Source organism: Peromyscus maniculatus, chromosome 14 (assembly GCF_049852395.1).
Source record: "Peromyscus maniculatus bairdii isolate BWxNUB_F1_BW_parent chromosome 14, HU_Pman_BW_mat_3.1, whole genome shotgun sequence".
NCBI lineage: Eukaryota > Metazoa > Chordata > Mammalia > Rodentia > Cricetidae > Peromyscus > Peromyscus maniculatus.
The window spans coordinates 3,638,907-4,652,500 of record NC_134865.1 but is presented as its reverse complement, the minus strand read 5'-3'; the positions used below and the strand labels follow the sequence as shown (position 1 = coordinate 4,652,500).

Genomic DNA, 1,013,594 nt, shown 5'->3' with positions numbered 1-1,013,594 from the left:
AGAACCTCACTACCTGAGGCCTAGCCTTACTTCTTTAATCTGATATAAGAGATGCATAAGGGATACATAAACTCATGGGAAAGGCACCTGAATTGTTAGGGTAGCTTAGATGTGGCAAAGGACAGACAAACACATGAGGCATATGCTCCTCCAATTAACAAGGCCATGTCCCCAGCCAGGTTTAGAATTGTATACACTGGAGAGACTGTGAGCAGAAAGGACATATCATATCTTAAACCTAAGGGAGAGGAACCCTAACACCTCACCAAGATGAAAGAGTTTTACCACAACGAAAATGAAGGTGACCTAATCACACCCAAGCAGAAATACCAAAATAGGTTCCCAAAATTTTGCTCTGGCTTTCTTTCAGTTACCTGGCTCTTGTGACCTCTATGGAAAAACCCCAGTTGAAACACACAATATAGAAGTCAGAGTTACAGAAAAAACTGTAGCACTTTCAAGGGATGGGAGTGGGTGTGGCCCTAAAGAACCATTGAACAGGAAAACACTGTCACAAGGTTGGAGTAGTCAATGGCCAGATTTAGGCGCTGGTCTGCTGTAACTCTTCTTCCATTGTGCATTTGCCTTTGGTCACCAAAAGCTCTGGTTACACCGAGTGTAAGCAAGCTCAGATTGCTAGGAATAAAGAGGTAAGGCGGCTGGATCCTCTGCATTAGCTCTTCCTATAAGAGTTGACATGCTTCACTTGTGTGCAGAGTGCAGGCCAGGAGAGGGAGTCAGCTATCCTGAAACTGGAGCTGCAGGTGCATGTGGACCACACAGAATGGGTAGTGGAAACGAAACCAGGTCCTCAGCAAGGGCAGTAGGAGCTGTTAACCACTTCGTCATCACCTCTCCAGACCCAGGGTTCTGCTTTGCTTTCTCATGGCCACCATAATTCTTGGTGACTGGGGACGTAAGTCATGACCAAAGCCAGAAGCAACCATCAAATTTCTTCTCATGTTGAGTGCCTTTGATGCCTTTGAAATCACTCCAATATATATAGAGGTGCTCTTTTTTTTTTTTTTTTTGCCACATTCTGTCTTGAATTATCACCCTGAGCATGCTCAGGAGTCTCCCTTTGTTTGGGGAAAGCGAGTCAACACTGGAAGCTGCACTCTCCTACCATACTCTGTTGTGTGTGGGCTGTAATATTTTGGCTTTCCAATCCCCAATGCTTGTGAAACCATTGTTGTATTTGTTTACATATGCAGGTAGATTTTATATTTCTTAAAGTGTGTATAACAGACAGCTTTTCAGGGCATTGTGTTCCCACTCAGGTGATTGGCAAAGTTTTATTTAGATTAACTCTTAAAAGATAATGCTGTCTTTGTTCTTTGCCAGAAAGTGTCCACTGGATACGATGGTGGAGGCACTTTAAAATGGCACAGCTCCACTGGGCAGTGGTGGCGCACGCCTTTAATCCCTGCACTCTGGAGGCAGAGCCAGGCGGATCTCTGTGAGTTAGAGGTCAGCCTGGTCTACAAAGTGAGTTCCAGAAAAGGCAAAAAGCTACACAGAGAAACACTGTCTCAAAAAAAACAAAACAAAAACAAAACAAAACAAAAAACAAAACAAAAACAAAACAAACCTTAAAAAACAAGAAAAAAAAAATGGCACAGCTCCATCAAGAGCCAAAGACAAGACTTGGGTTCCATTGTTTTGAGGCAATTATCAGAGTTACGTAGTTTCTGTTCCTCATTTAACAAGTTGCTGCTTATTAAAGAGGTAGCCATCCTCAGAGGCCTTCAAGGTTGCTATCATCTAACCTAGCAATGACTCTGCTATCTATTTATAATTAATTTTATCTCAGGCAGTTGGCCCATCAAAGTCCTGGTTCCAGTGGTTTTTAACCTTCCTAATGCTGCAGATCCTTTAACACAGTTCCTCATGTTGTGGCGACCCCCAACCATAAAGGTATTTCACTGCTACTTTCATAGCTGTAATTTTGTTACTGTTACAAAACATAATGTAAATATCTGATATAAGACCTCCAAAGGGGTCGCAACCCACAGGTTGAGAACCCCTGGACTTTGGCCATTATTGGCTGAGTCAGCACTCTTTCCTGTTTGTGTCGATGTTTGAAGACATCCCTGTTATTCATCACCTACATTTCCAGTCTTTCTCTAGTTTGCCAAATACTAGCTTTCCCTCACTTGCTGATATTTTCCACATATTTCAAAGTGTGCCTTATTCATAATCAAATTTTATGTAGCTTCAACTCTCCTAATTGGTCTTAAAAAAAAAACAAAAAAAACCCGGAGCCAGATTTTTGGTAAATGCTAAAAGATCAGAGAGACAAAGGAATAAGCCATAGTCACTTCTCATCTCACCAGCTCCTCAGTGGAAAGGGACTGAGCTCCTGTCTCCTCCCGATTTATAGTCCTCTCTCTGCCCAGTCATATCACTTCCTGTCTCAGCCTCCCTAGTGCTGAGATTAAAGGCGTGTATGCCTCCCAAGTACTGGGAGCAAAGATGTGAGATCCCAAGTGCTGGGATTAAAGGTGTGTGCCAGCACTGCCTGGCCTCTATGGCTGGCTTTGCCTGCTGATGTTCAGGCAAGCTTTATTCGTTAGAGCATACACAAAATATCACCACAACATCTTACATTGATAATCCTGAAATTTTTCTCAGTAAAATCTAACATGCTGATTTTTAGATTCATGATTGATATTTTATTTGCATATCAATAGACAAACCTTGTTTTTTTTTCTATCATTCTTGAATTTTCTTGGGCCTTTTAAAAGCTGAGATTTTTTCCAAGTTCTGTTGTATTTTTTTTCCCCCATTTTAAAAATACTGTAAAAACTTTCACTGAAAGTCACAAATCATCTTCTTTTTTCATTCTGGTAGCCACGCTTCTCAACCTTCTTAATGCTGTGACCCTTTAATACAGTGCCTCATATTGTGGTAACCTCCCTCATAAAATTATTTTTATTGCTCTTAATAACTGTCCTTTTGCTACTTTTATGAATCGAATGTAAATATTTTTGAAGATAGGTTTTCCAAAGAGTTCGTGACCCACAGTTTGAGAATCACTGTGGTAGCATTAGTTTACAATTCACTCACCACTTAAAACCATGTTGAGTTATAACTAGGTGCTCTGTTCAGTGCTGAGTACAAAATATTTTTTTATTTTATTTATCAAGATAATTGCATAAAAACTGATGCCATTACACCTGCTTTTCAGTTGATGAAATTACAGATACTTTAAAGAAAATTTGACAGGTTTGTCTTTGTTAGCAAATATGAAGTTCTCAATTTGAAACCAGATCTCTTCACACTGAACTCCATATTTTTCAATCACTCATGAGGTTCCCATCATGATTCACTAAGTAGCTAACAGGCTCCCTTTTGCTGAAGTACTGACAGTCCATAAAGGAAAAGTTATTTGCTCTATAAACCGAATAATTAAAGGTCTATTGATATCTATAACAATACTGAATACGAAGCCTAAACACATGCAAGAGGGAAAAATAACCAATGGCATTTCTCTAGGATTTGACTACACACCATGCTTATTTGGGGATTTTGCAACTTTGGTGCTGTTTGCCACCCTTTGATATTTAAACTTGGATAAATGTGGGGAGTGGAGGAAGCCCTGAGTATGTGAAGTCCTGAGTAAATGCGTCTTGTTGACACGAGCCAGCCATGGCAAGGGCCATAGCCTCAGAACCCAGGGAAAATGGCAGAATTTTTCCCCTTGGGTGAGGCTCAAAGGATGGCAAAGTCTTTCTCGGGTCTCTGTGCAGATGTTGATAGTGTGCATAAAATGCCCATGGTAGATTTCTCCCCTCTGTGTCTTTACAGCCTGAAGACTGCTCCCCTACAGGGACTGCTACTGAGATGAGTTAATCCTGCCTCCCTGACTCAGTTGTATACCACAAGCCCAGCCTCATGGTTATCTGTAGGTAGTAACCCCACCTCCTTATTGAGCTGTGTATAATAAGCATGCTGAGCCTCTGGAGTGCTGAGGCCATTCCCCAGAAAGCCCCGTCCATCTAGTCCCAGCTTCTCGGTGTCTGTGTGTCCATCTATTTTTTTTCTTATCTTCGTTCTTTTACCACCCCATCAGGTCAAGTCACTGGAACTGTGCAAGCATTCAACAGAGAAAGGTGTGATTCGAGAAGTTGTAAGTAACCCAGTTTCTTTAATTCTTGGATCCCCACACAGTCTTTGTGTAGCTGTTTCTAGGAATTTGGAAAAGAGATCATTGTCAGTGTTACGCTTAAGTGCTCAGTGCTCTCTTTACAACCCAGAGGTGCCCAGGTAGAACAAGTATTAAGTTCTTTCTTAAGCCAACCTTGTATTAGAATTAAATTCTAGTGATATTTCCTTTTTGAAAAAGAACTTTTGACAGCTTATTTTTATTTAACTTTTCTGACAGTTTGGTTGTCAACTTTAATGAGAAATTGAGAGAGAGAGAGAGAGAGAGAGAGAGAGAGAGAGAGAGAGAGAGAGAGAGAGAGAGAGAGAGAGAAATGAGCACAGGAACTCCATGAACACATGAACAGCTCTGGAAGCCTGATATGTGTCTACTGATTCAAATATAATATTTGGACATCAAGGAAACCTTCGAAGCAGCATTTTTTTCACTCAAATATTGATTTAAGGAGCTTACATTTTTCTTCCTATTATGCTAGTCCCTTTGATTTCAGATAAACATATTCAATTACTCTACACAAACAGCATCTAATTAAAGAATTGAAATATATACAAATTATCATATTCTGATCGTCAAAAAGGTCATATATAAATATCCCCAGGAAATGAATAATTAAATATTGAAAAATCACATGAGTTCAATAATGGAGGAAGAAAGAACCATTAACAAGAGGGAAACAGTCTCAATTTATCTGTTCAAAATTTTTACATGATGTATGAAGCTTTCGAAACTGCAAAAATCCCCAAGCTCCTTCTGATTTTAGGCTTAAGTGTGGGGAAGAATGTACAGCCTTGTAGGCACAGGACTGAACAAAAGGGTGTGATCTAATTGCAGACTGTGAAGGGGAACCCAGAGCAGCCAGGCCAGATTCTCTCCTGTCTTTCTGTGTGTTCCTTCCTTCTAAGTCCGAGGCTCTGAAAGAAGAGTCCTATGAGAAAAGGTAGATGGGAAATGTTCTTTGTGACGAGCTCTTATACAAAAGCAGGGGGATTTGGAATAGTGTTTCTAGATTTTTATATCTCTTTTGAGGGGAATTGAGTTCTAGCAGCTAAGGCTCACTATGGGGAAGAACAGTTCTAGTTTCTGTGACTTGTTGTGGTGGAGAAAAAGGAGAAAGAAAGAAGAGGAGACTAGGTCTGGGAGGTCTTTTCTGCTAAATTATCCCCCTTGACAACACAGCTTGTTTATACTTTGAGCCCTAACAAAAATATAACTCAGTGAAATGTAGCATGCTGTCTCTATAGTCAACCTGAGTTTTAAATAATCTATTTAGCTTGGGAGATTACTCACAGATATTACCAAATATCTTACCTTATGCCTTACCAAATGATTAGAATTCAAAATCATATTCCCACTGACTAAATATCATCCCTACTTTCAAAAATGTGTTCTACATTGCAAACATTATGAAAACATAACAACCATTTGATCTTAATCATTGTCGTGGTTGCTAATTTCCTAGAAAGCTGTTCTAGATTTCCTTCCACTGTGCCTCTGTTCACTTTGTTTTTCTACCTTTTGTCTATGTCTAAGTTTTTCACAAAAATAGTTTTTCTGTTGAGTAAACAACAAACATCTAGGGGTTTCTGCCTGTGAGACTTATAGCCTCAGGCCCAGCTGCTGTTCTCAGTCCTCGAGTGTCCCTTTTGTCTCCTGACACACACTTCACTGCTTTCAGTCCATTGTTCTGCCATTATCAATTTTCTGTCCCTTTGGTGGTTTTCTTCCAAGAACTGTAGCAAACACTGGTAGCACATGTGTGCCTCAGCACTATAAAGATAAAGGCAGAGGACAGCCTGGGCTACATAGCAAGGCATGATGGAAAAAAAAAATAAACCAGAAAAGTGTGATAAGAAATCTCAGTCTCAAAAAAAAAAAAGAAAAAGAAAAAGAAAAAGAAATCTCAGTCTCCTTTTTGTTTACACGCTACTATTTTTAGTGCATTTGGCCTATTTTCATGTCTCTGTTTGTAGATTTTTTTTCTTCATCTATGTTATTCTAATAGATTTACCTAGTACTTCCACCCAAAACGTTGCCAGAGAATTAAAGTGACAACTTTCCTCTGGACTTTCAACTTTTCATAACAAATGCAAAATGACCATAAGCTCTGCTTTGTTTCTACTTTTTCTATGTGTGCATTTCCTGTTTATTTGTCACATTTTCTACACATATTTATGTATATCATATAAATTATTCTACATGCTGTTAAAGTTATGTTAAGGGATTGTAATTTATTTATTCATTTTTAGTGAATGACTACTAGTTGCTGCAATAAAAGGCTCTTTATAAAATTTTTAATATGATAAATTTTCTTAGTTCTCATCTGCACACTTCTAGAGTTTTCTAGTACTGTAGTAGCAATATTGTAAAATCCTGCCTTGGTTTTAGAGTTGGAGGGGCATCTCAGCAGTAGAAAGCACTTGCTAAACATTTTTCAATACCAGAGTTCAGACCCCAGCTCCTAAGTAACAGACCAAGCATCTTTCGAATGCCTGCAACCCCAGCTGTCAGTGGGACAGGCAGACCAGAATCACTGATGCTTGCAGCCTTTTACCCTTGCTGAGTAAACGTGAGCCTTAGGTTCAGAGAAAGACCTTGCTCTAAGGAATAGGTGGAAATGTTAGAGGAGGAACCTGATACCTTCTTCTGGCCACCACATGCATGCACAAGTGTACTTATTCTCCCACCCTACACACTTGCCCATGCATTCACACACACACACACACACACACACACACACACACACACACATTAATATTCTTAAAATGAATACAAATCATAATAAAGTAAAATATCATTTTATTCAAGTTAACCACTACTTTCAAAGAAAGTTTTTTTTTTTTTTTTATCTTTCATTAGCTTTGGTTTATTGGTAAGAAAGAATATGTATTTTCATCATTGGTCATGACATGGCCCAACATTGTGCCTTGTTTTGGGCTGTGCTCCCCAATTTCTAGTGTGTGGTAATCACAGTTGAAGTGGAATGATTATGACATGCTGGATATCACTCTATTTTTTTATGATTAAATGATGCCTGTAGCTGAGTAATATAGACAGGATGGAGTGCCAAACCACTTTTACTTTTGAAATTGTTCTCAAGATCGAAAAGGACAGAGGTCTCCCATTCCCTTCATCTTCTTGTGAGTCACTATGTTCTTTTTTTTTTTTTTTTTTTTTTTTTTTTTTTTTTTTTTTTGGTTTTTCGAGACAGGGTTTCTCTGTGTAGCTTTGCGCCTTTCCTGGAGCTCACTTGGTAGCCCAGGCTGGCCTCGAACTCACAGAGATCCGCCTGCCTCCGCCTCCCGAGTGCTGGGATTAAAGGCGTGCGCCACCAACGCCCGGCATTTTTTTTAAGTATGTTCTTTTTTTTTGTTTTTTTTTTTTTTTGTTTTTTTTTTTTGGTTTTTCGAGACAGGGTTTCTCTGTGTAGCTTTGCGCCTTTCCTGGAGCTCACTTGGTAGCCCAGGCTGGCCTCGAACTCACAGAGATCCGCCTGCCTCTGGCTCCCGAGTGCTGGGATTAAAGGCGTGCGCCACCAACGCCCGGCAATGAGTCACTATGTTCTTATCCCCACTCCTGTTTTTATTTTAAAGTCATTTCCTTTTACTTTCAAAGTGAGAGAATTTATCACATGAGTTTATTAAAGGATGTGTAGAAATCAGCTAAAGAAATCATTGGTAACAGCACTGATTCATTTCCACAGCCAATATCCTCCAAAATTAAATCATTCATAAAAAATATCCAGGGAGGTCACTCACAGTACTAGGCAATGGGAAAACTGCAAAGCATCTCCAGTTGTATTTGAATGAACAAAGATTAAAGTTGAATTTTTTACTTCACATAGAGAAACTGGAGGGGTGCTGTGCATATAAAGGTATAGAGATAAGCTTTCCTTTTTTTGTGTCTCCTTTTAAAGGTGAAACTCTGTGTAATATTTCCATTAAATGTGAAAAAACTACAAAATATAAAATATAGCTTTCATTTTAGAATGTACAACATCATATTTCTCCTGGATTGAATAGCTTTAATGAGTATTAAATGTTTGGTGTTTTACAACAATTCCAGAGAATGTAACGATGGTAGTTTTAATGAGAATGACTGCATGGACTTACATGTTTGAATACTTGGTAGAACTATTTGGGAGGATTAGAAGCTGAGGTTGTGTGTCACTGGGGCTGGGATTTGAGGTTTCAGGAATATTCCATGTACATTCTCTGCTACTATGCCTGTCTGCTTGCTGCCATGCTTCCTGCCCTAATAGTGATGAACCCCTGTCCCTCTGGAACTGAGTACCAAATAAACACTCCTTCTATAAATTGAAGTAAGTAAGACAGTATCATTTATATATGTGTTGATACATGTGTGTAAAACACACATATGTGATATTTTAACATAAGGATAGAATTGTTGTGTTCACAAAATATAATTTTGATATTTTTATTAGCAACAGGACTTATTTGGTTTTTATGGAATAAAAAGTTATTTATTTAACATATATGAAATTACTGTGTGTTTTGGAAAATAATGCTTGAAAATTGATAATATATTAAAATAATAATAAAATAGTTTGGGCTTGATATCTAATATTAAAGAGAAAGATCAATAAAATACAATTGACCCAGGCATGACAAATTAATCAAATGATGATCAACTGATTAGAAAAATATATTCGAGCAAATATTCTTACTGTTTTCTAAGTGACCAGGAAACTAGATCCAGACTGAAGGTGTTAAAATAAACTAAAGGACACAAATGACCTTCTTGGGGTGAAACCATAATATCTCAAATTAAAATATAGTCATCTCTACACATTACCATTGAGATGGAGCCAACTTTACATATTGAAGTAAAGTCCTTAAAAGGGAGACATGAGGGGCTGTGAAAATATGTCTATGAATTTATTAATACTTCTTTAAGAGATGGCAGCTAGCATCCTGTCAAAGGGGGCAGGGAGGGAGGAGTTCTTCCTGTGCTGCTGAAGAGCAGCATCCTGCAGTGATGATGAGGAAGACGTTTGGAGAGTATGTCAGAGTAAGTGGAGCTTTCTTCTTCATTCTCCACCAGTGACACTCAGGAAAATTACCTACCGTATTACGGCAAGAAGCTCATGTGTGGAGGTTTTAATGTGTTCTACTGAAAAGGATAAAGAAACTGAGTCTTCACAGTAGCAGCCATCTGAGTGATTCTTTAGTAAATTCTGCAGCTTGGACTGGCCTTCAGATGACAGCAATCCTGTCAGAAAGGTGTCAGCAATCATGTAAAAGACCTCACTCCCAAGCATCTCCTGGATTCCTGACCCATAGAAACTGTAGTATTTGTGCTCTGTGGCTACTGAAGGTTTAGAATAATACTTTGTATGATACACCAATAGTATACACTTTGATCAATAAAAACTGGAATGTACTGTAACATAATCCTGTGGTATGAAAGATGTTAAAAATGTAAATAGTTGGAAGAATATGGGGAAGTTTAAGAATGTTTGTAAAAACCGACAGAACATAAGAAAAAATGTCTATTAAAGCATCATGCCTTTTCAAGGAGCCATGAGTGATATTTTAAGAGAAAGTAAGGGAGGAGGACTAAGCAACAGGTTCTAAGCACAGATAGAAAATAGTTCCTACCATGGAATCTGTCTAAATATGAAACCAAGAGAATTAATGCAGTACTCGTTGTTAAATTCCCAAAGATCTACTGATGATATTTCAGATAAAACAAACAAACAAAAAAGGCCAAGGTCCACAAAAGAATGGGATAGCTAAGCCCAAAGAGCCTCAGAATCAGACAACAGATTTCTAAAGTAAATTTCAGGGCATATTCTGTGCTGACACATTGCAAGTTTTAGATAGAGGATTTTCGTTCAAGTGATTAGAGTTTATGGCATTGGAAAGCTAAGTAAACCAGTATTATTTTGGGTAACCCACAGCATCTTAGAGTAATTATTTATGTTAGTATCTACAAATTTACAGTGAAAGGAAAAAGTATAGTTCAAAATAAAATGAGATTTTTAGAAACTCCAAATTCAGGTAGCAACTAGGTTTAAAATTTACTTTGGTAGATGTGGGTCACATTTGACAAAAAGAAAGAAGAAATGGGTAGAGGAACAAAAGCATAAAGGGTATAGTGTCTTGGGTAAAATGAAGAGTTAGGGATCATTGTTCTCTCTAAGGATTAGGGGATGAGTTATGATGAAGGACTTATGACACTTATGAATATATTCAAAATTAATATGGCTTGAACTGATATGGAAGTTTCTTGCTTGCTGACTACCATTCATAGGAATAGAAGATACTGTGCAATCTGTCAGTGGAGAAAAGTCATCAATAGTCTAGCCCAGCTTTGGCCCCTCTGCAGTGGGTAGCCATTCCAGCTTGGATCTGGAAGTTCCAAGCCCCATTGAGATTCTGGCAACTGTTATGCCTACGAGAGGGGCCAGGGGAGGCCCCTGGAGACCCAAGAGCTGGATGGGCGAGCACTCTCTCTGTGCCAGGACCCTGAACAGTGAAGATGGACCAAGCAGAGCTCCAGAGAACACCACTGGACTGCGATACACCTTCCCCAGACCCTGTGACCTACCTTTCCCTTTTTGTAAGTTGCCCACTAAATAAATCTTCCTTTTAACTAAGTGGAGTGGCCTTAATAATTTCACCAATACCCTTCTGTGGTATAATACTGACTATGCAGCCAATATATACCTAAAGTGCTATTGTGAAATGATTATTCCAGGGGCAATCAACCTTTCTAATGAGATTTGAGACCTACTCCCTTTGAGGCACTGCATGACCAGTACTCTAAACATGGTAAAACTTCATGGTTGGGATGATCTTAGTCCCTAGGAAGGGAACTTACTACTGTTGTTTTGTGATGTTGGCAAGGTGTTAAACTACCTTCTAAACATCATGTTTATATCCATAGATCAATGCTACTGCCAGCCTTGACTAGAGAAGTCTTACTTTGTAGTGAACCATGGTGGATGCAGAATCATGGCTTTACAAGGTGCTGAGAATAAGTAATGACTGAGTTCTCAGCCCCAAAGAGGCCATGTATGCCACTCCTTCTAAGGCTTAGGAAACATTCTGGAGTGAAAAGATTCTAAGAACAGATGATATGAAGATAGGCTGAGAAATACAGTGCTAAGGGCATGATTCAGGCATCACAATCTTGAACTCATTAGCTTTGGTTATCCACACTTAGCCGGCACAAGACTCAATTTATGAAGTGATGCATAGGTAGGGGAATGGATTAAGGGGCTCTGCTTCCTTCTGGTGAACTAGTAACTATGGATACACTGATAAATCCTGGAAGAGGAGAAACCATTGTCTTCAGTTGTCTATCACCTGATGAGCCCACTGGGCTCCACACTTCTCGACATGTGGATGGCCTTAGTTAAACTAAGTGGAACACAAAACAAACAAACAAAATCATGAACTGCTATCTAGCAGCTACCAACTGCAGGCAGATGTAATAAGATCTAGGGCATCAGCTCAGATGAGGCAGCCTGCTCACCATTTCCTCATCAGTTATAAGATTCAGAATCAATACTTTTTAGAGTAAGTTTATTGTCATAAAAAAATTCAGGGGGATTATATGTGTTATTGTCTTTAAAGTCTTTTGAAATATGAACGTTAAAAACTCAGTGATCAAAATTCTCTATTCATTATATATACTGTATCTGTACTGTTGTGTTCTGCATATTTTTATAAAATTAACATCCAGTCTATAATGTCCCATATATTCCATGCTTGTTAATGGAATAATATTGAATTCTTTTACCTTTCTACTCTTTTTACTTTGAAAAGTTTTTAACATTACATTGTTTATGTGCATGGAGATTTCAAGATAATTCTTACTTCATATCTTAAGTATTTGAAGAAGACTACATTTGTCAACTACAATTTTGACATTATAGTTAACAAACTTAATATTCTAATTTTAAAAGAATTAGAAAACCTCTGACTGCTCAAGAAATTATAATTCCTAGATTGCTTATGCTATGACATGTTTTTCTCTTTTCTTGATGACAAATTTTCATTTTCATTATTTTGTTCTTCGTGAATATATAGATGATCCAAATGGTAATAAAATGATTGAGTGCACACCTTCGTGGGGTGCATTAGATCTTTCAGGCCACTTGAGTCCATTTAGTAAATTGCTACCCTCATGCACTAAGTGGGACTCCAGTAGACTAAAATCCTTAATGCACTTAATAACTTGGCACTTGTAATTGCCAGTGATGGCAGTACATTTGCTTTCAGATTTTCACAGTAATGATTATAAAGGAAGAATTTGTGCCCAAAGAATTACATGGTTAGCCATTAGTATTATATAGGCCTTTTTTCAATTTATAATAAACCTCTCTGCCATCCACTGTTAAATAATGGATATTTCAGAAGATGCTGACAAAGATTTCACTTCTTAAAATGCAAAGTTGATTCTTCCAAACAATAAGAGAAACCACACACATACTTCATTTTGTGCTGTATTTTCACTTTCTTCTTTTTAATGGGATTATCATTTTAAAAACCTCATAGAAAAGGGAAAAGATTTATGAGGCATTTATAAAAATGGAAAAGGTGAGGTCAGAAAGTTTTTGCTATAAACATTTGCCATGTATTGGAGAGCTAGTCATGAATTTGTAATACTGGTTGTAGTCTTAAAATTATCAAGAAGCTGGATGTTAAATTTCACTACAGAAAGATGGTGAGTATAAAAGAAAAGAAAAAGACAATTACTAGTTTTAAATACTTTACATTATTACCAACTATTAGGATATAAAGAAATGAAAGTTAGTAGTTAGACATTACAATAGAAATTGTAGTCATATTAGATATGTTTTAAAAATTGAGCAGATGTATTTTAGACAGGTCATCTTCAAACCCTTCAGAGATCTAACGAATATGGCATTTAAAATATTTTAATAACTTAGAAATTTTTCTTTTTTGAGACATGTCAGCTCCTGGCAGTACCAATCTACTTCAGAGAAAATATGGGCATTGAAGAAACTGCATATGGAGTTAATTTTCATTGTGGCAAAAGTTAGCCACTGGACAACAAAGTATCCTCAAATCAACAGGACAAAATGGACAGACAGAACACGAAACAAAGGACTACTGATTCTTGCCAAAACAAGTGTGGTTATGGCTTTATCAAAAGGCATCTTCTGAGGCCAAGACAATATGGCACCATCCCTGAAGTGGCCTTCACAATCTGGAAAAGGTACAGTGCCCTTTTCTTTGAAGGCAGCTGAACAGGCAGTGGGCCGATGGCTTCTGTTGTGCAATGGAACAGCAACTGAAAGCTCACGCCTCTCAATAGTAGACTGGCATTTAATAGAGGGATGTGGAGAAGGGCATGCTTAGATGAAGCCATATATACACAGCCAAGAAGAATGGACAGCTGAATTCAAAAACCATCAACAATTTCCAGAATTTAAACTCCCTGTATCATGACAGAATAAAAGAGCCATTTTCTGCTATGGGACAGGACAAAAGCCAAATTAATTAAGGGACTATTCTATTACTAATCTCAACTCTTTGATTCTATTCTGATTCTTTAAACTTTTCTTAAAGTATAAATTTTATATCAAAATTTACAAGATTAATATATATATACATTTTAAACTTTGTTAAGATATGAATGGTCATATAGAGTACTAACTAATTCTAGAAAAAAGGCTTCAGTTAGCTGCATATATATGTCTTTGTGTTCGAGTCTCTTATCAGTTTTCTGCAGGAAATCACGGCCAGGCCTAACATCAACTGAAGACTCCGGAAAGAAGATGGGGCCCCACCACCACAACAACAACAACAACAACAATTCCACGTGGACAATAATAATATCACTGAACTGACAAACATCATCTATAGATCAGCTTTGAACTACAAGGTGCTCAGAACAATTTTGAGATGACTAGCTGAGATGATCCAGTCTCAAAGACTACTTGAATAAGGACTTGAGATAAACCCTGAACTTTGGCTTTATACACAGACTGGATAATAATGAAGGATATAGTTACCTTTCCTAGAATTTGACAATTAACCTAAATTTTCCTTTCAGGATAAAGATAACTTCACCCATACCCAGCAGGAAGCAATTTTAAGAATATGACACCCACATTGCCAAAGAAGTGGTGTGGGGCGGGTGGTTTTTTGGTTCTTTTAATGGGTTTTGGGTCTGGGATAATTTTCAATTGTTTAGGGGGGTTGGTTACAAGTTGTCAAGGGTTAGGAAAAAGGCTAAGCAAAGGAGATTAGATTTAAGGTTCTTGTTTTTAAAAAAAAAAAAAAAAAAAAAAAAAAGAAAGAAAGAAAAGAAAAGAAAAAGACAATTACTAGTTTTAAATACTTTACATTATTACCAACTATTAGGATATAAAGAAATGAAAGTTAGTAGTTAGACATTACAATAGAAATTGTAGTCATATTAGATATGTTTTAAAAATTGAGCAGATGTATTTTAGACAGGTCATCTTCAAACCCTTCAGAGATCTAACGAATATGGCATTTAAAATATTTTAATAACTTAGAAATTTTTCTTTTTTGAGACATGTCAGCTCCTGGCAGTACCAATCTACTTCAGAGAAAATATGGGCATTGAAGAAACTGCATATGGAGTTAATTTTCATTGTGGCAAAAGTTAGCCACTGGACAACAAAGTATCCTCAAATCAACAGGACAAAATGGACAGACAGAACACGAAACAAAGGACTACTGATTCTTGCCAAAACAAGTGTGGTTATGGCTTTATCAAAAGGCATCTTCTGAGGCCAAGACAATATGGCACCATCCCTGAAGTGGCCTTCACAATCTGGAAAAGGTACAGTGCCCTTTTCTTTGAAGGCAGCTGAACAGGCAGTGGGCCGATGGCTTCTGTTGTGCAATGGAACAGCAACTGAAAGCTCACGCCTCTCAATAGTAGACTGGCATTTAATAGAGGGATGTGGAGAAGGGCATGCTTAGATGAAGCCATATATACATAGCCAAGAAGAATGGACAGCTGAATTCAAAAACCATCAACAATTTCCAGAATTTAAAATCCTGAATCATGACATGACACTAGTGGAATTCAGGTGTTTCTGGTACATGGACTGCTCTCACCCAGTGTGAGGTTGAACTGTTGACCTTGTGTACAACCTACTTCACAAATGAGTCTGTCAGATACGCTAAGCCTATAGGCTGAAGATGATGCCCCAACACTGTGGAGAAACCTCAGGTGACTGTCCAGGCAGCTGGCTGTTTCTGTCAACTCACAAAATTTTTGGAAGTTGCTTTTGAGCACTTCCTGTTTTTATTTTTGTTAGCTAATATTATTTCCTTCTTGGGTCTCTGAGGGTGTTGAAGATTAGTTAGTTATAGTTGAAGATTAATTAGGATAGAAAGTGAATTAGATACATTTTGGACTTACTAAAATAGGATAGATAAGGGAATTATTTTCTCTGATTTGTCAAATACAAATGGACTAGACATCGTTTAGGTATTTGTTACTTGTATATATTGTATATAGTTATTGTACTTTTGTATATAGTTTTTCTTTTGTTAGTTATAACCTTTTGCCTTTTTTCTTTTTATTAAAATAGAAAAGGGGAAATGTGGTGATATTTTATTTGTACTGAAATGTTATTTTAATTTTATGTTAATAAATAAAGTTGCCCTGGGGTCAGAGCTATTAGAGCCATAGTGAGAGCGTGGTGGTTAGAAGAGCTAGGTAGATTTCTGTGTGTTCAGGGATACAGCCAGTATTGGAGACATACGCCTTTAAGACCTGGAGGGCGGTACTTACAGGCAGTGATGAGGCAGTCATGTGGTTGGGTTTACAACCAATGAGAAGGCAGAACAGAAAGATATTTAAACAGGGACACAGGAAGTACCTCCCTCTCTCGGGGAAGCTAGGAGCACTGCAGGAGGTAAGATTTTATCTCTGAGCTCTGACTTCTCGGCTTTTCTCTTTTACCTTGGCTCTGTGTTTCTTATTTTAATAATACGATTGGTTACATCTACAGATTTCACTTCTTAAAATGCAAAGTTGATTCTTCCAAACAATAAGAGAAACCACACACATACTTCATTTTGTGCTGTATTTTCACTTTCTTCTTTTTAATGGGATTATCATTTTAAAAACCTCATAGAAAAGGGAAAAGATTTATGAGGCATTTATAAAAATGGAAAAGGTGAGGTCAGAAAGTTTTTGCTATAAACATTTGCCATGTATTGGAGAGCTAGTCATGAATTTGTAATACTGGTTGTAGTCTTAAAATTATCAAGAAGCTGGATGTTAAATTTCACTACAGAAAGATGGTGAGTATGTAACCTGATAAATACCTCGATTAATTTAACAATGATAACATATGTGTGTAGGTGAAAGCCTTGTATTATATACCTTAAAAATATAGAACCTTTGTTTGCTAGTGGGAATCCAGTAGTGTTATGAGAAAAGAATCATAGAAATGAAATAGTGTTCCTTACTGCTAGTGGGCAACACTTTCGTAATGATAACTGAGAAGCTCTTGTTGAAATTTCATGGAATCTGAAGGCTATCAGATTTTTAAACAGAGTAACAAGTATTCAACACACCCCTCCAATTGAAAGAATAGTAACAATGCAATTTTCTATGTTGTACTGAGTTTTTTCTTGTCAAAGGCAAACATTGGTAATAAATAAGTACTTTTAGTAACAGCTCATTTAAGTCAACCATTGCCTCTCACAACAACCTTGCTGATGCCCAGATCACAGAAGGGAGCCTCTTTGACTAGGTGCACTTTCTAAGGCCTTGGTAAGTATCATGGAAGAGGGGGTTCCTGTTCTACATTCCAACATCAAAAGCTCAACAGAATTCAGCATCTATTTTCAGACATCCCGATTTCCTGCTGTTCAGTTCTTAATTAGTTAGCAAGAGTATAGCAGCCTCTGTAATCCTAAGGGGAAACTGATGTGAGATCTGGGTTTAATTGGAGGTTTCAAATCACTTAGGAGTTATTGTTATCCACAGAGGTATGGTGTCAGTCCATCATATTGTCATTTAGAGCAATGTATAAAGACACTGAGTCAGCTTTGCAGCTTGAAATGAAATTACTTTGTTACTGCTTCATATTTGTAGGTTTCCTGCTATAGATTTGTAAAAAGAAAAAAATTCTTCTTATTCAAGTAGAAATGTAAAATGACGTTATTTGCCCCACAACTGTATCTATTCTGCTCTGTGACCACTAGTTTCTGAAGATTGCTTTTGGACATCTAAGTCTGGTTCTCTCTTGATTCATTACACAATCTGATTCAATCACAACAATTTGGTCCTATACATCAAACCAAAGATGTGTGTTTGAACTATTCTTCTGTTCTCAGTCCAAGTTCATGGAGGTCTCAGTGTTTGTTCCATAGAGGTTGATATCTGTGCATGTGTGCTGGCCCCTGTGTGTGTGTGTGCCGTGTGTGTGTGTGTGTGTGTGTGTGTGTGTGTGTGTGTGTGTGACACAGATGTATAGGGATCCGTAGAGGCCAGAAGAGCCTTGGAGCTGAAGTTACAAGCAGTGTGGATTGTCTGACGTGGATGTTGGGAAATGAACTCTGGTCCTCCACAGGAGCAGTATGCATTCTTAACTGCTGAGCCATCTTTCTAGCCTCTTGAATGTCTTATTTGGGAATGTAGACTGAAGGGAAGTCTAAAAATAAGGGAATATTGTGTATATATAGAAGTCAAATGGAGCTAAAATTATGAACTTTCACATTTTTTTTCCAGTATTCCCTTTAGAGGGAGACAGCAGGTTGGCAAACTGGGAAGCTTAGCTTACACTGGGAACACAGTCAGCAACTGCTATGAAGTAAGTGATGAGTTGCTAAGACAAGAAATTCACAGTAAACCAATACACAGTTTCCAAATTCCAAATCCTTCAAATGCAAGGTAACAATTTAAACATTAAATCCAATACTTTACTGCTTACAATACAGTATATCTTCAAATTTATTTTTCTCTAACTGATTTACTTCTTTTCAATGAAGAACCTTACTAAAACACATTCATTCTTATCCATCTTTTAAAAACTGCAGTGCAAGAAGCAGTGAGATGGTGCAGCAGGTCGTAATCCCTGCCACCAACCCTGAAGACCTGCACTCAGTCCCTGCAACCACACGGTAAAAGAAGAGTACTGATATCTACAAGTTGTCCTCTTCACGTGCTGTGGCTTAGACATTTGCCTACATACAAATAGATAAGTGGAATAAAATTTCCTTTAAAATCCATGGTGTTCTGCACAATAGAGACGTGGACAACAACAAATACAACTTATATTGAGTTAACAATGAAGAACTACACATTTGAAAATTCTTTGTTAAAACTAGCCCTAGATTGCTTTCATCATTTATAAGTGATTTGACTTTTAGTGAGTGCTATATATTTATAATTCTTTGCTTTAATTTTAAATTTTTGGTTGTGGCATCCTACCCATTAGGGGAAGAAGAGAAAACATGAAGATGTAGGTAATGCCCATCAGGTTTTAGGAAAGAATGCATGTTTATTTCTATCTCTCTTTTAAAAAATATAGCTTGTTATCTATTTCCTAAAGTATTCTCAAACCTGCCAATGACATATGATCCACAATCTCCCCTAATTCCTAATACATTTACCCTAATAGTTCTGTTAGCTCCTTTCTCCCTCATGGCAGTTGCCATGTTTTAACATATAATACAATTCTGTTGATGGTAGAATGTGGTGGTAATCTAATTGTATTGAAATATTATTTTGATTTGTACTGAAATATTAATTTGATTGTATGTTAATAAATAAAGTTGTCTGGGGGTCAGAGCTATTAGAGCCATAGCAAGAGTGTGGCGGTGGTGGCACATGCCTTTAATCCCATAAGATCTCTGTGTGTTCAGGGATACAGCCAGCATTGGAGACATATGCCTTTAAGACCTAGGGGGCTGTACATTCAGACAGTGACGAGGCAGTCATGTGTTTGGGTTTACAACCAATGAGAAGGCAGAACAACATACTTTAAAAATACGAACCGACAGGAAGTAGGTCTCTCTTTGCGCGAAGCTGGGACAGCAGGAGGAAGGGTGAGATTTTAGCTCTGAGCTCTGACTTCTCGGCTTTCTCTTTTACATTGTTTCTGTGTTTCTTATTTAATAAGACGGTTGGTTACATCTACAGTAGAAGTGTCAGAATTTCTAGAAAAAAAATCTCATCACAAAAGTATTTTTATCTGTTTCCATTACTGCATTCTTAGAACACAGAATGATGCTTGCTAGGTTTGGCCAGGTTGCTTGGTGGTGAAGTGCCTCGCCCCTGAGCTTGTTCAGCTAACTTCAATGCCTGGAACCACACGGTAGAGAGAAGAACAGACTTCCCCTCAAGTTGTCTTCTGACCTCCAGTTGGGTGCAATGGCTTGTGAATATACATACACAAACAAATATGAATCTATTGAAAGATCTAAAGCTTGTCTATAATCATTGACTTATTCCTCATGAGTGAACTGGTAGATGTACACATACTACTGTCATGTTAAAAAAGTTCATCAACGTATTTAGGATTAGATTCATTTTACTATTTGTGGTGGTATTGTGTTCCCCAAATTATTGTGCACCCTAATAAACTTATCTGGGGTCAGAGGCAGAACAGCCACTAGATACAAAGGCTAGAAAATGGTGGTACTCACACCTTTAATCCTAGCATTCCAGAGACAGAAATCCCTCTGGATCTCTGTGAGTTCAAGGCCACATTGGAAACAGCCAGGCATGGTAACTCATGCCTTTAATCTCAGAAAGCGAACCTTTAATCCCAGGGAGTGGTGGTAGAAAGCAGAAAGGTTTATAAGGCGTGAGGACCAGAAGCTAGAAACATTTGGCCTGGTTAAGCATTTGGCTGGTTAAGCTTTTAGGTTTTGAGCAGCACAGTTAAGCTGAGACCCATTCTGGATGAGGACTCAGAAGCCTCCAGTCTGAGGAAACAAGACCAGCTGAGGATCCAGTGAGGTGAGGTACCTGTGGCTTGTTCTGGTTCTCTGATCTTCCAGTTCACCCCAATACCTGGCTCAGGTTTGATTTTATTAATAAGAAATTCTAAGATTCCTGCTACAACTACTAGTTAGTAATTGTTTGAAATGAGGAGTGGTCTATAATGTCATCATGAAAGAAAATGTTCACAAAGTTTCGTAATCTTCTATGATCTTTTTTAGACTGAAGATAGAACATAGTTATAGAAGAGTGCAAGAATTTCATTTCCAGTTATTCTTTCTTTGTGCTTGTAAGTCAGTGCTGGAAGGTTTGCTTTATGGAGCCTGATGAGGTAAGTTTTACTTTACTTAAGGGTAAGCAAAATCAGGGCTATAATATCTCTTTTAAAAATGAACATATTTAATCATAGACTCTAAATATTGCTTCACTCTCAACTGAGTGCACAGAATCACCGATTTCATCAAGCTCATAGTAAGGATATTTCCTTTTTTAAATTAAATTTAAGTTTTAGATCAGAGTTAACCTTACAAAAAGAGAATTTGCTTATGTTATATCTTCAAAAATTTTAATGCCTTCTCTTTAAAACCTGTGCTTATCATTTTGCAAAGTATCTGATTTCTGAAAGAAATGAGGGCCTGTTGAACGACTGACCTTCACAGAGCCTCATGGCATTTTTTCTCCAGAGCTGCAGTCTCCCCTCACCTTGTGATCACCTTATTATGAATACTTGCTTTTTAACAGTATAAAAGGTTTTTGGGATAATGAGCTAGTGAGGACTTTATTTCCAGTGTGGTCCTCTTACATCTTGTGATATACCGCAGAAGAGGGAATCAGCCTTTGGAGACACTAGATGAGTTGAATATATTTATTCAAATTTATATATATTTATAGACAGTGAAAACTCAATAGTGATATGGCAAGTGTACATATACATGTTTTATTAAAGATTTATTACTGTCCATTTTCCACCCAGAAGGTTGCCATAAACATGGGAAAAGCAAAATCATATGCAAATTGATGGAATTAACTTAAGAGTGGACAATTGTATTTTCTGAGCTTAGCAGCAACCCTAGCTCATACTAAGATGCTATGTACTGCTAGTGAATGAATGAATGCTTGAAGGAATGATTTCAGGAGGGAAGAGTAAACAGAAGCAGAAAAGTTAAGCCCAGCATGACTGACTGATAAGGCCTGGGCTATGCCAGAAATTTATCTTGTATCATGTCTTTCTCTCAACTTTAAAGACTTAGCCAAATTTCAAAACCATTTAAAATAAATCTGACAAATACAAGAATATCATTAAAACTAATTTTAAAATTTGAAATATTTTGCTAGTTACTGAACAGTTACTAGTTTGTGATTTTCACTTGTAGAGGGTATTGCATTTCAGACAGGGCATTTACTCTTTGCTGAGTAGAAAAATTAATGTTTTCTTTATTTTAAAATTATAAAAGAAAGTGCATTTCAAGGAACAGTAGGGCAACAGCCATGTTGTGAAGTCACTTGAGAACAGGTGTGACAGTCTCTGTAGGCTATTCATTATGCAAATCAGCATTGTCTCAGACTCACTTGATAAAAGAGTCTGTCGATAAAATTTCTCTCTACTCAATTTTTACATTGAGTTAACATTCCAGAAATTTCCTTTTGGAATATAGTGATCCAATAGAAAGACACAATAATTAAGAAATTGCTTTAGTTCTTTTTTGAAGGAAAATCATAGAAACAGATTTTCTTTACAGCTAAGTCATATAATTTCTTCAGCAAGATCAGTGTTCTTTTGCTTAAGCCTGTTAGTTACAGCAGGTTGTCAGTGTGAGTGTGTCGGAAAAACATCATTGAGAGATTTTTGTTATCACGCATCTCATGTTAGTACCATGACAATTCCAATTCTTCCCTTCAGCCCATGTTCAGTGCTAAGAATGAATGAAGATGACAAGCTTTGAACACCATGTCTTTACCCAATTTCTAATGTAACTTTGCGTTCAAATGGCTAGGTGTCACATGGGACCCCAATTAGTGCTATCCATACACAGACTGCTATACGTAACCAACACTGAAATCATTGAAGACTGTAGTTATGTGAACCTCATCTGTGCTGATGTTACAGGTATCCTCACAATAACATGACCGTGGTTCAACTTGTTGAAAAGAAATGTTTCCCAATTTTATTTCTTGAAGAATAGTTATGTGGTATAACAGATTTGATCCCTTGCCAGGAGATTAATTTAGCCTCTGAGAAAATGACTAAAAAAATTATTTTAAAATCATAAGAAAATTTAAGACTACAATTTTCATTGAGATGCTAACCAATATATACATATGCATACATGACTGTACTTATATTTGTGCACATTGTTTAAATAAAACATACACACAACTATATACCTGATAAGTTCTGATAAGAGCATCCATTCTTTTGTCAGTCATTCTTCTCATGTTTCAGAATATACACCATTATGTTCTTGTTTACTAACCTAAACTCTCAAACATCACTAGTGTAGTAATTCACTTTATATCTATAAACAAATAATACTAGAAGTAGATGAGGGTACGTAATAGTGACAGATATTAAAGTCCCCTGGTTTGAGTTCTAGGTCTGTCAATACTTGTCTTGCCTTATGCATGTCAATAGTAAAATCTCTCTCTATTCAAGTTAACTGATCCTTAGGATGAGGACTGTTTTTCTATCTTTTAGAGCAAGTTCAAACATTGTTAATATTTTATTAAAAAGTTGGGAATTGAGTACTATAAACATGAATGATATTAAATGTAGTAATAAAACAAGCAATGCAGCAGGGACAATAAATTCTTTATTCTGTACATTATGATATACAAACTTTTCTTGTTTCTTAAAATTTTGAATGTATGTACACATTTTTATTAATTTGGTTTCCTATATGTTTAGTTTAATTCAACAAATATTGAGCACCTAGTATACACTAATCCCTGATGCTGTCACTACAGGGAACATAAAATAGGAGATAGTGCCTGCTCATATGGAGCTTACAGTCTTTAGAAAATAAGAAAGGACCAGTTAGTTATACTATAAAGCAAAATTTTTATCTTGTAAAAGAGATACTAAAAGTGATAGGGATTTTAACAAAATTATCAGATAAAAAATCCAACATTTGACATAAATGTTTAAGAATGACTAGATCTCCCATTGTCCCAGGAACATAAAATAGAAGACATCACTAAGTCAGAAGATATCCCTTGAGTCTAACTCAAAGAATTTAGAAAGAGTGAATGCATTCTAGGGATAGTATTCTTTTCTGTAAAAGCACACTATATAGCAGTTTAACAAGATACAATTTTTTTTTTAAGTGTGGCTATACATGTGGGCATTTGTACTGTAGTCAATATGCAATAGGTAGACAGTGAGGATCCCTGAGAGGGAACCAGTAGACTTGAGGTGCCATGTTCTGTAGTTCCGATAAGAGAGTGGGACTCTAGGGAAATAGCTTGATAGGATAGTGGTGCAAGATTTGAGAATGGGGCATAAAGTCAGAGACATGAGTTAAGATGCTGTTGCAAAGTCTGAATTTCTGTGCAGGCAGAATGGGGTTCAGGAAGGTAGAAGACACCAGACATGGAAGAAATGGTGATTAGACTGTAGGCATGGGAGAAATGGAGGCGAAGAGGACTCAGTGTGTTTACACACAGTTGTGCGTAGTTCACTGGAAGGCGGGAGCTGGGGTAACTAGGCAGGGTGTGGACATTTGTCCTTCTTTGTTTGTTTTCTGAATTGTGTAAAGATTTAATTTTGTGTTCTATTAAGACAGACCTACCTGTAGCATTTTTTCCCCTAATAATTCAGATGTTCCTACAACCTTGGAAATCAGGTGTCTATACATGTACTTATTGTTTGGGAGGGTGCACATATAGGTTACAAACACATTAAGCTGTTGGATGAAAACTTGTGTTTCTGGGTTTCACTTATTTCTAATAATGGAATCTGAAATAGCTCTAAGGTTATTTAAGTAGCCTGTTGAACCACAACATTGATTGTGTGCTGTGGGACGGTCTGTATGTCAAATTGCTCTGATTGGTCAATAAATAAAACACTGATTGGCCAGTGGCCAGGCAGTAAGTAGGTGGGACAAGGAGAGTGGAGAATTCTGGGAAGCGGAAGGCTGAGGCAGAGAGACACTGCAGCCGCCGCCATGACCAGCAGCATGTGAAGATGCCGGTAAGCCACCAGCCACGTGGCAAGGTATAGATTTATGGAAATGGATTAATTTAAGCTATAAGAACAGTTAGCAAGAAGCCTGCCACGGCCATACAGTTTGTAAGCAATATAAGTCTCTGTGTTTACTTGGTTGGGTCTGAGCGGCTGTGGGACTGGCGGGTGACAAAGATTTGTCCTGACTGTGGGCAAAGCAGGAAAACTCAAGCTACAAATGGCGCCCAACGTGGGGCAAGAGTTTCCACCTAAAACCTGAGAAAAGATTCTAAAACGGAACTAAAAACAGCTTCCTAATTGTCTCTCTCAAATGAGCGGCAGCCTGCCGGTTTGAGCTACTGGCTGGTTCCTAGCATGCAAGCTCGATCTGCAGTATGGCGGGAATGAGGCCTCTGCAAGTGGCACATTAAGCTGCATGGTGGATTTAGCCTTTGCTAGTACAAAAAAAAAGAGGTTTCTGGGCTACACGCTGCTTGGATAAAATCATAGACCCACGATGGCTCCCAGAGTTGGCGGAAAACGTACCACTGCCATGTTGGGAAGCTGAAGTGGGCGGAGCCAGCAGCCACAGCGCCGTTTCAGGCTTAGAAGGCTGCAGTATAAAGCAATAGGCTCAAGGTAATATAAAACATAAGCCACATAAAGATGGCTACCACACAGAGAATCTGGATTATGTTCTCTTTGATATTCGTAACTGAAGAGAAACATTTGATTGCAAAAGCTGTTGAGTTATGCCAAAATGTGTGTTTTAAAGGTACCTTAACTTCAAAATTTGGATGTAAGGATATGTTGCTTTGGAAAGGAGGCTCTGCTTTTGTTTCCACAGAAAGCCAGAGGCTATGGATTTGTTCCAGATTAAGATACATCAGGTTTGACCAGCCAAGACCACCTGAAAGGTCTCCGATGACACCATGGCCCAGATGATCCAACATCCAGAATTGTTTCAAGGCAACTGGCTCAGACGATACGGTCTCACGGACTACTCCATGATCCTAAAATTTTCTTTGTGTCCCCATAAGATACAGCGCCCCCCTCCAGCAGGAAGTAGTAAGAGAAGCTACGCCCAAATTCCCAAATATACCAAGCTGACTTTGGAGATGTGTAAAAGTTAAAACCTTCCTTTTAAAAAAAAGAAAGGGGAAGTGCTGTGGGACGGTCTGTATGTCAAATTGCTCTGATTGGTCAATAAATAAAACACTGATTGGCCAGTGGCCAGGCAGTAAGTAGGTGGGACAAGGAGAGTGGAGAATTCTGGGAAGCGGAAGGCTGAGGCAGAGAGACACTGCAGCCGCCGCCATGACCAGCAGCATGTGAAGATGCCGGTAAGCCACCAGCCACGTGGCAAGGTATAGATTTATGGAAATGGATTAATTTAAGCTATAAGAACAGTTAGCAAGAAGCCTGCCACGGCCATACAGTTTGTAAGCAATATAAGTCTCTGTGTTTACTTGGTTGGGTCTGAGCGGCTGTGGGACTGGCGGGTGACAAAGATTTGTCCTGACTGTGGGCAAAGCAGGAAAACTCAAGCTACAATTGTGGAACTTGTTTTCTTAACTATGTATGAAGAGGAAACTGATTGGTTATTGGATTCTCAAGTCAGGGATTCAACATTAACCTCTATCTGTGTTTTATGATTTGCAGAGTAGGAGAATAAATTCAATTTGGAAATCATCTACTGGGGTAAAATTCTTACAGTAGGTAGGTTGGAACACGACAAAATTAACACAGACCTTTTGGGATATCCATAGTTGAAGTTAGAAGAACACGCAGCATGAGAGAAAACAGACAAAAATCTTGTATCATCAGGAAAGCTCATACAACACTGTGACATATACTGATGTTTTAAAGTTTATAACCGAGGTGTGATGAACTTAATCACCAGAAAAAAAATGACTGAAGGTAATAGGTCTCAAAGGGAAATCTTTGGAATTGGCTTCTGGAAGATTCTAAAGAGGCAAACACAGTCATTGAAATGATTTTGCTCAGAAATATTTGAATAAATGGTAAGCAACAAATATGTGCTCTGCCTGGCTTCCTGGAACTCACACTATATTAGGTGGGGACTGAGAAAAAACATCAGCATTCAATTAAGCTTCTGAAAAATATAAAGGAAAACTCAGGATGCATATACTAAATAAACTGATTTGATATAAAAGCTGAAGTAGTATTCCCAGAGGAGCACATGCATTCAATGAGAGCATAAAAGAGAAGCCATGTTTAGGATTAGGCATAAGAATGCTAAGGCTACAGAAGTCATATTGGAGAAACTCAGGCAAGCTCCGTTTCTGAAAACAAAATAAAGAGCTACTCACATGAATGAGAATGGTAGAAAGTAGATCATACAGACATTTTATTACTTTAGTAATTCAGTCCTTATATGGTGAGCAAGGGGATGCCATTAAAATATTAAGAAATAAAGTATTTACTTGCTTATGTTCTAGGACAATCAAGTAGTCTATAATGTGAGGTGTGATGCAGCCAATAGGATGTAGACGTCTGCGACAAGATGTCTTGTATCTTAGCAAGAATTCATAGCAACTAGGTCTATAGTAGGCACATTGGAGATGGATAATGAGACAAAACATTTAAATATATACCAGAGGCAAAATCAACAAGATGTGCTAATAGATTGAGTGTACAAGGCAAACAATGAATAATACCAAGGCTAATTCACAAGTATTTATTGGTGACTCTTTATGCCTTCCTAGTTATAAGGGAAACGGGAGAAGTGCCAGGTAAACAAAGAATAATGTTGAATCTCTATTTGTCAGTGATAGTGAAAAACCTCATTTTATATTTGTCATACAATCTGCCTTGGCTTCATTTCTGACTGTTTGTAAAGACTGCTCAGATGGTTGGCTGAAACAAGTTGTGTGCATCTATGGAGTTCAGCTCTCTTTGTATAGCTAATTAAGATGGTGTTGGAGTCCACAAAATAGGCATTAGCACACACTCAAATCAACTGTGCTATCTGGGCTGGAAAGTTGAAAAGGAATGTACTGGTGCTGTGGATTGCTTTTATGTTCGATGCACTATTTCCCAGAATGAACAAATACAATGGAAAGCCTACAATTGAGATCAACAAATAATTAGTGTACAGAGGAATAGATAAACATGTAAAAATAGTCTTAAAGGATATGTCCATTATATTCTGTCACAGAAATCGATATTTCTTCTAGCATATGGTGTTCATTATTGCTATTGTTCGTGTATACACTGTCATTTTCAATAACTTTCAAATGTGATTTTCACTTTTTACTGGGCAATTAATATTTCCAGCCTAAAATTTGAATTAAGTGTGCTTCACTAAGTCTAGCACATTTTAATTGTTTAACCTACTTGCTTTCCTCTGTCAGTGGGTGTAATTTTGTGTCAATGTGTGGCAATTTGTCCCCCTAATTTTTCTGCTCCCTTTACTCCAGCTCATCTCTAAGATGTGACCAGGGAGGTATGCTGTTCCTTACTGCTTTAGGACTCTGTATAGAAAATTTAGTGCTATATTTTTCAGCCTACCTTAACCTTGTCAAGAACATCTTTTAGACAAGACCCCACACACACTAAAATTCCTTTCCTTATAGTGAACCATTTCACCTCTTCCCTCCCTACCCCTACAGATTTTCATTATAGAATTTACATGTTTAATACTGGAGGAGGAGAACAGAGATTGGAGGACAAGACATATTCAAACAGACAGGAGGACGGAGGAGTGAGAAGAGCTTATGTCAGAAAATACATAATGGTAGACATGTGTTTAACCAGACTATATATAGTGAGCATGTTGAGGTGTTAACAGAATAAAATGTGCCAGCTTGTTTTTGAAAGCAGTATCTTGACCCTCCCTTCTATAAGTAAGCCAGAGTTTTCAGTTTGGATTTCCTAAAGCTGTCTTTAAATGAAAAGCCAGAATTTTATCTGAATGGTGATTCCAGGAGGTTCTAGTAGAGATATGAGGAGGTGAGAGAAGGGAATTAAAGATGAAAAATTGCTCCCAGTCTAAGGGCACTATAGGCAAGGAACTAAACTCCACTGGAGAAGTCTGGGAATTTTCAAGCAGGACAGAACTAGTCTCTCCCAAGGCTGGCAGCTCCCAGCTGTGGTTGAGGGTAGCTTGTGTAGGACAGAGGGATACGGTGGTCCATTATTTGATTGTGGCACAGTGACTGAGGGTAGCTGGTACAGGGTAGTGGGATGGGGCATTGTCAGATTGCAAGGTAGCTGGCAACATGCATAGGGGATGGCAAGGGGTAACCTCATGGTGGGCAACTGGTTGAGTGTGGCAGGTAGCAATCATGGAGTGGGGTGGGTGGTGCATTTGGTTGTGGCTGTGTTAAAGTTATGAAACATTTTGAAATACAGTTGTAAGTAGTGCCTGACCCTGAAGAAATCTCTCTATTGTCAATCCTCAGACTGAAAAACATTCTTTTCATTTGCCTTTAGAAAAATGCAAATTAAAACAAGGATCATTGAAACAAAAGAGCAATGACCACAAACCTGCTGAAAATATACTGAAACTGGAACACCCATTCATTGTTGGTGGGAATATAAAATAGCAGGCAACCCTGGAAAAACTTAGTAGGTATATATAAAACCAAACATGCAATTACCATACAGCTCAGCAGATTTACTTAGAGACATTTATCCTGAAGGAAAAAAAATCCAACATTTACACAGATATTGTGGACAAGAGTTTATTTTTTTAGGTTTTCATTTTTTTTTTGAAGAGTCCCATAATGGAAACAACCCATTCCTTTCTTTGGGTGAATGCTTACACAAACTATCCCACAGCTAAACTCTGCAACATTAATTAAAGAATGCAATCCTATTGCTACTGATACATCACCATAGAATTGAATTATACTAAGGGAAGAAATACCCTGCAATGTAAACATTATATGTTCTTGCAATGGCAAAATGAAAAGTCAGTGGATTCCAGAAAGGCAGCATGAAAGTGATCCATGTGGTTGAAATACTGTGTTCTGACCATAGTAACAGGCATCTGAGTCTACAGAAGTGATAGTATACCAACACACACACATGCACATGCACACACACAATCTGCACACAGAAGCTTAACCAATACTTGGGAACATGACTAATTGCTTTGACCAATGTCAGGGATGCAGTTGTGACAATTTGTTGCAGTTTTGCAGGACATCATTTGGAACAAGTAGGTAAAATGAGTATGGGGTCTTTGTATTACTTGCTACTAACTACATGTGAAAATAATTATGACCCCTATGGGTTATTTTAAAAGAGGTCAACATTTACGTACAAAATAAACACATAATAAATGTTATTTCCTAGCTTGTCATTATTTATTAAAAATAGTTTATTTTCTTAAAATAAACACAACTACTCAAAAAGCCCTTATAATATTAGAGAATTTACTTCATTTAGGGGCTAATATAATTCATGTAGTGTTAAAAGATATTAAGATACTTGACTCATTAAAATATCATGGAAAATTCTATATTGTCTATATTTAATGTAAAAAAAGTATAGCAAATAAAGATCATTTGTGAAAATAATTTTCAGGGAAACTATTTAAAATGTAAATATGACTTTATTATTATGCTCTTATATAAAACTCAAAGATCACTGTAAATATTTGGTGAGTATGCTCCATTTAATCAGTGTGTCATTGAGGGGGTAAATACTATGGAAACATTTTCATAGGTGAGCAGACACTTGTGTGAATACTTGTTACATGTTGGTCCTGGTTTACGTGTATGAACTTCTTAGAACACCTTCTCCCCAATTATAGATGAGGGACATGAAGAAGCTTATGCAATAAACAAGATCTAGGGGACACTTTATTTAACTATATATACGACTGGGTATGCCTTGTCCTCACAGCAATCCTCCTGCCTCATAATTATAATTACTTGGATTGCAAGTGTGAATCACTGCCCCAGCTTAGGGAACACTTTTTATACTATCTAGTTGTAGCACAAATCTTAAAATGTTCTTATTAATAAAATCAAACCTGAGGCCAGTTATTGGGGTGAATGCTGGAAGATTAGAGAAACAGAACAAGCCACAGCTAACCTCACCTTGCCAGTTCCTCAGCTGGTCTTGTTTCCTCAGACTGGAAGCTTCTGTGTCCTCAACCCAATGGCTCTCAGCTGAACTGCTGCTCAAAAGCCGGAATGCTTAACTAGTCAAATGCTTCTAGTTTCTGGTCCTCACACCTTATATATCTTCCTGCTTTCTGCCATCGCTCCCTGGGATTAAAGGCGTCATGAGTCACCATGCCTGGCTGTTTCCAATGTGGCCTTGAACTCAGAGATCCAGAGGGATTTCTGCCTCTGGAATGCTAGGATTAAAGGCGTCTGCTACCACTGCCTATCCTCTTTGCTTAATATTGTGGCTGTTCCATTCTCTGAATCCAGATAAGTTTATTAGCATGCACAATATTTTGGGGAACACAATACCACCACATCTAGTCAAGGTCATACAGCTATTGGGGTTAAAATCATAATCAGTAGAGAATCTGATGATTCTCAAACTGTACGTCACACAGCTCAGAATTATTTTTATTGAACATTTGAGTAAGTGCTGTGCTTATGTATGCAATGTATGTACTTGTTAGTGTGAGTGAGTGTGTGTGTGTGTGTGTGTGTGTGTGTGTGTGTGTGTGTGTATGTGTGAGCTTGAAAGTGTGGAAGTATGTGTAGAAGCACATGCACGTTGGGGCCAAAAGCGTACACTGTCTTTCCTCATCATTACATCTCCATCATTACATTTCCTTTCCATTTTTCACCACAGTGATTCTCACTAACCTGATGCACATAACTTTATGCTAGGCTGACAGGTCAATGGGTTTCAAGGATCTGCCTATCTTCATTAGCCCAATATGAGAGTATCAGAATTAAGTATGCCAATTGTTTTCTTAAGCACAGCTCCTCCCCTTCCTTCAACTCTATAAAATCAAAATCTCCCTTCTGCTAAAACCATGGGGTCTTAATTTTCAAGGATTCTCCCCAGAGATTATAGTTAACATTAAAGTATGAGTCCAACTGCATTCTGAGCCATAAAGGTTTCCTTTCAGGTTCAAATAAATTGACTGGTCAATTTATACATAGTGCCATATTTCATTAACTTCTTAAAGCTTTATTTTTATTATTTTAAGTTTTTTTGTGTGTGCGTATATGTGTGTGTGTGTGTGTGTGTGTGTCTGTCTGTCTGTCTGAGTGAATGCTTTGTATGTATAGATACCTACAGAGACTAGAAGAGGGAATTGGATCTTTTGGAGCTAGAATTATAGGCAGTTGTTAGCTGTCCAGTGTGGGTGTTGGTAACTGAACTTGGGTCTTCTGGAAGAAGAGAAAACCCTCTTAATTGCTGAGACTTCTCTCCTGCCCCATTACTTCATTAATCCTAAAATTCAGTTTTTGTTTACAACTTGCCATTTCTGAAATATGACTGCCTGTCATAACTGGTAGCATCTTGCTACTATAACAAAAGCAAATGTTAGTTGTTTTGAATCGGTAACTCAGATTTGCTATTGCATTGAGGCACACTGGATAATAACATAGAATCATATTTACTACACACTGTTCTTTTAAATCCTGGATCTCAAATGAAATTGTGCTTAGGATGTCATGAGAGGGATAGGCTGGAAAAGGGGCACGTCATCCATTGTATGCATATTCACAGAGCTAATGAGTGAGTAGTCTTTAGCAGTTATGGTAGATGAAATGACGCATCTGGAGATGCACACTTTGAATATGGCAAATCATGTAAATAGCATGTGTGTCTGAGTAAGGAGCCCTATTGGAGAAATTGGAAATAATTCAAAAGGCTCATTTCCAATATAACATGTGTGCAAGGCGTTTTTCAGCACTACACCTTTTCTTCAAAAACCAGCAGCACATTCAGAGATGATAATGTTCGTCAACGTTTCGGCATCCTTAGCTCCCCAAAGCTGTTAAAGTGCTTAAAAAAGACCACTGCCCTCTACCACTCATCAATTATCTGGAACATCATATTATACTGTTGCTAGTATCTCTCTTTCACAGGGGAGAGGCAGAGTTGTGGGGACATAAGAGTAGAAAGTCATGAGAAATTGGTGAAGAGTATGAACAATGTGAACTAGTTCATACTCTTAATTTGCAGTGTGAACTTGCTTGATGAAGGACATATTAAAGTAAAATGTACTCTAGACTAGCCTACAGCTTGTTGTGAATTCACATAGGAAGGGGAAGGTCTGCAGAGCAGCTAGGCTGAACTTACAGTGGGCATAAGGAATGAGAAACATGTACATGTGGTCAAATATTTGCAAGTATGCTCATTAAAATCCTTTAAAGGCTTATTTAACTCATTAACCCTCTGCTTTCATTTTCTAGTTCATGTGCCCCTATTCAAAAGCATTTGGTTGTGAATTTTTTCTTTTTCTCCCTTCTACTGATGTGGATTGGTTCCTTGTAAGAGACATTAACCATAGCCTTTCTTCGTCTTCGTCTCTCTGAGAACAACTGTTTGTTTCTACACCACAAGCCTCACCACGCTGTTTGAGCATCCTGAGACACCTGATGACCTATTGTGCCTCTTATTCTAGCTACACTGTCTGAACTGGATATGCAGTCTCAACCGTCCTTGGGACAACTATGGAATGAACACTCTGGGGCATTGCCTGTCTTTTTTCTTCTTATGCTTTTACTCCTTGTTTCTTAGCTCTTGTCAGAAAATCCACTGTTTTCTCATTCTGGTTCAACTAAAAAGAGTGCGTGGAGGGACAACTGCTACACTCAATTAGTGGGAACTAATTTGTCTGTGAGCATGTTTGAAAGCTTGAAAGAAGACAAAACAGAGAAATCACTGCTGAGGGCAGAGAAATGGACTGGTGAGTAAGAAATCACAAGCTCCGTGGAGGTTGCATAATCAGAACTGGTGCCGTTTAGTATCTTCAGTTCCTCAATATTGTAAAGGCCTTTGGGACACTTGCAAAGTTCCATTGAAATAATTTATATATTGTCACAAAAACTTAATCAACAAAAAACAAAAGATGCACGTTTATTTAATTAGCAAATTTTAACACACAAAACACCCTCACTACTTACTTAACAATTAAGTGCTGCACTATGGCTATATAATAGCATCATACCATTCTGTCATTGAGTTCATTGAATAACTAAGTAATAAACTGATTGTACTAAATTGCATGTTCCAGTGAATTCAGCTATATAATCCCAAACAGAAACAAATTTAGAAGATCATTAGCTATCTTTGCTAAGTACTGTTTTGATTTTTACTATTTGTTTGGTTTTTATTTGATATGAGATCTCACTCTGTAGTTTAGGCTGGCCTGGAAATTGCTAGTTCACTGTGACCTGAAATGTGCTAAAATGTGGTGATCTTCCTGTGTTTATCTTCCTAAGAATTGAAATTTCATGTGTGAACCTCCATGCCTGGGTTATAGCATATTATTTTTTAATATTGTTTTGTAATTTAAATGATCAAACATGTCTGAAAATGCTTGCTGCAAAGTTTATTCAAGTTTACTTGGTGATTGGAGACCAGGACATTTATACTGCAAAAGATATGGAAAGAAATAGACTTTGAATTAAGATGGAACTTGTATGTCTTCGGAACATTAAACAAGCAAGCAAAAAATGACTTAATCTATGATTAATAAACTATAGTAGAAAGAAAAGACCCTATAAAGTATTACTTCCATGTTTAATTTGGGCTTTTACTGTAAACATGTTAAATTAGGCTAATTTTCTTTAGGTTAACTTTGTGAGTTTTCTTTGCAAAAACAATATTAACATTTGTGCTTTGACTATGAAAAACTGAGCTGAGCCTTCTGGTGCATGACTATAATTTAAATTTAATTTAATTTTTATTTCTTAAAAAAATTTTAACATGCAAACCACCCCCTTTCGGGTATTCAGATGCTGGAAGATCCAGAGTTCAAAGTATGTCCCAGCTACACAGTGAGTTTGAGTCCAGCCTGGGCTACATGAGGTCCTATATCAAAAAAAAAAAAAAGGAAAAAATTATTGTTGCCTGTTAAATTAAGAAACAACAGATATTTGTGTCGAAAACAAAACTTTTGCAACAATTGGATTTCCTTTTTCTTTTTTTTCCTAATACACAGTACTTACTTTCTGTTTATGAAATGTCAATGATTTCATATTAAAAGATAAAAGTTCTGAATATTTCCTAGCCTCTTGAGTTTAGTTCAAATATAACTTAATCAGCAATAAATCATGCTATATTACCTCATTCCTATTAAATATAGAAAAACATGGATGGGCAGCCTTGACATAAACAAGGTTACTGTTTCTTCTGGGAAATAAAAATAAATAAAACTTGGAATAACTTCCTACTATCTTAGGAAATAAAAAAAAGGATTAGATATACAAAATGAGTAAAATTGAAGTGGCTCATGAAGAATGCAGAGTAATTTAACACATAGTGAAGGAACCATTGGGAGGGAGTTGATTTTCAAACACAATTAATGGGCTTAAATGTTAATTATCTCTCTATTTCTTATTGCACAAGGGTTTACTCTGAGGCATAATGGAAAAAATAGAGGAAAAATTAAGCCGAATAGACAGTAAAGACTTGTACTAGTTTTCAGAATTCCACTTACACTTTAATTCCCACTGATCATAGTGGAACTCTGTATTTGTTTCCTTGGGAAGACTCACATTTAGCTGACAGTGTCCTTGTGAACAAACATGTGATTAAAAAAAAACCCTCTCTGAATAAGGTTAGCATCATCAATATGAGATTACTGCAGCTGGAATCATGACATCATCAAGCTGCGATCATTTCATGTCTAGTACAGACGCCTAGGTACATCATATATATATATATATTTTTTTTTGAGATAGGGTTTCTCAGTGTGTAGACCAGGCTGGCTTTGAACTCACAGAGATCTGGCTGCCTCCACACCATAATTCTTAAATCATATTCATTTAGGAAGATTTTAGTGTCTATGAGTTTATCACAATCATATAAACGATATCTCGTGAAGAATGTAAAAATCTACCCAAGTCTTGATGGTCTAATTATGCTCACTGTGATGGTGAGTCTATAAAAGCCCCTTAATCGAGAAAGAAATGATGACACTTTCATTTGAATTGTTGTTCTAAATATCATTTTTGTTTTTTTAAGTTAATTGCTTATTGACAGCAGAAAATTTTCCCAAACACTAATAGAGTATTTAACATAATGTCATTTATTGAAAAAAAATCCAAAGGAAAATAACATACAGCTATCTGAAACTATTCGGAAGAAAAATATCAAAATGTCAATTAAGTGAAATCTAAACTTTATGGTCTCCAATGTAACTCATTTGCATATAAATTTAACACAATGCATATTTGATTAAACTTATACATTTAAATATACTGGTGAGACTCGAGAAATAAAAATGATAGCCTGGAAACCCAGGGCAACAGTGAAGAGCCTTACAAAAACAAGCAAAACTACCAAGCTCATCCCTACTCATAGATTTTCCCATCATTTTATTGAAAAATAAGAATACATTTCAGATCAACTCAATGAAAATTAGTACAATTGAAATTAAATTCAATCAGTTGTAAATATATCCTTGAGAAAACTATTGCAGTTTCTACCCAGAGTTTAACCTCAGCCTTACTCCAAATTTTGGATTCCTGTTTGAAATTCTCACATGGGTTCAGGGTAGTGAAAGCACTACTCATAAATTTATTGAGCTTTAAATGAACATGTGCTCATGAAGTAATCCATATAGAAATGTGTGGAAGCTTTATCGTTATATCTCTCTTTTATTTCCAAGCAGACATTAACCCACTAGGGACTGTTCCTAGTTGACATACTTCACATACGATTCTATGTTTATATACTGTGAATATTCAGCCAACTTTTCAAATTAGCTTTGAGAAAAAAAATCAATTTTGTAGTAGCTTTTCTCCGAAGACAGAGTAGAAAATGACATACATTGCATTCTAAAAGTAACATTGAGAAAATGAATTAAATGGGTGAGCCACAAAGGGAAGGTTGTAGGAAAAGAAGTAGCATGGGATTGAACCCTATGATTTTATTGTTTTCACAGAAAATGCAATAACTCCTCATTGACATCAACTGCCCAGTTGTAAGAAGAGTGTGCCTTCTGCTTTGTTGAGACACAGCTGAAACAGTGCAAGTAGTCATCAACCAGAATTTTTTTGAGGGGAGGTAAATTTTTGCCAGTTTAAATGTCTATGGAGTGGCCCTGGTATTTGAAAGGCACATTAAAAAAAAGTTTTGTGATACAGAACACGTATTTAGGAGAATCATTTGAAAAGTTTACCCAAATCAGATCAGTCTGTCACCAACTTTAAAATTACCAATAAAAACATAAAATTAAAATGATTATGAAAAATAATCATTTTATTTTTTTAGGTTTATAGTCTTAAGTACAGAACTAAATGGATTATTCTTTAAATTACACATTTTGTTGGTAGATAAGTTTATTATTATAAAGTACTTAAAATAAAGTTTCATGTTTGGTGAAAAATTAGTACAGCTGTAATTTATTTCATCATATTTCTAAGTATGAAAGTAAAGAATGGAATTATTTTCATTGTATATTACATGGTATAACAGACTAGGTTCTATTTCAGATATAATCCATTGCTCTGCTGAGTCAGTTCTGTGGGAAACATGAAATGAAGGGCCATTAGTGTCAAAGTCTGCTGCCTGACATTGTAACTATACATCTGTCAGTTCTCTTAAAGAAATGTAATCATGGGCCAAACTCCTCATCTGTTGAATATAACAAGTCACATGGAACCAAGGACCACAGCAGATCAGGAATACATATGATCCACGGTGGAACTATAAGAACAGATGGTAGGAAAATAGATAGTAAATGGAAAAGCAAGGGTAGGTATGGATGTAAAGCATCTAAGAAGACTCTGATGTTTTAAAAAAGCAAAGGAAATTAGGCTATAACCTGCATAGTCCATGATTAGTTATACAATCTATGATTGTGATTTGGTTATATTTTTTTCTCACTTTTAGGTTTGAAGGAAAGAAGATCATATTTGGCATTGTTGGCACTTCTGGCAACCTTAGTGAATGTGGTGAATATTCATACTCAGGTCCTCTCAGTTCTTGGGTGGACCTTCATATCACTACATAGAAATACTGCTAATTATAATCAAAATAGGCCCAATTGTAGAAATGGTAACATGTAGAGAAACATCTTTGAACTAACTGATGAAAGTGGTACCACTTCTGATTAATGGGGATCAATTAGTGTCAATAATTGGAGATTATATGGTATGTTGTCACTCCCAGAAAACAAAAACCTGATTGCTAGATGCTTCCCCATTAAAAAAAAAAATCAGCTCAACTGGCTTCTCTCCATTATAGACGGACACGCTACCAAGATGGTGCAGGGAGGCTGATGGGTCCAGTTTCTTGTAGACACAGCAATGTTAGGAATGGGAAAGCAGTCGATAAAGGGGTGTTTTAAGGGTTCCGTGGTCATTAGTTCTATTAAAGACAAGGTGATTTCACAAAATTTCCAGTCCACGTACCCAAATCATTTTTAAAGTTTCCACATTTTTAGCCATTTACTTTCAACGACAGCAACTGAGCATTTGATCTGAAGTCGAAATACCGATTCTGTTGGTTGGTTTGTCTAAATGATGTCAATCTCATGTGAGAAATTCGTTTTATTACCATCCCAGTGGTCTGTTTGCTTTCACCTCTGATTGCCCCCTGTTCTTCACAGTCATCGGCAACTTCTTAGAAGTTTAATCAAAATGAATTTTGAAGTACCAGCCAGTTCTCATGAACTTTGGAAGTGTGTTTTCTTACAATGGGAATGTTTAGGAAAGATTTTAGTTATTTGATAAATGCTTAATGATACAATTCAAACTTTTACTTCTAGCAGATTGTTGGCTCGGGATAGCTTAGAAGAAACAAACCTTGTTATTTTTCTTGAAAGGATATACATGTTTTCAAATAATCTGAAATTTGGGGTCTCTTTTTCTGTAAGTTTCTTTGCAAAAGCATGATTCAAATCAACTTAAAGATAACTGAAAGAAGATGACAAATTAAGCCTCTCTTTAAATCAAAAGATACTATTGGTGTCCTGGCAAAGAGAATGCAAAAAACATAACAAAATAAAATAAAATAAATTCTGTTTTACTAATCTTGGATAATGAAAAGATGTGGTTGGTTGCAATACAGTGGAAATAGAGACAATTGCAGATTTTTCAAATGCCAGATGCCCCAGATATCACTTTCTTGAAATCTTTGGTTTGATAGAATGAGTGACTTTGAACTTTTGAAAAATTTTCAATATGACTATTTAAGTCAAAGAAATTATGATAATCATTTGTTTCTTCTGTTCAGCTTAAAGGATGTGAGTTAGCTTGATGCTGCCACTACCTAGGTCTTCTGATATGTCCTCTTTTAAAATGACTGTGAAATTATACATTAAATTTCAACTTGCATTTGGTTTGTATTTTACCTATAGAGGTAAACATTTTTTTTTACATGTATTACAGATAAAGGAGAGTGTATCGGGTGTTCCTATTAAAATTTCTTTCTGTGGACACTAATTGTGTATGAAGCACTGAAGATTTATCCCAAGATAACAGAACCAGTAAATTGCATAACTAATCTCATTTTAGTGATAATTGAATATTGTCCAACAAACACACATACTGCTTATCATACCTTACCTGGAAAGAGCCTTTATTGAACAAAGCTGTAAAATTATATTTTAAGTTGAATTATTGAATTTGCACAAACATTTCTACAGTTGTCTTAAAAAATCAAGCTTTGTCATTTTCTACTACATTTTGTTGTGCTTTTTATATTAATATTTGCAAATACTGCAATTTAATACTTTGATCCCAATTACTTGCATAATCAGTATTTTTTTAAATCCTGGGGTGTGAAAAGAACAGATCATAATAATATTCTTCTTTAGACAAAAGTCTTTTTAAATGAAGTTAAAAGCTGAGATAATTTAAGGAAAAAGATCTTCAAATTTTCATAACCAACAGGTGTAAGTGAAATTTACAATGCATTGGAAAACTGGCTGGTTAAAGGTGTGGTTTGTCCTCAGGTAGCTCAAAATCATTTTTACAGGTTTTTGTTTTTTTGTAAAAGTGTTTTTTTTTTAATCTTGTTAAAATAATAAAATAATATTTCACAATTTGCACAGAGTCTGACTAAAGGGCAGAGGCATATTACCCTCAGAGTTTAGAATAAAGCCAGATTTTGTCAGGCCCAGTTCCGCGGCAGAGTTCTTACGCACGGCAATCTCAAACATTTCCTTGTTCCCTCGAAAGGCAGGGCCAATTTCATTTCAGACGGAGGTTAGAGTAAAAAAAAAAAAAAATCACTTCTGTGTTTTACCACCTTCTGCGCTAAGTATTATCACAGCAACCTTTTGCTCTGGTTGACCCATCTAATAACCTGGAAGAAAAAAGTGTTGCTCCCATGTCTGGTCTCAAGAGAAGTTCCTTTCCATGGACAATAAGCCGAAAGGCCATGGCTGTCTGGGAGGTGAAACAAATGATCTTGTCTGCATGGGCTTACGCAGCAGCGGGTCCTTTCTTCTTCAGAAGCGGCTGGGGCGTCTTGCCTGTAATGTGCACACTTAGGCTGTGTCGTCTGTTTACAAAATAGTTTTACACAAGCCTTGGTTAGCGGTGCAAGCTTCTGAGTTGAAAATTATTCAGGCTTGTTTCATTGAAGGCACTTGGTTTCCATGGCAATTTATAAAAGATGGTGGTTTGGTTTCTTCATAGGAACAGATGACGTAGTTTGGGTGTTCAAGTGGCCGCAAGCAAACTCCGATAAGCCTGTGTAATATGTAAGCCCAGGTTTACTGTCCTGGATAGTAGTGCATGCAAAAAGAGACATCATACAGTTACCTAGCTTAGCCATGGGAGGGAGGAAAAGAAAAAAAAAAACAGCAAAAAACGAAAAACGACAAACAGCAACAACAACAACAACAACAGAAACAAACAACAGTAAAGTGCGGTGGGGGTAAGGTGGGGAGGAACATGAAACCTCTAAATAATTCTGAGTTTGGAGTATTTTCAATGAAGGGTAACAGCCAAAGGTAAAAGGGCCTACATTTATTTAATTCTCTACATAAAACCTTCTTGAAAGGAAAATAAATGCCAGCTCTCCACGTACCCTGTTTACAGTGAGGTTTTTGTTGGCAGGCCATTAGGTTTCCATGGTAACAAGCAAACTATTCATTTGAAACAAAACCAGCCATGACTTTGTGCTTTGACGAGGATTTCTATAGCTCTTTTTTTCTTCTTCTTTTTTCTTTCTTTCCTCTTTTTTTTTTCTTTTTCCAGAGTTCAACCAGATGAAGCTGTAATCCTTTTAGCCACAAAAGCACCTGAAGGTCTCTTCCGTACCCAGGCCAAGATTATCTTCTATATGTAGTTTGGAATAAGTTATATTTCCATGGTGTCTTTTTTTTAATCCCCAGTGCTTAAAAAACGTTGTTTTTATTATTAACTTTTGAGTCAGTAGTCAGTGGAGGAATCTTTGGTAGTTTGTTTTTTTCAGTGTCCATTTACAAAGACTCTTTCTTCACGCCAGTGCCTGGTGAATCATTGATAGCCTCTGCCAGGGTAAGGTCACCTTCGAGGACTCAAGATAGAGATGAGGATGATGACTGGAAAGAGCCATAAATGAACTAAGATCCCAACAGCACCATCCACGGAATCTAGAGACAAGGAAGATAAGTGCCCAGAACTGACATTAAGGACATAAACATTCCACTTGGTTACTTGTACAGCTTTTTTGAAAAAAATAAATTCAACACATGGAAGGTAATTTTGGAAAAAAAATAGGTTTTGCATTACACATCAGCTTTATTTCTCAGGCAAGCAGAAAGGGAAAAGCAGCCTGGATAGACAGTTATATGGCAGACACATATTACTCTGTATTTACTAATTTGAAAACCTGGACAGGAGAATATTCTAGAGTCTGACATTGAAAGCATGTTCAGCTTTCACAGTCATTTCCCTGTGACTGTTCTCATCACTTCTGCTTTCTCTTCTTGTTCTCCCCATTTAGAAAGTTTAATTCAATTCATCAAATCTAATTAATTTTGATAAAGATGTAAAATTTGTATGCAATATGGATATGACCTCCATTTAGTGTAAGGTAAAGCATCATTGATCAGTGTTCTGAAAGCCAAAAGAAATCTTGGTCTCTGAAGAAAAAAAAAATTCTTTTTTTTTTTCCTGTGTTCTGGGCAAATTGGGTCCATGTGGGTGCAGCAGAATCTTTTCTGCAGCGAAAATCCAGAAAGTTTTTACTACATGTGTATTTTAAATATTAAGCATCATAACAGGCCTATTGATTTTTGTTTTTGTTTTGTTTTTTTACAATGCTAAATAATATAGTCAATTTAGTACACTAAGCTGTAATTGCACAGTTAACTTTCAATATCTAGACTGTAATACTTTTTCTATGAATATGCTGAGTTTAAAAGGCTCTGGCGAACTCCAGACTTGAGCAACATAGAGTTTCAAACCTTTGAATATGCTACATTATTGATGAGTTATTTGTGTAAATTTGGCTGTTTGCTTCTTCACTGTGTGACCAGAGAATTAAGGTTTCCAGATAGGCCTAAGAAAATCCTGCAGCTGAAATGCATTCCAAAAAAAATGATTCTGAATACATATTTCAAACGAATATTATGAGATGAAGATTTAAAGACCAAGTCAACATGTATTTCTAGTACTTTTAAAATCTTATTTCATGTTTGTTTAAGAATGGGCCTGAAGCCAGACAGCAGTGGCACACGCCTTTAATCCTAGCACTAGGGAGGAAGAGCCAGGTGGATCTCTGTGAGTTCCAGGCCAGCCTGTTCTATAGAGTGAGATCCAGGACAGGCACCAAAACTACACAGAGAAACTCTGTCTCCAAAAAAAAAAAGGGGGGGGGGCCTGAAATAGAAAATAGAAGTTTAAAGATATCGTTAAAGTATAACATTTAAGCTGTTCTGCAGATTAAAAACAAAATGATTTAACAAGATTGTAGAGTACACATGAAGTAAATTATATCAGAAAAATAGGACTACAGAATATACATTCTAAATTATCATGTAACTGCATTAAAAAACAGCATATTTCAACTATTTGGAGTTAAAAATGGCTTGGTTATGAGAGTATTAAGTGTATAGGTTTGCCAAATATTTTAATAAAAGTTTTCCAAACCCCTGAAAAAACAGCATAAATAAATATATTTTAAATATGTCTTTAAAATCAAAGTGCTAAATTAGTATACATAGAATTACGTAGAAATTACTGAAATTTTATGTTACTGCAAATATGGCAACAATGGCATTTAATCATTTGACTTAAGTATGCCTTGGATGATTTATAGTCAGAAATAAGAAAGTTTTATCTAAAACATAACTTTTTGTATGAAATGGAAACATGTTACTGTCATAGCTGTTAGGTCATTTCCACACCACATCATGTGACATTCAATAGGAGAGACACTTACTCTTAGTTGTTAGGTCTTGTTTTGCACATTCTCCTTCAGCTATTGATACATCATCAATGGCGATGTCACCTTCTATTCCAGGACCTCGAATGCCTTCAAAAATTAGCTACAAATATGAACAATTCATTAGAGTGGTTTTATTGTGCAGAAAGATATTCCCCCAGTTTCCTCTAAGCACACAGCACAACTCTTTGAGAAGTATCTTAAGGAATGAATCCATTATATTTTCAGTATATATTTTGAAAGCCAAGAACAGAACCATGCCCCATCCTGTCAAAATGCTTTGATGCTTTGCAGGTACACTGCACAGGTTCCTCATGCTTTTTGTACTCATCCTTTCACTTCCTGCTGTGATTTTACTTTGGAATTCTACATTTAAAACTTGATGCTATTATGAGTACAAACTCATACATTTGAATCTAGTGAGAAGTCTTTGAATTTCCAGTATTTACACTTGGTGAGCATGGAGGTTCAGTGAATGAGTATTGAGAGATCAGATGGAGTGATACCAGGTAGCCTTCCTTTATAAATTCCAGCTATGATAACAAAATAAGCATGACTAGATAATTTTAATTATTTACTTTTGAAGGAGACCATTTAGAATTATCTTCTTAGTCTTCAAGCTACCTCTTTCTTCCAGAAAAAAATTAATACTTTAGGTAGTAAAATATAACCAATGGATTTAATGTATTTAATGGTTGATACTCTCAAAATTTTCAAATAGAATATTAATTTGGTATTTCCAAAGAAACAGTAATTCAATAAATAATTCTAGTGTAAGATATTTCAGCCTGGTAGACAGAGTCTTTACAACTTAGTAAGGGAAATATTTTGTGAAGTCTTAATTAATAGATTTTATTTTTAATACTGTTTCCTGTTTATCCTTATTATTTATTCATGATAATTAAGACTGTACAAAGCTGTCTCTGGAATAATATCCCAAATAACCTCTATCACTGAAGAGAAAGTAAAATGGTGGGCTAAAGAGCAAACACTGAACCAAATTTTCAGCTTAGTTAGGAATTTTGAGTCTTCCAGTCCAATGGGCAGAAAGAACTATTTTCTATGCTTTGAAATAAGAAACTACTGAAGTTAGAATGTTAAGTATGAAGCCATCTGGGAGATGACTGCAAAGAGGTGGAGATGTAAGTATTTTGGGTGACCTCAGATGCAGACTCTTACTTGATTCAGAATCAATGATAGAATAAATCACAATTTGGCCAACCACATCCCTCTTTCATTATGGGATGCTGTCTCTTTGCTGATGGCAACAGGAACAAAGTGTCATCCTAAATCAGCTCTGAGAGTCTTGTTTAGTTCCACACAAACAAACGGGTTTCACTTTCGATAAAAGAATCATACTCTGTTGTAATAATGTAGTGGTCTGTCATTAGACTAGATTTTTATTTTATGTATTATAAATACTTGAATATTGTGTTACATAGATTTCTGTTGGCCAGTCATTTTAATTTTAGACAGAAGGAAAGTAAGAAGTGTTTTAGCTAGGGAATTTTGGTATAATAATTAACTATCGACAATAGTCTAGACTTTTCTTGCATAATTGTGTTCAATTACTCAGAATTTAACTTTGAATAGGTCATGAGAGGAAGTAGGGACAGAAGGTCAGCTAATAGTGCATATGGAGGACAATACAGGACTTGCAATGCGGCCATGGAGAAGACAAGGAAACTGTATTCCTATATGCTTTGTATGAAGAAATGATCTAAGAGTGAGGAGTCCACTAAGGGTTAGGTAAGATGCCCTACATGTGGGATTTAACATGGAAGTTGGAATCACTTGATTTAAACATTGAAAGTTGGAATCAAAATTTTCATTTTTGATTTTTGCAAGCGGCAGCTTTAGGAGTATTCAGGTTCTCTTAGCTATGTGAAAGTGAATAGTTTCATGAAATTAAGTTTACCTTAAACTATACAATTATGCTCACTTAGTAAATTCTCTTTATCTGTAGTTAGGAGCCAATATAAAATAGTAAGTTTATATTTAACATTAAAAAATGAAAGTGAACAAAAATCTCAAGACCATCTGTGAGCTCTTTGCAGCTGCTTCCTTAGGAAGCCATGTTTTAATTGTAATGGTCCATTACTCTAAAATTTTCTATAGTTATTGCCTTGTAAGACTGATGACTCCCACTGGTTCAATTATTTTAGTAATTATTGATTTTCTTTTTCTCTTCTTCCTGCCTTCCCCTGCAGTTTGACCAAAGTTGCAAAGTCGGATCTAAGCTTACATTGAAGACAAAAGTGTTGAATCAGGAGAGTTGTGAAAGATATGGTTCTTTTTTTCCCTTTTTTCTTTTCTTTTCTTTTTTTGGGTTAGATTGCAAGGGAGTTATGGGGGAAAGATTATCTAAAATAATTTAACATATGTGCTGTCTGCCCACTGGCAACGTGATGCATTACATGTTTAATTTACAAATCAACAAAAATTGAACCATACTTTGCCAAGAGGGCTTTCTATACCTAGAGCAATTCCTTACAGGATTATTTCATTCCTTCAAGATATTGAATTAGTGGGATGATAATAAAAGTTAGATGATTTGAACATTCATTAGTTTCACTGACTTTTATAACCACTGATGAGATCATTGGCCATTAAGTGTAGCAAGTTGATTTCTTTCTATAGAAACCTAGCATGAATATTACACATTCTATAGAATTAAAACAGGGAATTAGTTACCATTTACTGGTATGATAAAAATACTTTCTGACAAAACTCTTGTTACATGTGAAGTGTTTTTAATATTTATTTGTAACTTTGTGATTATTGGGAGTCCAATCCAGTGGGGCAGAGAGATATTATAGTCTTAGAAAGCTCTTCTAAGGCATAGTTGCTTGCTAATTTTTGTTTTTGAGATTATAATACAATTAAATTTATTCTCTTTTTTCCCTTCATACCTTCTCGTATACCCCCTCCACTCTTCTTCATATTCATGTCCTTGTCTTTCGATAACTGCTTTTGCATGCATTCACACACACACACACACACACACACACACACACACACACACACATCCCTAAATATAACCTGCTCAGTATGCATCATGTTACTTGTATGCATGTTTTCAGGACTGTTCATTTGTCCTTGGGCAACCAATTTGTATGCTCTTCCCCTGAGAAGACCACCTTTCCTGCTCCCAGCTTTCCTCAGTTGCCGGCAGTATTTGTGTAGAGGTGAGGCTTTGTGGGCTTTCCCCATCCACATTGGCATGCCCACTGGCATCGCTTTAGATGCTTGTTTTTGGTTTGGATTGTAGTTGTCTACTGAGAAGAGATGGACTGTTTTTGAATTGGTTGGTTTTCACAAGAATCATTTATCACATTGTTCAATTTATACACTCAATTCTACCTTCAAATTAAAATACATAGAAATAGTAGATTTATTCACAACATCAAGATTAAGATCTTGGAGATAGTTATATTTTTTAGGAAAAGGAAGATTATAGAAATAAGATGTTTAGGTATTCAATTCAAAGACTATGTCATATTTGACAGTTCAAGCCTTTATAAAAATATGTCCTTGCTGGCAACTTTCATGTATGTAGCAGAAACAGTAATGCAACACTGAATTTTATGTATTTTACCATGGAAGGGATGAATGAATTGCAATGTATTCAAACAATTACATTCACTTTGAGAAAAAAAAAGTATCTCTGTTTAAAAAGCTTTGTTGCATGTTTGAAGGGTTTCATTATTATTCTGACTACTATTTTATCCCGTGTTAAAAAAATATTTTTTATTGTGTACTTTTGGGTTGAATTTGGTTTAATATATTTGAAAGAGTTAATGGTATGTAGATATCAGGAGAAATGTCAAGGCTTAGTTTTCCTGAAAAACAAAATTATGTAAAACTTGTTCTTCCTGTTCTTCCTGTGTGACCCTGTCCACATTATTTCATGTTTTCTGCATTCAAAGCAGAGAAGTGGTGTTCAGCTCTGAGCACTCCCATGGCAGCTCACAAGCTCCTGCAACTCCAGCTCTATGCGGTTCTATGCACTCTTCTGGCCTCCACCGGCAGAAGGTACACACATGGTTAAAAGACCTACATGCAGGCAAAACACCCACACTTCAAATATTTCTTTTAATTGAAAAAGAATATTAACTTTCGGTGGATAACTTCAGATGGGGTTTTAAAATGGGGGTTCTTCATTAAAATTGCATCACACACACACACACACACACACACACACACACACAAACACACACTTGTTTCAAGTAATAGATTAACAGTTTCTGATGAACCAAGCTTTTATAGAGCATATGCACTTGACAACATAGAGGCAGATAGATTAAACTTGTGTTTAAATGCCATTTCTCAGTAAATGAAAAAGAGTTATGTGCAGAGTTAATGAATGCAAGTAGTTAAAGGATCAAATAGTACAAAATCTTCAGATACTGACTTCACTGTTCATACCAGCTTTGGCAAGTGTTCACAAGTATTTTCTTTCTGACAAGAGATAGGATCTCTCTGATTGTTACCATGGAGGGAAATATAGAAGTTTAAGGGTGTAGTTTGAAAACTGACTATGAATATCACTGGAAAAAATCATGATATTAATACATTCAGGTAGAATTAATAATGATGTTTATCTTATTAGTTCAATAAATTACTGAACTTTGCTCAGGCATTAGAAAAGATATGTGATGGTTGAATAAGGCACTGAACTATGAGTATAACAGAACATCAGCAGGAGTCATTTTATCATTACATTTTTGTTCTGTTTTTAGACCAGTTTTATGTGGTTTTACCCTGGGTCTCTCGGCTATCTAGTCTCAAGTTCTTGGTCACTCAAGCAGTGTTTTCTTCTATTGGTTTGTTTGTCTTGTCTGACATCAGTATGACAGTTTTTGTTTCATCTTCTTATATTTTATTTTGTTATATTTTTAAAACAATAAGTGAAGAATGGAAACCTAGCTACTGGAGTAAAAGCTAAACAACTGAAAACTGTCATTTATACTTGCTGGAGAGGGAAAAATTAGTTTTCCCCAAGTAAGTGACACTGGGTATTCAGGACATGCCTTATGTTCAGGAGTAGTTGACCAATAAAAATAATAGACTCCACATTTTTTGTGGAGCTTTTATTTGTTTATAGGTCAGTGGGGTTTTTTGGGGGAGAGGTTGTTTTGTTTTCTTGATTTTGGAGTTCTGTGGTTACATTAAGTTTTTGTTTATTTATTGAGAAAGAACTTAAAGTTGAGTGTTTCAGGCACAGGCAGAAGATCTGGAAGTACTTAGGGGAGGAGAGGAATATAATCAAAATGTATTTAATTAAAAAATTGTTTTAAATAATAAAACTATAATAAAAAATAAAATAAAATCTAAGAATTATGAGATGATGTACCCCAATAGGTAGCTAGTGATGGTTTCTTCCCTGGAGGAGCTGTCTCCAATATTAACTGGGAGTACAACTTTACAACACTCAGTTCAACTCTCTGAGTGTCAGTATTAAAAGCTTCAATCTGAAATAACAATCTAAGATGTGAAATGTTGGGGAGGACAGAGAAACAGCACATTGTGAACTATAAATGAGAGGTATTTATTCAGAAGATTTAATTTCCTATTTTGAATTATGCATATGGCTATGAGTCTTTCCATGTGTATGTGTGTGCATGTACCCATGGAGGCCAGAGGCATTGGAGACTCTAAAGCTGGAGTTATGTCAACTGCTTGTTGTGGGTGCTAAGAGTTGATCTAGGGTCCTCTGTAAGAGCAATATGCATTCTTAATCTATAAGTGATCCATCTTGCCCTTTAAAATGTTTTAAATGTGAATTTAGCCATCATTAAAATATCTGTATAATCCTCCTGGAACTTGACTCACTATGGTAATATATTGTGTACCCTAAAAAACTTGCTCCGGGGATCAGAGGACAGAGCCAGCTACTAGATTAGACATAGAGGCCAGACAGTGGTGGCACAAACCCTTTATCCTATCACTCAGGAGACAGAGATCCGTGTGGATCTCTGTGAGTTCAAGGCCACACTGGAAACAGAGCCAGGCAGTGGTGGCACATACCCTTGATCTCATTACTGGGAAGCACACACACCTTTAATCCCAGGAAGTAATATGGCAGGACACAGAAAGGTATATAAGGCATGAGGAAACAGGAACTCCATCTTGAGGCTGAGGATTTCCTAGAGGTAAGAACTTGTGACTGGCGTGTTCTGCATCTCTGATTTTTCAGCTTTCACCCCAATATCTGTCTCTGGGTTTTTTTTTATTAATAAGACCATTTAGCAATTTGTGTTACAACTCACCATATCAAATATAGAACTGTTTGAGAATATGTCTCTTAGTGACTGTAATACTTTCCAGATCGTTTTTATTGCTAGACAGTAAAGTCATGTTGAGAAAAACATGCTCATCATTTAGTAATAATTACTTATATTTAAATTTCTTTGAAATTTGTTTCCAAATATTTAAATGAGGATTCAAGAGTAAAGATCTTTAATTGCTTTAGGCAAAACTAATGAACTGTAAATGGTATTGTCTCATACTGTCTCTATTTTTGGAAAAATTTAGATTATGTTATAAACAAAGCACAGTATTAACAACAGAAATAAATAGTTTTCCTTGGTATTTGGTAAGTTTTGCTCTAATCCTTTTAAATATTGCAAAATAAGTTACCAATATATTATCATTACACTGATAGTGCTAAATTAATTCTATGAAAAAGCCCACAAAGAAATTTCCATATAATAAAACCTTTACTTAACCTACAATTCAATTTTATTTCGACTAGACAAACTGACTGAAGATGCTCAACAAAACAGGCAAGTGTGCATGTTGTACGAGTTTTTAGATCGATGTAATTAAATTTTCCATCAAGTGAAGCTACATCATTGGTTGTAAAAGAGGCACTCAACACCACTTATATCTAATTTACTCCTCCAAAAGAAAAGAGATATCTTAAAAATATTTTCAAAAGTTACATGTTTGAATGATATAATATTTTACAATCTAATTCATGACATATTTCTATCTCTTGTTATAACAATGCTTTTTGGTAGGTATGACATAACAAAGTATTTTAAAATTCTTCATTCTGTATAAATTATTTCAGAGTAAAAAAATTCTTAATTTGAAATAATTCTAAGTAACAATAAAGAAAAATAAAACAAATTAAAAGAGTATATTATGTCAGGGTATGAGTAGTTTCCTTGCACAGTTAAGATTAATGAAATGAAAGAAACATTTTAATTAAATAGACATTTTAGTCAATAGATCTAAAAATACATTGTGAAATAAAAGAACAGAAATGTCATAATTAAAAATTGTTACTTATCTTGATTTCTCGCTGGCAATTTAGCTAAAAATACACTGATGCAAAATTTTTACCTTCTGATGGTTTCACCCCAAGTAGTTGAAACCAGATTGTTTTTTTTCCATTTGAAACACACAAATTACCGAATGAAGTAGTCTACGCAATGGTTTTGGGGGCACAGAGCCTCAGGCTTGATATAATGATGATCATATCAATAAAAACCAACATAGATCCATGAGAAATGGAGATCATGTCACTCAATGATTGCCCTGCATAGAACTTGCAGGTCAGAATCATCTGAACCAGTTTGAAATTCAGTAGAAAATTTGAGCAGAAGGGACTGAATCGAGAATCCCCATAGAAAAAGACAGAGTTTTTAAAAAATATTACAAATGAATGGCCTTTAAATCATGCTATAAATCTTTGCTTCACTTAACTTGTTTGCAAAGTTATGTTCACAAGATTGGCAAAGGATTTGGACTTGGTGATTTACCTCTTAAGCCCAAGGCCCTGTGTTTAGAATTCTGTTTTCTTAAAACACAATAGGAAGAAAACAAAGCAAAGGAGGTCAGGCATAAACAACATCAGAAAATACTAAAAAAAGAGGAAAAATAAAGGAGGGTTAGAGATGAAGAAAAGGAGAAAGGTAAAGAAGTAGAGATGGAGGGCAAAGAAAAATTGTTTTCTTTAATAAATCTAAACCCTTAAAATGTATAGATTGTTTCTAAGTCACTTAAGCACATCACTGTAAATGCTTTGCACTACAAAATTTTACAAATATCCAGTACCTATTAAGTTAAAATTCATGATGCCTACCACCCAAATTACAAGAAAGAAAAACAAAACAAACAAACAAACAAAAAAAGATCCGTAAAGGGAAGAAGAATCCATCTATTTAAAACAAACCAAGAATTAAAATAGATGTGTATGAACAGATAGGGACTTCAAATAGTTAATCATGATTTGGCTACACAGACTTAAGGCATTAACTATTGAAATAAAAAATATTTTGTAAAAAGACTACCATTGAATTTATAGAGATTGAAATGTCCAATTGCTGAGATGAAAAATTCACTGAAAAAGACTAAATTCAGAGTAGATATTACCAAACAAATGATCATTGAATATACAGGCAGAATATAGGCTGTTCAAAAATCAAACACAAAATCAAGTGGTGGTGGTGCATGCCTTTAATCCCAGCACTCAGAGAGGTAGAGGCAGAGGCAGGCAGAACTGTGAGTTGAGGCCAGCTTGGTCTACAGAGTGAGTTCCAGGACAGTTGAGGCTACCCAAAGAAACCCTGTCTCGAATCACACACACACACCTCCACCCGCAAAAAAAAAAAAAAAAAAAAAAAAAAAAAAAAAAAGAAAAAAGAAAAAACAAACAAACACAAATTTTCAAAGAGGAATCTGAAAGGATAGAATGGGGAACTAAGATGGGTGAAAAAACTAGCTAGACAATCCTCAATTTTCATGTAATAATGACCCCACAGGGCCCAGAAGTTCAGTAAATTAGGAGTGCACAGAACTCGAAGAACACACCAAAGCATATCAGAATCTCAGTTTTTACAACCAGCAACAAGGAGAAAATAAAAATCATAAATGATCTCAGAGAAGGAGGCTGGCACAATAGAGAGAGGAATAAATGTGTGTGCAGCCAGAGATTCATACTTGGAAAGAATACAGAGACAGAAGGACATCCTGAGAGTTCTAAAAGAAAAACCACCAAGATATGCCTAGAGGAAACGATTTTTTTTGAAAAATGAAAGTGAACAAGACAATTTTTTAAAAGTACAGAAGGTGAAAAGAATCCATCCTCAACAGACCCACACTTCAAGAAATGTCAAATGAAGTCCTTCAGGCCAATCAAAACTGATAGCAGATGAGAGTAGGGATTTTCTGGTGCTATAAATCTATGAAAACGTCCAAGGTAGGCAGGGAATGGAAAGTACATTGAGAACCAACTAAGCAAACCCAAACTGCCTTCTAAATCAGAAGTAGAGCTGAGTTCAGCAGAGAGAATTTCTCCAAGGCTTACATAGACCACTAGGAATAAAGTTGGATTAATTTTAACAGTCTTGAATATCTCTTTATACTATATATATATATATATATATATATATATATATATATATATATATATGTTTCTGTAAATTTTATGCAAATCTCAGCAGCTGCAGAAACGCATTTTCATGGGCCTTGGACCTGGACATCTTTTTGAGTTTAAAACACCCCTTTGGTTTCTGATAACAAAAGATCCCGAATTTCCTTCTTTCAGCCAACAATTGTGAGAAACGGGGTTCGGTGGACTGAGACTGGCCAAATCGGAGGGAAAGGCGACTCAACTCCTGGAGCCCACAACCTCAGACCTGGTGCTCTGCCTTCCATTTCTGTGAGATTCTCTCAACACTCATGTTCCGAGGGCCCCTGCTACCTACAGTTCCCTGCTGCCTCTTGGATAATGAACTAGGTTTTTCTTGCAAAAACATTATCTAATAAGCAAACTCTGTGCTTCCCTTAATGTGAAAAACTGATAGAAGAAAGGGTCTATTTGAATAAATCACATTATAATTTAATATTTTCCTGCAGGCAATTCAATTAACTCTGAATATTGAAGGGTTTTAGTTAAGACAGTTATTTATTTTTTATTTATTTATTCCTATTTCCTTGTGCTTTCATGCAAATTTCTCATCCCCCTCTCTGCACAATTCCCATGGCGGCTGGGACCTTGTATAATCATCCTGAAATCTGGAGGACCTCCACTGCTCAGTACAGTGGGGACCAGGTCTGTGTACTCTCTGCACCACCCCGCTTCCACCTCGGCCAAGCTACTGCACCCCAGAATTTCTCGAAATTCTCCTGCCAGGTAGATTCCAGCATTTGAGCATGACAATGGATGCTGTGTGTTTGAGAGCAATAGCATCTCACCTATTATGTAAGCAAGGAGGAGTTGCCAGGAAGTACTCCGGAGGCAGCAGCTCTAGTGGTGCCTGAGTTTTGCTGACAGTGACATCATTTCTCCAGTCAGCACCTGAGTGTTCCCCACTTTGGGCATCATGCACCACAACAAATCAGACCACTGAAAATGCAAATGCACAAGGGTCTCGATAAGGCTGCTGGATGCTCTCTGGAAAACCAGAAGTTTCCACGGTGGTCAGCTAGTGTCACTGGCTGATAGCACAGTTGCACCCTGCTGTGGCTCTATAAATAGTTTGGAACCTTCTGTTCCCCAGGCCTTTCCCAGTACCAAAGGCTGGTTTCTTACCTGACTTAACCAGAGCCATTTCACGACTCTCTTGGGGGAAGGGAAGCTGTGTGAGAAGATGGTCCAGTTTGATGCTAAGACATTTTCAGAGAGCCAGTCTTAAACGGATACCCCCAAGAAAAGAAAGGGGTTCATGGGAAGAGAAACAGAAGCCCCAGGCTGAGTGGAAAGAAGAAAAGAGGTAGCTGCCTCAACTGCTGAGGAGATGGATGAATGTGAGCAGGCACTGGAAGCTGAGCCGAAGGCCAAGGGCCCATTAGCTCATCTGCCCAAGGATACCTTCGCATTGGATGAGTTTAAGCATAAGTACTCCAATGATGACACCCTCTCTGTGGCGCTGGTATATTCTGGGGGAGCATTTTGATACAGATGGCTGACCTCTGTTGGTATGCTGAGCGGGTATGCCACTTCACTGAAGAGCTTACCTAGGCCTTCATGAGTTGCAACCATATTGCTGAAATATTCTAGAAATTGGACAAACTGAGAAAGAATGCCTTTGCTAGTGTAGCCCATTTTGGAATCAACAACAGAAGCTCCATTTCTGGCATTTGGGTCTTCTGAGGCCAAAGCCTGTCTTTCTGCTGAGTCCATATTGGCATGTGGACAATGCATCGTATACATGGTGGATACTGGATCCTGGTAGTGAGGAGATGCAGACCCTGGTTGGAGAGTACTTTTCCTGGAAGGGGGCCCTCTAGCATATAGGCAAAGCTGTCAATCAAGACAAGATCTTCAAGTAAACACATCTTGTCTCCTAGCTGCCTGTATGCACCCTCCCATGGAGACAGGGGTCATTAAAAAGGAAACTGAACATTGAAAAAGAATTCTCTAATAGACACCGTGTCTTGTATAAAATATAACTTGTGTATCTGTGACTTAACTAAAACCTAAGTTTGTCAATTATCTTCTATCAATTACAAAAAAAGTATTTTTTTTTTTGGTGAGATTTAGAAGTTGAATTTCTCATGAAAGTAGAATTTTACAAATTATGTTACAAGAAAGGACATTCTACCAGTAATTTACTTGTTTTCTAATTTGAGTTTGTCTCTCTTTTTCTCTCTCTTATTTAATTCTATGAATATTAGAATTTCCCTAAGATACTACTTAGGATGAGTATGTCTGTCATAGTTCCTCTTAATGAATGGTTTTGCATGGTTGCATCACTGATTTGCTCATTTCAATATGTAAAACTTTCTTTGCTAATATCAACTACTCAGGCTGTTTACAGTAAGAGATATAATCTGATGACACAGTCTGTGTCTTAAAAACTTCAGACTGGTGTATCCAACAATTTCTCCCACATCTTTAAAATGTTTTTCCTCAGGCATTTTTATTAACAAATTTAAGACAGAAGTGATCATATATGTCCCTGAATCTGATCTCATCCCCCCTTTTTATAATCTAAACAAATCTGTAGTTCAGGCATTATTCAACACTTGCTGTGAGATAATGCTCTTGTATACTGCAAAGATTTGCCACTCAAATTAGTTTACTAAAATGCTGATTGGCTGGTAGCCAGGCAAGAAGTATAGGGCGACCAGATTTGGAGAATGCTGGGAAGAAGGAAGGCGGAGTCAAGGAGCTGCCAGTCACACACATAGGAAGCAAGATGAGAATGCTGCACAGAGAAAAGGTACCAAGCCACCTGGCTAAACATAGATAAGAATTATGAGTTAATTTAAGTGTAAGAGGTAGTCAGTAACAAGCCTCAGCTACTGGTCAATCATTTATAAATAATATTAAGCTTCTGAGTCAAGTATTTGGGAAGCAGCTGCTGGATATTTAGGAACAGTCAGGTGGGAGAGTAACTTCCATCTACAAACACTTTGAAAGCCCAAAATTCTTAGTCATTTAATGTCTGCTTCTAAGCCTCCAGCCATGAAAAGTGTTCTGTTTCTGTTTATATGTGTGTATATCCTGAGATCTCTCCCCTTCCTGTGTACAGTTAGCTTCCAGCATATTTTACAACAAGAATTTTAGTAAATTTTCATGCTTGCCAATGTGACAAAGTAAGAGCTCACATTTTTTTTCAACAAATATCTAAAGAAATAAAGATTGTCCTGGAGGTACTTAACAGATGTTTATTAAATTGATATAATGTCAATAAAGGATTGCCTTGATACATTACCAAATTTAAATCCTTATTGTATATGTGTTTAATTTTATCATTTGTGATGAAGAGGTAACCCATGTAGAAAGCAAAATATATAGAGAACATCAATATTTTTAGAAAAATATTCTTCAATGTCCACACTGCCCCCCACACACTCACTTTAATAGTAATTGTACTTTGAATCCTGTTTTCACAGGATAAATTATTTCAGTTTTTACAACTGTATTATCCTTCATAGATACAAAATGATTCTGTCGGATTCATAGACATATGATTTCAAGCAGTCTTATTTAATTCCTTACCCCTACTCTTGTGAAAAAAAATTATTTTATCAACTTAGTTAAATTTAGAAGTTCAACCTTTCAAACAATCAAATTTTTACAAATTGTGAGCAAAGAGATTCTATCAATGAAAAGAATGCATAATTGGATCGATCTGATTCTCTGTACCCTTAAATGTATGCCATGACATGGATGCATGATATCAGTAAGTGGGCTTGAGTACTTTCAAAAGAAAGAATAAAACTATAGGCTATATGAAATGTCATTAGATTTTAAAGATATTTTTACTATTTTAAAGAAATAAAAATACTTTGGTATATGTTGGCTAGAAATGTATGAAAACATAGGTAGGTATACACACACACACACACATGTTGATATAGTTACTTAAATCACAAAAACCATGCTGCCAACTTTATTAAAATATCTCACACATATACTCTTTTACAGTGATTATTAAAGTTTATTATTTCAATTAAAACCTTATAATTAAATTTTTGATATCTTTATAGGTGGCATTTTGGTATTCAACTGAAGTCTATCTACAGAAAGAAATATAATTTGCTTAAAAATTCTGATTTTGATTAAAGTAATAAATGACTGAGCTGGATAACATTTGAATGATATCCGGTTTTATTATTGTGAAAATCTATATTATCTCCTGTGGAGAATAAAATGTATGCAAGTGAGTCTATGGAAATGGTTTACTGTGCAAATACCTTGAGTAGTTTTTGGTTTCTTTTGTTGTTGTTGTTTTCCAGAGACAGGGTTTCTCTGTGTAGGACTGGTTGTTCTAGAACACTCTTTGCAGACCAGGCTAATTTCAAACTCAGAGATCGACCTGCCTCTGCCTCCCAAGTTCTGGGATTAAAGGCATGTACTACTATGTGCAATACCTCCTGTTTTGATAGATTTTTTTCTATATGCTACTTCAAGGATGCTAATAAAGGTGCATTTGTCTTCATAAAATAGATTTGCAAACTCAAGAGGAACTAAAATACATGATTTTTATTTCTCTTATACAGAATTTCTGAATATTAATGTATTTATTGCTTCTTTATAGTATGTATTTAATGTTGCATTCAATACACAGCAATCTATGAACAAAGTTATTTCTTACCTGAAATGAAGTGATTGGATATATATTAACATGAGCCTCATTCCATCGTTGTCCTTTATTCCCACTTGAAGACCATAGAGGATTCTCTATTGTTGTCTGCCCTTTCAAACGTAGATATACATTTAAAACACCTAAAATAACAATGGAATTTTGCATTGTATATTTGTGTCCGCTTCAAGTTTGTTTCTCCTTGACCAAACATTTATAAATATTTAAAAGTAAATCTTGCAGAACAGTCTAGTGTCTTCTGCTCTCCTTCTGTTTCTTATCTTGCTATCATGGTGATAAGATGATCCAGAGAAAACAACATTCTATTTCCTAGAAACTAAGTGTTACCTTATATTTCAAAATGACTTTGCAGTAAAGGTTAAGGTTTTTTAGGTGGACAGGCTTGTCCTAGATTATCTCAGTGGATTCTAAATGCAGTCACACTTATTATATGGACCGGCAGCAAAAGGCACTTTGATTCAGGAGAGAAGATGGGCTTGTAAAGGATGTTATCTCTTACTGAAGACAGAGGATATATCTACAAGTCAAAGAGTACGGGCTAGAAGAGGCAAGAGAATTGAGTTTTGCAGAATCCCCAGAAGGATCTTACTATCTTGATTTTAGCACCACAATGTTTTAATATTCATTTTGAATTTTGTTTTCCAGAACCGTAAAATAATGCATCTAACCTATTTGAAGCCTACTTTGTTGTCATTTGCTATTTATTATAAGAGCAGTAGAGAGCCTGCAGGGCATTCACTCATGTACTAAATGGCCCACACACTAATTTGATCTTCATTTTGACTTGTATTATCATTTAGTATCTTTTTTTCTTTAAAATAAAATCACATTTATTTTTATCTAAGTCTTATTTTTCCTTCTGAAAGAAATATTGAACATAAAATAGATAGCTTTTTCATTTCATCATTTAATACATCTTTTTAAATTTGTGTGTTGTACACAAAAATGAAAGTTAATGATGATAACAGTATTGATACAATATAACATATGTTAGGAATTTGTGCATATAAGGAATTAGTCTTCTTGTGGGCCCTATAATGAACTTACTGCAATTATCTCACAGTACAGATGAGAAGAATTATAGGAGTTAAGTGATTTTCCCTGTGTAATGTAGCAAGAAAATAGCAGAGGCAGGCTTTAAACTCAGAGTTTAAAATTTTTGTCCTTTGATGATGTTACAATATTTGAATAGAAATAAATAAAATCAATTGCATTGAAATGATATATTGCATTATTATGTTGGACAAAGACCATATTACAAGAATACATTTTACTTGCTAATAGATGAAACTTCTTTTGTCTTAAGGTTTATTCATTTCTGCACATCAGTGAAAATAATGTATTTTTGTTCATCTATAAAATTATGTGAACATTTATTGTTCTACTTTTCTTGTTTTCACATACTACTTCAAGATTTTCTATATTTTCTCATTAAATACAATGGATATTTTCATATTTCTACACACAAACGTTTTATTGCATATTACTTTAATTTCTACAGTGTGGATTCCCGTTTTTCATTTCTAATAACACAATCCATTATCCAGCTATTATATCCTACATGCCACACTCTTTCATAACTTCTCTATTTTTTCCTATTTTATCTAGCTTCTGCTTTTTATTCACCCACTGTTCTATCATTCACCATTTTCTCTTTCCTAAATTCCATATTTTATGTATTTTAATAAAAACCAGATATGTACTTAAAGTTAATGCATCTTTGTCAACAGCTACAGATGCGCTTCTCTGTGTTCTGCCCCTTCCTCTCTCCCACTCTCCCTCCCCTGTCTTTCTTACCCTCTCTTTCTCTCCATCCCCCAATTCTTTATCCCTTTGTCTGCAATATAAAACAATCCTGTAGTGGATTTTTCCCCCAAGAGCATGTTCAGTACTTCTCTTTCATTTTTTTCATATGGAAGCAAAACATCATGTTTTGATTAAACTAAAAGGAAATTGATCTTGTTACCATATTGATAAATGGATTGGTTAAAGATTAAGAGCAATATTACTTTTTAGATATGATCATTATAATTACAATGAACAAATAGTGAAGGCTATAAATTTGTCAGAATTTGAGGTTATAATTTACTTTGGTGAAACACTTATTAATATATACTAGTAAATGTTACAGACTGGATCTAAAATGCCCCACAGTGACTTCTGTGCCAAGGCTTAGTTTCCTGTGCAATGTTCAGAGTCATGCATTTAAGGAAGTGACATGATCACTCAAATTTTGACCTAATATATGAATGACTCATATTTAGTGAAATTGGAGGCTGAGAAGGGAGACAAAGGGATAAAATCTGGATGAAAAGAGTGGGTCACTGGGGGCTGCTCCAGAAAGATGTGTCTTGTACAGCCCCTCCCTTATCATCCCCACGAGGTGGAAAGCTTTCCCCCAGCTTGTCTCTCTGTCATGTTACTACTTTACCACATGACATCAAGCAACACTAGACAGAAAATTTTGAATCAGGAGCCAAAATAATAATTCTTTCCTCTACCAAGTTATTTATTTTAGATGTTTTGTGACAGGAAGAAAAAACTGACTAACAATGACATTATTATATGAATAATTACATTGCATTGTCTCAGAGTTTAATAGTTTAATAGAGCATTTATAGTTAGGGGATATACCCTGCTGTGACCATGTTTACAATTTCTTAATTAACTAATTTTTAATATGTATATTAAATTCACACTTAAGTTATTATGCTTATAATATTGAATACATTTTATATAAAAACATTTTTGCCTATATCTAGACAATACAGAATTAAATTAGATTTAAAATAAGCAAGATGAGTTGTAATTAACTGTGACTAGCTTATATTTTTAAAAGGAAAACATTTGTTTTATAAGAAATGGATGCTACAATTTATTGAAATAAGGCTTACACCTATGTTAAAATTTTTTAAACAACTTCTTATGTAGGTGCTAGCAATCATTTTATTGTCGCCAAGAATAAATGGTTTCTTGGCTGGTATATTTCTGAGATAATGACAAAAACTCATAAATAAACAAATGACTTGCTCCCTAGCATTTCCCATTTTAGTTCATAAAGCAGAATCTGCTGTCAAAAGACATTTAACCCTATTCCAGGTCATCTTAGGCAACAAAATTAGAACTTGTGCAACAGAATAAAGCTCCTTGGGAGAAGTTAGAAGCAGAGCTGATTCAGCACATTATTATATTATTATAGTAAAAATTCCAACGTGCACATGATGGATTGTATTAATACCCTTCAAATGTAATTTTAAATCCTCAGAGAGAGGATTTTATGCTCAAGTAGGCACAAGATGCCAGAATGTATGAACTGAGCCATCCCCAAGGATCTCCTAATGTTATGTAGTTCTATGATAAAAGCTTGAAATAGCTAAGTAAACCATAGATTTTTCTTCCTTGGCTCCCAGTGGTCAAAAGCTAAATGACCTTGGTTGTTTTATATGATAGATAATGATCAAAATTTGGGCTTCTTCTTTTGCAATATCCATCATTTGTATTTAATATTACTTCCTTTAAATTACCATATAAAATGTAGTTTTCATAAACATTTTTTATCATCGAGATTACCTAGTTATCATCTTTTTTGAGACTTCTCATAATTGTCTCTTGATTATTTTACTATAAAAATATTAGATGTTTTAGAAAATAATTTAATAATAACATCCTAAAACATACATTCATCTTTACCATAGGTACTTCAAATTGAGAAACTTGCATACATTAATTTGTAATTTGGTTTATTCTAATGTCTGGATATCAGTTGCATATAAATAGCATTTTTATTATAATCAGTAACATAGACTCATTAATTGAATTTCCACATCCTATGAAAAGATGAGAATGCTGCAAAATTATCTGACTCCAGGCAAGGACTATGTATATTGATAGGTAATTGTTAGCATCATTTGTTTTATGCACACATACAAAGTGAGAAATTAGGAAGTCATTGTTTCCTGCTTGAATAGAGATGGCTGCATTGATACTGTGTTTCAACATGTAGCTGCAACAATATCTTAAACCAAAAAGTCAGGTCAGTTTCTCCTGTCATTGCCATGCTTCTGGCATCCAGTTGAATTCATACCACAAATCTGTCTATGGTGGCCCTCTACTCAGGCCTTCTATCATGCTTTTTCAGATCCCTTATTTGCATCTTTTGGCTCTTTAGCTCTAATGCTCCCCTGGAACATTGTTCTTCATTCTCATGCCTTAGTTTCTTCTGAGTCTCACATCTGCAACTTCTGCTTTCTGCTTTCTCCTACTTCTATTGAAGGATGCTGTTCTTTCTAACTCTACAAAGAAAGTCTTACGTTAATGCTGTTGTCCTGATGCATAAGCCTGTTACACATTTGGTTGAATATACTTTCTCTTCCTCTGTAATTCATTATGTCAAATCCCTGAAAAACCATTTGATTACTAGGAAACATAAAAGATTCATGAGTAAAAAAAAACAACATTAGATCTTTACTTTCAATAAAGTGGGTTTAAATATTTGTTACATTGGGCAAGAAGAAAAACCAGTTAGATTTCTTTTAACCATTACTTCAATTGATAAAATGATATTATCTATCTACTGTAGCTTACATACTTGGTTTAAACATACTTTCCTCTACTAAACACAATTCAGAGTTCGTCATCAGTGTATAGTAAAGATGTGACTATGAGCAATTATGCACATTATATGCAAGTATGGAAATTCATAATGAAACACTTTACTTTATATAATTAATTACAGTAATAACACTTAAAAATAATATATAGGAAGAAAATTGTTTGTGATTCTGAAACAAGTATTAAAAAGTAAATGCATTAGAGGTTACTTGTAGTTTTTATCAGAGTGTCTGTAATAACTGTTTCTAATAAAATTTGTTCATCGGAAGCAAAAAAACCCAGATAGATTCTACTTATATCTCCTGCTCTAAATACTTATCACTTAAGAAGGCAGTTTACTGAATGAATAACATACGCTGTTGTCAGTTGTTAAATATAAACAAGTCTTCATTGAAGTGATTGATTTCGTCTTAACAGACATCAGCTATTATCAAATCACCACAGTATAATATCTCAGAATAAGGCATTGGGTCCCTTGACAGTGGACTAGAGTCAATTCTGAGTGACCTGGTTGGGGGGTACTAGGAACCTAACTCCAGTCCTCTTAACCTCTGAGTCATCTCTCCACCCACAGAAGAATCTTAAAAATACTATTTTCTTAGATGTATCAGTGTCCTTGTGATCATTTGCCCATGCCCCATACAATTAAGAGAAATACAGTCTCTGACCAAAACTGGAAGCAGAAGTCAGTCTCCAAAAACCATTCAAAATATAGTCACTTTTCATTGTTGGCTTTACAAAGACATGTCTATCACTATTTTAAAATATTTGAATTGTAGCATATCACATAGTCCAAGACTATCATGTGAAAGAATAATTCAAGATATTTTTTTCATGCACAAACATATTTATTTACCTTTATCTTTTCATTAAAATCTCATTTCTTTACTTACAGAAATATTATAATTTATCTTTGGTTTCTTTCTTCCTTTTTTTTTATTTAATGTAAGAGGTTTTTTTTTTTTACTTTTTTTCTTTTATTTTACAATACTATTCAGTTCTACATAACAACCACAGATTCCCTTGTTCTCCCCCTTCCTGCCCCCTCCCCTTCCCCCCAGCCCACCCCCCATTCCCACTACCTCCAGATCAAGGCCACCCCCAGGACTGAGATAAAGAGATGGCTAATAAGACATTAACTCCAGATCCTTAAATGCTATTTCTATATTAAATTAGATCATCATAAGATGGCATATCTGAACACAATTTCATTTTCTTATGCATATGGGTTATCAATGTGTGTGCTCTTATTTAAGGATGTTTTATAAAAGTTGCCTGTGACACTGCTTGGGGGATACTGTTATTAAGTCATTACTCTTGAATTAATTATTAAGACATATGTGACAGTTTTCCCCATATTTTGTGTCACTTACCAGAGCCCTAGATGCAAATTCACTGGGTGATAATAGTTAACTTAGTGTTTTCTTATTTGTACAATGTAAGAAGTTTTCATGAACTGCCATCCGTTTCATGTCTGTACTCCACATACTTTCTCTTGTTATTCTTTTAATACAAGCGAAGGCTAAGGCAGCTACTTTAGGTGACCTTTTAAACCTAGTAAGCACTCATTGTCTGAAGAATCACATCGAAATACATCATGGTTATTGTTCTCAGAGAGACAGCAGTGGAACAAGCCTCAGAGCGACAAATGCAGATATTTGCACCACAAGTTATGAAAACAAAGGAAGCAGAGAGGGCTGACAACAAACACCAAAGATGTGCTGCAGCTGTATTTTAAGGGAAAATACAAATTGTACGGACGGTTAAGAAAGAGAAAATGTGTTAATTCTATCACGTAACTTTAAAAATACACTTATTTGTAAATGAATGTTTATTGAGTACTTAAGTTAATATTTACACTCAGGATACCATGTCATGGGAAGGGCCATTGCTTGTGCCCTCATGAAGCACAGTTCATCAAGAGGAAGGTCAGAGATTGGGAAGCTGCACAATTAAAACAGACTGTCCTTGCTTGCTTGCATGACCAACTGTTTTGACGTTGTGACACAACATTGTCATCTACAGAGTTCACACTCAAGAACTACATCATTGAGTTACAAAATAAAGTTTTCAAAATGCCTTCTACTATGCTAAGTATACAATTTTGTGTTGGGCTGCACTCATTGCTATACTTGGGCACAACTTGCCCACCACAGCTACAGGTTGGCTACATGTGTTGGGAAGCCACAGGGGAATGTGTATTTGAGCATTTTATGTTACAGGTTTTAAAGGATGAGTTTCATCATGGGCCAGAGAGAGGATGAAAATCAAGACTTGATTCTGTACTGTTTTCTTGAAGTAATAAGATCTGAACTGAGCTTCTCTTTCCCCGTTTGAGACACATTTTAGAGTTCCAAGGACTTTGGCCCTTGCTCCAACCTCTCCACCTATCAGGTTTTACTCTATTTTTACCTTCGCCTAAAACTGTCCATTCTTGGAGCATGTACTTCATATTTATTTTAGAGAGAAGATGAGACTTTCATGTTGCCTGCTGTTCTTGCTTTTGGAAATCCATCAGCAGCTATGTTCTTAGATAATTATTTTTTTCTCACTTCACTGGAAGTAGAATTAACTCCCTTCTTTGAGATAATTCCATTATTGAGGCATTACATTCCTACCTTTCCACAAACTTTCTTGTGGACTTAGAATGTCTGTTAACTTTCCTTCTTAAATCAGGCCCCCTGTGTGCCCACATCTCTTTGTTCTGTCATTCTTCTTCACCATTGTGGTTATCAGAATCACAGAAGAATAACTCATTCATTTATTCTTTTTCCTTTGCTCCCTGTGGCTTCACAGTGAAATAGGCTTTCCAGAGGTAGAACCTTGTCTAATTCTCATCAAACTCAAAGGACTTATTCATAAATGTATTCTGTATTTCACCTTTCATTTTCTGGGATGGTGTGATGCTTCTAGCTCACCTCATTTTTTTTAATTTAACAAACTTTTATCATATTTGGTGACTCCAATGAGATTCCGTTTGTTTAGGACTTTAGAGGTTCCTTTAATTCATGCAGAATTAAATAGTTCATTAGAAGACACAGAAATGTTAATATATATATATATATATATATATATATATATATATATATACATATGTAGCAATATTAATAGCTACACATCACTTTGTGGTAATTAGTTTTAGTGGTCAGCTCGGAACAACTTAGAACTACCTGGGATAAAAGTCTCAATGAGGGACTGTCTTAATCAGGTTGGCCTATAGGCATGTTTATTAGGGGTTATCTTAAATAAGTTAATTGATGTGAGATGACCCAGCCTACTGTGAGGTGACACTTGCTAAGCCAGGGATCCTAAACTGTATAAGAGTAGAGAAACTGAGCTGATCACAAGCAAAAAGAAAATAAGTGTATATGCATTTTTCCCTTCTGCTTGCTACTGTGGATGTCACGTGACCAGCTGTATCAGGATCTTACTGTTGAAGCTTTTTCACAGGGCTGGCCAATAATATAAAATTGTGAACTAAAATAAGTCCTATCTTCCTGCCACAGCTTTTGTCAGGGTGTTTTATCACGGCAACAGAAATCAAACTGTGTACATACATCATCTACATATAAGTTAACCTTTAAATGTCAACAGATTGTGTCTTTGATTGGAAAATACTTTTCTTAGTCAATTTTGATAAGGTGTCTAACGAACCCATCATTGTACCAGGGTGGCAGACAGCCTATAAATTGTACCTATCAGCTAAACCTTCTAGCATGAATATTCTTCTATAATTCTCTCTCCTTGGGTAGGGGCTTAGTTATGATAATTAAAACAAATCAAGACAATGTAAAGTCAACTTGGTGATTAATTTATAACTATTTTCAGCATTCATTTGCTTTAAAGCAACATATAAGTGGTCATTAATGAGGATTCTTCCCAAGTTGATTCTTGAAATTAGACTGGAGTCCTTTCTTGTTATGCTAATAACAGCTTCAAAAAATGATACTGAGCCACTGACACTCAGGCAAACAATATGTGTTTTCACGACCCACAAACACTGTGAGAGAATAGTGTAGTCTAAATCACGGTTTTTGTTGTTTAATGGAGGGTGTAAATTAGTCATGCAGCAATGGCTAAAGACAATAGGTTTTACTTCAGTGGAACCTCTTAATATTTGTATTGTTAGATGCTGCTGCTTCTTAATGTCAAAAGAGATTGCAAGACTTAATTACAATTAACCAAAAAGCCATAAATGAAATTGGGATATCATACATCTAGAAAAAGTCATTTTGGAATCTGTTTTTTTTAAAGGAACCCATACAACCAAGGATACTACTTGCAAAATGAGTAACTGTAGATATATTAGGCTTACAGATAAATGAGGGTCTAACCATATATACCAAGATGGTAAACATACCTCAAAGATGATGCAGGTTCAATTCTAGATTAGAAAGCAAATGTCAACACACAGAGGGTAGGCCTTTTTTCTTGCTTTCCCAATGTACATGAAGTTTATGTTTATATTATTTTTCAGTTTACTAAGTGTGTAATGCATCTTGCCTGCAAACAATATCTATACCTGAATTGAAATGCTTTATTGCTAAAGTATACTGACAATCACCAGGCTTCATAGAAACTTTTGGTGGTACAAGGTCTTTTCCTGATGTTGATGGCTGCTATCTGACCACTATGGTGGTTTCGGAAGTTTGGGTGGCTAAGTCAATGTCTTAAAATAGACAGCAAGGATATTTGCCACACTGATGGGTGTTTTCATTTTGCAAAAGATTTCTCAGTAGAATGTGACACTGTTTGAAAGCACTTGATTCACAACCAAATTTTCTCAAAACTAACATCAATCCATGCAAATCTTCTCACCCTATTATTGAATAAGCTGAAGACAAGGTTGCTTACATCTTTTGTTGTTATTTGAACATGCTTCAGAGCCACTTCAGCCATAGAGTCTACCTAATAAACTAATCTGTATGAAGCAGCTCCTCCTGTGGAAGAAGCCACAGCTCTACAGTGAAGCCTTTCCAGAATTTCAATTGACTGTGTGCATCAGGCAAATTGTAGTCTCACAGCAGAAGACTTATAAAACAATGATACTTAGGTACCAAGTTTGTATTTTTTTTTTATGTCCTGCAGAATGGATGTATAAACAGGTATATAGTGAACAGAAAATTACCTTTCACTGTCAGATCTTGGGTGTTCAGGTGCAATGTCACTGAGCAGTAATAATTTCAAAGGACTGTCTTATTCCTTTATAGTTGACCCCTACTGTGAGTTTAAAAACTTCAATAAACTATTTTCTAAACACATGTGCTATCTATCAGCCTTTTTTCCCATCCATTTACAGAACACAGGAACAGTAAATTTAAAATGCATAGTGTCCCTAGGAATCTCAGGATGGTATGGGAACCTTGGCTTCAGTGTGAAGTCACCAGCTGTATTAATGCTTTAGTCCTAACATGGGTGTTAGTCTGATCTTTGAATTAACCTCTCTAGCTATGGAAGTCCTTTATGCTGTGTAGCCCTGAGTGCTGTACTTTGAAAGTCTGCTATTTAATGTACTCACCTTCCTCACTCATTAAAAAAAAAAAATCCTCTGGAAAACATGCTGCAGTTTTTACATCAAGCATTTGTTTCACACTAAACTGATTTTTGTCATTGTGTGGTGGGGACAATTTCCTACCTTAAACCTCATGAGTCAAGTCCTTTCAAAATCAGTTTTGTAGTTTCTTACATGTTCCCAGCCATTATCAGGTTGTAAAGAGTTACAGTCTTATTTTGTATTAGTCTTTGACCGAATAGAATGATATACCTGGTTTGATCTCACAGACTATTGAATGCTTCTTTACATCAGCACCAAGCTTGGCTTGTTTACTTGGCATTTGTGAGCGCATGAAGCAGCACTTTTGATGTCTCCAGGTGCCTTTTTTCCTTTGCACTGACAACTTGCTAGGGGTTTGCTTCAACAAGCTTGGTGTGCAACCTACCTGAGCTCTTCTCACGCCTTCCTCTCTAATTCTGGTAAAAAGCAAGAGGCACGTGAATCTTTCACTTGAACATTTACAGACCACTTTAGGGATATTGATTGGCCTAAATTCAATGAGTTGGGCTCGTGGCCTAAGGAAGCTGAATGAAAGGGACATGTGGAAGAACAGCCTGAGGAGGTAGCAGGCAGAGCATAATCATTGGGGGCATGGTTTCTGATGACTTCAAATAGCATAGTTTCATCAAAGACAATAAACCATAGATCTTTAAAACAGATACAACAGTTAAAAAAAAAAACTTCAAATATTTTGACAATTGGCAAAACACAACACAAACAGAAAGACTGAGGGAATCCCTGCTACAGGACAACAGCATTCACAAATGTGAAGACCATTCCTGAAAAGAAACACGCCTTCCACGGAACCTTTTATAAGGCTGATTAACTGATTAGAATCTCAAAGATGTGGATAATTTGGGTTGTTGCAAGTCAACAGATAAAATTATCTGTGGCTTTAACACTACTCTTAATAGACACTTCCTCTGTCCATGACCTAATATCTTTACAGCCATCAGATAAGTCCCTTGGAATGTATGAACAAAAACCTAGTTTATAACCACTGAAGGGCCAAGAGTGATGTCAGATGGCATCTGAGGCCCACAGCGGAGACTTTCCTGCTTTGCTATAGTCTACCAGCTAGCATTTCTACAAATATGTTTTTTGTTTATTTTTGTTTTTTGTGACAGGGTTTCTCCATGTATTTTTGGTGCCTGTCCTAGATCTCACTCTGTAGACCAGGCTGGCCTCAACTCACAGAGACCTGCCTGCCTCTGCCTCCCGAGTGCTGGAATTAAAGGTGTGCATGACCACCTCCCAGCTACAAATATGTTTTAAAAGAACCTTGATTTGTTGTCTTGCTATAAACTCACCAGTGCTTTGGAACACTGAATATGGGAAAATCTAAATCTGTGCTCCTGGGTCATGACCACTCATATTGGTTCCAGAATAATCCATCTCTCCTCTTTGAGGTGAGAACTGTGTGTTTACATCAACACAAACTGGATTCAGAGTTGCCCAAACTTTCCATTTCTAAATAATGCAGTGTCTGTGAGATGCAATAAAAGAAAGTATAGTTAAATAAGTCATGCTTATAGTCCATCTGGCTCTAGTTTAATACAAAGCCTGAGACAAATATATTTACTTAGATTTTTAGCAATTTTTGTGCCTGTTCTCTCAATAAGAGCAGTGGAAACACTGAGGGATATTTGCTAAGAGTGAAGGGAAGGAAGTAGGAGTTAGATGTTTGTCAGAAGTAATTAGCATCTCATAAATATATGGACAATTTTAAAGAAATAAAAAAAGTGCTGGTCTCATATAACAAGTGCATATATATTTTGTGTCTTAAATATATATATATATATATATATATATATATATATATATATATATAATATTGGTCTTAGAATTACATACTTGATTTTTTATCTCTTTCTAGATGAATTGTGAAAGACTAGAGGAAATTTTGAAAATAAATTTTAAAAATGATCGTGATTAAAATACACATGATAAACTGAAAAGAAAAATTATATCTGAGCTAATTCAATGATTAATATTTTCTCTGACAATAAATGAGGGGAGTAAGAATTTTGAAATGAACCATTCCTTTCATAGTTAACACAGAGGAAGACCATGACCACCCATGCCAAGGCTCTCACAGCACTTTTCCTGTCTCTGTTCTGTACCCCAGTGACGTCTGTCATCCCTGTAATATTTACTTCCATAGTCAAGAACCTCCTGCTTTTCATCAGTAGAGTCTGTGATAACTCACTGTGACTACCAACTGACTCTCACATACTTAGCCTGACTTTCATGACCCTCCAGTAAGTCTTCCTGCAGAGCAGTGCCTGGGTCCAGCTTCCCAGGCTGAATTATGACATCACTATCAGCTGTGTGTTGGGCATGGTAATTAAAACTGTGTCTTTTTCTGAGAAAGAGGATAATCACCTTAACAAGCCCATGTGTTCACTGTTAAAATTAAAAGAAATAACCACAAAGTGCCCTCTAACAGAGCTATTTGAGTACTGAAGGAACAGGAGACTATTGTTACCTCAGAGAAGATGGTGATTATGGTCTTATATTTCCAAACTAGAGCTTTCTAAGACAGGAATTATTGTTCCCATTTTGCATATTTGGGAGCTAAGAACAAAGTGATTTCTGCGAAGTCTTAAGGTGACTGTGCACTTCTGCCATAGTTCCTCCTGTGACTGTTGTGTTTCAGGTTGTGGGCACTTTTCACTTTACTTGTTATCTATCCAAGCTTGTCACTTGCTGCTGTACTGTGAAGGACACTGGTACAGTTCAGACATGATAGTGAGTGAACAGCATGACAGATCCACCCACACTAATCTCGTGAGGTTCAGTTTTCTTCACCATAAACAATGGACCATGATGCTTACTTTTACAGTGAGGATAGTAGCTTAAATGATATGATGGCTGGTATATATACACTATGACTAAGTTTAGTAGTTTATACCAAAAAATGCATGCTAACATTGTTTTTGTTGGTACATATCAAGAGAGTAAGGTCATCCCAGTTTTCACAATTGACCAGTGTGTTAATTCTATCTAACTACTCACAATGGAACTATTTTCCTTTGTTTAGAAGCATCATTTCATTTCTCACTTTGATAAAGATGTATAAACCCTTGATCAAGCTTGTGGGGCTAGACATACTCTATTCCTCTGGACTGTGTCTTAGTTTAGGGAGGTGGTAAATGTGTACTTCTGGTATAGTATATGATACCCACAGCAATAGTCTTAAACATGGGACCACAATTTAATATAGCAATAGGCTGCAGATATAGTGTTTTCTGTTTTTCACATAAAATCCATAGGTTTATATCATCTCAAGTCATATACTTCCAACATATGCAGATCAGTAGATCAGGCTTTTGTATTAACTGTACTGTCTAATGGCTAATCTTTTATAAATATGATGACCAGACTTCTGGACTTCAGCATTTCACACAAAAACTGGAAACTTGGACAATATTTGCTCCCATTGAGGTGTGTGAAGTCCACTTGTAGCTACATGGTACTCTTTTCAGAAGACTTGCATCATGAGTCATGATAAGTTTCATTACTACTGTGAGATGTATCCAAAGATATATAGATGCCTTCAGTTTTGTATTCCCTTCAAGGCCCCAATGTTCTTAAATTCTAGTTAGTGTATTGCATCTACATAAAGCCAATCTTAACACTATTATTAGTATGTGGATGATGCTAAAAGGACTTGTTCATATGACAGTATTTCTTTTCATCATCATTAATATACATCAAGTCATTATTCAATCTTAGGAAAGAAACAAAGCCTGAATTATGTCATGCCAGTTTCACAGAAGCATGCATAAAAAGTATACTCTATTGATGGGCTGCCAGACTTGGGATCCGAAGAAGCAATGATGCTCGGAGTCTGCAAACTCTTGTCTGAGTTTTAGAATCGTATGACAGGAGGACATCTGTGGTGTCTTACCTAGCAATTTGTAGGCAAGTCATATAAAACTAAATTACAACATTCTCTGACTAAAACTGTCTTCATGCAGTGTGTGAAAAACTTTATTAGGATTAGTAAACAGAAAATAGAACATTCTGTTATCTTACCTATATGTTGCCCATACATGTGGTAGAAGAAACTGAAACAATAAGCAGTGTTTGTAGGTCCATATGGGTTTTTGGGAGCTATGCTGAATACAGGACTGAGAAGTCGAGCTTTTTCGCCTTCTAGTCTGGGTCGAGATGTCTCAATATACATATAAAAACCTGAAAGTAGGAGAGGTAAGTGTTGAAGTACATTCTTATGAGGAAACATAAAATGTTATTGTTTGGATTCAAAGTAAAAGTTGATAATGTGGTTTAAATCTCATTTATAAAACCTTTGTGACTATATACAAATAATCACAACTTTAACAGGGAAAAAATGACATAAAGAACTGAGAGAAGTGATCATTTTAGAGATGAATTAGCACAAAAATAAATAATGACACACTGATCTCTCAGCTATATTTATCACTGTGGTGTGAGAAAACATCAATGACCACAAGCTTTGGAAATATCTGAATTGCTGATAGTATGCATAAAATACAGTGTTTTACCCTTTGATTCTCAAATACATAACTCACTGCCACCTTGCACTTCCTGTTGAGAACATTCCCAGCTATCCAGCTGCTGTGTGCACTGCTCTGCAAACCCTCCTACCTTCTTTGGAGCCACTGCGATCTGCATTGGGCCCTGTGTTAGGGGTGTATTTTGTATTTCTTGTTGCAGTACTTTGTTTGGTCCAGTCGAAATTATCAGTGTCATCTTGGGTGAATAGACAAATATTACCATCTTCAAATCCACAGTGAAATTCCCCTGTTAACACATTTTAATTAACATAATAAATATTAATTAGATCGAGCATTGTATTGTTTTATGAGGAAAAATTTCAATATTACAATGTAATAACAGTGCAGTCATGACATCAAAAACCTTAATGGCCATTATCACTAAATACAAAGCTATTATAATTCTGGTGAAAAAGAGTAATGATTTCATTAGCTTATTTTAATTTTACAAAGTAATTGGCTGTATTCTGACATTTCCATACGTACATACAATGCCCTTTGATCATCTCTCTCCCTCTCCCTGTGTATCCATCAATCCCCTTCTGCTTTTCTCTTTCATATTTCAGAACAGAGAGGGAAAACAAGGAATAAGAGACCATGATAAATGAAGACATGAGAATAGGAAGAAGGAAAGTGCTAGAGAGATCCACAGAAATCCACAAAGATACCCCCACAATAGACTACTAGCAATGGTCGAGAGGCAGCCCAAAATGAACTACTCTGGTGATGGGATGGCCAAACACCCTAATAGTCGTGCCAGAAACCCCATCTAAGGACTGAGGGAACTGGATGCAGAGATCCACGGCTAGGCACTGGGTGGAGCTCCGGGAGTCCAATTGGTGAGAAAGAGGAGAGGGTTTGTATGAGCGAGAATTGTTGAGACCAAGATTGGAAAAAGCACAGGGACAAATAGCCAAATGAATGGAAACACATGAACTATGAATCAATAGCTGAGGAGCCCCCAACTGGGTCAGGCCCTCTGGATAAGTGAGACAGTTGATTAGCTTGATCTGTTTGGGAGGCATCCAGGCAGTGGGACCAGGACCTGTTCTCAGTGCATGAGCTGGCTGTTTAGAACCTGGGGCTTATACAGGGACACTTGGCTCAGCTGGGGAGGAGGGGACTGGACCTGTCTGGACTGAATCTACCAGGTTGAATTCAATCCTCAGGGGAGTCTTTGCCCTGGAGGAGATGGGAATGGGGTGGGCTGGGGGGAAGGCAGGGGGTGGGGGTGGGGAGTGGGGGGGAGAGGTGGGAGAGCAAGGGAATCCATGGCTGATATGCAAAATTAAATTATAAAATAAAATAAAGAAAAAAGAGAATAAAATCTTCTTTTACGTTAAACCAGTATCTTACTACACAATTAAGGCCCAAATCTTTTGTTTAGAAGCAACCAGATAACTCAAAATAATAAAACAATTCACTTGTTTTTGACTTATGGCTGGAGAATTTTCCTAACTTTTTTTTTTTTTTAATACATTGGAACCGTTGAGGCGGAAGTGTCAATTAGGAAATAAAAGCTTCTAACATGGAAGTGGTGGCACAAACTCATAATCCCAGCGCCCAGGAGCTGTGGTAAGAGAACTGCCATGGCTTTCAAGCGCACAGTAAATCCCAGGGCAGACTTTACTATAGAGAAGACCTTGTCTTAAGAAACAGAAGTAAAGAAAATGAGACTTCTGAGTTCACCTGGTGGCCTTTTAAACATGCGCACCTTGAGCGTGTAATTTTTTATGTCCTGTCCTCTAGCTCTGCTCTTCTACACACACACATCTGCGAAGCCGTACGTTCGCTTGGGGCAGGCGACAGTAAATTGCTTTTGAAGCGGTCATCACTCATGCTTGAGTTGAACGTGGTTCGCCAGATGTGTGAAATCCACTGGAGGTGAATTTTATACAATAACTCTACGAAGAGCCTGAGGAAGGACTGGGAGGTTTTGATGCCTGCCATATGCTGAGTTCAGAAACAACCTGAGCTCAGAGAGAGAGAGACTTTTTCAACTTGCTGTTAAATATGTGTGCTTGTGATTTTATAATAGAAGATTTTCTTACCGGGACATACCCTGCTTCAAAAAGTGTATACACAGATGAGCTGGTGTGTTCCATCAGAAACACAAGCTGGGTGCACCAATGGAGAAAAGATTAAATGTGGTGCATGTTCTTCCATTCAACAAAGTAAGGACTCTGTAAAATCTGAGGACTCTTCACCATGAGTTCACAAATGAGGAAACTTTAGTTCAGTCAGCTTTCCTTGTTAAAAATAAAGTCCGCACACACCCCAGCTTCGCTGAAGTTCACAGAGAAAAACATCTAAAGACTCTCCCACTGGAGTCCCTAGCACCCTCGCAAAGGGGTAGACCCATTAGGTATCTGCAGGAAAGGGGAACTTGGTTGGGATCATATACCTAACGAGTTAAGTGAAGCCTTTTTCCTTACGTTTAGTATGCCTTTGTTGGATTAAATAGTTACTGTGTATCTGTATATTTATTTATAGTCTGTCTAGATGGATATGTTCTAGAAAGACAATAGTCTACATAAAATATTTTATTCAAAAACTATTTTTATTTATGTAAGTGTGTGTGGGTGTGCCTGTCTGTGTGTGGGTACCTTCAATGTGTGGGTGCTCATGGAACCAGAAGAGCTGGAGTCAGAGGCAGTAGTGAACTACCTGATAAAGGGACAGGGAACTGAACTCAGCTCCTTTGGCCGAGCAGTAAATGGTCTTAACCAACAGACCATTTCTCCAGCCCAACACCACGTCTTTCAGGCACATATTTCTGGTACTGATTTTATACGAAAGAAGACAGGATCTTAGGATGCTATCAGTAAAAAAAAATATAACATTTGTGACTGTATGGTGGCAATATACATACTACTTTCTCCTGCTGTCTTTTAGGAACAATGCATAGTTCCTTTACTTGAGAGTTTTGATCCCAAAGGAGACTGTTTATTAGGTCTTCAGTTGTTTAGTGTCATATTTTACTTTTGAACAATTCACAAAGATACCCCCACAAAAGACTGCTGGCAATGGCCGAGAGACAGCCCGGACTGACCTACTCTGGTGATGGGATGGCCAACACCCTAACAGTTGTGCCAGAAACCCCATCCAAGGACTGAGGAATCTGGATGCAGACATCCACGACTAGGCCCCGGGTGGAGCGCCGGAAGTCTAATTATCGAGAAAGAGGAGGGTTCATATGATAGAGATTTGTTGAAACCAAGGTTGGATAAAGCACAGGGACAAATAGCCAAACGAATGGAAACAAATGAACTATGAACCAAAGGCTGAGGGGCCCCCAACTGGATCAGGCCCTCTGAATAGGTGAGACAGTTGATTGGCTTGATCTGTTTGGGAGACATCTAGGCAGTGGTACCAGGTCCTGGACTCGTTGCATGAATTGGCTGTTTGAAACCTGGGACTTATGCAGGGACGCTTGGCTCAATCTGGGAGGAGGGGACTGGACCTGCCTGGACTGAGTCTATCAGGTAGATCTCAGTCCTCGGGGGAGGCCTTGATCTGGAGGTGGTGGGAATGAGGGTTGGACTGGGGGGATGGGGAGGGAGGCAGGAAGGGGGAGAATAAGGGAATCTGTGGCTGTTATGTAGAACTGAATAGTATTGTAAAATAAAATAAAATGTCAAAAAAAGAACAAATGGAAAGATGTATTTCAGAATTCTTGCAAAAACTTATGCTCTGTGTTATTTAAAATGAAATACAATGGGGCTGGAGAGATGGCTAAGCAGTCAAGATTACTGGTTGCTTTTCCAGGGGATCAAGTTTGGTTCCCAGATCGCACATGGTGGCTCACAACCATCTGAAACTCCAGTCCCAGGGAGCCTAATGCTGTCTTTTGTCCTCTGACGAAACGGCACATACATGGTACACAGATACACATCCAGGTGAAACACTCATACATATCAAATAAACACATTTTTTTAAAAAAAGATCTGGTGAAAACCTTTTTAAAAAAATAAGTAAAGTGAATTTTTTTTTTTGGGCCAGGGGCGGCGGCGGGGGGTGGGGTGGGGGGTGTTTCAAGACAGGGTTTCTCTTTGTGTGGCTCTGGCTGTCCTAGAATTTGCTCTGTAGACCAGGCTGGTCTCGAACTCAGAGACCTGCATGCCTCTGACTCCCGAATGCTGGGATTAAAGGTATAGTAAAGTGATGTTTTAACAGTATAAAATAATTTTATTATTATTCTATCACTTTAAGTTGGATAATTACACATATATGAAAAGAAGATTGTTCATATAAAGTTTATTCAATAAAGAATATATGGAAGATAATGCACATTCACTGAACTACATAAACAGCAAAAGTCACTGTAATATTGGATATTAAAAGGTCTCACAACTATGAAAAAAGTATAGGAATTTTTCAAAGACAGAAAAGTAATAGTTCACTACATCTTCAAATTTTTTATAGCTTTCTGATTATAACATGATTTTCTCAAACTGATGGTTTGAATGAGAATGGCCAACATAGCTTGATATGTTTGAATGTTTAATCCTCAGTTGGTGGAACTGTTTGAGGAGGATTAGGCAGTGTCGCCTTGTTGGAGGAGGTATGTTACTGGGGGTGGGCTTTGAGGCTTCATTCCAGTGTGTGCGCCACGCCCCTGCACCTCATGCTTATAGATCAGATGTAAGCTTTCAGCTACTGCTCCTGCCTGCTGCCATGTTACCTGCCTGATAGTTATAGACCCTATGACCCTCTGGAACCATGAATCTAAATTAAATGTTTCTTTTTATCTGTTGCCTTGGACCTGGTGTCTCTTTTGTAGCAAAAGAAATGTAAGTAAGACAAAGATATGCAAAGAAAATTTAAATATTCTGCATTACATGATCTCCAACATTTTAATGTATTTCCCCAAATCTATTCAAATATGGTGAAGAACTAATTTAACAAATCATAAATAAGAAGCCTGGAACTCCATAACCTACATGTATCAACTGATTTTCTTTCTGCAGTGCCTTAAAATCTGCAAAAATCTAGCTTTACACTGAAAAATAAAGTGTTCTTAAGGACTGATATTGTGATTAGGTTTTCATGGTAAATCCTCTTCTTATTTCAAAATGGTTTGCAGAGACAGAGACATATGATGGCTAATTGTCATTGCCTACGTGACTAGATTTAGAACCACCTAGGAACACATCTTGGTATTTTCTCTTAGGTTTTTAAATAGAGGTTTAATGGAGGAGAGAATATCCACTCTGAATATGGGTAGTACCACCTCATGGGCTTGGGTTATGACTGAAAAGGGAAAAGGGGAGAACTAGACAGACATCAGCATTCATATATTTCTTTCCTGACTTCAGATCCCAGAGCCATGCCTTCCTGCCATAACCGACAATATCCTTATTATAGCATGAGAAAATATGAGTCCTGCTCCCCCCAAATTGCTTCTACTAGGTAATGAATATGGGATGTTTTTATGTGTGGCACTAATTTTTAGGTTATACACACTAATATTCATCGTGTATTTATAAAATTTAATGTAAAGCAAAAATTCAGAATTCAAGATCAAAACCAAATCAAATATACTAAAGTTAAATGTACATAAATTTATTGATTTGTGTCCAGATATGGTGATGCATTGTTTGAAATACCTGTACTCAGGTGGTGAGGATGATATGAATATGAGTCTATGTTCTAGTTTACTCTAGACTATATAGTGAAACACTGTCTTTAATAAATAACTATGTTAAAGTAAAATAATATCACGTATAGGGAAAGACTCAAATACAAACTTAATAAATAGTCAAGGGTTGATGTGATGGTTCATTGAGTAAAAGCACTTGCAGCATATGTATGGTGACCTGAATTAAACCCATGATACCATGGTAGAAGTAGATAATTCACTATGGCAAGTTGTTCTCTGACCTCCCTAGATGCAAACTGGAACACTTGTACCCCACAACACACACCATGTACACACATTATGCGTACACATGCACTAACAACAATAATTATTGCTACAGGAAATGGATTTAATAAGTAACCTTAGTCTTTATGAGGAAAAGACAGCAAATCAAAGGAACAAGACAGCAAAAGGAAACACACAGGGGCATCTCACAAAAAATGAAATGAATCTCACAGTTGGTTGCAGATAAGTGAATAGGAACCAGTTTGGGAAAATGACTTCATGTTTCCTAATTTATTAAATGTATAAGCATCTGTTATCAGTATTAAATTATTTATTTTTAATTCTCTGATAAAACCATATCCTCTGAACTTTGAAGTGCATACACAATGCCAGTTTTACTGGTTTAAAATCATTGTTTTATACCATGTAAGAACAGTTTTTACCTAATCTTTGTATATTTATATGTAGTTCATTTTCCTTCACTATGTAATATAATATGATTTTTAAGTGAAAATAATATACTTACTCAAATGAGGATTTACAGGTGCTGAAAGAAAGAAAGAAAGGAAGAAAGAAAGAAAGAGAGAAAGGAAGAAAGAGAGAAAGAAAGAGAGAAAGAAAGAAAGAGAGGAAGAAAGAAAGAGAAGAAGAAAGAAAGAAAATGTTAGCAAGGCTTAGATGTCACTTATAAACAAAAGTTTAATTAGTCTACTCAGAATCCCATAGTTTCTTCTAAACCTAATAATGGCAGTGTATAATTATATCCACAATCCATTTTGTTCTATGGGATGGACTGCATTTTACTTTTAGCTTATATTAAGAACATCAAAGTACCACAAAAAATCAATGTTAAAGGTCACAGGGGAGTAGCTCATTTTCTAAGAAATGGCATTGTTAAACATTTATACCTCAACCAGTGCTAAACAAACCCAGAAATCAAAGAGAAGTCATTGGTAAAATAATTTATAATCTAGATGAATTAAGAATGCAAGCAATTATTCAACAGAGGTTATATTTATATTTTCTGTTACATCAAGTTTTACTGAAAACAATATGTCATATAGAAATAATGAAATTCTCAAATCATGTCATGTGTCTGAAACAAATACATCAATACCACTTCATTTAATTAAATTAAAATACACACATACACACAGAAATTTCAGAACATAGATTTGCCATATCTTAAGGGACATGATACATAGTACTTTTTGTGCACAAAACAAGCAAAAAAAAATCTTTGAAAAAAACAATTATGTCTTCCATAAAAATGACATCTGCTTTCTACTGAAGGGGAAAATAAAGATTTCAAGTTTTACTAACAAGTAAAAAGAAATATTTCTAATCTGGATGTAGCAGTCTCACTGATTCTTCCTAGAAATACAATGGCTGGTAATATAACTTGCGAAAATTCTGTTTTTATCATTTTTTAAATCATTTTGCTAGTGTCTAGCTAGTCACCTTGTTGAACTTGCAAATTCCTAATAAAGTAAAACACACAAACATGTAGAATAAGCATGTTCACCCTTACACAAGAACATTTAGACTAGTGGTTCCCAACCTGTGGGTTGCAACCTTTTTAGGGGATCAAATACCCTTTCACAGGGGTCGCCTAAGAGCATCTGCATATCAGATATTTACATTAAGATTCATAACAGTAACAAAATCACAATTATGAAGTAGCACCAAAAAATAATTTTATGGTTGGGGTCACCTTAATATGAGAAACTGTATTAAAATAAATATTCCACAAAATTTCTTACACAAATAAATACTTGTGAAATTTAAAAACAACAACAACAAAAAAAAAAAACCCAAAAAACTACTCACCAGTATATTTGATGACACGAATTGTTGAATCTCCTTCACCAAATTTAGTGAGAGGAGTCAGTCGGACTTCATAGGCCTCTGGTTTAATTAGTTCTGTCAGGTTATATGTAATGAGTTCTCCCTTTTGAATATTCCCATTTATTTTAATCTCCTGTTCCCACCAACGTTGCTGTCCAGCCTGAAATCAAAATGATTGAATAATAACCCTTATTTAAAGTTACTTGCTTTGTTCTAAGAAAACAAAAAGCAGTCTGGAAGTTTTTTAAACTTCATTTTAGGAGTTTATTAAACATCTCATATTTTTATACATATACCGTATATCTATATTTTACACATATACTTTATATATATATATATATATATATATATATATATTTTGTAAAGACTTTTGCAGATGTTTCTTGCGAAATTATTAGAGGTTGATTAAATAGACTAAATTGATTTTAACGAAACATTTTATATTGAGAGTTGGAACGTTCAAACAAAGACCATCATTTGATGCTTGAAGACGGGTATATAGAACTACATATAACATAAATTATTTATGGTGTATTAGATTCTTAAACAACTGAATCCTCTTTATCATATCAACAAATATAGGTAGTGCACACCTAATAGTTTCCAGGATGAATTGCAGGTATGAGAGTTATAATGCAGAGAAGAGTATTTCCTTAGTTTTTTAAGTCCATTGAAAACAGAGATATAATGAAGACTGAAATAAAACTAACTATAAAATGGTTTCCAAAAATTATACATGAAATTAAAAAGTTAAAGGGGATCCAGAGTGATACAGTAAATGCCAGTGGAAAGGATCTAGTTTCTAAGTAATCAGAGGGTAGTTTCATAAGAATGTTTAGTAGTTAATAATATAAAATCAGGTATCTGCCATTGGGTTTGGGAGGACACACATATCAATGACTTTGAAATAAATTGTTCCAGTTGAGCAAAAGGGATTAAAACACCACTGTAGCAAGCTGAAAAAGGAAGGAGTATTATACAGCATTCTACACTGAACACACAATGCTCAGATAATTTTATGATTAGTTTTTGGGGGCACTAGGTACTGAACTCAGGGCCTCACCCAGGATGGCAAGTGCTCTCTGAAGTACATTCTCCAGCCTAGGTCAGACAATTTTACAGAGCAGAAATATAAGTTACCAGCAAACCAAATGTGATCTTAGTAAAGACTCTTTCAGAGATTTATTTTAAAAAGGCCTCTTCTAGTGATTCCATTCTGTTAAAATTTTTAAAAATTAAAAATAACCCAGTAGAGCAGTTGAGAAAGGAAAGCTGTTCATACACGGAACAAATTCATTAGTTCCTGTCACACGACTTCCCATTTGGTTTGTCCCTCAATAGTCCAGAGTTGTTCAACATGAGGAAGTCTGCTAAATGAAGAAGAATACTTTTCTTTTATACATAAAAACACTGAACACATTTCTACATTTATTTATAGAGAAGCTATTAATTGGCTAGAAACAAGAACTATGAATGAAATTGAACATAAATCCATAAGATGCTTTATTAGTAATGTTCATTTATTCCAACTGTTTATTTTGGAATTGAAAATAAGAAAAGAATATTGAGTCTTATCTAGTCACAAACAGAAACAAGGAAGCATGTAGTAATTGAGAATGCGGGCTTATCTGTATATATATAGAATCATCTGGTCTTTCAATATCTCAGATTCTCTCTCCTTCCCTTTATATGTATATTTGATTTTCTCTCATACAAATAATATCTCTTCTTAATTTCTGATTCATGTGACTGATTTTTATTAACAATTTAAATTTTTATTAATTAAATTATTGCATTTTATTCATTAGAGTTCTTGATAGGTAATCATGGATTTATTTACCATTGCAAGTTGGGGTTTTGTTTATTTAACATATTTTGCTGGCTTATCCAATTCTCATGGATTTTTTTATTCTTCTTAAATCCAATAATATAGATGATAGACAGATGAGAGGTAATAGGCATAGTTTATTTATAATACTTTCTGTTTCTGTCCATACCTAAAATATATTATATACGTTCTTTTTTGTGGTAATATATGCCCTTAATATTTTTTTATCTATGTGCTGATCATGTGACTTAAAATTCTCCTGCTGGGGGATGTTTGGGGCTAAAGGCAAAGACACAGTTTTCTAGAGACATACCTTTGTTCTGACATGCTCCCAAGGGCATCAAACAAAGCCATTCACTCTTTGACTGTGAAATCCTTTGATAGTTCAGATAAAGGTGGAGAAAATTCCCTAGTTTCCACTGGTCTTAAGTTTTCATTTTTGTTTGTCTCAAAGTATTAAGAATCAAAGTTTAGGTTTGCCTTGGTGGTGAGCAGCTGAGTACAACATAAGAATTTCACTTACTAATGTGGATGGTGGATTTACAAATTTTCACATGGTAATGCTCTCTCTCATTTCTGTACACATATATGTATGAATTCCTTAAAAATACAAATATTTGTGTATATATTCTATCCATATACTATATAGGTGTGCATATATGTGTGTGTACATACATTCAGATAAATACTGATTTGTGGGGTTGGAGAGATGGCTCAGGTATTAAGAGCACTGGCTGTTCTTCTAGAGGACTTGGGTTCAATTCCCAGAACCCACATGGCAGCTCACAACTGTCTGTGACTCCTGTTCCAGAGGATCTGACACCATCACACAGACATACATGTGGACAAAACACTGATGTACATAAAATACAAATAAATACATTGATTTAAAAAAATACTGATTTGTTCTCCAAAGGTAGATTAATCCTAACTTGAAACTTGGACTCCTATTGTTCTTATATTTCTACTGTTAGATTTCTGAGAATGACAATCTCTAATATGTGTATTGTACATGTTTCTCACTAATTTTGTCTCAAAAAGCACAAACAAAATACTGGAATTAAAAAGAGACTATTTCATATGTAATTACTGGAGCTGTATTCAGAAGAGAGAAGAGAATATGCTATCGAAGAATTATGTGTACAGAATAAAAGCATATATAAGATCCTTATTTAAGTATTACACAGAGAAGTCAGTCTCAAGAAATTCAACCACTTAACCTTAAAAGACAAAATTGGAGGTCTGTTGTGTGATTGTACCTCCTAGAAATGTCAGGGAAACTACACCCATGAGGTCTCATCACAATGGCTGCCTAAATAAGATCCAAAGGACAATGACACAAATAAATGTGTTAACATGGAGGGGGATCTTTCACAGAGTCCCATCCTAGACAAAGAACTACAGACAACTAAACAGCTAAGAAATTCTGGGAGTGGGAGAAACAATCTTCCCTAGAGAATAGCACATCAAATGGATATACACTACCAAATGGCTAGTCCTGAAAAATCTATACATACAAGTATTATTGTACATACTGATCAGACTATATTTGCATACTTAGAAGTATATAAGTATATATTACACACACACACACACACACACACACACACACACACACACACGTAAAAAAATAGGCCAGAGGCCATGGATCTGAGGACGTTAAATGGAGGAGGTACATGGAAGGAGTTGGAGAAAGGAAAGGAAAAGAGGAAAATGATGTAGTTTTATTTAAATTTAATAAATAAATACATAGGAATAGAAAAGACAAAATATAGGAGATAAATATGACTATGTTTAAAACAGAAGCTCACAATTGATCATTGTACAGATAATGATAGTCAGTAGAGTGCTCAGCCATATAGGATATCTATAAGCCCCGCCCCTTCTCAAGGCTCTGAGCCTATTGCAGAAGATTGTAAAAGCCATAGATCTGGGAGCATCAGAAGAAATAGCGTCTTCTGGAAATAACAACACCTCTGAACTCTTCAACTCACAGCAGCCCTGTGTTTGCCTGCCCAAGGGTCTATAGGATTGCAGTCAACCTTCCAATATGAATGGTGGAGATGTTTACAATCCCCACCACTGGCAGAGTAACTATGGATATTTGAGAGTTTCTAGGGAAGGAGGGTGATTTTTTTTAAGGTTGTAGCCTCTGGTAGGTCAATGCCTCACCCATTAATATAAGGCCAGGACAAACTGGATCTTGTTGGTTAATTCAAAAAAAGACAAGAAATTGGGAGGAGTTCGAGGTAGGGGTGAATTTGGAAGGAGTCAGTGGCAGCAGGAAGGGTGAAGATGATCAAAATGCATTGTATGAAACTCTCAAAAAATTAAGAAAATCACAGATTTAAGAAGTCTGTTCTCAGGGGGGAGGGCCTTGTTCCTGCCTCAACTTGGTATGCCAGACTTTGTTGACTCCCCAGGGGTGCCTTTACCCCCTCTGAGGAGTGGATGGGGGGTGGGATGGGGGAAAGGTTAGAGGGAGAAGGGGAGGGAGGGGAACTGGGGTTGGTATATAAAATGAAAAAAAATTTAAATAAAAATATCTGCTCTCCTTAACATCCCCCATTACAGAGGGATGTATAAACCTGAGCTTTGAATAAACTGAATATATTAAAATTCCTGTAAGTAAACAAGAAATAGAATTCAGTAGCAAAATGACTCAGATAATAGGTATTTCACAGATGAAGAAACTCCAATAAAACTAATTAATTAGGGAAAGCTAAGGCCTCACAATGAATCAATGAAATAGAAATTAAATCCACATTATTTCACATAATCAGATAGACTGAAATATTTTAAAAAGTCACAGTATTAAAGTTTGGTGCAGCTATAAAACAATACGAAACTTAAAGGATGTTAGAACCTATGTGTAAGGAATGGATGTGAGTGTAACTCCACCTCACAAACAAATCAGACTGTAAAGGTGTTGTGGATTCACACAGGAGGCCAGGAAACGTTGACTCTGTATAGGATTTATGACACAGTAGACATCCATGATAAGCTACCTGATAGCCTTGGTTCTTCTTAGTTCCATAACTTATGGGATAACAAATCACCAGGTTGATGGCACATATGCTTTGGTATGTCTAAGGACCCTGAGTTTTAAAATCCTTATGTCGTATAACAGACAGCAACCAAACCTATCCAACATATTTATATCTTTACTATAGTGGACATCAAATCTTCCCTGAACTCCAGAAAGTGAAACTATTCTCTGAGGAAGTTTGCTGTGCAAATGAACTTGAAAAAAATATGGCTATAATAAAATGACAAAGTGTGTCTGTCCACAAAAGACATGCAGAAACACATGTCTATAAAAATCTGTCTTGCAAGCATACAGCTCTGCTGGATCTGTAAACTGTTCCAAGTTTGTGTGGCATTAAAAAATGTTACAGCTTTAACAGGTGAATTCTTATACTCAGTGACAAGGATATTCATAACATAGGAAACATAGAAAAATGGTATAACCATAAGTAAAGAAAGTATAAAAATAAAATTGTAGGTTATCTGTAAAAATATCTCTGGAGGCCAATTTTTTTCAAAGTAAGTTAATGTAAATAACAATTCTCCTATCTTTAAATTATAAGTTTAAATTTAAAATTATAAGGAGGAGCTTAATGCAAAAGTGTAATTATTTCAAAAGGTAGATGAAATCAACTTAACTCTTCCAGTTAAATGTATAAAGGCAAATATGGTCATAGCTGAATCAAGATACAGTTTTCTGGACATGTAAGCTTAATACAATCCCTATTTGTAGCACAACCAGAGGCAGGAATAGTAGGTATTATGTTGATAAAATAAAGGTTCTGTTCAAGTATTTCAGTTAGATCAGCTATGTTGATGTTGTGACAAATTACAAAGTATATAACCTCACATGTCTATTTAAAAAGAATGCCTTTGGTTCCAAAACTTTATTTTAAAGCTGTGATGAAAACATACATTTCAGTAGTTGAAAGCATAAGCAGCTAATACTTTGTATTGAGTATCAGCTAGCTATGCAAAATATATGAATGGGAAACTGAAAGCATAGTTTTCAAAAACACATGAATGCACAATTATACCCACTTCTTGAGGAAGAAACCCCCAAGCACTTGGAAACAAGGGATCCACACCATAAAAACAGAAACATCTCCTCCAATTCATCCCTCCTGTGTGCTGAGGAACTCAAGTGTTAAAATTTTTCATGTTGATTTAAAAACCCATTTTCCTTTTCGTAACAGATATGTTCCTTTCATATAACTTAGAGCTAGCTGATAACCCAAAGTCCTCATGATGTGGCTTTTTATTAAAAACTATGGATTGCCGTCTATTTATTTATTTACATTTTACCACATGGGATTATTAAATAACTATTGCTGAAAAGGTCTCTCTCAGGAGGAAAAAGAAAACATGTTGAATTCTTCCTTTAATTTTCAAAGGAACAAAATTAGATATTTTAAGTAAATAAGTAAAAATTCTGCAACTGACTTAAAATTGAAAGTGGGAAATGAAATTATGCGGCCATCTTTTTCTCATTCCATTTGGATAGTGCACATCTATAAGCACTCTTATGAACTCCACTGAAAGGACTGGGTGAGGAAGAGCTAAAAGGGCACATACACACCATCATTCCTCTTGTGTTAATGTGGCGAGCTGAGAGAGAGAGAGAGACTGACACTCCCTCCCATGGGAACTACTCTTTGTATTCACCAGTCATTCTGTAAGGGAATATAATAGCTGGCTTTAAAAATATGGACATTACGGAGTCTAACTAAAACATTCTTAGGATTATTCACAGAAAAAGTCTAAAAGATGAGCTTTCATGGCTGCAAATCATTTGCTTTTCCATTATAAGCATATACTGATGATACAGAGTTAGTGACTCCATTATGGTGTTTCTATCCAGCCATATGCTTTGGTTATATTAATCCACCTTGTCGCTTTTTCCTATCCGCCCTATTTCATCCTCCTATACTTCTTTCCCTTGTATATCCTTGGTTTTCCCACTTTTAATTTCATACCTCCACCCAGTTTCTACATATGAGAGAAAAGACGCAACATTTGTTTTCATGAGACTGGTTTATTTCACTTAATACAATGATCTTGAGTTGTATCCATTTTTCTTATGAAAATTAAAAAAATTACTCACCATAGTTAAAAAAATCTAAGATGTATATATATCACATTTTTTTATACTCCCAAATAAAAGATGCATGTCGTGGATCTCAGGTGCACTGTTGTTTTAGCTGCCTCTTGTAGAGGAAAAGGTTTTGTAGGAACTGTTCTTACTAAGCGTTACTTCTCATAAACTTTTGGAAATAAGTTCCATGCCAAATATTGCTCATAATCTCATCCCCCTTATTGCTGGCAGGACCTTCTCCAAGTAATACATAGAGGTTTATGTTTATTTTTGTTTGTCACATCCTTTTGAACCTTGACTATTATTTCTATATTAGGGTTAAGGAGCATTCTGTGAAAGTCAACTTCATTTGGATGGACTTATTCATTCCTAGCCCCTCAATAGAAAGCATCAAAATTTGCTGATTAAAATTTCTGTCATCTTCTGAGGTGTGAGGGCAACACCTACCACTGCCTGCAGCATTTCCATTGTCATAAACTTAATAGGTCATGGCCAGGTTGGTACTATCTATGGCTTTCAATAGGCATCAGACTGCAATGATAAAAAGATAAAAATGCAGTTTGGAAAGCACAAGGGATCCATATTTATGTCAGAATTCAAAGGTGTCATACTGCTGTAGTGTAAATAAGTCACCTTAGCAGACACAAACTAGTAAGTGATGTTAACACTTTCTATGCTTCAATACCTAACTAGTCCCTTCCACTACTTGAAGAAAACATAAACATAATTTTCTGGCTATTGAAATTATCTACCTTATACGTGTATAATACCTGGAATTTCTGGTACCAGTTTGATATTCAGAATAATATCACATATGAAATTGAGGAGTAGTAGAAAGTTATGCTCAGAGGCAGTTAGAGGAAGTATAGATTCTGTAGCAAATGGCTCCTCCTTAAACAGGAATATTCTTACGTTTCGAAAACTAATTTTTACTCCATTGCTGATAAGATGTAATTAATTCCTGACATATCAAGTTAAACTTAGCAGATTTAAGATGTGGAATCAATAAACTCCAGGTATGTACTCAGTTGTGCTGAGGACTGAGTCCTCCATGGCTGTACATAAAATGAGACAGGAGTGGAGGTAGCAGAAAGCCTGTCTTAATGTTATTCCTACTTTCCCACTGTTAGTCTCCAAGAGAGTGGTTCTCAATCTTCCTAATGCTGTGACCTTTAACACAGTCCCTCATCTTGCAGTGACCCCCAACCATAAAATTGTTTTGTTGCTACTTCATAACTCTAATTTTGCTACTGTTATGAATGGTAATGTAGATATTTGAGATGCAGGTTATGTGATATGTGACTCCCAAGAGGGTCATGACTCACAGGTTGAGACACATTGCTCCAAGACTTACTCCACTTCATCTGCACTTTCTTCTCCTATTTTAGCAGTCAGGATCCATTCTTTATGTAATTGGACTTGCCCCTTGTTAAACAATTTATTAATCAATGGATTTCTTAGACAACCCACAGGCACTGTGCGTTTAAGAAGCATGTTAGCCATCTTTGAGGCATTTTGTATATTCTGTCAGCATCTCAAGTACTGGTGAGGCAGGAGATGCCAGGCACCATGCCCCCCCCAAACCAAATCTGCCTCTATCTGCTCTATTATGCAAGTAAGGATCTCTTCCCCATGCAGGATCCAGAGCTTCTGTGCAAGACCTCACCTCCTTTGGGAGATGCTAGGAAGAGTGCCGCACCTTCCCTGATCTACCTGCCGCTCTTCTCCTTTGTATTAAACTATTGCTTTACCATGTCTGGGAGTACCATGCTTGCACTGGGCATTTTTTCTCATCGCATTTTATTTCTGATGTAAAGCAACTCAACATTTTGCTCTCTTGATCACACCTTCTGCACATTCCCTCCAGCACAGGCTCCTTTGGATTTAATGACTAGGCTTCCAAGGCTGTTGTTTCACATGGATCTAAAAAAAAGTCTGTTAAAATTCCACATGTGTTTATTGCTTTGTTCTCATTCATGGACATTGAGCCTCACTTTTTCATGCTGAGGCCTTAATGAAAAGCACAGGTTGAAGGGAATTACTAGAATGAAACATATACCTATTAATATTTAAAGTTCTCAACAGCTAGATATAATTTCAAAAAGCTTTTAAAGCTTTATTTATATGTGTGTGTGAATGAGAGTGCACTTGTGGAGGCCAAGAGATGTTGGATACCTTGGAGCTGATGTTACAGGTGGTTGTGAGCTACCCCGACATGGGTGGTGGGATCTGAACTCAGTCTTTTGCAAGAAAAATGTTTCTTAACCACTGAGCCTTTTCTGCATTCCAGCAAAATGATGCTTTAACCTGTGTGGTGAGTGGCTGTGAACCTGCATTTGAATATTCTAAAAATCATTCTCTTCATTCTCCTAAAAAAATCACTCTCTCATTCATTCCTTTATGTTTCTTTTCAGCAGTAGTTACTTGATTATGAAATAAAAGAAGAAACTGTGGCAAGCCTTAGACGAAGACTGTACTGGGCAGGCCCATGGCTTCACTCTTCCTGGCAGGCAGTGTGTTTTCCTCCTGGGTTTCTCTGAGCAAGAGATTGCTGTCTGGTGGTGTGGAGGGATGTTAAGTTATTTGTGCAGGTAGAGTCTGGGAAACATTCTAGCATATAAAAGAAAGACCTCACAAAGTATCTTCAAGAATGTTTTTAGTTGGATGGGGAGGACTATGAATTACCCATTCAGAAAAGTCTTCTGTAACAACCAGTGAAATGTCCTTCTTCAGAGATAATAAAAATAAGATAAAAAGGAAGGAAGGGGGAGAGGGAAAGAAGGAGAGAGGGAAGGAGGGAGGAAGGCAGGCAGGGAGGGAGGAAACAGATCAATGGAAAGGAAGACTATATATAACTCAAAACTTTCAACCTAGATTAAAGCTGATGTGACAGAGTTAAAAGTGTAGCACTAGGAAAATGCAAACAAAATCAGAGCATCCCTTTGAACAACAAAAGCTTTGAAAGCCTGAACAAAGCCAGTACATCTACCACAGCAAAAGCCTCACTGCAGGGCTAGCAACAAGGCAAGCTCTTAACATTCTTGAATGCTCACCTACAGATTTTACATTAGTTCATAGTCACCAGAGGATAGCTAAAAGATAAGAGAAGTTGCTCAGAATAATTGAAACACATCAACATCTATGGATTGAATTTTATGAAGTAGGGTGTATCCTTTGTATCTCAATGATTAGTTAATTTAACCTAAATCAATGTGGTAGCTGTTTAATTATTCTTAAATTACATTCATATTATATTTAACCCACTTCATTATAGTTTATAGATTATTGTTTCTCCATATAAAAATTTCTGAATAACAACATTAATAGAATTGAGAAAAATAAAAGATATCTTAGAAGATATATAGCCTATGTTATACTCAACAAATTTTGGTTCAAGGTCTTCTTGGCTCTTTGGGCCACTCTCTCATGTCCTTTGTAATGTTTGAACTATAATTGCTAGCATTTATTTTAGGAAACTTTTGAGGTGACTTCTTCCAAAAATTAATTTACAAATCCATTTAAGTTATTCGTATGTTTTGTTTCACACAATAGATTGTAATTTTAGTGATGAGTTATATTAATGATTTTTTTAAGTATGTGGAATAACAGTTTAAACACACGGCATGGGAGGGTGTTGTGGCACACGCTATAATCTCAGCTCTATGAAGGAGGCAGGACTATAAAGATTAAGAGCTGCAGGCCAAGCTGAGCAGCAAACTAAAATGGGTCCTCACAAACCAACCACAGTAACATTCTGATTGGAAGCATAGTGTGTAGAAGATGCCCACCCTAGCTCAGCAATAGCATACCAGGACCTTCCTGAGCATCTGTGTCTCTGTTTGGGGCCACATGGCTGAGAAAGGGCTGCTCTCTGCTGTCTAGCAGCATCCGGAGAGTTTCATGCAGCACACCATGAGCTCTGGAAAATGTGAAACTTCAAAATGGGATTGTTGTGGAGTGACTATTACTTTTACCTCACAGAGAAGTTAAAAAAAATGCAGGCAGATCATCATAAATCAGGGCTTCCAGTCTGTACCTGTGACTGAATTTCTGGGGAGAGACGTGACATCTGCCATGTTATTTGCACGACAATGAAGAACTTAATCAGAAAGTGAGTTTTCTCCTGCTCTTGTGTGACTGCAGGCAAACAGTTTTAAGCCAGGCCCCCTTCAAATTTACTGTAGACCCAACTTCCCAGGTGCCTAGGAGGCAACATTCTTCTCTTTCAGTCACACATCAAGAACGTTGGTCTATGCTGTATTTTGCATCATCTTTCGCAATGTATGGATTTGCAGTTTGGGAATGATAGTTGAGAATTCTAGAGTTCAGTAATTTCACGAAGAAATGCAAAAATAACAGCTAGCAACATTTTTGAGGCTTCACTAGCACTAAATTACTGAAAATGTTAAGTTGTTTAATTAATTCTTTTCTGAAAGTGTACTTCAGTTGCTATCATGATTCTTACTTCTCAACTGAGGAAACTAAAATACTAATAGACCTTTCTAGGCCATCCAGTTTTTGAGTCCGTTATCTGGAGAAGTCAGTATTGCCTAATTCCAACATTACACTCTTAATTTGAATCCTTGGTCTTCATTTCCTATCACTGCATATTATGTGCCTACTTTACAGGTTTTCCTGACCAAGATGCTCCCTTTTCACATATCCCATGACAATTATACAGAGTGCGTGAATAAGAAACTAAGATTGTAAATCCATCTCCAAGAGGCTAAGCATTACAAAATATTCTAGATTTTGTGATATCGGACAGTTCAAGTAAAGTCAGTATCTGCTTTGAAATTTTTTTAGGAGCACCTGTGAATGTGTGCTCTGGCTGTGTCCAGTTTGTGCTCACAACTCTGACATAAATCACTAAGTGACAGGGAACTTCACACTGCCTTGGGAAAGAATTTGTGTGTGACTGACATACCCTCAACCAGGTATTTATGATGTCCATCTGTTAAAGCAAAATCACTGCAAGCAAGAGACTGTGCATAACAATAAAAATCAGCCTTCTTAGTGGCTTCTGGAAAACTACAGTGGAAGGAAAACTTGCTTCCTGTCTAGTTGGGAAGCAACAGAGGTCTTATTACTTTCGTGATGTCATTGCATCCACAGGTGAAGGTCTTTGTCAGCCTAAACTGGAGCCAGCCATCCACTTCAACCTGGAGGAGTTGTTAAAGTTAAGCACCTCAGCTATTCATTAAAAAAGAATAGTTTCACATTTATGTTTTGATAATTTCAACGTTTTAGTTAGGATTAAACTGATATTTAAGTCTCTCTGGTATGTGAAGGACTAGAGTCACTTCCTTTAATTACTCTGTGAAGAACAAGTATTTGCTTTACATGTGTAAGAGGATCACCATGTTAAGTCCTAGCTAGGGTTAGTGCTCATGGGTGTATAGTTTCACCTTGAAAATGCTGCCCATGGCTTCAACATTCATAGACAGTATCCAGGGCAGATGTTTAAATGACTTTTTGTTTCTTATGAATCATTATTGCTATCCAGCTTACTTATTTTTTCAAATTTGTGATGATTACCAATTTTCAAAATTATTTATAATAATGGCCAATATTAATGAATACTCTCTATATGTTTTAAGTAAGTTATTCAATTTAATTTAGGAGACATATCTAACCTTATAAGGGATATCTCAGACTAGATAGATTGCCTCATCTTGATAGTAATGAAATAATAACCACTTCAAATCAACATGACATTCATGGGGAAACATGTTAGTATGTTTTTATAAAGTAGAGCAAACATACATTGTAAATTTAAATAAAATGCTATATATTATTTTATTCAGTGAGTAACATGATAACAGCTAAAAATTATGGACTTAGCTTAGAAAAAAAAAAGAAAAACAGAGTTGATTTACAAGTGTTGAAATAGAGATTAACACTACATATTCAATTTTCAATTAAAAATATCAACAGTATTCTATGGTTTTGAAAATTACTAAACAATGTGGATTGATAACATTTATAATCAACCCACAAGTATCTAACTTAGGGTTACATGATGAAGAAAGCTATGAAACCATCATGAGCTATCTTTGTGTGTAATCTGTATCTTAAACCAGGAAGTAAATACAGAGCACACAGACTATGAAGTATCATGTAGAATACTCACAACTACATTTTCATATGATGTTAATTTCTGTGAAATTTTCCTTGAGCCATAGAAAATTTAGAACTTAAAAATCATCAGTAATAGAAAGTCATAAATTTGGTAGATTTTTATGAGTGAGGAGAGCCAATAACTTCTTATTGGGTATGCATATATAAGTCAATGTGGTTAATCCGTTCTTGGTCTTTATGCCCTTTAAAGAGAGAATGTATGTGGATGGAGATGCCATGCAGTGTTTTTGGAAAGGCCAGTGCAGAGCTCATAAATAGCTAGGAATGGGTTCATATGTTTGGAGAAATTTTTGACTTCCTAGCTTAATGCTTTGCTTTTATTCTTAATTCTGGCTTGGAGTTCCCAATTCAATAGGCAAATTGAAGCACGACAAGTCGTGCACCAACAAATGATGACAAGAAGGTAAAACGAAAACAAAAACAGAAACGCCACCTGTGTCTGTTGGATGCTCCCATGAAGCAGCGTGTTGGCAATGACCTGCAGCTGTCTAAACAGGTTTATGTAAAAAAGAAATACACACCAAGTTCATAGACACATGTTATTTTGTTCTTTTCAGTACTATACACTCATGTCCAAGTTTAAATGTTGTATATAGTTAACGTTAACGGTAGATGGTACAGTTCATCCATGTATCTTGCAAAAATTTTTTCTGGGAGTTTTTCCTAATTCAGGTCACAATCTGTTAATATTGTCTTTCATTTAAAGGTCAGATAAAAAAAAAATAACAATTTAAGAAACACCAATGTGCCGGGCGGTGGTGGCGCACGCCTTTAATCCCAGCACTTGGGAGGCAGAGCCAGGCGGATCTCTGTGAGTTAGAGGCCAGCCTGGTCTACCAAGTGAGCTCCAGGAAAGGTGCAAAGCTACACAGAGAAACCCTGTCTCGAAAAACCAAAAAAAAAAAAAAAAAAAAAAAAAAAAAGAAACACCAATGTAAAAATAACACAATATTGCACTTAGCAATTGCCAGGGAATATAATGCAACAGATAACCAGACAGTCTTTTTGGCATACACAAACGTTTATTTCTTCCTTGTGTACAGGCTGTCCAAGTCAGTTGGTGAACACCATGCAGAATCTGGCTCATTTCTAGTCATGTTAGAACCATGGTTAGTTCCATGTGCGTCATTATCTTGGACTGTTAAGGTACCCAAAACATGTTTTTCGCCTTGTTGGGCTCAGATGGTTTGTAGAGGTGAGCAGGATTCTGCAAGGCCTCTTAATGTCTAGTCTGAGAAATTATATTTATCATTTCTCCACAAAGAGTAAATCACATGAGAATACTCAACTTATGTGGGTCTGAGATATAGTCCAATAATGGATAAGGTTCCCAGAGAAATAAATCTGAGATGAACAAAAGTATATGTCAAGATTCTCAGAAATTTTGAGTGGATCACGGATTCCTCACTGAAAATTTTATTATTTAATAAAAAGCATCAAAATATATAAGTTGTTTGCACTTACACACATATTGTCATCAATGCATATTTTGTAATTTTATTATTCTTTACTAACATAATTTATATTTGTTAAATATATAATATATTACTCTCTAGTTAAATCTGCCTACATTCAAATATTATTGTTATTGTTATTTTTTATGATTTTTTTGTGCTGAGAGTTTAATTTGGGTCTTATGTATGATAGGCAAGCTATTTACTACTGAGCAATACCATCATTTTTTAAATTGTATTTTAATTTAATATAATCTTATCTCTTTTTTTGGATAATCTTATCTCTTTACCCAAATTAATATAAGTTTGTAGAAACATGTTCCAAACTTCAGTTATGTTAAGAAAAAAACACTAATGTATTAAAAGTAAATATTTGAAAAAAATTAAGATCTTTGAATATATTAGCTTTTCTAATACAACCTAACAGTCAGAGGCTATAAAAAGCAAATTTTCAATCGCAGTTTTAAAAGCATGTGCAATTACAATTAGAGAGGCAAAGATAAACTCATAATGGTAATTTCCAAAACATAGGCCAGAATTCTTAATATATGCAATTTGAATAATTAGTAAGGAAAACCATAGAGTTTTTAAAAGTTGTGGCTAATTACGGTAAACAATTTGAATGAGAAAGGTACAAGTGTATTCATAAAGAGACTGATAACTTCTCTGGGAGAAATATGACTTGATAATGTTTATAGAGATTAACAAACATGGAATCATTTAAGGGACATTCAAGAGACAAAGTTTTCATTACTCATTGATAAAATGGATATGAGTAATGGATTTCAGGGAGGCTTTTTAGTCCAAGCAATGGGATCCACAATGCCCTTTCATTTCAGAGGGTGACACAGTAGAAGGATCTGGCTTCAGACACAGCAGGTTAATACTTAGAACTGTCTGATTTGACAGGCCTCAAAGATAAAGGCTTTTCAAATGAGTCGATAACACTCAGCTTTAAGAATTTTATCCATTCATGTATTTTAAGGGTTTAACGAACAATGCAAAGTAATGACCATACACATATGTGATGGCTCCTTTAAAGAGTAAAAGTAAAGGAAGATGGAGACAAAAAGGGAGATTAAAGGCAAGTAATTGACGGCAAGACCATGTGACTGGATGGCGACAAAGCACTTGCAGAAAATGTATTATCAAGGTCAGACAACTAATTAAGAACAAAAGGTGTCAATCATTCTAATTAAACAGATGGAATCAATGAAAATATCATCAGAGTGTAAGAATTTCAGCTCAGTATAAGCAGAAGTAGGATTTTTTTGTGTGTGCATTTCTCAAGAAAAAAAAAAACGAAATATAACAGGTCTTTTTATTCTCTCCAGACACAACTGCAGAGATATCATAAAACAAGATTGACAGTTGTTAGAGGAAAATTGCAGCCTCTAATGGAAAAAAGGTCATGTTACAAACAGGAGACACATTAGCAGATAGCGTTTTGTTTTTCTCATCATTGTATAAATCAGACATTATTCAGGCTTGTCCTTCTTAGAAACAAATGAACAAATGATCACATCAGGGGAAAGGTCACAGATGGATAATGACATTTACAGGCAATTTGACAGTCAGAGAGGATCTTCTCTCTCCCCCTTCTCCCCTCAAAACACTCAGGTGTAAGGAGCCTTTCCCAAGCTAAAGCCAAGGTTTTCTTAGAAGGGCTTGAAGGTGCATGGGCAGGAGTCCAGCCTGGCTGCAGTACCAGGAGCTGGCTACATTACGATATTTGCTTTCTCTCAGATTCTTTGCTTTCGCTCAGATTCTTTTTTTTTTTGGGCGGGGGGGGGGTTGAGACAGGATTTTTCCGTGTGGTTTTGGTGCCTGTCCTGCATCTCACTCTCTAGACCAGGCTGGCCTCGAACTCACAGAGATCCACCTGGCTCTGCCCCCGCCCGCCCCCCACACCCCCAGTGCTAGAATTAAAGGCGTGTGTCACCGCTGCCCGGCTCTCTCAGATTCTTAAGCTGATGTAGTGGGGAAGAAACTATGATTTGAACTTTAATTTATCTCATGGGTACCTATAGTTAACCCAGAGCTCGACAAAACAGAGAAACTTGCACAAATTAAATACATTTCAAAGGGCTAAGAAAACTGGTATATTCATACACAGAATGCTATCTAAAACTTAATGAAAGAATATTCACACATGCTGCAACTTGGATGAATCTCAAGGAAATTAGACTGAGTTGCCTAATGTCCACTACAGATGGAGATTACATCATATGATTTTTATAATAATTGAAATAACTGAGACTTGTAGAGATGGAGAGAAAATTAGAGGTTTTCCAAAGTTGGGGGTGAATGTGGCTATAATGGGTCAATACAAGAGAGCCTGTGTGAAATGATACAGTAGGGCAGTATGATTGTTCTGTGATTGTACAAAGCTTCATGTGATGTCTTATTTTACATACACAATATCTGTACAAGCAAGCACCCATACATACCAAAGAGAGTATGTGTACAACTGGAAAATCCTGATGACATGCTGGAGTCTGTAATGCTGTCAACTTCTTAGTGTTGTTTGTTTTGTACAGGACTGTAGATTGGGGTTAACAGTGAGGGTTCCAAAGAACTTCCCTGCACATTTCTATGCAATAAGTTGTGAGTCTAGGTTTTTTGAAAATATTTTTTCCTCACTGTGAAAAGGATTTATGTCAAAAAATTTTGTAAAGAACCAGAAGGTATGCATCAGATGGGGAATATACATATATATATATATATGTGTGTGTGTGTGTGTGTGTGTGTGTGTGTGTGTGTGTGTGTTAAAAATCAGTGGGAAGAAAATACCAAACAGCTTCCAGCAAACAGGTGATTTAACAACAAAGGACTGAAAAATCAGGTTGGTATAGTGTTTCTCAATAGTACCAGTGCTTACAAAACAGTAGCAAAATGTTTTTAACTGTAAAGAAGAAGAAAATCAACCCTAAAGTAATGTCTAGCTAAAATTCATCACCTAGACAAGGTTTACAGCCCGGTTCTGTCTGTCAAACCCAGCACTTGGTGTTGTCAATAGTAGCACAGTGGAGGAGTGGAACGGAATTCTGAATTCTACACTCCTATGCCATTGTAAATACACTTCCACCAATCTGTGACGTCCTCTGTTTCTGGCCACCCTAGACAGCCCTATTCATTTCTTTCTCTTTGCATTAATTGTCCACAATCATGACCGGAGCAGGGTTGATGACCTGAGGTTGCAGCTTTCTTAAGAACCTCTTGGCATGCCAATCTTGATCTAAGAAGTATTGCCCAACCTGGCAGTAAACACTGAAACAGCAAACTGGGGCTCATATAAAGCCCTCAATACTTGTAATGAGGAACAACATGACCTGTGGCAGCTGAAGACTTTTAAGCAATAGCTTCATATTGCATGGGCAGATGCACTAAGCCTAATTACAGCTAGCATGGACTGGTAACTGGCTCATCCTCATTCACAATCCTCCCACAATATACAAGTACAACACTGTTTCCCTACCCTTTCTCCTTGCTTACAAGAAGAGGCTGTCTGGAAGCCATCTACAAATGTAGGACAAATATGTTATTTATATTCATAAATGTGTTTCTTTAAAAATCAACTTTCATTTTTTTTTCAACAATGCTCAGACTTCCATTTCAAAATGTTTGGAATGTTATCAGCTGTGTGTTTTTTTTAACTCATTGGTGTCCAAATAAGACAATTAGTGGAATTTAATTTATCTCATATCATCATTAATTTACTAAAATGAACTTACTGCCTTATACAACCAGGCATTTCTAGACCAAAGTCTATACAGGATTCTTCATCCCCACTAGTAATGAAATTGACAGTGTGTAGGTCTTACAAGTGAACGTTACGGTGGCATCAGGACAACACTAATGAATATGTACACTAAAGAACACTAAGCCAATATATTAGCCCGAAGTACAAATACGGGACAGGAATAAGTCCTAAAAGATGAACCACAGGCTTGGTGCTTTCAGTATCCTCGCTTGGCACTGAGTGGCCTTTACAGTACCAGAATGAGGCTCCATATGGACTTTTGTAGACGTGAAGGCACGTGAAGTGCCTTTTTCCTCTGTGTGCTTCTTTTGTGTTGTGACTTTCATTGTTTTTATTTTCATTTTTATGTATCCTTCAAAAATTTCATTCACATATGCAATGTAGGTTATTCACACTCACCCTGACTTCTCTCCAAAACCTCCCAGGACTTCCCATTGTATCTCTCATCCAACTGCATGTCTTTTTATTTATTTATTTATTTATTTATTTATTTATTTATTTATTTATTTATTTATTTACTCACTGAGTCCAATTAATGTTATTCGTATGCACATGGGTGCGGGGTCATCCACTAGGGCAGAGGGAACCTACATGTGGCCCCACTCAAAAAGCATGACTTTTGAAGCTTTAATATGGCTCATGTATTACTAGAAATTTTTTGTAACAACACAAAGACAATATTTATTATTCCTTACGTGAAAATTCATGGAGAAAATGGCTTAGAAATGAGTTGTAACATCTTGCAAAGAAAGGTTCCAGGTTGGTTAAAGCTCTAATCTCTCCTGTCCCTCCCTTCTCTCTCCCTCCCTCTCCTGCTTCCCAGTTTTTTTGAGACAGGGTTTCTCTGAGTAGCCCTGGCTGTCCTGAAAGTCACTCTGTAGATCATCAGGCTATCCTTGAACTCAAGGAGACCCACCTGCCTCTGCCTCCCAAATTCTGGGATTAAAGGCGTGTGCCACCACCACCCTGCTCTCATCTCTTAGGTTCCTCAAACTCTAAGACACACATACACAGAAAGTTGTATTAAGACTCATTAGACAAATAGGAATGGTGTAGGTTTAGGGCATAAAATGATTTCTGAAATGCACATGCAATGGTGACATTTAATCACTAATTTGCTGTGTTCATGGACATACCGAGAAATTTAAGGGATGTAATTTTCTTAATTAAATAAGGTTGGTTTTCAAGGCAATTAGCATACTAAATTGCTGAGTTCTGGAGCAGTGTGGAATATCTAATTCATAGACAGGGTAAAGTATTAACAGCGTGCCATAATCCCCTATTAACAACCTTCCTATTAGCGATGGTGAGGTGAATGTTTGCTGTGATGTATGAAGTTCATTAATCACAAGTACGCTAAAACTAGGATCCGCAGAAGTTATTGATCTGAAATCGGTTTAAAAACTGTTCAAAAATTTCAGAATTATATAGAAACAACTTTTATATATTTATTAATAAAATCTTTTCTCTTGTATTTACTCAAGATATCTTTTTATTGCTAGAAAAATACAAATGAACAGAACCCTCATTCCTGCCGCCCCATACTTTGGTTTTATGTCTTTCTGCAGGAGGTGCTATTTATATTCAGGATATTCTCTTGAAAAAATTCTCTCTCAAATACAGTTTCAGAACTTTTCAACATATCTTTGACTACATACAGGACTTACATTTTGAGGGAAGAAAGCCTATCTCCTTCTATAACTGGCTTTTTTATGTGCTAAGAAGGATTTTTCTAGAGAGGAAGTGTTTGATTCTTACATAAGTACTCTCCAAAAGTGTATGCCACAGTAGTGCCAAGGAATATGTTCATGGATGACCTACAACAGCAATTTCTTCTATTTGTCTATCTTTATTGCTTCACCTATGACTATCATATTTTATGCTATCCACTAATAATGACAAAGAATCTACTTTACATTCTGGGTAGCATGATCTAACATTTCATGATGGAAAAAATTATGAGTTTCTCAAGGTTTACACTAGTAGGTATGGCCAGACTCTAAATACAGTAAGAGAATACACAGATCTAGTTACATATAGATATTAATCACTAGATTTCTTTTTGGCAATATAACCTAATTTTCTTTTTGAACAATTTCCATTGAAAAAAAGGACATGGAGTTGTCTTATATATCAAGAAATACATTCTTATAATGTTAATGCTTGGGCAGAGTTAGCCTCATGTAGCATTTCTAGGTCAAAAAAATGAAAGTTCTATGCTTTGAATTCATTATTCTGAAATAACACATTTCATGCTTTAAAAAATTATTTTATAATCTTAACGAATCCTGCAAACCCAAAGGAACATCAATCTGTTTCCTATCAGAGGAAGCGTTTCTCCTCCTAATCTCTACTATACAGTTACTGTGCCAGACAACTGAAACCAAAGCTTAGCTGATGTATGGACCTGTTGCATTGTTTCTGATACATGGCATGTTCTAATCCACATTTCCACCCAACATCAAATATTTCAGTTTCATCTTGGGTATTTCTGCTAGTCTGATGTCCAACGAAGAGATTTTTTTTTAAGTTGAAATTAATTACATATGGAATTTTCTTTTGTATGTTCTTGCAATCAGAACTGTCAAGTCCAGACCACATTGAAAGTATTATTTTCAGTCTGTAGAAATTACAGTTAAGAAGGAAAAATAACATTCTCCTGGATTATTGCACAATAAATGAAGTATAATTAATGTATATGTCAAAATAGAAAAAGGGTAAGGTCTTAAATTTTAGCACAATGAAATGATAAATACTCTTGCTAGGTAATCACTCTGTTTGGATAAACTATAATCTATAGATGTACCAAAGCATCATGTTATATCATATAAATATATTCAATAAAAAAAATCAGCATCTTCAACAAATGGTGCCGGTCAACCTGGGTGGCTCCATGTAGAAGAATTTGCAAATAGATCCATACTTCTCAACCTGCACAAAACATAGGTCCAAGTGGATCAAATACCTCAACGTAAAACCAGATACACTGAACCTGGTGGAAGAGGAAGTGGGGAATGGCCTTGAATGCACTGGCACAAGAGACAACTTTCCGAACATAGCACCAATAACACAGGCACTCTTAATTATTGGGACCTCATGAAACTGAAAAGTTTCTCTAAGGCAAATGACACTGTCAATAGGACAAAGCTTCAACAGAATGAAAAAAAGATTTTTACCAACTCCACATCTGATAGAGGGGTAATATCCAAAATATATAAAGAATATCAAAAAACTAGATATTGAAAATCCAAATAATCCAGTTTAAAATGGGGTACAAATTTAAACAGAGAATTCCCAATAGAAGAAAGCCAAATGGCTCTGAAACATTTAAAGAAATGTTCAACATCCTTAGCCATCAAAATAATGCAAATCAAAACTACTTTGAGATTCCATCCTATACCTGTCAGAAGGGCAAAGATAAAAACCACAAGTGACAAATGATGATGTGGAAGAAGGGGAACACTCCTTCACTGATGGTGGTAGTGCAAACTTGTATAGCCATTATGGAAATCAATATAGCAGTTCCTTTGTAAGTTGTAAATTGATTTACCTCAAGATCCTGGTATACCACTCTTGTAAACATACCTAAACGATGCTCCATGCTACTACAAGGACACTTGCTCAATCTTGTTCACGGCAGTTTTAATCATAATAGACAGATACTGGAAACAACTTAGATGTCCCTCAACTAAAGAATGGATACAGAAAATGTGGTACATTTACACAATGGAGTATTACTCAGCTATGAAAAACAATGACATCAGGATATTTGCAGACAAAAGGATGGAACTAGAAAAAAAATATCATCCTGAGTGAGGTAACCTAGACCCAGAAAGATAAACATGTTATGTATTTGCTTATAAGTGAGTATTAGTCATTAAGTAAATGATAACCAAGCTATAATCTGTAGACTCAGATAGGTTAGGTAAAGTGAAGGGGTTAGAGTGGGGGAGTGAATGGATCTCCCTGGGAGAAAGAAATAGAATAGTTTTAACAGGCATAGTGGGAGTAGGTGGGGATGAGTTTCGGCGGTTCGAGTACAGGGGAAGATGTGGTAGAGAGACAGTTGGGGCAGAGGAGAGACAGCTGGAATTAGAAGCATTTGGTAGTGTGTGGAAACAGTACAGTGGAAACCTTTGGGAATGTATGAAGGTGATTCTAATAAGGACTCCTTGTAATGGGGAATATGGAGACTCAACTGGACATCTCTTGTCTCCAGGTAAGGCTTTCAATGGCAGGACTGTGTTGTAATCAATTAAATTGTTGGGTAAGAGGGTCCCATGGAAATTCCTAAACAATCACAGACAAAGGATTGCTCTCTGAAAACCGATAGTGGGGCTCCATTGCCTAGGACAACATCCATACAACTCATTGAACATGGATAACTCAAGCTGGTGCCTACATGGAGCCTTCACCCATAAGTTCTAGTCTCTTTGAGGCAGTAAGGTACTCTGCAGGGTTTCCGCATTGCCAGGGGCTTCTGGCACTACAGAGGTGCACTATGCTTCTAGTTCAATTTATTTACTTATCAGAAGAAGGAAATAACGGCAAATGTAAACCTAGCCTACTACCTGTGACTAGGGAGGCCATGGCCTAAAAGAGAACCAAGTCCTTAACCTTCACTAAATCAGGATAATTTCTAACAGCATTCTAAATATTCATTCTTATATCCACAGGTAAATGTAGCTCTCAGCCCTTGTGGTAATTTGAATGTAAATGATCACAATAAACTCATAGGGAATGGTACTTTAATGAGGTGTGGCCTTGTTGGAATCAGTGTGGTCTTGTTGGAGGAAATGTGTCACTGTGGAGATGGGCTTTGAGGTCTCATACATGCTCAAGCCATACCCAGCGAGACAGATCACTTCCTGTAGCTTACATGTAAAGATTTGGACTTTATATCTTCTCCAGCACCATGTCTGCCTGTATACCATGTCCCACCATGATAATGGACTGAACCTCTGAAAATGTAAACCACCCCAAATAAATGTTTTTCATTTATAAGAGTTGCCATGGTCATGGTGTCTCTTCACAGCAGTAGAAATCCAGCTAAGACACCCCTCATCACAAAAGCCTCTTTTTTTTAACAGACAGAAACCATGACAGAAAGTCACAACTGATGAAAATGAGATAAGCACCGACTTCAGGATTTCTGGCCCCAGTTATTAGTTCTACAAAACACCCATAAACCTAAGGTCCAGAGAACGTTATGAAAAAAAGGGAGGGAAGACTGTAAGTAAGAGCCAGAGCCAGAGCCAGGATAGGACATCTGCTATGAGACAGTATCTGCGGTGTCTGACAGAGATGTCACCAGGAGATCTCAATAACATGATTTTCTAAAACAGACCTAAAAAAAAATAACAACACCAATTGGTATGTCAACGTAAGTGGGTCAAATTTCACAAGGCTTCACCCCTGGAAGAAGAGCTACAGGGCAACTGATGGCTTCTGGGAGATGAAGAATCAGTCTTCTCCAGGGACAAGCCCCCTGATAGGTTAGGCAATTCCAAGAGATCAGCCCTAAACACATAGGCATATGATCAACACTAAATGATCTCATCAGATTGCACTTGTGAACTAACATATGCATATGCAACAATTATAAATAAAGAATGAGAATCCATAAATTTTTTTTTTTTTCAAGACAGGGTTTCTCTGTGTAGCTTTGCGCCTTTCCTGGAACTCACTTGGTAGCCCAGGCTGGCCTCGAACTCACAAAGATCCGCCTGCCTCTGCCTCCCGAGTGCTGGGATTAAAGGCGTGCGCCACCACCGCCCGGCAAGAGAATCCATAAATTTTAAGAGTGAGAAAGACATGAGAAGAATTGGAAGGAATGGGAGGGAGAAGAGTTATGTAAACACAGTACTCATAAATAAAATTTTCAAAAAGGAAATTAAAATTAGTATGGCTCTTTTGATCAACACAAGTACCACTAATAAAAATGTTATATAAGAAAGAAACAGGACCCAAGCTATAAAAGAGTATATTACTTTCCAGAGTTCTGGGAAGGCTAATAACTTTCTCTAACCCTATACAATTCTAAAATGCTAATCATGTATATTCAAATATACTAAGAATATAGGAGAACATCTGTTCTAGACTCATTTATTTTCATTAAATTTGTTGCTGGTCTTGTTTCATTTCCTTGTATGTTTGTTGTGCTGGGATCAAACCCAAGGACATGAAGATATGCAAGCCTTAGCCGCTGAGATCCCTGTTAGCTCTCAAAACCTTTGATGTATCTAACCCACAAGTTAATATTGCCCAGTGTCTACATTAACATTTGTTCTTTAAAATTATACAAATTAATAAATAGTGAAAACTGATTTAGTTTTTAAATACTCTTCATTCTTAGGGACTTGCTCAGAATCTCTGGTTGAAGGTGAGTTCTCCCAAGTGTATCCTCATGCAGCCTTCAATATAACCTAGTGATTAGGAGACATATGCTTAGAAGACGGTATCTCATCTCTGAAAATATTTTGCTCTGGAAACATCCACACAAGTGTTGAAAATCAATGTGACTGTAGAAAGCATGACTTCACTCCTACATCATGAAATAATATATATCTGTGTGTATATATTGATATATATATACATATATACTTAACAATTAGATGTGTAAAGCAGAAAAAAAATTTCATATTTGTTTGAAATAACAGTTAATATTAATGGGCAGTTATAGATAATGGGAGTAAACACATATACATCACGGGATTTATAATAATGCTGAGTTGAATAGGTTAAATTGTTTAAAAAGTAAAAAAAAAACATATTACATTGACCAAATTCTTGAAATTCTCTTAATTTAAGATGATGGCATATTAAAGTCCTGAAATATTAAAAATATTTAAGTAATTGATTGATGTTTATGGTAAACAGTGATATTGAACAAGTTGGTAATCACTTTATACATTTAGGTCACGTGGAACCAGACATTGCCCTATGGATCAGGCAGGTAGGAAGGAAGCTAAGGAAAGATGGACAAATTTTCTGCTTTCAAGAGAACCTCATTCATTTCTCTGTACAGATGAAAAATAATCACCTAAATGGCATTCTCTTACAGTGGAGCCAGCTCTTCTTCAACAATTTTTATTACTCATTACTTAATACTTGCTATGTACTTTTAACTTTATGGTTTTGAAATATCTCAAAAAATATAAAGCTTACTATTTCTTGTAAAATAACTAATAAGCATGTAATAATAATTGGCTTTCATTTTTATGAGTAAACAGAACAAGAATTTCATAATGGCTCAATGAATCATTGAAGACAGACAAACTGAGCCCTGCCAATGCCAGGTCATGAACAACCAGAGATCTTGTTAGCAAAACTAGAAATGACAAGAGATTATTACTCTGTGTTAATGCGTTCTCTTTTAGATCCAGCAGTAATTCATCATTCCACCTGTGAGGAGAGCTCATACCGTATGTACTCACTATTTGTACATTGTTACCGCTTTTGCCTTCTCCTTGTTTGTACAGGCATGAATAAAGGCAGTAGGGACGGCTCCAGGATCCCCATTTTACACTGACACAGGATCCACAAACAACCAATAGTTATTGACATGCTACTGTCATTTCAACAATAAAATCAAAATAGCTATTAATTATTATTGGTGCTTATTATAAAATGTGAACAAACTATCCAGAGCAGTAAATTTTTTTTTATTCATTTTACATACCAACCACAGATCCCCCTTTCATCCCTCCTCCCACTACCTTCCACCTTCCCCACCCTCCGCCCCTCCTCCAACAGGGTAAGTTCTGGCTCAGTGGTTAAGAGCACTGACTGAGGACCCGGGTTCAATTCCCAGGCTGTCTGGAGTCTGATCACACCAGGATAAACCTTTCATCTAGAATTTTAGAAACTATCTATTTTTTAGAAGAGATTTACATTATACACAGCATCTTACAGGAGTGGTGGTGGAGGATGCAGAGGGCGTAGGGTTTCTTGGTTTTATATGTAACAAAGAAAACTTTTAGGATAATCAGTGATCTCAAACAATTCCAATATTTTCAGGGACAGGTGACAAAATCATCAAATTTCACCCACAGAAGTTTTCCTTGTTACATATAAAACCAACTAAAAAAGTTATGGTTGAGGTATTTAGGAGTCCTCATCCCTTTAACATCAGAGATTTTGCCTTCATGATCAGAATCTTAGAATCTCACAAATATCTATGAGTTGGTAGTTTTCCCTGTGAAAATTATCTATAAATGACTATAGATTTGCACAGAATGCCATATCCTCAAGGTAGATAATATGAGAACCTAAGCTAGTTTTCATTTCTGAGATTTTTTTTCTTACATTTAGGCTGAATTGAGAATGATGTGTGCAGCCTTTGAGTTTTAGGTCCTTCAGTTTATCACGGGTTCTAAGAAGAAAACGGCAAACAAACATGGAGAAAGTACTGATCACATTTACCCAGAACTCATGAGTGCAAACAGGAATCTTCCTTTCCATTCAATAGTGTTTAACAACTATAATCAAACAATGAGAATACAGGTGCTGGACAGAAAGCTCATCCGTTAAGAATGCACACTGTCCTTGCAAAGGACCTGCGTTCAATTCACAAATCCTGGGTTTGGTAGCTCACAGTCTTTCATATCTCTGGGACCTGCAACCAGTCATGTGGTCATAACACACACAAAATATGCTCATACATGTGGATATAATTACCGTAAGATTAAAAAGTGTAAAAACCAACGACAAAAAATGGATCTGTAGGAAACACAAAGCCCAGTCCTTGCTGCCTCCTCACATCTCAGCTCTGGATACAGGATGAAAAGATGGTTTTTCTTGGACCTTGGCTCTATTTGCTACACATTTCTAAAATTATTGACGTTAATGTGTTTCTGTTTCTTCTAGTCATTTTGGTTTGCTATCTACCAAACGGTAAGACTTGGGAAATCATGGATGTGCTTCTTATCTGGTTCCGTTCTTTCCTACATGCCTCATGGTATATAACATCTACCTACAAAAGCATCAAAAACTTTGTGCCATTGTTAAGTTGTTAATGGGATAACAGGAGCATGTGCCATGCTTCATTGCTGTATTGCCTGGATCATCTGTTGACCAAGACATTTATCTAATAATTTATTAACTCAGTCACTCATAAGTTCTCTTGATTTCCTTTGAACTCCTTACATATACCTGCACTATTTGAAATACACAGAACAGCTACAAAATTAAATATCTAGATAAAAATGTAGATCTTACTGAGACTATATTTGCCATAGAATATCAAATGATATTATTATAATTGATCACATATTTTTAGCCAGAAAGATGTAGCTTGGAATCACCTGGTCTTCTCTGCCCTTTTGACTGTAACACCATGGAACCTGGCCTAGTCACAGAATGGTCCACAGAAGTGTTACATGCCCTGTCAAAATGGAGGACTGATGGACTGGTGCATGTTTCTGCAAGCTCCCTCCAATCATATCTGATATTGTAAGGGACATTTTATGTTATGTGGAAAGACACTGTTGGCTCAAGATAACTTGAAGTTTGAAGACAAGAGAATACAAAATTTACAGTAGAGATAATTTAAGAAAATTAAAATTACTTTGAATGTAGACTTATTCTATTAAAAATGCTTTCATGATGTGATTTTAAAGAACTTTTACAGTTACCACTGTAGTACCTTTTAGTGGAAATGCATTTATATTCCAAATCACTTTTCTAAGTACAGAAGCTGTTTATTAAATCTAAGGAAGCTACCCATGAATTTTTACTGTGTCGTTTCCAAAAACATGGATTTCTGAAAGAGATGTTTTGTTCTATCACTATTAGGATGTAACATAAAACAATTTCATGGATATATGTGTACATTTCATTATTTTATATCAAGACATAAAATTTCCTCCAGATTTTGTTCTCAAATTTTATCATCTCACATATCCTTAAAAATGTCCTATTAAACATTTGCCTAATACACAGCTCCAAAATGGTTCATTTTTTTCTTCAAACAACCATTTTAAACTATATATTTTAATATGGAAAACACCAGATTGCATTGAAAGCTTTTGCAAGCATGTGAGCAGTGAATACTGTCTTCATTCTAGCCCGGTGTTACTCCTCCTCTCCCTCAAGCGCTGGTCACTCACCAGATCTGACAGATTTTTGCCCTGAATATTTCTCCCAGGTACTCAACGAAGCCTCCCTGTTGTAATGGTTGTATTTCACTTCAAGTTTAAAAACAAACAAAACATGCTGCTTTCACTCATTCTATCATATGAATTTGATATCACAACAGTGATCACTTGACTTGTCTGTATTTTGCCTTCCACGTCCCAAGGTCAAACTATTTTTGTTAGAGTTCACATGGCCCTCCATGATCTTCCTCCCTCCTCAGTCAACCTCTCTTCCTCTCCTGTATTAGGAATATACATATTGCTAAACTCTTTTTTCCCAAGGTGCTGCAATGACTATGAATACAGCATGTGGGCTTTACTCATCTGAGACTGCTAGTGCTCTCTGGTAGCATTCCCGACTTTCCCAGACTCTCAGGTCACCCTCTGGTGGCCCCTATGTGAACTCATCATCAAATTGATTATAGCACCTATTATTCAGCTACTATGGTCTGTTTGCTAATCTACATCTTCATGCTTTTAACTTTCTTGCAACAAGAGCTAGTGCCTTAAACCACTTTAAGATTTGCAAAAAGTAAAACATGCTCTGCTAATTGTTCCCATAATTAAATGGTTTATATTATAACAAAGGGAGGAGGATGTAACCAGAGCCTTACAATGTTACACAAAGCATCACATGGTGAGTGAGAAAAACACATGTACTCACACATGGATCAGAAATTAAAGGAATGAAAATGTAGTATGTAATACTTAATATATTCAAAGATACAATATATTTTAAATATAAAATTGGAGCATAGTCTTTATTTATAAATATAGTAGTATATAACTTAAATTAAAACCTTTGTATCAAGTAAATCTTACCTTTAAAAATGGTAGAAAATTTCATCAGGAAATAACTTTGCCCATACCCCAGTAATTATCCTGATACTAATTTGCATATGGAAAACACTAACTGGGCTCAGTAAGCTATATATTTAATATATATAATTATTAATAAAAATAAGATAATTTGGATTTAGCAGAGATATATTGGGGGAATGAAAGGAGCTATACAAGGAAGGGTACGATCAAAATGCATTGTACTTATGTGTGAAATTCTCAAAAAATAAAAATGAAAACAACCAAAGCAAACAACAGAATAAAATAAGAAAAGTGCCCAAATTGAGATAGCACTTAAATGAGCCTCATTTGTAAGTTTCTACAGTCAAATTGCTTGTATTCCAATCCCTGGTACATCTTTTTTGGGCCTGTGATTCTGAAATGAGCTACTAACACCTTTGGTCCTTCACATATAGAGTAGAACTAGCAGCTTCATACACCTTATTGGGTTAAGAGCTGAAACATGGAGCATATGTAAATAATTTGGACTAGTGTCAGAATGATACAAATGCATTAAGACTAGCTATTAAAAAGATATTGCCTATGTTATTCAAATGCTACCCTCAAATTTCTATCCAACTCCTTGTACTGTTCTGAAATGATTTCTAAAATTTGAAGTACACTAAAGTCTATCCAATCTCCTCTATGATTTCTTTTGTGCTTGTATGAACTTCTAAAATCAAAGAGGAGAAGCATGAGGCAGCAATCCATTGTGGAGTAATGCTACAGCAGCTGGAATTCTGCAATCATTTTTAGGGGACCATAGCCAACAGTTCTTATTTGAAAGCTGTGTTACACTGTCCATTTTAGGAAAATATTTTAACTGTCCAAAGTTTTTCGTATTACTTGCATGAAATACTGACTTCAAATTTAGAATAGCTTATTAAATCAAGAAACATAACTGAAGATGATGAAGCTAAATTAATTATAATCTAGAGTTAAAAACCTTAAAAATTAGTGAGATTGATAACCAATTAAAGCAGCTTTCACAATTCTTACTCTTCTTTTAATATAAGAAAGTCACAACCTGAGAGCTGTAGTCACTTTCATGTGTTGGAAGCTTTTCACTCGCAGTTCCAATGGCCACATTACTGAGGGAGGTGACGGCCAGTCATCAGGCCTCAACCAAATACAAATCTTAGTTCACAGAGCTACAATTAAATAACGTGTGATAATTAGTAGATTTCTTATAAAGAGTAGACTCAGGAGGCCAGGAAAATGGCTACCAGTAGAATGTTTGACAAGCAAGATGATGAGCTGATTTGAAACACTGCGCCCCCAAAGTCCAACTCATCAGCCCATCTGGAATCCCAGTGCTGACAAGGTGGGGACAGGCAGGTACTTGGAGCCTGCTGGCAAGCCAGCATAGTTAATTGGTGAGCCCTAGGCAAGGGAGACATGCAGTCTCAGAAAACAAGATGAAGGACAATTGAGGAACACACTTCATGTTGAACTCTAGCACCACATGCATGCATTCACAAATACATGTGCATTCACACAAGCCCTTACATATACATACATGCTATAAATGCATGCAAATGAATATATTAACAAATAAATACATTGCCCTTATAGATATCACCCCAAGGAACTGTGTATACCTTGGCCATAACTAAAGAAAGTGTTTATATTAGGATTAGTTTTCAGACTATCTGGTGAATCCTAAAACATAATAACTTCATCAATCTGGCAATGATCTCAGAAGCACAATTTCAATTATAATAAGTAAATTAGTCTATCTGGTAATAAAGTAGAAATCATGGACTAGGGTGCAGCTCTGTTGTAAAGAACTTGCTAAGCATGTATGCAGCCTAGTACCCTAACTCCAACTCCACAGAGAGAAGAAAAGAATGAAAGCCATCGAATTAATAGGCAAACTGAAATTCATTTATTCCACAAAAAGGGTTTTGACAAGGTATACTCAATGCTGTGGTTAAGATAAATTTTATATTCCTGGCATCATAAAAGAATGTCTATTAAAAAAAAGGCAAAAATGGGTTCAGTCTTCTTAGGGCAGCATGACCAAATAACATGTTTCCCACTATGGCCCCAACTAGCTGTTTCCCCAGTATGCTAGAGGTTGTTAGGAATATAAATGCCCAACCCAGGTCTAGTGAGTTAAGCAGTCAGCTTAACAAAGGCTAGAGATAATCTGGGGGCATTGCAGCTTGAAAGCCACTTCTGCTGAACAGTGTATTAAGAGTATAAACAGGTACCATAAATAAAATACACATTCGGAGATGAACTTGTATTCAAACAAGCAGCTCATACAGTGTGAAAACCTGAGAACATATAGCAGCTATTAGTCTGAACATCACACTCCTTATGGTTTATTTTTTCTTAAAAGCAGGTAAATGGATACCTATTTTCTAATGAGCTTTGTACTTTTATTCCTATGAGAATGGTCATTTCTCAGGCTATTGGACACTTTCTTTGACAAAGATTAGGGTACTGGAATCCAGCAGGATGGTGGTGGCGCACATCTTTAACCCCAGCACTCTGGAGGCAGAAGCAGGTGGATCTCTGAGTTCCAGGCAAGCCTGATCTACAGAATGAGTTCCTGGACAACCAAGGCTACACAGAGAAACCCTGTCTCCAAAAACAAAACAAAAGAAAACAACAAAAGTATTGGAGTCCATACTAACCATGTACTACTGCTTCAAGTTATGATATATTAGAGGTTTACACATTTAACTAATCCTCTTTCTTTCAAGCAAATGTGTATGTCAGTCAGTCTTTTCTTCTTTAGTAACATATTGATCATATAGATGGTCAGGATAACTCAAGTCATTTTATTAGTTTTAAAATCCATTGGTTGGGGAAAATTTTAAATTTTTAATTTATGCATAACCATTTTACTGCCAATCAACATCTTAATCTTCTAAGTAAAACACTTGATTTTAGCAATTAATATTTGAAGTTTTATTATTTTATAGCCTTTAAAATTTTGGGTGAAATACACATAGTGGGTTGAGCTCAGTGCACAAGGCACTTAACCCCCAATTGTGCAGACTTGAGGTTGAATCCTTGGTTCCACATGAAACCAGATGAATACAGATGTGGTACATCTGTAATCCCTGTGGTCCCACTGCTGAAATGGGGGTTGGTATTTATGGGAATAAGGCAGAAAGATGCAGCGTTCTTTATTGGAAAACAATGTTACCTTCACTTTTACCGATCGGCCTGGGCATATCTGTTTACTTATTTGTTTGTTTGTTTTGCAGAACTATGAGGTTCATTTAGTCCTTCCCTCACTTCTCTCTGTTTCAGGCTCTCTCTCTCTCATGTCTATAGGTGATGGTTTCAAGAACAGGTACTAAGAAGTTTGAGTGAATGATGGAGAATATTCATAACACTGTCTTTTTCAACACATTTCCTGAGAACTCAAACAATACTCAAGTCTGATAAATTCAATGTTTAGTTAATTATTTGTATCTTTGTCCTTGCCATCAAAACTCCAATTTAAATTCTTATTACGTACTTCAAAAATTGGTGGCCTCTATCTATTATAAAATAGACAATTTATAATATTATAAAATAGGATTTATGTTAGCCAGGCAGCAGTGGCACATGCCTTTAATCCCAGCACTTGGGAGGCAGAGCCAGGTGGATCTCTGTGAGTTTGAGGTCAGCCTGGTCTACAGAGTGAGTCCCAGGACAAGCTCCAAATCTACACAGAGAAACCCTGTCTCAAAAGACCAAAAACAAACAACAAACAAAAAACTACTTACAGTTGATTCTGGTAAGGAAGCCACCAGCCAGGAAGGTAGGTGCCTATAATCCCAACTCATAGCACTAGAGACATCATGTTCAGTTCAGGTCAGTTTCGGTTACACAATGAATTAGAGGCCAGCCTGTCTTCAAAACAATAACTGCCAGGCAGTGTGCCACATGCCTTTAATCCCAGCACTCAGGAGGCAGAGCCAGGCAGATCTCTGTGAGTTCAAGGCCAGTCTGGTCTACAGAGTGAGATCCAGGACAGGCACCCAAACTACACAGAGAAACCCTATCTCAAAACAAACAAACAAACAAACAAACAAACAAACAAAACAAAAAACATAGAATTTATGATCTGTATAATATATTCAGATCAATTCATAAAAAATGTCATTTTATTCATGCTTTCAAGAATCTGGATTATTTGACAAATATCCAAAGAATTACCTGGGTGTGCATGAAATAACTCACTTGAATTGCTTTGAATTCTCTGTCTTTCTCAATAACAATCTTAAATGGCTTAAATCAAGCATATTGATGATCCCAGTGGTACTTTGATTTCATCTGCCATTCTCTCTTAGCATCTGTTGACTGTCCCATAGACACAGACTTCTTCATATTAGTTACTGAAGTGTGAAAATGTCATTCATTCTAACAAACCAACTGCATGTTTTTCAAATCCATCTACTTACTTCTTCAGAAAACACGTTAAAGTAAATACTTAGCAACATTTAATTTTAATTATCTCATTGATATACATGCATATATAAAATAAATTCAAAACTATATTTAATAGAGAATACTCTAATAATAAATACTTAGAGAACAGGGATTAGCAAAGAATTGATTAATAAAAATCACTTTTTAAATGCTTAACCTGATGAGAAAAACATAGTCACTGTATCACCACTAACATATACCAAGAATAATTTAAAATGTGTAGTAAATTCTTCTCATAATTAACTATAACATATATATGCTACTGCTTTTGATCAGTGATTATTAGTGATTTTTGTGTTAAAAGAAAAATATGGCTAAGGGCTTAAAAGATGGCTCTGCTGAAGAGCACACACTGCTCATGCCGAGTTCAAATTCCTGTTCCCATGTGGGTGGTTAACAACTGCCTATAACTCAGCTTTAGTGAACCAATACCACCGTCTGGCTTCGACAGGCACCTGTACTTATATGAACAGTTCTACACACAGATACACATATGCATGTAGTAAAAATAAAATTCTTTTAAAAACAGAAAAGACAGGACAAAGCTTGTTGAACTAATAATGGTTCTATTGTGGCAATTGTGTTTTAACTGACAAACTGATTGTCCCATCTGTCCCCAAATCTATATGTTGTAGCTTGCTTTCTATTGTTAAGATTAAACATTGCCAAAAGCAACTCTGGGAAGAAAGCTTTTATTTCATCTTACAGCTTACAATCTATCAAGAACAGAAGTCAGAAGTCAGGACAGGAACCTGGAGGCCAGAATTGAAGCAGAACCATGGAGAAATACTGATTGCTGGCTTGCTCCTCTTTCATGCTCAGTTTGGTTTCTTAAATACCCCAGGACTACCTATCCAGGGATGCACTGCCCAGAGTGGGTGAGGTTTCCCCACTTCAGCCATCAATCAAGAAAATACCATATAGATTATTATAACCCAATCTGATGGAAGTGTATTCTCTAAGCTGTGTCAAATAAGAACAAACCTAACCAGGATATGGTTTATATATTTCTATTACAGTACATATTTTTTCAATGCACTGAGGATAATATTTCATTTTTTAACTTCTGGAAACTACTGTATGATTAATTTACTCGAAGCTATATTGACTGAGTAGATGAGCAAATGAATAAGATAATTACAGCAATTTTAATATATTATGACTTAAAAAGACAAGAACAGACTCAAAAGTTATTTTGTTTGGGAAAAAAAATGACCCATCTTCCTAAAGATGACAGTCAAAAGTCACACCATATGAGAATTTAAAAGAAACTGTACAAAATGTGAAACTTCTTTAGGAGTAGTAACTGTTATTGCATGAGTTTCTAATGGGCTCCAATGATGTTTATGTTGTTGCTATATTCAGATAACTTAGCATGAGCTCTCCTTTATCCTTGGTTCTTTTGATATCAAAGAAAGCAGACATTTAAATAACTTCTTCTCTTTCCTCTGGAGTAGCAAACAAAGCAAGTAATTGGAATCTAGTAGCTGTGTGAGGAGATTAAGCAGTTGCTTTGTTGAGCCCCCAAAGTATGGATAAAGACATGAAGATCCTGGGAAAACACTGTTTCAAAAGTTAGTTTATTGGATTCTCATATTTGGTCTTCTCAAAGTTCCTTAGGCAGGTTCTCAGTTTTGGGTGTTTTTCCCAGACTCACTGAGATGTTTTGTAAACAAAGTAAATGATTAACTGAATCTCAAGATTTGAGATGTTTATTTTAAATCATATTTAATAACAGATCACAGACTTTAATGGAAAGAGTCAGCTAATACCTCAGTGAAAAGCTGAACAGAATTCTTGGTCCAGTTTGGCAATGTCTTCCAGCTGTTTGCTAAGAACAGAACTATGATTTTATAATTATAGTTAATTTAAGAAGAGCTAATAGTATTTCTAAAGTTTTCTGAATTAAAAACCAAGTTGAATCTGTATAACTGTATTTGATACTCAAAGAATGGACTCCTTCAATTTCCACCCAATACACAATTTATTGTATTATTCAGCCTCTATTGTTCGCAGGGAAATATGCCATATTTTATAGAGTATATATTTCATGGATAGAAGATATTATTTAGAAGCATAATCTTAAAATAAGTATGCGACCTAAGATAATGTCACTTTAAAATCATAAAACAAGGCTTAAGGTATACCTTAGTCAGTCATAGATGAATCAGTTACATAAATGAACTTGATAGATAGCAATGTAAATGATTGTAAAAATTTTCACACTTTAAACATAAATTAATATACACTTTCTGGAAAGGTGATCTCATTAAGAATACATGAACACTAATTCCTAAGGGAAATTTATATTTTATTTTGTTTTTTAAAAATTTTTATTGGGTTATATAAATTGCACTTATCAATAAGGATATTTTATTCAACTACATTATGTATTTTAATATACTTAAATGCTTTTAAAATATTTTCCTTTTTTATTTTTATTTTATTTATTCATTCTGTATTACTGATTTGCCTACATGTATTTTTGTATACTCTGCACATTTGGTGCCCTCAGAAGCCAGAAGAAGGTGTCAAATGGCCTGGAACTAAAGTTACAGAGAGTTGTGAGCAGCTATGTGGATTTTGAGAATCAAACCAGGGTCCTCTGGAAGAGCAGCAATGTTATTAAATTAACCACTGAGCCTTCTCTCCAGCCCCAGATGGATTTTTCACATGATTTTTCAAAGGTAAAATTGCTGAGGATACACTTCTAATATGTTTACTTCAAAATAATTCAAGGTACATTTACTATGTTTAGACATAAAGATTCATTGATGTAATTATGAAATCTGGGAAGATGAGTCAATAGGATTGCTCTAAAATGTGAGCTGTCGTCTGGCACCAAGGGAGTTAACTGGAAAAGTCACTAACACATAGCACAAATTCTTCATGAAAGTGTTAATCAGATAAAATTTCAAGTGTAAATTTTTCAAAATAATGGGATTTTGTCCTAATAAAATGTTAGTATGCTATTTCATATGAACCAGAAAATGAGCCTACATTTCTGAGATAATATGGACATAAACATCATTTATAGTAACCATTTTTATCTATAATTGAAGAGAAAAGGTTTGGAGAAAAGCACTGCATGAATTTCATTGACTATGAAATGCTTTGTGTTATGTTATAATTCTGCCCGTAAGTGGAACTTCAAGGGTGATGTTGCTTGATGAGAGTGTTCAGCCTGTAGGCTATTCATGAGACCTGGATGTAATGAACAGGGCAGTGAGAAAAGAAATGTATGTACATATTCTTGTCCTCACAAACACCACCTGCCTGTTCACACTGGCTGAGATCAAAAGAACATGATTCTATACTGAGACAGCCTCAAAAGAACCATTGTGTTTCTTCCACAGCAAGGTGTAATATTTGAGTAAAATTATCACTTAAGACAAAGTATCATAGTAATCACACCAGGAATAGACTGTTTATTTTTAGATCTTGCATGTTGGCACACACTTCTAATCTCAGCACACTGGGAGGAAGAGGCAGGTGGCTCTCTGTGAGTTCAAGGCCAGCCTGATCTTTATTGTCAGTTTCAGAACAGCCAAGGCTATCTAGAGAGATTCTGTGTCAAAAAACAAAGACAAACAAACAAACAAACAAAACAACAACAACAAAAAAAAAACCCAAAAGAAAAACAACTTTATTTATAAATATAAAGAAAATTCTAGAATTCTAGTAACAAATAAGGCCAGAAAAATAGTGATATGATAAGGCAACAGATTCAAAACAGTGCAGGGAAAATGATTTGCTGTCTGGATGCCACTCGGTAGAAATATGATTCGCTGCAGCAGTACTGCCTTGTGTATTAGCAGTGCAGACTGGGGTGATCAAGAATGCTTTAACAGGAGTCAAAGTAGATGAGACAAATGTGCACCAGCAAAATGGATCTCACAGGGGAGAGATAATGGGGTTGAAATAAAAATAAGAAAAGTACAATGAGAAAATGTCTGCATATTAGTTTATTTTAAAAGCGTGGCTGGGAATCATACTGAGGCATGGGGTATTTTGGCATGCCTAGTAAAATACAGCACAAAAATTTAAGCTACAGTGAGCTCTGGAAAAAAATTATAGCAACTTGCCAATTAGTACAAGAATGCCTACAAAGATTTGCCAGGAGTGCTCTGTGCATAAGCACTTGAACTGTCGATAAGTGGAGACCTGGTCCGGATCACTGCAAGATATTGTTATGTTCAATTTACTGGACAAGATCTCAGACTTGGATGAGTTCAGAAACATGCTCAGGGTTATATAAGTAAAAATGATGAGGCTTAGGCTGTCTAGACTTGGAAGCTAGAGGTGTATAGAATTCATTATTTTCAAAGGTATATGAAAGGGAAATTTATATACACATATCATATTTGAATGATCTTGGAATAGAAGCAGAATAGAACACTGTTTAACGAACTTCGGGAAAGGAACAGTGAAGTGATGAGGAAATGTACGTCCCAGTATGTTGGGTGGTTATTCCAGAACTGGGATCAAGAAACATATCAGCATGGATTCTGTGGATACATTCATTTCAGAAAAGCACATTTTAAAGGGAGACAGTGTCACTGGGAAAAACACATAGCCATTCCAGCAACAATCCTACTGTAGAACAGGCTCTTACAATGAGTATGAAGAAAATGGACCCAAACCTCTCTTCTAAACATTTCTCCATTTGTCTGAATATAGGAAAACATTTGTTGGTAGCTAGCTTTCTTTTCAACTTTTGTTTATAGGAAAGGATTCTGACTTGCATATGTAACAGGAACATTAGGTGGGAACACAAGTTTTGAGACAAGAGGAAAGGATAAGGAGAACTGGGTAAATCCCACTGACTTAAGAAGGAAGCCCCCCAAGTGTAATGAGAATTTACCTAATTGCTCTAAGAAAATATAAATGCAGTCAGAAACTGAAGATAAAGTTCTGACTTTAACATTGGAAATACATTTGTGTGACTGAACAGAAGACCCAGTGGTTAAAAGCACTGACTGCTCTTCCAGAGGACATGGGTTAGAGCCTCAGGACCTGCATAATAGCTCATAACTGTCTATAGCTCCAGTTACAAGGGATCTGGCACTCTCTTTTGGCCTCTATGGGCACCAGATTCTGGCATGGTATACAGACACACATGCAGGCAAAACACCCACATACGTTGAAACAACAACAAAACAATAGCTCTCTGAAATAAAGCAGGGAAGGATACCAAAAGTAAATTTATTCTTACAAATAACCATTTGTTTTTAGGTCTGTATGTTTAAATGTACACATTTGTATATGAGTATGTAGTAAGACATGAATATGAAAGTTTAAACAATGTGTAAGGACTTGAAATAAAAAGACAAGGAGGTGTGAAAAACAAAATGGTCTAAGATGCTTCCAAGAGAAAATACTTTTAACTGAGAACTATGTTAAGAATATAGAAAGGGACCTGTGAGATGGTTTAGTAGGTAAAGGTGCTTGCCTCCAAGCCTGGCAACTTGAGTTTGACCTCCTGTACCCACAGGGCAGAATGAAAGAAGTGACTTCGGCAGGCTGTTCTCTGACCTCTGCATACAGTCTCCTGTGTGAGCATTTCTGCACATACATACCAAATAAATAAATAAATGTAATTGTTTAGAAAGCAAGGCTATAGAAATGGTAACTCTGTCAGCTGGGGGGGGGGGGAAGATGTGTTAGTCTGAAATGTCTTGTGTTGATCAACTGTTATGGATATCACTCTGTATGCTGTGATTGTGTTGCTCTGATTGGTTAATAAATAAAGTGCTGATTGGCCAGTAGCCAGACAGGAAGTATAGGTGGGGCAAGCAGAGAAGAGAATGCTGGGAAGAGTCAGGAGTCGCCAGCCAGACAAAGAGGAAGCAAGATGTGAAGGTAAAAATGAGAAAAGGTACCAAGCCACGTGGCTAAACATAAATAAAAATTATGGGTTAGTTTAAATGTAAGGTAGTATTAAATGTAAGTTAAAAGTAAGGCCTACCTAGTTAATGGTAGGCCTGAGCTAATGGCCAAACAGTTTTAATTAATATAAGCTTCTGAGTGATTATTTTATAAGTGGCTATGGGGTCCTTGGTGCCAGGTGAGCACAAAAAACCTTCAGCTACAATCAACCTCATTAAGGAAAAGCACACAATTGGAAGAAGCAGGACACTATTTTGAAATGGACCTGGGAATACCCAGCTGCCCCTGTAAATGTGATGACACTGAAAGAGACAGGTTCTGACCGGGCTGGGATCAGCTGATCACTGAACTGTGATAACCTAGATAAGAATGCTGTGTCGATCAAATGCCCCTGTGTTTGCATGATTTTACGTTTCTGAGATTAAACCCAATGTTGATGAGACTATGCTGCAGAATAGTATTTTAACTTTGTAAAGATGTGTTACACTTGTTTATGCTGCAGAATATTACTTTAACGATGTAAAGGTGTGCTACATTTGTTTATGCTGCATTTGTTTAATTATGTAAAGATGTGTTGCATCTGTTTTACCTTTCCTGCCTAAGGCACCTGATTGGTCTACTAAAAAGCTGAATAGCCAATAAGGCAGAGAGAGATAGGCAGGGCTGGCAGGCAGAGAGAATAAGTAGGAGGATGAAGTGAGGATTGAGACCAAGAATGAAAGAAGAAGAGAATGAGGGTGAAAGAGAGAGACACACCAGGGACAAGAAGACAGGCAGCCGCCAGCCAGCCAGGGAGACATGAGAAGCAGTGGCAGTAAGATAAACAGAAGGAAGGGAAAATAAAAAGCCCTGAGGCAAAGGTAGATAAAGAGAAACAGGTTAATTTAAGTTAAAAGAACTGGCCAGAAAAGAGCGAAGCTAAGGCCAAGCATTACAAACTAGTAATAAGTGTCCATGTCATGATTTGGGAGCCGGTTGGTGGCCCTAAAGAAAAAGTCTGGTATAAGAATATATAATGTATAATGAATCTTACTTTGATCCTTGCATTACTAGATATTTTCTTATAAATGATGTGAACAAGATAAAATGAAGAGTTTTATGGTAACAGCTGGATAGGTTGATAGGAATTTTAGTTGGCAAGAAAATGACCCCAAAAGGGAGTGGCACTAATAGGAGGTGCAGCCTTGTTGGAGGGAGTGGTTCACTGTGGGGGTGGGCTTTGAGCTCTCTTTGGCCCAAGCTTCCTGTTAACTGAAAGATGTGGGACTCTCAGCTCCAGCCCATGTCTGCCTTCATACCACCATGCTCTCTGCCATGATGATAATAGACTGAACCTCTGAAACTGTAAGTGAGCCACTCCAATTAAATGTTTTCTTTATAAGAACTGCCATGGTCATGGTGTCCCTTCACAGCAATAGAAGGAATCCTAACTAAGACACGCCTTAAGCAGTTGATCTCCAAAGCAAATTTTTTCTGTTATTGTCCCAACTCAGATTTTCATTCTGTGATTTTTGTTAAGGAATTGGATCATGTACTACAAATCTATATGTGATTCAAATTTTGTTTCAAAGTATTTTGCCATGTAGAAACATTCACACAGAAAATATTTCTCTAACATGAAACAAGTTGAAGACCTCTATATAATTTCAAAATTGTCAGTGATATAAACAAGCATTGAGTTTCACAGTGTTTGTGTAAAAGAATATATAAATTTTTTAATACAATTCATAATCTTCATCTAAATTAGAATAATTTACTTTATTACCCTTTAATTTTCTAAATTATTTGTATTCTTCAGGCATACTAACTTTTAAAACATTCTGTATATAGCTTGAACCCTCAAGTAAAAATATACAAAGCATCTTAGGACTAGGGCAATGAATTCATACAATCAAGTATACACAAGACCCTCCTAAATTCCTTTTGTACAATGTAATTTCTTGAACACATCTAGAGATAGATCCCTTCAATGGGCTCAAAGGATATTACTTTAATAGGTTTACTGCAATAATAGAAAATGCATAGATTAATTTTAAAGATTGGTAATTAATTCTGAGCAGTCTCTGTGAAGCAATATTGTCATAAAATAAAATAGAATTTAGAAATTAAAAAAATTCTGTAGTACATTGAAAATATGAATAAAAAAATGACAACATCAAAGTCTCAACAAGAGATAACAAGAAAGAAAGCAAAAGCAAATCAAGACAGGTACTAAACTTCTTACCTGCCGAATACCCAAGCGGTATGCAACAATCCGATCCACTGCATCGGGGTTCATCTGTGTCCACTGCAGACTGTAGGAATACACGCGGTGTCGGTTTTGCCACACAGGGTTGTAGGTGTCATAATAGAACTCTGGGGCATAGGCCTTTCCTGGAAGCAGAAAGTGACTCAGTGTGACTGCGGACACATCAGACCTTCAACAAACGCACTGTTCTCTTGGCCTTATGACTTTATGTTCCATCTTCCATAAGGAACTTTTCTACCTGAAAAGTCTTATTATTAAAGTTAAAGCCATTTCCTGCTTGGTTTTGAGAATAGATACATGAAGGGTTGACTTGGCTGGCAGGATGAGAAAAGGAGAGTCAAGGACAAAGCCAAAGTTATGGGCTAGGCAACCGTGAGAATGAAATTTCTACCAGCAGAAACAGAGAGCTATTGAAAAATTGGATTTTTGGAGAGATATTCAGGAAGATAAGTTTTTAAACAACTTGAGTGATAAATTGGACATATCAAGTATGTAGTAGGGTTTAACAAGACTGGAATAAGGGAGCAGTAAGAATTGGAGGTATGGTCTTGCCAGCTTAAGGCATACTCATAGAAATTAGAGTGCCAAGAATGAGGGGATTACTGAAGAGATCGAACGCTGAGAAAAGAAAATTAAGTTCTGAGAACTGATACAATCCATGGATAAAAACAATGAGAAGATAAGAGCTATTGAATTTGAGAGAGTAAGCACAGAAGAGAAAGAAAAGTGAAAAAAAATGATGAAAAGTATCATCAAAGAGGTGCAGTAGGAGACACATGATCAACTTCTTTTGGGGGGGGGCTGATAAAAAGAAAACTTGTGTTTGTGCTTCCTTTAGTAAGTATGTCTAAAAGATAAGATTTAAAGCTTTAAAACTTGGAAGAATCAATATGAAATACTTTTATCAAGCTCCAATCCCACAACAAATTAGTGAAACTGGAAACATTAAGCAAAATATTCATTACCCAGAAGAACTTCCTTGGTGTTTACATATGAGAGGAATTCAATGTTCTCCAATTTGCTAGTAAAATTAAAGAAAGTGCATTAAATATCTGAATTCTGGTAACATGTATTAAAGTCCTAACATCAGTAGTGTATAGTGTATGTAGGTTCTTTTTAATTGTCCTGTGAAACCCAGAATTAATTTTGTCTTGGTGTTGGCCTTGGCTTTTTTTCATACTCATCTTGGACTTCTGACCATAGTATTCAGTGAGAATAGATTTTATTGTTTTAATCTGCTCAATTCATGACAATTGTTATGGTATTATGATGTTACTTTGTGACTAACTAAAAGTGAAGTCATTCTATGAATAAATTGAATTGCTTATAATTTTCCTGGAGCAGTTTGTCAGAACATTTCTGAGATAACTGAATAGCTCATATGACAGATGAAGGAATGCTGAGTTAGAGCAGAAATATCAATGGTGTGCAAAAATAATAATGATACAAACAAATAATAAGACACAGTAAGATCTTAATTTTGATTTAAAAATAAAGTTTGATAATACTTCCTTTTAATTGAATAATTATGCTATCTAAGGATTAAAGAGGAGGTAAGATATACATGGTACATAAATAGTATTTGTTGGTAATAAATGCTGTCGTGTTTATAGATATTCTATAGTTTTTAAAAACACACATGAAATGTCTTCCTTGATACTCTATATTTATTCTCTTTCATTTGTAATATACACATAGTCATGACAGGAATACAGTTTTGGGCACTGACACCCAAACATGACATCTGCTGGTTGAACTGAGAAAGAATTCCCAACATTTCTTTCCTGTTTGTAGAGCATGCATTTTCTTTTAGTTCTTGTGAGAATGCAAAGAATATTTTCTTACTTTTTTATATTCTAGTCTTATTTTTATGCATGTTCCAGTTTGAAATTTTTAGATTAGCTGACCTAGATCTATATCCACTATCTAAATTTTGAGATCATTTTTTTTAGAAACACTATGCATGTCAATATATAGATCTTAGGTTTTAAAACATTCCTAAAATATACAGGTAGAAGTAATTGTAGTACTCAGAATTTTGCATAGAATTTATATAATAATATGAACATTACATTTGTAAAAAAAAATCCTTTTAAATGATAACACAGATTTGAAAATAAAATTTCAAGCCTAAAGCTACAAATAAATGTACTGTAGTTATCATCAACGTTTAAAGAATTAAAATGTGTTAGGTTATATGAACTGACTAATAATGCTAACCTTGCATATGTATGTAAATACAAAGGGGAAAAGGAGTGATAGTGGTCAAGAGTAAATATATGCTCTGTAAAGTCAATATTTCAGAAAAGAAGCTATAGGAAGATAAACAAATATGCAAATTTACCATTGCAAAGGAAGGAATTACAGAATACATATGAATATGTATGAGGGATGCCAGTTAAATTTCATTTGTTGAGGAATCATTAAAGAACTTACATAGGTCTATTTCACTTCATGTACCAAAATATTGAAAAGAGAAATTCCCACCAGAATAAACCATGATGAGTTGTTAATATGACATAGCTAGCTAAAACACTAACTACTCTTACATTTGTACCCAAGAATGTTGGTTTATATTATAACAAATAACTTTGCCAAAGTATGCTTAAACTTGCAAACAAACAAACAAAAATTCTTCAGAGGTCAAAGAACACAGATTAAAAACAAAACAATGAATAACAGTCTGTGAGAAGAGGAAGTGTTGGGTTTTATACTCAGTTGAGTTGCATATTTAGGTCCAGGGATATGACACTACTGTGGAAGTGATATCACCACATGTGAGAAGATCAGCGGAAAGTAGAACCTTGCCATATTGTGTTCTAAAAAGAGATTGTGACTCACCATTAAGGAGTAAGAACATTGCTGTGAATAAAAAAAAATATCCTCTGTTACTGATTCTGAGGGAGTACATAGGAAAGCCAAGGTCTCACTGGCTTGAACAAACATGCTCTCAACCTAAAAGACAGAACACTTCCAATACAAATCCTCCTGCCCTGTTCTAATGACTGTGATTTCAAAATCCACCAAAACAAGCACACAAAAAAATATTCTACTATGTGTGGCCAGGAAGGCCAATGAAGGCAGGCTAATACTGCAGCAGTATTAGCCATATGATAATAGAAACATGAAACAAAAATTATACTAAAATATATTAAAACTGATAAAGTTGTACAATAGAGAATGAAAGAGGCACCGTTGGGCCATCTCTGAAATAATAATTGACACTTCCATTGATACTAATATTATTCTTTGTGCTGAGTGAGCAAGAGGAGGATAACATTTTTAAAATGACCACAAGTCTTTCATGGATCTAAGATGTGGTCCTCATCCTCTTTACCAAACTATGCACTTCTAAGGAAACTGTTTCATCAGTACCCAGTTTGATGGCTGAAACAATGCCTGTGTGCTTGAAGGGGACGTAATAATAGCCCAGGGCTGAACAATGAGGAACCATATTTTATATGATTAGGTGCTGAATATTTAACTTATATTTCAGCTGTTTTAAAGTTATCCACAGTTTCCACATAAGCAGGGGAAAAAACTTTAGCATATGCTCCGATTTTTATTTCCCAGTTTGAAAAGTACCCCATTATAACAATTAATTGAATGGGAAGTAAGATAATTATCAGAATGAAAGCGATGAGATCATTTAAAATACAAACCAAAAATAGTAAATCTAAAACTTCCCAAATGTGTATTGATTAGTATAATAACATGTTATTAAAATCCATGGTAAACTTAGCACTAGCACTGGTAACACACTGATTAAGAACAAACTTTAAAATAACAGGATCTATTGGTCTCAGCATGTGTATTTTCAGTAGAACCTAAACATCTGTAAAGTGATTGTGAACCAGAGTCATCTTATAATTATATAATAGGGAAAGCAGTGACAGCCCCATCATAGAATGTCAAGAGTGTATGCAATAAAACACATGCACTCTTGGGGTGCATGTTTTTAATACCAGCACTCAGGAGGCAGAGGCAGGCAGATTTCTGTGAATTTCAAACCAGCCTGGTCTACAGAATGAATTCCAGGAGAGCTAGGGCTGTTAAAAAGAGAAACTCTGTCTCAAAACACCAAACAACCAAACAATCAAACAACCAAACCAACCAACTAAACCAACAAACCCAAAACCCCAACAACAGCAAAACAAAAGAAGACCAAAACTTAGTCCTCTGCCACAGATAAGACAGAAAATACACCTGTTGAAGTTAGAATTACATTATCCTCAAGTTAGTTTCCAAATTTGTATTAAACAAAAGAAAGAAGCTATCTTAAGCAACATAGGGAATGTAGGGAATAGTTATCCACATCAAAAAAAAAATGCTCTGGATTACTGTCCAACTACTTTCTGCTCCAGTCACTAGTACTTCTGGGTACGGTTGCTCACATCTGCTTGTGTGCTTGCCCAGACATGGGGCGGGGGGTGGCTAAAATCCAGACTCTGTCACTGTTATCATCAACTATGCTATAAAATGGGAGCTGCATCTATACAGAGGAGCTATACCCCTCCATCATGTCCCAAATTTACATATAGAAGCTAGTGAATAGTCTGCAATAATGTTATAGTCACTAATAGAAAAAGGCCCTTTGCCCACTTATTCTCCCCTCTGTAAGTAAGGAACACAAATTACTATTGTGTCCCTGGGACTCTTTGTATCTGCCATATTGTATCATTTTCTGAAAGCATTATCAATTCAGGAAGTTTTAAAGAGATGGAATGACTAAATAAATCTCTCAAGTGAGAACTATTTATATTCTATTAAGCATTTAACTCAGGAATAATGAATATATAATAAGCAGCCAATAAATGCACCCAGTTTTCCCCAAAGCTGTTTATTTTCTTAAAACTGACTAGTATCAAAATACCTAAAAGCCTTGCATTCAGGGGCCATTGCCTGGGGGGTGTGTACGAAAGGTAACAGATGGATGAACTGACCTAGACAGTCTCAGACTGAGAGAACTGAATGTTCAGGGTGTGAGCATTAACTTCTCCACAAGGGCTGCTGCTGCACACATGGGTGGTCCATCCCTGAGTGTGAATACAACAAAGACCATGCAGAAAGGGAATGAGAAGTGTTCCTGAGAGTTATAGAGAAGCCATGCTGCCTTTTTTCTAGGAACATTTGTTTTCTCCAAAACATGTAATTTGAATTAATAGAGTCGATTTCGCTTCAACTCCTAAGAATAACTACAGCATTCATGAACATGACTCCTAGAACAGGATAAAAAAAAAGGGCTTCAAATTAAGAGTTCTGGTTACTTTTCTAAGGATCTCTGGTTTAGCTATTACTTTGAAATAGGTGTTTGCCCAAAGTCAGATTCAAGGCTTCTAGAAAGTGCTGCCTTGATGGCATTTTAAAATTAATACAAAGTTTATTAGGATAATGTGAGATTTCTCAAGCAAGAAATCTCCCCTCAGGTAACATGAGATTGTAAGACTTTGATTATAGCCTGTTTGAAACCAAATAATTTATAAAATGAAATATGTATTATTAATTTCTTCAACTTACAATTCTATCCAACATGCATACATGAGCACACACACACACACACACACACACACACACACACACACACAAACACATGCATGCGCTACACACACGTATCCATGCACACATGCATGCATAAAACCTCTCCACTGGAAAAAGAGGACTCATCATGTTCTGCACTATGACATGGGACTCTCTCTCCTGACTGCTTTATGTCCAATTTTTGGCATGTCCATGGAACATGTTCTGTCATTTTCTCATCCATTAAACATCCTTCGGGATGATGGACAGATGCCAGATGATTAAGCAGATGATTGGAGGTTTAGAAGATGTCTGTGAGTCTCTCTTTTTTCTTAAGCTCCAGCTTAGCATTAAGTACCTCAATAAAACACTACCAAGCACATAGATGATATTCACCAACTAAGTTTGCTTGAGCATGGGAAGTACTTCATAATATCTACATTAATCACACGTACAGGTCCCAGCCTTGTGTTCCTACTCTGATTTGCCTTAGTGATGGGTTGTAACCTGGGACTTTTAAGATGAAATAAACCCTTTTAATTTTAAGTCATTTCTTTATCCTGCTCTGAGAGTCATATTCATAGATGTAGTAATTCTTGGGAGTTGTAATGAAACTGACTCTATTAATTCAAGTTATATGTTTTGGAGAAAATGAATGCTCCTATAAGGGTTTTTACATGGTATCTAAATTCAGTTTCTATTTCTATGATAAACACCCTGACAAAAAAGCAACATTGAGAGGAAAAGTTTATTTAATCTCAGAAATCTCAGGTTATAGCCTATTACCGAGGGATGTCAGAGTAGGAACTCAAGGCAGGAACTGAAGCAGAGGCCATAGAGGAATGCTGTTTCCTGGCTTGCTTCAACTGCCTCTCTCTCTCTCTCTCTCTCTCTCTCTCTCTCTCTCTCTCTCTCTCTCTCTCTCTCTCTCACACACACACACACACACACATTCACATTTTTGTGTGGACTTTCAAAGCCAGTGCTGTTTCCTTCTTTGGCACCAATAAATATATGTTCTTTTCTCAGGGGAAACTGAGATTTCAGACCGTTTATTCCTGTAGACATTGCATCTCATGCAGATTCCAAAATATAAAAGGAAGCTGTGACAAAGAGTTTGACATCCCTAACCCTCATTAGTTTTGCTGATACCTGTTTGTCCTTCATCTGAACAGCAATGGCATTGTCCACCTGCAAAATGGTGATCACACATAATCTGATCCGTATCTTTCTCATTTAAATTTTACATGTCTTTTGATGCTGATTTATTAGGTGCCGGGGATGGCATATAAGATGACTGACGTGCTGCCAGCAGAGATTGGAGAAAAGGGGACCCGAGATTGTGGACCATAAACCTTCAGTGTCTTTCCCTCCAGATCTTCTGCTTAGCGTGCCTCTAGAGGGCCAAGGCAGAAATGCCTACATGTGCCAAGGTCATGCTTTATGGCATGCACATGTCATGCCCTCCTCCATATAAATATTTCTTGTAATACTAGTCTTCTTCTTCTATCTGATCTTCATGTTCTGTGTTCCTAGATCAATGGTGATTTCTGTGATGCAGGAAAGGAGTGAAGTAAATTTTACAGGAAATTATACAGAGATGATCACTCAGGATGGGGTTAAGGCAGTTATGCAGTTCATGGGAAAGAACCTGCAGCCTGGGGAAGCTTTTTAGGCTTGGATAAAATGTACCAAATGTGTGGTCAACTATAGCACATGGTATGATGTGTATCAACACACTGGACTTAAATTGGCCATGATGAATAATTCAGTTTCTGAGGATATTCCAAGGGCATTGTGTAAAAAACTTGAGACCCTAAGGGGTATTGGCTGAAGACTATGGCTGGAGTAACATATAGATGGGATGACAAACTAAAAGTGTGGGAACCTAGAATAGGAGGAAAATAGTGGCCTCCACCAAAAACGGGAGATGGCAACTTTAATTCAGGTACTTTTTATTCCTCCTGAAGGAGTGTAGAGATAATGTGGCAGTTGATGGAGTGATTGCTGCAAACTTTGTTGGGTTCCTAGACTGAAAGGAGCTGCCAAGAAAGGTGAGCTTCCTTTCATAGAAGCTCTATAAATTAGATTAGGTCTTCCTTGGAATTGTTGGATATAGAAGGACAGAAGTGGCTGACTTGCAGGGACAGATTTCTTGTCTGAGGTTATTGTAGCCCACCAGTCATGGGGCTTAGTGTTTGTAGAGGGCTGAGGAGGAACTTAGGCAGCTACAGGGGTCTTGAGGTTGGAGCAGGCTGTGTAAGAAGGAAATGACTGTCTGGTACATTGACCACTGTTCTTATTTTTATCGTTTTTGTGAAACTGCATGTTGCTAGCCTTTGGGTCAAGTGATCAAAAGATTGTATAATCATTAATAATAAAAATAGATTATGCTTGCTTTGGTGTTAAGTCTGGGATAGTTCCTGTGTTTAGTAAAAGATGATGAAGAATTTATTGGTGATTTTCTAAGAATAATTTTTGGAATCATGAGAACATTTTGTATTGGGTGATTTCCCCTTTTCTTTCTGTTCCCCCTTTACTTATGTTAATAAAAGACTGGGGTCACCAGGGCAAAAGCAGAAGCTAAAGTAAGAGAAGCTAAAAAGAAGCTGTAGCAAAAGCTAAGAGAAGCTAAGAGGAGCTGAGAGAAGCTAAGAGAAGCTAAAAGAAACTAAGAGAAGCTAGAGAAGCTAAGAGAAGCTAAGAGGAGCCAGGGAAGAAAAAAGAAACTTAGCAACTGCAGAAGCCTGAAGTGACCTGTCAGCTTGCACGAACATTGTCTCTGAGTCGTTATTGCGCCTTCCAGGTATCCCATCCTTCAGACCCCCAAAAGTGCCGAGGCTGGTCCCCGGCAATTAGGTCATTCTGTCTTTGGAAACAGGGCATATAGCTGAGGAAAAATTAATAGGGGTTATCTTGAAGAAGGAAACTACCACAAAGAATAACCCATTTAATGTCCCTAAAAAGAAGGAGTTTGATACAAGTTCAGAGAGAAAATGAACACAGGGTATTAGATAAAGTATTTTTGCATCATATATAAGAATAATATAGATTCAAAATTTATATACATGATTAGTGTAGATATTGTGAAGCATTTTCTATGTTCAAGCCAATTAATTAGTGAATTGAATATTATCCATGTACTCAGTAGTGCTTTACTGAGGCATAATGTACTTCATTATTGTAGTGTTGGGGGTTGAATTCAGAACCTCACTCAAGCTACCCTATCTCTGTGCCACTGAATGACACCTTTAGTCTCTTCCTTGCACACATTTTAAGTGCAAATTTTCATGAGTTTGGAAAAAATACATATTTTTTCAAAATCTATACTTCAAGCAAGACATAGACCCTGCCCCTTTGAAATCACTTTTAAGAACTGAGTCTTAGGGAAACAAGACTCATTTTTTTCTACTATTAAAGATTAGTGTGAGCTGTTAAAATTTTCATATAATATACTCACGAGTGTAAGTTTTCTTTTCAATAACTATACTGCTTTAAATACCATTCATACTGCTGTATGTTGCTCGTTCTTTAAGTCTTTATGACTAAGTGAAATGTAAATGGATCAAAAGTTGTTGACTTTCCCCTGTCAATGGATATTTGTTTTCTCAAAATTTGGTGCTATGACAGGTAGCACTACCCAGACACTGAGCAGACATGCACCTTCACTAGTGTTCTATAATCAACTAGTGTAACTGCTGAGTCATTTGATAAGGGCACATGATGTTTTTGTCTCTTAATCCCATTTTGCATTATCACCCTCAGTACCTGATAGAATCAGTTACTTGATGTGTTCAGCATTTGACATTGCCAGTCATTTAAGCTTTAGTCACTATAATTGATGTGTGCATGTAGTATGACCTCATTGTGGTTTAAGTTTTTTTCTATGATACACAATAATAGTGATGGTTTTTTTCATATAGGTATTGGCCAATTATATGCTATTTTGTGAAATGTGTACTCAAGGTTTTGACAATTTTAAGTTATATATTTTCTTATTGGGTTATAAGAATTCTTTATATACTTGGGATATTAGGTTCTTTGTTTCCTGTTTTTTCATTTCTTAATATCTGTGGAACAATAGAAGTCTGCACTTTTATTAAAGTCTAATTTTTTAATAACTGGATCTTTTGTTTTGGTTTTGAAAAGTCTTTATATTTTTCAAATTTGTTTTGATTTCCCTTACAGAGTATTGTAGGGTTTTTCCTTATAATTAGATCTGTAGTCTGTTTTATTCTTATATGTAATGTGAGTTATTGTTTTAGGACTTTTAATATAGATATCCAGTTGTTCCAGTACAGTATATCCAAAAAAAAATACAAAGAAATAGCTTTGTGTGTGTGTGTGTGTGTGTGTGTGTGTGTGTGTGTGTGTGTGTCGGGGGGTGTATGGGGGTGAGTGTGTATGGTATATTTTTTTTTGTGCATGTGTAAGTGCATGTGTGTTCACATATACATGTGGAGGCCAGAGGTGGATGTCAGGATATCTTCTCTTTTGTTTTCTAGCTTATTTTTTGAAGCAGTCTCTCTCCTTGAACCTGAAGTCCACTGTTTGGGCTGAACTGGCAAGGCCAGTGAGCTCCTAGGATTTGCTAATCTCTGTACCTCCAGTCCTGTGGTTATAGATGCACGCCATCACACTGGCATTTATAAATGGGTTTGGGGGATCCAAAATTAGGTCCTAATACGTATTCATCAAGCATTTCCATGCTCAAATGCCTTCCCTGCCCCAAGAAGACTATTTTTCTCCAGTAGACTGTGCTGGTGTTTTTAAACTGTCAAGTAATCTAGATATGTAAACCTAGAAGCCCATTTCTGTACTCTGTACTCTATCCTATTGATGTATTCATTTATTATTATTCAAAACTATACTACTTTGATTGAATTGGCCTTACAGGAGGCATTATTGTGAGATAGTATAACTTTGTTTGTTTTTTCTTTTCCTTCACATAACCAGATATAATATAAAGTCTAGAATAAATGTTTGATTTCCTACGAAAGAAAACAAAACAAAACGTGTTGGGAGTTTTATTAAAAATGTTTTGATCCATAGAGAAGTTTGGAAATAATATACATCAAAGTAATATCTTTTCTTTCCATCCATGAAAGAGAACAAAGAATAATGTGAACTATTTAGCTTATTTTTTAAATATTTTAAATATATTGGAATTCTCGTTTTGTATGTTACATACTTTTTATTATATTTATTTCCATTTGGATGTCATTAGAAGTAGATTTTTGAACTGACAATTCTAAATAGTCATTACACCTGACTTTGTATATTCGTAGACTGAATATGTAAACTTAAGTAGCCATGAACTAAAAATATATAAGAAAAATTGTTTGTGCTGAACATGTATAAAATTCCTTTTTGGTTACTATTCCTTAAAGAACGCTACATAGCAACTATTACATATCCTGTACATTGCACTAGGTATCATAAGTAACTAGTTATTGAAGTATGCAAGAGGACATCTAGATATTTTATGTGAATACTGTCATTCTGTATGAAGAATTTGAGTATTCAGACTGTGGTATCTGTGGGGACCATGGAAATCTATTACCTACAAATGCCAAGGGACATCCATGTACAGAAACAACCACTGATTTCACACAATCCTATATTATGCCATTCTTAAATTATGTGATTAATTTAAATTGATTTTCTTACAGATTCAGTTTTCTATAAAAACATGACTTATGAAAATGTACTTATACTTCTTTCTCTCCAGTTCATATGCTTTTTATTTACTTGCTTATATTTCTTAAGTTTCATGAACCTCCAGCATAGCATTGGTATGTAGGAAGACTAATTTTTTTCTTTCCAATCTTAGAAGTTGTTTAATTAATTTTATCCACGTCATTTGAGCATTCCCTGTAGATGTTATAGTGATCTATAAATATGAGTCGATTGAATATGCTTAATGGAGTAGTTCATATTTCTAAAACAACTGACTTTATGTCTACACGCTATAACAACTTTTGATATATGGATACTAAAATAGTTAACTATAATTATATAGTATTTATTCCATACAATGTTTTAGCTTATGAATTTTAAAGTTCTATTATAATGTGTACACATATTTAGAATCCTCTCCAAATTATTAAATGAGACTTTTAAACTATTCTTATTGATTACCTTGAAATTTACTTTGTAAATAAGTACAGAGACATGTCAGATCTCTCATGTCTTACTGTTTTGCCCATTATGTATCCCTCATGCTTTGCTTGTGTCTTTATTTTTAAGGTATGATTCTGAAACATGACAGTATGCAAATAGTTTTGTTTTTCAAAGAACTCAACCTACCAGCTTTTGACAGTTACCTGGAATGATAATTTCACTCACACTTAATGTAATTATTAAAATACTGAATTTGTCTGTCATTTCCTTTAGAATTCTTTTTATGTTTTGTCCCATTCCTGTACAGTTTTGAATAAACCCAAATATACTTGATTTTCTTTCATGTACTATTTTAAAAACTTCTTAGGAATCTTTTCATGGCTCACATTATGCTATTTTAATTTTCAGTTCTTGTTGTAATCCATATTATACCGCTCATCATACTCTTTGAGATCTATATTCATTCCACTTCACAAATGTTGTATTTTAACTCTAGCATTGTTATAAATATGGACTTATGATTACTTATTGTAGTTTATTGTTGAGTCAAGGTTTGACTCATTTGAGACTGGAAAGGAAACGGGTCTGGGTGAAAACTGCAAGTTGCCCACAGATGCTAAAGTGGGAAAGGATATTAAGGTAAAAATGGAGTGTAAGAGTGAAAACAGCAAAGCCAGCAACACCATTGATAAACAACAAAGATGCTTGTGGCTGGCTATGATATAGAAGACTGCTCCTGATAAGAGAAAATCAGGCTCTTAAGAAGCAAGGCTCTGGTGAACGGTGGGCAGGATGGCCAACTGAAGTGAGACATTTTCCCTTTGGGAAATACATAGTAGGCACCATTGCTTCTTACATGTCTGTGATTTTAATACATAGTTTCTTATTTATTTATTTATTTATTTATTTATTTATTTATTTATTTATTTATGGTTTTTCGAGACAAGGTTTCTCTGTGTAGCTTTGGAGCCTGTCCTGGAACTCACTCTGTAGCCCAGGCTGGCCTCGAACTCACAGAGATCCACCTGCCTCTGCCTCCCGAGTGCTGGGATTAAAGGCGCGCCCCACCACCGCCTGCCTTAATACATAGTTTCTAATCAGGCTAATTCTAATAAACTAAATTATAAGTAACGATGGCTTCTGATAAGCCTGTCTCCACCCCAAACTATCCTGTAGACAGAGAGATGAACATGAACATTGCAGCTTCTTCCTGGTAGCTGTGAGATCAAAGAGGACTTAATTTAAATTTAATCCACAGTGCTTAAGGCATCTGCAGGGTCAAATACAGCAACACCAGGCAGTACCTGATGGCTGGCTCATAGTTGAGGTCAAGATTCAAAGAGCCGAAGTCAGAGATTAGCAAAGCGGTGCCTCAAACATCCCTCACTTCATAACACTAAACATGACCCTCTCTCTGGACCAGGAAAGTATGTATAAATTGTAGGGTTCTCTAATTTGTCAACTATTGACTCTCTCTTTACTAAATCTTTTATCTTGAGAGTTTCCCCCAGTTTAACGTTTTACTGTACTGGAAAATTCTTAATAGAGTGTGCCCTCTCCTCAGTCACTCTTGTAAGTATCTTCACCATTAACATTTATTTGGTGTTAGACAGTGACCTCAAAGCCACTCTTTCCAGAGGACCTTTGGTGATTCTGAGTATCCAGCAGCTCTGAACCCTAGGTCATTTCCACCTGTGCCAGAAAATTTCCATTCTACCCACTCATGCCTCTAGTTCACCCTAATTACCTCCTAAAAGGCCCAAACTCCCATAGAGTTTGAGCTTTAACATACAGATTTTAGTGGTGACACAAAGTCCATGGAAGAGGATCTCAAGTTCATGCTCTTTTGCCCTGTTTCTGTATATATGAATTACAAGCTCTCTTAGTCTTAGTAGTTTCAAGATAAAGTGACCAATTTTTCTTTGAGCAAAAATGTCTGTCACAGAGCCCTTCTTCTATGTTGGGACCAAATTTCAAGACCTGATAATTATCGCTTTCGAATTTACCTTAATTGTTAAATTCAAACAATTATTACCCTTATTGCATCCTGGCAAGTTCAGTGTTTGGACACCATGACATGAACTCATCTTTCCTTGGAGAAAGCACAAAATTTTAAAATAAAAATAAAAAATAGTTTTATATAGAGTATTTAAGAAACCATGTTGTTTCTGTAATAATAATTTTTAAAATTAGTTGAAGCTCTAATTCAGGTATGATATGAAATATGTGTACCTCATGATGTTTCCTAGAGAGAGAAAAATTTCTTAAAATGCTGTATAAACTTGAATCTATAATTCTTGTGTATGTATTGGTAATTTTTCTAAGTAATCATAGTAATCTTGAAAGCTTATATTATAATTTTATTTAATAATTTTTGAGATTCATGGACCTACCCACATTTTATTTAAATTGATTATCAAAAATTCCTTTAGTATTTCTAAAACAGTTATTATTAAGCCATGCCTAAAAAAGACTATTATATCCCAGACTTTTTGAACTATCATTCAAAAAAAGATGGTCGCATCTTTTTTGAAGAGGATGTGTGTGGAATCACACCATATATGGAGAAATAGTGTACTTTAAGAACTACTAAGAAATATTCTTATTTTCTATTTAATGGTTATCTAATCAGGTAATGGAAGAAACACTGAAAACCATTAGTTTATTTTATCCATTCTAAATAGAATTCTAGTATGTTAATCAGCATTCTGGCCCTGTAAAATATTTGACAATGATTTTTTTCTTTTAGAGTTATTATAATGAATAAAACTGGAAATTATTCTTTATTTTCAAAGTTTAAATTTTCTATTCTTCCAAAAGTTATGAATAGTTTTTGCACAATCTTAAATTGATCATTTTTATTTATTTATAAGAATTCTATACTTAACAGAATACTGTTAAAAGATGCAATGCCAAAGAGCAAGATATATTTTTATCTGGTCACTTTAATTAAATGCAGAACTATAAAACAAGAACTTAAATGGATATTAGACACAAAGCAAAGGATAACAAAGCTATAATCCAAAACCCCAGAGAAGCTAGGTAAAAAGGAGGATCCTAAGAGGGACACACATGGAGGGCCCCAGGAGGGGAAAGTAGTTAATATCTCCTGGGCAAACTGGGAGGGGCATAGAAGCGAAGGGGACAAGGTTGGGAACAGGAGCAACTGAGATGGCAGAGTAGATGGAGGGACAGGGAGGGAGAGCAATGAAAGAGATATCTTGGTAGAGGGAATTATTAGGGGATTAGGGAGAAATCAGGTGCTAGGGAAATCCCTAGGAATCCACAAGAATGACACCAACTAAGACTCTGAGCAATAATGGAGAGGGTACATGATTATCAGATTGGTGAATAGCCTAATTGTCATCATAGAATCTACATCCAGTAACTGATGGAAGCAAATGCAGTGATCCACAACCAAGCACTGGGCTGAGCTCCTAGACTTCAGTAGAAGAGAGGAAGGAGGGATCATAGGAGCAAGTGAGGTCAAGATCATGATGAGGAAATCCACAGACAGCTGACCCAAGCTGATGGGACCTCATGGACTCTGGCCTGTCATCTGGGGAACATGCATGGGACCAAACTAGGCCCTCTGAATGTGGGCTACAGTTATGTGGCTAGATCTGTTTGGGGAGCCCCTGAAAGTGGGACCAGGACTTATCCCGGGTTCATGAAATGGCTTTTTGGGACACATTCCCTGGGGTGGGATACTTTGTTCAGCCTTGACACAGGGGGGAGGGGCTTGGTCCTGCCTCAGCTTAGTATTCCAGACTTTGTTGACTCCCCAAGGGAGGCCTTACCCTCTCTGAGGAGTGGATGGGGGGTAGAACTGGAGGAGGTGGGAGGGTGGGAGAAGGGGTGGAAGGGGGAACTGGGATTGGTATGTAAAATGCAAAAAAAAAAAAACCTTAAAAAATAAATTAATTTTTTAAAAAAAAGAACAGATTTTAAAATTGTATCTGGAATCAAATTTGCTTGGGTTTTATTTCTTCTCCTTTACTTTTCCAGTCAAAGAAGTTCGAGAACACTCTAACCCATCTTAGGGGGCATTACTGTCTCCAACTATCCTCCGTGCTTTACCTGACTGAATGAGACCCTACACTCCTAAAGTGCCTCACCCGATCCTTATTTCTTCAGTTCAGCTGTGGCCGATACGCTGATACTGAACATGAAAGAAAATGGTAGTTTTAATGTCAATCCTGTAATTTACCAAAAGAAAAGTTAAGGATACACAATCCTAGAACAAACACTTCAAACGAGAGAGAAAATTAAATAGTCACAGCTGCACTTTTCTTGGTAGCTATTAGCTTATTTAGCATGAATGTTGAAAGAGATTATACAGTGAAGGAAGTCCTTAGTTAAATACTACAATAGATCCAAGAATTTGATTCGGAGACGACTGTATTCAGAAGGTACTCCTGATGATAAATGGTGCTATGGGTAGTAGACAAATTGAAAGATGACTTCCAACTACACCTTTGGATAATTTTCTACTGCTGAGTGTAATACTAAACTATGATTTTTTTCCTACTCCCAGACTAATGTGATGTACAAAGAGGATGGAATAAAGCTTCTGTGATTCTGTATATTATATCAGATTCTACTTGGAGGGTCTGAGCTAAAGAGTCTTCCTTCTTGCTGGGTGGTGGATCACATGGCTATTTAGGAGAATCCCACGTGGAAAAGGATTTATTAAGCTAGCTTCTAGGTTATGAAAGCATTTTTTCCAGGGACCAAGTGTAACCTCTAGCCCCAGGCAGCAAATGGTAAAGTCTCTAATATTTATTACTACAAGGACACTGTTTTTTCTTTTCTTTTTGTTGCTGTTTTTTTTTTTTTTTTTAAGACAGGGTTTCTCTGTGTAGGCCTGGCTGTCCCGGAACTCACACTATAGACCAGACTGTCCTTGAACTCAGAGATTCACCTGCCTCCACCTCCTGAGTGTTGGGATTAAAGATGTGCACCACTATCACCTGCAAAGGACACTATTCTAATAAAACAAAGAAGTATGGTAAGGATTCCTTCATAGTTCACCTCAAGATATGAGTATATTCCATAGTATATTCCAGAAAAGAGAAATGTTAGAGTACTGACATACAGAAATTGCATTATACTAGATTTGTATTGTTTCAAACTGTAAAATTTGTATGTGAAGGTGAAAAGTAACATAGTGAGTTTGTTTACATTTTGTTTACCAGTAAAATCTCTTAAGAATCCCTGGTTGAACTTCCTATCTTTAAAAATCATCTGACACTAAACATGTCTGTTCCTATGGGACATAAAGGCCCAATATTTTGTTTTTAAACAGTAAGACATAACTGATTAACAACAATTGCAGAGTAATTACAAAGATAAACCATAGAAGCAAAATTTTCCTTAACAATCTCAATCAATTTCATTGCAGTGTTTTCAATGGTAGAATCTTTAAACATATAGAGAGATGGAGTGTGACTTACTCATTTCATAATAAAGTCAGTAACCACAGCATTTATGACAGGTATAGCAATGATTAAGCTACTTTCAATAATGAGGCATATATAATTATTGGAAAAGCCTCGAAAAGAATTAGATTCCACTTTCATCTGAAGTGAGGAAAAATTATTAGGATGCCAGAAGCCATTAGGTAATGGGATGTGGATTTGATGGTGGCTGAGCAACAGGATGGAAGAGGTCCTAGTTCACAGAGCTCTGCAACAGAGTCCTTATATTAGTTGCAGAAGTAATACATCAGGTAGTAACCAGAGTGAAATAATTTCCCATTTCCATCCTAATTACGGTTACTTGGAGATTATTGACATTTTTAGGTGCTTTGTATAATTAATATATTAATACACCAATTACTATAATATAAATCACAGCCTACATGCTGCCAGCTGACTGATGTGCAGACATCACCATAGTATACAAAGGCTAGTCTAGAACACACAGGACTAGTATTTCATAAAATAATGTCATGAAAACAAAGGAACAAACTCCTAGAAAGATGTAATCTGTTATGCAGTGTTATCCCATTCGAAGTGACTTTGAAGTATCTTGTAGAACTGAGGTAGAGATAATCTTTAGACTTTTTGTGAGGTTTGAATGAGGATGGCAATGAAACTTTTCTGTATCTCACAAGACATAAAGAGCACCAGTATTTCTTGTATAACTGTAAGAAGCAATTTCTAGGAAAATAAATCCCAGGAATATAGACATGGAGTTAAAACCAGGAAAGAGTGAAAAAGATCAGGTAAAGTACTATTAGAGTATCCCAAAGACTAGATGGTCCTAACAAATAAAACAGGAAGAAAATAAAATTATGCAGTTATAAAACTGTCTAAGGCTTAGAGAGTATTTTTATATTTCAAGTATCTAATCTAGCATATCATATTTATTATGTACCCACAAAAACTTATTAAATATTTTCAGGATTGTAAAAATTTCCTTAGTTAATACACTGGTACATAGTCTTCATACAATTATAATAATGGGTAAGCCAACAAAAATGCACTGCATGTCTAATGTTACCTTTAAAATTTTTTAATTAAAATATAATTACATCATTTTTCCCTTTCCTCCTCTAATCTTTCCCATGGTCCATCTGCCCTTGCTTGCTGTTAAATTCATGGCCTCTGGTCTCTTTTTATTTAAATATATATGTATATACAGATTGCTCATTCTGCATAATGCTACAGGCTGACTACTTGCATTGGGTAACTTTTTGAAAAGAATAATATATTTCTTTATTAAATTAAAAAAATCTAAAATTATTTCCAAATATTAAATTCTTAATTGTTTTATAATTCTAATTGGATGTATTTTCTGGAAGCCAGAGGGTGCTCTGTTTTCCCTTTCCAGGCTAAATATGAAAACAATATTACTTTTAATTTTTATGTCATATAAACTAGAGTAACAATTACCTGGGCTTATGTTTTCATGTGATACCATCATCTACATTTTTTATATAGCTCATCAAAAGTTAAACTGAAAGCTTTTCCTTTTGGTGTGTGATTTTAATGTCTGATATGCCTCACACATGCAAATTTAAACAGAATCATCATCACAAGAAGCTATTTAAGAATTACATAGAGAGAGCAGTTAGAAACAACACTAGAAATCACTTAGAACTGTCATCCTGATTACTAAGTATACAGGATTAGCACCTAAAATATTTGATAAACAAACTCTTTGGGATTTCATAAACCAGTGCTGTATTTTATTACAAATAACAGGGTCCTTTCTATTTAAAAGGAGTAAAACCATGTCTTCCTTAATTTCTTAACTCTTGATAGAATCGGCGGCACACAGGCACTTTCCCTTCTCCATAATCAAGCTTCAGGAGAATTCTCCTCTTGTCTGTCTGGTGAAATTGTGATGACATTTTAATACGGAGGCATTGCTAGATCTTTGTTGATGAGTTACATAAACCAACATATAAAACGGATGCCTTTCGTAGGTTAAATCAATCTGCCAGATTGCTTTGCTCTACTGACTGTTAGCTGTAACCTGGTTCCATTAGCTCTACAGGAGACAAGAACAAACAGTATGCACAGCTTGGCTGAGTCATGAGAACTCTCACTATCTCACTGAACATCAGGAAGACACAACACAGCAGTACTTTTTGCCTTGCTGCGTTTTGAAGATAATCCTTCAGGAATGTAATCAATGAGACACATGTGTTAGATATCTAAGACTACCATAAAATTTACTACAAACTGGTGGCGTAAGGTTTTACTCTCTCTGGGTTCTGGGTTTGAGGGGCAGACAAAAACCTGAGGCTGTTGTCTAACACGCCGTCTCTTCCTGCTGAGGCTGCAGAGGAGCTTAGGATCTTCTCTTTCAGTCCTGGTGACATCAGAGCGTCTTTGGCTCCTCTTTGCAGGGGCTCATAGTCAAACTCCCTCCTCTTCCCCCTCAGATTTCACTCTGCCTCCCTGACATGAGAATATGAACAATTACATTTGGAACCCTCTTGAAACAGCCAGGTTAGTCTCCTCTGAGAAGTCTTAACTTATCCAGTGTTTCATCTTAGCATGTGGTGTAAGTTCTGAGCTGCAGAATGAGTAGACAGACACAACCTTGGGGTCAGTCATTAGCCTGCTATGAAATATATTACTCACTTCCAACCTGAACTACTCTTTATCTTTGTTCATACACATCTCTTTTCCTAATTTTAAAAATGAATTTATTCTTCTTTTCTTTCTTTCAATAAGAAATGTTGCTATCAAGTCACCTATCTATTTAATCAGTAAAGATTGACCATCCTTTCTGGATCAAACTATGTGTTAGGATCAAATACAGAAAGTTACTTAGTCATGACAGCAATGATTCTAGGTCTTTTAAGCATTTGGGAATGCTTTTCATAAACTGAGCCATTTCATCATGGCATAATGTAAAACTCCATTTGAACTCCGGTATAATGGCATAGAACTATTTATTAAGATACAATTATAATGTCTACCTACTAATATAAATGTGTGCATATATATAGACTTAAAATTTCATGTTTTACAAGTGAGTTAATTTTAGCATACCCATGAGTCATAATATTCCATATTATTCTGGGGATTTATAAACATTCCCTTAGAGGTAAATACGGTAAATGGTCACTAGATTCCCTACCCCTTGATTCTCTCAGGTTAGTTGAGAGGAATTCTCGGCTGTGCTGAACTTCTGAGGGATGCTAATTCTGATACAATTCAGTAAAAGAACTATATCTCCTTTCAAAAGTTCTTCCACTGACACATGCGCTATGACATGCCTACTCCTCTATGCATTTCCCTGGTTGTGCTTTACTTAAAATTTGATCTTTTCCTTTTCCTGTTTTTTTTTTTTTATATTTCACTTTATGAGGAGATCTTGAAACAATAATGCTGACCTGAAGTTTGAAGAGCACACACCACAGAAAGAAAATAATGCCTGAAGGTATTTCTTTTCCCCCTGTGAGGAAACTCATAACAGATTTATTCCTTTCCATGGTTATCAAAATCCACTTGCTGCACCCCATGGATGTGAGGTGGAAGAATGGAGCTTAGAGTTTCTTCTGGTCTCAGCTTGTCCTTGACTTTTCAAAGAGAATTCGGGTCACATAAGAAGGAACAAATGAAAATCTTACAGAAGCAGCATGGTCCTAAACCTGACAGCCAGTGTCGCTTCAGAAAATTGGAAATTGCCTAAGGCCAAAAGAGTGAAAAGCGTACAGTTAATTTTATGATGTCTATTTTTTTTTAAAGGATTAATGAATGGAAGTCAGATTCCTCATTTGTGCCAACATGAGAAAAGTAATTGCCTCTACATGATTCCTATTATTATTGAAAGCACTTTGTAGAAAACGACTAACTGGGTCAGATGGCTCAGCATGTAAGGTCTTTGGGAACCAACCCTGACATCCCCCGAGTTCCATCCTGGGATTCATATGGTGGAAGAAGAGAACGGAACCCTGCAAGAAGTCCTCTGACCTCCATGTATATGAAAGGTGAACACCCTCATGCATGTACACAGAGGCACACAAAACAAATAAAAATGGAATATTGGCTAAAAGATTGTCAGTAAGCTAGATCATAAAAAATCTCCTCTTGAATAACAGACAACATTCCAGCCCTTATTAATTTCACTGCACTGACATTATCCTCCCCCTAAGTTAAACACACTGTCCTAGGAACTTTTGGCTTTGTGTTAATAGTCTACTTTAAGAATCAAATTATAAAAGGATTTCATTGACATGGGCCAAAATAAAACGTCTTGAAAAATGAAGAGAAGCAGAGTACAGCGGAGAAGACTGCTTCATGTTCCTTGGTAGCCGAGTGAATTTCATCAATCTAATATTATGTTTTAGGTAGTAAAAATGGCTCAAAGGAAATCCAGCTTTAGAGAGTGTCTCAGTTAGGGTTGCTATTGCCGTGACAAAATACCACGACAAAAAGGCAAGTTGGGGAGAAGAGGGTTTATTTGGCTTCCACTTCAGCATTGCTGTTCATCACTGAAAGAAGTCAGGACTGGAACTCAAACAGGACAGGAGGGGAGCTGCTTACCTGTTTGTTTTCTTTCCATGGTCCACTCAGCCCACCTTCTTAAAGAACCCAGGACCAGCACACCAGTGATGGCACCACCCATCATAGGCTGCCTGCCCCCACATTGATCACTAAATAAGAAATGCCTTACAGCTGGATCTCAAAGAGGCATTTCCTCAGCTGAGTCTCCTTCCTCTGATGACTCTAGCTTGTGTCAAACTGACACACAATGCCACCCAGAACAGAGAGATTGCTCAAAATCAGAAATTAACAACTATATTTCTTGTTAATGAACAAGTTTTCAGTCTGGGATAGTTTCATCATTTTTTTAAACAACAGCTTTTCAGAGATGACACAGGGGCCAACTTCTTCACTCAATATCACAAATGCTCTAACTGTTAAATGTCATTTTACTTAAGACAAAAATAACATTGAAAAGGTAATTTCCTTTTAATACATTCCAAAACCCTGGTTCAAAAATAGCAAAAGAACAGATTTACCAAAGCACAGAGAATATCAGAATAATGTCAACCAGTGTCTAAAGCTATACAAAAGGAACATACAGTTGCTAACAACTTCAAAACGTGTTAGTACTTCTCTCTAATTGTCATACTTTGTATATAGTTTATTGGTCTGCCATGAAATATTTGAGAGCATGTGACAAGCCAAGAACAAACTGAGACACGGAGCCTTGGACACTGAGAAGTAATAACTAAGAAAACAAAACATTGCTGCTACTCATAAAAAACAAAAAGAGAGAGAGCCAGACCATGTGACTTATCTTGCAATCTTATCTCAGTACTGCTAGTTACCACAGTCAATTGTGTTATCACTGAGAGGAACAAACAGAATCAGGAGAACTTCCTCATTTCATCTGAATTCAGACAGACATCTGTGTTGTTTTATAGGCACAGGCATTATTCTCACCAAAAAGACAGACCTGCCCCCAAAACAATCAAATAGATGTTGCAACTAGAACAGCAAAATCACAAATGTACAAACCTATCCATTTACAAAATGATTTCAGTCCAGCATTCATGCAAGCCCAAGATCTATTGCTCCAAAATCATGTATTAACAAAAATCAAATTAATTTAGTATCCTACCTGTAACGAGAAAGCTGCATCTCCCTGCTCCGGCTTCGTTTATGATGCTGCAGTTATAAACGCCATAGTTTTCGTTGGAAAGACTTTTTACTGGGTACTCTGTATACTCCTGAGAATCAAACTGACCGGTCCGTAATAACTTATTGCCCAAACGCCACTCATAGGTCAGCACTCGTATTGGATACGCTCTCAGGACCCTGCAGCTCATGGTCACACTTCTGTCCTGTCCTTGACGGATTTCCAAGAATGCTGGTTCCACAGCTGGGGGGTCTGGGGGAAAGACAGGTTAAAAGAGATGAAAGTTGTGGCTTTCAAAACAGCAATCTTATTGGCTATTCTATTATGATGTGTGTATTTTTAAGAACTTATGTTACAGTGGGTGAGTATAAAAGGTGGGTGGAGAATATATAAAAATTGAAGAATTTCATCTTGAGCTGGGAAATAAGATTTTCTCAGAGTGGAAATCAATGAGACTTTACACAAAACAAAAAACAACATCAACAACAAACGTTTACAGATAAAACAATAAAATTTTTTTTTCTTATTTCCTTCTAGGTGCTTCCAGGAAAAGCAAAATTGCCAAAACTATTTATTTACATGTTCAGGCACCAATGAAGCTATTGATGCACAAACAGAATTATGACAAGGTTTCATATTAGCATGAGACTGTAAAGTAGAAAGAGTTCTGTTTCATCTGTAAATTATAATTATCACCGTTGAGCTCAGTCTGTGGATCTGGTACTTGTCAGTTTATAACACCAGAAAGACAAATTTATAAATCAGTGTTTAAAATGGTTTGGTTTGATCTCCTTGGACTGGAAGTCCACAATCCATAAACCTTAAGCACACTTTCCAAACTATACCACAGTTGAAGGTGGCTTTCAATCTCACTGAAATAGCAGACTTATGTAGTGGTATGTGCTCAGCCCACGACCTTGGGCTATGGGACCCCAAAGGAAGGGTGCTTCCTGCCATTGTATGGGACCTCTTAAAAGGTAAGGGAGAAGGGTGATGCGCTCTTTCTACCTGCTGCATGCTTCCTGGTCTGATCGAACTGCCAGGTGGATTTGCTCCCAGTCAGATCAGAGGACAACTTCTGCTGTCTACTCTGTTCTGTATTCACGAGTATATTTACTCAATTTATTAAGATATATCTTAATACATCCCTATTACCCATTAAATAGATTCACATGGATTGATCTTAATAGACTTATTTGCCATATTTGTGATTTTTTTTCATGTAATTAAAACTTGCTGTATTTGGTACCTAACATTTTTTATTTTGATGATGAAATTTTCAGTACACCATTTAAAGGATATAAAATACACACTTCTCATTTTTGATACCCAACATACAAACTTTGACTAAAATGTTTAGCAATCTTCAATTAAAAACTAAATTCTGAAGTGGATCATGTGACCTATCCATTTTATCACAGAAGCTGTGCAACCATATGAGGCTGAAATGATCGGCGAGTCCACCCCTAACTTGACATTTATGGGCCTCTTGCAAATTGTGCACCATAAAAACTGCACAGCTCTACCCGGTGGCTCTTACTTCACAGTGCTCAAGGGTTTGGGAAATCGATTATTGTCAGTGTGGAATTCTTTTCACCCTATGGTGCCTGTTAAATAGTTTCGGTCTCTCTTCTCATTATCAGTTTACTGAATGGTCTTTCTTCTTTTAGCAAACATTTTTTCAATCCATCAATTCTAATTTTATCTATTCAACTTTTTTTTTCCTTTGGAATCTTTTCCTAAAAGTAGTAAGAATTTTTCTACATGCAAGAAAACATATCCTGCTTTTCATGTAATTCCTGGCACAACACAGACAAGGCATTTTAAGGAAGTTGGTGCCTGTGTTGTGTCCTTTAGGAAACAAAGGACATGTAAGGTGCATATGCCATAAAGGGGGACATTCCAGGTATGAGAGAAGTATACATAAAGAGGAGCCAGAGAAGAGGGAATGCTCGGAGGAAGCAAAGGAACTACCAGAACCAGTGAATAAAACACCGCTGTGGCTCTGGAGAAAACACAGTAGAAAGGCAGGAAAATCCGTCCAAAGAAACTTGGGCCTCACGCTACAGAGTTTGGTTTTACAGTGCCAGCATCAGGAAAATGATACAAAATTAAAGGACTTACATGATCAAATTATTAGTCATAATATTACCAATCCCTAAGAAAAATTCTGTAGTTAAAAAAAAGAGGGCATGAAGCAGAGGGGCACAAGGCAAGTCGCAGAAAAATGACAGTATTAGTTAAAAAAAAAAAGGTGAACAACTCTCTATGAGGTAGTGGGAAAACAAGGGATTCCTTATGCAACGAGGTGGAGGTTGATGCCAGTCCAACAAATGGGAAGGAAAGCATGGGGATGTAGTGTGCAGTGGGCATGTTGATTCTCTTCATGTGTGAGTCACACTATGGGAATCTAGTGTGCATATTGATTCCCTGCATGTGTGAGTCACACCATGGGAATGTAGTGTGCAGTGGGCATGTTGATTCTCTGCACATGTGAGTCACACTGGTAGCAAAGACTTTCTCCCATGATCCCTATTGCCACCTAATTTTGGTGTTTCCAAACAAACAAGCTATTTCTGGTTGTCTCTTCTTTTGTATTTTTATTTAAATGACTCATAGTCAGACGAAAGTCCATGCAGACTCAGTTCTCCAAAAGTGTTGATGCTTCTCTACGACAGGGTTTGGCTCTCTCACTCAGAGGAAAAGCAAGAAAGAAGAAACATTGTACCGTGTGAGAGTGTGTTTGATAGATCAGAACATGTCTGGTAAGGCTGATTGGTTAACTGAGTGATTGCCTGCTTATGTTAGTTGGGTTAACTTCGACTAGCATTATCATTATCTAAACGGCTTCCGTAGTTTTAAATTTTTCCCTTGTAACTCTCTTATTTTTGCTTTACCTTTCTCAACTATACTATGAAGAATATTTAAATTTCATGAGTTCAAGTTTTATTACTCTTATTATCTCTAAGGTTTAGCTTTTAAAAGTGTATTTTATATACTATTGTAGCTACTCATGCATTCATTTACTGGCATTTGCATTTCACAGTTTTGGAAGTTTTTATTCTTAAGCTTCCACATCCTCACATTTCCTGAGCGCCTCTTCTGACAAGCCTGTGCCTATCCTCTGTCATTTCCAGAGAGCCTGGCAACCCCCTTCCACCAAATACTTAGCATTTCATTCATTTGTATTTGGATAAAACTGTTTGTTCTCATTTTGTGTTTTTTGTTCAAGTTTTGATTTTTTGATTAAATTCTTTTTTGATTGTTGGATTATAGAATTATCCAACCCCTTTCATGCTGCCAGTTGGGAGTTGCCTATAATTTTTTTTTTATTATTTTTATTTCATTACCATGGATGTAGAAAAAAGGCTAAATCTGAAAACTTTTTCCTTCTTTAACTTTTGTCCTGATATGTGTTACAGACTCATGAATTTTAATTCTCCTTTGCTTTTAAAATTCTATTACACAATGGCTGCAATGCTAACATTTCTATGGCCCAGTTCATTTTCCTGTGTTCCTTAATACGTTAAGGCCTTTGACCTGTGATCATTTTCTTTGTATCTCTAGTCACTATTCTGAACTTCCCACCACATCTTTCCTTATTTCTATGATCTTGATATGCAAAGACATATTTTCATATTAAAATTGTTTTCCAAGGCATACAGTTTTATAGATCGGCAGTGTTTTCTGCTTGTCAACACACACTTCCACTGTCTTTGGATGGCCATGCATGCTGCAGAAAATTGATTTCAAAGCCTTCCATTTTTAGCTACTTTTTCTTCCACTTAGCTCCTTTCAACATCTCTTTGTCTTTGATGTCTGTGGTTCCATACAGTGTTTATAGGTATGAGCTTCTTTTTAGTTACGGGTTTCAATTTGTTGGGCTTATAGCTGTTGATTTACATTTGTCTTTCATCTATGATATTTTGGAGAGTTCTCATCATCAGCTCTTTAAACAAAACTTCTTTTGTCTTCTTTAAGTCCTTACTTGATTATATTTTCTCCTATATCTTACACATTTTTAAAACTATTTTTCCAAAGTCTTTCTGTTTGTTTGTGTTTTTTTTCTGTGTGTTATTACTAATAAATTCATCTGAGGAAACACAGTTTGTTAATTCTTTTTATAACTCTGCTTAATCTGCTAAATATGTTCATGGTGTTTTAAATCTGATAATTTAGATTTAATCTATAAACATTCTCCGCAATTCTTCTGCACAGCTGCTCTACTGGCTAGCATGGTCAGACCTATTATCGATGTCCCTAAACAAAGCCACTATTTTATCCTGCCTGATAGTGAAGAGGTTGGGGACTACATTTCTGCTTCCTGCTGCTTTTCCTTTAGAGTTCATTGTGTTTCTATCACCTTTTAAGTGTTGATTCTTTTTCTACACTTTGAAACTTAAACTCATCTTGGTTTTTTTTTCCCTGCAGAGACAAATCATATCCCTACGCAAGTATTAGCAGCAACACCTACAATTATGCAATGCTCATGGCTGCATGCCTATTTGAACTATTAAATGATAGAGGCTGTGATATGAATGTCTAGATTTCTGCATCTTAAACATTATAGTTTAAAAATGGCCATTTTCTTTCCTTCTATTGAGAGTCAAAGTATAAACACTATGTTCACTTTATCTTTGTTCTCAGCTTAAATTCTACCCACTTGGGGAAGGGTCTACAAGGGTCTACAGTGGAGACCTCTCCTCATGAATAATCTAGATTTTAAGTCCTTTACCCACTGCTCAGGGATATCAACAACTAGACCTCATATTTACCTAAGTCAGCAAAGGTACTCAATGAAAATGCAGCTGCTTTGACTACTATCCTACAAATTCACTGAGTGTATTCTAATAAGCATTTTGATATTCTCAATAGGACTTAGGAAACATTTCTCATTTATGTCAACTGGAAAGGCTTTGTAAAATATTTGTAGAATATAGAGCTAAGGGAACATATGACTCTAAAAACCATAAGATCATGGCATTAAAGCATACCTTGAAATCTCAGAACATGGAAGGCTAAGGCAGAAAGGTCAGTTCAAGGCCAGCTTAGGCTACTTGAAATCTGTCTTTAAAATGAAGCCTCAAAAGATGGGGAGGTTTCAAGTAGTAGGGACAGCTTAGATTGTGCATAAGCAGTCAAGTAAAATGCAAAGTTGGTTTTTCCGTTGAGTATAGTCACTCATGGGGCTGGAGTTAAATACCTACTAAAGAGGAATATATAAAAATAATAAATGATTTGTGAAGATTCTAAATATGTATGTTAGGCAAATTAAAGGGTTACATTTTTTTAAAAAAAATTAGTTAGATATATTCATTTTATTATATGTTGTGTGTGTTTTGCCTACATAAATGTATCTTATAGATGGTTGGGAACCACCATGTGGGTGTTAGATATTGAATCCATGTTCTTTTTAAGAGCAACAAGTGCTCTTAATCTCTGAGCTATCTCTTCAGATCCAAGGGCTGCATGTTTTAAATAACAGAAATAATAAAATGTCCAATCACAATAGAAATAAAGACACATCTATCTGAAAATATCTAGTTTTGGATAAATTAGCTCCAATATAGTATGTGAAAGTAAATATGCATGGTGCCAATATATTATAGGCTATAGTTTTGGGGCATGTAAATGAAGAGTTAAACAGTAGAGAAAACTAGTGATAACCTTTTTGCCTAGGATCCATGTCTATGATTATAAAGGAAAATTGTTTTTATAGATTATACCAAAAATATATGAGGGTCTTACACACACTTCCCTCAATCTCTACTCCTCAACTATGTATGTGGTACATAGAACACTAAACAGTCTATGCAATGGCCTTCTAGAGGACCAGCATCCTTTCTTTATGGCCTTTCCTTGATATTTTCAGGTCAGGAACACCTAACTAAGGAGAAGCCTCACATTGTACCCTTACTGGGTACATTTTCTTGATTCCCCTGATCATCTGTCCACTTTCTCAACCAAGTTTTCTTTCTATAATACGTGTCAAGCAAGCCCTTTTGTGAGCAGACCATTGGCTCTGACCTTTCTTTCTATTTTAATTTTTCCTAATTAAAAAAATGTATTCTTTCTTTGAGAATTTTGTAACTCTTTTGATCACATGCAATCCATCCTCCAACTCTTACTGTATCTATCACCCCCACTTTCCTACCCACCCAAATTTGTGGTTATTTTGTGGATGTTGTTGTTGTTTTAACATCCATCAAGTCTAATTGGTGCTGACCATATATATTCTTGGATGTGTGGTCTTCTTCTGTAGCATGATTAACTTACCAGGAGCTACATTCTTAAAAGAAAACTCACTCTCCTCATCCCTGTAGCTATCAATTGCCAATAGCTCCTTGGCTAAGAGTAAGCCAAATCAAGATGAAATAAATACTTTCAAGAGACTCTGTCATTCAATGAGATAGAAGAAGTAATTGAAAATCTCCCAACTAAAAATAAAACAAACAAAAAACCCAGGGCCAGATGGATTCTCTTCAGAATTCTATCAGATTTTCAAAGAATAGCATACACCAAAATTCCTCAAATTATTCAGTAAAATAGAAAATGAAGGAACATTTCTAAAATGTTATTATGAAGCCAATATTATGCTGATATCAAAACCAGACAAAACCCTATCAAAAAATAAAATTATATGTCAATACCTATGATGAAAACGGGCTGTTTATTCTTTCTAAAATGTTCTTCGGATTCATTGTTCTGCTGTCAATTGCTGACCTTTTTAATCTTTTAGATTTTGTGACTTCAGAATCCCATGTCTATGATCATTTTCAGATCTAACTATAATGAAGTGCGCTTCTTTTAATCTCCTTGATATCACATTTATGTCTTATGTAGTAAGAACTCCGTGAAACACATACCTCTTTTATCATTGAAAGTGTAGTAGCTGGAGAGGGAGATGGCTGACTCAGTAGGTAAGAGATTGTGACCAACAGGTATGAGGGTTGAGTCCAAATATCTAGTGCCAACACAAACACTTTGCTTGCCTCAAACTCCAGCTATATGAGGCAGAGAGAAGCCAAGCCAAAGAGCTAACTCACCATCCAGTTAGCTGAAATGAGTAAACTTTAGTTTCAGTCAGAGTGCTTAAAGGCAGTAAGACAGGGTGACATAAAATGACACCCAATGTCCTGCTCTGGACTGCACATGTGCATGCAACACAGACACACTTACACACACACACACACACACACACACACACACACACACACACACACACACACACACTCTGTAGTTTGAGTAAGGTATGGGGGTACACACTGATAATCCCAGCAGCCTAGAGGTAAAGTCATGAGGATTGTTGAAATTTGGAGATCAGTCTGAGCTACATGGTGAATTTCAGGCCAGCCAGGGGTGAGATCTTGTATTAAACAATAAGAAAACAACAACAACTCTGTAGTTTGATACAGAGAATGGACATTGAGTTTAGTGGGCTGAAAGGACAGGGGACTAAACACATGGGGAAGGTGCAGTATAAGTGATAAACCAAGCAGAGTTTGGAAACAGAAGAATTCAGTAGGAAATTTATGAGGGAAATTAGCCAGCATATTAAATCATCAGGACCTGGAGGCAGAAACTTAGAGCTCCGAGGAGGATTTTGTTAGAATGGAACATTTCAGAGACTCAGAAGTTGGAAGTACTTATAAGACCAAAGATATTACCACTGAAATGAAGGATAAATTCAGAGAAGGTTGATAATACAGAAGTCAAACACAAGTTAAGGGAATATATAGACACTTTCAAATTGTATTTTAAAAAAATTGAAGTGTTTGCAGTTGATTATGTTTCATGTTAAAAATTCATTTTAAAGTAATAAGGTAATTAAGGTTATCTAGCAGGAATGTATCCTAAAACACACACTTATTTTTGGCTACTTTGAGAATACTTTTATCTATTTGGCATCTTAGATTATTTCAAATTGTGACTTTCTGGTACCATCTCTATATGTGAGTGTCATTTTTCTCACATAAATCACCCAGGGTAGTCTATTAATGGCTTGTAAAGATATCTGGTAATTTGGTTTAAAATTTTTCAAATAAAGTATGATTTTATAAAGTCTAATAGACTGAGTTGGAAAGCATCCCTAAATTGCTGTGATCATTCCTTCTCTTTAAAAGGCTGCCAGGAGGGAGTTGGCTTCCAGGATGTTTTTAATCTCAGAAAGCCAGCAGATGTGGAACTGGAAGTTCACTCACTACAGTCCGATGAAATCCACCTATGGAAACTCTTCATGAAAGGCTCACCTTCAGCATACTAGATATTAATGAGCTGCATATTTCCCTCTTTGGTACACCTAGTTAGAAGGCTCAACCTCTGTGGTCATGATGAAATGTATGGTGAGAAGACAGAAAACATGAAAGAATCTGAAGGTGCTAAAAATGTCCAGTTAACTGAATAGAACCAGTTTTTCATGCTGCACAGAGTTCTTCAGTATATTTATTAAAAATATTTAATACTAATGAAATTATAGGTAAAAATACTATACAAAATTATGTAAGTGTATGCAATGCCAAAAGTAGGGTTACTTAAGATAAGTAAATAAGTTACTCATGTTTCTTTCAGTTGAGCCAAAATGATGTTTAAAGTACACAAGGTATATCCATTCACATTAGTGTCTATTTCAAAGTCATTCTAAATGCTCTTAAAATAAACTACATTTGCTGCCAGAGAGTATTCACTCAATCCTAGGTATTAAGATAGATACTCACAAAGATTATGCCCTTATGACAGACAGTAACATATTTTTTAGAAGAGCCTCAAGCACAGAAGAGTTAAGAAATATTACTCATCTAAAAATGGCAGAATAAGGCATCAAGCAAAGCAATTTTATTTCAGAATGTTTTCTCTCCATTGTAACTTGTGCTTTGCTATTTTGAAAAGAGATACCATTTTGTTATGATTTAATTATTTCACTCAAAGAGGACCATGAATAGAAGTTGACCCAATCACACCAATACCAACTAAGAAACAGAAAATCTTCAAGGAAGCATATAAGCTTTGAGGCAAAGCTTATAGGTTAAAGAAAACAAATGTTGGTGAAGGATTTCAAACCAGAATCAACTTGCAATTTGTGTATCACTCTATGCATATGAATGCATGCATTTCTCATATACCAGTGTATATGTCTAAAGGTAAAAGTATAACTTTTGAAAACCATTAAGAATTTAATTGTAATAAACCCATTAAATAAGTAGTTCTGAGTTTAGACATTTTTCTTTATGTAATTACTGGCTCAAGATGTCTGGTCAAGTGTTCAGAATGGAAGTCAGTTATAATGGGTCAAATGCATATAAGTGGTCCAATTTCTGAGGATGTAGAATACTATAGGGAAAACTCTCTATTAGCTTTTATGTCTTAACAGAGGGATCAGAAACTATTTTGCAAGTTCTTTTGACACCACATAAATAATCAACTTTTGCAATGACTTCTGGGCAACAATTGCCAATTTTAAATGAGTACCAGAGATGAAAGCAACATGTACTTTCATTTTATAAAAAATAATCTATTTAAAGAATCATGAAAATCTTGTGCTCTCTTCGGCAGCACATATTCTAAAATTCAAATGATACACAGATTGGTATGACTCCTGTGCAAGGGCAATGCACAAAACCATGAAGCTTTTATATTTTTATATATTGTATGATGAGAGCATTTAAATTTTAAAAAGGCATGAAAATAAAATGAGGTGATTCTGTTTAACTTTGTATTAGTTACCAAAAATAATTTTATCCAATAAATAATCACAAAAATCTTAAAAACAATATTGATAACATTAATAGAACCTATTCTTAAAACTTTTAATGGGGTGTGGGATGGAGATTGAACATGTGTTGGACTGACTTTAGTCACTTAACACTTTAGAGATGAAGAATGGTTATCACATGGAGCACTTCAATGCAGAAACAGGAAACAGTACTAAGGACTTAGGTATTAATGTTCACTACTAAAGAGCCCTACATTAGAGTTAATTCTTAAAAACAAAAGACTTCCCCAATGAACCATCTGTTATCTGTTCTTTTCTTGGTTTAAAGGGAGTAGGAACATTCTATTTTAAATAATTATCAGTAAGTTTGTAGGATCTTTCTAGCTGAAGATAGAAGAAAAATAAAACCCTATCTGTGTGACTGATATCAGGTCAGACCTTAGACCCTTGAGCTAGTACAGGCAGCATCTCTCCAGAACCCATTTTCTTGGAAGAAATGACATGTACCCCGAGTCAAGTGTCAATGTAATTATATATTCCTTGTACAATGGGGATTGTATTACACCAGGAAACATTTTTCAAATTATACTGGGCTTAAATATGTTGGGAGTAAACCACCTAACATCAGACTCTTTAGAAATCTTGATCCAGGTTGATAAGGTCAATCTGAACTAGATTCCCATTATCATCTCTTCATGGTTTGCTTCTCTGCCTGACATCTGAAGACAATCCCTCAAGTATGTATATTCTCAAGCACCTCACACATATTTCAGGTTACAGATTTTAGGTTCAAATACAAGGTATACAATTTCAAAATCTATAGCTAAATAATTTTTAGAAAATATCATATGAGAACAAGTAGATAGACTGGTTCATTGTGATGGCATCTGGATATTATATCAAAGGCATGTTCTATAGAATAAATAATAAGTTAGTCTTTATTAAAATTGAAATCTCTGTTTCATAAAGTCACTGTTTGCTGTGGAATAATCCTTCTGTACACTATGAATTTGTATTACTCTCATTGGTTAACAAAAAGCTGACAGGCCGGTAGCCAGACATGAAGTATAGGTGGGAGAGCTAGATGCTGAAGACCCTGGGAGGAGGAAGGGCAGAGTCAGAGGGGATGTCAGCCAGCCACTGAGGAAGCAGGAAGTGTAGAGAATGAGCTAACAAGCCATGAGCCACACAGCAAAGCATAGATAAGCAATATAGGTTAACTTAGATATAAGAGTTAGCTAATAATAAGTCTGAGCTATTGGCTGAGCATTTATAAGTAATATTAACCCTCTGAGTGGTTATTTGGGAACTGGCAGGCAGGAGAGAAACTCCTGTCTGCATATGGCATTCCAACATGGGACTAGAATTTCCATGTAAAACCTGACAGCTTAAAGAGGGATTTTAGACACACAAGAGCAAAGTTAAGCATGGCTTCTTAGTAGCTGTATTTTCACAGGTGGGCTGTTTGCTGGCAGTGACCAGAGGCACAACTCCTTTAAGAGACAGCTCCCTGGCTCCATGCTAGTGACAAAAATGGTTGGCACTTTTAAGAGGCCCTGCTACCAAACACTTAAATGGTATTTATGAGCAGTGGGAGGCATGCTACTTGATGTTGGTATGGACCTAGAAACTTCCTAGAGATGGGCTGGTAAACATAGCTTCAGAGCTGGCAGTAAATGTACCTCTGCCATAAGACTAAACTCTCAGGGAACCAAGGAGGAGGGGCCAGGTGCCAGCATGCCATGGTTTAAGTTACACAGCAATATTTTTTGCTTATACAGACAGAAGAGGTTACAGATGCAAAGTAGGGACAGATTCAAACAAAAAGAGCCTCTAAAAGGGTCACAATATGCTTGAAAATATGTGTCGGCTTGGGAGAGAGAAGAGAAAGAGTATGTATAGTTCTAATGCCAGGTGGTAGTGGGGCACACCTTTAATTCCAGCACTCAAGAGACAGAAGTAGATGTTGGAACCAGATATTGGGGTAAATGCTGAAAGATCAGAGAGACAAAGGAATAAGCCACTGCCATTACTCACCTCGACACCTCCACAAATCCTCTGACTGAATGTCTCTGAGTCCTCAGACAAAAGCTCTCTAGCTGAAAAGACTTTAGTTCCTGTCCCCTCATGGTTTATATACCTTTCTCTGCTCAGCCATCACTTTCTTCCCTGGGATTAATGGCCTGTGTGCTTCCCAAATACTGAGATTAAAAGTGTGAGATCCCAAGTACTAGGACTGAAGGCATGTGATTCTCAAGTACTGGGATTAAAGGCATGTGCCACCACTGCCTGGCTCTGTTTCTCTCCTAGACTAAGTCAATCTCATATAGTCCAAGGTGGCCTTGAACTCACAGAGATCCAGATGGATCTCTGCCTCCTAAATGCTAGTATCAAAGTCATGTGCCACCATTGCCTGGCCTCTATGTTTAATCTAGTAGCTTGTTCTGTTCCCTGATCTTCAGGCAAATTTTATTAGAGAACACAATATATCACCACAGGTAGGTGGATCTCTTTGAGTTTGAGGTCAGCCTGGGCTACAGAGCTAGTTCTAGGACAGCTAGGGCTATTACACAGAGAGACCCTATCTCAAAAAAAATCAATATGTGTATATGTGTTATATGTTAAATATATATATTTAAAATAAAAAGGGAATAAAGTAATATAAAAGAAATAAGCCACATAAAGATGGAAAATTCACAGAGAGTCTAGATCTTGTATGTTATTGTGTTGTCTTTGCATTTTTTGACTGATAGGAGACACTGGGTTATTCAACCAACCTATATGTTTTAAAGTTATCTTGACTTCAAAATTTAAGTCAAAGATGTGTTACTTTGGGGTAGAGATTATGCTTTCATTTATTGTGGAAATGAGAGGCTGTGAATTTTTTCTGGGTTAAAAAAAATCATGTTTAATCAAAGAAGACCCCTTGAAATTCTGACGGTAGACTTACAAAAATAAACCTAAAAGAACTACAAGACACATGATATATATTTTACCTGCTTAAACATAAAACAAAAAAAAATCATCTTTGGCTGACTTATGTACAACACAGAATCTATACTTGTATTAATGCAGATATGTATGTATGTTACCTTTACCTTTAAAAGTTTATGTATTTTCAGAGCAAGGGACCAGACACCAATGAAAATGGATGACTCAGGTGATCCAATATCTCAAAATGCCTCTGTTATGGTCTCTTCAGTATTCTGCATCCAGAACAGCTTCAAGGGTGCTGGCTGAGATGATCTAGTCTCACAGAATACTCTAGTCAGGACTTGACCATAATCTTAAATTTTCCTAGGGCCCCCCAAAGATTACCAGTGCCCCTAATCAACAGGAAGTAGTCTAGAAAACTACACCCACATTCCTAAAACTGGGTTATGGTTACTTATTATCATTTGGGGGGGGGTATTACAAGTTGTTAATGGTAATGGTCAGGAAAAAATTTGAACAAAGGAGATGAGATACAAGGATCTCATTTTAGAAAGAAAAGGGGGATATAGAAATGATAGAATGAAAGGGTAGATTATTGAATTTACTTTAATCCAAAAACAATTATTAATCTTAAATATTTCACATTGGTATGGATTTTAGTTTATTGGTACAGATTTAAAGTTAATTTTTTAACTGTAAGTATATTCCTACTCTTGTTTAAGATGTTTTTATGCAGCTCACTTAAAAATGTAATGTGTAATTAAATACAGATTAATAGTCATTTACAATAGTCAAACATCATGTTAGGTATGTTTTCAAGGTCATATGCAGATATGTTTAGATTGATAGATGGTCTTCAAACACTTCAAAGACCAACAGAATACAGCATTTAATATGTTTAAAAACCTAAGGCTTTTCATGACAGTGAGACATGTCTGCTCCTGGCAGTGACACAGTGACAATTTACTTCAGAGAAGATAAAGGGCATCAAAGAAACTCCATATGGAGTTTGCTTTCTTTAATATATATATATATATATATATATATATATATATATATATATGGCATTCTGAAAAAGATAAAACCCATAAAGACAGTAAAAAGATTAGCTGCTGCTAGGGATTAAGAGAGGAAGGAGTTATGAACAGGTGAAACACAGAAGACTTTTAGGTCAATAAAAAATAATCTGTGTGATGCCACAGTGGCTGCATGCTTACTGCTATCAAATTGTCCATCTTGTGGAATTTTGCAGCACCCTGGAGAATTTCTATGACTGGAGAAGAAAATCATGGTATTATTTGAAGATACTGGCCTCCTATCTATCCTGTATGTATGTATGTATGTATTTTTCTATCTATCTATTTATCTATCTATCATCTATCTATCTATCTATCTATCTATCTATCTATCTATCTATCTATCTATCTATCCATCCATCATGTATCTATCTACAGCTGTAACTATTGGTGTAGGAAACCAAGAAGGGGTAATATTAAACAAGAAGGACAGAATGCAGGCAAAATGAGGTGTGAGTTATGGAAGAATATATAAAACTATCTGTTTTTCAACTCTGTCATAGGTTTTTCTATTTGTATGGTAGCTAAATGTATTAAAATATAATTGACAGTGAAAGCATAAAGCCTTAAGCAAAGCTCCATGGCTTTGTTTTTCTAACTGTATAAAATTTCACCGAGAAACATGTACTGTGAGACAAGGCAGAGGTTCGCCTGATTGACTACCTTAGTATAAATGTCTGAAAAAATTTTATTTGTGGCTTCATTATGAGAGTGGTTTTATTTTTAAAAGATAGGAAAATCTTAATACACAAAACAATTAATTTGTTTCTGTTCACAATAGTCAAAATTAGACAATCTATTGCATTCCTATGCTATAAAATGAAGTGGTAATTTGATAATAACTTCAATTTGGAAAATGTTAGCGTAAGAAAAATGTAGCTGAAATAACTACACTTATGCCTTAAAGTCAATTATAATTCACCATTCCATATGTTGACGAGTCTAACAAAATAACTATTTAATTTAGAAAACAGATCCTTTGTTAGGCAAATGTCATCTAAGTCTATACACCCATTACAAAGCACATGCAGACAAGACAAACCATTTACATTTATCTTAGTTGGCACTTAAGAAATAAAGTCTTTTTCCCCCCTTAAGTCTATAGAAATTGGGAGAAATATTGGGAAATCATCAAAATTGTTATTAAGAACTTAGTGACAGCATTACAATATCGTATCTTAAGCCAGAGCATCAGATGTTGTTTCAGCTCAGTGATTAGGAGTAACAACTAACAGACTATATGTCCCAGGGGAAAGTAGATATTCTGGGTTTTTTTTTTTTTATTCTTTTGCTCATAGTTTATGGCTTTCTTTGGAGTGTTTTCTATTTAGCAATACCATGTTTTATTTTCTTTGAATATGAAAGCATCCTTCACACATTTTGTATTTATTTGTAAAACTTCCCACAGGAAAAAAATAAGCAAAACAAAGCAAGGATACAATGCCAAATGATTCTAATTTTAATGTCAGTATAATTATGTCATAATATAGTTACCACTTGCTGTTAATGTTAATGTGGTCTTTTCCTTATTCTAACCAAGATAAAAACTGAACAAAAAATTTTTCAGGAACTGCTCATACATAGGAGATGATTAATTATTCTGCAGAATGGATTCTTTGTTATAATCTAAGAAAAACATCTACTGTAGGTGCTAACATTCTAGCAAGCACGACACTGAAGGGATTTGTATGACAGGGAAAATTATGAGTAGCAATTTAGATGGCAGTGGGTTGAGCTGCTGACAGTGGTTGGGCTCTAAATAACCCCAAACCATCAACAAGTACACCAAAGACAGCAGACATTGTCACTAAATCCCATAGAAGAGCTAGGACCAAAGAATAAAATCACTCTTCAGTGTGTTATAAACTCTTTTCTATTGAGTGACTGTGGAGCTGCAGCCTTAGCTTTTGAGATCCACTGGTGACAGAAGAGGTGCTGTTCCATGGCCTCTGAGAACACATAGTTGATACACTGAAAAACACAGGGAACAGTGATAGGTTCCCTATTAAATGTGCAAAATCTCTCTTCAAGAATGGCTCAGAGGCAAGATCATATATTTTTTTTTAATCTCCAAACAGTTGCAGTGTTTTAGTAATGATGTTTATTTTCACATACAAAATTTGCAATAGGTCATTTTGTAGACTTTCTGTATATAAAAATGTATTGATAGTATGTATATATAAGTCAGTGTTCAACACTGTCTCTTTGTAAAAATATATGCATCTCACATTTGTAAAACTTTTGACCATGTCTGATTTTAAAGGGCCTTATTAAAACTCTAGCACATACATATGTAATAAATAAATATGTATTAAGACCATAGAGACCATTGAGACCACTGGTGGCATTTTTTCCCCTACCCATTAAGAAAATACTAGATTCTGAATCCTGTGTATATTCTGACAGGTCAAACTAATAACAGTATTGAACTTGGAAATTTTGTTAGACAAGAATATATATGCTTACAAAATTTTGACACTATTATAAGTAAATCAGTGTTACAGGCATTGTAGGAAACAGTATCTACAGGTCATCTCCTCACAGCGTTTATGGTCTAGCATAGGAAGCCTAGGAATGATTACAAGAACATCACTAAACTTGAGATGTTGAATGGAATTTCAGAAAGGTAAAGTGGAGGTGAGGATGGGCACAATAGAGTACTGCTGCTCAGATTATCCAGAATAGAATATTAGGGTGCGGTGGAGTGACCACAGTTTCTTATGACCTGAATGAAGAAAAGAAATAAAAAAGGAAAGGGCATGACACCTCCTAGGTATGGTGGAGGAGAAAGATTATGATAGATATGTGGGAGAGCATATGCAGAGGCAGAGACTTTTGGGAGAGTCCAGAGTGGACATGACCAGACTGAGCTGGCACAGCAGAGGGTGTAGGTGGGGGGTGGGGGTAGGGGAGGATAACACAGCATGACTCCGTGCAGCAAAATGGCTGGATTACATAGGGAAGAGAAGCCTAGTCCCTGGTGCTGGAGAGTTCAGGGTAGGGATGGGTAATGCCAGAGGACCCTGTAACAGGTAGGACCTGAGGGGCCAGATTCACTTTGATATGTTAAATAGGAACCTCAACCACTTGCCCCAGGGTTAAAGATTTAACACTGGCTTTTAAAGAAGTACTTGATTAGAGAGAAGGTGTGGTGCATTCATAACTTTTCTTGTAACTGTGAGGAAACAGCCGTCAAGAACCAAGTTCGAGATGAAAAAAAAATTGGAAGCTGGAAAGAAATGTCCCAAAACATTAACCTGTGGTGTGTGTGTGTGTGTGTGTGTGTGCAGGGAAAGTGTGGCAGAGGAGAGGGTATTTACCACTAAATCATAACACAAGGGGAATGTAGGCAAATGTCTTTAACTTTGGAGAAGGTTTAGGATTCCAGATGTGGATGCTGTACACTGACAGAGAATATATTTTGCTTACAGCCTCTAGGCATTGTTATCTGTAGATCTGAACCGTACCACAGAGGAAAACGCTGCTACTGGGGACATTAGAATTCCCTTCGGAGTTCTTCATCTCATTGATAAAATAATTTTGAAATGGACTCAAAAGGAAGCTCAAGATTTTATTTTTATTAGCATTTGAGAGAAAAACCACAAGGGAGGGTTGGGAAGTCAGAGACCTCCTAAGGAGGGGATGAAAGAGGAAGACAGCTGTGCAGGTGGGTCCAGGGAAGATGGCAGATTAACCAACTGAGATTGGCAAGAGGCTGCATGCCCTAAGGGAGGGAAGGCTTGGGGGGGGGGGAGGGGGAGGGTGGGAAAGCTCAGAGGGTCAAACAAGCATGCCTAACAAGAAGAAATGGGACAAACAAAAGCCAGCAGGTTCCGCAGTGCTTCATGGGAGAAGCTCTGGCAGCAGCTGCTGCAAGCTACTCCTGGGAAGGATGAGTGAGTCATCTCCTGAAGATGATTGACAGGCCCAGTTAGATTAACCTTCATAAGAGAAGACAATAGTATGGAATGGCCTCCATTCAGGGCCAGAGGTAGAACTCTGGTATCTACATGCCTAAAAGGAGGAGCAGAAAGGGACTTGCCCTCACAAAGCCCTGCTACCAGCACCTTTTCATATGGCCATTTAAATTCTAAGGAGGAGCTGTTGTATTTCACAGGGAAAGGGGGTAAGGGTCCACAGCGAACCCTGAGGGAGGGGGTCCATCTTCAATGGCCTCCAAGGCTAGCAATCTGGAACTAGCTTTCTAACAGCATGTCTATAAATGAAATCATAGAGATAATAAGGCAGAAAGCATGTAGGCAATAGTGATAGAATAATAAATACCCACACAACAAAAAGTTTCTTAAGTCAGTAACGTAATATGCAGAAAACCAAATTTGTGTATCACTCATTCCTTTCAAAACCCTCTAAATATAATAAAATTCATTCTCTTACTATATGTTAGTTTTTCATTCAAAAATGTATACTTTATTCTGTAGATGCTATACATAAAATATTAGAATACTATAACTGGGCAAGACAGTGAAGAGGTTCTGCCATCTTGTATGGCAGGTAAAAACTTGAGGGTATTTCAGGTTTAACTAGAACTTGATCTCCTTGATGGAGAATCACATGGAAAATTACCCACCTTTGTTCTAGAAACCTGAGGTCAAGATGCCCCAGCTAACGTATCTTAGCCTCTGTTAAACTGCCTGCTTGTGCAAATCTTCCCTCTGCAACTGCAGAGCAAGATATCAGGATGTGCTTTTTGCCTTTAAATTTCCTTGCTCTAAAAGCTAGGAGCTACACTTGGGTCTAGAAAAACCCGAGTGTAGTCCCAGCCAGCTGGAATAAAGGCCTTTAATTGGTCTAAAGTGTGTCTGAGCAGTAATCTATGGTGGGCCCCCCAGTAAACGCAAGTTACCACACACTGTAAGTACTGACATTAAAATTGCAACTAGAATAACCGTGGACTCTTCCTTCTAAACCTTGTACAGGTTCCCTAAATTATTTAACTGCTGTACATTTTGAAATATTTATCAACTGGCCTATTAATTTATATGTGTTGGTAGAGCTAAAAATTCATCCTTTGAAACATGAGTCTAAAATATTTTTAAAGTAAAATAAAAGTCTTTGAAAATTTTATAGAGAGATACTGTTAAAGCAACATAATGAGTAACATAAAGAAAAATAATTATTTTAGTAGGAAAACTGCTTTATTAGTTTTTATCAATTCAATTATGAGAAGTTTATTATTTATCATTTATTAAACTTTCTCTAAAATAATTCTATTAATATTTTTCTGAGGAATGTATTTTTCCAAAATGGTTATGTAATTTTTTATTTTTAAATAACATTACTTATATTTCATATTTTAGATATTTGAAATTAATAGAATCTACAATTGCTTTTCAATGTCAACAAACATTTTTAAAAAATATCTTTAAGTCTGCTTCCAGCGAAGTTCAATCAAAAGACTTCTGTCAAAAGTAGACACATCTTAGCTGGTGTGATGGTACATACCTTTAATCCCAGCACTCAGGAAGCAGAGACAGGAGGATCTCTATGAATTTGAGGCAAGCCTGGTCTAAATATCAAATACCAGGCTATACAAAAGTATATGGTAAGACTCTATCTAAAATAACCCTAAACAAAACATAAAATGTGGGCATGTCTCAAATAACAGTTTTAGAGATTTACAAGCTAAATATCATACATTTCAGTATTTGTATTTTCTTTTTCTTTCTTTCTTTTTTTTTTTTTTTTAAATCTCTGGGCTTTGCAGGAATGAACTTCAGTCTCTGGTTTAGGCCAGGTTTTCAGTGACAAGGCTGCAGTAAGCGCTGTGAACATATTGGAGGGCATTTCTTCGGTTAGTTTGGCTTTCCTTTAAACACGTGCTTTATGATTTTAAGAACGCTGAGAAAAAGTATTCTTACCCACCCCACAGATATGTAAATCCTAATCAAAACACACAGACTATAAATGAAATCATAATATAAATCAGAATATAAACACTTGCAATTGGCAACTCTGAAAGAAGCAGGAATTACTTCCATGCTGTGATTTTGTTATCAAAAATACAAATTTTATACATAGCCCCACGTTCCATTTTTTTCTGGTTGCCATGAATCTAGTTATTCTAACTCTGACAAAACTTTAAGTCAGAACTAAGAAAAGTAATTCTAAACTACAATTAATCCTGAAGTCTCTGAATAGGTATTTGCCAAATTTACCACAAAGTATTATTTTAAAGGGGAGCTTGTTCTTTCAATATTCAGCCGTCTGCTCTATTTTCATATTCATTTTGTCTTTTCTTTAGGGCTTTGGAGAATTATAACTCAATTCAGAAGGAAAGGGCACAGCTATAGTCAAGGATCCTAAATCGTTAGATTGGTTCTCAAGCTAATAGTTTAGAGCCCAACTTCTTAAACTGTGGGTCAAGAGCTCACACCGGGTCATGAAATGTTTGACAACAGTAACACATTACCATCAAAAACTAATTCCAAATCAAACACGCAATGGATGTACAGCAATTTTACTAGTACTCACTGTGACTTCACTATAGCCTTGATTTTCAAGACACAAGTGCACATTCACGTCCATCAAATCATGTGGTGCCACCAGACACTGCCTACAATATCTTATGCCCTTTGTAAATCTATTGTACATTATGAACTGTGATGTTTTCATAGTACATGACAAGTCTTCTGTTCTTATAGAAATATAAAATAAAGATTAATTATGAAAAATAAAGATTATTAATGTTTTTAATTATCATTCCACAACAAGTAACTATTTGATTATATTGTGTTAAATGCTAGATTTTAAAAACTATTGTCAGAGTTGAGGACTTTTCATTTAAAAAAATTGTCAAATCAATTAGGTTTGGTGATTCAATTGCAATTTCCAACATTTTCTGAAAGGCTACTAAATATATGTCTGCACTTTCATGCCACATCTAAGAGCAAAAGCAACATTCTCAACACTAATGATTATAAAAGAATATCAGTCAGCTCTGGAAAACATTGAGGACTCTCTTTGCCCTGCAGTGGCAAATATTCATGCATGATGAAATTATTCATGCAAACATAAACCACTATATCCAGTTCATTAGTATGGAAGTCTGCTTTCATTATTGATAAATAATAAAAGTACATGTGTTTTAATGCATTTTTTTAAAACAAAATTCTCTATGACTTGTTATCTTCAAATTTTTCATAACTATTTTATATGTCAGTGTACCTGACAATACAAGAAGTTTTCTTGAGTGAAAATGAATCACAAATGGAAACTGTTTTGAAGATTCTGGATTAGATAACAGGCCCAAGTCAGGGACAAATTTCCCTTGTCTACATTTGGGAAATTTCATAAATAGACTTTCCTTGTCTTTCTCAACGAGTTATTTTTCTTTTTTCTTTAAATCAAAAATTAGACAGAGTTTCACACAGTCTAGGTTGACCTAAGACTTACTAGGTAGTTTAAAGCTCAGGTTGGTCTTGAACTCTGGATCTTTCTGAATTCCCCTCTTAGGGGCTGTAAGGACAGGTGTGTGCCATTAAGCTTGGATTTATTCAATGAAACTTTATAAAGATTAATGAAAGAAGATGTGAAAGTGACTAGAAAGGAGTGATGAAAACAAATATTTTCTGAATGCAGTGTGTGTGTGTGTGTGTGTAAAATCAGTATTACCTTTTCTTAGTTTGTTTTCTGATTGAAAAATCTAGCACATATCCCTTAATATAAGTTTCTTTCTTGAAAAGAAGTGGACTGAGTGAAGAGGATTTTGCACTTGTGTGAATGCAATTATTTGTTCATGTTTAACTTCTTTACTCAAGTTAGACTCCAGTTAAAATTTGAGATGTTAGGTTACACTGATTTTAACATTATTAAGACTTTAAATTTGGGTGAATTTCAGTTTCCTTGATAGTTCCTATCTCCCTTACTTCAATGTATTGAAAATTCAGAAGTACATAGACTCTCTCTCTCTCTCTCTCTCTCTCTCTATATATATATATATATATATATATATATATATATATATATATATATATGTTTAAAATTGAGCAATGGACATGCCATTTTTCTTGACAAGTGTTCTGTGGTGCTAAAGGAGTTGAGTAACAGTGATTTACAAGAGGTGATAAGATATATTGATCAAGGAAATAACAGGTGAATAGACCTCACATAATTTCAGTCATCAGGCACTCTGTGTGGAAAGCGTATACTTGATACAAGAACCAGAGGCCTCCACAGCCCATTCTGCTGCACCAGCATGACTGCTATCCTCCTTCCTGAGAGTCAGCATCGGCTATTGGGAATTGGGAAATTTCCCTATAAGGAATACAAGGCTCTAAGACAAGCCTTTTTGTTTTCACAGGTTGCTCCAAGTGATTTGTGAAAACTATTATTAGCACTATCATTATCTACTAAAAAGTGTCACTGTATTTTGTTATATTTTGCAGCCTGGAGAGATTTGCTTAAGAATTAGGTTCCAAATGAGTAACATTGCACACCATAGCTCATTCACCTCTGTTTTTGCCTATGGTGTTGGCACTTGGCACAGACACAAAGTAGCAGATGGCTCAAAGATATCAATTGTTCTCCATTCAAGAAGAGTGTCACATACAGAATGCAATTATGCACAATTGGCTACAAAAGGCTTTTGTACAATAAGTTTTAGCAGGTCCCTCCACATCTGTGTCTTCATTGTTTGTACTAACAAAGCCTCCACAAGGCTTCTACCTGAAGTCCAGCTACTCCGCTTAATTATAAAGCACTGAGGGGGGGGGGCTTTGCTCAACACTGATGGGCACATAAAGCAGGAAAACAATGTTGGAGGGAAACAACCTATGTATCTGCCAGCACAAGATCCAAGAATATCCTAACTACCTTCCCTGAATATCCTAACCTTCCCTTAAAACACTTAGATTTGTTTTTGAATTCTCACCTGTAGATTGATCAAGTTCATGATTAAGGTCTTAGCATATGGCTCTGTGGCAGATGGCTGTATAGACAGCACACACAATGCTAGGACTCAGTCCTCCACTTTGTAAATAAAAAAAAAATCATTAATTTTTCTTCAGCCTAGCTAATCTTCAATAAGCTACTAATGGATTTTCAATACATTTTCATTTTCTAAAGGATTTAAAGTTTCCACCCAAGTCATCTACAGGAAAGATAGCAGTAGATGTTCAGTGTGCTACTTATACCTCCCATAATGCACTGCTCAGGTGTGTCAAAACATATGTAGTAATCTGTGTTTTATTGTAAAAGATTGATCTGTTCTTGAAGGCAGTAGAAGAAAATGATATAATCTATACTTCTTAGTATAATATGTTAAATGTGTCTGATTTTTCTACTGATAATAACCTAGAAAGCTTAGTTAAGAACATATACTGATTTTTAGATCCATCCTAGGAAATGAACATTAAGGGTTATTAATAGCAACTTTTCCCATTACCCAAAGGGTCCTCATTTGACTTATAACCATTAAAATGGTTCTAAAAATTGTGTCAGTCATGTATGTGTGCATACATTGAAACATGCATATGTGTACATACATGTGTGCATACCTACTTACCTGTGACAGTTCATTATAGTAAAACACAAACTATGATAACTAAGATACCTGACATAAAATAAACATGTGTTGTGGTTCAAGAAATGTATTTTTCTTTATTTTCAAATGACAATTCTTTCTTATAAATGATTAAAGTGCTTTCTACAGTACTAAAGGGTTAGTCTTTGGGAAAAGCCTAGTGATAAAAATAAAGCTAAGATTTCATTATTATTGTTTAGTGGGTGAGTCTCTTTTGTTTTCACTGGAACATATACACACATACACACACTCACATACTTATACACACATACATGCAATCACATACACACACAAGCATACTGGCACATACAATCATACACTTATATATTTACATACAAATAAACACATACATATATATGCACCTACACACACACACACACACACACACACACACACACAATGACTTAGCTACCAAGATGTAACTGAGAATTTAGCATAAATACCCAATGGTACAAACTCTCATTCTCAGTGGTTTCTTCATGACACCCACAAGATCTACTCCTTGCTACAAACTGTGGAAACATGTAAGAATTTTTCTCTACATCATGCAGGGAGGGATAAGGCCTATGTTTTGTGTTCTGGACAACAAATACAGAAACATGGCCTTCACTCTGTTAACAAACAAGAGAATTCTCCTTGGTGACCTGTAAACAAAGCCATTTGCAGAAGAAAACTATCACATCTGATGTGTTTTGCTTAAAGTCTTGAACATGCATAAAGCACACAAAAAGTTTGGAGCAACACTTCCCTAAAATTAAGGAAAATTAGTGGCATGAAAGTGTCTAACTTGCTACAATGTGCTAGGCAACTAATCTTGGACTCGAATCCAATTGTGAGAACACAAAGAAGACATCTTTCTTAATGAAAGAACATTGTTCCTACTAAGATATGAGAACCATAGCAAATGGTGGGTGATTCACTACTCCGGGTTGCATGTGTGTGTTATAAGTGACCATCAAAGCATACTCTAGTTAAGATACAGATTATAGTATACAACAGTGAGTGAGAGAGGAAGCAAATAGCATTACTGAATTTAAAATTATTAGGAATACAAACAGGTGTGGTAGTATAGATCTTTAATTCCAGCACTCAGGAGACAGAGAAAGGCAGATCTCTGTAAGTCCAAGGCTAGCTTGATCTATATAGTAGGTACCAGGTTAAGCCCTGTCACTGAAACACAAACAAAAACAGAAAGAAAAAGAGAAAGAAAGAATAGAAGGAAAGAAGGAAGGAAGAAAGAAAGAAAAGGAAGAAAGGAAGGGAGGAAGGAAGAAAATACCATGTTGTAAATTGAGAAGTCAGAATACAAAGTGGAGCTCATAACTGAGAGAAAACAAAACAGATTATGGCAGGTAGTAACTGAGTATATGCAATTCTGGGGTTCTCTGGGTGCTGAGCATACGTTATGGAGTTGGGAATGGAAAAGAAAGAATTCTGAAACAAAAAATAAAATGCTACACCTTAAGAGTAGAAAGAGGCATCTTAAAGATTGGCATAATATTCCAACAACTTTCTGGTGGAATTTGTCTGGGTTTAAACTCCCCAGCGCTTCAGAGACAAGCAAAATGTTGACCACACTGTAGAACAGAAGAGGATAAAGTGATTCTTAAGTTTACAATAGAAGTGATGGGTTTGACAGACACAAAAATGATTCATGTTCGATAAAACTTAGGCTAGATGGAAAAACAGAGAGAATTCTAAAAGTTAGAAATAAGAACTATGAATTGGCTTCAGCAGGAATGTAAGCGCTGAAGAGATGCAAGCCGGAAATCTCAGGAACTTGTTCATTCCAACACTAGCAAACCTCTGTGTTTCTCTAAACATTTGCTCCCTCTTCCATCTCTCTTTCTCTGAACAGTTAGTTCCCTAAAATAGGAGAGGAGCCAGGGATACCGTGAGGATCAGAGGAGTCCCTCCCTGTGAGCACTCTGCTCTCCACCATGCCAAACACCAATACTCCCCCCTCAATAGCTACAGCAATTTCTTCATGGCTTCTCATTCTCCCCTTGCTTTCTGCCCTGAATATGTTTCTCTCCTTTTTATTCTGATTCTTTAATCAGAATCCTCCTTTTCTAATCCCTCAATTCAAGTACAATTGCAGCATGAAAACAATAGCATTGTGTGGAGAAAGCAAGAAATATAAACAGGTCCAAATATGTACAAAAAATAGTAAACTGTTGTGTGTTTTGAAATTGTCATGAGTAAGTTTTTTATTCCATTATAAAATGCTGATTACTGACTTATAAACTTTGATATCAGTACTAGTAAATACCTTCAGAAAGGTACAGCTGGGCCTGGTGTCGCTCATTCTATCTACTCTTAAAGCTGAGGCAGGGGCATCACCAAGTTAAAGGGCTGTCTGAGCTACCAGAAGTAAGATTAAGGCCAATCAGGCAACTCAATTAGACCCTCTCTCAAAATAATAGGTAAACCCATGACTTCTTTTATTCATTAATTGCATATGTGTATCTGTACAAACATATATATTTCTAAATATAATCTGCTCCCTCTGTATAATGTTACTCATATATGTATTTCCTAAGCTGACCAGTTGATGCTGAATAACAAGTTGGTGTGTTCGTCCCTAGAGCAGACTTTCTCCTACAGTCAACATGCTATAGTTGCCTAGAATACTTTGTATAGTTTTGAGGTCTAGTGGACTGGGGTATATTGGAGTGTTAGAAAGCAGACAGGGAAAGGGAGAAATAATGAAATTTTAATCTCAAAAGTAAAAGTAAAAGGTAATATAATTTGAAAATATAAAAGGATAACAAAATAATAAGTAAAAATATTTCCAGATATTGCTCTGTGGTAGAGAGCTTGCTAAGAGTGCATAAGGTCCCATTTTCAAGCCCCAGCATTTTAAAACAAATGAAAAAATAAATGATAAGTAAAAATGATAATAGTTTTGGAGGAACATTTCAAATTCTCATGGCATATTCTCACAAATAGCATGGTAAACATGATTTTTATGATGATGTCAGATAACAAAGCCATACAAGAATGTAGGTAAAGGACATCATTTTTCTTTTTTCAGTATGACTTATTACATACTCAGATTTGAAACGGTGGAGTCATACTATACATTCTATAAATTACTAAGAATGGGGATGGGAAACTAGGGTAAAATAGAAGGAAGCAGAGTAAGGAGTATTGTCATTTATTTCACAGCATGGATACCAAAAGAAGAATTGAAGGAAAAACAAGCACAAGTAGCATATTTCTGACTCCACATCTCAAAGTGCTGTTGCCAGAATTCCTAATCTGAGCATAAGCAACTTAATATAATCTGAGACAACAGGGAGCAGAGTCAGATCCTGACAAGGTGGCTGATGAAAAGCTGCTCACTTGGTGTGTGGTGACAGCAGTGTTTCAGTTCTCTAAAAGAATGCTCTGATGTGGGAGGCACAAGAGTCCGTGTGGTTACAGACAAGCACTTGGGGGACGAGGAATGTTAAGCACACGTGGTTGTCTCTCCAAAGGAAGGAGTGCATAACCTATTATCCTCCCAGAATGCTGGAAGCAGATGTGAATAACAGCCTGGTAATTTACACCCACACTAAATCCTCTCCCAGATCCTTATGAACTTGTCAATCAATATAACTCATCTTTATGGAAGGTGTCAAACTGTAGAACCCATAGTCATGCCTTAAGCTTTATTGTGTACATGGCATTGAGTTAATTATCACTAGGAAAGTTTTCATCAAATTGTCTTGTGCTTAAATATGCCTAAAATCAAATAAACTGGGATCAAATTCCTGAAGTTTGAGTCAACACCAGCTACTAAATTGTGTTGAACCAACTATCCTCTTGACCTTCTCAGATACCAATCTGCTGACTGTGGTGATTGCAGAGACCTGACCCTCTAACATAAGGGTAGCTGCATCATGCTTAGAAAGAATCAAGAGTGTCAGAATGAATTTCAAAGAAACAAAAAAACCAAACCAAACCAAACCAAAAACCTACCACCCAAACAAACAAACAAAACCAGGATATCCGAATGACAGGATGGCAGAGACTCAGCTTCATGCATGATCCAGAAGAGGGGTGCGTGAAACATATGCTGAGGAATCTTAAGGGAGAATGACTTACTTTTCTCAGGTAGGATTGAAATTAATGTCCTATAATAATTTGTATAGCATGACAAGACTTACAGGAAAAGAGTGATTGGCAACTGTTTCTCTACTACTTTGGGGTCTTAGTCCTTCACACAATTGAATATTTTTGTTTTCTCAGATTAGATACAAAGATTCATAATGGAGACATGCTATATGATCTTTCTGGACTCCTAGATTGACTTATTTTTCATTGTATAGAAGGCCTATCCATATATAACCTCATATATCTAATAAACCTACTTAACAAAATACACTTAACAAAAAATACTATGTGACAATTTTTTTTGGAAATACTAATAGAAAAGTACTAATTGCCACCATCAATAATTCATTGTACAGTTTTCATGTTTCTTTGTATCTCATCATGAAACACTCTGAGTTAAAAGACCATGTCAGCCTTCTACTTCCTGTATCCCCATGCACTGCCATGATTCTACCAAAAGCTTTTAGTGGCTTATCTCCCCCATTATCAATTAAAAACACTTGCCGAAAAGTGAAAGGAGAGAGCTAGGGAGATGGCTCTGTCCATTAAGTACATGGAATATGAGTGTGAAGGCCTGAGTTCAAATCCTCAGCACTCACGAAAAATAAGAAAACCTGGGTGTGCTTTACTATATTTGTAAGCCTAAATCTGCCGGCAGAGACAGGAGGATCCCTAAGGCTTGTTGGTCAGCCAGTCTAGCTAAAGGATGAGAGCCATGTTCAGTGACAGACCCTGCCTCAAAAATGAGATGGAAAGCTCTCAAAGAGGGATAATTATTTCCCTCTGTCCTTCATCTGCATGTACAAACATGTGCATATATACCCAAAACAGCATGTACACATACACACATGATTTTTTTTAAATTAATGTATAGAAATAATATGGAGGGAAATAAACTTCCCCCCAGAACTTATGAGGCAAGATAGTGCAACAAAATATAAGCAGATGTAAGAAGGAAATGTACACATGCCTGGGAGGAATGACTTCGTCCTGAAAAATCAGAGAAGAGTAAATATGATGAAAGTTTCATATTTAATCTTGGCAGGTGATAATCTGCCACCAACTCATCTTTCTCATTGTGGACAGAATATATGATGCTAGGACAGTGATGGTAGAAACAAAATACATCAGCCTGAGTCATGTGTTGTAGAGAGCTACTCAAAACATGCCCAGTTAACTCCTGAGGTGACAGTACCATGGGGGAGCAAAGGTCATAGAGACTCTTCTCTATGGGGCAGGGACTACCAATACATTATTTATTACAAACACCATAGAGGACTCAGCATCGAAGAAACACTAGCGGAAATGGCATCTGCTCATTTGCAATCATGTGGTTTACTCATGTTAGTAAATGGAAGTTGATGTTCCAGATTTCATACACACAGTAACACCGTTGTTTGTTTCTCGTTTAGGGTAGACTAGTATAAAATATCAGTTTTCAGTGTGATGTCCTCTTCCTCAGAGCTTTCAGGTTTAAATAGACTTCTTATCAGCTCTATGCTCTTCACATATATGAACTTAACTTCCTTTACACTTCAATTTCCACATTTGCAAAAAGCAAAGATGATAATAGTGCCTAACTCACAGGTTTGTTCTGAAACAAAATATAACATACATAAATTCACCATATTCTCTTACTCTAAGTTATAAGTGTCCAACTTAGTACTAATTCTATGAGACTTCTCTGTTAGAATATAAACCCAATGAAATTAAGGAGCATTCATGGGCTTGTTTAGTATGGTAATTAAAATACTAATTTTATTCAATTACATTAAAAAACAAATGATTTTACAGTAGTGTTTGTTGTGAAGTGCTGCAGGCATAATTCTCTTGAAAATCAATGAAATGCTTTAACAAACAAACGTGCTGAGAAACAGCATATCGGGAGCAGATATATTATGAAAATAAACCTGTTGATACAGGTTGATGACTAGTTCAAAAGGAGTTAACTGTCCTGTTTGCTTTTGAGGTTCTGGTAGTACATGGGATCATGCTGCAAAAAGATGGCCTTTTTTTTTTTTTTTTTTTTGCACTTGAAACGTATCATTTAAAAAAAACTAAGAACAAAGATCTTCTCTGTAAGATATAAATGAAAAACATAAAATGCACATTTCACTGGGAAAATATTTCAAACTGTTGTGAACGTAGTTCTAGGTGACAATATGCTTAACATTCTAATCACTAAGGAGGGTAGAAGCTATAACTTCTAAGTTATCAGCATTTTTGTACATAAGGAGTTACAGGTCTGCACATCTCTATATATTCACACACAGTCAAAAGAATAGAAGAGACTGTCAGTCTTATTCACAAAGGATTATGGGATTATCACTAGAAATCGAAAAGTACACTTGGAATTAAGATTTATGTTCTGTGATTTTTTTTTAAATACCTACCATCTGTTCTTTCAATAGGAAATAAGCAGAGTTTATATATTTAGCTTATCTTGTTGGGGTCACATAGCTAGGCATGTTTTATTATTATGAATGCATTTTTTATTGCTTTTGTATTTCTATCTAAATTCCTGTGGAAATGTCACAGACTTCAATAAGAACACCAGGAAGTGGCATCATAATAGCAAAATTATCCGCTACACCAGAAAGGTCATCTCCTGGGGATTATTTAAATCCTTTATGAAATGTAAATAAGAGATTTTTTTGTTGTTGTTTTCAAAAGGCAAAGCAGTAGTATGCTCATCTGAGTATTTAGAAAACATTCTTGCCATTAGTAACTTGTTCATTTTTTTTTTTTAGCAAAGAGAACATTTGTTAGCTGTCACTCAAGAAATGACCTTAAGTAGTCCTCATCCTTCTCCCCACTTTTTCATTTATGTATTTAGATTCAAAGCAATACATTTGCATATCTTGGCCTTGATAGTAAATTACTTGTTAATTTGATACATAGTAAATGTATATATATATAAGCAATATTTTTTCACTTAATGATACCTAAAAATATTTCAAATCATTCAGCTTCTATTCACACTTTTTCCTCCTAGACTTGAATGTGGCTGTGGAAAAACTCTTAAACCTTATCACCATCCACTGAAACTAAAATGTAGCTATTTTGTTTTAGGTTCTCTTGAAGACCAGAATAGATAATGAAAAATTTAAATTATAAACCTTTACATTTGAAAATAAACTGGTAACTATCTGTGTTCCTTTAATGCACTAGAATGTTGCAGTGTGTGAACATAGCATTCAGTATAAGACTTCTTGGATCCCATCCAAAAATTAAGAAACAAAGAGAGCCTTGTGTATAGGATAGGGTTCCATCATGGGATTAGAAAACGCAGTTGTGTGATCTCTGTAGAAGAGCCAATTTTTTTTTTTATCCAATCCATTTAATGATTTGGTGAGAAAAGCTAGACCTAACTATAACTTTTTTTTGTCATAATATGAAAAGGATCATCCATTAACAGCAGTTGAGGGGTATGCCATGGCGATGAAATTGCTTCCAGTGACAGTGCTTAGAAATCTTCACATAATTCAAATTGTTGAAGTGAGCGCAAGCAAGACAACGGAAGGAGAGGAATGTTCCATGGCAAATCAGTCTCTGAATTTGTAATTTAGAGATGACAGATGTTATTAAAATATCTACTATGAGATTAAATTTCTTTTATTCAAAAGAAAAAAGTATAAATAGAAGTCTAGCAAAATTATCAGAAGCAGTTAATGCATATTCCTTTTAAAAATAACTAGATGGCAGTTTTTAACTCTTGTGAGTAGAGAGGGTGCAATTATGATAATAATTTTTATTATAATAAATGCTCCTGAAATTTAGCTAGCAACTGACACACTGTAGTAGTAGCAGTTCCATTCCACCAAGGCATTATGCAGACTTTCATATGTAGAGTATTTTTTCTTCTTGAAAAGAAAATGCTGTCATAGCTTTCTGAGCACTGATTGGTGCATTTTTTCACAGAAGTTGCATAGCAGCCTCAATCCTCCATTGATAAAACTTATTTGTACTTAGCTAAAAGCTCCTTTTTATTGAGTATAGCTACATAGGTTGTTTCACCTTTGACATGCAAGGAAATTGAATTTTGAGCTCAGCTTTACCAAACTCAGTCAAAGACAAAAATAGCTTTCATAACTGTCCTGATGATTCCACAGACCCACATGAAGCTGAATAATAGCACAGTGATAGACCTTTCTAAACCTAATAACTTTCACGTCATTTAATATTGACAAGGTGAAATGAACGTGAAAACATCTGCCCAAAGTTGTAAACCTTTATAGACATTTCCTCCTGATAGCTACAATTATTTAATCTAGAGTTTCCTTTATCTTTTAAGTTCTTTATGAATACTCACACAAAAACAAAACAGCTCACATGTTAACAAAAAATAGCCGATCTACACACTAGGAATGAAGCTATCATGAAAAAAGTTGTCAACAGGTTATAAAGGAAAGGTAACGGTTTGTTACTATAGCACTACAATGATTGATACACTAGTTTCCTAAAACAGAATTACTTATTAAACATGGCATATCTTGCTTACACACAAAAAATTGGATTTATAAAAACCAAAATAGGAGCTATCTAGCCTTTATATGAACATTGAATTCCAACATGTCCCTTCATTATCCTGTTTGGTTCTCAGAGCATGATACTGAATAACTGATTCAAAATCGTGTACATTTAAATCACTGAAAATAAAACACTATATAAACTTTACATAATTCCTGCTTTGTTCCATGTCATCTTATATTAGAATCCTTTCAACTCTCTTTTCTATTCAGTTCTTTATATCTCTTCATCTTCCTGCTTTAAAAACCTGTCTGAAGGTGAACTAGCTTTTCTCAAGGGAGGTTTCACCTCTGTTCTCAGCCTCTGGATGGTAATCTACAAGATAGTGTATAGTATCTTTATCTTAATTTAATGCCTTTTTATTCCAAGTGGGAGATGATCAAACTGAGTTAGGTTGGAATATGGTATGTCAGATAGATCAACTATGTGATTTATGGTAAGAGTTGGTCACAAAAGAAGATTAACCAAGTGATTTAGGGTAAACCTTTCAGGGGATAATCTATCAGTCTATCAGAAGACCAACTTCAACTGGAACAATAGCTTATGTAGTGGAACTTCAATGAAATCCCTAAACATAGACTCTAGAGGTTTTCCTCACTGACACTCTCTATGCCTATTGTCACAATTAACGTTGGGAGATAACACATCCTAATTCTATAGCAAGAGAAACTGAGGTCTCAAGTTTGGGGCTCTAGCCAACTGTATTGCATGCCTCTCTTCCTTTTGCTGACTTTAATCTATATATTTTCCTTTTAATGTTCTGCAACTTTTAAGGAATTTTCTGAGTCTTTCTAACAAATCACCAAGTCTCTGAACGGTATAGAGGTGTGTCTGTCCATCATTGCGGTGTCATAAATGAGGCAGGTCTGCAAAAACTATATCCTCAAACTTTGCTGTTGTGCTAACTCTTAGAGTGCTCAGATGTTCATAAAGTAAATGATAAACACACACACACACACACACACACACACACACACACACATAAGTGCTTGCATGCACACACAGACTCAAAACACTCAAATATATGGAGACAAAAATTCAGAGCAAATACAGAGTAGCTAACATTGACTAAAGTACAGATTAATAGACAGTTCAATTAGGTACGGCTGATGCCTTCTGTGACTTTTCATGCTTCTTGAACTATAATTGGCTTGAAAAAAATTCAAACAGAAAAGCTTCAAAATTAAATATATTACATATAAAACTTCTAGATTTGAAATAGCCACTTCAATATTTATCAGATATGATACAGAGAAAAAAGTGTGTTTCTGAAATGATAGGAGTAAGATCTTGTTCCAGACTGGGCTAGACGACCTTGACTATCCATCTGTGAAAAGGACTTGGGGAAACAAGAAAGACACTAATTTAAAGCAACAAAACATTATTCCTATTTGCTTGCTTACATTTTATTCTATTGAATCCTCTTCTGCAGGCTCGCAAGCCAGTGTCCCTTAGAACCAATGACAAAGGCTTGTATTCTAATGAGATATTATTAGTCTTAATTGGTAGTTTAAAGGGGTTCCCATGTGTCTGCCTTTTACAAGCTTTCTAGATATTCCTGTTTTATACCAAGCCTAAATTCTATACATTGACTACACTAAAAATTCCTCCAATCCTGTCTTACAGGAATAGTCTTAGGTAGCATTTTGGTATTTCCCACTCTCTTTCTGCTATGCTGAAGATGTATCCAAAACTAAAATGGTTGAGATTTCAGAGGCTATTCAGTGGGTATCAGTTTATATGCAGAGTGGGCTTCAACCAGTATTACTGTCAGACTAGATGGGACAAAAGCTGAAGACATGAGTGTTTGTGGATTGACACAGGGCATGTAGGTGGTGAACACCCCATGGTTCCTCCATAAATTTATGGAAAATAGTCATTATCCGAGGTCTGGTTTCATGGCCATGAATACTAAGGGAATCTTACAACCAGGGACAGCATCTTCAAACACCTTGGGAATCATGGAAAGACAGAAAGCTAGTATGCCAGAAAACTGTCTGTGGATTTACAGAAACCAGGTCGAAATGTTTTTAGAGTTTGACCAGAGATCACAGAATTGAACTTTCAGGCTCTCAAGACGTAGCTCTGAAAAAAAAAATCATTCCCCCATTTTACTCGTGCTACATTTCTTTCAGAGTTTTAATTTTCTTCATCATCTTGTTCTAGCTGTTGCTGAAAATAATTTTATATAAGTATACATTCTGAGTAATAACCTCACAGAGTGGAGAAGAAGAAATACATTGCACAACACGAATAATGTCATCCATGTTTACTAGAATTGTTCTATTGTAACAAGATGCAAAAGAATATAAAACTTATATTTAGCCGGGCGGTGGTGGCGCATGCCTTTAATCCCAGCACTCGGGAGGCAGAGCCAGGCAGATCTCTGTGAGTTCGAGGCCAGCCTGAGCTACCAAGTGAGTTCCAGGAAAGGCACAAAGCTACACAGAGAAACCCTGTCTAAATAAAACAAAATAAAACAAAACAAAACAAAACAAAACAACAAAAAAAAAACTTATATTTATTAGGATTAATGCTGACTCTGCATTCTAAAGGAATGGATGCAAAGTGAGCCCTTTTTAGGGGTGACAGATCTCAGTATCATAAATTAACCAACCAACTAGGAGGGTAACATGTTAGCATCTTGTACATATTGTTTTCTATCAAGAAATTCTTTTTTAGATACTTGACTATTGACTATTTTAAATAAATCCTACCAAATGTCACAAGAAAAGTATGAAACAAGAGGGAGCTTTCCAGAAATGGAGACCAGAAAAGGAATGGTGTTATATTAACAGAACCCTCTAAGTCACAGAAAATCTTTTTTTTGAAGGGGGGTGGTGTGGAACCCTTAATAAGAAAAATGAAATGCAATATGAGGTGTAGGAAATGATTTCTGTGCATATGAGATGCAAAAGTATCAAGCCAATATTAGGAAAGAATGAGATCTAGAAGACATTTTACAAATACTAGGGTTATACAAACATATGCATTGGAAAAAGTTTCATTAAACTGAGTATGCTAAATGAGGCTATATATATACATATATATATACAATAGATTTATGGAAATCTTAAAACTCCATTGAACAATGTTAAACTGTTCTGTATTTTAAAACTCACCAAGAGATGTGTAAGGTAGAAGTCATTAAATTTGAGTCACAAAGTGAGAACGGCCCACGGGAGACAAGGCATTAACGCAGAATTCCTTTTTATTGTACTCATTCTTTGCAAAATGAAAATATCAAAAACTATTTATTAAACTTCCCAGAAGGTAGAGCAAGTTTCTTTTTATCAGCTGTGAACAATGAACTGAAACCATCCACTCTGCACCATCACTAATTAAATGTGTGTGTGACATCACTTCTTCGCTTTTAATTGGTGGGTTATTTTTATGGTTTCAAGGTAGTTAAAAGTATGCAAGGGGAGTTATACCTTCACCGGCAGCCTTGTTCTCTACTTCCTGTATACTGTTGAGTTCTTCAGATACAAATTGTTCCATAGAGGAAATTTGAGGGACCTGAGCTTCACAGAAGGAAATGGTCTGCTACTTACTAGATCAACTGTCAATAAAACAATAAAGGATAACAGATATGCAGAAGTGAATATAGGTAAAAATAATTATTTTAGCATATGCTGACCCTTTTTGCTTCATCTTTATTTTCTAGCTCTAGTCAAAAGTTTCTGTCTTTTAAAATTGAAAGTGAAGCAGCTCTAAATTTTATTTAACTATAAAATGAAGAGCTAGAAGGACAATACTCTATTGCACCCAAAGCCAAACAAATATATTGTATACATTTTATACTGAAATATTAATACAGCAGGTTTCAAGATTAATGCATCAGAAGCCTGATTTTTATAATCACTGAATACAAGAATGTGTAGATATTTCCTTTGTCATTGAGTCGCTAATGCCAAGTGTATAGAAAGGTTACTACAAATACTTCATGGTAGCTCAATACAGTACAAGATTTTTGGCTTTTAGTCCAATGTTTCAAAAAGAAAAATATGTATTTTTCAATAGAAATGATGTCTAGAGAAACTTCACTGTTACTTGCTCTGTAATATATGATTTAGGCATTTGCAAGAAGGAGAATTTATTCTCATAAGAATGATTAAATAGGTACAAATCAACCATTACTTAAATGTTTTAAGTATTAGCTGTGGTGCATGTGAAGGAAATAGGGAGAATATGTTAATAACTTTATTTTCTCTGCCAGCTAAAAATCAAAATAGGACAACCACCTTCTCTCATTTTGCTTTGTATCAAATCCCTTCTTAAATTTTTGGTCACCCTGACAAATATTTAAGATAGCTGAGCAAGGATATATACCAAACAAGGTCATAGTCCTTTCCTCCCTGTACACATTTGTAGGTGGCTGAGTTTTATGAGGATGATTCACATTCATTAGACTTAATGATGATGACAAATGTGAAGTACCTAGATTGGAACCCCAGTATGGCTGCCTGTTTGCTAGAAACTTCTCCAAGAGACTTACTCTTTGCAGCAGTTATCTATTCTTCCTAAAAACAATTACAATTACATTCACTATAAATGGCTAAGATATTAGATCTATAAAGTTATACAAAAATGTATGGTTTCCATTTATGGGATGCTTACTCTATTCCTGGTATATTAAGCTCTCATGATGCTGTGACTTAGACATGGTTATGTCTAACACACAAGGAAGATGAAGTGCAGAAAATGTGACTTGAAAGCATGCTCCAACTAAAACCCCTTCTTGTCCAGACTCCAGGCAGTTGTGAGCATATCATAATAAAGTGCAATTTGGGCTGGAGTTCTGTGAATTACTGAAAAGGTTGTTATCAGCTATTTTAGCATGATGTATAAATGACAGTGTTTTAAAAAGTAGGGATATTGACCTTGTCTCCCAAATAACTGCTGAAAACAATGGCTAGTATTTATAGAATATTAGAATCATAGTAATGTTTTTGAGATCATCTAGGACTCTGCAATTTGTAAGTTCAAACATGAATTACAAGGCAGTTAGGTGAATTGCTTAAGATCACAAGTGAGTTAGCAATGGATCTTGGAAGAGACTTGATTTCTTCGACTATTAGTCTTACATTTTTCTTGACTTCCCCAAAGAAACTGAATTTTTAGTGTTTGGCTTTTCATGGATAATCTTCCAAGGGCTAACAAATGAAAGAAAATAATGTTTAAAGGCCAGATGCTTTTTTAGCTATTATACTAGGCACAGTTAATGTTACAACTGAGAATGGCATACATATTTTATTGTGAATTCTAAAGAAAATTGGTTAGTATTTCCAGATATTTTAAGTGAGATTGAAATAGAAATTTGTCAATCTACATTGTGAGTGGACTTTCACTTATTTGACTCCAAACACTGGAAATCAATGCTGTGTGTCATAACAAAGAACTGTCTACTCTGAGCTGCCAAGTCAGGGACAAGAGGAAACAAAAATCACATCAGTTATGCACCCAGATTGGGAAAAATTACAAGCAATGGTTTTATAAGGAAGGAACAGAATGCAATATGCAAATGTTGGCAATAAATTCAGCTGAGTAAAAAAGCATAACTCCAGAAACAGAATGTATTTTTATTCGTGATTTATATAGTAGCATATCTTAAGAGGAAATTGAGTTCTATAAAAATAAGTGTTAATAGATGAGCAGTTAAAACCACACAACAGGATGAAAAGAGAAATTGAGCCTAATAAACAGTTTGGCCACTAAACAACCAAGATGAAAATAAATACTAGAAACATAGGAGAACAAACCACATGTGACTGAAAACAGAGTTACTAAAGGGACTGAAAGACTAACTCATTCACGGTGTGTCTGTACAAAAAAAGGGGGGATGCATTTTATACATCAGAATGTAAACAATAATTTGAAAGGCCAAATACTACTCAATATAAAAACCAAGTATTCCTGTAGTTGTCAGATGAACAAATAACACTAAAAAGTACACAAAATGCAATCTTTTCCGCAAAATAATGCAATATTCAAAGATGACCTATAATAGAATATTCAACACTAGTACCTATCCTAGATAGGGTACTGAATTGCAGTGGTAAAGATGCAGTTTGTTGCGTATCTAGGTCACATAATAATTTTCTTAGGAAACTATTCCTAGCAGCTGTGATGGAAAAGACATTGAAGGCACTTTCATAGCAAGTACCAATGGAATAGTGTGTGTGTGTGTGTGTGTGTGTGTGTGTGTGTGTGTGTGTGTGTGTGTGTAAGGTATAGAACCATGTCCACCACCTTCTACCCTATCTCTTGCGAAAAAAGGAAATAATACGTTTGCCACCATGTAGTTGTTGTGTTCCAGAATAATAAATGGGATCAACTATTATTTCTTATTTTTACTTATGAGGATTACTTAACTAAAACAAAAATCTAGATGTGAAATGGTTACTTTATAAAGGTAAGTAGATATAAAATGTTTTTAAAATACAACTATTTATTTCTTAGCCACAGTGCAGGTAAATTCTACCACTCAACTTCCAGCAATTAGCATGACCAGCATGTACAGCATAGCTATTCTAATGTGTGAGTAGTGCTATTTGGTTATAGTTTTAATTGCTTTCTCTTGATATCCAGACAGTTTTTAGTGAAATATTTATATGGATATTGCTTTCTTATCATTGAGCTTTGAAATAACCTGTATATTTTTATTTTTGAGTATTTTCTCACTTGGAAGCTTATTTTACATTTTTTGTTTGTTTCAAAGAATTGAAGTTTGTGGGCATTTTTCAATATTGTTTAGTTTATCTTTTCTTTATGGATTGCGTTTTATGGGGTGTTTTAACAAAATATGAAACTATACAACTTGCAGAAAAATCAAAAAACACCTGAGGTTGTGTATATTTTAGATGTAATGTCCAAATCATCCTATAAATGAAAGAAATGGCAAATTCAACTTTATCCAAACTAGGGGTCAAGAGATGGTTCCATCAGAATATCTGTCCAGGTCTTGAGTTTAATGTCCAGAACCTATGTAAAAATTACCAGGTATGAATGGTAGGCAGTGGGACTCCTGCAGCTGGGAAGGTGGTGACTGGCTGACCCTGGCACTCACTGGCAGGCTTCTCTAGGCTACTTGGCAAGTACCAAGCCAGTGAGAGAACCTGTCTCAAAACCAGAAAGATACTCAACAGATTACTTCCAGACAATCTAAAACTAATGAAGTAAAGGTACTGATTTTATTTTGTTTTTGTATATAGTTCAAGGGTTTGTTCCAAAATCACTTTTAAGCACATGGAAAGGCAATTGTCAAGGTACAATTTATTAAAAAAGCTATTTAAGGTAAATTTCTTTGACATCTTAAAAGATAGTTGTTTATGTATATGAGAGTCTCATCTGCCCTACTAAACATTCAGTCTTTCCAAATACTAGTGTCACATTCTGTTAGTTTGTTCTTTTTTGTAACTTAAGATTCTGGTTGACACACCCAGGAATCATGTCATCCCAGGTACTTCACAATTACATGTAAATACTATGTGTCTACCTCTGTAGTAAGCTGATAGATCAGCCTGTGTTAATGATCTTGTTTTGGTGTTTCATTTTCAATTTTTTTTCTGGCTTTTGTTCCTTCATATTTTGATAAAAATTTCAGAACAGGAGTATAAGCTTTTCTTAAATTCTTACTCTCCAAGTTATGGATTTTCAAATAAATTTATTAAAAATCTGTAGATCAAATTAAGAATTTAATTTTTATTTTTTCCTGATAAATAAAATTGTGACAACAGTACAGCCTAAAAGGGGTGCCATATGATGTTTTAATATGTGTATATCCTGTGTAATGTTTAAATCAAAGATATCCATATCCTCAAACATTTATGATTTCCTCATAATAAAGCATATGGAATCTTTTGTCTGCTTTTTAAAATGTATATTGCTTAACTGTGTTGAATCATTCTATATTTTAATACCACATACTCTTAATTTCAGCTAAATTTTATAGTAGTCATTGTGTGAGTCCTCATATTTTCTCTGTTTAGTCTCATAGCATCATATTTTAAATGTGATTGAATACTGTTATTTTCTAATTTCAACTTATCTGTGTTCATATATTGAATTACAACCAATTTTTATAAAGTGATCTTTTATCTTGTACCCTTTTAAAATTCAGTTATTAGTTTTAATATCTTTGTAGATTAGATTTTTCATTAGATGATCCCATCTCCTGTGGATAAAGTTAGATAATTTGATTCATTTCTTTCCAACGCTGATCCTATTCATTTCTTTTTCTTGCTTTACTATTCAGATCATCTGGTATGCTGATGTGGAGATGCACCAAGGGAAAACATCCTTGCTGTGTTCCATCTTATAAGGATACCATCTGGTCTTTTGTTTTAGAACATGATGCCATTCTCAGGTTTGTGCTATCAAGTTTTATGAAGATGGTCAAATTTCTTTCTATGATTAGTGTTCTGAGCCCCCAGTTCCCTCTTAAGAAATATTTTTTTTTCAAAACACAAAAGCTCTCAATGATTTATTGGAAGATGTGTATCATAATTTTGTAGTTTCTTAATACAGTGAATTAGATTGCTTGATATTTAGTATTAAATCAACTTTGTGTTCTACAGCTAATTACTATATCATAACAGATTATTATTTTCATATATTGACCCACTAGGTTTCTGTATAGTTATGCTTAGGATTTCCATGCCTGCATTCATGAAGATCTGTAGTTGTGTTTAACTTTTAGACATTGCTAATATCCGTTTTTCTCCTAGAGTAATGCTGGCATCAGACTGAATTGGAAAGCATTATTGTTTGTTTATTTATTTGTTTGTTGAGACAGGGTCTCTCTATGTACCTCTGGCTCTCCTGGAACTCACTATGTAGACCAGGCTGGTCTCGAACTCAGAGATTCACCTGCTTCAGCGTTCCGAGTGCTGAGATTAAAGGAATATACCACCACACCAAACAAAAAGTATTCTTGATACTTCAGTTTTCTGAGTAAAGTTGCAGGTAATGTGATCTCATTTTATTTTTTAAGACTATACATTTATTTAACTATTTTTCAAATATATATGCAGATATACTTGCTGCTGAGTGCTGGGATGGAAGTTGATTTATTTATGATTTTCTTTATATATTGAGTAGGTGCTTATAAAATACACATAGCCTCTTTTAAACTATTTTACACTATTCAATTCTGTGCATAAAAGTAAGAATATTGTATAATTAAATAAATGAATGGTTTCTGGCAGAATTTCTCCAAATTTTATGATCTGTGCTTTCAGTCTGGTTATTGAGAACCATTACTTGACACAATCCTATAAAATAGTTACCAATGAGAAAGTTATGCCTGGGAAATAAGGAAATCCAAATATTTTTTGATTTACCTCTGTTAAACTACTAAAAAGTGCATGATTACTAAATATTTCCCAGCTAGGTTTGGAGGTACATACCTTTAATCCCAGTACTCAGGAAGTCGAAACAGGCAGTTAGATCTGTGTGAGTTCAAAGCCAGTCTGGTCTACATTGACAGTACCAGCATAACAAGGACTACATAGTGAGATCTCCTCTCAAAATAAACTAATAAATGACAAAATAAATATTTAAAAATATTATTTTACTGATATATTTTTGTCCTCAAGAAGTGCTCAACTTTGCAAGGTCTACCATGGTCAGTAAACCTCAGGTGTCTTGTATTCAACCAGTTGAAATGCATTTCCTCTCATAGAGTTTTCAGGATATTTAAGTATTAATAGTGAGAAGAGCTAAATTTTAAATAATGCTCTATCTCCATTTCTTAAACCAAACTAAATGAGAATTATTTTGTGAAATGGTTAATTAAAACTCACAATTAGGTACAATGTAAGAAATCAAGAACACTACAATTTGAATATAAACTGTCAATTTGAATACAGTCAATTATTTCAATATATTGTGGACTTGAACTAGTACAAATCAAATACAGAAAAAAGTGGAAGTACCCATTAATTGTACCCATTAATAGGGATGTGGATAAAAGCCAATTATTTATCTTTCTTTGTTTGTTTTTCTGAAATGACTTGTTTAGATTATTACTCATGAGAACTGGAAAAGACAAACCTGCTTTAAAAAATAAATTTCAAGCTAAAAAATGCAATTGATTAGAATGTGTCTTTCTTTCTTAAAAGGGAAGAGGTAAACTCATATTTAAACAATATTTTTGTGGCAGATAATAACAACCAAGGCTTCTCTATTGAGCTTAATAGATGTAAAGAGAAAAATCTGTTTTATCCTTGAAGAATACTGCAACAGACTGCTATGTGACCTGGAACAGGCTAGAGCCTTAAATAAGCCTTCTGGGAAATAATTTAGGCAATGCTCTTTCCAAGTGCCATTATTTGCCTTTAAAAATTTATATGCATACCAATAAACTTTAGGAAAAGAGCATTTTCTTTACAAAGCTTCCTGTTTTGGAACTGACAAACCAGTAACAGTGTTGAAATAACAAACTACAGCCAGTGAGAAATTCCATGAGGATTTGTATCATGTGGGACCAAGAATATGACGACCTTGCACTCCAAGGTCAGAGGTTTCAGTGAGGATGTAATAGTTCAGAGATAAGAAAACCATGTTTATTACCTAAAGCTATTAGTATCTAGTACTAGTGCTTGGGGGAAAGAAAGCCAGGGCTTGGGGTTGAGCTCAGTGATAGACAGTCTGCCTAACATGTCCAAGGCTAAAGGTTCAATCTCTGGTATTCCCAGAAGAACATAAAAAGAATGAAATACAGGAACAAATGATTACTACCATATTATTTTTCATGAAGTTGTAACTAACTGGCTGACAGTTGAGGGTTTCTTTTCTCTTTTATTCTCTTTCTTTCTTTCTTCCTTTTCTTTAAAGCTTATATCCATCAAAGTTTGCTGAGATATGATGAGTCTGGTATTGGAGATAGCAGAAATGTATCTGTTAGTTGCAAAGTGCTCTTTGTGTACTTCAGTCAACATAGGAGCTACTGTAATATATATTGAAGTGGTTGGGTATACTCTTAGTTGTGACTACACTATGGATTACTTAATGAAGATGCAGGGCTAATGAAGATGTACAGCTATCCTGAGAAGTAAGGAATGAAAGATTACAGAGTATTAAGAATTACTATCTATAGCAGAAAAGGGAGCCCACAAGACCTTAATCCTACACAAAGCACTACAGTAACTAAGGAATGCTAAGGGTGGGAGAAATAGTCTCCCTCAGGAAAGAACATACAAATTTGTTATCCAATATTAAATGATCATCCCCCAAAACATACATACAGGTAACATTATATGGACTGAGCAGAGTATATTTAAGAATCCATATCCATATACATGTACATACATAGATGTAACAATAATCAATGAAAATATGAGGCCATGATTTGAAAGATAGAAAGGAGGAGTATATGGGAGTGTTTGGAGCAAGGAAAGGGAAGGGAGAACAGATGTAAATATGTTATAATATTAAACATATAATTTAGAAAATACTATTAAAGAGTTATGGTTAAAACACTTGCCTTGCAAGTGTGAAGACTGGAGTTTGGAATCCCACAACCCAAGTGAATTCTCAGTGGTTGAGACAGTCCACCTGTAATTTTGATCCGTGTAAGGCAAAGATAGGGTATGAAGTGAGCAAACTTGCTGTCCAGATTAGCTACATGAGAAAGTTTTGGGTTTAATGGAGAGATCTTGCCTCAATGAATATGATGGAGAATGATCCAGAAAGACTCCCCACATCAAACTGTGGCCTCTATGGACATAGAACCACACCATGAGCCCACATGTGTGAACACTCATATACAAACACATGCACACCCATACAAGACATGGGAAAACATGTTGTTATCATAATTATAGACTGTTCCCCTTTATGCGTGTATGGTAAACCAGGATGTGTAAGAAAGTGATTACACTAGATCTGATATGCTTTAATGTCTCCAGATCATTCATCTTGCTTCCCACTACATGGCAAAATAACATCATTTGCTAATACAATATGTATCGGAGCTTTTTGCCTATCACGTTAATATATTCATTTTAATGAAGTGGGTTTTTTTTGTTGGAATTATATTAACTTTGGGTGAATGAAATTTTAAAAGCTTTCAATTATGTTCATTTTTCAATAATAATATAAAGGAATAAATGGAGCACAGAGTAGATTATAACAGGATGAAAATTATTTTGCAAAGCATGAAGTTTCTAAGTGTGTTTTATTTGAGACACTTGCTTATATCTATAATTCGATCTTTTTGTTTACTGAGTATCAAATGAAAATGGCAAAGGACCACCGTCTAACTGTGCCTTTGCACATTCCACAATGAACAAATATGCCCTGAAATTTTATCCTATGAAAATAACATCTAGGCAGTAGAATGAATTTTAGAAATATATGTATTAAAGGAATAAAAACAATTGATATCCCCTTAATACATTAGGAGACAATGAGAAAAACTAAAAAAATAAAGTATGAAATTGATTCGATGCTAAAGAAGTTCCTAATATATGGTGTTAGAGAAAATGCCAGAGTATAACCAGTGTTGTTCTTACAGTTGGCTCCCCTGAACATCCAGCCTGTGCCAACTCCCCTTTGAGTGTGGTATGCGAGTGTTCTGGTCTCCCTTGTTCAAAGAGCTGCCATTCCTGTGTCCCATATTTACATCCTTTGGCCTTCACAATGAAGATGCAGAATGCATTTTATGTATCTACTCTGGAAAGCCATTGTATATTGACTTATATATTTAAGTATTTTACATATGTTGGCAACTCAAAGTGAAAAGTGCCATTGGATCAAAGATTCTGGCCCCAGTTCTGCCAGGAATGATGGGTATTATTGACTTAAGTCGCTTAACCTCTTGATAGATATGATGTCACTATCTACTGAGTATCTGTTCTGGGAGTTCAGGTAAAATGAAGTCAGGGACTGGGAGACATTTGTAGGAATTGAAACACTCTACAACATGATTGTAGATCATTCTATCAGGTCTCACCCTCCATTCAATACTTTCTTCCTTCTCTTTTAAAGAATGGATTTAAGCATATGTAAGATTCTCATTTAGAATTGTTTTAAAATTTACTTCTCCTGAACACATTTTAGTTGCTTAACCATCAAATTTTATCTAGGTTATTTTCTATTTCTGTCTACTTTTAACCTAACATTGAATTACAAAGAATATTTCTGATCACACAGTTCATAAATAAAACAAGGCCAATTTGTTGTCAGTGATTATCACCAAGTTGACTATTCTTAGTTCACAAAATTCAATAAAATATTCATTTACTGGTTATACAAAATTCTGCAGTATTACAACAATGCAAACAGTCCTGTAGATTAGTTATCCACATAAATAAAGTTGAGAGTATAACTATTTGTTCATATTTAAATTTATTTTTTTCCTCTGCAAACAACATTGGGACAGTAACACAATACGGAAGTATTCAAATGAAGTAATTATAGTAAATCTGTGCATTTTAATACACTATAGTTTTTCTCAAAAGAAAATGAATATAAACCCAAATGATTTCAGTTGGACTACTCTTCATATGTGCTCTAGGGATCAGATTACATGACTTTACTATCTCCTCTGGGTATTGTGAAATCCTGATATGTTAACTGGTCTCTCTAGCACTCTGCTCCCAATCATTAAAATCTAATCAATATCCACTTTTCTCTAAGCAAGTAAGGTTTCAATTCTATCAACACAAGGTTCAACTGGGAGAAAAGTTGACCTGTGGGATCTAGGATTTGTGAATTCTTTCACTATAACAGTAAGAAACTATGAACACTCCTTTTGCGTCAGTAAATTGTGATAAATTGTGAGAAGCACATTTAGATTTCCTGTTGTACATGCTGAATTGCACAAAATAGAGATAAGGACTTTGGAATCTTGCCTTTGTTGGACTATTTTATCACAGCATCAGGAGGTTAAGAGTGATTCATGTTTCTGTGTTCTCCATATGAGCTGAAAAATAATATCACATGTAGCTAAATGGTTCGACTGAACCTAGGAGTTAGATCTATCCTATAGAATATTTCATTAAGACATTTTTCAAAATGAATATTCAGGCTGAAGAGAACGAAGGTGAAGAGGTTAAGAGACTGGCTGCTCTTCCAGAGGACCCGGGTTTAATTCCCAGCACCCACATGGCAGCTCAGGACTGTCTGTAACTCCAGTTCCAAATCTGACACCTTCATACCAATGCACATAAAATAAAATTAAATAAATTATTAAAAAATGAATCTTTACAATTTCCAGTAGGTGCATGTGTATAGTCTATTAACTTCATACTGTACCACAGTTTTAAAACTATGTTCAGTAATATGTTAACAACAAATAATAGTTTGAAAAAATATATATTTACAATTGCCTATGATATAGAAAGGTTGTGTTTTAATAGTTTACTTCTAGTTATATGACAAGTAAAAACATGTATGTGAAGAGATCCCAATAAAATAAAAAATATGCCAAGAAGCTAAATTGATATACATTTAGATAAATGTTAAAAACTGAAAAATAATATATGTGTCTAATAATAGTAATCTCATACAATGGTTACAATAATTTGGTAGTTCAAATAATGGGCTTTTCCTTGCAGACTATTTAAAGGGGAAATAGCAAACAAGTATAAAATTTGCATTTATTTTATTTCTCTCAATTTAAATTTCATTTATAAGTTGTCTACATGCACAGCTTATATGTTATTTTTTATCAGATCTTCCTGATTTATATTCTCATCAGACTTTTAGGCAATTTGCCTTGTAAATGTTAAACTTTTGATTTTTTTTTCAATTTTTATCTTTCATGACCATGTTGAATTTATAACATGTAATAGAAGTTTTGAAAAAAAAAAGAGTAATGAAGCATAATGTTAAATATGAAGATGGAGACATGTTCAAACATCCCTGAAATGCTTTCTAAACCAAATACAGGTGTGAGAGGAACTGCATACAACAGACTGGACTTGACCTTAAAATGATCAATTGAATCAACATCCGTGATCCAAATGGTAATCAGTTCAGATGTCCTCCAAATCTGAATTCTCAGGCGAGCACTTACCATTGATTTACCACATCATTAAATCATTTGCTGTATTGTTTTCTGATACCAATGTAGTGTCTGGCATTGAATTCTTTGTACTGCAAAGTTCAGAGACAAATAAATCACAATCTCATCTTTAGCAACTTTAAATAAGCTTAGTTTCCCGATAGAAAGTGGAACACAATGTCAATCTGTACACAGCTGAATAAGAATGTGATATGTATCTGGAGAATGACATAAAGATTAGATCAGATGGTGCTTATGAAGACCTGGTTGTAGTGTTTGCTATAAAGTTTTCCACAAATGCCATTTCTGTTCTTATTGATGCTCTTGTTGAGGATTTGAGTCTAGAGGTATGAGGATATACTTCCGTGGAAGGTTCAAAACAATGATCCTGAGTGAACTGGCATGTAGCAAATGCCAAAAAGAAGTCAATAAAACAAATAGTCCTTAAAAGGGAAGTAGACGGACACATGGAAAGTGTGATGACAGGAAAACTGAATACTATCCAGCAGTGGGGAGGGAACAGAGAGAAGTCAGAGCTAAGAAGCTGTGGACCCACAGGCAGGCCTGCCATCCCAAGTTAAAGTGTTTGTGATTTGCTTGTGACACACTGAAAAACATGGAACTGCTAAGTTAAATGGCCAAACTGAGGCCAAGATAAATAGAGTTAGAAAAGCGGGAATGAGGCTGGAATCTAAGACTACAGTGTGCAAGACATGCTTCAAAGGTGAAGAGTCTGAGAAGGATGTGCCAAGACAAAAAAAGAAAAAAGAAAAAAATCACCTGAAAAGCAGAATGTCAGGAAGCTAGGGGAGCAGAAGAAACAGCTAATACCATTAGAGTCAGGGGTAAGATGAGTAAGGAAAGAAGACCAACCCTTAGGGAGGAGTTTCACCCTAACCCCCAGGATGGCCCCAGTAAGTGTGGGAGGCCCTTTTGTGCTTTTCTTTGGTTAATACATGTATACATTGTTGGTAAGGTGTTGGGGAAAATATGTCACCACAGCTTTAACTTTAGTTGAATCTAGGGATCAATTAGGGAATTCAAGTAGGAATCTAACAGCATCTAGGGAGCAGGGGATGTCATAGAAAGACTCTGACAGCCTTCCCTTGGGTCTCTTTCACATCATTCTATTACTACATCTTCCAAGCAGAATACAGCTTCCTCTGTTTCTCACATCCTTGGATGTTAAAAGATGGTGGGCAGAATGTGTGTGCTTCAATACAGTAACTAGAAAGTCCTTTGTACTGTGTGGTTTAAACACTGTTATATTGTTGTAGCACTCAAATACTGTTTTATCAGGGCAGGATGGATAGATGGTTCCTGGCCATTCAGAAAGGGGAGGAGAAAGGGAAAATGGAGAGGCAAAGAAGAAATAAGAGTAATGGAGGAAATGAATATGATTGAAGTGCACCATATTTATGTATGGAATGTCACAATGATGTCCCACATTTTGTTACACTTAACAGCTAAAAAATTAAAATATTGTATGGACAATATAGACACTATCCTGGCTTATATGTTTTAACTTTGTTAAATCTACAAACTTTACATAGGACACTCATGAATTTTTCTTCCAACATTTCTTCTTCATTTTTAATTTGTATGGTTAATATAGATGTATCATGCTATATAAACCTAGTTCTTGGCCATGCAATTTAAAAAAAATGTTCAGTGGAGAAGAACTATTGATTATGTGAATGTTAGCAACTTACCTTAAACTATGTAAGTTGACTTTTAAGAAAAGAGGAAGCTACAAAGTCTTGTTGCCTATACACTAATTTGGAGTCTCTAAGGAGGAATCTTGGTGTGGGATTCTGACTAGCAAAGAGGGCAAACATACCAACTAATTCACAGTAAATAAAGGTAACAAAGAGATTGTACATACGTGTGTGAAGATTGAGAATTATCAGACATTTGCCTAATAAACACCTCTAAAACATTTTTAAAGTATTTTTGTATTGTATTGATTCTTCTCCACACTGCATCCCATGTTCTCACTTCTTTATCTGTGATTGCTGCTGTGTCTCACCTTTATTTTGCAGGGCTGCCTCTCACTCAGGAAAGGTAGAAGGACTCAGAAGTCTAAATCTCCTTCTCTTTACCTAATGTGATACACTTCTATAGAATAATTTTACTGTTTCCTGAGATTGTACTATAGTTGCATCATTTCTCCTTCCCTTTCCTACTCCCAAGCCCTCCAAGGCCCTTCCTGTCCTGCACTCTTTCAAAAACTGTGACCTCTAATTCTTTATTTCTAGGTTTTTGGTTCTTTGTTTTTTGTTTTAGCTGAGCAATTGACTTTTCAGACTTATCAGAGGAAAGCATTTTTCCTAACTTCATACTCCTTGCTTCCCACAAAGGCAAGTTTTATTTTAGATACAGACAGGCAAGTCTAGCTTCATTAAGATCTTCTAAATTAAATGTCAAAAAGAATCAATGCAGCTTCATCTTTATATATAAATAGGTAGGTAGGTAGGTAGGTAGATAGATAGATAGATAGATAGATAGATAGATAGATAGATAGATAGATAGATAAACAATAAACAATGAAAGGATGGAGGGGGCTGTAAGGCTCAGCAGTTAAGAGCACTTGCAGCTCCTGCAGAGGACCATGTTCTGTTCTCCAGACCCACACATAACTCCAGTTCCAGGTGATCTGACATGGTATCCTTGTCTCCACAGGCATCAGGCACATACATGGAACATAGACATCCACTTATGTAAAACACGTCCCCCACACAAAAAATTATAAAATAAAATATTTTAAATGTAATTTAAATTTAATTTTAATTTGCATTATTTCTACTGAGAATAATCTGCCAAAATATTAAATATAGTAGTGAATGCATATAGTAATCAGTAAAATGCTTTTTTAATCACAGCTATAAAAGACATACAGGAAGAGAAGAGAGTACTGGGGGGAGAGTCGAAGAAGGATTATGATCTACTTTGGGATTTTCCTAATTTATGAGGTAAAAGTTGCAACAGCTACAGAAATGTATACAATTTTCTATATTAGAGAAGAAAAAATATGATAAAATTCTCCTGATTTTTAGAGAATAGATTTTGAATTTCACAGAAAGCAGAAAAAAAGAAAAAAAAACATAGCTGTTAAGAGAAGCTTTTTGTTGTGTTTTGTTTTGTTGTCCTCTAGTGCAAGAGAGATAAGCCCCGCTCCTCTCTTCTGGCAAGTGGATAGTTCATTTTCTCAAGTCAACACTGCCATGTTTTTTTTTTTTTTTCTTTTGGATTCTGACAGGCTTCACAAAGCATGGCATGAAATAGGACCTGCATGATGTTGCACTGTTGAAAAAGGTATCTGTGACAAAATATCTATATTTGCTTTGATATGACCAGTTTTGCCACTCTTAGATTTTAGCCTCAATATTTCTGGCATTTATTGCTCTATATGTTTCCTCCCTTCAATCTTCCTTTTGTGTTTTGATTAGCACCCTTACAGACACACATGTGCACGAATACACAGAAAGATATGTGCATGTGCACAAACATGCATACCACTACCATTATAAAAAAAATTGCACATATTCACAAATACTGAGAAAGAAAGTACAAAATACATCTTTATTGTTTTCAAGACCAAGGTGACTATACACCATGGAAATGTAATTTGCTGAGAGTGATAATCGGCTTCTTATTTACAGCAACTCCTTTAAAAATTGATGTAAGTGTGGCAGGTCAGTCTGAAGAGGATTGTTAATCATAAGAACAAATGCACACAGTTTATCACACACATGCATCCTGTCATTCACAGTGCTGGGTCAGGAAGTGCAGATGCTGCTGTGTGTGCACCGAACAATCTATCACAGAGAAGCTGTCATGGAGTCAAAGACTAATGGCAGCTGTCTCCTAACACTGACTGTCCACTCTCAGGGAGTCTCCTTTCTCCATGTCCTTTACTTTATCATCTCTCTAATGGGTAGGTGTTTCCAGAAATCTATTCAGTCTCTTAGCCTCTGATTAAACCAACTCTGGAGGAGTGTGAGGAGCGACTACATCCAATAGGTAAGTTTATGGAAGAGGAAAATCGTAGTTGTTGAGGGATGAGGCAGAACGGTTATTGAAAACACTGGGAACTTTTAAATGATGCAGGAGAAGAATGGGAGCCCTAGAAAATCTCAGAAATATTAGGCAGGGGTGGGGGTTGGCAACTTCTTCAGTTAACTAGGAAACTCAAGTCATTTTACATACGGATTAAGCAAAAAGAGAAAAACAAAGTAAAAGGATGAAGGAAATGTTTTTAAATGTTCGAAACTCCACCTGTTAATATAAATGGACACATACGTAAAGGCACACAGCGGTCACAAGGGGCTGTGTAAGGTCACTGATTGTATGATGCTCACATAGCCTCTCGGTCATGACACTTAGATTTGTGGTTTTTGTCTATTTACATGTTAAATTAGAGCATAGATCACCTTTAATTCTCATGTGGATTCCCTTAGCCTAGCAGAAAAACTGATAAAATTTTATTGACAGAATTAATATTTATTGACCAAACTAATTAAAAGTAAACATTTATTGACATAATTTATTGCAGTTGTCTGATTTATATACTGCCTTTAGTGAAAATACAATATTGTTATTACCTTGGAACAGAAAGAATCAATTATTTAACAACATAGATTATGTAACCACCTTAAGATTCAATGCAATGTCAATATCCTAAGCTTCTACAGCATAGGAAGAATAGTCCTTCTGATTGATTTTGAGGAAATAAGAAAATAATCAGAGAAAGTATAAAAGACAAGTTACTATCAGATGCAATTTGAAATTTGTCTTTAAGTTAATTTATTCTTACTTCAGTTTTTCTTGCTTTTAAAAAAATTGTAAAAGATTTTGAAATATTCCATTTTATGGAAAATAGAATTCAAAACAACATCTGCTGCTAAAATGATGAAATATTCCAGAGAATCATGACTATGGTGAACTTATATAGAGTTACTATTGCTACAGTCATGGTAATGTGTATTTAATTTCCATTAGCTTTAATTTCAGGCTCATTCTTAAATGTTATCAAAATCATGAGCCTAACCTTGCAAGTCTCTTCAAAAACAAAAGTAGAAAAGTAAAAAATGCAAAGCACTGGCATCTTTAATTCAAATGTCAACAAAGGATGTACATATACATGTACATATATAGATGTAACAATAATCAATGAAAATACGAAGCCATGATTTGAAAGATAGAAAGGAGGAGTATATGGAAGTGTTTGAAGCAAGGAAAGGCGGGAAGAACTGATGTAAATATATTATAATATCAAAATATAATTTAGAAAATACTATTAAAGAGTTGTGGTTAAAATACTTGCCTTACAAGTGTTAAGACTGGAGTTCAGATTCCCACAATCCAAGTGAATTCTGAGTGGGTGAGACAGTACACACACACACACACACACACACACACACACACACACCATAATGAAAACGTCAGTGTTAGTAAGCATATCAATTTTAGATCAAATATGATTCTTAATAAACACTGGGTTATATAGTCATTGATACCCAGACCAAAAAAATGGTGAACGTCTAATTAGAATAACCATGGACCTGATGTCCATCTTACAAGGCATGAAAGAATGCAAATATGATGTCCTCTCATTGAATTCCACAGAAATCAAGCCTGATTGTTTACAAGGGGCAATTTACAAGGTATATCCCTTTTTCAAACTTCGGGCAATGAATTCTATCTCCTAAATGTGTATCTATATTTAAGTATGCCTGAGGTTGGGGATATAGTGTGAGTATGTAGTGTGTGAAGTAGGCTGAGAAGGAAGGAGGAAAGAAAAGTAAGAGGCAGAGATTTAGAAAAGAATGTGATGGAAGGAGGAGGTAACAGAGGCAGAGGAAGGAATGAAGAACGGACGAGGAGAGGAAGAGGAAAGAGAAACAGATCAAAAGCTGGAAAATCAGGTTGGTAGCACACTTGCTGTACAAGTGCGAGTGAGTTGGATACCAGAGCCTCTGTTATAAGCATTCAGCATGGTGGCACCTCTCATAATCACTTCACTGAGAAGGTGGAGACAGGCAGATCCTAGGACTTGCTGGCAATGAGACTAGCCACTCTCTGAGCTTCAGGCCCATGAGTCATGCTCTCTCAGAAATAACAAACACAAAACAAAAATATAAAGTTGAGAAAAACAAGGTAGAAGGCATGCCTGACAAACAATATCTGAATTGTTCTCTGCCCTTTATGTGTGTGTTCTCTGTCTCTGTCTCTCTCTGTCTCTGTCCCTGTTTCTGTCTCTGTCTCTGTCTCTCTCTCTCACACTCAAACTCACACACACACACACACACACACACACACACACACACACACACACACACACACACACACACACACAGCTGTCCAAGAAAATAATGTTTTGCCCAGACTCAGAGTGCTATCCAAGACATTTTTAAAATGGACATTTCAAGCCAAATCTTTCCAGCAACAGATAAATGTCAATGTGTCTTTGCTGAACCAACTAATTTTCTTATCCAAACAAACTTGCATCATGTATTTAAAACACTAGAAGCAGAACGTTTTTGTTTTTTTTTTTAACAGGATGCTTTTAGGGGAAAAAAACATTACAAACGTTTCAAAGCAGGGTACTTGCTAAAGACAAGGAAATATAAATTAAAATGAAGCACCTGTCATAAAATGGCATTGAAGAAAGATACAGTAATTTGCAGACAACAGGATGTTCTTATTCCTTTGTAAAATTTATTTTCTTCAGATAAACACAGAAAATATCTACACAGGGACAGATGTGGAGCCACAGTGAAGTCAGTTAAGCTGATTTCCAAAGCACTACAACATATTTCTCTTTGTATTTATGTGGAGATTTGGTTACATTAAGAACGAACCTCACAGATTATACTTAATAAGATCACATATTCATATTCTTCGAAAACAATTAATTGGAAAATTTCAGAGTTCTGTGTGTGTGACATTTGTATGAGTTTATGGACTTAGGGTCCTACTCAGTAACCATCCTTATTCTAAATGAGAGTTAATCATAAAGCAAACAATGGGAAAGACTATGTCAAAATTACTTTATAAAAATAATTATGTTAAAAATAAACCATCAGGAATTTAAATCTTGTCCTCTGCTCATGTGTTTTTTCTGTCCTGTACTCATTTTCTCTAGATGCTACATTCAGCAAAGACAAATGCACATAATTGTTTGTGCTGTTCAAGTAGATTTTTTACTCTTTTCTGTCATTATAACACATATATGAGTTATTTTTATACTAAAAATATATTGCAGAGAAATTTGATCCTCTTTCTTAATTTAAACATGTAGTATCATGGAGATTGAGATTCCTGAAATCACTACACACACACACAGACACACACACACACACACACACATTATTATTATTATTATTATTATTATTATTCATGCATTGAATATAAATCAGTTTTTTGGTAGCAATTTTTAAATTTGAGATTATTTAGAGATTATTTTGATATGCCCTTTACTTGCACAGAAAACAGTGGGGGAAGGGAGGGGGAGGGAGGGCAATGGTGGGTTGCATAACTAAGACGGGCACCACAGAACTATAGAATCCTCTGCAAAATCAGACTCTACCCCATATATTCCCATTTCCCCATTCATGTATTCTGATTTTCTTATAGTCTTTCTCAGTTGTGGTGGTATTGTGTTCCCCAAAATATTGTGCAACCTAATAAACTTATCTGGGGTCAGAGAACAGAAAAATCACAATATTAAACATAGAGAATAGGCAGTGGTAACACACACCTTTAATCCTAACATTCCAGAGGCAGAAATCCATGTGTTCAAGGATATAGCCAAGCATGGTGACTCACACCTTTAATCCCAGGGAGTGATGGCAGAAAACAAAAAGTTATATAAGGCATGAGGACCAGAAACTAGAAGCATTTGGCTGGTTAAGCTTTTAGGCTTCTAGCAGCAGTTCAGCTGAGTTTCATTCTGGATGAGATCTCAAAGGCTTCCAGTCTGAGGAAACAAGACCAGCTGAGGAACTGGCAAGGTGAGGTGGCTGTGGCTTGTTCTGCTTCTCTGACCTTCCGGCATTCACCCCAATAACTGGCCCCAGGTTCGTTCTTATTAATAAGACTCTTTAAGATTCCTGCTACACTCAGTGTATGCCCCAAAATGCACATGTGGTGCCTCACTTTTATTATCGAAACTGCAGGTGAAAAATATGGGACCAATCAGCTGGAGGTTTCAGACTGTACCAGGGAAGACATGGCATCTGATGCCATGATGGTGTTAAAGAATGTGATCCATGGATGTGACGTAAATTATATTTATGACAAAAGATGAAAGGACAGAAGCATTGAGTTTGCACAGGACGATGAGCTAATGAGCTGTTCACCTCCCTTACAACAGGAATGGTAGTCTTCACAAAAGATAGAAGGCATTGCCAGTTAAGAGGCTTGAGTAATAGGTAGTAATGGAGAATTATCAGAGAGAAAAAAAATGCTTAAATTTTGCCTCTATGTTGTAGCTGTGTCCATCTAAGTCAAGCCAATCATATGTAGGAGTCGTTAGTCTCAGGATTACATGCAAAATTCCCTAACACAGTTTAAGAAAATCCTATCATTTGAATTTTAAAGTCCTAGTCCTCATGTAGGGATGAGCATTTGGTAGTAGTGGTGTGAAGGAAAAGAGAAGATGAGCGATAGAGAAAATTGTAGGGATTTCTTGCAGGAAATACAGTTTTAATGCTGAAATTGAAAGTTATAAGCAAGAAGTATGACTGTACTCAGAGAAGGCTTATAGGATATGAAATAGTGGATGTGATGACTGACTAGACTGAACTAAAATACTTTTCAAGCATTACCATATTTAATTCATGCTAGTTCTGTTTGTTTGGTGAGTTGACTTTTTATCATCATGTCAAACATGCAAAATATATTTTAGAGGAATGATGGGGAATATAAAAATGTATATGTTAAATAAAGTTTCCAACTCCAAATTTTGATAACCCAGTTTCAGTTTCACATGCATATTTGGGGATAAGGAAACTAGAGTGATGAGCATGAGCTTGGTGATAGCTGAGAAGGACCCTGGTAGGTGGAACATGAGTTCCTAGAAGAGTAAAAATAACTCAGGAGAGTTACTACAAGTTTTATTTTAGTTACATCAGATCTTAGAATTCATCAGGAAACTATCTTGACATTTTGCAGAAGCCAGCTGAATATCTCACATACACATTTTGGGGGTGGATTTGCACAGTGCCGATAAGCCTCTACATCGCCAAGGAAGAGAATGTGGTTCGGGAAACAGTAGGAACAAAATATGATGTGGAGAGAGAAGGAATAAATAGCAATCCAAGCATCACTATAGGATTAAAATAGAACCAGTATATACTTTGCTGTCATAAAAGACATGGATGAAAGACTGAAGTAGCAAGAACAAGCATTCATTCAACAAACAAGTCCTGTGAATGGAACTAACACTGAGACATGTGGGGAGACGGGTGGATAATAAAGGGAATAGAAATGTTAAATACACAGTCATGCTTGTGGGATTACACCATGTACATCTTCATGTATGTACAAATGTGGGTGATTGGTTGGCACATTTGCCCTTTAGGGTTTCATGTGAGCACCTGACATAAAATATAAAAAACATCACCTAGTGAAATTACTCATATCTTTTAACTCAGCTATAATGCTCTCTATCAGTAACCTCTTGCTACACACTAGGAAGTTCTGGAGTGTAGATGAACTCATATTCTCAGACATTAAAAAATCAGGAAAATTTTTGCTAATAATGGACACAAAAAAGCTGAAACTGCACTCAGGAAGAGTGAGCAATTGCGTCTGCAATGTCATGCAAATAAATAATAAGAAACTTCTGCCCAATTTATTTACATGCTGTTCGATTCTCTACTTTGAAAATATTCTCTCTTTATTAATTTGGTATAATTATCTCCCTATTCTAAGCATGCTACCCAAGCATGAAAGAGATGGTCAGCATGCAAAGGTGTTTGCAATCAAGCCTGATGACCTGTATTCAATTTCTGAGACCCCCATGGCAGGAGAGAACCAACTTTTATAAGTTGTCCTTTGACCTACAGACACCCACATTATATAATAAAAACAATTAAAATAATCTCTTACAATATAGATTTTTTTTAAAGAAAACCAATTTGTACTTCAATCCCTAATAGAAAATATAAAAAAACTCTACTTACTCATTTTCAAGATACATATACAACTTTCGCTTTGGAAGTAGTTTTCACATTTGAAAGTAGAATCAAAGAGAAAGTAATTTTCACATTTAAAACTAATATTAAGTTTCTAATTAAGGAGGAATTTCTTTAATCTTCACAATGCATGCTCAGTTTAAATCCAGATGTTTCAATTTTAAGAACTTTTGCTTTTGTTTACTACAATATTAAAGAGTTCAAGGAAGTACTCATACACCAGAAAAAAAAGGAATTTTTAAGGAGAATGAGAATGGATTGATGGGACAATGTAAAATATAGATTTTCCCATCCAAATATGTAGCCAAAAGACCTACAAGGAAGACTACAGACACAGCACTTTACAGACAGTTTCTATTCTAAAAGTGTGTTGAAAAAAATAACTTCATTAGAAATATACTTGTTAGTGCAGAAAATGAACATGCGACCAAATTGAAAACAACGTGAGATGGTGAAAAAACTGCCGAGGCTCCTTGACAGGTGAGATTGTAGATGAAATGAAAAGGATGAAGCGAGGAAAAGGCTCAAATCTGCTCCTACACATTAGAACTCCCTTCTGCAGGAATCGAGCACTGATGTCCGGATAACATCAGAAGAAAAGGATGTCAGCCAGGACTCCTGATGTTTTTCCTGTGTTACCTTGCTTCTGGGGGAGGACGCTGCTGACACATGTTATCACAAAGCTTTGAACTTAGTGAAGTAACTCTCCTAACTGGCAGGCCTCTTCAGGGACTCTGAAAACGGTGTCTATGCAAGCATACCAGCTCCCACAGGAGGATATTTCACCAGTTTTCATCCCTCTCCAGGTCTTCTGTCTTCTTGCACATGAGTCGTCACTAATGCAGGGACTCTCGATCTAGGGTTCTTGTGTTCAATTAAGGAATGTTTGACCATAAGTGGAGCTTTGTTTTATTGTCCTGGCATGGAAAGGGGTACACTCTTTCAGAATTTAAAGATTAGGAGTTAGGGATGCCTCCAAACACTACAATTAGCAGATTAGGATCTCCTCTCCCGATAATTACAATCTGGCAGGAAAAGGCTGTTAGGGAAGTACAAGACTCTGTCACTTTTGCAGTATCCCCAACCTCTAAGCACAAGACTCAAGAAGATTCCTTCCCAAATCACGACAAAAATATTCCTTTTGCCGATGAGTAGTGGTGCATGCCTTTAATCACAGGAAGGAACCAGAGGCAGGTGGTTGTGAGTTCGAGGCCAGCATGGTCTATGGAGTGAGTTTCCTGTCTAAAAAAAAAGAAAGAAAGAAAGAAAGAAAGAAAGAAAGAAAGAAAGAAAGAAAGAAAGAAAGAAAGAAAGAAAGAAAGAAAGAAAGAAAGGAAAAGAAAAAGTACACCAATGAAGAAACAAACAAAACCCCAAACAAACAAGGAAAAATTCCTTTTTTCTTGGTTCTCCAAACAATAGGGTATCACTATGTAGTTCTGGCTGGCCTGGAACTCTCCATGTAGACAAGGCTGTTCTTGAACTTACAGAGACTTGACCATGCATTCTAAGTAATGAAATTAAAGGTGTGTGCCACCATGCCTGATCCCCTATATTTTTCAAGTTTTCCTGGGAGCTGGGGAGTGGGAAGCCCTGGTAGTAAACTGTATGCTCTCTCCTAGATTCTTGTGAGACTGTGTTAAATTCAGCTAAAACAATCCTATGGTGGTGAAAATAGTTATAGCTAAAAAGAGTTTTGGTATGTTAACCACAATTTGAAAAAAAATGAGTACAATAAAATATAACCTAATATAGTATATACTACAAAATATCTACACCTGGTGTTAGATATTACAATGTGGACTGGGGAGATGGCTCAGTGGTTAAGAGCACTTGTTCTTGCAGGAGACCCAGGTTCAACTACCAGCACCCACATGATCGGTTACATCTGGTTCTGTTACAGGAGATCCAGCGCCCTCCCCTGACCCCATGGGTCCAAGGCACACATCGGTGCACAGACATACATGAAATCAATCACTCATGCCCCTAAAATAAAATAAACAAATCTGCATTAAACAACAGACTGTCAATGAAGATAACGCTCCTAAGAAAACATAAACTAAAATTCTATTGACCAGGACCCGCAGGTAGATGGAGCTCTCTGTAAGAGTATCGCCTGCTGCAGTTTGAGAATTTTCCATCTTTCTCTCATAATATGGTACTTTGAGACCTCTTTTGATTGACTTACTATTCACTCATTGAGACACCTGTTTTGTTGTTGTTGTGTTTGTTTTTCTGTTGTTGTTGTTGTTTTGTTTTGACCGTGCTGGGACCAGCTCACAGTCTAAGTCATAGGTTTATTCATGGGACATGTTATTGTTCACCTCTGTGATACATTTTAATGGCTTACTGTTACTATATTTTTATTTTATAAGGCCTCTAAAAGTATTTAGTAATGCCTAAATTCTACATTTTGAAAGAGAAATCTTTTATATATTAAGAATGAATACAAAGAAAAAGAATTTAGATAGTTATATATGTTTGTGCTCATTTATTTGAGAATACATTTCCTAGAAATGAGAAAGGGAGAGAGCAGGTAGCAGAATGTCCCTAGAAAAGGAGACAATAAATGTTTCAGTTTATAAGCACTTAGTGTTTTTTGCCATACCCGAATGGTTCAGGAGGAAGGACCTTTGCAGGTAAGTGATGCTGTGACCTCTGTTTGAATCCCATTCAGCACAATCGTGTTGGGCAGAAGTACTTAGCTAATTGGGCTGACGAAACCCAAATCTTGGCTGGGTTGAGATGTATTTTTAATCATTCTGCTAAAACTAGCGCTTTCCTGTTCCAATTTTGTCAACATGCTTTAAGAAAGTGTGTTTAATTGATAGACTTTCCCTAAGCAATCTATGCCCGCATCTACATTCAGACAGCAGCCGAGGCTGAAGCAGGGAAGGAAACTGCTCATTTTCTTCCCAGGAGCCATAGGCTGGATGATCTCATCTTTTCCCAAGCAATGCTTAGTCTAAAGCACAGGCTTGGTGTTGCTCTGTTTTGAGAAGTCCTGTAGAGAGGCAGAGTCCCTTAATGCAGCCTTGGATAGTTCCTAAGGTATCCATTTATCCCTTACATAGTTATCAATGATGATCTATTCTCCAGAAGAATGAAGAAACCCAAAAATTGGGGAATCCGAGGCCAGTTTAGCCATAATAAATTCACTAAAAAATCCTGAAAATGTAATCTGCGTACATGGGAACTTAAATTTTCAAATACTTAGGAATAAAGAAAATACATAAGCCAGTTAAACATAATATGTATATTTATATATATGTTAACCTGAGATAATATTTCCATAAATCATTTATGCAGAGTTTAAATTGAATAGCATATTATAAGTGCAATTGTTTCTTTTTTGTAAACAAAAGGTCTTAGGACAAGGAGGAGGCAATGGGAAGGCTGTGAGAAAATATAAATATTAATGTTTTCAAAATATTAACTTTGCCTCAGGGTTCACTTGATTAATGCTTCCAATAACTACTGAAAACAATGAAAGTGCTAATATAGCCATTTAATCCAAACAAAGGAATGCTGCACAATAAATGCAGAGTTCTCGTTAATAACCATTAACTTTAAAAATAGCAAAAATGAACACCGAATTATTAATATCTTCCTAGGAAACTAAAAGCTTTTCTCAACCCACCTTTAGACAGAGTGTACTGTCAAGTGAGAAGAGAAAATTAAGAACTTATTATCAAACAGAGTTTGTCTCTAAACTGTTCTCTGGAATGGAAAACCTGATTATTGATCAATAAATCAAAAATTTATACACACACACACACACACAAGTATTATGATACTAAAGGTTATAAGCTATATGAAGACCCAAATTCAATCCCCAGCTTTGAGAATATCTCCCTATGTCTACATACCTTCACACACACACACACACACACACACACACACACACACACTGTCTTGGCATGCAAAGGTCTAGAGTACAGTAGGAATGGATAAATCTTTAAAAATAACAAAAGTGTTATAATCTGAACACGTGCCTCTCCACTTCAAGCATAGATGGAAATCTCATGGTTTCTGTGAGGCACTGGAAAATGGGATTTTTGGAGAGGGCTCTGTCGCATCAATAAGATTAGTGCCCTCATAAAACTGATGCCACAGAAATAGTGTTTTCCACCATGATACCACAAAACAAGTTACAAAACAGGTGAGGTGCCCTCTATGAGGCAGGGAGAGGGACTTCACACTTGATCATGGATTTCACAGCTTCAGAAATGTTAAGAAATTTCTGATGTATAAGCTATCCAGCTTATAATATTTTTGTTATAGTAGCCTTACTAAGTTAAGAGTAGGAAATGGGATGAATAATCTGCAAGTACAGCAGATTTTTAGTTTAAAACTTTGCAGGGATTAAATGCTAAAAAAATGAGAATCATATTGATAATTATTTTCTCCATTCTCTTATTTGTGGTATGCACTATTGTTTGTAGTGGGTAGCTATTCCAGTTTGGATCTGGAAGTTCCAACCCCCATTGAGACTCTGTCAACTATCACGCCTACGAGGCGGGGCCAGGAGAGGTGCCTGGAGACTGGAGAGCTGGATGGGCCAGCGCTCTCTCTGTGCGCTCTCTGTGCCAGGATGCTGAACAGTGAAGGTGGACTGTGCAGAGCTCTGGAGAACACCACTGGACTGCAATACACCTTTCCCAGACCCTGCGACCTAGCTTTCACTTAATTTGTGAGTTACTCTATTAAATAAATATCCTTTTAACTACGTGGAGTGGCCAAAATAATTTCTCCAATAATTGTTGTTATTTCTTAATATAGTTTGTGTGGTGATTTGAATAGGTATGGACCCCAGAGACTCTTGTGCTTGAATGCTTAGGCCACAGGGAGTGGCACTTTAGGAGGTGTGGCCTTGTTGGAGTAGGTGTGGCTTTGTTAGAGGAAGTGTAACACTGTGGGGGTGGCATTTAAGGCCTCAGATGCTCAAGCTATGCCCAGTGTGGTACTATCTCCTTCTGCTGACTGCAGGATCAAGATGTAGAACTCTCAGCTCCTTTTCCAGTACCATGTCTGCCTACATAATTTAAAATTCACATGGAAAGACAATATATCCTGAATAACCAAAGCAAAAAAAACCGGATGGATGGATTTCAATACTGGATCTCAAAGTACATTACATAGAGGCAAAGACAGCAGAAAATGTAAGCAAATGAAATAAAAAAGAGCACCAAAATAAATCCACTCAACTACCATTCATTAAAATTTGATGAAAATCTTTAAAACTTACAATGGAAAAGGGACATCTTCTACAATAAGTGGTGGTATGATGTTGAGGAAACTGTATATCCATGTGCAGCATTAAACTAGAGTCATGTCTTGTTCACTACACAAAAAAGTCAGCTTAAAATTTGTCAAAGATCTTAATTTAATACCTGAAACATTGAAACTACTATGGAAAAAATACAGGGGAATAATTTCAATATATGGGCTTAACAAGACTTATTTTTTTTATAAACGACTCCAATAGCAAAGGGAATAATCCCAATAGCATGACAAATTTGTTATGTGAAGTTTAAAAGTTTCTGCATAGTAAAGAAAACAACCAGCAATGAAAACAGACACTCTGCAGAATGGAAGGAGACACAATGTTTGCCAAGGGAATGATCACTGCAATACAGAAAGAAATGAAAAAAAAAAAACCATCAAACACTCCAAATTCAAATCTTCCACTCAATACATGAGTTATTCAATTGAAGCTCTCAGAAGACAAAACATATTTTTAAAGTGTTCACCATCCTTAGATTTCAGAAAAATGCAATTTAAAACTATTTTATGATCTCATTTCACCTGGTCAGAATGGCTATCAATAAAAAGACAAATGAGACTGAGCATAGCAGTGCATGCCTTAAATCCCAGCACCCAGGAGTCAGAGGCAGGAGGATCTCTGTGAGTTTGAGGTCAGCCTGATCTACATAGTGAGTCCCAGGACAGCCAGGGTATACAGTGCAAGACCTTGTCTTGAAATATCAATCAATCAATCAATCAATCAAACAAACAAACAAACACAAAAAACAAACAAAACAACACAAACACATAAAACAAATGATAATAAATGCTGGAGAAGACTGAGGAAATGTAAATTAGTGTAGCCACCATAGAAATTGGTATGGAGATGTCTTAATCTGAAAATAGAACTATCAAATGACCCACTTATGCTGCTTCCTGGATATATACCCAAAGGTCTCAATTTCAATTTAATACAGAAAAAAAAGAAAGAAAAACTTTTGCATGTTTCATTGATAAACAACTTGTAATTTATGAAATGGAACTAGCCTAGACTATCATCAATGAATGAGTAAAAAAATATGTGGCACATATATACAATGACATTAAGTCTTAAGGAAAAATTAAATTATGGCATTTAGAGGAAAATAATCCAGACTCAAAACTAAACCAAGCCAAACCAACCAAATAATGTGAGTCTTCCCTCTCTGTATATTCTAGATTTGATGTGTGTTTCTAGGTCATGAATTTGAGTGGGGTGATAAGAGGGGAAGAAATCTGTAGGGAGCAGTGAAGGGAAGGAAAAAAATAAAAAGAATATAATGAACACATTGACACACTCAGAAAGAAGCTACCGAAGGAGGGAGGACGGAAAAGATTCGTTAAGAGATGGGTGGGGAGAGGGACAAGGATGACTAAAAAACAGTCTGAATGAAGATGCCGTGATTAAACCAGTGTTTGCTATGAAAATTTAAAAAATAATAAAAACATAAATTACATTTCCAGGAGTGGGGTTGCATGCCTCAGAACTCGAGAGGCAGAGGCAGGCAGATCTCCCTGAGTTCAATGAGCCAACCTGGTTCTACGTAGCAGAACACTAATCAGCATGTCCTCTCGGATACTCCTGAAACCTCAATTTCACCAGAATCAGAAAGTGCGTATGTGTCTGTATTTCTATTTGTTTATAAATTTAAACACATATTTATACACCTGCCAACTGTATATACACTCACATATATTTAGCAGCTTTAGCAATTAGCCACAATATAAATACATTATGCTTGGAATACGCAATGTGTAAAAGAGCTGATTGGCTCTGAGTGAAGTGCTCGTGGTGGCAAAAATCTGGGGATTTGAGATTGGATCCTGAGCACCTATATAAACATCGGGTGTGCATCGGTGACATCAGTGCCAGGTTGTCAGAAACAGGCTGACTCCTAGTCAGCCACTCTGGCTAACTGATGACTTTCATGTTATCCAGAAAGTGATAACATGTGAGAGAAGCTGTCTAAAAATTAAGGTGGAGAGTAACTGAAGAAGACACCCAAATTCAGCCTCTGGTTTCCACATGCATGCTCACACATGTGTCTGCTTGTGTGTACATATGCACACGTGTGTATACATCATCCACACATACATATAAATAAATAAAACAGTTTTTGTAATAATGGAGCTTGTAAAGGATGCAATGAACAGCACATGTATATACATGTGCATGTGTGTGTTTGTATGATAGAATAGTATTTTATATTTCATATAGGTAATGTTACATGTATCATAATTGTCAAAATCAGGCAAAACTCTATAATTTTTATGATGAAAAACTTAAAATGTTTGTTATTTTTAAAAAGTATTATCAGAGTCTCTTCAATTTTAGTTTTGTAGGAGCAAGCCTAATTTAGACATGGAGTATGTATTTACTGACAGGGATTATGTTGCCTGAACATGAGCTGATTCTCCCGGAAGCATTTATTAAGAGAGTTACTGGTTGCTTGTGCTTGGCAAATTCTCAGACTCATAATCAGATTCTTCAGAAGTAGGAATCTATGTAAAGAGACTCTTGAGCAACACACCGAATTCCTGGCTGCACCTGGAAAGAGTGTTGGTGTTTGGCTTCAAGAGTGGACAGGACATGGATTCTGAGTGGAAGTTCTGACAACCAGCACCCTGCTCTATCATTGCACCTTGTACCTTCATATTTAGACCAAAAGAGCTGAATGTTGATGATGTCTATTGGTATCTTTTTGAATCACATTCCTGTCACCATAGAAACAACAGTACAATGCTTATCATCTGCTATTATAGGATCAAATTTTATAATCTTGTGCTGATTTTTTACTATTTTCTCAAAGTAAACAGTACCAGTTATATGGCTCAGTTTTTAAATCAATTCTTAAATTTATTAATTTAATTATTTTAAGAGCAAATATTAACCCCATAGTATCTACAGTTTTTCTAAGAAATACATCCATAATTTCAATAGAACAGTTTAAGAATTACCTTATTTAGTTCATAATTAAACACTTATCTGTTGGATTATTTAGAAGAATTCAGCACCTGAGATTCTCACGACTTCTATTACTAGACAATTATGCAACGTACTGTAACAACTTTATACATGCAAAAGTAGCATTTCAGTAGTCAGATATTCACATTTAAGCAAAGGGATTCTTTAAATAGATGGATGGTTTGGGCCACAGTCATGCAATTATTTAAAAATGGAATGAACTATGGAAATTAGAGCTTAGTAACCCAATCAGCAGTTCCTTTCATCTCCACCTGCTTTGTTTGTTCTCAGATGGCTTATAACCATGACAGTTTGTTGATTCTCTAGCCTTAAACACCATCATAATCACAATGTGTACATAAAGACAATTGTATATGTACTAACAGCTAAATAATAACCAGACAAATGGCAGTTGCCATTTATACTGGACAGCAATTGGGCTGCTTTTTACATTTGACACTGATGCAGTGCCAATAATCACTTCTTTTACACAGATGGAAGTGCTATCTTCTTCTTTATCCCCACAGAGAAACCAAAGGAAAGGGAATTTACTCACATTGCACGATGAGCTGGACCAAGGCTTCTCTTGGCTTCACATTGAATCCATTGTACTGGCTAGTTTGACACCTGTACATCCCTGACATTTCCCTTGACACGTTCACAATCCTCAGTGTCCCATCATAACTCTCCATTTGCATTGTCCCATCAGGCATTGCGACTTCTTTATCCGCTCTAGACCAGAGGATGATTGGTTTAGGTTTCCCAGTTACTTGACACTGAAGTTCTATTGTGTCTCCTTCTCTGGTGACCAAAGGTGATTTTTCCTGTGGAACAGTCAGATTGGGTGGAACTTGAAATGGGAAAAAGAAAATTTTTCAAGGTTAGTATAAACTGGTAAGACATATTCAGTCACAGAATATCATAAGGAAACAATTTCTGCTGGTTGAAGGAATTTTGAACAATGCAGATGACATAAAATACAGGAACCAGAGAAATAAGGGGAAGATGCTGTCACTTAAAATAACCCTACAACTTTCATTTTACATTCTCAAATAAAGACTATATGCATCTTCACACTAAGAAAGATACTGCATCTGAAGGCAAGTAGTCAACATTAGAAAACTATACTCAATGCCTTGTCTTATTAGCCAGTAACTGGGTCCTCAGTCTGCTTTAAACAGAACAAGCAAACTCATGCAACTGTTGCCATTACATATAAACACAACTCTCTTCTAACAGCTAAGTCACTACCAATTATCCAGAAAACTGAAAATCTGAATAATAATCATGAGGCAGAAATATTTCATCTTAATCCAGTTTTCAAATGATTTCATTTTACTCATATGAGTATGTTACAACAATATAACACATGGAAGAAGCAGGAAAAAGAACCTGAAATATAAAGTTAGAAGTTTCAAAAATGGTGCTGAGATTTCTGGTCTATTTTCTCTCTGGTGAGAATTTAATAGAGCAGCTGACTAATGTCATTCTCATATAATTCATTATATTCTCCAACTTTTATTGTTTAGAAATTTAAATTTCATAAGATTTTAAATTATCGTATTTTGAAGCAACATGGATTCTTGGCAAGATATTTCTACTAGTTCTATAAAATTATTCTTAAGAAAAATATTCAAAGCATCTTTCAGTGTCTACAAGCAGTATAATTTCCTCAAGGAAATTTAATTTTTTATTTTATAGAGCTTACTTAGTATGACATATGAATGCTTTGGTTGGAGCTTAGTTTACTGGGCTAGAATATACTTGTTATGCTTTAATGGAAAACATGGAGGACTGAGGGAAACATTGTGGTTTTTCTTACAAACAATATCTGAAACACTATTCCCTATCCCATGAGAATATTTGCATAAATAATGCAATTGTATTTGAATTAATTGAAATGGGTCTATGCAGCAAAGTGTCTGTCACCAAATATGAGCTAGATGAAATGTTAGAGTTAGGAATGAATGGAAACATAACTGATTCTAGGTTTTTGATTAACGCTATCATCCTTATGATGGTACCATTTACGTTAACATCAAAGGTTTATTTTCTCACTAGAGATTACTAGCCTTACTTTACTCCTGTTTTAGGGTAGAAAAACAAATAAGTTCAAATTATTTTTCAACTGATGTTGACATGTAGATTTTTACTACATTTCGAGAAATTAATTCAAGTCAAATAGATACCAGAATTATTCTGGCATTCAAATGTCTCAATGTATGTTCTTATTTTAATTTCTCCCTTTATTCTAAGTTATTAGAAATGAGCTATATAATACATATTACAGCACCTCACAAGTGAAATAATATGAACAGTAATCATCATCCTCTTGAAGTAACTATATATATTACAGGAAATGATGTCAACAGAATTTATGCTGAAAAGAAACCACACATTCAGAATAAAGCAATTATTAAATGATTTACTCAAATAATTTATTTTTGAGATATTATTAATAATTTAAAGAATTTGTTTTCTTTGAAGCAAACCACAAAAATCATGCAATTCTAAGTAGTGTATTTTAACAAAATAAATGGAGATGTAATATTTTTTCCTGTTTTTGAGAGTAAACGAGGTAGAATAACAAAAATGATCTTGGTATATAACACGTATGATGTCTCTCTGCTATGTGCCAAGCACACTTAGAGGTTTTACATTTTTTTTCAACTCTCTTAATAATCCTGAGCAGCAAATACATATTTAATATCAAGTTTTATCCAGTGGGAAACACTGAGTCTCAGAATGGCAAATACATTGATTTGATCAGAAACGAAAACACTGACAATTTGACATGACCCTGGGGGGGGGGGGTCTAAGAAGTTGTGGTGTCTGCACGTGAGCAGAGGACTCCTTGCCCAGCACCCACACCCACTGACATCACAGGATGATGGACAATATCCCTTTCAATGACTGGTCTTTGGCAAAAGGTAAAAAGAAATACAAGTGACTTTATGATACATATTTCACAAAAAAATATGCCTTATACTATATTATTTCTTACCTATTTTTTTCTATTAGAATATTTTTGAATACACGTAAAAATTAATGTAAGATGTCTCAATCCAAGTATGTATTCAAATTTAAATTAATCTCCATAAATTAGATGAAAAGAGAGACTATAATTTAAGACTGTTACTATAATGTAAGAGACTGCTGTTGCTCTAAATATTCACTCCATAAAACTTCCAAAAGCCACAAATGTGAGTAAGTGAAAGCAATCTGAGCATTCATCTCTAAAGTTTGAAACTAAGTATTTGACTTTTTTATATGAGCCCTAGTGTTACTCACAATATGGCAGGAACAGAGGAGAAAGTGAAGGAGAACAGAGCCAAAGGCAAACATTTATTTCTTGATTTAATACAATGAATATTCAGATATCTTAAAACATTAGCTGTTATAGTTAAATGCTTGACTACCTAAAATCTTCCTAAAACTTTACTATGATGAATAGTTTAAAAATTATCTTTGTCCATTTGTTATTCATTGACTTGAAAATCTTCAAACTTGCCTAATTAAAGTTAGTAAAATATAATTCAGTTTATCTTGACAGCTTAAAAATAGGTCTTTTTATGATTATTTCAAGTTTTACTAAGCAACAAAAATGGATAAAATAACACTTTGCAATCCTTTTCTTCTGCAAGATGTTTTGTTTGCTTTGGTCTGGGGAAAAGTTCTCATTACTTTGTGTCATGCTGCCCTGAAACTTGCTTAACAGCCAGCCTACCTTGACTGCCCTTGAACTCATGATCCTTATGTCTCAGGCTTCCAAGAACTGGGCTTGCAGCAGTCCAATACACTGGCTTAAGGACTTTAAATCTTTTAAATCTCTTGACCCAAAATATCTTACAATTTCTCTAAACTTCTATAAGCTTCCCTTTTCTGCTTAGATTAAAATTTTTGTATCTTAAAATTAGACACTAAACTCTCTGAATGATTACTAAAGGTTTTTCCCATGGGAGTTCATGTTTGTTACTCTTAACTTATCCATGTTTTATATGATGACAGTAGATATTCTAATCTTTTCCAGCTTCTTCTAGTCTACAAAGCAGTCTGTTTTTATATTCCAAGTGCTTGAAATCTCCAAACCCAAATACCAATCATTTCTTCAATAGTTAATTACCAACATATGCCATCTGCTAATTAAAATGATAGTTTTTCCACGTCCTCGTGCCTGTCACTTTTAAGCACTATCTAATCCTGATGTGTGTGTTTATGTATGTGTGTATAATGTATATAACCTAAATATTAAAAATTTCTTCCACACCTGCCAATTTATTTATTTTAGAGCCACTGGTAGTTGTCTCAGAAAAGTCATCATTTTGCTTTCTTATGATAGATAGTATCCCATTTAGTCTCTTTGTCATGAAGGTCTCGCTCTTCCAATTCTCCTGCTGCCCTGTCATTAACTATTTCATCACAAACACGATTTTGTTCATATTACTATGAAATGCAAAACCTCAATGAGATTGCTCATCAGAACACTGTTTTAAGAAAATCTGCAAACAGCGTGATGAGTTTGTTCAGTCACGGAACAGTCAGGGTACAATCTGATAAAGGCTTTTAAATGGTGATGTCATTTTCCTATAAATATAGATGAAAATATCAATATTGAAAAGGAACAGCTTGCTAGCGAGTTAGTGTGAACACCTACAACTGCTATTGTTAAGTGGAGCATGTTGCTGTGCAGGATAAACTCCATTTCATCCAAACAGATTTTATTTTCCCACCTCCCCAGTTACTACATGAGATGACATCTCAGAGTTTGCCTCACAACAGTAGCAGTTTTAGTATCCATATGCATCTTATAACAGCATATTCTACATGGCAAAATGGAAATAAGAGCTTCCTGAACAAACACACAAACTTCCATGTTGTCAGTATCCAGGAGACAATCTTCTACATAACACAAATTCAGTAAAGTATTTTATACCTAACAAACACATGGTGACAGTAAGATCATTGGGCAGTGATTCAGGGAAGAAACAGAGGAAGCATGGGAGAAAACAAATCCCTGCAGGCCTACAGCGTCACAAGAGCAGTGACTTTCCCTTAATACACTACCATTGTTGGGTTTTTTTGCTTGATATATTTTACTTCAATCCTTAGTCTTCCCCAATATTAGTGAAATATTAGCATATCAAAAGTTCCATATAAATGTGAAATATTAAAGCAATCTATATTCAGAATTCATTTAAAAAAGTGTTTTTTTTTCATGGTGTAAATGAATCACTCCAGAAATGGTGTTCGGAACAACATGGTAACATCCATGTTCTACAGGTTTTACCGACTAGTTCCCCACAGTGCTCTTTATCAATCAGTTATTCCTCTCATTTAACTCCCCCTGTTTAGGGTCCTTAGGTTCTTCTAGCACTCCAGCACACCCTACATGTTAAAACTCAGTTCAAATATTATTACACACACATACATACATACATACATACATACATATATATATATATGCTATGTCTGTGCATGTGTTTTCATGTACATGGGTTCACATTACTGTAAGAGTGCATGTACATACGCGCACGTGCGTGTGTGCGTGTGTGCATGTGTGTGTGTGTGTGTGTGTGTGTGTGTGTAAGCCTGAGGCTGATAGCAGGTTTCTTCCTCAATCTTTCCCTACCCTTTGTATTAAGGCAGAAACTTTCATTTGAAACAGAGCTGTCATTACACACACCCTGTATTTATGTAGGTATTGGGGACCCACTCTGTTGCCCATACTTATACACCAGCACTTTTATCACTGAGCATCTCCCCTACCTCAGATGTTACAACTTTCAACTTCTGTTGAGACTTTGGCTTTTCTATGGCCTGGATGCCCTTTTCATTTTGCCTGGCTATGGGAAACAGGTGCCATTGGCCCCTTGCTCCATTCTTGGGATTCTGCTGAGTATTTCCCCCATGTTTGGGAGACAAGACAGTCAGTCCTTTGCAGGCACTGTCTTTGATGTTTCTATTGGTAAAATGTGTTGCCTATCCTAACAGCACATGAAATAACTAAAAAAGGAAGAAAGGAGAAGCGGTGGAGAACAGGATGGCAGAGAGTTACAAATCTGGCAATAAAGCAGATCATAGACATAAACTTGCATGAGTCATGAGCATTTTTAAAAAGCAACAGATAGTAAAATGAATCAAATCTGTAATTACTAACTCAAATAACAAGACCTCTGTGAAAAATACATAAAGTTTGGGTAGATTTATGATGCAGGTCTTGCCATTTGGAGGCTTCTCAAAGTTATGAGAGTGTAAAAAATGATCCTTCATATCCTTTTTCTGTTGTCTTTTATTTAGAAATATAAATAGAATAGCTCCAAACTAATTTTAAAACAAAGAAGAGGCAATTTAAAAGCAAGAAAAAGATAATTACTAGTTTTAAATACTTTACATTATTACCAACTATTAGGATATAAAGAAATGAAAGTTAGTAATTAGACATTACAATAGAAATTGTAGTCATATTAGATATGTTTTAAAAATTGAGCAGATATGTTTTAGACAGGTCATCTTCAAACCCTTCAGAGATCTACCGAATATGGCATTTAAAATGTTTTAATAACTTAGAAATTTTTCTTTTTTGAGACATGTCGGCTCCTGGCAGTACCAATCTACTTCAGAGAAAATATGGGCATTGAAGAAACTACATATGGAGTTAATTTTCATTGTGGCAAAAGTTAGCCACTGGACAACAAAGTATCCTCAAATCAACAGGACAAAATGGACAGACAGAACACGAAACAAAGGACTACCGATTCCTGCCAAAACAAGTGTGGTTATGGCTTTATCAGAAGGCATCTTCTGAGGCCAGGACAATATGGCACCATCTCTGAAGTGGCCTTCACAATCTGGAAAAAGTACAGTACCCTTTTCTTTGAAGGCAGCTGAACAGGCAGTGGGCCGATGGCTTCTGTTGTGCAATGGAACAGCAACTGAAAGCTCACGCCTCTCAATAGTAGACTGGCATTTAATAGAGGGATGTGGAGAAGAAGGGGATGCTGAGATGAAGCCATATATACACAGCCAAGAAGAATGGACAGCTGAATTAAAAAACCGTCAACAATTTCCAGAATTTAAAATCCTGAATGACATGACACTAGTGGAATTCAGGTGTTTCTGGTACATGGACTGCTCTCACCCAATGTGAGGTTGAACTGTTGACCTTGTGTACATCCTACTTCACAAATGAGTCTGTCAGATACACTAAGCCTATAGGCTAAAGATGATGCCCCAACACTGCGGAAACCTCAGGTGACTGTCCAGGCAGCTGACTGTTTCTGTCAACTTACAAATTTTTTGGAAGTTGCTTGCATGCACTTCCTGTTTTTATTTTTGTTAGCTAATATTATTTCCTTCTTGGATCTCTGAGGGAGTTGAAGATTAGTTAGTTATGGTTGAAAATTAATTAGGATGGAAAGTGAATTAGATACATCTTGGATTTACCAAAATAAAATAGATAATGGAATTATTTTCTCTGATTTGTCCAATGAAAATGGACTAGACATTGTTTAGGTATTTATTACTTGTATATATTGTATATAGTCATTGTACATTTGTATATAGTTTTTCTTATGTTAGTTATAACCTTTTGCTTTTTTTTCTTTTTATTAAAATAGAAAAGGGGAAATGTGGTGATATTTTATTTGTACTGAAATGCGATTTTAATTTTATGTTAATAAATAAAGTTGCCATGGGGTCAGAGCTATTAGAGCCATAGCAAGAGCATGATGGTTAGAAGAGCTAGGTAGATTTCTGTGTGTTCAGGGATACAGCCAGTATTGGAGACATATGCCTTTAAGACCTGGAGGGCGGTACTTACAGGCAGTGATGAGGCAGTCATGTGGTTGGGTTTACAACCAATGAGAAGGCAGAACAGAAAGACTATTTAAACACAGACAAACAGGAAGTAGCTCTCTCGCGGGGAAGTTAGGAGCACTGTAAGAGGTAAGATTTTATCTCTGAGCTCTGACCTCTCGGCTTTCTCTTTTACATTGGCTCTGTGTTTCTTATTTTAATAAGACGATTGGTTACATCTACATAGATTTATGATGCAGGTCTTGCCATTTGGAGGCTTCTCAAAGTTATGAGAGTTTAAAAAATGATCCTTCATATCCTTTTTCTGTTGTCTTTTATTTAGAAATATAAATAGAATAGCTCCAAACTAATTTTAAAACAAAGAAGAGGCAATTTAAAAGCACATAATTAATTGTATTATGAATGTCTAAGATTGATTATATGAATTATAATATTTATTGTTTCTCAACAAAAGTATATCAAATAAAAGACAACAATCTAATATGCCTTAACCTTGTAAAACACACATTTATTCAGAAGGTACTTATTATAAAACACAAGTCCCTAAAAATAAAAATACGGGAGTATCTTCTGATGTCATCCATACTGAAATGCTGCAGTGGAAGTTTCTACAGACGGAGGACCTGGGAAAGTCCTAATAAAGTCCCATCTCTTCTTCCAAACATTAAAAAATTAAAAAAACAAAACCCGCACAACTCGAATAAATTGGCTTTCTGACAACTTTTTTCTTGTATCACAGACTATAAATAAAAAACGGTTAAAAAAACAAAAAGGAAAAATGTCTTTTATTTCATATTGGGGAGGAAACAGAGGGCATCCACTCTTCAGTTTTTACTTAGAAAACTTCATTATTCAAAACACGTAGGTCCATTTGAAGTCCCAGAAACAATAATAACATGAACCAGAAATCAGATATGCTTGTGCACTTCCTGGCTGGTGCTGAACTTTAAAAGGAATATGAAGATGAAAGGAGTACTTTATTTTTAAAATGCAGCATGCAGAATTTTCTACAGTAGAATAACCAGATCCATATTGTAAAGACTCCTGAAGTAAATATGGCATTAATTCAATTACACTTGAAGTTTTAGGAAAATTAGTTTATATTAGATGTGTATATTATGGAGTATAAAGCATAATTGATATTAAAATATAAAAATAAACAACAAAGTAATAAAATTTGAAAGAAATAATGGGTTCATTGCAGGGACCCCTAGAGGTAAGAATTCAAGAAATGTCACACTAGGCTGACACAAACTGATGTAAAGAAAAAAGAAAGACCAATGTAAAGTAAATTTGCAGATGTAAATAATCAAGATGAAAGCTAGTAATTCAGTTCATGGAGATCCCTTGTCCAATATGCACAAAGCTCTAGGTCTCCAGTCCCACACACACAAAGACAATAATGAGATAAATGAATAAAATCATATGACTGTGTGCATGTATGTTTTTTCCTCAAAAACAATGGAAAGTGTTAAAAACAAGTGAAAATAGCATTTTCAATATTTATATTTAATTTAACTTTTATTACATGTTTCTGTTACGTTTGTGTGGATGCCTGAGTAGATCAGAAGAGGGCTATGGATCTTCTGGAGCAGGTGTTACAAGCAGCTATGAGATGCCTGAGTGCGTGCAGGGAACAGAATTTTGGTCATTTCTAAGACCAGTGTGTGCTCTGAGCTCTTGCCCAAGTTTAAAATTTATGCTGCATTTGATATGAGTTTTATATCTGACTTAGACTTTGAAGGGAACAACATCTTATTTAGGCCACAGGGATTGATGGATTTAATTTTGCGTTGATATGGATCAAACTCAAAGTTCAGACCCTATACTTTTTAGAAGACAGATATTCTTTTTTCTCATTTTTGATTAAGAAAAAATTTATTCATTTTACATACTAATCAAAGATCCCCCTCTTCCCTCCTTCCATTCCTCCAGCCTCCCCCTTCCAGCCCACCTCCCATTCCCTCCAGGCAGGTCCAAGTCGCTCCCCCTGCCTCATGGATGTGCAAGGTGTGGGCTTCAAAAGCCTTTTCATGCAATGGAGGGTGGAGGATGGGGGATGATAACATAAAGGAATGGGATGGTCGAGCTGGAACAGGGATGGAGTGGGAGAGCAATCAAAGAGATACCATGATAGAGGGAGACATCATGGGAATAGGGAGAAACCGGGTGCTAGGGAAGTTCCCAGGAATCCCCAAGAAGACAGATATTCTATCACAAGGTGCTTCTCTATGTTCATTTTATTGCTACAATGTTCTGGAATAATTTTGTAAGCCAGATAGATAGATAGATAGATAGATAGATAGATAGATAGATAGATAGATAGATAGATAGATAGAGAAAGGGAAAGAAATGTATATTCAAATATTGGGGTTTTGATGAATCACAGACATTTAAGGTAGGGCTAAATATTATGCCTTCACATTAATTGTAAATAGGGCATTAGTAATCACATCATAAAACTGGCTGGGGGATAATAGAAAGAAGCTTCCGTCATCTGCACACATATTATAACCCTACTTCTTCCTCTTCCATTCAAAAATCTGTGTTCTACAGAGGACATAAAAATGCTGTTATCATAATCGCTATTTGAAAACAACCATTCCATAGTATTGGAAAATCCTGATCACTGCTCACATCACAGCATATTTTAAGAATCACTAAGATTTTGAAAATTGTCTTAATATACCAAAGTTATAAGAACATATGATTAATGGTCACGGGGTGGGAGGGAGAGAATCATACATATGTTCAACACAAATCAGAGAATTTCCTTCTGATTCAAAATAATTCCAATCTAAATCCTGACAATAATTTTTAAAACAATAAATTTGGTTTACTTTCAGCATGGTGAATACTTACATGCTGGAATATAGTAAGGAATACTTGAAAGCCATTTGGGAAGATATTTTCTTCTCTCTCTCTCTCTCTTTATATACACACACACACACACACACACACACACACACACACACACACACACACATACACAAACTTGAGATGTAGGTAAATAGAGTATATTTCACTTCTCTACTGCCTTCTGGATCATCTTAAACTTAATAATCAAGTTATCCAAATTAAACTGACAAATATTTGTCTCCTAAAAAGTCCTTTATCATTTCTGAATTGATCTTTTAAAAAATGTTATCATCTGTATATCTATACTAATGCTCCATTTTCTGAGATAAAATGTCTAAATCTTACTGATTCTAATCCATCTTCCATACTAAGCCTTAGCATGCACATCTCAATAAGTACATCTGTGAAAACTCCCTATTTGGTTAGGACAGGACTGATCTGCAGATCAGCCTAACAAGTTTGCTGAAGTTGTAACCTTCACGCCATTCATGAGTGAGTTCAAACTTACTGTACTATGAAAGGATTCACCTCCATTTAAATGTTCTGCTTTATTCAAATTTTCCTAATTCTTGTATCATTTATTCATCTTCTGAGTCTTTGAATTATGTCTAATTTGTTTTATTTATGACACAAGAAAATGTGTACATCCTATCAGATGTAGCTGAAACATGGTAACATCAGCATCAAAGTTTGCTATCTTAGTAGCTCTCATGCCATGTAACATTTTAAGGAGCTTTGGGGGAGTTTAGTAAAGTCCTTATTGACCTATAGTCATAAATCAAAGTTACTAGGAAACCAACGAAGGAAAACTACTCTTAAGTAATTATTGTCTTTTGATTAACAGATGCTTGAAGATAAAAATACAACCTTGAGATTACTTTTTTCTTTTCTTTTCTTTTCTTTTTTTTTTTTGTTTTTTGAGACAGGGTTTCTCTGTGTGGCTTTGCACCTTGGTAGTCCAGGCTGGCCTTGAACTCACAGAGATCCCCCTGGCTTTGCCTCCCGAGTGCTGGGATTAAAGGAGTGCACCACCACTGTCCAATGAGATTACTTTTTTCAATGACCACTTTTCCAGTTTAAAAAAATTTAACAACAGTGGATTTTTATATTAGTAGTAATATCACTACTTCAATTTGGTCACAAGAATGATACAGTGAAGCAAAAATAACATGTTGAATTGTGGAAGAAAGCACTTGGCATACTGACTTTCCTCCTCTAGTAGCCAATAAAAGGCTAGTCTCATCTACACAAGAATGCTCATGTGGCCTTCTCTTCTAAGACCTGCATCAGTTCAGTCTTGTTCACATAGAACAAGAACTTATTTATAACATGTCTTCACACCATATGGTATGCCTACTGCTTCTATCTGTGATAAGAATTAACATAAATACATCTCTTGCCCTGTTCTGTAAATAAAAGTTGCCTTTTGTTTTTGCACCGATACATGCTTTTCAGCAGCTCACCTTAATAAATTAGGAGATGCTAACAAGATGGTATTGACAATGTTCTACAAATCTCAGAACAGAGCAGAAAGATAGTCCATGTTGCAAATACATAGGATGTTAAAATACCATCTGAAATTCTAAGGAGAAGGTTAAAAGGCATTAATACACACACATACACAATGCTTATTTTCAAAGAGTTGGGAAATCTTATTAGAACAGCATTGTGAGGTGTTTGGAGCATACAGGGAGCAGCAGTGTCCTGGAGGTAGCAATTCTGAAGGCTTGGTATTGGAGATGGAGGACATGCAGTGCCATTCATTGGGGAAGCTGGTTTGGCAGGCATCTGATATGGCTGTTCCAACTTCCCTCTCCCAGCAGGTGTTGCTATGGCACAAGAATGGTCTCTGAGGGATTCCATAGAACACAGAGTGTAAGAACAAAACAGAAAATCACTCTCTGCATCGAATTCACACTTTTTCTGCTACACTAGCCAAAAGGCTGGATGCAAATAAATACAGATCCTGTGATTGCTGCCTCATCGATGGCTAAGGTCAATTTTGGCACTGCTTGTTAGGTTTTCCAGTATCTTGAGTTATTATGATCTTTGCACAGTTTCATTAACTAAATTGAGTTTCTAATAGAAGGTTTGTAGAGTTATTAAAATTAATCTCTATTATGAAAACTTCCTATTAACTTTTTTTTCCTTCCTCAAATTCTTTCTTGGCTTTGTGGTTCTTATGGACTGAAATCCATGAATGATTGATGTTTCCTGATTACAGATGGCAAGCCTCACAAGATGAATTTTATTTTTCTTAAACTCAATAAACAGGAACAAGATCTTTAAGCTAGCTAGTATCACAAATTATGTGAAAATTTAGCAATCAAAGATTATGGTTTCGAATAAAAATATTGAAAGAATGAGCAGAAGCACTTGTTGATTTCTATAATAAGAAAGAGATTTTTCACAGAAGCAACATAGCAGATAAGTCCTAAAATATTTAATTATTGGGCATGGAAAGATTATTCCATAATGAAACATCAACCCATAAGCATGTCTTGGAACTAGAGACCAATTCCCCAACCTAGTCCTCTTAGAGGAAGCTTCATTCCATATCTGGTATGTTTGAGATTTTGTAAAATAATGGAAGATAAAAATAGAAAACTACAGTTATATGGAAGAACTCAAATGATTTTGACTGTAAAATACTAAACTCTAAATAAAATACAATACAAATTAAAGGGGGCAGACAAGACAATCTTACAGATAAGATGTTAGCTAAGTGAAGTTCCAGCTGGGCATAGGGATGTCCTCCTTTAATCCCAGCATTCAGGTGGTAAAGGCAGATGGATCTTTGTGGGTTCAAGGCCAGCCTGGTCTCCATAGTGAGCTCAGGTCAGTCAGGGCTATATAGTAAGTTAAAAAAAGAGATGTGTGTGTGTGTGTGTGTGTGTGTGCGTGTGTGTGTGTCTACTAGCATTTCTCCCTAGATTGATAGAAAGTCTTTGGGACTAAGAAGTGCAGGACATAATATAAAAATATATAGCCAATGCTAGACTTAATAACTACTACTTTACCAAGGATTTAGCCCTTTTGGTAGGTGAATACTATTAAGGTATGGACTGGAGACATGCATTAAGCCACTCACCACCTTCAAGAATTACACTGTATCATGGAAAATGGTAAATGTGGAGACTTCTTAACAGCTGCAATTGTTCATAATAATTTATTAATTAGAAAGCTGTTCGAAATGGTCATGGAGGATTTTCAGGAATTTTAATTAAATTAGGTTAAGACAGATGGCTCAGTGGTTAGGAGCACATATTGCTCTTCCAGAAGAGGATCTAAATTCATTTCCCAGAAACCCTGTCATGTGGCTCAAAAACACCTGTCACTCCTGCTCTTAGGAATCCAACACACTTGCCTGTGAGAACACCTGCATACTTGTGGAATACACACACATAGCACATGCACATAATAAAAATATATCTTTGAAAAAATTAAAAATTAAAAAAAATAGATTAAAAAGTTTGAGTTAGGCCAAGAATCTCATCACATATGAAATGCATAATCTTAGCAAAGGGGAGAAAGCATTTGTGTCCCATCTTCCAATTAGGTTGCTGAAAGGAACATTTAGTACAAATTTAGAGATATTGCTGTATACTGCAAGCAAAGTGTCCACTAAACATACTTATACAACAAGTCTTAGGTTGAATGCCTAGATTCAAAGGCGGGGTGACTTTGGGAACATTATCTAGTCTGAGTCTCAGTTTACATAAAGTGAACACAGTAATACCTACTTTACACTCTTCTATATCTATAATGTATGTTTTCTTCATGTGTATGCTGCACAAAACACAAGAAATAGGATATAGTAACTGCACTGTACATGTTAGTCAACATTTGTATCACTGACATGTTTATCGTAATATTATATATTGGTTTATTGTTATAAACCTATTTCTACATTAAGGGTATAGAACATATTTTATTGAAATCAGATTATCTCAACTATTGAGCACAGGTCCATATTCAACCAACGAATTTTTATAGAAATAAAACACACACACACACACACACACACACACACACACACACACACGGACACACAAGGACACACACAGACACACATGGACACACACGGACACACACAAATATATACACATACACACACAGGGGCACACACACATTTGCCATTTCCAGGAGATGAGAAGATACATGTATATGAGGATACCTTGAGGATAAAGAACATTGTGGGAAGGACAAGAATGTACCAAATGAGTAGCCAGAGGCACATCTAAAGACATTCTAAGGGAAGAAGCTTGCATTTGTCTGCCATTACAGGCAATAATTAGATTTCTGTGTCTTGGTAGTATCATAAATGGCAGGCAACATAGATGTCCAGCTCTCGTTTTGTCTCTTTGAAGTAATGAGGTCTGGACATCCCTAAATAGATCCATTTCTCCCTTATGAGGATGACAAAATGTCAGTGCTGTCCATTTTCAGAAAGGTCAGGGTGTAACCATGAAAACCACAGACTAGAAAGTGAATGGGAGCTGTCTGATCATGTTAATTACAGTACTGCTTTCCAATGGTGAAAGAATTCTGAATTAAAAGGAAGACAGACAAGTAATCATACACTCAATGTGTTTTTGTAAAAGCATAGTAAGAGCGGTGCTTCGAAACAATCTAAAATTTATTTTATTTTCCACAGCAACTGTTGCTCACATCCCTAAGCTCTTCAACACAGAATGGCTAGGAAAATCAATTTACTTGTACAACGAAAAGGCCATTTGTCTCCTTATAGAACCCATGTGACATTGTTAGGCCTCTTATAAATGATCACTGTGGACAATGCCTGCAGTTTACAAATTCCCTAATTACACTGCTGATTGTGCCCCACCGGAGATGCCTTATTCTCTGGAAATAGACACTATTGCCATTTTAATAAACGTTTTGACATGAAATGAAGCTGGCTCTTTTATGCCTTATCAAGAGTAAAATGAAAGGACCAGTGAACACAATGTTCCCTCATCAGATCAGGGCCACATGTTCCTTGAAGCAAATGAGGTTTAATTAACAGATCTGCTAGCTGATGACTGGTCAATTAAAAGAAAATAGGAGGAGAGTTTTCTTATAACACATGGAGTCCTCACTAACAAATATTGTACAGCAGCATGATTGCATCTTACGAGAAGTATAGAAGACCTCTATAAAAATATGGACCCAATTTTAGAACCACACAGAGGCCCATATAATGTCATTGATTATTATGACAGATAATTCATTCTGATCCAATATGTTTGAGGTATGTTTTATATTGTAGTTTATTTTCAAACAAGAATGTTCCTGTTAAAATGTCAACTAAATTATATTGTTTACAAATATTATTTAGACAGACGGTGAAAGTGGACTACTTATGTATCCATTATAGTAATCTATAATTCATTATTAATGCATTTCAGAAAAAGACGTTGATCTACTTGCCATTTTATTATTTCTACTGTACATATTTAAACTCAACATGTATTTCATAATATGCAAATCATCTTTTTAAAAAATGTCATGACTACAACCCACAGCTCCAGAGAAGCTAGCTAACAAGGAGGGCCCTAAGAGGGATGCATAGATCACTCTGGGAAGGGGAAATAGATGAGATCTCCATGATTGAACTTCAGGTTAGGGGTGGGCAGTAGAGGGTAGGAGATGGGGGATGAGAACATAAGGGAACGGGATGGTCAAGCTGGAACAGAGATGGAGTGAGAGATCAATGAAAGAGATACCATGACAGAGGGAGACATCATGGAGATAGGGAGAGACCTCTGGTGCTAGAGAAGTTCCCAGGAATCCACAAGGATGACCCCAGCTTAGACTACTAGCATTAATGGGGAGGGTGCCTAAGCTGGCTTACCCTGGTGATCAGATGGCCAAACACCCTAACTGTCATCATAGACCCTTCATCCAGTAACTGATGGAAGCAGATGCAGAGATCCACAGCCAAGCACCAGGCCAAGCTCTAGGAGTCCAGTTGAAGAGAGGGAAGAGGGATTCTATGAGCAAGGGACATCAAGATCATGATGAGGAAACCTACAGAGACAATCGAACCAAGCTAGTGGGAACTCATGAACTTTAGATCAACAGTTGTGGAGCCTCCATGGGACTGGACTGTGTCCTCTGCATAAGCAAGACAGTTATGTAACTTGATCTGCTTAAGGGCCCCCTGGAAGTAGGATCAGGATCCATTCCTGGTGCACGAGCTGGCTTTTTGGATTTGATTATTTATGGTAGGATGCCTTGCACAGTCTTGATGTAGGGGTAGGGGCTTGGACCTGCCTCAGCTGAACTTACCAGGCTTTGCTGACTCCCCATGGGAGGCCTTATCTTTTTGGAGGAGGTAACATGGAGGGGGGAGGGGGTTTGGTGGGGGAAGTAGCTCTAAATCTAATTACATAAGCTCAATCCACAGGTGTTTGTATGAAGAATGGAATTCTGCATATTGAATTGATCTGTATTCATCCTCTTTTGTCACTACTGAGGAGCCCGGAGGAAAATCACTCATGGTTCCAAAGCTGTGGTTTCTACATGTGACACACTATCTTCAGGGTACAACATGGTATTGCAGACAGGACCTCACAGCAACTGAATGGCTTGCACTGGGTCTACACAAGATGGGGCCTGTTCATAGGCAAACATGGATGGGGAGGAGCTCACACATCTTACCCTCTCAGAACCAAGGCGTGGGGAACTGAAGGACTTAGGGTGGGGACAATCACTGTCTTCAGTTGGGTACCCAAAAGAGAGCACAGCTGATCCCTACAGAGAGTGTCAAACCTGTGGCCACTCAGACTGTCCAACTCAAAGTAAGAGGGTCACAAACCAAAAGAAAAAGGCCTGACCACACTGGGGGGTGTGGTAAATAGAATATACCGTATCCATGTATGAAATCGTCAACAAATGAATCTACTCAATAAAATATAAATAAAATCGTAATACCTGATAAAATGCTGGCCTGCATTCCAACTGTAGTGATTAGCTTAGAATTTAGAATGTAATAAATACTGCAAAGATCATGCTTTTTTAAAAGTGTTATGTGATATCCAGCTTTAAAAACCATCAGTATATTCCTTAAGGTGGATGCGACATGTAACTCACTATTGGTGCTGCATAAGTAACATTCATAAATTTTAAAAGCTTGATATGATACTAGAAATTTTTTGTTTGTTTGTTTTTCGAGACAGGGTTTCTCTGTGTAGCTTTGCGCCTTTCCTGGAGCTCACTTGGTAGCCCAGGCTGGCCTAGAACTCACAGAGATCTGCCTGGCTCTGCCTCCCGAGTGCTGGGATTAAAGGCGTGTGTCACCAACGCCCGGCAATACTAGAAATTTTAAAGCCATCTTTTAAACATAGATAATGCCATCTCTATCAGTATACTTGAAGTTTTCCAGAAGTATTGTTGATATTTAAACTAACTACAAATATGTACACTCTCCAAACACACATGCACTTAAAAACCCCAATCCTTTGGACTAGTGAGAAGGCTTGGTGGTGACCTCATGATGTTTCAATACATGTTCACAGGGGGAAAGTAGGGAAGGCCTTTTTCCCCTGTGTGAGTGGCATACGAGACTGGCTTGCAAGCCCGACCTTCCTAATATCCCCACAGTGACATTCTGCTCTCAGCCTTTCCTGCTCCATCCTCAGCAGAATTTTTGGTCATGTGATCCAACTAAACTGTTACCCAAATCATTTCTGGACTATCTTCAAAATTTGTCCACAGAAAGCCACCCCATCAAGGCCTTTGTCAAAGGCATGCCAATCAGAACTGCCAGGGTAAGACCCTGGCACAAAACAGAACAACAATCCCCGACACAAACAGACAAATAAAACCAAAATATAAAGAAAGAATTTAAAGAGTTTTATGAAACAAGAACATGGAACCTGGCACCAATCATATTTTTAAAATTTATTTTAAAAATATTCTGAATATACATGACCCTTGGTTATACTACCCAAATCTCACTTTAAGGATTTTCTATATTTTTCCATTTTTTTTCCAAATCTGACTGGTATTTAACAACAAAAGAGAACTATTTCTAACAATTATGCAAATTAATGGATCACTTTAGATAACCCAAATGTATGTGTTTGCAAGAAAATTTGTTAGGGGGATCTTTGTATTAATCTTAGTTCTACTTTCTATCTTGGAACTCTTGAAATGCGGAGCTCTGACTTCTGACTTTGCCAACTACAAAATGAAACTTAGCTCTCCACAGAGAGGGACTGGAGAGATGGGTCAATGGCTCAGTGCTTTTCTAGAACACCCACGATCAATGCCCAGCACCAACGTCATGGCTCACAACCATCTTAATTTCAGTTCCAGGGGATCTAATGCCTTCTTCTGGTCTCTTGGGAAACTGCATGAATGTGATGCACAGATACAAAGAAGCAAAAAACTCATACATAAAAAAATAAATGAAATAAAAGTCTTTTAAAAAAATCTCAGGAGACAGCTCAATAGAGTGCTTGCATAGTGTGCATAAAGACCTTGCCTAAATCTCCGGTGTCACAACAAACAAACAAATATATAAACACAGGAGTTCAAGGCCAGTTTAAACAATATAACGAGTTCTATTCTAGGATGGGCTCCAGCATAAACCCTCATTTCAAAACAACAAATTCTCTGTAGGTTTCAACTGTTCCACCTGATACCTGGACATTGAGAGATTTTGCAGAGAAAAACCAGGATCAAACTTCAAACTGTGGAGGTGCTCACCATGAGTTTCTGCTACGTCCCCTTTCTTCTGCTATAGTTGCCTAGTGGTAAAACAGCGATGTCATTTGTCGTTAAGGTAAAGCTGAAACACATTCATAATTGTCTAATTAGTAAAATCATAGCACTCCTCAAACCTTATGTTCTTCTCTTGGAAAAAGCCAGGGGTGGCCTTGGTACCATAACTTTAAAATAATGAACCCTAACTTCTAATCCATTCTTCACCATAAACCGAGTAAAACATTTACTCCTTATCTGTTAATTAAGATAACTGTCATAATTATTTTTAACCCATGTAATTGATGGCTGGGTTGGCTTTATATGCAAACTGTGGAACTAACCAATTTCTCAGTCCTTATTAGATTAACCTGCATTTTGCTCTTTATACTTTGAGTGGCCCCTATCTCCCATGGCTTGCATCAGAAAAGGATGAAAGAAAGTATTTGCTGAGTAAGCATGTGGATTGGAGTTCTCATCCCTGGCGCCTGCATAGAATCCTGCCAGAGGCAGCAGCCTGAAATATCAGCACTAGGGAGGCACTGACAAGTGATCCCTGGGGCGAACTAGCTAGCTATATTATCTCGAATTGGCAACCTCTGGCTTGAAGGAGGGGTACTGCCTCAATAGAAATAAGTAAAAAAAAAAAAAAAAAAAAAGTAGAATTCAATTTAGAAGAACCTGAGAACAACGTTGGGCCTTAACACACATATGTACCCACACACATTTAAACACATGTATGCCCACATGCACGCCACACACATAGTAAACAAAATTTAATTAGTTTTAAAGAAGAACCAAGCCTACAGAAAGCATAATTTAGGCATGATTACTTGCATCTCATTAACTATTTTAATGAAATATGGGATGAATTATAACTTTTAAGGTAAAAACTTTGTTCTGATATTTGGAAGAATTGGGTATTTTCATAATTGCAGGGATTTTATGCACAAAAATTAAAATCTAAAAATAACAGAACTGTTAGTGAATAGATGCCTAGTTTAATATAGCCAATTCTTACCTTCATAGATCATCTCTAATGTAGGTAGTTCATACAGACATACTTTATGTCTCTCAAAACAATTTACAATGATAAATTTATTTAACATTCCCTGTCACTCCTACAACTGCCACTGAAAAGATTATTAGTACAACTGTCATTACAGGTGAGTTCTATAATGTTACTTGTAGTCTATTTTAGAAGATACTGAGAACCTTGGGGGAGATGATGACTATACTAAATACCATATTTAAACTGTAATAATCTTCTCTGTCATTTCTCTCTCTCTTCTCTCACTTTATGTTCTTTCCTTTTCTACTCCTTCAATATTTATTTATTTATTTATTTATTTATTTATTTATTTATTTATTTATTTTTGCTTAAAGGAAAATAAGGGCTTGTTTCTGTAGACGAATTTCTAAATGGTCTTATTAAATAAAAAACACAGAGCCAAATATAGGGGTGAAAGCCTTAGAGATCAGGGAAATAGTGAGAGCCACCAGCCAACCTTACCTCACCATCTCTGCAGCTTTCAAAAGTGAGCTACTTCCTGTTTTACCAACGCCTTTATTGCCTTGCTGTTCTGCCCACTCATTGGCTGTCTTAGCCCAGCTACCTCACTTCCTTGTCACTGGCTGTCTGTACAGACCTCCAGGTCTCTATGGTTGGTACTGGGATTAAAGGCATGTGTCACCACACTTGGCTCTGTTCCCTAGTGTGGCCTTGAACACACAGAGACCTTGCCTACTAAGCGATTGGATTAAGGATGTGTGCTGCCTGACTTTGCTTACTTAAAATGGCTTGCTATTTCCTGATCTCCAGGCAAACTTCATCAAAGCACAAATAAAATATCACCACATTTCCACTTTCAAATGTATGTGTGAGTACCCACACCTAGTCCCTGCTGATGGAGGTGCTAAAGTATCTGAGGTAACACATCCAGAAACTTTTGCACAGGGTTCTCCTCCTTTCCTTACCAATGGGTGGGCTGAAAGAGGACTGCCTCCTTCATTTCCATTGCTCATTCTCTCTCATACTATCACGGCTCCTAATTTTCCCACTATCTCCTTGTACAGTTTTTAAGTCTGACTTTTCCTCTCTTCTTGGACAAGCTCAACTATGTCTAAATTAATGCAATGACCTATGAAACTCATGTCTGAATTCTGACTTTTACCTGACCTTAGACCTGATTTTCTAATGGGTAGAAACATAGACATCTTACATCCCCTGAGCCACAACTACTTCTAATCCAGTTTGTTGTCCAACCTGGCCTTAGATACCACATTCTAAAGAAGCAAGTCATGGCATCTTAGAACCATCGAAACACAGAGTTCAGTGAGGAAGAGAAGAGCTTGCCCAAGACGCTGGTTTTCCATGCATGTGTTTGTGTGAGTGTGAAAACAGGAATCAGAACATATGTGTAAAGAGAATCTTGCACACAAATCCTATACATAAAGGAGACCTGTTTTGTTCTGATTCAGGTTGGAAAAAGGAAGAAGGGTTAAAGTTCTTACCTGCTTAGCTTCCTCCTCCCTAAAGTTTAGTCACTCCTGAGAATGCTGCAAATAATGTGCAGCTGCCATCAAAACAGTTTGGAAATGAGGTATCCACTTAACCCTTTTACTCTGTAGATAAATAGTTTTGAGACACAGTACACTAAAGGTCTTAAAACTATCTGTAGTAAATTTGTCCCAGAGTCCAGTATGGGATCTACAACCCTATACCTGGCCTGATGTCCATGAGAGTCATTCTTGAATTGCTTTGTCAGCATTGGTCATTGGTTCCACTGACCTTCAGAGAGACTGCGAGTTCTTCAGCACCTCATGGATTATTATCAATCTCTCCAGCTAAGTCAGGCCTACCAGCCATGTGTAAACCACATCTGTAGTATTTTTTTTATTCACTTTTGTTCTGTTTCCTCAGACTCTACCTGGAAATGATTCCAATGATTTTGTGGAGACAGAAGGTATCTGAGACGTAAAAAAGTTACCTGACTAACATGTAGTTCTTGAGTCTTCTAAGGGTTGAGTTGCATTTTCTGAAGATATGGCTCTCTCGTGCAAACCATCCCACTGGGAACTGCTGGTCTGCACTGTCTTCATTTCCCTCTTAGTAACTTTTCATTCTTTCTCCCAGGATCTGTTAGAACATGGCCTATCTCTCTCAGAGTGCAGATTCTACAGACTGAAGAAACTTGACCACACTCTCCCATGGTTCTCTCTACAACAGCTAAGAACCTTGTGTTGTGGCACAAGAGCAGCCCCTGATTTAAGGTCCTGATCTTACTTTGTTCCTGCATGTTTCGTTCTGTCAGTAGGTTTTGTTGAACTCAACCATGCAGCATAAACCTTCCCACAACCACCGCCCCCCTCAAAGACTGTAATAAAGTCAGGAATTCCCCTTTATCCCTGAGATTTTCCTGAAGGATCTTTTCTCTGTTCCTTTCCCCAGCCTTCTCACTAATGGGCTCTCGTAACCTTCCTTTAAGCTATCTTTCTTAATGAAGCTCCTCTCCAGGTTTCAGAGTCAAGTGTCTCCCTCCCTTTAAGGCCCCATTACACTGTTTTTAATGCAATAATCCTTTTTTCTAATGCTCACCCACCTAAAAAAAAAACCAAAACCAAAACCAAACAAACAAAAACCCACTAATTCTGGAAGGGCAATGGTTCATCAGCTCCTTTGCAGAGCTGACCACTGTGGCTCACTCTATCTACATCTGTAGCTGTATCTATACCCCTCCCTGAACACTGCCTCATAATACAAAAGTAGTTTTCACTCTTGAGGGAATAACAGAAACATTGTCATTGCCCAATTCATTCATTATAAAAGCATTGACTGTATTTGAGCCTTATGTTTCCCACCAATTTTCTTACAATTGTGTTAGAATGAAACACCTCTGATGAAGTGTATACAGTCTCAGGCTTGGGTGGAGACCTCACGGTCCAGATGGGCTGGTTCAGTCACTTGGACCAATTATCAACCCTTGGAAGGTGGGCACTAAGCCATGCTAGAAATAGGCACAATAGCTGTTTTTTTTTTTTTCTGTTGTTGTTTTTAATGAAATGCTGCAGTGCTGTGTTTTTCTTCCCAGAATCTCCACCTCTAGTGTAGTACCTTACTGGGCCTCCCTCCCTAACATGTGACCACTGGTCAGCCGTGTGTCTAACTTCCATGAGAGCTTGAACGGTACATACAGCCTTTACTTCCCTTTTTCTTCCTCTAAGCAGTTGTGGTTTACATCTTGCCGGTCCTTTAGATTTTTCTTTTCATCTAATAAAATTGTTTTTTTAACTCCTGCTTTAGTCCATTCTTAAGATATGTTATTAATGAGACTAAGAACCCTAATGGGACTTTAATTTGCCCTTATTAATTGTTTCTTTTTAAACCTCTGAATTGCCATCCAATGATTAGGCCCTTGAAGCACCCGGCATACCTCCTCCCTCCCCGTCTCTCTCCTTTCCTTCCTCTCTTTCTCTGTCTTTTGAAAATTGTGTAAATATGTGTTAATAAGGTCTAATGATACATTTCTTCCTTAGGTTCTGTGCCTCATTCCTAGTCCGGCTCAGTTGCCGTTTGTCTTAGGATTCTGGCTGATCAGGGTCAGTGACATCCTCCTGTGTGTTTTCATATTACTTTGGTAACACATTAAAGCAAATGTCAGACTATGTCAGGTATTAAAGTTACTCAGTGTCATAACACTTGAATATTATGAATTAGGCTCTATGCACTTCTCTTTCTTCCCAAAGCCACTTTGCCATCATAATTATTTAGCAAATATTTTCATTGACTGTGCACCGTATCCATTAATTATTTCTACAATTGTCACACACTTGCTATTTCTTTGTGTAGTATGTGCCCTTTGCCGTCACTTTCATTTTGTTAGCCTTGCCCCTCACAATTGAATTTCCAAGGCACATACACTGTGTTCAATATTGTGGCAGGTTTTTCTCTCTTAGGTCAGACAATTCCAAAACTTTAGTGGGTTTTCAACTAAAGTATTTTCACCTGCCATGTCCAACATTTATTTTGTGTTGTTTAGCAACATCTTTTAAAGTATTCAGCACATTTTAACATGGCACTTAGTAAGTCTTTTGAAGGCACTTTTATCCTAAAATACTCAAAGGTTTCTTGACCATTTGAAAGTTGGATATTAATAACAGGAAAGGGAACAACAGCTCCAGAGGCCACAGTTTCCATCAGACCCACAATAAGAGAATCCGTGGCTAATATGTAAAGTTAAATTAAATTATAAAATACAAAAAATGATTAAATAAAATATTTTATGTGAAAAACTAACATGAAACTAAAATATTAAGAAAAAAATTGCTATTTTATTTAACATGCAGTGTTAGCCAACTATATTATCTATTCAAACACGGGTAAGTCACCTAGAATTCCCTTGCTGACTTGTTTCTGTACCACACAGTAAACTGTACAGGACTAATGCAAGTCAGCAGAACTCCAATAAATGTTTAATAATTCTTGAGAGCATTTTAAATTTTAATACAGAGCTTTCAGAGTTTTAATAAAACACATTTATGGAACAAAACCTTTTCCTCAAATAAACAATGCTAACAGTAGAACATTCTTCTTGGTGAGATTTAGGTACACCGGTATGAATTATGTAACGATTCTCTGTAACTCTGACTGACATGCATACTGGTCTTCCCAAAGGACAGATGAAAACAACATATCTTTGTGTGTACTCTGAGTCTAAAATTTTCTTGGTCTGTGCACATACTTAAGGAAATGTAGACACTGTGTAAGAGTAGAGTTGTGGTCTAGTGTCTCCCTGGGAAATTTGCTGAACACAATGGCCTCTTAACTCTAACAGTAGTAGGTAGAGTCCAGTCAGGCTGCTGTTCAGGTCCTACCCTCTGCAGCTGTGCCTCTCTCCATCCTGGAGAAGAGGACAGTCTGTAAAGAAGAGGACGACGGGAAAGGCCACAGAAGAAGCACTACTGTTTGCAGGAGACAATCACCCCACTGTTACCATGGCCAAACACTATGTTTCACCTTGGCCTATGACCGGGGTGATAAACTGTCATGAGTCTGTCTAATAGGAATTAAAATGCTTGAACGGCACTGTAGTGGGTAGCCATTCCAGCTTGGTTCTGGAAGTTCCAACCCCCATTGAGACTCTGGCAACTGTCATGCCTACGAGGCGGGGTGAGGGGAGGCGCCGGGGGACCCGAGAGCTGGATGGGTCAGCGCTCTCTCTGGGCGCTCTCTCGGTGCCGGGACGCTGACTGGTGCAGATTGACTGTGCAGAGCTCCGGAGAACACCGCTGGACCCTGCGACCTACCCATTACTTAATTTGTGAGTTACGCCATTAAATAAATATCCTTTTAACTACGTGGAGTGGCCAAAATAATTTCTCCAATACGGCACACTTAGTGCTCACTTCCTTGACTATCACACTATTGAGAGAATGAACCCCCCAAAATTAGTATTTTCTCAGAAATCTCCTACTGGGAGAGGAAACAGCTGAAGCCTTCAGGACATCCAGAGGAGGAAACTGCCTCCTGGACAAAGATGTACAACTTGTCAGATGACCCTCTAAGAAAGACTTGGAGTTACAACAACATGGAAGACTGCTTCGTGGTACATTCTACAGCCATTCTCTAGAAATACACTTTTAATCAGCAAATTTCCCCAGGTCTCTTCCTTTCCTTTGGAAATAGAAAAGAACAAAGCAGAAAATCCAAGGAGATGGGCTTCATCCGTTTTTTCCTCTGTTCTCGTGCTCACTTCTGTCTCTCATTCATTGTGCACCATAGTCTCGAGCTCACAAGCACTATCATTGCACCTGTGCGGACGCTTGCTGTCTTCCACAGTTACAGTAACCAGATGGCCAGCAGCAACCTGAATTGTGAAGTCATTTCCAGGTGGTCATCGTTAGGCTTACGCACTAACGTCTCTGCAACTCGCTTAACCCACAAAGTCTTGTTCTTTTCCCTGTCTTATAAAATCCTCTTGCACACTTAACAAGAGAGAAACACAACCCTCCAATCCCATGTTGAGGCTTTCGCTGTATTTGCTCATCAGATGTCTCACCATGAATTCCAAGGAAACCTGATTCTGCTTTCCTTTTCAAGGCCTGATGTACATATTTCTGAGTTTACTATAAACACACATGTTTGTCATGTCATGTGCAGGAATCCATGCAAGCTGATGAGCACCGGAGACTTCACTATGGAGTGAGGGGAGAAAGCAGTAGAATGTTTTAAAGAAAAAAAAACCCTATGGAAATGAAAACTATACTCTACCAATTATGTTCATATAAAGGAAGAACAGCCCTGTGAGGATATTCTAAGAATTTTATTTTAACGGCTGATAATTTATGCTTCAATTTGCATGCATTTTCTTTAGGAGGCACACAAAGAATCTATATTTCACAAAACTGAATAATGACATTTAGAGTCTGATACAGTTAAATTTGTAACTGAGACCTTTACAGTGATGCACAGGAAGTACTTTAGGTGACCCGGAGTCTAGCCTAAAATACAGTTTCAGCAGTGAAATATTAAGACAAGGATAAACTAACATGATTTTCTCAGATTAAAATCAATATCATAAACGTGACATAAGTATTTCTGAGACTTTCCCCATCCCCTGTTTGCTTCTTCTTCTTCCTTTAAGGTTCATATCTAATCTCAACTCTCTGGGCAACTGTCCTGTATCTACACTGCAGAAGCACTTACAGCATCCACAGAAGCATGATCAAAGTTCAAGTCAAGTGTCTGCCTTCTACAGACTGTATCAGGCTGCCGGGTACTGACCTCAGAGCAATGTCCGTCCAAACTGTCTCCATATGGTATAGAGCCCAGCATGTAAAGAATTTAGTAGGGGAATTGAAAATGAATGGCTATTTAAACACAGAAAACAGCTAATGGTTACAATAAGGACAATTTCCAAACTTGCAGAACTCTGTGTGTGTTTGTTAATATTGAACTAATTAGAAAATAATATATAATTTATGTCATGTACATTGTAGTTTTCAGTATCCTATAAACGCATGAATAAACCCTGAAACAGACATAGCCTATCTAAAGTTTTCCTAAATATAACTTGCCACTTTCCTAAATCATTGTTTTTTAAAACTGTTACTAATTCTGCAAACTACAAGTTTCCTTCAGGGATATTTCCCATTTTAATCAGTCTTAAGTATCATTAACACATGTGCTGACTATGGGGCTGTGATTTAAGGAAGATTTCTGTGCTATGCAGAAAGGTCTCATGGCAACAAAGCCTCATCTTATTGTCCTGTACATATCCCTTCAAACAGAGTAACAACTGAGAATTAATGTTAGATTCCTGTGCAACACTAGGCTCAAAAAGTTTAGAAAGAATTAAAAAGTATCACCCTAAAACAGTGTAAATTTAATGTAAAAAAATGCTTAAATATAAAAAATCCACTGACCACCTGGCCATTGCTAAATTTCTTCAAATAGTAACAATTACAAAAACCCAAAATTGAGAAGGCATTCACATTTCTGTAGTATAGGCTTTTTTTCCCCTCTCTTTTCTTGCTACTTTTTAAAATATTTTTTGATTATATAATTTAATTTAATTTTACATATCAGCCATGGATTCCCTTGTTCTCCCCGCCTCCTGTCCCTCCCCCACCTTCCCCCCCAGCCTACCCCCCATTCCCATCTCCTCCAGGGCAAAGACTCCCCTGGGGATTGAGTTCATCCTGGTAGATTCAGTCCAGGCAGGTCCAGTCCCCTCCTCCCAGGCTGAGTCAAGTGTCCCTGCATAAGCCCCAGGTTCCAAACAGCCAGCTCATGCACTGAGGACATCTCCTGGTCCCACTGCCTGGATGCCTCCCAAACAGATCAAGCTAATTAACTGTCTCACTTATCCAGAGGGCCTGATCCAGTTGGGGGCTCCTCAGTTATTGGTTCATAGTTCATGTGTTTCCATTCATTTGGCTATTTGTCCCTGTGCTTTTTCCAATCTTGGTCTCAACAATTCTCGCTCATACAAACCCTCCTCTTTCCCGCCAATTGGACTCCTGGAGCTCCACCTGGGGTCTGGTCATGGATCTCTGCATCTTGTTCCCTCAGTCGTTGGATGGGGTTTCTAGCACGACAATTAGGATGTTTGGCCATCCTATCACCAGAGTAGGTCAGTTTGGGCTTTCTCTCAACCATTGCCAGTAGTCTATTGTGGAGGTATCTTTGTGCATTTCTGTGGACCTCTCTAGCACTTTGCTTCTTCCTATTCTCATGGGGTCTTCATTTATCATGGTCTCTTGTTCCTTGTTCTCCCTCTCTGTTCTTGATCCAGCTGGGATCCCCCGCTCCCCTAAACTCTCTTTCCCTCGACCCTTGCCCTTCATTACCCCTCCTCACGTCCAGGTTGTTTCTATAATGGACCACATGTCCAGTTATTTATACGTACTTATTAACAATTGTTCCATTTTTTTATTTGCTCACTCAACCAATTCATCTAAATTTCCTCTCTATTCTCAGGGGTTTTATTATATTGACGCAGTCTGAGACTTTCTTCTATGGCACAGCTTGTGCTTGTAACATATCTGTTTTCATATTGAAGTGCTACTTTGAGCATAGAATTCTATGATGTAGAGATAAATTGTTTAATGGTATGTACAGAATTCCCAAATTTCAGCCACGAGAACTGTACAGACTACTCCATTGCACCATAGGTAACATGAAACACAAGCCAGATTCAGAATGAAGAGAGACACACTTGTGAGTTTAAGAATTATCTTCTCTAGTCCTTCTCTCAAAATACAATTTACTGGGGGTCCAGACTCATGACCATAACAGTTCTGTGTTCAAATAAAACCCGTTGTTCCTGAACTTGACTTAATGCTATGATTTTGTCACATGGATACCTCAACAGTTTTTGTTAAAACCTACATTTTTTTAGTCTTATTAGACAAATTACAACATCCATCTTGTTTTATCTTGTCCTGAGACTGAAACATCCAATCAAATAGTATGTCTATCTACTGAAGAACTTTCTGTCATGTCAGTAGAAAATTGTGAAAATGCGGTGGGGGGGCAATGATGCTTGTACTCCCAAGGTAGAATAATAAAAACAAACAACAACAACAACAACAACAAAACCCAGCCCAGTAGAGTGTCAGGTTCATAAATTAGATCATAGCTGTATTAAACAACTATCTGTTTTGTTCTGACTACGTGCCATGAACTTTTTCCTAATGCTGACCTACACTGAACAATGCTGACAAGTCTTCACAGACTTACCCCTTGGAAAGCATCAGATCTGTGTGTAGAAAGAAGGAGAAGGCATAGATTATGTTTCTAAAAATCTTAATACAGCATTTTATTTCTAGGGTTGTGGTCTTTAGAAACCAAACGAATAGTTAGGATAACTTACTACAACTATTCTAATGTCTGTTAGGCTCTTCTTGAACAAATTCTGTTCTTTGGCCAACTAGAATTTTCCTTTTAGGGCCTCTGGCGATTTCATGAATTAAGGTTGGAAATTTCTACTTTGTCATCCATGATACCTAGTTCCGAACAGTCAAATGTAATTACCATATTTAAATTAATATCAGAACACAGTCTAGTAATAATTTCACAATTCTCCTTTTATTTTTCTGTGATCTATTCTAAGTTGAACAGTCAGTGAGGCATGTTTCCCTAAAATGAATCTGCTAAATAAAAGCTGTGATTCCAGTGTGTGTGTGTGTGTGTGTGTGTGTGTGTGCGCGCGCGCGCGCGTGCGCGTGCGTTTTTGTTGATTAGTTCTCAAACAAGAAATAAGTGAACAAAATAGGAGAAGCAAACTAAGTAGGGTGATGTATATGGGTAGAAAATTCTGGAAAGTTACCCTTCAAAAATAAAGGCAAATGACCCTGGGATTTTTTTTAACGCTTACAAGGAACTCTTACATGGATGTCACTTGGTAAAATGTTGCCTATGATACTAATGTAGGTAGTCCATGGATAACTGCTGATTGAATAAATATGTATCATCAGTTCCATCAAAACCATAAATAAATCTGTCTGATCATGCTAGTTCAAATATTTAGAGATCAGATAGATATAAAGAAGCTTTGCCTAAGCTAGGGTAGGAGCCATATCCAAATACAATTACTTTTAATATTCCAACTTCCTTTCACATAGATTATGTATCAGATAAAACCTGAGTATATTTTAGAACAAAGAATCACAAAAAGCAAGAACATTTTTGTCAGCCTTTCATATAGACTGTAAGTAATAAAAATCAATCCAGCGTGAACTGCACTTGGGAACCAAGAGATGGCCCAAAGCTGCATGTGCATCAAATGTGTCTAAGGGTCAAAATGCTGCCTGACTGGAAGAGTCAAGCTGTCTGTAAGCACCTGCAACAGGGTGCTTTTCTCCCCTACCCAAGCTCTATGAGTTCAATGTATAGTTCTCACCCAGCACTGTGTGAGAATCTTCATTTCAAACAATCTGGTACCTGATGATTGGCAAAGCAACAGACTGGCAAAGTACACACAGGTCTTTCAAACATTCTGAGAGTTAACCTAGCACATTCTCTCAGAAAAGCACTGGCCTTTTCCTCTTCTAGAGGTACACTTTAGACAAGAGAAAAGGATAACACATTTTCATTTTTTAACTTTAAGAATTCCCCTCCAATATATGTTTTGTATTTATTTTCATTGTGAGGACACAGTACCATGGTATTCTCCCAGAAGTCACACCTGACAATTTTAAGAAAAGGTCTCTATTAGCAGAAAAAAACTTTGCTTATGTACTTTTTTTTAAATTTAAGTGCTCTTAAATTATCTGTCAGGGTTTATGTCTTAGATATGAACCATTTTGTTGAATTTTAAATTTAGAAACATGCTTCAGCCTTAGTCAGGGGTTCAACTTTATTAATGTGATTTTTTTTTTTTTTTTGGTTTTTCGAGACAGGGTTTCTCTGTAGCTTTGTGCCTTTCCTGGAACTCACTTGGTAGCCCAGGCTGGCCTCGAACTCACAGAGATCCAACTGGCTCTGCCTCGCAAGTGCTGGGATTAAAGGCGTGTGATTTTTAGTGCTACAAGCACTGTGGAGAATGTAAAAATGCTGGCACAATTTTACTTAAAGCTTAACTTTGTAACTGCTACTGATTTTGTTTACACAGTTTTTATAAAACCTCATGTAAATCTAAATAAAAGTAAAAGCAACAATGTCTCGATTCAAATACTTACTAGATATTTAGGGTTGTAAGATTTAGACTTAATTTCAAAAGCAATGAATGCTTAGCTTCAGTGACTTCATGAAAATCAAATCATTTTAAAGGCGTTTTGCACCATGAGTGAGCCTCTTACCTGTACTGCTGGAAATATTAACGTCAATACTGATATCAGATATTCCTCCTCCTTTCAGAGAGGCCACACATGTGTAAGTCCCAAAGTCCGTGAATTTTAAATCAATGATATCCAAGTTTGTTGTTCCAGGGGATACATCCGGGTCAGTCTGTGTAATAACCATCCTCTCAGAACTTCTTAATGGACGACCATTTTTAAACCAACTAAATGTTAACTCCTCAGAAGGAACAGCTTCTACTTGGCAAGATATTTTCACCTCACGCCCAATCTGGATGTTGTCATCTTTGTGATAAGGATCAGGAGTGATCCAAAATCGTCCTTTTTTTAATGCTAAAACATAAAAATTTCACAAGGAGTTAGTGTTACCTTCATATTTGTGGTGGTTCCGTCACTCTAGGTGATCATGTCTGGGCTGAAACAATAAAGCAAAGCAAAATAGAATGAGCATATGTTTTGTTGCTAATTTTTTGTCATGTACACTATAAATCTTAACAGTTACTCCAGAAAAAGAAAATCTGAACAAGAACCCGTTTAAAGATTCTCAACACTGGATTTTTATGCATTAGGCAATGCGTGACTGTAATAGAAAAAATAACACTTGAACTCTACTCACAGTTGTTGCTCTAGTTAGGTCTTGGTTGCTGTGGGTAAAACACTTACCAAAATCTATTCGGGGAAGGAATGGTTTTATTTCCACTTACACTTACAGTCTGCTAGTTATTGAGGAAAGTAGGAACTGAAGCAAAGACCATGGAAAACAGAATTGCTTACTGGCTTGCTCACTCCCTGTGGCTTGCTTGGCATCTCTCATTATGTCGTCCCAGCCCACTTGCCTGGGGATGACATTGCACAGTCGACTGGGCCCCCTACATCAAGTACCATTTAAGAAAGTGTCCCATAGTTATGCCCACAAGCCAATCCAATGTAGGAAACACTTCAACTCTACATCCCTCTTTCCAGGTAGGTCACATTGGCAACATTAGCTAACTATGACAATGGTATTTAACTATGCCATGCCATGAACATGCCTGGGGTGGAGGTTATGGATTCCTAGGGGCCTGAACTCAGCTTGAAAGTGTAGAAACAATAGGGAATAAATTATTCCTATTATGGCTGCTTTTCTTATGAACACTTTTCTGTTTTACACTATTGTCTCTACTTCCCTTCACCTCAACATTGGCCTCCATGCATATGAAATGTAACTTATACAGTGGAGCTGTATCAGAATAAAATATTGGACACCAACTTTTGACTTCAAAGCTACAACCACAGGGATAGTATCAGAAGTCAAGTGTCCGTACTGGACCTGCAGACATAAGAGGCTACAGAACAGCATTTGCTGGCATCTCTGAACCTAACACAAGTTCCCTCAGTTAGTCCTGGGGAGATCAAGGACTGTACATGCGCACAGAATGAATAAGAGATAACTAAGTTTTGAATCTGAAAACACATGTTATCTAAGTTTCCTTACTTGTTAGTCTTAAGAGTTTTGTCTGCTTTATGCATTGTGTCTCAGGAGAAGTAAAAAACCATGAAAAACAACAATTGCATGCCTCTTTGTATTCAAGACATTGTTGTAAGTTCCTTCTCCAAGACCAAGACACTCAGTTCAGCCCTAATTATTTGAGATGAACAACACAGAAATCACCTTTGGCAATGCATGAGGTCATCATTTCCAATAATTTGTAATTGCAATTTATTTATCAAGTTCTTATGATACATAAATCTAGGGAAACTAGGCAATGTACATCTGAAATATTTTACAAACTTCAGGAAATCTTAATCACAAAAAAGAACATCACTAATTAGTATTTTGAAAATGCAGTTTTGATGATAATGAAAACTCTGAAGACAAATAATTACAGCACATTTAATACTATTCTTTATTGAATTTTTCATAATAATAACATGCAATCTTTGAATCTTATTTTTGTGGAAACATATCTTTATAAGTAAGTTACTGTAGGGCAAAATGATGATACATTGAGTTATTCTACTATGTAGAGTGATGTGTTATGTTCTCAGAAGCACTGAAGCTAAATCCACTCTCCCCAGAAAGGAAAGGTCATTTAAAAAGTGGTCACATCTGGCTACTATATTTGCTATAAGATATTGTGTACATATAATTTAAATGTAATAATAGTTCTACTGCACAAAACAGTTTAGGAGGTCACAGAATAGTCCTTCTTTAAAAAATATTAAAAGTACCAACATTTTGTTTTTAGTATAATAACACATAAATCAGTTTAATTTCTAAACATATCCTTACCTCATTTCACAAGTAAATAGAAACTTAAATGGAATTATTATTCATTGCCATTATTGTGAAAAAATAAATTATATGTATCAGCTTAACAAATATAACTTCATACTAATATGAGAGTACATTTGGGTACTATTAAAAATAATTTTAATAAAGTGATTTGTTGATTGACATATATAAACAAATGTAACAAACACTTGGATGTTCATGTGATTGAGATCCATTAACACACAGTACTTTTGTGCAGTTCAGCATTTTGCACGGAAAACAATTAATGCATTATTGACACCAGAAGCACTTCACATTAATCAGCCAAATTGGATTGAAACTGCTAAAGTAAAAAAAAAAAAACCCTGATAAAACATGTGAAATCAATATTCACATTATATGTTACAGGCTGTTTTACTCACAGAAAAGTGATTTGTAAAATCCTAAGTAAAAAGACTAAAGATTAAATAGCTACAATCAATGATATTAAATGTCATACATAATTGCAGTATTTTATAACAATACAATCAAACATATTTTAATGAACTACAAAAACAATAGAATAAATTTAATGCCAAAGATATTTGATCTCAGTCTAAAATCATTCAATGAGTTAAGCCAATCATACTAGACTTCCAAAGGATACAAAAGTTAAAGAGAAAAAGAAGGACAAACAGGTCTCTTTACTCAACTACAGGTAAAGACTATCAGAATAAGGAGTCTGAGTCTCTCAGCTGGACAGCGATCTTTTTATGTTTGTTTATGTTTTTCCCTTTGTCTAAACAACTGATTATGGACACAGAAGAGAAATAGTCTAAACAAAATAAAATATAATTGTGTGTACAGGAGGTATGTTTATCTACACTAGCAGGGGAGTAAAATTTATTAGATTTTCTAACTCAATTTGTTCAGAAATCTAAAAGACTAGCTCTGTAAACTAGCATGTGTAAACAGCAGCTTGTGACTATCTTCTCATTTCTATGAGGTCCTCAATGGGTTATCTAATTTTTATGGTCAAGTTTGTCCTTCATAAAAATAGGAGGTGATAGTACTAGGCTCTCTCAGAGACACACTGTGAGAAATAACTCATTAGCAATTGTGTTTGAGCTTTGAAAATATAAAGTGTTTAATATAGTTAATAAGCTGTGAGGCAGGTCCCTTCATTTATAATTGAACACTCTCCTTTTCAGTGAACAATTTCTGATTAAACAATGCTAATTTAAAGTCATTTCTTGCCACCATTCAAGATTTCAACCTCTTCAAATCAATCAGAGATAAGTGCTGAAGTATAATAGGTGTCCAACAGACTTAAGAGACAGTAGAGCACTAAAGCATTCTTTAAAAAAGAGAGGAGAAATCCCTTTCTCCAGATGTAATTTATTAGCCCAATATTGAAAATCCCCTAACACCACCCTAAAAGAACATTATATTTAGCTTAATGTATCATTGAGTGTAATGGACAGACCTCAGAAGGTATTTATTTAGTCTGGCAGCGCTTGTAAAATTTTGGCGTGAATCTAACCTATGTTCTGAATAGCCAGTTTGGAAATGTAATACACACACAATAGATTACGTCTTTGTCTTAGGCTTGAGACAAGCACAAGCTTGAAAGAAGTCTAGATTGTGGATTCCACAGAAGGAGACCGTAGGATTGTATCTTGATCATAGATATAAATTTAATATTATAAAATACATTTCTTTTAGACTGAAGAAACGCAGCCTTCAATGGAATATATATGCCCCACCCTCTCCTCCCAGCCTCAGGAATCAATGTGCAAGGGGAAGCATAACGAGTGTATGATCCAGAGGCAGTAGATGAGTACAAAAAAGCCGTAGCTCTTGGAAACAGCAGGACAGCTGCACACACGATCCCACAGTGGTTATGACAGCATGCAAAAGATGTGTGCAAGCCCAAGCCACACCAAATTCCAGCATGAAGAGGGGAGCTGAGCACTAAGTCCTACCCCTACTTAGGAGTTATTGGAAGTTGTCAACTGTTGGCAAAGGTGGAGTCATTTTTTTATATGAGGTAGACCTTGATAAGTCTGCCACACTCTAATATAAGGTCACATATCCAAAAATATATGGGCATCACAAAGTGCTCTTGTAAAAGAAAAAGACACAAAGTTGAATGGGTAAGGAAGGAGTGAATCTGGAAAGAGTTTAGGGATGGTGAGTGTTTATGATCAAAACACATGTACCAAAGTCTAGAAGAACTAATAAAACATTAAAATGTCGATTTCATTTTGTTAAAATATAAGTTAGACAATAAGTAGCAGTATGACAATTGAAACAATTGATGGAGAAAACACAATAAACATAGCAACTGAGAAAGCATCTCTTTGGAAATGAGAAGTTTTTGTCAGCTTTTGAACTTCTGATAAGAATTTGTTTCCTGAAGACAATGAGACAGAGAGGACTCCAATTGCCAATCCAAATTGCTGAATTAGTAAAAACATGGACTACAGGAATAGTTCAGTGGTTCAGAGAACTGGCTGCTCTTCAAGAGGTCCAAGGTTTGATTCCCAGCATCCACATGGCAGCTCACAATCATCTCCAACATCAGTTCCAGGAGGGCTGCTGCCTCTTCTGGCCTCTGTGTGCATACATGCGGTGCACAGATATGCATGAAAGCAAAACACCCAATACATAAATATAAATAGTGAAAAGACCCTCCAGATACACCTCAGCTTCAGTTAGATAGAATTCTGGATGAAAAACTTTATAAACTGTTACTGAGAGAAATGGACACAGAAATCATTAACGGTACAATCAAATGAATAAGGCATTGATTTTTTCTTATTCTCTGCTAAAGAGAATTAAATATTTGTTTGAGAAATGAGGTGTTTTCCAGCCCCACCAGTTGCCAATTGAATACGCAGTTGGAAATAAGATTACATCAGCAATGATATGAAATAGAATTAACATTGGTATATTTTATCTCTTCCTTTATAATTAGGCACCCACTGCCTTAGGGGAATATGAGCAGCTTCAGAGCAATGCCACATCTCATTCTTCTGTATTGCTCCCAATACAAACATGATACCTTTTTATATATTATTTTATATATTTAGTCAACAATTTCCATTAAACTTAATATAAATGAGCATTTCAAAGCATTTGCTTTGCAAATACTAATTGCTTGCATTCACTTGTTGTGAAATAATCCTTCTGTACACTGTGGAAATGTGTTGCTGTCATTGTTAATAAAAATCTGATTAGCTGATAGCTGATAGCTAGGCAGGATTTTGAGGGCAGAAATAATTCTGGGAAGAAGGGTGTAGTCAGAAGAATCGCCAGGAGATGCAGAGGGAGCAAGACATGATGGAAGACAGGTAACACCACAAGCTATTCTGGCAACACATAGATTAATAGAAATGGGTTAATTTAAGTTTTAAGATCTAGTTAGTAATAAGCCTGAGCTATCAACCAGGCATTTATAATTAATATCAAGTCTCTGTACTGTTTATTTGGGAACTGGCAGATGGGAAAGAAAAGTCCACCTACATTCAGTGTGCAATGTCTGTGTTCCCTTTTATTTTATTTTACTGTCTTATACTCTTGAGGTTCACTGGGTGTGGGGAATGAGACAGAAGAAGAGATTGATGAATACACAGAGGCAAGGATCCAACAATACATGATAGTTAGCCTATACTAATCTAAGGACATTGGTGAGAAAAAAGACTAACACAGAAGTTCTAATTCCAGTGTAGCATCTGATTGTGTGAATACCATGGGTCATCAGTGTATATCATGATCATGAGATATCAGTGTCAAATATGCCATTCTCAAAAGGGGACCTAATTTCAGGTTAGAGTACTCTTTACTTGTATGAGAGCTCAAGAGATAATCAATTCTGATGAAAGATGGAAGATTGAGGGAAAGAGACACTTAGAAACTCTGCTTCAGAAAGTTAACAAGGCTTGTGTTAAAACAAAGTAGATTAAGGTATGATAATTGAGTGTCAGTAGAGTTCGCTTTTGAAGAGAAGTGTTCAGAGCTCTGAATATGCTTGCATGCATGTTGCCACATTCCTGGAGACTGGTTGTACCTGCTTCTTTGTGAAAAATTTCCTATGTCTTATGCCCCAGAAAACCAAGTGAGGAAATTGGGTGCTACAGGATGAGTCATTGAAGCATTTTGAAAATGTATTATATTCCTGATATCTCAAGATTTCCATTGAAAGCATCACAAAATAACCAACAATATAGATTCTCCAGGAGAAATAAAATTTCTGATAAAAAAGCCAGAACACAAGAGGTAGATCTTGACTTTTTATGTCAAGTACCAAATGATACACTGAAGTTGTCAAAAGGTTCAGAGCTATCTAAGAAACTTGTTAGCACTAAGGTAGTCAGTGTACTTGTAATATTTTAACAAAATATTAAATTTTCAGTTTGCTCATATCTTGGAAACAGAGACTTTCATATATGTAAGTAGCTTTAAAAAGAAATTACTATATTATGATTAGTTGTGAAGTTACGAGAGTTGATACAAATGGTAAATCTTAATTTTTTTGAGGAAGAAGTAATCTAAGTTTATTTACATTGCATATTATAAAATCTATGATTTAAGAGTAGAAAAGGATGGATGTTGTAGGATAGTTGGAAATTGGGAGAACTTTTTTGTTTTTCTTTCATTTTCTTTATGCACTACCAGTCATTATATATCCATTTCCTTATTGACACTCAAATTGCCCATCAATGGTCACTGAAGTGGGAGTTCATTAGCAGTGTAACAACAACAAATGACATCACTTCCTAGAGCACCCTTAATAATTTGAATGAAGAACTAGATGCTGAAAGGTAGTTGGAGTTCTATTTCATTGTAAAGTATCCATGCTCCACTTATTCTGTCAGTTTACTTGAAGTTAATCACCATACTAGTCATTCAAATGGTTTAATTCCAGTGTAGCTAAATTGTAGTGCTCATTTGAATGTTCTTACTCAATAAAACAACTGTATGTAGATCCAACTTAAAGGGGGCGGTACATCAGGCAGGCACACAATATGCTTTTTGAAGTAAGCCCTTCCTTGAAAAGACAGAAAAGTAGATGTATCTATCATCACTGTCATCATCATTTTGTTATTCCTTTTACTTCATCTTGATCTTAAGAGGAAACATAGAATGTTCATAAATTATCAAAATAGCCTCATAAGTGTCATATGTAAGAATATTTTCTCAGTATGGCTACCATGTAAGTGATATTATACATAGCCTAATGACTTATCACTAGCTATTTAAATAGGAACATATGAATCAGCACCATTTGCCGGCTGTCTGATGTTCAAAATTGGTATTATAAATTCACATTTCCATCAAATCTTAAAATACCTCTAAATTATTAGAAGCAAAACTATGTCCAAGGTTAAGTCTATGTCTTACTAAGTTTTTTTTTTTTCTTAAGTAAGATTAGAAACAGCCATTCAATGTTCTGGAGGTAGAAATTCCTGGGATAGCACAAATCTTTTGAAATTCTTTTTAAAATAATAGATCCTTAATATTTATTGAAGTGATTATGAGGCATTGGAAAACCAGCCTGACTAGTGAGACTGAAAGGAAATATGTAGTGCTGTCACCTAACTGTCTCCTTGTAGTATACTTAACAAATTATTTTTGACATGGGGGCAAAAACAATAAAAGGAAAGAGAAAAAGGAAATAGTGAGAGTAATTCTACTTAAAACACTTTCATTGTATTAGATGTCTTGTTCTAGTTTTGTTTTTTTTGGTTTCTTGTCTCTGGAGTTATGGTCTTTCCTTTTTCAAATGATTTATTCCTTCTGCCAACCTCTCTCACTGTACCCTACATCCAATTCTCCTCCAGTTATCCGCTTCCAAAGTTTCAGTAGTTTTCTTCCTAAGCTATTTCTTCAGACAAGGAACTTGTTTAGCTCACACTTAAATATTTCTCTTTACTGAGCTCATTCTTCAACCTGTCTGTGGCCCATTTCTTGATAAAATGGTGAGACACCAGTTGCCTCCAGTATACTATCATGTATTCATTCACTTAGGTAGGTTACACACAGTTGCTCTTTGAACTACTTCAGCCTTAAAGCCTCCAAGGCTAGCACTGGCCTTTTAACTAGTTAACATGATAAAATATTTTTAGTCCTTTCACAGTATTGTATTCTTTACATCTTTCATTTCACATTTCTTCATTGTCAGATAAAATTTAAGAAAATAAACAAGTTAGAGTCCCTCAGGGCTCATCGTACCTCTATCCCACTCTACCTCATTGGGGTTTTGTTGTTGGGATCCTAACATTGCAAGTGGGGTGTTTTCTGCCTCTTTTGTCTGTTTTGGGACCCCTTTCCTCCTCCTGAGTTACCTTGTCCAGACTTGATATGAGGGTTTGTGCCTAGGCTTGTTGCAGCTTGTTATTCTGTTTTTGGTTAATATCCCTGGGAGGCCTGCTCTTTTATGAAGGGAAATGAAATATCAGTGGATATGGGGAAGAGGGGTCTATGGGTAGGGGAACTGAGAGGAATGGAGGGAGGGGAGACTGGGGTCAGGATGTACTGTATGAGAGAAGAATACATAAAAATTAAACATTAAAATATAAAGAAATAAAAACTATAAACAAGTGGATTTTGCTCATTTGCCTCACAATTGTCATGTCAAGCTCCCTCATTCAGATTCCCAAACTGTAAATGCAAAGCAAGTCTTGTTGAAGGGGGAACTTTTTTTCTGAATTATTTTGACACAACTGCAAGCCACACAGATTTTTCTTAATAGTCTATGTTGTGTTTGGTACTTAGGTTTCAGGAACATGGAATTACTGTTTGTTTGTTTTGTTTCATTTCCTAAGATGATAAAAAATGTTGTAATCATATTTATATCCATTTCAATATAAGGGAAATAGGATTAAATAATTTAAACCTATTGTTTCATTTAGCAATGTAAACAAAACAAGAATAACATCAATGTACTAAGTAAATAAGCATAAAATACCTCTATTGTTTAGGAACTGGTGGAAATTATATTATCTGCTACTTGGTAAATAGATGAAATGTTAGTGCCACTTAGTCAACACCACAGAACCCTCCTCAGGATGACTAACATTTGTTTGACAGTTTTTTTCTGACTATAGGTTCCTGGCCTTATTTCCTAGTATCTGCGTAGAGTTTAGCCCTAACTTTGAAAGAGAAATAAGACAAATAATGATGGCTTAATAATAGTATGCAGCAACCTTCTCTCTAATTTTCTATCTGCTATCCTACCACTTAATTTTTTCACCATTTTTGCTTCATTGTCATTGAGTTCTATGTCTGTCCTTCATCACAGTATTATTAATGAAATCATACATTGGCAATTATTAAGTGTAACTTTATTTACTACTAAATTAAGTCCTGTGAAATGTCCAAGTGAAAGATATAGGATGAAGCTAGGAAATTCATTATGAGAAAGTTTTAAATACTAAAGAAAATGCTTATGGTTGCAATGCACACATACTCATATGCAAACCAGCCATACCATACATGCTGTAGTAAGTGGCTCAATGATGGAAAATCATGAGCAAAGAATATTTGAGAGATTAAAAGTTTAAATTTTCTCCTGTTATGCTTTTTCAAAATGATATACCTTGTTTATTATTTAATGCTCTAATGCTCTTGAGTTTCTGATACTATACCACAGAATAGTTATTTGCATTTGTTGATTACTAACATTGGAAAGAAGTGCCAAAATGAGGGATAAAGAAATTCTAGAGTGAACTAAATACAATGCTCAACACATATATTACTTAACATGTACAATATTTTCTTTTTATAGAACACATAATCCTTATTCTGAAAACTTTAAAGAAGATTGTAGCAATACAATTGTAGGATTGTTCTTTCTTTTCACTGAGGAACTCATGGCAAGTGAGATAATTCAGAGTCATAATAGGAAGAGAAAAATAGAAACTGGCCAAATAGGATAAAGACAGGAGTTATGACACTAAAGTTTTCCCTTAGCTACAAGCCAAAATGTCACCAGATACATGATCAATTTTGTCTTAGCCTGAGGCCAGATGTGCAAGAAGTGTTTAAGCCAAAAGATCTTTCCTTCAGGGATGCTAGAAGGAGGTCTGACTTCTTTCTGTTTTCTACAGAAGAACCTCTGCCTGGAGCCTATATTGTGAGGACATGACTGAACTGAGAGAAATCATTGGACAACCTGAAATTGGGTCAACTAAACTGACTACCTCTTCTTCTGCCATGCCTCATCCCAATTGCTGCCATGAATCCTATAAAAGAAAAACAAACAAACAAACTAAACAAATTCTTGACTCTTAGACTAGATGTCTGGTTCTATACCATTTCAGGGGAGCCAATCTGCTGCACAGGAGCTCTGTTTGCTTTCTTGACTATTATGTTTGATTCTATAACAAAATTCCTCCACTCTCATGCTTCTGTGGTCCACAAAGCTCATTATTTAAACTTCCTAAAACCCATGATTCCGCTGCAGTAGAAGTTTTGTGTGACTATGAGTGTCTGGTACACTAACAGCTGAATTAAAGTCCATCTGATGGAAGAAAAACCTCCATCAAACTCAAAACATATCCTATTTTTTCTATATCGGCACTAGTAGTGAATTTGTCAATCAAGGTGAACAAATAGCACCAGTTTTACTGAGGAAGCAAATGTGTATAGTCTAAGCTCAGACTGGTTCAGGCTAACTCAAGCATAAATCCAAAAACTGTGTTTTCTTAAGCAATGGGGAAGTAAATATGGATTTACTTTTTATGAAACTAATCTTAAAAGGCAGTTGTTGATAGTATCAATACATGTTGTAGCATATTGCTGATATTATTCTTTAGAGATTGTGTCAAAATATGTGCTTTAAGAAATTATGGGACTAGAACTGAGAAGTAGAGAGGGAGATGAAAGAGAAGGATAAAGGGAGAGACAAACGATCCTAAAGGTCATTCAGAAATCATATTGAAACCTAATACTGTAGAAGCTTCCTAAATATAAATGGAGTCGCCAAATAATAGGAGAGACATTATACCAACTAGACATCTCCAGGAATGGGCTACATCATATTGAGTTATTGGCTTAAATAGCCTATGGAAACCTCCAAACATCACAAATTATTGCCAAGTCTATTGGTTACTCTCCGTAACCTGATGGTAAGGCCCTATTGCTAAAGATAACACTTACATGTATCATCAATGAGAAGTAGAAAGGATGCCTAACTAGAAACTTCACCCCTACTGACTAGTGTTTGAGGTTTTGGTCTGTACTGAGCATTCTATTGTAGGAAATCATCAACATTTCCCAGTTATAATCACTACGACCTACAACAGTCACTTGCCTATAAGACAATAGTGATGTAATAGTGGCTCAAATGCTATGGAAGTAACCAGCCAAGAACCTGAGAATTGATAGGTAATAGGCCTGTGGGGAAGCCTAATATATTATTCTGTTAAATAGACATAGAAATAATGATGCTTAATGACATACTGCTATATGCATAGATCAGTGCTTTGCTCAGATATCATCAAAGATGCTTCTTCTTGCAGTAGGTTGGAATTAAGAAGGAGAACTCCAATTGGAAAATATGCCGAGGGTGAGAGACTTTGATGTACTCAATTCTAACTGGAATGAATATCTTCCTTTAAGGCCTCTCCTCAGGGCTCAGGTATCTCTTCAGAAGAGGAAGCATGAAGATTTTAAATGCAGGAGGTGATCGGTGACCTTAAGGAAAACAGTGTCTTCCAGACACAACAAGACTGATGCACATGTGAACTCACAGAGACTGTGGCAGCATGCAAACAGCATGCACAGGTTCAATTCAGATGGGGTCACAGCACTGCTGGTGGCCATGTCAAAGGAGCAGCAGGTGACATTTGAAGTTTGGGAGGTCAGACCAACAGGAAGCAAAGCACTGACAGGTGAATCTCCAGAATGTCTCTTGCTGCTGCTGTGCCCTTTCATGTTTGATGCTGCGATTTTTCTCTGGTATCTGGCAAGGTGTGAATGGATATGGGGAGATTCCCCACTATCTTTAATGTAGTGTGATTATCTCACAGACATATCCTATTCTACTGGGCATTTTTACCTGTGGATTATTATAAAGATGATTTCCTCTTAAGCTGCACTGTTTAACTGAGCAATGATTTTATACAATAACAGTGTTAGTTTAAATAGAAATTTGATGGTTGAGGGTTTTTAATAAATATAGTAAGGGATTATGATTGGGGTTAGTTTAATGTGAAATCTAATATAGGTAAAAGCAAAAACTGGTGCTGCCCCAAGCCATGATGAAGCAGAAGCTGCAGAGGATAGAAAAGAATAACAAGGAAATGTCACAAAGCTGAGACTCATGAATTTCTCTTGAGGACCATATAGACTGTGGCTTAGGTTAGTGATTAAGGAAAACAATTGAGCCCTAAAAGCCAAACTAGCTCAAGTTCCTTTAAATTTTAATGTTATGAGATGTGTGCATGGGTTTTGGTGCTCATCATAGCTAGAACAAAGCTTTGAATATGACTTCAAGTTAGGTTAAATTGTTTTCGTTAATAGCTTTGTGGTGAAAAAAAACCTTGAGAAACAATCTAGGATTAGAAAGACTCATAGTTGAGTGTGAAGGACTCACTGCAAGAAATAAGAACAATGACAGCCTGGCTATTGCCGGCTGACATATCTTTCTTGTTCGGATGGGTTGGTGATCCAGGGTGATAATCAATTTCTTATACTCATTTCTGCCCTCAGCCTCCTGATATAAAAAGCTGTTGATGAGTGGGTATGCACCCTGAGGATTTAAAATAAAGCTGACTGGTTGCTTTTCATATATAAAGGTTTAGATTTGTGATTCTTTTAAGATTTCTTATAAGATTACCTTTTGAGATAAATAATAAAGTGATCGGTCCATTCTTTGTAACTGCAAATTGCAGCCAGCCAGTAAAAGAACTGGCTGAGAAAAATATCTTGCTTGCTTATGCTTTGTAAATCTATAACAAATTGTTTAGGTATGAATCTATGTGGGTTCTTGGGACAACTTGCTTTTCATCCATAATACATAAAATGTTTAATCATGTAAGGGATATGGAAAACATGCTGTTTTTTACTTGCATTCATTGTAATCACTCACTTAAAAAATAGGATGTAACCACATTGTCATTTTTCATAATGCTTGAAAGATTGTGTTAGGGTATATAAGTTGTAAAGGAAAGATTAATGATAGATAGAAAGGATACATCTGGACAGAAGAAAGAAAAAAATAGATGAAAGAGAAAATGATAGAGAGACCCTGAAGGTGTATGTGTATTTTTTCCATTTTTGGCCAGCCCCAGAGAGTTAAGTTTAGTCTCCTTTGCCAGCCCCAGAGAACTAAGTTTTACTCCCTCAGATTAAAAAAGTCAAGTTGAGTGATTAGTTCGCTGACTCCATGGGTCCCCTTCAGTCTCTGAGCTGTTGAAGGCTGGTCCTCATGGTAGCAATACAGAACTGAAAGGAGGAAGTAAATACAGTTCCCAACCATGACCAAGAAGTTATTTGCAATTGATACATACTAACAAAGAAAAAAATCAATTTTATTTAATGGCGTTGCACTGGGTATATTATCCACACTCTAGGCCAGGCCCCATAATTAGGAGTAGTTGATCAATACAATACTAATTCATTGGTATTTTTGTAGAATTTTTGTTTCAGTGTGCTTTGTTTGGGCATTTTTATTGGTATTACCTGACCTTATTAATTTTGATTTTGTTTTGTGGTTTTCTGTGTATTTCTTGCTCTTCTAGAGGGAGAGAGAGGATAAAAATGAATTTAAGTAGACAGAGAGGATCTAGGAGCAATTCAAGATAGGAAAATATGATCAAAACATATTATTTGAAAAATTCTTTCACTAAAAAGTTTAATTTAAAAAAAGAGGACACAGTTGGGTGGGTAAGGAAAGAAGTTCAATCTGGGAGGAATTGAGTGAAATTCTCACCAAATTAATAAAAGCAAAGGTACATAAAGATGAAGTAGATGATATTCATATACTGTTACCAAGAAAACAAATTAATGGATCAGAACTCAGACTCTAAAGCGGTGGCTAGAAGAACATACTTAAACAAGGACAGAAGAGGTTCCCATGGTACCTAAATCCTATTTAGGTACCAAACAAGCCAGTTTTACAAATAGAAGTGGCATGTGTTTTCTCCCATATGTGCAATCTAGGGAGAGCCCTCAAAGTAAACAGGGGAGAGGGGTTAACACTGTAGATGGGGAAAGAGTAAGGAAGAAGGGGACAAATTGGGCAACAGAGAGACGACTGGGGTGAAAGAACACTAGATGCAAGTTTGTAAACCTTATTATAAAATTCATTACTATGTGAAATTAATATGTACTAATTAAAGTATTTTGGCATCTCTATATATAGACTTCACAGTCTGAAAACTGTGAGAACATCAAGAAGAAATGTTTTTACAAATGTTCCATGATAAATCAAATATTTTCATTATTTAGAGTGTTGTTAAGTATGTCTTTTCTTAGTAACTTGTAAATACTGGAATCAATGACTTGTGTTGGAAGATATGGACTCATTCTCACAAAGATTAGGTGATTAGATTCTATTGTCGGTCACATATTAGATTACTGCTACTTTAAGAAAACAAAGTAACGATGGCTATATTTCAGAGTAGTGGTTCTCAAATGTGGGCCAGCATCAGCCGCAGAGGCAGCAACATTACTAGGCATCTTATTGGAGACATTTAGATCGTTCTCCAGAACAGATCTTTGGTTGAACTTTTCATGATTTTGATATTTTGCTGTTTGAGAACCTTTGCCTTAGCAGTTAGCTGCCATTCTTTAACACCTCAAGGGCCACTGGAGAAGGAGGCAGGACATCACCACGCTCAGAAAGATTATCAGGTTGTTAAGGCATATGCTGAAAAAGTACCCAGAACATGGTGGTGCACACTTTTAATCCCAGCACTTGAGAGGCAGTAATAGGCAGATCGCTGTGATTGGAGGCCACCCTAGTCTACACAGCAAGTCCTAGGCAAATCAAGGCTACATAGTGGTTCCTTGTTTAATGTGGAAAAAACACACACACACACACACACACACATTGACACAAAAAAGAAAAAAAGCAAATGAACAAACCTGTGTCCAGAATGTATATATATTTTTGCTCCTCAAGGCCCTCAAGAATATACTGTCTAGATGATAACACATGAAATAGTATCAAGAAATAGCTTCTAGAAATATTAGTGTTAAAGTGGTCTAAACTGAACATAGAAATATTAATGTCTAATATTTTCTTTGTTGATAGCCAAAACTTGAGATTGAGGCAAAACTTTCATTTCTAGTTATTTTTCACCAAATATAATAAGGTTGTGTGGTCATCTGAAGATAACAATTTACAATTTGTTTTTGGTCACATTCTTGATCAAGACTGAAAATCTCAGGGCTGATTATCTATTTATTTATGCGAGCTACTTATAATGACAGACAAATAAATATTGTCCAAGTGGGGAGTGGTTCAGACTTAATTTTCATTTAAGGAGAAACCCCCAACTAGTGCCTTGTTTCATATTGTAGAAAGAGTGCAAGTTGCATTCATTCCATGAAAATTATCTAGAAAAGTTGTTCATGCTGCTGATAATGGTGGCACCTGGTTGGAGTTGTTGCTTAAACTAGAAATGGCAGAGATAGTAAAGTGTGACATTGATCCATGAAGTTCTGAGTTTGTGGAAATAAAATAAACAAGTAGTGCATGTCAACTAATTTCTACTCAGTGTATCTTGAGTGCTCACATGTCTATCAGTATTCTTGCTGCCAAACATATAAATCAGAGGCAAAGGGTGGATGAGTGATTATACAAAGGCAGGGACTGAGGGTAATTACTATTATGAAAGGAAAATATTAAAATGAGGAAAATCTAAAATTATCTGAGGATCAGAGAAATCTCCTGCACTTGACAGTATCTGAGAGTTAAGGTGTTTAGAAGATACCCAGTTACTTGAAGGTGTTCCAGGTGTGATAACCTCATGTGAATTGGGAAAACCTCCCACCGTCCAAACAGTTGCTTCTACAAAGCAGCAAATTCCCTTATTTTCCCACAAGACTTTTTTGTCTGTAATTTCAAACATTTACTTCTGCTTCCCCCATCTCCAAGGATGTTCTGTCTTCTAGGGCTGACTCTTTGAATTGTGCTCATGAATTCAAATCCAGGTCCGCATACAACACCATTAATTTTATAAGATTCTTAACTTTTAAGTAAAATCCCTTACAACAATGTCCCTCAAACAATGTTAATTAGTGTCTCACCAATTTAAACAAACAAACAAATCTACCACTCAAAATAATACAGAAAGCTTTCCCTCAAATTCTCCATCTGCTGAAGCTCTTTATTTACTCTCTTTCCCTAGCCTAGTATCATAACATAACAAACCACATGCTTTGAAGCTCTTTCCCATGGCTTGGTTGCCATCATAATAGAACTTTACTCATAACGACTGTCAGTGAGGACACGTTCCAAGGAGTTCAGTCTCTCCCACACAAGTGCTAGGGACAATTTGTCCTGACCTTTAATTTCTGTTCTGACCCTGTTTCTATTTCTACTTTCTTTGTCCTGAAGCCGGGTTCCCCTTGCCTACCGTCTACTTTCACAACCCATTTCACATCCATTATTTCTCTTTCAGAACAGATGCCGCTTTAGTAAAGCTGCAGGTCTGAGCTCTGTGCTACAGTTGCTTGTTTCCAGACACCTGTGTGGGCTTTTGTGCAATACAGTGCTTCAGAACATATGTACTATTAAACCACGAAATCGCCACTTTTAGGACATGACTAAACTCCTTTTCTTTCTTCCCTGTCTCTCTGTCTCCCTCCCTTCCTTCTTTTCATCATCTTCTTCCACATATTCTGTCTCATTCTGCCCTGTTCTTTACTTGTTCGAGTCCTGCACTATTCTCCATTCCTGCTTCATTTACTTAGAATGATGTGTTTGCTGTGTATCCAAGTCGGATCCAATGAAAAACTGAAATCCCACTTTAAGCAATTCCATGGACACAATTCCACTATTTGTTTTGTGTCAGAAAACTCTTTTCCATGTAACTAATTTTCCACATATTTTGTGTTAGCTGAACTCTCAAGCTTAACACAAACCCAGTCCACCTTTCTGTCTTGCTGAGAGTACACTCACTTCCAAAAATGAGTTGTAACAGCACGTAGGTTCATGATAAGAGACAACAGGGAAAATATCTGGGAAGACTCTGTTCACTGGGGACACAGTGGTAGCCATTTCCAAGTAGCTGTGCCATCAATGGCCATAACCTGAGCATTAACAACAAGTTTGGTCAATTCTGTCGATTACAAGGCAAAAGGCAAAATCTGAATATGAGTAACAGGTGAAATAGTACTGTGTGGAAGTACAATTTAGTAACTATAATGGTGAGTACATTTGGAATGTTTACTGAAAGATTTCATATAAAAGGACAGTATATAACCAATATATGCTCATTTTTCTCATAAAATGCATCAAGCATACATGCGCATGCATATATATGCATATATATATGCAGATAGAATACAAAGCCTATATATGGGGATTCCTTATCCTGGTCTTATTTTTAAAGAATTTGGTGTTTCATATCTCAGTTGATGTCCACATATGCAGTATGCAGGCAACACCTGTAGGATTCAATAGATTTTTAAAAATTAAGACAGGAAACTGGGTGAGTATGGATATTAGAAAAGATGGGTAAGAAATTAAAATACAAAGTATGAAATTCTTGAATAAAAATATTTCTTCATAAAAATCCAGATAGTTCCAGAAAGAAGGCTCAGTGAATAAAAGTACAAGCCTGATGGTCCAAGATTGATCCCTGGGACCCACATATTTAAAAAAAAAAAAACGATGTAGTGGCAAGCTTCTGTCATCCCAAAACTCCTGTGTTGTGGGAGGTGGAGATAGGCAAATTGATGAGAGGCTCATATGTGCAGTGCTGTACCAGAAATAAGACAGATCCTGCCTCAAAGCTGAGGTAGGAGAGAACCAATTCCCAAAATAGTTGTCCTCTGACCACCAGACACACAGGAAAAAAATAATAAATCTTTTATAACAATTCAGGTAACTTAACTTTGCAATTTCCATGATGTATTCATCAAAACTAAAAGACCAACATAGGAACACCACTAGTCATTAAAATCTTTATGCACCCACCTCACCTTTGAACTGTGGGGGCATGTGAAGAGGACAAACCTACAGATCCAAAACTGCATGATCTCCATGACACAGGACAACAACAGGATATCCCAGTGAGGAGTCCCAGTGAGAGCCCATCATTGATGGTGTAACAGAGGCCAGAGGCCTCCAGTCAGACCAATGGCTCATAGTAATGAACACTTGCAAGTAAAGATGAATGGACTAAAGGGTACACTGTGTGACTCAACGGGCAACACTACAGCTTCCATGACAAGATTCTCCTCTTCCTCTCTCTCTCTCTCTCTCTCTCTCTCTCTCTCTCTCTCTCTCTCTCTCTCTCTCTCTCTCTCTATCTCTCTCTCTCTCTCTCTCTCTTTGGTTTTTAGATTGTATTTTTTGTTTTGTTCTAGGAGATAGGTTGCGTGGGCAGAGGGTGGATTTGAGGGATAGGGAGATAAGTGGGACTGGGATGCATGATGTGAAATCCACAAAGAATCAATAAAAGTTAAATTAAAAATTAAAAAAAAAGAATCTAGTGTTTCATGAGTTAATAAAAACAGCAACAGGTTGACTTAATTTATACACACAGATTTGAAATCTGTTCTCTTGGTGAAAGCATAAAAGCTAATGTTTTACATCTCTAGAAGGTTGTTCTCATATTAAGCTAAAAAGACGTTTTATGACCTTTTGAAAATTATCAAGAGGAAAAAAAATCATTATCAAACACTGACATAAGCCCCACAAAACTGCAAATAAAAATTAGTTTGGGAAACTGACTTTCTCAATAAAATATTTGTCAAGTAAATAGATTAATCCTCCATGCACAGTGGAAGCCAATTAGTGTAGGAACATGATAAATGTTAGGTGCCTTTTGTGAACTACTTCATAGTCTTATAGAATCTTATTGTCGAATATTTTTCTTAGTCAAATTAAAACACATGATCAGTCATTTTGAAAGATATTTTAGAAGGAGAAAAACCTTGCAATGCTCTGAATTAATAATTTTGCAGGTATTTCAAAGGGAGAACCACAAATATGGGGTCATCTAATATTTATCACCTATAATTTACCACTGATATCTATAACTTCATGTGGTTTAAAATAAGATGAGATACATCAGATTCCATTTAACTAAAAAAAAATATGGCCACATATAAACCTATGAGATCTCAGACCACATGAAGTATTGGAAGTAATATGAGATGTCTCATTAAGGGATCACATATTTCAACACATGCATTTATGTAAGTGTAGATATATGAGTGTGCGTGTACCCCAGAAAGAATTAGCTTTCTAGACATCTTGAACCTAAACTCCTTCTTTTACCACCAGTTTTACCTATAAATATAACATAACATGAGAAATTATATTAGAGGTCATACTATGTGGAAAGGTGATCTACATGAAATTTGAGGCCAAACCAATTAGAATTCATAAAGCCATTATTTCAAAGAGTGTCTCAGAATTAATTCTCTAGATCCACCCCTTTGACCTGGGTTATAAATATTAATTTAACATAGTAGTTTTTTATGTTTCATTCTTATTATTCATGGTAACAATACAGAAGATCAGTTGGAATTTAGCTGGGCCAGTATAGTGGTTTGAATGAAAAAGGTTCTGCACAGGCATAGGTATTTGAATAGGCTCCTCATTTGTGGTGCTGTCTGGGGAGATTAAGCCCTGATGGAGAAAATGCATCACTAGGAGTAGGATTTGAGAGTTTATAGCCTCACCCGCATCCAGTTTGCTTCCTGTTTCTTGGGTGTCTTCTTGAGATGTGACACCTCAGCTTGAAGCTCCAGGCCACCTGATGCTATAGCTTCCTTGTTGTTATTCAGTCTCCCTTTGGAACCATGAGCCAAAACAAAAGCTTTCTTCTATAAACTGCCTTCAGTATTTAACACAGAAAGGTAACTAATATACCTAGAGACTATAGTGTTTCTTTTTTCCCTCTTTCTAGGATTTCTTATTTTTATATATACAAGTGTTTTGTCTGTATATGTAAGCATACTGTATGCATGCCTTGTGACTGTAGAAGTCTGAAAAGCATTCCAGATCAGCTGAAATAGGAGTTATAGACAGCTGTTTTGTGTGAATGTTGGGAACTAAACCAAGTCATCTGTAGGAACAGCCAGTGCTCTTAACTGCTGAATTATCTCTCTATCCTTCAGACACTATTTTCTTAATTTCCCATATAAATAGTATTCTATACACTTCTATATACCCATTTGTACAAATAAATGTCACTAACTTAATATGACTTTACAACAAAATTTTAAAATATATAGTTGGCAAGCATTACATATAATTTTAAAACTACAAATTTAAATGGTCAAGCATTTAGAGGTAGTATCTTATACTGAACTGCACAGCTTAGCACTAAGCATCCTTTTCATTGGAACTGAAAAAAACCTTTTTTTTTTTTTCAATGAATGACATATTTATTTTTAGTTTGTGGCAGTTGCTTTTTATTTTGTACTACTTTGTCAGTTATCTACTAACTTTTATATCTCACCATCATGGTAGGACTGGGACAAATATTTTCATTTTCCAAATCTGTTCCCCTTTTCCTTTTATGAGAAAAACACATGCATTTCACGATAAGCACTCACATACCTGCTCATAGCCACACTGCCAGCTTTCGTTTTCATTTCATTTCATTTTCAGTCTGTTCCCTTTGGGTTTTTAATAATGTTTCTTTGCAAGGTCTGGAGCAGGATTTAACCTGTGTCAGAAGTAGGAGTTCATCTCTTTGTGCTTCCCTATAGCCTAATAAGGATTTAATACCCTTTCTTCAATAATGTTCACATATTATAGAGTAAAAATTTCCAAAGAAGTCTGACTTCTACTTCCTCTGTGACTCCTGCTGCCTGAGAACAGGGTCCCGAATAAGCTACCTCAGGTAGAAACCCCCAGGTCTATCACTTGAGGACTTGTGTGTTTGGTGTGCTACCCCAAGGTAGGAGATTTCCTCCCCCCGCTGTGACTCTACTCTGACATCTGGGAGGTTTCTAAATCCTTCACAACTCCCCCAGGTAGTACTTCTCAGTTCTGCTCGAATCCCAGTGAAGAGGCACCTTAAAACACTGTGAGCCTTCCAGAGAGTTCTGAGGATTGTTGTGAGAACCTTAAAACTCTACACAAGTTTGAATCCTGTTCTTCCAAAAAGCATCTAGACCTATCTGAGCTGGGACCAATCTGATGTCCTACAAGACTGAATTTCAAGCATAATTTGGCAGGTCTACAACCAGACAATTTGGGGTAGCAGTAAACAGTGATCCAAATACTCATCAAACAAAGGTGAAAAAGATACTTATACTAAGTAATAAAAACAAGGGCCTAACTCCATATGGTTGCTCCCACCATAAAAGTATAAACAACATGAAAAACCAAGACAATACGTCTGCAAAATTCATGTTCCCATCTGTCTTAGAGGTTTTTATTGCTGTGACAAAATACCATGACCAAGTAAACAAGTTGTGAAGGAAAGGATTTATTTGGCTTACACTTCAGCATTGCTGTTCATCACTGAAGGAAATCAGGACAGGAACTCAAACATGGTAGGATCCCAGAGGAAGGAACTGGTACAGAGGCCATGGAGGGGTGCTGCTTACTGGCTTACTTACTATGGCTTGCTCAGGCTACCTTCTTATAGAGCCCAGGATCACCTGCTCAGGGATGACCCTGCCCACCATGGGCTGGACCCTCCCTCATTGATCACTAAATGAGAAAATGCCTTACAGCTAGATCTCAACAAGACATTTCCTCCACTAAGGCTCCTTCCTCTTTGATGACTTTAGCTTGTGTCAAGTTGACATACATAACCAGCCAGTACAACCAACCCCTTGTCAACTTAACACACAAACACATCACTATTAAGCTAAAACCCTTCCTTTCTTATTCATCCCAAGACCTCACATTAAAAGCATAAATAACTTTAAAAGTCCCACTGTCTTTACAAATTCAAACACATTAAAATTTTAGTAACCAATCTTTGAATTTTTAAAATCCAAAGTCTTTCAAAATTCCAAGTCTCTCAACTGTTGACTCCTGTGGAATAATCCTTTTGTACAGTATAAAGATTTGTCACTGGAACTGGTTTAATAAAAAGCTGACCATCCAGTAAACAGGCAGGAAGTATGAGTGGAAAAACCACACTAAGGATGCTGGGAAGAAGAAAGGTGGAGTCATGAGTAACGGGAGATGCAGAGGAAGCAAAACATGCTGGAGGGGAGGTAAAGTCACAGACCACCTGGAAATACATAGTTTGATATAAATGGGTTTATTTAATTGTAAGAGCTAGTTAGTAATAAGCCCAAGTTATTGGCCAAATATTTATAATTTATACTAGGACTCCATGTTGGTTATTTAGGAACTGGTGGGTGGGAAAGAATAGTCAGTCTACAAATGGAGTTCCAATGTGGGGCCAGAATTTCCACATAAGACCTGACAAAGCTTAAAAAGGATTCTAAACACACAAAAGTGGAATCAAACATGGTTTCTTGGTAACCATATTTTAAAAGGTAGACTCTGTTTACTAGCAACAGAGACAGGGCTCCTTTAAGAGATGGCTTCCTACCTCAGTGCTAGTGACAAAAAAATGGGCAAGACTCTTTTAAGAGGCCCTGCTACCAAACACTTAAATGGGGCTTAAAAACAGCTGGAGGTGCACTACTCAGTGGCAGTATGGATCCAAAAATCTCCCCAGAGTTGGGGTGGTAAATATGGCTCGCTGGAACTTCTGCAATGAAGCTAGGCTCTCAGAGAACCAAGTATGTTGGAGGCAGCTACTAAAGCAGAGGCAGAAGTCCTACCTCTGTCACTTAGCTGTTTCAAAGCTCATTTTATCAAAAGAAAAAAAAACAGATTACAGATACACAGTAAAGACAGATTCATATGGAACAAACCTCTAAATGAGTTACAGTGTGTTTTAAGATGTACAAAGGCTTGGGAGAGAAAAGAAAAAAGAAATAGTCATAAAAAGGAAAAAGACAATTATACATAGTTTTAAATAATAAAGTAAAGTCCTTTAAAAAGGAGTAAAGTAATATAAAAGGAAAAAGCCACATAAAGAGGAAAAATACACAGAGTCTGGATCTTATATGTTATTGTATTTTTTTAAATTTTTTGATGGCTGTGCTTATAGATTGGAAGATTAATATTCTGAAAATGGTCATCAAAATTAGTAGCTATACTTTGGACAGAATATATGTGTCTAGAATACCCAAAGAACTTCAAAAAACTACACAAATAAAAATTCTAGACATTAGAAAACAAACATCTTCATTAAAAATCATGGCATTGAACTAAACAGAGATTTCTCAAAATATTAAATGTCAATGTTTGAGCAACATTTTTAAAAGCATTTAACATCCTTGACCATCAGGGAAATGCAGATTAAAACTGTTTTGAGGTTTCTTTTTATCCCACTGAAAATGGCTAATATATATATATATTTATATATATATATATATATATTTATATATATATATATATATATTGGTATGAATTTGGAGAGAAAGGAAGCATTCATTCATTGTTTCTTGGAGTGGAACTGGTAAAACCATATATAAATTAGTTTGGAGGTTCCTCAAAGAGATAGAAATAGACCTATTACATGATCCAGTTCTACCCTTGGGCATATAACTAAAGGATTCCTCATCCTAACACAAAGATACTTTATAATCCATGCTTACTGCTGCTCTATTCTTAATAGCCAGAAAATGGAAATGGTCCAGAAGCCCATCAAGTGATAACTAAATGAAGAAAATGTGGTATATTTGGAGAAGTGAATACGATTCAGCCATCAAGAAATGTAAAATTATAAAACATGCTAGTTAACGGATGGAACTTGACAATACTACACTGATTAAAGTAATCCTGATGCAGAAAACAAATGCCATGTGTTGAGGTTTCTCTCTTATCAGTGTATGCTGCTGTGAATCTTTAGATATGTGTTTAAATTGGAATAGCACTTCAAGTTGGGAAAATAGTAAGGGATTGTGGAAGACGGGGCTTTCATAAGAGGAGAGACAGATTGGAAGTGGTATGAAGGGGACTGGGAAATAATAGGACTAGAATGATTAAGTGGGGCTGGGGAAGGAGGGAGAGGCAGAGAGGTAGTGGGAAGCATGAAGTGATAAGTAAAACTAAAAACCTTTGAAAAGGTGATCTTGACCCCCACTGCTATTGAAACTTTATCTTTTTTTTTTGTATTGTTTTTGTTTTTGTTTTTTTTGAGACAGGGTTTCTCTGTGTAGCTTTGTGCCTTTCCTGGATCTCACTCTGTAGACCAGGCTGGCCTCAAATTCACAGAGATCCGCCTGGCTCTGCCTCCCGAGTGCTGGGATTAAAGGCCTGCGCCACCACCACCTGGCGAAACTTTATCTTAAATACATACATAAACATATATAAGAAGTTCAAATGGAGCTTCCCTGTAATGGGGGAACAATGCCTCTCCCAGAGAACATAAGCTACCAAATAAAAATTCCAGTGGCAAGTAGGGGCTACCTGATTTTGAGTTTGATAATGAGACCTTGTAAACCCTGAAACATTGCAGGCTATTGCTGATGTTCTTGGTCACCTTCTGGAACTTTGAATGAGACCCTGTTGATGAAGACACTACTTTCTTCTGTCACAGAACATGGAGATGACCTGGAAGTTTCATCCATACTGACTAGCTTTTTTATTCTTGGAAGATGTTATGGGTACCATGGAAAAAGAAAATAATCACCAATGTCACCCTTCTGTGGACCTGTGGTCTACAATAGAGAACTGGTGAGATACAGCAGAGATACACTTATGACACTTATAATATTAGAGTGATAACAACTTTCTGATGGAATTTGAGGCCTGATCCACAAGGTGGAACTCTGACACCCACCACTATTCCACATGTAGAGACTAAGAGAATATAGGGTGTTCTGCTCTAATTGGGACATCTATCTATATCACACCCCCCAATCAAGGCTCAGGGGTTATTGTAGAATAGAGGTGGAGGATTATAGGGGAAGAATTTGAGAATTCATAATGGGAAATTGGCCTGATCAAAACATATATGAATGTGTGGAATTCTCAAACAATAAAAAATTACCCAAAAAGCAATGATAATATTAAGTTAAGAAAACAAACCAGAAATGAAATTAATTCATTCAAATAAATATAGTAGATATAATAAGCTCCTGTACATTCATTTATAAGAGAAATAAGCTGAAAACATTTTTTGCAAAGCATTTTTTAAAACTAAATAGGAAGTTTAGTTATAAAAGTTATTATAGTTATACAGTACAAGCAAAACAGCTATGTAAAGGAATACAGACATTTCTAGGGACCTCATAAGGATGCTGTAGTAAAAAACAAAAAACAGTTAAAGTATCAGTTTTAACAACAAATAAGTAGTAATTTGGGAAGACTATTTATCAAAATGTGTTTACCAGAGGCTAAAATGTTAGGCCAAGGGAAATTCCCCAGAGAAGGAGAAAGCAGGATCGGATAGGCTAGGTTGTGCCAACTGAACATGGAGGCTGGAGCTTTTCCAGGAAAAGTCAAGGAACATGAGGATACAGTCATTACATGCACCATAGTTCTAAGTAAGTTCCATTTAAGTTTGGTCATCTTTGGTTTTTATGGTACAGCAAAGACTGTAAATCATGTCTCAGCATGAGAAACATTGAGTAAAAGGAAGAGTTGAAAGCATATCCTGCATGTATTCTCCCCTCCTCTGGTTCCTATTTTGAAACAAGGCTCTGAAAGACACTGAGTAGCAGGACCTCACTTGCTCTTCCCTGTGGGTTGAATATAGAACTATTCCTATCAAATGGCAGTTGTATGCAGGCATCTGACAGAGCTGCCACAGCCTCCCCAAAGCAAGGCAGGTGTAACCGCACTGTCAAAGGTCCTCCAAAATGCTTCAGAGTGGTGATTAAATAGCTACTCCTCTGAATGGGAACACATTAAAAAGTAGCTATACCAACATTTAAATGTATAAATCCAAGCTGATTGAGGAGGCTCACACCTTTAAACCCAGCACTCAAGAGGCAGAGGCATGCACATCTCCATGACTTCAAGGCCAGCCTATTTACATAGTGAATTCCAGGACAGCCAAGACTGTGCATAGAAAAAACAAAAGTACGCGCCGCGCACGCGCACGCGCGCGCGTGTGTGTGTGTGTGTGTGTGTGTGTGTGTGTGTCTGTCCAATTTTGTTTTATAATTTCTGAAATTATTTTATAAATTAATTAAGTTAAAATATGACCTAACATCAGTTTTATTGCATTCCATTTTGGAAGGTTAAAAAAAACAAAACAAACAAACAAACAAAAAACAAGCAACAACAAAACTATTATTTTGTTAAACACAACCATATCTAACATATCACATATGTTAAATGTGAATTTTGTTTTCTTGTGTAGCCCTTATCATAAATGAATCTCTGGAGTCCTTCCTACTCAGGTTTAGCAACCCATGAAATTTCGACCATCATGTCCAAGATACAGTACCCAGACCAAAAACAAAAAAAAACAAAAAAAAAAAAACAGGCAAATGAAAATAATGAAAAGTTGGGCACAGTCCATCTCTTTGCTATCCCTAATGTTCGATAAGCATGTGATATGTATCAAGACACTTCTCTGAACCCATTTGTCTTGTTTATCTCACTTTACATTTTAGACTTCAAAAAACCCAAACTGTTCTTTTTTTTTTTTTTTTTTAAGTAACCATGAATAACTTAGAAAACTGGGTGTTGATATTCAAGGGAAACCAAAAGAAATTTTGTGTTAGCTGAATGACTTCAGTGATCATCTTCTAGCTGACCCTGGTAAACACCAATCTGTAATTGAGATCTACAAGTTCATCTTCTTCACATTCATTTACAAGCAGAAGAAAGAAGGGAGGGAAATGAGAAAAGTTGGAAGGCATCTGAAGTTCAACAGTTACTAGGTCTTTACTGAAAATGCCTCCTTCCTGAAGTCCCTAATGTGATTTCTAAACGGTTTGCGTAGGTTTTGTACAATATTAATGTGTAAGTTAAGATATTTAATGTTTGGAAAATTATGGACTAAAATGCCTTAACAAATTAAAAAGTATAGACACTACTGCTCAAAGTAAAACATGTTTAATTGTGCTCAGCCTTCTAATGTGCCTCTTTGATAAAATGAGAACTCAAGTGCTGATGTGATTTCATGAACCCAATATTTTAGAAAATAGAGTAGATCATCACAAAATTATGTTTTTATTATGTATTTCTCCTTTCTACATCATATAGAGTAATGAAATGCAGGTGAGAAAATAATTATATAACTATATGTGCAAAATTTTGATAGTTATTTAAAATTTGCTAATAAAATCTTAGTGACAAGGACAGACAAAATATCCCTTTGAATGGAGTTTCACTATGGAAAAACATTTATTAAAAATCTGTGACAATGCCAATAATAAGTGGTTTTAGGCCATATTGAGAAAAGATGAATTGTCAAATGTTCTATGTTATTTGGGTCAACTGTTGTTTTTCCCTGATTTCTATTTGCAATTCACCTAGAATTCAATCAAATGCAGTGAGGGAAGGATAGGAAGGTGAAGGTTTATGGGCTTCCTGATTCAATTAAATTGACACTTAGTGAGTATCAATTATTAATGGAAGCATTTGCAGGGCAGAGTCTTTGTCATTTCAGACAGAGAAGGAAAATAATTCTAAACCAAAGTTTGAATATCTTAGACACCAGGAGAAGCAAAAACAAACCAAATTGTATTCATGCTTAATTCAATAATTTCTGTCTGAAAATATATCTATTCTCTTAGTTTGTAGGAAAACACAGACCAAGTTAATTTTCTTCCACAAGAGATTTAGAAGACTAACTTTAATGAGGAAGTGTACATTTTGATGGACAATTTAAAAATACATTTTATGAGGAAAATTTTGAGATATCCAATCTTTTTTATATTATTTATTTTTTATTTCTGCCCAAGGATTACTGAATTTTGCTACAGTATGTTGCAATTTGCTGTTATTTACTTTCTGGTTTGGAAATAAGATACAAACAGAACAGTTAAAAGGTAGAACCATTGGTCTATTCAAATAGGAAGTAGTTAATCATGAATTGCAATTAAAATATAATAAATACTGTAAAAATATATTGGTCAATTTTTTTCAAGAGAGAATAGTGCTGTGTACTGCCATGATATGTTAAGTAAAGTTCAGTTTGAAGTTGTCTTGTGTTTGCTAGAAAGGCAGAAAGACAACACACCTGCTTAAAATGCTGTGATGGCATTTGCTCTTCAGTGCTTCATGTTTCCTTCCCAATGTCCTTAACCTTCAGAATCTAATGTTATGCTCCTCAAAGCTACATGCTCAAGCTGGATGCTAGTCATGTCAAAACCATTCTAATCTACTTCAGTGAGAGAAACAACTTCATGTATAAGAGCCCAAAGTGAATTCCATACCAAGTGCAACAGATTAATACCCATATCCTTCTCTTCTTTCCTCTGTTCAGTCTATGTTGTGCTGCTATGGGTCCAGGCAGGCCTGGATGAATCTTGTTCTGGCACTCTCTCTGTTTGTTTCCATTTAGTTTGACATAATGATTCCCCTAGACCTCCAAACATGACAGTCTATTCCCAATGCTCTTAGAGCTATCCTGATCTTGATGGTAAGATCCTGAAGACACTACATAGTGCAGTCATAGAAAGTGGAGAAATTAAGTTGGTATTCACCTGGAAAATTCATCCCTACTGGCTAACTTTCATAGTGCTGGAAGATGCTATGCATGTTACTGGAATTAAAAGTAATTATCAATTGTAAGGAGTGAGTGAAGTCCTGAGCAAGCGAAGTTCTGAGTGAATGTATATTGTTTGATATGAGACAGTTATATCAAGGACCAAAGAATATGATCCATACAAAACTGACAAAGCCTTTCCCTGGGTCTGGTTCAGAAAGGCAAGCCTTCCTCTGTCCAAGCACAAGTGTTTACAAATGATTGAATATATATATGAACAAACGAACAAAAAAACAAAACAAAACAAAAAACACTAGGAACTTCAGCTTCCTCCTCCTGGGTGTTTGCACAGTGACACTGCTCCTCCATAGAAACCTACTGAGACTAGATAACTCCTTCCCATCCATGTACTGCACATAATAAACAAGATGCTCTTCTGGGTTGTTGCAGTAAGCAGTATGGATCCATCAGAGCATGCATAGACAACCACCCTGGGTTTTCTGTCTATTTGTGCTGATCATTTACTTAGTGTCACTGTTCTTTCACTACCTCACTGCCCCTAGTCAGATCCAGTCCCAGCCATGCTGGGTTTGGCAAGCAATCTCACCCAGCTGTGAATTCTGAGAACTATAATAATGACCACTCTGACAAGCTGTGTCCATTGTTGTAACAGAAACATGGATGTTATGGGAGTAACCGATTGCTTTCTGATTGGATTGAAAGCTCACTGCACAAAATTAATTCATACCTGAGACTGTTTATAGGGCCAAACATCTGTTGTTCCAGAGGCCCTAGCCCCTAGGGGAGAATACACTGCTATTATTCTGCTAAATGAATGTAGTACTAAAATACTCCTAATGATTCATTGCTATGTTCAATGCATCTTCCAATTCTCATTGGAGAAGCTTCTTCCAGTAGACAGCAATGAACACAAAGACCCTCAAAGGCTCAACTCACACAGAATAAAAGACTGTCAGTGTTAGTGCCTGAATGGGAAGTACCTATCAACACTCCTTCACTCAAGGCTCAGAAACTTTCCTGGAAGAGGGGGCAGTATATTGTAAGAATTAGAAGTGGTAGATTATTTCAGGGAAACTGTTTTGCAGATAAACAGGGAAGTTTCACAAATGATCTCATAGTGATTGTGGTAGCATGCTCAACACCTGTGCCACTTCGGGCCAGACAAAACTTCAGCACAGAGGGGGGAAGTTGGGCACAAATGCCCACCCTTAGCAGAGGAGTTATTGGCATTTGACAGCGTGAATAGTTGGGAAGCACAAATTGGATTGGATGAATTAATAATAATAATAATAATAATAATAATAATAATAATAATAATAAAATTAAAACAACAGGAAAATAACTTGAAGTTGAGTGTATAGGGAAGTAGAGTGCACCTGGGAGGGGTTGAGAAGGGGACGTGAATGTCAAAACATATAGACTCATGAAAGAATTAATAAAAATATGGTTTTTTCCTCTCTATTTTTCATTGTTTGCTTGACTCACACTTTTACCAGTACTCAAGTCTCGATTATGTTAAAAGCAATCTTTCCTATACTCCTACATTTTTCTTGCATGTTTATTTCAATTTCCCAAAGAGTTCAGTGCTTCGTGGGTGCCTGTCACTCACGATCGGCTGAAGTTTGCTTTCAGAGTTGCCTTCTTCTGACCTCTCAGAAGAAAATGCTGGCCTTACCTTTCAAATTCAGAAACTTCCTCATCTGAACTCTTTCTGGCAGGTTATGTCATTCGCCATGTCTTCATGTTGAAAGTGGGTTTTAAAATTCTCTGAGACACAGTTAGTTCTCAGCTCCCTTTTAAGGCTCACAAAAATGATTTCTTCTTCACAAATTGTTTTATCCTTCAATGCAGACATGAATGAAAACCTCATTTCTACTTTGTTTATGCCATATTGCCTTTAGTTTATAAGTGATGAAACACTGGCATAGGACAACTTATTGAAATCAAATCATAAAAGTCAAATTGTTCTATTCAATTACTATTTTAAATACTGTCATAGAACAAATTTTACAAAATAATACGGTTTTTATATTCATGAAACTTCCGAACTTATTTGTGTCTTTGGGTTAGGGTCAGAAAAACTAGGAGAATTTGGACACAATGTGCTTTAGAAAGATAACAATAGATAAAAAACAAACAAAACCCTACTTATAGTTTAGTCAGGAAAGGGGTATCCTCTTCATTTATTTTTGGAAACAACATGTCTCTTAAATGACATGATTGAATTATGCACAAAGTTATATCACATATTAGCTAGTAACTATGAATAGTTTCTAAATTATAACTGGGGAAATACACATCAATTACCATATTCTTTTCTGTGCACACAATACCTGAAATCAAGACATGCTGAATTATAAAAGAAAAGAATATAAATTTATTGCTCAATTTACACTTTCATTGTTTGATGATTGAGCTATTTGCCAATTATTGTTTATATGTTGTTGATTACTATAACATAAAATTATGCTACTGTTTGTGAGTTTAACATGAAAATGCAATGGGTTTTCAATTTTTTTATATTCTATCATATTTTTGGTGTTGAAAAAAATTATCCTGCTAAATAAACACAATATTAAACTGTCTACTAATGACATATTATTACACCAATGACGTGTGTATTTCTAAACCCTCATCAGAAATGATTCTTTAGTCCCCTCCTCCCAGATTGAGCCAAGCGTCCCTGCATAAGTCCCAGGTTTCAAACAGCTAACTCATGCAACGAGCCCAGGACCTGGTACCACTGCCTAGATGCCTCCCAAACAGATCAAGCCAATCAACTGTCTCACCTATTCAGAGGGCCTGATCCAGTTGGGGGCCCCTCAGCCTTTGGTTCATAGTTCATGTGTTTCCATTCATTTGGTTATTTGTCCCTGTGCTTTATCCAACCTTGGTTTCAACAATTCTCGCTCATATACACCCTCCTCTTTCTCACTAATTAGACTCCCAGCGCTCCACCAGGGGCCTGGCCGTGGATGTCTGCATCCAGATTCCTCAGTCCTTGGACCTGCCTGGACTGAGTCTATCAGGTCGATCCCAGTCCTCGGGGGGAGATTTTGATCTGGAGGAGGTGAGAATGGGGGGTAGGCTGGGGGGAAGGGGAGGGGGCCAGGAAGGGGGAGAACAAGGGAATCTGTGGCTATTATGTAGAACAGAATAGTATTGTAAAAAAATAAATAAATAAAATACTTCTGAAAAAAAAAGAAATGATTCTTTATGCAGTAGATAGAAATTAGCCATGAAACACACAACTAGTCATGGGACACAGAATGAGTGACTGCAGTATGCTTGGCCCTAAAAGGGACATGTATATTACACCGCCGCCACCGACCCCCTCTCCATCCTGCTGCCGCCACAAGGTTCAGGCATCATTGTGTATGAGTGGAGAGAAAGATTGTAAGAGCCAGAGGCAGTGAATGACTACAAGAAAACAGTCTTTTTTTTTTCCAGACACAGTGGGGCATTCAGGTTCAAGCCAGACAGAATCACAGCATGCGGAGTGGAGGTGGGCATGAAGTCCCTCTTCTAGCTGGCAATTGAGAGCTGTTAAGAATGGGAGAGTCGGCTTTCTTGGATGGTGCCAACCCTGGTAGGTTAGCTATGATCTAGAGGATGGTTACCTACCCGAGGGTAAATGGAAGTGGGAACTGTACTCGGTGGGTTTTCAAAGTCAACAACAACAAAAAAGACAACGGACAGTTGAGTGGGTTGGGGAAGTGGGGTGTGGATCCGGGAGGAGTTGTGTGGTGAATATGATCAAAGTATGTTTTTGAGAAACTCAAAGAATTTATAACAAAAAATGTCCTTTACCTATGATAGTTTTGTGTAAAAAAACTTATGATAGGAAAAAAAAATGAACCAACCTACTCATTTATTTTATATTTCCTTTGCTTATAAGGTATGTATCTTATCTGCTGCACTCTCATCTTTCAAATACTTAAATGTAAAGTAAAAATGATACTTCAAATATATTATTATTTAAAAATATTCAATCAAGTTTCTCTGATTTTGACTACTTTTATCTCAAAAAACTTTTCTTTATACTTTTTAAAAGTCACTTTTAAACAAAGTGTTCTCTCTCTCTCTCTCTCTCTCTCTCTCTCTCTCTCTCTCTCTCTCTCTTTCTCTCTTTTTGTTTTTTGAGACAGGGTTTCTCTGTGTAGTTTTGGAGCCTGTCATGGAACTCACTGATTTTCACTCTTAATCTGGTTCTCTTCATTGGCTTATAGAGAACAGGTGGCTCAGACTGACTCAGGGCTCAGACTGTGACACCCAAATTCAATAATACTTTTAGTAGGTAGTAAGTAAGTAGGTAAGTGTTTTTCCTCATCATTCATTAATTATTGGTTGGATTCATTAAGATGGATTTCAATTATGAATCTCATGGTTTCTTTGACTATCAAAATTTCAGAGAAGTGAACTGTGGAGAAGAGAGAGAAGGAGGAAGAAGAGGAGGGGAAAGGGGAGGAGATGAGCAAGACCCTCTCAAAAGATAAAATTAAGAAATTAAGTCTATAAGAGAATCTGTTTTAGTATTATCTCTGATGGACTCTGGGAATCAGTGTTGGAGAAATAATACCACATATAGAGAAATATAGAAATAGAGGTAATACTATATTTATTAGCAAACTTCTAATCAATTAATTTTTTAAATAAATTATTGTGCAATTCAGAATTTCAAAAGAATAAAGTTAAGTGATTACACTCACAGGACTAAATGTATTAATTACACAGTTGCTGGAAAGATTGCAGCATGAAAGTTCAAATTTAAAGGTTGAATTTGTCTTTTAAGAACTGTGGACTGTTTCTAATCCTTCATAAAAAGAAAATGGAGCAATTTTAAAAAGCTACTTAATTGTATCCCTTGGCCACAAATAAAGATACTCCCTTCCTGAATTTCATGAACTCTTGTTTGCCAAAATCCAACTCAAGGGAACCTTCTGTCAAGTAAGTTACCTTGATTTTTTGTCTTGTTGTTTGGTTGGTTTTTCCTTTCTTCTTTCTTTTTCTTTTTTTTAAAACAGGGTTTCTCTGTGTAGTCCTGGCTGTCCTGGAACTCACCTATAGATCAGGCTGGCCTCAAACTCACAGAGATTTATTGGCCTGCCTCTGTCTCTGGAGTGCTGGAATTAAAGGTGTGCAACACCACTGACTAGCCATTCTCACCTCGTACTAGTCAGAAAAGAACTTTATTTTAAACTTGATTTCTTTAATAACTCTATGTGAATAAATTCAAAACTATGGCCCCATGTGCCTCATGCTTTTGTTTGCGTGAGTCTGTAAGAAAACAAAGCAGAATGCAGAAGTCCCGAAACTGCGGAAATAAGAATGATCCAGAGCTACAGTGATAGTTTAGCATACATGCTTAGAAGGTCATGTATTAGAGTTTATACAGTGAAATTGCCAAGCTGGACAGAAAATTAAACAAAAGACTAATATGTAATCAGGATGTAAGAGCTAATTTAAGGAAAGGCATATGGGATGACACAGGCATCTTGCCTATAAGACCTCTCTGTCTATAGACTGTTAAACCGCTATTATAAACTAAGTTGGCTGAGTCTGTGGGTTTGGAAAAACAGACCTGATGAATCAAAAAACAAAAGATGCTATATTGACTTTTCAAAGAATCCATTGCTTCAACATCATTTTACAGCTATGGGGCATCCAAAGATGGCCATGCCCTCAAATAATTAATTAAAGAATTAAATAAAAATTGATTAAGTATGTTTTTATTTGCTAGATATTTAGCAGTGTTGATTTTTAGAACATTAGTAAAAACTGAAATATTTCCTTTTGTTCAGTATAAATATAAGAGAGGTTCTATCTGTAAGCAGGACATACTAGGTTTTTGTTGTTCTTATTTCCAGACAGGGTTTCTCTGTGTAGCCCTGGTTGTCCTGGAACTTGCTCTATAGACCAGGCTGGCCTGGAACTCACAGAGATCCACCTGCCTCTGCCTCCCTAGTGCTGGGATAAAAGTTGTACGCAACCGCAGGCCAGGGGCTAAGTTTTAATAATACAAACAAATATATGTAACTATGCTATTTAAGAATCACAATAGCAATACAAAAGTATGTGTGAGATTATACAATAACTAAATGAAACGTTTTAAGAACATAGTTTATGAGACTCTTCATATACTATTTCAATGAAGAAAGAAAAAAATATTTTAGATCCTAAAACCCAGCTACCTCTAATCAGCTGACAGCAAATAAAATTGCTTATTTTTAGAATTGATATGGTCTGGTCAATCATCAAAAAAGAGAACACTAAAATCATTATAGAGCCACAGAACAATGTAATGAAATTCTCTCTGATATGTTTTCTTTTCGGTGATGAAGGCAGGAAAGGGTTCTATGTAGTACAGAATATTAAATAGAGAAAAGAGATTAAGTATTTGCTGTGTGTTGCCCTCTGGAAGGCTGGCACCCAATGGGCAATGCAACTTGGACACAGGAAAGGGCTGGTTTGCATCATTTTAGATGTTTTTTTTTAATTAATAAAGGATCATAAAATGAGGATAGTGGTGACTGAAACGTAATTTGATTTGTGTAGGATTATACTGACTACAACTGAAAAATTACAAATAATTACCATTAGAAATTCAATGAGCTTAAAATCTGATCAATTCTATCTGGGAAATTTCTAGTTAACGAGGGCTAACTTTTTGGTTGAGAGTTTGAATACACAGTCCTTTTACAATTAATGAATATTTAGAGCTCATTTTCTTTTGTGTTTATTCTTAATAATTTAATTGTACAAAAACTTTTTGTATCTTTATCTTAGTGATCCCATTGATCTAATTGTAAGAAATTCTTTAATTATTTTATACAATAACTTGCAAGAGCCAGAAAAAAATCATTGTAATGCCAAGTCCTTCTTCACAATGTATTCTTGTTCAGAAAATAATAAACTGTGTATTTCATGTGAGTTAGAACTAGAAATTCAATAAACATATGTTTGTGATTACTGAAGAAAGAACATGAACAACAACGAACCCCCAAAACAACAGTAACAAACCAAACAAAAGTGAAACCCAAAATATGTTCCAGTTTAAAGAGGTTATGTATTCCAAAGGGAGCTACCTTGGGAGTATTACTGTAGGTGACTGTTAACAAGTAAAAAGGTAATATGTTCCCAAACTCAGCTTGTTGCTAGTATGCCTCCAAGGGCTAAGTCTTCTGCAAAGGTAGGGGAGCCAGGAAAGGACTTTGAAACACCTAGGGTGTAATTCAGTGGGAGGGAGAGAGAGAGAGAGACAGAGACAGAATGAGAGAGAAAGAGAGACAAACACAGCGGGAGGGGGGTTGAGTTCACTGGATTCAAATATTTTAGAGAAAGTAAACTATTGCTGGAAATCTGGCTAAATTTTGAAAGTTACCTTTTTTTGTGTCAGTGGTCCTGAAGCCTAAGTCTGAATTTTGGCTTTATTGTTGAAATAAAGCTTGATTTGAGAAGTTGCTAAGTTTTGAGAAATCTGCTAAGTTTTTCTTCCTTAAGAATAAACATACTTCTATCTCATAATTTTTTTTCTGAGAAGTGTGTGTGTGTGTGTGTGTGTGTGTGTGTGTGTGTGTGAGTATATGAGCAGATGTCCGTGGAGGCTGGAAGAGGACATCAGATCCTCTGGAGCTGGATTAACTGTTGGTTTTGAATCACTTGCCCTGCATGCTGGGACTTGAACTCATGTCCTCTGCAAGAACACCAAGAGTCAACACACCAGGATGTAACATGAATCTTAAAAAGTCTTATTAATAAAAACAAACCCTGAGCCAGGTATTGGGGTGAACGCTGAAAGATCAGAGAAACAGAACAAGCCATATACAACCTCACCTTGCCAATTCCTCAGCTGATCTTGTTTCCTCAAACTGGAAGCCTCTGAATACTCATCTGAATAGATCTCAGCTGAACTGCTGCTTAAAGCTAAAAGCTTAAAAAGGCTCTAGTCTTGGTCCTCACGCCTTATATACCTTTCTGCTTCCTGCCATCCCTTCCTGGGATTAAAGGCATGTGTCACCATGCCTGGCTATTTCCAGTGGCTTTGAACTCACAGAGATCCAGAAAGCTCTCTGTCTCTTGAATGCTAGGATTAAAGGCATGTGCTATCACTGCCTAAACGTATGTTTAATATAGTGGCTGTTGTATTCTCTGACCTCCAGATAAGTTTATTGGGGTGCACAATACATCAACCATACCAGCCCTTAAACCATACATTAAAATGTTAATGTTTTTAGTGTGTGTATGCTAAATGGTATACAACAGGCACTTAACTGATACAGGTGGTTGTTATTACTTAGAACTTGTGAATTCTAAAGCTAATAGTTCTAGCCACAGAAGTTTACAATGATACATTTTCCCACCAATAAGTATAAAGAGGAATATTTTGAAATGTTTGCTGTGATAATAGATCTTTCAATGAAATTATTTCAGAATAAATATGTTTAAAATTAAAATTTGATAATTGAACAGCTCTTCTATGCATATAAACTGGAATTAGGAATATTATCACTTTTCAAAACAGAGGTTTATGATGTTTTGTGATGTTATACAATATTTCTGTGCAAGTAGGGAATTGTATATTCAGTCCCCAATGAGTACATATTGATTTTTTCTGAAAAGGTGAATTGTAGCTCAATATTGAAATTATTTAATTATGTTACCATAATAGATTATGGTCAACAAATTGTTGAAACAATTTTGAAATTGAAAGGGGGAAAATATGCTTACATTACTACTTTACAAAGGTTCAGAAAAAAGATTGATAAAAGATTAAGAGAGTAGGGGAAAAAAGGTAGAGACATAAAGTGAGTATTAAGGCATTCAGGGAACATGGTGTTTTGAAGCATACAGTTTACAGAGTTCACTGAATACAGTAGTGGCATTAAAGCCTGTCTGCACATTATTTGATACTTTGCCCATCAAAGGGCATCTACAGCATTTGCTGTCTTCTTAGCCTTGATTTATATTGACAATTCCCTCCAAATGCCATGTGCTTCATAGAGGCTTAAGCTGCTTTGGAGAAGTGCTTCAATCATGAAGGCTCTGAACCTGTCAATGAATTAATCCATTGATGGGATCATACTTTGATGAGCTGTTAGAAAGAGATGTAAACATAGAAGACAGAAATAGCTGACAGGAGTGAGTCCCTGCAGTCATGTCCTTAAAGGTTTTGCTTTATCTCTAGTTCTGTCATTTTGCTCTCTGTCTTCCATCCAACATAAGGTAAGGTGGTATGGCTCCATAAATGCTCCCTGCCCTGATGCTAACCAGAGACCCAAAGGCAGTACAGCCAAGTGACCATAGATCCTCTGAAACTCTCAGCCAGCATAAAACTTTTCTACCTTTGAGGTTATTTTCTCATACTTGAATAACATACTCCTTTTATAAGAACAATCTAGCAAGTATTACCAATGCAGTTATCTGAGGATTACAACATGGCAACTAACAATTATCTAAGGAACTCCCAGTATGCCCCATTCTAAAAGTGACTGATCCATTAATGACAAAGAGCCTTTTGAGATTAAAAATTCTTCTCAAGGTCATAGCCCTAAGTTATTATTTTCCTTCTTTTCTTAAATAACACATATGAACCAATGGACTCAGCATAGTCTGTTTTGCCCAATTTGGTAGGAAAGTGTTTACAAGGAGAGACAGAGTGGAAGAAATATTGTGAACATTAGTTTAACCAAGCAAGGGAGATGTGTCAATGGAAAGACAATGGTGGTATCATCAAATGTGGGAGGAGAGGGTCAAATAATGTTCTAAGATAGAGGTAGGGAGAGATTTTGTAGGTCACAATCAAGAGTACTAACACCTTTATTTTCCTAATCTTTTATTTTTTCATGAGTCGAAATAATAGAATGTTCCTGACTCATTTTACTTAAGAATATAATCTAGAAAATTCCATGAAAAGTGCTTCATCTACTTATCAAAAGAAGTAGAAGACACCTCACTCTTCAGGTCTTAGATTGAATGCATGATTAAGAGTGGAAGAAGGTCAGAGAACAGATTTAATTACAGATATAACAATGGGAAGTACTGAGATGTAAGCTTTTACAAAACTCAGGATGGTAAAAAGATACATCTATCTCACCCCAGTCCTGTGGAAGATCTCTTTATTCTCTATGGGGCCCATCAGACCTTGGAAATAATTGTTCTGCACTGTGTTTGACACATTTGATAATTTAAAACTATGTTTTAGTGAGGCCTGATGATAGACTCTGTTCAAAAACAATTCTTAGAGGGAATCTTACTCTCGTGATAGTAATACTCAAAGACTGGAGGTAGCACACTGAGGCTTATATGCTCTTACAAAATCTATATTACATGTTTCCACTAGATAGATGTGAATAGCTCATAAAATGACTTCATCTCAAACAGTGTTTAATTGGATGCCACTAGGAGAGAGAGAGAGAGAGAGAGAGAGAGAGAGAGAGAGAGAGAGAGAGAGAGACAGAGAGAGACAGAGAGAGAGAGAGACAGAGAGAGAGACAGAGAGAGAGAGACAGAGAGAGAGACAGAGAGAGAGAGACAGAGAGACAGAGAGAGAGATTTGAAATAATGGGATATTCAAGATCGTTGCATATTAATGGATTCTTTAAAGCTTCTCTTCAGAGGACACATTTTTCTTTCAATTTTATTGTCATGTATGAATTGTACAAATTGTTACATATGGTACATACTTATAACACTTTGGTCATATTTACACCTCTGTTTACCCTTTTGTATCCCTTCTTTCATCTTCCCCGTCTTTCCTTCCACATCCCTCACAGACTGAACAGTTCTCCATGCCCACAGATATATTATCTAAGAAAAATATCTCTTGAGATCACTCATGCTGCATAAGGACCAAAGAAATGTTCTTTGTAAAGATGGCCTCCATTAGGAAGGTATGAGAAAGGCATGGTAGAGAGGAGAGTAGAGAATTAACAAATGAAAAGAATAAAAGTTAACCATACTTCACCTTCTTTCCTCACTGCAAGTTTCCAGCCCCAAATGTACCTAAACTGGGTCAAAGGAAACACACCTAGAGTTCATGCTTTTTTTGGATCATATATGCATATGTGATTTGAATGCACTGTAGCACATTTAAAAATCCCACAATACACTAAAATATGCCAAGAATTTCTTGACTATGTTACTATCCATGCTCATTCAATAGTGACTTAATCATGACAGAAGAAGTGTGGATATTTCTAAACCTAGTGAATCACAACAGAAAACTTCAAATGGAAATAACACATTATCTAACAGCAGTATGGAATGCATTGAGCTCAGTCACCCAGGATGAGATTAGGAATCAACATAATTTTCTTTTCACACTTATCAGGCAACTGCTTCTTGCTTGACTTAGGAAAATGTGCCTCAATCACTGTAAAAATTTTAAAGTTCATATGAGAAGCATTTCTGCCTTGGTCATAAATCTCCTATTCAGACTGAAAACCATGAAATTCATATTCAGCTTGAGATTGCTGTATTTATGGAATGAGATATTGCATACAGAAAACAATATATGTGAATCACACATGTATTTTACTTTAAAAAGTTTTTATTTTTAAGGAAAGGTCTTGTTTCTGATTTTAGTTGAAATGGTAGAGTAATGGTGGCACAAACGTTATGGGAGGAGTTAATCACTTATTTATTGGATTTAAGGTCCACTTCATGAGCTGGAACATATACCTGACACTGATACTGCTAAAGAGAACAAGAACCTGAGACTAGAGAGATTATGAGCATAGGGGAAAACCTAATTCTATTATTCTGCTAAAGGAATATGGCAATAAAATGTCTCCTTAGGAAATATTGTTTTACCTATAGATAAGTGCTTTGTTCAGGTGCTTATCGTTGAAGCTTCTTCCTGTAGTAAGTGGAAATTAACAAAGAGACTCACAAGCAGATAATTTGTGGAGAGTGAAAGATATTGGAACACTCAGTTTTATGTAGGGTGTCTTCATCAAACCCCTGTGCTCAGGCTCAGGGATCTATGTAGAAAAGGAGGCAGAAGGTTCTTAGAGCCAAAGAAACAGTGTCTTCCAGACACAGCAGGGCTATAGTACACATGAACTCTCAGAATCTGTGGCAGCATCCATAGGGACTGCCCAAGATTAAGCTGGATGGGTCCAAACACTGAGAAGGGGAAGTGGACAGGGAGTTCCATGCTTAACCACGAAAATACTTTGCAATTGATACCCACCAGCAAAAGGAAAATCAATTTCACCAATGGAGTGTCACTGGATATTTCAATCACACTCAAGAGCAGGCCCATGCTAAGAAGTAGTTGGCCAACACAAAATGACCTATTTATTGATCTATCTATCTATCTATCTATCTATCTATCTATCTATCTATCTATCTATCTATCTCAGTGTTGTAGGCATTTGTTTCATTTTTATTTGTTTGGCATTTTAATTTTGTCTTACAGGTTTTTGATGTTTGATTTTCTTTTTTGTGATGGGGACATTAGGTTGGATCAGTAGGAATGTGGGGAGAAAGTGGAGGAGTTGGGGAAGGGGACACATATCATCAAAATATCCTGTATGAAACACTTTTAGATAAAAAAAGGAAAATATCAAAGAAAGAGTTCAGACATGTTTCCGAAGTTTCATTCCTCTTTGAACACTATTCTCTTCTTCTGTATGTAGACACTCACAGGCAGAAATGCCGATTTTTTTAAGAACAATACATCCTTGATCTACCTATGGATTCTCATGTAGACAGAATTAAATCCAGCATTCTGCATTTCTCCTCATCTGTGATACAGGGAGACTGGGGTCCTATAGACTGGAGAATAACTGAAAAGAAATAGCAAAATAAAATCTTGTTCTTTACGCTTGTTTTCTTGCCCTTGGACAGAAGACAGATATCTGGAATTATTGTAGTATCTCCCCAGATTAACTCGGCATCCATTAGGCTATCATTATATTCAGTAACATTATACAAAATCTCAATTTGCTGATTATTTTAATGTCACTCCTGAGAAGTCCTACTGGTAAGATAATATGATTATGCAAATATACATTTTAGAAAAATTAAAGGAAGAAAGAGAAATTGTACATCAGATAAATAATTTTTAAGTCTTTACTTCATTCATATTACTTGTGTAGGAGTTGTAAAGTTTCCTTTGGAGTGATGAAAACTGAAGGCAGAAAGCATTGCTGTGCATTTACCTTTCCAGAGGATGCCTGAAAACACAGACACTTTGGCTGCCCTTGGATTCAGTGTTATAAATTACTCTACTCTGTAAACTAGATGGAACTTGTCACTTTTTCTCAAGTGAACTTGTTTCTTTGATGAAACAATATAATAAGGTATTCACTATTGGATCTGTGACACTTCGGGCAATGCATTGTTGCAATGCTTTCTACAGCAAGATTTGACAGACTATTTCACATCTCTTTGATAATACAAGCATTTTAAAAGCAAACACAAACAAACAGAAAACAAATACTGCCTACTGTACACTTTTCCCCCATTTCTTTCATTTTTAAACAGTTGGTGTATGATGGATGATAGACTCTGGTTGTTCAATATAACAGCCCCTAAAAGAATCTCATTTTGACAATACTAAGAATCACCTCAGGATTATTGGGTCTAACCTTTTTAATCCCATGAAGAAGCATTATGATAGTTTTATTGGTTCTACTGCATTTTATCATGATGCATAAAGGGATGGTTTAACGCATCTCACAGTTACTGACTATACTATGGCCAACAATTATGCAGCTGAGGGCATGAGCCATAGTGTTTGGGTTTATACTATAATAATTTACATTCTTTTTTAAAAGTATAATTTGTCAAGAGTATATTTCTAATAATTTGTACATTGACACACTGAGCTGGGATCACTGAAATCACTACAATAATCCACAAAACAACCACACATTAATGTCAATGGACCCAATTATGTTTCACTCACACAATAATCTGCTTTGTGCAGAGGGTCTTCTTGGTTCTGTGGATGTCCCTATTAACCTGAAAGGCATCATTGTCCATTTCCACCCCTACCCAGTACCATGTTAGGTTACTATGACACAAAGAACATAAGTTCTCTTTGAAGTCCTTCTTAACTCCTTTATCTCCTCCAATAGTAGGGCTACATACACCATCAACATATTAGTTGGTAGCCACCACACTAGTCTCCCTGTTCCTGCTAGTTTAGGGACTCATGTTTTGCTCTAGTCCCTCAAAAAAACTTTGTTTTCTTTTTATGACTTTTCCAAGTCTGTTTCATTGAGGTCTCCTCAAACATTACTCAACTGAGTATGAATGTCTTTATAAATTTCTTAATAACCTCAGTGAAAAAGAAGTTGATAATAGTTTTTAAATATTTATATCTACCTTTTATGCTTTCCAAATCACATTCTGCAATTATCACTATATTTTATACTCAATGTATGTAAGTAGAATCATTTAAGTATGAGAACATATCTAAATCTCTATACATCAAAATGTAAAGTCTTCTTATAAATGGAGTTCTATAAATAATGACAAATCATAAATCTGATAAATTTATTAACTGTCTAAACTGACATATGCTCTATGTATATTTTATATTTATGTAACACTTTATTAATTATGTTTTACCGATAACATATTTTAAGTACAAGCCCATACTTCATTGTAAGTATGTTGTAAATTTCTTTCATGTAAATTAAATATCATTAGGATTTAAGATTTTCAGATTCTAGTTCTGATGACATATCTGATTTTTTATAAACATTTTCTCAATATTTTGCATATGAAGTCAATATTTGAGAAAATATTTTTAAATTAAACATGACAGTATTTATTTCCTCTGCAGATGAACTTACCTCTCACAATGATGTTGGTGGACTTTTTTGCAGGGTTTCCCACATTATTATTGGCAATGCAGCTATAAGTACCAGCATCATCTGAGGTGATGGCAGGTATGGTCAACGTCCCTCCATTCAAAACAATCTTTTCAGGCAGAGTCCCAAAGGATCTGACCCAGGTGAGAGAGGGTGTTGGCTCTCCTCCTGTCGTAACACACACTAATGTTATGGCCTCTCCAGGATTTACAACTATAGGATCATCCACCAAAAGCTTAATTGATGGGGATGCTGAAAGACAAAAGACATACATTTAGTGAGATAGGCTGCTACTGAGAACCAACAGCAGGTTTTATACTCATCTATTTGAGCAATTAAACTTAAATGTTTTTTTTTTAATTATTCTTTTCTTTCTTTCTTTTCTTTCTTTCTTTCTTTCTTTCTTTCTTTTTTTTTTAAGACAGGGCTTCTCTGTGTAGTTTTGGTGCCTGTCCTGGATCTGGCTCTGTAGACCAGGCTGGTCTCGAACTCATAGAGATCCGCCTGCCTCTGCCTCCCAAGTGCTGGGATTAACACCACGACCACCTGGCAAATGCTGTTCTTTTTATCAAAAACAAAGTGTACTGTTCAAACTTTAGCCAGATGTAATACTTCTATACTTCACGTAAGCAGTATAAATGTATAGAGTATTATTAAGTGTTTTAAATAATTGATTTAAATTAATTAAATAAATGAAGGTGTATTTTGAGGCGAATTCCTCAGAACTGAAACATTCCCCCATGGGATATCTCCAGACTTAGGAAAATAACCAAATCCATGAGGTTCAGAAAACTCATGAAATTGACAAGAATCTTGAAGCTTCTCCAGAAACATCACAAGGTCCCTTCCCATTCTCTTATGTCCTGGAATCTGTGTGCAACATTCCATCAATTTCAGCCTTTATTAGTGGTCACCTACACCAGGTGTTGCTCACAGTAGTGCAGCTGTTTTTGCACCACCTGGGCCTCTCTGTCAGTTACCCCAGAAAATACACGGCTTCTTAGCTAGACGAGTAATTTCTGTGGGCTGTTGTCAATGCTCTGAGGTGAGCACCCATGTGCTCATGGCACCCTAGGAAAAGTCACACAAGAATGTGCAAATAGTTACTTCCCTGAATTATTGTCCTGACACTAGAATAACAAAAGTGACTGAAGTTGTCAAGCATAGCATCCACTTCTCCTGAGTGTGAAGCTACTTTAGGTTCTGAGTTCTCACAAACACAGCTTTAAAATTCAGAAAGAAACAATCACAAACGGCCCAGCAAAAATACTGAGCCTACTACTTCTTTTATGGCTTAATGGTAAAATTCCCACAGTGAAAAGTAAGTCTTTTAAAATCCTCAAGTTAAAAAGTACAAAAATACATATTTATTCAATTGAAGATAATCACCTTTTCACCAAACACTCAAAATAGAAGCTATTTAAAGAACATAAAATATTATTTTCATACAGGGACTATCCTACTTATAGTGCATTGTAAGTATACACAACACTTTCATAAACCGAAGTAGGTATTTTATTGATGTTCAAGTTAATATGTTCAGTAATATTTTATGACAAAGTGAAAGCTGTATTATATGTAATATATATGTATATACACTTATATACAAAGAAAAATAACATTGTTCAATGTTATTATGTTAATTTAAAAATTATTAAGCTCAGAGATGCTTAGAGATGCAGTTTAGAATTAAAACTCATTCATGTGTGTTTTAATAAAATCTATCTTGCTTTAAAAAAGAAAGAAAGGGAAGAATAGGGCAATAAATCCATGTTAAGGATTCATGAGAGAGACAGGGAGTCTCTATGGCATTTTCAAACATCCTTGTTGCCTCCTGGTTCTTCTAACATCATTAAAATAGCATGGGAATTTTCAAAATGTCACAACATCAGCTCCTCTGATGTGCTGACATTAAAGTATAAAGATTTATTATTAAAAAGATGTTGGGAAATACACACAGAAAGGTGATATGACTAAGTCACCACAGTTGGGGGGAAAACAAAGTGTATCAAGGAATTATTAAATATTAAGCTAAAGAATGGATGATGTCACTAATTATATCTTCTAAAATATGAATTGTACTCAATTATTAATATATTACTATCAAGAGGCCAAAGGAATACTTACTGAGGTAAACAGCTTAAACCTAGAATGTTTTAGTTAAAATAAAATTATAGAAATCCTAACATTTGTATCATACTAGCAATGTTTAATGTGCTTTATATCACATTTTAATTAAACTAAAAGAAGCCAAGTCAAGTTTACTATGGTATATTAGGAATACAGAAACACTGAATTTACATTAAATAGAAGAATATTTGCCTATATAAAAGGATTATAGGAGGGCTAACAATTCTGAAGCCTTAATAATATTCAAATATATTTGTTATATAAATTTCAAGAAAATCACAGGGTGGAACTTTTGACCTATGTGCATTAGCATGTAAGATTTAGTGAACTATCTTGTTATAATTACAAGGCTTTGTTTAAGAATTGCATGTGATTCTTAGGGCACAAATGGAATCATGTTCAAGAGAGAGAAACCATAGCATAGAAAGTCATTTAATATAGGAAAATCAATTTTTTAATATCATATTTTAAAGACTTTCAGATGGAATGGCTCATTGGTTAATTAGAGATTATATACAAACATTCTGAGTGAGGTTCTGCCTTTCTTATTTTATTTTAGTTAGATACGACCTGACTATTTAACCCAGGAATTCACTATCTCACTGTGCAGCCAAATGGGCATTGAACTCATCAGCTTTATTCTTTTGAGGTCTGGGATTATATGGGATTATAAGGAACTATCACTATACCTGACTTTAGTTTCAAAAAACACATGTTAATGTGTGTGTGTGTGTGTGTGTGTGTGTGTGTGTGTGTGTGTGTGTGTATTTTGCAGGTCAGTTTGTGTGTATATGGACAATGGCACCAAGAAAATGCCCAGGACAACTCCATGTAGTTATTTCTCTCTCCTTTCACCATGTGGGACCTGAGAATTGAATTCAGGTTGTCAGGTGGGTGGCAAGTGCTTTTTCTTGCTAAACCATACAACTAGCCCTAGATTTCCATTTCTTCATCTTTCAAGTCACTTTTGTGGTTGAGGCCTGTGTGGCTTTAGGGATAGATCTAACTGGGGCAATGGAGAATGAAGAAACAATAGACAAACACACAGAAGAGAGGGATTGAATGAGCTGTACTCTCTGATAGAGATGCATTGATAGCAGCCTGGAAACCAAGTGTGTTTATTATATATGGCATGAAAGAAGAGAAGGCCAGGCCATCATCCAGAAGGAGAAAGCTGTGATTGATAGTTTCTGCATACAATGGTTTTAGTTAAAGGTCAAAAGTTCTGAATCAACACCCATACTTAGATCAGGGAAAGGCTTTGCCATTCCTCTGAGTAGGACCTGGGGAAGGATTTTCCATTCCAATGGGTCTGACACTGGGGTCCTTAACATGGCTGTGCTCATCAGTTTTGACACATTCAGTCAAAACTTCATTAGCTCTCCACACATTGCATGATATTTCTCAATGTACAAATGAAGTATTTCAACCATAATTCAGTCGTACCATTGACTTTTCTGGAGTATGATGTGATAGTTATGTAGAGACCTGACTGTGAACTTGGGCAAGTTCTCTCACTTCTGGGAGTCTCTTTCTTGACATTGTTATTTTTTGATGTGTCATTATATATATATATATATATACATATATATATATATGTGTGTGTGTGTGTGTGTGTGTGTCAATATATATATATATATATAATTTTAACACCTACTACTGTAAAAGATTAACTAAGGAGTGTTTTCTGTTGTCATTCATTCTATTATGAACTTGTAGGTTTAGCTGTAGCCACATACTATGTGTAGACACATAGTGTGGATGCTAATGAGACAAAATGTGATAAACTGTGATTGTCTTGGTCACATGTGGCAGGGATATTTTAGGATCATTTTGAGTTTTTGAAGATACTGTACCACAGCACACAAAACATATTAAAACTCACTCACTTTGAGAAACAAGAGCCTCCTATATTACTCTTATTTTTCCAATATTATTAGTGAATTAAACTCATTGTATTTCAATACTCATTTTCATTGGACTGTTCAAATCTCAGAGATAGTTAGTTCATGCTTGTCTTGCATACATTCACTGTTCTTCAGCACCATCCTGTACCTACCCTGCCACCCTGAGGTCATGTATCATGAGGGTTCTCTCCTGTGTTTATGTGAGTATCCAGGAAATGAAGACAGATAAAGCTCACTGAACCAAACCATGAACCTCGCTGAGTGTTAGGTATAAGTTACCACATGTATTGGCTGAGGCAACCACTGATACACACATCCGTAGCTAGCCAATGAAGGCAGAGCCTTGTAATTCTAGCAAGTCAGTGGTGGAAGTAAGAGAACCAGGAGTTCAAGGTCATTTTCAGCTACACAGAGAGTTGGAGGCTAGCCTGGGCTACAAGGGAACTTTTCTCAAAACAAACAAACAAACAAACAAACAAAATAAATGATGCCCTCTTTTGTAAAACAAGGGACATATATTTCATTTCTTCCTCTTAATATGTGATATAGATTACTTTGCCTCATTTTAAAGCAATAAATAAACACAAAAGTCTGAAGTAGAACAGAGAAAAACTGAATAGGACGTCATGGAATTATTCTTTGAGATATTAACAGAAGTGGAAGGTGGAAGTTATCATAAAGGAAAGAAATCAGACACAGAAAGGCATAAGGTATGTTCCCACTGGTCGAGAAGTGAAGAATTGACTTAATAGAATAAAAAGTCAACCAGTTATCATTAGAGGCTAGAAAGAATGAAGCGGATGGAAAGGAGTCGAATAGTATGCTCCCAAATACAATCAGGTAAGGACTGAATTCTAGGATCCTACAGTGCAGTGTGGTGACAGCACCTATAATGTATACATCACACTTGGCTATATACTTTTAGATGACCCAGATAGAGAGATCTGAAGCTTCCCAGCACAAAAATACAATAAATATTTAAGAAGACAGAAATAATAATTACTTTGATTTAATCATCACAGGCTGTAAAATGTGTAGGATTAAGTCTACTCCAAATAAATACATATTATTACTATACTTCAAACAAAGAAACATCAATGTGAAACACATAACCAAAGGAAATTCTTCAAATAAAGTGAAACATTTATATTAGCAAATACTGCCAACAGCCTTGTCTGAGAAAAAAAAAAGTTTGTGTCTAAGGGCACACTGATCCTCGGTACATTAAAGACAGAGGGAAATGACCTCTACAACAGACTCCCCACCTTAAGGATCAGGAACCTGCTATTTCTTACAACATAAAGGCTCATTTTGTTCCCTTAGATTTTTCTATCCACACTTTCTTGTTATCCCTGGTGATCTTAGAGCAAAATCTTCTATTCCTTATAAACATGGCTTACATGACTTTATAATATCTTGCTCCTGCTAAGCACTCTGGATCTTAGAGCTTCTCAGGTATTCACTGGGTTCCCCAGCCTTCTATGCTGACAATTAACATTGCAGAATCCGAGTTGTTTCAAAGACCAAGCTTCACTATCTGCAGCAAACAAATTTAAGCTATGCATTATAAATTGACAAAAGAGTGCTCCAATGCACATGAAAATAATTGCAACTTCACCATCATGTGTGAATATTCTTTCTGTACTCAGTGTTTATATCTGACTATGGGGCCAGTCGAGATGATAGGATGATAATATGTCAACACTTAATGATGGAAGGTAGTTACCACGGTTACAAAGACTTGAATCCTCTTTCAGGATGTGGATAACAGTATTGTAGCATACATTATGTGCTCCATGACAGACAGTATGGATGATATACAGATAGATGATATATAAATAATATGTATAGATAGATGCATAGATAGATAAAAATGGAGATAGATGCATAGATGGATGTATAGATAGATGCATAGATAGATAGATGATAGATAGATAGATAGATAGATAGATAGATAGATAGATAGATAGATGATAAATGTATGATAAATGTTACAGAGATTGATGAATAATACAGAGAACCATAGATGAATAATAGGTGATATGTAGAAAGATGATAGACAGATGATAAATAGTTCATCACAAAGAGCTTACCAATAGAAGAAAAAGAGACACAGACCAAGAGAAATGAGGAATGATAAGAATAACTGCAGAATGAAAGGCAGGAAGGGAAGAAAAAGAGGATAAGAAAAGTATGAGAAAGATAAAGAGGAAGAGAAGGGGGAAAAGATAATATGGTTTATATGATATGTCTCTCACAGAGTTATGTGGTGGTGAAGAGCTGAAGAAGAAGGTGACTTGGAAGTTGTAATAGGGATGGGGCTTTCTTGAGGTTTATCTTGGTTCTTATCTTGTCATAGATAATTTCTACCCTCTCCCTCCCCTTTCTCTTCCTGTTTGTCTTGATATGAGATGCTTTTCTCTGCTAGGCCCTTATTACCACAAAGGATTGAAACCTTGGAAACCGTGAGTTAAGATAAATCATCCCTCCCTTTGGGTGTTGGTTTCAGGAGTTACAATGATAAAAGTCTGACAAAAAAAAAATCTGACAGATGGATAACAGCTGACAGACATGTAGATAACAGAGTCAATCCTTGGAGAGTGGGAGAAGTTAAGAAGGTTAAGAAAGAAAGAGGAGTAAAGAGAGAAAAGGAAAAGGGAGGGGATGAGCAGAGAGATGAGGCCACAAAAGCTATAGTTCAATTTTCCAACATTCTAGACTGCTCTGTTCGACACAGAGTTTTATAAACCTTAAGCCTGTTTTCTAATTCAGTAACTTGTTATGTTGCTCAGGGTTGTCTCTAAACTTTTGACTTTCCTGCTTCCACCTCCCAAGCACTAGGGTTACAGATGTCCACCACCATGGCCAACCAACATTTTAATCAAACTTCAGTATAGCATATCTGAGGATAGAAATTCTTCCCATATTCTTTTCAGCAATTTTTTCTGACTAAAAAGAAGTAATTCTTTCCCATGCAATGATTAGGTGTTACTTAAGAAGTCCATGGAAGCATGACTGGCCTATTGACTGTCATATGCAAATCTTCTAACACTGGAAATTGCACAGCAAATGAGACTTTGTGTCCTTTCTCACATTTGACAGTACTGAGTGTGGCCAATTAGAAGTCAAGAACACAGTATCCTCATGGCCCTGGGAAAGAACTCAAAGCTCTAAAATGACAAGTGCGAAAGAGAGAGACCAGGTAGAACTGAAATGTCCTAGAAAGTATGAAGGAAAGCACTCTCAGGTAGATACATCTATCACAATTTTCAGATTGGGCTGAAAGTGTGGCTTCGTGGAAAAGTGCTTGCCTAGCATTTTTGAGGACTTGAGTTCAATCCCCAATCATAAAAAAATAAAACAAAAATATCTTTAGAACACTCTTGCACTATAGTTTGTGGTAAGTTGGCTGAGATAAACTGCTAAAATCATGGCACTATAGATAGTTGAATAAAAAATTGAATTGTGAATAATAAAAAATATTTATTAACTCTGGGATTATAATGTGATTTATGTCCATTCCTAATTTTAGCAACTCTGTCACTAGTAAGATTGTCTGCCTAGATTAAACAAAGGTTTCGAACAAAATCTCAGCAACTTATTTTCAGTTGAATTAAAGTAGAATGAGTGAGGAAGAGAAAATATCTTCTTGGGTGTATTGTTTGTATTGCACCTATCAGTGGAGGAAAGCATTAAGGTAAACATTCTTTTAAAATCTGAAACTAGCACATAGTGTGACTCATATCTATATTCTCATAGGCTTTGGACTTCCATGCACCTGGGGTATTCAATTATAAAAATAGAGCCTAGTTTGGACCAGCCTAGCACCTGGACCACGATTTAAAGGCCACAAGCTGTTTCTTATTACATACACTTATCCAATGTTTCAAGAGCAAAGTGTGTTTCCTTGGACAGAAATAATTCAAGAGTTAGAAAGTGAATTGATTCATAAGAAAACTGACAAGGAAGGAGAAAACAAGTAAGAATTACTTGATAGAAATGTTCTCCCTGTTAGTATCTGCCTAACTTGAATCCTTTGAAATGGGTCCTGACAGTCATTCTTGAGTGAGAATTGCAGGGAGTGTTGAGGAAGAAGAGAGAAACATTTACCAATCACATTTCACACTGTGAACTTGCTTATCAAAGTTCATGTAAGTACACATAAAGGATGGATAAGGCATTCTACGTGGATGGGCAATATGAACAAACGAATGCGTTTGGAATTACAGCAACTTTGAAAACCAGAAAGTAGTGTTGCTATGTGGCAACCCTGAAGGATTTATGAACAAAACCAAAATTATCTTTCCTGTTCTCAGAAAGAGTGGATGGCAGCCATATTGTTTATGGAATGGTTTCACCAATGCTTCTTCCAAGAAGGGAAGAAACACATAGAAGAGGAAGGAACAGAGTAAATTCCTGTGCATGATAAACAGTGGGTCTAGGCATTCTGAGTCTGTTTACTGTAAGTGAAAATGTTGATATGATATCTTATGATTAATGAAAACACATTGCTTCTTAACCAAGTTTACTCAGTTTGTAGATGCCACATACATCTCCTCCTGCTATCAGATCTCATTTGTTCAACAGTTAATGTAGACTTCAATCTGGAATGCTGGAAATTATTCCCTACAGCTAAGACACCAAAGCTACAATAGGTGAATTAAAACCAAGCACTGTAAATTCACACTGTAACTCTGATGTGATGTTTTCAATGATGTTCAAAACTTCTGGGAGACTGATAGAAAGGTTAGGGAAGCCATTCAGATAGAGACAAGTTGGTGAAGAAGGGCATAGTGATATACTTGATGGTCAAGTGCAAGGACATACTACTGTAGGATATTGAGAAATGTTAATGAAGAAGTAATTGGACACATGGTGGCTCTTCTGAACAAGTGGGAGATGAAAAAGAAGAAACAACAGATATGGGCATACATCCAGGAAGTAGTCTGTAAAAAGTTACTTGGGGCATATGTAAGTAAAATATCAAGATTCTTATGAACTTGTTAAGGACAGGGGCCAGCTGCATCTCACTGGTTGTCTTTCAGGGTCTAGCACAGATCCAAAAATGAGAGCTTTAATGTCTTAAGATAAAGCTATATTTGAACTTCAGTTACTACAATCCAAAGCTTAATTCTTTCCAAGTAAACAAAACTTAAAAGACACTCAGGATTTGTGTGTGATAGTGAGACATACTATTCTGGAGAAAATGTGGACACAAACGCATGTGCTATACATGTCTTTTTAAAAATATATTTGACATACACTTATTAATAAAAAGAAATGTGACTTGAATTTAAGTCTTCAAGGACTGCCATGTATTTTCTAGTATGGTAGTATGTAACAGGCTTAACAATGGAAACGTGTTTCATTTTATTAAAGTGGGAAAAGAATAAAAAATGCTTCCTTCTTGCAAAAAAAAAAAGAAATCTGGGTGAATATGATCATAGTTAAGTATACACACAGGAAATCATTAAGTTATGTTTTTAAAAACAAGGAAAATAAAAAAAAATCTGCCCACAGAAAGTACATCAATCCTCAGGAGAGTTTAAGAACAGAAGGCAGCAGACTTGCTGTCTGTGGGTCACTGTTTCCATGTACATTCAAAATCAATTACTAGCTCCATGAAGATTCTGTGGAAAGGATAAATAAAGAACACAGAGGGAGGCTCTGCTATCAATCAAGAAATAGGTGTCAGGAGTGAATGAGAATACAGTATGAAGGAGCAAACCATAATAAATGTAGTCAGTTAACTTCCCCTTTTTGTTCTGTAACCTGATGTTTTTAAAGTGGTTTGAAAATATATAAGATGCTGACATCTGAGGCAAGCTTGTGTGTGGAGAGACACGGCTAGAAACAATGGTTTTCTTGAATCCACTCAATGTAGCAAAATGTCTACAGCCAATTAGTGATGTCAATATTAACACCTAATGCCCTGAGAGGTCTTCATAAATACAGAAGGGCATTATAAAGACAAACTTAAGTATTGCAAGTAGTTTCCTCTGTTGGTTCACAGTTTTTTCATGTCCTTGTCAGCAGATAAGGTCTTGGTAGGCCTGGTCTCGTTCAAGTTCAAAAGACAATCAAAAATCTTATGACAGCTATCACTCACTGAGAGAAAGCTGAAGTTAAATATTTCCAGCTAAGACATTGGTGATGCTTCAAAATAATTTGTTGTGCACAGGAGACATTGGGAATATCAGAGTAAGACTATATTGCAAGAGTACATTCATCACAAGCAGATCAAAAACTCGCTGTTTGTGCTGCGTGGAGTTCAAATCCACTGTTGACCCATTTAGTAATTAAGCCATTAACTTATCGATTCATCATAATCTGCAGCTTTTACCCAGCTGACTGGTTTGATTCATTCTTTTCAGGAGCAAGAAGGATTATAACAGTCTCCCACTAAGATACACACTGTTATCTTTTTACTGTGGCATCTTTAGGAACAGACATCAAGGTGACAAGAATAAGGCATGTTTGTTATTTATTGATATTTGTATTATAAGCACTCAAAAGAGGACATAACAAAGAATTAAGTGGTTAATGATGTTATCATAAATAAAAGAATTAGAGACCTGAGTCAGGTGTGGAAGCACACACTTGTATTCATGACACTTGTTGAGTCTAAGGCAGGAGAGGGACTACCAATTCGAAGCCAAACTGGGCCAATTGTCTACAAATAAACCAACCAGCAAGCAACATGAGCTATTTACTTTAAAACAAAATACAGGAACAATGAAGATTGTCCAGTTCTCTTATTTTGAAATCACATCTATTATATTGCTAACAGTGATGACAAAGAATTATTTTAACATAATTCGTTACATTTTGATCAACAAATGAATGTCTTATCCTCTTTTTTATTTAGCTTTTTGTTCAGTTGTAATACTGAATATTACTGTTTGTAAATAAAATAATTAAGCTAAGCTGTGTTCCTGAAACCAATAAGGGGCACATGGTGATTTTTGGAGAACCAGTATGTAGGTAATTACAAGGAGATGCCAAGACTTCAGTCAATATCAGTCAAGATTGAAAACTCTTCTAAGTGTAAAAAAATCAGGAAGAGGATAAAACAAATGAAGATCATCTGGTATTGATCTTCCAGGTAGCTATATTTTGTTTTTTAATTGTGTACATTGTTAAAAAATACTCTCATAGTACTTAAAGTATTTGTCTGATAAAGATGTTTTTAGCTTTTATTACCTATTTTGGGATTAATTTATTTCACTGTTATATTTTGAATACTGTATAATTGTATAACTTCAATTCATAAGATGCTGATTGTGGTTTGTTCATAATTTTTTGGAGCCCTGGGTTTTTCTCTAATCAAGAGTAAAATTAGAGAGTTTCTAAGGAGGCCTGCCTGGAGCATACTCTGCCATGATAAGGAAAACCCTGGGGCATAAAGCCACTTCTTAGGACATAATTATTCTTACAGTACACAAATATCTAAATGGGCTCATGATGTTGCAAGTATTAAAAGTCTCACTAGGAGCCTAAGCAACCTTGTTAGTGATAGCAACAGGATAAACTGAGTTCAAGGAGAAATGAGTACATACATCTTCTTTTGTATTAGTGATTATTAATTTGACAAAGTAAGAGGTTTACTTATAATTCCACTATCTATGCATAAAGTGCTCTTTGGTCAAGTTTTAATCTTTCTTTGCTATTACTATTCTTCATGTACATTCTAGATATTAACTCCTTTTTTAATAAGTACTCCACAAAGGTTCCTCTCCATTTTATAGGCTTTCTCTTCATGCTTTTGTTGTCCAGAGACTTTTTAATTTGATGTAGTTCTTTGCTTATAAATTATTTTAAGAAAAAATGCCAAGTTGATATAGATTCACTAAGTATCAATTGTGTACTAGGATTTGGCCTGGATTTTGAAAAATGTCATAACAAATCAAATCGAAATCCTGTCCTCCTGGAGTGTGTCAATAGATAAATCTGATTAGAGTTGTTACAATATCTGAGGCAATGACCAAAAAGCTTTACATATGTAAACTTATTACTTTGTAAAAAGAAAGGAAAAAGTAAACACCAGGGATTGTATCAGACTGAAATATTTCTGCATAGCAAAGAGAACAATCACCAGGGAGAAAATGCAATTCACAGAAAGGAAGAAAATATTGGTACTCCATATGCAATTAGGAGTTATTCTCTAAAACATATAAGAATCTCATATTATAAACATATATATCCCAATAAAATATTCAAAAAAATGGCTAACATATTTCCAAAGAGGATACACAAAAGGCTAATGGATATTGGCAAAATACTCTCATTGTTATCAATCATTAGAGAATTAAAAATAAAAACAACAATATGGCATCACTCATACATGTCAGGATAACAATTATATGTTAATATATAGTAGTATGGTGATATTTTAGAGAAATAGGGTTTATCATTGAGAATGGTACAAAACAAGCACAGTAAGCATCAGATAACATCAATAAAAAATGTAACTTTCAGGTTACTTTGCAATGATTTTTTAAGATCATGAATAGTATTTAAAAAAATGAAATCAAGAATCAGAGATAATTTGACTCCTCCATTTACTACAGCATGATAGTCAAAAATCAGAAGAAATCTAAATGATATAGAATGAATGGATACAGTAAATGTAAACTTTGCATATGACACAATAAATTACATCATTCAAAATGAAAAATTCTGTAACATGTGAAAACATGGATGAATTCTGAGAACATTTTGATAAGAAATATAAGCAGGTAATAGACATGTATTATATAATTTTCCATATATATAATATCTTACACATTTAATCAAATTCACAGACTCATGGTGTGGAACAGTGGTTGCCAGGGCTTGAGCAAGAATGAAGTGGGGCATTATTAATCATAGGCATAAAATATTAGCCTAGCAAAAAGAATTACCTCTACAGATCTGAGTGCATCACTGTACTTATATTAATCAATAATATATTATAATATATACACACATACATACATAAATGTAAGTGTACAGTTATCATCTTTATGTTTTGCCCCCCCCACTAAATAAAACATATTTACAAGTGGTATTAAAAAAATAAAACTACCAAAGAGAAGACTGTAATTCCAAGTTTTATATTTAGGTAGAGACACTTTAATGGATTGGATTACAAAGTCACAAAATTGTGCTTTTCACTGGACAAGGTGGCAGCTTTAAACTATGGACCTTGTAGTCCATATCACTAAAGCCTCATGTTGACTTGAGGACAATACTAACTGCTGCCTGATTCTGTTGTTACAGGTCTAGTTCAAATGAGTCTATTCAAGTCTAACACTTAAATAGCCCTTATCTTGGGGCTTCAGACAGAATATTTATATATATTGCTCTGTGTTTTTGGACAGTGCTGTTATGTGATAAGGAAGGTAGGTAGTTTTCCAATAAATGAGAGAGCAGTGTCTTCACACAGAGGGAAAATATAAGCTGCACAAAAGGCAATGTTGCTTAAGGAAAAAGTAAAGAGCAATAAAATCATCTCAATACTTTTACCCAATGAAAGATCAAACATTTAATCACTTCTTAATTCACGTCCTCTCTACATGGAAAAGCATGTATACACTATTCTGTCATTATTTCATTTCCCAAAGTTATTAGTTACAGCACATTTAGTATTAATTTTTGTCAAATTACATTCCCATTCTTATCAGATTAATTAGCTACTGAAATATCTTTGTAAAGCTGCTGTGGATGATCGATTGATAAATAAAACACTAATTTGCCAGTAGCCAGGCAGGAAGTATAGGTGGGACTAACAGAGAGGAGAATGATGGGAAATGGAAGGCTGAGGGAGAGAGACACTGCCAGCCGCTGCCATGAGAAAATGTTAAGATATCAGTAAGCCACGAGCCATGTGGCAACTTATAGATTAATAGAAATGGGTTAATTTAAGATATAAGAACTAGATAACAAAGAAGCCTGCTGTGGCCATACAGTTTGTAAGCAATATAAGTCTCTGTGTTTGCTTGGTTGTGCCTGAACAAGTTGGGGACTGGCAGGTGAGAGAGATTTGTCCTGACCGTGGGCCAGGCAGGACTGGGAAAAACTCCAGCTACACAAAGCAAATATATTTTAATTGTTTTTAATACAGAAGTTTTTTTCAGATTTTTAATACTCATGTATATGGATTTACATATATATGCATATGATATATATTATAATATATATTGATCTACATAGTTACCACACAAATACATTGGAAATCAACTTTGGATTAATATGTATTATATGTAATATATATGTATTAATATGTATTATATATAGTATATATGTATTATATATTGTGTGTGTGCTTATGGCTTATGGTACTTTATTAACCTATATTATATTTAATGTCTTCTTTTACCCAATCAAAGTAGCATTTTGCTCAGGGTTTCTAAAGTAGAAACCTAAGGAGTAATTTCAAGCCAAATGTCACATCTATATGTGTTAAACTTTCTATGCCTAGTTGTCTTGATAATTTTTCTAATCTGATATCAAGCCCCATTAAAAGAGCAATAAGGTAAGGTGACAATGAACAAATTGCCATTGCACTGTGTGTCTATCGGTAATCAATATACTGATGACTTCATTGGAGATTCATGTCACTGAATCACCAGTCAATAGCATGCCCAAGTAGCACAATACAGCAACTCAAGCAGAGTAACTGAAAAGAATCGGCAGAAAGTGTTGTCATCCAATACACGAACTAAAGTGTATTACTGAGCAATTGGACAAGCCTATTTTCTACAGCAATAGAGCAGCAACAGGAAGAACATGCTTTTATTTTCCCCCAATAAATAAAAGTGTACCCTTAAGATTTTGTCCAAACCAGGAATTAAGGGAATAGCTGAAAAAATTGTCATGCTTTGAGAAATAGGTGCCACACTATGAAATAAAAAGGGTACCCTGACTTACAATCAAAGAAATGATGTGCAGGAGTCTGATGCTCTGCCTGGCCATTATCTTCCAGCCTTCCAATCTATCCCTCTCCTTATATCCTGTGTATACTGGGCATATCATGTCTTTAATATGTGGTCTTCTCAATTTACTTAAAATATTCACAGAAACCAAGCACACACACACATACACACACACACACACACACACACACACACACACACACACCAATAAACATCGAGTTTTCATAGGTACATGTGTGTGTTTACCAGAGATTCTATAACCACAGAAAGCCATATTAGCAGTAAATCTTATGAGTTAACACAGGGGAGACAAAGTCTGGAAAACATAAATCTTTACCATAAAGACAATAAAGGTATATAAATTTGATCATGCCAGAGTATGAAGGAAGAAAATATCTTCATAGCTCACTAGAAGGAAAGCTGTTTGAGTATTGCCTCATCTTTTTTTTGGAAAATGTACTTTATAAATATTCTTTGGTGAAATATTAATGCCTATTTTGACAAGAAATTAATCTGACAAATTTATATATAATTGTCTGATTAGGGTTGCTGACTACAAGACACTCTGAGAACATGCTTGGCTTTCTCTATTACAGATATCTAACACAGTAGAAATAAGGCATCAATTAAGAAATTAAGCATACTTGGCCGGGCGGTGGTGGCGCACGCCTTTAATCCCAGCACTCGGGAGGCAGAGCCAGATGGATCTCTGTGAGTTCGAGGCCAGCCTGGGCTACCAAGTGAGTCCCAGGAAAGGCGCAAAGCTACACAGAGAAACCCTGTCTCGAAAAAGCAAAAAAAAAAAAAAAAAAAAAAAGAAATTAAGCATACTTCACATAACTATAGGGAGTTTGCATTTAATGAACATACAATATTTAACATTTTTCTTATTTTTCCAGTTATGTACAAAAGTAGCTAAAACAAAATAGCTGACATGTTATATTTCTGCTGGAAGTACAGGTTAGTAGGTTGAATCATTGATACTTTTCACAAACAAACAACTGAATAAAGAGAAGAAAGGAGTCTTTGGCAGGACAGCATTCCAGATGACATTGTTTTTCCTCCCATCATCACGGTCCACCATTTTCCTGCACAGTTTACACGTAATCTCAATCATCTGCACAATATCTGTAATGACATACAATTCCTCAGGAAAATTGATGCTCTGAATGCTTTATGGGTAGAAAAGAACAGTGGGCAGATGCATATCTTCTCTGTAGGAGTAACACTTCCCTGATAGAGAGTTCTGACTGAGAGTCACTGAGAAAACACTATTTACAAAGATTCCTTCAAAAAACACATTTAATTCAAAAGTGATTTGTTGGCCATTTTTTCTTTTGAAGGGCAATATAAATCCCTTGTATAATAGGACAAAAAATCAGGTATTAATATTCTGAAACTAAGCTTTGACTGTGCATGCTAGGATTTTAAGGCTCAAGGGTGACTAGGCAGTTATGCACCATTTCTTGACATTTATCTCATTTCCTCTGAATTTTGTTGTTGCTACTGTTACCTTGATAAATAAAAGTGAAATATAGTCCATGTTTTTCATCAATCTTTAGTCTACTGATCACAGTAGAATATAATTTAGCAGCAAAGCAAGTCCAAAGAGTTGAAGAAACTGATGAAAATCACCACACTATAGGGATGGATAGACTCCACAACAGCTCTTTCAAATAGATGATTTGTTGTGCAGAGTTTATTAATTCTTGATATGAGCCAACATTGGCAATGGTGGTCTATATAGTGAATTGCAAATTACATACCAGTCAGGACTACACAGAGAGATTGTATATTCAAAAAATAAAAACAAAACCCAAAAAAAGCCCACAAAACCCCAACAACAAAAACAGAAAGAAAGAAGGAAGGAAAGAACAAAAGGAGGAAGGAAGGAGAAAGGAAAAAGGAAGGAAGGGAGGGAAGAGGGAGGGGGAGGGAGGGAGGGAGGGAGGGAGGGAGGGAGGAAGGAAGGAAGGAAGGAAGGAAGGAAGGAAGGAAGGAAGGAAGGAAGGAAGGAAGGAAGGAGAAAAAAGAAAATGACAAAACATAGAAAGTATTCATACAGAGATATCTGGGTAGTGGATTAAATTACTTGGAGAATATAGTGTTCTGGTTTGATCAGAACTACAAGATGTTAAGAAATCTGGGACTTTCAGAGTCCCAAACATTGAAAGAACAGGCACCAAGACCAGCTATATGTAATTATGGGAAGTTTTGCATCTTCCTCATCAGAGTCAGTAATTTACAAGATTCTAAACTCCTCAGGAAACCAGAATTTGCCACAGAAGTCTTAAATCAACTGCTTTTTAAAAAATACAGCATCCCAGCATTTCAGAAATTTTCCATTTGGGGCTAAAAGCATCCAGGTCTTCAACAAACAGAAAAAAAAAAAAATCCATGCAAATTGAGATATGGAAAGAGGATTGTAAAACTGGGAGTTTCTTTCTACTCCAAAAACAGAATTTTCTGTGGCAACTTCTGATTTTCTGAAGGTTCCCAGTGACAGTAATTCTGACAGTAGACTGAGGGTCACTGGGATTGTCTCTATGAAGGTTGGCATGAAGTGAAAAAGATTATTGCAGCTTCAGCACAGTGGAGCTGTGTGTCAGCATGTAAATTATTGCTCTTGACTACTGTAACTGATTATAAGGGCTGAAGGGGGGAGCCAAAGAATTTGACAGGTTGTATTCATTCTCCTGTTGAAGCTAAAAAAATAAATATCAATGGTACTGAATTGCATGACTTCAATATATTTTTGACTTTGTATTTTTTAACTTTAACATGTGAGTTTAATATATTTGTTTTCTTTAGAAAAATAGCAACATTTGGGAAAAACAACAACAACCTGGTGTTACGAAGAACTTAAATATGCTGTCCTTATTTTTATTTCATATAATTTAAATTGATGTTTCCCCACTGTCTTTGAGTTGAGAATGTTAAGCTGAATAAAGATTTGAATGTGCAGCGTACATTTATAGTATAGAACCCATGCCATCTCAGAGCTTAGGCGTACGTATGTATGCAGCAGAGCATTTTCAGAATAACTATTGCACAAATTGACAATAACTCATTGGTCAATCTGGTTTTTTTTTCCTTCTCTTTTCCTTTCCCCGATATTTTCTTTTCCTCTCTCCATCCCCCAACTAATGAAAAGATTCTATGAATTGAAAAAGCTCAGGCTGAAAGTCCTGGACCGCCTTGACTGACATGGGGACAGCGGTTAGTAGACTATGTGTCTCGGTAGCAGAAGCTGCACCCTAATGTGTGCTTTGATGACCAGCAGGCAGGGCACAAGCAGAACGTGACTTTTAAGGGTTGTGCTAGAAAATGGAAACTAACTTGGAAAGAACCACACCATCTGCTAAAAATTTCAGTTTTAAGATATAAGTTAATGTTCTTAGGATTAAAAAAAGGGTGCTTAATTTACCTTACTAACTCAGTAAAACAATTATTAAACAGAATGGTATAAGCTCCTAAAGGCTTTTCTTATGAGTAATGCTTTGTGGCCGAGTGGATGGCTCAGCATTTAAAGGCACTTTCTGCAAAGCCTGAGAAGTAGTTTTATGCCCAGATCCCAAATGGTGGAAGAAGAGAACCAACTCCTACAGGTTATTGTCTGACTCATACATGTGCACTGAGGAACACAAGCACTCCCCAACCCAAGTAAGTAAGGTTTTGTTATAAATTCAAGTAGCATACCAAATTAAAGACAGTTACACTGGTAACGTAAGTGACCATTTTAGATGTCCTTATAAAACAGACTATTTGATGATGTTTCAAAATATTCATATCGCTTTGAAAGAACATTCGTATCATTAGTTTCTATGCCAAAATGTATAGTACTACTGTCTTTCATTTGATTAATAAAGTTTCTTTGACCTTGTAATGTTTTTTACTATTCATTTTTTTGAATTATTGTATCTTCTGGAAAAGTTACTAGTTGATGAGGGATGCTCTACATAAGAATTAACAGTCTCAAAATAAACTTGGATACCAGGAATGTAAAAAATTCATTGGTAGGACAACAAGATACACAGGTAGAGGGAGAGCCCAGCAACTCGCAAACTTTCGGTTACTATGGTAATAGAATTTTGGAAAATCTGGGTCATCTTGTTGCTGTGGAAACCCAGGAAGAGCAAAGTTGAAACCCCATAATGACCATTACTTTTTCTCCCCAATTGACAGTGAAGCCATCATCTATATTTTTCTATATCTGAAGTTGCATTAGTGAGTCTGGAGCACATTTAAGTTTGATTACCTTAGGAAATGAGAAAGCACTTAGATGGATAATCTAGTGTATATGGACAACCTTATGAGTTTCCTGTATTTTTTTTTACAAACTCTCTTTTTAAAAACTCTTTTTATGCAATTAGATATTTTTTCTCACATAATATATCCTGATTACAGTTTCCCCTCCTGCTACTCCACCTAGTTCCTCCCCACGCCCCCTCCCATCCTAGGCCACCCCCTTTCCATGTCTCAGAAAACAAACAGGCTTCTGATGGATAATAATAAAATAAAACATAATAAGACAGAAAAAATACTAACATTGAGAGGGGACAAAACAAACCAATAGAAGAAAAAGAGCCCCCCAAAAAGGCACAAAAAATAGATATAGATTCAGAGACTTACTCAATTTCACACTCAGGAATAAACAGCAACACTAAACTGAAGCTGGGTGGTGGTGGTGCACACCTTTAATCTCAGGACTCGGGAGGCAGACACAAGTGGATCTCTCTGAGTTCAAGGCCAGCCTGGTGTACAGAGCGAGTTCCAGGACAGCAAGGAAAATATAGCAAAACTCTGTTTTGGAAAAAAAAAAAAAACAACTCTAAAAAACAAAACAAACAAACAAAAAAAACTAAGCTGAAAGCCATTGTGTGTGTGTGTGTGTGTGTGTGTGTGTGTGTGTGTGTATGCAAAGGACCTGTGGGATAAAAAAAGGGAAAATATATAAATAAAATAATAATAATAAATAATAATAATAATAATAATAAAAAGTAAGATAAAATTAAAAAAAGTAGGAAAAGTCTGGTACACCACTATGTGACAGAGAATATCCAAAGACTGCCTTGAGTTTGCTTTCTGTTGGCCCTACAAACTAAACTATTTCAAGATGTCATATTTTATATTTTTATTAGTGCTTCCAGTCATGTACAAATACATCTATCATAAGCATTAATGTCTATAGATTTTGCTGGGAAATAAATTTATTTGTAAGAGAGAAGTCTATTGATAATGAACACAAAGCATGATGATGAACTTTTTCTAAACTAGTCATAGGTGACTGAAAGAAGCACCCCACCGAATTCTGATGCTTTCTTCATCATCTAAGCTTGAATGGTTATTGTAAGCATATCTTCCCTTCTATTCTTTAGATTATTAATCCTATTATAAACAGTATTTACTGAATACTTTCCATGTGTCAAATAGTTTTATGTTTTTTATATCTAGATTTATTGCTTATAAAAGCAAACAATGGGGTTACTTTTTTGTTTTTGTTATCCCTAATTTTAAGAAGTTTTGAAACAGAAGCTAATTAATGACCATAAACTTACAGAACCAGAATATGTACCCTAAATTTCTGAATCAAAACACTTTAAAAAAAAAAGCACTTTGGACAACACCCTGCCCCATGGGACCCTGTTGAGGGAGACAGGCTTTATCATTTAACCTTCCATGGCTTGGTACTCACTACATAGTTCAGACTGGCTTCAAACTCTTCATAATCCACCTGCCTCAGCCTCTTGAACACTGAGACTGCAGGTGTGAAACACCATGCCTGACCAGGAAAACATGTTATTGTCAACAACAGTCTAACAACATTTACTGTTAAAAGTTGGCTTCTAGACCAATGAAACATTTTTGTTCTAGGTAGCATTGATTATTTGCTTCTAGTATCTTAAGGTGTTCAATGGTTAAAAAACAAAAGTCAAAAGTTTCCCTAGTATTTCATATACTAAATTTAGAAATATGAAAAATTATAGCCAGAAAAAATGCATACTTCACGGTCATTTAACAGTGTCATTAGCTTCTTGACCCTGCTTTTAAAAAAAAATGATGACATTAACAAAACAAAATAGTGTCTATTTCTCTTAAGGTTCAACCCTCCTTCTGCCCTTAGAATTCTTTCTTCCTATTTTCCCCCCCAAAAAAGTATATAGGGCTATAAAGAATCAGAATAGCAATCTATTTTTAAATGAACCAATAGGAACAAGTCTTAAGTTAGCTAATGTACAATAGGTGTGATGCTGGTCTAAGGAAGAATGTCTTTACATGAATAAGAAGGTGTACAGGTCTTTCATTTCACATAGCACAGAGGAAAAGCCATGTAGCTACACAGTGATCAGGAGGCCATGACAACTCCAGAAGACAGCTCCTACTAGAAACCAATTGTGACGGCATTTTGATCCTGCAATCTGTAGCCTCCAGAACCAAAAGAATATGCATTTCTGTTGTTTGTGCTTTCCAGTCTGTGGCATAGTGCTAATGCAGCCCATTTAGGTTGGTACAGGGCAGCATCATATCTGCTCTAGGTACATCTTACAAAACCAGTCTTTCTAATAAAAATGATTGTTGGTAGGATAGCATGTCTAGATTCTAATCAGCAATAATTATCAGTTAGATTCTGAGATGACTAGATGAATACAGTAACTTTGAAAAAAAAAACATGGCTAAGGACAGTGGCTACAGTCAGTGTTTACCTGTGAGAGCAAAATTCCCCAAATTCATTTCTCTTGACCTTAAACCCCCATCTTTGATAATGTGTGTATTATACAAAGAACTGTTTGTTACATGAATCCTAAAAAGGTCTTATTAATAAAAACAAACCCAGAACCAGGTATTGTGGTGAATGCTGGAAGATCATAGAAGCAGAACAAGCCACAGCTTCCTCACCTCACCAATTCCTCAGCTGATCCTGTTTCCTCAGAATGGAAACCTTCACCCAAATGGATCTCAGCTGAACTGCTGCTAAGAGCCTAAAAGCTTAACCAGGCTCTAGTTCCTTGTCCTCATGCCTTAAATACCTTTCTGCTTTCCTGCCATCAGTTCCTGGGATTAAAGGCTCTTGTTACCATGCCTAGCTGTTTCCAGTGTGGCTTTGAACTCACAGAGATCCAGATGGATCTCTGCCTCTGCAATGCTAGGATTAAAGGTGTGAGTGTTACCATTTTCCAGCCTCTATATCTATCTAGTGGCTGTTCTGTTCTCTGACCCCAGATAAGTTTATTAGGGTGCACAATATTTTGGGAAACACAATATCACCACAAGCGTTTATATATTTTGCTTCATAACTTTGACTATCAAATTGCTACAACTAAAGCATTTTATGCCTTATAACATGTAGGCTGCATTCCACTAAACTTAGGAGACCACTATGAAAAGAGCAGAACATGCTAAGTTTTATTTTGCAGGCCACAGCAGTGGCTGAATGTGACTGTGCTCCAACTTCCACTAAATAATAATAATAGCAGAAAACAATTGCCAGGGAGCTTTTCTTCGATCCGTTTCCTCTGTGAAATTGATGAAGACAGATTGAAGAGTATGAAAGAGAGAAGAGAGAGACAAGAGAGCAAGAGATGAAAAGAGGTGGGTAAGGTGGTACAAGGAAGAAGGAGGTGAGGGAGGAGGAGGAGGAAGAGACCCAGCGGAGGTATGGGAGCTCACTACTTGTTTACTCAGTTACACTTTTGTAACGTGTTCCTCTCTGGATGTAACCCACATTTAAGGGAGGCATCTTAATTAGGTAATTTTTATAAATGCTGAGGCTGTGTAGACTAAATCAAGGGATCTATATAATTAAGTAAAATTAGCCCCACCTGCCTTGTTTCTTTATAGGCTTCATCTTCACCTCTCAGGCAGGTACAAAACATGTTTTCCATCCTAATATAGGTAACCTACTTAATTCTTATTTGCCATTGAAATCATGAGACATCAACATATAAGTGGCTGAAATACATTAAAATAAATGAAAATTTTATCATAATTCCTATGTACCCTTATGTTGTAGGTATAGTAGGTACATATTTTAAATAATTTCTTAGTTACCATAATTATGCTCATTTCAAAATACACATATTTATTGAGATTACAAATTTACAAATCTAAGTGAACTTACTCTAATCAACTATGAGAAATAAAACTACATCAATAGTTTACCAGTGTAGCATGAATCTTAAGGAGTCTTTATTAATAAAACAAACCCAGAGCCAAGTATTGGGGTGAACACTGGAAGATCAGAGAGACAGAACAAGCCACAGCTAACCTCACCTGGCCAACTTTTCAGCCGATCTTGTTTCCTCAGACTGGAGGCCTCTGAGTCCTCATCCAGAATGAGTCTCAGATGAACTGCTGCTCGAACGCCTGAAAGCTTAACCAGCCAAATGCTGCTAGTTTCTGGTCCTCACGCCTTCTATACCTTTCTGCTTTCTACCATCACTCTCTGGGATTAAAGGCGTGAGTCACCATGCTTGGCTGTATCCTTGAACACATGGATTTCTGTCTCTGGAATGCTAGGATTAAAGGCATGTGCAACCACTGCCTAACTTCTATGTTTAATATAGTGGCTCTTCTGTCTCTGACCCCAGATAAGTTTATTAGGGTGCAGAATATTTTGGGGAACACAATACCACCACATACCAGAAAAGGATAAAACCATCAGTCTTTGGACTCGGCCACAGGACTGTGTTACTTGGTCAGTGTGAATGACAGGAATAAATAAATATGTTACTTTATAATTTTATATAAAGTGTTATGAATGATCATAACAGGGTTAGGAAAATTGGTCTAAATGTAATATATACTGTGACAAGACGAGTATGTCATCACTGAGGATCAAAAAATATTGAATAATTTCCTTAACTTGATACAGAATTAAACTGCAACTCTAATTCATTCTGGAAAAGCCAAGACAACCCATTGTTGGGTAATGTGTAGATGATTCTGACATTTAAAATGATTCCTGGACACGGCACTAGCAACTTGATTTCTTTAAAAAGCTCATATGCACAGAGTGGAATGAGTTCATTTAAATACTATGATAACAAAGACATTATCTTGTTATCCAAAACAACCACTTAAGCTTATTTTCAATGTCTATATTCCTAGGTCTCACATCAAAATCCTGCTTCAGCAGGTATAGAATGGACCCAGTAATCTACTCACAGTGAAACTGCTTTGATATAAGAACTTGGAAGAACAATTATCAATGAAGCTATTGTTTCTATATTAGCTCATTGTGTCATTTGAGCATTGTGCAGACGGGGCTTTAGATTGATCCTCATTAACACATTTAAATGACCACAGAGATTTTGTCATTGCAAGTGTGTTCATAGTAAAATTACACTTGTCTATTATTTGTCCTTTTTCAGGACTAAAATCTCCAAATTTCCATTTTATAAACATATTTGTTACAGAGGACACTAACCAAACCTATTGCAACATTTACAATATACCTTTTATCTTTGTATACTGTACATGTTTTCCATAATATGTTGCCAAAGAGAGGTTTGATATTTTGTGTGTATCCTGCAGCTTCTAACAGAACACCTGATGTCACGGTGATTATGTTCCTGATTTTCATGCTTTTCTTTCATGTCAGAAGAACAATAAATGGAGCTTATAGGTACCTATTGTTTTACTCAAAAACCCAGCTGCTTCAACAGGCTTTAGGAATTCTGTCACTTTCCACTCTAATATTGCTGATGAAGTAAGACATCTTTATGTCTAATAAAACAGTCTGGCTTCAGCTTGAATTTCTTTTCAGTAATTCCAAGAAAGCTAAAGTGCTTCTCATTCTCCAGTCGAAATAACTCTTCAAGCATAAGAGCCAATCAGTAATCCCTAACCCCATTTGAATTGTGAAATAACAAAACTATAGACTTCTGCAACATAAAATGTTAAGTAAGTGGTCTTGAAACAGTTCATGTGTCCATTGATTTAGTCCAGTCTCAGATTAATTTACATGAGACAATTTTAATCACTATGAGCCAGTTTCCTACATGTCAGACAGAGGAAAAGACATGACCAAGCAAACATACAGATAAAAAGCCACAACTGGCTTGTCAGAGGACATTAAGAATTAATAAAGCCCTGTTCAAATGTAAGGAGAAACATAAGCAATATGCTTACTGAATTGTTCTTTTTCACTCAATTGTGTTACCTTTACACATTGAATAGGAAGTAGTTCCATTTTATTTTGTTTTTCCACCTTGGATCATCTGACTTCTAACACACACACACACACACACACACACACACGTTAAGGGTTGGGGAGATGGTTTCTCAGGTAACTACTCTTGCCGCACAAGCCTGACACCCAGAGTTCAGGGTTGAACCCACACAGAAAGCCCATCTGTTCATGTGCTTATGTAATCCTAGCACTCTTATGATGAGATAGAAAGAGGAGACAGAAGAATTGACCACAAACCCACATTTTCAACAGCAGAACCAAGAGAATGTGCCCTGAAATGATGTGGAAGGAGAGAAGAGACTCCCCCAAAGCTGCCTCTTGTCCTCTAAATGTGCAATGCACACATGTACTCACACTCACACTCTCACTGTCCTACACAGACACTAATAAGTTAATATATTTAAAAAATATTAAAAAATAGATTAAAGGGAAGGATAATCACTAAAACACACATAGCTTAAAATGACCATAATAATAGCAATACCTTGCATGCTAGTTTTAGAAACTAAAAACTAAATTTATATTAAAATTTTGAATAATTCATAATATTTTCATGTCAAGCATAAAAATGATTATAGTGTTTATATGTTACTATTTTATTTTTTCAATATGCTGTTTTCTTTCTTAAAAAATGGTAAAAGTTCACTAACTTAATTAATGTCTTAAGACCATTAGGATTTTACTTTTTTTTTTCTGAAACATACTTTCTACAAAATATTTTATAACCTCTCTAGTAAAGCTTGCTTTTTCCTCCCACATTATTTTTATATTTGCTTTGTCTGACTTTCACACAGTGTTTAATACAGCAGTTTCTACTGTAAAGCCATTTGGCCAATATCCCTATCCATAAATTCTGACACACAATAGGATATGAAGAAATCATTGAATAATAAATAAATGAATAAAAGAGTAGACATTTCAATTTTTAACAACTTGTTGGCACAGATAGAAATCAATGAAACAGATACAAAACAAAAGTAGAAACATAGTCTGAAAACTATTTCTATAAAGTCTTTTCACTAAGTAAGTTAGTTAGAATTTGCTGATCAGTTCTTGGCTGGGAGAAGAAATAATGTGTGTTCTAAGTGTTTCAGACGTATGAACACATTAATTCTTTCTTGTACAAAAATATTGCTAAAACTGATAAAAACTGCTTGAATTTACCCATTACATTTTTTAAATTTGTAAATATAGCATACAAAAGAGTCTTATTTAGCTTTGTAACCATAAGACATTTGCAGCAAATTAGATGGTAAAGTTTTATATGAAGAATCCAATACTTGTCAAAATTCCCTTTAAATGATATATAGGCTAATTTGTAAAATTTATGACTACAATATTTTAAGAAACTAGAATTTTCTACATTGCACACACAGTAACATCACACAGCCTCTTTCTGTTATTTTTCCTGTTTAGAGGTATCCCAAACATTTCTGAGAAAAAAAAAAATGATGACTCTCTTCATCTGTAGCTATCAACTGCCCAGAAAGATTAAAGGGCTTTCTAAAAACTAGCTGCACGAAACACTTATATAAAATACACTGGCAGTTCTGTACCTGTTTTATTGGAAAGTCTAAATGACACCATCTTGTCTGGAATATTACACACGTTCCTCACTGAAGCAATGCAGCTGTAGTTAGCGTAGTCCTGAGGTCTAAGATTCTTTAGCTTTAAGATCTTTGTTTCACCCTGAAATGGGAGAAGAGGTCATTAGCAGAGGCCCGTGGTAACCAGAAGGAATAAACTGACACACAGCATTGCAAAGCATTCAATCATATGATTAGCAGAATGTGTCCTAAATGAAAAAAGAAACACCGCACTTGAGCATCATACTGGAATATGCCTAGAGGTAAAAACAAACAGACAACAATGAAAATTCATAATGTTTTCTTTGCACACTTGCCTCCTAGGGGAGGAAAGCCTACTTCTGGCAGTAGTTATGCAAATTATCATGCAAAGTTCTGAACAGTACACTTAATAATCGAGTTTATTCAACAAACACGGCAGTCTATGCAGACTTGAACAGGAAACACTATTATAAAAAGGGCTTCTGAAGAAGAGCCAAGAAATGAAATGCAGGCTTTACAGCAAATTAGAGAAGAAAATTTAATGATCGATCATTATGCTGATATACATAAATATTTGGTGTAGATGGAGCAAAGGCAGATATCAGACTGAACTCTGACTGGAGTAAGTTTCCTGATATTTCTGAATTGTTATTGTCCTTGCTGTTTGAACTCGGGAAGCTCAGGGGTAGGTCTTCCATGCAAATGTGGAGTGTTGCAAACAGCTCTAACTCAGAAGTGATTAGAATACTTTAGGAATTCCTGCTGAGCGGGACTGTAGAAGCATTGGATGTAACTGTTGCAAGTGTTTAAAGAGAGCAAACCCCCACAATGGAAAGATCCTCCTGCTCAGTGCAGGCTAGAATCCTTGGAATTATTTTATTTCATGAAATCTTCCCTGCCTCCTCTGAGAACGGTTCCTCTGCTAAGGAACATACTTTTCATGACAAAATAACATTTTAATGACTTCCTATATGGTAGAACTTTCACAATATCAATTTTCTTATTTCAGACATTAAGTTGTAAAGGGCAACATGTTTTTTTTTCTTTGCTTTGCTTAAATAACATTATTTGATTCTTAAAAATCACCATGCACCTAATATGCCAGTGTGAATTGAAGTACTCAGTGGCTTAACACAGAAAGCTTAAGTCCATGTCTTCCACAGATACAGCTGTACAGCCTGGCTCTCCTCAAATGGGATACAACCCTACAGCAGTGCACGTGGCATCATGCTAACAATCTTCCATTCATGTCGAATTTCAATTCTAAACCGGTTACACATAAAACCTTTTTCCTCGGCTAAATAAGCAAAACGCTGATGATTCATATTGTGAAATAATCATGGCAATAATGAACACCCCTATCACCTCACATAGTTACCACATTTTTCACTTTTCTGAAAATATGAAGCCTGATCACTCAGTCTCCCTGCTAAATCATGTGAATTATTGGCCTTGTTTTAGGAAAGACTTTGCATTGCATTTTTTAAAACAAAGATCCCACACAAACACATACAGAAATCAATATAGTTTTATAGTATAGTTAAACGTGTTCACTTGTGACACAGAGCTATCATAAATCAAACATAAAATGCCTCAATAAACGTGTTTAGCTGTGCAGAAAGAAAATTTTACACTTGAATTAGTTAACCCAAGTTATTTTTTAAAATTTCTATTTTTTTTTTGTGTGTGTGTGTTTACATGTGTGCTTATGTGTGTATATGCAGGTCACAGGACAAGTAGCAAGAATCTGGTTCTCACCGATCACCACGTAAAACTTGGGCCTCAAACATAGATCATCACGCTTGGCAGCAAATGCTTTTCAGCGATCTCATCAGCCCTCAGTTCATTTTCCTAAGATGTTCACTGATCAGATGTTTTGACTTTTCTTGGAAAACAGGTAAATATTGGTATCCCCCAGAACTATAGCTCCAATGCTAATCTCGCTTTGTCCAAGTTCCTCTAGGTGGCATTTCGTGCTTCCGAGTTTCTGCTGAAGCTCTGTTGTTCTACCCATCTCATTATTTCAGAAACTCCTTCAGCTCCAGGTGAACACTTGTCTTCTACTTTCCAAAATTTCGCCTCAACATGTGCTTTTGATGCTTCATAGACTTTGAAAGTTTAACATGTCCTAAAATAAACTTGACACACCTCCAAACCAATGCTTTTTCCCTTAATAACATATCTTAGACTTTACTATAACTTTTCATGCACATATTCAGAATCTCCTCCAGCTACCTTTTTGTTGGCATTTAAATTTTTGATCTCAAATTATCTTTTTTTCACTTATTTTTAATTATAATGTAGTGACTATACATTCAGCTGACAAACTCCTAAATGTATGTAGCAGAGTTGGAGGATGCATTGAAACAAATAGGACAATATTTCAACCATTGTCTCAGCATTAGTAATGGATACTTGAGAAATAACAATTATATGTTTCTATGGTGTACAATGGTTTGTTTTCTTAGACCTTTTCCTTATGATATAATGACAAGACCAAAGTGAATGTCCATCACCTTACAAAATTATTTTCATTGTTTTTAATCTCTTAGATATAAATATAATCTATTATCCATTATCTATAATCTATACTGTCTATTATAATCTCTACTACCTATTATCTATAAATCTATCTATCTGTCTGTCTATCTATCTATCTATCTATCTATCTATCTATCTATCTATCTATCTATCTATCATTTACCAATCTATCAAGAGAGGAGCAGAGTCTAGCTATATAGCCCAAGCGAGTCTGGAACAATCTTCCTGATCAAGGTTTCACTATAGGTATGTACCATCATAGTTGGGGACTTACTGTTTTTAAATATAAAATCAGTTCATTCTATTTCCATGCTAAATCACATGAATAATTTAGTGTTGTTTTAACAAATAAACACATCATGTTTCTGCCCATCTCATCGTCTCATACCCTAGACTACATCCAGTGTTCATTTTCACAGTTCTATTTACCTCCATGCTTATTCAATTCCACCTATTTCTTGGATGCCAACACTGCTTACCTCTCCACAAGTAATTCTATGTTTACTTCCTCCAAATAGAAAAATCCTTCCAAAAGAGCTGTTTCTGTTTCATAGTATCATTTTTTACGTTTATTTGGGCAATGGATTTATCTTTCCCAGATTCCTTGCCTTTCCAGTAAGGACCTAAGGGCAACAATCATGTCAGACTCTCTCTGTCTCTCACTACTGTACTATGAGGGCAATCACAGAATTAGCCCAGAAAATATACTTTTAGAATTAATAATTCTTTTTCAGTTTAAACTGCCATATCCATCCACCTTTCAGTTCATTTAGCTTTGCTTGGTATTCATTGTGGATGCAGAATTTCCTGCTTGGCTGGCACCTGTTATGAATTCAATAGATGTTAATGAAATATCACTTATCCACCAAACACATGTTAAGAAAAGACTTTCACTCAGTTCCACACAATCAGATCATATTTGTGTGTGCAATAAAAAGTATTATTTTCTTGTAAAAACTTATCTAGATTACATCGATTGAAAACCAGAAAGGAAAGAAAACTGCATTAAAGACAAAAATATCAAAATCAAGTGAAACTTTAGCAAAAGAAATAAATGTAAATCCACTGAAATGTAAGTGGCATTTCTGTATCTCCTATGACATACAGGGTTTTTAATATTAATTATTTAAAAGATCTGTTGCTTAAAATTTGGACTTTACAATACAAAAATATATTTCTCAAGAAATATAGCTCTAATAACAAAATATTTGCAAATTTAAATCTTAAGGGGATGGATATATATTATAAAAGGTGTACAAAAGGTAAATAGTAAAATAGATTAACAACCCCTCCTAAATAAAACCCACAAATAATTTCATTTAAAAATGATCTGTATAGTAAAACAGGTATCTTTCAAAAGAAGACACACAAATGGATAAGAGACATACAAAAGGATACTCATTATCATTAGTCATTTTAGAAATATAAATCAATCTAAATTAAGATATCATTTCATTTCAAAAAGAAAATAAAGAAAAAACATATTAGAAGAAAAAAATTAACTACAACTTAACTCTAGAAAAAATGTAGAGAGAATGGAAGACAAGCAAGGAGGAAGACATAAAGCAACTGAAACTCTTCACAGTTAGAAAGAATATTAATTAATACAATAATTAAAAAGGGGGAATGAAGGTTCTGCTAAACATCAAGAACAACTTCCTGAGTCTTCAATTCAATTCCATCGACCCACCTGTCTGTTTTTATACTAGCAACATGCTCTTTTTATTACTATAGCTCTGTAGTAGAGCTTGAAATAGGGAAGTTCCTCTATTGTACAGGATTGTTTTATCTATCCTGGGTTTTTTGTTTTTCCATATGAAGTTGAATATTGTTCTTTTGAGGTCTGTAAAGAATTGTGTTGGAAATTTTATGGGGATTGCATGGAATCTGTAGATTGCTTTTGGTAAGATGGCCATTTTTACTATGTTAATTGGTAGATCCATGAACATAGGAGATCTTCCCATCTTCTGATATCTTCTCCAATTTCTTTCTTCAGACTTAAAGTTCTTGTCATACAGGTCTTTCACCTGCTTGGTTAGAGTTACCCGAAGATATTTTATGTTATTTGTGGCTATTATGAAGGACATTGTTTCCTTCATTTCTTTCCAGCCCATTTATCATTTGTATGGAGGAGGGCTACTGATAATTTTTTGAGTTAATCTTTTATCTAGCCGTATTGATGAAGGTGTTTATCTAACCTGGGCTCAAAGGAGCTCATAGACACTAGAGCAACAGCTAAGGAGCCTGCATGGTACCAACCTAGTTCCTCTACATATATGTGACAGTTGTACGGCTTTGTCTACTTGTGGGACTCGTAGCAGTGAGAGCAGGGCCTGTCCCTAATGTTTTGGCAGGCTTTTGGGAACCTATTCCTCCTACTGAGTTGCTTTACCAAGCCTTAATATGAGGGTAGGAGATTAGTCCTACCTCAACTTACTACGCTATGCTTTGCTTACACCCATGGGAGTCCTTCCCTCTTCTGATCAGAAACACATGGGGGATTCTGGGGGAAGGGAAACTGAGGGAAAGGAATGGAAGGAGAGGAGGGAGGAGAAACTGCATTTGGGAAGTGAAATAAATGAATAAATAAAATTTAAGAAAAAAATGAAAAGAAAGAAAGAAAAATTACATCATACAAAAAAAAAAAAGTTCCTGGTATCAAAATCCCTTCCCTTTGCATGTATCCAAAGGAAATGAAATCACTTTGCTAAGGAAAGATCACACTCCTGGTTCATTGATAACCAAAATCAGGAAACAAGCTTGGAGTTTCTATGAGTGGAGAAATGGATCATGAAATTGTGATACAGAATTTCATTCAGCCAACCTATAAGGATGAAACCTTGTCCATCTCTGTAAGATGGGTGAAACATGAAGTCATTGTGTTCAATAGAGACATGTACTGAATATCAAACATTGCATGACATCACTCATATTTGGAATATGAGAAATTTGATCTCATGGTAGATCAGTGTTGATTAGGATCCTCAGAGGCTGGGAAAATTGAGAGAGGAAAGCATGGAAAAACGTTGGTGAATGAGAACTAAGCAATAGTTAGGTAAGCAAAACTGGTTCTGAATTTTACTGGAGTTACAACACTACAAGCATTATAGTCTAACTTCCATTTCAAAAGCAAAATCACAATTAGAGCGCTGTTGAGATCCAGCCTTTCTCAGAGGCAAGTTTTCTGTCTTGTACAGGATGCAGACTTGGCCAGGCCCCACCTGCGACTGGGCCGAAGGCCTCAAAGGACTTAAAGTTTCACTTCCTGTGGACCTGGCTTTTCTTAACCCTAAAGAGAGTAGAGTGATCAGTCCCAAGGCTGCACTGTGCTCATCTGCGAAGCACTGGTCCTTCATTCCCCTTGTGCAACACTGCTCAATTAGCTTCTTGCTCACACTGTTATATGATGGCTTTTCCCTGCCTCTATCCAACCCTTCCCCCAATTTTATGCTGTGCTTCTTAATAAATTTCCTTGTGCAAGACTTCCTGACCCCCAACTTTCCTATCTCCCGTATGATCTGATCTATCCAGGGAGTCCTTCCTCTTGGGCCCCTGTCACAACAGACTGATCTGCTGGTCCAGTTCAATGCTATTTTAAGACTTAGAAAGTGCATGCTACTCTGAACTAATTCTGACTGTACCAAGAAGCATTGCGCAGCTATTACAATGGTAGAAATATGTACGTCTCGGTGAGATTTTATGCAGAACAGAGGAGCACAATGGGCACATTACAGGGACAGAGAAAGAGCAGTGCCTCCATATCTGATTTCCCCATGGTTTAACTGCCCAGTGATTGGCAGGTGGCTCTAGAAGAGATTAGATGATCAGTTCTTATCGCTGCAAATCAAGATTCCAGATGGTGTGAAGCTATAGAGGCCCTAGAAAAATAATTCCTTAACGTAAAATGCTAGGTTAACCTATAAACTTGTGAGAGGAGCTAATAAACAAGGTTGAACTAAGAACGTGTTTGTACCATACCAGTTTAATCCACTACATGCATTAAGTGATGAAGAATAATTTTCTGATTTATGAAATTAATTCATGTGCCTCTGTGTGTATGAGCTGTGTGTGTGTGTGTGAGTAAATGTGTGTGTGAGTGAGTAGGCACACATGTGCGAGCATGCACCTGTTCTGCATGAATGTGGTGGTCAGAGAATGTCTTTCCACCTATCAATAGGTTCTGGAAATCAAACAAGGTCATCATACTTGGTAGCAAATGTCTTTACTCATGATTCATCTTGCAATGTCAGTAGAAAAATTTTACAACTATGCATAATTCATCCAATAGCAACAGGTATACGAATGTGTGTATAGATATATATGCACAGGTTCAAATGGTTTGTCTGTGCATATGTTACTGTGTATAATTTAGACTTTGTTATTTAAAACTACTTTATCATATAATTTTAGTTTTATTTTGTCATTAATATAAATTTAATATTCTGTGATATTAGAATTATTTTTGCATGTGAGATTCTACACCATTTTAAAAGAATTTTTGAGCCGGGCGGTGGTGGCGCATGCCTTTAATCCCAGCACTCGGGAGGCAGAGCCAGGCGGATCTCTGTGAGTTCGAGGCCAGCCTGGGCTACCAAGTGAGCTCCAGGAAAGGCGCAAAGCTACGCAGAGAAACCCTGTCTCAAAAATCCAAAAAAAAAAAAAAAAAAAAAAAAAAAAAAGAATTTTTGATTTGATTATTGTATAATTATATACTTAGTTTAACTAGCCTTAATGTAACTGATGGTGTAATTGATATAAATATGTCCAGCTTTATAATTAGTTGATGTTATTATAATACACAAGATGATATCATGAGCATTTTTATAAACATTCTAGGAAAATGGCAATATGCAACTTCTAATGTTTAAATTCATATTTATTGGCAATCACACAGAAACTTTATAATTTAATTTGAAAAGTATTTTATATTTGCCAATAAATACAGTCCAAAAACTGTTTTGTGAAATAATTCAGGAGAAGATAATTATATATTACTCTGTGGCTGTTCCAATGTTGACATTCTATAATAAAAACAAAAGTACCTATAACCTGCAATGATATTTAAGTTACTTTCAAAATAGACTAGACCTTTAAAATACTATTTCCAATATATATTATTATTGAACTACTGGTGTAAATTATATTAATTTCTACCTCACATTTATTATAAACATAAGATACATATAAATATATGCTTGCCTTTCCCTTTCAGCAGTAAGTGAGTAGAGATTTGAAAAGGATAATTATTCCTCTTAAACTTATTATGTGGCTGAGATTTCATATCAGCTCCAAAAATACATGCTGATTTCATTTTGGAAATAATAAGTGCAAGAAACTATGAAAAAGGTTTTGTTACTCAAGAGGATTGTGAAATAAATATTCAGTTCAAATTGATGTTGTTATTAGCCTGTATGCATAGGCACACAAGTTAGAGTCTTCTCATCATCTTTGAAATTATTTTTATTAAAAATAAGACATTATTGAATTGCATTAATATTAAAAATCTAATATCTTTCACAAAGTTTAATTTCCTAACATTAAAAGTATGAGGTATATGAACTTTCATCTGAATCCTTATACAGCATTATTCCAGTATATCCTCCCATCTTTACAGTGAACTCTTCCCCACATAGAGAAATTATTGTGTATTTCAGGCATGAATATCATTAAGGAATCATTTTGCTTCATTATTATTTCTGATGCTACTATGGGCATTCTACATGCTCCTATACCATTTTGCTAGCCTCTATTTAAACTTCTTGTTGCTTTTTCTTTGCCCTATAATCCTCTTTCCCTTAACCACTTCCTCATACATCAACAATGTCAGGAAGCGAGGAAGGAGTCTTGCCTCCATACCTCTACATTTGGCAAAGATCTTCCCATATCCTGCACATGGCAGATCAAGGTTACCTTTTTGCATTATAAACTATGGGAGTCCTAGACTATAGTGCTAAAGAACTCCACAGTGGTTTGTCTGTGTTTTCTACAATGGGTGCTGTATTTTACTGCCACTGGGAAAGTACTGGGAGATGGCACCTTTACAGGGCAGTTACATACTAAGTCCTAACATGTAAAGTTATTCCTTTATTTTAGGAGTATGTACATCAACCTTAGGAGTGACTTTGTGCTTCTTTTGTGCTCCCTGACTTTGTTACAATGTAGCTAGAATGCCCTTGCTGGGTGCCAGTACCTTAATGTTCAGCTTTCTAGTATCTGAAATTTTGAGAAATATATTTTTAAATAAAGTACTCAGGTTGTTGTTACAGGATCAGAACATGGATTAAGACATGATTTAATACAAACATTTTTAATATCAAAAGATTTTTAATCATAAAGTATTCTTAGCAGTCAGTGGAAAAATGCCTGTAAAAACTAATACAAGGATGATGTATATATATATTTGTATATATATATATACATATATATGACATATATATATATATATATATATATATGATCACAAAAAAAGAGTAACACAATATGAAAGATCAAGGTCATCACAAAAGGAAATATGGCCTTGGGTAATATTTTAAGACTATAGCATATAATTAATTTTAAATCTAAGGTACCATTTGTAGGTAGATAAATAATCTGTGGTCTTAACCACAAAGTTCTATATAATTAAAGTATATGATTTTTTTACCTTCTAATGCAGAAAAAAATAAATTGATAAATTTGTAAATTAAAACATGACAACATGTTATCATGTTAAAGTAAATATATTCAATCAATTGCATTGCTTTCCACTACAAGATGACTGCAAAATCATAGTATTTTCAATTTTTGTTGGCAATTACCAGCCACAGATGAGGATGCTGGCGGCTGTTAAATAGACTTGTAGGAAAAAAGCTATCACTTTTTTTGGTATTTTGAACATGTGCTTGAAGGTTAGAATTAGACCTGAATGTCTCAGTGTATTCTAATTTTCATCAATTAGCATAGTTTTGGAGAAACAGATTAGTCTGTAACTCCTCATTTGAAAAATCATGTAAAACTTTTATGTGCCACAGAAACAATCCTGCATAAGCTTTGGATTCACCAGAGTTTCAAAATGGTAGCCCAGGATCCAAGTAGAGACACCTGGCAGCAGCAGATGCTGTTTTCTCAAGAGTGGGTGTGCACATTCAGTTCCCTGTAGGACCTATCAGATCTTAGGTCATTCTCCCAGGCAGAGTCACATAGTCTTTCTGCCATGTCAGTTTCAGCAGTCATTTGCATTTGTAATGTCTGCTATAAAACAAAACAAATATGACCCAGTCAAGAAAGAAACCCATAAACTTCCATTGGAATACATGGCTTAAGTCCAGTTCATGATGGGACATTTCTTTACAAGAAATTTTAAAGAACTTACTTGGTTGGATTAAATTGTATGTGCATACAAATATATGTGTACCCATATGTATGAAGTCTAAATGAAGTTATGATAATTAAAGGTAACATTACTCCCCTTTCCAAGACCTAAGACTAAGAAAAATCTCAATACTAGACATGATAAACCTCCTTTCCAGTTTTTGGTCAGAAATATCCAAGAAATTCCCTCAAAAATATAGGTTATTGATATTTTCCATGTTTTCCTCCCAGATATTACTCCCTATTACTAAAGACACAATGTACTTTGGACACAGGACCACAAGGAATCCAGCTGGATCTAATTGGAAAGCTTCTTCCTTCAGGACTAGCATTCATAGTATATGAAAATGCTATGTAATCTGCTAAGGGAGAAAAACAACCAGTAGTCCTATCCAGCTATGATGCCCATAAGCTAATAGTGACCACCACAGCAAGAAAACCATAAAGGTACAATAGTCATAATTTGGGGGCAATCAACAGTTATCTAATTATACTTTAGGACCACTTAGCAGAAGGGATCCCATGCCTGGTACCTGAAACATAGCCAACTCTGAGCTAGTGAGGTCATAGATCTTAGAGAAGAACTTCCTACTGCCACTCAGTTAAACCAGTAAAGTTTCCAACTTCGTTCTGAATACTTGTACATACCAGTATGTACAATTCAAATAAGCTTCTCTGCAACAGATAGAGACCATTACAGAAAACAACAATTGGTCAAAATGCAAAGAACTACTAAAATACTGGTCTTTAGGCCCAGTTGATACATCTATAGCTCAATACTCACACCCAAGGCTCAGAGAACATTGTAGAAGAGAAGCAGAGAGAGCCAGAGGATCAAGAAGTCAGCTGTGAGCTATATCTCTTAGAAATGAAAGACAAGCTACTCTCATGATTTAACATGGCTATCTAAACAAAACCCAAACAAAGAAAACAATGACAAACATGTCACTGTAGAAAGGGGAAATCCCATTTGCCCTTCATTCAGATATGAGCTACAGGCAATTAATGACTAACTACTGAGAGAGGAAGAATTAATCTTCTACATTAGTAAGGCTCCTAAATGGTGATCCTATATCAAGTGGTCAACCCTGAAAACATATACATACTAGCAACACCAAATGGGAACTTCAGGTTGTACTTATGGACACATATATTTCTGTGTCTGTGCATATATATGTAATCATAGTAATTAAAAGAAAAGGCATAATAATTTAAGTTTGTCATTGCAAGTTGGAAAATTGCAATTATTCCTTGAAAAATATGTTTTCAATCAAATTTATCAGTGAAGTATACAGTAATGCTTTTTAAAAGGACACTGAGGTAAACATATGGATGAAGAAATATGATCTCAGGAATCAGCATTTCAAATTTAACTATCACTTACAAAACTAGTTGCATCTAGGTGTGCTGGTCTTTCAATCAAATGTGTATTGTTTTTCAAAAAGGTAGATTTGGAGAATATGTCTTTCCAAGTAGCTATACTATTCATTGTTGCCCAAGTCAAGAAATTATCAGTTAGCTAGAGTAGGAATACTGTTCCTAATCTCTTACCTGGGTAAAGAAGGGCTCATAAATCTCCACCCCTTTGTCAGATCCTTGCAGCAACACCTCTTGGCCCCGTCTCCAGCTGTAGCGCACAGGGGGGTTGGAGTTGGCCACACACCGGAGAAACACTGTTCTCTCATAGTAAAACTGTTCTTTAGCTTCACCTATGCTTTGATGAACAGTTACTACTGGATCATCCAAGTCTAGAAGAAATAAAAACAGGCAGGCAACAGCATTACAAGATGCACAACTTCTACAGTATTGCCAGCGCATGCCCTGGCCAATGATCTATGCTTCTACTGATGGCGGTGCTGCGAATGCTTGACTAATAACAAAGAAAATTTCAACCTAAAAACAAAAATCTAAAAATTTGATACTTTCTTCAGATTTGTTGAAACAGCACAGCAGCTCTTACATTTTCCAAACTCCTTGCCAGCAGCCACTTATAAAAGATTTCATAAAAGTGAACAAAATTTAAATTGTCAGTCCTGAAAACACATACAGTTAGTATTATGTGTACTCAATAGGTTATTTTTAGGAATACATACACATATATACATACATTAATTGTTATTGCACGCACGAATATATTCAATTAATAACAATTAATGAGAAAGGAGGCCATGAATTTGAAAGAGAATGGGGAGAGGTAGATGAGAGTCTTTGGAGGAAAGACGGGGAAGGAGGAAGTGTTGCAATTAAATTATAATCCCCAAAAAAGCTGAGAGAGAGAGAGAGAGAGAGAGAGAGAGAGAGAGAGAGAGAGAGAGAGAGAGAGAGAGAGACCAAAACACTGACACTGAACCCAATCAGCATAGACTCTTAGGAATGATGTAAACACTTGCTATTAATTACCATCACAGCTCACTTAACATCCTTTCAGCTGCATAACTTTGAAAGCCTATTTAACTTCCGTGATCTTCCTTTTCAGTAAAAGGGCATTATATTATAAATGCTGAGGGAGGATTAATAAATGGGATAGCTCATAAGCCATGGACATGTGTATAGAGAAGGGTTACAGATAATTCTGGTTAATCTTGTATCTAGCCACTTGACTGAAAGTGTTTATCAGCTGTAGGAGTCCCCTGGTAGAATTTTTGGAGTCACTTATGCATATTATCGTATTATTGGCTAATAGTGATACACACTTTGAGTTCTTCCTTTCCAATTTGTATCCCCTAGATCTCCTTTAGTTGTCTTACTGTTCTAGCTGGAACGTCAGGTACTTTATTGAATAGATATGGAGAGACTGGATGGCCTTGTCATGTTCCTAATTTTAGTGGGATTGCTTTGTGTTTCTCTCCAGTAACTGATGGAAGCAGATGCAGAGATTCACAGCCAATTACCAGGCCAAGCTCCAGTAGTCCAGTCAAAGAGAGAGAAGAGGGATTCTATGAGCAAGGGGCACCAAGATCATGATGGGGAAATCTACAGAGACAACCAAACCAAACTAGTGGGAACTCTTGAAATTTAGACCAATACCTGTGGAGCCTCCATGGGACTCAACTAGACCTTCTGCATAAGCAAGACAGTTGTGTAGCTTGATCTGCTTAAGTGGGCCCCTGGAAGTAGGATCAGGATTCTTCCCTGGTGATTGAGTTGGGTTTTTGGAGCCCATTACATACGGTGGGACACCTGGTACAGCCTTGATGCAGGGGGAAGGGCTTGGACCTGACTGCTGAAGGTACCAGGCTCTGCTGACTCCCCATGAGAGACCTTACTTTCTTGTAGGAGGGAATGAGGTGTGGCTTGGCAGGGAGAATGGAGGGGCAGGAGAAGGGAAGAGGGGGATCTGTGATTGATATGTAAAATGAATAAAATTTTTTCTTAATAAAATACTTTGGTGTTGGCTATAGGCTTCCTGTAAACTGCATTTATTATGTTAAGATATGTTCCTTGTATCCCTACTCATTCCACAACTTTTATCATGAAGGGGTGTTGGATTTTGTCAAAGGCTTTTTCCTCAGAAATATGGTACCAGATCTACCTCTAGATCCAGCTATACAACTCTTGGGCATATTCCTGAAAGATACTCCATCCAATCACAAGGAAACTTTCTCAACTATGTTCATAGCAACTTTATTTTTTTAAATTTTATGTTATCTAATTAACTTTTTTTTTTTACTTATTTTACATACAGACCACAGTTTCCTCTCCCTCCTCTCCTCCTATTCCCTTCCCGCAGCCCCTGAATCCTATCTACTCCATCCCCATCCATTCCTCCTCTGTTATCTTCGTTCAGAAAGGGACAGGCCTCCCATGGATTTGAACAAAGTATGGCACATCAAGTGTGTTGAACTCCTTGCTCCACATAGAGGCTGGGTGAGGTAATCTGCCACAGGGAACAGGTTCCCAAAAGCCAGCTAACGGCCAGGGACAAGTCCTTATCTCACTGCTAGGAGTATTACAAGCAGACCAAGCTACACAACTGTTAGACACAATGGAGGACCTAGGTCGGTCTCATACAGGCTCCATAACTGTTGGTTCAATCCATGAGCTCCCACTAGCTCAGGTCAGGTGTCTCTGTGGGTTCCCCTGTCATGACCTTGAACCCCCTGGCTTGTACAATCCCTCCTCCCTTTCTTCAGTGCTTATCTGTCGATCTCTACATCTACTTTCATCAGTTACTGGGTAAAGGCTCACTGATGACTATTAAGGTAGTCACCAATCTGATTATAGTAGATGGCCAGTTGTTAGGAATTTTAGCTGGGGTCATCCTTGTGGATTCCTGGGAGTCTCCCTGGTACCAGGTTTCACCCTCTCCCCAAAATACTCTCCTTCCCTGCATCAACATGTCTCTTTCCTTACTCTCCCCCTCTCTCAATCCATCTCCTGCTCCTGTGTCTAGCCTGCTCAACCCCTCCCTCAAGTTCCTATCAGTTTTTATGATCTTAGTCATTCTGACAGGTGTAATATGGTATCTCAGAGTCATTTTGATTTACATTTCCCTGATGAATAAGGTCACTGAACAATTCTTTAAGATTTTCATGTTGAGAATTCTGTTTAGATGTATACCTCATTTTTTATTAGATTATTTGGTATTTTGATGTCTAATTTCTTGAGTTCTTTATATATTTTGGAGATCAGCCCTCTGTCAGATGTGGGGTTGTTGAAGATCTTTTCCCATTCTGTAGGCTGTCATTTTGTTTTATTGACAGTGTCCTTTACTTTCAATTTCAGGAGGTCCCATATTTTGTCAATATTAGTGTCTGTGTTACTGGTGTTATATTCAGGAAGGAGCCTCCTGTGCCAATGCATTTCAAGGCTACTTTCCACTTTCTCTTCTATCAGGTTCAGTGTAACTGGATTTATGTTGAGGTCTTTGATCCACTTGGATTTGAGTTTTGTGCATGGCAATAGAAATGAATCATTTTGCATTCTTCTTACATGACAACATCCAGTTTTGCCAACACCATGTGTTGAAGATGCTTTCTTTTTTCCATTGTATAATTTTGGCTTCTGTGTCAAAAGTCAGGGGTTAATAGGTATGTGGATTTATGTCAGGGTCTTCAATTCCATTCCATTGATCCACATGTCTGTATTTATGCCAGTATTTATACTGTTTTTATTACTATAGCTCTGTAGTAGAGTTTGAAGTTAGGGATACCTCCAGAAGTTCCTTTGTTGTACAGGATTATTTTAGCTATCCTGGGTTTTTTTTTCATATGAAGTTGAGTACTGTTCTTGTGTTGTCTGTGAAGAATTGTGTTGGGATTTTGATGAGGATTGCAATGAATCTTTAGATTGGTTTGGTAAGATTGGCATTTACTATGTTAATCCTACCTATCCATAAGCATGGGAGATCTTTCCATTTTCTGATATCTTTTTCAATTTCTGTCTTCAAAGACTAAAGTACTTGTCATACAAGTCTTTCACTTGTTTGGTTAGAGTTAGCTCAAGATATTTTATATTATTTGTTGCTGTTGTAAATTACATTGTTTCTCTGAATTCTTTCTGAGCCCATTTATCATTTGTATATAGGAGGCTACTGATTTTTTTTGAGTTAATCTTGTATACCATCACATTACTGAAAGTGTTTATCAGCTGTAGCAGCTCCCTGGTAGAATTTTGGGAGTCATTTATGTATACAAATATATCATAGAAGCTTTATTTCTAATAGGTAGAAACTGGAAACAACCTGGATGTCCTACAACAGAAGAATGGATAAAGAAAATGTGGTACATTTACACAATAAAGTGTCATGAAATTTGCAGGCAAATGGTTAGAACTAGAAAAACTCATCCTGAGTGAGGTAACCCAGAACCAGAAAGACAAACATGGTATGTATTCACTTATAATTGGATATTAGCTGTTAAATAAAGGATAATCATGCTACAATCACCAGACCTGGAGAAGCTAAATAAGAAGAAGGGCTCAAGGTTGGATGCATGAGTTTCCCTGGGAAAAGGAGACAGATTTTGCAAGTGAACTGGTAGGGTGGGTAGGGATGACAATAGCAGGGATCAGGTGGGGGTTGGGTGCAGAGTACTGGGAGAGATGACTTGAATTGGAGGGTATTTGGGGGGTGATATGGAAACCTAGCGCAGTGGAAACTCCCTGGACTCTATTCGAAGACTAGCGAAGACTCCCAGGAATGGGGTACATAAAGTCTGAACCAGCTATCTTCTGTAACTAGGCAAGGCTTCCAATGGAGGGATAAAGACAACAACCTAACCTCAGAACCCCTGACCTACAATCAGTCCTGCCTGCGAGATGTGTTGGGATAATGGTGGCACAGAACTTCTGGGAGTGGCCAACCAATGACTGGTCCAGCTTGAGGCCCAAGCTACTAGAGGGAGCCCATGCCTGGCAAAAATAAATAAATAAATAAATAAATAAATAAATAAATAAATAAATAAATAAATAAAAAGGCAACTGACAAAGCAGATTCAGAGACTCATAGCCAAACATTAGGTGGATCTTGGGGTACCCCAAGGAATAGGCTGTAGAAAGACAGTAGAAGCCAGAGGGTTCAAGGATACCACAAGAACATGGCCCACAGAATCACCTAAGCAGGGTTCATAGGGGCTCACAGAGACTGAAGCAGCAATCACAGAGCCTGCATGGGACTGTGCTAAGTTGTCAACATATGTTATGGTTGTGTAGCTTGGTGTTCCTGTGGGACTCCTCACAGTGGGAGTTGGGTATCTCTAACTTATTTGCCTGCTCTTAGGACCCTTTTCCTCCTACTGGTTTGTCTTGTCCAGACTTGATCCGAAGGTTTGTGCCTAGTCCTACTGTAACTTATTATGCCATGTTTGGTTGAAATCCCTGATAGGCTTGCTCTTTCCTGAAGGAAAATGAAGGAGGAGTAGATCTGGGGAGAGGGAGGTGACAGGAGCACCTGGGAGGAGTGTAGGGAAAGGAAACTGCACTTGGGATGTAATACATAAGAGAAGGATTAAATTAAAAAAACATGGGCACACAGTAAACAGTCAACACAATTTAGCCTTTGCTATCAATATATAATTGTTAGTATTAGGGTCTTTCCTTAATAACTTCCATTAATTCCATGGGTTTTCTGGCCTTTATCTCATAACCCTATAGGCTCTCAACTCTCATTCTAAATAAGTACAGATGAGGCATTTGGCCATTTGCTCAGGTTATCAAAGACTCCAGATGACAAGTGCTTTTAAGTGTAAGCCTAGAGAAAAGCTACAGTGTGTACATATGCATAATAAAGAAGGATGTGAGCATATGGGACATGGCATGTTTAAAAAGTCACAGCTCCTTAGGAAAGATTCTTTTGATGTATAAAATAATAAAAAGCCAACACTCCTAGTGAAGTTACGGCTAGTGGTGGAGAAAAAAAAAAGACAGAATGCACAATTCCTCAATTCTTTTGACAGTCTTTTAAAAATGTGAATTACCTGACAGCCCCACTTTGATTTCTTGTTTTGCAACATCCTAAGTTTTTTTTTCCTTAAATTTCTTCCCACATTAGACTCTTTTCACAGCTACCTCACAGGCCTCTAATTTTAGTACTGTAAATTAACAGAACAACTGCTGCTTTTGGTGAAAGATTAAGGACTGTCAGTTCAGATTCACTCTACTGTCCATGCAGAGACATGTGCTGTCTGATCTTAATAAGTTGGGATTCTGGGGATTCTCAAGCCTATGAAATATTCACATCATGATTAGCTCTTCATATAGACCTAATCCACCAGCAGACTGGTGAACGGAATTCAGTTTATCCACTTGAATAAGGGACTAACTGCATGTGATTGCACACATTTTATTTTCTTTCTTGTTAAAAAATGTTTCCCTCAGAATTGGCCAGCAGCAATTGGCTGATGACGTAACAATGGTGTCTCCTGAGTATCTGAATCGTTAATAGCTATATTCCCTTCCTTTTTGTCATTGTGATGAAATACACTGACTGAAACAATGGTAGAGAGTTTGTAGTTGCAGACAGGACACTGTTCCTCATGGAGGCAGGAATGGGAGGTTATCCTGGTGCATAGAAGGCACACTGACGGCATTTCATTCACTCATAGGAAGCAGAGAGAGAGACTAAAAAGTGAGATGAGGTTACAAAACTCCAAAAGCCTGCATCCAGGGATGTAGTACCTTTAGCAAGTCTCAACTTCTGAGAGCTACCACACCTTTCCTGAACAGTGTCATTAGCTGGGAACAAGTGTTCAAATACATGAATCAAAGGGACCATTCATATCCAAACCAAAACAAGAGTGGTATCCTTTCCAGTACCCATTTTCAGATGTATTCCTAGATCTTTTCTTGTTTGGGGGTGATGTGATCAAGCTCAGGTGGGAATGACCTAGATCTGAATAATCATTTATGCATCCTTTATCCTGGTCTGCATAAAATTTGGGCCACGGGTCACTAGCCTTTTAAGAATCTAATTTTGTGATAACAGCATTCTAAACATCCTAGTGGCAGAGTTTCTGTCAGAATCACCCATGAATTTTTTCTCTTTAAAGTTAAAATCAGCAATCCTGAATAAGATTTATATAAGCAAATGAGATATTAGAAGTAGATTATAAATACCTATGCATATGTAAGAATATATGTACATTCTAAGTATATTTTTGTGGTGTACATATCATTTAAGTAATACACATATAACAGTTAGATGTATCTTAATATATATTTGGTATTTTCTGTATATTCACATACTCCTTAATTTGTGTTTTTATATATTACTAAATACTGAATAAAAGTATTTTTCATAGGTGGATGTCAGAAATAGGAAACTAAGAGATGTGCTGATATAGCAAGTGTACTGGGTAATATCTTCTAAGCCAACATTGTGGTTCAATTAATTCTTTTTCCCACCAGGATATAGGACCTTTGAAAGCACCAGCACTGTCTGGACTGTAATGATTTCTAGAAAGGGAATTTGTTGACGATCATTAGCTGCAATAGTCTCAGCAGTAAGAGGAATGAGAGCTGTAGTCCTGAGCAGGAAATCTGGCTTTGAACTAGAATAATTGCTCAGATCTACTTGTGAAATGTGATAGCTCTAACTGGGAAAGGCTAAGCCAGGATTCTGGGTAGTCTCATTTACTGGGAGAAATTTCTGCAAGAATCTGTGGTGGGATCACATTCTTCATCTCCTTGTGCTATTATTATTTCTGGAGAACCCTCACACCTTTGTCTCATATATTTTGTTACATGGGCAGCTTTCCTTGTGTGGTCATTAGAGCTTTTATGCACAGAAAGTAGAGATCTTCGTCACTATGCCTTTCTCAGTCATGCTTGATGAGTTGACTTATTTACCATCAAATATGGAAAAGTGAATACAAAAAAAGTCTCACTGGGGTAAGTGGGCCTTCGGCACATTCTTTGCTGCCTTGCTATGTCTTATTTCTGTGGAATGTATATGCTGTTTGTTTTTAGGACAGTGCCTCTTCTTATGTGTTGTTTACTGATACAGGAGACTAAAGTAACTAATAGTCATGGCTTAGAGATGAATGGGATTCTTCCTGTGTCACTTAATAAGGTTTTTTTTTTTTTTCCCCTGGGGACTGGTCCTCAAAACTGGCAAAGCCTCACATTGTGGAAGGAGAAGTATCAGTTTCAGTGGGTCATTGGATGTGATGGTAGTGAGTCACTTATTGTTTCTTAGGTCCACGAATTCTGCTTTAAAAGGAAAAAAGCATCATGTAATTAGGATCTCTGATTTAGAATTTCACTGTAATCTGGGAAAAGCACCTTCTCCTCACTGGATTCTATCTTTAAAGTTATGTTGACATTTCAAAAGGCCATTCTATCATTCTACAAAGCTAACATGTCTAGGTGATGTGGGATATACTGTGACAAGATAATACTTTAGCAGCATGCACACAGAAGAACTTTATTCATTCAGACCAACACAGATCCTGCAAGTGACATCTCTAAAATATCCCAAGGGTCTCCTTTCCTCAGTATATTGTTTTGCAAGTAAATGGATGCATGTTCTTCCTAGAAAGAATTTGGTGCCTGACTCATCGTAAAACATACTCAGGGTGATGCTGCCGAATTATTCAGTTACCCATTTAGTCAATATAAGCATATTCTGAAATGGCCTCAGGAAACATAGTTTTTTCTAATTGTCCATATTTAGTCTTTTAATTATACACATTTAATTTATTTTAACCATATATATATTGTGTAGTACTGAGTGGCTGTCTACTTAATTTTTCCTCAGGGATAATATATCCTAAGAATCTCCGCATTTTTTTTGTGGGCTTAGAGTGCTGGATGCATTCAAATTAGCTATTAATGGAGATGAGTATACTCACCTTTCCTGTGACAGCTAAGCACTATCATCTGATATCTATGACCTTGAGAAAATGTCATGTCCACTAATCATGCCAAGGCCAATTATATAATAGCATCTCCTGTCCATCAACATTGTCTAGAAAGAACTGTGAGCAATGAGATTTTCAACGATGTCCATGCTTCACTTATGAGGGTATTCTTACTGTTTCAGTCAGTGGAGCATCCTCTAAACATTTATACAGAATAGGGTTCAGCACTGTTATTTCTGGACCTTAGCTGATATTTGCCTTAGCAAGCTCATAAATCTGTTTTGTAACACTCTGCTCTGTAATGGTGGCAGTTACACTTCACTCAGTAGGAACCCTATCTTCCCCACTACCTCCAAAGGTGTTAAGAGCTCGTCATGCCAGAGTGCTCATGTGTCAATAAGCTTTCACTTTTCATTCTCACTTGATCTCCTCTATCCACAAGCTCATTCAATTTTATTCTCCATCACACTTAATTCCATAGTCTTAGGATCTCATTCTATACACACTGTAATAACTCCTGCTACTGGAGTCTACATTCTTCTTGGATCACAGATCTCTCTCTCTCTCTCTCTCTCTCTCTCTCTCTCTCTCTCTCTCTCTCTCTCTCTCTCTCTCTCTCTCTCTCTCTCTCATTTAAAAACATAACAGTTTCAATGAAAAGTAATATTATTGTTAGTTTGTATGTTTGTTTCTTTCCTTGACTGAGACAGGGTTCCGCTGTTTTATATAGCCTCAGCTGGCCGGCAGCTTTCTATGTAGACCAGAGTAGCTTGTGCTTTGCAGCAATCCTTTACCTGTGCTTCTGAGTGCTAGGATTGAAGGTGTCCAACTCCAAATTTGGAAAAGTAATGCCATAGAGTGACTTATGTAGTTATCTATTGACTATGATTGAAAGCAGACAATATATTCTGAGGGGTCAATAATTTTCTGTATCATTTCAAAGAAGATGGAAGTGATAGCCCCTGCAAGGAACAGACTACTTCTCTAAGGCCTGAACTGCTTAAGGAAATCTGATTTTCAGAGTTTTTACTTCGTAAACTGCCAGCTTGAAGTTGTACCTTAAACAGAGTAAACTCCCTCGTCTGAGGCTCTGCTGTGCTTCCAAATAGAAATCTCTTTATATTTTGTTACAGAAATCTTCTACTCTCAAGCAGTGATTAATTACAGTCATCCTTTCATTAAGTTTTTGATTGTGGTATGAATGGAATGCACAAGAAACTGATTCCATTATTCTTATACTTATTTCTTTCCCCTGAATTACCCCAAAGCCTGAGAGATTGCACTCATAGTGTGTTACTTTTCAGGGATATCTCTTCTCACCATAGATGAAGTTTTTTTTTTTTTTATAAAGACCATTGCAGCATTCAAGGATCAACACTGTTCCCATTGGGGCCTTTAGCTTTCCCTTGAATGTCAGGGAGCTGATTAGTTGGCTGATGGCAATGGATCATTAAAATACATATCAAATGTAAATTCTTTAAACCACATAGAAAGTATACTTGGGGAAACTCATATTTTGATAACAACATTCATTGAGAAAATACATTAAGAATTGTCCCAAATGGACTTAATGTGGGAGATTGCTTGCCTAGCGTGAAGAAGCTGTGGTTTGGTCCAAGAACTGGGAAAAATGCAGAAACAAACATCCCTAAAAACAACAACAACAACAAAACATACAAACAAACAAAAACAAAGTTCCCCAAGGATCAACTGTTGATTACATGCAAACAGATGTTACTTAAGCAAGGGTTAGATTGTGGGAAATATTAAACTGTGATACATTACTACAAAGGCTCCAGATAATCAGGATGGAGGTCCCGAGTTGAGGACCTGTCCAAGCTACTGCCCAACTTTTCTACAAGGGAAGCTGTAAGTCACTAGATGCTCAGTTATGAAGAGATTCAGTCCTGGGACAGATAGATCTTTCAGGCTGAACACAGCTCATTAAGAGGTCAAATAAATTATATTCTTTATAACATTGCAAGGAGTTATTTTTTATAAAATATATTCATATTAATTTATAGCCTAGATATAAAAATCATAGACTTCTAGAAATTATAGTCACCCACACAGGAAAAATATTGATTAAAGTAAATAGCATATGAATTAAAAGACAAACAAACAAACCAAAAAACAAACCAACAGTTAAATCATTTAACTTTGGGCAAGTTTTTCAAATTTATAAAATGATGTGAATTAATAAATGCATTATTGGATACACAAAATTGTCTTAAATATATCTAAATTATATAACTTATAAGATTTCCTAGTAACTCTTTACCTATATGTGTAGGACCTTTATTTTAGTCAGATTTTTATTCTTACAAACCAATATAAGCTACATAAATACTCAATAAAGACCCAATAAATCAATCTTAAGTAAGACAAATCTCTTAGTGATATGACCGGTGTCAGTTTTCTGCAAGGCTACCCATATATATCATAATAATTACTTAAGGGAATTTATTTTTGCTCTTACCGTTGGCAGCTTACCATTTATAACTGAAGTAATTTTCTTGAAACATTTTGCTTGATTAAAGATGTCAGACTCTTGCAGATTAAAGTCATTCCAAGAAAAAAAGAATCTGATGTATGCTACCTTCCTTCACGTTAGGATCAAGTCCATTAAGAGTATGTATAGTATGATAAGACTTTCACCAGCATTACACAAAATGGGAAGAGAATTTTAGAAAACAGTCTGAACTTCCCACATATTTCAGTTTGCATATTTTAAAGAATGAACTACTTGCCCACTTTAATCTTTCATACTTTTTTCTGAGTTCCTATTGCCAATGCATGCTGCTATTGGACATGCAGGTGTTCAAGATGGTGTAGGAATCCCAAACTAATAGTGATGGATCTAAGATGTGTTGAGTATATATTTTAATATTAGTTATTTTAGATGAAACTTGAAGAAGAACAACAAATGTCATTGTTCACAGACACTTTATCTTTTACTATCTCAAGAAGTTAAGTTTTATAAGGATTAATATTTTGTAGCTGCATATGTACTAGGGTTACTATAATAACCACATTTGTCTAAATCTAAATTTTTGTACCTGATATTTTATTGCCTAATTTTACATATCTGTAAATATACTATTATAAAAACCAATTTACTTTTTTTTTTTTTTTTTTTTTTTTTTTTTATTATTTTATAACACCATTCAGTTCAACATAATAGCCACAGAAACCCCTGTTCTCCCCCTCTCACCCACCCCTCCCCCCAGCCCACCCCCCATTCCCACCTCCTCCAGATCAAGGTCTCCCCCGAGGACCGGGGTTGACCTGGTAGACTCGGTCCAGGCAGGTCCATTCCCCCCTCCCAGACCGAGCCAAGTGTCCCTGCATAAGTCCCAGGATTCAAACAGCCAACTCATGCAACGAGCCCAGGACCTGGCACCAATGCACAGCTGCCTCCCAAACAGATCAAGCCAACTGACTGTCTCACCCGTTCAGGTGGCCTGATCCAGTTGGGGGCCCCTCAGCCTTTGGTTCATAGATCCTGTGCTTCCATTCATTTGGTCAAATTTTGCACTATAAAATCTTTTAAATTTTTGATAAGGATTACATCAATAACTTAAAGGTGCAACTATTTAAACTGAAAAAATTTATGTATTTATTGATTTGGTTATACATACTTTAATTTTTTATGAAACATTGTAATAGTTTTCATTAACTAAAATTGTCAAAAATTATTCATGGCATTTCATGTTTGGGTGTTAGTAAATTGGATTACTATTATAAAAAAAAAAAAAAAAAAAAAAAAAAAAAATAAAAACCAATTTACAAGAACCCTGTAATTTATAAGTCAAGAAAATGAATAAGATGAAAAAATACTAGAATTAGTTAAAATTTCTATAGAGAATAAAAGCAAGAAGGGAAAATAAATATGTCTTGAATAAAATAATTACAAAATCTTTTTTAAAAAAATGATATGTGAAGCTAATTCTAAATTAGGAGAATAAAGTATGAGAAGGAAATAGTACGTATAAACTTGTAAGATATCAGAGTAAATTTTATATAAACTATATATCTATGCTAGAGATGCAATATAATACTATAGAATATTTGAGAGATAAAAATGAGCTAAAGCATTACTCTCCCCATGGATAGTACAGGAAATCAATCACATTGTCTTTTAGAGAATACGTGCTTTGTTTTCAGAAATACCATAATAGCTTATTTCTGCATGAGAGAATTTAATGTGGCAAATGTAATGACAAGATTAATAAGAATGGAAAGAGGATTCTGTGGTAGTTTACATAAATTTATATAAGACCATTGAGACAAGATGTTGTCAATAGGCATGGAGAAAAGGCTTGAATGAATGCGCTATATGTATGACTAGATATGGTGCTGTGGAAAGGGAGAAAATCAAGCGTTACTTGTGATTTGGCTTTTTGCACTGGGTGAATTATGAGTGTGTAGTGAGACCTCTGTCTGGCCAATGAGAAGGACTGGCAAAAGTTTTAGTTCAATGTGGATCATGTTGAATGTCAGTAAACTACCACTCCTCCAGTTACAATGTACATGGCCTGGGGACTTGAGGGTAATTGACAGCTGTCTAATTGGATTTAAAACATGCTCAACAGGAGGGAATTCACTCCTATCACTGTAAACTTAACCAAATATCCTTGGTTAAAGAGGCCATAGACCCGAAAGGATAACCTTCAATTGCCTTTTTTTTTTCTGTTTTGTTTTGTGACACACTGAGTCTAACCAGGGACATTTGTGGCCATGGGTTTGGTGCCACCCATTAAAGGCTGGCAGGCTCACCAGTGGGTGTATAAACAAAGTCAATGGCTTCTCCTTTATGATAACTCATCAATAGCCAATGGTTCACGTTTAAAGAGTAAGGCTCTATGAGCCCTCCCCTTCCATGACTGATTATTCACAGGACAGTCTTGTACAGTCCTAGCACAAGTAAACAACTGCTTTGAGTTCCTGGTGGCAGTGGTTTTGTCATGACCAGAGATGGCATTTCATATGCTTTACCCCTTCATTCCAACTCTTCATAGTGTTGCCACTCCTTCCACAGGGCTGCTGCAGCTCTGAGAGAGTGGTATAAATATCTTCTTTAGGATTGGCCTTCAACCATCACTTAGTCTTAGCATCTTGAGCAGCCATAAGTCCCTGCATCCACAACCATTCACTGCAGAGAAAGGCTTCTTCGATTGAGGCTGAGAGTATAAACATTGGCACTTAGAAGGCAGTTTGATGCAATATGGATTTATTTATTGAGTGTATTCCAGTGACATGAAACAGTTAACCTGGCTGCCAGCATGTACTGGCCAAATGAATCCATGTATTATGAGGATCAATTATGAATTGCAGCTGAAGTCCTAGGGTGTAGTTGCTAGTTAAGGAGTCAATTAATCTAAAAAATAATCACAGCAGAAGTGTGTTTTCCACAGGGGTTTACTCCACCATTTGGTCCAATTTTTCTGTCTTTTAATCTTTGAATTAAACCAAATGAATCTGAAAACCCAGATGGCAAAGATACAATGAGTGCTATATTGGATGGCATCTTTCCCTCCGGGAAGTTTCAGATACCTTAGAAATCCTATGTAGAAAATACACAGTTTTTTTTTTTTTTTTGAGACAAATAACTACTCAGTATACTCAGAGCCAATAAATTAGTAATGCACATTATTTTGCCAGTTTAGGGACAAGATTTGAATAATTGTACGATGAATGGTCATAACAATAGACAATGTTAGACTATATACATGTTTACTGTACTATAGCACAGCCTCAATAACATTGGGCTACCCTGAAGCCTTCAAAAGAAAAATGAAACTAAATTATTAAATCTTCTTTAGACATATTGGACTTTAGGAACAGAACACTTTATTATGAGCAATGGATCAGAACCAGTGAATTTTTAGCATTTTCTTTAGATATCAACTCAAAAGCATGTTTGCTTCAATAAATCAATAAGAAATTTTCTTTTCTTTTTTTTTTTTTTTTTGGTTTTTCGAGACAGGGTTTCTCTGTGTAGCTTTGCACCTTTCCTGGAACTCACTTGGTAACCCAGGCTGGCCTCAAACTCACAGAGATCCGCCTGGCTCTGCCTCACGAGTGCTGGGATTAAAGGCGTGCGCCACCACCGCCCGGCTCTTTATCCCTATTTTTTTCATTAGCTCTCTGAGAATTTCACACAATGTGTTTTTATCATTTCATCCCTTCCACCAACTCCTTCCAGAACCACCTCTACTCCTGTTCACCCAACTTCATGTTCTCTCTCTCTCTCTCTCTCTCTCTCTCTCTCTCTCTCTCTCTCTCTCTCTCTCTCTCTCTCTCTCTCTCTCCTAAAAACCTATAGAGTCTAACTGTGCAATTTTCTGTTCTCCATAGATTCTTGGATATGTGTGCTTCCACTGGAACATGGTCATTCCAACAGGGCATACACTCTTAGAGAAAACTGACTCTCCTCCCAACAGTTTATTGCCAACAGCATCTCAGCTAGTGGTGGAACTTAGTGGCTACCTCTCTTTTCCATGTTAGGATATGGTCTGGCTTGAACTCTCACAGGACTTGTGCATACTGTCACAGCCACCATGAGTTCATACGTGCAACTGTTCTACTGTGCCTGGAAGTGGTGTTTCCTTATAGTCATCCATAACCTCTGTTCTTACAATCATTCTGTTCTCTCTTTCACAATGATCCTGAGCATTGAAAGAATGGAATATAACAGAGATATTCAATTTAGAGCTGAGCATTCAGAAGTTTCTTATTCTTGATACCTTGACCAGTTGTGGGTTTCTGTGTTAATCACCATCTACTGTGAATGGACTCTTCTGTGATGAGACTGGAGAAATGCTCTACTCTATGAGTGTAATGTGATGTTGCTAGGGGCTGATTTAATACTATGTCCATTGAACTGAATAAGAGGAATAGGTTGTTCTTCTCTAAAACCCATGACCTGTCTAGCCACAGGTACTCTTCCCCAATATTTGTGACAGATATGGGTTTTAGTTTGTGGAAGAGGCCTTACTCCAATTAGAAAGTGGTTGGTTACTTCCATGATGTTCATGCCACTATTGTGCCAGTGGGCATGTCTTTCCAGGTCACTCATAGTAACTCTCAGAGTTCACAGCAAGATAAGAAGATTGATTATTTTTCGTAGTGCTGGAAGGTATTATGCATATTCCCAGAGGATGAAGCTGCCAGGTAAGTACTTGGTTTCCCCAGGTTCCCTATGTTTTCTTCAGCAACTGTTTATCATTGTTAAGTTTTAGAGGGTAACTAATAGCATTTGTGTTATTTATTTAATCATCATCATCATCATCATTATTGTCATTATAGAATGGTACCACATTCATAGTCTTTGAATGTGTGCATTATTTTGACAAGACTTTTTTTTTTTTTTTAATGGAAAATCGCACGTAAATCATTGTAACTGATTTTGCTTGGTCACTTTTCTAAAGAAACATGTACCTCAGCAAAGCATGTGAGCATCATTTTTCCTGCATCTCAGTCACATTTTTTCCTGTTCTGAATTTTTATGCACTTGATTGCATAAGGTGATAGCTCATTGCTATTTTAGATTGCACTTTCCTGGTTATTGTGAACTTGAGTAGCTTTTGATTTCATAAATGGACTTCCATACTTTCGTTTTCTAATTCCTACGAACATCCTTTGTTTATTTCTCACCTGGATTAATCATCCTTTCCTTTACAATCTTTTCAAAAATATCAGTATAATATTGTTATTCAAGTCTTCTTCATTTTTATTTAATAGATGTTCTCATGGACAAAATAATAGAGTGTCTCTGTATGAAGGCTTGACTCATGAAATAAGGCTAGTTTTTCCCACATTGAAAATGAAGGTTTACTACATATAAAATTGAATTTTGAATGTGATATGATTAATCAGTTAGATTTGGTTTTCTTTCTTTGTTTCTAATGAGTGAATAGACTCAGTAGCCCTATTTAATAGTTCATTCTATGACAAGGAATTGAATCCCACCTTTATTGTATATTCAAGTCTCCCATATAATAGAAACTCCTGATTTATTTTCTGTGCTATATGAATTTGTCTGTTCCTATGTAAAAGCACAGTAATGTGACAGGGAAGATTTTTAGCTTACAAGCTCTGCTAAGACAGCTTCTCGGATCCTAGTTCATTGGTGCTGTTCAATTTCACACATTGTTGGTTATTCTCTGGTTCCTGTATTAGAGTTAATGTCTAGAGTGTTTTATTTTATTCAAACTAAAAAGCACACACACAAACACAAAACTTTTAAAATTCCTCCTTGAGATTGTATTGCATTTCTGCTCATTTTTATTTTAGGCAAAGCAAAAAGCAGAAAGTCATTTGGATGTGTACAGTGATGAAAAGTGAGTCCTTAGCCACAGGCTCACAGAGACTGAGGCAACAATCAGAGCATGCGTTTGGGTCTAACCTAGGTCCTCTGAATACATGTTATGGTTGTGTAGGTTGGTGTTCTTGTGGGACATCTAACAGTGGGAGCTAGGGGGCAGGGTGGGGCTGTCTTTGTCTCTTTCCTCTGCTTTTGGGATCCTTTTTGTCCTACTGGGTTGTCTTGTCCAACTTTGATATGAGGGATGTGCCTATTCATATTGCAAATTGAAATGTTATGTTTGATTGATATCCCTGGGAGGCCTGCTCTTTTCTGAAGGGAAGAGGAAGAGGAGTGGATCTGGAGGAGAGGAAAGGTGGGGAATGGGCTAGGAGGATAGGAGAGAAAGGAAACTGCTTTCAGGATATACTACATGAGAGACCAATAAAAAAATGAGGAATTTTTTAAAAGGGTATATTTTCACCTAACATGACTACAAGACAGTATCTCACCATTTACGTTTTACTTTTCCATTGCCATTAAGAACAGCATGAATTATCTCTTAATGTTACAATCTCTTCTGTATCTCAAAATCAGAGCTTAATTTAAGGTTGTGTCTCTTTATTATAAATTTGCCAGATATTTGCTTTTTTCCCCTACTTTATGAGAATTGTAAGAGGCTTACTACTTTCAGATGTTTTTTTTACAATTTGTTATGATTTTATTTTTAAACACACACACACACACACACACACACACACACACACACACACACACACACACACATATATAATCAAGCATGTGAGTACTCAAACAGAAGAGTGTGTTGGATTCACTGGAGCTGAAGTTACAGGTGGTTGTGAGCTCCATGGCACAAGCCATGAGAATCAGACTTGGATTCTCTGCTAGAGAAGCAAATGCTTTTAAATGCTTCCCCATTTGTCCTGAATTTTCATATGCCAAGATTTGTGCTTTCCTATTTTTTCTATCTGTTTCTGTTGTCTATTACTAGATACTTTGCATTCAGTTATAAATAAGGAAGATAAGCATTCATTTCTGTATCATTATTAGTAACAAAGGCTGCATATTGTCCACTGAATTCAGCATTTGTTTGTAGACAGCTTAAACTGTACACTGTGTAGATGCCTTTACAGTGACAGCTAGTGAGTTCTCCCTTTTCCCTTCGTGTCAATGAAAAACATTTAAATAACCCTGATGGCAGGTTCTGATACTTCTTCTCCTTGCCTCTGACAGAAAACCTTTGGGGAAAATATAACTGTGTGTGTGTGTGTGTGTGTGTGTGTGTGTGTGTGTGTGTGTGTGTGTGTAATATTATATATATATGTGTGTGTATATATAATATATATACATATATATATATAATTTTTTCTTTCTTTAATCTCATCCTCATTTCCTAGGTTTTGCTTCATTATTTTAATCTCTCTAATGGAAGTTCACAGCTTTCCGATTTGTAGTTAGATCCCTATTGAATACATTCTTTTTTTTTAATTAAGAAAATATTTTCATTCATTTTACACAGCAATCAAAGATCCTCCTCTTCCCTCCTCCCACCCCACCAGCCTCCTCCTCAAACCCAACCCTCACTCCCCTCCACTAGAAGGCAAGGCCTCTTATGGGGAGGTACATCCAGTAGAGGCAAATCCAAGCTCTTGCCCCTGCCTAAAGGCTGCAGGAGGTGTCCCATCATAGGTAGTGGGCTCCAAAAAGAGATGGATTCTGATCCTACTGCCAGGGGACCCCCCAAGCAGATCAAGCTACACAATTGTCTCTCCATGCAGAGGGCCTAGTCCAGTCCCATGCAAGCTCCACAGTCATTGATCCAACTTTCATGAATTCCCACTAGTTTGGTTTGGTGGTCTCTGCAGGTTTCCCCATCGTGATCCTGATGCACTTCATCACAGAATCCCTCCTCTCTCTCTCTCCTTCTGGAATCCTGGAGCTCTGCCTGGTGTTTGGCTGTGGATCTCTGCATCTGCTTCCATCAGTCATTGGAGAAAGGTTCTGTGATGACATTTAGGGTGTTCACCGATCTGATCACTGGGGCAAGTGATTGAACACATTCTATCCACCAGCTCCCAGAGATTTAATCACAGTTCTCCAAGCTGCCCTCCCCCACATTGGCTCTTCCATCTCAAAGTCTCTATTTTTTCTTTCCCTGCAGCCTTTCTTAGGCTGTGTCCTCTGCTTCTGTAATGAGTGATACCTGCACTGGAGTTCTGCATACCGGTAGGAATTGGTTTTCTTTTACCCCAGGGTCAGTGGCATCATCACTGGCTATCGGATACCCACCTGCCCCATTGTCTCAGTCATTCTACTGTCTTCTATCTTCTGGTGTCAAAAATAAGAACTTGGATCCAAAAATACTCCCCCTTTGTTCTTTTTCAATTATATGATTTCCTTTTCTTCTTAATTTTGGAATTATTACTGCATTGTTCTATGTGATTATCTTTATTCTGAGTTACTTTTAATTTAATCCCTTCAGGAATTTTACAATGCTTGCTAATAATTAAACTTAAGGCTTTTTGTCCCTAGGAAGTTGAATGTGCATATGTGGATAATATACGTTCATGCACTGAAGGTCCCCCACCCAGCACATAAATTCTTTTAAATATTCAACTTCTGTTTTAAATTTGTTCATACTTATTACACATGGTAAACATCCTATTTCATTAGACATACATTTACCCAACACATTTTTTTCTGACCACAGGGCACATTAGGGTCTGTGATGCTGTTTATTAATATCAAATGTAGAAAATCTTCTAAGTGTGGGAATAGTAAGTTTCCCTGTCAGAGTCAGGGGAATATCAGCAGACAAGGCTTCTTATAGGAAAAATTTCCCAATACTCTTTGCTATTATTGTATTGTTCACCTTCACAGGCAGAGAATACCAGACCGGGCCAGGCCAGCCTATTCTCTGTCATGAGCCCTTTTGTGGTCCACCTGGAGAAGGTAAATACATATAGCAGATCTTCCACTCAGACAATCTTAACCCTAAAAGAATGCTGGTAAGTAATTGAGGGTTCTTAAATTGAATACTGATCAGTTTATGTTTACATTTATGTATAAGAGGCTATTTTCACAAGTACTGAAAATATAAACATTAGTACAACACAGTTCTCTCATTCACAGTGTACATCAATAACACACTCCAAATCCTGTATTTGCCTTGCTCATATATCTCATAAGACATATTTCTGACATGTCCTTTGCAACATACCTGCCATCTTTAATAACAAAACATTATTTTTGCTTTTTATATAAATCACATACATAAATAAACATTCATGAATACATACATACATTTACATTCTTACACTTCAAGAAACAAAAAGATATAACACAGCCGAAGAAAAGATTTAGCCTTTTAAATGATTCTTTTTAAAAATTGTGTGTGTGTGTGTGTGTGTGTGTGTGTGTGTGTGAGTGTGTGTGTGACCATGTGACTGTGTCTGCACTCAGTGCAAGAGTCCACAGACACTAAAGAAAGCATCAAGTGCCTGGATCTGGAGTTGTAGGAAGCTGTGAGTCAACCTGTGTGGGTGTTCTGAACCAAATTCAGGTCCTCTAGAAGGGCAGCAAGCACACTTAACTACTGAGCTATCTCTCCAGACCCCTTTAAAACAACTATTAATTTGAATATACTGATCAACTCCTCCGATTCTTCTACCATCATTCTCATTGTTCTCAGACTCTGTTCTGAAAAATCCTGGTACTCTTTTCGAAGTCATGACTACCAGTCCATGTTCTTCTCCAGGTCTACATTGAGAGAGTTCAACAACCAGAGCCAAAGAGAAAGAAAAACTGTACTGCTCACTGGGGAAAGGAAAGACTTAAAGTAGAAACTCAGTGCAATGGAAACTCCCTGGAATTGACAAGGGTGACCCTAGTGAAGACTCTTAGTAATGGGGAATACAGCACCGGAACTGGCCATCTTCTGTGACCAGGCAAGGCTTCCGGGGGAGGGACTGGAGCACCAACCCAGTTACAAAAACTTCATGCTACAATTTGTCCTGCCTGCAAGGTTTGCCGGGGTAAAAATAGCACAGAACTTCTGGGATTGGCCAACCAATGACTAGTCCAGCTTGAGACCACAGCATGAGAGGGAACTCACACCTGACACTGCCTAGAGGGCCAGGAACCAGGGACTGGATAGCCCAGATACCTAGGATAGAACCAAACACAACTGGCTGTGTGCATGTGTGTGTGTGTGTGTGTATGTGTGTGTGTGTGTGTGTGTGTGTACAAAATGATTCCTAATGATATTCTGCTATACTCATAGATAATTAGTATAATTGACATCAGAAAGGCGTCATGCAGTTGGGGGTCCCTCAGCCTTTGGTTCATAGTTCATGTGCTTCCATTCGTTGGGCTATTTGTCCCTATGCTTTATCCAACCTTGGTTTCAACAATTCTTGCTCATATAAATCCTCCTCTTTCTCGCTAATTAGACTACCAGCGCCCTCTGAATAGGTGAGACAGTTGATTGGCTTGATCTGTTTGGGAGGAATCTAGGCAGTGGTACCAGGTCCTGAGCTCATTGCATGAGTTAGCTGTTTGAAACCTGGGACTTATGCAGGGACGCTTGGCTCAATCTGGGAGGAGGGGACTGGACCTGCCTGGACTGAGTCTACCAGGTCGATCTCAGTCCTCGGGAGAGGCCTTGCTCTGGAGGAGGTGGTAAGGGGGGGTGGGCTGGGGGAAAGGGGAGGGGGACAGGAAGGGGGAGAACAAGGGAATCTGTGGCTGTTATGTAGATCTGAATAGTACTGTAAAATAAAATAATAATAATAAAAAAGAAAGGCTTCATGCAGCAGTTGACAGGAGCAGATGCACCCAAGCTAATCCATCAGAAGAGGGAGCGGAAGAATTATAGGAACCAGAGGGACCAAGGACACCACAAGAACAAGGTCCACAGAATCAACTAACCAGGGCTTATAGGGGTTTGCAGAGGCTGAAGCAACAATCAGGGAGCCAGTATGGGTCTGACCTTAGGTCTTCTGCATATACACTATGGTTGTGTAGTCTGGTGTTCTTGTGCAACTCCTAACAATGGGAGCAGGTGCTGTCTCTGACACTTTGACCTGCCCTTGGAACCCCTTTTCTCCTACTGCTTTTTCTTGTCCAGCCTTGATATAAGGGTTTGTGCCTAGTGTTACTATAACCTGTTATGCCATGTTTGATTGATATCCCTGGGAGGCCTACTTTTTCCTGAAGGGAAAAGGAAGAGTGGATCTGAGGAGAGAGGAGACTGCAGGGAGGGGCTAAGAGGAGAGGAGAGAGGGGAAGCTGCAGTTGGGATATAATATATGAGAGAATAATTAATTAATTAATAATACAGAAGAAAACAAGAAAGACTGGTGCTGAGAAAGTGGCTGTGATTACTGAAGAAATCACACTATTAAAGCGAAATCTCCCGCACTATTTTGGGTCAATAGGAGTGGTATTAAGTGGGCAATATACCACCAATTAAGGAACTCATTATGTAAAAATTTCATAATCATGTGAAAAGAGAAAAATCTAACTGATACTGATAATGTCACTAAGGGGTTTCTCGATTGAAAACAACCACAGAAGGGTCTGTTTCCAAGGGTCATCTGTTTAAAGCACACTGACACTGACCCAAATGAGGTCCCAGGGGGCAGCCTTCATCTTGAGCTGGCAGGAAAATGTGGCAGCATGATTCACACAGTACTGGTTTTAGAGTCCTGATGGAAGCAAGAGCGAGGCGGGTGGTGGAAGCTTCTGCCAAGGTTGCAAAGGGCGATGAGGCCAGAGGATGTGAGCAAAAGGGAGGGTCTCTGAAAGAGCACTGCCAGGCCAGTGTGAAGCTGTGAATTAGAACTTAAGCTGTCAGGAGACCATGGTATTGACGATGCTGGAAGCATATACCATTCACTAAGGAAATTGGCATGCATTGAGTGGACCTGGCTCAAGGGAGAGGCCCTGTGTGTTGTAGGAGTCAGAGGTAGAGAAGCAGGGCTGCCTGATACTTTTAGAGCACAGGAAATTCAATCGTGATCCCCACATGGAGGATTTGGGTTTGCAGGAACTGGTATTTGCCTGCTGGCTTTTAGTCTTGTTTTGATACTGTCTCTGCTCGTTATGCTCCCACTGCTCCCATTTAAAATAGAAATATTTCACTCTGTGCTGCTGAGTATAGGAATGCTTTACAGTTTTGACCAACGTTAGAGCTGTTAAAGACTATAGGGACTTTTGAAATTGGACTGAATGACTGAATGGATATTGCATTATGAGATGACCACAAGCTTCTGGGGACAAGAGGAAGAAAGTTATAGCTTAAGAGATGTATTAGGTGTTGACAAGTTGACTTGTCATGGTTAATATTATCAACTTGACAGTATCTAGAATCTTATCTTATGTAATGCATATTTAAACAAACAAATGTGTAAGACAGTATGCTTCAATCTTGTGTTAAAAAAACACCAATTTTGCATAAAGGGGTAGTTGATCAATACTAGCAATGTTTAATGTTTGAGTCCAATGTAGTTGCAAGTTTGCGAATAATGATGAAATAATATGAGGTTAAACATATTTCCTTCAGGAATATCTTTCAAGCACTACTAAAATATGGAAAAGATAAACTTAAAGAAATCCAAATCCAGGCTAATGTTTGAAAAAATTGATATGTTTCTGATATGAGATTACATATAATTTTATCTTTTATGTCTATTTATCAAGCAACTGTTCTAATCTAACACCAGTTATTCTTCATAATATTCCTTCTACCTTCTTTGTATCATTCGGTCAACTTCAATTTAATCAGTATTTAATATACCTAGGAATTTCTCTTCTGATAAAAAAAGAAAGGAATGAAAGAAAATTTGTATTAATTTTGTCCTTGGGAAATTTGCATTCTTTTGAAATATACAAACCATAATTAATAAATCATAGAAATATTTTGTTAACATTTCTCACTATGATAAATGGAATTACATAGGCATAGCATAATATGAGACATGAAAGGTAAACAGATGGAAAATTCCCCCAAGGAAAAGATTGGCATAAAGTGGGCTTGGTAGTTGCTCTTTGGCTAGAATTCAAGGTAAGGGCACTGGGATGCAGAAGCCTTGGGAGGGGTAAAAGACTTGTGAAGCCTATGAAATGAAACAAAAGCAGTATGGGTGAAGCAAAGGGGAGGAAGAAGAGGTGAAGTAGGAGTGAAGCCTGTGAGCCAGGAGGGTCTCAGCCAAAGCAAAGACTTGTGGTGTAGGGAAGTGGTGAACTTTTCGTTCATTCTAAGTAGGGATTAACATAAACTAATTTGACTTTCTCTAACAGGTACAGCTACAATACTGAGAGTATAATGAAAGGGAACTAATGAATGTGGGATGGCCAAGTAAGTGCTTTGTAGCTGTCTGAGTGTATAGGTGGATGCCAGTGGAAATTGATATTATTTAAATGGATAGATAATATTATAGATGCAATGCTATTGTACAATAAATTTCAAAGCCTCCAGAAGAAATCACATTCCATTCATTGTGCACAGATGGTATTATAAAACTGATTTTATGAAATAAACCATCAAATCAATGACACTTTACTATTTAACTGTATGAAATAATGGGGCTTGATTTTGCTGTCTGCAGTGAAGATTGTGAATACATAAAATGCTAGGATAGATACTCAAGTCCTGATAGTTAAGAGGTCATAGATGGAGCTACTACACATAGATGGAAACTTCTGAGGCATCAGGGAAGTCCTCAGAAACTGATCTTACTACATCACTGTTTCTCAAGTCATGGTGTTTGTAAAGATGTGACTAAATTGGTAAATGGAAGTTTTCAGTGTCGCTTTGTTATAGTAGTAATTACCAAATGCAGAGATTATCATTTGAATTCTATTTTCGTATGTTGAATATTTGCCATATATTTTTCCTCCAGTCTCTTAATTTCCAAGTTAGGGAATATATGCAGACTTGGGCAACCAGATGTACCCCACATCAATACTGACTCATGAACAACAGATGCCAAGAAGCTGTTGTCATGGCAAATGTATTCCAGTGGTACATGGTGAACAGCTACAATGCTGAGCTGCCTGGGACACAAGGCAACCGTGTTATGTCAGGACCAGCTGTTTAATATAAATGACAGCTCAACCTGCACTGGCTGCACCAGTGGCTGGCCTGTCCTCACAGGTTTATGGAAAGACTTAGGTGAAGCCCTCCCAAGTTTCACAGCCATTCCCAGATCATTCTCTAATCTTGCTATGTATGGCTTTAGTGATTTTATAAAATTCAGTAGTGTCCATTTCTTCATTTGTTTGTTATTTTGCCTGTTTTATAGGTAAAGGGAAGGCAATTTAAATCAGCCAGACCTTGTATCAACTGCTTTTATTTAATGGTTTATTAATTATCACTATTGATAGGAGGAAGCCACAAGTCAACTCCATTCCTTCTCCCACTGGCCCCTTAGCCTAGTTGATGAGTTATTTTTTTCTCCTGCCTTTGGATGAAATTTTAGACACATTTCACAGTTTCTCAGTTCCCTGTAGTCAGTCACGAGAACAATCCCATTTTTGTAATTAAAATGTCCACTTCAATAATTAAGAAAAAAAAGACCTGTGAACTTTGCAATTTAGACTTTCTCTATTCACCACAGCTGAGTACTTGTTGAGGCTTGATATGCTGAGCATCTGAGGGGGAAGGTGCAGGCATTTATTGCTTAGGACTTTTGTTTTTCCTCCTCTCTCTTTGACACCTCCCCTCTACACTAACTACTCTCAGGACACAGTCTCTTTGGGACTAAATATATAATGAATGTGAAAAGTAAGGACAAAGAGAACTCTATCCTTTGTAGAAAAAGAAGCAAACATTGACTTGTATAGCTAAGGATAACATTGGTGGAGCTGGAGAGATGGTTTACCAGTATAGTTAAGAACACTTGCTGCTCTTGTAGAGAACCTAGGTTCAGTTCCCAGGACCCATATGACAGCTCCCAACTCTCTGTAACTCCAGTTCAAGGGGATTTGATTCCCTCTTCCAGCCTCTGTGGATACTGTATGCATGTGGTACACGTACATACATATAGACAAGACAATCATACTTACATAAAAAAACTAAATAAATATTTTAAAAATATTAACACTGTGGGGTAACATTCAAATAATTCCCTTTTATATGCACACATATATTCTCCATTTTATGTTTTTGATTTCTTCAATTTTCATAAATAGCTCTGCTTACTATTTTAAAATTTAATTTATTCCTAGCCAACACAAAGACATTACTTATTTTGTTAGTAAAAAAAAAGTTATATTTCTGGATATCTAATTTTTTCCATTTCCTCAAAGAAAATGCAACCTGCATTTCTATTCTGTTAACAAAACCGAGATGTTTTGCATCATATAATCCAGGTATTTGCAAGAATGTTCTGTTGTTATGCAGCATAGTCTCAGTGGCAAACTCAGGAACATGATGATAAAATGACTCCTAATGATACATTGCTGTCCTCAGAGATCAGTGCCTCACTCAGATATCATCAGAGATGCTTCTTTTTGAAGGGCGGGTAATTAACACGGAGACCCAAGACTCTTTGCAAAGAGTGGGAGATTCTGAAGCACTTCTCTCTAAGCAAGATGTTATTATCAAACCCTTCCACTCAAGGTCAGAGAGCTAAGCAGAAGATGAGGCAGAGACATCCTAAGAGCCAGAGGTAGTGGATGACTCCAAGAAAACAGCATCTTCCATACAAAGCAAGACTGATATACTTACGAGCTCAGAGAGGCTGTGCATATATGAGCATGCACAAAACCTACCTACCCAGGTTCAAACCCTACAAAAGTCTAGCATGGAAAAGGGGAAGCAAACACAAAGTCCCACCCCTAACCGAGAAGATGCTTTCAACTGATACCTGCTGGGAAACTCAGTTTTCTCCAAAGGAGACTTCCTACCTTTTACACCACTCTCCAGGGTGGGCCCCATGCACAGAAGTAGTTGTTTGACCAACACAAAATGGACACCATGTCTTTTCTTCCATGTGTTCTGTTTGTCTTATTGCTTTTTGTTTGTTTTATTACTTTGACTTTTCCTTTACTTTCTTCTCTCTCTCTCTCTCTCTCTCTCTCTCTCTCTCTCTCTCTCTCAGAGTGACGAACATAAAATCAGATGGGTTGGGTAATGGAAAGATATGAAAGGAGTTTGGGAAGAGAAAAGAATATGATCAAAATGTATTGTATAGAAGAAGAATGGATCTTTATCATCAATGAAAAAATACAACTGTCACCTCAATAGGTATAAGAGATAGTTCATTCTGCAGCCAAATATGAAGCAACAACCATGGCCTTAGAAGTACAAATTTAGGTTATCCACAATTCCACATTCCAATACAGTAAACGTTGCATGAATTTGTAACCATAACAGGACAAAGAAAGTCATCAAGTAAGGTTATTTTCAAACACATAAGTGAGAATATGAGCCAGAGGTTATTTTCAAACACATAAGTGAGAATATGAGCCAGTAGAAATCTCTGCTCTAGGCCTCCGGTGCTCTCTGTGAGACATTCTCACTTAGCCATTTGGTTGGTGGAAGAGAGTGGTCTGCTAACACCTTCCAAAAAGTTGAACCTGTTAGACACATGGATGTTAGGTTAGATGGATATGGCTCATATGTTAGGTAAGAAAGGAATGGCTCATATGGGAGCTATAAACAGCTGAAGATAAAATGTTATTAGGTTCCAAACCTGCAACATTCCAACTTCTCTACAATCTCTTGGCCCTTGGCTAGCATACAAATATGACAAGCAAAACATATTGCTGTGGGATGTTCTGTATGGCAAATGTGTTGCTCTGGTTGGTCAATAAATAAAACACTGATTGGCCAGTGGCTAGGCAGGAAGTATAGGCGGGACTAACAGAGAGGAGAAAAGAAAGAACAGGAAGGCAGAAGGAGTCACTGCCAGCTGCTGCCAGGACAAGCAGCATGTGAAGATGCTGGTAAGCCATGAGCCATGTGGCAGGGTATAGATTTGTGGAAATGGATTAATTTAAGCTATAAGAACAGTTAGCAAGAGGCCTGCTGTGGCCATACAGTTTGTAAGCAATATAAATCTCTGTGTTTACTTGGATGGGTCTGAGCACCTGTGGGACTGGTGGGTGAGAGAGATTTGTCCTGACTGTGGGCCAAGCAGGAAAACTCTAGCTACAACATATGGAGTATCTTTGTAGAAAAATACTAATGTTAAAAACAAGTAAACAGCCGGGCGGTGGTGGCGCACGCCTTTAATCCCAGCACTCGGGAGGCAGAGCCAGGTGGATCTCTGTGAGTTCGAGGCCAGCCTGGGCTACCAAGTGAGTTCCAGGAAAGGCGCAAAGCTACACAGAGAAACCCTGTCTCAAAAAACCAAAAAAAAAAAAAAAAAAAAAAAAAAAAAAAAAAAAAAACAAGTAAACAAAAACCAAAAGACAAAAAGCATTATGACGATACAGTACGAAGCAATCAAATAAACAGAAGCTGTAATTTGAATATCTAATTTCAACTCATTACTTCCATTCAGTATCTCTTTTGATAAGAATACCATTTGTTTGTATGATATTTTTCTATTTGAATTTACCCTGCATAGTTCAATATCCTGTAGTTTGAAGTAGTCAAAGCTGAATATCCACATTTTGTTTTCATAACATTTTATTAAATTGTCTATTATTTCAAACAAAGTATTTCACGTTTGTGAAAAATTGATGTTTCTATACTATTCAAAGCCCATTCCTGTCTTACAATACATACTTAGATCATTAAAATCCTATATATATAATATTAATCAATTACTTTTTTTTTATAAAAACCACATGCTTTTAATAGAGTACTGAGAAAAAGGAGACTTAAATTGTATATCTCTTATCCTTTTCTCTTTTTTATTTAATACTTTTTTTTGCAAATCACATTATATCTCTATATCTTCAAACATCAATTATCATAGAAAAATGAAGGTTAAATAAAAACTAGAAGGACTGAGTTCCCAACATTTTTTTCTTTCTTTCTTTTTTTTCCTTTTTTTTTGTTAAATAAGTACAGCATTAGAGAAGCAATTATAATCTATTTTTATTTCATTTCTATTTGGATTAAGTTGAAGCTAGATGATTTTTAGCTTGCTATATAAGCCCCCAACTTTCTGTATTAAATTTTTGGTGAACTAATCAGACAGTCATTTTTTGTCCAATGCTCATCCAAAATGAAACAGCTTATGTCTTAATCTATGCCAGGAAATGTTTCAAGTGTGTGGAGGAAGCACCTGCCTTGAGATTTTGATTTATCTGAGATTCAGGAAAGCTACTCTGACATCTGTCAATAGAGATCACTTAAAGGATAAATTTTGTCTTTGTAGCTAATTTTTATCAAAGCAAATTTGATATTGAATTGTGTTTGAAGTTTCAGCTTGTATTGATATCAAAACTGCTATGGATTGAATTATGTATGAATCTCCGCTATAAATTCAGTTTCATATATTGGAGTCCTAATTCTCAATGAGATTTTATTTTTAGACAAAATCATCACGAAGGCAATTCAGGTTAAAGGCAGCCTTACAGATGGAATTTTACTCCAGCAGGAATAGAGTGCTTATGTGAAGCAGAAGAGACATCACTAGTACAGGACATAAAACAAAGGCCCAGAAAGGAAGTCGTGAGACCTGGGCTGTCTGCAAGCCAGGAACAGAGGCTTTCCCAGAAAACAATCCCACAGTCAACTTGATCTTAGACTTCTAGATTTCAGAACTGTACAGGTGACTCAGGCTATGCTATTCTTACAAGCTTCAGAAAGAAGCACTCTTTAAAGTGAATTTAAAATGGCCACAATCACAGTCCACCTATTCAATAAGCACACACAAAAAACACTAACACATTTAAAGATCTTTAGTTCACCTGATCTGAAACTAATAGGGGCAATTTGTATAACAATGGTTCTCAAATCAGACCTCTTTTATAAAAAGACCATTTTTAGTGAAGTCTTCTTATACTGTCTGCTCTCCCAACGTAGCTGCAAAATCCACACATGTTTTTACTTTTCTCATGTTCATTCACTTTTGGTGAGAAACATGAGGCAGCATGACAATCCAGACTGCCCAGAACTCACCATATAGCCCAGGCTATCCTTCAACTCATAATCTACATATCTCAGCCTCCCAAGAGAAGGCAGACATACCTAAAAATGCTAAGTACTATGATTTTAACTTTAATTTATAATAGCATACAGTTTTTTTTTACTTTTTATTATAAAATTGAAGCTTAGACCTAACTCAACAAAACATGTTACACATGTACATTTGTACCCCACCCCCCACACCCAATTTTTTTAAATATATAGGCCATATATAGTCTTTTCTTCCTGTGGTTATTATTACAAGTAAAGGTATTATTATCTAATTTAGTATGTTAAGTCATGATTATCTTTGAGTCATTACTCTTCAACTACTGCTGTGGATATCACCCTATATAAATGAAAGACTGATGGCCAGTGACCAGGCAGGAAGTATAGGTGGGACAAGGAGAGAGGAGAATTGGGGAAACAGGAAGAAGGGGGGAGAGACACTGCAGCCACTGCCAGGAAAAGCAACATGTAAAGATGCCGGTAAGCCACCAGCCACGTGGCAAGGTATAGATTTATAAAAATGGGTTAATTTAAGATAAAAGAACAGTTAGCAAGAAGCCTGCCATGGCCATACAGTTTATAAGTAATATAAGCGTCTGAGTGATTATTTTATATGTGGATTGTGGGACTGTGGGGCTTGGTGGAACCTGGAGAGAAGCCCTCCAGCAACAAATGGCACTCAACGGCTCAAGTTTCCACCTTAAACCTGAGAATATTTAATAACCAATTCTAAACAGAGCCAAAACCAGGTTCCTGCTTCTTGTCTCATACGGGCAGCTAGACACCGCAAAACTCAGGTTTGAACACTGGCGGGTTCCTGGCGTGTGTGTTTGACCAGCGATATGGAGAGAATGAGGCATCTGCCGGCGGCACATTACGCTGTGTGGTAGATTTAGTCTTTACTAGTATTTAAAAAAAAAAAAAAAAAAAAAAGAGGTTTCTGGGCTACACGCTGCTTTGATAAGAAGCATAGACCCACTATTTCTGAGAACTGATGGCTCCCAGAGCTGGTGGAAAACTTACCACTGCCATGTTGGGAAGCTGAAGTCGGCGGAGCCAGCAGCCATGGCACTGTTTCAGGATTAAAAGGCTACAGTTTAAAGCAATAAGTTCGCAATAAGACTGATTCAGAAAAAATAGTTTATAATGCATGTAAAAATGTATGTAGGCTTAAAAGGAAAAAATATATACTGTTATATAAACAAATAGTATCTAAAAATAAAGTTTTTAAAAAAACAGTAAAGGTAATAAGCCACGTAAAGATGGCAATGACACATAAAATCTGGATTATGTTGTCTTTGATATTCGTAACTAAAGAAAAACATTTGATTGTAAAAGCTGTTCAGTTATGCCAAAATATAAATTTTAAAGGTACCTTGACTTCAAAATTTGGATATAAGGATATGTTACTTTGGAAAAGAGGTTCTGCTTTTGTTTCCACAGAAAGCCAGAGGCTATGGATTTGTTCCAGATTAAGATACATCAGGTTTGACCATCCAAGACCCCCTGAAAGATCTCCAATGACACCATGGCCCAGATGATCCAACATCCAGAATGGTTTTAAGACAACTGGTTCCCACAGTACAGCCTCAAGGACTACCCCATAGGCCTAAAATTTTCTTTGCATCCCCATAAGATACAGTGCCCCCCTCCACCAGGAAGTAGTAAGAGATGCTGTGCCCAAATTCCCAAATATACCAAGCTGGCTTTAGAGATGGAATTGGCTCACTCCCCTTCTAAACCCAGACATATTTAAAAAAAAAAATGGTTGAGATTCTTCTGTCCCAAATCAGAAGAGCCCTCTGGTGTGGGACACACACACACACACACACACACACACACACACACACACACACACAAAAAAAAAAAAAAAAAAAAAAAAAGAAAGAAGAAAAAAACACAATATTTTTATTTAAAACAGGCTGATTATAAATGCAATCTCTTTCTAAAAAAAGAAAAGGGGATATGATATAGATATATAGGATATAGAGATGATAAGAGAAAGGGTAGATTAATGAACCTACTTTTAAAGAACAACAACTTGTTTAAAATGTTTTACATTAGTATAGATTTTAGTTTATGTTTAAAATGTTTTACATTGGCATAAATTTTAGTTTATTGATACAAACTTGAAGTTAATTTTGTTATACTGTGTATATATATATATATATATTTCTATTCTTTTTTTTAAATTTATTTTTATTTGATGTACGTTGGTGTTTTGCCATGGATATTGGGTCCTCTGGAACTGGAATTACAGACAGTTGTGAGCTGCCATGTGGGTGCTGGGAATTGAACTCAGGTCCTCTGGAAGATCAGTCAGTGCTCTTAACCACTGAGCCATCTCTTCAGCCCCTATATTTCTATTCTTGTTTGAGGTATTATTTTTATGTAACTCATTTAAAATTGTAATGGATAATTAAAAATAGATTAATAATTAGTCATTTATGATAATTATATTTGTAGCCATGATAGTTAAGTCTTCTAGGTATTCATAGATATATTTCAGATAGATAGGTAATCTTCAAACACTTCATAGACCTAGAGAATATGGCATTTAAATAACTTAGAATTTTGTTGACATGAGACACAATTGCTCCTGGCTGCACCAATTTGATCCCGAGAGAATGTTGGGCTTCTAAGACATTTCCATTTGGAAGTTTGTCTTCTTGGCACAAAATGGCCTACTGGGCAAAGAACTGCCCTTGCCTTGACGGCTGACAGTACGAATGCAATGCTGTCCTTCCTGGACAAGCGGGACACAAGAAAAGTGACCACTGTACTCTGCCAAGACAGGGTAAGATGGTCTTTCAGAATTCCTGCTTCTGAAAATGGTCTGTCAGATAGTCTAGGCCTGTAGCCAATTTGAATGCACCAACAATGCTGAGAAACATTAGGTGACTGTCCAGGCTGCCAGCTGTCTTGGTCTACTCTTGCAAGATTCCTGAAAGATGCTTGCATCCATCTTCCATTTCTCAGGTACCATTATGTTCCTTCTCAGGTCTTTGATGTGGTTAAAGACTAGATAGTTGTAATTTCCTCAGTTTTGATAAAAGATAAGTTAGATATAAAACCTTAAACTCACAAATATAAGATAGATAGGACATCTTTAATATTGTAACTGTAATTCTTGCTTGATAATTGTTTTGTTATATGTAATTTTACTATGTTAAAGTTAAAACCTTCCTTTTTAAAAAAAGAAGAAAAGGGGAAGTGCTGTGGATATCACTCTATATAAATAAAACACTGATGGTCAGTGACCAGGCAGGAAGTATAGGCAGGACAAGGAGAGAGGAGAATTGGGGAAACAGGAAGAAGTGGGGGAGAGACACTGCAGCCACCGCCAGGACAAGCAACATGTAAAGACGCCGGTAAGCCACCAGCCACGTGGCAAGGTATAGATTTATAAAAATGGGTTAATTTAAGATAAAAGAACAGTTAGCAAGAAGCGTGCCATGGCCATATAGTTTATAAATAATATAAGCGTCTGAGTGATTATTTTATATGTGGATTGTGGGACTGCGGGGCTTGGTGGAACCTGGAGAGAAGCCCTCCAGCAACAAACTACCCAATCTAATACAGTTCTAATCCTTCCACATTCTACTTCTTACATATATACCAAATTTCATCAGTCTCTAGTGTACATACTACATTTTAGGCATCCATCACCTCTGTCTCATGATACAGATATTTTACTTCCAGATTGCTCCAACTATCCTACCTTCCAAATGAAACAAGAACTTCCTATATTTCAATTCTGGCACTACAACAGTTGCCTGCTACCAGAAAATAATGTTTACATATTTCAAGGTGGATTGCAAGATGACTTATCACCTGCTCAGTACTTCCTTTTTCTATTTCAAATCTTACATACTCTTCTTTTAGTTGTCCTTTAAATCATACTGAAACAACTTTGTGTTGAGTAGGAATGACTACATGAAATGTAATAGTATAATGGCCTGCATATTAATTACTATTTTGGTTTGGGAACTACACAAAATAATATCCCCCCAAAAAAAAGAAATGCCAAATCTCAGAACTAGAGAGATGGCTCAGTGGTTGAAAGAACTGGCTTTTCTTCCGGGGGACTGGTTTGATCACAAATGCCCACTTGGTGGCTCACAATCCTCTGTAACTCGAGTTCCAGGGTGTCTGGTGTTCTCCTCTCCTGGCTCCTGTGTGCTCTGAACAGGAAGGATATTGTACATAGACACACACTGCAGTCAAAGCACTCATTCACATAAAAAATCAAAAGGCTTTAAAAATGCAAAATATCCAAAAAAGTAAGATAATGTAAGTAAACTTGTCTTTGAACTAAAATCATTTTACAGTATGAGTCTACACCAGAATTCAAATTTAGAATTCATTCCATCCAAATGTAGGCGATCACACCCATGCATTCTCCTGACTGTGTGTCTCACAGGCTGTTTTTGTAATCCTGCATACTCCTTGCATCCTTAACTCATAAGTAGTAATTAAGTTTTCAACCTGGATAGAAATCTCATGAATAAGTTGCCTTCTATAATTCCTTCTCCCAACAATTAATTTTTTAGATATCCTTAAATAATCCCACAGTGGAAAAGAATACTACGTGTGTGTGTGTGTGTGTGTGTGTGTGTGTGTGTGTGTGTATGAAATGCATGTATATGTGTACATACAAGTCTAGATGAAAACTATTTATTCATGGTTTGAATTGCTTAGCATTGAAAACTTACCCTGATTTTGTGTTATATATCTTCTTAATTTAAATTCTCTGCCTTGGTATTCTTTAATGAACATATATTAGTAGTTATTACTTTCTTGAAAGCTAGACAAATCATCTTTATCCATGCAAAATTGCTTTGTAGATAATAGTAAGGAAAACAATCAACCAGCTGCAAATTGGACCACAACCAAGATCTATTAGAACCATTTCTAGACATGTGGTGCATTAAAAATCAACCCACATGTCAAATCTTATAAATTGATATTGGTATAAATGTATAACTATTCTAAATAACCTAAATAACCCTGTGGCTGATGTGCATTGCAAATGTTTATTATTGTGTTTTTTAGGCTCTCTTCCTTTCTCTTTCTTCCTTAGTTGTCTGTATGTCTCTCCCTCTTTCTCCACCCTTCTTCTTTCCTCTTTCCAAAGATGCTGCAGTACATAAACCACAAAATATGTCCTTCCATAGTTAAGAAATGGGTTTTGAAAGCTGTAGCATGGTATTCTCTGTTTAATTGCCAGCACTAACAGCACAGTTTGTAAAAGTTTCACATTCTATGTAATAAATGACAGTGGTTAAGTGTTAAAGGTTTAACTTAGAAGACTACTCATGCTGAAAAAATTTGCTTCTAAAGTATGGAAAAATATGTGTTAATTTTAAACCTTTTCAAAGTAAAAGCAAAACTATAGTAATCAAAAGGGATAAAAGCACTGATATAAAATAAAGACAATCATATAAAATAGGGTTGTTGAATAGTGTGTTGGAAGTATGCCAAATCTCTGCTAAATATAACAATGGAATGTCATAATAGAGGACTTTACTTTTTCAAGAAATCTAATGTGTTCTTTGTAGGGGATAGCCCTAAAATGTAACCATAACATAACGTCATAAAGTTTTAGGTAAATGAAAAAGCAAAAGCATGTATTAACAAAAATGATTCTAAGAAACATGAATACTCTCAGGAAAACAAGACAGAAAGATACACAATGATAAATATCATTACCTCTGTCTGAGGTCTATTTTGTAAGCTATTAGGATAGTGGGACCTGTTTCCTTCATGGTTATTTGCTTAGAATACTTTCATCCTCCATTGACTTTAACGTGGTGCCTACATTTAAAGCTGAGATGCATGTTTCCTGATCCATTCACTCAGTCTGTGTCTTTTGATTGGAGATGGAGGAAGTTAAAGTCCCACCAGTACAATTGCCTAAAGAGTGGAGAGGGGGAAGTCCACATGGCCACATAGAACTACAGGCAATTAAGGAATGCTGAGAGTGGGAGAAACAGTCTTCCCTGGGAAAGAACTCAACAATACAAAATCATCAATCCAATAAATATACATATAAGTAACATTCTGCAGACTGGGTAGACTATATTTAAAATATATCTGTATTATATTTGTGAAATTTATGAAAAAGAGGCCATAAATTTAAAAGAGAGCAATGAGGAGTACATGGAACGTTTTGGAGGGAGGATTGAAAGGGAAAAATACTGTAATTAAATTACAATCTCAGTAATTAAAGAAAAGATTAAAAATAACATTAGTTTAAATAATGGAATTTTTTCAGGAACACAATGAAGGTGTATCCATCATGTTGTGTTCCTCAACACTTTTCATGTATTGATCTTATTAACTACAGCACCTCTATGATACAGGTAGAACTTTCATTCTGAAGACCAGAAAACATAATAGAAACGTTAAGATATTTGCCTGTGATTACACAGTATTATACTACAGGTGGTCAGGAAATAAAGAGAAACAATAGCCAAATTATTCAAATTTATCACACTGAAAACTGACAAACTCAGAAGTTTCTCTAAAATAAGGGAGACAGTCAGTTGAGTAACAAGGCAGCCGAGAGTATGGGGGAAAATCTTCGCCTGCTAAAGATCTTACAAGTGAACTCAATAAAACAAAATAGACAAACAAAAACAAGAAAATAAGTAACCCAGCCCATCATAATCGCCATCTGAATGTACTATAATCTCAGCAATACATCCTCTGACCAATGGGATAGAATAGGAGCTGTAAAGAAGACCTGTACATACAGAAGCAATCAATTTTGTGAGAGAGGGGACAGTTGAGAACAGTGAGCAAATAGTTGAGAATTCAATTAAGATTTCTACAACAATTTCCTACTCAAGTGAAAGTATGTAAGGTTAGATTAAGTTGAAAGACATGGTCAATTAGAAGCTCTGTGCTTATCTGTAAGATATGCTTAAACCTGACAATAACAAAGACATGCATTAATAAAATATATGGAGAGTGCAGTAAATAAGTGATAGGGCATAATTAAGCAGAAACTTCTGTGCAACGATTCAACACAAGGGTAGCAGGAGATATTTGTGTTATCACTGTCTATCAAGTATTATACTATGTACTGCATTTGAGCTTTGAGAAAACTACTTAGTGTCATGACAGCTATCACTTAGAAGCTTCATTTAGTATTACCGTGTATTGTAGATACAGAGATGGACTTATTAGTTCTTAGATAGGTATATCCAGTACAGACAAAACTTGTGTAACACAATTATTATTTTTTTTGCTACAAGTTAGTATTTTTGCTATGAGCACATGATTTTTCAAACTAGTCTAAAATTTACATGTGCTTGACTTTTTACTAAAATTAAAGCTGGTAGTTTCACAGTGCGAATTGTTGGCTATTTGCATGCTTCAGAGTGTTAACTCATTTCACACCCAGAGTAATCTTAGAAGGCAGATGAGGATCCAGTGAGGAAACAAGAGGATTTATGAATTCATCAATATAGAATAGCTATTAGGTGAGATAACTGAGTTTTAAGTCCAGACTGTCTAGCTCATGTTACCTACAAACTCCTGAGGGAGGGTCTCAATTGTGTCTCAAACACAAAGTGACTTTTAGCTTCACTGAAACCTGAGTTTCAGAATCCATTTCAAAGTTCTTAAGACTGGGACTCATCAGAAAGGACCAAGCATCCCAAAAGAAGTGTATCTCCAGGAAAAGCTCTTTTGTGCTTTTAAATTGGTGCATGTCATTGGTTAGCATCATGGCCGCTTCCTTCTGTAATTTGTTCTCTTGTTTCATTACAAGTTTATGACGGCTTGTTCTATCTCATTATGAACATGTCCCTGTCTTAATGACAAGGTGGGTCCAATATTATCATTTATTTTTGCTACCAAAATGAAAAGTCAGAAAGATGCTATTTACACGGTATTATTTTAAATGTAGATACTTAGTCACAGCTGTTACAGTTTTCCCAACTGTGAGTTAGAGAGATGAGGTAGGGAGATGGGGGACACAAACACATCTGTAATTCTCTGGCCATTCATAGTAAATATGAAAGAGAAAAATATAAGTTGCTTCTAGGGAACTAAATTTCAAATTGGATGGACCTTTATAAAATCCTAATGACACTGAACATATATAATGAACATATCATGTTAGGTTTAAATCTAGCTGAAAAACTTTTATTTCCATAGGAGTTAACAGAAATGTTATGCTTAAATTTCCTATATAAATAGTTTTCAAATCAAAAAATAAAAAGTATGAGATTATATAATTGTTTACTTTCAGAAAAGTATGCTATGCACATGTTTAAAAAGTAACTAATAATTAAGCTAAGCACTTAAAACAGATTGAAAATATATACTGTTAAGATATTAATTAACATGAGGTGAATCCCTGTTGCTCTACAATCTCATTTGTTCACTTTGAAATCACAAGAACTTGGTGAAAACACATGACCAAAAAATCTAAAGCAAAGTCAGATTAGATCATTTGTAACTATGATTTATGAATATTGAGTTTTCCTTCCTCTCTCCCGTCCTTTCTCCTTTCTTACTCATTTATTTAGTTTGGAAAGATTATTGGTTGCATGTGAACATGTGTTGTTATGCAGTTTCTAAAACAAGCCCCAGCATTTGCTTCATTTGGCCATTCCGGCGCTTACCTCAACTTCTCTTTTGTAGTATGACCTGGATCTACTGACACTCCTCACACTCGTAAGAGATTTATCATGGCTTATGGGATTTCTCCTCAAAGATGATGTTACAAAGATACCGTGGCTTCTTCTTGGGTGCTCACTCTTGCTCTCTTGCTAGCTTGCTGTAAGGGGTGTCTTGAAATCAGTCAATAATCATCATCTTGGGATATATTATCCCTAAGTCGGAATTGCAAACCAATACTGACTTGGATAACAGCAAGTAGCAGCCTTATGTTAGTCCGTGAACACAAACCTAGTTAAGACACTTAGACTGTAAGATAATGAATGTTTCTTACTTAAAGCAAATACCCCATTCTTAGGAAAATACTATGAACTAAACTATGAAATATAAAGACAAAATAGATATTTGCAGTAAAAAAAGAAAAAGAATAGAACAATTATTCTTGGTAGACTTCAGAAGATGATTGGCATAGGTTACTTTGAAGGTGACAGAGCAAAAGTTAAAAACAAAATGAAACAAAAACAAAACAAACAAACAAAAACTCATTACTTTCTTCTAAAGGCTACATACACTCCAGTATTGTATGGATCTTGGCCATCCAAGCTGAGAACTTTTTATGTACAAAACTCACTGGAATTGAGGTAAGAAAAACACAAAATCTGAGGTGTCTGTGTTTATATCCCTTCTACTCTTCACCCAAATTGTGTCTGCACAGTGCCTGTACTGCAAAGAAGAACTTTTGTAGGGGAGGCGGCAGGGACAGGGCATCACTGTGTAGCTCCGGCTGGCCCTGGAACTTGCTTTGCAGACCATGCTGGCTTTGAACTCACAGAGAGCCTGCTGTTTCTCCCTACTGAGTGCTGGGATTAAAGACATAAACCACCACATCCAGTGAAACAAAAGCATTTGCTGACATGAGTTTGCTCGTTCGGTTTGACATGCTTTTGGTTAAAGACTACCAAACAGGAGAAGCAGCAGCTCTGCTATCTGAGGCTGTTGTCATCATCTCACTGTCCCCCTTCTTGCCATTTCCTTCTTTCCTCCCTAGTTATATTTTTATTCTTGCTTCTCTCTTCCTCCCTCTGCCCCTCTCTCCCTTACTCCCACACACATACCAGTTCACAAATGCAATGAAGTTTATCACTTATCAGAGGGACTGACTTGACAAAGGAACACGCAGAGAATCGTTCCAGAGCCACTGAAGATATTTGGTTCAGATACCCATCCTTAAGGCACAGCAGAGTCACAATACAAAGAAAAGCAATGTGGGAACTAATTTCTGGCAACCAAAGCAACTGACACTGAGTGTGCTGCCATTTTTGTTCTCTGTAATGCAGGATGGAGATATCTGGACTCCATCTAAATTGTCTCCATCTCTAGCAGCACTCAAGCATAATTCTGTGTGTTTATTTACAGGTTTAAAGATGACTGAGTGAGGGCAAGGCCATCTCTGACACCTTGGTGGGAGTTCATCTTCAAATATAAAGTAGAAAGGATGATGAGGATACAATTTAGTAGTAGAGTTCTTGCTAAGCATACATGAGACCAAGGTTTAAAATACAGTATTGTGTGGAGAAAGGGGCCAGGATGAATTCAAGTTGGTTTGAACTCTTGGTCACTGCATCAAAATGACATGAAAGTTGATCCTGAACAAATGAAACTCGCAGCTTCCTTCTTGTCTCATAGAGTGTTTGTCATGGCCACTTTACTATTCTTTGACAATACGCACGAAATATGCAGAGAAAGCTAGGTTAACAGCGACAATGTGAGTGAAAAGGTTTGTGACCTTTGGGCTGAAGAGTTAGGTGCTCACGACAGTACTGTGCAGACCTATTTCCTCTATGGCAATGTATCCATTGCAGTTTTTCACATAGTCAGTAGAAATATACAAACATTAGCAAGTCCAGTAAGTAGTTCCACAGAGTAACTTGAATATAAGGCCAAGGATCCCAGGATAACAAATTACCGTTGGCTATGTAAAAATAGAGAGTCACTGCAAGACTGCCATATCTGTATAATATTATGAGTCATTTAGTTTAATATTATTCATGAAATGATTTCATATAAATTATTGAGTATTTTTATTTCCTTTTTCCCTCAAGGGAATGAAATTTATCAAGAGAAGTTTTTTTTCCAGTATGGGGGAACCTGTGGTTGATTAAGGAACTCTGTAAAACAATTCTCTTCCATATCCACAGTGGAAATCTGAGATCTGCTCATGTAATGCAGTGGGTAAATCAAGCACTGGGCACATGCGCATGCCCTGAGTTTCCTCACAGTCTTGGTGGTGACAATGCACTTGGTTCAAGATTTCCTTAACAGAAGCTCAACTATTTAGGAGGCATTCACTCACACAGATGTTACAAAATGCATTAGTTGACACTTGCCCTAGAAGCCAGTATATCTGGTTCAGGGAAAATGGGGGAGGTTTTCAAAGGAAGTGTCAGAGTCATGTAACTTGATGAATTCAAGTAGGTCTGAACTATTGGTCACTGCATCAAAATGAAATGAAAGTTGATCCTGAAGAAATTAAACTTGCTTTTATTTGGAAATTTTGAAATTATTTGTAGCAGCTACATTTGGCTACGATGACCTGTGTGCATACTAGCCCCCATACACACACCACATACATGTATATGTAAATGTTCTGTCCTTTATGACTAGAGTTCTATACATTCAGCACTTTTAAGTTCAGAATATTATGACACTCCTACAAACATATGGCAACATCCTTACTAGTTCTTTTATACATTATTTTCTTTACAGACCAAATAAAACAAAATGGAATTATTTGTTTCATCTCCTAGACAGAAATACTTACTTTCTGTATAAAGCATTTATTTATGCATACATGTGGATGTATGCATTCATACTTATAAATGTGTTAGGACTGTTGTGCCTGGTTTTACAGTATCCGATATTTCTCTATGACTCTGAAAGTTTCAGCTGTCTCATGGTAGTTTGCCATCTAAGATATCTTTCAATTATTTTACATCCAAAACTCTTTACTAGTTCCTGCCCAGCATGTTTTACAACATTATGAAGCCAGATTACCCAAGGAAGGCAGAGCAATGTCTATGCTTAGTGAATTCTCCCTTGAACAACAGGTTGCTACTTATCTGCCTGAATGTCTTCTTTTTAACCTCTGCCTTTAACAGACAGGCTGCAAAGAGAAAAACCTCCAGGTGTACAGCAGGCAGAGAGATGTAGTAAATCCATTTTAGCTTTCATTTTTAGACTCAAACAGAGGGAAATGAACCCACCTGTGATAAACACATAGAAAGTGAAGACCAAGGCAGAAAAACACAGATGTTAATCAAGGTGTAGAACTTTTTAACACACGTAGAGACCCTACTCTGTCTGAAAAGCAAGTGACAGCTTATGCCTTATATAACATATTGGAGAAAGCAAATACCTAAGCTACAGAGTTAGTGAAGCTTCAGTATATGAAGTTTGAAATGTATATAGATACAGATACCAAGAATTTTGGAAATTAGTAAGTAATAATATGAACAAGGCAATGATAATCCCAAAGTACCTAGTGACTAACAGGCATTTTCTATTGACCGGGAGACAAATAACTACTTTTCTAAACATTTGGAAAAATGTACAAAACTAATACTCACAGATCTTCATAATAAGTTGCTTAGTTCATTGTAAAATCCTTTACCTGTAACAAGCTGTGCAGAATTATTATTTTATAGGAAATGTTTATTTATTCTTTGCAGCTGCTAAGTCTCTCTCTATTAACCACACACAATGGAGTACACCTGCAATTCCAGCACGTGGGAGTTGAGTTCAGGCCAGTGTTAATAAACAAAGCACACAGAAAAAATTAGAAAAAAAAATGTCATGATGGAGGTTAACAATATGTTCCCATTAACCATAACAATGGAGACTTCTAGTAATTCACCTCAGGAAAAAGAGTGATAGTCTCTTCTACTGATAAACGCTTTCTTCTGACTTGACCACCAGTATAGCTCTACGTGTTCAAAGATAGGTGTCGTCCATAGGGCTGTCATAAAACACCCTGCCCTGCCAGCCATGTGAAATAGTTACAGAAGCCTACCCAGTCCTCTTTGTTGGAGTAAGTTATAAACATCTAATGCCACCTTCTTTTACCACTATCTAGAAGGATGGCGGGGCTGCCATAGTAATAATAACAGCTGGTACAACAACTGACATTGGCACTTAATGAAGCTTCTTATCATATTGTATAAACTCACCTAAACATTGTAACAGCAGAGTATTGTGGTATATGCTGTCCCAGTAACAACTGCTTCTATATTTGGTATCTTAACTAGTGTTCCATAGCTGGTTATATTGAAATTAAGGACTGCATCTACAAATACTAGAGTTAGAACACCCATTTGACCACATGTACTTCCTCTTGACATTTCACAAACATGTCATTCTGCACAAGTTCTGAATTTATTGCAGTTGTTCAGTGAGCTTCTGCAGGTGAAGACACTATCCTCCTATTCATCTTTGGTCTCTGATACATATGTCAGAACTAGGAAGTTGTGGTTGGACAGTCAGTTCTAATCTAAAGCCCAAGAAATAGCCTGATAGCTCCTCCTTCACAAGATAATTCTAGCATTAAATGAGGTAATGCTTAGAAAGCTGTAGAATACTGGTTTTCACATCTAAGTAGACAGAAACCATGTAAGCTTCCAAGTGGCAGACAGCATTAATGCAAATGGCAGAAATCTTTAATGCATCTAATCTGGATTGAGAGCAAAACCAGAATTCAGAGAAATTATACTCATTTTCCAGAGCATTTTTTTTGGTGCCTCATTCAGGTGTTCTCTGAATAGCATTTACCATTCATAATGTATTATAAAATTATTTTCAATATATTCTACTCATAGACAGTAGTAACAAGACTTACTACTTTAATTAATTCAATTAGAATGTATTTGGCTAGTGGTCAACATAATTAAGTTCAGCTGAATGTAACAGTTAGATTTTTAGCCACTAAAATAAATAACAGAATAAATTTCTTGAAGTCTATTTTAAGTACATTAGCAGTCACTTGCTAGCATGTTACATCTCAAAAGAGATAATGAGAAAAAATGTTCAGATATTACCCATAACTATAATTCCATTTTGCTGTACTATATTTTGATTGCCAAGATTACATTCTGGTTCTAGATTTAAATATGACCTGAAGGAATATTTATAAAACAATAATGCTTTTCAGTGTTTACAGACAAATGTCTGATTAAATAAAACAATGATAGACCTATACAGTTCAGATCCAAGTTCACCGAGAAGAATAGAAGTCATTGATTAGCCACATTAGTAAAGGCTTTTTTCCCAGAAGTACTTTCAAAGTAGCTTCATTTTATATGTATGTACCAAATAGATAACATTGAATCATCAGGCAGTTATAAAGTTTTTGACAAGCATTTCAGTCAATTCTTTTTTTTTCCTCTTTTCTTTTCCTCTGCTGTGTTTCTCTCCTATTTCTGCTATTCCCATAGAACCCACTAACACTAATCTTGGGATCCTGAGGAATGTAGTTTCCTGTTCAACAGAGGCTCACTGGACTCTGCAGCCTCTTGAGGAAGAACAGTTCGGGGATCAGCAGTTGGATCTTGTAAAATAAAACAACCAGCTCAAAATAAACCTGAAACCCACAATGAAACTGTAGCATCAACATGAAGACTGGGAAGGGGCACAGAAGAAGGCATTTAGGCTACCCCAGGGCTTCCCTGGGACATCAGCATTCCTCTCTCACAGAAGCTCTTCACAAGCACTGTGACACTATGGCTCTTAGTCAAGTTTTAATAAGCAAATCCAAATTAAAGAGATTTCATAACATTCTCCCAGCTATTGAATTGTTAAAGAAATTACAATATACCATATTTTCTTAATTTTACCTGTCCTTGGGTGACTCTCATAATGTGTTTTATATGAGAGATAGGCTCTCATTCTTTCCCCTATTTTATATTAAATTTCTAAAATTCAATACAAATTTCATTAATTAACATATTGGTTAAACATAGTACATATTGTATTTAAAATCAGTTGGGTGAACATTTTTTTCACTCAACATCAAATTGCATTCTTTTCATATTTTAGTGATTACATTTGGTTCTTTGAATTTTTATTGATGGTGACAATAGTTTTCACATGTATATACCATGAAATATCATCGAAATGCCATGAAAATCAACTCGTTTTTCAAAATGATAAGATAACATTAAAATTCAACTAAGAACTAGAAAAGTAAGAACAATAGAGAACCAATATTATTAATTTTCCAAACTTAAGACTCAATTATATTGAAATCTCATTGTACAGAAAAGCCTTATGTCAAAATGGAGGGACAGTAGGTAGACCCATCATGCATCATGTCTGACCTTAGTTTCAACTAAGACCTGCATTTACTTGGCCATGTGATCATGGTAAAGAAAAATAATATGGATTTATATATATAGAACTGAATTATCCTAATGTCAGGGTTCCCTAAGATACTTGGATCAGGAAACACTCTGGCGATTTGAAAAAAAGAAAAAAGTCTACAGGAAGAAAAGAAGATAAGTCTACTGACTTTTAATATAATACTGGAAATAGGAATTTGAAATGCATCAAAGATTAGAACATGAAGCAGTCAGTAACTGGCAATCTGAAGTCAGATGGGCAATTGAGAAACTTGTAAGGAGATTATATATTTCCTTCAGTTTGAAGATTACATCTTAAGTGCCAAAGACATGCAAATAGCTATGGAAAACATGTCTTTGTGTAGTAAAGAAAAATGATAAGATACAAGAAACATATGGGAAATGTAAGTGTAATTTAGTTGTAAATTGTACTTAGCATTTATGAAACTGTTCATTCCATAGCATGTCCACATGCACTTACACACACACACACACACATACACACACACGGAAGGGAGAGAGAGAGAGAGAGAGAGAGAGAGAGAGAGAGAGAGAGAGAGAGAGAGAGAGAGAGAGACTCATACACACAGCTGCATTTAAAATAAAATAACTACCTGGGGCTACAGATGTGGCTCAGTGGGCAAAGTGCATTAAGACCTGAGTTTTTGTCTCAGGATCAAGCATGTCTGTACACACCTTTAAGTCTATCACTGAGGGCTGATTAGAAACAAAAGCATCCTGGGAGCTTTCTGAACACCCAATCTACTGAGTGGCCAGGTTCAGATTCAGTGAAAGACCATATCTTCAAAAGTAAGGTGGGAAGTAATAGAAGACTCTGTCTCATGTTCATTTATATATGTATATGTGTATAAAATGTAAATCTTTTCAGTATGCACATATGTTGGGGGAGTTCCTGCAGACCTCTGCAGCTGGTTTGATTTCAGAGTGTTAGCGCCTTGCTTTGATCTGTGTGGTGATATTTTATTTGGGCTGAAATGTGGTGATACTCTATTTGTGCTTTAGTAAATAAAGTTTGCCTGGAGATCAGAGGAAATAGCGAGCCATTTTAAGTAAACAAAGAATTTAGACAGCGGTAGCACACGCCCTTATTCCTATCATTCAGCAGGCAGGGTCTCTGTGTGTTCAAGGCCACAATAGGGTACAGAGCCAAGCGTGGTGACACAGGCCTTTTATCCCAGTACCAACCATAGAGACCTGGAGGTCTGTACAGACAGACAGAAAGTGACAGAGCTGTGTAGGAAGAGGAAGTAAGGTAGCTGGGCTAAGAGAGCCAATGAGAGGGCTGAACAGTAAGGCAATAAAGGCATGGGTAGACAGAAAGTAACTTGCATTTGGAAGCTGCTGAGTTGGTGAGGTGGGTTAGCGGTGGCTTTCCCTATTTCCCTGATCTTTCTCTAAGGCTTTCACCCCTATATTTGGTTATGTGTTTTTTGTTATTCAATAAGACCATTTAGAAATTTGTCTACAGATATGCCTTTTGTGATTGTTACCTTTTTCTCTCTGGTACCTTCTATTTGAAGTCTTATCTGAGACTTTCCTAGGGGTTCCATGCCTAAGCGAAATTTGTTTGGGGGACAATCGAAAAACTGAGACCTTTCTTTCGGCATTGTCCCTTGGGTGGGGGTGGGAGTGGGGCGCTTAGATAAGAGGTTTTGGTATACAGAATTTGCTAGCTAAAGGTACGAATTGTATAACAACAAAAGGGTCCTTTGCTAAGCTACAGGGAGTCAGTTGTCTAGAGACTGAACCCTTTGCAGCTGGAAAGACTAAAATTTCCATCCTCTGAATGCCTCTGTGCCTTCTTTCCACCCACCCTCATGAACCCACACGGGATATAAAACACACATACATATATAAATACAGAACACTGAGTATTAGGCTGATAAGAAAAAAAACTTTCAAAATGAAATAGAAGCCCCCTTTTTAATGACATCATAAACTATTTCATTTACAAGATGAAAATGCACGTGTCAGTTGGAGATAGCATCTAGGTTAGGCCTGGGGGCTTGTGTCTACCTCCCCTCTCAGTGCTGCGACACTATCTGGCTTAGACCCTTAGGCCCTGTACGTACAGCCGGGCTCTGTGTGGGAGTCCATATATGTGTGTCCGTCCTTTTGGGGTCTAAGAGGCCCCTTTCCTTGATGCCTTCCATCCCAGTGGCTCTCACAAACTTTCTGGCTCCTCTTCCACTTATAAAGAAGAATTAGTTTTCTCCAACAGAGAAACACCAGGTATACAAACCACACTTAAGACAGGCCCCATGCTGACCATTAAATTGCCAACACAAGACAAACATAATAGCATTTTTGGAAGGTTTTGTCTCACAGTGCTTTGCTTTATCTAGGCATCTCCCCCAACCCCTTACAGATCATTTGCCATATATTATGGTTTCTGATTTTGTTTTTAGGGGTTGTCTGTCTGTGTGAATTTGTGTGTCTCGGCATCTGTGTGTTTCTTGTGCCCTTTCTATTGCTCCTTCTAAAATGTTTGTTGATTTGTTTTCATTTATTTTACCATCATCATTATTATTTTTATATGCCTGTTTGTATTCTATTGATGGAAAAAAGGGGTTGCATTTGGGTGAATGGGGGTGTGTGGAGGGTCTGAGAAGAGTTAGGGAGGGGAACTGTGATCAGAATATATTGTACAAAAAATAAAACCCATTTTCGACAAAAATATAAAAAGCTTTAAATGCAATTATAGAAAAGAAAATGTGTTTTTTTGATTTAGATACTACTTTTCAGGGAAAATTGAGCTACAGTCCATGAAGGCAAACTAAATGGCTTTCTCCTGAATTGAGAAATTTATTAAACATAACAATCACATCATGGGAACAGTTGCCACTTGTTAAGTGTGTTATTGAAAACATGAGAAGCAGCTGTAGCACGAGAGTGAGTGAGCGGATTAGATGGAGCAGACACAGGAGCTTTTGCTTTTTAGTATCTTGAATCATAAGAGAGAATCCTTTCCATGTCCGTTAGGTCTCAAACCTGGCGTAAAACTCAGGTGCCTAGTAACATATCAAAGCAGAGGCAGGCTCTCCCAGCATCCCTCAGTTCCTACTTGTCACAGGCTCTTCCTGGCTTCAGGCATTGGACAGGGCTTCCTTCCCCCAGCCTTTGGTCCCTGTATAATTCAGCCCTTTTGGCTATGCCAGTCCCTTGGCCCAGGCATTTTCTCTTGGCCAGCTGTTACTCTTTTGATCTCCCTCTCCCTCTTTCTCACATGGCCTAGCTCAGTCTGGCCATGTCCACTACGGACTTTTCCAGATGCTTCTGCCTCTGTCCTGGTTATGCTCTCCCTCGTGCCTACAATACATCTTCTCCATCTGGGAGCAGTCAATTCCCCCTTTCTATTTATTTATTTTCTCATTCAGTATGTAGTAGTCAAATGGACTTTGCATTTCCTTATTTAACACGTGTAACATAGGAGTCATGTGTCATCATCTATGTAAAAAAATATCAAAAATGAGTCTTTTATGTCAATACTATAAAACTTGTGTTTAGGACAGGGAATTAAAAATCTTTTCATCTTCCCCACCTCGGAAGACTTTTATGCAAATGTTTCAATCCTCCCCACCCAGTAAAACTTTTGTTTATACAAAGGTCCACTGCTCTGTTCTAGAACTTGTTGGCCTGGAGCAGTGGCCTCTCCCCCAATCCTTCCTCAGTTCCTGCATGCTAACTATTTTCAGACTAGCCAACTGAGTAAGACGGTGAGGTTGGACCTTAGGCAATGGAGAAAAGATACAGCTGCCACCTGAGTTAGAATCAAAACCAAATTCACATTCTGTCTCTGTGTGTTTGCTCTCAAAAGCACACCCTCTTGATCGAGCATAAAGTTTGCCTTCCCCAGACACCTCGGTTGGAGTGGGGGTCTCTTTCATTTCAACCCTGAACATAATTCTGATATCTATAATGATGATTTTAATGATACATGATGATATGAGTTGCTGCTATGGATGGAATATATTTCAACAAAATTCATCCAGAAACTTCACTCTCAGTGAGATATTTGGAATCATTGCCTTTGAGAGGTAATTAGACCATAAAGGTGGAGTCCTCAGGTACAGAAGTCTCAGAGAAAACATGTGTGCTTGTTTCTCATCCCCCTCTGGGGCATCTCACAGACCCAGGCTCTTTATTTTTGTGGTACATGTGGGTACATTTAAATCTGAGAACTATTTAGAATTTTTACACCTCAGTAATCTTGTGCAAGATCATTTCCATGACTCAATAATAAATAATTCCAAAGAATGTTCATAGAATATATTGCAGAGTTGTAGTAAACCTAGCAGTTTCTGATACTGGAAGTGCTGGGAGTTTTGGGGTGGTTTGTTTGTTTGGTTTGGTTTTTCAATCTTACTGTTTGGCTGGAACCTTCAGCTGCGGCATGATCCAGAAAGCCCTAACCCTCCCTCTTCAAGTCCCACCCTCTCACAGAATCTCCAAAAAAGGAAACAAACAAACAAATGAACAACAACAACAACAAAAACAGTTCCAAATTCCTGGTGTCTGCAGCAGCTCCTCCCCTGAGGTTGCCAGCAGCCTAAGTCCACATCCAAGTGTTATAACTGGGCACAAACCCAGCTCATGGAGGATACACTTTCACCCCCTCACCTACAGGGTACTTAAGCTCTCTGCTTTAGGTCAGACACATGATTTCTTCTGCCCCTTTTCCTACCTCAGTCTCTGGGGGCTGGAGGATTCACCTAGGAATTGCTTTGCTCAAAATAATCCTGTTCTTTTACTTTTTCAATTTGTCTTGATCTGGCTTATTGAGTTGATGGAGAAACCTACTATTTGAGGTACAGAAAACCTAATACTTATGAGACTCCTATGATACGAACAGAGAAAAGTTGCTTCTAACAAAGAGGAAAGCTGAAAGGTAACAAAAGAACCTTGCTGGTTAGAATTGATTCTGCCCCATTCATCAAGTTTGACTCCATGAAAACAAACAAAAAATATCAAAGAGAATGGAGGGTTGATTCATTCCATAAAATGTTATTAATTAGCTGATATAATTTTCAGCTTAAAACATGTTAATTATTAATGCATTGTGCATTAAATGCTTCAAAGCACTAAAAATTATTTTTTATTTTTTTTAACTCAGGCAATATGGCCAGCCATGATTGTGATGAAGACATTTATAAAGATGTGAGAGAAAGTTCTGGAAAGGGAAGTTTGTCGAAAGAAGGGCACCGTCCCCAGAACCTTGTGTAAAAGCTGATTGTCTGATTAGAGCTTCAATGGTTGTGGAGAGGTTGGCATGTTGCAGGTCTAGAACGGACTGCAGTTTCCACCTGTCGTCTATAGCCCCTTTCATACCCATTCTTGTGACTAACTAGTGAAAACATTTAGAGTGTGCAAATTTAACAGACCATTAGCCTTCCCCAGCCAAAGGATGTGTCATCAGACAGCCTCTGAGGCCTATGGCAGAGATTTCTCTCTGCTTTAATCTCACTACTTAAGGTATCCACTAATGTATATGAGAAGTGCCTTAATATATCCTTTTCTCTGTTTTTCTACTACAAAAACTTCAATGAACTGTTACTGTAAGGAATCTGTCCTTAATTACATCATCAGCCTGCGACGGGCATCCCAGCCTAAAAAGCAGGTGGGCCCTCTGTGCATCCCTCTCTTTCCTTTTGGCTCCTTCCTTACCTCTGTCCTCTTCCCCCCCTCTCTCCTTCTCTCTTCCTCTTTCTCCCTCTCTCTCTCCTTTCCCCTTCTCTCCCAATAAAACTCTAAAAAGGTAACCATGGCTGTGATTCTTCCAATCAGCACTCTCCTCTGCTGGCATGGCTGCTGCGGGCAGCGGCCAGCCACGAGGAGCAGCGCGCCGTTTAACCAACAGCTACCAGTTTACAAAATGGATTCAGTGCCAGCTAAATCTGTGTTTCTAGGCAATTACCACTCATATGTGGCTTCAGAATAAACCATCTTTTATTCCCTTTGGTGTGAGGGTTGTGTTTTTGCATTCACAAAGAACTCCTTAGATGTTTGGATGAAGAATAAGACCGTAAAGAGACTAGGAAAGTTGAAATGATTAATTTTACATTCAGTGTGGCTAGGTGTGGTTATTTGTTTGGCCAGATAACAGGGCTTAGAAATCGTTTCTAAATGGTATTAATTCTTAAACTAATAGACACAGAGAAACAGACTTTGACCACAGAGGAAGGGGCTTCACCTAGATGAAGATGAAGGCTTTGAGTGTCCAGAGGAACCGGGCATCTCCCTAATACTTCAGTGTAAACCAGAACATGAGTCACCAGCCTGCTGTCTCAGGCATCTAGACAAGCCTGCTGCCGAAGAAAACTTACCAGGCTGGCCAGCTTGACACACTGTTTGGTTCACAGAAGCCCCGCCCCTTACTCCCCACCCCCACCCCCCCAAAAAAAACCAGTCATGCTGGTGACAGTGTCCTAAACAGGACTCTGAGAAGATAAAAGTGTGATACCTCAGTAACCCCACACACACACTCTATCCCCTACAGACAAAGAGAAGCTTAAACCAGGATTCCTAAGTGTAGATAAGAACTTAGACCACCTTTTCCCAGGTGGCTGTATCTGCTACAGGGACTTTGGAAAACACAGAGTCAGGATATTCGACCAAAAGACTAAAAAAGGGAGGCAGGTTGAAATGAATTATATGGTCTGTGCCTTTAAGAACTAGCCTCACAAAGAAAGGGGAGCCTCCTTCCAACCTCCCTGCTGTGAGTGAGAGATTTGGAAGAGCCTCCCTGGAAGCTTGTAAACTTAAAAAACACCTTACTTTTGCATTCTGTACCTAAAGTCTCCAGTGGCGGCTTTGGGGATGCGATCTAGGCACAACAAGACCCTCACTCTATTGTCTCAAAAAGGGGGCCTTAGACAAAGATATCTCAATATAGATAGACCCAGGCCAGTTTCAAGTCCCCAGAAATGATGGCGCCAGCCCCAGGAACTCAAAAGAACAAAGTCAGGATGTCTGATGGTAACTGATTGACCACGAGATGCCCCTCTCCGGAGATAACATGACCAGACCCTGGAGAGGAGTTGTAAAACTCCTGACAGGGCAAACAGATAAGCTAGAATAAGATAAAGTCCAGGCCCGGTAAAAACTGCACCAATCAAGGATGGACCCGTACTAACCCCCTCCCCTCTAAGAAATTTTATGGGTTTTGCCTATAAAAACTAACTTCCCCAAGAAAGAGTAACTCTTCCCTGCCTCACTTGAGATGGCTTGGGATGAGTTCCCTGTCATGACTTGCAGCAGAAGTAAACCTTGCTTTTGCATTCTGGTATGCTCATCCTTGGTGGTCTCTCTGGGGGTTATGATCTGGGCACAACAAAAAGGATTGTTATTGGGAAAACAGAAGCTCAAGAGTACCTTTCTATTTACCAGAAAAGCCACTGCCTTCCTTATTCAATCCCTAAATCAACTACCTCTGGCAAGGGCATCTAACTCCCAGTTAATCTGAACATATCAAAGCATATCAGAAAGTCAGCCCCACCCACCCCACCCCACCACCTCCTTGCTGACTGACTATCAAAATCTGATTGCTTTTCTGCCATTTTCTGTTCTCTCTGCTGCTCAAAAATAGCCTTGGCAGTTTGATCCCCAAAGAATCCTTTCTTTCTACCCATGGAGTGGTCCAGTTTAGAGAGTTGGCTTTCACTGTGCTCTTGCTTATGAAAACACCAGACTTGCTGACTCCCACAGAGTGGAAGCCAAGGAGTGGAACATAATTTTTTCTTTTCCTTTACGCATATATGTATATCTATGTGAAAAACTAAAAATGTTCCTCTGATGGCAGCAAGCAGAAAGGTATATAAGACGTGAGGACCAGGAACTAGCTGGTTAAGTATTTAGGCTTTGAGCAGCACAGTTCAGCTGAGATCCATTTGGAAAAGGACTCAGAGGATTCCAGTTTGAGGAAACAGGATCAGCTGAGGAAATGGTGAGGTGAGGAAGCTGTGGCTTGTTCTGCTTCTCTGATCTTCCAGCATTTACCTTGGCTCCAGGTTTGTTCTTATTTAATAAGACCTGTTAAGATTCATGCTACATTCCTCATTTAATTTTCAAATAAAACAGAAAACTTGGTCTATGTAACTTTTTACTTCTTAATTTACACTAATAATTCTGACTATGTATCCTAAGAATACAATTATGCATCATAGCTCCTTACTATGCCACTATGATAGATTTAAAAATAGCTATTCCTGCAAGAAGGCAAACTGTTTAAGCTTACTTTCTTTAAAAAAATGATCATCTTTTTATTTTATTATGAGTGTGTGTGTGTGTGTAACTCGGTGTTCCTGTGGAGACCAAAGGGCCAATCAGGGAGCTGAATCTCTCCTTCCAGCTTTACATGGGAACTGGGGACCAAACTCATGTCACCAGAGTTGCTGAGCAGGCCCATTTTCCCATTCAGCCCTCTTGCAAGCCTCATCCAGTTCACAATCTACTCCCTCCACCTTGGAGGAACTTTGTTAAGACAGAAAGTAAAGGGGAATGAAATGGCAGTATGCTTTAAGACAAGATGTTTCTGAGGAGGTCAAACAAGGCTATTCTAGGGAGACATGAAGCACTGCGTCCTGTAGAGCAGCTAATTAAAATAAGGGATAAAGATCTCAAAATAGATTCCAGAAGTCCCTAAGTTTGACCATATTCACTAAGGCTCTCCTGTCACAAGAGATAGCCAAGGGTCACTCCCACACAAGCTTTTTTTTTAATGAGCCAATTTTTTTATTTACTCATTACATGCATTTGAAGTACTTTTCCATGACATCCTTGGCCTGCAAGTCTTTTGCCATAGTTAACCACTTAGACAACTGCAACCAACCACGTTCTGTGGCTTCCCGTCTAGATCGATTTTACAAAGGCCTACCCATTCTTCTAATTTCTTGCTGTCATCAACCTCAATCATTTTGATTTGGTGCTCAGCATCTCAAGTGTCTCCACCAACTTGACATATACAGGCTCATCACAATTGGATGCGAGCGTACAGAGATGGGTTTGGCGCTTTGTCTAAGGCTCTGTCCGCTTTGTAGATGCCACATGCTAGGCCATCATGGATGAGGACAGTGTTCAGTGCCTCTTGTAGAGCAAGCAGTCTGATGTCCATTACACCTCCAGCAGGATGCCTTCCTTGGCCTTGGCAGCATATTACAGTTGAGGCCAAACTTTGAAAGCATCCAAGCCTCAGCTTCTCTGCAGCTTAGCAGCCGCAGGGGAAAAGCACAAACTGACTTTTGAAAAGAAGTTCACAGGCTGCTTTCTGCACGTGAAGGAAGCAGAAACCAGCCAAAGGACCCAGAAGAAACAAAGACCAGCCAGGCTGCCTACAAGAGGCTCAGACCCAGTGAAACAGGAAAAAAGGACACGGTCCGACCTGTTGATCTGCAAGGAGGCTGTGCACTGTGCTCCAAGTTCCCAGCTTTTGTGAATCGCCACCCTGCAGGGTGTGCTTTCGGTGCAGCTGTCTTTGAGTTATTTCTGCTCCTGTCAGGGACCCCTCACTCATATTCCTGTAAGTCACCCCAATACAACTCACCGATTCACAAGCAGGATTTTGGTTGTAGCCATACTTTGGTCTGCCATGGGCTCCCTATCTTGCTTGAGAAGACATTTGTACACATCTTCCCTGGAACAGTGTCACACAATGAAGTTTGTTTCTTAAATACGGTGCTTTCAAACTACCCATTTTTAGGGACTATGTTTAGTGGCATGAGAAAGTCAGTACCAGACGAGACTTTAAAAATCAGGTTTTCCAAGCCCCTCATTTCACACTGACAATGTCTGAGGCAATTTTGGAAGAGAGCACTTCAGCAGGAGTTTATCTTCCTGTTTCCTGCAAGAGACCTCACAGATGCCACACTAGATGAGACAAGACTGCCACAACATGCCAGATACGTGCGAGTGCTTGCTGAATCACTGAAGGTAAATATGGACAGTATCTTTCTTCACTGTAGTTCCAACTTTCATAATAATCTAGATCCATTTCCAGGAACACAAACATGAATTTGATATTCAGAAGTTTCAGAGTGGCATAACTTACATATGAGGTTATACTTTCCTGAAGTACTGGGTTACCAATAACAGAAATGTACCCTTAAAGAAAAACTACAATAAACTACAATAATCATACTTTGATTTTAGTAGTCTAAAAACACAAATATATTCTTAATATCAAAAGCCAGGAAAAATATGTAGATGAAATAAAGTGCAACAAGAGACAAGCGTAATGAGGAGATAATAAAAACAGAAAAGGAAAACAAATCAGAATTTTCCGTATGTAGCTCTCTGTGCATGTACATATTCACTTAGATTTATATGTGTGTACATGTGTGTATTCATGAATGCTTGTATTTCTATATTATATTTAATAATATTTATAATCAAGAAATAAGAAAGGAAGAATAATATAAATGATTAATTGTGGCTTAGCTTAAAAACTCACCAAAAGTTCCTACATATAGTACTTGTAAGGTATATTTAATAAAAACAAATAAACAACAACAAACCCCAACAGGCTAGGTATGAAGACTTCTGCCTGTTAGAACCAGCTTTTGGTAAAGAGTTCCAGGCCAGTCTGTCTACATAGGAAGATTTCTAGTCTCCATACCTCAAAAAAGAAAACAAAAATTAACTACAAAAGTAGTCAACTGCAATGAGAAATATTTATTGATGCCTAAAATCAAGGTGACTGAAATAACTGAACAAAATGTTATACTTCTATAATATTTCCACATCTGGGCTGTGCTTTACTGAAATGCCATATTTCACATGCCAGATTGGCTTCTCATATCTTATACACGCAATTTCTTCTCTCTCTATTATGTCATCTAATAGTTGCTCATTCTATCAACATCTTTTGGAACATTTTTATTCCTCACTTATAGACATGAAACTCACTACCAAGTCATGTGATTTCAAGCCATGAATGCTGAATCCATTTTCACCAGCTCCTTGGTCTCTCCTAATGCCTCTGTACAGGACTTTCAAGCTCTCACAAGATCCCACTTGGACCTTAAGACCCCACATGTCCAATGTCTTCACTTTCATCACGTTCTTCCTGTCACCTTGCCTTGTATTTCTCTTCAAGAAGCTGACTGGAACTTTAATGCTGCTTCAGAATCTCCTGCAGGTAAATGTGTTCTCTAGGTCTCAAGGTAAGCTCTAACTCTGAAGAACTTTCTTCAGACCCCTCACACAGCCCTTGCCTACATTCTCAAAAAATACCTTTTCAATTTCTTCACATACAGAAAAGACCAATGACAAAAACACTTCTGAATGTTAAAGTTGGTGCCAGCAGCACACTTTTCCCATTTTCTTCCCGAACAACTTAGTCTTAGGGAGTAAAAGCTACTTTGCTCTTTGGGTTTCAAATTGTTTTTCTAGTCCTACCACATTCCCAATCCCATCAAAATTGATTCTGTCCCATAAGATTCATCTTTGCTTCTCAATTTGGTCATCTGCATAGTTGTGCACATTGGATGAGTTATATGAAGCACTTTATTGATATATTTGATATAGTGTTTGGCATCTATTAAACACTATGAGGCATTGTCTTAGTGTTGTATTCTGTGAAGAGATGCCAAGACCATGGCAACTCTTATAAAGGAAAGCATTTACTTGGGTCATGTGTACAGTTTCAGAGGTTTAGTCCATTTTCCTCATGGTTGGAAGCATGATGGCATGCAGGAAGACATGGTACCTGAAAGTTCTACATTTGAATCTGACTGTAGCAGAAAGAGAGAGACACTGGGCCTGGCTTGATCATTTGAAACCCCAAAGACCACCCCCAGGGACACACTTCCTCCAACAAGGCCACACCTACTTCAATAAGGCCATACCTCCCAATCTCTGTCAAATAGCACCACTCCCAAATGAAAATGACCAAACATTCAAATATTTGAGCCTGTAGGGTCATTCCTATTCAAACCACCACAGACATGTTTTAGTACTATTAGCAAGATAGCTGTAGTATAACCTGTGTGTGTGTGTCTACTTTGCAGTTGAACATAAGAAAATAAAAGCAAATAGGATTTATCCCACTGTCTCTTCCATCTATTCTTCATATTTTCTTTAATAACTTTTATTATGACAGAGCCAAAACCACAGAGTCATATATATATAAATATATTTTATATATTTATATATATATAAAACATATATTAATCACAATACATAATAAAAATTATATTTAATTCCACAGGACTGTCTATATAACTATTATGAACTTTTTGGTATTTATGAGAATTAGAGGAAAACACTATCAGTTTTTTTTAAGCAAACACATGCTTAATGTTTATAAATGTAGTTGTGTTGATTAGATAATACAAATCCATAGATTAGATATCATTCCTATCCTTTATTAAGAAGCTTTGCAATTTGCCTCATATCATAAAGCTGGTAATAGCTAGATAGATTCTTGATTAGATTACCTTTTTGATACAATTTTACTTAACTATCTCTGCTCTGGAAATAATTCAACTAGTTTGCTGACAGACTCTTTCCTGACATGCAAAAATAATATATATTACTATTTATGTGACATTGTTATATAGGGGATGGGGAAATCACAGTTTTTTAACTTTGAAAAATATAGATGTTTCTTTGAATTGAAAAGTCACAAAAGAGCAGCCATAGTTCTATAGCAATATGAAGACAAACTCTCAAATGCAAGTTCAGAGAAAGATAGCAAGAAGGCTAATTTACTTTCATGTATGTTTTCAATACTTAATTAATTCTTCCACAAATATAGTCTTTTGTGTTCTCTTCAAGTTTATCACTGAGTTGTTATTCTAGATGATGACATAACGTGATTCCTAATCTCTGAGAGTTTATAGAATACTCATAAAAACAAACCTGTAGGTATGATTCATTCATAATTATAGTGAGTTTGTCCATATGTATGTATGCATCCATAATGTCTGTATACAATTTATAATATACAATGTTATATTAATTATATACATAATTATATATATAACATATATTAATTACAATATATAATAAAAATTATATCTAATTCCACAGCACTGTCTATATAATTCTGAAATTTAAGAACTTCTAATGAAAAAATAATGGGGAAGTTATTTTCATGTCCACTGGGAAGCACATGGTGCTGACTGTGGCTCTTTAAGTGACAAACACCACTTTGAGTGACAGAAACTCAGCTGTTGAGTTCATTTGTCTCATTTCACCTTTGCCACGACTCAGGATGAACTCAGGACATGAAGTGTAGGAAAGCATAGAATTGCTGGCCCAGTGAGTGACATACACAGGAAGTCACAACTGGAGCAGGGCAGGAGGCAACAGCCAGCCCAGCCTTCATCCAGCGCATGAGGACCAGGTCATTGACAACATGTGGATCTAGAAATAAGGTGTGAAGGACTTTTCTTGGGAGAGCAAGGAGTCCTAGAATATCAGAGCAAAGAAATCAGTAGAGAAGCCAATACTTTCATTAAACAAAATGTAGACAGGTTAGATTCAAGGACATTGCTGAACACAGAATTTGAGTGAGAGTCACTGGTAGGGAATGAAGAAATTTAAGATGAGAATTCTTATTGGAGGACATATCTAGTATGTGTGGGAGGTTTATTCAGGAACCAGGCAATGAACATCAAGGGACTAGCATGAGACTCAAACAGGAGGTGGTATCAGAAAGCAGAATGCCTCTAGTTCAGCTCTTTCAGATAACTGGAGTAAGTATACTCTATGCATGTTTCCTTCTACATTTAGAGTTTAATCCAAAGGAATGGACATTTGAAAATGCTTAAAATTAAACCAACCCATTAATTTATCTCATTCACAGCCATGCAGGTGCCTTGACTACATGTATGCCTCAGAGTTGCCACAAGACACCTGGATTTTTATATTCTAAGGCTGGTGACAAACTCAGGATCATCAATTTAAAAAAAAATCATTGCAATGTCTTCAAGTGGGATGCAGCTATTTCTATTTCATGTAGAGTTTAAGAGATTGAAAATACAGTTATTTTCAGATTCTTCATGTTGTTGGGGGTTTTTACTCTTTATGCTTTGGGGGGCCCACCACCCAGCTCCCAAATAATTGACACATGGAGAAGGCTTATTCTTAATTAGGACTGCCCAGCCTTAGGTTGGCTTGTTTCTTGCCAGATTGCCTTAACTTGAATTATCCCATCTACCTTTTGCCACTGGGCTTTTCCCATTCTCTTGCTTCTCTCATCTCACTCTTACTCCATGGCTTGCTGTGTAGCTGGGTGGCTGGTCCCTGAAGTTCTCCTCCTTCTCTGGCTACTTCTTTTGTCTTTCCTCCCAGATTTCTCCTTCTATTTATTCTCTCTGCCTGCCAGCCATGCGTATCTTTTCTCCTGCCTTGCTATTGGCCGTTCAGATCTTTATTAGACCAATCAGGTGTTTTAGACAGGCGCAGTAACACAGCTTCACAGAATTAAACAAATGCAACATAAACAAAAGTAACACACCTTAAAATAGTATTCTACAAAATCTTCAGCATTCTCCATTCCTGTCATATGTTTCATGAGCTCAAACACCTCATAAAAATTAATGAGTATGAACTATCATGGTGATGTCAGAAATCATTGCTGTTCTTGGCAAAAACTTTTCATTCATTAAATAAAAGAACAAAATATACTTTTAACCTCAAAGTCGTAGGTAGACATCATTTCAGTTTTAAGGAACTTCTTACTTTGCCTAATCCAGGACATATGCATTTTCTATGAAGAATTTTCCTCTATATCTTATGAAACTCGTCAACAGTTGTTATTTTAAGTGATTTGACTTGATGGCTATTATTAGTCAGCTACACAGGGATTAGAAGCCTCTGAGGCCATTGAGGATGTACCCATCCCTTGAAGTCAGTTTTGGAAACCACCTTCCACTTCTGTGGTAACATTAGAAGGAAGGTCACAACTGCCCCTCCTTAGGCTTCCTGGTCAAAATAATGACAACTCTAGCCCTTATTGAAGGCATGGCACACTGAAATACTACCACTCCCTAGGTATAGCTGCTTACAGAACTCCCATCATGCATCACTGCTAAGCCTGTCTGCTTTTCCAAGTTCTAAAAAATAAGACTCTTCCTATTTCCACTTTGTTTTACATTGGAAAATTTATCAAAGTGTGCAAACACTATCCCCTACACTCTGGCCCTTCTCACACTTTCCCTAACCCCGTCCTTTCACTTTTCAGCTGTTTGCCAACTTCCATTGGTGAACCTGCCAAATTTCTTAGATCCTAATTCAAATGGCATGGTTTCTAGTTACCTCTTCCCCATCTCCCTCTTTCCAAGCAGTTGCCAAAAATTATAGCTTTCCTGGTCTGTTGTTCTCTCAAGTCCTAATAAAATGTCCTAAATGTACCTCCCCATGGGAGGCCTTACCTTCTTGTAGGAGGAAATTGGGGTGGGTTTGGAGAGGGAAGCAGGAGGGCAGAAGGAGGGCAGAAGGGTATTTTTGGTATGTAAAATGAATAAAAAAATTTCTTGCCGGGCGTTGGTGGCGCACGCCTTTAATCCCAGCACTCGGGAGGCAGAGGCAGGCGGATCTCTGTGAGTTCGAGGCCAGCCTGGGCTACCAAGTGAGCTCCAGGAAAGGCACAAAGCTACACAGAGAAACCCTGTCTCGAAAAACCAAAAAAAAAAAAAAAATTCTTAATTAAAAAAAAAGAAAGAAAAAAAATGTCCTGAAGCTTCCTTCGAGTCTGTTTCAAAGCTTTTATTAAGGCAACTACAAATTCAAAGGAAAATCATGATTTCCCTTTATGGAGGGGCCCCAAAACAGCTTGACCTCACAGCAGCCATGACAGGCTTAGGGGCCTAGACACAGCTTCTATGACAGACTTACTGTCGACAGCACCCAGATCCAGGAAAAGCCTTAAGCTGATACCATTCAGGGATCCACCCAGGGATGAGGAAGTACCTGACATCCCAAACATTCTAACCATTAGATAAGGTGGCCAGATGTCCTTGAGTCTAGCACACACCTATTTTTTGTTTTAGATACCCCTAGACAATTGCCAGCCAATCAGGGTCCTGAACCCTGGAAATTCCCTCACCCTAACCCGAGTTCAGGGCTCTCTGCTCTCACCACTGTGTCATACAAACAGAAGGACTGAGCTCCAGAGCTTGAAATGAAGGCTTTTTGCTTTTACATGCTTGATTCGGTCTTCTTGGTGGTCTTTTGGGGCTCCCTGCAACCTGGGCATAACACCCTTGTAGCAGTGGTATTGCCCAGACTGTAGAAGCAAAGGTTGCTGAGTTTGCTTGGGACCCTGACGATTTTAAATTAGATAGCATAATATCCTCTGGATTGAAGAATTTGCCGCAGGATTGCTCCCAGTATTAAATATATAAATATGCACGTTATAATTTACTTCTACTTTCTCTTCTGTGTAGCTCAGAAGTTACCAGAATTTTTTTACATATGTGAAAAGAATCGCGTTAAGCACATCTGTGTAGTTCAGAAGCTATTCGATTTTTTTCATGTATGTAAAAAGAATCACGCTAAGCACATGCATTTGAAAAATGTGAACTATTTTACAATTGCTGGTTTGTTTACATGTAATGTTCCTCCTATATTTTATTTTTGTAGTAAAGTGTGCATGCAACTCAGGGTTGACAGCAGCAGGTTCGGCCCTCAGGGCAGAGCTACATTCAGAGCACTCATGAGCTGACTAGAGACAGGAATGCTGGATGCCAATCTGGAATCTCTGGCTTTCTCAGCAGGAGCATCTGCTAGCCATTTAACCTTCAGCTACAGAGTCCCACACAGCCTGTGAGCTGTAATTTTTAAGAGCCTGCTGGTCAGTTTAATCAAAAGATTTAACTGTTTATAATTATCAATAATACCTTTACATAATTAAGTCAGGACTTGGAGAACCGTTATGAAAAAGGTGGACAAAGAAAAACAACAACAAAATAAACATAGATTTAAGTACTAGCAGCCTCCAGTCTTTGTGAAAAGCATTATAAATTTTCGCTTCCTAGAGTTGCTCAGTATTCAACAGATTTTATCCACTAATAACAAAGAAAGTAAACATAATGTCACATCATAAAGTTACTCATTTTATGTTCTTTAATATACTTAATAGAACTTAATGTCACCTTTTATATAATTTGGGGATTATTACTTTCAATTTGCAAACTTTTTTTACACTTACTAAACTAAACTTTAGCTAAATTCCTCATGTGTGCATTTTTCAACTCTTCAACTCATTTTAAACTTTCTTTAGGGCAAAGGGCTTGCAAGTTGGCTTTCTCTCTCAGCAAACCTTCTAGTGGAATATTTAAATACAGTAATTCTTCAATAACATTGGCAATAGACAGGTTCTATTTGGATGTGGCTTCCTGTGCCTCAGGTCGAAGTAGATCATAGACTATGTGGGATTTTCAGAATCAGGCTGAGTGAGCAGAGAACCTGAAGGCAGCAAGGTCAGGTGCAGAGCACCAGAGAGAAATTCTGGTTGCTATTCTGGAAACAGTCAAATCGATGTTCTGGTAGTACCTCTCAAGAGCCTACTTTTGACTTATAATGAATTTAATATAATCAGCTTAATTAAGAGAGGGCTCACCAGATCCAAAAGTAACTCTGCTTTCATGTCTTTTGTATAAGAAGCAATAGAAAGGCTTGATATTGAGACAAGAGTGTGGTGATATTTTATTTGTGCTTTATTTAATAAATAAAGCTTTCCTGGAGATCAGAGGGGAAAGCCAGCCATTATAAGTAAACACAGAAGTCAGGCAATGGTAGCACATGCCTTTAATCTCATCATTTGGGAGGCAGGGATCTGTCTGGATCTCTGTGAGGTCAAAACTACGATAGGAACAGAGTCAGGCATGGTGGCACACACCTTAAATTCCAACACTAGTTAACCATGGAGGTCTGGAGGTCTGTACAAACAGACAGGAATTAACAGAGATGGGCAGGAAGAGGAAGTGATGTAGCTGGACAGAGAGAGCAAATCAGATGGCAGAACAGCAAGGCATCTAGGCGTGGGGTAGATAGGAAGTAACTCGCTCTTTTGCAAGCTGAGGAGCTGGTAAGGAGAAGTTACCATGTGGCTGTTCCTCCTATTCCTCTGATCTCTCTCAGGTTTTCACCCTTATATCTGGCTCTGTGTTTTATATTAATAAGACCGTGCAGAAATTCATCTACACAAGAGATAGCTCCCTTCAAAGAGCAAGGGCAAGTCCTAGGTGGATCATGAGTTGGTCACACAGAATACAGAATCCCTCCTGAGAAGGAGGATAACCCTCAGGTTTTGGCTGATGGAAATGTATAGGGTGTAGAATCCTTACTAGTTTAGTGACATGCTCAAACGACCATTTTCAATAAAGATGACCTTAGTCTCCATCGAATTCTCTTCATAAGATTCACAAAAATCAACTTGGAGTTAGTCTTTCCTTAAAGTCCCTCCCACTCCTGAAAGTTCTCATTTTTCTCCTAATAAATCTACATTCTGTCCCTTATTTTGTGTGTGTGTGTGTGGGGGGGGGGTGGTATGAGACCATGAATTCACTCACAAGCCACTAGACTGGTGGTCTGATGGCCATTGATACTCTAGAACTCTATCATGGAAAATTAAGCTCAGCACAAACAGACTACGGCATTTAAACAACCCACGTTGAAATCATTACTTGTCTGTTTACTTGTCTATTTCTAAGGCCTTTTATTAAGAGTTCTGATGCTGTCTAGGAATTATGTTAGTGAAGACCTTACCAGTAAATAACACTGCCAAAAAAACAGTTTTCTTTCACATGTGACATCCCTAAAATTGCAAAATCTCGTCTTGAATTTTATTAATAGGGTGATTAGCATGAGAACCGCCCATTTCAGTAGACACTATAATTACCATATCAAACACTGTGTGGACTTTGTAAGCCTAGGGTATTGTTTGAGGAAGACAGGTGGTGGAAGAGAAAAGGATGCTTGATGGGATTTACCTGGGGATCTGTGGTCCTCTTGACAATGGGGAGCTTTCAGAATTCACATCAGTTTTTCAAACTCTTTTCCTAAACATTTTTTTTGTCCATAGGTCATGCTGATGAGTTCCATAAAACTAAAAGTAACAGCAATTCATTGTCATCATTTTTAATAATACAGTTTATAATTCTAACGCGGGTAAGTTTTGTTTGTGGAATAAATTGATAGCATGTTTGCAACTCTTCTCTGATTAATTTCTTGGGTGTAAATGTAATAAATAATAAACCTTATGGACACTTCCTGAAAGAAAAGTGTACTGGTCTAAATGTAATGAAATACAACAATTTATGTAAGTGAAATGGGATTGAAGGAGATATTTCTGAAATAAGAATGCTTGCAAATGTTTAATGAATATTGGAAAAGATTTATCTCATTTGTGAACAGTGTCCGCACACATGAAGACTTATTAAGTTAATACCTCCAAATCCAATTTCTTTTTGAATTAAGAATAAGTTTTAATCAAACCCTAACCTTTCAAGTTGTGTGACCTCTATTACCCTGTGAACAACACAGTCAGGGTTGGAAATAAGTAGAAGTATTTGGTGATCACATTCTTAGAAAACTGTTTAAATATCCTCAAGATTCTTCAAATGACAAACATATTTGAGGATGACAGCATCAAAAATCCAGAACCTCCTGTCCTGTGTGGACTATGCCCCTTCTTTCTCCACAGAGAACTTGGAGGCATAATGAATGAAATTGCTTTTTAGAACAAAGGAAGCAATGTGTCAGTATGGAGAACTCTACTCAGTAAGTCTGCAGTCATAACACTACAATTTCTTTTTCTACAGTGCCCAGCAGTTCATCACTCATTGGGTCTAAGGCATCATCAGTAATAGTTCAACACATTTAACAACCCGTCTTTCAAATTAATCCCTCATTCCTTCTAAAACTCAACATCTTAATCAGTATTCCCCAGAATTGTATTCTGTAACTCCCTATTTTGTGTCTTTAATAAAAAAAAAAAATTCATTCATTGAATATGGGTTTGGCTTTCTCTTTACTTATTTAAACCATTTTTTACGTATCTTAAAGTTTTTTTAGGTCAGGAACTGTGAGACCTCTGATACTTTATCTACCTGCTGGCTACCATGTAGCCGATCATACTTTCACGGGTGCTTGAGGGCAAAGTGGCTTCTGGGGCATAAGGCAAAGGCATTATTAAGGAGGTCTCAGATGTAAATATCAGCTTCCTGCTTTCACAGGCTATCTTTCTCCTCAACTTCTAGAAAGGCAAGATGGGGTAGCCCAGTTGTGTTCTTTGCACACAGTACTTTTTATAACACTGAGCTTTGCAAATTCCTTGTTTAACAAAAGCCCAAAATGAAACCAGCCCCCTCTTTTCCTTCAGGTGGTCAGGAAACGAAACTTCCCTCTGCTCCCAAGGAAAGCTGTGTCTCTGTTGTCCAGGGCTGTTTGCTACAGGAGCACTGGTGGAAAGAGCATTCAGGACGCAGTCTGCAGTAAAGCATGCCGAAATGCCTGGCAGCAGTAGCTCCCAAACTCCTTCTTTCCCGCTAAGAAGCCTTACTCACCCAGCTCTCCTGCCAATCTATTTTCTGTGACAATGACACACTGTCACTATTTAATGTTGTGTGAACTGATGCCATTATACTTTTTTACTTAGCTGCTATAATCCACTTAAACAAATTCATAAACCTTTTTGTATCTTTAAATAGGTGAAATTTACTGAAGGTACAACATAATTAATAAACACATTTTTAGCCTTACAGAATCTAATGCTCTTATACTGTGACCTCACAGATATCTCCTAAGTAAAACAGAGATAACAGTTGAGGCAATGTTGGCACAACGTTCTGATAATTAGTAATTTTTTCAACTTTTAAAAATAAACTAAGGGTCAATATTTTCTATTTTCAAGTATCAAATGCCAACAATCCTCACCACTTATTAAAAGTCTAAGAAGAAAACTAGTCTTTCCAATCTACAGAAGGTTTTTCTGAAGAAGATTTGGGATAAATTAGTTCGGAATTTTGGAATGAGTACCAGGGATCGCCAAGGTTAAATATTCACCCTTGATTTCCCTTCAGAAAAGAGCAGTCCTCCCAGGGATATCAATCAAATACAGCTTCTAAACTTACAACAAGTCTAGGCACAAACCCTCGTACTGGTTGCTGGGGGAGACAACCCAGTAGGAGGAAAAGGCTCCCAAGAGCAGGCAAGGGAGTCAAAAAACTCCTACTCCCACTGTTAGTCTTCCCACAGAAACCCAAGCTAACAGGAAATCATTTAAGTCGTGTTTAGTTGTCAGGGACAAGGACAGAATCTCTAGTTAGTGGGAAAATACAGACCCCAGATAAGACAGGGAACTAGATCATCTTACAGTCAGGGTGCCTAGCAACAGGACATTGAGTCAGAGCCCTTGACCCTTTCACCCTGTAAATATCCTATACAAACATTCCCCACCTTATGCAGATGACAGCTTCTTGCTCCTCCCGCCCTGCAGGAACTATATAAACCTTTCTGGAGAAAATAAAGTTGCACCTTGATCAGAATCTAGACTTGGTGTATTTTCCTTTATATCTCCTGTCCCTACATTCCCTCCTTAGGGTGGTCGAGAACCCGTTGTAGCCCTGCAGGCAGGGCATTTAGTAGTTTGCACTGTGGCATCCTGGACTTGCTGTATAAACTAGGCTGGGATTAAAGTCATGTGCCACCACTCCCAGACAGCCTGGCTATTTTTCAGTGCTCAGTGGTGTCCTTTTCTAAGGCAATCTATTCACATTTGTTTTCATTGTACTGTCTCTCACTGTTTTTCTAGTTTTATTTTTCTTGTTTCACATTGGGTTACTTATTTCTTTCCATGGAAAAGAATTATTTCACTCTCATATACTATTCCTCTCCTATTCTCCACATATTACATCACACTTTTTGTGAGATTAGGTTCTGATGTTATTGTATCTGTGCAAGCATTCTTCTCTGTTGAACTTGCAGCATGTTCCGATTGCATCTCTTTCCCTACAGCTTGTTTGTGCCTTCTGTTAACTGCTCCCACATTTCCTGTAATCTATTTTGTATGTACTATGATTACCATATTTTAAGCTCATAGTGAGAGATGTAAAAACCTTTACAAAGCATCGGGTAAGCTCTTTGTCATGATTGGAATGTAAAGCCCGCCCCTAAATGCTTGTTACTGAAGCATGGTATTCAGCTATCGGTCTCATCTGAAAACATACTAGAGTATGGGGGACTCACTAATGAGTCCTTATGGGTATCTTGTTCCAGGTTGCTACTTCTCTCTTGTGCCAGTGACCACATTAAAGATAACCCCAGAGAGACCAAAATGTGTCCATGATGCATTAAGGAATGTAAATACAGCACTTCTCCTTGGCTTAATTTGAACAAGAGCAAGACCAATTTTGAATTCTCCACTCTTCTACCTGTATCTTCAGCCTGTGTGTAGCCTGTCTGTTACACATGTCTGTTTGATGTCTGCCAATCTCCTGTCTGAATCTATTATATCTATTCATCCTGGCTCCTAACAAAGGGCTGTGCTCTGCATACTGAGAAACACAGAAGACAGGGCATGGGGAGGAGGTGACAGATTCTTTCTAGACATCTTTAACAGAGTTTTACAAGAGGGGAAATCACCTTACTGACCTCTACTGCCCCAAAGTAGTAAACAACACTGCAGAGAGATATTATTAGCTATATCCATTTTGCTCACAACATTTATGCTGGATATTTATTGCATAAGGCTGCTTTCCACCTTTTAGCTATTTTCAGTAAATGATTTCACAACACACACATACACACATATATTATTCAAGATCGGGGATAAGAGTACATAATTTAATATTAAAGCTATATATTAACTTAGGTTGTAAAAATTATATGCTGTCTTAGTTACTTTTCTATTGGTATGAAGAGACACCATGACAAAGGCAACTTATAAGAGAAAACATTTAATTAGGGGGTTGCTTACAGTGTCAGAGGGTAAGTCCCTGACCATCATCACATCAGGGAGCAAGCCAGCAAGCAGAAAGGCTACCACTGGGGTGGTAGCTGAGAGTTTGCATCTTATTCTTACAAGATGGAGACAGAGAGTAAGAGACTAAGCCTTGTGTGAGCTTTCAAATCTCAAAGCCACCCCTACTTACACACCTCCTTCAAGGCCATGCCCTCTAATCCTTTCTACAACAGTTCCACCAACTATAGATGCACCAGTCAAATATATGAGCCTCTGGGGGGTGCATTTTCACTTAAACATCCATGTAGGGAAAATTAAGAGTATTGCCCTGCTCTTTTTTAAGGCTGGTTAATCTGAGAGAGGCTGAGTCCACAGGAGGTAGCATGCCAAGTCTTAAGTGACATCAAGGCACATCATGAACACAGCAGACTGTGAGGTCCCACAGAAGTTCCATCTCTCTGAAAAGAAGAAACATTTCTATCGAACCATATCACTACACTCTGAATTTTTGCTTGTTTGCTGCCATGAGCAGAAGAGACTTCTCTGTTCTACACAAGGACATCACAATATTCTGCCTAGCCTAAAGAGGCCAACCAACCAGGGGCTGAAACTTCTGAAAATGTGAGTAAAAAAACAACCATTCCTCAGTTAAATTGTTGTGTCAGGCTTTTTGCCACAGCGTGTAAAGAAAACACAACACTGCTATGTTAGCCGTGTTTTTATTAACACTGATGGAGTGTTAAAAATTATCGAGATTCATGTAGCAAATAAAAACACATGAACCTAAGTAATCTGGCTCACATTGAAAGTTCTCAGAAACAGATTTTTCAAATAGGTTAGTTATCTCTACTATGATATATTTTTATCACTCAAAACTTGTAAAATTTACTATGAAAGGGAATTTATTCATAGCTATATGAATAAATATAAGTATGGAAAAATAATACCAGATTCTTACCCTATGAATTTATCATGGGAGCTGAGGGTATTTCCTGGGAAATTCCTCCCAATAAGTTGTCACATTTGCAAATACAATTCAAAGTTTAGTATTATTTTCTCAAATTTAGATGACTATCTCATTGACCATATATCAGAAAGGCACAGAAAAATAATATAACTTAAATATGGCACGTATCTCAGTAACATTTCACTCAAATAATATAGAACAAGATGTTTGCAAGCTCAAATTATATCTAAAAAACCCCAAAAGAAAGTCAAAGGGAAGAAGGTAACATGGCATCATGAAGTTGATTGGCATTTTAATAAATCAGAGGAGCTGGGGAATGGAATGGGCATCACTATTCTTAAGAAGATGAGCAGCATCAACTGCTTAGGCACAACTCACTCTGAGTAGCAAGGTAAAAAGGAGTAACCTCAGATGGTATTGCAAAGCTTAGTCACAAAAAAAAAATCTTCTAAATCTCTACCAGTCTTCTTTCCTGCTTTGTATATGAGTTTTTAAGCCCCTACGGCACAGATTTTATTGCCATCAAGTCCATTGTGGTAGCAATGTAGTCAAAACTCTGATTCAAAACTGGTTGCTACTGTGTTTCCAAAGTTTCATGACTTCACTCAGAAAAACAAAATATATACACCATAGGATATATAAAACCCCTAGCAGGTCTGATGCCTATACTCTAATCAAACAAATTTTATGAGCAAAATATATTAGTTCATACAAAGTAAAGTAAATAAAGAGTACATTAATGATTAAAAATTTCTACTTAGAGAGTAGTCACACTTGGCTACTAACCTGGTTTATACAAAGCCCACAAGCATCACCCAAACACAGGAGGACAAACCATGCATTCCCTTGTAGAACATTTTAGAATTTTGAATTATATTCAACATACTAGAGTTTTGTATTTAAAGGTTATGACCTATCATACAAGGAAATAACAGTGTATTTAATTAAATGGTGTACAATAACTAAATAACACAGTATTTAATTCACTTAAATCAAATTTAGTTTAATTACAAATATATTCAAACCGTACAGAGCTTAAGTGGAGGTTTGGTGCAGGTCTGGCCAACCTGGATACACAGAAGGTAAGTGTTGCACATAGTTGAGCCTGCCAGGATCATGTCAGTGGATGTCTCGGGACAATGGAACACAGGCTTCTGTCATACACAAGAGGGCAACAAGCACTTAACTGTGGAAGATGAATCACAAATGCTGCTGTCACTACTTCCTTCCTCATTGTCTCCATAAATAAAGGAGCCCGGCAGAGGCTCCATGAATAGACCATTGATAATTTCTAGCCTCTCCCTAACTATGCAACACCTGCACTATGCTGAAAGAACAGGAAAGGGGAATGAAAAGAAAACAGGCTGGAAAACAGGAACCCCTTACTTGTTATTATGTCTGAATTACTTTAAAGGAGAGAAAAATGCATTCTAATATTAGAGACTTAAAAATAAATGCCATTTCTCATGAAAACAATGAGAGTGCCAGATGAACCTGTGTAAAAAACCGAACTAAATGCAGGCACTTAATGTCTTTGGTGGGGAGAGGAGTAAAGAGAGCAGAAGATGCCTAACAGAGTTGTAAAGAAGGAAAAGTACGAGAGTGTGACAGAATGAAACAAATCAAGCAACGTTCTCCAGAAGGCACTGTATTTTCAGGGTCAGTAATGGTCACTTACAATAGACGTGTGATACTTTACAAGGCAATGTGGATAGATGATTGTGCTTGCTTACAATTCAATGCAAAATATGCATTGAAAATGAGAATGGTTGACTTTGTATGCAGGTTAAATGATTAAGCCAGTCAGAGCACATTATGGAAAGAGCCTTTCTTCATAAAGTTCATTAACATATAGATGTGTGGGAGACTGTGCTGGCACAAGCCTATAATTCCAGCACTTGGGAGACAAGGGCAGGTGGATCACTGAGTTCAAAGTGAGCCAGTTAGAACTATACAGAGCAAGTTCCAGATAGCCAGGGCTATATAAAGAGAAACCCTGAATCAAAAAGAGAAAAAAAAAAGATTTAGATGTGCATGTTTATATTTATATGTTGTCTAAGTTAAGGTTTCTATTGCTGTGAAGAGATATCATGCCATGACCACAACATCTATTATAAAGGAAAATATTTAATTGTGGTGGCTTACAGTTCAGAAGTTCAATCCATTATCATGATGGTGGGACATGGCAGCATATAGGCAGACATGGTGCTGGAGAGTTAGCAGAGAGTTCTACATCTTTCACAGGCAATAGGAAGTGAACTGAGACACTGGGTGTGGCTTGAGCATATATGAGACTTCAAAGCCCACCTCCACAGTGACATACTTCCTCCAACAAAGCAATAAGTACTCCATCAAAGCAACACTTCCTAATAGTGCCACTCCCAATGAGCTTATGGGAGCCAATTACAGTCAAAGTATCACACATGTACACATTAAAAGTTTATGCACTAAATGCAAAGAGGCTATTGGCAATACCAATAATATTTATCATCTTATTAATGTGATATTACATATTCTCTACTGAATATGTATCATGTCACAAATTATGAAAATTTGAAGTAAAATTTCTCTTCTCAGAAATGTCTCAAAGCAAGTTAGGGAATAGGAAAGATGATAAATGGATCTGCAATGCAAGATTCAGGGATTTGGGACTTCAGAACCCATGATGCAATGTCAGGTATGGTGGCACATACTTGCAGTCTGAACCTGAAGAAGGATAATTGAAGTTGCAGGCTAATGTCTCTATGTACCTAGCTATGTGCAGAAGGAAACAAACAAACAAACAAACAAAAGACATTTCTTAAAGGATTACCACTATCCTATAACATTTTCATTTACAACTAAAGAAACTGTTTATTTTCAGAAAACCATAGTTAAACCTAGAAGAAAATCAGTGGGTACACTAGTTGACTGAAGTTTACTTACAGTACACATCCACTCGGATCGACTTTATTGCTGGGGACCCCAAGCCGTTCTCTGCTTTACAGTAATAGCGGCCACCTTGGTGTCTCTGAATGTTGGTAATCCTCAACGTCTCGTTGAAGACACTTGAGTCTTGGAATCTGTCAGAGGCACTTCCTGCTGTTTTCGTCCACCTGATCTGAGCAAGCATCAACAAAGATTGTTACTTTAGGTTGGTTTTCCACAGACAAGCACACAGCAGTTTTTCAACTGAAGAATTGGCTTTCAGAGCCTTTCTGTCACATTAGTGGGAAATTAAAGTATATGTCCCCCCAACTGAGCTACAAAGTTGCAAGTGCTAATGTCATCACCATAGAGTGCAAATCACTTAGAAGCAACTGCATGGAAGTTATCGATAGTCTAATGAGATTGCAGGCAATCCACAGTAGACATGTGACTCGGTCTCTGTGTCTACTGAGCATTTCAATTTTGCTTATACATGTCTGAACTTTGGAAGACACCTTTTTTGTTATTTGGACCAAAGAGGTTCTCGTTTCTTTTGGGACGTGCTTCATTATTTTATTTAAAATTTTCTCTTTGGTTTAGATAATGTAGGCATATTACCATAATGGCTTATTGAGATTATGTATAATTTTACGCACCTGGTTGTTAAAAGAGATTTCATTTTATTTAATGGCTTTGCTTTAATAGGCCTACAAATGATTTGTTACTTTGAAAATTGGAATTCACTTTACATCAATAATTATTTTCCAAAATGTGTAAACTTTTTCAAAGATTGCAGTCCTATCAGACTGTCAAAACAATTTGAATATCTAAAATTGTCCATTATAAACAATACCATTCTTTTAAACACAGCTGTGTGCAACAGATTTTGTGTTTGCTAGCAATAACAACTGGTATTCAACTTAAATTTTGTGTGTTGTCATATATAAAACCTGAATAAACACCACATGCTGATACTGTAGAGTGCTACAAGATAGAAGATGAAAACAACTTGTCTCACCTGTGTATTTAAAAATAATTTATTTAATATTTGGAAACAACTAATGGAAATATTCTACTTAAACATCTATAATGATACATATGTTGAAACATGGAGAAACTGAAGTGGGAGTTTTCAAACTTGAGTTTGTATAATACAATCCTTAGCAATATTACTTTCACACACTAAAATCATACTATAATGGCATTAAGCTGTCTTTAAAAAGTTTTTCAAAACATAAAATAGCAGGATAAATATAATCATGCTTCCTCTGAAATGTAAAAGCAACAAAAATGTTACTTAGAGATTACTAAACTAAAAGAAATAGTGAATATTTGTTCAAATATTGGTATGTATATGGGAAAGTACAGGAAGTAAGTGTAAAATCCATAGCCAAGCATTTTATTAATTATCTTATCTGTAAAGGCTGTAATGATGGTGATTTTTGCACTGAAAAGTCTAGGATTCTGTTTTCATTTAAATTTTAATATCTATAGGTAAAGAAATAAGGATTTTTACTTTATTTAAAAAATAGATTGTTGTCTTTAGTATAATACACACTGAAATTCTAGTTACTAAATAGCAATTTTTACAAATGTTTCAATATAATGTTTAAAGCCAATTCAGAAAACTAAGTGTTTCAGAATACAAAAGGTATGAATTAAAAGAGTTATAGAAATAAGACAAAATGGCTGCCTACAGAATGGGAAAAGATCTTCACCAACCTCACATCTGACAGGGGCTGATCTCCAAAATATATAAAGAATCCAAGAAACTAGACATCAAAATACCAAACAAGCCAATCAAAAATGAGCTCCAGAGCTAAACAGAGAATTCTCAAATAGCCAAAATACATTTAAGGAATTGCTCAACATCCTTAGTCATCAGGGAAATGCAAATCAAAATGACTTTGAGATATCATATTATACCTGTCCGAATGGTTAATATCAAAACCATTGACAACATTTTATGTTGGAGAGGATGCTGTGCAAGGGGAACACTCCTCCACTGTTGGTGGGAGTGCAAACTTGCACAGCCACTTTGGAAATCAGTATGGTGGTTTCTCAGAGAACTGGGAATCAATCTTCCTCAAGACCCAGCTATATCACTCTTGGGCATATACTCAAGGAATGCTCAACCCTACCACAAGGTCACATGCTCAACTATTTTCATAGCAGCATTGATTCATAATAGCCAGAACCTGTAAACAGCCTAGATGCTCCTCCATCGAAGAATGGATAAAGAAAATGTGGTACATATACACAATGAAGTACTACTCAGCAGTAAAAAACAATGACATCATGAAATTTGCAGGCAAATGAAGGGAACTAGGAAATATCATCCTCAATAAGGTAACCCAGACTCAAAAGGACAAACATTGTATGTACTCACTCGTAAGTGGATACTAATTGTAAAACAAAGGATAACCAGAGTACAATTCATAGCTCCAGAGTAGCTAACCATAAAGGAGGACCCAAAAAAAGGATGCAGGGATTGCCTTGGGAAGGGGAAATAGATAAGATCTATGCTATATCCATGAGCAAACTGGGGGTGAGGGGTGGCAATGGAGGGTAGGGGATGGGGGATGAGAACATAAGGGAATGGGATGGTCAAGTTGGAACAGGGACTGAGTAGTAGAACAATGAAAAAGACATCATAATAGAGGGAGACATCATGGGGATAGGGAGAAACTGGATGCTAGTGAAGTTCCCAGGACTCCACAAGGATGACCCCAGCTTAGACCACTAGCAATATTGGAGAGGGTACCTGAGCTGGCCTACCCTGGTAATCAAATTGGGGAATATCCTAACTGTCACCATAGAGCCTTCATCTAGTAACTGATGGAAACAGATGCAGAGATCCACTGCCAAGCACCAGGCCAAGCTCCAGGAGTCCAGTTGAAGAGAGGGAAGAAGAATTTTATGAGCAAGTGTCATCAAGATAATAATGGGGAAACCTACAATGGAATCAAACTAGTGGGAACTTAACTAACTTTAGACCAACAGCGGTGTAGTCTCCATAGGGCTGGACTAGGCCCTCTGCATAAGCAAGACAGTTGTGTAGCTTAATCTGCTTAAGGGCCTCCGTGGCAGTAGGATCAGGTCCATCCCTGGTGCATGAGCTGGCTTTTTGGAGCCCACTACCTATGGTAAGATACCTTACATAGCCTTGATGCAGGGGTAGGGGCTTGGACCTGCCTCTACTGAATGTACCAGGCTCTGTGGACTCCCCATGGGAGGCCTAACCTTGTCGAAGGAGGGAAATGGGGGGAGGGTTGTGGGGGAAGGCTGGAGGGGTGGGAGGAGGGAAAAGAGAGGGCTCTGTGGTGAGTATGTAAAATGAACAATAAATTCCATAATAAAAAATTAAATAAAGCACTGAATGTTAAAAAAGGAGTCATAGATATGATCTAAGTCTTTCAAATTTGTAAAATTATGCTGTTAATATACATAATTTCATTGGAAAAATTATTTTAGTATCACATATGGTTCAAGATAGGAGGAGAAGTGTGTGTGAGAGAGTGGGAGAGGAAAAGAGGGAGAGCAGGAGAGAGGCAATCTTGACACACAGCCACTAGTATCAAATTTTTGGTCACAGCACAACTTGACCTTTTTTAAAGTTGTTGAGGACCCAGAATTATTTTGCTCATTTTAGTTTCATTCATCTCTTTAATTATTTGTGTTTATTCTTTTAAAGTTAATTTTTAATGGAAATAAAGTGTATCACCCCCTTTTCTCCCTTTAGCTCCTCTCAAGTATCATCCCAACAACCCCTCCCATGCTGTCCCTACTCTCAAATTGATAGGCTATTTTTCCTCTGATTATTATTGTTATATAGATAGATAGATAGATACATACATACATACATGCATGCATGTATGCATGTATGTGTGCATGCACGTGCGATGCAAATTAAAACAACTTAGGGTTTTCATCTCTCTCTAGTCAGAATAACTAAGATCAACAAAACTACTATCAACAAACACTACTGAAGTTGTAGAGAAAGAGGGATCTCATTCACTTTGGTAGGGATGCTAATTGGTTCAACCACTCTTGGAACAAGTGTGGAGGATTCTCTAGAAACTACAAATGAATCTACTATGTGCCACACATATTGACATATGCCCAAAGGACTCAACAACATGCTCCACAGGTACTTGCTTAGCAATGTCAACCGCCACTCTACTCACAATAGCCAGGAAATGGAAACAACCTAAATGTCCTTCAACAGGTGAATGAATAGTAACAATGTGGTAAATAGATACAATGAAGTACTTTTCAACTATAATTATTTATTCATTTATTTTTAACAAATAAAAACAGGTAACATTAATCTATAGATTCCCAATTTTAAATATACTGTTAAAGCTATGCCATGCTCACATAAGTATGGCTTTTAACTAGAAAACTATATTTTCTAAAACAAATAAGAGTGGCATAGTTTACAGTGCCATGACTCTCTTTAGTACCTGGTTTAGGAGATTTAAGTCAAGCAGAATCTCATAGCAGCTTCTGCATATGATCTAATCAAGGTGTTTTCTTTTTTGCAATTATACAAAGAAAAATCTGAATCCACACTGATATTTAGTCAGAAAGGAATGACTATTCAATAGCCTTTTCAGAGAATCATATATCTTCTACACTAAAACTCCACAAGTGGTAGTTTTTCAACATTTTTGCTCAGTATAATCTAAAACTACACAAAAAGTCTTTCTATAGTCTATTATCTGAAGACCCATCAGTCAGTTTTTCTCCTTGAATGGATCTTTTATTCTGTGTTGTTTTGTACCATTGTACATTAGTCATTTGGGAAATACCCACTGATATACAAAGTTCTAAAAAAAGTTACTAATACCCAATTTCACCATCATATAATACAATTGAAGTCACATGTAATAATTCCATCACCAGTCTCCTTATTAGAGACTTAAAATGTTGGAAAGCCATTACATTGTCTTTCTCAAATTATATTTTTTTTCTATTAAGACCATGTCTTTATCATTGGTAAGATATGTAAATTGTCTTGAGGGTAATAGTGCATGGTCATTTAATTCATTAAAAAAAAGTTTAGAAAGCACACAAGTTTGTATCACCATACTTTTAATAGTGACCCTTTAAGTAAAATACTCACAAAAAGAAAGTGGCTAGTTCATCACAAAACACAACCACATGAATCTTTTCCCTGAGAGTACTGCCCAGTTTTAGCAAGCAACAATTTTTTTTTAGAAAAAAATATTTTCTCTTTTGTCACCCAGAGCATTAAAAATAATGAAGCTTCAGAAAATTAGCATTGTTCATTTTTTATGGATTTACCATAAAAATATTTTAACACATTATAATTTTGTGCTAAACCATGTGGCTTTAGGAAAAAAGAAGTTGGTATTAAGCTGACATCATTGCTTTGCTTTTGCTCAAGTGACATCTGCTCAGCCCTCAGTTGCTTTACACCATCTCTGCAAATGTTATACAGCAACAAAAACGTCATTTTTCCCCTCATAATCACTTCAAGGATCACAAGCCACCCCCAGAGAGATTTGTAGCTATCACCTTGAGCACACTTCTTTGTTAAGAGTACAGAAACAGTCACATAAAAGGAGATGTAGAAAATCACACTGGTGGCATTTTTAAGAAAAAGGAAGGGGGATTGTTGACAAAAGAGCATGGAAGCAATGGAATGAGTATGTACAGGGAGGAAACAGGTGTTTCTATAAGTGGCCTCTTATGCTAAGATAAATTCCAGGTGCACTAGAGACTTAACTGTGCAAAACTGATGTCTTGCCAGTCCCTAAAATCAATGATAGAAATTACTGTGATGCTATAGTGACCAAGATTTCAAGTCTAGGGCTGGAGAGATGGCTCAGCGGTTAAGAGCACTGACTGTTCTTGCAGAGGTCCTGAGTTCAATTCCCAGCAACCACATGGTGGCTCCCAACCATCTGTAATGAGATCTGGCACCCTCTTCTGGCTTGCAGGGATACATGCAAACAGAACACGGTATACATAATAAATAAATAAATCTTAAAAAAATAAAATAAAATAACTTAAAAAAAAAAGATTTCAAGTCTAAGCCTTCCAAATCTTAAAACAGTAACTATGAGCTAAGTCCTCTGCATATGTTATGGTTGTCAGATTGGTGTTCCTGTGAGACGCCTAACAGTGGGAGTGGGAGTGTCCATGACTCTTTTGACTGCTCTTGGGACCGTTTTCCTCCTACTGTGTTGTCTTGTCCAGCCTTAACAATAAAGCATGTGCCTAGTCTTATTGTAACTTGTATATGTCCTGTTTGTTTGATATCCCTGGGAGGTCTGCTCTTTTCTGAAGGTAAATGGAAGAGGAGTGGATCTGGGGGAGAAGGCATGGTGGGATGGGAGGAGAGGAGGGAGGTAAAATTGTAGTCAGGATGTAATATATGAGAGAATAATAAATAAATAAAAAGGAAGGAAAGAACGAACAAAGGAATGAAGGAAAGAACGAAGGAAGGAAGGGAGAAGAGACTGGTGCTGAGAAAGTGGCTGTGATTGTTGAAGAAATTACACAACTCAAAATCTCCTGCTTTGTATTGGGTCACTAGGAGTAGTGTTAAGAGGACGATATCTCGCCTATTAAAGAACTCATTATGTAAAAAATTCAAATTCATGTGAAAGGAGAAAGTCTAACTGACAATGTCACTAAAAGGTTTCTCGATTGAAAACAACCACAGAAGGGACTGTTTCCAAGGGTCATTTGTTTAAAGCACACTGACACTGACCCAAATGAGGTCCCAGGGGGCAGCCTCCATCTTGAGCTGGCAGGAAAATGTGGCAGCATCATTCGCACAGTACTGGTTTTAGAGTCCTGATGGAAGCAAGAGCGAGGCGGGTGGTGGAAGCTTCTGCCAAGGTTGCAAAGGGCGATGAGACCAGAGGATGTGAGCGAAAGGGGGGGTCTCTGAAAGAGCACTGCCAGGCCAACGTGTGAAGCTGTGAATTAGAACTTAAGTTGTCAGGAGGCCATGGTGTTGACATGCTGAAAGCATGTAACATCCATGAAGATAATCTCCGCGCAGGGAGTAGAGCGGACTCAAGGGAGAGGCCCTGTGTGCTGCAGGAATTAGAGGTAGAGAAGCAGGGCTGCCTGATATTTTTGGAGCACAGTCAATTCAATCACGATGCCCAGGTGGAGGATTTGGATTTGCAAGATTTGAAATGTAATGTATGAGAGAAAAATAAAGAAAAGAAAAAGGAGTAATTCAATGAATGTATCAATCATTTTATTCATGTAGATCAGAATATATAATAAAGAATGTCAAAACTTATTCAATTCAATTATATATATCATATTTAGATACATATCATATTTATAGCAGTAAGTGAATAAGAATAGCAAGATCTGAAAATTGGGGCTTAGAAAGGAAACATAAATGAATATGATGTAGTTAAAAAATTTATAATTTTCATTTCAAGAATATTCATAAAAACAAGAGGAAATAGTTTATCTCCCAGTCAGAAACAATGGGAAGCCTGCAAGGCTGCAAGAATAAATGGCAAAAATTCCTTTCAGAAAATTTTATGAATGATGAGATAGACACAAATATTCTTACTTTGATTAGTAATTGTCCAACTACAAGTTACTTCTCTCTTCTATTTGCGTAAGAAGAAATAAAACAAAGTTCCTGCCTAGATACAAAAGGGCTGAGAAAATAGGTCATTATTTGCTTAGTATGCATCATGTGAATGTTTGTGCTTGTGCGGGAACACACACACATACTCATACACACTCATACACAGAGGTTAATGCTCATGAGAGCTAAAACTAAATCAAGTGTAATTTGGCAATCAAAATATAAAACAAAAAATCAAATATTCTGTGAAAATAATATATACATTTGTATATATAATTAGGCAACTAAGCATGGTAAAGATAGTAAACATTTCTTCCTTTGGTTATTAAAACAATTGAATGCCCATTTTCACTTGTTTAACTGTAAACAGACAATGCTTTTGCTATAACCTAATTTAAAAACCTCTTGAGTAGGAACTGGCCTGAAGGCATCCTCCCTGAGGACTAGCTCTCATGATATCAGAGGGCACCTTGTAAGATTCCAAAGGAGAGAAGCACGCAACAGTTCTACCTATGACGCCTATGAAGCTCCGCAACCAACATGGAACAATTACCCTAAGAGTTCAGTAGCAGCATGCTTACTTGAGTGGTAACCAACCTAACTGGACTTAGGAGGACCTGCTCAACAAAAGAAGAATAATGTATGGGACTGGAAATACAACCAACTACCCAGGGCTAGTAAAGTCAAGGATCTAGGAGACGAACCTACAACCACTATTATATAAAACTGGCACACCCTGAGCTCTATTCAAAATATTTGTATACCCACAGATAAGTGTTTTCCTTGCCATTCATCAAGGGACTGCCTCTTTGTAACAGATGGAGACCATAACAGAAAACCAGAACCAACTAATATGCACAGTTTTAGAGCCTAGTTCCAATGAACACAACTAAAAAAAAACTTCTACACTAAGGCTCAGGGATCATTGTGGAAGGGGAGGCAGAAAGATTGTAAGCACCCCAGAAATACATAATTTGCCATTAAACTATCTCCTAGAAATGTCAGAATCTATACCCACAAAGTCTCACTAACATGGCTGCTGAAACATGACCTGAACAAAGAAGACATCAATAGATGTGTTAAGTGGATAGGGAAAGCTCATTAAACTTCAGCCCTAGATGAAGAACTACAAATGACGAGGGAATGAAAGAGTGGGAGAGGTAGTCTTCCCCATGGAAGAGTACACCAACTGGTTATCCAATAGTCCAGAAAACACACACACACACACACACACACACACACACACACACACACACACGTATATGTGTGTATATAACTTATATACATATTACCTATATACATGCATACGTAAGTAACATTATGCAGACTGAGGGAGCTCTATTTATGTATTGTGTGTGCATATTCTTATTTTCCAATTCAAATAATACCAAGCTAAAATTATTTAATTAAAAACTATATATTTTCCATTGGTCTTTCTCCTAGTTTTGCTATGAAATGAAAATTGTGTATTGGAAAAGAGCACGTCTCTTGATGCTGTTCAGATGTCTGTTGCTAGCCCACTCTTCACAAGTTTCCATGTTGTGTGGTCTTGAAGGTGAGTTTTCTCATCCCCTCCCAGGAATGATAGTTTGAACTGGCTTTGTCTGTTGGTCACAAAAACCCCAGAAAAAGAACAATATTACAAGGCAGAACTTCTCCCCTGCACTAGGACTACAAACATTCTGTTCCAGATGGGCAAAGCTCCATAGTTATAGTCATTTATTTCTGAGTCAATGTTTCCATGAGCTTGCTTTCCATAACAAATCAGCTTTTAGTCCAAACTAAAAAGCACCAAAGTAAGGCAGATCTCTGTAAATTTGAGGCTAGCCTGGTTTATTTACATGGTGATTTCCAGATCAGCCAGGGCTGCATAGCGAAACCCTGTCTCAATAATCGAACAAGCAAGCAAACAGACAAGACACCAAGATAGAGCAGAAATGTGCTAAAGGTGAAATTCTGCTTTGCTATTACAACATTTCAGCTTGAGATGCACTCAAAACAGTAGGTAGATGATCACCTGAGCAATGATATGTTGAATTAGGGTAGCCATGCACTGACTAAAACCTCTAGGTTTGATAGCTATGGAAGAAGCAGACAGGTAAAACTAATAAATGAGTGGCTCGGATAAAATTTAAGTTCATTCCTTCTACCTGAAAATAAAAATTCCTAACACTTTGATGTCTTAGCTTTTATCAGACTTTGTGTGCAGGTATCTTGGCTTGTCCACTTCTCACATAATCTGGTAAGCCCTATAAAACTGACAATGTTAGACCTTTCTACTACTTAGGATTATTTCCTTAAAGTATTTATTGTTAAAAAATGTAGATGATGCAAAGGGAAAGTTTCCCTGTAAATTTGCTTCACCTTTAGTTCTGTTATATAACTTCCCTGAATCTGATAATTGGGGAATTCTATTTTTCTTTAAAAAGATTTTTAAAAATAATTTTCTTATATTTTTGGTTGTGAGCCTAGCCTTTAATGGCCAACCTGGTCTACAGAGCAAGATCCAGGAAAGGCGCAAAGTTACACAGAGAAATTCTGTCTTGAAAAACCAAAAAAAAAAAAAAAAAGTTTTTCTTTGTATTTTGAGATTATAATATAATAACATAATAACATAATTTCCACCTTTCCTTCCCTTCCTCTAAATTTCCCTTGTATCCTGTTGCTCTCTTTCAAATTCATGGCTTATTATTTTCTTTGATTGATGTAATAAAAATATACATACTGCATATATATAAACCATGTATATAAAATATATATGTAATTTGCTAGACTGTATTTAATAATTAGAAGATATATCTTGTCATTATATACAATGTTTTATATGCCATATTTACACATATACAATTACATATGTATATTATATCACACACACCAAATATATCATAATAATTAAAGGTTGGAAACCAGTATTGGAAATGAAGTCATGGATAAAATGGACAGAGAAAAATGCAAACCAAATCATTCATCTTTAACACTAAAAGAGAGAGAAAAGCATTGTTACTAGTGATTCAGTAAAATAAAGATCAGGACAGGCACTGAGCAAAATTTTAAAACAAAAGAATGCAAGTAATGCAGTTTCAGTGAGAAATTCCAACAGTTTCTTAGGGGACTAAGAAAGTCAGTAACACAAGGAAAATAGTGAGGAAATCAGCAAATATAATGAACATGTAACTTACAAGTATATAAAACATTCCATCCATAGAATAATAGACTTTCTCTTATGCTTTTAAATGTTTTGCAAACTGATGATATAACTGGCACCCAACAAAATCCTAATTAATTTTTAAAAGTAGAGATAGTACAGATAACTGGATTTAATTCATTGTAGTTATAAATAAGCTTAAAAGGGTAACCAATACATGGAAAAACAACCATTGTTTAAAGAAAAAAATTGGAAAGAAAGTCCGTATGGTGAAATCAAGGAATAGAAAGCTATTTCTGGATAAGAACCTATTGCCTCAGTATATGTAGTCTATAGAGGAAAATATAAAATCAACAACCTTCTGTGCGAAGGAATGAATGAATGAGCAAACAGCACTTCTGTAATTGTGTTTGCTGGGCTCTAAACTACTGAGTGTTCAACAATACAAATAGAACTGATTCTTATTTTCAACATTTTCCTGAGGTTTCTTTATGATAGGATGGTGGCCTTGTGGGTAAACTGGACATAAAGTACATGAACAAGGCTTCATAAGTAATTCAGTACTGGATCACTAGCACTTAAATAATATATACAAATTTATTGAACAGAACTATACTACTTGAGTTAAAATTCAGGTTTTTGGATCCTATAAAGCTAAGGAGCAGGCTAGCTATAAATAAATCCGATTCACTGTCAGTTACTTATGCAAGGGGAAAGATAGTCTATGCTGGTTAACAGAAATCTAATGTGAGGCCAACCAATGCTCACTTAATGGTCCTGTGACATTAAGTAATTGGGAACTCAGATTGGTTAGCACATTCCACTTGTCGATTTGTTTGAGTTCAAGGCCCAGAACAGCAGCTACCCACCAACCATTCATATCTCTCTCCTAGCATAAGGACAGAGGAAGATCTGACACCTGCCAGTAATCTTTTACAAAGTCTGAGAAGCCGCCTACGGCATAGTTGAATTGAAAGGCTTATCTACAAGAAAGTTTGGAAAATAAACAGTTTTCTGAAAACATAATCTACCTATTAAAACCTGATGGTTCTATAGCTTTTGAAATACAAGAAATGTCTGTTTGAAACAATTACTAATTCCACATGGGACCCAGCAAATATCGGGTTTTCAGATATATTAATTATTCAATAATATTCTTGTGTTTAAATTCTGTTACAACAATACAATATGAGCTTCCCATAAATAACAAGAAGAGAAAAAGGAAGGCACTAGATTTAGGGTATACTTTTTTTTGTGTGTGTGTGTGTGTGTGTGTGTGTGTGTGTGTGTGTGTGTGTGTGTAATTTTTTTACCTAAGCTGAAGAAAAGAGAAGAGTTCTGTTTAGGGTCCAGACCACAAAACCTCTCTAAAAGGGCAAAGTGGTTGCTAACTGAATATTCTGTTTTTTTGTTTTTTTTTTTTTTATATATCACAATATCACTGAAACATCATTGCTTTACATACCTTTAAATAAAACCATTATTCACTCAGATAATCTTACGAAAGCCCTCAAAACCATAAAACACAGATGGAAGTTCTTGTTTTTTACTTTAATAAGCGTATTACACAGACGCTACATAGATAGTTTGAACTAAGAAGTCAGGATTTCTGTGACCTAGGTTTCATCCTTTCACTGATGCTCAGTAAATGACAGTCCTTCAACTAGAATTACTTTCTATTAGTTGTCAATGAGTAAATCCAAATATACTCAGGTCAGTCTACAGAGAGGAAGCTGAGCTTGCCTGAACATTGTTTGGACTTTGAAAGAACATCCTGTAGCTGAAGGAAAAAGACCAGAAAAGAGATAAGGTAAACATCATCTGAGCTGCCATAATTATCAGGAAATTTGGGTACCAGAGTCCTGAGAAGCTGAACCTGAAAGTCCACTTATAGAGCTTCAGCCTGAAAGGGTATAAAGGAATATCCACGGTAGCAATCACGAACAGACTCTGTTCATTAGAGCTTTGAAAAAAAAGGTTATCCTCATCTCTTGTGCTGATATCAGGGAAAATTACACAGAGATAGGTTCTCTATGAATTATTTAGTACAATAAATAGAATCCTGAATGGCACAAGACTCTAGATAATACAGGTTAAATTTTTAATAAATTGTATCAGCCTGCAGTAAATTATGGCACCATGACACTTGCTTCTAATTCTGCTTTTATAGGAAGAACTACAGTTTTCTGACAAGGTGATGAAAATTTAACCTGAAAGTTTCTGTGTACAATGAATAAAGTGCTGGGCATTTTTCCCTCTACAACCAGATTGCTAGGGATCATGATTGCTACTATAAATATATACACTGCCACTACAAATAATATATAGGTTTAGGACATTCTAAACATGAGTGTCCATCTCTCTCTCTCTCTCTCTCTCTCTCTCTCTCTCTCTCTCTCACACACACACACACACACACACATATACTCTCTCCCACACACACTTATATCCACATTCTCACGTAGAGACTCTCTCTCTTTCACACACACACACTCATATACACATTCTCACATAGAAACATACACAAACACATACTCACTCTCTTACACACACACATACATACACACACACACACACACACACACACACACACACACCACATGGATTGAAAATAAAAAGAAACAGTGAAGACATGAATATTCCTAACACTAGATAAGGCCTAAAGCAGAAAGCACTATTTTTTTTTTTACCTTTTAAAACTGATCAACATATATAACTCATAAATGTGCATAACTATTCTATATGCCCTTTCTTTGGGGCTAAACTTACAAAGTTGTCCACCTCTTCTATGTATAATTAATAGTATATTCCATAGAAACTTAGTGCTTATAGATTAATGACATAAGCTTTTTTCTCTTAATATGTGTTAATTGACTAGACTCTTCTTTGAAAATTTCATGCATGAATATAACAAACCTTGCTTACTCATGTTCCCATCTTCTATTTTTCCTCTCCCATCCTTGACATGCCCTCCCCGCACAGGTCCTTTTCCTACATTCATGCTTTTTTTTTCTTTGAGATCTATGATTTTAACTAAGAGTATCTGTAGGGCAATGGTTTAGGACTATGGAGCTTGGTGAACTCCCTGAAAACAATGACTGTTCCTCCCTCAGAATCCATCAGCTACCAGTAGTTCAGTAGTGTGGGCTAGGGCCTATAAGCCCCTTCCTGATCTATGATTGGTCATTGATAGGCCATTCTTATGCAGATCGAGTAAAGGTAACTGCACTTGCTATGAGACCATGTTTACAAGGGCTGTGCCATGCCTTGAGTTTACTTAACCACAGTGTTTAGTGGTCCTGTTGTGGGATATTATTTTAAGATGTGTTACATTTATTTATACTGGGGAACATTTTTTTTAATGATTTAAAGATGTGCTGCATTCTTTTATGTTGCATTTGTTTAACTCTGAAGCTGTGTTACTTTGCTTATCAAAAACACCTGATTGGCTTAAATAAAGAGGTGAACAGCAAATAGCAAGGCAGAAGAAAGGATAGGTGGGGCTGGCAGGCAGAGAGAATAAATAGGAGGAGAAATCTTGAAGAAAAGATCAAGGAGCAAAAAAAGAAGGGGCCAGCCACCCAGCCACACACAGCCAGATACAGAATAAGAAGGGAAGAAAAGATATACAGAAATAGAGAAAGATAAAAGCCCACAGGCAAAAGGTAGACAGGATAATTTAAGAAAAGCTAGCAAGAAACAAGCCAAGCTAAGGCTGGGCATTTATAAGTAATCCAAAAATTAAGTCTCCGAGTGTGATTATTTGGGAGCTGAGTGGTGACCCCTCCAAAGAGCCAAAAGAGCCAAAAGAGTGAAAAACAACCAACTACACAGCCCTTTTCCCGATATCCCAGCTCTTGCATCCATAGTGCTGTGGGATGGTCTGTATGTTAAATGCTCTGATTGGTCAATAAATAAAACACTGATTGGCCAGTGGCCAGGCAGGAAGTATAGGCAGGACTAACCAGAGGGGAGAATTGAGAGAACAGGAAGGTGGGAAGAGACACTGCCAGCCACAGCCATGACAAGCAGCATATGAAGATGCCAGTAAGCCACGAGCCACATGGCAAGGTATAGATTTATAGAAATCAGTTAATTTAAGATATAAGAACAGTTAACAAGAAGCCTGACATGGCCATAGAGTTTGTAAATAATATAAGCGTCTGTGTGTTTATTTTATAAATGGGCTCCGGGATTGGCGGGACTTGATGGAAACCGGAGAGAAAAGCTTTCCAGCTATGATCCATCCTTTCTACTCCCTCTTCCTCAGCATTATCTGAGCCTTAGAGTGGATAATATAAATGTCCTGTTTATAGATATGCATGGTATATTCCACTACAACCATGAATAAGACAAAGGCATCTATCTCTCCATTTCTTTCAACACAGAGGTTGAAGTCATTGCTAGAGGAATGAGCCAAGAGAAGAAGATAAAAGGGAAACAGATATGAAAGGAAGAAGCCAAAGTCTCCTTATTTGAAAATAGTGCTTTCTATACATAAAAGACTCAAGAGATACTTATCATAAGACTTCTCCAACTGATAGTTTCTGCAAAATGGCAGAATACAAAAACAAGTAGCTTCCTTTTATATCAATGACAAACATACTGAGAGATTGGTGAAAAGTCTCATTCACAATTGCTAAATAAATACTTAAAATACTTTGATAAAAACCTATCTGATTAAGTGAAAAGCCTGTTTAGCAAAAACATTAAAGCACTGAAAGGAGAAACAGAGGAAGACACTAGAAAATGTAAAGACCTCACATGATCATAGATGGGCACAATTAGTATTGTAAAAATGGCCAATCTACTAAAGGGAATTACAAATCTAAAGCAAAATCAATCAAAATTGCAGCTTTATGTTTTACAGAAACAAAGAAAATACAAAAATTCACATGGAACCATGACAGATCCCATTTGTTGTAGGTATTACAATGCATTGATTCAAGTTACACTGCAGAGCCATAGTTATAAACATGGCATAGTACTGATTCAGACAGAACATCCAGATAAAAGCCAGCACAACTACAGGATCTGGCTTTTGACAAAGAGTCCTAACATGCACACTAGAGGAGAGGCAACATCTTCAACAAATGATGCTGGGGAATCTAGATAATATACATGCAAGAATGGAATTAGATCCTTTTCTTTACTGTGCACAAAAATCAACTCTAAATAGACCAAGGTCCTTAGCAAAAACCCTGAAACTCTGAAACTGCTACAAGAAAAATAAGGAATACACTAAAAGATACAGGTGTTAGGTTAAGGCTTTCTAAATAGGATTCCATTTGCTCAGTAAATAAGGTCAACGCTTGACAAATGGGACTTCATAAAGTTAAACTGTTTCTGTACAGCAAAGGAAACTATCAGTCAAATAAAGAGGCAGTCTACATAATGGGAGAAAACATTTGCCAACATAAATTTGCAAAAGACATACAGCAGAGAATTAATACCTAGAATATAAAAATGCTCAATAAATTATTCATAAAAAACAAACAACCCAATCAAAAACCTGCATAGAGAATATCAAACAAAAAAATATTAATGACTATTGGCCACTTTAAAAGGATTCAACAACTTCATCAGGGAAATGCAAGTTAAAACTACTCTGAGATTCCTTGTCACCCCTGTAAGAATAGTTACATATCAAATAACAGTAAGTTCAGGCAACATGTGGGGGATGGGGAACTCTTAGACACTTTTGGTGGTAGTGTAGACTGATGTGATCCCTACATAAATCATTTGGAGGATTGTCACAAAGTTAAAGCTGGAATTAACATACTACTCAACTGTATCAGTGTAGGGCATATGCCTAAAGGACTCCATATCCTACTACAGAACACTCATCTACGATCATACCTACCCTATTCACAATAAGTAGGAAATAGAGTCAACCTAGATATCCATCCACAGATGAATGGATAATGAAAATGAAAAATATTTTGAACAGGAGTAGAAGATATTAGAGAAAATAACAAAAAGCAAATTTTGTATACCAATTTATAAATTGGTATTGACTTTAAAAATAGCATTTTAGATTGGATTAAAATAAACACAAATAAGTGGAAAACAGTGAATTCATTAGAAAAAGAACCCCAAACAACAAACAAATTTTTTAAAAAAGAAATTATGATAAATATATAAAATATATCTCATGACACATGTACACAAATAATAACATGCATCTGTATGTATATATATATATATATGTGTGTGTGTTATAAAAAGAATGCAAACATAATTGAAATGCAAATATTCAAACTTTAGTTTTATCACAGACTCATTTTTAACAAATTATTCCATATCATAGGACAAATACAGAGAAAATGAAAACGTTCTTTTTTTCTCTTGCAAATGAAATGAAAAGCATTGAGCTGCTTCCTTACACCTTATTCCCTCTTGGTCTCTCAGTGGGTTCTACTTCTTTAGTGACCTCTCTCTGCCCCAGTGTCTTGTTGTGTGACTCTTCTCCATAACACGCACTTTCTCAGTCATCCCCCAAAGCATGTTTAAACACTTTTGTGCACGGATGACGCAAAATAATTACTATAGTTCAGACCTCTTGCTTGAACCCCAGATTTTTATCTATCAGCTGCTTATCTTGGATCTGAACTATAACACATCTAACAGGAACATGTGATCTATCCTCCAAGTTGGTCTTCACATCGTTCCCATCTCTATTATTGGCAATGACATTGTTCTAGAAATTCAATTTAAAACTTTCTAGGCCAAGTTACCTTGATGAAAAAAGAGGATTTAAATAAAACCACAAAGTCATATCGCTGTTCTTTGTTAAAATACAATAAAATTTCAAAAAAAAAAAAAAGACAAGAAGATAAAATAAGGGTTCTGAAGATACAGTTCACTTGTAGATGCTGGCCTAGCATGCTTGGAGCCCTGGGTTTAATTCCTAGCTACTCCACACCGCTCCTCAAAAAACCAAACCAAACAACAACTAGTTTCATGATAGACTTAATTTGCTTGTTTGCTTGCCTGTTTGTTTATTTGTTTATGTTTTTGAGATATGGTTTCATGTAGTTCAGGTTGACTTTAAACTCACTATGTATACAGGGCTAGCTTCGAACTACTGATCCCACATATTAGAGCTAAATTACATGTGTGTAAGATCATGTCCCAGCTCTTCTGATAGAATTTAAAGTAGGATTTTATGAGTGATGAATTGGTAACATAGTCATTTATTTATTTCTCATATATTTCAGGAAAACAAGAGATCACACTTAAATTCAGTGATTCATGGTGGAATCTTAGGACTCAGTTTAAAGTCACAGTCATGAGTGTGTTCTGGAACAGTGAAAAGCCCCAAAGAATGTCAGCAAGGGGAATAAAAGTATATAGAGCAATGATTCACACAGGATAGTTCTACCAGCATGGAATTATGACAACTATTAGGACTGTTGTCTACCAAGGAAAAATATTAGAGACCAAGTTCCACATCATTCACCAGTAATTAGTCATCCTATACCTCTCCTATGTCAAAATGTCAGTGTGTCAAGTGTAGTACGTGTTCAGCATAAACGTTTAATGGACATAAGCAATTTAGGCACAAGGAGCCCCTCAGCAGTTAGTAAACGACAGAGATAGTCTTGAAGTTCAAATTCCTAGATGTCAGTGAAAATAAAACCTCACATAAGGTTCCTCTGAGTGTGCTATTGCCAGGATTTCAGCAGTAACTACTCGGTACACATGTATATCATGTTAACCATATTAAGTAGGCATTCTCCAGAAATTCCTTAAGAAAAAGTAGAATGGAGATATTTATGTTTTCACCTATTCTTGCTTGGAGGTTTAAGAACAAATGCTTTAGCCATGCTCTCATAGTCCACGATAGGTGTTAGGCCAACTCCTAGGTAGAAGTCATACGCTGTAGATAGATTCCCAGTAGTGCCCTAGAGATGCATGACATTTGAACATGCTTCATAGCTAGGCTTCTTTTTTTTTTTTTTTTTTTTTGTAAATTTATTTTACAACATCATTTAGTTCAACATAATAGCCACAGAGTCCCCTGTTCTCCCACTCTCGCCCCCTTCCCCCTCCCCCCACCCCAACCCCCATTCCCACCTCCTCCAGATCAAGGTCTCCCCCGAGGACCGGGATCGACCTGGTAGACTCAGTTCAGCCAGGTCCAGTCCCCCCCTCCCAGACCGAGCCAAGCGTCCCTGCATAGGTCCCAGGATTCAAACAGCCAACTCATGCAACGAGCCCAGGGCCCGGCACCAACACACAGCTGCCTCCCAAACAGATCAAGCCAAATGACTGTCTCACCCGTTCAGGGGGCCTGATCCAGTTGGGGGCCCCTCAGCCCTTGGTTCATAGATCCTGTGCTTCCATTCATTTGGTTATTTGTCCCTGTGCTTTATCCAACCTTGGCTTCAACAATTCTCACTCATATAAACCCTCTTCTTTCTCACTAATTAGAATCCCAGTGCTCCACCAGAGGCCCAGCCGTGGATGTCTGCATCCAGATTCCTCAGACCTTCCTTGGATGGGGTTTATGGCACAACTAACAGGGTGTCTGGCCATCCCACTACCAGAGTACGTCAGTTCCTGCCGTCTCTCGACCATTGCCAGCAGTCTTTTGTGGGGGTATCTTTGTGGATCTCCGTGGGCCTCCCTAGCTCTCTGCTTCCTCCCCTTCTCATGTGGTCTTCATTTAACATGGTCTCCTATTTCTTGTTCTCCCTCTCTTATATTTTTGGTTGTGAGCCTAGCCTTTAACGGCTGAGCTATCCCTCCAGCCCTCCCTCTCTTTTCTTGATCCAGCTAGGATCTCCCACTCTCTTTCCCTCGACCGTTGCCCTTCATTGTTCCCACTCACGACCAGGTTGTTCATGTAGATCTCATCCATTTCTCCGTGTTTTTTTTTGGGTCTCGTTTTCCAGGTATCCTCACTGGTGATGTGAGTAGCAGTCCAGTCATCCTTGTTTCACATCTAGCATCTTCCTATGAGTGAGTACATACCATATTTGTCTTTCTGAGTCTGGGTCACCTCACTCAGGATGATTTTTTCTAGATCGATCCATTTGTCTGCAAACCGTATGATGTCATTGTTTTTCTCTGCTGAGTAGTATTCCATTGTGTATATGTGCCACAATTTATTTATCCATTCTTCAGTTGAAGGGCATCTAGGTTGTTTCCAGGTTTTGGCTATTACAAACAATGCTGATATGAACATAGCTGAGCAAGTGCTCTTGTGGTATGATTGAGCATTTCCTGGGTATATGCCCAAAAGTGGTATAGCTGGATCTTGGGGGAGATTGATTCCCAATTTTCTAAGAAAGCGCCATATTGATTTCCAAGCTTTCCCTATTTGCAGATGACATGATAGTATACTTGAGTGACCCCAAAGATTCCACCCAGGAATTGATAAAGCTTATAAACACCTTCAGCAACTTAGCAGGATACAAGATCAACTCAAAAAAATCAGTAGCCCTCCTATATACAATGGACAAAGAAGCTGAGAAGACAATTATAGATACATCACCCTTTACAATAGCCAAAAATGACATAAAATACCTTGGGGTAACACTAACCAAGCAAGTGAAGGACCTATAGCTAGGCTTCTTGATGGCACTGCATCACAACTGTCTTGTTTATGCTACTGTGTTTCTACATCTAGAAATCATCAGCCAAGTACAATTTTGTCATGAAAATTTAAGCACAATATAAGAAATACATTTTTAATTTTGAAGACTTTATATACAAAAGGTAGGCTCTGTACTCTCATGCAAAATAATGAAAGTAATACTCCTCAATAATTAACTAGAACTGCTCAAATAAATAAAGAGAACTGCATGACCTGGAAATGTTGAATTTAAGCCCCCTAAAAGATTTGAGTAACATCTCAGGAGAGAAAGAATAAACTACTAGTTTAAAAAATCATTAAACTAAGACTTTAGTAGCTCTAGTGGAAAATCACAGTTTAATCATCACTGTGCCATTTTTACATGGGGCAAGTGCTGTAACGACATACAGTATATTCCAGACATATTGTTAGTTGCATTACTATGAGTAAATATGGGGGAAGGGTGGGATTAAACTTTTATTATCATGCTTCTAGAATGTTAAAGGTTTTCTTGATTTAAACCGACACTTTTACTGTGATTAATCAATATTGATTTTCCCTAAAATTTACAAATCAAGGACTGTTCGTAAATGCCACAGCTGAATGGCATTCCATCTTCTTTTTATAGGTTTCTTTGGGGAATTTTTTCACCATCATTCTCAATCTTGTTGGAAGTGGAGCCGCGATTTCTTTAATGTCTTTTATAATAAAATATAATCTAAATTAGCAGTATTGCATACACTGCAGAGTATTAGAAAAGTAATAAAGAAGAAATTGCTCTGCTCCATTCACTCCACAACAGCAATCTATTGAAGCTTTATTTAATTCATTCATAAGGTAATCAAATGAACGCCTTACATTTAAAGAGAAAATGTAAACCCAGCACACTTATGGGATACTAATAATATCTTTGACATATAGAGATTTGATATATTTTTATAAATACAATAGTTTAGAGTAGTCTCAACAAGTAAACTTATTCAAAGTGGGCAAATAAGTAATGCAATTACATTTCATGTATTCTAAAATAGTATTCAAAAATTACACCTAACTGGTCAAAAAAAGATTTTTTTTTTAAATGGAATCATGTTGTTCCTTGTAACTTTTTGTTTGTTGAACCTAACAGAAAACAGAACTAGAAATAAAAATTATTATATTCAATTACTATCTTATATATTCAAGGAATGGATAAATCTTTACCTCACTTCTTGCTACCAAAATATTGTAATGGCTTACAGAAGGTCAAACTTAAAACAAAAGCATGCATTATGGGAGTTTGGAAACATTGAGGATGAAACACTTAACTGTCAGCTTAAAAAGTGAATTGAGCACAACATCCAAGTGACAGAAATTTGTCAACAATATATACAAAACTGAACTAATGGGTAAGAAATACTGTGATTGAGGCAGGATATCTTTGTTGTTGTTGAGAGGGTCACTGTCTACCTGTGCATGAAGCTGGATATCCTTGTTGTTATTGCTGAGAGTTGTCACTCTATACCCTGGTACTCATTATTAACACCAGGCTGGCCTCAGACTCACAGAGATCCTCCTACCTCTGCCTCCTAAGTTGTGAGATTAAAGATGATGTGTTCCAAGTTTAGAACCCACAATCACAAAACACTGATAGTTATTTGGGGTACGTTTGAATGATTTCTTCTCACTAGATTAATGTTAGTACTAAATGTTCCCAGAATTTCTTTCTTTCTTTTTTTTTTTTGGTTTTTCGAGACAGGGTTTCTCTGTATAGCTTTGCGCCTTTCCTGGAACTCACTTGGTAGCCCAGGCTGGCCTCGAACTCACAGAGATCCGCCTGCCTCTGCCTCCCGAGTGCTGGGATTAAAGGCGTGCGCCACCAACGCCCGGCTCCAGAATTTCTTTTTATTTGTGTATTTGTATTTGTTTTTTATATTGTAAATTATGCATTAAATTATAAAATTAATAAATTATTACTAAATCCATTACATGTATGAATATTTATTTTGTTTAATTATAATACAATTTATTAGTAATAAATTACAGAAAAAGAAAAAACAAGAAAGAATACTATGCTGATTCTGTTTATCTCTTTATAACTGTTTTCATATGAAAAGCACGAGTGAACCCTACTTTCTTGTCTTCAGGTGATAAACCTGAGAATCAGAAAGGTTGACAAACTTTCCCAAGGCCACACAATTAATGGTGGCTCAAGAACTCTACAAAGCTTCCATATCACAGTATTTCTCCTAAGAATTATGAATGTATAGTAAGGCCTTACCCTTGTCCATGCTTTAGTAATATACCTAATGTGGTCTTACAGATAAATAAATAATGCCAGTTAAATGTTTTATTTTATAATTGAGAAAAACCAAATTTTTCACAAGAGCCCACATATTAGTATGTAGTAGAGATGGGAACCACACCATCTAAATTCAGAGGCTAAGCCATGTTTTTCTGGTATTAAGAAGAAGCAGATCTCCTTGCTTAACACAGGAACATGTTCAAACTATTAAAAAATAAAGTGAAAGTTGATGGCTGTGGTTTAATTCCTGGTGAAGAGGATAAACTTGATTAAACATTTCTGATTTGTTATAAAATTTCTTATACATATTCATATTTCTACCAGATTCTTTTTCTTAATTGAACCCAAGAAAAAGAATAAAACACAAAGAAATCCTGTACAGTATATTGCTAGAGATTTGTGGGCTGATTGATATTTGGAAAAAAACAAAATAATGAAATTAGAATAGCAACTTGAATTGAAGCTAAGCAAGGATTAGCAAAAATCAAGATAGTAAATCATACACATATATAAAAGTTTAAGCATAGAATTCATATATCAGAGAAATCATGGAACTTTGTCTGATATTGGCTATTTCCCTTAGTGCAATATTTTCCACTTCACACATTTTCATAAACATGTCATAACTTCAATATTACTTCCAGTTAGCTAGGATCTTGCAATTCAGAGTCCATAAGGTAAAACAAAATACATTTATATGACTCCAATGCATGAATATGGTAAAGCTAAATTATATAAATAAGAGTTAAGAAACTAATTAAAGAGAAGTGATATATTTTGTGAGGAATCTTTTTTTTGTAGTTGAAAAACATAGTCTTTACAGTTAAGGTACATATTGTTATCACATTAATTATTAACCTACTAGATCTTAAGTATTTTTATTGAGTTACAGACTAGGAGGGTATTTTGGCATTCTAATAGAAGCGATTCTATTAGTGATCATCTGCATTGGTATTTTTGGTTTTCTTCCTACATGAAGACTTAGAAATTTCTATTGTAGTTTTTGCACTGAGTTTAGTAGATTAGCCCATTTGTGCTTAGAGGAGCTAGAGTGGACTCTATCACCTGCAACTAACTGAAATTAACCCCCTCACATTATTTTTACCTTCTCTCTATCAGCTTCACCTTCTAAGCCAGGCTTAGTGAAATAAAATGTAGAATCAGAACTCCGATGTTATATATCAACATCTTCTATCCAAGTGCAGTTCTCTTTTGATCACAGCATCTCCTGTGGCCAGGGAGTACATCATATACCACAACTACAAATAAACACCGTAGCTTCAACTGCCCAGGACAATGGACATATTGACAGATGACCATCACTACCTAAATATAATCAGGGAGTTTGAATTCCAATTCAGTGATTTTAATGGGAGTAAATGAAATGTTACAATTTAGGAGGATTTGGGGAACTAAAGGGAAATGAAATTCTCCACAAAGTGAACACGTTCGACTTGTTCAACTAAACTGAAGCATTATTTGAAGCTGTATGAGACACAAAAAGGTGCCTCTACTGTATTCATAGACTTCAGTGTATTTTCACCTGAAAGCAAATTATCCTAAAAGAACTTCAGCCAGTACTTAAATGATCAGTACATTTTTTCTCCAACAGTTTTTTGATAGGAGTATTTTCTTGAATATTTAATCACTTCAGCAAACTATTGCACATTTGTATCATTGGTAAAACTGTGTCTAATGAATAAATTAGTGTTCATATGTATAATCATTTGAACATGCAATTATAATATACAATTACATGATAGAGTATAATGAAATGATTAAATTCATCATTATCTTATTGATTCTTAGCACAGTGTAGTATCTGTTAGAGACCTGAAAGACAAAGGATAAAGCTTCACTCAATCAATTGTCCTTTGAATTGCTTATTTTAGCAACTTAATATTTTGGAAGGAAATAATGGCATAAATCATATGTTTCCACATGAGCACAGAACAATTTTGGCTCTACTAATATTATGACATGCCCAAACACATATTAGTGATAGATTATCACACCTTGATTCAATCATTTAGTTTACTAGTTGGCACATTTATTATTCATGTGGGTTTGTTTTGAAAGGTGTTCTCTTTTGGAGACACTGTGTTGCTGAATAGCAAAGGATGCCTCAAACTCAGGATCCCTCAGACCCTGCCTCACCCAAGTGTAAGGATTACAGGTCTGTGCTGCAATGCTAGATTTACTTGTATGTTTTAGCTAGTGGGCAGTTTAAAGCGTATCTTGAAATGATCATAGGAATCGCAATGTCCACATCTTTTAAGAGGAGTGATTTGTTTTCTTTTTTATCTTTTCTTGAAACATCATTGAATGATAATGTGAACAATTGATATCAATTTAGACACCGTAGGGTTGATGACACAGATTTCTCTATTCTTCATAAATCTTTGATAAATGAATAGACTATAATACTGGCATGCTTAGTATGGATAGATAAATGAATAGACTATAATACTGGCATGCTTAGTATGGATAGTTTATTTAAAACAAAATGAAACCAGAGTGTGAGGTAAAGATTAGAGTACTGTGGGATGGCCTGTATGTCAAATTGTTCTGATTGGTCAATAAATAAAACACTGATTGGCCAGTGGCTAGGCAGGAAGTATAGGTGGGACTAACAGAGAGGAGAAAAGAAAGAACAGGAAGCCGGAGGGAGTCACTGCCAGCCGCCGCCATGACAAGAAGCATGTGAAGATGCCAGTAGGCCACAAGCCACATGGCAAGGTTTAGATTTATGGAAATGGATTAATTTAAGCTATAAGAACAGTTAGCAAGAAGCCTCCCACAGCCATACAGTTTGTAAGCAATGTAAGTCTCTGTGTTTACTTGGTTGGGTCTGAGCGGCTGTGGGACTGGCGGGTGACAAAAATTTGTCCTGACTGTGGGTAAGGCAGGACAACTCTAGCTACATTAGAGTCTTGGCATTGTCTTTGGAGGGTCCCAACCTTAAAATGAAGATGAAGGAGGAAGAGAATGAGAGACATCTTCTTCCTCAGAAAAGATGGATGTGAGACAATGAGATGGGGTGCTGCTTGTCACACATAATGTTTCCTCATGCAGAACTGCTGGGGAGGGTATGCAAAGAAGAATCTGTCTCTACGATAGACCTTTGACATGATAAGTAAAATGAATTTATTCATCCACACCATTTCTATTTTCCTATTTGTCCGAATGCATGTCAAAGATCAATGAACTCTCCCCATTTGTCTTACTACGGAGCTCCTATTTGATAAATTGGGAGTAAATTTCTCAAAGTCTAAAAACAATGTTCTTGGAAACCATGGACTTTTCCAATGGCGATACCAAAAGTTCAAGACCAAAAGAAAAATAAAAGAGAGACATAAAAAGACAGAGAGACATAGACACAGAGACAGAGAGACAAACAGACAGACAGACAGACAGAGACAGACAGACAGACAGAGAATAAGACAGAAAGTCCAATGTTTTATTTTGGTCTGAGATCAGGGCATAAAAGAGACAACTTCCCTGGGGGAAAGATAATAGATTCATAACAGAAGTTCTCCAGTGATAAGACGAGGATACAATTCATCTTAATAAAAAAAGGTTACACTAGTTAGTGCTAGAGGAACACGATTGACAGCCAGTAGTGATGGAGGAGTTTGAAAATCACAGGCCATCCTTGAAAGAGTAGAGAGCTAGCCTATTCTTTCTTCCAACACGAATATCAATACACTACTTTAGTTAATGCCCCTTTCCCATAATGATTCCTGTTTCTGGGTGAGGATTGATGATAGAGTGAGTCCTGGCACCTTTTATCACCCCATAAATGACTGCTAAATGAATGAGTAGCCACTTCAGCGCCTTCAGAGATGCCAGAAAAACATATGCGGACTTCCCACATTAGCAAGGTGTTAAATACCCAATAATCAACTTGTTCGAAATGTTTCAAATAAGGTTTTTTTTTTTTTTTTTTTTTTTTTTTTTTTTTTTTTTTTTTTTTTTTTTAAGAAAATGAAGACAGCAGTCAGGAAATCCCCAAGCTGTGTGGTGAAGCTCAGCATGGCCCCCGCGTAAATGTACTGCCTGTTTGTAAAATGTATCAGCTTACCTACTGGGAACCTTACATGACATTCATTTTCAATTCCTCTCTGACCCAGTTCTTAGAAGTTTGCTCTCCAGTTACCTATTAATACCTTAGGAGTGCACATAGTCCAAATATGCAGCACTCACAATATTCAGGTTCCTTTAAAAATAGCTGCTGCCTGTCCTCAAGTAATTGAAGTCTTCCGTTTTCCACAACCTATATCTAATTTAGACAGACTTGTTATTAATTCAGAATGTCAGAAAAATCTCCCTCATAAAGATAGAAGCAAAGAAAAAAATTATTGTTCTTTTTTTGGATCTTATCCAAGGTCAAGTTTAAAATATAACCTTATTTCCCTGATTAAAAATATCCAAATAAGATTAGGCAATGTGACAAATCAAGTTTTTGATATAATCAAGTGATTCACAACACATCCTACTCATATTTTTCACCCACATCTTCCATCCAACCCTCAGTAAAAGCTTTTCAATATTCTGAATTCAATGTTGAAGGAATGGCTGGGAATGAAGTTAGAACTTGTCTTATCACACAGGTAAAAGTAGTGAAACATTTTTCCTCAGTTACTAAAATAAAGGGTGAATAAGAAGCAAGATATTCTTTGTGGGACACTTAAGTTCTATTTTATAGCGCATAAATATTAAAGCTTAAGGTTTGGCAAATGTCTTCTGACTTTACCTGTGCAAGTGTGCAATCACTTCGTAGGTTAAAACTCTTGCTGGTTTGAATGGTGCTTACCTATCACATGGTTTATCAGACCAACTCTGCAGCACCCTTCACTGCTTGTTTTCTTGGTTCCCATAGCCAATCCTTTCATAAAACCTTCACCCCAAATGTGGTCTGGAAACATATCTTGTGTCATTTTCCTTCTCACTGGACATTCAGCTTCCATTGTCCCTTCTTATTTTTCAAATTATAGCCAAAGTGGCTGGGTGAAAATGCAAGTCTTGTTATTTCCCCTTCTGCTTCCAATTTCTCATACTCAATCCATATTTCACCAGGCCCTGGACCCTTCATTCTGACCTTAGCCACCCTGCTCTAGACACAAAGACCTGCCTCACACACCAACACTCCATCCTTTAGAACTATCTCCTATTCCCTCTAGTCTTTAAAAATAATTATATTTATGGCTTATTATATATTATATTATGAGTGTGAGTGTTTTACCCGCATGTGTGTATGTGCACTATGTGCATTGCCTGCTGTCCTCAGAGGTCAGAAGAGGGCATCAGATGTCCTCGGACTGGCGTTACAGATGGTTGTGAGCCACCACACAAGTACTAGGAAACGAACACAGATTCTCTGCAATAGCAACCGGCGCTCTTAACTGAGAAGCCAAGTCACCAGCCTCCTCCCTTTCTTCTCAGCTCCACCTGTTCGAATTTAAGCAAAGGAAAATCCCGGAATCTCCTTTATCCAATAAGTGTCTGCTGTCCACAGTTGGCTTTATCTATTAGCATTCTATTCAGGACACCTCAATACCAGAAATCAAAAGGTGCTTGTTGCTTATTTTTCTCTTCAAAAACAAAACAAAATGAAATAAAGCAAAAAAAAAAAATCGCTGTGAGATCTGAAATAAAATAATTCTTTGTGCATTGCTTATCAAAGCACCAAACTAGTGTTTCCCATTTTTTTTTTCAGAAGCTTAACACTCATCTCCTTACTGGGGCACACTGTTTGCTTGCTTTCTTTACAGTTCCCTGGGAAGCTTTAGAAAGCAGAAGGACCTCATTAATGCCTCTATGTAATTCTGAGGTAAATCTCTACCCTAAGAAGCTCAATTAAATTTGCACTCACAAAAAAATGGTCACCCCCTCAGCAATAATAAAAACATCACATTATTAATTAAAATGTTTGTGTTTTAAGTTACCCTATAGACCTCTCCAAATAAATGTGGAAACACTGTGTATCCCAGAAGAGCATTTTATTCAGAGAAAGTTTTATGGAAAGACTTAAAAGTTCAGCAGTTTTAGGAGGAAAAGAAAGTGAAAGGTACAGAAAAAAGGGAAACCTGCCTACCAACTCCTTCACACTTAAGGATATGGAAACTAGAACAATTATAAAAGGAAAAAAATCTGTTTTTGGTAAAAGATCACTAACTCACCCCCACCCTAATACAAAGCAGATTCAGGAATATTTGCTTAAAACACTGAGAACAAAGAGTGGGTTAAAAAGTAGACAGTCCAAAATAGGTAGAGAAAGCTATATTAGTGTTGACATGTGATCTGCTCTGCACCTCTCTGTCTGTTTCTTTTGATGTTTTCACACAGGGTCTCATAGGTGCCAGACTATCTTTGAACCCACAATGTTATAGAAGATGACTTTGTACATTGATTTACTTGCCTCTACATCCCAAGTACCGTTATTTATCATGTTTCTTCAGATCGCTGAATCCAAGCTCTTACATATAATTATGAAATGTGAATTCTCTCTCATAAAGTTGTCTGTTTCTTGTTGTCATCACTTGAAGGTTTATTGAGAACCTGATATGAACCTCCCACCAACTTGGTAGAAGAAAGATCCATTTTGTGGCTCTGAAGAACCACATTTTTGTGGAAGCCCAAATTCACAAGAAAACAGCTCCAACTGTCTTAAGAGGGATATCTACCATGAAGCTATAGTTTCATAGACCAGGAACAATGAGTTGAGGGAAAATATCTTTATTTTATTGATAAATATCTCATTGCTGTGATCCTTCCTAAGAGGCTAATGAACATTATATTGTATAAAATTAGTTATAAATTTCTAACTTGACAGAAAATTAGCATTCTCAAAACTATGTTTGCCCAGGAAAAGGCAAGTAATGTGCTTTGATCAATTTGATGTGGAACATAAAAGTCTTCTAACACAGGAAAGACATAGGAAAAAATAGACATACTTTAATCAATTTTTAATATTACAGGGGAATTCACTCCAAAAGGATCTTTAAGTACAAGGCAATTTTGTTGGTACCTTTACAATAAAATAAAAATATATCATCTTTATGAAAAAAATACAGCCTCAATATTTAACATATTAATTACACTATTCTAAATTAAATTATCTGTTTGAACAGTCACTATTTCAATAAGTGTTTTAGTGATTCCATTTTTATTTGTTTTATATTTGTTCTCTACAGTTACAACCTCTGTCTTCTCCTCACTTTTAGAAATATTAGGTTTTATATAACATTTTTATATTTTATATTTCATACATTTTTGTTCTCTTTCTGGAGTGTTGTAGCAATTCTTTTTCTAAACATTTCAGTCTTTGAAACATTCTGGATACATTCAGCCTTCTAACCTTATAATTCAAATATGTAATCAAAGGTAGAGCGATTTCAGCAAAACCAGGGTAGGGATACATGTTACATTAGGTAGGAATATTATGTAGTCAGTGTTCAGTTTCTTGAACTGGGTTACATAAGTGTGTTGAGTCAGTGACTCATTGAAATTGTCCTCATCATGATAAAGAACTGGATAAGTGGAAAATTCAAGAAACACAGTACTTGTCAGGACTCATGAAGGATCATCAAATGTGCCTGTCTTTGTGGACCTCCCATGGAAGAGGAGGCACAAATTGGAAGTAAAGAGGAGTATGGAGTGGTAGAAGGGTGAAAACAAAGAAAAGGCTTTGCAAAAGTCTTGGATAGAGCTGGGCGGTGGTGGCGCACACCTTTAATCCAGGCACTCAGGAGGCAGATCTCTATGAGTTCAAGGCCAGCCTGTTCTACAGAGCAAGATCCAGCCAGGACAGGCACCAAAACTACACAGAGAAACCCTGGCTTGAAAAAAAAAGTTGTGGATAGAAGTGGATGAAACATTATGCTTTTATGTATTGGGTGTTTTATAATATATTCAATGGAGACATTTATGGAATTAAAAAAATGTATTACCAAGACAAAAAGTGTTAAGGTAGAAGCAGTGGATAATTTGCTGCTGCTGTGTTGTAAAGTCCTAATCAGGTAGCTCCTGTTAACCCTCTGAAGTATCAGAGACCCCCCAAGGAGAAGGCTGTTGGTTACTTATTTATTGTCATTTTGCTCATTGCTTAAAATAGGTGCTTCTTCTTTCATAGAATTGCCGGACTCAGCCTTAGAAAATGGTATATGTATGAGAGTATGAAAGGGGTGCGTTATGTTGGGTTTTCATGAGATAGAGTTTCCTTCTGTCATCCCTGACAAGCCTGGAACTTGCTATGTAGACTAGGCTGACCTTGACATTGCAAATTAGTAATGAACTATCTTTTGACCTCTGACTCCCCAGTGATGGGATTACAGATTATATGCTTAGCGGATAATTGTTCTATCTATCTATCTATCTATCTATCTATCTATCTATCTATCTATCTATCTATCTATCTATCTATCTATCTACCTATCTACCTATCTATGTATATGTGTGTGTGTGTGTGTGTGTGTGTGTGTGTGTGTGTGTGTGTGTAAATGTGTAAACATGAAAACCATTCAGAGAATTTCAATTACTCATTAATAAATATAATTGTTAATCCTTCACAAATCAATCTTCTGTCTACCCTTTGGGATTTGTCTTTTGATTCTTCAACACTCATTTTTTATCTCCCTGTGCTGACTTTCAAAGCTCCTATAGAAGAGAACCAAGCATTGAAGGTAAATGTGTTGTTGTGCACGTGAGAGCACACAGGCCAGCTGGCATATTTCAATGACCTAACATTTTGCTTAAGGTGTAGAAGTGGTCCTGCGAAGAGATATTGACTGCACAGCCTTGAGGTCAGTGTCCTTTTTACATACCAGCTCCACACAGTTATTTTGTTCCGTTGGTCTCTTACAAATAATACTGTGTGTGGATAGAAACAGAAGAGGCAAAAATCACGTCAGACGTAAAGGTGAGTATAAGAACAGAAGAAGAAAATGACTGTCAGACACGAATGGATAACAGGCAGCCAAATAACGTGGATGTGCTCGGAAGCTTGCCTAGCATGTGCAAGGACAGAGGCATCATGTCTAATATTTGCAGGAAAGAAGAAAAGATGCAGTCAGGAGGCCGGCTAACTTCCCCATAAACATCTACTACTGAAGGTATCATATTACGGATATTTCACTTTATTTAGTCAAGTAATGAATTAGATATATTTCTATTTGTTCTCCACACATACCTACCCATGTTTGCAAAGTAAAATTAGATTGTCAGGTCAATTACTTGATTCCTTGTGCCTGGCCTCTTCCTAGACATTAACAAAACACATGGGAGTTTTTCACCTTCACTTCTAAGAACAGCAGTAGTGTAACAGTGGGCCAAACAGAGGTGATGTATACAGTGTGCATCTCATAATTTTTGTGACATTTCTTCAGATATCTGAATAATACATTAGAAAAGAAGATCATTGCTTTGTTTTTGTCTTCATTTTTAACCGGTATATATTAGTTAAAATAATGGATTTCAGGATGCCCTTATTCATACAGGTCTATAAGGCATATTGATCATATTTGGTCTCCTTACTCTCTGTCATTCATTCAATAGACTATCTAATTTCAAAAGTCCCTGGTGAGCTGGAGAGACAGCTCAGTGGTCACAAGCACTTGCTGCTTTTACAGAGAACCCTGGTTTGGTCCCCAGCATTCTCACCATGTCTCACAACTTGCCGTAACTCAAATTCCAAAGGATCTAAAGCACTCTTCTAACCTTTACAGACAGAAGCATGCATAAGCATGCAGTGAAAATACTCATGCACACAAAATAAAAATGAACAAATAGTCACTTTGTACTTCCATGTCTTAAAAAATCTAGAGTTTATAGATGAGAGAAAACATGATATTTGTTTTTCTGTGTTTGGTTTATTTTACCTAATTCAATGATATCCTGTTCTGTAAACAACTTTCATTTGGGGCTGAATAAATTCCCACTGTGGATATAGCTTATATGTTATTACTCTATTCATCAGATGATGATTCCATAACATCACTGTTGTGAATAGTAATAAACTTGAGTATATGGCTCTTTATATTTTATAGTGAGTCTGATTCTTCCCAGCATGCACTCAGAGTGTGTGTTGGACTATATGGTAGCTTTACTTTAGATTTTCGAGGAATCTCCATCCTGATTTCCATTACTGGTTGGGCTAATTCACATTCCAACTATATGTGCATCAGCTCTAACAATCCTGAAGAGTTATGTTTTATTGATGATAAAACTTCTGGATGGAGTGGGAGCAAGTCATAGTATAGTTTTGATTTGTACTTCCTAAATAGCTAAAGATAGTATTGTTTTTCTAAATACACCTCTCACTTCCTTCTTGTTCTGTGATTATCACTATGCAATACAAGCTGGCTTCAAACACAAGAGGCCCCTATTTCTATTCTTAGTGATGGGACTGCAAATGGAGCTGCTACACTGCTTCTGAGAATGGCCTGTTCGGGTCATGTACACTTCATTGATTGAATTATTTATTCTTTGACATTTAGTTCAAGAGTAGAACACTAATAAGATATGGAAATTTATGCTAGGTGTGATCTGTGATGATACACTAGGCTATTTCTGGGACATGTTAGAATTTTTAGAATTCCCTTATCACCACATTGACTGAAGAAAGCATCTCCTTTTCCTGCCTGATGTGTTTATACTGTGTTTCTAGCAAGTTCCATGTGCTGTGGCAGAAGATTGGGGCCATGTTTTGGACATCTCAATGCCATAGGAGAATGCTCACCTCTGACCTTGTTTAAATTTATTATCTCTTTACCTGTACAGAGATTATCTTATTCATCCTTTTCAAAGTATAAATCCTTCATCTTCTGTCAGAACGTGGGAGAGGTGATCACTCAGCAATGCAGACTCGAAAGAGAATATTCTGATTTCTTCTAGGGCTTTCATCCTGCAGTATTTTCTGCCTCTGGATATGGAGGGCATGGCACTGAGGGTTCCTAACCCTTTGATGAAGGGGAGTCTGTGTTGTAAATCATACTTCCTTCCATTGTCAGAATGCTGCTTTTGAATTTAGCATTCCTTCCTCCATCTCTGCTGACCAGCTGTGGTTTCCCTTCAGTGATGTGTTTACAGGAGTCTTCCTCTGGATCCCAGTCATTACTTCTAAAATTTTAGAATGTGCTGTTTGGTGGTGGTATACACCCTTAATCCCAGCACTTGGGAGGTGGAGGAAGGTGGAGGAAGGTGGAGGAAGGTGGAGGAAGGTGGATCATTGTGAGTTCAAGGCCAACCTAGTCTACATAGCATGTTCTAGGACAGCCAAGGCTATACAGAGAAACCCTGTGTCAAAAAACAAACAAATTATGATGTAATAGTTTCATTGTTTGCATAAAATCATTATTTTTGAGATAGAAATAAGAGATTATTTATGCACCTTCAATATTTCACATGAACTCACAGGTTTTAGGCTTTTCTCATTCCAAAGCATTGAATGTAACAAGACCTCCCTTGGAAGGTAGGAGAATTAATATAAACAAAACAATAAATAATTTGTTACTGACTATGAAAGAGTCTAGGTTTGTGGGCTGTACACTCAAAGAATTAAAAAAAACCTCTAATAATATGAGGACCTAAAATCAATTATGATAGAAGTATACTATAAATGCTCCAAAATTATTCTTGAGTTTTACAAAACTATGACAGAAAAGAAATGTGTGTATGTTCCAACACTGAAAATTATCCAAGACATATTTTAAGCAGAAAAATGAATCAAGTTGCAAAGCTGTGGGAAGACAGTTAAACAAGTCATAAAATCAAGTGGAATCCTTTGTGTGCACTTGTAAGGTTCTAAATTTACATTCATTTTCAATGCAAAGTATTTACACAATGTGTTAAAATAGATGAATATCTAATTGAAAGCTAATTTAAATATTGTAACATTTTGCCCTTATTTAAGAAAATAATTGAAAATCACTCAAACAGCTCTAAGTCCATTCAAGTGTTTGTTTGCTTGCTTGTTTTGTGTCTCTCTATGACACCAAGGTTGTCCAGAAATTTATATTCTTCCTACATCTGCCTTCTGAGTGTTGGGATGACAAGCATGCAATCCATACCCATCTTTATGGATGGAGCTTTGCAGATATTAACTAATTTAACAGTAATAAAACTATGAAATACTCATTCTAATTACCTCTAATTTTCAGAAAATGAATCTTTAGGAGGAAGTGATGTAGTTTTTAGGTTAAGTCAAAAAAAAACCCTTAAGGTTAATGGAATTGGGCTTCAAGGAGGGAATATCCTGAATTCAAAGTTAATCAGATTGCTAAACATGTCTGTGTAGTTTTATGTAGAAAGAACTAAAAATTTAGAGTAATAAAGACTGTAAGTCCAGGATGGTGTCTCAGTAAAGGCAGAAAATGACTTCTGATATGTTGTAGTTTGTGAAACTACTCCCAGAGGTCAAAGTGTCTGAACTCTTGATTCCCAGCTGGTGGTGCTCTCTTGAGAGGTGATGGATCCCTAAGGAAGTAGAACCTTGCTGGAAGATGTGAATTCCTGGGATAGGCCTTGAACTTTGCCAAACAAACTCCACTCTTTGCCTGCTCTCTGATTCTTGAATGCAGATGCAAAGTGACAAGCCACTTCATACTTCTGCCAACATGCCTTCCTGCCCTGACATTCTCTGTCTCCTCCAAATGTAAGTCAAAATAAACTCTTCCTCCCTTACATTGTGACTTGTCAGATATTTGGCCACAGTAAAAAGAAGCAACTCCCTAAGTAATAACCACTAAGCAGAAATAAAGAAAGTAAATTAAAGACTTCCTAGAATTCAATTAAAAGGAATATATAACATACCTAAGTTTTTGGGAAAATAAAAGCAGTGCTAAGAGGAAAGTTCAAAGCACTAAGTGCTTTCATGAAGAAATTAGAGCTCATACTAGCAACTTCAGAGCAAACCTCAAAGCTAGAATAGAAAGAAGAAAACACACCCAAGCAGAGTAGATGGCAGGAAATAATCAAACTGAAGGCTAAAATCAACAAAATAGAAACAATGAGAACAATACAAAAAATCAATGAAACAAAGAGTTTCTTCTTAGAGAAAATCAACAAGAATTCTCAATAGATGCCATTTACTAAAGTTTAATCAAGATCAGATAGACAATTGAAATAAATCTATACCCTCCAAATAAATAGAAATGGTCAATTAAAAGTCTCCCAACCAAAAAAAGCCTAGAGCCACACAATTTTAGTGCAGAATTCTACTAGATTTTCAAAGAAGAGTTAATGCCAACACTCCTCAAATGTTTCCACAAAATAGAGAGTGAACATTGCCAAATTCTTTCTATGAAGCTACAGTCACCTTAATATCAAAACTACACAAAGGCCCAACAAAGAAAGAATTATAGACCGATTTCCCTCATGAACATTGATGCAAAAATACTCAATCAAATACTAAAAAAACTGAATCCAAGAACACATCAAGAAACCATCAGCATGATCAAGCAGGCTTCATTCCAGATATGCAGAGATAGTTCAATATATTAAATCTGCCAGTGTAATCTGCCATATAAACAAATTGAAAGAAAAAAAACACACAATCATTTCATTAGATGCTGAAAAAGCCTTTGACAAAATGCAACACCCTTCATGATAAAAGTCTTGGAGAGATCAGGGATACAAGGGACATACCTAAATAAAGGCAATATATAGCAAGCCTAGAGCCAATATTAAATTATATAGAGAGGATTTCCACTAACACAAGGAACAAGAGAAATTACATGCTGTGGAACAAGCTTTCTACTCTCTCCATATTTATTCAATATTCTTCTTGAAGTTCTAGCAAGAGCAATAAAGGAGATCAAGGCTGTACAAATTGGAAAGGAAAAAGTCGAAGTATCTCTATTTGTGGATAGTATGACAGTATACGTAAGCAAAAATTCTACCAGGGAACTCCCACACCTTTAGCAAAGTGCCTGGATATAAGAGTATGCTGGGGATGTCTTTCTGTATGCTGTGCAATATTTTAGATAAACAGGTCATCTTCAAACTTTTCAGAGATATACAAAATATGACATTTAAAATGTTTAATAACTTAATTTTTTTTCTTTTTTTATGACTGAGACATGGCATCTCCTGGCAACATCAATCTACTTAAAAAAATATGGACATTAAAGAAACTGCATATAGAGTTAACTTTCATTGTGGTAAAAGTTAGCCACTGGACAACCAAGTGTCCTTAAATCAACTGCTAACAAACAGGAAAAAATGGACTAACAGGACACAAAACAAAGGACTACTGATTCTTGCCAAGAAAAGTGTGGCTGTGGCTTTAGCAACAGATATCCTCTGAGGCCAGGACAATATGGCACCATCACTAAAGTGGCCTTTACAATCCAAAAAATCTACAATGCCACTTTCTTCAAAGACAGCTAAACAGACAGTAGACCAATGGCTTCTGGTGTACAGTGAAACAGTAGCTAAAACAGTTATTCTTAAAAGAGTAACTAGATGGACAGAGTCTAACATCTCGATGGTAAACTGACATTTAATAAAAGAGATAAAGCCACACACAAGCCAAAAAAAAAAGGAATACAAAAAAGAACAAGATGCCAAGATAAAGGCACCCACAAGCCAAAAAAAAAAAAATTGGACAGCTGAATTCCAAAAACACCAACAATTTCCAAAATTTAAAATCCTAAATCATAACAGGACACTAGTAAAATTCAGGTTATCTGTTACATGGATGACTCACACACAATGTGAGGTCAAATTGTAGGCCTTGTGTACATCCTACTTCACAAATGAGTCTTTCAGATATGCTAAGCCTATAGACTAAGAATGATGCCCCAAGGTTTCAGAGAAACCTCAGGTGACTGTCCAGGCAGCTGACTGTTTCTGTCAACTCACATTTTTTTGAAAGTTGCTTGTTTACACTTCCTGTTTTATTAGGTAATATTATTTCCTTCTTGGGTCTCTAAGGGAGTTAAAGATTAGTTATAGTTATAGATAAAGATTAGATAGTTACAGTTTTCCTTGTTAAAAATTTCAAAAAAAAACTCACTAAAAAGATATAAAATGTATAAATTTAGAAAACATTATAAGATAGTTCTCTGTTAATAATATAAGTTAAGAGAAAAAATAAATCAGGTACATTTTGGACTCACAAATATAAGATAGATAGGATATTGTCTTTAATTTTGCCAAATACAAATAGACTAGATATTATAACTATAATTCTTGCTTGCTAATTGTTTTGTTATACATAATTTTACTATGTTAAAGTTAAAACCTTCCTTTCTAAAAAAAAAAGAAAAGGGGAAGTGCTGAGGATGTCTTTCTGTATGCTGTGGATGGGTTGCTCTGATTGATTGATTGATAAAATGCTGATTGGCCAGTAGCCAGGCAGGATAAGCAGAGAGGAGAATGCTGGGAATTGGAAGGCAGAGTCAGGAGACACTGGCAGCCACCACCACCATGAGAAGTAAGATGTAAAGATGCTGGTAAGCCATGAGTGAAATTTTAGGAATTGCTGAGCCTGAAACCTACCAATGCCATCACTTGTCTACCCTGACCATGTAATTGGGTTGGATGTTTGACCCCCTTTTCAGCTGGAGAAATCGACACATGGCCTGAAAAGGAGACAGAGACAGGCTCAGAGAAAGCTCTGGACATCTTCATGCCCGCTTCACAAAGATGTTTCCTAGACATGTGTCTTATGGCATTTTTGTTTGTATATAAGACCCAGAAAACTTTCTGTACCTGAGTATGCTTTACAAGAGTTTAAACTTGCCATCTAAAATTTCCCCATAGATTTAATTAACCATATTTATTCATTTTATCTGCTGATATTTCAGAGTATAACAGTTACACACTTTATACAAATTCATGAAATAAACAATAATTTGATATTCAATATCATGTGTTGAAAATATGAAAACATAGGCTTGTTTAGTAGTTAGAAATTTTACATCATGTGAATTTTCTCCTTGAATTACAATTCATGCTTCTTTCAGCTACAGCATTTCATCTTAAAACATTTATTTGTTTATAAATAATACATGTACATTTTTTAAGTTATCTGGGCAAGAAACATGAGCATATCTTTGGGATTCAGATGCATCTCTGAATTATACCTAAAATTATATTAGTGCAAAATTGAGCTAAGCAACATAAATATGTGCCCAAATATGAAAAGTGTTGACCAAAAATACATCTGTTAATCAAAGCCATTTTTTTCTAATAAATTCACATGCTTCAATAGTGATACAGTGGATTTGGCATGTTGGTTATTAATTTCTTCATTGTTCTGTTGAAAATTAAGGAACTTGAAAACCTATAAAATAATATGAGATTTTTTAAATCACAGGTATTTTCCCCAAAGAAACAGGAAGAAAAATATCATATAGTTCTGTTCTACACAAAAATACTTGCAGTAACTTGTTAGCTGATGATCCCATTAGGTCTAGCGTACATGTTATTGAAGGTCAAACAATGCAATCGCTTTAGCTGCAGGAGCATTTGTTACACAGACCTGAACGTCACTGATGTTTTCTCCATCCAAGAACAAGTTCAATGTGTCTGGTCCTTTGCCAGATATTTCACTCTGGACTAATGTATCAATAACAAGATTAAGGTTGCTAAGTGCATTCCCCTCCGTGAATTGGAGGAATTAGAGTGATTATTGAGGGTGGGAAAAGGAAACGTAAATACCATCAACTCCTTAAGAGGAGAATCAGTTTCAGCAAGCACATGTCTGGAGGTTAAAGATATTCAGATTAATTTCTTTGTAACTGTTTCTCCAAACACATCCTTGCTTGAAGGTTGCTGCTTTGAAAGAGCATTAAAATAACACAAACCATCAACTAATGAAAATTCTGAAACATGTACAAGGCACACATGAGGACGTAAAGAACACATGGATGTTCTCTGTTGTAGAAACCTGTTTCTTTAGTCTAGGTTTTCTAAGTCATATTTGAACCATAAAGCTCCCCTTTCTTAGTGATATTGATTGAAAATTGACAGAATATAGATTTCAGTGTTACATGTCTAATATTGTGCTAGGTGCTGCTAATACATGTATTATATGTATGTATATATACATATAATATATATATATAATATATATCCAGTATCCATGGATTATCTCAATCTCTACTTAATAAGACCTTTGAAAAAGAAAGTAAACTTAGAAAATATGAATTTGATAAGACTTTTGAAATCATAAGAAAAAGAAACATTAAAAACAATGAATCTGACAGCATAAAAAGGAATCCAGGAGGTGATCGGTGTTGAATATTTAGAATAGAAAAAGGGCTGGTTTGAGAATTGGGGCTGGGGAGGGAGAGGACATAGTGTCACCACCGAGCTATTATATAAGAGACTTTGACAAGATGATCCAACCATCAGAATATCTCATGCATATTCAGAAGTCGAGATGCTGCTGATAATAGTGTACTTTCTTCTGGAAGCTGGAGGTGGAGGAGAAACTTAGAAAAGAAGAGCATCTCCAGAGACCTGGGAGCTAACAAAATTCACTCAGGCTTGAATGGTGATAACAGAAAAAAAAAGGTGCTCTGGGTTGGAGATGAAGGAGAGTATGGCCCATCAAATACAGCTACATAGGAATGAGACATACCTGAAAAGAAGGATTAAACAGTTCAGGTGAAGGCAATGGATCACTGAATGGATGCAAGATGACTTAGTATGTGAAGTAAGGTAGAACTTAACTTTCTGTTTTTTTCTTTTTGTTTTTTGTGTATTTTGTTTCTCTCTATGCTTCCTTAGAACAACAATGAAATTCTGGATTCTTAAAGCAGTACAGAAAAATAAAGTTAAAGTCATGTAAGAGAGATGAAGGGAAGGAGTCAACCATGAAGTAGAAAGTGGATCTTCACAAAGTCCACAGATAGAATAGTCACACTACATAGAGAAGACAGCAGGACCTGTACAGGAATCATTCTTAAAAAGCATCCTATCATAGACATCTTCCATTCTAAGTATCTAGAGTGTAAGTTTTAAAGTTTTAGAAATGTACAAAATGTTACAAAGATGTTGTAAAGCAAGGGAAAAACAGGGAGCATAGAAAATAACTTCAATGTATACCCAGTTTATTGATGTAGATCCTTGTGTTATAGCCACCATAGTATTTCACAAAGACATGTTTTGGGATTCTCTGGCCATTTATTTGATGGAACTGAACTGTCTCTGAACAGATCTTAAAACATAGCTAAAACAGATGCCAGTGGATCATTTCAAACAAACCTGTGTTTTCCAGACCCACTTTGGCCCAAGCTTGACAGTCAGTCAAGGGAATTTAAAAAAAAGATGGAAATACCAGCAATGATTTAAACATGAAACCCAAGAGACCGATTATGTTTGGCTTTGGCATCAGTTACTATGACGACCAATGGACTATTTGAAGTTGTTAGCATTCTAGCCCACTGAGTTAATAATATGGACAAGAGTGACATGAAGGTTGAGGAAAAGCAAATTGCTGTAATGTCATATCACATAATAATGACAATGAAAGCTAGAGAGGTTTGAGAGGTTTTTAGGCCTTAGAAAAGCATAGTTACAAAGACAATCCAATCAGGAGGAAAACCTCCTTATTATTTATAACTAGCAACACCTTACAGATATTTCTTAATATTATGTTCTTCAAGCTTTTATAAACTCTGAACTTGGAACCTGAAACAAAACAAAATAGAAGGATAAATTGGAGCAGGGAGTTGAAACCCAGAATCTTTTACAATTACGAGGCCTTTATTTTCCTAACTATATCCTTTTCATCTTAGCCTTGCGGTCAAGAAAGACTGTTGAATTAGATCTGGAACACTTGAAAGTTTTCGTCAGGAAGCAGAAAAATACACAAGAAAGAAGTCAGGATCAAATTTCATATAGTGCTGTTTGAAAGATTCTTCTGCTAAAAACAGTGAGAGTCATGCATCATCAGACATTAAGGCAGATGGCCCAAGTCACACTGCTAATCACACAAGCATGCAGACTAGAACTAAAATAGCCCAAGTAATACTTTTTTTTATTAACAAGATGCCAAGTACAGTAGCAAAAATACCTTTACCAGGCAATCTCACTTTAATAAAAGTTTGTTCTTCTTACAGTTGCTATTTTCTGAATTGCTGTTGCTCTCTTGTATATGTTTAAGGGTCTGGATGCTTTCCACAAATGAGGCTCCATTGTCTTGTGTATTCACCTGTGCTATGGAAACTAATGAGAAGAAACTAGACCAACAACGTAAAGGTTCAATGGTCTACATGTCCTTGCAGCCATTTCTCGTCGTTCATCAAGCCTTTGCATTACTTATTGAGAAGATGAAACTCATGAAGAGTGTTGACACTAAATGCTTCTGGAGTGACCCTAACATTATTGAAAGTGGTATCAGGAAATTGATGCCAGAACATGGACACACACTACAGTACACTGAAATGGAGACCTAGATTTACTCACAGAACATTTCACTCTTACTGCATCATGCAAGCAGATAAGAGCAGGCACTTAAAAATATGTGAAATCCTTTTTTAATCAGGAAGAATACTCTAGAACAGGCCAATGTTCGCATGGCCCCATCAACAAATAATATTCACTAATGTGTATACATTCATGGAAAAAAATACCCTGTAGAATGGATAGGTATAGGATATTAAGGTAGATTATTGTTTATACTAGCAAACTAATTTAATAAAATATCAGCCTTAGATAAGTTGCACTATTATGGATTCTTATATATTGATACAAATGTACAATATTTGTATATTCTTATTCCAGATAATTTGTATATTGATACAAATACAGAACCATATTTGTTGTAATGTACATATATTTCTACTCTTATTTGAAAAGTTTGTATATTGATACAAATGTAAAATTATATTTGTCATACTGTATGTATGTTTTACCTCTGTTTAGGATATTTGGTATATTAATACATATTTAAGATTATTGCCTTATTACATATTGCACTATACATTCTCATTTCTGCTTTAGCTATTTTTTGTATTGTCACAATTTTGAGGTCATTGTCCTTTTACTGTACATTTGCTTACAGACTGTTTACCCTGTTTATGAAAAGCCTTAGTCCTTAGATTATCTAGGTAGATAAGACTTACGGATGTATAGTCACCTATGCTTGTCATCTCTATAGTTATGTTAGTTAGGTTCTCCAGACTTATAGAAACATATGTCAGATGGATAGGTAATCTTCAAACACTTCATAGACTTACAGAATATAGCATTTAAATGTTTCAATAACTTGGAATTCTGTTGACGTGAGACACAATTGCTCCTGGCAGCAGTGATCTGATCCTGAGAGAATGTTGGGCTTCTGAGACTTTTCCATTTGAAAGTTTATCTTCATTTTGGCACAAAATGCCCTACTGGGCAAAGAACTGCCCTTGCCTCAACTGTTGACAGTAATATGGTCTAACAGATATTCTAGGTCTGTAGCCAATTTGAAAGCATCAATGATGCTGAGAAACTTTAGGTGACTGTCCAGGCTGCCAGCTGTCTCTGTTTACTCTCACAAGACTCCTGAAAGTTGCTTGCATCCTTCTCCCATTTCTCAGGTGCTATTATATTCCTTCTCTGGTCTTTGATAGGATCAAAGAATAACAGTTATAGTTACAATCTTCTTATATCTTAGCTAAAACATATTAAGTATTAGATTCAGGTTCTCTATTGTAGGACACCTGTAGATGTAACCAACCGTCTTATTAAATAAGAAACACAGAACCAATGCAAAGAAGAAAGCCAAAAGGTCAGAGCTAAGAGCTAAGACCTCACCCTTCCTCCTGCGGTGGTCCTACCTCTCCGAACCAGAGCTACTTCCTGTGTTAAAGTCTTTATATAGAGTTTCTGTTCTGCCTTCTCATTGGTTGTAAACCCAAACACATGACCGCCTCATCACAGCCTGGCTATATAGACCTCCAGGTTTTCTATGGTTGGTATTGAGATTAAAGGCATGTGTATCCAATACTGGCTGTATCCCTGAACACACAGAGACTTACCTACCTCTGCCTACCAAGTGCTGGGATTACAAGCATACGCTACCACCGCCCTGCTTTCCTATGGCTTGCTAATAGCTCTGACCCCCGGGGCAACTTTATTTATTAACATACAAATAACATTTTAATACAAATAAAATATCACTATAGACATCTTTTTGAATGATCTCTGTAATGTGCCATTTACCTATGCTCCAGACTCCTCTGGATTTTAGTATGTGTCTCGTTTGATGTTCTTGTTGGTTGTAGTTCCATCTTGTCTAGGTCATTATCTCTTATTTCTCCTGGACAATATTTGATAATCATTCCTGTTTGTGTAGGAGCTCCACCTCAACCCCTGGCACCCTGGCATCCCCATACCCAAAGAGTCTGGAATATTTGGAAGGAGTCTGGTGGAAGATCCACTTCAACTCTCCTCGGTGGAACCTCCAGATGATAAATTTTAGGTCTCCTGAAGGCCTCTCTGCTGAATTGGAATCAGACTGAATTGGAAAAGCCCAAGTTTAATGGGTAAAGCATTCCCTAGAGATTCTCAGGCCCCACAGAGAGGAGACAGGGATGCACTGGGATGCCAGAACGCCAGACCGGAAGACCCACATGTCTGTTTTCGGGCATGCTACTTATATACCCTGTGTGAGTGGTCTTTATTCTCTCTGGGTGAGGAGCTGTGTTTGGTGGGCTTTGAAGCAGTGGGTATGGGGAGGAGTTGTGTTTGGTGGGCTTTGAAGGGGCGAGTTTAGGGCAAGATATGGAGAGGGGAGTTGAGGTGGATCTTCTACCACACTCCTTTCCAAACAATTCCTATTGTATATAGTTTAGTATTAGGTTAGAACTTTCTTATTTAAACAAAAAAGAAGATGTAGTGGGTAGCTGTTCCAGCTTTGACCTTGAAGCAACACCTCAGTGAGGCAGGCAGTAACTGCCACACCGACCTATGACCTGCCCCTAGGGCGTGGCCAAGATGGGAGCCCTTAAGACCCAAGATCCCTCCGTGCCAGCCCTCTTGGCTCCTTGTGATCTTGGATGCTGGGTGGCAGACCAAGTCAGAGTTCTCCAGAGAACCACGCTGGACTGCACGTCACCTCTCCCAAATCCTGTAACTAACCCCTTTACTGGCTGTAAGTTACCACAAAATATACCCCCTTTTTAACTACGTGGAGTTGCCTTGTTAAAGCCCTGCATTAAGCAGGCACTTGAAAATATGTGAAATCTTTTTTCAATCAGAAAGAATAATCTAGAACAGGCCAATGGGTTTGCCTGCATGGCCCCATTAACAAATTAACACTCGCTAATGTGTATACATTTGTTCACTTGAAATGTCCACTGGGAGTATGCAATGGAAAAAAAAATGCCCTGTAGAATGAAGGTAAAAAGTACAGATCTGGAGCCTCAACAACCCAGGTATGAGTCTCAGGTCTTCTATCATGAACTAGTCTATGATTAGTTGGGATTCCATAACTGTCTCAAATGCTTAAAGCCTTTGCTGCAATGGCTGGCACTGAATCTATCTGTACCTTATCTTATTTGATATACTTAAACATCACAGGCATACATAAACATATATAAAATAGAAAAATGAGGAAGATGAGGACAAATGCAAATTCTAATATTTCCCTCCTTTGGTCATGATTTTTCACCCTAGCCTTCAGGCTCCTATTCTGAAAGACAGGAGTTGAATAGGGGATGTTCTGAGCAACATGTAGTCAAAAGACAAATGTGGTCATCCATTGTCAAAACAGATCTGAAAAGTGGGGAGCAAGGACCCCAGTGTTTAGCTGATAGGCCTTGGTATCATGGACCTCACCTTCATGGCGATGAGCAGAAGAAACTTTGAAAACCCAATTCTTTTTTGTGTTGAATTAAATGTCTGCTTTACTACTACAGTTGGACCTCTCCCACGGCTTCCCAGCAAAACAAGGCTGTTCAAGGTCGAGAACATAGTTACCCGAACATTTAGATTAGTCATTGCAGGTAAGCTATTAATCTTTCTGTGTGTAGCTTTAAATCACAGTCGGTTTTGTGAGCATGAGTGGGTCTCCCAAGTTCACTGGAAAATTTAAGTGTTGCCACCGAGGAGGTGGTGGAGCACACTATGGAGGAAGGTTCATTCAGCAGCAGCATCTCTCTTTCTGTTGCAGACCCTGGGGGTATCATTGCGGTGACACTACTTTCCTGATGCTGCTGCTTCAGATTCTCACAGATTAAGCATGGGCAGCTGTTGCTGTATACTTGGTTAAGTCAATAAAAAATTTCATGTCCCACAAGCTCAAGGATTCTCTTAAATTTGGATTCTAATGATGAGTTTTTGTTGTGTTTTGCTTTTCCCTACAGCCTTATTATGATCTCATTGAAACGACCATAAAAGAGAAGGCAATAGGGTATGGTTTGGGTAGCATAAAGAAATATTTTTTTTTTCAAATTCCTCTGATAAAGATAATCCATGATATTTTCTTGCTGGGAAGTCACTGTTTGAATTATAAAAGATCTCTGCTGCTGCTGCTGCTGCTGCTGCTGCTGCTGCTGCTGCTGCTTCTACTGTGGTTAGTGGTTTGTGTGCGCATGTATGTGTGTGTTTCAGTGGGGTCCTCACCAAGTAGGCAAGTTTTAAAGAGTAGAGTGAACAAGGAAATGTTATTTATTTTATGATCATTTTATCATGCTTGCTAGATAGAGATGTAGCCTGTATATACTCATTCATGTTAGGCCCCAGTGCACCCCTCACACTTCATCTCATAGTGGCAACCACATTCCTAGAACAAAAGCATCCCATTTGCTTTTCAGATGGCTGAGGGTGATCTGCCTTTGTAAATACTCACTTGAAGGTCAATGTTACAAGCCATCCATTACACTGAGGTGGAAAATTAATTTGTGCATTTTATCCTACTTTTATTCATTTATTATTGATTGTCATATCTCCTGTTCTCCTTTGTAAAGAAAAATAACAATTTAACCCTGAGTTCCTAATAAGAATAAGGACCTTAATGATTAAGACCAACTTGTGATAAAGAATATCTTGTGAGCAAGCCAGAACTTCTCTATGGAAAAGCAAAAGTCTTCAGTCATATTCAATTTTGAAACAGACTTATATAACATGAGCATAGTCAAACCACTTTTTAGTTTATAAAATTTACCTCCATTGCTATTTATTGAACCTAAGAAGAAAATCAGGAAGTAGGCTCTATATGCCAAGGTGCCCTTGCAGAATAATTTAATAACCACAGTTATTCTGGAATAGCAGAGAGGTTCTATTTCTGAAGCCATTCCTATATTTGCACTTCTAGGATCCATATATAACACATTGACTAAAAACTCAATATAATTAAAATCCCTCGCCACCTTTTCTGTTCTGAGATTTTTGGCAAATGAACCTATAACTATAGATATCTTCTTTTAAAAAAGTAAACAAACATAATAAATAGCAAAGTCTTAAAGTGCTATTTACTCCAAGTAGGCTGATAATATTGAGTTGGCAATATGTTGCAATCAATTTTAAAATCATGCTTTAGGAACTATACATTAAAGTTGTCTTCCCTAGTACCATTCAAAGATGGTACTGTAGTGGCTAATCTTCCTTATCAATAGCATTTGATTTGGAGTTACCTAAGAGAAACACCCATAGGTACATCAGTGAGTGTGTTTCCAGGGGGCTTACCTGAGAAAGGATGACACATCCAGAACTTGGTAACATCATCCAATAGACTTCAGTCCCAAACCAATTGAAAAAGAAGTGAGTTTCAGCATTCATCTTTGTCTATCTTCTAACTCTGGACATAATGTAACCAGCACACACAAGCTTGAATCCTCAAGCCTTCCCTCACATGGTGAATATCCTCCAAATCTTAGCCCAAATTAAACCCTCTTTCCATGATTTGTTTTTTCAGGTGTTTGGTCACAGTATTGAGAAAAATAACCCACACAATGCCTTTAACATCCTTCCCAACCATCATGTTCTCAGTCTGATCTGAAGAAAATGTTCTACATTGTAGGTTTTACTTATTTACAAAACTTCAATGTTTCCAACTTTTCTTTACTGAATTGTGAGATGCGCATCATTATCCTTCTCATCAATACTTTTCACCTTATCTTTTAAAATATTGCAACTTTTTTTCCTACAAAAATACTTTATATTTTTCTTTATAATATTGTAACCAAGGGTCACAGATGGGCAGTAATGTACTAGGAAACATTTGGCACTAACTCTTCAAATAAAACCTAAGCAAAACAGAATCCTTGATATGTAACATTTGACAATATCTGGTGGATACATACAACTAGTAGAGCTGCTTTCAAGTAGGCAACATAATGCCATTAACTGTAGTATTAAGAACCATGCTAATAAAGCATTAAGTGACATTATTACTATGTCGAGATGCTCCTTAACTTCAACAAAACATAAGATACAGTAAAATAATTAATAAATTATGACTTTTGAGTGTTGTCTTTTGTTTTACTCTATTTTATCTAGTTAGATCTTCATATTGTTTAATATTTAATGATAACTTTAACAGTTATCTCTTACTTTCCAAGAACCATGTCCAGTTCACAATAGCCTATGCTTCAACTGTTAAACAAGACTAAAACTTTAAGACAAAATTGAGCAGGGAATGTGACTCACTTGGCAGAGTACTTGTCCATTATGGAGGAAAACCTGTGTTTCACCTCCAGTTTCTTATAAACCAGGCCTGGGGGCACATGCCTGTAACCCCAGCATGCTTGAGATGGAGGCAGAAGTATCAGATGGTCAAGAAAGAAGAAGTTTGGGGTCAGTCTAGAGAGATCCCATTTTAGAAAACATATGCCTGGTACCACTGCTTAGGCACACACAAGCACATGCACACACAAAGGAATTAATGAGGAAAACAAAAAAATAAAAATTGTTACAAAAATTAAAATAGAAATCTTTAAACCTATATTTTCTCCATGATATTAAAATTCACACTTTAAATATTCATATAAATACTTTCTGCAGTTTTTGGTTGGTTGCTGTATTTTCAGTCTCTCAGTAGGTAGATTTTACATAAGAACAAAGCTTTTTACCAAAATTACACCAACATAAGTATATTTAAGTGAGAAAATCAACATTAAATTATCTTAAAGTCCACTGACACTTGCTTCATTTACTGTCTTCATTTGTATCTACCACTGCTACTAATTATTTTAAAGACATTTGAGTCAGCTATTTGATTTTGTCTATATCACATTTTAACTCCATCTGCTCCCTTTTGTGATAACTGTACCTCCCGTGTTTTGACTTCTCAGAACAAACTGAACAGATAGAAATTTCTTCAATTAATTTTTCAATTCAATTTAATAATTTTCTATGGCTAGTGTCCTTGTATGCATATATGACTAATGCCAGTTTTTACAAATTATTGCTTACAGGAAATGTGACTCTGAGTAAAAACTTATTGTAAATAAATGAACATTACATATGACAAAATAATCTGATTAGATTTTTTTTCAGATTTTACACTATTCAGTGTTGTTCATTGTTACTACCTATATTTCATGCTTTTGATTTTTGCCATTATTATTTATTATGACTAAGAAAACAATAAATAATTTAAAGCCTTTGAGCGGGTCAGTGGTATACTTTCTGGTTCTTCAGTATAAGGGTTACAATGTGGTTTAATTAATGAACACAGATTACAAGTCATTCTTTTGCCTTGAGTTTTAAACTGTGTGCTAGAGAGCCCAATATGACAAAGACTGTGCCTATCCATGTGGCATGTTGTATTCCCCTGAAATATATAGTCAACATTATAGTAAAAGGGATTTTGAAGAATTTATTTACAGAAAAAAAAAAAAACGATGCTAAAAACACAAGGGTCTGCTATCAATCAAATAATTTTTAAAATATAAAAGCAAAACTGAAACAATAAATTCAGAAACATTTTGGCCTGAATCCCCCAAATCAAGAAAGCCATGTGGCAACTGCTTCCAAGCCTTCATTTCTTAGAAACAGAACTACTCTATCAGAAGTCTAGATGAAATTTGAGATGTAAAGCAAAGGATAACCAGACTGCAACTGACAACTCCAGGGAGGCTACCTAGTGAAGAGGACCCTAAGAAAGACACAGGGATTGCCCAGCAACAGAGAAATGGATGAGATCTACATGAGCAAACTGGGAGTGAGGGGAGTAATGGAGGGCAAGGGTTGGGGGAAAGAGAGCTTAGGGGAGCAGAAGGTCCCAGCTGGATTAGGAACAGAGTGGGAGAACAAGGAAAGAGATACCATGATAAATGAAGACTCCTCAGGAATAGGAAGAAGCAGAGTGCTAGAGAGGTCCCCAGAAATCCATAATGATGACTCTACTATAGACTACTGGCAATGGTTGAGAGAGTGCCTGACCTGACCTACTCTGATGATCAGATGGCTAAACACCCTAACTGTCATGATAGAACTCTCATCCAGTGACTGATGGAAGCAAATGCAGAGATCCAAGGCCAAGCCCCAGGTGGAGCTCCAGGAGTACAATCGATGAGAGAGAGGAGGGATCATATGAGCAAGAGATATTGAGACCATGATTGGAAAAATCACAGGGACAAATAGCCAAACTAGTGGAAACATATGAACTGTGAACCAATAGCTGAAGAGCCCTCATGGAACTGGACCAGGTCCTCTGGATAAGTGAGGCAGTTGATTAGCTTGAACTGTTTAGGAGGCCCCCAGGCAGTGGGACCAGGACCTGTCCTTGATGCATGAGCCGGCTTTTTGGAACCTAGGGCCTTTGCTGAGACACTTTGCTCGGCCTTGGTGCAGGGAGGAGGGGACTGGACCTTCCTCAACTGAATCTACCAGGCTGGGCTGACTCTCCAGGGGAGACCTTGCCTTGGAGGAGGTGGGAATGGGAGGTGAATTGGGGGGGGAGGGAAGGCTGGGAGGTGGGAGGAGGGAGGACAGGGGAATCCATGGCTGATATATAAAACAACTAGAAAATCTCTTATATAAAATAAAAAAAGAAATTCTAATATAGTTGATGTCAAACAATGTAATTATTTCTTATTTAATAACAAGAATGTAATTTGGGTTCAAAGTTACCTCTTATCAATAATGATGTGATATCATTACTCTTCACTATCCTCAAAACATTCTTCACAGTTGTAGAAAGTGAATTCTGTAAGTAGACATGCTGGTTTAATGAGAATGAGTTGTTAGGTATATAAGCTGTCATTCAAAATAGTCATAAAGAGAAAGTGTGATTTGAATTAGCAACATTTAATTTTTCAAAAAAAAATAAAAAGGAATATCCAGTGTGAAGTGGAGGATGGTGTGGATGTATCACAGCTGGCCAAAGAATGATAAGGAGTGGCAGCCACAGCAGTTTAGGTGACTGTGTGGGATAGAAGACCAGGAGGATACTCGAGCAGCGAAGGAAACAATGTGTGCATAATCATGGGATCATGTTTCTAAGCATTACCACATGTTGTCTGATAAGTGTGCAGTTAAGAAGGGCACAAGAGAGCCGGGCGGTGGTGGCGCACGCCTTTAATCCCAGCACTCGGGAGGCAGAGCCAGGCGGATCTCTGTGAGTTCGAGGCCAGCCTGGGCTACCAAGTGAGTTCCAGGAAAGGCGCAAAGCTACACAGAGAAACCCTGTCTCGAAAAACCAAAAAAAAAAAAAAAAAAAAAAAAAAGAAGGGCACAAGAGGACTAACTGCTTCAGCATGAAGAGGAAGAAGTGAGGTATGCTGTTAGCAAGTCTCCCTACCATCTCTGTAATTCACCAACTGTTTTCTGATTGGTCACTAAGATGCATCAATTGCCAACCTGAGGCCCAGAATGCTTTTCACTGAACTATGGTTGTCCTGCAGGTGAACCTTATACCCAAATTTAATCACATCTTTCAGGATTATTGGGCAATAGAAATGCAGCATATGCTAACCCTGGATGTATATCTTGAAGCTGTACACCTCGGAGAATCACTCATATCATGTCTGCCAAGAAAATCATACAGCTTCTGGAGGGTATATCTGAAAGCATTGAAGATATTTGCCAAAAGATTGTTTTCAGACTTCAATAATATAGTAGAGTCTCTGGTGGAGTGGAAACCATATTTTGGTTCTGACGGACACAATGGAAGCAGCAGCCTTTCATTTAGAGAACATTTTTGGTTTATGCAGAACCCCTTCGGTGCATCACAAATTTGTAATCTGGCCCCAGATCAGGCCTGTTGCCATGAAACAGCTGCTGAACATTTTCCTAACTGTAGGAAACAATACTCGTGTCCATAGGAAGTGTTCTTACTGCAGACAAATAAAGCCAACACGTACAGATGGAGACACAGTGGAGAGAACTGTCACTCTTTGGCTTCCAGGTGTATGGTCTGTAGAAATACGAACACCCATCAGGAATAACTTAGACGAAAAGCAAAGTTTCCAAGTTGGGATATGATGAGTTCTGTTGTAAGGCTGAAGAAAATAGACCATACATTTTGTACAACACTGATAAGAGTTCCTATCACTTGATTTGTATAGATGACCACCAGAACTATGGGAGATTTTAAGATGATAAGGATTCTAGCATGCTCACCCTTCTAACAATACCCATGAGACTCTATCCCCATGACATCCCCCTCACACCCTCGTGAAAGCATCCTTGTACTCACTATCAGTATCTTACCGCGTTTCTGCCTCAAATAGCCTACACTACCTAAAGAAAAGATGCTAAAGATCTCTTTAGACTCTGCCGAGGCTTATGACCCTATCATGACCATGACCTCCATCTGTCATGTGGAAACTGTGGACCAGCAGCTCCTGAGTGTCCCAGGTACCACAAAACACTGCAGCGACTGTTTTTGGGTAGACATCGCACTGGAGAGAAACGGGATGCTTCCCCAAGACTTGCAATGGTCACCACAAAGTAAGTGGAACTATCTTTTTTTGATAAACAGTATAATCAATTTCAAATGGTATAAGATGGACTTAAAAGTCCAGCAGCAACATCTGGGGTGGTGGGTAGGTAGCCTATGCATTTCCTCTACTAGAAAAGGAAAGATAGATGACAAGTTTCCACATATAGAGGTGTTCCGGTAGAATCGTAGTGATCTGTCTGAATTCGTTCGTGGAAGGACAAGGAGAGGGGTGTTGGAATTAGTTCCAGAGAGCATTCTGAGTTGAACCTTCCAGACCTGTCTCCACATTTGTGGGTTTATGGAAACACTGCACTTTCTCCTTTCCTGCTCATCATCCCCCCTCCCCATTCCTTCTCCTCAGTCCTCCCTCCTTTTGTCTCTTTCTTTGTGTTGGTCAAGTCAAAGATCCTACTGCCTCCTACAAAGTGAAAGCAGTGGTGGCCAAATCCTTCCATTCTGTTGGAAAAAAAATAATGTTGAGTCTATAGAATTTTCCCAGAGTGCTTTGAAGCAAGACTTAACACTGTTCACAATAATCAGACAAAACTAAGGAAGGGGGACATCCTAAAGGAGTAAGGACATGTCTAAAGGGATGACATTTTACAATTAGGGTAACTTGGGCTTGCTGAAAGGCACACTTTCCCAAAGTTTACTATAATCTTTCAGATGTTTAGCTAATTAGCTGTACCGTGGACCCTTGCACAAACATTTTCTCTCACTAAGCTATGTTATATATTTATTCTTATAAAAGAAAAGCCATGGAGCTTTGAAAGGGCCCATTACCAGCCCATTACTCTAGTCCTTCAGGCCACTCTACATATAAAGAGTATTTAGTCAGTTGCCTTCTCAGCAACCAGTGTCCTTACTCAAATATTTTTTAAAAGATTGAAACACGCCTTTAATCCCAACACTCAGGAGGCCGAGCCAGGTGGATCTCTCTAAATTCGAGGACAGCATGGTCTACAGAGCAAGATCTAGGACAGGCACCAAAACTACACAGAGAAATACTGTCTTGGAAAAAAAAGAAAGAAACATGTACCTTTCTTAAAACAACTATTATATTCATTTCTTCATGGAAAGGACACTGTACCTTTAGTGGGACTATTTCAGGGCCCATAACTAATACTGAGAAAGAGTAGAGATAAATCATGATAAACAGCAAGTAATATTTTGTTATGAAAAATTTACAACATTATTAAAGAAAATTAAAAAATTTTAAGCTATAGATCTGAAATGTATTTTGTTAGTGTTTGCTTCTAAAAATATTAGTAAAAATGATGAGAAACTCTACAATCAGGAACATCCTAGGCTCTTTAAGGAAGCAAGGCCATCTTTTATAGATTTTAAGATAAAATTACCACATCTGTGGCTTCTGTAGATAATAGATGAGAAAACTTGAGTACAATGGAGCAAGCAGAGCTGTGCTGTTAGAGAAGACACCTTTGAGTGGCTGTTTTTACCGACAAGGCTAGAGTCGTTCCATATACACTAAAAAGACTGAAGGAATAAAGTCTGGAACAGTACCAACGGCTTCCCCCTTGCAACCCATTACACCAGGCAGCATTTCCCTGTAGTTGTGATTATTATATTACGACTTGATTACTAACTATTATTGCCACAGTTGGAGACCTGAAAGCACAGCATGAGGCCATTTCCATTAAAGGCACATGAATGTCCATAACAAGCTCTGGGGTTGCAGGTCTGCTGGTGGGGTTAAACTAAGAAGTGCATAAGCATCTACTTAAGATGCTGTTTGAAGGAGTACCACAGCTTACATCATTATTTCATTTAGTTCTTACCACAGATTTTTCCATTTAGCAATGTTAGATACTTAAACACTACACTGAGGTTATTTTTTGCTCTTAAAAAAAAAATAAAAAGGTAATACAATTTTTTTTCTAGTCATTTTCCAGCGTACTAGAGTTTGCTATTGAAGAGATTTGCAATCTTGATTTTGCCTGGCAGACCGAAGTGGCTCCACTGAGAATGTCCATCATATTAAGTGGCAGAAATGAGACGCAAAAGCACAGGTGACCGAGCCCATAAGAGGGGCATATGCTATTTACACAACCAGAGAGAAAGAAACGAGGTGGCTGTCATTTTGCCAGCCAAGAAAATCTAAACTAATGAAAGAAAATGTAGTTTTAACTACATTGTTTGATGTTGTGGGAGGAAAGGAACAACCATCCCATCTTTCATCTCATCTTGTTCCCTCAAATGACAAGGTGTCTGGAGATAAGAAGTTCTTCTACAGTGTTTTTGAGTCAAAATGTAGCCGAGACAAAAGACTAAACTAACCTCAGCATTTCACAGGGGACTGTGAAGCAGTTTAAGACCACAAGTGCAGGGACCATTTTCATCAAGCCTGAGACAGTGTGTGTGTGTGTGTGTGTGTGTGTGTGTGTGTGTGTGTGTGTGTGTGTGTGTGTTGGAGTGTATACATCTAAAATAATAAACATATCTAAGGAAGATACATTTTTTTTAGTTGATTTCCAAACTCATGCGGTTTGTTTACTTGGGTGATAACTTCCCCTACAGCAACCTCATAGAGGAAAAAGTACAGAGAAAGGTTAGAGCTGTCTCTTTCATCCTGTGAAAACGGACTGCTCTTCTGTCTTACTTGACAACTTTGGCCAGTGTGTGAGAACCCTAACTTTAATTATCAAGCCATAGACTCTTCTTATGCGCTGATATGAGTGGCAGGCTACAGAGCCACATTATTAAAAGAGGAACTTAAAAATGACTCTGAACTGTGCTGTGTGGCTGTGTGTCTACGTAACTTCCTATCCTGCCCCAGGTTTCAACTCTATTACCCTTTGAAGAAGCACTACTCCATTATTCACAAGAGCTTCCCTTCTGTATTCCTTCTTTTTCTTCTTTTTTTTAATTTCAAACATTTAAACATAATGATTTCTGCTCTATTGCCCATTACCAGTTTTTTTTTTTTTTTTTTTTTTGGTGGGGGATGCAAAAAAAAAATGCAAGAAATTGTATGACCACATTTGTTGTCTGGCTATTTAAAAGTTTGTGTAAGGATATTTCACAATATGATACAAATATGTATGAAATTTAAAAACTGAAACTGTGGTGCCAGTTCTTTTTGCAAAGGGAGATTCTGTGAGAAAGTGTAACAGGTTCATGTAGAGCCTGTGGAGCAGAGTCTGTGATGTAGAAAGGTTCTAGAAATGCTGCCCTAGAACAGGTCATCAAACAGCGGCAAATATTACAGATCAGAGTCCTCATCTCCTCCCTGTGCTGGCTCTGCTAAGATCTTGGGCAAAACAGACGACCATTTTCCCTCTGAGTGCTTAGCAAGTCCAGTAATGTTAAGAAACAACTCAAAAGGACTCTTCTTCATTTTGGGTTTTAAAGAAGCTAACCAAATAAATGGAAATAATCACACTATTGGGGGAAAAAAAACCTTTGGTTTATTCAATGGAACTAATTGTCAAAATTTACATTTTGATATTGCTGATAATCAAATGCCTGCAGCTCATTTTATAGCTGTTTCCATTACTCTGTTGTAGTTTTACTAAGTTAATCTGTTAAAGTACTGCATAAAACAATACACATGTAAACAAATTAAATTGCACTTTAAATATCACACACACACACACACACACACACACACACACACACACAAATGACTATATAGATGTCATTGTTTTCTTATGAGATGGCAACACATCATTATGCGAGCTTAGCTCAGGAAGACCTCAGTCAATAAATGTTTTCCTTGCAAGAATGAGAATCTGACTTTGAAACCCAGAACTCACCTAAAAAGAAAAAAAAAAAAAAAAAAGCCAGTGCCATGGTACACACCTGCAATCCGGAGACAAGAAGATGGCTTGAGGTTCATCGGCCAGCCACCCTAGCTCAGTCTGTGAGCTCCAAATCAACCAAAGAGAGACCTTGTCTCAAAACTAAGGTGGATAGTGTTCCAGAGAAGTGATATTCAAGGTTTACCTCCACTTGCTCCCCACCACCACCTCGCTTCCCTTCCCGGAAGCTGACATACATGTACTCATACAATTGGTTAGTATAAAAAAAAATTCTGGGGAACAGGGAAGGAATTGGAGGGTGGGAAGTGTGGAGTGGAAATGATGTAAATATTCATGTAAGTGCTCAAGTGAGAAATTCTCACAAAATAGTAATATAATAAATATAAAGAGATCCTCAGTTGCAGGAAAATCTGTAAGACATTTGGGCCAACTAAATAAGCATTGCTATTATTCCAAGGATAAATCTTTGGAGGGTCTCAGCAGCCTAAGGTGAACTTTGGTCTTTGAACCCAGGTTTCAATTTCTATAAAAGCAGAGGTTTTTATGTAGTTTACATATTAGGATTTAATTAGGTTTGGGTGAGAGAGGCTGTTCAGAAAAATCTTGCAGTCTCTAAGTTTGAGGACTGTCTACGTTCTTCAAGTACAATTTTTGACAGAAAATCAATTTATGAGTGTTACTTAGTGCTTCAAATGTCAAACTCATGCCAAACTATATGGTGCTGTTATTAGTGAAACTAACAGCAACAAAATACTTTGAAAAAATATGTAACATATGAATAATGAGGTTTCATTGGTACCATCCAACTCTTCCAAGTATACAGAGGCAAAGATAAGTCAGAGTTAATTAATGATGTTTTAAAGGCTTAATGGAACTGTAATGATCACAAGGCCTCATTGATTTATAGATTATCTATTCTGATAAAGAAAAGTGAGTCTGAGGTGTCATTTTTTAATCAAATCATATTAATATCCCAGTGCATTTTGTTCTCTTAGAAATAAGATAGAGATCCTATGTTCTTGTATGAAACACAGGCAAGGATTATTCCTGCCCATGGGTTCTTTTCAACATTCTAAAATTCTGAAACCTTGTTCGAAAGGCAATTTGAAGGTAAGGAGTAACACATTGAAGTCCAGCTGTGTATCTCCTACATATAAATTATGCAAGACATGGGCAAGCATAAAAATAAAATAATTGATCTCTGAGGGTAAGGATCTTTTAGCTTGTTATTAAGGATAGACAGACAAAGTGTTTACAAAGCTAACACATATGTATACAGCAGCATAAAAGGATAGATAATTGAGTCAAATTAAAGTTCTGGGGGAATTTCTCTGGAAGCCACATTTAACCTTAGGTATTAGAGAAAAGCAGACTGAGTAAGCTATTGTTTAAACATAATTTGCAAATGATATGATCCATGGATTTATAGCTTATAATTCAGTGTTCAGCACATTTATGCATATAGTTCTACAACTGCCTTGAAGTCTAGTTTTAGGCCATTCTGTTGCCTCTAAAAGACACCCTGCTACCATCAGTTGGCATTCACTCTTTCTCCTTACTGCCCCTGCTCTCCCAGCCATGCCCTAACCAGCCCACTTTCTGACACTTGGACATGTCTATTATGTACATTTTATATAACTGGGGGTGAGCAACATATGACCTTTTATGACTGACATCTTAACACATTTTAAAGTCCATCCTTATTACACTGCATATTATTATTGAATAGCATCTCATTGTACAGACAGGCTATATTGTGCTTATCCACTTGTCAGTCGCTACATATTTGGGATTTTCAACTTTGATATTTTATGAGTAATATATGAGTATTTATGTACACAAGATTTTTTTTAAAGGCTTATTTTTGTTTTTACTTTATGAGTGTTTTATATACATGTATGTAAGTACATTGCATGCAGGCCTGGTGCCCAGAGAGACCAAAAAAGGGTACTGGATCTCCTGGAGTTAATATGGATGACTGTGAACAGCCATAAGGGTTCTGGAAACTGAACACAGGAGCTTTGCAAGAGCAGTAAGTACTCTTAACTGCTGAGGCATCTCTCCAGCCCTTGTGTGCACCAGGTTCTTGTGAACTTGTTTCTATATTGTGAGTTTAAAGCTCTGAATGGATTTAGTACACCATACAAAATTCATTGCTTAATATTTTGTATACTTAACAAATTGTTTACCAAGGTAGGGGTAATATTTTAAAGTCCCTTACATAAATTTGAGGGTTCAAATTTCCCCATATCCTCCTCTGTATTAACTAATAATACTTAATTCAAAAATCTTAAATGCTTTAAAGATACCAATCTCTTGACAGTTCTGTTTTTATTTCCCTAATGACTAAAGATATGAGGTATCTATCTTTTGTGCCCATTGATGCAAAAAATTCCTATATTTTTGGAGAGCTGATTTAGATTTTTTCCCATTATAAACTGTGTCAACATTTTACCATTAAGTTGTAATTGTGCTGTCCATACTCTATATCAAGGTTTCTCACTATGTATAATTTGTAAATGTTGTTTTTCATACTGTGAGCCTCTCTTCAGTGTTTTCCTCTTTCCTCCCTTCCTTTTTTCATTTTTTTAGACAATGTCTCACTATGTAGAACTGGCTGACTTGGAACTTGCTATGTAGATCAGACCATCCTCAGACTCACAGAGATCTGCTTGGTTTTGCCTTAGGAGCCTTTTGTAGCAAGCTTTCTTGTAGCCCTATCTTTGTTCTGCCAGCCCACAAATAGTGACCTGGAGACTTATGATTTACTAGGAAAGCTTGGCCTTAGCTTAGGCTTTTCTCAACTAGCTCTTATAATTTAATTAACCCATTTTTTTTAAATCTATGGTCTTCCATGTGGCTAGATTACCTCTTCTTATCACATCTGACATGCTCTGAATCTGCTGGCAAAATCACATGCCTACATTCCTCCTCCAAGTTTCTCTCACCCTGCCCAACTGTTCTGCCTATACCTCCTGCCTAGCTATTGGATGTTCACTTTTTTATTATGCCAATCACAGCAGTATGTCTTCACAGAATGTATAAATATCCCACAACAGTCTCCTCTGTAAATATGATCAGGTATTCTTTATAAAAGTCAAACTATATTTCCTTGTTTTTTAAATTATGTTTTGGCATTCTTTTGGAGAAAAGTTAGACACTGTTTAGATGGATGAGGACATCAAGTCTTCAAGACAATACTAATTGAAGAAACTATATCACACCAATCTGATATTTATGACAAATCCCAGCATCCTGTTAATGTGCCTCAGAATTCCCATATGTGGAGATGTGGAAATATAGTAAAAATAATCATGTTTCCTTTGGCTTCATGTCTCCCCAGATTATTTACACAAGAAATAAATATTTCACTATTATATAATATATAAATGAAAACATCCACACAATGTACTAGGAAGTGGTAGATTAATATATTAGGATGCTAATAAGTTATAAAATTTTGATGAGATAACTTAATGTAGTAAATTACCCTTATAAAAACAAAATGTTTTTATTACCATAAGTTAGAATTGATAATAGCTCATGCTATTCATCCAGTGTAAATGGCATTTGAATTAAAAAAATTTTCCCATTTAGAAAGATACTAGAAAAACGACATATTGCATTCCTGTAACTATATACCTGTAGAATGCTGATGCAAATTCTGTCTCAGCTATGTGTCTTTTGGATTTGATGGCTTGTTTGGTCACATTGATCTAAAGTATACATCCTTTTGTTTTTTTTCTTCTGAACTCCAACAGAAACTCAGTACTTTACAGCTTTTGTCACACTCATTATCTTTTTATTAACCTTATTTCAACTCTTTGATCTCACAGACGAGATCTATTCTCCATTTATCTATACAAAACCCATATTCAGAATGGCTAGGTCACTAGCATGGAGTAAAATACTGGAGCTGCAAGATGAAAATCTGATCACTCTGCCCTTGCTGGTTCAGGGTGGGGCTTGACCATGACTGAAAGCTGAGGGGGACAGAGAAACTGTGACATTATTCGCATTGCAAAGGGCCCCTGAAGCCCTTCTCCGGCCTCCTCTGCCTGAAATCACATCCTTGTATGTTTCTTACTGCTCTGCCCTGATTCCCTTATTCTTCTACCAATTTTGTGTGACTACTTCCTTTAGAAATATCTGTGCACCATGTCTTACTTCAGAAACTGCTTTGAGTGAATCTTAACCAAGAGAGTCTTAGACGATACACAATGAAATGCCTATTTAGGTATTCAGGGTAGTCTTTTACTTTTTAAAGACAGCTATAATTAAATGTACTTACCATTTACTCCATTTTGTCAGTTGCTTTGCCCCTCACTACACTATGAAATGCCCCATAAATATATGTTGGGTAAACAATCGTGAATCATTAAATCAGTGGACATGTATAAAACACATGTTTGCTCTGAGTCATTACTATGCCCTGGATTGAGCAGTGTTAAATACAGTGGGACTTCAAAAGGAAATCTATTTAGTTGCAGATGGAAAACATGGTAAGATGAATGAGATTTTAGAAATTGAATTATTTGTTTGGTGAAAACTTCGTAAGTCACTTGAATCTACCTGCCAAAATATGAAATGTCAGTCTAAGTGAAATGTGAAGAGGACAGAGATTTAAAATTCAGGAAGGATAATCGTTCATGCAGCTCTCTGGAATGTCTTCATAACTAGGCGTGGCCTTAAGCACCCGACAATGCTTCTGTGGCTCACCTCAGGCTACTCAGAAATTCTGTAACTATGAATCTGATCCAAAGTATGTAATTCCTCATAATGGAGCCGTCATGTGCTAAGGAGACCTGGAGATAACCTAAACTAGCCCAGAGAAGGAGTAAAGAGTAAATGGAGGACACACGTCGGGGATGCCAGGTAGCAGCCATGGGAAGGAACAGAGAGGATTTTTAAAAGGAGAATTGAGATGAGTGAAAAGGATAGAAAGCAGAAAGACACACTTTGAAGTTCAACATCTACTAGTCCAGAAGTGTGGACATGCTAAAGTAAGTGAGAGGATCAGCTTCCTCCACAGGGGTTGAATTTAATATGAAGGATAAGAGTAATCAAAATGGATGGTTATTCTTGTTTTGAGTCCAGAAATGAGAAAGCAATGACTCTAGGGAATACTGCCCCCTAGCGGGACTCTGTGTGAAAGACGCACTTCTACCACAAACTGGAATGCGGAACCACAGTTTGAGGATAGCCAGGCATCAGGTCTCTGAACCAGTTCTAAACTGAGTCTCAAATCGTTTTCCAGTAATGTAAGTTGTACATTACGTGTCGAGGCTTACTGGAAAAAGTTATATTAAAATGATGAATTTCCCTTCTAATTTCTGGAGAATAGTATACAGTTTTGAATATATGCATTGTTAACACTGTAATCCTCAGTGTTCAAGGGGTACTTTTCCCTAAACAACCAAAGATACCATAGCCTATTAATACCCAAATCCCTTACATAACATAGCAGATGACTTAAATATTTTTCTTAGGATTTAAGTATCCTCTGTGTTACCTACCTATACAGTAATATCCAAAATACTTCCCACCGTATACTTTGGAGGATGGTAATAAACTTCATGCATGTTCAGAATATTTCATATTGCAAAAATATTCTGGACTCGCCTGAACATGCAGATACATAAGGCATACGGTTCGTAATTCTAAACTAATATTCAAGATATGGCAAAACATACCACATATCCTATCTATTTTAGCTGGAATAGTAGAATATACTACTGTTTTTCTTTTAGGAATATCCCATGAATTTCCAAGACAAATGTTAGCAATGTTTTTTTGTCCAAAAGTTTTGTCTTTGCTTTCTTTAACTAAAAATTATCTTCCTGACTGAACAGCAGAAAATGTAGCTTTAATAGCTGCATAATTTTTATTTAACACATTTACTTATTTAATTCCTGAAATTTAACACTTAAGATATACGCATTATTTGCAGCACAAATGTTTGTAAAGAAAACTTCATGTATATAGATTGCATAATGCACCCTAGCCACACATGCAAGAAGATGTCTGTAAGATGGAGGCACTGTTCTGACATCACTGTCAAAATTCTAAGTCCATTCTTTTTAAACCTTTACTTAGCCTGGCAGGAGTGGCACATGCCTTTAATCCCAGCACTCAGGAAGCAAAGGCAGGCAGATCTCTGAGTTTAAGGCCAGCTTGGTCTACTGAGCAAGTTCCAGGACAGCAAAGGTTACCTAGAGAAACCCGTCTCAAAACAAACAAACAAACAAACAAACAAACAAAAACAAAAAACAAAGACAAAAAACTTTACTTATTTAATGTTAAGTATTTTGCCTGCATGTGTGTCTATGAATCACATGCCATGGAATTTATAACCGTGTGTCTGATCCCCTGATCTGGAGTTACAGACAGATGTGAGCTGCCATGTGGGTACTCAGAATCAAACCTGGGTTCTCTGGAAGAGTAGCCAGTGCTCATAGACAATGAGTCATCCCTTTAATCCTATATCCATTATTCTTTATCCTCTTTTCCAAACTGTCACATTTATAATTTTTGCTCTCATCAGGAGTATATGTGATTATGTTTTCTCCCCAATACTTACTGATCATATATTATCTGTTACTATTTTAGGTCAACCTACTTACGAGTTTTCATAGTGTTTTCATTTTCCACTTTCATCATGCTTATTAAATACCATATCATTATAATGTGTGTTTGGTCTGAAATGTTTTTTTTTATATGACATGCTTCTATCTTGCTAAAAGCATTATCTGCCTTTATATACAAATGTAAATATAAAGGTTTGATGTAAAGCTGAAATTGCTGATTAAATATACAAGGATAGCTAAGAATGATGATGCATGCCTCTAAGCCCTGCAATAGGGGGATAGAGGCAAGAAGATCAGGAGATCAAGGTCATCCTTGCTACATAGCAAGTTCAAAGACTGCTTAAGCTACAAGGAAGATTCAGTAAAAAAAAAAAAAGGAAAGAGAGAGAGAGAGAAAGAAGGAAAGAAAGAGACAAACAAATAAAGAAAAAAAGCTGACAGATAAATGTTTCCAGAAATTCAGTTATCCTACTCCATATTAAATAGCATATTCATTGGGTGGCAAGATAACTGAATGGGTAAACGTCTACTGTGGTGACTTGAGCTCAATTCTCAGAATGCAAGTAAAGGGCCAGGAGAGAGTCCACTCTATAAAATGGTCTCCTAACCCCTACATGTGCACCATGGCGCGTGCGCGCGCGCGCACACACACACACACACACACACACACACACACGCACACACACACACACACACACATACACACACACACACACACACACACACACACACACACACACACACACACAGAGCAGGGGGGTTCGAAAAGTGAAGAAAGTGCCATGGCTTTTTTGTAAATGAAAAATCCTTCTGAATATACAAGATGAAAAGGCAAGAAAAGTCTCTGTTTCTACGAATAATAGTTATGCTTGAAATATCATTTAATGAAATAATCATAACACGGAACTAGTTGTTTTATTATTTTGCTTATAGCTATTGATCTTTGGTATACATTGAATGGTATTTTTAAATGGACAGGCTGAGGTGACAGTTACTGGAAGGACAGGCATGCTGGAATTAGAAAGAAAAAAAGATATTGATAGGTGTTAGTAAGTTTGTAAGTAATGGAAAAATCTATAAGGAATGAATGAAAATTAATCCAGGCTTTGATTTAAAAAAATAAAGTACAATGGGCTTTGGAAAGGGGTGGCATGGTGACTCACATGCTATTTTGACAGTGTTTTAAGACTCATATTGTTTGGTTTTGGTTTTGAATACAATATAAATTAATTTGCAATAATTTGCTCACAGCTTTGTTTGTATCTGTTTTATATGCAAACCTAGAGTAAAACATATTCCCCACGCTCCTGAAGTATTCCTTTTTAGGAATACAAATGACATGAGCATCATTTCCTTATTCTTATGTATGTGTGTATGATGTGCTTGTGTGTGTGTGTGTGTGTGTGTGTGTGTGTGTGTGCCTATTCTCGTGTGAGTGTTAAGGCATGTATGCTAGAGTAGGCATGTGAAATTAGAACACAAATTTAGCTTCTCTTCTCCCCTCTTGTTTGAGACGGCCACTGGATGTCCCCATTGCAGATTAGCTGGCCTGTGAGTGTTCAGGGATTTACCTGTCTTGGCTGGTTTCCTCCAATTATGGATATAAGCTACTGCCTCTGGCTTTATGTGAATGCTGGAGATCCAAACTTAGGTCTTCACATTTGGGAGACAAGTACTTTATGCACTGAGCCATCTCTCCAGTACTCACTTTTTACTTTGGAGTGGATTTCAAGAACAACTACGTGAACTCTAAAAAAAAAAAAAATGAATCTCGAGGAGAAAAACAGTATGCATTATACCCTAAGTTAAAACCTGGGCCTCGAACTCACAGAGATCCACCTCGCTCTGCCTCCCGAGTGCTGGGATTAAAGGCGTGCGCCACCACCGCCCGGCTCAAAAACTTCTTAATGCTAGGCAAATGTCATTGTCATATTCTTAAACTCCTTATCAGATGAGTATGTTTTTGCATTTTTTTGTCTTTTAGAAATGCCAATAACACTATGGTTATAGCTTTAAAGTTTTAATTGAAATAATTTTTACTGTTTAATGAACTCCTAGTAATTATACATAATTATGGAATACAGTGTGATTTAATACATGTATACACTGGAGAAGGACAAAATCAACATAATCAGCATTCCCTAACTTGGAAATGTGTAAAATGGTTTTTTTTATAGTTATTTTGAAATAATCAATAAGTTAATGTTAAATAAAGTCACTGTACAGTGTTAGGAAACACTAGCATTTTCTGTCCTATCTAATTGTACTTTGATACCCATTCCACACTTTGATACCCATTACCCAGTCCCTATATATTACCTCTTCCTTGCCTACCCTCTACTAAACTCTTGTACACTGCATATATTAATGTATATGAATATAGAAATTATGGGAACAAGCATGGAGGTTTCTAAGAAAAATTACAATAGAGATAGCACATGGTGCAACCTTCTCACTCTTAAGAAAGAAAATGAAGTCAATGTGTGGAAGAGATGCCTTTATGCTCGTGTTTGTTTCATTACTGTTCATAATCTTCAGGAAGTAGAATCAATGAGGTATTCATAACAAATGAATGTAATATGCATGTGCAAGTGAATATTATTCAGCCATAAAAGAGACTGAAATCCTGTTATGTGGGTCAACATGAGTAGAATTAGAAGGAAAGACGACAGAGATAGAAAAACAGATAAGGCATCTCCTTCTAATAAGGTTAATCATTTAAATTAATCATCAAATGTTCTTTTTCTGCAACCATATTAACAAGGTGATGGCAAGGATGCGGAAATATCTCACAGAGAGCTCCATTAACTATGTCCATAGTGAATAAAAATAATAAAATATGATCCAGTCAAGTAAGGTCATTTACAGTAGCCAAGGTTAAAAATTATGCAAGAAACAGAATGGGAGCCACCTGAATATTTGAAAACACAGGGGACTAGAGTGGGAAGAATGTGGGGTAGACAGTCTGGTGGCCATCTTGTCTCTGTCCCAGCAGAATGTGTTCTTGGTCTCATATTTTTCAAAGCATTTTCCAAATTCTTGTGAAATATAGAGAAGGTAATAGGATATAACCAAAACTGCATTGACTTTCTAACAGAGTATAATCAAATACACACATCTTAAATAAATCACATACAGGAAATAAGATTGTCCTTAGAGAAAGACAGTTGGCTCATTAAGTGAAATTCACAGGGGTGCAAAACGTCAATGTAGAATGAATATTAATGTATCAATATCACATACACTTCTGAGATTCAGCCATTATGTGAATGAACGTACTAATATCAATATATCTAAAGAAAGGATGTCTCAATAAAAACAGGAAATGATCAATCTTGTTAACAGAAAATCAGGTTTCTATAACTAATTGTCATTGGGAAATATTTCTCTTGGATTCAGACCTAGGCTTCTTACCCCTTGGCACATGAGAGAGCCTCGGGTGCCTCCACTGACAAGGCTTGCTTCCCAAATATCAGTGATTTGGTTTCTTAGCTGATTTCCTAGGAGCACAATCCTACTTTGGAAGAGCCATGCCCAATCCATTGCCATTCCAAATTTTGAAACGATGTTTTGATTATGATTATCCTTTATTTTACCTTGCTCGCTCAGACTGACCAGTGGAACAATCTGCTACCTCTAGATTTGGAGTTCTCATCATGAATATCAAACCTGATTTTGGGATTGTCTGTATGCACATTACCTTTTATGAGATTAGGAAAATCAAATCAGTCCTTAATATGTTCACTTGTATCAACCAAACCAGGTTTATGAGCTTAAAAAAAATTAGTACTAGAACCTAGAGTGCCCATTTTAGCAAGAAAAGTGTTCATTTGTGAAGAGCTGTGTGAGAAAACAAGGATCCATGAGTAGGTGGTACCCCTTTCACTGGTGGGGAGAACTGGCAGAAGCTCAGTTTATACACCAATCCACTCTTTTAAAGTTCTCTCTTCTCCAATCTACCCTCAGATTAAATAATTTCCTGTCTTAAATTTTACTAGTATTAAACTGAGAATTTTATTTTTTTTTTAATTTCATTTAAAGTGTGTGTGTGTGTGTGTGTGTGTGTGTGTGTGTGTGTGTGTGTGTGTAATAGTGCAGCACCCTCAGCACCCTCAGAGGTCAGAGTTGGCATCAGATCCTCTTGAGATGAAATTACAGGCAATTTTGAGTTGTCTGACGTGAGTGCTTGGAACTGTACCTAAATTCTATGCAAGAGTAGCAAGTTCTCTTAATCACTGAGCCATCTATCCAGCTCTTAAACTGGAAATTCAAAAAAAAAATCAGAATAGTTTCTGCTTTACATATTCAGTTCTAAGTGATCTAGTGTAGGCATTAGAAACTAGCAGTAAATGCAGCCACTTCCTTAGAGAGCATTGAGCATGCATTATGAATCCACAGAGACACATTCATGATGAAATATATAAGCCCAAGACATTTTGACTTGGCTTTTTTGCATTTTTTGGTAAGTTATCTAGGCAGTTGCCTTCTCTTATTTGAGCTAGTATACAGAAGAAATTTAAACACTTTTCATAGTAGGCATAGACTGTATCAACTGGAAAACCATGCTTCTGCATTCCATTAGTTTTCTAGTATAGCTTATTGTGATTGCAAGGAGGAATGACAACTTCAAATAGGTGAAAGATTGTTGGATGAACTGTGGACAGTGTATGTATAAATACAGAAGCATATTGTATGTCATTTTCAGGCTGATTCATGATCAGATCGAACCTCTTTTGAGTTGGGGTACACAGGATGTCTCAGGGCATCTGTGAAATAGTACATGATTTTCCAGTTTTGCTCACAAGCATATTTACTAATTCCAGGAAGGAGACCCAAAATTTGCGAAAAAAGTTTGTACTTTACAGAGTATAAACTGATTGATCTTATGCATCCAAATTTCCTTTGCTTATGAAGGAAACAACTTTAACTCCAGAGGCTTTGGTTTTGTGTTATGTTACCTGAGCAGGAAGGCTTTGTCTCGCCAACATCTCTCAGACAAAATGAACTGTAGTAAGAAGCTGACACAAATCCCAGCACTCGGGAGGCAGAGCCAGGCAGATCGCTGTGAGTTCGAGACCAGCCTGGGCTACCAAGTGAGCTCCAGGAAAGGCGCAAAACTACGCAGAGAAACCCTGTCTCGGAAAAAAAAAAAAAAAAAAAAAAAAAAGAAGAAGAAGCTGACACAAACCTGAATGTGTCCGAATCTTCATTTTCTAATTCTGCTCTACTCTCTGCAATTGATTTTTTTCTTTCTGTATGAAAACCAGTCTTCCATTTCCTCTACGTTGCTTAGACAGAGAGCTATGTATTTGTTGTCTGTTATTATCAGTAGATTTCCAGTTTATACCAGATACTTTGTAAATTTACCATGGACACTTGTGATCCTAATGTTTAAAGTTGAGTTGTACTTAAAAATGGATATTCTATCAAAAGTTACTGAATTGTGTAACATCTGAATTTTCTCTAACTGAGGCTTCTATATAGATATTTATTACACGATCCTATTTCCTAAGTCTTGAAGCTTATGGTGGGTAGTACAATAGGAAGATGCAGTAAGTCTTTAAGACTGACACAATAGCATTTAATACACTACTATAGGCATGGATATGCATGATTCTAACAGCAGCTCCCAGATACAGTAGATCCAAAGAACTCTTAAAATGCTCAGTGCATAGAGGTAAATGGCACATGTTTAAATAGATGCAAGTTACCATTTTTAAAGTTTTTTTTTTTTTAAATTATGTGCCTACGTGTGAGTATATGCATGTGAGTGCAGGTGCCATATATGCCTATAGGTCAGAAGAAGGTGTCAGATCCTCCAAGACTAGAGTTAGAAGCATTTGTAACCATTTGACATAGAGGCTAGGAACTGAATTCGAGTCCTCTGTAAGATCAGTATATGCTTTTAGCTTATGAAGCATCTTACCAAGCGAAAGTTAGCACTTTTAAAAAGCAATATGCTTAGACTACTGAACAGTTACCCCAAAGTATACATCTGTAATATGTACCCTCTCAGTAAAACTTTTGGATCCCATATACTTTATCCTTGTGATGGCAAGTCTTTGTCAAACTGACAAAGATAGAGTCACCTTGAAGGAGAAAATGCCTCCATAAGACTAGCTTGTAGGCAAGTGTGTGGAACATTTTTTTGATTAATGATTGATGTGGAAGGGCCCATCTAAAGTGGGCAGTGTTACCCTTGGGCAGGTGGGCATGGGTTGTGTAAAAATCCAGATGATCAAACAAAGAGAAGACAGTCAGTAAGCAGTTCCTCTCATGGCCTCTCTTTCAGTTTCTGCCTTGAGCTCCTGCCCTGCATTCCTTGATAAAAGATTTTGATCACGGTGTTTAAAAAAATAAGCCCTATCCTCCCTAGGTTGCTTTTGGCCATGATGCTTATCACAGCAATAAAAAAAAAACAATCTAGAAGAGTCTGCTACAACAGAACACATTTTAGAATAGGAAGTATTAAAGGTCCATTGCATCACCAACTTGCAAGCACATAATATGTTATCATCAACTCAGGCCACCGTGCTGCAAGAAGGAATTTCTGTGGTAACCGAGAGTATGTTCAGAAAGGGTGTGAATCTTCCTAATTAATTAATTAATAATTTGTGTGTGTGGGGTGTGAGTTTGTGAGTGTGTGGGAATGTCTGATGACAACTTGAGGGATTTGCTTCTATCCCTCCATTAGCTAGTACATAGTGATCAAACTTGGGTCCTCAGGCTAAGGGCAGATACATTTATCCACAGAGACATTGCTGGGGCTGGGATTATTCAAAAAAATTTTATGTACTGTATGGGTTGAATAATGTGCCCCTCAAAGAACTTTGAAATCCTAACTCTAAGATACTCTCAGAATCAAAATGAAGCCACTTATGTCAAAGTGTAATCCAAAATAGATGAAACAATGCTGACAGAAAAGTTATGAAGAAACTCATAATGTAAGCCTAGAAATTATTCACAAAAGACAAGACAGAGCAACTACCCTGCACAAAGGGCACCACAACCTTTTGACAAACAACAAACACAGATTTCCAAATACACTTAACAAACAATTGTCCATTTAATCTTAAACTGATACCATCCTTTGCTACAAGAGTCATCCAATATAGGTCACGTTCATCATTTCACCTTTAACAATTAGACCTAGCAGCAGCATCTTTGAATACACCAAGAGTTATTATTAAACAAATGGTCTCATTGCAGTGCTTTTGATATCTGCAGATAAATATCATTCATCATTTCTCAAAGAATCTCTTTCAGGTTGTTATTTGGGTGGGTGACATTTAGAAGATATTTTCTACACAGTTATTTAAGGTGAGAATAATGGATTGGGGAGATCCCATAATTCAACACAATTGGTGTCTGAGAAGAAGAGGAAAACACAATGTTGAGACAAACGCAGAAATGTGTGTGTACACACACACACACACACACACACACACACACACACACACACACACAAAGTAGTGATAGAGACAGAAATTGGAGTGATGTAGATGGAAGTCAAGGAACATCAAGGTTTGATGGCCACCACCAGAAGGAAAAGGCAAAAGAAAAAAAAAGTACTACTCAGAACCTCCTCCCATAAAAAGTATCTTGTAGACACCCAGAATCTAGAATCCTAACATCCAAACTATAAGAGAGTAAATGCCTGTTGTTTTAAACCATGGATCTTGTGTGACCTTTATAAGACTGCCCTAGGAAACTAATACACTACAGAAGAGTGCATTCCAGCTGACAGAGTCCATAGATCTCATGAAATGTGTTTATGTTTCTTTTGGATATTAGTTGAAATAATTATTTTCTGGTATTTCCAAACCATTTTTGATGTGCCATTGCAATATTGATCATCTGTAGTCCTTCTAGAATGTACTATACTACATAGTAATCCAAAGTGGTCTCTTGCTCTGGTTACAAAGAACAAGATAACTTACATTCATTGTGGTACCACAACCCTGATGCTTAAAGTTCATCTTAAAAAATAGTATAAATCTTATGATGCCCAAAGGAAGAGGTCCTAATTAACTAAGGATTTTCTTCTGCTCAATCCTGTCCTGCATCGTTCAATGATTTGTGCTAAAGGCAAGAAAGTACAATGAGGCCCACTTGTGGAGAATAATGTTTCCTCATGGAGCACAAGGAAGTATTAAAAAAAAAGGAAGGAATCAATGTCTGCTGACGGAAAACGATAAAACCATTGGGAAGATAAATGGCATTTTTACCTCTTTGTTAATATCTTGACAGCAAGAAAAAGTCAAAAGATTAACAATTTCTAAAAATGAATTCCTAGAGTCATTCTTAATAACTGTTTCCTCGTTTATCAGTTAGGGAAACATTCTATTTCATAAGCACTTTTCTTCCTTGTAACCAGGTTAACGTTTTAGGGTAATTTTTATTCTTCATTGATTTATCTGGAACAAATCTGAGCATTTCAGCAAAGGGCTGTGATGAACCTAATTTAAACTAATTTTATTAGCTTACAATCAGCACTTGTTTAGTTTATTAGTTACTTCTGATACCATATTCTATAACACGATGCCTACAATTTTTTGCTTTTAAGTAAAATGAAGTTGAAGTTGAAATTTTCACTTTCTTATTTTAATGTCATTCCAAAAAAACACTTCACTGAGGTAGAGATGTGAAATCTTGTCAATTCAAATGTCTTAATGAGTGAAGATAAATTTGATTTAAGAATATCACCACTATGGTAACTTTCAAGATATTCTTCAAGGAGAGGTAGATATAACTATTATTAAAAATGAACATTTGTAATGTAATGAGTGTGCTCAAGTGACTAAGGGTTTCTGGACTTACATGCATAAGCACACACACAAAATCATAAAAATAGGTCAATTAGTTAATCATTACATAAGAAAAAATTCACCTGAGTGATATTAAGGCTAGTACATCTACAATTTGTTGACAGCTCTAAAAACACTTTAAAAAATGAGTAAAAATCATTCTGTAAAATGTCAACTAATTGGTAATATCTGATCATGTAATGTGTGTAATATACTATAATATATGTAATATATTTATGTATATGTCAAAGGTCTATCAGTTTGTATATCTAATTAATTTGCTTTTGTGTTTTGAAGTCCATTATCTAACCCTTGCCAAGATTCAGATCAGATCTGGACAGAATATCACAGGCAAAGTCATTATGCCAGTCTGTATTTATCAGATATATCTGTCACAAAAAAACCCACGAATGTATGAACCATCAGACTTCCAATGTTCAGATCTAATTCAGTTTCAGGTGTATTTTTAAGAGATGAGGATACAGTTCCCCAAATTAGTTATCCAATACCAGGTGGTTAGCCCTGATATCATATACATACAAGTAACAGTATACAGACTAAATAGATGATATCTATGTATTTAGGGATGTACACATAAAACAAAACAAAACAAATCAACCTCTTGAAGTTGTCATGTCTGTTTATGTAATTCAAGTACTATTTGAGCTGGCTGTCCCTATATTTCACCTGGAAAAGCACTGTAATCTATTGGTCAAAGCATTTTGTAGTTCTTAATGCTGACATTTTCACTTATTTATACCAATATTGAGAATACTGGCAAAGTGTTACTATCTAACACCTGATATTTGAGAATGTAATCATCCTTATGGCTTTAGAGACCCCATTGTCAAGCCAACATTGCCTTCAGTATCATTTTATTAGAGGACTGTCTCCTCTAAACCTCTCCATGTTGGCAGTGTCCTGACCAGTGCATTTTGTATAGTGAGCAACCTTAGTGAACTCTTTAACACAAGTTCATAAAATAAAGAAGTGGTAACATTGCCACTTCTCTGAGCCTTTGGGGTGTTTGAGTTCTCTGTGGAGGTTGCTTTTGACACCCAACATGACTTAGTATAAGTCATCATGATGTCTAAATGTCAAAGAACTATCAGAACAGCATATTAAAATAGGTTCTAGTTAATTATGTGACTAATAAAGTCCAAATCATATGAGGAATGTTTCCATTTTAACTTTTTTCTAGTCTATTCAATATGATCAAAAAGTTTACCACCTAACTCAATATTCTCTTGCCACTAGTGTTTATGCTGGTCAAAGCTAATGTAAATGTGACAAATAGAATAATCTGCAGATTCTAATGGGTTAACTGCAATCATCTAATAATGACAGTAATAGCTTAAATTGTGTTTGTAGAAGATATTATTTTGCATCTACAACTCAATCACAGATGATTGATATCTGCTTAGCATTTACACATGCTAAGCATTTTTAATACATCTGCATAGAATTGTGGATCACAACCTAATAGATAATTCTACAACACAACTCTAGTACTTAAGGTTCAGGGATAATTACGTAAGAGAGGGCAGAGGATTGCAAGAGCCAAGGGTGCAAGGCGTTTGCTGTAAGACTGTACTTCTTATTAATATAAGAAGCTACATTCATAGAGGCTCAGCAACATGGCTGCCCAAGCAAAAGCTGGACAAGGATGAGGACAACAGACATTTCAAAGTTAAGAGGGAAAGACCATGAGGGCTCCCACACAACACAAACCACTACAGGCAAATGGGAAATAAACAATGATGAAATCAGCAGAAATAGTCTTCTCCAGGGAAGAGTTTGCCAATTGGCTATCCAATACCAAATTGTTATCTCTGAAAACCTATACATACAAATAACATTATACAAACTGAGCAGGCTGTATATATCTATATTTATATCTATATCTATATTTATACTATAACATCTCTCTATATATACATATACATATATATATATATAGTGTGTGTGTGTGTGTGTGTGTGTGTGAACAAGTAAAATAATGCAGTCATAAATTGAAAAGTGGGGAAGGAGGGGTAATGTAAGGGTTTTGAAGGAGTAAACGGAAGGAAAGAATGGTTTAATTATTTTATAATATCAAAAAGAAAATAATTTTTAAGTTTATTATATTTCCTTTTTGTAGTGGCGGCATCATACATGGTGCTTTGTGTTCTACACAAGGGCTAGAGTACTGAGGTACAACCACATTTCACAGGGTTTTTTTTGTTTATTATAGACAGATTACAATTTTTAATAACACATTTATCCATTTGCCTATTTCTTAGGTATGAATCAGAAATTTGAGTGCTTTCTCTTCAGTTAGAATGCCAGCTTGCTTTTTTATGAAAGTCAGAAGACTCTTATTTGTAGTCTGTAAACTTCATTACACGTTTATGATTAAGACAGCACTCTAACTTTTACATTACAGTTCAACTCGTGCGTTTTTACAGGACCTGTTGTCTTTTCAAAGTTAATATTTCTAGGTTGTTCAGTAAAGCAGTATTTTGTGCCCATGTGAAATAATTTGATGGCAGCAAGCTGGTAGAGAAACATGATACCAACTCCAGTCCCATGATTCCACGGTAGCTAATGAGAACCCTAAACACTATGGGGCTTTCCATAAGAAAGATACTAAACTTTAGTGCTGTGAAATCCAGGGGCTTTCTGATGTTCAGGTGTAAGTGCAAAAATGAATCTTCTTTAAATGCAAATATAATCTGCATACATTTTTCTATAAAGTGCTTTCACTAAGTAAATTAGCTAAGGTTTTTTAAAGAAATATTGCATATACATATATATTACATAGGTATATATACATATATATATATATATATACATATACACATATGTAATAGCTGATTATTCTAAGTATAAATGTTGTCCAAAGGAATAAACTAATATGAATTCTGGAAAGATATTAAATTCATTTGGATTACCACCCATGGACAAAAATGACCTTGTAACCACAGGAGTTTTAATTCAAAATGTTGGTAATATACTTAGGCTAAAAAGTATTAGCACATTTTAAAACATATAAAACTGATTCAATACAAATATACATCATATTTTATAAACATAAATAAAAACAAAAATATTGAATGTATGATATGTACCATAAAAAGCTATGTTTGATACTTTTAACTATGTAAATATGAAATTAACAAGGATATTAATCACTTCTGCATTGACTTGGCAATGTTTATAGAAGGCATGTGAAAGTAGCATAGATCTGGAATTTGAGAAAGTAAGTTTCTGAGCATCTTTTGTAATCTATTATCATGCCAACCACATCCAAAGATTCATTTTAAAAAAATTACTTGAGTTGGCATTTCTCTCACATGAAGAAGTCAGATCCAGAATAAACAGATACATGGCTGATGAAAAAAATTAAGTTATATTGCATTTTCTAAGCCATGAAAAATATTTGATGTAGGATAACAGAACCTAAATCTTCCCATGTGTGTGTGTGTGTGTGTGTGTGTGTGTGTGTGTGTGTGTGTGCGCGCGCGCATGTTTGTGTCAAATCTATTATGTCTACTTTTCATGTGTATCTACAGAATTTTTGTAAGAAATATAGCCAAGTGAGTCTGAGAATTGTCTTCCGTTCTGAATGCATGAAATATTCAGGTATTCTACTTAGATGATCATTTGAAAAGTGTGCTATATGACTTTTCTCAAATGACTTTTCTCATATGCCTTCTCTGAGCAAATGAGGAATAACTGAGATCACCATAATTTAGACAGGAAGGTGAAATGCTTATCTTTTAGCTCATAAGACAGGAAGAAGTGGTTGGCTTCAATCAAGGGCATACTAAACAGACAATGTCTGTATAAGACTCTTGGGCTCTAAAGTATCAAAGTGTATTAGAAATTTATAGAATTTAAAAACAGATTAATTTTAAAACCTAACCTCAAGCAAAACTAACACCCGAGAAGGAAAATTTGTCAGCAGTGGAATTTATAAATTAAGTGAAAATTCTCAAAAATCTATGAGGAGATACATGTGAAGCTAGGAAGAAAGTAAGAGACAATATAAACAGCCAATATACAGAGAAATAGAAATCTTCAGGTGTGTAGGAAAATGTTCATGACTAGACCTTAAACTGTAATAGGTTCTATTTTCTCAAACATATGAAGTATGTGTTTATGTACTATATATGTATATATATTCATATTTATAATATAAATGTCACTCCAAACTATTATACCATGTATTTATAATAGCTATAATTTATATTATGTAAACAAACCCTAATACACATGGAACAGAGAGGTTAGGAGTAGATATTCTGATCCAGTGTCACCCTCCTATCCACTTGGGTGAACTGACCCCTTCTTTATTTGATTTCTCTTGTATATGTCATTACTCTTGGAATACTTACAATGCTATCCAAATGATATAATTTTAAAAGTCTGTAACATTTTTGAAAATGGGCCATTTTTCTGATTCTAATAGCTATGGACAGAGGAAGGAGACTAAAAACTATGGTGACAAAGAACTAAGAACCCTCTCATCTCCATTCCCAGCATCCCCACTGCCAGACTAGGCATAGAAGTAAGTTCTTCCAGCTTCTTGCGATCATCCAGGAAAAATCATCTTCTGGAGCAGCTGCCAATAGCATGCCCTTTAGACTTTGGCCTGAATGCCAAACTGCAGCTGTTCAGTCAGCCTTCCCTATATAGCTTCCTGGCAAAGAAGGCACCCAGTCAACCATTTCAAAGAGGAAATATCAACTCAAAGTGATAAGCCTACAAACACAAGAGTTACTTCTAGGAATGAAGCAAATGATGATAATAACGACACAGTGGCTTCTGTTGTCATTGTTTTTAATTATGGGAATATATTTAAATAGAACCCCCAAATGGAACTGGTTAAGGAATCAAAAATCTCCTAATTCTTTTTTTTTCCAGAACTCATCTCAGATTAGCTAGAGAACGAGATGGCCCTCTGAAACGTGAACGTTGAAGGGGAAGTCTCATTGCCAATAGCAGATACTTCTAAGGTTAAAGGGGAAGGAGAACTGTGAGAGAGGGCACCCAGACAACCAGGGGATGGCAGGGGTAGGTAGAAGCTCCATTTCTAAGTGAATTTTACGGTTTGGGATATATTAAGATGGCAAGCCTGGGTTCTAACACTGGGGGAAGGGAGCTGCAGTGGTCTTCTCTTGCCGGGAACTGTCTCTCACCAACCTCTTGTCACTGCTGTACTTTTTAACCTATTTTGATTCCAAATTTTGATTCTATCTCTATTATTAGGCCTTTTAATAAAAAATAAATTGGAGCAACATTAAAATTTCTTAAGCTACTGTTTGAGTGAACTCTAAATATGTTTTTTAAAATTTTCGATGAAATTATCTCACTGAACTCAATATTTTTTCTATGAATTTTTAAGCACTAGTCTTTTATATCTGATTTTATAATTATCACCATCATTTTTTTTTCTGTTTTCTTTTGGAATCACTGCTTATCATGTTCAATTATTTTTAACCAAATTTTATGGAATTTAATTTTATTAAGCCAATTTCTATTTTTTAATTCATATTCTGTTAATATAAAATATACTTACTCATAATTTTAGTTTTTGTAATTTTCTATTTCAAAAAACTTATAGTCATTGTTTTTGGTTATTTTTACACCTTTAGGCTTTACCAAAAAGATTAATTTTAGAAAATATAATTTATCACTTCAGTCACATCTATGGTCCTATGAACCTATCTACCTACCCATCTATCTTGTATCGTCTAATTATCTGTTTGCCAGTCAGCCTACGTCTTCCATACCTGTTACTGCAGTAGGTTTCGTCTTATTTGTTCATGGGGTAGAATCACGCGTTCTTTAATTCGTCAAGGAAGAGTGGCAGAAGCAAATGACAGGGCAGCAGTGGCAAATTCATAAAACCCCAAATTTGTGTTCCATTCTCTTCTATGTCTTGATAGAAAAGCACTTGAACTTTCTGACTTTTTCTATTAAATCACCTTTTTTTCTCTGCCACACTTAAATATCTATGTGCACTCTGAAGATGTCAGATTAGGTATATGAAAATAAGAATTGTTAATGAGTAAAAACACTTGAATATTATGTCTACAAATTACATTTTCACATTATATGAATAACCAGCATGGATTTATTCATTTACAGTTATCTCTTTTTGCTCTGTATGCTTTTTCTTTGCACGTTATTTGTAATCTTATTAACTTGTAAATTTCTCAAATGCTCCCGTTGGTAATCACTTAAGGTGCAGCTAATTAATATGAAAGTTCAAATGCATTTAGCACCTGTAAATATTTATTTGAAACATTTCTGAATATAATGGCTAAGGATAAGAAATGTGCCTGTGATGACATGCATCACATTCTTCAAAACAAAGCTTCCTCAGGTACAATTATGTCATCATGAAGTCAGGTTTTCCACATTCTAAAATAGACTCATCGCCATATGAATTGTTATCTTACTGAGCTATTTTTGGAGTTTTCTTTTTAACAGCTTTCTTGTGAGTGTATTCTAAATTTCTCACAATGTAAACCCCCAAATTTCTTGTTTCATCTTATGCACTTGCATTCTTGATCAGTATTTAGGAATGATCACCTTTATCTTTCATTCTATTCATTTCCATTGGCGTGGCAAATGAAGGCATACACAACCCCCCAATACCCTCACACACACACACACACTGACACCCGGTCACAAAAATACATAAATTCTAGCTTAATTGTGTAAAATATAAACTTTCAACTTCCACAAGAAGTCAGCATCTTCTTTAACATCGCAGCTCAGGACTCACCTGTGGGCGTGGATGTCCTGTAACCAGACAGGTCAGTTCTAGAGTTTCTCCTTCCCGGATAGTGTAGACCCTTTCAGAGTAGCGTTCCTCCTCAATATTACAGGCCAATCCTGAGTGCACAATCCGAACTGTCGGGGGAGCTGCGGAGTCAGGAAGAAAAGACACAAGATAGGTGAAAACCCAAATAAATCGCGTCCACACGAACTATCCCAATTGTAAGAGTAATTCTCATTAGACTCTATAATAGCCAGAACTATTAGCCTAACACTTAGAACTTTTTTTTTTTTTTTTTTTTTTGGTTTTCCGAGACAGGGTTTCTCTGTGTAACTTTGCGCCTTTCCTGGGACTCACTTGGTAGCCCAGGCTGGCCTCGAACTCACAGAGATCCGCCTGGCTCTGCCTCCCGAGTGCTGGGATTAAAGGCGTGCACCACCACCGCCCGGCTAGAACTTTCTTAAAGGTTTCGAGATTTTCTTGGCAAAACATTTCTAATTTATCTAATAGTCAGCACAGTATTCTGAAAATGTCAAAGGGGAAGAGAGCAGTGAGAGAAAACTGCTGCATCCAGAAACCATGTCATTACAAGGCCCTGTGATTAAGTTGATTGTTAATATGTAGGAAGGCCTCTTCCTTTCTGAAAATAAAACTTGAAAAAGATAAGTAATGATATACCTGGAATATGTAATGCCAAAGGAAGATGACGATTATAAGAGAAGAAGGCATTTGAATTAAAGACGCAGACATTAGTCAGCTCATTTTAAAGTCCTGTGGTACAGAAAAGGACCCAAGGGATATTCATGCTAGGAGACAGCATGTCAGCTCAGTTAGCAGCATCTACAGACCCCTGCCTTAGCATGAATAAAAGGTGGTCTCTGAGTAAAGACACTGAAGCTAGCAGCAAATTATTGATGACTTACTCTCAAATTTTAATAATAATTTAACACTTATGGAGCTGTAGAAATCGCATTTTCTCTTGCTTTAGTGCACAAAGACCTTAAGAAACTTGATTAGTTTTTGTTGCATTACCTATCACAAGCAGAAACTCCTCAAGTGATGAAAAATACTTAGCTAATCATACATGTTGTCTACGATCAAATACATACTGACAGCTAGGAACTTTGGAATGGAGGTCATCTCCATTTTTGGACACAACATCTTTGTGTGTAATACATTTGGAGGTAAAAGAGAAAATGATCTTAACTGAAGGAAAAATGAGAAGATTGCCTGCACATGTAGAGGGCAGCAATCACAGACTATTCTGACAAGAATATCCATTTTAAACAGCATTGCCCTTAATAGAAGCTATCAGTTTCCAAAAAAGAACACTTGAATGCTTGAATTTTTTTAAAAAAATTGGCATAAAAAGATCACAAGTCCTATATTTCTTGAAAATGATGTTGGTGCTTCCATGAAGAAGAAAAAGACTACTCAATTTATGAAAAGTCCTCTTGTGGGAAATTCATGTTTTGAAGGGAAAATCATTTCTGATGTGTAATGTTTTGACATACACCACTAAGATCCTTAGGGCACTCACAGAGATGAATAACTAAGAGGGTGTATTTCTTTATCTTTCTAAATTTTGTGAAAATGAAAATAGATAAGCCCACTTGATGGAAAAAATAAAAAGAAGACCCAAAAATACAAACAAAAAAAATCAACAAATGATTATATTCTTTGCTTACAAGCCTAATATTCAAATTAAAAATCAAGCTGCTTTCTAATATTCATCAGGGGAAGCTACAAGGCAGGCTGGGAAAGAAAGCCATTTCTAGAAGGGTACTTGCAACACTCCATGTGGGTAATTCTTGCCCCCAGTGCTTGCTATGAATATCTTTCCTCAGTACACAGAATAACCTGACATTTTGGCAGAAAACTCTAGGACTTTGCATTTTAAATCACCATTCACATGATTGTAATGGTGCCACTCACAACTCAGGCTACATTATCAGAAATACTTCTCTGGGTTTCATAAATATTTTTATACTAAAGGAAAATATTCCAAGTGATAAAATGTTCTTTTACTTTTTAAAGAAACCAGAAATGGGACTACAGAAGTGGCTTAAGATTTGGGAGCACTCACTGGCTGCTCTTTCAGAGGACCTGGGTTCAATTCCAGGCACCCAACATGATGTTTCACAACCATCTGTTATTCCAATTCCAGGGTATCTGAGACCCTCTTTGGGCCTCTGCAGATACTAGACACTCAAGTTGTGCACATACATACATACGTACAAAATACTCACACATATCAGATAAAATTTTTTAAAGTAACCAAATATGATCTGAATAGTAATATTATCAGTAGACATGTTAACACATAAGGGGAAATCTAGACAAAGTGGTCAACTCTGAAGCCACATACAAACAATCTTCACTAAGTGGACTTATCAGTGTGTGTGTGTGTGTGTGTGTGTGTGTGTGTGTGTGTGTGTGTGTGTAACAATAGCAATAAAAAAGGAGGCTATCAGTTTGAGAGAGAGTAGGAGTCAATGGGGCAGGTTGTAAGGAGGAAAGGGAAGAGGATAAGTAATTATATTTTAATTAAAAAAAATAAAACTTAAAAGGTAACCAAACACTTGACATCATTTTATTGGTTTAAAAAAAAAAAGTGATACTTGGCTGGCCAGTGGTGGCGCATGCATTTAATTTCGACACTCGGGAGGCAGAGTCAGGCAGCTCTCCGTGAATTCAAGGCCAGCCTGGGCTACAGAGTGAGTTCCAATACAGGCACCAAAGCTACACAGAGAAACCTTGTCTCAAAAAACAAACAAACAAACCACAAATAAATAAATAAATAACGTAGTGATTCTTAAATGAACCCAATGCTCAGTTTGGGCAATAGAATTACTTAGTTCAGAACTTTTGCTTTGGATTCTGTCTAGACACTGAAACAATTTCTGGGAGTCTTATGACACTGGATATTCTTAATGCTCTGGATGCTCTGGTGTCTCATGCAATGTTTCCCCAAATTATTGCAGACAGTGATCAAATTTACAATTCAATTTAGACAACTAATCCTGGTAGGTACTTTTTAAAAGCCATCTGCCTTGTATAATTATACACGTATTATAAGAGCTAATGACATCAAATGCTTACAAAACATAAATAGAAACAATTTAAATAGAAAATATGTTTTTCTTTAAATAAATAACTATGCTAAATTTAGTCTCATAAATGATAGTCCACATATATTAATACATCTAATTACACAGTTACATGACATTCTTTCTAGACTAATTTGTACTTGTTATGTTTTGTTTAAATTTCCGATCAATGCCCAGTATTGTTATTTTTAAGATATATCTTTCAAATGCTTCATTATGCAAATAAGCCCCTTGAGTTAAACAATTTAAATTATACAGTAGGCAAATTGTGACATCTGTAAGGGTTAATTTTCAGCTATTTTCTTCTGTATTTTAACACATTCTTGGAAATGGTAGTTGTTTATGTACTTTCACGAAGGCACCACCTCTCCTGTAGAAGCCGTGATTTTCTACCAAACTTAGTTTTGAGTGTAAGTTCCTGGTAACTTCTAGATATAGGTCTATATTTTGGAGATCTGGGGTAGTTATAGAGATAGCATAGATGGAAGGGCTTTAGAACTCATCCAAGTTAATGCTCTTATTTCCAAACTAGAAAAAGAAAACTTGAGGACATCAGGTGCCTGACATAGCCTGTTTTCTGTAGCCTATGTGAGGTAAAGCAAGTAAGCAAACAAACAAACAAACAAAACACCCCTGTAGCAGGAATCTTAAAAGTTCTTATTAATAAAATCAAACCCGAGGCGAGTTATTGGGGTCCATGGTGGTAGATCAGAGAGACAGAACAAGCCATAGCTATCTCACCTTGCCAGTTCCTCAGCTGGTCCTATTTCCTCAGACTGGAAGCTTCTATGTCCTCATCCCAATGGCTCTCAGCTGAACTGCTGCTCCAAAGCCTGAAGCTTAACCAGCCACATGCTTAACCAGCCAAATCCTTCTAGTTTCTGGTCCTCACGCCTTATATATCTTTGTGCTTTCTACCACCACTCCCTGGGATTAAAGGCTGGCTTTCTGGGATTAATGCTTGACTATTTCCAATGTGGCCTTGAACTCACAGAGATCCAGAGAGATTTATATCTCTGGAATGCTAGGATTAAAGGTGTGAGTGCCACCATTTTCTAGCCTTTGTATTTAGTGGCTGTCTGTTCTCTGACCCCAGATAAATTTATTAGAGTACACAATATTTTGGGGAACACAATACCACCACACACCCCACTGGTCCTTTGTGTTTTTTTATTTTTGTCTATTTAAGCTACATCTGGAGTCATTACATTGGGATTCTTCATAACTCCGAAAGTAGCCTACACTAGACTTAATAAACAAGAAGTGCTGTGAAACCATTCATAACATTAGGCGCTGTAACCAGACCAACAGCAGTGGTATAATTGCTCCAAATTCAATAAACAAAGCATCGTCCCTGTTCACCATCCTGTCCCTGACCCTCCCAAGTGACAGACACCTACAACTGTGGAGATGTTGCCTCTCTCTAGAACCTCCATGCCAGTGATTGAGTAAGGAGCGCTGAGAATTGAAATGTGCTTGCTTATGATGTTCTCCCAACTAGGATTCCCCGACTGCTCTCTGTTCATCGTATAGTCTTAGATTACCAAGCACAATGCTTGTTTTCTTTTTTTCTCCCCAGAAGATGTGTACTGCCCTCTGTATTTTTATCTTTTTTTAACATTCTAACTTCATGTTAGGCACTTCATGGGCTGTAGAGATGACTCAGATTTTAAGAGCTGACAAGTCCTCTTGTTATTCGCCCAGAGGACTTGAGGTTTGGTTCCCAGTACCCATGTCAGGAGGCTCACAACCATCCTTAACTTCAATTTAGCTCCACAGGATGCAATACCCTATCTGCCTCTTCGTTTACCTGCCTGCTTGTCAAATAGCTACACTAACAGGCTCACACATGGAGATGTGTGAGTTGCTACACAGGTGTGTGGGTTCACGTGGGTCTGTGGAAGGAAGACACTGAGGCATCTTAAGAATGAATCTTGCTTTTCATGGCTGCAGGGGGTCCAGCCTCAAAGGACTGAAGCACTAACCCTTCACCTGCCTAGGGCAGTTTTTTTCTCTCCAATACAGTTTAGCCAGTTAATTTCCATATGCTCAAAACAACCTGAAAGGGGCTCCCAACAATACAATGCCAAGTGTAAATTCCTCGATTTGTCAGGTACCATGGTTTTCCGGGTTTTCTGAATCAAGTTTTGTACAGGCCTTTATATCCTTGGGAAACTCCAAGACAAGATTCACACAGAGGACAGCAAGAGAAACAAAAGGTGTCTGCTAAACAAAAGATGGATTAGGGCTAGGTGCTACTCTCCAGAGCCAGGCCAGCTCAGCAGGAATGTCACCACACACACACACACACACACACACACACACACACACACACACTCATTTAAAAATTAATTATGTACTTCTGTGCTAGGAGAAGTGTCACATTTAATATCTGCCACACATCACATAATTTAGAGAACAGTGTTATTAATATTATTGGTGTTTTTGTAAACATAACTAAAATTATAAAGACATCAACTTTGCCTTTTAACAAAAGATCAGCGATTACGGTAATGGATTTATTTACATTAAATGAAATTTGCTATATAATATCAAAATAAGACATGGCTTTGTCCTCTGCTTTGTTGGAAAAAGCTTCAATTCATCATCTTGAAATTGGAGCAAAGGTTATGATTTCCTTTGCCCTATAGATCCAGCAATAAACTTAAATGTTAAAATATTGCATGTGACTCAGATTAATCCAAATTTTTTGAAGTAAACCAAATCTCATTACTTTCTAACACTAATCACACCAGATACTTTAATTTGACAGAGTTATTTTTGCGTTCAAGAGGGCAGTCTAAAAGGGCAAAAGAGGGACACTTTTTATCTTGTTAAAGTGTAGTTTTGAAAGTTAAACCTAATTTTAATTCATTCAGTCGAAAAAGGAACACAGATAAATTCCCAGTATCAGAAACTAGGAAAATATTTATCCTCTTCTATCACACGTAGCATGCACTGATGCATCATGGTGAGGCTATACATGAAGGTTAGTGTCTACATGAAATATACTAGTGTATAATGAAGCTATGTCTTCAAAGAGCTGACAGACTACAGGAGCTGTAGACTGGGAAAAAAAATAAAGATGGTTAAACAGAAGAGGTAGTGTACCAAAAGACAAAAAAAAATTAAAGCCACATTGGAACAAAGCTAAGAAGAATGAAAACTGACTGGGGGAATCCAACAAGCTTCACAGATTCAGTGACATTTAACCTAAGTTTGGAAAGAGATGCTGGGAGAGCATAAGCAGGGAGACACTCCTCAGAGAAAACCATGTTGAAAGACACATCTGTAATCAAGTGCTGCTGTGTTCGAGAAAGAATGGCATGAGCATGTGGCTCTTCCACTAAAAAATAATTTACTCTAAATTTCTACTCTCGTATGACTCCCCCGCCTTAGCAATCTATCTGCGGCACTAGGAAGCTGCCTTTCAATGCCTGAGATGGACATGAGGGAGAGAGGAGTTTGAGGTCTTGATGGATGGGATTTAATTAAAACAGTGTGAAGGCAAAGTGGGGTGGTTCAAATGGCACTGCAGGTTTACTCAGTCTTGCTAAGAGAAAACCGATTATTTTATTCAGAATGAAATGAGGTGAAGAATCCAGAGATCAATAACCTATAAAAAATAGTTTTAGTACACATATATAGATGGAAGAAGATGGTCACACTACATTTCCCGGGATGAAAAATTGAGTTGAAAGCTACCATCATTCTTGCAATTGGCTAATTCATTTTAATTAGTATATGCAGTATCAAGTTTCATTATGACATTTCAAATAGAATTTGCTTTAGTTGGGTCTCGTCCTCCCTTTTCCTCTCCATCCTCTCTCATACCCTCCCCCTGCCAGAGCCTTGCTTCCTGTTTTTAAGTCAAATGTGTCTTACTGCCTTGATTTCCCTCTTCTTTACACCTCTTATTGCCTTCTCATCATCTCCTTCGTAGTTTGTAGTCCATGACCACATTCACACCCACCTTTCTACATGCTTATAAACATTAAAATTTGAGATCCACATATGAAAGACAACATGTAGGCTATGCATAGAGGTGCACACCCCTTCAATCTCAGCCCTCCAGAGGCAGAAGTAGTTGAATCTCTGTGAGTTGGACTTCATGGTGAGTTTCTGGTTGACTGGGGATCCATAGTAGGATTCTGGGGGCGGGGGGGGGGGACAGGATATGAATATGTAATTTTTTTTAATCTGAGTCAAGGTCACCCCCGTATATTACTTCTAGTTCCATTAATTTTTCTGGAAATTTCACAATGTCATTTTTCTTTACAGCTGCATAAAATTCCATCTCATGTACCACGTTGAGAAAAACGACTTAATAGAAGGCACACTCTTAACCACCTGAGCGTGCACATAACTCACTCACTGAGAGGAGACGCCTGCAATGAGGGGCCCTCTAAGTAAGTCGTGGCTGTTTGTTAGAGTGAACAATTTGATGAGAAATGTTTTAAAGGTTAAGCTGCTTCCTCTAACAAGCACAGTTCCTGGAGTTTCTGCTGTTATTATACAGCAATTATTTTGGTATTAGTTGTCTCGCCTCTAAGATCCTCCATTGAAAGCCTTAGACTTGAACAGATTGTTTCAACCCTTATATCCTTCATGAAGTTGCTCTGTCCCATTCAAATTGCCACTAGAAGGTTGCCTCCCCACCAGAGCATTTCAGCTCAGGCTCGTGGTACAAATGCAGGATCTCCCGGGAAACAGTCTGGAGATAGGATGGCCACCTTTGCTTGTCTTGTTAACTGCAGTGGGTAGATCAGTAAATCACTGTGTACAATTCCTCCTCACACACTGGAGGAGAGAGTAGAAGGGAGGTAGGAAAAGGGAGAAGTAGAGGAGAGGGGGTTTTTGGAAGAGAAACAGAGGGGACATGGAGAGAGACTGCTCTCCCGTGGCCAGGCAGATGCAGCAAACCAGCATCTATTCTTTATGTCACCCCCGCCCCCGTCATTCACTTTTGTGTATGAAACCAAACACAATCATATTCAGAATTTCCCTCCATTTTCCGACTGATTTAAGCTGTCACAGTCTTCTCTAAATTGAATTCCATTTTCAACATCATTTTACACTTAGCTAAGCAGCATTGCCGACAACTGATCTCCTTATTCCGCCCCTCCCCAATGCAGCATATGTGCACAATACTTCTGGGACACAGTGGCTTCTGTTCGTCCTCTCTTCACTTGCTACTCATTTTCGATAACTAGGTGCACCCGGTCCCTACTCCTCTTTTTCACAACCATCTCATCACCTGACTTTTAAATGCGCATGGAGGTTTAGCCCAGCCATTCCTAATCTTCATGACACTTCATTGCCCGGCATGCCCCTCCTCAGACTAGTCGCTGCAGTACATGTTCTTTTATCACGAACACAAAATCAGAGTTGGGGAGCATAAAAATTTAAGAAGAAATAAAGAGCTCAGTCTTGGATGTTACTGAGGACTAGGCAGTTGTTGATGGGCCTGAAGACTTAGAAGTTTTAATAACCAAATGAATGAACTCTCAACAGCAGACCACCACGTAGCAGGTGAAATTAAGAGAATCGCGAGAAAACAACAGCAATGAAAATTCTAACGAGAAAGACAAGGAAAATGACTTAATAGGGTTTGCAAAGTCTAAGAAGTACAAAGAAATGAAGGCAGATGTGTGCTTCAGAAGTTACCTGGAGGGACACGAGAGCACATTTTTTGACAGGATTGTCATTTAAGAGGAGAGGAGACAAAAGGTCATTGCCTTTGAGCATTTAGACGGCGCTGGTGAATTCTGAGTGACATGAAGGCTGCAGAGAAGGGAGATCAAAAGACGAATAATGTGAGGTCTGACTGAGCAAAACCCTCTTGGTAGAGCAAAACAGGGTGGCAATGTAAAGTAAATCTGCTGCTGGGGGTTAGCAAAATGCACAAATAAACCAGGAGTAAACAATCACAGAGTGCAACAGAAATGCACCATTATCATCCTGGAAGGATACATAGAAACCTACCACATGTCTCCACTTCCAATATAACGGTAACTGTTTGCCAACACTGCAGTTTATAGAAGTTTGCATTCTCATTTTAAAATAATGTTCCTTAAGTATCTAGTTTATTTCTCTTTTTCTTCTTTTTTAATTTTATCCCCAGTCTCTCCTCCCTCCTCTCCTCCCATTTCCACTCCCCACATCTACCCCTCTCCCCATCCACTCCTCCTCTGTCTCCATTCAGAAAGGGGCAGGCCTCCCATGGGCTTGAACAAAGCATTGCAGTTGTGTAGCTTGGTCTGTTTGTAAGGCTCCTTCTTTCTTCTTGTTCTTTAACATGTTCAACTTTTACAAATTTCTTACCATATATGATGATATTTCTCAGTGCTCTCTAATCACTTCTACAAAAGAACAGGTAATCAGGATTCATCTCCACAGTGCATAAACATGTCCTGCTCATATTTAAAAAACAAACAAGCAAAACAACACTTATCTTGCCTGCTCCTGTTTTGCCTTTATAGTCTGGCAAATACATAGTTTCTATTTCTAAACTATAGTTGAGAAATTAGAGCGCACAGTAGTAAGGAGGCTGTGTGCATGCTCGGCTATCTTATCCTCTGCAGCTTCCTTCTGTCCTGTTCGGTATGTTTATAAAGACACAGCAAAAGTAAAAATTCTACATTGGGAAGGTTTCCTTTTCTTTTCTCACTGTGTTCTTCCTTTCCTTGTTTCTCAGCCTTTGTTGACCCAATTCGGCTTCCTTTGTCAAGGCCTTTTGGAACAACATGCTTACCTTCCACTTCCTAACAATGTAAGTGACGTTTTCCTACTCAATACCCAGTGTATCAGTGAAAACAGACACATATCAATACATGCACAGAGGCAACCATCAGTTTATATAGTGATGCCTTACCATAACTATCTCAGAAGAAAAGTGGTTTAAATTCCCCTGATATCCTTATTTAAGTCATTCCCCAAAAGGTAATATTCTGATATGAAAATATCACAGATGACAGTGTTTTAAATCTGTCTTTAGCTCATTTGTTCTTTTTGTTTGTTTGTTTTTTGTTGTTGTTTTGTTTTTCGAGACAGGGTTTCTCCCTGTTTGGTTTTGGTGCCTGCCCTGGATCTTGCTCTGTATACCAGGCTGGCCTGGAACTCACAGAGATCTGCCTGGCTCTGCTTCCAAGTGCTGGGATTAAAGGCATGCACCACTGCTGCCCAGCTCTTACTTGCTGTTTTTTTTTTTTCCTTCACTTGTTTGGAGTTAAGCACAGTTTTAGAATCATTGTGAGCTTGTCACCCTTCTTTCCATGAGCTTTCCCTGCCCTCCAAATTTGGTTCACCGGACAGAAAAAGAAATGTCCCAAAGTTTATAATTTAATAAATAATATAACAATGTAGTAAGAATCTATTGATCACGCTGACTTTAATCAAAAGATCATTCTAATCTTGTAGCTGTGGCAAATGGCTTTGATTGTGACAGATACTAGATATTTTGTATTAATCTCTCCAACCTATACCAACCATTGTTGTAAATGATTTGAATAACCCAATGGATTCTAGGTCTCAGGGTAAATAAGAAATTTAAGCTTAAAACTACTGGGTTTGAACTGGTAGCTATTGCTTTGCACATTTCTTTAATTTGTTTTTTTATACACTTAAAGCAAATTATTCATTAATATGCAATATGTTATTTAAGAAAATGTATATAAAGATTGCCATCAAAACAAAACAGTGATATCTACTAATAATGTAATTTTGTACATTCCATTTTAATGTTAAAAAGTACAACATATAAAATATTGTTAAACATTAAGAGAATCATTGATATTGTATAATCCCTCTCTTGTGATGCCATTTTAATACATTCACATTGAGTTCCTCACACCATAGAAAATTAAATACAAAATATAAGAAAAAATAAGATATATCTTCCACAAAGTCACATTCATGTGCCATTTCAATGCAAACCTCTGTAAATTTTAACAAATGTACTTCATGGTTTCCACATTTCCCCCTACATTTCTTTTGAAATACCCCTTCATATTTCATCCATAAGGCCTTACAAGCCTTTCCTACATTCTTCCAGGAATTTCCCAGGAGAAATAGCTGAATTTCTTCATGCAATACTGGAAAGTTCATCACACATTTTATTAATCAAATGTTTGCCTCAGAAAGACCTGTGAGTGCTGTACAGAGTACTCCAATATGAAGACACATGTGAGGAAAAACATAGCTCCCCTTCCTTGGGTAAGAATGTGATACATATATGTGGGTTTTGATTTGACATTAGATCCTCTAGAACATCTTGACTTGTCTCTAAATCAAGGTTGGGTTACTGCATTTTAAATAAAAACAGAGGTTGATAAGAGCACTTACTGCCTTTCTAGGGGACTAAAGTTTGGTTCCCAACAACCCACTTCAGGCAGCTTACCTCTTACTTCAGCTCCAGGGGGATCCAATTGCTCTGGCCTCAGTCAGCACCTACACTCATGTACACATATCCACAAACAGACCTATATAATATTGAAAATAAATCTTTTGTTTTCTCTTTTCTGAGACAGGTTTTCTCTATGTAGCCCTGGCTGTCCTGAAACTAGCTCTATAGACCAGGCTGGCCTCGAATACACAAAGATCTGCCTGCCTTTGTCTCCTGAGTGCTGGGTTAAAGGTATGCATCACTACTGCCCAGCTAAAAATAAATCTTAAACAAAAATAACTACTTCAAATTTTTGGAAAATAGGTCAGTGCCCTTCACACCCAGATCATTTTTTTTTAATTTAAGATAAAAACAAAGCAGCTTTCCTGTTGCTCACCTGGCACCATTCTTCATGTGGGCACAGTGAAGGGAACAGACTGTTATGAGACTTTATGAGGGTCTGTAACACTATGCAAGTCTTTAGTGTTTGATGGGGTCTCCTCATCTAAATCAAATGTATGCAAAATGTCAGAAGCCATATATCATGTAATTCAGGCATAGTCTTTAAAAGGAGTTATCACCATACTGTAAGAGATAAGGAATCAGAGGCATGGGTAAATATAATGTTAGTTTCTTTAGCTTTGTGGCCTGAAAGGTATAACAACATATTCATACTTGCCTAAAAGTTAGAGTTTTTTTGTTTTTTTTGAAGTAACTACGAAGCCTCAGTATATACTAAACAAAATAAAGTAACTCCCATTGTTTCCCAACTGTAATCACAAATTGGCTATTTAGAAAGAACCATTCTTTCCCTCAGCCAAGCTCATCAAAAAATAAATAAATAAAACAAATGAAATTTATTACAAAATGTGCCAAAAATGAAAACTCCAATTTGCTTTTCCAAGAGTGGTGAAAGCAGACAGAAATAGAAGGATCTGATCTGCTAATATCTCCACTGCCTCTTTCCATTGAGAAATGTCATCCATTGTCTGTGACTAGTTCCAAAGAGGGCAAGCTCATCAGAAAATTGGGTCAATGCCTTTAGTCCTCAGAAGAGAGGAAGAAGTACAGTCATGATACACACCCACAGTCTGACCAATCCGAAGCACAGATATTGTAGTCCAATTAGACTGCGGCAGGACAATACTTTCAAGAACTCAGAATTCAATAAAGACTAAAAGTTTGACTTGCTGATCTCTAGTTCTCTCTCAAGCTCTGAGAAGCACATTCTTTTATTTCCATGTGAATATATGAACACTGCCAGGTAATATAGTGAATTAACAAGGCATTGTTTTGTCTGCAATTCTCCCTTACATTACAAACAATTTCATATGTTTTATTGGTAGTATATGTATGTTCTATTCATTTTAGGACAATGCATTCTAATTTTAAAACTTTAGTTTTTTTCTCTTAGATTGAAAGATTAAGAATACAATTAAGAAAAGTGAAAAATTACCATCATTTATATTCTTATACACAAAGAACAGTTTACTAAATTACTTGACACCATTGCATAAGAGTTCAAAGGAAATCATTCGTCCAAATCACACAAAGTAAGATATAAGTGATAATCAGTAAGTGTTATTAATCAACTCTCATTTTTTTAAAATGTCAAATTTTCACTATTTGAAAGAATTGCACATAGTGCTGAATTACCTGAATTCTCTCCTCAAACAATGTAATTTCATTCATTTGAGGATGGAGTATTGAAAATGACCCTGTAATTATTTCTGCAGCTTAAGGTTACACGGCATTCCCTGGGAACCCTCTCCTACATGCCTCCCCAAGTCTTCTGTCAATCAGGTTCTTAGATCTATTATATACCCAGAAATGGGTTCCCTTCTCCACCACCCCCGTGGCTAACCAAAGGACAAGAACTCTTTCACTTATAAACATTTTATATTAACTCCTATATAAATTCACAAATATCACTTTTAAGAATTGACATGAATTACATTAAGATTATTGATATCTGCTAATGAAACAGAGCTCAAACTGGTGATTTTATACAAATTTCAGATTCTTAATGACAATAGCAGATCAAATTGGTGACTCATAACTCTTAACATTTGTGAATTTTTAAATTTAAATTTATATTTTAAAACAATTTCCTTCTATTAAACCTCCTGAGTAATGGTATTTCCTTGACACTTCTGTATAATGAAGTAAACATTTATTGTAGCCACACTTTATTGCTAATTGTTTTTGTTTAAATTCTTTCAGAAAAGTTTGTTTTGCATGTGTGCCTGTGTAGAGACCAGAAGCCACTGTACGTGTCCTCAGTGACACTATCTACTCCCTGTTAGACCGGGTCTCTCACTGGCCTACAGCTCACCAGTCATACTGAACTGGCTTCCGGAATCCACTTGTTATGTCCCCTCAGATGTGACATTTTACTTACTGTACCAGGCCTGGAACATTTACCAAGGTTCTGGGTTCAAACTCAGACCTTTGCTCAGTGAACCTCCACCCCAGGCCTCAATTGAAAGCTTTTATTGCCACCTTGGGGATTCTTCTTAGTTTAGTCTGTACAGTTGAGTAAATTATGTCTGTAGTGAATACCAAGTTAAATAAGCTTCATCACCAACACAAGTTCTGAAACAGCTAGGTGAGCGTTTTTTCAAATTCTACTTCCAAGAGCAGGTGGCTTATGAAGCATGTTCAGTACAGTCCAACATAAATACTTTGAAAACTAATTGAATAATTTAGTTTTGTTTTGCCTTAGATATTACTAATCAATACTAATTTTGAGATAACTGTGATGCAATGTATACATTTATTTTTCATGGGTAGACTTAGTAGTTTTCTGGAAATGGGTGTGCTAATACAAATTTAATTTATGTATTTAATAATTTGATTTAATAATTAATAAATTATAATTTAAATCCACACAGGTTTAGGTCTATCTGATCTGAAAGACAAATCTCAAGAAGATGTATTGATAATGCATCCATTTCATGTGCATGAAAGATCAAACTTGAACTATCAGCACATATAGAAAACTCCATCTGTATTTCCAAATATATTGGCATAGAAAAGAATGACATCAGTTAAATTTCAAAAGTACAGCCAGGAGAAGGGTGTGCACTGCACAGAGTTTGAGGCCGCACCATGGATATGAATGAGGACTCTAAGTCCATGTGCCTTGGTTCAAATTCTCACTCTGACATTAGTTATTTGACAACAGGCAAAGAACTTGACTGTTCGGTGTCTTCCTTTCCCCCTGTGTGCTGTATAACAATTTCATTCTAATTGTCTGTCTGGGAGCGAGTCTCTTGAAGGCTCAAGAAGTAAACAAATATGTCTCAGAAAGTTCCTGAAACTTGAAATATTCATATCTCCTCCCTGTGGTTACCTAAGAAGTGGAAGGAGATGTGATTTAGGAAGATGAGACTCTGGCCTGTGCAGTACCCTGCAAACTATGAAGGGTTATAGATTTCTTGAGTGTTCATCTGGAGAAGTGGGCTTTTCAGTGATGCTGCTAACTTCCAGCCAAGCAAGTTCCTGTAACTCCTCACCCAGTCACAGTAAGCAAATACCAATGAACTCATTGGCTTGTCAATGTGGACAACTTGATGAAATGATTGCTTTGGTCTGTCATTGGTCCCCTATCAAGGGTGATTATGATTTTGTTCAAACTCTCCAAGAGAATTACACAACAGTCTGCAAAACTGATTAATAATCATACTTTATGTCTTATTTTTTAATGACATGGTGATTAATGTTCAGTGGAACAGTCTCAAAGAATTGGAAAAAGGTAAAATCCATGAATATATTCACATTCATGTATATATAGAGTTTATGTAAAGATAAGGGTGTTCTATGGGAATGTTCTCTGACTTTTTTTGAAAAAAAAATGATTAATAGAGATAATGAGACAAAAAAAGTGGGTAGAACCACAGCTGTGGCTTTATTTTTGGATGACTGATTAAACTCAAAATATCATTAAGTATTAAGCAATCTATCAGATTAAAAAAATGAAGAATCCATAAATTCTGTTACCAGTGCGGAGTGACACAATTTGTCAATAAAGAAATAATTCTGTGGAGCTTTAGAGAGCTCAGTATTTAAGAGCACTTGCTATTTTTCCAGAGGACCTGAGTTCGGTTCCCAGCACTCATGTCTGGCCGTTTCCAATATGTAACTCCTGCTCCAGGGGATCTAGTGTGTTCTTTGGCCTCTGCAGGTACCAGTTCATGTGTGGCATACCCTCAGACAGACAGACAGACAGACAGACAGACAGACAGACAGACAGACAGACACACACACACACACACACACACACACACACACACACACTAATTTTCTTTTTATAGAGAAAGAACTCTACAAATTATTGCTAAGAATAATAATATAAACTGTGTGTCTAAAATGCATCTTGGAAGAATGGTAATGGTGGTGATGTTTTCAGACATTCATTTTCATGATATTGATGCAAGAGCTGCCTCCCTTAGGACATAAGGAAAAGGTTCCATGCTGAAAACTCCAAGTGGCTCACAGATGCTGAAATGAAAGCAGACACTGTGGTTAAAAGGAAGGCTCTGGTAAAATGCCAAAAAAAAGGATGAGACACAAAGCTTGTAACTGATTACAAAGTAGCCAAGCTGACTTGATATGATAAAGACAGACAGACAGACAGAATCTCAGAAGCAACGCCAGTACTGCGGGGATGAATGGCTACCTTTGTAATCTAGGCATATTGGTCTTTTATATATTTTTGCTTCTAATGTGTCTAACTGAACCAGGTAAAATTTTAAGGATGGTTTTTGGATCCATATGTTTTAGGAAAGAGACTCCAAACTACCTTGTAGACAAGAAATTAAGTAAAAATATCTATGACTACTCCTTGGCAGTGTGAGAAAAGTAAGGGCTTATTGTAAGGGACTTTATTTTAGACTTCTGCAAGATTAGAGAGTTGGCTCAGTGACTACAGTATAAAGTCTCAAGGCCAATAATTAATGACAAGCCACAGTTAGAGAAGGATAATTGTGGTTTCAATCACCCTTAAGTTAGTGGGTATCAAGTGGATAGCATCAGATCATCCTCTGGGTTTTCTCTAGGGGACATGCATAGGGATTGTGGGCTCTCCACTGGTTCAATCTATGAAAGGCCAGAGAACTAAGCAATCTCACTAGGTAACCAAAACTGCCTCAGCCTCTGTCCTATTTCTGCAATAGTCCTATACAGCCCCCGGAAAAGGAATATCAACTGGTTTTTCCTCTCCTGGGAACCGCTTTCTCAATATGACTGTGTGCTTTCCATAGTATGTCTTCTAGGACTAATAAAATGACTGTACACTTGATTTCTGTGCTTCAGAATCAGATCGTATCTCTTTGATTACAATAGTTTCTCTACTTTATCTTTACAGTTGATCTAATTATTTTATTCAGATAGATAAAACAAAGAATTATTGTAGTTTTCCTCATGAAATTCGGGACTTTTATTAATGATTTGGAATCTTACATCACTTTATTTATCTGGATTTCAAATACTGTACTATTACCCACCCCGCCAAGTTTGCCTGGATCATAGCCAATGCCTGTGCTTATAACTTGGGAGAATTTTTACTGTTTCATATACTGTATTACTTTAAGCAACTATCTATACAGTCTTAGAGAGCAGTCATGTGCTGTTGATATGTATTATCATTACCGGAGTGTGACAGGTACTTATAGTTATCTTCCAAGATGCCAGAACCAACTCCTCTTTTTTTTTCCTGTCCCCATGTCCCTTAATAAAAACCCTTAATAGCTTCTGAAAGTCTCTCAAGCATATTTTAGTTCCTTTCAACTCATGTTTACAGCAAATAGGGTAATAAATAAAATTATAAAGAATGACCAAGCTCATTATGGTTCAAATCCATAGCTCTGTTCAATTTTCATGCCTCCTATAGTGAATCATCAATCATATATCATTCTCCATTCAGTTTATTTATCAAATTTCTAAGAATCTTTTGCCAAAATGAAACACAGAAGTTTCATAGTGTAATTTAAACAGTAATTAAAAATTTAAACTCAGGAATAAGAAATTTAAGTTTTCATTAAATTTTTCTTTTTCTTTATTACATTTGCTAACTTTCTATTACATTTTCATTCTCTCACCATTCTTTTTCTCCATCACTTTTCTGTCCCCATCCATGCCTAAGTAATTCTATCCCCTTTCTCTTTGATAAGTATTCTATCACCCTTCCTGTCTTGAACGGCTAAAGCTTTCTGTTCCCCTCTCATCTGCCCCTTTCTAACTTAGTGGTACCTATACTACATTTCCTAAATGTAGATATGCATTATGAAAACTAGTCATTTTCTACTATGGTAACTTCCTCCTCTTCAGTGGTCAATCATGAACAGATATTACTTCAGATGAATCCATGTAGGTGGCTTTCTTTAATTAAAAATTCTCCAACAAGAGTAAAATAGTCCCAGTGTTTCTGGCTTACTGTCTTCGTGTTTGAGTAGATTTCCTACCTTGGAAAACCTAACAGATACTCTTGGGTGGTCTCCCTTTTGTTATTCATAGATCTGGGAGGACTGACCTTTCCAAACTGTACTGTACTAATCTAACAATCCCATGACAGAGTCAAATCTAGGGCTAAGGACAATTCATGGCTTATGGCAGTAATCATTCAAAGTTTTATTTTTGTTGGAAGTCTGAAATCTTCATGTATGGAGTTAATTTTTAAATAATATTTATAGCACAGACTGTTAAACTTGTATTTTTTTAAATAAAATCCACTCTGAAAAATTTCATACAATATATTTTGATCATTTTCATCTCAATAATTTTTAGACAAAAATCAAAATCTAGAAATAAAAATATTTGCAAACATAATATCAACTGTACACAAATCACCAACACAAAAAATCTGTCATAAAACTAAAGTTCTCCCTTGTGATAATTGAATGAAAGAAGATATTGTTAAAAAGTTCAACTGAAACTGGGTTTTCCAAAAATAATCATGGACAATAACTCCTTAAGGTAAATACTTTTTAAGTTACTTAAGTGGTTAGTGTCACTAACCACTTCCAAACAAAGTAAAATAATGAATGACTAGTGAATGGTTAGCAAACTTGTAAACAGAGAAGCTGGAAAACTCATATGAGTATTTCTCATTAGTAACAATAATTAACATTTAAGAAATAGCTTATGGCCGGGCGGTGGTGGCGCATGCCTTTAATCCCAGCACTTGAGAGGTAGAGGCAGGTGGATCTCTGTGAGTTTGAAGCCAGCCTGGTCTTCAAAGTGAGTTCCAGGAAAGGCACAAAGCTACACAGAGAAACCCTGTCTCGAAAAACATAAAAAAAAAAAAAAAAAAAGGTTGGGGATTTAGCTCAATGGTAGAGTGCTTGCCTAGCAAGTGCAAGGCCCTGGGTTCAGTCCTCACCTCCAGGGGGAAAAAAAGAAACAGCATATGAATACCTAGACTATTCAAGATGCATTTGATTCTACAAAAAGCCTCAAAACAAGTCAAATATATTACAAAAAAAAGGAAGAAGAAAAAAATGACAAACCATGATAACAAGGCATGTGCTATACTGAAGCTCCAACCCTTAAAATAAATACTCAAGAAATGACAGAAGCCAGGAATGTTATTATGCAGATGAAATCTCCATTTTAATTAAGGGCTGAGAACAAGAGACCTGAGGGTCTAATTCCAGAGCTATTTTGACATACATCAAGCGTTCCTTAATTTACAGTGAAAGGTCTGTTTGACACGTTCTCGTGCCTCTGTGTTCCTACTAGCTATCAGTACTTTTAAGTGCTGTTTTGTCATTGACCTACATTAGGATATCAAATTATGACATCAACTTAATGAATGAGCATCATAATAATTCAGATGGCAAACTCCAGCCAAACAGTTTAAAGCATACCTCAACAGCAGTACAGTCCAAACGTCTGCTTCTAACTTACTCATTCATTGAGAGACACTGAAGAAAAATAAACACAATGACAAATGGCCAAATGGGCTTTCATGGTATTCTTAAAATTGGGATTTAGAAAGAGATTGCATCATCCAATTCCAGAAATAAGCTTCCTTTTCAAATAAGTAGGACAAAAAATAATACTTTTCAAAAATTAAGTATAGAATCTTGGACATGCTATAAATGTGCATGTTTATGAAATCCTCCAGTCACATGGATTGAATATCTGTCTCATAATTTTTTTTCAGAATTGAGATAAAATTGTACATGTGAGCTTTTGAAAATGACCACCATCATTGGTTCCCTAATCTTTTTTTCCTTTTTGATATTATAATTACGTTGGTTCCCCCTTCTTTTCAATCCTTTAAACTCTCCCACATAGTCCCTACCTCTCCCTATCCTTTCTTTCAAGTTCATGGCCTCCATTTCTTTAATAGAAAGTGTATGTGTGTGTGTGTGTGTGTGTGTGTGTGTGTGTGTGTGTGTTCCTAAATACATAAATCCCTGTATTAATTAAGCTGCTATGCAAGTGTAAGTGGTTAAATACACCAATTCATGTTTCCTTTCTTCTCCTTGTCTCCAGCTACCCAGGGCTCTCCCTCCCTTATTTCCGTTATCTTGATTTTTCTTCGTCTTTTTGTCCTCCTTTTTATCTTGTCCTTTTTCTCCCCTTTTCTTTCTTCTTTTCTTCCACCATCCCAATGCCCCCCCGCCTCCGCCAGGCAGCATGGTGAGTAATAATCTAAGCCTCCACAAAGAAAGAAAATTCTATGTTGAGATTTCCAAGATGCTCATTTATCTGAACTTTAATATTGCAAGAGAAAAAAATGGTTAAAAAATCTGAGACTTTTTATTTTCTAACAGCCATGAACTATCTGTATTTACCTTGGAAGGAAAAAAAAATTGAAGAAATGGTTTTATGACTGCCATGAATAATGGTATCTGTTCCAATCTTGGGAGAAAGCACTCTCTTTGCTGTTTGGCCATGAAGTGCTGTACCAAGATTACTGGCCACTGCCTCAACTTGATATGTCCGCCATGCTTTGTTGACTCCCATGGGAGGCCTGTCCATTTTTGAGCTGAGACTGAGGAGTGGGTGTGGGGCTAGATGGGAGGTAGGGGGTAGCTGGAGGAGAGGAGGGAAGGGAAACTGGGTGGTATGTAAAATAAACAAAAAATAATAATAAAAAAGTAAAAAACAAACAAACAAACAAACTCAGGGATGATGGCTAAAAGCATCATAGACAACAGCATCCCTGGAGAAGAGCTTCAAGGCTCTATTTAATACTATGGTAAGTTGTGATTTTCCTAGGATGCAGACACAATATACAACTGAATTATGCAAAGAATAATCTAAGGTAAGTGATGGGAGAGTCTCCTATGTCATTAGATAGATGCTTTACCTTTAATCTTGTCATTAGAGTTAAAACAGTCATAAACATGGACAGGACACTAGAATAAGTACTAGGAATCTTAGACATTTGCTCTTGAAGTTTCTTCTCACGTCACAGACCTAGCCAAGGTCAGGACAGCAAGGGAGGCTTTGTTGATATTTTCACTTGTCATTTAATTACTATCTTTTTGACACAGCGGGTATTCAATATAGCATCATCAGCATCACATATAATAGCTCCTGCGGATTTTATTTTCAAGTGGATGTCTTACTCAAATGATGCATTCCATTTCTGCCTGTCATACATTGATTGCCCTAAAGGCTGGTAATTGAAACCCAGCCGTTGCCTGCTAAGAATGTCAGTGCTCAGTGCCAGCTTTCTCCTACCAGAGACTGTTATTACCTTCTCCTCTTCTGTGGCTTCCTCGGTGTTAGATGTTGACCCAGTGAGAACTATTAGAGCTAATTAACAGTCATGTACCACCCAATAGTATTTACCCTACTCTGGTTTTATCATCCCTGGAGAAAATAAAAGAAAAAAATTGATTTTTGGCTATCAAGTTTAAAAAAAGGATGTAGAAGTCTTAAATGAGCAGTGAAATTACAGTGCTGAGCCCATTGCTATTATCATTTTTGGGAGCTTGGGAAACTGTTTTTACTTTCATCTACTCTCATGGCTATAGCTATCAATCACACATATTCACAATAATACAATTAGTTAGCAACTGACCTTTAACAATGTGTTTTAACAGTCCTTTCCAGTTCTAAGGGTTTATGATGTTATATCTGTGTACACTTAGGATTAGCTAGTTCTATAAAAGGCTAAAAATTGGTTCCTTTCTCCCCCAAATACCCAATTTCAAATGTAATAGTAAAGGGACAGAATCAGAAAGATTCCAAAGTACCCCATATGAAGAGCCTTTCTGTTCACAGCCTTCCACTTGGAATGATTCCCTGTCGCCAGAGAAACCGACTCTGACAGACATGCCATATGTTATAGAGCATATGCTTTTTAAACATCCCCAGCAGGAATTACCACCGACAGCAGAGAAACCAGCAAGCTAAGGGCTTCTACATTCAATGGGCTGTATTCTCTCATATATATTCTGTGGATAAGTTTTGAAATATAAATTTTGCAAGTAAGGTTTGTAAAATCAGCTACCAATTTGTAAAGTAGTTTTCTACTGTAATTTGTTTTATTATTGTTTTAATTATTAGTGCTATCTCACAAGAAGATGAAAATGAAGCTTATTCATAGTAGTTAACTCAGACAAACAATACATATGGGGATGGAGATAATGTAGGAATAGGTCTGTCTGGTACTATTTTCCCTTCAGGGGTAATCTGGAATAGACTGAGTAGGGCTTCTGCTGTGAGAGGAACCAGAAAGTAGGTTTATTGACTTCTGATTTCTTTATTTATAAGTTAACACACAATTGTGGCATTTCCATATGGACCTTGTTTCCACTGGGCTTCCTGCACCTTGCTTTCTGCTGCTACTCTGCTGCCTTCCTGACCTTAATCACGTTCTCCCCAAAGACTTCTTTTGCTTTCATGTCATACGTATTTTATTGCCTGGTTCCCCCTTAAGAGCTTTTTCTCCCACATGATCTCCTTTATGGTTTTATCCACCCCCACATATTTTCACACTTATATATAGAAGCAAACAAGCAGCATTTGACTATCTTAGTCTGGTTTATTTACTTGAGGGTATCTCCAGTTACATCCATTTTTCCTGAAAATCGTGATTTATTTTTCTATCCTTAATAAGCATTTGTTTGTTCTTCAGAATCCTGTGGCATAGTGCTAAAGTGGTGAGCACCTTAGAATGCATCAAGTAATCATAGTGCCTCCATCTCTCTCTTCCATCATGACTGCTACCACTGCTAGCATCCCCTCCTGAAAACCCATTGCCACCCTCAGTGTGGAAGTATAATGAAGTACTTAATGTTCCCACAGGAAGCAAAGAAGAAAGGGTTTCTCTAGTTGAGTCAGTGATGTGGACAGAAACATTCTGAAGAGTTATATGTACTCTAACTATTAAGATCATCCCTTCTCCCAAGATGTTTATGGGATATGTGGCTCATGATGATGCTTTGAATGGGAATTCCAAGTCAATGTCTCACTTATAATTATTTAAAAATGATTTATGGCTAGACTTGATTGATAGCTACATTAAAAATAAATAACTGATTTCTACCACAAAGAAAATGAGAAAACGAAGCTGCCTGTAACTTAAAATGAATTACTAAACGTGAAAAACTAGAATGCTGAAAGTGGTCTGTCACACAGCTTTGAAAATGGAAGCTGTGAGATGCAGAGAAGGGAAAGAGCCAAACATGGAATGTATCAGAAAGGAATGTGGTAAGAGTGAGAACATGTATCAGTCAAGATTATGAGAAAAGTAAATCTTCAGCAACTGTGTGCAATGCAGTTTGGCAAATACTTAACTGAGAAGGGATAACACACTAACTGTATTTAGTTTTGTGACAGATAGGAAAATGTACAAAGCATTCTGTCTTCCAGAAGCTTGCAGTATGGTGACAGAAATCACCCATGTTACTGCCTATGGGCCAGTTATCTCAAGTTCATAAGGAACATTAGAGAGGAGGGCCATGAAATGCCATCTTTTGAGCATGACATGGCCCTGACATTCATGAATTTACAACAGCTGCAGCTACCTGCATACACTAAAAGAACAAACATTCAAACACAGATTGGGGGTATTAATGGAGCCCTGACCCACTGAGGGGAGCTAATTCCAATACAGGGCTGCTGGAGAAGTCATCATCTTCAGAGATGCAGTCACTTGTCAATAGCTTATGGATCACTTCACATTTGTGCCCACAGTAGTGGCACTTGTTCAAATCAGTGGGTCAGAAAGCAAAAGGAAAAACAAAACAAAAAGCCATAAAGAGGAATGAATACTTGGTAGGAAGAAGGGGAGAGATGAGGTGGGGTAGCATAGTAGGCTAGGGAATGAGTGTGACCAGGGTATATTGCATACATGTGCTCTAGCTTCCTTTAAGTTGCTATGACAACACATATGAGCTTTTAAAAACAACTTAGGGGAGAGAAGGTTTATTGTAGCTCATAATTTCACGTTCTATACTATCAGTGTGCAGGAGTCAGAGCAGTAGGAACTTGAGGCAACTGGGCACATCACATTCATAGTCAAGACCAGGAAGAATGAATGTATGCTTTGAAGCTTGTGTGCTTGTGCTCATCACTCTGATTATGGAATGAAGTCGCTCACAGAGGCATAAGTTTTCCCATATCATGTAATTTAAATAAGACAATCTCCCACAGACATATCCATGGACCAACCCTATCCGCACATTACTACATTATGACTTTCATCCCAGGTGAGTCTAGGTTGTGTCAAGTTGGCCTTTAAAACTATTCTAACATGTATGAAGTTGTAGAAGAATAAGTTATTAAAAAGCTGTATTTTAAGAAAACAATGCATGTTCAACTAATTAGATGGAAAATGTCAATGTAACTTCCATTTAGAAGAAAAGTCTAAAGAATTTATTTCTTGAGTTGGGAATTTAGTTCAGTGGTAGAGCTCTTGACTAACAAGCACAAGACCCTGGGTTCGGTCTTCAGCTCTGGAAAAAAAAAGAATTTATTTCTTATTTCTTCAATGCAAATCTATCCAGATCCCAGATCCCAGTACGTTCTATGGATCTCCCTAGTCTCAGAACCATTGAGAAAAATCACTGTTTCAACAGAACTGTGGATCTTGAGTTCTTTGTATAAATTGTCTATTTTTGCATTAAAATATGATGAAATACAAAGGAAACAATTTACCTGGACTGTTGATATTGAAGCTTTGTTTTTCTACTTCCATTTCTATATAAATTGTTTAACTTTTCATGTTCTGTTAACAACTTGAAAATTTAAAAGTAGTGAAAGCTTTTATTGTTTTCTTTTGATGGATATTTTATCTTAGTAAAAGAATGAAGAATAATGCAGAATAATAAATGCTGTATTATTGTTTAGAGATAGAGATTCGGGGAGAGAGGGAAAGGAGAAAGGCAGAGAGAGAGAGAGAGAGAGAGAGAGAGAGAGAGAGAGAGAGAGAGAGAGAGAGAGAGAGAGAGAGAGAGAAAGGAAAGAGAAGAAAACAGAGGAGGAGGAGAAGAAGAAGAACAACAACAACAATGGAATGGGCACCTTAGCAGAAATTAAAGAAAATTTGAATACGTCATAGTAAACTTGAGGAAAACATTTAAGAAAAAAAATAGGTACATGCATCTAAAAGTAATAAATTCTGGTGTTATCCTTGGCACAGTGGATCAAATACAGGGTCCACAATCCATTGAATATGTGAAAATAAGAAAGAGGGTTTAAAAAATATTTTCAGCACAAAGAAATAAAAGGTTTAGTGTGATGAACATAATTAATCTGATTCACACCACACACACACACACACACACACACACACACACACGAATCAAAACATTAGAGTGTACCACATACAATTGTATCAATCAAAAATTTGACAAAAAGGAAGGTGTTATTAAAGCAGGTATCCTAGTCAGATCTAACTGCAGCACTGAGACAAACTTGAGGAGTTAAAAACTGCCCAAAGCAGGGGAATAAATAAGAAAATACACCAAAGTAAGATGTGACTCAAGAAATATTACAAAAAGTAGGAGTGTGATTTATTTCGGTTGCAAAATCAAAACCTGATTCATTTTCCTACTGTCCTCTGGATTAAGAAGAAGAAACTGACAATTCAGCCACACTCAAGTCATAAGTCAGTGTAATAGAATGACTGCATCCTTGCACCATACCCTGGGTGATATACCAATCATGAAAAACCCTGAGTGTGTCCACAGGAGGAGACAAGGGCTGTGATATGCGGTCAGTCCATTTTAGTTGGAAAGTCAGCATATACACCTGGAGATGGGACTGACTCAGAATCTCTTTGGATCAGGGCCCAAGAACCTATTTTGTTACTTTCTATTAGCTCTAAGGATGCCATTCCTTCCATAAAACTACTTTGAGAAGCTAGAGAGATGGCTTAGTGAATAAAGCTGGTGGCTCACAGATAAGAGGATCAGAGATCAGATTTCCAGCACCTGTATATATGCTACATGACTGCGACATTTCATCCATAGCTCCAGTGCCCAGGAAGAAGACAAGTGATCCCTTTAGCAAGTTAGCTAGCTAGACTATCCAAACTAGATATCTCTCTGTTCAAGAGAAAGACCACACCTAAATACATAGGGTGGAAACTTACTGAGGAAGCCATCCACCTCCTGTCTCCACAAGCATACACACATATGTGCCAACCATCGGCACACATGTGGTAAAATACACACAAATATGTATGCACACCACACACACACACACACACACACACACACACACACACACACACACTCATGAACACACACAAATCCTTTGAAAAGTACTGTGGTATATTTACAGATAAAATTGTATAAGGTAGGGAAAGAATTTGAAAAGGGACAGCTAAGAGATAATCTGAAGTTACATGGAGTAAACAGAGCTTTACAAGATGATTATAACTTTATTGGACACAAAGAGGAGAGAAGGGTCTATTTCGAGTACAAGGAGTATGCTATAAAAAGGTTCAGAGATGAGGTGTGCAACGATTTTCTGAAAAGTATTTAAATGCATGGCAGCAGAACACAATGAGGAAATAAAGCAATAGACTGGTACCCTCAGCTACTAGGGGCTCCAGCTTCTAGACTCTGGCCATGCACTCTGGAAATAATAGAGAGAAACAGACGGTGCTTGAAGATTCATCAAACTAAATCAGATAAAGATACAGAGAAACCACTCTAGACAGGATAAATGGAAAGAAGGACACGGTGAGACAATATGAATGGCTCTACTGGGTAGAGCGGGTTCAACCTAAGACATGCATCCAGCAGAAGCCACACAGTGAATACCTGGAATTATAGACAAGGGAGTCAGAGTTTATTTAGCTAGTCTGTGCATGAGGACATTAGGTATTAATAGGACAGCAATGGAGAATTTGAAGAAAAAACTACATGGAATTAACAGACATAATATTTGGCCTGTGTATTATACTTATTAGCTGCAAAGAACTATTCAATGGTTATGTATACAGACAGACAGAGAAATGAGTAGACTTATCTCTTAAAGTAAATCTGTGAGATAGGCATTCACCTTCCAATTTTGAAAAGATAAGGAAGAAATTGAGAAATTTTGAGAAACTTAAAAAGGTGATGTATTGTCTTAACTGCTGCACTGTGATACCCTTAAATAACTTTAAATTGTTTTCTGTAGTAAAGCTTCCCTCCCACTGACTAAGTTTAAGACATTCTCATCTCTTACCTAAAATACAAAACCACAGTAGTCGCAGGGAAAGTTGTTATTCTGATAGTAAGTATTGAACTGAAGGCCTGGTACACTCTAGATATGGGCTTTTCCAGTGAGTTATTACCACCTCAGTTCACATTACTTTCATCAGTCTGTTTTTTTTCTACAATACATCCTTACTATGTAGCCTAGGCTTGCCTAGAACTAACAATTTAGCCAAGGATGTTCTCAAGTTGTTAATCTCGCTACTTCAGCTCAGAATGGCTGTGATAAAGGCTTGGACCGTACATCTGGCTCTGCAAATAAATGTTTCCAGTTTCAGTTTTCTTCCTTCTCAAGCCGATCTCTTTCACTGTGCCCATATCAGTCACTCTCACATGCTAACAATAATAGGATTCTTGAGACAAGGACACAAAGGAAATATGCACATGCACACAGTTGCCATTCTTACAAACTCAACACAAAGGGAAAGAGTGGGAGAGATCGGACAAATCACTTACAGCTTGTCTTGGCTTTAGAAATAGAGACATTAAGTGCTATCGATCCCTGAAGTTGGATAATCTATTATTCCTTCCTCTCTACAGAGAAATCATTAATTTTGTTTCATTGAAGAGATTTTTATCATTCAAAGTCCTGTCAGGAATCAGACTGCCCACTCCAAACCTGTGATTGAGGGTATACTAATGAAAGGAAAATGGAGAAGAGGGTGGTGTTAGAAAAGACAGCAACATCTGCAGACAGCAATGGGAGTAATGAGGGCTGGGGGCCCTTTCCTATCTGGCCTTCAGTAGATAAGCCAGATCTCTCCAGACTGCCCCAGAATGGAGCTCCAGACAGGAGCCACTAACAGCGCAGGGGAACACGGGAACAGGGACATGGACAAAACTGGTCTCTCTGAGAGTCTGATAAACTCCCCAATCGGTTCAGCTTTACCAAGAATCTTCTACATTTGTCTACAAGTCCAATTACAGCCCAGCTGAATCAGCCCACATGGAGAAGAATGAGGCAGAGAATGACACAAAAGCCAGCATAGGGAGTGCAAGCACATCTACTTGTCTTTGCACACACACACACACACACACACACACACACACACACACACACACACACACACACAGTAAGCCTTGCCAAAAGAAAGGCTTGATGAGTTTCCTTTCTCATCATTACCATGATAAAATAGTCCTGCCTCTCTGTTACCACATCAAGGCTGTTGACAGGTAGAGACATGAATAAGCTATGTCTGACAACAACATGAATCCTAATGTAAAGCAAGACCGAGGTAGCATACTATTCATTCTAAAGTATTGATTTCTTTCCTTCCCTTGACACTTAGAGTTGTTTTCCATTATTATTTATTTATAATATATATTGTAAATTCCTATGTGAAGTAGGGCTATGCCATATTTACATAAAAACCTATATATGCCTGCATGTGTAAACACTGGAATGTTTTTAAATAGTCCAGACTCAATGTTACTTATTTCACATAGTCACCCATTGCCAGTTCACATGAGCCTAGACATTATATGTTAGTTTCATAGATGCAGAAGAATCCTAAAGGGTAAACATAGTAAATGAATAATGAAAGTTCACACACATACATTAAAGAAAAGGAGCAGGCTAGAGTGAGGACAATAGGAACCAAAGAACATTAGACTCAGAGTTACTGCATGCAATTGCTAAATCACAGAGGAATATGCTATTATATGTTTTGTTTCTGGAAAACAAACAAATACAAATGCCACGTACCCTGCAATAACCTTACATTCATTTTCTTGAACTGTTTTCATGATGGAAAGATTGGGAGGATTACTTAAACATCACTTGACATCTCTGTAATTTCATGGTCTGAACACTTCACACTAGTGGAAGAGGATAAATTAAATCATTATCTGGAAGACAATTTGAATTTAGACATATATTCCTGAAGAAACATGGAAAGATTTTTTCCCTCACAATAAGTTCTATTGTCAGTGAACTCCTATGTCTTCTCCCACTTACAGAATCTTTTGTAGTCAGCTGAGGCTAGCATAAAAAAGAAGTGACCACAGCAATAAAATGACTCCTAATGACATTCCATCACACTGTACATCAGTGTCTTGCTCAGCCACCACCACAGAAGCTTCCTCCTGCAGTAGATGGTAACTAACACAGAGACCCACACTGAACATTGTGCAGAGTGAGAGACCTTGGAACGCTCAGTCCTAACTGAGATGTCTTCATCAAACCCCTCCTGTTCATGGTTCAGGGTGCTTCCAGGCAGAAGAGGAGGCAGAAATACTGTAAGGGTCAGAGGGAATGTAAAACTTCAAGGACACAATGTCTTCTGGACACAACAGTACTAAAGCACATAGGAATACACAGAAATTGTGCCAGCACATGCAGGAATTGCACAGGTTTAAGCCAGTGTGAAAAGTAGACAGGAGCTCCCACCTCTAATCAATAAGCTACCTTCAATTAACATAACACATGCTTACAAAGGAAATCAGCTTTCTGCAATGGAGTCTTACCGGGTATATTAACCACATGCCCACCTCTAGATGGCCAACACAAAACAAATCCAATAGTGTTTTTGTAGACTTTTTGTCTCATATTACATTGTTTGGGCATTTTTTGTCTTACTAGTCTTTTGCTTGTATTTTTTTATCCAAATTTATGGTTTTATGGGTTTATTTGTGGGTTTTCTTATAATTTTTCTTTGTTTTATATTATTTTGATTTTTTCCTTTTTTGTTTGTGTCTTTGCTTGCTTTTTTGTGTTCTTTCTAAAGAGAGAGAAAAAATGGGTAAGGATTTTGGTAGGTGGGGAGGTGGAAAGGATCTGGGAGCAGTGGGGGATGGATAACAGTGATCAGAATATATTATATGAGAACATTTTTTCCGTAAAGAAAAAAAGAAAGAAAGAAATGATGAGAGAAAAATCTTCATATTTGAAAATCTACTATTATTTTAGGAAACACAACCAAAATTTTCTCTAATATTACGCTTTCAAGGTCAGATCCTATTGTACTAGGTACTATACATTATCTGAAGGGCATGCATCACATTGAACATTCCTGCTGCTGGAGTCTCGGAACCGATGGGTAATTGTCAATTCACAGGTCTGTCTGGAACAACTGCTCCTTATGTATATGGTCAGCAGATTATGATTTTTTCTCATTTCTCCATTTCTTATTTTATCCTGTTTTCATGTGTTGAATATGTGAGCAACAAATTACCTTCAAAGCAGAAGCTTTTCACTAAACATTATTGTGAAATAAGCTCACATCATACCAAGAAGAAAAAAAAAGCAAGTAAGTAAATGCTTAAACTATGACTCAGTGGTTATGTGCACTTGCAGAGGACTCAGGATCAATGCTGAACACCCAGAACGTAACACATTATTGTCTGTAACTCCTGTTCCAGGGTATCTGATGCTCTCTTCTGACCTTCACGGGCACCTGTCAGGCATGTGATGCACATACACATATGAAAACAAAGCGCCCATAAAATAAATTTTTAAAAAAATCTTGTTTATGAGGAGAAAAAGCAAACTGATTCTTGGTGACATACATTTTGGTGTATTTTCTTCTTTGGGAACTCTTTTACAACTAGATAATTAGGACTGTGTGAAGGAAGGTGTAGCAACCCAACACCAAGTAGATGAGAGTTACAGCATCCTGCTACTCTCATTGATATACTAAACAGATAAAGTGATAAAAAAAATTAATGGGATCTTGGATTTGTTATTAATTGCTGTATAGTAAACACCATGTATTTAATATTCCATTAACCCAATCCATTTCACTAATGGAATGTTCATTATTAACTAGGAAAGAAAATTCAAGTGCCTAAGGCAACATTCTAGGTATGATCTGTAACAAATCACATGTTGAACCAGAGAAGATGCACAGGCTTTGTAAGACTGGACAGATCAGGGTTACAGTGGAGATCAGAATTTAGTTTGATAAACTTTAAAAATGAATTTATTTTTATTGTTTATAAAGTGTGTGTGTGCGTGTGCACAAGTGTGTAGGAGGACATGTTACCAAGGGGTCCAAAGGAGAGCTTTGGATTACTCAAAGCAAGAATTACAAGTGTTTGTGAGCCAAACAACATGGGTCCTGGGAGCCAAACTTGGGCCCTCTGCGAGAGCAATATGCATTCTTTTTTTAAATATATATTTTTATTTTATAATTAACTTAATTTCACATATCAGCCATGGGTTACCCCCCCCCCATTCCCACCTCCTCCAAGGCAAGGTCTCCCCTGGAGAGTCAGCCCAGCCTGGTAGACTCAGTTAAGGAAGGTCCCTCCCTACACCAAGGCTAAGCAAATTGTCCCAGCATAGACCCCAGGTTCCAAAAAGCCAGCCCATGCACCAAGGACAGGTACCGGCTCCACTGTCTGCGGGCCTCCCGAACAGTTCAAGCCAATCAACTGTCCCACTTATCAAGAATGCCCGGTCCAGTTCCATGGGGCTCCTCAGCCTTTGGTTCATAGTTAATGCGTTTCCACTAGTTTGGTTATTATGTCCCTGTACTTTTTTCCAATCATGGTCTCAATATCTCTCACTCATACAATCCCTCCTCTCTCTTGCCTATTGGGCTCCCAGAGCTCCACTTAGGGCTCGGTTGTGGATTTCTGCAACCACTTCCATCAGACCCTGGATGAAAGTTCTATCATGACAGCCAGGGTGAACACCAGATTGGCCATCCATTTACCAGAGCAGGTCAGCTCAGGCACTCTCTCGACCATTGCCAGTAGTCTACAGTGGAGATATCTTTGTGGATTTCTGGGGACCTCTCTAGCACTCTGCTTCTTCCTATTCCCCTGGGGTCTTCATTCATCATGGTATTTCCCTCCAGTTCTCCCACTCTGCTCCTGATCCAGCTGGTACCTCCCGCTCCCCTAAGCTCTCTTTTCCCCGACCCTCGCCCTCCATTACCCCCACCCACCCCCAGTTTGCTCATGTAGATCTCATCCATTTCTCTGTCATTGAGCAATATGCATTCTTAACTACTGAATGATCTCTCCATCCCTGCCTCCCTGCTTGCATTTTTGAGACACTGTCTTACTGGCTTGGAGCTCACCAAGAAGGCGAGGCTGCTTGACCACAAGCCTCAGAGATCTGAATATTTCCTTTTTCTCTATTTCAGGAATTATAAGTATGCATCAACAATATACATCTCCCTCTGCCTCTCTCTGTCACTTCATTTCTCTCTCCTTTTCTCTGTCTCTCTTCTTCTCTCCTGCTCGTGTGTGTGTGTGTGTGTGTGTGTGTGTGTGTGTGTGTGTGTGTGTGTGTTGTATTCTCGTGTGAATGTGGACATGTGCATGTTATGGTGTACAGGGATGTCAGTGGCTGACCTTGGTAGTCAGGCCCTGCCTTCCAACGTGTTTGAGATATGCTCTTTTTGTCATTCAATGCTGTGTGAGCTAGCCTCACTGTCCCAGGAGATCTTCCTTTTCCAGCCTCCCATCTCTATGCAGGAGTGGTAGGATTACAAATGGCTTTGAGATGGAATATGGCAATCTAACTCAGGCCCTCAAACCTGTGAAGCAAGCAGTTTTGCCCACTGAATCATCTCCCAGCTCAAAGAATCATTGTGAATATATAACCCCTCCTTTCTTAATAATTAGGTAAAATGTATTGCCCCCATTTTCAAGTATTGCAACAAATGCAAAAACGTCTAAAACCCTGTGCATACAGACATCATGTACTCAAAACTACACATAGCTGTGGTTTGATAACAGCCCACAGGATACCAACTGTGCCTTCAATTATAGATAATGGCCACCATTCTTACTTGAGAAAATGTTTTCTCTAAGATCAGTTGCATAGTGTGATTTTGTTTCTTCTATTGCTTTTTCGAACATCCCATGTTTGAGATTTATCATCCAGCAACAAGACTTTAACAACTTGTTTTCATTCTAATAAACCATTTAAGTGAATTGATTTTTTTTATTCTACAAACATTCAAAATCAAGGAAAGCAAATATTATTTCTGTACTGTTGTCATTGTCGCTGGATTCAAGTATGATGGGCAGTCATTTGTACTTTGTAAGTGTTACTATGTTTAGAACTATCTAGAGCCAAAGGCAGCTTTTTGTAGTTTAGAAATCCTTATAAAATATATGAGCTTATATCCTTCAACACATCTAATTTAAAAACAAAAGAAAAAAAACAAAATATGGAGGATGCCTATCTACTAGAAGAAGGCTCAAGACAAGCTCAATAATTTGTATTTATTGGAATGAGAAAATAGAGACTTCTGGTTCCTTCTTTAGTTGACAATTTTAGAAACTTTTTCTCTTTCTACCAATCAACAGAACTCTTTTTCTATAAAACTTTGGTCTAGTTTATATCCTTCCCAAACACTAAAGTGAAATTCTTACTAATCATTAATATACCCGTAATATAAGAGCTCATAGTACAATTTCTACTGTAGATGTCACATTCTGTAGTTTGGCATTTGTATCTATGTCTTAAAATTGCTGGGAAATGAAAAGAAATACAGAGGAAAACAAAAAGAACTCATAGTTCAAATCATCTAACAACAACTTGTCATAATTCAGTAACAGCATGAGAGTGAATAAACATTTGATAAAATTTATTTTAAATGCAAAAATGAGTTTGTGTCCTTGAAAAGAAACGATTACATTCATAATACAAATTTATTATATTATTTCCAAGCTGCTTCCAATTAGAATCTGAGGGCATAAACCTTAGTAAGGACTAATCTGTCACACAATGATCCATGATTTTTCTTTATAGCCACCAGCAACTGAATCAGTTAAAGCATACTGAGCTTGAGAAGCCTATCTGAATGGATTCTCAAAACTACACAGAGACCATTTGCATTTGACATTAAAAAAAAAAAGTACGAATGAAATGAGGAAATGAAGTAAACAGCTCTCTTGAACAATGTCTTTTCAGAGTTCTTATCTACCAAATTTATGGATCTACAAAAAATAAAAATTTAAAGTGATATCTAAGAAAAAATTACACATTTATGGGCTCCTTTTTTTCTGTTTGTACAACATCTGGAGCAAAAGATAACTACAATTAATGAAGTGCAGATGGAGTTGACTAGTTGTGTTGATGTTTAAAAAAGTCCGTTTGTCTTAATATTTGGTAAGTTTGGTGATTCTAAAAGCTATATGAGATGAAAATTTTGTGAACTGCAGTATCAGTCCATGAAGGATTTTATTAAAGATCAATGAGAAAAGTTAATATTAATGGTGAATGCATTTTGCTGAGCATATAAATAAATAAACAATTAGAAAGTAGAATGCAATGCTGCTTTCCCCATCTGGGAAAGCTTACTTTTATAAAAATGTGCTTTTTCTATTAGAAGGAAAGTGACATATTTCTTCAATCAAATGTTGAGATTAGAAAGAAAAATGAAATTGTCTATACTTAGCCCTGAGCAGTTTGGTGTGAAGCATGAAACAGAAAAAAAAAACAGGAAAATTACTATCCAGTCATTATGACAAGGAAGAGAAAGGTGCTAAGATAGAATGTACGCCGTAGAGGCTAGCTAGTATGTTACCTTATGCATATTTAATTTAATTTTTAAATCTAGACAGCTGAGAACAGTTCTTTTTTTTGTAACAATGTGGCTTTTGGTCAAATCCCTACTATGCATTCTTGTTCTTTTAAATAGTTCTTGTGAATATATTTCTTATATATTTTTTTCTCCAAGCACTTGATATTTGGCTACATTACTTTTATGCGTGTGTGGAATTCTTCTTAGTACAGCTTGCTTTTTGTTAACCATAGTCTTATCAGAACTAGGAGAGAGAAGTTTATTATATTACATGATAATAGGGTTAATAAAGACTCTTGCTTTATTTTGTACTCACTCATTAGTTTAACTAGATCAGCAAGACCTTCCTGATTAGTGATTAAATCTTTTCATTAGTTACCTTCCACTTCTGAATCTCAGATATTTCAAAACCACTCCTTTGTTTTCTGTAATAATTGTCCACAGGTTCATGTGTCTAAAAGGAACCCTTATTTAATATCTTTGGATGTTGCCATAGAGGGAAGTTAAACAATTAAATTAAGAAGACAGTGAAAACAGAAGAGGAAATCAAATCCTGTGACATGAAGACATACGCAAATCTTTCCAAATATAACATAACCAAGTTAGGGTTGAGCAAGGAGTCACTTTGTTCATTTTATCTATCTTGGTGTCAGTTCTAATCCTTCCTTTAGCTCTCCATAAAATCCTAAAAAGGTGATCACATTCATTAAGCTCAGTTTACTCAGCTGGAAACTTGGAGGTCAGTCATTTCTGGAGCCTCCCGTTAAGGTTGTAGATTTGTTAATCAGCAATTGGTTTGCATTCAGAAGCTGGCCAAGTGACCGCTGGTCTTATTCCAGACACTTTGAAAACAGCAGGTCAGCTCAACAGGAACAAAATTCAGACATGCCTCTCTATCCAAACAGCATTTAAATATGGCACCAAAAATAATATAGACAATCTGAGTCTATGCAGGAAACTGTAACTCTCTAAGGAGAAAAATGCCTATATATCTTATGCAACAAAGACAGAAACTGGGTCATCATGGTGACCCAGTCAAAGGCAAAGTCATAAAGTCCTATATAAAAATCTCAAGAAAAAGAGGTTGAGCCTTTGCTCACAGCACAAGATTGTAATCATGGTTATTCAAGAGGAAGCATCAGGAAGACCCTCAGCAAACTTCTATGTTCACTAACACTGGAAGCAAAACAAGACAAACAATAGAAAAGGAAGTCAAAGAAAGGAAGAAAAGAAGGAAGGGAGGGAGGGAGAGATTGACACTAAGTCAACTTATTATTAAGGTGTATAATGTCTTTCAAAAGAATAACAAGTTTCAGATTTAAATATCAAAGTTGAATTAATCAATTTTAATTGGTAATATTTCATTTAAAACATTCCAATAGTAAAGATCTTATTATTCCAATTGTTTTGGAATCAAGTTACATACTGATACATAGTCATGGTACTTAATTTGAAAAGTATAGATCTATATTTTTATCCAATGTTACAACAGCTATCAAAAATCTTTCTTTGAACTATGATGTCTCAATAAAATGACATAATGATTGTTGTTCAATAACATGAATTTTTGTTTTGGTAATATAGTAATTATAGAAAAAATAAAAGTTAAATTATAATTATACTATTAGTAATAGATAAATAATGTTTTTCCCTCTCATCTCCCCAATCTCTACCCTGAGAAAATAAGTATGAGTCAATATTTAGCAGAGAAAATGATATCATGATTAAGTGACTCTAAGTCTATTTTAATCAAAAATATGTATTGACACTACATTTTATTTTCGCTTCACATATAAATAAATTAATATTCTGAGCCCACATTTTAAAAACACAACTAAAGTTAGTAGTTTTAATTTGTATTTGAAATGATTTCTCAATGGTCAATAACACAAAAAAGTTTTTTTGGGGACCCCCTACATATTTTCAGTTTTGGTAGAGAAATTCCCTCTAGGAAACTACTGTTCAGAGTTTAAGGGAAGTGGTCTCAACAAGGCAGTAAGGGCAAACACATTTGAACTTTATAAAGGAGTAGTGTCTCACTGTTTCCTGTGATATGGAGAGCTGTTAAAGTTGTGGTGTGGTGTATGCAGTGTAAAGAGTTCCTGCATTATTTTTGAGTCCTCCACAGCACATTACCCAGAGGAAAATGAAAAAGAACCTATCTAGATTTAATGTATGTTAGGCCTGTTTTCAAACCAAGTTCATGTGATTTTGACAAATCCAAATTATTTGTACTTTAATTTGAAAAGTTTAGAAAGGAAATTTATAACTTTGGTGTACCAAATCCATTTCACAATGGGGTACTCTTTGAATTCAAGGTTCTGAGGTAAGATCATGTAGATTTTATCTTATACTTTATTCACTGCATGCACTGTCACAGGCAAGTTCCCCAGCCCCCCATAGTTGCTTCTAGACTTTAATACAGAGACAACAAAACTTCAAAAGAACACCCAATGAGGTTGTTCAGAAGATGACAAGCTTAAATTAGTTATTATACTTAATTTTCTATTTAATACAAATGCAAATAGAAAAAAATTTGTTAATATATGCTCTTACTATCATTATTTGAAAACTAAAGACTGTTGAAAATTAGGTTATCTGAACTGTATGTTTAATTGTTCTTCAAGAAATCCAACCTCTTACTGGTGTCTCTTTGACAACATTTTTTAATAAAAAAGATGTATGTTATGACATAATCAATAATCAATAATCAATAATTCCAGTAGGGTAAACTGTGACTGCTCTCAAAGCTAATTTGATATGTGATGAAGGCTCCCTGATGTAGATGGATGTGAACAGGAGCCACACAGTAAATGGGCAATATGTAATAAGCTAGTGCTTAAAATATTCTAGCCTTGAGAATATTTAAAAAAATTATGAATGGTGCTGGGGTGGCTCAGAAGTTAAGAGCAAGTGTTGCTATTTTTTTTTTTTAGAGGACTCTGGTTCAGTTCCCAGCACCAACAAAATGTTTACAGGCATATATAACTCTGTTTCTCGGGGATCTGATGCTCTCTTCTGGTCTTTGCAGGTACCAGACCCATATGTGGCACACATTAACACATGTAGGTAAAATACTCATACACATAAAATAAAATTAACAAATCTAAAATTATTTTTTAAAATATCAGGCAAATAGATTACAGAATACCTAAGGTAAATATGCTCTAGTTTGAGGGTTGGGAGTTTTAACATTTATTGATGGTTGTTGACCTACCAAACCAAATGTTCTTTATATACACTGTCTTGTTTAATTTTAAAAGTTTCTGCTAAATATCTAGAAAGTAAAGGACTTTTAAATCTTTACAATTTTTTTGAGTAAGTACAAAGCAAACAAAAATCCTCATCCTCATAAGTTCTATATAGTAGTAACAGGCAAATTAAGCAATATAAATAATATATAATACTATATATATATATTTTACTATATCATACTAATATATAATTTAAATAATACATATTTCATGTTTTTTGATGATCACTATTTCAGAGGGAAAAATATAAAATAGAGAAGGATTTCAGAGGCTGGGAAACAGACAGAAAGCCTTGGTTCAGTCTCTAGGACATATAAAACTAAGTGTCATAGCACATGTCTACTGTAGCACTTGAAGGTAGAGTTAGGAGGACCCAATGTTAAAGTCATCCTCAGCTACAAAAGTAGTTAGAGGCTATCCCAGGGTAGATAATCAGTCTAAAAAAAAGTATATTTCAAGGTCAAGATGCTTAGTATAGATCAGTGGTTCTCAACCTTCCTGTTGCTTCGACCCTTTAATAAGGTTCTTCATGTTGTGGTGGCCCAACCATTGAATTGTTTTTGTTGCTATAATGGTAATTTTGCTAGTGTTATGAATTGTAATGTAAATATCTGATGTGCAGGATATCTGATATGTGACCTCTGTGAAAGGGTTGTTTAAAACCCAAAGGGCTAGTGACCCACAGGTTGAGAACTACTGGTGTAGATTGTTCAGGTAATTATTTTTCTGAAAAAAAATGTATTTGCAAGAGGTTCTGACATAGAGGAGTGAATGAGGCAACAGGTGTGCATATAAACAACCTTCCAAATGGTGGAAACAGCAACACAAAAACAGTGTCTATAGACACAGCAGACTGAAGGGAGAGTTTGGTAAGTGATGTAATCAGTCACATGAGACATGGCTGTGCATGGCTTTTTAGTATCTGCATTACTCTGGATGATTTATGAATTTAATCACATAGTCTAAAACACTGGACTAGTGTAGTATGATATTAAACATATATGCAAACATACATACATACATACATACATATAGAGTGACTGTGGCTAATATGAAAATACATTCAAAGGGTGAAAACTTACAGTAAGCCCAGAAGAATGATATTGATTTGACTCAGGCAAGAGTTGGTGTGAGATGAAGGGGATAAAATTCATAGTGTAAGAAGAACTACATAACTAATTTGTTTGTCATGTTTAATTAAAATGAAAAAAATATGGGCATTAAAATTTCAATACAAATTTAATATTTAATCCAGTGAGAGCAAACACTAAACTAAGTACACAAGATTTTATGAATGTTGGCCCTTGTAGAGAATTAAGGAATGGCATCATGATTTTTCACATGAGCCATGGAATAATGGGACTGATAAATACAGATAAAAAAGATAATATAAAAGCAGAAGCCTAGGAAAGAACCAGAACTCTGAACCACCAATATTTAGCACATTTCTTTAAGACTTCACATGGAGATCAAAAAAAAAAAAAAAAAAAAAAAAACAAAAAACTAGAATCAAACTAGAATTTGATTGCCATAACATAAACAACATGGAAGTCATCACTAACGTCAGCAGAGCAGATGAAAGAGTGACATGAAAATAGTCTTTGGGACTTGCACAGACACCTCAATACTAGTGCTGGTTTGGACAAGGAAAGTGAGTCACACTAGAAGTGAGAAAAGGATGCCTTTAAAGGAAGAAATGGTCACATCCCAATAGAATAGTGATGTTCTGAAGATGACATTACTTTCACATTCTACACTTAAGCGACTTTTTATAGAGTAAGGGAAAAAGTCTAAAATGGCGTATGATCACATTCTCTTTCAAGTATTTAGTACTGTAAATAACTGAATTAGATCATTTATTTGAGATCTTCAGGTTTAAGGAGAGAGGTATTAACTTAGTGCTGCTGTTGTTTGTGGGAATGCCTAGGATTTCAAACAAACCAACCATACAAATGACAATAAATGTACAACAACACTGCCATACAAGTCATCACAGGCCAACATTAGAAATACAAACCCAATGAAGTGATTTGTTGCTTATACTGGTGGTGATGTTGGTCAGTGAGTACCATAGACCACCAGTCACTTATTGGCCATCACACAAGGGATGTACCATTATTGGTAGAGTATGTGGGTAAGAGAATGGGTTGTGTGGAATGAACACAATTTTTTGAGTAGGTACTAGAAAAAAAATATATGGATAATATTTTGTGACTATATCTGTAATACTAATTTTAAAGTATCATTACTAAAGCTTCAGAAAAACTAATGTAAGTGTCTAAATTAACACACTTTTGGTCAATTTTTAATACACTGTACCTCACTTGACTTTATTGCTTTATTTTATTAGTTGTTTCTTATGAGAAATTAATTGGAAAATATAATTTACATAAAATCAGTACCACTGCAACTTAATGTATTGCATATATATCTAGTAATAGTGTAAGGAGAATCAATTCTTAAATGATAATCAATAAATATTTGTAGTTTTGTTGATGAAAGTGAAAAATTTATTTATTTATCTCACAAATATTTATTGTCTTGAGTACAGTAGAATAGCTAGTTTTAATAGATATCTGAATTGATTTCAATTTGGAAACAGAAAAGAAATGAATAAATGAATGAATGAGTAAACCAAAGACTCAACCAAGTCATAGCATGTTATTTGAGAACGATCATAAATATAATATATACTTGAGGGTACTTTATTTCCTTTGTAAAGTTTATAGTTATGATGATATCTTAGCTATTTACTATTTTTAGAACATAATTTTTTGGTTACCATTTTATTGATTGAAAATTTCATTCATACATATAATGTGTTTATATCTTATCCACTATTCTTATTCCTTCTTCTTCATTTCTTCCTTTATACCCCCCACCATGATTCATTCTCAGGGTCATGTGTTCTGTTTTAAAACCACTAAGTTCACTTAGTTTCACATGCATGTGCATAGGTGTAAGACCATATGAGTAGCCTCTCATTGGCCACAACAGTGAAGAAAATAGATTTAACCTCCCCCAGTCATCAATAGCTCCCCAGTAAAGAATAGATTTTAATGAGCTTCTCTCTCACTCATGTTGAGCTTTTGGCTGGCTTGATCTTGTTCATATCTTGTCCATGCAGTCACAATCGCTGTGAGTTTATGTGTCTATGAATTCACATATATCATTTCCCTTTAGAATTCTTGCAGTCTTTATACCTCCTCCTCCTCCTTCTGTAATGATTCCTGAGCCTTGGAGAGAAGGGTTGTGATATAGATGTTTTATTTAGAGTCAAAGGCTGCACAGTGTTTTATTTTTTTCTGATTTAACAGTTGTGGATCTCTGTATTAAACATTATCTTCTGAAAAAAGAAGCTTCTGTGATGAGGGTGGAGAAATGTACTAATCTATGATAATTAAGATACCAATATAGGGGATATTTTAATTCTTTGTCCATTTAGCACAGTAATTGTATGTAGTAGGTTCTCCCCTAGTATCTGTGACTTAGCCAGCCAAACATTTAGGGCCTAGTTAGAGGCAGTAGGCATGAGTTTCACCTTGTACACTGGACCTTCAATCCTTTCAGAAGGTAATTAGTTACCCCTACAATATTTGCGCTGCTATTGCACTAGGGAGCCTGTCTTGCCAGATCAGTAATTACGGTAGTTCAGAGTTTATAGCTGTGTAATACTGGTGACTACTTTTAACTCTTGAAACTTTTGTAATGTATATATTTTAGGAGGTTTCTATAATTGTAGATTTTTCATATGAGTTTTTGAAAGATCTTTAGTTTTAGTGATCCCTTCACATGTTCCTTCCTCTAACTTGTTGTCCTACCCTACCCCATTTAACCTTTCTCTTTCCTTTATTTTTCCTTGTCCCTTCATACCACCTGAATCCCATCCAGCTTTATTGAGGCTTCCTGCCCCCACAACCCTTACTAGATCCCCAACCTTTGAGGCTTCCTGCCCCCACGACCCTTACTAGATCCCCAACCTATCTGTACTCTAAGTTTAACACACATACTTAAACATTCAAATCTACCATCCATCAATGAGAGACAATATGATGATGTTTATCTTTTGGTGTCTGGGTAGTCATACTCAAAATGATAATTTACAAACCACCTACTTACCTGTAAATTTCATAATTTTATTTTTCTTTTAAGCTTAATAATATTCAGTCATGTAAATTCACCACATTTTTATTATCTATTCATCAAATGATAGACATTAACTCTTCCTAAAAACTGGCTATTGGGGTTATAACCTCAGTGAACATGTATGAACAAGTATCTCTGTAATAAGATTTTTAGTTCTTCAGGAATATGCCTAAGAATGGATAGAAATGAATCATGCAGTGTAGCTACTTATAGCCTTTTGAGGAAGCTCCACGGTGATTTCTATAGTGGCTCAACTATTTTTCACCCTTACAGGAAACTAATAAGTGCTTTTCTTTACCCTCATCTCCGTCAGCATTGGTCATCATTTGTTTGTTTGTTTGTTTGTTTTTATCTTAGCTACTCTGAGGAAAGATGAAACAACAAAAGAATTTTAATTTGCAGTTCCATGATGGCTAAGGTTACCACCGTTGCTCTTGGTTAACCTCCACTACTTGACAGTAAAATTTTATTGGTGAGTTTAGCACATACTTGAGTCATAAAACATGAATAATTCAAGCTGGTATTGACTTAGAAGCTTCATCTCTACTGGATAGCTTTCTCAGTGCTAGAAAATGCTATGAACACTACCGGTATTGACTTCGAAGCTTTATCTCTACTGGATAGCTTTCATAGTACTAGAAGATGCTATGAATACTAAAGTAATTATCGCCTCACTGGTGTCATAGTGACATGAATGTTATGGAAGGAACATAATACTTTCTAACTGAATTTAAAGTCCATTTAATAAGGGAGAACCCACACCTGGCACAGTCTGGGGCCAATAAACTGGCCCTGCCTCAATTTAGTATGTCAGACTTTTTTGACTGCCTAAGAGAGATCTTACCCTCTCTGAGGAGTGGATGGAGGGGTGGCATGGGAGGAGATGGGGGAATGAGATAAGGGGACAGAGGGGAACTGCGGTTGGTATGTACATTTAATATTAAAATTAAAAAAAATGAAAAAAACTGTGTTTAGAGAGATCATAGGTCCTAAGTAATAACCCACTGCTGTTACCTGGCTAATGAGTCAAAGTGTTAAACCATTTGCTAATGACTTATTGTTATACCTAAGGAGTGGTGGTGCATCTCTCAATCCTCATCAGAAAAGCTTACTATTTTAATAAATGATGGTTAACACAGAGATATACAACTGATTAAAGGGAAGAGAATAAGTGACTGTGGAATTATCAGCTCCAAACGGAAGATAAATATCACACCCCTTCTCCCATGGGGTAGGGATGATTATAGAATATGGGTCAAAGTAAAAGCCAATGAATTACAAGAAAACATTATGTTCTGAACACAGTAGGAAGTTGCAAACATGAACTCACTGTGGCTGTGATAGCTTCTCCAAAACCTACCCAAGCTTAATCCAGCCAAATTCTAAATATGGATGAAGAAGGTGGGCTGGATGTCCTACTCCTACCCGAGGAGTTATTGGTAATTGCTGTTGTGAAAAAGAGGGTTAATTTTCTTTAAAATTGTAGTTCATTGTGGTGGTATTATGTTCCCCAAAATATTGTGCACCCTAATAAACTTATCTGGGGTCAGAGACAGAACAGCCACTAGATACAAAGGCTAGAAAATGGTGGCATTCACCCCTTTAATCCTAGTATTCCAGAGACAGAAATCCATCTGGGTCTCTGTTAGTTCAAGGCCACATTGGAAACAGCCAGGTATGGTGACTCATGCCTATAATCCCAGAAAGTGAGCCTTTAATCCCAGGGAGTGGTGGTAGAAAGCAGAAAGATTTATAAGGCATGAGGACCAGAAACTAGAAGCATTTGGCTGGTTAAGCATTTGACTGGTTAAGCATTCAGGCTTTTGAGCAGCACAGTTCAGCTGAGACCCATTCTGGATGAGGACTCAGAGGTCTCCAGTCTGAGGAGACAAGACCAGCTGAGGATCCGGCAAGGCGAAGTATCTGTGGCTTGTTCTGTCTCTCTGATCTACCAGCACTGACCCCAATAACTGGCCTCGGGTTTGATTTTATTAATAAGAACTTTTAAGATTCCTGCTACAGTTCATGGTGGTTCTAACAAGCTTAACTGAATGGCCACAACACCTAAGAGGCAGCACTAATGGGACTTGATGAGTATATAAAAATGAGACAGCAAGGTTAGGTGTGTATGGAACAGGGTTGGTCTGGGATGAAAGGGATGAGGGGTATGAACATATTGATAATGCAATGTATGAAATTCTGGGAAGTGTTATTGAAATAGTTGTTAAAATGAAGTGGTTTGAAGAACCACTGAAGAAACAAGTCTTATCCCTAGAGCAACAATGGGCACGAGCTACCCTTGTTACCCTGGTCCATCTTTTGTTTCTTTCCCAGCAACAATGACACTAATCTAGAATTCCAATGTAAATGGTTAAATTGGAGGGAGTAACATGGTTCTCATTCCAATTAATTAAAAGAAAAAATAGGTATAAAATTCTGAAAATAAATGAGGAGAGGGGTTTTAAATTGTCTCGGGATATGAATATTTGCAAATGATAGTAAGTCATTTGTGTTGAGTGTGGAGATAGAATACACAAAATGGAAAGGAACCAGAAATTTGATAAAGCTGAATAAAAGAATGATATAAATAAAAGAGGAGAAATACATTATTCAGATGGTTGCCTCTGTCTGGATTAGAGACTAATTTTCTTAGCATTATAATCTGCAATATTATGTAGTCTAAATAGTGTATTATGTGGTATCCAACCTCCCATGAGAAAATTTTATGTATTATTACAGGATTGCATTATATATAACATCAAAGAGACTCTATGCCATTATAGCCTATATTTTGTTTAAAATAAGTCAGTCTGTAATACCTGTTATTTTAAACTGACATGTCTTCATGATAATGTGTTTGAAACCGCACATGCATTACAACACGAGGCTGAATTTTCTTTTAAAACACGTTTTTTCCCATGAGAGTTGGTTAAATAATTGTACAGTGCCAGGGAGCAATTTCATTCCCAAATTTGTCTTAAAATAATCTGTATGCTTACTGTATTCTTTTAAATAATCTAAGTGAGACAATCTTAGGTCTCAATAGTTATGAGTCTTTAATTGTCTGTTCATTCTTTTAATTAGCTTGTCACCAAACTAGATCATAAGGATTAGAATGAGTGATACTTCATTATATTTGATGTGTTTGGTTTTAAAGAATTTGTGCAAGCTTACAGTTTGGATAGTATATATTAAATGGGTAGATCCTGGTAACTCTATTATGTCAGCAGACAGAGATAACATGTTGCTAAAAAACACAGGGACTATTTAGACAGATCTTATCTTATTAGCAACCTACAATACAATCTCTTAATGTTTCACATACAACACACACATGGTTGCTTCTGATATTCAATGCCAAGCACAGAAGAATGATCTCAACCTCACTAATCTGTGCAAATTTATAGCACAATTAAACAATCATAAAATTTCTTAAGTGCCTCATAGATTATAAAGCTTTCTAGATCTGCAAGAGAGGAGAATTTGACATATTTATTAGAACTTGGTTGTAAAGGGCAATAATAAAATTTTTGATTACATCATAAATGACTTACTCAAATGTATAGACTCTCATCACAGTTCTATGATTACAAAAACATCTGCTGGTTTTTCATGCACACAAAGGAAAAGAGAAACTCTGGCATTACTAACTTGGTTTGGTTTTATATTAATTTACTATATCTAGCCTCTTGATCATTGTTTTTTTCAGACCATAAACATCAGTCTCTGTCTTGGAAAAGTCACCTTATATTATGTTACTTGAGTGTTTACAATAGCAGCTTACACCAGTGTTCACACAACGCAAGGCATCAATCACAATAAAAAAATAGTGTTTGAACAGTTAGTGAATATTCTAATCAATCCCTCAGCTGTGCAGTATATATCCATTTGTATCTCAAATTTCTACTCACAGCACATATCCTCTTTCAGAAAGTTATAGAAGGACAAAAGTTATATTTCAGTGGGTCATTCCAGTTCAGAAGATACACTTTAGAGCTTCAATATTCATTCCTGCGATATTGAAATATTTACACATATATGAAATCAAACAGTGTGTCTATTCATTCCTGAGACATGATGCTGACCAATACCAACGGCATGTGTTACAGTTCATATGTTAGCAGTCATTCCAACCAGGTCACAATGTTCTTCTTCTTCTTCTTCTTCTTTTTTTTTTTTTTTTTTTGGTTTTTCATGGAGCTCACTTGGTAGCCCAGGCTGGCCTCGAACTCACAGAGATCCTCCTGGCTCTGCTTCCCGAGTGCTGGGATTAAAGACGTGTGCCACCACCGCCCGGCTTCAGGTCACAATGTTCTAACTCAATCAATAAAGTAATTTTAGATTTTTGTCCTTATTGGAAACTTATAATTTCAAGAATTAAAAGGATCTGTTAACATTTAGTCAGAAATCAAAGTCTTTGTATTTACTTCTGGTGGAAATTTATCATGGGTAATAAATTTGTATCTTTCACAAGAACAGTCCATTTAAAACCTAACATTTTCATTTTTAACCACTCTGTCTCCAAAGTATGAGGAAATGTGTATCCATATCCATGTAGGGTAGGGTTGTAAGAGAATGTGGAATTTCTTTGATAGCTTAATCAAGCTTTAATAATATAAAATTTTTCAATCACAAATGATATTTAACTAAATTTGATGTTTCCCAAGAAATATAACATAGACAACTTTCTTTTCAGACAGTCTCACTATGTTTTCCTTACTAGCTTAGAACTTTCTACAAAGACAAGGCCAAACTTTTACTCACATAGTTCTACTCTCCCTTACCTCAGGTACTGGCATTTAATGCAGATGACAGAACAAATGGTCAGTAATAAACTCTTGAAAACATCCTATTACATGGGACACTTACTTGAAAACATGAATTTTAAAGCTAATTTTCTTTTAAAAATTAAAAATGTGAATGTAGTTTTATAAGCACAGGAACACATGTTTATGTATTCATAGTCATATGGATAATTTCTCTAATAAATTCAGCATTTATGTTTTTTGATAAATGTTATTATATATTACAAAGAAAAACTAAAGAAACAAAGCAGAATCAATAAAATATATATTCCCTGATATTAGATGCATAGGTAATAAATTACTTTTGATCTAAGAAATATATGTGAAGGAGAAAGGAAAGATTGCAGGGAACTGATAGCTAGCCATTCCTGAAGTGTTTCCAGAGATAGTTTGGGTACTCAGAATTTAGGGTCCTCACTTTTATAGGTAATCATTTAATTTTGTCAGCAAAACCAGAGATCACCACAGGGTATACTCAATTGCAATGATTCTGGCTAGTATAACTCTCAAGACACCAATTCATAATCCAATCTACAAATAAATTTCCTGCTGTCTAATTTATAATGAGAAATATCAGTGCCAAGCAAACCACTGAAGATCAGTGTAGTCTTTGCCAGGTTCCAAACCCAAATGAGAAATCAAAAGTATGAACAACATTGATTTTTAACCATTATATCCTGATAGAGAAGAAGCAGAAAAGTAACATCAATCCTCACCACCTCCAATTTTGCCATTTTGGGGAATTTAATGCCAATCTAGGACCAAATCCCCAGGGGTTTGTTTGATAGTACCAGCAATATCATTTGTTGACATCAGAACTGAATCAATTCATTTCCAAATTGTTTTTTCAAACATTCTCACTGGGGCTGGAGGATAGTTCAATAAAAGAGTGCATGCCCAGCATTTGAAAAGTTCTGTGTTCAATCCTCTGCATCACAAAAATCTATACAAAGGAAGTCTTTCTACACTGTCAGGCATGTCAACATCCTTTTATGGGACAGTGCATAAGAGGATTAGTAAGTTGTAAGCAGTATTCTGACAAGTGGGGGCAAACCCTAACCTTCTCTTCTAAAAAACATGAACTGGGGGATTGGATTTTAGACTCTTTACCAAATTGGACAATCAATACCAGTGGCTTATAATTGCAGTTGCTTTCTAAAATATATAATTCATTTGGGGACATTATATATTCAAACTCAATATTGTAGAATTCTCCCTGATGTGAGAATTTCTTATTTCTTGTGTTATTTTAGACCAAACTTAGAAAATACTGACTTAGCTGACATGTGCTGATCACTGACTACAAATTCCTGGTTTCTTGGTTATGACTTCATGTGCTCTATGTACTAATCACATTTAGTTCCTTCTACTGACCCACAGCCCTGTATCTCCCTGAACACAGACCTTGTTCTAAACATCTCAGAGAAGACATTTCATTCAATGTCAGGCAAAAGAAAGATAGATTTCACAAAAATAATAATCACAGGGAAATTACTTGTTTTTAGAAACTGTAATTTATTTATATAGGTACAAGTCAAATCAATAGTATCAATCATAACAAAATGTACTGATATTGGCATTTTGGCCATGCTAGCATATAACCAAATAAGAAAATACTGTAGATGTCACAGGGTGAAACAACTAAGTATGGGTTGTTTTTTAATGCTCATAATGATATGATAATGGAAAATAAATCATATTAAAAATAGAAGCATGTGTCCCTTTTAGGCAATTTCCTAATATCTAAGTGGACTTCTTTACATTTTCAAAATGTGTTGTGTGAATAAGTGAGTACATGATCATGTACATCTATGCATGCAACATGTGTGTGCATATAAATGTGGGACTGTGCATGCCACAGCACATATGGACAGGTGAAAGGACAATCTCAGGTACTGGGTCCTCGTTCTCTACTTTGTGGCAGAGTAGAGAGTCATGTGTCTCAAATGAATGTACTCAAGATAAAAGACTCTGTTCTTTAAGATCACAATAGGGTGAGAGAGTGGCATGAAGGAAGTGGGGCGTGTAGTATTGTACTTCCTAGGACATACTCCATCATGGGGCAGTATACCCTCAAATGCAGATGTATCTGTGGGGAGAGGCAGGAATGTCTCAGGTGAGCCATGAGTTTAGGGAACAGATGACTGTTGAAGATATTTTGAGATAGGTCAGGACCTAAATAGAAAGTGGTATTTTGAGTGAGGGTAAACAGTAGGTTGAATGTATCTGGGCTGGCATTGCAGAAGGGGAGGAAATCATAGAAACAAATATTCTATACTTCTATTGATGATAAAAAGTATCTATAAAAGCTATGCTTCTGCTGTGGAAAAAAAAGAAAGGGACTTATCTCACATTTACAGTAAAGCAGTGGAAACCACATCTGTTTGGCTGAGTAAGAGCAGGAGTATGGAAAAGTGCTTTGCCTGGGAGAATTTTAACACAAGATGTCTAGCCATGAGTTGGGGAAGCAGTAAACACAACCACCATGGAGCCCAGGGACTCACATTTATATACTGAAGCCACACCAGAATACACAATGCTTAAGACATTAGAAGGTATAAGGAAAGAGGAGGTAAGTCTACTTTTAGATAATTCTTTTGGCCAAAAGGTGGCCCAGTACTTTAGGTTCAGATGAGTGAGTCCTAAGCATTGCCCTGCGTCAGGAGGGCATTGTGACTGAGTCCAGAGAACTAGTAAGATGACGTGGTTCTGTGATGAGCTGCCCCCCCCCCCCCCAGCTCAAACAAAGCATAACTAAGTTTGGCTGTGTTCCTTGCATCAGCATTACTAAATTTTCACTTATCAGCCTCATGTAGACACTGACATTCCCTTTCTTTCCTTCCTTTTGTTATTTCACTCCCATTGGATTTCATGATGGTTTCTTTTGAGAATTATCTTGAGTTGATACAGCGTAATTAACTGCCACAGAGTGAAAATAATTTATCTAACAGAACAGGCAGACCCCCAGGAACAAAGATGCCATTTACATTCACTGTCTAAATAAAATGACACAAAACACAACAAGCAAGTTTTTTTCTCCCCTTTAAAAAGTTTAACACTTATTGCAATTTCATATTGCTTTGTTAATTGATATGCTGAAGCTTTCCTGGGGATGTGATGCCTTCATTGCTTTTTCTTCATACTTATACATTACATTATCACATGGGCTATATGGATCTATAAATGCATTAAAAAGAAATGAGGTAAGGCTGAATGCAATTCTTTGGAATATAACAGCTGTAGGTATCTAAAAAGATCACGAACTATTCATGACTCAGTTTAACAATGGGACTCACCCCTTACAGCTGATACCTCTACCCTGATTCTCAGAGACATCACAAGAGTGCACCTTCACTCATCTAGAATTAACTGAGTCGTCAGCACCACCCGCTTTGGAGTGCAAACAGCTCATCATTGTTTACCACACAATCGTGCTGAACTCCAATAGTTTCCCTCACTTTCTTCACAACTTCCTCCTGCCCTCTTTATCCTCGGCAGTTATCAAAAACATTTCTTCTGGTGGCTAAGACATTTCTTTATTTCATAAAGAGGGTAGCATTTTTAGCTTTGGCATGTGCACAGCCAGAGATTTTTCACAATGCCATATTGTCGGGACAAATGTTTTCCTTCTCATCCTATTGTTAGAGATTGCCCAGGGTGAAGCTGATTGATGGTCTTTTGTGAGAGGAACCTCCTCTTGATAATATAAAAACAAACACATTTGATGTAATGTTTTGCTAGGCGAAACCAGAGTCATTTGTGAATCTAGCTCATTCTTCTCTTAAACGCTAGTTACAGTCCCACAAAGATTATTAAAGAATATGAGCCCCTCCACCTGTGATCTTCAGTAGTAGGGACATATGAGATGACTAAAAACACCAAGATGCAAATATCATATGGTCTTTGAGCATATTCTGAAGAGGATGCTACAGCAAATATTTATGTTTTTGAATAAAATGACTGTTTGGCTCCTTAAAAACAAGTCCTATCTATGTTCTCGAAAACACAGATTATTTCTTATGGTGAATATAATTAATACCTACTAACCTTTATAAAGGGACTTATTTACATCTTGTCTTACTTTTTCAAGTAACTTTGCAAAATATATTTTTAATTAAAACTTTGCATCTGGTGAAATAGGATTAGGTGAATACATACGGGGCTTTTATCTATCTGAGGGCTTCTGTCTAAGGCAGATGGGAGCTAGGAAACCGTGTACTTTCTCCACCAATAATAACTTAGGATTAAGTTAATAAGTTTCTCTGAATAAGGAAACTTATTCAAGAGCCATTTCCATAGTACAGTTTGACTTTTTATTACATCAATATAGAGCACACACTTAACAAAGGACTCTAGAGCAGGTGTGTGTGATACACAATCAATGGATGGGTAATCATTATTTCAGAGCATAATAAAGTCTTGTAAGAGAATAACCTAAAGTAGAAAAATCTTAGCCTATTTTTCTGGAAATTCATCTTGATGTTTCAAGAATGAAATTGAAAAATAAATAATAATAACATCTCTGGCCCTTGGATAAAAAAAATGGGAAGGAAAACTCGAACTATTTTTAGTTAAGACTTGGCAAAAAGCAGACGCAAAGAGTAGTTCTCCTGTTCTGAATACTAAATATTCAACAGATGGTTCTGCTTAGATTTCATCCCATCTGGAAATTCTCCAACAGGAAGCAGAAATGGTACTCAAAAGTGTCCCTTAAATAAAACTGCTTATTAAAAAATATATCTTAGGAATGCTACAACATGAGAGGTAAGAACTCACATTGCTTTTAATGCAATGAGAGTTGATGGACTTTTCCAATATTCTTCATAAAATATCACTCCTAACAACTGCTTTCATATTTATTACAAGTGAAGTATTAAGAAAATCAAAGAATATAATCTCAGAGGTTGGATTCCTCTTAAATTCTTCCTTCTGGAAATTCTAGAACACAGCTCTAGACTACACTGTGTCTCTCCAAATTCAAGGTTGCTACTGACCTTTCCACACACTCCTCTCAGTCCTACATCAAGCTAATGGTTAAACAATAAAACCAAAAAGAACGGACAATCTGACAGTATGAAGCATCTTCCACGGTAATACTCAAGAAGAATTTCAATTAGGCTCAAAGAAAGGGCATAAATTAGCTAGCCCGAACACTAGATATTTTATATGCTAGAGAAGTAGAGTACATGTTGGCATCTTTCTTTCCATTACAAACCAAATGTGTTGTGAACACATATGTAAGTGAGTTGAGCCGAAAGTAGTTTGGCTCAAATGGATAATTTCATATTAATTAGAAGACAACTAGAAAATAACCTAGCAAATAGTCATTAAGTATTAACTATTATTCTCGATTGACTGCTGCTTGAACTAATGGAATAAGTTACGCAAATTTTGGACTGTCATGCTTCAGAATTTTAGCCAATACAGATCTGTGGGAGAAAACCTGAACTAAGTGTTGTTCTTACTTCATTTATGACTACTGGTTAAGAATTTCATTCATTCATATAATACACTTTGATCAAATTTGACCCTCATTTTCTCTTATCCTCCCGGCACTTTTCACTCAAAAATTAATGTGTTTGTTTGTTTAACTCACTAAGTTTACTTAGTGCTGCCAATATGTGCATGGACACTTTCCCAGAGACCATATCCCTGAAGAAAACCATTCTCTCTCCCAGCCATCAACCACCAATAGATCCACAGCTAGGGCTGCTACTTCATGACACCCTTCCCCATTCGTGAGTTTGTGATACCAATTCTGTACTAGAGAAAACAAAAGGAAAGGGCAGTTTTTGAAGACTGTGTGTTCAAATTTCACCATCTGAGTCTGAGATGCTCATAACACAAAGCAAAAGTTGGAGTATGTGATTGGTGATTAAATTTTGGAATCACACCATACTATGGAAAACAGACATGGAAATTTAGTAGGTCATTGGAAGAACAGGAAGAAGAGCAAAGTGTTAAAGGTGTTATTATTAGGGTTGCCAGCCTGAAAAGCGTGGATGCAATAGGACATTCCATGGTTCCTGAAAGGCTGATTGCATATTCAGGTCTATCATGGGGGAAATGTAACGTTATGGAATTCAGGAAGTAGATATTTTTACAGTATAAAATAGTAGAAAAATGCCAAGTAAAATCAGAATTGAGAAGGATCCTAGAAAGAAGGCAAAAGTGAGGTTTTAGGCAGAAATGAAAGGACTGAAGTGGATTGAGTGGTAATTCTAAGACGAGGGAATAAAATGAGAATCATCGTCACATTCTTGATTTCTTTAAGGCTTATTCTAAAAATAGAATGAACATCACAACGAAGCAGTGACTTTAGCCAGAGAAGTAGGTGCAGTGGTATGAAAGACAAGAACAACATACTTGCATTGTGTTCCTTCCCAAAGGAACAAGAACGCAATAAGGCCCCATTTTCACCATCATCAATGCTGGAGATGAATGAAGGAAAGGAGCTGAGAATACACATGTTTCTACAGACAGAAGGATAATCTAACCATTACAAGAGCAATTTCCATTTAGGGAAGAAGATATTTGGCATGTTTCACCATCCTGTGGAAGTGCAGTTACAAAAGACAAAACAAATTTTTTGTTTCCACAGTGCCTTGGGTGGAGGTCAATGTGTCCAAGTGGAGGGTGGGCCTCTGGTGAAACAGCTGTGCAGAAGTGGAGTTTGGCATATTTTTCTCCTAACATAAATGGAGCTCTTTCAATGACAGTCTCACTATGCTTAGATGGACAAAGGCACCCTTTCCATTCCAGAAGGCCTTAAAGAAGATGGTTCTTTCATATTTACTTATTTTAAATATGCAATTAAATTTTCACTTTTAGTAAATTTGACTGTTAGAAATCACAGTAAAGAGAGAAAATATGTAGAAATAGGAAGCAGTGTTTTCATCTCTGTACATGTAAAACTATGCTTCTCATTTATACATATTCCTATATTCATAATAAAATAAAATAATAAAAATTATATATATATATTTAAAATGTTTATTTGGAAGAAAAAATTGTACATTAAGTACAGAAAGCAGAACACATGTAGAAAGTAATGAAACATGACGAATTTTAATAGTTTTGATACTCTCTACATTACCCAAGAGACTTTCTAAATTTTGTGACACTAAAGAATCAAAAAGGACTACAATGAAATAACATGAATGTTGCATTTGAACATGTTTTTGAATTAGTATACTTAAGTGAAGACATTTGTTGTTTGACATACATTAGTTTTAAAGTATCATTGCCCTTCCACTTACTGCCTCTGTCGTGGTAAAAAGAAATGATTGATATATGTTTGGTGCAAAACTCATTCAGCTACATAATGTGTGTGTTAAATATTAGTCTAAAGACATGTTTAGTAAGTGGCATCCTGCCAACTTAGAGCTGAATTTCACCAGACAACATTGTGATAGTTCAGTTCTTAAATAGGAATCAAATAAAAGTCTACCAGTCACACATGTAGCACAAACTCAAGTCTTAGAATTTCACCACTTCCAAGTACCTCCTTTGGGGAGTGATGATATAGGAAATAATACTGGTAAATGCTGAGTCCAAAAAGGATGCCATCTCTCTGCTGATAGGAATACGGGCATCTCTGGTGGGCAAATCCAGAGTGAGATATCCTCAGCAAAACCTGAACTCAAATCTCCTCAGATTTCTATATGTAACTATTTACATGGAGAATAGAAGACAGAGGTTAGAAGATAGAGGAGAGATGGATGTGCTGAAGGCCTCAGAGTTGTGAGGAACAAAAACCCACAGTGGGGACAACTCAGAGGACAATTACCCGGATTCTTCTATAAATACATGAATTGGGAGGAGAAGGAGGAAGAGAAAAGGAGACTGAGGAAGTCAAAGAGGTACAGCTTTTATAAACCCCAACAGATAAGTAAATAGGCATCACACAAACTTGGGTTTGGGATAAAAATAAAATTTGGTTTTAACAAACATAACTGCATTAAAATTTGAGACAATTAGGGGCATCGGATCATTAAATAGCATTTTAAGTGATGTTTTTCACTGCAATTGTGTTTGTAACTTTTTCTTAATCTAGGTTTGAGGATGTGGCTCAGCTTGTAAAATACTTGCTTTACAAACACAAGGACCTAAGTCTAATTGTGAGAAACTGTTTTTTTTTTTTTTTTTTTAAAGTGAGATAAGGTTGCATACACTCATATTATAACCCTAGAGCTAGAGCTATCGAAACAGGTAAGTCCATAGGAGGATACCTGAGTCTGACATCTGGCTCCCACTAATATGCACACTCATGTATGCTTACATGCATGAATGCATGCACACACATAAAACACACAATGCACACGTGTGTGCACAAACAAACTGCTATCTAAAGGCAGATTCTGAAGTATGAGGCAATTTAAAGCAAATAAATAACAGTGTCAGGTTTTTGTGAGCATTTCCATGGGCTTCAAGAATACTATTAAGCATTTCTTTTTTTTTTTTTTTTGGTTTTTCGAGACAGGGTTTCTCTGTGTAGCTTTGTGCCTTTCCTGGGACTCACTTGGTAGCCCAGGCTGGCCTTGAACTCACAGAGATCTGCCTGGCTCTGCCTCCCGAGTGCTGGGATTAAAGGCGTGCACCACCACTGCCCGGCCACTTTTTTTTTTTAAACATTTTTTTTTTCCAAGAACACTATTAATCTTTCCAAGTTCCTTCTTTTCCTCTCACACTTTTATTATTATAAGGCAGACTTTTAAGGTCATGCATCTTCTGCCAAAGGGAGACACTGACAACATGAAAGGCAGGAAAAGAAACAAGACCAAAGTATATTTCCTTGGTTTTCACTCTTAAGAAGAAGACAAGGTTAGACGTGGCTAGAGAAGGCTGTTTCTCTCTTGAATGTCAGAGTCCCTGTTGAGTGACCCCTCCTACACTATGATACTCACATTGTGGCCAGGATCATTTCTTTCCCTTACCTTCCCAGCACCTGTCATGGCAGCGGCTTCCCACAGTAGAAATTTTCTTGTTTCATTCTCTTTTGTCTTCTTACATTTTGAAACTGGGTGGAGTGAAGGAAGTTCTACTAATTGCCTTGCGTAAGTGATCATGTAGCTGGGATTCACCAATACAGTCTCCTTTTATCGTTAAGAAGTTACTCAAATTAACTGTGTCATTGATCTAGAGACCTATGGTGACTTTTAAAAAATATGTTGACCTTTTAACAAGGTATTATTAAAGGTTAACCACTTTTTGGCAAAGATCCTATCTTTACTATGTCAGTAAAATATTGTAGAATTTAATGAGAGATGTAGGTAGAAAACTCAATTTGTTAAGATGTATTTATCAAAAAAATATCTCTTTAGGGTACTGAAATATTTATCTTTCAAGATTATTTTTTGTTTCTAGCCAACATATTTTGGAAGTCTGTTATATGACTTGTTGTGTCCACGTAACTCTAGACTACAGTTACACATATTTGAAAAAATGATTAAATAAAGCATACTTCAAGCTCTAAGACTTTCCTTATCTAATTGGGAAAATTTAGAAATTTAGATATGTAAATCAAATACTCAGACAAAGGCCACCTTTTTGAATTTCCCTCCTTTGGCTTGGACTATGGTGTGTAAATTTGAGGATGGTGATTTCTGTCTTAATTCTATGACAAATCACTGATTAACCTCAATATGTGATAACCTTTTGTTTTCAAATTGTTTTTAATTTTTAGTCTGCTACAAAGGTTTTTGAATAAAGACTATAAAAGACAGAATTTCCAAGTCTCTCTTGCTACTAATTATTTTCATGAAGGAAAGGATTTTCCAATAGGTTATAAGCAAGGGTGACACAGGGGACATCTAAAAATGGTCTTAGGGAAGAGAAGATCTTTTAAATATCCTCTTACCTGCTGACTATAAACAGGCAGCAATGTTGGGAGTTCCAAAACCACCTTGGATCAAAATATCTTTGAGGTTTGAGCAGAGAATTTTAGATCTCAACATAATGGAGAACTGACTTAATCCTTAATTAGATTCTAGCATTTTCAACATAAAATAAACAACTAATATTGTTTATTATTAATAACTAATATTGTGATGTTTTGTTAACATACCCTTTATAAACGAACCATATAAGAACTGGCATCTTGGTATTTTCTGCTCTAACCAGATTCCTGTCACCCTGCCAATGTTTTCTTGATGTTAAACATACCAGCTTCACAAAGACCAGACTTGCCTTGACTTAGACATTGTTTTTTTTAAGGGTGGAGGGTTGAGCTTTGGAACCAAAGACAGCATATATTTGATATTATGTCCATAGATAACTCTGAATATTTGCTAGAAATCAGCAAATATTCTGATCACATTCTGAAACTATTTATGTTTTATCAGTTAGAGAATCTGCTTTTTCTTAAGTAATTACCTGTTATTTACTCCTCTCTGAATGATGACCCATAATTCTACTATTAACTGGTCTGATCTATCGCAGAGCATTAATGCATTTTATGTCTCTATATAAAATCAAGGTTTGCATAATTTGTTTCTACTTGTCTTTCAGGGGTAATGTTGAGGGAAAGTAATTCAGGATGTTTTTGAGGTATCATACCATTTCATTTTGACTGAATGTACACAGAAAGATGAAAATTACAAGAGAATAGATTAGATTATAAGTGGGAGCATAGATATTGAGGGATTATTTGAATTTGCATAAAGATACATCACAGAAATTAAATTATAATTATATAAGAATTATATTATCAGGATGAATTGATCATTTATGGGCTACTGTGTTTATATATGATCATACAGAAACCAACATGAATAATTAATTGTTTTGAGATAAATTCTCAAGTATGAAATTCCACTGAGAGAATATATCTCTGAAGCAGGGATTGGCACATAGCCCTATTACTTAAGTGATTTCCCACTTTAGCAGCTTTCACATTCATATGTAGTCTTTGTGAGTAGATACAGAAAGCATGAAATGATTCAGTGTAAGTTTCAACAGAAGCCAGGAGACTTCTGCAAAGAAAAGTGGTCTCCTGTGCAGTTGCATTACTTTCCTAGGACCAAGTATTTGTTTCATTTTCCTGACAAGTACCAAACTGACAGTGACCATTCACTTAATTTACAGTTTTATTCTTACTTAGAAAACTATAAATTCAAGGGTAAGGATTCACTGTCTTTAAAATTGCCAATTTCCTCTGTGAATCCCCACTAAGAATTTGTTAGATGTGATAAAAGGTCTAAACATCATCCTCCTGGACTCTTAAGACAGCTTGAAATGAACATTGTGCTTCTGTTATCTGATCTATGTTACTGAAAAAAAAATCCCTAGATTTATGCCATTCTCTAATAGGTCTCATGTCAATACCTAGGAATAAGATAATCATCCTTTTAGTCATTATGAATTGCCAACTGAGTTAGAATAGACGCAATTTCACAGATCATTTCAGAAAAATCAGGAAAACACTCAAAACACTTGAAGATACAGATGATTAATATAATTAGTAAAGGCTTTTTATGTTTTCAGTTACTCATGGTAGGCTTCAAAGTTGTTTGCACTTTACAGGTAAAAATGAATAGATATCCATATACACATATAGAATTCGATGGCATATAATAAAAAGATGTTACAAAAAAATAATATTTATATTTTCTTAGTTTTTAGGTCTTCCTATGTAGAGATAACTAGATATTATCTGAAATAATGTTTATGAAATGTACAGCAAGATGTCTGACATGCTATTGCTTCAAAAATATGCATTTTGTATATTTCATATTACTTACATCTCTTATAAGAACAATTACAGGAAAATGGGAGCATTTATAAAATTTCTTTTCAAACTAATGAGAACTTTTAGGAAAGGTAATTATATATTTCCTATGTTTTTTTTTTTTTTTTTTTTTTTTTTCTTTTCGAGACAGGGTTTCTCTGTGTAGCTTTGTGCCTTTCCTGGAGCTCACTTGGTAGCCCAGGCTGGCCTCGAACTCACAGAGATCCGCCTGCCTCTGCCTCCCGAGTGCTGGGATTAAAGGCGTGCGCCACCACCGCCCGGCCTATTTCCTATGTTTTAACAGCAATCTAGGCATTTTTTTTTGTATTGGAATTGTTATGTTCTTTAGGAAATGCTTATTGGTACAACAAATTTCCTGTAGATGTCATGGGTGAAATTATGACCTCAAGAATCACAGAGTGAAGTCCTAATCATCAGTATCTTATATAATAGGTATATTGAAGAAAAATTAAGATTGTTTAGTTAAAAGATTCCTTTAGCGTAAGTTTTAATTCAATATATCACCTATATAAAGAAAAATAGAAAAATCTAAGCAAAACAAGGGCAAATGAAGACATTGAAATAGTAAGTATCTCCCAACAGAGAGAAATCTAGGACCAGATGTACTCATAAGTTAATTCTGCCAAAAGTCAAAGAAATATTAATATCAAACCTTCTTAAACACTTCTAAGATATAAAGAAGTAGGAACACTTCCAAACTCATTGATTTAGTCCAGCATCACTCTGATGTCAAAGCCAACAACCTCAGAAAAAAGAAGTCTACAAGCCAATGCCCTTATTAAACACAGATGCCAAAATTCTCCACTACACACTAGCAAACCAAATTCAATAACACATCAAAAAGCAGGACTATTTCTGTGGTGGAAGATTGGTTTAACATATGAAAAGCAGTGAGGTCTATGATATGAATGATGAATGATGAATGATGGTAGCAGACATTTATATACATACATACATATATGCTACATATATAAATACATAGGAACGAAACTTGATAACAAAATACCTTGGTATAATCTTTATTTTGCTAATAAGGAAAAACTATGGTTATTGGGTGTATAAAAAGATTTTCAACATGGCTAACCTCAGAGAAAGTAATTAATGTGAAGTTAGAGTTGATATCACATTCATGAGTGTGGCTATTATAAAAATATTAGATATAAGAAGCATTGGCTATAGGCTGGAGAAAATAAACATTTAGTAGGGACTTACACTGGCACAGCAATAGTAAAGAACTGTCCAAATATTTTCTTTAAAATATATCTATCAGCCTGGCAATGGTGGCACACACCTTTAATCGCAGCTCTCGAGAGGCAGAGGCAGGCAGATCTCTGTGAGTTCAAGGCCAGCCTGGGCTATAGAGTGAGTTCCAGGAAAGGCTCCAAAGCTACACAGAGAAACCTTGTCTCAGAAAAACCAATACATATATATATATATATATATATATATATATATATATATATATATATATGTGTGTGTGTGTGTGTGTGTGTGTGTGTGTGTGTGTGTGTGTGTGTGTGTATCATATAATCCAGCTACCTTTCCTTAGTTTATGGACATAGAAAATAAACTTAACATAAAAGTATTTAGATTCTAAATTTTAGTATAGCTTTACTTAAAAAACATATGGAAATATTTTAAGTGTCCATTAATTGATAAATCCATACATTTTGAGAAGGATTTGACTCATCCTTTTAAAATAAGATTCTGCCATTATTGTAGTCAAGGATAAACATGGGCAATATTATACAATACTGAATAAACAGGGCATAGAGAGGGGGAGAAGGCAAGTGATTATGAAATGACTAAAATGATGGCTAAGGAGGATAGTGTGAAATGTAGAACTCCTTGTCAAAGGTAAGAAGATGTAATTAGATAAGATGACTGCATTTCTAGGAATCGAATGCACAGGAGGATTATAGTATTAGTTTTGCCCTGTATAATGCAAATTTGCTAAACATCAAATTTAAGCAATCTTAACTCAAAGGGTATCTACATGTTTTACTCTAGCCATTTTTACATTATTATGTATGTCAGACCATCATGTTGTTTACTTTAAAGGTAAAGTTACTAAAAGTACATAATTTTGACACATACAACCATCTGAAGGGGTTGAATACACAAGTGTGCTACTGCATAAAGATGAATCAAATGGGTGGGGCACTGAAAGCCAAGAAGGAAGATTTAGATGCACCCTGCGAAATCTTTCATCCTGGACTTCATGATGCAGAAAAAGATGAGACATTCTGTTGTTTCATCTTTCCACTCTGGAGTTGCATATTAAAGTAGTCCAGCAAACCTAATACACTACTCACCAAATAGTAAGAAACTGTATACTCATAATACCCTACTATCATCACTGATCTTAGTAGGAAGTAAGTAGTAGGAAGGCTGTTAACTTTATTTTCAAATGACTGATTCTGCTGCCCATATTATACTTCCAACACACTACTCAAATTGAAATCTTCTGTGCTACACAGTGCCTTGAAGAGAGGTTGCTGACCTTTGGAACACCGGGCTAGGGACTAGATGATTCTCTGAGACTGATGACTCCTTTCAAGAATCCCTCAGGCTCAAAGCAGAGAATCAGTAGTTTGACTGATCAATGTTCATTACACCAACACTGGCTAATTAAAAGATAGCAATGAGATGCAACGAAATGATATAAGATGTAACACGAATCTTAGAAGGTTCTATTAATAAAATCAAATTTGAGCCAGGTATTGGGGTGAACGCCGAATGATCAGAGAAACAGAACAAGCCACAGCCACCTCACCTGGCCTTCTTCTCAGCGGATGCTGTTTTCTCAGACTGGAAGCTTCTGAGTCCCCATCCAAATGATCTCAGCTAAACTGTGCTGCTCCAAAGCCTAAAAGCTTAACCAGTCTAGTTCCTGGTTTTCATGCCTTATATACCTTTCTGCTTTCTGCCCTCACTTCCTGGGATTAAAGGCTCACTTTCTGGCTGTTTCCAGTGTGGCCTTGAACTCACAAAGATCCAGACAGATTTCTGCTTCTGGGATGTTAGGATTAAAGGCATGAGTGCCACCATTTTCTAGCCTCTATGTCTAGTGGCTGTTCTTTTCTCTGACTCCAGATAAATTTATTAGGGTGCACAATATTTTGGGAAACACAATACCTCCACAATAAGAAGTAGTAACAATGCATTAAAAAACTTTGTTATAAGTTTCAAGTCTTATTTGTTCTGTGGTTGCCCCCTCGGTGATCCCTGTTTTGACTCCCTTCACCTTGTCTTGTATTTGAAATTCTAAGGAAAAAAATAATCCCGAATAAAAATATTTACTGCCAAAACTGTTTATTCACCTTATAATAGTTAAGACATGTGGTCTTCTTATAACATCAGAATGACACATTATTCTTCAAATATATGCATCACTCACACAGAATAGGTAAACAGGTGAAACTTAGGAGCTGGACTGCAGAGTTTAAGATGGCTAATAATGTTCTCATGATAGAATAAAATAAAACAAACAAACAACGAAAGGAAAGAATGGAAAAGGTGGGGGGAACCCTGCATGAAGAAGATCCCCATGACCAGTTGAGTGGTCTTCCTGTCCAATGCTCCTGTTTTCCATCAGTAGCCCTTTGCACACTTGCATACCTTAAGATGATTCTCTTTTAACGTGAGAGATAGTTTCTGTTAAAAGAACTTGCTGTACAATAATGAGGACTAGAGTTTTTATATCTTGAATCAATGCAAGATCCAGGCAGGCATATCTCCTGTGCCAGCACTCATGAGACAGGAAGATTCCTGGAACTAGCTAATAGGAATTAGTAAGTTTCCTTAGAGCACTGCCTCAATAATGAAAATGGAGAGACATAGAGAAAGATACTATAGGTCAAAATTCCAACGCATCAATTATATCATAGCTAAATCTCCAGATGAGAAAATTGGCATCTCCAAGGACTTTGAAATACTTTTCATTTTCCCATTCCTAAAAGGAAAGTTTCTCTCTCTGTATGTACTGTACTAATGTTATAAATAGTCTGACATTTAAAATCAAAAAAGCCAAATAATTTTGAAGATGTTAAGTGTATATATACAGTAAAGTTAACAGATTCCACTCTCCACTTTCAGTTAATCAGCTAAATCAGCTATTTCTTAAACAGTGCTCTTTGGGATATACAAATCTGCTATGCAAAGTACTACACAGTTGGAAAACTTGAGATTACAAATTGTCAATTCTGATTCCTTTTATCCATTTTATTTGTGTAACAACTGCATTTACTTATGATTTCATCATATCTTACAGAGATTTTAATCTTTTTTTCAATTTTCAATACTTTCTTTTTTTCTCCTTATTAGTTGAATATATTTGGTTAAAATTTTATTAAGCGAAACTAGTAAATTATCAGGTCTTTCCAACAATCTTGAAGAAATACTTTACCAAACACAATGAAATATTTTTTTCCATTTTGTGATGTAATATAGGTTTGAGGTTTTGTTTTCTGTTATTATATACACAATGGAAGTTATCTTGCTGGTTTTAACAATAGATATTATTTTATTTTACATATCTTGAACTATTGAAAATAAGGGCAATGAATATTGAAGTGTTAATCCATCAAATGCTTCCAGGAAAATCTTACTTTTAGAAGAGCACTTAGATCCAGAAGTGTGCGACAATTTTTATTTTTATTGAATATTTTCATCATGTTAAAAAGTCAGTTAATAAAGCTGTATAAATGTATGCAGCTTTCTTTATAAATTGTTATTTTTTGAGTAGAGAGCGAGTGGGAGAGAACTGAGAGATTACTTATGGAGAGCTACACATATATTTTCATAATGCAAGTCTACCATACTTTTCATTTGCTTTGTAATTCTTAAGTGTAGATTATAAACATAAGTGCTCAAATATTTCCAAAGAAAACAAAGATGAACTTATGGAAAATTCTACATTAAAGGTGAAAAAAAAGAACATTTATACCAAATCACATGCTCAGAGATACATTTTAAGTACAATCTTGGAACTTCTAGGTATTTGACATCATCTCTTTATTTCACATAACAAGTCCAGTGATTCTTTTTTAATTTATTAATTCTCCTCTTACAATATGTATGAGTCATCTTCCAAGGCTAGGTACATAGGTAATTTTTCACTGCTGAAATACTAATTTGTTAATCGTGAATTATATTGCTTGTTAGAGTGAAATTCTTCCAGTGAGTGACAACCAAATGAGGTCCTTCCTCTAAAGCAAATTCAGGTAATTAAACATGATTGACATTAATCTGTCCCACACAAAGCTTCACTGAGGGAATTGGACCTCTAGAAGAATGTCATCCTGCTATTCAAAGTTGGGTCTTAAAGTTCATTTTCCCATATAAACCATGTGAGAAGAGCTGCCTAGCATAGTCAAGATGGTATTATTCATAATTCTAAGTAAAGTGTGGTTTAATGGCTCCATCTAAAAATCAAATCACTTAAGATATTTTCACGACACAATGAGTAAAAATTGCAAGAAATATCTTATGTCGATTTTGAAGGAAACTCATATATATACATAAAATCGAATTCCTTTTTGAGGAGGATTTATAGCTTGTTTTGTATACTATTGAATGGGCTGAGATTTAAACAGCCCATGGTAGAAAGAAAGGACAGCTTGAGTCCTTTGCTCCTTCTCTTTTCACCTTCTGGATTAGAAGAATGAAGTGTCTGTCTGAACATAGCTGGATAGTGTTCACCACAGTACTCAACCCTGACTTTATGGTCTGTTTAGGATGATGCCCATGGATCACAGTAGCTTGCAGTGTGCACAGCTGCTAAGGTGAAGACAATGACATCCATAATAAAGAGTGCTGCTCTTTACTGGTGGAAACAGAGGTTTGACAGCATTTACATAGATAGAAACGCCAAATCATGAGAGTCTAGCAGCTCACCTTCATCTTTCAGTAGTAGCTCAGTGCCTATGGCCAGCACTGAATGACAGAACCCCAAAGGTCTAGAAAACTCAGAAACATCGTACAACAGTTTTCAGAACTGATAAAGAACAATGGTATATTTTTATTTTCTTCCATGTATAACAGAGTAAAGCAGTGACTTCTAAACGGTAAATGATGACTGTTCTTTTTCTAGGAAAAATACAATGAGAAGATTTAAAGAGAAAACCCAGAAGGAAGGACATTTATACCAAGTACTAACCTCCGTCTTGTAAAACATATTGCCTCACTGGACCAATGAAAAGAATTTTTCCTCCTCCCTCTGTTTACAAATATTTATAGTCACAGAGTGCCACCACAGCCTAATTTGATGCCATGCCAAGGAGTAGTCATTCTTTTAATCACTCCTCATAAATCAATACTACTAACTCTTTCATCATTTTTTGTGGCTTTTCTCGGAAGCTCTTTTAATTTATCTAAATCTTTTTTAGAGCTGAGGTGCCAAGAACTCAATCATAAAAGCAATCTGAATAACTATGCATGGAGGGAAAAATAAAAAGTGGTGGAATCCAGCTCTATGCCACTATCATAAGTCAGAATTCTGGCAGTGGCAGTTCTTACCCTAGGGCCTCTTCTTCCCACAGCTTGGGGTGCATGCAGAGGGTCTTTTACAAAGCTGTTGGAAGGTGCTCAGGAAAATTAGAATAATACTGGACTGTATAATCCCAACCACCAGTCCTTCATTCCCGGTTACACAGTAATGTCTGCTCTACAAAAAAGAAAAGAGGTAGAAAAAATTGAGGTATGAATACACAAAGACATCTGGCTCCTCTGATCTTCCTCAAATGTCCATGAAAAAAGGAACCTATTCTAGAGTTTTCTACAGAAATGGCAACTCTTTTGAGCCTTTGTTCATCTGTCCCTGGTGAACCAGTTCTTCCGTAGCCCTTATGGTGAAGGCCCTAAGAAGAGCATATTGGTCTTCCATTTCTTAATCTTCTATAGAGTTAGTTATATTTGGAATCTATACTTCAGTCAGTGCTCTCTTCTGTAAGAGATCAGAGAGTATATCCTCAGTTTAATACGTTGTTTATTTATAGTGATAGGAAAATGTTTCTGTTTCAAGTGTCATTAATAAGCTCAAAATTATTGTAGTTTTTTTCATTATTTTTGCTATTCTGATGGTCTTTACTTCAAGGAATAGATGAGATTTTCAAAGTAATATTTAAAATTCTGGGGATGCATCTCAGTAGGAAAACCCAGGTACCATGTGTGGGGCTCAGCCTTTGATCCTCAGCACCAAAGGAAAGTTAGAAAATACTTTAAGTTCTTCAGTCTCTACATCAGTTCTCATACTGTAGCATATCTGGGGGTGTCAGAATTATGAATGACAATATATTTAAACAAAATTTGTTACAGTGAAGTCATTTTTTTTGTTTGATTTTGGTCCACTAGTTTTCCTTGTAACTGAAAAAATTTCAAATCTATTCATGAAAAGAACTTATGAATGGAGCCTTAATATTCATGTTAAAAGCCTTACAGATTGATGTATTGCATAGTTTGATGCATATTATTAATCAAATAAAAAATTGACAGCTGAATAAGAATGCAGCATAGAGACAGAGAAGAAGAAAAAAAATCCCACACCAACCAAAAAGCTATTTGCAATTGATCCCTGTGGGCAAAGGTAAAATAAGTTTTCTCCAATGGAGTATCACTGGATATATCAAAACACTGGGTATATCACCTACCAGGCAGGGCAGACCCTATGCCCAGTAGTAGTTTGTGAACTCAAAATGAGCTGAGTGGGCAGTTTTGGGGACCTTTTGTCTCATTTTGCATTGTTTTGACATTTTTTTTTTGTCTTATTGGTCTTTTGAATGTTTTCATTTTCATTCGGGGACTTGTATTAACTTGCATTTATTTCTTATTTTGTTTTTGAATCTGCATTATTATTTGTTGAGAGAAAAGGAGACAGAGATCTCAAGGGTGGACATGTAGGGAAGGAAGGTGGAGGAAAACTAGAGAGACTAGGAGAGGAGAAAATAGGACCAAAACATATTGCATGAAGAAAATTCAATATGAAAAAATGTAAATATGTGATACTAGTAAAAAAGAATTCACATCTCTATTTTGTTGTTCATACATCTGACATATGAAGTGACTCAATAAATATATATTCCTGATTAGTTTAAAAATTTTTAAATATATTTTTAAAGTAGTAATAAATAGCCCACCAACACTAACATGTAATGCTTCAGTTTATTTTTCTGTTTTTATTTTTATTTTTCAAGGCAAGGTTTCGTTGTGTATCCCTGTCTGTCCTGGAACTCACTCTGTAGATCAGGCTGGCCTCAAACTTCCAGAGATCTGCCTGCATCTGCCTCCTGAGGGCTGGGATTAAAGGCATGAGCCACTACTGCCTCTTTAAAGGTCTATTAGTTTGACAAAGCATCTTTGACTCAGGTATAACATTTTGGAATTTTCAGAATCATCTAAATCTTTCCTGTAGGTGTGTATTTCTAAAAGTGTCTGTACCTGGCTCTACCATAAAGAAATAAGGAATCAACTGAGAATGTATGTCACCTAGGTGCTTATAGATTACTGTCATAAGCTTTTCATGATACTTGGGAAATAAGCAAATTTAGTTCCTCGTGTAACAGGACTACTCTTTGCTTGGTAACCAAGTGCAATTTCCCATTTGTGAATAACACCCTCCAAAGGAAATTTATGCAGTGAAAGAGCATTCATTTTTTGGAGACTATTATGACAAAGAGCTTTCAGCAAATACAGTATTTTCCCTCTTCTAGTATATAAAACCAAACTAAGTCAAACTAAACTACATCAACCATTGCAAGTGCATGCTTTCTGACCTGGTAAGTTCCCTTTGAAATTCATCTTTCTCTGCTTTTGTTAATTCCCATCCTTGGCAGTGTCCTAAATGGTATTTCTGAAAATTCTATGAGGAAAATGATCTTAGGACTTATCTAAGTAGAAAATTAAGGCAATGTTGTTTTTGATATGTAATATTTTGTATTTTTCTGCTAAAGATAACAATAACCTGTTAGCTATGCCCCTTCGAGGAAAGCAAAATGCTAATGACCTGCATTAATCTGCAGCCAAAATAAATGGTACTGGAGGCCTGGATCACACAAACTTTGATGAAATGTCATCACAAAATTTAATATCTTTGTCACCTAGGTCTGAAGGTGACACAGAAATAATAGAGTTGAATCATCCCAAACATAAGAAAAGACTGATTTTTTGAACGAGAAAGAAAGATTCTTTCACAGTTAAAAAAAAAAAAAAAGAAGGAAAGAGTAAAAAAAAAAATCTAAATCTACATCAGAGCTGTTCTCAAAGTCAGACTTCCATAATGCCACATGACAAGATGCTGGTTGATGCCAATCTTATGTCACTTGCTACTTAAGTCTAAGATATTCAATCCCAGTTACTTTATTTTATTTTCATTCACATATAATGACATCATTTACACTAAACCATACAACTATCTTATGCTTATTCAAAATTTTATAATCCTTTATGTAAACTTTTAAGGTAAAAAATAGAGCTTTGCCAGAACGTATGTGATTAGATAGTTCATGATAACAGAAAATATCTTAAAAATTCAGTTTGTTACCTACTCACATAAAAAAATTATATGTTCAAGAGGGGCAGTTATGTTCCTTCAATTTTATCCCATTCATTCACATTAGTTTTCCAGAACTTGCAATTAAATATATACATTCATGTTTATCTGGATGTGTGTACTCACGAGAGCAGGTGCTTGCAGAGGCCATTGGGTCTACTGAACCTGAGTTACAGGTAGTTGTAAACCACCTGATATAGGTGCTAAGAATTAAACTGGAGCCTTCTGCAAGAGCAGTATGTGCTCTTAACTGCTGAACCCCATGCATACACTCTTACCTATGTAACATGAGTTTTAAAGAACATGTATTATCTCATTTTCTAGATTATAACCATAATCTCTACTAAATGATTATATAGTACAAAATTAAGAAAATATTAAAAAAATCAATGTATAATAACAACATTAAGATTTCCAAAGATTTATTATAAGCTTCATGATTTTATGACTAAAAACACGGAATTTAGATGTTAGGTAGGTAGATACAGCATATAATAGACATAGACACTTAAAATATATTGTTTCACCCTTATCATGAAGCATCTGTAACAAAAATTTCTTGTGATGACTCTTAATTCTCCTGGTTATTTTTATTCCTAAACAGAGTTTGAGCACTTGTTTTTTTTTTGTTGTTGTTGTTTGTTTGTTTATTGTTGTTGTTGCATTTTGAAATCTTGAGAAAGTGCTATGTCTCTGTATTAGTTTAGAACTAACAGTCTATCATGAAAAGAACTCAAGAAAGGAACTTGAGGGCAGAATCTGAAGCAGAAGTCATCAAGAAATGATGTTTACTGGCTTGCTCCCTATGGTTTGCCCATTCCACTTTCATATACGACCCAGGATCACATGCCCTGGAGTGGTACTGGTCACAATGGGGAGGGCTTCCCATATTAATAATGAAGCAAGAAAATACTGCACAGACTTGCTTCCTGGCCAATCTGATGGAGTCATTTTCTAAATTGTGGTTCCCTCTTCCAAAATGACCCTGAAGTGTAGCAGGTTGACAAAAAAATGAATGAACACGTAAGTGTAATCCAGGGTAGCATAGAAACCCTCATGTTTCTACCTGCCACATATATATGATAAATATATGTAATATATATCATGGTGTGTGCCATTATGGCCATCATGTACATTTTGCAACAATAATGAGCACTCACAGCAAACAGAATCTTGGTATGTATGTTTTATGTTTTTTAATTTTGGTCAAAAGGTCTGTACTAGATTTTGAAATGAAAAGTACTGGATGAAATCGTCCATAAGACTGACACCATGTCTGAATTGCTTTCTTAAGATATGATGATTTTCATGTCTTCTACTAACACTGTATGAAAAAGCTCTCAAAACTCCCTCCCTCCCCAAAACTGTCATAGTGACACTTGAAAAACAACATTCACTACAGTTTTATTTGGAATTGACTTGATTATAATTATGATATAATATTTTCCATAAGAGCATGAACTATTGGTATTTCTTTTTCAGAATCACTAAGAATTTTTTCACTTAGCTTCAAAGTAACCACTTTGATAGGCAGATATTTTGTGGCCTGATTTGTAATGCCTCATTTTATTTATCATCATTAACTCCTTTATATAGTTGGAGTAGATATTTTAGCAGATAAGCTTTTAGTTCTTAATTTATTTGTGATTACATATTCTAATGTAATATGTAATTCTTCTATTTAATTATTGGATATTTTAAAATGTCTTTAATAATTCTGACACCCATTACCATGTAGGGAGGGAGAAGAAGCACGTATTTTTGTTCTTTGTTTTCTTTCCAATGATTAGATTGTTTTGGCAACATCCTCATTTAAAAGTAAGGTCTACAGCCACACAACCCTAAATGTACCAGTCCTATTCAGAATGACCGAGTCCTGAAATAAAAAATTCAATAAGTACATTAACTGTGAGCTTGAACTGAGATAGACGATAGAGTCCAGTGGTAATAACACAGCCTAGCCCCCTTGAAGAATTTACCTTTGAGGACAGGAAAAGTACCAAGTAACTATAGACCATAATGCCAAGTGTTGACAAATATTTTGCAGAAGAAAGGTAAAAGGCAATGTAATCAGAAAGAGAGGACTGGACACTCCTGGGTAAAGGGGAGATATTCACAGCCGGTGACAAAAGGCCACTCTGGGAACAGCTGAGCAGAGCCCTGTGTACAAATGAAGGAACATTCTGCTGGGACATTTACTGTCTTTTTTTCAGTAAATGCATAGGTCAGAATTTTGGTGTTAGCAATTAGGCAGAAATGTACGTGCAAGTCACCACATTCTACTTCAAAATGTCTCTGTTATGTAAAGAGCAGGCTACTAAACTGAAATGTTTTGTTGATGTTGTTTGTGACTCATATCAATTAAAGCCACTTAAAATTAACCAATTTTCTAAAGCAAAAGTAACCAATACTTCTGCAAAATTTGATTCTTCATTGTTCACCACCCAATTAAGTACATCTGCGGTTTGTTTCACTCTGCACCTTTCTTAAGAGAAGAGTCATCAGACTCTTGCTTTAAGTCTGTAATGGGTATCAAATTCTAAATGGTGCACCTTTTTTTTTTTTTTTTAGTAGAAAATGTGAGGACATGGTTTTGTCATGTAGAAGTATTACTTTTCTATTACTACTACAATTATGATATTTAAAAATGCATAAGCTACTTTTAAACACTGATATTCCTAATGTGATGAAAAAAAAACACTATGCCATTTTCATTTAAGAATATTAAACTTAAATGCATTATTCAAAGATTCAAAACACCCAAGCTACTTATTTAGAATTACTAATCGTTTTTAGTGATCTAAATAAATGCACTGACTCTCTTCAGGCATAAATTGTATTCAATTCAAAACAGGATTTAATATATTTTTTCATAAAATATTAACATCACAATAATTAATCATGTAAACTTAGGTACATTTTAATATTCTGAAGAGAATTTAGGGAGGCACAGACCCAGTGAAGCAGCTTGGAGATGTTTCCACGGGTTGTGTCCTAGGTGGTAAGGTTGTGCAAACCCCTCTTTTGGAAATAATCCTTTGAGGGGCACATATATTTCACATTATATATTTCTAACTTTAAATTCTCTTCTGAGACAACATTGAACAATAATATATCCTCATTTTGTAATCTAAGCCAGATAATATAAATTACTCAAGATTTAGAATATTGAACTAATTGAATACAGAATGAGGGAATGTGAAAAATAAGTGTGACATACCTTTTGCATAGTAGCATTATTCAATACCTTAGAGACATTTTGTGATTTTACTTAAACTCATTATTATTTGGAAAACATTTAATAAAAAATACTACAGTTATTTCTAGAAGGTTATGAAATCCTTTATTAGAAAGAAACACTCAATAATGACAAAGTATAGACATATCTCAAACTACAAATGATTTGAATGTCAGAAACAAAAAAATAATGAAAAGTTCAATTGGTAAAATATGTATAATGCAACAGAAAAACAAATGTTAATAAATTATGGGAAGTAAGCAGGCTTTATAAAAAAAAAGCACAAAGGGAAAGAATTACTGTTACACAGAAGAAGATACTTATATTATATTTCTAATCAACATATAAATTTTTTTCCTCTCATGATGGTGAAACCTACCAAACAGAGACAACCAAAACAAACTAGTGGGACTCATGAGCTTAAGGCCAACAGATGTGGAGCTTCCATGGGACTGGACTAGGCCCTCTGCATAAGTGAAACAGTTGTGTAGCTTGACCTGCTTAAGGATCAGGATCCATTCCTGGTGACTGAGCTGGGTTTTGGAGCCCACTACCTATGGTGGGACACCTTGCACAGCCTTGATGGAGAGGGCGGGGGGCTTGGATCTGCCTCTACTGAATGTACCAGGCTCTGCTGACTCCATGGGAGGTCATACCTTCTTGTAGGAAGGAATGGGGGGTGGGTTATGGGGGGAGGAGGCTGGAGCGGTAGGAGGAGGGGAGAGGAGAATCTGTGATTGGCATGTAAAAAGAATACAAGATTCCTTAATAAAAATCGAACACACACACACATTTTTCCTTTCATTTGTCATCATTGAAATGCAAATTAAAACAATATTGAAATACAAATGAAAATGGAGAATTTAAAAATTTTATTATATCTATGTTGGTGATTGGCTGTGGAAAGCACTGCTTAAAAAGCAGGTTGGAGCCGGGCGGTGGTGGCGCACGCCTTTAATCCCAGCACTCGGGAGGCAGAGGCAGGCGGATCTCTGTGAGTTCGAGGCCAGCCTGGGCTACCAAGTGAGTTCCAGGAAAAGGCGCAAAGCTACACAGAGAAACCCTGTCTCGAAAAACCAAAAAAAAAAAAAAAAAAAAAAAAAAAAAAAAAAAAAGCAGGTTGGATTATTAACTGTATTAACTGTTACTTCTATTTTTGAAAATAAAATTAGCTATACGTTAAAATGAACTCCTGAATATGGACCAGACAATTCTGCCCTGAAAACGTTAGCTCACAGGGATAGTTGTTTTATATATGAAGAACATAACAACAAGCATGATTCCTGCAGTTTTGCACTTAGGACAAATGTAGAGAGAAATTAACTTAATTTAAATATCTAATGAGAAGGAAATGATTATATATTTTTTACTATAATGATTTTGCGGGACTATCTGTTATTAAAAAGGATGAGTCAAGCTACCGCTTTCAGCCTAGAGGAATAATCACAATCACATGTTTTTAAATGAGAAAAATAATTCGCATTATAGGGAAATGCAAATAGCATCATCCTATCTTGAAAATTCATGCAAACTGCATAAGCATGCATATATATGATACATACATAAGTATATATATATGTTTGTACTCTTATACATCTTTATGTCTGCAAGTACAGTAAAACAGAATCATATAAAGTAGGATGTTACTTTTGATTATTTAAAGGATCTAATGGGAAGAAGTAGAAGAGAAATATTAATTTCTTAAAAATAACAACACTAATTGATTTAACCACTTCTGGAAAATTGTGTCAGTTTTAAAAATTATGTAAGTTCATGAATAATTCCCCAAATATCAGTTGGAACGTATCTATGATTCCACTTATACATCCAAGATAGGAACAGACATATACTCCCAACCAAGTTTCATTAATAAACATTCATAGCAGAGCCGGGCGTTGGTGGCGCACGCCTTTAATCCCAGCACTCGGGAGGCAGAGCCAGGCGGATCTCTGTGAGTTCGAGGCCAGCCTGGGCTACCAAGCGAGTTCCAGGAAAGGCGCAAAGCTACACAGAGAAACCCTGTCTCGAAAAACCAAAAAAAAAAATAAAAAATAAATAAACATTCATAGCATCATTATTCAGAACAATCAAAGGTTGGAAAGAACCAAGAATCTATCTACTTAGAAATTGTTAAATAATATGTGGCATATCCTTATGACCTCATATATAATTGCCTCCTACGTGAAATGTCCTGAAGGCAAGTGTAATCACAATAGAATAGTAGCTAGCTAAGCTTGTTGGACAAGCAGGAAAATGGCATGGTTGTTAATGAGTGTATTGTGTCATTTTTCTGACTTAGGGGGTGTGGATAGAAAAGAGCCAATATTAAATAACTATTATAGCTTCATAGCCTAGTTAATATTCATTGTCTACTTTAAGTGGGTGAATTCTATACTATGCAAGGGTATCTTGATAATGCTGAAAAAAAGCAATGGCTATTATATGCACCATAGAAACTGCAAATTTGTTTTTTAAATGTTGTGTTATGTTCACTACACTGCACATTGTACAGCCTAGCATCCAATCAGATGGAATCCCATATAAGTCAATGTGTTATTGTTTATAAATTTCCACTCAAATCTTCTCATGGTAGCATGAGTTTGTAGTCCCAGCTCTCAAAAAACCAAGGGAAATAATCTCCACAAACTTAAAACCACTCTGTTCTACTCAATAAGTTTCAAGCCAGCCAGGGTTATATTGAGACTGTCTTAAGACAGGAAAAAAAATGAAAACAGAAAACCAAGAAAAATGGAGGACAGAAGTTTCACTTTAACTTGTCAATTATTTTTCTAAATATCAAATTTTGTATGGAAATCTCTAAAGTTTGTTATAGAGCCATTCAGCTTTTCCCACATCTAACAAGGACATGCCAAGCTTGTACTGGAAGTAGAGGTCGACATAAGCATAAATTTAGTACTGTGATGCAATACCGTGTAAGCATAGCACTAAACAAAAGGAATTACAGTTGATATTCTTTCACGATTTCTCTGGTGTGATTAGACAATTGAAAGTATATCTAAATAACAGTTAACACAATAAGATCCATTTAAGAAAAACCTGGACTCTTACCCTAAGTGTTGATACAATGTAAGATCAATTGTGACTGATTAGATGCCTATTTCCTCCACTTTTTGCTCTACACTCTGTTCTTTGTAAGTAACATTGTTAGCAATAAAATAGATATGACACTGCCTTATAACTGTTATTCTACCATTTGGGATGTTGAGGCAGGGGAGTTTCTGTGAGTTCCTGGATAGTCTGGGCCACACAGTGAAGTAGAGTAAGAAAGATTCTGTCTCAAAAACACATGTAATTTGATGTGATAATATCCCAGCTCTCAGTCTGAGTGGGTTCTTGAGAGTCTCTATCCAGTATTCTACCCCATAGCTAATCATGCCACATATACAACACAATTTCTTCTGTGTGTGTAAGCAGTAAATGCTGGCATTTTGAGGTGGAGTTGATCTTATCTTGCATTCTGGCTCAAGTGCTTTCTAAGCATTTCCTTGGTCACTTACTTAACCTTTCCACACCAATGACCTCCATGACAAAACTGGAAAACCTGCATCAGCTTTGTGATTCTTTGTCGATTCCTTAGCCATCAGTAATATCAAGTGTTCCAGTGCCTCTTAAAACAACTAATTCAGTAGTAGCTCATTCTCTTTATCCTAACTTAGCCTACAACTTACCACCTTAATCAAAGCCTTTCTCCCCACTTAATCCTATTTTTAGAATAACAAACCCTGCCAACTTTATCTTCTTATTATGCTCTGGAAATCTTTCCTCTTCTAAAACATCTAGTGCACAGTTACAGGAATAAGTTGCCAAATAAACTCTAACTGCTTTACCATGACATTTAAAATCTCTCTTCATCTATTCTCATCTTTCTGCTATTCCAGAACAATCCATGCATTCATAGTATTGGAAATAACTTGTTTTCTCTAAGTCTGTCATTTTTCTAGTGTCATTCTTAAAGAAGGAATAACTGATTATATCAGCTTTTAACTCCTTTCCCCAATTTTCTATGTTTGTCTACATTTCACAATTCCCTTTGCCATTAAAAAATAAACAAAAGACACCTTACTTATCCCAATTCTCACAATTGTTTTCATCTAAACTTTACTTAGCAAAAGTATTCATCCTACTTTGAGGCCATGCTTCCCTTTTCAAGTTTCTAAAATGGCAATAATTAGAGTTTAGAAACCTATGACCTTTTTATTTGAAAAAAAAATTCAGAACTTTTTTTACTGTAGTTTGTGATGATTTAATGTATTTTATGCATAACTTTAAAAAGTATGTTTCTCCCCACAACACTGTCTCCCCCAAACACCTTTGCACAACGAACATAGTCATTTTGGGGACTTGAGGCGTTCACCTCTGGTCAATTTCCTTTCAGTATGATCAATGAGCTAAGCAACATGTACATTCAGGAGCCTTTTCAAAGTAATGTAAGCTTCTGAGCCAACATGGAGCTAAAATCCCATTGTATAGCTTCAAAATGATGAAAAGGCATACTGCCATGTTTTAAATACAAAAATACAAAAAGCATTAAATTCCAATGTTTTCACCTCAAAGGACAGTCGTCTTTACTTATCAGTTTTGGTTTTTATAAGTTTGAGGGTTTTGTTATTTATTTTTGAAAATATATGTATGTCTATGCGTTATCATGAAACCTAATAATAAGAAAAAGACTGAATAACAATAAGTAATATATCTAATATAGGGATAGGCTAAGGATTTCATATCTACCCTACCTATAATTTTTTTCCTGGCCAATGTTGTTATCATCTATATTTACATGTTGCTTACAAAGATAGAAAAATTGCATTAATCCAATTACCTTGTTGTCTTCCGTAACCTGTAAAAATAAATTATAAAACACAAATTTCTCATGAACACTAATTTAATTTCAGAACAATTTTCACTTCATGCAAAGTGTGTGTGTGCATGTGTGTGGTGTGCAATGTCTTTCTGTACATTGGGAATATGTATTGCTCTGAGTTGTTTGGCCAATGGTGAGGCAGAATAAGATTAGGTGATACATTCCAACTGGCGAGAGAGGAGAAGGAAGGAGAGTGGGGAGAAGCTGCTAGCTGTTGCCAGGGGAAGCAAGATACGAAGTACTGGTAAGCCAACAAGCCACGTGGCAATGCATAGACTAATAGAAATGGGATGAGTTAAGTTGTAAGAGCTAGCTGGCGAGAAGCCTGAGCCATTAGGCTATACAGTTTGTAAGTAGTTTAAGCTTCTGTGTATTTACTTGGGACCAAGTGGAGGCTGACCACGACAGAAGAAACTCTCTCTCTCTCTCTCTCTCTCTCTCTCTCTCTCTCTCTCTCTCTCTCTCTCTCTCTCTCTCTCTCTCTCTCTGTGAGTGTGTGTGTGTGAGTGTGTGTGTGTGTGAGTGTGTGTGTGTGTGTGTGTGTGTGTGTGTGTGTGTGTGTGTGTGTGTGCTCTGCAGGTACATGTGCACATGTTTCTGGGCAGATGCAGAGGCAAGAAGTCAATGGTAAGTGTCTTCTATTACTGCTGTCTGATTTATATTTTGAGATAAGGTCTCTCATTGAACCTGGGACTACTGGCTCACAAAGACAAGCAGCTCAGGGAGCTCCATGAGCCTTCTTTCTCCAAATTCAAGAGCTAGAATTACAGACACACTACCACATCTGGCTTCATATTGTGGGTCCTGGGGGTATAAATATGGGAAGAGAGAGCCAGTGTGAATCTATCTTGTTTATTTCTTCTAGAACTATCCAAAGGAGCCACTGGAAATACCTAAAACTGCTAACACTGCAATGTCTCTGACTACACCTTTTATCAAATCTGCTGCTGTGGTCATACATTGCAACACTGGCATATGGACCCTTAGAAGCACCATGTCAAACCCATAGCATATGGTTGTTAAAGCTAAGTATAATGCTCAGTGATTTACTTGGAGTAGAGAATTCTCAAGGATAAAGATGGTGAAGTGAGAAAAAAAAGAAACTAGATTACTGGACAAAATAAATGGTCATATAAGAGGCCCATGTGTTGATTCATGACACAGACATTTTACTATTTAAAAAATCATAAAATTCTGTACAGAAAGCAAATGATATATGTCATTCATTGGTTCTGAAGAGAGTTTCATTGTTTTCCTATGTAAAAAACACTGTACTTGGGAATATGTGATTATAATTCCATGCAAATATCATCTTTGAAGGAGCTGATGCTAGTTTTGCCCACAAGTTCTCTATTCAAAATAGAGAGACAGACAGATAAACTGAACATAATTGTGGCTCATATTTATTAGTAAGTAGTTATTACAAGGAAGTTCCCTTGAATATACTGGAGTATGAGGAATAACACTGAGCCTTACAAAATATTACAGAATAGAACCTGTTAATCATGTAAGCACAAAATAAAAATGTCCCGGAGGATGTGAGTGATGCAGAGAGCCCATCAACAGAAACCAAAATACCGAGTTTTGGAAACCGACCATTGAGAGTTTCCACTGAGCCATCGACAGGTAGCAATGTTCAGAGGTCTCCACACTTCTGCTGTGCAGCCTGATAATGATGTTAAGCCTTAGGATAATCTTCAATTCTTTGTAACATGTAATGTAAGATCATCAATTAAATTAATTTCCAGAATCCATTCTTATAGCATTTAGCACTACACACATTCTTTTCCCTTTTAGTGCTCCTTCTGTCTCCTCTGATTATTTGGACTTCACTAGGCAGCACTGATCAGGTTTCCCAATATTTGCATTCCCTTTGCTCTGACATTGCATGTTTCAGACTTTTATGTTCTGCAGTGTGGCTCAAGAGGGCAACTTTACCACATGCTGCCATTGAAATCACTGCTCCTGATTGCTTGGGTGGATGCCACAGTACTCCCATACAGCTCCCAGTAGCTCCATCCCTCCTGATATACCCACTTAGACACTCTCCAGTGGAGAACAAAATATTGCAAAAACAAATTGAAAGTCACTGAACAAATGAGGGTGTTAAGCCCAGTGGGGTGGACTAGATGAACAGAACACTGCAGAGCTAATCAGGGAACCGTACAACCTGAAAACACACACATACACAAAAGCTAAGCCCATAACAGTAGTGGAGCCTTACAATGCATGTGTCTGATACCTCCAGTTATTTCAAAGATGTCTTACCAGAGTGTGCTAAATGGGAGCAAAAACTGCTCGTGGTGTGAGCAGACATGGCATCAAAGTCACTCAGAGTTATTAGTGGTGTCTGTAATTTCGGGCAAAGCAACCCAAACTGCTTACGATGCCTCAGTAAGAAATAATAGTGATCTACCTCATGTGTACCATACATATCTGATAAGAAGAGAGAAGTAAGCAGGAGAACAAAAGCATACTATTTATTTATAAGAAACACCTACATGAATTGTAATGAGTTATATTCCAAATATTACAGACTTTAATCAAACATGCAGAAGTAGCTACACTGTCATTGGTACTTTCTGTAGCAGGAATCTTAGAAGGTCTTATTAATAAAATCAAACCTGGATCCAGGTATTGGGGTGAACACTGGAAGATCAGAGAGACAGAACAAGCCACAGCTAACCACACCTGGCCAACTTCTCAGCCGATCCTGTTTCCTCAGACTGGAGGCTTCTGTGTGTGTCCTCATCCCAGTGGTTGTCAGCTCAACTGCTGCTCGAAAGCCTGAAGCTTAACCAGCTAAAAGCTTCTAGTTTCTGGTCCTCACGCCATATATACCTTTCTGCCTTCTACCACCACTACCTGGGATTAAAGACTCACTTTCTGGGATTAAAGGCGTGAGTCACCATGCTTGGCTGTATTGTTGAACACTTGGATTTCTGCCTCTGGAATGCTAGGATTAAAGGCATGTGCTACCACTGCCTATCCTAAGTATCTAGTGGCTTTTCTGTTTTCTGACCCCATATAAGTTTATTAAGGTACACAATATTTTGGGGACACAATACCACCACAACTTTCTGTATCCAGAAAGAATCCGGTAAGAATAGTTACATTTACATGACTGGGATTTGGCATTCATTTCTCAGTTCTAGCAAAATGATGCCACCAAATAATGAAAAAGAACAGTAAAGTGACAAAGAAGTGTGTGAAGAGTGACACACTCCAGCAGAGATTTTGTATCTTATTATTGGCCAGATTAAAATTCGAATGCAATCAAGTAATTTTCTTTGTGTGTGGTTGTGTGAATGCGTCGGTCATTTACTACCTCACTATTTTGAGACAGAGTCTCTCTTTAAGCCTGGATTTTGCAGATATGGCTAGACTGGCTAGCCAGCAAACCCCATGAATCCACCAGTCTTTGCTTCCCAGGCTGAGATTACAGGGTTGTGAACCACCATGCCTGGCTTTTTACAAAGGTCTAAGGATTGAACTCTAGTCTTCATGATTGTTCAGGAAGACCTTTACCACATCCCCAATACTCAATTATATTTTCTAGAATAGCACTTAAATTATTGTTTTAAAAATGAAGTCACAATATTGTGAGTTAATGGATTTATAAACCTGATTAGATACTTGTAGTGGGCAGCTGTTCCAGCTTTTCCCTGGAAGTACTACCCCCATTGAGGCTTCCAGTAACTGTCATACCTACAAAAGGGGCCGAGAGAAGAGCCCTTAAGACCCAAGATCCAGATGTGCCGGCTCTCTTGGTTCCTGGATCCTGGATGCAGGAGGTAGATCGAGCAGAGTTCTCTAGAGAACATCGCTGGAATGCACTACACCTTTCCTGGACCCTGTAACCTATCCCTTTACTTGTAAGTTACTCCACAAAATAAATCTCCCTTTTAACTACATGGAGTTGTCTTAATACTTCCACCAATAGATACTGATAATGAGAAATAATTTTCCTTTTTTCTCCAAGTGTTAGATGGCTACAATAAAAAGCCAGTGAGCATCACTGCTTCTTCCTTCAAACACCATTCCACCTCTCCTATTAGCAGTGCTGTGGATATTTTCCTCATAATGTCATAAGCAAGAGAAACACGTATTTGACCTCTCCAGAAGAAAAAAGGAATGACTAGGCTTGTGTGGGCCCATGAAGAATAGGCCTACGATGTTCTAAGGAAAGCAGTGAGCAACCAAGTCAGCTGCTTACTATCACTACATCAATAATAAATTCCAGGACTGTAGTAATTATCATGCATTCTAGACAGAATAAAAAATATAGATGTCTTAACTCAGAATATCATAAAGAAATAAGGGCACCTAGCTCATATCCATTAGAGTAATTAATTTTTGAAATGTTTGTAAGTGTGGGTTTTTTTATAATTTTTTCAGTGATGATTGTGGTATCATTGGAACTGATTATAGCAGGTTGTTAAAAAAAAGAATACTATTGATTGTAAATACACAGTTAACAAGGAGACATTCATCACAACCAATTTCACAATAAAGCAGCCACCAGTCCTCCAAGATGTGAGTGTGGTAATCACATCAGAAAAATAGCAACAAAGTGACAACTACAAGGTTAAAGAGCTGTCCAGAATTGACAATAGGAAAGGCGAGCCTGACTGGAAAGTACTGATTAGCTACAGAAGCAGAGCAAAGACATAAGAGAAAAAGATAAAAAGTACCACCATATCAGTGCTTGTTGAAGCTAGCCTTTGAAGACCTTTCAAATGAAAAGAGGATCCACCACTGTGGTCTATGTGTCATTTCAGAACTCTAGAGAACCCATAGCCTTACCAGTGAAGAGGAATACTTGTGATCGTGAATTCACAAGGCAGGCTGCCTGCTCCATCTATTAGCTACAGATCTCAGAAAGTATGTTGTTTATTCATATGCATAAGAAGGGTAGTAATAACTACAAATGACAGCTCTGAAGATGTAAATGCAAGAACAATAACAACAACCATGGATATGACCAGTCTATGTGTAGAACCACACAGCCCAATGAGTCCAAGTCTTTAATTTTACCTTCAGAGGGGGCCTGATTCTGTCATTTGAGCTTCTATTTTTAGAATACCTATTTTTACAAAGAAAATGGTTACAGCAACTCAAGGAAAGATTAAAGATTTCTCTAAAAAGTATTTTTAAATAGGTCAAATTGACCCAGGAATTGCCATCCTTTCTTGAACTTATGAACAGTCACTTTAGGGCAAGACAGAGAGAAGTGGGTTACTTGAGTCCCACAGCTGCTGAGAACCCTCCTGAGACCTCAGAACCCTCCCTACTACTTAGAAGGAGTGGCTGAAAACAGAAGGCAGAGAATAAAGTTGTTTCGTGCCTGCTGCCTTTTGATCTTGGTGAGCCATAATTTGAACCTGCTCAGTATTTCTGCCCCCTCACTGTCTTCTCGCTCCTTCTTATGCCCACCGAATGGCTCTTTCTGCTCCGATTATTTTTATACTCTATTGGTTCAAGAAATCTCAACTAAATACAACTAAAAGGAATGAAACTAATATTTTAGTAGTTACTCTAAATTTTCTACTTCAATGCATTAACTCAAACACTCACTCTTTCTAAAAACTTTTGGTTCAAATGTCATCATTTTGACAAAACACTTGTGTTTGTAGGTCATGGTTACACAGACTTTTAATCCTAGCTAAGAAGGAGGAGGAAGCAATTAGACTGCAAATCCAAGTCCTTTCTGGGCTAAAGAGTGAGTTCATAGTGAAACTTATGTAGGACCTACACCAAAACACCAAACACTGGATATGCTGACACAGCCCTGCAACTCTAAGACTCAGAAAGCAGGACCATGGAGGGTCAGTGGTTCAAGGCCACTCATAGCTACATAGCGAACACAATGAATTTCGGGCAAAAAAAGGAGAAGCAAAACATGGGAAAGGATGACTGAAGATATAGTACAGCAATTTTCTACTATAAACACCACCCTAGGCACAATATCCAATATTATTAAAAGTACCACGTAAATGTCTCCCTTATTGATGAGCTCTGATGCCCTAGGCCAGTGGTTCTCAACCTCTGGGTCTTGAACCCTTTGCGGGGGGGGGGGGGGGGGGGGATCAAAAGACCCTTTCACTGGGGTTGCTTAAGACCATCAAAAAACACAAATATTTATGTTACAGTTCATAATGGTAGCAAAATTACAGTTATGAAGTAGCAACTAAAGAAACTGTATTAAAAGATAACAGCATTGTATAGACAGCTGATGAGGCCCTTTGTTGATTTTCAGTCCAGTTGATGTGGAAGAGCTGGTCTAGACCAGCATAAACTTCAATGCCATAGAAACCGCAACATGTATACAAAGTTTTATATATATATAGCACACTGTGAATACCCATCCCATTAATTCTAACTTCCTCTTGTTTTATCATCTAGGTATTGGAGAACCAGAAGACAAAATGATAACCAACTGTTTCTATCTTTTCCTTGCTGTCTAAATCTGAATACCTGCCCGTCAACCACTGTGAATTCTGCTTTTGCTTTCATTATCATTTAGTTTTTGGCTTGCTTTCTTCTACCAGATGTCCCCAGAACATTAGTTGAATGTTGAATATGCTGGAGACACAGTGCACCCATGACACAAATGACTCCTTAGCTTGGATCTCTTCCTGAAGCTGAGCCACATATTAAATATCAGCCCCCCAAAACCCATGTTTAGAAGAATATATTAAAGCAAGTTGATTGCTTTTCACCAGTTCCTTAGAGTGACTGAATCAATACTCTTCCCAAATCCTCTTTAAAATGTATAGATTTACAGTTTGACATTGTCATTGGAAGGTATTTCAGTAATGGAAAGCAGGACGTTATTCTAGCAAGCAACAAATCCAAAGCTGTAGACAGGAAGCCAACAGACTGCTTCTTGGAGAACTTCAATGAAGGTAAGCATGGGGACTGTGGAGGTGGAGACAGGAAGGCACAGCTTTAAGACATTGCACCACTAGCCTTCAAAAATAAGTCTTATCCCTCTAGATAATGTCTATTATCTTAGTTCTTTTTGTCAAGAATCGATGATAACTAATCCACAAAAACTGCCTTGATTTTTAGTAACACCCAGTCAATATATGTTAATGATTTGGACCTGGTTCATGATCAAATTAATTATTTCCATTCCTATGTCTCACTTCACCACTTTCTTGTCAAATGAAATAGCCTTTCCTGAAACCTTACTTCTTCACATTCCCACCATGCCTGACACTGGTGTTGTCACCCCCCTCATATTGCTTTCCTCCCCATTTTATGTATGATAGACTACGTCTCCATTCTCTACTTCTTCACAAATCTGGACTTTTCACTAGTAAGATCCATGTCTGTCAAGGACAGTTCTTGATACTTTATCGAACCCTGTCAGCACTTATTGGTATTGCATATTGAATTAATCTTGATTTCAATTCATTCTCTGTATGCTTCTGATTCCTAAATATGTTGAATGGTCAAGACATACCTATGTCCAGGAATTACCCTAATTCTCTTTCCTTCAATTTTAGCTTCTCCAACCCAAATAAACTACCCGCCAAAGATTCCTTTTCATAATAAAGATCAACTCCTGCTCTAAAGAGTGTACTTAATGCTATACACAAAGCACTTCATATACGTTACTGATGAAGGACCCTGATGCCCTTGACTTCACACTGTGATTGGCCTAAGACAGTGTGCTTCCATTCTTCAGGTTTTCTGGATCTGCCTGTATCCCAGACTGAGTTTCAGGAGACTAAGACATGCAGAAGAGCTCTATGCCCTGAGCCTTTGCCATACACTCTTGCTGTGTTTTCTCCTCTGTGGAAAGGCATATGGTTTATGAGAGATGGGAAACATAGGGAAAGATTTTGTTTGCTTTTACCAACCTTGTTTCTTTAGTTTGTTGTTCGCATTTTCAAGTTAGAACATCATCAGATCCAAAGCTTTCCATGAGATATGCTTTGCTATAATATGCTCCCGTTCATTGAATGGCACACCAAGTCACTGTTTCTTTCCCTCTCATGAAACCAATGGTCCTTTGTGCACTTCCATAGCTGTAGTTTCATTTGTGTCTGAGTATTTGACTTTCTGACCAGCCTTCACCTGTTCTAAGAGATCTTCCTGGGGCCATCCCTTCAAGCCTATCACATCACCCTTGTGACCAATTAGACTCTTTTTCTCAGGCGATTAAAGCCAAAGTTCTGATATGACATATCTGCTCTTGACTTCTAGGATAGCAGTTTCCAACTGTCAGCCCTTCCATTATTTGATTGAACTCTCTTTCTTGCAATAGAATGGAACGCATATTGTAAGGTCTAAGGCCTCTCACCTTTCACCTCTAACCTTTCTAACACAGATCCACTAGCCCTCTCAGTATAACATGCTGAGTTAGAGACACAGAATTTTTAAATTCTGTGCTTTTCAGGCATCTCTTTTCTGGCCAGAATTATCTGCTCCCTTTTTCTGGCAAATTTAACAGTTGCCTTCTGGCTTCTCAGGAGCATTTTGGGGCTAGCCATTGGTAATAGTGAATTATTATATTAAGTACAGTACAAATGCTACACGGACTTGAGCTGTCCAATCCCCTGACTGTAACGCAGATGCTATGGATCTACCGCAGGATTTCTGCTCATTTGACAGTCGTGTTGCATTATAAAACCATCTGGCAGAGTTTTCCTCAGTGTGTATGAATTAGTTTGTCTAAGCAGGTGAATGTGAAACAGCCTCTAAGAAAAGGAAGATACAAACAGAATATTTCTCAGGCTCTGTGTCTGTGAAATCAGCCTCAGAGACTCTGAATGCCAGCTGTGGGGCTTCCCTGGTTCCATGCTGACTTCACCCCACTTTCACACCTATGGTAATTACACTTGATTTACTCAAATATAGGTATATAAATATAACTCCCTAATCCAGACAACCCATTTCTCTCATCTTGGGTTTGTCAATTATAAAATGTCAGATTTGATCTTGATTATCTCCAAAAGACATTTTAGCAGAAAGGCATATGATGCTGAAAACGCTTTACTAATTTGCAATGTTCAACAAATTACTGCAAACAACCAGGAAGACATGATTAGTGTCAGAAATTCAACATTGCCCTTAGTGAGTCTGTTATGATGAGAAAACCCCAACATGACAGCTCACAGTTTAGAAAATGATATTACTGCATTTTTCCTTGATCTTTTTCCTAAGTCATTTTTTTTTCTGGATCCATTCTCCTTTTGAAAAGGAGAGAGTCATTTCCTTATTTTCTATTTAGGCATACTTACTTCTTCTCATTATTCTCAAATTCATCACTCAACAGGTTAGAGGGCAGAAGGAGGCCGCATCTGATATGTTGTGAGACAAAGTTGAGGCACACCCTGTTCTTAAACTGTCTGTTATCTGATCAAAATTCCAAGACATAGACTTTCGTCACTGAGGCTACATAAAGAGGGCATCAAGTGGAGGGTACATGCCAATAAGTGAGTAAATGCAAGCTGAGTGTGGTGGCATATGCCAGCTTTCCCAGCATTGGAAGATAAAGTCAAGATGACCAGGAATTAAGGAAAATTTCAGCTACATAGCGAAATCAAGGGTAGCTACATGAGATACACACACACACACACACACTGAATAAATGTGTGAATGCACAAATAAATAAATACATTGTCTAGGATGAGATTGATTAAGAAAGATACAATTGATGAAGTCTGAAGGCTATCAACATGTGATGCTTAGATCTTCATTAGCTCCTATCATTTGACAAGGCAAATAATTCAGCAAGGGCATTGATAGGAGGTTTTAGCCATGGTGTAAGCCCTAACATTTGCCAACGTTACAGACAGACTAAGTGTTTGCTGCAATAGAGATTAAATGCCTCTGGGCCTTTGACTGATGAATAAATTTCTTCAGATGTATTTTTGAAGAACTATCTTTAAGTGAAACATATAATGATTAACAAAAGAAATACAGGTATTTATCACCAATTATCAGGCCAAGAATCAAGTAAAAGACCAGGCAGCCCTTGCAGAGATGCACATGCCCCACCATGTTTCTGGAACTTTGGGGAAAAAGGCCAGGAGGAAAGTTCGGCTGACATTGCTCATCAGCAGAAGTTAGGGCTTATGTGGATTGCACCATAGCTCCACCTTCCATCCATGTCAGTGCTGAATCATCTCCCTGGCGAAGTAACAAAAGCAAATGCTGATCTACGTTTCACATGTTGATATCCTTGGGCTGTCTGCACACACAATCCTGTGGCTTTATGAATTATTTCTACTTGCGCTTATTGTCAATTTATAGGTTTTATTTTATTTTTAATTATGTGTTTCTGTGTGGGTCTAGATGTGGGTATATTATTGACAGGAGACCATCTACCTAGAAAGGCCTAGAGAGAGCATCTGATCCCTGGAGCATGAGTTACAGGTGACTGGGTTGTGAATTGTCTGAGGTGAGATTGAGAACTGAACTTGGGCCCCTGCAAAAGCAGTATGTACTTGTAACCGCTGACCCATCTTTTCAGACCCACAGCAATACACATATTGTTAAATAGCTACAAAAATACTAGCAAACTGTCAGATAAGTGAAATTTCTGAAATTAAAGAAGGCACATGAGTCTGAATGGAAATAAAGATCACGTTGATGAGATGCCTGAGGTGTGTGGGGGAATAATGTGAATCTGGGGGAGTATGCACTCTTATTTCTTTATTAGACAAAGGAATTTTAGAGGGAAATGTTCGTTAGCATTTCTGAGAACAAATTATGACTAGTTACTCTACTAACCTCTTACAAAGTCAAAGGGTTGGTTACAGTTTAAATTTCTGCCAACCAAATGGAGTAGATTTTTTTTTGTAAAGAATTGTATTCATGAATAAAAATAGCTACCTGTGAAAAAAATCTGTTCTCAAAATTCAATAGCCAGAAGTGTAGATGAATTTCTAAATGGTCTTATTAAATAAAAAACATGGAACCAGATATTGGGGTAAATTCTGAAAGATCAGAGAAGCAGAACAAGGCACAGCTAACCTCACCTCAACAACTCCTCATTAGGTTCTGTTTCCATGAATCTTCGGACTGAAAGCTGAGTCCTCAGCCAAATGGACCTTAGCTGAACTGTTGCTAAAAGCCTAAATATGTAAAAGCCTAAAAGCCTCTACTTCCTGGTCCTCATGTTGTATATGCCTCTCTGCTTCCTGTGATCACTTCCTAGGATTAAAGGCATGTGTCTTTCCCAAACAAGACATGAGATCTTAAGTCCTGGGATTAAAAGTGTGTGCCACCAGGTCTGGCTCTGTTCCCAGTATGGCCTTGAACTCACAGAGATCCGGATGGATTTCTGCCCCTAGAATGCTAGGATTAAAGGCATGTGCTACCACTGCCTAGCCTCTATGTTTAATATAGTGGCTGTCCTGTTCTCTGATCCCCAGATAAGTTTATTGGGGTGCACAATATATCAACCACACAGAAGGATGTCAATAAGAATACCTTTCACCATCCAATACAAACAATCCATTTCATACATATGGTTAAGAATCAATGTTCATGTTGTAGCATTAAAGCTTTCTTCTATAGAATCCATATTTCTTGGTTGGGAAGGTGGCTTAGACATTGAATCTGCTTGCACACAAGCACAGGACCCATGTGAAAGTCAGGCAAGGTAAGCCGGTGTTATATTGTTGGTGCTGAGGGGGCAGAGACAAGGTTCTGGAGCTTTGGGGTCAGTCAGCTTAACCTCCTCAGTGATCTCCAGACTCAGAAAGAGACACTATCTCAAGAACAAAGGGGCAAAGAGCTGGGGGAAGCACTTGCCAAACCCCATGTCCTCTCTGCAGCTGTGCATACACCTGCACAGCCACCCCCCCAGTGTGCACATGCATACTTACATGACACGCACATGCCACACAGACACACCCCACACATGCAAATACACACACATACACAAACACAACCACACACAAGGAACTTCTATTTCTTTATTTCAATTCTGTAATATTTTAGTTCTACATATCTAATTTAAAAAAATAAAATGATGCCTTTAATGTATGGGCATAGTTTCAATAAAAACAAAACTGCTGTTGATAAACAACTGTTTCTTTTAATGTGAATGTGACATTGATAATCAATTAACATTCAGTATCCATATGGTCCTGAAGATTTTTTTTTTCTGGATTACAATACTGGGATTCTGTGACTTGTACAGGACACAGGGAAAAGTGTCTGTGACCCAGATAATCACACTGCTTTGCAGACCTGAGGGTTTTCTTAGAAAAGAGACACTTGATGTTGAATGTGGTAGAATTAAACCAATGGAGCTTTATGTTGGGCAGTGGCTTAGTGAAAGGATCAAGGACCAAGTGTGTTGATCCGTGCTCTTCAAAAACAAAATTGCTGGGCACTCCACTTCCACTGGTCTCTCAGAAAATTAAAACTTAAAGTTATCAATTTTACCTTCATAAAATAAATAACATCATAGGTAAATTATCTGCAATAAAATGGCACATTTTAAAAAAATCTGACTTTTTTTTTTAGATTGCTTTTCTTCTGTTCACTGATTTGTAGTGCTGAACAATCCACAAATGCAGAAACCTCATATTTGCTTTTTAAAACACAAAGGCAATGGGGCCACCATGGATTGAATGAACAGCCAGGACTTGTTTTCAGAGCTTTAGCTAGCACCAAAGCTTGTTGAATCAAAACGTAACAGATCAGCAAAGCACATGCCTTGAAGCCTCCTCCAAATGTCTAGACCACACATATTTACCAGTCAGAGCCATACTCATGTGAATCTTGCAGCATTCCATCAATATATCCAATTTCAAAAATGTAGTTTACCTAGGCAAGTATCCAGTTATACTTGTGATACCTTTATTGATCCCTGGAGAGATGCTACTGAATTTCCAAATGGGTGGACACATATGAAATTGAATGCAAAGAACATTTAACATTCCCCTTCACATATGCTAGCTTGAACACTTTCTGTCTTTAGCTGGTCTCTTAAAAATTATGACAGATTAACTTAAGAATTTAACAACTAGTGAAATGTATAGATTATTTGCATAATCAAAATATAAAGTGGTCAGTTAGAACAAAAACACAGTAGAAAAAAAGAATATAGTGAAAGCAAATGTTGTTAGAACAACTTTAATTATTCAGTCTTGATGACAAATATATAGGGGTTGGTTACTGACTTAAAGCTACTTCTTATATGCTTAGCCATTCATATAGCAACATGAATCTGGTAAAGAAAGCCAGTTTCTAAAGTCAAATGCCTGTTTAATAATAAAAATAAGAATTTCAATTGCTAATATTGAGTTTAAAAATACATTTCCTAAGTATAACTGTAACTCAAAGTGTTTTGATTATCTATTTCCCTGAACTCATCTGGACATATCATAAAATGAGTCATACATTTATATGTGTGTTTGTATATGAATGTGTGTGTATACATATGAAAATTTTCTTGTATATATTACACTTAAATTGATCAGTTAATGAAAAATATCAACATAACATTAGAAATACTGAGAAGCAATATTGTTTGAAGTATTAGTCTAAAGTAAATATGACATTGGACAATGGGAGTTTTTAGGTGCAATGTAATTGTTGTTAATTATAATGAAAATATCTAAAGAATAATTAACTATATATACACAATCAAAGGACAATAAACAGAACCAAATTAGCTCTAATAAATATCTTAACAATTAACTTGTATATTATGGAATGATAATGAGTCCATAAAAGCTGTAACTCACAAATTATGTTTGTAAATAATCAATCACCTTAATGATTAAAAAAAATGCTAAGAACATAACTTTTTCTCTTTTAACGAGTAGGCAACTAGCAATCTATGTTACAACTGTCTGTGTTTACTTTCACATGTAATAGGCATGAAGAACAACATACATTGAGAGAAACATAGTCTCTCATTAGCATTTTTGTGATTCTAACTGATGAGAGAAAGTTATAGTACATTTAAAGGTACCAACAAAATTAAATAACAGATACAGAGTAAAACTATAAGTAGACAAAAATGTTCTAAAAAGCATATTTTTCAAGTTAAGGAATTTTGAAAGTACTTCTTTCTGTTGTACTTTACACATAACAGGAGGATTCCATGATTGTATGGACACTGGTACTCACAGATTCATACAAGTATTCCATGACTAAAGTAACACAATGCTGATTTGTGATGGAAAATACCCTAAGTTAACATCTAAACCTTTGGAATATCAGAAGGACTCTTCCCTATAGTTCAACCAATAGGTATGTTCATAAACTGATAAATATGTATTTCTATGAAATTATATACAATATGAATATATTTTAATACATATTGATATGAACATATCCAAATGCAGATATATGAATATTAAAAACAAGTTGCAGAGTTCTGTCTTAGAAGCAGTAGGGCTGCATGAAGAGACTTAGATTATGAGAAATATGGGACACATAATACAGTTCTTATTGCTAGTTATCTGTACTCATACCAGTTATCCAGATGATTTCACAATTAGCAGTGTCTAGTAAGGAAGAGCTATCCTCTTGCAGCGAAAGTAGGCATTGTCCCAAGAAACTATTCTACTTTCATGTACCCCACTGCAATCAAATACTGACCAAGGAAGAAAGGCATATTTTAGCTTATGACTTCAGATTACTGTCCATCACTCAGGGCAGTCAAGGCAGAAACACAACACAGGAAGTTAAAGCAGGACAACATGCGATTCCACACAACATTACCTCTGACCAAGGAACTCACTTCCCATCCAAAGAAGTGTAGCAGGGCCCATGGAGGATGCTGTTGTTATCTAGCTCACAAGCCAGCTTATTCTCAACGAGATTGCTTATACTTTTCAGAACAATGTGCCTCCAGATGGTACAGCCTAGAGTGTGCTGAGACATCCTTTATTAGCTAACAGTCAAGACAACTAACAACAGATATGCTCACACAGGTCAATCTGACATAGCCACACCCTTCATTGAGGTTTCTTTCTCAGGTGAGGCTAGATTGTGTCAAGGTGGCAGTTAAATCTAAGGAAACAGAAACTTTAAATGTTTTATTTTAGTTTGTACTTAGAAAAAGTCTTTGGGAAGTTATCATTATCATCTTTATTTTACAGAGGGAGGCCTGAGACAGCGTAAAGTTAAGTGACACCACAGCCATCTCATTGCTTAGCACCATGAGCAAGCTGTGGGGCTTTTCAATCCTTAAATCCTAATGTTATATAACAGAGAGACTCAAAGTTTAAATACACCATATCTAGTTTACTTATAAGTTAGGACTTATGAAATATAGAGACAGAGGTTAAAATTTGCAATTTTGGGCTGGTGAGAAAGCTAAGCAGTTATGAACAGTAGTCTTCCAGAGGACCAGGGTTTGAATCCCATTATCCTGATGAAAGCTCATAACCATCAACAACTCCAGTTCCTGGAGTTATTGGCCTCTGGGAGCACTGGATGCATGCATGGTACACAGACATACATACAGGCAAAACATCCATAAACATAAAATAATAAAATAAGATAAAATAAAATATTTGGGCTGAAGTGGTGGCTCAGCAGTTAAGAGAGAGTACTGCTCTTATAGAGTACCTGAGTAAGGTTCTCAGCACCCAAGTCATGTGGCTGCTAACTGTCTGTAATTAGCTTCAGATGCATCCAATGCCTCAAGCATCTATATTTCTGTGCACATACACATACACATAATAAAAAAGACTAAGGTAGTTCATCTATATTAATTTTAAGAATCATCCATTAATCAGCATAAAACCAGACAGGTCAAGGTCCTAATACCAAGCTGTGCTGTTCTGCCTGATAATTGAAGTTTTTTGGCTTTCTTCAATCTAAATCATTGCTTTATACATTGTTAAAATCATGTTTTGTTTTGTTTTTTAGAAAGATTCTTATGAGGATATCAGAATTGCCATAATACATTTCTAGGGTCATAACAAGGTCTTTATAAACTAGAATATTATTCATTAAGGTTTTCTATTCACTGGCGAGACTCTGGAGGATTAGAAAGAGCAAAAGATTTCCTTATAGCCATACAACTTCAGTTCTTTCATGTTGCAGTCCTTGACTTTGCTTCAAAAGTTTCCTCAGTCAGTGTCACAGTCTGTCTTCATAGTTTATTCTCTTGGTTATTTCATTCAAAGGAATTTTGGTTTTTCTTTGTGAGTTTTGATATTTTCTTTAATTTGGACTTCTGTGCACTATGCAGTTTCTGGTATATAAGTGAACATTGAACATTTTTTCTGTTTTGTACGCTCTTCCTTCAACAAAATCACTGAAAATTACCTGCAGGAAGGATTAATTGTAACCATATATAACTGCATCCATCTTGGGTAGTGTGTTTCATGAAGAACTTTATTGGATCAAAGCTTACAACTTCAAACATTAGTGATGGTCATCTTGTATTAATATGATACACCATCTATCTCTGTAAGATGTTTTCTCTTGTCTAACCAAAAAAAAGCCAAATTTTAGCAGATTGTTTTTCCTGAAAAAACAATTGATAATGATTTAATTTCACTGACAAAAAATAAGGGCTTACACAGAAATGAAAAATAACTAAGTAAAAAAAAAAGGAAGAAAACATCTTCCATAAGTCTTACATAAAGACAAACTGCCACAGAGGATGGCTGGAAGAGTTTCCCTGAATCCCATAGTGTGGAGGTCAGAAGATAAAGGACTAGCAAACCTCTGGATGGAAAAATTATGTAGAAAACTAGGGATACAGGACACATATTTGTACAGATGGAAGAAAATAGGGAACAACAGATTCATTTCCATTCCTGGGTTCTCTAGTAGCTACTTCTCCATTATCTTAAAGGTAGATTTAATCCCATCGGTTGTGAGACCTCAGGAAACCCTATTATGATTGAACCAGACTCTAAATCCACTTTGCATACTATTACAGACTAGATTAGCTTGTCTACCTTTGGGGAAATGCTTTTCTGTTTCACAGAACTCATATAACACACTAATAGGTACTACATTCAATAAAGTGTGAAAGCATGTAGGGATGTGCCCAGCACATCCTGTATGCTCAGTAAATGGTGTATTACTCCTATAAGGAGTTTATAAAAGTTCAGGGCTTATAAAAAAAAGGTGAATTTGTATGACTATACATAGTAATGATAAAATATAGGATATAAAAACAGGCTTTAGGATGTCATAGATAAGGAAAATCACTATGGGTCAGCTGATGTGGTCAGACAAGGCATCCACAAGGAGGTGCATCTGGTTATCATCCAAGTCCCTTTGTGTGGCACCAAGAATATATAATTAAGCTGTGACACCTAAACGACCGACCTATGGTACAATAATAGCATGTACCTTTGACTTACTTCCCTCTTCTGACAATTTTATTCTAGTTTGAATTCATTATGCCATGGTAAAAATAGTCTTGTTGATAGAACAAGCACATATAGATAAAAAGAATTCAAAATACAGAGCACTTAAACTATCCATTTGTTATTTTAAAAAAAAACACATACTGAAATTAGCATCCCAATAGCATGTTTTCTAATTCCACCAGAACCTTATTATCAATTTATTTATTTATTTACTTGTGATAGGTACTCTAGATTGACCCTAAGGCTTTATGCATGCTAAGTAGATATTCTACCTAAACCCATACCCCCAGATCTCTTGTTCTTGTAATAGGGGCACAAAGCTTCTCTAAGCAGCTGGCCTTGAACTTACTCTACAGTCCAGGCCAAACTTGAACTTGCTGTTTTCTGCCTCATCCCCTGAGTTGCTGGAATTGCAGACCTGAGTATTCAAGTCAAAGATGAAAATGTTTTTTCTTCTAGATGTACACTCTCATAGTGGTCTGAAGCTATCAGAGGTACTGCTTAACCTGAACTGCCCTCCAAATTCACCCAGCTTGTCACTCAGTGCTGAATTCCTTGCTTTTCATGACCATTACTTCTACACTGTCTCCTGCATTGTACCTCTCTGTCCACTTGATGTTTATGAAGACAGGCCACTGAGATTGCCCTCTCTATTCTGTTCAACTTGTAAACTTATATATGACTGTACATCAGAATAACTTCATTACATTTTCTTCTATATTGTTTGGGTCTTGTGTAGACAGTAGCAGCAATAAGCAAACCATTGAAAGGTAAACAACACACATAAAACTAAGCCCTTGACAGAAGGTATTAGATCTGTCCTCTAGGGTACCTGTACTGTTTAGGGTGATTTCTCTGCCTAACTAGAAGTATAATCTGAACAGAAACATGCAAAATGAGTAAACAAATAACCCAATACAAGAAAAAAAAATCACCTCTCAAAAGACTAAATCACTAATAGTTTTTGTTATCTCTTTTGTTTATCATTAAGGCTAATACCCACAGATTTGAACAAGCAATTGGGTGAATAAAAAGATACAGTGAGACATTAATCTAAAATTAGATTATAATTGAGGCAGGTATTGAAAGCAAGAGGTAGCTTACTAAGCATGGCTGTGGCGTGGGAGTTCAGTGGAAGAAGAGAGCTTAGAGAAAGGCCTAATTCAACTGTCATCATCACCATCCATACACGTACATATTTGCAAAATTGCTTAGAGTCCTTTCAAAAATTGTTACATTGATTGGTCATGTCTAAATATCAACATTAAAGGATTAAGCAAAACTAAACCATGAGTTTAGAACATGATCATATTTAGGACTGGGCTATCCAAAAACAAATGATAAGTCTGGGATTTGTACAGCTGTTATAAGCCACCGACTACATACTCGCATAGATCCCTATCATCAGAAATATGGGATCTGACTTCGGGAATCACAGTTTCTTCACAGTTACATGAGAGCTCCCTTTCTAGAAACCCATGACAGCCTATGTCAGGTTTTTCTGGGCAGGCACTAATTCCAACGATGCTCAGGTGAGCAACCTTAAATCTGTTGAGGAGTAAGCTCTCTCCAGTGTAAAGTAGCATTAACGCAGTGATTCCCCTGGGAGTAATGGATAAGGAGCAGTAAATAAGCAATAGTTAACATGTCATGAGCAAGCAAAGCTCTGGACTAAGAATGTGAGGTCTAAAAGTATTAGAATCAGTAGATAACAAGCTCCATTTTGTGTGTCTATGTTATGGGGCCTGGAAGAAATATTTAATCTCTTTTGTTTTTTCTTGTATACTTAGTAAATTAAATTTTGTTTACTCTGCTCATTTTAAACTCAGCCATGGTAGCAATGTCACATCTGTAGCAGACATGAAAGAGGAGGTTCTAGGCTGAAAAGCACTTTCTCCACTCATTGGGGGAGAATGAAGCACATCACGTCTACAACCTATGTCATATTGATGTGTTAATGCTGTCATGATTTGATTAAGGAGACTCGAAAAAGTAATGGTTCAGGATACATCAGAAAAGGAACAAAGAGATGGGGGAAGAGAGGAAGGGCAGGAAAAGAAGACAGAGTGAGGAAGGGAAAAGAGTAGGGGGAGAGAGAAAAACCACACAACTCCAACAGACCCTTCTGTTTAGTTGCAAACAGAATTGGGACAGTACTCAAGTGTCAAGTAGTACTTATCCCCCATTCCAGTGCTCTAAATGACAGAAGAACTCCCCTTTTAGGTAACACGGCATGGTGGTTCAGTAATGCGGCTGAAAAAGTAAGTAACAGAGAGGAATGCAAAGAAGACATGAAGAACATTCGGGATTTTCCTTTACAAGTAGTAGTTGCAATTAATTTCATTATCAATCATGCAAAGCATTATCTCGCAGTGTCTTATAACTCTCTTCAGTAATTTCTTTTCCTTTTACTCAAAGTAAAATCATTCTTGAGTTTCGTTTTCATAAAAAATAAACAAATAACAAAAAGTGGCAACACTGTCTCTCCCTGCTACCACTGTCCTATGCTTCCTCATCCATTTGTACCTTTTGAAGGTTCATGTCCAGTTATCACCTTCCATATCTGTCACCATTTACTAGCAACTTAATTTTATCCTTTCCTAGTCCTTAAGTGCATTCTTTGCAAGTATCTGCCTCCAAAGTCAATTGAACATTTTCTGTTCTTATCCAGATATCTGCCGTTTTTGACATTCTTCCTGGAAATTTTTTTTCATTTGTGTTATAACATCTGATTACTGGTCTTTATATTAAATTTCTTGTCTTCATCTTTCTGACTTTTTGGATTTTCTCCCTTCTGCTCCCTATATGAAGGAGAGATGGATATATTCATGGCTGGTATTGCTGTCTTTCCCCTCCCCTACTTCTAACAATTCATCAGCAGGAGCCACCTAAGCAAGTACTTGGAACTGCAGTGTTTCATTTTTTTGCCCCTGACCGGGCCTCACTCCTTCCTTCCCTGTACTACTCTGATGACTGTGTAGTTTGCTAACAGTCTTTCCTGTTTTGTTTTGTTTTTTTTCCCCACACTATTACTGCCACTACCAACAAAGAAAAGCATGCCTTCACTCTTCATGAGGTTGCAAACCAAACAGCTAGTTTTCAATTACACTTAACAACAAAGAAAGAGACAACTCTTTCAAAGTTTGGGGGAAAATTACACAATTTTAAGGCTTATGCTTGTCCCCCTTGCAAGTCACCCACTGATAACTTCAACCACAGAGTCTGTGCTCCAGCCACACCAAGGCCTGGCTCAGGGTTAGGCTTTGCTTTTCTCTCATGCCTTCCATCTTAACGCAGGCACTAACCTCTACTAGAAATGTCCTGTATGTCATTTGTCTTCAAAGACCAGTGCTCATCTCCCCATCAAAGCTGTTCTGGGCAACCTAAATTGAGTTATTTGAATTTGAGTCATTTTGCATTTTAAAATAATTAGGCAAAGGACATGCTAACCCAAACCATGACAGTGTGACATCTGAGGCACCCAACCTCCGTACTCTTCTCCCCTGCAACAGACCAGAAGAGCATTGCTGAAGTGTCATCATAAGCCCGCCCAGTACCCAGAGAAAGAGATGTCCTCATCTTTGACATCAGCACCCAGAGTATGTGACACCGAACACACGGGACTTTCTAGGACTTTTTAAGCTTTTCCCATTTACTATTAGGTCACACTCATTTTGTCCAATCACACGTTTGCCTAACCATCCATTCTTCTATGAAATTAGTACAGGACATACACAGGTTTGGGGCTAAGGAGATGACTTTGTGGTTAAAATTCTCCAGGCAGCTTTAGAACAGGGTGTTTGCCATCAGAGCCTATATAGAAAGCTTGGCACTGTGGCACTCATTGGTACCCACAGAGCTGGGGGATGGGAGAAGACAGATAACTGGAAGTCCAGGCTAGCTAGTCTGGTCAAATCCCTGAACTCCATGTTCAGAGGGAGACTCTATCTTAAAAATAATGTGAAAAAAACAAGGGAAGACACCTGATGGCATGGATTTCTAGCCTCTGGGCACCTGCAAGTGTGTGTATACATACATATATATAAACCACATGAATACAGATGTGCATACACAGAGAGACATACACAAGCATACATGCATGCATATGTGCATGCAAAAAACAATACACAGGCTTCCTAATACATTGGGTCCTCACTCTTGAATGCTACAATGTCATTTGAACTTTATACTAAGTCCATGTTTTTCTCTCTCTCATTTTAAATTAATTAATTTACTTTACATCCCAATCACAGTTTCCCCCAGCCCTTTCTTCTCCCCACCCCTGTTTTGTTTTAGAGGCCTTAGCTATAAACAGTCATGAGTGAAGACATTTGTTTTTTTTTCCTCTAAAAAAATCTGCTTTGTTTGGTTTTGTAAAACTATTATAGGGCTTCTGGTTCATTTGCCTCCCTCACATATTTTGATGAAGTGATTATGACATTTATCTTTTAAAGAATTTAAGCAAATGTCTTTACTTGCCCTTAAAATAAATATTATTCCTTTGTATCATGAACACTTTGCCCAGGACAGCAATGGTGAAAAACTGCTGCCCACCTCATATACAAATTAAAAATAACCTCTTGTCCTGTGTGGTACAGCAGGCCTGTAATCTCCCACAGGGGAAGTATAAACATGAAGAACATGAGTTCAAGTCCAATCTTAGATACACAGAAAGTCAAAGGACAGCCTGTATTGTAAGATCCTGTCTTAAACAACAAAAACAAATCAAAGATTTTTCAGAATCTCTAAATGTTAGTATAGAAAAAAAGGTAATATGTATAACAATAATTAGTTAATTGGGGTGCTCAAAGCAATACTTAATAAATCATGTTCTTTTGCATATCTTCTCTGATTCATACATATATTTTGTTTATGCCAAGTGATTAAAAACAAGTATACTTGAAATGCAGCTTTATCAAGGCAACAAAGTAATTAAAATGTCTTTAAATCATAGAAGTATGATATGCCCTTCACCTTCCATTTATTAATTGAAGTTCTAAGCAAAACATAATGTATCTTCTCACTTCATGTTTTTGCACTTGAATCTTTTGTGATTAACATAAACTGTGATATATAACTGGCAGAGTGTAATATTCTGTCATATCTATGAATTCCACAAAGCCTTCAGCCATGAAAAGGACGGTTACATGTTGTTTTTAAAAATGTCTGAGAATTAATCATTTATTTCCCTTTTCTGCCATGTCTTTTATGATCTACATGTTTCTTGAAGATAAGGGGAGTAGGAATATTAAACACTGTTACTACTCTTGATGGTAGAAGAAATGAAACTATCAACCCACCCCCAACAGCTATATACCTCCCTCGGCAGGTGCAATAGTCTGTCCAATTTCAAAGTCTTCCTAATACCTTACTTGAATTATGAAAAGCAAAATCACTTTGACAGTTGCATGCTCTATTTTTAGAATCTGTGCCTTTTGTCACATAATTATGCATAATCTTCTATGTGCATGGAGCATGAAGACAATACAGAGAAAATTTAAAGAGCTTGAACTGGCAAAGTATAAATGACACATGAAGCAATCTTAAATTCAATCAACAGATTCACCTTTACAAAGAATCTTTCCAAACATTCTCTATGTTCATGCATGACTCAACATTAGAAACGGCACTTTTAGAGTTGACAATTCAAAAGAGGCAAATAGTTGAGACCATCAAAGACTACTTTGGGCTTAACTTTCTAATAGTTTTCAATGTGAGGAAATTGATCCTGCAAAGTAAAAATTCCCAAGCCTAGATAATGATACATGAACATTGATTTCTTCTGATTTCTTTAGGCAGAGATTCTATGCATATGGCTTAACCCAAGATAATGCTCAGAGCAATGCTAAAGTAGACTCTAAGTTGCAAGAATTGACATGTGGAAAAACAGAGTCTCAAAGGACTGGCTGGTCAGCAAACTGGTATCAAATTCTGGAAGGAAACTTGGAAATTATTTTGAATAAGCTAATATTTTTATCCAGTTAAGTCAGGTATCAGTATCAGAAAAGTAAAGGGGCCCTTAAAATAATGAAAATACTAAACATTTCTTATATTCTAAGAAGTAGCTACTAAATATATCACCTAAAATTCACAATATAGTAACAATCTGGTATGTTAAGGTAGAAATTTAGGATATTTTGTTAGGCAGACACAGTTAGTAGTAATTATGGGAACAAAGACAATTAAATGTAGAAACAGAATTTCCCAAGGAAGCATTGAAACAAGGAGAAAAGCATAACATTTCTCAGGCTTTAATACTTTATTTCAATTTCATGCCTGTATCAATAAAAAAGAAAAGGTAAAAATACTTATAAAACATCACAAGATAATTACTCCACTTCCTCTCAGTATCTCTATTAGTTATATTTACCAGATGGAAGCAGAAGCAGATGTTGTTGAATGAGTGAACCTTTTAGGCTCCGTTGTACGTAAGGTTTACTCTTGCATCATGGTTTGGGTAATTGCGTTCTGAATATTATAGTAATGCATCCTAAATGAAGATAGCCATAACTGCATGAATGTAAATAGAGAATAAGGTCTAAATATAACCTCTTCCTCTAGAAACAATCCTTTGCTGTTCAACATTCAAACACTATTTTCTTGGTACACAGAAGCACAAATGAAGGACTACTAGAAGATAGCTTTACTTAGTTATAATAACATCCCACATGACCGTCAAACCCTTAATCACACAGGTCTGGACTATTACCTACTTATTATTTTCCTTTCTTATAAATTGCAAATTGAATTCTGAGAAAAGGGATGGCATATTTCCAAGTGTGGCTAGTGAAAAGCTACACCCTGTCATACCTGCTTCTAATCTGGATGGTAGGTGCACTTTAGATTGCTGAGAAGAATATATTTTTATGGCACAGCAAACCTCCTGCAGGCCACATCAAACAACTAGATGTCACTTAAGTGAGAAAGTCAGACTCATAAGGTTTTGAGTTCTGTTTCCTGTGGGAAGATGATCTCAGGAATGTGGAACAATCATCAGCAGAATGAGGCCACCTAGATGTTGCTTTTAAATTTTAATGCGCCCCTCCCCCATGTCCTCCCATTACAACATTCTTCTTCTTGTTGTTGTTTTTGAGACAGGGATTCTCTGTGTAGTTTTGGTGCCTGTCCTGGATTTCGTTCTGTAGACCAGGCTGGCCTCAAACTCACAGAAATCCGCCTGACTCTGCCTCCCCGAGTGCTGGGATCAAAGGTGTGTGCCACCATTGCCCTAATTACAACATTCTAAAGAAATAGTCTAGAATGTTTCGAGTAGCCAGCCACATGATGTTTACTTAAGTTTGTGAACTATGTATAGGAACTGATTTTCACTGCATGACAAGCATGGTGATCATCACAGGCTAACTGTTTTATTTTGTTTAACAAAGTCTTGGTTGTCTATTCCCATATTCTAAAGTAACAAAAGCCAAGGAATGTTTATTCTACTTCGTAGAGGTCAGTAAGGACCATTTTGCATTCCAATCACCAGTTAGAAGATATACCTGTAAATTAATCCACAGCAGCAATAGCTACTAAAAATGGCAGTGATCATGAACTACACTAATATCTTCTGGGTTTCATAGAAATGGGTGATGAAATAGGGACAATAATGACCACTTTTTTTTCTACTCTTCTAAACATTTACAAGTAGAAATGTTAGAGGTGGATCAGAGAAACAAAGGGGCAGTGACTATCCTCTTTCATTTTTATTAACATGGTTCAATTGTACGAAGTAAACGGTTTCATTATGTCATTTTGATACATTCTTGTGACACACTTTGATTGTATTCTCCCTCTGATTGCCTCAGCCTCTCCCTCCCTCTCTTTTTCTTTTCCAATTACCCAGTGGCCCCCTCTGATACTATGCTTTACCCCCTCAAACTCTACCCGGAGATTCCTCTCATTTTCACTGTTCTAATCTGATATTGGCATTTATCATTTTTTCCTTTTTGTGTTTAAATATATTTCTGTTCACTTTCTCTTTATTATTAAAGCAGATCATTACAAACAAAAGAGTGATTTCAGACAACAATGGCATCCCAAGTATATCCACTTACACTAACTAGGAATTTGTTACACATACCTGAACATTTGAAGGTTGATGAAGAAAGAGCAAAAGAGTGAGAGTAAGAGGAGAGATTTCCTATTCAGGACAAGAACCGTTCAAAGCTCATCATTCTAAAAACAAATGTAAAATGTCTTTCTCCCCTATTTTCCTATATATGTAATTTATTTTATTGCTTTTCTCATAACTTTCCTGTAAGGTAAATTTAATCGTTTTAGCTGGGTAAACTTTCTTGATTATTAAATTTATTTATTTAGACATTAAATCCACAATTATTTATGTAATGCCAACAAACACCCTGAAAGACATTAAAAATGTTAAGACTGATTGTACTTTTGAGAACCGAACATGCATTCCCAACTCACCATTTTCAAAAGTACCTTTACACACACACACACACACACACACACACACACACAATGTGTGCTTGCTTGTCTCTGTGTGTGCATCAAGTGAATGCAGTGCCCATGGAGCCCAGGAGATGGTATTGTATCATCTGAAATGAGGTACAGTACAGTGTGAATTCTCTGACGTGGGTGCAACCCATGTCCTCTTTGAGAGCAGCAATAGCTCACAAACTCTGAACAATCTCTCCAGCCCCTACATAGCTATCTTGGTACTGGACAAGAAGAGGGGGAGGCAGGATAGAATGAAAGAGGTGTCCACAGTGCCAAAAATGTCACACTGTTACCAAATCAACTCCCATATTCTCCCAGGAAAGAATCCCTGAAGATTGCAAATGCTATTTATACACATGCACAAAAGACATGTTGTTTAAGTAATTTGAAAATGGGAAAGGTCTTTGGTTAAATACTTTTACATTCTAACCTAATCAAAAGTCAATGAATTTAATCAATGCTTCTCTGAGTGTGTTACAATGAGGAAATAGATGCATTGGAAATTGCTTAATGTAACAAAAACCAACATCTCATCAAAATTTTATTTTCCTCAGAAACATTTTTTTTCCAGAAAACATAGTGTAAAAGTTTTTTGATGTAGTAAATTATTTTCCGTAGGTCTTGTTAAGCATCTGAGACTAATTCAGTGCTTCAAAATGACTATTACTAAAAGCCATAAAATCAAACACTTTTTAAATAACAAAAGTTTTTCACTCAGCTACAAAATATCTGAATGAGGGTAATCATTAGACATCAAGGAAGAGCATTCTTAAGTTTCTTGGGTTTGCTTGGATTCATTAACAACTTGGGATCAGTGAAATTTCTGAGATTGGGAACCTAAATTTTAATATAATTGAGTTTAAGTAATAGTTATTATTTCCCTGCTGCAGAATTCTTTACATTCATTGCCTGAGTTTCTGAACACAGAAATAACTTCAGTGTTTTTTTTTTAAATGGCAATGAATAGACAGAAATGACATAAAAAAATTGAGATGAAAGAGTAAGGAAGGTGTTGTCAACATCCTCAAAACCTCTGAAACAAGAACTTGAAAATTATTTCTGTAACAAAATTGAAGGGACTCAAACCTAAATTATCATGCTTCCTAAAGCAACTACTGTAATAGACCTCCATTAATGTTTCTGTAAAACACAAAGATGTGCTATGTTTTTATATAATATATTCATTATAAGCAATCATCAGCATTTTTTAAAGTTGAGAAAGCAAAATTACTTATCAGTTCATCAATAGTCAACAAAAACTGAAATTTTCTATATGCAAATAAATATAATTTTCAAAAGTTTATGAAAATAATGGAGGAATAAATGTCACTGAACTATCTGTGGTAATACTAAGGTTAGGGATACATAAGCATTCAAGAACACAGGTCAAACTTGACTTCAGTCGTTCATGTTATCAACTTGACACAATGCGTAAGTACTACAATTTGCCCTTTTCCTCCTATTTAATTGCCTTGTCCATCCTTGACATAAGAACTTTTGTGCTTTTGTCATGTTTTGTTGTCTCTGGGAGGCCTGCTGTTTTCTGAAGGGAAATGGAGGGAGAGTAGATCTAGGGGAGAGGGGAGTTGAGAGGGGAGCTTGGTTGAGTGGAGAGAGGGGAAACTGGTTGGGATTTATTGTATAAAAGAAGAATCTTTTTTCAGCAAAAAAAAAAATGAAGAGATAAGAGGATGTAATTCAGGTTCTCTAGAACTTGAATGTTTGGATTGTAAGATTGCATTCATAAAATGGCAAGGAACATTTCTTAAGGTGTGTGAGAGAGTGGGCAAATGAAAGATGGCATTGGAAATAAATGGGAGGGGGACAAAGTGGACTACTGTACTGAGGAAAACATGCTGTCACATGGCATGATAGTGCCAGAGTTGTAGGCAGTTGATTATACAAATGTAAGTTCCCTGTGAGTCTTAGGAACAATGTAGCTTCAATTACAGGCTAGAAACAAAGAACACCTTGCTATAATCAAATACCCATCTCTTACATGCTGTATGGTCTTGATCCTATGACTGAACCTTTCTAATGCTGCATGCCAGGACTATCACTTAATTAGCTAGTAATCAGAATTATGACATGGAGGTCATAAATATACTATTACATATGAGTACAATAATGGGGGCTATATATAAATGTTGGCTGTCAATGGAATTAATTTCCTTTGTTAAATTGCAGATCAGTATTTAGAAATAAATTTCTTGATATATAAATTTGTGTGTGTATGGATTATCTATGCACACATGCAACAACACATGCAAAAGACAATGAAAATTGAGCCAGATTCATTGTTAATTCATTAATTAAAGTAAAAACTACAAAACCATGTTGTTCACAGAGTTCTACAAATGTTCTTGCATCTATAGTATTTCTGAATGTAAAATTCACTGAGGAAGGAGTTTTCAAAATATTATCTCTGATTCAGGTTTCATTTTGTACATCAGCAACAGATTGAACATTGGGATGTCATTAAGATTTATGAAGTTCTGTACTTGTTTGAATTCATACTATGGAACCAAAACCAAAAGAAAATTTAGATGCAGCAAAATAGATATTTAAAAGACATAAAAGCAAGTCAAAAGAATAATCATAAAATTGATGTAGTTTCTCTCCTTAATAACATCGCAAAGATTTGAGTTTAATTCCATTGCAGATAAAAAACAAAAAAGGAAGAAGTAATTTTTTGAAAGAATCTTTTGTTAAGGATATTAATAGTTGCATATATTTACATATAAATAGGAGTATTTTCCATCAGGATGGTTTGCCTGATTTATCTAGTCCATTTAAAACTAATAAACTAATGCTGCTATTCTGACATGTTGACCTCTATTCAGGAAATCAAACTAGAGACAAATACAGATAAATGAGCACAAGACTAAGTCTCTCGATGTGTATGTTTATGGTTGAAAGCATACCACAAAGAAACACAGATCAAACACTGTACCTTTCTAAATGACAAACCCAATGGCTTATCTTCATCTCACAGTAATAGTAAGCACCATCATGTGTTCTGTAGTATAAATATATCAGTCAATGCACCTTTGTCTGTACATCTGTATGTGCTTCCATGTGGAAGACAGATATTGATGTCACAGGTCTTTCTCAACAGCTCTCCACCTTATTTTCAGAGAGAGGGGCTCTCACTGAACCTGGAGCTCAAAACTCAACTATAGTCACTATCACACAAGCCCAAGGAATTCTCTTGCTTCACCTTCTGAGTGATAAGCTTCCACACTGCTGCAACCACCTTTTTCACAGGCATGCAGATATTCAAACTGAGATTACTTCATGCTTGCATGGCAAACATTATGTCAACTGAGGCACCTCCTCAACCCTCATCATATCTTCTTTAAAATGTTTTATATAAACAGCATATACAATTATATATCTGTACAGTAAAAGCTCATACTCAGCATACTAAAGAAGATTAAATATCTTGTTTTTAACTTCATTACACATTTTAATTCTGGAAAACTTGTTTTATTTTAGATGTCCTTAACCCACTAATATGCTAAGAAATTTTGTAGACATTGTAGCATATTGCACTTAAGGCACACAGCAATATATTATAGAATGGGTGGTTTTCAAGCAAGTAAAAATCATTTCTCATTTTTTTCTGGAGGCTATAGTACTGGGATTCATTTTGATATAAATACAACCATCTGGAGAACTACGGTGAAGAAGCCTCTGCCACATGGTTTTTCAGCATAATATAAATGAACAAAATCAATGAAATGATATATAGGACTTTATATCCAGACTTTGACACTGTGGAACTAGGAGATGCTTGACTTCTTTAGTACTAGATTAAGATTATTCAGCATTCCAACTAAGATATACTCACTTTTCTCTTAACAATTGTACAAGATTTTAGTTAGTTTTATTTAGATTTGTGTTGTCTGACTCCAATTTTAGTGTCCACTTCCTGCCATATTCTCACAGAGCAAAAACTGTACACATCAGAATAGTGGCATCATGCAGGTTTCACTATGTCAGATATCAGCAGGGATGGATCCATGCCCTATACCTTACATGGGCCCAACAGAATAAGTCAGACAAGAAACACTGCATGGGAATGCAGTGACTAGAGACTTGAAATCATTCTGCAAAAACCACCTCAGGCTTTACAGTCATTGATGCTCTATTCATAATAGCAAGAAATGAACCACCCTACATGCCCACTAACAATTGAATGTATAATAAAAATGTGGCAGGTAATTAGACACACTACAATTTCACCTATAAAGAAAAGCAAAATGATGAAAGTTTCAAGAAAATGTATGGTTCTGGAAATCACAATATTAAATAAAGTAACTGACACTCAGAAAGATGACAATTGGATGTTTTCTTTTTATGTGAATTCTAGAATTTAGTTTTTATATCTGTGTATATATGTGGTTTTGAGTGTGTATATAATTCAGGAAACTAGAGAAGATGCCATAGAGAGGGGAGAAAGGTTTCAATGAAGGGGAGACATTAAGTAATATATTGTGAAATGCATGGGGGAAGGGGACAGCTTTTGAGCAAGGTACAAGTGAAGCAGGCCACAGAGACAGAAGAAACAACAACAACAAAAAGAATGTGTGACATTGCCACAATAAAACAATTTTCTGTACACTAACTATAACAAACAACTCCAAAGCTTCTAAAAAAAAGATGAATATAGAAAAAGAGAAGACTGTTCCATTCTCTGGGTTAAGTATAGTCATATTCCTGTTTGTACCCACAGATCAAGACTTTGAAATAAACATTCCTCACACAGGTTCACCATTCATTACATATTCATTCATTGTTTAATTTTGGCATTAGATTCATTTATGTTGCATGGACATAAATAAAGCATACCATATATCTGAATGTACAGAAAATTATTTTTGCTGTCCATAAAGCATACTGGTTATTTGTCATATAAGTTAACTATGGAAATGATTTGGTAATCGAAAAGACAATAAGGATCACAATGCCAGAAGATTCATTTCTGTTTTCATGGAAGAAGTTTGTCTTCTGCAGAGCCAGAAAAACTTTACAAGAGGTTGACTCCTCTTCAAGGAGAAAATGGACTCTATATAATTTGAAAGATAACCCCAAAAATACAGATCAATAATGTATATAAGAATTCTGGTGTAAATAATTACAGCAATAAAATTGTCCTTTCTAAAATAATGAAGAGTGCTAATCATAATAAATGTTCTTATTCAAATGGTACAAGTAGTAGTTTAAATATCAGGGAAATGAATAAAAAGGTAAGCTGTAATAAAATATTCAAATGTGTCCATATACTTGTACATACATACATGTAAAACATATATGCTAACTTTATATCAATACATTATATTAATTTTTAAACAGCATATAAATTAATGAATTTTATTATAGAGTTTTTACACATACATTATAATCACTTAAAAAATATGTTCATAATAATGATGCTATGTTGAAATCCACTTAAGCAATGTGAGTGTGGTAACTGACATTTCAGTTCAAGGGAATCTTTTCAGAAATACGTCTACCATAGTAATATGCTCCTGTAACAAGACAAAGATGAATGATAAAGTCTTCCAATGGGAAGGAAGAGAAACAGAGTGAGTTTAAAATAGCTCCTGGCGTTCTATTTTAAGCATGTCAGGATTGACTGTGACTCCAAATTTTAAATATTTCAGTAATATTTAGGTACTCAGTTATTATAAAAGGTCTTTAAATCAACCCTGAGGATAACAAAAGTAAAATGAAAAGAAAAAAAAAAGGGCATGTGGGGTGGGAGGGAAGGGGAGGAAGTAAGGAGGAGAAAGAAGGCAAAGAGGAAGCAAAGAACAAAGAGGAGTCACCTAAATATACAGAGTCATTTTCTTCTTGAAGAATGCTATACAACACATGCATTAACATTCTGAGCTGATGAAAGGAGACATTTGTAAAGGTGCTTAAATTGTATGCATGACTTTGAGTGTTGTAGAACACACTTTTTCATCTCAGTCTTGTTGCATGTTGCATGGAGTTGTGCGTCTTACAGACCTTGCTAGATGAAAATGCCTACTATCAGACACACAGACACACAGACATAGACACACACACACACACACACACACACACACACACACACAAACTCACACACACTCATACACATACATATTACTTCCATTTTCCTTTGATGGGGTAAAACATGGTAAAGACAGGAAAACAGGGATAACGTCAGTTTTTAAAGGGGAAATGGCATCACAGAATTCTGTTTATTCTATGAGGAATAAGAATAAACATACACTTTGAGGAGATATTTTGGGCTGTTGTTTTACATTAATTTAGACACAAGGGAAGCTTTTCAATTTCAAGAATAAACTGAGAGTAGAGGAAGACAAAATGACTGTACAGTAGACACCAAACTAGAACCCAATAACTATTTTTTCCCACTCAAGCCCATATTATATCAAAGATTCTGTTATGTCTGGTCTTTCAATCATTGCTAATGTAATTCAAGCACCTATTAACTGTGTGACTTCAACGTAAGAGGAATGTAGAAGTTCATTTTAGCATCTCTACTAAACTCCATTTGTGACATTTATATTTTCCAATCTATTCTTCAGAGGGCCTAGGAAGGGTAAACACTTATTTCATGCAAGTCATTTGAAATCAGTTGAGTCAATGAGACCAAGACAAAATCTAAAAGAACCATGCTTCAACCTTGGGGGCAGAAGCCAGATTCCCTGGAGAGCATAACAGACAGCCTATCCACACATGCAACAACCAACACAATCCAGGGATCTTCAGGATGAGACCGAGAGTGACATGTTTTTCATGAATGTCAGTAACCCTGAGCAAGTGGCCAACCTGAAAAGAAAAGAGAAGCACAAGTATGCTTGTACGTAGTTTGAGTTTCCTTTTCGAGGTGACAAACAAAATCACATCAACTAACAGACCTGGGAAATGCCTGTTCTGTATAAAGTACACAGGTGGAGTGTCAAGTCCCACAGACATAACTCTTGAATACCAGCAGACACCAAATATGTGGCAAATTAATGATGTAAGCATAGGAAGAAAAGATAAATTAAAGACAGTAGGAGACTCTCTAACACAGTGTCCAAAGCCCTTTGTTTATTAAGAGGAAAATGTTAATATAATTATAGACTGATATTGTTGACGAAAAGTCAGGTTAATTTCCTAATCCATTTTTTCAAACACCTGGGTGTGTGATTTTCAGAAAAAAAAACTTTAATTTGTTTTCATGTTAAATCATGTCCTCATCCTATTGATACAATTCATTTTCCTATGTTTTAGGAAATGCAGGTATGTGGCAATCATATGGGTGTGGTTAGTGAGAGAAAGCATTTGACAAGTTTTAAAGTATCCTCTGAAATCTCAGAACTATTGAACATACCACTAAAATCATTACAAAACAGAATCTATCATGCAAGCACTTTGAAAGACATTCACCTTCTCTCTCCTGTTACCAAATTGCCAGAGCAGCACTTTCTGACTTTTATCTCCAAATTCATAAATTCTCGGCTCTTTTCTACAGTAAGGCATTCTCAAAAGTATATAACAACAATAAATTAAACCTAAGTTCGTTTATGAAAAAAAATCTTCATATATTAAGAAGGAAGTGTGAGAGCTGATGTTGACCTTTCATTATGGTATCTAGATAAGGGAACCTGCATTTTTCTTGAGATTTTGGACTCCCAAGTCAAAACTCCTGTCTCCCAGCCACTCATACTTTCTTCTTCTAGCTTCTGCATTATCAAAAGTAAAGCTGAACATGTCTCCCTGAAGGGAAAGAACTGTCAGGACATGCATCTGGAGGTCTACATAAACACAAGGATAAAGTAGGAAGTTATCTTCGATGAAAAACCATTTATGCTGACTAGCTTTGTTTCCATCATTCAAGTGTTAAGTCTGAATGTTTCATTCATTTATTTGATTTTATTAAGATTTTAGGTTTGCATTACAACATATTAGGTTTCATCGTGTCATTTTTAAACATATTTGTAGCATTCCCGGCTCCTCTCTTCTTCCCCCATTTACTACTCCATGATTCCTACTTTTTGTCTAATGTATTTCCCAACTGTAGTTTTACCTCCCCTAATATCTCGAATTTCTTATACTAAAATTTGTACCACATACACATACACCCACAACTTTTCATTCCTTGGTCTTTACCTTTTTCCTAGGCCTAAGCATACATTTGTGTTAGAGATAATGTAACACTGAAGTTAAGGGAGTAATAAATGAACAAATTACTTGTTTGGCTAAAGTTTTACATGACATATACATTTTTTCCTTCTCAGTATTCTAAATGTCACAATTTGGAAGGCACAGTGCATGTCCTGGCTGTTTCAGTGTCGCCAGGAGAGACCGAGTTAAAGTCAACATTTACATTAACTAGTAGAAAGGAATGCTAGAAGAAACACTGGAAGATGGACAGATTTTGCCTGTGCTTAATCCTATGTGATCATTGTTCAGCTCCATCCCACCTGTGCTGGCTAGTTTTGTGTCAATATGACACAAGCTACAGTTATCACAGATGAGGGAGCCTCAGTTGAGAATATACCTCTCAGATTTTATTGTAGGTTAAGAGCGTAGGTTTTCTTCTTAATTGGTGGTCAGTGGGAGAGGATCCAGCCCATTCTGGGTGGTGCCATCCCTGGGCTTGTATTCTGAGTTCTGTAAGAAAGCAGGTTAAACAAGCCAGGAGGAGCAAATGAGTTAGCTGTACTTCTTGATAGCCTCTGCATCAGCCCTGTTTGAATTCCTGTTCAAACTTCTTTCAGTGATCAACAGTGATGTGGATGTTTAGGCTGATGGGTGATGTTGCTCTGTATGCTATGAATGTGTTGCTCTGATTGGTTGATAAATAAAATGCTGATTGGCCAGTAGTCAGGCAAGAAGTATAGGCGGGATAAGCAGACAGGAGAATTCTGGGAAGTAGAAGGCTGAGTCTGTAGACGCCAGCCAGCCAGCCGTCCAGGGAGCAGCATGCAACTGCACACAGGTAAAGCCACAGAACACATGGTGACATATAAATTAACAGAAATTGGCCAAGTTTAAATGCAAGAGCTAGTCAGTGGCAGGTCTGAGCTAATGGACAAACAGTTTTAATTAATATAAGCCTCTGTGGGTCTGTGTGGCTTTGGACGGGGCGGGACACAGGAAAACTTCAGCTACAGTAGGCCAAATTACCCCTTTCCTCCTGAACTTGCTTTGGTCATCTACTCTCATCACAGCACTAAAATCCTTAAGTCACCACCCATAATGAAATGCCCTGTTCTATCTTTTGTAAGTGTAGAGAATGTTTCCATGTTCTGTGATTTATCTATATATGATATAGAATATATATAATATATAATATGTCATAATATATCATATATAACAGCATATATATATATATATAGCATACATAGAATATTTTCCTGTATTTCCTCATTATAATGAATCTCAAATATGTAACATGGTTACTGACATAGTTACATAGTCTACATAATAAATTTTACATCATTGGGGTATCATAAATTAAATATTTCTCTTAGTATTGATTTGAAAACCATAGATAAAATATTTAAAAAGCAGTAGGAAAATTATTTCAATTACTATATGATTAATTTTGGTGAGTCAATTATTTCCATATTGATTGAGTAAATAGTATCCAATACTTATATAAAAGTCTAGGAAACTAATACTTGTTAAAACTGTAATCTTGTGCCAGAGAGTAAGCTACATGTTATATCAATTATGTCTCACATTTAATCACCACAGTAAGTTAATAGACATGTGAAGGCAGAAGAGAGCTCAGAATAGTTAAGTAAAAATTTCAAGATCACACAGTGATTATCATTCTTGATTCCAAGATCACACAGTGATTGTCACTCTTGGTTTGAATTCAGTTCATGCTAATTCTCATTACACCCTTCAAATTCATCTTGTGATTAGGCACAATCTGAAAGCTAGAATTCTCTCCTCATCTTAAAATATTTTCCTATCATTATTACGTATGTAGCTTTTAAAAAAATATGATGAAACTCTGTTTACTATTCCTGCTGAATTTTACAGTGATTAAGATTGTTAAGACAAAAGATATTTATGTGGAGGTAGTGTTTTGAGAACTCCCAGAGTATTTGTTTCATTTACTGTCATTTAGTTTGTAAGAAAGGATTCAATTGGGGTCCAGAGTGACTATCTACTTTCTCAAAATGTGTCCAATAAATGATTGTCTAGGGAGACCTCTGAATACATCTTTTTAATGATACTTCACCTCCTCCCAAGTCTGTCATACCTGTATCAATATTGAAACTAATGAGAAGTATGTTTCTTTTTAGTATCATTACAATGATAGCGATTTCAGCAATTACTTTGGTAAATGGTGAAATTTAGGATTTGCATGGATCCTGAAGAGTAGAGACAAGGATGCTTATACAGAGCATCCTATGCTGGTCCAATGTTTCATCACATGTGACATGAGTATCTGAGCTCATCACGATTATGATACCCACAGGAAAATCTCATGATTTGATTCACCAGGACAATTGATTCCTCCCTTCAACTGTACTCTTATTGCCAATTCTTCAAAACAAGCAATAACCAGTCATCCCCTTTTCATTTTATTTATTAATGTTGAAGGAGACAGTGAAAAAAGCATCTTGTGTCACTGTGAAGTCGAAGAAATCATGGACTGTGCAGAAAGTTAGAATATCAGAAGGAGAAAAAGAATCAGAGCGATTACAGGGAAGCAGTCAAGTAATATGGGAATTGGGGCAGTTCCCAGGATAGATCTTCAGACAGAATTTCTCATTTAAATTATCAGGCATTTTAAATTTAGCTTATCTGATAAGCCCCTATCATCCCTTGTGTATTTCTTTAAATGTGAAAAATCCTTGTCCTTGAAGATTATGGTTCAATGTTAATGTCTTCTTGGGAGTGGCTGCATGAAGAATGACATTCACATTATTAATTTCATATTCAAGGATATCAATTTCAGTACTATACAAAAAAACCGTGTCAAGTAAGAATTAGAATTCAGATAACTAAACCCTTGCTTAACTTCAGTGGAAAATAGATGTAGAAAAAAGTCACCTAAAACCATAAAATAATAATAAACATCACCATGAAATCTAATAACTATTTCTAAATGAATAACTCTGAGCACTAGGGGAAAGGATGTCAACAAAATGGCTAGAAATAAAACTTACTAAAGACATACACATGGCCACTCACAGAAAGGCCACAGAACCTAGAATCTTTCAGGAACAGGAAACAGTATGTTCTTTTCATTAACGCGGAGGAGTATGAAGCTATTGTTCATTGAAATATAGTGCTAAAGATCCCATTCAAGAAAATATTTGTTTTAGTCCATCTTTGGTAATCTTCCAGAATACATACACACATACAACACACATACATACACACAAACATACACACAGAGGAAGGGAGGGACCAAGAGAGGGAGGGAGGTAGGGAGGGAGGGAGGGAGGGAGAGAGAGAGAGAGAGAGAGAGAGAGAGAGAGAGAGAGAGAGAGAGAGAGAGAATGAGCAGCAGTTGCAGCCAAAATGTTAACATAGTTTTAGAATGAGTTAAAAAGGAGCATAGAATTCCCATATATCTTCCACCCTGTTTCCACTTATGGGGACATATAACAAAGCCACAGAGAAGTTGTTAAACAAATAAAACAAGTTGACTACATTTTCATACTGAATTAAGAAAATTATAGTTTTTGATTTTTGTTTCATTTACAGAATTCAGTAGGTTTATTTTCTAATACCATTTAATACTATATGATAAATTCCTGGATCCCATACTGAATTTAGGTTATACTTCACCCATCACCCCTTCAATATGTGAAGGAAGTTTGGCTCTCAAAGCCCCAATATCTTCCAGGGCATCTCTCAGTTGGGTTTGTCTAATATTTTTCTCATGGTTTGATCTGAAGTCATCATTGAGACTACTATATAGATGATGTTTGCTCATCATGTCCTAATTATGGTGTATGACGGTGATCTATGTTGAAGATTGCTTTGTTAACAACATGCTCTGCCAGATGCCCCAATTTTTATCCTGTTGATATGGTAGACACTATCAGCAAAAGCAACTTAGGAGAAGGAAAGGTTTATTTTGACTCACATGTGTGGTCTTCCATTGAATGGAATCAGGGCAGAAATTCAAGCAGAAGCTTGAAACACAAGCCATGTATGCTGCTGCTTGCTAGCTTGACACAAGACTTTCTTCCACAACTTAGGACCATCTGCCTAGGAATGGTACCACTCACAGTTGACTGGGCCTTCCTATGTCAATTAAAACTCAGGCAATACTCATCTGTTCAAAAGCCAATGGGACAATCTAAGCTTGGCAATCCCTCAATTGAGACTTCATTCTCAGATGATTCTGGACTGTGTCAAGTTGAAAACTGAGACTATTAGGAAACCAGGATTCTCCAACACAAATTTTCTTTCCCTTCATGTAATTAGCAGTTATCTATTTTCCATTGCTCTTAAACAGACTGCATCCACAAATGTAGCTTAAGATTATACACATATGCCTTCCCTCATGGCTGCACTGTTAGACACGGGTCCCATTAGGAGAAAATTTGGGTGCAGAAGGGCTTACTCTCTTCTGCTAGCTGGTTCTAGGGGAGAATCTGTGTCAAGAAAGGCAACATGTGAAGAGCTTTCTCTCTGTGTGTCACACTTGCTTTTCTCTCTAATAAAATTACAAGGGAAGGGGGTCTGTATAGGTAATTCAGGAGAAATGCCACAGTTAACTGTGTGTTCTGAGGACCTGAACTGCGGCTTTCATGGGTGTAGAGCAAGTGCTTTATCCCAAGTCATTTCCCCATCCCTCTACACTAAATATTTTAATGGGGGATCTTGTTTTGCACATTAAATGTTGCCCCCTAATTTGAATTCCAGCAGAGGTTCTGCTCTGTGATAATTGTTAGAACAATGACCTAAAGATAATATGTTTTCTCTCTGTTTTTCTACATTTCATTAATAAAAAATTGACCCAAGAAATAATTGTTACTGTTACCCCTTTATTTATTATTCCAGATAGTTATGTATGCATAAAGCCATGATATTGTTTTTTTGGATTATAATCAATAGTCTCATTATATATTTACAGATCAAGTTATTTGTAATTTGATCATCATAATCTCATTCCCAGTGGCTCCTGTGCCCTGCTCATATACTCTCACATTTCTCAAGAGCTATTTTTACTTTGAGTGATCCCTTAAGTTTTTTTCACAGGTTGTATTTTTGCAGAATTACAGTGGATCTTTGAATCAGGAAATATAATGGACACAAAATACTTTTTCATACTACCAGATGCTACATTTATAAAAGAAAAGCTAAAACCAATTTTCAGAAAAGCAGTTAATATTTTAGAGAAAGCAAATTTTAAAAATTCAAATACACATAGACACACATACACTGCCTAGTTGTCCAGCAGTTTATGTTGACTGAAATATGGCATTTCATATTCATAGGCTTTAAATTATGTTACTAATCTGGGCAGTGGTGGCACACACCTTTAATTCCAGCACTCGGGAGGCAAAGCCAGATGGATCTCTGTAAGTTCGAGGCCAGCCTGGTCTACATAGTGAGATCCAGGACAGCCTCCAAAACTACACAGAGAAACCCTGTCTCAAAAAACCAAAAAAGAAAAATTATGTTACTAAGAGTCCATATTTACAGAGTGGGAGGGAATTACACAATACACTACTTGGTGAAGAAGAGCAAGGTTTGGATTTCTCTATGTGTTGTGTTACTATTTTTAAACACAGGGGGAGTGGATTGTATTGAAAAACACCAAAGTCAACTCAGGTTCGTGAATGTTAGGCAATATTTGAATTGTGTGGCCCTTTAAGAATATTGCTGAAATAGCCTGTTTCTACATTGACAGTATTCCCTAGTTCCACCAAAGCCTGTAAATTGCTTATCAATCACTACCCTGTCATTAGTGTCAATATACTTTTTTTTGTCATTACTTTGGCAGATCTTTTAAAAAAATGGCTTGATTGTGTTGTCTGGGACTATAAATAAAATCCGACTCAATATAAAAGCCTTAACCTGGCAGGAATGTGGACAAATACATGGAAAAGAACAGTATGATTTGGAGCTGTGGAACAGGAAAGTAAAATGGGGTGTGATAAAGGAATGGAAAGGAGGAGATACATGGTTATCAGATGTAATTTAGGACATGCAAGTACTATATTTCTAACGCTAGAGTATTCAGTCTCCCTGATCCTTGGTCTTGCCTTCTGCAGCTTCAATTATTGATGGTGAATTGTGCTTTGGAAATATTAGCTGGAGATTCTGAGGACCAAGCAATGTACACATTTGATTTGTGTGCCATTCTGAAAGATGTGATGAAATATCACTCTGATTTCCACCTTCCTGTCTGCAAGTGAATCCCACAGCAAGTATGACTTCCCTGTCTGTCACTTTGCAGCCATCTGACTTATCAGATTGCTGTGGTATCAAATGTGTTTACTTCAGGTCCCCCTGAAGTAATTAATAACCTTAATGCTGCCTCCCAATAATAATGGCAAAGTCTTGCTTTTACTTAACTCCATTTCATCCCTCACATCCTTACAAAAGAAAAAAGGGTAAGTTTAGAATGATAATAAGGAACCATGTAAATTTATAATGACATAGTTATAATTATTCTATTTCATTGACATTAATATATTAATATACTGGATTTTTAAATAACACATTATATCCTAGGTATGGATGCACAGGAAAAAATGTATATAATACACATATGGTTTTTAGGCATCCACTGTAGTTCCTATCTTACTAGACAATGGTAATAATGTAAAGCAGCTTATAGGAGAAGTCTCCCTGATATTTATTCCTCATTCACACACTAATTCATACCACCTCCTCATTCTGCAGTCCTCTTCTCCCATATGCAGCTGAGTAGCTGGCTGCCCTTCCACCCAAGCGACAGGGTCAGAAGAGCAAAACCATTTTTCTTTTCCCTTGGATGTAGAGTAATGGCAGACACTTTCTCAATGGTGAATCTGTTTCAACTGTCTGGCAATTCTTCCTGTCTGAGAAAGTGCCAATGAGGAGTGAGTTAGTGGAAAGCTTCCCTGGGATCTGCTAAACATTTGATTCAGTGCAGATTGTGTGAGAGATGTGCTTCTCATTATTAAGAGATCTATCCCTTGGACATGTCAAGATTAAAATGTATCATGCAGTTAGTCAGGATCTATGGATTAGCTGCAAACGTAAGAAAGAAATATGCTGGTGCTAAAATTCTAAGAAAGATAAATTATTCCTTGATTTTGCTAACATACATTTGTTGATCTTACCAGAGGGTGGTTTTTTTTTTTTTCACTTTAAGAATAGCTCTTCTAATTTGTTGGTTTGTTCACAGGGAAACTTTTCTAAGGGATTAATGACTTTAACATAGATCACTGAAATGGGAAACAAGAAAAAATAAGCAAATCATTTATCATATTTTGTGAATTAATTTTACTAGTACGTAGGATAAATTTTTTTCAAGAAAACATCATGCCCAAAACATTAAGTTCTCCTAACATTTAAAAGAGATTAAATGTATTCCTAAGTTATTCACATTTAACTGCTTGTTAAAAATTGTTTTATATATTTTAATTAGTTATTTTCCTCCTACAGTGCTAAAGTAGTACATGGCATTTTTATGAGTTTTAACACAGAATAAGGGAATCCTGGTTGGATAATGTAACAATTGATTTTCAGAATCAAATTTATATTTGATTCTAACTATCTAAAATTTGTTGTTTCTAGGTTAGAAATTTCACCTTATTAAAAAAATGTCAAATGTGCTTAAAACATAAAGAATATGTTAAATAAGTTCAATATTATTATTCATCTCTCTCTATCTCTCTATATCTATCTATCTATCTATCTATCTATCTATCTATCTATCTATCTATCTCTCTATCTATCCAGAAACACAAATATTTGACCTTATAACATTCTTAATATTACATGTAGACTATTTACATGTAGACTAATTAGAAAAATCTAATTCAGTGGTCAAATAGTGAAAGAAGCATAGCATATTGTTTAATAAAACTAAGAAACTCACAAATCCATAACAAATGTAAATATAACCACTGAGAGAGTAGATGTAGTTCACTTTCTCCCTCAGGAAGGAAGTTGTCATCAGCTTCAGCAAGTTTAGCCCAGATCTGGTGTTAAACATCTCCTGTATTCCCCTTCCTCTCATTCATGCTCTACAGAACTTCTGTCTTTTTCACGGTGCTCATCTTTCACACTCTCTTGGCATAATCTTCAGGAATAGTCTGGTTCTTGTCTCAAGGCATTCATTTTTTTTTCTGTATTTCTGCATTTTGAAATGCCAACTTCTCAAACTTTCCTTATCGTTAGAAAGCAGGTATTAGTACACACCCATGTGTGTATGTGTGTGTGTGTGTATGAGGGGGGAAGTGGAGAGGTGTGGGAGTGTGTGTCTGTATGTGTGTGTATGTACATATTAGGGCCAAAGTCCAACTTCAGATATCTTCCTCAATCACTGACTACCTTATTTTTTGAGACAGAGTTTTCTCGTGGAACTATACCAGGTGACCTGCCTGCACCCAGAGTTTCCCTGTCTCTGTCCCCAGTGCTGTAGTTACAGGTGCTTTGGGCTATGCCCAGCTTTTATCTGGGTGCTCAGAATCAGAAGATGATTGCTCAGGCTTGCAGGTAGCACCCATGGATCAATTCCCTAGTCCCTAAAGCAGGTTTTGTAGATGATATTTTCTTTATTTTTTATGTTTTTGGTTTTTTGAGACAGGGTTTCTCTGTGTAGCTTTGTGCCTTTCCTGGAACTCACTTGGTATTCCAGGCTGGCCTCGAACTCACAGAGATCCGCCTGGCTCTGTCCCCCAAGTGCTAGGATTAAAGGTGTGCATCACCATTTTCTATCCTAACACTCATTGTCAGTGTTGCTTATTAACCATGATGGATGCATTTATCTACTCATCAGAAGCCTTTTCATTTAAGCTCCTCTTTGTTCCAAGCAACATTCTTGGAATGATGTTAAAAAGACTAGACGAGATAATCAAGATTTAATTTAGTGTTAATGATGGGTAAATAATAAGGAATTCCCTGTAAGTATGAATTCTCAAAAGAAAAAGAATGTGGAATTGCCACTGGTAGGGAAGAAGAGGTAAGAAACCTTCAATGTTACATGTCCCAAGGCTTGGAATAATGTTCTACAAGGAGACTTCTACAAGGAAAAAATATTGACCTGGAGGAGGGTTACAGAAGGACTGTGTGTCACAACTGCAATGAATTCATAGAAAAAATGAAATTGGAGATGAGGCTGAGTGTTTTGTTGTTTCAGCTAAATAAATGAACTTTATTGTAAAATATAAATAATAATCTTAAGTAAAACAGTCACATGATGTGAGCTATGTTTACCAAAGCTGATTGTATAGTTATAAGCAGCTGGGAGACAACTGAGTAGTTGAAATAACTCAGGGAATTGAACATGTGGAAGTTAAACCATTAGGATGTGTTGATGAACTAAAGGGAAGGATAAAAAGTAAATTTCCCCCGTGAAGAACTGAGTGGGTAGTAATGGTAACTCCATCAAACTCCCATCTGTCCCCTGTACATGTGCTTTCAGCAGCCACCTTCCAAACAGCCTCTTAGCCTCAATCTGTGCTATGTACTAAATTAAAGATAGCACATACTTTATGAACTTGATTGCGAGAATGCTTTTATTGGAGGTTAGAAATTTAAATTATTCACAGAAAAAAAAATTCTCCTTATGGGAGAGAAGCACGAAAGTGCCCTTTCACTATTTGATTGACTCAGAATTAGAATCTTCCTCCAACTTAATCTTTGCAGTGCAAACCAAAAGTTCAGGCGTGTTGTGGAAGTGCATCCCTGCAGTTTTGGTCGTAGGAATGTAAATGCAGAAAGTATGGTAAAAAGTTCAAATTCACAGTGGAGTACTCACGACAGTCAAGGCCAGACCGAGCTACAAACAACAGGGACTCCCATTGTTGCTGCTGAAACACAGTAATCCTACACCAAACAAGCCTTGAATGCTATTCGATAATGAGGTTTGAAATCTTTCAAATATGGCCTATATTTTTTAATCCAGTATTAAATGCAAAATGACGATGTAAGATTATTGAAATTTAAACCCTGATTTCTCCATTCCTCCATCTAAACCTTTCCTTCCTCTCCTTCAAATTCATGGCCTCTTTTTCATTGTATGCAGATTGAGTAAGTGTCTATTCATTCATATGAAAAAGAGAACTGTGCATGTTTGTTTTTGTTTTTTGTTTGTTTGTTTTGTAATTTCTTTGTTCTGTGAGTGTCTGGATCATGTAGGCAAAATCATTCCTAACCATATGATAAGGTGTGACTGAATGAGCAATTTTGTATTTTCCATACGTATTTGTATATACATATATCCTTAGCATATATACATGAGATGTATATGAATAAAATTTATATAATATATATATAATTGATTGAAATCTATTTACACACAATATATATATATACATACATAAATACAAAGATTACATTTTATGTGACAATATAATATATAATATTTCTTGTGTATTTACAGATGTATATACACTAATATAAATTATACATTATATATTCTAATATCTGTTAAGAATTTGGTAACACTAAAGAGTGAGAGCTTGTGAATATCTTTTTTTTTTTTTTTCTTTGGTTTTTTAAGACAGAGTTTCTCTGTGTATCTTTGGTGACTGTCCTGGATCTTACTCTGTAGACCAGGATGGCCTCGAACTCACAGAGATCCACCTGGCTCTGCTTCCCGAGTGCTGGAATTAAAGGTGTCCACCACCACCGCCAGCTTGTGAATATCTTATTAATTAATGAATATTAATAAGTCATCTATCAGCTATGGGTATTTACTTAATGCAAGTTTTCATCAAGCACTTGGTAGGGGAGCCCACTGCAAAACATTCTTAATTCAGTTTATATATATCCATTTATTTATTCTATCCAATCACAAGTCCTGAGTAGCACAGAGTTATAACACTTATATATGATTTGCTTAAAATTATCTATTTTGATACTTATTAAGTGTTGACCAGTACCTAGGTACACTGAGTGCTCTTGAGTTGTTTCTACAGCAAGCATCACATCAGGATATACCTGATATATTTCATTGACTACAATCTTGAATGCTCTGTCAATACATACCTCTTTAAATATGCTAGTGAACTTTCCACAGCATACTGATCTATAAACATTCCTTCAGAGGCACTTACTGACATCTGCAGGCATTCCTGCTTTAAGGAATGATGTGTGTGACTAGACAGAGGTAGGGAATTTCTTTCTATCAATTTGTTTGACCAAAGAAAATGAACATGAATGAACTGCTCTTGAAAGATAATATTTATAAAGTCCAAATATTCTCAATGACAGGACATTCATATGCTTATGCACCTGTCTTCCTTTGCTATGAAATATTTTGTAGAGTAATTTGGTTCCAAATGGGACAATTTAATTTGTGGTTTAAAAGTATATTTAATATTCAGAGAATCCATTACTGAATTATCAGACTTTTTTTGTGGTTACAGAAACCTAAAACTAACATATGACACTTGAGCGATGCTTAAATTTGGTCCTGCATATGAAAACGTCCTACATATACCAGTAAAATTAAACCTATGCCCTGGTGCAAGAATTTATATTATTTTATATATACTTTTTGGTTCCTGCTTGTCTTAATCATATGTAAGGCAGTTTTGAGCACAGATGCTAACAGAGTGACAAGTCTACAGTTGCCTCATAGACTTTTGTACTTACTGAGAAGAACAAGTGCCTCAGGAACTACCTAAGACTTTCTGTACACTCCTGAAATTTTAAAAAAAAAAAAACCAGAACAAAACTGCTTATAGTGTATATAAAGCCTGAGAAAAAGAATATAAGTGGAAACACTTTGGAAAATTGTCATCTGCATCTTAAAATCACAAATGTTAACAACAGAAGTAAATATATAAAACACCGTTAATAATGGAGTATTGAAGAAAACATTTTAGGAAGTATAATTTGAAATAATAATTTTTATTTTAATGTGTTGCATGAATGAGGCAAATGCATAAGAGCTTTTAAGATTATTTTATTAATTGTTATTTTAGAAATTTACTGCAAATCAGTACCAATACATTTCATTTATTATTTATTTATTCATGGAATACTTAATGTGTACTAAGAAATGTGCCAATCCCAAGAAACAGAAGTGGAAAGGAATAACTTGAGTCTCCTCCATGTTCTGGGAAAGCTGCCCTCAAGGGCACATGAAAAGGCATGCAGCAAGCAATGATTATAGATATAACTGCCTTTTCATAGAAAAGAGGGCAGGATGTAAACAGGGCATGTGAAGTCTTAGAAAATAATTTTTGAGAGGGAACATTAATTTGGGTAATTATAAAATGTTCATAACCACAATAAATAGCCTTTCATCAAAAGCATTTTGATACCATTAGCCTCAGAATCCTTACAGACAACAGTTGCCATATTGGGAACTACAGGCAGCTCTTCACTGTCCTTGGCTTTTTAATTAGGACTGCCTTGTGGAAACACAAAGCACTGAATTCAGAGAGCTAGTGACCTTCCATCTGATTGAGTTTCTTTGGAGAAACTACACTTGTACTCCCCAAATCAAAGTGCAGAGAAAAAGAGAGAGGACAAGAGAACTAGAATAATTTAAGTTCACCTTGAAAAAATGTTTATGCCCCGTAAAAAAAAAATCAAGATGACTAATGCCAATTATGAAGAAAGCAGTAGCCTGATGTTTGAATGGAAATAGTCTCAGATTGAGGAGGCTTGCAGAAAGCCATTTGATAAAGGAAATTAGAAATTCTAGTTTTGAGAAACTGGGGAATTGAAACGTTATGAGGCCGGTGCTGTCATTTATGTTGTTATTTCATGAAAACGGAGTAAAGCTGTAGTCATGCATTATAAGCATAGTGAGAAAAAATGGAATCATCTCTTTGTTATTCAAAGCAGAAATGGAGCTTTCTCTGCCATTTAAATACATCATCTAGTTGTGCAGGAAGCTAATGCATGTTCTCATTCAGGACTGCATTGAAGCTTCCACGAGCATATGTACGATGTGGTCAAGAATCAAGTATTAGTCATTACTAAGTATCTGCATGTCTGAAAATTTAATCATGGAGGACAAATATGAAATCAGGACAGTTATCCATGAGAAACAATCTTAAATTAATTCTGAACCATTGCTATACAAAGAGAACATAATTTAATCACCTTTCCCAAAAGAAAAATTGAGGGGTTTTGGTATCTGAAAAGGAATCAAAATATAATAAAGTCACTTTGATGGCAAAAACCAGGAGTTTTGGGTCATACAACTTTTACTTTTGGCCACAATTCAACCACCACAATATGAAGGCTATATTGAAATACTACTGATACAGTTTAAATAATTAAGTCATTATAAATGTTTTCTGCTAGAGAGACATCAGTGTTGCCCTTTAATTCACTCAATAGCAGAACATAAACATGACCTGCAGGAATTTATCTTTGAAACTCTTATCAAACAATTTTGAATTCAAATTCAAATTCTAGAATATTTTTGTGAGACTTCATCTTACTCTATGTTTCTAACTTAAAACATTATTTAAGCAAAATGTTAAGATAACCTCATAATAGCTAAGGTATTCAATGCAAGACAGAGATATGTGAAGAATACAAATGTATTTAAATGGCTGATCCCATTCTTGTCTTCTAGTTCAAATTATTTGAGTATGGAGAACATGAGTTTTGGACTGGACTCTGATATACCAACAAGAGGGAAGTGGTGACATAACTCTATGCATAAAACCAACACTGCAAAACACAACCATACTTTGTGCATGCAATACAACCACTGCTCTACGTGTCTCTAAGGGGAATATCATTCAGGATGAAGAGCATCTGCAGCTCCCTAAAATTATCAGAGTGTCTTAATTTTCAGCAAAGCCAAGATTTTCTTTCTGTTCTGCCAGATATTTCTTGAATGCATTTCTGCAATGTATGTATTTTTGGCTGCCATATACTTTCCCCAGATTTCCATCATATCCTAAATTATGCACATTTTCACTTGAACCACATGTTATCCAGAGCCTAGGCTTTGAAGTAGGGTTTAAAGCTGCCTGTCTGAACACAACCCAGAAATCTGTGCTTTTATCCAACATGAAATTCCTTGTCTACACTCTACTACATGACTGAATACTGCTTCTGACCTACACAGTGTGATTTCTATTACATTCATAACAACATTTATGTTATTTTCTGAAACTTTCTCTAGTTACCATGAATTGTCATTTATAGTGCAGCTTCACAGATATGAAAAGCAGTAGTCCTGCCAATCTACTCATACACTCCAAAGCATATGCCTTTATGTTCTTGCCAGCAACACAGTGATAGATGGTTTGATTCCCATAGGAGTAGGGTGTTGTAAAAGTTCCCTGTCTATGCTTTTGGACTCACTTCTCTCAATTTCCTTCCTTTATGAATTTGGCAGAATGAATCCCATCAGATAGTGTTTACAATATTCAATTTCTTCCTAGAAAACCTAGTGTTCCCAAGTGACAAAACTGGAGACCTCCTGATATTTTCTAAGGTTCTTTTCCTCCTTTCCCAGACCCCTGCCCCTCTCAAATTGGTCATGTCTATTTACAAAACATGATTTCATCACTGTAGGCTTTTCTTCAAGTACAATGCATGCATTCAGTGCACACAACAAATCAGTAGTTACATCTATAGTTTATAATGTTTCTCAAATTGGGCATCTCAGGGAAAATGGATGCATGAATACATCTCTGAGTTTTCTAGTATTTTCCTCCTTCAGATATTCCTCTTCTAATAAAGGCATAAGGAAACTGATAAGAGATTCAGATTTTAAAGAGTGGCAGGAATTCTTTAGTCACAGATGAATGTTTCTAGGCTTCTAGTACAATCATAGGAAGAATTGGTTTATTTTTTGTTATCCATAAACTCCTTATTGAAACAGTTAGATGAGGTTGTGATTATCTGTGATCCAGGCTATCCACACATCATTTAACTCCACTGATATTAAGATACCTCAACTAGAGAAAAAGGATTACTTCTGCACTGGGTCAAGAAGTTCAAATGTGATGACGTACCTGACATTTGCCCAACTCATAGCAGATGCCAAATGCATAGAAATGTTAACTATTATTTGTATCGTGCTTTCTATCCCCAAAATATTTCTACTTTTTTAATAACATTACATAAATTGTAAACATCGTATTACATGTATACACATATTACTAATCTAGAATGACCACATGCCGCTATTTATTTGATGCATATGTTTTCTCATGGACTATACCCAAATCTCCCCACAGTTTGTAATGAAAATGAGTTAACAAACCTCAAACTGAGTATAGGGTGGAGTGTAGGCAAGAAATGACAGGAAGTTACTCTGTGAAATGACTCAGCTTCCCAGTGTGATCAGGGATCTGGGGCCATCTCCTAATTTGAGAATATGATCATATTTTTTTTCTGCAGCTGATCTTTTCAATTAAAAAAAAAAACAAGCACAGCTGGAAAAAACACATGCAAATTTTGGTATTTTGGTCCAGCAATATGCAAGCATATCCACAGTAAGGGTAATTTTCTGAAGCTGCCTCATTAATGAGCTCTAGCCTCTGTGCGTTTCCAGCAATCACGCTGCACTCTAACAGAGCCACAATTTTCTGAGTACTACATAAGGTCATGCCATAGAAACAGTGCCTTTCCTCATAAAGTATCAGACTTCTTATCCCAGAACTTTCTGTTATCATATGGAATGTGTGGAACACAGCGTCACGACATGGCCTCCGCTCATTTTGCTTTCTCTAGACACACTTGTTACAACCCTTTTTACTTCAAGGTATGACTCAAAACCACTGTTGGAAGGGTGCAAATGACCTCTCCACTTTAGAACTGCTGGCAATTCGCTACTGTTAACTGCCTACCTTACTGGAAATAGGGATATTAAAAAAAAAGTAAAAACAAATAATTTTAATTCATTGTCCATACAAGAGATTCTGCAATGATGTCACGGAAGCCACTCTCTTCACTAGATGTCACTCTGGAAAAGAGTGACACCTGTGTCTAACAAGCTTCAGGCTCAAATGCACACCCTGGAAGAAAGAAACATCACTGGGTACAAGGGGAACACTGTGTTCCAACCTTGCAGCCCAACACAATACTTTTCAAAGGATTTTAAATATCCTTAATGGGGTCCTAAATGGCTCCTATTTCTTACTCTGGTGAACTGGCATGTCCACATTCTCACTCTGGTTCAAGGATGCCATTTGAATGAGACAGTGGCCAGAAATATGCTGCAGCTCTATTCCTGCAGCTGCGACTCCCAAGCTGGAAAGAGGAAATGTCAGTAATGCAAAAAGTAAAAGGAGAACCAGAGCAATTGGTGCTGCTGGTGCCTGACTCATTAGCATGGGGCATGGTTGATTCTCCAGAGCGGAGAGAAGCTGGCACAAATGCCTGGCAGTGTGTGCTCCGTTCTATCAAGGGAGAGGAATTGATCATTTGTGCAAGAGGAAAAAAAAGAGGCTTCTCGCTGCCTCACTGGGTCTCTTTATGTGTGCTGCTACTGTACTGCTTTAGGAACAAGCATAGTGTGTCTATTTTTAGGGCAAATGTGCCTACTCTATCTTCGCCAACTCAATCTTTCTACGTGACTAATTTGCAAGTTGAATTATCTCGGTAAATAGGCTGACTCACTTGCAAATAATCTGCAGAATTTAGCTGTCCATTAGGTTTGTCTCATGAAGGAGGTTCTTTTGTTTTGCTCCAGTTACTGAAGTAAGCCACAGTTGTACTCTGCTTAATGATTAATAATAATAATAATAATAATAATAAATAATAATAATAATAATAATAATAATAATAATGGAAGTTATTCTAGGTGTTAAGAAGTACCTTTCTATAGAAAAAAATGAATTTATGTATTGGGCTATACTAAGAGTCAGGGCAGTGAATTAAGTTAAACAAAGAAATGAACCATAGATATTTCTGTCTAATTCTAGCATTTAGTTCTTTCACTTTATCAGAGTTCATGAAAACATAAACTTCATGTCCAATGCCCTTCATTGAGCAACGTCATCTGATTTTTATCCCTGATGAAACCTTGAGTCTTAAAACCTTGAGTCCTAAAGCATCAAAAGAGTAGAAATTGAGAACATAAAATTCTGTCAAAAAATTGGAAGGAAAATGACATCTATAAAATCAGTGACAATAGTATTTACAGCATGTTTTATAGTTTCAAGGAAGTGTGTCACAGAAGGCACAAGGTTCTGTTTATCATGCAAGGTGAATTTCTGAGAGTTATGTACCTTAGTTTAAAAATAATTATTAATGCACACTTTCCCTGATTGCCAAATACATTCAATATGGCAACATAAAAATAAAATATTTAGCACACACACACACAAATATATTTTGGTCTCAAAAGTAATATAGTTTAAGTATGTATGAAATATATAAATATATATTCATTGCATAAAATATCCATATTATTTATATAGTGTGATAATTTATATTTACCTAATCTTTTATCACAAAGCAGCAACCAGTGTCCAGAATATACCCAATTGTGGTTCCTAAAACATGTTTAGGATGAACTGAAATGCTGGCTTTCAATTCTGACTTGTCACTTGACCCAGTCTCCATTTCTGTGGTGATTCATTAACACACAAGCATTATCTATACTTCATAGGTACAGAAAAATAATTTGTTGAATTGGCTTTATCTTGATGTTTTTACCTATAAGGATAACGATTGCTTTCTTCTTATAAAGGGTATATCTTGTTCAATCAGCGTTGTTTAAACATGGCAAAGTTAAAAACAATATATGTACTTGAGGACCTAGGAATGACCAAGCAGCTATAAGAAAAGTTATGTGCACATGGACCTCTCTCTGTCTCTGTCTCACTCTGTCTCTGTCTCTCTGTCTCTCTGTTTACATATATCTGTGTGCACATACACCAACAGCAAAGTGTGGAATATGTTATCAGTATCAGATATATGAACAGTTGATGCATGATAAGAAGCAGATTGTTGTTAGACTATTTTACATTATTTTGCTCTAAGTGTTCTACAGACAACACACCATTTTTATACGAGTGCTGGAGGCACACAGTTCCTGTCACCTGCTTTGCTTGAGCCAGAATTCTAAGCAGAATCTTTCCCATAGGAGCACGGGCAACCTGCTACAAGCACATTTCTTGCACTCCCCACCATCCTGGGATTCCTTCACAATCACATTCACCGGTTGCAAGTTGCTGTCCCTCCCAAGGGATCAAACTGATGTCTCCTCTGACCCACATCCTGGCCCCTCTGTAAAATGAAGCTGCTTCACTTGCATAGAGAAAGGCACCATTGAGTTGGATCTCATCAAAGACATAGAAATGCCATGCCCTTGCAGTGATACCTCTGAAATCTGCTAGCAATGGCATCTGCACCTCCTGAGGAGTTAGTTCTGCCTGACTCTGGGTTACAAACCTATTTGTCCTTTCTTCCCATGTGTCATCCTCACTCCTAGAAATATCTTCTCAATTGCCATGTCTTGAAATCTCATTCTGGGTTTTTTCTTGGGTGAGAGAGCCGACACCCTTGAAAATCACGGGGCAATTTCATTTTCCCTCCTCCAAAGCAGAGTGAAATGTTAGAGTCCTCTACTCTGTGTTGGCTGTAGGCACTATCAACAAACAAAAGAGAAGCTAATACAAAATTGTCATCTCAGTCAGCATGATATCATGCTGTCCACGGGCTTACCAAGAGTCCCTATGAAGATGACAGCACAAACATCAGGACAAAAAGGTCGTTGTTCTGCCCCAAGGTTGTGTTCAGATGATAAAAAGGCACAATTCTTTCCCCTAAAGCCCAGGGTGTCGGTTATATGGAAAAATTCACTTATCCCATTGTAGTTCCTTGCACCTTCCAAAGGTAGAAATGATGTCAGAGACACAACTAATAGTTAAATCATGGCAAGTCATGATTCGATTTGCGAATGTCACAAACAGAATTCAAGAAATTGTCCATCATCGGCTCTATTAAAGTGCATTCAGATCTGCGCACAGCAATGGCAGGAAAGGTCAGAAACACCCGACTCAAAGAGAATAATAACTGGGAGCTCAGAGGTGTCAGGAGGTGAGATGCATGAATCCTGAACTGAGTTGTTAGGGATACATGAGACCAAGATGCTCTTGATGAAAAAAATCCCTTTCGTGGAAGAAATAGGAGCAAGTTTAATCAATGCACATACCTTCCAAAGTGAGAGCATGAGAGAAACCAGAGCAGCTGGACAGCATAGCAAATGTAATGAGCAGAAATAGATAAATTCACCATGTATGGAGCCTTCAAGAAGACTGGAGCAGACAGAGTCTGGAGTTTGTAGAATTCAATGAATACCCACTCTTGGTCACAATTTCATTGTGACAATATACCACTTGTCTGATGGTCATAGAAACACAAATTTGCTAAGGACTAGACTCTCAGTATCCCAACTGTTGAATGGCCTCTGAAATGTTTGTTTCACCACCAGGTTTCATGGATAGAAGGACAATAATATGATGGAAGTTACTGCCACTGTAGGCCAGAGCAAAGGAATGAACAGAGTAAGGGACACCTAAAATCAAGTTTACATATTTACAGCTTTGAAAGCCTTGTTTAGGCATTTGTAGGAGTTCCAAACTGGTTGTGAGCAACATAGCAGAACACATGAAGAAAATACACTACCTCACAATGTAGGAAAAGGAATAGGAAATATCTCTTCCTAGCCTTCTCTATTTTTTCAGATAATGGAGTATTAATACGCTAAAATCAATACATAAAATACTTAAAAAGAAATTATAGACAAGCACACTATGAAGCTAGATTAGTAGGACCTGAATAAAGGTCATAAAATCATTTGACAATGTCAAAGCTTTAAAAAGTCAAATTACTAATGGGAGCAAGAAATTTTAGACACGTGAAAGGACCTGTTAGAAAAAAATAGGAAAGTCCAATTTTAACTACCAACCAAAGTATTTAACTACATATTTCATCAATCTAATCCAAACATCTTACTGTCATGGTAGAAGGTTGTACTGATGAACCATGCAGACTTTTCCCCTCGTCGTTGTGTAAGTTTTTCATACATCAGATTAATGATGACTACAGACTAGCAGAACAACAAAGCACACTATGTAATTTCTAGAGCAAATATATAATTTTTCGTGCTATATTTTACCAATAGGTAGAGGACTTTGGGCTCCAATTGGTCTTATTAATTAGAAACAATACCAGGAACAAAAAGCTGAGAATTCAAAAGAGCTGCCACACATTTGCCTTGGAAGAAATCAGAACCAGATGTATTCATTCTCTGATGGAAAATACTTTTTCCAAACTGGGAAGATGGATCAGCAGTTTAAGAGCACTAGCAGCTCTTCCAGAGGACTCTGATTTGATTCCAAGGACCTACATGGAAGCTCACATCTGTCCACAACACAAATTACACGGGATCTGATGCCCTCTTGGGGCTTCTGTGTGTATTTGGCATGTACAAAGGACAAGGACATGGATGCATGCAAAACACCCGTACACAGAAAAAATTAAAACAAAAATGAAGATGAAATCCAGGTCAACATATTGATTCAATGGACCTCTTAGGAAAAACAAACAAACAACAAACAATGAAGAACACCACAGTAGAATACAGGGGAAAAGATAAAGAAGAGAATGTTGTAGAAATTATCAAATGCTGTTTGCACACGGAGATTCAGCACAGTGCGCATCAATTTATAATAATAAACTGATCACAAGTTTTGAGGCAAAATTTGAGTCGTTTTTTGTTAGAGAACTATGCTAAGGGATTCACAAATATTTACTTTTTTATTACAATATATCAAACTTACTGTCAGTTAATTCCAGGCACTATTTAGATGCCGCAAAAATGTGAACAGACAGCAAAGGTTCCTGTCCTTAAAGATTTCTTTCTTTGTAGTTTTTTGCACCCTCATCTCTGTCTCTCCCCACCCCGTGTGTGTGTGTGTGTGTGTGTGTGTGTGTGTGTGTGTGTGTGTGTGTGTGTGTGTGCATATACACACAGATACTACAAGTAAACCTCTCAGGTGTCAGGAGTTAGCCATCTTATTTTCTAAGACAGCTTCTTCCCCTACTCTAACATCACTATGTAGACTAGACTGTCTGGCCAGTGAGACCCGGGGACCCATCTCTCTCTTCCTCCCAAGTGCTAGGATAGCAAAGATGCTCCTGCAACCTGGGTTTTTCACATGGACTCTAGAGACTGAACTATAGTTCTGGTGTTTACAAAGCAAACGTTTTCCCAACTGCCACATTCCCCGTTCTGTGTGGAGTTCATGTTCAAATGATGGAAAGTCAGTTAAACCAGCTAAAAAAGAATGCATATAACACAATTTCAGTTAAAGTGAACTAGAAGTAAAAACCCAGCATAGTAGGTGAAAAAATGGATCCATATCCAGATGGACTGGCTACAAAAGCCTTCTCTGATGATCTAAGAGGAGATTTGAAAGAATGTGGCAGGCAGTTCTCTGGATGAACAGAATCAAGGGGCCAAGAGTTTGACATGAGAAGCAGGAAGCATGTTTACTCTGACTGTGACCAACATAGAATTGGTTGGTGCATGGTGTGTGTTAGGAGAAAAAATTCTAGTCAAGAAGGCAGCAGTGAATGGAAGAGCTTTGTGATAACACACTTCTTCTCACCATGATTCTGCCTTGTAGTTAGTTATTGTCATACCCCTCCTTACTACATATACCAACAAAAGCTTAAAACATACTCTCAATCAGACACAAGAAATGGCTTGCCACTGTTGAGTGACTAGACTATATGTGTAACCTCCAGATTCTATATATGCCTGTACGTATTATATCTGTCTGTATAACAATGCTGATCCTAATTCTGATGATTATATCCTGAATTTGGAATAGTTTTATATATGAATCCCTCTCCATATATTCATATATGTATATACATATATGCAATATTTGCATGTGAATATATTACATAATGTTTGGTTCTAAAATCTCCTATTTCACATTTAACTCCATGAATTCTGCTTCTGTGTCATATTTTGCTTTAATAATAAAACATAAAATATAGTTACTAATTTCCCATGTTCATTCCCCAACACTACTGTACCTAAGTTTAACTTCAATGTTAAATAACTCTATAGTAACTACTAATTATATACAACATTATTTGAATGACAAATATATCCAGAACTAAAACTGAAATGCTACTTAACTGCTTCTAAAAAGAGAAGACACTTCTTACCAGGCTAGGGATTACCTTGTAGGTTGATAGAGATGTCTCAGGTAAGTGTTGGAGTGCAGGCTGACTCATATAGAGGTCCAAGGCCTGAATAGAAAGTTCCTTGGCTGTCCTTCAATAATATTTTTACTATGTTCTACATGAGACCTGTGGTTGCCTTTATTGACCGATTATATTAAACAATTCTTAGATCATAATTTCACTAAAGGAAGAATTTTCTTCATCTTTTTTTCATGCAGCATACTCTCTCACAAGATATTAAACAAGTGCACAATTGAATAATGGATCATCTTCCCTTCTAAAAGAAGTCTTGATTCCTGAATGTCTTGCTGAATATTAAAACTCTATAGCTTATACTGCACATGTAAGACCTCTACATTTTTCCAGAGTCATCCTGCATGGGAACTTTGTTTATTCACCACTTAGATAAAATGATAGGCTTTTGGTAATTGCCAGTCTTCAGCTCCAACAAGCTCTTTTTAGCCTTATGGTCTTAGTATTTACCATATAGAGATCATGCACAACTTCATGGGTCCACTGGTTGCATCTCAATCCTTTCATTTGGAGATAGAAATTATATATAGAAGTGATCATAATCCAAAAATTAGTTAACTTATGTTGTTTAACTTGTTTTGTCTGGATAGCCAATGAATTGCAAGATGTGCAATGACATAATAGAAAAGATGGAGAAGGAAGAGGAAAGGACGCAAGCACTGAAGAGGAGACAAGGTCGGCAGGACAACCCTTTCCTCAGCTCCCATTGCTTTCATGGACTTTCACATAGTTCCCGAAATATCTCAGAGTCTCTGAAAGCAACTGTCTCCTGCATATATCCTTTGGACATCCTTTGAAATTCAAAAGAATCTCAGGAACTTCTCAGATGGCTTCTCAAGTGAGAGGGCTTGCTTGGAAACACTGATGAGCTGACATCAATCCCTGGAGCCCAAAGGATAGACAATTCTTTGACTTCCATATGTGCAAAGTGGCACTCACACACACACAAACACACACAGGGCACATATCATCATCATCATAGTAATGATAATGTTTTTTTTTAAATCTAGCAAATGAATAACAAGTGCAACTACTAAAGTTAGAAATTGCACCTGGAAATATTCTCATGATTTAAAACACAAGAAAATTTTGTTGGTTTATTACCAGTGACTTCAGTTCCATTAACTTTTTTATTAATTTTTTTTCATTTATTTTACATAGTGACCACAGTTTGCCCTCTCTTCTCTCCTCCCATTCCCTGCCTCCATTTCTCTTCAACCCTACCCCATCTCCTCCTCCTGTCTCCACTGAGAAAGGGGCAGGCCTTCCATGAAAGTCAACAAAGCATGGCATATCAAGTTGAGGCAGGATCAAGGGCCTCCCCCTGCATCTAGATTGGGCAAGGCAACCCAGCCTGGGGATTGGGTTCCCAAAAACCATAATGAGCACCAGGAACAGGTCCTGATCCCACTGCTAAGAGCCCCACAAACAGACCAAGCTACACAACTGTCACACAAATGCAGAGGACCTAGGTAGGTCCCATGCAGGCTCCCTAACTGGTCTATAGTTGGTGAGCTCCTAGGAGCTCAGGTCAGCTGTTTCTGTGGCTTCCCTTGTCATGACCTTGAACCCCTGGCTTCTACATATCCTCTTCTCTTTCTTCAGCAGGGCTCCAGTGCTTCTGCAGTGCTCGCCTGCAGATCTCTACACCTGCTTCCATTGGTTACTGGATGAAGGCTCTCTGATGACAATGAGGATTATTAACAATCTGATTACAAGAGAAGGCTAGCTCAGGCACCCTCTCTACTATTGCTAGGAATCTTAACTAGGGTCATCCTTGTGGATTCCTGGGAGTTTCTCTGGTACCAGGTTTCTCCGTAACCCCCAAATGACTACCATCAAGATACCTCTTTCATTATTCTCCTTGTCCATCCTGCCTCCAGTCACCAAACCTGATCCCTCATGTTCTCATACCTCCATCCCCCTCTCCTCTGTCCTCAGTTTACCCAAATCTCTCCAAGCCATGTAAGCAGGAGGGGCCAAAGAGAGATGCATGGTTTTCCCTGGGAAGGAGAAATAGAATAGTTCCACTAACTTTTAAAAAATTAGATAAGAAAAGATTTCCTGAAAAAAAAAAACACAAGTAAAACTAATTTTGTAGACTTCATTTTTTACATTCTCATCATCCTTTCAGATCACAAAGTGCAGTAAAACAAACAAACAAACAAAAAATCCAGTAAGAGATGACCTTAAGAAATAGGGAAAATAATGTAATGAAGACAGCATTGGGGAACAAGAGGAAGCACAAGAAGGTAGCCATAGTACTGTGGCCTTCATCAGCTGCATGGTGCTTCCTTTGCAAATGGGCCAAGACAATGATAAGCACAATTGGGAAAAGCCAGGCAATGAGTTGGAAATGGAATTGAATTTCTTGAGACACAATACCAGAGGTATGACAGCTGACAGAGAAGAAATAAAAAGAAAAACACAATGACAAAAAATATAATTTATTTCTGTACATCTTGTAGAGACACAGAAGGCAGCCTGAGCCAATACTTTGTTCATGCTACAAGTGCATAGCTTTGTGTTTTTATTCTGCAACAACATTTAGCAATCACTTTTTCCAAGAGAGTCTCACAAACCCATTCCCTCTTAGAGCTCACCTTTATCTGGTTACAGATGGGAAAGTCGTCATGATTTTCTAAATTATTGTTAGTAATAATATATAAAAATCATCGTCCACAATGCATAGTCATTCTTGTATAGCAATGATGTCATGAGAAATAGTTTACCACAGACAAGTTTGATGTGAAGTTGTGCTTGATGACCTGATTGACGTAATAAAACAACATCTAAGCCAGGTGGTTTTGGCATATCCCTTTAATCCCAGCACTTGGGAGGCAGAGGCAGGTGGACCTCTGTGAGTTCGAGGCCAGCCTGGTCTACAGAGTGGGCTCCAGGACAGGCTCCAACACAGAGAAATCCTGTCTTGAAAAACCAAACAAACAAACAAAAGTACTTTGGGAATTCTGCATCTTACATGAAAAATGAGTGGGAGATTATACAGCCAGTGGCTGTTAGAAAGATGACTGTATGCTTATGATCCAGGATGGACACTAACCCCAAGGAAGTCATGAGCCTTAGAAGAAGCAAGCTGCTGATTAAGCAGATGAGTATTGCTTCACCCTCCCTTTGGGGTGTGACTCACTGGGAGATAAGCAGAAATAAAAGATTAAAAACAAACAGGTTGGCGGTTTCTTTCTTTTAAATGGTAATTCTTTGTAAACCTACAGAAAAGAAAAACTAGGAAAAGTTGGGGATTTGTGGGAATAGAGAAAAAATTGACTTGTTCTTTTCACAAAGGCTTGAAAGACAAGTGACATTCAGAAGGACGGTTTTCCCTACTTCTCTGTGTCCATTTGTCCGTCTCCATTTGCATCTCTGTAGCTTTGTCGCAGGACTAAGTTGAATAAAGGAACTGGAGCCCAAAATTGTGGCATGTAATACTAACTCCAGGTAATTAGTGTCAGAAATTAATTAATTGATAGACTTAGTGGCTTTCTGGAGAATTGGAGAAGAGCCAATTTGTGGGAAGAAAACACTGGATTATAGTATCAGAAGTGCTTTTGGGTGGAACCATAATGTGATCAGTGAGAAGGAACTATCATGCCATTCTTTGTAAAATTCAAGGAATTTTTTGTTCTTTACATTCTTGTACACCTTGGTAGGAGATGGACGGAAAGAATCATGAACCTGAGGTATTGTACAGGAGCCCAGCAGTATTTATAAAAATGTGGAGATGACTGATACATCTTTTTTTCTTTGTTAGAGAGAATCTGTGTCCCTCTATGCAGGTCTTCATTGAAAAGTAAGAACCGTGGAAGTTAGTTAGTGCTGGGGCTGGGGAGATAATCAGTGGGTAAGAGTTCCTTGTCTCAGGGGGAAAAGGTCTTGAGGAAAAAAAAATGAGTGAAAAAAGGGACACAGACAGCCATTAGCATGTTCCGTCTGCTCCACGGGCTACCAGAGTTGAAAATACTCTCACTCTCAAGTGCATGCATCACACATACACACCACTCCTACACAATACACACACACACACACACACACACACACACACACACACACACACACACACACACACACTATAGTCTGAATTTGCATCTTTGAAAATCTTCTGCAAATAAGATTTTGGAAAATGACTCCTATCCTGCTTACATGGAGCTTCTCAACACACAGTAGCGAGTATGAGCCTACGGGTATGTTTAAACAGAGCATTGTGGAGCTCCCCTTTTGCACTCGCCTTTCCCTTGGTAAAATTCTTTGAAACAGACCCACAAACTTACCCAAAGTCAAGAAAGTTAAATCATATTTAAAACGTGAATTATCAATTTCTAATTGACAGATAGTTGTAGAGAGGCCAGGAGTTGAGAGGTAACTTCTCAGAAGTGATGTATGGACACCGATATCACTCACTTAGCATCATCAAGGGCACTGAAGAATATTTTCATAGCAATTGTAAATATGACATTTAAAAATACCAATGTCAAGCAATATCTCTTTTCCATCATCTGTTATTTAGGATGGTTCTTATTTCTCTTGTGATCATGTATTAGGATATTTTCAAGAACACACTGCAGTGTGATATACCAGAAAGGAAAGTTTCACATGCTTTTTATGATAAGAGAAGAAATTCACTCATGAACATAAATTAGAATTGTATATTTTAAAGCTAAAATGAAGTATATTTTGCAAGGGATTGTGAATACTGTATTTTTCCAAGTGATTGCTATTAGAATTCATAATACAGATTAATGGGATGTAAAAACTGAAAGATTTGATGTTCAAATGACTTTAAAAATTCAAATTTGAAACAGAGCCACAACTGGGCATCTCTTGTCACAAAATGAAGCTTCCAGTCCTGGGGTTTGTTTATGTCTAAAGACTTGTTGGAAAACTCATTGGAATACACAAACAACCTAGGCTGTTGCCAAGATTGTAGGTCAATCTTCTTCACAAAGGAGCTACCAAAGGAGACCCATAAATACCAAACCAGCCACAAACTCTTTGATCTCCAACAGTATCCTCCCTTGAGATATGCAATGGTGGCACAAAACTTGTGGTGGTAACCAACCATTCTGTGATTTGACTGAAGGACCACTCCTTGAGGTGGAACCCATACACAACACTACTTGGGTGATGGAGAACCAGTGACCAGATAGCCTGGGAGCCTAAGGTAAAACCAAATACTTCTTTAAAAAAAAAAAAAAGAAAAAAGAAAGCCTGGAAATGATGGTGCATGCCTTTATCCCACTTGGGACACAGAGACAGGCTTATGTCTGAGAGTTTGAGGCCATCCTGGTCTACAGAATGGGTTCCAGGACAGCCAGAGCTACACAGAAACACCCTGTCTTGAAAAACCATAAAAAAGAAAAAAAAAAAACAACAACAAACAAACAAACAAAAAAAACCTCCTAAATGCTGTGGAATGTCGTTCTGTATGCTGTGAATATGTGTTGCTCTGATTGGTTGATAAATAAAATGCTGATTGGCCAGTAGCCAGGCAGGAAGTATAGGCGGGACAAGCAGGCAAGTAGAATTTTGGGAAGAGGACGGGCTGAGTCAGGAGTCTCCAGCCAGATACAGAGAAAGCAAGGTGACAAGGCAGAATTGAGAAAAGATACCAAGCCACGTGGCTAAACATAGATAAGAATTATGGGTTAATTTAAGTGAAAGAGCTAGTCAGTAATAAGCCCAAGCTAATGGCCAACCAGTTATAAATAATATTAAGCCTCTGTGTGTTTATTTTATAAAAGACTGCAGGAAATGTGGGTGAGAGATTTGTCCAGCTTGCAGGCCAGGCAGGACACTGGAAAACTTCCAGCTACACCTAAAGCCATTCTACCCTACTCATAGATCAGTGCCTTGCTCAGTCATCATCTTGCTTCCTCTACTCTAGCAGCAGTTGGGAACAGATACAGAGACATACAACCAGACATTATGCAGAGTGAGAGACCTGGAACAAGCAACCTAAACACAGAATCTCTCAGTCAAATTCCCTCCCCCTCAGGGCTCAGGGAACCCTGCAGAAGAGGCAGGAAGATTGTAAGAACCAAAAAGGATGGAGAATGCCCAGGAAAAAAAATATTCTAAACACAGCAGGACTGACACATACTCGATTTCACAGAAACTATGGCGGTATGCACAGGGCATGTAAAGGTCTGTTGACAGACAGAGTTCCAATACCAAGAGAAGTAAACACCTGTCCCCATGCCTAACCCAGAAGCAGTCTCCAATTGATAACCACTTGCAAATGAAAATTTGTTTTTCTCTAAGGGAGTCTCATTGGGGAAACAAACTGCTCTTAAGGATTAAGCTGCATGCCCAGCAGTAGATGGCCAACAAAAAACAAAATCAGTGGTAGCATCTTTGAAGGTTCCTTGTGTCATAATGGTGTGTGAGGGCTCTTCATTTTTCTTTTGTTAATTTTTATCTTAATTGTTTTATTTTATTTACATTGTTTCTTCTCTTTTTAAGTTAGAGGCCCTTTGTATATGTATATTATGGTTTTTAGTTTGGTGTTTTTCTGGGATTCTTGAGTGTGAGTTTAAGTGGGTCTTTGTTTCTTGTGCCTCAGTGATATCCAAGCCACCACCTCCCACCCTCAACACCCCCTCCCACGCCCCATTTGCTCTATAGAGAAAAAAAAAAGTCTTGACTTGGCTCAAATCCTCTTAGAGTTCTTCAAGAATGCCCCAGATGGGCTTGTAAGATGAGGGAGAAATTTTGTTGGAAGAATAAAATCATCATGAATATCTTTGACCTTGAACAAACTTTTGTTTGTTTTTGTTTTCCTTAGTTTGGGTAGTTTTTATAGTCACTCTAATTATTTCCATCTTCTTCACTTGGGTATTAGAATGAGGGACTGTGTCACCTTCCTAAAGGTTTCTGCCTTTGACGATCATATACATAAGCCAAATTTACTCTTAGGAAATTGCTGTAGAAAGCATATTCTAATATTAATCTAAGTGAAGGGCCCTTGAAGTAAACAGTTATATCAACCTGCCTATCAGGAAGACACAGCTAATATTGCCAAGAAAGTAAGTCATGTGTGTCCTAAAAATTTTCTACATATCTTTATAAACTATGCATGGGGAGATGATGGGAGCATTCAATAGTTAGCTGCTCAGTGCAGTAAGATTTGGATCTGGTCAATTTTATTTATTTTAATTTATTTCTCATCCTCTATATAAATAAACACTTGAAGCATAATATAAAATTTTTGTCTATTAAGCTCTGACATAAAACTAAACATGGGGAGATACTCTAAAATAATAGGCGCAAAGGCCTAAGAAATACCATTGTACCGATTAGCAAAATGAAAACCACTGGGCTATTTCATCTACTAGCTTGAAACATCTTGAGTAACGTGAAAATTCTTTGGGTGCATATCTGCAACAAGTTAATACTTAAATTTATTTGATATGATCAATACAGCACACATTTAAGAGCCAAAGGCAATCTTCAAGAAAAATGATTTCAGTAGCTACAAATTAAAAGTCAAATAAAACAAACAAACAAACAAACAATAGCACAAACATTTCTGATAGATTTGACTTAAGACAAATAAAGCAATAGTGGCTGGGGAAACATTCTAACACACGTATGTTATGCATGGGCAGGTTATGAGTTTCTTTGTTTACTTCCCCAGAAGGCTTATAATGTAAATACTTGCAATGTGCACACAAAATTCCTAAGGTTGTGATTAAAGGACCCAATGAACAGGTTAGATAGCATGTAAATTTTGTAGAGTTTCTGCTGTATTATTGAATAAAAAAGAAACAATATAAATGAATGTGAGTGAAGACAGTAGTGAATGAAATTTCTCATTTTATAACTTTTAAATTTACAGTATCTTCTAGGACTTATTTCCTGATGGTTGGGTATATAGCTATGTTCTGAAAGTTTTTCTCTGTCTTGATGACCTACCAATTCAGGTATTGAAAGTGTAGTTATATGTTTTGAGATCTATAGTTTACCCAAACAAATGTGTCATTGAATTGCATCAGTGATGACCAGAGACATATCAAATTTTTGTGTTCTTCTAAAAACAGAATGGCTGTAAGAAAACCCCAATCTAGTCAGGGTTTCTATCCTTACTGCATCCTTAGGGAGCCCCATGGCTCACTCTCTCAAGGAATGCTAACAGAAGTGTTATGCATCAGTTCTAACATTTAATAGCTATGATTGGTTTTTGACTAACCAGTTTTTGTTGTTGTTGTTGTTTTTGTTTAGTTTGATGTTTGGTTTTGGTTTTTTGAGACAGGGTTTCCCTGGGTAGCTTTGCTAGTAGCCATGAATCTGGTTTGCTTTCCTCCCAGCATCTAAGGAAGAAAATCTAAAATTCTAGGGAATGCAAAAGAGATTAAGATTCAATGCATTGGAGCACATCTATCAATTTGTGGAATATCATCAACTTTACATACACATTGTAGTTATATTAATGAAAGTACATTCTCTTATACATCACTAACAATTTAAGGTTAATTTGTTTTAGTAGGCTATCCAAGTTTGGGTAATAAAATTATAATAATTGCTCTTTTAATGATGTTTAAAGTACTTTGCATAGTTTGGCTTGTAATAATACAATAATTTACTACCTGCTCTATTATTGTACACACTTATAGCAATAGAAGTACAAAATACCTGTAAGTAAAGGTTACTTTTTTCCCTTCAGATACAATTAACCCAAGCTATACATGATTTTAGAAATTAGTTATTCCAGCTTTTATATTTCCTATAATTCATTTTCTTTGCTTTCCCTTTTTAAAACAATATTTCATGAGAAAATGACCCTGAAGAGTTCCTAAGCAAAATAATGTCTTTAATAAATTCTGCACTTTAATTTTGTATTTTAAAGTAATGTTTAGATCATTATAAAGTAGTACATGTAGGCAGTTCTAGGGTCCGAAAAGATAGAGTCTACAAATGAGTTCCATAAAATCTGAAGTAAATACTGAATGGTCTCACAGTTTGTTTTGTTGATTTCTCCTTTTGTTTATAGACCCCTTTCCTGATAAGTGGACCTCCCTAAACATCTGACTTTTATCTATAGGTTAAGTTGAAAAGTATAAGGTTTAAAATCACATATATTTCCAAAGAAAAGGAGTAAAGAGTTTCAGAATATTAGGTTAATAAGTGTTACAGAAGTCATTCTCATTGTCATTGTTTTAACAACAGAATTGTAGCAGAACTGAAATTCTTAGGAATATCTGCCTAATGGTCTGGCTTGTAGGCAGTTCCCAGAAGGATATAAAGAGGAGGGAAGACCAGACAATATCTGATAGGGTCTGACCTTGAGAGTGACTTACACACATCCAGTGTAGACTTCCAATGTTCACAGATAGAGACATAAGGTAGATTGCTGCTCCTCCTGGTATTAATTTCATGGAAAATCAAACCATATAGATGAACAGTTAAAAAAGATGAGTTAACACATGCTAAGTATCCTGTTGAAATTAGAGCATAGAGGATGTTGAAGTCTTTGACTTGTCAGATTTTAGGCTGTATACTCCCTTTGCTACTACAATTGTGAAAATGAGACCCGATAGGGAGGTCTGGCCTAATAATGTAGCTACTTCATTCCTAAGATTGGTGACCTGTGTGACTGATCGGATGTTCTCTATCAACAGGGTGGTAGGATTGTAACATAGGCAGGGTGCTCTGTAATTCCTGATGTCTGACAACAAATGACATTCATGTGAGACTTGCACTTCACTTCCAAACTGTGTCAACACTTATTTATGATAAAGGAGGGCTGGGTAAAAAGATGCAGTGCTGTTACCATATATCAGAAAGTTTTACATTCAGTTTTGTAGGTAGGAGGAATAGCTAGTCTGTGCTATATTTGCAACTTCAATATTTCTTTTATATTAAAAAAACATAAGAACAACATTGTCCATAAGATGATCTCCTAGTACTTAGTGTCCTTCAAGCATCAATTAAAATAGTTACCCATTCTTCTCTTATTTTATTCTAAACTGTCTATTACCTCACCTTCAGCAAGAATAAGTGTTTACACATGTTCACTAACAATTGGCTTTTATTCTTATACCCTCATTCCCAGCTTAGACTCACTTCTCAATCTTTAGTATTAGCAGTGTCTGGAAAAAGTCCTAATTGAGAATTGAGTTAATAACCCTTAATAAAATACCTGGGTCAGAGTACTTGAAAGTTTGCCTGAAGCTGTAAGACAAAAGCAAGTATCTTCCAGTATCTACTCAGAACTGGAACTCATACTTCTGCATAAGTGTAAAAGATAACTGCACTTTCTTTCAAGCAGAAAATGATTCGTGAAAAAGAAAAAATGTGAAGGATAAGGAGAGCTAATGTGTCTCAGCAATGGAGATTTGGGGACGATCTCACTGACAACTTAACATGAGCACCTACAGAAACATATGAATACAATTCTGTTAGTCAAAAAACAAACACAAGTACTACTTCATTCAGCCTTGCTCAATAATACCAGAAGATGAAAATAGTATTACCGAATGCCTATAAAACAAAAGCACCCAGTTATATAGAATATAAATGTGTAAACAAAAGAATACAAAGGCAAATTGTATTCTTTCTATTGTACAAAGTATTGAATCAATATGAATTTGAAGGTAGTCCCTACTTTTGGGTATGTATGGAAGTATGTTATATTAAACTAAACTCAAAGTGCTTCAAATATCCAATTATATGAGTTCCTAGAGAACTTTGATGCAGTTAGGATCATGAATATGAGCCCCAGGATATAATATTTATAAACCAAATTCAGGAATCTATTAAGATTATATGGTATAAACAGGTGGGGTTCTTGTCAGAAAGACAAATTTTGTTCAACATTATGTAAATCAATAAATGCATTACAGCATATAAACAAACTTAAAGATACTATCCACATAATCATTTCAACTGACGCTGAAATGACACTTGATAAAGTTTAACCCGCTTTCATGATAAGAGTCTTGGAAAGTAGGACTGAATAGAGCAAAAATCAAAATAATAAAGGCGGTATGCAGCAAATTCGTAGCCAACATTAGTACATAGAGATAAGATGACTGCATTTCCTGTAATATCAACAATGAAACAATGATATCCACTCTCTCCTCTCTTATTTGATAGAGTACTCAAAGTCTTAGCTATAGCAATTAAAGAAGAAGAAAATGAAGGGGATAAAATAGGAAAGGATATGCAGACAACATGATTCTTTCCTTAAAAGACCATACAGAGTATGGTGGAAAATGCTTAGATCTCATAAACACTTAAAGTTGCAAAATCAAAAATCAATATAAAAATAGAATATTTCAAGCAGACAAAAATTTACTCTTGGAGAAAGCAATTAGGAAAACTAATCTATTTTGAGTTACTCTAAATATTTAATACCTATGAATATATCAAGCCAGAGAAGAAAGACTTATATCATGACAACTTCATGACACTGTTAAAAAAGAAATCAAAGACACTAACTTTGAGGATGTTAAACTAACACACACCTGAATTTGCAGATTAATATTGTGAAAATGGATATAGCGTACAAATTCATCTATAGAGTTATAATAATACCTATACAATTTTTGATGCTATATTTCACAGATTTAGGAAAAATAATCCAAGAATTCTTAGGGAACCACAAAGGATGTCAAAAATCAAAGCAATCCTAAAGAGTATGAACACAGCTAGAGGCAGCACACTACCCCACCTCAAATTACACTACAGACCGTTCACCAAAAAGACACCTAGGAGTGGTGTAAAAACAAATTGGTGGATGGAAAGAGTACAAGGGAGGCCCAGGAAATCAACCCGCAAAGTTATACCCGCTAAATTTTGACAAATGACAAAAATATATATTGTTTAAAAAAAATTGCATTCCAGAAATGGTGCTGGCAAAACTAGTTTTCCACCTACAGAAGAGCGAATGTAGATTAGTATCTTTCATCTAGTATAAAAATGAATTTAAAATGGGTCAAAACGGATCAAAGACCTTGATTTAAACTTGAAACACTTGAATTTCTAACAACAAACAACAACAGAAAAAAAGAAGGAATAAATAAACCCCCAATCCAGGGAATCATCTTCAAGATGCTATCTTAGGTAAGAACTTTGTGAACAGTCACGGACAGCACAGAGACTGGTCCTGCTTACCAAGCGGTGGGACTTGTGCATGGCAGTTATGGTTCAGCACAGCAAAGGAAATTATCAGCCCATAGAATGGGAGAAAAGCTTGATTGGCTATTCTTCAGTCCAGGTGCGTTATTTAGGGTTTGCAAAAAAGACTGTAGATATTATATATCAAAAATATAAGACTGCCAATCTACAAAGAGGTGGACGAATTGTATAAACTGGCTAAAAATATATCTAAAAAGTTGAAATGCAAACTGCCAGCAGCTATTTTCCAAAGCATTCAACATCCTTAGTCATCATGGAAATACTAAACCTACTTGGGAGACACTACCTCACCCTAGTCAGAACGGGTATCACTAAGAAATAGGACAAATGATGCTAGAAAGAGTTTAGAAGTAAAGGAACTCCTACGAACTCTTCCTAAGGGGTGAAGATTAATACAGACAATACAAAAATCAGTTTAGATGTTCTCCAAATACTTAAAAATAAAACTACCATAATACCTAACTGTTTCACTCCTGGGCATAAAAGAGACATGACTTGTGACAAAGGATATATAAGTAATTAGTACTTTCAGGTTTGAACATTTTGATGGATTTTTCCCTTTTGTAGTGGATATGTAGAATATTTCTGAAATAATTTGTATTACTACAACAAATTATTTTCACAAATACCTTTCTTTCTATCTGCTCCTCTTTATGGAGATAATTTTTAACAATTTTTAAATCATCTCAATAAAATTCCTGTCCACTTTCATTATCTTCTTCTAGTAGCCTGCTTGGATTAATAGCCTACCGAGAAACATTTACCTATTGGGTCTTTGTTATGTTTTCTTCAGAAAGATATCTATTTACCTTTATTTTATGATGCAGATATTTTTGTGGCAGTTTTATTTTGTTGCTATTGCATTGTATGGCTTTCTTGTATGTATAGAATATGAGGGCCTCATTGGATACATGATAAGTAGGTATCTTTCCCATTTGTGGAGGTTTTTCTTTTGGTTGATTACATTATTTGCCGAGTAGAAGGTTCTTGGTTTAATATAGTCACATGCACACCTTTGCTCTTGTTAGTTATGCTTCTAGTATCATATGATTATATATATATATATTATATAATTATATATATAATATGATTATATATATATATATATATATATATATATATATATATATATATATATATAGAGAGAGAGAGAGAGAGAGAGAGAGGGGGGGGGTGGAGTATTTGCCAAGATGAGTGTTAAAGATCCCAGCCATTTCTTTCCAGAAGTGGTCATACTGTTTGGGTTATTATGTCTATTTCTTCCATTATTTTTGAGTTGATACAATAACCAGTCCATCAGATAGGAGAGGTGAAACCATTTTGAAATGCTGCTCTTCCTTAGGGTTGAAAGCACACTGCTTTTCTACAGAATTGACAGAAGAGCTTCTATTTCAACTCCCCAGTGCTGGCTAGAAATTTGTCTATTGTGCTCCAGCCTTTAAAAGCAAGGTGGTGCCATCAATTCAGGCTCCACTATTCTCCTTGATGTCTGTGAGTATTTGCTTAGTGATGATGAGTGAAAGGAGAGCAACTCTCACTCTCCTGAAGAATCACATGTAGGAAGCCAGCAGAGGTCTTAGGGTTGTGTGACAAACAGAAACCCAGTTTTCTCCTTAGTAAAGATTGTGCATCCAGGAGAATAATTGAGGATGTGATCCGTTGTTTTAAATAGTGAAAAATTCCTCCTATATTTTGGTCATGCTTTAACCCTAAGTTTTTCAGAAACAATTATGTGATACTTTATCAAATACCTCCTTTATTTTCTCTTTTGTTTACTTTTCTTTACTTGCTTTACTTCCATTGACCTGTGTGTGTGTGTGTGTGTGTGTGTGTGTGTGTGTTGATAATCAAGAGAGCACTCTATAGTTGTTAATTCAGTTCTTTCAAGTAAAATTATACATTAAGAAGAAACTTTTAAATAATCTATTTGTATTTCACCTCATAATTTTTTAGTTGTCAAAACTAATTTTCTGTGTTGTAGACAGCCATAAATGGGATATCTGTATCACATCCCCTCCCCCAAGGAATATTGCAGAATCAGGGAATATTGCAGAAGGGTGGGAAAATCACAGAAGCCAGAGATAGTGAAGGACAAAACACAGACAAAAACATGATAGGAACAATGGACTCATTTGGTTTTTATTTGTAAATGCACAGCACCTGGGTCACCAGCTTAAGGCTGGCACAGATCAAGTCACACAAACTTCCTGAGTTGAAGAGGGAGGGGATCACATGCCCAACAATAGCAGCGGAGCTCTGGACAGTTGATGGATACTTGGGGAGGCAGAGTCAGTTTTTTAAGGGTATGGTCCCTGACAGGTTGACCATGTTGCATCAGATAACTCTACATCTGTGTACTTCACAAACTAAATTCAGTGGGTTTCCAAAAAAAAAAAAAGGAGGAAGAGAGAGATACAAAGTTGGAAGGGTGTAGAAGTGTGGATGGAAATAGGATTAGTCAACATGAGTGGTAGGAGGTAAATATAATAAAAATACATTGCAAGCACATATGAAATTCTCAAGGTATTAATTAATATATTAAAATTATGAGAGTTGGTGAATGCATGCATGGATTATTTTCAAGTTATAGTAAATGTCTCCCCTAAGTTCTTTTCAAAAGGATCAGGAACAGAATTATTCTCAAATGAGTGGGAAGAATCGGGGCAAGGTGATGGGTGACTTTATCTTCTACAACCTGAATATTTACCATTCAATGGTACATGATAGGCTTTAAATGTACTGCAGACTCTAACTGTTCATTTGAATCTGCTCTTATATGCTTCAACATCACATGGTGAATAGGGTCTGCTTGATCAGATTCTAATTGTTGATAAAGGATATATATCATTTTCATTATTTTTACTCTGCATCACTTTAAAATTGAATCCTAAGAGATGAAAAGTCCCTTTTGAGTTTGCAAACTATTAAAGTGATTCAGTTATTTTAATGAGAGCATGCAGTCATTTTATAGTGATTGTTAAGCTTTACATAAATCTTTAAATTAGAAAGGCATACAATGTACAAACTCTATGCAGGTTTCTTTTTCACAAAGAAGTTGCCAGTAATTTGAATTTTCTTAAAAGAGAGTAGAGGAAACTTCAACCTGTATTATCTAACTTGAGAGCAGAAACTTTGTAAAGGTGCAGAACTGCTTATCAATCACAACTCTACTGTACGAACCCACCCTACACAAATGGTACTGTTACATCACTTCCAGAGAGTATGATGAGGACAGAAACCACATTTGAACTATTCAGAATATTCCCAAAAATCATTAATATGTCACTGAAAGAGGGTCTTTAATGGAGTATTTCCAAATTTCATAAAACATACATATACATACATACATACATGCATATATGGGGTGGGTGGAGTATTCATATATATGGACAAAAGTTGTGGAACAAACATAGCAGGAATCAGGCATAACACAAGGAGAAACATTTGGTCAAAAATCTTACTCAAAATAGAAGTAAGACAGAATATAAAGACTGCAGTCCTGATAGGATTCCCACCTGGAAATAATAACCAAAACATATATTCATTTTATAAACAGAATAGCCCTGTGAAAAAGAATGGAAGCAATTTAAATTTTCAGTGGTACAGTTACTTTTCACGAAAGTGGCTTCTTGCTGGGAACATTCTCTCATTCGCAGACTCCATATTCTGTGTTTCAAATGTATATAGCCCACTAAATGCTAAATGTTATTGTGGAGTGCAAACAAAAAAGCACAATAAGGCATCTGAGTTGGGAGAAAAACTCAAAGGTAGCAGATTAATGAAAAAGATTTGAGCGACATATAATCCCAGTTTCTTTATTTTCATATGAACACACTACTGTAGTTCAAAGTTGTTCACTTTTCCTAGGGAACAGATTTCAAATTATTTCACAGAAGAACACTTTTAAAATACTTAAACAGCAATAACAAAAGAAACTAACAGATGAGAAGCATACTGGCAACAAAGTCCCCAAATTCAAATCTGTCAGATCTTCACACAATTGACTAAATACAGTAAACAATTTAATTAAAAATATAAGCCATGAAGATAATTCAACAGCTAATGATACTGTTAGGTGAGTGATGTTCCTTTCCAATGAAGGAAGCTTAATAAACTCTAATTGCTTCACTGCCTTTATATCTAGCTTGCAAAAGATGATCTTGATAAAAACCAGTCACTGTTCAAGGATGCTCACAAATGTCTGAAACCAGGAAGCACACAGTGAGGATGACTTGGCTGCTCTATACGGATGCCTCTCCAGAATTCCTGGATGAGAAATGCTGCCTGGGGTACTCTGCAACATTATGAAATTCTGCTAGAACAGAAGCCATGATTAAAAAAATTATATAGGCCGGGCGGTGGTGGCACAGGCCTTCAATCCCAGAATTTGGGAGGCAGAGCCAGGCGAATCTCTGTGAGTTTGAGGCCAACCTGGGCTACCAAATGAATTCTCGGAAAGGTGCAAAGCTACACAGAGAAACCCTGTCTCAAAAAACAAACAAACAAAAATACAAATTCATGTCAAAATTATTGTGTCCCCACCCATGAGCAGATCATTTGGACTCTCTCAAGAAAGCATAGAAAGCTGTGTTCAGTGAGCAAAGTAATTATTACACATGAGGCTATTAAGAAGCACATATACTAAAAGTCGGTCATGTTCAAAGTCAAAGTAATTGATTAAACACAAATACATTTTATGTCTGGAATATGTAGATAGGGAAGAGCTATCTAGACTGCTTCATCCATCAACTTCACATGTGAACACTGTTGAATATATAAGCAACTTATTAGTCATCACTGTTCAAGGCAAAGAAGGAAGTTTGACATTGAACTTCACTAGGAGATCTGGAACATTCATATATAGCTGTCATTTGCCATGTGTACACAAAAAGATCATAGAGGTGTAAAATGATCAGGTAGGATAGAAATCGCATGGTTTTATATGTACTGAAGAAATGAATTAAATCTAAGATATGATAAACAACATGAATTGTTTCTGTTCATTCTGCAGGTATCTAATTCTTTAGAAATAAACATGACTGAGTTGGACATAGTACTCATACCTGAGTTCCAGGATCAGAAGTTCAAGTTCATCCTAATATACCTATTAAATTCCAGGACTTTCTGGGCTATATGAAATTCTACATCCCCAGTTCCTACATACCACAAAATGTCAGAAATAGCTTTAAGCAAGTTTAAATTTTAAATTGAAATACTATTAAAATTATTTTTCATATTTTTCCATCTCATTTTACTGTAAAAGTCATTTAAATTTGTTTACCTACAAATTCAAAAAAATCGGTCATATAAATACTGGCCTCACACTTATCTTACTATGATAGATATTTTCAGAACTCTGTTTTATTGCAAATTTTGTGGGTATTGCCACAATACATAATTTTGTTATAGAAAAGGGGAACATAGCATACAAAAATAAAATATAAGTGAAAGTTAGTAATAGACAATATTCCATCCAATATAGAAATACCACATACCATCCAATTACAACATCTAATGAAGAAATAAAATGAATTAGGTTTGAGGGGTGTGAGTCTTGAAGGACCAGCAAGTTTTCTAATGGTAACAAATGAGATGAAAATGTGTGTGATATAAATCAGATTGTTTTGTTCTAAGCACATTTTATCTAATTCTCACAGCACTGATTGTATCTATTCTCTACAATAGTGTGGAAACTTCAAAGCACCTACTACTCTTTACTTAGTAACAGCCTTTTCATTTTCTATTGCTCCTTATAACACTTTGGTTTAAAGGCCAAAAGCTCCTTCAGAGGACTGCTTCAGACAGGTTTTCAATGGTCATAAACTAAAGACACTAAAGCAACAATGAAAGTGTCCCCTAGAGCAAATGTTGCAAGATGAACTAACAGGTTTAACTTAAAAATCCCTTTCAACATGCACACAACACACAAACACACACACACACACACACACACACACACACACACACACACACACACGAGAATTTAGTGACACTGATGCTTAGCTGTCGTTGGTAGACTCCCACTAGAGCTGAATGGATCAGCTATGGACCAAAGCTAAACATCAAGTTCAGAAGAAAATAGCATTTAAGTTATGAAAAAATCAACCGTTTGTTTTGTGTAATTATCTGAATTAAATATATGATTCATTCAGTAGTTTATAGCAAAGTGGCTAGTAGGAAGGCCTTAGAGTGTTATCAACACTGAGAATTGGCACTACTTGAGGTGAGATGGATTGCCTTGATCTGAGCATGACATGTTAGACTCCTACACTGATTGTCACTTTCCCCTTGAAAACGTACTGTTGTTTTTATAACATTGAAAACTTATGTTTAAAAAAAATCATCTAGTTATCCTTATTAGAAAGCTCAGCCTTGGCCACATATACTCATTTGGAAGTATATGAAAGCAGATAAAGGAAGAGGGAGAGGGAAAATTCAGAAGAGCAAGAGAGAAGGGGAGAGGGAGTGGGAAGGATGAGGAGATGGCAGAAAGGAGGGTGAAGACTACCGAAAGACTGGTGTTAGCCTCTAGAAACACAGGGAGGAATCTGTTTTCTTTTTCTCCTCTGTTGTTGTTGTTTGGTTTTGTTTCCCCAATGTCAGTTCCAGTTTCCCTCTTACAAAGCTGTGTCTCCTCTCTGTGACTTGAATGTCAATAGGAGAGTCTGATCATCATTAAAATGTATCTATTAGAACAGATGGGTTCCCATTGCTTATTTAAGGAAATGTCCACCAGGCAAATACTATTTCAAAGTGAACTTTCAAATTTCTCCTCTGAAATACACAATGTACATGCAAATGTACATGACCATGGTATTGTTTTTAGATACAGTATCCTAGTATATCTCTAGGATTTGAATGCATTGCAACCCAAAATTAGGCTTACATATACTTTCATTTTTCAAGCATCTTCTCATCCACTATGTGTCTGCAGTTTGCTGTGTACAGCTGAGAACATGGACAATGCAGTGGGAATGAGGAGGGGGGAGGAGTCACTTCTACTTTAAGGAACAAGGCCAAATGGTTGAGGCATACCCCCAGCGAAGAGGCTGTAACTAAGGGGGGTAGTGAAGGTGCCATGAAGCCAGTAACTCTTCTCCAGAGCAGAATCAAGATCATAAATTACTACTTCCTCAAAATAAGTCAGGAAGATTCATGATAAATGCCACAACAGCCAGCAGAAGCCAAGGTAGGCTGGCAGCTAAAGCAACGACAGAGTTTCTTAGTAAGTGAGAAGGCTTTCTTTTTCCTTTGCCAAAGACTAAGACTTGCTATTCATCAACTGCTGACTGTAGGTAGCACAAATCAAAACAATAGCATAGGGAATGTATGCTTTGCCCAAATGTAAAGGTTACACATTAAAAGTTTTAAGCAAAAGGAAATCAAGGAGTGGAAAAATCGGCCTCCTAGCATCATGTCATGCAATGAAGATTCTAGATGAGGCTCTGGTGAGGGGAACTAACACTTTCATATTCTTCCTCTATCACGTGAACAAAGGCATCATTTGATAGTTTTAATGGCAACACATAATTTTCAATATCACAGCTATCTAAAAAGGCAGCAGGAGACTGTGGTTGGCATGACAGTATATTAGAGCCACTCTGCTTCATGTGGGGCCTTACTCACACCACCCTAGTCATGATCTAGGCTGAAGCATCTAGTCCTCAATGCCTGTTTCCTTATGTGTGAATTGAAAGGTGAAGGGAATTGTTCTAATGTCATAATGAGTATATTTCTCTCTCTCTCTCTCTCTCTCTCTCTCTCTCTCTCTCTCTCTCTCTCTCTCTCTCTCTGTGTGTGTGTGTGTGTGTGTGTGTGTGAATACAAAGTTTGGCACACATTTAATATATACCTTGCTTAGCAATATTTACTATTTAAAATCTGTGGTGCTCTTATATAAAAACCATATGAAGTAAAATTTAACTCCACTCCAAAAGTAAGAGTAAAGTAGAACTGTTTACACAGTATCATCAACTTTAAACAAATATGTGAACACAGGACAGAAAGTAAGCTCTAAGTTGCAAGCCATGGAACTGGCCTGTTCTATGAGGATGGGCAAGGGTGATTAATGAGAGCTTTTAGAGGCAGAATATTAAGAGTGATGTTCATGTTACATTAGTACATACAGGAAAGAGGAAGAGCCAAAGGGTGAAGGCACTCTTGAAAGTATAACAAAAGTTCAATCATTTAAATGTTTCTAGGTAGGACACAGTGACCAAAGCACACCTCAAACTGGGTTCATGAAAGTGGGTACAGTTTTCTACAGTCCTAATTTATGATCTAAAAAAGATGTTTCAAAGATAGAATAAAAAGATGGGCAGATTCATTCTTTAAGTGAGTTAGAAGCTGAATGTTCTTAGGACAGCTTCAAAATAGACACTCAGAGAGATCTAAGTGGACAGTCTAGCACTGATTCTGTCTTTCTGTATGCTGTACAAACTCTTGGTCAGAGCAGAATTGAGTATGCTTTTCTTTCTGGAATCTCATCAAGGAAGGACAGGTGAATAGCAATTTTTCCTGTGATGAGTACCGGCAGCTGAGGTCAAGTTAAACCAATTCTAACAGATACATCATACATCAAGGAAAACGAAATGTCAACTGGAGGCTTATCCATCCCCAGCAAAGCCTCCCCTGACCTCAGAAAAAGTGAATTTCTCATGGTTAGTATATTTTAGGAGTTAAAACAGTATTTAATTCAGATTTAGATGAAGGTATATATTTTTAAAAATCTGTATATTCTAGATAAACTTGGCACCTCTTTGGATATAAACGCCAGGTGCATTGCTTTTCAAATGACTTCAGCTTCTTGCAAAGTATCGTAGTATATAGGGAATCTTGAGAGTTTGCTATGCAAATAATAATCACTTAAAAGTGCCTTTGAAATGTCAAATCTGCTTCATATTGAAGGCTGGGAACTTAAGAAAAATAATTTTCTCATATTTTGTATCATCGAAAAAGCTCTAGAAATAAATTGTTCTATTCTATTTGATTGCTATATACATGGAATACTCCAGAGAGAGTGAAAAATCATATACAATGACCCAATATAATGATATAAATATTCAAATACTGCTACCTTTAACAGGCTTATTTAACATGATTGTAAATTAGATTCAGAAAGAAATTGCATCTTAATGTTCTATTAGAAAGCCAGCCAGAAAGCTGATATCTATAAAGGTACGCATGAGGCAGGTTTTCGGAACCACTCCCCTGGTCTCTCTCACACAGAAAATTCAAAGAAAAGTGGGATGAATGGCATTAGTGGTACTGCAGGCAGTGTCACTGGGAGGTTCGGGTCTACTACTGTGACAGACAACAGGTTATATCCGGTTAAAACTTTTTATTTCGTTTTAAGTGACACATAATTTTGTGTATTTATGAAACACTCTGAGACTTTTTTCTATGTAGATATTCAATGTCTAATATTCAAGTCATGGAGGCTTCATTTTCTGAAACATTGATGATGGCTTTGAAATGAAAGCAGAGAAGTTCCTGCTTTTCTTTCTCCCAGCTTTTTTTTTTCCTTTGAGGTATATGTTATCATTAACTTTGATCATTATCCTGTGGTATAAAACGTTGGCTTTCCATGTTTAAGGCAATTTCCACTAATGGATGACTATTTATGTCAAGATTAAGAATGAGGAATGTTCGCTAGAATAGCTATTTTCTGTACCCAAATAAGCACTGATGAATGAAAGCATGAACAACAGCATAAACTCAACTAAGAAAATGGGATTTCTTTCCAAAGTCTACAGAGGCAATAGCACAGAGTGATGTCACATACCATGAGTTTCCAGCAGCAACAGGGATGTATTCCATGTCACCTCAAGTTGTTAAGGAAGGGGCAAATGAAGGAAAGTTGTCCTTCCTTACTTGGGACTTGTGCTGTAGAGGAAACTCTAGGTCACACCCACTACTGCTCTAGGATCCCAACATACTGCAGTTGGTAGTGCAGAAAAAAACAAACCTTGGCAATTAAAATATTTGTTTATTTCCTGGTGCACCTCAGATAACTGCAGGACAGAAACTTGGGATAGAAGAGGGAAATTCTTGCCTTTTCTTCGGGTTCCTGTTATTAAGGGTATTAAAGAAGGATCTTTATCACTCTATCACTAACCAGCTTGAGTGTGGTCACAGTACCATTTTTACACAGACTCAAAAGCCACATCCCTTAGTTGTGAGAAAGTTGTAAAATCGTCTTGACATTTAAAAGGTATCACCTTATTCCGTCTCTGGTTTAAATGGAGTGAGACATGTTTATAAGTCAACTAAATGGGAATCAGAAGGAAATTTTTAAGAACAAGTTTAAAAATAGATTCATCTAAATATGCATTATTTTAAATATCAAAACACAACAGCATTATTTTTGGAGATATAATTAGTCTTTCATGGCAAAATGCTTTATAGTTGAGAAAAACCTATTACTGGTTCACCTGGCTAATTCAACTAAAACAAAACCACTAATATTAGGTACTAATAATTTTTAATTTATTCCTAAATTTGAAATATGCATAACAGTTTATTGTTATCTTTATCATTTATGAGTTAATTTAATAGTAACCTCCATGACAGCAGAAAAAACTTGAAATTATGTGAATACAGTAATTTTTGTTCTCTGTAAGGGTTTCAAATTTGTATTAGGATAAAATTTATTAAATTGGAAGATGATTGCTGAAAAAAACATTTCAATTTCTTTAGGACAAGTTCAGATCTTCACAAATACAATATTTATTATTATATTTATAGCATACTCTAATCCAAGTGGTTTTCAGATAAAAATAAGGTAGTAATACAGTGTATACTGTAAAACAGGAAAGAGAAAACAATAAAAAAACAAAATGATTAATTTTTTTTCATTCAGTTTCAGGAGTTACACATCAAAGCTAATGATGGTCACAGAAAAATGTTTTAAATATATGTAAGCCTGCTGTAAAATCACAATTATTTTTACATTATTTAATCCATTGTGCTTTTCTTGTATGCATATTTTAATTATAAAGTAAAAGACACATTCATTATACATTTATTGTTATATGCAAACACAATCTTGCATTTTCATTTATTATCTATCTAATATGTTTACATTTATTAATGCTATCAGTAATGACAGCCAACAATCTCTTCAAGCGACCAGTCTATGACTTTACTGGAAGACCTAAGGCTGTATAACAAGTGGAATGATAATCTGGAGTAGTGATGATGACAACCTCCTTAAATTTTGTCCCTTCAGGCTTACGTACTGCCCACTGTTAAACTTGTTAGAACCAGAGCCAATTCCAGTCTTATTCCTAGGCTCCTGTTCTTCCCAATAGTTCTTACACTTTGTAGAGTACTAAAAACTAGACGTAATGCTGCTAAATATATTGATTTTGCTTCTAAAATGAGTGAAATCTTGAAATGACATCTTCAATGCTTAAGGCAAAACAACCTTATATACATTCCTCTACCCTACCACCAAAAGAGTAAAGAAAGAAAGGAAGGAAGAAGAGAAAGAGAGAGAGAGAGAGAGAGAGAGAGAGAGAGAGAGAGAGAGAGAGAGAGAGAGAGAGAGGAAAAAAGGAAAGAGGAAGGGAAGGAGGGAGGGAGGGAAGGAGGAAAGGAAGGAAGGAAGGAAGGAGGAAAGGAAGGAAGGAAGGAAGGAGGAAGGGAAGGAGGGAGGGAAGGAGGGAGGAAGGGAGGGAGGGAAGGAAGGAAGGGAGGAGGGAAGGAAGGGAAGAGCGAAGGAAGGAGGGAGGAGGGAAGGAGGGAGGGAGGGAGGGAGGGAAGGAAGGACAGCTATCTGCTAGGACTGGCAAACTTTGGGGCAAAGGTTTTTGTATCTTTGTAGAATATCTTTGTAGAAGATATTCCTTTCACACTCTAGATACACAGCACATATCCATGGCAAACACTGCTAATCAACACAGTTATGGCTATGTAAGACCAGGCAGTGAATTCTTTTACACTCGCACTAATAAACTGTTCAAACTGACTGATATTTTGTTTTGTTATGTGTTTTGCAAGAGTCCTAAGGCAGACCTGGAACCCATGAGGGAGCCTGACTGGTCTCAAGCACATTGCAAACCTTCTGTCTCAATACCCAACAGGTTGAGTTTGCATACACAAGCCATCATACCTAGCTGCCAATATAATTGTACATGTCTTTTCAAATATAAGAGTAATATTTTTTCCAAGAATCATGAGTACTAGAAGCTGTCCTCTGATGGGTGAGACCACTGAGGAAAACCTACTGCAAATGAGAAATTCAGCAGAGAGTACTTAACCAGTGCTTGGCAAGTTACTAGATAAGAAAAAGACATGGGTTCAAAGCACTGGAAGTATTTCCATGTATTGAAGCCTTTGAACTTGTAGCTAATTTCTAGAGTCTCCCCTTTGGTGTTCTATAGGCAAGTCATAATTCCTATACTCTGCTTCTTCAAAGGAAACCGGACACAATTCTTTGTGGTGGTAATCTAATTGTACTGAAATGTGATTTTGATTGTATGTTAATAAATAAAGTTGCCCGGGGGTCAGAGCTATTAGAGCCATAGCAAGAGTGTGGCAGTGGTGGCACACGCCTTTAATCCCATAGATATCTGTGTGTTCAGGGATATAGCCAGCATTGGAGACATATGCCTTTAAGACCTAGGGGGCTGTACATTCAGACAGTGACGAGGCAGTCACGTGTTTGGGTTTACAACCAATGAGAAGGCAGAACAAAATACTTTAAATAGACGAACAGACAGGAAATAGAAGCCTCATTCGGGAAGCTGGGACACCGCAGGCGGAAGGGTGAGATTTTAGCTCTGAGCTCTGACCTCTCGGCTTTCTCTTTTGCATTGTTTCTGTGTTTCTTATTTAATAAGATGGTTGGTTACATCTATAATTCTTCCTTTAAAACAAGCATTTCTGGAAAACCAAGAGTAACAATAACACGCTTTGGGTGGTAACAACTTTTCTCTTTAAAACTAAAATTTCTAAACACTCTGTGCATTTAATCTCAAACCCTTAGATAAATTCAGGAACAGTTTGACACTGAAAATATCTTTCCTCCTGAGACATGGGATGAAATGGTGGGAGTTACATGACTATCCACACTGATAGACACAATTACTTAATTCTTAAGTAAGTCTTGGATCATTTCTATAACAAGGTCTCATGAGCAGGAACCCTGACACACTGTAACCTAAAAATCCAAAGTTGAATCCAGGAAACACAAGATTGGGTCTCCTGCCTCCATTTGCCATCTCACATCAACAACACAAACATTTTAAAGTCAAAACTCCTCTACACACAGGACAGACTGTTTTAAAGAAGTAAGTAAATATTATCTTCGCAAAATATTCTTCTAAATAACTACACAGAAATATATACTATCTCATAAGTAAGAAAAAAGAGGGGCATGCTATAATAACAATATACTTTAGATGATAATCTAAAATACATACATATTAATGGCCTTGGTGATATGCCTAAGCCCCAATGCCTACAGATAACCACACAAAAACCTCAAAGTCATCCATGTTCCCAATGTTAATACTATCCACCTCCTACCACAGTCCTGAACTCCATCACATTTGCCCTATTTCTACCCTCCCCGGCACTGTGCAAACCCACACTTAATCTCCTAGATTATATGCAAATAAAGCACACTTTCCAGTCTCTCTGTTCAACTTCATTTCCTTCCACCTTTATATGGCAAACTCAGCATAAACATTGCAAATAAGGTGGCTTTCTTTTCAGAATAAAAGCTTCAATGATTTCATTATTTAGACATAATTTCATATGTAATCATTTCAATCTAAATTTTCTCATAGATTATTAAAAATTAGTTACACTTGGGCATATTCAAAATTAATTCATGATGTTACCAGAGTTTGGATCTTAAATGTTCCTAAAGTTCTAATGTGTTTATGGCTTGATATCCAGAGTGGTAGGAGGAGGCAGGATTTGTAAGAGATGGGCACCAGTGAGGGGGCGGTGGTTAAGACTTTGCAGCCTGCTCTTGAAATGGATGGTAAGACCCTGGCCCTGACTGCTTCTGCTTTTTTTCCCCCTCACCATCAAGATGAGCATGTTCATTGCCTTCCTTACTCCTACCACAAGATACAACATCAGCACCACTAGAGCAGAATCAATGAGGACAATAATCAGAGGGTACAACTTCCAAAACCTTGAATCAAATTAAATGTTTTAAAACTTTATTATCAGAGGCATTGGAAAGCTGAATAACAGAAACATTATAAAATTATAACAATAATAAACAACAATGAGAATGCACATGTTTTGAGAAAAGATTTGAATATGGCAGTGCTTAAAGTTACATACATCTAGAATTTAGGCTAAGAAATATAGAAATTCAACCGAATTATTTTAGTGAAATTTTAGCAATGAGTTACCTTTCAAATATTTCATAGAATTTACCTCCACAAAGGAATTTATTTCTAGAATACATTTGCTATATCTAAGCAGCAATCATGCCAAGAAAGTAATATTTACAAAAATTATTTTGCTTAAATTAGGAATATACATATACTGCTCAATTTCTTGTCTTTATTTGGCAAAAGAAAAAAATAGAATTAGTATTTAAAGTAGCATGTTCAAATAATCCAATATTTTGTACCAAAAATATAACAGGTTTTTGACTTACATTATTTAACTTATACTTAACATTTATATTATTAATAAAAAGAACATTAAAAACTTAGATTTAAGTTTACCCTTTTTAATGTAATAAAGATGTAGTTCTTTTTTGACTATCCAATATCAAGTGGCCAACCCTGAAAATACAAGCAGCATGAAGTATTCTGAGCAGGATATATTTAAATACACACACACACACACACACACACACACAAATGCAAGAATAAAGTGAAAAAAGAGGCAAAAAAGAGTTCAAAAAATTGAACTGTTGTTCACAGGGCAGGGAATGATAAATCCCATCTGTCAGAACTGAAACTTGAACATCTTCTATGACTTCTAATACCTACTACTGAAAGCAAATTAAGGAACTTCTGAAACAGCTCTGGTTTATAGCATTAGCTGCTCTTTCAAGAGGACATGGGTAAGGTTCCCAGAACCTACTGAGAGTTCACAACATTCTATGAGTTCCAGCCCTCTTCTGACCTCTATGGGCACCAGACACACACATGACACTCAAACATATACGCATACACAATATCTATATATATAAATAATAATAATAAAAGAAAACTAAGAAAAAGAACAATAGTTTGGCTCTAATAGGAGTCTTAAAGAATGCAACACCATAAATTGTTTTAAAAGTTCCCAAACTATAGAATAATTACATGATTTATTTTTACACTGTAAGATAAGAAATACCATAGATAATCATTCTGGTAGCAATAATTACCTCACTACTATATGGTACTCTTCACATTGTATGACAGTGGAAGTGAAGAAGGAGGGGGAACCAGGAGGGGTGAGATATCTTTACCTAGGAACTTCCTAATAATGGAGAACTGACACCCCTAAAAATGTCCAGACGTCACCATCGCATGTGTAAATACACAGGGTTCAGTTCCTTACTTAAGTTAGAAGGATGCTGAGGAAAAACACCAGCCTTCCTTTCCCACTTCCTTACTCCACTTCTCACATATACAGCAATAAACGTGGGAGGAAATCTGACTTGGCAAAGAACTTGTACTATTTCTGGGGTGGAAAATAAAGCAATTTTAACTTAGAAACTTTAGAACCAGCATCTGAGTTGAGTATTGGGGTTCTGTTTGACAATACGAACAACAAGATTCTACACCCATTTATAAAAATAAAACTTGTAAATGACATGGTCTGTCTGAAATGCAAAAGGTTTATAATGCAAGGTGTTTCTGTTCAACGTATTGAATGGCATGAGGAGTGAGTTCGGACAGACACCATTATCCTGAACCACAGTATAATTCTTCTCTGTGTCTTGCCAGAGTATGGAATACCCAGCCCTAGACTAAAGACAAAAGCAATCAAATTATCTCAGGGTCGTATAATCACTTCCCAGTCAGCAAATATTCTGGGCCTTGGTTTATCAGGTAAATTAAGCACATATGTTTTTTCTTTTTTTCTTCTACCTAAAAACAAAACAAGCCCCTCCCTAAAATAGAGTGATGTTTCTGATTTATAAATAATTTAGATTTGATTTTGAAATAGTATAATAAAACATCATATCAGGATTGTCTTTTCATGAGTTAAAGAAAGCAATACAAAAGCCAAAACAATCCAGTAGATGAATCACACTTTTTTATGAATTATTATAAATATTGCACTGCTTCTGAAGCACTATGTTTTCATAAATAAATAAATCTTGATGATGATATTGGTACTCTCAATTTTTACAGTGCTAATGATGTATAGAAGCTATGATATAGAATTCTCATCCAAAGTGATGTTTGTAATGTATTGGTCACATCAAGTGCCCTTAGAGGCTACCCTAGGTATTGTTATCTTTTAAGTTCCTAGTTGTGAATAGAGTGGAGTTTCACCAGCAGCTCTTTCCTGAGAAACAGTAACAGGAAAAGCAAGCGCAGAGGCATTAGCTCTGGACACTTTCACAAGAGAACAATATGTTGCCGGGAAGGATATGAATGTATAAACAAAGGGGAGAAAAAGAAAGTTTACTGAATCTGAAAATGGTGAAAAATGAATTTCAAGTTCCTGCTGAGGTACAGTTTGCCAATCAACAGCACACATGATACAAGGTGCCAGTTTCTACTAACACTGCACTACTTTCTGTTGAGGATGGTTTGTTCAGATGGAAGGAAAGAACACTATAATGGAAATAAGGTAGAAGTCTAAACAAACTGTGGAATAGTACATATTACCCATGATATCTTTCATGGAGACTCAGCTTCCTCATTTGACAGAGAGCAATTGAATAGTGTCCTATCTGACCGAAGAATCCATATATTTCTAATTTGAAATACAAATGCAATGTATTATATAAAACATAAGGAGAATGTTCATTTCAAATTTATAATACAAGGAAACCAATATGAAAGAAATGATTTGCCATGTGCTTATAACCCTAATATTTGGGAGGTAGAGAAACAAAAGGGATCAGGAATTCAAAGACAGACTCAGCTTCGTGGAGAATTTTAGGAAAACCTGGGCTACATGTGACTCTGTCTTCCAAAACAAGGACAACAAAAAGGAATGGTCTGTTTCTCTTCCCACCCATTTAATCATTCATTCACTCATTGATTGCACATCACCTGCCGTCTGGAAATGCCCATCCTCATCCTGTGTTAATAAACCACAGAGAATACTGTGGGAGCAAAGAGAATTGTCTAAAGACCATGGGAATTCTCCGGGCCTGTGACCAAAGCACTGTTGGTAGAAGGGGAAAACAAGCAGTGGGAATCTGTAAATCCAGTGCTTGTGGAAGCACTGAGATTTGCTGAAGGATTGAATGTTGTTAAAAGGCAAAGAGAAAGGAGACAGGAGGAGGGTCGGAGGAGGAGGGAACGAAGAAGGAAGGGTTAGAAGGGAAAATAAGGGAGGGATAGGAAAAAAGGAGGGATACCGCAGGAATTTTCATTGTCGTGGTTTTATTTTTTCTTCTTTAAAGTCAGTTATTTTTTTCTTGTTTTCAAATTCATTTTTTAAATATAGAACTGACATTTTATGACATACTTTTAAATTTTAAAATGTTAAGAGCACTATTTTTAAAAAGGTTCTTCCAAAAATTATATTATTTTGGATAATAACAACTTAAACTTTAAGAATACTGTTTTGAGGGCTCAGTCTTTAAAGTGCTTGTCTTTTAAGCATAAGGAAATAAGTCCTGACACATAAACAAACAAACAAACAAACAAAAGCCAAGCATGGTAGGGCATGCTTGTAATCTAATCACCAGAGACATGAGGGCCAGTATGCCTCACTTGCTTGGTGAGTTAAAAGTCAGTGAAAGGCCCTGTCTCCAAACTAAGGTGGATAGCACCTGAGGAGGAATAGCTGAGGTTCTCCTCTGCCCTACACACACACTCACACACACACACACACACACACACACACACACACACACACACACAAAACCACAGAATTATACACACACACACCAAAACAAAAGCAAAATCATACACACAAAACAAAACAAAAAACCCCACAGAATCATACACCACACACACACACACACACACACACACACACACACACACACACACACACATTGCATGTGTCTTTTTTGGCTTTGTATTTTCCTTGCCAAAATTTTGTAAAAATTCAGGGACATTTTTTGTTTAATAAGGTTGCTTCTCTTTAACATTTTGCTTACATTAAATAACTATACATTCCATGTGCTCCCTGAGGTTTTTCTCCTCTCATCCCAGCAATTTTCCTTTCTTGACCATGCTCTAACACAAACACTCAGGAGCAAATGACTGCTTCGTACAGACACACAATCAAGTTTACCCGGCTGTCTTTTCTCTTCTTTGTAGTCTTCTCACCCGATCGTTCTCCTGTCCAAAGCTGACCTTCAACTCTAAGAACCCCCAATCTCCAGCATAATTCTTATTACTTATCTACGATCCAATGTTTCCGGCAGTCACAGCATCCATCTGCTCTAAATCTCCTCACTTAAAGCATCAAGGTCCACCACGTGTGCACAGGGAATTACAGATGGCGACAGGCAAAGCTGAAAGCTCGTGAGTACATTGCAAAGTCAAACTCACAGTGGCTTCCCATCTGTTAACGTATTCATAGCTGCCTAATTTTCCCCTAAACACTCCTCTTTACTCTCCACGCACACTGGCAAACCCCAGCAGGCAGCAAGTAGCTGGCATCTATTTCCATCTCATAGTAGTTCTTGAGTATCCATTTTCAAAACAGCATGGTATTATTCAGACAAATGTCCAGGACATATTCTAGCTCCTGAGAAGCATTTGAGTCTCCCTATTGTTCAGTCTGTTTTAGTTAAACAGCTCTACAGGAGAATAACAAACCTCTTCTCTTCCTATAAAAATAGCAAACAACAAGTAAACAAATTTTCTATGACTGGTAATCATATCAGTGCCTCTTAGTAGAAAAATGAATTTCCCAAGTTGTTTTAAAATTAATTTAAGAGTAAATGAATAGGAGGAAGAGAATATATACATGTATACATAGGTATAAATATATGATATATTATATATGATACAGTATATAGTTCACATATATTCATATTTACTTCATGCATGATTTTAGGTTTCTCAATTTTGCAAAGTTTTAGTTCACTCATTGGGCCTTATGATGCTTATCATTAGTATACAAAAATATGGGCCAGAAGTTTAAAATAAATATCTAGTTATATTCCTGAAGACATTATTTTTCTAAGCTAAATTAGATGGGAAAGAATGCACATTAGTTTTCCTCTTCATGCAAACATAGCAGCATGCTTACAAGATCACCAAATAAAGTTCAGTCCTCTAATTGATAAGGGAAGAGCTTTTGAAGGCAGTAAGTTAATCAAAAGGAGTGAGTCACACTTAAACACCTAAAGAGCATGAAACAGATTTGTGGTTAAATGCAAAGGTGTTTGTTAATTTGAGAAAATCTTCAACAATGAAAAGTTTCTTCAAATTGTCAATAGACATAATAGTACTTGGTAATTTTGTCCTTCTTCCTAGTTTTAAACAGGAAATTGAAAATTCTTACAGTCCAAAATAATTGCTCAAATTTGACATGAGGAGCAGGAGCCAAACACACACTGTTTTGTTGCCTTTATCACTCTTCGTGAATACCTACAGCAAATAGTCCACGGCACCTGTTGCTCATCTTATACAAGTTGCTATATACCAATGAATAGTGTGTGGTGGTTTCAACAAGAATGGCCACCATAGGCTCATATATTTGAATGCTTGGTTCCCAGTTGGTGGAATCATTTGGAAAAGATAAGTAGATGTGATCTTGTTGGAAGTGTGTCACTGAGGTTCTAAAAAGCTCAACCATTTCCAGCTTCTCTCTTGCTATGGAGGAATGTGAGCTCTCACCCACTACTCTGATGCCAGTCCAGCATGTCTGCCTTCTGAGCTCCCTATCATAATGATCATGGCTTCTAACCCACAGCAAAGGAGAGGCCCCGAGAGCACTTTCCTTTATAAGTTGTCTTGATCACAGTGTTTCTTCACAGGAATAGAAAAGTTACTAAGACAGGGAGTTAACTGCTAGAAACATTTTCAGAATTCTTTTCTTCATGTTAGTAAAATGTATTCCTCTTTCCAACTTGCAGAAAAATTCAACAGCACTGTCTATTTTAACAATTGTATTTACATCTATACAGAAACATTCTTTGGTAATTTGAAAATACTTATTTAAAGCAAACAACATCAGGAAAACTAAAGAAATGAAAGAACTAGAAAAAAAAGAATCTTCTGTATACATTTCAAGGAAGTAAGTTCTTCAATAGCTACTGACTGACAGCATCATATGAGGACTCCATAAGGGCTAAGTGAGGACTTTTCTTGAAACCACATGATAAGGTTCATCGCTCCCCTACACATAACACATTAACTCAAGAATTGCCAAGTCCCAATTTCACAATGGTATTTGCATCTGTATTGGTAGAAAGGATGCTGAAAAGGTATCACAGGACTCACGAAATGGCTTAGTTGGAAAGACACCTGCTGTGAAACCTGAAGAGTTTATTTTGATCACCAGATCAATAAAATAACCCATTTCATCAAGTGTATGGGACACACACACACACACACACACACACACACACACACACACAGTGCTAAAACCAGTTAGAATTAGCAGATTTCTAATGTAAGGGACAAAGTTTACAAAGATATTGAAAATCTAAAAAAAAAGTAAAATGATAATAAAAATCTCAAATTCAATATAATAAACAAAACATCACGTGATCAAAGGGACGTCTGCAATCATTTTCTTGATTTCTATGATTCACTAACATTCCAGAAGGATCCTCTCCTCTTCTTAGACAATGAGACGGTTAACTCTAGTGCAGTGTCGTATTCCAGCAACAAGCTACATATATGTAGTGAGGGAAAAGAATGTCTTTCAAGACCTGGGATAAGATTTCTATTAAAATTCTGCTTTGTTCAGAACTATCAAAACTATCCAATACCCATTTTATTAAAGAGATAGTAGATATAGCCCTTGCTATACTGAAAATAAATAGATTGATTTAACTTTTCATCAATATCATATATATCGATATCACATTAAATATAACAACTTTCTAAAGAAAAGGTAATTCTTAGCATAAAGTTCAAAAAAGAAGGTTGACAGTTTTTTCTGTTTTCCTGCACTTGGCTTTCAGACCATGGGAATAATAAAATGAACAAAATGAAGGAAGTTTATCAATTACTTTATAGTCTACAGCATGTGTAAGAATGTTTATATCCAGGTTTTGCTGAATAGGACACAACTGCACCCACCAATGCCAAACCACAATGCATCAACCCCCACCCCCCTAAAATTTCCAGCAAGAACAGAGGACTTAATAGTGGCTTTTGTTTTTGTCTGAAGCTATATTGTTGACCTAGATACCTAGCTATGTCTAAATAATGATTTATTTCCTCCACAGGAACACCACTAGGATTATAAACATCTATCTTCAGTAAATACTAATGCTATAATTCCTATTATTCTATGTAAATGTAGTTGCTTTATGACAAATGAGATATAAGGAGAAAGGTATTAATTTTTTTCAAAGAATGTGATAATCAGATAAAAAAAAGAATCTGACATAAAAGTTACTGTATTTGGCTGTGGAACTGTCACAGTATTTTCATTTCTCATAATAATATCCTTTTTTATTGGAGCAAACCATAATTGCTTTTCTTATTATTGTAATTTCATTATCCAGATTCTGGGTCAAACTGCTGAAGTTGTTTGTTAGGGCTCTCTAGCAAGGTATGATGATTTGTGAATATTTGTTTCTTTGTACTGTGCACTCCCCTTTCTTTCAGCAGCTCTCTTAAGAGCTTGTAAATAAATCTGAGTAATCCAGCACCATTTCCAGCCTTAATCTTGAATTTTTCCAGGATTAAAATATTAACAATGCAATTATTTTATAAACCACAGCCACAGCCTAGTCAAATTCATAATGCTCTCGTCTTGATTGGGAGAGCAACGACACATCCAATCATCTACATAGCAAACATTCATTCTTTTGTTTCCTGTGATGTTGATGTATTTTTGTTGTTGTTTTTGTTTGTTTTCCCTTTATAAAATTCTGTAGGTCTAGGAATTCCGTCCAAGGCCTCGCACATCTAAGGAAGTGGTCTGTCCCTGAAAAATAATCTCTGTCCAAATTGTGTAATTAAATAGACTGCTCATGCTTGTTTCTACAGACAATGGTAACATCAAGGGGATAAAGACCATACTGTCAGTCAGCTCACAATATGAGTAGTCATTGTACATGTACAAATTTATGAATCAGGGCAGACACGGGAAAATGACAAAAAAAAATAGGAGAACATGTTTGATACTCTTATTAAAAGACTATTGATACCTGTTTGAGATGATTCACATATTTCAACAGATTGTCATATAAGTGCATTGTCATCAACCCAGCTAAGTGATTGTCACTTTCACACAATATTAAATGAGCTCATTTTTACTCTAGTTAAGTTTTAAAGATCGCATAATAGGTCATTCTTTGAACAAATCATATCACCAAAGCCATATGGGAAGTACTCAAAGTTATTCCTGACCTCTACTTAAAACCTGAAAAATTAACAATAGTAAAATGATTATTTTAAGACACCATGAAATCTTTTACCTCATGATTCAAGGCCCATCCATTATATCTTAAATTGTCAAGCTATGAAGAATTGTTTTACTTTCTCATTGCCTCCAAAACTACATTTACCTACAAATGGTTTTCAGATACACCCAAGAGTTCTTTTAATGTCCCTCCACTTCTTCTAATACAGCTTCACGACTACAATCAAGACAATATGGTGCAGGGCTGACATACAGGTGGCGCCTCATGCTTGCTAACTCTGCCTTTAAAATTAGCTACGTGGTATTTAATATAATAATCTCTAATTATTCAGGAAAGACCTCTGATGAGAAGCCAAAGAGAGAATACTGAAGACTTACTCATTTTTCTCCCTTTTTTGTAATACTTTATTAGATACATACAGAACTTTTATATAATGCTTCTGCTAAATCTTTATGTTAAGATGGCCTTAAATCTTACTTCGATGTTTCATGTTAACTCTCTAGGAATACAATACAAATGCAATTAAAACCTTTTTTATTCCAAAGATAATTAAGGATAATATCCATATATTTAGTTTATTTTTTTCATTGCAATGCATAGACTAAATCTCATAGGATATTTGGTTAAAATTTGAAGAACAATGGGCCAGAAGTCATCAAGCATCCATTCTAGAGAAATATACAGATTGTTATTCATCACAGTTAGTGGAGCATCATAAAAATTTTTGTGCAGCAAGTGTTTAACATACATCTCAAAAATTGTCTCTGCAATGACCAAAGTTTGATCACTACAATGATATTTTAAGGTTTTAGCTAATACACAAAGCTACATTTCTCCAGAGAATCTGGGACTAAGATGTTAGATATACCTGTGGAACTATGGTTGTGAAAACATAGGCATGTCAACCACTACAAAAGAAGGCCCTCTCCTTGAGAGTTGATGGGTATAAAAGTAAAAATTGAGGGCACGTTGATATTATGGCCACTTAGCAAAATAATAGCAGTAGTATCAACCCTCAGATATAGGACCTATCTAGTTATGGATAATTGGCCCTATGAATTGTACCAGGAATGACTTCTATTTTGCCCTAATTTTAATATTTTCTTTGAGAATATTTTATTCATTTTATTTTATTATTTTCTGTGATTGGCTGTTTTGCCTGGATGCATGACTGTACAACAATTGTGTGTCTGGTACATGAGGAGGCCAGAAAAGGATGTTAGTTCTCCTGGGAGCAGAGTGACAGACAGTTATGAGCTGCCACGTGGAGAGTGGCAATCAAACCCAGGTCCTCTAGAAGAGCAGTTCTTACTGCTAAATCATATCTTCTGCCCCAACCTCTTTGAAAGCTAGGGAAATTAAATATTTTTCAAAGTTTTATTAGGCATTTATATTTTCATAAATGGTTCCTTTTTATATTCAATTTGTTTAATAACTGGAAAAATTTGTCATGCATAAGCATGACATATTGCCATTTTAGATTTTTAACATATATTTTCAATTGATTCTTTGGGAATTTCACATCATGCACCCTAATCCAGCTTATTTCCCAGTCCCTCCATATCTGTCCCTGTAGTGTCCCCCCAAAATTAAAAAAAAAACCTATTAATTAAAACAAAACAAAACCAACTAACCAACCAACCAACAAACAAACAAACAAACAAACAGAAAAGCACTCTGTTCCTCCATCTTTCCCGCATCTCCAACATCTTCTTCATATGTCTTTGCAACATTGGGAGCTGCTGTGTGTCACATAGTAGCTTTTGTCCACTCAGCTTTATTTGCAAATGTTCATTGTAATGAGCAGTTTGGTCTGTTTCATAGCCTCTGGCTTTTGGTACACCATCAACACCACACCTTCATTGAAACTCCTGGATATCCCACTGTTGTCGGGAGTCATGGAGTCCCTGAAGCCTTGGTTCAGCAAGACCAGACCCTTCATTCTCTGGAAGGTCTTGGATGGGGTAGATGATGGGATGAGCCAATGCAAAGCCCAGGATGAGGGTCTGGTTGGTAGCTGATGTGGTCAGTCTGGGCATCTGGGTCCACCCACCACAGGTGAAAGAAGGAGCCAGCCCTTCTAAGCCTATGCCCTGGGACAACTCTTCCGTGCCCATGGTGAGGAGTGGGACCATTTCTCTCATGAGGGGTGGAGCCAGTTCTTCTACTGCACTGACCAGGGAGGTGCAGGTCAAGCTCTTCCAAGGCCACCATAGGGCGGTACTTGCTTAGCAAGGCCCAGATTTCAACATATACAGTTGGTTTCCATTCTACTGGGGCCAGGGTGATCACTGCCACCTGGGGCCATTGGTGATATCTGGGCCCAGGCTTCTGCAGAGTATTTCTAGGTCCATGGTCCTACTGAAGCTGGGATCTGTGCTGATGTCCATCACTCCTGTTACTACTGAAGACTGTGTAGATGCCTGGGTTCTGGGCCACCACTTGAGAGCATGTTGGTGTCTGAAGGTCTTGCTGCAGACAAATCCATGCAGATCTGAGTGGCATGCATTGCCACCTAGGGCCATGGTGAGATCCAGGCCCAAGCTGCTATTGCCAGGGGCCATGTCTGGGTCCATGGCCCTATAGCAGCCAGGTTAAGATTTGTTGTCCATGAGTCCTATTTCCACTGACGGTTATGCAGACACCTGGGTTCTGGTCAGTCACCTGAGACTATATTGGTATCCTCTGGCCATACTGATCTGGGTGGTCTGGGCTGTCACTGGGGCCATGGTGACATTTGGGCCTGAGCTGCTGCCAAGGGCCATGTCTGGGTCTGTGATCCTGCTGCAAATGGGGTCTGTACTAATCTCCGTGGCCCAAGATACTATTTTATATTTTAACCAACCCCCAAACCTGAAACAAATGAATGAATTCATGAATGTTTATAAAAGACTTTGACTATCATAATCATGTTTTTTTAAAAGATGACTTTTTTTTCTTTTACTTTTTTGGGGTATTATAATGTAATTACATCATTTCCTTCTTCCTTTCTGTCTCTCCAAATCCTCCCATATGCTCCTCCTTGCTCTATTCCAAACTCTTGCCTCTTTTTTTCACTTTATTGCATGCATTGATGCATATCCACATATATTGTTAAATATAATCTGCTCAGAATACTTAATGCTACTTGTATATGTATCTTCGGGGTTGGCCACTTGATATTGGATAGTCAACTGCTGGACTCTTCCCCAGGGGAAGACTATTTCTCTCACTCTCAGCATTTCTTCATTGTTTCTATTTCTTTGTGTTCAAAATTTTCACCATGGGAAAATTAAGATAAAAATTTATCCACAAAACTTAAAGGAAATCTTAATTTTATGAATGAAAGACTTGAGACACTGCAATAGACTTTTTTCATACTAACAAATATAACACCAGTAACAGGAAAAGACTGAAGTTTGCATCAGTTATTTTTCTCATAAGTGCGTTTGCACTTTCTAAACTTAGTAAACACCAAAATATTCAGTGAAAACAACATGCAAATAATCTTGGAAGTTCATTATTGAGTATTTTAGAACACAGATTCATCTGTAAAGGCCAAGTCACTCATTATTACTTTGACTTGCGGAGGGATTGTAGATAATTCATTATCTAAACCTATCTCCTGATTAAGAGTATATTTAAAATTTGATCATAAAGTCTGTGAATAGAATATGCTCCAGTTAAAGCAAAACACTAGAATACGAATCAAAATAAATATGCTAGTATATAGTTGTGTTTGTTTTTAGAGTGTCATTCCTTTTAAAACTGTTTACCACCATTCCCTTTAAATTGTGACCATGTATTATCTAAAAAGTGTCTGTTACAAGATTAGTAGATTCTGGTGCAAGGGAATTTGGAAGGCTAAACAATTTATATAGTTAGAGTTATATACATTTTCATATTAATTTTCTGGCAAACATTCTTTGTATAAGTATCGAGTATAATCTTTTCTGCATCTTCTTTGGAAAGTTAGATGATCATGCTGCTCTTTCCACATGGAAGACAGAAGGCAAATAGCAAAAGCAGCACAGATGAACATAGGCCCCTGGACAGGAATCAGTTATATTGATTATAGCTTGTCAGCCTTTTCACCAATATCCAGAGATCAGCATCAAATGGACCTTGTCTGCCTTTTGTTCAGTTCAAAGGTACTCTGTATCAGTTGTCCTCTTACCAACTCTAATTATTTATCTTACAACTTGTTCTTTGAGTTAATGTTCGTACAATAAAATTTTAAGCAAAGTGCAGACAAATATATTTTAAGCATAAAATTGTCATTATAAAACTAGACAGGGAAAACCTTAATTCATGAATAAATTCAGGTTATTATGAAGTAGTTCTCCTTCTTATGAGCTGATATTAATAAATATGTATACTTGCAGCAAATTTTCATTTTGACAGTCACAAAAATGAGTGTTTCAAGTCATCATAAGGAAACCTCCTAAGATTTCATTGAGAAAAGACACATTTATATACAATTCTGAAGTTATAAAAAGACTAGAATAGTATTTAAAGTTATTAAATGTACAAATATTTTCTCTAGATTATCACATACAAAAGAAGCCCAATATGTAACAAAAGAAAAATATTTTAATATATGTTGTCTAAATTGAAAGATTGAAAAACAATGTGCTTCCCATTATTATTTCAATATAGCATTTTAACATATAAATACACTGCCAGTGAGTATTTTACCCTGAAAATTTTAAAGAAGTTAATACTTTCCTTATTATTCCTAATTATTGCTATTACATCACAATTTTAATTATTAATCTAATAGCTGGGATGCAGCACTCCAGAATTTTACATGTAACAATGGAGGTTTTTTCTTACCTGTACTTTTCTATCATGAGCTGCTCTAATTACACTTCTCTGGGATAGTTCATAGTTGAAAGCATAGATATGTGTTCATTATTTAGGCATATTTTTTCCTAATTATTCTAACTGGACGTAGTCCATAGTATAATGGAACAGAGTTGCATAAAGTATATCTGGCTGTCTTCCTAGTGGCCACTCTCCACTAGACTGTGGTATCTGAGATCCATAGAAAATTTTAGAGTTGTTGGCAATATCAAAATGAGCTTTAGTTTTTGAGGATTTTGGATGTCTGTTTCCTACTTATTGGAAAAGTTTGCATTTCCTAAGATGTCTGATCATTGGAGCCAGTACTTTTTTTTTCATATTACTACTCATGCAGAGTTACAACAATTCAAAGTAGGCACAGGCAAAACCCTTTCTTCTTTTTCAAAGCACAAGCATGCAAAAATTCTTTTTTAATATGTATTGGTAAACTTTTAACAATATCGTCAAAGTTTGGTTCCTCCCACCATGAACTAATACTCAGCGTTTCAAGCAACAGAGATGAGCACAGAATCACTATTCCAAAGATGATGACCAGGATTAGTGGTACAACACAAGGAACACATATGCTAATCTTTTAATGTATTTAGTAAACCAGGGTAGCCAAGCTCTGCTTTCAGGGAAGAGAAAAAGCTCAACACAGGCACTGAAGTTCCATGCATGAGAATTTACAAATAGATTTTCATTTTTGACAAGACCTACTTTACTAAAATCATGCACTCTCATTTTGTTGTTGGCATGTTCCTTTGTCCATGCAATTGCATGGACTTGTATATATATTTAACGTGAAGTTGAAAGAAAACATGAAATTAAGTAGTAGACATGATTGGAAAATATGCCAACAGGAAATACATATAAAGTGACTATGAAAGACCAAAACATCTATATGTGTATTCCCATTAATTTTTTTCAGACTTTACAAGATAATATGATGAAAGATACTTATAACATGCATAATCCCTAAACTCTCCAGTTGTCTGAAAATGCTTCTAAAAATTAAATTAATTCTAGAATTGAAGGATCAGTTACAAGTCTCAACCAGTGACAAAGAAAATGTTTACCAATTGAGATTATTTTTGATACTGTAATTAAAACTAAGAATATTTTCTATCTAGTGAGTGAGAAAAAAAAGAGACAACCAACACTGCTAGAAGGGACTACATTTCACTACAGGAACAGGAAATCCTGAAATAAGACTATATTAAAATGAACAATATGACAGCTAGCACCCAGGTTAGGTTAATCAAACAGTATCAATCACTAGAATAAAGCAGAGGGCCTAGAAAAGTGCTGATGTTGGACTATGGAAGGATTCTTAAGTCATTTACTTAGGACATGCGCCAGCAAGCAGTGTTAAAAGTCTAATTGAAGGGGATCTGATGCTCATCTTGCAAGAATTTGGGTATACTGGAAAAGAATATCACAAATGCTCAAAACATGTCAGGATTTTTTTAAATCCACATATCTATAATTATATTAACAGAGTTAATAAATTAATTAATTACAACTCAAGATCAATATATTATTTAAAAATTTAGGGGGAAAAGACAAAAGCCTCAACAGATTATCCTTTTATCAAAATAATGAGAAAGAGTTCTTTAATAAAATTAGAAAATCATTGTTTAGAAATACTAATTAAGTAATGGATTGAGATAATGATTATCAATTAATTTCATTATATTAAATATTGAAGGAAGACCCATGATATTGAAATAAGAATAACCACATTTAAAACCACTAAAAACAATTTTAGTGTCAATGAAAGTCAGACACTGTAAAGTATGTGCTTCCAGATAAGACGGTAAATTGAAAAACATCTGAGCATGAAAGTGATCCCCTACAGCGGCCGCTGTGTCCACAGCTCCTCCATAGTGGCATGCTGGGTGAAGATGTTGAAGCCAGTGTCTAGGGTATGACACTCTGAGTCTGCCTGTGGCCAGAGGGCCTGGCTGTATGGCTGACCTGGATCCCGCACAGTTGCATCTGCCGGAACCCTGGATCCCCTGCTGACCACTGCTCACATTCCTCCCAACCTTTGAGCTTCTGGTGCAGGTGCTGCTCTGACCTCTGTGGTCCAAGCTCTAGCCTATTTGTAAGCAGAATCCTTTCAGTAGCCCAGTGACTCACAGCCTATCCTCATCCCTCCCCCTCAGATCTCTCCATGCCCCAGCCACCATTGCCATTTTTTTCCCCGAATTTAGAGTTTCATACAGTTCTCACCTTCTATTACGTGGGTCCAGGGGATGAAACTCAGATTTGTGATAAGTCATCAAACTTCTCAGCAAGGACCTTTACACACTGAGCCATATCACTCACTCACCCCCTTTTAAAAATAATCTATGAAAGATTAACTTGCATACACCACTTAAGATAGGAAGAACTGCCTACTCTGAAAGGCATTATTCCATCAGAAGGGAATCCACAGGAAGCCATGTTGGTGGCCGTGGTCTGTTGCTGCCACCTGAGATCATGCTGATGTTTGCGGTCCATACTATCACAGGAAGAAACGTGGATGTCTGTGGCCTGGTCTGCCACCGGAGACCACGTTGATATCTAAATTCCATGATGCTGCCTGAGGCCACGTAGATGTCCATGATCAGTCCTGCAGATGCAGGCCATGTAGGTGTCCATGACCTGGGCAACCACTGGAGCCCATGTTGATATCTGCCGTCTGTGCTGCCTTTGGTGTTAATTGGCAAGGAATCATCCGTTGTAGTGGTATGAAAGACTCCAGACTCGTAGTTGAGGGTGGAGTGAGAGACATCAAAGGCTTCTTCAACAACCTCTTCTCTCTCCCAAGAAAAAAGAAACATTCAACAGAAAGCAGTTGAGGATGATCCTTTAAAATTTTTGATAAAGATGATGAAGTGTAGCTCTTCACAGTTGTTGGCTTCCAGCAGTGAGAGTGGGGGGTGGAAATGACTCAGTTATCTTCAAAGGGCCCAATGGAGTATACGGGAAACACAAATTGTATTTCTGTACTAGATCTTTGGGGGAGGCAAGGGTGTGAGGGTGAACCTGGGAGGAATGGGAAACAAGTGTGATGGGGATGGATTGTATAAAATTCCCAAATAATCAATAAGAATATTATGTTAAAAAAAAGAAAGTGTTCCCACCTCTGGCAGTAACTGCCAGTGCACTGGTAATTCAGGGTAGCAGAGTGAGTAACAGACATCATGAGAAATAGGCCAGTCAGATACAAAACGGAAAAATATATGGGATGATTAAGTCTGTTACTTGATAACTCAATGACATTTATCAAAAAGAAGGCAGGATAAGATCCATTACTGAATGGTAAATATGTGGTTTTTAATAGGAGCAGGTTGGCTAGAGATGTGTATTTCAGAAAGACAAAACAAGGTACTGTGAAGTTTCTTAACCTTAACAAGTGATAGGTTATTAAAGAGAGTGATGTACTTAACCCATCTTAAATACAATACCCTATAAACAAGTACCAAACATTTTGAAATTTCCATGTATAATTTTAGATTATATATATTAATTACATATAATTAATATATTATCCACTACTGTGGTGATGGATGCTTGTAATCCAAAAACTTGGAAGACTGAGGCAGAAGGATCACGCATTACAGTCTGGGTAGTACTATATAGTGACACCTTGTCTCAAAACAATTCATTACAAATAATGAAGAAAAATAGACAAAACATTCATTTAAAAAATCACAAGGCAATACCATTAAATCATACCATTTGGTTGCTGGTTTGAACAAATCAAGTCCACAAATATATTTTAGGAAAATCAAACTTAAGAAAGCCTAAATGAGAACTGGACATTAGATGTTATTAAGAGATTTGCTTGTTCAGTGTGGAATTAAGCATATATAGCATTTACTAGGGCTCATAAAATGGTATGACGTCCTAACCTTCTAAACCTCATAAGGTGGCCTCATTAGGATAGAAGCATAACAAGGTAGAGTTAAATGAGGTCAATTTAACTCCATTTGAATTCATTAGGGTGGGCCCTAATCCAATATGACTCATATCCCCCAAGAGTAGAACAGAGATGGACACAAATAGAAGGAATATGTTGAAACACTGAGAACAGACAGCTGTGCATAGGCTAAGAGGAGAGGTAGGAGCAGTTTCTACACAGCACTCACAAGGGCAGCATGACTACAAAAGTCATGATTTGGGATTTCCAGCCTCCTAAAATGTTACTTGCTAATTTCTGTTGTTTAAGCCACTTAAGGTTCTTATGTGGCAGCCACGTCAATACTTTCACACTCTACCTATGCTTAAGATTTGAAAATACATTCTGAAGTATTTACACATGGAGTAATATGTGCAGTATTTCTAGTGAAATTACCTGTTAAAACAAGAACAAAAAACTGGAAGAAAATGGATAATTCACATAACTACTGAAACTAGATTAAGATTATACACTTGAGTTGCCAAGACTTAGAAGATCCAACCAAAAGAAAGGTTTAAAACAAGTGAATAAGCCAATGAGGTCAGTTTTGGGTTTTAGATAGAAGCACAGCTAAATTTAAAGATTCATTCCAGTGCTGCATGCTGCCTTTGTGGAAAGTACCAAAGTTTAACACCAAAGAGCCCAGACAGAGAATTTAGCCACTCTTGACTTTATTTTTTTTCTTTATTTAGAATTTTCTAGTTCATGTTACATATCAATCACAGATTCCCTCTCTCATTTCTCCTCCCACGCCCCCTCTGTTTTCCCCCTCCAACCCAGCCCCCATCCCTTCCTCCAAAAAGATAAGGCCTCCCATGTGGAGTCAGCAAAGTCTGATACATTCAGTAGAGGCAGGTCCAAGCCCCTCCCCATGCATTAAGGCTGTACAAGGTGTCTCATCATAGGTAGTGGGCTCCAAAAAGCCAGCTCATGCACCAGGGATAGATCATGATCCCACTGCCATGGGCCCTTTAAGCAGACCAAGCAACACAACTGTCTCCCTTATGCAGAGGGCCTAGTCCATTCCCATGGAGGCTCCACAGCTGTTGGTCTAAAGTTCATGAGTTCCTACTAGTTTGGTTTGGTTATCTCTGTAGATTTCCCCATCGTGATCTTAATGTCCCTAGCTTATAGAATCCTTCTTCCCTCTCTTTGATTGGACTCCTGGAGCTTGACCTAGTGCTTGGCTGTGGATCTCCGCATCTGTTTCCATCAATTACTAGATAAAGGCTCTATGGTGACAGTTAGGGTATTCACCAATCTGATTACTGGGCTAGGCCAGCTCAGGCATCCTCTCCACTGCTGCTAGTAGTCTAAGCTGGGGTCATCCTTGTGGATTCCTGGGAACTTCCTTAGCACCAGGTTTCTCCCTATCCCCATGATATCTCCCTCTATCAAGATATCTCTCTGATTGCCCTTCCTGTTCCAGCTCGATCATCCCGTTCCCTTAAGTTCTCATTCCCCATTCCCTACCCTCCATTGCCCCAGCCTCCATTTTACTCATGGAGATCTCATCTATTTCCCCTTCCCAGGGTGATCCATGCATCACCCTTAGGGTCCTCCTTGTTAGCTAGCTTCTATCTAGCTGTGGGTTGTAGTCTGGTTATCTTTGCTTTACATCTAGTATCCACTTATAAGTGAGTACATACCATGTTTGTCATTCTGAATCTGGGTTATGTCACTCAAGATGATATTTTCTAGTTCCATCAATTTGCCTGCAAATTTCATGATGTCCATTTTTCCTGCTGAGTAATACTCCATTGTGTATATGTACCACATTTTCTTTATCCATTCTTCAGTTGAGGGGCATCTAGGTTGTTTCCAGGTCCATTTAAGGAATCAGTCATTGATTTTTTGAAAATGTTTATATCTAAAGCCATGTCTCTCTATAGCTAAGCAATTAACTCCAATGGCTTCCTGAGAAAGTTTTCATCTGTACTTTGTAAAAAGTTTAGAGTGTGCCATCTTAGGAATCAAAGGGGCTATTATTCTTGACTACTTCAAGGAAAGATGAAAAATCAAAACAAAACAAAAGAGACTTTTATTATCGAAGGAATCAAGCTCATATCCCCAAGAAGCACTTGGATATCTGACATTTCTCTACTGGACTGTGGTACCCTGGTGCAGTCATACTGTTCCTTTTAAAAATAATATTTGAAGTGTGAGGCTGTTTTACGATTTAATAATGATCAGGAATGGTGAGCTCCAGCTCAAAATTAGTTTTCTGAAAAGGCAAGGAGTCAACGAGCACAGCACATTGTATGTGTCCTTTAAAAAAGTCACAATTCAGTCAAAATTATCCATATAAGGAACAATGTTAACGCAATTAAGTCACCATTTTCTCAGCATACTTCCCCCTATTATCTGAATCCTATCGTAGACTCTTTATCCTGACCTTAACTGTTTGCCAGTACTCCCATATAGACTTGGGAGCATGGGTAAATTGCACTGGTGTTTAGGACTGAATTGAGTTCCCTTTTACTTCCTACCTGTAACTCTCTTGAAAAAGTGGTTAACCTGTATCCTGCCTGGAATGTTTAGTTTTTCGATTGTTCTACAAATACAGATTCTATCTCTTTATGGAACATGAGGGAATATATAAAACCTGCAGTCCTAAATGTCTTCCAAGAATCCTTTCATCTGTGTCCTACTACTTTACAGATCTGAGAACCACAGCATTAAATGCTTACCCCACAATGAAAATGATATAAATGTGATTTAAGACTAAAGAAACTCATAGAACAATTTATATGAAGACAATCTAACTGAATTCTTTGAAGACTTCTGTGCTTAGTTGCTCAGTGATACATACATTGTATTTTCATTCTAAAGTGTCTGTCATTTAACATGAAGATCCATAAGCATTAGCTGGTCATGAAAATTATTTTTTGAGTACTTTTAATTTGGGAATAAAAAACTACTACTATTCACTAGTTCTGACAGCAATCACAAACATTGGTGGGACTTTATGTACATATACAATGCATAACTTCTACATCATATCTTGCATGGAAGCACTGTTAGGCAGAAGACAAGGGGCTGAATGTGTTGTACTTCAGCCATATCTGTGGCTATAAGAATGATCTCTGTTATAGTGCTAATGTGTAAGAGAATTACCAAGGCTGTTATAATTCTTCACAGTCAAAAATAAGTGCATTTTATGTCGTTATTTGAAACATATAGACAAATTCATCCCTTAGTTGCAATAATCCCCACACTTTAACTTGCATTTCTGTCTCCCATGGTGGCAATAAAACTAATGGAGGAATATAAAACTGTGAGAGTTCAGTGGTTGCTATGGATGGTCTAGAAAGATCAGAATCTTCTCTAGATCTTTTCTAGGGGCTTTTTAACATGAAATACTTAGGCAATGGAGGTCAGATGTCACAATGTTATTAAAAGTAATAAGCTCTGCAGAATGAGTAAACCCATAGAGCAGAGACTGAAAACTAAGACATAGAATAAAGTATGCAGGAAATAGAAAATATGTGATGCAATTCACAGTCCTTTCAAAATTCAATTTTCTCTTGGCCACCCATATAGGATCATTATTACCGCATTTTGCTCAATGATAGATATGACTAAGTAACCAACCTCTTGTCCAAAGCACAAGAGAACAGGCACCACGTGCAAGCTACTTTTTGCTGCTTTGATTTACATCATGGGCCCTGGGTGGTCTTTCTTTTTTCTTGCTTCTCTTCTTATGGGATAGAAATGTCTAACAGGACACTGGACATTAAATATGCACGTGGGAGCAATGCTCTATGGTGTAGAACCCAAGAAAGATGGAAGTCAGTTCTTTGCATGACCTGTTGCTGATCTGGATCTCTGACATCCAGCATTTCTTTATGGCTTTAATTTATTTTAGACCTTTCCCTGCTTTGATGAGCTTTACTAGATAAAGATGAGATAAGAGTAAAGACATTTTGCATTCCTACTGTGAGGCACCACTCTGTTTTTCTGAGTTTTTCACTGTAACTCAAGGAGAATTGTTTGCTGACAAGTGTGTGTTCAATGAATTGCCATAAAGACAGATAACAGTAGCAAATCAGCTAATTTTATAAATGAGAATGTAAAAGAGGACATGTCAGCAGCAAAATGAAAAATTGTGGTTACAACAGAAGGCTAGCTTTCTGAAATACTAGCTGAAAACTAAGGATCTACTAAATTCCAATTATGTAACTGGATAAGAAGCAAGAATTAAAACAGAGAAGTACAAATAAATATTGTAAAAAAAAACACTTTGTTCAGGAATATGTAAGCTTTAGGAAAAGATTTGATAAGAGCACAGACTGAGGGAGTCATCAGTTTCTACAGCTATTTCAGAATCTATCCTGGTGCATGAGCCAGGTTTCTGGATCCCATTACCTATGGTTGCACACCTTACTCACCCCTGAGCCAGGCAATGGTGGCATATGTCTTTAATCCCAGCATTTAGGAGAGGCAGCCAGATCTCTGTGAGTTCAAAGCCAGCCTGGGCTACAGAGTGAGTTCCAGAAAAGGCTCCAATGCTACACAGAAAAACCCTGTCAAAAAAAAAGAAAGAAAGAAAGAAAGAAAGAAAGAAAGAAAGAAAGAAAGAAAGAAAGAAAGAAAGAAAGAAAGAAAGAAAGAAAGAAAGAGGGAAGGAAGGAAAGAAAAGAAAAAACCTTACTCACCCCTGATAAATTGAGGAGGGGCTTGGTCCTGCCTTAACTGAATGAACTGATAGGCTTACCTATCCTCCCATGAGAGAACATAGCCTGTTGGGGAGGGGATGAGGGGTTGTGGGGGGGAGGTGGTGGGAATGGGAGAAGGGAAGAGTGGTTGTTACATAAAATGAATAATAAATAAATAGACAATTGTTCAGAAGAAAAGCTTAGTAGTAATGCCAATCAAAATGGTGTCCCAAGCAGAGCAGATCACAAGGAGCAAGGTTAGGATTATACAGACCTGTGTTTGATCCTAAATAAGAAAGAGCTGATAAGTAACCAGGACAAATGAGCTGTACATAGACTCTAGAAGAAAGGTTTTGAATAGTGATTTCAAGGTTTCTCTAGCAATAAGGGTAATGTTTTATTCTCTTATTTCTTTATTCCCTCCCAGATAATGCTTACATGGATCTTATCTTCACTGTCAGAGTTGCTAAAATAACTCATACAAAAGTTTTGTTTCTGCCAAGATTCTGTCAGTAGCTGAAGAAGATTAAATTTGGGCTTAAGATCTCCAAACAGATTACCCAGGTTGTTCTTTAGTCTGAACTCAGATTCTGAAAACTAAAGGTTCGATTAACACAGTGATTGCAGGAATAATGGAGTGCACCATATCCTCACACAGGCATCCTTCTATACCTCTACTGACAAGCATTTCCTGGGTCCTCATATCAGCCCAAATATGGACATCTGAAAGGGAATGCTGTTGGGAATGGCTCTGTGAATTAGGAAGCCTTCCTGACATTGCACTACAGTGTCAGAGTATGATGTGTAGCAGACCCTTCCTATAAGGAAAACTCTTTTGTAACATGATTTCATTTCTAAATATGTGCGAGACCCCTTTCTCCTGTAAATCTATCTAGTTTGAACGTTTTCAGGTACTTAAACCATCACTTATATAACCCTTCCACTATTCTCAGTCATATATTATGGAACAAATGTCTGTACTCCTAATTCTGTTTGTCTCTAGACTATATTACCAAGTTAAGCAATGTCTGTAGAAAAGAATTAAGGAATTTCATCTTATCACCAAACCATTATAATAAGTTTTTGGTGACTTCTGAGGCTCAAAGTACCCTTCTGAACAACAAAGAAAAGCAGTCCAAAATTATTTAAAATTAGAAGTCCTATAAAAAAATAAAATTGTCCTTAAACAACCCTTTTAAAACACTTCAAAAGCACTGTAGTGTCTATACATGAATCAAGATTATGTTTAAGTTTTCCATTAAATTTCTCTTTAACTGATTCATTCTGTCATCCCAACATATTGGGAAGAGAGGTGCGTCTTCGTTCTGTAGCAGGTGGTTCATCACTGTTTTCTTTATGCTCCTTCAACACAATAAGTGAGTGTTTTCAAAATGGCAGAGTTGCCCAACTCAAGAGAAGAGGAGCACAGACCTCTTCAGAGAATGTCCTCTTATGCCATGCCCCTTGCAATATTGTGACCCAGCAAGCGAGTGGTCACTGTGTCCAAGTAGATGCTGGCCCCTTGCTCTTCTGTTTCCTAGTCCTCCAAATTTTGGAACAATTAAAACTCTATTCTTTATAAATTACCCAGTCCATTTTATTAGGTCATGACATCACACACACACACACACACATACACACACACACACACAAAAAAAAAAAAAAAAAAAAAAAAAAAAAAAAAAAACAGAGTAAGTTGCTTTTTGTGCATCTATCATATTTTCTCATCTAGGCACCACTGCCTCATATATTTATATCAAAGTTAAACTTCCTCAAAATTATATCAACCCATTTTGTTGTAAAATGTATTTAGGCTGAAATTTTCTAAATCTGTGACTATTGGAAAATTTTCAATTTTTATTCATCTCATTAATACAAAATAAATATAACTTGACATGAACAACAACAAAAGTGGCAAGATATTGATATTCTGTGCCATCATTGGTTGTTTGTAAGACAGGTTGCTCCAGAAAGTGAGTCTTTTATTAAATACCGTTAATCATCGAATTACAAAGCAAAACAATCAATGTCGAACTGCACTATGATGGAAGTAGCATCCCTGGGTTATTCCTTGTGTTCTTGAAAAAAAAAAACATATAAACTATGTGATTTGTCAGTGCTTAAGCAATTCCTTAAAATTATCTGAATAGTCGATAATTATTTAATGGCACGTGCCCTAAATTGTTGATTGCCTTGATTCCTATTTCTACTACTATTTTTTTTCTGATTATTTCACTATGAATGAAGAGGAGAGGGAGGAGTAGGAGGGACGATTTTTATTTCTATTAATTATTGGTAAGAAGACTAAGTCTTCAGGTAAGTGTGATAAAGGATGTTGGATTTTTATAATTTTAACTTTTAATTTTGTTTTTTTATAAGGTGGATTAATGATCTGGTAGGTAACTCATAATTCATGACATGTTCGATATATGAAGAAATGGGATTAAATGAAGATATAAAAGTAAAATTTGGCAAGAAAGCATAAAACTTGGGATAAGAGCTGAGTTAAGATGTTTGTAGACTGAAGCAGGCTTGGGGAATGAAAATTGAATTATGGAGGGCAACACACTGGTACAGAGTCAATATTTGTTATTTACAGAGGTCAGCCAAGGAAAACCAAAATGCCAGGTGAGAAATAATTTAGTTGATACTATACAACAGTATTTAATCTAACATGGAAAGAACAATAGATTACTAGTAAACGTTTTGGTAGGATGGGTAGGGTTGGATTTGGATATACATACTGAAACCTTTGGAAAATAAGAGAAAGGGCTCAGCTTAGGTATTATACATACATTGATCACCCACAGTAATGAATCAGATCATTCAAGGTAAAGCACGTGAAAACTATTTTTTGTCTAATTTATTGATTGAAAGAACACAAAGAACACTTTTGTTAAAAACGTGACAGATCTCCCCTTACTCGGCTTTTACTTTTTTGATAGTACCTTAAAAGTTTTACATAATTTTAATTATTTTCTATCCTTTAGCTCCATGCAACCTCCTTTGAAAATCTGAATCAGCTGAGCCTCAAACATCCATGACATCATTGTCCCTCCCCTTTCATTCTGCAAATGAAGGACTGATATCTCTCTCTAGGGTGATATAAGGATAAATGGGCCACCTGCCAGTGGCTTCCCATTGTGATTAAGGTAAAATCCAAATTCCTTGCACTTGGCGATAAGTCCTCCCAGAGCTGGCTCCTGCCTCTCTGATCTCATCACATCTTACCTTCCATCAAATGTACCTTCTTTCTGACCCTCCTTGAGCATATTCCTGCCTGACAGACCTTTTGTCCTACCCATCTAGTCAGCATAAATGTAAACCATTTATTCCCATATTTTAGATCTGGGATCAGGTGTTATTTCCATAGTATAGACGTCACTATCATGATCATCCATCTTCTTACAAGTTGTTTCTTATTATTCTAGTGTCTAGTCTTAACTTCATTATGACAAGTACTGACGTCTGTACTCTTTTTAGTCACCTGTTTCATGCCTGCTAATCTACCTTCAAAAGAAGTAAGGACCATTTCATTTACATGTGTCTTCAGATTTTGGAAGAATGCCTAGTGGGTGGAAGATAAGTAAACTTCAATAAAATGAATTAATGGTTCAAATGGAAACAATTCATACTTTAGTCTGAAAGGAACCTCACTACTGATTTTAAATACAGAATTTTGAGAATCTGTCCCATGAAATCAGCATTAAATATGCTTACAGAAAAAATATAGTCATTTCAATACCAAAGACATCTATTCAATATTTAAACATATTTTTCTTTTATGTGGAAATAGTTAACATAAAATAGTTCATATTTTCACAATACAGCTATGACGTATTTAATAAATTATTTTTCAATTTTATGTGGATTTAGTGAATATGTAAGCTTTTAAAATTTTTTGATGCTTTTGTTCTTTTTTTAAAGTTCCAAATCTAATAGGCCTAAACATGAATCATATCTTTATAAAAATTTTAAAAAGGCTTTCATCAGCGTATTAATTAAAACTGTTATGCACTCACTATACGTGAGAAAGGAAGAAAAGCAAAATCTACATAGACCACAGATCCACAATAGAACACATTTCTCCTTTGTTTACAGGGGAAATGCTAGTTCAACTAATGGATAGAATGGATAGTTCATCCATATTAAGTATGGAGTTGCTCTTCAGTGTGCTGAAAATGCCAGAAGAGTATGACAAGGAATAGACAAGAGAATAGGATAGACTCTGTAGCTGAGCAAGCTGTAGCTACACAAAATCAGGTCTAGCCCTACAAAGACCATTTCTTTTCTGTTCGAACGTGGAACATCTACAGACCTCATACCCCAAATAAAAAGTTCAAGCCATTTTAATACATGCATACAGCAATCTGAAAATAATATAACTTTGGCTCAGTAAAGTTCAGCCATTTACAAAGTGTCACAGAGCTGGCACATACTACCATCTCACAGGACACAGAAAAATATCTTAGAGGAGGCCATGTACTTTAGATGACTACAAATTGTACTCAAGTAATAAAAAATATTAAGGTGCAAACTCTTGGCTGTTTACATATGTATGACACAGTTCTCTAACAGTGGAGAAGAATTAAGCATCAGAAACAAAAGGTGATGCCCCTAAAACTACCCATTGGATATATTTGTCTTTAATTAGAAAAGTCAGTAAAAATGTGTTATATATAAAATAATTCACTGGAAATAAACATTTAATATGACTTCAAATCCATTATATTTTAAAATCATTCATAAAAATGTAGAGATTTCCTACATTACAGGGCCATAAAATCATAAGTCAAATTCCCCATTTTATTTCCAGAAATGGTATTGACCTTTCTGGATCCAAAGATTTGTGTGACTTATGAAGAGATGCCTTGTTCTGTCAACATCATAAATCTATCGTAGCCTAGGCCAAGGTCCACACTTAACAGTACTTCAGCTGTGAAATGCTAATTTAAATCCACAGTTCAATGATTTCCTTAAGCAATGACAGTATGATATTGAAATTATTGATAGAGTCCTTCATAAAGCAAGTTTCCTGTAGGGACATGCAATGTCCACATGCTCACTATGAGCACAGTAGCCATCTTTGAGTTGTTTCAAAGAATAGGAAGAAATTGGGGCCAATGTGACCACAGTAATAGAGAGCCAAATAAATTACAGTGTAAATATTTTCTAAGAAATAAATTCCAAAACATGTTGTCCCTAAATGAGGTGGTGGGAGGCTACCAAATGAATATTGATTAAATTCCAGTAGAGAAGACTCTATGTTTTGTAATCCAATTTGAAAACTAACAGTAGTAATAAATTAGTTGCCCAGTGTTTGAAATATAAGAAATTCAAAGTGTATTTATAGATACTCATCCTGAGCTAAGGATTAACTGCTGTGTTTTCAATGTTGTAAAAATGAATATTAGGTGGCTACTCCAAATTAACATTCTGTAAATCTGTTCATTTCTCTTGTACCTTTCATCTTTATGAAATGACTGATCTCTTGCTGGGGTATGCTGAAGACAAATAAGCCACGTTTGAAACCCAGTAAATGCAAAACATCCTTTTGCTTTCTCTCAGCTAAAATACCAAATAGAATTCAACTACACTGGTGAGGACGGCCCCTCAGAATCTGTCAGGAAAGCAACTTGCAGCTGACTTCGCAACAAGAAAACATTTCTGTGAGGTGACTGCTGATTGCCTCAGAGCAGTGTGGATTAGGTTTGTTTTGTTTGTTTGTTGACAAAGATGTAAGGAAAACTTGCTGCAGTTTACTTGCTACACTTACTAGCTGGAGTTTGAAAAGAACACTTCATACATTTTCCCCCTTCCTTGAGAGCAGTGTGTGTCTTAGCTTCCAGTCTAAGAGAGATGCCATATATATTCCATTTTCTGGTGAATATAATACTTACTTAAAGCAATTCTTCATAAAGAGATCCTAGATGAACTCCAGAATCAAGTAAACTTCTATCAAATAGCCATACAAGACTAAATTTAACATCTGGAATTTCACCTTACTACTGCTGTTTTTCAGGGACCAAAGAGAGGGAATCATGTTTTACAAATGAAATATCTGGAGAGTTCTGAAACATTTTCACAGGGTCATAAGACTTTTGTATTACTATCATAACAAAGTAAACTTTTCTACATACTTAAAAATGGAGAACTTAGAGCCCTGATAGTTTTCACTGATAAGCCAAGGATAATGTGTTTTCTCTTATACTCCCAGATAGCCCTTATCAGCATACACTTGAATGTAAGGTCACGACACAGTAATGTCCCCATTTCTCTCTAACTAGCTCTTTTACTCTTCTGTCCCCAGGAGACTGGTCTATCTGGCTCATCTCCTGTGATGAAAAACTTTAGTCAACCCCATGATTACCTTTGAAATATGAATTAAGTATATTTTATGTCTTTGTACACCTGAATGTTCCGCTTTTATTCCTATAATCACTTTGTATTTTCCTGTAAAATTCACTGAATAAACAAGATTAGCTGAAGAAAGGGAAGCAGAAAAGGAGGCTCTGCCAGTCAGCATTAGAAAGTAATCACGATGACCTTTTGCAGAAAAGAGTTTATTTTGGGATTTAGACAGGCAGATAGACTCGGATATGAGACTAGAAAGTTAGGCATGGATTGAGAACTAGAAAGGAATAAATATTTAGGACGCCTTCCACCCATCTGGGTCATCATAATTTTTAGAGGAGGCCCTGGACTCTTAATTTTGTTACTCTGAATAGCAGTGATTAGACTGCACATATCCAGCTATAATGATCACCTACATTGAGCCAGGACTGTAGAGAGCAATGTGCCTACTATCTGGGGCATCACAAAGGGTGTGTCAGGGCACTGTTTCCTGATTCTTCCATTCTGTTCCTCACACAAACTAGAAACAATAAATATTTAGTGGTGTGGTGACAAATACTAAGTGCTTATGACAGATATTGAAGGAGAATCTTCTGTTCTTGGGGTTTAATTTCAAGTCCTGGGGCAGCAGGAGTAATGGAATATGTATATAATAATACCTATATTAGCCTATAATACCAGGACTTAGGAGGCTGAGGCAAGAGGATAACTCCCACACTTAAGATTCAGGGATCACTGTGGAGGAAGGGACATAAAGATTATAACAGACATAGGATCAGAGGGTTCACTGTGAGATTTTTGTCTCCTAAGAATGGTAGATGTTGCACCCATAAAGTCTCATGAACATGACTGCCTAAACATGAGCCTAACAAGGACAACAGCCATAGACATGCTAATGTAGGTGGGGAAAAGCTAGGAGTCCTCAACCCTCCACAAAGAACAACAGGTAAGGAAGGAATGCTCAACAGTGAGAGAAATCATCTTCCTCAGGAAACAGCACACTGACTGATTGTCCAGTCAATGGTCAGCCCCCTAAAATACACAAGTACCATTACACAGACAGAGCAGACTGTTTATATGTATTTTGGAATATATATGTATACACTGAAACATATATATTTGTGACAACATAATGCAAGAAGAAGCTATGGATTTAAAAGAAATCAAGGAAGTCTATATGGGAGGGTTTGGAGAGAAGAAAGAGAAGAGGAAAATGATGGAATTATATTATAATCTTACAAATAAATTGAATAATTAAATATTCTAACAAGGAACTGAGGAAATTTATTCAATTAGAAAAATGTGTGCTATGTGAAAAAAATTATTTTTCGAATCTCAGCATATTTTCTCGGGTGTATAAAGGGATAAATTTTATGACAGGGTGGTCAAGGATGAAAACATACTATATGGATCTTGTTTGGAGGGTATTATATGCAGGGACCAAGACAGAAGCAAACTCTACATGTTCATTTCAAATACTGAAATAAAATTGGAAATTTAATCTTTTTTTTTTAAAGTTAAAGGCTACTTGACTTTTGTGCCTCTCATTGTCAGGAACTAAAAGCCAGTGACTGTTGAGTCACATCACCAGTGGACAATAGCCATAGCTCGAAAACTAACCTCAGTTTCAAGACTCAGTGCATTTTCTCCTGTGCTAACATGTCTGAGGTGTTGTTTTCTGAAATAGAGACCTACTGGACTTACAAGTGAATTATATCTCTAGTAATCCTCAATTTGCCCATTCAGTACCTCTCAAGAGTAAATCTTTCTTCTGTCTTAGATATTATTACGTAGAACCACCTATTTCCTACAATATAAAGAATTGGAAGGAACCACAGATTGATATCAGTAAGTAAGGTACAGACATAAACAAATATTTTCACGTATGACTGCTTACCCTACTTTTAGAAGGAAACCATCAGATAGATGACATCTTAGGTTGAATTAATAAAGCTGGAAAACTTGTTTGCAGATGACTGTAGAATGCAAGTGTAACTGAGCCACGGTATCTTTCAACTAATATAGTCTAGGCAGGTCAACTTTAAGACTCCCTGGAGCTCAGAGAAAAATTATGAAGTCAAAACACACCACCCAGCAAAAGCAATTCAGCAGTATTAGAGTTCCAAAATGTGCAGACACACACAAACCCCATAGTACCAAAGGAGAGAGTTGGTCAACTTCCCAATCTATTAACTTTCCACACTTCATTTAACAAACCAATGTGTAAATTGCATAGAATTAAACACATTAAATGTATAGTAAATACAAAACATAATGTTACAAATTGTGTTTTATATTGATACTCAGAATACAGACACAAAGGATTGTCACATAGATTCTACCGCAAAGTCAGCTCCGTGAACTTGAGTGCCACACAGACATTCCTACTTTTAGTTACCCAAAATTTTGAACATAAGGCTGTGGTCTCACTCAGTCATGAACAATAAGATGCCTGAATGTTTGGGAAGAACAGTCATGGTTAAACACCTAATCACAGAACTTCATTAATCCCTATTTATTAAGCAAGTACAACCTCAGCATACTCTGCATAGTTTTAGATTTCTTGCCTTTGTGTTTTTAATTGTCTAGATATTATAGCAAATTATGATGATGGGTGCTATGATAATGATATTAAACATATATAAGTATGCTTTGCTGTGAACTGGAGTTGGGTAAAAAGTGTCATAAAAATAAGACTATTATGTCATATTGCAGTAAAATGTGTAGAGGGTACACCAGGGTGTGAAAGGCACATGGCAAACCTTATGTCATCACTCTGGACAAGGACAGAAGTCTTCCCTAGCAATCGACAAGGGAATCACCTCAAACAGAACATTCTACTCTCATCACCCAGTTATATTTGTGGAAGTGGACTGCCAGATGGATACGTTCAATAGATTTCATATACACAGAGGTAGAAGATATTTGTTAAATTTATTTTAGTGGAAAACAAAACCTAAGTACAACCTTAAAAATCTGTATGTTGGTAAATCATTTCTAAGGCAACATACATAAAATTGAATTATAATAATATGTGAAAGTTCTATACACATATAAACCTTCTTACATGTTATGTAACACTAACAGAACAAGTCAAGACGAAGCTTTTTTTTTGTTTGTTTAGAATTTCTCTCCTCAATCTACCTATGAATCAAGAAAACAGGAATAAATAATTTAAGCAGAAGAGACCATGTTCATATTTAAAATAATGTACTTTATAAAAATATATCTTCCTTTATTCCTTTTATCCTGCCTCCTAATGTTTTACATTGTATATGCTATAGAATTGCTTTTCTCAAATGCATTTGGGAAAAACATTTAGAAGGATTTGAAGTATATCTACTTAAGACTCCTGAGTCATCTGTACCACCACTGATTTATGTGTTCTGATGACAGGAAGAGCTGTCAAACTCGCATCCACAGATGCACAATCACAAAGGGGACAGACCACAGTTTTTCCTTTCCTTTCTCTCTTCTGATAGTCCTACCCCATTGGTATTGAAAACTATGGTACTAAATCCAAATGTCTTCATTAGAGGTGCTTTTTCATATTTCACCACATTTCTTCACAGAATATTCATTTTGACATTATGTAGAACTTTCAAAAACACAGAATAATATTTCCAAGATCCTTGCTGATTAAAATATTTAATTTAAATGTTGCAGCCTGTAGGGTGTGAGAGATAACTCCACAGTTAAGACATTTATTGATCTTGCAGAGGACCTGGGTTCAGTTCCCATCACCTGATGGGGGAATGTCTTTCTATATGCTTCTAAGATGTGCTGCTCTGATTGGTTGATAAATAAAGCCATTTGGCATATGGCAAGGCAGCTTAGAGGCATGCGGGAAATTCGAAGACAGAGACAGGAAGAAGGCAGGGAGAGTCGCCAGTGAGCCTCCCAAGGAGCAACATGTAATGGGACACAGGTAAAGCCATGGAACATGTGGCAATACATAGATTAATAGTTATGGGCTAATTTAAGATATAAGAGTTAGCAAAAAGCTCGAGCCATGGCCATGCAGTTATAATTAATATAAGCCTCTGTGTGTTTACTTGGAGAATGTGAGTGGGAGAGATTTGTACTGACCACCAGCAGGCTGAGCCACAGAAAATCTTACTATAACAATCACTTGTATCAGATGGTTGACAACCACCCATAACTTCAGTCCCAGGGAATCCAATGCCTTCTTTGGACCTCTGTGGGCACCTATGTGCATCCAGACACACAGACATACACATACAATAAATAATAAATCTTTTAAAAAATTTAGTTCATGCTCTAGTTTATATTTCATTCACAATTGTGCTTTAGTATCAGGAGGTCAATTAGGTTTTTATTTCTCTATTTTTATCATAGAAGAAAAGATGCCTTAGGCTACTTTTACACACATACACACACACACACACACACACACGCCATGTATGCATATACTGTGTAATTCTTTTAAGAAGTTTCTTTGCATAGAGTAAATGATGTAACTAGTTCACAGCTGGAAACTGGCCATCTATTGTAGCCAAACAAAGCTTCTAGTGGTGGGATTGGGTTGCATTTGATTTAGCTGTTGGCTGAAGAAGTCATGTAGAGATTCTCAAACATCCCAGGATGATTCTAGGACAGAGTTTTCCTCTCTGCAAACTGATAGCAGAGCCTCATTGCAGAGGACAACATCCACACATTGAATGTGGACAGATGGAACTGGTGCCTGCATGAAGATTTCATCCCTAAGTTCCAGTCTCTTTGGGGCAGGAAGGTACTCTGCAGGCTACAGAAAGAGAAACCTGAAAACCAACCCAGCCACAAAACATTTGACTTACAATCTGCCCTGCTTACAAGCTGTGCTGGGGTAATGGTGGTGCAGAACATGCAGGAGGGGCCAATCAATATCTGATTTAAGAAGGGGGCTGTGCCTTACACTGCCTGGATAGTCAGAAACTTAGGACTGGATAACCCAGAGACTATACTCATAGATTGGTGCCTTGTCCAGTGGTCATTGGAGAGACTTCCCCAAACAACAGGTGGGATCAAATGCAGAAACCCCCAAGTGGACATTATGGAGAGAGAGGGGGGGGGCGGGAGGAGGAGGAGGAGGAGGAGGAGGAGGAGGAGGAGGAGGAGGTAATAGGTGGAAGGAGTGAATGGAGGGGAAACTGTGGTCTGGATGAGAGAATTTATTTTCAAACAACAACAAAGTGCAGCAAAGGAAGAGGTTAAACTCTCTCAAGATTTCATCCATGTTTCTATTTGGAAGAGCAGTAGGAGAGTTCTATTGCTCATTGCATTTCCTGATTACTTCCTAAGTCCCTTTGTCTCCCTCTTCTCGAGGGCCTATCAGCTGGAAGTGTATCACATACAGTACATATTGCAAGAATTTCTACCTTCATGTGTCAGGTTTCACAGATAATAATGATAATAATTTCCAAATCACTAAGCATTATTTTGTTTCCCTTTATTGGCACAAAAGAGTAAATGAAAATTCTGAAGATTTCCATCTTCATCAGTGACATTTGACGCAAATCAGTGCACCAAAACTGAAAAGTCCCCATGCTCCTGTACAATAAACCACTAAATAAGGGGAGCCTACTTCTTCAAAACCAAGGAGAGCAATATTGGAAACACTTTCTGTAGTCTTGTTCATGTTTTATTTGGCAAAGGCCATATCCATGCACTCATCTCAGCAGATAGATTTATTCTAGGTGTGAACTATGAGAATGGGCAGATAGATCTCTTGGCCATGTCCCTTGTTAAGCCCCACCTTGTCAAATCATGCTCCACTTGTTCTTCATGCTACCTGTGAGCTCCATGAATATCTAAATTCATTCTCACTTACACTCTCTTTAATGATATTTTTCAAATTTTATGTAAGTCAAATTATGCTTCAGACTTAAGGAATGTGTTTATTCTTATTAGAACAAAACTTAATGTACTTGGAGTATATGAGAAAAAATAGGTGCTCAAAAATCTCAAAACCCTGGTAATGACCATCTAAAAGTGTAGTTCTGGCTGTTACCCAAGGAGAAGCAATGCCTGGGCTTTATTTCCCAGAAAATACTGATGTCAGTGGTAAGTAAAGCTGCATGCTATGAACCCATATGAACTTTCTAATGTAAAAATCTATAATATGGGCATTAAAGTGTAAGTAGCTTGCAAAGCCTGAAAATTATATTAGTCATTTTTTTTCAATGACAGATCACAAGTAAGTATAGTCAGAAAATAGATACAGGACATAGAACAGGAGTGACTTGACATTTTATTAACAATTCCATTAAAATAAATGAGCTCTCAGCCAAGCAAAAAAAATCGAAGATCAATAAGAGTTTCAGATTAAGCACTTGACATGTTGGGAACTAATGTGCACATCAAAACACTCAAGGAACTCAGGATCGCTCCAGGACACACAATTCAAAACTATCAGATTCTTTGCGTGAAAGACTCATTGGATTTTTCTCAAGTTAAAGATAAATACAACTATAGCTAATGCTGACCCAGCAGTCCCCAATACTGTGTTCTAGACTGAAAACAGAATTATGAATATATATAAAACAGTATTAATTCAAAATGATTTTCAAATTATTAAGAATTTTCCCCTTCACTCTGATTGAAGAGCATTTGGTGTTTTGTCATAAATTTAAGGTCAATAGTGGCAATATGACATGGATATAAAAGCTGCCATCAGTGACTTCCCCTTGCCTGGCACACATAGCTCCTTACACAAACAATGTCAAGTATTTCATGAAAGGACATGCTTCAACCTTCCAGGGCATTTTGCTTACTTAAATTGGTGTCTGTTTTGTGCTCACACACCCTTCTTCCAGGATACCTGAGGTACTTCCAAAATTACATGACTCAACATTCATTAAGAGCAGTTTGATGCTGAGAAGGGACAACACACAGACGTGGAAGAGTTTTGTTAGTGGATTTTTAATCAACAAAGAGTTAAAATCCAGACTACATAAAGAACTCAGAAACTATAACAACTCCAAAATATGTGATTCAATGTGAAAATGTAAGAAAGGCCTGAATAGACACTTCTCAAAAGAAAAATAGGGCCTGCTGGGCGGCAGTGGCGCACACCTTTAATCCCAGCACTCGGGAGGCAGAGCCAGGCAGATCTCTGTGAGTTCGAGGCCAGCCTGGTCTACAGGACTGAGTTCCAGAACAGGCACCAAAACTACACAGAGAAACCCTGTCTCAAAAAATAAATAAATAAATAAATAAATAAATAAATAAATAAATAAATAATAAATAAATAAATAAATAAACATAAAAAGAAATAAGTGATATACATATAGACAAGTATTGCATGTTCTGTCATGTGTGAAAATGAACAATATTGATTTGAAAGTAGACTAGGGATTAAGAGAGCTTGGAAAGGATGAGTGTCAGCTACAACTTCATTAGTAGATGCAATTATTGTGTGTTGATTGAAAATAATGATTCTAATAAAAAATTAAGTTCTCAATCTACGCAAGAACCTGGCCTGTAACTCCCTAGATGGCTTAGACGGTTTCAAATAACTGGAAATCCTACTTCAGCCTTCAGAGGGTTATGATTTCAGGTATGACTGCCCATACCAAGGAAAGATTTAAAATATTTCTCTTTTTAAAATTTGTAATTAAAATATAATTACATCATTTCCCCTTTCCCTTTCTTCTCCTTAATCCCTCCCATGCCGAAGAGTACCTGTTAGGTACAATAGTTCACTATTATTCCTTCTACACACGTCCTTATCTCCAAGACCAATCACTGTCCTCTCCCATAAACAAACAAATAACAGACCAGCAGTCATTGTTCTTATTTTGTAAGAAAATTGGACTTTTGAGAGACCAATAGTTTTTGCAACGTAAAAAGGCTAGAAATGAAGGGAACTCAAAATTGAAATGGGATGATGTAAACACTTTATCTCAGTATCTTTAAACTGTAACTTGATTGCCAATTGTGTGCCAAACTTTTCATGTTCAAAAATTTAAATGCCGATTAAAAATTTTCTATATTTCTGCTGTTTAATGTCTCAAGCTCCTGAATGAGTTTTCTATCTGTCTTTCTTTCTTTCATTTTCCCCCCATTTCTTTTATTTTCAATCCAGGGTTTCTCTGTGTAGCACTGGTTGTCCTGGAACTCACTCTGTACACCAGGTTGGCCTCAACATCACAAAGATCCACCTGCCATAGCTGGGCAGCGGCGGTGTTCATCTTTAATCCCAGCACTTGGAAGGCAAAGCCAGGCAGATCTCTGTCTCGAAAAATTTAAAAAAAAAAAGATCCATCTGTCTTTGCCTCCCAAGTGCTTGGATAAAAGACATGCACCACCTCAGCTGGTCTAATTGAATTTTCAATAGAACACACTTTCTTTTTGTATCCACTATTCCTTAAAATATTACAACCAAGTGAAGTATAAGTACATGTACTAATTTTAAAAATGAAGTGGCCAGAAGCCTTTACATTCCTGTGTCCACAGGCAAACTAATGAAGTGATATTTCTGTTCTCAGTATAAATGTTTGTTTTGGATGTGTAAAATAGGTTAATGAAACGGTGTAAGTAATGTTGTCTTCCAATATTTGAGTATCCAGAATATTTGTGTATGTATATCAGATATAACTAGAAATGTCATATTCACTTGGATATGCTCACCAAATAAACTATCTTTTCTTTGTCATTCATTTTTGAGGCTGAATATTGATCAATTTCATTCTGCTTCCACCTAATCTTTTAGTACCCAACTGAAACAATTTAAATAATATTTTCTTTGTTCCTCTGTTGTATGTTGCCTAATGAGAATCTTAAAATTTGTAAAGTCTTGCCAGTCCCAAAGAAGCAAGGCAGTGAGTACCTGGGTGATATGTTAGTTAAGTTTCAAAAATCACTGATCAAGAAGAGTGGGGTCTGCCAAGATAGACAGGCATATCCTGTTGAATGCAGAGGCACAGGGACTATAATGTAGTGCTACATTAATTTTAAAGTAACTGTTACATTCAAAAAGTTATTTCTATCTTATATTCCTATAACCCATTATTCTTTTACAGTATTTCTCCAGAACTTGGTTGTATTCATTAAGATGCCAGAATTCATTTTCTCACAATGATTGATGCTTTGTGGGTTATCTCCACAATTTCAGTGGTAATTCAGTCTGTTTTGATTTAAAATTGGTTATCATCCTTACATATAATACATAGAAAATTACTGTGCTAATCAAGGGAGATGGAGACACACATTAAACATGCAAGAACATTACTTAACCACAGAATAACCCATGTTTCCAAGCTCCAAATCACCAAATTAACACTGCCCTTTGCAAAGCTTAATTTCTTTGGCTCATCAGTATTGTTATGTATATTTATATAGTTGTCAAACACAGACAATGGGCTCCTGATATTGAAGGAGGCTCATCTTTCCCATTTGGGTATGTCAATTAAGCAGAGGCCAAGGACAATAAGAATTATAATCATAACAATGATAATGTTGATGATGAAAATATAATCAATAAGTCTATTCATCCTACTTATTTTGGAAAGTGTCTGGTAAGTACACAGAATATATAGTTATCAGAAATACCAAGTCAATTTGGGGTATATAATCAAGATTAAATCAAACAGTAAAGTTTGATTATAATTTAATTGATACTGGCTATAAATTACTAACTATAATTTTAATTACAATTTAAAACGTTAAATCAATGTAGAGATGACTATTTGACCACTTTGTTTTTTTTTAAAAGAATCCACTTGAATTAGAAAAAATAAAAATGACAGATACTGAAATTTGAAATATGTGTGGAGCACATCTGTAACTAGAATCTTAAGGTTCCCTAAATAGATAGTCACAAGAAACTCTTGAAGGCTGATACAGAGAAGGCACATACAGGAATACAGGTAGGGCTAGGTTACTGAGCTCTGCTATACTCCTTAGGGAGGGTCAGTCTCAAGGTAACCAAAGGCCTGTGCACCTGTCTATGTACAGGCTTCCCATAGACAGTGAGTAGTCTCATTAAGCCTGCCACACGCAACTACAATGGAGACATGTACATTTTCATTTTGTGATCCATCATAATAGAAACTGCTGAGCCTTAGTTTAGCACTGAAACAAAATGTCACTCTCTTCCCTTAGGAGCTTACAAGTATAAAAGTGTATCAAATGGGAATACAACATCACAGATGAAACATTTATTTTCCCACAAAACAACCTTCAAGCGGTGGAACTGACTATTTTTTAGAAATGCTTGAGGGCAAGTCAAGGACAGATAAAAAGACCTGAGATGGGTGGCATTTCTCTTTTTCCTTTCCATTTAGAAAGTACTTTCAAATGTAAAGCATCTTTTCCACTGGATGATAGTTTTAAGAACAGGCTTTGGTGTGAAAAGCATGTTTTCAGAGATATCTATTCTTATCTTTCCAGATTATACCATAAGCCAACCATACAGCCTGAGTTATTAAAACAATGGGATTAAGGATTCTCAAACCCATTACAGTTAGTAATGGAAAATGTTTGGAGCAGGAAGTAAGTGCAGAGAATTTTAACTTAATAGCACAGAAAATGCACTTAAAAATTACTGTGACCATTTTTCTTCTGCTGTTACATAAAAACTTTATTTGATCATTCCATGCCAGAAAATTGAAATCATTATGTTGGAAACCAAAATAGAAACTGAGAATCTCTGAAGAATTCATGATAGTTTGAGCTAAGAACACTGGCGCCCTGAGCCTGACTTCTAGAACACCAAGTAGAGTACAATAAAATAATCTGAAAAGGGGCATATTTATGGTAGGTTTTTTTTTTTAATGTGTGACAGATAGCATGGAATCACTTTTGTAAAAATAAATCAAACTCCCATTTAGTGGATTATTCTTTTACACTATTCAGCTCCATTTTAATAATGTATGACCTGTCTTCCTTGGTACTATGCTACATTCTAGAAACCTGAATAAATTATAAACATTCCGGAGCAGGATTTCTCCTGTTCATAGTCAAGACGACATCAGGAACTATGTCTTACATCTCTTGGTAGCTTTGCTTCCTACAGCGGTACTTCCCATGAATATTTGCTGAGTTCATGGTTAAATGAAAGACACCAAAAGTTAGTTGTCATCATGAAATTACAACAATCCATCACTAGAATGTGTACTATGAAATTATTTAACCTTGGGGTCAGAAGGCATCTTGCAGGAGAGCTCATTAAACTCGTATTCAGTTTAAGAATACCTTCTATAATTGTGATGCTTGGTCATCTAAATCCCAGCTTTAAAATGTCAATGATTGGGTATTCATTCATTCATTTTTATCCAGGCAAATTTGTTACATTTTCTTTGTTCAGTCAAAAATTGCTTTCTTGAAACTTGCATCCAAGCTGTCCCCTGTCCTTACACAGAACAAGAAGATTAACTTTTACTCTGAAGACACTTCAAAATTTTAAGACTACCATAATTGTTTCATTTAAACGTTCCTGACTTAATGATCCTGTTCCTCTTACCCGTTTATTATTTTCCAGTTTTTGGGTCTAGGTCTTTTTTGATTTTTGGACACTTTATTCTCTTCATTCTAGCTTTCAACTATATTCTAGAGATCTAAAACTCAAATCAGAGGAAAACTGAAACCTTGTGTGGTCCCTTTTAAGGCTCTGCTCTTTCTGTTTAAAGTGCATTGGTTTTATTTGGCTCATTGCAATTTTATTGTGTTATAGTAAGTTTATTTACTTTATTTTACTGCCCCTTTCCTTGAGGGTATCTGATTATTATAGACCGGTGGCTTAATTACAAGTTCTTAAATTTTATCACCAATTCTAACTATTCTCATGTTCTAATTCCAGACAGGATGTAAGAGACACATCATGGGGTTTCCTCTAATGTTTTACCCTTTTATCTTTCTGAGCTCTAATGTGGACAATTGAGTCCTTTGTATTCCAGCTTACTAACTCTATTTGCTGAATTTGTTACCAGCTAATCTATCATGTTCTAATATTCAGTCTTATTTTCCAGATTCCAGTTCTCTAGAAAACTCTTTATCTTGTTCTGTTTTTTTAAATCATCAATTATTGACAAATACCTAATAATCTTCATATCTAATTCAACTTTCAAGTAAGTTTCTGCTTTAATTTTGCTGACTATAATAACTAGTTCATTTGAACAGAATTTCAAATGAATGTTAATTATGGTACATAAAATAATGCAAAGTTGCCTGTTCTCTCAAAGCTGAGTTATATTTTATTTCACAACACAAGTAGAATTCTACTATCTTCCATTATATGCAGATTTTGACTTTGGTGGGAATAAACATAGGTTCCCCTCTTCCCTTGCTCTCCTCTACTGGTCCACATTCCAGTTCATTGCATTTCTGGGACTGAAATTTCAGCCTCGTGGAAAACACAAGAGCCCTACCATTTGGCAGTTTGTTACAAATTCTCTCTGGAGAGCTTGCAGACTGCTGATCACTGTGCCCCATTCTTTTTTCCCTTGGGAACAGGCTTTGTACTGATTCCTAGGAGACTCACACTGCACATATATCATTTCTGGTTCTGTTCTCGAGATTGCTTCTTCACCCTCATGTGCTGATCTACTAGGCATGACCTGGTTGCTGTTTGTTCTCTCCAAACTAGCATGTCTGTTCCATGGGTCTGTCTGATACTTTCTCCTTAGTCTCTCAGCATTGCTCAAGATAAAACAGTCCTGTAAGGGATGAGGGGAGTGATCAATACAGTGGTGTCTTGTCTTCTGACTATTCACCAAGTTCCTGTCTTTTGTGGCTTATCATCAGCATCTCCCAAGATTTTAATCTATGACTGCAATTGTGAAAAAAAATGCAGTGAGGTTGTTAAAATTTTCATCAAATATTTTCTAAATTCCAAGCATTGTATCGGTCCATTAAGTTGACTAAAACATAGGCCACTTGACTTTATATGGAGAAGAAGGTTAAATGTGTGACACGATCGTGGGAGGCTCAAAGAATTTATTCTTGAGAATTGCTTTTGTAGTTGTTTCTAATTGGGAGCAGTTTCAATTTTTTCACTGTAGCTTATAAAAGCAATGGATATTCATTGTAAAATATCCAAAACTAAACACTACAGAAAAGATTATAAATTATAATCATTTCCACGATAATATACCATTTTATTGTCCAATCATTTTCAAGGATGAACAGACAGAAGTAACAAAAGGAATGAGGATGGAAATCATAGAAAGATAAGAAACAGGTGGAGAAGTAGCTCTACTCATATGGACTTGAAACTGCACATTTTAGAAAGTATTATTGATGAAGTATGAGAGCATGGAAAAACAGTCGTTCAGAAGGCAGAATACATGGGAGAAGGAAAGTATATACATACATATATGCATATATACATACATACATACATACATACATAATGTATGTATATACTGAGGTTTAAGGAGTAATATGATATATAAGCCTCAAAGAGCATAAGGTTAAAAAGGGAAGGAGATGCTAAGAAGTCTCGAGTATAGTAAAAACTTATCACATAAAACTCCTGCATATTATTCCCATCATATCAGCTTTGGTGGAATAAATAAAACTATTTTGACTATGATGGGAATAACAAAGCCAGGAGAGACCTTAAAGACATTGGCTATTAATTATTCTTCTTAATAACTGGGACATTAAGGGGAAGGGAAAATAAAGCAAAGAGATAGAATCATTTTCTTACCGTTTTAATTGTGAAGACGCTTGGGCATATTCAGAAACAAAGGGCAGAGGATATGAAGAGGCATATGCTAGCAAGAGAGCATCGTGCTAACCAAACAAGGCCTCTAGTTTGGATGTTGTCATGAGGGTAGAATTATCCCTGGCCATTTCTGTTCCCTTGTTTCAGATCCAGAATTCATTATACTAAGGTAATCACCAAGTATTTTTCACAAAATTTAGATTTAAGTTGGGCTTCAACTTCCTTATGCCAACTATAGTGAAAAGTCCCATCAGTCAGCCTGAATGTTGATAGCAGGACCAAAGTATGGCCATTTGGGTAAATAACTATGGCAACTTACCCATCTTTCAGTTAAAGAAGATCATCATGAAATTTCCTGTCACTGCTTAAGAATAAATTCCAATACATTTTTTAGGGCAATGAGAATGGAAAATAAGCACCCATCAAAAGTACAGACATGCGTGGCAAGAAAAATAATAAAATACATGTTTCTGAAGTTACACGTGAGCAGCTGATTTTTGTGGTTTGTTTGTCTTACTTTTCAAGGTCTGAGCATTACTTTGAAAGTCTTCTTTTTAACTTCAGTCTTTAAAATACGTCTTTAAATGAAATAGATTTACATCACTTTCTCCCTCTCTTTCTTCCCCCTGCACCTGCAAGGCAACCTTCTTAAAACCTGTCCCATCCCTTCTGCTCTCAAGCTGATAGCTTCCTTTTTAACTCTTGTTTTTAAATACATTTGTATGTATGTAGGTAGGTATGTGCATGCATATAAAATATAATGAGTCCATTTTTGTTGCTTGTATGTATATGGTTTCAGGGTTGACGACTCTGGATTGGGCAACTAATAAAGAGACTCTTCCTGGGGGATGCTAATTCTCCTTCTCCCAGCAGTTATTATACTTTGTCTAAGGATGGGACCCCGCAAAAGTTCCCCCTTCCATGGTAACATGCCCATTGATATTGGCATTGTTCCAGCCTTGTTTATGAAGCTAATTCTAAGAAAGACTGTTTCACAACAGACTTCCCAGTATTTTGGCTGTTACCAGTCTTTCCATTCCTTCTCCCGCCATGTCCTCTGGGACTTATATGTAGAAACTGTGAAGTAGGTGTATTTGTTAGGACTGGGCTTCCCATGATCTCTTGTTCTTGGCATGGTGTTGTTATGGTTTTCTGTGATAGTCACCATTTACTGTACATAGAGGCTTCTTTCATGAGGGCTTGTAGCTACACATACCTATGGGTACCATGGTGTGGTTTAAAATGGACAAGAAATTAAGATTTATACCTTATGTTTTTAGCAGACATAGAAGTAGAAGCTGTCACTGAGTACTGTCCAAGTCTCTTGGAAATCTGTTCTTTGCATTTTTCTCAGGTTTTCTTAATTCTCTGGCATATTCTGCATCCTCCTACTTACTTTTTGTATCTTTCTTTTTTTAAAGATTAACTTGTTTATTTTAGATGTATGAGTATTTTGCATGCATGTATTTCTGTATACCACATGTGTACATGGCACCTCAATAGGTAAGAAGAGGATGATGGATACCCCTGGTTCTAGGTGGTTTTTTATACCATGATGTTGGTGCTGGAAATCAAAGGCAGGTCGCCTGGAAGAGTAACCAGTGCTCTTAACCACTGAGCCATCTCTCTAGGCTCTTTTTTATTTTTCTTAGTTTGTTCTTCAGAACAGTATACTGTTTTTTGTTTTTTGTTTTTTTTTAGTGTGTGTGTGTGTGTGTGTGTGTGTGTGTGTGTGTGTGTGTGTGTGTAGGATACTTGAAATAGCAAGACCCTAAATTTGAGCGCTTTGCTCATTTTTTTCTCTCTCTTCTTCATTTAAAGCCTTCTAACAAAATATCAGTGGACAGCATCTTCGTTAGAGAGATGGTAAAGTTTGTAGATTATGCTACCTCCTTTGAGCCCTCACCACCGAAGCACAGTAAGACCTGATAGTCCAAGAATACCTTTCTCCTTTTCTCCTTTCACATTAACCACGTTGAGGACACTCCAACTGGTACCCAAAATGCACCCCAGAATTTCACTTCCTTTCTCCACTTCTTGGTCTCTAACAAGAATGCTTTTTACTCAATGGCAAGTTCATTCTGCCTTGAGTGAAAATACCTACTTCATGGGAAAACCTTGTTTGTTATTCCAACCACTGATTTAGAACATATCATTCTTCCACTCTTCAACTAGAACATCAACAGCAACTTTTGTGACCATGTATTTCTCATAGAAAGCACAGTTTCTCTTTGTCATCCATTTCACTGGATTTCTGACAGCCAATGGCTAGGAAGAAGATAGTCAGCTTCTTCTTGCCACAGCTGAGGGACTTGCTGTTGCAAGTAGTTTGCTTTGAAAAATACTATGTAATAAAAATTGTTGGTTATATTGACTTTTAAAACTATTTGGTTTTTAAGATTATATTACATCCTTTCCCTTTTCTCCCTCCAAACATTCCATATACTCTGACTTGCTCTTTCAAATTCATGTCCTCTTTTTTTCATTAATTATTCTTACACACACACACACACACACACACACACACACACACATATAAAACCTACACAGTCTGAATAATGTTACTTATATGCATGTTTTCAAGCCTGGTTCTTTGGTATTGGGTAATCAATTGGTGTGCATTTCCTTAGGAAAGAATATTTCTTGAGCTCTCGGCATGACTCAGATGCCATTTATTTTCCATCAATGTATTGGTTTTCTGGAACAACTTGATTTAGTATACCCTAAGATAAGTTTCAATTGCTTATGAAACTCATGGGTAATATTTTCTGTACATTTGATTTTAGAATTGGTCCACATAATACAGAGAAAAGCATTTAAACCCCCATTCTTAGGTACAAATATATATACAGTGACTGAGTCTTATTACACACACACACACACACACACACACACACACACACACGCACGCACGCATGCACGCACGCATGCACGCATGCACATACGCACGCACATACACACGCACACGCACACACACTACATTACATGTGTGGAGGTCACAGGACAACTCATGAAAGTCCATTTACTCTTTCCATTGTGGTTCCAGGGACTAAACTCAGATCCTCAGGTTTCGTGGCAAGGGCTTTTAACTGCTGAGCCATCTAACAATCTCATTGGTCCATATTCTTTGGTAGCTCCTAGCAGCGTTCTCACCTGACTTTCAGAATACTTGATTGGCATTTTCAAAATCTTTTCTTTCCCACTAGAACTGTGCTTGGAACACTTGTCTGATAGTGACTAAGTCTTATTACGCATGCCATTGACAGTGACTTTCTAATATGAAAATCTTACCATTCAAGGCACGGTACACATGACTTCCACCTATTTATACAGTCCCAAGCACTTTTCACCCTTCAGCATTCTTTTAGTAATCACAGAAATTATATAAATTTCAATTTCATGAACCTGGATTTCTTTATATTTAAAAATACAAAGGAACAACAACAACAAAGACAAGATAGGCAGAATAAAGTCAGGACCAATTTTCTTTTAGGGGTCACCTTATCTAAAATAAAAATTAATTAAGCTCACATAATGTACATTCCATTAACTTGACAGGCTAAAACTAATTTTCAAAAGGAGATAAAGATGCCTAGAAATTAACATTACACTTCATACGGAAGATGTAACACTGGATATACCACTTCCCGTTCAGCAAGACTTCAGACAGGACTCTTTAAATGAGACTAGATGTTGTAGGCTCCTAAATGTCAATGGTGCACATTGTCCTTCAGGAGCCAGTGCTAATCAAGACCCATCCTAAAATACTAAAATGGAAGGGGAAGTATTTGGACTATTTTATGTAGCCAATGGCTAAACATAATATATCTAGATGTGAAATGAAGCATCTTAACCTATTTAAACTTGAGTCTTTTCTTGATAAAACAACAGCAAAACTCTACCACATAGAATTGATATGAAGATTAAGAATCAGCTTATAAAAAATATCTTCTCATTGGTGATGGTAGCAGAGCATTCTAACCGTCGTTATTCTAAAACTTCAGACCAAGCAGTGCTCGTCTAGGCTAATTGAGCAGATTCACCCACCCTTTGACTTGAGACTTGTCAAGACTTGTCAAATATGGCCAGCAACATGGAATGCATTTGCCTTTTACAATTAAGGAGAACCATATCTTCCTTATGCCATGCATTCCCTGTTGACCTCTGAACAATCTACATTTGAAATTAAATATATTAGGTGATTCCAGGCATAGTGAGCATTTACCTTTAGAAATATGCTCAATCGAGAAAAAGAAACTGTAAAAGATTTAAAGAAAAGACAAAAAAATTATCAGTATTAACCAAACAAAATTACAGATCCTTTACCTCCGCAGAGATTTTTGATGGAATTACAATATTCTCCCTCTCTAACACATCAAGGATGTTCTGAAAGGGACATTGACCCTCTAGGACATCTGAATGCTAAGGATCCAGAGAGAACTATGGACCAATCTAACTCTGGACTTTCCCTCTGTACACACTTCTGGCTAACTGAACAGTTTTTGAAAAGCAGGCAATTTCCAGCCTTTATTCTACATGTTAATTACTATTATGGTTGTTAGCATGAAAGAACATATCATATCCACTTATGTTAACCGGCATTGTAAATGTGCCTCCCTTCTTAGATCTTACAATCTGGACAGTTTGTGCTTTGGTCTTTTCTTCTCTCTTACCTTCATGTTCATCTTCCCACTATCCTACTGTGCCCTAACAGTTGGGCTTCCTCTAGATGTCAACAAGATTTTATTCAATTTATATTCTTGGACTTAATCTCTAATGACTTTAACCTCCATCCTAGTTAGTACCTGAAGGTCCTTAGTTTCAAGAACTCTTCACTCCTGTTCTATAACTGTGTTTTCAGGTATTCATGGAGCCTAAACTTCTGCAATTTATTCCCATCACATGATAGTTACCTCCTTATGCCATCTCAAATATTAATCTATGTTGCCACTGGTGCAATGTGGTGATATATTGTGTCCCCCAATATATTTTGCACCCTAACAAAACCTATATGAGGATCAGAATAAAAAGTCAGCCACTATATTAAACATAGAAGTCAGGCAATGGTAGTACACACCTTTTATCCTAGCATTGGGGAGGCAGAGATCCATCCAGATCTCTGAGTTCAAGGCCGCACTGAGGAACACAGCCAGGCATGTGTCACCATGCCTAGTGTTTAATCCCAACACTAACTATAGAGGTCTGGGTGTCTGTATAGACAGACAGGAAGTGATGTAGCTGGGTGGAGAGCAGAACTGAGATGCAGAACAGAAAGGCATATAGACATGGGTATACAGGAAGTAGGTCTCTTTGGCTGAGAATTTCCATGTGGTAAGAACCTGGCGGGCTTCTTTCTGATTTTCTGACCTCTCAGGTTTTAATCTCAATATCTAGCTCCAAATTTTTTTTTAATAAGACCATTTATCAATTCATCTTACAGTGCTACTTTCCATAGTTGGACTTTAACCCAGTACTTATAAGACAATGTGTCTTTGCATGTTATAAAAAGCTTTTACTAATATATGTAACAATAGGAACACATGATTTCATTTTATTAATTGTCTCATTTAGTTGACAGTTCATCCTGGCTTCTATTTTATTTGAGCTTTTATGGAGTCCTACATTGTCAAGGATGCTGCTGAGTGCTCGTCTTATCTATTTGCACAGAAACATCTGTGTCTTTTGCTACATCCTACGGTTCCACTTTCAGTGTTATGCCTCCTTTATGACTACATCATGAGCACATCAGATGAGAGCCTCTAACACTCATATAACTCTTCCTATCAGAGAAGTAGATATCATTATTGACAGGATTTAACACAAACATTGAAATCTGTTACCCTTGACTTACCTTATATGAAATTACTAAAACCATCTCTCAGTCCAGAAATTGGTATACAAAGACTAAGTTACCATCATTTCTCCCAAACACAAGATGTGTGAAAGGTGCAGAAACAGACTATATAACAAAAGTCAGGGTATTAGAGAAAGACAAAATAGGCCCTGAGAAGGAAAATAATGAATGAGAATAGCACATCCCAGAGCTATCACACGCTCGGAGCCAGGTCATATGGATATATTCCAGTTCATTCCTATCTTTCTCCTTTTGCTCCAGTTTGTAGCACTGCAGAGGTCTCATTAGTTGACTTTTAGTACATGTACCAGGATTAGCACATTCACTAGAATTATTACCTGCAGAGATACATGAGAATAAATGGATCACAGAAACTCATCTAGCCCCAGGTCAGATGTTTGAAGGGGGTTATAGTTCCTGATAATTTTCAAGTTAATAGAATCTAGAATCACTTCTGGACATGTCTATTGAGGATTACCTTCTTTACATGTCTAGATGTGTGTGTGTGTGTGTGTGTGTGTGTGTGTGTGTGTGTGTGTGTGTGTGTGCGTGCATGTGTGTGAATGTCTGTGTATGTATGCATGAGTGTGTTTTTGAGTGTGCCTGTGTGTGCCTGTGTATGTGTGCTTGGGTGCATGTCTATGCAAGTCACAAGTGTGTGGGTGCTCATGGAAGCCAGAAGAGAGTCTGGATCATCTGGAACTGTTATATTTGTTGCAAATGGTTGTGAGTCTCCTGATGGGTGTTGACAAACGGTGATTCTTTCAAAGAGAAGGGAACAATCAACTACCTAGTCATTACTTCCTTCCAGTTTTCTATTGATTATATTAATAAATATGGTAAGAACCACTTTAATTGTGGATGGGACCATTCCCTGGTCAGGGACTTCTGGACAGCATAAAATGGAGACAGGAAGTTAAGCACTAGTATGAATTAATTCATTACTTTCTGTTCCTGATTCTGGATGTGATAACAACCACTTTATACTGAAGCCACCTTGGCTTGCCAGCCATAATGAGACTTTACCTTAAATTGGAAGGTAAACTATTTCCCCTTAATTTGCTTCTTTCCAAGGCTATATTATCACAGCAGCAGGAAGGAAGCTAAGAAAACCTTCAATATATTAGGATGTATATGATTCTGCTCATGCTCTCCACTTCTACATACATAGAATGGGTGCTCAAAACCAATACATGGAGATTATAATCTAAAATCTATCTCTGTTATTTGTAACTGTAATTGGTAGTTCCAGGTACTGAAGCCTGGTCTCACACATGATAAGCAGATGCCCTATCACCTCACCTCATCTTCAACCCTTTTTTGCACTATTTTTTTGAGAAAGAGCCTCAGATGCTATTCTGACATTAAGCTTGACCTTACAGCCCAGAAAAGTTTTCCCTTCACTTGTGGTCTCTTACCTCAGCCTCCCAGGAGACTGAGATAATAGGCCTTCACTACAAGGACTGGTTATTTGCATATATTACCACCAGAGCTCAGGAGAAAACAGGCTGTACTGTTGTTCCCAATGCCTATTTGTTAAGTAGCATTAGTTATTATTGGCTTGTCTATTAGAAAGAAAGGACAAAAGGTAAGGGTTCAGCACCTTTCATCATGACAAACACAGCTGAGTCTATCTCATCTATGACAGGGAAGGTGCCTCCTACTTACAGGACCACCTTATTTAAGCCCTACTCGCCTTTCTGAGCGAGCATAGCAAACTGGGGCTGTCTGTCCTGGCTTTAGGGAACACGTGAGGAGGAAAGAACGAGCTGTTGTTGTGAACGGAGCTGCTTTGAAAATGATGAAAACAGCTGTAGCTCTAACTGACCTATAGTGTAGTCTTCATGAATCCATGTCTTCCGGAGTGGAGGTGTGAGTGGAAGGCTGGAAGCATCCAATCAGTGAGCAAGGAATAATGAAAAGGTCTGGCTTTAGAGTCAGCTGCTTCAGTGTCAACCGATACATGAGCCACGTGGGCAAGGCTGCCTTGGTGTGAACACTGGCTCCCTGAACCAGGCCTGTGGACTTCTGATGAAGTACTGGCACACCCAGAGCAGAAAGGTTATAAACTGTGAGGGAACGTGTGGTAGAATCTGTGAGGGCTACACTAAAACATGGATAAAACAGTCCCTAGAAACTTTGTGATTCTGTAGAGAGAAAACAACAGGTTCAATCAATGTCTTATTGACCAATTTGGAAAGCCGAGAGAAAAATTACACTTCTTTTGTTATTTCAATCCTAGAAGGATACAGTCAAATGCTAGAAGACGCAGACTGAGAGTCAAATTTAGAAACTGGACTGAAATTATGTTTATCTCTGCAGAGTTTATTTGCCATCATTAGAATCACCAAATATTTGACATTCATTCAGTCTAGTATTTGGATCCATGTCTAGAAGGGTAAAAGGAAAGGCAGTCAAATGAATTTGATTCATGCTTGCTTACATGGTTTGTTTCATGTACAAGATGCTCTAACATGGCACACACATACTCCCAAAGACTTGCAAATAAAAGCAGAAATCATCCCGCTGTACCTAAAGCTGGGTGTCATTTGGTTTTGCTGTGACTGTTCAGAAAAGGATTTTCTTCTTAGAGGGTATTCTTTGTTCTTCAAGGAGCTGTTTCATTTCCCTCCCTTGAGCATTCAAATGTAAGTCAGTTACTTAGTTTATTGAGGTTAACTCCTAATTTTGGAACATTAAGTAAAATCCAAAGTTTAAATGGAATGGAAGTAATGTCATGTCCTACACTGGCAGTCAGTGGAAATGCCTGCTTTTCTTAAAGAAAGGGGAAAGAATGTGGAGTCGTCGTGATGTCTTGGCTGATTTCTCCTAAACATTAGGCAGAGCTTACCAGGCCTGTTAGAAGAAAGCATAAAAAGTGTTTCTGACTTGTGTGATGTGAAGCTCAGTAATATAGCCACAGACTGAGTCTAAGTCTGAGAATAGATCCCAGGAGCAGTGGTATCTCATGCAAGTAACTTAAAGACAGAAAGAGGGGTGAGACACATGGGAAGCAAGACGGAGAGAGGAACAAATAGGTAGAGTGGAATTTTTCATCTTTAAGTTCCTGCACAATAGTTACAAAGTCAATGAGCTTCATAATAAAGCTAACAAATCAGTTAAGTTTTCAGCCACCAAAATGATGTATAACCAATTATCCCAAACTCAGTGGTTCAAAGCACCAGTTATTTATCTCACATCCAGGTATTCATTCAGTTTGTCTGGGAAGTGACTGAATTATGATGCTTTCAGCTAGGCTTGCCCTTTATATGGGTTCTTAAAAGCTCCCATTCTTCCTGGAACAACAAGTTCACCCAGCAATGACAGTGGCAAGGGTAGAGTTCACAGCCAGTCACACAACGAAAGCTATGTGTGTATCCACATCTCTGAATATTTCAGTGGTCCAAGTAGATACTGTGGCTCTCTGCAGGCTAAGAAATGTTTGCTCTCTCAAGCTTGAGGAAATGTAAATGGTGATGATGTAGGACAAGGCAACCAACTGAGTCCAATAATTTAATTTATCACAAGGACTTAGGCAAATGGAAATTGTTAATGAAATATGAACAAAAACATTATTAAATATACAATGTGTGTTGTTCTCCAACTGGCAGTTTTGCATTGATGAAGTACATCTACACTCCATGTATTACATGTACAACTGTAATATAATTATCAATACAATAGAATGAAAGCTAATGGCTAGCTCTGCTTTCTGCCTGTTCTGAAGGAGGAATTAGTTCCTTGTGAGTTTTACATTGCTGGAGCCAATGGGAGTTCCAAGCATTTTGTCACTGAAAGTGACTTTACAAGTAGTCTACCCAGTATTTATTTACATTAGTCAAAATTCCACCACTTTTGAATGTTAAAAAAATAAGAACCAAAAATACATCAACATTATTTTAAGAAATTGAGAATATAGTGAAGTGAAATTTTTCTAACAAGGCAATAAGGAGCTACTAAGAACCTACAAGAAGTGAATATCTACTCTACGAATTACCAACAGTATTGACAGCTCACTATGGAGTTCAATATTAGCCTTACTGAAAATTTGTCTGATTTCCAAGAATATATTATCTTGTCCAAATATTAGTCACATAGCAGAAGTAGACACCTTTGTTTGCCATCTGTTAGGAAATAAAATGTGGCACTAACTTTAAGCAAGTAATTCAAGCCTTTAGACCACTTTACAAAGAATGGCAAATTTAATTGGACAATCAATAAAGAAAAAAGAAACGGAATAGAGGTCATACAACTATAGAAGAATTTTAAAACTGTGAGATTTAGAAAGGGATGTTCCTTTAAACGTGCAACTACCACACGATATACCAGCTGTTGATGCACAAGAGTCATACTACTCTGCAATTGAAGAAATTAATCTGAAGACAAACCTGGGGGCTGCTATTATCTTCTGTACCTCCTCTATTTCAGAGAAATTTAAAAATAGGCAAAAGCTGGTTACAGTAGTAAAATGTGTCATGTTACTGTTGAAATTCCTCAGAGACAGATGGCTAATTTGACTAAACCAACCTTTGTTTACACTGGAACTGATCCATTGATCTGATGCCAAAAAATATAGTCTAAACTCCCCTCACCACTTCAGCTTCCACATTAATTCCAGGATTGCTAAATTTCAAAAGAACAGGAGTATGATTTCCACAGTTTCTTTAAGGATTGAAACAACTGGATGGGTTATATCAATAATTTTTTAGGAACCAGTCTACTCAAGAACAACATCATGTATATAAGCATTATCAGCACAGGTAAATGGAGTTTTATCCTCAAATAGTTTTCCTATTATAAGGAAAATATTCTAAATAAAAAACAGTGTCACTAGCACTGATTTTTTAACACAATAAGGATTTATATCCTCTATGTTTTATTTTATAATTAAACAGCTCAAGTAAATATTAATCATTTGGAAGAAGCAAGAGTTAAATAGTATACTCTTTAGATGCTCTGATAGCATAATTTAGCTAAACACAGATACATTTTCTGCCTATTGGGTTAGTGATGAAATGAAGTTATCAAGATGTTTTCCAGCATCACAATATCTTATGAAATTTTGATAGGCACACTATCATATTTGTGATTTTTTCTTGTAACCAATAATACTGGTTAGTAAATTATTCCATTAGTATCATGTGAACACCTACGACATTAACTTCATTCCTCATCTAGCAAATGGAACACAGCACATTATTCTATAACACTTAATCACATAGATCAAGTGTTTCAATCTTACAACCCAAGAAAGTGTTCTCATAAATTTATCTTTCTTATCGAGGTGCAATTTTAGCACAAAGATCCAAGAAAGCAAAGTCTCACATGGAAATCCTTAACAGCAGTGTTTGCCACAGTTATATTATCTCTAACAGTCATGGACAGACACACATGATCTTCCTATTACATCTGTTGTATAGCAATTTCTTGCAAAACTGAAAGAGTGGATCCTCAAGAGAGGCTCCTTAAAACTTAGGAAATACACAATACTTAAAAGTTTCAGGAAATAAACAACTCAGAAACACCAAGAAGTTCCTGAAACTTAAGACAATTCACAAGCATCCTCTTCATGTTTATACAAGCAGTAATTATTGCTGAGGTGAGGAGATCCTCAGATATGTTAGAGTTGCCTGTCAGTACCAAGAGGTGTTTTTTTTGTTTTTTTTTTTTAATAGTAGTTTCTTCTGAAATTAAAAACTACCTCCGGCGGTGGTGGCACACGCCTTTAATCCCAGCACTCAGGAGGCAGAGGCAGGCGCATCTCTGTGAGTTCGAGGCCAGCCTGGTCTCCAAAGCGAAAGGCACAAAGCTACACAGAGAAACCCTGTCTCGAAAAAACCAAAAAAAAAAAAAAAAAAAAACACACACACACACACAAAACTACCTTCTTGGAGGAAAGTGTCTCCTATAAATATGAGTTGTTAGAAAGTAGTTGAAACAGCAGGGGCCTATAAGAGGAAGAGAAATATTCCATACCTAAAGAAACCTGATTAAGGCAGAGCACATTCTAAGAGGATATAAAACATTTCATTCTGCAGGGAAGCTCTGTATGCACAGGAAGGAAAACATTCATAGGACTCAGGAAGTACCCGAATGTGACAAAACTCACTATGTTTACCCCACCCTCTTCTTAAGTACATATAACCATATGGACCACTGAGAGACATTCTCAGGCATGGTGAACTCCCTAAAAGAGATGAACTGATCTACTTGGAAGAAGCAGAGACTTGCAGAAATGCCTAGAAGTGGAGAGAAGCTAAGCTGCCTAGAAGAGGCTCAGGCCAGTTGAAGTGGAAAGGACATGCTGCAACCTGTTGACGGGCCTGTGGGTTATTAGGTAAGCTTTAGGTTTTCAGCTTTTGTGATGTGTCACTCATGCTAGGTTGGACTTTGGTTATGCAACTGTCTGCATGTCATTTCTGCTCCCATCAGTAACCTCTTTCCCATCTGTAACCCCTTACCCATACTCTTATAATAATCCCAAGACATTGCTGACACTTTCCTTTGATCTATCACAAGCTCCCTAACTGGAGTGAAGAGACATTTTTTTTCCACACCTCACAGGAATAGTGTCACACAACAGTGATCCATGGATGCAATTTGTATCAGTCATTGGCTTTCTAAATCATTCATATTCCAGTAAGTAACCCCTCACCTATGATCTTGTTAGTAGTCGTATAAATTCACTGGTGCACTGAGCTATACGTGGGTAGAAATCATGTTTTAACTCTCTCCATTTTCCTCTCTGATTTGAATAGTTGTTTCTCTGCATTTTGCAATAACATGTTACTCTTGTTCCTCCTATCATATGTCTTACATCATCATGATATTGTGTGTGTGTGTGTGCATGCGCGCATGTGAGTTTCTTTTCCTCTTTCAATCCTCACCTATTCTAATTGCAAAACAATTACGTATTCATATAGATACCAGCATCTAGTTAAAAAATTATATACATACACTTGCAGAAAAATAAATTGGTATTATCTCTGCTTTTAGATATACTATAATAAAAGAAGTAGGTGTACTTCAGGAAAGGGTCACAATCACTCTGTGTATAATGGTTGTTTAACAAATGTTTGTGGCCTTGATTTAAACCTTGTCTTTGCATAATTTATTGATGCCATAAAAATTTGTGAACTAAACATGCTTCCTTCATATCAGTTGCTACTTTTCTTATTCTTGTCATGGTAGAAATATCCTGAGATCTACAGAAATTTCCGCTCCTTTGACTGGATTTTTCAAATTGTGTCAAAGCAATCGTGTTTATTTATTTATTTATTTATTTATTTATTTATTTATTTATTTTTTATTTTTTTGCTTTTTGGCTGCTCTGTACCTCACGCTGTAGACCAGGATGACTTTGGACTCAGAGATCTTCCTGCTTCTGTCTCTCAAGTGCTGGGATTAAAGGTGGTGAGGTATCTTAAAATTTTATGATTATTTTTGCTCCTTTCACCACCTGATCATTCAGGGTCCAATCAGGAGTCAGAAATCATGCAATAATTGGAAAACACACAGACACGTGTGTGCCCATACACATACACACACAAAATGTATATAATGAATTATTAAATTAATAATGGCTATGTTGTTTATAATATATTCTAAATTACAGATACTTGTAAAATGTTTAAATATTATAGTCTATATTTAATATATTGTAACTACACATATCAAAATTTATTTAACAACATATTTACAAAATATATTTTACACATATGTGAAAGTGTATAGAAATGTCTAAGATTGGGGAGAATTCCCAAGGAAGGAACAACTTGTTTGGGTGAAGCTGCCTCCTCAAGTCTAGCAGCTAGACCTCCCTGAAGCAGGTATGGCCATAACTCAACAGAGAGTGGAGAATTCTGCTGCATTGCTTATATTTGATCTGATCTGCAGCTGCTACCTGGGTAGGCAGGACACATTCCCCAGGGTACACACAGTTTATGACAGGCTCTGAATGAACACAGCACATTGGAGAACACTCGTCAGCAGAACAGCAGAATACCAGGTGTATATAGCCTCCCACTGGGAAAGCCACAGTAAGCCAGGAACCAGAATATTTACCTTGGGGTGCAACTCAAGTAGATTTTTCAGCAGAAGCTGCATGTCAGTATTCTTGTAATAGATAAAAATGAGTATAATCCACCTATTTCAGAATTGAAAAGAGAAACTTTCTTTCTTCCATGCTTTAGTGTCTTCTACTGACAAAGTCAATTTCAAGATCATTAAATAAAAGAAAAGCTTAAAGGTCTATTTCCCTATTACACTGAAGCAGTTTTTTTAAAGGTGTCAATGAGGTGGGACTTAGAAAATTATTCAGTAATCAAAAGAGGTATTTATCCTGAATATGAAATATCTCATATTAGGTCATGATGATTTGCTATGTTGGTCCTACCTGAAGCTTTCTTACAACCAATGAATCTAAAGTAGATACATAACTTAAAGAGCAAAGGTTATTTTCTAGTAGCTGAGAGATTTGGAGGATATTTAGATAAGGTAAACTACATCCTGTTTGTTGGTGTAGGTTTAGGTTTAGCATGATCTCCTTTTCTTAACAGCATTTCATCTATGATCATATACTCATACTCAGCATGAAAGTTGGGGTGCTAATAACCATCTCTAAGACATTACAGATCTGGTCCCTTTGTACCAATCCACACATAGACATATTCCCTCTCAGTGTAGCTGATTTAAGGCTCTTATACAATACTAGTGAGTCTACAAGATCTGAACCACATTTCTCATCCATCCCCGAAAATTTCCCCTCAAAGAGCAGAGGTTTTGTCCACTCATTTTCTTTAAATGTCACCTTCTTCATGTGACTTTTCTTAATGACAGTGCCTAAAATAGTAACTCACTGATATAGTTCTTATGACATTTATCAACAGCATTCTATATACTGTATTTGACTATTTTGGCTGTTGTCTGCTATCCAAATATATAATCAAATGAATTATTTTTTTTCAATGTCTGAGATCAGTGTCTGGCATGCATTGAGTGAATAATGAATATGTATAGAATGACTTTTATCTTGTATCTAAGGGCAGACTGGGGTTCCTTCTTTAAATACAGGGTCACACTGTGTATCCCCACATGGCCTGGAATTTACTATGCTGGAATTCAGGTTGGTTATGAATTCACAGCCATCATCCACCTCCCTCCCTATCTTCCCATTTCTGGGATAAAGGGTGTGCCAACATGCCTAGTTGTTGTTTAATTTTGATGAAAATGATTCCAAAGCTGCTATATAAAGTGTGTGTGTGTGTGTGTGTGTGTGTGTGTGTGTGTGTATGTGTGTGTGTGTGTGTGTGTTTGTGTGTGTGTGTGTGTGTGTGTGTGTCTTAGAAGCCAGGCAGAGTGAGCTGAGGGAAGTGGATTTGTATCTTGGCTGAGGAGAAAAGCCACTCAACAGTTCTATTGAAATCTGGAGCCACACAAGGAAGAGGAATCAACCTTAGTCATTTTTAGACTTTTCAAAAGAGGCAACAAAGAGGACTTTGGAGTACATTATCCTACTCTGTAAATGGAAGCAGTAATTCAGATTAAGAGCCAGAAAACCAAAATGCTCTGGGAGATAAAATCAGTCTGGAGGCAGGCTGTAGACCCTGCTAGTGCCAGGAAGTCACGTGACTCCCCAACAAACACACTAGAGACATTTTCTTGCTTGCTTTCTAAATCCACTATTTCTGAACTGATGCTCAAATTCTTACTCTTCCTGACATTTTCTGACAAATACCCCCTCACCCTTACCTCCCGCCCTCTTTCTGTCCTTCGTTCTTTCTGTCTCAGCAGCCCATGTAGAGTGAGACTTCAGAAGCAGCAGCTATCTGCTTTGGAAATTGGATTCAACAGTTGAATTATAGTTCTGAAACCTCGTTAGTTGTCAGGAAAACATAGATGCATTTCTACACTGAGTTTTCTAATAGGGTTTAGGTTCCCTAGAAACCACTCCATTGTATTCTTTATACAGCTAGACACCACTTCCCTTTACTCTTCTTGTGGTTGTTGTCTTGTTCTACTCATCTCTTGCCTGGTCTGATCTCTCAGTAAAAGTGAAGATCACAGAAGGCTCATTTGTCTTTTTAAAAAAGAAAAAAAGTGGTGCCGACAAATCTGTTTTACCACATAAGGTTTACCAGCAGCCAATGCCCTTATTCAGTATTATCATTTTATTTCCTTTATGTAGAAATAGGGAGGGAAAAAATGACAAAAGGCAGAAAGAGTAATAAGAAGAGGAGAGGAGGAGAAGGAGGGGGAGAGGAGGAGGAGGAAGAAGAAGAATTATTTTGCTCCAAAGTACCCCATGTTGGGCTATCAGAACGGATTGTGTAGTTTCAAAGCACCCGTTGGGTTCTACCATTCTGTGTCTGCACAACTAAAATGAGCAGTTGGGAGGAAAGCATGTTTTACTGTGAAACAAAATTTGTTTGTAGAAGTGTAGTTGTTTCTGTTTAAAAGTGTGTAAGAGGGATTTTCTACTCACAATGTCTTCTGTTATTGTGCCTTCAACAGATGCTTGAAAACTCATGTTTATTTCTGAAAAGTGTTGCAATTAAATAGACTTCTCAAACTATTTTATGTTCTATAAAATGCCTGGGGAAACATAGTTAATTAGTCACCAGGCAAAGCTGCTTAGAGCTGGTCCATTTGACATTCTTTTGCTTTCCTTTACCATAGCGATGCTTGCCACTTGTGGTAAAATCAGTCAAAATTGTCATTGCCTTCTGATCACACTCTACTCTAAACAAGGCAACACTTAATTTTTTTTTGCTGGAAAATACAAAGCTTTTGTGTGTTAGTATGCTTTTATTTTATTTTTTTTTAAATTGAACTGACAAATAGCTGATGGAAGCAGCTTACAGGAAGAAGAATTTGCTTTGGCTCAGTACAACTGGGGTGAATTAAGGATGTTCTTGCTGAATTAGCAAAAGGGAAACCAAGAGTGGTAGCTGAAGTGGTGGGGCCATTACCACTGAAGCTGGTCCCCAATGATGCATCTTCAGCAACCATGCCAACTGCCTACCTACCATGCTTCTTTACCAGTCATGTCTCTTGTCCCAAAATTCTACAAACACTAACACCACCAGTTGAGAGCCAAGTGTTCAAATATATGAGTCCAAAGAACCCATTTCACATTTAAACACATAATACATTTATATTGATAAGAAAAATAGAGAAATTAATATCTATACCCAAGTCATTTTTGATAAAATATATTGAGATTTCAATTAGTATATGAGATGAAGTCTCTAAGCTTTTGAAATAAAAATGATACTTCATTCTTATTTATTTTATGTTCAACTAATTTGTAGGCATTAGAAAAGGGTAATTCAAAGATGATTCATGAATATAGTATATTTTATATCAAAAACAGATCCATGACCTTATTAATTTTCTAGGTAATAAAGAGCAATGTATGTTCATGGAGTAAAAACACAGATTTCAGTAAAATAAATATATAAAATAATAACTACAGTGAAGAAGTTTTTAACAATTATAAAGAGGAAAATTTCATTACCTCCTGAGTGATTATGATTTACTATTATTGCCTTAATGTGTTGAAATGGGATGTCAGCACTAACTCTGGAAAAAGGAGACAGGTGTTTATATTGTTAGTAGTCTGGTTTAAGAGAGACAATGGCAGAGATAGGACCCAAAGCAGAGGAGTTAAGGAATTTCTTAGCTGGGGACACCATTGATTTCTTAGTTTTCCTCCTGGTTAATAAGTTAATGGCTCTTGGCTTTGCCACTCCAAATGAATTTTTTCAGACGACTCAAAATTATCTTGCACTTACTTATGTACTGTGCTACAGTTGAGGACATAAATCATCTAATCGACTTACCAGACTCCACAGAAATCTATAAATCATCAAGAGAGGTGTTTGAAAGATGCTATCTTGGAGATTAAGCACTAAAATATCATTCAACAAAGTGACTAGTGCAAGTCTCCATCCATTGAGACTTCTATGGAAGTGCTGTGACATCAGCTGATTATCTGTCCCTGCCACAGTACAAAAGTATATCAATATACAAAGATTTAAAAGAAAAAATGGTTGTAAGCAAACATGATTGACTTAATTAATCTAATTGAATCTAATGTCTATTGCATTATGCTTGAAATCTTTAGCTAAACTATAAAATATGCTTAAAGAATATCTTGAAGAACTGATATTGGCTTGCAAAACATTGTGGGATTAAACATACTCAAAGGAGTTAAAAAAAGAAAAATTCCACACATTCAAAACACAAAGGCTAGAAAGTATCATCAGTGATAAAATAAGTTATCAGATATCTGTGTTTAAAGCCTTTTGATTTTTACAAACCCATTAGCAGGATGAATTGCAACTCATCAACTCGCTTTCCTAATGTAAATTGTACAACTTGCATACTTCAAGTGTATAGTCATGGTCTCACAATTATAATAATATATATGCTTCCCAAATTACAGAAGGTTTTTAATTGTCAAAAAGATCCATGTGAGATAATCAGCGTCACTTTAAATTCAGTCTTGAATGAATGGGTGTGCTACACATATCAATCACTGCTCTATGGAGTCTAAGGCCTCTTCCCAGCAAGGCAGTTTCTCATACAACAAACAGCTATGCTGCTTATTCTTTGGGTTTGCCTTGCTGTTACTGATTTTGCTTCGTTTATTTATTATACAAAGGATTGGTCATCTGTGGATCCAGGAGCAGGCCCTGTATTTCAAGTCAACACACGAATGGCCTCTGAAGTTGGGAGTGGTGAGGGAACAACTCTCCCACCACAGGTCAACACTTAGGAGCAAAGCTGTCATGTGAGTATCTCTAGATGATTTGCAAGGGAGAATACAAATAAGGCAGTCTAATGTGATATAATCTCTACAAAGAAGTAAAAATACAAGGGAAGAGCTGATTCTCTTGGTCACAAGAGATACTACAGCTTCAAAAAATTAGGGTTGTTTACAATTAAACATAACATTCTTGCATTTAATCTATTTTGCAAATAGAACAGAATAGATATAAACAAGTGAGTATAAAATAACTGTCTATATTTTATCTGTGATGACACATGATTTTAGCTTTTTTTAGATGAATAATTATTTGAATTGTTCAGCTGTGTAACATCACAGTCAATATTTAAATGAAATATCTTTGTCTTGTATTATTACTATAACAATCTGACAAATTCTGAGACAAATAAATTTCACAGCCACTAATGAATTCCAAACCAGTACTGTTCTTGGTAACTGTGCAAGTACAAGAGCAAAAGAGAAAGAGTGATGTCACTAAAAGATGATGATGAACCTCAAGATATATTCAAGTGTCCAATTTCAAAATTTATGCAACAGTTTGAAGTCCATACCATATGTACATCAACATATGCTTTTATTTAAAGGGGAAATCTCTAATTTGTGGTCAAAGTCATTCAATATTTGGCTGAAAATGTAAGTTGTTTTCATAGATTGGTAAATATCAAAGCAAGTGCAAGCATGATATGAGAGGTGAAGGGCACACTCCAGTTTGCAAAAAAGGGGTATGCCCGTGATTTGGTATTCATCATCAACAAAATTGAAAGTCACATATTAAATGGATGCACTTATTAAAAGTAAACAAAAACTGTTCAATGTGATCTTTATAATGTATTATTAACCAGAGTGACTCTCTATCAACAAATATTTTTTGCCTAAAATGTATGTCAATTCTGATGAAATCACTTTATTAACTGTATCATAGTAAAAAGGAAATCTGCTTAATCCCTCACATTGAGTATTTGGTGCAGACAATGATGGTGATAATGATGATGATGATGATGATGACGACAGGGACAAGTGTCAGGCAAAGAATTGTTGCAGAAAGCAAAAGCTAAAAAAAAAAAAAAAAAAAAGGCCCCATGTAGGTTTGATGTCATAATATGTCAAGTACATTGAAAAATTTAAAAAGAATAAGAATTCATTAAGATGTTTGTCTGGGATCACCATATTTCAGTTTTTAAACCTGCAGTATTTCAAATATGAAATGCAGTGCACATATATCATAGGAACTTTTAGACAGTGAAAACATAATTTCAACATTTTGAAGTACTAATATAATGGTAGAACAGAGAATAATATTATAGCCTGGATAACAAAATTATCACTCCAAGTAGTATATTGGTATGCTCAATCAATACACATAGACTTACTGTATTATTCGGAAAAGGAGCACTTATAGATAATAAAGAAAAATACTTGATGAAGTGTTATGTGATATTTTGCTTGTGTTCTGAGAAATAAAGTTTGCCTGGAGATCAGAGGGTAGAGTTAGCCACTAGAGGCCATAGAGGCTGGGCAGTGGTGACACTCACCTTTAATCCCAGCACTTGGGAGGAAGAAGCAGAAAGATCAGGAATTTAAGGCCACCCTGAGCTATCAGAGATTGATCCAATCTAAAAGAGAAACAGAGCTGGGTGGTGGCAGTGGTTGTGGTGGTGGTGGTGGTGGTGGTGGTGGTGCAAGCCTTTAATCCCAGCACTAGGGAGGTGGAGACAGGAATACAAAGCAGGTAGAGACAGAATCTGCCCCATTCAGTCTGAGGACTCATAGAGACAGGATTCCCCCCATTCAGTCTGAGAATTCACAGAGTTAAGAATTTTATAGTGGTTGGCTGTTCTGCTTCTCCGATCTTTCAGCTTTCACCCTCAATATCTGACTCCGGGTTTTTATTGTTAAAACTAATTAGGATCACGCTTCAATGAAGATTACCTTTCATATGATTTTGTGAAACTGGTAGAATTTAATAAGCAAAAGTATTTAACAAGGACAAAAATTAGAGGCAAAAGCCGGGCAGTGGTGGTGCACACCTTTAATCCCAGCATACGGGAGGCAGAGCCAGGTGGATCTCTTTGAGTTTGAGGCCAGCCTGGGCTACAGAGTGAGTTCTAGGACAGGCTCCAAAGCTACACAGAGAAACCCTATCTCAAAAAACCAAAAAAAATAAATAAAATAAAAATAGAAGCAATAACGGCTAAGTCTTAGAAGACACAAACATTCATCAACCAAAAATGTGGAGTCCTTTTGAGTAATGTTTACCTGAATATAGGATCTCAATAAACATACATTAATGTGTATAGACATTTGGAGATACACACACATATACATGTATTAATCCTTATTTGAATTTGTATATGTATAAAGTCAGATTCACACTTCTATATAATGTAGTTAAGTTATAAAATTATTGAAACAAGATACAATATTCACTAGATACTAATTGTAAATGGATCCACCTTTTTTCATGTAGGAAAAAAATATAAATTCCTTATGTAGACCAATGGACTTATTTCATACACATATAGACCAAAACAGGAACTCAAGGAAGCAATCTAGAATCAGGAACTGAAGCAGAAACCATGGAGACATGCTGCCTACTTGCTTACTCTCAGTTTCAGCCCAGGTTTGTCAGCTTGGAGATGGTATGCTCCACAGGGTGATGAGCCTTATCACATCAATTAGCAGTTAAGAATCACCAAAATAGACTAACACATGCTTTTAGGCCCAGTGGGTGGAGAAAATTCCTCAATCATGGTTCACTCTGTGTCACATTGCCAACTTATGTCATCACTGACATCAACAATGAAAATTCTCCAAAGCCCAAGGAAATCTGTTCAGATTTAAGAAGGGATCGCCATCAGAGAAGGGTGGTGGAAGATCTCCCTGTGGGCCGAGCATCTGGAGCGTCACATCTCTTTAGTACTTTAGGGAGCTCTCTTGTTCTCAGTTCTGGAGCTGTCCTTTCACTTCTGTCCACGGAACTCTAAAGAATAATGGACTTGAATCGTGTTCACTTCAGAACCCACTGCTCTTCAAAGTGCCTGACTCATCTTAGGCACATAGTAAATCTTAATGACTAATATTAAAATTTCTTACTGATTTTTATTTCAATCATATTTATTTTTCCTGTACTCACAAAGGAACTAAGGAAACTCTTTCACAAACACTTACCAAAGTGTATTTCCGAAAAGCCTGTACTTAGGTGATAAATTTTCAATGGCAGCGTTTCATACAAATCATTAATAGGAAATTACAATGAGGATGTAGATTTTCTCCTTTTTTTTTTTGATAAGCTAGTTAAAGCAAAACACATTCTGTAGTAAACCCTTTTACATCAGAGAAATAGTAAGTCTCCACTATGGACTCAAGAAATATTGTGTTCAATATAATCTAGATATTTTGTGATACAAGGTGAGTGGAGCTATGACAGAATTCACTAGGTAATGGGGCAGAATTGAGTCATTTGTTTGTGAATGCATTAATTATAGATTTTAAGCCTTTAAACACAAGTCCTTCATCTTATTACCCTGTACTTCCACTTTGAGTCACTCTGCTACAACCTCGTGGAATGGCTCTATTCACCTGCCTCATCTGTTTTTCATTTCCCAGAAACTTACAAGCTTTCCTCCAGGAAAATCCAAGGAGAGAAGAAAAGTTGGGAATCAGAGATGCCATGTGAGTTTGGATGTAGGTGGGACACTGACACGGGCTGTTGTCAAGAAAAATGAAGTTTATTCACAGCTATTTGGCATCCCCAGGTTTATAGGTCAATGAATGAATGGAATTTATTGCTTTAAGACATTATTTTAAAGTCTAAAGTGTTAGTCATATCATTGTTGAGTTGTGCAGCTTAAAATATGGCTCTACCCTCACTCTGAAATTCATCCTGTAAACAATGGGTAAACATCAGCAGAACATCTGAAAACAGAAAAATGATTATCTCTCAAGTCGCCTACTGTCTTAGCGTTTTATTGCAGTGAGGAGATACCATGACCACAGCAACTCTTATAAAAGGAAATGATTAATTGGTACTGGCTTACAGTTTCAGAGGTTTAGTCCTTTGTCATCATGGCGGGAAGCATGGCAGTGCACAGGCAGACATGGTGCTGGAAAAGGTGCTAAGAGTCCTACATCTGCATCTTCAGACAGCAGAGACTGCCACACTAGGATATAAGACCACAAAGCCAGCTTGCACAGTGACACACTTCCTCCAACCATGCCATACCTACTCCAATAAGGTCACACCTCCTAATAGTGTCAGTCCCTATGAGGCAAGCATTCAAGCACATGAGTCTATGGGGGCCATTCCTATTCAAACCACCACACATACGATTATTTACATATGAATTCACTGATGTGATTAACACTAAAGAGGGGAGTACTGGACTCTAAATGTTACATACCCCTACTATTAATACAATTAATAAACATAAAATCCTTCTGTAGTTTAAAAGAAAAAAGTATGTTAATACAGTTCTTTTTAAATGAAAATTCAGGTGTAATAGTGAAAATTGAGCCTTAAATGTCATAAATTCTTATATATGACACATTTAATTCAATTAATTTACATAATCACTAAAATGATGTGGAGAAACTGATTAAATAATTAATAGGCCAATGATCTTTGTTATAATTATTGGTCAACTACTACACCTCTACATCTTTGAAGTTCAGTGATTTTCATTTGTTATGTAAACAGTGCCGTGAACCAGGTAAAAACAAAACCATCAGTGCTCACATTATATATGCTGCAGATACCAGTGATATAAACAGTCTTAAAGGCATGAAAGAATGGTTATCACTTTAGTACATTCTGTTTAGTTTTCATTCTTTATAAATAGACTAAGAACTGTTAGGCACTAAAGAATTTGAATCCTTTCATGGACTACTTCTGTATTGCCTCCCCAAGGGATAGCTTTTCTTAAAGAAAGTCTTTCCTAAGGATGTAGTTGCATAATAACATGTAAGTTTGCATTTTTAAGATACAGGAATAAGGGCCTGGAGAGATGGCTCAGAGGTTAAGATACAGGAATAAGCTGAGAGTCAGGTCCTCTATTCCACAAAATGTAACCACAGTATTTTCCAAACTGAATGGATACATGTTCATTTCAAGAAGTATATCACATGCATGTGCTCCTCTTTGTGGCTTGCCATAAGTTAATATACATTCCATGGATGCTGACAACATGGCTAAGAACATTTAAAAATATTGCCATGAATTCCAAATGTTGACAGGTCTTAGAAATCAGTGGAAAAAATATAGCTAAAAAAAATCAGATTCTCTAATTCATCTAGAAGTACACCTTTTGCCTACAATTAACAAAAAAATAACAGCCCTGGAATGTAAATTAGAACCAACATCAAATTATTTGTGTTGATATATCAAGTCCTCATATTCTGAACGCCAATAGCAGTTCCGTGAGGGCTTAACTGTTAGTATGAGAAACAAAGTGAGAATACATACACACTGACCAGGAATTATCACCTCACATGAGTGAAACATTTGAGGATGAAAAATTTAGTTCTCACTTTTTTAAACTTTCATCTGTCCTTTGTATTTCACATCATGCATCTTGATCACATTCATTTTCCTGTCCCTTCATATCTGCCCTCTGCCCTTTCAACCTTGCTTCCAAAATAAAATTTAAGAGAAGAAATAAGAAATAAATCATTCTAGTCATAGAAGCTGTAGTGTGACACAGTGAGTCACACAGTAAATCTTTTATCCATGTATCTTCACTTGCAAATGTTCATTGCAAAGAGTCATTGGACTGGTTCAAGGCCTCTTATTTCTACTACACTACCAATGCTGGGCCCTCACTGGGACTGAGTGGGACAAGAAAACCCACATTTGGTGCCAGGCAGACAGGCGCTAGGAAGGTGAGCCAATGTATGGTATGCTATAGGAGACAGAGAGGCAGAATGACTCATGTCCTATACACAGAGCCATATCTGAAGATGTGAAAGCAGTGAGGGGTGGGCTGGTTTGATTGCCACCCAGGGCTGTGGTGATGTCTGTGCCTGGGCTGCTGCCAGGGCCCCTGTCTGGATGCAGAGCCCTAATGCAGCCATGGTCTGTGTTGATGACCAAGTTTTCATATTTTTTTAGAATAATACCTGACTCAGGCTTGGGTTATAACATCATGCAGACTGGGAAGGTAGAAAAGGATTCATGTATTTAAACTGGACAACCAGATAGGCTTAAATGTGATAATATTAGCACTGAATGTAGCAGGAATCTTAGAGAGTCTTATTAATAAAATCAAACCTGTCAGCCAGGTATTGGGGTGAAGCTGGAAGATCAGAGATACAGAACAAGCCACAGCTACCTCACCTCCCCGGATCCTCAGCTGGTTTGTTTCCTCAGACTGGAGGCCTCTGAGTCCTCATCCAGAATGGGTCTCAGCTGAACTGCTGCTGCTAGAAGCCTGAAAGCTTAACTAGCTAAAAGCTTAACCAGCCCAAATGCTTTTAGTTTCTGGTCCTCATGCCTTATATACCTTTCTGCTTTCTACCACCACTCCCTGGGATTAAAGGCTTGCTTTCTGGGATTAAAGGTGTGAGGAGTCACCATGCCTGTCTGTATCCTTGAACACATGGATTTCTGCCTCTGGAATGCTAGGATAAAAGGCGTGTGCTACCACTGCCTATGCTTTATGTATAATATTGTGGCTGCTCTGTCTCTGACCCCAGATAAGTTTATTAGCATGCACAATATTTGGGGGAATACAATACCACAACTTAATCATAATTGGAAGAAATGACTCTGTGTTAAATGAAAACCAATTTCTTTTACCTGAAATAAAATTATCAAATTTTTGCTCTCATTTGTAATTTTGTTTTTGTTTTTTTATTCTTCCTTTCCGTTCCTCAGAGGATTCTCAGCACATATGTGAGTCCAGGTGTCCTTAGCGGCTGAAGCAGGCATTGAATGCTCTGGTATTGGAATTACAAGTGGTTGTGAGTGGTCCGATAAGGGTCTTCTACAAGTGTACATCTCTCAAGGCCCAAGAAGTTTATTTCTACCTCTGGATTTTGTGTTTGGTATTTCTTCAATTGCTTTTCTGAATCTATTGAAATGGTCATGTGGTGTTGTTTTTGCCCTTCAGTATTGATTGATTCTTAGATGATGAATCAAAGGAGTTCTAATGAGCCCTTCCTAATAATGCTGGCTCCTATTCATCTGCAGTACTATATTGGGTTTGCTAATATTTTAGTTTAGTTTACTATGTTTTTCATTCTTATCTGTAGAGGATAAGAATAGTCTTTTTTTTCCTAGTAAAATTATGGTTTTGAGGCAACAAGATAATACTATCCCAATAGAATTAATTGCAAAGAATTCTATTATTATTATTATTATTATTATTATTATTATTATTATTATTACTCTTATTTGGTAAAGCATAGGGTCAGAATAGAAAGAGTTCTTAATAATTCTACATAAAAGGTTGGTTTAATCCACCATTGATGCAATATATGCTGGAGCTTTTTGTAGAAAATTTAAAATAATTCCCTTCATGTAAATGAACTCTCTTTAACTTATACATCTGTTCAGACTTTTCTGCTTCCTTCTGAGATAATTTCCAGTGTTCATCTTTCTAGGGATATGTCTGCTTCATTTAAGTTATCTAATTTGTTAGCATACATTATTCATAGTTTTTTTGGCAGGCAGAATCATGGGCCTCTAAAATAACAAATCACAATCTATGGAACCTGTGTCTTGGCAAAGAGGGCTAACGATGGCAGATGGAATTAAAGTTGCTAATTGCTTGACCTTGAAATAAGAACAGTCTCCTGGGTGATGAAGCTGGAGTGAATGTAACCATTAGGTCCTCCACTGTGGAGGAAAAATGGAGACAAGACAGAGTGACTGACTTAAGAAAGCTAATTATCCAAGCTTAAGATAGGAGTCAAACTTGGATTATTTGGGTGAGTCTAATATAACGAGAAGGGATCATATCTGAAGAGTCAGAGAGAGGCGTTATCCTGATGTCAGAGCTGATTCCACCAGCTCTTTTTGAGTATGAAGGTGGAGGGAAAAGAAGGACACACAGAAAATGGATCTATCTAGAAGATGGAGAGCAAGGAAGCTTCCACATCCTAAGCTCACAGTTATGAAATGGACACACCCAGGTATGGCTGTAATGAGTTCCATTCCAGTCTTTTGAACTAAGTAACATGAAAAAATGAATTTCTCTTGCTTTGGGCCTCTAACTTTGCAGTCCTTTGCTACAGTTACCAAACATATCTGATACAATTCCATACATATAATATTCTTTATTTCTATAAGGTTTGTATGGTGCCTACTCTTCATAGTCTGTTTTAATATTTTAGGACTTTACTTTCTTCTTCATTAGTCTTGTTAATGGTTTGTTAATATTTTTTTATTGGTAACCCTCTATTTTTACCATGTTGTGCATTTTTACATTTATGAATGAGCATACATATCAGCCATGGATTCTCCTGTCCTCCCTCCTACCACCCCCCAGCCTTCCACCCCAATCCACCTCCCATTCCCACATCCTTCAAGGCAAGATCTCCCCTGGGGATTCAGACCATATTCTGATACTTTCAAAGAACCAATTTTTGCTTTTTTGAGCCTTTTTTCTATTCTCTATACCATTCATTTCTACCCTACAATTTTTTTCCCTTTCTTCTTCTTGTTTTGGGTTTATTCCAGTCATTGTTTGTTTGACATGCTTATCAAATTAAAAAAAATATTTCTTTTTATTGTAGGTATTTGTGCTTAAAAATGATATAGCTACTCTTTAAATGATAACACACCAATGAAAACATTCTTACGCTATTTCTGCATTCAGAATTACTTTTTATATACTGTTTTGTTTACTCATGGGAACTTAGTCTTTGTCTAATGCCCTTTTATGTAAGACTCTAATGGCTGCCTTTTTTTTTTTGCACATCTGCTACTGATAATTTCTTCAATTTGTTTATTTTGGAATTTCTTAATTTTCCTTAAATTTTAATGCATTAATTTGGCATATATAAAATTCTTGGTTGACGATCTTTTATCCTTGTGACTTTGAAGCCAACATTCTATCTAATCTCACTTTCCCTAGCTAAACAGACTGTTAATCTAACAGGGAGTCCCTGATCTGAGGAAGTGCTGGGAAGGCAGTGCTTTACCATGCTGTATTGAAGGTTTTCTTTCTGGGCTGGAAATGGTTCAGTGTGTAAGAACATTTGCCATTGGCTATTCTTCCAGAGTAACATGATTTGATTCCCATCACCCACAGGCTTACCACCATCTGTAACAGTCCCAGAGGATCCAAGGCCCTCTCTGGTCTCGGTGGGAACTACAAACATGTGCATGTGTCCATTCAGGCAATACCTTTACACATAAAATGAAAATAAGATGGGGAAAAAAATACCTCTTTCTGTCTTTTGACAGTTTGGCTGTGCTGGGCTTGAATTCACTGTTGTGTTGGATATACAGATAAAGATTTTTCATCAAATCGGACCTGGAGATCATCTTTTCTTCAACTCTTCTCTCTGCATGTCTGCTATCCTTTGAGACTCCCAATACATGTGTCCTTATATGGCTAAAGATGCTTCATCTGATAGGCTTTGAACCTCTATTAGTTCTTCCTACCATTTCTGTTTTCCCTAGACTGGGAAAAAAAATCTCACTTCACCTGCATTTTAATATACATGTGTTATTTCTTGTACCAGGTCAAATCTGCTGACGTACTTTATTAACGTTTTCATCTTAGCTGTTATACTTTCAACTCCAAAATTACTGCATATTGTACCTGAAAAGTTGTCTCTGGAGGCAGGAAAGGTACTTGTTACTCTCGTAGAGGACCCATATTCAAATCCCTGCACCCACTTGATGGCTAACAGTCATCTGTAACTCCAGTTTTAGGTAATCTGATACCTTTTTTCAGGACTTTACAGGCGCCAGGCATGCATGTGGAGCACAGACATAAATGTAGGCATAACACTTATGCACATAAAATAAAAATAAAGTTATATCTATTGATATTCTCTTCTATGTGGTAGAGTGTGATGTTCAGTCATGGTTTCTAACTTGAAAGGATTGAGAGTCATCACAGGAACAAACCTGTGGGCGTGTTTGTGAAGGGTTTTGTAAGGTGTATTAACTGAGCCTACACACTCTACATTCAGGCAGCACCATCTATGCTTGAGTGTCAAACTGAATAAGAAAGAAGGGACAGCAGCAGCAGCCATAGATGGAGATGCAATGTGGCCAGATGCCTCAGCTTCCTGCTGCCAGGACCTCCCCATCGTGATGGTCTGTCCCTTGAACTGTGAGAAAAAAAAAAAAAACCCTTTTCTAATTGCCTTTATAGGACATTTTGTCACAGCAACACGATAAGTAACTCTTACATGTAGTATCTTTATACTTCCATTTAGTTTATTAGGCAAAATTTCCTTTAATTTGATAATGTACTTATAATAGCTAACATGAAGTCTTTGACTAGTGAGCAAACTATTTGAGTTTCCTTGGGGGAAGTTTCTCTCAGTTATCTTTTCAAACTTATGCATAATATATTCCTTTCTGCTCTTTTGTGGATTGCCATTTTTAAGTAGAAAACTGGACAATTTAAGAGCTCACACTTCCCATCTTTGTTGTCTCTGCTCTTTGCTTAATGCTTCCCTCGAATACCTAACCATTGGTATTCTTTATTATGGATAGCTAGTGGAGTTTATGGTACAGTATTGTAGCGAGGAACAAATTATTAGAAATTTCTTAGCAACTTTGAACCAAAATATTCCCCTGACTTTGAAGGGAAACGTTTTTATGTGTTAGAGACCTGCCTTTAAAACTTCAGCATTTCAAAGCTCCATCTTAGTATTTAATACTTGTGTTTGCATAGTTTCAAGATCAGCGTGAGATAAGAAATTAAAGCTTGCAGAACTCCTACCAGATTGCTTCTCAGCTTTAGATGACCGGATCATCTAGGCCCCTGGCAGTATGACAGAAATGCTCACATTTCCTGTGAATTATCCCTTCCTCAAGGTTTCTTTTAGGGGTTTCTGGTCAGCCTCTCTGGAACAAATGAGAGCGGCTCTCCAGAGAGGTGTATGTTCACCATTGTAGCTGAGGATTTGGGGGTGTAAAATGTTTTGGTTGTTGTTGTTGATGTGTGTGTGTGTGTGTGTGTGTGTGTGTGTGTGTGTGTGTGTGTGTTTCCCCTAAACTCATTAGTGAGAAAGCTGTCCTCAAAGCATGAGCTGAGTCACACTAAATAACAAAAAGCACTCTGACTGGAGCTTGCCCACATATATGCTAGGTGCACTGAACACTAACTGTTCCATGGAGTGAACGTTTGTACAGGACTCCAAACACATTTTTCCTCAATAGTGGCAAATAGACACTGAACTATAGACACTGTTCCAAAAGCCAATCGCTTTCATAACTACTAAGGAGCAAAGGAGAAGATGATTAATAGAGAAGAAGTGCTGTCAGAAAGATTGCTATTCAGTAGAAATTCTAAAACTTTTCCTAAAGATCCCCTGGACTGCTGTAACTCTATGTTTTATTACCAAATTTTTTTTTCTATAAAAGTTTGTGATGGAGAATTTTGGCCAGTGTTCTTGTTTGCTTTGTTAAATGAAAGCATGTAATTATTGAGAGGTCCTTACATTTTGCCAATCTGGAAGGGCTTTTCTCAGGATGATTCTTGAAAACCCAGACACAACAGCTTTCTTCAGCCCTCATCATTCAGGACTATAAAAACACTCTCCTTGGAGTCTTGTTCCTTTATTCTTAAAGCATCCATGATCCTCCCACTCATGGGCTTTTGCTACTTTTATGGGAGTGCTCTGTGCCCCTCCCACCAAATTCCCATATTAGAAGCCAGCGCCACATCCAGGTAGGGTCTATGCAAGGATCCAACTGAGACTGAAGGAGGCATAGTTGAATTTCAATTCCTGACATTATAGTACTTTCTGTGTTCTAAGCAGAGACAATGAAGAATTCATATTTTCCCTTTCTCTTTGTCCCTTCATAACTGTCTCCATCACCTCCTCTGTCCCTGCTACATACCACACAAGTATAGGAAAGTCTATGTGGGCATAAAGCCAAATAGCAGCTAAAATCTTCCAAGACAGTTCTTGCCAGAAACTGGCCATACTGATTCCCTGACTGACTTCTGACCTCAAGGACTGAGAGAAGATAAATGTGTCTGTTGTTTAAATCATTCTGTCTGTGGCATTTTGTTGAAGAAGCTCAGAATGACTTACAGCTGCTCTTTTCATTCTATTTCTGACCTTGTAAGAGAATTCGTGAATTTCCCAATGCATATTGAGTTTCTTGCCCTGTGCTGTTTCTTCTAAATCCTCCTTATAATCTCAACATGTTCCAACCAGAACTCAGAACTGCCCATTAGCATCCTTCCCAACCCCACACCTTTCCCTCTTTTGACTAATGACTCATACTCATAAGCATCCATGCTCTAGTAATGCTAATTTTACTAAATATTCCTGAAATTATTGTTGGCCAAGGATTCACAATTATACAATATTTTTTCTTCACTAAGAAATTCTTTATGAATAGTTTTTTCATTTTTCCTTGACTATGACTATAAATATGAGTAAAGTGTGTTTGTGAATCTACCTCTATATGCTAATAGTCTTCAAATCAGTAGCATCTAGAATACAAAATCATGTTCTATGAATAGAAATCCACTACCAAGTCACTTAGACTGCAAAGAATGTGCACATGACTTAAATCTGTGTGCACTGCAGCTGTAAACAAACCATCAGAACAGACGTAGCTGGAGAGAAACACAATCACTGCAATTCTCAGATGTCTCCTAAGTCAATATGTGATTCATTCATTGGGTTTCGTTCTTGCTTTTAAACTCACTATTCTAAAACAAATTGAGAACAAGTTCCTACCTCACCATATTCTTCAAGGGACTGCAGTTTTGTAAGTAGACACTGTTCTGCATTGAGTAGCAAATAAGAATTCCTGGAATAACATGAACATTGCCAAAAGGAACAACAGCTTTGTCTCTATTACAAGTTATATTCAGTTCTGTCTGGAGTAATCTCATTTTTGATAACCAGACAGCATACAAAGAAAACACTCCCTTGTTGAATTTATAGTTAGAGGTGGCCACATGCTACATATGAAGAGGATAACAGGAGCTCCTGAAGCTCCCTTCACAACTTGAGCTGAGTTATGACCACTATGACAAACAGATCCTGCTGAAACACCAACGAAGCAAACCAGCCTGGCTACTTTCTAGGCAGAGATTGATTCTCAGCTATTTATATTTGCCATGTATTCTCATAAATGTTAAAGTATTTGTTGAAGTGATAAACATATTAATTGATTGAAAGGTGTGATTTCAATGCCCTAAGATACAATGTCTTATAAATGAGGTATAATGTAATACCATCTAAACTATATTAAAACCACAGTTTAAAATCTTCTAGTCTCACTGGGCAGTGGTGTGCACACCTTTAATCCCGGCACTGCAGAGGCAGAGGCAGGCAGATCTCTGTGAGTTTGAAGCCAGCCTGGTCTACAGAGTGAGTTCCAGGACAGCCAAGGCTATACAGAGAAACCCCGTCTCAAAAAAAAAAAAAATCTTCTAGTCTCTAGAAGTGAATATTTGCTTCTGATCAAATAAATATGTCAGGTATTAGAGAGTTGGCTCAGAAGTTAAGAGTACTTGTTACTCTTGCAAAAGACCCAAGTTCAATTCTCAGCACCCATGTAGTAGCTTACAACTATTCATACCTATGGTTGCAAGGGATCTGATACCCTCTTCTCATTTATGTAGGACCCAGGAATGCACAAACATATAAAGGCAAAACACATAAAATTTATTAAAAACTTATTTAAAAGATTCCATAATTCATTGAAAATTACTTCAAAACTTACATGATTGGAATTCTCTCTTGAATATCAAGATGATGATAGAGACTGGTAATCCTAACCACTACTACAGAGGATGAGGCAGGTAGATCAGAAAGAAGTTCAAGACCTTTCTGGTTAACCAGTGAGTTAAAGCAAACTGGGCAAGTTGGGAAGACTGTCTCAAAATAAAACATAATGAAAAGTCCAAGCTATATAGTAGTAGAGCACTCACTCAGTGTGTCCAAGGTTTAAACTCTAATATTAAGGTGATGGGGAAAAAACAACTGCTTTTAGATTGCTTAGGTAGCTGCTTTTCTTCTTACCTTTATTATATGGCAGGCTTTAACTTACAGTGGTTTCTGATTACCTCATCAGAAAACACTGAGCTTGCTCTTTGCCTGGGGATAAACACATTTGCTTTCGATGCATTTCTGTTTTATTGAAGCATCTCTCCTAGATGCAGCTGAACATCAGGCTTGCTGTTCAGTTCAGCTGAACTGTTTTGATGGTTCTGCTTCTTCTCACACCTTGTTGTGTGCATGTTTCTGCCCAGAGTCTCCATGCTGCATCTAAAGGTTTCTTAATTTAACAAAAAGTGTCTCTGATATACATTAACATTTCTCTCAATCATATTAATCTTTTAAGAAAGGGTCTCTTCATGATCAGATATTTCCATAATTTTACTACCTGTTACCTCCTAGGAATTAAAGCCCTTTCCAAAATAGTAATGGGTAAAGACCTAGGATCAGCTCTCCAAAGATCTTAAAAATACTCATTTCTGTCCTTTGGTATGTTAGAAAACAAATAAAAATTTCAAGCATAATTCCTTTTATTTTATGTGTGGCTTTTATTTTATGTGTGGCTGTACACATGCATGTACAGGAATGTACATGTGGGATTGTTGCCTGCAGAGATCAAAAGGCAATATCAGATCCCTGTGAACCACCTTGTTGATCCAGAGAATTGAACCCATATCCTCTGCAAGAGTAACAAATGCTCTTAACCACTAAGCCATCCCTCCAGTTCCTAAAAGCATATTTAGAGGGAAGGGATGGCCAGACTGCAACCCACAATTCCAGAGAGGCTAGCTAACAGGGAAAGACCCTAGGAGGGGCACATGGATGACCCTGTGAAGGAGAATTGGATGAGATCTACATGAGCAGACTGGGTGGGAGTGTGGTGGCAGAGGGAGAGGAGTGGGGGATGAGAACATAGGGAAATGGGAGGGTCAAGCTGGAACAAGGACAGAGTGGGAGGGCAAGGAGGAAGATACCATGATAGATGAAGACATCATGGGAATAGGAAGAGGCAGGGTGCTGGGAAGGCTCTCAAGAATCCACAAGGATGACCCCACCTTGGTCTGCTGGCAGTGGTCCAGAGGGTGCCTGCACCAGTCTACTCTGGTGACTGGCCTAGCAAATAACCTAGCTGTCGTCACAGAACCTTTGTCCAGTGACAGATGGAGGCAGATGCAGAGATCCACGGCCAGGCACCAGACTGGGCTATGGGAATCCAACTGATGAGAGAGAGGAGGGATTCTGCAGGCAAGGGACATCGAGATCATGATGGGAGGACATGCAGAGACGACCGGCCACACTAGTGGAAGCCCATGAACTGTGGACTGGTGGCTGTGGAGCCCCCATGGTACTGGACTAGGCCCTCTGGATATGGAAGATGGTTGTTTGGCTCGAACTGTTTGGTGGGCATCCAGGTAAGGGGATCAGAATCTGTCCCTGGTGCATGGGCAGGCTTCTGGGAATCCAGTGCCAATGGTGTGACACCTTGCACAGCCTTGGTGCAGTGGGAAGGGGCTTGGACCTGCCTAGGCTCAGTGAGCTGGACTCCCCATGGGAGACCTTGATTTGAGGGATGTGGGGATGCAGGGTGGCTTGGGAAAGAGGGCTGGGGGGTCGGAGGAGGGAGGAGGGGGATCTGTGGACGGTATGTGGAGTAAGTAGAAAATTTCTTAATAAAGAAAAATGAAAAAAAAAATGTCTACACATCCATAGAATGGTTACACAGTTGAACAAACAAACTTTGCTTTGCCTCTCCTCATTATCCCCTATCTTAAATATTTTGGGAAAAAATAAGAGAAAATTATATATGTGGCAGCAAATAGGAACATTGCCAGCATAACATCAACAAAGGTAGTATTTACAAAAGGAACCAGATTCCCTTGGTCTCCCAATAAGAAAGCATATTCCATTTCTAAATAGTTATGGTCATTTGGGTTTATTTTTAAATTAGACTAAGATAATTTTTCAAGATTGAAACTTGTAATTTCTTCCCTCTTCTGATGTCATTCCACATAAGTTTCCTTTGGCTTTGGTACTAATGCAGTAGCTCTACAGTTCTCATTTGCAGAATCAGCAGCCGATCCTCTTCTCTACTGAGTGAAAGACAGCCTTTCTGAGAATCTACCATTGCCCATGACAGGTACCTTTCTCTCCATCTTCAGAGTCTCCACTGAATTCCAGACTAGATGAGGAAGTTGTCTACTCAAGGACTCTGCCCTGGATTTTTCAGTAGCAAAACTAAAAAACACATTGCAGTCCATACCTTCCCAGCAACTTACAATTATATCCTTTTCAGTATCCAGGATGAATATATCCAGGTAATTTCTGATTCCGTCACACTTACATTCTTTTTTCCATTATTAGTCCAAGCCCTCAGTATCTATTCACTCTCAACTGCCCTATATCACTAGCTCCCTAAATGTAATTTTGTAATCTGTTTGATTTTAATAATTGAAAGGATATAAAAAGGGAGAGAAAAATATTTAGATCAAATCCAACTCAGTCAGATCTATTAGTGGTTGGTGACTGCTTCTCCTTTACTCTGCCTCTTGTGCCTGTTTGAGTTTGTGTGTGTGTGTGTGTGTGTGTGTGTGTGTGTGTGTGTGTATGTGTGTGTGTGTGTGTGTGTGTGTGTGTGTGTGTGTGTGTATGTGTGTGTGTGTTGGATGAGGGATGGATCTGACATCTGTGTGTTACTCCAGGAATGTGCCTCTCATAGCTTACCATGCACATGAAGTCCAGAGGAAAACTGCAGGTGACATCGGGATGTCAGCCACATTACACTTTGGTTGAGACCCTGTCTCTTTGCTGGTTGTCATGCTGTCCACCAGTTTAGCTAGCGTGGGAGAGTCTGGGTATTCTATCTGTATCTTCCATCGTGTCGTATGAGCCCTGAGATTACAGACGTATTACCACGCTCAATTTTACACTGGTTCTAGAGATTACAACTCAGGTTACCCACTGACCCATCTGTCCAGCTGTTATTTTTGATCTAAGGTGGCAGCCAGATTTCTACAAGGGCTTGCACTGCACAAAAGCTTAACATCTCTACCCTTGACTTTTGCCCAGGCTTATTTGGCCCCTTTGTATACTTCAGCTCACTGTGCAAGTGATTGCCTCAGGTCTTTACTATAGTGGGTGGTTGTTTAAGCAATGCCCTGAGCACCACCCCTAGTGAGGTAGCAGGTAACTGTTACACCTGCCTATGACCTTGAGGCACATTCCCCTGGGGTATGGCTCTTGGGGGACCCTTAAGCCCTGGGATGCATGTAAGCACTCTCTTTGCTACCTTGTGGTTGTGGATGCTGAGATCTTGAACCAGGCAGATCAGTGTGGGACACAGCTCAACTTTCCTGGACCCTACAATAAATCTCCCACGGTTGTGAGTTAACCCTCAAATAAATTCCTTTGCTCATTAAATTGACTCCGTGGATTAATCCTATTACTTTACACTTTTGAATTGACTTTCTCAGGTGTTTTGGGCTAACTCCCTGACTTCACTCAGATTTCTATTCAAATGCCACCATCTCAAATAATGCTTTCCTAGTTGACATATTTTTTTAAATTTTACAATTAATTTAATTTTACATATCAGCCACAGATTGCCCTGTCCTCCCTCCTCCCGCCCCCCACCCTCCCCCCAATTCTCCCCCACATATTCCCATCTCCTCCAGGGCAAGGACTCTCCTGGATTCAGCTCAGCCTGGTAGATTTAGTCCAGGCAGGTCCAGCCTCCTCTTCCCTTCACCCAGGCTGAGCAAAGTGTCCCTGCATAGGCCCCAGGCTCCAAAAAGCCGGCTCATGCACTAAGGACAGGTCCCGCTAATTGAATGTCTCGATTATCCAGAGGGCCTGATCATGTTCCATGGGGGCTCCTCAGCTATTGGTTCATAGTTCATGTGTTTCCACTAGTTTGGCTATTTGTGCCTGTTCTTTTTCCAATCATGGTCTCAACATCTCTCGCTCATACAATCTTTCCTCTCTCTTGCCAATTGGATTCCTGGAGCTCCACCGGGGGCCTAGCCATGGATCTCTGCATCTGCTTCCATCAGTCACTGGATGAGAGTTCTATCAAGATAGTTAGGGTGTTTGGCGACAGAGAAATGGATGAGATTTACATGAGCAAACTAGTTGGCATATTTTAAAATGTGAAGCCTGACCTCTCTCTCAGCATGATCTGTACCACTTCACCGCTTCATGTTTGTGCTGATGACTACAGACACCTCTTCAGTAGCTATTAATTATCATTGCCTAATATGAACTTAACCATGGCAGAGAATAGCATGCATTGTTGTTCCTGAGTTATCAATAAAAAGGTTTTTGTTACCGGGCAGTGGTGGCACACGCCTTTAATCCCAGCACTCGGGAGGCAGAACCAGGTGGATCTCTGTGAGTTCAAGGTCAGCCTGGGCTACCAAGTGAGTTCCAGGAAAGGCACAAAGCTATACAGAGAAACCCTGTTGTTGTTGTTGTTGTTTTGGTACAGAATAACTAACTGGTAATCATTTTGAAAAGCAGCAAGTATATTATGTTCTGTTCCACAAGACTCACGCTAGATAATAAGTAATTTATTTCATTATTTGGTAAAACTATTAACTCATATCAAAAATGCCTGAGGCCTTTATTACATTTAATTTATTTAGTTTTTAATTATGCGTCTGCTCATTCCGCATGGGAGGCCTTACCTTGTTGGAGGGAGGAATGGGTGGTGGGTTGCAGGGGAAAGGGTGGAGGGGTGGGAGGAGGGAAGAGAGGGGATCTGTGGTTGGTATGTAAAATGAATAAAAAAATCCTTAATAAAAATAATAAAACAAATTGTGCATTTGTGTGTCTGCACAGGTTTGCTTATGTGAGTGAAGGTGTCTGTTGAAGCCAGATTCAGGTTCCCTGGAGTCGGAGTGATAGGTGCTTGGGATCCACCTGACACGGAGGCAGGGAGACTGAACTTAGGTCCTCAGCAAACACAGTGTTTGCTGTTAGCCAGTGAGGCAACTCTCCTGCCTCGCTTGTAGTTTCAGTGGCTCAAATTCAAATCCCATTGAGCCTGCTTGAGTGTTCCTGGGAAACACTAAAAAAGAAACTGTCACCTTTATCTCCATAATTTTACATGTTGACACACTTGTCTTTTCTGCATGCATGAATGCATTTGTCTGTGGTGACATGTGTGTATGTATGTAAAACACCAAACACTATAAGATATAGTTTGGCACATAAGGAGAAATTTGAGTTGTAATAACTTTTTAAGCTAATACCTCTCTGTCAAAAACAAAGATTATGTAGCATGATCATAGTCTAATCTAGGTACATATACATACACACACACACAGTATGTATATATACATATGTATATATATATATATATATATATATATATATATATATATATATATATATATATACATACTGTGTGTGTGTGTATAATTTAGGAATTCTGTATTATTAGAATTTAAGTTGTCTGAGGACAAATTCATACCTAATTTCTCTATCCAATTTTTCCCACACCACAGTTACTTTTCCTCCATTTACTCAGAATCATTCAAAGCCCGCTCATACTGTAATTTACTTGGACATGGCACAAGGTTAAATATTGTTGTATATGCTATTGTTTGCCTAGAATCCACCAGTGTTTTCTACATATTACATGTTCAACAAATATTTATTAATAGAATACTCTTTTAATATCCTCCACTTTCCTGATAACACAGCCTTACATGAAAGTAAAGCCAAGCAGCCTGTTCATTTTTTAGTTGTTAAAATAGATGGAAAGATAGGAATAGTCAATTTATACACCTTGCTTCGCTGTTTTAACCCTTTCCCCTACTTTTTCCCTGTTATCATTTAAGAAATCCATTTACCTTTGCTGACTGTTCAGTCACTGACATCACTCTCCATTATGGAAGAGCACATGACTCTTGAATGCTTGTGTGCTGAGTGTTGGCGGGGGAGTTCCATTACAGGTGCTATTGATTTGGCTGTGTTCTTTTCTCTGAACTTCTGTCTTCCATCTAAGTGTCTGATGATAGGCATATTACACACCTAGTAGTTTGTGTTGCATTCCTCAGAAATACAAATGTGTGGATGGAAAATCTGCTAGTAGAAAAGAGGAAGAGAAAGAGGAAGAAAAATCTTGGAGATTATTTTTGGAAGTGCAACTATGCTTTGGACTGTTTGGTTTGTTTGTTTGTTTGTTTGTTTTTTAAGAAGGATGAAGATATCCTCAAAAACAGAAATACAAGGAAAAAGTTAGTTGCCTTCTACTACCAATCTGCAAATATTAGACCTAAACCTTTCCAAATGGATGGGAATGCTCACCTGCCAGTCTACCAGATAACTAGGATTTTAACCATTCTTTGGGAAAGTTTCTGAGAAGCAGGGTAATTTGATTATAGGTGGGTTTTTTTTGTAGAATATTTGTTGTTTAAGCATATTCATAAGAAAATAATACTTTTATCACTGGATTTTTTTATAACAAATTCATTCAATTTTCTAGTTCTCATAACAAATACACTGGTTTCCTATTTCATAAAGAAGTGATTGTGATCTTACACTTGCCATCCTAATCCACCATCTCCAATACAACTACCTTCAAATACAGTCTTCCTCTTATGGATGTGAATATGGGTATAAAAAGTTACCTGACAAATGCTATGGCACAACCCATTTCACTATTAAGCCTTTCTATTACTTGCTTTCATATTTTTCTTCTGTAATTTTCCTCAGGGAGGTAACAGACTCAAGTCCAACCTACAAAATTAGATGTGTTCAACTCAGTCAGAAACAAGTATTGAGGCTGAGCACGGTGATGCAGGCAATAATTCCAGCACTTGGCAGGTAGAGGCATGAGAATTAGCCACAATTGCAGAGCAAGTTCGATGACAGGCTGGGTTAGCTGAAAACATATGTCAAAGAAACAAAGGACAAAGCTTTATGAACATTAAGCTCTGTTCTTTAAATGATGTGGGAAGGGAGATTATGAGCATGGAGAAATTACCTCACAGTACAAGACAAGAAACTAGCTTCATACTGTGTGCATTCCCACTGATTGAAATAAAAATGAATGGTCAGTGCTTTGGGGATTAATGCAACAGATGGATGGCAATGGTGTTCTAATCTTTCAAACTATGTTTAGCAACCTAACAATAGCACTAGAATTAGAGACAAGAAGATTTGGCCTTTCCTTTCTTTATCTTGATCAATGCTGGAACATTCTCAGTCATTAGAGGTTCGTGTCCATGAAGCTCAGAGTTTGAGCGTGCAGAGAGTCTACAGATATATGTGAAAGACTGATGGGAACAACAGAGCATTGTATTCTGCTCATCATGTGTACTGGCGTCATGATGCTCCATACTTAGTGCTAACACACGGTTGTCATATGATGAATTATAGTCACCATACATCCTCAGACGGCATGTACCAATTCATTAAAATAATATTCCAAGGTTGCTTCTACATTGCAAGAAGAAATAGTGGGCCTGTGAAAATGAGAGCCCATCTCTCTGGCTCTTCTCTGCCTCTTACAGTGCAGTAATTCAGCTGGCTAAAATAATGCTGGATTCCTAGTTAAACTTCTCTTTACCTCCATGTTCTTCTATCTTATGTACTTGGGTCACACTGATTTTTCTACAAACACTGCTCTGTCATTAATCTTCCTTTTCATGCCCATGTGCAAGCCCCAAGGGAACCCCTCCATTCTTCCACTCTACAGTGAGGCAGCTGTACTTCTTCAAAGACATAGCAAGCTAAGAAAGCACCTCCCATGTCATCAAGGTTGGTTTGCCTTAGGTTTCAATGTTTCTGAACTTAAGGCCCCAAGTTCTTGTGGTTCCTCTTAGTGTGGGACTTCTGCTACAGCTCTGATGTCTCTCTGGCTGAATGTAGATAAGTAGGCTCACTTATGGGATTCCATAGCCTAGGCTACTGAGCTTAGCTTATGCCCTAACTCTAGCTTCAGAGTCAGTTCTGTCAAAGGAAGTGCTATACAGCACAGATTATGAAGCCCTGTCGCTCACTAAATCAAATATAAACTCCAGCCACAGACATTTAAGACTCAACAATATGATCTAGTCCAAATATTAGAGTCTATAACTCGTTACCTCTTCATTTCTTTCCACACAATAGCTCTAGGCATTCCGGTGGTGCCCAGGACTTCTTGTCTCTAAAGTGTCCCTCATTGAATGCTCCAGGTTAGATGGCCTCTTGTCAGATTCACTTTCATGTGTTAGTGTATTGTGCATTTTCAACCAGGCATGGGGGCATCCATCCAGAATCCTTGAAACCGGGCGACTGAGGTAGGAGGATCCCATGTTTGGGGAAAACACGGGTTACATGGTAAGTCTATGTAAAAACCATTAAATAGTCTATGCAGTTTTCCAAGCCGGACTTTAACGGTCACTTTTCTAAATTACCACTAGGGGTAAACGTGTATCCTCCAAAATGTCATTATCTAAGATCAACATCAAAAGAAAGAGATGGGCTTATTCTGAATCCCTTCTCTCCATATAGAAAATCTTGTTTATGTTATATTTCTTCAGCTGTTGTCATTTGTGAAGTGGAAATCGTGAGTCCCAACTTCATAGAATTATTGGGATGGCAATCTGAGCAAAAAATGAAAAGTGCCTTTTACATAATAGATGCCCAGTAAAAGTACAACATTACATTACATCATGGAGCTACTTTTGCCATAGATAGATAGATAGATAGATAGATAGATAGATAGATAGATAGATAGATAGATAGATAGATAGATGATAGACAGATCATTCATTCATTGGATGAACATTTTTAAATGTTTTACTCATTTTTAAAGATCTGAGATATCCATTATTTTGTCTTTTTAGTATTTTGCTGATTATTTTATTATTTAAAAATAACCCCTAGAATCATTCTATGATTTAGAAACTGTCCTCATGCCACAGTAAGGAGAGCCGACATGGTGATGAATGAAGTGACAGAGTCAATGACAGACAATTAATGAATGTTCCTCTCTGACACCAGCATACACAAATTCTACAAAATAATACATTTTCCTGGGAGAAGAACACCATTTGGGGAGTCTTTTTGTTATTTACAGCACAAAGCAAAAACCTACACTTGAAGATTGGAAACTCGTTGTAAAACAAATTTTTTTTTTTTTTTTCCAGAATACCTATGGTTGGCAGGAAAAAAAATCTGCATCATGATAGATGGAAGATGTATACCCAAATGAAAGTAAAATTTACAAAACTGTGGGGCTGGCACCAGCTTAGTACATAACTGCTTCTAAATGGTCTAGTAAGACCAGGACCTCTCAGGTAGGGAGTTGGCATCTTAGCATGGGAAAAATAGGGCACAGAGTGTACCTTGTTAAAAAAAAATAACTGGGTTTGGTTTTCCAATCTCTTACATAAATTCTTAACTTTATAAAAGTTCCAGACACCGAGGCTCATCAGTCAGTTGTGAGGACAGTTCCACCTATATCCACACTTTAAGAAGCACGAGATGAGAGAAGGTATTCTAGCAAATGTGCAGGCTGTGGTAGAGAAAAAGCAAGGTCAACACTGTGTTACAAAGATTGAGACAGCATTCTAAAATTCGATCAGGAATTTTTTCTGTATCTTTCTCCATGAATATCTCTCTCCAAGTCTATCCCTAGACTCCCTGATTCTGGTGTGGTTTGTGTGTGTCATGCTCATGTTTATAAGTACCAAGGCCACAGGAGTATATAGACTGCTCTATTGGTGAAATTATTATGGCCACTTGACGTAGTTAAAAGGGAGGTTCATTTTGTGGGATAACTTACAAGTGAAGGGATAGTTTACAGGGTCTGGGAAAGGTGTAGCGCAGTCTGGTGGTGTTCTCTGGAGAACTCTGCTCAGTCTACCTCTAGTGTCCAGGGTCCAGGAACCAAGAGAGCCCACACATCCAGAACTCAGGTCTTCAGGGTCCTCTTTCAGCCCCGCCTTGTAGGTGGGACGGTTACCGAAGCCTCAATGGGGGTGGGAACTTCCAGGTCAAAGCTGGAATGGCTACCCCCTACACTGCTCCTTACCATATTACCTTAAAACTGGGTCGACTACTTCAGCCAGACTGGCTGGTCAGCATATTTCCAGAATCTACCTGTCTCTGTGCCCCAATGCTAAGGTTGTGAATACTGCAGCCAATTCTGGCTTTTATGTGGGTACTGAGAATTTTGAACTTTGGTTCTCACACTCTCAGGACAAATGTACTTGCCTACCAATCCATCTCCCCAGCCTCCACAGACAGGTTTGTGGTCAGTGTTAAATTAACACAAGTCATTCTTTATTTCTTCATCAACAAACTTGCATTAATACCACCAATGTCAGACATGGATAACGCAGTGAACAAAGGATCTATTTGTTAGGATGTTGTATATTTAACCCTCCCTCAGAGTCTACTACTCATGTGCATGCATATGTGTATGTTTATGTGTGTTTACCATACAAATGATCTTTAACAAAGGTTTGATTTGGCTTCGACTGTTTAGTTAGTACATGTAAAATTCCCTTCTCCACATTGTCATTATGGCTTACCTATACAAATCAATCAACTAAGTATCCTGGATTTCAGATTATGCACATTTTCATCAAAATTAATTTATATACTCAACAGATGTATCAGTCTCAATCATCTACTTTCTAAAAACATATTAAAGCATCTACTTTCTAAAAAGTTAGCACTCATCATGAATTTAAAGGGAATCTTATAGAACCATTGGTAGTGATGTGCAGCCAGTAGAAAACAGTGCAGGAAGAAAGCCTAACCAATTGTATATGAGACGATCCTTCTATACCTAAGGAAATAGCATTCATGGGTAACAGCACACTGCTTGCTCCCATTTATGCCTACTGACAAAAATGCAATGCCTTCTAAGTAGAATTACTCTTCAAAGAGCTTCACTACTTAAAGGATCTATGGTAACAGTGAGTCTGTGCTTTACAAAAGAGAGAGAGAGAGAGAGAGAGAGAGAGAGAGAGAGAGAGAGAGAGAGAGAGAGAGAGAGAGAGAGAGAGAGAGAAATAAAGCAAGTGCATTTTAAGCTGGGCAGTGGTGGCACATGCCTTTAATCCCAGCACTCGGCAGAGGCAGGCGCATCTCTGTGAGTTCTAGGCCAGCCTGGTCTCCAAAGCTAGTTCCAGGAAAAGGCACAAAGCTACACAGAGAAACCCTGTCTTGAAAAAACAAATAAACAACAACAAAAAAGTACATCTTGATATCCTAGAGGAATGTCATTTAAGGCTAGCCTGTACAATACCATCTTTGACTTTAACTCTGCATCTGGAGGAAGCAGTGTTTACTGAAAATTACTAATTCACAATGCAGTTTTCTCAGGGAGCACATTATTTGTATCCAAACAAAATGAAGAACAACTGTCAAAATTCCAAAAATAATGAGTAAACACGTTTGTACTTCAGAAATAAATAAATTATTTGAATAAACAAAGGAAGCAGGCCCTTTAGAGGGGAATTTTGTAATTAGCCTCTGTTTTCAAGAAGTGTGTGTGTGTGTGTGTGTGTGTGTGTGTGTGTGTGTGTGTCCATGTCCTTTGTTCCTTTTCAAAGGACTCTTGCATTTATTATAATAACTGTTGCTCCAGATTCAGTGGTAGTTGTTATTATTTAAGGTATGTATAAACTTAACTGTTTTCTTATGGGAAGACATAATGGTAGTTACAGCAGAATCTAAATGAATGAATTTATAACAAACTAATAATTTTAACAAAGATAAAATAAAATCCTGATTATAAAACTTGCTATCATTCCTGCTTATAGGTACTGTCTTTACAGGGAGTGTAAGGAGGCAGCTATAATCCATAAACTCTACTACATTTTCCTTAAAATTAACAAACATATTTAAAATATATACATACCTTTGCAAAACAATTTTAAGTGAATTTCATTGAGGTTTTTGTATAGGAATCCAAAATCATTTAGTACTTAAGGGATTAATGGATAAGAGTTTAGAAAAAGTTAAATTTTGTTTTAAAATATTTTAAAAGACATCTACCTAGAGATCTATGGTATTGCAATTGCTTGTATGATTTTTTTGTATAAAATCTGTGCCAAATATTTATCTGTGATAAAATGAGACATAAAGATTTACATAAATGAAAACACTAAAATGGTAATAACTGCTGAAGAATATCATTCTCCTCCAAAGACCAGCTCCCTGGTAGGGTTTCTCATTTCCAGTGGCTAGCACTAAATACACACAGACCTGAGCAACATGAAATGGACTCAGCAAGCAGTGTTCCCTTATACATATATGTGTGCATATTTGTTGGTATACATGTGTGTATGTGTGTAAAACAATAATTGAGGGATAAGTCATGAATTTGAGAGAGAGTCAGGGCACATGGGAGGAGCTGTATGGAACAGAGGATGCAGTGAAATGTTGTAAACACAGTACTCGTGTTTGAAATTTAAAAACAAATATCAAAGATATCTAAAATGAGAGGGTCTGATTTAAATGAGAGGAAAACATTTACCATTGTATAAGACTGACAATTGTTGAGGTATAAATGCTTGCAATCATTCAGAACTCATATGAGGACTCCAGACAAAACATGTCTCTTTGGAACTAAATTGCGTCTACCTTCTGTGCCTATCCCAACCACTCTAGGAACTGCTTGATAAGACTTTTGTAGGTGAGGGATAATCAAGAATCTTGTCTTAGAAGATCCTGGGTCCCTAGAACCTGCATCCCGTTTCATTTCCTTAAGATGTCTGTTCTTACTGAACCAGTCAAGTAAATTCATTCAGTTAAGACCTCAGTCATATGCCTGTTTGGCTTTTCTATTCTTTTCTTCTTCTTCTTCTTCTTCTTCTTCTTCTTCTTCTTCTTCTTCTTCTTCTTCTTCTTCTTCTTCTTCTTCTTCTTCTTCTTCTTCTTATTTGTATCTAAGTGACTTGTTTGAAATATATTCCTAAACAACAAAAGAGTTGACATTTGAAAACTGAAGTCATCAGAAACAAGGAAAAAAGTATTGGTTGTACATCCAGGAAAGACTGAAGTTCCTCTAAAAACTGTCAGATTTTTCAAAACCTTCTCTCTCTTGGCCCGAACACATGTCACAAATACCTGGATACTATTCTCTGGCTCTCCTGGCCATGCTGTTATTAGCTCAGCTCACCCATTAAGGTTCCAGCCTACAAATGCCACTACAGAATCCCATTTCCCTTCCTTTCTGTGCTACGCAGTACTGCTGGGGCCCTAATAGTGAGGATTATGTTCCAGCCTGCCTGAGTTATGACACAAGCAAGGTTATTAAAGTTAAAAGTTTTCAAATCACATGTGGATTTTATGGACCTCATGCTGTCTATATAGAAGAAAGTCATCAACCCACTGCTGTTCTGGGGAATTTTATTCCTGTACCGCAAGAACAAGTGTTAAGGATTTTCAGCTTCCCTTACTCCTGTAAGTTCAAAGTATTCAACACAGGTCTTTGGAAACACTAAAATAAAACATAGCCAAGAATGAATCATCGCCTCTTAACAAAATGCAATCATTCTGGGTTTTGCTTTAGAAACAACTGCATCTAAATATTGACTGTGGCAGTGCTGGATACAAATTACTAAGTAAATTTCACCAAAAATATGCTACCAAAAAGAAAGCATTCTCTCCCCAGCGCAGAAATACTCAAAATCTATCTATGGAGAAAGCAATGCGGCTCAGACTCCTGAATGTCTACTTTATGGGTTTCATTTCCTCCAGTGTCCATAGGGTGGAAACTGCCTCAAACAGGATAAGGTTATGGGCTCTGGAGAGAACAGTGGTGGAAACCGTTTAGATATTTGTTGTTAAATTTTTTTCACTGGGAGATGGTGGTGCTTGCCTTTAATCCGAGCACTCTGGAGGCAGAGGCAGGTGGATCTCTTGTGAGTTCCAGAACTGCCTGGTCTACAGAATGAGCTGCAGGAGAGGCTCCAAAGCTACACAGAGAAACCTTGTCTCACAAAAAAAGGAGAAAGAGAGAGAGAGAGAGAGAGAGAGAGAGAGAGAGAGAGAGAGAAAGAGAGAGAGAGAAAGAGAGAGAGAGAGAGAGAGAGAGAGAGAGAGAGGGAGGGAGGGAGGGAGGGAGGGAGGGAGGGAGGGAGGGAGGGAGGGGAGGGGAGGGGAGGGGAGGGGAGGGGAGGGGAGGGGAGGAAGAAGAAAGAAAGAAATCTTGTATATTGGTAAAATTATCTTTCTACCAATGGTATCAGTATAGTTTCCTTGTTTCTGATGTCTTCATTTGATTTTCAAAATAACACTTTAAAAATTCAAAATTATTATTATTAAAAGTAAAGTTAGAGTGAAAGGCATTTCACTCTAGAGTACCCTGAGCTAATCAATGTAGGACAGTAACTCAACAAAGCTATCAAGGTGACTGATTTTGAATAAAGAAAGAGAGGTGAGTATTTCATGGCTGTGAAACATGCTTTTGGTTCCTCGGCAAAAGTGAACGCATCCCCACATGTGCCCAGGTCTTTCCCTCAACTGTGTTGCAGTCATCATGAAAGCCAGCCTCATAAAATCTCCAATTGTCTGGTCCAGTGAAAAATTAAAACTCGTTTCAGTCCTGGTGCCTGACACTCAGGTCTCAAGCATGTCTTTAATTTGCAATCTTGCTGTTTCATCCTCCACAATAACTAGGACCATAGGCTCTTACCACAAGGTACAGCTGCCCTCCAATTCTCGAACCTTGGAGGCTTCTAGAGTAACTGGTCACCTCTTGCAACCAAATGAAGCTTCCAGTACTGTACTGGGATTGGGTTATATCTAATTGAGTTGTTGGCCAAAGAGGTCACATGGAAATCCTCTAAATAACCAGACTATTGCCAAGACTATAGTTGGCTCAACATAAACTGACAACAGGGCCCCACTGCTGAAGACAATACCAGCACAATTCATTGAACATGGAGAAGTCAAGCTGATACCATCATACAGCCTTCACCCCTATGTGCCAGCATTATTGTTACAAGACAGTATTCTATAAGGTATCAAATAATGACATATAAACAACAAGCCAGCCACAAACCTTTTAATATCCATGGTGTCCTGCCTGTAAGATATGTTAATGCAATAATGGCACAAAGCTTATGGGAGTAACCAAGCAGTGCCCATTTTTGAGATGGAACCCATCCATACCTGACAATACTTGTGTAACCAAGAACCAGAGACTATAGATAGCCCAGGAACCTAAGGCAAAACCAAATACTACTGTTTAAAACAAACAAATAAACAAAACAGTAGTGATAAAATGACTCCTAATGATATTGATATTCCATTATACTATAGATCAGTGCCTTTTTCAGTCATCATCAAAGAAGCTTCCTCCTACAGCAGATAGGAACAGACAGAGATTTACCCTATAACCAGACATTACGCAGAGAATGACAGACCTTGGAACATTCAGCCTAAATGGGATGTCTCTTTCTAATTCCTCCCCTTGGGGCTCAAGGAACCACACAGAAGAGGAAGCAGAAAGAGTGTAAGAGTTGGCAGAGGCATCAGGAATGGAGGGCACCAAGAAAACAAGGTCCACTCATCAACATGATAAAAGCTCATGTGGACTCACAGGAACTGAGGCAGCATTTAAAGAGCCTGTGTGGGATCTGTACTAGTTCCTCTCCATATTATGGACTCCAGTTTAATGTTTTTAAGAGATTTCTGAGTGTGGAAATGAGTAGGTCTCTGATTCTTGTGCCTTCTCTTGGGTTCTTTTCTTTCTGCTTGTCTTTCCAACTTAGATGTGATAGTTTTTGTTTTATTTTATTATCTTTTATTTTGTTATATGTTATTATTATCCCTTAGAAGCCATTTTTTTCTAATGAGTGACAGAAAGGGAGTGGATCCAGGTGGGTGTGCAGAGGGAGGGGAAACCATAATCAGAATATACCATGTGAGAGAAAAAAAATCTGTTTTCAAAGAAAAGAGGAAAAAATCTTCTGGAGATAAATTCCCTTATTGCTTACACTAGCTTTCCAGAATTTCCATTACTTTTATCCCATTTCAATGGAACAAAATAATTATCCCATTGAGGCCCATAACAAGTATATTTCAGATACCAATCTCTCCTTTTCGGTTTTATGTTCCACTGATGTACAAGAAATAATTTCTAAGGTCTTAACTTCAAAAGGGTTAGCTTCATAAATGGATCAACAATAAGTATCAGAAAATATAAAGCCAATTTTAAATATCAAATAAAATCTTACTGAAGTATTTAGTAATATGTTCAGGCATTACAAATCTTATCATTGATGAACATGAAAAATATTTTAAATGGAATTATACTTATTTCCACATATTTATCTGGTTTAATGAGTGAGAGAAAACATTTGTTATCCAATATATTAGTAAACAGTCTGTAAACTGCTGATGGTATTTCTTTCCAAATATAGCACAGCATTACTGTAAGATAGGAAATCAAGGGAAGAATGCTGTCCCACTTAAACAATTGCTTTTAACACTGTGTTTTCTACAGTCTTTTAAATTATCTCCAAATGTGAACTTCAAATCTTAGCTGCCAGTACAATATTCAAGAAACCATAAAATTGTTTGGAGTTAGAGATATGTCTTCAATTTAGCAAGCCACTTCTGCACCCCCATATCTCTGTTTTTGCCTATGACAAGCAATGATAAAGATATCAACAGAAATGTCAGAAGATTAAATGGCATACAACATGAGAAGTGACAAAATTTTCTCCTTCCTTTCCACATTCTTTTGAAAATATATGAATACATTAATATGTACATAAACATATGGTCATAACACACACCTGCTCTGTACATTCTTACGAATCTCTCTCTCTCTCTCTCTCTCTCTCTCTCTCTCTCTCTCTCTCTGTGTGTGTGTGTGTGTGCGTGTGTGCGTGCGTGCGTGCGTGCGTGCGTGTGTGTGTGTGTGTGTGTGTATACTTTTCTCACATGTTGCATTATTGGTATGGAGAGTAGGAATACAATTCTGATGCTATTTTTGGTTGTCAACTTGACTATTACTGGAGTGAACTATAATCCAGAAATGGGGAATACACCTGTGATCTGGACTTTGAGACAAGATGATAAAATGCCTTTGTTCCAGATTGAGGTTGGAAGGCACAAGCCTTTAATCCAGACCATAAGGCTGGAAGGCACACCTTTAATCTGGGCCACACCTTCTTCTGGAAGCTTATATAAGGATAACAGAAGAAGGAAGGGTTTACTCTTTGCCTGCTTACCGTGCCTTGTCAGCACGTCCATTCCTTCTTCAGGATCCTAGCAGACCAGCTGAGACACCTAGCCTCATGAGCAACTACTAGATTCTTGAACTTTCCATTCATAACTAGCCATTGTTGGACTGCAGCCTTTAAGTCATTCCAATAAATTCTAATGTGTGTGTGTGTGTGTGTGTGTGTGTGTGTGTGTGTGTGTGTGTATGTATGTGTGTATGTATGCACAAACTCCACCACATCCTAAATTTATATTTCTTACTCCAGTGTTTTCCAAACAGTTAAACATAAGTTGTTGGATAGGGAACCAAGCACAATGTACCTAAAACTATTTCCAGCCTAGAACACTGTATTTTTGTTAATAACCACATAGTTGCTGAGGTAACATGCTAATACAAATGTTATTACCATTTCACTGCCAGAGTCCCAGTGAAGAACTATTTTTTTTTCACACAGACACTGTTCAGCTGCTATTCATCTTTATATAACCAGTAGAATACGGCTGATATATCTACAACACAACTCCTGAACCATCAGCTAGGGGAATATCATGGAAGCGGAGAAAGATTATAAGAGATCAATGAAATCTGCTCTTAGGTTGCATCTTCTAGAAATGTCAAGGAGGCTACACCAATGAAGCCTCAACAAGACTTCTAAACAAAACATGAATAGAGACAACACCAGTAGAAAACAAATCTTTCTTATACTCAGTTTTTGTATCTGAGAAATGGGGGGAAAGTAATAATTACCTAATGTGATCGGGTGTTCTGTGGTTTAACTAATTAGAGGTTGCAAAAGTTGATAAAGCACCAAGTAGTATTAAGTATCTATAGAGCCTGCATTTAGTGGCCAACGCGCTCCAGCTGCTTAAACACAGCTGCTCTTAATAAGCAAGAGAAAATGAGCTTAGAGCATGTGAAGAGCTGATTGGAGGAAACCAAATGAAAGGAGTGTTTCACAACTCGTGAGTTTGTTAGCCTTGTCTAAAAATTAACAAGTGACATCATTATGGAATGCTGCTGTCTTTAAATAACCAGAAAGGTAAAACTAGGGGAAGGCAAAAAGTTTGAAACCAATAAGAAGACAGATATTGGAACTCCACGGAGTGCACAGACACTTTTGAAGCCAAACAGGCATCTCACTCTACTAGTTCCTTTCCCTTTGATCTGACAAAACTGAGATGACCTGTTCAAGTAAAAGCAGACACACCAGGCTACCACTAACCACTTACCATAAGGAAGCAAAGGGTGTCTGTGCCTGTGGGTTGTTTTGCAAGCTTGGGTAAGACCAGAAAATTTTATATTAAGTGATGCAAATCCTGGCACATGTAAGGACAACTATCTCTGCAAAAGATGGGGATCTCTGGTCCCAACCACATCATGAGCTGAACTCTGCTGTGATAGTATTTCTTTATATTCTCATGTCCTGTGTCTCTTGTGGAAGTTTTGGTGCATGAATCCTGTTCATGGACCGACTCTGCATACCCTCTCTCCTGCCTGTGTCCTGCCCTTATGTCAGCAGTATCTTCATCCATGTCCCTGGCTTCACAACACGCGTCACTGGTATCTCAACTTCTTATTTCTTACTCCAGTTTGGAGACATGGATAAGATCACCAAACGATGTTTGTTGTTGTCTTATCAGACAGTTTGCTTTGGTTTTCTTATGCATGAATTAACTCAGTCATAACACACCAACTGCAGTATCTAGGATCTTTCTTTAAAATAGGGGATATTTCTTAACTTCATTTTAGTTCTGCTGTAAAACTAAAAAATATTGGATGAGATTTATTCATTGCTTATGATAGACTAAAAACTTATCCGTTTTCTAGACACACTAGTTTTTAAACCTCAACACCAAGGTTCTGAGGTGGTAGCTATTTGCTTTTCATTTTGAAAATAAAGACACAGAGGCAGCAAAGAACAAAGATCCTGACCCTGGCTGTACAGGCATGGAACAGAACTGAAACTGAAACTATTCCATTCTGGTTGCTATGTGGCCCCAACCCAGTACCTGCAGCAGATGGAATGAGGGCATGCTATACGTACCGTATAGTCCAGTACCACTATAGTCCAGAAGCTCACCCCAGTATGTCAGTGTGTATTTAGAAAGCAATCAGGCCTTGTTTGTTAGAACACTCGTGGCTGCCATTTTACACCAAGTAACTTCTCAGTTTATCAAACCCATGTCATCTTTCCAAGAGGTAGGAAGTGCGTTGCTAATCATCCCCACCCCTTTTACAAAATGTAGACCGTACACTAGATCTTCAGAGAATATCACCTCACTGTATGCACAGATCAATCTTCACCCACACTAGGAAAGAACTTTTCAGGAGATAACTAAGAAATACAGTGCAAAGCAAACAGTACCACAATGAAATTCTACTTTAAGTTATGATGACATGATTTTTACCATCTTCATGAATGCTTCCATATAAAACAGCAAACAGTAAAGTTATATGGCCCAACTGCCTCAGTGTTGAAAGACTGATGGTTCTGTTTTAATTCAATTGGAAGGGAAAAGATTACAATTGTGGGAAAATAAAAGCACATAATCTCATTTCAGATGTGAAGAAATGTTTTAAGGACTATCCTGTGAACCATCCTTTCCTCTTGATTATGGGTATTTTAGCAGAGATCAAGATTGGCTACTATATATTCATCAACTGGAATTACATTAGTTGTGTTATTCAGAAAATCATTTACTAAAGTATATTTTAATATTGTGCCCCTAATTTTGAAGAACATATAAAACATATATAATATAAACTCGAAGGTGCACTATCTAAATTTATATATTGCACATAAAAATCGACTTGTTAGAGTTCAGAATTCATTGTGAAAGAAATAATAGGGACTTTTTCTGAAGAACTGATATGTATATGGTTTTATGTATTTGTATATTATGTATATATTATAATATTCTCTGGGTATTAACATCATATTTAAGACTAATTTTTATGGAGACGACTCTGTGTGTTTACCACAAACTGGTCCTCATTTAATTACATGCTTATTATTTGATGTAATATATATGAAATGACATTTCTAATTCAATTTATTTTCTATTATCTATAATACAATACTAATTTTCCACCTATATTACAGTTTTGTGAAATAGCTATGATTGAAACAAAAACAGGTAAATGCTAAGAGGAATCTTATCTTTAAAATAATTAATATATCTATCTAGATCACACATCAGTGTTACTAAAAACTGATTTTGGATTATAGCTCTAATGAATATTCATATAATTTTAAGAGCAAATCAAAGGTATTAGAAAAGAACAAAAATGAGGAGGGAGCATCTCACATATGGGTGTTAAGGAATGTGGGATGTAACTGTTGACAACACTCATAGTACCAACTTCTTATTAAAGGTGAGTCACTCACTTAACGGATAAATAACCCATTAGATCCCAAATAAAGTGACACAAAATATCACAAAATGTTTACTTTCTCTACTCTTCCTTTCCATGACATGTCCTCTTTAGTCGCCCCACCCCCCAACATGGCATTGGTTTTCGAGAGCATGCCCATCACAAAGAATCTGTACTTCACAAGGTATACCTTTTGCTAACAAAAGTTGAGAAACAATATTAAGTATTGGAGTAGGATAAGATTTTTATAAGGTCAAGAGAAAAGTAACAAAAAAAGCACATCAACTTGAGACTATTTTCCAGCGTTCATTGATTTTATTGGCATATCTAGTATTTTTTTATAATGAAAAATTGGTGGTGCACACCTTTAGTCACAGCACTTGGGAGGCAGATGCAGACAGATCACTAAGTTTGAGCCCATCCTAGTCTTATACAAAGCAAGTTCCAGGACAACCTCGGCTAACAGTGAAATCCTGTCCTGAAAAATATAAAAAAGTGATTATAATATAACTGCGCATTTTCTCCTTCTTGTTCCTCCCTTTAAGCCTCCCTTATACTCTTCCTCACTGTTCTTTTAATTCATGGTCTCCTTCCTCACTAATTGTTAGTACATGCATATATGTATTTGTATATGTTGACTGTTTGGGTTTGGACAACCAATTGGTGTGCTCTCCCCTGGTCAGGACCACCTCTCCCACTCCGAATTATCCTCAGTTGCCTATAGTTGTGTAGAATTGATCCTTGTTGGGCTTTTCCACATGCATTTTGTCGTGATCACTGGTATTGTCCTTGTTAATTTCACAGTTATACTATTTAGCGCTACTACTCCAATTAAAAATGTGGTACATCATAACGATACCAAGCTGGAATATTCATGAATGTATGCTTAATAGGCCACAAGATGATTTTATAGAACATAGCATTGGGGTCAATATCTTTTTAGTTAGTTAGTTTGTTTGTTTGTTTGAAATACATTCTCATGATATGTTGTTGGCTGGGCTGGATATGCCTGAATAATCTAGGCTAACCACACATTCACAGAGGTCTTCCTGCTTCTACCTTCCAAATACTGGGGTTATAAGTATGTGCCACAATGTTCATTTTCAATTTTTAAATGATTTTATTTTTATTATTTCTTTGAGGTTTTTTATATTTTGTATCATCACCATACTTGTGTTCTTCCCTCAAGTGGTTGGAGATCCACCCTTACTTGTATGCCTACCCTCACCTCCCCCAACTTCATTTGTCTTTCTCTCCCCGATTTCAATCCACACTGTCCAACTACTCATGGCTGTGGGGTCTCTCCTGGAACATGATTTATATACCAGAGGTTCCACCATCAAAGAAAATTGACTTTGGCTTGCCAGCAGCTCCTCAGCTAAAGGGTGTGGTACATTTCCTCCCCTACCAAGCTAGGATTTTGCTTGACATGAACTTAAATGGGTCTTATGCATGATGCCACAATCTTTGCGAGTTCTCTGTGCCTGTTGTGTACACAAAACACACACACACACACACACACACACACATGCACACGCACACGCACGCACGCACGCACGCACACGCACACGCGCACACACATGCTTTTTAGAAGCCATCAGCCATCTCTATCTCCTGTAGTCTTCCAGGCCATTATTGCATGAAGATCCCTGAGCCTTGAGGTGAGAAATGTGATACATGCATTCCATTAATGGCTGAGAACTCTGGAGTCTCTATTTTACAGCATTGATTGACCAGTTGTAAGTCTATGCTAATCAATATCCACTGCAAGAAAACATTACAAAAAACAAAATAAAATGAAAAAACCTTCTTTGATGAGTGTTGAGAGATGCCAAGATCTATGAGCACAATAAGTCATTAAGAGTGGTTTTAATGTTATGTAAATTTCATATAATAATAGCTAGTAGGCTTTCCCCTTGGGCCCATGACACATATTCTTGGTCTTGGTTATAGTGATAAGTATAGGTCTTATCTAAATTCATTCAATCTAAGAAATACTTTTGAGGATTTATTGCAGGTCAACAGTACTAGAAATACAATTCCCACCTTCAGAGAGTTTACAGCCCAATGGTTCAGAAATACAGTTGATTGTGAAGTGAAAGTGTGATGTTTCCCAAATTTAGACAAACATGTCTAAATGCCTTTACAAGTCCACTCCCATGCCTGGGGAGCACGTTCTTGGGAAGGGTGGCAATGGTGATAATATCAGTCATGCTGACTTCCAACAACTTTGGTTCCTGAAGACAGTAGTCATACTCTTTGAGTGGAAATCACTTGCAATGTTACAAACACATGGTCACTGTTTATCACGCTCTGGAAATAGGCCAACTCTGTGTTCCCCAGAACCTAACTAATCAAAGATGATAACACAACAGGACTAATTTAGGCCAACCTAAACCTTACTGATTTGATAATTTGCTTCCTTCTGACATTTGAAAAAACAGCATCGCTAAAAATAGCATGGCTAATGTTTTTCTTTTTAATGTGTCCACTATCAGAATACTTAGAAGTGAAAAGGCAAGGTTATAAGGAATCTCTCCATATTTAAAGTACTTAGAAGTGAACTTTGTATTTTTTTAATATGTTGCTGTTTTCCATCAATGTCATAATATATTGTCAAAGAATAGTCTCCATACTTATCACTGTTTAAGGCAGCATGATATGCCATCCTAATTGTGCACCACAAATTATTACAGCATTCTGTCTTATGCTTCTAGGCTGATATTTATATGTAAGTTTCTCTAGTATAATGGCAGCAATATATTTGGGGTATAGAATTTTCCCATCTTCCATTCTCCTAATTGGTACCTGCAAACATCTTTTAATTTTCTTTTTTTAGTTTACTTATAATATTTGTACTTCCTTCATCCAGTAACTGATGGAAGCAGATGCAGAAATCCACAGCCAAGCACCAGGCTGAGCTGAGAGTCCAGTCAGTCAAAGGGAGGGAAGAAGGATTATATGAACAAGAGAGGTCAATATCTTAGTGGGGAAATTTACAGAGACACCTGAACCAAGTTTGTGGAACTCACGAACTTTAGAGCAACAGCTGTGAAACCTGCATGGGACTGGACTAGACCCTCTGCATATGGAAGCCACTTGTGAGGCTTGGTCTGTTTGATGGGCCCCTGGCAGTGGGATCAGGCTCTATCCTTGGTACATGAGCTGGCTTTTTGGAGCCCATTACCTGTGGTGGGATGCCTTACTCAGCCTTGATGCAGGGAGGAAGGGCTTGGTCTTGCTTCAACTGAATGTTCCAGGCTTTGCTGACTCGTTACCCTTTTGGAGGATGGGATGAGGTGAAGGCTAGTGGGGGTGGGAGAGGTGTAGAGAGGGAAAGGGCTGGGGGTGGGTGAAGCAGGAGGAGGGATGAGAGGGGTATCTGTGTTGGTTTGTAAAATGAATAGAGACATTCCTTAAAATTGATTAATAAAGTAAAATTTACTTGGATTAGGAAAAACTTCATACTTGGGAACATTTCTAATAGAATAAAAAGATGTTAATGTTTCTATCAAATACTCAAAAACTAAAACTAGACTTAACCAACCTGAAAGCAAATATAGAAAATGGATAGTTCCAGCTATATATACATGTTTAGATTAAGTTTATTCAGTAAGAACAAAAACAATTTTAAAACTGTTAACACCTATACTATATATGTTACTGTATTATTTGAATGTGTGTACATGCCTATGAAATGTACAGTCATGTTTAATTGACACAGCAGGTCCAAAAATTAAGGAATCATTCATGGTACAGATGAGGCAGATATAAAGAGTTTCTTTCTGTCCAATTGTATCATGGTCAAATGAGTAAGAATCTGAACACAGCTCTATTTTCTACTTCCCAAAGCTAAAGCTTTCATATGTAAGTTGGTGTCTTTAGGAGCTGAGGCCATCTGGACTGATGTAATGCAACTCCTCAGACAGTCAATTATGAATACTACAAACACATCCCTCATAGCTCTGGAGGCAGAGAAATCCAAGATGAAGGCAAGTTCAGTAACTAATTAGTGTCAAGCCCTTATAGATGGCGGCTTGTGCATGTCTTCACAGGGTGGAAGGGGCTAAAAAGCTCAGAGAGGTTTTTTTTTTTTTCATCCTATTATTATTCAGCGGTAAGTCCCCACCTATTAGTTTACCACGCTGGGCATTGAGTTAAATCAGAGCACACAGGCCACAGAAGTTAATATTTACAAAATATGATCCTATAAAATAGATTCTTCACAGTGACTACTGTAATCTGTAGGAGCAGAAGGTCTGGGATTGTGCAAACGTAAATGCAGGAAGAAAATATTCTGCCTGCTACTAATCTCTGAAAAGGCAAGGTTATAAGGGATCTCTCTATATTTAAAGTATAAGAAGAAAAATGCCAGCATGTCCCTTGCAAGGCATGCTTTATTGTGTATTTGCATTTTGCTGAGATTTTAAGTCAGAACCACAGGCCCCAGTGTTCTTGGCTGGTGCTTGCCATTATGAGGAATAATGCCTCTGCTGCACCATGCTGTCTGGGACCTCTCAGCCAACCTGGTGACAAAAGCTTTCACCACGGGCCACACATCAAAGGGCACATGTCTACAGTGGTTGCCTGGCTGAGCGGATTTCTGTAACTTGAGCTGTTCAGAAGAGAAAAGTGAATACTAATAACTAAACCAGCAAAAGCCCAATCCCTGGGTCAGGCACGATTTGAATCATATGAATCAGGAACCAATCCAAGTTGCTACAAAGCCCCTCATTTCATTAGAAATTTGCTTTAAGCGCATTTATCCCTTTATTACTTTTAGAGTGCATGAAAGCCATAAATATGTGTTTTTATGGACACATAGGAATGAGCATTTTGTCTCCAAGCTCCCTTATTCTTTCCTTTCTTGGCCACTTCCTGGTTGATTAGGGAAAAGCAGCATTCCTTTGTTGTTGTTTTTGTTTTGTTTTGTTTTTAATCTTCATATAGGTATATACTGTGTGGTGAGCATATTCCTCCCCTACCCTTCTTTTTTTTAAGAGTAGTGCAGAGAATCCAGAAATTGGAGTAAGTCATGGAAGCATCACACCTTTGTTACCTTTACAGCTTGTTTGAAGTCCTCATTTCCAGTATCCCAACCCCTGGTTGAAGATGACTGTATGGATAAATAACATTATGAGAACTGAGATAGAATTGAGATTTGCTAAAAACCGTTTTTTTTTTTTTAATGTGTGTGTAATGGTAATGCTCAAATATGGGTGAATCAATGTGATAAACTTCAAAGTAAGCTCAGCTGAGCAAAGCAGGAAGCTGCAAAAGGCTGTACCACTGGTAGGTTATACTGTGCCCAATGACACCCTCACTCATGACTAAGAGGAAGTTACATGCTTTCTTTATTCATGTGGTGTTTGGATATGCTCCGATGACTCTGAAAAAAATTCATAGCAAATACTTCAATTTGTATAAAACACTTTGATGAGAATAAGATGTGCAGGAGCCAAAGGACTGAAAGAGCAAACAGAACGTAAGAGGGGAAGGATCCTTAGTATATACGCTTACTTCACTGTATTTCAAGCATTCATTTCTATAACTGGTTTCTGCAATCTGCCCATTACTGTTCATTACTTTATACCCAATCTGATCACTACTCTAGGTACAGTTAAGCATAGAATATTTACAATAATATAAGGCTTCAGTAAACTAACTTCTGTGAGCTCATTTTTTGGCAAAAATAGGCAGGACAGCATTTATCTCATATTGCTGTTATAGGAATCAATAAGGGAATAGACCTAACATCATTAGTCCAGTATGTGGTATGCAGTAACCGCTTACTAAATGTTGATTGTTGTAAAACATTACAACAGCTCTCTGGTTATTCACATTTTAATTATTGACATATTATCATGATCCAGGATGCCTTAAAGTGGTTTGGTAGAAAATTGGAAATGAAAGTAGGAGGGAGGAAATGATGTGGGCTTACCACTGACAAATAAATTAACGTGTTAGTGTCAAAGATGGACCTCAACACATAACAGTTTTCATATCACAACAAGCATGGAATCACAATAAATTCATGGTTTTAAAATGTGATAAGGACAATGGCTTCCATATATGAGTGAACCTGAATTCTTTAACTGAAAAATTAAGTCCTTTTTTTTTTTTTTTTTTTTTTTTACTTCTCATGAAGATGTCACACTGTTATTTATTCATTAGTCTCCCTTAGAATGACAAGAATTATCAGTTGCCAATCTGAACAGATGAGGACTGGAGATACAACTTTTAAATTATCCCATTTCTTAATGGCTGAGTAAGGTCATTACAATGGTTTGCATTCTGTAAGTTTCAGCACCTGCAATCTACCAGGCTCAAGGACCTTAGGTTAAATGGTGTAACATCCTATAAGTAGCCAATTACTTCAGTATAAGACATTCAGAGCCCAAAGTCTGAAGAATGACCAAAATCAAATCTTTATTTTTTAGTAACTGTATAAATGTGATCCAAATGTGTCCACCACTAGTTTTTCCAAAAGAAACATGCTATTAATAAGGAAAATACAACTGCTCACTGATAAGTATGGACTCCTTAGATGTCTCATTGGGCTTAATTATAGACCACTCACAGTAATAGCTTTTTAGTATCAAGTATAGCATGATGTTAAGCCATTTGAGCTTTTGCACATACATGTTGCACTTCTGGCTGATAATGGAGAAAAATTTTCAGCTTTACACTTTTAAGCTAAATTGCATCCATCCTTTTAAATGGCATCAATATCAATGCCATCATCCTTGTTGTCAGACTTCACAGTTTCAACTTTTGGTACACTGGCAGTCTTCGAATATACCACCTCAATATTTTCATCTTCATCTTCTTCTTCACCACCAGAAGATTCTTCCTCTGCTTCCTTCAACCATTTAATAAATAGTTCTGCTTTGACATGAATCTCTTTGGCAAGTTCTCTTGAGACATATTTCTTAGAGGCCTTTTCCGACCAGCTGATGATGACCTCCTCTTCTAAAAGGTCTGCATCATACATCTCCTTCAAGATATGTGGAGTCTTGGAGATCAGCTGAGCTTGATGCGTTGCTACCACACATTCTAAACCATGAAGGAGGTATCACTGAGCCTTTTTGTTGTTATGACAAAATCTTAAGAAATGGCCCCTGTATTTCTTGATCTGCTCTCTTATCTTCTCGTTAAAGAGAACTTCAGTCAAAACAAGAGGACCCATATCTTTTACATCCAGTCTTTCTGCCTCAGCAACAATTTCTTTATCAGATGAATCAATAATGCCCTCTTCTTTCTTTTTCTTAACAAAATCAAACAGGATTGTTAACACGCTCTTCTATAGTTCTTTCCAAATCATCGCTGAGTGTCAGAACTTTTACATGGTCACTGATTTCATCCATTCTGCGCCTCTGAGCTTCCTCAGTTGTATCCTCCCCCCAATCATCCTCCTCCTCTTCTTCCTGCACAGCATGTAGAGGAGGACTAATTTCATTTGGTGGTGGAGGTGGTGGTTTCTCACTGCTGGATACGGAGCCATTTTCCTTGTCCTTGCCCTTTCTATTTTTCTTTTCCTTTTATTTCTTTCCTGTACCACTGTCACTATTCTCAGGTGGGTTTTTGAGAATGAATGTACAGAGTTTATGTTGTGTGTCAAGCATGCCTCGGGACCCACAGGCTTTACAAGAATTACCTATTGTTTGCTTCTTTGGATTGACATGCAGATCTGTTTCAGGATTCTCACACTCAGGACAAAGAACAAATTTTTTAATGAATCCATCCAACATGTCTTGCAGCTTATTCGCCTCATGAGATCCATTGACAAGATAACAGTCATTCTTAACATCAAGCTGGGTCTGTGCTCCCAGCTCACAACCAAAATATTTGGTGGGATACTTTGGAGGACGATTAAGCGCCTTTGCAACGTCAACCATGTTGACTATAACTGTCTTGATTCCGTGTCCTTTGCCCTCAACCTTGGCAATCAAACGGGGCATCTTGTAGCGATGATAGAACTGGTCTGACACGCTGCGGTTGACGTTGACAGACATTTTGGCTTATTAGTGACTTTATTAATAAGATGAACAGATCTTTGATTGCAACTTTTTGGTATCTTCTGTCTGGAGAAGAAGGGATAACATAAAGGACTGCAAGAGTTCTCGGTCTCTGACGTGAAAAAATTTTCGCCACTGAGGCTGTAAGCTTCTTGCTTGTATCCTATGTTTCCCCAATACAGGTACCAATGGCTGTGCAACAGCTCGTTTTCGTCAAATAAAGACATAAACCCAACGCGGCTCGCCCGGGACTGGAAACCGGGTCCGGAGCGGCGGGGCTGGCGGCGAGCGGAGGGGCAGCTGGGCAGGTGCTGCCGCTGAGCAGCTGGAGGGGCTGTCCCAGCGACGTCCGTGTCCACACCAGCAGCCTGGCGACCTGGTGAGGACAAGATTGTGAGCTGCAGGCAGCGCCTGTCCCCGCCAGCGGCCCGCGGGGTGGAGGGGCAGGAGCGCTGGACAGGGGCACGGGCCACCGCCCCTCTCGGACTCACCTCTGGAATGTTCTCGCTCTGACTCAAATTATTAAGTCTTAATGGGTATATTTTTAAATTCTTTTTTGCTAAATGTGACTTTCCAAGCATGTAGATTTTTAAGAAAATTTAACTTGTTTTTTGACTCCATGTTTTAGTATTTTGTTTATTTTTGGTAATTACAATGTTGCCTATTTTAACGTTACAGGCATCAGTGCTGATCCTAGGCTAAAAACCTCTGCTTAAATATCTGAGAACAGTAATATATTTAGTTTAAATCACAGTAGAGTAAAGCACTTAGATCTAAGCTGCCATGATACACCTGTTGTTCTGCCCCAAACAATTACTACATAGAAAGATGCAGCAATTTTCGCTAAACTTATTTTATATTCTCAAGAAGTAACTTTATACTAACTTTTGGTACTGTGACATTATTTAAAATCCCATCTTTTATTTCAAAAAGTGTCATTGCAATCTCTATGTCAGGTTCCACTTAGTCTCTCATTTGCATGAACTTCTCTCTAGGACGAGTGAGCAACTTTGCACTTTATGATGCTTGCCTTGGCATTCTTTTCAATGAGCGGTAATATCTCGTTCTGAAAACCGTGATTATCCATAGCACACCAATTCAATAAACGCTGCTGAGGCTCTTGGATTCGTTAGTTTGTTTGTCCTTTCTCATGCACCAGAGACAGACACAAGATAGACAGGGTCTCTGTTCTTGTTAGTTTAGTGGGAAAAGGCTTACGTGAAAGTAGATCTTGAATAAACGGAGTTTGTTATGGAGACCTCAGAAAGAGTTAAGCGAAGGGAAGCTGTTCCTCTAGAATGTGTGATCAAAGCAAGCCTGTCTCTCGGGAAATGATGTCTGAGCTGCTCTGCATGGCAGTCAGCCTCCAGCTAGCGAGAATAAGGCAGCGCCACTTCTGGCTTAAGTGCGAACACGGGCCTTTGACAATTCTTTCATAACCCATTTTACTGATTCATAATTTACCTACCAAGATTTAGGGCACCACATTTTAAGGTGTTTCATAGTTAACAGTTTACTGAAACATTTTAAAATAAAATTTGTTGAATCTCCTCTACCTCAAAACATTGATGAATATTTTAAGCTCCAGGAACCAAACCCCTTCCCTTCACTATCCACACAATGTAGGAAGTAGTGTGTTTTCAATGTATTTGTTGATCAATAACTACCTGTTCCTCACTTAAAATCCTTTATTCAGATATTGGATTAAAATAATCTAAAATTGCATTTATTTCTTCAATATATGATTGTTCTCTAAGACAATTCTTTACTGGCAGCCTTTGGAAAGGGAAATGATTATCTTGTGTGGAAACAGCATTTTCTCTGAAAAGCTAAATCACCTCTAGTCTTTAGTTTTAATTTCTTTAACACATATAGTCCTCAAAACAGCCTTGTATTGTAAAGGGAAAACAAAATTATCTCTACTGTGCTAAAGAGTAAACTGACACTAGGAACAATATAGTGACTTCTTGATTATTCTGTAGCATGCATTCTCATGGTCTCACAGAAGTCTGGATGAAGAGTTGTCTGTTGTCACCTTGAGTCCAAGTTGGTGGTTCCTTGAGAGACATGTGCTAACTCAATGAATTAAACATTTCATCTTTACAAATGTTTTAATATTCTAATCCACTAACTCAGCAACATGTATTCACTGTACATTCACTAAACAAGCCGCCATCGTGTATCTTCTATTTTCTAATCAGAGCGAGCATTGGTGATACAAATGCAAATCGCTTATTTCTAAATTTCTGTGTTGTTCAGTGTAAAGAAACCACTGTGGTATTCTAAATATGCATCTTGTCAGAAACTAACCTTTAATCTGGGCACGTGATGGATGCTCACTTAACACTTATGGCTGATAAATTTGTCTCTGCAGATATCATCTCAATATGGAGACAACAAATAAGAGCAAGCTTACAAGTTATTCACAGGGGAAAGTGTTCATCTGATCTGAGTACATGTCACTGACTTTCCTGTTTCTGAAATTCTTTGATAGCCTCCAGAAGAACTGACACCCTCATTCCATCTCTTTGTTTACCAGTTTAAAGCCCTTCACCTCGTTACCAAAATATACCTTCCTGCATAAGCCAAACTTGCCCTAATTTTTGCAAGTCAGTCTTAGGTCATCATTGGGAATACACGTGCTTAATGGTTCCCTCCTGATGAAATTCAGGCTTAGAACATCTGATCATTGCTCCACAAATTAGCCTCGATGAACTTATAGTTCCAGAACATGCATTCTTCCTTAATGCTTCCTGCTTTTACCATCTGTCCCCTGAATGACAGACATGTATTCATACCAAACCTTCACTCAAATAAGAGATAGCATGTAGCATTTGTCTTCATTGGTCTGGGTTACCACACTTGGCATAGTATTTTCTAGTTTCATCCAATTATTTGCAATTTTCATGAGTTGAACAGAATTCTAGTTTGTATATGAAGCAAATTTGCATTCTCCATTCCACAGCTGAAGGGCATCTAGGTTTTTTACTGGGATTTTGAGGAGAGCAGCAATGTACCTGTAGATTAGGATGTTGATATCTTTAGGTATATGTCAAGGAGTGGTCATATTGCAAATCTATTTTTAGGTATTGCTTTTTTTTACAATTCTCTCCACTGACTTTTATAGTGCCTGCACCAGAGTGTCATCCCATCCACAGTGAGGGTCCTCTCTAGACATCTTTGCCAGCAGTTACTCTCAGTACTTTTCTGGATGTTGGTCATTATGACCTGGGTTAAGATGAAAACCGTTAAGTACTTGAATTTGTATAACTCTAATTGCTAAAGGTACTCATCACTTTTTGTAAAAGTGTTTCTTGATGATTTCTATCTTCTCTTGAGAACTCTCTGCTCAGATCCATAGACATTTTTTTTTTCAAATTGGGTCATTGGTTTGCTAGAGACTTTGTGTTATTTTTGAGTTATTTAAATATTCTGGATATTAATCCTTTAGCAGATGTATAGCTGGCAAAGATCCCCTTCTCACTCTGCAGGCTTTCTCTTTACTCAGTTGGTTGTTTCTTTTTCTGTAAAGAAGCTTTTGATGATGTTCTATTTAAGGACCACAGTGGGGGAAGGATCTCTAGAGAGGAGTATAGTGAGAAATAGGTACCATGAAGGGGGAAAAAGGATTACTTTGCTGGGAGCAGAGAGGGAAGGTAACAGATACAGAGGGAGAGGGAGGGATAGATACCACTAAGGATATTTGAAAAAGCCATATTGGAAAATTTTTTTTTTTTTTTTACTTAAAATACATACGTATGAGTGCGCGTGTGTGCGTGTGTGAAATAATGCCATTTAGGGTAATAATGCTGCACCCAAGAGCTATAATAACTATTATAGCTATTATTAACTATTAACAAAACTCCACAATTCCAGTATCAGGAACAGGAAACCTCCCATTGAGTTGCCGGTCAGGGGAATCCAAGGCACTCCAAAACAAAATAGGCTATTCCATTGTTTGGATTTTCTCACAGAGGCTGAAGACAAACAAAGAAAATAAAACTGCCAAAGATATCACAATTTGGGGCAAAGGACTTGCGAGAACTAACATGGGACTCTGAGGACCAGATCTTATAGAATCCATGACACATAGGGAGATAAGCAATTAATAGTCCTAGCTAGTCCTGTAAAGTCTATGGACTACAACAATGACCAGCCTGTCAAGATATCCTCAATGGTACAATAGTGACAGTTATATCTTGGGGTTAGCTAAAAGCTCTCCAGTTGTCATGTACAACAGGAGAAAATTCATGCCTGGTAAAGTGTGCACTGTGATCCCAGCCACCAACCCATGCCTGTTGAGGTATGGAACCTAAAAGAGAACCTACTAGTACCACTTCCCTAAACCAATATAGTTTCTAATTCCATTAAAAAAAACAAAAAAACAAAAAACTTGTCCTTATACCCACAGATAAGTGCAGCTCTCACCCCTCAGTATGGCAGCAGGTTTTTTATTTTTCAGTATATAAAGACAATTACAGAAATCCACAACAGGTCAAAATGCAAAGAACAACAGGCCATAGACAACTGATACATATACAATGCAACTTCTACACCTAAGGCTGAAGAAACATCATAAAAGAGAGGGCAGAAAGATTACAAGAGCCAGAGCACTAGGATGTCTTCTGCAAGACAGTGACTTCCATATACGACAGAGAAGCTGCCTCTCTAGAATTTCAAAAACTATAGTGCAACATGGGTGTGATAATAACAGAGGGTGCCATGACAAGCCAGGTAGAGGAACTTTTACAGGGTGCCATTCCCTGTGGTGGTATTGTGTTCCCCAAAATATTGTGTACCTTAATAAACTTATCTGGGGTCAGAGAACAGAAAAGCCACTAGTTAGGCAGTGATAGCACACGCCTTTAATCCTAGCATTCCAGAGGCAGAAATCCATCTGGGATCTCTGTGAGTTCAAGGCCACATTGGAAACAGCCAAGCATGGTGACTCACACCTTTAATCCCAGGAAGCAAGCCTTTAATCCTAGGGAGTGATGGTAGAAAGCAGAAAGGTATATAAGGTGTGAGGACCAGAAACTAGAAGCATTTGGCTGATTAAGCATTTGGCTGGTTAAGCATGTGGCTGGTTAAGCATTTGGCTGGTTAAGCTTTCAGGCTTTGAAGCAGCACAGTTCAGCTGGGATTCATTCTGGATGAGGACTCAGAGGCTTCCAGTCTGAGGAAACAGGACCAGCTGAGGAACTGGTGAGGTGAGATAGCTGTGGCTTGTTCTGTCTCTCTGATCTTCCAGTGTTCACCCCAATACCTGGCCTCGGGTTTGACTTTATTAATAAGAACTTTTAAGATTCCTGCTACAATTCCCAGATGAATTCCAGGTGATACAAGGCTGATGAAAGACACAGAACCAGCCTTCATGAAAGATGAGAGCCCTGGTTATTCAACATTAAGTTCAATCTTAAATACATCGATAAAAGAGATGCAATAAATGAACTCAGCAGGTTGTGTGTATATGTGTGTGTGTATATGTGTTTTCAGGCAAATGTCAATGCACTGCACCCATATGTATAAAACAATAATTAAAGGAGAGATCATTAATTTGAGGAGTGGGGACATATGAGGAGTAAGAATGGGAAAAGGAAGAAGCATAAATGAAGTGAATCAGTAAACAAATACTTTTTTTTTAAAGAAAAACTTTGTAAAGCATTTTATAATCCTACTTCTCCATTTAAGTTAAATGTTATTTTTCTTTTAATGTACCTTATCACATATATTATACCCCAGACTCTAAAATACTTTCAGAAATGCTTATTTATACTGGGATATTTGACCATGATTGAATATGATCAATTATGTATGTAGAATCTTTAATGTTTATCTCAGGTATTTTAGTAATCAATAAAAATGTCCTATGTGACTGTTTCTAATATAAGACACAATAATGTTTGAAATATCTAGATATATGTCTCAGTGGTATCTACCAATCAGGTTCCAGGACAACAGCAGGTTACCAAGAACCTTTTAACTTGAGCCTAAGATTCTGCTTGCCCATTGACCACAACTATCTGAATTTAGGCAAATTACTTAAATCTGTATTTCATATTTCATTTTCTTCACCTATGAAAGGGAAACAACAATAGGCAACTCAATAGATGATATAAAAATTAAACAAGCCGGGTGGTGGTGGCACACGCCTTTAATCCCAGCACTTGGGAGGCAGAGGCAGGTGGATCTCTGTGAGTCTGAGGCCAGCCTGGTCACCAAAGCGAGTTCCAGGAAAGGTACAAAGCTAAACAGAGAAACCCTGTCTCTAAAAACAAAACAAAACAAAACAAAAAAACAAAACAAAAAAACAAATAAAAATTAAACAAGAATGCAAATGGTGCTTAGGGAAATCAGAGATGTTAAAGATAGCTACATAGTTTTAACGTGATTAAAACAGATATTTGTATGAAAAGGATAAACCTAATGCCATCTGGCAGCAGTTAAAGAGATGAACTTGATTGGTTCTCATGACCAGCACAACTATCTAACAAGTTATTTTCACTCATTTTTCCTTCACATTGAGTCTCAGTCTCTCTCCCTTTTAATATGTCATCTTATCCTCTATAAGACATCCACATGTACACTGTTCTATCTGTTGTTTATAGCTTTTAATAAATTGAATTGGCAAAATTGGTTCCATGTGATACTCCAATATATTGGCTATTAAAACTAAGGTAAAAATGTATATGACTTCAAAATTTAATCAGTTCTTTGCTGTCAGAACATTTAATATCTTTTCTTTTAGCTTTTAGAAAAATATAAGGTATATTATCATTATCTATAGTCACAGTTATATGTGACAGAACATTCAACTGTTAGTCTTCCCTCATCCAGGATTTCAGTCACGTCAGTGTCTAATCACCATGTAAAGAACAAGTGACAATGTCCTCATTCACTGCTCCTGGTAGGTCTGGGCAGACCTACCCCTGGCCATATTAGTACCAATCCCTCCAACTAGGGAAGGTTAAAATATGTTCAACCTGGCCCACATAGTTTTTAAGTCTGCAAGGTAAATTTAATTAGCAGAATAGTAAGAGGTTAGGTTAGACAGATGCAATCCAGAACTATTACATTATTCTTAATAACATTGATGTTAAATTAAGCCCTGCTGTGGGATGCTGTGAGATGGTCTGTATGTCAAATGTGTTGCTCTGATTGTTCAATAAATAAAACACTGATTGGCCAGTAGCCAGGCAGGAAGTATAGGTGGGACTAACAGAAAGGAGAATTGAGAGAATAGGAAGGCGAAGGTAGTCACTGCCAGCCACCTCCATGACAAGCAGCATGTGAAGATGCGGTAAGCCGCAAGCTACATGGCAAGGTATAGATTTATAGAAATTGATTAATTTAAGATGTAAGAACTAGATAGCTAGAAGCCTGAGCCATTAGGCCAAACAGTTTAAATAATATAAGCATCTGTGTATTTATTTTATAAGTGGGCTGTTGGACTGCCAGGGCTTGACAGGTCCCGGAGAGGAAACTCTCCAGCTACAGTGGGATGTCCTGTATGTTGTGAATAAAGAAAACGCAGATTGGTCAGTATCCAGGCAGGAAGTATAGGATAAGCGGGACAAACAGAGAGGAGAAGCTGGGAGGTGGAAGTCTGGAGGAGTCACCAGCCTGCTGTCCAGGGAGCAACATGTAAAGGCTACAGGTAAAGCCACAGAACATGTGGCGACAAATAAATTAACAGAATGGGCTGAGTTAAGTGTAAGAGATACTCAATGGTAGGCCTGAGCTAATGGCCCAGCAGTTTAAATAACATAAGCATCTGTGTGTTTATTTTATAAGTGGGCTGTGGGACTGTGGGGGCTTGGCAGACCACAGAGAAACTCTCCAGCTACAAAGCTCTTTTTTTTTAACTTTGAATTTCTTACCCCCAATGAAGTGTCATCTGTGATTAAGTACAAGCATCAGACTGCACTTAATACAACTCATTTCACAACCTTAGTTATGCTCCTTCCTGACCACTTTTGCAATCAGTTAGATTTAATTTATCATTTTTTCTACCTCCTAATACTATTCTAAAGCTGCCTTTATTTCCAGATATCTACTCAAAATATTTGTATGTCTGTGAAGCTAGGAATTTTGTAAAATGATCTTGTGAAGCATCAGTCTACAGCTGGAAAGTGAAGTGGGAGTGGATGCTCTCCAGTGTGCTCTGGCTGTTCAAATTTTCTTTGTAATTGAATGTCTCCAAGATCTTTGTAAGATCCTGGTATATTTTTATTTATCCATTAATACACTGGCTCACATTTGGGTTATTTGCATTCTTAAAGCATCACAAATAACGCTGCCCTGAACATCCATATGCAACATTTTCTGTATATCTGTTTCTATTATTTTCAGTATACACCAAAAATTCGTATCACTGGGTCATTAGATGGCACTATTTAACATTTTACTCCTTTTTTTGTACATTTTACATTTCTCTTTTTTCATTTTTCTTTTATTTTTGGATTAAAAATGTAATTACCTAACTTCCCCCTTCCTTTTCCTCCCTGGAAATCCTTTTGTTTACCCTTACTTCCTCTCTATGTATTTACATGTACACATGTAACATTTACAAAAAAAAAAAAAAGAGCCCCACACAATAGCACTTTTCAAATTGGCTTAACCACTTTATATTCCCATCACAATGTGTCAGAGCTCTAGGGTCTTGTAGCCTTATCAACACAGCAGCACTTGCTGTTGTTCATCTTTTTCAATCCTTCTTATTGTGTAAAGTGTGACCACATTGTAGTTTTGCTCTTCATCATGATAATTAATGATGTTGGATATCTTTTCAAGTGTGTGTTAACACTAGATTTTCCTTTGAGAAATATCTATTTGAATACTTTCTTTTCTTTGACTTTCAATCACATTTTAGTCCTACAATTAAAGTTAGCAACAAGGTACAGAAAAGGAGACCTTCGTTATGTGAAACAATATAAAATGGTTACACATTAGAAATGAATTTTGTACACACTTCTTGTGTATGAAGTTCAATCCAGCCTTTACTGTAAAACTTACACCTTAATAAAAACGGATATATTTAGACTCTGCCCCTCATGGTTGACAATAGAATTTCAATTGTCTTCAGTTATCTCTAAATGCAGAAACAGCAACTATATGGACACTTATATTCATTAAATATTAGCACATAAAATACATATGACTACTAAAGTGAACATGTAGAATTCTTGTTTCTTCATATAAATTTCTTAGAACCATTGTCAACAAAATCATTAAAAACAAATGTACTAACAATATGCAAATATATTGCCATATTTCATTCCACTGACTTATGCTTAATATTATATCATCATGATTAGTATAGTTATGTGGTAAAGTTAACATTAGGTACTATGAGTCCTCAATTATTAGGTTTTTTTATTGTTTTAACTGTTACATACCCAATGATTTAATTTTTAATTCAGAGTCAGTTTGACAATTTATCTCAGGGAATAATATTTCTTATTTAATATTTTAACTTCATTCTTTGACTTTTCATATGTATATACAATGCACTTTGAACTTATCACCCAGCACTTACCTCTCTCTCTCCAACACTATAAACGACTCATGAACTCAACATCCTAGCTGAGAAGATACTTGTAGATGAAAGCTTGTAAGAGATATAGTAACATCCCCTAGGGAATGTGATACCAGGCAAGTTCCAGGCCCCTGTGGATGTTCCCAGGCTATTCATGCATGGTCAGCTCTAACTGGATTTGGTGGGCTAATAACAGTAATAACAACAGTAATAATAATAATAATAGTGACAAGAAGTTTAACATTTTGCAAAATAAGTCATTTTAACCATTAAATCCATTAATTCAATGTGTCTACCAGTTTTAAATTTCTCAAATTATGAATGTAAAATATTTCCATATGTTTATTTAATTCTTCTGTAGTTTACTTAATAATATTTTATAGTTTTTGGTGTACATATCTTTACTTATATTATTAGAATATTCCTAGGTACTTTTCAAAGTATAATAATTTAAATTACTTTCTTTGTTTCATTTTTCAGTTGTTCATTGACCAGACATAGAAACACAGATAATTTTTATACTTTTAAATCTTGCTAACTTATTGATTTTCATATTTTGCATGTGTATGTGCATATTCCTAAGAGTTTTCTATAAACAAAATTGCTGACAAAGATAGATAAATTTATTTCTTTTCTATATATATGCATTTTAGTTGTAAACAAGATCTTAAGGAATTTGTTAGAGTTTAATAAGGTTAGATTCATTCTAGACATAGCAAAAGTGTTATCAAAGAGAATTGGAGACACGTGAAGTACAAGTGATAATGATACTTGCTATAACTAATTATTTTTTAAAATCTCAGTAGATGGAAGTATGTTTTAATTTGATTAGTTTACTAAAATACTAATGGGATGCTACACATTAGCAAGACCAAGTTATTTTCATACACATTACATTAGAAAAACTAGGATAAAATAATATTATATGATGTTTGTAATGTATTTACTGGCTACCTAAACTCAAGAGAAAGAAATTTTCCATTGACTTCACCAAGCAATATTTTTAAGTGTGATGACTAATCAAGAAATAATGATGAATCGTTGGGGAAAACTGCTCTTTAACACAATTATAGCCTAATTTTGGAACAAGACAGGATATTTCATCATTATATTGGCAATGAAAAGAAGCTGGATAAGTCCTAAAAATTGCTTTCTTTTGTGAAATTGCATTAAATTTCACTGCCAGTTTTACAAAGCAGACTATCTGGACTTGTCTTTGTGGCAAAGGAAAACTGCTAATCCCTGGTGTGAAGAACTCCTATGGCTGACTGCTGGGGTTGGGTGTCTGCCATTCACACTCTCACACTTGTTAAAGTTTGGCAGGAGTTGAACTATCTGCAAAGTTGTGCCAGGCTAAGGCAGAAGTTTAGTTAAGACCATGCTAGATTATCTCAGAATTAAGGTACCACAAAGCACTTCTTGTAGTACAGTTTGCCACTTAAAATCAAATCCAAACATAATTTAGTCCCAATGTACTCAAATTCATAAAGTAGATAAAATAATAGAATTCATAAGCTATTCAGAATAACAAAAATCAATGTATTTCTTCCCTCCAAAGGGAATTCAGATGCACCGTGTACTGTAATCAATAGTCCTGTATAAAGTACAATTAACGCTCAAAGTAAAGCTTGCTCCCACTTAAGTAACAATTTTCTGATACTGATTCCTACACTCAGATTCCATCATGAAGTACTGGAACATATAGTGGATCTCCTGCAAATGCTGATAACAAATTCAGTTTCCCCTAAAAGGAAAAATTCTTCTACAGAGTCTTCCAAAGGACCATAGCAATGTTCACAATTGAAAGGTATAATAGGTAAGTGAGTTTTAGGCTGAGAAAGGGAGGGTCTCAGTCATTCTTAGGAAACAAAGGTTTTGACTCAGGGCTCAGAAGGGCAATGAGAGTAAGTCTTAAGGGGTCTTTGTACTCTCAGGAGTCATTCAATCACGCTCATAATTTAAACAATGGCATGGTTGTGGTTTTTAACTGTGTGGGTAGAGTTGATCAATGGCAACATCTTTCTAATAGTCTGGTCGGGAGATTTCATTCATCTCTTCAGTTCTCCAATTAGTAAACATTATGTACATCCTGAGATGCCAGAACTGCACCAGATGCTGTGGACAGAACACAGTAAAACAGAGCCTTTATTCTTAAGTCACTTCTACTGTATTAGGTAATTATAGTATAACATTGCTGTGCTTGCCTCCCCATTTCCTCTGCATCCATCCAACCTCCTTGTCTTTATTTTAGCCATCTTTCTTTAAATAAGATTGCTTCAGGCTCCTTACAACTGGAATCTTACTCACTTTGAAAATATGGCTGAGTTCCCTGTTTCTTTTACAGATTCCATTTGAACACATACATTATTTTCTAGAATACAGACCATAACTTTAGTTTCTCTGCTATTTCTGAATGTGATTAGCACAGCTGTGCCTCCTGTGGAAACATGATGATTCTAGACACAGGAAGGTCCTAATGCAGGAATTAGCAATTTCAAAAGACCATTAGAACATTTTAAACATTTAGTTTGGGCTGGTCCCCAACACTAGACAATTTTTTTTAAAAAAAATTGAAAAATCACTTTATTCAGAGGAAAGAAAAAGAGAGAAACTCACAAAACATCTGAACCCATGTGAATACTTAGAAGAAGGACTGACTCAAGGATATGACAGCATAATAAACCGGGAAGCACTAATTATGCTGAGGGATCCACCCTCAGCCATGCATCTTAAATACTTACCACCTGAAATGAGTCACAGAGGCAGTGCCCACACCAGCAAAATTGTGTGGGCAAAAATGATCACTGCCCCATGAGTCAATTTCTCTACTATTTGTTACTTTTCAAAGCTTTCACTAAAGCTACAGACAATTTGCTTGAGGTACTATATATACATATGTGTGTATGTATATTATTTATGTATATATTAATATATGCATATATGCATATTTTATATAGAGAAACTTGACTTTAAGTCAAATTTTAAAAATAGCATTTTATGTCACACCGTTTAGAACACAGAGAGCTAACCTGTAAAGCCAAAAAGTTGCTTAGATGTTGCTATGGTTGGGGCACTGGGCCTGGCTATAAAGGAAAATACCCAGTTTGGTGACGGAAGTATGCCATATTTTGATGAAGAAAATGGTTATGTAGGTGTTTGCATTTCTCAAAATTCATGAACCAAGACATTTACAGTATATGCATATAGTTGTACATTGTTTTTTGCTAAAAATTCATCTAAAAGTTAAAATAAAAAGAATATAGTTAAGAAGATTTGTAGGAATATTAAGTGAATTTAATCAACCAATTCTCCCTAATAACTTTAATCTGAAAAGAGATGACTACTCACCTCATCATCCTCAGAAAGTATTTCTGAGTCATCCTTGAAAGGCGTTTTTAATGACATGTCCTTATTTATAAATCTCTTTGATGTTTCTAAGGTTGGGAATCATTGGGAAATTTGATTTTGATCACTATCCAGCTCTACTTTCATCATCTCTTACAATGCCTAGAAATTTGTAGTTCATTCTCCCTTTCTCTATTCCCCTATAAAAACATTACTACTACTAACACCAAGAACTAATATGGACACTGTGACGTAACCTGACAAATAAGAATACTGATTCTTCAAATTGTTGCTACAAGGTGAGTAGTTTGTATTCCTCTTTTCAATAGGTAGAGGCATTAGATAGAGTTGAGGGAGCATCCTTAGTTTCTAAAAGTAAGTAACTCATAGGCCTGACTCAAGTCCAGATCACCAACTGGTATCCATAGCCAATGCTTGCCAGTACCTCAGCGAATTCTGTAAGAGCCCTGCTTTGCATTAAGTGGTGCCTAATAAAATAAAAGGCTCATGCCAAGGCATTATTGATTCACTGCATTTCTGCACTGAAAACACCACCAAAGCCACTGACTCCAGAATGTTCCATGAGAAAGTCTACTCAACTTTTACTGGAGCATGTCCATTATAAAACTTGAGAGAGCAATAATTTCCTATTGAAGGTTAAATTTCCTAAGTAAGCAGTTAAAAATGAGACATTTTCCTATTCTCATGTCGTCTCCATTTACCATGGTCTCTTATTCCTTGTTCTCCCCGTCTGTTCTTGATCCAGCTGGTATCTCCCGCTCCTCCAAGCTCTCTTTCCCTCAACCCTTGTCCTTCATTACCCCCACTCACATCCAGGTTTTCCATGTAGATCTCATCCATTTCTCTGTCATTGGGCAATCTCTGTGTTTTTCCTGGGGTCCTGCTCTCTAGGTAGCCTCCCTGGAGTTGTGAGTAGCAGTCCAGTCACCCCTGCTTTACATCTAGTATCCTCCTATGAGTGAGTACATACCATGTGTGTCTTTCTGAGTCTGGGTTACCTCACTCACCATGATTTTTTTTCTAGATCCATCCATTTGCCTGCAAACCTCATGATGTCATTGTTTTTCTCTGCTGAGTAGTATTCCATTGTGTATATGTACCACATTTTATTTATCCATTCTTCAGTTAAAGAGCATCTAGGTTGTTTCCAGGTTCTGGCTATTACAAACAATGCTGATATGAACATAGCTGTACAATGGAAAAAAGAAAGCATCTTCAACAAATGGTGCTGGCATAACTGGATATCAACGTGTAGAAGCCTGCAAATAGATCCATATCTGTCACCGTGCACAAACTTAAGTCCAAGTGGATCAAAGACCTCAACATAAATTCAGCTACTCTGAACCTGCTAGAAGAGAAAGTAGGAAGTAGTCTTGAATGCATTGTCATAGGAGATCACTTACTAAATATAACACCAGTAGCACAGACACTGAGAGAAACAATCAATCAATGGGACCTCTTGAAACTGAGAAGCTTTTGTAGAGCAAAGGATACAGTCAATAAGGCAAAGCGACAGCCTACAGAATGGGAAAAGGTCTTCATCAACCCCACATCTGACAGAGAACTGATATCCAGAATATATAAAGAACTCAAGAAATTAGACATCAAATTGCCCAATAGTCCAATTAATAAATGGGCTATAGAACTAAACAGAGAATTCTCAACATAGGAAACTCAAATGGCTGAAAGACATTTAAGGAATTGCTCAACATCCCTAATCATCAGGGAAATGCAAATCAAAATGATGCTGAGATACCACCTTACACCTGTCAGAATGGTTACGACCAAAAACACTGAAGATACCTTATGCTGGAGAGGATGTGGAGCAAGGGGAACTCTCCTCCACTGTTGGTGGGAATGCAAGCTTGTACAACCACTTTGGAAATCAATATGGCGCTTTCTTAGAATTGGGAAGCAATCTCCCCCAAGATCCAGCTATACCACTCGTGCGCATATACCCAAGAAATGCTCAGTCATACTATAAGGGCGAGAGGTCCACAGAAATCCACAAGGATACCTCCACAATAGACTACTGGAAATGGTAGAGAGACAGCCCAAAATGACCTACTCTTTTAATAGGATGGCCAAATACCCCAATTGTCATGCTAGAAACCTCATCAAATGACTGAGGGAACTGGATGCAGAGATCCATGGCAGGCCCCGGGTGGAGCTCCAGGAGTCCAATTGGCTAGAAAGAGGAGGGTTTGTATGAGCAAGAATTGTTTAGACCAAGTTTGGAAAAAGCACCAAACGAATGGAAACACATGAACTATGAACCAATGGCTGAGGAGCCCCCAAATGGATCAGGCCCTCTGGATAAGTGAGACAGTTGATTAGCTTGATCTGTTTGGGAGACATCCAGGCAGTGGGACCTGGATCTGTCCTCAGTACATGTTTTGGATGTTTGGAACTGGGGCTTAAACTGGGACACTTGGCTCAGCCTGGGAGGAAGGGACTGGACCTGCCTGGACTGAATCTACCAAGTTGAACTCAATCCTCAGGGGAGTCTTTGCCATGGAGAAGATGGAAATGGGGGGTGGGCTGAGGGGAAGTCAGGGGGCGGGAGGGGGGAGAACTAGGGAATCCATGGATGATATGTAAAATTAAATGAAATTATAAAATAAAATAAAAATGTGACATTTTATTAAAATAAATTTATAGACTGTTTTCACATTTAAGAAATGTATTCTTGTTTTGAGAACTTTTCATTCAGTTCCATGACCCATTTATTATTTGGGTTGTTTTCTTGGTGTTTAGTTTTATACATTCTTTGTATATTCTAGATACTAATCCTCTGTTGGAAATATAGTTGACAAAGATTTTATCGTATTCTGTGGGCTGTCCCTTCAGTTTGTTGATAGTTTCCTTTGCTTTACAGAAATTCTTTAATTTTATGAACTCATAGTGGACACACTGCCATTGAGTCTATATTTCTACAAATAGGTATAATTAACAGTGTATTCCCTATATTTTACATTAGAATTAAAAAGCTACAGTCATGTTTGGATTCTTCTCCACTAAAACATAGTTCAAATACATCTCATAAAAGATAAGAACCAGGAGAATAAACCATTACTACACTGTCAGTATAGTAGAAAAAAATGATGTTCTGATGTTCACCACTATGAGGGTCAATCCATCTGTTCCCCCATAAGCTATATTACCTGCTAAACTTGATCAATGGATCATATGGAAAAACATCATCCTTTCTTCTTCTCTGTGTCTCATAATATCATTATACACAGAGGATATTTCATCACTCAGTCAACTATTGTAACTGAAAAGGATCTGTCAAAGTGTTCCATCAGAAACAAAACGAGTCAGAAAAATCCAAGGAAGAAGAAATTCAGTCAGAAGCTGAGACAAGCACTGGTGATTTGTTTGATCTTTTTTCAATGCACTTTAATAGGAGTAAATAAAATTAGGATAATTGCTGATTCATACTTTGTAGTAGGACATGCCCATAGGGTCAAGGAAATTGGCTCAAACCAGTTGCCAAGGCATGCATGTAACATACTTTCTTAGGAGCCAACCTGGAGTCTGCCTGAGGGCCTAGCAACAAGTGCTGTCAGAGGTACTGACTGCCCAGTCAATGAGGGATGACCACACAATGTCACCAGATGAGGACACAGCCTGGGTGCTGGGAGAAGGTATTAAGGCCTTCCCTATTACTGAATAAATGAGTCCACTGTTTGCTTTCACCTGATGCTAGGTGCCTGTGTCTTTGACACCATGCCTTCCCACCCCCTCCCCTGAAGCAGCCATTAGGACCCAGTAACAGCACTTAGGCACAAAAACATGACTGCCTGGAACTCAAAGCACTTACACACACCTGAATATTCTACTGAATTCAGTATTCTAGTCCTTCCTAGTAATAAGACAAAACACATGCTTGGAATAAGGAGGCAGGAGTTGTTCATTTAAGCCCATTAACTTCTTGCCCAGAAATGGACTTCAAAAGGTTATTGATTTTGTTTGCCTTTAGAGGTTTCACTATGTGAGAAATAGAATATTACCTCTACATTCTTTGCAAATCTGTGCTATAAAAATATATTAATTTATAACTGGAATTGATTTATAAGTATGTTTGTCCTCACCTGTTCCTTTGTCAGGTAACTCAGGCCAGGACATTGTTAATTACATTTTCAGGTCAACTGCTGCTCTGTGTCAAAGGGCAAATGAATGCTGTTTGAGAAGGCAATGCAAAGAAGAGAGGATGGGAATTTAAAGTTGCAAGAACTGAGATATGTGATTTACAGTCATATAGGATTCACTCCTATACTTATCTTCTCCCACTTTAAACTATGTACGATTATCACAGGATAGTATTCTTATACTATATATTTAATTCGTGGTGAGTTAAGGACTACAGGGTTCCTTTGGGATGTAACAGAAATGGGTCCTGTACCTTCTCCCAGATTCTAGCATCTTTCTTTCATTACAGTCTCAGGCTGATGAAAACAACAACAACAAAAAAAGGCATCAAAAACCATAAACAGGAGGGTTTGGGGTCCACAAGCACAACCTCAGCCAACCCATGTCTAAAACATCATAGACATGTGTCTACCTTTAAGATCACAGAAAAGAATAGGCACATGTATCTAAATTTGAATAAATCCATCACTGTAGCTAAAAGGCAGCTTTCAATTAAGCGCCTGTCTGAAAGCTTTTTATAAAAGCCATTTTCAAACACTGAGAAAAAAAAAGTTGTCATCCAGTAAGTTTTTCCTGACTTAATGGGCAACTTTAACACAAATTTTAAATTTAGTGATACCAAAATTACACGGTGTTATTGCTATCACTTTCTTTCAGCATGCAAGGATATGCAGCACAAAATATCTTTTAAAAGTCTGAGAGACTACAGAGCTATGTCAAGCCACAGCACAAGTCATTCTTCACAGGTTTTTCAAAGAATACAGGCTGACAGAATATTTGATATCGAGTCAAAATGGAACACAGAGAATCTTAATTTAGCACAGGTTTTTGAGCACCAACCATACTGTACACTGACAGCTATGTTATATGTATGTTCCTTCGGTGATGCTGGGTGAATACTAGTTGTTGTCCGCTACATATGTGGATTCAGCAAGGTGCCATAGAGAAAATAATAAAGATCTTAGATGCTTACAGAAAGCAATGAAGAGAGGCTGTTGGAACATGTCGTAGGGTAAGATACAGAATCATCAAAGTGATGAGTTGTAAGTCTATTATAAAATAAATCAATGTTTTTTATCTTTCCAAAATGCAAATTACTTATTCTCTCTCTCTCTCTCTCTCTCTCTCTCTCTCTCTCTCTCTCTCTCTCTCTCTCTCTCTCTCTCTCCACCCTCTCCCTCTTTGTGTGTGTGTGTTCATACATGTGCATGCACACACATGTGCAAATGCATGAGGTATGTATTTGGCCACATGTGTCACAGGAAATCAGTAGACAACTTCATGGGTTCATTGTTTCCAGTCACCTTTCTGTGGGTTCCTAGGATCTGAGTCAGGTACCTAGGCTTATGCAGTAAACAGCTTTACCTACTTAACCATTCCTGGGACCCTTCTTTTTAAATAGCATACAAAGTAGTAGAATTCATTAGGATTATGGCATCTTTGCACGTATTTCTTGCTTGTTTGTCTATTCTGGATTGTCTCCACTTTTGTGACTTCCTCTAGAACCCTTACTCTCTGAATCTAGAAGAAAAAAATTAAATTTGTTTATCCAGAGCTGTTAGTTTTCTTCTGGAAGATTATACAGGAATACAGAACAGATGAACCTTAAATTATAAAGTATGTTTACATGACAAACCTATTTTGAATACAGGCATAGTGGTATGAGCTGTAATTTCAGCATTCAGGAGGATGAGGCAGAGGATTTCAAGTATAGTTCAGCCTACTCTACAAAGGCAGACAGGACTCAAAACAAACAAAAATATTTGAAACTACTATTCTAGAATAAACAAGTTCTGCTCATTCCTCAATTCTCTTTTCACTACTCAAACGACTAAAACAATATGGTTTTATATAAAAAATATTAACAAAATATGGCAGTATTCTGTCAGAGGTACAAACATGGATGAGACAGAAAACTCAAAACGAGTAAAAGAAATTTTGCTTCCAGGTTTAGTGGCAGGTGAAGTAACGTCAGCTACACTGGTGCATAGCATTGAGATGTGTTAGCCTCGTGTACATTCAGCTCTTGGAAGGAAACCAACTCAGTGCATGGATTAGCCTGCATTACCAGATATTAAATCAAAATGAGACTTGCATTGGCTACAAGGAAGTCTCCTGAATCTGTAAAACTTAAAAAAAAAAGATAGAAACTCTCCTACAGCTTTGGAGTTCCATTTTGAGGTTTTGTTCCTGAAGTTATCACACATAACTAGGTATGAGTATTGTAGACAATTCACTCAGACAAAGAACGACTCGTACAACCCAGACTGTAATTCAGCAAGAACATTTCTTCCAAAAAGAACCTCAGAAACCTTGTGACTGCTTTGATCTGGGAAAAAGGAATGTTTTAACTAAGTGGCACATGCTTTTTCCCACAGTAATGTACCATCAGCTTAATATTTCTAAGAAAGGACAACATTAACCAACTAACCATGATAATCAACTATTCTAACTAACCAGTAGGCCTGTTCAGCAAGCTACCTGATAGTGACAATCACTCTGTGACAAGTAATGTGACCTGTGAGCTCAAGAAGCCCTGCACAAGGCGAATGCATTAACAGCATTAATGAATGCTGGCTTTTAGATCAGGCAATGCCAAAACATGAGCAATAATAACTTTGATCAGATGAATTACTCATCAAAACAGGAGAATAATTCCACCTTATTTTTAGAACATGTTTACAGCACTCTGAAGCTCTATAAAAATACAAACAATTACAGTTCCTCTAAAGTTGGGAGGAAAAGAGGACACCTCTGTTTACTCTCTTACTAGGTTGAAATTTGAATATGTTAATTTTCTTCTTTATGTAAAACTATTTCCAGAAAATAAGAGTTAGAACAGGAATTCCAGGTTTAAAAAAAAAATGATAACAGAAACTGTCGAGTACTTGCATAAGGCTTCTGATGACAGAAAAATACCATCATCTCATCTGGAGTATGCAAGCATGGTGAAAGGTAAAAGTTGGCTGAAAACTAGCATGCCCAAAGCCCATGCTTCTCTTGTTTCGTACACAGAGACCATGAAATATGTTGTGTTGTATAAAAGTGAGTACACAGTGCAAAGGTTAAGATGTGTACCACGTAACTCTTAGGAATTTTCTTCTGGTTGAATGCACCATAGGATTTCAAGTGAGGTACTGAGTAACTGAAAGCATAATGTTATCTATAAGAAATAAAATAACAAAGACCCTAAGTTGTAAATTAAACAGACCCTAAGTAAAACTTTCATCCATGTGTTATGTCCATAAACCCACAAGGAGCTGCTTGTCCTTGCAAGTTCATCTGACCAATGTAGGGGAGTAGGCAGATGAGTCACATATCACATCAACAGAAATCACAACCAAAGATCTGTATGCAGTCATATATTCTGTCCGCCAAGTTGCACAGACAGGAGTTATTTTTCACTCTTTCTGTCTTCAATGATTTAAACAATGAGATTCTAATCTTCTTCTGCCTCACTACTAACTGGTTTTGCTTTTACAACCCTTTTCCAGCCAGTAATTAAACTATCAGATGCTATTTGAATGCTTTTCTTAAACTAAACCATCAGCAGCAACACTTCCACACAGCCATGCATTAGCCAAAAGAATCACAGTACACCCTCAAACTATGTACACTAGACAAAAACATCATTATTCTTCAAAGAGCTGCTTCAAAAGTGGCAGTGTTTGATGTCACATACAAAGTGCACTTATGCCAGGTTGCCCCTCTGAAGCAAGGAAACGTTGATCTTCTGCACTCTGCTGATTAATAAATGCTTTCATTTGTCTATGATTGGGAAAAAATTAGACTGGATTTATTCTCAGTTCTCTAATTCATTCCAGTCTCTCCCCAAAACTTTTCTAACCTCCTGCCCTCTTTGCTTGACTCCATGTTTTCTTCTTTTCTTGGCCAATATCCAGAGTCTCTAAAACATCAAAGACTTTCCTGAAACCCACCTGAGTGACTGACATTCCCTGAGCAACATCAAGATAAAATACAGAAGGCCTATTAGCAGCTTTCACTTTGGAATTCCCAAGCATCATTTTTCACTTCCTCACTTCGTCCTCTTTCCTTCCCCAACTCTCTTACAACTTTCTGTTTGCTTCCATAGCTCTACTCTTAAACTTAGGATAACATGATACTGAAAGTGACCACACATGTTCATATCCCCGACCAAAATTAAAGTGGAAATTATATCCTTCCACTTCCAACAACGTTGCATTTTCATCCTCTTGGTATCCTGAGAGCATTCTTTGACTTTCCTGAGTACCTTCCTTGAGTGTACAGTATAGGATGTGGCAATGATGGCTAGTCCACCTACTTTAGCATCCTAACAAGAGAATGTTGGAAAGACCAATAGGGTCATCACATGATGCATAAAAATCACAATTCCTAAGTTAGACCTATAAGCCACTAAATTTGGAGGTAGGTTGTGATAAAAGAATATACATCTTACACATTCAGTTTTCAGTTTCTCTTTCTTCATATTTCTGTACAAATTAATGCTACATATATTACTCTAGTCATGTTTCCCTTTATTTAGTAAAATTACCTTGTCATAATGACTAACAGATAATAATGTCATTAAATAGTTGAATCTTGCAATAAAACACAAGAAATGCCGTGAATACTTTTTACTTACAAATAAGCAAGAGTTAATGGCACAACATGTGTTTTCACATGTTCACAGAAACAATGAACTTTTTACTACAGCTGAAAGTATTTTATGTACTAAAATTTATGGCATTCTAAGTGAATGAGAGGCATATGGCCCCACAGGGAATGATGAGTCAACAGTCAGACAGAAAGTGTAAAACTGCTGTATCATTCACAGGCTTTTATCATTGCTACATATCAGAGATTTTTGTATCATTTACTAGAATGAGAAAAATCACATCAGATTAGCCTATTAAATATATAAATTAGCAACAGCAAGCTAGGTCAGTAGGTAAAGATGATTACTAAGCCTGACAATTTGCATTGATCTCTAGAGCCCACGGATTGAAAGGAAAGAAATGGCTTTCTCACAATTATTTTCTAGCCTCTAAGGAGGCCGCAAGGCATGCACACACCCACACACATCCATACATGCAAAAATAATTCAATAAATATAGCCGTTGCTTTTTAAAACAAGACCAAGTAATGCCTAATGTTCCTAATATTTTAAGGGCAAACTTCATAATGGTATTGAATGAAGAAAAGAATTGTCATAATTCCTACAAGCCTCTTCAATGCTGAACTGATAGGAAGTTTGTGAAATTCTGGCTGACAAAATATCAATACCTCCAACAAAAAGACTTCATGGCAATCGCCAGTATACTCCTTAAGTAATGCCTGACACAATCTGTCTTCCTCTCACTATTCTCTTGCTTTATTGCTTTATTATTGGACTCAATTTTCTCAGTGTGCCTTCTTCATTACTGTCTCATTTATGCTTGGAGTCTCCTTCCTTCATGGTGCCATCACACACAAGTCATCACTAAATGCTTTAATGTCACTACTTATGTCCCTTCCCAAAGTAAGTGTTCTGCAAAGTAATCTAAATATATATATATATATATATATATATATATATATATATATATATATATATCACAAATTATTCATTGAAATTACCTTGCTTGTTCATTACTTAGTTTTCTCAGCTAAATTTTACTCTTTGAGATCAAGGACCCTTTTTCAATGGGGCCTTTGCTGTGGGTGTTACAAATGCAAGAATATATACACTACTTAAACAAATAGGACAAATCAACCAATTAGAAATGCAGAGTTGGTTTCTTTGTCACGCTAAATACTTAATCTCTTAAAGTTGTAAATCTGAAATTACTTCTGTTTTTTTAAAAAAAATTAAAAAATGATACATTTCTTTTGTATGGGAATCAATGAACTTTTAAAATGACAGATATTGGTATGAACATAATTCAATATGAAAGATATTGTAAATGGATAAATAGTAGATAGATAGGTAGATGATAGACATACATATAAATTTATGCATATATTTGTTCATTAATCATCATGCTAGGGCAGGAGGAAACCATCCCCTATTTTTCCATCAGTAGGGGTAATTGTGTATTGTTTAAGTGTAGCAATCATAAAAATTCAGCCTCCAGCAAAAGCCCTTCATCTGAGACGAAATACTAAAGGTACTGTTTTCCTTATGTCAGCAGATCCACCCACACCAGTTTGAAAATGCACAGCCCTCCCCTACCGTGTGCAGTGCACTTATAAAGATGTATGATATGATTTGCTTCCCACTGTGAAGAAATGGTTTGTAGGGCAGAAAGAGCTGCTGTGAGTGAGTCAGAAAGCATGCATCTTGTGAAAAACTGAGACACCAGGCTCAGAAGTAACCGAGGATTTTTTTAAATGTGTTCCTTTTTGGTATGACTTAAACTTTGTCATTTTATTAGCAATTCAATGAGTAAAAATCAGAGTTTTGTTTAAATGAAGAAATACGCACTTAGTACAATAATCAAGTTATAATAAAATGTAATTAGTAGCAATAATTTTATTTTAATATATATTTGTTCAATGTTGATATTTATTTCAGTAATGGCTATCAATGGTCAGAAGTCTATTTATTAGTAATTTCTTATAAGAAATTAATGTATAAGAAAATAGCTTATCTTTCTCTACTTTAATGCATACAGCAATCAATAGCGTGTTTGACATTTATCACCAGATACATGTTCTTTCAAAACTTGTGTAACTTCCTTACTCTCCTATAATAACAGAATGGCAAAAGAAGATGGATGTATTTAAAACACTGGGAATTTCAAAGTCACATAAAGAATATGAAATAGTGTAAGTAAAGATGAGTGAACTTTGTTCAGCCCTTATTGTCTACCAATATCATAAACTATTTTGGTTGTTATATATTATTTTTGTGGTGACTGAGAAACATATAGATAAATACATATTCCAGTGTGCCTTTATTTACACACTGGCAGATACTTAGTTGGTTCCATATGTTGGTTATTGTAAGTAATGCAGGTGATAAACGCAAGGGGTACATTCAAGTCTTTAATCTACTGATCTCCATTCCTTTGGATGTGAATCCAACAGTAGCATTAATAGATCACATGGTAACTCCAGTTCAAATTAGCATGCTTATGAAGTGTCGCAGAATTGCCATTTATCTTTATTTGTTTTCCTTTTTCGTTGTGGGGGTGAGGGTAGCAGACCAGTTGTTGTTTTTTTTAGTGCCAAATACTCAGCCCTGAAAGTATACATACGTCTAGCATTATAAGGACTTTACAGATTATATTTAGAAACATTTATGTGTGAATTCGAAAGAGAATGAGGAGAGGTATAAGGGAGTGTTTGGAGGGGGGGAAAGAAAAGGGGAAAATGTTGTAATTAAATTATAATTTCTAAAACGAATTATGTTTTAAGCTTTCCTATTTAAAAAGCAGCAAAATGAAAAAAAAAATCACATGCCAAAGTGACCCAGTCCCAATGATTCTACAGTTAATTGAGCTTCTATATTGTGTAGCTAATTCAACATGGAAGCCTTGGAGCTTCACAATCAATTTCATCCTTTCACTACTGAACATGTTTTTACACACTTATTCATCACCAAAAAAAATCCATAAGAGGGGTAGAACTAGAAAAAGTTATCTTTATACCCTCTTTCATAACTCATGTCCAATACATGCATTCAGTCCTTGATTATCTACTAATATTTACCCTCTCTTTTTCTATTTTCTACATGTTATACTGTGCCCTCATGAACATTTGTTAATATATATTCATATATTGTTAGCCAAATTCCACATATGAGAACAAGTTTTTTTTTCTTTCTGAAATTGTGTGACCTAACAACATTATACATCTAAGTACATCCATTTTCCTATATACACTAAATTTTCATTGTCTATTCAACTGTTGATGGACAAGAATAGTGTAGTGAATAAAACAGTAGTGAACATGGGGTATATACTTATATTGTTGTATATTGAGTTATCTAGGTATATGTTCAGAGGTAAAATAACAGGGTCATATGGTAGTTCTATTTTTATTTTTTGAAATAGTGAAGCCTACTTCCACAACAGCTGTATTAATTTGAAACCCTACTAATGGCGAATAAGGATTCCTCTCCATTTGATCTCCTACATTTGTTATGAGATTTTTTGATGATAGCCATTCCACTAGGGAGGAGTGGTATTCTGATGGAGTTTAATTTGCATTTTCCTAACAGCTATGGATATTGAACACAAAAATAGTTACGCTTGGCTCAATCTGGGAGGAGGGGACTGGACCTGCCTGGACTGAGTCTATCAGGTCGATCTCAGTCCTCGGGGTGGCCTTGATCTAGAGGTGGTGGGAATGGGGGGTGGGCTGGGGGGAAGGGGAGGGGGCAGGAAGGAGGAGAACAAGGGAATCTGTGGCTGTTATGTAGAACTGAATAGTAATGTAGAACTGAATAGTATTGTAAAATAAAAGAAAAAATAATTTAAAAAAGTTAATGGCCATTTTTATTTCTTTTTTTGAAAAGTGTTCCTTCAGTTCATTTTTCCTATTTGTTGATTGATAAATTTATTTCCTTGGTATTCAATTTCTGCAGTTCTTTGTAGATTCTGAATATTACCCTCTTGTTTGAGGTGCAGCTGGTAAAGGTTTTTTCCCATAAATAAACTGTTTGCTCTGCAATATAATTTTTTTTCAAGTAATCCCATCTGTTGATGCTTGGGACTGCAAATGTATACTTCCTATACATTAAGAGATATTGTTTTCTTTTAAAAAATAAAGATAATACTCCATGCCTTTAATTTAAAAATGTACATGTTTAAATGAAAAGCAGTTCGAGATATTGGACAGCTGAGCATCAGACATCAGGGTAGGCAATGTTCATCACAGATCAGGAGATAGGGAAAATGACATGTGTGTTTTAGAAAACTGGTTAATACTCAAACTGAATTCACTGCATTCAAATCAGTAGTCCATAGTTATCTAATTAATTAAAGCAGGTTAATGATCTCACACATATTAAAAAATGGCTTGATCTGTCTCCAGGGAAACACTATATTATAATGTGACTAGATTACCTATTAAAGCCAGACTCTACATTGCATCATGGCTACTTTTTGTAATAGACTTAATTGAGTTTTATTCAATGAGGCAAAAATACAAAATCTAAAATATTTATCATTATTTAAATTACCATAATTTTCTTTTGTAATCCACCCACCACAATGACAGTGGTTAAAGAGATTCAATGTAAGTGCAATAAAAAATATTTTCAATGTCCATTTAGCATTATTGGACATCACAATAGGGAAGGTACTATACAGGAACACAGCACACACTTATATTCATCAATGGTTCACGACTCACAAGACACTAATAGCTCAAACACCTTTGCTCATCACTAACTCACAACAAATCATAGACAATAGTAGTTCATAGTAACATGAGATATAATGATACTTATACAAGATAAGTCTCAAAACAGACAGCAACCAGCCAAACTACAGGCCGACTTTCATGTAAAAACCAACAAATTCATACATTCTTATGAGTAGTGTCGATAATAATTAAGAGAAAACTATAAGCACAACAGAAAGTGAACAGAAACTACAAAAGTGTTTGTTCTCATAAATTTATACAAGAAGCGCTTCTGGACCAGAGGTGAGTACCCGGGTCCAACCCGGACCCCATCCCTGGGTACCAGCCACCCCGGGAGGACCTGCCCAGCTTGGCGCCGGGTTCTGGCCACCGGGCAGCTCCCCTTCTAGCCCCACCGGGAGGGATCCCCATTTCCAAGCCCCCGGCAGCCCCTGCAAGTCTCCGCGCCCTGCCCCCACGCCCATCTGCCCAAGACCCCAGCCACTTCCTGAGACTTAGAGACCGGCCCCCAGCTCCCAGCCTGCCCCTGACGACTTCCCTTCTTGACCAGAGGTGAGTACCCGGGTCCAACCCGGACCCCATTCCTGGACACCAGCCACTCCTGAGAGGCCTGCCCAGCTTGGCGCCGGGTTCTGGCCACCGGGCAGCTCCCCTTCTAGCCCCACCGGGAGGGATCCCCTTTTCCAAGCCCCCGGCAGCCCCTGCAGTCTCCGCGCCCTGCCCCCACGCCCATCTGCCCAAGACCCCAGCCACTTCCTGAGACTTAGAGACCGGCCCCCAGCTCCCAGCCTGCCCCTGACGACTTCCCTTCTGGACCAGAGGTGAGTGCCTGGGTCCAGCCCGGACCCCATCCCTGGCCACCAGCCACTCCTGAGAGGCCTGCCCAACTTGGCACCAGGTTCTGGCCACCGGGCAGCTCCCCTTCTAGCCCCACCGGGAGGGATTCCCATTTCCAAGCCCCTGGCAGCCCCTGCAGTCTCCGCGCCCTGCCCCCACGCCCATCTGCCCAAGACCCCAGCCACTTCCTGAGACTTAGAGACCGGCCCCCAGCTCCCAGCCTGTCCCCGACTGCCATTCTGGACCAGAGCTTGCCCCTGACTTCCCTTCTGGACCAAAGAGTTGGACAAGAGAACTCCCTTTTGGACAAGAGAGAGAGTCTTCCTGAGTCTGTCAGCTCTTTGTGAAACAAGTCCACTGATAAGACCAAGAAGGAACCACAAGGAGATGGGCAGACGTCAAAGCAGAAGTACATACAGCAAAATGAAGAGCAATACAGCATCACCAGAACCTAGCTCGCCTCCAACATCTAGACCTGAACACCAAAAATTGGAAGAAGCAGAAGAAAGTAGCCTTATGAGTAACTTCATGAAGAAGGTAGAGGCTTGTGTAGAGGAAAAGACAAGAAAATTGGAAGAACGCTGTAAACAACTAGAGGAAAGGGCAAACAAATTAGAAGAAAACAATAAAGCCCTCCAAGAAAACAATAAAGTCCTGGAAGAAAACATTAAAATCCTGGAAGAAAACAATAAAGCACTGAAAGAAAATCATGAAAAAGCAATGAAACAAACAAAGGAAACAGCCCAAGAACTGAAAAGGGAAATTGAAAAAATAAAAAAGACACAAAAAGAGGGAATGCTGGAAATAGAAAACCTGAGTAAAAGATCAGGAACTTCGGATGCAAGTATAACCAACAGAATGCAAGAGATGGAAGAGAGGATTTCTGGCATTGAAGATACAGTAGAAGAAATAGTTTTATCAGTCGAAGGAAACACTAAAGCCAACAAAGTCATGAACCAAAATGTCCAAGAAATCTGGGACACCATAAAAAGACCAAACCTACGAATTATAGGGATAGAAGAAGGTGAAGAATACCAACTCAAAGGCACAGAAAATATATTCAACAAAATTATAGAAGAAAACTTTCCCAACTTAAAGAAGGAAACGCCTATGAAGATACAAGAAGCCTATAGAACACCAAACAGACTAGACCCCCAAAAAAAGTCCCCTCGACACATAATAATTAAACAACTAAATGTACAGAATAAAGAAAGAATATTAAGAGCAGCCAAGGAAAAAGGCCAAGTGACCTATAAAGGTAAACCCATCAGAATAACACCCGATTTCTCAATGGAGACTTTGAAAGCCAGAAGGACCTGGACAGATGTAATGCAGACACTAAGAGACCATGGATGTCAGCCCAGACTAATATACCCAGCAAAACTTTCACTCATCATAGACGGAAGGAACAAGACATTCGAAGACAAAGCCAGATTTAAACAATACCTATCCACAAACCCAGCCCTACAGAAAGCACTAGAAGGAAAATTCCAACCGAGGGAAGTCAGATACACACTTGAAAACACAGGCAATAGATAAAGCCACAACAGTAAACCCCAAAGAAGAGAAGTACACACACACTACCACCAAAAATAACAGAGATGAAGAATCACTGGTCATTAATATCCCTTAATATCAACGGACTTAATTCACCTATAAAAAGACATAGACTTACAGCATGGATACGAAAGCAGGACCCATCTTTCTGCTGCATACAAGAAACACATCTCAAATTCAAAGATAGACACTACCTAAGAATAAAAGGCTGGGAAAAGACTTTTCAATCAAATGGTCTTAAGAAACAAGCAGGGGTAGCCATCCTGATAGCCAACAAAATAGACTTCAAACTAAAATCAATCAAAAGAGATCAAGAAGGACATTACATCCTCGTCACAGGAAAGATCGACCAAGATGAAGTTTCAATTCTGAACATATATGCCCCAAACACAAGGGCACCCACATATGTAAAAGAAACATTACTAAAGCTTAAACCACATATAAAACCCCACACATTAATAGTGGGAGATCTCAACACCCCACTTTCACCACTGGACAGATCTCCCAAATCGAAACTTAACAGAGAAATAAAGGACTTAACCGATGTCATGACCCAATTGGACCTAATAGATATCTACAGAACATTCCATCCTAACAAGAAAGAATATACTTTCTTCTCAGCACCCCATGGAACTTTCTCTAAAATCGACCACATACTTGGCCACAAAGCAAATCTCAACAGATACAAAACAATCAGAATAACCTCCTGTGTTCTATCAGATCACCATGGTTTAAAGCTAGATTTCAACAACAACAAAAACTACAGAAAACCTACAACCTCATGGAAACTGAATAATGCTCAACTGAATCACCAATGGGTTAAGGAAGAAATAAAGAAAGAAATTAAAGACTTCCTAGAGATCAATGAAAATGAAGACACCACATACCCAAACTTATGGGACACTATGAAAGCAGTGTTAAGAGGGAAATTCATAGCACTAAATGCCCACATAAAGAAGTTGGAGAAATCGCACACTAGTGAATTAACAGCACATCTGAAAGCTCTAGAACAAGAAGAAGCAAAGTCTCCCAGGAAGAATAGACGCCAGGAAATTATCAAAGTGAGAGATGAAATTAATAAATTAGAAACTAAGAGAATAATACAAAAAATTAATGAAACAAAGAGTTGGTTCTTTGAGAAAATCAACAAGATAGACAAGCCCTTATCCAAACTAACCAAAAGACAGAGAGAGAGAATCCAAATCAACAAAATCAGAAATGAAAAGGGGGACATAACAACAGACATTGAGGAAATCCAGAGAATTATAAGGTCATATTTCAAAAACCTCTACTCCACAAAACTGGAAAACCTAAAAGAAATGGACATTTTTCTGGATAGATACCACATACCTAAGTTTAATCAAGACCAGATAAACTATTTAAATAGTCCAATAACCCCTAAGGAAATAGAAACAGTCATTAAAGGTCTCCCAACCAAAAAAAGCCCAGGACCAGATGGTTTCAGCGCAGAATTCTACCACATCTTCAAAGAAGAGTTAATACCAATACTCTCTAAATTGTTCCACATAATAGAAACAGAAGGAACATTACCAAACTCCTTCTATGAGGCTACAATTACCCTGATTCCTAAACCAAACAAGGATGCAACAAAGAAAGAGAACTACAGACCGATCTCCCTCATGAACATTGATGCAAAAATACTCAATAAAATACTGGCAAACAGACTCCAAGAACACATCAGAACAATTATCCACCATGATCAAGTAGGCTTCATCCCAGGGATGCAAGGGTGGTTCAACATACGAAAGTCCATCAATGTAATACACCATATAAACAAACTCAAAGAAAAAACTACATGATCATCTCACTAGATGCAGAAAAGGCATTTGACAAAATCCAACACCCCTTCATGATAAAAGTCTTGGAGCGATCAGGAATACAGGGAACATACCTAAACATAATAAAGGCAATATATAGCAAACCAACAGCCAACATCAAATTAAATGGAGAGAAACTCAAAGCAATTCCACTAAAATCAGGAACGAGACAAGGCTGTCCACTCTCCCCATACTTATTCAATATAGTACTTGAAGTTCTAGCCAGAGCAATAAGACAACATAAGGAGATTAAGGGGATTCAAATTGGAAAGGAAGAAGTCAAGCTTTCCCTATTTGCAGACGACATGATAGTATACTTGAGTGACCCCAAAGATTCCACCCAGGAATAAAGGATAAAGCTTATAAACACCTTCAGCAACATAGCAGGATACAAGATCAACTCAAAAAAATCAGTAGCCCTCCTATATACAATGGACAAAGAAGCTGAGAAGGCAATTAGAGATACATCACCCTTTACAATAGCCAAAAATGACATAAAATACCTTGGGGTAACACTAACCAAGCAAGTGAAGGACCTATATGACAAGAACTTTAAGTCCCTGAAAAAAGAAATTGAAGAAGATCTCAGAAAATGGAAAGATCTCCCATGCTCATGGATAGGCAGGGTTAACATAGTAAAAATGGCAATCTTACCAAAAGCAATTTACAGATTCAATGCAATCCCCATCAAAATACCAACACAATTCTTCACAGATCTGGAAAGAACAATACTCAACTTCATATGGAAAAACAAAAAACCCAGGATAGCTAAAAGAAACCTGTACAATAAAACAACTTCTGGAGGCATCACAATCCCCGACTTCAAGCTCTACTATAGAGCTACAGTAATAAAAACAGCCTGGTATTGGCATAAAAACCGACATGTGGACCAATGGAATCGAATTGAAGACCCTGACATTAACCCACACACCTATGGACATATAATTTTTGACAAAGAAGCCAAAAGTGTACAATGGAAAAAAGAAAGCATCTTCAACAAATGGTGCTGGCATAACTGGATATCAGCGTGTAGAAGGCTGCAAATAGATCCATATCTGTCACCGTGCACAAAACTTAAGTCCAAGTGGATCAAAGACGTCAACATAAATCCAGCTACTCTGAACCTGCTAGAAGAAAAAGTAGGAAATAGTCTTGAACGCCTTGGCATAGGAGATCACTTCCTAAATATAACACCAGTAGCGCAGACACTGAGACAAACAATCAATCAATGGGACCTCTTGAAACTGAGAAGCTTTTGTAGAGCAAAGGATACGGTCAACAAGGCAAAGTGACAGCCTACAGAATGGGAAAAGATCTTCACCAACCCCACATCTGACAGAGGACTGATATCCAGAATATATAAGGAACTCAAGAAATTAGACATCAAAAGGACCAACAGTCCAATTGAGAAATGGGCTTTAGAACTAAACAGAGAATTCTCAACAGAGGAATCCCAAATGGCTGAAAGGCATTTAAGGAATTGCTCAACTTCCCTAATCATCAGGGAAATGCAAATCAAGACAACTCTGAGATACCACCTTACGCCTGTCAGAGTGGCTAAGATCAAAAACACTGAAGACACTTTATGCTGGAGAGGATGTGGAACTAGGGGAACTCTCCTCCACTGCTGGTGGGAATGCAAGCTTGTACAACCACTTTGGAAATCAATATGGCGCTTTCTTAGAAAATTGGGAATCAATCTCCCCCAAGATCCAGCTATACCACTCCTGGGCATATACCCAAGAAATGCTCAATCATACCACAAGAGCACTTGCTCAGCTATGTTCATATCAGCATTGTTTGTAATAGCCAAAACCTGGAAACAACCTAGATGCCCTTCAACTGAAGAATGGATAAATAAATTGTGGCACATATACACAATGGAATACTACTCAGCAGAGAAAAACAACGACATCACATGGTTTGCAGGCAAATGGATGGATCTAGAAAAAATCATCCTGAGTGAGGTAACCCAGACTCAGAAAGACAAATATGGTATGTACTCACTCATAGGAAGATGCTAGATATGGAACAAGGATGACTAGACTGCTACTCACATCACCAGTGAGGCTGCCTGGAAAACGGGACCCCAAAAAAAGACACGGAGAAATGGACGAGATCTACATGAATAGCCTGGTCATGATTGGGAACAATGAAGGGCGACAGTCGAGGGAAAGAGTGGGAGATCCTAGCTGGATCAAGAAAAGAGAGGGAGAACAAGGAATAGGAGACCATGGTAAATGAAGACCACATGAGAAGGTGAGAAGGGGAGGAAGCAGAGAGCTAGGGAGGCCCACGGAGATCCACAAAGATACCCCCTCAAAAGACTGCTGGCAATGGTCGCGAGACGGCAGGAACTGACCTACTCTGGTGATGGGATGGCCAGACACCCAGATAGTGGTGCCATAAACCCCATCCAAGGACTGAGGAATCTGAAGGCAGACATCCACGGCTGGGCCCCTGGTGGAGCACTGGGAGTCTAATTAGTGAGTAAGAAGAGGGTTTATATGAGCGAGAATTGTTGAAGCCAAGGTTGGATAAAGCACCGGGACAAATAACCAAATGAATGGAAGCACAGGATCTATGAACCAAAGGCTGAGGGGCCCCCAACTGGATCAGGCCACCTGAACGGGTGAGACAGTCATTTGGCTTGATCTGTTTGGGAGGCAGCTGTGCATTGGTGCCAGGTCCTGGGCTCGTTGCATGAGTTGGCTGTTTGAATCCTGGGACTTATGCAGGGACACTTGGCTCGGTCTGGGAGGGGGGAATGGACCTGCCTGGACTGAGTCTACCAGGTCAACCCCGGTCCTCGGGGGAGACCTTGATCTGGAGGAGGTGGGAATGGGGGGTGGGCTGGGGGGAGGGGTGGGCGAGAGGGGGAGAACAGGGGATTCTGTGGCTATTATGTTGAACTGAATGGTGTTGTAAAATAATAATAATAATAATAATAATAATAATAATAATAATAATAATAATAAAAAAAAAACCAAAAAAAAAATTATACAAGAAGCACCATGTAAGAGGGGCAAGGATATAGCTAATAAACATCTGATGGTAATGCATAAATTTAGAGTGTTTGGGAAGGCCAAGGCATGCTGACTGGAGTAAGTAAGCAATAGTGCAGTCAGGAAAAAGCATCTCCAAGAAAGGGAACAGCAGACATACAGTCTGCACAGTAGACACCAGCATGTGAAGAATAAGGTGTAGAAAGTTTGCATGTCAAGAGCTGTGAGTAACAGCTGTTAGAAGTGAGAAGTTCTGGGGTGGAGAGTTGGCTTATAATTTATCAAACAAACACGAGACCTCAATTTGAATCCCCAGAATCCACACAAAAGTTGAATATGTAATGCCAGAATCTTATCATTCCAGCACTTCTACAGGAAAGATGGAAATCAGAGACAGGAGGATCCTCAAACTTAAGGACCACCCATCCTGGCACAAATATCACGAAAACAACAAAACATCCTGTCTCAAACAAGTTAGAAGTCAAGAATTAACACCTAAGGTTGTCCTCCAACCTATACATACACACGCGCGCACACATACGCGCGTGCACACACACACACACACACACACAGAATCCCATGCCCACACTCCCCTCACACATGAGGAAGTGGAGAGAGAGAGAGAGAGAGAGAGAGAGAGAGAGAGAGAGAGAGAGAGAGAGAGAGAGAGAGAGAGAAAGAGACAGAGAGACAGAGAGAATATGTCAGAGAGGCACCAAAGGCATGAGCCTGTAGATACTGCTATGCAAAAAAATCCTGACAGGGTTAGCCCTCTAAGATAACAAGGTAAACAGAAGAAAAACATGCTTTAAACATCACACTGTCTATAAGCTACAATCTATAGGAAGGAGGTGAAGAGACAGGCACTTGTTTAGAAGGGGTGAGGGCTAGTGTTATGCTGCACAAGGAGTGAGGGGCAAACTATAATAGTTTATAGTTTATATCTCACAATAGCTATAAGAAGGCTTTTTAATATTCCTATCACAAAGAAATGATAAATGCATGACAGGAAGGATGTATTAATTACACCGATTTGTTCATTACATTATGTGTCTCTATATCACTCTACCACACTCTACTCCAAACATATGTACAATTATTGTGTCTGAATTAGAAAAAGTAAAGAATATAGGGAAACAAGGTAGAAGATGGAAAGGCTATGTATAGGAGACAGGCTATATTCACAGATAGTCATTCAAGGTAGAAACCAGTCACCTAGGTAGAAACAAAAGGAGTCACAGATTTTGTCACGAGCATTTAAGAGAAAGGAAAGAACTCACGATAAGCTAGTTCAGTGGAGTTAAGTTAGGCATTTGTTTTCATGTTAAGTTTGTCTCAAATATCAGATGATTATAGATACATATCCAAAGCAAAGACAGAAGAGCCAAGAGAAACAGGACCTGGGAGATAATGGACTCTTTTTAAGCACAATTTTATCCAACAGCACAATCCAGAACATAAAAAAAAATCATAAGGTAACCTCCATTGTAAAGTCAAGGAAGAGGAAGCAACCCAGTTTGCTACCTCTCAAAGGTGGAGGAATGTGCTCAGCAAAGTACACACAGCACAGAGCCATGTTTATAAAAGCTACCTGTGACTTTAGAGGGAATAATACTCTGGTGTTCTCATTTGAAAGTGCTACTCAAGTCTCCAAAGGAACACAGAATACACAGAAAGAAAAATACACAGAAGCACATAAATGAACATAAAATTAAGCAAATAGATACTGATAATTTTTTCAATTGAAAGTTAAAGGTGGATTGTCTACAATCTTCTTAAACTACTTTCTGAGAATTTTAAAATCATTATTGAATATTTAAATATATATGTTTAGGTGTAAAAGTTTCTTAGAAGCTCTTTTTGCTAGACAGTATTAACTTAAACCTACAAGGATGTTCAGGATAAAAGGCTGTCTGCCTTCAGTTTGTCCTCCTTTGATTAAAAAAAAAAACTAAAACAGAAGTAGTTATTGTTCTCACCCTTTTGCCTTGAATAACCTTAAATTCCTGGGAGAGAATAACCTCACATGACAATGGTCCATGAAGTTAAGAGTCTATCCTCAGACACTCAATTTGTCTGAGACAATGACGGAACATTTATAGTGGGACCACACCTGGACAAAGACTCCTTAATACACACACACACACACACACACACACACACACACACACACACACACATTTGCTTCTGTGTGTGTGTGTGTGTGTGTGTGTGTGTGTGTTTCTCTTTGTTTAAACCCAAACTTCATGTCAATACTACAAAGACCAACTGTTCCTCTTCCCAGTGTGACCACACTAAGTCATCCCCTTTCTGTGCTTCATAGCATTTTTCATATCTTCAACTAGCAGAATGAGACAGGTGGCCACACTTAAGAGTGTTAGGGAGTCTGAAAACCAGGTTTTATGCTAAAACGTGTGGTAACTGCTTTGCAATTTAAAAAGTGTTAAGCCTTCTCCAAAATGCTACTGTTGGTGCTTTTTAAACACTGTCTGTATTTTTTTCCACAAAGGTACTAAAATAGAATTTCTACAGGAAATATATTATACACAGAAGTTAAGTGATCTTTGAACATATTATATTTCCACAGGTTAAAAACATATGTAATGAAATCCATATCCAGTTAAAATATGGTGTCAACAGAGGATATGCTAGTTAAATATACTCTGAATATCTAAGCATGAGCCTCCGCTCCAGCAGCCTGTTTGTCTGGGGGACACAAGGTTTCCTCTATCATGGATCTCTGGTACTTTGCATGCTCTGGGGACCAACAGACATCATGTTTGCTTTTCTTTGCTACGTCACCCTGAAGCTTCAGTCAGACAGGGATTGTGAACAGCCACTCACAATCATGTTTAAGTAACCTCTCTATGCTAGCCACTATGATAATTGCCATAGTTAAAACATTCTTTATAATAATTCTTAGGTATCTACAGTTATCTTACTTCCTTAAAGCAATAATTGAAGCCATTAATGGATATACACCTTCCATGTGAACACTCCACTAGTAAAGCTCAGCTATTTCTGACCTCAAGGGCTCTTTCATATTATACTGTCTTTATTATACTGCCAAATGTCTAAAAAAATATTTCTATCCAACTGATTGTTACATCTTAACACATTAGCAAAGTCTTAAGTCAAAGAAACACAGGAAGCTGCTAGGTGGATTTCAGACACTTGTCAGGAAACAGAAAAAAATGTATTTAGGGGAGGATAGCTTTCTTGACATTTTGAAGACAATACACTGTTTAAAAGAACATATTTGAGCAGCAAGACAGCATGTGGCTCCAAGCACTTGACACAAGCTTGCCTGAAGGCCTTAGTTGAATCCCCAGGTTCAACATGGCAGAAGAGAAATGACTTTCGATAGTTGTCCTTTGACCTCCACAGGAAAGCCATAGCAGGATTCTGTGCATGCACACACACACACAACACACAGAAAAAAATAAAGTCAGAAAAATAAAGACAAAAGTCCTAAACTTTCTATTATATTATCTAAGCAAAAATAAAGCTAAAATCTGGAGACCTAATATCTAAGCAATCTATAATATGAAATTATACGCTAACTGAACACACACAAAACACACACATATGTAGCTTTCCTGATTTCATCATGAAAAACACGCTTCTATCTTTCATCATTCACTATATAATATGAAAAGTTAATCCTCTAGTCTTTGAGATAATAATATAACTATGTGATTTCCCCTTCCCTTTCCTTCCTCCAAACACTCCCATACACGCCCCTTCACTCTCTTTCAAATTCGTGACCTTTTTCTCTAATTATGCATATACACACAATATATGTTCCTAAATATATAAATACAACCTGATCAGTCTGTACAATGTTATTTGTAAGTATGTGTTCAGGGTATACTTAATCAATTAATGTTCTTTTCCCCCTGGAAAGGTTTTCTACCCTCCCTCTTGACAGAAATTCACAACCGATCAAGGTGCAGAGTTGTGGAGCCCAACTCTGCATCTACGACACAATTCCTGCACCTAAGGCTCTGGGATCATTGCAGAAGAGGAGGCAAGAGCAGTCTAAGGGTCAGAAGAGTGAGATTGTGTTTCCTAGAAATGTTAAATACTACAACCGTATTTGTTTTGCTAGTAAAAACTTCATGTGGTGAAGGTTCCTTGTCACACTGTAAAACATTCATATTCTTATTTGGATACTTGTGTCTTTAGGTTGAAATCTTCTTCAGCTTTTTCATTAGATATTATTGAATGAAAAAATACCTTCACTATATTTGTGTTAACTACGGCTTCTAGAATTCTTCTGGAAGACTGACAGCATTTTTTTGTTACCCTGAAGGAAATCAATGTATGCCACTTAGAGCTTAAAGTAAACTTCCCCTTATTAAAAACATTTTTTTTCACAATAATATTTGGGTTAGTTTGCCCAAAAGCTCTTCATTATCTCTATAAACCCATGTTTTTCCTCATATCTATTCTACATAGATTCATAAGGTAGGAACCCTACTTATCTTATATCCAGTATGAGAATGCATGTGCACACAAACACACACATGCGTACACTGACACATGCATATGCATACATGCACATGTGGGTGCACATACATGCATATACACTCAGGAACATAGATATACATGCATGCACATGTACACACGCATACATACTTTATTTTGTACTCATTTTTCAAACTCACAGAGAAATTACAGTAAATTCTAACATATTATTCTTTCACGGATTCACATTACTTAAAAAGATTCACCATAGAGTGTGCTTTAGCAATGCCTATTTGGAAAATAAATAAATGCAAAATCTTAGGACAAGGTTCTAAAACTCTGCTTGATAAAATCAAAGCTTCTGACTCGCAGTTTTTATTTCCTAAAATAAGAAAAGAAAGTTGAAAGTGTAGTGATTATTTAATAGGTCCAAGATATGAACCAATGCCATATCACGTGACATTAAGATGTTCATCTCCAAAGCTTAGTGATGATGTAATGACTCTCTTTTATCTATCATAAGACAGGGTCAATAATGATACTTGGTTGTGGGGCTTGGACAAATACAGACACTGTCTTTTGAGGATTAAATCTACATCTGATGTGTGTTAAAGACTCTAAGTTTAGCATTATCATCATCATCGTTATTTATAGGTCACAACATGGATTCTGTAACTGGTATGTTTAATTTTTCTAGGTATAATGACTTATTTAATTGAAAGATAGCCTTTATCAGGTTTAATCCATCTTCCTAGTGTGTATGCATGCATATGTACTTGTGTGTGATTGTTTGTTTTTTAGATTCCCAGGGAAGCATAAGTGGGGGGTCAGAGTGCAGACAGATGACTGGAGGCATGAAAACCTCAGAATAAGACCGAGTGCCACAAACTCCTATGCTAAAGCAAAAATATACTTGACTCTGAATTTTGAAGCAGACAGTAAAATAAAAAGGGACACAGCTGTCATGGTTGGCAGGAGATACAAAATGAATGTCTGCATGTTGTCTGAGATTCCTTGATGGATTGCTAACACTTCCAAAGTCTTTCTTCCTGGCGGTAAACTCTGAATTGGCCAGTTAGCAAGCTTACTTCACTAAGGTTTGCCCACGAATTTACGAATTCAATCTATGCTGCTATTGTTTCTGGTACATGGCTAACAATGACAGAAGAAAGATTCGTCATATAATGCTTTTAAATTTTGCTTCTTCCTACTTCTTCTAGTTGAGTTTTTAAGTCAGAAACTTCCTAATTTTTTAGACTTTCATCTTGAGTAATACCTGAGTTTCCAACATCCTTGTCCATTCTTCTCCAACTAGTTACTGGCTCTGATCAAAGCACAATATAATGTGCTATCTTTTGCCTGTGGTGATTTCTGACACTCATGAGATTGTCACCCACAGGGGATAAGGGATATTTTTATTAATTTCTAATATTTATATCTTTGTAATGAGATGATAAAAAGACAACACTTCTTTTAGATTTTGAGGTATTGTAAAATAAGTTTGAGTAAGTTCCCAAATAGAATTTTTCACAAGACACATTTGTCCTCTAACATCAAAACAGGACCTGACATATCATTTAAAACAATGCTCGAAAATACAAAGTCTCTGAATCACACTGACTAAATGTAAGCTGATTCAACCGAACTAAAACCCACTCCTTCATTCTCAGACTCTTATTTCAAATGTTCAAAATTAAAATGTGATCTTTAAGTTTCCCAGTAGATAGCAGCAGTAAAGCAAACATCTGCCATCTTTGCAAACTACGCTGCACAGGCTGATCTCTGAGCTCCACTGTCAGAATACCTTGACAAGCAGAGGACTCTAAGGTGGAACTAACTCACTTGTCTCCAAAGGGACGGTATTTTCATATAGTCAGGTGTAGATATGATCCAGTAAGTAGACAAACAATAGTAAAACATTTCTGATAATGTTCAAATGTTCATTAATCTTCTTTAAATGAAGAACTGAAGCACCAACCTGATGCTGACAATAAGCAATTATATTCTTTATGAAGTTATGCCTTTATTAAAGTTCATAGACTTCATATATGTTAAGTTTCTCACTGACACTCTCAAGACAATTTCTGTAAATTAAACTGTAGTTACCCCTGGTCTTATGTAAGAGGAATATTATTTATATATTAGCATGTATGGTGCTTTCTGCACAGTCTATATAGATGAATATGAAGAACTTACAGAAGGACAACAAGATGGGATGCAGGCTTCACATGCCCTGCATGAAATGAATGGATTAGTAAAACATGTATACCTAAATAATCCAATCAAATGAAAAGTGCTCCGATGAATTAAATGTGGTTTGGAACCCAATCTAAAATCTGCTAAGAATGTATTTCTCCATTTCTCCACTAAGTTACTATTCAAAATAAAATAAAAATAATAATTTTTACAAATAGAAATTAATACTCTTTTTAATTCCAAAGACAGCCAAGAACAAACACATACATAAGCACACAAGTGACCAACCTCATTTAGAAGGCTTTTTCCAACTAGTAATTTTATCACAGTAATTCTAAAATAGCATTCTGATGCCTATGAATGTGAAAAACCCATTTATTTGATCATTTACTGCACAAGAAAATTCAAAATGGAAGATAAGTGATTTCTGTAAAGCCCCTAAACATCATACCCATTTCAGATTGCTCAGTTCCCTTTGTCAAGTATCACTTGAATCCTCTTGAGATGCCTACCCACCCATCCATGTCTTTGGATATCTATCAAGTTCCCAAATATATATTACCAAAGTGACCACCTGTCATTCTTGTGTATGTGCCCACAGATATGTGCATACTTATGAATGCCCGTATGTGTGCCACAGGTAATGGTGCACCTGTAGAGGAAAGAGGACAGCTTCTTTTTATGGGTGTGGGCGGTTGCTCTCTCCTCTTGTCATGAGTTCCAGAGATGAATCCAGGTAATCCAGGCTTGTGAGGCAAATGTGTTCCTACTGAGCCTCTCACTGCAATGATGTTGACTTTTGGTAAAATAAAATAATAGAACTTGAAAAAGTGGAGGAAGAGCTACTCCATGTGAGATTAACTAAAAGAAGCAAAATTCTAGATTTTTAAATGATATTACTTGTTCTTTAAGAATTTCATACAATATATTTGGATCATATTTGTTTCCCTTCCCCAACTTCTCCCAGGTCCTCCACCATCTCTGACCCACCCAACTTCATGTACTTTCTGCCTCTTACAACACACACACACACACACACACACACACACACACACACACACACACTCATACACAAGTGTGTGCACACACACACACACACACACACACACACACACACACACGTGCGCATGCAAAAACACACATAAAAATGGAGTCCAATTTGTATTGGTCAAGTACTCTTGAGAATGTCACCTACATTCAACAGTAGTTGATATATCCAGTGACATGTCACTGAAGAAAATTATATATTTTATAGTAAATGTCCTATATTAGTTAAAAATAAGCACCTTAAACTGCTTATTTTGGCATCCTTTCTGAATATCTAATAGAGTATTATATTATACCTTTCTTAAGTGTCTTCTTTTCAATGGGACTGTAATGTAGGCCCTTGCAATATTTTAGATGAAGGCCATGAACAAAATAAGCTTACACTTAACACTGAATCAAAATACGAGTTAGCCATTGCTGGAAAACACAATACAGCTTTTGATTTATGCATGCTTGATCTGAAATTGGAACAGTATAACTCAGTAGGCCTACAGCTTCCATCATCATGTGTGCACAAAATTGTCACATTGGGACAGTAAAGAAGCCTACTGATGTACAATGACATAAACAGTGGCTGATTTTCCCCAGACCATTTTTATGCATGACCAAAGACTGAAAAAAAAAATCAAAATCTTGGCACACACACTTGGAAAGAAACTCCTGTCTACTGTGCCTTTTGTACATTGATATTACAGTACCTCTCAGCTTGCTCAGTTTCTTGATTTTAACTATATAGAATACTTTATAAACCAGCAGATAGGATTGGAAAGTGCATGTTAAACAAAAATTCTACCATTATCTTATATACTAACTAGCTACTCATAAGTACTACTTCATGATGTTAGTGACTGATAAAAATAATCCCAAATATATGTTACATGAATAAAATCTGCCCTTCACTTGTATCAGTTTTATTGTCATTGCGAGGTAAGTTGCTAGCAGCAGAGAAAAATAGCTTATTTTTCAATGAATAAGCAAATAACTTTACACGCATTACAATTGATACACTTAAAGGCAATTCAAAGGATCTGCTACACTGCATATCAAGCAAAGGTGGGCATTGCAATAAATCTTGACTGTGTCTTTAATCAGAATGAATATTAAGGAGTGAAGAACAGACACAGTGAACATTGTCAGCTTTTTTCCAGATATAGGAATATTAAAAATTTAATTAAACAATGTATAAGATTATATATGTTGAACTAAGAAAATATATTCTAGGAATGCAATGTGATTGCAATACTTGAAAACCAATTAATGTCATCCATCTTAATTATAGGCTAAAGAAGAAAATTATATGATCATATCAAAATTATATGATCATATCAATAGTTACAGAAAAAAATGGCAGAAGCAGACAACCAGTTATAGTAAAAAACTGAGCAAACTATAAAAATAGGGGCACAGGCACAAACTGGTAAAGAAAATACTCAAGAAACCTACTGGTAACCTCATCTTCATGGTGAAAATTTAGACAATGTCTTATACCAGAACAAGGAAAGGAAAAATGCTCTCAGCAGTCTCATCTGACATCCTCCTAGAAGCACAAACTAAAGCATTAAGACAAGAGAAAGAAACAAGAGATTGCAGATGAAACAATATTGTCTTTGAGCACAGAGCACATGATTATCACTTCAGGAAACATCAAAGAATCAACAAGTAAAATTTCCTCTTTGAATTTAATAAATAATTATAGCACATTGTCAGGATAAATAGTAATTTTACAAATTAAATAAGTTTTTTAAATGTAAGCAATAAACAACTGGAATTTAAAATTTAACATTAGCACAAAGAAATGTTTCAGGATAACTCAGGCATACTACATGTCTCTATAGAACAAAACAATAAACTTTATGAAGGAAATCAAGGAATGTAATAATATATCGAGTTATATTTCATGTACACAGGCAAGAAGATTTAATATTGTCAAGTATCAGTTCTTTCTGATCTGTAGAGTCAAGGAAATACTAATTAAAGTACACAAAAGCTTTCATTTGTTTGTTTTGACTGGCAAACTGATCAAGAGTTTATGTAGAGTCTAAAGACCCAGAGTGGCTACATTAATATTGAATAAAAAGATTAAAAAGTGTCTGAGAGCACTCATCATGCAAACCCCAAATTTATAAAAAAAGTGTGATAATCATGACAGTGGGCACCATAATCACATCAGTGGGCACAGTTATCATGGCAATGGTGTAGTCATTAAGATAGTTTGTACAGACATCAGGGTATAGTCATCATGACAGCATGCACAGTTGGCATAGTCACCATGGCATTAGCATAGTTATCACAACAGTGAGCAGTGTAATGACAACAGTGCACTAGTCATTACTACAGTAAACCGGTTCTTGGATTAATCATCACGAGATTGGGCTAGTCATCATGACAGTGGACTAGTAATCACAACCACAGACTACTCATCATATCAGTGTGCAGTGTACACATGGCAGCAGTCTAGTTGTTATGGCAGTGAGAAGACAATTAGCCCAGAAATAAGGCCACATAAATAAAGTAAGTTATTTTTTTTCACAAAGGAGCAGCAACAATGGAATGGAAAAATGACATTTTTCAGCAAATGATGAATGTAGGGTAGAAGATACGGGGGCTCTGGAGTTTTTGCTTAATTTTTTGGGGAGTTGAAAAGGGCTTATTGATTAAAAGGAAAGAAGAAAAATTTAAAAATAGATCTCAAACAAAAAGCTGAGAGAAGAAATAGCATAAACTTTTTGACGAAAGGTAAGCCTCAGTTTTAAGCTCAAGAGCACACACATTTGGCTCTAAATACATGGAAATCAAGATTAGCAGAATCTATAACTTGTAGCAACTTAGAACCCAAACACAAAATATGAGGAAATAAGTAGCTAGAAAGAACAAAAAATATACTCAGCATAAAAGAAAAATCTCAACAGTCATAATTCATATAAGCAGTGTTCTAAACAGCCTTAGCATGAGCAAAACCAAAAATAGCTTATTTAAAACATAATTCTCATTCCCATCATCCCCCAGTCCACCTGAAAAATCTACAACAGATAGGGTCAGGAGGGGTGGGAGATGGAGTGAGAGAGTACTAGGGGAGGCAACTGAAATTTGGGCGGTGATGTCACAGCAGTGCAGTAGAAACTCCCTGGCATCTACCACCATGACCCTAACAAAGACCTAGTGATGGGAGGTACCAAGCCTGAACAAGCCATCTTCTATAACTGAACAAGTCTTCCAATGGTGGGACTGAGACATCAATCAGCCACAAAACCTCCAACCTTTGTGGCCTGCCTGTAAGGTGTGCTGGTATAATGGCATCACAGAACTTGGAGAGACCAACCAATGTCTATTTTAACTTGAGGCCCACCCCTGGAGAGGGAGCACACACCTGTGACTGCATGGATGGCCAGAAACAAGAGGCTGAATAGCCCAGAGAACTAGGATAGAACCAAGCATGACTGGCAAGAAAAAAAAATTAAATGGTTCCTAATGATATTCTGCCATACTCAAAGATCAGTGCCTAGCCCAGTCATCATCAGATAGGCTTCATCCAGCAACTGACAGGAGCAGATGCCGTGACCAACAGCCAAACATTAGGCATTGCTCAGGGAAGCCCACCAAAGACAGCGAGGAAGGATTGTAGATGCCAGAGGGGCTGAGGACACCAAAAGAACACAGCCCACAGGGTTCACTAAGCAGGGCTCATAGGGGTTCACAGAGATTGAAGTGACAATCATAGAGTATTGATTTGAGCTAGGTCTTCTGCATGTATGTTATGGTTGTGTAGCTTGGTGTTCTTGTAGGACTCCCAACAGTGTGAGTGCGAGGTGTCTCTGACTCTTTTGCTGCCCTCTTGGGATCCTTTTCCTCCTCCTGAGTTGCTTCTTCCAGCCTTGATATGAAGGTTTGTACCTAGTCTTATAACTTGTTATGCTGTGTTTAGTTGATATCCATGGGAGGCCTGTTCTCTTTTGAATGATAACAGAGAAGGATTGAACTGGGCAAGAGTGGATATGGGGAGTGGAGTTGGAGGAATGGAAGGAGAGCAAACTGTGGTCAGGATGTAATAAATGATAGAAGAATAAATTAAAAATTAAAACAAAAGAAAGAAGAAAGGGAGGGAGGCAGGGAGCTAGGAGAGAGAGAGAGAGAGAGAGAGAGAGAGAGAGAGAGAGAGAGAGACAGAGAGAGAGAGAGAGAGAGAGAGAAAGAGAGAGAGAGAGAGAGAGAGAGAGAGAGAGAGAGAGAGAGAGAGAGAGAGAGAGAGAATGAATGAACATTACTCATTGAGGTGACAGGTATAGGCTGGTCCAAATGTCCATCGAATGGATGCTCCCTATCATTAACAGCAATCCCACTGCAGTGCAGTGGAAGCTCCCCAGGGCTTTGCCCGTGTCACATTAGAGCCCTTGAGAAGACAGAGCTCTCACCTCATGGCAGCTCCTTGACATTGGACTTGCTAGCCTTCTTCATTGGGAACAGATACACTTCCATTCATTGTGAGTCATGCAGTCCAGGGCCCGATTGTCAACTCTATTGGATGAGATGAGTGTCTTCTATTTTGGTTTCCTATGCAGGAAACTGTCCCTCTACCACTGGTTTCCTATATCATACTTCTCTTCTCAGCTTCCCAGTCTCAAGATTTCTAAATCACAGCTGGTTCAGCACGCTGGTAGTGCTTGTTAAAAGGAACGCAGCAGCTATCCACATAATACACCAGAGCCGGTTTACTTCATTGGAGCCACGAGATTAGTATCACAATTGCGTTAGCCTAATTAAGCCAATCAATTTAACTAATATAGAAGAGTAATCATAACTAATGGCTGTTAATTTTAAATAATCAATAAATTACCTAAAAGAATAAATAATTGGAGTGGGGAGAGACTTCTTAGTTGGGAAAGTGTAGCCTCATAATTGTGCGGCCCTGAGTTCAGATACTCACAAAGCAAGTAAACAGGCAAATGTGGTGGTGCTTGCATAACCCCAGCTCTGGGAAGGCAGAGATCAGCAGACTCTTGGAGCTTACTCTCCAGCAAACCTGCCCTACTTGGCAAAATTCCAGGCCAAAGAGAGACACAGCCTCAAACAAATGCCCAAGGAACAACCCTTAAGGTTGTCAAAAACAGGAGAATTTAGAAGGAAAAGAGGAGCATTGTGGAGAAATGGCTTCCATCACTTCAGGAAATAAATAGGAGATATTTTTTAGATGAACCCAAAATTTCACAATTATTCTTTTTAGTCATTATGAAGACTAACTTAGAGATATAAAGATAAGGAAATATAGGAAGATGGTCAGTATTCCTCTATAATGGAAATAAACACTTTCTAAGAAAGGAAACTGAAAAAAGATAAATAGAAAAACACATATTTAAAAAGAAGAGTATTCTCTTCAAAATATGCTTAAAATAATAAAAATTTCTTATATTTATGGCTATACACTCAATTGAATTCCTAAGAAGTTACCAGAAGGCAGCAATTTAATCCTGAAGAAATTATTTTCCTCTATTTATTATGCTGCTGTAGCCTCAGGGTTTTAAAGAAGTATAATAATGAACATATTTTTATGGTTATTTTAATTAATTGCAATAATAGTAGCAGATCCTCTTGTATTTTGAATCCATTGTTTGTTATGAAACTGCCCTGAACAGGAGATCTGCCCTGGAGTGGCTAATATACTCCAATATCATCCCATTGAAGAAAATTGATTTTTCATCTGCCATCAGGTAAAAATAATAATTCCATTGTTAACTTTTATCCTAGTGGCTAGGTTTACATCCATTCATTCAACAATTCATCCATTCATTCATTAATTCATTCATTCTAAATATACCTAAATGAAATATAACAAGAAAAAAACAAAAAACTATCACATCGAATTTGGACAAGATAGACCAACAAAACACAAAGAACCCAAGAGTAGGCACAAGAGTCAGAGCCCCACTCATTTGTTCTCTCAGGAATTCTAGACAAACAAACTGGAAGTCATTATATAAGTGCAGAGGAATTGGTGCCTTCCCATGCAGGCTGTATACATGTTGCTTCAGTCTCTGTGAGTTCATATGAGCTTTTTTCAGTTGATTTAGAGAGTCTTGTTTTGTTGGGGTCCTCCATCACTGATGGCTCTTACATTCTTTCTGTCTCCGCATCTTTGGGGCTTCCTGAATCTTGCGGGATTGGATTTGATGAAAACATCCCATTTAGCGCTGAGTGTTCCAAGGCGTTTCTCATTCTCTGCACAATGTCTGGCTGCCGGTCTCATTTGCTCCCATCTGTTGCAGGAGGAATCAGTCATCATCTCTGATTATGGCTGAACAAGGCACTGCTCTATGAGTATAGCACAATGTCACTACATTTTAAAAAATTTTTTATACCAGTATTATTTGGTTTTGCCCTAGGTCCCTGGGCTATGTAGCCTCAGATTCTTGATTACCCAACCAGTGTTGGATATGGGTTTCATTTCATGGAATGGGTCTTAAGTCATATCAGTCATTGGTTGGTTACTCCTGTAAGCTTTGTGCCACCATTGCCCTGGCATATCTTGAAGATAGTACACAATTGTAGATAAAGGGTTTATGGCTGGCTTAGTGCTCACATTTCCCTTTTGATAGTGTGCTGAGTATTTTTCCATACCAACGATGCTGGAATGGAGGAGTAAAGGCCCCATGTAGAAATCAGTTTGACATCTCCATTTTCAATGAGTTGTGTAGGTGTTGTCTTCAACAATGGGGCCTTGTCATCAGTTTATAGAGAGCAACCTATAGTCTTGTCAGCAGCCTGGGTTGTTTTGGGATTCCTGTGGGGTCTCTTTGATCAGCAACTCAATTAAATGTAACATAAACCAAGTGTTGGAAACTTTGGTTGGTGACAAGAGATGGGCAGTTGGTATCCTATCTCCCCCAATATGTGGCAATTTCATTTAGATTACCTTGATATATATCTTAGGAGGTTCTACTGTATTAGGCTTCCACACTACCCCTCAAATGCCTCTTATTTTTAGCTGTGTGTCTTCATATTCCCTCCCACTACTTCCTCTCCTATTCCCATCCCCACTTGATCCTCTCATTCTAGACTGCTTTCCACACACCCATAAATATCTATTCTATTTTCCTTTCTTAATGAGACCTACCTTTTCTCTTTAGATGGCAGAAATGGAATCCCAGAATTCATAGCCTTGAAACTTTCAAGAGATCACATCGTTAGTGGGTCCTTCCCTGTGTTCACTCCAATACAAGGGGCTGTATTGCCCTTTTCAAGTCGGGCCCTGACATTTGCAAAAGCTGTGGATTTTATGTTTTGTTTCCAGTCACAAATCACAAATTCAGTCATCTGATGGAGAGTTTTCTTTTTTCAACACATGTACACATGCAGGCATGCACGCAGGCACGCACGCATGCACAGTGTTTGAACAGGTTTTCAATACTGATCTACATGCTCATATTTTAACTGATTACCTAGCTATCTCCCGCTGTTCCATTCTCAACACTGAGAATGACTGAGTATGAACTGATCTAAAGCAATCCCCATGGTAGAATACAGACAGCCATAGCTACCTACTCAACTTTGAAGGTTGAAACCATCCTCTATGTCTTTGCTACAGAGAAGATTGAAACATAAGGTCCACAGGTATAATCCAAACACTTGGGAGACAGAGGCAGAATGATTGTTATAAGTGCCAGGTCAGTAATGTTTACAGATCTCTGTGGTGAGACCCTTTCTCCAAAATGTAAGGAAAAATAAAAGAAATGATCTTTTACCAGGTGCTATTGGTTCATGAATACAACTGTAATCATTGACTAAACACTGATTCCATGAGTTTTAGCAGTCATTTGCTGTGAATTCCAAGGCAAGAAGGAGATGCCAAATTTTAGCAATAAATGAAACATCAAGAAGCCAATAACAACATAATGTGTGTCATCGCATTAATCATTGTGTGTGATTTAAGAGCATATTAGTAACTGAGATTTTAATTTAGAATAATAATCAGCAGTGAGTGTACTACAGTCTGTTCAAGGACACACATCTAGCTGGACAACACAGCAAGTCAACGAAGATATTCTAAGAAAACTAGAAGATTCACAAATGAAAACTAAATTATCCCATGACAACGTGTAGTCTTATTTTACCAATATAGAACGTAATATCTATGCAGCATATACATAATTGATAAAATGTAAAACTTTTTTATTAGAATTCTGCATCTTTAAACCTCGAAGATGTGAGAACATTTCATTTAATTTTTATGCATTACATGATCTTATTCATAAATTTCTTCTTTCTTCAAACAGTAAGAAAGCACAGCTTAAGTAAATCCTGACAAACTGTGTCATCACCATTGCCCAAATCTTATGTATATTCTCAATTCTCAGTGATAAGATCATCCTACACAAGGCTCTTCAAACATTACAACCATATAAGGAAATGAAAATCAAGCTGCTATCTAATGGCTCAAATTCAGGAAAAAGCTTTGAGGTACCAGGCAAACAAGCAAAGAATAAACAGTCGACTTTGCACCAACAGAGAAACACTGGAGATCTTTGTGTATTGTCAGGGTGGCTGAGGTACATCATTAGTCCAACCAGGACAGTATAAACCCTAAGTTGGCAAAACTGGCCACGAATTTGTGACATGAAGCACAAACATAACTGTAATCACTGAGAAACCTCAGTGCTAAAAGTTAGGTTCAGTCATGTATCTGTAACATACACCAATGTAACAAATGTTAAAAAAGTTAGGTTAATGTCCATCCTCTGACGTATTCATCATCCTCATATTGGCTGTCAAATGTAGTATTTTTAACTGAATATATATGTTTGTAATCACTAGCCTCTGTCATTAATTCTCAACAGTCCTTCCCATAACACACACTGGAGCAAATTAGAAAGGTATTTTCTTTTTATTTACAATCTCCAATTTCTTCTCAAATCTCTAAACTCTATTATCACCATAGAGTTGTCATCCTTGGTAGTTATTTTCACCACTTCTTCCCATCTCTCTAATTTTTGACAATACTTACATGTGCACAGGTAATTTGTGCCAAACCTTTATTCATTAATAAAAGATTCTTGTTTCTTTTCATGTAACTCTCATGGTCACAGATGTACTTGTAACAAAGAACATTTTTTATATACACAGCACAACAAAACATGGGAATCATGATTGACCATGTAGTTTGCTTTGCCCAATGGAATGTGATAAGAAATCACCAACAGATGGTGGTCACTTGTTTCTTGTCCTTCTTTTATAAGAAGATCATATCTTGCTATTGTCTGAGTATTGATGTCTCTGCAAATGCATTAAGACATGTCACAAATAGGGGATGTTCCTTCTGTTTAGTTTCTGTGACAGGAGATCAGAAGAGAAGAGTCACATATGTGATGAGAAATAGGCTCTTCTCTTTTCAGACAGTGTGAGTCCATCTTATTTGATATTCTGTATGGAGATTCTCTACAATCTGTAGAGAAAACTAGTATATCCCATATGTTTACATTGATGAATACAAGATACATTGTAGGTGTTGATCAGACATAGGTACTTTATGCAGAAATGATTAAATTCATCAGTAGTTAAGTATCTAATCTAAATGGTATCTACCACAATTCTGCATGTCCTTTAAGGATATAACCATGTATTTCCTCAAGAGTCATTTTACTATACCTCAACACATGATCATAATTATTTTCAATGTGTATTACATACAATTAAAAAGAAAGGACAATAGACAAGGTTACCTAAGAGAAATAATAGGGAGAATAAGATCTGGAGAGGGGGTGGCCGAACAAATAGCATCATCATTTGTAAGTATCTACAGACCATTAAACTATAAATTAAAGACAATGAGAAATACCAAGGAGACAGATTTCAATGAGGCAATTCTGTGTGTTCAGTTCTAGGAACTACACAGCCGCTGCCAATGGGGAAAAGCAGAGTGAATTACAAGTAAACAGAAAAGTCAAGGAAGATCCCTTTATAATGTAACCTCATGCATAAGTGAGGTGTAAGTAAATAAAGCAGAGTGTGTGGGTCTAGAAAGGCACTCACGCTGGGCACACATCTCCTGTTATTTCCCAATAGAAGCAAAAGAAATCATCTATTGTCAGGGAAAGAGGTAGAGTTGGAGGACACAGCTAATCTTCAGGGGTTAAATGAGGTTTGGAGTAGGCATTACAGGAAAAAAAAAACAAAAACAAAAACAAAGACCTAGAAGCTAGGCGGGAGTGAACACTTTCCAAGGCACAGGTGCAGCCTAGTGGAAAACAGCGAACATTGAACTCTAGAGTCTGGTCATCTTCCTTCAGCGACACTCAGACTAACCACAGGAGGTAAGCTGCTTTTGCCAGGGTAGCTTCTGAGGCCAGATGGTTGCACTATGGAAAAGAAATCAGGCTCTGGGCACTGGCTGCAACTCTGGAGTGTGATATCTCAGTCAGGAAAATGAAAGGCTGGTAATAAGTGTTCCTCTGTTGATCATTGTTACAGAAACAAGTTTTGAGGGAGCTGGTGGTCTTAATGAAGCCTAACACAACAAGCATGGCATCAACACTAATATGTTGCCAATGTTTAAAGGACTATTATTACCTCATTTACATACACAGAATTCAATTTCCTTTCAAATATTTTTCCACTCATTGAAAATGCTAATTTGGTGTCCTTACACTCTTTTTGAATAATGTAAACCAGCACTAATGTCCTTATTTTGTAGGATATAGAAAAATTAAGCTTTCACTTTTTGTGTGTTTTTAAACTTGCCTAAATTCTTAAGGTATGTTTGTGGAAGATTTTAGCACTAGAGCCCTATCTATTATTCTTTCGATGTCTGCCTCTTGAGCAAAACACAGAAACAAACAAAATTCATAAAATGAAACTCCAATACATGCTAAATTAGCCACCAGTTCAAAGAAGTTCCCTTATTTGACCCAGAAACTACAGACTCATGACTAGCTTACTGTGGTTAGTTCCGGAAAAGGTGTTCAGGTGCCTTCTATCCTGAAGTCATATTAAATTTTCACTTACCCGTTTTTCTGAGACTCGAGTTTTCTTTAAAGTCTACTTACATGACATATATTTTTTTTTAATTTAGTCATCGGGAAATGTAAAGGACAACTCTACAGTCTAGTATGTTGGAATGTCCTTGTTTTTACTTGAGTGATTTTATTTAATTTCCAGAGAAAACTCTAGACATTTCATCAAATTATAAGCCCATAAGTAGAGCAAAGGAGTTGGTTCCGGTGCCTAAAGATAAATTAACAGTGTTATATGCAAACAGTTAAGAAGAAAAATAAAATGCCCCAGGTTATAACATAAATGGTAAACTATTTCCCTATGAGCTTCCAATTTTAAATTAAAAATTGAGGTCACAGTGAACTGGTAGAAGTCAAAACCAATTAATTCCTTTGATCTCAACCAGAGAAACATATAGTTCTGCTCACTTTCATTGTACCCAATAATGATTTTTTGTTTTGTTTTGTTTAATGTGTGTACTCCATAAAATTAAAGTGACTAAGGTACTCCATGGATGAAGCCACACTATCAATTTTTAAGTGAAAGATAATGTAATTGTGTAGACCTTTTATATTCGCTCATAAAATGTTTATATGAGAAGCATAACAACACTACTTTCATCAACTTTATATGTGAAATCAAAATAATAATAATAATAAACCAACAAATGCTCACAAGTTCTAATTCACTGGTCATGAACTTTAAGTTATTTTCCTAAAAAGGGATAATTAGTAAGTGAAAAATCACAGGACATTATAAGTCATTGCTCCTGAATTCCTTTGTCTCTTCCTTCAAAACAGGTTATAGCACAGTTTATTTCTGAAACTGGCTTATAATTCATCTTGGAATGATTTCATTGAGAACTATAATCGTCTTTATTAGAAGTTGGCCAAATTGCTCATATTTGCAGTAAGAATGGAGGTAAAGAACACAGATTATCCAAAATAAGGTACAAACCAATAATAATAATAATAATAATAATAATAATAATAATAATAATAATAAATAATAATAATAATTAAAATTTCCCATAACTTCAAAATACAACATCCTTTGAACTGAAAGTTTTGTTTTACTGCCTCTTTTTAAAACTTACATACTGAAATGGATCCTTCTAATGACAGAACAGTGCTAATGTCCATAATAGTCCCCAGTGTACAAAGCCATGACTATATAAGGTCCATATTGCATTTTCAGTTCTTAAACAGACTGACTGTGGTTACATGTTAACAGAAGTCTTCAATAACTTTTGGTTATTAAACAAAGCTAGCAATTGAAATAACTATATGAATTATTTAATCCTAGATTATGTTCTTTCATCTTCATTTTTTTTCTTTAAAATTAGCCTTCTTAGAATATTAATTACCTGGATATGTTTCTTCAAATATCTCCCATTTCCAATCTTTCTTTCCTTCGTGTGTGTGTGTGTGTGTGTGTGTGTGTGTGTGTGTGTGTGTGTGTGTGTTATAATCACATGTGACTCTGAATGCAAATAAAAAAGCCAAATTTCCATGTCAGGTGTCTGCCTCTATAGTTTTCTACCTTATATGTTGAGATAGGATCTCTCAGCGAACCGAGAGCTAGTTATTTTAGCTAGAATGACTGGCAAGAACCCCTAGAATCCACCTGTCTCTGCCCCCTAATAATGGAGTTACAAGTGTAGGTTATAGTGCTCAGCTTTCATCTACATATGGGGCATCCCAACTTGGATTCTCATGCTTGTGATGCAAGGTCTATACCCATTGAGACATCCTCATCTATCTTTCTGTTTGTTTCTTTATTTGTTTGGGTAAATGTTTCATTGAGCATAGGCTAGCCTGGAACTGGGGAGCTGAGGATGACCTCAAATCCTGGATATTCTTGTTTTTGCTTCCCAAGTACTGGGATTACAGGTGTGCCTCACAAGGCCTGACTTGCTGCTTTCTCTTCTCAACACTCTCCAATACTCATTCTAGGGTATCCAACGGTCTCACTACTGCACTCATTTGGTTGACATTTATATGCTTTCTAGCAGTCACAATGCTTTACATTTTTTTTTAAAGAATGAAAATCCTGTTACCTCAATCTCTGGGCCCCTAAAAGAGGAGTGCTGCCCTCTTTAGTTCTAGGATCATCTGCTATTCCTATAAAGCTCATTACAGGTAAACAGAGCACATGCCAAGAGATACAGTGTCTGTCTATAAATTCCAGTATCTTTTTTCATCGTCATAGCATCGTTCCCTTCCTCTCCTGGGGATAACTCAGCTCACCCATAGTTAAGCCTTTGCTCAAGCATTGCTTTACCTTCTCTGATTAGATGATCTCTTATGCATTCTCACTACATCCTATGAATATTTATTCTATCAGTCAGTAATCTATGCTGAAATTCATTTTCTTCATGGCAACTTAGTTTCTTTTTTGACACAAACACAATGTTCATTAAAGCAATCTGGACTTGTCTCCTGAGTTCAACAGCCTCATAGTCCCTTCCTGAGTTTGTGCAGTCTGTATTCAGCCTTCTTACACAAAAATGGTGAGGAATTCTTCATGCAGTATCCTCACTAAATATTAAACCAACAAAAGTGTGGATCCAAACATTTAAACTATCTTAAACACTATTTACCTTCTACTGCTTATCTGGACATACTGAAGGGCCATAAATTGCTTTGGACTTAAGACTGTGAAAAGAAATAAACATGTTTTGAGATCTTCTGAGTAAACAGGGAGGGGAGGTCGTAAAATGGAAGGGATGGAGGATAAGAACATGAGGAAATGGGATGATCAAGTTGGGGGAAGGATGGAGTGGGAGAGCAAAGAAAGAGATAGCTTGATAGAGGGAGTCATTAGGAGGCTAGGGAGAGACCTGATGCTAGGGAAATTCCCAGGAATCCACAAGGACTACCCCAGCTGAGACCCCTAGCAATAAGCATGTCATAATGCATCACTCCTTCTGACTTCCATCAGAAATACAGATTTTCTCCCAACAGCTGATAACAGCCCCAGGTGAGCACATTGTAGATTGTCTCAGCTGATGAATAGGACTACTTTTAAATCCTGCTTCCTTACAATGATATTTGTTGATTTTATAAAGATCTAGATGGGCAATGGAAACCCATCACTCAGGAGACTGAGGCATGAAGACTGTCAAAAGTAGGAGTATGGAACTCTGCCACTTGAGAAAAGTCTGAAGGGCCATTCTCTTGCCAGATTGTTTGATGGAGGTCACTGGGGTTGTCACAGTCAGTGTGTCCTCACTCAGTCACTCTTTCTGTTCACACTTGCCATTACCTCACTTGCAGGGGAACCAGCACAAAGGCCATCAGTATCAAGTGGCCTTCAGATTAGAACCTGCCTCAAGATCTACTTCATAGCACACCTACGTGTAATAAGGGCAAAGAGGGTTCTGCATAGATTTGTAAAAGTTGGCAAAGACCTTGTGATACATTAGCAATGTGAATTTGTACATACTATTATTAAATAATTGTGTGGGTCATTAGAAGAGGGCCACATATTCTTTCCACAGCAGCTTGTTAATAGCTGCTTTGAAAAAAATATACTTGCATATAGACTGATATTATAGATTTTACATTTTTAAAATATCATTAAGCACTGCATTATTTCTTAAAGGAAGTACATTGATGTAAAGGGTCCTATTTTGAGAAAGAAAATGATGGCAGGTGGATGTGCTGGTATACTGCCAAAATATAACCATTTCTTTTTTATCTGAAATGAATAAAAAAGTGCATCCTTATAAACAGGCTAGTCAGAAAGAAAGTACTGAAGACTAAAAATGCAATTAGCTTGGGCTAAGAAGTGATATCTTACACAAAAATAAGACATGTTTCTTATTAGTATAAAATAATTATCCAGCTGGCATTTGCAGTTGTTTTTAGTAAGCTAGCTCAAAGTTAACCCTTATTACTTCCCCCTTATAACTTAATTTTGCATATTTTGTAGTTCAGCAATTAAAATTAAGCAGAGCCCTTCTTCTGAGGGAGCAAACACTCTGCTTTGTAGTTCATTAGAAGCTGTCTAGAAGGGAAACACAGGTTTCCCTTGTGGCCCTTCAGCTCCTCAAAGTTAACTGTAAGCACAAATCATTGGAAAGATCTCATTAAAATGGAGTTTCTAATTCAAGATTTCTATGTTGAAAGCAGAGGTTCCACATTTCAGGTGTTACTGATGTGCTGGACCAGAGCTCATGGTATGAGTGGCACAGTATAGGAAAACATGAGAACATGTGTGCCCAGCTCAGAGCAAATGTCTTAGCTAAGAAGGAATTATGATGTATTGCTCAGTTTTGGGAAGGTATAGATTCCATCTGTATGAAGGATGAAATCACAAACACATGCAAAATATAGCACAAGATTTGAAGGAGTCACTTAGCTGCTTAACTACTGTACTTATAAAATGAACACATCATTGAAAGTCTAGTCAACCATAATGAGGACTTGTGGTAGAAAATGAAAACTGCTTCTATAATGTAACCATAAAATGTTATGTATTTTTATAAATATGGACCACATATGGCAATAAAAGTCTTGGGTGGGTTATTCCCTTACTACAAGAACTAAATGTTAGATTGTAATTTAGGTACAAAAATGAATGAGCCTCGTATAGATGTCAAACACACACACACACACACACACACACACACACACACACACACAATTTCAAATACTGTGTCTCAAAGATTACAAGGTACATTTCATTGACAGATAACATAAACAAACGAATGAAAACCTATTCTTGTTTCATAACCAGTTAACAGTAAAAAAATCTCACTTTTCTATGCTTTTGAATATAATGTAGAGATTTTGTTCCTGGAAGGAAGGTATGCTTTCATGTGTCTGAACACACATATACAAATACAGAGAGAAAAACAGAGAGAGAGGGAGAGAGACAGAGACAGAGACAGAGACAGAGAGACAGAGAGAGATACAGAGACAGAGAGAGACAGAGAGAGAGACAGAGACAGGGAGAAAGACAGAGAGACAGAGACATAGAGAGCCAAACAAACAAACCACACATACTACACTAATCTGAGACAGGATTTCTGTGAGTGGAAAATAAACACATCCAGAGTATCTGTTTGCTCATTCCAATGGAGTCCTAAGTATATATAACAGCACAATAATAGAAATGAAACACATTTAAAGTTATTTTCATGTGTATACAAAGCATAACAGAATCAATATTTGAGAAATGCAATCTGTATCTCCTTACCTGTCCCCCACAGGTACATTTAGGGTATGACCTTTCTAATGGCCCGGCAGAGAAGAAGCAACGCTAAAAAAGTATGTACATCTTTTACTCTGGTATAAAACTACTGAAAGAACAGACTTCATGAAACTTGAATTCCTCTGGAATCTCATATTCAAAGAAGGAAAAACCTAAAGCCTGAGTCAGTCAGTGGGCACTTATTTTTCTCCTCAAATTAGGTTTGTATCTTCTTAGACCACCTGCCAGAAGAGGCAATGATGGGTCACTGGCAGACAGGACAATCTTAACCAGGACTGCTTAGAGATGCCCACCTGTAAACCACTACCTAACCTCACTTCTGGATGTGAAGATGTACAATATGGGTGGAGTCACTGATCTCTCCCTCCCTCTTTTCCTAATATGTTCCTCCTTTTCTGCTTTTCACTCTTAATTCTCTTCTTTCAGTTGGATTATCAGAACTGTTGGTAGAACCTGCCTACCTGTGGCATAGACTTTGACCCTAAGGTGAGTAACACTACTATCCTATTTTAAAATGATAGAAAAATGCTAAGCATTCTATCCTTATATACAAGAGCAAGGCAGATCCTGTTTTTGTTGAAAAAAAAAAAGAAGCTTTCTTAATAGCTCTCAAGCATGGATATGCAAAAAGGAAAAAAAATCATCCGGAGTCCTAGATTCTATCATTTAGAAGTTCAAACTTAAATGTCTAGAGTTTGGTTTACAGCCATATCCAGTCCCTTAGATGATCTTAATATGTCCTGAGGCTGAGAACCACTGTATGGGACATCTGCACCCCTCTGTTCAATTCCCACCCAGCCATTTTAAACAGGTGACCTCCTTTTCTGTTTCACAAGGGAGCAGAAACTCTAAGTGGGGCCCTGCTCAGCTTGTCCCCAGTATTTTGTCCCATGTGCTCACTACCTACCATCTGCTTCATATCTTATTTTTTTTCACAATTTTTGTTATACTCTGTCTTCTCAACTCTACTGCAACTAGCACTAGACCCTCCCACTTAGTGTCAGAAAGCACCTAGAGCCCCAACTCTCTACTGGAAACTTCTTGAAAACATTGCTTTCACTTCATCATTAAGTCTTAATTCTCTCTTTGTGTAAACACATTTTAAAATCTTAAAATGCTTTCTCCTATTTTCTTTCATTTTTTGTTTATCTGAAAGTCTCAACTATCTCAGTCTGGCCTTGAATTTGAGATGTAGCTAAGAATGACCTTGGACTTCTATTAGTTCTATCTCCATCTCCTGATTTCTGGGATTATAGGCATGCACCACTGTGAACAGCTTATGTGACAGTTTATGAAATCCACAGCCTAATGCATGCTCAGCAAACATTCTATCATATAAGCTATGCAACAATCTCATTTTTACAGCAAAAACCAAATCTCTGTGTTACCCATACAATTTTTAGCTGATTCTATGATTATTGTGGTGAAATTTGTCCTCCAACTACAATGAATGACAATATTTCCCTATCCATGTTTCAATATGACTTCTACCCTTAATACACATGAGAATCTACAATCACAAATGTAATGCTGTATTTGATACCTTGTTATTTAATTCAAGTTTCTTTCTAACTCTACAATACTACAGTGTTCGGTGATTTCTCCTTAAATGAAAATGTCCTTCTTAGTCACGTTGTAGGTTTCTTGCCTCTTAAATATTGATATTCCTTAGATTCCGCTAAGGGACATATATTTTTTCCCACAGTATGTAATTCATGGCTCTGAGGCCCACATGAACAGCATTCTGTCCTAAAATATCTCTTAATGCTATGCTGAATCTCTCTGAAAGTGTGGTTCACACAACCTATTCTCAATGAACCACACAGGCTTCTGAATTTAATACATCCAAAAATGAAGTCAGAATTTTCCCAGTAGAACGTTATTACCACCCAGGGTTCCTAAAAGCAAATGAATGGAACCCTGAGTCAACTGAATCCCAGAAATGTAAATGTATTCCTGAAGCCTGCTAGCTTCAGCATCAACCCTTAGGCTTCTTTCTCCATTATGTCCCATGACATCATCCTGAGACCCACAGTCTGCCTGCTGCTATCTAATACCTGGATCACTATCCCCACTCCACTGTTCCTGGCCCTTTGTCTTCGACTTGCTCTCCGTACCCCAATCTATGTTCAAGAGCCATGAAGAGCACGGCAAGAAACAAGTGTAAAATATTGTTTTCCTTAACAGCACCCATCAAATAAAGGGGACCCCTCAGAATAAAATTCACATTTAGTGGTTCTCCTTTAAAACTCCCTTCAACGACTGACCATTATTTTACATTTTAGCTTCAAATGTAACACTGAAGTTCTAACGGTTCCTTGAATTTATGATACTGAAAGGTAACTGTGTGGCACTAGTATTTCATGGTGGTTTATTTGTTTCTTTTCTTTTTCTTTTTTTTTTTTAAGATTTATTTATTATGTATACAGTGTTCTGCTTGCAAGTGTCCTTGCAGGCCAGAAGAGGGCACCAGATATCATTACAGATGGTTGTGAGCCACCATGTGGGAGTTGGGAATTGAACTCAGGACCTCCGGAAGAGTAGTCAGTGCCCTTAACCACTGAGCCATCTCTCCAGCCCCGTTTTATTTGTTTCTTATCTGTTGTTTTTGTTTTCTCTTTTTTCTTTTCCCATTGTGGATACTGCCTGAGTCATTGTTCGGGGTTTTGTTTCACAGCAGCTCCTCGGATTCTGGGGAAAGACTGACTTTGAATGGGGCTTTGCCCTTTATGTGTGGACTAAGGAGGGACATTTGCTTAGCTTCCCTCCTCCGCAATCGTTTCTCTTTAAACGTAATGGAAGCACGGACGTCATAGAACTTTGCGAACCTTAAACGAAATGATGCTTTCAAAGAGTATACAATATTAATAACTGCTCTTGTTCATAAACTCCCGAAACAGCATGGCTGAATAAAAGCATTTAAGTCACTGTCCCAATAGCCTCAGCACCGCTCCCATTATTGTCCCCAATATATACAGTCTCTAATACATGACATTTTATTGTTCTGAGCCTTCTACATAATGAAGTGCTCTCCAGTCAAGATGATCTCTGTTTTATTTACTACTGCGCGTCTGACCTGTAGCACAAGGATGACTCCTTAACAGCACCAGTTAACACTGCAATAAAAGGAAAGGGCCTCAGGATTTAAGGGAATCCTTTCCAACTGTACTAGGACTGCATTTTTCAAAGCACCCCATTGCATAGTATGTATGCACATGTAGCTGTGTATAAGTTAAACATGTCAGGAAAAAATCTAGCATTAAGCGTAATTTGTTTTTGATTTAAGATGCGTCTTCAATTTGAGATGATAATTTATGTCACAAACATTTTTATTAAATGTAAACTGCAAATAATTTCATAGATAAATACTATTAGGGGTTGCAGAGATGATTCCGTAGTTAAGAGCACTGGTTGCTCTTCTAGAGTACCAGGGTTCAATTCCCACCACACCTATGGTGACTCACCACTGTCTCTAACTCCAAAGATTCCGACTCCCTTTACTGGTCACTGTGAACACCACACACCGGACGTGGTACATAGATATAAACGCATGAAAAATAACCAAACACATTAAAAATAAATAAAATAAAAGATTTTCTTAAGAGAGTTCCAAAATATATTATTAGACATAAAGAAGGCATATAAACAGAAACCATAGATTTCAACTTGAAAGAATTGTCATGTTTGGAAATATTGAAGATACATCAATAATTTCCTCAATGAACTACACTAAACATTTTGATTAAAAAAAAACATTATGAAAGCTACAGAATTCTACAAATTTTACTGATAAAACAAAAGAAAATTTATTTTAAAACTAACTCTCATCACAAGATAGATCCTCTTCTATGGGCCTCTCCAGGAAAGCAGCTTCCAAGGAGCAGTCTGAAGTTAGACTGCTAGCTCCCTGCTTGTGTAACTTGAGGAGTGGCGCAAAAAACTGAATGAAGTGGAGAAAGGTTTAGGTGAGGAACTCTCTGTGTTGAAATACTGCGAAGGTTAAAGGTTTGAAAACCAGATTGTTTGTCCTTTTCTACAAGGAAGTACAGAGCAGTATGTACCTAACCAGTAAATGGATGCTTTAAGAAAGAAAATAAGGTACATGTCTTTTAGAAGGCAATTTGGAAAAATGTTTGTATAGTTTGACCTAGTAATCTTTCTTCCGGAAATTCACCTTAAGAAATATTTTGAAAAAAGGAAGAAGCCAAATACCTATTACAGTGTTTCTCAAAATACACAGGAAAAATAAAAAACCACCTAGATTTCAAATGTGGAGAGATTTAGGACATTACATCAGGTATGTGCAACCCATGAAAACAAAATCCTAACTACAATAAAGACATTTACCTGTTAGCTTATAACAACAAATACAAACACCTGTTTTGTATTGATTTCTATTATAGGTTAATTATATATGTGTATTAATAATGAGTAAACATGAATGCAGGTAAGTGATTAGTAAATTATTAGGCATGCATAATAGGAAACATACCTAATATATTCTGCATAATATGTACATCTCTTATACATATATTAAAAACCAAAGGTTTTAAACCCTAGATTTATATTATGTTCTTACATTGTTATTTCTAAATCTGGCCTTCAGTAGGCAAAGTTTTATAAACTATATTCTCATGCTTTATATAGTATAAAAGCTATTCATGAAAATATGTCTTAATGCATTTTTTTAATGAAAAGATCTCATTGACTGACCTCAAATTTGTTACGTAGTTGAAGATAAACTTGGACTTCTAGTCACCCTGTCTTCCCCTTCTTAGCAGAGAATACAGTCATTCTCATGCCCAGTTCATACAGTGCTGTGGTCAACGTCAGGACTAGCTACAGGTTAGGGAAGCACTCTACAAATGGATATAGTACCAGCCACTGCTGTCATGTTTCTACAAAACCATAGTTCTCAGAAAATAACAATATGTCTTCCTCATATGCCAAATCCATAGGCTTTAGTTATAAATATTCATTGATTTCTGTGAGACGTTGTTTGAATTTGGTTATTGAGTTCTTGAGTCACATTCTCTATAGGCTGAAAAAGACTTTTAATTTTTTCTGTAACATTTGAAAAAATGTGAGGTGTTAGATAAAAGACAACCTGTTCTGAGAACCTTTCTTCTAGTCATTTTATGTCCATATTAGCTGAATCAATTTCAAATGAGCATGCTGCTCTGTAAGAAAGCTGAATTCAAGGATACTTGACTCTGTGCATTCCAGCTCCTCCCATACTGATCGTTATGACAGTAAACAAGTCATGAACACCCATGTGCTTCACATACATTGCCCATCCAGACTATCAAGTACACACCTACCTAGAAGACTGGCGGTAACCACTGCATGTTTACAGATGGGAACCATTTAAAACAACACTTGACAGGTAGGTATGTGATGTTTGCTACTTGTATAGTCATACCTACTTAACATTCCTCAAATCCTGGATTTATGCCTTTTTTTAGATATACCATGCTCTAGAGGACAGGTAACAAATAAAGTTTACATTCTTTATAAAGGAAGAAGTATTCATAATTCTACATCTAGAACTTTTGACATTGAGGGGAGGCACTTATTTCCCTGTCAAGTTCTTTAAATATAAAACATCTTGAGTAGCTACATTACAAATTATATTTAGAATAGGGTGATAAACACAGTACACAGCGTGGCATGGGAGCTAAGAGGGGAGGTGGCTAATAAATATTGCTTTTTAAAAGTGGGTGGCACAAAAATGTTTCCCCAGGGAAAATGAGTTTAATTGATAACATGTAAACTCCACAGGCCAAATGTTACAACTCATCATTATCTGTTACATATTTGATGTTCTCTGACACCAGAGTGTGGAGAGCTTTGCAGGAGAGTGTCAAAAATGCCACAGTGGAGAAAGCAAGGACAATGGTCATCATAGAAAACAATTAACCTCCAAAACTCAATGGTCCCTGAAGTCAGGAGCAACTCAGCCTTCAGAAATAATCATGCCCTCACCAAGATGATTTTCTGTCAAGAAAAATATCCACACCTATTGTTGTCTTCCAGGGAGCACAGGTTTCATCTAAGGCAGTGTGAAATATTCAAGAATACTGTGGGAAGGTGTTAAATTAGAAGAGCTAAAAATAGGCACACCTTATGCAAAACATAATCTGAGAGAAGGATGGCCAGATAAAAAATCTCACTCAATATATTCATTCAAAAACTTCCAGCTTAAAAATTCTCAATGAACAAATAAGAGGAAGAAATATAAATTGAATTTTTTTAAAGTTGCTCAGGGAATAAGGCTTGCCAGTAACAGACAGCAATTTCTCGAAACATACTTTCTTATCATTCATCTGATCTTTTCATACTGACATTATACTTTCAAGGACTTTGATCCTCTGGACTCAAAGACTCCTGAAGTATAGGTATAGTCCTGTAGGTATACCCAAATTAAAAAAAAAAAAGATAGCAAAGATAGTTGCTGGAAGCAATAACCATGTATGGATGGAAAATATATGTAACTACAGTGCAACTCAATCACGCTTTTACACAAAACAAGAGGGCTTTTTGGTGATTGCTAGGTTTGAAGTGATCATCAGAGTTAATACCACTAAAACTGTCATAGAGTTAGAGATACTTACACCAATTGAAGCTATCTTGTCACTAGAATTCAGCATCAGTAAATGCATGCATGTACATACAAACTCAACAACTTTAAGTGACTAAAAATGTCTAAGTACTTACAACAGGCTAAACATCCTATGTATGACATTTGCTTATTGCAATCCATAAAACAACTCTGTTGCATCTGTTATTTATTACAGATTTTATAAGACATAAAGATGCACTGGTTACATATAGATTGAGTGTCCTGCCCAAGATCACAACACAAAGTCTAGTCCAATGAATAAGTCAAAAATTTTAACCCTAAACGCGCGCACACATACACATGCATGCACATGTGAGAGAGAGAGAGAGAGAGAGAGAGAGAGAGAGAGAGAGAGAGAGAGAGAGAGAGAGAGAGAGAGAAGGAGAGAGAGAAAAAATTTCCACTGGTACACTATTGAATTTCGGCAAGACGATATTTTAAAAAATAAACTTTGGAATATCAATATCAAGGCTAATTAATTTTGAAAAATCAATTTTCAGTTATATTCTTCTGAGATAAACATAAGCACTAGTCACTTGTAATAACTAACATAAAACATATTTTAAGCAATTTTCTGTGAACAAAGTCTATGATGATATTTGAGGAAATAATTGTTAAGGGTGACAAAATCTTCAGGGAATATAGCTCCACTCCTAAGAATTCAAAATTCCTCACACTGAAATGTCTATATCTCTACATTGAAACTGACTCAAATAGCCTACTACATGAAATACAAACCAGTGTAAGTCACCACAAAGAACAATCTTGGCTGCAAGAGAGTTTTAGATAAGACAAACTCTCATATTTCTGATATATGATCTATTTCATATATATATATATATATATATATATATATATATATATATATATATACTAAATGTTTATCTGTTCTTATTCCATTGTCCCTCCTAACTCATTTATTGTGTAAATTATACCTCTATTCCCACACTGGCCTTGGCTAGGTGAATGTCAACATGCACAGATTCAGTATCTATGTGGTTATCCAAGGAGATGAGATTGCACAATTCTGCTTCCAGCATGAAAGGAAGTGGTGCCCATAAGTCTGTGTACAACCACAGAGCATGCCTGTGTATATGACATGTTCAGACATATGCATTTCTTAAACATAAACATACAAACCATTTTGCAATCAAACTAATTAAAAATAAATTTAATTTAAGCAGCAGGGGTGAGGAACAGAGAAAATTTGTGCAAAGATGGCAGATTAGAAATCTAGTTTTGCTGCAATAGAATGTAGCAGCAACAGAGTCCTACAGTGATTCTTAATACCTCTACCCAATGTGTTCTTTCCTTTTTCTCTTAAGAATGAAGCTGAATCTAAGGGAAATATTCATCAGCTACATACTATCTGCCACACTCTTTGTTGTCTATAATCCCCAATGTTAGACAAGGCAAAGGAATTTCACCCTAAGATCTCTTCAGCCTACTTTCTACACCACTGTTCAGCTTAAAATCCCCCTGTTGATCCTGGCCACCTTTCTCACAACCTTCACTGTGTAATATGCAATTATGTTTGCCACTCTTTTCAAAATGAATTGTAAGTCTTTTCATCATTTCACATGTAGGTAAAACTACATCATATTTCTTCTCAACCATAGCATATGCTTTCTAAGAGAGCTCTGCAACCCAAGGTCAATACTTTGTAGTCTATTCCCCATCCAGCATCCAGAATGACCCTTCTAACTACATTCTCACAGCTCTGTCCAGACACTATGGCTTCAGAAAATCTCAGTATGTACACAAATATATTTACAATGACCACCAAAGATTCCAAGGTCAGATATTACGTATGTCTCTAGTCCTCTTTCTGTGGAATTTCTTGCTGTTCATGCATAGTATTAGACACATCCTTACTTAAGAGTTCTGATCATCAGAGACCCTTCAGACTAGAATGCTCTGAGCTACCTTCCTTGTGTAATATAGATTTTTTAAATGAAATGCCAACTTTATTTAAACAGAAACCAGCTATTTCCCTTTATAAAGATTTGATTATAATTTAAATTTGTGTCTGCACAAGTGCAGTTGCTCACAGAGGCCAAAAACATTGGGTTCTTGGAGCTGAAGTTACAGGCAGTTTTAAGCTGCCAGATGTGAGTGCTGGGAATCAAGTTAGGGTCCTCTGCAAAAGCAGCATTTGCTTTTATCTGCTGAGCCCTCTCTGTAGCCATGATCTTCCCAGCATAATTATTGTCTTTAGAGCACGTATTACTGCATAATGTACACTTATGTCAGTGTGTACATACATAGACATAATTTTGTTGTCTTCATTGCCCCACAAATTGCCCTTTAAGAGCACAGCTACTTGTGTCTTTTGGAAGGCATTTAGTTACAAACATAAAACATGATGTAAGGATACATTATCCAAGGATTCCTTTGCATATTAGGCATCATGCCTGTAGGTACTTCACTCACTGGCTCACTCTGACCCAACAAAGAAACTCTGCCTTTTTCCTCTGCCTACTTCCCCTTTGCACACAACTGAGATGGTATTTGTTTTGATTTTGTGCGAATCACTTGTGACCTCTGGTCTATTCTGCATTTCTCATCAAGCCACATCAAGTTGACTTTTTACTCACAACTACATTTTAATTCCTCAAGGGTCATCAATATTCTTTTAGACATTGAACAAAAATGTGATTTTGTTGTCTTTCTTCTTAAAACATTTATGGCACTTCAGGTCATATACTATGCTCTTATTTCTATATCTTCCCTTTTCAATTCCTGTCATGGACTGCTGCTTCTGTCTCATTCAAGGATGTCTGCTTTAATCTCAACACATCACAATGTTATTGCTCCCTGAAAGTCCATGTGCATGTGTGGTATTGGTCACAACAGAAAACCTCTTTCTGGATCATCTCTGATATCCTTATTGACTAATACACTCTTAGCTCCTTAATGAATGGGACAAATGACTGCTGATTATGGGATCGCTAGCTTTAAGCATGGTACTTAGCACAAGAAGAAAGATGAGTGAAAATGTGCTGGGTAAATGATGATGACTAGGAATCAGTCTAAGCAGTCTCTCTCCCTTGCCTCCAGAACTGTAGTCTACCCAACCCATTTGACTCTGGATGCCTTTGAGCCTTTGATTATATGTTCAAAGCTTAAGTCATCTATTGTCTCATCCCCTCTCCCTAAATTTTAATGCCACACAATCATTTTGTTCTGTATTCTACATGCTGAGAAATGAACTCATAGGAGACAACATTTGGAATTTGCCTCTCCATAATCACAGCTTCGGTAAGCATCTTCTAGTTGTATCTGCAACAAATGCACCCTCATTCGACACTGCCACAGTCATGTTGATCATGTCCTCATTATCTCTTATGAGACTTACTTTAACACCTTCTTTCTTTCTTTTAAAAAAATTATTCATTTTACATACCAACCACAGATCCCCCTCTCATCCATCCTCCCGCCCCACCCCACCTTCCCCTCCCCAACCCACCCCTCATCCCCTCCTCCAAAAGGGTAAGTTATCCCCGGGGGAGGGGGGAAGCTAAGCCTGGTACATTCATTTGAGGCAGGACCAAGGCCTTCCCCCACTACGTTAAGAGTGAGCAAAGTGAGTGACCACAGGTAATGGGATCCAGAAAGTCAGCTCATGCACCAGGGATAGATCCTGATCCTGGTCACACTGCCAGGGCCCCTCCAACAGACCCAGCTACACATCTCTCTGCCGTATGCCTTCTCAATTGTCCTTCTCATTTCTAGTTTTTTCCTAGAAACTTCCTTATAGACTGATAGGGGTGTTTGTACATTTGTTGGTTTTTGTTTGTTTGTTTGGTTTTTGTATTTTAGTTTTGTTTTGTTTTTGGTTTTTTATTTTGTAAAGTTAACCATATCATATCAGTTCCCAAAAGTCTGTTGAGGCCTGCCTATATATTTCTAGAAAGTTGAAGAGTCAGTTTCCTAGCATTATACCATGCCCCATGAGGGCCTTATTTCTTTTTCAGACATCATCCTTGATTCTTTACTCCAATGGATTTCCCACTTACAAACCATCCAGTATCAAAAAGCCTGACTTAGTGCTTAGGACTGTTCCTCTGCTAAAATTATCCTCTCTTGCACATAATTCTGATGATCTTATGAAGACTCACTCAAACACCTTTTCTCCAAGCTTTCCTTCTCTCTGCACATTTCTTATGAAGTCACAGCATAAGCCTGATGAAGCATATGTCCTCTAGATGACTACATAGATTGCATAGATTTCTTATGTCTATAAAGTACATTTTAAACATTTCTTAAAAGTAAGAAAATCTCTAATTTATCTTTATAATGATTATAATATATATATTGCTCAAGGCAAGAAAGGATATTCCTCTAATTCCCAGTGAATAAAACATATCACACAATCTTTTTGTTTCGTTTTTAATATATTGTGCACATCAATATATATGTATATATACAATATAAATTAAATAAATTTACATTTGATATGTTGACAATCAAGCCAAATAGTTCATGGATACCAAGAGAAAAAGAACTCTATTTTGACTTTTAATTTTGTTTTTAGAATATGATATATGAATACTATTTTTACATCTTTTCCATCCTACATTCTCCCTCATATATAATACATATATTATATATTTTATAATTAACTTAATTTCACATATCAGCCACGGATTCCCCCATCCTCTCTCCTCCCACCTCCCAGCCCTCTTCCCAATCCACCCCCCATTCCCACCTCGTCCAAGGCAAAGTGTCCCCTGGGGAGTCAGCCAAGCCTGGTAGACTCAGCCTAGGCAGGTCTAGTCCCCTCCTCCCTACACCAAGGCTGAGCAAACTGTCCCAGCATAGGCCCCAGGCTCCAAAACAAAACATGGATCAATCATTTCTTCTTTTGTTCAGCAACCCTTGGGAACTGTATTTACTGACTCATGGAATACGTTTAAGGGCATCTTACATATTTTGTTTAAAGTGTGAATATAATAATAAAGGATAGGAAACAAAAATATATCTGAGAGTAAATGACTACAGATATGGTGAGGAAGAGAAAGAAACTCCAACACAGGAAAAGACACTGAAAGGAAATAATAATCTAATAAAGGATTGAATGATGACTAAGAATTTGAAAGGTCTAGACCAGTGTCAATAAGAGGTCAATAGAAAGGATGATAAGTAGTGGCTGTATTCTAATATGTCTGTCATCATGAATATATAATCCTTTTGTAATACATTTTACGTTGAAGATTTGTGATAACAATGTCATTGACATGAAATAATTAGAAAGTTTCTCTGTAATATTTCATGCCTGTTTTGTCAAGCATCTCACACTGACTGCCAATTTTGAAGTATATAAATTTATTTCCCAGTCCATTCATCTTTTGATCTTACTGGAAAATATAATGAAGAGAGGACGAGTAGCAAAAAAAAAGGGAAAAGGAAAAGGGAGGAAACAGGAGTGGAAGGGTTGAAAGGGCAGAGGAAAGGAGAGACAGGGATGGGAGAGGACAAGAGCAGACAATCAGTACAATTATGAGAACAAGATGAAACTCCAACAGAAACAAAAAGAGGAGTGATTAATACTCTTTAATTACTTTTTTTTCAATTGGAATAATAATTTAGAAAAATACTGTGAGCTGAACTAAAGTCAAGAAGGGTGACTTCTCTCCCAAAGGAAACATTTTAAATTTGAACTACTTGTTTATGAAGAGACTCTGGAAATAGACTTTTCTAAATTTGAATCCTAAGCCTACAACATATTATCATGGTGGCCTTGGGCAGTTTGCTCATTTCTTATTACTCAGCTCTCTCAACACTAAAATGTTGATGATTTTGTTACTTATCTTAACAGACTATTTCAATTTAATTTTTCCAAACACATAGAATAGAGCCTCATAGACAGTAAACACTGCAAAACTGTATGGGTTAATTAAGCATAGATGTCTATGAAGCTAACAAACATGCTCAAAGGATAAAAGCTCATACTTGCCCAGTGACCACTACAAGGGTGGGTTTGGAGAGAGCCTTAGTTTCCACAGACTATGCTGCAGATACACCAAAATCAAACAAAACAAAACAAAAAACAAAAACCTGACATTTTAATCAACTGCACACATACTGCTAAGCATAACAGCTTCATAACATTTGTATAGACATTCTGAAATCTTCTTTTCTACCACCCATAAATAGCTATCTGAAGTCATAAACACTCCAAAGTTCTACATCCCAACTGCAGCCAACTGAACACAGATCATTTTGTGAGTTTAACCTAAGGAAAATTTCAAGTGAGATTAGCGAGTAAAAAATTCATTGGGATTGTTCTTTAATAATACTGTAAATGATCCAATTCAATTTCTGTTGGGAGCTCTGATTCTGGAGCTATATTAGATTTTGACCCAAATGTTATATACTAGTTTTAGAACACAGATTTGATCTTTCTTTGCCTTATTCTCTTCATTTGTCAAATGAAAAGAGCAGAAGTGTGTGTGTGTGTATATGTGTGTGTGTGTGTGTGTATGTAGGTATATCTATGTTTGTATATATGTGTGTACACATATATGCATATATTATGTTATTAATCAACAAATAATTTTATTAGGAAAATTATTTTTGTGGTGATAAGTTTATTTATTTTTTTCATTTATTTTACATACCAACCACAGTGGGTGCTTACATACAGATAGAACACTCCGTCTATGTAAAATAAACAAAAAGTTATTTTTGCATGCTATTAAAATTTTTATTCTTTTAAAATGTCAGGATTTTAAAGCACTCACTATTACTAATGTTTTCAAGCACTATTACTAGTATTGTTTCATTGGTTGAAGCCTAGTAAGTATGTTGAGAATTTATTTTATTTTATTTTATAATTTAATTTAATTTTACATATCAGCCACGGATTCCCTTGTTCTCACCCTTCTTGCCCCCCCCCTGCCTTCCCCACAGCCCACCCCCCCATTCCCATCTCCTCCATGGCAAAGACTCGCCTGAGGAGTGAGTTCAACTTGGCAGATTCAGTACAGGCAGGCCCAGTCCCCTCCTCCCAGGCTGAGCCAAGTGTCCCTGTATAAGCCCCAGGTTTCAAACAGCCAACTCATGCACTGAGGACAGGTCCCGGTCCCAGTGCCTGGATGCCTCCCAAACAGATCAAGCTAATCAACTGTCTCACTTATCCAGAGGTCTTGATCCAGTTGGGGGCTCCTCAGCTATTGGTTCATATTTCATGTGTTTCCATTCATTTGGCTATTTGTCCCTGTGCTTTTTCCAACCTTGGTCTCAACAATTCTCACTCATACAAACCCTCCTCTTTCTCCCCAATTGGACTCCTGGAGCTCCACCTGGGGCCTGGCCATGGATCTCTGCATCCAGTTCCCTCAGTCATTGGATGAGGTTTCTAGCATGACAATTAGGGTGTTGGAGAGATGGTTCAGCCATTAAAGGCTAGGCCCACAACCAAAATTTTTCTTTTCTTTTTTTTTTTTAATTAAAACTGCTCAGCCATTAGCTCAGGCTAAGTATTGACTAGCTCTTACACTTAAATTAACCCATGATTCTTATTTATGTTTAGCTACGTGGCTTGGTACCTTTTCTCAGTTCTGCCTTCACATCTTGCTTCCTCTGTGTCTGGCCTGTGACTCCTGACTCTTCCCAGAATACTCTTCTGTGCTTGTCCTGTCTATACTTCCTGCCTGGCTACTGGCTGATCAGCATTTTATTTATTAACCAATCAGAGCAACACATTCACAAGTCAAAGTCTGAATGTGAAATGTTCCCATAACTCATATGAATTTGTTTGGTTTTCATTTAATATTTTTTTGAGACAGGAACTTGAATACCTTAGACTCGTCTCAAACTCATTGTAGAGCCAAGGTTGACCTTGAATTTTTGATCCTCTTGTATTTACCTGCCCGGATCTAGTACTCTGGGAATATACTACCATACCCAGCTTATGCTATGAAGAGGATCAAACCCCTAGCTTCATAAATACAAGAACTTTAAACACATCTCTAGCCTCAGTCTTATGTGTGTGTGAAGATGTGATCCTTGCCTGGTGGCACTGTTTTGGGAAGTATGTTGAGAAATTATATTCCACTCTTAAACAAGTAGCTAAATATAGAGCCTGTGAGATACTATTGCAAACTTCTCTATAAAATATAAATTTAAAAATCAGGAAAATGTCTGCCAAAAGTATTAAAGATACTTAATGAGCAGACTGTTTTAGCTTGCATGGTGCTTCCTGTCAGTCATATTTTAAAATTATGCAGAAATCATTAATTTCCCATTTTTAACATGTAAATCAATGGTTTATCCAAGCCCATCAGATTTACTGCAGGGAGATGACTGAAGTAAACACAAAATAGCAATGGATTCTCAGTAGCTTTACAATCTCTTAGAAATAGTTTAAGTGCAAGGGGACAGCTCCCTAGTTCCTGAAATGAAACCTTCCATCGTTTTATGACCACCCATTCAATTGTAAGAAAGGGAGCAGGCACCAACTGCTAACCTATCTGACAGGAGCAGTTAATCCTTCCTTGAGAGTTCTACTGTGTACATAAAATAACAAGAATTCAAAATTTGGTGTTTTCTTTATACAAGTGTAATCTTCTTTTGACTGAATAATAAAAATGTCTTACTTTTTATTTTATTCACAGAGATAAATTTGGTGCAACCAGTGCTGAAATAAAAACATAGCAGTTTAGATCCTCTCACTCACTTTTATTTAAATGTTAAAAAAATAAAAATCGAGAGGGGAGCTGATTAAATCAGTTTTAAGAATACAGTAATAGCTGAAAGCTCATTAGGAAGGGCTCTCCTTGGTGGGTATAATTTGCATAGTGGAAAGAAGGAAATGAGCTATTAAAAGGTCATTCGATGGATCAGAGTGTGTAGCAGGTGAGTTTTCTCACAGTTAATCTTAAACCACTTTGCCAAAGCATTTGCACAGACATAGTAAGATAAATAAAGGTGTATATACATAGGAAAATGGTCCCTCTAAATGCCAGGATCTGGCTGTGACAGGCAGCATCTAGGCCCCTTGAAGATTTCCACACCTAATTCCAGAAGCCTTTAAATATGTGCCTTCTATGGGAAAAAAAAGACTTGTCCCTTGTAAGTAAAGATTTTAATATGTGAAGATTCTCTTGGATTTGAGGAGAGCCTAAATGTAATTATAGTGCTTATATAAATTGTGGAGGAGTTTCAGACTAGCACAATAGATTTGAAAATACACCTCTGTGGCTGGATTTGGAAAGAAAAGAGGAGACCCTAAATCAAAAACATACAAGCAACTTCTCAGAGTGGCAAAATAAATAAATCAGCTTCTCCCTAGAGCTTCAAGAAAGAAGAGAGCCTCACATGTAAACTGACATTAAGATTCACAACCAAAAAAAAAAAAAACATGATATTATACCTGGTTGTTTTAAGTTACTTGCTATGACCTGTTTTGGAGGCACCATGTTTACAGCAGAGGTGTAGCCCATGTTCATACAAACCTATAATTCAAGGTACACATGCCTGCCTTCATTTTCTCACAATTTCTGTTTTCAGAAACCCAACACAGAAGCTCTAATTTAAAATTTTAAGTGATGAAACACGGTTTTACCAGACAACAACCATGCCATTACACCTAAATGTCAAATGTTTCTCAATCTTATCACATTGAACAGTGTGCTTTATGTCAAATAGCAAGACTTGATTAAATTCATCAATACATTTGTTTCAATTGCCCAATACATGTCTAAATATCAAACTGTATTTTGCACATGTACCTGGGGAGTTTCTAAACATTATTTCTCTAATGTCTATATATCCATCTATCTATATTCTTCTTCAAAGATTGTGACTCTGAGACTAGAAACAGCATGACTGATGAAGCAAGTTTGATCAGGGATCTGAATCCTTGGTCTTATACCTAACAATGTGGGTGTACTTGGACTTGCTATTTTTTTGAGTATCTTAGTCAATCAAGGAGGATCAGAATTAGTATATTCTTCTTGGTGGAGTGTACATAAAAATGCACATAAAGGGCTTGTACAATCACAAGTGTGATTCTTATTGTTAAACACCTTATTTAAGCTGGGTGGTGGTGGCACAAGCCTTTAATCCCAGCACTGAGGAGGCAGAGCCAGGCGGATCTTTGTGAGTTTGAGGCCAGCCTGGTCTACAGAGCAAGATCCAGGAAAGGCGCAAAGCTACACAGAGAAACTCTGTCTTGAAAAACAAAAAAAACAAAAAAAACACCTTATTTAATGTCTCACAATACTCAGCACAGATTCTGACACATGCACCATGATATATGGTGACATTTTGAATGTAGGGATGAATTCTGATCATAGAAAATCTTATGTAAAACAATTTAACATGGACTCTAATTCCACATTGTTAGTGTATGTCCACTGAGTTAAGCATAACATTTAATTTTTCTGTAGTCTTTGGGCCAACTCTTTAGAACATTCTACTACACTGTGATGTAAAGGAGTATTGAAGCTCTACTTGACTTACCAAGTACTTCATCCTCTCAGAGGAGGATTGACTATAGAAAACACCATTGATACTAATTGCCAGCTCTAGTGCTATAACATCTCAAATAAACATACAGATTTTATTCACTGCCAAACTATATACGAGCCATAAGTCAAAATTTTTCTTCTCTTCGCTTTTTCTTTCTTGTATTTTCTGTCCTTTCTATTATTTTTGTTTGCTAGTTAAAATGTTTGCTTTGTGATTGGCTCTGAAATGAGAGCCTCACATATTAAAGATATTTTTTACTCCAAACTTTTAATTACTCAAGACATTCCAAGTGTGTTGCATACATTTTGAAGCCCCATCTTATAAATTTTTCCTCAAAGGCCTTCTATTAACTGCATTATATATCAGGAGTTACATATATTGCCTATTTCAAAAGAATTATTCCATTTTTTTTCCACAGCATGCATCCTTGTAATACCATTTTGGGGATGACTTTCTCCATAATAATGCATATTAACATGAAATACAAGTTAATAATGTAAAAAAATCGTAAAGCATGTAAAATGTAACTCTACTTTACCCTTGGCTCAGAGAGTAGAGATCATAAAATTTTTTTATCTTAAATGATTAAAAACTAAATGGAGAAGCAAACTAAATTTTCAAAAGCTACAAGGATTGCTAGTACTCTCTGGTGGACAAAGCAATCACTCCACCTGGTTTTTCATTTAATTTACCTGCTGCAGGCAGTAGAATAACATTAGGGTAGAGAGTGTGTTCCTTAACTGTCCCAACCAAGGTGTTTGGATACCTTGGAATGCTAAGAGTGAGATGTTATGGAACACACACTCAGCTACAAACAGTAGAATAACCTTAGGGTAGAGGGTGTGCTCCTTAACTGTCCCAAACAAGGTGTTTGGATACCTTGGAATGCTAAATGTGAGATGTTATGGAACACATACTTAGCTACAAACATCATGGCATCACTGTCTTCATCCCATGTGCTCTTTGGTCCTATAATAGATAAATATTCCTATAAAATACAAAACAATAAAAACAGTGAACTCTGACTAATCACTTAAATTATATTCATTTTCAAGTATCCACTCCTGTATTGTGTGTGTGTGTGTGTGTGTGTGTGTGTGTGTGTGTATCCCTCCAAGATGTGTTGCGTTTCACTGCTATATAGTCTTGAAGACACACTGTAGAGACAGGATACTGCTGGAGCCTAATCTGGGTCTTACTAGCTTCGTAATTTTGTCTTTTTACAAATTATGCAATCTGGCTCAGACCCAGCCTTTTCTCTGTGAATTTTGGATACTATTTAGGTAATATTTTGAGAATTTATTAAAAAAATTACCTGATACACAGAAGAACATTCACACTAAATAGTATTATGGGCATGGTGACAAACTCCCCTGTCTTGTCAGAGACAGTATATATTATATGAAGACAAAGACCATTCTTATAATTCTTCAAATGTTTTCCTAAATGTCTAGAGAGTAATTTGCTATGTACATAATGTGTCACAATAATGTTCTCAATGAACAATTGTAACCAAAAATGAATAGAAAGCAATTAGTTGCTAAACCATGAAGCACTGAAATAAAAGCTTGGCTTCAAAGACTGACATGTGAGTGGCCTGGAGAGTCAGGAAAAGAACAATGGCAACCAAGATCTAGAAGGTAGATAGATGTGTTTTCAAGATGAGAAAAATGAAATAATACTATACTCAGCAGAAGTTTCATAACTTTATTTTGAACTCAAGGAAATGAGATGTAAAGTAAAATAGTTCAAAAGATCACTTAATTTTATGATCTATTATATATTCAACACTTCTTTATCGAACTACATTCTAAATGCATATTCTCTTAAGAAATCAGATAAAATGGTAAAAAAGCTAATAACATTTTACCTCAAAGTATATTAACAGCATGTTGTTTTAATACTGTAAATGACAGTTTATGTTGTCTGATTTTATGTATAGCTGCAGCATTTGCTTATTTAACAATATCAACATATTAGAAATGCTTAAAATTAGTCGTATAAAATGTTTGTGCATATTGAATATTCAATGATTACCTCCAAAATTAAGATTCTAACTGAACATTTGTTAAAAAGTGAACTATGTAATTTGCTTTTCTAAATGGATAAAGAAAGAAATTTTAAGTTAAAACTTCTATTCCCATGCTGTTGTGAGGCATTAATAACCACTTCAAATACCGCTAAAGGTTCAGGAATGGTGAAAGGAGCCAGTACTCCTAGCTACTTGGAAGACTGAGGCAGAAAGATCGATCACAATTGGAGGCTAATAGGGCCAACGTAGTAGTGAGACTCTATCTACAAATAAAAGGTCAGGAAATACATTTCATTGTTGTATTAGCCTTCATAGTCTTAGGTTTAATCCCTAGAACAAATATAATAAAATATGTTATTGACAGGCAAACTTAAAAAAAATATACTTGTGTATCTACCCAATCATTCTACAGTTCCAGTAAATGTAAAATAAATGTGTTGTCCTGGGCTGGGTTCTATGTGCTATAAACACCCAGGATGAATAAGGAAAGGAAGGGAGGGTTTGGCATCCAGTTTAGCAGAAAAGAGACACAACAAACAACTTCATAGATACACACACACACACACACACACACACACACACACACTCAAATAAATGAAGAACACTCAGAGATAAGATACATGATAATATGAGAGACTTCATAGTGTATTTAAAGTCAAATCTGGTAACCACGGAATGATGTTTTATCTTTAATCAGATAAAACATATTAAAAAATTAATATGAATTAAGCTGAAAGTTCTAGAAAAAGAAAAGGATATTTAATTATCATGTGTAAATTGACCTGAGTAACAGGATGTCCAGATGTTTGTTTAAACTTCATTTTAAGAGAGTTTTGAGCTTGTATTTGAATTACAGTTACATTTTTAAAAGTTAAGCAAATTTTGCCCACAGATTCTCCAATATGGACAAGCCTTATCCAATCAGCTGAGCAGAACAAGAGACTGATTCCCCCAAAATATGACAGAATATCTTTTGCCTGTATGTCTGTGGGGTACAATTTCGCTGTTATTCTCACATATAAAGTCTAATTTAAGCATACTATCTCTCTGGGTATCCCAAACCAGGATTCTGGCTACCATAAACCATGGGTAATCCTCCCATCTGCAACTGAAGATCTTGGAACTAACCATCTCCCATAATCACATGAAACAATTCATTATTTATGCATACATACTCATATGAGTACCCACACACTAGCACACTTTTTTCATTTGTTCCTTTCCTTTGGAGGACCCAGAAAATCCTGGGGCAGATTTGTTCAGAACCATGGATAGGCATGGAGAGACCTGACACAGGAAAGAGCCTATACCTTTTATGGAATGGAACAAAAGGTTTTGCATCTCCATTGCTAGTGCTTAAATATGAGGAAGGCAATTCCTATATTAAGTAGCAGTAAAAAGAAGCCCCACCTTGATGCGCAAATATAATAGTAACATTTTGCTTTATCTTCATGGCAATGGGAACCACTGAATAGTTTTTGGTTTGGTTTTGTTTTTACAAGTAACAGAGAAAGGACAGAATCTATTTTGTGGTGATTTGGTTTGACATATGGAGTAGTTGGAGAGTCATCATACAGGAGGTAGGGAGATTTATTAGGGATTACTATAGTCAAAAAGATAAATATGGAATCAATCACAGTGGTGACTGGTACATTTGAGGACCATTTCCCAAACCTAATCTATAATAAAAATTATGGACTGGTTTTACAGTAATAAAAAAAAAGAAAGTGTAATGTCAATCAAACAAGTCTTCTAGGTGGTAACTATGTAAGATGGAGGGTTTTCAATGAAGAGAAAGTATTAGGCAAAAATCAAGATGGGTTTCTGAAATATAAATTTTGACTCTTTTGAGTACACTAGTTAGAAATGTTAAAGAAAGAGATGCAGAGATGCTTGCACATCAATATTTATTATAGCATCAGCCATGACAGCCAAGTTATGGGAAACACTTAGATGCCCTACAACAGATGAATGGATAAGAAAAATGTGGTATGCATACAAGGTGAGAATTTTTCAGGCATAAAAGAGAATGAAGTTATGCCCTTTAGAAGAACATCAATGAAACTAGAGAAAATCATATTAAATATTTAAACCAGTCTTAGAAGAAGAGGGATTAATGAGAGGGTAGGGGTAGAAAAGAAATGTTGGAAGATCGAGCAGAAAAAAAACCTTAAAATAGTATATAAATTTGAAAGCATCTGACAGATATGGCATTTAGAGGATGTAAGGCATTGATTCCCAACCTGTGGGTCAAGACCCCTTTGGAAAAATCTCTATCTCCAAAATATATTTACATTACGATTCATAACAGTAGCAAAAATATAGTCATGAAGTAACAACAAAAATAATTTTATGAGCCAGGCGGTGGTGGCGCACGCCTTTAATCCCAGCACTCGGGAGGCAGAGGCAGGCGGATCTCTGTGAGTTCGAGGCCAGCCTGGGCTACCAAGTGAGTTCCAGGAAAAGGCGCAAAGCTACACAGAGAAACCCTGTCTTGAAAAACCAAAATAATAATAATAATAATAATAATAATAATAATAATTTTATAGTTGGAAGTCATCACAACATGAGGAACTGTATTTAAATGTTGCAGCATTAGGAGGTTAAGAAACACTGATCTAACAGAAAAAGAAGGGCAAAGATAGAACTCTAGAGATCTTTATTTTCTGGTTATTAAGAAGAAAAACAAAGGTCATAAAGAAATATCTAATAAATAGTTTTCTTTGTTAGAAGATGTTATAATTTTCACTTACTATGAGAACATCTCAAATGTTATTGGATAAGGAAGCTTATTTACAGAATAGTTGAATGTGTCCAATATCCTTCTCATCTATTATTTCTGAGAACAAAATTTTATGTAGCTCTTATAAATTATTCACAAAGAAACCTGAACTTTTGGGATACAAACACGACAAGCAATAAAAGTATCAGATAACACAAGAATGTTCTTAAGTTTTCTATTAATGAGACTAACATCAATGTGGAAGAAAACCACAGAGTATAAGTCTCCTTTTCTCTACAAAAATTAAGATATTCAACATTGTTACTATTTATATGTTGATGAATAAAATTAAACTTTTATTCACATTCAACAAGCCCAAAATATTAACATTAAAAGTAATTCAGAACTATAGAAATATTTCCTGAGGTAAAATGAAAGCTGGAAAACATCAGTAAATTAGGTGAATAGATGTTGGATGAGAAAATAGAACCAGCTAATTCCTTCGCATTCTAAATTGGCAGGATTTTTCCAGTGTCTTTGTCCCTCTCTGCCTCTGTCTCTCTCTGTGTCTATGTCTGTGTCTGTGTCTGTGCTCTGTGTCTCTGTCTCTCTCTGTGTCTCTCTTGCTCCCTCACATGCATGCATATATCTTTTCTAATAATTGATAACTGAAGATAACATGTGACTTTGTTTTTCTTAAGATTTAGAATTGCTCAACATCCTTAGTCATTAGGGAAATAAATACAAATTAAAATGACTCTGAGATACCATCTTATACCTGTCAGAATGGCTAAGATAAAAAACACTGATAACAGCTTATGTTGGAAAGGATGTGGATTAAGGGGAACACTCCTCCACTGTTGGTGGGAATGCAAACTTGTACAGCCACTTTGGAAATCAGTATGGCAGTTTCTCAGAAAACTGGTAATCAATCTACCTCAAGACCCAATGATACTACTCTTGGCCATATACCCAAGAAATGATGAATCATACCACAAGGACACTTGCTCAACTATGTTCATAGCAACATTATCTGCAATAGCCAGAACCTGGAAATAACCTAGATGCTCCTAGATGGATAAAGAAAATGTGGTACATATACACAATGGATTACTACTCAACAGTAAAAAACAATGACATGAAGAAATTTGCAGACAAATGGATAGAACTAGAAAATATCATCCTGAGTGAGGAAACTCAGAAAGACAAACATGGTATGTTCTCACTCATAAGTGGATACTAGATATAAAGCAAAGATAGTCAGACTACAACCCACAGCTCCAGAGTAGCTAGTTAACAAGGAGGACCCTAAGAAGGCCACATGGATCACCCCGGGAGGGGGAAATACATGAGATCTCCTGAGTAAGCTGGGGGTGAGGGTGGGCAGTAGAGTGTAGGGAAAAGGGAATAGAACATAAGGGATACTGGATGGTCAAATTGTAACAGGGATGGAGTTGGAGAGCAATGAAAGAGATATCTTGATAGAAGGAGACATCATGGGGATAGGAAGAAACCTGGGAAGTTCCCAGGAATCCACAAGGATGACCCCAGTTTAGACTACTAGCAATAGTGGAGAGGGTACCTGAGCTGGCCTACCCCGGTAATCAGATTGGTGAATTCCCTGTCATCATAGAGCCTTCATCTAGTAACTGATGGAAGCAGATGCAGAGATTCACAGTCAAGCACCAGGCCAAGCTCCAGAGGTCCAGTTAAAGAGAGGGAGGAGGGATAAGAGGGGGATCTATGATTGGTATATAAAATGAATTTTAAAATTCTTAATAAAAATAAATAAAAGAAATACAATTAAAAATTAATATGGTGTATAATTCAGACTCAGAAGTAAGAACTTGAACATATAATACAGTTGTCATGTACAGACATGATTATTAACACATACTGCAAAGAAGTAGCAAGAATTCTGAGACAGATTCTAGGTTTAACCTAAAGAGGAAATAGTCTATGATTGTCTATCTTCTCTCTATTTTTCTGACAACTGATGGAACTGTGTGGATATGAATTCTATCCTGGAGCTGTGTGCATATGAGTGCTCTCTTGGGGGCAAATGGTTATGAGTGATATCCTGGAGCTCTATGTGCATGAGTACTATCATGAGCCCCATGTGTATGGATACTATCATGGAGCTACATGAATATGAGCACTACCCTGGAGCCCCAGGTGTATGAGTGCTATCATGGAGCCCCATGATATATCTGTGTCTTTAAATGACTAAGTTTGTGGCAGTCAGGTACAATAGCAATATAACAATAATACAAATATGAGTTTAAGATGAATACATCATTCAGAGTATCCTCATCAGTAAAATTGAAAGAATCTCACCTCTACAAAGACTAGGGAAGTTTCCTGGGGATCAGATGCAGAGCATACTTATACAAACAAGAACTTTGATTCAACTGAAAGTATTCTGCATCACAGAAAGGGCTCAACTGGGGAGATGTAGATGCATGGACATACAGTAGATGTGGGGGGTAGATTTGTGTGCTATATCAGTCAATTTCTATTATTGACTCCCGTGTTACTCTGACAAAGTTGACAGAACAAAATACTGCAGGAGTTAAAGTTTTTAAAAAAATATTTTCTCACCACTCTAGAGATTGAAAGTCTACGATCAATGTACCAGCTGGACTGCTTTCTTCAAAACTCACCCTCTTTGGTTTCAATCAGCTGTCATCTTGTTTGTCTTCCCATGGCATTTCCTTTTTGACAACTGACCATGTCTGCATTAGTGATGAGTGACTTTACATTGCTAAGGGTATTAGGGCAAGAGCTATATATACAGATGTGGAGTCAGTGACAGCAGTGAGGAAACCAGATTTCCTAAACAACGGAGACCACTCTGAGGTGCTGAGCTATCAACAACAATGCTGAAGAGTTACTCTAGGAAGCTACATAATAAAATTGGTACATAGCCCAGTGGAGGCACTTCTCTTAATTGCCTATTTTTGCATCTTTAAAGAGACAGCAAATCAAAGCCAGTATTGCATTCAAGGATAAGAGAAGCCAATAGCCCCACCTTTAATGGCCTAAAGAACTCATACTCCTTGTTCCTTGGAAGCTCAGTAAAACCACCAGCTCAGTTCACAAATATTGGCTCCATATGTGGGATGAATATGGAGTGAGATACACTTGTCTAAGAACTAAGATGCATATATGGTCCTGGTTGCTCCCAGTGAGTAACATTTGTGTTTGTGTTTCCTGTCTATGAAATTCTAGGCTCTATGGGACTAAAAAGTTTCATTTCCCAGAATGAGAAGATCTTCCCCAGAGGAAACAGTAAGAATCAAAAACTCTGAGAGTTGACACCTGTTTGCTTTGTGCTCCTTATAACAAACAAATCGGGAAAGGAAGGAGTTGCCTCTGAGCAAGCCTAATGAAAGCTGGTGGTCTATAGGAGGTCTTGCTATGAGGTGACATTTTTATCTGTCTGTGCTTCCTTACTCACTTCTAACCCAAAGAAAAAAACAAAAAAACAAAAAAACAAAAACACAAAAAAAAAACCACCCAATGAATCTGTTTGTGGATGTGGCCTCATTTCCATGCTATCAGTCTCCAGTTGATGGTAAGAGGCATGCAGAATCCTAACCACTCCGCACAAAACTCTCTTGTAGCTGATGCTGAGTCAACCTTCTCCATTTTCTTATTCCAAGCTCTCTTTCCTTTAAATACTCTTTCCTAGATAATTTCCTGATAAGATACATGTATATAAATACTCCCTAGAGGAAGCAAACTTCCAACATATAAACACTGCACCTTGCCTTGCCCTACTTTGTGAAAAGCTCTATAATGCTATAATCATATTTGAAAAGATGACAGAATAAAAGTGAATGAGAAGAACAATATGTAAGCTACTGAAGTTGTTTTTTTTTGTATTTTTAGATCAATTTAAAAACAGTCTTTAAGAAAACCCAACATTTTTGAACACAAAAATCCCATTTTTCAGATGCATAAGATACTTTATCTTTGATTTTGCTTACAAATGTCTATTATAGCTTTTATACACATTAAATTTACTTATTGTTAATTATTAATAGCATGTTATATTCAGATACAAGAAAAATCATAACTTAGATACACTTGACTCATATACAATTTTTTGCCTCAGTGATAAAGTCATTGTTCAACTTTAACCAAAATAGAGCATATATCTAAGATTTTGTGAAGTGCATAAACTTAAAGGAGAGCATGACATAAGAAGCATAGGTACTATTGTATAAATATTGTCAAATGTGGGAAACAGTAAAGCTATAAAATATGTCACACTCTTCTGAACATTCATTTGACTCATATGTTTACTCTATACTTTCACACATACTTGTGTTTTCATTTGAAGTATCTGTTTACAAATTTATTTGAAGTATGTGTTTACAAAACAATGGTTGTCCACACCCCCTAGATATTATCACAGTGTTTAGAATGAAAAAGAAAATCATATCCCACTAGTTTCAAGCATTTGGCTAAAGTGCTAAACTGTCACTGTTTGCAGAAGGCATTCTCAAAGGCAACACTTTTCCACATTTTAAAATGAAGAGATCTGACTTTGAAGTACACTACGAACCTAGTTGTACTAGAAAACAGACTAATCTTCAAGTATAAACTCTGGCTGTAGAGTTAATTTCAGGGCACTTCTCTTGCAGAGAGACTAAAATAAGAGTTAACGTCCTGAGTGACTCAATCGTCCTCTGAAACTTACGGGTGGTTATGAGTTAAAGAAAACATCAGCTGCTTAGAAATGCATGGCAGGACAGCTGAACATAATACCTTTCCTGTTCTCACTCGTAATGGTTTCCTATGGAAGCCGTTTCTGTATCAATCACATAATAGTCAAAATGGTGCAGGGCTATACTGCACGACACAATAACCGCATTCAAAAGCGTAGGGGAAAATGACATTTATAGTAGCAATGCTGTAGCTAAACATCTAAAACAAATCACTAAGGCTGCACTAATTTGTAAGCTTTGAGGGTTGAGGAACTCGCTTAGCTAAGGGGAGGGCAGAGCTTGCAATCAACGTTCTTCTTCAGCACAACAAGATTTTCAAAAAAAAAAAAAAAATCTGCTGATATAGTCGCCTCAATTAACTCAGTGTGAAAAATGCTCCAGCCATATCCAGAGGGAACCCAAGGCAGAAATCAGGCCAAAGATGACATTTAACTATCAGTCTTTCTAAGGCCAGTGATTGTTCATCAGGCCAGAGGAAAATGAAGTCTTACAGCTGACAAGGGGGAGTTTTGTTTTTGTTTTTGTTTTTTATAATCACATGCTACTGCTTTACATGGAGGAAAATTACTTCTGCAAAATACATAGTACAGGCAGGTCTTCATTTTTATAGGTTACTATACATACTTACTAATTATAAATAGGCTTAAACTACCCTATCAGTCCAAAAATAAATTGTACCAATTTTTTAAAAGAATCACATCTTTCAACTGCAAGAATAAAAAATGTATTCTATGAAGTGCTGATGCACTGCATGCGTGTGTGTGTGTGTGTGTGTGTGTGTCTGTCTGTCTGTCTGTCTGTCTGTCTGTCTTTGGTTAAAGCTGAAAGTTAGCACTCAAGTTATATTTTGTATATTATTTAAGATTTGCATATTTTTTTCGAGACAGGGTTTCTCTGTGTAGCTTTGTGCCTTTCTTGGAACTTGCTTTGGAGACCAGGCTGGCCTCGAACTCACAGAGATCCACCTGGCTCTGCCTCCCGAGTGCTGGGATTAAAGGCGTGCACCACCACCGCCCGGCTAAGATTTGCATGTTTTAAACATAAGAAATATAAGCATTCATGTCCCTGAGGATAAATTTTATAATTCATGTGGTTTATACAAATACTTATTTTTATAGGCATGTCATATTCATTCCACTCTAAATTTAGTTGCTGGAAGCTATGCAGTAGTAACTAAAAACGTTAGCATTTCAGATTTCAAAAACATTTTATTCAAAAATTAGGGTATGCTATGTGATATTTATAAAACTTCTATTTCAGGGTGTGGCTTGTAACAACACTTGTTATATATCAATGACTTTATTTTTAAAGAACTGCATAGTCTATATTAAATTAGCTACAATTACAGATAGAAAAGAACTTAAGTTGCTAGAGTTCAGTTTGTAGATGTGTGTGTGTGTGTGTGTGTGTGTGTGTGTGTGTGTGTGTGTGTAGAAATGGTTGGTGAACTGCAAACTCACAAAAGACAAAAAAAAAATCATGATAAAGCCCTGACTAATGGTAGAAAAAAAAAAAAGAGGTCTTCTCAATATGCAAGTGATGCTGGGTCTCAAGTACACATTTACTTCTGAAGATAAATAAGATGTCAAAGCATTGTACTTTGCAAGTAAGAACTATTTCTACCATGACAACTAAAAACAACAACAAAAAAAAGAATAAGGAAAATGTCTATGAATTCTCTTATGTACACTGGATTTTATGAATTATGTTTGTGAATCTATTTTAGAAAACATGCATACAAGCTACATAAAATACCGAAATAATTTTGTAGTGTACATACATACATACATGTTTGTGTATAACTTCTTTAGTTCTCTGAACATGGAAAGGTTAAACATTAGGGTTTCAAATCATTTTTTTCCAATAAGTAATCTCAGAGCATTAAGGCATTAGCAAGTTAGGTTCAATGATGGTGGAAAAATGTGTTTTGAAACATTATCCAAAATAATGGAATGATAATAGAGTTCAAGAGCACATCACAGTGAACAGGGAGAAAGGGTCTTTGGATGCCAGCTGTGGTGGCTAGACAGATGTCATACTGAGGCAGGAAACCGTCAGAGAATACTCAGCCTGAGTAACAGGGTGAATTGGCTCAGGCCGGTGTCCAGTGTGAACAGTTCTTGTGTCAGGAAGAGATGCTGCAGTTTCTAAACACCCGTCTTCACTGCCATCATGGCACCATCCCCTTGACAACGCAGCGTAGAATGGTCCTAGTGGAGGGAGGTGGTACTCCCACCACTCCACGCTATTTGGACATATGGATTGAGGTGACTGTACACAGAGAAAAAATGATATTTACCGAAGATTGAGGCCTAATTGACCAGGAGCTAAAACAGAGAAGAAAAATTTAAAAAATGGATGTATCATTTCTGTCAGAAAGAAAAGCACAGGCAGACTAGATCAAGGTGAAACATGAACCAATAGAAAATGGGAGCACAGTAACTGAGTGGGAGAGTGTCCTTGACACCAAGTCTAATAACTTGAGTTTGACCACTGGATCCCACATAGTGGAAGGTGACAAGTGACTTTTGCAAGCTGTCCTCTGACCTCCACCTGTGGCTTATATACACACACATACACACAATAAACAAACAAACAAACAAATAATAAATAATTTTTTTAAAATAAAAATGGAAGGCTCAAAGGATAGGAAAATTATAAGTAAGTCTAAGTAAGCATGAGCAGAAAGACACAAACACAAAACAACATAAACATACTAGCCACAATGCTTCTTGATAATGCTCTAGATAACAATAGCATGATGGACAATGAACTCAAAAACTACCTGTCAGTTGTGTCTCTTTATGTCTTAGTCTTACTGTACAGATGTGTTCAATTCCTACTGCAAACTCAACACTGTTCATTTCATACAATGAAGACATTTCTCACAAGTCATGATATTGTTGTGTGTTGGCAGCAAGCCCTAAGTAAAATCATACTGAAAAAATTTGGTGTATTCTAGTATTCATATGAGTAGTCTGAGGTTTGGGAATCATAAATCAAGAGATTAATGTGTCTCATTAATTTTATGAATATAAATAAGAGGTCTAAAAGTGAATATTTCTTCATCTGCAAAAAACCCCCAGAAACCAAGTATTTACAAAAGATAAATTTAATTTTTTTCTTTTTTGAGATTATAATATAATCACATCATTTCTCCTTCCCTTTATATCCTCAAAAACCTCCTATATACCTATCTTTCCTCTCTTTCAAATTCATGGTCTCCTTTATCATTATTTGTATAATATATATAATATATATGGATGTTTATTTAAATGCATGATGAATAAAGGAAATTTCTAGATATATATGCCTGTTATAATGTCTTAAAGAAAAATAATATATTAGCATTTCAATTAAATATAGTTTATAGACTTTTATTAGAAACTGGGTGATCATCTAGGGAAAAATCAACATTGGTGATATTTAAATCAGAATCAGATGTCCTCAGTAAATCTGTGGTATTTCCTGTAACTATTTCCTCTCATTATGTTTTTTAATCTTTAAATTAAGAATTATGAATATTTTATATCCTATACATAAAATTCTTCTCATTCAAGTTTATCATGTTTATACTGCAGTTTTTCAATTACTCTCAGAATAAAAGATAAAAATATTCCTATTCTTTGATACAAAAACATGATTTGTGCTCGTATTTCAACACATGTATGTTGATGTAAGAAAATATTTACCTATAACCATAAAAAAATTTAGACATAGTCAGATAAACTGATACATTAATTTTTTTTCTTTTCAGGAAAAAAATCAACTGTTCTTTGGTCTTTGTTGCTTCTGATCCCTTAGTCTTTCCTCAAACCCACTTGGCAGATGTGGTTTAACTGCCAATGACCTGGCAGGTAGATTTCAAAGGACAGAAACTCCACATGTGCTCCTTTTTTCCCCTGAATAATAAAATGCACCCACAACTCAAGTCCTTGGCTGTTATTACCTGTCCTCTCCACACTGTCTCCCTCTCTTGAGTTTCCCATGAAAACAGAGGTGACACAGTAAAGTGAACAGAAAAGCCCCATTGCCTGATGGTTTCCCATGGTAGCAGACTGCCCTGCATAGGAATGATGCACCACAGTGGAAGCACATCTCTCCTCACCAATGCATTCAACCCAGTGGCTCTATGTGAAAAGAACATGATGTTCTAGATCTTTCCTGGCCCATGCTCTGCTGCCTTTGAATAGCACTTCTCATGAACATTTTACAGAGCCTTTGGAAAGTTGTTTTTACTCTAACTCCAAAGGGGATTGGATGTAGGCTTCACAAACGTGTTAAAATTTGGGGAGGGCTCAGAATCCCCCGGACCTGAGACAACTCTCCTACTGTGTGAAGAACATACAGCTCAGCTGCTTGTACATATACCATCTCTGAATCCTGGTAGACATAAGGAATCTAAGTAATTTTCAGACTATGATACAATATAATTTATTTCACAGATTATGCTCAGAGTTTTGGAGGATGACTGCATTGTTTTAGAGAACAGATACCTCTTCCTAATTGAGATAAACTTGGAGGAAATCATTTGAGAGTTGTCACACACCCACTTCAGGTTTACTTTTCTTTCTGTGCCGTGTTCCCTTCAGCTGGAATTCACAGAGCAGTACTCTTCCCTCCCTTTTTACTTATATCATGATACATATTTTCAAGGTGCAACCCATGATGTGACACCCTTCTGTTTCCTCTAACCACACCAGCAACTATCTCTGATAGTTCTTCCTTTCTAAACAAAACCCCAGTCATTTCTTATGGTCCCATTTTGTGTGTTCCATTGGTTTAGCCCCCAAATAAACTTGCAATCTCTCTGACTTTATGGTCTGTCACATAACTACATTAAGTATACATGGCAGGTATGTTGACTTACTGACTGCATTTACACCGTACTTAGCCTAAATATCTACAGAATTTCTACACCACAAATTTAGATATGCCACATGCCTTCTTGAAACAGTCTCTGTGCTTCTTAGGATACACATAATAGCTTCGTCCTTCTAACTAGGATATGTACCCAAGGTGATAGACACAATTCACAAACACAGTCAGAAGTAACAGAAGGAAGGCTTAGGGTCAAGCCTTCCTTTTCTTATATCCTATATCAGACAATTAACCATCAGAAAAGCAATGCACTCCAGTGAAACCACCAGTTCCCTTTCAGAGTCTCTTATCTGCCCATCCTTCCTTTCAGGCAACCAATTAATTAATTAATTAATTCCCTGAAGGGATTCTTCAGCCAAACAACAGGCATTTTTTTTCACCTGCTCTGATACACTTGAACAAAGGTCTAGTTACTTCAAAAAGTAAATTATGTCTTTTCTGTTTTGCCATTATTTGAAGACCAGATATATTTTTCTAACAGCTTTTACTTTCTACTTATTCATTTCAGATATCAGCTGCTTATAAGCTATCTGTTATAACTCTGGGGTAACTAACTGAGAATCAACTATTTCTCTCTCATGTTAGCATGTTTCCCAATGCCTTCAAATCACTCAGATATTTGCACATCCCAAAGTCTATTTACAATGAAAAATTATATATTAATAAATTTTCTCATTGATGATATGATAAATGCCACTAATGTGAACCCATTTGGCAACTACCATTCCTTAACAAAGATTTGATCACTAATGACAAGAAATACCTAATCTTTGAGCAAAATTGTAGAGACAGAACACTTCTGGACAGGATGAATAGATTATTTGAAAATTTCTAACGCATTTCATTCTACCATAATAAGTATTTAAATGATTAACCAACAGTAAACAGATGATAGCAAAAATATGTTTCCAATAGTTGACACTGTCTGTTGTGATTGTGAACTCCTGGAGAATATATAGTCTGTATTATAAAATATAAATAATCATCTTAATTCAATAAGTGGTGTCAGTAAGAAAGAAAATGAAATGTTTCAAAATTAAATTAATAAATGGCATTGTGTGTTGAAAATGTAGAATGGAACCAATACTGGGAGAGTTTACACAGGATCTATGCAAGATTAGAAGAGAAAATGGACTTGAACTGGAATAAAACCCCAAAGACCTTAGTACATTTCCTGATGATGGAGCATGAGATGTTTTAGTAACTTGTATAGAAAACATCTACCCAACGAATAGGCAAAAACCTGAAAAAGTAAAATTTCAACAACAGCATAGCATCTCCAACTACCTGTTGTAGTTTGTCCTAGATTATATTGAATGATATATTAAGTCTCCTCTCATGACTTTACAGATTTACATTGTCAAAAATTACAAAATTAGGTTTGAAAATGAAAATGTGGTACAGATTTCTATGAATGTAATAATGTTTTCAGTCTACTCTAACTGATATATGTACAGTGACAGTCACTGAAGCAAAAACAAGAAATTTCATTTTGTGAGACCATTCAGTTAATAGCAATTATAATGAGCGATTATAATGTTCACATATTTATACTTGAAATTTATTCAACAGAATACTTTGAATATTCTTCCAAATATTAATCAATGGAAATAAGGAAAAGCATCTCCAAATTTTCTCCCCCGCTCATATCACACCTGAAACTGTGAAGGAGCACAGGTTTACAGCTCAGTTGCGGGATTAGCTGGTATGTATCCTTGTTTGCAGTTTCTTTTGCAGGGTGTAATCTTTGAGCCCCATTCTTGACATACTCTTTCAGAAGTAGGAGGACCATGCCAGAGACTATGTGTGATGAATCACCTCCATATGTGGAGAGCAACCCAAGACTTCCCATCACTTTCTAAATCAGGTACAAACTGAACCCCAGAGGCTCAGGCATAATTACATCTCCATAAACCCTATTCAAATTACATTAAAATAACACATTTTACAAAGAATATCAAGCCCAATCTTAGAAAAAAACATATTTATCTTGGAATGTCATAAAAGCTTTTAGGCGGATCACAGTACAAAACAAAATTTACAATACACAAAGTAAACATAAAGGGTTATTACCAAAATCAATAAAATTTAAGCAAAGAAATTAAGATGATGAAAAATGTTTTCATATCATTTCCTTGGTGTCATGGCTTCACCAGAATTACCTAAGTTCTATGTCTTCACCTCTGACTGTCAATGGTCTGAACCCTGCCACCATTATGAACTTATCCTCTATAAAGTGACTCTTTGGCCTTGGTGTATAACCTGCTCAATCTTAACTACTTCAGAGTCAACTGTGAGGCTTACTCAGGGAGGACATGTAGGGCATAAGCATATGACACGGTGTAAAATAATATGCCTGTTTCCTATGTGAAATATCACTAATATAGACACCAAATAATCCCAAAGTTTCCCCCCAAAATTCCAAGATAAGCAGACCACCCCAGATCCTTTTTTTTTGGGGGGGGGGTGCTTTTATCTGAGCACCTATGGACAGTGGGTTAAGATTAGGAAGAGTGTAGTCTAAGTCTGATTGTATGGTATGTAGTTTCAGATTAAGTTCTCTAACAACATTAGGTGAAATCTCCTCTTCCACCGGCTGACATCTTAAAATGGTTCAATCAAAAGCAGTATCTGTTTACACACTGGACAGAATCCTAATCAACATAACCTTAAGATAACATTGCTATGAGCAGGCAACATCGTGGGACTGGGTATAATGAACAGCCAACCTTCAGCTGCAGCCTTATCCTTCTGGATCAATGTGTTTATCAGCTCAAACCCACTGACAGTTGGAAATTTCTTCCAGAACCTTCCCGTCTTACTTATCTCCTTGTTTGCAGTTCTACCAAGTCATTTCTGTTCAGCTACTGCCTACAGTGTCATACTTCAATTGTACGAGATTTGCTGATAGTACTTGAAATGAGTTAATGTAGACAGTTAATGTGTCAAGGATGTGTTTAATGAACAAATTCTACTTTCTGGTCTTAATCTAGGAAGCTTTGCACAGACAAGGCTTCAACTATTTCAAAGCACCAAGTAGTTAGTTGACTTATTTCCACTAAAAATATCTAGACCTAAATTTTCTGTTTGTAGTGGGGATTTATCCATGCTAATGCAATAATACAAAAGTACTAAACTCCTGAAAGTTAGAGGAATGGTGTTTATGAGTAAAAATGCAGCCTGAACCAATGGACTAATTTGTATTTTTTTGGCAAGTAAATATAATTCTTTATTTTGAATCATTATTAATAATTATATGCATAAAACATGATTTGACAAAAGTATGCTTCAAAACACTCAGCTCAGGGGACTTCAAGAGTCACCTAACACATCTGGAGTTGACATCCTGACCTTTCTCACTATATCTAATAAATTTCCCAAGCACAATGCATAGTGAATTTACCAAATTAATAATGCCAGATAAAAGAGGTATCAGGTCATTGTTCATGGAGTGACCATTTAGGTTTGATTATATATGAGCAAAAGGAAAATTCAAACAAAACTAAACTCCTAACAGTACTTGGGGTAATTTTTTAACATAAGTAACTTTTTAAAAGTCAAAAGGGCATACTCTGTTGTTTATAAACATTAAAAGATATACAAGTAAGACAAAATAGGTATTATCTCATTGCAATGTCCATCCCAAACAGTTCAAATGGTTGTGTTAATACTCTATTATAAACTTTCTGCACTTTCTTCTTTCAGAAGTATACATAAATAATTTATATTACTGTGGTGTTATATAAGATTCAAAAATGGAATGACTATATTACAGACCAGTATCTTTTAATCAAATGTCACACCACATAGAAATTGTAGACATTGTACTACCAAGTCACAAAGCAGCACCTGAGATTGATGTCAGTAAGTTCTTACTTTTGGAAGAAAATTTTTACACTTAACTAAGTCTTATACTGCCAGGATGATTAAACATAATTGGAAGATTATGTTCACCAAGAGGACATAATCCATACATTAAAACAAATATCTCAATTTACTAAGACTTAAAGTCTGAATTTTATACTCAGGGGTCCTCAACCAGGAAGTGGGAGAAGAAAGGCACCCCCAGTTTAGCCAGAAAATGTTTGTTATTTCCTTTTGCTGCTAGTCAGTAAAAAACAATGTGAAAAAAATTTTGCATGCAGAAGGGATGACTTTACATCTGGTAAATATGGGTAAATAAAGTGGCAGCGAATTTACAGGGTTACAGGTTTTTATATTAGCCAAGTCCCTACTTTTTCAAAGTATGTATTTAAAGGTGTCCTAATTCTAAAATCAATCTGTTTTAAAAGATCTTAATGTAAAATGTTCAAAACACTTCATAGCATTACACAGAATCTTTTATCTATGGCCTTTAAAATGTTTTCCAACTGTTTAACCATAAACTACTCTCTTTATCATGAATACTTAAACATAAAAATGAAATTACTTTAGCTGAAGAAAGGTCTTGATTTACAAAGACAAAGCAATGAAGTGTAAATCTATGTTAGTGTTCTCTGGTTTTAGTGGACTTTGTGGCACTCACCAGGAGGGAGGTGATGGGCAGGGATTGCTGGATCTCACTCTCTGAGGTCCTGATGCAGGAATTTTGAGAGGCCTACTCCTGACTCTGCACTTCTAACAAGTTCCAAGATAATGTTTAATCTGATGATTATGGTTCACATGTTGAAAGACCACCTCCTATAATCTATAAAACAGATCTGAAAAGTAATATATAAATGTTTTATTTCCACCCACCTAATAGCTGTGACATTTATCATGGCTAGAGATGCTGATTAATATTTTTTTTTCACACAAAGCCAACTGTAGTCCTAGACAAGTGACTAACAACCACATCCATATTAAAATAAAACAAAGGCCACTGTCTTCATCACAGTGGCCAACTCAGTAATGGAAAAGCATCCTCCTTTACTGATAAGTGACATAGGCAAGGGCTTATTTAAATTATTGATTCCTACTTATCTACACTGCCAAGCTGTAACCTCATCCTTCTGGCCAACAGGGGACTTGCCTAAGTAACCCCAAAGACTGGGAATGTCAGGAAAATGGAACCGTTCCTCTTTCATCTTTACAGTTCCAGCATTCACCCTCCTTCCAGTATCTCCACCTCACTTTTTTTCTTCCAGGACAGGATTTCTCTGGGTAGCCCTGGCTGTCCTAGAACTAGCTCTGTAGACAAGGCTGGCCTCAAAACCACCGAGCTCCACCTGCTTCTACCTCCCAAGTGCTGGGATTAAAGGAGTGTGCTACCATAACCTGGCATACCTCACGTATTTTTTAAAAACAAAACAAAAACTCCCTTCAGCTGGAGAGGTCTGAGCCAATTAGAAATGAAGACAAACTTGGGCAGGAGATGACAAGAACTCAGGGGAACAGCTCTTCTCTCCAACTGTCCTTGACTCCAGAGAGAATCCCAGCTTCTCCCGGTGTCTGTGTCTCTCTCTGTGTCTGTCTTTCTGTCTCTCTTTCTCTCTGTCTTTCTGTCTCTGTCTGTCTCTGTGTCTGTTTTTCTGTCTCTGTTTCTCTCTCTCTCTCTCTCTCTCTCTCTCTCTCTCTCTCTCTCTCTCTCTCTCTCTCTCTCTCTCTCTCTCTCTCTCTCACAATAAAGAGAGTGTAGCAGAGAGCAGAGTCCTATTTAAGAGGTCTTGAGTGAAGCCTTCAGGCCCCGCCCCCTGCTGTAGTCCAGCTTTCAGGAAATTCTTTGCTACATTGAAGCTCACCAAAGCCAACCCGGTTTGCAAGGGGCTCCCTTGCTCAGCTACAGCCAGAGAAGTTGATTTGATTTGGCAAGGAGGGGGATGAAGAAAAACGAGATGAAGGAGCTCAGAGGTGGGAGAAAGTGAAGAAGGAATTCTGCCCCCAGCCTGGAACTAAACTAGGAAGACCAGGAAGGGAGTGTCAGCTGGAGGAAGGAATCAAAGCTCTCAGCTGGGGACCACCCCTTTCTGGCCCCATCACCACCACCAATACACACTGTATTCTCCTTCACCAGGATGGAACCCAGTGTAGAAAGCACAGGCTGATGGGATCTACTGCACTCCACCCCCTGCACACTATGGGGTTCCCAGGGAGTTGCAGGACTCCCAAGTCACCACACTACAGGCACTTCTGGAGACCGGGGGAAATGGCTGGCACTTCCACAGACACGCAGGCTTTTTTGCCCCAGGCAGCTATTGACCTGGCCTACACTCAGTCTAAGGCAATGGGGCAGCATAAGTTTTCCACACATTTTCCAAGTGCATGAGGGTGTGTGTGTGCTACGAGGGAGTCTTGGCCTGCTCTATCCTCTAAATCTCCCCTTTTAACATAATCCTTGCAATGTAACTTGAGAACACAAAAGTTCCTTTTCTTTTAAGGCATTGTCAGCTTGCAGCTTGTCCGAGAAGATAAGGATATTTCAACTCACTATAGTCAACCAAGAAAAACATGAGACAGAGAGAGAGAGAGAGAGAGAGAGAGAGAGAGAGAGAGAGAGAGAGAGAGAGAGAGAGAGAGAGTGTCAGTCAGTCTTAGGTGACTAAACACAAGAGTGCCAACTGCTGACAGGCAAAGGAACCGGAATTTGTCTGGGAGCACTTCAAAAGCCTTCCAATTAATAAGCTCACCCTTCACCCTTTCTAGGTCCCAAGCCTCTTGGATCTGGGCTTTCTGAAGAGCTGAGATTTTTGTTCTGGTTGTAGAGAGTGGTGTCCGCGCGGACTTCATCTTCGGTTCATTCATGCATTTGCTCATCCATTCACACAAACATGTCCCTTAATTGTGTCTGGGACTGAGAATCTTGCCTGCAATTTCCCCTCCCCAAGTCAGAGCTCATGGCAATGGCTAGTTCAGAACACAACTCAACTGTCACCCCATTTCCTGCGCCAGAAAAGCAAGTCCTGTAGACATTCACAGAAAGGGGGAAAGGAGATTTAAAAAAAAAAAAAAAAGATAAAAACAGAGAAAGGATGACAGCACCTGCAAGGAGAGGGGCCTCCCAGGCAGTAAGGGATGGGGAAGTGGAAGGGACTCGGGGTGACATTCCAAGGTTCCCTTTAGGGGGAACCGCGGCAGTGACACCCCGGCATGAAAGCAGCCAAACCATTATTAAATCCAAGACTGCAAGAGCTCGTGTTCCCCCGCGGGGATAAATCAAGTGCAAAGCCACTGTTTCCCGCGAGTGCGATGCTGTTGGCCCGACCCAACTCTGAGCCCCAGTCGAGGAGCCAGCCGGGGGAGCCGCTCACAGCCCAATCCGCAGCGCGCTCGCTGCCTCCTTCCAGCTCCCAATAACGTGATGAAGTGTAAATCAAATGCCACGCCAGGAGGGGCCCCTGAACGGCGCGGAGTCGTGCATCTTAGCTCAGCAACCTATCTTGCCTAGGAATCACAAGGTCACGATAGCGTCGCGATTCCACTCACCGTACACTCCTTGGCCAGAGATCCCCTCCAGGAGGACTGTCAGCAGCCACACGAGACCGTACACTAAATCCATCTTCACGTGAACATGAACATATCCAGCCCAAGGGGGACGCAGTGGAACCTTCCGGAGGCCAGCGGCCAGCCAGGCGCGCTCCACTTGTGCCCGGGCCGAGTCGAGGTGCCCGGGAACTGCTCCCGATGGGAGGAAGCGCCGTCCGTCTGTCCTTCCCTGGCGGCGGCCGAGAGCGGAGCGCTGGAGCCCCACACACCCCACACTCATGCACACACACACACACACACACACACACACACACACACACAAGCACACACTCTCTCACACACACAAGCACACGCACACACACACACAAGCACACGCACACACACACACAAGCACACGCGCGAACACACTCCCACTACACAATACCCCGCTACACGCACTCACAAGCAAGCCGCACTCACACCGGGCGCCTGGGAAAATCGCAGACGCCTGGGAGGAGCAGGGGGCGGTGATGGGAAGCAGAGCCGCGAGGACAAGTGTTCTTCGGGGAAGCGGCTCCGGGATCCGGGCGCGAGCAAGCGGCGGGCGCGGGCAGGGACCCCGGGGGCGCCACGCGATGCGAACCGCGCTGGACAGCCAGCCGGGGAGCAGGAAGTGGCCTCTGACCCGGGCACGAAGCGGGGCTCCCTCGCCCCGGGTTCGCCTTTACAAAGTAACTCGCGAAGGTCCCCAGAGGAGCGTCAAGCGGCGGCAGCGGCTCGCCCGCCCGCAGTCCGGAGCCCCCAGCCCTGCTGTCTTGCCTTCCCCCATTCCATCAGTTGCCATTGCAACGCCAATCCTGTTACACGACACAGACTCGCATCGCCGAGCGGGGAGAGGAAGAGGAGGAGGAAGAGGAGGAGTGGGAAACGGGGGATGGGGAGGAGGGAGAGGAGGTGGAGAGAGGAGGACGAAAGGGTCCAGGCGGGAGCGGAGTGCCCGTCTGGAGCTCGCCAGGCACCAGCCTCAGCCGCTGCTGCCACCGCCACGGCTCTCCCAAACAGCCTTGAGCGCCCCGCCAGCCAAGAGGGTGCTCCTGCCGGCAACACCGATCCCCGGAGCCAAAAGCAGAGTCCGAGCACCGCCACTTGTAGGAGAGGAAAGATGCCGAGTGGAGAGAGCAGATCCGCACACCGTCCACGCGTGCCCACCCGTACCGCGCGTCCTCTTCGCTTCCGCGCCGCCCCCGCCAGGTGGAGGGGGTGGGGGCGGTCGGGACTGGCGGGAGTTTAGACCCGGGAGCCGCAGAAGGGCTTCCCCACCCGGGCTAAGGGAGTGCTGGCATCCAGAGCGGAACGGAGGAGCGGCTGCCTGCTGAGGGCACCCGGGCTGCGTGGCCGCCTCGCGGGCCGCAGTTGCGGCAGAGATGCCCGAGCTGGGCAGAGGAGCGCCCCGGGCCCTACGCTTGCCCGGGATCCCTTGGATTGGCGCTGGGGGTTGCGCGCCGCGGAGGCGAGAGGAGGGAGGAGGAGGAGGAGGATGGAGAAGCGGCCGACGCGGAGCGCAGGCGGCCCGGCTGCCGGGGAGGAAGGCTGTGTGTGGTCACGTTGTGCGCTACGTGCTGAGAGCGCGAGGCTGCTAGCCGCAGCCCGGCGACGTCAAAGCCGAGTGCGCGGCTCGGCCGCCTTCCTCTGAGCCCCCTCTTGCTTCCCCGGCTCCTCCTCGGATGTGCTTGCCCAGGGTCAGCCCAGGAGCTCATCAGCACTGACAGCGCCCAAGGGCTCTCCTGGGCAGCGGCACCCAGTCTCTCTTCTACCCCGCTGAGGCCCTCCCTGGTTCTCCCTAGCTCCACGGGGGCGAGGGCTGGTAATTCATTTCCGATGCCGCCGCCGCTGGCGTTTGCACGCGGAAGGGAAGGGAAGGGCCGGCTACGTCCTCAGACACGCGGTAATTACAGGACACCTTATTCCCTTCCTACCGTCCAAGGTCTTCCAGGATCCCTTCTGCTTGGCTAGAGGGCAGAACAGGCCAAAGCATTGGAAGCCGCATCATTCTTCTCCATTTTCTGTCATGTTTTAGTGAAAATATGGTCATCATAACAGAGGAAGACTGCGGGGAAGGGATGAACACCAGGAGTTCAGAGAGGGGCGGATTTATATGTAATGCCCCCTAAAGTTAAACACCTGGAAAAGCCCCTCTTTTGTGAGGGCTCTGTCTTTGAGATGAGACCAGCTCTGATGAGGTGCTTAAAAATGTCCCTATTACAAAATGATGATAAAGTCAAAGCATCTGTAATTTACACTAGAACAGGTGGAGAACTCATTCACCAAAGCGTCATGGGAAATATCTGAGACCCTCTGAGTCCCTTTGATATATTCCTTATTCAAATTAGTGTTTAATGTCTATAATCCAGTTAGCTACAATATGGTAGGGAAGTGAGTGAAATGGTTAACTTTGTGCATTTATACACGTGAAAAAGTTATTGTCAGGAAAATTTCGAATACAGTATTCATTTATCTATCTCCGTCATAACCTGATAATCATACACTGCCACTGCAGGGTCCTTCTATTCATGAGGCACTTCTGCTGGGGATTGGGGCGGGGGGAGGACTCCCAAGCACTAGAACTGAATAGCCCTAGATATTTTCACCATCCTTCCCTCACTTAGTGAATTGTGGATACGATTTTTATAGGGTGTGAGCTAGTGCTGCGAGCTCTCTCGGTTTACAAGGTATGAAGTACCACGAATTTCAGAGGGTCCCCAAGGATGGCTCGCAGTGTTGAGGACCCTGCATGTAAGAGAGACTACTTTCACTAGATGGAGTGAAGTATCACTTGAGAAGCAAAATTCACTGTGTGGTATTTCTGAAAGGAAGTGGTTGAAGTTCACTTGCTGGTCACCTCAGAGTGGGGGGGTCTTATGATTTTGGCCTGTTAGAAGGAAGTATCGCGTTCCTACACACTGCAGCACAGCGATGTCCTGGGAGTGCATTTCTCTTACATACAAGCTCTGAATATATCTTATGTGGGGCTCTATGAACTGTTCTTATCCCGTACTCCACCTCCATATTTATGCGACACATTTTAACCCTTAGTTGTGAAACCATAGGCTCAGGGAGCCTTTGCAAAACTCTAGATTGGAAATTTTATCAACCTGATCAGTCAGTGGATCACCGTGGTAAAGAAATCCAGAAAACTATGTGTGGTTCTAATGTGGCTGGTCTTTAACACTTGGCGTCGTGGACATGGGAACTTTATTTCCATTGAATGTGCATCTCTGCATAGATTTTTTTTAAAAATTACCATAGAACACTCAGCAATTTCTGAGCGACATATTTGGAATTTTGAGAAAATGTGGATTACCTCATCATTTTTTCAATTTGTTTGAACAGTTGAATTAAAACTTTAGTAACAGTAAAGCACGCTTACACTGTGACAGACACTGCCCCAAATAATGAATAAAGAACCAACAGACATGAGTCTCCCTTTCACTCAGTTTTTAGGGAGCAGAATATGTTAGCCAATATACGTATTGTCACTGCAAGTGATATCCACAGTCTTAGAACACAGAGTAGGAACAATTTTGCAGGCAACCATGTATTGCATTGTCAGAAAGTGAAAAGAAAAACTGCACTAGACTTAATATATGCCTTTACTTTCCCATAAAAAACATATAGATAACTTCTAGAATAAATTGCCCGGCTTATTTAGTGAAGATATTAATTTCTTCTTGAAATCAACTTTTTTTTTTCCAGGCTGTACTGACCAAGCAGGCTTGATGTTTTTTCTAGTCATACCTTAGCACTGGCTACTTCAGGCCTCCAGGTGGTGAGCCAGAGCTGAGCCTGAAACACAGGCAGGAGATATCTTAACAGATAGAAGGTGCTGAGCCAGACAGAGGCAACAGCCCCAGAACTTGTTAGGGAATCAACATCAGAACACTATACATAGCCCAGTTAGAGAGGAACTTCCTTCAAAAGTAGTGTGATTCACTTCTTAAATCACCAGGTTTTTTTTGAATTTATGTACTGAATATATCTGTTATAGGGGATTTAACACCTTAAGTAATCCTCCCTATCATTGCCAACATGATCCACTCAGCAGTATTTTGTACAATAGTGCACTATCATTTGTGATGACAAGTAACAAAAACTTAGAGGTTATCCCCTGATAACTTGAATTAGCTTAGTCACCTGTTGCACTTTTATTAACTACAGTTTCGCTTAATATTAAGTATTCATTTAATATTTAATACTTCCATCTCTATTCTCTAATATGCCTATAATGTTTCAACCTAAATACTATGAGGGAGAAAATGTCACTGAGGGGTTCATAGGAACCACTCAAAATAGTAGGACAGAAATAAGACAGGAAAGACAGACCTGACAGCACATGCCTGTAATCCCAAGCTCTCAGGTGGCTGAGGAATGGGGAGGTGAGTTCAAATCCAGCATGGACCACACAGTAAAGAAGCAAAAATTGAAATGCTAATTCTGGAGATAGAACTGAAAAAGGAAAATGCAAAACATCAATGGCAAATCTGTCTTCATTTTTCCAATCTAGCCCCTTATCGTAATATAAATACTAGACCTCGTATACTATATTTATTCTACTCCCTGTTCCTCTGGCAGTTATATTATACAAACTCCAAACCACACTACTCCCCAAACCAGTTTATAAAAGGAAACAGGGATGAGAAGAATCATTATTGATCTACATGAAATCTTTTGGAAATTCTACTCACAGACAAAAATACATAATTAACTGTATTTGCTTTAATGCTCTTGGTCACAGATTCCTGACCCATACCATAGCTTGGTGTGGCTATTAGCCTAATCAGCTGCATATCTGAATCCCTAGTTTACTGATTTAAGTTCACTTCTGGTATTTCCAAAATATTGCCAAGTTCCATTGTTCGGTAGCTCAGTTATACACCTGAGACCCAACTCTCTGTTGACCAAAAGGCCAATCTTTCTAAAGCTAGCTCAGATTACAATAAAGTTGGATAAAACCCTCACATTGGAACTACCCTTCTAACTCACAAGATCTTTTATACCAAAAAAAAAAAAAAAAAAAAAAAAAAAACAAATAACTGCCCATCAGGCTTGCTTTCTTTTTACTTAGCAACAGACTCCAATCTCAAAAGTCTGAGCAACATCACATGCAACTGAAGTTTTCTGATAGCTAAGAAAGACAGGAAGCACAACATTGAATTAGGGATGTCCTAGTTGGTCCCAAATGCAGGTGGCAAGTAGTAACACCTTAGCAGTGGAACCTACCTAGCAGTAGTAGGTATGAGATAGTGGCTAGTTCTGGAAAGACAGAATTGACCCTCAAAAAGGCTTTAGCGTGAACCAAAGGAGTGAGAATGGCAACTACTAACACTAGAAATAAGGAAATTAAGTTGAATGCCCCATAAATGGGCTGAAACCATCTATAGGGAGACACTCGGTCTGAGTAAGGAACATGACCCTCAAAGACAATCCTGGACAAAGCACATCCAGAGTCCAATAAAAAAGGTAGATGCCTGGCAAAGACATAATATGCAGATGCTAGTCTGGGAGAATGCAGATGGTGAGGCTAGGGTCTCCTATTCACCATGGCTGCCACTGAGAGGCGTGTGGCCACCTGAACAAAATCAAGAAAGTTGAAGCTCTTCAGTCTGTTTTCAGCTGAAAAGCAGTAGCATAATTTGGAGAGCTTTCACTCATTTGGCAAAGAGTGGTATTGTCTTATATGCTTGCTATACAGTTGAAAGCCAAGCATTCTAGCCCTTAGGTCTAGATATCCAGGATTTTGTGACCCATTCCAGATTTCTGTTATGTTCCAATTCTATTAAAGCCATGATTAAAAGCCTACCCTTAGATATTATAGCTTCGATAGTTTTTGTCGCCTGTCTTAGATTGATTCTAATTCTGTCTCCTTTGTACTCTGACTTGAGAGTCCATGAAATAGTATCAGAATAATAAGATTTCAATAAGTAAATGTTCTGTGCAGGGCAAGACAATGAAGAATATAAAGAAAAAACTCAGCATGGATATCAGCATACCCTGGAACTGAGTCACATAGTGTGACTTTAACATCCTTATCATATAAATCCTAAGGAGGAAGAATGTATTAAGACTTTAAAATAAAATAACATATATGAGATACCATACTCAGAATCTGGCAAGGAGCACTCAAGGAATTAATTTTAATATTGTTCTAATAATATTTGTTATATCAGAGCTTTCATATATAGGGTTCAGGACAAGTGATTTCCATTTTACGTTAACTGATATCTTACATCTCCAGTTGTGTTAATATGGTAAGGCTTTACATTACTTGTTTTAGTCAACGTGTTCATCTGCCCTACTTCTGTCCATTCACATCGAATCCTGCAGATTTCCTAGCACTTTATCTGAAAGGCTTTGGAAGTTGAGTACTTAGGAATATCTTAATATCTCCTGAAAACTTGAAAAATTGAAAGTACAATTCTACTTCAAGATTATTTTTTCAAGTGTTCCATTTCCTTTTGTATCCTTGGAGGACTCCATAGATTAAATATTAATAAAGAGAAGTTTCTGCATATCGCTGTGCTTGGCTTACTAGCTTTAAAAAAACATTAGTATGAAGAGAGGCTAAGACTTTGGGACCATCAATAAACCAGATTAAAGGCAGATTAAAAACCAACATCCAAGTTACATGAGAAATTTTGTTGAAAACCTAAGTAAATCCACTGTTTCTGATGAAGAAGTGATTTGATTAACTCACAGATTGGGTATAAAGGACTTAAATAGAGCTTAACAAAAATTTTCCATGAGATTTGAAATCATGTACAGATGTCTAGGCAATAGAAAATAAAGGTAAGGAAATTTAGATCCTGAACAGGTGGTGGGTTTGATTTGCTATCACACTACATATTTAGAGACATGTGACTTTTTCACATTCTTCATCAGTTTATTTATCATGCTAAAACTATTATGTCAGCCAATGGTTGTAAAGTATAAACAGTAAGCACAAGAGCTCACGGGCTTAATTTGCTAATATCTAATTGCTAAGTTTTCTGGATTTCTCATGCACAGCTCTCTTTTTGTTCCTACGTGTTGATGTGTTGGCCTGTACTGGGGAAAGTTGTCCTTCTGCACCCTCATCATTGAGGGCTGTCTCTACTTGAACTCTGAGCAAGTGGCACTTACCCTGCTGTATCTGAAGCTAATATCTTCACCTACAACCACTGAATCAGAATAACACAATGTCCTCCTCTTTCAGCCTCAGGCTTCTTCAGCCCTCCAGCCACTGAAGTACATCTCATTTGCAGTTTTGAGGCATTTGTATCAGAGATAAAGCATGATTCATAGAAATTTTCTGCACCAGAAATTCTTGAAATCTAAAGAACATGTCTCCCTCCCTCTCTCTGCTCGCTTTCATACATTTCTTCTCCTCTACTTGGACCCACTCACTGTAATCCTCCCACCAGGTCAAAAGGATTTTTGACTTCTTTGTAAAGATACTAAAATGAACTCCAATTCAGGCTTCCATTTCCTCTACTCTCTAGTTTATAGAAACACTACTGCAGTTTGAATCTACTGACACGGAGCTAAGTAATTTACCCCCTCATTTCTGCCCTTTCTCTGAAGGGATGCCCAACTTTAATAAACAAACAGCCCTAGAGTAGTAAGAATTACAAAGAAATCAGAAATAACTCAAATAAAGATTAAATAGAGAAACATTTTTCAAAAATGTTAACTATGGCTACTATCATAATCCTCTATAAATATACTTGTAAACAAGTAGTACCAGGAACTAAGTACTTAGGGTGGCCTAAGAAAGGGAAGCATTGTCTTGGAAATTCAAGAGCAGATCCACAGGATCCAAAGGCTTGGCAGAGATTGTAGTTCAGGGAAAGCAGTGAAAATTAGTACCTTCAGGGGGTGGAGGCAAACCTCCAGGGAAGAAATTAGGAGATGAAGGTAACAAGACCAGACAAATATGTCACCCAATGTGACTCAACAAGCAAGAAGGCAAGAAAAAAAACTGAGAAGAAAAAACTGTGGTAGGGGGCAAGAAGGGTGAATTTGGGTCCCTCACAGAACCTCAGAGATCGATCTTATTTGAAAATAAATTTGTAGCACATAGTTAGTTAGGATGAAATCACACTGGGGCAATGTGGCTTTATTCAAGAATGGCAGATGTCTTTTGGTGAAGAGGGGATAGAGAAGGGCTGTGGGTTAGTTGGAGCATATTTCCCTAGCATTGACAAGGTTTCAGGTTCAATGATCAGCAAAGAGAGCACAAAGGAATGAAAAGACAAAGAAATATAGACACAAAGAAAAAGAAATCATGCACCCACAGAGGTAAAGACGGAAGTGATAAGTCTTCCAGTCAAGGAACATAAAGGACTCCCAGCAACTCCAGAGAAAAAGGAAAGATGAGGTACACATTTCCTCTGTTTTGAAAGAATGGATCTCGATTATCTTAATATGACTGGATCTCGATTATCTTAAAATGACTGCAAGAAAACTAACATTGCTTTAAGCCACCTAGGTTTAGAGTGTATGTTACAACATCCCCAATACTCCACCATGCTTCTTTATGTGTCCTCAGATGATAATATTTTACTATTTTTAACTTGATAATAGTCCATTGTCTGTGCAGACCATGTCTAGCTATCCATCCATCAGTGGACATCTGAGTTAATTGAGTTCATGGTATGGTATGGTGCACATATGAATGCAGCTGGCTCTTATTTCATCTTTCCTTATCCCTCTCCCTTCCCCTCTCTCCCCCTTTGTTCACCTTCTCTCTGGCCCTCTGTTCTATTTTCCCATCCCTCTCCTCTTGCTTTTCCTGCTACCTTTCTCTTCATCTCCTTTCCAACCTTCTTCATTCCCTTTCTCTCCTCTCTCTGTCTGTCTGCCTCTCTGTTGTTGTCATTCATAAGTATGTTGTCATTTTGATTGTAACATTCTTTATTCTCCTTAGAAATTTGTCAATAAATAATTTGTAGTTATTGTAAATATATTCATTTAGGTTTTTATCAGCTGATTACTTATCAACATATAGAACGGCTATTGTTATTTTGGAGAAGTTGGTCTGGTTTTCTGCAACTGTACTGAATTATCTCATATATTCTAGTATACATTCTAGAAGTTTTGATGGTATTTAGGTTTTTCTATGTATGTTAGTGGTTTTTCTTTTGCAATGATAAACACAATGACCAACGTAACTTAGAGAAGAAAGAGTTTAATTCAGCTTATGGTTTCAGAGGAATAAGAATCCATGGTAGGAAGGGATAGCAGCAAACAGGCATGGAGGAAACTGAGAATACCTTTCTCAGCTAGGAGCATGAACCAGAGAAAGCAAACTAGACATGGTATGAGGCTTTTAATCTCAAAGCCTGACCTTAATTAGACACTACTTCTAATAAAGATACATCACCTAAACCCCCAAAACAGTACTGCCCTCCAGGGACCAAACTTCCACATGGCTCAGACTAGAGGGGGATATTTCCCATTCAAACCATCACACTATGAATATCAGGATGTTGTCTATAAATAGGGATCACTTAAACTTTTACTTTAAAACTATTTATTGTTAGCCGGGCGGTGGTGGCGCACGCCTTTAATCCCAGCACTCGGGAGGCAGAGGCAGGCGGATCTCGGATCTCTGTGAGTTCGAGGCCAGCCTGGGCTACCAAGTGAGTTCCAGGAAAGGCGCAAAGCTACGCAGAGAAACCCTGTCTCGAAAAACCAAAAAAAAAAAAAAAAAAAAAAAAACTATTTATTGTCAATTCTTTGAGAATGTTTGTACTGTGTATTTCGAACTTATTCATCATGTCCTAGGCTTCTCCCTGGACCACCACTATTCCCTACTCTCCCAACGCTGTGTCTTCTTGTTTTTTACCAGTCTAATGCAAATTGTGCTGCTTATATATTCTTGGACATGTATGCTTCCCCTGGAGCATGGATGACACACAAAGAATAACACTCTTGACACAACTCTCTCTCCCTTCCCCAACAGGTATAAATTGTCAATAGCCTCACAGATAGGGTTAGTACTCCATGCCTACACTCCTCTCCATGATGGGAACTATATCCATAGGCTTATGTGCTTGCACACTTGTTCCTCAGCTGGCGGCATTGTTTGGGAAAGTTGTTGAACCATTAGGAAGTAGAGCTTTGCTGGAGAAAGCAGGTTACTGACAGTATGCCGTGAGACTTAATAGCTTGGCTTCACTTCCTCTTTGCTCTGTTTTCTGAATGCAGATGCAATGTGTCTAGGATCCTGCCACCATGCTTTATTTACCAACTGCCATCCATGTCTTCCCTACTCTATATTTCTCTGGAGCTGTAATCCAAAATAATCTTTCTCCTTTAAATTGCTCTTGTACAATATTTTATCATAACAATGAGAAAATAACGAAGGGAGAAATTTGGTGCCAAGAAGTAGGGGCCAGTACTAGAATAAACTAGATCACCATGTAGTTCTTGGTCCTTTAGAAATGTTCTGTTGCTAGAATGTGGAAGAGTTTCTTTCCTCAGGCTAGAAAAGCCCTAGAATACTGAGGGTATAGCTTAATGGACCATTGTCTTGGGAGCTTAGAAGACAATAAGATCAAGAAAAATGTGGGCAATGGGGGCCTAATTCATGAGGTTTCAAGGGGAACAGGGTTGAAAAAACTAAAAAAGAAAAAAAGAAAATAAAAAAGAAACCTCCGAAAATGGATGTGTGGCTATTCATGTGATCTTTTAGTCAATAACTTGGCTTCATTCTGCCTGTGTCCTGAGAACTTCAGTGAAGTTAAATTTAAAGGTAATTGACTAATTCTTTTGGCAGAAGAAATTTCAAGACAGGAAAGCATTCTTGCAGGTGTTAAGAAAGCAGCTGTGATTATTAAAATTGGGGGAACATTATCCTCTGGAAGCACATGCCCTTATTCTATAAAGTTTGAATACATTTTTGGTTAATATATCAACTCTTATGAAACTAATTATGTTCCGATACATTTTCTTAAAAAATAACCACTACCATCCCCAAGACTTGGGGACAATGTAATTGGCATTGTCAATTTTTGGTTTATTTTGTTTGACTTACTATTTGTTTTGTGATGTGTGTGTGCCCATGTGTGTGGGCTTGAGTACCTGTGTGTCTGTTTGTATGTGTATAGAATTGGGGCTTGAGATGAAACACAGAGTCTTTGCTTTTAGAAATGTGCTCACAGCTTTGTTCTAGCAAATTTTCCTTCACATTATGTCTATTTTCCCTTCCATGCAATTGATTAGTTGGTTGCACTTGCCAATTTTTCCTGAGGTTTCAGTAGTATGATAATTTTTCTTATTTTATTAGTTAAAAACAAATACTTTTACCCCCCAAAAATGTTAACACTACTGAAGAGAAAACTCTGTGAGACAGAAAGATTGCCTAACAATAAAACTACAGCCACTGAAAATGTAACTCAGAGCTTGCAGTACTTAACAACAATATCCATGCTGGCTTTGGAAGCACAGAGGATTCCAGATTGAGGGGTCATGGAGTCTTGTTACATGGTCCCTGAGAGCAGTTGAGGCCAGAAGACATAGGCAGGGTTGGAGTCATTAAAAAGTGACCCTGAGAAACCACTGTGTAGTACTTTGGTGTTGAAGTCTAAGATGCAATAGAAGCTCTAGGATTTTGGGATGCTGGGCCCCTGAGACATCCACCAAAGAAAGTGGCAGGAATGGAGTGGAGCCCATCTAGGAGATGGGAGATATCAGGGCTGCTGCAGGGATAGGGCTACCTTTTGGAGCCCAGGCAATTTTATCACCAGCCACAAATGTCAGAATATGGTGTTTGCCTTACAGAATTTTCATCTTGTTTGGGTCAGACCTTCCCTAGTTATTCTCTGATTCTTCTCTCTAGAATAAAAATGTTAACTCTGTGTTGTTATACAATGAAATAATGGACGTTGATTTTTGTTTTCATGTTTTGTTTTTTCTATGATATCACGGTCAGACTTTTAAATTGAGAGAATTGTTAAAAGTTTTTGAGGACTAATAAAGTTACACTGGTTATTTTTATATTATAACATGCTCATAATTTCACTGGGACAGAGTTTGGCAGATCATGAATTAAAAGTCATAGGCCTGGGTGGCAAGCTGACATGGGACAGACTTGTGAGAGGCTTGTCAGCTAGAAAAATCTGGAAATGCCTGTAGGATGATCAACTGGACACAGTGTTGAGGGAATTGCCTTGATTGTTTTTGTTGATGTGATATGACCCATCTTAATTATAGGTAGGCCTGCTCCCTGGGCAGGTAATCCTGGGTTGTATGAAGTGGAGAAAGCTGGGTAAGCATTAGAATGTTTGCATACCTTGACACTTTCTGATCAGGCATATGATGTGACCAGTTGCATCGGGTTCTTGTAGCAATAACTTTCCTTCTATAAATGGACTGTATCCTTGAACTGAGAGCCAAGGGAAACCCATTCTACCTTATATTCCTCGTCAGGTTATTTTCTTAGTACAGAAACTGGAAAACAGTGTCTGTAGTAATCAGTTTACACTGACAAAACATTCCCTGGGAGCTTTAAATTAATATATATAATTTTTCTACAGTGCTGGAAACTAGAAATCCAAGAGCAAGATGCAGAATATTTGATCATGGTTTGGATATTCTCAGTGTTTATAGATAGCTACTTAGTTACTGAGAAAACCTACAGAAGCAAGAAGGATCTAAAAAGCAGACCTGTCTTGTTTTTCCCCATAAATGGACTAATTCTATCATGAGGACTCCCATCCTTCTACATGGCCCCACACAAACCTCGTCATCTACCAAAGGCCCATCTCCACATCCCATTAGGCAAAATAATGCAGTTCATAGCCATAAAAGAGTTGCCAATTTTTTTGTATTCATTTATTAGTCAGGACCAACTTCTTGGTAAGTTCATTGCTCTTTTTCATTTGTTTCATTGAGTTTGTTTCATTGTGTGACAAAGATATCATCTGCTAATCCTGAGAGTGCTACATGTTTCTTTCCAGTAGTAATGAGTCTCTGTCTCTCTTGTGACATTTCTTTGCTAGGAATTTTCATTGTAAAAATTTTAAAAAAGCAATGGTAAGATGTTTCAGATTCTAATTAGAATGCTTGTAGTGTTTTGCAGTTCAGAATACTACTGTGTTTCAAAAGTACAAATATATAACACCTTGTTTTTTATTTTTATTAAGAAATGTTCTATTCATTTTACATACCAATCACAGAGATCCCCTTTCTTTCCTCCTCCAACCTCCTCTAGCCTCCCGCCAACCAGTCCACCCACCTATTTCCTCCTCCAACAAGATAAGGACCCCTGTGAAGAATGTACCAGGAACAGAGCCTGGTATACTCAGTTGAAGCAGGTCCAAGCTCCTCCACCTGTATCAAGGTGGGACACCTTGGTTCTTAGAAGTTGTGTCTATGTTACAGTCTCAATTGTTCTCCCTCTTAGATCACTAAATATTTATAGTAATTGATTTAGCCATTGCTTTTTGTATAAAGTAGAATCACTTTTGAAGTGATTTCATGCTTAGGTTTTTAATTTATTATTATTTATTATTATTATTATTATTATTATTATTATTATTATTATTATTATTTACATCCTGCCCACAGTTTAGCATCATTCCTCTCCTCCCAGTCCCTGACCTCCACTTCCCCTCTGCTCTCACCTCACAGCCACTCCTCCTCCATTTTTATTTAGAATCAGGCAGGCCTCCAGTGGATATCAACCAAACACGGCATATCAAGTTGTAGTAAGACTAGGCACCTCCCCTCATATTAAAGCAACTCAGTAAAAAGAAAAGGGTCCCCAAAGCCAGCAAAAACACCAAAGACAGCCCCGTGTTAAGAGTCAGAAAAGATGACCAAGTTACACCTATTCCCATCCCCACCTGCCCACAGTCCACCTTGGAAATCTACTCTATTTCCCCTTCCCAAGTATATGCAAGTACCCCACTTGAGCCCTCCTTGTTACTTAGCTTATCTAGATCTGTAGATTTTATCATGGTTATCTTTTACTTTACAGTAATTATCATCATCATCATCATCTCATGTGTTACATCCCAATTGGTTTCCCTCCTCCTCCCCCAAGTCTTTCCCCATCTACCTTCTCCTCCAGATCTGCACCCCCTCTTGTCTTCCCTTAGAAAAGAGCAGGCCTCCTAGGGACATCAATCAGACATGGCATAACATGCTGCAATAAGACTAGGTACATACCATCACCTCAAGGCTGGATGAGGCAACCCAGTAGGAGGAAAACCATCCAATAAGTAAGCAAAAAATGTCAGAGCAGCCCCTGGTCCCACTGTTAGGAATCCATGAAGAACACCAAGCTACTCAGCTATAACACATATGCAGAGGACCTAGGTCAGAACCCTACTGGGTTCCTGATCTATGTGAGACCCTATGAATCCCAGTCAATTGATTCTGTGGACCATGTTCTCTGGTGTCCAGTACCCCTCTGCTTCCTCCAATCCTTCTTCCCCTTCTTCAGAATGACTCTCTGAGCTCCACCTGATATTTGACTGTGGGACTCTGCATCTACTCCCATAAGAGAGAGTATCTCTGGTCTCTTGGAGTCTGCAGCACATCCATCCAGGCCCTTATGGCCTTTAGAGTCTGCCTTTATATATTACTTGGCCTTTTCTCTTGAACCTTTTAATATTCTTTCTTTGTTCTGTGTGTTTAGTGTTTTGAATATTATGTGGTGAGGGACCTTCCTTTTCTGGTCCAATCTATTTGGTGTTCTATAAGCTTCTTGAACATGTATAGGCAGGTCTTTCTTTAGGTTTGGAAATTTTTCTTCTATGATTTTTGTTAAAACTATTTTCTGGACCTTTGAGATGGCAATCTTCTCCTTTTGTTCCTATTATTCTTAGGTTTTGACTTTTGTGGTGTCCTAGATTTCCTGAATGTTTTGCATTAGAATTTTTTTAGATTTAACACTTTCTTTGACTATATATCTCTACCTTTAGTGTCTGAGATTTTTCTAAAGATGCTTGTATCTTTAGTTCCTGTTTGCTTATCTAGATTTTCCATCTCTATAATTCCCTTAGTTCGTGTTTTCACTATTGCTTCTATTTCAATTTTCAAATCTTGAACAGTTTTATATATTTTCTTCAACTGTTTATTTGTTTTTTCTTTCCTTTCTTGACACACTTTGAAGGATTTGTTGATTTCTTCCAATTTTTGGTTGTCTTTTCCTCAATTTCTTTCAAGGATTTATTCATTTCTTCTTTAAGGACCTCTATCATGTTCATGAAGTTGTTTTTAAGGTTGTTTTCTTATGCTTCATCTGTGTTGGACTATCCAGGGCTTGCTGTGGTAGGATGGCTAGACTCTGATGGTGACATATTGCCCTGGATATTGTTGATTGTGTTCTTACACTGACATTCAAGGCATCTAGATTTGGCGTAATTATAGGTCTAGATATTGTATTTATATGGTTTTCCTTGATTTCTATTTCTTCTCTAGTCTTCAAGCTGGAGTGGCCTGCTATTGAGTAGAGGATCATCCTCTAAGTTGGCCTGGATGACCTCTGGTCCAGCAGGAGGGTGACCACAGATCTAGTTAGAGGAACTCTGGGATTCAGGATGATTGGCCTAGCCTCTGAGGGGGTATAAGGCATCAGGCAGAGTAGTGGGCAGGGATATAATGACAAGGAGATGATGGGGCTGATGCTGGGTGGAAATATTGTGGGTGTCAGTCTTACCTGGGGTTCAGGGTGCTGGCCTGGCCTCTGATGGATAGGAGGCTTCTTCCAGAAGTGTGGGCCAAGATCTAAACTTATGTTTATTATATGTATAATATACCATGTTATATACAAAATGTATCATTTTTTTTTTACAAAACTCCCAGAACAGTATCATTTCATATATGTAATTTAAAATTTCCATATGTGGATAAATATTAGGGGAAAGAATCCTTAAAAATACTATTTGATTCAAAGATATCTTGATGGATTTTAACTAGTAAAAATAAATTAACTTTAATTGTATTGCCACCTATGGATACTGCTTCTCGTTGAGATGTTATATCTCAGTTGTTTACATGCATTCTCACATTTCAATAACCATAGCCACCATATAGAGTAGTGCCCATCATTTGCATAGTTTCAAGATGAGGAAACAGAGGCATAGAGAACTTAGATTAAGGTATTTTTATATTTCTAGGGGAGAAATATGACTGCAGTAATACACTAGGCATTTCATAATGTGTAGAATTTGCTCATAATTTTATTTAGAAATGTCTTGTATTTGTTTAAAACTTATGTGAAATTCCTTTTTGTACTGTAATCCTTAGGTTAATCTGGAAGCATTTTGTTTTTTATAATCTCCATAGCATCATACAAATCATTGCATAAAGGTCCAAAAGAATTTACTAATCTGTTAATCATCTGTACATGCAGACTTTGGGATGTGATCCTTGTTAGTCTCTTCATGTATTACTAACAGTGACTGAAAATTAGTTTCACAGATAACACATGTAGAATTTAGTAACCCTCTTCCTTAAGTAAATACATGTTTGCAGCATTTTCCTCATTCTCAAAGCTTATTCATTATCCTTTCGTGTGAATACATTTGAGTGCACACACACACACACACACACACACACACACACACACACACACACACACGAACACACATCAGTGTATACGCTACATGAGCTTTTAAGATTTATGTACTCCAATCAACCAGTTTTCAAATAAATTCATTAACTACTCTTTTCTTACTTCCTAATTAATTTTCTTGGTTTGGCTTTCATCTCTGATTATTCTTCTTCCTGATTCCTGAGATATATTTGGCATTCTAGTCATACCTTGTTAGATTGAGTAATTAGTTTATTCCTACCCTCATCTATTTACTGAAGAATTTAATGTTTGCTGCAAACAGATAAATAATGACCTGACTGTGGAATCTTCTGTTTTATTGTATTTTTAAATATTTTCTAATTTTTTTATAAATATAGAAATGATTGTTTTGATTTTTTTATTAACTAAAATTGTCATGGAAAAAAATTAATTTTTCCAAGATCAACTATCTGATATATTAAATATACTACATTGAGTTATTGTAATTTTGCGGTTTTTCCTGGGTTTGTAATTTTGTTGAAATTTTCCATGCAGGCTTTAGAAGAATTTTTGCTATGTAAATATTTTTAGGATTTAAGAAATGTTTTTTCATGTTAAATATAAAAGTATTATGTAATTCAGCTATATAAAATCAAAATCAATTGATATATTAATAGTCCCTGAATCTGAAAACATACAAGTGATGGCCATTCTAGCAATTAACTTTTCCATTCATTCATTCATTCCAAGAAGTGAGACTGAAGCCAGCCTGAGCTTTCAACCACTATGAGTATCTCCCTTTTCCCTTCGTGTTGTCATTTAATCCATTCCAGATTCAAGAGAATATTTCCAGTTTATTAGTGATACTGATTTGTATTTTTTCTTGAAGAATTTGACAAGTCATCGATTATGTTCATTTCGTTTCCTTTTTACATTCTCCTCTGACACACAAGATGTCATAAGCCTTGTTTAATGTGTAACTGTAATTTTCTTGCCCTGTCTATTTTAGTTAATTTATGATAAAGTACCCTGATACAAGAATGCTAAGGGAAAGAGGAGCTACTTTTGCTCACTGTTCCACTGTACGGTCAACCAAGACAGCATAACATTGTATCCAAAGTCAGGAAGCTGAGAGATATTAATGTTCTTTCTCAGCTACCTCTTCCTTTTATGCAGGTCAAGATCTAAACTCTGATAATGTTGATTTCCACTTTTAGGTTGAATCTTTCCACATCAATTACCCTTGCCAAAATAATCCCTCAGAGGCATGGTCACAGGCTAACTTCATCTACATAATCTCCCACAAATGTACTTGAATGCTTGTCTCCTGGGTGATTTCAGATCTCATCAATTTGACCAGTGAAATTAACCATCACACTGTCCTCTTTTGAACTTGATTGCGGTTTTGCTACAAATGCTTGTGATTTCATTAAGAATGTCTTCATACTTTTACATGATAGATTTATAATATACTAAAGCTTCATAGCTTTACATTATATGATTTGCAAGTAATTTTTCATTTGCTCTTATCATAATCTATATTGAAATTTTTATTTTAAGATGGCATGTCAAAGTTGTAATTTTTCTTCTATATAATTAAAATGTTCAAAGCAATTAATATTAATGATAACAATTTAATGCATTATGGGATTTTGTTTTCAATAACAGAGAATATTACCATATTAGTGCAATACTTCCTTACGGACAGACAATATCAAAAGGAGACAATTATTGCAGTGTCTGAGTAAGTGTACCTCTTTTCCTGTTAATATATTCACCTCTTATTGTTAAAACAAACAAAAGAATTGATAATGAAATTCACCAAGTCATTTTTCTATATCTCAAAACACATCATCCACTGATTATTGGAGACATGGTCTCTCACCAGTATGGGTATTAATAAATAAGCTCTGCTCTCTGGACAGTAAGCTTCTAGGGGAACTTCTAGGGCAGTGGTTTTTAACGTTGCTAATGCTGCAGTTCCTCATGCCATGGTGACCCATAACATAAAATTCTTTCCTTGCTGTTTCATAACTGTAATTTTGATATTGTTATGAATTGTAATATAAATATCTGATATGCAGAATATCTGATATGCAACCCCCCCAACCTTGACCCACAGGTTGAGAACTGCTGCTCTAAGGAGAACCTCTCTCTCTCTCTCTCTCTCTCTCTCTCTCTCTCCATCTTTAGACATTGGGATCACAAGCCTTTGGTACCATGTTAAGCCTTTTTATTTGTGTCTTTGGACTCAAACTTAGGTATTCATGCTTGGGCTTGCAAAGTACATTTTTCACTGACTGAGTTCTTTCCTGAGTTCCTAAATAAATAATGTTTTCAAAGGTAAACACTGCAAGCAAGAGGTTCTTTAAAAATATTCTGGTCAATCATCATCCTGAAAAATGCATTTGCAGAAAAATCTTGGTGGCTTTTCAGAATCAATAGTGTGGAGAAATACATGCACAGTCTCCCTATTCCAGTAACATCATCTAATTACATAATAAAAGAGCTAGCCAATATACAAAAATATAAATTCATTGCACATTGTTTAATGGTAGCAAATATAAAATAAAAATACATTTACAAATATCTTAACATTATATCAAATTATTGAAAATAACTCATATTCCTACTTTGGCCTCAAATTTTAGCTCTCTAAATACTTCAGGCTCTGAAACAATAACTCCAATGAGCCAAATTAAAATTCCCCCATTGTCCTGCTTATTCTACAGATAACATATACTGGTCATTTATTTTCCTGACTTATCAAACATCTAAATTATATGCATTTTAACCAAATTGATTCACTCAAACATGTCCTATCTGTCTAAACCAATTTAAAAAAAAGACATTTAAGAGCATAAATTTCCAGGAATCCTATCCCTACTCCCACCCCAACTCCCCCCCCCCCAAAAAAGAAGGAAGATTGTATTAAAGTAACCCATCATGTTATCAGGAAGGTTATTTAAAGAATTTTGAGTATAATATTCATCAAAAAGAAGTTAGCATATTGAAATATATCTACTTGTCATAAAGTAAAGCTTTTCAATATAGATTACAAGAAAGCCCAATAAAATAAACCCAAGTATTTGCATTATGTATCAGTGTAAAAACAAAAGATACTGTGTTCCTTCTCCATGCCCGTATTGCCATGGCTAGCAGAATCATTTAAGAAATAGCCTTGTGCTTGATAAGGAGAGATGTGGTAATCTTGATTAACATTTGCACTGCAAAGCAGAAAGTTGATTCTTAAAGTTCCTCGTGTCTTCAAATCTTTACCTACACTTATATACCTCTCTATCCATCTATTAAAGCAATAGAGAAATAATCAGGAAGTGAGAATTGGAAGTCTGTAATCAAAGTCTAAAAGAAAACTTAAAATTTTGTGGGCATGCTCCTATAAGAATAGAACATATTCTTAAACAAGAACTAAGAGTGTAAATTTTAAAGTAAAATTTGCAATAAAATCCAAGGCTCCAATGGAATTTATGTTTCAAGACCCATGAAAAACACAGAATTTGATAAAGTAACAACTCTGATTTGTTATCTTGGAGGTCAACAACTTAGCAGTAAGTGTGAAGCTAAACTAAGCAAGATGTTTTCTCTGGGTTGCAATCACAGTTTTGGTAAATGCTGGACCATTCAGGATTAAGGTGATAGATCCATGATTGTAGATAGATATGGTGGCTGCCAGAAGGAACTCTGGATGAATATGAAGGAAAGTGAGTTCAATCAGATTAGTTCCAAAATTTCTAACAATTTTAATTAATTTAATTGAATTCAGGCTCCAATTTATACAGTCAAGTTTTGATTCATGGTGAATCAAACAGTAAGCCTGTTGCAGGTGTGGTCCCTAAGGTGGTAACTTAGACCAGGGTTTATGCTGTGGGATGACTTTCTGTACACTGTGAATATGTGTTGCTCTGATTGGTTGATAAATAAAGCTGCATTGGCCTGTAGTGGGGCAGGATGGAGCCAGGCAGGAAAATCCAAGAGAGATAGTGAAAGGAGAAAGGAGGATAAGAGGAGATGCCAGCCTGCCGTCCAAGGAGCAGCATGTAATGGGACACAGGTAACACCACAGAACACTTGGTGATACATAGACTAATAGTTGTAGATTGAATTAAGTTGTAAGAGCTAGCTAGCAAGAAGCCTAAGTCAATAGGTCATATAATTTGCAATTAATATTAAGCCTCTGTGCAATTATTTAATAAGTGGCTGTGGAAACTCGGGGCAAGGTGAGACTGGAGAAACAGGACCACAGGGCTGGGTGTGACACAGGAAAACTTCCAGATACATTTTGGAACCCAACATGGGTTTCAAACATGGGGCAAGAATTTCCACCCAAAACCCGAGAAAGCTTTTAAGAAGGGTTCTAAAATGGGGCCAAGAGCAGCTTCCTCGTTGTGTCTCTCATGCAAGTCGTGATACAGAGATGCCTGCTTTGGCTACAGTATGGCATGTTCCTGGCATGTGTGCTTGACCTACAGCATGGCAGATTCCTACTGTACACAGAGGTGTTTTCAAGCTGTGAAGGACACTACATGATGGATTTAGCTTTTGCTAGTAATGACAAAAAAAATTTCTGGGTAAATGCTGCTGGATGGAGGCATAGACTCATTGCTTCCCAGACTTGATGGTGAATGTGGCATCCCCAGAGCTAGTGGTAAATGTACCTCTGCCATGTTGGGAAGCTGAGGTGGGCAAAGTGAGTAGCCAAGACTGCCATGTTGGTCCTAGCCACACAGCTTAGCACTTTAAAATCTCTCCTGTTCAGAGAAGGAATATAAATTCACAATAAGACAGATTCAGATGGATAAAACTCTAAATGGTTTTACATTGTGTGTAAAAAGTTACATAGTCTTGAGAGAGAGAGAATAGAAAGGATATAGAGAGTCATAAAAATAAAGTCTTAAAAATGAATAATATATAAAAGATATAATAAGCCATGTAAAGATGGAAAATTACACTGAGTGTCTAGATTATGTTGTCTTTGGAATTTTTCACTGGAGAGAGACATTTGATTGTAAAGGCCACTGAGCTAAAACAATGTATATATTTTAAAGGTATTTTGACTTTAAAAATTGTGTCTAAGGATATGTTGCTTTGGAAAAGAGGTTCTGGGCCGGGCGGTGGTGGCGCATGCCTTTAATCCCAGCACTCGGGAGGCAGAGGTAGGCGGATCTCTGTGAGTTCGAGGCCAGCCTGGGCTACCAAGTGAGTTCCAGGAAAAGGAGCAAAGCTACACAGAGAAACCCTGTCTCGAAAAACCAAAAAAAAAAAAAAAAAGAAAAAAAAAAAGAAAAAAAAAAAAAAGGAAAAGAGGTTCTGCTTTTGTTTTCACAGAAGATGAGAACTTGTGACTTACTTCCAAGCTAATATAGTTTGATCAACCAAGACCCCCTGAAAGGTCAATACAGCCTTACAGATTACTACAACAAAGATTTAACTATAATTCTTAATTTTCTTAGGATCCCCATAAGATTATTAGTGTCACCAACCAGCATGAAGTAGTATGAGAAGCTACACCCAAATTCCCAAAATATTCTTTATTTTTATTTAAAAGAAGTTGATTAGGGATGCAATCTCTTTCTAAAGACAAAAAAATGGGATATATATATATATATATATATATATATATATATATATATGATAAGATAAAAGGGTAGATTATTGAATCTACTTTTAAATAGCAACAACTTGTTTGAAATGTTTTACATCGCTTTGGATTTTGGCTTATTGATCAAATTAAAGTTAATTTTGTTATACTATATATATTTCTATTCTTGTTTGATATATTATGTTTATGCAACTCATTTAAAGTTATATAATTAAAATACAGAATTAGCCATTTATGATAATCAAACTTATGTTAGTTAAGATTTTTTAGGTATACAAAACATATTTCAATTAGGTAGGTAATCTTCAAGCACTTCAAGGACCTCCAGAATATAGCATTTAAAATGTTTTAAAAACTTAGACTTTTCTGGACAGTAAGACATGTCTGTTCATAGAAGCACCGGTTTACTTCAAAGAGGAAGATGGACATCGAAGACACTCCATATGGGGTTTATCTTCTTCATGGCAAACTGGCCATTTGAGCTAGAAACTGCTTGTGCTTGGACTGCTTGATAATATGTTGTACAAACTGGAATATAAGACCCATAGAAAAATGACCACTGATTTTGCCAAAACAAGGTGAAATGGTCCTTCAGGTCCCTGCTTTGCAGAGGAGAAGGCAGACTTTCTACAGAACACAGGGAAAAGTGACTGAGAGACTCTAGGCCTATAGGCTAAAGATGGATGCACCAATGTCCAGGCAGACAGCTCTCTTTGTAATTTCTAGAATTATAAGAGTTGCTTCTGGAGTCTTTGATGGAGTTGAAGATGAGTAATAATTATAGCTTTTTTCTAGATACAATAAAAGGTAAATTAGATATAAAACTTCAGACTCACAAAAATAGGATAGATGGTAGGACATTTTCTAATTTTGCCAAATATAAACTAGATATTGTTGTAGCTGGAAGTTTTCCTGTGTTCTGCCAGGCCCTGAGATCTCACAGGTGCTTATAAAATAATCACTCAGAGCCTTATATTAATTACCAACTGTATGACCTATGGCAGGCTTCTTGCTAGGTAGCTCTTTGATCTTAAATTAACCCATTTCTATTAATCTATGCATCGCCATGTGTTCTGTGGCTTTACCTGTATCCATTACATGTTGCTCCTTGGATGGCAGTTTAGTATCCCCCCCTCCTTTCTCCTTTCACTATCTCACTGGGATTTTCCTGCCTGGCTCCATCCTGCCCTGCCATAGACCAGTGCAACTTTATTTATCAATCAATCAGAGCATACAGAAAGACATCCCACAGCACTTTTTCTTCTCTGTTTAATCAGAAAGGAAGGTTTTAACTTTAACATAGTAAAATTACAAATAACAAAACTGTTATCAAGCAAGAATTACAGTTATAATATCTAGTCTATTTATATTTGGCAAAATTAGAAAATATCCTACCATCTATCCTATTTATGTGAGTCTAAATTTTCTTATGTAATTTATTTTTTTATCATGACTAAAGAAAGCTATAATCATAACTATCTAGTCTTCAACTCCATCAAAGACTCCAGAAGGATATAATATTACTCAAGTAAACAGGAAGTGCATTGCAAGCAACTTCCATAAATCTAGAAATTTTGGTGATATACTGTGTAACCTCATAAACTTGCCTGAGGATTAGAGGACAGAGCCAACTACTAGATTAGACATAGAGGTCAGGCAGTGGTGGCACACATCTGTAATCCCAGCACTTGAGATCTCATGTCTTTGCTTGGGAAGCACACATGCCTTTAATCCCAGGAAGTAATATGGCAGGGCAGAGAAAGGTCTATAAGGTGTGAGGAAACAGGAACTCACTCTCTTGAAGCTGAGGATTTCATAAAGGTGAGAACTAGTTGCTGGCTGTTCTGCTTCTCTGATCTTTCAGCTTTCACTCTGATATCTGGCTCTGTGGTTTTTTTTTTTTTAATTAAAAGACCATGGAAGATTTGAATAACGTCTGGTATCCAACTTATGGGGCATGAATTCATGAAAAAGCTGCTTGTCTGTGGCATTACAAGCCTTGGCTCAGGCCCCAGCTGCACGTGGCCAGTGTTACCACCCCACATGAGTCAGAGTCCCTAACCTGCTGGCGAAGTGTCTTGAGCAAACACCCCAGGCCCAGGCTCTAAACATGCCATAATTAGCTGCTTTCACATGTTTCCCCATACAAATAGCTGTCTCTCTAGTTTCTTCCCGTTGGCTTACTCTCTGCCCTGTTCTCAGGCTGCTCCTATACCATCATCTGAATCGTCATTGTCAGCAGATTTAGTGAGTTAATTCAGATTTTGTAAAGGGAGGAATTAGGTAAAAGAAAGTTTTTTTTTTTTCCTCCACATTAAAAAATAGAGAACATTTTTACAATGGAAGGTATTTGGTTTCTGATTGACTATACATTAAATGGTCTGAAAACGGAACAATGATCAAGACTGACAGTGACTGTGAAGTCTCCTAAAAAGATGATGGGGTCCCACAACAATGATTTTATCAGGATAAAACCACTAAAATGACAAACACCACCCAGATTGGCTTTGGTCTACAAACTGCTTAGTACAGTTTTGAGATGGCCCGCTGAGACGATCCAGCCTCACAGACTACTTGAGCAAGGACTTGAGACAAGCCTTGCATTTTCTCATTATGCAGAGCCTGGACAAATGATAGAGCTAACTCTCCCAGGACTTGACAGTTAACTCAAAATCTTTCTTTTCAGGATTCCCTAAAGATACTTCACTCCCAGACAGCAGGAAGTAATTTTAAAAACATGATGTCCACATTCCCAAGTTGGTTTTTGGTCATTCATTAGGTTATGGATAATTGTCATTGTTCAGGATGGTTAGTTAAACGTTGTTATTGTTAGTGATTAGAAAAAGGCTAGACAAAGGAGATTAGATTTAGGGTTCCTGTTTGAAAAAAAAAGGAAAAGGGGAGGATATAGATATCATAAAATGTAGATTATCGAATCTACTCTGAATAAAAGATATAGAAATGCTGGATAAAGGGTAGATTATTCAAATATACTCTGAAAATTAAAAAAGCGAGAATGTGGATATGATAAGGTAAAAAGGAAGATTATTGAATCTACTTTTTTTTTTCCATCACAGGCAATTTATTTTGTTCTATTCATTCACAGTTACTACAGAAAATACTTGGAAACATTTACATATAATGTTTGACACAGAAATCATCAAATAGAAGTATACAATGTTGACAGGAGACAGTACATTTATAATTTATAACCCCAAATGTATTTATAAATTAGAAATGGAAAGATGTACAAATGAAATTATGACGGTTCACCAAAGTCATTTAATCTGTCAGTTTCTCATTCATTTTTATGTCTTAATAATATTCTATTGTATGAATAAGCCACATTTTATTTCTCTCCAGTATTTGATAGCTATTTGAGTTGTTTTAACTTTTTTACTATTAGCAACACACTGCTGTAAACCTTCATGTACATGTTTCATAGGTGCACATTTTCAGTAGTTTGAGGATATATTCCTAAGGGTAGAATTGTTGAATAACAGAGTAACAATGGTTTGCATTTTGACCAACCACCAAACTGTTTTGCCAAAGTGGCACACCATTTTACAATCTCACCAAATCCTTGTTTTTAAGGCTCTGATTTTTGTACAAAAGCATTCAATCATTCTGTCAGACCAAACCAGGAAAAGTAAGCTATAGTTCAGAGCTGTTCTATTCCATTTACTATGCAAAGCCATTCTTGGTGTTTGCAACTCTCAGCCCTTTTGAGTATTCTTGCAGTGTTCACTTTTTCCTCCACCACTTTTTTTTCTTCTTTTTTTCTGGTATATTTCTATCTATTACAAATGTATAAAAAATCCTCCATCAATGCTGCTGATAGCAGCAGAACCTTGAGAAATATACCTTTGGTTTGCCTCAGAAAAGGAACACATATTGCACTGTAAAGTTTATAAAATTGGCGCAAGACATTGTGATAATGTTACAATACCAGTTTTAAGAGTTCAGTGACTAATGGGGAGCCGATGGGATACATGCATCTCACTTAGCCAGCTGTACGTGTAGACTGTAAATCTACATTCAGATCATTTCTGAACTAAGACTATCATCTCAGTTTATCTGTTGAGGTCAGCCAGGAAGTAATATGGCATGGCAGAGAAAGGTATATAACATCTGAGGAAGCAGGAACTCACTCTCTTGAGGCTGAGGATTTTGTAGAGGTAAAAAGTAGTAGCTGGATGTTCTGCTTCTTTAATCTTTCAGCTTTTACTATGATATCTGGCTCTGGGTTTTTTACTAAAAGACCATCTAAGATTCAAACAACAAGAAATGACAGAGACAGTTGGCTGCCTGGATAGTCACCCAAAGTTCTTCTGCAATGTTGGTGTATCCCTCTTCAGTCTATAGGCCTAGAGTCTCTCAGTTACTTTCCCTGTGTCCTGTAGAATGCCTGCCTTCTCCTCTGCAAAACATGAACCTGAATGACAATTTTGCCTTGTTTTGGCAAAATCAGTGGTCATTTTTTTTAATGTTCCTGTATTTACAGTTTGTACAACATATTATCAAGCAGTCCAAGTACAAGCAGTTTCTTGCCCAAATGGCCAGTTTTGCCAAGAAGAAGATAAACTCCATATGGAGTGTCTTTGATGTCCATCTTCCTCTTTGAAGTAAATCAGTGCTTCTAGGAACAGACATGTCTTACTGTCCAGAAAAGTCTAAGTTTTTAAAACATTTTAAATGCCATATTCTGTAGGTCTTTGAAGTGTTTGAAGATTACCTCCCTAATTGAAATACATCCATGTATACCTAGAAAACTTAAATAATATACCTATAAGTTTGATTATTATAGATGACTAATTATTAATCTGTAATTCTTAATTATGCATTAAAATTTTGAGTTGTGTCAACATAATACCGTAAACAAGAGTAGAAATATATATATATATATATATATATAATTTATATATTTATATATATATATATACAGTATAATAAAATGAACTTTAAATTTGTATCAATAAACTAAAATCCAAAACAATAGAAACCATTTAAACTGGTTGTTGCTCTTTAAAAGTAGATTCAATAATCTACCCTTTCATCCTCTCGTATCTATATCATATACCCCTTTTTTCTTTTAGAAAGAGATTTACTAGGATCATTAAAAATTTGTAACCAACCTTTAACAAAGGCAAACATCTATAATCCACTTTTTTGGGGAGAATGTGGGTGTAGTTTTTTAGGCTACTTCTTACTGATGGGAGGTGCTGGTAGTCTTATGGGAATACAAATAAAATTTTAGGATTATGGTCAAGTCCTGACTGGAGTAGTCTGTGAGGCTGTGTTCTCTGAGTCAGTTGCCTTGAAGCTGTTCTAGATGTTGGATCATCTCGAGACCTCTCAGTAGGTCTTCCTTGATGGAAGGAAGCCTGGAAGGGACCTACAGCTTCTAAGCTTCTGTGGAAAGAAAAGCAGAACCTCTTTTCCAAAGCAACAGATCCTTAGACATAAATTCTGAAGTCAAAATATCCTCAAGATAGGACAGCTATTGGAGTTATCTCAGTAATTTGATATTTACCTGTATTCTGGACATTTCTGGACATTTATCATGTCATTCTTGTTTGATGTTATTCTTGTTGGTTGTAATTCCATTTTTGTTTATGTTATTACCCTTTGTTTTTCCATGACAATACTTGATAGTCATTCTTATTTTATATAGTTTGCATTAAGTTTAGGACATTCTTATTTCAACAAAACGGGGAAATGTAGTGTTATTTTCTCTACCCATGACCTTGGGCTATAAGGCCCGAAGCTTCCTGCTATCGTAGGCAACCTCTTTTTTTGTTTTTTACTTTCAGATCCACTTTTATTTTATTTTCCCTCCTCACATATGGAACTTCTCACATATTTCTTGCAGCTAAAGTCACTTGATGTTGTCAAGGTATCATTTTATCCCTAAAACTGGGTTGGCATTAAAATATGACAGTTACCGGAGTTAAATCAATAAAATATTTACACACCTTAAAAGTAGAGGGAGAAGGGCTACATGTTCCTTCTCCCTGCTCATGCCTGCAAGGTGGATTCACTCTCAGTCATATCAGAGGATGACTTCAACTGTCGACTCCTTTCTGTATTTGTGAATGTATTTCCTCAATTTATATCTTAATCTCCATTTCCCATTAAATAGACTCAAGTGGATTGTTCTTAATATATTGGAACTGTAATTCTTGCTTGATAACTGTTTTGTTATATGCAATTTTACTATGCTAAAGTTAAAACCTTCCTTTTGGATTAGACAGAAAAGGGGAAGTGCTGTGGGATGTCTTTCTGTAAGCTGTGAATAAGTGTTGCTCTGTTTGGTTGATAAATTAAGCTGCATTGGCCTATGGCAGGGCAGGATGGATCCAGGTGGGAAAATCCAAATGAGATAGGGAGAGGAGAAAGGAGAGTAAGAGGAGATACCAAACCGCTGTCCAAGGAGCAACATGTAATGGGACGCAGGTAAAACCATGGAGCATGTGGCGACTAATAGTTATGGGCTGAGTTAAGTTGTAAGAGCTAGCTAGCAGGAAGCCTGAGCCAATAGGCCATATAATTACAATTCATATTAAGCTCCTTTGTAATTATTTAATAAGGGGTTGTGGGATCATGGGGCCAGACGGAACTGGAGAAACACAGGACCGCAGGTCTGGGAGGGACACAGGAAAAGTCTGATCTACAGGGTTACATCTCTTCTGTTGTCCAAAATGCTAGATTTCTGTTTAAGACAACTTATTTCCAACAATTAGTTCTGCTTTCAAATTGGCATCACTTGCTTTTCTTCCTCAAATTGAACATTTTTAATATTTTCTCTTCCTCACTTTTTGTTCTCTCTCACTGTAGAACTGGATGAGAGAAGCAAACACTATGTCCTACTCTGAAGGCTATCCTATCTAGAAAATTCTCTCCACTGAACAAATTTGCCTATTATTCCTCTAAACAGTCTCACTTGAGTTCTCAAAAGACTGACTGAAAGAGGTCCGAATTTTTATCAGAATATACCAAGTGTGTTCTCTAGCCATTTAAGCTCCGTATAGAGTTTTGTTTCCCTTCTGAAATTTATTGAATTGGACCTGCACTATCAAAGTTTCTCTCAGGATTCTTGTCTTCTAAGCTCCTAGAAGCATAATACTCGGCATTCAGAAATTCCATAGCAATATTAAGCCTGAAATTTTTTTTTTTTTTTTTTTTTTTGGTTTTTCGAGACAGGGTTTCTCTGTGTAGCTTTGCGCCTTTCCTGGGACTCACTTGGTAGCCCAGGCTGGCCTGGAACTCACAGAGATCCACCTGGCTCTGCCTCCCGAGTGCTGGGATTAAAGGCGTGCGCCACCACCGCCTGGCTTAAGCCTGAAATTTTATGGGTTTTATTTTTGACTCTCTGACATACATATATCTTAATCAGGTGTCTAACGTGTTTACTATCCCCAGCTCATCCAGTCTACTATGAATCATATCAATTTTTACTAATAAGTTGATTACAGAGACAGTGTTAAAGATTACATGAAGTTTAAAGATCTCTGGAGAGTATAATTCATCTTATATTATTTTAAAACCCTTTCAATTGTAAGTTCCAAACTCTTCCATATTTCTCCCACAAACTAGTTCTGAGTACCTAAGAACTACATGCTGAGGTTAATCACAACAACTTCATCTGATACCATCTTTCTTTTTGGTTACTTGTCTTGTTGCAAAATAAACAAATAAAAAACAGCTGGAAAACAAAAGCACCATAACAATGAAGGTTTGAAGGTTTTACTTGGCTACAATTGAACACTATAGTTTATTCTTTTGGGGAAGTCATGGTAGCAGGAGTTTGAAGCAGCTGGTCACATTACAACCACATTCAGGAAGCAGAAAGGGATTAATGATACTGCTTGGTTCAATTTCTGAGTTCAGAACAGTACTCTGTGTACTGTTCACATTTATGATGTGCCTTTCCACCTCTTCAATGTAATACTACATCCTCAAGGAAATTTGAGGTTTCTGCTTTTGTCAAAAAAAAAAATTGTCACAGGTTGGGGATACATCTCAGTGACAGAATGCTTGCCTATGACTATAGAATGTTTTTAAATTTGCTTGGAAAGACTTTCTTTTCATTGTATTTATGTATATGTGTTTATGTCTGTACATGTATTCATGTGCACCTGTTTGTGGGTTCCTCTGGGGACTAGAAAAGGGCATTGGATTTCAAGGAGGTGGATTACAAGTGGTTGTGAGACACCTGTGGAGGTGTTGAGACTCTGGTGCTTGGGAAGTATTGAGTGCTTTCAATTTCTGAGACATCTTTCTAACCTTTCCTCCCCCTCCCCTGCACAAAAGGTTTCACATATTTTAGACAATAGCTTTTTGGCCTCTTGAAGCTAATGATTCAGATTGGGATTTGTTTTGCAAATGTTCATCAGAAAAGTGAAAGGACCACCAAGAGTTTGAGTTTGGTTTTTCTGGCAAACCCAACCCATGCTCTGAGCAGTTGTATACCCAGTTATGATCATTATCCTGCTGTGATGGTAGTCTCCAGAGGTCTTGATCACCTTGAACCTTTGAAAAATATTACACTGTTCATGTAATCAACATTAATGTGTAAATTGATGATATTATTCACAGTGGATTGGAAGAGCTGGAAATAGTAGATGCCTCAGTAATGTGGGTCAGAGAGTCAAAGATAAACCTCATAAAGTTCCAGGCTTAATTAATATTGCTATGAAGTTTCTGAGGGCCCAGTGGTCCGGAGCACAAGATCACGGTTCAAAGTGAAATGCATTGTCCTGCACTTTACACTGCCATACAGCCAAACAGCTTCCCTCCAAACCCTAGGAAAGGTACATTTGTTTGACACTGGAAATTTAAAAAGAAATTCAGTTCACTTTTGCATCTTACTTTAATCTGTACACTAATTGCTTTGGTGGTTGATCTCCCAGAGAGAAAGAAAGTACCTTAAATGAGTCCAAGCTTCAGTAGAGTGTGGTTTTCCCCTTGGGATTTATAGTCCAGGTGATCTAATGACACTTGAATTTTCTGGAGCAAATGAGAATATTCTCAGCGGAGTCTGTCAAAATGTAGGAGAACCACAGTACAACTATTAAAGGTTTTGCAGGAAACTGATCTGATACCTTCTTTGGCAGATAACCATTTTCTGCTTGAGAAACAGTTTCTGACTCTGTGCTTGACTTGATGTTCTTTTGACCATGAAAATGGGCTCTCAATCATCAACTCGATACTTCTGATCTCCCAAGCTCAAGTTTGAGTGTGAGTCAAGGCAATGTATCAAGAATAACAGACAAGAGAGGTGGTTCAGGCAGGTTACATAGGCACACAGAAATTGGATAAGCAAATGGATAGCTTTTATTTGAAATCAGTTCTTGCTGTGTTCCCTCATCTCTTTAAGCCTCTACAGCTGGCTTCATGGAGAATTTCTTATGATTTATGAACTGACATAACAGAAAAAGAAAGCTTATTATGCTGTTTCCTACCTGGCTATGGTTGATGTGCTCAGACAGTCTAACAGCTAATAGAGATTTGTAATAATATACGGAGATCACTGTGAATGGCAGCAATGAAGTTTGATCTTCTAGTAGATATACAGGCAAGCAGTGTGCTTTGTTATCTTCTTTGGATGGACTAAGAGACAAATAGACATAAGAAGGCAGTGAGGAATGTTTAGTTTTTAGCAATTTCTTTGGATAGTTGGGAATTTGAAAAATAGGCATGGAATTTTCATTAGAAGGAATTCAGAAAGAGGTATATCTCAGAGAGGGAATGAACTATGAAGTCATTTTTGTTCCTTGTGGAGTGCATGCCAAAGGCCATGTAGTTTAGAGGACAGACTATATCATAAGGTAGACAAACAGCTTTGTGCATATCAGCAGCTTCTTCCCTCAAAGGACCCACAGAAGTAGAGTTGAAATATGTACTCCAATGAAAGGAACTTCCTCTTACCAAGGGTGATGTCTATAATGTCATGACCCAAGGCACAACTGACTGCTAAAATGTATGTACTTTGAATTGCCTTTATAGCACCCTGCCTTGTGTTGGTTAGCACACCTCTAGAAAGTAGCTTGAATCTTTGGTATTTTTCTCATGAGAGCATACAAAGAGAATTACCCTTACTGTGATAAAGATATTTGCTGCAAATGGGCTTTTCTTCAATGACCAAGATACATACTTCTTCTAGCCACATCTTTGGCAATCAGTCCTTTAATCACTGTGGTGAGATTTCACCCAGCATTGAATCTGCTAAGTAACTAATTTCTCAGTTCCAGTGATCTTACTGATTTAATTGGGCTTATTACATAATGTGTTATCTAGATGCGATTGACCTAAAAAGCTGGATGGGGTGGGTGGATGCCTTGTTGAATAGTCATTTATGATGTATTACAAGGTACTATTATAAAATCATGTGGTATCATAGAATCTAGCACATTCTTTAAATCACAAACACTATTTTGCTTCTTCTACATATGACAGAAGGATAGATCCAAAAAACAAAAGTAGAAAGTAGGTTTATTTGTTTTTACCTAATACACCACACTCAGTTATTTGCTTTGCATCCTTAGAACCTTATGGTCTGTTGGTTTCAGAGAACCTGTTTTTCTCAGGAAAGGCAGTGCTTGCTTGTATTCACATTTAAGAATATATTGTTAAGAACATTTTGGTCTTCTTGTGCCTCTAAGTGACTAGACAAAAGGGTTATTCTACTGAGTGAAATGATTTATCTTAATTATTATGGAAAATTATGGATTATTGTTACATGATGGAGCAAACAAGGTTATTCCTGGAAGTCAGGATTCTGCAAAGTCTTTTGAATAGTTCTACGAATGTTGGCATATTATAATAGAAAATAACATTATAAAATATCAGAGGTAATCCTGGTAACATATTCCTGCAGTCCAATCTAATTGGGTTAAAAGTATAGGAGGATCACAAATTCACAAACTGCATGGGATATAGAATGAGTTCAAAGCCAGCCTAGGCAGTGAGATCATCTCAAAAACATGTTTAAACCTCTTAGCAATATCTTCCCTAATAGAAAAAACACCACAACTGCTTAACATAGCAATGAACATTTAAAATATAAACTAGCCCTTGGAAATAGAAGTGAGATACTTATTCATAACTAATTACTTCAAAGAGAGTGGAAGCATTATCATGTTTCCTAAGGGATGCATTTGCTCTGTGGGAAAAAAAAAGACACCATAGCAACAGACTGCAAGGATTTTAGGATAACAAGAACTATTTCAAGATTGCAACTTTCCTCCTTGCTTTATATCCTCCCCCAACACACACATGAGTAATTTTTACTTTTAAAACGTATAACTTCAATGCATTTTAAAGTAAAGGTAATAAGACTATAAATAAATAGAAGGTTCATTTATGTTCCAACAGTATGTGTCCCCTCAATTTGAGGGAAAGGAAGAATGTGGTTGTTTTTATGAGAGATCTCTACATATTGCTGTGTGGAAACACAATAATTTGTTTCCTTCCCCCCAGACTTAGCATAAGAACAATTTTCTGTCCTCATTTTATACCTTTTGAGCCTATATTTACATTTCAGCAGTCAGCCATATTTTATTAGTTAATGGGCCTTTCTAACACATTCTCTTGACAAATTGCTATTGTGGTTTCTAATTTCTCCTATTTCCTGAGATGTCACTGCTTTTAAGTGTCTATCATTACATAGCACTCCAAGACTTGGTAACATACCATCATGGTTCATTACTGTTAGTCATGATTCTGTGACTTCACAAGGAGCAGGAGATGGCTTTTGCTTGGATGACTATGGGGTATTACTGTGCAGGATGGCCAAGACAGCTCTCTCACACAGATTAGAGATTGGAGTCAGTGCTGCATCCATGCCTCTCAAATTAAGAAGCTGCATGTGAACTACCAGCATGAAGGCAGATTCCCAGAGTAATCATTCTAAAAAGAAAATTTAGAGGCACTAAGTAAGGGCTTTGCCCACAGTAATGACATTTGAGGGGAAGTTACATACATTAGAAAAACACTTAAAAGTAGCTGCCCATGGCATTCTTGTTTCCTCCAGCCTTATGTTCCCCCTAGAGGCACCTATTTATCAGTTAGGTTCCAGATGAGCAACTATCATGTTCTTCCCATTTTCAATTTTGGCAAATAGAAAATAATTTTAATGTGTATATATCAAGGATATCGTGTAAGTATAAGAAAAGTGTATGCCTCGTTTTCTAAAATTCACAAGAAAATGGAGAGGATACTTTCTTAGGATGAATTCTTTCTTAACAAAGAAACTATTTCACTGGGTGAAAACGTCATCTGCCAACAGTAAAAATACTAGAAATGGAATGATATTGTTCCTAAAATCTTATGTGTACACCCCTTCTATAAAGAATTCCACAAGGAAGTCTCCATAAGGCCTAATTCCTTGTGTTATTAATTCAAAACATGTCCTGAAGAACTTCATTAATTTGGCTAAACCTATATTATATCCCTAAATCCAGCCTGTCAAAATAAATGGGCACATCAGAATTTTCTGTTTTTAACTTCTGTAATTGAGATAAGTTTTGCTTCCAATCAAGATTCAGTAAGTTAGAAACTTCTCTAACATAGAAAGTAGGTGCAGATATGAAGAGGACTGTCAACATAGAAAATGTCTCACATGCATATAAAAACACATATTTTCAACAAGTTTACAGATATATTGAAGGTGTTTTGTTCAAGGCTCTAAGGTAAGGACTTACTAGTTAAATAACAAAGTGTGAGCAAACCTTTAGAAACACTCATTCACTCATTCTTAATATGAGTGCAGCTTAATAACTGTGTAATGTGGTTCCCATGCACCCTTTCCAATCTTGAAGAGAGAAAATTAAATAAAAATAATTTATGAATACATTTCTGAAATATCAGAATGATGTATTATAATACATTACATTTACAAGGATACCAATGTGTATCAGAGTAATTATTTCGTTGGTAGTATTAAATGTTGATTTCTACTCTACTTTCTTTTTATAAATATAGCTATTTATTTATTTGATTACACAATAACCATTTTCATTGGCAAAAACATCTGAAAAACAACATCTATCATGTTTAGTTTCAGAGAATATTGATTGCTTAAAGAATTTCCATTTTACATGTGGAAAGAGAGTCTCAATGAGGAATTGCCTGGATCAGGTTGGTCTATGGGAATATCTGTAGAAGGATTGCATTCATTATAGGTTAACTGAAGTGTTAAGATCCCATTGATTTGGGTGTGGCACCATTTTCTTGGCTTGGATCCTGTGCTATATACTCGTAGTTACGAATGGGGGATAGAGGTAAGTCTAAGCAGGGTTGCTTACATTCATTATCTCTCTGTTTTGGGATGTGATACAATGAACAGCTTTGAGTTCCTTCCTTGTCTCCCTGGAAATGGTGAACATCAAACTAAAATCATAAGCCTGTAACCGTCTCCCCTCTGTTAAAATATAAACACAAGGAACATCAATAAGTGAATTTGCATTTTATATTTTAAAACTACCTCCAAATCTGTAAGTTTCCCTGTTAAAAATATTGACGTTTCACTGTGTTTTATGTTGGTCGAGTTTCACTAGAATAGCTTTATAAAATTTTGCTAGTTCCCTCCCATTGCTTGTTGCCCAGTTTCTAAATCAGTGAAATCAAGGTTTTTGCAAAAGTGTTTGACACTCTTGGTCTGTTATCTGGTTACTGGCACAGCAGGATTTATTCTAGTCCTCCTCTCACTTTGCTTCCAGGTTTTCAGAAATTTTGAGAACTTTGCCATTATCCTCTGGAAATACAATTACTTTTACTGTTTCAGCACTAGATGGGGCCCCCACCCAGATCTACTGAGAGCAGGCTGTATATTGGTACTTAGAAGGCAATCCAAGCCCACATTTTCTCCCAAATGCTGTGTGGAGGTACTGTTCAGAATCAGGTGAATAGAATTTTTTTTTGTTTTGTTTTTTTAAAAAAACAGCATTTATCCACAGATACCTCTTACTGGGCCTCTGTGGCCCAAATGCCTTGTCCATTGTTGCTAAATTGTCACTGGAGGCAGCAAGCCTCTTCAGAGTCACCATAGATGACCCAAACTCACACTCGTGTGCCATGTCTGTGGCCACGATAGCTATCAAGTTGTGTCAGACCTAAGTGCAGCGTAACCTAAGACCAGCATAATCCTATGATTCAGATCATAGTCAACGATGTTGGTTCATCTTGCTGGAGTGGACCCACATACAAGGATTTCTGCAACCAGTTGTGCACAATATTGTGTGGAACACAAATCTCACAAACGAGGCCTGTGTGTGTCTTTTCTTGGCACTGAAGTTGTTCTTGTAGCCCTGTATGTAGATGGAGCTGGGAACAGAGATTCTTAGGGTTTACATCACCATAGTTTCCACTAATTCCTCAGGCAAATTCTCATGCTTAAAATCTTGTTCTGTGTAGTTGGAATTGTTCCTGTGCCCACCCAGTCCTGTAGCTGCTCAGACCAAGTAAACACACAGAGGCTTATATTAATTACAATCTGTATGGCTATAGCCTGTGGCTCAGTTTTCTTGCTAGCTAGCTCTTATAACTAAATTCAGCCCATTTCTATTAATCTATATGTCGCCACATGTTCTGTGGGTTTACCTGTGTGCCATTACATGCTGCTCCCTGGATGGTGGGATGGCATCTTCTTCCTCTCCTTTCTCCTCCTGCTATTACTCTTGGATTTTCCCACCTGGATCAATCCTGACCTGCCATAGGCCAATGCATTTTTATTTATGAACCAATCAGAGCAACACACAGTCACAGCATACAGAAAGACATCCCACAGCAGTTCTGTGCCCAGCAAATTGGATTCTAAACTATACTGCTTAGTGTTGGGAAAATGTTGGTGAACACAGTATTTTGGCTACCTAACTTGAAGGAAAACTTGTGTTTCATATTACTAGGGGACTACACAGTCTCTGGAGATGAGGTAGTAGTTCTCAAGCTTACTTCAAGGCTGGTGCTTATGTGGCCATAAGTTATGTCTGCCCCACTAATACATAGATCTCTGTCTGAGATGGTAGAACCAGTTCAGAGACTCTGAGTTTTGGCCTCTATAAGAATAGGACTTCAGTTTCTATTGCTGGGTCTAACAGCAGTTGGGAGACATTGTGTTCAAATGAAAAAATCCTATGAAATTTCTTTACCTGCTTCCCAGTGAGTGGAATCATGCTTAGTCCTGTGCTAGTCAGGGTTCATGAGCAGTTAGTGAGGACGCTCAGTGACCTGGCCTAAGGCAGTTTGAATGGCATTGTCATCAGTGTCATAGACAGACAATAGAAGTCTACAAGTCCACAGGCTTTTGCAAGCACTGGCTCTAGTTCTGGCTAAGCTCCTAGTCTTTTCTTTGAAGTCTGAAGCTTATACAAAAATCAGGCACTATGATCTTCAACCTTCAGTTTTTATGTTGGTAATTTTAATGTTTGAATACCTGTTTAACTTGGTGTGTCTTTGAGAGAGCTCTCCCTGCATCTTACTCAGTTCCCATTTGCTGAAACACCTAGCATCTCATCTTCATGTTCAGTGAAAGAATTTCTCGCCAGGGTGGTGGTAGCGCATGCCTTTAATCCCAGCACTCGGGAGGCAGAGCCAAGCAGATCTCTCTGAGTCCAAGGCCAGCCTGGACTACAGAGTGAGATCTGGCCAGGCACCAAAACTACACAGAGAAACCTTGTCTTAGAAAAAAAAAAAAAAAAAAAAACAGAAAAAGAATTCCTCCACAAAGTGTTGCTAGGGTTTTCCTGCCTTGCCCACAGTCAGCACAAATCTTTGTCACCCGCCAGTCCCACAGCCGCTCAGACCCAACCAAGTAAACACAGAGACTTATATTGCATACAAACTGTATGGCCGTGGCAGGCTTCTTGCTAACTGTTCTTATAGCTTAAATTAATCCATTTCCATAAATCTATACCTTGCCATGTGGCTGGTGGCTTACCGGCATCTTCACATGCTGCTGGTAATGGCGGCGGCTGCAGTGTCTCTCTCCTCAGCCTTCTGCTTCCCAGAATTCTCCTCTCTCCTTGTCCCACCTACTTCCTGCCTGGCCACTGGCCAACCAGTGTTTTATTTATTGACCAATCAGAGCAATTTGACATATAGACCGTCCCACAACAACAAAGATTCTGGTTTTTGTTCCTTTGCTACTATTCTGTACTCAGTTTCCTACTTATTCACCTCATAAACTTGGCCAGTCATTATAAGCCAATTTAAACTATACAATTGTCATTCTTTTAAATCAGTTTATATACTTTTCATGGAGTCTATTCGTGGGTGTGCGTGTGCGCGTGCATGCACATGTATGGGTCTGGTATGTGAGCACATTGATTTGGCTAGTCTAGCAAGACATTTCACTCTGTGAATTCTTTGTTTATGCCCATTGAGAACTGGATTTATAGGAAGGCCACAAACCCCATGTGCTGTCATCTGGAATATGGAGATTCAAACAATAGTTCTCACAGTTGACAGGCAAGTATTTTACACAGCGAGCCATCTCCTCACACCCCCAAATTTGTATTTTTTTCAAGTCATAAAGCATCAAAAGTAAGAAGAATTTAGAAAATAAAATATTTTATATAGAGCTGATTTAATGGTCCTAATTTCTTTTATGCTGTAATTTTCTTTTGTTTCTCCTTCAATTTTAGTTGGTAGCTTTGTTGGTTATAATAGTCTGGGTTGGCCATGGTCTGAGTTTTGAAAACTCAGAATATGTCTTTCAAGGCATTTCCAGAGTTCCTATGACTTGTTCTCTCTTACAACATTCAATGCACTCTCTCTATTCTGTGTTTCTTAACATTTTTATATATATATATAATTTTGTATTAAAAATTTCTTTCATTTTACATATCAACACCTGTTCTCCCTCCCTCCTCTTCACCTGCTCCCTTCACCTACCCTTATCTCACTCCCACTCCCTCCCCATAGAGGGTAAGGCATCTATTGGGTAGTCAACACAGGCTGTTATACCATGTTAGGAATGGACCTAGCCCATGCCCCCTACATCAAAGCTGAGTAAGGCATTGCACCATAGGTAATGAGGTCTAAAAAGCCAGCTCGTGTACCCAGGATAAGTCCTGGTCCCATTGCCAGGGCACCCACAAACACATTAAGCCACGCAACATTCACCCACATTCAGAGGGCCTAATTCAGTCCCATACAGGCTTCCAAACTGTCAGTCCAGAGTCTATGAGCTCCCATTGGCTTGGTTTCTGTGTTTTTTCCCTAATCAGTATTCTGACCCTCCTTCCTCTTACAACCATTTCTTCCTCTCTTCAACTGAACTCCAGGATCTTGGCCAAGTACGTGGCTGTGGAGTCTCTGCATCTACTTCCATCAGTTACTGGATGTAGGTTCTATGATGACAATTAGGGAAGACACCAATCTGAGTGCAGGGGAGAACTAATTCAAGCACCCTCTCCACAATTGCTACGAATCTTAGCTGGGGACAATCTTGTGAGTTCCTGGGGTTTCCCCTAGCTGCAGCTTTCTCCCCATCCCGTTAATGGTACACTCCATCAAGATATCTCTTTCATTGCTCTCCCTCCTCATCTCTACCACATATTCCCATCTCTCCTCCCCTCCTCTATATTACCCCCTCTCAGTTTACCCAGGAGATCTTAATCCTTTCTCCTTCCCAGGGCAATCCATGTGTGTCCCTCTTAGTGTCCTGTCCTCCTCTTTACCTAGCATCTCTGGGATTGTAGATGTATATATAGCCTGGTTATCCTTTACTTTGTGTCAAACGTACACTTATAAATGAGTACATACCATGTTTGCATTTCTGGGTCTGAGTTACCTCACTCAGGATGCATTTTTCTAGTTCTATCCATCTGCCTACAAATTTCGTGGTGACATTGTTTTTTTTTAACTGCTGTGTAATACTCCATTGTGTAAATGTACCACATTTTCTTTATCCATTCTTCTGTTAAAGAACATCTAGGTTTTTCCAGGTTCTGGCTATTACAAATAATGCTGCTATGAACATGGTTGAGCAAATATCCTTGTGGGATGGTTGAGCATCTTTTGGGTATATGCCCAGGAATGGTATTGCTGGGTCTTGAGGAAGGTTGATTCCAAGTTTTCTGAGATACTGCCATGCTGATTTCCAGAATGGCTGTAAAAGATTGCATTCCCACAAGCAGTGGAGGAGTGTTCCCCTTTCTCCACATCCTCTCCAACATATGCTGTCTTCAGTGTTTTTGATCTTAGCCATTCTGACAGGCATTTTGATTTATATTTCCCTAATGGTTAAGGATGTTGAACATTTCCTTAAGTGTCTTTAAGTCATTTGAGATTCTTCTGTTGAGAATTCTCTGTTTAGCTCTGTAGCCCATTTTTTATTTGGATTATTTTTTATTTTGGTGTCTAGTTTTTTGAGTTCCTCATATATTTTAGAGATCAGCCCTCTATCAGATGTGGAGTTGGTAAATATCTTTTCCCATTCTGTAGGCAGCCTTTTTGTCTTATTGACAGCATCCTTCACCTTACAGATGCTTCTCAGTTTCAAGAGGTCTCATTTAATTAGTTGTTGTTCTCAGTGTCTGTGCTACTGGTATTACATTTAGGAAGTGGTCTTCTGTGTCAACGTGTTCAAGGCTACTTTGTAGCTAGAGTTTTCCTGCCTGGCCCACAGTCAGGACAAATCTTTGTCACCTGCCAGTCCCACAGCTGCTCAGACCCAACCAAGTAAACACAGAGACTTATATTGCTTACAAATTGTATGGCCATGGCAGGCTTCTTGCTAACTCTTCTTATAGCTTAAATTAATCCATTTCCATAAATCTATACCTTGCCACGTGGCTGGTGGCTTACCGGTGTCTTCACATGCTGCTGGTCATGGTGGCAGCTGGCAGTGTCTCCCCCTGCCTCAGCCTTCCGCTTCCCAGAATTCTCCTCTCTCCTTGTCCCACCTACTTCCAGCATAGCCACTGGCAAATCAGTGTTTTATTTATTGACCAATCAGAGCAATTTGACATACAGACCATCCCACAGCACTTCCCCTTTTCTTTTTTTCTGGCACCCAAAGTGACAAGAATCCATTAAAAACTGCTTGGCTTGGCAGCAGGTCCGCTTTCCCTCAAGGGCGGCAGGCAGCGGCAGGCGGCGGTCTGCTTCCTAGTCCAAGCAGCGGCTTCTTAGCCCGGGCCTAGGTCTGTGAGCAGCTTGCTTAAAGCCGGTGCCACAAACAAATCAGACCTGCCCTGCCGAACAGGGCCCTGCCTGTAAAGCCAATGCACGTGGTCGGAGCTTAAGGAAGCCAGACCCAAGCCTTGACTCGGCACAAGAGGGAACACGTGGCTGGATTTAAGCTTTAGCCGGCTACGCTTTCTTGTGTGTTCTCTTTGTCTCTCTCTTTCCTCTCTCTTTCCTCTCTCTCTTTCCTCTCTCTCTCTCTCTCTCTCTCTCTCTCTCTCTCTCTCTCTCTCTGGATTTACACCTGGGAAACTAGGTGGCTGTTTTGAAAATCCCCTCGGATTTCTACTGTTCTACGCAGATTTGGTAAGTCATAACATATCAGATATTTTAAAAGAAACTATCTAAAAGAGAATTTTTTTCCACATTAAAAAAAATGGGTTTTATGTGTACATTGGAAGAAAATTGGTTTTTGTTCAAAATTTTAGGCAGTCTGACAATGGAACAACTATATAATATTAGTATTGGTGGAATTATGCAGCTTATCACTATGCTAATCCTCATTTTAATATTTAAAAAGATAGTCAATTTAAGTGCCAGGATAACAGCTTTAGAAGAACTTGTTAAACCTGTAAAAATTCAGACAGAAGAAATTAACAGTGAAGTTGTTTCAAGTCTGGATCATAAGGTTGCAGAAAGAAAGCCTGTTTTCACACAGTTACCCTTAATTTATCCTGTAACCGTACAGCAGATAGATACCTGATCAAATGGCTACACAAAATATTTGGGCTCCAATTGAAATGTTGGATTTAAAAAGGTTTAAGGGGGCAATAGTATCTTATGGCATGCATTCCCCATATGTAAAGCAAATGTTAAACTCTTGGTCAACATATAATAGGATAGTACCACAGGACTGGCAGGACCTTGCACAAGGTGTTCTGGAACCCAGCCAGAGACTTCAATTTCTGACCTGGTTTAAGGAGGAGGCTAAAAACATAGAAAAACAATGGAGGGATAAAGGAATACAAGTTTGCCAGGATCAGCTTATTGGAGAAGGCCAATATGCTTCAGTACAAACACAATGTTTATATGATGTCCAAACCCTAATTTTATGTCGAACGGCAGCCTTTGAATGCATGGGACAGAGTTGAGGAACCAGGAAAAAAATCTGAGTCATTTACAAAGGTGATGCAAGGCCCAAAACAGTCTTTTACAGATTTTTTTTACAAAGACTGGCTTCAGCAGTAAAGAGAATGGTCTCGGATTCAGAAGCTGGTAAGGCAATAATTGAATCTTTGGCCTTTGAGAATGCGAATGCAGCATGCAAAAGAGTAATCAGGCCATTAAGGGCAAGATCTGCACCTATGGAAGATTGGATTAGAGACACAATTAATGTTGAGGCTGATGAGCATGATGATACGTGGGTAGGAGAAGTAATTTCAAAAGGTTTGAGGACTGTTAGATGTTTTGGATGTGGAAAGCAAGGACATTTGAAAAGGGACTGTAGACAGGTCATTCCCAGAAACAATGTTTCTTCAAGGAACAATGGCAACAGAATGCCCCTTTCTTCTGGAGTATGCAGTGTTGCAGGAATCTTAAAAGTTCTCGCCGGATCCTCAGCTGGTCTTGTCTCCTCAGACTGGAGGCCTCTGAGTCCTCATCCGGAATGGGTCTCAGCTGAATTGTGTTGCTCCAAAGCCTGAATGCTTAACCAGCCACAATGCTTAACCAGCCAAATGCTCCTAGTTTCTGGTCCTCACGCCTTATATATCTTTTTGCTTTCTACCACCACTCCCTGGGATTAAAGGCGTGTGTCATCATGCTTGGCTATTTCCAATGTGGCCTTGAACTCACAGAGATCCAGAGGGATTTCTATCTCTGGAATGCTAGGATTAAAGGTGTGAGTGCCACCGTTTTCTAGCCTTTGTATCTAGTGGCTGTCTGTTCTCTGACCCCAGATAAATTTATTAGGGTACACAATATTTTGAGAAACACAATACCACCACAATGCAGAAGGTGTGGTAAGAGAAAACACTGGACCAATGAATGTAGATCAACAAAGGACAGACAGGGTAATACTTTGCCTCAGTCTTAGGGAAACTCCCAGAGGGGCCTCGCGCAGGCCCCCATTGCAAATCCAGTTCAAACCTTTCCTGCAGCCATAGAGGAAATCCCTGCTCTGAGCGATTAAATAACCAAATGCCTATTGGAATAAATCATGCTGGTCAGGATGATGAAACAGAGAGAATAGAAAATTCAGGAGAAAACATAGAGAAAAATTTTTGGCAAACTTCTATTAATGAACAAAGACCAAAATTAACAATAAAAATAAATGGTGTTTTGTTGTCTGGTCTGGTAGACACAGGTGTGGACGTTACCATAATTGCACCAGAATTTTGGCATCCAGCTTGGCCTCTTCAGGAGGTAAATGTTCAACTGTTAGGAATTGGGACATTATCTCAGGTGAAACAGAGTGCAAGATGGCTCGAATGTATAGGTCCAGAAGGACAGAGAGGAAAATTAAAACCATATGTAGCTAACATAACTATGAACCTATGGGGTCGAGACTTGTTGCAACAATGGAATACTCAGATTAACATCCCTCCAATCTCAGAAACAAATCATAAACTAGCACATGTTACTGAGAGAAATATTAGAAGATATTGTTCTAATGAGTGGTCACCAGCCATCCATATTATACAAGAACAGGGCACAATAACTGATGATCTTCCAAAGATACCAACAACTCTACCTTTAAAATGGTTAACAGACAAGCCTGTATGGATCCAACAATGGCCTTTAACAACAGAGAAACTCCAGGCTTTAGAAGAGCTGGTAGAAGAACAGTTAAATGCTCAGCATATTGAAGAATCAACCAGCCCTTGGAATTCTCCTGTATTTGTTATTAAAAAGAAATCTGGTAAATGGAGAATGGTAACAGACCTTAGAGCAATTAACAAAGTAATTCAGCCAATGGGCTCTCTACAATCTGGGATGCCTTTGCCTACTCTGTTACCAAAAGGATGGCCTCTCATAGTTATTGATTTAAAAGACTGTTTTTTTTTCAATACCCTTACAAGAAAAAGAGAGAGAAAGATTTGCTTTTACAGTGCCTACTTATAATAATTCTCAACCGGTTAAAAGATTTCAATGGAGGGTCCTCCCACAGGGAATGTTGAATAGCCCAACACTGTGCCAATACTTTGTACAACAGCCATTGGAAGTGATACATAAAAAAATTCCTAAATCTATAATTTATCATTATATGGACGATATTTTACTAGCTGACTCAAATGCAGATACTTTAGAAATAATGTTTGAAGAAGTAAAGAAAATTTTACCTTGCTGGGGATTACAAATTGCTCCTGAAAAGATACAAAGAGGAGATTCTATTAATTATTTAGGATATAAAATAGAGCTACAAAAAATTAGACCCCAAAAGGTGCAAATTCAGAGAGATAGACTACAGACTCTTAATGACTTTCAAAGATTATTTGGAGATATTTCTCATCTACAAACTATTGTTGGGGTAAAAAATGATGAACTGACTAATTTGTTCAAAACCTTAGAAGGTAACAAGGACTGAAATAGTCCAAGAGAATTATCACCTGAAACTGAGAAAGAATTGGCCTTGGTAGAAAAGAAAGTGCATGAAGGACACGTGGATTGTATTGATCCAAAGCTGGATTGCATTTTGGTTATTTTACCTTCTAGGCGTTCTCCTACTGGAATATTAATGCAGAGGGAAGATATTATATTGGAATGTATATTTTTACCAAATAAACCAAATAAAAAATTAAAAACTTATGCAGAAAGAATCTCTGACTTGATTTACAAAGGAAAATTGAGACTTCGTCAATTAGCAGGCATAGACCCAGCAGAAATTGTCGTACCATTAACTAAGGAGGACATTGAAAAATTATGGACAGAAAGTGAACCTTGGCAAAGAGCTTGCAGTAATTTTTTGGGAGAAATTAACAGCAAATATCCCAAAAGCTATAGAATTGATCTTATAAAAAGAGATGATTGGATCTTGCCTCGAATTGTACGGCAAAAACCCATATCTGGAGTTCGTACATTTTATACAGATGCCAACAAAGAAGGAAAGGCAGGTTACAAATCAGAAAATTTAAGTAAAGTGGTTCAAAGTCTGTATAATTCAGTTAAAAAATCAGAATTGTATGCTATTCTGTTGGTATTAATGGATTTTTCAGAACCTCTCAACATAGTAACTGACTCTCAGTATGCTGAAAGAGTGGTGTTACATATTGAGACTGCAGAATTTATCCCTGATGCTTCAGAATTAACTTCACTATTTATTCAATTACAACATACAATCAGGAAAAGGAATCTTCCTTTATATATAACTCACATTCGATCCCATACTGTCTGCCAGGCCCTCTAGCACAAGGCAATGATGAGATTGATAAATTATTGATAGGAAATGTACTGGAGGCCTCAGAATTTCATAAAAAACATCATGTCAATAGTAAAGGTTTAAAAAAGGATTTTTCCATAACCTGGCAACAAGCCAAAGACATAGTAAAGAAATGTCCTACTTGTTCCTTCTACAATCAAATGCCATTACCCGCAGGATGTAACCCAAAGGGTATTCAGAGAAATGAAATCTGGCAGATGGACGTGTTACACTTTGCAGAATTTGGAAAACTGAAATATGTACACCACACCATCGATACTTATTCAGGATTTCAATGGGCAACTGCTTTGAGTTCTGAAAAAGCCGATTCTGTAATCACTCATTTGCTAGAAGTTATGGCCATCATGGGTATACCTGCACAAATCAAAACTGACAATGCTCCATCATATGTCTCTGTTAAAATGAAACAGTTTTTTGCTTATTACAATATAAAGCATATTGCAGGCATACCACATAATCCTACAGGTCAAGCAGTTATGGAAAGATCAAACAGAACTCTAAATGATATGCTAAATAAATAGAAATGGGTAACAAAAACCCCCAGAAATAGACTGCATAATGCTCTTCTAAATTTGAATTTTCTGAATGCCAATGAGAAAGGAACAACAGCTGCAGAGAGACATTGGATAATAGAAAAAACTACAGAATTAAATCAGCCTATATACTTTAAGGATGTGCTGACCTCAGAATGGAAACCAGGGTATGTATTACATTGGGGACGAGGTTTTGCTTTTGTTTCTATAGGAGAAGATAAGCTCTGGGTACCATCAAAATTGATAAAGGTTCGATTTGAACAAGAGAGACCTCTTAATTAGAGGAGGTGATAGTTCATCAACCAGCATGAACATCCAATTTAAACTAACTTGTATCAATAACACATGCCTTTTCATTTAATCAGATAATAACTTGCCAAAAGGAAACATCCCAAAATTAATCTTGGGTAAAGGTTTTTGTTTTTGTCTTTTAGGAGAATGAAGGTTAAGGAATCTGAAGAACACTGGACAAATGAGACAACTGAAGAAAAGGGACAGATCATCTATCCCAAGAAACAGTGAAACGGTGTATGGGTATATATTATCTAAAAAAATTTATGTCTTCCTAAATATTTGTTTCTGCTTTTCTCTAAAGATTTAACACTATTGATCTTCTAATAGTCCCAGTTCAATTAAAATTTAAAGCTGACTTTGGAGTTGGTGAATGGCTCTCTCCTTTTTTAAACTCAAGCATGTTGTTAAAAGGAAAATGCAAACTCCCTGTATCATGCCAGAATAAAAGAGCCATTTTCTGCTATGGTACAGGACAAAAGCAGAATTAATTAAGGGACTATTCTATTACTAATCTCAACTCTTTGATTCTATTCTGATTTTTTAAACTTTTCTTAAATTATGAATTTTATATCAAAATTTACAAGATTAACATATATAGATATATAGATATATATACATTTTAAACTTTGTTAAGATATGAATGGTCATATAGAGTACTCACTAATTCTAGAAAAAAGGCTAGCTGCATATATATGTTTTTGTGTTCGAGTCTCTTATCAGTTTTCTGCAGGAAATCATGGCCAGACCTAACATCAACTGAAGTCTCCAGAAAGAAGATGGGGCCCCACAACAACAACAATTCCATGTGGACAATAATAATATCATTAAGCTGACAAACATCATCCACAGATCAGCTTTGAACTACAAGGTGCTCATAGCAATTTTGAGATGACTAGCTGAGATGATCCAGTCTCAAAGACTACTTGAATAAGGACTTGAGATAAACCCTGAACTTTGGCATTATACACAGGCTGGATAATGAAGGATATAGTTACCTTTCCTATAATTTGACAATTAACCTAAAATTTTTCTTTCAGGATAAAGAAAACTTCGCCCATACCCAGCAGGAAGCAATTTTAAGAATACGACGCCCACATTCCCAAAGAGGTGGTGTGGTGCGGGTGGTTTTTTGGTCTTTTTAATGGGTTTTGGGTCTGGGATAATTTTCAGTATTTAGCGGGGTTGGTTACAAGTTATTGTCAAGGGTTAGGAAAAAGGCTAAGCAAAGGAGATTAGATTTAAGGTTCTTGTTTAAAAAAAAAGAAAGAAAGAAAAGAAAAAGACAATTACTAGTTTTAAATACTTTACATTGGATTGGATTGTTTTATATTGTATACAAATTTGAAACTGATATTGTTAGAAAATGCTATATGTTGCCGGGCAGTGGTGGCGCACGCCTTTAATCCCAGCACTCGGGAGGCAGAGCCAGGCGGATATCTGTGAGTTTGAGGCCAGCCTGGGCTACCAAGTGAGTTCCGGGAAAGGCGCAAAGCTACACAGAGAAACCCTGTCTCGAAAAACCAAAAAAAAAAAAAAAAAAAGAAAAAAGAAAAAAGAAAATGCTATATGTATATTTCTAATTGTATTTATACCATTCATTTAACAATGTAATGCAAATTTCTGATCCTTGAATGTTATTATTATCAACTATTATGATATAAAGAAATGAAAGTTAGTAGTTAGACATTACAATAGAACTTGTAGTCATATTAGATATGTTTTAAAAATTGAGCAGAGATGTTTTAGACAGGTCATCTTCAAACCCTTCAGAGATCTACAGAATATGGCATTTAAAATGTTTTAATAACTTAGAAAATTTTTCTTTTTTGAGACATGTTGGCTCCTGGCAGTACCAATCTACTTCAGAGAAAATATGGGCATTGAAGAAATTGCATATGGAGTCAACTTTCATTGTGGCAAAAGTTAGCCACTGGACAACAAAGTATACTCGAATCAACAGGACAAAATGGACAGACAGAACACGAAACAAAGGACTACTGATTCTTGCCAAAACAAGTGTGGTTATGGCTTTGTCAAAAGGCATCTTCTGAGGCCAGGACAATATGGCCCCATCCCTGAAATGGCCTTCACATCCGGAAAAGGTACGGTGCCCTTTTCTTCAAAGGCAGCTTAACAGGCAGAGGGCTGATGACTTCTGTTGTGCAATGGAACAGCAGCTGAAAGCTCATGCCTCTCGAAAGTAGACTGGCATTTAATAGAGGGATGTGGAGAAGGGGATGCTGAGATGAAGCCATATATACACAGCCAAGAAGAATGAATAGCTGAATTAAAAAACTGTCAACAATTTCCAGAATTTAAAATCCTGAATCATGACAGGACTCTAGTGGAATTCAGGTGTTTCTGGTACATGGACTGCTCTCACCCAATGTGAGGTTGAACTGTTGACCTTGTGTACATCCTACTTCACAAATGAATCTGTCAGATACACTAAGCCTATAGGCTGAAGATGATGCCCCAACACTGCGGAGAAACCTCAGGTGACTGCCCAGGCAGCTGGCTGTTTCTGTCAACTCACAAATTTTTTGGAAGTTGCTTGCATGCACTTCCTGTTTTTTATTTTTGTTAGCTAATATTATTCCCTTCTTGGGTCTCTGAGGGAGTTGAAGATTAGTTAGTTATGGTTGAAGATTAGTTAGTTATAGTTGAAAATTAATTAGGATAGAAAGTGCATTAGATACATCTTGGATTTACCAAAATAGGATAGATAATGGAGTTATTTTCTCTGATTTGTCAAATACCTGTTTAGGTATTTATTACTTGTATATATTGTATATAGTTATTTTACTTTTGTATGTAGTTTTTCTTTTGTTAGTTATAACCTTTTGCTTTTTTTTCTTTTTATTAAAATAGAAAAGGGGAAATGTGGTGGTATTCTAATTGTACTGAAATGTGATTTTGATTGTATGTTAATAAATAAAGTTGCCCGGGCGTCAGAGCTATTAGAGCCATAGACAGAGTGTGGCGGTTGTGGCACATGCCTTTAATCCCATAGATCTCTGTGTGTTCAGGGACACAGCCAGCATTGGAGACATATGCCTTTAAAACCTAGGGGGCTGTACATTCAGACAGTGACGAGGCAGTCACGTGTTTGGGTTTACAACCAATGAGAAGGCAGAATGACTGGAAAATCGACTTACACACAGGAAATAGCTCTTTTTCGAGAAGCTGGGACACAGAGGAGGAAGGGTGAGATTTTAGCTCTGAGCTCTGACCTCTTGGCTTTCTCTTTTAAATTGTTTCTGTGTTTCTTATTTAATAAGACGGTTGGTTACATCTACACTACTTCCCATTTTCTTCTGTGTAGTTGAGTGTAACTGGATTTATGTGGAGGTTTGGGGTCCATTTGAACTTTAGATTTGTACATGGCAATAGATATGGTTCTATTTACATTCTTTTACATGTGGATATCCTGTTATGCAAGCATCATTTGTTGAAGATGCTTTTTTCCCATTGTATAATTTTGTCTTCTTTGTCAAAAATCAGGTGGTCATAAGTTTGTGGATTGATGTCAAGGTCTTCAATTCGATTCCATTGATCAATGTGTCTGTTTTTATGCCAATATCAAAATGTTTTTTATTATTATAGCTCTACGGTAGATCTGGAAGTCAGGGATGGTGAGGCCTCCAGAAGTTCCTTTATTGTGTAGGACTGCTTTGGTTCTCCTGGGTTTTTTTGTTTTTCCATATGAAGTTGAGTATTGTTCCTTTAAGGTCTGTTAAGAATTGCATTGGGATTTTGATGGAGATTATATTGAATCTGTAGATTGCTTTTGGTAAGATTTTTATTTTTACTATGTTGATCCTACCTATTCCTGAAAATGGGAGATCTTTGCATTTTATGATATCTTCTTCAATTTCTTTTTTCAAAGATTTAAAGTTCTTGTTTGCCATACAGGTCTTTCACTTGTTTGGTTGGAGTTACCCTAAGATATTTTATGTCATTTGTAGTTATTTTAAAGGGTGATGTTTCTCTGATTTCCCATTTATCATTTGTATATATGAGGGCTCCTATTTTTTTTTTTTTTAGGTAATCTTGTATCCTGTCACATTATCAAGATCCCCTTGATCTCCTTTTGTTGTCTTATTGTTCTAGCTAGAACTTTGAGTTCTATATTTAATAGGTATGGAGAGAGTGGACGGCCTTGTCTTGTTTCTGATTTTAGTGGAATCACTTTGAGTTTCTCGCCATTTAGAATGATGCTGGCTGTTGCTTGCTGTATATTACCTTTATTATGTTTAGATATGTTTCTTGTATACCTGATCTCTCTAAGACCTTTTATCATGAAGGGGTGTTGGATTTTGTCAAAGGATTTTTCAACATCTAATGAGATGATCGTGAACTTTTTTCTGTCAGTTTGTTTTTATGGTGTATTACTTTGACAGATTTTCGTATGTTTAACCATCCGTGCATCTCTAGGATGAAGCCTATTTGATCATAGTGGATGATTTTTTGATGTATTCTTGGATTCTGTTTGCTAGTACTTTATTGAGAATTTTTACATCAATGTTCATGAGGGAGATTGATCTGCAATTCTTTTTCCCAGTTGCATCTTTATGTGGTTTGGGTATCAGTGTAATGATGCTATGATGTGGCTAGCATTTTTTCTGGCTGCTTGAACTTGTGTGGGAATCTCTTTGAAAAGTTTATGTCTATGATATTATGGAAAATATTATCTATGCTTTGGGTATTCTATTCTGTTTCTGTCCCAGTGTTCTATTGTTGTGAAGAGACACCATGGCCATGGCACTTCTTATAAAAAGAAAGCATTTCCCCTAGGGCCTATGCTGAGATGTTTTGCTCAGCCTTGTTGTAAGGAGGAGGGGACTGGACCTGCCCCAACTGAATCTACCAGGCAGAGCTGAATCCCCAGGGAAGACCTTGTCTTGGAGGAGGTAGGAATGGGGGGAGGGTTGAGGGGGAGGGCTGGGGGTGGGAGGAAAGAGGACAGGGCAATCCGTGGCTGATATGTAAAATTAAATTAATTATAAAAAAATTTAAAAAAGAAAGCATTTCATTGGGGCTTGCTTACACTTTTGGAGTTTAGTCCAGTTTCATCATGGTGGGAAGTATGGTGGCAAATAGGAAGACATAGTGTTGGAAAATTAGTTGAGAGTTTTACAACTGGACCCAAAAATAGGAGGAGGAGGGTGGCACTGGGAATGATGAGATATTGAAACCCCAAAGCCCACCCCCCCAGTGACATACTTCATCCAATAAGTCAACTCTTCCTAATCCCTCTCAAGTAGTGCCACTCTCAGATAACCAAGCCTATGGGGGCCATTCCTATTCAAACCACCACATTGTCTTCTGAGATTCACAATTCAAAGGTTAGGATTTTCAAGGTAACCCAAAGCATTTCCATGTTTTATATATCTTTTTACAATTTTGCTCTCCACTTTAGTGAGTGATCCAAATGTACACTAAATTTTCCATGTGATCAATTCTATTGGTGAATCTTTTCCTTGAAGGTTTTGTTTTGTTTAGTGAGATTTTAATTTTAAGTTTAGAGGTTTATTTCAACAATTCTATCTTTATATTCAACTCTAATTTCAGATTGTAACATGGATAAAATAGACAAAAAAAAATAAAAGCCCAACACTGCCTCAATCTATACAGGAAGAGTCTCATAGTGCCTTGGCATATAGCTCATATAGGAAGCAAGTTGGTAGTCTTAAAAAGGAATTGATTAATATCCTTGAGTGGGGCTTTAAAGCTGGGGAATATTAAGATCTGAAATTCATAACTGAGGAGCTCTTGAGATGCTTCTGATATGGTTTCACATTGTTTTCAGAGATTGTTCATGTGCTTTTCAACAGGACTCATATAAAGAAAGCAATTGCCCAGCTGTAGTGAAGACTTTAAAGGTAATCAAACTCAAGCTGCAGGAAAAATATACAGGAATAAAAACAATGTCCCAGGTTATTTCCACACCTGTAGCTGAAATAAAAAGGACCACCTGGAAACTATTAAATTTATCATCTAAATCAATTATGTAAAAATGTGGCACATCATGACAAGTCAACATTTCCTTTAAAAAGAAAACAGATTAATTACTATAAGCAGACTGGATTTGGAGGTCAATTCCCTTTTTGGTTTGTTTATGTATGTATATAACTCTTAAATAACAAGGGAATAAGCAACTAATATATATATATATATATGTGTGTGTGTGTGTGTGTCCCTAGTTGATGAGACTCAAATAATAGATAATGATTAAACTTACTAATTTGAATATTTATTTTTAATCCATACTCATACCACTACACCATATACTGCAAATGCTACTGGATGGATACTGCTGTCAATCTTCAAGTTATTGTTACTTTCAGCTAACATGGCTTTCAAGATCTTGTGGTTCTTTAAATTGGCCATCATTTGAATATGATAAATGATGCTTGAATATATGGTAAGACACATGACTACAAACCAAAGGAACATAATTTCTCATAAATAGTTGTGAAATGAAACATTTGTCAAAAGATATGTACTAAAAGTTTAAATGTCTGGTGCAGATGAACATATAACATTTCTTTTTGCATTATAGCATGTCATCTGTCTGTCCATCTTCACTGATTTTATAATCTGCCATACATATGGAGTGGAAGGATTTTCAAACAGTGATTAAGTGATAGATTCTCATGGCTATTTAATCTGTAAGACCATATCACTAATTATTTACATTAAAAACAAAACAAAACAATTTCATTTAGCTTGTGGACCTGGTACCAATGACGGACCACCACCAATGATGACTTTACCAGTTCAAATACCCATGTCAAAGGTCCACACAGTTCTATTTGAGAATCTTGTGACATAACTCTCTTAGGGGGAAAAGAATCATCTTTTTTTTTTTGTCTTTGGAATGTTTTCACTTGTTCTTTTTATTACCCTTAAAAGAAGTTTCAATGAAGGCACAGATGACTGGAGGCCAGAGTGATTCTGTGATGATAGCTCAAAACCTTAAGAAAGTGTTCCAGGGATAATAAATGCCATGGACATCAGCGGTAGCAGCAGCATTACACACGGTTCACAGCCAGTCAAGGTTCAGACTTTGAATAAATAGTCCCCAGCAAGAATATATTGTCTGACAGTTTTTGCAGGAAGATAGAGTGAATTCTTATATCAGTGATGATGAAAGAGTATACACAGAAAGTAAATGCATTTTTAAAGCAAAGCAATCATTTCAAATGATGACAGCAGACATCCTTTATTTTCTTTAAAATTTGTCCTGGTATTGGTCTGGGTATGGAAAAGAACTATTGCTTCATAGGAAATGTACTCATTAAAACAACTACATGGAAAAATTTCACATCATCATCTGTGAAATTACCTACACTGGGACTTTTCTTTTTTTGCCAAGGGCCTTTTTGTTAATTTAGTCATAGTTAAAAACAGTTTTTGTGTAAGAATAATTTTTCCCTCTTTTCTGTTCTAAAATTATATTCTATATTTCTCTAGGAAAATTATAATAAGTTTACATGTGACCTAGAGGAAAGTGAACCCGTTCAAGGAGTTCTTACAGTTAATTCAAATCCTAATATTCAAGACTTTTATCTAGTGACATTCATTTGGACTAGAAAGGCAAGCAAGTTTTCAGCTTTTCACAAGAGAAAGCCCTAGCAGGGGCTAGAAAGATGGTGCAGATGCTGAGTGCTTCCTACCTTCCCAGAGGGCCAGAGTTCAGTTGCTAGAACCCATGTCAGGTGGCTGACAACAGCCTGTAATTCTAGCCCCCCCCCCCCCCCATGTAACATCTTCTTCTTGCCTCCCTGCCATCTCCACACACATAGCATGCAGAAGCACATGCATTCACAACCATAACAAAGGTGGACAGCACATGTCAGCCTGACTTAAACAGGTCTAGTCTTGAATTACTAAATTCAAGAATTTTAAGAAGTCCTAATAACTTTTGCCCCAAAGTTCTAGAATGTGCTACCTCTGGAACTGTTGTAATTTTGCTCTCATGCCAACATCTATCATGCTGCTCTACATAGTTGTGACATGGGGAAAGATTGCATTGTTTTGCTTTTAAAATGAGAATAAAGGTGTGTGTGTGTGTGTGTGTGTGTGTGTGTGTGTGTGCGCGCGCGCGCGTGCGTGCGCTCGAGTGTCTGCATGGCTGGATTGTCTCACAGAGGAAACATTCAACACATGCAAATTGCAGGAAGGCTGGTAACAGATCGGAAGGAGGAAAAGGTGATGATTTGGTCTGACAGTTTTAGTCTGAACAAGATGCCAAATATTTGCAACACAAACCGTATGTCCATAAGCATGCATCCACCTCAATGAGTTAATATTTAGTACTCAGATACATTTACACCCTTCTTTTTGATCCCTGCAATTTATTGAATATTCCCTTTTGCCATAGCAAAGTGTTTTTACTTATTTTCTTTATTTTAAACTGAAAATAACAACCACTTGATTAAAGGAAGAACAGGCTTGAAATAACTATTCTGGGAGTCAGGCACATATATCCTTTGTTATGTAATTAAATTCAAAATTATGATGTTGTCCTTAGCTTCAGGCACCTCTTCATGTTTCTGCCCTTTTTCTTTTCCTCATTATTAAATGTTTCTTGAGATTATTTATCTAGCACATTTGTGAAGTGATTTTTATGAGATTTAAGAAAATTTAGAGTTCTTGAACAATGAAAGGGAAATAATTTTTCTATCAAAGTTTTTTTTTAATTTATTTTTTGGTTATTTAACCACATCTGATTATTATTTATGGACTAAACAGATGATAGTGAATTTGTTCATTAGTAAGGAATTGTTTTCTATCTTGATATAACATTTAAATTTTAGCCAATGAGATAAATGCTCATAGTTCATGGCAGATTATCCATATGTTGAAGAATTAATCCACAGGACTTCAGAGTGTGGCTATATTTGAAAATAGGACCTTGAAAGAGAAGATTAATTTTAAATGAGGTTCTTGGACAGACCTTAATCTAATCTGAGAAGTGTGCACCAAAGCAAAGTAATTAGGGTATAAAGACTTTGGGTATGCAGCTGCACAGGGAAATGACCATTTGGGGACACAGAAAGAGTGGCCAAGTCATGTAAAAACCAAGGAAAGTGTCCCCAGAAGGACCTTAGTCTACTGACATGGTGATGTTGCACCACCAGCCATGAAAACAAAGAGAAAATGAATTTCTATTGGAAAAGCCATTCAGTATATTTTGTTATGGCAGCCCATGAAGAGGGATACACTCCTATTATTCGACAAATATTTGCTTAAATGACCTCTGCACTGCAGAGCTATTTTAGCCTTTTGGAATGAATGGAGAACCAAACACAGTGTTGGTGTGTTAGCTCCGTTACTGTTGCTATGATTAAAACACTCTGACGAAAGCAAGGTCAGGGAGGAAGAGCTAAGCCAGAGCGGTTTCTGGAAACAGCCCATCATGGCGGGGAATCATAGTGTGGCAGCTGAAGTGTGGTAGCTGTTGCTCAGCTAACTCTGTCTTTTCTACGTGCTTCAGGATGTCAGCCCAAGGAATGGTGCTACCAGTTGTTGTTGGGAGTCTTCTCCCCTCAATTAGCTCATCAGGATAATCCCTGGCAGGCATTAGCAGAGGATAACCAAATCGAGCTAATCCCTCAGAGCCATGTCCAGAGGCTCATGCCCTGAATTATTTTCGATACAGTCAAGTTGGCAAGCAGTTCTAACTATCATGCCCAGCAATTATAAAGTGTGTGTGGAATGTCCATAAAGTACGGGGTACAAAGCAAGTCTGACTGGTAATCTGAGTAGTTTCAGTAGTAGACGCAAAGTGACTGTGTGAACTGACTGAGCAACATTAGGAGAACCTTGACAAATGGAGCTGGCCTTGGTTCTGGTTCCTGCTATACTGATGCTAGATGGAGAGAGCCATTTACAAGGATGTGAACTTCTGAGTCCTTACGGTGCAAAATTCAGGGCTACTGGCCAACCTGACTCTTCTTTTTATACAGACAGGCAACATCTAAAACTGCTGCTGATAGAACCAATAAATACCCCCGCATCTCCAGTGAAATGTTAAAACTGACTACCAGACTCATTATTATAAATATTCTCAATGTCTTATACTTTAGGCTCTAACTTAACACTTCTCAGAAATTGCTTTGGCAGATGTTTTTATAGGAATCTATGTAACATGATTATTCTTTACCATATACCAGATTTTGTAATTCAGAATGAAATTGATTTAAGTTTCCAAATTTTGATTGTTTCAGCAATAATTTAAAAATTCCACAATTATCTTCTCTCTTGTTCATTTTCACTATCTACCATCATCTATCTTTGTGCTTGTGTTTGTGTGTGTGTGTGTGTGTGTGTGTGTGTGTGTGTGTGTGTGTGTGTTATAAGTGTATGTGGTCCTACAGATAGAACCTTGGCTGTCACAAACATCAGGAGATTGTTTGTTGTTTTTTTTTTTAATCACGGAGTTGTACCTATAATTTTGACCCCAACAACTCTAAAAGTAAAGTCTATTCCATAGTTTTTTTTTTTTACTGAGTTCCTGAGTGATTTATTTTCTCAATCATTTTCCTCAGTTGTACAGATAAAAACAAAAGCTAGTAAAGAAGAATGATCACCATAGCAAGGCAGTAATTGCAGCCCAGATCAATCTAAACATCGTTTCTATGTGATGAGCTCCTGTTATACAAACCACAAAATCCTATTTATTTGCCACAATTTTTAAAAACTATTATCTAACACCCTTTTTAGTTATATATTTTGGCTTGAGGTGGATAGTCTAATGAATGAAATATATTTTATAGAATTTTTTCTTGCCCTTTTGTGTGTGTGTGTGTGTGTGTGTGTGTGTGTGTGTGTGTGTGTGTGTGTTATGTATGTGTGCATTTACGTTTGCATGTATGTGCACACAGATGGGATGTGTGCCTGTTTTTGCTTTCTCTTCCATGACCGGAATCAGAGGCAGCTGCAAAGCCCACTTGGCCCTTACATGGTTTCTGAGAATCCATAATCAGGCACTTCAACCCAGTCATCTCCCCCAGACCCCTTTCCAGTTCCTTAATCTGCCCCATATTTTAAATTGAAGCCCTGAAAAGGACAAACACTTTCTATTATTATTTGCTGCCTTTAGGGGAAGAACTCCCACCACCCAGGCTTCTGAGTGTCTTCTGAATGCCATGCTTCTCATTCATTTGTAGATGTGTTAGACTGGATTGTCCATCTATTTCAGGGCAGAAGATAAGCAGGTCACTGTTTCTGACCTCTCCTGCCAATGCACATAAAGATAAAAGATGGTTAAAAAATATTTTGAACAACCCTGTTTGTCCAAATCAATTTAAAAGCCACTTCTTTCCCATTTGTTTTTCATTTTATGAATTTTAAGGTTCACTAGTAGTTATTTATATGCTTACCAAAACCTCACCTACTTGCACGTCAAATAAACTCTGCCAAGATACTGGCACTCTTTTAAAGTTACTTATGTGGCAGCATGGTAATTATCATGGAGTTTTGCTTTCTATAATTTCAGTAAACCATGGCTCACTGACCTCTGAATTAACTGTAAATGAAAATAAAAACGAAGTTTAAATTTAATATTTTCACAAAAATTAGTATTTTTGTTACTCCCCAAATTAAGGAGACACTGTAGCACATATTTGTCATATGTACATATGAGCCATATGCATACTCTTCCTGACTAGCAGGCATGAGGTCATAGGTACAACCCTTAGTCCCATGCTCCAAGGCAAAGGCAGCATCACAGCATTATGTATCTGAAGACCTTGAAAGCAGTGTGCTTTCCTTCCAATAGCATCCACCCCTGTCATTTTTGTTTTAATAACATGACTATGAACTTTCCGCTGTAGCATGATTATCCAATTTAGATGTCATTACAGAATAATAAATGATTATGACCTTAAAAAAATGAACTATGATCCAAAGGCTGAGGGGCCACCAACTGGATCAGGCCCTCTAAACAGGTGAGACAGTTGATTGGCTTGATCTGTTTGGGAGGCATCTAGGCAATGGTACAGGGTCCTGTGCTCATTGCATGAATTGGCTGTTTGAAACCTGGGGCTTATGCAGGGACGCTTGGCTCAATCTGGGAGGAGGGGTCTGGACCTGCCTGGACTGAGTCTATCAGGTCGATCTCAGTCCTTGGGGGAGTCTTTGCCCTGGAGGAGGTGGGAATGGGGGGTGGGCTGGGGGGAAGGGGAGGGGGCAGGAGGGGGGAGAACAAGGGAATCCGTGGCTGATATGTAAAACTGAATGGTATTGTAAAATAAAATAAAAGGAAAAAATTATAAATTAGTTCCCTATTAAAATATTTGTATTCCATAAATTTGGTTAATTTAAACAAAAATATTTTACTGTACTTTATCATTACAGAATAATAAATGATTATGACCTTAAAAATTATTGTATATCTAGCATTATTAACTATAAAGGCTGATTCTCTTGGTAAGTTGCATTCATTGTATATTAAATAACAGAGTAATTATATTTCTCTTCTTCCTATTTTCTTTTATTGAAAATGATTGTTTTTCATTAATATATTCTGATTACACTTTCTCTTCTCACAATACCACTGGGATCCTCCTCATCTCTCTTCCCATCCAAACATACACCCTTTCTGTCTCTCCTTAGAAAACAGTCACCTAAAGAATAATAATTAAATACAACAGAACAAAACAAATCAGAATGTGACAAAACAAAGAGGCAAACACAAAAAAAAGACCCAAAGAAAAAGCACAATACACACATACAGATACAGAGAGACATGCATTTCCACACACACAGGAATCCCATAAAAACACAAACCTGGAAGCCATAACATAGATGTGAAGGATCTGTAAGGTAAAAATAAATAAATAAACTAATAAATACCATGACAAAACATTCTGTGTCAAAGAACTTTCAAATATGTCACTGAGTTCATTTTGTGTTGGCTCTATCCTGCTGGGCTTGGGTCTAGCTCAGTGGGTTTGTATTCCCATTGAGACTCCATTGGAGAAGCTACTTTGTATTTGTCAGCATTATCAATTAGAAATATCTTCTGGGTTAGGAATGTTGGCTTGTGTCCACTTCTCTCAGAACTGGAACCCCATGAGCCTCAGACCGGCACAGGACCTGTGGATATTACCACAACCTCTATGAGTTCATAGGTGTTGGTTCTGCTGTGTTTCAAAGGCCTAGTGTCCTGGGTATCCTCCATCCCCTCTGGTTCTTGTTGTAAAAAATATTTCTACCTCTTTTGGCAGCATTCCCTCAGCCCTGAGGGGAGGGATTTGATGGAAACATCCTCTTTAGGGTTGAATGTTCCAAGGTCTCTCTCTCATTAATCTTTGCATTCACTCCCATCTACTGGAAGAAGTGAAAGCAGCTCTGATTATGTATATCAAAATGTCAATAGGAGTCATTTTATTACTATGTTCCTTTAATAGATCACTAGTGTTTGATTTTCTCCTATGTCCCTGGCCGATCTAGTCTGTTTCTTGGTCACCCTGTCAAGAATGGGTTCTATCTCATGATTTGTTAACCCTGGAAGCTTTGTTTCACTGTTGTACTAGCAAATCTTGCAGATAGGTCAAAATTGTAGATCTAACAGTTTGTAAGTGGGTAAGTGTTTACCTTTCTCCTTTGGTAGTGTGCAGAGTAACACTACCCATTAGTGTTAGTACATCAGTACCCATTAACACTAACTAATCCATAATGGTGAAGGCTCTAGATAGACACCAGCTTGAATTCTAAGTATTCAATGAGTTGTGTAGGTGTTGTTTTCAGCAATGGGGCTTTACCATCAGTTTGTGGAGAGCAATTCATAGCCTTGGCAATAGCCTAGGATGTTTGTAGGTTCTATGGGTCCTCTTTGGTCAAGTAGTTGATTTGATGTAACTCATTCCTGGTACCGGAAGCTTCAATTGTTGACAAGAGGTGTCATGTTGGGGCTTCATCTTTCCTGATATATGGTACATTTGTATATATATATATATATATATATATATATATATATATATATATATATATGGAAGCATCTACTTCATTGATTTTCCATAGCACCATTCAAATAGCCCTTAGTTTTAGCTGTCCCTCCACTTATTGCCTTCATTGCCCTAATTCCTCACTCTCCCCATTTGATCTTCCACTTCTACTACCCTGTCTTATCTATTCCTAGTTATCTATTCTATTTCCCCTTCTTAGGGAGATACATACTTCCCCTAGTCTCTTACTCTATAACTAAACCTTGTAATTATATGGATTGTGGCTTGATTATGGAAGACTTAAAAGCTACCCTATGGTATATGGTGTAGCATATAAATTACTACACACCATATTTCTCCTCTGGAGCCTGGGTCACATCATTCAGATTAGACAGGATACATGGTGTTATTTTAATTTTCTTGTATCTGTTGAAACATGCTTTTGTGTCTTCAGTATGTGGACAATTTTGGAGAAAATTCCATGGGGTGCTGAGAATAAGGTATATTCTTTTGTGTCTGAATGAAACATTTTATAAATATCTGTTAGGTCCATTTGGTTTATGATATCAGTTAGCGCCATCATTTCTCCTTTTAGTTTTTGTCTGGATAACCTGTCTATTGATGATAATGGGATACAGAATTTATAGACTAACACTGTATGAGGGTCAATATGTATGTTCTGGCTAGTTTTTTTTTTCCAATATGACACAAGCTAGAGCCATTTGAAAGGTGGGAATCTCAATTGAGAAAATGCCTACATAAGATCCAGCTGCAAATTAATTTCTTATTTAGTGATTGATAGAGGAGGACCCAGATCATTGTGGGTGGTACCATCCCTGCACTGGTGGTCTTTGGTTCTATAATAAAGCTGGCTGAGAACAGTCATAAAAGCAAACCAGCAAGCAGTACCCCTTCATGGCCTCTGCATCAGCTCCTGCCTCCAGGTTCCTGCCTTGCTTGAGTCCCTGTCCTGACTTTCTTTGATGATGAACAGTGATCTGGCAATGTAAGCCAAATAAACTCTTTCATCCAAAAGTTATTTTGATCATGGTGTTTCCTCACTATGCAATAGAAACCCCAACTAATACAAAGTATTTAAGCTGTAGTAGGACTTCTTTTATGAACTCAGTATCCTTGTGTTTGGTGCACAGATGCTAAAAAATTGTAATAAGCTCTTGGTGGGTTTTTTTCTGTGATGAGTATGTAGTGTTCTTCCTTATCTCTTTTGATTAGCTTTGGTTTAAAGTCTATTTTGTCAGATATTAAAATGGTTACAGAAGCTTGTTTCTTAGGTTCATTTGCTTGGAATATCTTTTCCAGTCTTTTACCCTGAGGTGATGTTTATCATCATTTTTAAAGTGTGTTTCTTGGATGTAGCAGAAGGATCTAGTATGTCAGTCTGTGTCTTTTTATCGGGGAATTGGGACGATCGATATTGAGTTACCAGTGAACAGTGTTTGTTGATTCTTGCCATTTGTGGTGGTGGTGTGGGTTCTCCCCTCCACATTTGATTCACTTGTCTGAGATTATTTAGTCCTTGTGTATTCTTGGGGATGGTAATCCTCTTCAAGTTGAAGTTTTCCTTCTGTAGAGCCGAATTTGTAGATAAATACTGCTTACATTTTGGTTTATATTGAAATATCTTTATGTATTATGACTGGAAGTACTGCTGAGTATATTACTATGTGTTGGCACCTGTGGTCGCTTAGTTTGTTGAACAATCTTCTAGGACCTTCTTGCTTTCAGTGACTTCATTGAAATGTCAGGTATTTTTCTATTAGGTGTACCTTCACATGTCATTTTTTTTCATAGTAGCTTTTAATATTCTTTCTTCTATACACTTAGATTTTTAGTTATTTATGTCATGAGCAATTTCTTATCTAGTCTAGACTATTTGATGTTCTGAATGCTTCCTGTGCCTTGACAGGCAATTCTTTGCTTAGGTTTGTGAAATTTTCTTCTATGATTTCACTGAAAATATTTACTATGGCTTTGACCTGAGTTTCTTCTCCTTCCTCTGTAGATGAGCTTTCTCATCAGGACTGCTATCTCATGTCATGACACGGAGACTTATTAATTATGAAAGCTTGGCCTTAGTTTAGACTTGTTCCTAACTAGTTCTTGTCAGTTAAATTAACCCATATTTTTTAAATTTACATTCTTCTGTTTTTAAATTTAACTTCTTTGTTGGCTCTTTGGGAATTTCAGATCTAGCACACCATTTCTATTCACCCCCCCACACCCCCATATCCTCCCCTCATTCCTGCCATGCCCCCCACATAAGGAAACAAATCAATGTAAGCAAGCAAGCAAACAAACAAACAAAAGCAAAAGCAAAAACAAAACAAAACAAAAACTAAACAAAAAACACAGCAACAGACAAATTTCTTTGCTTCTCCTTCTTTACTGCTTCTTCAACACCACCCATAGCCTGGCCTTGGGTTTGCCCACCCTAGAATCTACCCCATCTAGTATCTGCTGGAACTGGTGAAGGGACTGGTCCTGTGGAACAATACCCACAAGAGCTCTGAGACTCATGGTAGCCACAGGATATCCCAGAGGAGTTCTGGTGAGGGTCCAGTGATGATGTACCAGAAACCAGAGGTCTTGAACCAGCCAGTGATTCACTGCAATAAACATTTGCCAGTAAAACAGATGGGACAAAGAGGTATACTATGTGGCACACTGAAGCCTACATTGCCACCAAGATAAATTCTTTTACGTGGCTTGGTTACCTTTACTCTGTTAATGCCCATCCTGCTTCCTTCATGTCTGGCTGGTGACTCTGCCTTTCTTCCTGAGTCCTCTCTGTCCCCAGAAGTCCAGCCTAATCTCTTCCTTCCTAGATAATGTCCAATCAGCTCTTTATTAAACCAATCACACTGATATATTTTCACACAGTTTAAAGGAACATTCTACAACATTCCTCTATTCTTATGATTTGTAGATTTGATTTTTTGATGGTGTCTCAGAATTCCTGGGTGTTTTGTATCTAGATTTTTTTTATATATTTAACATTTTCTCTGACTGACATATCTATTTCTTCTATCATGTCTTCAATAACTGAGGTTCTGTGTCATCTCTCGTATTCTGTTGGTGAAACTTGCATCTGTTGTTTCCATTCAATTTCTTAAATTTTTAATTTCCAGTTTTCCCTTAGTTTGGGTTTTCTTTTTTGATTCTTTTTTCACGTTCATATTTTTAACAGTGTTCATCATTTCATTCCACTATGAGTTTGTGCTTTCATAGATCTTATTAATGAAATGATACATAACCTCTTTAAGAATTTTGAACATATGAATAATAGATACTTAGAAGTCCTTGTCTTGTGTTTCAGCCATCTTGCATTTATCTAGGACTACTGCAGTCGTGTGACTGGGCTCCAGTGTAGATCTATTTCCCTGTCTATAATTTTATTTTATACTTACATCTAGGCATCTGGGATGATTGTAATTGTAGGTGCTGATATCTGGTCTCGTGTTTGTTGGATGGCTGTTTTGTTCTTTGGTTTCTGCTGCCTTCTCTGGTTCTTAGGGGAGTGTGGTAGCTGTGGATTTCTGCTGAATGTGGTGCTGGTGGTGCTGGTGTTGCTGGGAGCCTACCTGTAATGTGCTTTATATTGTAATAAGCAAAAAAGCTGTTTCATTTTACCAGAGACATATGCTGGAGCATTGTCAGTTTTAATTGTGCAGATATACCCATGATGGCCTGGGAGGCGATACATCTGAGATCCTGATAGTTGTGGCCACTGGGTCTCTTGGGTGGAATGTCTTTCTAGATATTGAGACCTGAAACTAAGGAGTAGGGATAGACTGGAACAGAAAGTGCTGAGAGGGTCCACAGGAGGGAGGAAACCTGGGTATGCTCCCAGGTTATGTTTAGACTCATGGGAATGGGAGCAGAGAGAAATGGTGTTCCCGCAGGTCGTCTATAGCAGAGCTAAGAATAAAACTTGGGGTTGGAATTAGAGGACAAAAGGAATATTGAAGATCATCTACCTGATTTCCTGGAATGAGTGGCTGTTGGGTTACTGTGGAGTGCCTGTGGGAGTCCAAATTTCATGTTTTTTGTTTGTTTGTTTTCAAACCAAGTGGCGAAATTAATGTTTTCTTGTCCTGTCCTACTTCAGACATTTGTCATTCCTTGTTCTGTAAAGGAATCCATGCTTTATAGGCTTTCTACTTCTTAGCACTTAGTCGTTGTGTTATTAATCAGATCACTTTTATGGTACCATAATTATTCTACACAGCTCATTATTCTTTTATAAAAGAATGGCTCCAAAGCACAAGATAGAGGTGTCAGAAATTATTTGGCATATATTGTTATAACTTTCTGTTCATTTACTAGTTACTATTAATTTTCTACTGTACCTAATCTTTAAACTAAACTTTAGTGCTAGTATGTGTATGTATAGAAAGTACATAGTGCATGTGTGGTTTGATACGACCTGCTGTTTCTACACTATTTTGCCTATAGTGATTGGAATTACACCAATTGATATGTGTATATGAAGTTGACAGTAAATGCAGACAAAAGGCTAGGGTAACATTAGAATGAAAAAAAAAATTAAATGAACATTACCAGTTGATGAAGGTAGTTGCCATGACAGACATGAACTTTCACGTTTCTAGTGACTTATAAGATTGTGTAATTTAAACATATTTGGAGAAATTTTTTCTAGAAATTATAACTTTAGTATTGCTCTTAGTAATATTATATAGTAATTATGTTTCCTAAACTTCCATGGTTGTTCACTGATAACTTATATTTGAGAATATTATATATATATATATATATATATGTATTTTTCAAAATAAACTACATTATCAATAGGTTTTCTTTGTAATTTTTAAAATTCAATAATGAATTATGGAACAAAAGCTGAGGATTGATAGGAACATAAAAATTATCTGATTTAAACAGTTTTAAAAGTACTCTGACAAACTGTATTTTTCTTAAAATGTTATAAACACTATTATTCATTAGCTTGGATTAAACTTTTATATTTGTGAATGAAAGTGACATCATGTTTAAGAAGTAAATACATCATATATCCTAAGCTGCTATGGGATGTTCTGTATGTCCTGTGGGAGCCCGTTCTCGGGTTCCTCCTGGCTTTACCCAGCAGGTTCGCATAGAGGATGATTAGGACCATGGGCCTGAGTGCAGGTATCTGAGATGATCTGCACTTGGCTGTGCTGGGGGGATGGTCTTTATGTCATGTTACTCTGATTGGTCAATACATAAAACCTGATTGGCCATGGCTAGGCAGGAAGTATAGGCGGGACTAACAGAGAGGAGAAAAAAAAAAAGAACAGGAAGGCAGAAGGAGTCACTGCCTACAGCAACCACCAGGACAAGGAAGATGTAAAGTACCGGTAAGCCACGAGCCACGTGGCAAGGTATAGATTTATAGAAATGGGTTAATTTAAGATATAAGAACAGTTGGCAAGATGCCTGCCATGGCCATACAGTTTGTAAGCAATATAAGTCTCTGTGTTTACTTGGTTGGGTCTGAGCAGCTGTGGGACTGGTGGGTGACAAAGATTTGTCCTGACTGTGGGCAAGGCAGGAAAACTCAAGCTACACTAAGCAATATTTTTTATTTCTACATTGATGGCATTTGAATCCTCTGTAGGGGAGGGGAAGGTTGTCAGTGCTCATCAATACATCATTTACATATCTCTAAATACAATGCAGTTGGACACTTTGATCCCAGCATGGCATGAATATGTTTCATGTCTGATCTATAGGTTAAATTTCATGCTATATTCCTTAAGGAGTTCTTAGTTATATTGCAAATATTTCTATCAATACACTCACATTTGTCAAGTGAAGTCAATAAGGTACAAGTATAATGTCTAAATGAAAATAAATTTTGTTTCATAACATTTGAATAAAGTTATAAGATGTGAAAATTCATAGTCAAAATATTTTGTTAACTTCATGTCCTCATAAGCATACGGAAATTTGTTTTAAATACAGGCAGAAATAAATAAAAAATATTGTTTGTTACAAGGTTTCTTCTGTTATTAATAGTCATTATTGAAAATGTTTCAAATGTTCTCTTTTGGAAGTGTCTTTTTTACTTTTTAATTTTGTTGGATATTGGCTACATCATTTTTGCTTAGAATCTATTAAACATTCTATACTTTAGTTTTCTATTCTTTTATATCACATATGAATACTTATGAATTTTTATGAGACATAAACAAAAACAAATATTAGTTGTACACTGCTTCATTCCATTAGTTCTGTGATCTCTAATGGAAGAAAATTTTCTTTGGGAAAGGAGAACTTTGAGAAGCACTCATTTGTCTTTTGTCTGATGAATCTGGAAGACACTAAGAGACAGATAAAGAGAAACGAAGACTATTTCAGACTAAAAAAAACTCTATGGGAAAGTAGTGTGTTTTCTAAGCTCAGCTACATTGTAAATTTGGTATGATGTTCTGATGAGGTAACTATACTGAAGTGGCAATATGTATTGTCTCCTAAACAAAAGCAAATAAAAACGTGTCTTTACAACTTTCTCTTAAACTTTTATTTTATAATGAAAGGGATGATCTTGCTATCTAAGGGTGTCTTTAGCTGAAAGCCTTCTTGAATTAACCTTTAGAGTGCTAGGGTTATACACATGGGCCACTTGCCCAGCCTATCTGTTTCTGTTCATACTCATAGCAATATCCAAAATAGGTAAACTTTCAAGATATCTGTTAGTAGTTTTCCCAATATTGAATGCAAAAATCCCAATAATACCATATAAATTTTACAATTTGTATATGATCTACATCAGATTTGACAAAACAATTAGATTGGCACAATTAAACCATTTTCCAACTACAGTTGAATAATACTAAGTTAAATGAAAGAAAATAAATTGGCTAAGGGGTATTGCTCTTATCAATGAATGTTTCGTCAGTATTAAATAAATGTATCTTGTTGTGAATATCATTCTGTATAAATAAAACACTGATTGGCTAGTGGCCAGGCAGGAAATAAGGTCAGGACAAGGAGAGAGGAGAATTCTGGGAAGTGGAAGGCTGAGGGAGGGAGACACTGCCAGCCGCTGCCATGACAAGCAGCATGTGAAGATGTGGGTAAGCCATGAGCCACGTGGCAAGGTATAGATTTATAGAAATGGGTTAATTTAAGATATACGAACAGTTAGCAAGATGCCTACCATGGCCATACAGTTTGTAAGCAATATAAGCATCAGTGTGTTTATTTTATAAGTGGGCTATCAGACTGCCGGGGCTCAGAGGGACCCGGAGAGAAAACTCCAGCTACAGTAACTTATTGTTTTGAATGAGAACATGGAGTCAGAATGGGTAATCATGCATTTTCAATGAATTTTGTAAGATGTGTTGGTAGTCCATCTTCGTAATTTTTGAAATAAAATGTCAAAGCATGCAAAATGAAAGCAAATATTGATAAAGGAATATGCTTTTGAGATCAAAGCTGTTCCTTCCTAATATATCTCTCATGTATTAAGATAAATTTCCTTTATTTTCAAAACAATCCTTTGATGCTCCCTACACTAAAGGTATTGACACAAATAATAAACAATATTTCAAACCCTTCAGGTCCAGATGAAGGTAAAGGGTCCATGTGGAGAACATTCTTCAATAGCATTATCATTATTTTTTATCTTCAAATACTTTTTATTTATTTATTTATTATTAAGAAATTTTTTTCATTCATTTTACACACCAATCAAAGATCCCCCTTTTCCCTCCTCTCAACTTCCCCCATCCCCCACACTAAGGCAAGGCCTCCCATGGGGAGGCATGTCCAGTAGAGGCAATCCAAGCCCTTCCTCCTGCCTCGTTTGCAAGAGGTGCCCCATCATAGGTAGTGGACTCCAAAAGCCCACTCATGCACCAGGGGTGGATTCTGATCCTACCACCAGGGGGCCCCCCAATAAGCAGATCAAGCTGCACAACTGTCTCACCATGCAGAGGGCTTAGTCTAGTCCCATGCAGGCTCCATAGCCATTGATCCAACTTTCATGAGTTCCCACTAGTTTGGTTTGGTCATCTCTGCAGGTTTCCTCATCATGATCCTGATGCATTTGCTCATAGAATCCCTCTTCTCTCTCTCCGACTGGACTCCTGGAGCTCTGCCTGGTGTTTGGCTGTGGATCTCTGCATCTGCTTCCATCAGTCATTGAAGAAAAGCTCTGTGATGACAGTAAGTGTGTTCACCGGTCTGATCACTGGGGCAAGGCAGTTCAGTTCAGGCATCCTCTAAACTACTTCTAGTAGTCCAAGCTGGGGTCATTTTGGGGGATTCCTGGCAACTTCCCTAGCACAGGGTTTCTCTCTAACCCCATGATATCTCCCTCTATCATGGTATCTCTTTCATTGCTTTCCTACTCCATCCCTGTTCAAGCTCAACCATCCTGCCCCTTATGTTCTCATCCAATATCCCCTACCCTCCATTGCCCACCCCTCATCACCAGTTTACTCATTGGGATCCCATCAATTTCCCCTTCCCAGCGCAATCCATGCTTCCCTCTTTGGGTCTTCCTTGTTAGCTAGCTTCTCTGGATTTGTGGGTTGTTGTCTGGTTATCGTTTGCTTTATATCTAGTATCCACTTAAGATTCTCATGCTAGCCATTTTTTATATTTGGCTCAATGATGGATTTGGGCAGTTTCCACTAGAACTTCTCAATTGTATGCTATATTTTATTTTTGATTTCATATGACATTTGAGCTGGACAACCTTCATGCAAATTTTTAGTATGTCAAATTTTAAAGCTGTTCATATTCCTACATTGTTCTCATGTGAGATTTAAATTTCTCAGTAAGATTTAAAGGACATTCAGGACCTGGCTTTTGACTCACATCCATAGTCTAGTCCATCATTCCTCTGCACACTTCATGCTTCTATTCAACCAACCAACACCTCTCTTCTGAATATCCACTTTGAGTCAAGAACTGACTAACCTGTGAGGATAGAAAGACAAATATGGTGTATTATCCACAATATATTGAAAAGTAGCATGAAGAAGAAAGCAATGTTCTTTTGCTTGCTAAATATATATTGATAAGATAATATTCATATTATGGAAATTAAATCATTTAGTGGAGATGGGTTTTTGAAGTAAGATAAACAGCAAGCAAGTATAGCCAAAATGAGCAAGTGTTATTTGTTACATGTATTAATACTACTACATTTCAGAGTTTGTCATAATGGTAATTTATAAAAGTAAAGTGGGACCATTTAATTACATGAATCTTATAAGAGGATAGACTTTAGTTTTTAATAAAGGATAAGAACTGCACAGACAAGTAGGTTGTAAGCAAAGCTTGGGTCAGGAAAGATCTTGGCATAGGGAAAGATTTAAAGGAAGTCCTAAAGATATGAAGAATGGGACACATCTATGAGTTTCTGTGTTATTGACGGAAGAAGTTTTTCTGATGAGGGTTGAGTCATGCACAGTTCTATGGATACAGCAGCATGTCATCAGAAGTCATTTTCTTGCTATGTCCATTTAGCAAAATAATATCAGTAGGGTTTTATGGGTTTTATGGGTTTTTATCGAGAGCCCATAACATATCTAGTCTCAGGTTCTTGACTTCATGAACAGTGTCAGATATATGGTCTAGCTCACAGAGCAGCTCTGAAACCAATTAAAAAGTATTTGATTAATCCCATAGCATTCATGCGGCTTACACCAGTGGGCATATCTTGCAGGTATGTCATTATATCTCAGAGGGTTTGTATGTGGGTGGGATTGATGGTTACTTTTCTCCTTCCATACTGTGTATAAAACATTCTGACTCAATGAATGTTAGCTGTTGGGGAATATTATTTTAAGGTGTGTTACTTTTGTTTATGTTGCGATTGTTTAACTCTGTGAAGCTGTGTTACTGTGATTGTCTAAAACACCTGATTGGTCTAATAAAGAGCTGAACTGTCAATAGCGAGGCAGGAGAAAGGATAGGTGGGACTGGGAGGTAGAGAGAATATATAGAAGGAGAAATCTGAGAGGAAAAAAAAAGAAGTAGCCAGAGAAGAAGGAGGACCCAGAGGCCAGCCACCCAGCTACACAGCAAGCCATGGCGTAAGAAACAAAATAAGGTATATAGGATTAGAAAGGAAAAACCAGAAGCAAAGGATAAATGGTGAATATTTAAGTTAAGCAAAGCTGGCTAGAAACAAGCCAAGGTAAAGCAAGGCATTCATAAGTAATAATAAGCCTCCATGTGTGATGTATTTGGGAGCTGGATGGAGGGCTCTATAAAAGAGCAAAAACAACCAAGAATAGTCAGCCAGTATCAGTGAAAATTCCAGCAGAGTACCAGCTAGATTTCTCCATTCTTTGTGACACAAATATGTGGTATCTTCAGCAATAGGGCTTTATTGTCAAGCTGTAGAGAGTAACCCATAGCATTGGCTTTTAATATTTGTGTTGTCTATTGGATTCACTGGTGAAGACACAAGAAAATGTAACCCATTTCTGGTACTGGTATTTTATTTGGTATCATATGATGTGTGATTTGGATATTCCCCTACTCACCCAAAACAGAATAGGGAACATCTGAAGGAACCTATGGAAAGTAAGAAGCAGACACATTGTGGCACTGAGATTCAAGGTAATGAGCTTATATGAAATATTAAATACTGTGTTTTCTAATAAGATTCCATGTTTCATATCAGTTTATTTTTTTCCTATTTACACTTTTCTAGAAATACTCATACTGTCTATATATTTATTCTTCTTCCAAAACATTTCTGCTTTTCCATTTAAAATTCATTTTATACTCTTTGTCTTCTAGTAACCCTTCTCTCTACCTTAGGATCAGTGATAGCATGCACCGTATAATATTGTAAATCACATACTTGTCTCAATCCATAGGCCGTGGGGGTGTTTTTTGTTTTTACAGAGGCAATTTCATTTTATTCTTTCTATATCCAGCACCTAGCACAATGGCTGGCACATAGCAAATGCTTGGCAAATATTTGTAGAACAAATGTGTTCATTTCATAGTGTCAGCTCTGCCTCAATGCATTTCATTCAATGTTAAGCTTGTTCAGCTCTTGAAATGTCAATCATCCCCAAAGCCAAGCAGCAGTGTTAGACATGGTGATTGCTCTCCTAAGGGCCTTCACTTCCAGCTGGGATCCTGGACTGGCCCGGAAGCCAAGCTACAAGTGACCTAATTAGTCCTTTGGTTATTTCCAAAAAGATTGGGAATAATCATGAGCAGGGATGGCCAAAAACTAGGACATACAGAGTTTGATGAGATTTGAAATGTGTGGGGTGCCAGATGTACGTCTTTTAGACAATTTCAATAGTTTCCAAAATAAAGTAGTTTGCATTTTAATTGTTTGGGGGAGATTTTATCAACAAAATATGTTCATCGACTAATCAGATCTTTGTAGTGGATTAGAAATTAGCAGTATGTTGGACACAGAAATCAGATACAGAATCTCTCTTTCTGGCCAGGCATTAAAAGTACTCGTGATAGCAGAATTCAGCCAGATGCTGTTTATCTTTCCAGAGTGTAATTTTGGGGCCAACAAACAGTGAGCTCTCTTCAGATTCCATGCTTCTAATCAATGTCAGGAACTGGATGCTATGAATGCATCTCTCCTAGTGGAAACAGTACTTAATGGATCTTTGACAGGCTTTTAATGCTTTTTTTTTTCTAAAGGTTTATCTTTAGCTTCATTGTCACAGTTTGTTGGTGACTCTGATGGCTGATGTCACAGATAAGTGTAACTAATGTCCTTTTGGTATCTTAGTTACTCAGGGGGAAAATCACGAACAAGATATTTTTCAAACAAGACAATATTCAAGGGGTGGCTGATGAATGTCAAGTTTAATAATATGAATTTGAGATGATGGTATCTGTTACTAAGAAATCCCATTCAAATCCTTTGAACACTTCTGCAGCTGGCTAACACACAATACCACGTAAGAATTTCATTGAGAAGTTGACACGTCATACAGAAGCATTGAAATAGTCATTGAGAAGCAAAATAGTCATCTACTGGGGAAAAACACAGAAATCTGTGTACAAATATGCAACTGAATAAAATCTATCATCTACACATTTTCATGATTTCTGCATATGAGGTTCTTGCAAGGAATAGTGAACAGTTTTTGAGGTGACACATCCAAGATACAGTTTGAGAATCCAAATGGGCCAAAAGTAACAAAACAAAGCTACCACCAAAATTATTAACGACCATGTGTGCTGATTTTTTGAGAAATGCCAAACATTTGGTGAAAGCTAATTCTGCTTTTTTCATTACTTTTTTTTTGTTAAATGGGGAAACTAATGATCATACTCATTGATGGTAACTCAAAGCTCTTTTACAAGTTAGGTAACATCCTCTTGCCTTGGGCTGTTTGAGATGTACATACAAACACTGGAGAAGTGAAAATTAACAGATGAGCAGGATGGGAGGAAGGCTAGTAAATTAGAATCAAATGTATAGGGCAGTCCAGCTTCAGAGTAATTCATTTGTAACTTCTTGATTTCCTAAGTGAATCTGTTTCCTCCACAGCTCAACCATCATAGAAAAGTTGTACAGATTCTTTCTGCCTCCAAGAAAATGCCAATCTCACTATGAATGCTTTCCGCTTGTAATAATGCAAGTAAGTTTCTCTGTGTACATAAATTGTCTAGTTACACTAATTCATCTGTTGACTACTGATCATGAACTTTGAATTTTAAAGGAATTTTAGGAAGTGGATGGGAATTATATATCTGGAAACTATCTCAAGTTCTCATTCTTGTGTGCTAAGCATTTTACTGACTGAGTTATCTTCCCACCCTCCCCAATTAGGCCTTTCTGAAGTCTTCCACTTTCTAAAGTTTTTGTAATATTCTATCATTGTTTGTAGATATTTTAGTACACCATTGCTGTTATATTGTTTAAAGCCTAAAACCAGAGAACACAGGCAGAGTCTCTAGCAAACAACTGACCATCTAAATGTTCACCTTTGATACCTGTGGTATTCTCAATTTCCATCTTCTTTGTATTTCTAAATTTCTTTCATGACTACAATATATTGTTAAATTTTCATAATTTTTCATGGAAGATGAGTTATTGCTACTCAAGTGAGTATTTTTGCATCACTTGTGTGTATCTTCCTGGTGCTTACAGAGGCCAGAAGAGGGAAGCCAACCCCCGAAATCACAATTACAGATAGTTATAAGCCATTATGTGGGCTCTGGGAATCAAACCTGAATCCTCTTGAAGAGCAGCCAGGGCTCTTAAGTGAAGGAATCCTGCCATTCCCTACAATCATCCCCTTTAAAACCTATGTTGGATAAAATATCATTTAATCAAAACGAAGAGGGGGAGAATTTAATGTTGCCATTCCTTTTCCCCTTACTTTATATTGACCTTGAGGATGATATGGATGACCTGGATACCCTCCTGTTCAGTATATTGAGAATTTTGTTTTACTCTTCTTATACAGCCTGTGCATTGATGAACCTCTTATTATTTCCATGACATCATACTTTCAATTATTTGTGGATCAAGCTTATGCCATATTTAAATATTCAAGATATGAACTTTTGAATTCCCTTCAGCACCTGAAAATGCACTCTTCTATTATGACATCACCCTGTCATGATGCTTTTGATTCCACTGAAGAAGCCTTGTCAACACCCTGCTGTGGGATGGTCTGTATGTCAAATTACTCTGATTTGTCAATAAATAAAACACTGATTGGCCAGTGGCTAGGCAGGAAGTATAGGCAGGACTAACAGAGAGGAGAAAAGAAAGAACAGGAAGGCAGAAGGAGTCACTGCCAGCTGCCACCATGAAAAGCAGCATGTGAAGATGCCGGTAAGCCATGAGCCACATGGCAAGGTATAGATTTATGGAAATGGATTAATTTAAGCTATAAGAATAGTTAGCAAGGAGCCTGTCACGGCCATACAGTTTGTAACCAATATAACTCTCTGTGTTTACTTGGTTGGGTCTGAGTGGCTGTGTGACTGGCGGGTGACAAAGATTTGTCCTGAATGTGGGCAAGGCAAGAAAAGTCTAGCTACAACACCCATGAGAAGTAAAGCCAGAAATGTTCCCTCCTCTTCCTGCTGTTGAGCTGTGGATGCTACAGGCACTATGGAAACTCTCTCTTCCAAATCGACTGTACCAATAACCTCAGTACTGACTGAAGAAGATAGTTGAATCCAGTGTTGTTTTACATTTTAGTTTCTCAGTATTAGAGGTTTAAGGCCTTCATTTCCATTTTTATTGTGTCATCTTTGACCTAAAACCCAACAGGAACAAATGCTAGAATCATAAATTACATGGCTGGCCACTATTACTCCTTTACACAGAGTCATCCTCCCTCAGCCATAATTCCATTAAGTCCAGAGGCCTACACTGTAAATTAATTTTTGTTCATAATATGACTTCTTTCTAGTAAAGTTTCTCTGACTCTTATACAAATTTATTTTAGAAGCATGTTTTCTATGAGCTCTTTTTTAAATAATTAAAATTTAGAACTATTTGAGTTATGAGCAATAACTTGTCATATATACCTGTAATTTTAGTTTTTCACTTTTTAATAAATATCTAGGGCATTTTAGTTACTTTTTTCTTGCTGTGATAATATACCATGACTAAAGTGACATGAAAGAAAGTCTATTCAGTCTTACAGTTATGGATGGAGAGTCTCTAAATTAGGGGAAACATGGTAGCAGGCAGCTGGAACAGGAGAATGATGTCACATCTCTAAACACAAGCATAAAGCAGAGAGAGCAAGTTAAGCCCAGTGAGGCTGTAAATTTAGAATGTCCTCATCTAGCGACATTCTTTCTACAGCATGCCTCTTTCTCCAAAGGATTCCACAGCCTCCTCAAAGAGTTCTATCAGCTAGATGTCAAGTATACAAATATCTGAGCCCATGAAGGAGTTAAAAAATCCATCTGAGGCCAGGCAGTGGTGGTATATGCCTTTAATGCCAGCACTTGGGAGGCAGAGCCAGGCAGATCTCTGTGAGTTTGAGGCCAGCCTGGTCCTACAGAGCAAGATCCAGGAAAGGCACCAAAACTACACAGAGAAACGTCTTGAAAAAGAAAAAGAAAAACAAATCCATCTGAACATAATTCTTCCATAACATTTATATGAATGCTAAATATTTATTTGTGTGTCCCCACAACTAAAAAGACAACTGTAACTTCCCACTATGGAATTTTCCATTAGATGTTATACTCTGGAAATTATGATTTTTATTGTGGAAGTTTTATTTCCTCAACTCCAACCCCAGTGTAATGAAGTGAATAAATACTGTGAAGCCTTCATTAATTTTCAAATAGAAAAACAATGTGCAAAAATGTGGGTAGTTCCAAATATGGTTCATATTACCACCAAAACAGTCAATACTATTCTGGTATTGGTGAATGTTGTCCAGCATTACAACTGTCTACACAGCCAGTCAATGAAAAATAAGATCATGAGCCCTGACATAGCATAGAGAAACTGAGCAAGCAGAGCACCAAGGTACCTCAATTTCAATGAAAGTGGATTTTCTTCTTCCTGCTTTACACAAAGTTTCATGTAAGATCTTTTTGTTGTGTCTCTGTCTCCTTCCTTCCTTTTATAATCTCTACTTCAGCTCATTCTTATGTGTCTATCTCTTTTTTTTTTAAATTTTATTTTACAGTACAATTCAGTTCTACATATCAGCCACGGATTCCCTTGTTCTCCCCCCTCCTGCTCCCCTCCCCTTTCCCCAACCCCCCCCCCCGTTCCCACCTCCTCCAAGGCAATGGTTCCCCTAGGACTGAGATCAACCTGGTAGACTCAGTCCAAGCAGGTCCAGTCCCCTACTCCCAGGCCGGGCCTAGCGACCCTCCATAAGCCCCAGTTTTCAAACAGCCAACTCATGCAATGAGCACAGGACCCGATCCCACTGCCTGGATGCCCCCCAAACAGATCAAGCCAATCAACTGTCTCACCCATTCAGAGGGCCTGATTGAGTTGGGGGCCCCTCAGCCATTGGTCCATAGTTCAAGTGTTTCCATTAATTTGGCTATTTGTCCCTGTGCTTTATCCAACCTTGGTTTCAACAATTCTCACTCATATAAACCCTCCTCTTTCTCTCTAATTAGACTCCCAGAGCTCCACCCAGGGCCTAGTAATGGATCTCTGCACCCAGATCCCTCAGTTTTGGGATGTCGTTTCTAGCACGACAATTACGGTGTTTGGCCATCCCATCACCAGAGTAGGTCAGTTCGGGCTATCTCTCGACCATTGCCAGCAGTCTATTGTGGGGGTATCTTTGTGGATCTCTGTGGGCCTCTCCAGCACTTTGCTTCTTCCTATTCTCATGTGGTCTTCATTTACCATGGTCTCCTATTCCTTGTTCTCCCTCTCTTTCCCTTGCCCTTTGCCCTTCATTACCCCCACTCATGTCCAGGCTGTTCATGTAGATCTCAGCCATTTTTCCGTCATTGGGTGATCTCCTTGTCTTCCTTGGGGTCCTATTTTCCAGGTAGCCTTCCAGGTGATGTGAGTAGCAGTCCAGTCATCCTTGTTCCACATCTAGTATCCTCCTATAAGTGAGTACATACCATGTTTGTCTTTCTGAGTCTGGGTTACCTCACTCAAGATGATATTTTCTAGATCCATCCATTTGCCTGCAAACCTCATGATGTCATTGTTTTTCTCTGCTGAGTAGTATTCCATTGTGTATATGTAGCACATTTTATTTATCCCTTCTTCAGTTGAAGGGCATCTAGGTTGTTTCCAGGTTTTGGCTATCACAGGCAATGCTGATATGAACATAGCTGAGAAAGTGCTCTTGTGGTATGATTGAGCATTCCTTGGGCATATGCCCAAGAGTGGTATAGCTGGATCTTGGGGGAGATTGATTCCCAATTTTCTAAGAAAGCTCCATATTGATTCCCAAAGTGGTTGTACAAGCTTGCATTCCCACCAACAGTGGAGGAGAGTTCCCCTAGCTCCACATCCTCTCTACCATAAGGTGTCTTCAGTGTTTTTGATCTTAGCCATTCTGACAGGCATAAGGTGGTATCTCAGAGTTGTTTTGATTTGCATTTCCCTGATGAATAGGGAGGTTGAGCAATTCCTTAAATGTCTTTCAGCCATTTGAGTTTCCTCTGTTGAGAATTCTCTGTTTAGTTCTATAGCCCATTTCTTAATTGGACTATTGGGCATTTTGATGTCTAATTTCTTGAGTTCCTTATATATTCTGGATATCAGTCCTCTGTCAGATTTTAAAATGAAGATAAATAATATATTTACCCACACACATCAGCAATATAACCCCATTGTTTTCTGGTTTTCAAGGTTTCATGTGAGAAATATGCTAATACTCCAGTCTCACTTATTCAGTAATTAATATACAACTTTCATACAGGTATTTTTGTAGGGGGAGGGAGGATGCCAAAATGGAGTCAGGAAGCCATGGCCCTGAGTCTTCTCTATTTTACTCCTTGTTTATGGAGATATGGTCTCTTGAATCTGGAGCTCACCAGCTTAGCTCACAAGCCCCGGAGTTCCTCCTGTCCCTACTTCCCCAATGTTGGAATTACAGGCTCACACCACCAGGCTTCTTACATGGGTTCTGGCAGGTGAAACTCCAATCTTCTTGCTTCTCCAGGGAGCATTTTTCAGACTGAGTTATCTCCTCCAAGCCCTTCTTGCTGCTTTTAAGATGTCCTCTTACTGAATTTTTTCATCAATTTAATTATTATGCCCCTCAATGAGATGTGGTCCTTACTCTGCTTATAAGTCATCTGAGTTTTCAGAACTTAGGCATTTACAGGTTTTATCAGAGTGTAATTATTGCAGTGTGTGCCTTATTTTTGCATTTAGTGTTTAGTCCACATTAAAGTGACTTGTTCAGCATGTTTCATATTCTCCCCTGCTTAAATTTGGGATGAAAATCTTGAGCCCACTGATTTTCCTGTTTTCATCCATGTGAACTGAGAGGTCAGGACTCTTAATTTATGTGTTCTATTTTTAGATTTTTGTCACCTTTCTTCAAATCCATGAACACCCGTGAAAGCTTTTTTGAAGTCTTTCTCTTCTGAGACCACCATATTTTCAATTTCTGTTTCCATTGACTATTTTTATTGATTTTCCTCATGGGTATGTGGAACAATTTTCTGCTTCTTCTCATATGTTGTTTCTAAAAGGGGATCCAAATTCTGAGGACTATATTGCTGGTTATTTGAACTTCTATTTTTCCCTTTTAAAAAAAATGCTCATTTTCTTATGCAAGCACATAATTGTAGATCTTTAGGATTTCTGAATGGGCTGTTTTTAAACCTTTCAAGTTGAAGAACTAAAGATCTTCTATCTAAGATCTGTGTTAGTGCTCTGCCAAGGTCGGACCCCTGCAATGCTGCCACTGGGTGCCCTGAATGTTCACTCTCTTGTGGAGGACAGGAGAGTAATGCTTTCCAGCTCGGCTTGAGCTCTGAGAATTACTCAGCTCAAATCTCTCAGCCCATTGACTTCTCCATGCATGAACAATTTCATACTTAGTCCCATGCTTGAGGGAATCCAGGAGGTCCCCCTTTAGATACTTACATTCTCATTGGGAATCTGCTCATATTTCATACTCTAGCTACCCTAGCTTTCTCTAGCTGGTCTGTTTCCTCAGCCCAGTGAGGTCATAGGAAATCATAGGAGTCACATGATTTGTTTCCTTTGCCTAAGATGATTCCTATTTTACCTATTATGGTATATCTGAAAAAAAAATTAACTCTGCATTATCCACATTTGCTACGTGTTTTTAATGTTTAAAAGTTCCATAGCCAGAAACAGAATGCTGTATCTATTCAATTTCAACAATACTTTGTTATTTACTGGTTTCATGGTTTTGCTTATTTACCCATACAAAGTTATTTGTAGTCATTTTTCTTCTATTTCTGGTCATTTAAACATCAGAGGCCCTTAGAAATTTTAATTATGTGTACGCCACCTGTTGTTTCTGCTTGCTTAACCACAGTGCCTTCCTTGATTTCTTTCATCTCAATCTTTAAATCTTAGGTTCAGATTTTGCTCTAGGGAGAATTTGTGGTTATTTCTGCTAGGAGTTTAATGTAGTGAGAAATGGGACCTGCTTACAGATATGATGCCGAGGAGATACTAGGGTCAGATGCTTTGGTTTAATCTCCAAATGCTAATAACAACAATTTCTTAGGCTACCCGCTAGGATCCCATTATGTGTTGCAAGAACTTTAGTTCCTTTTTAGGATTCAGGTCATATATCTTTTGCATGTTTATTCTGTTTTGTTTTTTAATTGGGGTGCAAAGAGATGTGCTTCTCTCCCTATAAACAATAATGCATTGAAATGTCGTTTTTATGGAAAACCCAGTAGTTATTCACAGATGTTATTTTTGTTAATTTTGAGGAACTTCTTTCCATCTTTTTTGCTTTGGGTTTATGACAGTTTGTGTGTGTGTGTGTGTGTGTGTGTGTGTGTGTGTGTACGTTATGTGTGTTTATGTATGTGTGTTTGTTTATATGTATTTTATGTACATGTATATATATGTGTTTATATTTGTGTGGGTGTATTTGCTTGTGTGTGTGTGTTTGTGTATGCATGTTTGTGTATATGCATGTGTGTGTTAATGTGTATTTGTGTGTGTTTTTAAGTGTTTATGTGTATGTATATTTGTGTGTGTTTTTACTTGTGTGTGTGTATAAAATTTTATTTATTTTCTCTTCCTCCAATTTTCAAATATTCTGAAAGGAAACACATCTGGTATTGAATCTATCATATTTTGGTCTGTTACCTCATTTTCCATATTATTTTCTACCTTAAACTTGCTTTAATGGCTTTAAAAGTCCTTAATACTGCCTCCATGTTAAATGACTCAAGAATGAATTGCATGTCTTTTTTTAACTAAAGCCTTAAAGAATATAATTTACTCTCTTCCAATCCATTTCCACTTGCAGTAATACAATATTTAGCAGGTATAGTGTGTTCCTAAATATAGTTTCAAGCCTTCTTGGCAGACACTTATTTCCAGGTCTTTGTTAGACAATTAAACTTGCTATTGGTAGCTTCTGGATAGCAGTTTGGGAAGAAAAAGAGCAGAACTTATCATTCTACAAGGACTGAATTCCTTGTACCTTTCCAAATGCATATGTTAAAACTCTTATCCTAGTACAATGATATTTAAAGGTGTTGCTTTTGGTAGATTATTGAGTCATGGGGGCAATGCCTTCATGAATGGGACTCATTTCTTTATGAAACAAACAAACAAAAAGCAGCCCAGTGGTGGGCACAGTGATACATACCTATGAATCTCAACACTCAGGAGCCAGGAGCATGAGGACCAGAAGTTCAAGGTCATCATCCATATGGGAAATTCAGTTTGGGGTCAGTCTGGGCTACAGGAAGCCCTGGATCAAAAATATAAAATCAGCAAAAATAATGAAGAAAGGAAGGAAGGAAGGAAGGGAGGGAGGGAGGGAGGGAGGGAGGGAGGGAGGGAGGGAGGGAGGGAGGAAGGAAGGAAAAAAGGAGAGATCCCAGAAAGTAACTATATGCTATATGAGTATAGACAGAAGACTAATCTCTGTAAATCAAGAAATAACAAACACTGAATCTACCAGATCTTTACCTTTCCAGTCACCAGCACTATAAGAAATGTTACCTCAGCCATGCAGTCTATGTAATGTGCTGCAACTGCCTGGACCGATTAAGCCATTCAGTTTTGGGGAATGCAGATGTGACCTATGGAGTAAACATTCTGGGCATAGGTATAGAAGCTTATTTGGGGTGTCAGGAAAAGTAAATTGTCTTGCTGCCAATGTAGAAGTGTTTTATTAGTTGTGGCTATCCTAAATTTCTTCCATTTATTAAAAGACATAAAAATCTATTTGAATTGCTATTGACTTGAAATTTTGTCTAGCTACCTATATCCTAAGTGTACACCTAAGTAATAAACTGATACATGGGAAGATTTTTTTCCCTTATTTAAGATATTTTCATTTTTATAACTTCTCTCTGGCTTTTTAAAATCAAATATATCTGCTCTTAATGCCATTTACCTTTTATTATAATTGATTTCTTCTTTCCTGCTTTCTTCAATTTAAAGCTACCTATTTTATAGTCTTTGTGTCAGTCAAAGTTTTATCCAAGAAATAGAAAGCAGATTTGTGTATAATAAGGGGTTTATGTCATATGTGTTTGTGGATTCTGGGTTTAAAGTCTTTGTTTGTGGCACTATGGTTTCTGTTTCTGGTGCTGAAGATATTAGAACAAGCAAAGATGGGGGAAGGATGAGTGAGAAATGTTGGTATCAGAAGTGAATAAATACCTAAAAACATTCTAGAATCCATTCAGTCTTCCACTGCTTCCTAATGTCCATTTCCAAGATGGGACAGTCTGCTTGTGTTGCTAATATGAGTTGAATTGTACCTGTGTCCAAACAAAGAAGTATTGAAAGACAGGGTGTGGCAGGACCCTTGTATCTGTGGCCTCACCCCAAGCAAGTGAGCCAGCTAGCATATAGCTACCCCAAAAAAGCTGCAACACTGGCTGTTGGCTACAGAGAGAATCTGCTTCATTTGCCTTCAAATCTTATACAAAATATCTCTCGTAAGCCTCATGAACACTTCCAGCGATAGGAAATTCTAAGACAACATCTCCATGTTTGTTAAATTGTCATTAAACACATCCCTATAGTCTCTTCCGAACCAATTTCCAAGATTTTCCAAAGAAATCTTGCTTTGCAACATGCTTGTCCATTTGATAGAATTTACCTATGTGACACAGGCTATTTCAGAAGTGATAGCAGGTGATTGAGGAGGTTACCTCCAAGAAAATATCACATCCTTCTCCTTGGTCTTTTTATCGCTCATTCTGGTATAAATTGTCTTCCAAATGACAGTGACCTTCAAGCATCTCTGTAGAGAAGATCCTGTGAACAAAATCAGAATCCCCCAGCAAGTAGTTAGCAGAGCTTGGCAGTCATGGGAGTCAGCTACCCTGGAAGGAACCATGGAAGCACCTCTTGTTTTCCAAGTTTCAGTTCATTTTAGCTAGCCAGCCCTGAATTCTATGAAATGCCAAAACAGGAGGAAACAGAAGTCACCTCCTTCCTGTATGCTGAGTTTAGGAGTCATCAAAACTCAGGTAAGACGATTATTGTTTAACCCACTAAGCAACTGTTAAATAGTATAACCTTCAATTTTCCAAAGAGCTTTGCATGGTTTATTTTCTTATTGTTATTAATTTTGTATTTTTTAAAAGGCTCTCCTTAAAAGTAACTGGGTAGTTTCATGAGAACACTTACCAACAGTGTTTTACAATTCTGTTCTCTCAGACGTATGATGAGACCTACTGATATGAATGTAAGTTGACATCATTTCTTTCAGCTTGAGGATGTCCAGGTTTTACACACACACACACACACACACACACACACACACACACACACGTGTTCATCTTCAGGTGTCATTTGGGAGCCTTCCTACCCTTTATAAGGTATTTTTAGACAGAGTCTGTTACCGGTATCTGAGGCTCTCTGATGAGGCTAAGGGCTAGACTTGATGGCTAGTAAGTCCCAGCAATCAGCCATTTCCTCCTCTCTGACACTGGTATGAAAAACATGCATCACCAGACAGAGTTTTTTATACAGCTGACAGGGATTGAACTCAGATCCCCATGCTTGCCTGGCAAGCATTATACTAATAAGCTATTCTCCAGTCCTCAATTTGTTAGATTTGCTTATGGTTCAGATATTCATTGCAATGTTCATTACTCTACCTTATTTTGTGATACTTGTGATCAAGCCCAAGGTGTCTCCTCTGCTAGACAACTGTTCTTTATTTGGGCAGCATTCCCAGCTCTTACAATATTTGTTTATAATTCATAATTTTACATATTTTATCACAAGAAGATATTCAGCATATCTAGTCCAACACACTGGCAGAATGAAAACTCCTGATCCTGCTTGATTGCAGTGTAGAATTTGTCTGAGGAAGATACATGCTAAGTTTTCTGTCATTAAATTAGAATTTTTCTCTCCAATAGAGAAGGAATTTTGCATGAAACCATACTTGAGAGCATTTTAAGTGAAAATGTTTTAATACAACATATTTTAATCTTTTCCATTTCCTAATTCCTCCCAGATTTTTCCCACCTCCTCACCTCCCCAAATTCATGGTTTTTTGTAATTCTCTTTCTAAAAAAAGAAGAAACAAAAACAAATGAAAAAGCCAAGAAACACAAAAATGAAGATTAAAACAAACAAGCAAAAGGCTTATAAGACAAAAAATTTCCAAAACAAAGAAAATGAATCCAAAAGTCCACAAAAACACCACTGAGTTAGTTTTTTGTTAGCCAACTACTCCTAGCCTTAGGGCCTGCCCTTAAGTGTTGTTGATATCCTAGTGAGATGCCATCAGAGAACAATGACTTTCCCTTTGCCAGTAAAGTACCAATAGCAAATGGCTTCTTGTTAGAGGTGGCTTTTGCACCTTTTAATATTCTTTATTTGTTCTTTACATGTACATTTGGTTATTATGTGTCACAGGGAATTTCTTTGCTGGTCCAGTTTACTTGGTGTTCTATATGCTTCTTATATCTTGATATGCACCTCCTTCTTTAAGCTAGGGAAGTTTTCTTCAATGATTTTGTTAAAGGTATTTTTTGTGCCTTTAACCAGGGTTTCTTCTCCTTCCTCTATCCATATTAATTGTAGTTTTCTTCTTTTCACAGTGTTCTAGATTTCCTGGATGTTTTAATACATGGATTTGAAAATTAAATGCTTTCTTTAACTGAGCTATTCATTTCTCCTGTTTTGTCTTCAGTGGCTTGAATTCTCTCTTCCATGACTTATAATCTGTTGGTGATGTTTACTTATTAAGTTCTTGTTTGACAGCCTAAATTTTCCATATCCAGTTTTACTTCAACTTGGGTTTTCTTTAGTGATTCTCTTTCTATTTTTCTGTCTGGAAATGTTTTCATTATTTCATTCCACTGTTTTGGTCTTCAAGGTCTCTTTTAATACATTTATTCACATTTTCTTTAAGGTCCTTGAACATGTTCATAATTGCTATTTTGAAGTCCTTGTGTTAAATTGCATTTCTTTTTCTTTTTGTTTTTTGTTTTTTTTTGTTTTTGTTTTTTGTTTTTTTTCCAGACAGGGTTTCTCTGTGTAGCTTTGTGCCTTTCCTGGATCTCGCTCTGTAGACCAGGCTGGCCTCGAACTCACAAAGATCTTCCTGGCTCTGCCTCCTGAGTGCTGGAATTAAAAGCGTGCACCACCATTACCTGGCTTTAAATTTCATTTCTTAGAGTCCATTGCAGTAGGATTACTGTCTTTTGGAAAGTTGTAGTGTTTAACTGTTCATGACTGTGTTTTGTGCTGAGATATAGGCACCTGGAGTTATGATAGTTGAGGTGTTTTAGTGTATATATCTGGTCTTGGCCTTGTTGGGTAGGTATTCTGTTATTTGGCTGTTGTTATCCACTCTGGATCCTAGGCAAGTGTGGTGGCTGTAGGGTCCCTGGTAGAGCATGCTTCTGCAATTCTGCAGGTGATACTGAGGCACAGAGGTGGGCTAGGAGGAAAGACAAAAATCTAGGGGGAATATGTTCTCCTCCTCTGATATGAGGTGGAGTCTCCAGGGCGCAGAGGTAGGGTTGGAGGAGAGGCTCCTGCAGGCATGTTGCTACAGGACTAAGAGTCATTCTCTGGAGGGCAGAAAGGATGGTGAAAATCATCAACTTGTGTCCCAGCCTTGTATGGCCACTGAGGGATCCTGGTAGAAAATGCTTCTAGAGTTCAGCAGCTGACACAAAAGAATAGAAATGGGCTAAAAGAAAAGGTGGAGAGGTGGGTGATAAAGAGTTAAGGGATCCTGGTTCCTCACTGAGAAGCAGAATCCCCAAATAAAGGAGTTAGGGTGGGATGAGGAGGTTCCTGGAGAGACAGAACAAAAGTCATATTATTCTTAAGATGAACTTTTGGAAGGAGTGATTCTTCAGGGCTTAGTAGAGGCAGGACAAAACTCTCAAATTTGAATCTAAAATAATTTCCTGATGTTTAGCCTAATATTAAAAATAATTTCTTCATTTGGCTATTTGTCCATGTGCTTTATCCAAACTTGGTTTCAACAATTCTCGCTCATATAAACCCTTCTCTTTCTCGCTAATTGGACTCCCGGAGCTCCACCTGGGGCCTAGCCATGGATCCCTGCATCCAGATTCCTCAAACCTTGGATGGGGTTTCTAGCAGGACAATTAGGATGTTTGGCCAGGTGGCCTTCGAAAACTTCAGAGATCTATTCAGAGGACCTGATCCAGTTGGGAGCCCCTCAGCCTTTGGTTCATAGTTCATGTGTTTCCATTCATGAGTGAGGTAACCCAGACTTAGAAAGACAAATATGGTATTTACTCACTCATAAGAGGATACTAGATGTGGAACAAGGATGACTGGACTGCTACTCACATCACCAGGGAGGCTACCTGGAAAACAGGACCCCAAGAAAGACATGGGGAGCTCCAGGAGTCCAATTGGTGAGAAAGAGGAGGGTTTGTATGAGTGAGAATTGTTGAGACCAAGGTTGGAAAAAGCACATGGACAAATATACAAACAAAAGGAAACACATGAACTATGAACCAATAGCTGAGGTGCCCCCAACTGGATCAGGCCCTCTGGATAAATAAGACAGTTTATGAGCTTGATCTGCTTGGGAGGCATCCAGACAGTGGGACCGGGTCCTGTCCTCAGTGCATGAACTGGCAGTTTGGAACCTGGGGCTTATTATACAGGGACACTTGGCTCAGCCTGGGAGGAGGGGACTGGACCTGCCTGGACTGAATCTACCAGGTTGAACTCAATCCTCAGGGGAGTCTTTGCCCTGGAGGAGATGGGAATGGGGGGTGGGCTGGGGGGAAGGCAGGGTGGGGGTGGAGGTGGGGTGGGAGAGGGGAGAACAAGGGAATCCGTGGCTGATATGTAAAATTAAATTTAATAAAGAAATTTTAAAAATGAAAAATAAATAAATAAATACCATATTCTGTAGACCTCTAAAAACAAAATAATAATTTCTTATTTTTAGACAGTAATCTATCTAACTCACACCAAATTAAGATATAAATTTATTTTGCTTATATTATGGAACTATTTCAGGTCACTATTTTTCTTTTTTTTTTTTTTTTTTTTTTTTGGTTTTTTTATTATTATTATTATTATTATTTTACAACACCATTCAGTTCAACATAATAGCCACAGAATCCCCTGTTCTCCCCCTCTCGCCCACCCCTCCCCCCAGCCCACCCCCCATTCCCACCTCCTCCAGATCAAGGTCTCCCCCGAGGACCGGGGTTGACCTGGTAGACTCAGTCCAGGCAGGTCCATTCCCCCCTCCCAGACCGAGCCAAGTGTCCCTGCATAAGTCCCAGGATTCAAACAGCCAACTCATGCAACGAGCCCAGGACCTGGCACCAATGCACAGCTGCCTCCCAAACAGATCAAGCCAACTGACTGTCTCACCCGTTCAGGTGGCCTGATCCAGTTGGGGGCCCCTCAGCCTTTGGTTCATAGATCCTGTGCTTCCATTCATTTGGTTATTTATCCCGGTGCTTTATCCAACCTTGGCTTCAACAATTCTCGCTCATATAAATCCTCTTCATACTCACTAATTAGACTCCCAGTGCTCCACCAGGGGCCCAGCCGTGGATGTCTGCCTTCAGATTCCTCAGTCCTTGGATGGGGTTTATGGCATCACTATTTGGGTGTCTGGCCATTCCATCACCAGAGTAGGTCAGTTCCTGCCGTCTCGCGACCATTGCCAGCAGTCTTTTGAGGGGGTATCTTTGTGGATCTCCGTGGGCCTCCCTAGCTCTCTGCTTCCTCCCCTTCTCACCTTCCCATGTGGTCTTCATTTACCATGGTCTCCTATTCCTTGTTCTCCCTCTCTTTTCTTGATCCAGCTAGGATCTCCCACTCTTTCCCTATACTGTCGCCCTTCATTGTTCCCACTCATGACCAGGCTATTCATGTAGATCTTGTCCATTTCTCCGTGTCTTTTTTGGGGTCCCGTTTTCCAGGTAGCCTCACTGGTGATGTGAGTAGCAGTCTAGTCATCCTTGTTCCACATCTAGCATCTTCCTATGAGTGAGTACATACCATATTTGTCTTTCTGAGTCTGGGTTACCTCACTCAGGATGATTTTTTCTAGATCCATCCATTTGCCTGCAAACCGTGTGATGTCGTTGTTTTTCTCTGCTGAGTAGTATTCCATTGTGTATATGTGCCACAATTTATTTATCCATTCTTCAGTTGAAGGGCATCTAGGTTGTTTCCAGGTTTTGGCTATTACAAACAATGCTGATATGAACATAGCTGAGCAAGTGCTCTTGTGGTATGATTGAGCATTTCTTGGGTATATGCCCAGGAGTGGTATAGCTGGATCTTGGGGGAGATTGATTCCCAATTTTCTAAGAAAGCGCCATATTGATTTCCCAAGTGGTTGTACAAGCTTGCATTCCCACCAGCAGTGGAGGAGAGTTCCCCTAGTTCCACATCCTCTCCAGCATAAAGTGTCTTCAGTGTTTTTGATCTTAGCCACTCTGACAGGCGTAAGGTGGTATCTCAGAGTTGTCTTGATTTGCATTTCCCTGATGATTAGGGAAGTTGAGCAATTCCTTAAATGTCTTTCAGCCATTTGGGATTCCTCTGTTGAGAATTCTCTGTTTAGTTCTAAAGCCCATTTCTCAATTGGACTGTTGGTCCTTTTGATGTCTAATTTCTTGAGTTCCTTATATATTCTGGATATCAGTCCTCTGTCAGATGTGGGGTTGGTGAAGATCTTTTCCCATTCTGTAGGCTGTCGCTTTGCCTTGTTGACCGTATCCTTTGCTCTACAAAAGCTTCTCAGTTTCAAGAGGTCCCATTGATTGATTGTTTGTCTCAGTGTCTGCGCTACTGGTGTTATATTTAGGAAGTGATCTCCTATGCCAAGGCGTTCAAGACTATTTCCTACTTTTTCTTCTAGCAGGTTCAGAGTAGCTGGATTTATGTTGAGGTCTTTGATCCACTTGGACTTAAGTTTTGTGCACGGAGACAGATATGGATCTATTTGCAGCCTTCTACACGCTGATATCCAGTTATGCCAGCACCATTTGTTGAAGATGCTTTCTTTTTTCCATTGTACACTTTTGGCTTCTTTGTCAAAAATTATATGTCCATAGGTGTGTGGGTTAATGTCAGGGTCTTCAATTCGATTCCATTGGTCCACATGTCGGTTTTTATGCCAATACCAGGCTGTTTTTATTACTGTAGCTCTATAGTAGAGCTTGAAGTCGGGGATTGTGATGCCTCCAGAAGTTGTTTTATTGTACAGGTTTCTTTTAGCTATCCTGGGTTTTTTGTTTTTCCATATGAAGTTGAGTATTGTTCTTTCCAGATCTGTGAAGAATTGTGTTGGTATTTTGATGGGGATTGCATTGAATCTGTAAATTGCTTTTGGTAAGATTGCCATTTTTACTATGTTAACCCTGCCTATCCATGAGCATGGAAGATCTTTCCATTTTCTGAGATCTTCTTCAATTTCTTTTTTCAGGGACTTAAAGTTCTTGTCATATAGGTCCTTCACTTGCTTGGTTAGTGTTACCCCAAGGTATTTTATGTCATTTTTGGCTATTGTGAAGGGTGATGTATCTCTAATTGCCTTCTCAGCTTCTTTGTCCATTGTATATAGGAGGGCTACTGATTTTTTTGAGTTGATTTTGTATCCTGCTATGTTGCTGAAGGTGTTTATAAGCTTTATCAATTCCTGGGTGGAATCTTTGGGGTCACTCAAGTATACTATCATGTCGTCTGCAAATAGGGAAAGCTTGACTTCTTCCTTTCCAATTTGAATCCCCTTAATCTCCTTATGTTGTCTTATTGCTCTGGCTAGAACTTCAAGTACTATATTGAATAAGTATGGGGAGAGTGGACAGCCTTGTCTCGTTCCTGATTTTAGTGGAATTGCTTTGAGTTTCTCTCCATTTAATTTGATGTTGGCTGTTGGTTTGCTATATATTGCCTTTATTATGTTTAGGTATGTTCCCTGTATTCCTGATCGCTCCAAGACTTTTATCATGAAGGGGTGTTGGATTTTGTCAAATGCCTTTTCTGCATCTAGTGAGATGATCATGTGGTTTTTTTCTTTGAGTTTGTTTATATGGTGTATTACATTAATGGACTTTCGTATGTTGAACCACCCTTGCATCCCCGGGATGAAGCCTACTTGATCATGGTGGATAATCGTTCTGATGTGTTCTTGGAGTCTGTTTGCCAGTATTTTATTGAGTATTTTTGCATCAATGTTCATGAGGGAGATCGGTCTGTAGTTCTCTTTCTTTGTTGCATCCTTGTTTGGTTTAGGAATCAGGGTAATTGTAGCCTCATAGAAGGAGTTTGGTAATGTTCCTTCTGTTTCTATTATGTGGAACAATTTAGAGAGTATTGGTATTAACTCTTCTTTGAAGATCTGGTAGAATTCTGCGCTGAAACCATCTGGTCCTGGGCTTTTTTTGGTTGGGAGACCTTTAATGACTGTTTCTATTTCCTTAGGGGTTATTGGACTATTTAAATAGTTTATCTGGTCTTGATTAAACTTAGGTATGTGGTATCTATCCAGAAAAATGTCCATTTCTTTTAGGTTTTCCAGTTTTGTGGAGTAGAGGTTTTTGAAATATGACCTTATAATTCTCTGGATTTCCTCAATGTCTGTTGTTATGTCCCCCTTTTCATTTCTGATTTTGTTGATTTGGATTCTCTCTCTCTGTCTTTTGGTTAGTTTGGATAAGGGCTTGTCTATCTTGTTGATTTTCTCAAAGAACCAACTCTTTGTTTCATTGATTTTTTGTATTATTCTCTTAGTTTCTAATTTATTAATTTCACCTCTCACTTTGATAATTTCCTGGCGTCTATTCTTCCTGGGAGACTTTGCTTCTTCTTGTTCTAGAGCTTTCAGATGTGCTGTTAATTCACTAGTGTGCGATTTCTCCAACTTCTTTATGTGGGCATTTAGTGCTATGAATTTCCCTCTTAGCACTGCTTTCATAGTGTCCCATAAGTTTGGGTATGTGGTGTCTTCATTTTCATTGATCTCTAGGAAGTCTTTAATTTCTTTCTTTATTTCTTCCTTAACCCATTGGTGATTCAGTTGAGCATTATTCAGTTTCCATGAGGTTGTAGGTTTTCTGTAGTTTTTGTTGTTGTTGAAATCTAGCTTTAAACCATGGTGATCTGATAGAACACAGGAGGTTATTCTGATTGTTTTGTATCTGTTGAGATTTGCTTTGTGGCCAAGTATGTGGTCGATTTTAGAGAAAGTTCCATGGGGTGCTGAGAAGAAAGTATATTCTTTCTTGTTAGGATGGAATGTTCTGTAGATATCTATTAGGTCCAATTGGGTCATGACATCAGTTAAGTCCTTTATTTCTCTGTTAAGTTTCGATTTGGGAGATCTGTCCAGTGGTGAAAGTGGGGTGTTGAGATCTCCCACTATTAATGTGTGGGGTTTTATATGTGGTTTAAGCTTTAGTAATGTTTCTTTTACATATGTGGGTGCTCTTATGTTTGGGGCATATATGTTCAGAATTGAAACTTCATCTTGGTCGATCTTTCCTGTGACGAGGATGTAATGTCCTTCTTGATCTCTTTTGATTGATTTTAGTTTGAAGTCTATTTTGTTGGATATCAGGATGGCTACCCCTGCTTGTTTCTTAAGACCATTTGATTGAAAAGTCTTTTCCCAGCCTTTTATTCTTAGGTAGTGTCTATCTTTGAATTTGAGATGTGTTTCTTGTATGCAGCAGAAGGATGGGTCCTGCTTTCGTATCCATTCTGTAAGTCTATGTCTTTTTATAGGTGAATTAAGTCCGTTGATATTAAGGGATATTAATGACCAGTGATTCTTCATCTCTGTTATTTTTGGTGGTAGTGTGTGTGTACTTCTCTTCTTTGGGGTTTACTGTTGTGGCTTTATCTATTGCCTGTGTTTTCAAGTGTGTATCTGACTTCCCTCGGTTGGAATTTTCCTTCTAGTGCTTTCTGTAGGGCTGGGTTTGTGGATAGGTATTGTTTAAATCTGGCTTTGTCTTCGAATGTCTTGTTCCTTCCGTCTATGATGATTGAAAGTTTTGCTGGGTATATTAGTCTGGGCTGAAATCCATGGTCTCTTAGTGTCTGCATTACATCTGTCCAGGTCCTTCTGGCTTTCAAAGTCTCCATTGAGAAATCGGGTGTTATTCTGATGGGTTTACCTTTATAGGTCACTTGGCCTTTTTCCTTGGCTGCTCTTAATATTCTTTCTTTATTCTGTACATTTAGTTGTTTAATTATTATGTGTCGAGGGGACTTTTTTTGGGGGTCTAGTCTGTTTGGTGTTCTATAGGCTTCTTGTATCTTCATAGGCATTTCCTTCTTTAAGTTGGTAAAGTTTTCTTCTATAATTTTGTTGAATATATTTTCTGTGCCTTTGAGTTGGTATTCTTCACCTTCTTCTATCCCTATAATTCGTAAGTTTGGTCTTTTTATGGTGTCCCAGATTTCTTGGACATTTTGGTTCATGACTTTGTTGGCTTTAGTGTTTCCTTCGACTGATGGAACTATTTCTTCTACTGTATCTTCAATGCCAGAAATCCTCTCTTCCATCTCTTGCATTCTGTTGGTTATACTTGCATCCGAAGTTCCTGATCTTTTACTCAGGTTTTCTATTTCCAGCATTCCCTCTGTTTGTGTCTTTTTCATTTTTTCAATTTCCCTTTTCAGATCTTGGACTGTTTCCTTTGTTTGTTTCATTGCTTTTTCATGGTTTTCTTTCAGTGCTTTATTGTTTTCTTCCAGGATTTTAATGTTTTCTTCCAGGACTTTATTGTTTTCTTGGAGGGCTTTATTGTTTTCTTCTAATTTGTTTGCCCTTTCCTCTAGTTGTTTACAGCGTTCTTCCAATTTTCTTGTCTTTTCCTCTACACACGCCTCTACCTTCTTCATGAAGTTACTCATAAGGCTACTTTCTTCTGCTTCTTCCAATTTTTGGTGTTCAGGTCTAGATGTTGGAGGCGAGCTAGGTTCTGGTGATGCTGTATTGCTCTTCATTTTGCTGTATGTACTTCTGCTTTGACGTCTGCCCATCTCCTTGTGATTCCTTCTTGGTCTTATCAGTGGACTTGTTTCACAAAGATCTGACAGACTCAGGAGGACTCTCTCTCTTGTCCAAAAGGGAGTTCTCTTGTCCAACTCTTTGGTCCAGAAGGGAAGTCAGGGGCAAGCTCTGGTCCAGAATGGCAGTCGGGGACAGGCTGGGAGCTCTGGTCCAGAAGGGAAGTCTTCGGGGGCAGGCTCAGGTCACTATTTTTCATATAGCAGCACAGCACTATTTTTCGTATACAATTTTCTACAACTGTAGTTTGAATATATCATTCTACTTTATGCACTAACACGATATGGGCTAAATAAACACTTCTTCCTTAAGTCACTGTGTATTCGTAGGAATTTCCTGGAATCCTCTTCTTTTTATAACTAAGGACCTTAGGTTTTCTTACATTCTTATCTAAATTAGAAACCATCAATTGAGTCTTTGATTTGAAAAAAAAAGATATGCATCTTCTTGATCCACTAAATTGATGCAAATCCACTTAGCAGGATATTTCTAGTTCTCAGTAGTTCTTACTGCTTCCAACAATGGCCTAATGTTCGAAATATTCAGTGGACTCCAAGACTGGCTATGCATTAAACATAGCTGCTGTTATGGAAAATGATCTTCATACCTAATCTAAATATGGTTTATAATGGTGTTAATCAAATACTGATCATTTCAGTGAACTTCCTAAGGGAAGACATATCAATTTAGCTGAGGTTTGATTGTCAAATTGTCAGTCACCAAATTAGAATTGATCAATTAAAATGAGAATTAAGTAAATAATAAATAAAGAAGGAATTTTAAGACTAGATTTTTTAAGCCTAATTCTTATGTCCTGTTATAATGAACTCTGAAATATACTGGAGACATAGAGCTTCCAGTAATGGAATAAACATTGATATTGTAAAAAACAAGGAACTGGTCACTATAGACTAGTAAATTTGTTCAGGGGAAAACCACTGTGGGTACATTTAGACATAGGAGTTTTATTATGTGCTGTTTTATTTAGCTCAATATTGGTAAGACCAGAAGAAAATTATTTTGAATGAGATAAGAACATAAGTACATTCTTTCGCAGGGTAAAATGTTTGTGCTAACACATTATTTTTTTATATCATCAAATAATTTTATATGTGAGTATACCATATGCATTTCATTTTAGAGTTTACTAATTTAATATTTTTATCTTTAATTGATGTTTTGACATAAACCATTTTCAGATACTCAATGTGAAATGTTTAGCATATGTAGACACCCAGGGGAACATCATCATAATCACAGCAGTAAACATACCCATTATCCTCAGACATATCATCTTCCTTTGTCATACCCCCCCCTCCTGCTTCTTCACACCCCTCCACAAGGAACCATGGATCACTTGCTGTCACTGTAGACTGATTTGCATTTTCTAAAATTTTATGTAAATGGAATCGTAGCATATGAAATCATTTTTGCCCAGCTTCTTTCACTTAGCTTAATTGTGTTTAGATTTGTCCATGCTGATGTTTGTGTCAGTAGTTCATTTTATGCTAATACTGAGTAGGAAGCCTTTTTACAAATATGCCAATATTAATTTATCATTTCACCTACTGGTAAAAGATTGGATCATTTCCAGGTCAGTGATATTAGAATGATGCTGATAAGAATATTGATTAATGACTACATGAATGAATACATTGATTATTAGCTTGGGGAGGTTTCTGATGTTAAATTTTTATTTGGTTTTTAGTTTGTGTTTTGGTTTTGAGACAGTATCTCAGCATCACATTTGCAATAGGCTGACTCCCACCTCACCATGTAATCAGAGACTATCCGGGTCTTCCTGCTTGTACTACTTGAGTGCTGGGATAACAGGTGTACACTATTCCTCCTTGTTCTCCCTTCCAAGTTTTAGAGGCTGTGGTAGCTTTCATCAGATTCTTCATAGATGAGCAGATTGGCTAGTAATAAAGAAATTGAACTTTGTAATTTTGTTGCTGTTGTTTGATTGTTTGTTGTCCTGTTACACTGGCTAGAACTTGCAGCAGTGTGATGTTACAGAGAAGTTGTAGAGGGGGTGAATATTTTCATCTTACCTTTTTATAAAGAGAAGCAATTGGTATTTCATGGTTAAGTATGATACCTACTGTATTTTAATGCATATAGGCTTGAAAGGTCTTAAATCTGTGTTTATTCTATTCACTAATGTTTTTATAAGTCATTGTTCCTTTGGCTTTATAGTAATGATGTCCCGTGATATCAGTTGAAAGCCATTACTTCCTAAAATTTAAAGAGTTTATAAGAGAATTAATATTAATCTATGTGATTTATATTAATATATGATTAATATTATTCTTCATTTAATATTTGATAAAATTCACCATTACAGGCACAGGAGCCCAGTTTTTCCATTTTGAAGTGAAATGTTTGATGAAAACTCAATTTCCTTAATATATAGGACCACTTAAGTTATTCATTTAGTTTTCAAGAACTTTGGTAAATGATAGCTCTTTAGGAATAAGTCCACTTCATTGAAATGTACTTACTGTCCCTTAGTATCTATAGAACCACATATCTTATCTACCTGTTGCTATCTCTCTCTCTCTCTCTCTCTCTCTCTCTCTCTCTCTCTCTCTCTCTCCCTTTCATCTATCTCTAATGATCTATCATCACACACACACACACACACACAAACACACACACACACACACACACCACTTAGCTTGTGTTGTAGTGTTCTAGTTTGCTTTCCATCTCTGTGATAAAAACATTGTGACCCAAACAAGTTTGGAAGAAGAAATGGTTTTATTTTGCCAATCCCAGTCCATCATTGAAGGGAGTCAGGGCAGAAATTCAACTAGAAGCAGAAGCAAGAACTACAGAGGGAAGTTGCTTAATGCTTTCCTTAACGTGGTTCCTTGTTTCTGTCAACCAACTGCTCAGGTATGGCACCACACACAGTGGTCTGCACCCTCCTACAACAATCATTAAGATAATTCCCCACAGAAGTGCCTTTAGGCCATTCTGATGGAGGCAATTCTTCAGTAAAAGTTTCCTCTCAAGATGACTATAGTTTGTGTCAAGTTAAGACAAACTAACCAACACAGTCTGGCTAGAATTTAGCCTGGTTAAGGTCTTACCAACTCAGTATGTGAAAACTGGATTTATACATAAGCACAATATAATCACTACATTTGAGGACGTCTAGAAAGTTTTAGATTCTGATTCTATGACAGGATGACCACTACAGATGATTGTGAGGATATCTGAAGTGTAGTTTAAAGTAGTTTGATAATGCTGGAATCTAATTTTGTTCACCTACTGTTTTTTAAAATCCTCAGGGTTGAGGTATTAGAAGAGTCTGTACAGTCTGTTTAGTGCTTCAACATCAGAGGATAACTGATCCCTCACACAGCTTATGAATTATAGAGAAGAATCTTTAAGCTTAAGGCTGGGGCCATGGATACTCTATATGATGACAATCAATTAAATATAGATAGCCAGAGTTTTATGCAAGGGTTGCTTTAAAAGACTAGGTTTGAGATATTTATATTAAGAGGTGAGTCAGCCAAATCAATTTATCACAGAGATACTTGCATATTATATTTATTGCAACATTATCCACAATAGCTAAGTGAGGAAACCAACCTAGGCATTTAGCAACAGAGGAAAGGATAAAGAAAATGTTACCTACACAATGAATTTTTTACCCATAATCAATGAAATAGTCTACAGGAAAATAGATATAGCTTGAGATAATGATATTAAAGAACGTAGCCAGTCTTAGACAATATATCTTTTCTTTCATTTGTGGGTACTAGAGGTTATAAATGCATAATCTACATACTGATGACATGGAAATAGAAGCCAAACTATGTAACAACAAAAGAAAGAGCTGATAGGAGAGAAGAGACATGAGAAGAGGAAGGATCTAGTCAAAGTATATTATAGTTGCAAGGAAAAGAAAGATGTACACTATATAATAAAATAAATAAAACATAAAAAGGTATTACCTAGAATGTATAAGTAGGTCCTCAGATGAATCCCTAGATTTAAAAACAGTCAAAGAACTGATATAAAAGGAACTGAGAGTGATATCTGCAGAGGCCAATAGACATTTTAAAGTGTAGGAATGAAGCCTATAATGGGAAGGTATAGCTGATTCTTAGTACCATAGATTCAACTACCTGAAGATCATAAATACTCAAAAAATTGCAAGTGTATGGAACATATAAGTTTAGGCTCCCCCGCCCCTTTGCTACTCCCTAACTGATACAGTAGAGAGAACCAGAAGACTTACAGGTTGTTGTGCGATAATCTTTTTGTACATTGTGAAGATGTATCTTTGCCAAAGCATCTTCTAATTGATTTAACTAAAGAGCTGAATGGCCAATAGCTAGAAAGGAGGGGTTAGGTGGAACTTCAGGGCAGAGAGAGGAACTCAGAGAGTTCCTATCATTCCTCCATCTCTTTTTTCTTTTTTGAAACAAGATCCCTGAATCGAATCTCATTTGCTTAGTTTCCTCCCTGACCATGACCAATAACAACTTGCAACCAATCCCCCTAAATGATCATAAGCATCCATAATCCAATGAATGGCCAAAAAAAAAAAACCCACCCAATCCAATTCTTGGGAATGTGGGCATTGTATTCTCTAGACTGCTTCCTGTTGGCTTAGGGCAGTGGCATCTTTAGGAGGCCCTGAGAAAATTGAGATGATGGTCAAGTCCTAGGAGAGGTAGCTGTTGTCCAGGCTCCATGTGATGGAAAAATACAGAAATTATTTGAAGTCCTTGGTGGGGTAGTGTACGAGGCTGGACCATCTCAGTTAGCTGACTTGAAGTTGTGCTGGTAGAGATTGTTGAGGAAGCTATAACAGAGGCCTTCTGGGAGGCTGGATCACTTGGGCTACTTGTCTTGTCTTTAATCATGTCTGGTCCTTTTACACGGAAAACATACAAACTTTTAAAGATAATACACATAATTGCATTAACACAAGTATGCAATGTGCAGTATGCACAATTCAGCTCATGACGAATTTCTGTTCTATGTTTGAGCAGGTAAAAGACATCTTCAACTTTATAAAGCTGTATGAACTGCATAATCAAGCTGTAACACAAATCTCCATCAATGCCATATGAAAGTATGGCATGTAATAATGAGATTTTGTATGTCTTATCCAGTTTCAGAACTGTTTCCATGTAGAAAATTCAGCTTATATGTTACCTGTTTTATAGTTTTTCTTTTTCTTTTTCTTTTTTTTTTTTGTCTGTAGCCAGGATTTTCAGCAAATCTCCCCTGGTCAAATCTGATCATTATTAATTTCTATTTTTTATTTTATAATTTAATTTAATTTTACATATCAGCCACAGATTCCCTTGTCCTCCCCACTCCCCACCCCCCACGCTTCCCCCAGCCCACCCCCCATTCCCATCTCCTCCAGGGCAAAGACTCCCCTGGGGATTGAGATCAACCTGGTAGATTTAGTCCAGGCAGGTCCAGTCCCCTCCTCCCAGGCTGAGCCAAGTATCCCTGCATAAGCCCCAGGTTCCAAACAGCCAGCACATGCACTGAGGAGAGGTCCCGGTCCCACTGCCTGGATGCCTCCCAAACAGTTCAAGCTAATGAGCTGTCTCACTTATCCAGAGGGCCTGATCCATTTGGGGGCTCCTCAGCTATTGGTTCATAGTTCATGTGTTTCCATTCGTTTGACTCTTTGTCCCTGTGCTTTGTCCAATCTTGGACTCAACAATTCTCACTCATACAAACCTGGAAACAACCTAGATGCCCTTCAACTGAAGAATGGATAAATAAAATCTGCTACATATACACAAAGGAATACTACTCAGCAGAGAAAAACAATGACATCATGAGGTCTGCAGGCAAATGGATGGATCTAGAAAAAAATCATCCCGAGTGAGGTAACCCAGACTCAGAAAGACAATCATGGTATGTACTCACTCATAGGAGGATACTAGATGTTAAACAAAGATGACTAGACTGCTACTCACAACTCCAGGGAGGCTACATAGAAAGCAGGACCCTAAGAAAGACACAGGGATCACCCAATCACAGAGAAATGGATGAGATCTTCATTATTAATTTTTAAGAAATCTATTAAGATGGTTGTTTGGCTCAAACTGTCTGGGGGTACCCAAGCAGGGGAATAGGGATCTGTCCCTGGTCTATGGGCAGGCTTCTGGGAATCCGGTGCCTGTGGTGTGATGCCTTGCACAGCCTTGGTGCAGTGGGAAGGGGCTTGGACCTGCCTAGGCTCAGAAATACCTGAAAATTATGGATATCAATTATATATTCACAGTATCTACGTGATAGTATATTTAAAACATGTATAGAAACACTTTTTTTCAGTTTTTTTTCGAGACAGGGTTTCTCTGTGTAGCTTTGTGCCTTTCCTGAAACTCACTTGGTAGCCCAGGCTGGCCTCGAACTCACAGAGATCCGCCTGCCTCTGCCTCCTGAGTGCTGGGATTAAAGGTGTGTGCCACCACCACCCGGCTTTCTAGGAACACTGTTTAAATGATATCATTTTTTAAACAAACTAACCTAACTGAATCATAGAAAAATAGTCAGTTTATGTGTTTCATCATTAGGTTATTAGTATAGTTATTTCTTGTTAAATATGAAAGAGGCCCCATAAGACTGAGCATTACCAGGCCATTTTTCTTTAAAACTAACATATTTCAAGATATTAATTTTATGTTGTTTTTTTATTTATCTTTGCATTCTGTATAGTAATTTCAAATAAAATAGTTCTTTTGGAATTGGAAGAGCAGCTATAAAATCTCAAATAGCAACTGGAGATGCAGCTCCATGATACAATCCATGAGGTCCTAGGACAGATTCCTAGCAAACGTCCACACCAACCAAAGAATAAGTGAGCTTCAAGCAATACAGAGACATGGAGCATATGAAATATACAAATCTATATAATTATATTATAACCATTATGAATCTCACATGATTGAAGCCAACATCTTAAACCATTTTTCTATTCATATAAACTTTGCCCTGCACCAAACTTCCATCTTGCTTGCCTCATAAATATGTGACAATAAGAGCTGACTTCCTCCTTTTTTTGTAGTTTTCCTTTTGAGGGGATCCTGTTGAACATCTCAGCAGTCAAGCTAATGATATTGAAACTATGAATATCATCCGCTGTGTCTGAGCATTCTACTGGCTTTTAAGTAAGAGGATGTTATGTTCCCAGTTGAAGCATCTTTTGACCTTGACAGGTCTGTCTAAAGAAGCAGGAAGAAAAGTACCTTCATCCCTTGCCTCATAATCATAAAAATCCTCCAGTCTCACTAGAAGTATCGCTAAGTCATACCTTAGCAGAGGGAGGGAATGAAGACTGGGCACTAAGAATACATGAAATATTCTTTTGTTGTTGTTAACCTGAACCTCACACTCTGCACTGGAACTATGCTTCTTTTTCACTGAATACATATTCTAAACATCTAAAAAGAAAATCTTTGTGTTTTGCTTTCTACTTATAATTTCAAGGTATAGCAAATTTGCCTCTAAAGATGATTATTATTTTCTTTCAGAAATAAAACAAAGAGGCCTTTCTCTTTAGCTATACACACAAAATCTGTCATTTAATTTGTATCGAGTTTAATGAGAAATTAGCCAATGTGTAATAAGACAATCTGTTGTTAATGAAGAATAGCAATTTCTATTTAATGACTATTAAATGGCTTTATTGCCAAAATGCATAATTAATACACATTATTAAATTGGCGTGAATCTGAAACACAAACTACATTAATTGCTTCCTTTCCATCTTCTCTGAATTTTCCCTCTGCATCATTGTATACAGGTAACACCCACAGAGAGTTAATCACACACTCACTAACTTCTCTGAAGCATATGCCCACCACATTGTTGTGATGGGGACAACAGCATCACACAAGTTGCCCTCACTTAGACCATTCCAGAAATTAATCCCAGAGAGTGAGGAAAAAGAATTTTTTTTTTAAATTTATCCCTGGAAATTTAAGTTTACAAATAAAAATCAAGGCCAGCATTTTTGCCTCATTCTCCTCAAAGTAAGTGGAAAGGCTAATCAGAAATATATGACAGACAGTGAGATGACTCTGGCCTGGAGCAGTAGAGGTTCCAACTGGCAGAAAACTATTTCCAAAGTGTGAAAGTCAAAGCCAAATGAAGTTTGAATACTAATTTCTCTCTTTTTTTGTTATTGCATTTCCTTTGTATTTCCTACTGACTATTATAAGTCTCAGAATTTCTTTTAAAAGTGTCACACATCTGTAAGTGAAAACAGATATGATGCCATCATGATAGAGTAAGTACAACCTAGAATGATAGTAAAGTAAAGCACTGGGATTCACAGAGATTTGATAACAGGGCATAGAATGCTTTTCATCAGGCTGTACAGGAGGAAATGGGAAAGCATGACAACTTCCTAGTCTTTCCCTGAGTCCCATTATAAATTTCCTCCGAGTAGAAAGCACTCAGTAGCTTCTTTTCTAAGAATGGGGAAGACCCCATTGATACTTAGGGTATTTCTTTATAACAGTTTAAAAAATAGAAGTATGGCAATAAGAATATAGTTCCTTTGAAGAAAATAATTAATGAAAAAATCATAGATATTTCCTTAGAATTCAGATCTAGACCAAAGGAGCATGTAAAGTTGATTTCTGGATTATGGTTAATTATAGAATACTTCTCAAAGTGCTGTATGTCTTTTTCACACACATGTTCATGTACATATGTTACATAAATTATAAACTGCTTATCATTCTTCTTTGTTTTCACTGGCATATTTCCCCAGAAATTAAGTAGTAACAAACGTACCTTTTCCCAGAAGATTTGCAGTTTGTGGAGAATCAATACAATTAGAAACTAGAACTGTATTTAGTCCCCTTTACATTATAGTAGTAAAAGAGAAGTTCTCATTTTTTATTTTCTGAAAATTTCTAATTACTATATCCCAGTTTAGCATATCTGCATTTGTTATGGATGGATATATTGTGTTTTCAGTACATAAATATTATAATTTGACCTCAAATGTTATGCACATTCAATGTGCATTTTTTAAATTGATAGTCCAAAACCGAATTTAGGAAGCATATCTCTGCGTCAAAAACATTAGGTACAATTGTACATTAAATATAGCTAGTATTTTAAATTGCACAGAACTTGTACAGAAAACATTATAACTTATATTTGTGAATATTTTTATATGTAGATAGCTTGATGAATTTTCACTTTAGACAAGAGCTAAGTTTCTATTGCTTAGAGAATAGTGTTAACACATCCACTGGCTAAGATACTTTTACTCTGCTTGGATAGAAACTGCATAAGCAAAGAGATATTCTTCAAGTGCCACTTTTCAACAGCTCCCATTGCCTCAGCATTTGACAATAGCAGCAGCAGCAGCAGCAGCAGCAGCAGCAGCAGCAGCAGCAGCAGCAGCAGCCGCAGCAAGTGACTGCTTGTAGTGGTATATCTCTTGTGTAGGGCTTGTGTTATAGCTCTGACCTAGTTTCAGGAAGTGGGCAGTTAAAGTCCTTGGTACTGGGGGGTATTGAACCTTCTGAATAGGCCTAGATATGGAATTCCTCAGTCCTTGACAGCATTGAATTTCTGAGACTTTTCCCTAAAGGTTTGGCAGTTCCCTGGAAATCTTTCAGAGAACAGAGCCAACAGTTTGGCTTTTTCGTGGCTTTTTCCAGCCTTCAATCCTTTTCCATTCTTAGCTCTACCTCCTCTCTGTACCTTATCATCCTCTTAATTCCTGCCTGGGGCATTCTTTTGCTCTGTTTAGCTGCCTCTTGTTGTGGGCTGCTGTCAGATTTGCTGCTGTTTGGGTGGTATTTGCTGCTGATTTGTCATGCCTGTTGCAGTTAACAATGCTTCTGATGCTGATCAACTGTCTTGAGACTGCCTTTGTAGAACTACATTGCTAATCACTCTGCTACTTTTGTAACTCAGATGGCTGGCAAGCACTGCCCCCCCCCTTCCTTTTGAAGCTTTCACAAAGCTGGCTACTTTCCCCCTGCTGACCATAAGCATGTTGGCGTTTCCACTTGTGCTGCCACCCCATCGTCTCTTCTGGCTTTGGTTGTGTTTTTTGTTTGTTTTGTTTTTCATGTTACTAACTAGACATACACAGTTAAAATTCAACAAATTGAATGAAGAGATTTCTCAGTAGTCAAAAGCACTGACTGCTCAGCCAGAGGACCTGTGCTGACTTCCCAGCAACCACATGACAGCTCACAACTCTTTGTAACTCCAGTTTTAGGGATCCAATTCCCTCTCTCTGTTCTCTAATACACTGCATGCATGTGGTGCACAAAAAGTACATTCAGGAACACATACACACACATGCACGCACGCACGCGCCCACACACATACACACAAATATCTATTGTTTTTAAGTAGGAAAAAAACACATAGTAGAAAATCCATTTATCTACACCCATGGTTCAACACCAGAGAAAATAGCATAGGATGCTCTCTCATGTCATATTTGCCAAGTGAGCCCAACTGACCACATATATAGGGAAACAACGAACTTTTGAACAAATTGCATCAAAGCAAAGATTGTGTTTCTACAAATAACAATATGCATGCAAATTAAGGTTTGGTTTTGAACAAATCACAACGTTGTATTGCGCCAGCACAAAAATAAGCCCCCAGCAAAGCAGCTTCTAGTTATTAGGGATAGAAATGCTTGCTGTGTCACTTGGAGTTCACCTAATAAACAGTTACAGTGTCCAAAATCATTCTAGTTGTGGCTACACCTCTGTCTGTAGGAGCAATTAGCTCTAATAAATTTTCCTTGACATCCATGGAATGTCTATAACCATGGGCTGACTGACTGACAGTCCTTCAGTTTAAGACAACCAGGGCAGCAGAGAGTATTCCAATAATTGCCAATTGGGGAGACAAATTGCACACTCCCCCAAATCTTTATTTACGGGATATTACAGAGTGCTTAGATCAAGAAATTAGTAATCGCAATCTTAATGTAGTTTAGCAATGATTTAAGATTATTTAACACTTCCACAGTGCCCCAGAAAGTGATTAGTCCCTCTCATCTGTCTCAGTAGTAAACCAATATAGTGATGAGGGAAATCAAAACCTTTAAAAGTCCATTGATATTAGTAAGCTTGATTTGTATTTGACATGCAATCTATAATTCTATAAATTTAAGACTTTCTAATAATTCTCAGCTTGTTCGCTGTAAAATTGTTTTGTTACTTTCTACCTTGCCTTAAGTAATTAGTTCAAATATCTACAAAAATTGCAAACAAGTGATTAGATATCTCTTATCTCAATATGTCTTCCTTGTCTGCGATTGATAGTCTTAATATTAGATGCTGCCTTGGCCCGATGAATCAAATACTTATTAAAAACCCAAATATTCATGAGTGAATATCCTAGTACCTGCCATAAAATACTTTCATCAGGCCATGCTGATACTTCTTTCTGTGACTGGTGTGATGAGGTCCTAGTAGCTGGGAGGACACTCAGTGTCTTCAATTCCTTTCTTGTGATTATTGCTTACATTTCCTGAGGAGTAGCCCTGTAAGGATTCAGAGTTTGAGGATATGATGATTTTCACCAATGTTTCAGCTACATCTTTTTTGTAGTTGGGATTTTCTTTGGGCCACCAACCAGCTCACAAATTAAGATGCGGAGGGAGATATTATCAATTGTGAATCCTCAACCTTAGGTTAGGTTTGTCCCATTAGCTCTTTTAACTTAATTTAACCTGTTTCTACTCACTTACATTTTGCCTCAGGGCTTTTTGCCTTTCTGAATTCTGCTTCCTCCGTCTGTCTATCTGACCATTGGCATATCCCTGGTATCTCTTTTCATTCCTCCTTGAGCCTTAATTACTCCTCCTACTTACTCTCTCTGTCCACAAGTCCCACCTATAGCCCCTCCCTTGCTATTGTCTGCTCAGCATTTTATTAGACCGATCAGGTGCCTTAGGCAGGCAAGGTAAAATAGCAACACATCTTTGCATAATTAAATAAATAGTCCACAACAACTTTACTAAATTTACCATTATGGGCAGAGGATGAAGTCCTGAGTGAATTGTGTATTGTTGTGATAAGCATGGCAATGTCAGGTACACCAGTTCCTCAGATGCATGGAATTGTGAGGTCTTACAAGTATCAAGCTCAAAGGAATAACAAACCTGGTTCATCTTACAAATGATTCACATTTACCTAAAACCAGTGTATGCAGAAGAAATCAATCACAGCTTCCTTCTTCTGGATAACTGTAACCAGAAACTGCTTCCCGATTGAGAACGCCTACTGTGGTTCCCTAACCCAACTCCTCCCCTAGCTGTATATAATAAACCATTTCCTGCTAAACCCACTTCTTCCCTCAGTGGTATATAATAAATGTGCAGAGTTTCTGGAATTCTAGTACATCTCCATCAGTGTGCACAATCCACCTAATCCCAGGTTTCAGTAAGTGTATCTGTGTGTCCATCCTCATTTCATTCCTTAGTTATCCCAGTCAGGGAAATTCCAAAGCTGTGCCAACCACCCCAATCAATCTAAGTTTAAAACAAGCTTAGTAAACAATATTTGTTTGCGGAGCCGCATGTACCACTTCTTGTATTGCACACATGTTTCTCAGAACAAACCCAGTGGGTGCTGGTAGGATTGTCAAATTGACAGGTGGTACAACCTCCTGAGAGATGAGCCTCTGATCATGTCTCTTAGGTATCTATCTTGATGATATTTACTGCTATCACAGAACACATCTTTACTGTAGGTGGGAGAATTCCCCGGACAAGTGATCTTGAATTGTGTAATGCAGAGAAAATGGGCATGGGTTCTAAAAGACATTTAGTCATGGCTCTTTGCTTCTTCACCATCAGCCTCAACTTCCTGCAGTCTTGACTTGAACTACAATCTGCAATAAACCCTTTATTCCTTAAATTGACTCTATCAGGGAATTTTAACACAATAACAGAAAGTAAAGAGTCACTGTATGCTTTGTCTCAATTTTGAATTCCCTCTATTCAAATACAAATAGTACTAATGATGATGGCATAAAAAGGTGGACAGACTTTGAACTGAGTGATATGAAAACACAAAGCCCAGTTCATACAATAAAACAATTTCTGCAAATAACTAGAACTTCATAGGCAATAAGAAAACCCAGGAACAGGTGAGTTTGCAGTTAGATGATCACAAGTGATAAAATTATGTGGGTCTTTAAACAGCAGAACTCGAATTTTTAAACCCTACAATCACCCCAACTCTGATTTTATATCATGAAATGGTAGAAATCCAGTGACAGTGACGATGTAAACTAAGTCTTTACACAAATCACAAACCTTCACAGGTTGTTAAATCATTGATTCTCGGTTCTCCTAATATCAAAAATTGTTAAAATTATGCTTTCTTTTAGTGCTATGGTAAGGATTATAAAGAAGTTTCTAAAAAGTAATTAGTGTTTATTCCCTGAGAATTCATGCACGTATCCAACAGATTTGATCATATATATATACATATATATATATATATATATATATATATATATGTATATATATCACATCCCCTCTTCAAATTCTTCTCAGATTTACCTCCACATGCTCCTATCAACTTCATGCCCTCTTTCTAAAATTAATTCTCTATATATTTCAATCATATTAATCCCCTAGCTCCTCATTATCCCAGATCCACCCCTCCCTTCACTACCCACCCAACTTTATAAACAACTGAGTCCAATTACTGTTTTCCATACCTCCATGGAAGAATTGTCATGCAGGAAACCAACCAAGAGTTACACCCTTGATCATCCATCTCCCCCCCTGGAAGATATCAACTGCCTATAGCTCCTCTGCTATGTAGACCTTGTGAGCCATTCCCCTATAAGGAGACTTTTAAAATTTTTTGGGCACTTTGCTTAGAGGCTGCTTTTTAATATCATTTAAATTATTGTAAAAAGACCATTGAATGAGATGCTAAAGGTCATCTACTCCAGACACTTTCAAATTTTCAAGTTTTCTTTAATGTACTATAGCCAGATAGTTATTAAATTCAATGGCTATAAAATTTTTAAATATACAATTTTTTCCTTCCAATTTTACAAAGCCTGCATATGTAAAATAAGCAATTTTGAAGTTGTTTTATTATGTTTAGAGTAGCAATCCTTTGTCTCTCCAATTTGTCTGTTTAACCAATAACATCTTTCAAGTTTGAAAATCACTGAATATTAGTGGATTTCCTCAAGATGCTAAAACCTCCTAATCAAGATTGTTTTGTGTTTTGTTTGTTTCTTTTGCAGTCTTTGGAAGCAAACCCAGGCCTTCCAAATGCCAGTCAAATGTGCTAACACTGAGCCACATTTCTACCCCATCACCATTTTAAAATTCATAGTCTCCATACCTTCAGATCTTCCAGTATTACAAGTCTTTTCTTATAGAAAATAAAACTATCTTATGTGCTGGCACTTCCTCTCAGGCTGCTGGTTCAATGCTTGGGGAAAGATAGAATGAACCTCCACATCCCACCAAGCAGCTTTCTCAACAGTGAAAGCAAAGTTAATTGTTCCTGGTATTTAGTTTTCAAAATTAAAACTCACTAATCTTAGGGATCACATTCATATACCTCCAGATTGATGGGTCCTGTATTTTATTTTATTTAACTCTTTATACGTTGTTTGTGTAGTTGGTGTGTGTGTGTGTGTGTGTGTGTGTGTGTGTGTGTGTGTGTGTGTGTTTATTTGTGTTTGTATTCATACATGCATGCATAGATGTGTACACCCAGATGCACATAGAGAGGCCAGAGGATAGCATGTGGCTTCCTCTATCGCACTTCACAGCAATTCATGAGATAAGGTCTCTTAGGGAGCCCAAGCTCAATGTTTCAAAAAGTCTGGCTCATCATCAAGCTCTTGGAACCTGCCTCCCAGTAGTTGGGTTACAGTCCCAAATTACCATACCTAGTTTTCACTTGTTCTGGGGATTTGAACTTCAGCTGTACCTGCTTCCACAGTGGTACTCTTCGACACTGAATCATTTTTACGAATCCTGGCTGTTTATTATTATTATTATTATTATTATTATTATTATTATTATTATTTTCTTTTATTATTATTTTTCTTGTGACATGGTTTCACTTCATAGACTTGCTGGTATTATGTAACTTTAGCTTACCTTGAATTTGTGGTAAGCCTCAGTCTTTTGACAGCTGACTTTCTGGGCATAAATCACCACACATGGCTGTTTTATTTATTTGTTTATTGTACTCATTAATGTATTTGGGGGGAAAAGGTTATTAAGAACACAGAAAGGGACATCTGTGATAACATATATACTGCCTGCTTGTTTTACTTATCTGTATATTGCCACTTGATACTCAGGGTTATTTTGATTCAGGGAAAGTATTAGTAAGGTTATGTTTTCACTTAGTCTCATAAAATAACCTGGAAGTATATTTTCTAGAAATTACATTCTACTGACAACTAATTTTGATATTTCTGACACCTAGAAGCTCTAAGGCATTTATATACTCTCTGTTGGAACATGGTCCAAGAATGGAGTCATGCAAGGGGAATTCTGAGTGCTTATAAGAAAAGTCCAAGAAAAGAAGACAAGAGTCTGTGATCTCAGTTTCTTCAAGAGCATGGAATTGTTCCTGGAATGTGCTTTTGTGCCCCACCCATGCATAGTGAATAAGAGCAAGCTGATTTTAGATTATGTATTACAGTTGGCGGTTGTTATTTGTTCACATGCCTCTATGGGAAAAAACAAGATTTTGCCACCTGTTGCTCTTCCTGGTGATTGCATGAGCTTAAACTCCTAAGAACTTAACTCCCATGACTGTTCTTAACCCTCAGAATGTAAATTATCTGATGTTCTGAATATAGTTGACTGTTGAATGAAACTTTAGTCTGCCCCTTCTTTAGGCTCCATTCTCTCTCATTTTATGACGTTTAGAATGGTGAACAATCTCTACTGCTAAAATCTACATATTCTATAAAGGCAAGTCAATTCTATAAAAGTAATAAATAACAAAATGTTTATTTAATAATGATGAAGTGTTTTATACTTAATACAAAATAAATTAAGGTTAAATATTTTAAAGTCATTTAATAGTTAAATATAAATTTAAGGAATGAATATATTTTCATCTTTCTTATACAATATAAAGAAGAAAAAAGTTTATGTTAATAATGGTTGATACTCTGCTGGGTGGTGGTGGTTCATGACTTTAATCCCAGCATTCAGGAAGCAAAGACAGGTGGATCTCTGTGAGTTCAAGGCCAGCCTGGTCTACAGAACAAGTTCTAAGATAGCCAGGATTGTTACACAGAGAAAGACTCTCTTGAAAAACCAAAACCAAACCAAACCAAAACAAAACAAAATTGACTGTCTATAAGGAAGATTATGTGATGAAATGAATAGAATACATGATATCAAAAATTTATTTTTAAAAACAAGTCAAAAGAACTTGAAAACAAGATTCAGTTGATGAAAACACACCCTTTAGATATAGGACATGTAGAAATAGAACTGGAAATGCTGCTCTTTGAGGACTAGGATTATGGTATCAGAAGGTGTTATACAAGATAACAAATAGAAAAATCAAACATTGCTGGGTGGTGGTGGCACACACCTTTAAGGCCAGCACTCAGGAGGCAGAGCTAGGCAGATCTCTGTGAGTTCCTGGTCTATAGAGTGAGATCCAGGACAGGCACCAAAACTACACAGAGAAACCCTGTCTCAAAAAATAAAAAACAAAAAACAAAAAACAAAAAAAAAGAAAAGAAAAGAAAATCAAACATTGGTCCTACCTAGTTGTAAAGTCTCTGAATGACATCAATGATATGGCAAGATATTCCTAATGATGTAATATTGGTACTTTGATCTTGGGGGTAACTGAAAGCTATCTAGTTGAATTTAAGGCCCACCCCATAGGAGGGAAATCATGCTTGGTACTATAAACATAGCCAACTACCCTCAACCAGAGAAGTCATAGACACCAGAGGGGAACCTATTATCACCATTTTCCTTAACCACTATAATTCCATTCTAAATACTTATCTTTATTCCCACAGATAAGTATAACTCCCACTCATCAAAGAAGCTTCTTGTTGCAGTAGACAAAGGCTATAAGAGAGATGCCCAACTGGTGATTTGGGATTGTGGGGTGTCCATCCCTAATAGATATATGTACAACTCAATCCCTATACTTAAAGCTCAAGAACATTGAGGAAGGGAGGAAAATAGAATGTAAGAGCCAGAGGACTAGGGTGTAGCTAGAGTTTTCCTACCTTGCCCACAGTCAGGACAAATCTTTTTCACCTGCCAGTCCCATAGCCGCTCAGACCCAACCAAGTAAACACAGAGACTTCTATTGGTTACAAACTGCATGGCTGTGGCAGGCCCCCTGCTAACTGTTCCTATAGCTCAAATTAATCTATTTCCATAAATCTATACCTTGCCACGTGGCTCATGGCTTACTGGTACTTTACATCTTCCTTGTCCTGGAGGGGGCTCCAGGCAGTCTCCTTCTACCTTCCTGTTCTTTCATTTCTCTGCTCTGTTAATCCCGCCTATACTTCCTGCCTAGCCACGGCCAGTCAGTGTTTTATTTATTGACCAATCAGAGCAATTTGACATACAGACCATCCCACAGCACAGCCAAGTGCAGACCATCTCAGACACCTGCACTCAGGCCCGTGGTCCTACTCATCCTTTATGCGGACCTGCTGGGTAAAGCCATGAGGAACCCGAGAACGGGCTCCCACAGGACATACAGAATATCCCACAGCACTAGGGTGCTTGCTGTGAGATTGTGTCTTTTTAGACATGACAGGGAAGCTGCACCCATGAAATCTCAAGAATATGGTGACCTGAACAAGACCTGCACAATGGCAACACCCATCAATGTGCCAATGTGGATAATGGGAATTTCATAAGGACCCATCCATAGACAAAGAGCTACAGGTAAGCAACAGTACTGAGAGAATGAGAATCGTTATTCTCCAGGGATGAGACACCAGATCAGTTATGAAATGCTAAGTGGTCAGCATAAGGATATGTATGCATGAGTATCACTAAATAGATTTAGTAGACCATGTGTGTGGGGGGGTGTAAAACAGTAATAATTATGGGAAAAGACTTCATAAATTTGAGAGAAAGTATGTGGGCCATAGGAGGGATTGTAGGGGAGAAAGGAGAGTTGTAAATAATATATAGCAATTGTGTGTGAAATTCTCAAAAATAAAAGTGTAAATTAAAAAATAAAAGATATTAAATTGAGGCTGTGATTTGTTAACACTTATCTTTTACTTTGTACCTTTTTAAATTCCAAACTCAGTAAAAAATTGATAAAAAGGAGACCTCAGAGAAGAAAGAGGAAAGGAAAGAGAGAAAAGAAAAAGAAAGAAAGTAAAGAAGTACTTAAGAGATAGACACACCTCTTGGACTTCCCTTCTGGACCAGAGGTGAGTGTCCAGGCTCAGCCTAGACCCTATCACTGGGCACCAACCACTCTGGGGAAGACCTGCCCAACTTGGCCCCAGGTTCCGGCCACCTGGCAGGTTCCCCACTAGCCCCACTGGGAAGGCTCCCCTTCTCTAAGACCCCTGGCAGACCCTGCAATCTCCATGCCCTGCCCCCATGTCCATCTGCCTGAGACCCTAGCCACTTCCTGAGACTTAGAGACCAGCCCCCAGCTCCCACTATGCCCCCAGACTTCCCTTTTGGACAAGAGAGACCCCAGCCACATCCTGAGACTTAGAGACCGGCCCCCAGCTCCCATCCTGCCCCTGACTTCCCTTCTAGACAAGAGCGCCCATCCTGCCCCGGAGTTCCCATTTGGACAAGAGAGCTCCTATCTGGACAAGAGAGAGAGACTTCCTGAATATGTCAGCTCTGTCTGAAGCAAGTGCACTGATAAGACCAAGATCAAACCACAAAGAGATGGGTAGACATCAAGGCAGAAGTACATACAACAAAATGAAGAGGAATAAAGCATCACCAGAACCTAGCCCTCCTCCAACATCTAGACCTGAACATCAAAAATTGGAAGAAGCAGAAGAAAACAGCCTTATGAATAACATCATGAAGAAGGTAGAGGCTTATATATAGGAAATGACAAAAAAAAAGTTGGAGAACGCTATAAAAAACTAGAGGAAGGGACAAATAAAGTAGAAGAAAACAATAAAGTCCTGGAAGAAAACAATAAAGCACTGAAAGAAAATCATGAAAAAGCAATGAAACAAATGAAGGAAACAGTCCATGACCTGAAAAGGGAAATAGAAAAAATGAAAAAGATACAAACAGAGGGAATGCTGGAAACAGAAAATCTGAGTAAATGATCTGGAACTTCAGATGCAAGTATAACCAACAGAATGCAAGAGATGGAAGAGAGGATCTCTGGCGTTGAAGATATGGTAGAAGAAATAGATTTATCAGTCAAAGAAAACACTAAAGCCAACAAAGTCATGAACCAAAATGTCCAAGAAATTTGGGACATCATGAAAAGACCAAACCTACAAATAACAGGGAGAGAAGAAGGAGAAGGATACCAACTCAAAGGCACAGAAAATATATTCAACAAGATTATAGAAGAAAACTTTCCCAACTTAAAGAAGGAAATGCCTATGAAGATACAAGAAGCCTATAGAACACCAACAGACTAGACCCCCCCAAAAAAGTCCCCTCTCCACATAATAATTAAACAACATACAGAATAAAGAAGGAATATTAAGAGCAGCTAAGGAAAAAGGCCAAGTGACTTATAAAGGTAAACCCATCAGAATAACACCCTATTTCTCAATGGAGACTTTGAAAGCCAGAAGGACTTGGACAGATGTAATGCAGACACTAAGAGACCATGGATTCCAGCCTAGACTAATATACCCAGCAAAATTTTCAATCATCATAGACAGAGTGAAAAAGCCATTCCAAGACAAAGCCAGATTTAAACAATATTTATTGACAAACCCAGCCCTACAGAAAGCACTAGAAGGAAAATTCCAACCTAAGGAAGTCAGATACACCCTCGAAAACACAGGCAATAGTTAAAACCACAGCAATAAACCCCAAAGAAGAGAAGTACACACACACTACCACCAAAAAATAACAGGAATGAACAATCACTGGTCATTAATATCCCTTAATATCAATGGACTTAATTCACCTATAAAAAGACATAGGCTTACAGAATGGATATGAAAGCAGGACCCATCTCTCTGCTGCATACAAGAAACACATCTCTAATTCAAAGATAGACACTAACTAAGAATAAAAGGCTGGGAAAAGATTTTCTAATCAAAAGTCTTAAGAAACAAGCAGGTGTAGCCATCCTGATATCCAGCAAAATAGACTTCAAACTAAAATCAATCAAAAGAGATCAAGAAGGGCATTACATCCTCATCACAGGAAAGATTCACCAAGATGAAGTTTCAATTCTGAATATTTATGCCCCAAACCCAAGGGCACCCACATATGTAAAAGAAACATTACTAAAGCTTAAATGACATAAAAAACCCCACACATTAATAGTGGGAGACTTCAACACCCCACTTTCACCACTGGACAGATCTCCCAAATTGAAACTTAACAGAGAAATAAAGGACTTAACTGATGTCATGACCCAAATGGACCTAATAGATATTACAGAACATTCCATTCTAACAAATATGAATATACCTTCTTCTCTGCACCCCATGGAACCTTCTCTAAAATTGACCACAAACTTGGCCACAAAGCAAATCTCAACAGATACAAAACAATTAAAATAACCTCCTGTGTTCTATCAGACCACCATGGTTTAAAGTTAGATTTCAACAACAAAAACTACAGAAAACCTACAATCTCATGGAAACTGAATAATGTTCAACTGAATCACCAATGGGTTAAGGAAGAAATAAAGAAAGAAATTAAAGACTTCCTAGAGATCAATTAAAATGAAAACACCACATACACAAACTTGTGGGACACTATGAAGGCAGTGCTAAGAGGGAAATTCATAGCACTAAATGCCCACATAAAGAAGTTGGAGAAATCTCACACTAGTGACTTAACAGCACACTTGAAATCTCTAGAACAAGAAGAAGCAAATTCTCCCAGGAAGAATAGACACCAGGAAATTATCAAAGTGAGAGCTGAAATCAATAAAATAGAAACAAAGAAAACAATACAAAAAAGTTAATGAAACAAAGAGTTGGTTCTTTGAGAAAATCAACAAGATAGACAAGCCCTTATCCAAACGAACCAAAAGACAGAGAGAGAGCATCCAAATCAACAAAATCAGAAATGAAAAGGGGGACACAACAAGAGACATTGAGGAAAGCCAGATAATCACCAGGTCATACTTCAAAAACCTCTACTCCACAAAACTGGAAAACCTAAAAGAAATGGATAATTTTCTGGATAAATACCATATACCTAAGTTAAATCAAGACCAGATAAACTATTTAAATATTCCAGTAACCCCTAAGGAAATAGAAAGAGTCATTTAAAGTCTCCCAACCAAAAAAAGCCCAGGCCCAGATGGTTTCAGTGCAGAATTCTACCACATCTTCAAAGAAGATTTAATACCAATACTCTCTAAATTGTTCCACACAATAGAAACAGAAGGAACATTACCAAACTCCTTCTATGAGGCTACAATTACCTTGGTTCCTAAACCAAAAAAGGATACAACAAAGAAAGAGAACTACAGACCAATCTCCCTCATGAACACTCATGTAAAAATACTCAATAAAATACTGGCAAAGAGACTCCAAGAACACATCAAAGCAATTATCCACCATGATCATGTAGGCTTCATCCCAGGGATGCAAGGGTGGTTTAACATATGAAAGTCCATCAATGTAATACACCATATAAACAAACTCAAAGAAAAAAAAAACACATGATCATCTCACCAGATGCAGAAAAGGCATTTGCCAAAATCCAACACCCCTTCATGATAAAGGTCTTGGAGCAATCAGGAATACACGGAACATACCTAAACATAATAAAGGCGCCCCTGCCCCCAACTTCCCAAGGCAATTTACAGCAAGCTCACAGCCAACATCAAATTAAATGGAGAGAAACTCAAAGCAATTCCACTAAAATCAGGAACGAGGCAAGGCTTTCTGCTCTCTCCATACTTACTCATTATAGTACTTGAAGTTCTAGCCAGAGCAATAAGACAACATAAGGAGATTAAGGGGATACAAATTGGAAAGGAAGAAGTTAAGCTTTCCCTATTTGCAGATGACATGATAGTATACTTGAGTGACCCCAAAGATTCCACCCAGGAACTGATACAGCTTATAAACTCCTTCAGCAACATAGCAGGATACAAGATCAACTCAAAAAAATCAGTAGCCCTCCTATTTACAATTGAAAAAAGAAGCTGAGAAGGAAATCAGAGATACATCACCATTTACAATAGCCACAAATGACATAAAATACCTTGGAGTAACACTAACCAAGCAAGTGAAGGACCTATATGACAAGGATTTTAAGTCCCTGAAAAAAGAAATTGAAGAGGATGTTAGAAAATGAAAAGATCTCCCATGCTCACAGATAGGCAGAACCAACATAGTAAAAATGTCAATTTTACCAAAAACAATCTACAGATTCAATGCAATCCCCATCAAAATACCAACACAATTCTTCACAGACCTGGAAAGAATAATACTCAACTTCACATGGAAAAACAAAAAACCCAGGATAGCCAAAAGAATCCTGTACAATAAAACAACATCTGGAGGCATCACGATCCCTGACTTCAAGCTCTACTATAGAGCTACAGTAGTAAAAACAGCTTGGTATTGGCATAAAAACCGACATGTTGACCAATGGAATCGAACTGAAGACCCTGACATTAACCCACACACCTATGAACATATAATTTTTGACAAAGAAGCCAAAAGTGTACAATGGAAAAAAGAAAGCATCTTCAACAAATGGTGCTGGCATAACTGGATATCAACATGTAGAAGGCTGCAAATAGATCCATATCTATCACCGTGCACAAAACTGAAGTCCAAGTGGATCAAGGACTTCAACATAAATCCAGCTACTCTGAACCTGCTAGAAGAGAAAGTAGAAAGTAGTCTTGAATGCATTGGCATAGGAGATCACTTCCTTGGGGGAGTGGGGGATCTCAGCTTGATCAAGAAGAGAGAGGGAGAACAAGGAATAGGAGACCATGGTAAATGAAGACCACATGAGAATAGGAAGAAGCAAAGTGCTAGAGAGGCCCACAGAAATCCACAAAGATACCCCCACAATAGACGGCTGGTAATGGCCGGGAGACAGCCGGAACTGACCTACTCTGGTGATGGGCTGGCCAAACACCCTAATTGTCGTGGTAGAAACCCCATTCAACGACTGAGGGATCTGGACGTAGAGATCCATGGCTAGGCCCCGGGTGGAGCTCTGGGAGTCTAATTAGTGAGAAAGAGGAGGGTTTATATGAGTGAGAACTGTTGAAACCAAGGTTAGATAAAGCACAGGGACAAATAGCCAAATGAATGGAAACACATGAACTATGAACCAATGGCTGAGGGTTCCCCAACTCAATCAGGCCCTCTGAATGGGTGAGACAGTTGATTTGCTTGATCTGTTCGAGAGGCGACCAGGCAGTGGGAACGGGTCCTGTGCTCATTGCATTAGTTGGCTGTTTGAAACCTGGGGCTGATGCAGGGTCCCTAGTCTTGGCCTGGTAGGAGGCGACTGGACCTGCCTGGACTGAGTCTACCAGGTTGATCTCAGTCCTCAGGGGAGGCTTTGCCCTGGAGGAGGTGGGAATGGTGGGTGGGCTGGAGGGAAGGGGAGGGGGGGGCGGGAGGGGGGAGAAAAAGGGAATCCGTGGCTGATATGTAAAACTGAATTGTTTTGTAAAATAAAATACAAAAAAAAAAACACATAGGAATCAATTGCCTGCTGAAAGCAAAAGTAATAATATATTATGGGGGTTATAACATCTGGAAAGAAAGGAATGTCAACATTAAATGGCAGGTGGAGAGGCAGGAAAGAGAATCATGTAACAGTAAGATTTTTTAAAATTTTAAGTCAATGTGTAATATCCCTAAACTATGAATTTAAGTTTTGTAAACAGCAGAACCACTACTAAAATGTCAGAAGGGAGAGCTGCTATGTAACAGGGTAAAAGGAAAATAAATACTAAAATACATAATGTTAACTTCAAACCAGGAGAAATTGGAAAGGTTCTAAAAATAAGTGAGGATACACAACATGTTAATAGATTTAGTAGTTCAATTTTGCTGATATAATCTTTCTCAATGTGAACTACAAAACAAACTGAATTCCGATTAAAATATCAGCAAGATTTTTATATAAATTGACTAACATATTCCAAAACTTTTTTGACATACGAGCCATTTAGCATCACCAGTGTGATTTTAAGAATGAAGAATCAAGTGGAAGAATTTATGCTATCTGATTTCAAGACTCATACTATAATCCACTAAGGAGAGCGAAATATTGGCATATGGATCCATATTCAGACTGATGGAACAATATTTTCAAGAAAAGTGCATTCATAGGTAATCCATGGGTTTTTATCAAATTTGTCAATATAATTTAACAAGAAAAATGATGCTGAGACAGCTGATATCAACATGGGGAAAATCAAACGATTCTGTCTTATGTTACAGAAGATGATGCCTGTTCAATTAGTGAAATTTAGAACCTGGTGATGTAGCACATGATGGACCACATACAAAGTAAGGGACAGTCTTCTATTGTACTCCTTGCACTCCTTGCCAGAAAAATAGAACCAATACACTTTGTAGTTCTTTTTGGATCAAAAAGACAATATATTCCATATCTGAGGATGCTCTTCCAGCCCATGCATTACATATTACACTATACAAGTGTAAATAAATATGGAATTACTACACACCAGAAATTCAGTGGAAAGCATGAGTTGCCCAGCTGATAAGCTCCCAAGTGCTATTGATGATTATCTGCACATAGTAACCATGGGGATATGAGGAGGAATGCCTGTGAGACTAATGCTTTGAACTCTGTTTCTGCCATATCCATCTATCAGTCACTGAATGATTACACTGACACTTCCCACGGATAGAACTGTCCTATACAGACAGCAGCAATAAGCCATTTTTGGTGACATGGTGGAAGAAGAGATGGTCAGTTCAGTGTTCCAATGTAGAACCTGATTCAGAAAGGGGACTATATAAAAATGATATTTCACTTCCCAGACATGGGATTATTCTGAATGAACTACCATACCACTTATTCTTTTTTTTTCATTTTTCTTTGTTAAGAAAATTTTTACTTACTCCACATACTATCCATAGATCCCCCTCCTCCCTCCTCCTACCCCCCAACCCTCTTTTCCAAGCCATCCCGCATCCCCACATCCCCCAAATCGAGGTCTACCATGGGGAGTCAGCGGAGCCCAGCACACTGAGCCTAGGCAGGTCCAAGCCCCTTCCCACTGCACCAGGGCTGTGCAAGGTGTCACACCACAGGCACCAGATTCCCAGAAACTTGCCTATAGACCAGGGACAGATACCAATTCCCCTACCTGGGTGCCCCCCAAACAGTTCGAGCCAAACAAGTGGCTTCCATATCCAGATGGCCTAGTCCAGTCCCATGGGGGCTCCACAGCTACCAGTCCACAGCTCATGGGCTTCCGCTAGTGTGGCCAGTCATCTCTACACATCCTCCCATCATGATCTTGACATTCCTCGCTTGCAGAATCTCTCCTCTCTCTCATCAATTGGGTTCCTGGAGCTCAGCCTGGTACCTGGCTGTAGATCTCTGCATCTGCCTCCATCAGTCACTGGACAAAGGCTCTTTGATGATAGTTAGGGTATTCGCTAGGCCGGTCACCAGAGTAGACCAGTCCAGGCACCCTCTGGACCACTGCCAAAAGTCCAAGGTTGTGTCACCCTTGTGGGTTGCTGAGAGCCTTTCCAACCCCCTGCCTCTTCCTTTCTGCATGATGTCCTCATCTATCATGGTATCTCCCTTCCTGCCCTCCCACTCTGTCCCTGTTCCAGCTTGACCCTCCCATTTCCCTATGTTCTCATCCCCTACTCTTCACCCTCTGCCACCACACCACACCCAGTCTGCTCATGTAGATCTCATCCACTTCTCCTTCGCTGGGTCATCCATGTGTCCCTCCTAGGGTTTTTCCCTGTTAGCTAGCCTCTCTGGAGCAAGCTGTGGATTGCAGTCTGGCCATCCCTTCCCTCACATCTGGTATCCACCTATGAGTGAGTATATACTATGTTTGTCCTTCTGAGTCTGGCCATACCCACTTTTTGACAAAGACAAAAACATGCATTTGAGAACAGATAACATTATATGTCTTCAAGCTATTAAATATGGGAACAACTTTTATCAACAAAAATTTAAATTTCAATAATAAGAGCTGGGTCTATTGGTGGGAACCTATGTACCCAGGTACCTCGAGGTCTGAAGCAGAAGCATTATAATTTTGAGGTCTGCTTTTACTACAAAGAGTGTTCAAGTTGTGAGAGGATGTCTCAGAATAAAAGTAAACAGGGCATCTGGGATATAATTCATTGATAAACAGCACTCACATATCAAGGCCAAGAACCGAAGTCAAGACCCCATTATCCTTCCCCAAAGAATATAGTATGGGCATTTCTTCTTCCTCCTTCTCCTTCCCTTCCTTAATTCCTGCTTTCTTTTTCTGTCCTCTGTCTGTTTGCTCTTCCTTTTTCACACTCTCGGAGAAAAACCTAGGGCCACTTGAAGTTTGAACTTGCACTTTGCCAATGAGCCAAAGCATCTGCCTAAGACTTTATTGAGAAAGACAATTTCACAAACCAGGGACAGAAATAAACCATAAAAACCTTTGATCTAAAAGTTTTGAAAATAAAATAGTAATGAGTGAATATGTAGAGAAGCATAACATTTAAAATGGAGAGAAATACCTTCAGTAACCTTATTTATAAACACCAGTATCAATGGCATTACAGTAAAAGCAATCAAAACTTTAAGAAACAAGTTATTTAAACTATACACAAAACACCTGAATTAAAAAAGTGAAACTACTGTTATTCAAATATTGGTGCATTATAGCATTGACATAAATACCAAGTCATAATACAATAAGAAAAATTTGTATAGATGAAAGGGAAAAATCCTAAATAAAATAATGGGATGTCTAGTTCAAGAGTGACTACAATATGATATAGTAGTTTAGTACTAGAAAATCAATTATAGTATCTAATAACAGGTTAATTGAAAATAGTCTAGTAACAGAAAAATGATGTTAATAAAATTTAGCAAGATATCTGATAAAACCTCCCAGCTAAAAAGGAGGACACATCCTTAATCTGATTAGTGGTGACAACTGGCAACTTTGTGTAGTAATAATGATCTGAGAAAATCTTAGAAACCTATCTGGAAATACCACAACTGTGACAAAGATGAAGCATGTCACTGCTCAAAGTCAACATGGTAACTGGAGTCTCAGGACTGCAAAAGCACAGCATGAATGAATGCATACAAAGCCTGAAGAGGATGAAAGCGTGGACTGTACCTTATAGAACTCTGTATATCATATGATCTTTTGGAAATGGTCTGTTAACCTTATCCTATGGGACACAGTTAAGCTTGTATGAGGCAAGCAAGGACTGATCTCAGCCCGACATTAAGCGAGCAGCGGAAATTGAGGCAGGAACACAACAAGATTCATAATATTTTAATACCATATTTACAAAAAAAGTAAAAATAATAAATGAAGGGGGAATTATATAATTATATTATAATTTAAAATTGCAAATTCAATTAATGAAACTTAAATGCACTTTACGAAGCTAAAGAAGTTGATTTGAAAAATGATACATATTGTAGTGTTCCAATATATGAACTTTTTAAAAAGCCAAACCAACTGAAACAGTGAAAATATATTTTTCTGATTGTGTGTTTATGCGTGTGTGTGTGTGTGTGTGTGTGTGTGACTTAGTTATGCAGTTTTTGACTGTGAACTTGGAAGATGACAGGTCATGTGGCAATGTTAGAAGGCTGGATGTGTCTTTCTGGTGATACAGCCATCTTTATCTGCAATGGCACACCTAAACTTCTTTCTGGAATTGCAACTTAGTACACATTCATCAGCCTCCACACTTCTGCTCTTTGCTTCAATGGGAAAAGGGTTATTGTGTTATACCAGTACATGAAGAGGAACTCAGTTTTCCTTGTTCTCCAGCTCAGATTTTCCTGCCTGGCACTAAAGAACAACTTAATTCTTTCTAACTCTGAGAGCACTCATTCTTGCCAAACACCACCATTTCTTTCTCTACCTAAGTGGCCAAACTGACTGTAATTCACTCCTTGACAACACTGTTCCTGTACAGTAGTACCCCCATGGGATTCCTTTCCTAAGGTGGCTTTGAAGCCTTCTATTTAGAAAATAGCAGAACTTGAGAAATTATAAAATGGTTAGGATGTTTTTATTAGCTGACTCTAAATTGACATTGTGCTTTTTACTATATTCTGATCCACTGAGCAGTAGTATTTTACCTTTTTTATCACCTGGAAATATTGAGGAATCTGTAGAATGTACTCACTCTGAAGTAGAAAGACTGAAAATTGACTAAGTGGATTCAATCCATTCAGCACAGAGTCTTTTCTGATTTCACAAAACCAGAGTTTTGCTAGCTAAAATAAAACACTGACTATTAAGCCTTGAGTATCAGATAGCAATGCACAAGTGAACATTTTTTTTGTAGTTCCTTAAAATTTTGTAACTGTTATTTCTTTTCAAAATGTGCATAAAGCCACTTTAGAATATAATAGACCCAAAACACATGACTTTCTCCTGAGGATTTAGCTTTATTTATAAAGGAATGTATCTGGATGCCGATATCAGAATACTTCTAAGAAAATTAAGTCCTTAATTAAATCTAAACAAGGCATTGTGTACCAACACCACAAAAGACTTCACAAGTCTCTTCATCTGCCAAATGTTGCCCTGTTTGCACAGGGCTCTTATTCCCTCCTGAATGCCCTCTCTGCTCCCTGAAACCGGAATGAAAGGCATTGAAGGCTGGAATAAATGAGGAAGTAGTGTTGGATGCAAATTCTATGAACTGCACAACAAATACACTTAGCTGAACAGAATTAATTTTTTCTAAGTTCCAATCCCAAGAACTGGAGCTAGTGACTGGATTGATATATTAGATTCATTGGTTTATTACAGGGTGACACTGGAGAAGGGAATTGGTGATGACAAGAGCTAACATTCCTGAGCATACCTGTATCTGATTTGACTCAGAGTTGCTGACAATTTTCTTAATTACTTTTCACGACTGTCTTCTCAAATCGCCTTTTCACATGTTTCAATGTGCAGAACCTCGGATGTACATAGACTATGAAATATACTCAACTTCATACAGTGGTACAGGATCACCTTACCCCAAAGTATGAATGTTTTTGTGGGGAGTAATTTAGAATACACAGAAACTGACTGCTTCCTCACTCTTTCTCCTGTTCCTGCCCCTACACACATGGAGCAGACCATGAGGACTAGAATGAATTCCTCCAGCTCCACTCTGCTCCTGAAGCAGTCAGACACACATTTGATCTTCCCCTGAAAGCAGGTTATTAGACCTGGAGACATATGTCACAGGAAGTGTTACACAGCAGCATAAGAAGGACCTAACAAAGCATGTTTTCCTAAATCCTTGCCTACTTTATCACTATTTCATCACACCATCTCTTGTCTGGATGGATTTCTCTACACCCTGCCATTAATCCTATAGACTTAGTATGAAATAATGTTTTTCAACTTCGGGCCTTTATTTCTAAAGACTTCTCAGGACTGGAGAGAGAAGGCTCAACTGTTAAGAGCACTTGCTGCTCTTGCAAAGGACCTAGACTCAGTTCCCACGCCCAAAATTATCTGACCTGATTTGCCTCCTTCTGATCTTCATGAACACCAGTGAAGCCTGTCACACACACACACACACACACACACACACACACACACACACAAGCATGCAGACATACACATACACAAACAATCTCCAGGTACATACACAATTAAAGTTAAATAATTAAAGTTTAGATAAAAACACAAATAAAGCTGTATTACCTATTAAAAAATTAATACTCTTCCCTCCCTGGTTGATTTTCTGTTTGGACAAGGAATTTCAGTCATGAACCTAGAAAAAAAGTGAAGCTATTTTGTCTCCCTATCCCACATTTTTACCATTTGTGCTTGGAGGAAAGCCTGCAGATCTGCATGCTCATTTGAGAAAATGACTTGATAGATCACAGTCCTAACACCTGCTCCTAGCGCCTTTACTCACCATCACCAACTCATAATTTACAACTATTCTTTCCTTTTTTCTTCTTAGTCATTAAATCATCAATCTTTCATGACTTGGAAAGCAGAATTCTTATTTCACATAATTCAGTCTGCATACCCTTAAAGTATTGAATATATTTATATGCTGCATAAATATCAGTTAAAATGAGCACCTCAGAGAATTATACAGGCCCCTTATCATTTCTAAGGTTGCTGTATCAGATCCACTTTCCAGCTTGAATACTCTATTGGGCTACAAAAAGTAAGAAGACCCTATTCTCTTCTTATTTGTCACAGCAAATAATGATGAAAAACAAAAACAATAGTAAAAGTTGACAACAAAAAATTTATGGAAGCACCAATAACAAGTTAACATCTAATAAGCAATTTGAAGATAGCATCCATTGAATGTTCATCTTTGTATTGTTTGGACAATTGTTCACACCAATACCATGTTCATGTACACAGGACAAGTCATGCAAAATTTAACATAACCAGATAGCAGCACACTAGCATTGTTCAGTATAGTTAAATTAAAAAAAGAGAACCAAGGACATATTATTAAAAATATTTTGGAATCTATGAGTCACTAAAATTCAAGCCATCAGCCAGATTCTGCAATAGCTTCAACATCAGGTGACTTACAGTGTATGACATGAATCTCACAGTGCATCATGTATGTAAACAGAGGTGATGGAAGGGATCATTCGTGCTGAATATTTAATTTTTTTTTGCTGTCTGACTGCTCCAGCTCTCCAGGGCTTAGGAGTTTATTACCTGCTCTCCCTCAGCTGCTAGCATCAGAACATATAACACAAATGGAGTGAGCTATGTTCCCAAGGCTGCTGCTCCTCAGAGATAAGGCTGTGAGGTGGAGAGGTGCTCAGCTTTGCTCCCCCCTGAAAAGGCCTGAGCAACCATCAATAATAACCACTGTTTCCCTACTACTATGTTAAATAACACACCCTTGCCTACACAGGTGAAATTTGATGAAAAACTTTCCTTAAATAATCTGGAATGCCTATGGCTTTCTTATTTCAGTTTCTTCTCTCTCTCTCTCTCTCTCTCTCTCTCTCTCTCTCTCTCTCTCTCTCTCTCTCTCTCTTGCTCCTCATTCCCACACTTGCCATCTGTCACCAAAATGCAATGATTTAAGAACCCAGTTGAAATAGCAGATCACATTTCTTTAGCAGTTTCCTTGGGTGTGTTTAATGAGCTGTACCGTACGTACCTCAGCCTCTTTGTCACTCTCCTCTCATTCACAGCACTCTATCTGTAAGTAGGAGAAATTGAAAAACATGGCTCTGCCCATTAGAAACATGCATTTTGTCTAAACATGGCTTTGCAATTAAAGTGAGTCAACTTCTAGAACCCAAAGGTAGCATGGAATTGTATCAAAATATAGAGATTGTCTAGTTTGAAAACTTCAATGTGCAAATGAGAACCTCTTCATCCCAGCTGCCTTCTCTGCCTCCAGCAAGTGTGTGTTAAAGTGGCATGCTTCTGAAATGTCCTTCCAACAAATAACCATATTGGTCAAATATCATCAACAGTTTACATTTTCTTTAAAGCAATGCGTGGAAAATGCTTAGCATGGAGTTTGGTACAAGTAGATACACAAAACTGCTGACACCATTTTTAATTGCTTTCCTCCTGACAGCCCTCAAGTACCTTTTGTCACCCCTATACACTAGGGGTCCCTGGATAAGCAGCTTAGATGACTTTCTTTGGCATGCTTCGACAGTGTTAACATTTGTCTGAGTTGGGATTTTTATTGCTGATAAAACACCAGACCTAAAAGAAACTTGGAGGAAAGGGTTCATTTCATCTCATATATCCGGGTAACAGCATATCAGTGAGGGAAGTCAGGGAAGGAACCTGGAGGCAGGAATTAAAGGATAAATCATGGAAGAATGCTGCATTTTAGCTTGCTCCTCATGGCTTCCTAGACCTGCTTTCTTATCAACAGGTACCAGGGGTGTCACCACCCCAGTGGGCTGAGCCTTTCACATCAGTCATTAAAAAATTCACAGGCCCACCAACAAACCAATGGTATTTTCTCAATTGAGGGTGCCCTCTTACCAACTGACAATTTCATGTCAAGTCAAAAAAAAAAAAACATTAAATACAAAAAACAGGGTAATTGACCCCTTGTCAATTTGACACACTAACACATCACTATTAAACTATGAACTTTGCTTTCTTATTTATACCCAAGAGTTCATGCTAATATCAGAATCTCAATATAAAATGCATTCTAACTTTTAAAAGCCCTAGAGTCCTTAAAAATTCAAACACTTTCAAATTTCAGTGTCTTTAAAAAAATCTGAAGTCTCTTTCAAAGTTTAAACCCTCTCTGAAATATCCAGTCTCTCAACTGTGGGCTCCTATTTAAAAAAAGAAAAGAAAAGAAAAGAAAGAAACTTACATATGTTCTTTGTTCCAGGTGGAAGAATCAGGGCATACTTACAATCAGACCAAAGCAAAACAAGAGATCAGCAGGTAAGCCTCAGTGCCAGATTCCTGGGACTTAGGATCTTCTGGACTCCAAAGGGCCTTAGCAGCTCTGATTCTCCAGTTTTGCTACCCAAAGCACAGGAAGCTTTCTGCTAAAGTAAGGCTGACGCCATGCTGTTCTTTCTGCATCTCTCAGGTCCTAGAGGCTCTCCTGTAATTGGACTGTCCCTTCACCAATATTCTCTGTCTTCTGGCCTGTCTTCATGGACTCTGACCCTACCACATGGTGCCAAGCTTCAGCTTCTCTCCATGACACCTTCAACCCTGAGGCTCTTACTGCAACTGAGGTCACACCTTCAACAATGGTCCCTCCTGGCTTCATACAGTACCAAGCCTCAGCTACTCCCTTGACTTCTTTGTGCCTTCAAAACATGTACCCTCTGGAAAACTCAAGTTTAACTGGCAGCAACTGTACAGTCTTGGCTCCCTCTGGACCACAGCTTCTATATGCTGGCCATGACAAAACACTTCCCAGATCATTGCTTCGAATATGCTGGTCTCTTCTAGGCACACCCGTTTCCCCAGCCCCAGCTGACCAGAACCTGAATAGTTGTTCAAGCAAAGAAAAGGTTTCATTTCAGTGGATCTTTTCTCTTATTAATTGTAGTCAATATTTTCAGCTCCAAATGACCAAGACCACAGATTCTTAATTCAAAATAACATATAAATGCTTCTGATAGGGTCTTTGCTTCCCTCCGAAATATCATAAGCTAGGCCCTCATTGTCAACGTTGATGTCAACATGGTTAACTTTCAAGCTCCCATTGAACAACATCCCCATGAGCTCTGAGCACTCCATGCTTTTCCAGTCCAGAGTTCAAATAACACCACCAGTATCAATACCCAAACACAAGGTCATGTCTGTCACAGCAATACATTAGGAACCTGGAACCAATTTAGGTCTTGTTTAGGACTTCTATTGCTATGAGGAAATACCACGATCAAAGTAAACTTGGAAAGACAGGATTTATTTCATCTTATAAATTCAAGTAACAGTTCATCCAGGAGTGAAATTGGAGCAGGAATTCAAACAGGGCAGGGACTTGGAGACTGAAACTTAAACAGAAGCCATGGAGGAATGCTGCTTATTGGCTTTCCCCTCATGACTTGCTCAGTTTGATTTCTTTTACCATGCAGGACCTCTTGCCCAATGATGGTACCACCGTCAGTGGGGTAATTTCTTCTATCAAGCATTAACCAAGAAAATTCTCACAGGCTTGCCTGCAGTCCAATTTGGTGAGGTATTTTCTCAATTGAGATTCTCTCTTCCCAAAAGATTCTAACTTGTGTCAGGTTGACAAAAACTTAACTAGGATATCATTTATAATAGAGTCTTGGCACAAGTATACTTTATTATACAGAAACAATATTCAGAAATTTGCTGCAGATGCAAAGCAGTGAAGTGATTAAATATTCACTGATCAAGTTAAGTTTATATATTTGAATCAACATATTTTATTCATTTATTTTTGTGACTGGGTCTCTCTGTAAAGTCCATGCTGGCCTTGAACTTTCAGTCTTATTGCCTTATCCAGCTTCCAAATATTTCTAATAAGTATTTTTCCCTGAAGCTCAATACACACACACACACACACACACACACACACACACACACACACACACACACACACAAAACAACCACTAATTAGAAACATTCTCTGATGTTCATGATTACAAAAGTTGGGATAGCTGGGACTACCACACTGTAGTGTCTTTATGGGTTGTTATCTGCCTAGTGGACTCCCAGTCAATATATATACTCAGACTTCTGAGGTGACATTTATCAGGAAAACACATTGTCTGATAATCTTTGGATATTAAAGGAGAGTGACTAATTTTCAATGATTTAATTACTGCATGCCAAACCAGGAGATTAGTGTTTTCTCCTGTCAGAAATATGCCATTATGGGTGAACTATGTGAGGCATGCAAACTGCTCATTGAAAAAGGACATTTGACCTTTTGTACAACATAATGAATCTGATCTGATATGGGAGGATTGATATTATGGCAAAAATTTCTCTTAACAACTTTTTTTTTTGTCTAACTCCTAGCAACTAACAAAGAATGCATCACATTTGAATGAGATTTCTCTGAGTGTGAGGAAAATATAAATTTTATAAAAATATATAAAATTGTTGAACACCTACAACATCCTCCTCCCTTTATGACCCTTATCTAAAACCATTCCTTTCAGCTATTTTCAGTATCTTTCCTTAAGAGGTAAGCATTTTCAAAACGCAAAATCAATGTGGTCAGGTATTAAAGATATTTTAAAATGTCACCAAAACATTTTATAGTAAAATTATCAAGGTAAAATGTGTATGAGCATATGAGATTTCATAAAGATTTATGGCCTTGCTGCATTGAATAAGGGAGCTAAATGAGTTTTTATCAAATAATATACAACAAAAGAATAGTCATAAATCGTGTGTGTCTCCAACAACAGCCGACTTTTTCTTGAATTGCTTTTTTTATTTGACAACTTCATACATGTGTACAAGATATCTTGACTCTTCTTCCCCCATCTTATATCTCTCTACCCCCATCCTTATCAGTCCTCCAATCCCTAGCAATCCCTTCTCCAGATTCCTGGCTTTTGGTTCTATTTTGTGACCCATTTAGCGTAACAGAGGCCATCTGTGAGATCATTGGATTGGAACTATCCATTGGAGCCTGAAGGGCATCTATGAAGCTACAACTGAAGCAATGATTTTCCCTCTCCTCCCATATATCAGTACTCAGTAGTTTCAGCACTAATAGATACAGTGCTATATGCCTCTTCTTTATCTATGCCTGAGTATTGACAGGTCCATTCTTGTACAGGCTTAGTGCTGATGTCTCACATGCTATATATTAAGAATTGCAATGAACAACCAACTATATATATATATATATATATATATATATATATATAAAGAATTTAATTATACTTCTAATTTGCAAAATTAAATCATACTCTGATTAACAATACTTATTTTTAGTAATACATAATTGATATTTTTCATTAAATATACAACAATTTTATAGTTCTTTTTGAAAAATGCATTTATTTGTGATTTTTATTCTTGGCTTAAAAATGAAAATTGACTTTACTAATTAGCTTCATCATGAACATTTTTCATAAATTGAATAAACTGAATCGGCAGTCTCAAAATATCTTGATAAAAATCACCTTAAAGTTCAAAACAAGAACATGTAAAATATTAAATTAATCAAATTAGTAAAGAATTTGAGTATCCTCTTCACTCTAATTCTCAGTCAAGATTTTACTGGGAGGAAGCACACTAAAATTGGTATTTCTGAGAAAAGTTCATTGGCCAAGGATTTAAGTAGAAGAGAGTGATCATTGGCATTATAGAGAAAAGAGGGGATCACAAAGAACACAAAGTCCATGCAACAGTGAAGCCATCATCCTGTTACCCAGAGGTACTCAGGAAGTGAGAGTTTACTGAAATATGCATGGAGAGTTAATGTTGCAGGCAAGAAACTTTGTAAGTAAACACCAACCTCTAGTGAAGAAAAAAAAAAAAACATATCCAGTGAGAAATGAGATGATGTGGAACAGGTAGCAAGCCACTGATAGCTCCAAATCAGTAGCATACCAGTGCAGAAGGCAGGACACAGAACTCACTGAGTTAAATGAGCACCGCACTACACACACACACACACACACACACACACACACACACACAGACACACACACACAGACACACACACACACATATGTGCATGTATGTGTATGTATATATATGAAATTGGAGAGACATGTTGGTTTAGAACTAGAAAAGGAGGGATGGATTTGATAAAAATAAAACCAACTCTAAAAAAAGATAATAGTATATCTAGTACAATATTATTTGCCAAGCCTTACTAAAGCATTTTTGAGTAGCTCTTCTGAAAATGAAGAGGGTGAAAGCTACAAATAACTAAGGTAAAAAATTCAGTTTGTAACATGTCATGTTCCTTATTTTCAACAAATCTGAAGTGTAACTAAATGTAGTTGCCGAAAGATTTATACAAATAATCTGTGGTCATAGTCTATTTTATTATTTGTGCTTGAGAATGAGAAGCATTTACAGTGAGGGACATTATTAAAATGCCCATTATGCTAGTTGTTCTGAGGGCTATTCTTGGTTGTTGACTTCACCTGGAATTAACTAAAACCCAAGCAGCTGGTACACCTGTGAAGGTTTTCCCCCCTTAATTAAATCACTTGAAGGAAGAAGACACACTTATTTATTTATTTATTTATTTATTTATTTATTTATTATAATTTTGGTGTTTTGTTTTTGTTTTTTGAAACAGCGTTTCTTTGTGTGGCCTTGGCTGTGCAAGAACTAGCTCTGTAGTGATGTGGGATGTCTTTCCATATGCTGTGAACATGTGTGGCTCCCATTGGATAAATAAAGCTGCATTGGCTTATGCCAGGGCAGAATGGGGCCAGCTGGGAAGATCCAAAAGAGACAGTGAGCGAAGAAGGGCAGAGTCAGGGAGATGCCAGTCGCTGCTGAAGGAGCAGCAAGATGTCAGCAGACAGATAACCCCATGGACATGTGGCAACATACAGATTTATAGAAATGGGTTAATTTAAGATGAAAGAGCTACCCAGAAAGAAGCTAAAGCCAAACGTTATACAGCTTGCAATTAATATAAGCCTCTGAGTTATTATTTCATAAGTAGCTATGAGACCATGGGTGGGAGAGATTTGTCCAGAATGCTGGGCAAGGCAGGACTGGAGAAACATCCTACAACACTGTAAACCAGGCTGACTTTGAATTCATGGAGATCTGCCTGCCTCTGCCTCCAGAGAGCTAGGATTAAAGGTGTGAGCCACCACTGCCTAGTGGGAAGACACGCTTATAATATGGATCTTTGAGGAGGGAAGTTTTACCTTTAATCTAGATCTATTGAGGTGGGAAGATTCACCTTTAATATGTGCCACTCTTTCTCTTGGTAGCCTATATAAAGGACGTGGAAGAAGGAAGCTTGATCTCTCTTTGTCTGCTTGCCCTTGCCTTGCTAGAAAGTCCATTTCTTCATTGGCATTAAAGTCTACTTCTTGGATATTTTGGTGTATACTGAAGACCAGCTGCAATGTCCAGTCTCATAGACAACCACTGGATTCTTTGACCTTCCATTCATAGAGAGCCATTGTTGGGTTAGCTGGACCACAGCCTATATGCCATTCTAATAAATCCCCTTTCTACACACACACAAACACACACACACACACACACACACACACACACACACACACACACACACACACACACACTAATTCTTTAAATTCTGTTTCTCTAGAGAACCCTGACTAATACAATTGTCTTAGTCAGGTTATAACACTGTGATAAAACACAAACACTAAAAGCACCTTGGGGAGCAATGGGTTTATTTCATCCTACAACTTAAAGTCTATCATGAATGGAAGTCAGGATAGGATCTCAAGGCAGGAACTTGGAGATAAGAACTGAGGCAGTGACCAGTGGAGGGACAATGATTTCTGGCTTACTCCTCAAATCTTCTCAGTTTGCTTTTCCTATACAACCCAGGACCACCTGCCCAGGGGTGACATTATCCTCAGTGAACTGGGTCCTCTCACATCAATCGTTAATAAAGAAAATCCCCCCTATAGTCTTGCCTACAGGCCAAAATGCAGAGTCAATTCCTCAACTGATATTCCCTCTCGCAGATTTTTCTAGTTTGTGTCAAGTTAAAACAACAACAGCGTCAACAAAATAAATAAAAAAACTAAGAAGCACATTTATCAATTTGCAAATATAAACAGAAGTCTTTAATAATTTAAGAAATAAAATGAAATATGTGAATAGGTTTCATTTTAAACTGTCATTTATCCACAAGTGACCTTAACAATAGAAAAAAATCAGACTTATCAATCTTAAGATGTGCACTAACTTCTTCACTGGCCAGCTGGAGTCAGAGTCAGGCAGTAAGGCAGCTGTCAAGATTTTTTTTTTTTGTGTGTGTGTGTGTCGGGGGGTGTTTTAATCACCCTGAGTTTGCACTGGAGATAAAAGGCTGAATGTGATTTCCTAACAGGGAAGCTAATAGGAGGGATCAACTTACTGAGACAGTGCAGGGATCAGTGGCAGCAGGACAAGCTGAGATCAGTGTCCTGCAGGGTCTCTTTCTGAGACTCTACTACCAGGAAATTCCCAGACTGGTCAAGAGTTCAAACGGTACCCACATCTCCTGCATGGCTAAGACCCAGTAGTTCAGTTGGCTGAACCTAGATCACTAGTTCTGTCCATGGTGTGGCTATACAACGTTGCTCAGAGCACAACAGTGAGTTCCGGGAGTGGAGCTTTACAGTTTAGATGATATTAACAATGGCACCATTCTGTCAGCTTACCTTTTTATGAGTACCATTCCAGAGAATGAATGAGTATACATGCGCAGGAACTAGGTTCCTCCTGTAGATGATGCTAGTTAGCTCAGTTCCTAGTGCACTTTTGAATTTATTATAACATTCTGGGTTTGGCCTGTGTGACTGCTTTCCACAATTCTCTCACTTTGGCTTGGTTCAGTAAAGAAGAGGTTCCAGGGACATAGAATTTAGTGACCTATTTTTTCTCATGCATGACTCATTCACACACACACACACACACACACACACACACACACGCACACACACACACACATTCTGAAATGAATATGTTTATACTAAAATTACTTAATAGTCCTGTAATATGCTTGTGTTGGTAAGTTTAATTATATAATAAAAACAAATATAGTACAATCCAATCACAAAGAGAAATAATTTAGTAAAAGATACAAAATAACCTTAAAACATTAGTGTGTGTACATATTTTGTGATAAAATGAAGATGGGTCATTTATTTAAAAATGTAATTCTCTTTGGTTCTAGAAGTAGAATAGACATATGAATCAATATAAAAGTTTTAAGGATATTAAGGAAGAAAAATATTTTCATTTTAAATGATTGATGAGGATCTCAAATTGTCAATTTTCCAGAAAAAGAGGAAACAACGGACACAGGCATGAAGGAGTGTGAAGTGTCAAACCCTCCAGGATTTTCTGGGCTTTCCAACAGTGTTCCATAGCCAGGTGCTTTCTAGCCATTTACTGCATTCCTTCATTATTTCTGATCAAATTAAATCTAGAAAATGTACCTTCGGAATAGCTGATATATCTTATTCTAATAATTTATGTTGTATTTTTGTTTTTGAAATATTTAGTATCTCACTGTCTTCATTTCTCATATCTGGCTTACAGTGTGAGGAACAGATATAATTGATACTTTCCTTAAAATTTTAGTCACACTAGTACTATATTATGAACACATTGTCACAGTTCATTTTCTGCCTATATGACTGAATACTATAAAGAAGATAATTTATAAGCAATAAAAATTCATCTGTGGACAACTGATGACTCAGTTTGTAAATTGCATGTTTTACAAGCATGAGGTCCTGAGTTTCATAATGAGAGGCCATGTTTAAAAAGTAAATTTTATGGTACATGCTTGTAATCAGAGGGCTGGAGGACCAGAGGCAGGCAGAACATTGCAGTTCTTTGGGGCAGCCAGTTTAGTCTCCTTGGCAAGTTATGAGAACCTTTCAAAAAACAACAAGGTGATTTTCCTGTGGCCTCTGTTGTAGAATATTTCATAATTTGTTATATTTTTTTATGATCTGGAACATTTATTTTAATGATGCCAAGATGTGTTGCATTCTTTTATGTTGCATTTGTTTAACTCTGTGAAACTGTGTTACTTTGACTGTCTAAAACACCAGATGGTCTTATAAAGAGCTGAATGGCCAATAGTGAGGCAGGAGAAAGGATAGGTGGGGCTGGCAAGCAGAAAGAAAAAAATAGAAGGAAGAGGACATCAGGGGCAAGGCACCCAGATAAACAGCAAGCCACAAAGTAAGAAATAATGAAAGGTAAAACTAGACGGGATAATTTAAGTAAAGCTGGCTAGAAATAAGCCAAGCTAAGGCCAGGCATTTATAATTAAGGATAAGCTTCCATGAGTGATTTATTTGGGAGCTGGATGGTGGGTCCCCAACAAACTAAAGACCTTTACTTCCACTTGCCTACACACACACACACACACACACACACACACACACACACACACACACGCCCATGTGGGCTTGCACATGCTATACCCTGGCCCATACACATAAATAACTTGGTTTATAATTCTGGAGACAGGAAGCCCTATATTTAGGAGCTGCCTCTCTTGGGAGGGCCTTTCTGGGTGGTATATGTTGTGGAGGCTAGGCCTTCACATATTTGGGTTGAACACATACTTTTGGTCCAGCCTCTACTTCTACAATGGCTAGTGTGTTTCTGCAATAAGACACTAATTCATTCATAAGGTCAGAGCCCTTGGGCCCTAATCACCTCTAAAAAGGCCCACATTTGAATACTGTTACAACCTCAGTCTTCAACATGAGATTTGGAAAAATATTTAAACTATAACATGCATATTGTGTCTTTGAAGGCTTCACCAAAGCCTTCATCCTCATCTGTGCTTTTTTGTAATCTTGTTTGTGAATCTGGTTTACCCCACTGATGTGTTTGTATCACCCTGTGGCTCAATCTTTTATTTGAAATACCTTTATGTTTCTCAGTTTAATTAATTGGGGAAATTCTCCATGATTACTCTTCAGTATTTACATATTTAATGTTCCAGACTAATGTTAGAATAATTGTTTCAACTTGAAGAAATTGGCTTAGGTGATTGTAGAAATGGCTCAGTGATCAAGAGCACTTACTGTTTCTCCAAAGGATATACTTTCTCTTCTTTGTACCCACACAGTGGCACACAACCATTTGAAACTGTAGTTCTGGGGGTTCTGACGTTCTCTTCTGACCTCCATGGGTACCAGGCATGCACATGGAACACATACATACATGCAGGCCCTCACACATACCTACATAGAAAGTAAAAACAAACAATTACTTTAAATTTTCTTAAAAATTACCTTAGAGTTACTATTGGGTCTAAAATAAACTTACCCAACATCAGTGATTTGCTTTACCTGCACTGGCTCAGTAGAACTGATAGTCATTGTTAAAATGATCCCTATAATTTCTCTAAGTGAATTTAGCTATCATGAATAGCAGCTGTATCTCAAGCTATTTCATCAAATATGTCTCTATTAAACTTTTGGATTTTGTTTATATGTGAGGGGGGATAATTAAAAACATGTGTTTTTTTGCCTAAGTGTAATACTTGAATGTAATCTTTTGATACAAATTGGCATTTTTCTTGTTTATAGGATTAGCTATTTATTTGTAGTCTGTACAGTCTCTCTGCTTTGAGTTTCAGGACCCATGTAAAGGTCATATTCTAGGGAAATGCATCAATTTGAGTTATATTGGATGGAATAAATTAGATAATAGTACATGTGGATAATAGTGGTTACTTCAGGCATTATTTCTGTGTTCACTATTATAAATATCTTCTTGCCACTTACCAATATTTTTGTCATCTAAAGATATCTCTTTGTATAGACTTATTAACCTAATTTACACATGTATATAAGTTGCACATATATGCCTACATCTGTATTAAGGTTTGAGCATTTTGTACGTGAAAATAATGTGTTGTGATCAAATCCATACTCCATCCCCTGCCTTTCAACTCCCCTCATTTCTCCTTATTCTTTTCTCTCCCAGTTTCACATACTCTTTTTGAATATACCTATTGAGCCAAATTATTAATGTAGGTATGTGCAGATGTAGGACCATCCACTGTAGCATGAATAGCCTATCATGGGCTACATCCCTGGAAAAGCCGACTCTCCTTTCCCCAGCATCTATCAGTTGCCTCAACTAGGTGTGGGACTTTATGAGCTTCTCACACATACTGGGATTTTGGCTGGCTTGATCTTGTTTAGGCTGTGTATGTAATCTCAGACATTGTGAGTTTATGTGGCAATGGCCCTATCATGTCTAAAAAATACTATTTCACATTAGTTATTCATTACCTTATGGTCTTGTAAACCACATTTGGTGATCCTTTTGAGCTTTGGATTGGAGTGGGGGTGATACACACATCCCATGTAGGGCTTCGTGCTTCATGGTCTCTTATTATCTGACAAGTTATGAGTCCTTGTGTTTGTATTAATTGCCATATACTGCAAATACAAGCTTCTTTGTTGGTGTTTGAGAGCTGTACTAATCTGTGTACAGATAAGTACCTAAAAGTCACTTTAATATCGTCTCTTTAGCAGAATAATAGTAGTAGGTGTCTTTCCTTACACCAATGTCTAATCTGACCACAGGTTCTTGACTGAGTTAACAGAACCATGCATGAGTTCAGTTTTGTGTAAAGTGCCTTCAATCTAATCATGAGGTAGTTGGTTATCCTTGTTATAACATGTTACAATTGTACCAATGGGCATATCTTGACAGGTCAGTCATTGTTGTGCTTGCAAGGCTCACAGCTATGTAAGACAGCTTTTTCCTACTGATATACAAAGGATCTTACAGCATTGTAATAAAAAAGGATGATCCTTCCATGTTTGTGCCAGTCTGATTTTTCCATGTCCTACGTCTCAAGTATGCAATATCTACAGCAATAAGGTCTAATCATCAAGGAGCAGAAGGCAATGAAGGGCAATGGCAATAGGCTGTAATGTTTGTGGGAATCTACGAGATAGCTCAACAAGAGATAATGCACATCCTGGCACTAGATTTTTGCTTGATAGCTTATGTCTGGGAAGATATTATCACCCCAATATATGGTAGCTCCATTTGAACACTTTCATATTTTTATTTAAGGAAGGCTCTGAAGAAGCTCCATGTAGCTTAATCAAAGCACTTTAGAGGTAGTTGGCAATCCCCATAAGCCATTCCTCTACCCTGCCCTCCTATTCTTTAACCTATTTTTCACATTTTCTGCTCCGTGATTGCCCTTTCACCCTTCATATAAACTGCACCCTACCTTACTTGCTAGGAACCATTACCCCCTCCATGGATCCTTTCTAGCTTCTTGACTTTTATAGGTACTCCAGTATAAACACACAGGTTTAAGTATCAAATCTACAAACTGCATAAGAGACGTCATGAGACATTGATCTTTCTGGGTCTGGATTACTTCACTCAGAATGATTATTTCCAGCTCCAGTTATTTACCTAAAAAATTCATAATTAATTTTTCTTTACAGCCGAGTAAAATCCCATTGTATGTAAGTGCCACATTTTAATTAACCATTCAGTAGTTGATAGATATATAGGCTCTCACCCATTCCTGGATATTGTGAATATGGTTAAATGAGTATTCCTATTGGTGAATATTGAAGTCTGTGGGAATATGTTGGGAAGTGTATAGCTGGATTATGTGGTAAATCTTTTTCTATGTTTTTAAGGGATCTCAATCATTATTTCCTTAGTGGATGCACCATTTTACACTCCCACATAGAAACAACAGAATGCTTACATACTCATGGGAACTGAACAACTCACTATTTAATGAAAAATGCTCAACAGAAATTAAGAAAAATCCAGGCAATAGTGGTGCGTGCCTTTAATCCTAGCACTCAGGAGACAAAGGCAGGTGTATTTCTGATTTTGAGGTTAGCCTCAGGTACAGAGCTACACCGAGAAATGTTGTCAAAAAATGAATAAATAAATACGTAAGTACACATTTTTAAAAAAGAAATTACAGACTTTCTAGAATTGACTGAAAATGAATATACAATATACCCACAGTTATGGGACATAATGAGGGCCTTCTAAGACACAAGTTCATAGCACTAAGTGACTACAAAACAAATTGGGGAGATCTCAAACTAGAATTAACAGCACATCTGAAAGCCCTACAAACAAAAAGAAGAAATGACACCCAAAAGAAGTAGACGGCAAGAAGTAATCAAACTCAGGGCTGAAATAAGTGAAATAGAACTAACAAAAACAAAAACAAAACACACAAAGAAACAAGCAGTTGGTTCTTTGAGAAACTCAACAAGATTGGCAAACCCTTATCAAAATTAATTAAAAGACACAGAGAAAATACCAATTATCACTACTATTGCTTGTGCTAGTAAAATTATACTTAGAAAGTTCTTATCTGAGCATATACATTGGCCTTACTTACTCCTCTAACAGATTCAAGACATCAAGTCTTTCAACGAGGTTTTTGGGCCATCTGGAGTTGAGTTTTAATCATGGTAAGGACAAAATCTGGCTTATTTCTCCTATACATAGCTGTCTTTTTGTCTAACATCATTGCTTAAGACGGTCTCTTTTCTCCAATGTGCATTTTTGGTGGCTGTAAGTAACATGGGCTCAATCTAGCTCCTCAATTTTATTCCATTCACCAATTTGTCTGTTTTTATGCTAATATTGTCCTATTTTATTACTGCGTGCCATTAATGAAGCTGGAAATTAGGAACTATTTCAGATGATGTTTTTATTGCTCAGGATATATTTTGTTTTTCTGGATCTTTTAGGTTCCTATTTAAAATTTGAATTTCTTTCAGTTTCTGTGAATAATTGCATTTATTTTGTTGTGTGTGGGGGTCTCTTTTAATTTGTGGAATCCCTCTGGTAAGATAGCCAGTTGCAAGATATTAATCAAGTCAACCCCAGAGTATGGAGATATTTTTTGTTTTCTGGTATCTTTTTCAATTTCTTGGACTTCACCAGTATCTTTCTACTTATAAGCAGTTACTATGTGGTTTCTGTTCCTAATTCTATTTATGTGGTGTATTGTGTTTATTTACTTATATATGTGGAACCATCCCCATATTTCTGGGATGAAGCTACCTTCATCATGGTGGATGCTCATTTTCAAGAGTTCTTAAATTCAGTATGCTGATATTTTATTGAGAATTATTGTATCTATATTCACCAGGAACCTAGGTCTATAATTTTCTTTTTTGTGTATCTTGTCTTCAGCTAATATAATTATTGTTCAGTGCTGGCTGTGTAACAAGAATTTGGCTCATTCTTTCCTTATATGTTGTATGAAATAGTCCGAGAAACTTTGGTTATAGTTAATTTTTTAAAGGTTTGCTAAAATTCAGGAATAATCATCTTGTCTTTGGCTCTTATTTGTTGAGAGTTTGTTATTACAGTTTCAACCTTCTTTCTTGTGATGAAACTGTTCACATTTTTCATCTCTTCTTGGTTTTAGGTTGGCATATTATTTGCATTAAAAATGTCATCCATTTCCTTTAGGTTTCCCAATTTGGTTGAATAAAGAATGTGGTGGTTTAAATGAGAATGCTTCTGATAGGCTCATATATTTGCATGCTTAGTCTCCAGTTGATGAACTGTTTGGAAAGGATTAGGAGGTGTGGCTATATTGAAGGAGGTGTGTCACTGAGGTTTCAAAAGCCCACGCCAAGCCCAGCCTCTCTGTCTCTATCTGTCTGTCTATCTCTGCCTGTCTCTGTCTGTCTGTCTGTCTCTGCCTGTCTCTGCCTGTGTCTGTCTGTCTCTCTCTCTCTCTCTCTCTGCCCGCTGCCTGTGGATCAGGATGCAAAGGGCCCAGCTATTGTTCCAACACCATACCTGTCTGTTTCCTGTCATGATGATAAATGACGAATTCTCTGACACTGTAAGCAGACCTCCAGTTAAATGCTTTCTTTTGTAAGAGTAGCCTTGGCTGTGGTATCTCTTCATGGCAATAAAACGGGAACTAAGACAAGGGTTTGAAGTATATCTTTACAGTCCTCTGGATTTCATTGGGGTTTGTTTTAATGTCTTCAACATTTCTACATTTATTAATTTGTATACTCTTTCTCTTTTGCTTAATTCATCTAATGGTTTATTAGTACTATTAATCTTGTACAATAACAAACTTTTAAATGACTCTTTGTATTTTATATTTATATTTCATTAATTTATGCTCTTATTTTGATTATTTCTGTGTAGTGTTATTATTTTGGTCTTGTTTTTCCAAGGGCCTTGGTTCACTTTCAAGCTGTTTTCATGCTTTTTTTCTCTGACTTATTGATACAAGCACTTAAAATTATCAATGTTTTTCTTGGGGCTGCCTTCAACATATTCCATAGAATTGGTAAATTTTGTTTTCATTTCCATTCAGTTCTAGGAATTTTTAATTTCTTTAGTAATCCATTCCTTATTTGATGGTGCATTATTCAATCTCCATGAGTATTGAATTTCCTCTGTTCTCTGTGCCTGTTGATAACTAGTTTTATTCCTTAGTAGTCTGATAAGATAGGAGTTTTTCCACTTTTTTCGATATTTTTGAGACATAATTTGTGTTCTCATATGTGGTGTATTTTAGTGAAGTTTCCCTGTGTGGCTGAGAAGATTGTGCCCTCTCTAATTGTGAGGACAACATGTTCTAGAGGTAGCTGTTAGGTTCATTTGAACTATGATGTCATTTAGCTTTATTATTTCTCTGTTCATTTTTGACCAGATTATCTGTCCACTGGTGAAAGTGGGGAAATGAAGTCACATACTATGAATTGCTAGAACTATTTAATCTGTTTTTTGATGTCTAACTGAATTTGCTTTGTGAGTTTGGTGAATTCCATTTTGGTACATATACTTGAGGACTTTAGTAGCCTCTAGAATTGTTCATCAGTGTGAGGTGAATGTCTACTATGTCTTTTATTAGCTTGGGTTTGAAGTTTATTTTATTGGATATTAGACTAGAAACCCCTATTCTTTTCCTGGAAACATTTGTTTCTCACCCTTTTATGTTTAGGTAATTTCTATCATGTATGGCAAACTGTGCTTATTGGATGAAGGAAAAATGATCTTATACAGAATATTTTAGTATTTGTAGATGTAACCAACTGTCTTATTAAATAAGAAACACAGAACCAACATAAAAGAGAAAGCCAAGAGGTCAGAGCTCAGAGCTAAAACCTTACCCTTCCTCCTGTGGTGGTCCTACCTCGCCAAAAGAGACCTGCTTCCTGTGTGTTTGTCTTTAAATAGTCTTTCTGTTCTGCCTTCTCATTGGTTGTAAACCCAAACACGTGACTGCCTCATCACTGCCTGTAAGTACAGCCATCCAGGTTTCCAATGCTGGCTGTATCCTTGAACACACAGAGATCTACCTAGCTCTGTCTACCAAGTGCTGGGATTAAAGGCATACGCTACCACCACCACACTCTTGCTATGGCTCTAATAGCTCTGACCCCCAGGCAACTTTATTTATTAACATACAATTAAAATCACATTTCAGTACAAATGAAATACCACCATAGTACTTCTTTGTTAACTCTGGCTTTAAAAAGTGTTGATTTTGCTCTTATCTCTTGCATGTGTTTAACCTTTTTTTAAAAAATGCCTGAAACATAAATCCATTTAACCTACCTCTATCATGGAAAGTATTCTTCCTCCTATATGGCAGATTTTTTTTTCTCAGTGTAGTATGCTTAGGTGGCACCTGAAGTCTTAAAGAATGTGCAGTCTATCAATCCAACCCATTCTGGCTTGTAAAGCCCACATTGAAAAACCATCTGCTGTTCTGATAGGCATGAGTAGATATGTAACTGGTCTTTTTCTCTTTTGGCTGTTAATATCTTTTTTTTCAAATGCATACTTAGTGTTTCAAATAACATACAATGTGGGGGAGTTTATTTTATGGTCTTTTCTATTTAATGTTCTGTTTACCTGACTCTTGGACCTGGATAGGTTTCTCTTTCCTTAGATTTTTGTAATTTTTCTTCAGTGATTTTGTTTAAAATATATTCTATGGCTTTGATTTGAGTGTCTTCTTCTGTTATAGATATTATTCATAGTTTTGATCTTTTACAGTGTCCCAAAATTTTTTGACATTCCACTTACTGTTTTTATTTGTCTGTTTGTCTAGATTTATCATTTTCTTTGACTGAATCATTCTGTTCCTCTACATTTTCATCTTGACCTAATATCTTCTACTCCATTTGGTACATTCTAAATTGGCTTTACATTGAGCTTTTTATATCACTAAGTGAAAATTTTACTTCAATATTTATTTTAGTTTGAGTTTCCCACAGAATTTCTCTTTATTAAATTGTTTTTATAACTCAAATGATTTTCTGTATTTATTTCATTAGTTTGCATGTTATTGTCTTCACTGTCATTATTCACATTCTTTTTGTGTTCCTTAAACATTTTCAAAATTACTATTTTGAATTCATTGTCTTTTATGTCATCTAATTTGTTTTTCTCAGGGTATTTCATGATGTGAGTACCACATTTTTGGAAGAAACATATTTTCTTTATCATGTGTGTGTGTGTGTTTTTTTTGTGTGTGTGTATGTGTGTGTGTGCATCCTATGTTTTTGTGACAGCACACAGTTTCTGGGTTAAGTCTCTTACAGAATCTTGGTTTGGACTCCTGTCCTACCTTTGTTGGGTAGAAATTTAAACTTCTATTTTCTGTTACCCCATCTTTTAAGGTTTTGGATCTGCTCAGTTGTGCTTGTTTAGTCTTGAGGCATGTACTTGTTAGTCTATATCATCTTTACACAAACCCAGACATATCTGGGAAGAAGGAATCTCAATTGAGGATTTGTGTTCACCAGACTGACCTGTCATCATGTCTGTGAATCATTTTCTGATTTTTATTGATGTAGAAAAACCCAGCATGGTGTAGGCATTACTATCCTTAGGCAGGTATACCTAGGCTGTGCAAGAAAGGTAGCTGAATGTGAGCCTTGGAGCCAGCTACTGAGCTGTGTTCTTCCCTAGTTTCTGCTTCAATTTCTTGCCCTTGGTTCCTGACTTTGCTTCCTGCACTGATAGATTGTGGCTTGTAAAATAAGTAAGTTCATTTTGTCCAAAGCTGCATATGATCATGGTATTTATCAAACTAGAAAGAGACCACTCAGTGTTGACATGTGAATGGATTTTCAAAAGGCACCACCATTCAGGTAGGCTATAGACAAGTTTCTGAGCTAGGAACAAATCCTGCAGAAAGCTAGTAGATAGACACCACAGATTCCCAAACTTATGTGGAAGAGTCACATGGGTGTCTGGAATCTTCAGGTGTTGGCAGATTAAGGTTGTAGGGATTGACGTCTTGTCCCTGTCTATAGGACACACAGGGCTCTGTGTTTAGGTGGCGGCAGCTTAGGGCCATGGTCATGGTCATGAATTAATTTAAGAATATATTAATTTATGTTAATATATGTTTAACTCTGAAACTGTCCTAAATTCACTAACAGTCATTAATTTTATCTTATGTATCTTCTGTTGCCTTTGTTTACATGTTCACTCCAAAGCTGAGGACTTAGTTATTTGTTTTTCTCTTATACTTACTTTCTCATAAAATGTTTGACATATTCTTTCTTAAAAATTTCAACTATGTCAGAGATTATTTCTATGTTATGTTCCGTTTAGCACGATTTTAAAAGTTTGTAACATATACAGATATCTTGTTCAGTAGGTATTTACAAATACATTCTTTCTCACTTATATTGTGATTTTTCTTATATTATTTAATACAAACATGAAGTATTTGTAGTTTTCTTGTTTTTTTATCTTTAGTTCATTGAAGTTTTAAATCATACCAGCAAAATATTGTCATAGTGGTAAGCACTATGCTTGCCCTAACCAGTAGCTATTCCTAAATTTTGCTTATCAGCAAAACTGAAATTTCAGTTCAATTCCAATGTTCCTACTCTGATAGTAAAACCTTCAGTTGGACTTAATGCAAGGAAAACTCATTTTGTTTTATTTGTCTTCACTTTTACATACATTCTGTTCTTGCTGTTGCAGGTGCTTATGGGACCTGGTTATGCTGTTGGATGGTCTGTATGTAAAATTGATGTGATTGGTCAATAAATAAAACACTGATTGGCCGGTGGCTAGGCAGGAAGTATAGGCGGGACTAACAGAGAGGAAAATTGAGAGAACAGGAAGGCAGAGGGAGACACTGCCAGCCACCACCATGACAAGCGGCATGTGAAGATGCCAGTAAGCCTCAAGTCACATGGCAAGGTATAGATTTATAGAAATGGGTTAATTTAAGATGTAAGAACTAGATAGCTGGGAGCCTGAACTATAAGGCCAAACAGTTTAAATAACATAAGCATCTGTGTGTTTATTTTATAAGTGGGCTGTCAGACTGCCAGGTCTTGGTGGGACTTGGAGAGAAGCTCTCCAGCTACATGGTTATGTCCAATGAGATGCAAATACAGGTATGCTGAGGGTGAGTTGAAAACAATATTTTCTTAGTTATAAAAGTATAGTAAGTAGGTGGGGACCACTCTTGTTTCCCTTCATTCTTCCGTTGATTGACATCTTCCGAGTTAGTGGTGGCTCTAGCAGTGAATGTCATTTGATAATTTACACAAAAACAAGAAATTTCTAGAAATAATGTAGTGTAATCAGCTATCTGTCCTCTTAATAAAAGATGGAATTTCATTTTGTCTAATGGCTGCCTAGAATAAAGTCTATGTGTGTCAATATTAGTTGGTTCTAGTTGTCACATGAAATTCTGACTAGAGATATTCAACTTTGAATTGTTTCCTTTTGTTTTCATTTCTCATACTGTTTTCTAGAATGAAGACAATATGACCATGACTAAGACAAGCCTTATATATCACGCAGCCAGTCTATAATGGAAGCTAATAAAAATGCCCTAGCATGATGGAAGCATGTTATTTATCTAATTCTATAAACCTCTGCTCCAAAAATGGACTATTTGTCTGAGTCTTTATTCAAATAAGAATTAAATTTATATGTTTATCAGCCATTTTTATTAACTTTGGTTCCCTGTGCCTTACATATTAAACTAATCATAAGTAACAGTGATTGTGACTCAGAATACTGATTGCAGTCAGCCATATAATCAAAAGAGTAACTGCTTCAGTGGAAAAGGAAATGAAGGTCCCTTGTTTGTTTGTTTTTTCTTCTGTTACTTCCAGGAAAATTATTCCCCTGGGTTCCAAAATGAAAACTTCATAGGTAGATTCACAAGTATGTACAATTAGTAGCACTATTTTTTAATCAGGTTCTCTATGTGAGGAAAAAGTAACAGTCCTGACAAATTTATTAGAACTGATTATGCTGTCATACATGTTGAAGTAAAATCATACTTGAAAGCATAACTATCAATAAACCATTTAGCACCACTACTGATGTGCAGAGGCAGAGCTTTAAAAGGAAACAGCCTTATAAACTGAGCACGGTGGTGCATGGTGATAATCCCAGCCCTGGGGGAGGTTGGGTATGTGAAGTAAGGATAAGTAAGAATTAAGAGTGTAGGAAGAAATAAAAGATGAGGATTTAGATGACCTCGAACTGCTAGAACAGACTTTACTTAATACCAAGGAGGTCGCATCTCTAGCTCTGGCCATGGTGTGGTCTTGATGTGAATTCAAGAGAAGGCTTCAAGGTAAGCTTTTTTTTTTTTTTCAAGAGGGATTCACCAAGGAGGTCAACTGTTTTCCTTAGGCAGCTGTAGGACGTTTGTCTCTTTGAATTCAAGGGGTGTCTGGAGTAGGGGTAGTTGCTTTCTTTTGGAATCCGCAAAACCTGGCTTCCTGCAACTTTGAGCTCAGTTTCAGGGCCTCTTTTCAGGGTTGGGGGGGGCTGTATTTTAGATCTACTAACTGAGAGTTTGAGGCCAGCCTCAACATAGTAACTTGACCCCATGGAATAGAGAAGGGGAGGAGGGAGGGAAGGCGGCAGAAGGAGGCAAAGATTTCTTCTTAGAAGATAGCATTGAAACCTAAATATTTCAAAACTATATTTAAAAAAGCTTAGCAATGTAGGATACTTTTCACTTAATTTTGTGTGCTTGGTTTTATATATCATATTTAAATATGTGTTTTATGTTTTAAAAATCAAAATTTCTGTTTCTAGAAAACCTGTGCTTTATTACATAATATATCCCAGTATGAAAATTATTTTAATTAAAATTCCCAAATTTTAATGGTATCAATAAAAGATGTTATCCAAATATGTAATCTTTTTGACGCATTTACATGTTCCAAAGATTATTATACCTGTAATGAATTTAGTAAATTCATACATATAAATGTAATTCTTAATTACTTTAGAAAAGAATGTCATCAGACAATAGCTCCAAGAAGGTCCTTATTTAGGGAAAGAAAGGATGTTGTCTTTCCCAGCTGAATGGGAGTTTAGGATAATCCACTAACTTTAAATCACAAGTCTCCTACTCCTTCACTATCTGGGAGCTGTGTGTATAAATTTCAGACAACTCTTTCATTGCCTTGAGCATTGCTCAGGGAGAGTCAAGCTACTTGCTGATTTCTAGCTGCATTTTAACCACAGTTTATTTTATAAAGAGTCCCTCGGCCCTAATATGAGACATTTTTATACCTCATTTGATTGATTCTCCAAGCCACAGACATCAGTGACTTGGTAATTTTAAATGCCAGCTTAAGTTGTTTCACTGTTAGATAATCAGTGTGTGAGTTTGCCAGTGTGTTAGTATTCCTTTCTCTGGTCAAGAGCTAAATTAATGGTGCCTGAGAGAATTTTATTGTTTGATGACTTTCCCCATTTTGAAGTCTGTTTTCTGGGGTTTTAGAGGAAACTTACTATCTTTGAAATCAGACTCCATTTATTTATCTTTCTGATCCTGGCACCATCATGTTTCCCCCTTAAATATAGAATTAGAAGTCAAACACACACGATTTTGAAACTACAACTTACTACTATTTGGCTAAGGCTAAATGCCTGAGACATGAGTTTCAAATGTGTATCCTGAGAGTTCTAAGACAAGTTATGTTGTAACAGTGCCAGACACATAGTTATCTAGTAAAATAAAATTTATCTCCTTTTATTTTTGCTATGGTTATAATTAGTACTTTTAATTCATGAGATATTTTTAAAATATGTTTTACTTCGTTTAATTATATGTGTATAAGAATTTTGCCTGGATGTTTGTAAACCACATACTTTCAGTGCCCACAGAGGCAAAAGAGGGCACTGGATCCCCTGGGGCTGGAGTTATTGACAGTTATCTGCCACCATGTGAGTACAGGTAATTAAACTGAGGTCCTCTGGAAGAGCAATCAGTGCTTTGAACTACTGAGTACTTATGTATCTGTGTTCAGATACAAGCAGTAATTTGTTTACTTCTCTTTGTGTGAGTCTTTATATGCATTCAAGACATTTCCTGAGTACTAGAAAAGCACTGAAACTAGACATATATTGTCGAAATAGAGTAGTATCGACTTTAATATGCACTTGGCTGTTGTGCATTGGGGGAATGTATTGAATGAAATTCATCTTAATAAAATAATTCATCAGCTATTAAGAATTTATAATCTGAAGATATTAAGCTTGTTTTCAAAGGGATATCTTTAAAAGTAGAAGTAGTATTTAGTATTCAGGTTATGTCAAGCACACTATTTAGCTTCTTTTAAGCTTTAAACATTGCTTTACATAAGGTCTAAGGAATGGACCCTTCATTATTTCAGTGAATTGTACGAGTGTTCTATTATCCTGAGGATTAGGCTTAAGCAATAAATCTTTGTATTCAATATGACTTTTCATGTCTGCATAATTACATTAATCCTACCTAGACTTTTGTACTTACAATTCAGAGTTCTTCATCTTCTCTAAGCTCTATAGCAATATTGTACAAGTTTTACATATAGGGAAATTTTCCTCTTCACTTTTGGTAGGAAGCCAGATTTTTCTCTTGGTAGTTAGCCATATTAGTATTTTAAACTACTGTAAATTAGAGTTACAATGAGACATGGCAAACTAAGGATTGAGGCATTTTATATACTAAGAAATATCAACAGTTTGCAACTCAATGCTTTTAGATTAATTAAGATCCATAAACCCATACTAATACAATAAATCATAGTATTATAACTCAAAAAATCTTTCTTGAACTATTGTTGAAAGGTAATTATGAAGGCTTTATTAGTTCACTACAAACAATGGAAGAAACATAGTGGTTCCTCTTAGCATATACAAAGAATTAGAAAAAGATATTTTTCCACCCAAGTTAGAAGTCTAGTTTTTTACCTCATCAGTACTCTGAGTATGTAAAGAAACACATAATGGCACAATCCTGTATCCCTAGCTCTACAGAGGCAGTGATGGGAGGAACTTTGAAGCTCCCTGGTCAGATAGTCTTTCTGAATTCATAAGCTCCAATTTCAGAGAGTTGTCCTGTTATAAAAACTAATGAAAAACAAAAGACGACACTCAACTCTGATCATGAACATGCACAAACATGACCATGTCCTTGAAATGTATGCACAAATTAATAAATATGACCACCTACACCATACACACACACACACACACACACACACACACACACACACACACACGCTTCTCAAAGGTGTGTGAATAAGAAGTTTTAGCACAGGGAGTCAGAGATAGTTCAAACATACAAGTCTCATATTTGCTGAAGGAAAATTGTGGTTTGATTTTTTTCAACTTTTTAAAAATTTTTTATTTTTATCTGTATAAGTGTTTTGCCTGTGTGCATGTATGTATAATGCATACATGCCTGGTGCCCAAGGAAGCCAGAAGAGAATAATTATATAATATCCCTTGGAACTGGAGTCAAGGACAATTTGCAGGCCAATATGCTAGTGCTGGGAGTGGAACCCAAGTTCTCCACAACAGAAGTACATTCTCTTAAACTCTGAGGTCTCTCTCCACTCCCAGAAGGAACATTTATGAACCCACTCTCAAATAGCTTGAAACCTATATTGAAATGAGCCTAACTATAGCAATGATAAGTAATTGACCCTGAACACCTGAAGGCTGGGTCAACTCAGAAATACAGTTTTTCTTAGACGTATATGATGATTAAAATGGATTGTCAACTACATAAGGTCCAGAATCAACTTGGAGACAAATCTCTCTTCATGTCCCTAAAGTGCGAAGATCCAACCTGAATGAGGGTGACAGAATTCCATAGGCTGGGGTTCTAGACAGAATAAAAAGGGATATATGAGTTGGGGATCAGCAGTCAGTTTGCTCTAGTTCCTCACAAAGAAACAATGTGACCTGTTGCCTCAACTTCCTGTCACCAAAACTTCTCCCCTCCTATGATAGACCTTAACCTTGAATTGTTACCCAAATGAATCTTTCCTTAAGTTGCTTTGCTCAGGTATTATCAAGTTTATTGAGCAACAACAAAAGTAACAACAGAATGTGTGTGTGTGTGTAAATGTATATGTGTTTGTGTGTCTGTACATGTGTGTGCATGCATGTATATATGTGTATGTATTTGTGTGTGAATATATATATAAAATTGTTAATGATTTTCTGGCATATAAGCAAACTTTTCTAGACAAGTGGAGAGAGAATCAAATGAGACTAATTCAGAGAAAGTCAACCCAAAATATATGAATTATTAACCAATAACTTAAAAATAATGATAATAAATACATTTAAAAGATGTTATTGAAATGCCAGCTATTTTTAAAGTAGCTATGAAAAATGCACGCAACACCTTATGCAAAAGGCAGATGATAACAAGTAGGAGGAAAAGAGAATGATGATTAGCAGCAGACATAAAAACAGCCGAAAAAGAAAAATAAATATGAAAAACCAGAACTAAAGAATTCTCCTCATAAGCCTATAAACAGACTGAATAGCAGAAGAAAGAATCAAGCATTGTTGGCCTACAGGTCAGTGGAAAATCGTCTAATTGAAATACTAAGAGCAGGAATAAAAGAGAAGAGAGTCATATGCTACAACAAAATAAAAGAAAATCATAGTGAAAAGATCTAGGAAACAAAAGACATTACATTTAGCTCATTGAAAAGTACTGCTTATTGCTCACCAGAAAGATTGAGGCTAGAAATGTTGGGATGACATTTGAATAATATTAGAAAAAAACTATTATGTGTGAAGACTTCTATATCTACAGATAATATTCATTAAATATAAAGGTAAAATAAGACATTTTGTATAAGCAAAAGCTCAAATATTTCATCTGCACCAAATATACCCAATAACTGACCAAGTTCTGCCAGTGATAGAAAAGCATAGGCTTAACCCAGCACACCCCCATCTGCACCACCTAAAGAAGGAGCTATGCAAATGAATATATCGGCCACATATGGTTTAGTGAAATTAACATTTATGTCAGTGTCATATCATATGTAGAATCCAGTGGTGAGGACACAAAGAACAGAAGAGTGGTAATTCAGTCTATTTCTTTAAGATTTGTCCATTGTTCACAAAGCAGTGAGTAAAAGACAGGCTATGAAGATCCACTATAGTCAATTAAAAATTCGTAAGAGAAACCAGAGAAATAAATAACAAAAAGAGAAATGATTAAAAAATCAACAGAGGAGATGGAATGGGATAGTGAAAATATCAATCCACTCTAGAGATGGAAAACAAATACCACTGTGGTGAACTTAAACACAAACATACCAATTATTACATTGAAAGCAAATGTCATTTGGCTTTTTCAGAAAGTTGATGCAAGACAGAGTAGAAGTGAGAGATGTTTACCCAAGGTAAAGAGACAAATAAGAGGTTTATTTATGAAAACACCCGTGAATAATAAAGGGGAATGCAGTAGGAATGAAAAGGACAGATTCTGTTGCTGCCCATGCAGATTTACTGTTGGCAAATCTAGGAAGAGAATGAAAATGGGTTGTGTGAAACTAGCTTCAGGTTGGGAAATGACCTTTTCATTACATAGGGGATTAAGCTATTGCCATGGCATATTGCTGACGTTAGCCTGGATCACCTGTCACTTATAGGCAGATCTCTGTCCTATAGAGGCATTTTCTCCTCTTTCCTGATGTTCCTTTGAGAGCCAGCAACTATCCATGAGTGAGGAGATCTGCTCATCCTGGTTCAACAACAACAACAAATAAAGAGTGTAGCTTATCAGCAACAGAAATTTATTTTTTCCAGCTCTGGAAGATGAAATTAGGCAATGTGATGGCAGATTTGGTGTCATTAAAAGGGCTTTTTTCTTGTCCTCAAGTAAGACCTTCCACTTTTGGAAATGAAAGAGGTGTGAAGAAATTTCTAAGTCATCTCCTTTAAGGACACAGACAAGTTTATAAAGGCAACTTATGACTTTCCAATGATCCCACCTCCTAGGATTTGCCCATATGAGTAATTACTATAATATTTAGGGCAATTCAGACCATATCAGGAAGCTTCATTTTGGGGAGGAGGAATAAATATGTAACCTTGTAATTTCTAAACGCCATCTATTCATCTCTTATCCCATGTTTGTGTATGAAATTTTTATAAACAACTCATGAATATTTGCATGATACATTCTGTTATAATTCAATACCACACTATTTAGGTGTTTAGTTTGGCTTGAATCTCTTTGACCTGCATCAATCCAAACTTTATCAAGGAACATCATGCACACACTTGTTAGTAACTTTTGTACGAAACTAAGAAATGCCCTTGCGGGCTGATGCTTTCTGTGCTCCTCAGCGGTGAATCAGGGTTCTGCATGCTCTGAATCCTTGGCAACAGTAGGAACATTCAATGACATGTTTGCTCAGATCTTTTGCTTATTTATTAATCGAGTTCGTTGAGTTTCAAGAATAAATGTCATATTGGTATTGAGTCTGTCTTGTGTTCTCTATTCTGCATGACTGGTTGGTGTGTTTATCCACTTGTCTATAATGATTTTGATTATTGGAGCTTGGTAGCAAGTGTAAAATCAGGTAGTGTGATTCTAGAATTTTCATTTTGCTTTCAAGAGCTGTTCTCATTATTGTAGTAACTCTTTTATGTAAACATTGACTCATTTGTCAACAGGATATACACATGCAGATTGTGCATATATACATACAAACATGTGCACCTCACAAGGCCTTTACCAACTGTGCCGCCCCTTGTCAACATTTCTTTCCCATTGTCTAAATAATTCATCTTGCTGTAACTGTTTCCTTTGCCAAACAAAATATTTTTAAATTTTGAACAGGATTTATCATTTTTTTAAATTTAGTGTTCTGTTTAAAAATCTCGCCATCAAACCTCATTATTAATGATATTTTATTTATATTTTCTAGTGAAATTTTGTATGTTTGCATTTTGCCTTTAGGTCTGTGATCTATATTTTTGCCATAAAATGTGAAATGCTTCATTTATTTGCATATGAAGCCACATTATTTTGCTTATGTTACTTTGTGTTTGGACAAAAATCAGATGGCTGTATTAGCTGAATCTACTCTGAAGTCTTTATTCTCTGTTATTGAGCACCATGTCTGTCCTAATGTCAATATTGGGCTGATTACTGCACCAGTCTTGAAAAGCTGATAGTGTGAGACTTCACACTTTCCTTGTGAACAGTTGTTTTCATGATTTTAGTACCTCATCTCGCCATATAAATATTGAATGATTTTTGTCAACAGGACATCTAAAATAAGCTTGCTGAGACTTTGATTGTTATTGTGTTGAATTTACACATCAAATTCAGAAAAAAAAAATCCAACATTGTCAAATGTTCCAATTCTTTGTTCCTTTTATTGCTACAAACTAAGATAAAATATTTATTTAAAGTCAAAAGAGAGAAAACTAACTAACTAAATAGATAGAAAAAGAATTTTTAAAAACAAAAGGATGAAAAATTAAATAGGCGAGTACAATATACCAAGATGTGTTTATGTGGGTTTCAAAAGAAAGATAGCAACATCCTGGTCTCTGACAACATAGGAACTAAATGCGAAATGAATAACAGAAAGATAAACATCAAGTTTGAGAAAATGAATCAATACTCCATTCATGGGTCAAAGAAAAGTAAAATGACAAGGGATACTAGGTAACAGAATGTAAAAATAATAAAAACCCATTTTCAATGTATGTGGGACATATGTCTATTGTCCATTAGAGAGCAATTTAAGGCATTTAGTAACCACATTTGTACATGTAAAAGCATATAGATTTTATGGTCCATGGCTCAGGCGTAGGAAGCCTAGGAAAATAAATAAAGATACCATTGTAATTAATCAATGCTAAAAGTCAACATAAGACAGAGGTCAAAAAAGGAATAACATGATTCTTGAAAGATTAGTAAAATGTATATTCCCTAGAAAGATGGAAGGCACAAATTATCAAGAGGTGGAAGCTAGGAACCTTAAAGCAAATCTTGCACACACTATAAAGGAAAGAATTTGTTAAATACATCTGACATGGGACAGGAGAAAAACCAAATTAATTAAGGGACTATTCTATTACTACTAATCTCAATTCTTTGATTCTATTCTGATTCTTTAAACTTTTCTTAAAATATGAATTTTATATAAAAATTTACAAGATTTACATATATATGTATATGTAAATATATACATATATATGTTTATTAAACTTTGTTAAGATATTAATGGTCATATAGAATTCTAACTAATTTTAGAAAAAAGGCTTCAATTAGCTGCCTATACATGTCTTTGTGTTAGAGTCTCTTATCAGTTTTCTGCAAGAAATCACGGCCAGGCCTAATGTCAACTGAAGTTTCCAGGAAAAAGATGGGGCACCACAACAACAATAATTCCACGTGGACAATAATAATACCACTAAGCTGACAAACATCATCTACAGATCAGCTTTGGACTACAAACTGCTCAAAACAATTTTGAGAGGACTAGCTGAGATGATCCAATTTCAAAGACTACTTGAATAAGGACTTGAGATAAACCCTGAAATTTGGCATTATGCTCAAAATAGACAACAAAGGATATAGCTACCTTTCCTAGAATTTGACAATTAACCCAAAATTTTCTTTTCAGAATAAAGATACCTTTGCCCATACCCAGCAAGAACCTTTAATCTCAATACCAACCATAGAAGACCTGGAGGTCTGTATAGACAGGCAGTGACGAGGAGGTCATGTGGTTGGGTTTACAACCAATGAGAAGGCAGAACAGAAAGTCAATAAAAATTTTAAGAATATGATGCCCACATTCCCAAAGAGGTGGTGTGGGGCAGGTGGTTTTTTGGTCTTTTAATGGCTTTTGGATCTGGGATAATTTTCATTGTTTAGGAGGGTTGGTTACAAGTTGTTGTTAAGGGTTAGGAAAAGGGCTAAACAAAGGAGATTAGATTTAAGGTTCTTGTTTTTTAAAAAGAAAGACAATTACTAGTTTTAAATACTTTACATTGGATTGGATTTTTTTATATTGTATACAAATTATATATATTGAGATTGATATTGTTAGAAAATGCTATATATATATTTCTAATCTTGTTCAAGATATTGTACTTATATCATTCATTTAACAATGTAATGCAATTTGCTGATCCTTGAATGTTATTACTACCAACTATTAGGATATAAAGAAATGAAAGTTAGTAGTTAGACATTACAATAGAACTTGTAGTCATATTAGTTATGTTTTCAAAATTGAGCAGATATATTTTAGATAGACAGGTCATCTTCAAACCCTTCAGAGATCTACAGAATATTGCATTTAAAATGTTTTAATAACTTAGAAAATTTTTCTTTTTGTTATGACTATGAGACATGTCGGCTCCTGGCAGTACCAATCTACTTCAGAGAAAATATGGGCACTGAAGAAACTGCATATGGAGTTAAATTTCATTGTGGCAAAAGTTAACCACTGGACAACAAAGTATCCTCGAATCAACTGCTGACAAACAGGACAAAATGGACAGACAGAACATGAAACAATGGACTACTGATTCTTGCCGAAACAAGTGTGGTTGTGGCTTTAACAAAAGGCATCTTCTGAGGCCAGGACAATATGGCACCATCCCTGAAGTGGACTTTGCAATTCGGAAAAGGTACAGTGCCCTTTTCTCCAAAGGCAACTGAACAGGCAGTGGGCTGATGGCTTCAGATGTGCAGTGGAACAGCATCTGAAACAGTTATTCTTCAAGAGTAACTAAGCTCACACCTCTCAATAGTAGACTGGCATTTAATAGAGGCATGTGGAGAAGAATGGGATGCCAAGATGAAGACACACACACACACACACACACACACACACACACACACACACACACACCCAAGAAGAATGGATAGCTGAATTAAAAAAACATCAATTTCCAGAATTTAAAATCCTGAATCATGACATGACACTAGTGGAATTCAGGTATTTCTGGTACATGGACTGCTCTCACACAATGTGAGGTTGAACTGTTGACCTTGTGTACATCCTACTTCACAAATAAGTCTGTCAGATATGCTAAGCCTATAGGCTGAAGATGATGCCCCAACACTGTGGAGAATCCTCAGATGACTGCCCAGGCACCTGGCTGTTTCTGTCAACTCACATTTTTTTTGGGGGGGAAGCTGCTTGCATGCACTTCCTGTTTTTATTTTTTATTAGGTAATATTGTTTCCTTCTTGGGTCTCTGAGGCAGTTGAAGATTAGATAGTTATAGTTAATTTTACATAGTTATAGTTTTCCTTGTTAAGAATTTTAGAAAAGAAACTCTCTAGAGAGTAAGTGTATAAATTTGAAAGACATTATAAGATAGTTCTGTTAGTAATATAAGTGAATCGGGTACTTTTAGACTTACCAATATAGGATAGATAATGGAATTATTTTCTCTGAATTTGTCAGATACAAATGGACTAGACATTGTTTAGGTTTTTATTGCTTATATATATGGTATATAGTTATTGTACTTTTATATAGTTTTTCTTATATTACTTATAACTTTTTTCCTTTTTTCTTTTTATTGAAATAGAAAAGGGGAAATATGGTGATATTTTATTTATACTGAAATGTGATTTTATTTGTATGTTAATAAATAAATTTATCTGGGGGTCAGTGCTAGTAGCAAGCCATTGCAGAAACTGGGTGGTGGTGCACACCTTTAATCGCAGCACTTGGGAGGCAAAGTTAGGCAGATCTCTGTGTGTTCAAGGATACATACAGCAGCGGCAGCGAGGGGTAAGAAGGAGGTTTTAAGTCTCAGCTCTCAGCTACTGCTCTGACCTCTTGGGCTTTTAACTCTGCATTTGGCTCTGTGTTTCTTATTTAATAAGACTGTGCATCTACACAGATACATTCAATAAATTGTATATAATATAACAAAATTCAATGATGTAAATAATTAGTATGGTAAGAAGGTATGGTTTGCTCAGAAATGTAGCATTTATCCAACACAAGACAATATTCAAAAATAGTTTAATATAGTTACTGCATTGATGTTAAAAATATATAAATCCCTTAGTTCATCAACACTACAAGATTAAATATTAAGTCAGGAGAAATCTTTTATTGAGCTAATAATTGAATGATCATTTTGTAACTTTATGAAGTGTCTAAACACTGCTGAAAATGATAGTATGCTTTTTTAGTTTTATTTTGTTTTGTTTTGAGACAAGGTTACTCTGTGTTGTTTTGGTTCCTGTCCTGGATCTCACTCTGTAGACCAGGCTGGCCTCGAACTCACAGAGGTCCACCAGGCTCTGCATCCTGAGTTCTGGGAATAAAGGCATGTGCCGCTGCCACCCAGTGATAATATTCTTATATTCAAATAGTATACATTTCTCTCCATGAAATCAGGAATATGACAGAGAGTTTTCTTATCATTTATTTTTATTATGTATTTTCTGAATTGTGTATTTATACAAAGTGCAGGGAAAGAGATCTCATCCCACCCCCAGTACAAACTCAGTATCTTCACCAGCAAGCTAGCTGAGAAAATGTCCTGTCACATGATTAAGAAAAACTTTCTTTTTATTCCCTTCAAATTTAATATATAAATTATTTTTAATATATATTATATTATATTATATTTATTGTATATAATATATGTCCTACTCAGTCTGTACTTTTATGTATGTTTTTAGGCCTAACCATTTGGGAGAAGGCTCAGGAAACATTACAGAAGAGGGGGTGAAGAGACTGTAAGAGCCAAAGGGCCAGGGAGTTTGCTGGCAGATTGTTTCACCATGGAATGTCAGAAGCTGCACCCATAAAATCTCACCCACCTGACTGCCTTAAAAGGAGCTAACCAAATACAACAGCATAGACATGCTACTATGAATCTGGGAAAATCCATGAGGCCTCAATCCTTCACAAACAAAATTTAAGGTAACTAAAGATCACTGCAAGTGGGAGAAATACTCTTCCCCAGGGAAGGGCACACCACTGACCTATTAATGCAATATTGTGGGGAGACATTGGACAGTTGAACATAGCAAAGAAAAGCAACAAGTTACATAGAAATTGGGAAGAAAAATCGTTTTCATATGGCCATTAGTGCCCATAGGAAGTTCTAGGAAAGCTGTCAGGCGACCATCAGTACTTCAGGTTATTCAGAACCATAGTCAGAATGCGCTACCCCAAAGTTCACATAGAAAAATCAAATTTATTACAAATGAGAACTATGGAGATAACTAGTTCACCAGAGTAGTGACTTCCTGAAATGGAGTAATGACCTTATAAAAGTTCTCAAGAAGAAGAGGCCTCATCCTTGTTGCAAGTTGACAACACAGTGAGGGGTGTCCTGTGCAATTTAGACACGGAGCCTCAGCAAATGGGTTGGCTCTGACCACATTTTCTCCTCAGTTAAACTTCTATGACTCAGTGAAAACATGCTCAAAATATACCAGTTGACTCTAAATACAACCAAATACCCATGTAAATGAGGACTATCCACAATGGACACTTAATCAATACCCAAATATCAACCAAAATTCCTTAGTGAAACAATGATAAATTAAACAGCAACACTTTTCAGAACTAAAAGTTTCAAAAACACAAATACATCAAATAATGGTACACTTAGGAGAGCTGCAAAACAAGTCTCACCCATTAAATTCTATACTTAGATCGTAAATATTTGGGGAATAGAAGATAAATAACAGAAATAGAAAAATAAAAATCACAACATGTTCTTGTATAGAGTCAGTTTTACAGTATGAATGGTTTTATTTCCAAATTTGTGAGTAGACTCTATGTAACTTCAGTTTCCTCGAAACGCTTTATGAGGAAAGTGATACACCATTTCTAAACTTTATACAGCAAATAAGCAAAATTAATTGAGAAAGGATAGGCTCAAAGAATTTACTCTAATTGACATTAATCTCAATACTAAATAAATAATCAAGACATTGTGAAATTGGTAGAACAATGGACCAGAGATAATTAGAAAAAAGATTAACTAACAAATGAGCCCATGTAGTGTAACAGGCTTTCTTTTGGGCCACCAATCAGCTCCCAAATCATGACACAGAGACTTCTTATTAGTTATGAATGCTCAGCCTTATCTTATGCTCATTTCTTGCAAGCTCTTATAACTTGAACTCTTCATCTAAGTTTCACCTAAGGGCTTTTTTTCTTTCGTTCTGTGTGTCTTACTTTCCTCTTTCCCCCAGGCTCTCTCTGGCTGGAGGCTGCATGGCTTCTATCTCTGAGAATGTTCCTCTCTTTCTCTGTTCTCTTCTTGTCTTTTGAGTCTAGTTTTCTCCTCCTACTTATTCTCTCTGCCCTCTGGCCACACCTTTCCCTCTCCTACCTACCTATTGGCTTTTCAGTTTTTTATTAGACCAATTAGGTGCCTGAGGCAGGCAAAGTAAAACAAATGCAACACATTTTTACATAATTAAACAAATGTAGCATAAATCAATATAACACATCTTCACCTAGTTAAAGTAATATTCTGCAACATAAATAAATGTAACACATCTTTAAATAGTTAGAATAGTATTCCACAGTAATGTAGCTTTCAAATATTCTGACACAATAGCCAATCAAATTGTGGGGAAGCAAAAATTATTTCCAAAAACCTGGTGATGAAAACAACTATGTACACTTGAGTTTTTACAAACCTCTATCTTCTAGTTGAAATTATCATGAGAACTGAAAGGGCAGGCAAAAAAAATACTGCTGTGAAAAAAAAATAGCAGAATATATTGATGGAATTATTCATGGAAGCTCAGAGCTTCACTAAGTATTTTCCTTTCCTATATCAAATATCATACTATTTTTTAAAAAGAAGTAGAATAACTATAGAGAGAGTTTCCAGGGAAATGTATTCTAGAAAAAAAATCTCTATAAAAACATGCCTAACATAAAATTGTTGGCAATGTTCCATAAATAAACATGGAGACATATATGAAAGAAAATATGAATACCTGTTGGAAATTTGGTGATTATGGTATGCACAGTTAAACACTAAAAATGTTTTAGAAGACAACAATGATTTATTTAATTAAAATTTCATCTCTGAATATACATATAAAAGATTGGTAAATTATCAGAAGCTGTTTGTGGTAGGAGTTGAAGAATCTTTGGATGAAAGATGTGTTAATGAAACAAGAAAATGATTATTTAAGAATTTTTCAAGTAAAAAATGAATAATCAAATGTTTTAAATTACTAAAATTAGTTCAGCTAGAAAGAATCATGGAAAATCAGTGACTATAATTTAAACAATCTTATTGTACATGTATGAAAAAGGTTGAAGGAAATTATGTCTAGAGTTAAGTTTCTAAATATTAATAGCAAGTCAAACTCAGTAAGTTAAATATAGAAGCAAAAAATCAGAAAAAATTCAGAATCTAGGAAGCGTTGCCTTCGTGTGACTGTGCCATGAATGGCAAAAGGCACTGAGTACATCTGTAGCATCAAACATCATGTCATATTACAGACAACAAAGAAATGAAAAAGTTATCCCAGCACTTGGGGTGCAGAGGCAGACAGATCTCTGAGTTTCAGACCAGCCTGACCTACAAAGTGAATTCTAGGAGAGCCAGGGCTACACAGAGAAACCCTCTCAGGAGCCCCACCCCAACCCCTAAAAAGAACAGGAAAGCATTGTGGCAAATGCCTTTAATCCCAGCACTCAGAATGCCAAGGCAAGCAGATCTCTGTGAGTACAAAGCGAGTTCCAGGACAGCCAGGAGTTTACGCAGAGAAACTTTATGTAGAAAAACCAAAGGGGCGGGGCAAGGGATTGTAAGATTGAGAGTATATGATGTGTGTGTACAGGCACTAGTGCAGGTGAGATGTATCCTTTGGAATTTTGGTATCTGGGAAATCATTAGTTAAAAAGGAATAGAAATAAGAATGCAAAACCTATGTTCATGGTTATTTTACTACTTCCTTTACTATTATAATATTATTATGCTCATAAACATAATTTATTCACTGACATTGCCAAATATTATCCCTGAAACCAACTCAGGAAACATCCTTTGTCATCAACTATGGCAGTGAATAGTTCTTAAAGCCCATTCCTAGTGGGCAGGTGAGATGGTTCAGCAGGAAAAAAGCATGAACAGTGCAAGCCTGACAACCGAAGTTCCATTTAAAGACTGAAATGGTTCATTACATTTTAAAACATCTCTTCCAACAAAGCAGTCAAGAGAATCTGGAAGTCAGGAAATCAAAATGTGTTACATTATAGACACTTCCCCCCTCACGGACTACAGCTGATTTATAGAAATTTTTGGCCACAGAAATAGCTAACATATAATTATAATACATTAATTTTATTTTCTTCAATCTGTGGTGGCTGTGAACAAACCACTAGAGTATAAGACATGGTCCTGAAATACAATGCTAACTCCTTTCTCTATAAATGATTTGAATTTCTGCAAGACAGTTGATTTTTTCCGAAAATTTATGAAGTAAACATCTCAGTTTGGCACATCTAAATTTTAAAATGAGATAAACTTATGGGACCATTCTTATAGTCAGAAGGCTCAGTGTACATACAATCTTTTCAGACAGTCTAACTTCAGCAATTTTGAGATATTTTGCATTGTCATCTTTTGAATCTATCCACAATTGAAAATTAAATTTCACCTCTTCTTTCGAAGTAGATTATAACACATAAATGTATTAAAGTATTAATCTGTGTATGAAAATCATCATAAAATTATTTGCTGAACTGTTGGGTGTTGTCTAGGAAGCTACTTTATTCTATAGACAGAGTGAAATCAATGCTTTGGCAATGTCCATATGAATACTTATTAAGTGTAGTCATTATACTTATACACTAATGTATATATATATTCACACATATACATATATATATACTTATATACACATGTGTATATGTATATGTATATTTATTTATTTATTATAGTAAGTTTTGTTTTGGAAATATTTTCACTCTAAGTACTACTTCTATGGTATGTATTTATAGCTGTTAATGGCAATGCCACAAAGATTGTGTATTGGACATCAAGTTGCTATGGAAGGATAATATTTCAATTTCTCTTACTGCATGAGGTAGCTAGGTAAGGATTTTGATTTCATGGTGGGAAGGGTTTCTGTCAAAACTATTATTTGGTTTGTCATCACCTCATTTGTGTGGAGATCAAGATTGGAAGGTGAAGTGTGTGTGGGAAGGTGCATTTTTGTAAAAAGCCTGTGGAGTGTGGTTCATGTTTTATGCTGTATTAACTAACTGCATGACCAGTAGAATTATGTATAACACATGGAATCTTAGGGGAAAGCTTACCACATATCCTTCATTTCATCTAAGGGTTTATATAAAAAATACTAAGCAATGACTAAAATAGAGAAAAGAGATTTGGATAATGCATTCACTTTGTCACCCAAGTCAGTGCTATCCACGGTTGTAAAATCAGAGTTGAATGTTCTTGGTTTGAAACACCCATCTCCTATTTTCATACATTACATTAGGCCACCATGAGCCAAAGCTTGCATTTGCAAGTCCAATGCCTGTGTGATCCTGCCAGACATGAACAATGCAGACTCAGAAGCTCTTTGCCACTTAGCAATTAGTTCATGACATAATGATCACTTCAAATTGGTGATCCAACAAAAGAAGGATCTCCATTAGAAGACATTTCTAAGTACCACTTTATTCTTTGATCCAATGCCCATTTATTGCCCCCTCCAAGCCCCATGGAAGAAGTTATATGTAAATAAGTCATCAGCCAAAGGGGAAAGAGAATAAAGCTTCCCCATGCTCAGCACTAATAAGATTTCAGATGGGCTTCAAGTAATAAGCATATTAAAATGATTTAGTTTCTCTTCCCTCCAGGGAGTTCTATGTGACCTACTTGCAATGTTATAGTATTGTGTGTGTTTTCTACATATATTTTGAAAAAATTATATATTAAGGCAGATTTGGGGAGCTTTGTGATTGCTAAATGTATTTAAAAAGAAGTGAGATAATTCATGTTGAAGTGTGTCAAATAAAATAAAACACTGGTTTCATAGAATTTGGAAAAGATAAATCGGAACTTTTCTCATTAGCATATAATAATAATTTACAATACTTTAAGTTCCTAACAAAATCGAACTTGAATATATATATATATATATATATATATATATATATATATATATACACACACACACACACACACACACACACACACACACACACAGAGGCACAGACACACACACATAGACACATACACACACATATACATACACACATGTACACATGAGAGAGAGAAGCATGCATATTTTAACTTACTAATTAATAGCAACTGGAAAAGAGAAAAAATATGCCAAAGACTGGAGAATACACACCTTCAGCACTACCCTGCGGCTAAGGCCACTTATAATCAAGGTTGTTCTGGAAATAACAGCCAGCAGGTGAGAGCTCTAAGTTGGAGAAGCCAGAGGAGCACAGGCTCAATAATGCAGAAGTGATTACTTTCCCAGGATGCTCAGAACCACATTGTACTTCAAGCTTCCACCTCAGCCCAGGATGGGGATGGATTCTGTTGACAAAAATCATTTGACTTGAAGATCCTCCAAAACAGAGCAGAACATGCTAGAATCCATGAGCTTAAAACCAGAATATTTTGTGACTGTTCTCTCTGAAGTACTCCATCTGAAAGATAAAAGGAAAGTGCTCCACAGAAATTCTGTAGAAGTGAAATTAATTGCTTGGAATACTGTGAGAATGTAAAGCCTACATTCAAAAAGGGGAGAGGTCATTTGTCAAATAGAGAGTATCTTACATTGATCATTGAAAATTCGGTCATAAGTGGAACAAAAGTGAATAGAATAGGTTCAGTTTCTTGTAAGTACTCTGAGAGGTTGAGAGTGAAGTGAGCCATTTCAGTGGGGGTCATGGGAGAAGAGTGAGGGCAAAGCAGATTTCTACTGCCGCTTCTCATTTTCCGCCAGTATCTCGGTCTATATTGACTCTTACCCTTGAGAAGGCTATTGCACAACCTCACTGAGATGTTGGTCATGATGAATGGTGGAAGAGGGCTTCAGTCCATTGACCAAATCAGTATGCTAGAGTCACATGCTACTAGAAACACTGATAGTGTCTTTACTATGAAATTGTCTTTCTCAGAAAATACTATTATGGATCAGACACTCAAACTCTTAACCCAAATTACTTTAAACTTTTGTTTGTACATTTAGTCAAATTTCATATAAGATCACATATACAGCATGCTGTTAAAAAAAAAGATTTGAATTAAATGAATAGAATGAATTTGTAATTATTCTTTCAATTTCTAAATAATTTTCTTTTCTGCTGCGGGCCGCAGGAATATCATAAGAACTCAGCTGGTTATGGCAAAGTCACTACCTGGAGGAATCAGGGAATTCCTCCAGAGGAAGCCAAATCCCAAGGAGTTTTTGGTGTTACTTGGCTTGTTATATATCAGCTGTATTCTGTTATGAAAATCATGTGTGCCTTCATAGTTTTCCCAATTGATTTTTCCCTAAGAAGGGCTAACAATGTGGACTGATCACTCTCTAGACATACACATTCCAGGCATTTGGAGAACAGCCTCAGGAAAGGCTTTCTCTGGAATCAGATATCTCCCCTAGCCACTTTCAAGGACTAAAGGAGACATCACCCAGGTGGTCACCCAATTTCCGAGGATTAACAGTGATAACAACCCACAGGCGAGTCTCCTGACTTATTCCACAAGGGGACACCGCCCAAGTCAGGTAGACATTAAGTAATAGCTTTTCACAATTTAGCTCAGACCCCTCCTTTCTTACAGCCTTACTAACTTTATAGACCTCTAACTACTTACCTAACCACTTCTAGGAATATTTAGATAACCTTCTGTGCTAACAGCTATGCTCAGCCAGAACTCCCAGTTCAAGCCTCCCTGTAATTATCATTATTGGTAGCATCCGACAAGGTCCATCACCGGATGGAGGAAAGTACCTTATCAGAGATACCTCTGTACTCTCTAAGAACAGACTTAAGCATCCAGGTTACCTGTTTGAGAAGGCCTGGCGGATGTGTCAATTAAGCCTATTCTTATCACCCCTCCATTTGACCCTGGAAGCCTGGCTTTGCACTGCTAAGGAAATACTGCTTGTAAGTGTATATATACCAGAACTCCCAGGGCAGGAGAGGACAGAGAAGAGAGAAGAGAATGGAAGAACTAGATGGGTAAGAACTTGAGAGGAACAAACTGAGATGGGGAAGAAGTAGATTGAAGGGCTACAGGAGAGTACTAGAGGAACGAGATGGAAGAGGAGGAAGAGCCAGATGAGAGAGAAGGAGATGGGAGAGGAGCTGATAGGGGAAAGAACTAGATAGATGAGAACCTAGAAGGGACAGAACTAGATGAAGGAATTAAGATAGATCATAGAGGGGAGGAGCTGATAGGGGAAAGAACTAGATAGATGAGAACCTAGAAGGGACAGAACTAGATGAAGGAATTAAGATAGATCATAGAGGGGATCGCAGACAAGTGTAGAGAGAAATAAGGCTAAAGATGACCTAAATATGAGAGCAGAATATAAGCTTGTAACTGTCATAGAATAATAAAGTATATGGACTAAGGAGTTTCGTGTACATAGATTCATTTCATCCCATTAAAGATTAATTATCAGCTGGTTGATAGATCCTTCCGTGGACCCTGGAAAGGAGACTATTAAGGGCTGGACCCCAATAGTCCCAAACACTTTTCATTTTGAGTTTTATACAATTTATTTTGATCATGTTCACTCCAGACGTCTTCTCCTAACTTCTCCAAGATCCACTCCGAATCTCTGATCCCCAAGATTATGTTCATTTTTATTTTGTAGTGTCATATGTAATACAATGTAATATCTTTACATTAACTTCAGCTTTATTGCCCATATTTCTGAGGTATGTGACCATCAATTGGGGCCTGGTTCAACTACCAGCAGTCATAGCCTTATAGAAAACCAGATCGTCCTCCCCCAGAAATCATCAACTGTTGACCATTCATGGCACCCTTCCAATTCCATGCTAGAATGTTAACTGGATTGATATTGTGCAGAAAGCTACAGCTGCTGTGAGTTCATGAGCATGGCTATCCTGCCATGTCTTCTTACCTTCCTTACAGTGGCTGCACTTTAAACTAGCAGCCTGGCTGCTAAGGCCTTAGCCTTAGGGCAATTATGTTCCCCAGACAATGGCTCAGTTGCCACTGCTAAAAGTAGTTGTAACTAAATCTCTAGCATTCTAATAAAACTGGAGCTCCAAAGGCTGGGGTGAAAACCTGCAAGCTTAGAGATTTAGAGCAGCAACTGGCTAAATTTTTCTCTTTGCTGGCATCTGGAAGCCACTCCCTTCCACACTGCCCCAACCAAAAATAAATAAATAAATAAATAAATAAATAAATAAATAAATAAATAAATAAATAATAAAAATCTAAGCTAAGCTCCTCCCTGTTACTTCCTGTCAACAAGCTGCTAACCCTGCCTCTTTGAGTCCATGTTAATTTTATTTAATTAACGCAAATACAACTCCAATTTACATAGTTAATAAATGCAGCATGAACAATTGTAGCACATCTTTGCCTGATTAAACAATTATTCCAAAACACTGTCATGTCCAGAAGACACTGTTTCTCTCCAGTCCTTCCTGACCTCTGGCATTTAGAAACTTTTTTTCTCTTGTCCTGTAATGGTGTCTGAGCCTTTGGGGATGATGTAATGGAGATACTCCATTTGTGTACCAGGTATTTCCTTTTGGACCACGAAAAAGTTCCCAAATCATTGCACATAGACTTCTTATTAGTTATAAAGGCTCAGCCTAGCTTAGGCTCACTTCTGGCTACCTCTTTTAACTTAAATTAACCTATTTCTCTTCACCTTTTGCCTCAGAGCATTTTACCTTCTTTCCCCCTTTTTTCTGTATATCTTACTTTCACTGCTTCTTTATGTCTGGCTGGCAGCTGCTGGGCTTCTTGCCCAGGGTGTATCCCTCTTTCTCTCCTCCCTCTTCTTTCTTTCCTCATTCTTTCTGAGCCTATATCTCTCCTCCTATTTATTCTCTCTGTATGCCAACCCCACCTATCCTTTCTCTGCCTACCTATTGGACATTCAGCTCTTTATTAGACCAACCAGGAGTCTTAGGCAGACAATGTGAAACAAATGTAACACAAACACACCTGTATATAATAATCACTCATCCTTGCATCATTAAATAAATGCAACATGAACAAATGTAACACACCTTTACACAGGTAAAGTAACTGTGCTTAATTGTCCACAGCATAAACAAATGCAACACATCTTTGCCCAGTTAAAACAATATTCCACAACACATATGTGTTTGAGCAGTCCATTGACACTAATTCTTGGTAGGTTAACCAGTTATAAGTTTTGGCTTTAAACCATCATCCATGCACAAAAAAAAAATCTTCTCTGATGATGTCTGACAGATCCACCATCTATGAGTAAAGGGATATGAATTTGGAGAACAGTTTAATACTATGTCCACTTAGTAAAATAATAATAGTAAGTTTACCCCTGGGGTATGTGATTTCCCCAATCATGAATTCTTGGTGATATTTGCAGTATCGAGCATGTAATACCTCTTGAAGAGGTTTTCAATCCAATCAGAAAGCACACATACATATATTACCTTTAATCAGTCCATAATACATGTACACTATTAAGGAACAGTATTGGTGAAGAAATTAAAGCAATGTTTATAATATATTCTACTCACTTAGACCTTAGTAAACACATGAAGCCCTTTAGCTCTTGCTATGTGCTAGACATGGTATTCATAACATATTTGACTTCATCCATTTTTCAACTCTGTGGGAATGTATTTACTGTCCCCTTTGTTCTCTTTTCAAGAGAGACAAGTATAGGTACAGGCATGGCACAACAGACTCAAGTTTGCATAACGGATAAATAATGAGACAAGTATTTGAATTTAGATTTTCCTGACACTAAAACATTTTTGTTCAGTTATTCTTTTTTTAATAGTACAACCCATTGATAGAGAAATTATTCAGCCCTTGTACTCTGATTCCCTGAGATCACAGTAAGCAGTAAGAACATACTGATGCTCTATACACATCATATTTAGGTTTAACTATAACCCCAAGTTATGTCCAAGTATTTGGGAATACTAATTAACAGTGATCTTTGCCATCATGAGAGTGATGAGGAAAACCCATGACATCCTGTTGGAGCAGGTAAAGTAGTGCATATCTTCACTTGTGGGATAAAAATATCACTTGGAGGCAGAGGTATGGTAGGTAATGACCTTGGAGACTTCAGCTCACACTTTAGTTTTGCTTTGCACATGCCCACTGTATATCATTAGGGTCTCTAATCCACTGGTTAAAAGACTCTATTCAAAACACGGCTAGAGAAGAGCACAGAAACAGCTTCCATCTGATTATTTCTCCTTACTCAAGCATCACTTCTGCTCCACACCCATTGCCTAGAATTAGCTTCCATTGCTGGAACACATACACATGGAAGCATGGGGGATACTTAAATAAATGTAATGATTTTTTTTTTAGCATACAGTGTAGGGAAAAGGAGATACAGGGCTGTATAAGTCACTGGCTCCTCCATACCAGACTTGCCTTAAATGGAGGAGACACTTAACGTTTTGGCTTTTACTATAGTCTTTGTTTTGTTCACTTCCCCAGTAAATATTTATTTGATTAACAATGTTAAAGGTTGTGTATCTTTAGAGCTGCAGTCTTCTAATGCTTATAAACTATATTCCATTTAAAACAAATTATAATGGGGATCTGGTGATGAAGTTCAGCTGACAGAGTGCTTGCCTAGCATGCATGAAGCCATGGGTTTCATCTACAGCATAGAACACTGGGTGCAGTGTCTGTGGGAAAATGGAAATAAGAAGCTCAGAAGTTTAGGGTCATCTTCAACTATATAGTAAGTTCAAGACCAGCCTGTTCTACTTGAATGTCCATCCCACTATGTGTATTTGTTTTTGCTGATATCAATTTTGTACATCAACACAGTATTTTACTCAGGAAGAAAATGAAAAACTCCATTGTTTTTACTTTTACTTATTTTATAATATTGTTCTATACCAATGCTTGGAGTAGTCATATGTTAAAATTTATAAATTCTGTTTTATATCTTATGAATGAATAAGTTATAATGGTATTTCATTATTTCAGTGAACAAGGATTATTGGTATGTTAAACACTTATAACCCTATTATTATTTGTAGGAGAGCAATTGAATATTTTTTTCTTTTTTTTTTCAATAAGATTGAACATTTTGAAAATATTGTATGTTTGGTTGTTCAAGGACATTATCCTCCAGAAGTTCCTGTAATAAAGTGTACCCTTGTAGGCAGGTGTGTGGTTTATTTGCTCTACAGAAATCAATGAAACCAGCAGGATGCCTGAATGCAACATGGAAAATGATTCAGTAGAAGGTGAATTTGTTCTTCTATCCTGGAATGCTTGTTTTCCTGTGGGTATGCCTTTAGCGATAGTAATTTGTTTACTGTATAAAGTGCTTTAAAATTACTTGCACTTATTTTAAATCAAAAGAAAGTTTCCAACTGTATGTGCTTGAAAATTTGGAGTGAGCTGACAATTGATGTGAATTTTTAAGGATGTATCTTTCTTAGACATGAAAATAGTTTATTATCTTTAGAATGTTTTGTTTTTATTTTCTTACATTAGATATTGATAATTATAAGTGTAAATTTAATTTTTAAAAGGCTATTTATGTTTTCTTCTGTGAATTTAAATATTAAGGATTCCAAGCCTTGATTAAGTAATTTGATAATATACTTAATTTCTAAATTAAATTCAATTCTGTCTATCTCACTTTTGACAAATCTATTCACATTCAAATTTCTTCTTAGCTAGTGCCTCCTATTATCTTTCAAAATCAGTGAGTGTCTTTATTTTTTTAATTTCTACTTATCACTTGATTTTTTTCTTATAATAACTCTTAATATATATGTTATTTGAATAATAATTATCTATAATGCATCCCCAAAATAATAATGGTAGGCAGGCACAACTTTTATGATTCTAAGATTCAAGAATTATGAGACTTTGAAAACAGCTTGGATAAGGGAATGGAGAGAGAGAGAGAGAAAGGGAGAGAGGAGAGCCAAAGAGAGAGATGGAAGGAGGGAGGGAGGGAGAGAAGGAAAGAAGGAGATAGATAGATAGATAGATAGATAGATAGATAGATAGATAGATAGATAGATAGATAGATGATAGATAGATAGATAGATAGATAGATAGATAGATAGATAGATAGATAGACTAATTTTGTTTGACCATAAGATTTTTAAATGTCAAACTATTACTGGCTACCGAATTTAAGACTCTTTTAAATGTTTAGAATTGACAAAAACAATCATGTGGAGTTCTATCACTGACATGGAGATATGCAAACTTAAATCAACACTCATTAAGAACGAGGAAAATAAATAATTCTGTGAATCTTATTCCCTTAGTATTCCTATAATTATTCTACACAGTGGGTTTGACAGATCACTGAACTACTGAGTTTGTGAAGACATAACTGAGCAAAGAAAACATGGAGAAGAAGACGAACTGGTTTTCCCAGACTATCCAAACTCATTCACACACGGGCACCCACACCCACATGCCTGAGAAAGAAATGCTTTTATCTTTTATTTTCACTAAAAGTAGAATTAGATCTCCTAAATATTTTTCCTTTTATTAAAAATACTTTTTCTTACAAAATATAACTGTTTATGGTTTCCCCTCCCTCTACTCCTCATAGCTCCTCCCCACCTTCCATCCCTTCTGGATCCACCCCCTTTCTGTTTCCCATTAAGAAACAAACAGGCTTCTAAGGGATAATAATAGAATAAAATAAAACATGATATAAGATGAAACAAAAGGGAACACATTGGAATTAAACAAAACAGGTAAACAAAGGAAAAGAGCCCTGAAGAAGGCACAAGAGTCAGAGACCCACTCGTTCACATGCGCAGGAGTCCCATAAAAACACTTATGAGGAAGCCATGAAATAAAGCACAGAGGATCTGGTGCAGATCTATGTAATTTTGGTGCCTGCTGCCTCAGTCTCTGTGAGTTCATATGAGTTTTGATCAGATTGATTTACAGGGCCTAGTTTCTTGGTGTCCTCCATCCCTCCTAGTTTTATACTCTTTCTGCTTATTCTTCTGCTGGGTTCCCTGAGCCCTTGGGTGGGTCTGGGTTGTTTGATGGAGACATCCTATTTAGGGTGGAGTGTTCCAAGGTCTTTTACACTATGCCTAATATCTGGTTGTGTCTCTCTATAGATCTATTTTTTTAAGATAAGAAAAACATGGAGTACTTCATGTGCCAGACTACCAACAAAAGCATCAGGCAGGAATCATGTCTCTTGTTCCTTCACACTGAAGATTACTCTCTGTTTGGAAATTTAAGGAGCTATGATTGGGGGAAAAAGTCATGAGAAGAAGCTCTGCTCAGGCTAATGAGAGCTTAAAAATTGTATAAATCATCACAGAAGCAAGTGTTTAAAATCTCAAGTGTAAATCAGGAATTAATGAATAGGCTTGTTTGAGGAAATTGGTTCTTTGAGGGTGAGAAGAACTATGCACAGAAGTTAAGAGGTATAAGGTTCCAGGAGATTAGAGAGAGATGAGTCACTCTCTAAATGATCCTATCACAAACACTGTTCTTAAATGGCATTGATATAAATGGAGGAGGAGATACAGGAATATTCCTAAGAAATCTGATCTAGAAAAGCAAAACACTGGTAAACAAGAGTCTACTAAAAAGTGGCTACTATGTATACTGACACTTCAGATGAGACTTCAGAAATTGGATTTTTCTTATATTTTAATTAGGGAACTATCAATATTCTTAAGATGTTTTCATCATGGGAGCTAGAAAGATTGCTCAGTGGTTTAACATATGGGTTAGAGCATTTTTTTACTCTTGAAGAGGACCCTGGTACCATTCCCAGCACCCACATGCTCTCTCTCTCTCTCTCTCTCTCTCTCTCTCTCTCTCTCTCTCTCTCTCTCTCTCTCTCTCTCAGAATCATTCCTATCTCAGAGTTTCAGTGGATCTGATGCCCTCCTCTGACCTCAAAGGTTTGTACATGGTGTAGCTGGAGAATTTCCCTCCAGCTCCTGCCAAGCCCTGCCAGTCCCGGAGCCCACCTATAAAATAAACACATCGACTCTTATATTATTTAAACTGCTCGGCCATTAGCTCAGGCCTACCATTGTCTAGCTCTTACTCTTATACTCAGCCCATTTCTGTAATCTATATGTTGCCACGTGTTCTATGGCTTTACCTGTTGTCCTTACATGATATTCCCTGAACAGCAGCTGGTGTCTCCTCCCCCTGCTGTCCTCTCCTTTTCTTTTTCCTCTCTGTTAGTCCCGCCTATACTTCCTGTCTGGCTACTGGCCAATCAGGGTTTTATTTATACAGAGCGATATCCACAGATAAGGAGAGAGGAGAATTCTGGGAAGTGGAAGGCTGAGTGGGGGAGACACTGCCAGCTGCTGCCATGACAAGCAGCATGTGAAGATGTCAATAAACCACGAGCCATGTGGCAAGGTATAGATTTATAGAAATAGGTTAATTTAAGATATAAGAACAGTTAACAAGAAGCCTGCCTCAGCCATACAGTTTGTAAATAATATAAGTGTCTGTGTGTTTATTTTATAAGTGGGCTGTGGGACTGCTGGGGCTTGGTGGAAGCTGGAGAGAAGCGCTCCAGCTACACCATGGTTCACATACATTCATGTAGATAAAATATTCATGCTCATAAATAAAAATAAATATAAAAACTAAAATAATATTCCCTTCATGGTACAACTGCTCAACTCCTGTGTTTAAGGGAATTCAATATTTCAATCCTTTGGGAATCACTGTAACTATCAACGTTTTGCCTGTTTTTAAAATGTATCACACTAGTCTATAGAACATAGCATATAGTTTATAGGAAGTGTGCAAATGCCAGTTATTCCATAGTATCATTAGAAACACAAAGAATTTAGTTTAGCCAAAAGCTTCAGACCCCAAAATAGTAGTAGTTGAGTGGGATGACACTAACTAAATGGAGCAGAGCTTTCAAACAACAGCAATCACAGTAATAGGCTCCCTAAACACGGTTGCCAAAATCGTTTTGATATTCTCGGATAAGAAACACCGTATCATTTTGTTACACACACACACACACACACACACACACACAATGATCCTTAAAGGCAAAGTTTGTTACACATGAATGTAGAACTTAAGGCGTAGTGATCAAGTCATACTCAATAAACTTCACTTTCACTATGAACTTCATAGAATCATTTAAACTCCTGAGATGTAATTCTTCATCCTTTGATAGTTTCTTCTGATTTTTGTATATATTGAATGAGTGTTTTAACATTTTTGCCAACATTAAGGGTGGGCCACTGTTGTTTCCCTCTATCTGAAGTAAAAACACAGATAGACTCCAGAAGTGTCAATGACTTCTTCTTATTTGTGTTTCCTAAGGAAAATTTATATGAATCATTTTTATGTTGAGCATATTTACTGAGGTCACTATCGCATTCGCCAGTAATAATTGTATCTTATAATGTGTGGGAAATAAAGCACTGATTACATGTTATAATACAAATGAATTTGAAATTATCAATTTCACATGAGAAGGATAAAGGAGGTTCACTGGCATGGTTTGACTGAGACTTTTTACCAGCATTATACTTTTGTGAGGAAGCCTTGCTTTTGATGATTGAAGTCTTAATAATGCCTGATGCGGTTAAAGTGATTGCAGTATGACAGGGATGACTCAGTGATTGTGCATGGACACTGATCAGTAAGATGAGAGGCAAATGTGACTTCAGGCTACAGCAGTTTGTCACACAGACAACAAAATCTGATTACTATTATTACTACTTATTATTATTACCTTACTGCTCTCACCTGGCACCGAAACATACTTCAAGTGTCCTTTGAAATTCATTGAAAATGCTTCTTGAAAGAGTTTGAGCTAATTAGATATAATGACTTTGTTACTTGTGACTGAATCACCACTGCAACATATCTGTATCCATACGCACTTACATGTCATCGTTATGCTAATTCCTTATATGCATATTATAATTTTTCAAGTTCTTATTTTAAAGTGTCAAATATAAGAAAAACCTATCAAATACACTACATTGATTACTTAAGGTTATTTTATCCAGCATCTGGACAGATTCTCATGTTTTCAATCTGCTTTCATATGTTTTAATCTAACATAAAACTAGTGAGACTGAATGCACATTTTACCAGGAAGCATGTTAATTAACTTAGCAAGGATATGCTATTTCTATTAAATATGCACTAAAAGTTTGGAGACTGTATTGTGGTCACCAGACTGTTTTAAATATATCCTAATGAAAGAAATAAACTTCTCTTTATTTCCCATGAAATGGAGTAATACGTTATAAGACTCATGGAAATGGAATATTGAAGATAATATCTGGGCCTAGAGAGGAGCCAAGGGTTAAGAATATACAATGATCTCGCTCACAACTTGGGTTCAGTTCTCAGCATCATCATCTTGTAGCTCATGACTGCCTGTAACTCTATCTCCAGAGGCTCTGGCAATGAAATCAGGTGCATGTCTGCCTGGAGACGGGAGTAGGAAAGAGACAAGAGAGTGGGGGATGAGAGTAGCCAGAATCCATTATGTGTATATATGAAACTATCAAGGAAGGAAGTGAATAAAATTATAACATAGGAAAAACCATAGCTATAATGAGAAGCTTATAATTCCACATTCCAAGTGGAAGGTTAAAAATGCTTTTCTGAAACTGAAAGGCCGCTAGATAAAGTAATAGGTAGCAGAGAGTTATTGACTATTACCTGCCTGATGCTATAAAAGGTGTAAATGCACTGATGTGTGTAGCTGTAAAACTTTGTAAAAATATGCATTCTTTAAAATACATATAGGATGTTTACATAAATTATCTTGACAAAAGAAAAATGTGAGGGTCTTGCTATGTAGTAGGCCTAGAATTAATAAATTTCATGCCTCTCCTTTTTAATCCTATATTACAAGATTACAAGTGGGCTTCATGGCACTTGGCCTTCTGGGGTAAATGTTTGTGTAATATAGAGTATACTGGTGAGCACAAAGCAGTAAGTACAATATAAGTAGATGAAAAATTAAAGAAAATCTTTACAATAGCACTAAAGGTTATGACTTTTATGTCAGACAGAAGTCCAAATAAAAAAACATACCATATTGAACATATATGATGAAACTGTAAGAAATTTCAAAATCAGTAGCACAGAAAAATGAAGTCAAACCAATTTTTTAAATAATGGATGTCATTGTGTGAAGATGGATTATTACTGCCTTCATTTTAGGGACACATTTATAGGGTTAATAAGGATTAAAAAAATAAAGAATTGCTACCTTCAAAAGTAGTGAAAATGAATGTGAAGAGAGTATTGCTCATCCTCAAATGACAGAAATATACTCCATGGCAAAACATTTTAGTTTTACAACTGTAGCCGCTTGGCCTCCAGCTGTGACAGATCTACACAGAATGTTCAGAGTCAGTAAAACTAGGTCAAAGACATGGGAAAGGGATGTATCAGTGGTTAAGGATTCATGTAGCTCTTGCAGAGGGCCAGAGTTCAGTACCCAGCACCCACATTATATGGTTAACAGATGCCTGTAACTCTGCCTTCTTCTGGCTTCTGTAAGAACCTGTACACATATGCTCATACACACAAATAGACAATGAACATATAAACAGAAATACAAATAAATTAACCATTAGAAACACTTCTAGGTGCTTTAGTAACTTGTATCTTTACAGGATATTACAAGGATGTAAAGAAATGCTTCAGATCAATGAATGAAACATCTATTATTGCTAACAAAATCATGATTAAACATTTCAATGATAATGATAAGATTTTGAGATTAGAAGATGATATTTCAATGTATTTTTATTGCTAAAGATACCCGAGAATTTTGTGATTCACTACAATAAGAGTAAGCACTGTAATGCAAACATCACCAAAATCATATCTTCTTGCAGTAACATTTATATTGGTGAAGTTAAATGAAATCATTTACAAACTGGTAGCAAAATGTACAACCTTAGACTAAATAGAGTCATCATAAGATTTGCCAATAAACATTTAAAATTAGTTTGTGCATCAAGTATTTTCATTTTTTTAACCACTGAATAAGTTATATAAGTAGTAAATTGCTTTTAGTTGAGAAAAATAAATGAGAATTTTTAAAGAATGGTTTAATATGTAAAACTGGTTTGAGTATTTAATTCATTTGAAAATGGTGAATAGCAAAAAATTCAGAAGGATTCAATTGAGTTCAGTAAAAAGAAATGATTTCATAGTCCAAAGGAATTACTTCTAACAAATAAGTCTAATTGTGAATGGTTTAAGATGCTGTCAAGATGTACTCTTTTCCTTGTAATAAAATAATTGACTTTAGAATTTCTAACACATTTGATGGAAAGTGAATTTAGGCTGTAGTCATCTTCTGCAAAAGAAATACTACAGAGGAATATGCATAGCAGAAGAAGTAGGAGTCTATCATACAATGTACAACTCCTATAGTGTATATAGTATATACCAAAATCAGTATTCTCACTGAATTTCATGATACTGTTTTAAAATTGTATGATTGTATGTATAGAAGCATATTTGTAGGTATGTATTTTTTGTTGCAGAAATAAATTTATGTTTTCTAAATCACATATTGAATTGATCTGTCTTAGGGAGGTCATGCATTATTAGTCACTTTGATCTGATAAAATTGTTCAGAGGTCTCTGATTCTGTTTGTCAAAACCCACACTCTGCTGTGGAAAGATAAGGCAAGAAATAAATATGAGTCCCATCGAACACCTAAAAATTTCAGAATCACATTAAAAAGAGTAAAAAGAAACTAAGAACACTAATTAATTGTGTGTTACATTTAAAATCTTATAATCCTCTGGTCACCCCACCTATACTACCTGCCTGGCTACTGCCCAATCAGCATTTTATTAAACCAATTTGAGTGACAAATCTTTACAGTGTACAAGAGAATTATTCGACAGCATTTCTCCTTTCTTGTCTAATTAAAAGAAAGATTTTAACTTTAACATAGTAAGACTGTACACAACAAAAACAGTTATTAAGTAAGAATTACAGTGACACTACATAATACATCTGCATTTGGCAAGGTTAGAGAAAATACTCATTATCTATCTTATCTTAGTGAGTCTAAAGTTTTGTATCTAATTTATCTTTTATTATAATTAAAATATAACTATAACTATCTAGTCTTAGATTCCATCAAAGACTCCAGAAGGATGTAATGTTACCAAATGACAGGGACATCAGACTACCTGGACAGTCATCCAAAGTTCCTCTGCAATGTTGGGGCATCTATCTTTGGTCTACAAGCCTAGCGTATCTGACAGACTTATCTGTGAAGCAGGATCTTTGAAGGATTGACCCACCTTGTCTTGGCAAAGTTCTGCAGTCACTTTCTTTTGTGTCCTGCTTGTCCAATTTGGACAGAATACTGTCAGCAGTCAAGGCAAAGGACAATTTCTTTGCCCACATGGCTGGCTTCTGACATAAAGAAAACAAAGTCCACATAGAGTTTCTTTGATGCACATCATTCTCTTTGAAGTAATTGGTGCTGCCAGGAGAAGACATGTCCCCTTTTCATGAAAAGTCTAAGTTCTTAAAACATTTTAAATGCCATATTCTATAGGTCTTCAAAGTGTTTGAAGGTTTCCTATTCACCTGAAATATATTTCTGTATGACCTTGAAAACATACCTAACATTACTATAAGTTTGCTATTATAGATGACTATTAAACCATATTTCTTAATTATATATTACATTTTAAATGAGCTGCATAAGCATAATACTCTAAAAGAGAACAGAAATATACATTCATTATAATAAAATAAACTTTAAAATTCTTTCAATAAACCAAAATTCATACTGATGCAAAATACATAAGATTAAGAGTTGTTTGTTGGATTAAAGTAGATTTAATAATCTACCCTTTTTCTCATCATTTCTATATCATATCCCCCTTTCTTCTTTTAGAAAGAGATTGACTATGATCAACAACAATTTGTAACCAAACCCCCTAAACAAAGATAAACATCTACAATCCATTCTTTTGGGGAATGTGGGAGTACTTTTCTAGGCTACTTCCTGCTGACTGGGTGTTCTTTCAATCTTATGGGGACCATGAGAAAATTTAGGATTATGGTTAAGTCTTGATTGGAGTAGTCTGTGTGGCTTCATCATCTCAGCCAGCAGTCTAGAAGCCTTTCTGGATAGAGAACTCCAAGAAAACTGCAACAGAGGTGCTCTGGAACATAGGAACATCTGGGCCATTTCTTCCCATTGAAGATTTTTCAGGGGATCTTCTTCAATCAAATATGATTTTTCTTAACATATAAGGAATCCACAGCCTCTCATTTCCTGTCAAAATAAAAGCATAACCTTTTATTCCAAGTAATATATCTTCTGACATAAAATTTAAAGTCAAGGCACTTTCAAAATATATAAGTTGTATTAATCCAGTAACATTTATAATCAGTGTCTCTTAGCAGCTGTTGCTCCTTCCTCAGTAGTCAAACAATTCAAAGACAACAAATAACATACAATATACAAACTCTCTGTGTATTTTCCATCTTTACATGGCTTTGTTTAATGTATTACTTTACTCCCTGTTAAGTACTTTATTTTAAAACTATGTATTTCTTTTTTATGACTATTTATACCTTCTCTTCACTCTTGAAAGCCTAAGTATACTTTTAAACACATTGTGAACTGTTTAGAGGGTTTGTGTTTTGTTTTTTTTGTTCTTGTATGGATCTGTCTTTAATGCATATCTCTATCTTTTTCTGACCACATAAGTGTGCAATTTGCTAGGATTAAAGCACCTGGCTCCACCACATTCCTTGACTTCCTGAGAGTCTAGCTTCCTGGTAGAGGTACTGACAGGATCCACACATATGGCCTCCAACTCTGGAGAGGTTTTAGGTCCTTGATACTACCATGTAACATGCCATCAGATGCTCATAAATACCATATATGTGTTTGGCAACAGGACCTCTTGAAAGAGCCATGTGGTTTCAGCTACTAAACTGCCTCAGGAAACTATTTCTTAAAGCATCCTTGCCTCTGCCCACTGCCAGCCAACAGAGCCCACTGGAGAAAAATAAATGCTTGGCCAATAACTCAGGCTTATTACTAAATATCTCATGTGCTTAAATTAACCCATAATTCTTACCTATCCTTAGCCACATGCCTTGGTAAAAATTCTCAGCAAGGATTCTCCTCTTGCTTACTCTGTGTCTGGCTGATGACACCTGACTCCACCCTTTCTCTTTCTACAATTCTAGTCTGGTCACTCTGCCTATGCTTCCTGTCTGGCTACTAGTCAATCAGCATTTATTAAACCAATTTGAATGACAAACCTTTACAGTGTATAAGAGAATGACTCCACAGCAACAATGCTTTCTTCTGACTATAGCTGGAAGAAAAACTGTATTCTACTGGGTTTTGGAAAAAATAACCCCAATTGATCTCTAGCTTCCTTGTTTTCTACACTACCTTAACCCTTTTAACAGCGAAATCTATTTCTCTTTTATTGAAAATAGATTTTTTTCTCACGTAATATATGCTGCTTAAAATTTTCTGCTCCCTCTAGTCCTCTCAGTTCTTCTCCATCTCCCTTCTTTTCTGGATTAATTACCTTTCTGTCCCATTAAAAAGAAAATCGGCTCCCAAGAGAGAAAAATATCATATAATAAATACAATGCAATACAAAGGAAATACTTCAGAATAGGACAAAACAAAGTATCACCTTATGCAAGACCTAGGATATTTCTTCTTATGGGGTTCTTGCCATTCTTTCTCCCCTTGTCTTTGTTTCTGTCCATCTCACTTTTGTCCTCTAAGGATGTTAGAGACAGTGTCTTCCAATTGTGAGAAATAAGATGTGAAAAAAGAAAACATTTTATGTACTGGGGAAAGGTACATGAAAATGGGTCAAGGATAACATTGATTATAAAGAAGACAAAATTTTTTGGGACTAATCTTATTTTATTTACCATCTCAAAGAATTTATGTAAGCACATATAGGGACACACACACATTCACACACACACACACACACACACACCAATTTTGAGAAGATTGTAAGATTGTTTTCTTCTGTGATTTGACATCAACACAGGTCATGTTTTTCACATGAAACTGTATTGAAAATAACCACCTAGCTGTGTAGTTCTGCAAGCCTTCCTTTCTGTTTCGTCAGAAAATACAAATGGGCTTTAATGGATGGATGGATGCTCCTCACTCACACATCTGATGAACTACAAGAGATCATTCTAGTAACACACAGTGTAGTTTTGACTTCAACCCCTTTATTTTAATCTAATAAACTATTGCTGGCAGTCTTGAAATGACCAACACAGATGCATTTATGTAACAGTGCCCCATGACCAAAAGATTATGTGGTGTTTCACTATCAATCCTGTTCTACAATATTAGGTTTGTGAAAGTCATACAGCTGTTGCTAAATAGAGACTCTCCAGAACTGTCTGACTTAATATTTGCTCCAATCATTCTAGTGCCCTACGGAGTATTAGAGCATGACAGGACTCTGGTCACATTTCAAAGGCATAAGATCCCGGTGCTCTCAGAATGCACAGACCTATTACACTCCTCCTCCAGAACTTGCTTTGTAATTTTCCTTTGTACTCTGTTCTTTTAAATTAAAAATATACATTCTATTATTTTTATGTGTATGGGTGTTTTGTCTGCATATATGTCTGTGCACGACCTATGTTCCTGGTATCCATGGGAGCCAGAAGAGGGCATTTGGTCCTTTGAGACTGGAGTTACAGACAGTTGTTTTCTGCCATATGGGTGCTGTGATGGAACTTGGGCCCTCTGAAGGAACAGAGAGTGCTTAAAGCAGTGAGCCAGAGCTACAGCCCCTCTTTGTTCTTAATATATTAAGTGATTTGCTGTTATATTTTATAATATTTTCTAAATTTTGGTTGATTTTTACATTTACACCCTTTTTTCTTCTACTCTTTTTGAGGATTTCATAAATGTACACAGTGTATTGTGAGTGTATTCACCCTCACCAATCTCACCCCACTCACACTCCAGATAACCCCCTTCCTCTAGACTAGTCCCCTCACAACTTACATTTCAGCGTACACTGATATGTGTTCATCGTTTCAATGACCATATTGTGTCTTTAAGATGACATTCCATAGCATTTCTTCCCATCCTTTCGTCTCGTACAATCTTTCCACTTTGTCTTCCTCAAGGTTCTCTGGGCCTTGGAAGTAATATTAGTTATAGATATCCTGTTTAGAGATGACAGCCCAACAGTTACTTATTCTCACCACTTTGGTCAAATATTAGTCCCCAGTTTTGCTATCATTCTTTGCAAAAAGACAATTCCTGTCCAAGGCTGAGAGCAGTACGAATTGTTTGGTGTACATCTAAATAATTATAAGGCAGTTGACCACAGGTCCATTCAACAAAATGAAAGCTATAGGCTGGCATATGACCTATCCAGCTGTAGTGATTTGAATGAGGATATCTCCCATAGGCTCATATATTTGAACACTTGGTCTCTAATTGTCAGTGGGCACTGATTTGGGGAGGTTAATGAGGTGTGGCCTTGTTGGAGGTAGTATGTCACTAGAGTCACATTTTAAAAGTGGAAAGGTTGGCAGACTTCTAGTTTCCTCTCTGCTTCACGATTTTGGTGAAGGCTGTGAGTTCTAAGCATCCTTCTCAAGCTGCTGTCTGCAGCATCTGTGTTGACTTCCAGTCATGAAGGATTCTTATCCCTCTGGAACAAAAGGCACAGATAAACTCTTCCTTTTCTAAGTTGCCTGGACCATGGTGTTTTATCACATTAACAGGAATGTAACTAATAGACCAGCCACAGAGTCAAAGGGGAGTTAGACCATTGATGATGTCTTTTCTCCCCAATAGCCATCATAGCAACTTAAGGCATTAATGAACACTAGCCAGTAGGAAGATGATCATAACTCTGTTTATGCTAGATTTCGTTTACTGGATTCAAATTTTGTTCTGTTTTCAGGAACAGAGTTTTACAATATAGTTCTAGGGGGCGACCAAGAGCAATTACAATATCCTTTAACAATAGGTTCTCAGAACCTCTGGGCTTCCTTATCCGACAACTCATAGTGAGGCATCCTATACTTGACTTTAGATTTTTTCTTTAAAAATATATGGTTGTGGTGATATTATGTTCCTCAAAATACTGTGCACCCTAATAAATTTATCTGGGGTCAGAGAACAGCCACTAGACAGACATAGAGGCCAGAAAATGGTGGCACACACACCTTTGATCCTAGCATTCCAAAGGCAGAGATCCATCTGAATCTCGGTGAGTTCAAAGGCACACTGGAAACAGCAAGGCATGGTGACACATACCTTTAATCCCAGGAAGTGATGGCAGGAAGCAGAAAGGTAGATAAGGTGTGAGGACCAGGAACTAGAGTCTGGTTAAGCTTTTAGGTTTTGAGCAGCAGTTCAGCTGAGATCCATTTGGATGATAACTCAGAGTTTTCCAGTCTGAGGAAAGAGGATCAGTTGAGGAATTGGCAAGGTGAGGTGGCTGTGGTTTGTTTGCCTTCTCTGACTTTCCAGCATTCACTCCAATACCTGGCTTCGGGTTTGATTTTATTAATAAGAACTTTTAAGATTTGTGCTACATATGGTTTTGAGGGGGCTTTAATTATCCAATCTTACAGTATACCTCCATATTTTTAATCTTTTTTTAAAGTGATATTTTCTAGTTAGCTTATAAAATAGTAGGTTTCAATATGCCTTTTTCAGATATCCTTAGTTTTGTTTAAAACTATACCTTATTTTGAAGTTTATGAAATTTAATTTTCTTTTTCTTTTACACTTTCAGTTACTTGGATCAGGTTACATTTAAATAAAGATGTTATCAGTATTCCTTCAAAAACACCTTTTCTGCAAATTAGTGGACAGTAATTTGGGGGGTGTAATTGACTTTAATAGGCAGATTATTTTTTCTTTGTTCTTGATATAAAAGGAGAAGAATTAGATTCTTATTTTTAAATGCTGCTTAATGGAATCTTTAGGTCAAACTTTACTCCCCATCTCTTTGTATGTGTACAGTACTGATTTTTAATAAAGTAGCCCAGATACCTAGATTTAAAATAACAATGGAAAATAAGAT

The 1,013,594-nt window shown here is 36.8% G+C and overlaps 1 protein-coding gene, 1 long non-coding RNA gene, 1 other non-coding gene and 3 pseudogenes across 7 annotated transcripts; 2 read left to right on the top strand and 4 right to left on the bottom strand.

Annotated features, from left to right (window-relative positions):
• Positions 1-38,958: 38,958 nt before the first annotated feature.
• Mdga2 (MAM domain containing glycosylphosphatidylinositol anchor 2) lies at positions 38,959-832,826 on the bottom strand. Of its 3 annotated transcripts, none has more exons than XM_042260511.2 (17): positions 831,874-832,826; positions 473,394-473,533; positions 395,025-395,199; positions 323,008-323,204; positions 311,554-311,686; positions 284,835-285,104; positions 240,925-241,254; positions 209,795-210,088; positions 143,864-144,133; positions 121,106-121,254; positions 79,254-79,431; positions 77,950-77,970; positions 71,649-71,804; positions 71,055-71,213; positions 56,840-56,970; positions 42,777-42,882; positions 38,959-40,983 (listed from the first exon to the last, which is right to left on the bottom strand). In XM_042260511.2, the coding sequence occupies exons 1-17, from the start codon at positions 832,151-832,153 to the stop codon at positions 40,895-40,897; spliced, it is 3,078 nt and encodes a 1,025-aa protein (XP_042116445.1). In that variant the 5' UTR covers positions 832,154-832,826; the 3' UTR covers positions 38,959-40,894. The 3 variants fall into 3 exon arrangements, with proteins under 3 accessions (XP_042116445.1, XP_076406683.1, XP_076406682.1); XM_076550568.1 differs by having other exon boundaries at positions 395,025-395,194; positions 831,874-832,204; XM_076550567.1 differs by lacking the exon at positions 77,950-77,970.
• LOC102905816 (elongation factor 1-gamma pseudogene) lies at positions 52,774-54,065 on the top strand (annotated as a pseudogene).
• On the top strand, positions 153,415-153,518 carry LOC121822563 (U6 spliceosomal RNA). Its single transcript, XR_006063749.1, has one exon. It is a non-coding gene; the product is annotated as a U6 spliceosomal RNA (small nuclear RNA).
• Positions 376,968-377,344, bottom strand: LOC102911317 (small ribosomal subunit protein eS12 pseudogene; annotated as a pseudogene).
• On the bottom strand, positions 733,849-738,812 carry LOC143268402 (eukaryotic translation initiation factor 5 pseudogene; annotated as a pseudogene). Its single transcript, XR_013044250.1, has one exon. The product of XR_013044250.1 is annotated as a eukaryotic translation initiation factor 5 pseudogene (transcript).
• Positions 832,827-900,148: 67,322 nt separating the features above from the next.
• On the bottom strand, positions 900,149-905,979 carry LOC143268401 (uncharacterized). Of its 2 annotated transcripts, XR_013044249.1 has the most exons (4): positions 905,755-905,979; positions 902,923-902,953; positions 901,244-901,345; positions 900,149-900,575 (listed from the first exon to the last, which is right to left on the bottom strand). It is a non-coding gene; the product is annotated as an uncharacterized LOC143268401 (long non-coding RNA). The 2 variants fall into 2 exon arrangements; XR_013044248.1 differs by lacking the exon at positions 900,149-900,575 and having other exon boundaries at positions 900,769-901,345.
• Between the last annotated feature and the right edge of the window lie 107,615 nt (positions 905,980-1,013,594).

Coding starts and splice junctions, on each gene's coding strand:
- Mdga2 (XM_042260511.2), bottom strand. CDS start 832,153: ATGAGTGTGGGGTGTGTGGGGCTCCAGCGCTCCGCTCTCGGCCGCCGC. Junction 56,971..71,054: donor CATGTATGGGCAACATATAG/GTAAGATAACAG, acceptor TTGTTATTTTAG/GTGTTTTAAATGTATATCTA. Junction 40,984..42,776: donor ACAAGACCTAACAACTAAGA/GTAAGTGTCTCT, acceptor CCTTGTCTCTAG/ATTCCGTGGATGGTGCTGTT.